This window comes from Microtus oregoni, unplaced genomic scaffold (genome assembly GCF_018167655.1).
Source record: "Microtus oregoni isolate MIOR12 unplaced genomic scaffold, Mior012 000035F_ref0000213, whole genome shotgun sequence".
Taxonomy (NCBI): Eukaryota; Metazoa; Chordata; class Mammalia; order Rodentia; family Cricetidae; genus Microtus; species Microtus oregoni.
In genome coordinates this window covers 5,402,163-6,555,595 of record NW_024543094.1, presented here as the reverse complement: position 1 = coordinate 6,555,595, position 1,153,433 = coordinate 5,402,163, and the positions used below count along the sequence as shown (strand labels likewise).

At 42.2% G+C, this 1,153,433-nt stretch overlaps 7 protein-coding genes and 1 pseudogene across 20 annotated transcripts; 2 read left to right on the top strand and 6 right to left on the bottom strand.

Moving 5' to 3' along the window:
* The first annotated feature begins 189,277 nt into the window (after positions 1-189,277).
* Positions 189,278-196,254, top strand: Zp4 (zona pellucida glycoprotein 4). Its single transcript, XM_041630526.1, has 12 exons — positions 189,278-189,467; positions 189,699-189,820; positions 189,898-190,000; positions 190,897-191,055; positions 191,719-191,906; positions 192,434-192,531; positions 193,232-193,362; positions 193,849-194,038; positions 194,112-194,259; positions 194,575-194,653; positions 195,703-195,819; positions 196,148-196,254. The coding sequence occupies exons 1-12, from the start codon at positions 189,278-189,280 to the stop codon at positions 196,252-196,254; spliced, it is 1,632 nt and encodes a 543-aa protein (XP_041486460.1).
* A 21,347-nt stretch (positions 196,255-217,601) lies between these two features.
* Ryr2 (ryanodine receptor 2) lies at positions 217,602-787,853 on the bottom strand. Of its 8 annotated transcripts, none has more exons than XM_041630688.1 (106): positions 787,394-787,853; positions 615,450-615,569; positions 587,099-587,203; positions 574,564-574,584; positions 563,051-563,065; positions 557,900-557,974; positions 555,758-555,836; positions 552,510-552,622; positions 541,813-541,912; positions 540,710-540,806; positions 526,430-526,504; positions 523,784-523,940; positions 499,656-499,820; positions 494,830-494,951; positions 492,122-492,305; positions 489,528-489,663; positions 477,249-477,344; positions 467,767-467,885; positions 466,636-466,769; positions 464,394-464,635; positions 458,000-458,192; positions 456,584-456,800; positions 455,077-455,181; positions 449,611-449,714; positions 443,553-443,636; positions 439,204-439,363; positions 437,486-437,633; positions 427,550-427,758; positions 426,121-426,295; positions 418,281-418,489; positions 416,727-417,079; positions 415,358-415,472; positions 413,428-413,588; positions 411,502-411,664; positions 411,063-411,149; positions 407,407-407,633; positions 404,625-405,429; positions 403,332-403,532; positions 400,322-400,427; positions 399,615-399,758; positions 397,052-397,325; positions 394,326-394,440; positions 392,844-392,976; positions 390,678-390,781; positions 386,739-386,874; positions 385,553-385,739; positions 383,088-383,193; positions 379,413-379,533; positions 376,383-376,552; positions 374,072-374,292; positions 373,815-373,905; positions 372,690-372,830; positions 371,372-371,535; positions 369,266-369,344; positions 366,339-366,428; positions 365,855-365,992; positions 362,282-362,359; positions 360,301-360,376; positions 356,719-356,842; positions 355,786-355,901; positions 352,273-352,337; positions 349,495-349,616; positions 344,218-344,267; positions 337,774-337,834; positions 336,013-336,251; positions 334,087-334,168; positions 331,302-331,432; positions 326,183-326,503; positions 324,266-324,506; positions 323,315-323,402; positions 321,098-321,190; positions 319,730-319,900; positions 318,282-318,341; positions 314,091-314,225; positions 312,041-312,085; positions 310,774-310,886; positions 308,315-308,411; positions 305,493-305,596; positions 303,510-303,561; positions 301,448-301,501; positions 300,202-300,225; positions 288,155-288,254; positions 286,571-286,650; positions 284,437-284,513; positions 283,629-283,702; positions 272,662-272,742; positions 271,201-271,289; positions 269,312-269,440; positions 264,336-264,440; positions 262,467-262,548; positions 260,186-261,465; positions 258,243-258,307; positions 255,287-255,434; positions 252,134-252,220; positions 251,107-251,328; positions 248,068-248,198; positions 246,619-246,661; positions 242,372-242,505; positions 235,707-235,767; positions 232,532-232,678; positions 230,916-231,050; positions 225,060-225,216; positions 222,407-222,471; positions 221,042-221,142; positions 219,864-219,915; positions 217,602-219,004 (listed from the first exon to the last, which is right to left on the bottom strand). In XM_041630688.1, exons 1-106 carry the CDS (start codon positions 787,439-787,441, stop codon positions 218,909-218,911), a joined length of 14,922 nt encoding a protein of 4,973 aa, XP_041486622.1. In that variant the 5' UTR covers positions 787,442-787,853; the 3' UTR covers positions 217,602-218,908. The 8 variants fall into 8 exon arrangements, with proteins under 8 accessions (XP_041486622.1, XP_041486621.1, XP_041486624.1 ...); XM_041630687.1 differs by having other exon boundaries at positions 260,168-261,465; positions 787,394-787,852; XM_041630690.1 differs by lacking the exon at positions 300,202-300,225 and having other exon boundaries at positions 260,168-261,465; positions 787,394-787,852.
* Positions 787,854-794,793: 6,940 nt separating this feature from the next.
* LOC121432538 (eukaryotic translation initiation factor 3 subunit L) lies at positions 794,794-796,673 on the bottom strand. Of its 2 annotated transcripts, XM_041630521.1 has the most exons (2): positions 796,356-796,432; positions 794,794-796,275 (listed from the first exon to the last, which is right to left on the bottom strand). In XM_041630521.1, exons 1-2 carry the CDS (start codon positions 796,430-796,432, stop codon positions 794,952-794,954), a joined length of 1,401 nt encoding a protein of 466 aa, XP_041486455.1. In that variant the 3' UTR covers positions 794,794-794,951. The 2 variants fall into 2 exon arrangements, with proteins under 2 accessions (XP_041486455.1, XP_041486454.1); XM_041630520.1 differs by having other exon boundaries at positions 794,794-796,673.
* A 75,200-nt stretch (positions 796,674-871,873) lies between these two features.
* Positions 871,874-948,709, bottom strand: Mtr (5-methyltetrahydrofolate-homocysteine methyltransferase). Of its 2 annotated transcripts, XM_041630724.1 has the most exons (32): positions 948,500-948,709; positions 946,233-946,322; positions 944,874-944,943; positions 942,635-942,727; positions 941,551-941,657; positions 937,504-937,566; positions 936,619-936,713; positions 934,337-934,437; positions 932,678-932,739; positions 931,336-931,403; positions 928,671-928,750; positions 925,079-925,191; positions 920,097-920,237; positions 916,773-916,958; positions 911,928-912,107; positions 908,769-908,885; positions 908,037-908,177; positions 906,804-906,893; positions 905,443-905,595; positions 904,131-904,238; positions 902,116-902,216; positions 897,540-897,607; positions 896,895-897,015; positions 891,617-891,698; positions 890,435-890,533; positions 889,357-889,432; positions 886,743-886,898; positions 885,160-885,356; positions 875,863-876,063; positions 875,018-875,210; positions 873,636-873,748; positions 871,874-873,231 (listed from the first exon to the last, which is right to left on the bottom strand). In XM_041630724.1, the coding sequence occupies exons 1-32, from the start codon at positions 948,707-948,709 to the stop codon at positions 873,145-873,147; spliced, it is 3,762 nt and encodes a 1,253-aa protein (XP_041486658.1). In that variant the 3' UTR covers positions 871,874-873,144. The 2 variants fall into 2 exon arrangements, with proteins under 2 accessions (XP_041486658.1, XP_041486659.1); XM_041630725.1 differs by lacking the exons at positions 944,874-944,943; positions 946,233-946,322; positions 948,500-948,709 and having other exon boundaries at positions 934,337-934,408; positions 942,635-942,702.
* Positions 892,452-892,546, bottom strand: LOC121432771 (annotated as a pseudogene).
* A 24,030-nt stretch (positions 948,710-972,739) lies between the features above and the next one.
* Actn2 (actinin alpha 2) lies at positions 972,740-1,039,801 on the bottom strand. The gene is made up of 21 exons (XM_041630839.1): positions 1,039,494-1,039,801; positions 1,013,824-1,013,938; positions 1,012,505-1,012,624; positions 1,011,678-1,011,764; positions 1,009,019-1,009,106; positions 1,007,074-1,007,152; positions 1,003,874-1,003,955; positions 998,831-998,916; positions 996,868-996,960; positions 994,181-994,411; positions 993,260-993,407; positions 990,596-990,746; positions 985,206-985,314; positions 983,476-983,616; positions 981,680-981,862; positions 980,400-980,534; positions 979,344-979,523; positions 978,194-978,340; positions 976,011-976,076; positions 974,466-974,624; positions 972,740-972,974 (listed from the first exon to the last, which is right to left on the bottom strand). The coding sequence occupies exons 1-21, from the start codon at positions 1,039,617-1,039,619 to the stop codon at positions 972,816-972,818; spliced, it is 2,685 nt and encodes an 894-aa protein (XP_041486773.1). The 5' UTR covers positions 1,039,620-1,039,801; the 3' UTR covers positions 972,740-972,815.
* Positions 1,039,802-1,085,293: 45,492 nt separating this feature from the next.
* Heatr1 (HEAT repeat containing 1) lies at positions 1,085,294-1,132,028 on the top strand. 2 transcript variants are annotated; one of them, XM_041630631.1, is made up of 47 exons: positions 1,085,294-1,085,373; positions 1,085,449-1,085,567; positions 1,085,848-1,086,021; positions 1,086,494-1,086,710; positions 1,088,666-1,088,807; positions 1,090,457-1,090,558; positions 1,090,891-1,091,031; positions 1,092,075-1,092,286; positions 1,092,407-1,092,540; positions 1,095,355-1,095,457; positions 1,096,317-1,096,427; positions 1,096,960-1,097,077; positions 1,098,459-1,098,566; positions 1,099,181-1,099,276; positions 1,099,723-1,099,811; positions 1,101,780-1,101,991; positions 1,102,280-1,102,401; positions 1,103,083-1,103,274; positions 1,104,443-1,104,626; positions 1,104,768-1,104,904; positions 1,106,082-1,106,274; positions 1,107,910-1,108,079; positions 1,108,470-1,108,628; positions 1,109,962-1,110,204; positions 1,110,744-1,110,875; positions 1,113,313-1,113,321; positions 1,114,882-1,114,985; positions 1,115,130-1,115,273; positions 1,115,891-1,116,009; positions 1,116,102-1,116,223; positions 1,116,961-1,117,089; positions 1,118,327-1,118,557; positions 1,118,947-1,119,073; positions 1,119,587-1,119,747; positions 1,123,161-1,123,207; positions 1,123,496-1,123,619; positions 1,124,217-1,124,357; positions 1,125,037-1,125,329; positions 1,125,967-1,126,117; positions 1,127,166-1,127,324; positions 1,127,442-1,127,576; positions 1,127,716-1,127,820; positions 1,127,901-1,128,069; positions 1,128,540-1,128,694; positions 1,129,113-1,129,271; positions 1,130,900-1,131,008; positions 1,131,741-1,132,028. In XM_041630631.1, the coding sequence occupies exons 3-47, from the start codon at positions 1,085,880-1,085,882 to the stop codon at positions 1,131,827-1,131,829; spliced, it is 6,441 nt and encodes a 2,146-aa protein (XP_041486565.1). In that variant the 5' UTR covers positions 1,085,294-1,085,373; positions 1,085,449-1,085,567; positions 1,085,848-1,085,879; the 3' UTR covers positions 1,131,830-1,132,028. The 2 variants fall into 2 exon arrangements, with proteins under 2 accessions (XP_041486565.1, XP_041486566.1); XM_041630632.1 differs by lacking the exon at positions 1,113,313-1,113,321 and having other exon boundaries at positions 1,085,295-1,085,373.
* A 473-nt stretch (positions 1,132,029-1,132,501) lies between these two features.
* Lgals8 (galectin 8) lies at positions 1,132,502-1,151,260 on the bottom strand. 4 transcript variants are annotated; one of them, XM_041630634.1, is made up of 10 exons: positions 1,151,095-1,151,260; positions 1,147,659-1,147,805; positions 1,146,099-1,146,187; positions 1,144,176-1,144,386; positions 1,142,661-1,142,780; positions 1,141,869-1,141,925; positions 1,140,649-1,140,675; positions 1,139,928-1,140,016; positions 1,137,868-1,138,033; positions 1,132,502-1,134,230 (listed from the first exon to the last, which is right to left on the bottom strand). In XM_041630634.1, the coding sequence occupies exons 2-10, from the start codon at positions 1,147,698-1,147,700 to the stop codon at positions 1,134,081-1,134,083; spliced, it is 951 nt and encodes a 316-aa protein (XP_041486568.1). In that variant the 5' UTR covers positions 1,147,701-1,147,805; positions 1,151,095-1,151,260; the 3' UTR covers positions 1,132,502-1,134,080. The 4 variants fall into 4 exon arrangements, with proteins under 4 accessions (XP_041486568.1, XP_041486567.1, XP_041486569.1 ...); XM_041630633.1 differs by lacking the exon at positions 1,151,095-1,151,260 and adding an exon at positions 1,150,861-1,151,069; XM_041630635.1 differs by lacking the exon at positions 1,151,095-1,151,260 and adding an exon at positions 1,150,641-1,150,832.
* Between the last annotated feature and the right edge of the window lie 2,173 nt (positions 1,151,261-1,153,433).

The window sequence follows — 1,153,433 nt, the reverse complement described above, 5'->3', positions numbered from 1 at the left end:
TTTACAGTGAGTTCCCTCCCTCTAATTCACTTTACAATGAACAACATCAATTCTCCTTCAGGATTATGTCAAATAGACCTGCTTTAAATGAATCAGAACTAAAAACTAAATGGTTTACAAGTTTAAAAATGCCTCAAGTGTGCCATTAGGGCATCAATCACACTTCAAGTTCTTCCTGCCAGGGGCTATGTCATTTTGCATCTAGAGTTTATCAACTAGTATAAACAAATTAAATAATCCATCCACACCTTCATGAAGAAAAATGCTGTTTCACAGGTTTTAATGATAGTTTGTTGGGAACTGGAGAGATGGTTCAACATTTAAGAGCATTGGCTGCTTTTGCTGAGGAGCAGGATTTGAGTCCCAGCACTATTATTTGGTTGTAACAATCTAATATACATTTTATTCTAGCCACTTTTTAATGGAATGTGATGGGTGTAGAAATAAAGTATTTATAAAAACAGCACTTTAAATCTGTGTTATATAACAAGGTCCCCACAGTCACAGGCGTTTGAGCAATATTATTTATAAAAATATTTATCTTGGACAAGAGAGATGGCTCAGTGTGTAAAGGTACTTGCTGCTGCATCTGACAACCTGAGTTTGATGCCCAGCATCCATATGAGAGAAGGAGAGAATCATTTCCCAAAAATCTCTCTTCTAAATTCTTTGCATGCATTGTAGCATGCACATGTGTGTGCATGTGCACACATGCCCAATAACAATAATAAATAACACATACAGAGTACTAAATAAGTAAATATAATTTTAAAGCCTATAAAACAAACTCTCTTAAAAATCACAGTGTACCCAGATAAATTAAAAGCTCTGATGAATTCTAGAAAGAAGCATGGGATTTTAATTTGCTGTAATATTTTACAGCAAACTCTTCAGCCAGCTATAGATTACTCCCTCTTCTTCCATATTCCAGATGCTGTCGGTCATATCTTTAACTTCTCTTATTGTTCTTTCCTTTCTCAGCTGGAACGGGTCTGATAATCCGATTGCCTCTCCTTGGGTGTGATGGGTAGAAAGCCATGATGCTGGTGAGGTATAGAATAGGTGTTTACAGACACCACTGGATCCTTAAAGCAGCTAGAGAACTGGAAACAGCTTGTCTTTGTCTCTCTCCATTTATGGTAATCGTGACCTGTACCACATGACCCACCCATTGCCCTTCCCTCTGGAAGGTCTGAGTTATTCATTTCTATTGCCCTCTGATTTCTGTTTATGACCTCAGAAGAGATAATAAATGTCATAGGATTTTTCTTCTAGACTTAGTTTACTTACTTATATTATTCATTTATTTTAAATTCTTAAGAATATATGAGGTACTTATGTTAACTCATTTAATATTCACATGAACCCATGGATCCCATGCAAACTTATTTGTTCTATATCACAAATAGGAAAAGTAAAGGACATCAAAGTTCAATCAGGTGCTATTCACTGATAGTGATATCTAAGAGTGCCCAAACCCTCGTTGATAAGGTTTGATTGTGTGTTTTCTCCAAAATTTATGTCAAAAATTAATCCCTGATACAATTGTTTTGAGGAGATGTTTTTAAAGAGGTGTTGAAGGTACAAAAGTTTGGAATTCATGTTGTTGTTAGTATTCCAAGTAAAGGACTTCAGAGGGCATGCATGTCCCATTCTGCCCTATTCCGCCCCTTCTGCCACAGAAGGATGCATTAATAATGTACTTTGAACAGATTATACCTTGCTTGTCTCTTAAACAACCTATCCCCTAGAACTATAATACTGTCTTTTTTTTTTTATAAATTAACCAAAGGTATTTTGTTAGAGCAGCCAGAATAGGATGTGAGAAGGATATTAATAACTTCTCTGTTGCCATGATTAAAACCCACTGACACAAAAAAACTTGGGGAAGAAAGAGTGTGTATTGGCTTACCATCCCAGAAGGATGGAGTCCATCATGGCAACGCAGTTGTGACAGGTAACACCGACGACTGTCAGCTTTACAAGATATTGACTCCTCCCTGAGATCCGCACACTGGCGCAGGATAATTTAGATTATGGTGTTGAAGGGTGGCAGCAGGTCAAGAAAGCTTGTTGGCATGAGTGGGAAGTGGGATCACATTTTCCCCCTTTCACCCACATACAAGAAGCAGAGATCAAGAACAGGAAATGGGTCCAGGCTACAAAATAACTTAAACTCTCTCTAGTAAAGTACCTTCTCCAAGAAGACCCTACCTCCAAGATTCCCAATGCCTGCAAACAGTAAGTGCTGACAGTACATGATCTTATTGGGAGAAATTTGTTACTCAGTCTATCTCAACACCCTATAAGCAGGGATTCCTCTTACCTTACTTGCTTTGTTTGTCATTTTTCCATGTCTTATTTTGAGATAGGGTCTCCTATAGCACAGGGTGAATTTGATTTCCCAGTCTGGTGAAAGATGACCTGTCTCACCTCTGAAATAAAGAGTTTACACACCAAGTTTTGTGTGCTTCTGTGGATCAAACTCAAGACTTCATGTATCCCAGGCAAGCATGGAATCAAGTGGGCTACACCGTAACTCCTTATTTGAATCTCTGTGCCTTTAATCACACGGTAAGATGTGCTCTAGAGAACCAATCCAGATCCAGATTTTTCTGGTGCTGCTCTGTCCAGGGCTCTGCTCTTTCCCAAACTCATCTTTTAGTTCAGCTAGCTTTCTTGGCTGTATCAGCAATCACAGCCTAAGGCCACAGGGCTGACACAGTATTACCCAGGTGGCAATGACACTCATCACAGATTCTACCAGGAACTTCCCACTCAGCAAGGACTGTAAAGGAAGATACAGAGATAAGAAGTCACTCTGTGCTTTGAAGGGAGGTCAGACCAGTGGTGTAGTGCTGTGCAGTAGAAATAGAGTGGGTGCCAGGTGTAAGGCTGGAGAGCAATGAACTGCTGTATTACCAGGATTAGCAGGAGGAACAGAGACAAGAGAATGAATAGATGTTAAAACGAAATTCATTAGGTTGCTTTATAGGATATTATCTGGGTAGAAACCATGGCTGTATCCACATTGAAGATAATGAAAAATATATTATCTGCTCAGTCCCTAAGGCTGGGTGCCTTATCAGTCCCAATCTAGAGGCCTGGAGGATTCCTAAAGAGCCACTGGTCTTCAGTCTACACTAGAATGCTGAGCTCTCTGGTTTCTGTTATTAGCCAATGACAATGGTAGCAGAGGCAGCAGCAGGGGCAACAGCAGCAGCAGCAGCAGCAGCAGCGGCAGCAGCAAGTAAAGAAATCTATCAGCAAGATGCAAAGGAAGCAGAAGACAAGTGTAAACATTTCCCTTGGACTTCTTTCTATCTGGGGTGCCTCTGGAAGTTTCTGTTTCAGTCTAATAAGAAAAATCCCTTACAGTTATACACAAAGGCTAATTTACAGATTAGCCTTCGCGTGTGTTTCTACAGACATGTCTCATGGAGGTTCTATGTTTTGTTATGTTGATAATTAGTATTGCCTATCACAACTACCGATAATTTTGAAGATCTGATCCACGAAGAAGAGAATGGTTTGTTCTTGCGTATCATATGAGACAAAATTCAATGAGAGATTAGGTTCAAGCTATCAAGAAAATCTCAGGTTCAGGATAGGGTCATCAGTATTCAATACTGACGAATATCTTGCATATCATCATAGAACCTTCATCTGGTGATGGATGGAGACAGAGACAGAGACCCACACTGGAGCACTGGACTGAGCTCCCAAGGTCCCGATGAGGAGCAGAAGGAGGGAGAACATGAGCAAAGAAGTCGGGACCACGAGGGGAGCACCCACCCACTGAGACAGTGGAGCTGATCTATTGGGAGCTCACCAAGGCCAGCTGGACTGTGACTGAAAAAGCATGGGATAAAACTGGACTCTCTGAGCATGGCGAACAATGAGGGCTGATGAGAACCCAAGGACAATGGCACGGGGTTTTGAACCTACGTAATGTGCTGGCTTTGTGGGAGCCTAGCCAGTTTGGATGTTCACCTTCCTAGAAATGCACGGAGGTGGGAGGACCTAGGACTTACCACAGGGCAGGGAAATCTGACTGCTCTTTGGGCTGGAGAGGGAGGGGGAGAGGAGTGGGGGGAGGGGGAGAAGGGTGGGAGGAGGGGGAGGGAAATGGGAGGCTGGGAGGAGGAGGAAATTTGTTTTTTTTTCTCTTTTCTCAATAAAAAAAAGTTAAAAAAAATAAAATAAAAAAAAAGAAAATCTGTCGGCTTAAGGCAGAGCCTCTTTTAAGAATATAAAGTCAGCAGTTTTGACTATAAAGCAACTTCATGGTGGAACATTTGTGTGTATGGTGGTGAATACTAAATGTCAACTTAAATGGATCTGAATCACCTGAGGACACACAGCTGGGCATTTCTCTGAAGCACAGAGGGATTTAAATAAAACTGAAGACAATCCGCGTGTGGCCAGAACCAACCTATGGACTTTGGTCATAGACCAAATAAAAACAATAGTGATCTGAGCACCCACATTCAATTCTCTTAGCTTCATGACATGGATACAATGTGACCCTCATGCTCTTGCTGACATATATGACTTCCCTGCCATGATGGACCATAGCCTGAAACTGTGAGCCCAAATTAACCCTTCTTTCTTAAGTTGTTTTGGTTGAGTATTTTGTCAAAACAATAAGAGAACTAAGTAACGCATCACACCTATCCATCCTGAACTAAAATGGTAGAAAGTAGCCAACACACTTTGTCTTCCCTTCATACAGCTTTGAGGTCTTGTTGTTTTTGTGGAATGTGGCTTAATAGTGCTAATAGGGGAATCTGCCATAGATTAGTTTGTGCTCTACTTCCCCTATAAAAAGAAAGTACTTTCTATTCCCTTTGTTTAAACAAATACGTTTTTCTGAGAAAACCACAGATAGATTTTATTTATTGTGGATTATTTAACGGCAATAAACTTCAGTAATGATTTGCTAAATTAATTTGTTTCCCACCTAAATCAGAGCAGTACATCACTTGGATGATACTTTGAGATTATAAATAGTACTTAGACAAATATCATTCCCACATGCTGTGTCTAATGAATGGACTAGACATGATGAATGGGTGTGAATCTCATTCACAGATTAGATTTTTTTTTAATATTTGAGACAGGTTCTTATGCCTTTCAGGCTAGTCTTAAACTTCCTAATTTCCAAGCATAAGCTTGACCTCTTAGTATTCTTGTCTCTACCTCCTGAGTGTTGAGATTACAGGTATAAGTCACCAAGCCTGGTTGTATGTGGTACTGGGGTTTGAACACAGGGCCTTGTGCATACTAGGCAAGTACTCTATCCACTGAGTCACATCTCCAACCCTCTGGATTAAAATTTGACATGGAATTAAGAAAAGAAAAGTACTAAGGGTGTGGCTCAACCACACAGTGCTTTCTAACATAAATAAAGTCCTGGATTCCATTCCACACATTAAAGTAAGGGCGATTTCATCACACACACACACTCATCAAATACCCTTATCCTAACCATAGGCATTCACAAATGCTCCTCAGCTTCTGATGAGAGTCATGTCCTGAGAAGCTCATCAAATCTAAAAGTGTCAAAGGTGAGATATACAGTTTTTACATGGAATTTACTAGACGTAAGAGTTTAGCACCACCACGCTGCAGACAATGACTGTCTACATATGGGTCTCATGGCTGATAGACGCTACAGACAATGACTGTCTACATATGGGTCTCATGGCTGATAGACGCTGCAGACAATGACTGTCTACATATGGATCTCATGGCTGATAGACGCTGCAGACAATGACTGTCTACATATGGATCTCATGGCTGATAGACGCTGCAGACAATGACTGTCTACATATGGATCTCATGGCTGATAGACGCTGCAGACAATGACTGTCTACATATGGATCTCATGGCTGATAGACGCTGCAGACAATGACTGTCTACATATGGGTCTCATGGCTGATAGACGCTGCAGACAATGACTGTCTACATATGGGTCTCATGGCTGATAGACGCTGCAGACAATGACTGTCTACATATGGATCTCATGGCTGATAGACGCTACAGACAATGACTGTCTACATATGGGTCTCATGGCTGATAGACACTGCAGACAATGACTGTCTACATATGGGTCTCATGGCTGATAGACGCTGCAGACAATGACTGTCTACATATGGGTCTCATGGCTGATAGACGCTGCAGACAATGACTGTCTACATATGGGTCTCATGGCTGATAGACGCTGCAGACAATGACTGTCTACATATGGGTCTCATGGCTGATTGATAGACGCTGCCACTCAGTACTGCTGTCCATCAAGTGTCTGGACCCAATCAGTCAGAGCCCAGAAAACAGCTACAGTATTAAATCCAGTGTGCTTTCTTGTTGTGGAATAATCTTTTGTACACTCTAAAGATTTGTCACTCAGATTGGTTTAATAGAAAGCTAAATAGGACTTGGGCAAATGTCCTTCACGGGATTTTCAAGGAGGAGAGGTTGCTGAGAAGGCTGCAGACACAGGAGTCACCAGCCAGATGCCGAAGAAGCAGCAGGAGCATTAAGGTGAGATGAGGTAACAAGCCATGTAACAGAGCATAGATTAAAATAAATTGGTTCGTTTAAGTTATACGAGTTAGTGGAACAAATCTAAGCTATAGGCTGAGATTTTATAATTAATAAGAAGTCTCAGTGCTGTTATTTGCAGGCTGGTAGTCACCATAAAAAAGTTCTGCTGCAAATGACATACAGTGTGGAGCCGTATAGATTCACATAAAACCTGAGAGAGCTTAAAAGAGGGTTCTAGACAACCAAACAAAGAGCCAAACATGGCTTCCTAGTTCCATGTCTCTCATTTGGTTGTAGTACAGAGACACATCTCCTGACAGTTGCCTACATGTGAGCCGCCAGTGGGCCGTGAACTAAGTCGCGCAGTGGGTTTAAAATTTTATTCATGCTGACAGAAAAGGATATAGACACACAATAAAGTAGGTTCAGATGAAAAAAATACTCTAAACAAGATACAATATGTTTAATGACATGCATAGGTTTTTTTAAAAAGGAAAAAAAGCATAGTCAGTCAAAAAATAGATAGATTATAGTTTAAAAATAATGAGTAATGTCTTTAAAGAAAGAGTCAAGTAATTAAAAACAATAAGCCATATAGAGATGGGAAATACACAGGGAGTCTGGATCCTGTATGTTATCGTGTTGTCTATGAATTTTTTGATTGCTGATGAGCAAACAGTAGCTGCTGAGAGACACTGAATTATGGGAACTACTAAATTAAGGCAACCTATATTTTTTAAAATGTCTTAACTTCAGAATGAAAATAAAAAAATATGTTGTGTTAGAGAAGCGGTTATACTTTTGTTTCCACAGAAAAAGAAAGGCTGTTCATAAGTGGGTTTTAAAAATAAAGCAAAGAAAACCAGCCTACAAACCACAATCCCAGAGAACTTAGACAACAATGAGGACGCTAAGAGAGACATACACTGATCTAATCTACATGGGAAATAGTAAAAGACAAGATCTTCTAAGTAAATTGGGAGCATGGGGATTTTGGAAGAGGGATGAAGGGGAGGGGAGAGACAGGGAGGTGAGCAGAGAAAAATGTTTAGCTCAATAAAATCATTTAAAAAAAGAAAATGAAAGTCTGTAAATTCATTCAAGGTTAAAGAGGATCAGATTTGATCAGGGGAGACCCTCTGAAAATCCTGGCTATATACATAAAAAACCACTACAACACAGGTGACATGTTTTACCTGTTCAAACATAAAACAAAAAATTGTCTTTAACTGACTTGTGCACACTGTACATTCCATACTTGTATTACTGCAGATATATATATATATATAGATATATATATATAGATATGTGTGTGTATGTATGTATATATATATATATATATATATGTTACCATTAAAAACGTATGTGTTTTTCAGAGCAAGTTGACCATACATCAATGAAAACAGGTGGTCTAGGTGATCCAACCTCTCAGAGTGCCTCTGTTGCAGTTTCCTGAGAGTTCTGTATCCAAAACAGCTTCAAGGCTACTGGCTGAGATGTTAGTTTCACACACTACTCCAGCCAGGACTTCAAATGAACCTTGCACTTTCCTATTGCACAAAGACTGGACAACAAATAACACAGCTAACTCTCTCAGAACTTGACAAATATCCCAATTTTCGTTGGATCTCCTGAAGACGCCAGTTCCCCCAGACAAGAGGAAGCAGTCTGGAAAACATGATGACAACATGTTTTGGGGTGGATGGCTTTTGACCATTTGATGGGTTAAAGATGTTTGTCATCATTTAGAAGGGCTGGTTACAAGCTGTTATTTTTCATAGTCAGGAAAAAAGCTAAACAAAGGAGTTTGATAAAAAGGATCTCTTTCTGAAGAAAAATGGGGAGATACATAAATAATAAGATAATAGGGTAAATTATTATTGCTTCACAGAAAAGTCTATCAGATAGTCTAGACCTGTAGGCCAAAGATATATATGCCCCAATGTTAGAGAGGAACCTGGGGTCACTGTCTAGGCAGCTAGCTGTCACTATCATTTTGTGAGTGGTTTGCATTGCACTTCCTGTTTGCTAAAGTAGATTTATATCCTGCTGGGGTTTTTGATGAAGTTAAAGACAAGGTAATTATGGTTTCTCTTTTCCTTAGTTATGACAGAAAACAAATTAGGTACAGAGCTTTGGACTCATCAAGATAGAGTAAATAATGGTGTATTTTCTCCAAGTATGCCAAGTACAAATAGACTAGAAATTGTTAAGTGTAACTCTTACCAGATAATTGTTCTTATTGTTTATAGTTTTATTATTTTAGAATTAAAACCTTTCCTTTTTATTTAGAATAAAATATAATAAAATAATAAATAGAAAGATAGAATGATAAATAAATAAAATAACAAAAGGGAAAATGTTGTGGAATAATCTTTTTGTACACTGTGAAGATTTGTCACTCATATTGGTTTAAATAAAAGCTAAATGGCCAATAGTTAGGTAGGATTTGGGGGACAGAGAGGACGCTGGGAAAAAAGGTAAAGAAGAAGGAGCTGTTAGCCAGACGCAGAGGAAGGAGCATGAGCAGTAGGAAAGACGAGGTAACAAGTTATGCAACAGAACATAGATTAAAATAAATGGGCTAATTTAAGTTACAAGAGCTATTGGGACAAGCCTAAGCTATATGCTGAGCTTTCATAATTAATAAAAAGTCTCAGTGTTGTTATTTTCAGGCTGGTGATCCAATAGAAAAGTACTGCTGCCCTTTCCTGATCCCACTGCATGTAAATTCATCTTACAGCATTACAAAGTCAATAAAGCAAACATCATGTCATCCCAACCTGTAGAACATTAGTGAGACCATAGTCACCCACCACAACTGAATATGCTTGTTGATTGTTAGCCGTTTTATTCCCCCCATGAGGACTATCTTCCATCAACCTATTGAATGTTCTCTTTTTTTCGAGGGTTTTGCTCATTATTACTTAATTAAGCTTATTTGTATATATAAAATTATTACTATGTATATGGCCAGATAACTATTTTAGAATAGTTAACGTGAGCCAGTGAGAAGACTCAGCAGATAAAGGCAGTTGTCATCAAGCGTGGCCACCTGAGTTGGAATCCCTGATCCACCGAGTGGAGAGAGAGCACTGCCCCCCCACAAGGTGTCTTCTGATCTCTACACTTAATGCCATGGCATACACGGGCCCACACACAAAAATAAACCCAATAAATCAATCAGTTAATAAATGAAACAAATGTAAATTTTAAAAAGAAGTAAAACACTTAGGGAATAAATGGAGAGTGGACTTTTAAATATTCAAAGAAAGTGTTAAATTCCCATTTAAGTAGGAAAGATAAATGAAAAGGAAACATTTGCCATGGGCATCTGAATATTCATAGTGACATGGAAAATTAGGCACATTAACTGGACACAAATGATAGAGATAATTTCCTCTTTTCAGAATGGTTTCTACACGTGATAGATACCATGTAAAATGACCAAAGTCACTTTCTGAATGTTGCATAGTGTTAAAGAGAAACATGGGCTCCTATCACGAGTGAATACTTAGTTGTACAGTTTTTCTACGGCTGTGCAGTTGTCAGCTGGGTTTTATGTGGTCCCAGTGATGTCACCTAACATGCCACACTCAACTGCTGCCTTCCAGTGCTTTGTAACCTGCCTGGCAGGTCTGAGACAATGACAGGTTAGTGATGGACACGACTATACACTGACGGGGACTGCCTCACCATACAATATCTGGTCCTCTTCTTAAATCTAAACCTCATGTCAGATCCATGAAGATGGACTTGGCAGAGAACAGTGCTCAATATATCTTTTTCCCTCTTCCCAGAGTGCAGAAAATCTCCCGTTTCCTTTTTTTTCACTATTAATAAATGTACCTCTATAATTGGCTTAATAAGGATCGCTCAGGGAAGCTGGCCTATCGGAGCTGTCTGTATACAGGTTTTGACTCTAAGAACTCTGATAATATATAAGGGATATCAGGATAAAATGATGTCTTCATTTACAATGAAAAATAATTATTGGCATAATAAATTATTAACCTCATCATGAATCATTTATACTAGAAAACTCAGATACTCAAAGAATGTTATAAACTCTGGCATATTGAGAGGAATTTAGACTTTTTCCAAACCACAGGAATCGATACAAGATATTTTTTCCAGAACAAATACACTTTCCAGATGGTTCAGCATCAACACAAGTATTCTAGATTGCTACCCTACACCTGTTCTCATTCTGTTTGTACTTCCTAATCACTACACTCTAGACATGTCAACTCAAGCTATTGACATGGTTGTGATCTCTTGCAGATGATGGTAGTTACTCAATCTTTGTGAATCTACAGTTTAGCACTTGGAGTTCCTGTATGGCTCTACCATCTTCAGTGTTTCCTTAATTCATTCACTTTACAACCAAGATTCTTTGAGCCAACAGTAAATCATTTAATTTCATACTATTTCTTTTTATCCCTTTTCCATCTTTACTTATAGCTTTCCAGTGAAAGATATATAAAGCCTCAGACCATGACCTTAGATAATCATTCACAGAGTTGAGCTGATTATCCAGGACAAAGACAGGCCATATTTCTTTCTGGGGATTTGCATATATTAATTGAGGGTCATTCAAGCTCATTCTGATCATTCGCAGGCCTTTTAAATAAGCCTAGGGAAAAAGAGCCTAAAGTTTCATCTTCCAATTTAAACATTATTCTTTAATAGAGTTAATATGGTTCTTCCACAGAGAACCATAGTTTTAAGATGACTATTGCATTATTTTCCTTTTCCTACTTCCTGTACCCTGGCTCTCCATAGTTGCTTATACCCTACAAGTTACATTTCACTCTTTATTCACATATGTGCTGTTGTGGGATAACTGTACACTTTTTTCAAGGTGTATTGCTAAGATTGGTGTAATAAAAAGCAGAACAACTTATAGCTAGGCAGGAGGCATAGGCTGGAATTCCTGGCAGAGAGACAGAGGGGGAGGAAGAATTGAGGCACACGAGAGGCATGCAGGGATAGCAGGATACGTAGTATGTGAAAGAAGGTAGGTTAATAGAAATGGGTTGTTTTAAGTTATAAGATCTAATTAAAACTCTGCCTATGATAAGGCCAAGCTTTCATAATTAATAAGTCTCTGTGTCATTATTTGTGAACTGGCTGGTGGGACAGAGAAAGACTTGTTACATAGGTGGCACAAAAAAATCTACATATGTGAATTCTTTAAAATGATATAATAAACAATGATGAATTACTATAATTTATCTATTACCTTTTATTACTATAAAACTTCCATCATCGCTGGAAAATCATGGAGGCCGGAGCTTGATAAAGCTGCTCATTTAACAAGAACTGTGAACAACGAAGCCACTCAAGCCTTGTGCTCTCATCTAGCCTGCCCATGTGGTATGTAGCTCAGGATCTCCCTGCTAGGGAAAGATGCTGCCCACAAGAGGCTAGGTCTTACTACATTAATAAACAATCAGGAAAATCACCCACAGATATGCTCACAGGTCAACCTGGTCTAGACAAGTCTTTGGTTGTAGCTCCACCCTCAAGTGAGTCCAGGTTTTGGCAAGCTTACAGTCAAAAACCAAGCATTAGAGACTAGAGAGATAGTCAAATGGTTAAGAGTTCTTCTGTTTTCACAGAGGATCAGCATTTGGTATTCAGCATCCACATCAGCTCACTCACATCTGCCTAATTCCTATCTAGAAGATGTGATGTTTTCTTTTGGTCTCCATGGCACCAGCACACACATGCATGCCCCCATACATACACTTACTGAAAAATAAAACACATATTTTTAAAAAATTCACAGACATATAGGGAGCAATCGCCATGCCTGTTTGTGCACCTAAACCAGAGGTTATAAAGAATGAGCTATTTTAATGCTATTTTTTAAAACTATAGAGAGTTGAGGGGATTCAAATATGAGTAAGAAGAATCAGAGATTATAAACCAGATGCCTAATTTCCTTCACTTGTTCATAGTTTTAAGAATATTAAGGGGGATTTGTATCTCTGATCTGATTATCAGTCTAATATCACCATAAACAGTCACATGCCATCTCACAGCGTTAAGTTCTTTTCTCAAGTCATCTCTCCCCAGTGGCACAGAGGAGGAGCTAACAGCATGCCAACATACCCTAAAGAGGCCAAGGGAGAAGGATTCTAGGAAGAGAGTGATGAATCGGCCGCACCAGTGACAGATAACCATTGTGACAGTTAATTTGTGACAAGTCAATTTGACTAGGTTGAGTGTGTCCGGATAGCTGATCAGACATTATCTGGATGCAGCTGGGTGTTTCTGGAAGAGGTCAGCATGTCCATCAACAGATTGAGTAAAGACTTGCCTTTCTTAAAACAGGTAGACAACATCTGATCCATGAAGAACCCAGACAGACCGAACAGATAGAAGTTCACGGTCATCCTGAGCTACATAGTAAATTCAAAGCCAATCTGGAATACATCAGTACCTGTCCAAAGAAAATAATGTGTGTTGGGGGACTTCTATTCTGAACTTCCCTTACCATGTGTCAATTCCCATAATGTACCACCACTTATATATCTATCTATATGTTCCTATCTACGTTTCTCTAGAAACTCAAAGTAATACTCTTGTTGTTAAGGTGAACCCTTTAGGAACAAGCCTCCATTATACAAACACATGCTATAGGGTTGGTGAGATGGCTCTGCAGGTCAAGGTGCTTGTCATCAAGCCTAAGGACCCAGATCCCCTTCCCATGGGAGAAGGAGGGAATCAGCTCCTGTCCTCAGACTTGTACACATGTGTAAACACACAATAAATAAATGTGGAAAAATAATATAACTATGTTTTAAAATGATCTTTGACTTCTACACATGTGTATGCACACAGTGAATAAATAAATGTGGAAAATATTGTAAATATATATTTTTTAAATGATCTTATTAACGAAGAGCTTATCAACAATGGGCCATGTATGTAAATAAGTGGCAAAATAGGTCAAACCACCTGATGAGAAGCAAAAAAAAAAAATCAAACAGCACAAAGATTATTTTAGCCATTTTGCAAAAATCTGATGCTATACAATTACTCAAAAAATGAAAAGCTGCTGATTCTGGCCAAGTTAAGCAATCCTCCCTGATAAATATTATTTGCTCCATTTTTTTCTTTTTCCTTCTGATGGACGAAAACAGCAGCTTGTGAAAACGAAGCTGTGTAAGAGGCAGGGGCTGTTTTTCAGCTGAGCTGTAGCCGTGACTCCATTAGGATCCTGTTTCTACTTCCTCCTTTTTCTCAGCACAGCGACCAGCTACTGTGATGGCCCCAAGAGCATTGCACAGACTCACTTGGGAGCTCAGATTCAATTTTCAAAATATCAGCTCTAATTTCATTTTCAATGAGAACGGGCAAGGCCTGGCACTAAGATAAGTCTCAGCCAGGCTGGAATAAATGTGTTTTTGTCTAGACTGAGACAAATCTATTCACTTTGGTGGGATGGGACAGGCATCCCTCCACCGGTGTGTAGGGCACTGAGGAATTAAGTGTTTTTCCTTTGTTAAAATATACATCTTTGTCTATCTATAGAAATCAATGCTTCCTTTGGTCACCTTTGCGAATTGTGTTTGCACACAGACACGTATGTATGTGCACATGGGTGCACAGACGTGTAGAGTCTCTAGGTCAAACTCAATAGCCTTCTTCAGGAGCCAGAAAACTTGTTTTCTGAAGCAGGGTCTCTTAATTGCCTAGAACTTACTGATTCTGCTAAGCCCCAGAGATCTGTTTGTCTCCTTCTCCCCAGAGCTATGTGGGAGTACCTGGATGCAGCAGCCATAGCAACAGTCACAGCAGCAGCCACAACACCACACCAGCCATAACACCAGCCAGAGCCACAACACCAGCCCCAGCACCAACACCAGCCACAGAACCAGCTGCAGCCCCAGCATCAGTCACAGAATCAGCCACAGCACCAGCCTGAGCTACACATTTTATGTTGATGATGGCCTTTAAACTTGGGACTTTATGTTTGAGAGGTTAAGGCTTTAACTACTAAGCCACCTCCCCAGCCCACTTATATGAGTTTTATGGGCCTAGTATAAGACTATCAATGTCTTGGCCATCTGAGCAATATCATTCTAGGAATGCTAACATCTTTATGAATAGAAGTTAATAAGTATACGATGATCAGATTTAGAACATCTTATTGTAAATTTGAATGAAGAAGTAAAAGCTGTTGAAGACCAATAGTGGAGGACCTGGAATGCAGTATATAGAGAATTCATAGCCAGCCATCAACTTTCTAAAACCCTAGATGTTATCATGAAATGTGTCCCAATTTCAAAGTGGCATTTCTTTTAAAAAGAAATGTCTCTTTTAGAAAGTGCAGAGAAATTGGGAACTCCATCTGCCCAATAGGTGCTCTTTAAAAAGGTTTTTAATTTAATTGTATGTATATATGTGTGTTTGTGTGTAGTTTGTGCATATGAGTATGGTGTCTCCAGAGGACAAAAGGCAGTGTTGGATCCCCCTGGACCTGGAGGTTCACGAGGATGTGAGTCACCCACGATGAGTGCTGGGAGCCAAACTCCTCTGCAAGAGCTTCCTCACTCTTAACTGCTTAGCCACAGACACTTTGAGGGATACTTCATCTGCTCTGAGAAACCTAACTAGTGTGGGGGTGCCGGGGTGTGTTTGAGGGTCTTCTGTGTGGGATTAGCTTGCCCATCAGAGATAAATATCAAGTACAGCAATTTCGGTCACTGTTGAGTGCATCTGCGGGCCAACCTTGAAGGAGCAAAGCGCTGCCTGATGACATCAGACAGAACACAGACCATTATCCGCTCCTTTGTTCCGGGAGCATCACCCTGAATCAAGGCAGCGGGCTTCCTGCACCCCCATGCATTCTCGAAATACCCCACCCAGAAATTGGCACTCATTTCCCTAAATATGTTAACTTATAATATTTGGCTTCAAAGAATCCTCAAATCTAATACTTTCTCCTCTATGAGCAGGCTGTCTATGTGGCACACTGACTAAATGAGAGCCGCTTGACAGAGCCATGAATTCTATCACAGGACCCCAATCTGTCACCCTTTGTCACCGAAGTGTGGCGTGAACTTTGAGATGAAAGTGTAGATTGATTTGCTCCTGTTCACATCCATCTTTATAGATTTTTGCCAAAAAAGCTGCCTGAGAAGTCCCAGGTAACCCTTCATGTTCAAAAAAAACATATCCCCGTTCCATAGTTACCATGAAATTCTATTTTATTTATTTATTTTTAAGCAATCTATCTTTTCGGGTGCTGAAAGGAATCCTTAGAGTGTGGGCTGGCCCAACACAGGCAGAATTTTTAAGAGTGACAGACTTAATGAGATAGTCATGTGATTTTTTTTTCTCTAAATTTTGAGAGAAAACAAACAAATATTTCTGTTAATTCTGCCCAATGACTCTCCCTCTAAGGAGTTAGGCCAAGAAGGAATAAGGCATGGGAACAAACATCTAGAAAATTCAGAGCAACAAAAGACTACCCAGAGAAGGTAAAGGCTTAAGTTATGGAGTTATGACAGTATTAGGGTTGTGTATTTGACTTTGTGTGTGTGTGTGTGTGTGTGTGTGTGTGTGGTGTATGCATGTGGGCATGTATGTAATGGAGGTACATGTGTTTCCACAGTGTGTGTGAAGGGCAGATGCTGAAATTAGATATGTCTCCTCCGTCATTTTCAACCTTACTTATTTGAGACACAGTCTCTCACTGAATCTGAACCTTGTCATTTTAGTGAATATGACTGGCAAACAAAGCCCACAGATCTTCATATCCCACACACATATACCCCCAATGCTGGCGTTACAGGCACACACCACCGCAATGACCTTTTTTATATGGGTGTTGGGCATCTGAACCCAGGTCTTTCCACACAGCACTCATTTTACCCACTGAGCTCCCAGTGCCACCAATTATTGACCTTTCTCTCTAGTATCCATGCCATGGCAATCCAGGCTCCATGCTGGCATGGTCTTCAAAAAAATAAACTATAGACAAATCATTTTCTAGGAAAAACAGCTTCCACCACTTTTGTGGGGGAGTGTGTTCATGGGGTGTGAATACATGTAACATAAGTACATGTATGTATGCATGAATATGTGCTTGTGTGTGTACATCTGTGTAGAAGTCAGAGGACAACTTTGGGTATTATTCTTTGGACACTGTCCACTTTTTTTTTGAGACAGAGTCTCTCACACTGGCCTGGGCCTAAGCATGTGGTCTGGTTGGCTAATGAGTATCCAGAATCCCTCTTGGGTCCACCTCCCCAGCATTGGGACTACAAACACATGCCACCATGCCCAGGATTTTTTACATGTATTTGGGGTTCAAATTCACATACTCATGCTTGCTTGGTAAGCGCTTTACCCAGTTCACTCCCCAGGACATCCCAGGAACTGGTGAAGACAGTGGTAAAAATTGAAATTAATGTGGCTAGTGAGGGGAATGGTGTCTGTTAACACCTAGTTTTTTTTTAAATATTTATTTATTTATTATGTATACAATATTCTGTCTGTATGCCTGAAGGCCGGAAGAGGGCACCAGACCTCTTTACAGATGGTTGTGAGCCACCATGTGGTTGCTGGGAATTGAACTCAGGACCTTTGGAAGAGCAGGCAATGCTCTTAACCACTGAGCCACCTCTCCAGCCCACTAACATCTAGTTTTAAAGGGAAAAAAATGAATGAAAAGAAAGGACCCTATTCTGAAGAATAATTTAATTCTGAAAATCTTAACAGGGCCATTTCAGCATTTCAGCTATCTGTATTATCTGTCTGTGGATTTTTTTAGAATAGGCAAATAAATAAGGTGGTTATGCAAAAATCTAGATTCATTCCCATTTCATTTTGGTAAATGACTTTTGAAAGTTTTAAGAGGAGCTAGTCAACTGGGCCCGAACTAATGTGCTTTTGAAATGTTAAAAGCATTACTTAAAGTCTTTAATAGTCAGTCTACTTTTATTTTATAACATTTTGTGCATAATTTGCATAGATTCCTATCTCTGACAAAAAAAAAAACCTTCTTTTCAATGAATGTAATTAATGTTCCCTTTGGGTCTTCTGCCCCTTATACACTCAGAACTTAAGAATCCTTCTCTCTCTTCATTTTGCATTGTTTGGGGTTTTTTTCCTCTGGTCATTGGTTGCTGGAGATGTGAAGTTATGCCACACAGTGAGCAGTAAAGTCGGGAGCCCCTGCCTCCTTCAGACAGTCACACAGCCAAGCCACTGGAACCTTCAGTCTGACCTTGTTGCTTAGGATCTGAAACATTCCTAAGAAGTGCATATGTTACAGGCTTGGTCCTCAGTACAGCAATGTTCAAAAGCGAAGCATTTAAAGGCTGAAAGCATCATGGAACGTATGAACGCATAGTTTACGGGACTTTTGGAAAGTCAAAGAGAATTAAGGATGGAGTCAACAGGCCACTGCGGCCATGAGCTTAGATTAAAAGGTATATTCTATTCTCCTCACCTCCTTTCCCCTTCTCTATGCTCTTCTCATTCTTTCCCTCTCTTCCTTCCCTCTTCTCCTTCCCTCCCTTTCCCTTTCTCTATTCTCCTCTCGTTCCCCACTTCTCAATTCCCACCCACCATGTTGTGAACAGCTTTGACCTTCTAGTTGCTTTCTGCCAGGTCTGCTTTACCAGAGGTCATGAAGCATGCCTGAGCTGTGGTCTCTTATAATAAACTGGCAATCTGAGAACTGCAGAGTTTCTCTGAGTTCTACGAGCCATTCTTGAAAATGATCAAACCAGAGGCAAAGGCAGTCTCATGGGAACCTTGACACACTGCCTAGAAGAGGAGACCATCTGGGCTTGTGACTGACACTTGCAACAGCGAGGTTCAGAATGCCACTGGAGCTGTCAGAGTCAGAGCTTGGGTCCAGCAGGCTTTGAAGATACAGTTTTTGCCACCTATCCTCAGCAGGCCAACTAAAGAGACAACTGAAAGAAAAAGAAAGGAGATTTCTCCAATGTGGTCACATTGGGGGAGGAACAAGAGGTTAGCTCTTACCCCTACGTCTATAATCAGGGTCCTTGCATGAGGATTCAGTGGATGTATGTTTAGATAGACAGTCCAGGCCAAGGTGGGCTTCACCCATCTCTGAGTCACCACTATGGAGGCTCCATTCATCCCTGAGTCATCGTTAGCGAGGCTCCAGTTTCTCCAGCAAGGTGGTCTGACAAGCAGTCAGAATTATGTAAAATCTTTCCCTACCTGGCACCAGGCTTCGGCCTTTTCCTTCTTCAATGTTAGATTCCTATGGAAATTTGTTTCTTAGGGATTATTACTTCCCTGGTTTTAGAGCCAAAGGGACCAACACAAATGACACTTCTAAATGTCTTCATTCCTGCCAGATGGCTGCAGGAGAGTAACCACAAGGTACTCAACTCTTGACCCAAGCAAGTGTGGAATCCTGGATTCACCCCACAACCACCACGAACAAAACCAGTATATAAAGTATTTGTCAAACTGTGTTTGTAATCCCCTGGGCTTTTTTTTTTCCTTTCAAATTACTAAGGAATTTTCGAAAGCAAATTTTGCTTGAGTGGATAAAGCCAGGGGTTGCAAATCTATCTGTCAGCCAGCTCCCAAGCAGAAATGCTCTTCTGGTGAGGATGCCTGCCTCATATCAAATGTGAGCACTGTTTATAACCTTGCCTGCAGCGCTAACACAGCAGTTTGAACCTTCTTAGGGAAGCCCTGAGAGAGTCACACTTCACAGCAGTGAGAACAGGCTGCTTCTGACACCGCAGCATGAGCCCTTCAGCACCTGCCTGGAGCAGCTTCCACCAGACAGACCTAGGCCTACCATGCACATTGACACCCCTTGATGGGGTCATGGGCACTTCCATCTACAGTGAATCCAATTTGCTGCCTGCCAGAACGGCAGAGCCCCCTGGCACTTTCAGGAGTGCCTTTCTCTTCCTCAGTAGACTCTATTTCTATGATCCCTCCAATGTTCCTAGCCCAACTCTTGGATACGAGAACCTGGAATTCTCCTGAGGCGCCCTCTAGATGCAGAGTTACCACATAACAATGGCACATTACATGCAGTAGAGACAGCGGTGCAGACCGAGACGGGGCATGGCAAGAAAAGATGAAAGCCATCATAGTTACATGTAGCTGCAACACATTGCCCAGACAGCGCAAGACAATGAACCACTACTATGGAAAGGGTCTGAATACACAGTGTAGTTACACAGATGCAGGGTGCACATGTGTGCATCTGTATGTGTGTATACATGTGTATATGTATGCACATGTGTTTATATATCTATATGTTTGTATACATGCATATATGTATGCACATATGTTTATATATATTGTGTGTCTATGTATGTATATGAGTGTCTGTGCATATGTCTATGTGAGTGTATGAATATGTTTGTATGTGCGTGTATGCTTGGGTATGTGTGTATATATTTGTGTGTGCATGTGTGTATAATCTATAGCTTCCTTGTCCCAATCTCAGTCTCTATCTCCACCTCTTTTCCCTGTGTTTTACAATATGTCTGTATGTTACAGATAATATTATATATGGTATATATTATAGAGAAACTTGCTATTTTATATTTGAGTTCTAGCCAACCCTACAACTTTGCATTATGAGGTGATACCAGTTGTTGCTTTAAAAAGTCCATTTTTCTTACAATGAGAACAAATGATGAAAAGGGAAGAAGAGATAAGGTTTGTCTTTAAGAGTCTGAGCCGTGTTAAAGGGAACAGCATTGGGAACGGAGGGTGAGTTCTGGATGGTGAGTTTTTGACAGTTCACAAAGAACAAACATGGTCACAGTGCAGATGAGAGAAGCAAGAGGGCCCAGGGCACCGAGTTCTTGAGATGGACCCTGAAGAGAAAGTTGGAAAGCAGGCTTGAGGAAGAAGGCAGAGCCATGACTTTATACACTGAGACTCAAGGCATTGGAATGGAGAACAGGCAAGAGGCAGGGATGTGTGATGTACTCAGAGATGCGATTAGAAATGATGGGGAAGCCAGACAGCTACTAAGATCCGCTGCCTGCTGTTTGCTGGTACTGGAGCTAATTAGCTTGAACAGGGCTTTGCTCCAGGCCATTGGCTTGCTGATGTAGGAGACCCCAGGAAGCAGCTGACAGTGCAAAGTAGGTTAGTGTGGTTGTATAACAAGAACCTCACATTCCATCTCTGCCTCAGAAGAACCATGCCACAGGGGAGCTTCATTGCCTCATTTATTGTAATAGACTGGATCCTGCCATGTCGTAATGTGGATGTACGTGTGGTGAATGACACATTCCCTATAAACCATACATAGGGTGAGTTCTCATGGAAATTATTAACACAATGAAGAAATATTTGAAGTCCCTGATTGGAAAACAATTTTCGGGGTTATGTGATGGAGGAAGGTCATTGGCCAATAAAGAAACTGCTTGGCCCTGTGGGTGGAGTAAACAGAACAAAATGCTGGGAGGAAGAGGAAGTGAGGTCAGAGACTCCACATCTCTCCTCTCGGGAGCAGACGCCTCAGGGAGATGCCATGCTCCCAACTCCCAGGCAGACGCATGAAGCTCCGACCCAGGATGGACTAGGCTAGAATCTCCCCGGTAAGCGCACCTTGGGGTGCTACACACAGATGATTAGAAATGGGCTAAATTAATATGTGAGAATTAGCCTAGAAGAGGATGGGCCAAGCAGTGTTTAAAAGAATACAGTGTCCGTGTAATTATTTCGGAGCATAAGCTAGCCAGGCAGGCGGCTGGGGTGTTGGGGACGCAGCCCCGCCGCTGCCCTTATTACTTCAGTTATGGATCTTGATGGCAAGTTTATCGAAAATTATGGCTATTTCTGAGAAAGAAGAACAGGAGAAAGGGTCAAGGCAGAAAGGACAAAATGCCACATAATCAACACAAAAATTAATATTCTTTGCCCTTAATACCCCAATAATCTCTCTAATGCAGACATCTTTACATAGAGGCTAGTGCCTGGCAGGAGGTAACATCTCCTTAGTGCATTCCTGTTCAAAAGTGCCGTAATGAGGTCAGTAACTCAGCAATGCAGAAGGAAAGGGATGCCATATCTGTCTACCACATCTGGATTTCCTGCAGCAACTGGTAAGGACGGACGTGCTCTTTCACCAGAAATAATCACAATTCCCAGTCGAGGCTTCAAAACCTGCTGCTGTGCAGGAGATCCTCTCTCTGCACCCAGCTCCCAGTTCTTGGATCTCAGATACATCGTGGGGTTGAGACAGAAGCTTAGTGTGTAAGCAATGTGGCTTTGCCTTGCTTTTCTCTCCGTGGCTCTCTATCCTTGCCTAGGCCTGGCGTGTTCCCTAAATCCCTTTCTGAGCCTGACTGTGAGTGGCAGCCCCCATGCACAGCCCTGTTAATATTCCTGGCCCCATGCATCCAGTGGGCTATTTCTGCTATCTCTATGGCTGCTGTAATCATTCAGGAAAGGGCTACCTCAAGGGAGGAAGCCCAAGACTGAGGAACAGAAAGCTTGGGTGCTCCGAACCCACTCACTGGAACATGGTATTGGGGTAACCTAAACCTGTGTTTCCAGACCATGGTTGCTCATGCTTAGTGCCAAAATAAGCTCTCTTATTCCCTTGGAGGTAAGAACTATGTTTTTGCATTAGTGTTTTACACATTACTTTGAAAGTACAAGATCATTTGGCTCTGGACTGGTAATGTAACAAATCCCTATAGTCTGATGATTTTTATCAATCTGCTTTATAGACTGTTTAACACAGGTGTGGTTTTTAAGGGCGGGTCACTTCTGTTCACACAAGAAAGAACATACTTTGGCTAGAACCAGGCGTTTCTAAACCTATAGTTCTCAACTTCCTAATGCTGTGACCCCTTTTACATAGTTCTCAGGTTGTAGTGACCCCAACCGTAAAATTATTTCCATTACTACTTCTTTACTCTATTTTTGCTACTTTTCTGAATCATTATGTAAATCTCCAATATTCAGGGTATCTGACATGTGAACCCCCAGGGAGGTTGCAATCCACAGGTTGAGAACCACTGCTCTAGACAGCTAGAATCCTTCTTTACTGTTCTGTCTTCCATACTGACCCTCTTCTATTGTAACAAATGGTACAAGAAAGGGGAAAATATCAATGTTAACACAGAACACAGTCCTCACCTTAAAAGGAATAAAGGAGTTTTATTTTGGAACCTGTAGTAATGAGGTGCAGACTCCTTGTTCCATCCCGCCTGGCTAGTGTACACCCTAAATAATTACACGGAAACTGTATTCATTTAAACACTGCCTGGCCCATTAGCTCTAGCCTCTTACTGGCTCTCACATCTCGCTTAACCCATTTCTATTAATGTATATCCCCAATTGACTGTGGCTTACCAGCATGTGTCTAACCACTGCCCGTCTTGGGTAGGAGAAGCATGGCACCTGCTTGACTCTGCTTCTTTTTCCCAACATTCTGTTCTGTCTACTCCACCTATCTAAGCTGGTGTCCTATCAAAGTCCAAGGCAGTCTCTTTATTTGACCAATGAATATAACACATAGACAGAAGGCCCTCCTACGTCAGGAACCAAGTGTTAGGGACCATGGACTGGAAACACAGACTTGGGTTGCTCCAAACACCATATTTCAATGTGATGATAGTTCCTTGAAGTTTTTATAGCAAACAGAATAAATTAATTACTATACCAATATACTTATAAAAATACACTGCTGTGAGCCTCTGCCATTTATGCTCAGTCTTAGCATTTGGTTTGGTGGGAGCCAGGGGTCTGTTTGCACAGTCCAAAAAGGAGCTTCCAGGATGGGCATAAGCATCTTAGGTAACATGCAGCAGTGGGCAAGGGGCGGCTGTTGGGGGAGCTAAAACAGAACAAGGTAGTTTTGCTCTGGGTTTATAAACTGACAGTTCCCTATTACCATTGAAGTTTTCATCCACAGACTTTCTGATGTTTGATGCAGTCACAGTTCTTTCTGGTAACTTTGGTTAATACCTGAAAGTTTCACTTCAGCTAGTAGTTACTTTGTGTGGTTCACTATGGAAAGAACTCCTGCACCTGCACACTGAAATTTAAAGAGCCAAAGGCTGGGTCTTCAGCAGTACAACTGTTAACTGGTGTGCTACCAGAGATCTGCCAGTTGTCACCCTCAGTGCTTGAGTCAGACAGACCATCGCTGGTTATCACTGGTCATGGGCTGGTCATCGCTGTCAGTGCCGGAGCCAGTAGCACATCTCTGTGGTCATTAATACTGCCTGTCTACTTGGCAGGATCTAGAACCACCTAGAAGTCATATCTCTGGGCAAGTCTGTTAGGAATTTCTAGATTCACTTAATGAGGCTTGTAAGACTTACCCTAAATGTGGATGGCACCTTCCCATGGACTGAGGACCTACATTGAGAATGCAAGTTGAATGCCTACATTCATCTCTCTTTATACCTTCCTCCAGACACAGTGTGACCAGCTGCCTCATCACCTCCAACTCTAACCCAAAACAAACCCCCTCTCCCTTAAATTGCTTCTTAGCTAGTATATTGCCACAGGAATGATAAAATTAACTAACAAAGTCCCCTCACTGATTTTTTTCTAGCTGGTACCTCAGCAGACATCTCTATAACAAGTTTTATAATCTGGCTCTGAAGAGCAAGTAGGGTACATGTGTTCCATCCTGACAGGGAAGATGCTCAGTTACAGCTGGGGTCATCCACAAATCAGCAACTTACAAACACAGTTACTTATACTTACTTATGTGTTCTTTATTTATTTCTGACACAGGATCTCACCATGCAAACCAAACTGGTCTTGAAAGTCACAATTCTCCTGCCTCCATCCCTCAAGCGCAAGGGCTGCTGCATGCATATGTCATATCATCTAGCCTGCTTCTGGTTTTTATTTGCCACTACAGGAGGAGATTGAAGAGGCTGCATTTGACACAACAGGAGGAGAAAGAAGATGCTTTCTGTCTACACTCAGCATAAACAACCCAGGAGAGCAATTCTCCTGGATCCCTAACTGTCAAAACATGGAACAAAATGCCTTTCTGTATAGCACAAGTGCTGGCTTTTGATGAGGTATGGAGCACATGGTGATGTCAGCACTGATATGTCTTCTCAGAGTTCAGCCAAGTCAACAGGCTTCTATTCCCAGAATATCTGAGCCCAAAGACAGAGCAGCATTTTGGAAGACTGAAACTCAGATACATGCCTATAGCTGCTTATTCTGAGCTTTAATGTAACTTCTTTGAAAACTCAGGAAGGAGGCCAGTTTAAAGCACACACCCCTTAGCAAGATAACTTTATAGGCACTGGTAAAGAGTTATTAAAATCAGAGCACTGTCTCTCTTCTCATGTACTCAGCATAGTAGATACTCCTCAGTTTTTAAATGGTATTTCAACAATCTGCCCCATCCTTATAAATATACATTATACTTGCTAATATTTGATTTTAGGCCATGTTATTGTATTTTGTTACTTACCTTGTGGCTATGTTCTTACTGTTTTTCTCTAGCATTTTTGTGTTGTGTCTCATGGATGCTTAGCATGAGTACATGTGGATATTTAGTGTGTGCCCCTATGTATGAAGGTACAGAAATGTGTGCAGTTGGGCATGTGTGTATGTGTGTGTGTGTATATATGTGTGTGTGTGTGTGTGTGTGTTTGTGTGTGTGTATGTGTCTGCCAGAGATCACTGTCATTCCTCAGGACCCTGTCCACCATTTTTTTTAAAGATGGGATCTCTCACTGGTACCTGGCACTTACTGGTTCAGTTAGGCTGATTGGCAACAAGCCCCAGGAATCCATCTGCCTCCCTCTCCCCATTGCTGGGATTACACATTTATATAACTAATCTCTGCTTTTGTGTGGGTGATAGGGGGTCAAACTTGGGTCCTCATTCTTGCACAGCAAGAATTTTATCAATTGAGGTGTCTCCTCAGCTTCTTTTCTGCACATTCTTAAATGCCACGAAGAAACACAATGGTCTGTTTGCTACCACAGGGCATTGCTATTAAGTCTTAGCTCATACTTTACAGAATTACTATATTTAAAAAAAGAAAGAAAAACAAGGTCTCAACTATGTAGCCATGTTTGGCCTGGCCTACAACTATGCAGACTGAACTGGTCTTGAAATCACAAAGATCTGCCTGCCTCTGCCTCCCACATGCTAGAACTAAAGTTGTTTATTTTGATCTAAGTGAAACACAGATTGGTTCGGCATTTCTTGCCCATCAACAATCGAGGCTGCATGAACACTGAATTAGTCATCTCTAAAATTATAAGGAAAAATGTTAATAAGTTTATTTACAGATTTTCCAAGTTCTTTAGCTTTTATCAAATATTAAAAGCCTGGCAGTGTGATGAAGAACTCACTAGGAACCTTCCAACATCCTTTAGAGTTTTCTTAGCATTTTGTACTATGTAGTGGAGTTTTCCTGTTCCAACCACATGCTCCCAATTAACCATCACAGAAACTTGATATTACTTATAAATGTTTTGTTGATAGCTCAGGGTTGTTACTAACTAACTCTTACACTTGAATTAACCCCTATTTCTTATCTATGCTTTGCCATGTGGCTCATGGCTTGCTATCTCATTTTCTACATGTCCTGCTTCCTCGGTGACTGGCTGGCATCTCCTGACTCTGCCCGTTTTCATTCCAGTATCCTAAGTTTGCTTGTCGCACCTAACTGTCTCCTGCCTTCTTTAGTAACAGTGTGCAGAAGGATTATTCCGCAGCAGTCATGTTTGTCTATCATCTGATCTGAGATGCCCTGAATTACAGTAGTGGTTTTATAATCTCTATTCCCATTTTCACATATACCCTGGACTATCACTAAATGTCACCAACAAATCTTCACTCTAGAGCCTTGTGATTTCCTGTCAGAATGACTGGTCATTATTTGTGACTGCACCCACACAGTACGATGCCCACTCATCTTGCTGAGAATTTGATGATTGTTTTAAAAATGAATCTACTTCTTTGATCCCCCACTGACTGCCTGTGACTTCTAGGAAGGCATTAAAGTAATAAAAAAAACCTGTAAGATTTTTGAAATCATGATATTTTTAATAATTATGTTGTCATCACACCCAGATGAGAAAAAGTAAACTTCCCACCATTGTCCATGCAGTATGCGCTCTGCTCACATCTAGACAGTGGTGACAGTGTCTTCCAGCTGTGAAACTTCTCAGAGCATCACACGACTGCTGAGAGCACTGATAAGGGATACACATGACTTTTGTTTCCCTGTTTGAAACATGAGTACACAGGATTCTCATGCAGGAGCTTTGGTGAATTCACAAACACAAACAACCAGGCTTCCAAGCTGTCTGCTTGGCACAGGCCTTCAGAGTCTGTGATTCTAGAGCACACTGCTCTGATTACAAATACTTTTGACTTTTTTTCTTTTTTGTAATATGGCTACTAGAAAATTGATGTGCATATAGACGTTGATACCACATTTGATTGACGGTACTAAGTACATTGTTCTGGATCCCAAACAGCGAAGTTTGGAAGAACAATATAAGTTTATCTTATAGACTATATCCCATATGCTGTACAGGAAAAAGCATGTCAGGATAAAGTAAAAGTTGTGGGCACTAGGAATGTAAGGTGCTAGAAAGAAAAATGATAGAAAAGTCTATCCAAATCAAGGAAATGTGACAGGGAAAGTTAAGTCACATTTTAAGTCCCCAAACATCCCACTAATTTAAATAAAATAAACATTACATAAATTCAGTAGAGTAGGAAAATTTTTCTAATTGTAACTGAAAATTCAAATTGAAAAACATGATGGATAATTTACCTGCATTAAAAATACATTAGAAGATTGTGCAGAATTGATTTGGGGGTTAAAAGCACTGGCTACTCACACAGAGGACCTGGGTTCCAATGTAATAGCTCACAACCTTATATTCCCTCTAATTCCAGGGTATCCAATGTCCTCTGGCCTCACACAGTGTACACCAGGCACACATATAGTGTACACGTGTGCATACAGACAAACCACTCATATATAGAAAAGAAAATAAATAAGAAGTAAAATTAAGGGCTAGAGAGAAGTTTAATTTCCATGTTGTTTTTTCACCTACACAAGACCTTCAGGATCTCCTTGACACCCGAGATTGGTATTCAGGGACACTCTGATTATTGAGCTTCTGAGAACAGCTGTCTGGAAGGAAATGAAACTGTTATTAGAAAATTGGCAACATTTGCTTCCAGGAGTAAAAGGGTGGAAAGTGAATTTTCCAGGGTTGCATGCAGACTGTGCTCTGTGAAGGGCCTTGCAGCAGATGGATCCTGGTCTTGGAAAGTAAGCCAATTGTCTAATCGCTGCTCATGGGGAACCTAAGCACTCATAACTTCATCAAGAGGCAAATGTGCCAACTTGAACACAAGTGTTCTGGTTAATGATGCAGAATTATATAAATGACCCACTAGGGGCTTAGATGTCTTTCTGGAGAAAACTGTATTTGCATATATTCATCTGTTGTCTGTTACTAAAACAAAATATCTGTGGCTGAGTAATTTACAAAGTTTTATTTAGCTCATAGTTTTGGTGGTTCAACATTCTATCACTGTAATATTTGCTTTCCTCATTACCCTGGAATCTGCCTGTCTCTGCCCCCCAAATACTAGAATCATAATTGCATGTCACAGGATGGCTGAAGGACTCCAAGCAAGAAGAGAACATATAAACAGCAAATAGGAAAACATCCAGAGAAGTCAATTTACTTTATATATGCTTGATGACAAGCCTGTCCCAAATACTCTAGCATCCTATTGACTACCTTTGGCCACAACGTATGAAATTAAGAAGGTAAAACTATGGTGTATTTCTTCTAGATACATTGTTTATAAAAAATTAATCCTCCTCCTTAAAATCAATGAGAGCTGGGAGTTAGATCATTGAGTAAAACATTCACATTGCACATATGAGGGACAGAGTTCAAATCTTAAGCATCCGCCTACAAGCTTTCAAGTTCACCTGTAATTCCAGTGTTGGGAGGTAGAGACAGGAGGAACCCAGACAACCTTCCAGCCAGCTAGACTACCTGAATATTGAGCTCCCGGTACAGGAGGCAGGTATAATGGTGTACACCTTTAACACCAGCACTCAAGACACAGGGATAGGTGATTCGCTGAGTTTGAGTCCAGCCAGGGTTACAGATGATGTGAGGTTCCCCTCGGTATGCTGTAAATACCATGGGTTGATAAAGAAACTACTTTGTAGGCAGAATTTAGCTAGGTGGGAAAACTAAACTAAATGCTGGAAAAAAGAAGGCAGAGTCAGAGAGCAGCCATGGAGCCCCTCCAGAGTCTTTACCTGGCAAACCACAGCCTCATGGCAATACACAGATTAATGGACATGAGCTAGTTCAGGATGTAAGACCTACCCAATCATAAGCTAGAGCTAACAGGCCAAGCAGTGATTTAAGTAAATAATCAAAAAATATAGAGAGTTATAAAATTTAAAAAATAAAACAAGGTCTTTAAAGAGACAAATGCAAACAGTCAGAGATTAAAGGAGTAAAGAAAATAAAATAAATATTAAACGTGTAAAAATAAGTAATAAAATAAAACAATAAGCTACATAAAGATGAAATATATACAGAGAGTCTGGACTATGTATATTATTGTGTTTTCTTTAATATTTTACTGTAAATGAGCTAAGTACAGAGAGACATTTCATTGTACGGACTGCGATGATAAGCCACCATAAATGTATCTTGATTTCAAAATTTGTGTCTAAGGATATGTTGCTTTGGAAAAGAGATCCTGCTTTTGTTTCCATAAAAGATAAAAACCTGTAAATTTCTCCCAGACTAATGTGGTTTGATGGACCAAAAGCCCCTGAAAGGTCTCCGTAAATACTCCCAAAAATACTTCGTCCAACAAAAAGCAGGAAACAGTTTGGAGAGAACTATAACCATAATCCCAAATATTGTTTATGTTTGTTTACATATAAAGGGGGATATACTATAAAAATTTGCATTGGTATGGATCTTGGCTTATTAATACAAATTTAAGGTCAATTTTGTTATATGTGTATTTCTGATTTTGATTCAGGTACTGTGTTTGTGCTGCTCATTTAAAATGTAACATATAATTTAAAAATATAAGTTAATAGATAATCATCTGTAATAGTCAAGCTTGTAGTTGTGTTAGTTAGATTTTCTAGATGTACAGATACTCCTTTCAGATTGATAGAAATTCTTCAAACCTTTCAAAGACTACAAAGTATGACATTTAAAAGGTCTTAAGAACTTAGGACCTTTCATGAGAATGAAACACATCTGCTCCTGGCAGCACCAATTACTTCAAGTGGAGGATGGACATTCTGATGTTAACTAGTCATTTGGGCAAAAAATTGCTCTTGCCTGGACTGCTTAATGCTATGCTGTATAACTGGACATGTAGGACCCACAGAGAAATGACTGCTAAACTTGCCTGAAAGTGAGACAATCCTCCAGGGTTCCTGCTTTGTAAAAGAGTCTGCTAGACATTCTGAAGGACACAGAAAAATGTGACTGACAAACTGCCAATATAGGTAAAACTGTCTTTAAAATTTCCTGCATCTTGGAAAGTCTGCCAAATACTATGGGCCTGTAGGCTAAAGATGAATGCCCCCCAAAGGTACAAAAGAACTTTGGGTGACTGTTTAGACAGTGAGATGTCTCTGTCAATTCTATAGTTTTAAAAATTGTTTATACTTCCTGTTAATTTAGGTAGTATTATATCCTTCTGGAGTCTTTGACAGAGTTAAAGAATATATAGTTATAGTTTTCCTTAGCTATAATAAAAAATAAGGTAGATATAAAAATTATAACTATATTCTTACTTGGTACCTGTTTCGTTATATGTAATATTACTATGTTAAAGTTAAAGTCTTCCTTTTTATTTAAGCGGAGAAGTGGAGGTGATGTGGGATTCTCCTTTGTATGCTGTAAATACCATTGGTTAATAAAGAAATTAATCTGTGGGCCTATAGCAGGGCAGAACTTAGCTAGCTGGGGAAAACTAAACTAAATGCTGGGGGAAAGAAGGTGGAGTCAGAGAGAGAAGCCATGTATCCCCGCTGGAGATAGACAATGTAAGTCACAGCCTTGTGGCAATACACAGATTAACGGAGATGGGCTAGTTTCAGATGTAAGACTTAGCCAACCAGAAGCTAGAGCTAATAGGCTAAGCAGTGATTTAGATAATATAGTGTCTGTGTGATTATTTTGGGAGTCTGGGCAGCCAAAAAATGAACAAGTGGCCTCTTGCTACACTACATAGTCTGCCTCTTTCTCAACAACAACAGTAAAAATAGTAACAGATTGATTGAACTAAAATAAAAAGAAATAGATAAAGGTTTACACAGGAATGCAAATATGCACAGATAACACATACACAAAAGGAAAAGGAATATTGGAGTCGGTAACGGTTCCTGTCTAGGCTGTTGTCAGTTCCTTCCAGAATGAATGTGTAAACATAGACATTATATCTTCCAGAATTCATGCAGGAAGAAGCAGAGGGTATTTCCCATGACACTAACATGCTTTCAGCCCTCTCTCAGCCTATTAAGATAAAATGACAAGATAGAGATCGCTTTAGCACAGACCAGGCTTTTTAGAGTGAGGCAATACATGGTTTGAAAGCCCCTTATGCTGTACACCAGCTCCCCCAGAGTCAAAGAGAGTGTCGTGAGTGCTGTGCCCTTAGCCCTAGTCATCAGTTGTATTTAATCTGTGACTTAGAGGATTTGTGAACCCCACCTCCTCACATTTCTCAAGTTCACTGACTCTATGATATAGATATGAATAATTTGTATTAGAATAGATTTTGCTTTATTGATAGAGATTTAAGGTCAATTTTGTTGTATGTATATGTATTTCTGATATTGATTAAGGTATTGTGATTGTGTAGTTCACTTAAAAATGTAATGTATATAGGTTGTTAATAGATAATCATAATAGTCAAGTTTGTAGTCATGTTAGTTAAGATTTTCTAGATGTGCATAGATATATTTTAGATAGGCATTCTTCATATCTTTCAAAGATTACAGAATATGGCATTTTAAATGTTTTAATAACTTAGGACTTTTCAGAGTGTCTTTCAATGAGACACTCTGCTCCTGGCAGCACCAATCTACTTCAAGAAGAAGATGGGCATCGAAGAGGATCCTTATGGAGTTTGATAGCCATTTCGGCAAGAAACTGCTCGTGCCTGGACTATTGCATAAACTGGACACAGAGAACCCACAGAGAGAGGACTACTGAACTTGCCTAAAGGTGAGATGATCTTTCGGGGTTCCTGATTCATGAAAGAGTCTGTGAGACATTCTGCAGGACACAACAGATAGTGACTGAACTGACTTTGAAATGTCCTGCTTCATGGAAATGTCTCTGGATATTATGGGCCTGTAGGCCAAAGATGGATGCCCCAAAGGTACAGAGGAACTTTGGGTGACTGTACAGGCAGCAAGATGTCTCTGTCATTTCTAGAGTTTTGAAAATTGCTTACTTTTTGTTTGCTTAGGTAATATTGTATTCTTCTGGAGTCTTTGATGGAGTTACAGAATAGTTAGATAGTTATAGTTTTCCATTGTTATGATAAAAGATAAAATAGATATAAATATTGTAACTGTAATTCTTGCTTGATAACTGTTTTGTTATATGTAATTTTGCTATGTTAAAGTTAAAGCCTTCCTTTTTTTGTTTAAACAGAAAAAGGGGAAGTGATGTGGGAGTGTCATATATCAATCTGTTGATTTCATTGGTTAAGCAATAAAGAAACTGCTTGGCCCTCATAGGTTAAAACATAGGTGAGAGGAGTAAACAGAACAGAATGCTGGGAGGAAGAGGAAGTGAGCTCAGACTCGACAGCTCTGCTCTCTGGAGCAGAGACGCCATGCTCCCCGCTCCTGGGCAGACACACGCAATGAAGCTCCGACCCAGGATGGACGTAGGTTAGAATCTTCCCGGTAAGACCGGTGCTACACAGATGATTAGAAATGGGCTAAATTAATATGTGAGAATTAGCCTAGAAGAGGCTAGATAGAAATGGGCCAAGCAGTGTTTAAATGAATACAGTTTGTGTGTTGTTATTTCGGACATAAGCTAGCAGGCGGCTGGGGTGCTGGGGACGCAGCCCCGCACTCCCTATTACAACAATTCTATGTGGCCATACATCCACGTGGTACAGCCTGCAATCCCAGTGCTTGCAAGGCTAAAAGAGCAGGATCGTGTGTTCAAGACCAGCCTGATATACATATCAAGATCCTATCTAAAATACACAAAACTCACAACTTTAGCCTTTTATTTTACATCCACTAAGATGTGCTTAACTGCAGTCAGTGTGCATGAAATCTTTTTTTCAAGTTAACCTCTAAGATCTGACAAAGACACAGAGGCCTGTCATCATCTACAATAAAACATACTGCCGGTTTTAATGAGAGCAATCACACTGTGCTAAGTAAGGATGAGGGTAGAGCATGTGGCTCATTTCTAGGAGGATAGGGATGTTGTTGATCGTACTAATATTTACCTTACATTAATCTCCAATAGTCTTTACACCTATAAATATCTGAATTTATCTCCTCACAACCCCATGTATGAGTATCTTAGGATTTTGAAACAAGTTATTTTTGTCTCTCTGCAGTTGAACAAGTCTCGGGAAGTTGCATTATAGTGATATTTTATTTATGTTTTAGTAAATAAAGCTTGCCTGAAAATCAGAGGGTAAAACTAAGCCACTAGAGGCCAAACAGTGTTGTTTAATCCCAGGATTTGGAAGACAGTGGTAGATGGATCTCTGTAAATTCAAAGCCACCCTGGGCTATACAAGATCAATGCAGAAATAGATCCAGGTGGTGGTGGCTCACACCCTTAATTCTAGTACTAGGGAGCCATACACTTTTAATCCCATCACTAAAGGGGAATATAAAATGGGAGGAGACAGAGGCTCAAGAGTCACTCTGCAGTTTCCCAGCTTGGTAGAGGTAAGACTTCTCTAGTGGCTTGGCTGTTTTGCTTTTCTGATCTTCAGCTTGGACTCCAATATCTGTCTCTTGGTTTTTATTATTCATGCTACATTTCCTTTAAGATAAAGCTAATTCTGCCAGGTATGTTGAACTACACCATTAATTCCAGCCTAACCCTAGTAGGTGTACAGGATCTCTGTGAGTTCAAGGTCAGTTTGCTTTGCATAGGGTATTCCAAGCCAGCTGGGGCTTCATAGTGAATCCCTATCTGGGTTCCATCACAATGTTCCACCAGATCACACTAGTTTTCCTCAGTGTGTTCTAGGCTATGGGACAACTTTCACACCATAACTATATCCTTGCTTACTTTGAGGAATTTTTTGGAGGGAAGATTATGCTATCAGCGACCACATGATAATCAGGCAAATTCCAAATTAAAAATGTCAAAAAGAGTGGCTCTCACAGCATTTATAGCAGAATTAATTTCATAGTTGAGTGACATCGTCATTGAATAAATATATAAATATGACATGATAAGTAATGTTTATATACTTACTTTTTATATTTAACTAGCTTGTACTGAATTTACTGATCTTATTTATTTTCACTTAATTTTTATGTGTATACATGTATGTAGGCATGTCTATATGTGTGTAAGTACATACAAATACAGTTGCCAGAAGAGGTCATCATATCCCCTGGAACTGATGTTACAGGTGGTTGTGAACCACTCTATGTGGGTACTGGGCATTAAACTTGGGTCCTCTGTAAGAGCAACAAGCATTCTTGACTGATGAACCAGCTCACCAGATGCCCACCATCACCATTCTTTTTAAAAAATTTTCCACTGTAATGATAGGAAGTAGTTGGTCATATACAGGTGGAAGTTATGGTTGTAATGTGAATTTTCTCCCCACAAGTTCAGGTCTAAAACAGTTGGCACCAGCTTGTGATGTGATTTTGAGAGGTTGTGGAACATTCAAGCAGAGCCCAGCTGGCAGAAGCAAATATCTGGGAAACAAGCCTTGAGGTACATGGCCACTGACTACTTCCTGCTCTGCATCTACTTCCTGATCTCAAGAGGTGAGAACAGACAGCCTTGAGTTTCTGCACCAAATCCTTGAGCCATTCCCCTTACCCTGATTTCCCTAAAGCTGTGAGCCAATCAAATCCTTTCTTCCCTTAAGCATTTACCCACAGAGAGAAAAGCAGTAACTAATACAAAAATTTATTTTATTATTGACCAATTTCAAATTCTAAAGGAAAGACTTGCTAAAGATCGGTAAAGCTTGATTACTCTGCTGCTAATTTTTCACATAAATATCTTTATATTTCATTTAGCATGCTTTCTGAGTTCATTTTCTGTTGCTATAACAGGCCACCTGAAGCCAAATGGTTTGATCAAAGAAAATTAATTAATTTCTTGCAACGCTGGAAGTTGTTAAATCCAAGGCTGAGAAACAGCGTGTGGTAAGGGGCTGTGTCCAGTGAAGGTGCTCTGCAGAGAACTGAGACAGTGTGGGGCAGACAGGACAGAGAGAAAAGTAGCCAGACAGTGCCCCTTAATAACAAAGACAGTCCAGGGCTGAAAGGACTGCTCAGTGGTTAGGGGCCCGTAAGTGCTTGTGCAGGACACAGACATGTTTCCCAGCACCATAGTAACCCCAGATGCAGGGGATCTGATGGCCTCTTCTGGTCTCTAGGACAACGTCAATCACATGGTGCAAGCAGGCAAACACAGACACACATTGAATAAATAAACCTTAAAAAATAGTCGCTCCTGAAATCCCCTAAGAGTGCATTCATCCATCTGCCTAATGGATGCTCATGGTTCAGAGATCTGAACTCAAAGATCTTACCTCTCAAGCGCCATGAACCTATGACATCGAAAATTGAGTTTCTGAAATATAAAATTTGAAGACGCATTTAAACTGCGGGCTATTCCTATACCACAGGCCATGGACCAAGGTGCCCTGTCATGTCCTGACATAGGTGGTATCAGGCCTGCAATACTTTTATATGAAAAGACACTTCCAGACCCTGGGCTGGTACCAAACACTACTCTTTCATTTAGTATCACTTAGAATTTTGCATATTTGGGATTTTAAGCTATTTTCCAACCTGCTCTAATTACATAAAACACTGACTGAAAATATCAAAGCCCCTAAGAATTGAGAATTGGTGTCCAGGAAGACCTGCCTAGGTTTGAGACCAAATACCATGCTAAGAAAAGAAAAGATGCTGGGTGTGTCTTTCCAAGAAGGAAGGTGACAACAGATGTCACTCCTGTCAGATCTCATATCTCTAAGGATCCTGGGCTGTATTTGTTCTGGCTCTGTGTCTTCCCTTCAAAAGCTTTTATAAGACACACTGAAGCATCTTTTAACAGGCAGAGAAATGTCCTCAAAAAGTTTTTTTTCTTTTTTTTTTTTTCCCAAAAGGAAAGATGTCTTTTTTTGTCTGGGCTGGAAATCATTAGTTATCTTCATTTTAAGATTGTTCACCTTGAGCCCTGAAAGATAGAGGTGCTGGCTGGCTTTTAGCCCTTCAAAAGCTGGTGTGTTTTCAGTATTCTGGGTTCATCAATGACATCTTTAAATGTGTGTTTGAATCTTGACCAAAGTGGGAGAGACTGCTGGCATTTTTAACAGCCCTTGATGATTTCAAAACCGTCTGAAAGCACATTTGCTATCTATCCGGAGAATGAATTTTACAAAACCAGTTCTGACCCTCATCCTTAGAAACAGGAATGGAGATCTTGTTTATCAACTTGAGTTCTAACAGTCTCAACTTGAGAGTCCTAACACTCGGAAAACATGCCACTGAGTGTCTGTGATGACGTAGCCAGTGAGGACTAGAGCACTGAACTGGAATCTCTACTCAAGAGTTACCATTTGAATACAGTGTTGTAGGTGCCTTTCCAGTGTAAGGAGAGGCCTTGTTGGGGAGGGGGTTGTTAAGGTTATTCAAAGGTTTCACTCCGTTCTGGCCTCCTCTCTTTCTTGCTCTCTGCTTCCTGGCCGCAGGAGATAAGCAGAATTTACCACAAGCTGCAGCTGACATGATATTCTTCATTAAAAATAAATTTGATTTTTTAATTTAGAAAAAATTATCTATTCACACCACCATCTGTAGTAGTAAGGGCAGCGGGGCTGCATTCCCAGCACCCCGGCCGCCTGCTCGGCTAGCTTATGCCCCAAAATAATTACACAGACACTGTATTCTTTTAATCACTGCTTGGCCCATTCTCTTCTAGGCTAATTCTCACATATTAATTTAACCCATTTCTAATCATCTGTGTATGGCACCCCAAGGTGCGCTTACCGGGGAGATTCTAGCCTAGTCCATCCTGGGTCGGAGCTTCATCCCGGGAGCGGGGCATGGCGTCTCTCTCTGAGGCGTCTGCTCCCGAGAGAACTGTGGAGTCTCTGAGCTCACTTCCTCTTCCTCCCAGCGTTCTGTTCTGTTTACTCCTCCCACCTATCCTCTAACCAATAAAATGGGCCAGGGCAGTTCCTTTATTAGCCAATAACCTTCCTCCATCAACCATCCTGCCCCATCTTATTTTTTCATTTTTATTTTTAGAGAGAGAGAGAGAGAGAGAGAGAGAGAGAGAGAGAGAGAGAGAGAGTGTGGTGTGTGTGTGTGTGTGTGTGTGTGTGTGTGTGTGTGTATTTGTGTGTGTTTAAGAACCTGCAGGGGCCAAAAGAGGGTGTCAGATCACTTGGAGCTGGAGTCACGGGTAGCTGTGAATCACTCAGTGTGGGTTTTAAGAACTGAACTGAGGCCCTCTGTAAGAACAGGAACCTGAGGCCCTCTGTAAGAACAGGAACCGGAGGCCCTCTGTAAGAACAGGAATCTGTCTTAACCATCGAGCCAGTTCTTCAGCCCCCGCCCCATCCCTGGAATTCCCACTCTCTGCACTTAGAAGCTATCAATACTTTAAGGGAAACAGACACCGTCTCCCTTCAGGTTTTTACCAATGGATGACAGTTACAATTCTATACTGACCCTGACAGACTGCAGGACTGAGTGAGGATCCACAACGTCTCATCAGAGAAAGACATAAAACAAGGGCATCCATGACAGGGTTAGGCTGCATCATCTTCAGACTTTGAAAAGTTCCTTCCACATCCTGAACTGCTACACACAGTTCAGGGAGGCCACTGCAGGGGTCAGAGCTGCTGCACAAGATGGACAAGGCAGATGCTCACACCATCAAGTCAAAGCTGAGCTGTGATGCTGGGGGCAGAGGGGAAGAGTAACGAAGAGAGAGAGAATGAGCAGCGAACTCTCAACTAGGCCAGCTCTGGGGAACCATAAGGAAGTTTCTTGGCTTTAATGCTAGCAAGGAAAGAAACTGCGAGCAGCCTCATGCTTTTCATTTCCTGCGCCTGCTTTCCATAGCTCTTTCTGCTATAAAGGCAGCCTCCACCTTCAGCTCATTACCACACTCATCCTTCTTACAGAGTGAGCGCCTTCCCAATTCTAGAACTGCAATAGAAGCCAATTGAGATCCTCCAGCTGAGAGTGTTATAATGCCAATGTTTGGCAACACTCTCTGCAGAAGGGGGAGGGTAACAGCGATAACTAACCACTTTTTCCTCCACGTCTTAAAACACACATCTCCATTTCTCACTTGACTGAATTTAGCATTCTCTCCTGTCAAGCCAATGACTAGGCTGTCTTTTAAAAATTCAGCTGAAGAAATTAGCATTTCACGGAGCATTAGTGTAATGCATTTCACAGTCTGTAACCTGTGGGTTCAACCTGCTGGGGTAAGCGTCCTGCCCAGCTTCCAGTGTTCACTGGATCGAGTGTTTCATAATCATTATTGTGCCAACATGTTTGAAAGCCATGTTTTGTAAACTCCCTTCTGTTTCCCCTAGAATTTAATAAGAAGACAGTAGAATAATCTTGATGAAAATATTGTCCTGTCTTACCATTCTGACCTTCAAACTCTGATAAAACAGAATAATGTTCAAAATTTCAGAAATTATTATGGAAATTAAATATCTAGGGAGAAGGGAGACAGAGAGAGGAATATTTTTACTCTGATTTGTTTTCTGGCATGTGGGTTGACTCATTTTTATTACAGCAAAATGTTGGCTCCAACTAAAGGGAGTGTTTACCCAAATACTGATTATCAACCGTGAATTCTGGCTTCTTCACAGTTGCTTTTGTGATTTGCACAAAGCAGAAAGCTGAAGTGATTACGACTTCATATTTCAGCAAGCTAACCTTGTGCAAACAAGAGCGAATGATTTGCACCATTATGCACGGCTGTCCCTGGAAACACAGCACCCCACAGAAAACACTCAGAAAACGCATTCTTGATGAAAAATTGAGTTTCTGTTTGCAACTGCAAGGACAGTTTAATCTGGAAAACCCATAGCAGTGCAGAATGTCACGGGAGTCAGAGATAAAGAGAAGAACAAGGCAAGGTCACACTCAACAAGTATGAGACGGAATTTCAGTGTGCCATGTGAGCTTATGCTTTGCTTATGTGTGTATGTGCATGCATACATATGCGTCCATGGTATGCTCACATGTGTGTGCATCATGTGTCTATTGTATACATATGCATGTATGTATCTGTGCCTATGTGTCTGTTTCTGTGTGTGTTTGTATATATACTTCTGTGCAAGCACGTGTATTTATGTATATGTTTGTATGTTTATGTATGCATGTATGGGTGAGTACATGGTGTGTGTGCATGCATGAGTGTATGTATGTGTGTGTTTATGGGTGTAAGGGTGTGCATACATACATTTGTGTGTGTGTGTGTGTGTGTGTGTGTGTGTGTGTGTATCATGCATGTATGTATGGGCTAGAGGTCATCTTTATATGTCTATCCTCAGAACCTATCCATTCTTTTTTGGGACAGGTTCTTGCTCTGGGATTTGGGGCTTTGTAGAATAGGCTAGCTTGCCCAGGGGTCCCAGGGATCCTCCTTTTTCTGTTTCCCCCGTGCTGGGATTGCAAATGTATTCCCACATACCTGACTTTCTACTCGAGGACTCACCATGTAATATGTGCACCCAAACATCATGAATGTCATTCGCAGCTCAGGTCTGTGCAGAAGCCTTAGGAAGGGTGAGATGAGTGAACCTCTTTTCTTAGTCAAGTACTCAGCCTCAGGAACTTTTCTTCATCAGTAGAAAATGAATTTGTCCCCGGGATCCCAGTCTGGCTCCACTCAGGTTCCCAATCCTTGGATCTCGATGGAAGAAGTCCAGTGAGTCACACAGATGACGGTACCGAAGATAGGTAGAGGAGTTCATGACAGAATGAAGGACACTACACTCAAGGGGAAGAGTGCCAATGGCCACAGTGCAGGGTACATCTGCATTTCAGAAAAGTTTTATGCTTTTCCCTGTTTTGTTTTTTGTTGTTTTTGTTTGTTTGGTTGGTTGGTTGATTGATCGATTGATATTTTTTTTGTAGCATATCTCATTTATTCAGGGTTTGCCACAAGCTCCCTATCTAGCCAAGGATAACCTCGACCTTTTGATCTTCCTGCCTCTGTCTCTCAGGTGCTGTGGTTATAAATGTGATCACATGCTCTGTTCTGTGCTCTTGCTGGATCTACTCCAGGCATTGCAGAGTAGCCGATATAAGAGGAGAGAGAGTCAGCTACAGCTATATGATCCCCTTATCAAAATTATGACCATAGACCAGAAGAACACCTGATGGTGGACTCAACTCAAATGGTCTGTCATCTTCATGCACTGTCAAAATTGAGGCTTCCCTGTCATTATGATGATGTTCAACTGAATCTAGTAGTGACCTACTGCTTTCTTCATAAAAGAATGTTGTGAGAATTTAGGATTCTCATGGGTTATCGAAGTAGCATGGGTCTAAGGCTCCGATCTCTGCAGTCTACTGGAAGTGAAGGTTCGGCTGAGATACAAATATTTCTTATGCGAGACATGCAAGTATATTCTGAGAATTAAATTCTGTACTGTTCCATGATGATCTAGAAAAACATATCCATTCTTGATTCTGACCTAATAGAAGAGTAGTGGTTAGTGGGGAGGAACTGGGAAGAATAAATAGGTTGAGAGGAAACTGAAATCAGGGTAATATAGAGAAAATAGACTATTTTTCAATAAAAGAAAAGAAAAGCAATTGTTTGGTTTTTGCAATAGGGTCTCACTATGTAGTTCTGGCTGTCCTGGAATTTGCTTTGTAGACCAAGCTGGCCTCCTCAAACTCACAGAGATCTACCTGCTTCTGTATTTAGAGCATTGGAGTTAGGGGGATGTGTCTCCAATTCTGGCAGGAATTGTTTTCTTAAGTGACTGATTTTATTTTTATTTTTTTAATTTATTTATTTATTAAAGATTTCTGTCTCTTCCCCGCCACGGCCTCCAATTTCCCTCCAAGTCCCCCTCCCTCGTCAGCCCAAAGAGCAATCAGGGTTCCCTGCCCTGTGGGAAGTCCAAGGACCACCCACCTCCATCCAGGACAAGTCCCCTCCTAGAGGAAAGTGCACTCAACTTTCTGCGGTCCTTGGAGTCTCTCCTGTGCCAAGAGTTAAGTCTGGAAGAAACTATCATTCCTAAGATAATTTCATTCATGCCTGGGACCTTAGTAAAAATATATAAACTATATTTTGAAAAAGTCATGGAAGAGAGATTATTAACTATTGGGTATTTTATTCTTTTAATTCTCTGTGATAAAAATGGACTAAAGTGGCCATTGTTATGTTCATAACAATGACTTATTTCCGATTTCTTTGTAACTATATGGACTAAGAAAACAATAAAAAGATAATCTTGTTTCCAAGCACTCTACTACCGTGCAGGACTATGGTGCAATTAGATCTACCTAGGCTGCGAGTTTATCGTACATTTAACAAGGATATGCAGACTGCCAGAACAAACACTGTGTACTAAAGCCATCAGAGAAATGAAGAATGGGACAGGGTCTGTTTGCCCAGAGTGTTTTCCATGTCATAAGAGGAAGGAGGAGAAAGAAATTTGGTGGGAAAATAAACTTGATAGGAAAAAAAACAAAGGAGTTTTATAAACCAGCCTACATGCAGATTATAGGCAACATCCTTTTTCTACCAACACACAAACAAACACATAGAAGTCTTCGTTAATACTGAACTCATCCAAATATGTTAGATAACCATCCTAACTGGGGCTAAATGTTAAAAATGGAAATGAAGAAAGATTTTGGAACAATAGAAGGCTTGTGAGATTAACAGCAGAGGACACCTATACTGATTTAGTAAGGGAAGAACCCTGGTTGTGCCTCTGCAGTGCAGGGTATCCCAACAGCCATACACCGGAGAGGTGTGCTTGTTGCTATGACAACATAAACAGTCAGGAAGTTGAGAAAGATGAATGTTGGTACTCAGAGCATTCTTTCCTCCCTATCATTCAGTACAAGACCCCAACCCATGGGATGGCGCCACCCAGTTCTAGGGTGCATCTTCCCCTTTGTATTAGTTACTTTTCTATTACTGGGATAAAACATTGCAACCAAAAGTGACTTATGACACAAAGAATGTATTTGGACTCACAGTTTTAGAGAGATAAGAGCCCATATTGGTGGGGAATCATGACAGGAGGTAGGCATGGTGTCCAGAACAGGACACTAAGAACCTACATCTTGAGATGCGACTGGACACAGATAGAGCAAACTGGAAGCTATGCAAAACTGTAAACTCACAAGCCAGCCCCAGAGCTGGACTTCCTCCACAAGGCTCAACTTCTTCAGGTTTCCATGACCTCCACAAGCGGTGCGTAACCAGAGACCCTGTGCTTATGGGAGACATTCTCATTTAGAATGTCCCAGTACGATTTAAAGTTCAGATCCTCAGAAAACAGATGAAAGCCAGTGTTGATGGTGGCCATCTATAACCCTAGAGCTGGAAGGGTAGAGATTGGACCATCCTTGAAGCTCAGCGCCAGCCAATCTCCCTGACCCAGTGAGTTCCAGGGTCAGTGACAGACCCTGTCTCAAAAAAAAAAAAGAAGAAAGGTGAAGTGTGACTGAACAAGGTAATCAACACTGTCCTCTGGTGTATACACATATGTGACCCTCCACACATACACACACACATATATGAACATGTATATACCACATATTCAAAACATCAACTAAATAGATTGTTTTTATTTCAACACTAGAGGCTTTTGATTTAAATGTTAAGATCAATATAAAGAGTCCATTTTATGCATCTATATCATAAGCCTAATGAATCACAGATTTCAGAACATGACACATACCCAAGAAAAATGATGGCAGATGTTCTATAAAAATGAGTACACAACATTATTTACAATATCCCCCAATGTAGACGGATGCCACTTGTTCATTTCCTAGCTGCCCAGACTCAAAATAATCACACAGAAACTGTATTAATTGCAATACTGTTTGGCCAATAATTTAAGTGTATTTCTAGTGAGCTCTTACATCTTAAATTAACCCATTTCTATTATTTTTCATTTTACCATGAGGGTAATGGTTTACCAGTAAGGTTTCCACCTGGTGGCTCACATCTTTCTTTCAGCAGCTGCATGGCATCTCTCTGACTCCACCTACTCTCTCTCTCTCTCTCTCTCTCTCTCTCTCTATATATATATATATATATATATATATATATATATATATATGATATATATATATATATCTTTTCCAGCCTGGCAATATTCTGTTAAACCATTGGCCAAAAGCACCTTTATTAATCAATGGCAATAAAGTATATTCACAGCATACAGAGGCAAATCCCACATCACTCCAAAGTTAAAAATGATCCAAATTTTAAAAAAATTAAATAAATAAATAAATAAATAAATAATTTTAAAAAAAAGATCCAAATTTCCATCAAGACTGGAACGGATAAACAAAACATGGTATATCCACACCACAGTTATTCATAAATAACATAAGCACCATATTGATTTTATCTACAACAATGAACCTTGAAAACATTATGTCAAGCACCAGAAGGCAACCACAAAACATTGCATACTTTATGCTCTATTTATTAGAAGTTTTATATAAAGAGTCAAATATAGAGAGATAGATAAGAGATTAGTGCTTGCCTCAGACTGGAGGTCAACAGGAAGAACACCGATGCTAATGATCCCGGCTATTTTTCAGAGTAATGTGAATGTTTTGACTTCTGCTTTGGCTAGTGATTATGTAACTGGCCTGGCAGGGATGTAGGTTTTCTAAAGAGATACACCCCTCCCTCTGGCTATTAGACTCTTTGAATAAAGGACCCCAGCAAACTAAGATTTCTCCAGGAATCTCACCCTAGAAAAAGAGAAAACATAAAGTTTGAACCAGCTTGAGGGAGAAAAGAAACAGAATCAGCATTTGTTAGGGCATCTTAAAGAAAAAGACAATGACAGGTCAATACTCCCTGACCAGGACTACTAAGACTTGTGTAAGTATGGTTTAGACTTAAACCTTAAGGCTACTTCAGAACCCCAAAGATGGACTTACGGGGTTCACTGGTTCTCTTTGACCCTCTTTCCAAAGTAGCTGTATTGAATAAATCTCTCTTTTTTTTTTTCACTATTAACATGCCTGCTTTAATTAGCTTATTGAAAACAGGTAGCCAAACTGGACTTGCTGGGTACTGAATCCACAAATCTGTAGATATATCTCAAACCATTCAAGTATATCTTTTAAACACATAAATTACCGCAGAAGACCAAGCCACTTCAGTTTTTGATTCCTTTCCTTTTATTTATCTGCCATTTGAGTCCAAAGGCACTTTTTTCTACCTCAGACCCCATCTCTTTTCCCCACTTGAAAACATCTTCATTACATCTCATGGAAGTCAAGGTCAGCCACAGATGAACTCTCTTCCTGACTCAGTGTTCCCTCCACCCACTCTTCAAACTCCGCCTTCTCTAAAATCACACTTTCTCTGGATCAGTTTCCCTTGCAAGGTCTCAGAGAGCTGATATGTTATGTGTGTTCTAAGCTTCAAGATCTGTGGGTTTCCTAAATTATCATTCTTCTTAAGTACCTGAATAAAATTTTTAAAATAATGTACATTATTAAAGTATACATACATTACAATCTGTAGGCCTGTGGCTAATGCTACATGTTCTGAGAACAGATGCCACCAGTGTAAACATCCATGTGGACACCTTGGCAGGAATGGAGATATTCTCAATAGACACCTGTACCCCTCCTTTTGGACATTAGACTATTAGAGCAATAGATCCCAAGAAATTGAAATTTCCCCAGGAATTTAAGGCTGGGAGCCAGAAAAGGCCTGGGAGCCTTGTGAGTCTCAGGGAGGCTAACACAAGGGAGCCTCAGGGAGAGTTCTCTCTGAGAAAATAAATTTCACACAGTTCTAACAACTTGCCAGACCACCTTGCAAGAGGGACTCGAGCTGAGACAAGGCACTGATATACCTTGACCAGTATTGCTTAGTTGTGTGTACCGCTTGCCTTCCTTCCATTTAAACCAAAGTCGGGTGAAGGATGGGATTCATTGACCCACTTTCTTCAATCTTCTTCCCAGTGTGGCCATGCTGAATAAATCTCCCTCCCTGATTTTTCACTATCTTTTATCTTTAATTGGCCTATCGAGGATCATGCCAAACCTAGCTTATTACAGCTTCCCAGGGCCAGCAGGTTTTAACTCTATCAACCTCTATAATATCAGCCTACAATCGGCTTCCATTCTCATCCCAATCTAAGCCTCACCCCAGCAACAGACACCATCTGTACGTGAAGAATAAATAGTACTTCTCAGAACAGCCTGATTCTTGTCACCCAAAGCTTTTCTGTGACCCTCCATGAGCCATCACACAACTTACCTCTGAGATGGCAAAGTCAGCAAATAGGCTCCCACCCATCCTGGAAGCTGACATAGGAGTTTAGGCACAGAACTTCCATGTCCTGTGTATCCACTATATAGTCTAGAAAGGCCTTCCTACTCTAAATGACTTCCCCTCTTGAATACACAGACTCTTACTCAGAAGAGAGACCCAGGGCAGAAGGCAGATCAGTGCCAAGCCTCGCAAACTTGAAGTCTAGCCTAGGAACTAACTCATTTATCTCAGCCTGAAGATGCTACTTTCTTTCTTCTACATCATGAACAAACATATCTGAAGGATTCTGGGTTTGGGTTAAAGAGGACCCAGAGACAGATGCCCTTTTTATGAGAAAGTAACCAGAAGAGATGTTAATGGCATAGACAGACAGACAGAAGAATGCCTAGGGTTCCTTTCTTACAGGTTTAGGAGGAAGTCGGGTAGAAATGAGGTTAAGAAGATTCCTTTGCACCCTCAGTTGACTGTTGTTGGGATAACCAGTGACTGATCAGTAATAAAAATGTCAGGTGATAGAAAAACCTTCTCTGTGACTATCCATTACCTGGGTTTGGTAGGGCGGGGGGCCAGGGAGGGAGAGTCTAGAGCAGTGGGTTCTTTATGTACAAAGCAGTACAGGGAATAAATTTGCCTATGTTTGTTCATTTGTGCAAATAAACACAGGAAGTATGTAATAGAAACTAAGGAGCCAGTTTACCTACAGAGGATATGCTCTAAAGGAGCAGGAAGAAGGAAGGAATGGGAATGAGTGGTGGCAATTCTTGTTTGTAGAGTTCTGACCTTTTAAACCTTAATTATGTTCCACACACAAAATGTAGAAATAGATAAACTCAAGCAGGATGCCAGAGGCAACACTCAGACTAGGACAGAGCCCACATTGACAAGGTGAGGGAAAGGAAGACGTGACCTAGGTCACATAGGAAAACAATGTGTTGATTAACTATCATAAGGCAAAAAAAAAAAAAAAAAGATTTGTATGTGAAGTTGCTACCTAGTGAGTAACATTGCTTCTTACAAGGGAGTGGCTTAGAAATTTTAAAAACAATGTATGTTCACAGAAGGATTGAACAAAGAAGGAAACAAGGAGTATACTTCCTATACATCACATGCTTGTTTGGGTCTGGGATGAGTGAGTGGGAGGAAAAGAAGAGTACTTCTTTCATTGTACATAAGCATCTTGCATAATTACAAAGGGAAAAGAGATAGTTTGTATTAACGAAATCTAACAGGGGACTGGTGAGAAGGCTCAGCAGTTAAGAGCATTTGTTCTTCCAGAAGGCCTAGGTTCAGTTCCTATTACATACATGGTAACTCACAACCATCTGCAACTCCCATACCAGGGCATTTGTGACCCTCTTCTGCTTATGTAGGAACCACACATGAATGATACACAGACCTAATATGCAGACAAAATACCCATACACACAAAATAAAATAAATCTTAAAAATATTTTTTTTAAGAAAGGAATTCAACAGACTCCACCCTAGCCAACCAATCAGAGTGGACATCATGGGTTCTAAAGCAGGCTGACAACAAAGTTCCAGACACAGGGTACTAAAATTACATAGCAGTTCTGTGGCATTGCTGGAAAATGCCCAACCCTGATCTCAAAATGAGAAAACTCCAGAGGAGAAGAGTTTCGAGGACATTCTACCAATTAAGTGATTAGCACTTGGTGGCGTCAAAGCTGGAAAGAAATCTCGGTAGGTATAGTACTGCAGTATGAGCAAAAGTATGCCGGCTTTATTCAAAAAAAAAAAACCTGGAGGAAAAATAATCCAGGCATAATGTCACACCTGCGTAATTCCAGCAAAGGCGGAGTGGGGGAGCAAAAGCAGGACGACCCCTGGCTGGGACTCATTGACTGGCCAGCCAAAGAAAATGTCTCAGGCCAATGAGAAACTCTGCCTCAAAAAAGCAAGGTGGACTATTCCTGAGTAATGACACCTGAGATTGTCCTCTGGAACATACATACACACACATGCATGCACGCATGTGTGTGCACGCACACACACCCACACACCACAGAAAATGTTACCAATGACTAGGAAGAACTGAGGTGTTATAAGCACCTGAGGAGATGAAGGATAGTGATCAACTCAGGAACAAGGTAAGACTGTGTACTAGATGCAGGAACAAAAGGGCATTTATACAGCAATATCAATGCCAATTTTCTGGATTTAGTAATCACCCCGTGGTAACATCCAGTTGCCACATTATAAGTAAACTGATGGATGTAAAGAACATTCTGGAAATCAAAAGGTAGCTTCAAGTAGGACTATAGCTTAGCTTCATCATGCTGAAAAATGTGAATTCTTAAAGGTAGTTTACTCTTTTACACTCTGATGATTGTGTTTAAGAATTTTAGAGACTCCTGGGTGATGGTGGCACATGACTTTAATCCCAGAATCAGGCTGATCTCTGAGTCCAAGGCCATCCTGGTCTACAGACTGAGTTCCAAGATAGCCAGTGCTAAACAGAGAAATTCTACCTTGGAAAATAAATTAAGTAAATAAATAAAAATAAAGAAGAATTTTAGAAACTAAGCTCAAAGCTCTGAAAGTTTTCTAAAGTTTCTAAAGATTTCTGGCGGGGCGGAGTAAGAGATGGGGATAAAGCATGTGTCCCATCTAAAGAGAGCAGAACCATAAGAATGGCCACTATGAACTGTCAGTAACATTTGTAAAGGGGAGACTTCAAAGTAATGTCAGAAGAATTTTACTATGCTATCAAAACCTGAAAGTGTTCTAGTAGCTCCCAGTACTGTAGCTACAGAGCTTGGCACAAGGTCTGGTTCTCTAGTAAGAGAAGAGCTAACATGTAAAGACTCCATCAGAGCTTATAACACATCTATGTGCCTCTATTCATCTTGTTCAGCATTGTTTTGGGGAGAAATCCAAGGAGATGGAATCCAGAGGATAGTCATACTTTAGGGATGAGAACACAGTGATGTTGGTCATGCATCAACTCACCTGGGTAGCCTCTGACCCCATTTGGCTCAGGTCACTTCCAGGCTTGCCCTTGACATCCTGCCTTGGAATGCCACATTGGTAAGGTACGGGAGCACACTAGTAAGTTGTCTATCCACACCTATTTTGAGTTCAGTCAACAATCACAACGCAGCAAAGAACATCACATCCATTTTTGAGATAGAAAAGATCTATACAGAGGGCAGTAAGAGAAGAATCCAGATTGGATGAGAGTTAAAGTCTATCTCAACCAAGTGAGTCATGGACACCTCAGCCATGACAGTTTTAATTGTCAACTCAACACAATCTAGAATGACCAGGGAAAGGAGTCTTGATGTGGAATTGTCTAGATCAAGCTGGCATGTGAGTATGTCTTTAGAGGATTATCTTGATTGTGTTCAGAGTCCTGATGACCTGCCCATGGTAGGTGGCACTAATCCCTACGCAATCCTGAACAGGGTACTAGTGGAAAAATCTAGCTGCGAGCATGCAAGCATGCCAGGTTCTCCAGCAGGTAGGGCTGAGGCAGAGCCCGTCCAGAGATCTCTTCTGAAGAGGAACACACACTGAGTAGGAAGACTGTTGAAGCAGGGACTCACTTTATTGTATCAGGACAGGAACTTATATAGGGCTGAGGTAGTGGGCTGGAGTCTTGGGGTGGGGGTGAGGTGGAGTGAAGAAAAAGAGCCAATAATATCTTGCCACGTCAGCAGTGGGTGGGAAGAGGCGGGCCTAGGTCAGATTGTGCTGGGTCACTCCTCTCCAAACTCATTAGGCTTAGGAAGTTACACTAGGCTCATGAGGCCCAACAGGAACATGGATTTATTTTCTCTGTTTTTTTCTGTGAACATGACCAACGACTTCATGTTCCTGCTGTCTTTACTTCCCCATGGTGATGGACTCTAACATGGAGTTAGGAGCAAAAGAAACTATTCTCTCCTAAGTCATCTTTGTCAGAGATTATTATTACAGCCTCAGGAAAAAAAATAAGGCAGTAACTCATACCTAACGTGTTCCTTTTATACAGCAGAGCAAGAGTGATAAGGGGCTGGCTGTAAAGGTTCAATTTTAAATATTCAAATTCTCATATCTAAGCCTATCTGGAAAAAAAAATCCCTCTCAAAATGTTTGCATAGCCCTCCTCTCCAGTCCTCTTGATCGTCAGCCCCCTCCGATTTCCACCATCCTTTGTCTTCCTACATAATTATTTTATCTGTGAATATTTGATGACAGTTTGCAAGAAATCCATTTCAAACGCTCTTTTCAGAATGTGCCTCTGTGTTTAATAATCTTAATGGGCCAGCCTATTTTTATGCTGAACAGATCAAAGTCTTGTTACCCACTCAAGTGTGCTTATCTGTTTAGAATCACAGGCTCAGCAAGAAGAGTCACCTAAAGGACTCCCTCGCTTTTTTCTCAGCTATAATTGTGATTGACGAATAACTTCAAAAGTAAAAGTTTTAAATAATCTTGGAACTCTAACTTTTTCCCCCAGAATAATTTATAAATTTTGTAACTTTAGAACAAATAGCCACAAATGTTGTATCTTTATACAAATGTGATTGTGAAGTATGATATTGGAACAGATTGCATTTGAAAATGACGTGTTTTCTTTCATAAATTAAGATAGCTTGAATGGGTTAATTTATTCTTTTTTTTTTTTTAAGAACAATTTGATCTGGTCAGATGGCTCAGCAGGCAAAGCCATTTATTGCCAAGCCTGAGGACTTGAGGACCCCTGGTAGAAAGACAGAAATGACTCCTTCAAATTGTCTTCTAACTTTCAAACACGTGCCAGAGCACACATGCACACACACACACACACACACACACTATACACATATATGAATAAAAATGTTTGAGGCTGGAGTATAAGATCCCAGATACAGTGCTGGTCTAACTTATATGAGGTCCCAGGTTTGAGTCTCAGTATTGCAAAAAAGAATTAACAACTTTAATATCTGGTTAGTAAGACATACATAAATACACACACACACATCACACAATTGCACACAAACACACACATTCAAACGAATTTACTCCAGTGACTATTTTATGACTGTTTTGTGCAACTCATTGTAACAAATCCTGAGACAGAGATGAATCGGGGAGTGAGGGTCTGGATGATAACATGAGTAACAGGAAGATATTGAGAGGCTGCCTAGGACCAGAAACTAAATTAAAGATATGAATACTGACAACCAGGATCTTGGGTAACTACGGAACAATTTTAATTTCTCTCAATCTCCGTCTCTCTGCATTGTGTGATATTTTGTTTATGTTCTGACAAATAAGCTTACCTAGAGATCAGAGGATGGAGCTAGTCCCTAGTTAACCATAGAGCTCTGGAGGTCTGTACAGACTGGAGACAGGAAGTGATGTGGAGGGGACAGAGACAGGATCTCAGTCCTTTCAGTCTGTGGATTCTGAGGAGTTAAGAAGTCTCTGGAGGCTGCTTCTATGCTTCTCTTATTTCCAGGCAAGCTTTATTTGTCAGAACACAAAAATAACACTGTAGTTCTTGTGGGTTTGTTGCTACTGTCTGTTGTGTGATCCCTGTTTCCCAGAGGGCAGGGCATGAGAAGACACAGAGGCAACAACACAGACTCTGAGCGATTCCAATACAGAAGTTCTTTATTGTAAAAGGGTCAGGGGGTTTTATGGGGGTAGGGAAATTAAGCTGCTGCAGGAACGTTTTTGGTTGGTTGTTTTGAAACTGGCTGTCACTGCTGATGTGTTATGATTGGCTAGGAGTGCATGTCATTAGTTACATTAGTGGACCATGCGTTTGGTCCACTGCAGATTGTTTTGGCCAGTTCTGCTTATTCAATGTGAGTTTGCATGTGCTTGCTTGTGTTTGCACTATTGCCCTGCCTCATCTCACCCTTTTTATTTTATTTTTATTTTGGGTGACCTAGTGGGAGTTATATATTTTCATAGCCCCACTTTGGGAAACCTCCCCCCAACATTTTGGGCTGTGCTTGTCTTAGGTTGGCCTGCTGGACAGGTTTTTTACTCATGTTTGACTACTAGTCTTTGAAGGATTGGGTCCCCAGAAGGTCCCAAGAAGTCAGAAGCAAGGGGAAACTTTGAGGAGAACTAGGGCTTTAAATGGCCTCCTGCATTTGTGTTAGCCTGGCATGGATTACCTCCCTTGAAGGTTTTGGTGCAGTACACTTCATAGCCATTGACACTTGGAATGTTGCCTTGTTCACCCACTGTTGTCAGGATCTTAGCTGTAGGATAAACTTAAGCAGAAATATCAGAGCCACCACCATTCCTCTCATAAGGTACCATGCAGTCTAGCAGGAATTTTATGTCCTCTCATACTTTGCCAAAGAATGTGGTAGACAAATTCAATGGCTCAATTTGTGTTAAGTTGCATAGGCTCTAATTAATTGTTCACAGCTGGGCAAGGGTAAACCAGGTAAAAGCTTGTGCAAATTTTGAGAGGACAAATGAAATTGCTGATGGAGGAACCTAGCCTGTTCCAGCAAAGGCAAGGGCACTGTCATAGTCGTAATTAGGCCATCTACTCTGTGGTTCTGGCAGCCACATATGAGACCTGATATGGGATATAAGACAGGGGTGTCCTCTGGACTGTAATAAGTCTTGAACATCTTGCATAACTTTGGAGATGGAAACCTTTTGAGACTTAAATTTTGCAAAAAGATAGTATTCTGTATGTTTGTGTGACCTAGCATCTATCTGAAAAAATATTTCTGTTCTGATTGGGTCATTTCTAATACCTTAAGGACTGCCAGTAACTCTCCTAGTTGTACTGATCCAGGATTTGGTTGGGTATAGGCCCTTTCCTTATGACTAACTCCCATTATTAATAACCCAAAATTAGTTTTATTGTCATCTATAAAGGCTATAGTGGCCTGGGGCATAGCATTTTTTTGATGGTGTGGCATAATTTTTTTATCTTCAATTTTAAAAGGGGAAGAGCAGAAAATCATCTATCCTGAGGAAAATGGTTATCCAGCATGCCCATACTAGACCTAGCAATTGTTTTAAAACAGAAAGAAAAGCTTTTCTTGAGCTTTGACTTTGAGGGCATTGTAAAGGAGGAAGAGATTGAAAAGAAAGGAGCCAGCTAGGTCCTCAGAAGATAGAGATGTATTCAATATAGCCAGGGGTCCACCCACGCTACAGCTGTCAAAGGACAAGTCATGTGGTGGTGCATTCTCCACACCAGGGCTCGGTGGGGCCAAGACTGGTAGGGAGAGTGAGCCCAAGATCCAGGCCACCTCAGGTTTGAAGTGCTGCAGGAATAGCTCAGCAAAATGGCCAGAAAAAGGCAGCTTCTGCTCTAGGCTCTGCATATTGTAGTTGGGAGGTCAAGTAGAGGGGAAAACAGCGGGCAAGATCCAGGGCAGCAGCCCTTGCATGGAACTCACAGAAACTCTAGCCAACTTCGGGGAGGGGTAGTGGCAGCACTAGTGGAGAAGAGAAAGCCCCATCCTCCAGGGAAAAGGCACCATTCATGGGATCCCAGGAGGAGAGGCAGCAAAGAAGAAAGCATCTGAAGACAAAGGGTGAGCAACAATGAATGCATCTCAGTCCCTGTGCTCAGCTCCAGGGTCAAGCTAGTGGAAGCAGCCACTGTCCGAGGAGAACATTCCAATTCCAGAAGGGAAAGGGCATTCAATCACAGTCTAATGGACAAAGGCTTTTTGTGAATTAAGAGGCTGGCCATCCCCCTAACAGCTTTTAATAAGTGGTCACATAACCGGATTAGCTGAGAAGAAACACTAGGAGAGGAAATCCAAAAGTCCACACTCCAAAGAGCGGTTGAAACTCCTCATCTAGCAAGAGAATCCCAGAGAGTGGCCCCAGGCAAAAGTCATCAGCAGCTTTCAGGCCTTGAGGGAGGCGGTGTGAAGACAAGGATAGAAGAGAAAGGGAAAGTAGTGTTCGCAGACTTAGTGTGCTGCTCACAGTGAGAGACTATGATTTGTTGGGCCATACCTGGCCATATGCTCACACAGTGTCTCCAGGCAAAAGGGGCCTGTTAGAGGGACCTTTATTGGTTCTACCTCCTGGGTGGTCAGTCCTTATATAGAGGTACTGGGATGAACAGAGTCATAATGGAGAGTTCCTAACCAGAAAGGTAAACAGGGGAAAGAAAAGAAAATGTAAGGATAGGGAAAAAAAAGCCCCAACTCACCAAGACCTTAGATAATGAAAATTGGGATCAACTCACCAAAAACAGCTGAAGGGGGAGGGGGATAACCTTAAGAAGCTGGCAGAGAGTCGGCATAGGGACAGCAGTGGGAGAAGCAAGCAAGCAAGAAAAATGCCAACAAGAGTGTGAGGACCCAAAAAGCAAGCAAAAGGAAAAGGTCCATCCACATTGGGTGCCAGTTGTAGCTGTTGTGGGGCATGTTGCTGCCAACTGTTATGTGATTCCCATTTCCAGGGTGGAGGTTAGGGAGGAGGGCAGAGGGTGAGAAGACATGGAGGCAACAACACAGACCCCAAGAGAGTCCAGAGTCCAATACAGAAGCTCTTTATTGTATAAGGGTCAGGGGTTTTTATGGGGGTAAGGAAATTAAGCTGTCGCAGGAATGTTTTTGTTTGGTTCTTTTGAAACTGGCTGTTGCTGCTGGTGTGTTGTGATTGGCTAGGAGTGTGTATTATTAATTGCCATACTTTTCGTCTGCTGACAGGTTATTTGGGGAATTTTGCTTATTAATTGAGTTTGTATGCACTTGCTTATGCTTGCACTATTATTGTCCTGCCTCATCACACAATATTCTCTCTCTCTCTCTCTCTCTCTCTCTCTCTCTCTCTCTCTCTCTTTCTCTCTCTCTCTCTCTCTCTCTCTCTCTCTCTCTCTCATCATCCTATACTGGGTGATGAATGTTACTTGCGATATGGTGCCCATAGCCTTTGAAGTGTTGTGTATTTTTCCCCCGTCCAAGCCTGATCCCCCATTTACTTAATAGCTATTGCCAAGACTCAAAGAAACCAGTCTTACTTCTCTCTTGTAATTCCACGCTTAGATGTCTGCTAGCTTCAAGTGTGGTTCTTAAGTGTGCCCTTTGCAGGCCCAGATCCCAGCCCAGCTCTTTGTACTTGCCATTGCTGAGCTTGGAACTTTACCTTGTGTACAGTACAACATCACTGACAAACATAAGAAGTTACAGCAATTAGGAAACAAACTAGCATCATTAGAAACTCACCTTGCAGAAGTGAATAGAAACAGAAAAGGAAGACTATGTGGCCACTCTAGTGGATGTTCTCTGGGTATTCACAGTCACATTGCTTTCTATTCAGCTCTGGTCTCATTACTTCCCTTTGCCATAGGTAATATTTAGGTTACCACAAGACTCTAAATGCTGCTTAATTATGCTGAATGTAAAATATTTTAATAACCATCTGCAGGAAATACATGAGATATTTAACTAAGTACATATCAGACTATATGTATTTGGACTCCATGAATATATAAACAGTCCATATCTGTATTTTAAACAAAAAAACTTTCCTTCCTTCTTTAATACTCCCTAACTGTTGGAAGGATTAATGGTAAATATCAGTGGACCAACACTCCTGTTACATTAAATAGGAAAGGTAACCGAGTTATAACAGTTATACATGTGAAGGCGTAAGTCACAAACAATGCCACGCCAATTTGGGATTATGATTAATAGGGTGGTATTTATTTAAAGGGGAAAAAACTTACAGATCACTGTCCCAGGCAACAGCCTTCTACGCAACCAGGAAAGGAGTATAGTCACCAGCGGAGCAGGAAGTGAAGAGAGAGAGGAGAGGGAAGTGGCCGCTTTTTTAAAGATAGACCACGCCCCAATGGGCTGGTATCTCAGCGGTGATAGGCTGGAGGAGTGGGAGGACCTCCCGCAACATACATGTATAGAAATCAGAGATCCACAGTAATATAGTTAGATTAAACTAAAATTTCAAAGAGAAAAAACTTTGGAATGTGAAATATATCCAGCAAGAAAACAGAGTCTACAAAACACAGATGTTGTAACCACTTACTTGGCAAACGTGTGCCAGGCAGGCAGCAAGGAGACTTCCAGGATTCAAACTGCCACAGTGTGGTGTGGGAGATCCTTCTGTCTATGTGTTGTTTTCATTGGTTGATGAATAAAGAAACTGGCTTAGCCTATAGCATGGGAGGAGGAAGGTGGAGTTAGAGAGAAGCCATGTAGCCCTGCTGGAGACAGTGCTGAAAGGAACTTTACCTGGTAAGCCACAGCCACATGGCAATACACAGATTAATAGAAATGGGTTAAATTAATATGTAAGGGTTAGGAAATAAGAAGCTAGAGCTAATGGGCCAAACAGTGATTTAAATAATACAGTTTCTGTGTAATTATTTCAAGGCTAAGCAGCCGGGAACTAATAAACAGCCTCCTCCGAAAGCAGTAAGTCCTGGACTTGCTGCTCTCCCTAGCTGAAGCCTCTATTCATGTTGTAAACACCCTGGAATAGATTAAATGAGACCACTATGATTACCCAGGATCACCCCCTTGCATAAAGTCAAATGATGAGGTACTTTTCACAATGCCCCAGGTTTTTTGTTTGATAGAAGACTGAAGTGTGTGTGTGTGTGTGTGTGTGTGTGTGTGTGTGTGTGTGCCTGTGTGTTCACATGTATGTGCTAATGTGCACATCACAGGTCAAGCTTAGAAGTTGAACCCCAGTGCCATTTGTCTTAGTTTTGGGTACAATGGCTTTTGGTTACCTAGAACTCCCCAAGTAGTCTAGACTGGCTGTCCCACAGATCCTCTAGTCTCTACCTCCCAGTGTTGGCATTACAAACATATCACACCATGCTCAACTTTTTAATTAGGTGTTCCAAAATCATGTCCCAACTTGTTTGGCACACAGATTACGAACTGAGCCATTCCTCTGCCCAAATTGATACCTTTTACTACAAAGTCATTATGACCCACTCTTGTTAAGTAAATACTTCCCTAACTGGCCATACAGATCATCCATCCCTTCGTGACACTAAAATGCAAGAGACTTTTCCCATGTAAGAGCAATGTTGAGTTATGAATCATATATATATATATATATATATATATATATATATATATATATATATTGCCATTACCTCATAGCAAAGTTCCACTTGTGAAACCACAGTTACTTTTTAAATAGGGATAGGGTATTTATGATTCAGTCCCATGTTATTCTCTCCTTTTTGTGGATTTCTTAAGATGTGGTAAGGTTTATTTGTCTGTACCATGGAATTTCATAGACATATATTAGGAACAATATCCTTCAATTTAGGCTCCAGTAGTTTCTCTGGAGAAAACTTACTTGGTGTTCTTTCTTTTCTTAGGATCGCATTGTCTTCTGAAAATGCTTCTGGAACCAAGGTGACTTTCAAAATATCCAAACAATTAAAGCCAGGATTGTCAGAAAGCATCTTTCAGATACGTCTGAAAGGAGAAGCAACAGAGGCAAGAAGGGCTTCCACTGCCCCCGACTTGACAAAAACATTGATTAAGAGCAACACTTTCAGCAGAAAGGCAGCCCAGCAATATCCTTTCTGGCTGAATACCCAGCTGCCCGCCATGACCTATGACACTTAGATCAAAGCTCTCTGTTCTATCTTGTTTCTAAAGTCCAAAGTGGATAGACTCAGTCTCTGACAATGCCCAGGGACTCCATGCTGTGGACCCAAGTAAGGAGCCAGCACATTAGCAAAACCAGCTTCAGAGTGTTTGGTTCATGCACATCTGCATTAGATATGCAATCTCCCTTGATTTATTAACCATTTTCAGGACCACACGCCTGAGGTCACTGCTTTAGCTGGTGGGATGAGGATCCCCACCTCCAGGCTCAGGGAAAACTACGGTTCAAGGAGACTTGGAAGCTGATAGATGAGAGGTGATTGACAATGAGATACTGAAAAGCTTTCTTTCATAAAGGCCATAACAGAGGAGGGAGTCCCTGGAAAGCCTTGATGATTTTATTTCTCACCTAGGGGTTAAAGTATCAATATTTTAAAAATACCTGCATAATAAATACAAGAATGCCTTTTTTCTTTAAATAAGCATGCTTTCAAATGGCTGAGGGTAGAGTGAGGTGGTTGGTGCACTCACAGTCTTCACAGAGAAAGAATTGAGGGAGGTGTGGTGTGGTAAGTCCTATATATATATGTTGATTTTATTAGTTAATGAATAAATAAGTTTCTCTCAGCCAATGGCTTAACAGAATATAGCCAGACTGGAAAAGATATATAGAGAAAGTAGGCAGAGTCAGGGAGAAGACTTGTAATCCCACCGGAGACAGACCCCTTGAACTTTACCTGGTAAGCCGCAGCCATGTGACAATACACAGATTAACAGAAATGGGTTAATTTAAGATGTAAAAGCTAGCCAATAAGAAGCTAGAGTTAATAGGCCAAGCAGTGATTGAATTAATACAGTTTCTTGAATTAATACAGTTTCCGTGTGGTTATTTCAAATATGAATGGCCAGGACTGAATGAGCGTTCCTCCACCGACAGAGGTGTACACAAGAAAAGGCATTCTGGCCTTTGGATTTTTAGATAGGCTGAACTTGCTCTGCAGTCAGTGTCAACCTTGAACTTCTGATTACATAGCTTCTGCATGGGATTATAGATGTATGCCACCACTCCTGTCTTTATGCAGTGTTGGGGGTGGAACCCAGGGTTCCGTGCATGCCAGGTAAGCATCCTACCAACCAATCTACAACCCTGTTCTAGTTTGGTTTCTATTGCTGTGATAAAATTCCCTAACAAAAGGCAACTTAGTGAAGGAAAGAATTTGTTTGACATTTCCAGGTCACAGTTTACTATTGATGGATATCAAGGCAGAAATTCAAGCAAGAACTTAAAACAGAAACCATGAAAAAACATTGCTTCGTCACTCACTCATGCTTAGATAGATTTTTTTTTTTTTTTTTTTTTTTTTTTTTTTTTTTTTTTTTTTTTTAGAAATTCCTGGTCCACCTGCCAGGGAACAGTGCAACCCACAGTGGCTGAGTTCTTCTACATCAATTGCCAATTGAAACAATCCCTCACAGACATTACTACAGGCCAATCTGATCTGGGCAATCCCTCAATTCAAATTCCCTTCTCACATGACTCTGTACTGGTGGTTCTAAATCTACAGGACCCGGCACATTAGAGGTCACCTAAGACCACTGGAAAACACAGATATTTACATTATGATTCATAACAGTAGCAACATTATAGATACAAAGTAGTAACGAAAATAGTTTCAGGGTTGGGGGTCATGAGGGATTGCATATTAAATTAATTGTATATTAAAGGGTCCTGACATTATGAAGGTTGACAGCCACTGTTTTATGCCATGTCAAATTGACAGTTAAAACTGAGGATAATCTTCCACCCTGTCTTAGCTTTTCAGTTCTCTTTTAATTCAAATGCATTGATGGAGAGTCTAGAGATTTAAGTTTAAATTTATTAGTTTAAGTAGCTTTGATCACAGTTTTAAATAAACCTTTTCTCATACAAAAATTGATTGCCTTGAACACCTAAAATGATTCCCAGTGCCTTGTACCATATATATATATATGCCATATAATAAATATATATTCAAACTAACATTCTTTTCTGGTGCCCTGTTTTAAAATTAAATAAATAAATAATAACATAAATATTAAACAAATTGGATCAGCCACTTACATGGGGCAGAGCAAGAGCCACACCAAAAAATATATACACAGAACAAATCACCTATATCTGTTTCCTAGATCATGTGACATGTGAAGTTAAAATCACTTGTGAGAACTAAATTCTCAGAAAAAAAGATCAACATTAGAACTAGAATAAATTGTATAAAAATCAGCTTCTGAGCTGGCAAAATGGCTCAGCAGGTAAAGGCACTTGATACCTAATTAGAGTTACTGAGTTTGATCCTGAGACTCCATATCATGAAGGGAGAGAACCAACTCTCATGCGTTATTTTACTTTGACTTCTATACATAAACCATGATACACACACATATATATATATACACACACACACACACACACACACACACACACACACACACAAATGTGTTTAGAAGAACAAATTTCAGATTTAATAAAAGAAAAAAGACTGGATGGAAAAAGTATAACTTGGTATATGTACAACTGGAAAAACTAAGGTTTAAGTTAACTATGAGTACACATAAACTTATGGTATATATTTATTTCTTTTATGCAAATGTGGCTCTAAATGAATATACATATAGGCTGCTTTTCTGCAAAGTACACAAAGTCGTTCTACACTGTCAGATGCAGAACTCTTTCTGACTTGCACGGAAGGTCTTGCTTACATTTTTCCTGGTTAGATGATATGGGTACTCTTGAGGGATTAGAGTCATTTTAAGGATAAAAGCTCCTGAAAATGCATTCAACCTGCAACCATCCCAGCAGGAGCATAGCTACCTTGAAGAGAGATATGCGCCTCTTCCTTCTGAGTTAGATTACTGAAACAATGGTCCTGAAGAAAGTGATGCTTTCCCAGGAGTCTCACGCTGGGCAAAGGAGAAAACCAGAAAACAAACTTGCCCCAGCAGGAAGAGATTATACACAGCTGTCAATTTCCTCTCTTCCACTCTTCAGTCCTTGCCCTGATTTTCTCCTAGTAAGCCTGCTTTCATTGATTGTGTTTGGTGTGCTCCTGCCTTGTCTGTCAGTCCTTCCTTATATGTGAGACAATGAACCCAGAGGCCCAGGTTGGCACTGGTGGTAGCTGGTTGTCTGCATTCCTTCACACCTTTAAACTCTCCAGCCAGAAAACTCCTCACAGAACTCATCAATTAGACATCTTCATCTGTTCTTCCCAATGTGGGCAAACTGAGCTAATCTCCTTTCTCTGCTTTTCACCATCAGGTGTTGTGATTGTTCACTGTTCACTCTGCCTGAAGACATGTGGCTGAGTCTAGCTTCTTAGGGATCCTAGGGTCTAGGCTCTGATAGTAATGAAAGCTCCACCAACAAGAGGAGAGCATCCAGGGTTCCAATCTTTGTTTCATGTATTTTACTATCTTCTTAAAGTTTTTAAAATTTACTTTTTAAAAATTTCATATGTGAGTCCTGTATTTACATCACTCTCCCCCTCCCTCAAATTCCTCTCGTACCACCCTCAACTCCTCAAACTCATGGCCTCTTCTTTAAGAAAAATTATTACATATATGCATATAAATTCATTAACAAGCTGTTTGGGGGTCACTTACTATTGCTCCTATGTGTTTAGCACTGAGCTCTTCAGGACTGGCTAACCTACCAGGGGTCTTGTCCCTATGGACTGATTCTCACTTCCCAGCAACCATTAGTTGCTGTAGCTCTCCTATGGAAGAAGCCCCATGTGACCTGCTCATTCACGCTGGCTTGATGATTCGCGTGGTTCAGGCAGATAAACTTTGTGATTTCCTGGCTGTAGCTTCTCTGGCGTATATAGAGGACACCAACGTGTAGCCGATATTCCATCCTGCTCCTTTGACTCATACGCTCGTCCTGCTTTGTCTTCTGTGATGTTTCTCTGAGCCTGAAGTACGGGGGTAGAGGGGCAGAGGTATCAGTTGGGGATGGGCATCCCAAAGTCAGTTGTCATCTGTCTTTTGACCAGTTGTGGCTTGGCTAATCATTTTATGTTTAAATTTTTATTATATTTTCTTTACCTTATTACTTCAAATACTTTTTTCCGCTATAGTTTTTGTCTCTTTTCTTCTGAAACTTTTGTCGCAATTATACTGACTGTTTGGGGTTTTGCTTTTTGTTGTGCTGAATGGTAAAATTCTGTCTTTTAATAAAATTTGCAGTATTATCTATTCCTCAGCAGTGAGAGTAGCAATAAAGGACTATTAATGGAAAGTCCTTCTGGTCAAGAGGACACTGGCCTGGATGGAGACCTATTGTTCCTATTGTGCTAGGTCAAAGACCTGGCTAAGGGACCATCCTTAAGGAAGAAAGGACCATCTCTAAGTCACTTTAAGTCATGCTAAGCAGAGAGGTGCCATACTTATTTAATGAGATGCCGTAGCTCTTCTTCCCAGAGGTCCTGCCGCCATGAGGTTGTAACGAACCCTTTCTGAGAACCTCAGAAAGGGATGACATTTCCTCCTTCTTTCAGATGCTGACCTAGAAGCTAAGTATGGCTCTTTGGACACTTTGGCTTGCTTGCTGTTTTTCTAAAGCCTCTTTCTGCCTACAATGTGATTGGCCTACATGCTGGCTTGATTCAAAGGGCATGGCATTTCTATCTTCCTTCTATTCTCCATTCTTCTCCACTGGGCAGCTTCCAAGACTTCAGCACACCTGCCCTGAGCTTTTATTTTCCTTTAAAACTTTAATAAAACTATCAACCACTTTCTGGTTATTAAGGATACTAAGAACCCCAGGAGTGAACCCCAGTCTCCTCAATATCATCTGACAATCATAAAGGGGTTTCTCAGACTTTCTGGTGCTGTTTTCTTGAACCTGCTCAGAGCAGAAGACTGGGAAGAACATGCATTTGGGTAGTTTTTCCTGTATATCCTCTGTCCACAAGCTCCATAGCTGCCCTGCCCTGGATCCCTTCAGGGTGTGACAATGATTGCTTCACGTGTGTTTATTTGCTTTGCATTATGAGAACAAGTACCAACTAACTCATCACTTCTTTATGATCTACTTGAAAAAGAAAAGATTGTCTCTTTTTTCTGTATTTATTTGGAATGTATTATTATCCTTAATTACACAAAGCTTTCATATGACGTCAGAATTGAAAGTGTATAACAAAATACAGGCACACAAATGACCCTCCAGTGCTGTTCTTCAGGTTTTGACCCTGCCTACTTCCACAACTGAGTATATTATGAGCTTAAGGTAGATCCTATATGTATTTATATATCTCCTCTTTGTCTAAAAGGAAGCATATTATAAACATGATCATGCATCACAACACTTACTTAAAACAAGAACTCCGGCCTCATTCTTTCCCTTTTCCCCTCTTATTTTAATTTTTTTATTTTTGCTAAATCATTCTAAATTTTATGGATATGACATTTCGTATTTAACCAGTCTGTTTCTAGATGGCATTTCAATAATTTCTATTTTGTGCTATTACAAATAATGTTGAGAAAATTAGTCATTTTCAGGGTGTTGTTAAGACATTCAAAAACATGAGATCTTTGAATCAAATGGAAAATCTCTTCATTTTTGTATCCTCATTTCTCTACAGCTCTATGTGTGATACAGTATATATTTCAAATATATTTCAAATAAACAACCCGACAAACTGGTATTCACAGACCCTGGACTGCAAGCAAACCCCTTCTGGCCATGTTCCTGGTAGAGGAACTAGGGGACAGCAAACGACAGCAAAAGCAACACCCCCAACTGCATTCAGGTCAAGGCACAGTCACAACCTGATCCAGTTCCTACAGCTATGTGGCAGGAGAATGAGGGCTGAACTGAAGCATCACGATCAGGGGTTAACACTATATAATAGCTTGGAATCCTATGACCTTGGAACTCAGATCAATAGCCCAGCACTAAGCATGTTTTGCCTTTTCCTTTTCTGCATCCCTTTTTTTGAGGTATAGAACCCTAAAGCCTAACCATGGGTTAGCTGATTCTCTGGACTTTCTCACCATTTCTCCGACCTCCATGTGTCTAGTTTAAAGTCATAGCTTTCTTTCTATCTCTGTCTTAACTGCAGCTGTCAGGATTTACAACCTGCCTCTCCCTATGTTTCCCTCAAGGTTTAATAAAATTGTTCTTGAGCTTCCTCCAGAGTCTGCTTTCAAATTCTAAAGGAATAAGGCTGAAACCCCAAACAGAACCCCAGTCAGTCAACGTCTACAATAGCTACCAGCCAACCACAGACTGTACTGTGTACAAACCCCACACACTCACAGGCGGGAAGTTCTGAGTTCTTTGTTCATTGTACTGAACAATGTCTCCAAATAAACTCGCATCTTCCCGTTACTGCTATTCTCCAGTAAACGTCACCAACCTAGGACTCCAAACCACTAAAGAAACACATATTGGGTGGCACCTGTCTTTTGGCATAGGGAAACTTGGTGAACTGTGATGACCTTTGGAGATAACTGATCATCCCTCGTCAGGGCTACTCCTTGATCAGGCCTCGATATCTCTCTCTGTCTTACTTATGAAAACTATAGCCCTTAGAAAAATGAGAAACTCTGCTCTCCTTGCAAACAACTCAGTGAAGAGACCTCTTTCTCCACAGAAAGATCCCAAGGACTTCCAGCATAGATGGGTGAAAAGGCTGCTCTCTAATCCCAGGTTCTATTTTGGGCTCTGTTCCCAACACACAGTGCAATAGGAAGTGCAGCTCATCTCAGGCAGATCTGCCCAACTGCAGGTGTATATTTCTTGTAGGTTTTTCTTTCCTTACCTCTTCCACTCTGTTCCCTTCCTCTAAGAAGCCACATTTGGTTGTCTTTACAAAGTACCTCTGATCCCTGAAGCATCCCTAGCATGTCACCTAAGTAAGTGTCCCCTGGCTCTTTCCCCAGTTGCATGCTTAGGAGTCACTTCCCCTCAGGGGTTTGGATTCTTAGGTTTCATTGGTGGCTGTTTCATCAGAGGTGGCATCTTTATCTTAGGGTTATCTCTGGAATTTTGGTTCTCAGAGACTGTGCCCTTTTTTAGGCTGCTCAACAAGACAGGGAACCAATACTGAAACATGGTTCTTTGCAGGTGGTTCAGCAGGGTGATTTTTATTCCATGGGATGCTCAATAAGAACAGAGGATCAGGATAGGTCCCCTCCACAAGAGACCCAGCCTGAGCCCATCAGTCATCTGGCTAAGGGATGACCCTTAGGCAGACCCACTTGAGGTCATGCTAAAAAGACAGGAGAAATAGTTTCTCTGTAATGAGATAACGTAACTTTCTTTGAAGAATCCCTGCCCTCTGTGCAGTTACTATAGGGAGGGCTGCCACAAGGCTCTGCTGAGTGTTAAGTCAGACTCAGTAAGACATTAGTGTTTCCTTTTCCTTCTCTTCTGTCTTTTATTCAGATGCTGATCAGAACCCAAGTCTGTTTTATTTCTTTTCTAATTGTCCCCCCCCCCTTATTTTTTTTTACCTTATGGCTACTTTCCCACCCTCTGGCTTATGCCCACTTAACTCAAATGCCATGAATGTTTTTCTCAATCTTCTTTCTTGCAGTTGCTGAGATTTAAAGCTTGTCCTCTTGGGAATTTTCTTTAAATTATGATAAAAAATGCCCCTAAGGTTCCTTTTGAGTCCTTTCTTAAAATCTTTAATTAAAGACATTAAGAACCTCAAGAGAGTACTGTTTCCTTAGTCATAGCAATTTTTGCTCAGCTTTCCAAAATGTCTGGGCACATCATGATGGGATAAATTGCCCCCTTATTCCTCAGGCTTGCTATTAGAATACATCCTAAAGAACTGGGATGAATTTGACCATCAGACCCTAAATATAAATCACATGATATAATTTTTATTTCTTAAGCTATTCTCCCCTGTCCTGAGATGGACATCTGAGTTTCTTTATGCAAAGTTTCTTGCCTTGTCTTTTTGCCAGAATGAGTTCATTTTGCTACTTCTGTGAGTATTGTTTTCCTTGATGTTGGAGGTCAAATTTCCACATAAAGGCAGTCTGAATCTACAGCTCTTCAGTATGCACACACAAAGCCCATTTATGTGTGTTTCTAAATCTATCGCCCTTGTTTCATTTCCCATTTTACTTCACAACTTAAAACTTTATGTCTAGCTGATGAGATGGCTCAATGAGTACAGGTTGTTTGTCACTGAGCATGGTGACCTAAGATCCCTGGAAGCCACATGGTGAAAGCAGAGAACTGCCTTCTGCAAGTTGTCCTTGCACCTCCACGTGTCCTCACCATGGGGTGCATATGAGTGTGTGCACATGCACACACACACAAATAATAATAAATAATAAATAACTTTAGAAAACATTATATCATGGCTGTAATTTTTGTTCCATCTAGTTGCTTCTAAAGTATCATTTCCTAAACTATATTTGTCCTATTTTCCCTCAACACAAACAAAGGAAAAGAAAAAAATAACATTAATTTGGACCATAAAATTAGCTGAGAACCTTTAGCTATATCAGGAAAGTTCTGACCACTCATCTCTATTATTATTATTATTATTATTATTATTATTATTATTATTACTACTACTACTACTACATTTTAAACACTCGTTATATGGTCTATATCTGTGCATGTGTATATGTGTCTCTCTGTGTGGATGGAGGTCAAAACTCATCTCAAAAGTGTTCCATCGTGTGGATTCTGGTAACTGAACTCTTATCAGGCTTGGTGGCAGGTGCTTTTACCTGCTGAGCCATCTCACTGGCTCCTGACTTTTCATTTCTGAAAAATTACCATTTTCTTTATTTTGCAATACCTTAATATCTAGTTGCAAGTGATTTCCATCATTATGAATATGCAGTGGCTAAATGTCTTTTATTTACTGTACAGATGTAATAATTTGTGAGCTATAAGATCTATTTTCACATCTGTGGTGGTTTGAAAGAAAATGGCCCCAAAGGGAGTGACACTATTAGATTATGGCTTGTTGAAGTATTTGCGAACTTGTTGGAGAAAATGTGTCACTGTGGGAGCAGACTTTGAGGTCTTTTTTGCTCAAGCTTCCCTCAGTGTGACTGTCAGTTGACTTCCTGTTGCCTGAAAAATGTAGCACTTTCAGCAGCTCCAGCACCATGTCTGTCTGCACATTGCCATGTTCCCCATCATGATGATAATGTACTGAACCTCCCCCCAAAATGTTTTCTTTATGAGAGTTGCCATTGTCGTGATGCTCTTCACAGAAATTACAAACCAAAACTAAGACAAAGTCTAAATAACAAAACCAGTGGGGAAGAAATGCAGAAGGGTGTGTGTGAAAAACAAACTAATATTGGAAGGGTCTCTGACTTTAGCAGCAACCCGGCAGAGAGCTGTACTATAAAAGAAGAGATGTGATAGTGTCCTAGTATCTCTTCTATTGCTGTGATAACACACTCTGACAAAAAAACAAAAACAGCTTAAAGTGGATGCCATTCTCACTTTCCCAAAGAAGGTTACAGACCTCAGGTTGCCAAAATCTGGGACATCAGAGGGCCAGTGTGATGTGGGAAGCCTTTCTGTACATGAGTTGCTTTTATTGGTTGATGAATAGAGCTGGTTCAGGCAATCGCTTAGCAGAATAAAGCCAGATGGGAAATCTGAGCTAATATAGAGAGAAAGAGTAGGCAGAGTAGAGGAGATTCCATGTAGCTGCCAATGGAGAAAGATGCCAGAACATTACCAGTGAGCCATAGCCTTGTGGTGATACATAGATTAATAGAATGGGATAATTCAAGATGTAAAAACTATGTAGGAATACATCTGAGCCACTGGCCAAACAGTGTTATAATTAATATAGTTTCTGTGTGATCATTCACATCTTGGTGGCCTAGAAAAGAAAGCACAGTCTCCATCTACATAATGGTGCCCAATGTTTGGCAGTGTACATCCACATAAAGCCTAAGAAAGCTTTTTTTTTTTTTTAAAAAAAGCAGCAGTTTTAGGCCCACCAAAAATGGGAGTCTATTGTAGTTTCTTGGTAGCTTCATGTTTTTTTTTTTTTTCAGATAAGTTCTTTTTGCTAGTGGTGAGCAGAGGAATGACTTCTTTAAGAGATAGCTTCCTGGCTCTTTCGGGAGGTCCTGCTACAGAGCACTTATAGGGGATTTATGAGAAGTGTGCTACTAGTTACTTAATGGCAACATAGATCTGTTGCATCCCTGGAGATGGGGTAGTGAGTATGTCTCACAGAGATGGTGAACATAACTCCACCATATTAGACAAGAAGGATCCAACAGGCAAAGATACAGCATTATTCCTACCCATGCCTGTTTAGCATTTAAAAAAATAAAAACACACCTGGTCAGAAAAATACAGATAAACAGTAAAGACAGATTCAAAGAAAAAAAGGGGGGGGGCTCTAAAAGGACCATAGTACATTTGACAAATGTGCATAGGCTTAAGACAGAGAAGATAAAATATAGAGTCATAAATTTAAAAAAATTAAGGATATTAAGCTGAATTTCTTAAAGGAAAGACAGAATAAAAAATATAATGAGCCATGAAAAGAGTCTGAATTATGTATATTATTGTGTTTATAGAGGCATTTTTTTGGTAGCAGAGAGACATTTGATTCTGGGAGCTGATAGCTAAATCAACAGATATATTTTAAAGATATCTTGACTTCAAAATTTGAGTCTAAGGATATTTTACTTTGAAAGTGAGTTTCTGCTTTTGTTTCCAGAGAATAGAAACCTGTGGACTCCTTCAAGGCTAGTGTGGTTGATGGAACAAGACCCACTGAAAGGTCTCTGTGAAACCTCAAAATACTTCACCCAACAAAGAGCAGTAATCAGTTTGTAGGAAACTATCTCAAATTCCAAAAATTATTGTTTATAAATGTTTATTTTCATTTAAAGGGGGTTGGATATAAATGGTTAAAGGTCATAGTCAACCTCTTTCTTAAAAGGGGGATATGATATAGAAATGAATACTTTGGTATAGATTTTTGTCTACTATGAATTTAAGGTCAATTTTGTTGTATATATTTCTATATATATTTGTGTATATTTATATATATTTGTACTCTTGTTTAAGATATTATGTTTATGCAGCTCATTAAAAATGTATAATTAAAAGGTACAGATTAATAGATGGTCATCTATAATAATCAAACTTTTAGTCATGTTAGTTAGGTTTTCTAGACAGATATATATATTTCAGTTAGATAGAATATTCAACACTTCAAAGACCTACAGAATATGGCATTTAAAAGGTTTTAAGAACTTAGACTTTTCGCGACAGTGAGATATGTCTACTTCAGGCAGCAATTACTTCAGAGATATTGAGGGGAATTGAAGAAAATCGTTATAGAATTTGCCTTCAGTGTAACAAGTCTAGATATTTGGACTTAAAACTGCTCTTGCCTGGGCTGCTTGATGGTATGCTGTATGAAGTAGACATGCAGGACCCACAGAAAAGTGACTGCTGAACTTTCCAAAAGACAGATGGTGCTTCAAGCTTCCTGCTTCACAGAAGAAATGGTCAGACATTCTGCAAGACACAGAAGAAAGCAACTGATGAACTTTGCCAGTAAAGCAGAACAAGGCTTAAAATTTCCTGCTTCACTGAAAAGTCTGCCAGATATATGGGCCTATGGGCTGAAAATGAGTGCACCAACTTTATAAAAGAACTTTGTGTGACTTGTCCAGGCAGTGAGATGTGTCTGTCATTTCTAGAGCTTTGAAAGTTGCTTATAATGCACTTCCTGTTTACTTAAGTAATATTATATTCTTATGGAGTCTTTGATGGAGTTGAAGATTAGATAGTTATAGTTATAATTTTCTTAGTTATGATAAAAGATAGATTATATATAAAATTTTAGACTTATAAATTTAGGGTAGATAATACAGTATTTTCTTTAATTTTATCAGGTACAAATAGATTAATTATAGTGACTGTAATTCTTGCTTGATAACTGTTTAGTGTATGTAATTTTACTATGTTAAAGTTGAAACCTTCCTTTTTATTAGTCAGAAAAGGAGAGATGATGTGGGATGTCCTTCTGTATGTGTTGCTTTTATTGGTTGATGAATAAAGCTATTTTAGCCAATGGCTTAGCAGAGTAAAGCCAGGCAGAAAATCCAAACAAAGATAGAGAGAGAGAGAGTAGGTGGAGTAGAGGAGATTTCGTGTAGCTGCCAAAGGAAAAAGATGCCATAACATCTGTAAGCCACAGCTCCATGGAGATACACAGATTAATAGAAATGTATTAATTTAAGATAAAAGATCTAGCTAGGTATATACCTGAGCCACTGGCCAAACTGTTGTAATTAGTATAGTTTCTGTGTGATTATTCGGGTCTAAGTAGCCAGGAAGTGAAATTACAGTCTCCATTTACACTTCTGTTAAAAATGGGACAAGTCAATTAAATGTACCTTTCTTCTTTACCTCTATCACATCCTGTCAGTCATACATTAACAAGATGCCTTCTTTCCAAATCCCTTCAATTCCTTAAAAGCCATAACATTGATGTCTTCACTTTTGAGTGAGGCCAAAAATACCTTTCTCTTTGGACACCACCCCACCCCCACTTTTTCTGGCATTAAATAAGTCATGTGACCTCAATTTATACCTCAGTGTCCTGAGTTGAAGACCTTACAACTAGTGGGCAAATACTGATAATTAATTAGCCATGGTTTGCTTTTGTGAAACATTTAGTGATTATCATAAATAACATTAAAACAATTTGAATATGGGAAGAGAGTCATCTTTGAGCCTATAGATTTTACCCCAAGGGCATATCGCAGAAGATTGAAGAGCTGTTATTGTTAATGACTGAAATAATTTTCCACAGAGTGCATTACCAATAATAATCAAAAGAACAAGAAATCACACAGAGATGCAGAGACAGATCAATACAACAGATTGTCAAAATTATATATAAATTGTTATACACAAATTATTCCTTGAGAAATATATGCATTCAGCTACTGGGAATATGATCAAATGGAAAAAAAACACATACAATATGCACAAAGGATATGTGAAAAAACAAAGCTTATGATACCAAAGGAAACTAAGTCATCTCATTACTAATTTAGCATATCAGAATAATTAAGTGGTTAGAATCTATTAAAGTCTTGTTTGATAATCATATCCAAGAATGTGGGAACATTTAGTGATATGATATGTGGCCATTTTTAGTGGCCATGCCCTGGGAACACAGATTTAGGTTGTTTCAAATTCTATATTCCAACATGGGGGTAATTTCAAGAAGTTCTATAGTTTTCTAGAACAAAGGAAGTTATAAATCAGGGCAAGTTTAAAACATAGTGGGAGTTATAGTGGGAGTTACATCAAAGACGTGCTTACAGCTAGATGGAAGAAGCTTTTCTACAAATCGAAGATGCTGTCTGGTGATGAAGGATATTAGCTTTGAGATTGATAAAAGTGGCTGGCCAACTAAGTTTATAGATCACAAAGGACTTTATCTATAAGTCATAGGATATTAGCTCTGAGGTAGGCAAGGAATGGCTGCTCCAGAGGCTAGAGCTAGCTCAAGATAGGGCAATTAGTGTCTGGGCCTGTTCCATTCTAACCTCCCCACATCACTGTGGTTTGAATCTATCAGTCTTTGCAGAAATCCTTGTTTTCAGTGGTACCCTAGCAAGGACCTCTTTATTCTCCCAATATGAAAATTCCAGGGAAATTTTATTGTCTTTGCAGTCTACTGTTTGGATACTGTGATAATCAGATTGAGAGACGGGAGTGTCTCTTTAAAATAGTTTCATCCTATGAGACCTGTTATACAACTGACAGTTTATACCCAAAATGTTACTAGCTATTCCTGGTGTTGGAACTAGCGATGTATTTCTTTCCATCTTAGTTTCAGGATACCATTGAATGGCAGCAGAAAATAGAGCTGGAACCACCCAGGCTGACATGAAGATGTTCTGAAGAGACATATGTACCCTTACCTTTGGTTCCCAAGAAATTTGGAATTTCTTCAAGAGTCCCATGAAGTGAAAAGGAAGAAGCTGAAGCCTGGAGCTGGTTGGGGTGTGGGGATGGGGGTGGGAGCTTTTCTTCCAGCAGATTTTACACAACTCTCTCAACCTGTCCGACCACCTTATAGGGGAAACTGAAGCCCAATGATGATAGGTGGGATTCACCATGAGCACAACTGTTTACCTAACCTGTTTAAAACTAAAATTCAACTCAGAACCCTGAAGATAGACCTGGAGCATGAGGGAATCACTGGGCCTCTTTTTTCATCTTCCCATTGTGGCCATGGTGACTACATCTCCCTTTTCTGCTTTTTAGTATTCCTTGTCTATTTAATTGTCCTATTGCATGCCTTGACCTAGCTCATTAGGGCTGCTGGGGCCCTGTGTCTGACCCTAACAACCCTAAAAAGTAAGAGTCATTACTGAAATGGACTACTCTTAATTTCATGATATTGAGTAATAAATGGCATTATAATCAGTGTAGAGAGAAGGCTGAGTTATAGCCACTAGCACACCAGGAAATAATTATAAGTGTTATTTGAAATAAAACAAACTCCAAATATTTTCAAGAGACAAAAGGAAGAAGACTTCTTTCATAAGCTTGGCCCACTCTGAATGTGTTTAGCTGGCAAATTGCTATGGCTGAGGAAGTGCAGTTCATCCGTCTAGTAAACACATTGTACTGTACCTTTACAATAAAGCAGTCAGTATTAAAGAATTATTTAAAGCAACTCAGAGCTAATCAGGGACACTGAAATTATCTTCTCTTCTGTGGAAGCCTTGAGTTTATCCTATGGAACTTAAAACTGCAACCATGTGAGTAGCACAAACGCCAGGCAGTCACTTCACAATGTCTCACAAACACAGGGCAGCATCCTAATACGTTACTTAGGCAGGAACCTGAAGTTCTTCTAACGGGAAAACAGCTTCCAGTCACTGAAGGCTGAGTGACAGGACAAGCTTCTGCATCTAGCAGGACTACTGTATCCTGCTGATTCTCAAATTAAAGCCGAACAAAGGAATTTAACAAGCACACAAAGACCACAATCAAAGGCATTCCTCGGTGGGCTGAAAAATAAACTGTAATTGCTGTTTGTTTTAAACTCATATTGAAGGGTGTATGTGAAGTCTTTCCAGGGAGGAAAAAAAGGCACAACTTCTCTTCCTTGTGCAATGTTGTTTACTGCTACTGGGTGATATGAGAGAATTCATCATAAATTTTACGCATCATTTAATAATGTTTTGTATCTAAATGTTAACCCCCGCTGTTTTTAATGAAAAGCTTTTAGTTCATGTAAATTAAAAATCAGGTGCAAACATACCATGAATAATTGTGTGTAGGGGGCATTTTATCAAACTTGCCACCTAGAAATCTATGTCTACCAGCTTTCTATGCAGCAAATAAACACAATTCATTTTCACATAAATGTGTGCATACATCTGTGGTTTGTGTGGGTATCAGTGGCCAGAAGAAGACATCTGACCTACTGGGACTGGAGTTACTGGTGGTTATGAGTGGTCTGATATGGGTGCTGGGAACCAAACTGGAGTCCTCTGTAAGAGCAAAAAGTGCTCTTAACCACTGAGTCATCTCTCCATTCCCAAGATAATTCCTTTTGTTTATTTCAGTATTTACTTCCTTACTTGTTATACTAGGTATTAAACCTCATACCTGGTGCAAGTCAATCACTCTACCCCTAGCTATATTTTCAAGCTTCCTTTAATTTTTTTTCCAACACAGGGTCTCACTAAATTATCCAGGCTGGCCTTCAAACTGGGATCCTACCACCTTAGCCTCCATAATAGCTAGAAAGACAAGGTCTATGCCACCAGGCTCAGCTAATCTATTTTCTATGCCCTCTTTGTTACAATGATATTTTTTTCCAAATAATGCTAAAATTTTACTGTTAGGATTAAAATTGTGGGATTTTCCTTTTCTACCTCCTTCACCATCATCCTGTTCTACCCACACACACTCTGCCATCCACACAGGCAGGCAGCAAACATGCTACATTCTACACTCATGACATCATTCATTTCTCTGGTAGAGGATGTTCTTTGTTTGCAGTCTTGCTTCTGTCCTGATGCTGCTGTGTTTTTCTGGGGACTCCTCTGTCATATGTCAGGGATGGAGATTCCATAACCCCTTTACTCATATACCTTCATGACTCTAAAGCCAGAATCACATGGATGACACTGCCAGATTTGACTACCAAAATATCACAAGACTAATCTTTAGTCTAGTTGCTAGTATCATTCCCTTCTGAAACCTCTTGAGCTGGTCTCCACAGTCCACATAGCTCTCAACACCAATATCCTCAGATTCTACTAGAGTGGCCCACTGAGCTCTGCTTACACTGTTTAACTACTCTTCTAGCTCAAAAATCCAGTTCTCCACATTTTATCCAAAGAACACACAGTCAGCACTGTTATAACAATAGCCCACTCTCTGACAAAACTTCTTAGTTTTTCTCTATTGTTATAATAAGAGTCCATGACCAAGTCAACATGTAAAAGGAAGTGTTTAATTTGGGTTTACAGTTTCTGAGGGTTAGAGTCCTTGATGGTGGAGCAAAGGAACAGGTGATCCACAACCATAAGGCAAGAGAGATTGCTTTGGGTTATATGTGTCTTTTGAAACCTCAAAGCCTGCCCTCAAGTAACTCACTTCCTCCAACAAGGCCAAACTTCCTAATATTTCCCAAACAGTTTCACTAAGTAGGAACCAAGCATCCAATGTGTATCCAAGTCAATGTGAGACATATAGTGTTAGGAGGTCATTCTCACTTAAATCACCACATGGAAACATATCCCTAAACACGTCTGTGAGCTAGAAATTAAATCAAAGGAGGAAGACCCACCCTAAATTTGGGCAGCACCATTATACAGGATATGGTCCGGATCACATTAAAAGAGGAGCTAGCATTTATCTCTGCATTCAGGCTTTGGTTCTGACTGAGGTAGTAAGAGAAAAAAAAGAAGCTGGTATCTGGTGGCCTAGGCTCTCTGCTAGAGAAGCCTCAACACCCCAGAAGCTAAACACTATCAAATAGAGTTGAACAGAAAGGCAGAAAATTGAACAGACCCCTCAAACTATCCTCTGATCTCCACTGGTACACTATGCCAGTTGTACACACACACACACACACACACACACACACACACACGCACACATACTAAATAAATATTTAACAAAAACTTGAATCACTTCATAAATATTATTTGCATTAATACTTAAGTTATTTTTCTTATGATCATTCTGCTTACCTGGCATCATTCATAAAAACATGTCCCTTTCCTAACTGGCTGAACAGCATTAATGACAATCACCAGACAAGACAGGTTAATAGTGAAATCTTCTCTTCTATTGCTTTAATCTTTTTATAAATGTTTATGCAAATTCTATAAATTGATCATTACTGCTTTAAAGCTAGAGCACATTAAAAATTTATTTTACATTTAATAGTGTATTTATGTATGGATTTGTGGATGTGAGTTAAGGTACCAATGGGGGCCTTGAAAAGGCATTGAATTCCCTGGAGGTGGAGTTACAGGCGGTTGAACCACCTGACATGGGTGCTGGGACTGAATTCCTGTCCTACAGGAAGCAGCAAACAATCCTAACTGCAGAGCCATTTCTGGAACCCCTAATCACTTTATTACTCTAACTTATTTTCTTTTAAGATCATTTTGCTGCATTAATTCAATTTTCCTATACATTCTAAAATCACCTTGTGAATTTCCTATGAGCTAAACATTTGATTGAAATTACACTGAAACTGTGTTTTAACAATGTTGGGTCTTATTGCTTAGGACTATGTTACAACTCTTTTTTATGAAGGTTTTAATTATTCTCGGCAATATTTTATAGTATTCGGTGTAAATATCATGAGCATAATACATTGGATTAAATCCTAGACATTGAATTTTATACTACTGAAAATTACATTTCCTTTCCAAGTTATACATCAGTATGAGGTAGACACATAATTGGGTTTTGTATTTTACTCTTACAGCCTAATGATCTTGCTAAATGCTTCTTACTCTTATTAGGGCCTTTTACAAGTTATGCAGCTGTCACAACATAAATAATATTTTTAATGATATCAAATTTTAACTCTTGGAAGCTTCATAAGTCATCTTATATGGCAAAGGAGAATAAGACATTGCACATATGGTGAAATTATATCCTGGATTTTTACACTGACTTCTACATACAAGCTCTTGTATTTTATAAATTAAGTCTCAGGCCCAGAGAAGGCCATATGAAGACAGAGAAGAGAGAGTGTGGAGGAAATTAAGATTGAAGATTGGAGCAGTGAAGCTCTAAGCCCAATAATACTGAAGTCACTGGACTCTTAAAGTCAAGAAACCAAGATCCTGTCTATTGTCTATAGATGGAATGTAGTCTTAATGACTTTGGGATTTTCACTCAGGAGAATACAATGCCAAACTTGTGACCTCTAGATCTTTGAGACTTGGACTGGGCATGAAGCTTAGGTGGTTTAGTGCATGCCCAGCATGTCCAAAGCCCTGGGTGTTACCTCCAGCACTGTATAAACCCCTCAGAACAGTACTCAGGAAGTTGACTGAGAAGAATCAAAAGTTCAAAGTTCCTCATCACATAGAAACTTTAAGGCCAACATGAGCTACAAAAGGCTTTCTCATTCCTAAAGAAAGAAAAGAACAGGGGAAGAAGGAAGGGAGAGAACCTTAAGACTTTTTCTCTGATACCCATTCTGTGGTTATTTGTTATAGCCACAAAAGACAGAACTTGAACACATTTTATTGGCTTCCTTCCTAGTATTGCTTTTTCTATACTAGTGCAGAGAAATGGAAGTACTTTCGTGTTCTATTTCAGTCATACTAAATACTAGTGTGGTGATTTGAATGAGGAATGTCCTCCACAGAGTTAGGAATTTGAAACGTGGTCCCCAGTTTGTGGTGCTGTTTAGAAAGGTGCAGACTTGTTGCAGGAAGCTCCTCACTGCTGGCAAGCTGTATAGCCTTGCCACACTCACAGATCTGTCTCTCTGTTTTATGTTTGTAGTAAAAGATGGTGATCTCTCAGCTTCTTGCTCCTGCTGCCACGCCTGCCTCCCGCTGCCACGCCTGCCACCTACTGCCACGCCTGCCACCTGCTGCCACGCCTACCTCCCATTGCCATGCCTGCCACCCGCTGCCACGCCTGCCTCCCGCTGCCACGCCTGCCTCCCGCTGCCACGCCTGCCACCTACTGCCATGCCTGCCACCTGCTGCCACGCCTACCTCCCATTGCCATGCCTGCCACCCGCTGCCACGCCTGCCTCCCGCTGCCACTCCTGCCACCTACTGCCACGCCTGCCTCCCGCTGCCACGCCTGCCACCTGCTGCCACACCTGCCACCTATTGCCATGCCTGCCTTCCACAGGCATGCCCACCTCCCGCTGCCACCTGCTGCCACGCCTGCCACCTGCTGCCACGCCTACCTCCCGTTGCCATGCCTGCCACCCGCTGCCACGCCGGCCTCCCGCTGCCATGCTTCCCTGTCATGATTGGCTCTTATTCTTCTGGGATTGTAAACCCAGATAAATTATTTCTTCCAGAAGTTGCTTTGGTCACGGTGTTTTATCACAGCAACAGAAAAGAAACCAATATATATACTGCTTCTCCAGAGGATGTGAGTTCAGTTCTCAGAACCCACACTGGGCAGCTCAAAACCACCTATAACTCCAACTCTACAGCATCTGACACCCACTTCTGGACTTCATGGACATCTACATTCACATGTGCATACCACACACAGATATTAGGTACATACACAATTGAAAAATAAAACAAATCTTATAAAGAACTTTCGTGTGAATATTTAAGATAAATACTGGTGTAAGTTTTTGTTGTTATAATGTTTCTGCATATTTTGGCAGTATGATGATGACCTCATAATACAAGCTGGATGGTAGTTTTTCTTTCTCTTCACTTTGAAAGAATTTATGAAATATTCCTAACGTTTCTTCCAAAAATTTTTTTAGAATTAATTCATGAAGCCATCTGTACCTGGAGTTGGTTTTGGAAAAGCCTTCCCAAGTAATATTTTTATTAATTCCTTGAGAATTTCATACAATGTATTTTGATAATATTTGTCCCCTTCCTTAGCTCTTCTTATATACACCCTCATCTTCTTACCTTCCCAACCTTGACTTTCTTCTTTTTTTCCCCAGACTGAGTCTAGTTTATGCTGCCTAATACTTTGGCAGTGGAGCCTACCCTGGAGGGAGTATAGTCCACCTACCAAAAGCCACATCATTAAAAAAAAATTACTGTCCTCTCCCAGTATCTACCAAATGCTACCGATGGTATTTTGTGCCCACCTTTTCCCACTCCATGCTAAGGTTTTGTCTGGCTTGGGCTTGCACAGGTCTTATCCATGTTATCACAATGGCAGTGAGTTCAAATGTGTTACCATTCTGCTGTATCCAGGAAACACTGCTTCCTTGAGGTTATCCACAAATTTTGGTTCTTAGAATCTTGCTTCATCATCTTCTACAAAAATCGGGGTGGATAATATAAATGTCTGATTTAGGACTGAGCATTCTGTAGTCTCTTTTTCTCTGTGTGCTGACCAGTGGAGGATCCCTAGGCCAGCTACTGAAATCAACTTTTCTGATGAGACCTGAGACATGTGCAGATCTATGGATATAGCAATAAGTTATTAAGAGCCAGATTATTACTATGTCCATTTTGCAGAAGGAGGAAATCCAGAGAATCATCAGGTCATATTTCAAAACCTATACTTCCAAAAATTGGAATACTTAAAAGAAATGGACAATTTTCTGGATAAATACCACTTACCAAAATTAAATTGAGACCAGATAAGCAAAATAATAGATATATAACTGGTAAAGAAATAGAAATAATCATCAAAATTCTCCCAAACAAACAAACAAACAAAAAGCCCAGGACCAGATGGTTTCAGTGCAGAATTCTACAAGATTTTCAAAGACAAACTAATACAAACATTCCTCAAATTGTTCCACACAAGAGAAACAGAAGGAACATTTTCAAACTCTTTTTATGAGGCTACAATTACCCTGATGCCCAAACCACACAAAGGCATTACTAAGAAAGAGAACTGCAGACCAATCTCACTTGTGAACATTGATGCAAAAATACTCAATAAAATACTGGAACCAAGGACACATCAGGAAAATCATACACCATGACCAAGTAGGCTGCATCTCAGATATGCAGGAATGGTTCAAAATACAAAAATCTATCAATGTAATCTGCCATATAAACAAACACACAAACAAAAAATACCTGGTCATCTCATTAGATGCTGGAAAAGTCTTTGACAAAATACAACATCCCTTCATGATACAGGTCTTGGAGAGAGCAGGGATACAAAGAACAAACCTAAACATAATAAAAACAATATACAGCAAGCCGACAACAACATCAAACTAAATGGAAAGAAACTCAAAGCGATCCCACTGAACTCTGGGACAAGACAAAGTTGTCCACTCTCTCCATATCCCTTCAATATATTACTTGAGGTTCTATCTAGAGCTAACAGACAACAAAAGAAGGTCAAGGGGATACAAATCAGAAAAGAAGAAGTCAAACTCTCACTACTTGCTAATGATATGATAGTTTACATACGTGATCCAAAAATTCTATCAAGGAACTTCTACAACTCATAAACACCTTTAGTAATGTAGCAGGATACAAGATTAACTCAAAAAATCAGTAGCCTTCCTTTACACAGATGATAAATGATCTGATAAAGAAATAAGAGAAACATGACCTTTCACAATAACCACAAATAACATAAAATATCTTGGAGTAACTCTAACAAAACAAGTGGAAGACCTGTATGACAAGAATTTTAAATCCTTGAAGAAAGAAATTGAAGAAGACACCAGAAAATGGAAAGATTTTACCGTTCTCTTAGTTAGGCAGAATTAACATAGTAAAAATGGCAATCTTACCAAAAGCAATCTACAGATTCAATGCAATGCCAATCAAAATTCCAGCAAAATTTTTATCAGATCTCAAAAGAAAAATATTCAATTTCATATAGAAAAGCAAAAGACCCAGGATAACCAAAACAATCCTGTACAATAAAGAAATTTCTGTAGGTACCACAATCCCTGACTTCAAACTCTACTACAGAGCTACAGTACTGAAAACAGCCTGGTATTGGCATAAAAAGAGACTGGAGGATCAACAGAACTGAATCAAAGATCAGAATATTAATCCACACACCTACAAACACCTGATTTTTGACAAAGAACCAAAAAAAATTAAAATGGGAAAAAGAAAGCACATTCAACAAATGGTACTGGCATAATTGGATATCAACATGTAGAAGAATGAAAATAGATCCATATCTACCCCCATGAACAAAACTCAAGTATAAATGGATCAAAGACCTTAACATAAAACCAACCACACTGAACCTCATAAAAGAGAAAGTAGGAAGTACACTTGAACACATTGGCACAGAAGACCACTTCCTAAATATAACACCAATAACACAGATACTGAAACAATAAACAGAACCTTTTGAAACTGAGAAGCTTCTGTAAAACAAAGGACACAGTCAACAAGACAAAATGACAACCTACAGAATGGGAAAAGACCTTCACTAACCCCACATTGGACAAAGGGCTGATCTCCAAAACATTAAAAAAAAAAACTCGAGAAATTGTCCACCAAATAACAAATAATCCAATAAAATAAAATGGGGTACAGACCTAAACAAAAAACTCTCAACAGATAAATATAAAATGGCCGAAAGACTCTTAAGGAAATGTTCAACATTCTTAGCCATCAGAGAAATGCAAATCAAAACAACTCTGAGATTCCATCTTATACCTGTAAGTATGGCCAAGATCAAAAACACTGATGACAATTTATGCTGGAGAGGTTGTGGGGTAAAGGGAACACTTCTGCATTGCTGGTGGGAGTGCAAATTTGTAATGCCACTTTGGATATCAGTATGGTGATTTCTCAGAAACTTAGAAAACATCCTTCCTCAAGACCTAGCAATACCACTTTGGGGTATATACCCAAAGGATGCTCAATCATACCACAAGGACATGTGCTCATCTATGTTCTCTATGTTCATAGTAGTATTATTTGTCGTAGCTAGAACCTGGAAACAACCTAAAGACCAAAGAATGGATAAGGAAAGTGTGGTACATTTACACAATGGGGAACTACACAGCAGTAAAAATTAATGACATCTTGAAATTTGCAGGCAAATATATGGATCTAGAAAATAACATAGTAAGTAAGGTAATGCAGACCCAGAAAGACAAATATCATATGTACTCACTCATAAGTGGCTTTTAGACATAAATCAAAGAAAACCAGCCCACAATTCACAATCCCAGAGAACCTAGACAACAATGAGAACCCTGAGAGAGGCATACGTGGATCATCTAATCTACATGGGACATAGAAAAAGACAAGATCTCCTGAGTAAATTGGGAGTGTGGGGATCGTGGGAGAGGGTAAAAGTGGGGGAAGTAAGGGAGGGGAGCAGAGAAAAATATATAGCTCAATAAAAATAATTAAAAATAGAAAATATTAGATTCTATGATCAATCTAGTCACAATTTCTTAATCCTGTTAGCACTGCCAAATATGAGTTCCATTCCATGAAGCAGGCTTTAAATCAAATTAGAAATGTATTTGCCTCTTCTGTAACATTTGTACCACTAGTACACCGCTGGTCACATCTTTTCAGCCCAGTGCTTGTTGCAGGGCTCATAGCTGGTAGTGTGTATAGCACCTCACAGAACTATGAACGTTAGCCAGTAAGGATGGTGCTTGATTTCTCAGTGCTCTGTGACTCAAGCGTGTGGTATATTCAGCAATGTCTGATAGGTACACCAGATTACTTTGGAGTCCCAGCTCTTTTTTTTCTTTCAGTTTTGAGTTGTATCCTTTAAAAGACTTGGTTATATATCTTCTGCTATATTTATCACATTTGCTCCTTCTCCACTGAGATGCCCACGGTATCTTTTGAAAGGTTTGGTGCCAGCTCTTCCACTGCCTCAGAACTTGAAATAATATCCATATTCACTCCTTGGTGAACAATGGAAAATAGTTAATGAGCATACACTCTATGTCTGGAGATCCTGGCAGTTCTCATTCATCAGTCCAAACATAGCCATCCAAGGCTTGTTTGGAACCCCTCTGGCTTCCCCTTGCTCTTCTCTTTGTTACAGTCCCCTCACCCACATTTCTCTGCAGGCATGAAATGCATCTCTTAGTTCTGGGAGAATTCATCCCTAGTTACAGCTCATTAAAGTTTACCCCAGACATCAACTCTGCAGTGGGTTTTCTTTTGTAACTAACTTTTGATGCTTGTAACATATCTGTCTTGTCCTTCTTCTTAGAGAAGAAGTAGTTATGGTTGTCTAGACCCTCATCAAGCAAAGAAGTCAGTCTAGTTAATTATGATATAAGTTGTTTGCGACCAAAACTTTCAGATGCTTTCCCTAGGTGCTCCAACTCCAGGAGCACAGAATAGCTAGTCCCATCTACATGTAGGTTAAGACTTTTTAAATTCTTGGCCCCCATACATATTCACAGAACCTGTCAGAGAGTGTTTCTGCCTAGAACATTTTAACAAATGCATGCAGCACTTTAATTATAAAGTAAAATTAAATTTTAGGAAGTTTATGCCGGGGACCTTAAATGCCAGCCTTGAAAATAACTTTCCATGAAAATATTTATCCCTCACTTTTCCTTTTTCTTTAGAATGGCAGTCTAGAGTTAGACACCCTCAACTCACCTTGGCTGGTAATGAAAACTTTCCACTTCGTCTATGCCGGAATGAACTTTATTCCAGATGGTAGGGCTTAAGCTAAGGAAACAGTACTTTTAATGAATTTTAAAATTAAACCAGAGAGATGCCTTTGACAGTTGGAACAAGAGCGTAGGATTCCAGATATGTACCTTTCCACTTGGAGTTTCTATTACTTATTTATAACTAGTATTTCCTGTCTGGAACTTCTCCTGGCCTTCAAAGAGCAAGGCAACTTCTTTGTCCGTCTTCATTTCTGAACTCGGAAGGCTTACATGCTGATAATGCCGAAAGTGTATCCCTCTTTATATTAGTTCTAGGGGCAGCATTCAAGACATTGAACATGCTAGGCAAATGTTTCACCACTGAGCCTGGTCCCTAACCTCCAAAGCACCTTCGATAAGCAATCATTTTCACATATCAAATCTACCACAGGTGACCCTGAAGTCCATGCCTGTAAACGCATGGCTCATGTCTTCTGTTAAACACATAGAATTCTTTTTCCTTCCTCTGAGGTGTGTACTAAATTCTATGCAGAATGAGATGAGATAGACTCTAGGTTAGATCCCAGGAAGGTAGGGAGGACAGGGTTGCTAGTGCCTAATTATTATAAAAATGTATTTTATTCTCTCTCTCTCTTTCTCTCTCTCCCTCTCTCTCTCCCTCCCTCTCTTCATCCCTCCCTCCTTCCTTCCTATTCTTGTTCTCATTCTCTCCTCTCTTTTTTCCCTTTTTAAAATTTAAGCAGGTTTCATTTATGTAGCCAGCTAATTTAAATGGTAATTCTCCTGCCTCAGTCTCCAAAGTGACAATATTATAGACACAGGCAACACCAACCAAATTGGTACATTTTTTTTCAAAGTACTGTCTATAACTTGCTAACTAAGAATTATATTAAAACGAAATTAACTTCACAGTGGCACATAGGATGAAAGGCTCACCCAAACCAAAGTGGTCACTTTTGAACAACCCCATTAGAGTTCCACCCTCGCCAGGCTAGCTCTAAAAGTTGGAAACTCAGTAGAAACTCTCCTCTGTGATCCAGAAGGCTCAGGAACACGGATGTGTTGGTTTCAGGAAATTTTCTCTGAGTGAGCTGGTAGGATCCAGGTCCCACTGCCCATTATCTGGGTCAATGTCTGGTTTAGGATCTAGTCTTAGGTGTCCATGCTCTCAGAGTGACTGCTAGGTATTTGGGGTGGGGGCTGACTTTCCTCCTGCCTGGACACAAGCAGAGAGAGATTCTTAATGGATTTCACACGGAAAAAAAAAAACACTATCTGCTTCCAAAAATGTCTTCAGATCTTACTGACTCTCAAGAATGTGTCAGACATTGACCAACCCCTGTCGTTGAGTGAGGGGAGGTTTGTGGCAGCATGCTTCAGTTTCTAGAGCTGCTCAAGATTTACCCTGGACTCAGAGAGAAACAGAAACTACCCAATACACACAGGAATGTCCAGGAGAAAACCAGACACAAAGGAGGAAGCAAGAAATAAACCAGGTCTGATTCTTTTGAACAAGCCTCTCATTAAGCGATTTTTTTTTAAAGTCTTAACAATTTCAGGAGTCATTACCATGGAAAGCTGTAAGACCCACCATGTGTGCTAGAGAAGTTCAAAAGAAAGGGCTCATGCACACAAAAGCATCTCCATATGCAACATCCATGTTTGGAAAGGTGCGGGGCACCTCTTCCCTGGAGCACACCAGCTGAGGCTCCATCACTGAGATTTATCCTACCATTTATTAAATCACAGTGAGAGCACAGAGCCAGATGCTATAACAGTGCATAGGGCATCACATTCGTGTGAGGATTTGCTGCAGAATACGCCATCTGTCCTTTCACAAATGAGCATATTTTTTAAGACCTGGATTGTGTAAACTTCTGAAATAGTATTGTCAACAGGACCAAGCTCTGAATACAAGACTTTCTTTCTTGTTGTTGAAGACCACTCAAAGGAACCCTACATTGTTCAGTCAAGTGGAAAATATTCAACCACTCTAAACAAGAATTATATTCCTCCTTCCCTTCCCCCCTCAACTTCTTTCCTCCCTCTCATTTTTGCTGACTCTTTCTTATACTATCTTTCTTTTTCCCTCCCTCCAACTCTCTACCCCTTTTTCTCTTTCATCCCCCACCATGTTTCTGTTTCTCTGACTGTCTTTTAATGTTTCTCTTTCTCTCTCTCTCTCTCTCTCTCTCTCTCTCTCTCTTTCCATACCCCCTGACTTTCCTTATCTCCTCTGCTGTGATCGCCCTGTCCAGAAACCTCCTGTTCCATGGTGCGACAGGACTGTCCATTGCTATAGATGCTGCTTTTACTTCATGGGTGTCTGAGGAGGCTGATTTAGCATGAGGCCCCGTCACTACAAGGGGCAGTAATCACAGCTCAGAACACCTGCCATTCACCTGGCAGGAGCTTCTCAGTGCACCAGACAAGTGAGGGCTCTCCCACGGTTCAGGGTGCCAAGCCAGATTTGGATTTCAGTCACCATTTTCTGGTGACACAGACCTTCACTTCCACACCACCATTCCTTTCCCAGGACCATCCTGGAATGCCTCCAAGTCAGCTAGAGAACACCAAGAAGTAGTCCTTGCACACAATAGTATAGGCCCGTGAGAAAGACAGATGGTACCAAATCGTACCACCCCTTCATCTTCTACCCTCTGCACCACAAATTCAGTTTTTGTTCCAGTGTCACCTTTGGCAGTTCTTAACAACCATCTTAGATTAGAGCAAATGCAGTCACTTCAAAAGTTCTACTGTTGGGGTTTGCATTGAGGTCATGGGAGGATATAATGAGTTGGTGACACAGAAGGAGAACAGGTAGTGGCAATATTTCTCAAGAAAGGGATTCAGATTGCTGACAAATGTGGGACTGAACTTGGGAATACCTGTGGCTTCCCTCAGTTCTAGAGAATAGTTAGGGTAAAGAATGTTACCTACCTCAGATGTTATTTCGGAAGGAAAGAAACATAGCTGTGCTTTGTAAAACCTTGAACATGCTGGCCTGAGAATCAGGCTTCCTTGTCGAAAGGCAAACTTATAACTCTGCTACCACAGGAACTGTAACAACACAAATGAGCCTTGGGATGTAGTTTGCACTCTGTCCTGGGTTGTCTTGAGTTCTGGATTTCCTGGTTCAGTCCTCCAGGCTTTCATCAGGAAAGGTTGTTAGGTCAACCTCTTGCAACACACTATGTGTAAACTCAGCATCCAATCCCACCATGCTCAGAGGGCTCTTCACTCTCACAGTCATTCTGATGCTCAGCTACCTTTCCTCTGTAACTGGGATGCCCCACAGATCAACAGGAATGAAGAACAAACTGGTAGGGGTCCATCCACTCTCAAAGCAGATAGCCAGGTTCTGCATTAGGACCAACAGACAGAGACCAGAAGCATTTCTCAAAATCTGTCCTTAAAGGAAACATTTGTACTCAACCTCAGCATAGCTCAGCAGTCCGATTCCTTGAAACTGAAATGGTCAGCCCTCTTCAACTGGAAATGATTGCAGAAAGGGAGACAGAAAAGAAGGAAATAAAGAAGACAGTAAAACAGTATCTCCCAACATATCAACTCAAGCACTTCAGCTGTGAAGATGGGATTTTTATTAAATCACCCACCTTGGGATAGGGAGATGGTTCAGCAAGTAAGGGCCCTTGCAACCAAGCCTGAGGACATAAGTTTGATCCCTGGAACCTATATGTGGTATAAGGTGAAAAACAAGGCAGGCAAATTGTCTTCTGACCTCCAAATACATGTCTTGGCATAGGCACACTCTCAATAAACATTTTTTTTAAAAACTTACTTTTTAATAAACATGTTTCAATTCATGTCTAATTAGGACATAGCAGACAAATCAACTCTCCCATGGAGAAAATGGTACAAACTTGCTTTTGTCATCCTATTTAACTAGAACATCCCATCACAGCCATTACTGCCTAGACAGTCTAACTTGTATGGTGAAGTTACTGTATTTTGCCTTCCTCTTCTCTACTTGCCTGGTGGAAACCACGCATGGACTAGGTACATCTACTGTGTTCACATAGACTAAGTACAGCTACTGTGTTCACATAGACTAAGTACACCTATTGTGCTCACATGGACTAAGTACACCTACTGTGTTGTTCACATGGACTAAGTACACCTACTGTGTTGTTCACATGGACTAAGTACACCTACTGTGTTCACATGGACTAAGTACACCTACTGTGTTCACATGGACTAAGTACACCTACTGTGTTCACATAGACTAAGTACACCTACTGTGTTCACATAGACTAAGTACACCTATTGTGTTCACATGGACTAAGTACACCTACTGTGTTGTTCACATGGACTAAGTACACCTACTGTGTTCACATAGACTAAGTACACCTACTGTGTTGTTCACATGGACTAAGTATACCTACTGTGTTCACATGGACTAGGTACACCTATTGTGTTCACATGGACTAAGTACACCTACTGTGTTGTTCACATGAACTAAGTACACCTACTGTGTTCACATAGACTAAGTACACCTATTATGTTCACATGGACTAAGTAGACCTACTGTGTTCACATGGACTAAGTACACTTATTGTGTTCTAAGGGTCTGCAGCTCTGCAGGCGAGGGGCAAGAGAGGAAGCATAAGAAGCAAGCCATACAAAGGAATATACTACATTCTAATGAAGTTATGGCCCTAAGGAGTGGAGGCCACATCTCCTTCTCTGGCAGTAGGGTTCCTTCTCCTTGGAATACCAACATTTCCCTTTTCCTGAAGTAGAGTGTTCTTGACCTGCTACACCACAAATAGAAGGAGGTTATGGAGAGACCTTAGCCCCAATCAATCAACATTAATTTCCATATCTGTGATCCAAGAGAGCAAGCCCTATTGCTGATGTTACTGTGATCATCAACAGGATTGGAGGACCCACTCCCAATGCCAACAGGGGCATAGGAACATCTTAGGATCAATAGACGTGAAAAGGGAGGTCTCCCAGAGAGGGTTACAATCAAACCTAAGAAAACCTTAGCCCTGCCTAGATTCGGTGATCTTCCCATTCTGGGACCCATTCTCATTAGAGAAGGCTAGTAAACTGCCTTCCATGTTACTCTAAACTATTTCCCAGTAATTCAAAGTTCACAGAGAAAAAGACCCTTAGAGTCCAGCTAGTATCCAACTAACCACAGGTTACTAGCTAAAATCTCCATGCTAAATTAGAATACACAAAAGAGTAAAATCTCTGAGATGGAAACAAAGATAACACAAATGGCAAGCACACATGCACACACATTTTGCACATATTAAGCATAATATAAAAGCCCATGGGTTTGTTCACCTTAGCACAGCCCGTAGGCTAAGCTTTTTGACATCATACAAATGATGGTTGTTCACAAGCTTTGAAAACTTGGGTTTGTAGAGACTGCACTGGGAAAGACTTCTATTTTCAGAATTCATCACGTCTGCCGCAAACATTGTTTATGCCAGGGTATACGTTTGACAGGCTGCCTTGGAATACTAAAGAGCAAAGCAAAGAAATGTCAAGAGTCTGGTTATGTGTCTTTGTCTCCTAGCATACAGGGAAAATTAGCCTGTGACCTGACCAAGGGCGAGAGCTACACAGTTTGCAATTAGGAAGTGCCAAGCAAGCAGAAGAGGAGCGAGGAAAGGCAGTAACTGGGAGCATGTCTGTCCGACAAGCTCAGTGTGTGGGAGCTGCACTGAGTTTGAAAACGAGGTCAAGATATGCTCACTTTGAAGTGCTGTGGACTTGCTGATACAGAGGTGGCATGCTCCACCTTGGTATCCAGCTCTGTAAGGATACTGCACAAAGCCTGGCAGTCCTGTGGCCATGACAGAGAACAGGAAAAGAACAGAACTCAGTCAGGTTACCGAGACAAATTATCCTATCATGTGGGTTCTTCAGATGCTCATGGTCAAAGGCCAAGAAGTCAAATAATTAGCATCTTTGTGGTGAGAAAACACTTACAGTGTAAATTCTAACTGGTCTTAATAATAAAAACCCAGAGTCAAATAAATATCAGGGTAAATGCTCAAAGATCAGAGAAGTAAAGGAGCCAGCCACTAGAGAGACTTTTTAGCTCTACCAAATCCTCAGGCCAAAGGGGGCAAGATCCTGTCTCCATGAATCCTCAGACAGGACAGCTTGAACTCCTGTCTCCTCCAGCCTTATAGTCCTCTCTCCAACCAGCCATATTCCTTCCTGTCTCTATCCCCCCTAATGTTGGGATTAAAGGTGTGTGACTCCCATACTGGGATTACGGGCATGTGCCATCACTGCCTGGCCTCTATGGCTAACTAGCATGGCTTGCTCTGTTCTCTAATCTTCAGGCAAGTTAGATGACAAACAAAATATCACCACAAACACTTAGCTCTCAAAAGTGCCAGAAGCTCTCCTGTATGCATCTTCTTGAAACAGTCATTGTGGTCATTTTGCAAGGTTACCTCTAACTTCATTGATGCTGTATTTTCCAAGGAAGCCAGAGAAACTGAGTGGGGGCAGGGGCAGGAGAGAGCATGGGATGTGGCAGTAGATGCAAACAGAATGACTCAGCAATGAAGAGCACACACGAACATTTCAGAGGATTTCAGTTCGGTCCCTAGAATGAAGGTCAGGCGTCTCACCGTCACCTGTCATTCCAGTACCAGAGAATCCGATAGCTACCAGAAGTTTCTATAGTTCCTGAGAGTCACAAGGCCTCTCCCCAAGTTTCAGAAGCTGTCAGTAACAATTGCCAGGGAAAGAAAGCTCCAGCCTGCTCTTATGCAGGAAGCTCCAGGAATGCAGTTTCCTGGGCTGGCATCCATGCTGGGGTAGGATTTTCAGTGCTGCAACTGTGCTTGAGAATCACCCAGGATCTTGTAAATAGCCTCCATACCCCTGTAAGTGACCCCAATAAGCTCAGTACAGGGTGAATCAGAACTTTCATCTATCACAGGTAACTAGCTTGGATGAATAGACATTTCTTCTTGTCCCCCGAGAAGTCACATGACAGTTGCTAAGCTTTACTCTTCTCCCTTATTACCACTCAGCCATCTCCACTAAGTTTGACTGCCCCACCTGCTGACTGACTACAGATCCACTTCCAGTCTTTTTGGAATTCCATTGACCTGGCTTACATCCGCACTGTTTCTAAAGGAAGCAGCAACCCCTCACGAACCTAATAGTTCCTTCAATCCAGTGGTTCTCAACCTGCGGGTTGTGACCCCTTGGGAGTGGGGCCTCAAATACACAGATATTTACATTGTAATTCATAGCAGTAACAAAACGACAGTTATGAAGATACAATAAAAAATAATTTTATGGTTGGGGGTCACCACAACACGAAGAGCTGTATGAAAGGGCCCCAGCATTAAGAAGGTTGAAAACCATTGTTCTAATCCATCTTCTATCCACACAGCTGTGCTTCTAAAACAAACGCATAATGGCTGCACCAGGCCCTGTCTGCAGAACAAAACCCATAGCCTCAGACACTGGTGCTGGGCTTCATCTCCACTCTTCTTGTTTCCTCCTCCCAGGTGCTCTTTCCTTCCACACCATAACAACAAACCCTCTGCCACCAATGCTGTCTGGCTCTGCTCTGAAGAATGCAGCCCTCCTGGGATGCAAAGCCTTTGATAGCATCTTAACTCTTCTCCAAGAGGTCTTTGGATCTTCTCCCAAGTTCATGCGACTTTTTCATCATATCATGTTATAATGGTCTACTTTCAAATCCACCTTTTCCATAAGCCTGTGATTCTACCCCACGCCACTGAAATGGGATCATTATACAGTTTACTGCTCCTAAAATGAGACACTTAATATTGTCTGATGAGCTGATTATTCCAGGAAGCTATGAAAAGTAGGGAGGGGAAGAAAAAAACAACACTTGATATTAAAAGCCTAAAATCTTGTTTGCGTTTGTTTTTCTCTTATAATTCTTTGGCTTTTTGATATACGGGAGTTATTTAGCCACATCTGGCCTCAGACTCAAAATGTAGCTGAAAATAGCTTTGAACTCCTGACAATTCTGTCTCCACATTCTGAGTGCTGAAATTAGAGGTGTGTGCCAGCACGTGTGGTTTTACATGTGCTTTTAATATGCTTAGGGCTGGGGACATGGCTCACTGGTTAAAAGTGCTTGTTGTTCTTGCAGAGAACCTGAGTTCTGTTCCTAATACCCATAGCAGGCTACACATAAATGCCTGTAACTCCAACTGCAGGGACCCAATGCCTCTGCAGGCACTGCACATTGCAAAATGACATATATACATACACATAAGTGTACATGCACACATATACAAACACACAAATACATACACATGCACACAGATAACTCTGAACAATTGATAATCACTTTGTATACTGGTAGCATTTTTGTCAACTTGACATAAGCTCCAGTCATCTGGGAAGAGGGGTGTAGCACAAATAAAAACCCAGAGACAGAAATTGGGCTTCAACCTGAACGTCTGAAAAGCAAGGCAGCCAAGCCACTAAAGAAGTCTTACCTGTACCAAGGCTAGGTGATTACAAACAGCTTTTCTCTCTCTCCTTTCATTTTATAGTCCCTCTAGTGCTGTGATTAAAGGCTTGACTCCCTAGTAATGGGATTAAAGGTGTAGACTACCACCTGGATTTGTTTCTGCATTGACTTTGTGTAGCCCAGGGAGGCCTTGAACTTACACAGATCTATTTGTCTCTCTCCCAAATCCTGGGATTAAAGGTGTGTATCACCATTATCTGACCTGTAGTGGCTTTAGTTGCCTCTGGTCTTCAGGCAAGATTTATTTATTAAAATGAAAACAGTATACCACGGTATTTCCCCTTATGTCTAAAATTAAAAAAAGGCTATAACTAATATAAGGAAAACTATACACAGTAAGTATAATAAGTACATCAACAATGTCTAGTCCATTTGCAATTTGTCTCATTGTCATAAAAAAAGAGCCTATGTTATTAAAACATCTTAAATGCCATATTCTGTAGATCTGAAATGTTTGAAGATGACCTATCTAAAATACATCTTTGCTTGCCCTTATAAGCATGCCTAATGGAACTACAAGTTCAATTTTACTGGGTGATTAACTACTAACTTGCATTTCCTTATTATCCTAAACAGTTGGTAATAGTTTTCAAGGACTAGAAATTTGCATTACTTTGTTAAATGAGTTATATAGGTACAATACCTTGAATAAGAGTAGAAATGTATGTATAGTACTTCTAACAAAATTAATGTCAATATACAAAATTTGCATACAATATACAAAAGTCCAATCCAATGCAAAATATTTAAAACTAGTAGTTGCTTTTTAAAAATAGATTCAATAATCTACCTTTTTATCTATATCCTTCTATTTTTCTTCTCAGAGTAGATTCAATAACCTACCCTTTTATCCTATCATATCTATGCTTCCCCCTTTTTTAAAATAAAAAAAAGAAGAATCTTGAATCAAATTTCCTTTGTTTATCTTTTTTTCCTGACCATTACCAGTAATAACTTGTAAATAGCTCCCTAAACAATGACAAATATCCACAATCCATTAAACAACCAAAAACCACCTACCCCACCTGTTGGGAATGTGGGCGTCATGTTCTTAAATTTACTTTCTGCTATTTGGGGTGACAGTATCTTTAAGAGATCCTGAAAAGAAAAATTTGGGTTAATTGTCAAGTCCTGCAAGAGGTAGCTGTATCATTTTTTGTTCAGTCTTTGTGTTATGGGAAAGTGCAGGACTTGCAAGTCCTGGCTAGAATAATGTTAGGCTGGACCATCTCAGCTAGCCACCTCAAAATTATTCTGAGCAGTTAGTAGTACAAAGTTGATCTTTAAATGGTGCTACCAGCTACATGGCATCACAAGAACCGGGTGGAATCGTTGTGGGGCCCCATCTTCTTCCTGGAGACTTCAGCAATTACTGTAGGAAAATTTTTTGTTCCCTGTGGAAAACTTAACATAATTCATACCAAAATGGAAAGTTTAAATTTGATAGACATGTATTCAAAGAAAGGTACCATAGAGACAAAAATAGGTATAGGGAGAAGTAAATTTTGGAAAACAGAGTTTTAATAACTTTAGTCCCTACATTTGTATCTTCCTTCTGTCCCACGCCAAGTGGCTCTCCTGATATTAGACAGAACTTCTGAATTTTTCTTTTAACAACGTGCTTGGATTTAGAGAAAGAGAACCACAGTCTAACTCCAGAGGGGTCCTCAGCTGAGAAAATAGATCCATTACACTCACCTGCAGAAAAGTCTATAAAGCATTTTCTTGACTATTAATTGATGTGGAAGGACTCATCCCACTCTGGGTAGTGCTACCACTGGGTAAGTGGTCCTGACTGCAGAAAAACACAAACTGAGCAAGTCATGAGGAACAAACCAGTAAGCATCATTCCTACAAGGCCTCTGCTTCAGGTCTTGCCTTGAGTTCCTGCCCTGCCATCACTTCATGATGCAATGAACCATCTCTCCTCCAGGTTGCTTGCAGCAACAGAAAGCAAACTGGGGAACTTTGTGAAATATTCTTTGATGTATAAGGATAAAAGCTGACTATAATTTTGTTGTGTGAAACAGACCCCACAAGTTAGCTGACACATGATCATTCACAACTAAGCTTCAACATGAGAAAAGCCATGTTTGAGGCAAAGAAAACAATTTATACAACAAATGAATCTTTCACTGAGAAGATGGTCTCTTGTCATAAACAACCCTCTGCTTCCACTAAGTAGAATCAGATCACAAGAGAGCTTATAATTCCTTCTCCTCACACTAACACCCCCCATCGGAGTACAGCGGAGAGAGTAGCAGCCCTGTGGTCCATTCTGCCCCCTCCCAGAGCATGCTGCTTGAATGAATGTCAGCAGCCATCATTCTGACCATGCCACACTTCAGATTTTATGGTTTATTTTCTTTTTGTTCTATACATACATAAAAAGGCAAAATTTCCCAAATGCACTAGGCGAGCTCTCATAAAGCTAAGCTGTATCTCCTGACTCTTTCCATCAGAAAATGACAAGTTCCACCTGAGTCCCTGAGCTGTTGTCCGTAAATAGTTTATGGCTTCTTCCAAAATCAAAATTTATCATCTTATTTCCCTTATGTCACTGGAAACCATTGCCACTCAGGATGCTGAAGCCATGGAGCCCCATAAGCACTGGAAAACAGCACTTCAGTCAAACTCAGGTTAGTTCATAGGAAAGAAATGGTATCTTGTCCAAAAGGCAGAGCGTGATTTGGATTAATGATGGCTTTCCCATTAAATTTGGGAAATTTTAGACTGAAAACTCTTTGCAGCAAGTTATCATGCAGTTTATTGATGACTACATCACCTGGAAAATCATTTCTAAGCAGGGCAAACAACTTCTTGACTTGCAGTACCGTATCAGCCCCTAACCGTTGCCCACAGGGAGAACTGTGAGCACATCACCTCATCACTCAGTCTGTGAAGTATGAGCTCCTCCCTGATGACCTGCGGCTTCCTTTCTGACCCCTACACTCTCAAAATTTAAGGGACTGCAATGAAAAGATATGTTCATTGATTTTCATGTTAAAAAAATAATAAAATGAGTCCTAAGAGGCACATAACTAATAAAGTGTGGATCTGTAAGCATTTCAATGATGAGAGATTAAAATAAACAGGCATGACCAGGCAACAGAGAACTAGATTATGTAGCTCTGAAAAGACAACTCGTTTGTAACTTAGGTCTAATCATGAGAAAATGTCAGACCTAGTGAGCCAGAGTGAAAGTCTACAAAATATCTGACCAGTCCTCAGAGCTATCAAGGTCAGAAAAGACCAGGGGACACCATGAAATTGTCATGGACCAGGAAGCGACTGAGGAGATTGGGTAATTGGGGACATGCAGGGTCATGAACAGGATCCTTCGAGAGAAGTGAGACACTCATAGGGGAACAAAACAAAATGAAGCAAAGCAAAATACCTAGATAAAGTCTGTCATCGGACAGTAATGTACCATGGGTGACTTGGCCATCACACTACGTGTGATGCTAAATTCAATCCGGCAGATGGTATCTGAGAACACACTGATCTACCTATGGAAGAGGTCCGCTGAAAATCGAATATTATAGCAGCACACAAAGATTAAGAAAACAATACAACATTCAGGGCTAGCTGTGCATCTGCTCACAACCAGAGAAGTGATTTTAGTTGCAACCTTCTGGAACCTAAAGCTGCCTTCCCTCTTCAGTCTGGCCAATCTACCTATCTACAGTGGACCCCTTAGAGACAAATGTTTTTCTACTTCCCTCAAAAGGAGCACTTCCTTCTCCACTGTTTCTCTTAAAACAGGACCCAGGACCCAGAGGTGGGATAGCCCAGGGATCTGGAATAGAACCAAATACAACTAGAAAAAAAAAGTCAAAGAATTGATTCCTAATTATATTCTGCTGTCCCCATAGATTGGTGCTTAGCCCACTTGTCATCAGAGAGCTTCATCCTGCAACTGATGGAGGCGCACAGGGGCCCTCAGCCAAACATTAGGCAGAGTTCAGAGAATCCTGTTGAAGCTGGGGCAGGAATTTGTAGAAGCCAGAAAGAAGGCTTCTACTATGAGAAAACCCACAGAATCAACTAACCTAGGTCCACAGGGACTCACAGACACTGAACTGCTGATCAGGGAGCCTACATAGGACAGACCTAGGCCCTCTGCATATATAGTACAGTTGTGTAACTTGGTATTCTTATGGGACTCCTTACAATGGGAGCGGAGGATGTCTCTGACTCTGTTGCCTGCTTTGGGGATCCTTTCCTCCTAGTGGGTTTCTTTGTCTAGTCTTGGTAGATAAGAAGGTACTTAGTCTTACTGCAACTTGCTATGCCATGGCTGGTTGATATTAATGGGAGACCTGCCCCCCCTTTTTTTTTTCAAAGAGAAAAGGAGGATGGTATGGGGATGAGGAAATGGGAGTAGGGGAAGGACTGAGAGGGGAGGAGGGAGGGGAAATTGCAGTAGGCATATAAAAACAATAAATAAACAAACCAAAAATCAGAGCTTACCCCATAAGAAACATTTTAATTCAAACCTAGACTTCTGACATGTTCTCACAGTAGGAAGGACAACAGATGAATTACCTGACAGATGGCATCTCATGAGGTTATCTCCCCTTGGTAAGCTGGTCCTAGTCACCAGGAAGAAAACTACCAAGATGTCTCCCAGATCCGACTATTTCTATTTCTTTTTCCTCTAATGATCTACTGAATACATGGAGTAAAGAACCTCAGAGGAACAAGAAGCCTTGATGCTAGGAGAAGTAACCCACCCAGACCTGTATGAAGAGCCTCCAGAATAAAGTATCATTCCCCAAAGTAACAATAATACTAGGTTTGCTTGACTAGACCTGCTGAGACTAGATACTCCAGAGCCATGAGCAACATCTCAATCTAAAGCCCTTTGGCAAACTTGGTGGTATAGGCTTGCAATGCCAGCTGCCTCCGAGGCTGAGACAGTAGGATCATAAGCTCAACTTCTGCTCTGGTCACAGACTGAGCACCAAGTCAATTTCTGTAGAAAATAAAGAATCAAAAGAGGACTGAGGATATAGCCTAACGACAGAGCTCTTACCTAGCATGTGCAAGGTTTTAAGTTCAATCGCAAGTATTCCCCAAAAGAAATAAGAAAATGAATAAAAAAGGCATCTGGCAATCTCTGCCTCAAGCTTCATATCTCTAGTCTTGCTTGTTTACAGCTAATCACAATAATCTCTTCCATTAAAGTCCAGAAAACAAGTAGGGAAACCAAACTTGTATGCTAAAGCATTTGAAGAAAACCACCAACCACTGCAGGAGAGGCATCTAAGCCAATAAAGAGAAAACAAAAATTGGCAGTGAGAGTTAATTAATAGAAAGAAAAAATCTATTTAATTTGCACCCTCAGTAAACATAGTAGTAATCTTTAAAATATAAAAAACATGTATATAAGTGTAACTCTCCTCTATCCTTCCCCTCCTCCTCTCCTCTCTGTCTGTTCATTCCTTTCATCTTCCTTCTCTCTCTCCTAACTACACTCTTGAAATGCCAGATTACTAAACCAATTTTTGGAGACCCTCACCATCAAGCCCCTGCTAGGATTTCCATAGCAACAGCAGCTCCCACTTTTGCTCCTATCTGATAATCAGTCCTCAATCGCTTCTGGGTCTTCTCTGCCTCAGTCTTTGGTTCTTGCTCTTCATGGAGAGACTCCTAAAACATCAATGAATGCCTGTAGGTATAAGACTTGTATACACATGAACCCTGGCTAAGGCAACACCACTTTATGAGGAGTTGAGTGCTATATTTTCCTTCGTGACATTTATGTGCAAGGCTCAGCTGTATTTATGAGTGTGACTGATAAACAAACTAAAAGGCATAACACATCCTAGCACAGGAGCGTTGGAGTACAGATTCCTATTAGTTATGCCAATCCTTCTATTCATTGTGAGAATCTGAACTTGGGTCCTCACACCTGTGTGGCAAGCGCCTTACCCACTGAGTCATCTCCTCCAGCCCAAGAGGTCTCTTGTCTCCATAATGCTAACAAAGATAGGCCAAAACATTAATACATCTCTTTTGCTCAACTAACAGTCTGGAGGTGGAGAGATGGCTTAGAGATTAAGAGGACTTGCTGCTCTTGCAGAGGAACCCAAGATCAGGTCCCAGCACCCAAGTCAGTGTTGTGAGAAAATCTTTTTATACACTATGAAGATGTGTCTCTGCCAGGGCACCTTCTGATTGGTTTAATAAAGATCTGAATGGCCAGTAGCTAGGCAAGAGAGGATAGGCAGGACTTCTGAGCAGTGAAAGGAATTCTGGGAAGAAGAGAGGCAGGATTCATCAGCGAGACACAAAGGAAGTTGAATGTATGGAACCGAGGAGAGGTAACAAGCCACGTAACAGAACATAGATTAATTTAGTTTTAAGAGCTAGTTTAAAACAAGTCTACTCTAATGCCAAGATTTCACACTTAATTAGAAGACTCGGTGTTGTTATTTGGGAAAGTCCAACTACAAGTCAGATGTCACAACAACCTGTGATTCCAGCTCAACACCCTCTTCTGGACCAGAGAGCACTGTTCATATGAGGACACCACCCCAACCCCCATGCCCATACATACACACATATATACAATTTAAAATAATAAAAATCAATCTTTAAAAAATGAATCTGGTAATCTCTGTTTTTAAATTGCTTATGAACACAGACACACACTTGCTGTGATACATATATGGTCAGGACACAACCTCAGATGTAGGTCCTTGTCTCCTACCTTATCTAAGATAGGATCTCTGATTGTTCACTGTTGCTCATAATATGCTAACTAGCCAAGGAGCTTGCAGGAAATCCCCCATCTCCACCTCCTATCTCATAGGAGTGTTGGAATTATGAGAGACCATTCATGTTAAGCTTTGCATGCATTGTGGGCATTGAAGTCAGTTCCTCACACTTGTGTAGCAAATGCTTTACAGCCCAGAAAGTCTCTTATCTCCATAGTGCTAACAAAGATTGGCCAAGGAATTAATAATATCTTCTTGCTAATGTTTGCCTAAGATCTGACACTCCTTGTTTCTATGGACACACTCTTTTCGATACCATTGAAGAACATGGATTTATTTAATCTACTTGAAGATTACTTTTTATTTGTGATTTAGAAAGCCACCAGAAGTAGTTTATGGATAGTAATACAGGTTTTAAAAATCTATGCTAAGAAAAAAATCAAAGATCAAAAGTGTCAGCTCTCTGTTATGAGGAAATTATTCATCCTTGACATTATAAACAAAAATAATATCTAAAAACTGAAAGTAAAGTATAACTCAATAACAAACATTTCAAATCCCATACCTCCCGACTGACATAACACACTCAGTCAATTACAGCATTTCTCCTAGGTCTGTGCCCATCTCTGTGTACTTACCAAATTGGTTTGAAATCATGTGCTATTTCTTATGGTTTGACAGAAATGTCTACTTATAATATTTCTTTATCCCTTAGCATGTAACATAGTAGTCAAAATAAATTTCTGGCACCTCATTTGTCATAGAAATTTAATAAATATTTGTGGAACAAAACAAAAATAGAAGGTAACAAAGAAGAAAGGAGAGTGACATAGAACATAAATTCCGGTAACATATGGCTTTTACTCTGGCCCAGTCACTCTGGGGTTGATACTTATTTTCTCAGCTGGAAAATCAAATCGTGATGGCAACTGCTATACATTACTACTGTCAAGAAGACTTAATCATAATAATGATAATAATAATAATAGGCATTCTAGAATCAAATGAGATTGTATTATCTTAAAACCATTATCTTAAATTTGGGTCTCATTTGATGGATAAGAGTGGTGGCTGCTCCTGCAGATGACCAAAGTTAAGTTCCCAGAAGCCATGTTAGAGAGCTTATTGGGTGTCTCTAACTCCAGCTCCAGAAGAGCTTGTCTTTTTCTGTACTTCATGGGCAACAACTGTAGGCCCATATTTCTATATGGTGTGGCAACCAAGCTATCAAGCCATAGGCCACATCTGAGAAGGGTCACATAAACTTCCAGACAGGCTGTCACTAACCTAACAAAAAAGTCAGGATGTGGTTTTGTTCCTGTCTTTGTAATTTGGAGGATGCCTGATAGAGATGCTGATTCAAGCCTACGTGACAGCTAGCATACACAGCAGATAGGCAGTTGTGGATGTGACTAAAAGCCATTAACCTGGTTACCTAGGAGACAGAATGCTAATGTACTTCCCCTCAGTTAAATTTTAGTATAAAGACTGGAGAATAAACGAGAGGGATTCTTCAGCATGTGAACTCAGGACTTCATGAGGGACCAATGAGAAAGAATCTCCCTCCTGAGGAATAATAATAATAAAGAGTCATGTCTTTATTCCCATCTCCTCCACACCGGTCAAGAGAGAGATAGTTTATGTTGGGGTCTGGTCGAGAGAAATAATTGAGGGTCCAGACTAGCATCGGACCCTGACAAACAACACATTAGTATTCATACTAACATGCAGACACATATACATGCACATAAATAAAGGGTATATGTAACATTTTTTAAAACTCTGTGTTCTATACCTTTTCCTCTGGCTGAAACGATGGTTAAAAGCCACTAACAAGGCCAGTGAGATGGTTTGGTGGGTTGAGGTGCTCATCAGCAAGTCATGACCTGCGCTCAACTTCTGGGGCTCACATGATCAAAGGAGAGAACACATAGCCCCCTGTTGTCCTCTGACCTCAGCATATACACTGTGGAATGCACATTAACTCACATTCACATAAATAAATAAAAACGACTAAAGCCATAAGCAGTCGTTTCCAAGTGGTGAGAAGATAAGCAAAGACATCAACATAAAGCACTTTTGACATTTGACAAAGAAAACATTGAGTTAACATTTACCTAACAGGATGAACCAAGGATTTGGGCCTTCTAGAATCAGTTGGAATAGGCCTATTTTAATATAAATAGAATATATATATATATATATATATATATATATATGAATAACATGCACACTTCAACAACTTCCCTTTATGTGCACAGTTAACCTTCCAAGAATATCAGCTATCAAAATTGCAGAAGGTATTCAAGGTTCAGGACGAATGACCCCTGACACCACAGCTTAGCTGGCAAAGAACTCTCTACTGTTTTGAATTTACCACCGTTATTATTCAGGGACTGGAAGACAAAAGTCTAATGAAAGGAGTTGAGATTAGATCTCTATATAAAGACTGTTACCCAGTAAGTAAAAATCACTAAGTAAAGAAAGAAAAGTTCTTATCTGCCCAGATGGCAAGAAAATCTCCAAATAGAGAAGGAATAATAAATTAAAAATCATCTCCACTGAGATTTTAATGAAGTTTTGGTTATAAATAAATTCCTAACATATTTCAAATAATTATTATCTAATAAACTATTTTGTCTACTCAAATACATTTCATTTAGAAATATGCACAACAATGAAATGAAATCAGCAACAAATGACAAAATTCAGAATCATTCGGCTCAGTGTCATATAGATCAAAGTGAGAATAGCAATCAAAATGTACCTTTTGTCACAAAAAAATTGGATTTGTGTACATAAAGCTTGAAAATTAACCTAATTTTGGCCTTACTGATATTATAATGTATATGGTCCTAGAGGGAACTCAGGATAGCATATTGTAATATATTGATCCTTTTCAGCTCTAGGAGGGGTTGAGACTATGGTATGGTGTTTACGTGGAGGTTAGAGAACAGCCAGACATGCTGCCTGCCCCCTTGCCTTCCACCTTGTTTGATGTAACCTCTTGTTTGCTACTGTGCATATCAATACCAGTTTGCCCAGGAGCTCCCAGAGATTCTCCTGGGTCTCTCATCTCATTGTAGAAGTGCTAAGGTTACATGTGCATGCTACTGTGTCTGGCTTTATGTAGCTTCAGGGGATTTCAAATTTCAGGAGAATTCAAATTCTCATGACTGCATGGCAAGTGTTTTACTGCCATCTTCACAGCCCAATATTTTCTGTTTAAGTTCCAGTATTATTTATGAGCAGGGCACTTGTGGAAGAAAAAAATTATGTGACTCTAAAAGCTTATTTAGGAAGCACAATATAAGAATGTAGCATTCTATGTTCACCAAGCTCCTGATACACATAGGTATTCAATAACCATTGGGTACTTGATTAAATTTGCTGCAGTATCAAGGCAATGAGCAAAGCTTACAATTAATATCTTCTGTTCACTACTGGACACTAGGTAGAATCCAGCAGTGGTCACAGAAGTTCAGGAGTTGCCTTTACAGTTTTATTTGACAAGTAACAGGACAAAAAAGATATGATGGCGAAAACTAGCCCGTGGAAAGAATACAAGGGTCCCCAGAGTGTTTCCATATTCTCCATCACTTCTTCAGAATCCAAAGGGAAAACTAATTAGTTTATTTTGAGTTCAGGCATGGGGACAAGGATAAGGGCGGGCACAGGAAGGAGGCTTTTCCCACCACAATGGAAAGGAGTGTGGTAGTTTTTGAAAACATTAAGAATAACATGCACAGAATGCTGCAATTAAGCTTCTCAGTGCACATTCAGGAACTCAAGAGCGTATTGATGTGAGTTTGTTACTGATGTTTGTTATTGATGGCTTTGGCATTTGTTATTCAGACAATGACAGGGGAAGCACCCCAAGGAGCCTTCAGTAGTGAATGAATAAGCAAATGAGGTACACATACAATGGGTTACTATTCAGTGTTGAGAGGAAGGGAATTCCAGAATTCCAGCATCTGGCAGTGCAGAACAAGCTTGAGGACTTGCTGTTCCACGAAATAAGCCAGTTCCTGAAGAATAAATTCTGTAGGACTGCACTTACCAGAGCAGCTAGGGCTGTCACATTCACAAGGACAAAAGACACTAGTGGTAGATGAGGATGGGGTAGAGAGGGAATAATCATTTTTATGGGTTCAGATCTGCTTCACAAGATGAAGAGTCCCGGAGATGAATGATGGTGGTGCTGACACAAAAATGTCCTCACTGCCACTGAGCTATTCCTTTCAAATGTTGAAGATGGGGACCAGTGAGACAGCTCAGCAGACAAAGGCACTTGCTGTCAAGCCTGATGACTTGAGTTTGATTTCTAGGTCCACATGATGAAAGGAGAGGACTGATTCCTGGACTTTTGTTACTTGTCCTTACAAGTCATCTCTCTCTCTCTCTCTCTCTCTCTCTCTCTCTCTCTCTCTTTCTTAAACACACACACACGGGGGGGGGGGATAAAAAGGAATAAACGTTAAATGCAATAAAAATTATAAAGAATTGTTTTGAGATTTAAAAAAAAGAAGCATATTCAACAAATGGTGCTGGCATAACTAGGTATCAATGTTATGCCCAAATCTGTGAAGTCCCCACAAAAGCCAACAAGGAGACTGAGTCCTGTATGGAAAAGCAAAGAGCCTTTATTTTAAGCAAATTTGCAAACTTGGTCTCTCCACATGTCCAACGTATTAGAATAAATGGAGAGCCCCAAGCTCTTTTATAATTGGTTTTTATAGTAAAAAGGTGGGGGTGAGGGGTTTCTGAGGTTTAGGACCCCTGATTGGCTGACATTTGTCTAGGAGTGTTCTGGTGAGTGTGTGCTGGCAGGTGAGCCTATCTATAGCAGTTGGTATGCCAAGCATTTCCTTTGAATGGTCTCTTCTTGGGTAGAGGTTGGGTAATCTCAGCTTCTGCTTCCTCCTGCAACCAGGTATTGTCTCAGAGTAAACTACTGAGATTCAGGCCTTCATTTAAATTTATCAATGGCCAGAGTCCTTACTGTGGCAGGTGATAATGGTTAGAAGTAAAGAACTTCCTTTGGGTGACCTGCCCATACTTAGCTTATCATGGTTGACTCCCACAATCAATGTGTAGAAGAATGAAAATAGATTCGTGTCTATCGTCATACACAAAACTCAAGTTCAAATGGATCAAAGACCTTAACATAAAACCAACCACACTGAACCTCATAAAAGAGAAAGTGGAAAGTACACTTAAATGCATTGGCACAGGAGAACACTTCCTAAATAAAATACCAGTAGCACAGATATTGAGAAAAATGATTAATAAATGGGACTTCCTGAAACTGAGAAACTTAGTTTCTCAGTCAATAAGACAAAACAGCAGCCTACAGAACGAGAAAAGATCTTCACCAACCCCACATTGGACACAGGGCTGATCTCTGAAATACACACACACACACACACACACACACACACACACACACACATACACACAAAAAAAAACTGAAGAAATTTGTCATCAAAAAAAAAAGAACCAAATTGTTCAATAAAAAATAATGAGGTACAAACCTAAACAGAGAACTCTCAACAGATGAATCTAAAATGGCTGAGAGACGCTTAATGAAATGCTTAACATCCTTAGCCATCAGAGGAATGCAAATCAAAAGAACTTTGAGATTCTATCTTACACCTGAAAGAATGGCCAAGATCAAAAACACAGATGACAACTTATGCTGGAGAGGCTGTGAGGTAAAGCGAACACTCCTCCATTGCTGGTGGAAATGCAAACTGGTACAGTCACTTTGGAAATCAATATTGTTAGGAAAAAATCCTTAGAGGGGTGGCTCCACTAGTGCAAAGAAATTCAATTAGGTCAGAGTGAACCTAATTAAAATGCCCATCATTTTATTAAATACAGCACTCTCTGGTGGCCGAGCGTATGGCAGGGAGATAGAAAAGTGGGTAGCACATGCAAACCTGGAACCACGTGTTTCACCTCTGGGACCCCACTTAAATACCCTGTGGGAGTGGTCCTGACCCTCCCCCAGGGAAGGGTCAAGACCTGGCATACTGGGATTTGGAGTCCAGACCAATGCAACACCCAGGCCAGGGGGCTGGGATGGATGCCAGGGGCTGGGACTCCCGACTTAACAAATATGGCAATTTCTCAGAAAATTAGGAAACAACCTACTTCAAGACCCAGCAATACCACTTTTGGGTATATACCCAAAGAATGCTCAATCATACTACTAGGACATGTGCTCAACTATATTCATAGCAGCATTATTTGTCATAGCCATCTGGAAACACTACTAACCCTCTTCTCCAAGCTAAGAAGAGAAGGTTCTACTGAGTTTCACGAGAATGATTTTTTTCTGCCCTCTACCAGGTTTTCTCTCCATTCTTTAAAACAAGCATATTTTTTTTAATTTTTTAAAAGAAAACAAACTATCTTTTTTTTCATTTTACATATCAATCCCAGTTCTCACTCCCTCCTGCACTCCCATTCCCTCCACCTCCTCTCCACCCTGCCCCCATCCACTCCTCAGAGAGGGTAAGGCACATTGTTTTGGGGAAAGTTTGGCCCTCCCTACTATATATCTAGGCTGAGCAGGTATCCATCCAAAGAGAATAGGTTCCAAGAAAAGCCAGTACAAGCAGTAGGGATAAGTCTTGATGCCACTTCTAGTAGCCCCACAATGTGCCCCAGCCATGTAACTGTTGCCCACATTCAAAGGGACTAGTTTGGACCTATGCTGTTTCCTTCCCTGTCCAGCTGGAGTTGGTGAGCTCCCTCCCATTAGCTCAGGTAAACTGTTTCAGTGGATGGATCCACCATGGTCTTGACCTCTTTGCTCATATTCTCAACTGGACTTTGGGAGATCAATCCAGTATTCCGATGTTGGTTTCTGCCTTTGTTTCCATCAGCTGCTGGATGATGGTTCTATGGTGATAGTTAAGATATTCATCAGTCTGACTACAGGGCAAGGCCAGTTTAGGCACCCTCTCCTCTATTACTTAGGGTCTTAGCTGGGGTTATCCTTGTGGATTCCTGGGAATTTCTCTAGTGTCAGGTTTCTTGTTAGTCCCATAATGGCTCCCTCAATCAATATATCTCTTTCCTTGTTCTCATCTCTGTCCTTCTTCCATCTCTACTATCCCATTCCCTCAAGTTCTCCTCCCCCTCCCCTTCTCCCCTTGTTTTCCCCTTCTACCCTCCTAACTCCCCCACCCCCATGTTCCCAATTTTGTCAGGAAATCTTGTCTATTTCCCCTTCCCAGGAGGATGTATGTTTTCCTAGGGTTCACCTTGTTACTTAGCTTCTCTAGAATCATGAACGATAGGCTCAATATCGCTATCTTTACAGCCAGTATCCACTTATGAGTGAGTACATACCATGTTCATTTTTCTCACTCAGGTTGTTTTTTTGTAGTTTCATACATTTGCATGCAAATTTCAAGATGTCATAGTTTTTTACCGCTGAGTAGTACTCTAATGTGCAAATGTGTCACATTTTCTTTATCCATTCTTTGGTTGCGGGGCATCTAGGTTGTTTATGGGTTCTGGATATTATGAATAATGCTTCTATGAACATAGTTGAACAAATGTCCTTGTAGTATTATTGAGCATCTTTTGGGTATATGCCCAAGAGAGGTATTGCTGGGTTCTGGGGGAGGTTGATTCCCAACTTTCTGAGAAACCACCATACTGATTTCAGAAGTGGTTGTACAAGTTTACATTCCCACTGGCAATGGAGGAGTGTTTCTTTTATTCCACATCCTCTCCAGCATATTCTATCATTGGTGTTTTTGATCTTAGCCATTCTGAATTGGTGTAAGATGGTGTCTCAGAGTTGTTTGGATTTGCATTTCCCTGATGGCTAAGGATGTTGAGCATTTCATTAAGTGTCTTTCGGGCATTTTAGATTCTTCTGTTGAAAATTCTCAAGTTCTGCACCCCATTTTAATTGGGTTATTTGGAAGTTTAAAGTCTAATTTTTTGAGTTCTTTATATATTTTGGGGATCAGTCCTCTGTCTGATGTGGGGTTGGTGAAGATTTTTTTCTCATTCATTAGACTACCTTTCTCGTCTTGTTGACTGTGTCCTTTGCTTTACAGAAGCTTCTCAGGTTCAGGAGTTCCCATTTACTTGTTGCTCTCAGTGTCTGTGGTATTGGTGTTATATTTAGGAAGTGGTCTCCTGTGCAAAAAGGTAACTTCCTATTTTCTCTTCTATCAGGTTCAGTGTGGTTGGTTTAATATTGAGATCGTTAATCCATTTGGACTTGAGTTTTGTGCATGGGGATAGATATGGATCTATTTTTATTCTTCTGCATGTTGACATCCAGTTATGCCAGCACCATTTGTTGAAGATGCTTTCTTTTTTCCATTGTATATTTTCAGCTTCTTTGTCAAAAATAAGGTGTTCATAGGTGTGTGGATTAATATCCAGGTCTTCAATTCAGTTCCATTGGTCAATTTCTCTGTTTTTATGCCAATACCAAGATGTTTTCATTGCTGTAGCTCTATAATAGAGCAACAAACACATTTTTCATGAATATACAATGACCAAAGTATCCTGGCGGGGACACTGACTTGAAAACCCCTAAGAACTAAGCACACAAGTGTTGATTCCTAAATATGGCTCAACTATAGGCTCTCTCCAGCAGTAACAGTAGCTGGCATTGGATTGTTAAATGTATTTACTCGACTTAACCAGCTGCTCACAGCCTTACTTAAAAGCCAGGCTTCCGTACGGCAAAAACATTCCCAGTGTCCAAGGAGTGAGTTGTCACTAGAGACTAGCCTTTGTAGAGCCAAATATCACGACTCAAATCTAAAACTGTTATTTTAAAGAAAGAGAAATTGCTTTATGCATGATAAACACCCACAGGGTAGCATCCTTATCTAAGGGAAGGGAAGGAAATGTTTCTGAGTAGGGTTGCCTTTCCAATGCTGATTTTGACTTTTGACTTTCACAATACTTGAGAATGGGTTCAGAATTATGCTGATGTACTTTGAGCATCTCTGAGTAACACATTCCCTGGGGGAAAGAACTCTGTATTTCTGACTAAATTCCTCCAAAGCACAAGTTCAGTGGTCAATGATTAATCAAAGATCACAACTATTTATGAAGCTCTTAGTATACTGTAGGCATTATACCACATGCTAGGGTCTCAAGTATGAGCAAAACCAAGCCCTGCTTGCCCAGAAATTACATTCTAATTTCAAAAAGCCACACACTTAGTAAATAACCTGAGAGAAATTTATGAAGAAAAGATAGACTGTGATGGTATCCTCATATCTCAGTTGTCTAAGACTTCCTTAAAGATATACACATGGAATTGTGGGATATTCCATCATCTACAATGCAGATTGTTTCTATACTACAAACTAACTTATTCTTGCCCTACATCTCTTTAAATATGAGGTGACAAAAATAAGTACAGTCCCCAAATTTCTACACAGTTTCCTTCAGATAGCATCTCAAGGAACACAGACTGTATTTATTCTCCCCCCTGCTTTGATGCAGGCTCAAGACAGTCAACGCCACCATTCCATTCTAGCCTTCTAACACTCCTATATCCAAGGAATCTGGGATGAATGATTGGAAGCTCACCCCAGCCCCTGGACTGGGAGTTGCATTGGTTCAGACTCCCACTCCCATTATGCCAAGTGCTGACCTCCTCCCCCCAGTGAGGGTCATGACCACTCCTACAGGCTATTTAGGCTCACGCCCCAGAAAAAGTAACATGTGGTGATGGAGGAAGGTCATTGGTTAAACAAAAAGAAACTGCTTGGCCCTCATTGGTTAGAAGATAGGTGGGAGGAGTAAACAGAACAGAACGCTGGGAGGAAGAGGAAGTGAGCTCAGACTCCACAGCTCTCCTCTCGGGAGCAGACGCCTCAGAGAGACGCCAAGCTCCCAGCTCCCAGGCAGACGCACATGATGAAGCTCCGACCCAGGAAGGACATAGGCTAGAATCTTCCCGGTAAGCGCACCTAGGGGCGCTACACAGATGATTAGAAATGGGCTAAATTAATATGTGAGAATTAGCCTAGAAGAGGCTAGATAGAAATGGGCCAAGCAGTGATTAAATGTATACAGTTTGTGTGTTGTTATTTCGGGCATAAGCTAGCCAGGCAGCCTGGGTGCTGGGGACGCCGCCCCGCCGCCCATATTACTACAATGTGGTTTCCACTTTGGGTGGGCATCTCTCCCCTGCCATGTTGTCTCTATTCACCTGAGAGTGCCGCATTTATTAAACATTTTAATTCGGTCTAGTCTGGTTTGATTGGAGTTCTTTGCATTGGAGGAGTGGCTTTTCTTAAGATTGAACCAAACAACACATACATAGACGCAAAAAGCAAAGTAAATAAGTTCTACTTGAGGCAGAAAAGGGGATTACAGCCTGTTATTAGCAATGTGGCCTTTAAAAGGGATCTGAAAGGTGACAGGATTTTTACTACAAGTGTCATTTTCACAGGGGGAAAAGCATGGCAGAGGCAATAGCTAGTGAGGTGGTTGGGTGCATAAATATTTTATAGATCTGCCGGTTGTTTACTGAAAGCAGTGTGTGAAGCTGGCAGCCTGGCTCAAAAGTGCAAATAGATCGGGCTTCTTATTTCACCCCAGATAACAGGGTTGAAAGACTTCTTGTTGAGAAAAACAAACAAAAGAAAAACCCAAAGCACCTATACATATATGTGCGCTCTCTCTCTCTCTCTCTCCCCGCCCCCAGATATAGAATTGAAAAGGAATTTTAAGACAGAAACATCTACAGAACTTTTGCAATGAGATGCTGGGGAGAGAGTTGAGCCTCTGCCTAACACAGAATGCTGCCTTGCAAATGGATGAATTAATCATGAGGCTTTGGCCAGATACAGAGATACCCATCTTCAAAAGGCCAAGGCACAATTCACATTCTTCCTTGAAGGCCGAGTTCAGACTTCACCAACTTTGCAGGAAACTTTGTCCCAGGTTAGAGTCAGCAGCTTCACTTTTATGCTTTCTTAGCAACCCCTCAAGTATGAGCCCCCAGCAACTTCCATACTGAACTAAGTTCAGTGCCTGTTTTCCCGCTGAAGCTCAATGACTGCTATAAGCTCCTTTTTCCCAGGAGACATAAACAATGCTTACCCCCTCCTTGGAAGTTCCCAGTGACAAGCCAATGGGCAATTCCCCTAACATCTCCCCCAGGAACCAATGAGTTTGTTGGCTGACTGAGGGGATCTGGGTTAGCGCACTGGGGACCTTAAAGTAGTCACACTGGAATGTCTTTACCCAGCATTGATTATGGTGTCTCCATAACCACACAGAGCCTCTCTAGATTAACTTTCCACAGCTTGTAAACCCTAGCACCTCCTGAGACGCCAAGGCCATGGGCAATTAGGGCAGAACTGCACACACACACCTGAGAGGAATGGTTGGAATCTAAGGTGAAGATTCAAAGACTCTCTCTACCCCTTCCTCTCATGAGAAAACATCAACAATTCTGGCAACCAGGAAAATCTCTATTAAAGATGGGGACTGTTTAGTTTGTTCTTCAACAATATCTAAACCATGAACTTCTATAGTATTCAGATCCATCTAAAAATTTTACATGAGACATATGACAAGTAGCTAATGAATGATTGATGAATAAATAAATAAATGGATAATAAAGTGATGTTGGGAAGACTACACTGTACACATAGATGGGAAGGAAGGGAAGTTCTTGAGTCTACTGTCTATGGTCTCCTCCAAACTTCTATCCAGTAACATCTGTCTCTCTGTTTCTAGCTCTAACTGCCGTCCCTGACCCCTTTCCTCTGCCTGTAATTAAGATGAAGCCTCTTCAAAGGGTAAAAGCTTTACAGTTAGGAAATGCACCTCTTCCCCCTTCCACACACACACACCAGCCATATTCCCTATCCACCATATCTCAGATTGGGTTTTCTAAAAGCAGAACTTGAGATGAAAATTTGTGTATAGGAGCTATAGAAGAGGAGTTCTGAAAAGAACTTAGGAGAGAGACAATAACAAAGAATGGGCAGGGGAAATGCTGAGCATACACATGCCATCATAAATCTAACCAAAGACATGTCATCATAAATCTAAACGGCTCAGTGGTTAAGAGCACTTGTTGTTCCTTTTAATGATGGCACTGCCCATATCTAGATGCTCACAAATGCTTATAACTCCCAATCCAGAGGATCAACACCATTTTCTGGCCTCTGAGAGCACTTGTGTGTACACTCACACACACATACACAGAGGGGGGCATACATGTACACATAAATAAAATAAAACAGACTTAAAAATGACTTCTAATTTCAGACACATAAATCTTTGTTTGGAATTAGTTATTAGGGTACTTTTAACAATTGAACCTTGACCTACCTTCATCAAAGGCGAGCTTCTATAAATTCCCAACTAGTGAGCCACTGGGGACACCTGGGAGGGATACATTGCTCTCATGCATGTGTAGAGTGCTCCGTGCATTCCAGGCAGCGGCATCCAATTGTTTTCCACAAGGAATCACTTGAGGAAATTCAAAAATATGTGGTGGCTGATTAAACCCCACACTAGAGATCGCTTTCATCAGTCTGGAGTGTGGTTTTGTCAGTGGGATTTAAAATGTTTCCTGTTCTTCTAACGTGTAGCTTAGTTTATTCACTACTGAGCTCAGCTCAATCAAGAAATCTGCAGCAAGGAATGTTGGTTTTCCCTGTCCCCACAGCAGCAGAAAAAGGGATTCCATTGTCCAAAACAGGGCCCCATCAACATTTGCTGCAACAAGGAGATCCCAAATCCTCCTCAGAAGGGAGATCACCAAATCCACGTGACATCACAGCCTCCCCACTAGGTTCATCTGCTCTGTCCTCCTGCTTCAGGCAGATGATTTAGTGCAGCCATTCTAGGAGGGGAAAAGACTCAGAACAGACACTTGTGCATCTCCCTTTGGCCATCAGACTATTGAAACAATGGTCCCCAAGGAATGGAAATCCCCCGAAGAGTCTCATGCCAAGCAAAGGAAAAGGCTGATGCTGGTCAGCCTGCTGAGATTTCAGTGCAGATCTGAGGCAGAGGAATCAGGATCCTGAGATCTTGACCTGGACAAGTCCAGATTCCTCAGCGTGATGCATGCTGCCTGACTGAACTGGTGTTTGCTCCCCCTGTACTCACTGATTTCCCTCCCCACTCTGCTCTCAAGGCTCCTGCCATCTGGACAGACCTCCTCCTGGTCCAGACCTCATGGAGGATATCTCTTCCTGCATCCTCCCTTGACCGCATATCCTCTCCTCTTACTCTTCCTATTTTTTGTTTCCGCACTACCTACTTGTCCTTGAAATCAAACTTTAGGTGAGAACTCTCCCCGCAAATTTCCTGTGATGTCTTAGACTAACTGCCTTCCATGCCCATACTTCTATCCTTTCTCTCACCTCTGCTTTTAAATGGTCAGTTCACCTAAATGGGAAGAAATAAAAAGTCAAATCCATATGCTTCCCCATCCTTTGTGAACTCCCACTAGCTGCCCTCCTCATTGACCCCATCCTGAAGCCAGAATGGCCTCTATAGCATGGCCTCTAAGCATGGCCAAACTGTAAGTACTCTAAGTTGAAAAGCTGCCTTACTCTTGCCTTCAGTCAGCAGACCTTCTACAACTGGGCATCAGAAGTAACTTCCCCCCTCCGTGGCCTCTCTCTGCTATTCTTGCCTCCTTTAGTTAAGGTGTATATGCTGGTACTTCCTTCTTTTGCTACTTCTTCTTTGCAGAATAAGGAATTCCACCATGAGCAGGAAATTCCTGGCTGCCAAAGAAAATAGAAAGAGAAACCAATGCTCAACCATAGGAGCTCCAAAATTAAGTCTTAGTTCTAGATAAAAAAAATCATGAGCCATATTTTTCAATGTATATACCCAGATCTCACCCAGAAGGCAACATACTGAAGAGAAAGATCAGCTATATCAGGTGCAAATAGTGGAAAGAAAAGAGTTTGAACACAGGTAGCAGACTTTTATCATGGACTAGATGCAAAGAGAGGGGAAGAGAGGACAGGAACTGAGCCCTGTAGGCTCAGCTGTAGAGCTCGCTGTACAGCTAGAGACAAACCTTGCCACAGGCCAGCAGGTGTGAAGGCATATGGCCCTCTCTTGGGATGGGGAACAGCTTTGTGTCATGGTGGTATAATTATCTCAGCCTTTGTGTGCCGGTGGCAGGGTGCAGATGCAGCTCTGGCCAGTATTTAATGGAGCTCAGCTGTTCCGTGAAGCAGTGTGGACCCTCTCCAGGTTTTGAGTCCTAAGAAGAGGTGTAGCAGATCCACACTGAAAAGTCCTCTCCTAAGACCGAGTCAGGGATTGGAATGGTAATAGCTAGAAGCCAAGGGGGCCCATTAAAAGGACCCTCTGATGTGGGCACAAAAGGTGAGGACTCTCTCGATGAGAGAAGAGAGCAGACGCCTGGAGCAGCGCATTGGTATCATCATCGAGATGTGAACTGGGGAACTGAGATTAAGGATTACTGAACAGAGCCATATGTTATGGACTGGAAAGAGCAGTGAGAGAGGAGCTGTGGGGTCCAACAGAGACCTCAGCCCTTCTGGGTTCTGAGTCTGAAGCACTTGCATAAGACATCAGTTCAGAAACAGCAGTGCAGCCTCAAGTCCATGTTCTTAGTACAATACGGAAAGGCCAGGGCTGTGGGAAGGCACAATAAAATTAAATGATTAAAACAGCACTCTATTTATTATGCAAATAAGGTTGTAGACTAAAAAGAAACACAGCTACAATTTATCTTACTTGGGGACAGAGCTTGAACCAAGAAGAAATGTATTTATTTATTTATTTATTTATTTTGCTAGCGCTTCCTAGCAAAGAAGGATATGAATCCAGCGGCTGGGACAGAGATGTAGATCAATTGTGTGTTTGGATGTAAGCTTGAAGATGCACATGTGACTGTCATTGTGTGTACTGAAGAGGGCAGGTGCCAGGGGGTAAAGGGAGACTCAGTCTTGTGCTTGGGGGCAGTTTGTTAAGACACAAAAGTGTCCAGACTAACTAAAGTCAGAGCATTTTACAAGTTCCAGTTTTGGTTCTTCAGTAATGACTGGAGTACTCAATACTTAAATGTAAAACCCCCTCCTCATCTCACAGATACATAAACTCATCACTTTAACCATGACTATAAATAGTGTTTGAAATGCAAGCGGATGAGAAGTATTTGGCAGTGTGGTTACAAATGGTTGGTTGATTCATTTTCCTGGAGACCGAACATGCTCAGAAAGACTCGAGAAAGTCTAAGGATTTGAAACAGTCACAATCTCTTCAAGGACAGATATTAGCATCCCTGGCTATTCCTTCAAAGGAACAGAGAGGCGTGGCATTGTTCAGAGACACAGAAGTCATTGTCCCACCATCTTTAGTTCTGTACCAAGTCTGCCTGGGGTGCTGACAACTGAAATGTTTCCCCTTTCTTCCTTCAGTTTCCCGACACCATGGGCAGTGACATTACTGCAAGTTGAAGTTGAATTCATCACTTCTGAGTGCACTTTCCATGTAAAGATCCATTCATCCAAAGGAAGGGAATGCAGTGCTTAGGAGCAAAAAGAAGAAAGGTAGGTTTACTCCAGCTCTCATAGTCCATGCTTTGGGAACTTTATATTACTGCTTTAGTTAGTGTTCTATTGCTGTGAAGAGATACCATGACCATGGCAACTCTTATAAAAGAAAGCATTTAACTGAGGGCTTGTATAGAGTTTCAGAGGTTTAGTCCATTGTCATCATAGTGGGAAACATGGAGGCACACAGGCAAGCATGGTGCTGGAGAAGCAGCTGAAAACTCCATCTTGATATGCTGGCCAGGAGAAAGAGAGACTCTGAGCTTGGCATGAGCTTTTGAAATCTCAAAGCCAACCCCGAGTAGCACACTCCCTCTGACAAAGCCACATCTCCTAATGAAACAGTGTCTCTCCCTGGTGACCAAGTATTCTAATCTGAGCTTCTGGGGACCATTCTCATTCAAACTACCACAACTATCAAGTTCTCATATCTGAAAGATGAAGAATTGATGATAGATGAAATCTCACGTCCCCTCAAAGTCTGAAAAAGCCTGGGATAAAACCGGACTCTCTGAACATAGGGGACAATGAGGACTACTGAGAACTCAAGAACAATGGCAATGGGTTTCTGATCCTATTGCATGTACTGGCTTTGTGGGAGCCTAGGCAGTTTGGATGCTCAACTTACTAGACCTGGATGGAGGTGGGGGTTCCTTGGACTTCCCACAGGGCAGGGAACCCTGAGTGCTCTTCGGGCTGGGGGGGGGACTTAATTGGGGTAGGGAGAGGGAAATGGGAGGCAGTGGCGGGGAAGAGACAGAAATCTTTAATAAATAAATAAATTAAAAAAGTCACATATCCTAAGATCAAGGATAAGCAGACCCTCCTGTTCTACAACCAAGGTGTCCTTAGTGAGTGATTATGGCATGAGAGGGATCTCTGTTTCTTCAAAGGCAGATTGCTTCCCTACAGTGTTCCTCGAATTTGCTCAAGTATCAAATCTGGGCTATATAACAGAAAAATAATAACTTCCCCAGGTAGCAGAAAACTGATCCTAAGACATACACTCCTGTTAAAAAAGGAAGGAAGGAAGGAAGGAAAGAAGGAAGGAGAAAGAAAGAAAGAAAGAAAGAAAGAAAGAAAGAAAACTCAACTTCTTAATATTTAAATTGAATGTTGAGTTCAACACAGCCTGAACTTCACACACATCTCAAATGCAATGGAATTTGGGGCACTCAGACAGCTCTGGGAACCAAGGAGAGGGAAGGAAGAGAAGGTAGAAATGAGACTTCTCCTGCAGCACATCCTGGAGATCCAGGCAGAAGATTACCTTCGCTCCAAGATTACCTTCGCTCTAGAGAAGACTTCATAGCAACTGTTCCTAAGACAGGCAGGAAGAGCTGGGTTACTTTTATTTGGAAAATGGTGTGCAGAAATATGAAAGAGTGGCATGTTCTCCTGGGAGGCTTTGCTCGTCCTCTCTTTCTTGGGTTTAGTCATTAAAGATCATGACTAAGAGTGAGGTGAGGAGAAAAGGGCTATTTTCACCTAACACCTGTAGTCCTTAATGAAGGGAAGTCTGGGGAAGAACTCAAGAACCTAGAGGCAACAACTGAAGCAGGGGCCATGAAGGAATGTCTTTTACTGACTTGTTCTTCAGGCCTTGCTCAGCCTGTTCTCTTGTATCACCCAGGACCAGTGTCCAAGGGGTGGCACTACCCTCAGGGGGCTGAGCCCCCAAATGAGTCATTAATCAAAAAACTGTACCATAGAGGGCCCACAGGGAACCTGTTGGAAGCATTTTCTCAACTGAGGATTCTCTTCTCAAACAATACTCTAGCTTGTGCCAAGTTGATGAAAACAAAAGCCAGGAAAGATAGCGAATTCAACTCTGGCTATATTCTCCACTTTGGGCTTGCACTCTGCAAAATGGGACTCTTAAAACAGATTGATCAATACTTTGAAATATTTCTTGACATGTCATATAGATATGTAGTTCTAATCTATATACACATACATATATGTGTATATAATATAAATGATATATTATATATTATCATTTGTATATAAATGAAATGTATATCACCATATCTAACATATAGACTATATGTTATTATTTACATATAAATTGTATTTATAAAATGTCATATAGTGTCATGTATAATATAATTATCCATTTATCTATTCTTGGATAAGGTTTCTTATACTACATACATATTTAGTGGAATATTCTCTAGGGTTAAAAAGAATTATAAAGAAGTTTCCATTTTTACTAATTGTTCTCCAGAAATAAGTACTGATAAAAACAAGTTTTTTCAGTTCAGGTACAAATATAATTGTGAAATTATTGGGGTCTAGTCTCAACGGGGTCATTTGTACCAGGGTAGGGGTGTGTAGACTAGAAATGTCAGGCATACAGAATAAAGCTACAAAAGAATATGTGGAGACATAGGATAAAGTGGGTAATTCAGTGAATACTGAATTCACCATGCTTATTTTTCATATCCTTTATATACCCCACTTCCAAAAGGGAGTAGGGAGACAAAAGACTACTTTACCAAGATGTAAAGAACAAACAGAGCAATTACCACTTCAATACCTGAAACATGCTGTTATGCATTTTGTTGCTTAGGCAGGACAGGCAGCAATCACACTTTAGGCCAAACATCCATTCCCTGGGTCAAACCTACTGTCATGTCCTTGAAGGAGCAGGAATAGACCTGAACTCTCTGACCCTTGGTCAAGGTGGAACAGATCCACCTCTGTGGGCCATCTTAAAATCCAAAATACCAAGTAACACACCCTAGGTCAAGATACCTTCTTAGTAGCCACATCTTAAATTAAACTTCTTGTCGATAACCTTGAAGGAGCAAGAATAGACCTGAACTCTCTGACCTTTCATCACTTCTGTGGGCTCCCACATGAAATCAAATGAGTTGGATATGAACTGTCTGATGCTAAAATGAAATTGCAAAGTATTAGTATGAGCTCATGAAGTTCTGAAGTATCCTGAGTCTGCTCCATGGAAAGGTATCACAATGTCACCACCACCCTTCTCACACAGATGTTGTGCTGAAATATTTTCATCCCTAGTGGGAGGAGTTTTCTTAGATAAATGACTACTCACATAATATAGAGTAGGTAAAGGCAAACAGGCTTTGAGACAGGCAAACACAGGACATATTTAGCATCCTAGGATCCCATTTGACTTGGCCTCCGTGTACCCCTCTTCTACTAATATTGTATTTGGAAGCTAAGGTTTCTTATCTGCCAGTAATGTACATACTCACATCTCTCCAAACAATGCACCTACAGCCTTCTACTCATACAAGACACCCACCTGCATCAAACATGCACAACCCACTCTCTGGATGCTGGAATAGGCTTCTCCTCCCCTAACAATAATCAAATCAAACATATGCATAATAAGAGTACTTCTTACTAAACTCAGATACATTCTAGGAAGGAACATGAGCAGCGAACAAAAACTTCAGTACTCAAATTTGTCAGTTTAAACAGTCAACCAAGTATTTCCCAGCAGCCAAACTCCTCCTCTTGAACTCCAGAAAAGGACCCCACAACAAATAGTCAGGTTCTTGATCACTTTCTTGCTTCTATGACCCACTGGTATGTAGCAACGAGTCCCTTTCTGATCTGCATTATTGCTTTGCTTTTGAATAAAGTTTTCTCTCCTTTGCAATCTATGTAAGCCTTTATTCCAACTTTTTGGATTAGGGGTCAAGAACCTAGAAGAAGTTGTTGATGTCTAGTTGGCCTAAACTCTGATGACAGAAAATAGCTTCAGAAGTCAGGGGTCTTTCCATACTACAGATAGGACAGAGATTTCCTCTACAAGGCTCTCCCTTGATAAAATAACAATTTGAAAGCAAGAAAGAATGACAGGAGAATACCACTGAGTTTGGAAAATTCATAGATCTATATAATGACATAGGAGTTGGGGGTGATCCTAGCTTTTCACTACTTACAAGGCCATTAAATGAAGTCTTCAATCTGAACACAGGTACATGAGGCAAAGAAGAAAACAGGTATCCAGTAAGCTCTTTATTGCAAGAAAGCCAAATGCTCCTATTGACAAAAACCTGTCAATAAATGTATGGGAAATGGTACTATTTCCTAAACTTCTCATGGAATTATTGGTGAAGACAAGAGTGATGATAATAGTACCAGCTGTCTGTGTGATGGTGAACAGACAGAAAGCTGGATTCTAATAGGAGGGGAAGAAGAAAAAGGTGAACAGAGGACATGAATGAAGTCGGTATCGACTTGGACTGTTGATCTTAATAATAAGCCAGGAAAGACAAGTCTATTAATGTAGACTGAAATGAGAAACTGCAGCTTTATCAAGGATACTTAGATCTTAATAATTAGTTCAGAATTTCTCCAAATAAATTAACACAAAATTCTCATCAGAGATTAGAATCCGAAGATAACTTCCCCTACACAGCCTACTTTGGGAAACATGATTTATGCTTTTCCCAGTGGAAGCTTGAAAGTATAACTTTGTCTTTAATCCACTTTGCTTTGATAATTGCTAGAGACTCAGTTCAGGGAAATGGTAGAGAAGTCCTGTAATTTTTTTTAAGACAACAGAAGTTGATGTTTACAGCTACTCATTTGTAACAAACCCTTTAAGGAATTGGCAGCAGCTGCACTGAACTGTGGCTGCACTCTAAGGGCTGAGCCAAAATAAATTACATCCATTTTCCAGGAGGATTTTACTTTGAATTCTCTCTCTCTCTCTCTCTCTCTCTCTCTCTCTCTCTCTCTCTCCCCCACTCTTTCTCAGTCTCTAACTGTGTGTGTGCACACATGTGCCACATAATGCGGGAAAGGGTTTGAGATCTCTAGGTGTTAGAGTTACAGATGCCGTGACTATCTAACACCAGTTCTGGGAACCAAGTTCTGGTTCTGCCCGAGAACAGCACATGCTCTTACTGCTGGGCCGTCTCTCCAGGGCCAATTGCTTTCATGTTTTATGTTATAAAATATGCCAAGATTTTTCATTTAACTTTGCACACAACTCTTGGAATAAAAGAACCATGTATAGTTTCTTCGAGGCTAGGAAAACAATTTACTAATGCAGCAATTTAAAAAAAAATATTTTTATTTTAGACAAGGTCTCACTGTGTAGCCCTGGATGCCCTTAAACTCACTATGTAAGCCAGGTTGGCCTTGAGTTCACAAAATTCTGCTTGCCTCTGCCTCAGAAGTACTGAGATTAAAGGCTTTCACTGTAACACCACGCAGAGATTTTTTTCTGTCTTTCTCTCTAGAATGCTCAATTTATCTTTATCATCCCTTCTTCCTGAAAATTCTACTTACAATACTGTTATACCCAGATCCACAGAGTCCCCAAAAAAACCAACAAGTAAACCAAGTCCCATAAGTAAAAGCAAAGAGCCTTTATTCTTACACAAGTTCATAAACTTGGACTCTCAGTGTACCCAACATATTGGCGCAATGGGAGAGCCCTGAGCATAGTTGGGGTGGGTTTTTTATAATAGCAGAGGGATTTTTAAGGTTCAGGACCCCTAATTGACTGACATTTGTCTAAGGGTGTCCTGGTGAAAAACCATGGGTGTATGCTGGCAGGTGATCCTAACTACAATGGTTGTAATGGTAGGAATTTCCTTTGGATGGTCTGTTTCTAGGTATAGCATGGGTAGTCTCAGTTTGCGGTCTTTCGTGGAACCAGGTATTGTCTTAGGGTAAACTGAGACTCGGCCCTACCTTCCTGTTGGTCTTGGCAGGTATGTACCAAGCTGCAGTGGATCCTAAAAAAAAAAAAAACAGGCAGTATTAATTTTGTAACTGCCCACCTATCCCCTTTTCCCTCTACTTGAGCTGATGCCTGAAGAAGATTATGACAAGGGTCCAATGCAATCAAGACAGAAAAAGAAAAAACAAACAGAAAAAAATAAGCCGGGCGATGGTGGCGCACGCCTTTAATCCCAGCACTCAGGAGGCAGAGGCAGTCGGATCTCTGTGAGTTCGAGGCCAGCCTGGTCTACAAAGGGAGTTCCAGGACAGGCTCCAAAGCCACAGAGAAAACCTGTCTCGAAAAACAAAAAACAAAAAAAAAAACCATAATAATAAGAGAGACCTAGAAGCATGATCCTCCGTGATGCCGAGCGGCCATGCCACAAGCCATGGCAGGGAGCAAAGGCTGGAACTGAAAATAGCTGCCTTCTGGATCTGACCAATTTGCAGGAGCAGCGGTAGTGGTGGCAGGGACAGTTTAAGGAAAAGCCGAGCCGGCATGACACTGGCAGAGCATTCACAGTTGGTGGCTGATAGTTTGAGGGATTATACCTTAGCTGAAAACATGAAAACCCACAAAAACACCACAGGGTCTATAGAAGAGTGTCCTCTCTATATAGGTGAGGTATGAAACGGCAGTGAACACTGCAGAGCCTATAGAAGAGCATCCTCTCTTTATAGGCAGGGTGTTAAAGCCTGATTGGCTCCAGTCCAGGCCACTGAGAAGCCAGAGAGGGTAGAGGCTGCTCCGAGTGGTCTCCCACAGCACGGACCACTTACAAGTGGTCCAAAAGAAAAGAAAAGGAAAAGAAAAATTTGGGAGACCCTGGGCCCCAAATCAAATGCACCGTGTGCAGTGCTAGCACAGGAGGACCAACCCTGGGTTGTCTGGTCCCGTTTTTTACTATAGAAAGCAACCAGAGATACATGTCAGTGAAGGGCTCAACCATAGCCGTGAAGGCTGTGGTTAGGGCCTAGAAGTGGAAAACTCACCACTGAAGCCACTAGTGTGCACAGAGGTCGGCGTTCAGGCAGATAGAATGCAGAGCTGTTGTAAAGAAACCTAGTTCCAGAGCCCAGGGTTCCATGTGTTTTCAACAGGCCCACCCACGGGCCAGAGGGAAAGTGGAAAGAACCTGGCCAAGTCATAACCACCAATGTTATGGTTAAAAATAAAATGTTGCAGGTCTCTCTTATCATTATGTTTACAAAACCCTACAGCTCAAAAATCATGCCTTTTCCATACAACATATGACCACTGCAATTTTGACTGAGGTCAGGTGACCTTACCACCATCTTAACTGAGATCAGGTGACTTCACCACCATCTTAACTGAGAGCCAGGTCAGGTGACTAAATTCCAGATGACGGAGCTCACACATGTGCACAAAGGCTCACACAGCTGCGTCATACAACCATGTCGCACGTGAGTCACACAGGACCCTTTAAGGTTTCTGGGGCCATTAGGCACTTCTGCCTGAGGGCTTGTCCACACATGTGTGACCCAGAACCCGGAAGTGTCAGCCATGCTGTGTGACTGAATCATAACACGATTCATTTAAACACTCAACCCTGCAGTCTTAGTCCCTGTTCTAATGAGCTGCCGATTCTGAGGAGCAGATCCGCTATCAGGGCTCTTCAAACTTGCTGATATGTGACTGGCTTTTTCATTCCACCCTCTGAGACATGAATCAGCCAGTAACTTGTGGTTCTGAAAAACACCTACGTTTCTCTTCAAGCATTTCCAGCAGTCAGGTTAAAGTATAATAATAGACCACAAGTGTGCAGAAGGTCCGCCTCTTGGGAACAGAGAGAGGGACACCCTGGAGCAAAGTTATATGTATCCAATTATGAAACTGTAAGGAGAGAAAATTCCCCTTTCTCTCTTATTTATTTTCTGGCATTTTTTTTTCTCATCTGTCTCCTTACTTAACTCTCATAAGAATTGTCTAAGGTGAAAAACATCACCCCTCAGTCTTCTCTGGATCTTTTTTTCCTTTATTTTCATCAAAGATATATGAACACATATGAAAAAATTATAACCACATATGAAAAAATAAAAGACAAACTTGCCATAAAAACGATGCCCCCCAACCCACCCTCTCCTCATTAAAGATTTGCAGAACTCACCACTTCTACATGTTAGTTACCCTCCTGGATAGCAACCACTTCTTCCCTGCAACTCAGAGCTGGAAGCACAAATGCCTGCAATATTGGGGCAGGAGGTATAAATTTCAGACTAGGTTACACATAAGCCAGACTGCCTCAAGATAATATAGTGTAGCAACTGAGAGCCTGTTCTTGTCTATGTGGATTTAAAGGTAGTCAGTTCGCTAGAAATCTCACCTGCCCAATGAATCTAGCCCTCAGAGACTTGACTTGGAGCCTTGTTTGAAACTATCTGTATCAATTTAGGTATATCTGTGTATAGATACCAGCTCTCCACTTTGGAAAAAGTTCAGATTTTTCTAATACAAACATCTTCTTCTGCTATCCCTCTTTTCAGATTTAGACAATTATGTTATGTCTCTAAATGCATTAAGTTTTTAGTTTATGATCCATCAACTGGTGTTACTTTTCTTCTTTCCTTTTCTTTGAGGGTAGGTAGGTGTTGAAACAGATTTTTACTGTATAGCCAAGGTTGTTCTGGAATTCACTATGTAGCTCATGCTAGCCTGGAACTCATAGCTATTCTCCTGCCTCCACCTTAATTCCAGGATTAAAAGTGTGAGTCCCACCCACTTCCTCTTGCTATTCTTAGGTTACCATTTGTCTAAGACAGGGTTACTGCTACCATGATGAAATATCATGGCCAAAAGCAAGATGGGAACTATAGGACTTATTTGACTTACATTTCTGCATCGTAGTCCATCACTGAAGGAGGCCTGGAAGAACTCAAACAGGGCAGAAATCTAGATGCAAGGGCTGATACAGAGGCCATGGAGGGGTGCTGTCTACTGGCTTGCTCAGCCTGCTTTCTTATAGAATCCAGGGCTATCAGCCCAGGCATGGCCCCACCCACAACGTACTTTACCCTCCTATATTAATTCCTAAATTAATAAAATACTCTCCAGACTGGGGCCTACAGCACAATGCTATGGATGCATTTTTTAGATCTAGGATCTCTCCTCTCAGAAGACTGTAACTTGTGTAAAGTTGACCTAAAAACTACCAAGTACACCATCCCCTCTCCATCTCCTCCATTCTGCCATCTTCTATTTTCTGTCTCTGGGGTTGAAGTTTTTATGTTATTGAAGTTCATATTGACTTTATCTTTGGTTATGCCAAGATTTGTCATGTTTGTGAAAGGACCCAGATAATTTGGGAAAACTCCAGGCAAACAAAGGTACTTTTAGATGAGGATAACATCTAAACAAGGTAGCTTTGAACAAAGCAGACCATGCTGCAACATCTGGGTAGGATTTAGCCCATCCTTTGAAAGCCTTAGGCAAAAAAGACTAAGGCATCCAGGAACTGGAAACCCTGCTTTCAAGCAGCTTCAGAATCCTTCCTTTCTCTATTCTACCCACTGGCTGAAGATTACCAGCATGCCCACCTTCACAACCATGTAAGTTCATTCCTTCAAATAAATCTCCATCTTCATCTCTTCACCTACACATACACACACACACACACACACACACAAACACACACACAAAATATTGACTATATTTTTTTTTCTTGGAGCACCTTCCTAATACAAAATTTTATATATCTAAAACATGAATCCAACTGTATTTCCATTCACATAATTTCCAGTATATGGACTCTGAAAATAGTATTTGCTGCTAAACCAAATCATACACAGAGATCACAATCTTTTTGACCACAAATCAAAACAAATTACTCCTACACTATTTTAACGAAATCATGCTCGCTGCCTCAGAATGCAAAGACTATATTTTCTAATTACTTATCCATGATTTATTGCCTCATTTTAATACAATTAATAGCAGTACACATGCTTTCTTAGAGCTTGTAAAAATTGCCTTTCTTTGGCATACAGTGAGTTTTTTTTTTCTTAAGCATGTACTTTGGAGGCAAATGTTGTCCTCTTAGAATTTAACTGGGGTAGTGTAGTGGTTTGAAAGAAAATGGCCTCTAAAGGGAATGGCACCACTAGAAGGTGTGACCTTGTTGGAATAGGTGTGGTCTTGTTGAAGGAATTGTGTCACTGTGGAGGCAGGCTTTGAGGTTTCATACATGATCAAGCCATACTCGGTGTTTGAGACCACTTCCTGTTTCCTACAAGTCAGGATATAGGAAACGCAGCTCTGTCTCCAGCACAAGGTCTGCCTGCATGCCTCCATGTCACACCATGATGATGATGATGGACTAAACCCTTCAAAATAGAAGTCACCCCAATTAAATATCTTTTCCTTTTTAAGAGTTGCAGTGGTCATGGTATCTCTTCACAGCAATAGTGATAAGTATTGGATCCCCGGTAGAAGGGTTCCTCTGTTGCTGATGCAATAAGTCAATCAAACTGAATTAATGAATCCAGATTTAATGAAAAAACACTGCAAAGTAGAGCACCTTTGGGTAGCTCTCAAGAAGGCAGGGGACAGAACATGAGAGCACACACAGCAAATCTATGGGCTGGGTCTTAAGTAGCCAGTAGGTGTGGTCCTTGTCATCTCCAGGAGAGGAGCCTCCAGTGGTGGGCTTTCTCAGGTTTGGAATCTAGAATGAGGCAACTCCAGGGAGCTGCTGCTTGGTATGATGAGGGCAGGGTCTGAAACAAGCTCCCCCACCCCAAGTTGGAGATTCCAAACAAATAGAAACCCTAATTAAGACAGAAGTTGGTACCAGGGGCTGGGGTATTACTATGAAATACCTGTCCATCCTTTTGTTTGGAGGAATTGGGACTTTGGTATTTTCAGTTAGGAAAGCAGGAGAATGCTTTAAGCACTGCCTAATGGGTCATACTAATAGGAGCATGAAAGACGACGACGACGATGACGATGATAATGATGATGATGATGATGATGATGATGATTCAAACTGTGGCAGTGGGGCCTGGTTCAAGAGGTTTCAGGGGAGAAGAATTTTAGTATGTTGCCTAGAGATCTTTCTTGTGCTAATTTGTTAAAGAAACTGACTGCTTTTTGCTCTAGTCCAAAGAGTCTACCTGAAGTTAAAGTGAAGAGATTTAGATTAATTCCATTCACAGAGAAAAATCTCAAAACAACCTAGGATAGACTCTGCCGTGTGGTTATTAGTGTTCATGCTTACAAAGATTTAGAATGGAAAGGAGCAAGTTGAACAAGAAAACCACTTGAGGAAAAAAGGAGCACCAGGAAGTGGAAGGGAGTTGAATCCTGTGGTCCAGGAGATAAACAGATTAAGAAATGGAATAAAAGGAGTGGTGACCTCAGGGCAAGATCCCACCCAGCTGAGTTTCCAACTTGTATAAGGGAATTAAAGAAAAGTTCTAGAGCCAGGTGTGGTGGTGCATATCTTTAATATCAACACTAGAAAGCCAGAGACTGATAAATCTCTGAATTTAAGGCCAACCTGGTCTAATCATCTGAAACAGAAATTGGTGAAGCTGTAACTGAACAAGGAGGTCATGTCCCAGCCCCAGTAAGGAGCAGAATTTGGCAGCTTCAGCCACAAGTTCTGGAGTTAAAGATAGGAGAAAAAGTCTATGGAATTTGCCTCCACAGTTAAAGAGAGCTGCTAAGGTCAGGCAGTTGTCAGGGATGTCCCTGAATGGAGGCCTAGAGACACCATTGTGAGAAGCTGTGGAGTCTAGCCTGGATTGCCTTGGAGACCCCAAGATGTTGGAGATTCCAGAGCCATGGGATCCCTACCAAGGAGAGCTTCTAACAGAGAGTAGAACCAGCTGAAGAGAAAGGAGTGTCTTGTAGTCAACAAAATTGAAAGGAGTTGGAGATCTGAAGAGCACTTTGACATCAGACATAGAGATGCAGAGTTTGGAGTTTGACCTGATAGTTTTGGGTCTTGCTTTGGTCCAGTACTTCCTCACTGTGCTCCCTTCCCTATGTTTTGGAATGGTAATATATGTTCTGTGCCATTGTATATTGGAAGTATGTAGTCTGCTTTTTGATTTTGATTTTACAGAAAATTATAGATAAGCAATTGCATGAATCTCACAAGAGACTTTGAACTTCAGCCTTTTAAATAAGTTTGAGATTGTTATAGACTATGAGAAATTTTGATGTTGGACTGCATTTTTGCACAATGATATGGCTATAAGCTTTTGGGGGCCAGAGGGTGCAATGTGATTGAAAAAAACAGTTCCCAAATGGTGTGGTACTATTAGGAGGTATGGCCTTGCTGGAGAAAATGTGTAACTGTGGAAGTGAGCTTTGGAGTCTCGTATATGCTCAAAACCATGAAGGCATAAGTCATAAACAATCCCACACCAGTTTGGAATTATGATTAATAGGGTGGTATTTATTTAAAGGGTAAAAAACTTACAGATCACCGTCCCAGACAACAGCCCTCTGTGCAATCAGGAAGAAGTCTAGTAGCCGGAACCGGAGCAGGAAGTAAAGAGAGCGAGAAGGGAAGTAGCCGCTTTTTTAAAGGGAGAGAGACCATGCCCCACTGGGCTGGTATCTCAGCGGCTATTGGCTGGAGGAGCGGAAGGACCTCCTGCAACAAAACCACTCTTTGGATAAGGGTAAAAAGCAGTCACTTTATCAAAATATTGTAAGAAAGATTTCTAGGCAACATACTAAAATTCTTTCCCCCTGAAATCCCTTGAGCCAGCTTCCCACAGTTCGACTCATTATTATCAGCATTGTTATCTTCCAGGCATGTAGTATGACCCATTAAGCAGTGCTTAAAGCATTCCACTGCTTTCTAACCCAAAGTACCGAAGTCCAAATTCCTCCAAACAAAAGGATGATAGGTCTTTCACAGTAATACCCAAGTCCCTGGTACCAAATTCTGTTTTAATTAGGGTTTCTATTGCTGTGAAAAGACACCATGGCCACTGCAACTCTTATAAAGGAAAAATATTTAATTGGGGTGGCTTACATCTTCAGAGGTTTGGTCCATCATCAAGGCCCCACCTTCTAATACTGCCACTCCCTTTGGGGATCATTTTCTTTCAAACCACTACAATCTTAATGAATGTTCCTAAGGATTCTGCTGCCATGTCTTTAATGTTTCTGTGAAAGTCTCTGAGGGACCATTGTTTTTTGTCTGTTGCTTCCTTGTTTTGAGTCAAGGTTTCAGTGTGCATCTCCTGCTGACCTCCAGCTTGGGATCCTTCTGCCTCAGCCTCATGAATGCAGCATTACAGACACAAGTTATCATGTCTGATTGAGACCACTGCTTTTCACTAAGTTCCTACAGTAATCCCAGCTGCCCAGGACAAAGAAAAATGGAGTCACTTGCATAAAATACCTAGTTTGTACTTTGCAAGAAGCTTGTTTAAAACAAAATGAGGAGAGTCTAGCCAACCTGTATCAGAGTAAGCAAGACTGTTACCTACTCTTAGAGTGGGTTATTCTACTTCATCCAACCAAATCTAGACAACCCCTCACTGACATACCCAGAGATTTTTCTCCTAGGTAATCTTAGATCCCCTGAAGTTGACAATCTATAGTAATCATCACACATTCTTAGTTTTCTTTGTTCTTGCCTGTAGTGTGTACTTCATTCACTACACAAATAATATGGAAAAGCCAACCAGTTCTCAGTCTCTTCTACCCTCTTCATCTCTCTTCCCTCCTCTCTGGTATTATAATTTAGAACAGCTGTCCAGTGAACACGGAAGATCTTTTGATGTATATTCTAGAAAGAAAACCTATTTAGAACAAGGACAGTATTTATGGCCAAGATAAAATTTATTTAAGTCACAATTTCTGGTAAAATATAACCCAAAGTAGCTATAAATATGAAGTTTCCAAACATGGTTTGTAATAAGTAAAGCAAGTTTCTACAGTTTAAGTAAAGCACAATTGGCACCCTGGGTCAAAGTTGCCTTTGCTCCTTGCATTTTCTAATTAGATGCTTCATCTGACATCTAGGCTTCTTCTTCACACTCAGTAACCTACCCAACTGACCATGTTAGTAAGTAAAATAACCTGATTTGATGATCATTCCATAGATAGCATTCTGTGTGTCTCATGAAGAGAAAACCAGAACATGCACTTTTTAGTTTTTGGGTTTTTTTTGAGATAAAGTCTCATTATATAGCCCAGATTGGCCTTGAACTCTGGAATCTTGTGTTCAGTCTCTACTGAACTGGAATATAAGTGTGTACCACCATGCCTGGCTCAATTTTAAGTCCTGTAGACTCATTCTCTTCCCCTATTTCTGCTTGCTACTTTCAAATTCTATTGAAAATAAGTCATCTTTTATATCTACTTTTGGTATTTATAATCTTTATTAACAATTTAACATGGTTCCTTTAAGATTATTTACTTTATTAGTTGTATTACTAAAAGAATTTTAAAGAAATATATTCTGGTGCTAATACAAAGGAAATTGTTGAAAAGAAATCAAGTAAAATTGTGCTGTAGAACAAGGCTGCAGACTTTAACAGTCCGTTTCCTATCACGGTAGCCCAATACCACACACTGAGTGAGTTATAAACAAGGGAGGTTTGCTTAGACTGAGTTTTAGAAGAACATATCAGGCTATAACCTTGTTGGCAGCAGAGGCCAGAGGAATCCCAAGACATGGGGAGGATTCTGTCAGGGCTCCATCCATCAATTTCTTAAAGTCTACCTCTAAACACTAGAGCAAATTAAGTTTTATCCTCTTGGAGTCTCACATTGGGGGTTCATTTTCAGCCCACAAAGCCTTAGGGGGCACACTCAAAACATGTCTGAATAAATTTTAAAAGTACCACAGTGTCACTTGTTCTGAAAGATGTAAAGAAATGTCTAATCACCCAAATAGAAACGCACTAAGAAACCAACGAAAGAATTCCATGCAAGACCAGCCTGGTGAACCAATGGGTTTGTTACAGTTTCTTATAAAAGCTTGGATGATTCAAAAATCACCAGAAATTTCCATAAATGGTATATCTAATGTACTACCCATCACATCAATGGAGAGTGTCCTACCCCTAGTCAATCTTCTACCTCCTAAATATTTCTGAATTTACAAAGACTATGGGCAGATGAAACAGGACGTACTGGTCAAAAAAAATCTCATCTGGGAGTCTCAAAAGCACCCCACTCCCCCCACATACACTTATAGGGGGGAATATTGCAGCCTTACTACCACAGACCTAGCCAGCACTGCGTTATTTTACTCTTTCCATTGCCTTGAGTGTGAACTCTTTAGGTTACCACAGTAACTCCTCTTCATGATAATGGCAGCCGTGTCACAATTAGAGAGGAAAAAGCTTCATACAACAGGACCTTATACGAGACGTGTGTGTGTATGTACATATGTGTGCATGCACATATCTCCATTTATACATACTGTATATTGTGAGAGAGAAGGAGACAGAGACATAGGAAGACAGAGAGACACAAAGAAAATTGCAAAAGAAGTTTGGAAAGATTGAAAATGGATCTCAAAGGTTCTATTTATGGTAGTCTAATTGTAATTGGTCCCCATATCTCAAAGGGAGTGGCACTATTAAGAGTGTAGTCTTATTGGAGGAAGTATGTCACCATGGAGGCAGGCCTCGAGGTCACATATATGCTCAAGCCATGCACTTTGAGACAGACTGTTTTATGTTGCCTGCAAGATGTAGGACTCTCAGCCACCTCTCCAGCAGCAAGTCTGCCTGCACACCACCGTGTTGGTCTGCATACCACCATGCCCCACCATGATGATAATGGACTGAACCTTGAGTTATGAGTGAAGCACCACAATTAAATGTTTCCTCCATAAGAGTTGCTGTGGTCCTAGTTTCTCTTCACAGTAATAGAAGCCCTAACTAAGACACTATTTGGGGGGTTAGAAAAATCTAATTGTTGGATTGAAGGTTTAAAATTATTTCCCCCATTAATTGCTTGTTCTAACTTTAGAGACAAAAGGCTGAATGTAAAAAAAAAATCATGAATTTTTACCAATCTGACCACAATTATTGGAGGTCTGCTAGCTAGTGAGCTGTGTGATATGTTGACAACTGGAGCCCCACCCCTTATAGCCCATGGCGCCATATCCAAATCCAGTCTCAAGAAAAACAACCAATGCTACAAAATGTTCTTCTCAGCAAGATAATGAGAGGCCCTCTTGTCCCCTCTAGTACAGGCTTATTTGATCCCACAATAAGAGCAAATAATTAGTCCATTACCTGTTATTCAAGAACTGTCACCTCTTCTCAGCCGTGCAGTCCCTTCTCTGAGAATGGCCCACTGCTCTATTACACTGAATTGCAATACATTCTCTCCTGTGTTTTCCGTGTCTTTGAAGAATTCTTTTGCCACTGTATCATCAGCTTTCTGTACACCATGTTGGATGGAGAGAATTCCTATGAAGTGGGGACACTTTGTAGAAGTAGCCATGCAGAGTATCTGTACTCAACTAAAAATGAGCACAGAATAAAAACTGTTCATTGGCTTGTGAAATGGATCAGCCGTGACTTCCTTCTACTGACAGTAACTAAAACAGCCAAGATTTCAAACAGAGCTTTAAAAAGTACGTGAGGGTCACTGCATCTACTCCAGATGACCCAAGCTAGTGGGAGCTCATGAACTGGACTCTGGATTGACAGCTGGGGAACCTGCACGGGACTGCACTAGGACCTCGGAATGTGGGTGACGGTTATGTGGCTTGAGCTGTTGGCAGGACCCCTGACAGTGGACCCAGGACTTATCCTAAGTGCATGAACTTTTCGGAGCCTATTCCCTATGGTTGGATACCTTTCTCAGCCTTGACACAGAGGGGAGGGTCTCGGTCTTACCTCAACTTGGTATGTCAGACTTTGTTGACTTGCCAAGGGAGGCGTAAACCCCTCTGAGGAATGGAAGAGGGGTGGAAATGGGGAGTGGGACTGGGGAAGGAAGAAAGGGGAACTGGAGTCAGTATGTAAAATGAAAAAAATTATAAGTACACGCAGCGTAGAGACATGGCTCAGTGGGGGAAACACTTGCTGTGCAAGCATGAGGACCTGAATCCGGGTCCTGTGATACACAGAAAGCCTGCCACTGCAGCAGGCAGCTCTGCAATGCCAGCACTCCTGCTGGTGTGGAAACAGCAGAATCCCTCAAGGATCCTTGACCAGACAGCCTGGAGGACATAGCTGTGAACAAGACACCCTGTTCACACATGGTAGAAGACAAGGATTAAAACCTGAGGCTGTCCTACTTACTTACACACACACACACACACACACACACACACACACACACCATATACACACACCATTGCATCCCCCATCCTACCCACACACAGATTTAAAACTACATGAAATGCTGAATTGTTGTGTCAGTGGGGAGGAAAACAGAAAGCAGCTGCCAGGTGAGCAAGAACCAGAACGAGCTGAAGGAGACCCTGGCTCCCCGAGGAGTCCACTGCAGCTGTTTCTGCCACATAGAAATTGCTAATTCAGGGCACTAACAGGTGGTGAAATGGGACTTTGCTCTTCACAGAACTGCTGCTGGGAGCAGGCAGCCAACAGCGCCCGGCAGAGGCAGTCTCCGTCAGTCTTTTTTCCCTAGGTCATTTGCGGGATCTGGGAGTTAGGTGGGGGAGATCCATGGCACTTCTTAGCAAAACCTCTCTGCAAGGCAGAGTGGTGTACTCAGTGATTTTGTGCCCATAAAAGGGATGGGAGAATGCTCCAGAAACCATCCCAGGCGCTCAGGTGGAAATTCTGGAGGACCAGGGGAAATCACTGTATGCACAGAGATCTAGCATAGACCTGCTCTTAGCGGGATGTGATTTTTATTCTGCACACGATAACCTGAAGAGAAGAGTAGCACACACCGGGAATTCCCAAACAGGCTACAGGAGGCCACTTTGGAGTTGACTTAGCAAGGGTGGAGCGCAGTAACCTTCTCTGGCCTTGTCAGGCACTGTCAACAAGAAAACACAACGGTCACCTCAAAAAAGGTAAGGGATAGTTTACTCTGGAGCCAAATACGAATGACTATGGCTTGGAACACAGTTTCAAGTTACCCCAAATACCATGTTTTAATGTGGAAAGAGTTTCAGCGGGCCTTTGTGGCACATGCCTTTAATCCCAGCACTCGGGAGGCAGAGGCAGGTGGATCTCTGTGAGCTCAAGTCCAGCCTGGTCTACCAGAGTTAGTTCCAGGACAGGCTCCAAAACTACAGAGAAACCCTGTCTCAAAAAAAAAAAAATGTGGAAACAGTTTTATCAGGTTCCTATAGCAACAGAACAACAACAAAGTCATAAATCACTTTTCAAACACATTGGTAGAAACATGGAGTAGGCAGTCACACCAAAGCTTGAGAAATCTCAGTTGATCCTCAATGCTATCTGAAGCCACCTTTCCCCCTCTTGGTTGGTGGAAGCTTGTTAAGTTAATGGGTTCTAAGAGATTTTGATATGTTAGTAACAGGATATTAGGTCAGACACAGAGGTGGGCAAGGAATGGTTCTGTAGGGACCTGAAGATAGCTCGAGGTAGACTCTAGTTAGGCTCTGCACTAGCAAGGTTCCACCCTCCTCTCAATCACTGGTGTTCCAGTCAGTCAGTCATCCTTGCAGAATATGTCAGCTTGAAGGTACAGCTTCTCCTGGGAACTTTCCTTCACAGAACCCCATGGAAGGAAGGAACCAGCCATCCTCCCACATCTTGGTAGCAAACATAACACACCTCTTTCTTTTCTGAGTAGGTCAGGCGGTTCAGAACACCGGCCTTGTGTCAAACATTCTGTGCCCGTACCCTTAGGTTGCTGGAATAAATGAGACTTTAGGACAAAACCCAATGAGGCTTTTTGAATGCTCTGTTTGAGTCTCGCATCTGCTCACACCAGCAGTCGTCGCAGTAAATTCAGCGGGAGATTCTGGTCACAGGGTTCATGGAAGAGAATGTGCTTTGTAAAATGAAGTCCCTACCCCTTGAAGGCATCCATAGTCTTAGCTTTATTTCCTCTGGAGATGTTATTTCTTTAAAGACAATAAGAAGTATACAAGATATACACACGTGGATTCAATATGACATGTGGGAAGAACAAAGGCTAAATATTAGATGACGAGGAAGGACGGGATGAAGGCAAAAGATATTTGAGTCATGAAAGAGGGTATCGATCTAATTGTTTTTATAATTTCAACTCTGTCATGGATCTTTTTATTTTGTTTTGTTTTGGTGGCAGGTATGTGCATAAAAATATACTTGATAGTGAAAGTATAAAATCCAATGTGAAGATCCAGTGTCAAGGTGGGGAGCCTAACTGTACAGAGATCAATGAGAGGTATGGTCATTTTCTTAATTTTCAAGTTCTTCACAATAAAGTTTTAATTGAAGATAGCTCCCTAAGTACACCAAGCTTACCTCAACTAACAGATAGATCTGCCTGCCTCCCTACACTGAGATTAAAGGTATATGCCATTAAACCTAACAAAGTCAAGGCTTCAATTTACATTTTACATTTACTTATTTATTCGTTTGGGGTGTGTGTGTGTGTGTGTGTGTGTGTGTGTGTGTGTGTGTGTGTGATTGTACACCCGTGGACCAAGGTCCAGGTTTGGAGGTCAGAAGACAGCTTGCAGGAATCATTTCTTTCCCTTCACTAAGTAAGGGAATTGAACTCAGTGGACAGACTTGTCGGGGAGGGCCTATAGCAACATCTCAATGGACACAAGTTCTTTCAGATTACACTGCACTCACTGTCTCCTCTTCAGGACTGCTCTGCTGTACACGCCAGCCCTCCCTGTGACCTTGGCCGTCCTCACTGACTGGATGATCAGAGCAAGAGCAGGAAGCCCTGGGGAAGGATAATTGCCTGGGCCCACAAGGGTAAAATTCTCTGTTCTGGGGGATTTAACCTAGGAACAAGGGTCATGGCACTGAGCACTTTCATCCACGCTACCTGAAAGGTACTAACTTACACATAAATGAGCAGGTAGTGCCAGCGTGGATTTTGAGTGCTGAGACCTTGCCAGCAATTTATTTCTGCTGTGATTTTAAATAACGTAACTCTTCATGCCTGATGCCCATTCAGGATAAGTAATGTAATCGGGTGATGTGCTTGGTTTTCACAAGCATCTCAAATCGGCGATAAGGCAATTGACTTAGAAATTATTTGATAAGCCTGAAATAAGTCTTTCTCTACCTCAAAGGGCACCTGCCGTAATGTAAATAAAATCTCATTGCCATAGCTGAGGACACACCATTGCCATACAGTAGACGTACCCCGCGGAAGCTTTGTTAATTTCCCCCATTTCTGTACTACAATGGAAGGAGATGGGAAATGGAAAGCTTTCAAGCCAATGTGGTTTAATGCGCCCCCCCCCACACTCACACATTGCAAGTGATGATCATCTGTTTTTTTACTCTTAAAGACTCTTGTTTTAGGCTGGAAACACTTAGAAGTAGAAGTTCTGAGTACGGACAGCCTATGTCTCCCATAATCAGTTCCTGGCATTTTTCTCCAGCTTCCTTCCTTCTCTTGGCCAAACGTCTTTTGCCTCTTCACTGATTTCCACAGTGTCTAGACTAATTTACATTCCTGTCAGCAGTGAATAAAAGTCCCTCTTTTCTGTATTCTCTCCAGCATCTGTTACCCGTTCTTTTCCTTGCAGTCGTTCTGTCTGAGGTAAGGTTCATAATGACTCTTTAACAGAGTCTGTCTTTTTCCTTTAGCCTCAATTACATTGCTGGTTCTGAGCTACAAATGAAGCTCACAGATGGAGTCAAGGCTCTAGGGCAGAAGTTCTCAAACTGTGGGTCATGACCCATTTGGGGTCACATACCAGATACCCTGCATATCAGTATTTCCATTGTGGTTTATAATAGTAGCGTAATTACAGCTATGAGGTACCAATGAAATAACTTTATGGTTGGGGTCACCACAACAAAAAACTGTATTAAAGGGTCACAGCTTCAGGAAGTTTGAGAACCACTGGATAGGGTAGAAACGATCACTGGTAGGAATGAAAACAGTGAAGAAAATGAGGACTCTAGGACAGTCAAGTCCAGGAAAATCCTTCTGAACTAAAGAAAATGCAGACATTTCACACTGCCTTCTGGATGCTGAGTCTGTTTATAAAGGGGTGATGTTGATTTGGGTCCTTGCTAGTCAAAGGTTGTACCTTTGGTTCCAGTATTGGGTCCCTCGTGGGTTTAAGTTGGGTTTTTTTCTCTTTCACGTTTTTTTCTTTCCTTCCCCCTTCATTTCATCCTTCCCCCCCCCCTCTAATCTTTCTCCCATTCTTTATTTCTTCTTTCACCCAGGCATGCCTCAAAATCACTGTGTAGCCAAGAATGACCTTGCCCTGTGATCCTCCTGCCTCCAACTCCCTAATGCTGGGATTACAGGCATGTATATGACCAATTTATGGGGTACTAGGATTTGAACCTACAACTTTGCTCATGTTGTGCTTTTTATCAAGTGTGGTTTTATTCAGCTCATAGTAACTGTTGAGCCAATTCAGTTTAGGATAATTATTATTACTTTATAATTTTCATATTGTTTTAAATTTTTAACTCAATTATTTTGTATGTGTATGTATATGTATTTATTTTGCATGTGTGTGAGTGAAAGTGGGTACCCCACAGTGCACATGGAGAGATCACAGAATATACCTCATAGGTTGGTTTCCTTCTGGATTGAATTCAGGTCACCAGGCCTATGTGTAACTGCCTTTATCTACTGAGCCAACTTGCTAGCCTGAATTTTATTTTGTTATCTGATATTATTTGTCAATATATCATTTAACATATTTGCTAGGAAGTTATTTGACATTACTGAAACAGTGACTCTCAGCAAACTTGGAATTTTTATCTTTTTTATTTTATCATTGTTTAGCTTTATAAGAACTTAACACCAGACATACTAACCTCCTATTATCTAAAAATGAACTTTTTCCATTAAGAAATGCTATTTTCCCAAGAAACTGTGCTATGCCTCACCTTCATTCACCTCCACACACCTCTAACAAAATGAGATTTCAAATGATATTCATGCCTTTCCTTGGTGCTTTTTATTTCCAACCATAGAAGAAAAAACATTGAGGTGTTTACCCTTTTCCAGGCTTCTTTCTTGCTTTCAATTCATAGATTGTAAATTAAGATTATCCTTACAATGTGTTCTTTTTGTCCAAAACTTTTATTTTTAAAGCTGTCAAGCCTACAAGAAGGGTCGAAGACTTGCTTAGTGAGTATTGACTGCTTCCATCCAGAGTCATGACTGGCCATCCCTTACTGTATGGTCTGCTATCATATGGGTTTTATAGTGTGCCTCAAAGGCCTTAGGAGGACTGAAGAGATAGATCAGCAGGTAAATTGTCTGACTTGGAAGCATGAGTTCCATCCAGAACCCAGAACCCATGTTGAATGTCCTGGCACATACTTCTAATCTCATTTCTGGGGAGGTAGAGATACTTGGGACCCTGGGGCTTGATGGCCAGGCACTCCAATAAGAAGAAAGAGAGAGAAAAGAGAGAGGGGAGGGAATGGTACCTGAGAATAATACCACACTTTGTCCCTTGAGACCACTTGCATAAGCACACCTATGCCCCTGCACACACAAGTACAGTTGCAGACACATGAGCCTATACCAAAATGAACACACACACGCATCCTTGTAAGACTGTTTCCCTAGATGATGTAATTGGAAGTTGGTTGAGATCTTTAAGAAGTGAAACCTAGGGGAAGTTCCCGGTCACTGAAGCTCTGTCCATAGGGAGACAGTGAGATTTTGTTGGTTCTTCTTCTCTTATGACTTCTGACCATGAGGTGAGCAGTTTCCGTGTGGGAAGCACTCCCACTGTGAGGTGCTAAGTCACTACAACTATGAAAGCCACTGGTTCAACCACTAGCTAAAACTTCTCTAACTGTGAGCCAAAGCAAACTTTTCCCTTTAGAATTTAACTGTCTCTGTTGCTGTTCACAGTAATGGAAAGCTGACTAATATGTACACTTTTTCTCTTTCATGTTTCTTCTCTCTGTTTCAGATACATACATACCACACATTAATCTCTGCTGAATTATCTACAAATCTACCATGTATATGAAAATACATCTAAATACCTGAACATTTATTCTTTGAAAATATCCTTTTATATATGAAAAATACTAATATCATTCTCCAGAAATTCAAAATTTATTAAACAGTAATATCAAGTACACAATCTTTTTAATAAGTCCCTTAATGGATGTCAAATAGTCTTAATGCTGGGAGACTTTCTAAAGCTAGAATCAATGATGGCCACAGTGGTTGCTTTTAAGATAAATGTCCCAAACATTCTCTGACATTTGAATATTTGGTCTTCTAGTTAGTGGCACTGTCTGGAAAGTCTTGAAATGTCTGGCATTGCTGAAGGAGGTACATCACTGTGGTGTTCTCTGAACTTTAAAAGCCTCATACCGTCCTCAGTTTGTCCTTTGATTCCTGCTCCAGGTTTAAAGATGTGAGCTCAGATTAGTGCTAAAGCCACCATGCCTGCCTGCCACCATGCCTGCCCACCACAATGGTGATGGACTTGAACCTTCTGGAACTGTAAGCCCAAATAAAGTTTCCTTCTTCTACAAGTTGCCTAGGTCATGGTGTTTTGCCACAGCAATAGATAAGTAACCAGCACAGCCCAAGCTGTGATTTGTAGCCCTAGCTCTTTAAGATAGTCCACTTGCCTTCATAGTATTTTTTCCAGGAACTGACATTTTATTAACAAAAATATCCCATGATGGAGGTCTGTATGATTTTATTATCATGAATAGAGCCAGGTTGAACATTTTGAGTGACAAACACATTGCAAAGGGGATACTGTGTCTCTCTGTGTGAAACATTGGGAGGTACACACGTTCAGAGTTGCCCATTACTGGTGATGGAAATTTGATGGTTCAGTTAAGGTGCTGTTTGTCATAATTCTCCCCTGTAGAGATATTATCTGCCCTTGGAAAGGAGAGACACAGATATGCATTCTGGGGACACATGAAATACTAAGTTCACTAAGTGATCATGCTTAGCAGTCAACCTTGCTCTAGGTTAGCAGGTAAACTCAGTTATACCTGAATTTCTGTTTCTTGACATCTCTTCCTGTCTTGTCTCCAACCTGGTTAGATATTGTGGTAGTTTGAAAGTAATTATCCCCATAAATACATAGGGAGTGCCACTGTTAGGAAGTCTGGCTTTGTTGCAATAGTTATGGCCTTATTGGAGGAAGTGTATCACTATGGGGATGGACTTTGAGGTCTTCAATACTCAAGCCATACCCAATGTCCCAGTTCACCTCCTATTGCCTTCAGATCAAGATGTAGGACTCTTAGCTCCTTCTCTAGCACCATGTGTGCCTGTACACTGCCATGTTCCACTATGAAGATAATGGGTTAAACCTCTGAAATTGTAACCCTCCCCTAATTAAATGTTTTCTGTTATAAGAGTTGCCATAGTCATGGTATCTCTTCACAGCTATAGAAATCCTAAGAAGAATTTTTAATGCATTATCTATTATTTGTTTTCTGTGAATTTTTCATATGAATTTGCCCCCAGGAAGATTTGGGTAGACAAAGGAAAGGGGCTGGAGCTCTTGCAGAAATTGTTTATTACTTACATCTCTCTGTTGCTGCTCAACACCAAGAACTGGAAAGAGTGGCTCAAACCCTTAAAGAGAATTCTGAAACAACAAAATTATCTCATCAAAATAGATTTGTTTCCTGAAGTTTAAGGGGTGGGCTGAGAGAAATTGGGTTGTGCCTGTCAGGTGTTCCTGTTGGCACCTATATTTTAGTGACTTGCAAGATCAAGTGTCCTTGGGTGGCAATCTATGTCATTTCAATCTAGATCTGTTGCTTCATGTAAGAAAGCCCCCTTGTCGCGTCCATCAGAGGTTCTAAGTCTGATTTCCTGACCACAGCTGTTGGTTCCAGGGTAGAGGTGTGACCCACACGGAGCCCCTTAACACTGTTGACTGGTCTAAGATTGGACTGCTTGTCTAAGGGGATCATTATAGCCTTTCCTCAGTACTGTAAAGCATGGACCATCTCCTCTTGAAATGGGAACGAAGAAATATGAGCATCAGATTATGGCCACATCCCCAACCATCCACAGGAAGTGAATCTTTATGGTCAAGAATTAAGTAAACATGGAGAAATAGAAGCAAGAAAGGATGACAGAATATTTTGGAGGTATTCAGACCTCTCACTTCATGTGGTTTGAGTCCAGTCTATCTCATCACTAACTGCAATTTTCAATCCCTCACACAAATACATAGGCACAAAGTATCTGCAGATGGTTAAAGTAAGGAAATTCACCCCTTTAAACATTTTTAAAGACTAATTTTTATTGTTCTTTGAATTTTGTGTTTGTGTGAGGGGGTGGGTATGTGCACATGATCGTTCTCAGAGGCCAGAAGAAGGCATCGGATCCTCTAGAGCTGGAGTTACAGATAGTTTTAAGCCACCTGACTTCTGTGCTGGGAACCAAATTCAAGTCTTCTGGAAAAGTAGTAAGTGCTCTTAACCACTACAAAATATCAGCTTCATCTTCATCAAATTTTTGCAATTGATATTGTATCCAAAATTATCTTAACTATGCAAGAAAACATTAGGATACTAAATGGCCACCTTTCTAAGTTATCTATTTCTGATCCATATTTACTTTCTAGCATGCTTGTCTAGAAATTCAAACATAAGCAAACAAAAAGTATGGACATAATAAAAACATAAATAAATAATTTCCGGGTGCTAGAGAGATGGCTCTGTGGTTAAGAGCAATCATGAGGATAATAAGCCAGGCATCCAGAAAATGACTGTAGGTCCAGTTCCAAGGGATCCAACATCTGGCTTTCATACATGTACACATGTGTGCACATATGCACACACAAACTCAAACTTTCATGTGGACACATGAACAAATAAATTCTTTTTTTAAAAAATCCTTTATAGAAAAGTGGGTTATGTCATCTATCTTTCTACATAAATTCTGTACACCTAAAGATAACATTTTCACAAATATGTTATTCACATGCATCTCTCAGAAGAGAATTTTTTGTGGTTTACTTAGTTTTATATGTTTTCCTGGAGTTTTTCCTTGTCTGTCACTTCATGCTTGCATTGTCTGAACACTTCGTATACCATTTCAGTGTCCCTGACATGCCAGTCTCTCAGTCACTTCAGAGTTATTTCAGGACAAGGGTGAATTCTGATGCAGATACAGCCTGGATCAGGCCTAGCCAGGTTTTGTCTAATAACTGAGAAGTCTTGAGGAAGGGCTCAGTTCCAAAGGTAAAAAGAACACTGGTTCTCAGGAGCTTGAGGTTGCTTAAAAGAACCCTGTGTGTCCATCAAGAGAGAGAAAGTCAGACAGGCAGGCCTTCTCAGTTGCAGCCACAATTGTCTGGCAGCCCTAGGGTGATGTTCACAGCTGCTAAAACTAAAGGTTATAGATCTAGTCAAGGAATTAGTCCTGTCATTAAAAAATATGCTGTGTGATTTTTATAGCTCGTCATCCATATCCTCTGACAGGCCATCTGCCCTACCCTTGTCCCAACCCTCTCTGCACATGTTCTGTGAGATTAACTGTGGCTAACTGGGTTCTTTATTTCCTCTCGCATTGTGAAAGCTCCAAGGTGAGCTAGATTTCAGAGACTTTTATACAGACAAAGGCCAAGGGATGTTTACACATGAACGGACAAAGAAGCTCTAGGAAGCTTGACCTAGGACCAAAGAAGGAACCACCTTTGTTAGTGGGCAGGATAGAAAATTCTAGAGGGTCTCCCATCTCTGGCTTCAGTGAGATTAGTGTTTGTCTTTAAGTGAACCAGCCAGTACAGCTAGGAATGGATTCAGACAGACTACAGTTATTTACTCTGATATAGACTATTCCATTTTCTAAACCAATATAAGATTTTTCAGGGGGAGAAAAATCCAGGATCAATCAATGGGTATCAATATTGAAATGAGTTACTACAAAAGACTGAGCTTACCTGCCCATCAGGCGAACAAATAGATAAAATTCAGTAATATGCACAAGGAGTTCTATTTGGCCATAAAGGAAATTATCTCAGCTGGGCGGTGGTGGCGCATGTCTTTAATCCCACCACTTGGGAGGCAGAGGCAGGCAGATCTTTGTGAGTTTGAGGCCAGCCTGGTCTACAAGAGCCAGTTCCAGGATAGGCACCAAAGCTACAGAGAAACCCTGTCTCGAAATACCAAAAAGGAAAAAAAAAAAAAGAAAAAAGAAAATTATCTCATTTTTAGAAAAATTGGTGAAGCTGGAGATCATTGAGTTAAGTTAAACAAGTCAAATTCATTTGCAGAATAGAGACTTTTCCATGGGCATATATTTCATTATTGAGCTTTAAACATCAACTGACAGCTTTATGCATATATATTCATATAGTGCATATAGTGCATCTGATCACACTCACCCCTCTGTTTCTCTCGTGCTCTTCTCACCCTACACCAAGCCCCCACCTCTCCTCCCACCAAGTTTTAGGTGAGACTTTTATGCCTCTTTGTTTCACCTTAATGTCTGCTCTGTGACTCACTAGGTTAAACCAGTGGGCATGAGTGTTAAGCTTCTCACTGGAGTGTGTATAACCCAACAGCAGCTTCATTGCTGATGCATGAGTGTCTCCCCAATCCGACTGGATTTATGTACATGTCTTGCACAAGCAAGTGCAAGTGCTGCTACTTTGAATTTGTGAGAGTCAGAGCCACATCATGCCTAGGACATGAAAGAAAGAAGAAGATAATTTAAAAGAAGGAAAGCAACAGGAGAAAGTGGGGAGGACAGAGAGAAAGCAGGACTTCAGTATGCTTGCTTGAAGGTAGCCAAAATGTCAAGTGAGTACAGCCACACTATGACATTCAAGTGCAAAAATATTATAATGAGGTCCATGGTTTCACATAATGAATATACATTAAGAAAATAAAGAAAAATCAACTTCTCACTTAAATCTGGGGAATGACTAATCTCTGACTCCGGCTGCCAGTGAAAAGTAAGAATTAAGAGGAATATATATGAAGAAAGTGTGGAATATATACACATTAGAGTACTACTCTGCGGTAAAAAACAATGACTTCTCGAATTTTGCATGCAAATAGATGGAAATAGAAAACACTATCCTGAGTGAGGTAACCCAGACCCAAAAAGATGAACATGGGATGTACTCACTTATAATTGGTTTCTAGCCATAAATAAAGGTCACTAAGTCTATAATTTGTGATCCTAAAGAAGCTAAATAAGAAGGTGAACCCAAAGAAAAACATATAGTTATCCTCCTGGCTATGGGAAGTAGACAAGATTGCCGGGGAGAAAATTGGGATCTTAGGGGTAGGGTGGGATGGGGGTAAGGGGAGATGGGGAGAGAAAAGTGAGAGGGGGAGGATGGGGGGAACTTGGGGGAAACAGGATGATTGGGATAAAGGAAGGTTGGATAGGAGAGCAGGGAAGCACAAATCTTAGTTAAGGGAGCCACCTTAGGGTTGGCAAGAGACTTGAAGCTAGAGTGGCTCCCAGGTGCCCAGGGCGATGTCCCCAGTTAGTTCCTTGGGCAGCTGAGGATAGGGAATCTGAAATGACCCTATCCTATAGCCATACTGATGAATATCTTGCATATCACCATATAACCTTCATCTGGTGATGGATGGAGATAGAGACAGAGACCCACACTGGAGCACTGGACTGAGCTCCCAAGGTCCCAATGAGGAGCAGAAGGAGAGAGAACCTGAGCAAGGAAGTCAGGACCACGAGGGGTGCACCCACCCACTGAGACAGTGGGGCTGATCTATTGGGAGTTCACCAAGGCCAGCTGGACTGTGACTGGAAAAGCATGTGATAAAACCGAACTCTCTGAACATGGCCGACAATGAGGGCTGATGAGAAGCCAAGGACAATGGCATGGGGTTTTGATCCTACTTCATGTTCTGGCTTTGTGGGAGCCTAGCCAGTTTGGATGTTCACCTTCCTAGACCTGGATGGAGGGGGGAGGACCTTGGACTTTCCACAGGGCAGGGAACCCTGACTGCTCTTTGGACTGGAGAGGGAGGGGAAGAGGAGTGGGGGGAGGGGGAGAAGGGCGGGAGGAGGGGGAGGGAAATGGGAGGCTGGGAGGAGGCGGAAATTTTTTTTTCAATAAAAATAAAATAAAAAAGAAAAGAGAAGCAAAAAAGAAGAATATACATGTTTAAGTGAGTTGTGTTTTATCTGACAGGGGTTTTTATAATCACACAATTATAATAAGTACATCCTCAGTAGGATGGACATGAAAAATGAAACAAGGAAAAAATCCAATGTGTGTTTACAGACACACACACACATCTTGAACTTTGGGGGAAAAATATCATTGCTCAGTGCTTTTTCTTTTCTTTTTTTTTTTCCTTTTGGTTTTTCGAGACAGGGTTTCTCTGTATAACAGCCCTGGTTGTCCTGGAACTAGCTCTATAGACCAGGCTAGCCTCAAATTCAGAGATCTGCTTGCCTCTGCCTCCTGAGTGCTAGAATTAAAAGCAAGCACCAACAACACCCAGCTGTTCAGTAATTTTCTGTTAATATTCAACATTTATCATTAGTTTGTTCTATACTTAATGCTTCTTTTAAACCACCCATTTTTAGGATGGCTTGGTACCCAGTGCAGTCATATTCTCTGATTTGTTTCTCTTCTGAGATAAAAGAAGGGAAATTGGAGGTGGGAAATTAACTATCAAAAGATAGGGTTTATATGAACAAGATCTTGAGTTTACTCCCCAGTGATTACAAAATACATACAATTGTAGTTAGGGTTGGATATGAAGTGTCCTATAAAGACTTATCATTGAAGGCTTGGTTCCTAGTCAGTAGTGTTGAGAGGCGACTAGATCTTGGGGTTCCTAAATTTTTTATTAGATTAAACTCAGGCGTAAGTTCATAGCCAAATGAGCTATTAGAAGGTAGGACCTAAGCAGAATGAGCAGATCACTGGGGATTATCCTATCCTCAGACCTCCCTTTTTTTCTTGCTCTCCAGTGTGCCCGCCTCCACCCACCCCTGCTTTCCAGCTGTTTGACTAATTAGCTCTGTTCTACCATGCCCCCTTACCAAGATGCTCTATACCATCCCAGGCCCCTCCACACAGGTGGACTGGAACACCTTTCTTCTAAGTTGATTGTCTTTTTTTTTTTCTTTTGGCCACAGCAGCAGAAAACTGCATAACACACTGAGAAATTCACTCATTGAGTCTTTGCTTCTACAAGCTCTTGACTTAAAACAATTAAACTTAAATTTAATTAAATTAAAACTTAAACTAAAACAATAAGTGCTTTATTTAAACAATTGAATTAAATTTCCTAAATCTTTTCTTGTGCTCTTGTGCTAAGCAAGAAAAATACCTCTGAAAGGGAGAAGATATAGTCTCATTCTCTAAATGTTCAAGTATTGAAGGGGATCAGGTAAGTCCATGGGCAAAGTTGAGCCAGTAGTTAACTGATAGCTCAGCTCGTCACTGAGCACACATGCCTGTTTGCAAAGGCATGTCCACGGGCTGCACACATCACAAGACAGCTATGAATGTGACCCTACACACTGTGTAGACCATGATATCTTGTACAACACCAGAAGAAGACTGGGTAGACCTGAACATGAAGCTGTAGATTCCCTTCTCCAAGTCTCAGCCTGCGCCTCTGCCACAGTTTGTTCTTTGATCTTCAGAACCACAAATTTCTCATTGTTCCTATTAGGATGGGGCCCCCAAGTGCATCTGTGTCTTGGCATCTTAGCTCACCATCCCCTACTTATTTCCCCTTTTGAAGTGAGCTGTGTATCGCAGATCTGTTTCTGCAGGCACATTCTGTCCTGGCTCTGTGGGATGATCCCAGCCATCTGCCCTCATTTCCAAATGTCTGTCTGGGAATGTGGTTGTCCCTTTCACAGTTGGCTCTAGTTCTATCCCAGCTCATGCAAGAGTCTGACTCTGGACACCTCTGCTCTCTGTGACTCCAGGCCCATCCTAGGACTCTCTGTTGATACCGCTTTGGCATTTCCAATGCTGTCCTACTCTCTCCCAAATATGTCCCCCCTGCATGTGTTCTAATGTGTCTCCTCTCCATGTCTCTATTTGTTTCTTCACTAATTTATGCAATATATATATATATATATATATATATATATATATATATATATCAAGACTATGAACTAGGGTCATTCAATCACAACTCAAAACTATACTCCTCAGAGATATTCACAGGAATAACTGGAGAGCAGGGAAGATGGGTTGGGCGTCACCTTCCAGATACCATGAAACTCAGTGCAAAAACTGCAGAGCAAGCAGATAATTCCTTGCATCAGAGACTCATCCCCAGCCCTCTCCCTGCTCTATAATGTGATGAAAGCAAAGGCAATAAACAGAGCTTTGATGACAAGGGGAATACCTGCTACCAGAGAGAGCAGAAGAGTAACCCCAGGACATGACAAAGGGGAGGAGCCCAGTTCCCTACTTTGTCTGCAAACAACCTTGAGGAAACATTGAACTCCCGTGCAGATCTCGGATTATTCAGCTGGGGATCCCTATGCCCTGGAAACGCCATCATCAATCACCCTTAACCAGTGAAGCTCATTTTTCTCATAGCAGCAAGTGTAAATAAAAAATAAATCTTCCCTGAAGGTAAAGCTAATGGCCACCTATAAAAATGAGCCTGCTTGGCCTAAATATATAGTGAGCTGGGTGTCTATAATTCTGCATAAAATGAGAACAATGTTTCTGAAACTGCCAGCATGCAAGCAGAATCATTATTGGGTTGTATTTAATAACGGTAAATGTTAAATGTAGCTTAAGATTCCCGGAAGCCAATTTAAATTGGTAAGAAAAAAAAAGTCAGGGTTGAAGATGACTGGTTTGTGCATGTTACACGTAATTTCTGTTAGCAGTTTAATTTCAAAAATGTGCCAGCATTTGGGTGCTGGAAAGACATGAATCAAGAGAAGTGGGTCATCGGGGGCAGGGCAGAGTGATGCTGAGATTGGAATAAAGTCCTGATGGTCACCAGAGCTCCAGCCTAAAAGAACAGGTCCCAGAAGTGGATTGCTGTTGGTGGCTTACTTTCACATTTAAAAGGGGACTTTGAAAAGGGTGGAGGGATCATAAGCAAAGTGATTGTGGGCTTTCAACCAGAGTAGTGTTAGTACCTCTGTAGCTTTTGAAGGAACCAGGATATGTTCCTCTGACTCAGAACCACATCCTGACTGCCTGGTATGGTCTAACTCCTGGCCTCGAAATCAGCATGAAAGCAAACCTCTAGAGATTCTAGAGTGGGTTAACTGGGGTGAAAAAATCCACCCCAAATCTATGGGCTAGAATCTTGGACTGAGCAAGAAGAGTCAAGCACCAACATTTATCTCTCTGCTCCCTGACCACAGAGGTAATGTGTCCAGCTACCTATGCTCCTGCACCAAGATGGACTAGACATTCAACCTATGAACCAAAATAAACCCTTCCTTCCTTTACTTGCTTTTCAGGGATTTTGCCAGAGTAATGGAAAAAGTAACTAATACACATTCACATCGATGAACGCCATACATATAAGCCTATGACATTCTGCCTTAATTCAAAGACTCATTAAATATTTACAAACAGCCATTGTTCCTTTCATAGCATATTTTACATTACCCAATTATACTTCATTCATATATTCATATATATATCCTATTTTTGAATATTTTAAAATTTCATTTACATTCTAAAATTTTTTCTCTTTAGTACTGTGGTCATTAGTTGCAGCAAGATTATTTTACCTGCTCAATATTTAACTAAACATTTTTCTTGGCAAAGCCTTTATAGGATGTAAAAACACCCCCATAAAACATTCTATTTGTCATTCACAAGGGTCATCATCTACATTATCTAGAGACAAACTCTGAGTTCGTCTCAGGCTATGTGACATAGCAGAGGTCACGGCACAGCTCATGTTGACTCAGGTGGGAGAGAGCAGGGTATGTGAACCCAGGGTCTTTCCTTTGGCCTCACTCATGGCCACTGTTGACCCTCTGTGACTGCTTTATGCATTTGCTAACAGAAGTTACTCATCAGATCCAACAGAGGTGTTGGAGACAGCAGGAACAATGGGCTTTAATTTCCGAGGAGAACAATGTCAGCCAGTATAGAAAAGACAGGAAAGGATTAAAGATGATAGAGACATGGCAGGCTATAACTCATTAAGGAGACACAAGCATAGAGGAAGGAACAAGAGAGACATTTCTTAGTAGCTTCCAATAGCATTCAGTAGAGATGACACCAGGCCAGCAATTCAGTGATTCAGTTAGTAAACTCAGCAGAAAATATATGTGTGTAGAAGAGACCACACCAACAGGTCCAAAGAAAAGGACAGACAGAGAAGTGACATGGTATATGTGCCCAAGGAGCCTTACACCCTATGATTACCATATTTCTTGCTGGCATTGAGGGCATATGGAGTAATCAAGATATATCACCTGGGTTTGCATAGGTAAACATTATGGTAATACAACAATGCTCAAACCACATTCCCTAGAACATTCTAGAGACTATTTAGGTCTGTGAGATTACAGTAAACTTATTCTGCTATGTAAGTAGACAATGTTACAGTATAATGGATTTTAAAGTACCCATTTTGTTGGTAAAATGGTTGCTACACAAGCATGCGGACTCATGTTGGATAGCCATCTCCATGTGGCAAGCCCGGTGTGGTGGTGTGAGCCAATAATTCCAGCACAGGATGGGGCACAGAATGATTCTGAGGCTCTCTGATCAACCAATCTGATGTATAATTGCCTTTTACATCAACAATTTTAGTCTTGTGGGATGCATCTATCCTGAACCATTTTAATACCATTATATTTTAAATATCAATGTCCCTATAGGCTCATCTCTTTGATTACTTGTTTCCAGATAGTGGTGTAGTTTCCGCACTTGGTGAAACCTTCAGAGACTTTATGCCTACCTGAAAGATATGGACCATGAAGATCAGGCCATGGGACTTCCTGATCCACCATGATACAAGAAAGTTCCACCAAAAACATTAGCTGTTAGGAATCCCATCATGCCTCCATCACACCTCCCCAGTATAAAGAACTGAAACAGTCAGCCAAAATGAATCCTTCTTTTCTTCAAGTTCTTCTGTCAATGTTTTGTTACAGTAAAGAGAAAAGTCATTTATACACTTGCCCAAAAGTGTTAAACTCAAGTCAAAGTTCCCCACCTGGTTAGAGCATAGCATTAAAGCCAATGTTTTGAGTGGGAACCTTCAAGTCACTACCACGTAACATATGAAATTATAAATGGGAGCAAAATGTCATCCCTGTCCACAGAACATTTAGTCAAGTGGGGCAATTAGAGAAGCTTTCAAATGAAAGTGGAGCAAAGAGGATGAATGTTTAAATTCTAATGGGAAGCATCCACCTGGCCACATTTGTGGCCATACCAGCTGTAGGGCATTCAGTCTCTATGAGAGCAGAAGGGTCTTCATAATCATTAAACAACCAATGATGTCCCCCTCCCTGCAAAGAGTGAAAGTACCAAATCAGGTCCATCCAACTGCTCCTTCACAGAGTACCATGTGTGTTAGCTTTCAAGCAGCTACCAAATTTGGGGTTATAAGAGTTAAAAAAAATATATAAGGAGTGGCACAAAACCAGATAATCTTTTAAAAAATAAAATATAGGAAAATGCATTTACTCACTTAGAACAAACAGCAGGATGCACACTGTACAAGGCTGACCAATGCTCACAGAACAGTGAGTATTGTAAGACAAGTTAATGATCACTTCTACAGACATTAGATACAGGGGACCACATGTGTCTCCTGAAGATGTCATAGCTGAGGTCCTGGAATAGCTATGAAGGATGGAAAGCTAACATTCAACCTTTTCAGAATTTTACTGATAAATGACAGTTCAATAACACTAAGAACAATGATACTCGAAGACATTTATGTAAGTAGATAAAATCTTCAATACAGAACAGACAGTCATATCTAATATCTTTAGTGTATAATACTTCCCTTGTATGGAAAACGTACTAGTAACAGAAGTTGAAAAGAGGGATGTGTTGAATCTAGAAAGTATGAAAGCACATCTGAAGGGTTATTGGGTAATGAATTGAGGACAATTTTCAATCAGCTGGCAAACAAGGAGCTATGTGGTTTGTGGTATCAAGTATTTCCATTTGAATACTATATGCATTAATAAAAATCTTCCAACCCCATAGGAGCACTTGGGATAGTTACTAAGAATCAGTCATTTCCCCACGGCAGTAAAAATCATGTTTCCTAGCACATAACTTTAAATATTTCTACATAGCTATGAGAGTTTTGTCAAATGGAAAAAATGGATAGTGACCAGAATAACTTCCATTTAAGTAGCAGCAGCAGTGTTGACATCAGGAGATCTGTCATACTTAGTGGCACTGTGACCTGTTTGTATGTAGCTTGAGTAGTGTCCCTTCCAAATTTGCCTTATCCATTGTATAATTTTGACTTTGCCAAAAATCAGGTATTCATAGGTATGTGTATTTATGTCTGTGTCTTTGATTCAATTTCATTGATCCACCTGTCTGTTTTTATGCCAATTCCATATGGTTTCTATTGTTATAGCTCTGTAGTAGAAGTTGAAGTCAGGGATAGTGATATCTCTGGTAATTCTTTTATTAAGCAGGATTGTTTGAACTATCTTAGACTTTTGTTTTCCCATATGAAGATGAGTATTATTCTTTCAAGATCTTTAAAGAATTATGTTAGAATTTTAATGGGGACTGCAAAATTGGATTGCTTTTGGTAAGATGGCTCTTTTAACTATATTAATCATACTGATCCATGTGCATGTAGGATCTTCCACTTTCTGATATCTTTCCCAATTTCTTTCTTCAAAGACTTGAAGTTCTTGTTATATAGCTTTCACTTGCTTGGTTAGAGTTACATCAAGATATTTTACATGTTCCCTCTGTTTCTATTTTATGGAATAATTTGAAGGGTACTGGTATTAGCTCTTCTTTGAAAGAATTTGAAAAAACAGTACACAACTTCGTATGGAAAAAAAATACCCAAGATAGCTAAAATAATCATCGATAGTAAAAGAACTGCCTGAGGCATCACCATCCCTGATCTCAAGCTCTACTACAGAGCTATAGTCATAAAACAGTATGGTATTAGCATAAAAACAGACACATTGAAAATGGAATAAAATTAAAGACCCAAACATGAATACACACACCTATGCATTCTTGTTTTTTTAACAAAGAAGCCAAACCTATTCGATGGAGAAAAGAAAGCATCTTCAACAAATTGTGCTGACATAACTCCATGTCAGCATGTAGAAGAATGCAAATCAATCTGAATCTACCACCCAGAACAAAACTGAAGTCCAAGTGGATCAAAAACCTCAACAGAAGTTTAGTTGCACTGAACATAATAGAAGAGAAAGTGGAGACTAGCCTTGAACTCATTGACACAGAAGACAATAGAACACCAGTAGCAGAAACATTAAGATTCATAATCAATTTATGGGACCTCATGAAACTGAAAAGTTTCTGTAAGGCAAAGAACATTGTCAATAGGATGAAATGGCATCCTACAGATAAGGAAAATGTTTCGCCAACCCCACATCCAACAGAGGTCTGATCTCCAAAATATATAAAGAACTCGAGAAAGTAGACATCAAAAAAAAAAAACCACAGCAACAACATTTAATAATCCATTTAAAAAAATATGGTAGAGACCTAAATAGAGAATTCTCAACAGAAGAATCTCAAAAGACAGAGAAACACATAAGGATGTTCATCATCCTTAACCATCAGGGAAATAAAAATCAAAATTACTCTAAGATTTCATCTTATACGTGTCTGAATGTCTAAGATCAAAAACAAAAATGAAAGGTTATAATGGAGAGGACATGGAGCAAGGGGAACACCCCTCCATTGCTGGTGGGAGTGCAAACTTGAACAGCTACTTTGGAAATCAATAAGGTGGTTTCTCAGAAAATAAGGAATCAATTTATCTCAAGACACAGTTATACTACTCTTGGGCATATACCCAAAGAATGCTCAATCATACCACAAGGATACTTGCGAAACTATGTTCATAACAGATTTATTTTTAATAACCAAAAACTGGGAAAAAAACTAAATGTCCCTCTACCAAAGAATGGATAAAGAAAATGTGGTACATTTACACAATGGAGTAGTACTCAGCTATTAAAAATAAGGGTGGCAGAAAATTTGAAGGCAAGTGGATGACACTAGAAAAAAAATGATCCTGATTGAGGTAACACAGAGTGAGAAAGACAAACATGGTATGTACTCACTCAAATATGGTTATTAGCTGTAAAAATAAAATATAATTATACTACAATCCACAGACCCAGAAAGACTCGGTAATGAGGAGGGTTCATGGAGGAATTCCCAGATCTCCCTCGGAAGGGGAAATAGAAGCGATTTCATACATGGACTATGGGTGGGAATGGGAACATGAGTAATAAGGTTGTGGGGGACAGAGAGGCCCAGTACTGAAAAATACTACTGGAAAGGGGGGGCATTTGAGGGTCAGGAAAAGACCTGGTGCAAGGAATGTCCCAGGTATCTCCATGGATCAGTACAAATAGTGGATATTTACCCTGAACTGGCCATCTCCTGTAACCAGGGAAAACTGCAAGTGGATGTACTGGGACACCAACCAAGCCACATAACCTTTGACCTACAGTCTGTCATGCCTATGTGATGTACTGGGGTAAGGGTGACCTAAAGTTTGAGGGAATGGCCAACCAATGACAGGTCTAGCCTATAACCCATGTCAGGAGAGAAAGCCCACCCCTGACACACTCTGAAGCAACAGGACTCACAGGCTGGATAACCCAAAGAGCTAGGATAGAATCAAACATAACTGGAAGAAAAAAATGTCAATGTAATGATTCTAAGAATGTGCTATAGACATGAAATTACACATATGCTGCTGTTTTGTTCAATCATCATCAGAGAGGCCTCATCCAGCAACTGGTGGAAACAGATGGCAGACCTACAGTCAAACACTAGGCAGAGTTCAGTGAATCCTGCAGAGGAGGAGGAGAAAGGATTGTAGGAGCCAGAAGGGTCAAAGACACTATAAGAAAACCCATAGAACCAATTATCCTGGGCTCATAGGGGCTCACAGAGACTGAACCAGCAACCAAGGAGCCTGCGTGGCACTGACCTACCCACTCTGCATATATGTTACAGTTGTGAAGCTTGGTCCTCTTGTGGGACTCCTAACAGTGGGAGCAGAAGCTGTCTCCAACCCTTTTACTAGCTTTTGGTACCCTACTCCTCATACTGTGTCACCATGCCTAGCCTTAATACATGGGGATATGCTTAGTCTTGCTGCAACTTGATATGCCATGTTTTGTTGATATCCATGGGAACCCTGCCCTTTCCTAAACAGAAGCAGAGGAGGCATGGATTGGTGGGTGGAAACAGGGGTGGTGTGGGGGAAAAGACTTGGAGGAGAGGAGGAAAGAAAACTGTGACTGGGATGTAAAATAAATAAATTTTTAAAAATTGCTTTATCAGAAAAAAATCCTTTTTAGAATTTTAAATTGCTTTCTCTTGCCAAACATAGAAATTCTGTCCTCTTCTCAACAACAGTCTAGAAGATCACAAATGATCTACAGCCCACTCTGTTATCTGACTGGTAAAATTATAGAAAGACTTTGGCAAGAACTCCATCAAACATTAGTGAGAAAAGAACCCCAATACAGTGAGCTGTACTAAAGGACAGGCAACGAAGTGAGAGAAATAGAGGCAGCATGATGATACTTCCTGCCTCTGATGCCACTCCTCATGAGGCTGAGACAAGAGAAAAGCTGAGAACTGGTGGCCAACCTGGGCTACATAGTGAGTTCCCGGTCACCTCAGGCTAGAGTGTGAGATTCTGTCTCACAATAATGAGTGGGCAGAGAGGGAGGAATGGGGGGAGAAAGGGAGAAAGAGAAGTAGCACAGGCTATATTGAGAAGGCGCCTGAATCGTGAAGAGGTAAACATTTTCCAAACCTCAAGAATGGTCACAGATTTCAGAGCATCTCATTTTTCCCCTTTCTCCTGCTTTATTACATAGGAGGACAAGAAATGACGGTTTGCCCCAGACGTGTTAGGCTAGATTTCCTTGGTCCTAGTCGATTCTTTCAGGATAGACTGCTTTAGGAAGACAGTCAAGTCCTGTTAAGCTCTTTCCAACACGATCCTGAGAGCTTATGAACCCCAATCCAGAGGGATTCTCACCTCACTTTTTCTTTCTTTTCCTCTGCCGATAGCAGATGCTTCCAGGTCATCGCAATAAAAAGCCCTACTATATCCATTAACACCCAGTGACATATGGAACTTCCCATCCTCTGTGGCACATCTCAGAGATCTTGGCCATTAACATCCCTTATTTTGAATGGAAGCAATATTGACTCACTAGGTTAATATTTGAAATTTGAAAAAAAAATGTTATTTTGTGAGCCTTTTTCCTGTCTCCAAACGTGAAATCTCTAATGATGCCTAAAGTGTTTTGAAAATAATATACTCTTCTTTCCCTGGAACATGCACAATTTATTTGAAGTTAGATGCCTGAGGAAACATGGGGAAACTAGAGGAAACCCCTGAAGTTTAAATTAATGTTCTTCCACTTGTAGCTAATTGCCTACCAGGAACCAATTGAGCAAAAAGCATTTATTTTAAACTGAAGGATTTTTTTTGAAAACAGGAATCACAAATAGTGTGTTGTTGAAGACTTACCATAGGTTTGTATTTTTAAGGTGATAAGTATCCTTATAGAATAATTAACACAACTCAACTAAACCATTTATTTACACCTACATAGGATAAGGCTAAACCAATAATTTGACTTTCTTCTTCATCAGCTGGTTGTTTTAATTGCATGGATCTGATTGGGTAATGTTCTAGCTTTCTTTCTGTTGCTGTGATAAAATATCCTAACCAGGAGTGGTTTAGCGGAGGGAACTACTTGTTTATCTTACACTTTCAGGTCATTCTTTGTTATGAAAGAAGTCAGGACAAGACCTCAAGCAGGAAGCTGAAGAAGAAACTGTGAGGAATGCTCCTCTCTGGCCCACTCAGAGGCTCATGTTTAGCTGGGCTGTTATCTAGCCCAGAACCTTCTGCTTTGTACTGACGCTGCCCAGAGTGGGAAGGTTTTGCTGCATTGATTAACAATCAAGACAACCCTCCACAGACATGCTCAGAGGCCAATCGGATCTAAGCAATTCATCATTGATGTTTCTCTTCACAGATGACTCAGGCTGTATGAAGTTAACAATTAAGGCAAACCAGGACATAGGTATTGCATCTGCCATCCCCACGCCTGAAGCTTTCCATCCTGAATAGCATGAACTCCTAAGTGCCTTCTCCCTGCTCTAGAGCAATGAGTGGTAACACAAGTTTCCATTGTCTTTCTTTCATAGACCTTCATTCTAAAATGGGAAAGACTTTCCAAAGTGGAAAAGGATTAATGGAGAATCCCAAAACTGGGCATTTGAGAGAAGAATTTAATGTTAACTAGCAGGAGTTACTGTAAAATATGCTTCTAAGTTATAATTTCCTTCAGAACATTTCAGGTACTATCTCTTACTCATATCTTCTCAGCACTTGATGCAATGTAGTTATTCAAGGTGTACTTACAGAACTGACAAAGAAAGAAACGAATGAGAACAATAAACTAATTAGCTAGTCCCTTTCTCTTGGTGCTTCTCAAGCTGTTGCAAATCTACAAAGAGAACATGGAAAAAGAAAATTTGTGCAGCTCTAATACACTGGGTAATAATTATATGCTTATTCTATTTCATTATCTCATAATTTGCCAAGTACCAAATGAAGGAGTAGCAACTCAGAGTATTTTATGATTGGGGAGATAGTTTAGCAGTTAAGAACTTTTGCAGAGTACCCAGGTATAATTCACAGCACCCATGTGGTAGTTCACACCACACACACCTCCAGTACCAGGGGATTCAATGCTCTCTGCTATCTTCCACATGTACCAGGCAAACATATGACGTACATGTATTCACACAGGCAAAACATCCATACACTTAAGTCTAACACTCCAATAGTATTTCGTGGATCCACATAGTTACTACACTATAAGATTAGGTTTGAAAACTTATGTCTATCAAGCCTCTAATCACTTTACACAGTTACCTTGTATTCTATGTCCTCACTTAGAGTAAAATGTTTCATTTTTAAAGGTGGTTTTGTAGCATTTTACTGTAAGTGAGAACATAGAATGGGAGTAAGTGGCTCAATTGGTAAAATCAGATGTGTGCAAGCATGAGAACCTAAGTTGGTATGCCCAGAACCCATGCTGGACTTCATGTGACATGTAGAGCATGTACTTACAATTCCATTGTTGCTGGGGCAGGGAGAAGAGGATTACTTTAGCTTTCTGGCTCCGTACTAATTCCACACTCAGTGAGAGACTGTATCTTAAGGAAGTAAGGTGAAAAGCAATGAGACAGTGCATCTGACCTCTGACCTCCATGCATACCTATAAACAGGTGCACCAGCACATACATGTGCAAATGCATCATACAAACACATATACAAACATTCATGTCCAAAATGTTTTTTTTAAAAAAGGAAATGCACATGTCTTTAAATGTTCTTGGGGGGCATTAGTAATCCTAGAAGAGGAAAGAACAGAATAGAAGGAAGAAAGACTACATTATTCCTTAAGAACTGAGCTCTTTACAGACATTAAGCTGACAGGCTGTGGTTACAAACTGAAGCCCCATTGCCACAATTCTGCAAAAGAGACACTAAGGCCAGCAGTCAGACACCATTTGTCCCAGCTTCAGGGAAGGAAATGTGTTTGCCTTGTCACTGGCCTAGCTCTTATTCATCACACACGTTCCTAAGGACGAAAGCTGGATTCTCCCTAAGCATCTTGATTCTGAAGATGAGGGACAGCAGCCCTGTATGGCAAGTCTCCTTCTTAGCTACTATTCTGTAAATAATGGCACATCTTAGGCAAAGTTCTATGTAGGGTCCGATGGGCATCTACTGACCCATGCTCAGACAAAGTCTTCTTACAGAGGCTAAGAAGCTCCAAAGATGGTAGATAATAATTGCTGCATGCTTGTATTTAGATATTTGTCAGACAAGTACCTCTCTACCTATTGCTAGATTCTAAGGTGGTTCAATACCATGAAGAGTAGAGATTCTTACAAGAGAAAATAATCATTGTTCCTTTAGTTTCCCACTTTAACCTACTTTTATATTCACATTATCATTCACAGTTTGTTTTGCTTTAAGCATACTTTTGCCAGAACACTTGGAATCATGAGGGTAAACAGTCTGTAGGCATTGGACAGAAGCAAAGACAGGACTGTATGTGGTGGAGTGAAGCCTTACACTTCTCAGAGTTCAGACCTCCTCTCCAGAGAAGAGCCTCATGCAAAGGATACCAGGAAATATCATAAGTGTCTTAGAAGAAGCTCAAGTCCCTGCCTGATACATTCCCAGGGACATTAAAGAGGACATCTTAGCACAGATGGGACAGTGATTGCTTGGGGATGACATGCAGAGATTTTCACACCTCAGGCACTAAGACTGAGAGCTTCAAACATGAACAAGGACCAGGTCGTCATCAGACTCTGCTATCGCTCTGCTTACATGCCTCTGTACTACATGTAATTCCTCCACCAGACCTGTGTTATGAACTCTACCTACATGCTAGCAACCAATATGGAATACAGCCTCCAGATGTCCCTGAATTCACAGTCTAAAGACTTTAATAGAAGTGTTAGCTGGTACTTTGTCAAACAGCTGTGTTAAGCATCTTTAAATAGAGAGAAACATGAAAAGAAAAGCCACATTAGAGGCCACTTATGAGACCAGTGATCTAAAGCTATTGTTATAAGATGTTGCAGGAAATATAACTTTTTTAAAAAAAAAAGCAAACTAGAAGGGAAGCATATTAACTTTGTTAAGCTCCAACTCAGTTTGTATGTTATAACCTGGTCAAGACCCCTGGTATTCTGAAATGATTGGAGCTACTGTAGCACCCTCTCAGGTTGTAACACTAAAGGAAGCGATGATAAAGACCAGCTATCTGCCAAAGTTTGCACACTGACTTGATGCTCTGAATTCACATTATATCCATAGGAGGTTAATGCGGAAAGGGTCAAGGTTTGAGTGTCTGTTCTATTTAACATTACACAAATACCTATACTAAAGGAAAAATACTCGCTTTTAGGAAATGCTGAGCACGCCATCCCTGGATCTCCTTTTCGCTGGCGACCACCTGGTAATGAGTTTGAAAAGAGACCTCTTTCATCACCAATAAGCGAAGTCAAGGGTTACATGTACATGTATTTTAGACTGAGAGCTTCAAACATGAACAAGGACCAGGTAGTCATCAGAATCTGCTATCATTCTGCTTGTGTTTTAATATGATTCACTACTGATTAGATGCAGATTGAAACTCAGAACTTATTCTTCCGTCCGCTGTGCCCTATGCACAGCTGGTGAAGGCACATCAATAGTAGCAGCTGGACTATGAGTCCCCATGCTATGTCACATGGTACTGGGAGTTCAGCTTTGGCTTACTGATGTAAAAGGATATTTAGATACCTGAAGTTTTAATAATCTTACTCATAAACATGGAAGAAAGTAAGACTCTATACCACAAACCTTATTTATGCATCATCTGTGTGGATGTATGTATTATCCAGGGTGATAAATATGTGTGTGTCTGTGTACATATATATGTAAATATATGTGCATATATCGAGACTTTTATTATGCACATTTCCCTTACCATGTATTACACACATCAGATGATCTAATAGTTATAATTTTTAGGCAGAAATATTGTTGAAATTTCCTGGGTGCTGATTACTAAGTAGAATCAGTGTAGAAGATACATTAGCAAAGATACTTAAAGAAGATGTCATGAATCTGAGAGGGAGTGGGTAAGTCCATAGAAGGAGTTGGATGGAGGGATGGAAGAATATTGCCAAATGACTGAGAACAGACTAAGGCCTATTCCTTCCCTGATTGGCCTCTCTGCTCAGCTTCAGCTTCCTCTGTGCTGGGAAACTATACAAGTTCAATGTCTGTAATATTCTTTTAGTACCAGCTAGTGGTGATGACCCCCCACACACACACTGCTCCTCCTCGCTGCATGGCAGCATCTTTTCAATGCAACTGCGACTACAAAGGACATCTGAGGTTTATCTAGGACAACATTTTCAGAGTGCAAGCCTCAGCCTTTCACAATACATTTATTTGTGTGTATATGTAGGCACATATTTGTTTGTTTGTTTGTTTGTTTCTTGGAAACAAAACTCAACAATCCAAATGTGTTAGGCAAATGCTCTACCATTGAGCCTTCAATCTTGTTTTTAGAAGTAAAAGAAATAGAAAAACAGGGACTGTGGAGATGGCTCTGTGGTTAAGAGCTCTGCCTGCTCTTCCAAAGGTCCTGAGTTCAATTCCCAGCATCCACATGGTGGCTCACAACCATCTGTAATGAGATTTGGTGCCCTCTTCTGGCCTGCAGAAATACATGTGGGCAGAGCACTGTATACATAATAAATAAATAAAATTTATTAAAAAAATTAAAAAAAAAGAAATAGAAAAACAAATACCAAGAACATCCCATGAAGGAAATGAGGAATTTTATTGTGGAGATACACTTTGAATCAGGTACACATGTTTTCTCATGTCGTAGATAAAATAAACACTTTTTAATTATAAGCAATTCATCTAAAGCAAGAAGCCATTAGAAAAGTCAAGATTTTCATTTTCCCCTATAATTCCTCTGTGCACAGAAAAAAAATTTGATGTATAAACCCATCACGCCAAGAATTCTCCCCAAGCCTCAGTGCCTGCAGTGGCTGGCTGCCACATCTGTTGAAGGAAGCAAGCCTCTGACAGACAGATTCCTAGCTGCCTGCTGCTGGCTTCTTGCAGGTATAAATGAACAGTGTGCAGCCTGACTTGTTTTAATCATAAACCTAGGCATGTTTCGGGAATAATGAATCTTCTGATTAGAGACTCCAAAGTTCAAAGACTCATTTTGGCTGCAGGAAATAAAAGGATTTGGAATTATAGGTGAAGAAACTGAAGCAAGTGAAATGTGGGGTGGCTTAACGGGCTGCTGAAAGACAGCCCGTGACTTCTTAGAAACCTCCGAGGGAGATCATCAGAGGAAGTGATGTGCATTGGACCCTTTCCTCAGCCTCTGGGAAGCCTCCATCAATTTCTGGGCATGAAAAGTGCTTCTCCTTTGACTTTGGAAAGTTGACAACTTCAATAAAGTAGACTTAATAACATCCAAAGTGAACTGTAAGGGGAACATTTGTTCATTAACATATCCACAGCTCAGAAGTGTAGCCCACCATACGTAGAGATTGAACTGATAGGCTAAAAAATTTACTTGGAGAAATAATTTGAGACTCCTGAGCCTATCATGATTGATGTTTATCTGTTTGAGTCAAGGGTTGCATCTTTTATAAAGCCTTCTAGAACATCCTATCTTTTCCTTTTAGTAGTTATATTCATACTTCAAATCCCTTGAATATTTTAACACTGATCACTCTTTATTGGGTGGTATTTTTAAAATGGAATTGATTTTTCTATGGCAAGATGAATCTTTTGTGTAACATATTCCCCAGACTATACTGTATAATATTGAATATAATCTGGTACCTCAAAAAATATTGCTCAATAGACCAGTGAGGAAACAAAAGAGTATTAGCACTTATAAAATTAAAACTAAGTTCTGGGATCTTACATGTACTGCCCTGCCCAAAGTCATGATGAAAAGAGTGAAGAAATGATTGCTTTAAAGCAATAGGGAAATTCAGCCAGCAGGATGGCTCAACAGGTAAGACTCCCCCCCTCCCATCAATTTTGAATCTCATTCCTGGAAACCACATGGGAGAAAGCAGGAACCAACTTCTCAATCATTGTCCTCTGTTCACCCCCTATATGTTCTCCACACAAATAAACAGAAGATGTAGAAACATTAAACATGGAGAAGTTGAAGTCAGTATGTTCAGCTATGCACACGGGATAGAACCTACGAGCCTAAAGTCAAGATGTGGACAGAACATCTTACTCAGCACAGCACCTGCAGCTTCAGCCAGTTGGTGACCACTGGCTCAAATAAAGAAGTTATAGTGGTCAAATTTCAGTCTTTAGCCTCCAAGGACACTCCTGGACTGGATTTTCCATACTTCCCAGTTCTGTCATAATATATTTGTAAAGGCCAAGATCTGATTTAAGGTAGTCCCAAGTGTTAGGATTATGCTCACCAGAACCTAAAGAATTTTTTTTCTTCCTGAACTTAATCTTGTCCTCTGCTCTGCCAGCACCTCACCAGATCCAAGAGACACCAGACAGTTCCGCAGAGTACGGACAACAGCGAACCACCAGCTACCCTAGGACATGGCCAGCATCCTAGCTTCCTCGGGTCCCCCAAGATTTCAATGCCCAGAAATTAGCAGGAAGCAGTCTTGAGAAGCTGCAGCCCCATCCCTGTCCAAACTGCTATCCCCTTTAACTTTCCTACCTTTTTATAAGAGAAAGATGGTAATGTTACAGTTATGCTGACCTGCCCTGTCACATGGTAGGATAAACCCAGGCAGTACCGTAACCAGACCAAGGGGCCCATGACTGCTACATCACTGTGCAGGTACAAAGGTCCCTTTAAGAGACAAGCTCTGCCCACTCCTGGTCTCTTCCCCTTCCCCAAACATGTCCAGGTTTATGATTAAAACAAGTCAGGCTGCACACTGTTCATTTATACCTGTGAGAAGCCAGCAGCAGCTTGCTTCCTCGGAAAGATGTGGCAGCCAGCAACTGCAGGTACTGAGCCTTGGGGAGAATTACACACACACACAACAGATGTGGCAGCCAGCAACTGCAGGTACTGAGGCTTGGGGAGAATTACACACACACACACACACACACACACACACACACACACACAGAAAAAATAAATGCAAGAAAACTGCTCTGTACGGAGAGACAAAAATTGTACTTTAACTTCTACAAAACAACATACAAGTACAATTTTCAGCATAAATACATTTTAGGAAAGGGAAGAAAAAAATCAGTTTTAGTAGCACACAGAGACCTCTCACTTCAAAAGACATCCCAGTAGCAGTAGCCACGCCTACCCTCCAAACATATAGTCTCTCCAATGAATCTCAAGAGCAAAATTTCTCTGGACTCTTTGTCTTTCTTGGATTTCTCGTATTGCTCCTGTTTCTAGACCTCTGCTCATTTTCCCCCATGACTAAGGCAATCTTCCCCAGCTGAACTCCTTCCCTCTACTCTTTGCCACACTCCTCCCTGTGTTATGGAGGTCTTCTTGGGCTCCACTCATGCATGCAGTCTCTGTGAACAGCATCAGGTCCTACCGGGTGAGAAAGTTTACTTAGACCTTTGATCCTCAGCCATTCTTCCTCAGTCACAGAGGCTCCTACCTCAGCTCACAGGTGACAGCTCATATTAGGACAAGAGAAGATCCACATGGGGCAGGATACATGGAAATGTGGTCTATAAAGTAAGACCCAAAATGAGAAGGGGGAAGGGAGTGAGAAATTGAGGGAGAGAGGGAGGGAGGGGGAGGGAAGGGAAAGGAGGGAGAAAAAAAGAGGGGGGTGAGAAAAGAAAGGAAGGAAGGAAGCAAAGAAGGAAGGAAAGAAAGAGAAATGGAGGGAGAGAGAAAAAAGGAAAAGAGAAAAGAGAAGGGGAAAGGAAAACAAAGACAGAAAAGAAGGGAAAAGATACCCCTGGCGACTACCAGGCCTTTGATTCTCAGTCATCCTCCTCAGCTACAAGAGGCCCCTACATCAACTCACAGGTAACAGCATGCAGTAGGGCAAGACAAGATCAACACAAGGTGGTCAGAAGCTGCCCTTGTAGTAATATGGGGCGGCAGGGCTGCGTCCCCCACACCCGGCCGCCCACATGGCTAGCTTATGCTCCGAAATAACAACACACAAACTGTATTCTTTTAATCACTGCTTGGCCCATTCTCTTCTAGGCTAATTCTCACATATTAATTTAGCCCATTCCTAATCATCTGTGTGTAGCACCCCAAGGTGCGCTTACCGGGGAGATTCTAGCCTAGTCCATCCTGGGTCCGAGCTTCATCACGTGTGTCTGCCAGGGAGCAGGGCATGGCGTCTCTGCTGAGGCGTCTGCTCCGGAGAGCAGAGCTGTCGAGACTCTGACCTCACTTCCTCTTCCTCCCAGCATTTTGTTCTGTTTACTCCACCCACAGGGCCAAGCAGTTTCTTTATTGGCCAATGACCTTCCTCCATCATGCCCTGGCCTACAGGAGCCATCAACTCTTGCAGTGAATCCATTCATAAGCATTATTCAATTTTCACAACTGAAGTGCCTCTTCCAAGGCACATAAGCCATAGCATGGAGACTCCACCAGAGTCTCCTGAACTAAATAAAAAATAAAAAGAAGTGATCTGAGCAACCCTTCTCTCTTTCCTCTCCCTTCTCTCTCTCTCCTATTTCTCCCTTCTCCTTCCTCTATGTATTTGTTTGTAGATAGATAGATAGATAGATAGATAGATAGATAGATAGATAGATATAGATATTTGCTGATTGACTATAATTGTGAGGGGCCGCCTCATGATCTTGCTGCCATGCCGGCTCAGCCATGATGAACTCTATCCCTTCAAAAACCAAAATAAATCCTTTCTCCTTTAACATTGCTCTTGTCAGGTATTTTGTACATCAAAGAGAAAAGTACACCCTTTGGTATAAAATCAAATACTGTACCAACTATGAACCAAATCTGCCCAAATGTGTGATTAACAGCCAAAAGCAAAGTGTACATAATCATAGTGATTTTGAATACCTAATTTAGCTATAAAAAAAAGTTGAGTGACCTTAATCTAAAAATCCTAAATATTTCAAACTCTAAAAGTTTCTGAGAGCCAAGATGACACCCGTGTGGGAAAATTCATGTGACAGGGCACAGCCACAATACAAATGTCTTAAACATACTGAATAAAATTACTTTCAGGCTATGAGTAATACATAAATATGAAACAAACTTGGTTTTTAGACTGCATTCTCATCACCAAGATAGGTGTATGACAGTTACAGTGGTTTATGTAAGATGTCCTCCACAGTCTAGGACATTTCAACAGTTGGTCCCCATCAGATGACACCATTTGGGTATGTTTCAGATGTGCAGCCTTGAAGGAGGAAAGTGTGGCACGGGAGGTAAGTTTTGACTTGCACCATTGCCAGTTCATTCTCTGTTGTTAAAAGACGTTAGCCTTCAGATCTGCTCAGCCACCACTTGCTGCCGTGATTTCTTGCCATGTTGAACTCTAAATACCATAAGTAAATAAGCCATTTTTCTGTAGGTTGCCTTGGTTATGGTGTTTTACCATCGCAATAGAAAACAGACACAAAAGTATTTCAAAGTAATAAGGAATCTGGACTCAAAACCGCTCTGATCCCAGGCTCAGGGCAAGCAAAGGGGAGACTTGTACTTGCTAGTCCTATGTGTCCTGTAGCTTTCAGAATCCCAACTCATTTAAGATATAACTTATAAACTTAGGATGAGAGATGCTCAGGATGGTTAACATTTGTAACTTAAATCCTGCCTATTCAGATAGATACAGCAATCAATTTGAAGTTGTGTCCTTAGATAACCAACTTGCCCCTTCATTATGGTTCTCTTCCAGTCTCAACAGAAATTAGCCCTTTGTGTATTCTACTAAGAACAGTCACAAAACCATAGTACTTACACAACTTGAATAATGTCAAACAATTAACAGTTAACTTAATATCTCCATTGATAATAGGCAATCTAAGAAAACAGGGATTTTATGTTTAATCAGGGACTCGATAGAATATCCTTTGCCTCAAATGAACCAAAAAAAGAAAAAAAAAGAGAGAATAAATTTTAAAAGAAATCAGCAGCCTAACCTCACATCTTAGACTTTCACGAGCTATTTGAAGTGAGTGTTTTGGTACCCAAAGGTCACTCTCTCCTATTAGTTCATGGTCTGCGAGATGTCCCCTCACATCTTCTCTCTTGCCTCCAACCAAACATCCCGTGAAAGTATGGAAGGAATGTGTTTATACTTTTTTTTGACATATAGAAAGTTTTTAATTTTATCTCTAAAGCCAAATATGCCACCACAGAGAAAGAAACACAATGTGAATAGTCTACCCTGCCCCCGATAACACTGTTTGATGACAGTGGCCCTTAGGAGTCCCCATCAATGATCTAAATGAGCCAAAACACTACTTTTTAATGAAAAGAAATAAGCATCAATCAATTTTTACATGAATTCAGCCAACTCAAGATACCAAGTCAAAAAGTTAGACTTCATTGCTTAGCATGAGAGCTAATAGCATGTCCAGTATTGGTACTTCAATGAGGCACTAACCTGGTTAGATTCTCAGTATTTCTTCCTATGTCATGGCAAGCAATTCATGGTACATGACACTATTTTAAATATGTGCTTCTGGCAGAAAAATCATCAATTTAAAAAAAAAAACAAATTATCAAGGAACTATTTTCATTTCAGTTTTCATCCCAGTATGTCACTTCCTGACTTCTGGCTAGATCTTCACACACCCAACTTTCTTGTCAGCATCCAGGATTCATAGCAGTCCCCAGGACTCATGAGTAAGGACAGGCAGAAGAAGAAGGGAACAAAAGGCTGGAGTAAAAGGAGACATAGCTCAATGTGCCCTGCAGCTTTTGGCAGCCCATTTCTTTTTTAAGTACAGCATGAATCATAAAACATTGCAAGTACTACCCATCTCAATGTTTCAATTTTCCCCATTTATTTATTAACAGAAAGCAGAGTGATAAGACAAAGTCATTCTAACAAGAGATATTTTTAGAATCTCATCTCAAAGTTTCAGTATTTTTTTTATTGCTTAGTGGAAAGCAGAGATCAGAAATAAAGTTATTCTGAAAGTAGAAACATTTTGCCTCCTTGTTCATGGACTGTAATCTCATTCTGGGATTTCTGACCAGGGAGATTAGTGCTCTACCCATATAGTCACCCAGAGGAACATCACTGACAACTGGGATATTTTTCTTGTTGAGTCATGAGGTAGTATGGCATTCCCCTTGGGGAATCTTCCACCACTTTCTGATTGCCTGGTTACCCTGATCTTGATGTGGGCACTTGATGTAGGAAGTCCTTCTGTATATGTGTTGCTTTTATTGGTTAATGAATAAAGAATCTGCATTGGCCTGTGATAGGGTAGAATTAGCTAGGCGAGGAAAACTAAACTGAATGCTGTGAGAAAGAAGGTACAGTCATGGAGAAGCCATGGAGCCACTGCTGGGAACAGATGAGCCAGAACCTTGTCAGTAAACCACAGGCATGTGGTGATACACAGATTATTAGAAATGGGTTAAATTAAGACATAAGAGTTTGCTAAGAAGCTAGAGTTAATAGGCTAAACCGTGATTTAAATAATACAGTATCTGTGTGACTATTTCAGGTCTGAGCAGCCAGTAACAAATGAACAGTTTCTGATACTCCCTTCTAGTGGTCAGGCAATTTGTTGCAACAAAAGTATCAGACCATTCCACCTTGGCACAGTAGATGTGAAGCTATAGAGAGTAGAGGTGAGAAATCTTCCCAAGGATCCAACATGCAAAAGACAGCAGCTAAGTCCCGAGTTCAGGATAGACCCAACCTCATAACGTGAGAAGAACATACCACCACATTTCTTCACATATGGTGGTGCCTCAGGGATCTCTGCAACCTCTGACAGATACAAACGGTTGATAATACAAAGAGGGTTCCTGTTAAAAGAATTCTTGGTTAAAAAAAAAAAGAACCATTTGCAGGCAAACTAGGTGAAACCAAGTCCATTTATGAAGATTTCATTATGAGAAAAGAAAATTTCACAGAGTGAGGCATGCAATGGAGACCTCTAGGTTCTGGGAAACTGTAGAGTGCCTGGACAGAAAATTCTGAGCTTCACACTTGAACTACTGTCTCTAGCTCTCTATTGATATTTTCCTTTTTCTTTTCTCTTTTGGTAGGCCAGATATCTTCCTTTTACTCTAGCTCCCAATATAGTAGGGAGCATCTCATATCTCTGAAAAAACTAACTTGATAGTTCCTATATCCAGTACCAAGTTCTTATTAAATTTTGTCTTTAATTTTAAAAATTCATACACATATATACCAAATTTGGGCATGTTTACATACATACACACACATACATACACACACACACACACACACAACTTTCTCAATACCAAATTTTTGAGCAAGACTCTAAAAAGAGATTCTGGTTCAGGGGTCCCTCAGGGTCCCTTAGTTGTATGCAATGATGTAAGTTCTGAAAAGAAACATGGACCAGCCACTATGTATCTGGTGTGGGTCAGCGAGACAAGAGATATTTAACAGCCACCTCAAATGTGTTCAGTGACAGATACCCCAAAATTTATACTCTCTGCAGTATAGTTAGGAAATGCAAAAGACAGGTTGCTACTTCACAGACATGAAAGTTTATGAAGTCAAGGAGCATTGAATTATAGCTTGATAAATGTCTATTATAAACTGACTTCATTTAATGTGCACTGGCTATATTAGATATAAGTAATACAGTATCACTTATTGTCCATAATGCTTTTTCAAAGAGAAAATGCATGGCAGAAGTCCAGTGTGAAGAGCTGGTTTTGTCTTATAAGGCATCTAAAACACACTGAACCATGTTGTATTTCTAGCTTTTTACAGTTATTTACAAATTGTGAGCATGTATACGTACATCTGTGTGGAAATCAGAGACAACTTGAGGAACTGAGATCTGCCTTGCTACTGTGTGTGGCCAAGGAATTAACCTGGCTCATTTGTCTTGGGAGAAAGTGTCCTTACCCACTGAGCCATTCCCATGCCTTTTCCCCACCACATTCTTCAAGGCATCCTCTCTGATGAAGAGCCAGGCTGTGAGCTTCTGTGTGTACTGGTGTGGATCCTTCTGTTGTCACTGTTAATAACATCATCACTACACTTTGGTGAATATTAAGAAAAGATTAACATATGTAAAACCTTATTGACATCTTCTCTGAGTTGTTATGGAATTCCAGTTCTAAGGAATCTCTGAAAAACTTCCAGCCGTCTAAGGCAGTCACATAAAAGGTGGCCTGCCTCATGGAGTCAAGTACTGAGCAGATGGTCACTGGCGCCATTGGTCTCTTCCATTGATATCCTTTTGTTCTGTAACTTATGCTTCAACTTTCCATGTGCCTGCAGACATAATATCTGAAACTCAACATGTCTAAAGCAAGTAGTATCTTTCCACAGTCTGCTTCTCTTACTATAAAGATCTGAGGTACTGTTGGGATGCCTCTTAGGTCTTTGGTTCAAATCCTCCATGCTACCTAAGCCTGGAGGTATAATTTTAGCTATTTTGGAGTGCTAGGATAGGAGGGCCACAAGTTTAAAGCTATCTTGGGCTCTAACCAGAGTTCAAGGCTATCTTGGGAAACTTAGGGAGACCCTAGATCAAAGGAGAAAGTGAAAAACGGGGTTGGAGATGTAGCTCATGGGTAGAGTGCTTGCCAAGCTGTGAAAGGCCCTTGGGTGAATCCCCAGTATCCCTACCACCAGTAAAAATGTAAGCTGGTGTGGGCACTGTGGTAAACAGGACAGAAGTTCCTCAAAGGACTCTATTAGACCAAGCTGTATGACCTGCATATACACCTCCTGGGCTTTTCCCCCAAAGACTCCAAGTCAACATGTCACAAAGGTACTTACATATCAACGTTTTCTGCAGCACTCTTCACAAGAGCTAAGTACAGAACCAAATTAGGTAACTACTAGCAAAAGACTGGATAAGGAAGATGTAATAAATACACATAATGGACTTTTCAAAGAACAATGTTACACTGTTTTCAAGAATGTGACTATCACTTCAGTGGTACTAATCAAATTAAGTCAGACTCAGAAAAGCAAATGTTGCCTGGCTCCTAGTCTTGACAGCTACGTAAAACCAAGAGGACAGACAGCATGAAGGTGGAGGCAAACCCACATAGGAAAACCCAGAGGTCTAGTGGGGGCGGCGGGGGGAGAGCACCAAGGCATAGTGGGAACACAGAAGGCTCATGGGAGGCAGAGGAGAGAGAATGGTGAGAGCTCTAAGGCATGGTAGGACATGCTCAGGATACATTATTATATACTTGCATGAAAATGGCCTTACATAAGCCTGGTGAAAAAGAAACGCTTTAAAAGTGAAAAAAAAAAGATAATAAAGTTTAAACTAGGCAATTAGGATCCATGTATTCCAATCTACTAGATCCACCTCACTTGGCTCCTGAGAGGCAACAGCCCAAAGGGATTCCCTGGCACTGTTTGTGAGCACACATTATCTGCTCTGATCAAAATTGCTTTATAAAAGCACATTATCTTAGCTTAAGTTATCCACCCACAAAAACAACTGAGCTTGGCTGTTCCTTCCCCAGCACAGGCAGACAAGTTTCTTAGGTGTGTAAGAAACGTGGCTTTGTACAAAAAGTACAATATCAGTGCCATATTTTTTCTTTGTTTGCATCATAATGCTCTGAAAATATTTTATTTTCTGGAATTAAGTATAGTATGAAACTTGGCTATAGATCTGTAGCTCCTTCGTGGCCACCATGAAATAAACACATAATGAAATACACGAGTGAAATCACTTAGAAGCACAAATAATAGGCGCAGTGAGAATCCCAACCTCCTAAGTGAGTCTAGAGGAATAAAAAAATTCATGACAAAGCTGGAAAGTTGGATCAGTGGGTGAGGACCATTGCAGCCCAATGATGGAAGCCCAAGAAGGTGGGTCTGATGCCCAGAGCCTATGTAAAGAGGAAGGAAAGAAATGACTCCACAAAGATGCCTGCCCTTTGACCTCTGCAGATGCACCTTGGCAACCATATTGCCACACTCAAAGTGATGCAGACACACAATAATAATGGTTTCTTTCAGAGAGTTTGAGCATCAGCGAGCGTGATATTTCTGCTATTCTGGGAATGAAACTGGAAGAATTATTATTAAACTCCAGAGTTTGGGAGCCCAGCAAGATAGTTCATCAGGTAAAGGTGCTTGCTACCAAGCCTGACTACTGAGATTATCACCTCGGATTCAGATGGTGGAAGAAGAGAACTGAATCCTGCAACTTGTTCTCTGACCTCTGCATGCGCACCATGGCACACATACACCCATGCCCAAGCACTAAATATAACAATTAAATTTAAAAACCTTTAGCTTTAAAGGTAGCATTTCTTAGGACTATTTCCTAGAGTCCTCTGGGAGTGGCACTATCATTTTTACTGGTGATGAAATTCAGGCTCAGAAAGATGAAAGGGCCTGCCTGAACTTATGTGACTTGTAGGTGTATCTACTGGGATTGTACCTGGCTGCCTTGATTTCCGTTCCGACCTATTCTGCTGCTCTATAGCAGAGCAAAAAGTGATTCCCTAGATGTCAACAGAGACACCATCTGTCATCAGGCATCACTTATCCCTTATGTTCACTGCAGCTCTCACAAGCACACCTGGCCTAGCATCTGGATTTTACTTTAAGGCAATCAAATTAGAGAAGCAAAATTACAGGGAAAGTGCAGTAGGAATTGGGAAGATAGAATTCTTGTTATGTTAGGAATGAATATGGACATTAGTATTAAACTCTAGCATTTTGGGGCAACTGAGATGGCTCAGCCTGTAAAGGCATTTGCTGCCAAGCTTGGCAATCTGAGTTCAATCCCCTGTGACCCACACAGTGGAGGAAATTGCTTTCCCAGATCTTGCCACAGCCATGTTCTATAACACTCTATAAACTGGGGACCTTTAGCAGCCAATACTGTGGCTCCTCCTTTATACTGTCAATCCTAAGAAGTCCTCATCACACTTCCCTTTATTGGGCTGTGGTCTTCTTCTGGGGCTAAGTAGATATTTTCAGAAAGTTCAAAGTTTTGTCTCAGTAGATGTTCTTCAACAATTATAGATGTTTTCCAATTCAGTTAATGCAAGAAAACCATACATGTCAAAACTAAGTGGTCATCTGAGAAAGTATTATTTCTTTGCTAACTGAAAAGGAAGAAATCTAATTTTAAAGCCCTGTCAAGGAATAAAGTTCAATAGTATAGCAATTACCAAACACTCACAAGGCCCTGGATTTAAATATACTCCTGAATATTGCAAGGTTTTCCTTTTCCATCTTGTTTTTTAAATCTTTTAATTATTTTTCCATATATTTTAATTATATTATCTCCCATTCTCAGCTCTTCCCAGGTCCTACCAGCAACTTTCTACCCACCCAACTTTATGTTCTCTCTCTCCCTCTCCTAAATAGTCAAGAAGAAAAAAAGAAAGAAAAAAATAAGAAACAGCAACAAAAAAACCTCACACACAAAAACACAACATTGAAAATACAAAAAAAAAAAGACAAGAGCAGTAAGACAAAAAAAGCCGCCAAAACAAAACAAAATGAAGCAAAATACCATTGAGTTTTGATCTGTGTTGGTCAGCTACTCCTGGGCATAAGGCCTGCCCTGATGTGTGGAAGTATTTTCTAAAGTCATGTCTCTATTAAGTATTTGTGAGGAAAAATCACTATGAAGTCACTTCAAATTTTAAATATATAAAAAATAGGGTAAAACTGAACCAAGGAAATCAATGCTAAAAAAATTTCAACATGAGATTATAGCTGAATTTACGCACGTAAAGTCTACGCTTCAGTAAAGATCTGCGGGTGGTCAGTCCTTGTCTTTGGTCATATGAAGATCTAAGGTAAAGGACTGGATAGATAGCTAAGCAGTTAAAGGCACCTGCTGCCCTTGCAGAGGACGGAAGTTTGGCTCCCAGCACCCACATTATCATCTTAGAACCACCTATAATTCCATGCCCTCTTGGGATGGAATCAGATTTGATGCCCTCTTTTGACCTTTATAGGTACCTGAAGTCACCTGCACATATGCAAAGACATACATACACATAAACAATATCTTTTTATCTTTAAAAAGGTTAAACTTTACTCATAATTGGTTTCTAGCCATAAATAAACGACATTGAGTCTATAATTTGTGATCCTAAAGAAGCTAAATAAGAAGGTGAACCCAAAGAAGAACATATAGTTATCCTCCTGGATATGGGAAGTAGACAAGATTGCCGAGCAAAAATTGGGATCTTGGTGGTGGGGTGGGATAGGGATAAGGGGAGATGGGGAGAGAAAGGTGAGAAGGGGAGGATGGGGGGAACTTGGGGAATTAGGATGGTTGGGATAAAGGAAGGATGGATATGGGAGCAGAGAAGCATATATCTTAATTAAGGGATCCAGCTTAGGGTGGGCAAGAGACCTGAACCTAGAGGGGCTCCCAGGTGCCCAGGGGGATGACCCCAGTTAGTTCCTTGGGCAGCTGAGGATAGGGAACCTGAAATGACCCTATCCTATAACCACACTGATGAATATCTTGCATATCACCATAGCACCTTCATCGGGCGATGGATGGAGATAGAGACAGAGACCCACATTGGAGCACTGGAATAAGCTCCCAAGGTCCCAATGAGGAGCAGAAGGAGGGAGACCATGAGCAAGGAAGTCAGGACCACGAGGGGTGCACCCACCCACTGAGACGGAGGGACTGATCTATTGGGAGCTCACCAAGGCCAGCTGGACTGGAACTGAAAAAGCATGGGATAAAACCGGACTCTCTGAACAATGAGGACTGATGAGAAGCCAAAGACAATGGCACTGGGGTTTGATCCTACTTCATGTTCTGGCTTTGTGGGAGCCTAGCCAGTTTGGATGCTCACCTTCCTAGACCTAGATGGAGGGGGAAGGACCTTGGACTTTCTGCCTGACTGCTCTTAGGTCTGGAGAGGAAGGGGGAAAGGAGTCGGGGGAGGGGGAATGGAATGGGAGGAAGGGGAGGGAAATGGGAGGATGGGAGGAGACGGAATTTTTTTTCCAAGAAAAAAATAAATAAATAAATAAATAAAAGGTTAAACTTCAGCTAGCTGCTTTATTGATATTAAAATCACCCAACAAGTGTTGATACTAACCAGAGGCTCAACATTAATGATATCATCCTCCAAGAAGCCTATGATGAGTGTCACATGGGTTAAAATAAAAATGTCACAATCTCAGCTTGATAGGGCTCTGGGGAGATGTGATAAAAGAAGCCTCTCTAACAGTCCGGTGCTCTGGATGGTTTGGAGATGTCACAGCAAATACCGGGGAGCTTTGGAGTGAGGGAACAAATTGATGAACCCTGTCAGAGCCGAGCCATGTTTTCTCAGTTTCAAAAGATTTGCTGGGAGTACTCCTACAGCTCTGATCTTTCGAAATAATAGATCTAGCCATTTCCTCTCTCATTAGATGAAACTAAAGTTCCCTGAAAATTTCAAAGTGTGCTGTACTCAAGAAAGCTGATTGTGAATTCTTGAGTTAATAAAGAGGCCTCTAAGAGAGTTGCTGCTGTCTAGAATACCTGGTGTTAGCATCTAAAGAGCTGTTGTAAACACTGGCTCACTCAGGGAGGAAGCTGAGGCATCAGGCTTTGTTAAAATGTTGGGTTTTCCAATTAGCGCTTGTTAGAAATTGGGCTGGACTCATTTCCTCTGAGCTTAATTTTTATCTACTCAGTGGGCGATATGCTGCACAAGGGTATCCTAAGCCTGAAGCACCATGTTTGGATCCGCATCATGTGTGATGCCTGGGGATGGTCTCAGTTGTGTTTGTGACTACTTATGAAGCCTGTGAGGTTTCCATACTATTGTATCCCCAGAAGAACTCAAGTCAGGGCATAGCAGGGCTCTGACTGCTGTTGTGCCTCAAGCAGGACTGGGATTTATAGATTTATAGACATCTGCCAGCTGAAGGACTGGTACTTCATTACTGCTTGCAATGGAAGGGCCTCTCACCCTAAAATCTAAGCTTTATATACTGGCATATCATCTCTCATTTTATAGTAGAACAATCCTATTGATATGTTAGCATTCAATGGATAATAAAGGAATATTAAGAATAACTCTGTACCTACACATTTCAAAGGTGAACTTTAATAAATTCTAAGGAAGATACAACCTACCAAAATCTATGCAAAGAGAAGTAGCTAATGCAAATCAGAATCACACTACAGTTTTTGAAGATGTGAAATATGTAATTAAAAACTCTCCAACAGAAAGCAGTAAGCCTAGGTGATCTTCCTTTGGGAAGAAATGGTATAAACTGTCTATATTTAATATCTTCCAAAAAACAGAAGCAGAAGGAATGCTTCCTAACTCATTCTGCGAGATTAGTGTTATCCTCATGCAAAACCCCAAATACATTCCAGAAAGGAAAAGTATAGCCCAAATCTCTTGAACACAGATGCAAAATTAAAAAAGAAAATGAGCAAATAAATAAATCCCTATATTAAAATAACTACACAAAAAAGTGACTAAGTGTTCCTTATTCCAGGTATTTAATGCTTATTTAAAGTCCAAAATTAATTACTTATATCTACAAGACTAAGAAGTTATTATAGCAATAGATGTATTAAAAATAGAACAAATTTGAGTGTCAAGTTGTGATTTTAAATAACTATCAAAAAGTATAACAGAGGGTATTTCATCTTAATTTAGGTCTTAAACAATAAAACTAAAGTGAAATCACATTTCACTGAGAGAACTTAATAGCCTTCCTCTAAGATTAAGAACAAGGCACTGTGTGCCTCTCTCCTCTCCTATTCAACAGAGTTCTGAAAGTGAAGCCAACAGAATATGGCAAGAAAAGGAAATTAGATGTATATAAGCTGAGACAGGCGATATAAAACCTCCTTTGTTTCCTGATACTTGTCCATGTAGAAGAATCCCAGATCAGTAACAACAAATGATCCTAAAATTAATAGACAGCTGCAGCAAGTCTGTAGCGCATACTAGAATAGAAAACTTAGCTGACATTTTATATAAGTCAACAATGAATTATTGGCTTTTGAAATAAAAAACACAAATATCATCTATATAGCACATAAGAAATAGTTATAAGTACATCAAAATATTTGCAAGATATATATGAAGAAAACCGTAAGAACTTCACTGAACTTAGAGTCTAGCATTTGTTTAATTTCCTTATAACCCCTTTTCAGAGGTCCACTTATATTGCATAGTTGTGATATAATCTTGTGGCTGAAGAGATAGCTTAGTGGCTAAGAGCAATTACTGCTATTGTGGAGAAAACCAAGTCCCATTACCAGCAGTTATCTGTAACTCCAGTTCTAGGAGATCTGATGCACTCTTCTGTGCTCGTATAGTACCACGCATGCACATACATGCAGTCAAATACTCTTACATGTAAAATGAAAACAAGTAAATGTTTTTAGAAGTGTCTTTGCTGTGATAACATTATAAAAATATACTTACTGGGCTGGGCAGTGGTGGCACATGTCTTTAATCCCAGCTCTGGGGAGGCAGAGGCAGAAGGATATCTGTAAAATCAAGACCAGCATAGTCTACAAGAGCTGGTTCCAGGATAGGCCCCAAAACTACAGAGAAACCATATCTGTGAACACTGATAAGATATCCTCATGGTTTTTAATGGAAAATAGCAGCGTTTCCCAGTATGGAAGGTTTTTTAGGCAGTATTGTGTCTCGTGGGAAACACCCTCAACGTGTTCATTTCTGCAGCCACAGATCTAAGTCATATGATTCAGGAAATGTTTGTCAAGCTCTCTGAAAACGTTTTTTATTAAATGGAATTATTAATAATGTCTCTCTCATTGATTAATAATGAATATGAGGGAGAAACCTACAGAGACAGCTCGTGGAAACTCATGAACTCTAGACTAACAGCTGTGGAGACTCCATGGAACCGAACAAGGTCCTCCATATGTTGGAGACTGTGGTGAAGCTTGGCTCCTAGATCATGCCCTGTTGACATTCTGAGTAAGTGCCAATCTCCACCCAGAGTCTCACCTCCCTGACACCTGCATCAGCACAGTTTCCATCTCCCCCCATTCTCATCAATATCGGTTCTTGTTTGTCTTTCTATCATTAGCAACCCTCTTGTCAGGGTGGCTAGGCACAAAGGTGCTTGGTTTGTAGGTTGGCGTTGATTATTACAGTGTGCCTATGAAAAGCTACAAGCAGCTGGAGGATGTATTTTCAAACTTTTCCAGATGTGTTTTGCAGCAGAAAGGTTAGAGAGCAATGAGCCCACTGTTTATCCCCTCAGCATCTAGAGTATTATCACATTCTACACTATCACACTTGTCCCCCAGTACCCAAATGAGCAGAATGGACTCTCTGAGAACTGGATGAAACCATAACACAATCAATGCAACAGCTAGGATCATGGCAATGATGAGTGTGTATTCATGTAGTGTTCCTATGCAGAGCAAGACTGAAGACAAGCCAAGAAAAGCTGAGTAGTTTGTCCAGAGACTCAGAACCAATAACAGGGTTGAAACCCAGCTCTCTGACCACAGAAGTCAGACAAAGGAAACTCCCAATCTGGCTGCTGTGGCCTGGGAGCCAACATCAGAACAGAGACAAGCAGCTTACAGCAAACCTCTCTGCTTTTGAAATGCCTTTCAGGACCTAGGAAAGTCCCAAGGTACCCCATAACTCAGCTGGAACACCCCATAGACGTATCTAGAGCGCTCCACAGACTGAGCCAGAATACCACATATGACTTAGCTGATTCTCTGGTCTGCATTTAAAGCTACAGTGTATGCTTTAGGCTAAGGAGAAGTCTTCTGCCTTGGGCTAGGTTGAGCTGTGCTGAGTTGTGTTATCTTACACAAGCAAGCTTCCTCTTTTCTCCCTCTCCTTTCCTTCATAGTACTAAACAGGTCTGGCTCTGCATAGTTTCTGAAACCTGACAAAACTGTGTTGAGAGTAAGAGCGACCGTAGTTTGCCTGCCTCTGTCTTCCCCTCCCCGCTCTGCCCTTCTCTCGCTCTCCCCCCCCCCACCATCCCACCCCACCCCACTTACACATTCAGTATACCTCATCCACTCTCAATTGCTATGACCGTGCGCCAACACTTCCCACCCAACTCTGTCATATGCAACTAGGCAGAGCCATGGTGACTTGTTCTCGAATCTTCCTCGAAAACTTGAAACCACAATTATACTGATAGCAAAGGTGAGCAGTTTTGTAAAGGATAATATCTTATTAATATTTGTACCAAATAATCCCAAGAATGAGAATGTAGAGGGGGAGGTATTTAAATATTCTAAACTTGTAATAAAAATCCACTGACCTTTCAATGAATTTGTTTAATAATTACTCTGGCATTTCCCTACATAATTGAATTAGGAAAAGTAGTCAGAAGGTTTGTCTAAGTGCATATTAACTAATTCTTCTCTGAAGTTGGGAGCCTTGTTTAAGCAACTCCTATTTTAACAAGGATGACTCTTAAAGTGAGAATCACCTTGGCTATGGAAACTCAGCTACAGGGGTGCTGATCCTACTTCTCTGCTTCCGTTAGGGTTCTGCCAAGGGCTACCTTGTACATTTCAGGCCCAAATCCATTTCCTTGTTAACCAGAATCCTGTTGCTGGAAGCCTGAAACTTCAGTAGGGTTTAAGGACACAGGGCCTCACTTGTGTCTCTTAGAACCCTCACCTTGTCAAGGAGTAGGAGTAAGCACCCAAGTGAGTTATGTTTGCTGCTCATGGCCTTCGGTCCTGTCAGCACTGCACAGAAATGCCTCTAGCTAACAGGCAATAGAAGTAAATAGACCGTAAGAGTGCTGTGAATCAGGGGCATGATGATCATTAAGAGCAGCTGCTCCATTTGCTCCGAAACCTCGGAATTTAGGGACACGGCTGCCTTCAGCACCAAGCCACAGCAGGACTGCACAGCACGCATCTTGGCTGGCTCTACTAAAGTCCCTGAGGTGGGGTTCAAAGTCTGAGGTTCCAAACCCTCAAGGTCCAGGGCTGCATCTGTCTGCCTGCACTCCTTCCAATGACAGTCACTTGGCCCTATTTTTGTTTCTATGTGGCTTCTTCTAATGCATAGCCTCTGTCAGTTTCTCCCCCGCTTGGATATTCCTCTGGGACATGTCTACATGAAGATTTCTGCCGTGAGGAATTATGATGGCTGGCCATCAAACCAAAGACAGCTCTGTAGGGATAATACTCCAAAACTGTTCACAGGCTGCTGACAATATGTAAAGTCCATAAAAACTGTTCACAGATCTTCCTCAAATTCAACCTGTAAAATAATAACTTGGGGTCCAGAACTGATTCCAGTGTCAATCCGTTACTACAACCATTGGGCTGCATGTAGCAGCCCAGAGTATGCCAGGAAGCTCTTTTGGCCTTTAGGAACAGAACTAAACTGTGCTGTTGTGTTAGTTAGTTGATTGGCTGGTTAATTAGTTGGTTTGGGGGAAGGTGTATTTTCCTGTGTACATGTCTATGTGTGTACATGTCTGTGTGTGTACATGTCTGTGTGTGTACATGTATGTGTCTGTATGTGTGTTGCCATGACGCACATATGGAAGTCAGAGGACAATTTGTGGGAGTCTCAGGGATCAAACTCAGGTGGTCAGCCGTGGAAGCAAATACCTGTATTTGTTGAGCCACGTTGCAAGGCCAGGACTTAGAGGTGGATGGATAAATAGTTCAAGCATTTCAGATTCTTCTCTCTGAACTATGCACATGGTTTTTTTTTTGAGTCTTCTGTGTCTGTACCACCTTTCCCTTGCCTCTCCCTTCCCTTCACTGCCTCTCCATGCCTCACTTCCTTACTCTCCTTTCTTTCCACAACTTTGTCACTTCTTCCCTTCTTTTTTCCTTCTTCTCTCTCCTTCCTCCTCCCTCTTCTATCTCCCTCCTTCATCCCTTTAAACACCACAGTGCCAAATATTTCTGGTCTTACCTACACTCAGAGACCCAGCTCTCTCACTTCACTTCATTTTCAGATTCCTTTGACACTTCCATCATTTATTAATAAACCACCATCCCCTCAGCTGTTATGTGTGCCCTGTGATTTCAGACCATGATGGTAAAAAATATCCCCACCTGCTTTTTTCACCTGTTCCCACTATGCTGGCATCAAAAAGGCTAAATAACAATGGCAGGAGGCACTTTACATGTATAAATCTACCTATTCCTCCTAGAGCCCTTGCATGCTCCAGTACCATGCCTACCTCTCAGTTAAGTGACTGTCAATCACCCAGTGACTGTACTAGGAAAGCCTTCAGGTCACCTGAGTTCAATCTGAGGGAAGCATATGGTAGAACTGACTCCTGCAGACCTCCATTTGTGTACATGCACACTTGCACATACAATATGAAAGTGTAATAAAAGTTTTTAATGCCTCAAAGGAGACTATCCATAAAATGTGCTTAATACAGAGTTTGAAAAGTAACAGGCCGCAAGCAGCAGTCCATTGTTATTTCTGAGCTCTATCCTGTATGTGAGTTCCATGTCATTCTTCAGTATAAAATGAATGGCAACTGCTATTTAGTCATGTTAAATAATGAGACACTGAACACCAGCCAATCGGCAAACAGGCAGATGTAGCCTAAAACTATGCTACCATCGTAGAGTCTCTCGGTGACCTAGGTTTCCAAACAAGAGATTCACAAAAGAAGCTGGAATGTCATGGAGGTGAGAGAGACTGTGTTCCAGGTTGATGGGAGCTGAATACAGGGAGCTGATATCTCATCCAGCAAGTCAGAAGGAGCCTCAGTGAAGAAGGAAGGGCGGTCTAATGGTGGGGAAAACCATGCAAATTTTACAGGAGAATGGAGGCGGCATCTACCTCCGTTGGTCCCTGAAGAGTGGAAACATGGGTTTTCTGAGCTTTCCTTACCAAATGCTTTGTTTCAGCTACCATTCAAGGAACATAGTTTCTAATCTGCACCTTCTTAAATTTTCAGGACTTTGAGTTGTCTGCTTTTACAGGCTATCCATTGTCTACTTTAATTTCCTAGCCCCACAGACGCCAGGATGAGGTGGACTTTCAAATACATGCTTGATACATTTTAGGGACCATAAATATCTGGATAGCTGCATTCTCAACAAACTCACATGCCTAAAAAGGCACGGAGGGACTGTGGAGATGACTCAGTGGTTAAAAGCACTTGTCTCAAGAGCATGAGGGCCTGAGTTCCAATCCCGGGAACCTACATAAAGGGTTGGGCACGATGGCACACACCTGTGCTCTCATCAGTGGGTAGATGGGAAATAGAGACTGCTGGTGCCCTGAGGATAGCAAGCCAACTGGCCTGGGCTAGAAGGTGAAATACCAGGTCAACAAGAGACCCTTTCTCAAACTAAAGGTGGAAGGTGTCTGAGCATGAGAACCCAAGATTGTCCTCTTATTTATACAAACACACACAGAGGAAGAAGGGGTTGGATCACAAGTGTTATTTTCAGGATCTTTCTAAGGCTATCATCCTATCCATGTGATCCAGACTACAAAGATGCTGACCTCTGTCCCTGCCCCTGAACAAAAAGCAAGCGTGTACTAGTGGTATGGTTGACAAGAATGCTCACACATGTGATGAAAGCTCCTTGCAGGAGAAAGAGGGAACTCAAAAGTGTAAAATAAGACATGGTCTTCCTGTTTCAGCAAACCAACTAAAAATTTATTACGGAATTGTTTTATTGGCCAAGGAAAGTAATTCTGTACTAGTATAAGTTTGAATTAACAATAGATTCTTCAGCCCCCAATTTATCTGCAGGACGTTTGCATTAAGATAAATGGGCAATAAACAATTTGAAGTTGAAAATACAGATCTATTCTGCATGAATAGAAAATTGTTAAATGAGAAGGAAAGAAAACATTTGGAGGCAACTCTTGTTCCATTTAATTCAGCTCCAAGAGAAACTCATTTCTGAGTTGCTTCATCTTCATTCAATGAATATCTGAATTTTAATTGTTTTGGAGCCAAAGTTGGTGACCTGGTCTGGCCTTGAACTTGTTCTGTAGCCAAGATTGACCTTGAACTTCTGACCCTCCATCTCTCCCTCCAGGAGCTGCTTGAATTGCCAGCACCTATTTTCATGAGGCACTGGGGGGTTGTTCTCAAGGCTTGCTATATCCTAGGCAAGCACTTTTATCAACTGAGCTACACTTCTCTAACTTTTTTTAAGAATATCACCATTTTCCTCACAGTTTTATAAGGAAGACAAAATTTGGAGGAAAATACTCAAAATAAGTTATATTTTGCTCATTATCTGTATTATATTTTGTTCATTGCTGGTGTTCTTCACAAACGCTACTGAAAAGTTAATTCTAAGTCAATGGAGTCAAAGAACGATTTTGGTGGCTGATAATAGCTATTCGCAGTCCTAAGCATCCAGGGGGTCTGTCAAGGCCCTTCGTGGGTTATCATAACACCCTGGAGTGGAAATATCTTTTCAAGGATATTTCTTAAGCTGTACGATCATAACATTAATTACATTAGGGGGAAATCCCAATATCTTTTTATTAGACTGATGCATTACTTGCAGAAATCGGATATCATAGGATAAAAAGTTGAAAAGAGCCAAATGCAATCCCTAAGATTTTCAAATTGGAGTTCCCCATTGGATCTATTCTGACCATCCATTCATTCATCAACACACCTGGGTCATAGAAGGTTCCCACTGACCCTTCTTTCTGGCCAGGAGTGAGAAACAGCAAAATTCTCCAAGTCTGTACTGCTGCCTGCACTCAATGAATGAAGGACCTCAGCTCCTACGTCCCAGGAACAGCAGCCATAGGAGATCTGGACTTATTCATGCCAAACAAACACAGCGCTGGAAACTACAATGCTGCATTTTTTGCTGAAGCTTTAGTATCTATCTGTGCAGTCTATATTTTGATGTACGTCTTCTTATCAACTCAGCTACACAACAGCTGTTGATCTACCCATCCCTGTCTATAGTCTCATCGTGCACGGAATGACATTGCAGATGTAGAATGCATCCCCAGTAAACCTTAAATCCACACCGTGGCACCATGAACTACAGTTCCATTAGATTTCTAGGACCTTTCATTCTCTGTAACCAAAACTTTGTACCCCTTGGCCATCCTCCAACCATTACCCTGCCCTACCCCTGATAAGCAGGACTCTACTTCCTCTTACACAGGGCTTCCCTCTCAGTTTCCTTCAACTGCTGGGACTTCCAGGCCACTCCTGTTTGTTTCCTTGGATCATTTATCATGGTAAGGAAGAAAATACACCCTCTACCCATTTCCACACTATTCTTTCTGTTTCTGCAAGCCCACAACTTCAAATGCCAAGCAAGTGTTCATATGTGAGTTCTCAGCTGTTCCTTTGCTCCAGAATCATTGTCTCTAGCCCTATGAAGCCATAAGCCCTATCAAATGGTTTCTTTTATATGCTGCCTTGGTCATGGTGTTTTATCACCACAGAAAAGTATGAGGACATGGGCTTACAAGTAGAATCCACCATGTCCCACGTTTTGCATGCATTCTGGGCATTGAACTAAGGTCTTTGTGCTTGAATTGCAAAGGATTTTACTGAGCCATCACACCAGTCCCTGGACATTCTCTTTCAAAGACACAAAATGAAAAAGGGCCTGAGTCCATAGTGACCTCTCTATGATGGGTTTCATGTAAGAAAGGGTCCAAGTACACAGCCCTCCCTCTGTATCAGGGGTTCCATTAAGAAAGGGTCTGAATACACTGTGGTTATCCTTATTATGGATTGTATGTATCCAGTTCTGTTGGTCACAATTTGTGTATGCTAAACGCATACAGGTATTTTTCTTGTCACTATTTCCTAAGGGTGCAGAACAACTAATTTCATTGTACTATATGTACAGGTAATATGAAGATGATTTAAGGTATCTTAGAGGATATGAGTTAGGTTTTGTACAAAGACTGCATACGCCTTTTCATGAGAGCCTCTGCCACTCTCTCATGGATACCAAGGACGATTACCCTGGCTCTATCTTTACCAGCCAGATGATTGTCCAATCCAACCCCCTTCTAAAAGAAACCATATCAGAGACCAAGAGCTCCTATTCCTCTCCAGGGACTTCAGCTTTTCCAGGCCACCAACAGCTCTCCTCAGGGACTGCCACTCGGTTCCCAAGGGAAGTTCCGAGGCACTCTTCTAGATCTTCTAGTGGAGACGATACAACAAATATGATCTCTAGAAAGACACCCCAGGACACATTAATAAACTATTATACCGATCCTGCACCTCACCATACACCAGCACACCGGTTCTGAATTCCGTAAGCCTCGTATCAGCATAGCCTCTGTCTCTTTTTCTTCGTCTTACCTGAGTAGCTCAAAGTGGTAAAGCCACCTAGAAAGGCTAAATTTCATTTTTTAAATTAAATTGAAAATAAAACCAAACAGACCAAGGTCATGAGTCATGTTAAGCATTTAACCAAAACAATGTGTTTTTATGAAAATAGTATTTTATTTTTGGACCAGGGAAATGGCTCAGTAGGTACAGGCTCTTGTCACCAAATTCTTGACAACCTGACTTTGGTCATCCAAGTTGTCCTATTGCCTCCACATGTGTGCCATGTCACACAATTCTGTACATATGCACAGACACAAAGTAAATACATAAAAATATAAAAAAGTATTTTATTTATTGGTACTGATATTGTCTTTTCTATGCAAATACTTCATTAGTATTTACATATGAGTTTTATTTTTCTAATTGAGGTTTTTTGGGCAAGACTTTCATCATGGACAAAAGTCAGTGGGAAGGTTTTCTAACTCATCTCATGCTCCTGCGTGTACTACGATCCTGTGGTGCGCATACTACATGTACTATGGCACTACGCCTGTAGCTCCCACCTGCATTGTTTGCAAGCCAGGCAAAGGCCTGGAGATTGAAACACACAACACACACACAAACACACAGATAGAGAGAGACAGAGACACAGGTCATCCTTGAATTCCCCAAGAATGCCCTCTTTATTGTGTTCCAGGGAAGCTTATATAGGGATCCTTAACTGATAGCCATGCCCCAGCCAAACCCACCAGAAACCACTCCCCTGCCATCAGGAACTTCTGCTCAGAGCAGCTGCAAACACGGGAAAACAAGTTGTTTTGCTCAGAGCAGCTGCAAGCATAGAAAACAAGTTGTTTACAGGAAATTAAGGGTCGGGGGTCCACAACCCCCAACAAGATAGCATTTTTATCATAATGAGGAAAATGAAAATGAAATAAGCTAAGCTGTCCAAAGCTTGTGCTACAGACTTTAGGCAGTTCAGGAACATTCGTGGTGCTCCACAAAGATGCTCTTAGGTCACAGCTGAGCACAGCTGAAAAAACTGAGACCCAGAGAGGCAAACATGCATAGTCATAACTAGCTCTTCACCTATTTAACAACACATTAGTCAAGACTGTGCTTTCAATGTGATTGAGATTCAGTCCCCAAATAACAGGGCTGAGAAGGGGTTTGGCTGAAAGAAAGCAATGAATTCATGAGGGATTCACCAACATGTGTTTGTCTCAAGGGATTAGATTTAGACTCTAATTAAATCATTTGGTTGTATCTTGAGTGTGGATTGTTGGAATTTGACTTTCTAGACTTATTGTCTTTCTTCTTCTCTGACCATACTAAACCTTTGCTATGAGAACTTTGTCAGAAACCAATGGTGTCTTCCATTACATCGTCCTCCATAACTGGAACTAAATAAATCTCTTTATGAGTTTTATTGTAGTAACTCAAAAATGGACTAAGTACGTTGATAACTTTTATATGCCAACCTAAATGAGGTGGGGGAAGCCAAGCTTGAATACATTATATACTTACGACTACACAGGCTCTGTTGATGTAACTATAAAGTTTTCTCAATCTCAAAACATAGCTCTTTCCTTCCCAAGCAAGTGACCTCTTTGGAGTACCTCTGCTCTCTTTGGGGCACGGAAGTGAATGTCATTTAGTACTTTGCAACACAAGCAAGTACTCCTTAGCCCCATACCCCAAGAGTCATTTACATGGAAGTATATGAACAACCTCTTCTGGAAATAATAAAAGTTTGGTACATCATTCATTGCCAAAGTCATACAGATAACATTCAACCCAGCAGTATTATCCAATCCCCACAGGACATTGAATGCATTCTCCCTCATTTCCAGCCAGTGCTGAATTATCTATGCCCCAGAGCATGAAAATTCGGTGCATAAATCAAAAACAAGTTAGGCTTTTTTTCTCCCTCCATGCTGTTGCAGAAATATCAATTTGCCACATCATTTAGCAGCAAAGGAGAAAGCTCCAGATGGATCAGGGAAGTGTGAGCAATGAGCCCGATGACTTGGGAATAGTACTTGGAATTCCTGACCAAATTCTTTACAGCTTCAAAAAGCGATATTACCATGTAGAAGACCATGGGAAGAGCACACAAACAGCCTTCCTTCTCCTGAAGCCTCAGTTTTAATTGCATTGACTTATAATGCTTTCCCATTCACTGACCCCTTTGGGTTACACCAACGCCACCAAAATTTCCATCCTTTCATTTATTTTTACAACTTACCAATAGTTCCCCAAGTTAACAAAACCCAGTTTTGTATCTATCTTCCTGTCCTGGCTAATTTTTTTATTGAGAACTTAACACCACTTAGAGTCACCTGAAATAGGGGAACATCAGTTGAAGAATTACTTCCATGAGATTGACCTGTGGTTATGTCTACAAGAAATTTTCTTGACTGCTAATTGATAGAGGAGGGCCCAGTCCACTATGGATGATGCTATTCCTCAGCAAGTGGTCCTGATCCATGTAAGAAAGTCAGCTGAGAAAGCCAGAGAGGGAGCCAGGAGCACACCTCTATGGTTCCTACCTCCTGGTTCCTGCTTGAGTTCCTGCCTTGGCTTCCCTCATTGATGGACAGTGACAAGGTAGTCAAAGCCAAATAAAGCCTTTCCTCCTCCAGTTGCTTCTGGTCTGGGTGTTTTATCACAGCAACAGAAAGGGAACAAGAGCACTTGACAGGCCTGAACCTAAGGTTCTTAACCACATCGAGGAAAATTCCTGTGCACGCATCAGTAGAAGATGCAGCTGCCAGAGGCTCTCTGCTCTTGGCTACAGGGTTAGAGAGATGGCTCAGCCGCTAGGAGCAAATGCTCCTCTTGCAGCCAGCACAGGGGATCCCATGCCCTCTTTCAGCCTCCACGGGCAATTGTACTCATACATAGGGGATCTGATGTGCCTCACTCAAGAAATGCCTCTGAACAGACAGCCCTTCTGTAGTGGGCATGGCCTTGCCATCTCCTGTCTACCTCCTGCCCTGCCTGTTTCCAATTCGAGTGTTTGTTGACTGCTTGTCATTGATCATTATTGATTCATCAACTCCAGACCATCTACCTGATGCCACCTCATCAGCTCAGCTCCAGCTTCCCCTCTGGATAGCTGCCCGCCACCGTCACTCTCTCACTCTGCTCTGTGTCCTGACCCTGAGGTCTGGCTATGCAGGGCATTGCAATGAAGTCCTTAGTTTTACTGCAATTTGACATTTTTTCCCCCAAGAGTTTCACTACGTAACCCTGGCTGGAACTCACGGACAGTCTCCTGCTTCAGCCTTCCAATTCCAGGGTTAAAAGTGTCAGCCATCACGCCCAGCCTTGGCATCATTTCTTAACTGATTCACCATGTTTGCCACAGCAATTCTCCAAGCCTCACTAAATGCTCAAAACGACCTGCAATTCCCCAGAACCTGCAAGCTTGTGAACGGCAATCTCTCTGGGTTTGTCTGAAAGTGGAAAGAATGAGGTGGAAAAGGAATAAAGTATGATTCCCAAAATCACTCTCTGGATTCCACATGAACATGCACATACAAACACACACAGACAGGAAAATGGGGAATTATCCCTCAATGACTGAGACATTAGTAAGCTAAGGGAATTTTCAAATCACCAAAAATATAAAAGCACAGAAGAAGATAATAAGAACAACAGTTTTATTAAATGCAAATTGTTAAAAGATCCATCTTCAAAGCTTATAATATTCAACCAAGAAGCAGCCATTCTTGAAATTGCATGATAGCTCAGTCAGTGTACTGCTTGTCTTATAAGCATACGGCCCCGAATTTGCACCCAGAACACATAAAAATGCTGAGTATTGCAGCTCATGGCTATAACCCCAGACTACAGAGTTAGAGACAACAGATCGCAGGACTCCCTGGCCAGTCAGCATAGTTTACTTAGCAAGCTCCTGGCCAGTGATAGATCCTTCCAACACAAACAAGGTGGACAGTGTCCAAGGGACCATATCTGACCTCTGCCCTCCACTTACATGCAAATACATATTGAGCATGAGGACAAAGACTCACACACACACACACAGAGAGAGAGAGAGAGAGAGAGAGAGAGAGAGAGAGAGAGAAGCAACTCTTTTATAACCTTCAAAGGACATGAAGTCTCCTTGACTGCAGAGAATGCAAGGCAAGCCACAGGCCAGCCCAACCCAGTTTGAAATGAAATGATCCACAGTGTCAGGTTGCAATTTGGAAACAGAGAGAGAGGGAGAGATCTGATCATCTGGGCCAGCACTCATGTCTACTTGAGGGAAAAGAAAACAAAGAGCACTTTCAAGAACTGTCCGTCGCTATTAAAAATGAGATGATGGCTTCGGTCCTTCAAAAAATGTTTTGTATTATTAATTTTTCATTAATGACATTTTGAAATGCTATGTTAAATCCCTGCCGGAGCCTTGCTCTCGGCAGTGATGATGTGAGGGATTTTAATAAGCATGACCCCAATCTCCTACCCAGATTGGACTCATTCATTACCCTGTGTCCTGGCCAGTTCTCATCTCAGATCCACAAGAGTTTTCTGCAGCTGTTAGCTAAATTTGCCTTTGCACTGATTCCCATTATTTCTGGAGGTCTGCCTGCAATGGTTTAGGTACGCACAGAGGTTAAGAAGCAGGTGTGGGCAGCCCCTCATCAGAGGAACCCAGAAGAGGTCTCTAGTTGTTCCTAGACGTCCCAGGAAAGACAGGTACCCAAAAAGCCTTGCAAGGCTGTTTGAACTGGAACTTTCCAAGCCACAGATGCTAACCTAAAACCTAACTTTGGGAATGCTTCTTCGGAATTTGGAGGCACCCCACTTTATATTTTGTCAACACTGGATCACTCTGCTGGCCCTGTAAAATTAGGGCTTCAAAAGAGTTTAGGGTCCAAGGGTCTTACTGAAATTATTGTTAAAGGGCGTTTTTCAGGAAAAAGAATGAACCAAAACAAAGTGAAGGATTTGGAGATAGGTCATCACAGAGAGAACAGAAAAAGGGAGAACAAATCAACTCCAAATATAAACAGTAATGATAAATAATTTTGTGTTTATAAAGGTTTAATCAGATTTTTAACTGATAACAAGATGAATGGAAGAAATTCAGAAAAAAACAAATGTGGTAAAGGTGTTTTTAAAAAACTTATTCTCATTTATGTAATAAATGTTTATAGAACTTACAAGGAAACAAAGGTATAGTATGTGGATCTCAGGTACCCAGAGCAGACCAGCACGGGCACGCTGGCACAGGCTCTTGTGTGCTTCCACAGTGTGGCAAACCTAACAATGAAGCTAGGCTACCCTGGACTCAGGTCACGGAACGGTTTGCACTCGTACTGAGGTCAGGAAAGCACCAGACTCCAGACTCCACAGGCCATGTGCCCTGGGCCAGCTTTATTGGGTGCCTGCAGTGAGACCAAACGTTCTGAAGAGATAGTCTCAAATAGAACGTGGCATGAACAAGACAAGCATGGCTCCACGTGTGCTCAGGGTGGCCGTGCCAGGAGGAAACAGGTGGTCCTTGGCAAGTGTGGAAAGCACAAGCACAGTCAAGGTGACTTTGTGTGTTTGTTTTCTAGGTTTTGCTTTTGAGACAGGGTCTCTTGTCACCCCGTCTGGCCCCCAACTCTCTGTGTAGCCTAATCACCACTACATTGAAACTCAAGTCTCAAAGAAGTGGGGAAGAGAGGCTGAGGAAAAAATCTGACCCAGCAAGAGTTACCTCCTGTGGGGAGAGGGGGGAGGACTCCCAGGTGAGGCCTCCAGGGTGAGCTCCCACCCACCCTTGCCATCTAGAGCAGTTCCTCCAGGTGGAGTTGGACCCAGATCACCTGACACCCGGACACTAGAGCACTCGGCCCCAACCCCACCCCAGTTTCTATTTCAATCACCTGGAGTAAGGGTCAAACTTTGCATTCCAAACCAGCCCACAGATGATCCTGGTGCCTTAATCTCAAGTGGACCCTTCAACCTGTGTCCTGGGGGAAGGAGACAAACTGGACAAAATGGAGGCAGGGCTGCCAACAGGCCACAAAAAAGGAGACTGGGTACACAAAGGCTTGTGACCAGATAGGCAAGGCCTCAGCATGGTTAAAGTAGGTGCATCCTGAGAACAAGACAGATCAGGATAAGATATATGATATGTCAGATGCTCTGAGAAATCTGGCTGACTCCAGCTAGCTCAGAGCAACTGAAAAAAATGCAGCAGGTTGTAAGAATAAGAAAATTATCACCTTCTCCCAAATTCCCTATCCTCAACCATCCCTAATTCACTAACCACTAACGTTAGTCCCACCCACTCAGAGATTAGTGGATGCAAAACTGATCCCTTCCTTCAAAAAGAACAAATTCCCTTCCTTTCAGTGCAGTCAAGGCAAAGATGGAAATTTTAAGAAATGACACTTTTGATTTGTTTGATTTTTCTTTTTTTTTCTTAACATAATAGCTCTATTCTCCATGAAGAGAGGTTGACTCCTATAGCCCAGTGCCTCAGAACGTGGCCTTCCTTATTTGGAAATACGATCTTTATACATATTCAAACAAAAACTGAAGTCATCATAGTATATCTTAATCCAATATGACCAATGTCCACAATTTTTTTGAAAGGCCATTTGGACCTAGAGACGGACACAGATGGAGGACAGGATGAAGACACATGGGGGGTATGGCATGTGAGACAAGAAATGGAATCCCAGGTCTGCAAGGACAGGCAAGGGCTGCTGGCAGCCAGGAGAAGCTGGAAGACACAGAAGCAACCTCTCATCAGTATTTCCTTGTGGCCCTGCAGAAACCTTGAGTTCACACTCCTGGTGTCCTCTACTGCATGCCAATAAACTGTTGTTTCAAATCTCCCAAGGGTGGTACCTATTAGGGCAGAAAGAAATTACAAATTCATCTCTCTCTCCCCTTTCTCCTCCCTAGCTCTCTTCTCTACTTCCCTGTCCCTCCTTCCCTCTCTCTTCCTTTCTCTCTTCCTCCCTCCCTCTCTCACACACACCTTGGCATCTGAAATATTAAACATGATATTTCTATTTTCTTCCAACAGTAAATAGTCTTTGTACTCAGCGATATGGGCCATCTTTCTCAAACCACAATGGCTGGGGTGGGGGATCTGTTTGATTTTCAGAAAATGGTAAAGAACACCAATACAGTCTCTGATTCCTTGGAGAATATCATATAAAATCATCTGTTAGTACCCCAAACTACATGAATAACTTAACCATGCCGCAGTCACACCTGCCAATCAAAGGCCTACCCAGCTGCCAATCATCTGGCCATCAACCTTATTGCTTCTGTCCTCCCTGGCTTGCACAGGAGCGTGGAGGAGGAATTCACCACAGACTTTCAAAAATACTAAGTGGACAGGAGACACCCGCTATGTCTTATAGGAGCCGTATGTAAATTGCTTAAATTCACCAGAGTTATGGGTCTTTCACTTCTTGTCAGTGTTGTAAATGTCACATTTAGAAGCTGTGATAATTGCCTGCTTTTATGACAGTTAAAGAATGCTGGGAGACAGTGCATTGGTTGATGGTGCTCAAAACTTACTGGTACCTGAAAAGTCAATACGTCCACCCATTTGGGTTAATGATCAGAAAGGATGGGTGTCCAACCACCCAATCATCAAATCCTCACCACAAAGTCTTGAATTTTAGTTCCCATTAATTAAATTATCCATTTAATTCACTCCTCTTTTTCATAATCTTTCTGTTGAGAGACAGAGAACAAAAGAGAGAGAGGTTAAGGTTAACATATGTAAATATCCCTCTGAAAGTCAGGCTAACCAGCTGGCCTCCTAGCCCCATGATAGAGAAGAGTAGTCTCGTACCCCTGATGGTCACAGCAAAGATGAGGTCAAACAGGACAACAGAGACAAAACCAGAATGGGATTAAGTGCTGCACCCCAGAGCAACTCCAAACAGCATACCCTATGAGCCTGTGTAGAGAAGTGGGAATGAAAGAAGAGCTAGCAATGGGAATCATCGCCTCCAAGTGACTCTGGGTGGCCCTTCATTCTGTCTTCTTTTCCCTCAGAACAGCTCTCACTCCCACAAAGGAAAGCAGATGGAGACTTGTTCATATTTCCTAGTTACAAAGTGGCTCACATAATCCTCTTGTTTTTCCTCTATAATTTGTTTTTTTAAGACATATTATATAGACCAAGAAAGACTCCAGCTTGAAATGTAGCCAAATATGAGACTGAATTTTCTTGTCCCTCTGCTTCCACACCCAGAGTGCTGGAATTATGATGGGATTTTCTCTGAATACATGACAAAGTTCTAAACCAACTTGACTCTGTAATTGGGTTTAAGTGAATCCTGAGATTTTGAACCAACTGCAGAGTAACTTCCCATGAAAGCTTAGAACCAGAGAAGAAAGGAAGATGGGTCATTAAAGCAGCTAACCTCAGCCCAGGAACACTGGCTGCGCTCTCCCTGCTTGGCCTAAGCATAGAGCCCTGTGTTTGACTTAAATCTCTCGTAGCATCCTTAAGAACAGTACTGCCAGGACAATCATTCTCATTTTTCCAGATAGAAACCTCAAAATTTCAAAAGGCAGTCACCCATCACTCACCTGGGCCAATGCAGTTAGGGTCCTCACTTGAAAATGCAAAGTTCTATAAGGCAGTTGGTCACTTTTTTGAAGCCAAGCTTGTAGAACAAGTACTACACGCAACTAACCCAAGAAGCCTACTTTTGGCCAAAAGAAACACATCAACCAACTCTGGAGACCAGGGAATTAAATATTCAATGGGATGCATCTGTAGAACTGTGCCCCAGAAGAAATAAATCACCCGCTTCAAAGTCTCTCCACCTGCAGGCCATAAGGATATCGGTCCCAAACCAAGCTTTCCTCGCATATATATATAGAAGTCTCTCTTAGTGGATGTGGGCTGGTGAAGGAGAAAGAATGGCCAAGCAGGCTCTAAGTTGCACTCCGTGGCTTCTGCCAGGCATCTTACTGTGTTTCCCATTCTGTCCTCCTTTGAGTGGGCAGCATGTGACTGAGTTGCCAGGTGTGCTCCACTGTGGGCTACAGAGCTTCCAGTTTACTGTGAACCTCAGCCTGGAGGCAGAGAATCCTGGGTTAACAGCTTGGGGTAAGTCAGATTCAACCAGGTACCTGTTCTTAAACTTCCAGTCTTGACCCTTTCCTCCTTCCAAAATCTCCACAGCCCCTGCCTACAGAATGCATAGTCAAAACCGTGCAACTTTCGAACCCACCTTGTCTTGTGTTTTTCTCAATGATGGAAACCCTCTGGGGTCAGCTGGTGGGGCTGGTTATCCACCAGCGATTAAGTGCTGTGTTTTCCATTGTCCACCTGCCCTAGATAGCGAAGGGCTGCCACACAGGCTGAAGAATGATTCTGACTGTGGTACGTGGGTGACAGACAGTCTGGATGGTTCTCTGGTGTTGGAAGCTACCTACAGTGGCTGCTATGTCACTCTGAGGGTAAGTAGACCTCCTGCTCTCAAACAAGAATCCTTCAAACCACTAGCCAGGCTGACCGCTGTTGCTTGTCTCTTCAGGGCTCCCACTATGTCATGGAAGTTGAAATGCAAGGGGTCGATGTAGCTGGACAGATGGCAGGGGCAAGGAAGAGACTGCTTCAGTGCCCTTTGGATCTTCCAGGTAAGTGTAGAAAGCATTCTGGCCCGGAGAGGGTCCTGCCTAGAAGGTGTTCTTGGGATTCTCCTATCTACTCCGGATGGTAGCAACTGATCCTAAGGCCTCTTCCCTCCATGTCAGCCCTTAGGAAAACTAACCCCATAGGGAGACTCCAGCTGAGGCTGGGAGGATTAGAAGCTGGCTCCTATTTCCTGACCCAGGGTTCTGCTGGATCTCTCAACAAAAGCCTCTTGCCTGTGATTTGCAAAGTTGAGATTCAAATGCGAATTAGCTCTTAGCTGGAACCAGGAGCTTCCTCCACCCTTTGGAAGGAATGGAAAACACAAGCTAGTCATAGGAAATAGCCAGAGAAGCCATCTCATGCCAGTCTTCCACCTCCAGCTGGGGACACTTGATCATTTAACTAGAAAACCCAAGGCAATCTCTTCCCTGAGAACCCTTTATCATCATTAAGGACAGATCCAGACCTAAATTCTCTTGCCACTATCTGGTTACCCAAAACATTAACAGGGATTGGTGATGCACACATTAAAGTCGCAGGCTTTACTCAAACCTACTAGAAGCCTGATGACATGAAAAGCTCCTGTGGCATCACCCGTGGCAAGGACTGATAGGTCCCTTTAAAGAGCCAGAGAGGTGGTAATTGAAAGGCACGTGAAGAGCCAGTTTGCTCCCACACATACTAGAATGTTATCCTCAGTAGGAATCCATTTCAGGTGACTAACAAGGTGACTTACCATTGATCTTTAAGATTTAGTCTACGGAGAGGAGAGTCAACAGGCCTGTTGAGGTGGTCTGGATGTTCTGGAGTTCAAAGCCCAGGTTTGTGACAAGATGCTTCACTGAAGGGACCCCCTCTGCTGCCCAACTTAAATTCTCCTTCCCTTCTCATTATCCAGCCCCAGAGACTCGGAATCCTGAAGTGTGCAGTCCTGTGCCAGTAAAGGAAAGGCTGCCTTGTGCTCCCTCGCCCATCTCTCGAGGAGACTGTGACCAGCTGGGCTGCTGCTACAGCTCTGAAGAGGGAGAGGTGGGCTCCTGTTACTATGGAAACACAGGTACATGCTTCCATCTCAAATTAGTTGAGAAGAAAAGGGGCTTGGTGATTTCTGGTGACACCAGAGCAGGGAAAGCTTAATTGAGCCAGCAAATAAAAAGCAACTGTTTGCTAGTGGAAGGGGAACGCTGCCTAGAACTAGAACTTGTATAGCCTTTCACTGTCTATTCTCCTAGACATCAAACAAAAACCTGCAGGGACATTAAGTCTATGTGACACAGGTACTTACTAATTGAGAAACTTGTTTTCCCAAGGAACAGCCACTTGGGTGTCTGGTAGTCTTAAGATTGTTTAGAGAGAGATGGTAGTCATAAGATTATGTTAAGAGAGAGAATCACCCCCAAGTGGTTATTCACATGCCCCCATATCAAGCTTTTAAAGATTTTCTAGCACATTAAACACTCAGAGCCCAGGTCTAAGCAGTAAGACAGCAGGTACTCCTACACCTGCCCTCCAAATGCAGGTGTAGCCAAGTTAGAGCCCTGCCTCAGTGACCCTGGCAAGGCTTTGGTGCACGTGGTTATTGGGCAAGCCTGTTGCCAGGAGCCAGGTCATCAGTGGAGATTCCAACCTCACTGTGGGGTCATCTGAATCAATTGATTAGACTTAGGTCCACCTGGCTCCACCTCAGGAGCGACCTGACCTTGCCTGTCTGTTTTTCCAGTGACCTCCCAGTGCACCAGAGAGGGCCGCTTCTCCATTGCTGTGTCCACCAATGTGACCTCACCACCCCTGCGCTTGGATTCCCTACACTTGGCCTTCAGGAGTGACAGTGGATGTGATCCGGTGATGGCAACACCTACCTTTGTCCTGTTCCAATTTCTGTTTACTTCCTGTGGGACCACAAGGCGGGTGAGAAGAGGGTCTTGGGTATGGGGGTGGAAGTAGTGCCCTAGTGATTAGGACAATGAGTTGAGATAGTTATAGTCACGAAGAACAATCCTGATCACTTCTGGGTGTCTAGAACAGTCTCCAGGGCAAAGGGCCGTGGTTAGCGGGTGGGTGCTTCTGTGGGCATTCAGCAAATGCCTCTGCTGTGGTCCAGCTTTTCCTCCACCGTTCTGCAGGGAGCAAATATAAGGAGCAGATTCCTCACACTTCCAGACTCTTTAAGTAATAGGGAGGAAGGGGATGCTGACTTGGATTGGGGTGGTCCATTTGCCTAATCTCTAGTACTTAAGTCATCTCTTCATTCCTTGGTTCTGCATCAAGCATTAGCCATACTTTTCCAAGTTACTCACAGACAGGACCCCTGCATCCCTATAGGACTCAGAAAATAGCATACACAATAGGACATGACTAAGAACTGGTCTGGGCCACATGGATATAGTATTCAGTCAACAGACCGAAGTGACAACTTCTCTTTACCCATTGGGCAGGTCAGTGGAGACCAGGTCGTGTATGAAAATGAGCTAGTCGCCACTCAGGATGTGAAAGCCTGGGGCAGTGGCTCTATTACCCGAGACAGCATCTTCAGGTAGAGTCAATTTTGATCAAAGAGGCCAGAAGGTAAGACTCCTGGGGTAAACTGAGCCCACAGGAGAACACTTCCCAGAAATAGGTGAATACGCCTGCTCCCTCAAGCTTGCCATTCATGTAGACCACTGCATATATTACCTGGGTCTCTGCTTCCAACTTGATCTCAGCTTTATCCTCATGTGAGACTTCTCTTCCTTTTGAGTGGTACAGCTGAAAGAATTCCTTCCAGACCTGACCTCCCCCGGTCTCACACTTGAGTTTCATTGCTATAGATTAAAAAAAGTACGAGTGTTGTCTCGAGAACCCTGTGAGATAACACCTGTGTTGCTCTCCTCTTTGAACACATGATGTTCTCAGCCTCTCGAACCCTAGGCTTGTCCTTGCATGGGGCCTCCATGGAGCACCTCCCACCTGGGCTTCTTGGCAAGCATTTTCGTTCATATCCCCTCACCTGTAAGATGCTCACTATCCTCCTGCTTGCAATATTACCCGTCTTCTGCAGCGTATTTGTTATGTAGTTTTCTCACCAACTCATGCTGTACTTATTTGCATAGTGACAATGGAAGATCGTTCTAAGGACAGAAACCCCCTCTGACTTAGTTATGAACTTGGAAAACACCTACCACTAGATCCTCTATGGTTTAAATTGGCAGGGGTGACCAGCAAACCCATGGTACTAAAATCTTATTTTCCTGCAGGCTCCGAGTCAGCTGCAGCTACTCTGTTCTCAGCAACACATCCCCAATTAACATGCAAGTGCTGACTCTCCCACCACCCCTTCCTAAGACCCAGCCCGGGCCCCTCTCTCTGGAACTTCAGATTGCCAAGGGTAAGCCTTCCTTAGTTGATAAATCCTGCCTAAAGGCTATCAGCACACTAACTTGGTAATATGACATGTGTACAGGTATTTAGGAGTTGAGGCTATTCCTAGTATAGCATAGTTTTCTAGTTCTGCTTATAGCAGTTTATTCTCTCTCTCTCTCTCTCTCTCTCTCTCTCTCTCACACACACACACACTCACACACACACACAGTCACACACACGGCGGTGGGGTGGGGGAAGAAGGGGTCAGAGACCAACCTCAGATCAATTCCTTGTGTGCCATTCACCTTGTTTACTGAGGTGGGATCTCTCATTGGCCTGGAGTTTCTGTCGTGGCTTTGCCAAGTCTAGGATTATAAGCACAGATGTTAAAGCCTGGTCTTTCCACATGGGTTCAGGGGTCGAGTTCAGATCACCATGCTTCTACAGGCAGGTATTTTATCTACTAAGTTATCCCCCTAAAACTACTTTAATTCTGGCTTTCTCTGTACAGATAAAAGCTATAGCTCTTACCATGGTGTTGATGACTACCCGCTGGTGAAATTTCTCCAGGATCCTATTTATGTTGAGGTCTCCATCCTTCACAGAACAGACCCCTCCTTGGGGTTACTGTTAGAGCAGTGCTGGGCCACACCTGGCCCTAAACCTTCTCATCAACCACAATGGCCCATCCTGGTGAATGGGTAAGTGAGTCCTCCTGAACCTGTGTAGGCCTTCCAAATAGCCCATCCTGACTTCTGTGTCTCTTGACTTAAGATGCCCATATGCTGGGGACAACTATCAGACCGAAAGGATCACTGTTCAGAAGGCATCAACCCCCTTCCCTTTCCATCACCAACGCTTCAGCATCGCCACCTTCAGCTTCATGAACACTGTAAGGGAGGAGCACACTCTTGGTGGCCAGGTATGGTATTTCCTTCTGTACCCCTGCAAAGTTTTAAAACCCCCAGTACTCAGGACAGCTTTCCCTTTGCCACTTCTCTAAGGTGACTCTTTGACCTTTGACACTGGCTCTTGGTATTAAGGGCAGCTTCAATGTGGTACCAAGGGCATGAGTACTGTCTGTCACCCGAACTCTGGAGCTTCGAGACTATTGGGACATTAACTTAGGCAGATGGCCATAACACTTTCTCAACTCTTTGGAGAGATGAGGTATGGGGTTGGGAGACTTGTGATGTGGGAGGTGTCTACAACGTGACATCGACTTGTCAACCTCCAGGTATACCTGCACTGTAGTGCATTGGTCTGCCAGCCTGCTGGGACACCATCCTGCAGGGTAATCTGTCCTGCTTCCAGAAGTGAGTACCTTACCTGCCCATCTCCAGACCTAAATGAAACCCCAAATTCTACCATGTTAGGCTCAGCTATTAAACTAAGAAGAGTTATCTCATTAATAACGTTTCCCTTAGTACTAAGTACGCACATAGAGCCAAAATCTCAGGTTTTCAAAAATCAGTTTACACAAAACTTGACTAAACCAGAAGCCAATTCTGCCCAAATGTGGCTAAATTTATTAGCATATAGAACATTAGATCCAGACTTTTAAAACATGGGTTCTGTGATCAAAGTCAAGTCTTCGTGCTTACATAGCAGTTTACTGACTGACCTATTTCCTCAACCAGCCACAAGTCATCTTCCTTTTCCATCTTGCCTGTTCTCCAAAGTAGATGTCCTGGCTACCTGAATGCATGTCTTCAGTGTGCCCTGAGGGTACACAGTGGAAGAACCATAGATACAGAGTATGCTCTGGAGTTGGCCTGACCCAGACCTTCTTATAAATGTGGATGTTTTGATTGATCCACTCACTCGCACTTGATTTGAGATTCTTGGATCCTTAGGTGTCTTCTATAAGAAAAAAAAACTTAGTAATTCAGTGTAAGTCATGCCGTAAGACACAAATGTAAGCCAATTCTGATCATGCTCATTCACATCCATAAAGACAATAGATTGACTTTTTCTAGATCATTTAACTGACAGATAGATACGGGATTACAAGAACTGTATCCGTACTTCCTGTTTGAACATATAACCTCTGGACTATAAAGGTAACAGAATGTTACTGTCAGTGTTCTTTCTAGGAGAGGATGCTAGTTGCAGGGGTTGGGGAGATCATTGAATGTCACTATCTATGTCCAACCCTTAGTGAACTGATATAACACTTGTAGAATTAAATAGAAAAATCTCAGATTTGATTGGGTTTGAATTAACACACACAAGGGTTTTTATAAGGTGTGGACAAGGGGCATCAAGGGACTTGGTTTTGGGCCTTAGTCTCTTGGCTCACCCTTGATTGGGCCATGTATACAACTGAATTTCCAACAATTACAAGCTCTCATCTCTCCATCAGGAAGAAGAAAATCTGAATTTTATTTTGAAAACAGCACTGGCAGCATATCTAGCAAGGGCCCTGTGATCCTCCTCCAAGCCACCAGGGACCCTGCAGACGTGCTCCACAGATACTCAAGTGAGTGGGAGGACATCAAATTACCAGCTACTTCCTAGCTAGTTGCAAACTCGCATGCTTGTAATCTCAGCACCTGAAAGCTGAGGCAGGAGGATGATTTCTAGTTCAAGGACAGCCTTGCTACATAGCAAGACGCTATCTCAAGACACTATCACTCCTCTTATCCTTAAAAGGTGCTTCCTTGCCCTGTTTACTATTCAATGTCTGCTTCTCCCCCCCCCCAAAAAAAAAGAAATCACCATTCCTACAGAAGACTCATTGCTTCTGTCAAGATCTAGAATGGCTTGGCGTGTTTCAGCATACACTAACCCACCTTTCCACTCCACAGGTAGCCCCGTGGATTCCCCTGCTCTGTGGATGGTAGGACTTTCTGTCGTCACGATCATCATTGGAGTCTTATTAGTCTTCTACTTGGCCATCAGAAAACGGAGATGAATCGCCCAGACCAATTGTCTTAATAAAACAGTAAATTCCAAGCATGCTATGCACTTGTTATTTGAAAGATAGTCTGATGCTGAAGGAATACCTCGACTATCTAAGCATCTTACTCTTCTCACTTAGGGAAGGCATCTCATCTGAGCAAAGAGTAGCATGCTGTCCTTTCAGCTCACCCTATTGTGCAGAGCAATGCTTTGGTAGAACACAACTTGGTAGGCTTGGGAGGGCAGTTTACACACACATACCTAACTAGCTCGACTGACAAGGTTTTACAAGCTTAAGATGTAGGAATTTTCAAGCTGAGAGAAGTAGTCTTTGGGTAGCCACAATTCTCTGGGACTGCTGGTTTGGGGATTTTAGGGGGCATCCAGTAGATCATAAGAGGGGCTAACTTAAGCCTTTTGCTGAAAGGCCACATCTGTACATACCTATAATCACAGCACATGGGATTCCCAAGATGGGTGACAATTTAAGGCCAGCAGCCTCGGCTACATAAGAGATCCTGTCATTTTATTTTCAAAAGTCAAAAATACCTGTTGAAACACCTGCCTGCCTGTTCAAAGCCATGGGCTTGAATTCTAACGCCACCCCTAAAGTTACCATCCCTACTCCTAGAGAGTGATTTAAGAGACCTGAATCAAGGCTTCTAATTGTATTTCTAACTACTACAGCTTCTAATCCTAGGGCAAGAGCCATGGTACTTGTGGCAGTAATAGAGGTCAATTTGTCAATGATAGAAACTGACTCACCTTGGCTCACCTTGGCTATCACAAGTAGGCAGAAGAAAGTAAAAATGTATCAACTTCAGAAAATACCCATAGCTGCAAGTCCCCATTTTGACTTCTGGAGACCAACATATTCTTATAGCAAGTCCTGTGAATGTTGGGGAAAAATGCTGTATGGTAGACTGAGTTTTTCTCTAATTTGAACAGGCTGACTTCAAACTATCTATGTAGCCGAGGTTCACCATAAACTCTTAATCCCCATGCCTCCTATTCCAGAATTCTAAGATCACAGAAGTGCCACCATCCTATTTCTGCCTTGATGGGGCTGAACTCAGAGTTTTGTGAATTCTGGGTAATTGCCCTACCAACAGAGTATATCCCCTGACTATTTCTTTTATACATATCAATTATACATGCATATATAATCTTAATAGAATTATAACTAAGAAAATTGACAGGAATCAACAGAAGCATTTCATGCAAACATTTACTTCAGACTGAAATAAATATAGCACATAAATGAAGCATAAAGTATTTTATATCCTAAATTTGTTAAATAAAATGCACAAAACTAAAGATAAAACATTAAGTTCACCTTTGTCCTTATGCCAGACAAGTCTGAACGCCCAACTTCTGACTTGGCTGATAACGTGGAGCTGCAGTTTGCTAAATTCAGACATGCTGTCTACCATGTACCAGGCACTGTGCATGGGGGTAAGAAACCAGAGAGCCACCCAGGAACAGAAACAAGGTAGGAGATACACACAGAATAAAATCAAGGAAGGGAAGATCAAAAAAGGGCGATCAAGTCACACTGACTCTTCCCTCCAAGAGAAATAGATGGGCATGGTCAGGTGTTCTCAGCTCACCACACAAGCAAAGCAGCTATGTGGAGGGGGCTCTAAATGCCATTTATGAAGCAAGCAAGGAATCTGATAGAGAGGAAGGCTGGTCCAGCTCAGCCCTCATATAGAGGTCATTTACTGAGGATAAGCTTGCCCCTTTTAAGGGAAATAAGGCAACTCATATTTAATATAGCTATATACCCAAAGACATCCTGGTGATAAAGGCTCAATATGAAACATTTAAGGCTTTTTCTAGATGGCTATTAATATCCTGTGGGCCTCTGAAGAGAAAGGAACTAATTTACTATACATTGTACCAGGAATCCCCTTTCCCATGGTGTTTCAGAAGTAATATCTTGTAGAATGTGTTTCTGGAGGTTTGTTATTGCTGATGTCCTAACCATGAAATCCTTAAAGAACATTGAGAGGAGATACAGGATGCTTATGTAGGGAAGTGTGTTCACAATGCATTACTGAGCTGAATGGTTCTTTGCCAGAATTTTTAATTGAATCACTGAAATATCAGCACAGACTCTGTGATAGTTTAATTTGATACAAGCTTGTGTCATCGTAGAAGAGACTCTCAATCCAGAAAACATGTTCATCTGACTGGCCTGTAAGTCTGTAGGACATTTTCTTATTAACAATGTTGGGGGTCCCTACAGCCCGCTATAGGAGGTGGTCCTGGCTGGGTTGTAAAAGTAAGCAAAACAAGCCATGAGGAACAAGCTAGTAAGCAACATTCCTCATGACCTCTGCATGAGTTCCTTCCTCCAAGGTTTCTGCCCTGAGTGTCTGTCCTGACTTCCTTCAGTGATGAGTGCAACTTCATAGTTGTAAAATGAAATAAACCCTTTCTTCTCTCATGCTGTTTTGGGTTATAGTGTTTATTATAACTACAGAAAACCAGACCTGGACAGACCCACAAGCTCTTAACAACACAATAAGTCAATGCCCACCAGAGCAAGGTCACATTGGCTGAAGATACTGAGTAAAGCCTTTCAGAGTCTGAACACTTTCTCCTTTTGTGTCTTCACCCAGTACCTACAAAGGGGCTCTTGGCATCAGAGAAGCTATTTATGCAAGGGAACTTTGATTTGATTATCATGGGATGGACTAGAGTACGGTTGGGTTGTTTTAACACAGCTCCCTCAAGTATACACAGAGAGGTGCAGAAAGGTTGAATCCTGGGGAAAGAGCCTTCTGTGTACCTGCCCCAGGCTCTGCATTTGGCTCCAGGCTCTTGGTGACACTACATGCTCTCTCTCTTCCTCTCTCCTTCAGTCTATGCCTGTGGGCATACTGAGTTTGGCACATTGCTGCTACCCAGAAGGCTGCAGAGAGATGGTGGGAAAGTAGCCATGAACAAGGCCTTTTGTAATGAAAGCCAAGAAAGCAGCTCTCTGTCAAGGTCACCTTTGAGGCCCACAAGTCAACAGTTTGGCAATTGCCATGCAGAGACTGATTTTTAAGCTATCTACTGGAGTCACTTACATGAGATGGCACTGAAGACCTGAGTCACCTCTGGAATGACTCAGCGCCCCTCTTCTGGGGCCAATCAACTTGAGGCTCTGTATTTTCTGTGAAAAAGTCCTTCAGTTATTTCCTCTCATAGCTTTTACCTCATAACTTTCCCTTGATTTGCATTCTAGCCTTTAAAAAATAATCTCTGAAATTGTACAGTACAAATTAATTCTCATAAGTTACACACAACACAGAAAGACAGAGAGGGAATAAAGGGTCCACAATCTTACCTATAAAGATACTAAAAATAATCATTTAGAGGCCATAAAAATCAACCAATTAATTAAAACACATTATGAAAATTTCTATTATGTGAAATTCAAGAGAACACAGAAGGAACTTCCCCATCTCTGGTCCGGTGGAAATGTACACCAGGATATACTCCTGGAAATGCAGAGCATAAAGTAGAGTGATTTCAATTATGTTTGTGACCAATATTCATGTCATGTTGACAATGTCCTGGGTCTGCCATCTTTCCTCTGTTTCCTAGGATAGTCATAGACACAGCAGGTGTGCAGAGCTTTGCTAGGCAGTGACGGGATGCCTGGAGGTATACGCTCCTCAACGCAATCCAGTCCCTACTAGAGAGTTTGCAGGCAAAGTTATACCCAGCTCAGCCGAAGATAAAGCAACCCTGCTCGTAATTGCCCATGAAGGATTAGATTATACTCTTCAGTGACCAGTTAAATCTGCTTTCCATGAGCTAGGCCCATTTACATAAACCTCCTCCCACTTTCAAATGAAGCAACCATAAACTAAGCTACTAAAGAACACACAGGATTTGAAAAAGCAAACCATCTTTGGTTTACCTGCAGCAGGATCTGGTACAAAACGATAAGAGCCAAATCCTCCCCCCTGACAGAGTTCCCATGAGACAAATGAATCCTTCATTCACTGTCCTGTTTTAAATAACTAGGCAGTGATTATAGGGATTGAATCTGGCTCCACCAGAAACAGAGAAAGAAAGAGAGCATTAGCAGTGTCAAAGGACTCCTAGACAGGATAAATCCTTCCCATGAGGGCAAAGACCTTATTATTCCTGTAGCCTTGTTTTCTTGTGTTCCTCTGAGCAGGACTGGGCCATCATAGATACACAAATACTCAGTAAGTTTATGTTACATCAGGTCCTTACAGCAGGTCTCTCCTTAACTTCCCGGAGGTCATGCCATTCCTCTGTCTTTTGTAATGGCTCTCGATACACACAGTATTACTGAGTTTTTATTTCATGAGTGGATGTCATAAGCCATGTGCTCACAAAGTAATTCAGTTCATGGCAGAGAGTCTGTAGTCACGTTATATGAACTAATTTGTTTCAGCCTCTGCCTAAAACTTACACATGCCTCCCCTTTCCCCAGCAAACAAAAACATAAGTGGTCTTCCTAAGGCTATGTCAATTCCAAAACCTAGATTAAGGGCCTCGAGAATCCTCTTGACTTATTGAGTGGCACAGGATTGAATGCAGACTAAGTGAGAAAGGGGGGAGAGAGCATATCTACGTGCATACATGGCTACAGAAATCACGACGAAAATAGTAAGTCTTCCTAAAGAGATAAAACCTCTATTTTAGATGTCACATGGAGGCCTTTTGAGAATGTCCAATGGTCCTATTTAAAGCAGAGTCTGAGTTGGTTTGTAGAGCACCTAGAGAGTTGTTTGCCAAGTAATCAGCTACTTCTAGGTCAAGGGCATCAACTTTCCACTTTGTTCTGAGAAACATGAGTGCTTTAATAAAGCTAAGAATTATACTCTGCTTGTGACCATCAGTTTTCTTCTAGGGAATTCCTGTCAAAAATTAAATACTTTCTGACTGGTTCCCATTTTAGGAGAGCTTGGCTCTGGGTAAGGCACTTGCCACCCAGTGTGAGAAGCAGAGTTCAGGTCTCTAGTGTTAACATGAACGTGGGAGCAGGAGTGTGCACCTGCAAACCCCAATACTACAGGGAGACAGGGGAACCCTTGGACTTTCACAGGCCCAGGAGCCTGGTATACTCTGCAGCAAACATCAAAGAGATTCTGTCTCAAACAAGCTGGGAAGGACTAAAACCCAGTGCTGTCAGCCCTCTAAACATGCACTATGGCATGCATGTACCCTCACTTCAACATAAATGCATGCAAGATCATGTGTACGCACATATGACATCAAAAGGTCAACAGCCTGTCAAGTAACCATGATTTATCCCATTTTAGAGCCTGGAAACCAACTCAGGAAGACTAAGACCAAAGAAGTTAACAAAAATTACACATTTCCCAGCTGCTATAAGGTAGGAATGTCATTCCCTTCTTTCCTTTGGAACATTTATGACAGTTGTCTTCTCGAATAGATGGCTTTCATAAACGGCAAAGGTGGAATTAAAACTCTGGAGTCAGTACCTGTTCAAGTAGGAGTTTCACTGTTGCCGTGGAGCAGACCTCGTCAAGGAAACTTGAGGCAAAATGGTACACACACCACAAGCACAGTAGCCAGTCCTAACAAAATAAGAACAGTAAGCCAACATGTCAGGCCCATCCTATCGAACAGTGGCCTGGGGTATGCACAGGGGTGAAGCTCACCAGCTAACTTTGATAGTGAAACATTCACGATGCCTCCTGCCCCTTTCTTCTCAGAACTTTTTGTAGCTTCTGCTTCTTTAACAATTCTCCAGTCTCTAATTTCTTCAAGGAATCACAAATGTCCAGCTAACTATTTGATAAGCTTACAGCTTATAAGCCAGTACATTTTTCATGGTTTGCAAGCCATGGCTGAATTCTACCTCTCTTTTGCTTTTCATGGGGTCTCATGTTGGGCAGTCTGACTTGGAAGTCTGTATGGTTTTGCCTCTACCTCCGAATTGTCAGGCTGTGGTCATGCGCCACAACACTGGGCTCTAGTTCTATGTCTGCCCTTTAAACCTCTGGAGATTTGATTCACTTTGGTTTGATTCTGTTAGTCATTCCTTTTCCCTCTCTTCTCCCTGAGGCTATTTTTCTTTTAATTTCCCCCTCTGCTGTCCCTGTCCTTCCCTCTTACCCAGTATGTGTGGACATGTAGAACTGAAGAAACTATCCAACTCTCATGAATATAGACTCATTTGAGGTGAGCATTTAGGGACCCTGACAGGAGGTCAGAATTGCTTTTCTTTAAGATCTACAGGGAAAGAAGATATTTTGCCACCAAATGTGGAAATGCTCAAGACCATAGTAGCCTTGAGCTGCAGGTCATCACTGCAATGAATCCGGAGAACCCTGAGCATAGGATTGAATCAGAGGATAGAGATTTGGAGGCAGGGAGAGAAGGAAGGAGGTGGGGGGGGAGGAGAAAAGAAAGAAGATCAGTAAAGGGAGGGAAGGGCAGGAAGGCAGCAGGGGGTAGAAGAGGAAGAGGAAGGAAGGAAAGAAGAGGCAGGGAGAGAAGAAGCAAGTCTCACAATGTGTCTGCTCTATGCTCCCGTGGGTCCTGGGTTATATAACATGCGCCATTTCCTTTTGCTTCAGTGGTTCTGACTCATGTTTATTTCACTTGCAGCCAAAGGAGTCTGTTCTCTCCGTATCCTCAAGCCAACTTATAACAATTAAGATAATTGACTAATAATTTAGTTTATACAACATTGTCAGTTACTGGTGATTGGATGTCTGAGCCACACACTTCAACGTTATTGTCGAATTTCTAAAGAACTCCAATAATGTGAAGTCTTCATAATTCTGTCTGTACTACTGAACTATTTTAAAGTGTTTCATCCTCTCTCTTTTCTCTCTCCCTCTCTTTCTCTCTCCTATCAATCCTCTAATAGCATTTATTATAGTTTTAGGTTAACAGAAAAATTAAGCAGTGTGCTGGTTAGTTTGAATTATCAACTTTACACAATCTAGAATCACCTAGAAAGAGCTTCTCAAGGAGGAATTGTTGACATCAGGTCAGTCAGTGAGCATGTATGTGGTGGTTTATCCTCACTGTGTTTAAGGATGTGGAAAGACTCAGGCCGTTGTGAGTGGTACCATTCCCTGAGCTTGGGGTCCAGGGCTGTGTAAATTAAAAGAACATTAGCTGAGCACTAGCAAGTATACACGTTTTCCCCTCTCTACTCTTGAGTGCAGGTGACTAGCTGCTCCAAGGTCCTACCACTGTGACTTCCTTGCTATGATGGACGATAACCTGGAATTATGAAATGAATAAACACTTTCTTCCTTGATTTGTTCTTTGCCAGGGCATTTTATAATAGCAACAGAAGAGAAACAGGGTCAAACAGAAAACAGGGAGATCTTAGACAGTCTCCCTCCTTCCCATATATTAACATTTTTCTTTGTTCAAATATGCATAATGGTAGAGTAGACAATACTCCTAAGTTCTTGTTAACTGAAGATTGTACTACATTAGGGTCTACTCTTTGTATTATGCCCTCTGTGGGTTTTGACAGATGCAGATGCACACCCATGTATCCACTATTACAATTCCACAGAAGACAATTTCACTTTCCCAAAACATCCTTTGTACCCCACCAGTTCATGATTTTCTGGTGGCCTCCCAACAACCTCCTCTAATGTCCTTTCCTGTACTCACCTACATTTTTGCCTTCCTAAGGTGCCACACAGTTGGAATTACATGGTATGTTGTTTTGTCAGACTGGCTCTTTTCCCTTGGTGATATGCATTTAAGGTCCTGCTATATTGGACCATGACTGATAGCACATTTCCTCCCATCATGGGTAGGCTATATTTTCAGGGTTTTTTTTTATGTCTTCTCTGCTGGAGGTTCACAATTTCTTCCAGTAAGGGGCAAAAGTGAGCACAGCAGCTGTGGGTTAGATGTCCTTTTGCTTGTATGTCTAGCCTGTCCTGTTTCAAAAACTCCTCCTAGTCTTCAAGAACTTCTCAGATGTCACTGCATGAAGATGCCTTCTACCCTCAGTCACATCTGGTTACTCACCTTCATACTCAGTCACCTCCCTCCTCCTCACATTGGTTCAATCACATCACCCATGATTTCTCTGTGTCATTTTCTAAAACCAGAGTGAAGAGGAATGCCCTGCCCTCCAGAGAGTTAGTTAGGCAGCTTCTTCTTCTTCTTCTTCTTCTTCTTCTTCTTCTTCTTCTTCTTCTTCTTCTTCTTCTTCTTCCTCCTCCTCCTCCTCCTCCTCCTCCTCCTCCTCCTCCTCCTCCTCTTCCTCCTCCTCTTCTTCCTCCTCCTAATCATCATCCTTCTCTGTAAACTGAAGACGAGAAGTTATTGAAATGAAGGCATCAAGAAATACACATATTGTATCTGGAAATATGATGTGTGTATAATCATGATGTGATGAGTTCAGATCCCCAGTAGCAACATAGAAAATTCAGTATGGTCATAATCCAAGTGCTGAAGTGTGTGTGTCAGGGGTGGGGTGGGAGGTTACAGAGACAAGGAACCACTGCGGTTTTGTTGCCAGTCATCCTAGGAAAAATACAAATCAATCAACCAACCAATAACTCCCTAAAACAAAATTCAAAATAAAACAGCAAAAACCATGGTTCAGAATGAAACACTGTCTCAAGGAAAAAGGTAAAGAGGGATAGAGGATACTGACACCCTCTTTTGGCTTCTGCATGTGCATACATGGGCATGCATACATGTGTTCTTATAAACACACACCATATACAAATACATAAACTACAAAGAAAATAAATATATATTTCCTGGCACACAGCACACACAGTGTGATAATGGCAGCTATTGTTCTTTTCTATAACTAACATTGATCTCCACACCCATAACAGACCCCACTCAGCTTTACATACTCGGCTTTACATTTTTTTAACCATCCAGCTAGGGGCTTTGGTATGGCGTTTTCATATGTACATCTAAAATAGTTCATAGATATTTGTTCCCTCCATTGCTGTTTCTTAACCTCCCTCTTTCCCTTTTTGTCTTAGTTAACATCCCTAACAGCCTTCCTTTTGCTGCCCCATCCTAGAGTCCTCGCATGAGGGAGAACACAGGTGGTACCTAACTTTGTGTTCAACCTTTAATCAGTTATTTCTTCTTGACCTTGTTTGATAAGTGCAGTGAGTTCTACTTTACAATAGCAAACCATGTCAGAATATCAACTTCCATTGTTGCTAGGGGTCACATATTACTGTTATATCAGGGATGCTCCAAGCCATCTCTAGGACCAGATGTCACTGTGAGGTTAAATGGAGAAGGCCTTTAACCAGCTAGCAGAGAGCCTGCTGCCAACTCCTCTCTCATCTCAGTTGCCAGCGCAGGAAAGGCCCCAGGGCATAAAGGCATTCTTCCAGCTGAGCACCCACCCCAAACCATCTGGGGTCCCCAGATGCAGGGCTACAGCCCTCACAGCTAACTTGCCTGGGGGATGTTCTCAAAAGTTGAGTCAAAGATTAATATAAAATAAAAAATTAAATTCCTTTGAGCAGTACTAGCACTTGGGATTTAATTACCCTGTAAGCAAGCTTTGATCTCACAGTCATAACAATCTTTGCACCCCTGCACACACCACACTCACACACACACACACACACACACACACACACACACAGAAATAGAGAGTTCATTAGGTCATTAGGGTCTGCCTAATTATTTTGCTAAGTCGTTAACTATGCATTTGCTAAAGTCGTTTCCTGGCTACCTTCTGAGAGTTTTATTCTAATTGTTGCCATGCCTCATTTTATCAGGGAAGGAAGGTGTTTCCTTCCTGCACCTTTTATTTTGTGAACATATCAAAGTAGTGGGGTGGCCCCACCTACCTCTTTTACCCTCTTCTTCTCTCCTTTCAAAAGAGGAAGTTGACAAAAAGGCAGTTCCAAACTATGTGTTTGCTCTAACTGAACAAGGTCTGAGCTGCTTAAACACTTTCATGGGCCAGATTCCCATGAAACCAGAGGCTGAAGCAGAGGCTACCATACAATTAGTCCATATGTGGCCGGGATGTAATGGAAAGGCAGGGGTGAGGGGCAGAGGGAGAGAAATAGGAGGAGGGAAAGTAACTCAGGGGCCTGATGCTGAGCCAGATGTAGCTCCAGTGGTCAGGCACCCATGCTCTGGGCATTTTCACAAAATCCTCCCCTTCACCCTCCACCTCTTCTTAGGTATTACACCTCCACCCAAAATGTGTGTTTAAGAAGTATGACATAATGGTTTTGTGTATGAAATATTGTGAAATGATGGCCATGAAGCGATTAGAACATTGAACATCCACACTAGTCAAATTCCTATTCTTGATGTGAAGACCCATGGGATCTGATATCAGTAGATATAAAGTGTACAATATATCAGTAACTACAATCATGCTGTTCTGGGTTTTTTGTGTGTATGTATGTATGTGTGCGCACGCATGTTCATGTGCTCAGGTGCACATCCATATGCGTATACACTCCTGTGGAGGCCAAGGAATAACACTGGGTTTTATCCACCTTTGTTTTTTTTTTTTTTGACAAGATCTCTTCGTGACCTAGAGTTCACTCATTATTCTAGACCAGCTGGTCAGGAGCCCCAAGGATCTGCTGTCTTGCTTCCCCAGTGCTAGAATTGCAAGTGTGGGGCACCCTGCCCTGTTTTTTAAGTTGGGTTCTAGGGCTCTGATTTAGGTCTTTGTGCTTCTCTGGCAACGACCTTACAGATTAAGCTATCTCCTCAGCCCAAAGAATCATTTTACACAAAACAAAAGGCAAAGCTGTGTCTGGACTGTAAGTCCCTACATAAAGGCCCACAACCTAATTTAGTGTGTAAAGTTGCTACAAGCCAATTCAGGAATATATTATTGTAATATACGACTGAATTCTGGTCCACCATGGCCTCTGAGAATCCATCAGTCACAGAGGCCTACTCATCAGACCATAGGCAAATGAGGCAAATGCCAGTTTGTAACTGTTGAGTTCCTACTGCACCTTGTTTCAGTTTTCTCTCCACCTATGCTGTCTCCTCATGCAAAGGATCTGAAGAGGCCGCTGCATGGATTTCAGCAGTGCCATTTCAAAGATGGCAGCAACCTGACTTAAGACCTTTCATACGTGGTTATACTCTTTTCCAACTGAATGCAAGGAAGAATATCAAAAGTCACTCCCAGTACCATTCAGTGGTACATTGGATGTTGTCAATTATCTCATGGAACACTATAGAATTCTCCATAGCTATTTGGGTCTGCATTCTGCTTTTTGTAGTGTGATAGAAGACAATGAGGAGGAGTTCTGAATCTGGAAAGATGAGGAAGCTGTGAAGTCCCAGTGATGGGATGGATGTCTTGCTTATAAACACTGACTACTGCTCCAAAGAAGCAAGTGAGTGCCTGAAATACCCTGAACTGATGCCAGCCCATTTTTAGTGATAAACTGGGTCACTTACAATTGGAGTGATGGAGGTGGTGAAGGGATGCATGCTACAAACTGAGTGGTAAATCATTTCCTTCCTTGGAAACCTCTGAAGTGACTTAAATGTGTTTTAAATAGAGCGTTTTTATGTCTTCTCACTTAAAAAAATAATGTTAAGTTCTACATTTCAATGTACCAGCATGCTTGTCATTTGTAGCTTGTGTATCTGAAAAGCAAGACATTATATTACAGGAAGACAGACAGATAAGTATGTTCATAAAATCTTCATGAATGAAAAACTTGTCTCTGGCTAAAACCACTTGCACCACCCCCAATACCTAACAGAACAAAGTTTAGATGAAAATCTGTAAAATGACTTGCACCACCCAAGTTAATGAAAGGCTGCTGTGCACTTGAGAAAAAACCCACCAGCACACAGCACACAGTCAAGAGTCCATTCAACATGTATGTGGCATACATATTTGGGGTTTTCATCCATATCTCTGATGGTGATTTTATAGAGTGTAAAATATTAAAACAAACAGGAGGACATTGACTTCTACAGAATCATCTTAGAACTCATAGAACCTTTCAAGGGTTTTAAATGTTTAATTATATGTATGAGTGTGTGTATATGCCGATGTGCATGTACCCTCAGAGGTCAAGAGAGGGCATTGGTGTTGCCCAATGTGGGTTCTGGGATCTGAACTCTGACCCTCCTAAAGAACAACGTGTATTCTTAGCCACCTCTCTGGCTCTGAGAACCTCCTGGGTATATTCAATTTCTGGAGAATTGTAAGTCTTATGGAAATTGAGATATGGGAAAAGCTGGCATCCTAGATGACTACATGAAATGTTGGCAGAAGTTGAGATCTTCTCTGGTGAAGCCCCAGGGGAATGGGGACTGAAGATACAATGTTGGAGGAAGACAAAAGTTGGAAAGGAACATTTATATCACCAGTCATCTTTACACCACACATAAAGCACAGAGAAAAGATGGTGCTGGTAGCAAATGGACAAGGTCAGGGCATTGAGAAAGGGGTCTGGAGAACGTTTATTTTAGGAGTTGTGAGCAATATAATGTCAAGAAGGTTATACCATTGGCACGTCTTCATGAAATGGAAATTTGACAGCAAGTTATAGATATATTTGGCAATAACTCAATGAAAATGATGAAGGACAGGAAAGGAATGTTATGCCTTTACTCCCCTGATCCAATAATGATGCAGGATTTTAACCTTTGCTATGGTGGAGTTGAAGATGTGACAGAAAGTTCCGGTTGTACTTGACAGCAGCTCACACACTAAGACAGGATGGAGGAGACACCAGAGGTATCCACAGAAAGGGAAGCTGCCAACACATTTACAAATGTGACCAACTTCCTTCTTCAATTTCTCATAAAAGGATTTTAAAGGCAGCCAAGTAATTTATAATTGATTTGGGTACTTTGGGTGGAAGCCATGTGCCAATGACACAGGCAAGGAAGGAACACAAAGAGAGCTCTTGGAGTTACCACGTGACTGGAGAACATCCTCAACCTGCTCTCCAGTGCCAGAGGGAGGTGTCGTTTCCCAGCACAATTTATTACAGACAGGTCTCTTGTGAAGACTTTGGGAGTATAACTACACCCTGAGCACAATTAGAGCTGGTAGTATTTCAAACAACTTAAACAGCAAAAAATACCATGCGAAATAAAGTCATTTGCTTTATCACAGTCCTGAAACGATATAGGCAATTAACAAATATAATTAAAGACTAGTATCTAGACCAGGCAAGATGACAGGTAAAAGTGTTTGCTCCCAAACTTGATGACCCAAGTCATCAAGAACCCACATGGTGGAATGTAGTGGCATTTCAACTGTATCTTAATAAATAAAGACTGCTGAAGATCTGAGGGTAAAACAGTGCCACTGATCACCCTTACAGGCCAGGTTATGGTAACACACACCTTTAATCTCAGTAGCCAAAATGACATGCACCTTTAATCCCAGTAGCTGCACTTGTTGCTACAGAAACTGGGCGGTGCATGCCTTTAATGGCAGTAGTGCACACCTTTAATCCCACTTCTAGAGAGGATTGTCAAATGGGAGGAAAGGACTCTCAACACACAGTCTTCTTCTGAGATTCCAGGACACAGAATCATTGTTTCAGATTGAGGTCGAGGTAAGAGCCAGTGGCTGGCTGTTTTGTTTTCCATATCTTCAGGTTGCTTCCTAATTTCTGACCCTGAGCTCTTATTAATCATGCTTCAGTGGAGGAGAAAACCAACCCCCACAAGTTGTCCTCTGATCTCCAGGTATGCATTATCACACAGACACACACACACACAGACACACACACACACACAGAGAGAGAGAGAGAGAGAGAGAGAGAGAGAGAGAGAGAGACCCACACACACTGAAAATGTAAATAATGTTATTCAAGTGTTTAATAAATGTTGGGCACTTTAATTTTCCTGCTGATGTAGAGCTATGATGTGCCCATTTTCATCTAACAGAGAAGATATACAGGCTTTAAATTGATTAGATGATATTTTATATTCTGCTTCATTTGCTTCTGTGCTCAACATAGTTAGCCTAGTATCTGGTGGAAAAGATATCTGATGGATGCATGAGAGAAGAGATCCAGAACTCCTGCTGGAATGCCGATAGTAAACATTTCCAATATACTCTCTACTTCTTAACAGCAGAAGGGCCATGACATAGTTAGAAATATGTGGGTCCTAATGCTCAAAATTCTTAGCACCTAACAGAGCAAGGCATTTCTTTCCCTTAGTCTGAGGCTGTCTGTCTCTGTTTCCCTGTCTCCCTGTTCCTCTCTCCCTCTCCCACCCGACTGCTCTATCTGTATGTGTATGTCTCTGCATGTTAAGAGGATCTCAATATGTAGCCCAGGATGGCCTTGAACTTGAGGAATTTTCATTCTTCAGCCTCTCAAATGCTAAAATTATAGGTCCAAGACTTTTTTCTATGTTGATGGATAACTGGATGTGATATTGCCAGAGTAACCTAAAACCCCATAAACAGGGAAACCCTCAGCTGGGTATTCCTTCATGTTTTGAAACAAAACCTAGACCTGAATACAAGATGAGCTTTAAAAAGTTCATGGCTGTTACACAGAGAAACCCTGTCTCAAAAAAGAAAACAACAACAAAAAAGTCAGGCAGTGGTGGCACATAGCTTTAATTCCAACACTTAGGAGGCAGGAGGTAGGTGGATCTCAGTGAGTTCGAGGCCAATCTGGTCTACAAAGTGAGCTTCAGGACAGCCAGGACTGTTACACAGAGAAAATCTGTCTCAGAAAACAAAGCAAAACAAACAAACAAAGAGGCAATGTACATAAGTGGAGTGTCCACAAAATCTCAACTTTATAAACAAACTCCAAAATGGTAGACACCAAAATGTTATTAAGGACACAGAAAAGAGAGAGGGGGTGATAAGGAGGGGAAAGGGGGAAGAAAGAGAGAAAATGAAATTTTTTTCTCTGCAGGAGTGGGGCGTCTTCAGAAGATTCAAATTGAGAGTTCATAAAGAGTAAAGTCAGAATTGTGTAACTTAGATAATGTTTGCTTTATCATCCACATCCCCAAAATGCCCTGTTCTGTATTTATTTGTGTATCTTTATCATCTGAGCAGTCAAACTGCCTCAAATTGCTGGATAATGGTAGCAGAACACACCATTCTGATACACAGTGGAGGAGACAGTGTCAGACAGCCATGGGAACTGATCAGGGCTCACTTACTCACCACTGATTCCCAGGGGCACATATACCTAAAACTCATGGCCTAGGCAAGCCCAGTTCATATTTTCTCTCTGCACAGCTTCTTCATGCTGGAGCTGGTTCTGTGTCCCCCAGTGGTTTCCATTAGGTTTGTAAAGCTGGGAAAGGCTTTCAGCACCATGGAGAGTTCTACGGGCGCCTTTACCCACAGGGTGCAAAGAAAAGCCTCAAGACCTGAGTCATCAACCCACACAGGAATGCAGGTAAAGTCAGGACCAATCTAATTTGCAATGCCTTGCAAGACAGCTAAAATATCATAGTCAACCAGAAAATGTGTTGGTAAGACACACCTTGAAATTTCATCACAAATTTAAACACATACAAAACAACTTAAAATTTATTTGCCAGTTGATGCATTAGACTGGGTTCTGTAGAATAGAACTGGTAAGATAAATATGTACACACACACACACACACACACACACACACACACACCACATACTGACTTAGTAGAGAATCCTTACATGATAGGCTGAGAATGTGGCATGAAGATGGAGACTTCAGCAATAGCAATCTAGTACTCAAGGCCTGGAGGATATCTGAAGAGTTACTAATTTTCAGTCCACAATAGAAGACAGAAGAAGCTGGAGTCTGATGCCAGTGAAGGCTAGCTAAACTCACCAGTAAGAAGCACAGGCAGGCTACAAGGCTTTTTCCTTGGACCTCTCTACATGTGAGCCACCCATCAGAAAGTGTAACCTACTTATGGGGAGGGTCTTTACTTGCAGGTTAGTCCTTCTGGAAATGCTCATAAGGATCTATACAGAGGTAAGGACTATTAGTTGGTTCAATATCCCATCAAGTTTACAATCAAGATTAAATATTATTCAACATAGCAAAAATTTAAAGGCTAGTCAGAAAACAAAAGTACCTCTTCCCTATCCATTCCCCCTTCCTCTTTATCCTTTCCTAATGTAACCTAAAAACCATCAAGTGAGTGTCCAGTCACCTGGATCTCAGTGTAAGAGCCCCAGAGTGGGCAGAGAAACCCAAGAATACTGAGGAAAGCCTCTTTTTTATTTTTTTATTTTTATTTTTTGGTTTTTCGAGACAGGGTTTCTCTGTGGCTTTGGAGCCTGTCCTGGAACTAGCTCTTGTAGACCAGGCTGGTCTCGAACTCACAGAGATCCGCCTGCCTCTGCCTCCCAAGTGCTGGGATTAAAGGCGTGCGCCACCACCGCCCGGCTGAGGAAAGCCTCTTTACAGGAAGTGTGAGAAAGAAGGTGTGGGAAGCCCCTGGGAAGAAATAGTTACTAGGCTAGAATGTAGTGCTGGCAGGAATAACTATCTCTCTGTGGTTGAGTGAGGCCTGGAAGTTCAGGGATGTAACAACCTGGGGAAGCTGATGGGGATGTTCAAGCAAAGGACAGTGTGGCCATGTGTTCTAGGATACATGATATGGGACCACATAGTGAATCTGTTGATGGTAAAAGGTTTTCAACTAGGAATGCAGTTACAGGTAAGTAAGAAAAGAGACTGGGCTCTGCGGAGCCAGTCTGGGTTTGGTAGGACCAGGAAAATTTCATTAAAAATATATAGAGAAATGTAAATATGTGCAGCCTAAACACATATGTAAGCAGAAGTTTTTGTCCCACCCAGTTCTGCAGTCATTCAGTCCCTAAGAAACACACAGAGGCCTACATTAATTATAAATTGGTTGGCCTGTTTTCTCAAGTTCATTAATTACTAGCCCTTACAACCTAAATTAACCCTTAATTCTTGTCTATGTTTAGCCACATGGCTTGGTATCTTTTATCAGTGAGGAATTCTCATTTTGCTTCCCTTGCTTCTGGCTGGTGACTGACTCTCTGCCTTTCCTCTTCCCAGAATTCTCCTAATCTGGTTGCCCCACCTATACTTCCTGCCTGGCTGCTGACCAATCAGCATTTTATTAAAACAGTGCAAGTGACAAATCTTTACAGTGTACAAAAGCATTATCCCACAGCACACATATCCATTAACCCTTACAGTTTACTTCAGAGTTTAGGTGTCTTTATTTATCTTGCCTCATTGCCCTGCCCAAGTTATTGAGTATAAAGTGCAAGAGGCTATAGTAGACAGTGTTGAAGGCTGTTTTGTCTCTGCTTTTGGTGGGGATTATGCAATCCATGGCATAGAGTATTTTCATAGTTTGGGGCTTTTGTAGATGCTGTTTTAAGGCTGAGAAATTTCTTCACTTCTATGTTTCAAACACAAAAGAGAATTGTATATAGTCAGTGTTTCAGGATCTATAAAGATTATTTTCTTATGCTTTGTTTGTGTTTAAAAGAAATTCCCCATTTCATGACATTTTGTTTTCCCCTGTGTATTTTGAGTAGTTTTTTCACCCATATTTTTTAAGTGCATCTATACAATCTAAACTTCTGTTAGCTGATGTGGGATGCCCCTCTGCATGCTGTGAATATGTTTTTATTATCATTGGTTAATACAGAAGCTGCTTTGGCCTATGGCAGAGAAGAATATAGCTAGGTGGGAAAACTAAACTGAATGCAGGGAGAAAGAATGCAGAGTCAGGCAGACACCACGTAACTGCTGAAGAAGAAAAATGCCAGACCTTACTGGTAGGCCACAGGCTCGTGGTGATATATAAATTAATAGAAGTGGGTTAATTTAGATGTAAGAGCTAGCTCGGAATATGCCTGAGCCATCAGCCAAACAGTGTTGTAATTAATAGAATTTTGTGTGATTATTCAGGTCTGGGAGGCTAGGAAACCAACACGCAGTCTCTGTTTACAATTAACTTTGTCTCATGTATACTTCATCTCAGACATTGTACTGTTAGGCTATTCTATTCATATCAGTTTTCTGTTGCTAGAATAACAAAGTACCATGAATCTCACATCTTGAAGTAATACTCATTTGTTATTTAATTGTTTGGGTGGACAGGGACCATTTACAGGGTTGGATGATCTAAGTATAACTTAGGCTCAGGGATGAATCCATGTTCTACTCATTCAAGTCACAGACTGCATTAAATCCCACAAGCTGTAGGACAGAGGCTTCTGTACCCTTTCTGGCTATCAGCCAAGGTCATTCACAAATCCTAGGTGTCATCTGACATAGGATTTCCTGGCTCCCTTCTTCCATCTTCAAAGTCAACAAAAATAGTTCAAACTGTTTTTGTACTGTAAATCTTTGCTGTCCCTTCCTGACTCACCCTTTCCCTGCTTTATCCTGACAACATTGTCTCAGGTGCTTTATTTCTGTCCAGGCACAGAGTGTATTTTCTCTTATTAATTCTTTCTCTTATTCTCCTCTCCCCCTTGGGCTCCCCAGGCTCTGAGAATTATCTCCCTTCTTGTTCCAAGTAATAAAAACTAATCAGCATGAACAATTTTTGTTGATTATGAAACACCATATTAAAATTTAAATCCTTTCAGAAAGCTCGTGGGCATCTGAGTTTAAACCCCAGCAGCAGTGATTCACATTTTTCTGTGAACTCCCAGGTTCATAAGAACTGTTAAGTAATACCTTATGGTTTTCATGCAAGTTTTCTCCACTTTTCATGTTTATTTTTTTAGGCACTTTGCAGTTTTTTTTAAAAAAAAATATCAGCCATGTTTGTAAAACATATAGTCTTACCTATACATTTTTCATTTTTCTTTCATGCCAATGTTTATATCAATTATATTTTTCTTGTCTTATTACATTAGCAACTAACACCTATCACAGCTTGCAGAATGGGGAATTTAAGTTATATGATAGTAGTAAATAAAGCCATAGCCAAAACTTAAATGTATATATTCTAACTTCTCAGTTTCATTTGTAGACTTCCAAATACGAGACATAGCAGTAGAGGGACATTTTCCTCTCTGGCATGGGCAAGGAAGCCAAGTATCAGTTTCCCCTTTGCTATTAAAACACCTTTGTGACCTGATCTTAACATTATTTGACCTTCTGAAATTTTCTTTAGTATTGTTATCCAAAACATATAAGAAAATATGAACTAAAATCATGTTACTCATGATGTATAGTATAATCTCAATAATAACTGATAGATAGTTATGGAAATTCAATATTTGCTACAAAAATGGGCTCAGAACCAAAAAAACTATCTAATGGACCTAATGGACATCCCTTATCACTTAGGAGTAAAACAGACTTTGTTTCTTTTAGGCCTAAAGAGTATGTACAACTGTTCATACTGAAACCAGTGGTGTCTCGATTCCCCAGGGATCCCCTTGTCACAAAATTAGGGTGTCAGTGAGCATCACTGATATTTACTCAAAACTGTCCCAACTCTCTGCTTTCCTCTCAAAGTCTATTAGAAACCTGTGATTGTTCACATTCTGTTTGATATAGGTTGAAGGCTAACAAGAAAGCTGCATTAGGGGCTGATGGGATGGCTCAGTAGTTAGGAGCACTGGTCACGGATGAAAACAAACTACATCCTGCCCTTAGAAAAGGGTCAGATGTACATATAAGGAGCAGCAAGTAGGCTACATGACCAAAGGGCATTTGGAAAGTTTAACTAAAACCACAAGGCTGAGCTTATTCTACGGATCACAGGGAAAATTGTTTTCAGGGAGAAAAAAAATTGATGAGAACTGAAGATCTTAAGGATTTTTATATGTGTTGATGTTTGTGTAGGAACCAAGTGACCATGACAATGTTCCTGTGAATGAGTGGGATAGAGTATTTCTATGCTTTGAATTGAAACTATCCTCCACAGGGTCACGTTTGAAAACCTGGTCCACAGCTAGTGGTGTAGTTTTGAAAGACCAGGATCCAAAATAATCATTTCTCCCATTATTTGCTTCAGCTCAAGGTATTCAGTGCTGGGGATGAGAAAAATACCTCAGACGATCACATTTCTTGAGTTTGAATCAGGCAGCCTGGTGAATCAGAGACTTAGGGAGCCAAGCTGGGTTTGGCACTCCCTGAGATGTTTCCTGGGAAGATAAATAATATTGGTAAGTTTGAGTTCCTTTTCCTTTGATGTTTCAGACAGGGTCTCTTCTATCATATGCTGACCTTGAACTCCCTATGTAGTCTAAAGATACCTTTGATTTCTGGCCCAAAGTTTCCACCTTGGGGCTGAAATTGCAGACATACACCACCATACTTGGTTTTAGTATCTTCTCTTTGATGGTTTTAGAGCCATGCCCTGCTCTCTTGGTCAATGATGAAGAAGAGACAAGCATAGTTTGTATACGTGACCCACCAGAATTTTTACTTTTCTTTTAATACCCATGTGTGTGCAAAGCCCATTGGCTAAGGGAAGCCTCAATTCCCTAATTCCAATGCCTCTTTCCTTAGTGTTTCTACCACTTCTCAGGAGTTGTCAGTAAAGTGCACAAGACCTCAACAAATCAATGGATTTATTTCCTTTGTCTCTTACCTGTACTGTTGCTTTGTGTTGACTCAAATGCAGACATTACAGAGTGATCTGAATGTACCCACATTTCTGTCTTGAATAATGAGTTATTCTTCAGTGCACCTTCCTCTACGGTGCTTCAGGTCACTGGCCTAGGTACTCTGTGATGTGGTGGAGAGCTGACCTTATCTGTTAGATTCAGACACACAAAAGTCGGGTTCTGTAGCTCAGACAATGTGATGATGAGGCACAACAGAACAGGTGATATGTTACTGATAGCCCTGATGGTCCATGGCACAGAACACATGTTTAATTTGTGTCTATGTCTTTAATTTTATCATTTGTGCTCCATGTCTCTTTCTTATTAAGATATGAAGTAGAATATAATTATTATAGAAAAATTCACTTCCCTGAACAAGGAAGACTTCTTTACAGTGAAAGATGTATGACAACTTTAATTATAGGAAGTGAATAAAATCTGTCATTGAATTATCCCACAACAAGGAAAGGCCAAGTGTGGGGGTGAGTGCCTGGTTTACCTGTGTCTCCACAGTTACACATACCGCTTCATACGTCTGCCTGTAAGAAGCCTGGGTGCCTGCTTTTCCTATGTCTCCACAGTTACACATACCGCTTCATACGTCTGCCTGCTTTTCCTATGTCTCCACAGTTACAAATACTGCTTCATACGTCTGGTTGTAAGAAGCCTGGGTGCCTGCTTTTCCCATGTCTCCACAGTTACAAATACTGCTTCATACGTCTGGCTGTAAGAAGCCTGGGTGGTGTCTGGGTTTTTCCTACACACAACTCAATTAAAAGCTTGGGATTCTATGACTCCCTGGTAAAAGTGAAATAAAAAGAAAAGGAGGACAAGGAAGTTAGTTAAATAGTTTTATTAGAGCCATTTTACAATTCTAAAATTAACAAGCAGACTTGTAATAAAAGATCTCCAATGCTCACAGAATGACCTCGCTTCCATTCTGAACCTGTCTTTTTAGTTGTAAAGATTGGCATTACATTTAAAAGGACTCAAAATGAGAAAGAAAAAACACAAAATGAATGGATGTACCTGGTCACCCAAGTCCCATGACACAACCAATGAAATCTCTGAATGGATATTGCTTCAGCTTGGATATCAAAAGATGGCCTGACGAGGCGTCCTTAACCAACGACTGATCACAGTTGGCCAAAAGAAAGAGGAAAACCCAAGACTACTGTCACGTTGGTGATGGCTCCAACGGTTGGTGGATGACAGTGACTCCAGATATATGAATAAGCCCATGGCGCTTTGTTACTATGGATGGAATTATCATGGAAGTTCTCCTGTGTTGATCAATTTGTTCCTGAAGGCTTTCTTTGATCATTTAAACTTGCATAATAAACATGCAATGAATTAATTTCGTTTGAAAGTTGTATTTTTTTTGCAGTCCGTTTTGTTTTCATACAAAGATTTCATAAGTTGCCACATTGCATCGGAGTGTTTGCCAAAGTAGGGAGGGTAAATGTGACGTAGCTGAATGAGCAGAGCCTCCTTCTGTCCTGAGACACACCACCCAACTTTTGAAAAAGGTGCAGACAGCTGTTCTTACCCTCCCCCACCAAAGAAAAAAGAGGAAAAAATAAATATAAAACCAAAATCACAAAACCAACCTAGCAAAGAAAAGAAGGTTGACGTAAAGAAAATAAAGGTGTTTGTCATGCACATGATCTTCTGCATAGCTCAACCCACTTATAGTAAGGCACTATTTCCCTTTGCAACTGGTGTCCATGGTAACCTGTTAAGTGCTACAGTGCTCTAGGACCCTCAGACACTTCCTTCTGGGATGGCGAAATAAAGAGCCCGGGTGAGTGTGGCTGCCATGCTTGGCTGCGCAGGTCTGGCAGCTCCTGGAGACTCCATGACCCTCAGGGGAAGCTGTCCATGGGTGGTATGGTAGAGTGTCCATAATGCATTTCTTTCCAGGGTTCCTGTTTAGTCTGAATATGGATTTGGATTGTTCTTCAGTCTTTATGTCTCAATGAAGACAGATGAGGTTGGGGGACAGCAGTCAGGTTCTCGGAGACTGAGTATCAGTGCTCTCAGCACAGGATACTGGATAGAGGGTCACATGAACAGGTGGTCCAAGGAGAGAGAGGAGAGGGAGGGGGGAGATTGCTTTTGGTTTTCAGAGACAACCCAGGTATGATATTAATTCAACTGGTCTTCATACTGTTTCCGGAAGCAGTCCCCTGCTGGGAAAAACTCCCAACACCTCTCTTGATACATCTTCCAGACATAAGATTCCTGTAAATAGAGGAAATCAATGTGTTAGCCTGGTCTCCAAAATCTACGTGATAACACAGGGCAGACTAGAAGAAAACACTTAATTCTCTTGATATAGCCGATAAAACTGGAAAAGTCCAATTGTATTCAGATAGCTCCACTTAAATTACCTTCAATGATAAACAAATAATCTTCAAATTTAAACAAAAAAATCTTAAGCTTGACAATAATATAATAATGATAAAAATATATTTATAAATCTTTAGGGTTTTTCTTTATTATCATTATTAATTTTATCCATCTTCAAGTTCAAACTATTACCCCAGAAGGGGAATTTCAAATTTTCCTGAAAACCTTTAGACACTGCATTTTTTTCCAATTATATTATGTAAACAATTCATTTGAAAGTATAGGTCATATGATAAACACAATTTTTGCAGAAGAGGGGAGAGACTCATAAACCCACTATTTTCAGTTGAAAGATGATTTTTAAATGTGAAATTAGAATTTTGCTGTTTCAGAGGAGGCAGTCTTGTTAATAGTCACCTCATACAAAGGAATGTTATCTCAAGGTAACATGACTAATACCTAAAGACAATGGTTCTTTTTTAATCAGATTTGGATGTCTGTGTGGTTATTTGCCCACGAGTACAGTGCTCATGGAGGCCAGAAGTGGTCACTGACTTCCCTGGAGCTGGGTTACAGGTAGTTGTGAGCTGATAAGTGGGTGCTGAAACCTCTGTCTTCCAGAAAGCAGAATGTATCCTAAACTGCTAGGGCGTCTCTCTAGCTCCCTGAAGCAATCCTTCCCGAGTGCTAAATGGCTCTCTATCACCTCTCGTCTGTCCTTTCATTCTGAAAATCACTGCGCTTCACCCACCTGTCCCGTGTGTTCCGTTTCATCCTTGTTTATGAGATACATCAGGAAAAACCTACAGAGACAGAGAAACTGATCAGGATTGGATTACACGGGAAAACACCAGCATAAACAGGAAAGATGCTTACATACTACACCCTGGTTGCACTGGTTTATGGAAACATAGAAAACACCACAAATACAGTTTTTGAAAATTAATTACATTGTACCAGAAAGAAATAAGCATATTCTTTGAGATGGCTGGTCTACTATTACACACAATTTTAGGTCTGAGTTATTTTTCTTTTTCTTAGCATTACAGTTTCATTATGCAGTCCTGGCCAGCTTGGAACTCACTATGTAGACAGAGATCCTTTAATCCTGGGATTAAAGGCATGTACAACCATTGATTCTGGTCAGACTCAAATCAACACTGACAAATTTTAACTGAAGACTAGCTTCATATATTCTATATTTTTTATCAGTTTAATTGAGTATAGTTCAGCCACTTCCCCCTAATGTTACTTGAAATATATTCTCCATCTGATATTAAAATTGGATCTGAAATTAAGAATAATAGTTTGATAAACTGTGTAGTTTGTTTTAGTCCCACAGAAAGACCAGATTTTCATTTGCATGTACTTACTTATATGACTGTTCAAAACAAGACAAAACAACTATTAATTGACTGTCATTTAAACAACAAAGATCAGTTTTTAATTGATTTCTGTAGTGCCCAGAGATTTCTATAGGTCATCAAAAGGGTGGGGATGCAAAAATAGGGATGTGGGAGGAGGGAGGATCCTCTTGTCTCAGGCTTGCATCAAGAAGGTTCCTGCTTGGACCGGGTGGTGGTGGCTCACGCCTTTAATCCCAGCACTCGCTAGGCAGAGGCAGGCAAATCTCTGTGAGTTCAAGGCCACCCTGGTGTACAAGAGCTAGTTTTAAACAGGCTCCAAAGCTACAGGGAAACCCTGTCTTGAAAAAACAAAACATGGCCAGGCTTCTCTGCAGAGCTCTATGGCACTCCACTCCCATTCCGGATCCCTCAGTGCGAATATGGACAGCTTCACTATTTAAGGAAGCCTACTCCAGGGGTGCAGAGGTTTGGAGGAGACTGACTACTGCCTGCTTCTGGAGTTTACAGCAATGGGAGGGAATGGGCTCCTGGGGAAGGGGGAGACCCTGGGAGGGCCACTCACAGGTAGTTGGCCAGGTTGTGCTCCTGGAGCGTATGTGTTTCAAAGCCGTGTGGCACCGTATCAAAGTAGTCATTGCCTATCCCGCAGATGAAGCACTTGGTCTAGAAGACAAAGGGAGACAACATAATGTCAGAGAAGGCCCAGGTGAGCAGAGGATGAAAACAAAGTCTGCTGGGATATGGAATTACTACCTCTCCATAGTGCCAATCCCTCCTGGAGGAAGAAGAACTGCTCATACAATTCAGAAAGTTCAGGAAACCTATCAGAAATTTACTGGACACAGGAACTTGCCAGGATCAAGAAGCTGAGAGAGTTGCAGGCTCAACAGACCCTTCCTTTATGCTAGCTTAGCAGGGTGGGACTGGGGCAGCTATAAAGGGGACTGGGAGCTCTAGGGATGCAGATGTCCTAAAGTATCACCCAATCACGGTGGGCCTTTAGTGATGTAACTGCTGTCAGTCAACCCTGGCTCATGTAGGCAACCCCTCACCGATGCTGCTGTAAGTAACCTCCTTATCCACAATCCTGTAAGCAATTCCTCACCCAAGCTCCTGTAAAAAATCCCAATGCATTCATCGGTCCACCAAGTTAGACTTGGGTGGAATCACTTCTTTGGCATGATGTAGTGTCCTACCGGAAACAAACAGGCATTTGTTCACATCTCCCCAGAAAATGCTACACAGCACGCTGTTGAAAGAAGCTCAGTATATGACTTGCTCAAAATATACCAAGCACCACTTGTGATAGTGCCATGCCCCCTGAGAACAAATTTTATGGCTAGTGTAACTATATCTTGGGGTTTTCCTAAGTGATATGGGTTCTAGCAGGAGGATGGGACAATGATAGCTTATTAGTGACATCTTTAATTTTTTTCTTTAGCCTTCATGCACACATCTAGACTTAGTGATTGACCTGTTCACGACACTGAGTAATTAGTGAAGCAGGATTAACTGTGTTCTCAACTGAAGTTGAAAACTTGCCAGTTATCCAAGCAAAGTCCACTACCCAAACAAAAGAGGTACAAATCTTAGATCAGTTATGAGGTGTTTCATCAGTGATTTGAAAAAGCCCTCCTATGGTCAGGTGCTGTTCCAGGTATTAACTCAATTGATGGATATGTCTAGGAATAGCCTCCTTCATCTTTCTGCATTTCTCGCATCTGGATTTGTCTTTATACACAATTCCAGGTAGGTGGTCTATGCTTAATACTGAAGGTCTGCACCAGGAGCCAAAGTGAAGCTGAACCTCCCTTCAATCAGGATTTTAAAATTACAGTAACTACATACAGCTTCAAATGAATTCAGTCATCACTGAGGAACTAATATCACCTACAGCACTACCACACCCAAGCCACAAATGCCTCACCTCCATGTCTTCCTTGACTTGCTCTTGTTGGTCTCTGAGTTCTCCAAAAGCATCGATGATCAAACCTAGTGTTAAAAAGAGAACTTACATGATCCCCATTATCTATGAACAATCATCAACTCATAACTCCTTGGATGTTCCTTCCCAGGCAAATGAGAATACCTGACCTCATTAGGAGATACTCAGAACATGGCAGAAATATGAGGTCAGACTGGTTGCTTCTTGCTAGGGAAGTGACTCTCCCTGGGAGCAGGACACACAGTGACTGGGCCTGATGTTCACTAGAAAAGCATTTTAAAATAAAGTGACAAACTAGAAAAAACAATACTAAGGAACTTGGCACGCACACAAGCTATATTATTACTTACTGCAGGGGGAAAGGATTAGTTGAGATTTATGGCTATAAAATACAGAAATCCCCCAAAAGATAATTAAATAAAACATTATTGCATGGGCTGAGAAATATGTATCAATCTCATAACCCCCATAATTTTATCAAATGTGAATTAATGTTTGATACGTGGAATTGTTGAATTTTGCCTCCTTTCTTTTTTGTGACTCCCCAACTACTACTTCCAAATGTTTTGACTTTTTATTCTTCTTTAAAAAATGACTTATTCTTTTTATGTGTATATGTGTATGTCTGTGAGTGTATATGGGCACAAGTGTGAAGAGACGCACAGAGCCCAGAAGAGGGTGCTAGATCCCATGGAGCTGTGGTTACAGACAGTTGTGAGCTGCCCTACATGGCACTGAGAACTCAATTTCAATATTCTAGAAGAGCAAAAAGTGCTCTTAACTGCTGGGCCATCTCTCTAGCCCCAAGTTTTTCTTCTTATAAAGCAACAATGCTGCCCTCTATAAAGACATTGCAGATGGATTATGAACCCTTTGTACTTATCTGTGTACATTACCAGTACTGTGTCACACTGGTGGAATGTAAAGGTTAATGTCATATTTACAGCCATTCAATTAAGGCTGGGATCAATGTGTTAACTAGGAAACACAAATTAAAAACAGGAATGACTTTCTGAGAAAAAAGGATCTCACTACAATTCAGCCAGAGGAAAAGGAAAAACTGCTGCTTGACACTGCTCTGTGGCTTCAGGGAAAGATTCTGAGCCTAATGTCCCCAATCTGCTCAGTCTAGATATGGATTCTAACCCCAGCCTGGGCAGTGACACACTTTAGTCAAATTACCGAGACTTGCCATAGCTTAGTGAGTTCCAGCATAAACTGTAAGTGTTGTCATAGTTCTGATGATATCAGGGAGGGTAATATGAGTTAAAGACATCACTGGAACATAGCAGGGAGTCACCAGTGGAAGTGACATGATTTTGCACGATGAGCTAATCAGTTACCAAGTACTGAAGAGGGGACTTGAACTGATGCCCTCATTTGAAAGCTCTCCACAAGGGCAGAACTTAGAGAGTTGCATAACCTGAACTATTGCCTCGGGATGAATGGTTCACCCCTCCTCTGCACTTTCAAAGCTGGCAGTGTGGCAGGAAGAGGAGTCAGCTCCTGTAGAATGTATTTTTTCATAAATAGAAATCAAACAGGCTGAGAAAATGGCTCAGTCAATAAAGTGCACTTTTGATTCTTAGAAGGTAAAAAGATAGAGATGGGCAGTGTTTGTAATCCCAGCACTTGGTGGAGCAATCATCCCATAAAAGGCAGAGACAAGTCCCCATAGCTCACTGACCAGCCAGCCTCACCTAATTGGAGAGCCATGGATTTCAGTGAAAGACCCTGACTTGAAAGAATAAAAATGTAGAAGACTCCTAAAACTGACCTCTGCCCTTCACATGCATGCAAGCATATGTGCACATGTGTGCATACACACACACACACACACACACACACACAGAGGAGGGGGGAGTGTACCCATCACACTACATTCCAGGGTCCCACGTGACAATGAGAACTTGAGAACTCCTGGAAGGAAGCTGTGTCTGGAGAGATTGACTGCAGAGCTGTGATGAGGCTGGGTTGTTGCGGGTCCAGGGCTAATTACCATATCTTGGACTAGCTTTAGCCCCCCCCCCCCCATAGCCTACTTCTTTCCCACTTTTGTGTGGGAACTAACATTCTGTGACTAATAGATTAAAACCTTTTGAGGATCTATTAACTTAGCAGACCTGACCTTCCACCTACCTAAAAGCTAGAAATGTCATTAGACAGCATCTGAGACCTATAGAAAGGCTTCATCTTGCTAGGACCACTTCTCTGTGGTCCTCACTGGGGTCTTTTAAACTTGCCTTGATTTATGAACTTTTGCTGTTTTATAAAACTATAAAGCTTTATAAAACCACTTCCATGTTAGAACATAGGATTCAGGGTAACCCAAGTCTGTGTTCCCAGGCCATGATCAATCACTCAAATTTGGCTCAAGAATAAGCTACCTCCCATTCCCTTTCTGGTAAAAGCTATGAGGCTTTTGTGCTTGCTTGTTCGCTTGTTTGTTTATTTACATCAACACATACCTCTTTATGCCCCACCTAGAGATTTTACAAGGAAGAAATACCAGAAGAAAAGGTTCCATTAGGCTTTGGCAGAAAACGTGATACTGTCAGCCCACCTTGCCTTCTGGCTTCAATAGCAAGTGACTCAAGGCCACGATACCCAGGAGCCACAGCTGGGTATGGCTTACCTTGTATGATGGCCAAAAGGATGACGATCACAAAGAAGAAGAACGTGATGTCAAAGATGATGCGGTAGATCTCATACTCATCTCCCGCTGGGTCTTCAATTTCATCCCCAATGCCCCCTCCAGCACGGACGCCCACATACATGTGGAACATGTAACACTGGAAGACAGGGACAGAGATACTCGTGAGGGTCACCACCCTCCTTGACCTGCCACTGACATGAGGCTTTCTCTCCAGTGTCCGGTCCTCATTCTAAATGGGAAGGATCTTCGTGCTCTGGGTTGTCTTTCGGTCTTAATGCTTTTCCCTGAGATGTGAATATGTGGTTCGTACACACCACTATCTCCTAATCAAAACTCTACACTGTTCACTTAGTTTAGAGCATTTGTGTCACTTGGGAGAGAAAGACAAGGGCTTCGTTAGCACCTTGGCTTTGAAGTACATGAGATGACACAGTATGACAATCACATTACAGGGCCTTGAGCTATATAAAGCTGTACTATCTGGTTATGTCCACAATGGGACAGACATGGAAGAGGAAAGTAAAAGCCTCGTGGGGGGAAACAGGGACTCATAGAAATGGAGCTAGATTAAGGCAGACTTTCTGGCTTCTCCTCTCACTTAGAATTCAAGAATGGGATGCAGAGATCTTTTCTACTCAGTGTCTCCAAGAGTGAAGAAAGATGGTATGGGGAGATAAGGAGGAGGGGCAGCCAACACCTGTTACAGCTGCTAAGGTATGGTGCACAGGAAAGAGGTTTTGCTGGAGGGTCTTTGAAACAGAACTTGGTCTCAGCATCACTACCATTCATACAAACACCATAATACTCAATATGTACAAGGATTGAGTAATTCCTTGTGATGGGGCCATACTGTGCATTTACTGACTAGTTGCTAATAGTGACTTTCTCCATAGTAATAATAATAAAGAAAAAAATACGGCTCTGTCCCCTGGGGAACAGAGTCAAGCCAATTTGAGAGTCCCCGGCTCACAGCATCTAGATTTTTCACTTCATTCAAGATAATCTCAGCTCCCCACCTTACCCCTGTACTCTGGGCCCCACTCATCTGTAAGTCTCAACTCAACGTTCATATCCCCACTTCCCCCCACTATCCCATCCCCAGCTCAAGGTCTTTGCTGTGCAGACTCTGTGCTATGTAATATCCTTCCCCATCCTCTTCCAAAGCACATACTTTGGGAACGTATGTCTACAGGCCTTCCAAAATTAGACCCATTGTAGTCTTATTTGTTCCCTACACGGCAAGGGGCAAAGCCCCCTACAGCTCTGCACTTGGTCCACAGCCCACCGTTCCATCCCCATGTGATCCTGTCAGCTTGATAATCAATCTTAACCACCACACCCATAAAGGTACTGTACCAGCCAGATATACAATAAGCCAAAAACATTGTGACAGCTGCCCTGATCCCCCACTGCTGTACAAATCCCCAGGGCCTGCAGACTATTCTGGAGCCTAGAAAAGACTCTCTGTGGCAGAGAAGCCAAGAGAGTCCTCTAGAGAGAGCTGGTTTAAGACTGTCATCCTTGGGCTGGTTAAGGCCTATCTGCAAACCCAGTCTTCTCAGGGCTCGGGAGTCCAGGTTGTTGGTGCCATTTACTGCGTCTGTGTCCAAGTTCGAAATGTAAAAGAGAGTAACTCAAATGAAACAACGCAAAACCCAACATCTCCCTTTGGGACACGACAGTCATTCCTTAAAACTCGGCGGCTAAAATTGTCCACCGTGCCTTTTTGAATACAGGATAATTTATTTTCACGATGTACTCCTGGTTTCTGTTTAAATTCTTTATCCCACACACATTGCTTATCTTTACCATGGAGAAATGAAGCCCCATGCTCTTCTCTGAATGTGTGGAACTCGGGCCACAGAGAGTGGTAGTGATGCCCCCAGCTGATGGCCCTGGTTAATGAGCTGACAGGCTTGTCCTTGAAACTTCAGTACCCTTAGCCTTCCAGACAAGCTCCTAATGGCTGCACTGGTATGTGGACATCCACTGGCGTCTAGAGCTCACCAGTCAAATTATCATTCTTTCCTGAAAACAAGATTCCCTTTATTCCAGATTTTTTTCATAGACTGAGCTTAGTTAGGGTAGAAGAAGAAGCAGCTTAGGGGGCAAAAATCTATACTTCTTCCAGAGAGTCTGAAAACAAAAGAAAAGAAAGGAAAAGAAAAGAAAGGGAAGGGAAGGGCCTGGGAAGGAGCAGGAGACAGAGGTAGAGATAGAGGGAGGAAGCCTATGATGGGAAGAAGCTCAGAGGAAGTGTGGCAGAGGAAAAGGGAACCAGGAAGCAGGAGCCAGAGATGCTGATAAAGGTCAGGTCAGATTTGTGAGATCAGTTACTTAACAGAGGTGATCTTCAACAACCATCTGAGCAGCTAATTTCACCAAACTGCCTCTTATTTTCATTATCTGAGAAACTGGAGGGGGGGGGCAGGGGTGTGTTCCACTGGTCCTGCAGAGCTTCCCTGGAGATGCCCATACTTCCGGGCAAAAATGTCCTCCTATGCCCCATCTCCTCAGCTACCCTCACTGTTTTACCACAGACTCTTGACTGTTATTTTCACTTTTTCCTCCTACATTCTTGAAGAGGCAGTTCAAACCCGATCAGGACAGAGCGGGTTTAATTAGATTCTTAGAATAAAACACCATCATCTGGGAAGAAAGAAGAAATCGCCGGATGAGTCATGGAAATTGTAAAACTTTGACTGCAGCGCCACCTGCTGGAAATGGCGACAACCAAACAACCAAAGGTTGAAAGTCCCCGCTGATGACAGCCCTCCACCTACATTGTAATTTATGTAATTTAAATTACTTTTAAATTTAAAATTTAATGACAGCAAAAGACTCTTTTCTCTTGCAGAAGGGGGCACCTGAGATCATTCCTCACCAAGCTCAGCACAGCCACAGACAAGATAAAAATCTCGTGCCATGTGCAGAGAGAAAAGCCTAAACCAGAGATAGTACCAACGGTTTTGCTAATGACTCTCAAAGTCCCTCAAACTGCTGACGTCCGGGATCTAGTTAAGTCAAGAGCCCACTTCCTTATCCTAAAATGAGACTGTTATGCTTAAGTATGCTTGTCAGCTTGATTCAATAAAGAAGCACATAAGATATGTAAGTATCCACAAGGGTATTTTCAGAGACAGCTGGGCCATCGGGGCTCTGATCGAAGGAGCGGATGAATCCTTGGATGATCTGAACATGGCAGACGGTATCACTGGGATGTGGTGGGAGTAAGAGGTGTGGCCTTGATGGAGGAAGGAGGTCTTGGTGACAGGTCCCCCGGGATATCCTGCCCTTCAGAATCCACTGCTCTCTGCTTCATGGCCATCAAGATGCAAACTGATCTGCCCCACCGTGAGTTCTCCACCACCACCGTCTGCCACCTCTGGAACCACGGGCCACGATTTACAATTCACGCCTTCAAGTTGTTCTCAAGCATCTTGGCAATGCCAAGGAAAAAGGGACATGGAGACAAGTCTGTCTACCTTCCGGACTCACGTCCTCGACGGCTAAACAGGCCCAATCAGGAGAGCCCGGGGTATTCAGAAGAAAAAGGAAGGAAAACAGTGGAAACATGTGCGGAGATTGAGTGAAAACTGGGTCACGCCATGTCCTGTGGCTAGAGAATGAAGAGAGCCATACAGGGCCTCGTAATAAGAGCAGCTAACTGATAACACATATTCGACAATCTCTTTCAAGATTTCCAGTAAGAGGAATGTGCTAGCATCCCCATCAATCCCTGGCTGGAGTTATTGCAAGCTTTAATGTTTTTAATAATGAACTCTGGTTTTCTGCTCTTCTGGCCTACATTTCTTTCTTTATAGTAAGAGTTGGGCATCTCTTCAGACGTAAGAGCTGAATGAATTAACGTTACTGTGCATTGTCCAGCCACATAATTGACCCTTTGTGTACTGTCTTCTTTTTTCTAATGTTTTTACATCACTAAAATTACTTTCTATTTGTATATTATGTGTGTGTGGCAGAGGGTGTCATGAATGGTGTGGAGGTCAGAGGACACCATTCAGGTATTGCTCCTTCCACCATGCGGGCCTGGGGGATTGAACTCAGATTGGCTGGCTGTAGGCTTGGAGGCAATTTGGAGGCAGGTGCCTTCCCTAGCGAGCATCTTGCTGGCTGGGGCTTATGGCTTTTCAAGGGTCTGATAGGAACTGTGCCAGGGAAGGACATTGCCTCCTCTTTGTCATGGTGAATGCATTTTGGCCAATTTATTATTTGTCTATAAGACAAATATTTACATTTGTCAGCCACAAAAATAAACATTTTTGGCCTTTACGGGATTCTAGGTTTTATATCATAAACAGAACATCTTTTTTCTCTCTTAAAATCTGTCATTATTAGCCGGGCGGTGGTGGCGCACGCCTTTAATCCCAGCACTCGGGAGGCAGAGGCAGGCAGATCTCAGTGAGTTCGAGACCAGCCTGGTCTACAAGAGCTAGTTCCAGGACAGGTTCCAAAACCACAGAGAAACCCTGTCTCGAAAAACCAAAAAAAAAAAAAAAAAAAAAAATCTGTCATTATTTTAAGGATGCAAATCTGTCCTAATTGTTACTGACTTGAATAGAAAGATTGGCATTCATTTCTATCATTTTCCCCTCAGGGACTTGTACATGGTGTCAATTCCATTTATTGATGTCTTTTTGTATTTTATGATTATAGAAAGCAACTTTATCATAGTTTAATTTCTGTGATTATTTATGTGTACTTCGAGTTATCCAAAGGAGTGCAAAATTACCTAATTTAGCCATCATAGCATCAGCATCAGTATCTTGTTCCTGTCACACTTTCGGGATATTTCCTTTTGAGAGAAATTTCAGAACCATCCTCTCAGCTCCTTGACATTCACACACAACCCCAATCATGCAGGTGTTTATTGAATGACTCACAGAAAGGCCTTGCTCTCTCCAGCCAGCAACAGATCCTTTGTCTTCATCTTCCCCTCCCAAACCTAAGTGCTCAGGGACAGTAGTTTTTTTGATTTGCATATGAAATGTCCCCCATAGGCTCCTGTGTTTGAACACCTGGTCTCTGGCTGGTGGTGCTGTTCAGGGAGGTTATAGAACCTTCAGAAGGCAGATTTTCACTGGAGGAAATACGTCACTGGGGAGGGGCTGGGAGGCCATATTTCCTAGCTCTACTGGCTGTTGCTTAAGTATGGATGAAATGTGACTGGCTGGCCTCCTGATCCTACCTTCATGACTTCCCTGTCATGATGGACTCTATCCCTCCAGTACTGTAAGCCACAATAAACTCTCTCTACTGGAAGTAGTTTTGGTCAGGGTATTTTATTCCAGAAACACAACCATCATCTGAAGAGCAGGTTATACAATAGTTACATGCAGCAACAGGAAAGCTGAAGCATCTGTTAACTTTTCCCAGGATCAAAAGAGAACCTTTAGGACAAGACACTCAGTATAAAAGCAAAAGTATCAGCTCTGTTAAGATATATTGTTTAAATTTTAGTGATGTCAGGTAGAGTCAACAAGTCAAGTCAAAAGCAAAGCTTCAGAACACTCTGCAGGAGAACATCCTATCTGCTGTCCTGGGAATGTATGAGTAACAAGCTAACCGGACCGCATAGCTCTCAATCCTAATTATATTTCTCAGGAGTCTACCATTTACCAAGCTGAACAAACACAGGTGCATAAACGGCAGACATGGTCCCTTCTGCTGTGCTAAAATGAAAACGGCTGTAGTGTGAGAAGTCACTCAACCTTTCATTGCACCCGGTGCCTCCTCTCCTGCTCTGGGATGAGGAGATGTGTGGTTAGTTGGATGGGAGGAGTGGGTGGCTTTATTACAAGTTCAGGAGCTTACCGTCAGCATGTCATCGCATTTCATGTCCGGCGTGTCACCATCTTCACTCTTATTATAGAACTTCCGGAAGAAATTGAACGCCACAACAGTGTACAGGTACACAACGACAGCTAACAAGCCGACAGTCAACACGAGCTGAAAGCAAAGTGACACTTAGCGTCTATTAGGAATACAGGATGAATGACCGGTGTAATTGACAGCCGCGTGGGAGGGAAGCGCTCTACCAACACACCTGGACTTCCTGGCGAAAAGCCAGTATGATTCATACCCTCGTTATTGCCACTTTCTTAGCTCACAAGTAAAGCTCATTTGCACATTTTCTTTATCAGTCTGTCAAAGTATTTCATGCTGAGCTTAATACACATTAGAAAGCAGCTTTATGGCTCCCATTGCTACCCTCTAACTACCTGGTGGAAGATATTGTATAACGTACTCTCCTGCATTGTGAGTCAAGTCTTTATTTATGTGTATGTATGTGCACCTACTTGTATGTATGTGCGCCATGTGTGTATAGTCCCTGAAGTAGCCAGAAGATAGTGTGGGATCCCATGGGACTGGAGTTCCATGTAGTTGTGATCCACTCAACATGGGTGCTGGGAACCGAACCAGGATCCTCTTCTGCAAGAGCAGTAAGTGCTCCATTTGCTGTGCCGTCTCTCCAGCTGTTCAGTGTGCTGGGAGTGCTGTCACAACCCACCAAGTGGCAAGTGAGCTGAGTGCGCAGCGTTCTGTCTGTCATGGCGCCTCTGAATTGCCATGACACAGTGTTATTCATAACCTTAGGTGACATGTAGGAGCGACTTGCCGGACTTTAGAAAACAAGGGATTATGGTAACGGCAATAAAGGTGGCTGCTGTTCCAGTGGTTGGACGGACACTGATTATAAAATGTACTGAGCTAGAGAGGCAATTAATCCAGATAGTTAGCACAGAATTTTTAACCACCAATTGGACCCATGAAACAACAGATGAATAAGTACAAGTATACTTTTGCACCCAGTCACAGTAATGGAGCGATCCCGCGTGAGCAGCTGAGTCCCATCAGAGTGTCAGTGGGTTTTCTGGACCTAGACCAGTTATTCCCTATGTCAGCATGCCATTGTTAAGTCTAAAGGATCATTAAGATTTTATTCAATTAAAAAAGTAGAGAAGATACCTTATTAAATTTAACTGCAATTAAATCTTGTTACCAGTGCAACTAATGCATCTGGATTGTGCAACAGCTTTTGGCACAGCATAGTATCAGATGGAGCAAACACTGTCTCATAAGCAAAACAAACTAGTTTCCTCGGTGCTTAACACAGATGATTCCGAGTCTGCTGGATTTGTTCTCAGTCTTCACAGAAGCTGACAAGGGATTGTTAATTGGTTTTACTTTACCAAAAAAATATTTGATATTGACAAATATTAATCACTTATCTAAGATCACCCAGAGAATCCATCAAGTCACTCTTTAAACTCAGGTTACAGGGTCTTTGGAATTACTAATCAGAATTTATAAAAATCAAAGGCACAGACTATCTTTCAAGCCACATATTTTCACCCAAGGTCAGGATTTATATTCACAGGCTCGTTTCTTACTGTTTTAGTTCCTCTAAAGGAAAGATGACCTTTTACCTGTTTGCCATTGTGGGTGACTGAGGACAGGATGGTTCTCAAGGTCTTGAATCCCATCGCGATGTCAAGGAGGTGAGCAGCAAAAAAAAAGTTGTTATAGTGTCCAAGAACGGACATGGTCATATACCAGGCTAGGTACAGGAAGGACTGTCAGGAGCAAAGAGTGATAAGATGTGTCAGACCCCACAGTAAAAACAAACTGGTAAGAGCCGCTGCCAACTCTCTCCAGGCTAACCAGTGCACTCGCCTTTTTCTTTCTAGACTATAATTCTTCAGATCTAACTAGCTGGATTCGATCTTTGCACATTTTATCTTTACTTAGTTTGTTATAAAATGTTCAGTGTAATTTTTTTCCTTTAATTATACAAAGTGTTTTCTACCTCATCCTACATTCTGACAGCAGGAGCTTGGTGCTATTTTATACAGAGAATTCCTTGTTATTGGGGCTGCCCTGTAAGGATCAACTAGACTTCAAAGAATATCCCGCCAGATCATAGGAAATGCTATTGAATGTCACTGAGGGACAAGACTGTTTTGGTGCAGGAACCCTTGTCTACAGTCAACCCAAGAACCCTGTAACTTTGACTCCTTCTCTTCTCTGCTCTTCATTTATCTACACATCAAGCTTGTTAAATCTATTAGTTAGAATCCACTGTCTCTGAGGAGTTTGATTAAGGCAGCATTGCCCTTTGTGTGAACGAAAGTCCTATAGCAAAGCACTCCTTGATGTCACTAACATCTGTAGTGACCTTAACTACATACCTGGTGCTGACTGGAGAAGTCTCCTGAATCAAAACTGAAGGATTATTACCTTTTAATTCTCTCTCTCTCTCCTCCCGTGTGTGGTGTGTATGTGTGTGTCCTATGTGCAGGTATGGGTACACAGCCCAGTGCCCTCAGAAGCCAGAAGAGGGACTCAGCTCCCCAGGAACTGGAGTTACAGAAAGTTGTGAGCTGCCCATTGCCAGAGCTGGAGAGCAAACCCAGGTCTTTTGCAAGAGAGCAGGAGCTCTGGACTGCTGCTAAGCCATCTCTCCAGCTTCCTGAACTGTAATTCATGTAAATGATCCACTTCTGTTAGGGTGAAAATGTCCATGTTTGGTGGGGGCAGTGAAGATGCAGGATAGAAGCCCAGTGGTGGCTTCAGCTCCTTGGAGCCGAGTTTCTCCTACAGATGCTATGTCCGGATGGCATCCACTCATAGGAGAGGAGCAGAACTGTTGTTCTGATTCTAATCTTAACTTTTAACAACAAGAAGAAAAATGGTGTGTCTGGGGCCATGCAGGACTTAATAACCAATGAGGGACTGAAGCTAGGAAAAGAAAAATGGCATTCGAAAAAGTCACTGAGGAAGAGTTAGAAGTGATACACTTGCCCTAGGACATGAAGGAGGAGTAATTTCACAAGCTACTAAACAATGAAAAGCCTGAGCAAAGGAACACACATGGGGAACATGAGAGGAAGGAGAAGCCAGTGACTGACAAAATAGTCATGGCGGTGGTGTTGGTTGACATGGAGGTACCTGTAAGCCTGGGTGACAGATGGAGAACGGGCAGCTCCTAGCATTGGTACTCTGCTCATATTTATACTAAAAGTTACCCTCTTTGCATGATAAAAATGCCACCACCAATCCCATATTTTGTCTGATTATTGCCTTCAGTGCTTTTCAGAGACCAACTAAACTATTGAAGACCTGACAACATGTGAGAAGTGACTGACCAAACAGAAACCATAAAACTGCAAGTGACTGACAGCCTAAGGGGCCTCAGAAAGATGTCTGAAGGGGCTTGTCTAGGCCGTCTTCAGGATTAACGCACACCCAAGTTCTCTGGATGACAAGAAATTCCACAGAAATTAAAATATTAAAGCCAGACTCACTTGGGCAAAATAGGGTTGTGTAAGGACTGTGGCATGGAGAATGCTCCCAGTGTGCCCAAGCCAGAGTGTAACATACTACCTGGGTGGAAGATACCAACTGAAGCAGGAGTTGGGCAGCTTCTGCTCTTTGAGAAGTTTCCATCATTAGGTGAGAAAATACACACAAGCTGGTATTCTAAGACTGTGGCTATGAACGGTACTAAAAAGATAAGTTGTGATGTTCTCAAAAGTACCCAGGATGATGGGTGGAGGGGTGGGCATGGAGGGATGACAATTTGCTGTTGTCACAGACTTTAGAGATGAGGAAAATGGAACATTCACTCTAAAAATCCAGTATTAAACAGCGAGGTGCAGAGACAGCTTTTGATAATGGATGACTAGATTCAATCATGTTTAAGTATATACTTGAGCCATATGTTTAGTGTCTAAAGGCTTTTTGGTAAGATAAATCAAGAATAAAAACATAATAATTTAATGTACTTAATTTTGGAGAAAAAGTAAGCACCGCTATTTTTAAATGTATTAGGTTAAAAAACATACATGAAGCAATATATTTCATCATGACATTTTCATAAATACCTTGTGATGTGGGAGTGATTTCTTATTAATAAAGAAACTACCTAGAACCATTTGATAGGCCAACCCTTAGGTAGGCAGAGTAAACAGAACGAAATGCTGGGAGAAAGAAGCTGAGTCAAGGAGTCGCCATGATTCTCCCACTCCAGACAGACGCAGGTTAAGATCTTTCCTGGTAAGCCAGCTCGTGGTGCTACACAGATTATTAGAAATGGGTTAGATCGATATGTAAGAGCTAGCCAATGAGAAACTGGAACTAATGGGTCAGGCAGTGTTTAAAAGAATACAGTTTCCATGTAATTATTTCGGGTAAAGCTAGCCGTGTGGGTGGCCAGGTGCCGGGGATGTAGCCCACCGCTCTTATTTCAACAACCTTGCTTCTGTTGTTTCTCCATCTACCCACCCATCTATTCACTACCAATATTCCTCCTCCCACTCATCTTCCTCTTTAGCACAAATATTTGTTTAATTTTTATTTAGGTTTGCTTTGAGCATCTACAAACCTTTGCAATCTACCATGGTACCTCTGAAACATAAATGGAAATTTTCAAGTTTTTCTTATATTAATATACAAGATAGCCTGGGTAAAGCGTCTGTGCTCGGGTCTCTCTCAGATGTCATACTTATTAACTGCATTGGTGTCTGCCTAGCTTCCTCAGGTGACCTCCTTCTGTCTGCAAGAGCTTCACAGAGTCATCTAAGGAGAGCAAAAGAGGCTTACGTTGTCCGTGAACACGACTCCGAGCTTCCACATCTGGTACTTCACATCAATAGAGTTCAGGCTGCAATGACAGAAGAAAAGGCAGATACTGGCATTAACAGAGACTTAGGCGTGTGAGAACCTGTGGGCTTGCACCTGTTGTGGGCAATGCTGTACACCTGTTAGGAGGACCGCACTCAGGAGATCACTTGTCTCCAGGTAAAAGTGAAGAGCTAAGACCTCTCTGGAGAGACACAAGTGCTCTATGGCGACCTCTAGAGGGACCTGGGAAAGAAAACAAAATGGCACCAGCTTTCTCTTCAGTAACTTAAATGTATCTTCATCATCAGTATTACTATTGTTGTGCATAGTATTTATGATATGTGTGTATGGTGTATGTGTGTATGGTGTGTGTGTATGGTGTATGTGTATGTGTGTATGCTGTGTATGTATGATATGTGTGTATGGTGTGTGTGTATGGTGTATGTATAATGTGTGTGTATGGTATGTGTGTATGGTATGTGTAGTGTGTATATGTATGGTGTGTATGTTGTGTGTGTGGATGTGTGTGTATGTTCAGGCACACACATGTGATAGTGAAAGTGTGGAGGTCAGAAGCCAACCTGCATAAATTAGTTCTGCCCTTCCACTTTGTGGTCTGGGGATTGAACTGAGGTTGTCAGGTTTGTCTGCCCTTCCCCACTGAGCAAACTCAGCATCCGATCCCGTTATTTAAAAATAGCCTTGTCTTGTTTTACATTATGACTTAACCTACCTTCTATGTGTTCCTTATTCCTAGAAATTATACAAAGCTAATTAACATGTGTGCTTCAAAAGTTGACTCAGTAAAATTTTACTGTGCATTTAAGCTACCTTTAAAAAATATTTGCTTCTACTTTATGTCTATGGGTATTTTGCCTACATGTATGTCTGTGTACCGTATTTGTGCAGTGCGTAGAGAGGCCAGAAGAGAGTGCCGGGTCCCCTGAAACTGGGGTTCTAGGCAGTTGTGAATCGACCATTGTGAGTGCTGGGAACCAATCCCTGTCCTCTCCAAGAACCACAAGTGCTCTCAACCATTCAGCCATCTTGCCTGCCCCTTGAAAACAGATTTGGGCTGTGTTTCTTGGTCTGGGATGGGGTAGAGGTGGGAAAGGGAAATGGATATAAAGAAAGAGAGGGAGAAAGAGATGAAGATAAAGAGATAGGAAATCAAGAAACAGAGAATAAGAATGTGTCGTCATATGTGCAGATAATGTAAAACCAAAACAGGAACAACCTTACTGTAGTTGGGTGGAATAACTAAATTTAAAATACACCTTGCAGATTTAAAATATACCTTGCAGTTTTACAGTTCTGTTTACAGTTAAAAAAAGACATTCCTGTTTGTTTGGTGATAAATCCTAGCTAAGAGAGGTCTATTTGTCCTGTGTTAAGTCCCTGCTAATTAAGGCTTTTATTTGTAATCAACAGCAAGTCCCTGGTCTGTTGTAAACTGTGTATAAAGGCCATTCACTTGATATACATCCTTGCTTTGTTCCTTCTCTTTTCATTGCATCCTTTTAACTACGAATAATCACCAGCGCTTTCAGCTTTGTGAACCCTTCTCTCTCCTACAAGAGGGACTTCAAGAGACCAGTGAGACTTCTCTCTCAAACCCCAACTTAGGAAGAGGTAGCCCACTGGCCAGTCTTGGGTGCACCCAAACACAGCTTGCGGACAATCTTGGACTTGGACCTTTCTTTCTTTAGAATTTCAGGATCAGCAGTTTATGTATGTGTGTGTGGTATGCATTAGTACGTGTATAGTATGTGTGTGTGTTTGCATGCGTATGGGCTGTACTCCATGCATGTTGGTGTGAAGGCCAGAGGTTGACTGGTTGTCTTCCTCAGGTATTTTAGTGAACCTCAGCATTGTGGCTAGAGACAGGGCAGCAAGTCCCCAGAACCCACGTCTCCACCTCCCAACACTGGGATTGCAGACATGCTCACCCACACCTGGCTCTATATGGCTGCTGGGGATCCAAACTCTGGTCCTCATGCTCGTACAGCAAATGCTTTTACCATTGAGCCATCTCCCTAGCCTTATTGTCCTTCTTGTTTTGCACTGCAGTAGAAGGGTTTCTGATTCAAATAACAAAAGCTTGCATGAATCCATACATTTACCTTACAACTAAATTTTATAAACGAGAGCACTGTTTATAGCCTTTTTAAAATTTTCTCTTTGTAGTTCTGGGGCATGGACCTAGGACTTGAACTTGCTGAGTGAATGTTCTCCCACTAAGCGGCAGTCCCAGACCTTTGCGTTCTGCCTACAGTCACCCACCAGCTCTCTCTCTATTTTCTTCAGGCAGGATTTAGCCCCCACCTAGTCTCCACAGGACTAGACCCTCCTCCTATTGTGATTCCCAGCATGCTTCTTAGCTGCTGCTAAGGCTGCATCTCCCTGGGTACCCATCTCTACTACTGATCTGTGATCTCCGGGACATCAAGTACTATCAAACAAATTAAATGTCCCTCCCTCCATCTATGATGAGTGAATATATCTGAGTGTTTCTTACCCACAGGGAGGAAGTGAAACACAGATTTACCAAGTTGCATGGGTGGATAAATATTGATGATCTGCTTACAAATGGGTCTTGTGATGATAAAAGTTTATGTCTGAGTAAATACCCACTGTGTGGATTGTTTGGAATCTGGGTGGACACATCAAGGAGAGAGGCACACAGAAGCCTGCTACACTTTGAGGTCTTGACCTTATAAATGTTTCAGTAAAGACTCAGAACAGGGAAGTCTTTTTTCCTCTACCTTGTATATTCTGTACTGGATCTTCATTCAGATTTCATTATCCATATTTAAAGGTGATAAGAACATAGATTTTTCTGGCCTTTTGCAAGCAGTGAATCTTGAAAATATTTATTACATAAAACAGTGAAAGGTTTTCTCAATTTAAAAATTGTTGTGTTTAGCTTAGGTGTGTATATGAGTATGTTGTGTATCTGTGTATGTACCGGATCATGTGTGTAGAGGTCAGAAGACAATCCGTAGAGTCAATTCTCTCCTACCATTGTGAAGTCTGGGGATGGAACTTAGGTCATCAGGCCTGGCAGCAAATATGTTTACTGCTGAGCCATCTTACTAACCCATCACCAAATTTAACATTTTTCAATGTCACTAGCCCATCACCAATTTTAACACTGTCCAATGAAGAGACAGTCTAAAGCTTTCCTCCTATTTTTAAATGTTTTTGGTGGTGGTGTTACAAATATTACTAAGAAAAATATGTAACTCAGCAAAACTATATAATTCTGTCAGTCACCAGTGACTTTTCATGAGGGGTTCTGCATCCCTCACACCCCACTGCTTGTTTCAAATGACAAATGTGAAGGCCTTGGCTTCTGAAACTGTCAGTGTCCTTCTTCATGTGACACACTGTAAACACCACAGGGTCTCATGGAATTCAGGTTGGCCTAGGACTTGTGTAGCTCAGACTGGCCTTGAACCTCTGATCTCCCTGTCACCATATTCTAAATTCAGGCATTACAGACATGCACTGCCATGCCCCCTTCACCACAAACACACACACACACACCATACATACATACATAGACATATATACTACACACAGATACACCACACACATATCATATAGACCCACATATCACTCTCTCTGTCACACACACACCACACACGAACTGAAACTTAGACACAGTACACACACACACCACACACGCATACCACAGACAGACACACAGCACACACCACACACATACAGAATACACACACACACACACAACATAATATGTATAAGGTTGAGAGGACAACTGGCAGGAGTCAGTTCTCTCCATCAGCCACGTGGGTCTGAGAGGTCTAACTTGGGGTGTCAGGATGGATGGCGAGTATCTTAACTCTCTGAGCCATATCGCCTGCTCCAAATTCACATTGTATTTAAAGACATAGAAAACCTGTGATGAACAAGATAATTAATCAAAGCATCTTCCTAATTCCAGGTGCAATATTTTTCTAAGACAAAATGAGTTTCCAAAGTCATTATTTCATCTATCACAGACTGAGACCGCAAACACACAGATAAGGCACGCCAGCTGGGGACACGGTTCAGTGGGGCACTACTCTTCACATGCTTACTCATGATTTGGGTTTGGATACCTGTTGATGCATAGCAAGCAAACAAAAACAAACCCCAAGCAAAGCTAGTTTCTCCAGGGAAAGTGACCGTACGCTACTTCTAAAATAAGGAAGTGCCTGAGTGGTAAAATGGCATCGAGGAGAAGTGAGTGTGCTCTTCTTGATTGCAGAAATCCCGCTGCTCACATGAGCTAAGTAGGCAGGGGCAGACAGTGACCTTCATGCAGTGGGCACATGTGCCTGAGAAGGAGCTGGAAGGAAACTGGCAGCAGCAAGGGAACTTGATCCAACTCATTTCTATCTTTCTAGGTAACAGCAGTTTCACAAGAGTGCTGTTTAAACAGTGCTTCATTTTGAAGTGAATTTTCAAATAACAGGGCAACACAGTGCTTTGGTTCACTAATGTTTTGCCATTTAAGAACTTTAACACTGAGATCAGAACTTTGGGTCCATTTTAATAAAGGAACTACATACACATACCATCATCTGTTTTCAAAGCACGTGATTTAACCTCCTTCAAAAAAGATCCCTCCCCCAGTTGGGCAGTGGTGGCTCACGCCTTTAATCCCAGGAGGCAGAAGCAGGTGGATCTCTGTGTGTTCAGGACCAGCCTTCTCTACAGAGCTAGTTCTAGGACAGGCTCCAAAGCTACAGAGAAAAACCCTGTCTTAGGAAGCTAAATAAGAAGGTGAATCCAAAGACAAACATATAGGCATCCTCCTTAATATTAACCTTCATCAGGCGATGAAAGGAGACAGAGACAGAGACCCACATTGGAGCACCGGACAGAAATCTCAAGGTCCAAATCAGGAGCAGAAGGAGAGGGAGCACGAGCAAGGAACTCAGGACCGCGAGGGGTACACCCACACACTGAGACAATGGGGATGTTCTATCGGGAACTCACCAAGGCCAGCTGGCCTGGGTCTGAAAAAGCATGGGATAAAACCAGACTTGCTGAACATAGCGGACAATGAGGACTACTGAGAACTCAAGAACAATGGCAATGGGTTTTTGATCCTACTGCACGTACTGGCTTTGGGGGAGCCTAGGCAGTTTGGATGCTCACCTTACTAGACCTGGATGGAGGTGGGCGGTCCTTGGACTTCCCACGGGTCAGGGAACCCTGATTGCTCTTCGAGCTGATGAGGGAGGGGGACTTGATCGGGGGAGGGGGAAGGAAATGGGAGGTGGTGGCGGGGAGGAGGCAGAAATCCTTAATAAATAAATAAATTTAAAAAAAAAAAATAAAAAAGAAAACAAAACAAAAAGATTCCTGCAAAATGTAGTTCTATATTTTGTTTTGAGTGTGTTTGACTTTCCGGAGGACCAGAGGTTAGAAAAGGTGACTTAAATCAGGAATGGTGGATTTTCTTGTTGCTCTTCTCTCATTGTATGTAAATAACAAGGAATCTTCACACATTGATAGGAGCCATATCTGGTGACTCTTATCTGAAATCACAACACTCCAGACTTGAGAGCAGGAAGATGGTGAGTTAGGCCTCAGGAGCTACCTGTCAGTTCCAGGCCTTCCTGCGATATTATATAATGATTTTTAGGTCAGCCTAGGCTACATAGCAAGAGCCTGTCTCAATAACAATAATAATAACAATAACAACAACAATAATAACAACAACAATAAGTTAATAGGAAAATATCCCTTCATTCTAAAGCTTCAAACGCTCATGTTCTGGCTAGTTTTATGTCATCTCGACACAAGCTCAAGTTATATGACTGGAGGGAACTTCTGTTGAGGAAATGTCTTCATAAGATCTGACTATCCAGCATTTTCTTAATTAGTGATTTACGGGGAAGTCCCAGTCCCTTGTGGGGGCTATCATCACTGGGTTGACGGTCCTGGGTTCTATAAGAAAGTTGGGTAGTGGGGGCACATGGTTTTATTTCCAACGCTCAAGAGACAGAATTAGGAGGATTTCTGAGTTCAAGGCCAGCCTGGTCTACAGAGTGAATACCAGGATAGTTCTTTCTTGAAAACCGCACACACACTCACACACACACACACACACACACCACCACCACCACCACCACCACCACCACACAAAAGAAAAGAGAAGAGAAAGGAAGGGAAGGGAAGGGAAGGGAAGGGAAGGGAAGGGAAGGGAAGGGAAGGGGAAAGGGAAAGGGAAAGGGAAAGGGAAAGGAAAAGGAAAAGGAAAAGGAAAAGGAAAGGAAAGTAGGCTGAGCAAGCCACGAGCAAGCCAGTAAGCAGCATCCCTCCATGGCCTCTGCATCAGCTCTGGCCTCCAGGTTCCTGCCCTGTCTGGGTTCCTGTCCTGACTTTCTTCAATGATGAACAGTGCTCAGGAAGTGTAAGTCAAATAAACCTTCTCTCCCCCACCAACTTGGTTTTTGGTCACGGAGTTTCATCACTGCAATAGAAAACCCAGCTAAGAAAACCCAGAGGTATGAAAGTCAACTTCTTTTGCACTTGCAGTATTCCTCGGTGAGGGAAATCAGTGAGCTAGCGAGGTCAGACATGCGTCCCTGTCCCCACCCCACCTGGAGAGCAGAAGAGTCACTCACACAGCAGACAAGGAGCTGTCTTTCTTGGGTTTCTTCTTCTCTCTCGCATCACTGAAATCCAGGGCAGCTTTATCCATGCCCAGTAACTCACTGATTCTGTCTCGCCCATAGAACTCTCCATACTTATCCATCACCTGCGCTCAAGAGAGAAGTATGTTATTGACCTTAACCATTAACTACACCCCTTACACGTGTATACAACAGTAGCAATTTTTTTCTCACCACATATTTTGCTAGATTTTAAAGAAAACTTAGCCATCTAATTTACAGTTCATCTTCTGATGCCATGCCGTTGACATTTGTAAATAAGTCTATAGGATTTTGAATAACTCATCTCTGAGTAATGAGATCTCTCCTTCTAGTAAGGGAGGCACAGGGAAGAATGTTCTGCAGTGGAAGAGTGGGATGGTGGGAGAGGCAGGAGGAAAGTGACCTTTAGTCTTTCACCAGGAATTTTGTCAGATTACTTGTGACTGTCACAATACGTAAGCTTTGTCCTCTATCTCATGTGAGGTACCAGCTGTGTATTAATAATAGCATTCCATAAGTATAAAACTGGGGAGATGGAAGTCAGAGAAGGGCCATGTAAAAAGCCAGGTATAGTAGCATGTGCCTGTGATCACAGCACTGGGAAGGCAGAGACAGGTGGGACCATGAGGCTCACTGGTCAGCCAGTCTAGCCTAACTGGGAAGTCTCAGGACCTAAGGAGAGACCATGTCTCAAAATAAGGTGGGAAGTTCCTGAGGAGCAATAGCCAAGGTGGACCTTGGCTTCTACACCCATGTACACACCTGTGCACACATTCTCTCTCATACAAACATCTGTGTACCCAAACACACATAAGCATGTATACACATACACACATATGCACACACACACACAAAGACATAAAGGAAGGATGAAAGAAAGCTTGTTGCTTGGACGTGGTTTGCAGCTCAGCAGAAATCCCAGCAGGTCCAACTCTGTGACGTGCTGCTCTCACCATTAAGTTCAAGTACCCATGTGTAATGGTTTTACAGAATAGCCAAAATGGAATAAATATGGAAATCAGGGGGAAAAAAAGCAGAATAGGTCATTAATAGGAGGAAGAGGGAACAGGGGAAGGCAAGCAAAGGATGAGGCACCCAAGAGAAGACAGAGGGAACCCGGACAGAATCGCTTTAAAGAACTAGAACAGGTCTCTCCAAATGCACAAAACAGGTAAAGTAAAAGAAAGTCTTGAAGAAAAGTAGTAGTTAAAATGACTACAGCCGCCAGGCAGTGGTGGCGCACGCCTTTAATCCCAGCACTTGGGAGGCAGAGGCAGGCAAATCTCTGTGAGTTCGAGGCCAGGCTGGTCTACAAGAGCTAGTTCCAGGACTGCAGAGAAACCCTGTCTCGAAAAACAAAACAAAACAACAACAACAAAATGACTACAGCACAAACTTTTCAGGCTGACTAAACCAATCTGCTGTGTGGTGTTTCTCAATGCTGAAGATGGCCTGGCTGGCCTGTATGGAATTTCTACAAAGAACCTCACTCTTCTCCCTAAAGGACACAGCCACTGGTACTGCAATGGAAAAGCCAGAAATGAGTTGATATGTCTTTCTTTCCCTACTTTCGTGTGTGTGTGTGTGTGTGTGTGTGTGTGTGTATGTGCATGCATGCCTCTGTGTGTGTGTATGTGTGCGTGTGTGTGCATGCATGCCTCTGTGTGTGTGTGTACGCACGGATGTGTGTGTGCATGCCTGTGAGGATGAACACACATCTCTGAGTGTGTGTAGAGGACAGAGATCAGTGTCAGTTGGTGTCTTTAGTCCTTCTCCAGAGTATTATTTGAAACAGGAACTCTCACTAAACCTGGAACTCAGCATTTCAGCGAGGCCAGCTGGTTAGTGAATCCTCCAGACCTCTGCTCTGCATCTCCCTGGTGCTTGGATCCCAGGCATGCACTGCTCCAGCCTGTATGGAGGCCAGGGATGCACACCCATGACCTCACATCACACAGCAGACATTTCCCAACTGTACCATCTCCCTAGTCCTGATCTTGCTATTTTTTTGACATAGATATATTGCTTACTCCAGAAATACTTTTCATTTAATATTTTAGAAACACTCTCATTATTATAGCAAAAACTTCATAGACATAAAATATTCAAAATGTCCATTTAAAATTATTTTAAAATAATCTTTTAAAATGTTGGCCTAATTTAGATATGCATATATGCATTAGTGTAATAAACTCAAAGTGCCAGTTCACAAGGCCACAAAAATGCGCGAAGGTACACATAACAATCAGCAAATGTAGATTCTTTCCACCAGGAAGCATGGACATACATGTGTACAACCACACAAACACTACACACACCACACACATACACACACACTGCACCTAATGATACAGTGAACTACATGCAAGTTCTTAATGGATGCTCCATCTCTGTATAAGGTGGGAAGAAAAAATTTCAGCGTCTCCTTGACAACCACCTTTGGAACAGTACTGAATTGATAAAGACACAAAAGATCTCTTCACATTACAGGTGTGCCTGTGCCAGTGCACACCAAGTTGGCTTTCACCATGAAACATGAATCAGCAAGGACCTGGGAGTGGTGGGTCATGCCCAATACCTCAGTATTCTCCAGAAACTGAGGGAAAAAGATTGCAGTGAGTTTGAAGTCAGTGTGGGCTACTTGGTTAGTTCCAGGCTAGCCTGGGCTACAGTTTTAGACCTTGTCTTAAAATTCCAAAAAGAAAAGAAAGAGGAAGAGAAGGAGGGGAAAGAGGAGGAGGAGAAAGAAGAAGAGAAGGAAGAGGAGGAGGAGGAGGAGGAGGAGGAGGAGGAGGAGGAAGAGGAAAATGGGGAGGAGGAGAAGGAGGAGGAGAAGGAGGAGGAGAAGGAGGAGGAGGAGGAGAAGGAGCAGGAGAAGGAGGAGGAGAAGGAGGAGGAGAAGGAGGAGGAGAAGAAAAGCAAGAAAGTAAAAAGGAGTAATTCCTGAATAGTAGCCCTCAGCACACAAACACTGTTACACATGATGTTTCAACTAAAACGTGTGGATCCTGGGTGGTAGGAAAAGCAGGGAGAACCCTGTGTCTATAAGCAGAGGGTCTCGGCAGCGAAGCTTAGCCAGCAGCCAGCAGCATGGTAAAAGCAAGGCCAGAATCATCTCTACCACCCTCCCTCACAATTGAGTCAGATTTGTTTTTTAATTCTTAGTTAAGGGAGCCACTTTAGGGTGCGCAAGAGATTTGACCCTAGAGAGGCTCCCAAGTGCCCAAGATGAGGTTCCCAGTTAGTTCCTTGGGCAGCTGAGGATTGGGAACCTGAAATGACCCTAGCCTAGAGCAATACTGACAAATATCTTGCATATCATCATAGAACCTTCATCTGGTGATGGATGGAGATAGAGACAGAGACCCACACATGAGCACTGGACTGAACTCCCAAGGTCCCAATGAGGAGCAGGAGGGAGAACATGAGCAAAGAAGTCGGGACCACGAGGCGTGCACCCACCCACTGAGACAGTGGAGCTGATCTACGGGGAGCTCACCAAGGCCAGCTGGACTGTGACTGAAAAAGCAAGGGATAAAACTGGACTCTCTGAGCATGGCGAACAATGAGGGCTGATGAGACGCCAAGGACAATGGCACGGGGTTTTGATCCTACTTAATGTGCTGGCTTTGTGGAAGCCTAGCCAGTTTGGATGTTCACCTTCCTAGATATGGACGGAGGGGGGAGGACCTAGGACTTACCACAGGGCAGGGAACCCGGACTGCTCTGTGGACTGGAGAGGGAGGGGGAGAGGAGTGGGGGGAGGGGGAGAAGGGTGGGAGGAGGGGGAGAAGGGTGGGAGGAGGGGGAGGGAAATGGGAGGCTGGGAGGAGGTGGAAACTTGTTTTTTGTTTATGGTTTTTTTTTCTTCTTTTCTTAATAATAATAATAAAAAAAGATGATATAAAGAAAAAGAGCCCAAGCCAACTTGGGCAAGGCAGACAATATCAAAGCCCACAGGTTCTTGTTACTGAGCATACGTCGCTGGTCCCTAAGGCATGGTGGGTAGTGAGGTCTGTTTATTTAGGGACAGCAGAGTATGAAGGTCGTAGCTGCTCTTTTGAAGATGCCTATTCAGTTCCCTTGGCACTGTGTAATAACAACGGCAGGCAGCCAGAACACACCTCACATCCCACTCCTCATCGGAACCACACCCCAGTCACCCAAGTGCATTGTAAGGAAAACACTGGGAGTTTCCTCCCCCTCAGAAACGTTACCTTTCTTTTAACAAATTTATCCCAGTAGTTGTTGGGAAATGACCTAAAAGACACAAAAGCAGAGACGCTGGAGGAACAGTACTTTTAAATGATAAAAACATAATTTGAAATAAAACACTGAAAATAATATGCACGCAGCTGTCGTGCTGTCTCCCTAGAAGTACAGTGAGTCACATCACCTCTCGGTTCAGAATTTGTCTATATCATAAGTGTATTAAACATCATGTAAGTAATGTCATATAAACATACCAATGGTAAATCGCATTAAAATAATAAGGATGATATCTTAATATAACCATATTTATTATCAAGTTGCATATTAATTTATCATTTTTTATGAGTGCTATATATACATGTATATATATGTATGTATGTGTATATATATATATGTATATTTCTTGTCAGTTTAAAAATTAAATGCTCTAGAAACTATGGCTTTGGTGGTGGTTGAGGGGTAAAACAATAGTCTACCATGGCCAAGGCCCTGAGTTCAAGTTCTCCTACTGCAAAAAGACAAAACAAAACAAAAAAACAAACCAAACTAGTAGATTAGAAACCTGTCACTGTTTTGCTCTAAAGCTAGCATCTTATTCCCCAGTGGAAAACTCAGAACTACCAGAAGTAACTTTTAAGAATCTGCAGTTCCAGGGCTGGGGACATGGCTCAGCAACAGAACACTCACAGAGCCAGGGTGAGGCCTTGGATTCAATCCTCCTCACCACATAAAAAAAATTAAAAATAATAAACAAACTCAGTCATGGTATAATATCTGACTCTTATGATGTATAAATACTCAAAGATATACCATCAATAACTGTTTTGTAGAAGTTATAGGTTGGGATGGACGTATGTGTAACACAGTAGCTGGTTGGCTAGTTGGTCTGTTTTTATCTTACCACACAAGCTAAGTAATTACTGGATTAGTTTTTTTTTTTTCTTAAGTGTTTTTTTTTTCTCCTTTTTTTTTTTTTTACATCACATTGTAAAATTTTCTAGGTTCGTGTGAGGCTGGTTGGTGGTGCTCTCTGCAAGCTTAGACACATTAGCAGTATGAATTAGTATTTTTCCCTTCAACACTACAGCCCTTCCCTTAATGAATAATTTCTAGCTCCTCCGTATCTGGATGAGATGCATCTGCAATGCGGGCTGTGAACCTGATGCTGCGCCCCTCCCTGAGCCCTGGGTAATGGCTGTGCATTCCCATCAGCACTGTGTAAATGGCCTCAAAGTGCTTTTTGATTAAGAGACTCAGACCAGAGGGCAGAAATTGCAGGCATCCATTAGCTTCGGACAGTTCTTAGTCTTTTGATTTTCGTGGCTGAATATATGACTGTTACTACTCACTTGAGCTAAACTTTTAACAAATCTTCCGAAACTCTAGCAAGGAAATCTCTTTTAACATCTTGAAATTCCTGAGCCCAGAACTGCCTCTCGTAATCCCTCACTCACTGTGTGTTGATCACGAGTCTGTCCCACTGGCCTTTAATATCATCTTCCGATGGCTGCTCTGTAATGTAAAGCCCGTCAAACTCCAATTTACGTGCCACTTCCTTCTCCCGCTTAAAAATGACCAAGGGGACCTGCAGATGGGAACAAACACAGCGACACTGGCTTAGCTGGGCTGGCGTCTCCCACAGCCACAGCTTTTGAGAAGAACTATTTCTCCATTTCCTTGCATGGAGGAAAAAAAAAATGAGTGAAAATGAATCAAGTACATTCAGGCAGAAAGAAGTATCTAGAGGGTTTTGGGAAAACAGCATACAGGTGCATGTGTTTTTAAAAAAATGTCAATAGATAATAACAATAACATTTGCCATTCTAGTGACAAATTGGGATGCTATAACATTCCAGTGACAGCATTCTAGACACTAAAGAGAGACAGGTGATTACAAAATATTCAATATGTATTTAAATACATATTACTTTAAAGCATCAATAAAAACAGGTGTGAAAAAAATCCTAACAGTTTTACTAATGTCCCTGAAAGCATGTATTTTAATATCTTTAATAACTATGTGCAACATATTCATAGGATACAGAGGTAGATTCACGTTTCAACATTGGCAAAAATCTTGGCGAGTGTAGCAATGCCTCTGCCATTGGCTGATGATTCCCTTTTGCACAGACAGAGTCTACGCAAGCACGGATGGGAGGTAGAGATGCTGAGGAAGTATCCAGGAATGCTTACCCCCATGAGAAAAGGGGGACAAGAGGTAGAAAACAATCCCTACGGAAACATCTCACATTCCTGTCTTTTTTTTTATTTTTTTTAAATTTATTTATTTATTAAGGATTTCTGCCTCGTCCCCACAACCGCTTCCCATTTCCCTCCCCCTCCCCCGATCAAGTCCCCCCCCCCCCATCTGCTCGAAGAGCAATCAGGGTTCCCTGACCTGTGGGAAGCCCAAGGACTGCCCACCTCTATCCAGGTCTCGAAAGGTGAGCATTCAAACTGCCTAGGCTCCCACAAAGCCAGTACGTGCAGTAGGATCAAAAACCCACTGCAATTGTTCTTGAATTCTCAGTATTCCTCATTGTCCGCTATGTTCAGCTAGTCCGGATTTATCCCATGCTTTTTCAGACCTAGGCCAGCTGGCCTTGGTGAGATCCCAATAGAACATCCCCATTGTCTTAGTGTGTGGGTGCACCCCTCGTGGTCCTGAGTTCCTTGCTCGTGCTCCGTCTCCTTCTGCTCCTGATTTGGACCTTGAGATTTCTGTCCGGTGCTCCCGTGGGGGTCTCTGTCTCCTTTCATCGCCTGATGAAGGTTAATATTCCTGAGGATGCCTATGTGTTTGTCTTTGGATTCACCTTATTTAGCTTCTCTAGGAACATGAATTATAGGCTCAATGTCCTTTATTTATGGCTAGAAACCAAATATGAGTGAGTACATCCCATGTTCCTCTTTTTGGGTCTGGCTTACCTCACTCAGGATAGTGTTTTCTATTTCCATCCATTTGTATGCAAAATTCAAGAAGTCCTTGTTTTTTACTGCTGAGTAATACTCTAATATGTATATATTCCATACTTTCTTCATCCATTCTTCCGTTGAAGGGCATCTAGGTTGTTTCTAGGTTCTGGCTGTTACAAACAATGCTGCCATGAACATAGTTGAGCATATACTTTTGTTGTATGATAGGGCCTCTCTTGGGTATATTCCCAAGAGTGGTATTGCTGGATCCAGGGGTAGGTTGATCCCGAATTTCCTGAGAAACCGATACACTGCTTTCCAGAGTGGTTGCACAAGTTTGCATTCCCACCAGCAATGGGTGAGTGTACCCCTTTCTCCACAACCTCTCCAGCAAAGGCTATCATTGGTGTTTTTTATTTTAGCCATTCTGACAGGTGTAAGGTGGTATCTTAAAGTTGTCTTGATTTGCATTTCCCTGATCGCTAAGGAAGTTGAGCATGACCTTAAGTGTCTTTTGGCCATTTGAAGTTCTGTTGAGAATTCTCTGTTCAGATCAGTGCCCCATTTTATAATTGGGTTGATTAGCCTTTTACGGTCTAGTTTCTTGAGTTCTTTATATATTTTGGAGATCAAACCTTTGTCAGTTGCAGGGTTGGTGAAGATCTTCTCCCAGTCAGTGGGTTGTCTTTTTGTCTTAGTGACAGTGTCCTTTGCTTTACAGAAGCTTCTCAGCCTCAGGAAGTCCCATTTATTCAATGATGCCCTTAGTGTCTGTGCTGCTGGGGTTATACATAGGAAGTGGTCTCCTGTGCCCATGTGCTGTAGAGTACTTCCCACTTTCTCTTCTATCAGGTTCAGTGTGTTCGGACTGATATTGAGGTCTTTAATCCATTTGGATTTGAGTTTTGTGCATGGTGATAGATATGGATCTATTTTCATTCTTCTACAGATTGACGTCTTTTATCCCAAGCCCTAGCTTTTCAAGTATCTTAGGAGGCTCCATAGCCAGAGGCAAAGGGCTGTGATTAAATATATGTAAACATACTTGCACAGGCAAGGATATTCACAAGCACCCAGAGAGACGATATTACCATGATTTCTATTCACCAACACTTACTGTCACCCCAGCAGGGACATGGGGATAAAGGCAACTTATTTTCTATGAGTCTTCTGTCATGGATGATGAAAGATACATACAGTCATGCCTCACAGATATTTAACTGTGAGAGACTGTGGGCAGTGGGGCTCACTTCTGTATGGTCAAGTTATACATGAAAATGTTGACTGTATGAATGATTATCAATAGGCAAAGGCATACTTGCAATCAATGACTGATCAATGGAAACTAGGAAAGGTTAGGCCCCTCCAGGCCTAGCTTCAGAGACAGAAGCCTATGACCACATTTTTCTGCCCTTAGACAGTCATTTCCCTCGACCCCAACCTGCTTCTTCCTTCTGTCCCAGAGGCATGGGGTCTTAGAGCATCTCAAACAGACAACATAAATTCCATCTCAGTGCTCACTTCCCCAGATGCCCAATCTACAGACATTCTACACACACAGGTACTTGGGGACTTACTTTCAGGCAGTAGTATCCAATGATGCAAAAGAAAGAGATGACAGTGTGCAAGATGGCTAGGATGCGCAGCGTGGGTTCCATGTAGCCACTGCTCTCCTCCAGGACATAGTGCACTGCTATGATTCTGTGTGGGCTGCTGTCCAGGCTGGTGGGAACTTTGGCAGTGTCACCGGAGCTTCGGGCAGGCAGCTCCTTTCCTTCAACCACAGACGAAGTGGAGACCTGATTCAAACCATTTGAGATACGGTCAGTTCACTGTGTGCCACAACACCACACAAGAAGGAAACAGAAACAACCTCTAGAGACAGGGGAATGTTAAGTTAGCGCATAAGGGTAGCATGGAAAGAATAACAGGAAAGAATAGATATCTTTACCAACAGCAAATACAAGGAACAAATATGCTTTTAAAATTCACGCTGGGGCTGAGAGAGAGATGGCTTGATAGGAAAAGCGCCTCCCCGCCCAGTTTGATGACCTGAGTCCAATCTCCAGGAATGACAGGACGGAAGGGGAAGACACTCTTGCTAGGTGTTCTTTGACCTTCACATACACACCACGACATACTTGTGCACACAAACGCAAAACAAATGCTGGTTTTGTGGTTTTTGTTTTTTGTGCTAATCTAACCAAAGTTATAAGGATTCCAATATGCAGGAAAACACTAGGTACGTTACTCCTCAGTTATCCAAATAATGTCATGTGAGGGAGGTTCTGTCACACCCAGCCATCATAACAAGTAAGATAGTCAGCTGAACCATCCTAGGAACACTGGGAGTGAACCTCTGTAACACAGAGCCCTCTTCAGTCACAGCCAGCTGAGGTTCCGCTTACTCTCCCAGAAGTGCATGCTCCCTGCTTCCCTGGGTTTCTGTGATGGAACGGGACTTTGGGCTCTCTCTTTTGTTAAGGTGCAATTTAGAATTGGTGTAAACTGGCTCCATCGCAGCTCCCAGGGGAATCTATCCATTGGTGTCATTGGACTTTTAGAACGGTCTTTAACCCCCCAGGGAAACACACACACACATACCTTGTAGAAGAGCAGGATGAAATTGATGGCGAAGGCGACAAATAAGGCCAGCATTCTCATGTTGTAAAAGTTGCGAGCAAAATAGTTCTGAAGGGAGAAAGAGTTATGAACAGGCCAGCTAGTAAGAGATAAGAAATTTGCAAACATTTTAAATAAAGAGCGGTTCATTTACTCCAAGCTACAGATTGGGCACATGCTGTGTCCTTGATATTAGAGATGGACAACAAAGGACAAAGTTTCTGCCAACAAGGAGGAGACAACTAATGATATAATAACCACACCCTCAGATACAAAGTATCATTCGAGAACTTCAAGTGACATCTTGATACACAGGTGAGGGCTTAGGGAGTTTGGTGGTGGTTTGGAAAGGTGGTTTGGAAAAGTTTACCTCCTATGGATAAGCTTGAGTACAGGCCTGGGGGCGGCAAGGGAGCTGGCTAAAAGAGCCATAGAGGGAAGGTACATTAGAGACATGAATGGTGAGGCCATGGCCCTGAATTAAGAGCAACGCTGTGGGTTAAGAGCATTTGCTGCTCTTGCAAATTGGTTCAGTTTCCAGCACCCACACTGCAGTTCATAACTATCTGTAACTCCAATTATGGGGGAATCTGATGCCCTCTTCTGGCCTCCACAGGTACTATATGCAAATGATTTACACACACACACACACACACACACACACCACATACTTGCACGCATGCATGCATGCACAAACAGAAAATACTTAAAAAATTTTTAAAAGCGTAATCGTGTGTGTGTGTGTGTGTGTGTGTGTGTGTGTGTGTGTGTGTGGCAATGTGCTTAAGCCCTAGAGAGAAGCAAGGAGAGGGAAGAAGGGGGCTTGGGCAGGTGAGCAGAGACTGAGATCTGAAGGCTTCTGATGGATATGTTAGTTGTTTGTTACGGTAAACTGATTCAATGACCCCTGAACTCATTCACATCCTCTAGGACCACACTGCAGGGATATGAAGTCTGTCCGAACATTTCCTGGATTTGGATGAACGGCCTAATCCCTCCAGGAGCACATCTTGTCTCTTCTGCAGTGTCAGCCTAACAACAGATCCAGCCTGCTACCTTTGCTGTGAGAAAATGTGAGGAAAGCCAGCCCCTCATTTTAACATGCTATGATAACTTTATAAGCTGTCACCATTAAAACTGACATTTCATTCTAGGGGGCTGGCATGCTGGTGGAGAACTAAAAGGAATAGGATGCACCCAGACGATGACTTAAAACTTCCTCTGTGGAGACAGCAGAAGCAACAGGGACTGGTTAGTAAGCATGGAAGCAAACAGATGTTGGCAGGGGGCTGGCCTCCATGGCAGCTGTGGACATGCAAAGAACTGGGTAGACCCTTGAGGGAACGTCGAAGGAAGAGCTGGAGCTGGGTTTTGGCTTTTTGTTGTTTGTTTGTTTGTTGTGGTTTTTTGCTACATTGAGTTACAGGTAAGAAAGGACTCAAATATGAGCAACTGAGTGAGTGTTTGGTATGGTATATTGATGGGAAGAAACCAAACAACTTGGCACACATAGATGTCAGGGAGAGGCCACAGTAAAAGTGACTATTGCTATTTATAACATAAAGTGAGCTTACGGGTAATAAAGCCTCTCATTAACCTCTCCATGAACATAGCCCTCTCTGATGGGCTCTTTGCCCTACAATGGATCTGGATTTACTGCTGCATCTAGTCAGACTAAGACTGAATAACACACTCTAACGGGGCCAGTTATACTGTCTCTCCTAGAAAGGAAAGCAGTGGGTCACAGAGACTGAATTATCGAACTGTAGTTATCGGATGGAGACAGTCACAAAGACACGGAGGGCTGGGGTCTGTAGAGGGTGCCACAGCCATGACCGGTTTTGTGTGTGCCAACTGGCAAGCATATGCCAAAGCTACGAAGAGAAACAGAAAAGTGGAAGAGTTACAGAGACAAGGAGCATAGGAACCCTGAGGCAGAGATGGAACCATTACCTCAGTTAATTTTCTTATGTAAGTGTAGAGAGACAGGCTCTTCAGGGTATGGGAGCATCTGCCCACCCTGCTACCTTGGCAACCACTGATGCATATCAAATTAACAATTACAGAGTGATCTCAGAAACCTTTATGTTCAGTGGACACTGTAGCAAACACTACAGAGAAAATACAAGACTTGGGGAATATTTCTATAAAAACCTATGAAGAACTATCTTCTTCCTCTCCATTTATTCATTTCTTTTACAAGTCTCTAAAGAATAATGTTGAATTATCATCACCAAAAATCTGATTCATTAAACTTATATTTGTTAAAAATTTATATTTTACTTATATGCCTATACATATAAGTAAAAGGTGTGATGATAAACTCATTTGGTTTTGGAGCTGGACTATAAATTGTGCAGAGCCAGAAGGCAGTGTTAGAAGGCCTTAAATACAGACCCAATGGGTTCTAAAGTATTTAAAGAATGTCAAGACAATGTAAACCTATATAGTGGCCTTAAGGATGTCAGACCATGTAAAGGTGTGTAGAGGTCATGGGGGGTCAGGCAGTGTGAATTGTGGGGAAGGGAGTGACTTGAAAAAGGCATTTACCCTAAAAAAAAAAAATACACTGGAATATGGAGATGACTTAGCAATTAAGAGCACTGGCTGCTCTTGCAGAGGACCTAGGTTTAGTGTCCAGCACCTACATGGTAGCTCACCACTGTCTATAACTCCAGTTCCAGGGTACCATACACATGGTACACATCAATGCATGCAGATACTCACATGTGCACATAAAATAGTGATAAGGAAACCATTTCAAAAACTCAAACACAGTAAGATGAGTAGATAAAAAATCTGCTTAGCCCTGGTTCTGAGGACCCTGCCTTCATAAATCAAACCAATTGTAAAGAAGAAAATACTTCTGTCCTAAATGGACTTTTCTCTTGCCATTATTCTCTAAATAATATATGATAACAAACATTTACATAATATTCACATTGCATTAGAGACCATAAATAATCTAGAAAGGTCAAAATCCACAGATGGACATGTGCTGTTTACATACAAACACTCCACCTTTCTATGAGGAACTTTATTCTCAGATGTGGGCGGTAGAAGGGTTTTCTGAGCTCAGCTACTACACAGAGTCAGGACAATTGATCAATACTAAAAGCCATCCCCAGGTCTCACCAGCAGCTTCTGCTGATAGGCTATGATTTTCTTCCAGAACGCTGACTCTGGCACCTCAGGTTCCCCATACCGATGTGTGTGAAGTTGTCTCAACTTCTGCTTGCCCTTATCATCTTTGGCTTTGTCTTCTTTTTCTCCATCTTCCCCCCTGTGGAAACAAAGAAAGCATAGGTGTTTTGCACAATACAAAGTGAACAAATAAATCACAATCTCCACTTAGAAACCAAGTTCTGTATGTATATATGTATGCATATGTTCTTGTGTAAGCATGTTCATGTGTGTGTGCATACAAGTGGGAGCCAGAAGACAACCTTGAGGATCCTTCTTCCTCGGGTACTAATCACCTAATTTTGTGTGATAGTCTTGGTCTTGTTCACCTATTATGCTAGGCTGGCTGGCCAGCAAGGCCCAGGGATTTGACTGTCTCTGCCTCCCCAGTGCTGGGATCACAAGAGCAGGAATTACCCAGGCTTTTACATGGGCTTTTGGGATCCAACTCAGTATCATGTACTCATGTAGCAAGCTCTTTATGAACTGAGCCTTCCTCTCAAGCTTCCAAACTACATTCTATTGCAATGAATGGTGGCATCCTGGACTTGAGACTAAGGGAGGATTTCCTGCTGTCCCCACAGATGAATGGGCCTGTGCAATTCAAATCAAAGGGATATTTTTCAAGCTGAAAAACTTTTTGTACTCATAAATAATAAAATATTTGGCTGCAAAATGATACAACGACAAAGACACTTCTTGGCTTCTGTTTCACACACCTTACTTTTTAAATATAGCTTTTGTGGACCAAAGCTAAGGCTTCATGCATGCCAGGCAAGCAATCTGCCATGAAGTTACATCCCCAGCCTTCTTTTTCACTATCTAATCTGAGACAGGGTCTCAATAAGTTGCCTAGGCTGGCCCTGAACCTCCTCTGTGTAACCCAAGCTTGTCTTGAACCTGTAGTCTTCCTGACTCAGCTTCCTAAGTAGCCATGATATCAGTACTGCACTACCAGGCCTGGCAACACACCTTGATTTTAACTTTTGATTATTAAAATCATAATTCTATTTTTATACTTAATTATTCTTGATCTTAGTCCAAAGTCTAGGAGATGATTCTTTTATGGGGGTGATGAGGATGCAGCACACTAGTGAAGATGAGAGGACAACGTTTAAGATTCAGTTCTCACCTCCTGCCATGTGGACTCTGGGGATCACTCTAGTCCTCAGGCTTGGCAGCAAGTGCCCTTGCCCGTTGAGCCATCACACTATGCCATAGCTCAGCTTGTAACAGTTTCTAGCCATTGGCACTTAAAATCAAAGTCCTGTGCACTTGGTTTGTCTCACATAAAAAAAGACACTGATTTGTTAATGCACTGATACAGATACCTTTACCTAATTTTATTTAAAAAATATTAATTTTAATATCTATAGAGTTATATTAATTCCAGATAATAATGGAATTGGGGCTAGAAGTTTAATGCTTTCTAAGAACTAGAGTTATTTATTTAAGTGTCTGTGTACTTACAAACATGTGGGGGCCAGAGGACAAGTTGAGGGAGTTAGCTACCTTCTTCCACCATATGGGTACTGGGGATCAAACACAGGTCACCTGACTTGGCAACAAGCTTGTTTACCTGCTGAACCACCTTTCCAGTCCCAGGACTAGAAGTCTACGTAAAAAATGCTTTCAATGTAAAGTAAAAGTTCTTCTTGGGAGGACATGGCTGCTGCATTACGTTCACACTAAGCCTAGCCAACACTGTACTTCACACCAGGTAAGAACTGTGTGCCTACTGTACTGCCACGTGTGCCCCTTTTCCACTCTAAATGCCATTTATCTAGCCATATTTACAACAGATCCCAGATGTAAGACAATGAAAACAGGCTAATGACATAGTAACATAAGAGGGGGTGGGGTGGGGAAAGGGTAACGTAGCTACTATGTGAAAATGGTAGTGAGGCAGCAATGTACGACTTTAACTTTTCTTAGTTTTTACTAGATAAGCATATAAGATAACATAAATTTGGGGGCAAGCTAAGGGTTTTCTATGTTCCTGATGTAAAGCCAGTATGGAAGGAGTTTAACATTTCCCCTACTTTATGCTGTACTCTTCATTATCTGCCTCTCCATTTACAACTGGACTCCACAACACCAGGTATGCTCATGAAGATGAAGACCCTTGGGCCCTTTCCAGAACAACAGAACAAGGAAGGTGTGTGTGTGTGTGTGTGTGTGTGTGTGTGTGTGTGTGTGTAAGCAGGTGCGGTGGGACCCAGGAATCCATACTGTGTGTTTCTGAGTAGGTAGTTGCATATGTTTTATTGTATGTGCTACAAGGTAGCCTCAAGTGTCATTCTTCAGTAGCCACCCACCCAGTATTTTTTGGATGACATCTCTTCCTGGTCTGGGGATCTCTATTAGGCTAGTCTTCACCTCCCCAGGGAATTACAAATCTGCCCCTCACACCAAGGATTTTTTGTGTGCTCTGGGGATCAAACTCAGGTCCTCACACTTAGGCAGCAAGCACTTTCCTAGCTACTTCCTCTCTAGCATGAAATCTTCATTTTCAACAATCTTAGGAGATTTCTATGCATGTGTCTCAGGGGGATACCACTCCAGAACACACTAAGCTGTTGAATTTGCCACATTGGTTTCTTCCCAACTTTAAAAGGACAAACGTTCACACATAAACTATCCGTCAGTCCTTCCAGAGACACTGAGGTCTCTTCTGCTAAGGGAGAATCACACATAGAAAATGCTCATGGAAAGAGGAAGAAGAGTCTAGGTGAGGGGGGAGGGAATCCAGCTGGCACTACATGAAGTGAGTTCCTGGCTTTCACATAGATGTGAGACTGGGCCATATGATGACTCTGCAGGGTGAGAGTCTCTCTCCCAGCTCCCAAAGAGCAGGGGCCAAGCCAAGAAGTTCCAGGACATGAGGAAAGCATATGGCAGTACATACTCAGCCTTTTCAGGTTCAGACTTGGTTTCTTCTTTTTCTTCCTTCTCTTCTTTAGCCTTCTGCTCCTTGAACATGTCGATAGGGAACAGAGAAACAATACTATTATTATTGCAGGTGTACAGGTGCAGGTGCACCTGTGTGCTGTGGAACAATCTTTGTACACTGTAAATATGTATTGCTCTCATGGTTAATAAAAAGCTAATTGGCCAATGGCTAGGCAGGATTTCCGGGGCAGACAGAATGCTGGGAAAAAGGATGGCAGAGTCAGAGGAGTTGCCGGTGAGACACGGAGAAGAAACAGGAAGGAGGTGCAAGATGAAAGAGAGGCAATGCTATGTGGCAGAACATAGATTAACAGGAACAGGTTCATTTAAGTTGTAAGAGCTAGTTAGTAAGAAGCCTAAGCTATCGACTGAGCATTTATAATCAATATTAAGTCTCGCTGTGGATTATTTGGGAATTGGAGGGCAGGAAAGAAAAGTCTGCCTCCAGCTGTGTCTGCAGGTGGGCGTGTGCATGTGTGGCCGTGCAGGTGGATATCAGAGGACAACCCAAGTCACCATTCCTCATAGGCCATGCACCTTGTTTGCTTTGTTTTGAGACAGGACCTCTTTGGTCTGAGATTCCTCAGTTAGGCTAGCCTGGCTAGCTAGTGAGCTCTGGGGACCAACCAGTCTTCACCTCCCCCTGAGCTGAGATTAGGAGCCTGCACTGCTACACTTGGCCTTTTTTTAAATGTAGGTTCCTGGGATTGAACTAAAGTCATCATGCTTACAAATGCCATACTTTGATTGCTATTGTTGTAATAAAATACTACAGCCAAAAGAATCTTGGGGAGGAAAGGGTTTATTTTGCTGCCCAGACTTCCATCGCTGAAGGAAGTCAGGGCAGGAAGCAGAAGCCATGATGGAAGGCTGCTTCCTGGCTTCTTCTCCATGGTCCTTCTCCGCCTGCTTTCTTACACAACCCAGTGCTATCAGCCCAGATCTGGTACTGCCTACAGTGGCTTGGACCCTCCCACAGCAAGCATTAGTCAAGAAGATCTTGACATTCTTGCCTACAGACCAGTTTCAGGGAGATTTTTCTCAGTTGAGATTTCCTCTTCTCAAGTGACTCCAGCTTGTGTCAACTGGACAAGAAAAGTAACCAGGCCATTAAGCAAGCACTTTGGTGACAGAGATCTTCTCAACTCTCTTTAACAAGATTATACGTCACCACTGAGTGCCCTTGGGGAGTTGTGCGGCCACCTGCCAATTCATAACCCACATGGGAGATCTTTTGGCTTACATTGCGAAAGAAGTTCCATGTCCCCTCCTAGCCTCCACTTTTAATGCACACCCTCCTCTCCAAAAGCAGTCGATTAAAAATTCTCCAGGCTCATTTCCACTGGCTTCTCTCATTTCAGAAACAACCTTCTTTATCTTATCCACCTGCTCAAATCTTCTCCATCTTTCAAGGCCAATTTAAGTCTTACAGTTTATGATCATCATCTAAGTACAGGTGTTCACATTAGATAAGCACATAAAACTCCCCCACTGGCAAACCTTTTAGTTTTGAGTTTCTCATCCACTCAGTGTTCTCAGACACTTGGGGAAAAAAGCACAAAGATTTGGGTATGGAGAGATAGTACAGCTGACCATCACAGCAGGGTCTCATTGCCCACGGAGCACACAAATTAAGTTTCTCAGAACAAATCACACAGATTCCTTACAGGTCTTCATCAGTGAGTCAGAGAGCATTCAAGCACAAGGGAGGGGAGAGACAGAGGGAGGAGGAGAGGGAGGGGAGAGAGAAAGGCAAACAGACAGAGGGACAGAGCAAGTAAGAGTTAGCATATGCACATGATTGAGAAAGCCCTAGAGCAGACACATGCACCAAGGGGGCGGGGTGATTAATAGCATTAGTGATACCTTAAAGTGAAGTACCTGAAACTTTTCTTGTACCTCAGGGACAGGCATGGGGTTGGTCATCAGGTCACTGAGGCCGGCATTTGGGTTATGAGGAATCAGTTTGTACTGCCCGCCTTCCCTCTTCAGATCTAAGCCAAATATGTCCGAGAGAAGGTCACTTTCCTCTGTCAATTCCTTTAAGTCGGTCAGATCTTCAGAGGGCAGCGCTGACTCCAAAGACTTCCTCTCTCCCTCTTCCTCATCTCCTCGCACCTCATCCTGAGTGGGGTCTGGCATGTTGGCTAGAAGCTCGGCCACTTTGATTTTCTTAGCACCTTCCACCAGGCTTCCCCCAAGCAGCAGGCTGGAGACGATGCGAAAAAAGCCCCTACAGACACTGGCCACGAAGTGTAAGAGGGTCACAAAGACACTCCAGTAGGATGAGAAGAAGGCAGTGACCATGTCCTTCACCGTCATTTTCTTCATTCTCTTCATCTGCTTCTTTAGGTTCTTCAGGCTGAGCGTCCTAACCAGGGTTAGGATGTTGTACCTGAGAGCAAACAGGGCTGACTGGATGGTGAGGAGGGAGAAAAAGCCCATCCGTGGGCCCTGCTCTTCAGGTCTCTCCTTCTCACTCTCTTCTTTGTTGGCTGACCGCTCGTTTAGATCGGACTCTGAGATCTGAGCTGCCAGCTGCATCTCGAAGATGGTGTCCTCGCAGAAGTTCACAAAGAGCTCCATCTTCTCCTTCTCCCCACCCTCATTGACCACATCGAATATGAACTGTCTTTTGGACTCCTTGACTTGTGGCTTCTCCCACTGGGTTCGGCTGGACTCGCTGATCTCAAAGTAGACTCTCTCGATGCGCTTGGCACTGCCCATGATCTCAATGCGACCCAGGAAAGGTTGGAAATAGTTGAGGACACTCTCGGCTAACTCTAAGAAGGTCTGCAGCCTCGTGTCATTGGGCATGTGCTCCGAGAGGTTGGTCAACAGGACAGCGACATTGAAGCCAATGTCCTTCGCGGGCTCATGGAACCTTTTGACAAACTCCTCATAGTCCAGGGTTTCGTTTTCGTCTGTCTCGGCACATGACAGCAGAAACTCAGTCTCTGATTGTGTGTAGTGCTTGTGGCTTTCCATGGCTTTGTGGAAGTCTCTCTTAGAAATGACTCCTTTGCCGTCAGGGTCATACTCCTTAAATGTGTCTGAGGACGTCAAGTCCTTTAGCTTCAAGAACATGTCAAAGAACTTGAGGATCATCTCCACGTTGTTGGAAGACTCCACAAGCATGTCCACCATCTGTTTGCCTATGGTTCCGTTCACAACATTACCTGGTGCGACAGAGTGTGTAGTTGTTTGAAAATGAGCATTTTTTACAAAACTAGTATCTACAAACAAAATAATCATACATACCTGGACTTAAATATGAACCAAAGTCATTGATTTAAATTTTCTCCTAATGTATGAGGTCTTAAGAACAAATGGATAATTATTTCTAAACTAATAACTCAAAAAATGATTATAGAAATATCGGAAAAACCATATTCACAAAGTAATTAGGTTTGACACATTCAATCATATTTCCGGGCCTGTGAGATGGCTCATTGGATAAGGACACTCACTGCTAAGACTAATAACTTAAGTTCACTCGTTCTCCTTCCTCCTCTACTTTCTCCCCCCTCCCCAAACCACCATTCTATATCTCCCCATGGTCCAGTGTTTGGAGTTAGAAAAGGACAGATTACTGACAAGCCTCAGAAAATGAGGTTATTTTCTAAATTGCAGGCCCATAGAAGGTTGTATTCCTAAAACAGGGAGTTCTATGAACCCCAAAACAGAATGCCATGCCCAGCAAGGGGGCTATAGCATCTGTTTGTGGAGTAGACACATACAGTGAAGGGCCTGAGGTAGGCTTCTGGGAACGCCCAGGAGAAATTATCTTCATTACAGTGATGGGTATTGAAGACCCATCTTGCTAGTGGGCAGAACTGCCATCTGGGCAGGGATCCTTGACTGTCTACACTGGAGAAAGGAGCTGAGCACTGGCAGGCATCCATTCATTGCTCTCTGCTCTCTGATTTTGGATGCAACATAACAGCTGCTTCAAAGCTCCTTCCACCTTTCTTCACCAGGATAGACTGTCCACAGAAACAGCCATTTCTCTAGGTGGTTTCTCTTATCAGAAAACTTCATCATAGCAACAAGAAAAGAAACTACGATGCCCAGCAATGCATCAGAGTGGCCGGACATTGCTTCATGGTGATGCCAAACACAGCACAGATTTGCCCAACAAGTTTAAAAGAGAACGGAAAAGTAAACACTAAAGCCCCACCTTCTAGCATGGACAGTAGCATAACCACCATGTCCTTCTGGAGGTCCATCAATTCTTTCAAGAGCTCGATTTGGCTGGAATCCTGGAAATATTAATATATTACATTCAAGATAAGGAGAAGAACATGTGGCCAGATCACATCTGTCCTCCCTGGAAACTTCCTGGTTGCCAATACTAAGCCCTTTAAGGCATCATAGAACTATTGGATGTCAAATATAAACACATGGCTTACTGAATATAATAAAATGCACTGGTGAAGTATTTAAAAGTGAATACACTGCTTACTTTTGAAGTGTGTTCGCTGAAAAGCCTGCAAGGACACATGCCCAGCAGGTGTGTGGAGGAGCCCAAGTCCTGCTAAGGCTAGGCAAGTATCAGCTCTTGCTACACATTGGGCACAGTTTTCACTTGAAAAGACTATACTTTTCCTTCTCTCTGACTTCCTTTTCCTTATTCATTTTTACATGCTTTTATCTACTTTGGGAGAGTGTGTGCAGTTGTATGTGTGTGCATGAGGATGCTCATGGGCCACTGCAAGCATGCGGAGGCCACAGGGCAGTTTGCAGGGAGTGGCTGTCACCTTCCACCATGCGAGTTCTGGGGATGAAACTCGGTCTCCAGGCTCGGCAGCTAGTGCCTTCACCCTCTGGGTCACTTCTCTTTGGAAATGCTTGCTTTCTTTTTTTCTATCATGTGGTGGAAGCCCATTTCCAACAGGTGTGTTACATCTTTGGATACCACCAAGATGCCCTGAACCCAAAGCGCTTTACCCAGGGCTGATGTTAACTTTTTCTATTCATGCACCTTCAGTTTGAAACGATACAGGCATGGAAGTAGGGAAGCTGGAAGCTGATGTTTCCAACAGACTTTGTGAATTAATACCAAAATGTATTTCTTGTTTATCTTTACAACTGTTATCTTCCTTTGACTTCAGAAAGTTAACTTTCCTGATAGTGAGTGAATGTTGTCCTTGTTTGTATACGACCCCATAAAAACTCTCTCCCTAAAAAATTTATCACAGGTTTCAAATCTTTTGCAATATCCATGAGCAGAAGAAAATTCCCAATGAATTGAGACACAAGAATGGGTCGGATGGCAGTAAAATTATAACGGCTGCTGCAGCTCCTCATCCCTTCATATCCTTAGTTCTCCTTCTATGCTCACCCTGCATGAGGTGCTCTGGGCTGTGGTCTTGATGGGTGCTCTCAGAAATGCACTCCGCCCTAAGTGTACGGGAACTCTTTAGTTGTGCTGTTTTCATACATTTTTTTCATATCACAGGTGGGAGCCTTCAGTGGTATAGCTGTCCCTAAGTAAGTCATCCAGTGAGATTTCTGATGATGCAGCTGCTTCTGAGACACCCATCAACGTATAGGTTCTCTTAACTCATTGGTTCACATGAGTTGTCCACTCCATTAGGGGAATGAAGTGTTTTTTGTTAAAATATTTGATATACAGGATGGAGAAAAGGCTCGATGGTTAAGGCCATTTACTGCTCTTGCACTGGACCTGAGTCCCAGCATCCATATTAGGTGTCTTACTACCATCTAAAACTCTAGCTCCATGGGGCCAATTCCTTCTTCTGGCCTTTGTGGATACCTGCAATCACACGTGTGTGCACACTCGCACATAGCGTGTGTGCATGCACACACACACAAATTTTTAAAAAAACCATCTACCCTATGTGATATTTAATTTGTGAATTCATTACAGTAAGATGATCTATTAAAAATAAAACAAATTAAAATTGAAAAAATAAAATATTTGACAAAGAATAAAAAAACCCCACAGGTCAGTGATATATAGAAGAGATAATACCAAATGCAAGAGTAGTTACTGTACCCACTTAGTTAAAGGCCTCTGACTTACCTGAGACAGCTTCATCTGCATGTGGGCAAACACATGAAGGAAGCCCACAACAGCGTCCCACAGCCTGCTGTGTGCCAGGCTCTGCTGGTTGCCAGTACAAGGACCCTGCAGCAAGAATATTGATCATGACAGTAATCATTGGGAATTATTTATTTGACTAAACAAACTTTAGGGAAAGAAAAAAAAATTAACTCTCTGCTTCCATATCTGTTTGCCAGTTCCTTATCTATAAAGAGAGAGGCAGAAAATGAAAGAGACACAGTAGGAATAAGGTGCCCTTGACAGTTAGTATTCTTCCTGGGACTGTCTAGTTAAGTACCTCCAAAAGCTTCTCATGTCTTTGGTGGTTTGTTTCTATATGAATACTAAAATGCTATGGACACTGATTACTTTATCTGTTTGTAGGAAAAGGGGAAGGTACTGACAGTTTGGTTGTTCAGTCAAATCAACCGTCACTACACAGGGTAAAAAGAAGACTTAAAACAGGTGTGGTGGCACAGGCCTGGGACACCAGTGACAAGGAGGAGTTCGAGGTCATCTCTGGCTACATAGTAGCTACAGAATAGCCTGGGCTATATGAAACCCTCTTCCAAAAAACAAAAACAACAAAAATAGGAGAATATGCTTAGGAGAAGAAATATTTTCTTATTCCTAAGTACTAACACGAGTACAATATTCACATAAAGGAAACAACCCATCTTTGATGTTTTAATTGGATGACTACTTAGCAAACAATGTAACTACTGACAAGTTAAAACTTAATATTCGATCATTAATTTCATAAATCTTGAGTCCCGGTAACAAATTTCATAAATCTTGAGTCCAGGGTAATTGATTTTGTTAAAATAATTTTTTTGGAAAGTTATTGGCTAAAAGAGCTCTAGCTTTGGGCTCCCTCACAAACCAAACCAAGTGACATCATTATAAACACGAGCTCAATAGTCAGGGACAAACAAGTAACCTCTAATTAGGAGCCTTATTCTTCATCCAATCATATGTTATATGTACATAGCAAGCAGTTTCTTAAATATATATTACATATTAGGTGCAGTATTTTAAATATTATTACCTCCAGAAACACAGGATCAAAGTTCTCCCACCCTGCCCCCTTGGTGGGGTACTAACTCACTTGTAGGCTGACTGAGCCTGATTTACGAAGAGGCAACTTATTGAACTCAATAATCCTCACGAAGTGAATTCAATGATGGTTAAAATAAACCCTTAAATTTTAATGTCAGGCTAGGGGGATGGATCAATTTAAAAAAAAAAAGCACTCGTGTAAGCCTGATGAGATGAATTCAATTACACACACACACACACACACACACACACACACACACACGAGCCAGATTCTGTGGTGCACATCTGCAGCCCACCCCTCCTACACTGAGGGCATGTGCGTGCCTGTGTGTTTGAATGCTTGGCCCATAGGGAGTGGCACTATTAAGAAGTATAGTCTTGGAGAAAGTGTGTCACTGTGGGGAGGCTTAAAGATCTCATATGCTCAAGCTATACCCCCTGTGGCACATAGCCTCCTTACGCTGCCTACAGATTGAGATATAGAACTCTCAGCTCCTTTTCCAGCACCATGTCTGCCTGCATGCCACCATGCTTCTCACCATGATGATAATGGAGGAAACCTCTGAAACTGTAAGCCAGCCCCAATTAAATGTTTTCCTTTATAAGAGTTGCTGTGACCACAGTGTCTCTTCAGAGCAAGTAAAACCCTAAGACAAAAGGGGAGGTGGAGACAGGAGGATTTCAGGGAAGCATGCAGGCCAGACTGAAGTACCTTACTCAGAAAGAGAAACAAGAGGCAGTGCTGAACAAGATGTAAGACAAGGACTAATTCCTAAAACATGTCCTTCGGCATCCATGTACGAGCCTAGGCATTTGTGTACCCTCTCTTCCCCTCCCCCATCTCTCTCTGTACTGGGCCTGCTTTTGGCTATGGCAGCATCTAGCCTCAAACAATGAATCTGTAGGATTTCATTGCTATTAAAGTGCAGTTGCAACCCATGAATGCCTGGTGCAGGTATCAGAAAGAAGACACAGCAAATTCAATGGTGAACAACAGAAACTCATCATGGCCTTTGTTTAGTAACAACTTCCTTTGGGGGATATTCAAGGTTCTGAGTCAAATGAAAAGTTTAAGAAAATGTGGTGCATCTACACAATGGAATATCATTCAGCTGTTAAAAACAATAACAGTATGAAATTGAAATTTTAAGGCAAATGGAAGGAACTAGAAAAGATCATCTCAAATGAGGTAATCCAGACCCAGAAAGACAAACATGATAGGTACTCACTCATAGGTGAATATTAGCTGTAAAGTAAAGGCTAATCATACTACAATCCACAGATTCAGAAAGGCTAGGTAACAAGGAGGGCCCAAAGGGGGCATTTGGATCTCCCTGTGAAGGGGAAATAGAAGAGACTTTGTGGGTGGAGTGGGGATGGGTGGGATGGGAAGAAACATGAGGGATCAAGTGGGGGAGGTGGGAAGGAGAGTACTGAAAGAGTTAACTGGAAAGGGCGTCATTTCAGGGTCAGGTGGAAACCTGGAGAAAGGGAAACTCCCAGGAATCTATGAGGATAGCCCCAGCTAAGACTCCTAGCAAAAGGGGATACATAGCCTGAACTGGCCACCTCCTGTGACAAGGCAAGACTACCAGTGGAAGGACTGGAGCACCAACCCAGCCACATAACCTTTGACCTACAGTCTATCCTGCCTATGAGATAAGGGTGACAGAGAAATTGTGGGAGTGGCCAACCAATGGCTGGTCTAGCCTGAGGCCCATGCCATGAGTGTGAGCCCACTCTCCACCCTGTCTGGAGTACCAGGACCCAGAGACTAGGTGGCCCAGGGACCTAGGATAGAACCAAACACAACCGGAGGAAAAAATGTCAATATAATAATGCCTAACTATATTCTCCTATGCTCATAGATTGACACCTAGGCTAATAATCATCAGAGAGGCTTCGTCCAGCAACTCTTGGAATCAGATGCAGAGACCCACAGTCAAATATTAGGTCAAGTTTGGCGAATCCTGCTGAAGAGATGAAGGAAGGATTGTAGGAGCCACAGGAGTCAATGATATCACAGGAAAACCCACACTATCAACTAATCTGGCCTCATACAGACTCACAGAGACTGAACAACAACCAAGGAGCCTGCATGGGACTGACCTAGGCCCTCCATATATGTTATGGTTGTGTAACTTGGTCCTCTTGTGGGACTCTTAACAGTGGGAACAGTGACTGTCTCTGACTCTTTTGTGGGTTTTAGGACCCTATTCCTCATACTGGGTTTCCTTGCCCAGCTTTAATACAAGGGGAGGTGCTTGGTCTTACTACACTTGATATGCCAAGCTTTGTTTATATCCATAAGAGGCCTGCCCTTTTCTGAATGGAAACAGAGGAGGAGTGGATGAAAGAGGAGGCAGAAATGGGAGGGACTGAGAGGAAAGGAATGAGGGGAAACTGTGGTCAGGATATAAAATAAATTAATAATACTAATAATGTCTTACATCACATATGGTTAACTAGGACTTGTGTGTGCAGTCTAAGGCTATGCACCCACTACCCCATTACCAAATGAATATTGTAGTAGGCCATTGTTTTGGACTAAAACTGGATTGAAAATCAAAATAAAGTCATTCATGCTAAGGTTCCAAAAGCCAAGCTGTTAATCTGATCTTCTAAAAACCAGAAAGATATGGACATTTAATTCCTAGATCTGGTTCAATTGGAAAGTCAATGAAAGAGCTTCCTTCACAAAATTCTGACACAAAAATCAAACCTAAGACAGATCACTTATCCCAATATCGATCAGTCGGTTACTACTTTGTAAATTGTTTTGGCCCCTGGCCCAGCAGACAGGAAGAGCGACCCTGAGTGATCAGCCTACAACCTTCAGCTCCTTCAGCTCCTTCTGCCAGTTTGTGGACAGAATTTGTCTACTTTAAAAAGTGCAGCTCTGCCTAGTTCCAGAACTGAGAAATAAATTAAATATGGGAAATGACATTGTACAATCTCACCCATTTACATTCCAATGCCAAAAGGGATGCAGTGTACATTCTAGAACCTACTCATCTTTACCTGAACACGGTTTCTTAAATGATACTCTTTAATTATTTCTATGAAACTTCAGCTTCACTGTTACTGAAATCCTATAGAATGAGCACTAATGACCCAGTTTCTCCTTCCTTTCTTCTCCCTGATGTGCGTTCCACAATTACTACTGGTCCTCGAAATACAACACAGCCCAAAGCACTCCTGTAGCAAGCCTGTCTAATGACTACAGTGTCACGGTGTGTAGGTACATATCTCAATCTCATATTTTAGTCCAGATATTGCCAAGGAGAATGGAGAGGAATGCTGAAGAGAGGGAGAAGAGGCTAACAAGCTTGGTGCTGTTCCAGGGGGCCCAGATTCAGTCCCCAGCACCCACAGGGCAGCTTGCAATCACTTGCAACTCCAGCTCCCAGAGATCTGACACCCTCTTCTGGCTTCCCTGGGCACTCTCATACACACATAAAAATAAATACATAATTACAAAATAAAAAATATACAAATAAAAATATTTTTATAAGTCAATAGGAATGTGGAACATATTTTAGGTATGAAATACTTTCTATGGAATTCAATGCTAAATTTTATATCTATCTATCTTCTGCCTACATACTTACCTAAGTATCAGGGATCGAACCTAAAGCTTCACACATGCCAAGCACATGTTTTACCACTGAGCCACACCATCTGCCCTCTTTGCTTTTTGAGACAGGATCTTTACTAAGTTGCCCAGGTTAGCCCCGATCTCACTCTCAGCCTGGGCAGGCCTCAAGTTTTAGATTTTTCTGCATTACATCCTGATTAGCTGGAATACTAAGTCTGTGGCACCAGGCCCAGTCAGAAGAGTCTCTTTAAAACTTTTCTTTTCTTTTCTCGAGTAGTAGAAAGGTTTTCATGTTTACCTGGATGTACTCGGTGAGAGTGTTGAACACCTGCTTCGCCACTTGGATGGCTTTGGAGAAGTTGCGCTGGCCCTGCTCATCTATGATGTCTTTCCCAGAGTAGTACCAATAGAAATCACTAATGGACTCCTGGAAAACAGAGACCATGTTGTGGAGGGGCATTGGCCAGTTATCATTGCCCCAGCCAGGCTTGAAGCCATCACAGACAGAGAGCTTAGAACAGTGCAAAAGGAAAACTGAGAAGTAGACACTGGTCATCAGCTTTCTCCCCACACATACAGTATGGAACACCCTCCGCACCCCAGCAACACCCCTCTCAAAATAACAGAGAACTTAGCTTCAAGATCCCCTTGATTTTGACAACTGCAATAATTCAGGAAGACTAAAGCATTTATACACTGAGTGAAATTTGGTGTTTACAATGTGAGTCTGGCAAGTAGATAGGCCATGACACAGTGTTTTTGGAGTGAAAAACATCCGTCCTCCTTTTCTCCAGAGGAGCTAGGAGTATTTCAGGAAGACAATTCCATGATGTTCCTAGCTTTTGTAGCTAAGGACAGTGGCTGGCCTGCTCACGATCACTAGGAGCTGAAAACCAACACCTGTGAGGCTCGTATTCACAGATACGCCCCACAGACTCACATTTAGAAGACACCTTTGTTGGCTAAATGAATAATATAATAATTTTGTTAAACATATGAACCACATTTGAGTTTGGTGACAGTCTTTAAGAACTTACAAATATGTTTTCAGAAGTGCCTTTTAATATGTTTGCTTCATAATGGATTTTTCTCCTATCAGGAAGAGGAACAATGAGAAGAAAGAAGAAATGAAGGAAAGGGATGGTGAGGAGGAGGAAGAAAGGAGGGGGTAGAAGCAAAAGAAAGGATAAAGAGAAAGAAAAGAGCAGAACAGAGGGGAGGGAGAGGGGAGAAGAAAAGAGAAGAGAAGAAGAGAGAGAAAAGAAGAGGAGAGGGAAAGAGACTAAAATGTACATATTCCTTTATTTTCAAAGGAATATAGGCCTATCCTGCTAATGTCATGTTGTAATCCCAGGTGTTGGTGGTTGGGGACAATCTAAGATAAAAATCACAAGTTTAAGAGCTTCCTGGGATTCAGTGTGAGTTCAGGACTTTGGGTCAGAATCCTGGTACAAGGGAGATTTTTTTTTTTAATATCAAGGAAAAAACTGGAAATTTTGAACTTCTAGGATTTTGTTTGCTTGATTAATACTGGGCCTGACATTTTTACAGGAAAATGAGAGAAATAAAACCTTTACAGAGTTACTGTCATTGTATATTTTGATTCCTGTAGCTCTAACCCAGCAAACAGGTTTAACGTAAGTACAGTCTCATGCCTTCAGCTCCAACCCAACAAACAACAGGTTAAACTTAAGTACAGCCTTTGAGGCATTTCTAAGCAACAAGATGTTAGGGCAAAATTTAGGTGGGTGAAAACATTAAGATAATTATAAAACTAAGCTTGGGACGTCAAATTTGAATGCAGGGTGGCAGTGGGATGGACTATCCTAATTTTAGGAATGTTTCAAACATTCTCTCCAGCGCTGTCTCAATGGAAGAAGCAGGAACTGTGCATCCAAGTGCTTCACAAAACAGAAATTAAACTAAAATGCCAATGAGCTCAAAATGAGAGGTTACAAGAAAAACCATACATCTACACAGAGAAAATAATGAGTATGGCAGGAGTTAGGGTCAGAGGCCTAAGTCCTGCTAGCTTTCCCTAAGAATGATGGGAAGGTTGTGATCAAAGACAAAGCCCACGCTGTATCAGGCCGTAAATCCACACATATTCAAACACACTTAATGTTACTTCTGCAGTTAGCCAGCTGATGCCAGTGTCACTTGTTGCTGGCAGGTGTGACCACTTACCTGCACGCGGAGAAGGTAGTCCACAGTAGAGATGATGATATTGACAGTTGTATTGTTGCCGGTCTGAGTTCTCAGGTAATTCTGAAAATCTACACAATTACAAGTTTTTTTTATTAATATCCCCTCAGAAGTACAAAATAAGGTGACCCTATCAGTCACTGATGCACTCAACAGCAAAATTATGGTAGTTAAAAGGGTAGCGTTTTTTTCTCATCGTTGGAACATGAAATCACTTGCACTTTCTATAAACCACCAGTTAACTAGTGGTAGACCTGGATTTAATTTCCAGCCACATAAATGAAAACCAAAGTGAGTTATTATCTCCCAAAACATTTAGAAGCTTCTTGGAACATCAATGATCAATTCTGGATTGAGATATCGCTAACATCGTCTTATCCCACACTCTAGAGCTCTGGACATACGTGTCTGAGGTTTCTGTCACTGAGGACACAAAGCAGAATTATTTATTCAGGAATCATGTGTTCTGAAGTATTGCACAGACATGCTTAGAACACAAAGACAACAGTGAGGTGTGAGTCCTGCCTTTTTGGACCTGCAGGCTAGCCAAGAGAGGGTATGAAAACAAGGAATAGAAATCTATCAAGCAACATAGACAAGTGTACACCCAAGTCAATAAAACAAATACAAAAGAGACAGCTGTCCACATTACTATGAAAATATTTAATTATATTATACTTATTATTACTATATGGTTTCCACAGCCATTGTTTTCTCTAACATTACAATACTGGGAAGAGCTAGGTGCATGGTGCACACCTGAAATCTCAGCACTTGGGAGGCAAAGGCTGGAGTATGCAAGTACAAGGTCAGCCTGGTGTACACAGCCAGTCTGGGGCCAGCCAGGGCTACACAATGAGACTCTGTCTCAAAAATTGGGAGGGAGAAGTACTGGGAGTGGGGGGGGGGGTTGGCAAGAGTGGGAAAGAGGAAGGAGAGGGAGAGATGGGAGGGGGAAGAGAAAAAGGAAAAAAGAACAATGGAGAGGGAGGGAGAGAGGGAGGGAGAAAAGGAAGGAGGGAGGGAGGGAGGGAGGGAGGGAGAGAGGGAGGGAGGGAGGAAAGGAGGGAGGGAGGGAGAGAGGGAGGGAGGAAAGGAGGGAGGGAGGGAGAGAGGGAGGGAGGAAAGGAGGGAGGAAAGGAGGGAGGAAAGGAGGGAAAGAGGGAGGGAGAGAGGGAGGGAGGGAAGGAGGAAAGGAGGGAGAGAGGGAGGGAGGGAGGGAGGGAGGGAGGGAGGGAGGGAGGGATCAAAGAGCCATTCAAAGACTTTCAAAGCTACAGTTTCCCATATCAACTGCTATGGCACAGTGCTCAGTGCCTGCACAACAAGGCTCAGCCCCCACCAACTGACAAGCTCAACTGCAGTTGGAAGCCATGGTTACTGCTGTTACAGCTGCAAGCGTAATGTCCTTGCTCTCATCAGCCAGGGTTGCAGATCACCCACCTGAGTTGTGTCCCTCACAGAGCAGCTGCAGGAATCTGAAGAGGTCACAGGTGAACTCGTCATCCTGCAGTACCTTCTCTCCTGTGGGAAGGGCAGAGGGTGAGTGTAACCACGCCCAGGTGCCCCCCCTCTCGCCCCCACCTCCAACACTTGCATATCCAACTAGCAGCTTTCTGCACCCAAAACAGAATCGAGTCCCAGCCACTAGGCTTCTATCTGAAGCTCCTAGGATCATGCGCTTGGCAGATAGATGTACTTTTTCTTTATCAGAAAAGAACAGGTCAGTCTTAAAACTCAGATTTCTCTCTGTTAAAAGCAGCAGCATGGGTTGGCAACATTTTACAAAACCCCAAAGGTTAGAAGTTCCTTTCCCGCTACCTTGTTTTGTGATGAGCAATGAACTCTGCATCTTTTATAAATGCTAGACTTGCTTTGCTCCCAAGGTATCGTCCCATGGCTCACAGAGAAGCCACTTATGTATCTATAAAACAGCACCAATGGTTTCTTTTCATAAATAATAATTAAAAGACCTTCATGAAAACGGTCAACTGCTGGAGATGGTCAACTCACTTAAAATTTTCACCAACTTGTCAACTGAAAAACCCAGTACCTCATGTGTCTCAAATAGAGATATGTCTATTGGGGGTATTCTCAGAGGATGGGGAGCACTGTCCATGTGAAACCCCAAGAAAGACTTGGAGGCTCAGCCGATAGCTGATCACTAACATAAAAAGGTAAGAAAGCAAGATGGACAGCCCTCAGGCCGAAGCCACGTTGAATTATAAAACCTACAAACACTTCATGGCTAAGGATGGAGACTTGGGAAAGGGTTTGATCCCTTACCTATTTTGCAATTCACAATCACAGTTTCCTTCAAGACACAAAAACACAAGGAAAGAAACAAACATGAAACAGCATCACAGAAATGAAAACTGATTGTTAAAGTAAAAATGTGCAACTGGAAAAAATGTCAAAATTATGAATGTCTTCTTGGGAATGTACATCTGTTTAGAAAGCAAAATGACCAAAAAAAAAAAGTTGTTCTGCCAGTAAATGGATGTACTAATGTTTGTAAATAAAATGATAACTTCACAGGCTGGAAATAGTTTGGATTTAGAAAGAACACTATGCAACCAATGTCATGTGCTCAGCTGGAAAGATGAATGATCATGGAGACAAGAGAGCTGATGGACTTACCAGTCCGTAGTCTGTGACTTTCAAAGTGAGAAGCTTCATATAATGGTAGGGGTAAGAAGCAAAACCATTTTGATAACTAATGTAAACACTTTTAAAAGTATATATATAATCACTGTACTTGTTTCCCTATTCACCCCCAAGATATGATACAATCGCCAAGTGTACCAGTCTAATGATGCAGCAAGTTTAAAGATTAAGAGGAACCTCCACACATGGCTGATAAGTCCATTCCTCAACGCTTAGGTCCATGAAAGGAGAACAGTTTAGGCTGCTAGACAAGCTAAACTCTCCATTGATGAGTCTGGGTATCATTTTCATGAGCCATATAAATCAGAAGACTCTTCAAAATGATATTGAAATCAAAAAATCATGAGTTCATTCAGACATATTGATTCTTTCCCTGTGAGCCCACTGATTTTTTTTATTTCAGAAAATGGAAAATAGCATATGCATGTTTTTTTCAACGTTCAAAATGCTAATGGAAAATATAAGCCTTGTAGGAAGTATTCAGAAAAAAAATAACTCTAATGTAACAATATTGAGGTGGTCTACTTGTGTGCCTGAAGTGAAATAAATTGTAACGAAACTCATTATTGTTGGCATAGTGGTGTTTTCTTTACTATAAGCTGAGACACATACAAGAAACTGAACTTATTTAAGAACATCGCAGACATCAGAAGAATGGGGGAGAGGGCAGAAGGAAGGGAGGGATGAGCCAAGCCTCTGCTCACTGTCAGTGATGTCAGGAATATACTAGCATGCTTCTGCCTCAAGAACTCACTGCTATTCCGTTAAAATGCTGCCATTGCCCATGCTGCCAGTAGGTGTGGTCTAGTAACAGAGACAGAGACGGCTTTATGTCTGCAGATGCTGCACAATCAACAAGGCTGTTTTGTGATCGATGCAAAGGAAATCCCTCTGTCAGATGCAAATGATTATTAATAACAAGTGACGAAATGGAGGAGTTCGATGGCATTGAAACTGCCTTTATGGTCGTGGGATATTTATAATGGTCATTGGGGGCTGGTATGAATATGATGAAGCATAGCGCTCTGCTTTACTTTATGAGCAGCTTAAGATGTCCAATAGTATCACACAGGGGATTATTTAGGATGCTGTTGCTTGTGAGGAGTTTGTTCTTCGCATCTTAGATATTTCCATCTATAAAATGGAGCTACCATGTACCCTGCCAGCAGCTCTTCATCATCTGCAGTATGTTTACAAATCATAAAAAGGATATTTTATGATTTTAAAATATCTAAAAAATCATATTTAAATATGATTTAGATATTTAGATATTTAAATATTTAGATATATTTAAAATATCTAAAAATCATATTTAAAAAATATGATTTTAAAATTTTATGATTTTAAAATTTTAAAAAGTTGGCATGGGGAGCAGCGGTGAGGACAGAGTAAAGACTGAAGCAGCGTGCCTATCCAAGAGATCATTCTTTGCTTATGCTTAATCATATTTATGGTTTATGGAAATCACCTTCATGGTGAAGGAGCAAAATAATCACAGCATTTTAAATTCTCATTATGGAGAAACTAGATAGACTTTATTTAAACTAAGAATGAAACAGTGATTCCACTTTTATGTGACCTGATAAAGTTAACATACTGTTATTCTTACAGTTGGTTTACCCAGTTTATACAATGAATGATTATATGTTTAAGCTGAATAAGACATTTGTGCTAGGGGTAGAAGTGTGTGTGTGTGTGTGTGTGTGTGTGTGTGTGTATGTGTGTGTGTCTGTGTGTATTACTAGGGATTATTCAGAATGACCATGGATATAATTTGAAGCTCTTAACCTGCTTTCCAACTAAAGCTTGGCTCAGCAGCTACTAATATTGATGATGTATAATTTATTAACAATGAATATTAATAAGTCCATAAAATTTAATAATGTTTGTGAAAGTTCTATTTAGTATGCACATAACTAATAACTGGGAAAGGATAGGCCCCAAAGGCTAGTGTTTCCATTGTTGCATGGTTCTGCAATATTAATATCTTTGATAATGAGCACCATTATGGTATCTGTATGAAAAGACTTCTCTCAGTAGCCCTCATTCAAATGAATCTCAGAAATACCCCATGGCAATGAAGAAAATTAAATTAAAATTGATTTTCAGAGGACTTAAATATTTATTTTCTGTGACGTCAAAAGCTGAAAAATTAATACCGAAAATAATGTTAAGTAGCAAAAACTTGGTGTGGGTTTAGTTTATTTGTGTGGGTTTAGTTTTAATATCACTTTTTAAGCAGCATACTCATAACTTCAATAGTTATCTTACAGTTCAAATAGCAAAGAATTGTGCCTTTAAAAATGGCCTCACAGTTCACACTGAGTGACCATGAGTTTGTGTTAGAAACATGATTTCATTTGAGACTTATAATAATATAAATTAGGTAGGTATAATCTTTTTTTTTTCTAATTCAACCCAACAACTTGGAATGTAGGAAACTTGCCTAAGACCATATAGTAATTTGCAGGTAAAGACCTGAGAACAGTGACTGCCAATAAGCATCCAAATGTCTCCGCTAGGTCAGGTGCCTCTTTGCATGAACAGTGTCCTGAAATTGAACAACCCCACAGTCTATAGTGGAGGCAGGCAGGATCAGTGCTTTTCCAGATTTCATGGTCTTTCTGAATCCAGTGTGGCATCCCATTTAGACCTTGTAAAACTAACATCAGTAACTACTGAAATCTTGGACTAACAACCATCATGGATAGTATATGTTCTTTACATTATGAACTCATGTTTTAGAACCCAAAGACACTATTTTCAATGTGTGGCTTTGGGCAAGTGTGATGATTAGCAGTAACTGTTAATCAGACAGAGTCTGAGATCACCTAGAAGATAGACCTCTGGCCAGGCCTGTGGGAGATTATCTTGATGACATGAAATGACAGTGCATAGGCCTGTTTCCCGAGTGAGAAATCCTGGGCAGTATTACATAGAGTACAGCTGAGTATAGCATTCATTTTGTTCTGTTCCTTGACCATGACTCTGATGTAACCAGCTTTTCAAACTCGTGTTGCCATGACTTCCCAGCATGATGGACTGTGCCCTTGAACTGTGAACCCAAACTGGATCCTTTTTCCTTTAAGTTGCCCCTGTCTGGATGCTTGATCACAGAAACAGGAAAAGGAACTAATACAAGCAGTCTTTCACCTTTGATCCCCCCCACTTTGCAATAGAGACGAACAAACTCGCCATCTTCTCATTTTGTGCTTGAGCAATTGAATTGGTTTACACCCATAAACATGCTTTGAAACTTGCAAAACAGAAAAGGGACGTGTTCCTTGGTTTGTGCCAACATAACACAGCTAGAGTCGTTTTGGAAGAGGGAGTCACAGTTGAAAAACTTGCTCCACAAGACTGGCCTATGGCAAGCCTACGGTATATTTTCTCGACAGATGATTTGGCGAGGGTGGGTCCAGGCAACTGGAAGAAGTATGCTACCCAGAAGCAAGTGGTTCTGGGAACTATAAGAAAGCAGGTTGAGTAAGTAGTCAGGGGATAATCCAGTATGCAGCATTCCTCCATGCCTGTGTTTCAGTTCCTACCTCTAGGTTCCTGTCTTCAGTTCTTGCTGTTTTCCCAGTGAAAGAGTGTGCTGTAAGAGTTGTAAGCGTATATAAATAAGCCCTTTCCTCCCCAGCTTGTTTCACAACGCTTAATCACAGCCATAAAAACCTAAGTCAAGGAAAAAATGTAAAGCTTGGAAGAAATGAAGCCATGAAGTCTAGGTCTAACAGCCTAGACTTTTAAACCAGTGTATTTAAGCAGGCTGTATCCATAACAACGCGTTAATTTCCAGAGTGTATTTAAGTAGGCTGTATCTATAACAACGCATAATTTTTATAGAACACATCCACTAAAACTGAGTTAGTGAGAAACTGTGTATGCAAGATGTTCTTATTTCAGAGGCCAAGACAATAAAAAAAAAAAAAAAGACAGCAGACTGACAGAGCATTTTGTTACTCAAGTGGATTAAAATAGCTGCAGGCGATTTCCAAACTTTGGGAGACTGCTTTTCTTATGGCCAGCACTTTGGCATCTCAGCGGTCACTTTTCCCTCTGCGATTTCTGCTGTCCTTCATTATTTTCATTCATCAACATTCTAGCTGACCGCCTTCCTTTTAGACAGGGATCACCTTCATCCACGATGTGGCCTCAAAGCCCAAAAGCACCAGCCCACTGAGAAGGCTCTCCAGATAAACAGTTGTATTTCTTTAATAATGAAAAGTCTACTCTGAAGACGTCCCTGCAATCTGTCCTTAGACATGCCTCAGGGCTCTCTGACAGTCATGAAGGAATGAATGGTGGCCACTGTCTTTGGAGGACCTGTGGTCTGTTTATTACAACAGTCTTCCTGAGAAATCTGTGTGCTTTGAATGTCAAGGCAACCTTCTAGATACATTCTTCTGCCAGGGATGTTACGACCTTCATCCCATTTGGGTCATCTAGAACTGCCCACAGCGGCCACTAATTTAAGGATATGCTACAGTGCCCGAAAGAAACAGACATTTCTCTACAGAGCAAAGAAGAGCTACAGGTTTCCCTTTGTAAACTGAAGTTCATAGAGAAGGCAGATCTGCATGTTCGACATTCTGCAAGGGTAAACGACAGATCTGATCAGAACTTCTGTGATCTGTGGAGAGCTGAGATGGTTCACATTCCGAACCAAACTATCTAGGGCTATTTCAGCCCCATAAATAACTAGTTAAGGGTGCCTAACGTCCCTAAGATTATTAGATAAATCCTTTGTAATATACAAATAGGCCCCTGGCATCCAACCAGAGGCAATGCCTACAGAAGAGACTTCCTCACCTTCTGTAACCCACCACTTGATGTTGCCATCAAAGTATTTAAAATATTTTTATTTAAAACTTCATTTGTTCTGTTACTAAAAAAAATAAACAAAAACAAAAACAAAAAAACTTCTTGAAACTGTTAACCATACTGAGATATGGTCTCTCATACTTGGCTCCAGAATAAACTCTCTCATATTCCTTTTGAGGTATGACTTTGGTTTACATCAACATCATTAACTGTCTTTCTACTGTCTACACTGATCAAGTAATCTCTTCAATCTGACCAAGTGATTCACAGTTCTCACTTTCATTCTGTGTATTAAACTTTCATGTGCTGCCCCTTCTACATGGAGTCCCTGGCTTCCCTCTGCTTAAAGACTCCCATGTCAGGCCAAATGTCATCCTATTATGACAAGTCATGACCCCGAGTGGAGGCATTTCCAGTAAGTTCACTCATACAAAAGACTGTTCTGAAGTTTTATGCTTGTAAATCTCTGCATAACATGGAATTCTCAAAATCATCTCCTCCCGTGCCTAGGCACCAGCCAACACATCTCAGATTCCACTGAGTGCTTCAAAGGTTCAAAATAAAACTTATTTTCCATGAACCAACATCAAAGTCTTTCCTAAAAGCAAGGGGACAGAATAAAATACAAAAGACACCAAGACTCACTTTTGAGTGGAATTTGAACGTCTTGGAGAAAAGAAAGCTAGTGCATGATGAAGCAATTAAAAAAAAAACACTTTAATAAAAGCTAAGGTAGCCAATCCTACCAAATTAATAGATTCCATTCTGTTTAATAAACTAAAAGTTAATCTTTGTTGCTTCAACCTCATGTGTATTTGGGAGTCTCAATAAATATTAAAACTTTAGGGTGAAATATTTTTAAATGGAGCTGATATTGGAAAGAAGAGGTGTTTTCAGTTTTATGTTTAGAAGAAATTTATTTTTAATCAAACAAATTCTATAGAATCAGATCAACCTCAAAGTTTTATCTTGTGTATGACATCCACAATGATCAAAACGAAACAGGGTCTCTTCTGCTGTGTTCCAGAAGAGTTCGGAAAGAAGACAAACTACACTTTTCAATTCCCTATGCTTTGAAAATGAAATTAAATGGTCCCAGAAAGAACAAGCTAGAAATCCAAGGATGAGAGGAAATATGGGCATCATGTGTGTGTTTGTTTTTCCTGAGACAGGGTCTCACTATGTAGTCTTGGCTGTCCTGGAACTCAGAATACTGAGCAGTGCAGCCTCGAACTCCTCTTCCTCCCACGTGCTGAGATTAAAGGCCTGCACCACTATGTCCAGCTGTCCTCTTGTCATTTTTAAGAAACTATATGAATATATAATATACAGAGAGGCAGAAAGGGCAACACTGGGTACACCATAAAGCCATCAAACACCGTTGTTAAAGGTTTTTTGGCTGTTTTCTGTTTTGTCTCTTTGTTTCTTTGCTTGTTTTGTTGGTTTGTTTTTAATTGGGAGATAGAGGTCTCTGACAAAATGGAAGACATTAAAGTAGAGAGTAGAAACAGCAGAGAAGACAGGGGCAAACTGACATGACAAAAACCCACAGCAAGAAAATAAGAAAGCACATCATTTCTCCAAAATCTCCATATACGAACCTGAAACTAACCCCTGATTCCTAATGGAATTCTCCTGATCAGATTGGAAATAGCACCAATAATAGCAAAATTTTCAATAAAGTAAAAGAAGAGAGAGAGAGAGAGAGAGAGAGAGAGAGAGAAAGGAAAGAAAAGAAATACTTTGAAGCTTCAATAAGAAGTGCAAAAATTGGCTGGACTCCGAATCCACAAACTCACTGGAATGAAGCAGCATGCCCACATTTCCACCTTGGCCTCGCAACACAGCTGTGTGATGTCCACCAAGTCAGGTCACCTTCCTGATTCATCTGTCTCCTCTCCCATAACATCCAGCCTATAGCTTCCCTTACTGGAAGAGCTGTGGGTACCAAAACCTTCAATCACGTGAGTTCATGACTTCTCTAACTGTGGTCATAGGATCACCACCAGGAACAGACATCCCTTCACTAAAACAGTGTGCCAGACTGAGAAGACAGGGTTTAGTCATTGTTTCCCCAGTGCCGAGCCTGTGTGGTGTGTGAGTCTTGAAAGGAAGGTGAAGGATTTTTAGAAGGATGACCAATTTTTCCTTCTCCAAAGAGGTCTGAGTTTTTCTTTACATTTATATAGAATATTTTTTTTAAAAAGAAACTAATGGACTGAGCACAGGGATGACAGATATACATCCAAAGTGAGTTTCTACAAGAACTCTGAAAGTAGAGCTGGAGATGTGGTACTACAATCAGAGATCAGGGACCAGTGAAGTGTTCCAATATGTTTCTTGATTAAAAAAGTCTTCTTGATATACTAGGTGCCACTAAAAATAAACAACTGAATAATTGACCCTCCCCCCCTTTTTCTCCTTGTTCTTGCACTTCTCTTCAGAGGCTACAAACATTGTCTTTTTGCAGAGTAAAAATGGCGACACTATTTTGAGTTGTTGTTTTTTTTTTTTTTTAATTTAGCCCAAGGATGAAAATTAACTTTTAAGCCAAAGGACTTTTTAAATCTGTGATATCTTCAAAGGAAGAGAAAATGCCCCAGGGGGCCTCCTGCTGGAAGGCTAGTGGCAGAGTACACTTGGCTACTCAAAGTTCACTTCGGCTGATGTGTCACAGATTGCCATGCACATGGTACAGTCATAAAGCCACAGTATGTTCATGATGGACACAACACAGAGGGATGGGTACACACAATTCTGGGACTCCTTCATTCACACGACAGTCGCAAACACTGGGTGGACCCTTGAGGACCATTGTATAAATGAAAGAAACACAAGAGAGCAAATGAAAACAATGTTATTTAAATCCTGTGGACCCTTTATATCTTGAATATGAGTAATAGTTCAGCTTCAAAGAAATAAGACAAAAGAAAGGAAGACACCTGAGTTTATAAACGAAAGAAACAGGATGCACGAAAGACATCAAACAATCTACTTATCAAAACAGACAATAAAAAGGAAAAAAATGAACAAAACAGTGACTACCAAGTATGTACACATTGGTAGCCTAGGCAAAAAGCAAATAAACAAACAGCCGTCTGGTTTCCATAGTTACCACGCTCATGAGTGATGGCTGAGGAAAGGAAGGTGGAACATGACAGTTGTTGAAAGGAAAGGAAATGGAAAAGAGAAAGAAGTTGAAAGTAGGGTTTTCGTTACTATTTTAAGGAAATAGAAAAGTAATTTATTAATCCAGGTAATTTCTGTGTGATACAAAAAATAATGCAGAGACAAACACCAACCTTTTCCTGAGAGATGTTGATAACTGTCACACTCACATGGCCACTGCCATGGCCTTTCTGGTTGAGAACTAACACCCTGATCTTCTAATAATAATAAGTAGAGGGGAAGCTAAATTAACTTCAAATTCTAACCTGGGGAGTGAGACTTTGGGCAGAAGATACATTTTCTTTTTGGTATTGTACAACTAAAAACTCCCTAGGAAACTGAGATCCTCCAGGCAGGCAGGCAAGTGCCCTGAGGTTTCTAATATCCCTCTTCTCTCACTGAGCCATAGGGCAGAAAAGTATCAAAAGTCTAGAGTGGTGCTGGTGATGGAGCCTCTTGACAGGAGGAAATGATTAAAGGACCAGGTGGCTTGAAGGTGATGGCAGGACCTATTTATGAAAACAACACAAATTAAATAACACAGAAGCCACATGGGCCTAGCAGGGTCACAGTATGTCCCCATGACAAAAGATGGGAGATAGCAAGAAAGACATGGCTCTCTCCTACTGGTGAGAACAAAAATGCACAGCCACAACAAGATTAGTTCATTCAAAAATATTTCAGAATGGCCAGGAAATTCTACGGATGGCAGATGGCACAACATCTATTTTTTGAAATAAAATTAATCCAAGAAAGGATGCAATGTTCCAAAACTAATATGCCGCCAGCCACTGTGCCAAGTCTAAGTCAGACCAAGCAAACAGAAGCAGAAAAATAGGCAGGGCCACATAGACACTAAAATGTTCTTAAAATAAGAAATAAAAGAATAAAAAGAAATTGAAACAAAAAAAATTGAAGGTAATTTTTCTTGATAAATATTCCTAAAATGAACAGGCACCACTGAGGCCTCCTGCTTTCAGGGCATTATTACATGGCAATCTTTCTGTTGATAGAAACATTCTTAGATGGCATGAACCTAGGAAATGTCTAAATAAAGTAGTTACAACTATTCAAATATATTAAAAAAAACTCTGATTTTTTTTTAATCAAACAAGATCGGAAATTGAAAAGATGAGAGAAGGATAAGTGTGCCAAAGGGGAGGACATAGGGAGGGGGTGAGACTGGAGGAGACGAATGGGTGATTGTTCTAAGGAGGAAGAAAATGAGCCTGCAGCTTGCTAAAATGGCCAAAGAAAATGAAATATTATCTCTCCTTGCATGTACTTTTTTTTTTTTTTTTTTGGTTTTTCGAGACAGGGTTTCTCTGTAGCTTTGGTGCCCATCCCGGAACTAGCTCTTGTAGACCAGGCTGGCCTCGAACTCCCAGAGATCCTCCTGCCTCTGCCTCCTGAGTGCTGGGATTAAAGGCGTGCGCCACCACCGCCCGGTTCCTTGCACGTACTTTGATTTTGCTGATAATTCTACCGCACAGGTCTTTATCTCTTCTTGGTCTTTTAAATCTTTATGACTACCCAACTGGGAGAAAGCACATTGAGAGTGGTGTCAGGATTAATGTGGAGTATAGGTTTTAGGGGTGTGGCCCATGTGAACTTCCAAATAAGCTCTTCCGCATGCTATTTATTTAAAAACAGCTCCTCTGGCTCTCCCTCCTTGAAAATGTAGTTGCAAATGAACACATCTCAGGAAGAACAGGGTCAGGGACCCTTTTCATTGAAGTGATCAATACCTGATCCTTCCTCAGTCACCATCCCAAGTCCTTCTGCTTTGTTTTGCCTCTCAAAGGCATTCAGGTCAAGGACACTGCAATAGAAAGGAAGAAGACATTTACAGGACAAATGGGGCATTTTCTTTGTTCAGGGAGGCAAAGGCAGACACTAAAATGCCTTCAAATGTGCACTACATGGTAGCATAGGCTGAAAACATTTTCCAATCCACTGCATTCCACCCTTATTTTTCTAGGGGCAGACAATGAGTGATCTATGTGAAAGTCAAGTACAAGGTTCGTGTAATTCAGCTCAGAGAGAACATTACTGTCAACAAACATGCAGAAATACAATGTTAAGTTTCTGCAACTGGAACTGCTTGCATGGAGCTTATGTAAGGCTTGCCAATCAAATGTTCTCTGAACGTACAGAATAGAAAACAACTACCACAGTGAGAGAATTAAAAATCACTATGAACACAAAATGAGACATGCCCCCACTAAAGTGGCTTTCAAAGTTTCCAAAAAATACTGAACAGAATTGTCTGTTTTACCTTGTTTTCAAACAAAACTGTAAGGCTTATTTTCAAGTATGGAGACTGCACTTCATTCTCAGAGGTTCCTACTTAAGACCACGGACTCTGAAAACACTCTACTAAAGTGTCACTTAGCACATTATTAACACTCCACAAACAGGACAGGCCATAACAAAAACATGGCAACTCTTTTCAAGTCTTAGTTCATGAACCATTATTGTTGGTCTAATAAGCACAATAGCAAACAATGCTTTGACTCGCAGTCGCTGGGTACAGCAAGATAACTCCACCCTCACCTGCAAGACTGCATGAGACCTGCCAGGCTCTGGAAGAAGCCTACATCCTTCTTTTCCTTCAGGTAGTCCAGCATCTTCTACAGAAACACAGAAAACACATGGCTGCTGAATACAAACACACTGTTAGCTTTAAAAAATAAATAAATAAATAAAACTAAAACAAAACCCATAACACAGAGACCCATAACTTGTTGAAGTCCTGAGACTATGTGACTTTTGGACACTTAGCCTCCAGTGAGACATCTCTATCATCCCATCAAGGAACATCACAAAAGAAGGGACAAAAGAATGCAAAAGCTGTGGGAAAGGGTGGAGTATTATGGGATACTATCTGCTGGATACAATGTGGTCATGCATTCAAGCTTCTAGCAGCTGTGATTACTTGCATAAGCCCTGCACAGACGTGGAACACACAACATTCCATCATGGAGGAGGCTAGGGGCCCATCCTTCTGTAAGGGTCTTTAGGTCTTTAGGTGGCTGGAGGAGGAAATGTCATTTTCTCTAGCAGTGCAGCCGCTGGCAAGTTGCCTGTGCTCCTGTGAGTAACCCTTCACCCATATTCCTGTCAGTAATTAAATCCTAATTGAAATCACTGAGACATCAAAAGAAAAAGACAAGACAGCAGAAGGGGAACTCGCTGGGAAAAGGAAGAGGAGCAATGGGATAGGAGGAGAGCAAGGGAGGGTAACAGGGTGGAATATGATGTGTGTGTGTGTATACACATGTCATAATGAAACCTACCATTATGTATAAATATTATGTGCTGATAAAGCTTATATAATCAAGTTATGTTTTCTATTCTCAAAGGTGTAAAAGAAGCCCATGCACACAAACATTACTATTGCTCTTTCCCGTGACATAAGGATAACCATTGGGAGTAAGATTGATGCACCCTGGCAAGTGTGCCTGTAACTGAACAAGAGCAACTATGAACACCATGTTGGGAGAATGATATTGGTAATTCCTTCCTGTCACTGCTTAAGTATTTAGACATTCAGGCTTCTAGCACACATAAATCTGAAGATTCATGTGGATACTGCACAGGTTTCCAGGCTTGGTTGGTCCTATAAGCAGCATCGGTGATAGAGAGCTGAGGATCCTCGTGCTGATACGGTAGACTCTCAGCTTTTACCATCTCAGTCACAGAACTGAAGTAGAGCAGGAAGCAGTGACCCATTCAGTGATTCTTCTCCATTGTCAGAGGGGTGTTCAGGGTCCAGAATCAGTATTTTGGCTAATTATGAATTCAAAACATGCTAAAGCAATGGCTAGGTCCGTCTTGTCAATTGCTTGTTACTCAGCATCACCAAAAAGCTATCCCTGATGAGGTCATTACATTTCAGGGGTTTCAAATCAAAAGTATAGATCATACATGATGGTTTCATTTTGAATTTTTCAACTTTATGATGCTACAATAGGAATCCACATTCCATAGAATGCATACCTTGAATTTGATATTTATTTTTTTCCTAGCATGGCTATGTGCAGTGTGATAGTCTCACACAAAGTTAGGGGCTACCAGAGAACTATGGTTCTGGCTTCAAGGGACTGGGACCAACTAGTGGGCAAATAACTCTGCCTTTATCTAACTCCTACTGTGTTGTGGAGCTATGCCATCTCATAGGACTGGGGTAGTTAACATGGTTTCAACCTGTAAGGATTTTATCAAACAAAAGCCCACTTCTAGTCAGGAAACATCTGTATATATGAGAAAACAGGCACACTCAAGGTTTAGGGGAAGGTACTGTTTGCTACATAAAAGTCGAGGGGACTGTGTGGAGGAAAGGAAGACTGTCAGTGGGAATGGCAGAGGGGACAAGAGGGGCCAGTGAGAGGGAAAACGCTGTTGTAGAATATGAGGTATTTGAATAAAAATGTCAGTATGAAGTTTAGCACTTCATACAAGGGATATGTGCTAATGAAAAAAATCTTTCCGAGTCAGGGGTTTCACTGTGTAGCTCTGGTTGTCCTAGTACTTGCTTTGTAGACCAGAGTGGCCTTGAACTCACAGATATCTGCCTGCTTCTTCCTCCTGAATGCTGGGATTAAAGGCCTGCATTACCACCACCCAGCCTGATGATGAAATTTTAATGCAAATTGCATTGCACAGTTTGCTCGATGATATCAGTTACCTGCTGTACCGTGGAGTTCCCACCATTTAAAATAGCAATGCCAAGTTTCAAAGTAGCAGCCACCATTGGTCCAGTGTCTCCTTAAAAATATAGAAACAATAGAATTCCTATCATTTCTCTCATGATGTTGACTTATGCTACCTCAACAAACAGACATATAAAAAAAAACCCACGACATTGTTTTAAAGTCCTTATTACCCCATATAAGTCTCTATTATGAAAAGAGGGCCATCTGATGTATGTACCAGAAAGCAGGGATGCAATAAAACCACACCAACCTTCCACACCTAGCATTTTTAGTACATTCTGTGTAATGTATTCAAGAACAGAAACTACATGGAGATATAGGAAAGAATGGGAAGAGAAGTTGACTCTGAAATACTAAGATTAGAAGTACTAAATTTCAAAGTTTAGCTAGAAATATATATAATCTATATTAAGATTGTAAATGAGTATGAGCTACTTAAAGCTCCCCTAAATGAAAATGTCTTGGCCTCTTTCAAAAGTATTACATTTTAACTTTTGCCATTTTCATTCAATCCTTTTAATATATGCATATACTGTTTTTAAGCATATTTTCAGTTTTAAGTTAATTGGATAATAACAAAAAACTAGTTGTCTATTATTGGTTGTATTTTATCTTTATATAATTCACCTCTACTTGGGGCAACAGGGTTTAATAACACATACATTACTTAAAAAACCCAGCCTTTTCCAGTGTTTTCACATTTCCTTCTCTGTTTGAGTACATGTAACACTAAAAGCGTTTTGCTCACATCCATTACTGCATTCAGTCCTCCCTCCTCATTTACTAGTTAGCCTTGTCTCCTCTCTACACGTTACACTGTGAGCACACACACATTTCTTTATATATAATATACACACTAAAATCTGTAAGATTGGCTGGATGCTGTATAAGAGGGAGCATGTTGTTTTTTTCTAAGATCGTACAATCTCACTTAACAGCTTACACTCTAAGCTCTGCACGCTCATGCGCCGTGAAAAAAGATTTGAAACTGATTAACTCCACTATGGATTATTTTATATTTTGATAGTAGATAAGTGCATAAAATATATCTGGTACTGAAAGTATAAAAGTGGGAAGCTCCATACTTCTCTTCCAAGTGGGTATTATAACTATACAGAAGTTCATTCATTGAGTTGTATATTGTATCTAGTTAATTTTATTCTGTAATCTAATTTTGCAACTTTTTAATAATATTTAGAACATTTAAAAATGTTTTCACAAAGATGTTACTAACGTGGGGAAATAATCTTGAAATGACTGGTTAACGAAGTGGACAATCTTTTATTAATTTTAAAAGATTCATTTAAAATGTCTAGACATTTATACCAAAATTCAGTAGATTATGGCTCAAGGACCAAGTAAAGCCTCTATCTGCAATATAAATAAAGTTTTCTTAAAACACAGACTTTGTGTTTGGTACAGCATTTAGAAAATGTAGTCTCCGTCTGGTGGGAACCTCACTCTTCCTGGCTGAGTGGTGCTCCTTAGAGGACATGAATAAACCACATCTTTGCTGGTGCTGAATGGCGCCCCTGGGGGACAGAAGCAAACCTTACCTTTGCTGGCACTGATGGTCTGAAGTACCATCTCTGCTGCCCCACGGTCATGCAGTCTGGCTTGCTGGTAGAGAAGTTTCTGCTTCTCCATTTCTTTTTCCTGAACACAAATCCCAACCATTTATGTAGTAGCTATCAGACATCACAGCAGCTCTCTACAGACCACATTTCTAGGTATCTCTTCATGTATGGGCTCTATGACAACATTATGGACCATTTCAACACCAACGTTATCAAACAGATAGGCACATATTCAACTCATGGTTTTGTTTTATTTGTTTTTTCCCTTGATATTTTTTCCAGATATACTTTTAATATTGGTTTATCAGGATGCATTTTTTTCTCAATTTTAATTGGTTGATCAGTCCAAAGCCTGTTTCACGCTTCATCTTTGAAACTTGCACGTTCCGATTGATACATCTGTGCACAGAGTTGGTCATGGATTTTTGGCAATCTCCTATATCATGGCCATAACTTGATACTGCTCAGCAAATGGCTCGAGTTGCAAGTTACCAGTGAATCACAGAAAAACAAAAACAAAAAGAACATTAACTTAGACGTCTTGAGGTTTAAGCAAAATTGAAAGCTGATATGGATAAAAAAGGTAGGCTTCAACTGAGTTGTGGATTTATGACACAGATCACCCCGACTGCCCCCCCAAAGAATAAGAGAAGCAATGTGCCTTTATATTTTGTATTCTCAGGAGATAACAAAAAGAGACTGCATGGTGCCGCTAGAGCAATGGCTGGTGTTTGTTCTTTTCCACTTAAGCTACCACTGCGAACATAAAGAAGGAGATCAAAAGGAAAATATAAAGGCACAGCAAGTTCAAGGCTGGTATGATCATTCACTTGAGCAATCCAGTTCGCTGGAGAATTGAGACGGAACTAAGCAGTATAAGTTGCAGAAGGCAAGTTGCATAGAGCCCTTTGACAGCGCGTCCATCAAATGGCGTGGTAGAGAAGCTTAGTCAATGGGACATGAAACGCTCAATTAGTATCATGTCCGTTAACACAACGGCCAAAAACATACGTGACCTAGGGCAGTAGGCGCCGCAGCAGTAGCCAGGATGACAACGGTGCGGCCGTCAACTTTCCATCCAAAGTACGGAAAATAGACATTGAAAGATGGAAGAGGTTTAAAAAATGAAGGCTTGCTCATTACAGAGTATGAGAAATAAAGTGAACTAAAAGGAGGGGGGCAAGGGAGAAATGGGCTCAAACAAATGAAGAAAAAAAGAAAGAGAAAGAAAAGAAACCTTCAAATCAAAAGCAACCAACACAGACATTTATGCTGTTACCAGAGAGTTCTCGCCGAGGCTGGCAAATTTGTTTCTTAAATCTTTGATAATATCGTGCTGCAAAAACAAAATTGATCAGGTGTTTTTGTTGGTTTTTTCCATACTTTAGTTAAGAGTTCCTGTGATAATTTTTTTTTCTTAAATTATGTGATAGGCCTAAATGGAAGCAGAGAAAGAAAAATAAAGGAGGCCGCTGAGCTTCGTCTGTAGCCATGCTAACGCCTAAAAGGGTTGCCTTCATGTTTAAACCTCTTCCTGAGAAATCAAAAACGGAACAGAAACGAAACCACACAGACACACAAAAACCATACTGTCATTACAAACACGGGCTTGAAAAAACAGAAAAAAAAAACGAAAAAGACCCTTTTGTCTGCTCTTCAGTCGTGGTTCAAAACTCGTGATCAATGTTTGCTTCTTCCTGTTGGACCCAACAATCTTCTACTGCCCATCTGTCCATCTGGCACCACCTTCGGGAAGTCCAACCAACTCCACCTCCAAAGAGACTCTCGGAAGACAGTGTCAAGAAACAATCCCTCTGTGGAACTGTCCCCTACCATCATCACTAGCCAAACAGGTCAGGGAAAAAAACCATCCTTCTACCAAAAATACAAAGACAACCCTCAGAAAGCCAGGAAAAGAGAGGAAAGACAGTGAGACAAGTACCAACAAAAATAAAAACAACCATGTGCTGCCCATGCTCCCAGAGTGGGTAGACTGACTCAGAGGCCTGCTCTGACACCTTGCGGGGTAAGTCAAGCTCCCTCTGTGTTCTTTATCATGGAAATCACACTGGAATCTCAAGCTCAGGGAAACCAAGGTAGTTGACAAGACAGCAAGTCACCTTCTTTTAAAAACATACCCCTTAGACAAAGAACATTCTCATTTTTCATATCTGACAACTAAATTTCAACACTAATAAATATTTCTGGGAAAAAAAACTGAGAATAATAAACACACTGGGCAACTGAGAAATACTGACAAAGAAGCAAAACAAGCACATAAACAAAACCAACCATCACCAACAACAAACAAAAGCCATTCTGCTTCATGAAGAAAGGTTGCAAATTTTCTCTTGGTTCCACTGAGCTGGGGGCTCTCTTTCTCCAGATCCATGTGGGATTATTTTTTTTTTCTTGGTACATTGTCCTTGAGAACTGCATCCAGTTCTATCATATTTTATCATGCCATAAAATAAACAAAATCTAGAAAACTAAGGATTACATGGGGGAAAATGATGTTTTCCCTTCAAACTGACTGCATGTGAGCTTCCTAAGCAAAGTGCAAATTTGAAAAAATTTGGTTTTATTTTTACTTTTTCTTCCTTTCCTTTCTCTCTCTTTCTTTCTTTTTTCTTTCTCTCTCTCCTTTCTTTGCTTCCTTGCATCCCCTTCCTTCCTTCCTTCCTTCCTTCCTTCCTTCCTTCCTTCCAGTATTCTGACATATAGCAGCACAGTCTGCCCTGGAACTTGAGATCCTCCTGCCTCAACTTACAAAGGCTGTGGATTTCAGGTGTGCTCCATCATGCCCAGCATTTGAGGCAGGCTTCTGAGAACTCTCTTACTTGGGGACACAGAATCTTAGGTTCTCTACCCCTCACAGATCAGAATTACTTCCCTAAGGCTCTTACAGACACACCACTGCAATTTCATCTTTCGTCAGTCCCAGTTACAAAGGACGGAAGAACAAAAGCAGCACCAGAGCCTGACTGCTACTTGAGACAAGACATTCTCATTGCCAAAAGTTAGCCCAAATTATCAGCTTTCTGCTATTCTAACCAAACTGTGTTTTTTCAAGATTCACTAGGGTTGATTTCAGGGACATTTCCTTCTTGTGCAATGGCAGTTCGTGACAGAGTGACTCCTCTTCTTTAAGAGACCCTCAAGCTCCCCCGCTGGTGGGAAAATAAAACCTTCTGAAGAAATAAAGACTCTCACACAGTTCTTCAATGGTTTCCCTTAGCTGAGAATTGAAATAATAATGAACTTCAACTGTTCCTTGATCCTTGTCGGGGAGAACAGCACACCTCCAAAGATGGAGAGGAGAGGGTATTTTAACCTGAAGACAGCAAGGAAAACCAGACTGCTTAAAAAGAGTTTTCTCAGTGGCCTTGATATGGGGGCAGCGGATGCTGCTGCCTACCAATCTGCAGCCTAAGAATCCAAACAAAGAACTCAGCTGAGTTGATTGTCTTCTTCATATTTCCAGGATTCCGATAAGGTCTTCATGTGTTCCTCTTTAAATAGGATGAGATAGTTGTTATAATATAAGCAAAAAGAACTTTCCAGAAACTGAATTCTTCTTGAGAAAACCTCTCTTCACTTAATAGTGTTCCAACTGCAGATTATCCTTTGGTATCTTCTTTTTGTTTATCTGTTTGTTTGTTTGATTTTGGGTTTTTTGCATCTTAAAATACAAGGTGAGGTGGAATGTATCACGATTACTAACAACTGAATGGAAAGATGGAAGCTAAAGATCAGTTGGACAAAGCAGGTGATGAAGACAAAAGGATTGAAGAGCAGAGAGATGCCTTGGTTTATAATGCAAACAAGCCAAAATAAATTAAAGAAAACCACCACAAGAGAGTCTTGTTCTATTCTGCAGCTCATTGTGTTGTTTTCCAGCTTTAGCTTGGCCTTTTTATAGAGCTGACTTCTGCTTTATTTAAAAACAAAAAACCACTTAGAAGAATATAACTTTACTTAATGATACATGCTTTCCAATTTCTTAACAAAAAGCTTGTAGTGTTTATATGAGAATGGAAGCCTCTTGTAACCACAAAACAGCAAATACCTAGCATATTATACATGATATATAGGAATTTGGAAGTGTTCAAGAAAATTTGAATGAATATCAGACAGGATTAGATAGTGTGACACCAGGGTCCCATGTAGGTGTGATCATAACTTGAAATATTGCAAGTGATCCCTTCTAGTTGGAATGATTAGCGACTATGGCACTGTGGAAACATAGTTAGTTACTTTCAGCATGAAGCCAGATGGGAATTCAACACTGTATTAATGTAAATAAATCATAATTATCAGATGGGATATTTTAGTCCATTTGATATTCTCTACCTTTCATACTCTTTATGCCTGAACTTTCAAACACTGCAACAATTTCACAGAATCCTACTTCTCTATGGGATGGATGCAATTTCTATGGCTCGATGGGCCCACATCTATTTAATGAAAACAAAAAAGAAAAAGTGTATGTTTTAATTCAAAGCATATTTTGCTGAAATAAAAGGTTAAGTTAAAGCCTCACTAACATAGTGGGAAAAGACAAACACTGAGTCAGAAGTGATGCTCTGGCCTGTATGTCAGAAGCTCTGAGGGTAGATTTATGACACAGTGATTTCACTGCTCACTTCTTCCAATATCATTTCCACTGGGATTTGGGGGTGAATAATGTTCCCTCTTGATTCAGCAATTTTAGAACCGATTTAGAACAGATATGTTAAGCAATACAACCAACTCGGTTGAAACAGTTCCTAGCAGGACTATCCAGTAGAATTTATTCTCCACCACAAAAAAAAGATTCATTCATGGGCCAAAGAGGCAGGGTGGTGGTGGTGCTCACTTTTCATCCCAGCACTCGGGAGGCAGAGGCAGGTATAACTCTGTGTGTTCGAGGCCAACCTGGTCTACAGAGCTAGTTCAAGGACAGGCTCCAAAGTTACACAGAGAAACCCTGTCTTGAAAAAATAAATAAATAAATAAAACAAAAAAACTATGGAAGAATGATTCCAGAGTCAAAACTAAAATGATAATAACTTAATGCTAACATACCTTATCTTGAGCATAAAACTGACTTAAAGCTACCTTTATTTCCTACTTGCTTTTGTTTAAAATTTCTTGAATAGAGAAAGAAAATACCACACAGACTAAGTGTGACAAAAGGAGAAAATGTTGACCACTAAGAATATAAAGCCATGGTTAGATCTATGAGAAGTGTACCAAAGGGTTTAACTGAGGAGGGAAGGCACACCCTGAATGTAGACAGCATCATCCAAAGGTGGGGGCTCAAACTGAATAACAAGAAGCAAATGAGATGAGCACCAACATTTGCCTCTTTTGGCTTCCTGAGTGCATACGCTGCCAAGCCTGACCATTCATGACAGACTCTGCTCTTCAACTGTGAGACAAAAAAAAAAACCCTTCCTTCCACAAGTTGCTCTTGTCAGAACCATGAGAAAAAATATGGGATGCCATATCAATTTGTGGGAAATAGGGAGTTCAAATACTTTTAGCATTGACTCATCATTTGATTATTTTAGAAATCACAACTCTATAACTAGGATTTTCATGGTTCTCAGTTCTCAGCTATGGCTCTTAATTCTAAAACAGACTAATTCTGGACAAATGGCTGTTCTCAATACAGCTGCGAGTTCCTAACTGAGGGTATCCCTTTAGCTTTAAGAAGGAATTTTCTACAGGTTACCTTAGGGATGTACATATTCCTTCCATCCTTGCATGGAATCTATCCTCAGGTGGCACACACAACCTTAATTACCTTGACAGAATTGCTGAGGACATTTTTCCTTATATCACAACTTGTCCCCAGGTAATAGATTCCACTGTATCATTGAATTTAAACAAATTCTGTTTCTATTTAAAGAAGACTTTCTGTTTATTGATCTAATTAACAAGTATTGAAATTTCAAGTTGGCTCCTAGAAAGCTTAGAACCAATGTGCTGATAGTCACAGCACACTGGCAAGATACTGCATGGGTTTGGTTTGTGGATTGAATTTATTGCTGGAATTTTTTCCTCTGTGGTATGCAATACCTTACCTCTCTGTCTTACTGTATTACATACAGCTACATGATATGTTAAGCATCATATGATGAAATTCAATGTACATATGTATATACTAAAGCTAAGTATTAAATTTTCTATGCCATATTTTACTGTGAGATATTTTTATTCATAACAAGAGAAATTTATTTTCTCCTTAATCTTCTCTAAGTACTCAGATAAAGAATAATCAAAATTTGCTGCTGCCTTGAGCAATTGTGAAACTGTCTTCATAAATAAAAAGAACATGTATGTACAAACAGAAAACTCAGAAAAAAATAGATATAACCCTCAGATTTCCAGAGCAAGGGTCTTCATTCTAAGAAGTGAGACTCGGAGCAAGCAGTGACCAGCTGAAGACCACCTAGCACCCAGGGGTGCACTCAGGTATCTGGCACTGTATAGCCAGCTCTGGGCCCACTTGGCCATGAAAGGTCTCTCCATGAACTTCTGTGATTTTCTTTAGAGAAAGGAAAATCTATAAAACACAACAATAACACCAAACCCATACAGAGATAGCCATATGATAGGCAGCGTTTGGAGAGCCTTATATATAGTGATTAATTTAATGCCTAAAATGCCTGCGTACAATAATATCTGTAATTTGTCCCATTTTGTAGACAGGGAAGTGGAGGCATCAGCTCACACATGTAGGTAGTGTAGTTGGGATTCAAACACAGGTGTTTCATCCAAGTGTCTATGCTCTCATTGAGTCTGTTCTTTCTTATTTACTCTACAAACTTGGTCAAGGAAAACCTTTATCCAAGATTATTTTTTAAAAGCTTAGACATGAAGTCAAATTACTAAAACAGGCCATTCTAACTTTAAGTAGATGGCCTCTACACAGGGGTATAAGTGCTCCATATTCATATAGATGTGTTATACATAATATAAATGATCATGCTTCCCAGGAGCTTCCTCATATGAGGTTAGCGTCCTACATCCTCCTAAAAACTCTTCTCTCAAAACCTTGAACTTGGTTCTGAGCCCTGAAGGCTCTAGATGTGACTGTGATTATAAAATCTGGATGCTACCACTACAAGCACACACCAAGGAAACCCCTGCATGACAGAGACAGTCAGGTTTCAGTGCTGGGCTCTGGACAACCTAGGGCTAATATGGCTTCCTGGTGGTTGGCTGGAAGAACCAGTAAATACCAGGAGGCATAGAAAAATGAACTGCTCTTGCCAAAGGAACATTGAAAATACTCATCGTTTTTCCCATCCTGCAGGAGCCACTGACCCATCTGCACATAGCCTCTTTGGAGCATCCCACCACTAGACAGCAATGGTACTGTTCAGTCGCTATGGTTACTTCTTGTACTTCTTTTCTTCCCTCTATCATTTCTCATTTTCTCTAACTCTTATTTCCCTGGACCTGTGATACTCCCAAACCAAATGGCATGTTAGCACACAAGCTTGTGCTTTTTGTTTACTAGGAAACTCAGGCTAGCAACACAATGTATGGGATCACCAGGTTGATAAATGACATTGGCAGACTGCATCAGTGTTCCATCAAACTCCTCAGCCCTTGGTCATCTAGGGTTCATTAGTGATGCTTTAGTCTGTATTCCAGAAGTGTGAGACTTCCATGGTAAGAGTTCAAGATTTCTAATCTTCTTGATAAAGGAATCGCTAGATCGACATTTTAAAACCATAATTCTGTGTCTAACTCTTAGGTTCTTACCGCTAAATAAACCTACTCAGGGTCCAAATTATGTAGTTACTTGGGGAAGAATATCTTATATCCAATTTAGTTTTTCAAAACTAAGAAAACATGGAGTTCTTCAAAATTAGGTCTTCATTGGGTCCTAGCATATGTTATGCTATCGTTGGGAAATGCTATCTATTATCCCATTCGACAGTTTGACTCTCAACTGATTCCTTCATCCTTTGTGTCATGTTTTTAACCATGATAACAGTACTGGTATAGACACTGCATCACAAAAGGCATATCTTTAGCTACTTCTGACGTACATCCAGCGAAAGGCACACAAAACTTCTAAACCCTTACCAGAATGCCAGCTCAGCCACAGGAAATTTTAATAGTAAGACTCAAAAAACTGTACTGAATCTAAAGTGCAAAAAAAAAAAATCAGACCTCAGAGATACCTGAGAGCATTTATATTTGAATTGGAACTCAGGAAGGAATAGAAGGGGGTGGAACCTACTTGGAACATGAGAAAAGCAGCCAGAAGAAATGTCCGTGTTCTACCCTCCTCAGTTACCACTACGCCCTCACCAACTCAGATTTCCTGTGGGTTATGAAACTGTATTTCCACAGAACGGTGCTCAGTGAATCATCTTTTCAAATGAAGACTTTATTTAATCATGAGCACATGGTGGATCTGCTCGTGGAGAACAGAAGAGGGGGGTCAGATACTCAGGGGCTGAAGCTACAAGTGGTCGTGAACTGCCCTATGTGCAAGGCTGGGAACCTAACTGGGGTCCTCTGCGGTATGAGGAGCACTATGCCCTCTTAACCAGTGAGTGCTGGCTCTCAAGCCCACATTATCTTAAAGTCATATCACCAGCCATCTGAATAATGTTTCCATGCAGTTTGGTAAATCTGAAAAGGTCAATAAAGCATTCAGCTATAACAGTTGACTTGCTGAGTACCTGAAACAATACTTTCTCCCTTTTTAATTAATGCTGGCCACTTTCTGACATTTAATTGTCTTTTTTATTATTTTAATATTGAAGTATCTACAGATCTAAAAAAGAATAATTAAGGTTTCTACTATTGTGGTATTAAGTGGGCAAAGCCAACAGTTTTGTATTATATTACAGAAGAAGCGGGAAACTGGTAAGTTAAACTTGATTGTTAAATCAGATTAGCTTCAGCAGGACCACACCAATAAAACACACAGGTGATGCACAGAGAAGAAAACTAGTTGGCACTTTGGTCCCCATTTGCTATTTTCTGTGATATTTTAAAATTTTTCTTGTATTAGCCACTGGGAAATTTTATTTTTCTCTTTTGGGATAAAGGAAGGTTGGACAGGGGAGCACGGAAGCACAATTCTTAGTTAAGAGATCCACCTTAGGGTTGGCAAGAGACTTGACCCTAGAGCGGCTCCCAGGAGCCCATGGTGATGTCCCCAGTTAGTCCCTTGGGCAGCTGAGGATAGGGAACCTGAACTGACCCTATCCTAGAGCAATACTGACGAATATCTTGCATATCATCATAGAACCTTCATCTGGTGATGGATGGAGATAGAGACAGAGACCCACACTGGAGCACTGGACTGAGCTCCCAAGGTCCCAATGAGGAGCAGAAGGAGGGAGAACGTGAGCAAAGAAGTCGGGACCACGAGCGGTGCACCCACCCACTGAGACAATGGGGCTGATCTATTGGGAGCTCACCAAGGCCAGCAGGACTGTGGCTGAAAAAGCATGGGATAAAACCGGACTCTCTGAACATGGCGAACAATGAGGACTGACGAGAAGCCAAGGACAACGGCATGGGGTTTTGATCCTACTTCATGTTCTGGCTTTGTGGGAGCCTAGCCAGTTTGGTTGTTCACCTTCCTAGACATGGACGGAGGGGGGCGGACCTTGGACTTTCCACAGGGCAGGGAACCCTGACTGCTCTTTGGACTGGAGAGGGAGGGAGAGAGGAGTTTGGGGGAGGGGGAGAAGGGTGGGAGGAGAGGGAGGGAAATGGGAGGCTGGGAGGAGGCAGATACTTTTTTTTTCCTTTTCTCAATAAAAAAAAAGATTTATTTATTTATTATGTATACAATGCCTGCTTGCATGAATGCCTGCAGGCCAGAAGAGGGCACCAGATCTCATTACAAATGGTTGTGAGTCACCATGTGGTTGCTGGGAATTGAACTCAGGACCTCTGGAAGAGCAGCCAGTGCTTTAACCTCTGAGCCATATCTCCAACCCGGGGAATTTTCTTATAATACCACATTTCTTAAGGCATAGCTATACTCTTTTTGATGTCTTTGCTAACTATGTCACAAAGAACTTGAGTAGAAACTATGTTCAGTTTTAACAAGCCACCAGGGACTGGGATAAAATTCCGATCCCACATACTTTTTGCTCTTTCCAAGCTTATGTAACATAATTTATTCTATGAGTTATTGAAACTGCCAAATAATACTTCAGTCATTTTGACTTACAAGAAAAATTCCACAAATTAGATTACAGAGAAATTCTGTCAACCAACTGGGCATCTCCACATAAACAATCTGATGGATCACTAAATGGATAAGGAAAGTAATCAGTCATTTGTGTGTTTAAACTTTCGCCCATTTTTGTAGCCTCACACAGCCAACCTCAGAGTAAATGGTTTTCATAGGTGAAGAATTGCATACAACCTATTTTTAAACTCTGAGAAAATGTAATAGCACTTACGCATATAGCATGCATTTTTCAAAGAGCGGCATGTTATTGAAGTAGGCATAAATCTCCCGAATCACATAGAAACCATAAAACTACCAGTATGGAAGTGAAAATCCCCAAACATGGGTTACTGTTTTACTTATGAATGCACAGCAACTTCTGTCTCGGGCTGGGCTGGTCAAAGCTGCTGGTCCACTTCTCCTACTTGGGGATTAACAATCAGGTTCCACTGTCAGATGAACTTGACCATCCCTCTAGCACTGAAGGCATCCTTCCTTTCCCTCTGCCCCAGCTCTGTGCTGTGGCTGATTCTTTTCCCTGTCTTGACCCACATCCTACACTCTGAACACCACATCTGTCAGGCTAGCCCTTCCCAGGAACAACCCCAAATCCTCTAACTTTGAACTTGGAAATCTTTTTCATTTTTTTTAGATCTCCCTAAAACTGTATTTGGTCCTCCAAATAATTTGACTAGATACTCCTCATCCTGCTCCATCCTATCCACTCCTCCTGGTGCAGCTATCAGTGGACTCTCAGTCATGAAACCTGTGTTACCCAGAAAACGTTCGAAGGTTCCCTCATGTTTCTATCATTTAACAATTCAGAGGCGTTCTACCTAAAGTGAAAATCAAAATTTAAGAAGTTATTATTGGAGTCACTGCTATCTCTTTGGAAGTTTACTTTGTTTTTAAGTGTGATGTCCATTATATGCCATGCACTATGTTGTCTATGAGACTGGAGCTGATATTTTCATCTACTTGGATTTTTAAAATTACAATGATCCTGATGTGTAATAGGAACAATATATTCCAGTCAGCTAAAGCATTGCAATTTGTTTCTTGTAAATAAAGGCTTCATACCAGTCACACACACACACACACACACACACACACACACACACACAAATAAAGCCATTAAGAGCATTGCTTCCCCGGGATATTTATGATCAACTTTCCTATAAAAATGTCCTCAAGGAAATAAAATTCAAACTTCACAGAAAACATACAAAGTAAAAACATCTTGTAATTCTAGGTCAAAATGTCTCCTATTTGCAGAATTTCCAGATGAAATATTTATAATGCCAAGAGGCAGAAATAGTCATCTAGAGTCCTTTTCTTTTAATGAAGTGCCAAAAATCAATGTTAAAATTATGATTCCTATACCCAGGTACCAATTAAAGGACCAACAAAAGGAAAAAAAGAAAAGAAACCGCCAACCTCACTAACTTCGCCAGTAATACCGCTGACCATGTCTGCTTTATATAAGGAAACAGATATCATAAATGTTCAAAGTGATGAGGCCCAGGCCCTTTCTGTACAGGAGAATCTCCAGTTATAAGTTTATCCACTAGATGGCCAAACTCATCCAGCACCGTATTGTAGCTCAGAGTTAGCACAGAGGACACAATTTCAAATCACGAGTCATTTAAATGGCAAGAAAAATAAACCAAGGGAGGGCTACTAAGCACTACAAACTCTCAGAATGATTCTGAAGATCTTTTCTTACAAAAGAGTCCAAGACTTTGGGTCCAATACAGGTAAATGCCACAAGCAACTGAAACTCAGACCCAGACAGATACACACATACACATGTCTTTACCTTGCTGCGTTGGGATCCTGTGACCTTAAGGAAGGATGAGGACAAGAAGCAAAATAGCAATGAACAGCTGCTCCAGAGAAAACGGATAACCCGCAAAGGAAAACAGTGTCATTTGCTGCTCAGGGCTGTTCTACGTTACCTGCCCCTTACAGCAAGAGTAGACTTAAGACTAGAACTCGCTTATTTTAGCAAGGATTGTATAGGAAATTAAACGTAGGGCATTTTGCTCAGCCAGCAATAGTCATGGGTCATTTTCAAATTAGGTTGCTCTTTTGTTTAGTTGTTTGCTTTTAATACACTGACATCAATGCTGCAGAGATGGTCACAATGATTATTTCTGGAAGTGTCATGGAATAGTCTAAGTTCATTCCTTGGTTTTATATGTTGCGTTTCCACCGTGAATTAAGGACTCATTGCTGGCTACTCATATTTTTCCAGACTTCTAGCTCAAAGTCCATATATATATATATATATATATATATATATATAACTAATAGGAAAAACCTACTCTCCATTTTCTTCTACTTTACTTCTCTTTCTTAAAAAAATACAGTAAATCAGAAATTGGTAGATAACAACAGCTAGCTAGTCTCCTAAGGAAGCAAAAGTACACTATAAGCAAAGTGGGGAATGAAATGAACTTCCTTTAATGTTAAGTAACATTAAGCAGTAGTTCAAACAATAGGCAGTATTTAAAGGTTGAGAATGATTGAGAAAATAATCATGAAATGGAATCTATCCTAGAAAAGATGCGGCCTCTACTTCATGCAAGCAAACTGCACCATGGCAACCACTTACATATGTGTACCGAATGAGTGACCTAATTGGGCAGAAGTCAGGAGGAGGCCAATTGACTCAGGAATGACAATATCCAAAACCAATGGAATCATTGAAAAGTTGATGCCATGTTGCTCTTCAATAGATATTTTCCTCATGTGTCTATTGGCAATTACAGACCACAGCATCCCTGAGATGCGAGTAATTTGAAGTGGTCTTATCTCTGTGGGCTGCCAGGTGCACTCATTCTGGACATATGGGCTTTATTGTAGTATTCAACTGCTCTGTGCTCCTTGCTCTTATCTTAGCAAACATTAGGACTCAGGTCTGTCCATCCAGCTCTGACATGCAGTTCCTAGATACAATAAGCTGCAATAAGCCATGAAGCAAGAAACATAAAAATCCGTTATAAGCCATGAAACAATGTCTCCAAATGGAGAAAAGGCAATTCTAGAAAGATCCATCTTACTTCAAAGCTCTTCACTTCTTCTTCACCGTCATCGTCTTCCTCATCGTGACAACTCTGATTTGAAAGAGAAAAAAAGTAGAGGAGACTATGATGAGGGAGAAAAATGCAAGATGTTTGTTTAACAGAAACTCCAAGTGATGTGTGTCAATGTTTCTTGAAATATTGAAGCACTATGGAAACTAGTAGATATAAAACATAGATGACACCATCAGTGAATAGGTGAGCTAAAACAAAACTATATTTATGAGATTTGCCTATTGCAAAGTTCAAAGAACAGATGGCCAATTTCACCTGCAGCAGAGGTGTTTATGTGGTTCATATGAAGGATCTTACACTTAACAAACTACCTGTCTGTGCACTTGACTCATTCAAACCCAAGTGCAAGCCTTCAGTGCAGGGAACCACCCTTACTTCTGTAGCCTGCCATTACATGTATTAATTAACACAGATGCACACAGCTGATCTTCTTTAAATTAACACAAAGCAGTAATGCATTGATTGGAGTAATGCATTGCATTAGCAAGATTTTTCTAATCCCTTTAAGTTCATTTATATCATACTTCATCCAATGAAGGAAGCAGTACATTTTTTAACAAGATTATTATTTACACATAAAACATACACAACTTGACCTACTGGGCCTCCAGAATATCCTTAGCTAATTCTCAGTTCTCAGACTTTGAGAAGGCAGAGGAGAAGATAGTGACTAGGAATAGAACTCAAAGGGAGGAGGGAAGGAAGGTGGAGGCATGAGCTTGGGAGGCAGAGCGCTCGATTACATCCTGAGGCTGTCAGTCAGTAGCTAGTATGACTTGGTAAGTTACTTCTATCTAATGTTTGTTCTTTTTTATATTGACCATAAGAAAGAGCATATGGGTTTTTAAGGGAATAATACAGATTAATATAAGTATCTACCTTTCTTATCAAACTATAATACACCTCCACATGAGAGGTTATCCCTAACATGTCTATGATTGTGATATGTCCTTTTTCCTCTTCAATCAACACCTTGATTACTCTGCGGCTCTCTTGTCAGCATGGTACCCAAGGTTGAAATCGCAAAAGAAATGGGACTCCCATTTTGTATATGTATCTATTCTTGCTAAGCAAGGCAAATGAAATAGCAGCAAATACTGCTATCCTATTTAGTACTCGCCCTTCCACAGTTAAGTACTCCCAAGAAGCCTCACCACCGCCTAAGTAACTTATCCACAATACCCTCAATAGTTCCTCTACCATTTAATTACCAGGTTTTAAATTTCTGTTTATATGTATGAGTGTGCATCTACATGTGTGTATAACATGTGCATGCAGATACCACTGGAGGCCAGAAGAGGGTGTTGGATAACCTGAAACTGGAGTTATGGGCTCTTGTGAACCACTTGAGTGGGTGCTGAGAACTGAACTCCAGACTTTAGCAAGAGCAGCAAGTGCTCTTAACCAGAGAGCCATCTCTCAGCCCTAATTAGCAGTGTTAATACAACTGATGCAACTTTTAAAAGACTTGCTTTATCTTTTATTTATATGTATGTGCATGTACAAATATATGTGCATATGTGCATGCAGGAGCCACAGAAGGCAGAAGTGGGTGCTGGATCCTCTGGCACTTGAGTTACAGGTGGTTGCGAGCTGCCTGGTAGAATGAGGGGACTGGGGTCTGAACTCAGGACCCCTGGAAGAATCACAAGTGAGCTTAACTGCTGAGCCATCTCTCTAGCCCCTCATTTGACTCCTGTTGCCCGTCAGAAGTTAAGCTCCCCCAAAACATAATGTAAACGTTTTTCATCTTGTTATCTCCAGGACCTTGATGTCTCATGAGTGTGAGCTAAATGAAAGAACATATGGGAACCTAGCAAATTCCCCACTCATAAAGTGCAAAACAGAAAATAATCTTGAGCAATCCAGGAAGCCAGAGCAGAAATTTCTGAAAGCAGTGCAAAGCTGGGGATCTATGTACTTCATGTTTATAAGATTTAACAGTATCTTTTATGTAGATTCTTACCATCTAATAAGTAAAACTAGTTCAGTTTTATTAAATATTAAAATCAAGATTTATATTTACCTTTGCCATAATATCTGCATATGCCATATATAGAAAATCTTCCTCCAGTTTGCTATGAAAACAAGGGGGGAAAGATCAATAATTAAGTAGGAGGCTCGTCATATGTAGAAAAACATACCCATATAAAGGAACTGCTGCTTCTCAACACATATTCTTTTCTTACAATAAAATGAACACAAAACTTAGGTAATAGTAGCATTCAAAAACAAACCATTTTACAATCAGAAAGCAAAAGCTGTCAATAGCTTCAGCAGATTTCAACCCCCACCCCCAACTGTATAGCAAAGTCCTTCAAGTTTGAGAACAAAGCTGGCCTATGACATACATGCAAATGCACACAAATGGAATGACTAACTTTCTTCAAACTACAAAATGGGAAGAAAAAGGAAGCAAAAGCAAACTGAGGTGGCACAGAGCTTCTGACAGCACGGTGATATTGACATTTAAGGAAAGACTCGGCAAGCTAAAATGTCATCGTTAAAAATAATAAGATGGCCAGAAGAATGATGACTTTCAAAATCCAAAGCAGGACTAAATATATTCACTATTCTATTTCTATGGAAGTATGGAAACTATTACTGCGTGAACAATCAAGTTTCTATCAAAGAGTGACCAACATTTATAAACATATCATAGTAGGTCCCAACTTCACATATGAGAACGACCTCATTACCTGACCAGGCCAGACAGACAGTTGTTCTATGCTTATAAGATGAGATGGTTTTGTTAGTGGGGAATAATAAGAGAGAGAAAACGTGAGTGAAAGAATGGACCACATTCAATGTTAAGAAAGACAGACAGAGATTGCTGTGGCACACAGAGAGATCACTTGGTGCTTTTGGATCTGTGAGAAGACTCATGTAGATGTGTATCGATAATTAAATGATCTCCCAGGGTCTGAAAAGAAAGGTTAAGACCTGGGGTAGGAAATAAGGTTCTACAACCTTGAAGATGTCCCTCCCACAGAGCCAATACCCTTGAGTGCCCCCAGTAGGAGGACGAAGCCATGGCATCTTCCCTGGAGCTTCTGGGATGGAATTTGTTGTGTAACTCAACAGGAGTTTGCTCTCTGAGGCTTCGGTGCATTTGTAGAACCAAGAGAGAAGACAAGAAAGGTGGGCAAAATCCCTAAACCAGATCTGAGAGATGCTACCAAAGGCCTCACCCAGTACTTAATGGCTTCCTAAACCTCACTGAAGTGGGAGATACCCTCTAAAGGGACGCCGAAGGCCACTCTCAAGGGTTTCCATGCATTCTCAGCAATGAGTTTTGTTGGCTATGAGTTATTTTATTTTTGATACTGCTTGATAAAAGAAAACCTTTTGTAAGATTCAGAATCAATAAAATCAGCCTAATACAGAAATAAGAAATCCCAGAATTTTTTTGATAGTTCTTTTGGGGAGAGGGATATATATATGAGAACACATATACGTGTGTGTGTGTGTGTGTGTTATGTGTGTGTGTGTGTGTGTGTGTGTGTGTGTAGGTCAGAGGTCACCCTTAGCTGTTATCACTTCTTAGAAGCCATCCACTTTGGCTTTTGAGATAGGGTCTCTCACTGAACCCTGGAACTCACTGAGCAGTCCAGGTTTGCTGGTCAGCTAACCCCAGGAATCAGCCTGCAGTTTCTCCTTCCCTAGTGTTGGGTTTGCATACACACACTACCACCGTATCTGAATTTTTATGTGAATTATGGAATAGAACTCAGGTTCTTATAATTGCAAGGCAATTATTTTGCTAACTAACCATCTTTCCAGCTCCTCACTGGTAGGGTTTAAAGCTCCCCCGACCCACCCCCCCAAAATGAATGAATGCTGATCTATGTGTTTATGTCAGACAGATAACACTGGTGAATCACGCCCTCTCTTGACAAGAACAGAATGTAACTGAGACATAAATAAATGACAAACAAGACTTAGATGTGGATTTTTTTTAGCAGTGTCTCCTAGGACTGCTATTAACCCCCCACCACCACCCCCATACCATTTCTCCGTCAAGGCCGTGCGGCTGAAGAGAAGAATGAGCTGGTGAAGAGGATCGACTCTTTTCGTGGCTTCGTCTTCTTCTGCAGGTTCAGCACCTGGTTTCTGGGGGAGAGGGGGAAGCAGATAAATATAAAATATATAACATTTCTCATTTAAAACAAGTATTTAAGACCAGCATAGTGGCTTATATCTACAACCCCAGCCCTTAAGAAACAGAGGCAGGAAGACCAGGGGGATTGCAAATTTAAAGTCAGCCTGTGCTACACAGCAAGACAGTGTTTCAATAACTAAAAACCAAAGCAAGAAAATGTAAGTGTTCCCCCAAATCCAGGAGCAATAGGAAGGATTGTGTTGTGTGCATGCAGATGTGTGCTTTGCATAATATATAATTTTGGGGGGAGGGGTGCCTATGTGAATGCACATATGTATGCATGGGTGTGTGTGTGGAAGCCAGATGTTAGCCTCAGGTGTTATCATTTTTTAGAAGCCATCCGCTTCAGCTTTTGAGACAGGGTCTCTCTTGAACCTGCAGCTCACCGATTAGACTAGTTTTACTGATCAGCAAGCGCCAGGAATCAGCATATAATATGTGCTGTGTTTTGTGCCTATATAATATATAATACAATACAGATAAAAATCTAACAAGTATAATGATTCCTATACTACTGATTTAAAGCAGAAGCATTTTAACGCGTGGATCAGAAAAACAGCTGAACAAAAATAACTTAAAAAATTTAAAAAGAAAACACTATTCTTCCCAGCAAGACTTAAAACCAACAGAAAGAATATTTGGAACAGAGGAGAGTTAAGCTTCAGGCAGGGTAAAAAATAAAATTTTATAAATATAAAATGTTGTCACATTATATATGACAATTAAGTCTATACAAGAATATTATCATATAAAATATTTTCTTGTCTTAAAAATGATAGACAAAAACTACAAAATGGATTAGTGACTGAGGATGTACACATTTTTCATTTTATTTACTTTTAAAACAAAAATAACATTAGATAAATCTTCATCATTGAAAAAAATTATTAAACATTTTTGTTGCTGGCAGAATTGATTGATTCTGATTTTCCCGAATGACTTAATGGATTTTGTGTCTCCAGAGACATTTTTGCCCATTTCACATGATTTTCTTTCTATTTCAAAGGAGATTCTTAACTGGGTTAAGAATGTTGATGTGATTAGTAGTCAAAATTGTATGAGATGCCTCAATATTCTATGGTTGCTTTGATTGTAAAGGCAAGTAACAGGGTTAGGGCTGGGGCTCCCTTGGTAGAGTCTTTGCCCAGCGCACGTGAAGACCTGGGCTGGATCCCCAGCAGAGAATCCCAACTCATGAGAGTGGAGATAGAAGAACTGAAAGTTCAAGCCTGTCTTTGGCCAAATAGAGAACTGGAAGTCAATTTGGGCAACACTGCCTCTTTGAAACAGATGGGAAGGGCACTCAGAGTTAGGATTTTACTACTGCATTGTATTTATTATTAGCTCCTGACAATTTGTAAATTAAAAAGTGATTTCAATATAAGAGACATTTAACTTGGAAATCTTAACGTCTCCAGGAACTCCACAGACTTTTGCGGGACCTGTGTTTTAAAAATTCATTTGGAAAGATGGTTTAAAGTAGTAGCTTAGTTTATAAGAGATGTTGAAGTTCCTCAGTCCTCCATGGTGTAATGCCCATCAGAATGGCCACCCTGGTACTGTCAGATGGAGGCTCTCCCTGCTGAGTACCACGCTTAACCCAACTTCCTCCTCCTCTGTGTCCACTCCATTTCTTGACAAATACCTCATTATCTGACCGAGCCAGACAGATGGCTCTTCTATGGTTATAGGATGAGATAGTTTTGTTAGTGGGGAATAATAAGAGAGAGAAAACGTGAGGGGAAAGATGGACCACATTTGATGTTAGAAAAGAGAGATACAGATTGCTGTGGCACAGAAGAGATCATGTGAGGCTTCCAGATCTGTGAGAAGACTCATATGGATGTCACCTTCTGACCTAGTGGGTGTGTGTGAGAGAGAGGACATGTGGATGTCACCTTCTGACCTAGTGGGTGTGTGTGAGAGAGAGGACATATGGATGTCACCTTCTGACCTAGTGGATGTGTGTGAGAGAGAGAGGACCTGTGGATGTCACCTTCTGACCTAGTGGGTGTGAGAGAAAGAGAGGACCTGTGGATGTCACCTTCTGACCTAGTGGGTGTGAAAGATAGAGAGGACCTGTGGATGTCACCTTCTGACCTAGTGGGTGTGAGAGAAAGAGAGGACATGTGGATGTCACCTTCTGACCTAGTGGGTGTGTGTGAGAGAGAGGACCTGTGGATGTCACCTTCTGACCTAGTGGGTGTGTGTGAGAGAGAGGACCTGTGGATGTCACCTTCTGACCTAGTGTGTGTAAGAGAGGACCTGTGGATATCACCTTCTGACCTAGTGTGTGTAAGAGAGGACCTGTGGATATCACCTCTGACCTGCTTACCTTTGACAATCAACCAAGTTTTTTAGTCTTTAATTTACTTGGTATGAATAATTTCTTTTAGATTTTCACCTTGGCTTTAATGTGGATAGGGCTTTGAGAAAGAGTCTAAGAGATTAACTGAACCACAGTTAATAAAATAATTCATGTTTTTCATTTTATATTCTGAATTTTTGATATTGATAGCTATATATTTTGGAAAATAAAACAGGGGGGGTTGTCATAAACATCAAATGCAGCAACAGTTGAAATGAAAAAGTTTCCCAAGACCAATATGCTATGTAACACTTTTCTTTCAATCCTCTTTCATGCTATAACCCCATTAAGAAAAACTTACCGCTAAATCTTCAATCAATTTATCCTCAAAGTAATGCTCCTCCGTTTCAATCCAAGACTTTTCATATCCCTGAAGAAAAAGATTGACAGCCCGATGCCTAAAGGATAAACAGAATGTCAAAAAAGATTTTAAATATTTGAAAAAGAATTCAATAGTACTTTATTACTAGGTTATCTGTATACTAAAATATAAAATAAAAATAGACATCCTATTTCAGATTCTTCTCTTCACAGACAATTCCTTGTGCCAGATAAAGGCAGGTTCCTCAGTTCACATACTGACTTTGGGTTTAGTCCCAGATCAAACATTTCTAAGCTTACAATTTTCACAATTCTCATACATGCAACAAGAATAATTATATGTACATCTCAATCTTATAAGACTTAAAGTGAAATAGAGAGTATGAAAGTACGTTAGATAGATGTAAGTTAAATGGTGGCTATCACTTCCTACTCTGATTCTTGCTAAATACTGTAAGTCAACAAAAGAATTAACCTATATTCAAATTAATTTCAAACAGGCTTTGGCATTCTAGAGTGGAATTATTGAGTGAATTTTCTACAACTCTAGGGATGAAGATGAAATCTGAGATCACTGATTAAAAAATATGTCCATCTGAAGTTGAAAAATGGTTCTGTGGTGTGCACTTGTGTTATTGAAGAGGATCCAAACTCGGTTCCCAGCACCCAGGGGAGGTGGCTCATGCCCATCTGTAACTCTAACTCCGGGGGGTCTAATGTCCTCTTCCGGCCTCTGTGGCTACTGGATGTATGCGCAACACCACAACCACATATTCCACACACAAATACACACAGAATAAATTTCAAAAAAAAAAATGTTTGCCTATGAAATACAAAAAGAGATCAGTGAAGACAAGAAGAGAAAATAAAACTCATCATGATGCTAACGAGAGAAATAGGTAAGATTTAGGCGAGAAAGGACAAAAGAATAGTAAGCAGACATCATATTAGAAGTAACGGAATGATATTGTATGAGGGAAGCCTGTATTCAACAGTAACAGAAGTGTGTTAGGAAAGCATGAAGCATAATGGCAAGACGGGCTCAAGAAGAGCCTTGAAAACAGGAGAGGAACTATCATTTTTGGAAACACTAGCAATGACTGCAAATTCCCACACATGGACAAGGCAAGCCAAAGGATGTGTTCGGTTGCTTTCAGAACCTCATCATCATGAACACAATTTTTAGACTTTTAAACAGACGACATGTCTAGCCTTCAGGGAAATTCAGAAACACCTCACTCAGCTAAGATGCTCCTGAAATGGTTTAAGTGATGTCTTTGTAAGATTAATCCTTTCTCCAATATGATAGAGATTCACTGAATGGCAAGGCACTGGTTGCTGTTCAAAGTTAGGAAAACAGAAACATAAAATTATATGGAACCTTTGGAATCAGAGAGGCAAGCACCCTGAAGACTGTAATACATTGTAATAACCAGAAGTAACCTCGCTGTATACACATACAGAAAGAGGGCTGACTTGCACGGAGATCAGAGATGTTCCAAAAAAGTGTTACAGTTGAGCGAGCCTTGTTTACAAGACATAGATGTGGTTACTTGAATAAGAAATATCCCCCATAGTCTCCGGCATTTGAATACTTGCTTCTCTTTGGTACAGCTGTTTGGGGAAGTGTGACCTTGTTGGTGGAATGTACTATTGGAGCTGGGCTTTGAGAATTTGAAGACTAGATTCATACCATTTCCAATGTGTTCTTTTGTCTATAAATTACCTTTGGTCTTGGTGTTTTATCACAGTAATAGAAAAGTAACCAACACAGTGGGAATATGACTACTTGCAGAAAGTTAAGAGTAGCAGAGACCAATGCTTTGAGAGAATACCCAGGAAACTGTAAGAGGTCATCAAGCCAGACTTGAATGTACCAAGCTATATCTCTATTAACAAGTATGCTGTTTTAGTCCTAAGAGAACAGTGATGAGTCTGTTGGGTTCATTTTGTCATTGCTGAAAGTCAGCAGAGTATCTTTTCTCTGCATGAGAACAATTATACAAACAGCAGCCATGGCTAGCATCTACTGTGACCTGCATACTGACAAGCACTCTGTAATGTTCACCAGTCTGTCTTTGTACTGTATGGGCCAGTGCTGCCACAGTCCAGAAGGGGAAACCATAGTAGAGTGAAGAAATCAATTTGACCGATGTGGAGTAATACAGAAACTCAAGTTGAAATCTGAGCTTTTGGACTTGAAAGAATGTTTCCAAGCACACTACATGTCCTTCCCCTATGTGAGCAGCTATTTCTCAACACACTATTTTTAAATGACAGGACAAACTGTGGTTCTCTAAATAAACAAGGAAAACAAACCGATGAGTTCAAGAACCAATAACTCTCTACTGTGCATCCCTTGGCTAGATTACCATTGTCACCCGCTATTTAGAGAAGAAAATGAATCTCTTTTAATTAAGCACTTTAAAAAATTCTTACCTTGGCAGATTGTACAAGGGGGCCATCCGGAAGCAGGCGACGACAGCTCTTTTCCTCTGCTTAGAGAGTAGTTTATGCCATACGGCCTTCTTTGATCTCTGAGGATGTTCCACCTGAGGTAGAACAGCACAAATAAAGATACGCTTACAGCCTCAATCCACCCTCAACAGTGTGATATTAATCAGCTGCATCTCTTAAATTTATTCCAAATTGCCTAACAATTATTTTAGTTAAGACTATATCCTCAAAGTTACCCAAAGCTAAATTTTAGATGATTTCAAATGGTACTTAGTAAAAATTACCTATTTTCTAATAGTCTGTAGCTCCCAAGCCTTGTTATCTTTAAAATCAAAAAAAACAGAAAAGTATTATATATAAAATCATTTTGTGTCATTCTAAAAATATTAAGCCCATTAAGTTTTTTTAACCCCATGTATATTTGTACACAGGTACGTGTACACACATATGAGCATGCATATGGAGGCCAGTGAGCAACTTCAAGTATCATTCCTCGGTTGCCATCCAACTTGTGTGTTGTTTGTTCGTATTTCGTTTGTTTATGTTTTGAGATAAGGTCTCTCACTGGCCTAGAATTTACTAATTAGGAAAGTTTGGCTGGCCAATGAGTCCCAGAGATCTGGCTGTCTCTGTCTCCCCAGTGCTAGAATTACAAGCACATTCTGCCAGGCCCAGTTTTTAAAATGTGGGTTCTGATGATCAAACTCAGGTCCTCGTTTCGTTTCTTTAATCCCCTTTGTGGGTTGTGTTGTTGTGTTTACTATACAGAAATGCACTGACTCACATATTCACTGAAACTACTTGTATTGTAAGTATGGCAACCACAGATACAAGCAGTGTCAATGCGAAGCCTGCTCCTCTTTAATACAAGAAGACAACAAGGCTGTGTGAACTCAGAAACTACTTGTATTGTAAGTGTGGCGATCATAAATACAAGCAGTGTCAATGCGAAGCCTACTCCTCTTTAATACAAGAAGACAACAAGGCTGTGTGAACTCAGTATCAGGAGTAAATAGAAGGATTTAATATTAGGAAAGTACTAAAATATGTAGCTATTTTTGTTAGGTAAGATAAATGAGAATTCAAAAGTTATAAGAAATTATGCAAACAGGCTATTTATTTGAATAATGGTGCTTGAAATTTCAAGAGAAAAAAGGAGATTAATCATAAGTATTAGAAAGAATATAAATTCCTAGTATGGTTTTGTAAATTAATTAGTATTCTCTAGGCAATGGAGCACTGTACTTCCCAGACTGAAATATCTCCGGCCAGTATACTCAGTATACTTAGATTTCTGGAAAAAATGAAAATGTTATGTTAGCCCAAAGTAAAGCCAAATAAATTATGCTTTGCAACAAATGCTTGGACTATGAATACAATAATTATTGAAAACATTAAGACTGACTGAGCCATTGCAGACATTTTAACAGGGTGATCTGTCTAACTGACAAGTTCTTATTTCTCTGACTCTCTGTCCTCAAGAAAATCAATGTAATGATCTAGCAAATGTTCACTTCAATTGTTTTCTTGATGAGAGTAGTAGGTGGAATAAATTCTTATTGAGGATAGTGTAGATTAAAAAACAGGATCAAGAGCTGAGTTGTCGTCCAATGAGATCCATGTATCCCGATATAAAACTCCACTTTGGGGTCTGAGATTTTAAGAGAACAGTTTTGATAAGTATGACATTCTGCTGAATATGATGAAAATCCATAGACATATGTGAAGTTCTTGAGTTCTTGAGATACAGTTGTGAACTGAACAGAAAAGGATCCAACTGGCATCTAGCCTCAAAATTTGGTGAAGAATTATACAAGGAAAAATTTAAGTAGTGGGACCGGTTACTTTAAACTATCTCCATATGTTATTTAACCATTCAAGTCAGGGATGGATGTTCAAACAATACATAGTAAAGCAACATGTATATTAATATTATGGTTATATACGCAAGTGTGGCTAAAGCAGATAGAAAAATCAAAACTTAATCCCTACAGCACAAAGGTAGGAAGGTTTCTGGGATGACACAGGGCATTTTATTTTCTCATATTCAGTTTTAAGAAAGCATATCCCCCAGGTACTGTCATAGACCTACTGGCTAACTATGCTAGCCTCTCTCACGGGTGCAATCTTATTTTTTTAATATTTATTTTATGTGTGTGTGCTGAATACATGTGCATGAGTGGATGCTCACATCAATATGTTTGTGAGCAGAGGGCAGAGATCATTGTAAAGTATTTTTAACCCTCTCCACCTTAATATTTCAGATAGGCTCTCTCAGTGAACTTGCAGATCAGAGAGCCCCAGGTAGGCTGCCTAAGCAGTGAGTCCTCAGGACCCTCCAGCCTCTGCCCATCCCTGTGCTGTTGTTATAGAAATGGCCACCATATTCAGCCTTTACATGGGGAGCTGGAGATCTGACCTCAGGGTCTCATGCTTTCACAGCAAGCACCTTTACTGCTGAGCCATCTCTCCAGCTCGAATGTTGCCTCATTGACTAGTTGTCATTTTTAAAAGAGAATACGTTTACATGTGTAGAGCATTAGTTTCATTGAATGAATATACAAGCAGATTCAGATATGTGTATGGAAACCATGTATGGATACATGTATTTTGTAACAGACTGTTTTTAATATAATATAAACATACAATATAATCGTCTGAGAGTGTCACAAGAATTACTACTTTGAACATTCTTGAACTCAGAAGACAAAATAGAAAATAAAACACACAAGAACTTGATATTTAAAACAGGTTATGACTGAAAAATGACACAAAAATATTTTCCTCATTTGAGGTTTTACTGTCAGTTTATTACTTTTTTATAAATGTAATTTTCTCTTTATATCAAAGAGAAATTGCTCAAAATCTCTCATAAAAGCAAAGGTAAAGCAAGCAAAAGAGAAAATACTTCAGATATTAAACCAGTAAAAGACAAGATATCTCAGGCATATTTTATGTGAAGTATCAAAATGATATAAAAATAAAATATTTAAAATCCAGTATAACTGTGATATTTTGTTAGAAAGGTTTAGAATAAAGTCCATACTACTAACAATCTATAGAATTTTAGAAAAGTTTAAAAAATATAATAGAATTGAAGGCTCTGATCTCCTGAAACATACTATCTACAGATGTCTCCTAAAACTATAATCTTGGAAATAATGAATTATATGCTCATTGCAATGAATATTCTAAACATATATGGGAGTTGGGGGACCACAGTTAAAATTAATGAACATTTTAAAAAAATATTTTATGTGGTTAAGGCAAATATGATGGGATTAACACAAAGATCTGACCTGTTCAAGATGAAAAAGTACATTTGCTATATCCAGGACACGCTCCACTGTCTTCTCTGGGTCTGAGGTGTCTTCTGTCCTGTTTGGCAGGTCTTTGTAGAGAGCCATTTGCCACCTGATTGCAGGATCTTCCAACTGTGGTGAAGAAAACACAAGATGGCAACTGAAGAGAGGAGGTGTCCAGCATGATTTGCTGGGTCTACCATGACCACTAAACACACAGAGAAGAGTACTAAAACACCTACAGAATTCTAGCCACATAGAAGTCTAGGAAGAGGCAAGACTGTGTGACAGCTCCTTTAATAAGACGATACTACACTACCAAAGCTCACTGAGAATATTTAAATCCTATTTACAAATATACAACCATGTGAGGAAATGGAAAGGTTAGTTTTGTTTGACTGCTATACCTATACCTCTGTGTCTATATTTTATGAGGTACATCTTAGATATATCACTAAAAGAGCAAAAGAAAGCTATTCAGAGATCAGAAACATAAAACTTCATATAGTCATGAAATTCTCATGTAGTAGAGAGGATAGAAATTTCATTACTGTTTATCATTTCAATCAGGATAATGGGGAAGACATATGTGACCGACTGTGTGGGAGTATTTCCCTAGAGTAGTTAAGATGTAATTAGGGCTAAACACATAGTAGGTAACCGGGGTGGAGGACACCAGCTTTGGTGTCTGGGAACCCAAAAACTCCCTGAAACCACAGAAGACCTTTTGTGTTGCTTGGGAAAGTCACCAGTCAGCAGCACAGGGTCAGGAAACCACAGTCCATAGGCCCCGGAATCTCCCAGGAATGTGTTTTTGACAACTTGATATGAACAATGTTAACAAGAGTCCCGGGTATTTTTCCTGAGACAGAAATTCAGAGAACTGCAGTAGTGAAAATGGCTGCATCTCCAGTGAATGTACCCCAGGAAGAATCATAAATGGCACTGTCTATGCTGAAGCAAGGAACAGTGTTGAAATCTCAAAGCTCAGCCGGAAGGCCAGTTAGTCTGCCATTGACCACCACTCTCTCTCTTCCCTCAGCAGACCTAAGTTCATCCCCAGTGCTGCAGCTGAACACACCTCCTGTGGATCCCACAAACAATCCCCTTCTGACCTCCCTGCCTCTACTCCTCACTGGATCCCAGCCTTGTAACCACTGGAGGAAAAAACATGAGACACTAGCTGGACCCTTACTGGTAAACCACAAGCCTCATGATAAAATATAAAATAATAGAAATGGGTTAATTTAAGATGTAAGAGCTAGCTATAAATATGCTTAAGCTATTGAGCAAACAGTATTGCAATTAATATAGTTTCTGTATATTTATTTCGGGTCTGGTCTAAACTTGACTCTAAACTTAGGGAGTTTAGAACACAGCAAATTCTCACTGAAATGAAAACTTTAATATAAACCAATACAGCATACAAATTTTACACTCACCAAAAAGAAATCTCAACGTTTTATTTGCTAATGCTGTCAAATTTCATAATAAAAACTCAAAATAAAATCTTTGTAATTTATTTTTTAATATTTTATTTCTTAAACTGTGTGTCTATGTCGTTCTGTGCACATGAGTGCATATGCCTATGTTGTCTAGAAGAGGGCATCAGATTCCCTGGTGTGAGAGTTGGAACCAAACTTCTCTAAAAGAACAGTTAAGTGTAAATAGATGAACCAGTTCTCCAAATTCAAAGATTTTTTTTTAAAAAAAATATTTTTTGTCTTCATGTTTTTAAGACAGATTATAAAATCATAAAACCTGGCAGATATAGGCATCTTAGTGGGAGAAAAGCCTGCCATTTCAAAGAAATAAAACATAAGCACCAGGTGCCATGCCATTAAAAGTAGACAAAGCAATTCCCAGGTCTTTCTCCTCCACTTTAGAATTTCCACTGAAAACAAAACTGCATTTTATAGAGGGAAAGAAATACTAGAGATCGTCTCAAACTTCCAAACTTCTAAGACAGGAAGAACTTTGAAGCGGAGATGAACCACGAGACAGAACTTCATATATGAATGACTTCTTAAAACTGTTTGTCCTTTGCTCAAAATAAATGCTTTCCTCTATGTTTTCATATCAAAGGACTATGTGTTTCATCCTTGTCTCTTCAATAAATAGATGTTTTCGATAAGGTGAAATCTATATGTTCTCTCTCAGCAATGACTCCTCTGTCTGGTGTTCACACAAAGTGTGAAGACAAGGCAAAAGTGAGGCTACTTCACAAATGGGCCCGTGTGTCCATCTAGATGTTAAGAGAGGAGGCTCCTAAAGTAGACCCTACCCCGGCAGTCCTCCCATTAGATGAGGCAACAGCACTCTTTCTCCAGTGCGTATGATTTGATGCAGCAAGGAATGGATGCAGCAGTGAGGCCAAAGGCAGCCAGCAGTGGAGAGTGTTAGAACATCTTTGAGGCTGGTGCCACCAAACCAGGGTTTGATATGAAACATTACTGTCTAGGTGGCTCCTGAAAGCTCTGAGGGGAAAATGCAGGATCTCAAAACCAAAGTGATACACGATTAATAAAAACTCAGAGAGAGAAATTGGGGTTCAACCTGAAGGTCATAAATGCAAAACAGCAAGCCACTGGCTCTTACTTCTATCTCTCTCTCTCTGAAATGGCAATCCTGCCTCCTCCAAGAATCTCAGAATGAAACTAAGACTGAGAGCTGCCTCTTCCCGTTTTTTATAATCCTCTCTAGGGCTGGGATTAAAGGCGTGCACCACTGGGATTTAAGGCATGCACTGCCTAGTTTCTATAGCAACTACTGTAACTACTGGGATTAAAGGTGGTGTTACCACTGCCCCTTCTATAAGGCTGACCAGTGGGGCTGTTTTACTCTCTGATATTCAGGCAAGCTTTTTTTATTAAAATACAAATGAAATACCGCTACACTCAAGGGCTACATGACCACTTCCTGCCATGGGCACAGACCCTAAGGATACTTAACAGGGGTTGCCTAAGTGGAAAGACCTCAGGAACCCTTCAGGGATTCATGATGCCATCTAACTCCCGTGTCTGTAAAAACATTCATGTCTCTCACTGAATGGGAGCTCACACTATAAATTCTGGCTCTGTGTTCAGATGGAGGTTTTACAACAATTCACAAAAATATTTAGGTTTTTCTTTTCTCTCTGAATAAGAGACTGCACTAGGAGTTAATCCCCTTCTCTGCAGGACTTATTACTAAAATATGGCTTTGCTCGCATAGAAGTTCATAAAAACTTGCCTTAAAGACACCATGTGCACTGGGAATATAGCAGAAGCATATTTTACCTGTAGCAATCATATCTTCCCAGACGCTAAAGGAATAAAGACATGTAGGTCTGTGGGAAGGAATGTTTTAAAACACTAAAGTACTAATTAGTGATTTTTTTAATATATTTTTTGTACCTTCAGTTATATTAATTATACAGAATCCTCAGAGGGGTGACAAAATAGATTAGAAACCTACAGGTGGGGTCACATAGTAGTTAGATCTCTTTTGTTTGGTTGGGTTTTGCTTTTGAACTCAAGGCCTTGCTATGTAACCCAAACTAGCCACAAATTTACATCTTCGCATTTCAGCCTCTTGAGGGTTGGGATTACAGGCATGCACTACCCACCAAGCTCAACAAAAACAGACTTTTTACATGATGTATCTTATAAATAAATGAGTGACCTACTCGGTAGTATTTAAGAAAATCTTCAAGTAATAGCAAATACTGGACTGTGAAACTCAGTTTTAGCAACTCTTTCAGTACTGCTGGAAACCAGTTTCTAGTCACACTTGTCTTTAATAGGTTTTTCCTCTCCTTGGGTCAACTCATTTACACTTACTGCAGTAAATATCAATATCTCCTCTATATGAACAACTCCTAAATATACATTTTTACCTTAACACTAAAGGAAAAAAATTCAACTTGTTATGAATTTCTGCTTCCAGGTCCCCCAAACCACACAAAAAAATCAGTTGTAAAAGGCATATACAGTATTTATTCAATCTGTGATGAACTTCATTTTTAATTTTATAATTTACAATCCTCAACTTTTAAGATTACACCATTTATTACCATTCGGGTTATTAATGCAAAGTCTTGGCAAGTACAATAATGGCCAACTGAAATAATCTCACTTGCTAATGTGAGACTTTCAGTAATAATATCCTGAAAATAGTAAACATGATTTGGAGTAAAAGCTAGCTTACCTTGCCTTGTAGGTGTATATTACTGCGGATTATATCTTGTACCTCCTCCTCGGTGTCTTTCTGTCAAGAAATATATGTTACCTAAAGGAAATCTCTTAATAAGTGCATCGACTGCCACATTCAACAAGAGCAATCAAATACCCTGTTTAATGTGTGTGTCTGACGGGCATGTTTACATTTTTCACTTTTCTCTGAAGAAGTTAAAGAGTGTGTGTGTGTGTGTGTGTGTGTGTGTGTGTGTGTATGTGTGTGTATGTGCGTGTGTATGTTCATGTATTTGTGTGTGTGCGTGTATATGTGCATGTATATGTGTGTGTATGTTCATGTATATGTGCATGTATATGTGCATGTGTATGGGTGTATGTGTGTGCATGTGTGTATGTGTGCATGTGCATGTGTGTATGTACATGTGTGTATGTGTGTATGTATGTGTGTGTGCATGTATATGTGCGTGTGTGTGTGCAGTTGCCCGTGGAGCCCAGAAGGTGTCAGACACGCTGAAGAAGAAGTTACAGATGGTTGTGAGTTTCTAAAGTAGGTTCTCAGAACTGAACCTAGTCCTTTCTAAGAGTGCTATATATTCTTACCTATTTTGCCACCCTCTACCCTCAGAAAACCTCTCTACACTTCAACCACTTCAAGCAGAGCCACAAGCTACTTTGACTACTCAGTAAGGATGTCAAGGGTCAACAGAAGGAATCTAATTCATAAGAAGAAAGAAGACAGAAACATGTTCCCTTGGCTCATATGGGAATAAATCCATGGTTTTCTCTCAAATCTTCAAAAAGAGACTTTTGCATGTCACAACATACTCCATAACAGAGCTCTAACATGAAGTATGCAAGTAAAAATCAAACATCAGATGACTCTGCCTCCATTCACTCCTTCCAAGGACACAAACAAGACTGACTGACATAGGCATTTCACTGTCAGTCTCTGGAAAAGAGGACAGGGAAAATGCATTCTCCAATTGGCATATACAAATTAGCAACTCCAAGACATCGTTCTAGAAATTTACATAGTCATCTGTAATTATGAAAAATAAACTAAAGGAAATAATTCTAGCAAAGAAAAAAATCGCACTGCCCGCAAAGGACCAGAGCTCCTGGAAGCTAATGCCTCTTCTAGCCACCATGGGAACAATGCATTTGCTTCTAATGTTGAAAAATCTGACCAAAGCTCTCATGGCAGATTTTATAAAGGAGTTCATATGCAATCCATTTTTCACCTTGGAGCTAGAGATTCATATATTTTGTTTGCTTAGGACAAAAATCCCCCCCCCCAAAAAAAATAATAGGCAGTCATTGATTTAAGTCCTAGAGTAGGCAGAAAAACTACTTACAAAAATGTAACTGTAAATGAAATATTGACAGAGTTACTCAAAGGATGCAATGCCACAGAGCCTGGAGGTCTGATGACCACCACCCCTGGGTGACCAGGAGACTCACCAAGCTAAATCGATTTTTGGCCAGAGCAATGAGCTCCTGGTCCCCGGGGGCACAGATGTTCAGCCCAATGGGCAGCAGTCGCTTCAGAGCTGCCACAATCAGAGATGTCTGCATAGAATAGCGGTCCCCTTTGCGCTTCATTTTCTTCCTCTCTTGATCAGAAACGGCTGCCTGTGGATCAAAGAGGAATTCTGGGATGTTCATCCATGTTTCTTTCATTCAGATCTGCCAATCTCCTTTAACACAGTCATAGCCCCACTTTCCTTATTTTCTCCAGGTTCTGGTTTTTAGGAATATAAACCATTCTGAAAAGGCCATCTTCTCAGCAACTTTTTTTCTTTTACTTATAGTTTTTATTCTTCCTACATCTTTGCCATTAACTCATGGTATTTTATTCTCATGTAATTTTTAGATAGCAAGACACATCATAACATTAGGGAGAAATTCCACATAGTAATTTAATATGTAATATGCTTTCTAATTATCAATGCTTAAATTAATTTAAATACAGAAAACTTACTTTTGCTTGGATAAATGCTTTGCAATATACATCAATAAAAAGAGTGTGTTTTATATATGAACACACTATCTGGATTATTTATAATCTCTCTCAGAAACAGACAAGCAAAACAAAGAAACAAGAAAAAGGTGAAATATGAAAAAGGCTGGAGCTGAAAGACTTCTCAGCACAGTGAGAAGTAATACAGCCACTGATTCATTTTTTAAACAATTTTGCTTTTATGTGTACAGAGTTTCTGCCTATATGTATGTCTGTGCATGTGTGTGTTCCACCCACACAGGCCAGAAGAGGGCATCAGCTTTTCTAGAACTGAAGTTACAGATGTTGGTGAGCCACCATGTGGATATTGGAAATTGAACCTGGGTCCTCCCCAAGAACAGTCAGTATGCTTAACTGTTGAGCCATCTCTCCCGCTCCAGCAATTGATTCATTACAAAGGACTTGTACACAATCATCATATTGTAGTATATTATTATTCCATATATAGTTGTGCCCTATCAAATCTATAATTTTCTGAACATTAGAAGCCAGAACAGTTATATTCCAGAGATATACATATTGTGTGGAACTCGTTTTTTATATGTACCAGCTTATAATAAATTATTTTTAGTAACTTTAGTTTCTAAGAATCTTGTAAGAACTTCATCTCCATAGATCATTTTTATGTCTCAGTAGTTTACTACACCTGATTCAAACTAATCCTAGAAGCTATCCAAACAGAACATATGATTTTATATCAGTAAACAATATTATCAAACCAACCCAATTACTATTATGAACTTTCAAACAAACCTCTAAAACCAAGCAACTCATAAAGAAATATTGAAACAGATGGGAAGACTTGGTACCTTGGACATCTTGGACTTGGTATCAGTGATGAGGAAGGACATGTTGTTGATTTCATTTTGCACCACAAAGTTCTGTTCTTCTCTTTTGAAATTCTAAGAAGTTGCAAAGGAAAGTTCAGTTAAAACTACTTAGAGAAAAATGATACAGTTAGAGTTATACAGAAGCCCAGAATTTCTTCAAGGACAAATGCTGATCTGAGACTGCTAGGTTAGTGACAATTTTAAGAACTATATGTGAGTATGGTTGACTTTTCCCAGTGCTGGTACAGAACTTAAGGTCTTGTCCATACTAGCCAAATACTCTACCACAGAGTACATCCCTCAGCCCTCTTCTTATTAGAAGATAAATTCTCACTAAATTGTTCAGATTGGCTTTAAACTCACTCTGTGTCTAAATAGTCCATGATATTTTAAGCCTCCTTCCTTCACTTTCTTGGGAATTGGAATGATAGAACCATACAATCAAGCCCATCTTAAATAGGTATAGTTTTTGTTTATTTTAGTCATATATTTGTTTATTTATTTTTTGTTTTTGGCTTTTTTTTGTTTTTTTCAAGACAGAGTTTCTCTGTGTAACAGCCCTAGCTGTCGTGGAATTAGCTCTTGTAGACCAGGCTAGACTTGAACTCAGAGATCTGCCTGTCTCTGCCTCCAAAGTGCTGGTATTAAAAGTACGCAACACCACCCCCTGGCTTGAATAGGTATGTTTTAAAGACAGGACACTAAGTGTAGAAGGTTTAAGTCATAAAAATGACACATTACCAAATGACAGTATGAACACTCCATATTGAGTTTTGCTGGGGAGTGGTATATGCTGCCTCCTGGGATAAACACAGTCTTTCAAGGGCACATATAACTCTAAGACAACTTCCTCTTCTGATAGTTATTCCATCTAATTCTAAAAATACTATAACATTATTTTATGTACTTTTTATTTAGAAACAGAATGGTAAAATCAATTGATCTTAAACATTTGGAGAAAATTTCAATACATAAATGTTTGATTCTAAGATATATCATTATTTCTACTATTCAAAGAACCATTAAATGAGCCTGCTTATTATAATGGAGTCCTCCTTCCAAAATATTCTTTAAGACAAAAATTCAAAGACATTTCATTTGGTGTTTAAATGATTGACGAGTAGAATACATATGTCAATTTCACAGCAGTTTTCAGCTTGCTAAAGCATCTAATCCTGGATTGTACCCGTGTGTCCACTTGCCATTTAAAAATTGGGTTACCCATGGGAGAGAGGGAAAGGTAATAGATTGTCAATTCGTCTCTGCTTTTGGCAGGTGGAGATGGGTTGATTTATCTCAGAATATACATTTCTCCCAAAATATCCCAAAGAAGTTAATGAATTGTGCAAAATAAGAAACCATTCATCAGGCATGTTGGCACATGCCAAGGTCCCACAGAAGCAAGAGAATTACAAGTTTGAGGTCAGGCTAACTCCAAGGCCAGCTTAAGATACAAAGTGAGGACCTGTCTCAAAATATCAAGAGTTGAGATCTATATCAGGGCAGATCCCTAGTCTAGCATAGCTAAGCACAAAATAAACAATCAAAATACTTCATTTTATTTATTTAGGAGCAGAAACACCTTAAGAGAATTTCTTAGTATGTCACAGATATCAGACATCAATCTGAATATACATACATACATGTTTAACAAGTCATTTTAAGCCGGGCGGTGGTGGCGCACGCCTTTAATCCCAGCACTCGGGAGGCAGAGGCAGGCGGATCTCTGAGTTCGAGACCAGCCTGGTCTACAAGAGCTAGTTCCAGGACAGGCTCCAAAACCACAGAGAAACCCTGTCTCAAAAAACCAAAAAAAAAAAAAAAAAAAAGTCATTTTAAATCAGACATGTCCTAAAGGATCCAAGAATATGGAGGTGAAGTGAGCACTTAATACCTGCCTGGGCTACATTAGGCACTGTCTAAAAGAGGGGGAATATAAGTGCTCACCTTAATATACAATACTATCAAAATTTTATCTTTAAAAGATAAATTACTGAGTTTAAGAGAGGCTCCATTTCCCTGAAATCCTCAGAGTTACCTTCATCCTGTTCTAAGTTATAAAGTGAATTCTAGGACACAAACTCAAGAAACGTCATTCAGATAATAACCTCAGAAACCAGACAACTGGTCTACCTTTGCAAAGTCCTTATCATACATCAAACAATAGATGCTGTTGGCCAGCATTCTCATACTTACGTGGGATTTGGACCAGAAGATGAAAACTTCAGCCACCATTCGAAAGAGCTCCTCTGCTTCTGGGTTGGGCTCCTTCAGCCACTTTGCCCTGGAAGATATGATAAGCAGATTCTCAGCTAGAGTTAATGAAGAAAAACAAAACAACCTTTCCTAAATCCTTTCTATCAAAGCCTTTGGGGGTGGTGGGTCCCTGGCTAACCTAGAATTTGCTATGTAAACCAGGTTGGACTTAAACTCAAAGAGATTTGCCTACTTCTATCTCTCCTGAGTGCTGGGATTAAAGATACGTGTTGTCATGCCCAGTTTGCCGAAATGAGGTTTGTGGACAAAATAATTCATAATAGTTAAGTGGTATCATGTAATATTTAAAAACGTGTGTTTTAACTGTCCATCAACTTTTCAAGAGAAAGAGATTTTTTAAAAATTAGTTTTATTTTGACAAATGGTTGCTTTATAAACCACATTCACACTTATGTATAGTATGTTATGTTTCAAGAGAAAGAAATTTTTTTAAAAATTAGTTTTATTTTGACAAATGGTTGCTTTATAAACCACATTCACACTTATGTATAGTATGTTTTGTGTATGTATACATACTGTATTATATATATATATATATTATGTATACATAGTAAACAATTTGTATACATAAAGTGCATTTTCTTGCTGAATAACCTGCAGGCTTGTACATCTATAGCTCCAGTCTCTGCTGTAGAACAGAAGCAATATAACAGTAGATACATTACTTGCACACCTTTAACAAACAATACCCCGTAGTAAACTGAAGATGTCCAGTGAGAATTCATGTACGCATTAATATTTTGTTGTGTTATAACCACAAACAAGCTTTTGGTCGAGGAGTCGGTTAACTAAGAGGTCTATATGAACAGATGAGCCAAGAAGGTCATGAAGGACCTGGTAGGGGGAGTGAGTCATTTTTGCATATTGTACCTGTTATAGTCCACAAATCGGATCAAGAGTGGGTAGAAGGCATAGAGATCCCTGGCCAGTGTAGTGAACTCATCTAAAATTAGAAGCTCAGCCTCAGACATGTCCCCTCTGGCCTCGGCTTTTAGGTGGTCTTCCTCAGACACTACCATGGCAGCCTTTTTCTTTAGCTTCTCCATCAAGGGCAAGAAGTGAGTTTTCAAGAGTTGTGGTTTCACCTTGTTGATGATAGGCTGCGAAAACACTATTCGGAAACAGAAATTAACGTTCTTCTCTGAAGAACACCCACTAAATCAAGATGAGTTGTTGGTATGATAATGGGAGTGAGATCCCCAACCACTTCTCTCTCAGAGCTTCCTTAAGGACAGAGCATAGGTCTCTACCATTTTTCCAGCCACAAACACATAACTGATGTTTAAATATGATTATGGGATTCAATTCAGTGTGATTATTTTTACAATAGAGTGACAATTTAGAATAAGACTTGGAATCATACCTGAAATCAGTATTATCACACAAAGTCCCCAAATGGAAATAAGTCTTCTACTCCTTTCATTTTTAGAAGCTAAACACTCTCTGCAATATCATCATGCAAGACCTGAGGTCCCAACATCTTTCATGGAAGGGTTAGATTATATAGAATACTGCTGTTGTATTTAGCATTTGGTAATAGTTCTAGGCTTACACAGTAATTTTAAGATCATTTTTTTACCTTAAAAGTTATATAATATGTATACATGTACACAAATATATATACATACATACATTGGGTAATATATATGAGAAAAAAGATTTAAAATCCACCTATTCAGATCATTAAAACCCTAGTATATTTCCTTCAGTTTCATCAACAGATAAATGCAGTAACTCATAATATATATAAATATAGTTCACTCTGTGTTCCTTTAAAATTTTTGCTTTTTTCTCTATATAATATAATACAATGAGTATATCCCTAGACACAGAACAGTGCTGAACTCTGAATGCTTGGAGAAATGTATAATTTGGTAAAAGGATATGTGGAAACTATTTTACCCATGCTCCAGGTGTTGGGTATTTAGGCTGCTTCCAGAATTTTAATATTATATGTTCCGGAATACTGAAATGATAAACTGAACTGTATGTGTTGTATTTTATCTTCAGTTCCTTAGCCTGTTGTCATAAGAGAATAATATGAAGGTGGGTTGTTTCAAAACCCAGTTTTATTTTTGTCTCTGTCTACATAACAATTAATGATGTTACCGATCATTGCTTCTTTTGCTTATTAAATAGTCTTATATAGAAATAAATAATTCAGAAAATTGCTTGGAAGTGCTAACTATGTAAGAAGTAGTTCTAATTGTCAATCGATATAACCTAAAATCACCTAAGAAAAGGGTCTCAGTGAGGGATTATCTACATTGGGTTCGCTGCTGGGTATGTCTGTGGGGGATTGTCTTAATTAAGTTAATTGATGTGGATTACCCAGGCCACTGTGGGTGATATCATTACTTAAAAAAAAGGTCTTGAACTATGTAAGAGTGGAGAAATTGAGCTGAGTAAACTCAAGCAAGCAAGCACGAGAGCATTTATTTCTTTTTGTACTTGATGGATTTGGTATGACTAGCCACTTTAAACTCCTGCCACTGTGATATCCTAAAAGTGATGTTAGTTTACAACTCCAGATAAAATAAGCTCTTTCTCTGAAATGCTTTTTGTCAGGATATTTTATCATGGCAGCAAAAGCTAGACTAGGGCAGGTAGTGAATGTCTGATCATGTCTGTATCTCTTTGAATAGCCTAATGGGACTAAGCAATGATAGTTTTGAGCACAGAAGAAATCACTGGAGATTACTGTGGGAAGTCTCTAGCCGCCTTCAATATTTCAAATCTTCTCTGGAAATAAAACAAATGGGAGCGTGTGTTCTCCCCGCTTCTCACCTGCTAAGCGTTTCATCCAGGCTCCTTCATCAATCCCCAGGTTGTTGTAGATGATTTTGAGAATGTTGCCCAGCAGTGTGTTCATGTGTTCTGAGTTGAGAGCTGTACAGCACATCTCAGCTCTCTCTGGATGGTTCTCAGGACCGTGCTCCCACCATCGTGACATGTAGCTGCACAGCATGGGCAGTACAACCTCCATCATGTGTGGCATCTGAGTGTAGCGGATACCTGACTCTGCCAGCTCTATTATCTCAGCCATGAGCTTCTCCAGGGATGGTATATTTGGGCAGACATCCTCCACATTTGCTGGTAAACTGAGAGCTGGAGGAACACAGATAAAATTGGGTTGTGCTCCATGCAAGGACAGGTACCATGTGACAGATTTGACTATCTCAAACAAACACATTTCAAGTTGGGCTTCAAAACTCAGCTAAACCTGGCTATCTTTCTCCTGACATCTCTTCCTTTTATCTTGGCCATCATTTCAAAATCATTTCCTAACCCTAGGATCCTACCTTGCTATCACCCTCTTAGATTGGTGGACAGCTGTTCTGCCTACTTCACAGCAAAAAAAGAATAGCCATTCTCTCCTCCTCCTGCTTCTCACAATAACCATTTTCAAGCCATTTCTATGTGGCCTCATTCACCCTTATTCCCTCTATTTAGAGGAAGGAGGTTTTGGGAGACTTCTCTAGTTACCCCCTATCAGTCTCGATGACTTTCCCACCACAGGACCCTGCTCAGCTCTCTATTCCCAGCCTTTTCCTCTCTGGCTCCTGGCCCGCCATATCTACAGATACACAAATGTCTTCAGAAGTTCTGCTTCCCAAGCATCCATATATAGGAACTAAACTCAGTTTTCCATTACAAAGGGAAGTCATGACTTTGCGTCCATAACTCACTGGTTGCTAGGCAGCTTCTCCCTTTTTCTGGATGCCTCCTTCCTTACCATCACCATCTCCAGTCTTTGTGACTCTTATTCATTACACCACTGTCCTTATCCCACTCCTTTCTCCTTGCTGAATTGTATGCTGGCTTCTGAGGATCCAATTTTAGCCCCTCTCCTCCTCCACTTACATATTTATCCAGACAACTACATCCACTACTACTGGCCTATGTTTGCTATAGCCTAATCCTTCAAAGTTTTATTTATTCACTTTTTTTTCTTTATAATCCTGATTTTTTTTTCAGGGTCCACTGAAACACAATAGTTTAAAATTTTTCACTTCCTCTTCAACATACTTTCTCAAAGGTGTTATCCAACCAGTCATCCTAGCTAGATGCTGTCACATCTGGGATGATTCTCCCTCCAGGAAACTCACGACACTCCACTGCCTATTATTGTTTCTAATGGGCATTGTCAAGGCACATTGTTTCTCCAGTTCTCAACACAGCTGAGCTGTGTGTTTATCTCCCTTACTACTGTCAGAACGGATCGCTGCAATACACGAGCCCCTCTCTGTAGCTGGTGAATGAATCTTCTTTGCTATTGGCATCAGTTCCCACTCTTGGTCCCCTCCTCTGGCTTCCCAGCCTGGCTTCATTGTCTGTTCACCTCTCCTGGGAGCCATCTCCAGTCAGTGTAAAATGCCTGGCATTTCCCCTAATGAACCAGTTTCTGTCTTCTCAATTTCAAGACTCATTCTGAATTATCTGTGTTAAGTCTTTGCAGGAGCTCTGGGAAAATATTGCTTTCGGGTGCCCAGGAGTCCTTATTCTGAATTCTATTACCCATATCTATCAGCTTCTCTCTCTCTCTCTCTCTCTCCTATAAATCAGAACACCCCAAGGGAAAGAATCAAATCTTACTCATCTTTATGTCATATTTCCTCTGTTTGTCATAACCTCACAGAAAGATCCTGAAATGATTGGCCAATGAAATTATAAAATCATAAATTTAGTTTCATTTGCTATGCAAATGAGGAGACACAGAAATCTGAGCATGAACATATTCTGCTTACACAGTTCCTTATCTATATAGAGGTAATAAATCCACTTTGTTTCTGATTAACAGCCAAATACAAATGATTCACAAAGCCTAAATAAGATGACTTTATATTATTACACAGAAAAAATCAACAATCTGAACTTAATCATTTTCACTACTTACAAATATATAGAATTTATGTAAAAATATTACTATTGTACATTCAATACATTTGTCTTTACTTTCATTTATTACATGGAGTGCAACTGACAAAATACCCAAGCTAAATAATGATTCAGGTCAGTAAGTATTCCTTACATAGTAAGGTTCACACACAAAAAAAAAATACCTAACAGTGTAACTAGGTCATGGAAAATCAAGTTCACAGATAGTTGTTCCTGTTAGGGTTTAAGAACATTCTGCAATTATTAGAAAGCAACCAAAATCCAAAGACATAGAAAAATTTCAAACAGAAACAGTCCTATCAGAGGGCATCTATAACACTTAACCCTTAAGAGCTGATCTTGACTATTCTAAGAGACAGACTAGAAGCCATCCTTTATACAGATGATAAACAGTTGGGAAAGAAAGCAGAGAAACATCACCCTTCACAATAGTCACAGATAACAAAATATCTTGGGGTAACTCTAGCCAAACACATGAAAGACCTGTATGTCAAGAAATTTAAATCTTTAAAGAAAGAAACTGAAGAAAATACCAGAAAATGGAAAGATCTACCATGCTCTTAGGTAGATAGAATTAACATAATAAAAATGTCAATCTTAATTTACAGATTCAATGCAATTCCCAGCAAAATTCTTCACAGACCTTGAAAGAACAACACTCAACTTCATATAGGAAAAAAAAATAGTATAGCCAAAACAATCCTGTACAATAAAGAAACTTCTGGAGGTATCACTATCCCTGACTTCAAGCTCTACTATAGAGCTACAGTAATGAAAACAGCCCAGAATTGGTGTAAAAACAGACAGGAGACCAATGGAATCAAACTGAAGACCCAAATTATCAATCCACACAATTATGAACACCTGATTTTTGACAAAGAAGCTAAAAATGTAAAATGGAAAAAAAGAAAGCATATTCAACAAATGGTGCTTGCATAACTGGATGTCAACATATAGAAGAATGAAAATAGATCCATATCTACGGCCTTGCACAAAACTCAAATCCAAAGAGATTAAAGTCCTCAACAAAAAACAACCATACTGAATCCTTATAGAAGACAAAGTGGGAAGTACACTTGAACTCATTGGCACAGGAGACCACTTCTTAAATATAACTCCAGTAGCACAGATACTGAGAGAAACATTTAATAAATGGTACCTCCTAAAACTAAGAAGCTTTTATAAAGCAAAGGAAATGATCAACAAGACAAAAACAGCAGTCTACAAAATGAGAAAAGATCTTCACCAATCCCACATGTACAAAGTGTACAAGATCTCCAAAATATACAAAGAACTCAAGAAACTTGACATCAAATCTCTACTGTCTCTATTGCTTCTACTGCATGTATGGGCTTTCTGGGGCCCTATTCTCTTTGGATGCATTACTTGATCAACCTGCATGTAGAGGGGAGGGTCTTGGACTTTCCACAGGGCAGGTTGCCTTGCCCTCTCTTAAGATTGGAGGGAGGTGGGAGGGGAGTGGGAAGAGGGGAGGAAGTGGGAACTTGGATTGGGATTTTTTAAAGTAATAAAATAGTAATAATAAAATAAAATAAACAAGATAGGGTAGAAGGGGAAGGGAGGAAGGGAGGGGAGCAGAGCAAAAATGTATAGCTCAGAAGAAGAGTAACTACAATCTACTTACTTTTCATCCAGCTCAACTCATATTCCTGTTAATAATTCTAGATTCTCAAAGGCAAATCTCCGAAATCAACAGCAGGAGAGTAATTTTTTTTAAGTTGGAATCAAGAGCAAAAATAGGAGTGCCTATGCAACAAATAATCGGATTCTCCTGTGTGGGATACCACACATGGATTTTGCATCTATGACACACTGAATATACACACAAGCTTGTGGATCTTAGAGGACAAGGACACATTGGCATAAACAGTGGGCATGTGTATATATGTGTATACATACACATACATATATTCAAACACACAAATACGTACAAAATAAATGTTAAAAATTAAAAAGAACAATGAAGGGCATAAATCCATCAATGAAATAAATAACAAATACCATGACCCTTCCTGGCTTACTGTAAGACAATTCAATAAGAATGCAGATCAACTTATTTCCTTCATATTTGCTGATTATTTTGTCTGCTTCGGCAGAGTATTCATTTGCGTGTGGCTCGTTAACTTGGGAGAATTGAACAAATTTTCCTTCAGAAACATTAGAGGAAGTACACATTTTTAAAAACGAATGCTAAATTAAAACACTTGAGAACAAAGAGCCTCATAGCTCATAAACTGAAGGAGATAATTAAAAACTACTGTTATTATAGGAAACCCTCTATATGCCTTCTATGCCTCTGCATGGTCAGCCATACAAAAGATTACAATTATGTGATGCTGAGCCCACATATGCATAGATTGCATCAAATTATCAACTACCTCATGTAGTGATATTTCATTTGTATTTTAATAAATAAAGTTTGCCTGAAGGTCAGTGCAAAGCAGCCACACTAGTCAGCCATACAGACCAGGCAGTGGTTGCACACACCTTTAACCCCAGCAGCCACACTAGTTACTCACAGTAGTGGTGCATGTCTTTAATCCCAACAAAAGAGAAGAATATAAGGCAGGAAGAGACAGGAGCTCCCTCTCTTCTAGTCTGAAGATTTCAAAGAGGTAAAAGCCAGTGGCTGACTGCTTTGCTTTTCTGATCTTCATGTGGAGCCCCAATATCTGTCTCTGGGTTTTTATTATTCATACACAACCCCATCTATCAATCAAGGTGAGAAATCACCCACACCCTGCCCCTTACAGCTAATTACTCCTCCTCCAGAATCCAGGGAAGGAAGTTCCTCTGGTAACCTGGGTTCATGAGCAACCTCACGCAAGCACACTGATTCCCTACAAGAGCACTACCTGTACTGTCAGAAGTAAAAACATCTGAACAAATGATCTCACTACCCCAAGAATAAAAAACCCTGCAGAAAAAAAATACATTATCAAGACGCAGCTTCATTTCTCAAAAACCAAGCATAGTTCTGTGTTACCTGCTCTCTCCCGTGAAGACCTTGTGTTGTAGATGGAGTAAACATTGTGTTTGTCCAGGTGGGTTTCCAAAAAGGCTATAGGGAAGGCAGCAGCAAAGGCAGCTAGGCATTCTCCGAGTGCAGATCGCTGCCTACAAGGGCAAAATGTTTACTGTTTCCAGCTGAATAATTGAATAAGTTACATGACAATTGTTAGATTTAACCTACAAGAGGGATACCAATATTGCTACAAACTATATCTGAAATCCAGTTTTGTATATTATAAGGGGAAAAAAAAGAATTACATGCTTTGGTGACCAAATCTTGATCTACTGAATAAAAGCTCAATCGTCATTAACAATAACCTTAAAATCAGATTAACAAGACCAACAAGTCATCAAAATGAAAGGCTCTGCACCTTTACTCACAAGTTGGAACATTTTCTTCCCTCTCTGACTACTTTTTCCTTTTTTTTTCCTTTTCCTTTTTAAAATAACAAGGAAAGAATTTCTGATAGTGACTAAGTGGATTCAGAAGAGTGAAAAGTTGAAGTAGTAATACTAATTATGATTTATACAAATTTACTGACTTACTGTTTATAAAAAGAAGAAAGTATCTAAGAAATCAAACTATGTCTCACTGATTGTGGACAGAGTTTAAAGTCTGATAGTATCTCCTTCACTCTTCTCCCTTTTATTAGTAATTTTCTTAATTTATGTCTTTGTCGAAATTTTCAGTTGTTCATTAAAGAAAGACTGATAGGAAATCTGTTTAAGTATATTATAAACTCCCTAAAAGAAGTATATAAGTATTAGAGATGTGACTTAAATTAATATAAAATATTACATTCTTTTACTTTTAAATACTTTTCAATTTTTGTTTTATTATGTGCATCTGTGTGTGGATATGTAGATGTAAGTGTAGGTGCCCTTGGAGGTGCACTGGGTCTCTTGGAGCTGGTGTAACATGAGATTATGAGCCAACTGAAGTGGCCACTGGAAACAGAATTTGGCTCCTCTGCAATGTACACTGCTGAGATCTCTCTGGTCCCTATACAATATTCTTATTAGATATTTTTAAATATCCCAGAAAATAAACATACCTAGACACTTAATGATAGAGAAATTAAAAAAAAAGTCATCAGGTAAGTTTGTGGCTGTGGATTTTTATTAGTTATTAGCTTTAAAAGTTAGGCACTAAATGATCTATTCTTAGGTATCTTGCTCTCTCTATTTTATGGTTACTTAAATGAAAAGCACAATCCACCCCGATATTCATGAATTCACTTGCTTGTAGATTCTGGCTTCTCCCAGCAGATTCAGGACCCATGATGGTGGAAAACTAGCTTTTTTCACAGTTTCATCCCTGCTTCTGACAATTTACTATATTTTCAAACAATAACATGAGAAGTTAAATCTGAATACTGGAAAACATAGTGGAGAAAACTAGAATTGTTATTTCAATTTTTGCCTTCTTAAAAAGAAGTATGATGGCCGGGCGGTGGTGGCACACGCTTTTAATCCCAGCACTTGGGAGGCAGAGGCAGGTGGATCTCTGTGAGTTCGAGACCAGCCTGGTCTACAAGAGCTAGTTCCAGGACAGGCTCCAAAACCACAGAGAAACCCTGTCTCGAAAAACCAAAAAAAAAAAAAAAAGAAGTATGATGTAAGCTTTTGACATTATAAAACTAAGGAGAAAGAACATTTATGAAGTAATTGACAAATGTCATTAAACAAAAATCCAAAGTCCCCATGTATAAAAAAAACCTATCTGCACTTAAGAGTCAAGGAAAGAAAATTCATAAAGTTAAAAATTATGCGTGCCAAAGTAAACACAAAAGAAACAACAAGAAAGGAAAAATTAAGAAAATGCCTTTGAGAATAAAATCTGGATCCTACTAGTAAATCTACAGAGTTAAAACAAAGACAAAACTGAGCAGGTGGGTATTTAAGTATGAGTATAAACCAAACCAATTTTGTGAAAAGATATGATAACAAGATAACTGTTTCACATATGAATGCTTTTAGCTGTGAATTTCTAAATTCTGGAATTATTATTGGTTAGGAAAAAATAATCACAAATAGACAGCAAGTCAAATGCTGAGTTCACGTCTTCGTTTCCCTGTCAACAGCATTTGATAATGGTGACCCACTTCTGTCTGGAATGTGAGCAAATGAAGCTGGCTTTAGTGAGCTTCCGGCTTACTTTATATTTCTCTGTGCATGTATGTGGGTGGTAACACCTCTGGAGATCAGATGTCAACATTGACTCAGTTCCTGCATCATTCCCCATCCTAGTTTTTGAGTCAGGGCCTCTCATTGAACCTGAAGCCCACCAATTCATCTAGCCTAAGCTGTCAATCAAGCTCCAAGGATTCTCCTGACTCTTCCCCTCTACCCTGGACCCAGGGATTACAAACTAAGAGCTGCCATGTTGGACTTTTTAGGTGACTGCTGTGGGTCTAAATAGGTCTTCACTCCGGAAGCCCCTTAGTTTGCCTTTTTGATACCAAGTTACAAACAATGCTAGCAGCTGCCCCTCCTAAGATTTATAAGCTCTAAGTTTAAATTCATATAATATTAAATATATTTATTTATGTATTATATAAATATAAATTTATATACTATGTGTTTGCATAAAAGACAAATTGCACTGAGGTTTATTATAGTAGTTCTTAAAGACTGTCAAATTCCTCTTGGGAAACCGGACAGATTAATCAGGGTTGCATCAAAAGTAAGAAACAAGTATAAAACAAAGAGTTCTGAGGTGCAGTTCTCATCAGTACCAGACTGTCGTCAGCTCTTACCTTTCCACGTAGATGCTCTTGCTTGTTCCCAAGGCATACAAGCTGGTCAGAATTCTGTAACAAGACACCTGCACATCCTCCACTGAGAATAAAGAGAGTCTCCATTGAGAAGTAAACACTTACATAACAGGTAACCCTGAGAAAGTTTAAGCTGAACCCAGGATTCCTCATTAGACTTTGGAAAATGAAAAATAAGAAGACATTCACAAAATAAAACACAAAAGTTTCTTTTCAAAATTCTTCCCTGCACACAGGGAGCTGAGACCACTTTAAAGAATGTGTGGTGATTATCTAGAGCAGGGGTTCTCGACCTGCCTAATGCTGTCACCCTTAAATATAGTTCCTCATGTTGTGGGGACCCACTCATAAAATTATTTTCATTGCTGCTTTACAACTATAACTTTGCTGCTATTATGAATCATAATGTAAATATCTGATATGCAGTGTATATGCTATGCAACCCCTATAAAAGGGTCATTCATTCCAAAAGGGGTCACGAACCACAGGTTGAGAACACTGATCTAGAACATCCTCAGAAACATTTTTAATAGTCTTTCTCTGAATGTTAAGGGAAAGGACTTGCCCAAGAATAATGTAAAGCACAAGACTATCTGGAAAGGCAAGGAATATATGTCAATTTGAGTGTTCTTATGGAGAGGAAAAAATATTCTATCTTCTATAAAGGTTTGCATGGAAAAGGACTTTAGTTCATGTAATGTTAATTATAATAACTGTCTGTTACCATAAGTCACAGACGATATCCCCAATGATCTGACATTCATATATAAGTTTCTCTAGGAGACTTTAAAAATTATATTTAGTTAGGAATATGCCTATCTGTCTGTCTGTGAATATGCATATGTTAGTGCAGGTGCCTGCAGAGGCCAGAAGCCTGGATCCTCCTAAAGCTGGATTGACAGGCATCTGAAGTGAATTTTGGGAGCTAAATGCAGGTCCTCTGCAAGAAAAATATATACTCCTAATTACCCAAGCATCTTTGCATTCCCTTCCAACAGTATTTGATGTTAGAAAAAAAATCAAACCGAGGATCTAGTGAATTTCTTTAGATCGTTGAATAAGCCATGCTTTAAAAGCAAAGAAATCTAAGAAATACGGCTTTCTAATTCCAACCCTGCTGCCATGCCAGGTGGGATATACCATATACAGAAGGAAGAAATTATCTTTAACATCAGACCCTCTTCCATCTACACTCCAGGCCACACGCACTGTTCTACTGGTGAGAATTGAGGTTTTGCCAAAGTTAGCAGAAGAGCCACTGGGCCCCGCAGCAGCTTCACATCGCACGATCCATCATCACCTTGGAAACCTACACTGTGTGAGTCTCTGTGTCAGCTCCCCCAAAGCTCCTGGCTCATCCCATGTTCAAAAGCGGAGCACTGCAAAGGTCAGGACAGCCCACGTAACCCTGGGTATTCTGGGGTGATTTTTAAAAATAACTTAAGAGTTCTGGTTCTAAACCAGCTAATTAAATATCTCTCAAAAATCACACTAAAACCTATCAACAGAGTTATTTGTGCTTGTCACAGTTCAGTGTTCTAGATGCTGCATTTGGCTCAGTATATTTCATGTTATTTGGAGGTCCAGTCAGCAATCTGTGTTGGACTCAGAAATGATTTGAAAACATTTAATGTGGCATGGCTCTATGTTCCAAATCAATGGAAAATAAACATTGGAAAGATGTAATGGACTCATGGAATTCAACAAAGCAGAACATACAACCCAAAACTGTGACTCTATTCCCAGGCCTTTGAGGCACAGACCTGTCCCTGTAAGAATGGTTTCTGTAATTCGAACACCCACCAATGCTGTTCTGTAATAATAAAAACATTTGCATGCAGAAGCACGTTGGGATGACCCTAATGATGCTAGTTCAAAAGTCAGTTCTTAAGGACCAAAGTTACATACATATCAGATCTTCTCCAAACTGATGCTGGCCGATGTGTTCAAACAGGGACGAGAGCATGGGCAACAGTGCTACCGTGGTGTAGTTGATGATCTGAGTCACCCCTTTGGGCTGGCTCCGGGTGTGGGTAAACTGGCCCTGCTTAAGGTTTTCCATTGTCTTTTCCAGATCCTCTGCTGCGTTGTCCAGAAAGGCCCTGAGAGCACTTTTCACACTGTCCAGGCCCGTCTTCATCACAGTCCTGGGAAGTCAAGGAAGAGGTTGGACTTTCAGACAGCAAGAAATCAAAGAAGAAAATCTGCCCCATTATGCTACCTATCTACTATAGTACCTACCTAGAATATATTACTTTCAAAAACTGATTAGCATGCATTAATTACATATAATTGTTTTATGACATTTTCACATATGAACATAATTTATTTTGATCCTATTCACCTCCAATTGCCCTCTCTTCTGCCACTCCCTCTTTCCAAAGAGTTCTACTTCTATGTCTTTGTGTGTGTTTGCTTACAAGAGTACACGCATATGATTATGGTGATATGCATATGATATGGTGAACCAATGAGTCTCTAAAGAGTTACTTACTGGAGCATAGGAAAGGGATTATTTACAAGTGCATGGGCAACTTAGCATTGGCTACACCAATAAAAATAATGTCTCTCCTGCTTCTAGAAATCATTAGCTTCCTATAAGTGCTAAGGGAAGAGAGGATGATAATATCTCTCTCCTGCCTTAGCAACTATTAACTTCATTTTTTATAAAATAAGTCTTCTATATATCTGAAATTATAAGAATGCTGCTTTGGCCAATCATTTTTTCACAAATGACCTCACTGTTGACATTAGTAAGGGCCTGGAATGCAATAATAATTTATGATTTCTGGCAGTGGTCTGGGATTTCATAGCCAACACAACAGCAAGTTTCCAGCCAGTTGGCTAAGCTCATCCTCAACAACACAAGGACACCTTCTGGGCAACAGGCATGAACAAAACAATGATGGTAGTCGAAAAATGATGCCCAGTGCTAAAACATTCTACACTTCCAAGCGCAGCAGCGCAACCGCTTCTAAAGAAGCCAGTGAAGACTTGGCTTTCTGCAGTAGCAACACCCCACTTCCACTGTTCCTGGAAGGGAATGGATGTGTACACTCTAACTCCCTCATTTATGACAGAGACATAAAAGCTTAAACATAAGGATGTAGTCAAAGAATGTCACAGAATACTCCCTATAAGAGACATGAAGGAATTAAATTTGTATTCAAGAACTAAATTGATTGTAAATTGAGTGTTCGATCATGCTGAAGAGATGATGTACTTGGACAAAATTCCTGGTTTGTCAAGCAGAATAGCAAGCACACTGACATGGGGTTCAGTTGGTCTACATACATCCTAGCCCATCTTAGACGTCACTTTACACAATGCAGATACACCTCTCTTGCTCTGAACAAAAGCAAACATTGTCATAAATGTCAAGCTGAGCCACCACATCCAGGAACTGAAAAGGTCCCACAAGTTGTCTGGCTGACATTGCTATTCTCATTGATAACTCAGTTACAAAATCAGCTGCTACAGAAATGATCTGAAGATTAAATACCCTTCTAATTGTAAAAACAAAGGACCACTGTATCAATAATTTATAGTTTCTTTTCACTTGTGCCAAGTGAAAGTACTTGTATCAAGTGTTCATGAAACAACCAAAATAAAATCAAGACATGTCATAATGACATCAATTCATGTAGATAAAAAAATGTGCCTATTTACCTTGCATCCAAAGTCTGCCCCAGAATATGAAGACAGTTCACAATTGAGGTAGCATCATTCCCTGAAGGGGAAACAAAACACTGTATAAATCACCTTCAGACTTTCTTTACTTTCTCCTGTCCTATTAACTCGTGTGTTGTAAACATCGGTTAATTCACACAATTCAATCATAACTTAATGAAAAAGACTTTGGAAGACTCAAGTTTGAAATCATGCAGTGTCCCTGCTTCAAAGTGGTTATGCGAATGTAAGTAGACAAGCGGTGGAGCATGTCATACCACACAGCAGACATGCTCCAGAAGCATTCGGAAGCATTGCACGAAACTAAAGGAATTTTTGCTGAATTCCTCAGATACATTGCTCTCCCCACACTAACGCACTGTAATACATACAGTACACAAACTTTTAAAGTCAGCGCATATCCTATCAGAGATGAGATGAGCTACATCTCTTCACATCTTTGTTCTATTTTAATTACTTCACGAGTCTCTGCTTCCTTATTTCATTTGTTCGTTTGTTTGATTTTTGAGACAGGGTTTCTCTGTAGCTTTGGAGCCTGTCCTGGAACAAGCTATTGTAGATGAGGCTAGCCTCAAACTCACAGAGATCCTCCTGCCTCTGCCTCCCGAGTGCTGGGATTAAAGGCATGCACCACCACCACCCGGCTATCTCTGCTTCCTTATTTCATTCAAAGGCCTTAGTGTGAATTAATATGCTTGAATTCTGATGTGGTAGGCTGGATTGATTTATCCAAACTTTGTTGGTCTTTGGCAAAAAGGAAAGCAACAAATAAATTCTTTTTAAAAATTAAAACCAGAGATTGGAGAAGCTAAATAAAACTCCTGTTTGTATTAAAGATTTATTTTGAATTCTGTGCATGTGTGTGGTTATGTGCACATGTGCATGCAGTGCCTAAGCAAGCCAGGAGGAAGTGGCAGATCCCCTTGAGCTGGAGCTACACATGGTTGTGAACTGCCTGATCCGGGTGCTGAGAACTGAACTGAGGTCCTCTGCAAGAGTAGCACTTGCCCTTAACTACTGAGTCATCTCTCCAGAACATTAAACAGAACTCTTTTGCACTACTCAAAATGTAATTCTTGAAAACAATGAGATTTGGGCATATTGACTGCCATTTTGTATATAAAATACAAAATTATGAGTGATATAATCAGTATGTGGTGTGTATGGGGGGGTGTTTTTGTATGTATGCATGATGCTCAGTGATGGGTGTTTTAATAAATAAATAAACAAATAATATGATGATACCATTAACAAATAATTTGGCTACCAAAATATGATCAAGTCATATTAGTCTTTGTTCTATATTTTCATCACATACACACACACACACACACACACACACACACACACACAGGACCCTTAGGGTAATGAGTCATGACTCAATGTAAGCTTTTGTAACACCTGAATGTTAACTTCTTTAAACAAAAACACATCTTAAAATAGCCCACTTTACACATACAAAGAACTGGATAATCATCCTGGAACAGGAACAGGCCAATTTAGATACATCGTAACACAAAGACACTCTCAGTTCTAGACAGACACTATCCTCAGAGATGTTTGGGGCTTTAAAGGATTTCTTTTTCATTGTCTCTACCATGCCCAACAAATCAAGCACAACCTGAGCCTTCTAGGATAACATATACAGACTAATTTTTTGATACCTCCTCCTGGAGAATAGCAATAAGTATTCAAATACACATTTTGTAGACATTTTGAAGGGAGACATTAAAACTATAAATGTGAATCTAATCTTCTAATAGTCAGGAAGAGATAACAAGGAAATTTTCTCTGAATTATAGCACTTAGCATTTACTTTGGAAACTTGTCCAAATATAAATTTAAGATTCATGCACTAGTGAAAAGTAAGTATCCTCATCTGCAAAACAGAAAAATTTCGTAACAAGCAGCTTTCTTTTAAACATCTAGAATTTATGCTGTGTCAATATCCTCCCAGCTAACACTGTGGTAAAATGCAGTGATACTGTATGTTCAGGCTCAGGGCCACTATGTGGTCAAGCTAAAAGAATTTTTGACAGTATGGCTTCATAAGCATTTCTGTCATAAGTGTGATACATTCTCCACTGGCTCCGGGAAGTATCTCAGGGGACTGAGTGTCTTATAAAGAAAACTTACATTTTTTTTTTGCTTGATAATTTCCCCAAAATAAAAAAAAAATTAAAGGTTGCATTATTTGAATAAAAAAAATTGAAATTTACAGCACTTACTATTTTAAATGTCTGTTACCTGTCTTCTCTATTAAGACCATGAACTCTTTGAGAGCAGGATCTGATTGGTTCATTCATTCCTTTACTTGTCAGGTATTTTTAAAAGTTTATCATGTGCTTAGCTTCCTGATTAGCACCGTAAGGACAAATGGAAGCCAGAAGGGCAGGAATTTACTGCACTTAGTGAGAATTAAAAAGGCAAGTGTTAGAGGTGGTGAGTCTGATCCCACAGAGTAATAATTGCACCAATGACCCTGAGTGAAAAGGGACATGACACACTGCAGAGGTAAGGAGTTTCCAGGAAAGCTGAGGTAGCATACGTAATGAGCAAGGAAAAGCAATGTGGTGAGAACGGATGAGTGGCACCTGAGGAAGCCAGCTTGCATGCTCAGGTTATTCTACAGAAATAGAAGACACTGGGCATGCAGGAGTAAAATAGGAGGCTGGTGTCTGAGGAAGACATGGCTGTATGGAGCACAGAGTAGGAAGAGGGGATGCAGATAGAGTGGGTTCTTTGGTCCTGGAGAAACACAGGTAAAAGAACTCTGGTATAACAATAGAAAGAAAATTCTTCATCTCTCCATCTTCACACCCTAAGAGTATGTCTCACGCACAGCAGACACACGATGACCACATATTCAAAGATGCATTTGAAGTACTAGTTTTTTTCTTTATGTGTGCAAATAATGCCCTTAACAGACCTTTGAGGCATAACCCTGTGACATCATCCCTGAGATTATTCTGCCTTCATATCCTGCTCCCTGTACCAATGACTGAAGAATTTAATGTCATGGGTAAGTTTGGGGATGCTCTTGCTGTCTTTAAGTAAGCAAACAGAATTCCTATCTAGCAAAGTGGAGAGTGTTAATAAGAATGAAAACAGTATTTATTTAGCCAACATTGGGCTCTTAGAATGACAAATGAGATCCTCTGTCTTGTCAAACTGCCTAAGTGTTGTTCCCATCCCAACTGAATTCCCAGAATGCATGTGCATGTGTACACCAACTTAGAGAGCCAAACAAAGCCTTCAGAGGTCAAGTGGAATAGCATGTATTTAAGCAGGAGGGCATTTTCTTTCCCTCTCCATCACCTCACCTCACAAAATAGTCTGTTCTATTTGCCAGGATTCTACAGTGAAAACATCCATCCTTGGAAAAAGTATCTTTACCATTTTCCCACATAATACGAAATGCTTTAAGAGCCTCAGAATAACAGTTCCGAGCATGAGAACTATTGGATTTGCCTCTCTGTTCTTTGGTTGTTTTGATGTATAGAAAATATTTTTAAAGGAAATCAAAGACACATGCAAACATGGAGAGTGAACTTTTGGTAACCCTCATAGTTTAGATGTCTTAACAACAGTCTGTGACTACAGAAGAATTGTAGGTGAGATTAAATTTGGCAGATAATAAAGGCTTAATATCCCCAGTACGTACCATATCAACTCACCACAGTGACCCCAACCACAAGAATGTGGTCTGTTTATTGCTCTCTCCTGGTCTCTAATGCCTAACTGTGGAAGGTTAATGTGTAACTTTTTGTATCTTCAGTTTTGTTAACCGTTATCAAACCAAAGTATTTCATAGAGTTTAACAGTTTCTCAACTATTTCTTAAATAAAGTCATGAATTATTTTCAAGTATTATTTTTTATTTATGCGTGTGAGTGTGTGTGTGTGTGTGTGTGTGTGTGTGTGTGTGTGTGTCATGTGTATGTGGGTGCCATTAAATCCCAGAAGAGGGATCTTTTGAAACTGAAGTTTCAGGTATCATGAGCTGCCCTGTGTGGGTATTGGAAACTGAACCTGGGTCTAACTGCTGATCCATCCTTCTGGCTTCGAATCATAACTTTTTCTAAACTGATGCAGTATATATGATAGAGTTGATAAACAGTTTATTTCCTGCCATAATGCAGAAAATCATATGAAATGTATATGAGATAGGGTGAAAGAAAAGAGTAACATGACTATATGCAAGTATCAGCTTCATATTTCTTTAGGTCTCTTAGTAAAACCCATCCCTGATGCAATGGGGTATGTAAAGGTCTTGTAGATCTACTTTAAATAACCACACTTTGTACTATATTTTGCATTTAATTTGACTCACCTAAGTAAGAGCTAACAAATAAGATTTCAAAAGAACTTTATAAAATCTAATGTCTCAAACCAATTTGAACAAAGCAATTTCAGTTTCCACAGTGTCTCAACATTCATTAACTCATGTTAGGTTTAATACACACAACAAATCTCTAAGACTAATGTTGATTTTATGCCTACCACAATACAAAAAGTAAAGGTTTAGGCATTCAAGTCTCTTGTCCAAATCATTCAGGTGATTAAAATTCTCTAAAGCAGCATATATATAGTCAAAGCCCAGAGTTCTCTCCTGGTCATCACAAGAGTTTAAAGACAGGTTACAATTGTGCTATGTAAAGTTTATGTACTAAGACAACTAGGTAAGTCTGTATTAGAGCATGTTTGATTGTTAAAGACATTTTCCAGCTTAATGGATTTCAAATACTGCATCTAATTACATATTAAGATTACATAAGAAAGAATAATTTGCCCCTGCAAGGGAACAACAAACTATATTACACATTTATCATCAGTTACCCTTAGACATTATACTTGAATAAAATATGAGTCTAAATAACAGGCAAAGGAATCTTTGCTGACAGAATGTCCATGTAATATTCCTTTCAAAAAATTATCATTATTAAAAATGGCATAATGGAAGTGTTCTGAATGTTGGAAAAATCTTCTTGACTATTGATTAAGTAGATGTATAAATATGAAAAGATTCTTGTTCTCAAGATGTATGCACTTTATCATATATATATATATATATGATATGTTTAATTCTCTTAGAGGGGTATTAGTGACATAAAACAGGTCCCCAGTTAAAAAGAGCATACTACAAGTACTGTGCTTTCAGGTGAGTCCATAATACTAGCACTGACAGACAAGCCCCAACAGAGCTATTCATAGTTAGACAGTGCTCTCTGATTACATGATGTTTGGACCTGATGAAAAGAACAAGAGAATCTTATCTGAAGAATTTTCACATGAATTGTTATCTATTGGTGAAAAATAGCTAAAGAGAAATTATTTTGAAGATACTGCCCTAAAATTTTTAAATATCTCAAACAATATTGTAAAAACCCAGAAAATTTATATGAAATGTAAGTTTACTGATAAACAGAAGTGTACTGAACATTCTAGATCAAGAAGTATATAGTATAACAGTAGTTAGTTGAGCAAAACCTATTACTTATTACAAATTTTATTAAGAATGTATTTTTGTGTCTGTCTCTGTGTATGTGTCTATCTGTAAGACCCTTAAGTTTATTCACTGTGACTTTTACAAAAAAAAATTGAGTTTTCTAAATCTTTAGTCTTTCACAAAAATATAGTTAAATTGAAAGCATTTCTCGAAATACATTCCTATAAAATATCCCAACATTATCCCCACAATCTAGAGAGCATAGGGCTCAAATTTGCTTTGGCAATTTACATAGACAGATAAAAGAAAGCGAGTGACTGGAATATTCCAGCAGCTGCCAATTCCTAAAGCCCCAGTAGGATCATCTGTGAAGGTGAGTGCACACCCTGCACAGCTATCCAGGCACATGTCCTTCAACCTCATAGACCATCAGACACGTCCAGAAAAGGCTGGGGTGTGGAGAAGTGGTACTAGAGAAGCCACTTTGACCAAGAAAAGCTCTTGGCTCTATGATACCATAATTACCAAGCTCCAAGGTTTGGAATTCAGGAGATAAATATATCTGTAGTCAAGAACATTAAAAATATAATGTAAAGTTCCAAATTTGGATTGATAGCAACTTATTTTTTAATCTTCCAGAGAGAGCTGAGCAAAAATCCAAGAGCCCGGTTTCCTTTTACCCTTGAAATAAAATATGGCAGAACTAGCCATTTTCATTCTTTTGCTTTTTTAATTAAATATGCTTCAGTTTTCAGTCATAAATTGGACTGGCTCAGGAAAAGACACAGCCCTCCATTTTGCCATAGCTAATGTTACTTATATACATCCTTCAGGAACTTGTCTGGCCTATGATGGCCATGCATGCAGCCATGCAGTCATGCATCCATGCAACAAAGCAGCACACAACACAGTGCAAAATTAGCAAAGAAAAGCCCCTGATGGCCATGCTCAGAAATTTCCCAAGGGTCTCCTTACCAAACAGTGAGATCCTATGCCTGACAAGAACTCCAAGTTTGCAGAACAGGCTGAGGACAAAAGAAAAACAAAAGGAGAAAAGGGGAGGGGGAAGGGAGGTAGAAAAAAGACAGGGGGAAATTAAAAATAAATCAAATAAGACAAGAAGAAGAAAAGAAAGGAAACAAAACAGCTGACCTATGAGCAGGAAAAAAAGCAAACATGATGTCACGCAGAAAGGATTGATTTTCTGAGCGAAGTGTGGAATAAGATAGTAAAGAAAGAATTTCTGCGTATCTTAACAAACATGGTTAAAAAAGCACATATTATAAGTAAAGAAACAAAATAAAATAGAAAGCAAAGCTCATTAATACAGAAGCCATCTCTATAAACCTCACAAGGAACAGAACTACAGAAAAACCACATGGAAAAGAATTCAGTCTGCCTAAACACACCTGGTTTTTATCACAGGCCTTATTTATTTACAAACAGAAGCATGGTGCTTTGGGCAGAAATGGTACTGTAAGTTTTAGTACTCCTTTACTAGGCAAATGTCTCTACTAAACATCGCTGGGCTCCCTATTTAGACTTCATGAAGTAGAAATGGAATCAGGACTGATTATCTGATGGCTGTCAAGAAATGATAAGTATGATGGCCACAAGGCTTCTTTACAATGATGAACAAGTTGAGTGTCTTGCTTATTTCCCTACCTCAGGGTCCCAGGAAATCCACAGCCATTTTCAATGGGACAATTCAAGTAACCACAGTTTGTATTCCACAGTCTGCATGGCCACCTCCAAATATTACCCCTCAGTGAATATTCCAGAGCTATGAGAGCAGGTGTAGCCTCTGTCTCTTTGCCCATTCCTAGCCCCATGGCCTCCCAAGGGTCCCTCTTCTAAGGAAACTCTTTGCTGATATTGATTGCTATACCTCACTTCTTTCTCACTGGCTCAGCTCAGACTGCACAGACCCCAAGACGCCTTTCCCAATGTCCAGAACTCCACTGACACTATCATCCCCACATGTCCCTGCCGATGCTCCCAGGAACCACCCGAGTTCCACCATGGCCCTTACTCCAGCAGGTCCCAGCCTCCACTGTCTCCTAGCTCTCTGCTCTCTTCTGAGCCCTTCGGAGGAACAGCTCTTGTCCTAGTCCGCACTTCCTAGCATCCTTCCCCGGAAGATTGTGCGGGTCTACTTAATCTGGGTTCCTGCAGTGGGGTCAGCTGGCTCCTCACTGCCCAGGCTTTCTGGGAAAGCTCCTCTGGCCCCAGCACCACAAACCCTAGAGAGCAAACACACAGCAAAATCAAGGGACTAAATCTTGAAAGGAGGAAGGAAGAGCCTCACCTTTGTGTGCTGACCTCTCTTACAGTAAATTTTGACCTGATGCCTTTGCATTCTTCATACCAAGATGGATTAATTGGTTTTTAACAATATATTTGTTGATTCTTTTTTTTTTTTTGAGACAAGGACAAGCTACACAGCTCAGGCTGACCTCAAACTACTCAGGGAGCCCAGGCCAGCATTGAACTCATAACAGCTTCTGCTCCTAAGTGCTGAGATTATAGGCAGGCACTACCACACTAAGCTGGATTCATTCATTTACTGAATAATTACATAGAGTATTTCATAGCTATTCCAAGAAAATGCTCATCTGCAAACATCTGCGAATGTTGGGTTTGAGGACATAATTTATTAGAGCAAAATATTTAAAAAATAAAGATCTCTGTATGTAGCTCTTAGTTGTGAGATTTGATTCTATATTAATTTGCACTATAATTATATTTGCTAATTATTTTAGACAAAAGCAATCCTGACCAAGATCCCCCCATCTACTGAGCTTCACAGTAACTCCTAAGTACCCTCTTTTCAAAGACAGGTTTGTCTCTCTGTAGAGACTGACAGCACAGACCAAAAGGAACACACTGTCAGGTTGTATCCTCACTTGTATTAAAGGGCATTCATTACTACTCTCCAGCATCTGAGTGAAACATTGTGAGCTATTCCTGGGGCCACTGAATTTTAAACATTGACTGTATGTGAACACGGATATTCCTGGTGGATCAACACCTAGGCTGTTTTGGCTTTTTTGGAAACACAACAGTTTTGTGCCTCCTTCCACTAGACTGTGTTCACTAAATAGGCCAGAAAATGGTCATTCTTCCCCGTCACACTGCTCACTAACCACATATCACCAGGGACAGAAACAGACATCGAAGGCTAACTCCTCCAGGAAGGTAAATGTCCCCTTTTATGCCATCTATTTTGGGGACAGAATTTCTGGGCAAACTAGGACTTGTGCTTGTTATAAACTAAAACTATTGCCTTGACTCTGCTGTCCCAAATATTAGTCTTTGCAGACATGATGATCCTGACTTTAGAAACAACAAGTGCTTAGGAAAAAATTTTGAGTGCTAGGAATGAGTATAGAAAGTGTCTCACAGAATATTGGTTAATAACTAGGGAGAAACTAACTCTGACAAAAGAAACCACTGCTAGGAATAACCGTTAAATATAATTTCAACCAGTATTACAGCACAAACAATGCATTTCAATGTATCCTTGGCTAGTCTTCACAGCAAGGTCAGGGTTTAGCACTTTATCTACTTGATATCTTTGTGTGTTTGAGTGTGTGTGTCTACCTGCCTGCCTGCTACCTGTCTGTCTGTCTGTGTATGCATGTGCACACACAGACACACAGACACACAAATACACATAAAAGTATAAGTGCTGGCAGAGGACAGAAGAAGGCATGGATCCTGGAGACAGAGTTACAAGTGATTGTGAGCCACTTAATGTGGGTTCTGGGAACCAAACCAGGTCCTCTGCAAGAGTATGCATGTTTGTAACCACTAAGCCTTCTCTTCAGTCAGTCCACTGATCTTTTTGATTGTTCATTTTATCTACTTAGGTCGTAATATTTAACTCAACTGGTAAAAACTCAAACATCTAAAAGCTCAGGTATTTCATCCCTGCGTCTAAAGTAAATTAGTTGCTTGTATGTTACTGTCATGGTGTCTGCTATTGGCTGTTTTTAAACATATTCGGATCATCAGATATTTTTTGTTCTCATTGTTAGAACATCTAAAATGGAACAAATTAACTATAATATACTGTGCAAAGAAAACAGCTGTCAAAATTATGCTTATTTCTTATTTGTACTATATAAGAAAAAGTAGGTACTTCTACAAGTTGGATTAATAATATTTTCAATGCATTTTATTAGGGTCATTTCCCTAAGTTAGATATCTCTAGCCATTATAATTTTTAACTGCACAGTGTATTTCATCTATCTATATACCCTAATTTATCATTCCCTTATCTATTGGTATAGGTATGAATTTCTCCCTCTAAGATTCACTTCCCATGAGAGACACTGAAGCACCACCATGACATGATTTACTTCTACTCTGGTTCCATTTGCATGTGTGTGTGCGGAGGTTTTTCAAAGGCATATGTGTTTCTTTTCTGGGAATGTTAATGGGAAAAGTAAATTTTACCAATCCTCTTTCTACCAGGTGGTATTAAATGGAAGGTGGCATCATTGGAAACACTACAGTATTATTCATTAGCAAGAGCTGTTTGGTGGCCTTCTAGGGCCTCACAACTACATCACTTGGTGGCAGCACTGGAGCTAACTTTTTCTCTAAGGGATACAAGATTGGTTACAGACAATAGGCTAATTTACTTCAGAGGTACATAGGCTTTTTTCCCCAGCTTTATTTAAGTATAATCAGCAAGTAAAATTATGTGTAGTAAGAATATACAACTTAGTGTTTTGGCATCTGTGTGTGTAGGTAATTGACATTCCCATGAGTAAAGCTGACACTGACTGAAAATAAAGACTGAAAATGGGGGGAAAATTTAATTTGTTTTGGATTATTTGTGTGTTTTCATTGCTTTCTCTCAATGTACTTTGTCTTGGTTTACATTCATTAAGTAATATTTAAATTACCAACACCCTTGGAGAATAAAACTTCTATTACAAACAACTAAGTGACCCCAGAAGAAGCAGGGGATTCAGGGTTCATCATGTTTCATGAGGTCTGGGTGCCTGCGGGTTTTCTAGTTGATTGTGTGTTCTCCCAGTCCACAAGGACATGAACCCAGAGACATGGATGAGCACCTATGAGAAATTCTACAAGGCTATATTTTCCTTTCAAGGGAATTCAGGGAGGAAGGTCATGCCCAAGTTAGAAGGGGTGTGGTCTCACAGTGGGATGTGACCCTGCATCTCCTCCCAGCCTGCTGTGCTCTCCAGTGTGTTTTATCAGCCTTACAGATTGGTAGGTATTTAAGGAGGTGAGACAGAAAGAGACAGAGACAAAGACAGAGATAGAGAGAAGCAGAGAGATAGAAAGTGAGAGAGAGGGAGGGAAGGAGAATGGTGGCAGTGTGTAGTCAGGGAAAAAGATAATAAAAGTGCAATGAGCTGGTTCCACCCTCTCACATTATCAAGCCTGGACTCTCATTCCCCTCCACCACTGCTGGTGTCCCATTCAGTTACATCTTACTCTGCCTAGGCCATGATCATCCCACACAGCAGGAGATTCAAGGCCAAGAGAAGAGTTCTTGATATAGTTTATTCTCTTTTACGGAAATATTGCTCAGATCCATTCTCAATGCTTGGGCTGGTTGTGAGCAATGGGGTGCCAGAGATTTTCATGGTTGCTAATCTCCATGTAGACTGAGAGATAACAGAATTTTAGGAAAACACACCCCAGAAACAAAGTAGAATCTCATGTGAAAAAAAAAAAAATCTCTAAAGAAGACATGGTTTTAACAAATAAGGCACAAGAGAACACCAGAAAGGTTTGTTCTGTTTTTCACTCCACTATCATGATAGCAACGACAGAGTTTAAATTTTTGAAAAACTAATAGTGTCTAAGTAGGGCATTACCTTCATTAAAACGTGAAAGCTGTCCAAAACAGATCGCCAAGACAAAAATCAAAGAAACTAATGTTCAAAGCATAATTATTTCATAAATACCATTATGGAGATTCTTCCCCGGTCTTCTTGGAGATCCTGTTGTTTAATACTGATGGGATGGAGACAGTACCCTTACATAATCTGCCTGGAAGGTGTTTTGTTTCTTCTGTTACTGTTCCCTTTAAGAAGCAGATCTGTGTCTAACACACACAAATGTTAATGTGCAGGACCTCTCCCCACCGAGCATGAGACTCAGGAGAGGAGACTCTCCTCCCAGCCCTGCTCAAGGTCCTGGGGTTCTCTGACCTAAACACAAACACGAAGAAATGAACTAGAAAGCTTTGCAGCCATAGCTCTGTACCTCGTCACCATCTCCTTCTCTTTGTTGGATGCGTGTCCTCCAGTGCAGAGAGGCCTGCTTGCCGCGGACAAGAAGTACAGGCGGTGGTTTTTGAAATACTGATCAATTAACGGAAGAACGACCTGAAAGAGAGGAATAGAAAACAGATCTACAGAATGGACTACTGGGGGTGGGGACAAATACTCAGAGCCTATGGAGATCTGTGCCTGTGTAATACTGCGCCCATGCTGATTCGCTTCTGTCATCTCCAGCTCAAGTGTGTGTACATACATACATATGTACATGCTTATATGCATGTGTGTGAGTATGGGCGGAGCAGAGTAGGATTGCTGGAGTTTAATTATGAAGAACATAGCAATTTTGAACAGTTCAGAATTAGTCTCCTATTTTCTCAAAATGATACGCACTTGATAGAGTTTGTACAATATAGTTCCATGACCAAAAGGCTCTCAAATTCCCAGGATTACCACACATCAAGATGCCATTGTATGTGAGACCTGCCACAGGGGTAGTATCATGCTGTTTGTCCTACTGCATACTGTGTGTGGTTATCGCCTTCATTTTTGCTTTGTAGATGTTAAATGAAAAATGAAATAGGAGACCCATTCAAAACTACACTGCTGCCTGCTTCCCGCACAATGCACATGGTATCTACCCTTTCTCAAAGTCAAAGTCCCTGTTGTGTTCAGATTTAGCTCCACTGCCCTGGGCTGGCTCTTCCTCCTGCTCTATGCACTTGTGCACGCATCTTGGCACACCCAATTTCCTCCCTGTGAAGGGCACTTCTGACTCCCCATTGGCAGACCTTGCTCAGAGGTGCTCCATTCGGTAGGCAGACCTTTTCTGATCTCCTCACTAGAGAAAAATCTTTTATTCTCTACCCCTCTAAGGCTTTAATTTTAGACAGAACACTTTGTCTCTGTCTCCCTGTCTCTCTCTCCTCTCTCAAAGATTTTTAGGCAAAAGATCACAAGAAACAGAGTTGGAATTCCAGATCCATACTGTCATTTTTCTGACCTCTAGAATTGTCTGCTACTCTATTTGCTAGGTATAGTGTTTTTTTTTTCCTACCCTGTAGTATAAAATAGTTATACTGAGTGACTTAAATACACAATTTTATGACTCTCTTGAAAGTCATAATAGAGCCTGAATATACTGACTGGCAGACTTAGGTACTTGATCAAAATTGAAAATGAAATTAAGCCACATTAAACATCTACAAGCAAAAACTAGGGGTGCTGGGTGGGTAGGCAATTTAAAGGTATATTAGTATCATGAATACATATTATTTCTGATAATTGGGTGTCAAGAGGGGATTATAATCATGTATTGGCTGGAACTGACTGGTCTATATGTCTACCAACAATCTACTTCTCTATTTGTTATCTATCAATCTATTTTTGGTCTATTCATCACTAACAATATGCACCCTGGCATAAACCGTATGTTTAGATGACTGAATTAAACTCTGAGTTCTATAGTGAGTGGAAAGAAAAGACAAGAGACCCAACAAAAGGTGTAAGTCTGGAAACATAGCTGAAGGCAGATATTAATCATTTAAAAAGCATGCCATCTGAAAATCTACCAAACGTGTTTATAGAAAATGATCTGAAACCTCACCAATGCAAGTGAATTGGAAGAAAACGGTCAGTAGCAGTGGGCCTTCAGCTTACCTGCAAGATGTTGTTAAGAGGCACACGCACCCAAGGGACACTAATGGATCTGTGACAATCCCCAGGCCAGTCTACTGCCTGACACAGCCAAGGAAGCAAATAAGCCAGTGGCGGGGTGCACTGTTTTTAATCTCCACCACTCCTTGACTGAAGGAAGGGCTGAATTTCTCCGTTAATGGAGAACCCTTTGTACTCCTCCAATGAGTGGTTTATCCTCTAAATCTCAGCTGTGGAGGAACAAGACTGAGATCCCGCAACAAAGAATTTACGGTCGAAGCCATACACTCATTCATACGCCATTAAGCTTATTAGCTAACAGAAAAATGTACAAAATGTTAAGAAACTGGGTCACTACTTCTACTTCACACAAGAGAGTCATAATAATTAGAGAGTGGATGTGGGGGGCCTAACTAAGTGTAGGCCCATATTTCTATATGGTGTGGCAGCCAGGCCCTGAAGCCATAGGTCCACCTGAGGTGGTCACATAGACCTGCAGACAGGCTGTCACTGCCTCACAATAGCCAGGATGTGCTGCTCCTTTCTCTTTTGTTACAAATGTAGATCACCTGGGGAGAGGTGTTTGCAGAAGCTGATAACTTAGTTGCAGGTGCTTTCCCTAGCTGTGCATTCCAAGGAAAGAGAATATTAATGAGGTATCCACCTTGGTTGACCAGGGGATTAAGAGATGTTTGATATAAAAAATGCAAGTAGATCTTCAGGATGGAGAGAAGCCTGAGATGCCCTTCTGTGATGATGGTGTAAGCTGTGTCTGCTTATTTCTTGTGCCTCCGTCCCGGTCGAGTTAGGAAAAATAGTTTTCTATGTCTGGGCCCACGGGCCCTGACAACTAAGTCATGTGAGGAACAGAACGCGGTAGGGAGAGCGGTGGGGAGAACTGAGCGAGTGTAAGGTAAGTGCTGGACAAGGACCCCACAGGCCGGCCGGCCCCTCTCGCATGAGTCATGCAGGTATTTCCTGCAGCCAGAGAGTGTGCACTAGCAGTGAGAGCAGCATTTACAGTAAGTGTATGCTAAAAGGGAGTGAGGATGTGATGGGTTCATTCAGTCAACACCGAAGCTGAAACAAGACGTGTCATATACTGTACTTTGGCAAAGAACTTGATTTCTTGCTCGTACGGGAAATGTTCTCCTTTGCTTCTGCTGCCGCCATCTGTAGACAGGAGAGAGATTTTAGGTCCACGTTGAGCGACCAACATTTTAAGAAATTCATACAAAACGCATAGCTTAAAATGTCTTCCTAAAGGTATCAGCCCACCAAACTGAAAAGAAAACACCAACCAAGGTGTTAAGACTAACTTCAGCACGGTGATGAAAAAAAAAGTTCAAAAAAAAAAAAAACCAATCAGGTCCAAATTAGGCAGCTACTAATGCCCAACTCATAATGACATGACAGTTATGGGCACAATCACACCATGGACATCTGTGCTGGCTACTGTTAACTGTCCACTTGACACAGCCAGGAGTCCCTGAGAAGGCAGTGTCAACTGAAGAATGATCTACTTCAAGCTGGCCTGTGAGAGCACCTGTGGAGGACTGTTTGAATAGTTCATTGATGTCAGAGGGCACAGCCCACTTGGATAGCACCATGCTGTAGGCAGGTGGTCCTAGGTTGCATAGCCAAGCTGACTGAGTATAAACCTGCCTGCAAGCCAGAAAACACCATTTTCCATGGTTACTGCATATTTATTTGGCCATGAAGCAAATTTCCTTATTGGAGGCAATGCTGTATAGATTAGCAAGTCTGCCTTCAATTTCCTGCCTTGACCTTCCACAGTGACGTTCTGTGGCTTGGAGTTCAAAGCTATAATGAATCCTTTCCTCACCTAAGTTGTTGGCCAGTGTACCTGTCATAATAATAGAAACAAAACGAAAACACTGTATTATAGATTTGTTGGTAGGAATTAGGAAATCAAAATGCCACATCTTCTAGGACGCACCACAGTGAGAACATTGGACAAATAGTCTTAGTTAGGTTTTATGCTAATCTTTGATAGAGATGGGCATGAATGCTAAGGCTTCTGATGTTTTCAGTTACTTTTCATTAAGCTTTAAAACTAGCATGAAAATAACAGATTCCATCATAGCACTTCTGCACCCTAGACTTTGTTCTCATTTTTGCCCTCCCATTCCTCCTTCCCTCCCTCCTTATAGGCCCATTTCATTGTTATTTCCCACTTTTGCATCTATCAACTCTGAAGCTACAGGCCACTTGGTCCAGAAATGAGTAAGAGAAAAACAATGTTACTACTCAGCTGCAAAATTAGGATCCTGCTAACTAGGGCCCTAAACTACGCCAGAAAGGATTTTTTATGTGAGACAAAACCACTCCTGGTTTACCCAAGGTTTACAGAAAGATACAAAGCTAGAAACTGAATGGCCTTGGCACACTGGCTTTGAAAACAGTCTCCATTGTCTCCCTCTTGCATAAAGAAATGGCCTGTACATACATACACAGAAGAGGTAATAACAATCTACAACAACCCTGTCAATATGCAGAACTTCGTACGACACAGAAAGGTTCAGAGTTGAACATGAGCATCCAGATTTTGTAAAACTCAAACTGGCTTGTACCAGGGGGAAAGCTTTGCAATTAAAAAATAGGAATGATGTTTCAATATGGAAGCTGGAATGTGGCTTAGTGGTAAAGCTTTAACATGCCTTCAGCCCTTAGCATGACTGGTACCAGGTTACAGGCACCATTCTGACCTTAAAACCCAGCATGTAGTCCTCAATGCCTACCAAAATGGGTCAAAGATATAGTTCATACTTCCAGGAAAGTACCTAAGTGAAATATCCCTAAATATACTAGCTTTGCTTTTGGACATTATAGTTCCACTTCTTATTAACTGAAGTGTGCCAACCACGTTATGGTTTTTGTGTATAAAAGTAAATGATCTGTAAGGCTCAGGGCTGCATGGTTTGGGCAGCCACTATCTGGCAATAAAGGTTTTCTTTTTGGCTTTTTTTTTTTAAAAAAAAGGAAAGAAATAGGGATGATGATAATAAATCTTAGGTACAAATTCAGTTTAATTTTCATGGAAGACTGCTGTGGGACAATAGTCTTTTATCCTGTTGTTTGTATTATTTTTTAATAAAACGCTGGTTGGCCTAGTAGCTCAGGCTTTTCTTATGAACTAATTCTTACATCTTATATTAGCCTATCAATCTTGTCTATGTTAGGCACATGGCTCGGTACCTTACTTGGCAAGGCAGTCACATCTTGCTTCTTCTGCATCTGGGTGGTAACTACTCTGAAACTTCCCTCTTCCCAGAATTCTCATTGCTCTACCTATACTTCCTGCCTGACTACTGACCAATCAGTTTATAACTAATGTAGACCTCTGTGTGATTCTTTGGGACTTAATGGCTGTAGGACCGGGCGGGACAGAAAACCCCAGTCAACAGAAGACATGATACTCTATGACATCAGAACAAGAAAAAGAATATGTTTTTTTGCTTGGTTGTTTTTTATTTTTGTTTGTTTGTTTGTTTTACACTTGAATTTTTCCCCTGGTCCTGGGGATAGAACAAAGAACCCAATACATACTTAGCACATGCCCTACCAGTAGGCAGCATCTCCAGCCCTTTGTCCTTTTTGTACTTTGAGGCAGGGGCTCAGTAAATTACCTAGGCTGGCCTTGACCTCTGTAGTTCAGATAAACCTTGAACTTGTAATCTTGCTGCCTCAACTTCCCATGTAGCTGGTATTACAGGGCAGGTACCTCTAGTATCTTAGCTTGCAAAAGTCTTTATAAGGGACTTTCTTGTGTAAAAATATATCAAGATGGCTTTGGGCACAACCAAAGTACCAATTATTTCAAGAAGCATAAGAAATACCCTTTTTACATTAAACATGTTAACAAAATATGAATAGGTTTGGAGAGAATAGAACCATACCAGCAGAAATGAAATGGGAATAGATATAGAGGGAGGGAGGAAGGGAGGGAGGAAATATAAAGGTGAGATGCTAATGTTTCTATTAGGGTTCCCCTAGCTCAAAATCTTCTCTACCTCTGTAAAATAACTGTGCAATGGCACAGAAAGGCCCCTTGATGAAACTCTCATCACAGAGTATTCAAATTTTCAGTAGGAAAATGCTGTTCTTAGCCAGGTATGATAACATAAGCCTTGATATTCCATCACTCAGGAGGCAAAGGTAGATAGATCTCTGTGAATCCAAAACTGGCCTCATTGATATAAGTTCAGGGCCAACCAGGGCTAACTACATAGTGAGACCCTACTGCAAAAGCAAGACAAATAAATACCAAGAGGTTCAAAATGTGGACAATCTTTATACTGGTCATCTCACTGCTGATGACGTTTGATTCAGAAAAAAAAAAAATGTGCCAGAAGGTGATTACAAACTTACAATAGGAAAGTATTAGAATAACCAAACTTTTGTCAGAGTGTGAGAAATCCATGTGCTCTCATATATGGATATTTTCAAGTTTTTAAATTCAATCCACTCTCCAGAAACTTGGTTACTGGCTGTTACGCGCTCCTTTGTACCGAGATGGATGTAATGTGGGCATACCCTGACGCTGCACACACTAGGAATGGCAAAGGCTGGATGATGAGCAGCAAGAGCAGCTACTTACCAAACTCCAGGATGTACTGATGAGCCTCGTCCACATAGCGGATCAGCTGCTGCAGGAAACTATAGGCAAATCGCTTCTCAATGGAAGGTGTGTCCAGATCCAGGTCCTTAAACCCTCTGCAACAACAAAAATAAACACATAAGCATGTATACATGTATATACATGACCTATCAGAAAATATTTTAAAAACTACGCATAAAATTGAAGGTAACAATATTTTTATTGCTAATCACAAAGAAAGGTTTACCTATCAGGAATATTTTGCATAAAATACAAAACTAAAATGAATCATTCCAATACCACTTGTTAAAATATTGCATTTATGCAAATAAGGTATGGGTCTTTTTCCTTTTGCTTATAGATTTTGCTGAAATGATGGAAGGTGACAAATGAAAACAGCTAAGGGCACTGCTGTCTCTGGCTTGAGCAGGGCCAACTGTCCATTTGACACAACCTAGAGTCACTTAGGAAAAGAGTCTCAATGGGGGATTGTCTAGACCTGTGGGCAAGTCTGTGGGGGGACTGCCTTGGTTGCCCTAAATTGCTGTGGGAAGAATAACCCTGAAAGTGGATGGCTTCGTTCCATGTTTGGGGGACCTGTGTTATGGAAATGGAGAGAAAGCTTGCTAAGCACTAACTGTGTGTGCACTCCTTTTTCTCTGCTCTTGACAGCGATGTGACCAACAGCTTCAGCCGCCTGCCGTTGTGACTTTGCTAAAGACAGCCTGCTACCCAGAAGTGTGAGATCAAATCAACCCTTTCTCCTCTAAGCTGTTTTTGGTCAGGTGCTCTATGACAGCCACCAAAGGGAAGCTGAGATGTGTATTCTGAACGCATCATGTAGTGGCCCCAAGGTTTAGTCAGGTCACTGAGGTCATCTTTAGTTGGAATCCCAATGAACATTTGGAAATCATGAGATGGGTGTCCACTTGCCTGGATACAGCATAACCACTGATCTGCAGGAACTTGAAGATATCCTGAGCCTTCTCTCTGTCCTTGGCTTTCTCTTTGGCTGTCAGTGTGTCATAGGGCACCAACAAGGGATGGTTTCCTCCTCCTAAGAGAATGGCAAGAAAAAAAAAAAACATGCGCCATATACTCTGAGATTACACCCAGACAATGGTACATGGGTCTTCTAACAGGCATTTCAAACCTGAAAATAAATATGCAATACTGAGTACTGGTTTCATGTGCTGTCACATTGGAACAAAAAGAGTCAAAGGCATTCTATAGTCAGATGGAACTTAAATATGAGGAGTGGTAATAGACAATAAAGCAGGCATGGCTGAGTGGAGAGATATTAAGACAAGCACCAGGGTGATGCTTCATTCCTCTGTCCCGAGGAGAGAAGAAAAGAAAAATCTCCTCAATAAGGAATTCTTGTGGCACCTTCAAGATCACAGTATGCATATAAATATACAACACACACAAACAGACACAGACACACACTCAAAAACATGTAGGCTTTCTAAGTTAGAACTTAATTACTATTAAGTATCTAATATTTGAAAATTAAAAGCTTTTTAACCAGTGGCTTCTAGCAAGAGCCTGGATATACTACATGTTTAGTACTTGTGGAAAGTAAGTATATTTTTTAAAAAAAATTATGATAATCAGCCAGATATGGAGAACATGTTAAGTCTGGAGACTCCAAATCCCAGCATGCCAGGTCCTGACCCATCCCTGGGGGAGGGTCAGAACCACTCCCACAGGGTATTTAAGTGGGCTACCAGAGGAAAAACATGTGGTTCCAGGTTTGCATGTGCTCCCTGCTTTCCTGTCTCCTCGCCATGCACTTGGCCGTCTGAGAGCACTGTATTTAATAGAATGATGGGCATTTGACCTGACCTAATTGGATTTCTTTGCGCCGGTGGAGCTGCCCCTCTTAGGATTATTTTTCCTAACAGTACACACCCATAATTCCAGCACCTGGAGGTGGTGTCAGAAGGATCGGGAGTTAGATGTCATCCTTAGCTATGTATCAAGTTCAATGCCACCCTGGGCTACATGAGATTTTTGTCTCAAAAGCAAAATAAGAGAACTCATAAGGAGGGCAAGGGAAAATCTGAATAGCAGTATGACTCTGAGGAATCCATTTTGCTCTTCCATCACTCATTTTTCCCCCACTGATCATGTAGGTGTGAGTGTGTTATGTAGGGGAAAAGGAGCAAGCTACAGAGATTGCTGAAAGAATATGCAGGAGTTCCCAGGATGCTACCCAAAACATGCCAGTACTCACTCCAACTTGTGAACTTGTTCATATGGGAAGGGAAAGAAGGCTCAACCCTTGACTCCAGGGCAGAGCATCGCAGCGCAAAATATTCCAAGTGATGATGAAAGTGGATAAGAGATAAACATAGTCCTAAACCCTTGTCACTGATGTTGGCACACGGGTAATAACCGCCGGACTTAACTCCTCTGCTCCTATTCATTTTGTTTTCTTTACTCTACTTCATCATTAGCATGTTTGTGGGATTAACCCAAGACGTCCTGTATGCTAGGAAGTCCTGAGCTATATTCCCAGTCTTCACTCCTATTTCTCTTAATGAGACACATCTCTATTATGGCCTCTTATTCTCCCTTAAACTTTCATACACTCCTCAAGTGCACACAAAGATTACCAAATGTAGAAGGAGGCCACGTGTTGGTTCCCATCTGTTGAGACCCAAAATAATCACACAGAAGTTGTATTAATTAAATCACTGCTTGGCCCATTAGCCCTAGCTTCTTATTGGCTAATTCATAGATATTAATTTAACCCATTTCTATTAATCTGTGTATCGCCACATGGCTGTGGCTTACTGGCTAAAGTTCCTGTGTCTGTCTCTGGCAGAGCTACACGGCATCTCTCTGTCTCTGCCTTCTTCCTCCCAGCATTCAGTTTAGTTTTCCCCATCTACCTAAGCAGGACCTGCCCTGCTATAGATCCAAAGCAGTTTCTTTATTCATTAATGGTAATTACAGCATACAGAGGGGAATCCCACATCAACCAAATACCAGAGTGGACAAAATAAAATTCTCTCTTCAGGTTTTTCTAAAGTGAATACATTTATAAACAGCTGCAATGATGGTAAAAGAAATCAGAATGGGCAGAAATAAAACTGCAAGTTCCATGCTAAATCACTGAGTACTTCTAGCCTCATATGCATACAGAAATATACAAACACACACACCCAAATGCAAGCACATACATATACAAACACATACAAATAACATATGCAAACAATAATATATCTTAACACCTACACATATACAAACACACATATAAAATGTGCACAGATTAAAGCCAAATGAGAAACAATACAAGAAACTCCACGTAGAATGCACTGGCTTGAATAATATATTTATATAAGTAATTTATGAAAAGATTTCATGAGCATTTTGGTACTTTTTAAAGGGGAGAAAGGGAACTGAAGAGATAACTCAGTGATTAAGAGAACCCCTGCTCTTCCACCGTTGACTTTGCTTCCCAGCACATACATGGCAACCACTATCTGCAAGTCCAGCTCAAGGGGATAGGATGCCCTCTTCCTGCCTCTAGGGGCACTGCATTCCCATCTACACATAAATAGTAGAAATGAAACTAAAAACATTTAAAAGATAAAGGAAAAAAGGAGAGTGAGGCAAGAGGAGTGCAGCCTGCTTGGGATACCCACTAAGTTTCCAGCCAGCCTCAATCTCATGGTAACTCCATCTCAAATGAAAAAATAAAAAGAAGGCTGAGGACATATATGTGCCTGGCAGAAGATGTACCTAAGGTACTGGCCTAGCATTCAAGTACTCGAGTTCAATCCCCAGGACTAAAAATAAAACTAGAGAGAATGAGAAAAGAACAAATGCAATCATGAAAGTGGCAATAACATATGTAGTATAAACAGAAGGAGGAGGCTGAGATAGGGCATAAAACACATGAGATTGATGAAAGCTTAGATATGAGGATCGTAGTCCATCTAAGGAATACAACACATTAATAACTGTACCCAGCCCTTTGATGCTAATTCAGATACTTGAATAGTAGTATAAATTAGTATAAATTCAGATAGCTTTAAGATACAAAGAGGAAAAAATACACCATTAAAATCCCAAAGCGCAAGGAAAACACATTAACAGTAAGGAAATTATACTTTCTTGTGGACTCTGGATGCAGGCATGTTTGAATCTTTTTTTTTTTTTTTTTTTTTTTTTTTGGTTTTTCGAGACAGGGTTTCTCTGTGGTTTTGGAGCCTGTCCTGGAACTAGCTCTTGTAGACCAGGCTGGCCTCGAACTCCCAGAGATCCACCTGCCTCTGCCTCCCGAGTGCTGGGATTAAAGGCGTGCGCCACCACCGCCCGGCTGAATCATTTTTTTTTATATGAAGATATGGTGGGGTCTTAAGCAAAAACATATACCCACTTCATTGGCTCCTACACTCCTCTAGCACAACTCTCAGGGGTTTTTAATAGAGGTTTCTAGGAAACACTACCTTTGGATTCCAGCTCTCAGGGGTTTTAATAGAGGTCTCTAGGAAACACTACCTTTGGATTCCAGCTCCATTTTCTTTTTCTTGGCCCATATGTTGTGGTAGTTTTCAGCCATCATTTCTGCCATAGCCTACAATGTACCAAATTTCGAAAAGTTAATTGATTCTTCAGTAAAAATAAGTAGATAAAAAATAAAAAGAGGACAGAATCATCTGATCAGGTGTGACACACAGACATATCTTAAAGAAATGTAGTAAAGCACAACACTCTCAGTTGGAAAATCAATTCCATAGAATTTTAATGATTTGAGAAATTACACAGTAAATATCACCAAACTGGACTTAATGAGAACAGCCTTTGTTATTCATTATGCTTAAAAACATCTTTTTAAATTCAACAATGAATCTTCAAAATAGCTACGGATATAGACAGAAAATAGACATAAATACAAACTTGTGTTATAGGTCATAAAGTTTTATAAACCAAGATGTACCTTATTAAATAATAAATAAGAAGAACACTATGGATAAAAATTTTACTTCTAGGTTATTATTTGTCTAAACCAAACGGAGAGTCTTAGACTGGACATGATCTTTTCTTTCACATTCTGAGGGAAATGTTCTAATATTCTTGTGCTCCTTCACCAAAATCAAAATTACAGTGTCATTTTAATTGGTTCCTACATGAGCAAGAATAAAAAGTAAACCAAGCATTTTAACAGCACAAGAAGTTCTGATTTATACCTTTAGTTCATTCCCTTTGACTAACACTAATCATATCAAGATCAATATTGTACATTAACTTGCTAACTTAAGCTCTACGGAAATAAATTTTTATCTTTCATTCAAATCAGTCATTTCAAAACACATCCATGAATGACACAGAGCAAACAGGGCTACAGATGAGACAAATGAAATGTGATCAATTTCCATAGATGATCAACGTAAAATATGCAGTCTTTAATAGGTGGTTATTAAACAGAGTCCTCATGATTATTTACTCTTTTCTCATGCACTTTTATATTTATGTGTAAGTGCATGTGTGTGTCTGTGTGTGTACGTGTGTGTACGTGTGTAGGCACCCACAACATATGTGTGTCTCCATAGACACCCGCAATGTGTGTGTATATGTTTGTGTGTCTGTAGGAGCCCACAATGTGTGTACATGTGTGTGTGTGCACATACAACGTGTGTACATGTCTGTAGGCACTCACATTGTGTATATGTATGTGTGTCTATAGACACCCACAATGTGTGTGTGGTGTATGTGTAGACACACACAGTGAGCAGAGGAGAAGGTCACATCCTCTGTGGTTGGACACTTGTGAGCTGCTGAAAGCAACAAGTACACTTAACCACTGAGCAATCTCTTCAGTCCCAAGGACACATTCTTTAAAACGTTGTACAGTAGAACCTTTATTTTATCCTGCATGGGTCTCAACAAGGCTCCAGTAAAGCCTGAAACCTCGGATAGTACCAGATATGTAGTACAGTATATATGTCTTGGTCTACATGCCCTGTAGGGCTGCCATGTTGCAGTAGAGTTCATCTTTCCTGCCAAGTTCCAAGCCTCGGGCCTCCTCTGCATCACTGCAGTCTGGAGCCATCATACAGTAGAATAAGGATAACTGAACACAAGCACTGCTCTATTTGGATAGTCAATCTGATGACCCTGACAGCTACTGCATGACTACACAGAGATCAGTACAAACAACATAAAACTACTGAACACAGGAGAAACTCATGTGGAATGGAGCAGGATGATTACAGGGTCCATCATGGACCTCAGAACAGGAAGTAGCAGCTGCTGAACATTTCAGACCACAAGAAGTAATGGAAACTGTAAAGGGTGAAACCACATACGAGCTTATGTTATCAACCTCTAGGGTGCTAAAAGGCTAAGTGTTTAATAACCATGAAATCTACAGACTGATCACATGATGAAACAATACATGCTATAAAATGCACATGAAAGTGTTCTGGTTTGCTTTTTATAACTGAGCTTTGGACACTACTGTGAAAGCCTGGATACTTACATGCAGGTCCCGGGATAGTGTAACGTTGCTCATGTCAATAGCACGAGGGCTATACCCATGCGCGGCATCTATAGACACCTGGACAATTTGTTCAAAAACAGAAAAGCATCTTGTTAAAACCTGCAGAAAGAGTCTTCAGAAATGCTGTACAAGCGTCTATGTTTTTTGTGGTAAAAGCAACAGAGTAACTTCAAGGACACATTAAATTAAGTTTTGAGTATCTCAAATCACTTACGATTAAATAATTAATTGTAATACCTCAGGAAGGACCTTCTAAAAAGCTAATTATTAAATTAGCAGCATGTGATGAGTCCCACGTCCTGCACTGTATTCCCAGCCAAGGACCACAGTAGCCTTGAGCTTCCCACCAAACCAGGTTAGCTACAAAGAGCTGAAGAGCTCAACACTTAAACTCCTGTTTGTGGGTCAGTTGTACAGACAAGCAGGGCCCAACTCAGATTAAACAACTGTACCATGTAGCCTTTAATAGCTTACAGCGAAATCTTCACTGACCAGACTTATATAATTTCTGCATTTTTACTTTTAAAAACTGGATGTAAATATTTATACTGATAGTTATATATTTCTGCTGCTCTCATCTTTGGTCTTAGAAGCTCCTTTTACAGTGGGTAGGGGCTAAAACATAGATTTGTGACTGATTTAGCATCACCTCCCTGCGTGCACATGGCATGCACACACACACACACACACACACACACACACACACACGGCCAAGAGACTATCACAGAAGAGAGGGCAGGACCAGAGGACATGGCGGAAAACTGAGAAAGGCTGTCTTCTGGAGCTGACTTGGGCCATTGCATACAGGAACCCTCAGCAGCTGTGGTTACCTGCACGAGATCAGTCAGTCCGTATTCCAGAATGGAGAGACTAGATACATGCATGAAATTTCAAAAAATAATAATAAAGAAACCAAAACTAGTAATTTTTTTTTAAAGAGAGAGAGGCTAGAGAGACAGCTCAGTGTTTGCATTCCCCACCACCCACATTAGGGGATTAGGACTGCCTATAACTCCTGCTCTTAGGGACAGGACACCTGATGGGAGAATCCCGCTGAGCTAGCTGCAGCTGGCCTGGCTCCAGAGTGCTAGCACTTAGCCTTAATGCACCTTCTGTTTAGCAGTTACCTTTTGTTTCTCTTGTGGCCCTCTATGTGAATCTGGCTTGAGAGTTTACCAAGGATACCAAGCCTATGCAAAATTTGATTGGAGGAGCAACTAGGAAAACATAGTACCTCCTTAATTGAGAATTTGCACTTGGCATTACCCTTTGGGATCTTCATCAAGATGTTTGGAGGATATGGAAATTAACTTGCTAAAGTGTAAATTGGAAAAATAAAAGAAGTCCTGGGTGAAAGGAAAGCAGGGAAAGGCTAAATTCATCCCTAAGGTGGCTCTGCCCAACGGCCCGCAGAAACCAACACCCACGACACAATATTTGCTCTCCACAAGAGGCACTGTCTTCAGTTCTCTGCCGAAAGCAGCACTCACATGTGTGCAACCGCACACAGAGATGAGTGCACAAAGACACACAGAAATAGACCAGTAAAAGAAGACATCTACTGTCAACTTCCACAGCTTTATTGCCATTCCATCCCTTTTCTAATTCTAAACAGTGAGGAAGACACAAACTCTGGGTCTTCTTACAGATCTTTAGCTCTGTCTTAAAATATTTCATCATCACGTTTATTCTTTTATTAAAAGTAGCACATGATAGGGAAGAATGGAATTCAAATAACAAGCACATGAGTCATGAAAGGGGGTAGAAAAATAATTATTCTTTTAGTTTAGTTATAACTCTAACATTAATCTCTGTGTGTGTGTCTCTGTGTGTCTCTGTGAGTGCCCATAGGGGTGTGTGTGTGTGATAGAGAGAGAGAGCATGAGTGTGTGCATGCATGTGTGTTCAGTAACACATAAAAACATAATTGATAGTGAAAGTATAAAATTGGTATGACTCTGCACCTTCAGACTAGCTATCCTAACTGTATATGAACATAGAGGATCCATTTCTCTCTGTTCTTGACTGTGGGTGTGGGGTGGTGCCTCTCCCAAGCTCATGCTATCACCTCCACTGTGATGATCTATAACCTGGAATTGTGAGCTGAGATAGACCTTTCTCCCTTACGTCCTTTATCACAGTGACAGAAACAGAACTAGATAACTTTGCACAATCACCCATTCTTCACCCAGCCAGCTGTCAGTCCTTGTCATTGTTTGTCCCCTTGCACAGGCAACTGATAATGTCTTGCAGTATAAGTGATATCATGCTTGTATCTGACAAGATTGACAAGATAACATTCGTGGTCCAAGTCAAGTCACTTGCCACTTTCAAAACTACATTTGCTCCTACACAATGGAGCCACCACTAAACGCACAGCCTATCTCAAAGGCAGGCATGACTTAGACGATCGACATCAGTCCCTCAGCACAGTGCTCTCAGCCCACATATATGCTCAAGAACATTGGCTAAGGGCTGACCCTAGAGCTGGTCTGTTCCCCCACTATCTTCACTACAGTTCTGTGCAGTGAGCACAACCAGAATGTGGAGGCCATTGGAAGCCACGATTCAGCTATTCAGCGGCAGCAACCACATTAATTATTGTTTCTTTGCTGTCCCAGCACTCCTAAGCTCTTTAGCTCACTCAACGAAACTATTGTCTTGCTGACTAGCCCTAGATTCCATGGTAATCATATCTGGTTACTACTACTCTGACATTTCCTGGCCATTTGTCTCAACCTACTCTATTTCTATCACTTCATCTGACCTGAAGCATGTGCTCTCTTGAAATCAGGAATGTTAATGTCAACTTATTATCAAGGAGTAATCATGTATAAAGTTCATAACTTATCTCATTGCACCATCAGAGTATCTCAGGAAAATGATACTACTTTTGTTATTTCATTTTGAGACAGGGTCTTCCTCAATTCACCACACAGTCATGGGTGCCCTTGAACTTCTGATCCTATGCTCCTGCCTCCCAAGCACTGGTATTGCAGGCATATACCTCCATGCCTGCATTTGTAGGGTGCCAGGAATTGAACCCTGGGCTTTATAAATACTAAACTAGCACCCTAGAAATTAAGCTACATCCCAGAGTTAATTATTAGTATTATTGCTATCATTATTAATATTTGTGATAGGATCTTGCTATATTGACAAGGCTGGCTTCAAACTTCTAGGCCTAAGTGAGAGTCCTGGCTCAGTCTCCCCAGTAGCCAAAGCTACCACTACATTAAATTGGAAATTATTTTTAGAGATAGGGATATAGCTCAGTGGTAGGGTGCTTGACTAGACATGCATGAGGCCTTGAGTACAATCCCCAGTGCCGGCAAATACATGTGTGTAGAGGATATGTGTACACATGTATTGTGTAAATATATATACACACATATATATGTGTATCTATAAATTAAAATGTAAATATGTGTTATGCATATATATTATATACACATATAAGCGTGTATAAAAATATGTGTATATATATTAAACTATAACTATATATGTGTGTGTATACAACACAAATTATTCATTTGTCACTATGACTCTCACCTGGCTTGTCTGAGAAATGCGTCGAGTCCGGTTATAAAGAGCCATACTGTCTCCCTCTCGTGTTCTCTCAATTCTCCAGCCCCAAGCAAGCATCGTTTTTAAAGATTCCTTGATGGGCCAGCGATATATTTCTTTTTCCTAGAGAAAAAAAAAATTCAAGCATTAGTAGTATCATGAACCCAAAATGAAAATTCAAAATATTTAATGATTTGTTCTGAAATTAACCACCTTCATTCAAAAACTGATTATCACAGGATAGTTATGAATAAAAAAATAAAAACATTCAAGGGATGTATAAAAAGCTGAAATGTTACCTAGCTAAGGCTGCTAAGGAGATAATCGACCCTCACAAGTCATCCTCTGACCACACTTACGAGCGTGCGTACGAACAAGCACCCATGCTCTCACACACACAAATACATGCAAAACAAAAATATCTCCAAATGTAATACTTTATCAATTTAAGAGGGTAAAAAACTCTCACCTTTTCAGACAATAGTTTATATGGCTTCATTAACGGCTGGACCTTAGAAGAGTCTGAATATATTTCCCCATAAATCCATCCATTCGCCAACTAAAAAAAAAACCAAAATATTAAAAATAGTTTTACATATATTAATTTTGGTGATTTTAAATGTACATGTGTTTGGTAACTATTTGGTAAAATAATTCTAAAGTGGATTAAGAAATGACTAAAGCCAACTGTTTGTTTTGGTGTGGCTGGGGTCTGAAGCCAAGGCTTTGTAGACAGTAGGCAAGCTGTCTCCCACTGGGCTACATTTCCAGGATGTTTTTCATTTTTTATTCTGAGAAGTCTTCCTAAGTTGCCTTGAATGCACTCTGTGTCCCAAGAGAGGCCTTGGAATTAAAATCCTCCTGCCTCAGATCCCCAAGTATCTAGAATTACAAGCCTGACCACTTTGGTCTGGCTGAGGTCTAAGTTTAATTTAATTATCTAATTTATTCAACTCCACTCTTAGTGTTACTTTCAGTAGCCACGTGGAATGACTTCCTTTGACCAGAGAGTAAATGCACCCTGTCTTCCTAAAACAAATCAGGTCTAACTATGCCCCATGCGTAATTCCCTACAAAGAGGCTATAGGGATCAAAGACTGGTGTTAATTATTCAGACAAATCTTAAGCCCTGATCAGTGATGCATGCATGTCTATGAAAAGTTGGGTTAGATTTAAAAAAAAAAAATCTTAATAAAAAAAAAAGAGAAAAAATATGCAAATCGGTAGTACCTTGGAATAACATTTCCTATTTGCTCATTTCTCTACCCCATCGTCTATCAATGAGATAGACATTATCATTCTCCAATAATTTGACCAGTTTGGTTTAGCATCATTTGCCCATAACCACCATTAGCTCTCAAAGTCTAGGTAGCTAGACTGAACCAGTTTAGGACTTCCTTCCCAAGGCATTTCTCACTCTTTCCCCATCCCAGACACGCAGTGTGCAATGGAGTCATTGTGTCAAAGTGACTCTTGAGTGATCTTCCTGATAAAACTTAGTTTCTCCCACACAGAATCACAGGATCACCACACAGACAGAAAGAGTTTCTGTGAGAAAAGAAGCAGCAGATATTCACAGCACACCGGGGAGCAAAGCATAAGACTGTCCGGGCTACTTTTTGTCATCTTGACACAAATAAGAGTCACCAACCAAAGGGGAACCTCAGCTGAAGACTTGCCACCACCAGACTGGCCTAAGTTAGGTGTGGGGGGGGGCGGCATCTCCTTCCCCACTGATTCATGTGGAAGGGTCCAGTTCACTGTGGGTGGCACCATCTCTGGACACGTGGTCCCAAGTTATATATGAAAGCAAAGTGATCAAACTATGAGGAGTACCTATCTGGCTTCTGCTTCTGTCCTGCTTGAGTTCCTACCCTGCCTTCCCTCAATGATAAACTACGATACATAAGCTAAATAAACCCCTTTCTCCAAAGCTGCTTTGGTTCTGGTGTTTATCACAGCAATAGATATCAAACTAGGAAAGAGACATGCCATGTCAATGATTTATCTCAGGACACAAGCATCCTTTGGGGCATTCCCTGTATGATTTTCACTTCACGGCTATATATGTGCATGCTAGACTTTTATACCACGTCAACTCAATATCTCTGACAAATTTATGATCACCATTCCCTCTCAAACAGAAACTGAACTCAAGTGAAATGAGAATCATCTGGTAGGATACAACTCATTGAGTCTTCTCCTTGTACCATCTTCCTTAGAGATACCATTCGGTAGATGTATTCTATATTTAGTGGACAGATGTATAGAAAGTAAAAACTCACCAATGCTTAAGACTCCATATTATGGGGAGATGCCTCTTTTGGTAAAGTGCTTATTGTACAAGAATGACAATCTGAGTTTGGATCCCCACACCAATGTAGCTGGATGTGGTAGCCAGTGCATGTGTGTAACCCAGCACTTGAGAGAACTTGAGGTAAGACAAATTCTGGAGCTCTCTGGCCAGTCTACCCAATCAGTAAGCTCAGGGCTGAGGAAGAGACCTTGTCTCAAAAACTAAGGTGAGCAATGATAGAGGATATCTAACATCAACCTCTGCCCCTACATTCATATACATACCTGTGCACACACACTCACATGCACTCACACACACGTATGTGCATAGGCACTCATACATGCATAGGCATATTCACCCACCCAGATTGACATACATGCAAGCATACAAACAAACAAGTACTCACATGTACAACTCATACATATACACATAAATTTTAAGTATCGCTCATCTAATGTAAAACTTCCTATAAAAAAACAAAGTTTAGTTAAAAGTTAAATTTTAACTAAATTTAATGTGGAGATTTTTTTTAAAAAATCTCAACTTTTTCCTGAATCCTCTGGTGGTTTTATATTTTACCCCACAAATAATACATATTTATACATGACACTTGAAATTCAATAAACTGATCTTTAGAAATGTTAAAATTTCCAGATTGTCATGTATTTATTACAGAGAAATCATCTAAGTATTAACATGAACATCTTGTAACTAAACATCCATTACTAATTTGGATGTAGCTTTCTCTTTAAAAGAAAAAGTTGGGGCTTGGGATATAGCTTAGTGAGAACAAGTGTGTATGGGGGTGCACATTTGTAATCCCAGAACTTGGGGCAATGAAGATAGGTAGATCCATTTAGATGAAATGGAAAGTTCTAGAGTCACTGAGGACCCTATCTCAAAGGAAATAAAAGAGAGAGTGATGCAGTCAATGAAGTCAGAGTCTGATCACTTCATGCACACATGTAAATGAATAGACATGCATACACAAACATATACACTACACATACACAAAGAGAAAGTTGGCATAGTTGTATATATTGGAGTAGCACCAGGCATTCACAATGGTAGCCTGGGAAGACAGCACTTTTGACTTTTACCTTGTCCATGGACCATTTATCGTGGGAATGTTCTGCATATTTGTTAATGAAGTATTCCAACTTCTCAGGAATTGTAATGCTACAAGAAACATAAAGGAAAAGAGCTTGGCATTCTGCAGAATTCACAGGCAAATGCATTCATATTTACTCACAGCTGAGTAATACTCAGATTCTATTCAACTCAACTGTTACAAAATAGTTGTAACAAAGAATTGCTTCTTCACATTTCCAAACAATGTGTCAAGCACATCGTGTCTATCTATTCATTTGAGACATCATTAATGTGTTAATATAAAATAAATGTAATAAGATATATGTTAGTTAAAATTATTCAAATATTAAAACAATAGATTATACAAGAAAATGAAAACAAACACAAACCAACATTCAGTAAGTTTGAAAATATGATTTCTTCTTTTTTATAAGGAGTTATTTTGTCTTTTTAAACTCTGTTTATTAAACTATGAATGAACAACACTGTTGATTTCCAATCTGCCACATTTTAAACTTAATTTTATATAATTAGTTATGAGTTAACATTTTTTGATATCAGTCCTCCATACAGATAACATTGCAAAATGTTACTAATTAGGGCTACAGTGAAAATTAATTAATAAACATCTGCTTTATTATTTGACAATATTTATTCCTGATTCCCTTTTTTACTTCAATAAATATTTATCCTATTCATGTCCCGCATGTGCAATTGATGAATGGGTCTACTGATAAATATTAAGACATGTGAATATCAAATCTATCTATGAATAAAGAATTGAATATACATTTATCTCCTTAATAAATACAACTTAGTAGGCAGTTAACTTTGGGAATGAGTTCTAAATAAAAACAAACATAATGTGATCATTTTCTGATCTTTGCCAGGAAAATTATCAGTTAGTAACCAACAAACACATATTTAAGAAACATACTCAAGTAGAAATTATTCAAATCACCATGTAAACTTATATTGAAAATTTGCCCTAGAAAGCAAACCCAAGTAAATTATCATGCATGCCCAAGACTTGTTAATTGGATTTCATTAATCAACACCAAAACCATTATATTATTCTCCTGAAAATCCTAAATTATTCTGTATGTGAGCAGACCAGACACTTACCCAAGGAATAATGTTACTCTGTGTTGTTTGATGATTTACTTTGAAAGAAATACAAAGGACCAATCACATAATCCAAACACTTAGGGGTGGACACTTTTCTCACGGGACTGTCATGTAATATCAAGCATGTACTTTAACGACATTCTTAGATTAATGCCACATCACTTGGGTTGATAACCTGATTGGTTTCGGGGGATAAAACAGTTGGGAGCTGCCATGAAGCCTCAAAGTTCAGTCTTAGACTGACTGAAGTAATAGTCAATAACCAGCATGGTACTACTTTGCTAACTAGTCTTCCCAAGTTACCACGGCATCAGTAACCTAAGAAGCAGCTTTCCTCAAAAATGGGAGCTGTGGTCCTACTCAAACTTCAAACACATGAAGCACCCATGTATTCCATGCATCCCCATTTGTAGACCAACTTAGGAAACTAAGTGCATGTATGAAGCTTGACAGAGATCATATGTTTGATATCAGTTCAAGGCTATCAGTTATATTCACATTCTGGCTATATGCTTACTTCTTGTGCCAATTTCCACTTCCATCTCTTTATGATGTGGGATATCATCAACAGAACCTGAGCCTGGCCAAGATGCTGTGATGGATGAAATGACCCTGTTATTCAGGAACATCACTGCAGTAACACTTTGGAACTATCCTCAGCTAAAGATGGGGTTGATTGTGGGTACTGACTTCAGTTAAATTTTCAACTAATAAAACGTATGCATTTTGTTGAGCCTCCCTCTCCTAGATATTATAATGTGGCTATCCACTGAGACTCCTCCTTCAGCAAAGAGCACCCTAGGGGGTACACACCCATTTCTGATATTGGTATATTCACCGTTATTTTTACAGCCATCTGACAAATTCAAGGGGCTCCTACTCAAAGGGGGCATGTACCAGAGAAAGTTCACTTCAGTACCTTATTCAATTTCAGACTGCACACATCATTTACAATAAAAATCTGCTGCAATAGAAAGAGTCCATACTTTGAGGTATCAACAGGTTGTGGGTTAAAGTTCCCTTCAGAATCCATGGATGACTGTTTTTCCATCATACTGACATAGTTTGACTCCATGTAGTCTGGAGGTAAAGCTCCCGCAACTGCACTCAGGCAAGGCAGGGCCAGTTTGAAAAGTTCTTGTTCATATTTCTGGGGAAAGAACAATGATAGTAAGCTATTATCTATATGACTCTCATTGTGGCTTGTTGATAAACATCCCCCACAGGCTCATCTATGTGAGCTCTTGAATTCTAACTAGTGGCACTGTTTTGGCGTCATGGAACCTTTACAAGATGGATCCTTGCTGGAAAAATACCACTATACAGTGCCCTCTCTCTCCCCTCTTTTCTGTCTCCCTTTCCCTCTTTTCCTCCCCCTCACCGCTTCCTAACTGCCATGTGGGCTCATTCCAGCTGCTATGCCTTCCCTGCCATGATGGATATGGTAGTTTGAATGTAACTGGACTCCATAAACTCATAGAAAACAGAGGTGTGGCCTTGTTGGAGTAGGTGTGACCTTTTTGGAAAAAGTGTGTCACCATCGGGAACGGGCTTTGAGATCGCCTATGTTCAAGATTCACCCAAAATCTCAGTCCATTTCCTGTTGCCTACATAAGATGGAGAACTCTCAGCTACCTCTTCAGCACCATGTATGCCACCATGTCCCACCATGATGATAATGAACTGAACCTCTGAACTATAAGCAACCCAATTGAATGTTTTCCTTTATAAGAGCTGCCATGGTCATGGTGCCTCTTCACAGCAATAGAAACTTTAAAACAATGGGCTGTATCTCCTCTGGAACTATAAAGCAAGACAAACCCTTTCTCTTCCAAGTTGCTTTGTGTCAGCATATTCTATCACTAACACCAATCAACCACATGTCTGCTCTCCTACCTTTCTCCACTATTATCATTCTAGAAACATTGTTACAATCACAAGGAATATGCAACAATGATGATTACTGAAAATCAATGTATAGAGTATTCTCAACATGCATTATTAAAAAGGAGAAAAACAGAAAAAAGGTAACTTTCCCTTCTTTTGTTTTGTTGAAACAGAGTCACACCTATAATCCAGACCCAACCAGAGACTCATCTATGCAGCCCAAGTTGTCCTTAAACTTGAGAGGCTCCTGTTTCAACTTCCTCTGTGCTGGGAGTATAGGCATGTACCATCATACCCAGCACTATTCAAGTCTTGATTAATAAGGACATTATTCCACTATAAATACCATCTTACAGAGAACCTGAGAATGTTTATTGCTTTATCGATGCATATAAATCCCCCTAGACCTTCAATTACCTTTTGAGACAAAGCATCAAAAATGCCCCAAAATAACTTTCTTGATAAATGAAGTTCTTCTTCTGAGGCAGCACCAAAATTGCCCCACCCTCCAGGCAGGCAGTAGTATTTCCAGCATCTTTCATAATGATTTGTCAGAAGCTGTGTGGGAAAGTAGTCACAAAATTAATAGGCGAAAACATCTTATCTATGTTTTTACTCCTCTTCCATGGCATTCTGAATGATATATAAGAGCCATTGAAGTGGAACTATCAAATTCATGTGAGTTGTTTTTTTTTTTTTTGGATACTGATTACATACAAAGTGTGGATCAACTTTGAAAACATATCTTGAGGCAGGTTGGAGAGATGGCTAGGTAGTTTAGAGCATTTGTGGCTATTGCAGAAAGTCCATGTTTGGTTCCCAGCACCTACATCAGGCAGCTTATAACCACATGTAATTCTAGTTGCAGGTGAACTATTGCCATCTTCTGACCTTATTGTTACTGCACTTACATGCGCATACCCACACACACATACATATAACTAATGTATCTTGAACTGCATTCTTTCTGGGGTTATTCTGATATCTATATACTCCAGAGTTCTTATTCCTTTAATCTCATTTACTCATAATTATCTACTCGACTTCATGCACTATCTCCTAGAGTCCAGGTATAAAACAAGGGTATGGATGGTAGAACGGCCCAGAACTATTAAGTGGGAACCTTATCTCTGTGGGTGTTTTGTCTCCTCTCTAACTTACCTGTAACCTGTAATGATCCAACCTTAATTCATGAGTAATCTCTTAAAATATTACTACATTTACTTGGCACTTATAGATGCAGTCTATGACCTACTTACATCCAAGGGTCTTTCAGTTATTTAGCAGCTTTTTGGGAAATTTATTTGTGACCTGTGTCTGCCAAATTTATAGAATCAATGCTAGAGAGTGTACAATCCTATATTGCTTATTTAATGGTAAAACACACACACACACACACTTCATAAGGCCTTTGCAATAACTAGGAGAAATTCCACAGCATCAGAGACCAAGCACACTAAGTCTATGAGACATATAATTAGTAAGAAGAAGTCAACTCAAGGAACTAGGGACCACACAGTGCCAAGAATTCCTAGTATTTACCTTAAGAGGCATCTTTGCATGCTCATTCAACAGTGGAACGTCAAATACCAGCCTTCTGAGTAGGTGTTGCATCATAGAAGGTCGTAGTTGGCTGTTGGAACAAGGTCAATTATAACAATGGAGACAACCCCAAGACTCAGACATCCATATATTGGACAATAAAAATTAATTGTGGATATATAAACCTTGAAAATTTCATAATAATTAAAAGAGGGTCATGGCATAAAGAAAACTGACACAGAAAGTCATCCACTTACCCACATATAGAGAGCAGGCACACTTCTATGGAGTCACGCTGAGCTTTAGTGAGGGAGCATCCCTTAGACAGTCTATATACAGTATGCAACAGAGAGTCAATGAGGGAAGCATGGTGCTCTGTTCCAGCAAACAGGGGAGCACATCTCGTTAACAAAGGCAGGACAGCTGTGCACAGGTACCGATTGAGGGCCAAGGCCATGTCTGTAGCACTTAGTGCAGCCTAGAGAGGAAGAAGAGGACACAGCCTTGTATGATCAGCAAAGGACTCAACACATTGCCAGATAACCTTCCTATCTGGAAATAATAACAGCAGGGTATCTGGAAATGAAGGCCTTAGATCCACTTTTACCCATAGCTCATGTGATCTTCAGGACTTAAAACCTTCAACTATTGATGGTTTGATGGGATAGAGTCTTCTGTTTTGTGTTAATTTCATTGGTTAAATAAAGAGACTGCCTTGGCCCTTTAATAGGACAGAAAATTAGGTAGGCAGAATAAACAGAACAGAATGCTGGGAGAAAGAAGCTGAGTCAAGGAGTCGCCATGATTCTCCTACCAGACACAGACGCAGGTTAAGATTTTCCCTGGTAAGACACCTCGTGGTGTTACAGGGATATTAAAAATGAGTTAGATCGATATGTAAGAGCTAGCCAATAAGAGGCTGGAACTAATGGGCCAGGCAGTGTTTAAAAGAATACAGTTTCCATGTAATTATTTCGGGGCATAAGCTAGCCATGTGGGCGGCTGGGTGCCGGGGACGCAGCCCTGCTGCTCCTATTACAACAGATGGTTCATAAGTAGACTAAACTGAGTGCAACAGTATCTGCCTTCTCGAGGGGCCAGGAAATCCAAGCTCAAGGTTAAGTTATGATAATATCATTTCCCCTAACATCTGTGATGGTATCCAGCACTTAGTAAATAGCCCTATCCAACCTGGAGGGATATTATGACCTTGACCTGGAGCAAGGGAGCTCTGAAAAGACTTGAACTTCAGAAGGGTGGGTGGTAGTGGAAGATGTCAATGAGCATTTCCTTGGGGGCAGAAAGAAATGAACAGATTTGCATATTTTGCATATCTGATCTCAGATTTGCACACATAATCTTAATTCAACCAATTAATGTCACTCATACTTTTATTCATGTCTACATGTGTCAATCATCAAGGAGTCCATTGCATAACTATGTTGACATCACTACTCCTCAGATGCAGAATGTCAAAGAAGATAAAACTTCCATCTTGTTTTTATGATTGTGCAGCTGTGAATTTCTTAACTCAAGATCTAACTGTCCATGAGATTAAAGGGGCTAATTTAATTGATAAGTAAATAAATAAATAAATCAGGACAATTTTGATGGAATTTGTGTTCCACTTTCCTCCAAAATGTTTTAGACACTAGCCTGACACCAATAATGACAGATCTTCTATGGGGCCACTTAACATACTACCCAATAAGTACTAAGAGAAAGGTAACTCAAGGATGCCACTCAACTGCCTTACCACTCATTGCTTTCAAAAGGCAGCAAAAGTGCATAGGTAAATGTATTTATTTATATATTATTTTGTTCTTTGTATATATAGACACATGTCTGTATGTCTGTGAGCACTTATATATACATATGTGGTGAGACAAGTATTCTCTGGCAGGTATATTTCTTAATCTCTCTACCTTCTTTTTTGTGTTAGGGTCTCTCACTGAACCTGATATTTACTGATTCAGCTAGACTAGCTAGCCAATAATCTCCATGAATTCTCCTGTCTCTACCATCCAGTACTTAGATTTTATACACTCTTTCTCTCTCTCTCTCTCTCTCTCTCTCTCTCTCTCTCTCTTTCACACACACACACACACACACATACATACATACACACATGTGTATGTGCATGCTCACACACACACTTATGTGTAGACTACCATGCTAGGATTTTTTTACTTGGTTCTGGAGGATAAACTCAGGTTTATGTGGCAAGCACTTTATCAATTGAGCCATCTCTCTAACTCTAGTACAATTTAGAGAATCATAATGGATAGACATTAATAGACACCCCTATGACCTCCTAAGTTAAGCACAGATGAACCTCTTGGATCCCACAGCGCCTCACCAGATTTCTAGTCAACCCTTCGTGCCAGTAGCTCCCTAGCCAGTGAATTTCCTTTGGCCAGGGTCTATTTGACTTTCTAATCACTCACTGCTTGCCTGAAAATAACACAGGGATGCAGTAAATGTTGGTAATGAGCGGATGGATGAGCACCATGAGACACACTTCAGAGTTTGAGAGTCAAGGGTACACGTTGACTTTCCATATCATACCGTGTCTAGAGAGGCAGCAGCTCGGAGATCTGGCAGAAAGCCAACCTCAAGGAGATGGAGGAGGAAATCTTGCACCTCAATTCCATAGACCCTGTCAAGGAACAAAACCATGGCTGCCTTGTGATCTGGGCAAAACCCCGCAGACATGTCAGGCTCCACCACCTTCCCATCTACAAGAGAGAAGGTGACATGTTGGTGTCAATGGTCTGGCCATATGTGGGTTGATGACATTTGGCCTTTTGCCAACCATGTCATATTTCAAATCAAGTATATTAATGCAACGTTTCCCTGTTTTACTACCCTCACACAAGTGTGTGTGTGTGTGTGGTGTGTGTGTGTGAATGACTGGAGAGCTAGGGCAGTGCAATTTGAACCTAAGATCATTTACATGTCATTTGGGTATTGATTTGTTCACTTGTAAAAGCATAGTATCTGGCAGATGCCAAGAATGAAACAGAAGGCAATGGATAGATCTGGTAAAATGTAGAGTGGATACCATGAAAAGTTAAAAATAAGCAGCACATATTTCTACCCTTGTTAAGAACTATCCCTTTAAACTCATTGTGGTGGTTTGAAGAGGAATGGCCCGCATAGACTCATATGCTTAAATGCTTGACCTATATGAAGTGGCACTTTTAGGAGGTGTGGCCTTGTTAGAGTAGGTGTGGCCTTGTTGGAGGAAGTGTGTCACTATAGGTTCTGAAGTCTTATATGCTCAAGTTAGGCCTAGTGTGGCAGTCTCCTGTTGCTACCTGTGGATCAAGATGAAGACCTCTCAGCTCCTCCCAGCACCATGTCTGCCTGCATGCCGCCATACTTCTCGCCAAGATAATGGACTAAATGCCTGAAACTGTAAGTCAGCCCCAAAGAAATGTTTTCCTTTATAAGAGTTGCCATAGTCGTGGTGTCTCCTCACAGTAATAGAAACTCTAAGACACTCTTGCTCTACCATGTCATAGTCAAGGTATTTTCCCACAAATATGGTTTAGATAATAATTATAAGTAAAATACCACAATAAAGATTATAATTACACAGTAATAATAAATAATAATACGTAATAAGAATAAATGTAAATTTATTATTTGTATAAAATAATATAAATAAATAAAAATAAAATAATAATAAATAAGTAATAATAGTAATAAATAGTAAATAAATCAATACTGTTAAACCAGCATGGATTTCATATGAAGTCAACTTTATTAATTATAACATATTTGAGAGTCATGCCATTTTCTCTTTCAATAACCAATGCTTGAAGTCTATGTAGATGAATGAATTCTTTATAGTAATTTCTTAAGTACAAAGGTTAGGAACCATTAGTATGAAGAATTATTGGACTGTGTGTCAATGGGAGCTTATTTGCTTCCTATTTCACCATAACATAATTATGTCAAATGGGTTCTGGTAACATACAGTAAGAATCTATGAATGGTATCACAGAATTTTTCACACTGATGTAATGTTGAAGGAAACAAAACAGGAAAGGAGGACACATGACCATCACCAGCCTGAAATAACTTCTCACTCTGAGTCAATGAATGGAATTTTATATTCCTACCCTGAAAATGAATACATAATATTTCAAATAAATAAATAATTAAAATTTAAAAATAACACTTATTAGTTCCTGTTTATTATCATAAAAAATCTCTAATATAACTAATACTAAATAAAGACTCATGTGGTCATAAAAAGGGAGATAAACAGTAAAGATAGATTCAAAGACAAAGAAAACCTCTAAATGGTTTACAGTGTGTTTAAAAATATATGTAAGCTTGTGAGAGAAAAGAAAAAGGATAAAGTCCTTAAAATAAAAAAGAAAGAAAGAGAATAGTTGGGTGTGGTGGCACACATCTTTAATCCCAACACTTGAGAAGCAGAGGCAGGTGGACCTCTGTGAGTTCAAGGATAACCTGGTCTACAGAGTGCCAGGAAAGCCAAAGATACATAGAGAAACTTAGTCTCAAAACACCAAAATTTAAAAATAAAAATGAAAGAAATAGAGTTTAAAATAAAGCCACGTAAAGATGGAATATTGTGTTGTCTTTGAATTGCATGACTACTGAGGGCAGAGAAACAAATGTTGCTGAATTAATCCAACAGATATATTTTGAAAATGCCTTGACTTTAAAATAATAAGTCAAAAGATATGTTACTGTGAAGAAGAAGTTTTGCTTTTGTTTCTGCAAGAAATGAGAATATGTGGATTCATTCTGAGTTAAGAAAAATCAGTCAACATTGACTGATTTCCTTCAAACATTCTAGAACTGAGAGGTCTCTCCATGAGGGATAACAGACAAATTCTATGATCTACATGTAAGGTGAGTGTCAGGATGCTCATTTACCAGGCAGTGAGAATTGACTTTCAGGAGGGGTAAGGAACTTGTCCAAGTTCTCGACCTAGTGACTGGCAGAGTTGAATTCGAAGTTATCAAAATAAGTTTAACATTCAACCTGGGTTGATTTGATTTCCAGTTTATTTACATTTCATGGGATATTTTTTTAAATAAATAATGTAAAATTCCCATCTCAGTCTCCTTTAAAAAACAAAACACACATTATTGGAATTTAAGGTCTCAGGGTTCTACTATTTTACCATCTAGTTTTATTCTTAAACAAAAATGGAGCCACTCAGAGACTCAAACAATTCTTTACTTTTCAAACACTCATCCAAGTTGACATTAATTTTATTTTACTTTAAAAATTGTTTTAATATTTGTTTATTTATCCATTCAAGCAGAGGTCAGAAGATACCTTGCAGGAGTCAGTCCTCTCCTTCCACCATGTGGGCCCCAGGGTTGAGCTCAGCTGCTCTTTAACAATGGTTTTAATATAATCACAACTGCCTAGGACTCAAAACCCACCGATGTGCTACCATAGTCTACTGTTCCCACCTCCTCCAACACACAGGACTGGATGCATCTAACTGAAGGAAGGTGGGGAGACAGGATGTCAAGCACTGATGAAATGTTCACAAATCACTGTCCTTCCAGTCCTGAGTTACACAGGGTGGAAGCTCGTCTTACCTTTGGCTATTGTTGGCATCTGAAATGCAATGCTGATTACGCCCACCAAGTCTCCCAGGGGAATCAGGGATCGCAAAATTGACCTGATTCGAATGGCTTCTCCCTTTCCAGCATGAATCAACTAAACAGGAAGAGGATAAAGCAAGCTTAGAACCAGCTGTGGACTCTATAGTTCTGTTAGGAAACTTAAACCGTGAGAATCCAGATTTAAAGAACTTGTCTTTCCTGAATAGGCATAAAGTTAGCCATCTCTCAGAAACTGTCATCTCAGACACACAGGCAGGCAATCACATCTTGAAATTTGAAATGAAATTTATGCCCTGGCAATGCTGAAGCATATGGTGGTTCCGTTGAACTTGTCCATACTTGGTTTCATGATCTAAGATGATGAGGACAACTGACTAGGTCTCTTCCTCAAGAGGGCACCAGATCTCTTTACAGATGGTTGTGAGACACCATGTGGTTGCTGGAAATTGAACTCATGACCTTTGGAAGAGCAAGCAGTGCTCTTAACTACTGAGCCATGTCTCCAGTTCCCATAAATAAGAAGAAATACCTTATAGTTCCACATTTTACAGTTCCCACAAATAAGAAGAAACACTAGGTATATACCTGGTTTACCCAAAAGAACTATATTTTTTAATAATGTTTGGGATACCAAAACAAACTGAAAATCAGATAAGTTTAAAAACAATTGCCCCCTAAAATCACATATACCTGCCAATAACCAGAGAAATAACAAAATAAAGCTGTCGCTATTTCTAGACACTGAAAATAAACTAATATTTGTGATTTATTTAGCCTCTTTATGTTCTTTAGATTGGGAATTAGTTTTATATCCAACCCAATTTCCACACTGATTCTTGGAGGAGGGGGGTCTTCCATTTAAGACTTCTGGCTGAGGAAGTGCACATGATGCCTGTGGATCAGGATAGTCAAGAGTCTCAGAGGGTTTCTGGAATAAGTCACAGCTCTCTAGAGCCAGACTTAGCATCTGTCACCTTTACCACAAGGCAGGAAAAGCAAGTCATATTCATAGCCTAGTAGAGGGCTCAACTAATAACCATAAAAAGAGATGAACTTCAGAAGAGGCATGGTGGGTCATTATGGATCTGTTTTAGTGTTTCCAGACCTTTAAGATGGGCATGATAGTAACACTAAAAGCTTCTATGTAGTATTATAATGTCTTTCTTAGTTCCTCTGAGACAGTCAAAGGTACAAACTGTGTGAGCATCTGTGTTTTGTCTGCAGTCATTTCCAGCACATAGATCTTCTATCATCCATTCCCAGGTACCAAAGTGAAAAAAAAATCACATCATCAGCATTGACTGGGTTGAAAATAAGACTCTTACTCTTCCAAGGAGGCCTCAGGGGAAGATAATTAATCTCACTGTGACAGAGAAATAGAATAGACATTCTCATCACAAGTTGATGGGGTCTGAATGGGTAGATTGGCATGGGAACAGGAGGGATCGAGTAGGGGAGGATGGAGGGAGAGAGTACTGGAAAAGACAACTGGAATCAGGAGCATCTCTGTGAAAAGCTAAAAACCTAGTGCAATGGAGACTTTAGTTAAGACTCCTGGGAATGGGGACATGGAGCCTGAACTGGCCATCTTCTGGACCCAGGTAAGACTTAGAGTAGAGGGACTGAGACCCCAGCTGAGCCACATAACCTTTGGCCAACAATTTTTCTTGCCTACAAGAAATTAGAGTAAAGGTGGCACAGAAATTATGGAAATGGCCAACCAATGACCAGTTCAACTTGAGACCTATATCATGAGAGAGAACCTACACCTAACACTACTGAGAGGGCCAGGACCCAGAAACTAGACAGCCCAGACCTAGGATAGAATCAAATATGAATGTCAAAAAGTCAATGGAATAATTCCCAATGATATTCTGCTATACTCATATATTGTTGTCTAAGTCAACGGCCACCAGAGAGACTTCACTTAGTAACAGATGGAAAAAGATGCAGAGCCCTATAGCCAAACATTAGGCAGAAGAGCTCAGGGAATCCTGTGGAAGAGGGCAAGAAAGGATGGTGAGAGCCAGAGGGTTCAAGGACACCACAAGAAAATCACAGAATCAAATAACCTGTGCTCATAGGTACTCACCGAAACTGAACCACCAGCCAGAGAGCTTGCATGGAACTGACCTAAGCCCTCTGCATATATATTATAGTTGTGTAGTTTGGTCTTCTTGTGGGACTCCTAATGGGAGTAGGGGATCTGTGACTCTGTTACCTGCTTTTGAGACTCTTTCCTCCTACTGGGTTGCCTCATCTTAATAGGAGAGTAGGTACCTACTCTTACTACAACTTGATATACCATGGCTGGCTGATATCCGTGAGAGGGCTGCCCTTTTCTGAAGAGAAAGGAGGAGGCATGCAGGGGGGTGAAGAGGTGAGGTTGGGGAGGAAGCAGAAAACCTAGGAGGAAAGGAGGGAGGGAGGGTAAATTGTGATCAGGTTGGGAAACATTAAGTAATTAATCAATAAAAATAAGTTTAAAAAATGATTCTATATTTTCTAACATTCTAACAGTTCTCTATTCTGTGGTTCTTCTCTGGTTATAAAAGGAGAGAAACTCAAGTAGGTTTTATCATATGAGCTTAAAAGAAAGACCACAAAATAACAACTAAAAACAAGCATAGGTACCAAGGGTAGGGAGATGAGGTTGCTGCAAGCCATCTGCTCTGGCTTCATGTTTTTTCCAGCTCAGAAACTGACTTGCAGGTTTACTTAACACTTTATACATGTGTATAATGTGTCAATAATAATTCACCATCAACTCCATTCTACAAACTCCCTATGTCCCATCTAACATGTCTTACAAGTACACGTCTCCTTAAAAACTTAATAACCCACTTAATCAAATTTGTGTTGCCTATATGTGCAAGGGTGTAGGGTCATCCACAAAATCATGTCAAGCCTTTTTGCCAGCTCCCAAAGAAAAGTGACTTTCTTTCCCCTAATAACCATCAACTACCAATAGGTCATCAGCTCGAGGTGGGGCATCAGGAGTTTGGAAGCTATTACAGAGAGCCACAGCCAATCAAAGAACAGAGAATAAGTGACTGAGGAGTACCCACCCCCATATGGGACATTTGTAAAACAACCTTTACACTCAAGGCTCCGGGAACACTGTAGAAGATGGGGTAGTATGCTTCTATGAACCAGAAACCAAGAGACTGCTGTGAAATCAGTTTTTCTGGACATGACAGGGATGCTACCCATATGGGCTCTCAACAATTATGTCTGCCTTACAGTTTTGAAATCAATATTGTCCAGCTCTACTCAGGCAGAGATAAGCATTATATGAAAGGAATCCATTATTGGTGGAAGCAGTGGTTTCCCATCAGAGAAGAAACTAAACAGGGAAAATATATTCTCTTCTTAAAAGGCAAGGAGGCCACATGAGTTTTAAAAACATATGGGTGACTACATCTTCCATTAATGACTTGTACTGAAAATCTCACTACTAATTTTTATAGCCAATGAGACATTTCTAACTAAACAAACACTTGTTCAGCAGTTAGGCCACAGCTATTAATTTTAATGGAGCCTGAATATTACCAGTTCAGGATGTGGCTGTGAGCTCTGCCACCTATGATGTTTTAGTATTGATGGCTATATCAGGATTGCTGCCCTCCAGTCCCCATATAGACTCACGTGCATTTCAGGAGCACAGCGACCGAGCAAGTCAATCAAAGCTGCATAGAAGGTCATGATGGCATTCCCCATATGGATGGTGTCATCTTCCTCCTCCTCTGTATCACTTTTGGGGATTTTTTTCCCAAAAGAAACAGAAAGTATTTAAATGATGGTGCAGTGCTCAGAGGAAAGGGGATACCCTTTTCCTACCAGTACTTTCACACATCTCATATACACCAGAGAAACATTTTCCACACAAAATAACAAAGAGTTAAGGATCAGAATTGGGCTCTATTACCAAGAACACATTGCAAGGGCATATTAAGATTTCTGCCAAGGGAAAGGGGGAGAATGGTTCATTTGATAGAGTCTGATCATTTTCTTTTTTTAAACCTTAAAGATTTTATTTTCTTTTTGTGAGTATGTGTATGTTTATTTATGTTTGCATGACTGCAATGTCCTTGAAGGCCAGAAGAAGGTGTCAGTTGCCCCAAAACTTGAATTACATATAGTTGCGAGCTGCTTGATTTGGGTACTGAGTACCAAATACATGAGGTCTCTGAAAGAACAGCAAGAGCTCTTAACCAGCAAACCATCTCTCCAACCCTTGGCTCCTTTGTCCTCTTAATCTTTTGAGTCAGTTTACAAACAAACAGCTTTCATTATGGTATTTTCACACATGTACAACATTTATACATTTTTCATATTCATTCTCCCATGACCCTGCTCCTCCCAAATAGTCCCTTTTTGCTTTTTATACCATATATAGAGAAGTGCATACACATATACAACATATATATGTATATGATATGTATAAATATATGCCATATATATGGATATATACAGTGTTTATTTCTAATAAGAGACAGCATATTAACAAAAGAAGTGGTGGAAAGACTATCATGAAATAAGTTTAAGAGTTTTTTTTTTAAGTAGCACTCAAATAGAGAAAGGGTAACCAAAGACATCATATATGATAACATATGTCAGATCCCATGTATAACTCGTTGGTCTAGAGTAACATTTAGAACTGTTACTTCATTTATTCAATTATCCTAAATCAATCGCTCTACTCTCATTCCATCACTCACAGATAATCTAGTCTGCTTCTTTCTCTACCTCCTCAAGATTTTCTTTCTGCAAACATCCCATTATCTTGATGATAAAATGCAACTATGAACATATCCTTCCTTTTGGGTAGACTGAAGGAGGTGTTTTCAGCTGGACTCAACAGTTTACAGAGTAACAGTGAGTAGCCTTATATAGCCATAAGGGAGTTCTCAAGCTCTTGGGTGCACACTGACTAACATGGTCCTGGCCTGAGCTCTCTGAATGTATTTCCCACTGTGAGATCAGCTAAGGATTGACTTAACCAAATGTCTACCAGCTAAACACATAAGTTCTGTACCTGTGGAAGGAATAAGGTTTCCTTACTTGCAAGTCTGTCCCCTCTGAGTCCAGGTTTTATCTTTACATATGCACTAGCAGTGTGAGTATTTGATCCCCTCAGAGAACATTCACCTTCACAAATTAAAAACTATAACAGTAAGGACACACATGACACATGCCCATCTGTGTTGTCTTAGGGCCCTACTAGAAACCAGCATCAATATCTTCTGCCACATTATCTGTCTCCTCCTCAGAATTATGCCTGCTTTTCTGGATGTTCTCATCATACTGACCTTGCTGAATCCCCATTCCCTCACCAAAGGTCTCTTTCTCTATCTGATAACATGATAAGAACTCATCTTGGGAGGCTGCAGAAATGGCTCAGCAGGAAAGAGAACTTGCATCACAAGCATAAGGACCTCAGTTCAAATCACCAGGATTCACATAAAATGCTAGGCATGGTCAATGGTCATACATGCCTATAACCCAAGTGCTGGGGGAGGAGCAGGTTCAGGAAAATTGCTAGGGCTTGTGAGCTGCCAGCCAACTTCCTATTCAATGAGTGACTCTGTCTCATAGAATAAGGTAAAAAGTTACAGAGCAAAACAAATAATACCTCCTTCTGGCCCCTATACAAGAAGATATGTACACACACACACAACCAAATTATCTCACTGCCACTGGACCTGACTCCAGTTTCAGAGGCTTACCTCCCATCATCTATACTATGTGCTTATTGCTGACCTTTTCCCTGCCCTGTGGGCTGCATTATTCTAGAATAGATATAAATGTGGCCAACACCTTGTAGATGACAATATTATGTCCCAATGTCAAGTATATAAGCTTCTAAACTGTGTTATTTGCCTAGCTAGCCCTAAAATACCCACAAAATGCATCTCCTAAATCCACACACTCTCTCCAGCTTACCCCTTGGTTCATTCAGCCTATTCCAACAGCCAACTCCATATCCTTTTTGTCTAAGACACTTAGTTTTCAGTGGCAGGTAGTAAACGATCATTAGCAGAATGTCAAATACAAGTGGTCAACCTTGGTGGGGTGATAGCATTTGCTGAGGGTGTGCATGGTATACCTACAGGGTTTTGCTGGATCCACTGGTTGGGGAGGGGCCATCTCTAGAAGGATCCTCAGCTATTTTTATGGCTTCTTCCATGGCTGAAAGGAGGCCATTGCCACCTTCCCCTCTCAAGGCAGGACCAAAGCACTCGGGCCTCCTGATGAGCAACCTCACCACGACGTTTGCATTCTCTTCCACACTCTCCCCTGCAGTCAAAGGAGTAACGTAAACAAAATATAAGACTTCCAGGGACCATAAATATTTCTCATTTAAAGAAACAGGTATACCTTAGAAATACACTATATTAGTAAATCGGCTTTTAAATTACATTTATTTATGGGGGTTGGAAAATCAGTGCATACACCACATGGAAGCCAGAGAACAGCTTGCAGAAATGGTTTCCCTCTTTCTACCCTGTGGGTTTCAGGGGTTAAAGTCAAGAGGCCAGTCTTGGCAGCAAGTACACTTATCCACTGAGCCATGTCACCTGCCCATAAATTCAACACTCAACACACATCACAACTATTTTTTATGCATTGTTATGGTCTGCATGTTGAAGGACCCTCAGAGACTTGCATGCCTGGACACTTGTCCCCACGAGGCACTGCTGCTTTGGGAGTCTTTAGAGGATGATTGGGACCTGGGCCAAGCTGGCTATTATGGGCTGTTAGAGAGGGACTTGAAGGGAATTTTACCTCCGGCTATATCATAGCTCTCACTCTTTATTTCCTGGTTGGTGTCACATATGGGAGAAGACATTGAAATCTCAACCCTTAAGACCCAATTGCAAAATATTCTAGAAGGTACATGCAGATTTCAAGTTAAACAATGAAATTATGATCCACATAAAATATGTAGTATGAGTTATTGCTGTGAAAAGAAAACTATTAAATAAAATATACATTTTTCTATTCACTTTCTTTATGAAAATGCTATGATGAACACTTATTTCCTTTTCATTTTTTAAAAAAATACTATTTTTATTTTTAATTAAGCATATATACATACATCTGTGTGCACATGAAAATGCAGATGCCCCATAAGGGGGTTACAGGGAGTTGTGAGCTGTCCAATATGGATGCTAGAAACTAGACTTGGGTCCTTTACAGGGTCAGGTAAGTGATCATAACCACTGAGCCATCTCTCTAGCCCCAGAACCATTATTTTCACACAGTTTTACGAGTCTTCAAGTGGTTATGGCCTACCGTTACAGAAGACAGCAAATCTGAGAAAGTCAAGGTATCTCTCTCCTTCAACTGGATTCCACCCAATGTCAGGGTAACCTTTAGACACCAGCATCTGACAGCTCTGCAGCCCACAGCCGGCCAGATAACGAACTACCTACAAATAAGTGATAAGCAAGAGGTTAGCATTCTCTTGGAAGTAACTTGAGCCTATACTAAGTCTAGAGAATGAGATTATCCAGGGGTTGTTTCAAACTCATGCATTTTATTTATTTCTGTGTATGAATGTGTACATGAGTGCAGGTGCCCAGAGAAGGTAGAGGAGAGCATTGGATCTCCTTGAGCTGGAGCTGTAGGCAGCTGTTAACTTAATGTGGGTGATGGGAACAGAATCTGAGTCCTCTAGAAGAGCAACAATCACTCTTACCCACTGAGCCATTTTTCCAGCCCTAACAAATATATCCCTTTTTGCAATTCTCTTGAACATTGTGATAACTGACATAAATTTTCTCTAGTTAAACTTTAGTTGTGAGACATACTGAAATAAAACTGATACAGGGTTCTCCTCTGTATGCTGTGAATACCATTGGTTAATAAAGAAACTGTCTTGGGCCTGTGCAGGGAATATAGGTAGGCGGGGAAAACTAAACTGAATGCTAGGAGAGAGAAGGGCGGAGTCAGAGAGAAGCCATGTAGCCCCGCTGGAGCAGGATGGAACTTTACCTATTAAGCCACAGCCCGTGGTGATACACAGTTTAATGGAGGTGGGCTAAATTAAGATATAAGAATTAGCCAATAAGAAGCTAGAACTAATGGGCCAAGCAGTGATTTAAATAATATGGTTTTTGTGTGATAATTTCGGGATTGAGCAGCAGGGAACCAAAAAGCAGCTTCCTCTACCACATAAAACAAAGTGTAGTCACCAAAATTATGAATGAATTCTATGAGAAAATAATGTTCTTGAATTCCATACCACATAACTCAAAAACTTTGCATACAAAAGTCATAATAGCTGACATACTTCTGAATGTCCAATGACCTCTGGTCCAGTTAAAACCCACATGAGTGCATCCTCCCACAGCTCAACCTGTAAAGAGGGGGACTGTGAAACTATCTGAATGCAGGAACACCTGTCTGAGATGTAAAGACATCTTGGAGAGTAGTGATGCATTCATCCATTCAGTGCTGGGGCAGGTATGAGAAGGTACGTAAGTAGGGTACCCTAACTTAGAAGCAGATCTCTTCAGCTCTGATTAAACATGTCTCACTCACAGGGTACACTGTTTGGAGTATGTTATTTATGCTCCTCAAATCAGTGTCCATAAAAACTTGATATCTGACTATCTGCAATCCAAAAATCTAAAATCCCCAAAGCTGTGACATTCACAACATTTTTAGTGTTGACATGAAATCAGAAACAAAAAAGTCTATATCTGATTTCAGATGATGGGCCACATTCAAAGGTCAGGTACACTAAAAACACAGACTCAAATATTTCATTATCTGTGCACACTAATTTTTTGTAATCCAGAAAACATTAACAGTGAATCACGATGGCTTTCAAACATCGTGAACAAGAGATACTCAGCCTGCCCACCAGAGTACTTTTCTGTGATGTTGAAATTAGCGCTTAAAAAATGCCTGCCTGGTTTATTTTTTAAGATACTTCATTTTGTAGGCATACTAACAGTGCATAACATTTCACGAAGGATTGGGCCATAAGAAATCCATCCCCAAAGAAGCCATATCCAATGGTGATAAAGGGTTGCAAGAATAACTTGACAAACAGAGTTCTAGTCAGCTTAGAAACAAATTCTATAGCTAAAACTTCTATGTTCGTAGCATGGAGGGAAGCGATGCTCAAGAGAATGGTCAACTTAAGGTACAAATTCAATGTGGTCCGAAAGAAGCACATTTCTGAAAACACCTTATAATATTCCATCTTCCTTCCAGGGTACCCTGTGCCCTTTGTAGTCCCTTTCCCTGTATATCTAGCCCCAAATGAACTGCTTTCTTTCTTAGCATGTATTTTCACAAATATCCACACATGGAATTATGTGGCATGAACCTTACTGTACCTGGCTTCTCTTGCGTGGTATAATGATATTGAGATTCAGTCACATTGTAGTAGAAGTTAATACTGAATTATTTTGTATTGTGAATAGCAATCCACTGTCCATGGATGGATAGTCCCCAGCTTCACTTAGCAATCTGTACAGTGGTGGGTGCTTTAGCTTGGACAATGACAGATTCCTTTCCATTGAGCAAATCTAGGAGTGTGAAGGCCACATGTACAGTTCAGTAGAAAGAGTGCATGTTTAAACTGATTGACTGGAGGCTTTTCAGAGTCATTACACAGCACTCATTCAACAGCTCCTTGGTGGAGGTATCCAGTTGCTCCACATTCTCCCGCTATATTTGGTATGATCAAGGGTTCAGATTTTAACTATTTTAAGGGGTTATACAAACAAAAAGATTTTAAGTGACACATAGGAGCAAAGTCTCCTCTGTGAGTCAGAGACATGAAACTTCATGATGCTGATCTGGCTGTCAGGGAACTGGGGAAGAGCTCACTGCCTTACACCTGTAACAGCAACACACAGCTATTCCCCAGTGCCAACATCCTCTCTGAAGCTGGGCAAGCATATGCAAAAATGCTGACATCACCAGTAGCAATATAAGTAGGGAGTGGATTTTAAGAACCACATAAATATAGCGATTTTTAACCTGCATGTGAGCTCCCTAACAGTGTCCACTGGTGATGGAACTCATATGTGATTATGGTCCTCCAAGACCACAACCTCTAGAGATGCCACAAATGTCTTGTTTTGGGGGAGGTATATTGTATGATGCTTGCATCACAAAGATGCTATGGAACTGTATTTCTCAGAAAGTTTTCCTGTTAAATGTTATGTGATATGAATTGATACATTATATATATATTCATACATATATATTAGTGATCATATAAATAGAAACCAAATGAAATCTATACTTACATACATATACAAGATATATAATATGTAAATATACATACTTTCAATAAGATAAAATTAAGTCATAAAAATAATAGGAAGAACTAAAGAAAGCAGGAATGACTTACAAGTTTAAATAGCAGGGCTTGGGAGATCTGATCACAAACATGACTTTGGAGTCATGATGAAAAGATATCTGGCAAAGGGCCACAGGTTAAGAGGGGTAAGGAAGGACTTAGCAGGGGGAGGGAACGGTGAGCACAAAAGCCCTGAAACAGGGACACATTCTGGCATGCTCAGCTATAATGAGATCTGTGCAGCTAGAACAAAGAGAAGGGACTGGACAGTGACAGAATATGCGGGTGGATGGCACTGGAGCAAACTTCTGTCTTTTACTTTTATATTGGGTGACACAGAAACCTTTGAACAGTCTGGAAAGAGGATGAGGAGATTCTTTTAAGGTGATCCATGTCTGTAAAGAAACAACAGACAGGGACTCTAGAGAAGGGACAAATGGCCACATGGAAGGCTTCTGCATACGTTGGAGAACATTTCACACACGCTGATCAATACACATGCTTAGATATGCTTAGAACACCCAGCCTTGCAGTTTCACTGGCATCCTCCTTGGAACATATAAATATCCTTAGGAACATTAACTCCGCATTATTAAACAACAAGAGCAGGTTTCATGACAGATAAAACTGTACCGGTCACTGAAAGGTGATTCCTATTTCACAGAAAATTCTTGCGGTAAAGAGACAACCTCTCTTAAATTTCTTCATCTTCATCACACCCAGTATTACAGAATGGAGAACAGAATCAAGTAAAATATGTAAAATATAAGACATTTTACAGAACTATAATAAAACGCTATGCTATGATATGAATATCACTACAGCACAAGTGTTTATACTAAAGTAATCTTAAGACAACCACCCCAAAGGTACAGTTCACAGACACTCCAGGTGGGAGCATGGCTCACCTTCTCTAGATCTGGCTCCCGGAGAGCGAGGGCAAGTTCATTGTTGTCCATGACCGAAGCTGCAGCCACGTCCAGGGGAGTTGACCCTCTCATAGCTGGTGAAGCTAATTCAAATGAAAAGGAGATAATGCCTGGATTTTGCCGGAACTAGGAGCAGAGTGCAAGGAAACACACCCTTCCTACACTTAATACCTAAATGACATGTATATTTGGCTAGTCTGAATCAATGAGATATCTTTGACAACTAAAAAATATGTTATGTTTATTGTGATTTAAATAGGTACAGGCTGTGAAAGGACTCAGTTGTGTGAGTGAACATGCAAGACTTCAGAGTCTTAGCAGGTTTTGTGGTGAGAACACTTCAGACCTGCTGGGTGATTTAAAAAAAATATAACGTACTGTTAACTGCAGCAACTACTTGTTTGGGTGTTTGGGGGTTATGCTCATTAAAATGGCTGTAAACTAGACAATATAAAAAAAAATCTCTCAGGTGGCAAACTTCTTGGCATGTCTGTGAATGTGATTTTAGGTTGGATTAATTGAATGGGAAGACCCACCCTAAATATGGATAGCACCATTCCATGACAGAGGGTTTGGACTGAAGAAAAAAGGATAAAGACAGCTGAGTGCAGCCTGCAGCCACCTTTCTGTCTGCTTCCCAGCCTCTACCACATCAGAGAGTGACACTGCCACCATTCCTTCCCCACAAGAACACTTTGGAACCTAAAAGTGTGAGTCAGAATAAACTCTTCCTTTTCTTAATTTGCATTTTGTTATATAGTAATCACAATGGTGAGAAAAATAAACCGATATGCCTACTACTTAAGTCTACATTGGTAGACTTGACTTAGTATCCAAGTCTACATTGAGGTGCAGGTGATACAGGATCTTATACCATAGCCTAGGCTGACCTAGAACTCACTGTGTTGTCCAGGTTGACCTCAAATTCATGATGATCTTCTTGCTTCAGTTGCATGAGCACTAGGATTTCAGACATGAGCCACCACATATGGTAAAGTTTTATAACCTTTGACTGATATGTCCCTAGTCTAGTTCTCTCGGGGCTGGTATGTACAGTTCCATGTCTCCTTCCATGGACTCCGTGTTTTCAGATTCACATAGAGTTAACACAGGGCACCACCTCAATGTGTACAACACTTAATTTAATGTATTTGTAGGACATCTGCTGCCAAAATTAATGAAATTTCCATCTGATAGTGCACTTTGATTATAAACCACATTTTCCTTACCTGTTTATTTACACTGGGACTGGTTTTATATCCTGGCTATTGAGGAAATACTTCCCTGAGTATGGGAGCAAAGACGTGTCTTAACTCACTGACTGTCCTTTCTGTGGGCACTTACACTGAAGTAAAATTGGTGCATCATATTTTAATTGCATTTTTAAATTTATATTATATTTATATATTTGTGTGTATGCATGCATACACAGACTAGCACGTCCGTGTCATGGTGCACATGTGGAATACAGAGGACAACTTCTGAGAGTTAGTTCTCTCCATCCACCACATGGGTCCCCGAGATAGAACTCTCAGGTCATCAGGCTTGGTGGCAAGTGTCTTTATCCAATGACTTTATCCAATGAACCATTTTGTAAGCCTGGTAATTCTACTTTTAACTTTTCATAGAATCTTCACACTGTTTTCCATAGTGGCTAGAACAATTATGATTTCCAGCATAAGTATTCCGGTATTCCATTTCCCTATGCCCTTGTTAAAAACACCCATTCTAGCAGGTGTGAGGTGGCAGCTCACTGTGGTTCTAATTTGTACTTGACTGAGGATTAGTAACACTGAATACCTCTTCATTCATCCATTGGCCATTTCAACCTCTCTCTCATATCCTCTGCCTGTATATAGACATTTAAATTTAATATACATCTTATTTCTAATATTTATCATATTTATATTTATGTATGTGTGCACATGTGCATGAGTAACGGTGTCTGTGGAGGCCAGAAGAAGACATTAGGTCTCTTGGAGCTGTAGTTACGAGCAGCTGTGAGTCACCTAATATGGGTTTTAGGAGCAGAACACCAGTCCTCTGCAGGAGCAGCAAGTGCTCTTCACCACCAAGTCATCTCTCCAACTCCTACACAGCTTATTTTTCCTTTAAAGATTAAATTAATATCATACAATAACTTACCAAGACCAACACTGCTGTTTTCCAGTAAATAACTGAGATGATCAAACATGGCCTTCTGATTCTGCCTACTAATACGACAGAAGTAACAGAGAAAACGGCAACAGTTGGCCACCATCTTGGGGAAGGTGATCTCCTATAAAAAGAGTATATAGTTAGTTGCTGAAACAAATAAGATTGAGCTCAGTAGGTGAGGCCACCATGACACTATCGACCCATACACACCCATGAAAACCAAGCTCAGATACTGAGAATCTTCAAACACGTAGCCTGTGATTTACTCAGTCCTTGAGATACTAAACATCAACCTTGACACTGTCTCAAAAACCCAGCCTGCATCCCTGACTGTATCTTCAATCAGCCCTAACTTACAGGTAGCCTGAGCCTGGCTAAGAAGTCAAACTTAAAGAGACACACCTTGTGCTGCCTGTTATACAATTGTCTGTGCCTACCTGGGAAACTACATAATCCCTCTGATTCTGTCTCAGAAAATTCAGAAAATATGGATGTTGAGAACTAAAGAACTGAAGGGGAAGATACACTACAGAAAGTTCAGAACTTGGAGTCTCGCAATGGGATATTTTTTTATCAGCATCAATTATTGCTGTTGTGAACATTCCAGGACTCCACAGCTTCCCTGTTCTAGATACCACTTCTCTGTTGGGGAAGGTCCTGGCCAGAAAGATCATCTAGTCAGCATTGACACAAGACTCCTACCTTACTCTACATGCTTCTTCATGAACACAATACACTGTGAAGGTCTTTGTTTGCCTATACATAGGGCATGGAAAACCTAGGTTTACTTATATTGTAAAGACTACATGGTGTGATTTAAATTTCGACATGACTTTTACATGTCAAGTTATCAAACTGTGCTGGTTTATATGAAATGATAGAGCTCCTTGCTATGTTCTTCTAAACATCCTGTTGTTGTGGACTTTGTTGTAAATTATAAATACTTAAAAGTTAACTTTGGGGTCTTACCACAAACCCATTCCAGAACAATCCTGCCCACGCACTGATTTGACTCAAAAATCCAGTGTATCCAACTGCTGTCTGAATGCCAGCAATGGCTGAGTCTGAAGTACAGATGTATGCCTTGTACTTACAATGGGATGTGACTTAATTTTAAAATCTGATATGCCCTTTTTAAGTTGCTGAATATCCTTGAATTAGACTCTCTTGGGAGACAACAAATGACCAAGCACAGGGTAGGAATTTCTTTTTCGATATTAAGGAAAATTCAAATAGCTAACTACAACCCTTAGATTCAAGGATGGGTGTGTGTGTGTGTGTGTGTGTGTGTGTGTGTGTGTGTGTGTGTGAGAGAGAGAGAGAGAGAGAGAGAGAGAGAGAGAGAGAGGATATCAGTGTTCCTTAAACACCACTCAGCTAAAGAAATAACCATTCTGCTAGCTCTCTGCCAACCATACACTACAGAAGGCTGCAGCAAACATGACCCCTGAAGTTGAGACTTTAGTTTACCTTGGACTCCCCACCTCCAAGGACATTCACCATGACTTCCATCACTGTTTCATGCATTCCAAGGGCCCTCATGAGATTGGGGTGCTGGTAAAACACTTTGTTATTCATGATATCCCTAGAAAGAACAGGAGAGGCAGCAGTAAAGCAGAATTCAGAATAAAGGGCACAAAGGCAGTTATCTGAGATCCTGATACATCTTTAGAAATTATTTTTGTGCCTGGAAACAAAAGTGTGATGATGACCATCATAAATATTACTGAGCACAATCTAGCCTTCTCCTAAATAGTCATAGTTGCACCAAAGTGATATGCAAACTACCTGTTCTTTTCGATGATATGGCATGTCCTAGCAATTATTTCTAATTTTGTGGATATTCATATTTATTTGTATTGAAGAAATAATCAGAATTATACCATGTTTATATGAAGATTCTTTAGAAAATTGTTGGGCTCTCTGCTTTACTTGTATCTGTTATATCATGCTATATCCCATGGTTTCACACATAATTACAATGGTGTTATTTTCTGCTATATTTTACTATACTTCTACATATAGTCAAAACTATAACATGCCTGATAACAATGCTTAGTTTCTGAGAGAAACTGGAGGCATGTAAAGTTAGGAGTACAGTCTTCACCCTGGATTTGATGACAATATAAATAAATTGCAGCAGATGGAATGTAGAATAATTCAATATCATTTCTGTCTTAAAAATTACATTGTGTTATTTCCAAGGCTCTTCAGGCTGTACCTGAAGCAGCATATAAAAAGAGTTCTGTTGACATCGATTTCAGCATCAATCAGTCAATACAAGAGTCCTTCACAGGCAACATTTTCTTGTCCAAGTTAAAGTAATAATATGTCAGCAGGATTTCTCTCTCGCATGCTCTCTCTGTCTCTCTCTCTCTCTTTCTCTCTCTCTCACACACACACACAAACAAACCCTGAAATCTCTCATTTCTTTCACTATATTACTCACAAAACATTTGTTGATTATATATCCGTGTATATATATAACATTATATATTATATACAATACATCCATATTATATATCGATATTATCTATATCTATATAGATAATATATACTATATATAGCACTGTAATATATTAGCATATAAAATATATTATATATAATATATAATAAAATCATATAATATATAATATCTGTTTTTGAACTTACCCTATTAACATAAAATTTTCAGTGTGTAACCATTATGGTAAAAGTGAAATATAATTTTCTAGTCCATTTCTATAAATTTAAATATTAATATGCTCATGAGTAATATAGTATTGTTCTATGGGATGAAGAGTGTGTGTGTGTATGTGTGCATGTGTGTGTATGTATGCGTGACAACAAGGACATCTTTAACAATCCTTTTAATTCTTCTGGATTGTGTTTCAGTTTCATACAAGAGAAAGTTTTTAATTTTTTCCTTCATTATGTGGATATGTGTGCATGCAGGGGCCTCTGGAGGCTAGAAAAGGACCTCAGATACCTGGAATTACAGGCAATTGTGAGCTGCCAGATGTTGGAGCTGGGAACCCAACTTGAGTCCTACATAAGAGCAGCAAACACATGCAACCACGAAGACATCCCTCTAACCCCAATGTTAGTTATTTCTTTGCATTCTGTTCTATTCATGCAGCCATGACAGTTTTAGCTATACTTTCCCTAATATTTACCTGATTATAATCTGTTTTTGTTTGAGATATGATCTCATTGCATAGACCAGGCTGTTATCACACTCAGAGATATCCTCTTGCCTCTGCCTCTCAAGTGCTAGGATTAAAGGTGTACTACCATGCCTGGCCTGAATTACAATTCTTATGGGTATTTTTCATTGTCTTCTATGACTATACATTCCATAGTTCTACAGTTTTCTATATTTTTTGAACTTCATGAAATCTTCATTATTTTTATTTTTGCTACTATTTTAATTTCTTAAATTTTGAACCCTACCTTTTAATGATCACTGGGGAAAAAGCATAATTGTTTCACTCTTACTCATAAAGATGTGGAAATCAATGTTAACCCCTGATAACCATGAGATATAAACTGATGACACTGGATTATTAGAACATGGTCCCCCTTCTCCTCCGCTGCCCAGCATCCAATGGAAGGAGACAAGCTTTTGTTTTCTCTCCTGCTGGCACATGGTCATCTATCAGTGTTACAAATTTTAGTGTGTTTTTACATATACTTGTACATTACTGAGGGGTTGAAAATAACCTAGTTGCTATGTATCGAAAATACATTAGCATCTTAATCTGTCAAATTAGTGAACTTTTACTGATTATCAATTTTTAAAGTGTCGTACAATGTAAAAAAAAAAGATACATATCAATACATTCTGTGCAAATGTCTTCTGGATACAATGGGAGTACCACACCCATGGACTCTCAAATATTGTGATTGCTTAGATAAGACCTGCACAAGACCACATACAGCGTGGATGGGAGAAAGCTCATAAGAACAGAACCCTACTGGAGGAGCTCCACACAGTACTAAGGGATGGAGGGTCAATTTTCTTCAGGGATGAATCCCCTCACCCAGGTTGCCCATGACCCAGTGAGAAACTCTAATTTGATTTAAAAACTTAATTTCTAGGGAAGAAAATACTTGACACCATCCCATAATCCAGTCAGAGCTTTCTCATGCATTGCTACCTTGATGAAATGAGAAGACATGTATAAGACAAAGATTGCTATGGCTACATAGCTTACCCCAATCCACGGATCATTAGCTTCTCTTCTTCTTTGCCCATCCTCACACTCAGCAGAGATCGGATCTGACCAAGTGATGCAAGCAGATTGATGGTATCCTCCACAGAGACTCCATTGATAGTGTAGGTCTTTGGCAGTGCCCGGACTAGACCCCCAATGCCATCATACTGTCGATGCAGCAACACAAACATGGCCCTCACCAGCTCAGGGTCCTCGATGACAGACTCTTGAGCCCACCGCACCATAGTCTCAGAAATCAATTGCTGGAGACTGGCTGTATGGCAGGTTTGTGCCAAGTAGTGAAAGAAGACACACCAGTTAGACATTTCAACTCCATAATCACACAACCCCATACTGGTATCACAAAAGTTAGGACACATTAAGTACACTTGAGATATTCTTTACAGAGTTATTTAAATATCTTCATTCTTTCCATAGAGATTAGATGCAATTTATTAAGGATGAAAAGCTATGTACTTCTGTCCAAGTAATATTTCTTATAATTAAGATAAGTTGTTTCAAAGGTACAAGCTATTGTGGTTTGAATAAGAAATGCCCCTCATAGGCTCATGAATTTGAACGCTTGGTCCCCAGTGGGTAACAATGTTTGGGAAGGTTATGGACCCTTCAAGGAGGTGGAACCTTGTTAGAAGAAGTATGTCCCTGTAGATGGGCTTTGAGGTTTTATAACCTGGTCCCACTTCCTGTGCTTCCCACTTCTTTCTGCTTCCTGTGCACAAGGAATGTGTTCCGATGGTCTTACGCTCCTGCTGCCACACCTTCCACACCACGATGGACTCTAACCCCTTGGATCTGTAAGCCCTAACATACACTCTCTTCCCTGATTTGGATTTTTGTCAAGGTATTTTTATCAGAACAATAGAAACGTGGCAAAACTACTGCTCCGAGTCCACAAATCTATCCAAGAACACAAGGGGCCACAATTTTACTTCCATCCACGTTTCCTCTGATTCTCTTCCCAGGTTTGCCTCACTCCACCTTTAAAGCTCCACCATGGACAAATCAATGTGGTGCTTGGTTATCCAGCTATTCCCTCAATTAAGTGTTCTGTTCCATGGATATTGTTTTCAGAGAGATATGGTTTATAGCTTTACTTAAATTTGGATCTACATTGTCACTTAAATACCTCTGAAAGGATTTGATCATTCAGTTTTAACTACACTGAAAATCATTACGAGACTCTCTGTGGCAAAAGAGGCATCATTGGTCAATTCAAAGATAGTAGAATTTTCTAAATATCTTAAACTAAAATGAAAGCATCTAAGTTAGGTAGGGTAGATGTGGCTGAGAGGTAGTGAGGTGAGGCCTAACTTCTGTCATTTATACATCAGCTGGTGTTCAAATGAAGCTATTTATTTTGTGCCTAGATATTATTTAAGAAAAAGCAAATCTATCAATTTTACCCAAACAAAAAACAATGCAAAGAAATGTCAATAGATTCTCACACATCTCAAAATCTCAATTGCCATAATAACAAATAAAAGTCATAAATATGTTAGCACATTGACTCATTATAAACTTAGAACTCTGGCAGAAGGTGGCCTGCCTCAATTCTTTTCATCTCTGAAACATAATTTTATGAATAAGATTCCTATTTTTTGTCTAGAAAGACCTGTTCCTAAACCAGTGCTGTACCTTAAAATTGGTAGGATCTTAGAAACTCATTGGTAAGAATGTGGATCTAATGGCTCTGGTCCATAACCTTTTCAGGAGTAAGGCATACTTCTGGAGAGCTCCCGGTCCAGCAGGGCTGGCTTATTTGGTTCCAATGACCAGCACCACTATTCTTGATCAAATAGTATACAATTAACCACAACTGCATACCTTAGAAAAGGTTTCAGAATCAAAATTAGTTATAGTTACAGATAACATCTATTAACTTTAAAAGGAAAAGTTTAATTTTATATAATCATTTAAAAATCACATGCAGTATTCACCAATGAAGTCTAAGTTATTCCCTTTATAATTTCTGTGTGTATATGTCTGCATACATGTTCACATGTGTCTACATGTACATGTGGTAATGAATATGGACATGATTGGAGGCCAGAGGCTGATGTTGAAAGTCTTTCTGGATAATCCTCCACTTTATTGTTTGAGTCAGGGTCTCTCAAAAGCTTGGAGCTCACCATTTCGAATAAACTATCTGGCAAACAAATCCCAAGGGTCCCCCTGACTTTGCCACCCCAGCACTGGGGTTCTAAGTGTGCACTGCTGCTTGTTACATGGGTGCTAGGGATCCAAAATCAGATCTTCATGCTTACCGTGCAAGCATTTTGCTAACTGAGCCACCTCCCAAGCTTCCTTTTGACAGTCTGTGACCAAGTATGTAAAATGTGAGCTATGCAAGGAGCCCTTGACAATGCAGTTCTCTCTCAAGCTGGGCCTGTGAGCTCAGCAGCTGCTACTGTCTACTTCTGGGTTCGACAAACACTAACGCTGATCCCAGGAAGTTAGTGCCTCCTAGTGAGGGTAATGTTCATTCTCAGGAAGAATAAATAGCGTGGCTGGGTACTGGACCAGGGCCCTTTCAAACGCTTACAGGGCTTTCTGGAGTCGCTTGCAACTGGTTTTTCAGCTTGTTTCTTCTTCAGGTAGGTCACCTTTTCTACCAGGGACAGCAAACGTCCTCTGATTGTTAAGTCATTACTTCCATCCAGGGATCCATCTTCATCCAGCTCAATTCCTGGCATAAACAGCAGGGGGAGCAGAAAAGGAAACCCTTTGAAAACAGTACATAGTTGGGAGCTATCTCGGGCTCTTCTGCTTTTCCATCCTCAGCTCCCAGCAAGCTCTCAGGCAACTAGCACCACCTATTAGGCTATCTTGCCCCTGAGCACTCAAAAATAATTCACTTCTCAGCATCGCTCCCTCCTTCCTCTTCTTCCCCAGTTCTTGTTATTTCAAGACCACTGACAACCAGGACACATTCACACTGAGTGGAGAACAAAAAGGCACCATCAGGAGTAAAGATCAATTCTGCTCTTTGCCTGACCTTTTCAGCATCAGTGATTTTGGAAACTATTTGCCAGAACCTCTTATCCTACCTGTCTAAAGACATAAACCTGAGCAAGTCAGCAAATATCATTTCTGCAATTTTTTTCAGGTTCTTACTTAGGTTCTGGCCCTAACGTCTCTCAGTGATAGGTTGTGACCTGGCAGTGTAAGCCAAAGCCAACTTCTTCAAAGTTGCTATTGGCCAAGGTATTTGACACAGCAACAGAGATTATACCAGAACAATGAGTTTACCACAGTGAGTCATCAGATCCTCATGGAAATCCAGCAGTTGGTCTCGGATTTCTTCAGGACAAGGACATTCACTTTTGTCATCCTTAAAGTTGAGAAGCATGTTAATCTGGAAGAGGAAAACAGCAGGAGAGGAAGAACAGAAGGGGTGGAGAATTTGAATTCAGGAGCATTGAAAATCACATTTCTACATCCACAAACAACCCCCTCAGTAAGTCAAAAGCCACCGTCCATCCTTCAGTCCAACTACCATCACAAAATACATCAACCCCTCCTGGACGTGGTGGCTGGAAAACAGTTAAAATCATTTAGACTCCTCCTTAGGGCTACTGAATTTTAGACTCATACCCATTGTTATCTTTAACTACAGGTATTTTAGAGGCTGGATAAATGGCTTAACAGGTAAGAATTCTTGCTGCTTTTCCAAAAGACCCTACTTTAGTTCCCAGTGCCCCTATCAGGTGGCTTATAACTTTCTATCACTCTCTCCAGGGGATCCAACACCTTCTTCTAGCCTCCATCAGCACCTGCTCACATGAAGCATACATCCACTCACTCACATTCACATGAAAATCTTTTTGAAGTATTTTATTATATTCTTCACAATTTATTATGCTCTACACATCCATTATTTTCCATCACTGGCACTTTCTGCATATTTTAAAGAATGCTCTTGAGAAGGATACAGATTCAAAGAGGAGAGGTCTAAATACAACAGAAACGCCGTATAATAGACAGCTATGCTGACACTGATATTCTTGTCTCAATCAAAACACAAGACACTTCCTTCCATCTGCTAGAGTCTTAGTACTAAATATATTAAATTGACAAATGAAGATAAGACAGCGTGGATGTTCTCTTATATTTTCCTTTTGAAAAATTTCAAAGTTTACAGTGTGATTTTATTACAGATCAGAGATAATTACAGATTCATATGCTCTTCTGAGAAAATAATCAGGAGAGACCATGCAGGCCTTTTTGTATAACTTAGCTGCTGATGCCAGCACTTGCCAGTTGGGGAGAATTCTGAAGTCTTATCTCGATTCATGTCCTCTTAGTTCCCATTTACAATAAAGTCATCTTAAAATTCTCCACAAGCCCAGTTAGAACCATAAAAGACAGTTTCATAATACCTATTTAGTCCTTAACTCCCAAACAATATTTGGATAAATCCGGGGGGAAAGAAAATGTGTTTTTATTTACGTGTAGGCTAACACTTTCTACTGTTCCTTTCCCTTTTCCTTTCTGACTTTCTCTATTCTCTTCTGCCATTTTCTGTTTTTGAGAAAAAAATTCACTAGCTCTTTTATAGTATTTCCAAGATAGTTCAATTCCCATAACTTCTGTGTATGTGGGGGGGGGGGGGGGGGTTGTTGCATGCAATTTCAGAAGAGGACATCAGATCCCTAGAGCTGGAGCTGTAGGTGGTTGTGAGTCACTAAATGTGGATGCTATAAACCAACCATGGGTCCTCTGGAAGAACAGCAAGCAGACTTAACCACACCACCATCTCTCTGGTCGCTTCTCTCATTTTTTGCGTCAGCTGTTCACTTTTGTCCTTCCCACAGCATGTAGAACTCTGAGCTGACAGGTTTTCCTTCAATGGTTGGGACTCACCTTCCACTTCATGCTGGCCTCATCTTCTCTGATAACCACCTGCTAAGACTCAAGCTTATCTTCCCTCTGCAACTAAAATTTCAGTTCTTTCAAGGCTTTTTCCTTGTCTGCAGTTTTCAGAAATTCAGCTGCAATGCGCAGTAGTGTAAAACACTCCAGGTTTTGCTGCTGAGGGCTTTCCTGGCTTTTTAAATATCTAGTTGCACAGTCATTGAGGAATGTTCTCAATCTGTGGGTCATGACCCTTCTTGGGGTCTAACGACCCTTCCATAGGGGTCACATATCAAATATCCAGTATATCAGATATTTACGTTATGATTCATAACAGTCGCAAAATCACAGTTATGGCATAAAAATGAAAATAATTTTATGGTTGGGGTTCATCACAACATGAGGGTCTGTACTAAAAAAAAAAAGGTAACAGCATTGGGAAAGTGGAAAACGACTGCCTTAGAAAATTTCAAATTTTAAGACATTTTCTTCTTGTTGTCTTTTGTTTCTTCTTCTGCAGCCCCAAACCACCACCGCGAGATCCTTTGTCTCCGTTTTCTCTCTTCTCTCTTTTCCTCCGAGGGACTCGTCTGTGAGGACCTCTACCCAGTTAGAACGGCACCTTCTGCCCTCCCCATTATGTTCTCCAGCCTACTACTCATTCCAGCTACTGTGTTTTTCAATCAAGAATGCCATGGGTTCTCCTTTGTCCTTTACTGAGATCCCTCTGCTTTTTCCTATCTGGGAAGTTTAGTGAGAGTCATTTTGTCATGATATTAAGAGCTGAAGTCTCAGTGTTGGTGTTTCCTGTTTACCTAGCCCTCTCCTGGTCAAAGAAGAGATTTTTAACTGGAATGTGAGTGTTCTCAATATTATGCAATGAACTCTGGATTTTTCTCAGACTCCCATCTTAGCCAGCTTAATCTGACACTAGCCAATGGAAGACACGGAGAAAAGGGCCCTATGACTACTGGCCCTTTCTTCTACAAGGGTGCCAAAAGACAAAGTTTCTAGTGTCTATTTCTAGGAAAAAAGGATTTCTACCATTAAAGGTGAGCCAGGCCAGTCAAAGTTGACCCATCTCTTCTGGTTGAACACTGTCATTATCTGTGGAATCTCAAGTGGTGGCATCCTGACCTTTTCCAGCCAATCCACAATTGGCTCGAAAAGGTCAGGATGCAATACTGGATGCCTTTTAGCAATTAGTTACTTACTTATCCATAATATGCCATTAATCAATTAATAATAGTTTAAAGTAACCAAATAGATTCTATGGTGAAACTTAGAATACTTACCAAATGAACTTGGCTAATTTCAGCAGAATAGAAAAGAAAAAACAAACACTCATAATTTATTATACAGTTTTTTATAATGTACAGATCCTAAAAGTTTTCCACTATGGTACCTGCTCTTGCGGTGGTGACCGGAACTCCTTCGTTTTCCGTGCAGTGAGTGCAGCGGACATGTTTAAGGCTTGCATAACTTCATTATATCTGAACCGTTGATTGTCTTGAAGCTTAGCTACAAAGTCATCTGAAAAGGCTACTATGGCTTCTATCCGGTGCCGAACCTGGCAGTCACAGAGGTACTGAAGCAAGAGGCACATCTGAGAAGATAGTTTAAAAGACATACCATTAAATAGTTAATGGATATCAAGCCATAATTGGTGTCAAATATTGTTAGTTACTCCCTTCCCTCCTTTTCATTCTCCTGGCCTCTCCAGCCTCATGTTGCATGCAGGGCTGTCTGCCGTGTATGTGAGGCTCCTGTCACCTTCCACCAAATCTCTATGACTCCCACTCTGGAACTCCAGCTTCTCTGCCTGACCTCACTTAAAACCACTACCTACAAAGACCCTTCCTTCCCTTTCTAACAGAAATCCCAAAGATCTTTCTTCTAGCAAGTCGTCTCTTGTTTCAGACAATTTGATGGATTTTTGGCAATGCTACATTAAAATAAAATCACAAACAGGTAAAAACTTCCCTAGAGCCTGTGAATGTCTGGAAGGCAGAACTCATACTTGAGTCTTTCTTCCGCACCAAACACATGGTCCAGAATACAACTTCTATTGATGCTGACTGAGCTGATGAGTAATGCCAATGCCAATGACTCAAACATTAAATCTCAAGCACCAAAGAGGCATGGATTAAGCAGCCTCCATAAACCTTGATGAACACAAAGCCAGGCAGTGTCTCTAGACTCCTTACATCCATGCTGGAGGAGGAAATTCTTGCTTTCTAAAAAGAGGTGCGCCGGGCGGTGGTGGCGCACGCCTTTAATCCCAGCACTTGGGAGGCAGAGGCAGGCGGATCTCTGTGAGTTCGAGACCAGCCTGGACTACAAGAGCTAGTTCCAGGACAGGCTCCAAAACCACAGAGAAACCCTGTCTCGAAAAACCAAAAAAAAAAAAAAAAAAAAAAAAAAAAGAGGTGCACATGCATGTTCTAACATGAACAACAGCAGAGCTAGGAAGGAAAGGGGACGCTTGTGCCTCAAATCCCCACACAACTAAATATCACATGGGAAAAACGCTTATGCAGACGCATGGGGAGACACACAAATAAATGGGTAGTTAATGTGCTGGTGAAGAATGGAAGGTGGATTTGTAGAGACCAATACAAAGAGAGAGGAAGACAAGTGGATTTCACTACTTTAACACTGAGCAGTTCTGAAAGTCCCTCCGTTTCCCCCCAGTTACCTGTAGTTTAACTGGCTCGGGGAGTTTCATCTGGAGCAGGCCTTCCTTGGGTCTCTTGCCCCCCTTGGATTCTTCTTCACCCATTCCTTCCAGCTTAGAGTCTTCTGCACTGATTTCCTTCTCTGGGGCTCCTCCTTCCTCCTCTGGAGAGGCAGCTTCCTTAAACACACTGGGCTCAATCAACTGCAGGATGTGTTTCAGATCCTCATTGTGAAAGACACCCATAATGAGCAGGGTGTAGAAGAGCTTGATGAGAGGCACAAACAGGAACTCGGTGGTCCCACCCACAGGGTCCCGCGCATGGAGGCTGCCCTCCTTCACTGCTTCTGTGAGCATCTGGATGGTCTTGGCCTTGAGGATGTCCAGTGGAAACTCTGGACTATACTGATAACATTCACTGCTAATGCTCACAAAACTAGGAGAGGAAAACTGCATCCGGGGCCGGAGAGACGTGCTGAGGCCGATGCCTGGGAGACCATGTTTCTTGTTCTCATTGGGGAAGAGGGTGATGCTCTTTGTCTCCTCTGTCATCGGGACAATGAACTCATTGTTCATCATGAGCCTGGCTGTGGCATAGGAGCTGAGGTGGATGTCAATGAGCAGGTCATAGTAGCCAGCACGCAGCAGGCCAGGCATGTACTTGTTCTCGATGGCATAGAGCAGCTGAGGTTCGTCCACATGGCTGCAGAGCGCATGGGCCACCCGATGATTCCCAAGGGCACAGACAGCGGAGTAGAGGCGGAGGGTGTGATAGTGAAACTGGAGCAACTCCTCCTGCTCTGTCAGTTCTAGGATGTCAACAGACCTGCAGAAGGGAGGAGAGAGTGAAGGGAACGGTGTCGCGGTATTTGTAAAACATTTCTAGTCAGCTTACACATTTTCTTACTAAGAGAATTTAAGCTGGACATGTTAACCCTGAGTTCATCTAGAATGCCCCTTCATCCTCCCTGGTAGTGAAACCGTGAGCATCCTTTCAGATATGTGTGTTTCAGCCCAAGCCTCGGACTCTCCAGTTCAGAGCTTGAGTATTATTGGGGAAGATCCCAGCTTTTCTTTTCCAACAGATGAACATGGTGTGAAAACAGAGAGCTTTACCTTGGACCATAGTGCTGCTCTATCTGCACTATGACCCTGACAGGTCAGCAATGGGTCAACAGAGCACTCGCCTCTGGTGTAAATTACTCGTACATCTTGCACGGACCCCAGCGTGACCAGCCAGAGCTATCTATGTTTCCACAAAGTACATGCATACAGCTCATGAAACAAACAATGTGAATGGCATTTTCCTCTTAACAAAATAAAAAGGTAACTGCTTGAACTCTTTTTTAAAAAGTATCTTATTTATTCTTTGAGAATTTCATATACTCATGGGTGAGAAGGCACCCACTAAAGTGGGATAGACATACAAGATATCACACCTTTAAATAAAACTGACTCTCCTTCACCCCCTAGTGATACCCTTCCCATCCATCCTGAAATGTTGATTGAACTGATCTCATGCGGGTCATGTGCAGACAGCCTCAGCTGCTGTGAGTTTGTGAGTGCAACAGTCCAGCCATGTGCAGAAGATCATTCTTTGTCCCAGGATGCCCAGATTTTGGTTCCTATAATCTTTCTACCCCCTCTTCCGCAATGTTCCCTGAGCCTTGTAGGAGAGGTAATAAAAGTGCCTCTTTTGGGGGATGAACACTCCAAGGCCACATATTCTCTTCATCTTGACTACCTGTGATTCTCCCAACATTCCACCATGCACTGCCTTAGGAAGTTTCTCTAATAATGGTACCTTACTCTGTGCCACCCTGGATCTTTAGGTCAGATCACTTTGTTTCTATTAAACTAGATGGCCAGATGATACCTCCCCTCACCAACATCTGATGGTCTAAAACCCAGCCTTGTTCCTACAATTCCTTATAGACCACAGACTTGAGAAGAACAGTGCGGGGGGGGGGGGGGGGTAGGGGAGTGGAATACAATAAGTCTCACCTCTGTTTTCAAGCCAAGTTTTCACTTAATTTATTACCTAGTATTTTCACGTTACCTTGCACATAACTTGGTGCACAGTTTAAGAACTTCATCTCCTAATCTGTAACAAGTCACTAAAGTAAAATTACTGCCATTTTGAGGGGAGCCACAGGAGAAGACTGGGGAACCAAAGAGCTTAGCACCTGAATCTTGACATTGTCATTCCTGCCTAGAAACCCACCTAAATTTGCTACTAAAGTACTCTCATTGTCTTCATGTTTTTTATTCTTTAAGCTCCTTGGTCTCGATTTTTCACGCACCTAAAATGAAGAATTTTATGAAGTGGTCCCTAGGATCTCATCCCCAAGATCTTCCAGTTCTGGATGCTACTGCTTCAGTGAGTCACATAGATAACAAAGTGGTTGAGAAATACACTTAAGCCTGAGCTACACAGGCCGTGTGTGTGTGTGTGTGTGTGTATAGACGTTAGAAGGCCAGCTTTAGGTACCATTCCTCATGAGCCATCGACCTTCTATTTATTATTTTGAGACTTGGCTGGCTGGCCAGCTACCCCAAGAGATATGCTTGTCTCTCCCGCTCCATTACTGGGATTACAAACACAGACCACCATATCCATATTGGGTCTTTGGCACATGGGTTCTGGAGACCAAACCTTTACCTTTTAAATGTCTTCACATTTTACCTTCTTCCTGCTCCAAACTAAGCTTTTGAAACACGTTTTATTTCCCCAATCTACCCCTCATCCTGAAAGTCTACATCTTCATGCTGAATCAAGCAGTGATGGGCGCCTGGGGCTGACCTGTTTTCCTCGGGGATATGGAGGGACATGAACTGCAGAGGATCCAGACACTGTACCAGCCAGCCTTGGCGTTCACTGATTCGAGAGACATCCACCTTCAAGAACTGGTTGGGCATCCGGCTCCACAGAACATGTGACAGGAACTGTACGTGCAGACGTGGGGGACACTGGGGCACAGGGTTTTTGTGTTCACTTTTAAACAATCCCGCTGAGAGAGGCATCACATTCTAGAGCATGGAGTAGATGAAAGAAAAAGAAAGAAAAAGGTTATTGCTCATGTCACTTGGGGCTAACACACTGGCTACATAGGAAAGAGCTGGTATAAATAAGAGCCACTGTGAATGAAGATTGTGAAGTTATAAAAAATAGAAAATTAGCTTAAAATTTTCTGAAAGAACAGGTGGGAAAATTGTGAGGAAACAGCTGAAACTTGAGAATTTCAGGGCAGGGGCACCAGTCAAGGGATGTGTCTTCCCATGTGTACCACGCAAGTATGATCAAACATAGGCTGTATCCATCAGGTTCCTTCACAGAGCTAATCCTAGAGGAAACTGGCAAGCCTTTAGGGTACCAAACACTATTTTACTAGAGGATATTCGACTAAGTTCTCTTTCTCATCATCTCTCATCATCTATTTTAAGTACACTCTATCTAACCTGCAGTACACAGAGATAACTGTGTGGATAAACCCATGTGTCTCCCATGAAAGTCAAACATGACAGTAACCAGCACAGCTCATACTTCCCCAACCTCGAATGGGCTGTTTCAGCCGGCCTTACTTCCTCTAGCTTCAGATGGAAAGTTCTCTGCTCTGCTCCGATGTATTTCTCCATGCTTGTTGTTTAGGTCTTTCCTGATTTCCTCCAACAGGAACACTAGAAACAATGTCTGACCTCTCCTCCTGAGCTCCAGTCTCTCCTCCCTTTCCACAGCCTTGAACTGTTTTCTATAGATACTTTACTCTTGCTACTATTTCTTATCCCCTCTTATGACTAGAAGAGAATACGGTTACTAAGGAGCTCAAAGGGTATTTTAGACACTGCAAATATGTTAATGAACGAAGCAAAGAAAACCCTCGCTCTCTTACAGCTTCTGTTTTGGAGATATAAAGAAAAGCAGGAAGGGCGGATATGAAGGAACCCCAAGACAGAACCAGGAAAGGGGGTCAGGAGCACGGGAGAGAGGAAGGGCAGCATGGGGGAAGGGAGACAGGCCATGCATGTCAGCTGGTTTTAGAGGTGGGAGGCCGTTATCAGGTACCTGATCTTCACCCTTATGTAGCAGGGTGCTCTGACCTGACTCATGATATAAGCGGTGAGGGTCACTCAGACTACTGTGACAAGCAAAGAGCAAGGATAAAGGAAATCCTTATAAAGAGCAGGGGTGAGGGGGAAGGAGCCCTTCTGACCTTCAGTCACACTCTCTTCTCTACTCTCACAACCCTGCTTGAATTCGCTGCCATAAAGCTTCTCCTAGCATTTTGTGGAAATTCTTCTCGTCCTTCACCAAAAATCCTCCCAGCCAACACATCTACAAGCTCCCTCTCTTCGAGTTGCATTGACCTTTTTGTGCCATCTTTGATCTCTGACTGTTGGCCACTCAGATTCTACACACGCAGTGGCCTATCTAACATACCTCCCCAGTTTCCCTCCTACATTCCTGGTATATTTTTCTAAATCTATCTCATGGATACCTCTTCCTTAATTGATACAAGCTTCTCCATCCCTCCATCTTCTCCCTTTCATATTAGCAGGTGGGTATTTCACTAACTCTCAAAGATAAATTCCATTTAATCTCTGAATTACTTCATTTTCAGCATAGCATGTGTTTCAGTCTGTCTGTCTCCATCTCTCTGTCTCCCTGTGTTCCCCCACTCTCTTCCTCATCCCTATCTTTAACTATAGATATGTAAGGATATATGCACGCATTATGCATATGTAAATTCATTGAGACAATGTTAAGCATCAGGATGGTAGGATTGTTATTTTTGCTGCTTTCACTCCGCTCAACAGAGACTGAGAACCACATTTTACAGACCTGCGCTGCTGCGGTTCAGCAAATGTGCTGAGCAAGCCGCAAGTCACCGGCTCAGCCTGAAGCAATCAACCACACTCATCCAGACAGAGCATGCCTGGCCCCCAAATTTTACAATCACAAGAGGAAATCCAATTTCTTTCCTCAGTTTCAACAAGCTTGTCTAGCTGTGGCATGAACATTCCCAAATCACCCAAACTGGATAAAATTTAAATATCAATCAGCCTTGCTTTGGGTGCTAAAATTCAATTAACTAATCTTATAAAAACCAATTTGTTGTCACGTCCTATTGCCTTCTCCCAGGAAACAGTACAAACCCTCCAGTTCCTCTCTATTATGACTCTCGAGGCCCTTAACACAGTCCTCACCAGAGAGTATCAGATCAGCAGGACACACTAACCAATGCCTATTCTCATTCTGTACCGCCATCTTCCTACCACTAGACTATTCCAAGACAAATCACACTCAACATCCCTCTTCAAATGTCAGTAAACATATAATACATGCCAACTTTTCAGCAGAGCACGTGTCCTATACTTCTTAACTCTGAACTTGTCGCTCTCTACCCATGCCCCAGCAGGAATTCTCAAGCATCACAATAAGCCACTTAAATCTCACACCCAGCTTCTGTTTTCTCTCTCCCTTGAACAGGAGGGCCTTCTTCTAGTAAATGTACCTGGACAGTCATGATTAATAGTAAAGCAAGCAACCCACAAATCATAGCCACCTCTCTGCCCAGTGCCTCTTAGCTACTCTTCCATTTATGTTCCTAGAGAATACCACAGATCATTCTCTCCTCAATGCATGGTGTCAAGGACTGACATCTGGCTACCAGATCAATGATTTATTGTGTGCAATTTGGTGAGTTTTTTTCTCTATAAGCTTTGTGTGATCAAACAACATATTCAAAACAAAGAAACTCTTTGAATTATGTTATCATAGTGACCTGAAAGAGATTTTTCTAATAGGCTATCTTTCCTCTAAGGAATATCTATATTGGTAACAAAAAGCAGTATCATTTTGTAGATGCTAGGCACTAATAGAAAATAATAGAAATGCAATATTATAATCTGTCTGGGTTAGTTTTTATTATCATCTTGACACAGCCTAAAGTCACCTGGGAAAGGGAGCCTCAATTAAAGCCCAGAGTGATACCTCAGCAGTCAAAATTATCTACTGCTCTGATAGAGAACCTGGGTTTGGTTCCCAGCACTGACCTTGAAGCTCACAACCATCTGTAATTCCAGTGTCAGAGGATCTGATGCCCTCTTGTGGCTTTCAAGGGTACCAGATACACACAAGTATTATACATACATACATGCAGCCAAAGCACTAATAAGAAATAAAAATAAATCAATTGTCTTCACAGTGGTCTTGTCTGGTGTAGGAAGGCCCAGTCCACTGTGGGTGGTAACAGCACTAGGCTCCTGGGCTGCATAAGAAAGCCAATCGAGAGGGAGCCAGTAAGTAGCATTCCTCAGTGTTCCCTCCCTTGACTTCCCTCAGCCATGGACTCTTACCTGGAAGTATAAACTGGAATGAATCCTTTCCTCTCCAAGTTGCTTTTGGTCAGAGTGTTTTGTTACAGCAATAGCAGCACACTACAACAGAGGCTTTCTTACCTTTATTCTGCCCAACTCAAACTGGAAGACATTGGGACTTGTAGCTTGTGCAAAAACTGCAGGAAACAACTTTGTGCTTGGCTCCACCTTAAATGAACAAGTGAGGGTGTGGGTGTTAGTAAAGGAAGGAGACAGGAGACAAAGAAACAGGCATTTCCTTTAAAACAGTCAAGAGGCACATGACAGAAGGAGACTAGAGACTTTCCCTTTCATCTCGTGAATATTCTGTCAATAATCACTGGGTTCATAACTACACAGACGGCTTTGGAGGGAAATACTGATAACTCCAAAAGGCTTACGGTACTGCCAATATGCAAAAGAAAATATGTTATAAACTCGTAGCTGTTTTACTTCTTTCTTAATTTCTGAGTTTTTCATTTTAGGAAATCTGCTTCCCTTTAGCCAGGGCAAAAGCCTAAGGCTACCCGTGACCACATACCTGATAGTATGTACTTAGCTCCTTGCCGTTGGCAATGAATGTGAGCAGCCCGCTGGCAGCATCCACCACGCAGCCGATCTCCAGACCATTGCTGTTGTTTCGTCCTTGCCCAGGGCTCATGCTTTCTCCTGCACACACCATATAGCAGTTGCTGCGTTTGATGCTGAATTAAAGAAAGAACAACCCACATCTGTATCCTTGCACAAACACCATCACGGGAGAAAGCAAGTGTATCTTGCCAACTAAGCCTAAATTATGCTGTGCAAGCAACAAGCTCATGCTGTAATGGGAGAGATGCAGAATGGGCCCAAGTCTGTGATTCTGAGCAATACTTTGTTGACTGCCAGGGACAGTCTATATCAGGTCTGTCGCGTGTCTAAGTTTCACACCTAATGGAGACAGGCCAATGAGCTTGGCACAAAATAAGAGTTGATCTGTACCTCCTCTGCAAAATAAAAACAAAAATACTCAAACCAAACTGGACCCTTTTTTCTTGAGGTTCAAAAAAGTTTGACTATTGATTATCCAAAATTTGAATTTTCACCACTACCCCCCAATACACACACACACACACACACCACTGCTTGTTCTGAGATAAAGAATTCATCATAAACAACACGATTAAAATCCCCAGGCAAATTCTGTACGAGCCATGAGTGCAATAATATACCTGACCAAGATGATGTGCCTTTACGCACAATTCCTGGTGATGCTACAAAGGACAGCTAAGTAGACAACGCACACAGCACTGCTGACTATAAGCTCCTTCTGACTTCACCTTAACCAGAACCTTCATTGGAAAGTTCCATTCCATTCTCTTAGTTGCATTACAGCCAACAAATCACAAGACTAGCAAGGAAAAGCCAGAGGCAGGCAGGAAGGGAGACAGAAACAAAAGGCTGGGATAGAGTCCTTTTCGGGTTATCCAAATGCAGACTGCATTTCTTTGCGCTCAGCACCTGGTATTCAGTGAGTCTCCCTCATCCTGTTTCCAACGCTAATGACCTGTCAGTTATAGCTTTCTTACATGAATCAGTGTTTTTCTTATATCGTTGCCATCTTTGAGAATTAAATACATGTCCGGATTATTCTTCAAAAGACATGGTATTTAGGGTCCCATGCTGATATCAAGTAGTCTTTGAGGCTTTTTGCAAAAGCCCTTATCTGTCTGTAGTGTTGGGGGAGGGACAGCGCATTTCCCAGGTCACCAAAAAGGATGGCTCAGCTGAAGAAGAAAAGCAGCACCATGGAAGACTCTTTCTGAGACCTGGCATAGCAGATCAGAGAGGATCGCATGGGAGCACGGGGTAGAAGCAATGGGAGGATCTTCTCTTGTCTTATTCTGCAAGGAAGATGGCCTTCTTCACTTTTTTGAAGGTTTGGTTTGAGTTCGGTGTTTTACAAATGAGAAAGGATGGTACACAAAATGTAACTGACTTACCCGAGGCCACACAGCGAGTCAAGGGCAAAGCTGAGGAAAGAATCCACTGGTCCTCAGTCGGAGTTCAAAGGCGCGCCCCTCGTCTAACTCTAAACTACGAGCCCACTCTGCCTGTACACCTCCTCCCCACCACACAGCCAGTGCCCAAGGGGCTTCTCAGACCATAAACACGCTACCTCAACTCACTCATCTCTTCTCCATAATACAAAGGCCAAGAATTGGTGACCTAAGTCCTTAGTTGCATCACCTGAAGAATAAATGATCCTTACCCCAAAGGACGCTGTATTCTTATTATATGATTTTTGCTTTTAATATATTTAGATTCCTTGCTGGTTTGTATGCATAGGAAAAGAGGACATCAATGGCTGAATTACATCATCCTATAAATGAAAATATCCTGAGTACAAAATCCAAGAAACGAGAGTATCTAGGCCTACCAATAGTTTTTCAGGCATTATTCTGTATAAAACACTGGAAGAACCAACCTCTCGTGTACTTTTCCTTTTTCATCTCCTAGAGTGACAGTCACTGTGCGCACTCTGTCCAGATCAAAGCCCGTGTCGTACTGGTGGAAGTCAGATGTGATCCAGCCCACCCACACGTTAGCAGGCTCTTGTCCAGGAAAGATCCTCACTGAGTAATAGTACTGTGGAGAGAAGGGAAGCAAGTGTGGGCAGTGTGATGCAAGACAAAACAAAATGTGGGTGCCATCTGGGCCTGTGAATTGACCAGGCATTTACTTCTTTATTTAAGACCATTCGCTGAATTAGAATAGCACAGGCAAAGGGGGCTAGTATTCAAAAGTACTATGATCAAATGGTTATAAGTATTTTCTGCTCTTCTAGAGGATCAAGAACACATGTTGGGCAGTTTACAACTGTTCATCCCTGCAACTCCAAGTGATTCTGACCTTCACAGGTACCCACCCACATACACAGCTCTCTCTCTCTCTCTCTCTCTCTCTCTCTCTCTCTCTCTCTCTCTTTCTCTCTCTCACACACACACACATACACATACACATATACATATACACACACAGACACATATACACATATACACACACACATATACACACACACACATATATATACACAAAGAAATGAAAAAATTTTCAGATTATCTGTGAGAACATGACAAATAATGGGAGGTTTGTGCACTCCTAGGTATGTGTGTGCATACATGTACATAGGAATACATATGTACATGTAGTTTTATTTATCATATACAGACACACACAAGATAGCATCAATCTCTTAGACAGGTAAATTTTCAATTCTTAAGTGTCTGCAAGTTCATGAGAGCTTCACTTTGGTTATGGGCCTCTTTGCATGTGTGTGGCTCCTTCTCTTATATGTAACATTCCAAAATCTGAAGTCATTTCTTTGGCTTCTTTGATGCATGAGCATCAAGCTCAAACATGGATGCACCCAGGGACCAGAGAGGCAGCTCAGCAGGTACCAGCACTGGTTGCTCTTGTGGAATACTCAGCTTTGGTTCACAATGCTCACATGGTGGTTAGAGCTACCTGTAACACAGTTCCAAGGGATCCAATGCCGTCCTCTGCTGCGTGTCCACTATCACTGTGTGCACACCATGTACGTATTTACATGCAAACAAACATTTACACATGTAAAATACAAACAAATACCCTTTAAAAAGTAACACAGAATCACTCTACAGCAGATACAACTTTTTTTTTTCCAATTTAGCATTCTAGATGTATAGTTCTGAAGATTCGAAATGGCAGAGGTCATACATGAAGAGTATGACCTGCTCTCAGACAGTTTGCTAAGATCTAATAAATTATATGGACTTTGAAAAGCCCAGTTGAATTTTCAAATTTCATCGAGAAATTTGAACATCAGACTAGACGTCCAAATCTGAATTACAGATATCCGTAAGGACAGTTACTTTAAACAGCTCTCATGCCTTAACAGACATTACAATACAAGCTTTGCTTCAAAATCTCTACCCCTAAAATAGGTCTAACAGTATAAGCAAATAATTGCTTTTAAAATGTAATTCAGCTGAGTGTGGTGGCACATGCCTATAATACCGGTACTACAAAGGTTGAGGCAAGAGGATAGAGATTTCAGGGCAGCTTTGACTACAAAGAGAGATATCATCTCCAAAAACAAAACAAGGGCTGGGGACAGTTGGTAGAGTGTTTGCATATCATGCAGAAAGCCCTAGATACCACCCCCTAGCACCACAAAACCTGGGAATGGTGGCATAAGATTATATGTCTATAATCTTAGCACATAGGAGATGGAGGCAAGAGGATCCAGAGTTCAAAGTCATCTTCAGCTACAAAACCAGTTCAAAGCCAGCCTGAGCTCAGTAGACCCTGCCTAACTCCGCCTCCATCTCCAAAAAAACAAAAGATGGAGTACACAGAGGGCTTCAGGGGCGTACCGTGGATGTCTGCATCAGGTACTCGTAGTCATCCCGGTCATCAGCCAGCACATCTTCAGTGAGTCTCGCAGAATGGCTTGTGCTATAATCTGGCTTTGTCCTTCTAAGCAGGAATCTGCAACATGCGAGAGGAGGAATAAGCGAGAGCAGTGTGTTCTGCCCACTTTACATATGAGATCATGAGCCGAAATGTCTGCAGTGGGGCATTCTCCTTCCCAGAGAACATCTGGTGACAGTGGGAGATGGGTTTTGGTTGTCCCAACTTGGAGTGGAATACTCTGACATTATCAGGTATATGTGAGGGGAATCACCCAACACCCTTTTAAATTCCTAGGGGGAATCTCTACAATGAAAAACAGCCTGACCAGAGTGGTAATAGCACTGCATTTGAGAACCACTGATCAATGCAGAAAGGGATACTAAAGCAACTTCTATTTACTATTAAAAATAGAATTGACAGCAAGGAACAACCTTTTTAATACTGCGACCCTTTAATACAGTTCCTTATGTGTGGTAAGCCCCAACCATAAAATTATTTTGTTGTTTCTTCATAACTGTAGTTTTTCTACTATTATGAATTACCATTATGTAAATATCTGAAATGCAGAATATCCAACTACGCAACCCCCAAAAGGGTCACAACCTACAGGTTCAGAACCACTGATTTAGAGGGAATAATCTTTAAGTCTCAACCAAAAATGTACATATAGATAAATTTGAACCAATGACATTTGGGCTTACAAAGTAGAAAAACTTTTCTGTGTCTCTTATGCTCCTCTGTAAAATCTTCTGAGGATGAATGAATGAATAGGAGGAAGATGAATACTAAAAATCCTTTACCCTCTTCTCCAGCTTGGGCCACTTGGTAGCCATATAACTTAAAAGCACACTGTAGCTGAGCTCAGTAGTTCAGATCTATAGGGACAGCACACGGGAGGCCAACACGAGAAGATTGGCATGAGCTCCAGGCCAGTCTGGCATACAGACTGAGATTCTGTCTAAAAATATCCAAACCAAGGCTAGAGAGATGGCGTATTAGGTAAAGTGCTCGCCACGCAAGCCTGAGACCAGAGTTCAGGTCATCAGTACCCATGTAAACAGCCAGGTGCAAAAGGCCTAGAACTGGGGGGGGGGGGGCAGGGGGAGGCACAGAGACAGGTAGATTCCTGGAGCCCACTGGACAGAAGGACTAGCAGAACTGGCAAGCTCCAGGTTCTGTGAGAGACCTTGCCTCCCCAAAATAAGGTAACCTCCTCTGGCCTAAACACACACACACACATTGAAGTGCAAGTGTATCCACACACAAGTGTATATACACACAAACAGAACCCCAGGCCAGACAAGCCATTACACTATCTCTGCTAATCACCTTTGCTTTAGGCGTGAAGGCTTTTCCTGAGCATAATCTTTGTGGTTATTAAACTCTGGCTTCGGGGTTTCTTTGTCCTTGTCAAGGCGGTCAGGCACCAAATGTCCGTGAGCTGTCTTCATCAGAACCTCAAAGTCAGAGTCCACATCATAATCCTCCAGATCATTCTTGGGCCCGTAGAGGCCTGCACCAGGGAGCCCTCCTGCCACCGTCTTCGAGAAGACCTCAGCACACTCAATGGGCATGCTCAGGCGATAAAACATGATGTCAGTGTTGCTGTTCTGAGAGCCAAAGGACTTCTGAGTGACTTTCAGACATGGAGAACTGTCTATGGTGCCATCTATTCTTGTTACCTGGGAGATGAAGGCGTCGTTAGTTTTGAGTGTCAACTTTTAACACAATGTGGAGTCACTTGGGAAGAGCAATCATCTAGACAACGTTGGCCTGTGGGCATGTCTATCAAATGATCTTCACTGGGTGAATTGAGGTGAGAAGACCTGCCCACCACTGGTGGCACTATTCCCTGAGAGTAGAGGTGTATGATCCTCTTGGACTGTCTTAGAATGGAGAAAGTGAGGTGAGCACATGCATGCACGTAACCACTGCCCTCTCTTCCTAATTACGACTGTGATATAACCAACTCCCTCCAATTCCCACCTCTGGGACTCTCCCTCTGTGATGAACTGGAACCTGAAGCCTGGAGCTGAGAGCTAAAACAAACTCTTTCTTCCCTATGCTGTTTTTGTTAAAATAATTTTATTATGCAAACAAGAAACAAAACTAGAACGTCATAGTTCCCATTCTAGTCACCACTGTTAATCTCCTGAACATAACAATAATCAATGCATTTCATGTGGACAGGCTCTAAAGATGATCCACCCCAGACAGCATTTTGTAGGAGATTGTAAAGCTAGAGGCACTATGTTGTGGCTATATATTCAGACCTATTTGCTCACAGGTTCCACGTCTGTGCTTCACCCAAAGCCCCATGCAGAATATTTGGGGAAAATACATTTGTACTGAATATGACCACTTCTTTCTCATTAGCAAAATAACAAAAGTATTTATTTAGCACTTACATTGTATTATATATCATAAGTAATTTAGGAACTTTTGACATTGTATAGGTTGATTTGCATAGGTTCTGTAGGAATGCTGTCCTTTTGTATAAGGGACTTGGGCAACTGCAGATGTTGGTATCCAAGGGACATATACAATCAATTCCCTGTGGATAAGCTAAGGATAACTATAACAATTTAGTCCTGCCCTAACTCTAAAGACAGGTTGACCAGTTCATGTCACGGAGTAGACATCCAGATCTATCCAAGCACTCACTGTCAGTGTGTAAAATGATGTTTTTCATCAGCAGATAAGCTACTGGATAAAGTGCCCAAGGAGAGATTAATCCTTTCCTTAGATCTATTACTATGTAACACATATCAGTTAGCATTTTAATATCTTCACAATCACTGTTCATGTGGACATTCCTATACATAAAGATTTTCCACACTTCTAGTTTTGAGAAAAGCCTTGATTATTAAAGGAAAAGCAAACCTCAATGTGTTCATGGTTTGATGGGACCTGGAGGAACTGGGGAAGCCGCTTGCTCAGCCACATGGTGATGTCCCTGTTTGTGTTAACGGCAAATGGCTCATAGCCTTCTTGTAAGCCACAGATGGTGAAATATTTCAAAGTGCTGACGTCCTTCCCGAAGTTCATCCTGCCTACTTGTGCCACCCCCAGGCTACACACAGGGATGAAGCCTGGAACAAAAACAGAAATCACCATCTTCAGCATTTAGCAAGAGATTCTCTTAGCAGGGCATAACAAGCAGATCGTTTCCCAAGTCCTGGCTCAGAGAAAACCATCAACCTAGAAAGAACACAGTGCAACGAAGAAACGGCTGACATTATGAGAGTAGAGTTGTATGATCCCGACATCGTGGTTTACTAACTACAGTCCCTGTAAAAGTCCATTCTTCCACCCGACCTCCAGGAATCTTGGAATGTCCATTCTTACAAGGAACCCTCCCCACTGCTTCCACAGTCATCAGGTGTGCATCCTTCTTTCCTTAATGAAAGAGAGGAAGGAACAAGAACCAAGGGGGGTGTGGCCCCCTTCGCCTTGTTCTTCAGCTAGTCAAAGGGCTAGATATATCACAACACCAGACATGGCCAGTGCCATTGGCTTCTTTGTATGTATTCTCAAGGAGAAAATGGCCAGAGGCAAACATTTTAAAGGTTTCTAGCTAGAAAAATGGCTCAGAAATTAAGAGCATGTACTGTTCCTACAGAGACGTGGGTACAGTTCTTAGCATCCACATGCAGGCTCACAACCCTCTGTAATTCCAGATCCATGAATGCAACACTAGTTTTGGACTTCTTGAGCACAAGGTACCATGGTACATACACATACATGAAGGTAAAACACCTATATAGATCAAAGAAAAATAATCAAAATTTTGAAATGTTCACAGTTACTCTGATCTTTGAGGAGACTTTCTTTTTCCTCCTGTGATGAATTAAGACTAGACCTGATGAAAATGTATATAAATGCATGTGAGAGAGAATACATGCATGTATATCTATAGATGTATGTATATATGTATTATACATAGGTTATATATGCATATACATAGATATAATATGCCCAAGTTAAATGAACATATATACACATCACATACACAAACATATGAATTTGCACACATGGCAATGAACAATGGGACAAAAACAAATAAAATACTTGATAAGTTAACCTAACAAAAGGCAGAATCAGCTAATCTTTCCATTATTAGATAAGATCAAAATTGTCTTAATACTGCTAACTGTTTATTAGAGATCTTTGGGATCTACTGTTGATGATGTTAGATAGTATTACTTTTGCAACATATGTGGGGTGCCTCTTTCCAAGTGGAAAATATTTTTTATGCTCCTCATGTCTCGCCATAATGTTTTACATTAATGTTGGGCATCCAATGCACAAGCAAAGTCTATTGGGGTGCAAAGTACAGCTTAGAGTGTCCAAGTAGGTCCCACAGGAAGACAGTGTTCAGTAACTCTGTCACTGGGCTCACTTTCTTCCTTCTTGGAGGTACTGGAACCATTAGACAGTATCTCTGTATCAGAAGACAATAAAAGTTATGTCAAAGACTCCCCATATTAAATAGCCCATCCTCTGTGCCATAAGACAGCAACAGACATGTCAGTAATGGCACTGAGGAGATGGCTCAGAGGTTAAGAGCAGGCACTGTCCTACCAGAAGACCTGAATTCAGTTCACAGCAGTCACATGGGCTGCTCACAACGGCTGTATCTCCAGCTCTGGTGATCCAATCCCCTCTATCTCCAAGAGCACTGGCACACTCATGGCTTACCCACACATAGACATACACACATACAAAATAGAAATATAATAAAATAAATCTTAAAATAAGAATGCTCCGTGTTTCCCCTGTCTGTTCCCGAAGGTATAGATGCAAAGGAATGGCTGCGCAGTGGTGCTGCCACCAAGGAGAGGGAGGACATCCAGTTGAGCACCACGAAGTGTAAATTAGCAGTTTGTGGTTAAATGTGAATCAGCTGCAGCTGTGCCTGACAGCCCATGCTCCAGCAGTCAGAAAGTTGTTGCAAATAAGGGTCCCCAAGGAATCAAAGGGACGGACAGGATAAATCTAACAGAAGGGAGACACATGAACTTCATGCATGCCAATTAGCAAGTGTAACCCACCATCTGACACCACTGAAGGGACAATGAGATAGAGTCAGCTCCTTGGACAACGGGCATTTATTTATTTCAGATCACTGTGCTTGCAGAAGTGTTATTGGCTGATAACATTCTGGAGACTTGAAAGTATCTCCATGGGCAACTTCTGAGTGTTAATTGTACTTCTCTGACTTTTTTTTGTACAATTAAAATAGTTTAATTTAAAAAATTAAGTTAACTAGTGATACATACAAAAAGTTACATATGGAAAAAGACATTAAATCTGAATAGAGATTCAGAAGTCTACATTGCTTTAATTATAAATATATACATATATAAGTATATATATATATATATGATGGAATATTATCTAGGTTTTGAAAGTTTATTCTTCAATGGTTCATTCATATGTAAGAAAATATTCACATACATGCATTTCACGAAGCAAGCACTCTGTTTCCAGGCAGGAAGACACCAGAATGTTTAACCAAACCTTTTTTTAGAAAGACTTTTAACACATTCTTGGTCTCTCTTTTCATGTCCCTTGGTAAATTTCTCCCATCAAAAGTGTATTTTCTTAGGAAAGCAAGGGACAGTTTCCATCACAATGCTTCACTTGCTAAAACAGCACATGGCAGCATCCTTTCCAGGAAGAAATGTGCTGGAGTGAGGGATACAACGACTCGCATGGTATGTTCTTCAAGTCTAACACTCAGTGACCTGTGTGGTGAGCCCCATGCGAGAACTCTGCACAAGAAACCCTGCTTAGCCCTCTGAACAGGGGTGAGATTTATGTGGGACATGTTGCTCATATTCATTGAGAAACCACACGTTTCTTTATTCGACAAATACCAGCAGCTGCCATGTGCCAGAAACTAGAAATAAAGTTGACTAACACAAAGATACCAGCCCCAAACTGCTCACCATCTACCGAGGGGTCAGAAAGATATAGAAAGACATTAACCAAATACCATAGTATCTTTCCAAGAAGATGAGGTATTTGCACCAGAGGAAGGATGGAAAAGGAGAGTTCAATAACATCTCAGAACTGTTAGTATCTAATAGAAGGCTGTTCAGGCAGTCAGTCCTGTGGAAAGATTGACGAGAGTCTGACATTCAGCTGACTTGGCTCTAAGTCTTAGCTCCACTCAAAATAGCTACTGGACTCTTTGCATGTTGCATATAGTCTGTGATTTAATCCCTTTTCCCTTAACACTTACATGATAAGAATAAGTTTAACAATTAAAGATTTCTTGTAAAGAACAAATCTTGCAAAAAAAAAAAAAACAGTCAGATTAGCCAGGTCCAACATCTATCCATCTCAATGAACATTTAGAATACATTTAGAATAGCCATACTGAAGCATGGAGCTTCACATTGAATTTCACACTTCCACTATCAAATGTATTTTATGTTTTTATCTATCACAAAATGATGAGAAATGCATGACATGTTTGAACTGAGAGAAACAATTAACTTTACATCCTCTTTAATGACTCACGTGTTTATTACCTACAAGCTGTCCTTTCCCATTACCCAATCCTTTCCCTTTCTTGCTTGCTCTCCTTCCCACACGTAATACGCTACCCACATAATATATTATAGGCCAGGATCTGCCAAGAGGGAGAATATGCAATTGTCTCCTTCCCACATGTAATACGGTACCCACATAATATATTATAGGCCAGGATCTGCCAAGAGGGAGAATATGCAATTGTCTCCTTCCCACATGTAATACGGTACCCACATAATATATTATAGGCCAGGATCTGCCAAGAGGGAGAATAAGCAATTGTCTGCTTTCTGAAAACAAATTTCATTTCTCTTTGGCACTGAATAGCATTCCATTTTAAGCATGTACTGGGTTTTCATAATCTGTCCTCTCTTGATGAATAGCAAAAAGAGCAGTAACAAACATGGATGATGGTTTTAAAGTAACATTTTAAAGTGAAGTATGTCTACAACTTATCATGGAAGTTCAGTGAATTTAATTTCAGATTGAAAAAGAAGTGGAAATCAATCTACCCATAGTAAAAGAATGATTGTCTTTGAGATATAGATAAAATATAGGGAGCTGGAGAAATGGCTCAGAGGTTAAGAGCACTAATTGCTCTTCCAGAGGTCCTGAGTTCAATTCCCAGCAACCACATGGTGGCTCACAATCACCTGTAATGAAATCTGGCCCTCTTCTGGCCTGCAGGCATACATGCAGACAGAACACTGTAAACAAAATAAATAAATAAATCTTTAAAAAATATTAAATATGGGCAGACATTAAAATTCATCTTATAACTAAAAGAAGGTAAGTTAGAGGGTAGGGAGATATTTCAGTCACTAAAGCAACTGCTGCCCAAACATAAAAACCTGAATTTAGACAATGGCCATCCATATAAGAAAACCAGGAAAGCCAGATGTGGTTGAACGTGTATGTAAGCCACCTAGCACTGTAGGGACTGGAAAAAAACATGACAGATGCTAGAGCTAATTGGCCAGCCAGTCAGAGAAGTCATTGAGCTCTGGATTCAGTGAGCAAGCCTTCCTCAAATGAGAGGGCAGAGAGCAATAGTGGAAGGTATCCAATGTCAATCTTTGGCTTCCACAAACACCTGCAAACACAAACACACACACACATAGACATACACGCACACTAGACACAAATAAAACAGGAAAGAACAATAAAACTAATAAACAATATTAAAATGCAATCATTTTAGGTGGCGCACACAAGAATGACAACATTATTTCTTGTGCTGTTGTAGAGCTAACATTACTCAAGGAGTTGGTAAAGATAATTAAATTCTATTAAAATGTTTATGCTTTGGAACAGCATTTATAATAAGCTTAAAAGAGATTTATTTTAATAACACCTTCCAATTCTTTATAAAGGAGAGAAATATACCAAACATCAAATTTCTCTTTATTTTTATATAATTTTATAAAATGTTTATCTTTAATGCTATATGTATATGTGTATGTCTGCATAATACCACATGTGTCCAGGTGTCCACTGAGACCAGAAGAGAAGAGGGTGTCAGATCCCTTGAAACTAGAGATACAAGATGGTGAGTCATCTACAAATACAAGGTTGTGGATGCTGAGAACTGAACGCAGGTCTTCTTCAACAGAAGTAAGTACTCTTATTCAATGAGCCATCTCTCTATTCCATTTCTATATAATTTATTCATATAAAGTATAGAAGTAACATGTGAGTATAGGTTCTTTTTTCATTGAATTCATACTAATAAATTGTACATATACATATATGTATATGTATGTATATATTTGTTTGATACACATATGTATATGATATACATATATACATAATTTACCATAGCTGTAATGCAAATAAAAATTTATTTACTAAAGCAGATGGTAGATAGGGATTTGGTACAAAGCTAAGTTTGCTAATCCCTGTTCCCTGTTTTTCACTTCAAATACTACTATACTTGTCCCAGCAAATATTTAATAAATACCCAGGTTATTATCTATATACTGGGGCTATAGCTCTGAACAAATTCAAAAGAGCCATTAACTGGGGTCACTTATCAATGAACACAAAATCCATAAAATATAAAGGAAACAAGAAAACAATTACAGGGGTAAAACTGGGAAGATGGTTCAGTGTCTAAGGGCGCCAGCTGCACCAGCATGAGAAACTTAGTTCAAATCCCCAGAAATCGCATAGGAAGTAGGTAAGATTACACACATTCCCCTGTAACTCATGAGCTGTGGGGCAAAGATGGGAGGATCCCTGAGACTTGCTGGCTGCCAGTAAGCTTCCAATTCTGCAAGAAACCCTATCTCAAAAGAATTATATCCCAACACAATGAAACAAGTTTCTATAAAGCTTTATATGCACCCAACATCTCTAGAATGTTGGTCTCTCTTTCCCACCCTTTGCATTTGTGATTATCTAGTCAGTCACCTTAACTGACATGCTAACAGTAACAGAACCTAGTGACATACTTTCAAAGAAAGTCATTCTTTCGATGTCTCTTAGCATAATTAATGCAGATGAGCTCAACTGATATATCAGCCTGAGCCATACCCCAATCTGTTCACATGGTGTGTGTGTGTGTGTGTGTGTGTGTATACATACATATATATTCTTATAGTGAAGTTGCTTCTTGTAGTATAGGACAGATGGCTTTGGCTTTGACAAGCTTTTACTTTCTGGTGCAAACCTCTGTCCCCACAGCAGAGCATCTGTGATGAGCACACTAGCACAGCCTAGAAGATGACAGTTCCCAGGATGTGAGTCAAAACACAGCCATAAAAACCTATAGCTCAAGCTATAACCAAAGGAAGCAAGAACAGATCATAAACACTTCCCAAAAATTAGCAAATACCTCATTCTTTAACCTTCCTGAAATAAAGACAGGAATCCACATATACAATGCCAGCTAGGTAGGCCAAAATTTTATTTCATATAAATCTGAATTGGGGGTTAGAAGAAAAGGAAATCTAATGGTTCCTTGTGGTCAACAGGGTGCTGATCATTTGTGACAATCTTCCCATGCATTATTTAATATTTACCCCATTTTCCCTAGTAATATAACAGTCAAGTTCTTAGGTCATTTGTCTGGGATCTAACAATTAAGAGACTGTCATAAATTATGTGCTAATTAGTATTAATATTGTATTAGGTTTCGTTGCAGAATTTGTTTTTACCGAGTCTCTCCTCCTTTTTTATATACCCTCCTACCACCCTATATCCTTCCAACCCCAGTAACCCTCCTTGTGGGCTTCATGTCTCATGTGTTCTATGACCCTCAAAACCTTCCACACCATGGTTCTTCTTCTTGTTTCAGACCTATATATAACCAGATCCATGTTCATACATATGTACATATTCAAACATTAAAAACCAGGACCCACATATTAGAAAGAACACGTCATTTGTCTGAGTCTGGGTGAATTTTAAGTTCTATCCGTTTTCTTAAAGAATTCATGTTTTTACCTCAGAATCAAATCCCATTGTGTATATATGCCACATTTTCGCTATACATGCATCAGCTGATGGACATCTAGGCTGATTCCGTTTCCTGGCTATTGTGAATAGAGCAGCAATGAACGTATGTGAACATGCATGCCTATAGTCAGACAGAAAATGTCTTGAGCATCTTCCCAGTGATAAAGCTGGCCTACATGGTAGGTTTTTCATTTAATGTTATACGAAATCTCCACACTGGTTTCTATATGGTAGAATCCATACACTGAGTGGTACTTAAAAGTGTCAACCTCCTCAACAAACTTCAATCTATATGAAGAGGAGACCTGCTTTTAGTCATCTTTGTCACCCCAGACTCTGGGAGAAGGTCTGAGCCATGTTGGATTCTCATTCTTCTTTTGTGAAGTGAATGGACAAAAAAATGCTGTAAACCGCTGATGATCCAGGGGTATCCGGAATGAAGAGTCAATGCTGTGGGAGGCCACGCCACTGGCCACCATTTGTTTCGTCTTAGGCACAGACATTTCCACCTCATCAAAACCCTCTCTAAGCAGGATAGATGTCTTTTCTGCTGAGATAACTTCAGTGCCTGATCAGATCAGCCTCATGGCACCCAGCAATTTACAGCTGCAACTCATATACCCACTTGCCCTAAAACGACTACCGGACCTGGCCATGCCTCAGAACAAACCGCAGCATGGTACTGCAAACACAAATGACAGGAAAATACCATGGCGCTTACCATCACCAACGTCAAAGTCCTTGAAAGCCAGCTCGGAGCCTGAGTCATCCAGCAGGATCTCGCCATTCAGAGTGAACATCATGGTATGTTCGTTCATATCAACCATACAGCCCACAACATCACCTGCTTGCCAAGAGCGCCCGTAGTGTTCATTGCCCTGGTGCCACCGCTGGGCCTGTGGGGGGTGGAAGAGTCCCTTGTCACAGTCAGATAGATGAACAGCAGTAGGGTGATCTCAGTCTTGGGATAGAGGGGTGTCTGGGAACTCTAAATCCCTAATGCAAACAGAGGGTGGGGGATTACGAACAAACCAAATGATACTCCAAGCTTCTGAGAGTTAATCTAACCATATGTACTATGCACTTTTATAGTTTACTTTTACAAACTATAATGAAGGCTTCCCATGATATGGGTTGCTTTTCTCTACTCCCATTGTACAAACAAGAGCTGGCATCATGCTGGGTACCAACCACTGGGAAAAAAACAACAACGAAACATTCTCATGTTTGCCTCTCTCAAAATATGATTCCTCTTTTTGGAACCATTGTCGATACCACTTAAACAAGAATGGGATTCTGGAAACTTCTCTATTCCTTCTTAACATCAGAAAAGCTTCAAATCACACCTAAAAATACTCTGAAAATATCTGTGAAAATAACAAGTCCCAAACCAGACATGGATACCATCCCATTTATATACAAAGCAGAATGTCTATTATAAACACAGTTGGATACAGAATTTCAACAAATGTGAGTTTGGGATACACTAATTTATAGGAAGAAAATTACTCATAGGAGTTATTTTGTCACATAAATCCTTTCAATTTATTTAGAAGTACCACCTTCATTGTGATTTGCTATATAATGTGTTATTACACTCATATAAAAAACTGATAAAATTATTCTTGATGTAACATGTTGTTTTTAAATTTTTCAACTGAATTTGCATCAAAAGGCATGACAGTTCAAAGTTCCCCTAGCATCTCTATTGCCCCACTTGTGTCCCCCAAGTTGAGCATCTTTTCCTGTCTATGGGTTGCTGGGTGAAGAGGGAACTTTAATTTCTAAAGGTTGTTTCTGCTATGGCTCACTATGTCTGATCACCAAAGCAAGAATGAAGCCAAAGCTGCCTTGTTTATTGGTTTAGTCAAGGTCCCCCTATATGAAGCCCAGGTTGGCTCTGAACTCCGGCCTCGGCTTCCTTGGTGCTGGGATTAAAGTATGCACCACCACACTGGCTTCCTGACCACCTCTGAAAGACAAGAAAGAGTTGTCTCTTTGACAACTTTTTGGCAAATTTCACTGTCTCTGTAGGGCAGAGAGAGTCCTGAGATGACTACAAGGATATATTCAAAGTCTGCTGTGTAACCAGCAAGGAGCCCTTGGATGCATGCAAGCAGGATAGGCCAGGGCTCAGCAAAACCACTCACCTTAAAGCCATCAAAAGCAAAGGCACGTTCATCAGAACCCAGCTCTAGATCCGGCTGGCAGCCTGGCCTGCTCCAGCCCACCCGCATGTCTCCAGCCGTGACTGCCTCGAATTCAAAGTACCAGCGTCCCGCCTTCACGGCATAGGTCTTCTCAGCCCTGAAGATGCGGAACCTCTCCCCAGTGCCGCTGCTCACCTCGGCTCTCGCGGCTGTGGGTTCGAGAGACTGGAGATCATTGGGTGGGAAGTTGAGAGAAAAGCAGGGCTTGACCTAAACTCAATCATAAAACCTACCGGGAGGACAACTACCCCACCCCACCCCATCTCCTGCTCCACCATCTACCCTCAGGTCCGTCAGGTAGAAGCATCTGGTAAAGCAGAAAGCCAGGCAGAGCTTCCGGAGAAAGCTGGGTAGAAACTCAGTGACTGACTTCACAGGTGAGCTTCCCCCTTGTGCCCCTTTCAGAGAACGAAAGCCAATAAGGCCTAGTTGCTTAGTTCATGTGGTTCAGAAAGAGAACATGACATGAACCTGAAGTCAGGTGGGAAAAATGCATTAAAATAAATAAATTGCCCTGCAAATAAATAAATGATAAGCGTGTAACTGGCCTGCCTATGCCTCTCCCTTTGTCTACCACACTATTTAAACAGTGGATCACCAGAAATGGGGGTACCCAAATCTCCTCCGAGGAAAAGAAAAAGCTAAAGTTCTGGGGATGGCAAGGAGAAGAACGTCTGTCTGGGAGAAAGATATAGAACTTATCCTGGGATCCCATGAAAGAGACTGGACTGAGAGGATGTTGGGGGAGGGGAGGTGGTCACTTTCCTGGCCTTCTATTGAAATTTTACCCTGAAGACAGGTGCTGAAGAGGGACTGGGGTGGGGGAGGAGGGCTGGAACTATTTATCCCTCCTCCCAGTGTGGCTGTACTAACCCAATCTCTCATTTATCCTTTTCACATGAGTTTGGGTTGTTTAATTGGCATATCAAGGACAGGTGGCTAAACTACCCTGTGGGGCATAGGCTGGAACCCCAACTCTACTAAAAGGTAGACATTTCTGGGTAAGGAACCAGAAAAGCAGAGGGAGGAAGGGTGAATGTGAGCGGAGAATGACGGCCGATGACTGATGTCCACTACAGGGAAGCTAACAGGCTCTGGATTAGCATGCAGGCGTTTTCCATCCTCCCACACCTTCAACAGAGGCTGCGACACCGACAAGTGTGTCTAAAGATGGGGCAGAGACACAGTTCCACATCCAAACCAATGCATGCAAATGGGAAAATGCATGTTTGAATATTCTATACCTACGATGTCCAGAAGGGGGTGCTATCTGCCACCTGTGGATATTGTGCACTTAAAATGTTTATGTCACTGAGACTCAATTCACTATTCTCGATTTGAGGCATGTCACAGGTGTGCACCAGACTGAAGTAGGCTCCAAAGAATATATGCTATCCTTTTTTGGTGATAGATATGCATAGTTAAATGTTTGTTATTGTGTATGTGTGTATATGTTTTCCTGTGTGTGTGCATGTGCGTGTGTGCATGTGTGCGTGTGTGTGTGCGTGTGTGCGTGTATGTGTGTGGGGGGGTAGTGACTATGAGACTGAGAGAACCAAGCAAGGAACCACAGGCCACCTAGACACCTGATACCTACAGCCTGAGTAACCCTGAGAAGGCACAACCCACATTAATCTAGGAGAACTGGACTGAAGAACTAGTCCACTGAATGGAGGAGGAAGTTAAAAGAAGCCATCACCCCTGGTTAAGACATGAGCTGGGACCCAAAGAACAAACTGCAGTGACTTCAGGAATGTGACACAATGCATTGGAAACAGACCAGAGGGGCTCTCGCTTCCCACTCAGCTGCTGGCAGCTGGCATGGAGTTGGCAGATGCCAGATAAACAGCGGCTTTCATCTATTGGCACTTAGGTTTGGGCAACATTTACAAATAATAAAAGTTGAGAGGAAATGACCAAATGAAACTACACAAGTCACTAAAGCTGAGTGTGGTGACACACTGCACACCTGTAACCATGGCACTTAAGAGTTAGAAAAGGCACCCAGAGCTAGCTGAGCTACACAAGACCTTGTCTCAAAAAGAAAACAAGGAGGCAGAGCTTGGTGGTAAATGCTTTTCACTCCAGCAGGGGAGAAGGCAGAGGCAGGTGGATCTCCATGAGTTCCACGTCAGCTAGGGTTACACAGTAAGACCCTGTCTGATAATAAAATAAAACAAATAAAACAATCTAGAAAAGCTGCGGAGGTCAACAGTAAAGACACAATTCACCCATAACTACTGGGTAGAACATGGAAGTGAAATAAAGCAAGAGGGAAAACATTGGCTGTCATGTCAGGTGACTCCTAATATGAGCTGGGCTAACACACTACTCCATGGCTGTTTATGAGTGACGAGGAAGGTGGGAGTTACGGACACAGTGCTGGAGCACAGCACAGCGCTGGCTCGGTGTTCACTAGCTAACCCACGTTTCTGAACACAGCAGACAAATGACTTTAGCTGTGCACCCACTGTTGAGCCTACTAGGCTCCTACCGAGAGTACCTGATCTGCAGATAACCTGCTTAACCTCAGTGGATCACAAAATAAAATGAATAGAGATGAATGAAGAGCTGGAGGGAGGTACAGGGGGAGGAAGAAGGTACGGGGTGGGGAGGAGGGAGGTACAAAAGAGGTGGAGTGTGGTCAATATGTATTGTGTACATTCAGGAAGTTGTCTGAAACCTAAATAATTAAAAACGTTCTGGTCTATTGCTGAATAAGCAGATGTCTGAGGAAAACCCTCAGATGTTGTGATAACTAAAGCAGCCTTCCCTGTGAATGCATTAGTGGCCCTTGTGACAAGAGTCAATATAAACCAGGAAAAGCCAAACAAAGTTCAGAATTCAAATGTTGAGTACTCAGGGAACTGATGCTGGAGGGTTGCCACAAGTTCACACTCAGCTTGGACTACAATCAGTTCCAGCCACCCTAAGATACTCTGAGAGCCTGCCTGAAGAAATCTCGTGTATCCTGAGGAACTGCTTACCAGCCCTTTCTTAAACTGTGGCTGCAGCTGCTCTAAACTAATCTAAGAGTCCTAGAACATGAACTGTGACGTTCATACTCAGGACTTGTTTCTGGTAGTTTCCTGTGTTTTAGTTAAATACAATCTAAGTGTCGCTGATAAATTCAACTCATGCTTTTCCAAAGGATGAAATATTTCATTCTCCAGTTAACTAACCAAGCAATCTGAAACTTTGGTGTGTGTTGTAGCAGCAAACACCTGAGCACAAACACCTGCACAGGACCCCAGCAGGAGCCAGGGAACAGCGATTCTATAAAAGACACAGAGCTCCTTTTCAAGTAGAAGAGCCCCACAGAGGGCTTGATCACAGACATTTGGCAGGTCACTCTAACTTGTGTGAGTTTGACAAATGAGGTTTATATTAAAAAATAAAGAATACTTGACATTAAAAAAGTGAACCCTGTAGCAGGGACCTTTCTCCTGTACATGGCCAAGCCTACTGGGACTTGAATCAAGAAAGCTGGGAAGTAGATCTGATCCAAGACTATGCTTCCTGGACCCCCAGAGCTGGCACGGAACAGCTGGTGACTGATCAGATAGATTGAAGGTAAAGTCTGGTGTTATATTCTTTTTTTTTTAACTTTCTTTTTGTTTTATTGAGAAAAAAAAACAATTTCCGCCTCCTCCCAGCCTCCCACTCCTCCCCCCCACTCCTCTCCCCGTCCCCCCACTCCTCTCCCTCTCCCCCCTTTCCTCTCCCCCTCCCTCTCAAGTCTGAAGAGCAGTCAGGGTTCCTTGCCCTGTGGAAAGTCCAAAGTCCTCCCCCACCACATCCTGGTCTAGGAAGGTGAACATCCAAACTGGCTAGGCTCCCACACAGCCAGAACATGAAGTAGGATCAAAACCCAGTGCCATTGTCCTTGGCTTCTCAGCAGCCCTCATTGTCCGCCATATTCAGAGAGTCCGGTTTTATCCCCTGCTTTTTCAGTCACAGTCCAGCTGGCCTTGGTGAGCTCCCAATAGATCAGCCCCACTGTCTTATTAACCACTGAGCCATCTCTCCAGCCCCTGGTGTTATATTCTAATGTTCAGTTTCTCACCGCACACAGGTTTAGGAGCCACCGACCGCTAGAGGGCGGTAAGAACCTAACTACATATGAAAATGACAAATTCCACCCAGAAGCAAGGACGGCAGCTTTAGTTTTTAAAAAATCTTACACATTATCTAGAACGTGCCAGGTGCATTTACATCATACTTTAAAAATAATTGGTTCCAAACCAGCCACCCTTTCAACTTCCTGGCATTACATTTAATAAAGTAATTCAAATCTTGACAAAAAATCTTGTAATGACTAAGAACACATTCTACTTTCAGATGTTTTAATCCATCATCGAGAATACTCCGAAGGTACCACGGTTCATATACTGACTGTGAGTTTCATTCAGAATGTGGGAACATTCCCCTGAAAAAGGGGGACTAAATTACAGCTATACCCAATTACACAGCGTTAGGCTCAATTTTAGCAACCTTTTCTGCTTTTAACATGTTCAGATGTAAGCCACAGCGGAAGGGAATGTTACCTTATTTATTGTTATTAAAGTGGGGGTAACATGCAACTGTGCACATGCAGAAGCTCTGGGAAGTCTGTTCTCTCCTGTGAACATGTGTTCCAGGGATCGGACTTTGGTCTTCAGGCTTGCATAGGGGGTGTTTTCACCCATGAGCTACCTCTAGGGCCACAAACTAATGTTTTTAATTTTATCTTAGGAAATAACCAGACTGATTTGGTCTTATACCTTCAAATCTTTCACACCTTTTATTCTCTACTTTAGAAAAATCAGTTTTTCCCCCAAAGGCTTCTCAGCCAGTCCCTCCACCTCCCAGCATCCTCTCCCTCCAATCTGTCCCCTCTCCGTTACCATAGTTATATTTCTGTGGTAAATTGGGATAGCATAGCAAGCTCCTGCCTGACAACTTCCTGGGACTGGTACCCTGCTCAAATATTTCCACATTTCTTAGCTAGGTTTTCATATATTCCATGTTTTGCTTTAATCATCCTCCCATCATCCATGGCTGCTCTCCCCTGACCTGTTCCCTATATTTAGCCCAAGGATAGAACCATCCTCTGGTTCTTTTCCTATAACCATACTTACATATTCTCTGTTAGAAAATGTCTGGCTCTGATCTACAATTGATGACATTTTGATCCACTCAGTATCTAACTCAGAAAACAATGTCTCCCCTAAATGATATCTCATGTGGTGAATTAATCGTTCGTACCTATTTTCTGTAATGTGCAACTGAATCTCTAATGAGGGGGGCATGTTTTTAGGCTCAAAGTTATAACCATACATGAGAAATGATCTCACCTCCTATTGCAGCAAAATACAACCCATGCCTCATGGGTCAGTCACTACTCATGTGACTTCAGTAGGACAGAAGGCTGTCAATCAACTATTTCTTTGTGTGTTTGTATGTATTCACATGTAGATGTGCACAGATTGGGGATTCAAGAACGTGTGCATGCGTGTAAAGCTCTGATATTCCGTTAGGTGAATCCCTTTATAACTCTCTATTTTCTGACACAGGACATCACGCTGAACATGGAGCTCTCTGATTCAGTTAAACTAGCTGGCTCCAAGCTTCTGGGGTCCACCTGTCTCCACCTCTGGGCACATTAGTGGCTATAGTCATGTGCTGAAATTCTTGCCTGTTCATGTGGGTTCTGAGAACCATACTCAGTTTCTCATGCTTGTGTGGCAAGGACAGCATTGACTGAGCAATCTTCCAGGATTTCAGTCAACTGGTGATGCTTCAGTTTCTAAATTCTGATGAGATGAGTCAGTGCCTGATCACTGTTTCTCCTCTCTTTTTTCAGTTCCATCTATGAATATTTCCATTTGCAAAATCATTAAGTTCCTTCTATTCTTTGTCCTTTTTTGTTTTAGACTTTTTTTGTTTGCTTTTTGTTTTTGTTGGCGGTGCTTTGGTTTTTTGTTTTTCAAGACAGGGTTTCTCTGTATATCCTTGGCTGTCCTTAAACTCACTAAGCTAGGCTGGCTTCAAACTCACTGAGATCCTCCTGCCTCTGCTTCCCAAGTGCCTGAAATTAAAGGTGTGTGCTGCTACCACCTGGCTCCCTTTTTCCACATTTGTGTATATTTGTGTGAGAGAGTGTTTATGTGCCACAGTGTGCATGCAGCAGTCTGTCCCCTCTTCCACCATATGGGTCCCAGGTATTGGACTCAAGTCATGAGTCTTGGAACCAAGAACAGAACTTGTTACTGCTGGGTCATCTCACCCGCCCCAGTCCCTTCTTTCCTTCTTCTCTTCCAGCCATTTTATAATCTTCTTCTGCCTTACAGTCTTCCCTACCTGCTCAGTTAGTCCAAACTCCAAACCAGTTCGCTGCTCTGCTGAGCTTGCTGGAAAACATAGACACAGATGCACACACACACACACACACACACACACACACACACACACTGTTTTTACCTTTAAACAGACCATGAATGTTTCTATAGAATCTTAAATTTGTACTCTTCGTGCTAACCTTTGCTGCTGAATGCTGTCACAAGAGAAAAGAATGCATAGAATTCTCTGCTCCACAGATCAAGGAAGGGGACACTAGCAGAATTCATCCCTCCCAAAGTCCTGGAACGTAATCTAAGGTGATGGCAATCCATGGAACGCGTACTCAATTAAAAAGACCAATGTGCACACAGGAAGTTTAGTGATCTTTTTAACATGTCCATCCTCAGGCTCCTTCTCCAGCTTCAAGATATGCTGAAACGCAACAGCCCCTTTAGCACAGTGAAAAAACAGTTACCCACAAGTTTCTGGGCCAAGCACAACAGGGCTGGAACACCTCCAAAGGCCAATTTAGAGATAACTGTCAAGATTTTACCTCCCGATCCTTCTTCAGATAAATCCCAACTCCAAATTTTTCTGTATTTAACCTGACTTAAAAGTTAGCTCAATACAAATACACTTCTCCATGGGGACAGGTGTTAAAGCCAGCAGGGGCAATTCTTCCACATTGCAGCTGCTCAAGGTAGCAGTAATGATGAGATAAAAAACAGCTGAACAAACAATCTGACAGACACCTGGGAAGGAGATGCCCACAGAGGTTGCATGGGGGAAAGAACTCTCGCTTTCCTAGAAATCTACAAAGTTATGCTTATGTTCTTGGCTATGCATATAATTCAGGGAAGGCTCTGAAAACTTCCACCTGGCCTTATCTATAAAAGACCTTGAGGCTGTGCACAAGCAGCAAAGAAATGCTAAGGTGGAATTATAAACCCCTTGGCAGGATGCTAGAAGGACAACCCAACAGGCAGGTGCAGCCTCCCCCAGACAGATACTTCAGGAAGCCTTGGTCACTTAGCAGCTGACCACTAAGTAAATGAACAGGTCTTTAAGAGGCCATACGGGACAAACACAGACTCTACAAAATTAGCTCAGAAAAATCTTTAAGAAAACAGTAGCAATATACATAATAATTAAGTTCAGAGTTGTCGCAGTGTATTATTTAAAATGTCTAGCTTCTAACAAAAGTTCTAAGGTATGCAGAGACCACAACCATATACAGGGATAAAAGAAACAGGCAACAGAAATTGACTCTAAGGGAGGTTGGGTCCTAAAGAAACACTAATCCACAACTTCAAAAAAGTTTAAGAAAGTGAAGAAAGTGTGTGAAGGAACCAAATAACAATCTAAGACTTAGCAAGACGCCCATCAGGCCAAGTGTGGGGTCTACAGCTCAGTGGTAGAGGACTTACAATTCAGTCTCCAGTCCCAGCAAAAACAAGAACTTGACAACCATTGAACTGGAGAGGTAAGGTTATATTAGCAATAAATTCTATACACATTAGAATAATGATAATAATGATAAGGAGACCCATGGACAACTCTAGGCCGGTAAAGGTGGCATGTTCAATTGTGCAGATAGATTTATCAGTAAACATAATCAAATTCTCCTAAAGAACCGCCTCCAGGATCAGAGCATTTCAGTGCAAAGCTGGGAAAGCCTCCTATCAAAAAGGACAAAGCAGAAACAAAACAGACAGTTCTTTCAGCAGAGGGGTGGACAAAGGAGGAGCAATTCCTGCTATCCATCATGAAGCCAGCTTTACATTCTATCAAAACACAAGAAAGGCATTACAGGAGATGTCTGTACTAAAATTCCCTATGAAGATAGATGCAAAGGTTCTAAAGCAATTATCAACAAACATTTTAGCTGTACACAGGAAAAGGAGATCATTTATCAGGACTAAGTAGAGCTGTCCAAGAAATAAAAATTTGGTTTAATATTCAAATATTAACACTTTACAGAATGTCAAAAGAATAAAAAAGAAAATAAATATTCCTCTTTGCAAGCAGCAAAAAACATAGATTTAACATTTAACAAGCATTCATGGCAAACTCTCATAACAAACTAGAAGATCTGTTCAGTGTCATGAATGATCTCTATTTAAAAAGAGGTTATCCTTAGCTACTGTGAGTTCCTAACTACAATGGCTGTTTCATATCCATAAGAGTCACTCTGCAGCCACCCCTGTCTTTCACAATGCTCCCAGAGCTGCAGGGAGTTCTCGTCCAAAACTTTTGTCGGCACTGGGTCTGCATAAGAATAAGCTGGCCAATAGACAGGTAGGATGGAGCAGGGGCCTAGGAACCCTCTCTGTTGAACTATGTCCTATTTATAAACTCAGAGAAAAGGAGAACTGTATGCAGTTGTGTACCCCCTGATGATAGCAGTAGACTCCAGTGGAGAACTTCTATCCAATTCCCACAAAGATGGCCCTAAGTAGACCATCACAATGCAAGAGTCATAAGTCTAGGACAGGAACTGGGGAATGAGAGTATTGATAATGGCAGGGTAAAATAAGAGGGCAAAAGTAATCTGAAAACAATATATATATATATATATATATATATATATATATATATGAACTTGCCAAAGTAGCAAAATCAATCAATAAAAAAAGAAAAAAGAAAATTTATGAATCCAGGGGAATATTCATAGGAGAGAGAGCTGTCTAGAATAATCAGGATCCTGAGTTTGGGTCCCAGTATGGGAAAAAAAGATTCAGACAAAAACTTACTTATTGTTACTACCATGTCTAACACTAAAGTGTTAAAATGCTTCCCCTGAGACTGAGCCTAAGTGGGGCAAAAGCTCTCTCCATTCTTTTTCCACATTGTTCTGAATTCCTCACAACACTCAGTCAATCAAAAAAAAAATAAAACACAATTATTGTAAAGGAAAAAAAGTAAGGCTTTGTCTTATTTATATAGAAACAACTCTATAAATTTATAAAATTAAACTGAACTGATACATGCATGCGTGCACACACACACACACACACCTCCAATCAGAGGATAGAAAATATACCTGCAAATACCAACCCATATCTCACATTGTAAAACATCCTACTAAATAAAGTTATATCAAAACTAATTTCACATACAGTAGTACTAAATGATGTAAGATATAATGTATACATTTTATTCTAAAAAACCACTGAAAGAAACTAACAAGAGTTATATACCATGTTCATAAATGGGTGAACTATTAGTAAAAGATCAATCTCCCCCAATTGATCTTTAAATCCAATTTGTTGTTTGATCAAAATTAAACTGACAGGTTGAACATAAGATACACAAATGCCAAGAAGGAAGAGGAATAACAAGTGGCATAGGGAAGTGAGCTCTGCAGAGATGCTGTCCAACAGTGAGCCACCCACTAAGAGATGGAGCTAATTTTTCAGGGACCACCCAGGCCACCAGCCTGAAGTGGACACCTAGAGTTGGAGAGGCATTCTTGCCCCCCCCTTCTATGTGCTCCCTGGCTATGAAAACCCATTACACGGTTTTGCAAACAATGGGGACAAAGCAAACCAGTACCGTGGTCCTGATCGGGAGCTTCCAGGTGGTAGCCATAGCCCAGCAGTGTGCGAACCGCCTCTCGGAGACTGTCTTTGTTTGACTTCTTGGTTCGGTCATCCAAGAGGGTATAGGGAACAAGACGAGGGTTTCTTCTGTTCTTGACATCCTGTATCAGGGAGAAGGTTTGCAGTCATCGGAGCCATGCAGCAGTGCTGGGGGTGGAAGTTAAGGTTTGATGCAAAGGAAGCAAGCAGTCTACAGCCCCACAGATAAAGCCTTCATATCTGAGGGAGCACCATCAGGTCTTATTCTACCTTAACTTAGAAGGAACTGCAAGTCTCTCTCCTCTCCTCTCCTCTCCTCTCCTCTCCTCTCTCTCTCTCTCTCTCTCTCTCTCTCTCTCTCTCTCTCTCCGTCAGGAAATAACCCACGGCCACTAATTCTCTGAAATCTAGAAAACTCCGAAAATTTGTTGTTTTTTTTTTTCCTAAACTGAACAAAAACTCATTTGGTGCACTGAACAGATGCAAGGCTGTCCACCACTTTACTTAGTCTTGGGGGTGTCATCACGCCGAGACTGCACTGGAGAAGTAATCTGCTGTCTACTGGCCCCTAAAAGTGCTCTGTAACATGTAATATATCATCTTACCACTCTGAAAAACAACACAGAACAAAATCTTAGATGGAATCCTGATAATCAGAGCTGGGATTCCGGAACTGGATCTACTTTAATTTCACTGTAGTTCAGTCTCTGTGTTTCAAAGTCCCTCCTGTGCAGACTCAAGGAAAGGAATGCCTAAAACCATACTACAAACCTTACTCTTGTAATAAGATCCACTTTGTGCAAGCTCGGGCTTGTAGCTCAGCTAGCATCTGTTGTCATATCACACAGAGCTACGGTCAACAAATTTTTTTCTTTAATGGATTTATAATAGATGCGTATATGGTTGGCGGTGGAGCATTGCCTACCACAGCACACATGTGGAAGTCAGCAGACAAGTTTGTTGAGTTCGTTTTCCCCTTCCACCTTTACGTGGGTCGTGAGGGTGCGACTCAGTTTGCTAAGCTGAGAGGCAAGCACTTTGTCTACTGGACCTACTGAAACACCTTGGTGGTCCAGCAGTAAAAAGATGCTTTGACCAGAAGGCTAAACACACTAAGGTGTGATAATGGTTTTTTTTTTTTTGTGCTGTAACAAATAAAGCCTGTCTTAAGGTCAGAGTGTGGAGCTAGTCACACTAGTTAACCATGGAGGTCAGGCAGCAGTGTCACACGCCTTTAATCCCAGCACTCGGGAGACAGAGGCAGATGGATCTCTGTGAATTCAAGGCAACCCTGAGCTAGGCAAGGATGAATTGGTCTGAAAGAGAAACAGAGCTCATACCTTTGATCCCAGCACTAGGGAGGGGGAGACAGGAGTAATATGGCTGGGCAGAGAGAGGAATATAAGATGGGAGGAGACAGGAGCTCAGAGCATTCAGTCTGAGGATTTTTAGAGACAGGATTGCCCCTTGGATCTGAGTGAGGATTTGGTAGATGTCAAAGCTCTCTCTAATGGCTGGATGCTCTGCTTCTCTGATCTCTCAGCTTTCACCCCATAATATCGGACTCCAGGTTTTTATTATAAAGACTAGTTAGGATTTCACTTCACTAAGATGTCTAGGTGAGCCGTGAAAAGCCACGACTTCATTCTTTCTGTTGAAAATAACTGCCCGCATTCAGAGACTCCTGGGTACCTGCTGGATGCCATAAGTCCAGCCCTGCCGGATTCGATCCCGGGCCCACACGTTGTGAGCATTTTCGGCCAACTTGTCCACCATTGCTTCCTGAGAGGGGGTGAGTTTTATAAAGCTCAGATCCATGGGGGCAGGCTTGTATCCACTGGTCAGCTGGTAACTGCAAAGCAAACAGAGAAACTTCAAATCACCCATTTTGTTGAAATCCTGGGGCAGTCCTGCCCTGGTTCATCTAATCCCAATCATTCTGTTGAAGACTGTGGTGAACAGGCCAAAAGAGCAGTGAGTAAGCTTAAGTCCCTTTAGTGCTAGTTGCTACCTGGGTAGCTGGAGATGTCATGGGATCTTTACATTTCTGTGCGCAAGCCAACAAAATATATAGAGAAGGAGCTTAGCTATCTCTAAAGGTAGAAAGGACTTACAACTGTGTGTTCCTAATAGTTGAGGTTTGAGAGGGGATGCTGAAAACAAAAATGCTGATTATCTAAAATGGGTTCCAAGAAAGCAAACTCGGGTTTGCAAGCCAGGCAGTTTACCACCTGTAAACTACACCCAGGACTGGAAACTACAACTCAGTTCACCTGGGATTCTATAGCCCTGTGCAAGGAAAGAAAGGAAGCTTTAAATGAATGTGCTTAAATAGCTAATAATCTCATTCAAACTATAGTGTCTACTGCTTCACCTGTACCACTTCACATTTACTCCTTTAACTTCAAATCATCCCACACAGTAAAGATAAATACAGGCATCGTTGAAAGTCATACATTCAACCAGCTGGATTGGAGACTGCTGATAAAATGAATGTGTCACAGGGAGCTGGGCATTACTAAAACGACTTTTGTGTCCTAAGAAAGAATCTGGGAATCAAATCAGGGACTAGGGAGATGGCTCCATAAGGTAAGTGCTCCCTGTGTAAGTGTGAGGATCTAAGTTTATATCCCCCAAACCCATGATAAACTGGATACCATAGTACCCATGTCTGCAATCCTAGCACTCCTACAGTAAAGTGAGCAGCAGAGACCAAAGAAGAGCTCCAAATGTTCACGAGTCAACTAGCCTTGGGCACACAGTGGCAGATAAAGCTTGACTCAAACAAGGTAGGTGAGGATCTGAACCTGAGGCTCTACTTTGACCTCTACATACATCCCACAGCACATGCAAGGTCACAGTCGTATATGTGAACAACCACAAACACACAAGCCAAATCACTAAATCAAACTGGGCATTTTAAAGGAACATATAAAACTATTCTATTTCCTCACGCTAATGTTATTTAATAAGGTACACAGCGATCAACCAATGACTCATACGAAGTACCATCTTCCTGGAAAAACCAAGAGCTCAGGTTTTTTGACAAAAGAAAAATGACGTCAATCTTGAAAGCTTAATAGCCTGAAATAAAGCTTCAAATTGACGCCAGAAAAACTAACAAGAAATAAAGGAATGATCCCTGTAACGATTCTTGAAAAGCAAAATCCAGTAGCCTTTCAACAATAGGTCCATCTATGCATTACATCCTACCTTCCAGAACTCTCTGAAATAAATCCTAACAATCATAACTACAGCCACCTCTCCTTTCACATATTTGTTGAACAGTAGCTTTTTACTACATCTACTTCAACATGCCAGCTCCTTGTGCCAATAACTCTACATAATCAACTCATTAAGTGGTTATACATATGTACATTATATACATAATATATAATTAAGCATGTATATAACTCTAATCCATTTATTTGACAAAGTACCAACATTCTTTTGCAATTACTATCTTTTAGTTTTATTTTGACATGTACATAATCTAATAAAATAAAATAAGAGCTATAGTCTGGGCATTGGTTTTCTTTAAAGTCAAATTTCGTTTTTAAATACTACATGAAAAAGAGAACAAAAGGAAGTAGAATGGTGGTGGCACGCCTTCAATCCTAGTATTCAGGAGGCAAAGGCACGTGGATCTCCATGAGTTTGAGGCCAGCCTTGTGTACAAAGTGAGTTCTAGAATAGCCAGGACTGTTATACAAGAAAAGCTCTGTCTTGGAGAGAGAGAGAGAGAGAGAGAGAGAGAGAGAGAGAGAGAGAAGAAGAAGAAGAAGAAGAAGAAGAAGAAGAAGAAGAAGAAGAAGAAGAAGAAGAGGAGAGGAGAGGAGAAGAGAAGAGAAGAGAAGAGAAGAGAAGAGAAGAGAAGAGAAGAGAAGAGAAGAGAGTTTTTAACTCCACTCCCACAGAACCCACAGACTTCCTAAGTGGGTACTGTAAACTAGCCTAAAAGAGATCAATCAAAGTGTCTAGCCAAAGCATGGCAGAACACCAACACTTAGTGACTCCCTGTGTTTCTCTGCCCACCCCCACCCTACTTAGTATTAGACAAGTTCAACAAAGCTGAGAAATCACTGTCATGAAAGATGCATAGTAAAGATTAGAAGACGAAGTCCAGGTTAAGTGGGTGTTCGCTGTAAATCTCAATAGGAAATCAGCTCTTCCAGGGCCTTGGGACAAATGGGGACACGTCCAATGACTGCACAGTGGAGATATGAACAGCATGTCCTGCTGGAAGCACATCTAGGAAGGAACACTTGGCTGACATTTTCATGGAAAGGGTATAGAGAATGCTCAAACAACGCTTTCCAGAAAACAACTAGAGCAGAATTAATTTGAAACAGAAATTAGAATTGGGAATGTCAAGGCATATACTTCTTCTAATATCTCACTTACTTTTGTTGGTTTTAAAATAAATATTGAATGTGGTGAGGTGGTCACACTTCAGTTCCTTCTACTTGGGATTTTCCTTTACTTTTCAACTGTCTTGAGTCAAGGCAAAGGATCATTTCAACAGGGCAGGGAAATCTGACTGCTCTTTGGGCTGGAGAGGGAGGGGGAGAGGAGTGGGGGAAGGGGGAGAAGGGTGGGAGGAGGGGGAGGGAAATGGGAGGCTGGGAGGAGGAGGAAATTTGTTTTTTTTTTCTTTTCTCAATAAAAAAAAAGTTAAAAAAAAAAGAAGAGAGAAGGACTGGTCACGATGTAACTTAGAAGACACCATCTTTTCAAAGAGAGGGTAGTAAACGCAATGTAGTGTATGGAGGTGGAGATAAAGTTTTAAGGGAAAACTGAACATGGAAAACAATTCCAGGTAGATTATGACGATGTCTACGGACTGTGAATCTGTTTTCATGAGATACACAGAAATCAGGTAAAAGATATCACTTCAAAATATAAACACAGGAGGCTGAAGAAATGGTTCGGTGGGGAAAAGTACTTGCCACACAAACCTGATTATCCAAATTTGGATCCTCCAGAACCTGGTGAAAGCCAGGTATAGGAACACAAGCATTTGTAATTCGAGTGTCCACTACTCAGAGATGAGACATAGAGGCAAGGGAGTCTCCAGGGGCTCGTGGACCAGGTAGCCTGGCTTATGTAGTGGCAAAGAGACAAGGTAGAAAGGTTGTTCTCTGATCAGTGTGAACCTACACTGGTGTGGGAAGTCCTTCTGTATATGTGTTGCTTTGATTGGCAAATGAAGAAAGAAGCTGCTTTCAGCCAATTGTTTAACAGAATATAGCCAGGCTGGGAGAGATATATATAGAGAGAGTAGACAGAGGCAAGGAGACACCATGGAGACACCACAGGAGAAAGACACAAGCCGACAGCTGGAACATTGCTGGTAGGCCATAAGCCTCATGGTAAAATATAAAATAATACAAATGGGTTAATTTAAGAGATAAGAGTGAGTGAGAAGTATGTATAAGCTATAGAGCAAGCAGTGTTGTAATTAATACAGTTTCTGTGTGCTTATTTCAGGGTTGAGCAGCCAGGAATGAACTAACAGCTTCTGTCAACACTACACCACACACAAAAAGTGTACATACACACAAATACACATAAAGTGTGTGCATATGTGATGTACATGTGTGCATGTTTCCACATGCCTTCAAGAACTACATGTGCATGTATACATGAGGACTTGCTTATCAGCATGTGAATACCCAAGTATGATGTCCATAATCCTCCTCCATTCCTCTTCCACTTTACTCACTGAGGCAGGGTCTCTCAATAAGAACTCACCACCACCAATGAAGCATGTCTCCCTAGCCAGCTTGCTCAAGGAATCCTGTCTCCACCTTCTGAGGCTGCAAGCTCATCATGCCCACCTGGTATTTATGTGAATCTATACTCCTATCTCCACACTTGAAGGCAAGCACTTGACTCCTGAGCTATCTTTCTGGTCTTGTAAAATTTTGAAATCTAGATTGCATAGCTAAGTACATAGGCTGTCTGTCTCCTCCAAGGTTTATTCCAGGGTGCTGAAGATACACACCTACTATCAGATAAGGGCAAGCCACTCAACTTACTTCTTGGGCAGCTTCATCTTCTTCACCTTCTCCTCAGCGTGTTCATCTGCTATGCCAACATGACATCCTAATGCCAGCAAAGTCCTGAGAAACAAGAACAAGAGATGAACCTGAAGAACCACTTCCTCCATCCAAAAGCACCCAGCACAAGAGCATGTGATGGGAGACCTCAACTTCCACCCTGCAAAAGAGCACAAGGCTCTGCCTCCAAAGGTAAAGGAAACGTGTATCCATAGGTTATATACTTCCAGGGAAGGGGAAAGACAGTGAACACTGGAATGGCACAAATGCTTAGCACTGAAAAGCTGGCCCCTCCCCTCAGCCCTTTTCTACATGTTTCATTTTCTCAACCTTGGGTGTTCTCGGGTCTTCTGTGTTTTGCTGGACTGGAGATCTCTGCATATGCCAAATCACATACCTAGATTTGCACATGTGTGTTAGCACTATCGTGTTCTACTTTTTACTCTAATGAGTATATTTGGAGCTATTTCTCTATAACTTGCTATTTTAATATTCTCCAACAACCTTCATGCCATTGCTCTCTCATATAAAGCTGATTCCTTTACAATTCCAAAGGGATTTATTTACTGTACTTCTGTTTTTTAAATTATTTTATGTGTATGAATGATTTGTCTAAATGCATATATGTCCACTGTGCACCAAGTCTGGTGGCTGTGGAGGTCAGGAAAGGACATCAGACTTTCTGGAACTGGAGTTATGGATGATTTTGAGCCACGATGTGGATTCTTAGAACTGAACCTAGGTCCTCTACAAAACATTTATTGCTCTTATCTGCTGAACTATCTCTCCAGTGCTATTTATTATGTTCTTTAAATATTTTACTTATTCATTTGAGTTATTTATGTAGATGGATATACATTTGAGTCGTAGTCAGAAAACAGACTGTGGGAGTCAGTTTTCTCCTTTTACTGTTTAGGTCCCGGGGATCAAATTTCATTTCTCAGGCTTGGTGGCAAGGGCTTCCAAATGCTGAGCCATTTCATCACTGAAGAGAGCTATTTGTTTTTATTATTGAAACTGTCAAGCTGTTTTTAACCCATTTTATTTTAATAGACTTTTAGGGCTATTTTTGTTCTTCAACTGTTTTAAATAACACTATACTGAATTACTAAATAATGAATTACTAATACATACTAGAACCAAACACTGCTTAATATCCATCTATATATCTAGATATTCACATACATGGATATCTCTCCATTTATTTTATTTAGCCATCTAGATATAATTGCATGGATGGATGGGTAAGTGGAAAAACATTATTGATAAAATAAAGAATTTACCTATTAAAACAAGGTTAACCAACAATAGAAGAATAGAAAATTGTCTCATAAAGTGAATGCAAGTTGTATTTATTCAATAACAGTGCCCTGGTGCAGAAAGTATGTTAACTCTTGTCCTTTATTCAATCCTTTATCCCTTCAGTAAGTATTAGTTAAATGCTGAAGAGCTGAGTCCTAGGCAATACACAGTAGGAACTTCTGATTCAGGTCTTGGGATCAATGAGACATGCAGAGGGCTATGACATTATCAACTAGGGATGCCAAAGCCAGATCTGAAGTAATTAAAGGATGACAATAATGTTTGGATTTATCTTAAATTCAGGTAATTAAGCCTATGAATACATGACCTCTAAGAAATCTGATTATACCATAACTCCTAAACTGGTATATATGTATGTAGAGTGTGTGTGCGTGTGTGTGTGTGTGTGCATGTGTGTGTATGTGTGTGTATGTGCATGTGTGTGTGTGTGTGTGTCCTATGTGAATTTTAAAAGCTCTGATGCTCCTATTAATAAAAACTGGTCCCTCAAAATTACACTTTGCAAAGGTAGGGACTGTGAATTTATGCTGACAACTTAGGTTGTTATATGGATAATGACACTAAAGGCCTGGCCTGTAGAAAATTCAGTTGGTGTCTGTCACCTTCTTATGGGCTTTTTGTTCAGTTGTATTTTGTTTTAATGATGTGTATGTGTATGGGCTTTCCACATGAGTGCAGTGGCTGGAGTTAAACCCACAGGGAGTGTGGGTCCTCTGAAAGAGCAATATGCACTCTTAATCACTGTGCCCTCTCTCTAGCCTTTCCCTGTGGGCTCTAACAAAAGTCAGAGGCTTCTACAAACTGTAGGGTCACCTTCTCAATACAGATTCCAGCAGCCTTTTAATCCTGTTCCCAGAAAACACTTTCTAGAGGAAGTGTGGCTTCATCTCACACAGAGAACGACCATCATAGGCAGGGCCTGAACAAAGACACAGGGCAGTGGGGATGCTCCAGGTTACTGCTGTGGATAAGGCCTTTTGCAAGAAAGCTTTATAGAACTCCCACAGTGAGCAGAGAGTGCGAGCAAGAAGGCTCTCACAAATAATTACAGTAAAGCCAGATAAGGTTCGAACTAAGGGCAAGTTACGTTTTTAATAAGCAGTTTTGAGATCTACCCTAATAATAACTAACACTCAAAAGTGAGGCTCTGTGCGCATAAAGGGTTGGCTAAGCAAGGAAAGGCTTCAGACTGCAGACAGCACAGATGTCTATAGGAGCCAAGGTCTGTAGATGTGTGTGGTGGGGAGAGCAGAGCTGATGGAGAAGAGGGACATTTGTAAGTTACAGGTAGAAAGAAACCTGAGCCCAAGCTCGGCACCTTCTTGAAGCACAGTAAAAGTCTCTTGCTTATTGTGTCCTACTAGTTTTTTATGTCAACTCCAGTGAGTCACTGTAGGAAGGTATCTGATCACACTTCCAGACCATCCCCTGAAGGTGTTTTTTGATTGAGAGGAACATTCAAATAGATTGACTTTGTGCTATGTGAAACTCTGAGAAAACACTGGAAATTCTCAAGTCAAGAGCTGTGTTTCAGAAGAATTCCCTGGACTCTGAACATTGCTATTGGTTCTGTGGACTAGCCCATTACAATTACATATACCACCCAATCCAGTATGTATCTCTTGGTCTGTGTCTTTTTCTCACTGCTTCTGTGTATGAATATGTCTGTGCCTCTTCTGTCCACCTCTGTGTGTACCTGTCTATGTGTTTGTCTGTCTCTCTGTCTATCTCTGTCTCTATATTAGTGTATCTGTCTGTCTACCCACCTTCTTCTGTATGTGTGTGTCTGTGTGTGTGTGCTTCAGTGTGTCTTTGTCTCCTCTCTCTCTCCCCAACCCCCACACCCCAGTGTGTGTATTTGTATCCCAAGAACCTGGTATGCTTGACAATGTAAATGTGTGTAGGAACAGTGAGGCTTTATCCTCTCTAATCTTACTTTTAAAGAAGCAGGTAAAATCAGTGAACCAGAAACCATATGCATGCACACTCCTTAGCTGTGAGAAACAAAAAGGAAATGTTCAGAACGGAGTCATGAGCAGAATCATTAGTATTCCCTTCAGGGAAACACACTACACATGGGCGTCCACGGATTCATCAACCCAGTCACTAGGAGCGCTTAGAAGGAAGAAGCGATTATACACAGCAGTCAAAGCGTTAGCACACTCCATGCAGATCGGACATTTCTACACTCAGTGGGCCTAGCTGCCAATTGTTCCAGCGGCAAGGAATGCACTGCAAATTTAAGTAAATTGTTTTGTACAAAATGGGGAAATAACAAACCACCATGAACTACAGAACAAAATGTATGAATGTTATGTCATGACTACACACAAAAGCTAGAGTTCCAGGGTGCCAGAACTGGTCATGGTGACACGGACTATATTCCTTAGCCCAACCATCTTGGTCATTGTCTGCCTTCAGGAGGTTCCATTGACCCCCACCTAGGAACTAACCAGCTGACCCTGTGTTCATTCCTAATGTGTTTTTCTCCATGACATTAAAGTTCATCAGTCATATGTGGGATGCTCCTGCGCCCAAAGCCTAGCATCTGAAACATCATTTGGGTTGTATATGCTGAGTCTGTGGTAAAGTGCCTTCAGTATGAATTATTACTTGTTTTTTACAAACATGAAACAAAGGAAAGGGACAAACACAGAAGTGCATAAGGGAGTAATTTGATCAGAGCTATTTCTATAAGACACTAGGATGGATATGGTGGTAGGCAGGGGTTATAGGGGCTGGAGACACGGCTCAGCAGTTAAGAACACTTGCTGCTCTTCCAGAGGATCCAAATTCTGTCTCTGGGACCATGTTAGGTATCCCACTACTACCTATAACCTCAGCTCCAAGGGATCTGACACCCCTTCTAGCCTCCACGAGTGTACACACACACACACACACACACACACACCACAAATAACAATAAAAGTTACAGGATTTAAAGTAACATTTTAAAATAAAATCTGAAAACATAATTCTTTACTTATCCCATCTTAATCAAATTGTTTATTCAGAGGAAAATGGTATATCCCCAATGTCCACCCGTCGAGTCAACAAACAATAAAGATATTCTAGGAAGTGGAGAGATGGTACTGAGTCAGTGCTTGCTGTGCAAGTATGAAAACTTCAACTGGATACCCAGAACCCTCGTGCAAAGACCCATGCAGCAGTCCATGTCTGTAAACCGAGAACTAAAGAGACACAGAAGAGAGAGGATCGCTGGGGCTTGCTAACCAGCCAGATTAGTCGAACTGGTGAGCTCCAGGTTCAGCGAGAGGCCCTGTCTCAGAAAATAAGGTGGCAAGCACTCCAGAAAGGCACTGGTGTCAAACTTGCTTATGAGTGCCTGTGTGTATATATTTGCACACATACACACACAAACATACAGATTACACACACGTTCTACATATGCTGTATAGTATGCATGCACACACACACACAGAAATGTACATATACATACCACATATACTGTATAGCTGCCTTTATGAGATGGCATAAATTAGCTGACCACAGTCATTCTCAAACCATGCTGCACAGGTAAATGGCCTCCCAGGTTTCCCCCAAAAGAGTATACTGTTGTTAAGTTTAGCAAACAAAAGAACCTGACTCCACCCACATTTAGTGATCAAGGGTCCCAGTTACAGAGCCCATAATCAAAATGAAAACCTGGTTAACTCTTGTGAGTAACTCCTGTAAAAATATTAAATCGGTGCTCATCAAGATAACTGTGATGAAGGGCTAACTTTCTCTTCATGTTTAGTCATCAGTCTGATACTCTAATGAAGGGTAATAAAACTGTTACATAAAATTAAAACATTTAAATCAAGATATATATGAGCCTATATTTTAAAGTTATTAAAGCTATAGACATTTCTCCTTTAAATTGGCATGAATATTTCTAAGCACTTAATTTTCATATCTAAAATCAGCACAGATCAGCGACAGTTTGAGACCAGCCCAGTCCCTGGTACACACTCCAAGCAGTGCTGTTGGGTTCTAGAACGCTTGTAATTCTTACTGATGTACATCAAGAATACATAAAATATGAGGGGACCAACATATTTCACAGATGATTCAGTAGGAATCGTGGAGCCAGAGTGGGACCAGAACTAACTCAGGTTAAGACCCCTAGGTCAGTGTGGACTTCTACAGTTCCTAGCTGTTGAAGCTGTGGACCTAGGGAAGAAGGACAGTGGTTTGGGAGTTAGGCTCACAGGCATAGGGAAATCTCTAGCCTCCAGTTCATATCACAGACCTAATCAGGATGCCAGAGCCAACTAATACAGTACTTGACCCTCTGAAAAAGACTAGGGAGAGAGCCTCTGGTTGTACATACCCACCCCACAGAGGAAGAGAACACCTCTACCCTATTAAGACTTGTCCTCTTAAGAACACTCTAAATGCCCCCACTGGTAGAAGAAACATTAATATGAAGATAGACAGACAGACAGATGATACATAGATAGATAGATAGATAGATAGATAGATAGATAGATGATAGATAAAATAAGAAAAATTTAACCAACAAAAAACTCTAGAGCCATGTACCAGCAAAGAAACAAAACCAACTCGAAGTCAAATTCCCAACAAATACTGATACAATCCACCTATACTTCACTGAACTTTCTAATAGTAGAAAGAACTTCCCAGTATAATTAAAGTGAAAATGTCAATATCTGGCTACCTGAACTTAATAAAGTATAAAGGCACTCACTTGAGAGTTTCAAGTGACATCTGCAAATTGTAGTTGCGCTCCTGTTCCGGCAGTTTGCTGAACTCCACCAGACATGGATGCTGTCTCTTGTTGTCATCTCTAACCTGAAACAAGATGGGAAATCAGCATAGCGGAGCTTGCAGAGTAAAACACAATTGTGAGGGGGCTAGCTAGGGAGATGGAACCTCTGAAAGCTTCCCCTGGAAAGCTTCTGAAATCTTCAAATGTCTGTTGCAAAGGCCGGCATGGTCTGCACTCCCGACTCCCTTCTTGTTACATAGTTGAGAAAGATAGCTTAGCTCTCAATTTCCACATGTTTCTGCCAGGCTGCCTCCTGAGGTCCACGAGCATGCTCACTGGGTTCCTTCCAGAATCTGCTCAAATCTCCTTTTTTTCCATGAAGTTTACCCCATCTGCCTTCATAATATAGTAATCTGCCCAGTTGTCCTGCTGTCTATTTCTTTCCATTGTACATAACATTATTTGGTAATGAGATTATTTGGGAGGGATGGGTTTATTTGGTATCTTGGACTGGCCTTGAACTCACTGGGTAGCCCAGGCAGGCCTTAAATTCAGGATCTTCCTGCCTTAGTCTCCTGCATGCTGGGATTGTAGGCCTGCAACATCATGCCCAGAAGACTAAGTTTTTACTTAATTTATTGTCTATCTTCTTACACTCGAAGTTCAAAAACAATGGGGCCTTTGATTATAGCCAAGCCCCTGACACACAGCATTAGAATATGAATGAACTCTGAAAAGATATGACTTCAGCTTTACTCTGCAGTACCCTGTCCATCTAGATTCATCTGTTCAGGGATATGAATAAACAACCTGACTGACACACATGAACTCCAAGGTAGTTTTGGTTGCTCATCTCAGCCTCCATAATCACCTTCTGAGATCACAAATGAACCCATGACCTTAACAGATTGATTAGCACAATAAAGGTTTCCTTCACAGTAATCTTTGCCGGTGTTTCTTGGTGTCCACTGGAGACTGGGCACAGAATTTTATCAATCTTTCTATAACCACCCAGATCCAAAATATTCCATGGATACTCAAGTCCATTTTCTGAGGTGACAATGTCTGTACACAGAACCTATGAAATGCCTCCTCACCTCCATGCACGCATGTTTTAAGTCATCTCTAAATGATTTCTAACACCTGAAGAATGGATAGTATTGTGTCATTAGGAATAATGACAAAAAGAAGTCTAACCGTTTTCGGCACTGTTTTTTGATTTTTTTTTTTTTTACCTACATGCAATTGAATCCATGAATGTAGAACCCAGTGATAAGAGCCAAGAGGCAAGGGCATTAGTGGTAACACTATATTCAAGATTATAGGAAGGAATTCATGAAGATGTTCTCTATTCTTAACTTAGCAATTAAATTTTTGTAATCTTTGTAAAGTCCTAGATTACACAGGCATTCTTGCCCTGGTAGCACCTTGACGACAGCCCATCAGTTGTGAAAGAATAAATTACTCCATGGGAATAATTACCAAGTTCTATATATGCCACTGAAAAAGTATGCAAACATGAGCAAATTTTTCTTTAGAGACAAATTGAAAATCATGACTTTATTCCTTTTTCTCTGGATCATTAGAAATGAATATGAAATACAAATGAAGCAGAGTTACAAAATTGAACTGAAGACTCCAGTTTTTAAGTCCTAAATTCTGAATATGAAAGTAAGAATGAATGAGCCTGGACATAGTCCCCCGTTTATGTAATCTCCATCTAATTCTCCACCCTATTCCAGAGAAGAGCCGGAACTGCCATGTCTCCAAGGTGAACAGAAAGAATCAGAACCCTGCCTCATCCCTTCCCTCTCTTACCGTATCCTACACCTGACTTTGGAAACACCCTTGCAATGTCTCACCAAGCCCACTTCTAGGCACCAGGGTATCAGAAAGACATCTCTCCTCCAACACCTGGTTTACTCTTTCTGTTCCTGCCACATTAGTCCCATGCTTTACATACCATCAAAGTTCTCTGAGCCCGAGCAGAGACAAAAAAAAAAAAAAAAGAAAAAAAAAAGCATGTCACCTTTCAACACATTAGCCCCCAATAGAATAAAATCACACTGGAACCAAACAAACTCTTTGTCAAATGCCTTCTGTCCACATCTTCTTCCTCTGTACCATGGCGATTTGGGTTTCTGCCTTATAACCACACTGTGCCACTGACAGATCACTAGAAATGTCCCATTTCGTCTTCTATGTCCTTTGACACAAGCTGAGTTTCTACCTATACTGCAGTCCTGGTCTCTGCTTGCCAAATTATCCTTTATGCCTCTAAAGTCTGTGTTCATCTGTAAGCTTTCCTTGGTTTCTACAAACAGATGTATACATTTCTTTTTACTCTGAGGTTGTTTGTCTGTCTATCACTCAAGTAAAGACAAAGTCCCTAAAAGTCAAACACCGAGTCAGACCTAGCAGTTCAGGTCTGCCACCTCAGCTACTCACGAAGCTAAGGCAGGGAGAGTTCAGGTTCAAGGTCTGCATGGGCTATAGAGTGAACTCAAGAGCAGCTTGGTCAACTTATTGAGACCTAATTTCAAAGTAGAAAGTAAAAGAGGACTGGAGAGGGAGGGATGCATTTTAGCAGGGGGACACTCTGTACCTTTAGCTCCCTTTAGTACCTGGGAACTCCAAGGGCTTTGCATGTAGCAGGAAGAGCATATGTGATAGTAAATGGAATAAGATTTAACCAAAGTGTAATGGGAATTATTTCACTCTGTTGTTAAACAAACAAACAACAAAACAAAAAACCCACATAACTAAGACTTGCTGAAAAATTTCTGAGGCCACCTTATGACCTTGTAGCAAGCCATCTTGTGTAAGCACAGGCCCAGTAAAGGCTGCTACTGTATGGGAATTTGTTCTGTCTTTTGCACAAACTCTTTTAATCTTTCAAGCCTATAACCATCCTTGTCTCACACTGAAACTTTTGGTGAATTTTGTCCATGATTCCTCTGACAGCTGATTCGATGATAATCTCTCTCCCTGGTGACTTTAGTTAGCCAATGGCTCAATCTTATATTCAGTACTTCTCTACTTCCTTGGTTTTTAAGTGTCAATGAAGCCAAGCAAGCTGGGTGACTCACATCTGTAAGCTCAGCAGAGCCAAGAAGATGGTCACAGGCACAGTACCAGTGTAAGCCACAGAGCGAATTCCAAGCATCTCACAAAAAGTAAAAGCAAGCAAAGAACAAAAAAGCCAAAGAATGACACCCAAAGGAAGGCATTCAGTATTTGCCAGTTTGAGCAAGGGCAGAGCATCATTTAGTGGAGGAGGGAATCTTTATTTGCTGCTGATTTCCAGAAGTTATACAGTGAAAGAGCATCTAAGGAGTCTCATGCTCTACCGACTGAGCTAGCCCAGCATGTTGCAGAGCTGTCCAAGAGTCTTCCCAAACATATAGTCTACTGCTGTTGTCCTGGGTTGACCCCCAGAGGTATAAAACAAATCTATTGCTGAAGATACCATGATTTCAGAAACAGGGTCCAGAGACTCTTGAGCTAGAATGGACCTGAATGACTCCTCCCTGAGGACTAGCTTTTATGGTACCAGAAGGCACCAGGAAAATTCCCAGAGTAGGGAGACCACCAACAATCCTACTCAGCTATGACACCTATAAACCAAATCAACAACCAGCATGGTAAGATAATCTATGGGTACAGTAGTGACACAATACATTGGCAGTAACCAACAACTTAAGATCTGTACTAAAGAGTGAAAGCACACCTGGTACTAGACACCTTGTTGATTACTCAGTTAGGAAAGTCATGGATACTGAAGGAGAACCTACAACTACTACTTTACTAAACAAGTATAATCCCTAATATCACTCTAAAGATTTGTCCTTATACCCACAAATAAGTGTAGTCTTCACCCTTCATCAAGGGTACTTTTCTTTGAAACAGATAGAGACCACTACAGAAAACTACAATCAAACAAAATGCATAATTGGGGAGAACAGTCCTAATGAACACATCTGTAAAACACTTGGCACCTAAGGCACAGGGAACATTACAGAATAAGGGGCAGAAAGATTATAAGAGCCAGATCAGGGAGTTTGATGCAAGATTATATACCTCCTAGTAATGTCAGAAGCTACACCCAAAAAGTCTACTAACATGATTGCTCAAACATGAGATGAACAAGGAAAACACTAATAGACATGCCAAAGTGTCTGCAGGAAAGTCTATGAGGACTCAGACCTACATAAAGAACTACAGGCAGCTCAGGAATACTGAGGTCATGAGAAATAATCTCCAGGGAAGAGAACACCAATCATGTACCAATAACAAATGGTTAGTTAGTCTTGAAAACATACATACAAGTAACATTATATAGACTGCACAGTTTATATTTAGGAATATATACGTACATATATATGTGTGTAATATATGTGTGCATCTACACATATTTATTACACACACACATACACATGTAACAAAATTTAATGGGGAAAAGCCCACAAATTTGAAGGAGAGCTCAGAGAAATATGTGGGAGTTTTTGGAGAAACACTCTTCAAATCATGGAGCCAACTGTGAACATCTACCCATGGGTCTCTGCTACTATCTGTCTGGGATAAAAGGAGAATATCAGAGAAAAATCAAATTAACTTATTTATTTTCATTCCAATTTCAACTTTTGTTTTTGCCGTTTTCTAATTTAGAAATAAAGGCTCATTATCTAGATTTAACTTGATTTTAAAATACAACTTTCAGTTCAAACACTAGTAACTTTCATGTCAGGAAGTCTACCACAATTGCCATTTCCTTTGGTTTTTAAAAAGATGTACAGAACTAAGATGCCTCAAAAAATCAATTCTATTGATTCATGTCATATCACAGCAAGTTGAACGAGAAAATGCTATCTTTCCAAATGATTTAAGAACAGAATATGAGATTTCTGTCCGGTGCTCCAATGTGGGTCTCTGTCTCTGTCTCATTTCACCGCCTGATGAAGGTTAATATTCAGGAGGATGACTATATGTTTGTCTTTGGATTCACTTTCTTATTTAGCTTCTCTAGGAACGTGAATTATAAGCTCAATGTCCTTTATTTATGGCTAGAAACCAAATATGAGTGAGTACATCCCATGTTCCTCTTTTTGGGTCTGGCTTACCTCACTCAGGATAGTGTTTTCTATTTCCATCCATTTGGCTTTGGGGGAGCCTAAGCAGTTTGGATGTTCACCTTACTAGACCTGGATAGAGGTAGACGGTCCTTGGGCTTCCCACAGGTCAGGGAACCCTGATTGCTCTTCGAGCTGATGAGGGAGGGGGACTTGATCAAGCTGATGAGGGAGGGGGACTTGATCGGGGGAGGGGGAGGGAAATGGGAGGCGGTGGTGGGGAGGAGGCAGAAATCCTTAAATAAATAAATAAATTTAAAAAAAATAAAATGCAAAAAAAGAACAGAATATGAGAATAAATTTCAAAATCATATACCGGACCATACTGCCAGCCAAGCTCAATTTTATTCATAACCCAGAGCTCATGGATATTCTCTGCCAGCTTTTCTCTTATCCTCTCCAGGTGAGGAGGCAACACAATCTGGATAAAAGGGAGAGAAAAGGTTAATCAGGAACAGATACTGGAGATGCTGAAAGGTGCTGCACCAACTAGCCTTGCATCTGGTATCTCCTAGGCCATTAAAATACAATAAAATAATTGGGTTCTGAATCAGATATTTCATGGTGTTTGCTAGATAAATGCTGGTGTGTGTGTGTGTATGTGTGTGTGTGTATGTGTGTGTGTGTATGTGTGTGTGTGTGTGTGTGTGTGTGTGTGTGTGTACATTTAGCACTGCAAGTAAATGAATGGACAAAGGGAACAGAGTAAAGTATAATAAGGTAGAAAAGACCAATTATTAGATACTGATTTATTGATTTATTTAGTGGTTTGCCAGAAGCACTGCTAACACTGCCTATTTGATAAGCATAGCTTTACTTGCTACTGGAAAAGAATGACCTTGAAAAAGAGCTGAATCCATGGGTCGTTGCCCTTAACAACCTGCTGACACACACATGCTTTTGTAAAATCTTGCACCTTGTGATTTTAGAGTACAAAATGAAAATACAAACTAGACCCAGTCTTGAAGTCTTCCAGGAGCTATCCTGGCTTCAATCCACTGGTGATATCACCCTTCTTCCACTCTCATTGATGTTGGGGTGCTTATTCCAGAAAGATTCCCAAGAGCACTGGTGGAGACAACTGAGAGGTGCTAAGTGGACATGGACCAATACCAAGTGCACATCAGTCAGAAAGAAGAATCACCCAGCACTCAAGGCCATCCAGTCAGTGCCCACAGGCTTAGTGCAGGGCAAGTCAGGAGGCTGCAGATAGTTCATAATCCCGGGCATCTGACAAAGTGATTGGTTTACCATGAGAGTTCTGATGAATCCTTTCAGTGTTTCCTCAACTTACACTTCCAGGAACAGGGCAGGTTGAACTTTACATTTCCCTAATGGAGAAAGTGTTTAGGGACCTCTTGAAAAAGCCCACAAGGTGGTTTACCAAAGGAAGATATGATGGCTAAATGACTAATAAAAGCCGAAGGTTCTGGAACCTGTTATTAAGTCAACTTTGGACTTTAGAATGGCTTCCATGCTCCAAACTAATAAACAAGCTGAATGATATAATCAACATCACTGGAGTTATCAGATCCTTCAAATAGAGTGTCATTTAATTCACTCCCAACCTCAGGATCCTGTTATATCTATGAGACAAAAATCCTTTATATTATGATACAGTGGAGCATTATGAAGGAAGCATTGCAATGGTTGAGATAATTCATTATGAAAGGCCAACACAGAATAGATGTTTGGAGAACACAAAGGAAAGTATTATTTTACGGGATCCATTAGTTGAATGGCTGAAAAGTGCACTGTTGCGGGCTGCCATCCAAGCTTGAGAGCCACCGTATTCTGATAGTCATCAGTGTCTCTTTCTGTACCTGGCTGGTGTCCACAGGAACGGGGGTGAAAGCAGCTTGGGTCAGGGACACTGTGGGCCCCAGCAAATCTCGTGTGTATGCCCTTTCTTGCTTATATTCTCGGCTGTGTTCTACTTTCAATTTCTCTTTCGGCAGAACAGCTTCATAGCAAGCTGCATAGCCAGGTGGAGGGAGGAACTTGAATTCTCCATGTCTTCCCCCAAGCAAAAAGCGAACCCTGTAAAGGAAGCAAGTATGAGTCAATCATATCTTTGATATACATGAGAGTTTTCTAATTGAAAACCATTAGGTAAATTTATTAATACAAAACTAACTTTGTCATGGCCACATTTCTCTTCCCTGCTAAGTATCTTTAGTGGTTTAAACGAGAAATGTTCCTCATAGCTTCATGCATCTGAACACATGGTCCCCAGTGGTTCGTGCTGTTTGGGGAGGTTATGGAGGAAATGTATCGCTGGAGATGGGCTTTCAGGGTTTACAGGTTCACACTAATGGCTGCCCTGGCTCTGCTTCATGTATGGATGAAAATGTGACCATCCTGACTTCTGCTCCAGCTGCCATGCCATATCTTCCTTACCATTATGAACTCTAACCCTTTTGAACTACAAGCCAAAATAAACTCTTCATTGCTTTTGGTCATGGAATTTTCCCAGCAACAGAAAAGTAGCCAATACAATATCTAGTCTAATCACCTAGGAATCTAAGAGCCTCTCCCCAAAAAAGGCTAAACACAATAGCATCATAATGGCCAAAGAAGAAAATTCAGCTCAAATAAATTCACAGGTCAGTGATGACCTAGCATGTGATGAACTAGAAATAACAGCCTGTACTGAAAGTTACATTATCACATGTCCATGAATGAAAAATTTATTTCTAGCAACTCAATGTCTCAAGGCACCCAAGGACGAATCAGGCACAGTAAAGATGGGACCTAACTACCTGTGTGCTTAAAATGGCAGGATCTGGATGAGTTACCAGGGAAAAAGTATCAGTCACTATCCTGAATCTAATTTCCTAAAAACACTTCCATAAAGAAGCCCTATGTGTCACCTCTGCTTGCCGAAGAAAGCAGGGAGCCATAATCACAATACTTTGTCAATTTCAGCAAAAGCAAAGAACTCACTAAAATTTTGTGCACATTACATTCAATTAAGTACGTGAGCTTTCTGGAAGGAACTTTGAAACAGTCGCATGACGGTAATGATAAAGGTGTTCAGTTTACAAAAAAAAATCAACTAACATCTTTTAGTTGATAATTCATTATAATTCATTTTCATGCCATCTCTTCCGGATTAGACACATCTGGAAATGGTTACCTTGAAGGGAAGTCCTAAGGTTAGTGAAGCAGGGGAGAGTCCTCTGTGGAAGTACGAGCAGTGAGAATAGAAACAAGCCAAGCAACAGAGAGATACTAACTTTATTCCTGCAGAGAAACTAACAACCGGAAAGAACAGGCCATCGATATTGAAGTTCTCAAACATTCCTTGAACAGGCTGTCCATTAATGCGGAATGAGATGCTCGGGGCACTTAGATCTAAACAGCAACTGATGACATCGTCAGTTCTCAACAAGTGCTGATTGGGTGAGCTCACAGTTCGAGCTATACAACCTGTAGGGGGAAACAGTAAGCAAGGTGAGATTTAACACAGAGAATCATGCTCCAAGCTACTGCAAGAGTGATGACCAAAACATAAGGGAAGAACACATTGCGGAGGTTAATGTCTATAGCCCACTGGGCAGGACTGGGGACCAGCAAAGTGATCAACATCTGGGATTGTCTAGACTAGGTTGAGGTGGGAAGCCCACCCTGAAAATGGGCAGCATTATGTCCCAGGCAGCAATCTCAAATTCCACAAAGGGTAGAAAGAGAGCCGACACCAGCAATGGTGCTCTCAGCTTCCTGGCTGTGCACACAGTATAACCAGCTGCTTTCTGCTCCTTCCATCATGCTTTCTCCCACCATGATGGACTGTATCTCCTGGAATTTGAGCCAAAATGAGTACTTCCTTAATGAAACTGCTTTTGATGGATATATTGTCACATTCACAAGATGTGACTAATATGTGGACTGTGGGTCTCCAAAATAAGTATCACGTGCTAAACTCTTGCTCAAAAAGAAAGCAAGAGCTAGAGAGCTTGACTGGAAAAGGGACCTTGTCATATCTAGAAAGTTCTGCATATACATGTATACTATTTGATGCAGAAATGATCTCAGTGAAAATATAATGATGTCAGAGGGCATCTAGGAAAGTATCTAACTGTCAAAAGTCCCTGCCACCTACCACTTGACTCATACAGCCCTTGGCAAATGACTTACCCTCTGAACTTTGACTTCTTTCTGTTTTTGTGCATGTGTTATTGATTTGGGTTTTGTTTTGTTTTGTTTGAGACTGAGTTTCTCTGTGTAGCCCTGGCTGTCCTGGAATTTGCTCTATAGATCAGGTTGGCCTCGAACTCAGAGATTCACCTGCCTCTGCCTCCAAAATGCTAGGATTAAAGTCATGTGCCACCGTGCCTGACATTGATTTCTTATAAGCAGAACACTAAATAGTACCACCTTCTAGAATAAGTAGAGGACAAAAGTAATAAATGATTCAAAAGCAGCAGTTGAAACTGAAGGCACAGTGGATGGTTGGTACCCTTCAATTTTCATATCCTCTTAATTTCATAAATACAAACTAAAGTCAGGACAGTGGAAGCAGGAACTTTCTCTGTTTTTGCAGCGTATTGCTTATTATGAGAAAATTAAAGGCTGATTTGCTTTTGTTTTATAATAAAATTTACTTTACACATGGTCTTGGTTGGTGTCTTAAGTATAGTAGAATACAATCAGAGACATGAAGTTATTGATGAATGTCATACTTTCCTCTGGACAACCAATAATATCAACCCACTCTTGATATCACAAGTCCTCAGCTAATTAGTCCCAAGGGGCATCCACCACACACAGCATGCTAGAAAAAAAGGGAGGTATGGGTCAACTCAAAACATTGGCTGACAGACACAAACATATTCACAATTAGAGGAAGGACTTCATGACTCACACTTTGCTATAAATTTTTGTAACACTTTTCACTTTAATTTCATTCAAATAAACACATTTATTATGTGTTTGTTTATGGGTGTTATGATGATTTGAATAAGAATGGCCCCTATAGGCTCATATATTTGAGTGCTTAGTCAACAGACAATAGTACTATTTAAAAAGAATTAGGGGGTGTGTGGCCTCATTGGAAGAAGTGTGTCACTGTGGGTAAGCTTTGAGGTTTCAAAAAATACCACTCCTGGGCATATACCCAAAGGACGCACAATCAAAACACAAAGACATTTGCTTAACAATGTTCAAATCAGCATTATTTGTAATAGCCAGAACCTGAAAACAACCTAGATGCCCCTCAACCAAAGAATGGATAAAGAAAATGTGATACATTTACATAATGGAATATTACTAAGTGGCAAAAAAAACAATATCTTGAAATTTGCAGGCAAATGGATGGAACTAGAAAAAAATCACCATAGGTGACCCAGACCCAGAAAGAAAAACACAGTATTCACTCTTAAGTGGATATTTGGCACAAAGCAAAGAATAACCAGGCTACAATCCACAACTCTGGAGAAGCTAGGTAAGAGGGTAAAATAGATGACCCCAGCTAAGACTCCTAGCAATAGTGGAGAGGGGAGGTGTCTGAACTGGCCTTCCACTATAGTCAGATTAGTGACTACCCTAACTGTCATCATAGAACCTACATGAAATAACTGATGGAAGCAGATGCAGTGATCCACAGCCAAGCACTGGGATGAGCTCTAGAACTTAGTTGAAGAGAGGGAGGAGGGATCATATGAGCAAGGTGGAGCAGGTCAAGACCATGATTAGGAAAATCACATAGACAGTTTACCCAAGCTAGTGGGAGCTCACGAACTTTGGACTGACAACCGGGGATCCTGCATGGGACTGAACTAAGCCCTCTGAAAGTAGTTGACAGTTATGTGGATTGATCTGTTTGAGGGGGGGACCCTGGCAGTGGGACCAGACATATCCTGGGTGCATAAACTGGTTTTTTGGAGCCCATTCCCTATGGTGGAATATGTTGACTCCCCAAAGCCCCTCTTAGGAATGGATGGGGGTATAATGGGAGGAGGAAGAGGGTAGAAGAATAGGATGGAGGGGGAACTGGGGCTAGTATGTCTAATTAAAAATATTTTAAATAAAAAAAACACTCCAATGGTAGATCAGATAGCAGCTTTTAACTACTTCCCCAGCACCATGTCTGCCATACCTGGTGGCATGCTTTCCACCACGAAGATAATAAACTAAACCTCTGAAACTGTAAGCAAGCCGCTAGTTAAAGGCTTTATTTTATAAGAGCCACCTTGGTCTTAGTGTCTCTTCACAGCACTAGAACCCTGACTAAGATAGGTTTGTATGCACACACGTACTCAGGCACACATGTGTGCCATGACGTTCCTGTGGAAGTTAGAGGACAAACTGCCCATTCTCTCCTTCTATCAAGTGTGTCCTGAGGATCAAACTCTGCTCTTCAGGATAACAGCAAGTGCCTATAATACCAACTGAGACTTCTCTCTAGCCCCTATGCTTTGCATAAGCACACACACACACACACACACACACACACACCCCATATATCATACCAAGAGTTCTAAGCAAGAACACATTTAAAACACCAGTGGTATCCTGGTCTACAGAGCAAGTTCTAGGACAAGCTACAAAGCTACGCAAGAAACGCTGTCCCAAAAAACAGAAAAGCAAAACAACCACCACCACCAGTGAAAGTCTCTTCCTTCTAGAATGTAGACACTGTTTTGATCCTATCAATTTACAGCTCTTTCAGCATCAGAATCATTATTAAGTACATCTTCTAGAACTCCCTGAATATTGTAAAAAGTGGCTTTCAAAACAAGAAGAAACAAAAAACACAAAAGCAAAGCAGTTCCTGGGAAAAATGTTGATTTCCTTGCTAATGTCAAGACCCACAGTTAATAAGAGGGTTCCTATTTTAGGGTATATTTAGGATAATGATACTAAAATTACACATTAACTGCAATCCAATAGATTGTTCAGCTTTATTGACATTGCTGCGATGAAGCTGATGAACACCTAAGGGTTTTTCATGTCCTCTTCTCTGGAAAGTCTGTAGCACACGGCTAAGACAGAGTGAATGAAGAACTCGAGCCATGGCCTAAATGGCACACACGGTGTAGAACCTTCATGATCACATGCCCAGGTCTCGACTTGAATGGCCATTCCACCGGCCCATCCTTGTTTCCTGCTTAGTCGACAGGGAGGAGCAGCAGGTAGATTCACAGCTTTGGTTAGTAAATCCACACTGATCTCTCCTCTACAATTACCCTCCATTTAGAGAGTTTAGAGAACTTTCAATTCTCTCAAAGTTTCCAGAGCTCATCTGGGATGCCTCAGTAACAATGGTGTGCACGGTCGAATGTGAGAGAACAAATGAAGACGTCACTCAGAACTTGACTTGGAGCCAATTCCCTGTGTTAAGGAATATTGGACTCTAATTACACAATGTTCAGTGGGGGAAACATGTGTTCTCTCTGAGAAGCTGCCAGGTTGATGCTTTCAATCCTATAATAACCACCAAAAAGAAGAAAAACAGGCGAGCAACCCCAAGGGAAGCTGCCTTGGTATGAATGTGATAGAGAACTTGGGCAAATTCTACCTACTTTACAATGGTCTTTGCTGACTGAATCCCAGGTTAGAAAATTGTGCCATAAGCCCCTAAAAAAGAACAAAAACAGTCCATACTATGACTTGTAGTTTCTTGGCACTTTAAAAGATGGCCAAGGGGCCAGGGAATGGCTTTATGTTGACAAAGGTTTGTGGCATATTCATGAGGACACAAATTCACATCCCTAGAACTCATATAAAAGATAGACATAGTCTGTCATACAATACATGCATGTCTGTCATCCCAGCTCCCCTGTGTTGAAATGGGAGAATCTCTGGACTCTGTGGATTGTACACGGTAGTAATGAGATTCTGTCTCAAATTGGGCAGAAGGCACAGGTGGTCCTCTGACCTCTATACACACACACACACACACACACACAAATACACCTCACATAAAGAAAAAGATTTCAAAGTTGAAAAGTAAGTTCTCTTGACAACAGAGTTTCAGGGTAATTTTCTCTAGGAATTCTGTGACCTGCCATCTTTCCTATAGCACATCCATACACACTTAAGTTCTGCCCTTATTTCTCTCTTTATTCTTTTTTTTTTTTTTTTTTTTTTTTTTTGCTTTTTCGAGACAGGGTTTCTCTGTGGCTTTGGAGCCTACCCTGGAACTAGCTCTGTAGACCAGGCTGGTCTCGAACTCACAGAGATCCGCCTGCCTCTGCCTCCCGAGTGCTGGGATTAAAGGCGTGCACCACCATCGCCCGGCTATTATTTCTCTCTTTAGCACGTTCTCATAAAGGCCTAAAGCACAGGCTTTCATTGCAGCAGCATGAAGCTCTTCTAATATGTCAACAGGAAAAGCTGCAAGGCAGCGTGAGATCTGAAGTAGCGAGGTGCCCAGTACAGCAATCCCAGGCTTTGTATCTGAGGAACACTTCCCCCAAGCACTACCTACAAGGAAGACACTTTAACAGGGCTCGTTTATCCAGTAGAAGGTTCATTTCCCATGAAGCAATTCTCAGAAGTAAGGGTAAAACAGAATTTAGCCCAGTATTCGGCTAAGCGCTCTTTTCCTGTCCTTGGGACCACAGAAAATTACCGTGGGAACACAGAAGGCTCATGCTCTTGAAGAGACGCAATATAAACTCTTCTGAGGTGCCTAACCACAAATTCCAAGTACTAGATGAGCTATTCAAAACATGGCTCCCTCGTGACATCTGAACTCCTGGCACCAGATAAAAGAGGTCCAATAACTATTATTATGTAGGTGTAACTCTACAAAGTGCTTTGAGTTCATTAATCTCTTTATCATCAACTCGTGGACTTAATTCATTTAGATCTTTAAGCCTTTTTTCAGAATTTATTAGGCCTCTACACTATTAAATGAGCATCACTCACAACCAAGAGACAAAATCCAGCTTTTATAACTTTTATAACTAAGGTAACTTTCTGTGTCTTTCACACACTAAGTGTTGGATATGTCAAGGTCACCAAGAACTGTCATATAAATGAAGCTTCATGAACTGCACATACGTGCAACATTCAGGTGAACCCTAGCACCTGAAAACAATAATACTATGCAAAAATATACTATATTACTATGCAAGAACTAAACTTTGAAGTAAACCAAATTATACCCATTTGTGATCTGTAGAAAGAAATACAAATTGTTAACATATAGCATTTGCAATAAGCATTCAAGTCACTATTGAGAATTGGCAGCTGGTATCTTGGTTATACATGTAGTTTTATGTTTTCCACACCTGTTAAGCCATGCTATGATTGGACTGGTCCCCTGGAGCTTCCATTTGACTGGTTTTTACACTATCTCACTGACATCTAAACTAGTCATATGTATGGTTTTATGATGAATGTTAAACCTTTGCACATACCAATTAAAGTGATTCGGAAACACCTGAGATTCCTGCAGTTTGTTCATGTACTAGAATGTCCTGTTAAACCACACATTCACCAGCTTTACAACCTTTTGGAAATGTACTCTAATGCAATTACTTTCTTTTTCTGTAGAGAAACTCTACTTCCCGTTAAACCCTTGAACTTATCACTTCAGCGTTCAGATCATCCAAAGTTCTCAGCGTTCAGAAGAGCACAACAGGTCACCAGAGCTCCATCTGGGAAAGGGACGGTGCCTACCTGACCAGAGGTGAAGGCCATCGAACCCGTAGGAGAAGAGGTCATCACCAACGCCATTACCACCCCACTCTTCACCCCCGCCGGGGTACGGGGAATACCCTTCAGTGGAAGCCCAGCCCACTCGCAGGTGAGTAGCTTCTGCTGTCACGAAGGGCTCAGTGTGGTCCACCATGAGCTCATAGTACCACTTCTTATACTGCGCAGACCCTTCGCTGACGCCCAGGAAGATATTAGGCCTCATGCTTTTAAACGGAAAAAGACAGAGGAAACTTCAATTGGTTCCATTACTCATGATTCTTAATATTATTCCTGATTCTCTACGATGTACATGTGGGATAGCCGCTGCTGTCAGTTTGACGGGCTCTGGACTCATAGGAGACCAACCTCTGGAGACGTCTGTGACCATGTTTCTAGACTCAGCTCACTGAGGTGGGCAGTACCATCCCACGTGCTAGGGTTCTGGACTAAGTAAAGAGAAAAAGCAAGCTAGGCACCAACATTCATGCCCTGCTTCCTGTATGCCCATGCAAAGCGCCCATCCCTCTTGTGCATCTGTCGCCATGTCTTGCCCCACCTGTACCTGCAACTGTAAGCCAGAATAAACCATCCCTCCCCACACTGCTTTTGCCAGGTGGTTTCTCGTGCCAACGAAAGTAACTGATCCAATCTCCTAAACCTATATTTTAAAAAATATAACAGAATTATAATACCACCACTGAGGTGATACCCAGGAAGTCAGCAGCCCCAGTTCACTGAGGTGGTACCCAGGCAGACAGCACCTCCAGTTCACTGTGTTGATACCCGGGCAGACAGCACCCCCAGTTCACTGTGAGCATCCAGCACCTGATGTTTGGTTTACTCAGTCAAGTCTGCCCATGGTCTAATTGGACTTTGTCCTTAACTAATATTTTGAAAATTTCATAACATTAATCAAATGTAGATCACAAAATGAAATACTTGATACAACAGGACCACATAATAAATGGAGTCAATATTAACCCAGGACATGTAAACCTTCCTAATATAAGTGCCATGAAACATGGGTTATGATATGGTTTAAGGTAACACATCACTAGTCAGGGTTATTGCTGCCTGTCAACTCCTTCCTTGCTTTGAAAAGATGACTTTTTTGACAAGTTTCATTTAAATCTATTTTAAGAGTGGGCTTACATTCTCTGGTGATCCCAAGGAGAAGTGGAGGTGGCAGTATCACTCATTAACATCAGGACTGACACACACAAAAATGCCTCACCACTCCTGTTTAAACAACACAACACAGGGAGCCTAGAAAGGCAGTTCAGTGGTTAAGAGCACTGGTTGCTCTTGCAGAAGACTCTGGTTCAGTTCCTAGAACTCACAAGGTGGCTCACAACTGCCTTTAACTCCAGCCCCAGGAGAGCTGATGCCCTCCTCTAGCCTCCAGGCATGTATGTGGTACACAAACATACCATGTATTCAAACTCATAAAGTAAAAATGAGAAAATCTTTTAAAAGCTGTAGATCTCATACCACTTCTGTTTTTAGAAGAATAAAGTGTCAGAATCTTATGCAAAGCCCTGGTTACTCTATCACACAGCATTTTGTTGATGGGTTTTTATGGTTTACTGGATTTTTTTTTTAATTTAAAGAGAATGGCATAGTGCTCACTAGCTCAGCTTCTGCAGACAGACCCAAGGATCACCCAACTCTGTCATCATCTACAAAAGTTAGACAAGAGTAGTACCAAAGAAAGCTCACAAAACACAGACAACCCAGGCCATCAGCAAGGCACAGCCCTGGGTAGCTTGTAGGTGACACTCATGACTGTCAGATTCCCTAAAAGGCTGATCCGATGGAAAATACCATTTCGTTAGTTATTTAGTTTGAAATGTTTTAGACTTGGGGCACTATATTTTTTAAGCACTGATAGTAAACACATTTGCAGAATATTGAAGAACAGTGTGGCCTCTTAGCTGTATCCTTGTATATCAGTGCAGCTACTGCCTGCTTCTGAGGATGCCCGAGGCTATCTGTCCACATGTGAAAGTGAACAGAAACTCTTACACGTGTGTTTGCACTAAGTCCATACTTTGTTCCTCCATTGCTATTTTATTAACCTTTGTACTTCATAGAAAACAATGTTTGTTCAATGGGGGAACAGACACAAATGCTCAGTAATACAAACAGGCCTCCTGTTGGCTTCCCTGGAGAGAGAGCTCCTTGCCGTGGTGTGAAGTGAGAGACGATGCCCATGGGAACTTACCTGCTGACATGATTCACAAGACGGGTCTGCAGTAACAGATCTCGTCCTGGCAGCAGATTGTCACAGATGAGATGCTGGTTGGAACGGACAGCAACCCCATGGCAAACACAAAGAGAGCACAACACGTCCAGGACCTGGGGAGAGACAGCACATCCAGCTGACCCTGATTTCATCAACAGATCTTTCCATGAGGCAAAAACAACCCCAGCTGTGACTGATACTGTCATATTTCTCCTCCTCCTCCTCTTCCTCCTCCTCCTCCTCCTCCTCTTCCTCCTCCTCCTTCTTTCCCTCTCTCTTTCATGTATGATGTATATGCATGTATATGTGTGGACATGTATGTGTATATGTGCATGTAAAAATAGGTTGATGTTGGGCATCTTCCTGAATCATTCTCTCCACCTTATCTATTGAGGCAGGGTCTCTCACTTGAACTGAGAGCTTGCCAATCTGACTACTCTAGATCCAGTTTGCCCAATGGGGTTCCCTATTTGTGCTTCCCAAGCACTGGAATTACAGGAAGCCGTCACAGTGTCCCAGCATTCACATGGATGAAGGGAATATAAACTCTGGGTGTCCTGCTTTCACAACACTTGATCATGTCCTGCCCACAGCCTCAGCTTGGTCCTTGCAACATGACAGTGTAGGTCCCAGTGACTCTCCAGCTTTCTTTCACATACAGAGCAAGAACTGTTTGTACTCTCACAGTTACAAGGATAAAAAACACTCATGAAAATGTCAACACCTTGAAATTATCTTAGATTGGTATATATCTTAACTATTAATTCATCTATAACAGATACATAAAGACAAAAGCCAGGCTGATGTACAGGCGATCAAGTATGGTTAAGATGAATGTACATGCTCCGAATTTTAAACCACTATATAACATGTTAGATATTTTGGCCTCTCAGTATTTCACTCCTTTTTGGCTTGTTTGACATTTATCCTGTTTTTATCACTGTTTATACTTTCAGTATGCAACTATATGCACATGGTTCAAGATTCCTATCATTTCATTATGGTAAAAAACACGTAAAGTCCTTTCTTCTAGCCTTTGGCAATATATAGCCCACTCTTCGCTATGTAATGATTCTAGAATTCACTCACAGAAATCAAAAGCTCACTTACCTTGTGGTTTCTTCCATGCTTGTCTAAAAGTGAGATGATGGATTTGATATGTCCTTCTTTGATGATATTCAGAGCTTCTGGGCTTTCCACTAACACACAGTGGAGGACCTCCAGAATGCCTACAGACAAGAAAAAGGGGAAAGAAGGTTGAAATTCTAGGAACCAGGTTATATATATATATATTTAAAATCAACCACACTCACGCTGTTTGACATGTAATTACTTTGTGTTCAATGTGTTTGCCACAGGGCACTGTGGAAAAGCAACAGGTGGCATTTGTCAGGACTGACAGATATCCAAAGTCACGGATCCCAGTGGAGAGAGGTGTGGAGCTTAGCTGAGAAAGCTGACTGTAGCTCGGGAGTATAACAGAAAGCAGTGTAGCAGGCTGGGAGGACTCAGCAAATTCCCTCCAGGCATTCACAGAGAGGAGGGGGCAGAACAGCAGTGCATGCTTGGGGCAGGCACACCAGGGTGGGCCAGCATGTGAGACTAGCATGGATGGGCAGTAACATAGGGCAGATTCTGAAGCTTTCTGGTGTTGACCTAGGTTTCCACACTGCCCAGTCCCGCAGTCGTTCAGTCCCAAAAAAAATAAATACACAGTGGTATTTGAACTCACAGAGATCACCTGCCTCTGCCTCCCAAGTGTTAAGATTAAAGGTGTGTGTCACCACACCCAACTACTCTTTCTTTCTTTTTTATTTTAAGGACTTTATTCTTTTTCTTTTCTCTCACAAGCTTATATATATTTTTAAACACACTGTAAACCGTTTAGAGTTTTTCTTTGTCTTTGAATCTATCTTTACTGTATATCTCTTTTTCTGACCACATGAGCCTTTAATTTGCTAAGCGATGTGGCTAGGATTAAAGCTGTGGCTTTGACAGCTGGATCCATCCCATTTCTTACTTTTCTGAGAGTCTAGCCTCATGGCAGAGGTACTGGCCAGAGCCATGTTTATCGCCACAACTCTATGGCATTTCAAGGTCCCTGCCACCACCAAGAAACAAACTCTTGGCTATTCATCAACACCATTTAAGTGTTTGGTGTGGGGCCTCTTAAAAGAGCTGTAAGGTTTTTGTAGCTAAAGCTGAGTCAGGAAGCCTCTCTTAAATGAGACGTGCTTGCCTCATGTAAACAGAGCCCACCTGAGAAAATGCTGTTAAAAAGAAGCCATGCTTAACTCTATTCTTTTATGTCTAGAATTACTTCCCAAGGTTTCTCTGGCTTTAAGTGGATTTAGCTGTCCACATTGGCACCATTCTGTTGACCAAGGTTTCTGTCCTGCCTAGTCCCACAGTCACTGAGTCCCGAAGAAGAACACAGAGGTCTACATTAATTATAAACTGGTTGGCCTAGTATTCTGGCATTAAAACATAATCCTAAACCAGCAAGAGGAATAGGTGACTGAAGGAACTTGCTGTCAAGCCTGACAACCTGAGTTGGATCCCCAGAAAAAAAATATTTCATTTAAAAAACAAAGGAAATAAATAAAATAGTACAGAAATTAAAAATTATCACAAAAGTACAATATGCCCTTTTTTCTTAAGGTTTATAAAAGAACAAAGACAAAATGGGTTTCATTATCAGAATGTTTAGTTTATACTTAAAAAGCTAACTGAAAACTATGTCCCTTTTTTCTGTTGTCCCATCATTGTTATTTGATCTGAGTATGATCCCAGGAGACACATGGCAGAAGCCTGAAGTGTTGTCCTCTGCCCTCCACAAGGGCACCACAGCATGCTTGAGCACACATACACAAATGCACACACACAAATACAAACAAATGCAATGTCCACAATTAATAATAAAGAAGTGAATTAATTAGCCACCAATTAGTGCTGCTCTCTGTCAATAATGATGGTGCCAGTCTTCCATGACCATGAGACACAACATGTAGACTGCTGGCTCTCTCTCAGCATCTTTAAGGATTACAAAGAATTGAGAAGAAGCTTCTAAAACCCTGTATTACGGTTCTTATGTGTCAAGTGGAATTCGCTTTCTTAGCAAAGAAGCCTGCAATGTCAGGCTCACAAAAGAGGATGCAGACGTCATCCTCTCAAGTTCTCAAGAACAGCGCCTGACCCAAATCCTTGCCCTTTATGGATGAGGACAACGGATGCTGACTTCTTCACTGTGTGTTAGTCTGTTAAAATATCCACGTCTATTCAATTTCTATAGGACCTCAAACTCTAGAGATAATTTAGCTGTTGTCCAACAGTCTGATGATAATGGGGGAAAAATCAAAGAAAACAGAAATTCAAGAAGCCAAGATTTGAGATAGAGATGCTGACATCAGTGTACCAAAGCTCTCCATGCTGTCACCACCATCTAAGATGCAGCAATCAGAGAAACTCATCATCCAGAGCCCAATATAGAATATGATGCCAGTGACGGGAAGGTACCTGTAGTAGGTTTCCCATGCCAGCCTGTCCTTTATGTCTCTCCATTTTTTTATATTACAGAGCACAAGGAGGCCTACTTTTATTAATATAGTTTTATTGTACTGTTTGAATGCATACATTTACTGACAGTGGTTACTTCTCACTACGAATAAGAACTGGGGGGCTGTATTAAAGACCGTAGGGCACACAGGCTCTAAAACATGTACCTGGATGCCATAACCTGAGATGGTGATGACTGGTTCTTTATAAATGGGTTGACCCTTCACAGAGGAAAAAGGCTACAGGAGCATGTTTATCCCTGGCACTCAGGAAAGCATGAACTGTCAATGTGAGAGGAGACCCACACATCAAATCCAAAAGCTCCTTCCTGTCCAGGCACCTCTAGGCTTGAGAACAGGAGCACATTTCTGGGGCTTGTGGTATCCTGAATCATCAGACTGAGGCATTGGCCTTTTATAGAAAGTTGTCAGCCTCTGCTGTGTGCAGAAAAAAAATCAATAAAAGACTGAGAACAGGTTCTCTTAGCAAATAATGGCTCACAAAGCTCATCGCATGCTCAAAACTGAGTGTATCAGAAGAGGAGCATGGCTAGATCTAGATGCGAACAGTTTATACCACAAAGCAGAATGATAATGTGAGAACAAACCACTGATTGCAGATGGAGGCAGCTACAGGAGACTCGTGAGAAGTTCTGGGCTGAGCTACACTTGTGTTCACAGAGGGAACAGTAAGGAAGATACAAAGGGACATGTGACACAAAGGGAGGAAGTGATGCTCAACATCTGGGATGGTCCTGTGATCTCCACATGCATGCCATGGCATTTGTACACTTGTGTGCTCTCTCTCTCTCTCTCTCTCTCTCTCTCTCTCTCTCTCTCTCACACACACACACACACACACTTATATATATATATATATACCATATACATACACCAAGATTAAAATAAGAAATGATTTGAGTTTCAGCACAAGATAAATGACCAATTTACTTTTAAGTCTTCTGGCAAACAGAAAAGGGAACAAAAAATAAAGAAACAGCATGAAATTTTCTTTCTTTTTGTTAACAAGAGCTAAATCATAAGAACAAATGGAAGCTACCCTAAATAGGATTTCCATAGCTTACACAAATAGAGAAAGAAAAAATGTATATCACATTAGTATTCAAATGTATAAAGTTTAAAAATCGTGGCTGCAAGAGAAAATACATAATTACATATACTTTGAATTTTTCAGATTGTTTTTGAACCTAAAGAGGAAAATAAACTTATTATTTCTCAAACTCATGTGATACTGAGGAGGGGGAAAAGTTGACAAAGGTTAAGTTTGAAAATAGAACACAAATTGGCAAAATCGGGAGAGAGATGAAGACATAATATTCTTATGCATACACAAAGCAACGAAACACTCTGGGAGAAGCATCAGCAAAATAAATAAGCTAAGAAGAAAGACTGCAGTTCAGGATTAGAAGGTGGGTGTGAGTCTGAAGTTTCCTGGGGAACACTGAGCGAAATCACAAACACAGAGCAGGGCAACTATAATGTACAGTTCAGCCTAATGAGGCTCCTGATGATTGAGCCCTTCAGTTGGAGGAGCCAGGATTTATGAAGGACAGAGAAATGACAGTTGCCAAAGGACAGTTAGGAAAAAGGAATGACAGTTCCAAGACAGCTTGTGATTTAAAAATTAGAAGACCTTATTAGAAATTTGATACTATTCAAATTTTTATTAGGATACATCGTTGTTTAATAGAGGCTGGAGGTGTGGTTCAGTTGGTTGGTAGAGTGCTTGCTTAGCAGGCATGAAGCTCTGGGTTTGATCCCCAGCACTGCCTAGAACCAGGTGTGGAGGCTCACACCAGTAATCCAGCACTAAGGAATTGGAGTCTGCAAGCAGAAGTTCAAGGTCATCCTCCACTGCACAGTGAGTTAAAGACTTGCTTGGGTTATGTGAGACTGTCTCAAAGAACAGTAGCAGCCTGAATCATAAACACTATAAGATGTTTCTATGATACTTTAGCACTATGGTTGTTGGCTTTAGATATTTTTTTATTCCTCAGTTTATTACTGAGTTCATCCAGTGGGCGAGTCTCTGTAAGCTCTTTAGTCTGAGCAAAATGAGGCACAAAGATAACATTACTCCAGAGCCCACAGTGCTGACCAGATTCAATCCTCCTCTGCTTTTCCTTGACCTCAAGCAAGTGACCTATAAGTGCTTGGCCTTGTCTTCTCCACCTTGACTGGAAATCTGATGACAGGATGTCAGACATTCAATAAAGCAGAAGGCTTGAGATGAGCTTCCTTTGCCTGGACATCAGGACCAGAAGAGCTTTAAATTCAGGGGGACTCTTCACTGCTGTTATAGGTCAGCATATACATAAAGATATATTTTAGGGACAGAGTCCAAGTCTGAACACAAAATTCCTTTATGCTTCACATATATACCTTATGTACATATTTTAAAAGTCATTTGATTTTTTTAATGTCTACTACACTATGTACTTACTCATTTATGTAAGTGTCTACTGTGTATATGAGTGGTGTGTGCATCATAGCATGTGCTATGAAAGCCAGAGGACAACGTTGGGAGTTGGTCCTCTCCTCCTGTGTGGGTCCCAGGGGTAGAACCCAGGTCATCAGGCTCAGCGCTAAGTACTTCGACCTGCCTAGCCATGCTGCCAGTCTAAAGGCTATGTGATACAATGTTCTAAACAACTTTTCACATGAAATGCAGACAGCAGGCCACAGATAAAAGAGTATAAGGCCTTCTTCTACTAGACATTGAGTAAAGTGTGCAAAACATTGCATTTGGCTGTGTCCCAATACATGAAGTCAGTCATCTAACGTTCTACTTGTGGTGTCTTGTTGGTGACAAAAATAGGACCCAGGAGACCACCTGCCTTCTGTTGTTAGTCATCGCTTTTCATGGCTCTCTGAACCTTGAGATGAACGTGAACTACAAGTCCCGCAATTGTGCATGTCAGATCAAGTTCTCAGTCTTGATAATCTCATATGTGAACATATCTACTCCCGCTTCTTCTCTAGCTCAGCACAACCATTCCAACACAGTCCCTGCCCAACTTCACATCTGTCCATATGTGGGCATAGATATGGGGCCATCTGTAGGAACATAGGAAATCTACAAGTGGATATGCGTAAGGAAGGAAGGAAGGAAGGAAAGAAAGAAAGAAAGAAAGGAGGAAGGAAGGAACGGAGAGAGGGAGGGAGATGCTGGGGGAGGGACAACCATTTCTGTCAACTGTCAATAACTCCTTTGAGAAGCGATGGGGCCTGGTAGCACCTTCTACTTCTACACCAATTTGGGCTGGATTGATCTTATGCAAGTCCTGTGCAGGGAACCACGGCTACTATGAGCTCTTGAGTGTGATGGTCATGCCCAGTGGTCCTTGCCACACTAGCAGATCTGAAGGGCATCCATGCTGTAGTACCCACAGTCCTCAGGGGGTCAACCTCACACCAGTGCTTAAATGGAGGGATATCCTTGGGTCCTTCCTTAATAGAAACTGAAGAGAAACTGTCACTCACAGAACAAGGAAGGGACCCAGGTCATGTGACTGGGTATCTGCTACCCCAAGAATAATTATAAAGTGGACTGCAGACAGCATGTTTGCCACTGCTCATTCCAATGTCCCTTGCAGCGTACCAAAGAAACCTATTTTCTTTCTAAAACTCTCTAGAAAAGATGAAGAACAACCATGAAATAATAATGAAAGCTGTCATTGGGGTAGAAGTATAAACCGTGTGCAAATATAGTTACTCTACACAGGAAACGCTGCCCACTTGAGAACTTGCAGTCCTGATAAGTGACAAAGTACATTCTAGAAGCCATATACCTGACAGCCACTGTAACATCTAGGGTGCACTCATGACTAAGTCAATCAGGAAACATCTGCATCTGTAAGTCAGAATCCAGCAAACCTTGTTATCCCATCACCCTGCACTATAGCTAGAAGTGAACAATGGTCCTCAGGTAACCATGGAAAATGATTATTAAATCACTCCACTACCTGCCATAAAGCAGCGCACCTTTTATTCCAGACTTTGAAATAGCCAAAAGTCCCATTTTCTAGAAATGTAATCTGCCATCCTCCTTCTCCACATGCTTTAATAAAAGCGCTCTGTAGAAGATAAAAAGGTCGGAAGACCTAGTAGCTTTAAACATTTTTACTTCTCTTTTATTTTTTCGCCCATTAAAAAGGGTTCGGTTTCATTTGGAGTTTCCTTTGAGGGATCCCCCGCCCCAAGTGCTACATATCATCTTATTGATAAAATACAGCAAAGCACAAGATGCCTCCAAATGAAGACTCCATTCTTTCCCGGCCTCTTCCTTCTTAGCTGCAATTTAATGCTTTATGGAGAAAGGAAGTGAGCAGCACACCACTCCTCCTGACATGTCTCAGGAAGGTTTAACTTTTGACAAGGACAGAATTTTTAAATTTAGACAACACCTAACTACTAAATAAGGACCTTCTCATTATTAACACTTTATTTCGGGCATTTGAAGTAAATCAGTTTTACAAAATGCATTCTATATTTTCCTGCATTCTTAGGAAATTGCAACATAAAGCATGGTTTACAAGTTCTGACCACCTTATCATCACATAAAAACACCACTCTAATTGTTACAACAGATCAGGGTAGGAAATATGGCTGATTATAGCATGGAATATCAGGAATATTAGGGTATAAAGAGGTCCTGATCCCAGTGGCTATCACCAAACATTTTCTTTAGAAAATTTCCAATGCTATTGTGATTGATTTAGTTTAGTTTATTCTTGCTTTGCATTTTGTAGTTGTTGTTTTTGTTTTATCTTTCCTTTGACTAGAGAACATAATCCCTCCAATATCTCATGGTGGGCTTTCTGCAAAATAAAAGCTTTAAATCAAAAGCTTAGCATCAGCAGAAAAGCCATTTTCTGTGTAAGCATGGGGACAGAAGTTTGAAGCCCCAGAATCCACGTGAAAGCCAGAGGCAGTAATGTGAATCTCTAATTCCAGGGCTTCTGTACTGAGGATGGAGTGGACACAAGAGAGCCCTGAAATCCCCTGGATCAGAGAGCCTCCCATAAGAAATGGGGCGGAAGGCGAAGACTGATGCCCAATGTTGTTCTCTGACCTTTACACTTGCACGCGTGCATGTTCATGTGTGTGCGCGCACACACACATACCATACACACACACATGCACAAACCACCAAATGTTTTTAAAGCTAAGACCACTGTCTCCAAGGAAATAACCTCTTTCTCTTTTTCTGTGTCATAAGAGCCATCTGAGTTGGTGTCACCCAAGTAGCTGTGATTTCTCCACCAGCAATAGTAAATCTCAAAAACCAACCCCAGAACCTAGTCTCTTTTTAACTCAACCTGTCTATCATCTAACCTTGTATCAAGGAGGAAGGTTTCATAGGACACGAGAGGCTGAGACACTCTTGCCCAGGTAGTGGAAGTAACCCCTTTAGAATATGAAGAGCTTCAAAATTCTAAGAAATCATTAAGTATAATAATTTTAGGGTGTTTAAACCACCCTATGTCCAGGAGCATAACACTGTTTCAAAGTTCTGGTACCTGAGGCTCACTAAGAACCCCTAGGCTGGCTCTGCACGGAAGCAGAGTGGCAGGCTCCCCATGTAAGAACACGTCCAGGTCTATAAAATTGTGCAGATACCGAGCACACAAAGGATGATACCCACCAGAAGTCACCTCATCCCCAACTAATGGGCTACATTTCTCTAGCTGACTCATCCCCACAAATGCCACTGCAAGAGCCAAGTTCACCCAAAGAAAAGTCCAGCCATGGGGAACACTTCACCTTGACCCATGGCACTTGCTCATTCTACCCTGCAATCTTTTGATGAACTCTGGCCTAGTAGGCACAGACGTGCATTGTCATGGTTTAAGTGTGCACTGTCCCCACAGACGGTGGTATTTAGACACTTAAGATTCCAGCTGGTTCCCCATATGGAAAGTAAAATGACTGAACAAAGAGGACAGAGAAAACAGCGGTTTTCAGAGTCTGAGGGCAGGGAGGCTGGGGAGACACTGGCCAAAGACAAGCAGAGTTTCTGCTTGCAACAAATACCCTATTTTGTGGACAGTCTTTAAGTGTTTATGAAGCCTCTTCCAACTCACAATGGTGTTGTATCATTTGGGAGCCTAACTTCCCAAATTCACCCAAATATCCTTGTATCTTTAAGTTCTTTTTGATGACAAAGGAAAAAATAAGAAATCTAACATCTAAAGATTTTGTGTATTGAGTAATATCAGGATGGATCAGTTTGATTAGGAAGAAGAGTCTTAGCTCTTTAGTGGATTCTAGGACTTTATCATTAGACATTGTATAAATATAAATGGACAAGGTTTTACTGGATCTCTACTGTGAGCCAACATGCCCTGGACGAAAGCTGTGCCTCCCACTGGCCCTTCTACAAGGCTGAGTAATTGTCCGGGACGTAAGTGATGGTGAGGTGATGGGAATGGTGTGGGTCCAGAGTTTAATTTTGATTACGATTTAGTTTGTGCTATCTTCGGCATCCTTAATAGCCAGCTATTCCTCACCCACCTCTGGGTCTGACTTAACATTCTCATAACTAGCAGATACAACCTCTCAAAATGTATTACTCTAACAAATCACTTGTTTCCACCAACCAAAAGGCTGAGCATCATCAGATAGCACCGAGGCCTATGGCTGAGCGTTCCTTCCTCTGCTGTGACCTCATTGACTGGGTGTTTCCACTGGAGCATTTGGAAAGCTCCCTGATTCATGGCTTTCTTCATTCTGCCAGTATACAAACTTTGTGAAACATGGAAGTCTACGCTCCCAGACCATGGTCACTTATATTTGCCTCTAGAATGGATTATTTCCTTCTTTCAAGAGCTCTGTTGTTACATCAGCACTATTCAGGAATAACAGAATAACAGAACCAATAAATAAAAAAATATTCCACCCATTAAAAAGAAACATGTAATGCTGAACATTCAAACTTGCTTTGTCTTAAAGAGAAGAAGCAGAAGTAAACAGGAAGGAACACCATACACATCAAGGAGAAAACTAGGAACATACCAGAGGACGCTTCCAGTCTTTCCAGTCTGCTGATCAGCCAGTCGAGGGAGCCAGAAAATTGAGCACAGTTTTTACGATTTCCTCTAATTAGAGCCGCTGCAAAAGAAGAACTTACATTAATGTGATTTTCAAGCTCAGGGACCAAGGTAAGGTTGCAAGAGGCATACAGTATGGGATGGAGAGCACAAAGCATCTCCCAGTGTCATCTAAACCACATGCAAATGCAACTACACACACAAAACTGGATGCTTTTGAGAATGTCTTGGCATCTTTGGGAAGGGACTGAAAACTCCTCTTCTCGTTAGAAGGCAAACAATTCCGGAAAGTAACGAATTCACACAGGGAGGTGATAATGAAGAGGAGCAGAAGCCAGTGCCCTGGAAGTTTCCCCACTTGGATTCTAACATGCGTTGCTTTTAATTAGCCACCAGACTGAACTATTTGATCTCTCCAGAGCCCAATTTTCATACCTATGCTCCAAAGAAGTTAAGAACATATCAGATTGCCTGAGACAAACTGAAAGGACATGCAGCTAGCAGCTAGGATTCTAACAAGTGTGCTGGGAGATGTAACTAGACGAGGCAGGTGAAAGGATGGCAGACCAGCAACTAATAAAGTCCTAAGTCACTCAGGTCTATCTACCGCTCTTCATTTAGAGGTCCCCAATCGTAGAAAAGACAGAAACAGTTTAGAGAAACCTATGGTAACTTTTCCTAGACTTAGGATTCTCAAGTTCTTTAAGGCCCCTTTTTACATGAAATTCTGAAATGACAATTATTTCCACCCGGTTTATAGACTCAAATAAAAAAAATTGAATTTCCACATTAAAAACTCAGCAGATTCAGTTCTGTGACAGCAAGTCTAGTAAATTTTTAACAGAAGTGCTATGCTTAGACCTGTAAGACTATTGAGAAACAGTGTAAGTGCTCGAAGGTGTGGGTGAGATTTTTGAACAGCATGATATTTAAAGGCAGAAAGATATCCCCAGAGGGACAGTCATTATCCACAGTCTCGCCACACTAGGAAGCAGATAAAGGACTGGAGTGTGAGGCTCTCGCCTGCAACCTACTGCTTCAGAACAGGAGGATGAAAAGCCTGCAGTTAGACTGCACAAACCACACTTAAAGATGCCTTTCACATCTCCTTTCAAAGGAAGTCAACGAATAAAGTTGGTTCCTGCTCAGACAGTAAAATAGAAAACCACGAAGGACAGAAAGTTTTCTCTCTCTCTGAAGGGAGACTTGGGAGCCTCAGGAACACAATAAAGGGAGTACAGGCCGTGACTGGGTCTGGGGACAGGTTCTTTCCCCAAAGCCTGCCAACCCAAATTTGATCATGAAGACCCATATATGGTGGAAGGGATGGACCAAGGCCTACAAGCTGTCCCCTGACCTCCACATGTGTACTGTGGCATGTCTATGTCTCCCCTTCTTAAGATGGCTAAAAGGTTTAAGAACATTTAGATTACTAAGAAGACACTTAAAGTCCACTAAACACTGGAGGTGAAGAATTTAAGAGGGTATTAGAGAAATCAAGACATTGTCCCTGAGGATGATGGACCTTGGCAACTGCAGTTGGGTGATTTCTGCCCAAAGACACTGGAGTAAAAGAGGCACCCACAGAATCAGGTGTTCTCTATTGACCATAGGAAGGAAGTTCCACAGAGGGGCTGCTCTGTGTCTATTCAGTGGGGACACGGAACCAGCAAGGTGGCTTTAAGGAAAAGAGGTTGGACGTGGGTCACTACGTGCACAAAGCCAAGTAGGGGCTAGCAAAGAGCCACTCAGATAAGGGTAGTTACTGCCTTAGCACAGGAACAGTAAGACAGACTGGCTCTTCTGTGAAGTTCTAATCTGCCTGCAAGAGAAAGCGGTTCTTAGCTACTGCTAGGCCCCCGAGGATGTCAATCTTGACATCCTGCACGGAATGCACAGCCACAAAACCAAGTACTAACAATAGTGCAGTCCCCATCTCCTCAGCACCCAGAACAGTTCAGGAGCAGCTGTCTGGGGGAAAAAGCTGCTTCGAAAGATGACATCCAGGTCATGCTCGGGCTTATGAACACAGAGCCAAGCCCACACACAGGCGGTGATGTCCTGGAACTATGGGCACACACCAGCCTTTGTGGTCTTCTTGCCCAACTTCTCAGTGTTCTAAAAGTGTTAAGAGTTAATGTCTTCATGCCAGCAAGATGGCTCAACCAGTAAAGGCACTTTTACAAATTGGCCCCAAAGTTCTGCTCGCAGACTATAGCATGCAAACACATGTGTACACACACACAAATAAACAAATAAGTAAATACTTTTAAAGATTAGAGCCCTACAAGTATATAACCATATTCAGAAAGATATCAATGTTGGCAATACAACAAAGTCCTATTAAACTATGTCTGTGACAGTCATTGCTGTTTCATGGAGAAGAGACTATGACAACATAGTAAAACACAGAAAATAGCATGTCTTGATTTGAAACACAATGCCTTGCCAGAACCATGGGGAACAAAACAGGAAGTATTCTCTGTAGATAAGTATGGGGTAGCTCCTGTGCTAGCACTTGGGAAGGCCAGGCAATTGGTTTTCAATACTTGTAGACTTCTCCGGTGTTCCGGCATCCAGAAATATTTGCCTCCCAGCAACACTAGAAAATGTTCTGGAGGCACTGAAGTCTCTAGCTGATGTATCCTCCTGAGACAGTCAATACCCATCACGGTAACAAAATGTCAGAGAAAACCATTTGAAAGGAGTTAAGAGTAATTCTGCGTCATTAGTTTCAATCCACAGAATCCACTATTTTTGTGCCTGTGACAAGATATAAACACAGTAGCAAAGGGGCCCTGGGAAAACTGCTCTCATGGTCGAAGACAGAAAGCAGATAGAAAGAAGGAGGGACTAAGGACAAGGTATGCCAGCCGAGGACCAATCCTCATTGGCCCACCTTTCTCCAAGGGCCTCGCCTCATACCTTCTCCTACCTTAAGTGATGCCTTTGTGGTAGTTAATCTTGTCAGCTTAGCTGGATCTGGAATTAATGACAAGGCAAGCTGCTGGGGACACCTGTGAGGTACTGTCTTGATGAGGTGATCTGAAGTAAGAAGAGTCACCCCAAGTGTTGGCAGCACTGTCCAGTGGCGGCCCAGATAAATGTAGATTTCTACTGCTGTTGGAACCCTCTCCTATTATCAATAGCAAGAATCTTCTGGCATCCAACACACATTGAAGACCAGCAGCTCTCTAGGGATCTCTCAGACTCTCAAGTGTGAGGAAGCCATTGTTGAACTACTCAGCCTGTATTGTGTGAGTCAATCCAAAAACCTCCTTTTAAGAGGTCATTCTATTGGGTCTCCTCCTCTTGGAAACCCTTTCCTAGCAGACAGTCAAATTAAGCCTCCATTTGATCAATACACTGATTAGTTCAGAGCCCCCATAGTTCAATCCCAAAAGCCCTACTTATAATACTGCACTGGGACTTAAGCCTCCACCTCCCCAACTCTTCAAGGATTCAGAGACTGATCACTTTTGCTAAACAAGAAAGAGCAGCAGCCTGCTCTGTTTGTTTTTTGCTTCGAATCCTCAGCAAATGAGAATTCATAGTTTGCCAGAGGGCCATTTCTCAGACATCTTTAGGAAGCCGTCCTGGCTTGTCTGCATCCCACAGATTAATTAGGTGGATGTCAGGAAAGATACATGAAAGAGGGCCACAGCGATGCTCCTCCAATTCCAAGTACAGGTGTCTGTGACATCCTGATGTCTTTCTGACGGCAGCTCATAAATCCGCCTTTATCAATCTCTACCTAAGACCCGGACTCACTAAGTCTATGTCAAGCACCAAATTGTTATAGATTATCACTCTGTCTTCTGCGTTTGCTCTCCATATGGCAAGCACCCCAAAGAAATGGGCAGCAACAGCAGGAAGCAGCTCATTTCCTCCATAGCTCGAGCAGAGAATCTGAAGTCCAGCTATTTGGGTTTGTTTTTATTATGTGCTTGTTTTATATGAGTGTGTGTGTGTGTGTGTACATTGTGTAGGACTCAAGTCCTTAGACAGGCTATACAAGCATGTTACCCATATGCCCCTGAATCCTTGAATCTTTGGAAGAATCAGGGAGGGAGAGTCATAAATTTAAAGTTGGTATTTAAAGTAAACCTTTTGAGAGCTAAGGAAAATGAGCCACATGGGAATGTGACATGGAAATCTATTACAGAACTGTAATGACTATGGCAGAACTGAACCTCTTCTAAGCTGGAGTATAAACTCACATGGGCTTACGGTCTCCGAAAGCCAAAATGTAATCTATGTATGCACTTCTTAAATCTTTTCCTGGTCATTACATCAGTGATCGCTAGAATAGTAAGAATGAAAACAGCTCCAGCCTAAAACCCATGCCAGGAGAGTAAAGCCACCTCCTACAATGCCTGGAGGACCATGACCCATAGGCTGGATGACCCAGAGACCACAGATAGAATCAAACACAACTGAAAGGAAAAAACATATCAATGTAACGATGCCTAGCAACATTCTTCTATACACATAGATTGGTGCCTAGTCCAATTGTCATCAAAGAAGCATCATCCAGCAACTGATGGAAACAGATGCAGATACCCACAGCCAAACATTAGGCCGAGCTCAGGGAATCCTGCTGAAGAAAGACAGGAAGGATTGTAGGAGCCAGAGAAGTCAAGGACACTACAAGATATCCCACCAAATCAACTAACCTGTGATTATAAAGACTCACAGAGCCTGAACTACAACCAGGAAGCCCGCATGGGACTGACCTAAGCCCTCTGCATATATGTTACAGTTGTGTAGCTTGAACTTCTTGTGGGACTCCTAACAATGGAAGAAGTGACTGTCTCTGACTCTCTTCCTGGTTTGGGGGACCCTACTCCTCATACTGGGTTACCTTGCTCAGCCTTAATACATGGAGAGGTGCTTAGTCTTACTGAAACTTGATATGCCATATTTTGTTGATATCCAGGAGAGGCCTGCCCTTTCCTGAACAGAAATGGAGAGAGAATGATTTGGGTGGTGGGAATAGAGGAGACTTGGGGGAGGAACTCGAAAGGAGACCAGGGAGGGGAAACTGTGGCCAGTATGTAAAATAAAATTTAAAAAACATAATAAATAGAAAGGTAAAAAATAAAATAAATTTTAAAAATGAAAATAAATCAAAGGAATCTTGTAAACTTAAAATTTCCCATTATTCTGTGTACTTAGAACACCTCCAATTCATTAAACTATCTTGTATATGAGGAAGGACTCTCATTTTTACTGATATATATGTTATATATATGTATATATATTTTGTGTGTATATGTGTGTGTGATCTAGGCTTTTTAAAAAATTAAACTGGAACCAATATATAGCTTTTTTTCTTTTACCACTGCATATCAATTTAAGTTGCATATGCTAACAGTTTTGTCAATCACAAAATTTGTTCATTACAAAAGATTAAGAATAAATGTGACACAGAAGTAGAAACAAGCTAGAAATCAAAATTCCCCTGCTAAGAGGGAGCCCTGCACAGTTTTCCTTAGACTCTTACAGAATGTCTACTGGACACAGGACACAAACTGTCTCCTCTATACATCTATGATTTCTGCAGTTGGAATCCTTTTTAAAATAAGATTTGATTTTTTAATTGTGTATATGTATGTAATGTGTGTGGAGAGAGAGAGAGAGAGAGAGAGAGAGAGAGAGAGAGAAGGAGAAGAAAGCAGGTAACTTCAGAGGTCAGAAGGCGGCATTGGATCCCCTAGAGCTGGAGTTAGAGGAATTGGCAGCCACCCAGTGTGGGTGCTGGAAGATGAATGTGGGTCCCCTGCAAGAGCAGCACATTCTCCTACCTACTGAGGCATTTCTCCAACCCTACAGTTGGGATCATAATCAAGACGTAAGTAAGCTTTTTTGCTCCTTCACAGTTAATGTCATACCACAGGCTTCCAAACAGAAATAGAGAAACAATTTGGTTTGATTCACACAGGTTTCCAAATGATATATTTATCTCAATTTTCCACAGTACTACACTTAAGTATACCACAAGCTCTGTAGCCAATCCCCTGTTGATAAAAAGATTGCTTTCAATTTTATGGTATTTACAAGTAATTGTACAGTGGATGCTCTTTTCACATTTACACAAATGTAAGTATAGAACACACTTCTTAAAGCAGGGTGTTTGAGGGCAAAGGAACACATCTAAAACTGTAGATGTAGTCAGACCAGGATTGGTCATCCTACTAAAATCCCATCATTCATGCTCCAAACCAGAACACATTACTCAGCGTTTTCCCTAATCATGTGCACGAGCAAAATTATTTTCTGTGTCAATCTAGTCAAAACATAAGATTCTTATTATTTTAATTTGCCTTTATTTGCCATGGTAAAAATATTTTATTATTTCATTCGTTATTATATTAGCTTTTACTTCTATCTGCTTATTTTTTTAGATATTTTTTTATTTTTCTTTTGGGTATATAAAACTCCACATTTTAGAGGAATTAGGATTTTACATTCATGGAAACTTTAGTATATTTCTTCGAGTTCCATGGCTCTTTGGTTAGTCACATATTACCATTATCTAATAAAACTGTCGTGAGATGGTGAAGGCAGCCCAGTCGACAGCTGCACACATCCTTGCTGGCATTGTGATGTGTGTTACTGTCTTTTCCATTCCTCTCTAAGCTCCTTGAAAGCTTGCACAGATGCTGTATTTTGGCCACCACTGTCCCTCAATGCCTGAGTGAGAGTATTTCCCAAAGCAGGTATTTAACAAATAGTTAATCCATTCATGAAATCTGGATAATGATCTGAATATTGGATTCAAACACTCACACGCTGCTATCCCAAGCCTTATGAATGACACTAAGAGATGGTGTCATTGGGTTGGAATGAGGTCATCAGAGTGGAGGGTTAGTGTATTCATAGAGACCCTAGAGAGATGCTCACACCTCTGTAAGAATACGGTCAGAAGGCATCTCTTTAGATTGCCTCTCACCAGCCCTCTGCAGACACAGTGCGCTGATGGCTTGAACTTAGACTTCTGCCTCCAGAAGAATGAGAAACTGTCATTTGTTGTATATAAGCCATTTATCTACGTTATTCATCTTGTTGCAGCAACTCAGACTGCATGAGAGATTCTGTTGGCATGGAAACATACCAGACACGAAGTCTATGTTCCCCCAACCTGGAGGTCTCTGTTGTACAAGGATGTCTTATCCAGAGACCAGGGAAGAAGCTGAGGTGCTTAAGGAAGCAGGCAGAAGGGAAAAGGAACCATTCCTGAGGTGAGGCATTTAAATAAATATATAGCCAAAACAATCTGGGCAAATAGGTGCAGACGTAGCTTAACAAAAAGACTTGGTCAAGGACGGCAGCATGGAAAGGCAAAAGTCAAGAAACATGAACACACTAGGGAAAATCTTCATGTTTTGCTGCTTTGAAAACCAAGTTTATTTTTTAATTTTATTTATTTGTATGTGTGCTGTGGGGAGTTCACTGAGGACAGGACCAACAGAGCCCATACGAAGGTGTGTCAGATTCCTGGAGCTAGAGTTACAGGCAGCTGTGAGCTGCCTGATGTGGGCACAGGGAACCCAACTACAGTCTTCTGCAAGAAAAGTACATGTGCTTATCCAATGAGCCATCTATTCATCCTGAAAATTAAATTTAAAAGTAAAATATATTCATGAGGCTGAAACTATTCTGTGTGCTTAGTACCATACTGCTATTACACTGGCAAGATGTAAATTTTAGGAAATTCTAATTATGTCAATATTAAGTAATAGCACCATCAAATCCTTTCTTAATCAAATGAGCTATAAATAATTAAGGAAGCATGTATAGGCATTTAAGAATATTCAAATCTTGCAGATATTAATTAATGATAGACACTCTAGAAGTATAATTCTTCATTGAAGAAAGTACTAGAAAGAGGAAATTTAGAGCAACTACAAAGAGTGGGTGAGAGGAAAAGGAAAGTCAGACATGGGATGCCTCATTCTAGGAAACACAGAGACCAGTATTAGAGTCAATGAAAATCATTGATGAAGTGAGAGTGGGCTACAGATGTCTGAGATTAATACAGGAAGAAATGAGGACCAGAGTCAGAGAAAGCAACAGAAACTTGACAGCATCTCTGCATCCTGGAGATCTCTAGCTCAGTCACCCGGGGTACCACTGGTGAGTCAGTGCCACACATGCCAACATTCTCAGACATTCAACATCCTCACACAGCATGATGTCACTCTGCATACAACCTGTGTGCCTCCTGCCACACACTCTACATTATCTCTGGGTCATTCACATCAGACAAAGTGAATGGTTGTTAACTTGTATGGTTCACAGAATAATGACAAGAAAAGAAATCCATCCATGTTTAGTTCCAACACAGTATTTTCTATTATTTTTAATCCACAGCCACTTGAAAGTGTGGCTGCCACACCTATGAATATGAGGGATGGCTGTATTTGCTAAGAATCAGCTGGGCGGGGCTGGAGAGATGGCTCAGTGATTAAGAGCGCTGGCTGCTCTTCCAGAGGTCCTGAGTTCAATTCCCAGCAACCACATGGTGGCTCACAACCATCTGTAATAAGATCTGGCGCCCTCTTCTGGCATGTGGGCGTGCATGGAGGCAGAATGTTGTATATATAATAAATAAAATCTTTTAAAAAAAATAATCAGCTGGGCGTGGGGTGCTGCCAGTGCAGATGCAGGAAGTAGAGACACTATATCCAGAGAGAGAGAGCAGAATTCCCGACTTTTAGTGCAGCAGGAAGTATAAAGAAACTTCATTTCGCCCCTTCCCATCACAACATGATTGGAGAAAGTACTAGAAAGTGAATAGTACTTTCTATATGTGAAAACCAAACACCAGTACATTCTAAGAATAATCATGTCATATCATCTTCTAGAGTTAATCTAGAATTTCCCTTGTCATATCCAGGAGACGGACATAAGGTTTCTTTCCTAGGGCATGAGTGAAATACAGCAGAAGGTGAAGACAAAAGTAACACTAGGTTGACAAGGGCAAAGGATGATACAGAAAATAACCAGAAGGAAAAGGATGCTGGGGATTGAAAAGGAGGGAAGAAGGAAAGTACCGTCCTAGGCTAAGTATGGAGACACAAAAATCAAATACCAGCTGCCCAGCAACTCTACAGACAGTATTCAAAACAATAGGTGTCAGCTGGGCAGTGGTGGCGCATACCTTTAATCTCAGGACTTGAGAGGAAGAGGCAAGCGAATCTCTGTGAGTTCAAGGCTAGCCTGGTCTATAAGAGCTAGTTTCAGGACAGGCTCCACAGCTACACAGAGAAAACCTGTCTAGAAAAAACAAAAACAAAATTTTTTAAAAAAAGTGTTACTTGTTATCTGCCTGGTGTGTTAACTCATAAAATCGGCAGAATAACACTAGAAGCAGGCACCTCTACTTTTTCCATTTTTCCAATCAGAACATTGAGCTACATTTGTATCCAAAGTCACATCAGAGGCAGAGGCTAGGGTATGGGGAGTGGAAAAGATATTTTCTCAGAGGCTGTTGGCTACAGATGAGTTTAGACTTCCATTTCTCAATGAAAACGCCCAATGAAAAGGGAGTAAGAGGCCCATTGTTTTTGAATAAAGTGAATTAATGGCTATATCCACTCCACTACAAAAAAATCAATGACTATCTCTGCAAGGTGTTTATTAAATAAGTTAAAATAACATTGATTGAATGTGACTCTGCCCGATGCACAGTGTGGGGCAGCAGATAAAAGCACTCTGCTTAAATCCTTGGTTCATCCAACCGTTTACATGGATGAAGCACAGGAGCTAGCATCCATGATGGACAGGCAAGCTTCCCCTGTAACTTCTGCCCTCCAGCTCAGAGCCACTAGTATCCCTGATGGACAGACAAGCTTCCTCTCTGACATCTACCCTCTAGCTCAGAGCCACTAGCATCCCTGATGGACAGGGAAGCTTCCTCTGTAAGGTTTACCCTCTAGTTAAGAGCCCCTTGGATCCATGATGGACAGACAAGTTTCCCCTGTAAAGTCTATCCTCTAGCTCAGAGCCACAAAGTACAAGGGCTTAACTTAGGTTTAAAGCTTGGTTAGTACTCATCCACCCAGCCCTTTGCCAGAGTTCCTGGTTCTGGGATGGCTATGATTTGGGGCTGTGAGATGGCAGGTATGGGTTTCAGATTGTTGGAGGAAGGAGTGGGCTCTTAAGACAGAATTTCCTTTGTCTCCCCAACACCAAAGTGGAAGCACACTGCAAGCTTGTAATATGACCTGGCAAGAGCTAGCTTGTGTCCTAAAGGAAAAGCAGACTGTGGGAAGCTGGCCACACAGCAGGCAGAGAGAGGAGAGGAGAGGAGAGGAGAGAGAGAGAGAGAGAGAGAGAGAGGGAGGGAGGGAGGGAGGGAGGGAGGAAGAAGGAGGAGGAGGAGGAGGGGGAGGAGGAGGAGGAGGAGGAGGAGAAAGCTGGTTTTCCAGGTACGATGAAGACACTGTGCTATATTTTATGTTAGACTGCCATTTAAATGATATTTAAGGCATGGCTACATCACTTTACCCATACACCTGCTGCCATCTCTCTCTACTGAGACAGGTGCACCAATTTAAAGTCACATCTCTCATCATGTTCCAATAAAAGAAGCCACAAACCTAATTACAACTCTTGTGCAATTCTCGGCATTTTGTAGAGTATATTAAAGCTATTCAATGGACTCTAAAGCAATCAAATTAAAGACCCCCAAATTCTGTGCAGTGATAGGGAGTGCCCTTGAGGGATCTGTGGCTTCAAGGGGAGGTTAAGTGCGTGTGTGACTGCAAGTAACTTGAATGGTGAATTCTGTCAAGTCCCTATCACTCCAGGGTCATGAAGGTGAGCCCATGACACGTTGAAGGGACACATGAGATGGGGTTGTAGACACAAAGAGAAAGCCAAGGCTTCACATTGTCGTGATATATGTGCAACTTGCTCCACCTTATAACACACCACTGGCCAAACATACAGTTTGCCTGCAGACAATCCATATCATATTATGTATAGAAGTTACACTATGGTGTTAGAAAGGTACCAAGCTAGGTTAAAACCCTGCCAAACTGAAGTTTTTTCCTCTGTCTCTTTCTGCTGCCTTTATTATTTATTCGTTTGGCTGGTTGGCTGGTTTTTGTTGTTTTGTTAAGAAATTCAATGCCATTAATTCCACATTTGCAAGGAAATGTACTCTCTAGAAAATGTGCTCTCTAGATTTTGGTGCCAGAAAATCTTTATCCTGATAACACTTGTGGGTAAAAAGCAAAACTAGACTCCTAAAAAGCCTCAGTATCCCTGGTCTTGTTCAGAGGGTGCGAACACCAACCCCATGAAAGCACCAAATTGCATGTGCTTAATTTCAGTGGCATATCAAAGTGCTCATCCAAAGAAAACATTAAAAATTCTAACTGGAACAATTATGAATAAATTGTTTTATGACTCTATAAATTTTAATGAAGTTTAATTATATTTTAGAGGATTTCCAAATATTTTGACTACCCATTCTTCTTCACATTAAAAAATACTTCATCATTTTTAATTCAGTTATACTTTCCTATTCCATCAAAATTCACATCTAATGAATATCGATATAGCAATAGATACTGGGTACCTACTATACACCAGGCATTAAACCAAATGAGACACAAATCCCAGAAAGCTGATAGTCTTCCCTTTAAAACGAACCCCAGGTACCACTCAATAGGAATTATGATGAGTGATATCGTACAGGTAACATGTTAACTGCCATGAAAGCAGCTTACTGGCTTGCAGCAGGGTAAAATAGACTGTCCCATGTTCTTGGCAAGAACCATGAAGAGACTACAGAAATAGCTCAGGTCAAAGCTCAGGAAGACCTGTGTTTGCACAGAGCCCTGGAATGTTAAAAACCACCGCAAAGGTTGCTCAAAATAAAATATATCTGGAAGCTGGCAAACCAGATCCTATGAACACTACAGGAGGACACTAGAACAACCCCTGACAAACCAGAGCTGAACGGAAAGGGACTTTATAACACCACTTGAGGACCAAGAAGGAAATAAGTAATACTGGTTATTATCAGAGCCCTGCAAAAGCCACGCCCTGACCAAGACACAACTCCTTCAATGGTGGCCTTCCTCACTCTGAGGATTTATCCACAAAGCATCATTGGCTTTACCAATTAAATACCATTAGAATTAAAAGTCCTGGCTAGAAAGTATGCTGTACAACTGCTGCAATGTCATTTTCCATAGAAGCACAGCCGTGGCAGCCATGACCTTACCCAGCAACTCGTACAGAGAATTTAGGATGGATTTCCAAGACTCCCCCGCTTCTCTCCCTGCGACGTCTGCAAAGTGGGCTGCACTGCTGTAGACATGCAGGCGGTCTATGCACTCCAGAACCAAGTTGATCATTCCCTGGGAGAGGGGGTAAAAACAAATCGCCATCAGAAACCAACTCCGCGCTGAGTGCGCACTTCATCTGTGCAATCCCAGCACGCAGGAGGCTGATGCAGGAGGATCACTGTGAGTTCAATCGTAGTCTGGGCTATAGAGTAAGACTCTATCCCAAAAGAAAGAAACTAGTTGTGCTCTGGACAAAAGGAAAAAGGGGGGATAACTTGATTTCAAAGAGAAGTCTAGCTTAACATCATCAGTTCATTATAAAGAAAACTAAGATCATTTATTCAAAAGACAAGAAGAAACATGCCTGCATGAGAAATTAAATATTCTTCAGATAACTAAGAATTTCAATCTTGGTTTCCATTCTCAAACAAAAGTGAAAAAAAATGTAAAACGATTTCTTCACACTTACTTCGTAAGGTTTAACTGTTGTTGGGGTAAACAGGTCATGAGTGGTATTCTACTGTTAGTGACTTCATCCGTGTTTTTAACTATCATTATTTTAACTACTAAATTAAAGGTATATTGAATTAAGTGAAAGAAAGACACCAAAAATAAATTTTAGAGCAAGTGAAATATTTATTTACAGGGTGCAGCCTACAGAGCCTTCATCGCTGAGCTGAGGCTTGTGGAATGAGGCAGCACCATGAAAACCAAAGCTATAAAACACCGAGAGACCAAATTCACTCACTGGACCGGATTTTAGCAGCAGCCACGGGGCTCCTTCTGGGTGGTCATATGTGACAAAACGACAAAGAAAAAATGACTTATCCACATTTGACTGAAAATATTTAAATTTGTATTTTAAATTGTCATAGCCTAATATTTACGTGGAATTTCAATAGGTATGAAATATTGCTTCTCAACAATTGGTCCAATGATCCGGCATATGTGAACATACGAACTCCTTCAGTTAATCCCTCATTTTTACTATTATCTTGTACAGCCCTTGCTGCAATTTGTGCCTTGATGGCCACAGATCATTTATTTTATTTACACAGAGAAACAACTGCAAAATTTGGTATCAGTTTCAAAAGTATCAGGAAGAAGTAACAGCTTTAAAAGTACAGCATGGATTTGGGGATTATGGAAACTCAACAACATCCTCTACACTTTTTCCTTATGCTTTTGCAAGGTCCTTTATTCTTGTAAGAGAGACGGGGAGAAAGGAAGAGGAAAAGTGTTTTATTTTTAATCATATATGTAAATATCTGTGTGGGTATGTGACATGCACATGCCTGCAGTACTTCCAGAGGCCACAGGGGGCACGCTATCCCCACGAACTAGAGCTACAGGCAGTATAAGCCTCCTGGCATGGGCACTAGGAACCTTAGGGCTTCTAGGAGACAGTAGTGCATGCTCTTAACCTCTGAACCATATCTCCAGCCTAAATTAGTTCTTGAAAAAAAAAATTACTGCCATGTTTGGGACGCTTAGAACTGAAATGCCTGCTGAGACCCTCGCTGGCTCTATTGTCTAAAAACTAACACTTAAAGGCTTGAAACCTGTGGTACTCATACTGACAACCACCTCAGGACATTAGGTTGGCAAACTGATTGTTTGACTCTGGCATAAAGTATAGTGTATGAGTTTGGGGTGTTTGTTTGTTTGTTTTTCTAAGCAGTGGGCACTGAGTAAAATAAATCATACATGGAAAAGGAACACAAGAGACTGGGGACAGCTCCCTCGTTTGCCCAGCACATAAAAGCACCTGGGTTTGTCTCCAGCACCACACACACACACACACACACACACACACACAGAGAGAGAGAGAGAGAGAGAGAGAGAGAGAGAGAGAGAGAGAGCAAGAGAGAGTGAGAGCGAGAGAGAGTAATATATGTAAAAGGCAATGATAGGAGTATACTCTGTTCAGGCAGGAAACTGGAGTTCACCCTCTTCTTTGGGAGCCAGCTTCCCTCCTACTTCAGTTTCAAGCCCACAACCCTTTTGACCTGAGGCTCTTTCAAGGAGTTTCTTGTAGCCTGCTATGCAGTTTTCAAGGCCTCATGAGGTAGGTGTGTGTATGTGTGTTCTGAATTTATGGAACCAATATAAAACAGTGGGATCAAAGTGTGTTCATTTGTTCAGCTTATTGGGGCTGTGTTTTAAAACCCAGAGCTTCCAACAAAATGCTGCAAACTCAAACCCATTAAAGTCAAGTCTAAGACAGTCACAGGGCAAACAGCATGCTGTAACACGGAACTACCTCTACTGGAGTCCACCCAGCAGCACGCTACTGCAGTGTTAAAAATGGTCCAGTGAGAGTTGATGGTAAAATTAAGTGTCCCTTGCCGGGAAGTGACACAGAAATGAAGGTAATGAGCAGTTTTCTCCCAAGCCTGCTCCTCTGCAAAGAACTGCCCTTGTTACTCTCTACTGGGATGTAAAGAGATGTGGAAAGGACAGGCAATTTCCCTCACTACGAAGTCATTTTCCCAAGAGAACAACAGAAAATGGACTGGTGTGATCTCACCTCTTCCTGGAAGAGATTCTGCCTATTCTTCAGGGCTCGCAGCCTGTTCTGCTTGTCCTCGTGTTCCAAGTGCTCATCAGGGGGATGGAAGTAGCCGATGAGGTCCTGCAAACTCAGGCTCACAGACTCAATGGGCAAGTCAATGGTGGGTGCCTTCGCTTTCTTGCTGAGAGCATCCAGGCCCCTGAATCAATAGCAAACACTTCTCTGGGTTAGTGATCCACAATTTCAGTTCCGTGTTTTTCAATTGGCAGATGATTTGACATTGACAGGCTCCCTTACAGAAGGCACAAAGGAATGTGCAAGGCATCCTTTCTACCAGCCATAGCGGCCATCTTCACATTGCAACTGTCCAACACAGTGACTAAGCATCCCAGACTACAGCATCCAGAGTCACGCCTCTAGGACAAACCCAGCTGGACCAATGGAGAAATGGTCCAGATACAAAGTCAACTGATAGCACTACATTAAGATGGAAGACTGTGTCTTCCCTGATTCATAGCTCTGACATTTGCTTTTGTAAGGTTGGTTTGGCTTTTGGTAAGGGATTATTTTAGGTTTTACTAACATTGACACTAGTCGCTACTCCATAACTCCTATCAGTTTTTTTAAAAACATGCATTTGTGGGGGCTGGAGAGATGCTTGAGCAGTTAAGAATGTTTACTGAGTTCTGTCCTAGCATCCTCAGAAGACAGCTCACAACCATCTGCAACTCCAGGGCCAGGGTTCCGATGTTCTCTCCCAGATTCTGTGAGCTCACAACCATCTGCAACTCCAGGGCCCAGGGTTCCGATGCTCTCTCCCAGATTCTGTGAGCTCACAACCATCTGCAACTCCAGGGCCAGGGTTCCGATGCTCTCTCCCAGATTCTGTGAGCACACAACCATCTGCAACTCCAGGCCCAGGGTTCCAATGCTCTCTCCCAGATTCTGTGAGCACGTGCACTCACATCCACAAAACTCCACACAGACACCTAAGTTTTAAGATTAAAACTATATCTTTTAAAGTCTCTCTCATGAACTAAGAGGTGAGATTATTTGCACAGGATGGAGCGTTTGGGGAGTCTACAGAGTAGGCTCTCAAAGAGGCCTGGGTCCTCTATGAGGAGCTCCTGGTGATTAATGGTTGCTCATGAAAAGGGAGCCATTGTATTCAGTGGTGTAGCACTGGTAAGTTTTGCATGCTCCCATAAATAAACCTGCACTCTTTCTCAATGGGTCACAAAAAGAATAATTAAAACTAAACAAAAAGACACACATATATGAAATTGCTGGAAAATTAAAATTTTAAAATTAATGACAATTAGCTCAGCTTTCCATTTTAAACATTCAAATTTTTATTTTAAATATATGGTTATTCATATAGAGTGATAGTGATGCTGGAATAGATGAATTTAGCTTTCCAATCACTAGAAAAAGTAAAACAACAACTATTCTTGGGTATTTGCCTGAGATTCCCTGGCAACTATGCCATCTTACAGGTCATGAAGGGAGTCCTGAGTGGCCAAAGTCCTGAGTCAAAGTGTATTGTTGACATGGACACAGCCATGTCCAAGACTCCAATGCCTCAGCCCCATGGGAGTGGCTCGGAGGGACGGCAAAGCTCTCCTCAGGGCAAGTCTGAATGTGAGCGTTTATGGACGACTGACCATGGTGTGCAGACACTAACAATTGCAGCCTCTTTGTCTTAGATGTTTACAGCCTGAGACTGATGGCCTGGAGAGGCCTCCTATAAAGACTAGCCAAACCCTCCCTCTGTGCTGTGCCTAAGCTGAGGTTCCACGTTTTGGTAGCAGTTCCCACCCGATCTCAGCCTTCCTGCATGCCATTTTAGATCTAAACACACACATACTGGTAAACACAGACAACGGGAGCAACCAATGAAGCAGAAAATAATGAGATGAGCTTTAATATAATCTTTGATAGGAAAGGTCTTTTTAATGTAGGAAAGCAAAAAAATGATGATTAAGGCAGTAACTATGAAAATAATTTAGAATTATTTTTCTGAGCTAATAAATTGTGAAAGATACAATTAGTCAAGAAATTAATGTCTCTAATGTAAATTTTAGGTTGTTAATACACTGGCAAGAATATTAATGAATAAAAGTGTAATTCAAAAAATAAATGTAAAATATATCCATTGTCATAATCAGCAATTTTTAAAGTGTATATGACTGCAAATTTTAAATAATACACATTTTAAAGTTTTCATTATGCTTAGTTACACATATAAGTATGCATATAGATTTGTGTATTTATAAAAAAATTTCTTCTCTCGGGTCTTCAAACTTAAACAGAGAAAGGCCTTCCATCCAGGCTATGTTGTATATTAACATGCTGTTGCCAGAAAGCAGTGTGGCCACAAGGTTAATTTGTTTCATGGATAAGAAATCTTTTCAACTATTAAGGAGAAAAATTTATTCATTTTAAGAATCATGGTCTTTTTAGTGTTTCTCAAAATTCCTCAAGTATCCAGCTGTCATATATAACAGAATTTAATAAGTTTGGTGATAAATTAAAAGATGATGATGACCAAAAGCTATCTATTACAAATTCATGTTCTCTAACATAAGCTGCAATTTAAATCGTATTCTGTGAACCTAGCAAAGCATATATTTATGAGGCTAGTGTATTTTAGGATGACCTGATTGTAAATTCAGGAAGAAAGTCAAACAGAAAGTATCAAACAACATCACTACACAAATTACCTTATGAATCTGTTGAAGAGGAACACTGTGCTCCGGATAACACGGGCCGTGCGGGACTCTTCATGCTGCGATCTGGATAAGTTCAAGCCGTCATCCATGTGGCCTTCATGGTGCATAATGGCCTGCAGGGGCAAGAAAGCAGCGTCATCTTCCCAGCAAGGTAGATTGAGGGAGACATGCTCTTGCCTTGTGGGAGGCATGGCTCTGTAACCCCAGCCGCGCAGAAGGCAGAGCCATGCGGATTACAGAAAGGGCTCAAGCCCAGCCAGGCAACTTAGTGAGAGTCTATTTCAAACTAAAATAACGGGAGCTGGGCATAAAGCACAGACGCAGAGTGATGCCTAGCATTGGAAGACCCTGGGCTCAATCCCAAATATTCCTCCTTGACAAAAATTAATTAAAAAATAAACCTTAAAAAGCTGAGATGGGGGAAAGGACCTGGAAAGAATTAAGAGCCAGAGAAGTGAAGGGTGGAGTTGAGCGCAATAAAATGTATTCATGTATGAAAGAAAATTAAATCACTTTTAAAAGACGAGCAATAATAACAAATGGAATCAAACCAGGCAAGGGGTGCTATTGGGCTCAGAGTCCCTGTACAAGGCAGCCATGCAGTGCACTGACTATGCTATTGTTTTAAAGACAGTTCAATAATACATCGAGCTGAATGAAACAACAGCAAAACATTGCCTCATATCTGCATGTAATGATTTATCCACAGACTAACAAACTACAAACCAACAGAGAAGGCAGCACTGCGGATTCCATTCCATTCTCTGTGTGATATCATCAGCTGTACTGTGGACTGATCACTAAGCACTAACCCCTGACTCTGAGGTATCAAAACTGTGAAAACACACACACACACAGAGACACTAGTTCTTTGCTAGTTTTTATATATCTCGAACATTCCATGAAAGCGCAACACTGAGAGAGATAAGTGTACATAACTACAGTTCAATGAATTTTCCAGAGATCACACACACAGAGAGAGACACACACGTGTGTGTGTGGCCAACACCTACATCACAGAAGCAGATACCAGAATAGTTTCAAATCTCCCCAGGGCTTCCTGTCTATCACAGCACTCACCACCTTTCATGCTTTCAATGGCTCCAGTCAACGGGCTGCACAATGTCTGTGAAGAACTATAGCATATGTCCCTTCAAGTATGGCTTCCTTCATTCAACACTTACAACAAGGGAATTCAGCACCCTGAATCAATTGTATGAACCAAAATATGTAACTGGAACTAAAAGTATTGTGTATCTTGAATAAAGAGAACCTCTGAAGCAAAAATAAATGAGACACAGATCTATACTCAAAGGCAAAATGCTTCACTTGCTTGCCTTTATTAACAGAAAAAATAATAGAGTGACGTAGTAAGCCTCAAAAAGTCTCACAAAGAGGATAACTAACAAAGTAGAAAGATGGATTTGATGAAGATTTTAAAAACAGGATAAAAAAGATAGGAAGGATGAGTAAAGCCAAAATTTGATTCTCTGAGAAGATAGATAAATAAACCTCTCACAGATTTGACTGAAAATAAAATAGAAAGAAAGATCATACAATGCAGGAAATTGAGGATGATAATACAGTACTATGTGAATCCCAATGGCGAATACAAGCAGCAAATGGCCTGGCTGATTCAGAGGGACAATCAACAGGGATGGCCATGGGGAACATCCCTACAGTCCCAGTTAGTCTAGAGACTGAGACAGGAAGATCACTTGAACGCAGGAGTTAAAAGACAGCCTAGGAAACAAAATGAGACTCTATCTCAAAAAACAACAGTAAGCCCCAATATTCTAAAGGTGTTCCGTCAACTAAGTATAAAATCAATTACACAGAGTTTGTTTTCAGCAACACTGGATAGTTGGAGGCTCACAAATTAGAAGAACTTGGGACTAGATGCTTGCATACATGAATGCCAGTACAGCTTCAAAGAGATGATATCCAAGTCCCAGAGATGGAGAACTCTGTCTTGTCATCTGTCTTTCTAAGTCTGTGGTCTGGGGAAAGTCATTCCATTTGCCCTTGGTTGAAGAGAGACCAAGGAAGAGTGGAGCTTCAGGACATGTGGAAATTAGCAAACATGCAAATCACATGAAATGAAAACTTGACAACTCATAAAGAGAATTTAATTTTCCTCATGAATATATGTAATAGTTCTGAATAAAATGAGTTAATTAAATCTAGTAGGATTTTATCGGAATAATGGGCTATGGTCAAGTAGGGTTTAATTCTATGAATGTAAGGATTCTTTAGTAATTAGACGTCTGGTACCTTAATTATATGAGCAAATTAAAGGAAGCTAAAACATGATTTTCGTTGGCTTTAACTTATAAAACTCAGAAATTGCTTCTATTTTTTCTCAAATACCACCAAAAAGTAATAAAATGAGACCACTTGAAAATAAAAATAATTTCAATTGTCTTAAGGATGCAAAATCCTGTAAGATCTACAAATCAGGAGTGAAATTCACAGTGAGGAACTATGTAAAACAGATCAAATGAAAACAGTCTGAAATTTTACAAAAGCTAGATGAAAAATTTTTAAGAGGAGGATATACTAAGCCAGGCCACCATTTAATCCCAGCACTCAGAAGATAGAGGCAGGAGGATCTCTGTGAATTCGAGGTACCTGTTCTAAAAGAGTTAGTTCCAGGACAACTCCAAAAGCTACAGAGAAACCCTATCATGAAAGAAAATAAAAAAGGAGGATATACTAAGAAAAATAAGTAATAGAAATAGTAAGAGAAATAGCGATAGATAGATAGATGATAGATAGATAGATAGATAGATAGATAGATAGATAGATAGATAGATGAGAGATGGATGGAAGCAAACTGAAAGAAATCTCAAAACAACTGAAAAAAGAAAACAGAAGTTTACTTAAGGACGAACATGGCCAGGCAAGAGAAACAAACATGTTTGGGAGTAAAAGCTGTGAACACAGAACCACAGTATGTGCGCCGAAGACAGAGTAATGCAGACAGCTAGCAGGGAGTCAGCTAGCGAGTCCTGACCACTCAGCCTGTCTCTTGATTTCATTCTGAGGCTCTCCCAAGCAGCTTCAGCAGTTCAGACTCTGTGATACTTAACTGTGATTATCAGTTTGTGTGGATTAAAAAGCATCTAGGGAAGTCCAAGGAACCCCCACCTCCGTCCAGGTCTAGTAAGTTGAGCATCCAAACTGCCTAGGCTTCCACAAAGCCAGTGCGTGCAGTAGGATCAGAAACCCATTGCCATTGTTCTTGAGTTTTCAGTAGTCCTCATTGTCCGCTACGTTCAGAGAATCTGGTTTTATCCCAGGCTTTTCCAGACCCAGGCCAACTGGTCTTGGTGAGTTCCCAGTAGAACATCCCCATTGTCTCAGTGTGTGGGTGCACCCCTCATGGTCCAAAAAAAAAAAAATCAAAAAAATAAAAAAATAAAAAGCATCTAGGGAATTAATGAGGCATGCCTTTGAGTGTATTTATAAGGGCACTTCCAGAGAGGACTAAGTTGCAGGGTATTTCACATTCAGACCATAATACTGAGTAAATCAAGCAACACAGGGAGTATGCATAAAATTAGTAAGCTCTATATAAATGTTTTCAGAGCACTGAGAGTGTACAGTGGACCAGCTGGAAAGGGAAGAACATTCAAAGTGATCATTTAAGTTTAGACTAAAAAATGGCTAAATCTTGGGCTGACAAAACAGGAGTCATACCCTAAAGAGACAAAGCAGCCTAACAAAAACTCAGGTGTGAAAAGCTGTGATTTTTCTGGGGAAGGGCAAGTAGTTCACTTAAGTGACACTGGGTCACTGAAAAGTGATGGCTAGAAACTGGGAAAAAGAGCCAGGAGTGGTGGTGTATGCCTCTACTCTTAGCACTTGGGAGGCAGAGGCAAGCAATTCTCTGTGAGTTCGAGGCCCTCCCAGACTAGATAGTTCCAAAGCTGCCAGCGCTGCATAGTGAGACTCTCTCTCTCTCTCAAAAAAAAAAAATAAAAAGAAAGAAAGAAAGGGAAAAGAGGAAGGGAGGGAGAAAAGGAGGGAGGGAGGGAGGGAGGGAGGGAGGGAGGGAGGGAGAAAGGGAGGGAGGGAGGGAGAAAGGGAGGGAGAGAGGGAGAAAGGGAGGGAGGGAGGGAGAAAGGGAGGGAGGGAGAGAGGGAGAAAGGGAGGGAGGGAGGGAGAAAGGGAGGGAGGGAGGGAGAAAGGGAGGGAGGGAGAAAGGGAGGGAGGGAGGGAGAAAGGGAGGGAGGGAGGGAGGGAGAAAGGGAGGGAGGGAGGAGTAAATAGAAAAGACAAAGGAAACTGATGAAAGGGTTAGAATGGAGGCAGGCCTAGAATGGTACCATCACTAAGAAGAATGGTGGTTATCTGTGAGCAAGAGGAGGTAGCAGTAAGAATGAAGGACAAAGAAAAGTGGGTAGATGAAGATAGAATCTAGAAGATAATGAATTTATTCCCCTAATATTTGAATACATGAATCCCCAAATTGTAATCCTACACACCATTAAGAAAACCCCCACAAGGGTTTACTGGGAATAAAAGGGGGGGGTCTATCATTGTGGCATTGTTGAACAGAGCCAAGGGGCTGGAAATCTCATAATTCATTAGGAGTAATTGTTACCGCATCCTCAGATGACTAGGATCTGAAAGACTGGGCACTGCATTTGTATGCGTAGGCAAGCAACTTGATCATCAAAATGTTTTGGATGAAATACTAAATAAGTAAATGGTACAATTTGACATTTTGAGTGTAAGATAACGAACCCAGTGTTTCTTCATTCATGAACATGAACACGGCTGCCATAAGCTATGTTCACACATGATCTTACCTTACGCTGTATGGATCCCATTCGTGCTGATTTCACATCTACAGACTGGTATGTGAGCCACAGGCCTGTATCCACATGTTGAATATAGCAAATGGAGTCTCCGTATTTGATTTCTGAGGTTCCCATGCCATCAACTTCTTTTCTCACCCCTACATCCAATTTTTCCTATGTATAAAAAGAGAATAGCATTTTTTTTAAAAAACATTAGTCTATATCAATAGAATCTTGTAAAAACATGCCTTGAAGTTTCAGTTTTCTCAAGTCCCCTGAAATAATAACAATAGCTACATATTATTCTTTTAAGATTTATTTTATTTTTAATAATTTGTGTGTATGTGCATGTGGGGGGTGTGCAAGTGTCTCTGGAGAGCAGAAGTGGGAATCAGAGACCCAGAATCTGGAGTTAGAGGTGATTATGAGGCCCCTAACTGTGTGCTGGAAACCAAACTCAGGTCCTCTGGAACAGCAGCCTGTGCTCGTAACTGCTGAGCCATCGTTCTAGCCCAGGGCTCAGTTTTATAATCTATAAATAAAAGTATCTTTCTATAGAATCAGAAAAAATGAGACAACACTTGAAAAGCTTTAAACATATCTGGAATTAAAAAAAAAATCCCTTCAGTCTGCCTGAATGACACAACTGTGAGGATGCTGATGTTAATGAGGCCATTAGTAATAACCGAATTTTATTTCTCTTGAACCAATCAGGGCTGTAGTTTGGGCACCTGCAATTTTCAAAGTGTGTTGTAGTTGGAGAGGATTTTGTATTACTAAGGAGAGCTGGGATTCAGGAACGAACTAGGTCAAATTCTTCAATCTTCTTTTGAAGGTATGCGTGTGTGTGTATGTGTGTTTGCACACACGCACATGTGTGTGTGTATGTGCACACATGTACATGTGCATATAACCAAGGTGCTCTGAAGGTCAGAACAGAAAAAGGTAAAAGATCCTTTGGAGTTACAGGCATCTGTGGGCCACCTGATGTGGGTGCTGGGATCTGAATTCCCACCATCTGCAAAATCAATAAACACTAGTTTGTTTGTTTGTTTGTTTTGCTGTTCATTTTACCTGCATATATGTCTGTGTACTATGTGCCATCCCCGGCATCCATGGAGCCCAGATGTAGGCACTGGCTCCATGTCACTGGAGTTACAGACAGTTGTAAGCCACCATGAGGATACTGGGAATCAAACCCGCATTCTCTAAAAAAGCAGCCAGTGCCCTAAACACAGAGGCCATCTCTCTAGCATTATGAATATTTCTTAAAATAACAGTCTCAAAGCTAAGTGAATTCTTTCCTGTTTCTCATCCATGCCTCCCCTGAACAACTATCCTCAAGATATGTTCCTTTTAGGTCTTTGGTTATTTGACTTTTGAAACTGTGTGTTTGTGTGTGTTCACATGTGTGGGCATGTGTTCACATGTGTATAGGTGTGCTTGCTTGTGGAAGGCAGAGAATAACCTTGAGTATCATTTCCCAGACATTGACCCCCATTTATTATTTGAGACGGGGTATCACACTGGTGACATTTACCAAGAAGGCTGGGCTGGCTGGGCAGCAAGCCCCAGCGATTTGCCCATCTCTGCCTTTCTAATGCTGGAATTACAAACGTGTCACCACACCCAGATTTTCTTTTTTTCCATGGGTTCTGGGAATTATCATTTTTCATATTGCAAGGTTAGCACTGAACTGACTAAGCTGTTCAGTACATAAATGTGTATCGAAGAATAGTTTAAACTTACGTAAGTTTTGAGTTTTGTTTTATCTAAAGGAGTCATTCAAAACAAAACAAAAAGTGAAGACTGACCAAGTACGGTGGCACACACCTATCATCTCAGTACTTGAGATCCAGGTGCAGAAGGATTGCTTCAAGTCTAAAGCCAGCCTGCTCTACACAGCAGGGTCTGGGCTAGCCAAGGCTACATAGGGAGTCTCTGTTTCAAAAATCAACACAACACGAAACAAAGTGTCGCAGATTCTTCATGCCATCTGATTTATCTTTCTTTTTTGGTAGTGATAATTAATGGCCCTTTAATGACCCTAAAGCGAGTGAGTGAGTGGATAAACTTTGAATTCAAATGAGCTTCAATTATCAATACAGAAAGGTCAAAGCCGCCTCAAAAGCATACAATTATCAACTAAGTCAAATGAACTATTATGCAAATAACTTGGAACAGTCGTCTGAGAATCAGCAATAAAACAGATATACTCTTGTAATTTCATTCTATCAGATGAGATAGAGTGCTAATCTACTTATGCCAACCCTGTCAATGGGAAAATTAAATTCTGGAAAATATAACAATGTAATTATCTCTTCAAAAGAAAACAATGAGGCCCTAAACATTTTTTCTTTTATCCGGGAAATGAGTTTATAGCCTAATTATTTGTGTTTTGAGAAGTCCTGCACCCATTAGCTGCGTGGTGAGGCTTTGTTAGCTTTCTATTGCAAAGGGCCACAGTCACTGTGAAGGTTTAAATGAGGAGACTTCCCCAGGACTGTGTTCTGGTAGTTATATTGACCCTTGAGTCAGGTAAGAACTTTCTGAAGTAACAGGAGACAAAGGAAACAGCAGGGTCATGGCTGTTAATTCCTTCCTTTATTTCCTAGGCCTCGGGCTTAGGAGAAATTCAGATGAAAATAATCAGGCATTCTCAGGCAGGATTTGGGCTGGATATCTCTAGGCTTTTGGCATCGGTCAAAGGATTGAAACAGAGCTCACAGGGATTTGAAAAAGTATCAAGGTATGTTTAGTCACAGTGACGACAGATCTGTGTGGAAGGAATAAGCACATGAGTCTGTACTGTCTGTGGAGGCCAGAGAGGGTGTGGCTCTCCCAGATATGCAGTTATAGGCAGTTGGTAGCCTCCCTGTGTGGATGGGTTCTGGGAACTGACCTCCTGGCCTCTACAAGAGCAATGCAGGTTCTTAACTGCTGAGCGATCTCTCTGAACCAAGGAGCTTTTGTTTTCACGGAACTAAAGGAAGGAAGGGTTTTTTTTACTAGGGGCACAGTTGAGAGTTCTCTATACTGATCACTGACAGATCAAGTCTACGTGAATCCCCCTTTCACAACGCATCTAACTTTAATCACAAGCATGCCCAACTATGCACAGACCTAAGATGGAAAATAGAAGATTGTCTGCAAAAGTTCACTTGGGAACACAGTTTGCCTTATTGCAAAACTTGTCTAGGCTGGACTGACCTTTCTATCCTCCTAGGTTTGAACAGATTCTAAGTTTAATGGTTGTTAAGATGAGAATAAATTTATCCCACCACCCTGAGAGAGGTATGCCTACAGCTCACTAGAGGTAGAGGTCCCAGGTTGCTAATGAGTTACTGACTGCATTGTCACAAAGGGGTGTACATACATAGTATTTCCAGGTAAAGATCCAGGCTTCCCAGTGCATTATTGGAAGGAGGGTGTGTGTATACCAAACCCAGCAGAGTCTTAGTTTGCGAAGCCATCCTCTATAATTACCTGCCTCAGGTGTGTTAACCAACAATAAGCATAGACTATCGGGAACCAAGAAGAAGACAAAGAGTAAAAGCTTCCAACAGAACATAAGCCTACATTATTACAAGTGAAGTAAGCAGATTAGAAAAGTGATAGCCATGCAGAAACTCCATACTGGCTTCCCTTCCACAAATCAAGGGCTTTTGTTTTTCTCCTTGAATGTAAAATGTCATTTTTCTATTGAGTTACTATGTTTTTGAAAATTGAGATTAGTAGCACAAGTCTTCCCATTGTTAACTATTAGAATATTTGGAAAAGTCAGAAAAGCAGGGAAGGACTGGACAGTAGAACTCTAGAAAGACAAGAAACACTAAGCCTGGCTCGTGGATATGAGTCTCCTCCTCAGGGCACACCTAGCCCTATAAAGACCACTCGGGCAAAAGGAAACAAAGCTCTCTGGCTTACAGTATCAAAAGAAACCCACTCAGATGCAGAGGGATCCAAACCACTTACAGAAACCCATCCGAATTCTTGTCAGCCAATAGCTGCGCACACGGGGAGGACGTCGGGAATAATGGCAGCAAGGTGGGACTGAGAGAACTGAGCAGAAACATAAGAACCGTTCACTGCCAAAGGCAGAAGCAGGTTTCAGTCTCACACGGTTACCTGCCTGCAAAACTGAAATAAGTGTTCAGCAGAAAAAGAAAAGCAAAATTCAGTCTCCACGCTGTAACATTTCTGGTATCCATTATAGTGTCAAAGTAAATGTCAAAGGGAGGAAACCATGTGTATGTGAGGAAACCATGTGAATGTGGATCCTAATCATACAGTCAGAAGACAAAGACTTTATGGCAGCTTTTTTTTATGTTTCCATTTTCATGTCTGAGAAGTGTGTATATGTATGTTTTTACGTGCGTGAGCACATGTGTAGGTATGCTTACCTGTGTGTTCTTGTGCATGCGGTAGCCAATGTTTGATGCTGGCAATTGCTCTCACTGTTCTTTCATCTGACTCACTGAGGCAGAGTCTCTCAAGAAAAGCTACAGCACACTGATAAGACTACTCTCCACAGCCCCCTTGCTCAGGGGATCCCTGTCTTTGTCTTCCAAGCCTGGACCCCATAAGGCATTTACACAGGTTCTGGGAACCCAAATTCTGACTCTCATACCTGTGCAGCAAACATTTTAACTACGGAGCCATCTCTCTATCCACTAAAGAATCTATTACACATATAAAATATATTTAAATGCCCAGAAAAATCCTTTACACACACAAGGAATACACAGATAGGTGAGCTCTGCCAGAAAATGCAATGTATATTTAAATACAGAGAAAGAGAGAGAGACAGAGCAAGGACTGATAGCAATAATCAGAATATTGGATTAGCTGGATATCACTGGAACTGGAAGGCAAAAAGTTAATGAAATTGAAATAATATTAACAGGAATATCTAATCTGAGAATCACATAGATACCAAAAGTGCTCTAGCTGCCAGGCTTAGTGGCTCATACTGGTAATTTTAGCAGCTGGGTGCTGGGACAAGGGAAATGCATGAGTTTGAGGCCAGCTTGGTATGCACAGTAAGCTTGAGGCAAGTCTTGGGGTTCAGAGCAAGACCCCATCTTATTTAAAGCAAACCAAAACAGAAATAAAATATACTTAAGATACATACTCTGCTGTTAAATAGAAACTTCCTTCAAAATGCAACACAGTTAGTTTAATTCATATACCAATCATATCCATCAGGAATACAGCCAGTCAAGAAACACTGAGATCATTGCTGGAATATCATCTTGGCATTCATTCATTCATAAGTGAAATTTGTGTCCACTTTGAGATCTTGGGGGACTATAAACTCTCAAGAAATATTTTTAGCCCATTATTGTGCAGACATTGCTTTCTTCTCTTTTTATTTATATATCGTCGGGACTACTGTCTTCCATTATCAATCAGTGTGCTAATTATTGAAAATACCAGTAACTATTCTGTATCCTCAGAATCTTATCATTGTCTGCGAATGTGAAACTCTTTTAAAGAATACTTTTATTTATAATTATGTACATATGTGTGTACATGTGGGCGTGTGCACCTAAATGCAGGTACAATGAAAGTCAGAAGAGGGCATCAGATCCCCTGGAACTGTAGTAACAGATGGTTGTGAGCTGCCCAACATGAGTTCTGGGAATAGAGCTCCTGGCCTCTGCAAGGGCATCATCTTCTCTTAAATGCAGACATATCTGTCCAGCTATACAAAAGGCCAGTTGTCAACAGTAATTTGATAAGTGAATGAATTAAACAAAAACTATATTTTCTTTCCTATGTCCCACAGAAAATGTGCCAGCAAACTACTACTGAAATAATTCCATTTAGAAGATGGCTTTCAAGTATAAAATAATGCCCCCAAATGGGCATGTTAATCTGGCTTCTCATAAAGTGGAAACTATTTCTAAGCCAACTATGGCCTTAGTAAGTGATACACAGGCACTGTGGTTGCCAAGATAGACTCATGAGCACACCAAAACCAATGCTGTAGAATTGCTGTCTGGACTCTTCTAGCATTGGCTGACGTCAATCATTCTTACCCTGTGCATCTACCGGATAACTAACCAATGGGGTGGGGGAGTTGACAGGCTCCTAATCTTGAATAATGACAATCTTGCTCATTTTAAATTATACGTTATTAATAATATCTAGCTACATACCCATCTCCTTAAGACAAACAGTGGTGAAAGTTAAGAAAAACTAAAAGGTCAAAGAGAATGTGAGGCTTTGGAAGCAGGTAGCAGGTCGGCGTGTCTGCTGCCAAGCCAGAAGACCTGAGTTTTAAACCTGGGATTCACATGGTGGAGAGAGAGAAGCAACTCCTTCAAGTTGTCCTCTGACTGCCACAGGAGCTCTGTGACACATGTGCATGTCTTCCTCCACACAAAAATAAATAAATAGCAAGCAAACGAACGAACACTTTTTTTAAAGATAAAGATGATTTAATGTGTTTCCTTATGATATTATAATACGATGGGAACGGTCACTGGGAAATGGATCTCAAAATCATCCCATTAGCCCAACTGTACTGTGGGTATCTCATTTCCTTAGCCAGTCCTCGGGTACCAGCAGACAAACCTACACATTAAGTCCTTGAACATGCAGGTATCCTGCTTCCGCTTCTCTGGCTGGACCCCTACTGAGATACTTCTCATGGCCATTGAAGGTCTCAGGCCATTCACTCTCATGCTGAATGCTATTGAACAGGATTGGCATGGTTGTAACCAAACATCTCCTAGGAAAACCATCATCTCCACTGTTTTTCATTCTTTCATCAGCTCCTCTTTAGAGAAAGATGCTATATGCAGCTCCTTTGAATTTAATCTAAGTACAAGCAAAGTTTATCTCCATGTTAGCTTTGAGATCGGATTGGTGTTTTCTATTATTAATTAGGGGTTTTCTATTATTAATTTTTTAGCTATCATGCAAAAGTACTAGGTTTCATTAAGACACTCTCTCCCTCCCTTCCTCCCTCCTTCCCTCCCTTCCTTTCCTCCCTCCCTCCCTCCCTCCCTCCCTCCCTCCTTCCCTCACGCTCACACACACACACACACACACACACACACACACTTTGTTCTCACCCTTTTCCATATTCAGTGTTATACTCTTTCCCTTTCTTGATAATTTTGTATAGCTGTTTTTATGAGAAAATCATGCAAAAATTCTACTTTTTAGATATTGAATCCCTTTGAAATGCAGACAATGCCAGGTGAATGATCTCTCATCTCTATTAGTTTTATCACTGAGGCTTAGGGCTGGATCTTCCACAGAACTTAACAAGGCCTCCGTTTCTACAACTGCCTGATGAAGATTAAAAATAATCTCTAAATTATCTCTAGCCACAGATTTGTAATATCTTAATTGACACAGCACACCAAATGCAGTAGGCAAGTTAAATGGCACACTATAAACTGTTACACTTAACTCTTATTTTCTTTGTGTGTGGGTGGATGCTTTATAGGCTCGATGGAGATGTAGCTCGGTAGAGAGGCTGCTTTTTCAGCATGCATAAAGCCCTTGGCTGGCTCCCTTGCAGCAAACACATATACCAGGAAGGGTGATGCATGCCTATATTGCCAGCACTTGGGAACCAGGGTGGGAGGATCAGAAGTTCAAGGTCATCCTCAAACACTTAGCAAGTCTGAGGCAAGATGAAGAAGAGTGTCAAGGGTGGGAAGGCGAGAGGGAGGGAGCTTTAAAACTTCTATTTCCCTAACCAAAAATAAAAATCTTAAATAAAATAATACACAAAGGATCTCAGCCTGGAAATGTTTCTATCTATTTTTGCCCTCATCTCCAGTCCTTTTAATGGCATTGCCAGTCTCATTTGGGGCTGTCATCCTATCACCTCAAAGGCAAAAGGCTTCTATTTGTGGCGCACGAGGGAGAGAAAGCTGGGAGTTCACCTACCAAGGAATATGTCAGCGGCATTTTAAACTACAAGAAAATTACACCAGTGTACAATACATATGTACCTGGCAGGGCCTACATTATGATTTAAACTGACATCTAAAGACATCGGTAAGAGCCAGTTAAAAGTTCCAGGAGTAGAAAATATGCCTTAAAGACCTCAGGTGCGCTCTGCATTCTTCATTATGCTGACTGCTTTCCTTAATGGAGAGCTCATGCCACTTACGTTCTACACCATATACCACCTGATGCAATTGCCTCTGAATACACAGGGCTGTCAGCAACTGGTGATTTTTCTGACAATTCCCGAACTTGAGATTGGCTATTGAACATTCACATCAGCGTCACAGGCACCCCTGCGACAACCCCCCAAAATAAGTCTTTCCTGTCAATTAGGAGCATGGGTTTTATTTCTGTTGCTGTTATTGTTTGTTTTGTTTTTTTTGTAACACCACTTTTAAAAACCCTTGTCACTTATGAATATTAAGAAAGCATGACCTTCGTGATCTGTAAGTTTTGAGAATATAACTATAGTCTGGCCTTGGGGTGATGGCCTTCAAGCTCAGTTCTTCCTGGGAGGACCGAGGCAGGAAGACTGCAAGCGCCATGTCTCTCTCCATTTAGAGAAGTTCGAAGACAGCCAGGGAAACTTATTGACATCTTTTCTCAAAATTAAAAATTAGAAGAGTCCTGAGGATGTGATGGAGCCCAATGGCAGAGCTTAGCATGGCCAAGGAAGAACATCTCAACCAGAATCACTGTAGGGACCACTGAGGTAGACTCGAAGCTTCTGGTCGTGCTGGGGATGGAACCCAGAGCCTCAGGCACACTGGGATAATGTTCAACCCCCGAGCTATGTAACTGGCAGAGCTATGTAACCAGTCCTCTTTACATCTTTGTTTTGTGAGATAGGATCTTACAAACTTGACCAGACCGACTTGTGCTCCTCTCTCCTCAGTAGCTGAAAAATGGGCCTGAGCTGCCAGGTCAGACTCGGGGTTGATTTTCATTTTAGAATTCATAAAGCTGAAGATACTAAGAGAATCTACAGTTGAAGTCCATCATTTCCTCTCACCGAGAAAAGCTTACTCTCATTAACAGAGAAACTATCTGCCAAGTCACTGAGGCACTGCAGACCTGGAGCCTACCTGAGTCAGAGACATTAAGAAGGGATTTTTTTTTATTTTTATTTTTTCCCATGATATTTATTTAATTCTACATTTTTCTCTGCTCCCCTCCCTGCCTCTCCCCTCCCCCCTTTCAATCTTCCCCCAAAGTCCCCATGCTACCAATTTTACTCAAGAGATCATCCAGAAGGGAAGTGCTCATTTTTCCTACTGAAAAAAAAGGAAAAGTGCAACATACATTCCGTATATATCACTGACACGCCAAGAAGAAACAGTCTCACAACACGCATGTGCACATAGGGAAAGAGGAGCTTGAGAGATTGCTCGGATGGTAAAGAACTCGCTTTGCAAGCTTGCCCGAGTTCTAGCCTCAGAGCCCACATGAGAAGAGCCAGCAAACACTCTACTTCCAGCCCTGGGAATGAAGACGGGTAGATCCCTGGGGCTCACTGACTGGCTGGTCTAGCTTAGTCGGGAAACAGGCCAGTGAGATATCCTGTTTCTTCCTATGTGTCTTCATGTGTGTTCACATATATGTATTTGTGTGTGAGCTCAACATGTATTTTAAAAATACAGATCTGGAACCAAATTATCACTAATAAAGAAAAGAATAAAACTATATTCCACTTTCTCTAAAATTTGATAATATGAACACTCTAATTTTATTTTTGTTTCCATTGGTTTAATGTGTCTTTATTATATAATAGCAGTGAGTTCTGGAAGCATAAATGAATTTTAATTTCATTAGGCTTCTTTCCAATTAAAATGTGGTATTTTAAACATTACAATCAACACTATTAGCATCTTTAATTTTTTCACAGTCTATGTGTGGGGAATGTATTTTATATGTGTGTTTCTGTGACATTTATTTTTTCCTGGGATTCCCATTTTTATATTGTAATTTATTTTAAATAAAGCTAAATTATCAAGATAGCATTCACTCCTGGAACTGTTGATGCATACTTATAATATCAGTGCTGTGAAGGCTAAGGCACAAAGTCTGAGTCCGAGGACAACCTGGACTACATCCTGAATCTCAAGTCAGTCTGGAGTATAGAGAGAGACCCTGTCTCAGAGAAACTTATGTAAACATAGCACACTAATTTATGTGCATCAAAAAAAGCACATAAGTGAACTTAATTTCTTAAATATCAGAAACATCTATTTTTAGAAATATTTTCTACCAATCAAAATTACATAAAACATTTAAAAATTGTACCAATTTAGTCTTTTACTACAATAACACCTGAATACGTGCATGCCCCTGAGTGCTTTTCTTAGACAACATTTTCATTCTAATTGCGCTCTATTTTCCACACAGTTACCAATAAATTGTGAAAATCTATCATCTATATTTAAAATTTAAACTATAAAGGTGAGACGGGAGAGATGGCTTGGCAGTTAAGGTCACTTACTGCTCTCGCGGAGGACCCGAGTTCAGTTCCCAGCCTCCATATCAGGTGGTTTACAACTGCCTGAAACTCCAGGGACCCCAATGCCCTCTTCTGGCCTCTATGGGCAGCCACACACATGTGCATATATGCAAATACTCATAAATCAAAGTAAATCTAAAACATACAGTGAACAGAGTTTTGTTTATTCTAGCAGGACTGCCAAATTTTCATTATAGAAAGAATGTTGTAATGCAAGACATTTATTAAATAGTAGTTAAGCCCAACAAGTATATAATTAAATCTGTTTACTATCAACATTTCTTAAAAGTTTCAATAAAGGGATGGAGTTACTTTTGGATGACAGATTGCAAATTGTCTTAATTTATCCTGTAGTGCATTACTGAATTCTCTTTTTAATTTTTTCCATTTGGTGATTTAGTGCATATGTGCATGGTTGTGTGTGTGCATGGGTGTGTGTGCGCATGGGTGTGTGTGCATGGGTGTGTGTGTGTGCATGGGTGTGTGTGTGTGCATGGGTGTGTGTGTGCATGGGTGTGTGTGTGTGTGCATGGGTGTGTGTGCATGGGTGTGTATGTGCATGGGTGTGTGTGTGCATGGGTGTGTGTGTGCATGGGTGTGTGTGTGCATGGGTGTGTGTGCATGGGTGTGTGTGCATGGGTGTGTGTGCATGGGTGTGTGTGTGCATGGGTGTGTGTGTGCATGGGTGTGTGTGTGCATGGGTGTGTTTGCATGGGTGGGTATGGGTGTGCATGGGTGGGTATGGGTGTACATGGGTGTGTGTGTGCATGGGTGTGTGTGCATGGGTGGGTATGGGTGTGCATGGGTGGGTATGGGTGTACATGGGTGTGTGTGTGCATGGGTGTGTGTGCATGGGTGTGTGTGCATGGGTGTGTGTGTGCATGGGTGTGTGTGTGTGCATGGGTGTGTGTGCATAGGTGTGTGCATGGGTGTGTGTGTGCATGGGTGTGTGTGTGCATGGGTGTGTGTGCATGGGTGGGTATGGGTGGGTATGGGTGGGTATGGGTGTGCATGGGTGTGTGTGTGCATGGGTGTGTGCATGGGTGTGTGTGCATGGGTGTGTGTGTGCATGGGTGTGTGTGTGTGCATGGGTGTGTGGGTGCATGGGTGTGTGTGTGCATGGGTGTGTGTGTGTGTGCATGGGTGTGTGGGTGCATGGGTGTGTGTGTGCATGGGTGTGTGTGTGCATGGGTGTGTGTGCATGGATGTGTGTGGATGGGTATGTGTGCATGGGTGTGTGTGTGCATGGGTTTGTGTGTGTGTGCATGGGTGTGTGTGCATGGGTTTGTGTGTGTGTGCATGGGTGTGTGTGTGCATGGGTTTGTGTGTGTGCATGGGTGTGTGTGTGTGCATGGATGTGTGTGTGCATGGGTGGGTGTGTGCAAGGGAAGCAGAGGACAATCTATGAGCACTGTTTCTTTCCTTCCAACATGTGGGTCCAGAGGATCAAACCCAGGCCATCAGGCAGGGAGCTAACATCTTTACCTGCTGAGCCCTGCTGTTGGACCCTCTTTTTTAAATGTGCTGTGGTAGCTATGTATAAACTATGTAATAGAAAGGGTAATTTTTAGAAGAAGTAACACAAGCAATTGTCTCGACCTCTTAGAAAAATCTATTACCTGACCTGCCAGTAATATTTAAAATTTATTGTCATTTTTAAAATTAAGCATCTTCCGGAACCCAGCTCCACTGTTCGTCACTGTCTCCTCGTGTGTGGCAGCCATTGAGAATTGCATATAAAGAGCCTGTGTGGGAAAACAGGTTCTCAGCACCCTTTAGAGGGGAGCAGTACTGAGGACATGGGAGTCAAGCAAAAACTGAGCTTCAGAGAAAGAGTTTGTCCTTGTCATGTTCAGACAATGGCCTCACTGCCTTCAGTGGAAATGGTGGCATTATTTGACTATCAGCTTCAGAATAGCTAATCTGCTTGCCCAGGGATCCCCTTTCTCTGCCTGTGGAGGGCTGGGGATTATAGACTTCTGCCACAACAAGGCTCAATACAAAAATCTCCCCTCCCCCACTCTTATTTTCTGATTGCTTCAAAGTCTATGAACTTGAAAGATTAGCATTTTTCTTTCATAGCCTACACAAAGATGCAGTCTTTGTATTTGTTTTATTCCCTGCAGGTCTATGATGATTAAGGCTGCATTAGAGATTTGGCACTTAAATTTCACAACTTACATCTTCAGTGTTTTTCACTATTTAATACCATGAAATATATACATTTTGTCACATTCAATACTTTCATTTGCCTGGATATTATCCCAGTGCGTATTTCAGTCAAGCTCCTTTCTTGCCTTGGGATCATATTGTTCCAATATTCCATAAGCCATTTTTTTTCCTAATCTCTCCAAATAAAATCTCATTACAGGTCTCTATCATGGCTTATATTTCGTGATCCAAAGCCAAATTGTTTTCATTTTAAATTGCACTTTATTCTACTCATATATCTTGATAAAGCCAACGTACTGGGTCCATCCTCTACCACATGTTAGGTTCTCTGATCTCCTTGCTCTCCATGTTCTTGGCTTCCTGTCTTTGTAAACATCTGCACTTGCAGTTCTTCCTGAAAAGTTTTTTATTTGTGTAAGGCTGAGGGTGAATACAGCATCTTCTTGCTCATCGACCTCTCTTCTGTCACCTTACTTTAATAAATACTATACATAAAAGAATATTTACCTTGTCACTGCTATATCCGTGTTTCCAGAAAATATTGTCTTGTTTTTTTTCTACTTCAAGAGAGCCTCTCTATAATCCATTTTATCCATGAATTCATGATCCTCCTGCCTAGCCTTCCCTCAATATCCACCTGTTTCTGCCTCCCAAGTGTTGGAGTATCAGGTATATGTTATGGTATCTTGATTTCTCATTTTTAAAACCTTAGAGGGAACAAGGAAAGGTAATAATGGAGTGGGTGGGAAATATAGAGAGGGTGGCAAAGGATGATTATGTTACATAAAAAATGTTATAATGAAAGCTGTTATTTTGCATGCTAACTAAAAATTAATAATTCTAAAAAGAAACATATCCGTAACACAAAAGATCATTATGATTCTATTTCATAGGAGATGACCAAATCACTCCATGTTCCTCTCATTTTCACCAGCTTTGGAGACAAGGATTTTGAATTTTAAATGTTATACTTTAGGAAATCTTCTCAATGTTTTCCAACGTAGTTGTGCATAGTGTGTCTGTCTATATGTCTATCTGTGCATTTCTGTGTGTGCCCAATGGCAAGTGCATATACAAATGCACAGCCATGCATGTGGAAGCAGCCTTGGGTAGCATTCTCCAGGTTCTGCCCACTTTCTTTTTAGGTCTCTGAGACCTTGAGCTTACCAATTCAGCTAATCTGGCTGGCCAGCTGCCTTAGAGATCCACCCATCTCTGCCTCCCTAGTATTGAGGTTATCAGTGCAAGCCATTAAGACCAATTTTAATGCATAATTGTGCTGCCAGTACATGGGAGGTCGAAACAGGAGAATAAACACAAGAAAGAGGTAAGTTTGGGCTGCATCCTGTCTTTGAAAGAATACTATATACTAATCAAAGGGAAAATCCACCACAAAAGACACTGCAACTCCTAACATCTATGCACCGAATACAAGGGCACTCAAATTCCAAAAGAAACACTACCACAACTTAAATCACATACTGACCCTCACACACTCATAGTGGGTGCCTTCAATACCCCCCCCACTCTCTTCAATAGACAGGTTTCCCAGACAAAAGCTAAAAAGAAATGCTGGAGCTAACAGATGTTATAAACCAAATGGTCCTAACAGATATTTACAGAACATTTCCCCCAAACACAAAAGAATATACTTTCCTCTCAGCAGCTCATGGAACTTCTCCAAAGTTGACCACATATTTGGACACAAAGCAAGTCTCAACATATAGAAGAAAATTCAGATAACACCCTGTAGCCTATCTGAGCACTACAGAGTAAAGCTGAATATTAACAATGGAAACAACAGAGAGTTTAAAAACTCATGGAAAACTCTACTGAACTTAAAAAAAAAATAGTAAAGAAATTTACTTTCTAGCATTAAATGAAATGAATACACATACCCAAACTTATGGGACACAATGAAAACAGTGCTAACAGGCAAGTTCATAGCACAAAGTGCGTACACACAAAAAAACAAAAAATGAAAAACTCTCATGCTAGAAACTTAATAGCACACCTGAGGGCTCTAAAAGAAAAAGAAGGAATCACACCCAGAAGCAGAGATGGCAAAAAATGATCAAATTCAGGGCTGAAATCAAGAAAATAAAAACAATACAAAAAATCAATGAAACAAAGAGTTGTTTCTTTGAGAAAATCATAAGATTGACAAACTATCATCCAAGTTAACTAAAAGGTAAAGAGAGAATATCCAAATTTAACAAAATTAGAGATGAAAAATGGGGATTAACAATAGACACTAAGGAAATCCAAAGAAACACAAGGACATACTTCAAATCCCGTGTTACACCAAAAATAAATGGATTTTTTCTTGATATATACCATGTGCCAAACTTAAATAAATATCAAATAAGGATTTTAAATTGCCCTATAATCCAGTGAAAGAGAAGTAGTAAGTTGAAGTCTCCTAACTAAGATAGATCCAGGGCCAGATGGTTTTAGTGCAGAATTCTACCAGACTTTCAAAGAAAAACGAATGACAATACTTCTCAAATTATTCCACAAAATAGAAACAAAAGAAACATTGCCTGATTCTTTTTTATGGGGCCACAGTTACCCTGACACTTAAACAACAAAGAAAGAGAATTTCAGACCAATTTCCACTATAAACATAAATGCAAAACATCTCACCAAAATAGTTGCAAACCAAACTCAAGAACACATCAAAAAGATAATTCACCATGATCAATTAGGCTTCTTTCCAGGCCTATATCAATTGATACATGTAATCCACCATATAAGCAAACTGAAAGATTGAAAACCACATGGTCATCTCATTAGGTGCAAAAAAGACCACTGGCAAAATCCAACACCCCTTCGTGATAAAAATCCTGGAGAGACTAGGTATACAAGAAACACACCTCAACATAAAAAAGGCAGTTTACAGCAAGCCCATAGCCAACATCAACTTAAATGGAGAGAAACCTGAAGCAAGTCCACTAAAATCAGAAACAAGAGAAGGCTATCCACCCCACAAACTGACATCCAGGCACTATTGCTGAAGATATCACCAATACACCTCACTGAATATGGAAAAGTCAAGCTGGTGCCTACGTACAGCCTTTACCTCTATGTGCCAGCATCTTTGGTACAGGAAGGCAATTTGCACACTATCAAAGGATAAATGTAAACACAACCCACCCAGAAATCCTTTTATCTGTAATGGTATCCTGCCTGCAAGATATGCTCGTGCAGTGTGGGGACAGAGCTTGTAGGAGAAACCAACAAATATCTGATTTGATTTTCGGCTCACACCACAAAATGAAACCCATACTTAACTCTGCTTTGGAAACTAAGAACCTGAGACAAGATTGCTCAGGGATCTAGCATAAAACCAAATAATATTGTTCTTTGCAATAAATGACTCCTAATGAATGAGTCCTAATGACATTCTGCTGTACACATAGATCAGTGCCTTGCTTGGCCATCATCAGAAAATCTTCCTCCTGCAGCAGATGGGAACACACACACAGTCTCACAGCCAGACATTATGCAGATAGTGAGAGACCTTGGAACACTCAGCCCTAAAAAAGACATCTCCATCAAATCTTTCCCCTTAGGGCTCGTGGAACCCTGTGTTAGAGAAGGCAGAAAGCGTATGAGAGTCAGAGGGGATGCAGAACATCAAGGAAACAAAACCCTTTAAGTCAGCATGGTCAAGGGTCATATGAACTCACAGACACTGAGGCAGCCTGCATGGGGCATGAAGAGGTTTACACCAGATGGAGGCCTAGAGCTAGAAATGAACACACGTCCCCATCCCTGACTCAGCAGTCATCTCCACTTGACAACCACCTGCAAATGAAAATTTAGTTTTCTCCAAGGGAGAAACAAACTATTCTTAAGGGCAGGCTCCATGCCCAGCTGTAGATGGCCAACAAAAAAGGAACCCAAGAGCATCTTTGGTGGTTCTTTGTCTTATAATGTTGAGTCATGGATTTTCCTTTTTTTATTCTACATTTTAAAGTTTTTTATTTATATACCTTTTATTGTCTCGCTCTCTCTCTTTTACCCTACAGGTCCTTTACATATATGTTATGGCTTCCAGTCTAGTGTTTCCACAGGATTCCTGAACGTGCAAATCAGAGGGTTTCTGCTTCTGTATCTGTTTCTTGTGCATCTCTAGCTGCTTCTTGTGCTGTTTCTTGGGCTCTTCTCCTTCTGTTTGTTTTGTCCTATTCTGATGTGTTAGGTTTTTTGTCTTGTCATATTTTTATTTTATTATTATCCCTTAGAAGCCTGTTTGTTTTCTAATCAGAGATAGAAAGGGTGGATCTGGAGGGCTGTCTTTCTTTCGCACGACCCAGCACCCCCAGCACCCCTCCCCAACCCTGCCCTGCTGTATGCTAGGACCAGTGCTCAACTTTAGTTTTAAGCTCCTAAACTAAGGCGACCCACCCAGAGCGGTGAGTGCCTGCCTACCGGGCAGGCCTCAGGGTCCCCTGTAAGGGAGCCGGGCACCTTCAGCTCCAGCGCCAGGCTTCCTGCGCGCTCCTGGATACCACCCCCCACACACACACTTGCTCCATTCATCCTGTTGGCCCTGGATCATTGGGCTACCGGCGCCCCTGTTTAGTTGCTGAGGAATCCCATCAGGACGGGTGAGTGTGTGCTATCCAGGGGCGGACTGTCCCGGAAGAGAGCACAAACCCCCTCCCCCAGCTCCTTCTGCAGGGCTGTCTTTCTTTCGCACGACCCAGCACCCCCAGCACCCCTCCCCAACCCTGCCCTGCTGTATGCTAGGACCAGTGCTCAACTACAGTCTTAAGCTCCTAAACTAAGGCGACCCACCCAGAGCGGTGAGTGCCTGCCAGCCGGGCAGGCCTCAGGGTCCCCTGTAAGGGAGCCGGGCACCTTCAGCTCCCGCGCCAGGCTTCCTGCGCGCTCCTGGATACCACCCCCCGCCCCCTGCTCCATTCATCCTATTGGCTCTGGATCATTGGGCTACCGGCGGCCCTGTTTAGTTGCTGAGGAATCCCATCAGGACGGTTGCTGAGGAATCCCATCTGGACGGGAACGGTTCCTGCTTCTACACTGAAGAGATATACCCTGAGAGTCAATCACAGCAAAGACTTGACCAAGAGACCAGGCCTCTTCTGGCTCCATTTGAAGGAAGAGATGGGAAGGCGCCAATACAAGAATTCCTCCAACAATCTGAAAGGCAACATGACACCACCAGAAACCAGGGATCCCGAAATAAGAAGAATTGTACACCCTACTCCTGAAGAAATAGAAGAAACCGACTCAAAAGTGAACTATATGAAAATAATAGAGGACCTTAAACAGGAGGTGAAAAACTGCCATAAACAATTAGAGATTACAAACAAAAAGGTAGAGGAAATGAATAAATCGCTCAAAGACACGCAAGAAAACCAAGAGAAACAAGAAAAAGCAATCAAACAGGTTAGGGAAGCGGTTCAAGACATGAAGAATGAAATGGAAGCAATGAAGAAAGCACAAACCAAGGGAAGAATGGAGATGGAAAATCTGGGTAAACGAACAGGAATGACAGAAACAAGTACTAACAACAGATTACAAGAGATAGAAGAGAGAATATCAGACACTGAAGATACCATAGAAAAAATAAACACACTGATCAAAGAAAACAGCAAAACCAACAAATTCTCATCACAAAACATTCAGGAAATTTGGGACACAATAAAAAGACCAAACCTAAGAATAATTGGAGTAGAAGAAGGAGAAGAAGTGCAGCTCAACGGTACAGAAAACATACTTAATAAAATTATAGAAGAAAACTTTCCCAACCTGAAGAAAGAGGTACCTATGAAGGTTCAAGAAGCATACAGAACACCAAATAGGCTGGATCAAAAAAAAAACATCCCCTCGCCATATAATAATCAAAACACAAAATATACAGAATAAAGAAAGAATATTAAGAGCCGCAAAGGAAAAAGGCCAAGTTACTTATAAAGGTAAACCTATCAGACTTACACCTGACTTCTCTATGGAAACCATGAAAGCCAGAAGGTCCTGGATAGATGTACTGCAAAAACTAAGAGATCATGGATGCAAGCCCAGACTACTATATCCAGCCAAGCTTTCGTTCACTATGAATGGAGAAAACAAAATTTTCCAGGATAAAAACAAATTCAAACAATACGTAGCCACAAATCCAGCCTTACAGAAAATTATAGAAGGAAAATCACTAACCAAGGAGTCCAACAATGCCCACAATAACTCAGTCATCTAGAGACCTTTCACCAGCGCAACTCAAAGAAGGGAAACACACAAACCCTACTACTAAAAAAGTGACCGGAGTTAACAACCACTGGTCATTAATATCACTTAATGTCAATGGGCTCAACTCACCTATAAAAAGGCACAGGCTAAGGGATTGGATACGAAAACAGGATCCAACGTTCTGCTGTCTACAAGAAACACACCTCAACCACAAAGACAGGCACCTACTCAGAGTAAAGGGCTGGGAAAAGGCTTATCAAGCAAATGGTCCTAAGAAACAAGCAGGTGTGGCCATACTAATTTCTAACAAAGTTGACTTCAAACTTAAATCAATCAGAAGAGATGGAGAGGGACATTTTATACTCATAACAGGAACAATTCATCAGGATGAAGTCTCAATCCTGAATATCTATGCCCCGAATATAAAAGTGCCCACGTATGTAAAAGAAACATTACTAAAACTCAAGGCAGCCATCAAACCACACACACTAATAGTAGGAGACTTCAACACTCCTCTCTCACCAATGGACAGGTCAATCAAACAGAAACCTAACAGAGAAATTAGAGAATTAATGGAGGTAATGAAGCAAATGGACTTAACAGACATCTATAGATTATTCCACCCGAAGAGGAAAGAATATACCTTCTTCTCTGCAGCTCATGGAACCTTCTCGAAAATTGACCACATACTCGGTAACAAAGCTAACTTACACAGTTACAAAAAAATATTAGTAACCACCTGTGTCTTATCAGATCACCATGGATTAAAGTTAGAATTCAACAACAATGCTACCCCCAGAAAGCCTACAAACTCATGGAAACTGAACAGTCAACTTCTGAACCATACCTGGATTAAGGAAGAAATAAAGAAAGAAATTAAAGTCTTCCTGAATTCAATGAAAATAAAGAAACAACATACTCGAACTTATGGGACACTATGAAAGCAGGCCTAAGAGGAAAGTTCATAGCACTAAGTGCCCACTTAAAGAAAATAGAGAAAGCACATATTGAAGACTTAACAGCCCACCTGAAAGCTCTAGAAAAAAAAGAAGCAGACTCACCTAGGAGGAGTAGAAAATTGGAAATAATCAAACTGAGGGCTGAAATCAATGAAATAGAAACACAGAAAACAATCCAAAGAATCAATGAAACAAAAAGCTGGTTCCTGGAGAAAATCAACAAGATTGATAAACCCCTATCCAAACTAATCAAACGGCAAAGAGAGAATACGCAAATTAATAAGATCAGAAATGAAAAGGGGGACATAACCACAGACACAGAGGAAATTCAGAGAATCATCAGATCATATTACAAAAGCCTGTATAACACAAAACTGGAAAATGTAAAAGAAATGGACACTTTTTTAGATAAATACCATATACCAAAGTTACACCAGGACCAGGTGAACAATCTAAACAGACCTGTTGGTCGCGAAGAATTAGAAGCTGTTATCAAAAACCTCCCTACCAAAAAAAGCCCAGGACCAGATGGTTTCAATGCGGAATTCTACCAGAACTTCCAAGAAGAGCTAATACCCATACTCCTTAATGTATTCCACAATATAGAAACAGAAGGGTCATTACCTAATTCCTTTAATGAAGCTACAGCTATTCTGATACCAAAACCACACAAAGACTCAACCAGGAAAGAGAATTACAGGCCAATCTCACTCATGAACATCGACGCAAAAATCCTCAACAAAATACTGGCAAACCGAATCCAAGAACACATTAGGAAAATTATCCATTATGATCAAGTAGGCTTCATTCCTGAGATGCAGGGCTGGTTCAACATACGAAAATCTATCAATGTAATCCAGCATATAAATAAACTGAAAGAAAATAACCATATGATCATCTCATTAGATGCTGAAAAAGCATTCGACAAAATTCAACATCCATTTATGTTAAAAGTCTTGGAGAGATTAGGGATACAAGGGTCATACCTAAATATAATAAAAGCTATATACAGCAAGCCGACAGCTAACATCAAATTAAATGGAGAGAAACTCAAAGCCATCCCGCTTAACTCAGGAACACGACAAAGATGTCCACTCTCGCCATACCTCTTCAATATAGTACTTGAAGTTCTAGCAATAGCAATAAGACAACATAATGGGATCAAGGGGATTCGAATTGGAAAGGAAGAAGTTAAACTTTCGTTATTCGCAGATGATATGATAGTGTACTTAAGCGACCCCCAAAACTCCACCAAAGAACTTTTACAGCTGATAAACAGCTTTAGTAATGTGGCAGGATACAAGATAAACTCCAAAAAATCAGTCGCCCTCTTATACACAAAGGATAGGGAAGCAGAGAGGGAAATCAGAGAAGCTTTACCATTCACGATAGCCACAAACAGCATTAAATATCTTGGGGTAAATCTAACCAAGGAAGTGAAAGATCTATTTGACAAGAACTTTAAGGCATTGAAGAAAGAAATTGAAGAGGATACCAAAAAATGGATGGATCTACCTTGCTCTTGGATTGGGAGGATCAACATAGTAAAAATGGCAATTCTACCTAAGGCAATTTATAGATTCAATGCAATCCCCATCAAGATCCCATTAAAATTCTTCACAGATCTGGAGAGGACAATAATCAACTTTATATGGAAAAACAAAAAACCCAGGATAGCCAAAACAATCCTATACAATAAAGGATCTTCTGGAGGCATTACCATCCCTGACTTCAAACTCTATTACAGAGCTACAGTAATGAAAACAGTGTGGTACTGGCATAAAAACAGAGAGGTCGACCAATGGAATCGTATAGAGGACCCGGATTTTAACCCACAAACCTATGAACACCTCATTTTTGATAAAGGAGCTAAAAGTATACAATGGAAGAAAGAAAGCATCTTCAACAAATGGTGCTGGCACAACTGGATGTCAACCTGTAGAAGAATGAAAATAGACCCACATCTTTCACCGTGCACAAAACTCAAGTCCAAATGGATTAAAGACCTCAATATCAGCCCGAACACACTGAAAAAGATAGAAGAGAAAGTGGGAAATACCCTACAACAGATGGGCACAGGAGATCGCTTCCTATGTATAGCCCCAGAAGCACAGACATTAAGAGCAACATTGAATAAATGGGACCTACTAAAACTGAGAAGCTTCTGCAAAGCAAAGGACACTGTCACTAAGACACAAAGGCAACCTACTGACTGGGAGAAGATCTTCACCAACCCCTCAAGAGACAAAGGTCTGATCTCCAAAATATATAGAGAACTCAGGAAACTAGACTTTAAAATGCTAATTAACCCAATTAAAAAATGGGGCACTGATCTGAACAGAGAATTCTCAACAGAAGAAGTTCAAATGGCCAAAAGACACTTAAGGTCATGCTCAACTTCCTTAGCAATCAGGGAAATGCAAATCAAAACAACTTTGAGATATCATCTTACACCTGTGAGAATGGCTAAAGTCAAAAACACCAACGATAACCTTTGCTGGAGAGGTTGTGGAGGAAGGGGTACCCTCATCCATTGCTGGTGGGAATGCAATCTTGTGCAACCACTATGGAAGTCAGTGTTTCGGTTTCTTAGGAAATTCGGGATCAACCTACCCCTGGACCCAGCAATACCACTCTTGGGAATATACCCATATGCCCTATCATATGACAAGAACATTTGTTCAACTATGTTCATAGCAGTATTATTTGTAATAGCCAGAACCTGGAAACAACCTAGATGCCCTTCAATGGAAGAATGGATGAAGAAAGTATGGAATATCTACACATTAGAGTACTACTCAGCGGTAAAAAATAATGACTTCTCGAATTTTGCATGCAAATGGATGGAAATAGAAAACACTATCCTGAGTGAGGTATCCCAGACCCAAAAAGATGAACATGGGATGTACTCACTCATAATTGGTTTCTAGCCATAAATAAGGGTCACGGAGTCTACAATAGGTGAATCTAAAGAAGCTAAGTAAGAAGGGGAACCCAAGGAAAAACATATAGTTATCCTCTTGGCTAAGGGAAGTAGACAAAATTGCCGGAGAGAAAATTGGGATCTTGGGGTGGGGTGGGTTGGGGGTAAGGGGAGATGGGGAGAGAAAAGTTAGAAGGGAAGGAGGTCGGGCCTTGGGAAAGCAGGAGGATTGGGATAAAGGAAGGTTGGACAGGGGAACACGGAACCACAATTCTTAGTTAAGAGAACCACTTTAGGGTTGTCAAGAGACCTGACCCTAGAGGGGCTCCCAGGTGCCCAAGCTGAGGTCCCCAGTTAGTTCCTTGGGCAGTTGAGAATAGGGAACCTGAAATGACCCTATCCTTGAGCAATACTGACGAATATCTTGCATATCATCATAGAACCTTCATCTGGTGATGGATGGAGATAGAGACAGAGACCCACACTGGAGCACTGGACTGAGCTCCCAAAGTCCCAATGAGGAGCAGAAGGAGGGAGAACATGAGCAAAGAAGTCGGGACCACGAGGGATGCACCCACCCACTGGGACAGTGGAGCTGATCTATTGAGAGCTCACCAAGGCCAGCTGGACTGTGACTGAAAAAGCATGGGATAAAACTGGACTCTCTGAACATGGCGAACAATGAGGGCTGATGTGACGCAAAGGACAATGGCATGGGGGTTTGATCCTACGTAATGTGATGGCTTTGTGGGAGCCCAGCCAGTTTGGATGTTCGCCTTCCTAGATATGGACGGAGGTGGGAGGTCCTAGGTCTTACCACAGGGCAGAAAACCCTGACTGCTCTTTGGACTGGAGAGGGAGGGGGAAAGGAGTGGGGGGGAGGGGGAGAAGGGTGGGAGGAGGGGGCGTAGGGGGGAGGAGGGGGAGGGAAAGGGGAGGCTGGGAGGAGGTGGAAACTTGTTTTTTTTTTCTCCTTTTCTCAATAAAAAAAGAAAAGAAAAAAAAAAGAAAGGGTGGATCTGAATGGGAGGGGAGGTGGGGAGGAACTGGAAAGAAGAGAGGGAGGGGAAACCATAATCAGGATATACTATTGAGAAAAAAAGGCATTTTCAATAAAAGGAAAAATATAAAATAAAAATTTATATTTAAAAAATACAAAAGAAAAGCAATCAAGAAGGAGATGGAGGGTGCGCTTTATCTAAAAATGAAACTCAGGAAGCCAGCAGGGTCTCTCGGCTCATTTCAGTAGTTTGAGAAACCAGTTTAATGAAAAGTTAGGAAGAGAAGCTGGGAATGAGAAGACTTTACATCAGTTCTTTCTATAATTTCAACATCAAAGAAACAGAACCGCGACACATGAACAGAAATTCCAAAATGACGCAGGCCATCTTACCTTGGAAGACCGGAAGGCAAATGCAGTTGATTTTACATCAGCCTTTTCTTTGTCCATGAGTAGGAGGTTCTTGTCTTCCATAAGGCTTAAGTATTTTCCTGTTGTGACATGCCGTAGTCGGAACGGCTGGCCCCATCTTATGTGACTTCCACTCCACCTGACCAAAAAACCAGAACTTGATCCAACCACATCACCATGAGAGAAGCAGCTACTGACAAGGACAAGTGTGAGTGGGCACGTGTGTGCATGTGCGCATGCGTGCATATGTGTGTGTGCATGCAATGCACATGTGTGGATAAACACTATAAATAGCTTGTACAGACATAAATGCTATATGTCTGTATGCATAAACATCTCAGAACCAGGTGCAATAAAGAAGACAGACTAAGAAAACTGGAGGTGAAATTCACAACTTTTATACTATTAGGGGAGAATTACTTTAATATGTAGCTATGATAGTTCCCTTAGTTATATATTATAAAATGGCAGTGTAATTATATACATGTATATATTAGATGCATATCTAATAAAATTTTACTCCTAAGCTTAATAATTATCAAAAGTATTACAATTTAGGTGGACTTAATCAGCTTTATATTTATATAAAAAAATAATTGAAGTTTTTAATTATTAAACATTAAGTATTATGAATACAGAAGTTTGGTGGTAGAGACTAACTGAACAATATTTAAGAGTTTACAAGAACATCTTGTTGCTAAGCAGGAAGAAGGAAAACTTGGGCACTCACAAAATCACACCACCATGAAGTAAAATCTCTTGACTAACACAACTGAGAAAGAAGAATAATAAGCAACATTACCCATGAAAAAAGAATTTGAGTATTTTTAAGTAAATGAAGTAGAATATGAACTCAGCAATTTTTATTCTCACTTCAGTGTTTGGGAAGCAGTGATGAAGCCACTTTATTTTAAAATATCACTTCTTTTTTTTTTAAAAACAGTATACACACTTTTCATTTAATAGAATATCTGCTATAAAAAAGTTAGGTTTAAAGAAACTTTAAATAAATTCAGTCATATACTTCTTGACTTTGTATTTTCATTTATAAATATCATAGAAAATATATGAAATAGAAGTGATAATGGTGATGATAGTGATGTTGGCGATGAAACTGATGATAATATCATATAATTGCCAGTTATCGAGTATAGTTATCTGTATATGAATGCCAAGTCACAACACACAGTTAACCTCAAGATTCACAGGGAACTGGTTCTGGGATACCTGTGGATAGCAAACCCCACAGGCACTCTAGACTTTTCTGTTAAATGTTCTAGCTCTGCATCCATGTATGTTAAATAATTCTTGGATTTCTGGTAGGAAATGTAATGCTATACAAATAGTTGTCACACAATATTGTGCAGGACACAGTGCCACAGGAAAAAGTCAGCATAGAGATGCAAGTATTTCTGTACTTTAATGAGAATTTAACATCTACAAAATATCGCTTCTTTAGGCCGGTCACACACCTTTAGTCCAAGCACTCAGGAAGCAGAGACAGGCTAAATCTCTAAATTCAAGGCTAGCCTGGTCTACAGAGCAACTTACAGGACAGCCAGGGCTACACAGAGAAATCCTTTCTCAAAACACAAAACAAAAACATTGCTTCTTTCATACACAGGAAGTTGTTTTCCACCCATCTGTTTAAACATATCAGCACAATACTAATCAATTCTAAAATTGCTGTACAGACTACCTGAGCAAAGTGACTGCAGACACTAAATTATTGCATTTATCATTAAATTAGGTAAATAGCTCACATTTTTAAAAAATATATATATCTATAGACACTGAATCTAGTAAAACAGCCCTTGGTTTCCGCTCAACGAGTCTGTATCCTACACTAATAATGTCCACTGGAGTGCAATATTATATGAAAAATCCATGGACAGCTTAGTGCATGTTAAACATACACTAAGTCTTCCATTTATCTTTAAAAACTACTTCACTGATATTTTAGTTTTGTCTAAAGCAGTTTAAAGCTATGCCTTTATCAGTGATGTAGTGTTCATTTAAATGAACTAAAAGTCACTCTTAAGATAACTTTTAAATTTACCAGAAATATGTGTACAAGTATGTCTATCAAAATTCTTGCTGCTATAATGAATACTGTTGTGATTTTTGCTACTATCCAGAATGTCCCACTCCAATCAAGCTACTTGCCAATAAAATTCATGGTCTCTGCAAATAACTACTGGATTCTTCATATTCAGGTATACCTTTATAAGTTTAAACCTACAAAATTTCAGGCTTCAGGTGAGTGACAGGTTTGCAGATAACTTGTCCTGCTTCCAAATTTGACATAAATCTGTCCTGGTAACACTTTATGCCAGGAAGATACCAGGTGTAGGATAAGATGATGTAACAAAGCAAAAGAGATTCAGGATAAAGGCAGGCTATAGGAATGTATGAAATGGGTGGGACCATTCTTAGGTCTAGTGCCTAGTGAATCAAGACAGACGGAAGATGCAGAAAGAGATAAGAACAACAAGGGGTTGGGTACATTCTCCATGTTGCTTGCTGCTGGAGCGATTAACTGGACCATCTTACCCTGAATTAGAAGCCAAAGGTACTGACCACCTTGCACCCTCAGAACCTTAGGCTGGGTTTAGAAGTTCTACTTACGCGACTCTTAGGGTCTCTAGTCTCCAGAGGGAGCGCGCATGAACTGATACAGCACCACCTTCGTAATGAACTGTTCTGTTGACAGGAAAAAAAGGTTGAGTTTAACAGGTTTCATCCTGGGAACTCTGTCTTTTAAGCAAACTGAAAGAAAGCAGGTACAGAACAGCCTGTGTATGGACAGTTAAAGATCTACTGTGAGGCAGGAGATAAGACAGCTGGAAATAAAAATAAGTGTAACAGTGACCAACATAAGCTCTTTCCCAATAAACATTTACTTAAACATATTTTCTCACCATCATTTCACTCAATAATATTAATAAATTTTTCCATAACTACCCTCTACAGGACAGATTTCTTTCATCAACTTTTGTCTGTGGAAGCACATACTTACCAGGTTAGGCATGGTTTTACATATTATTATTTAAATATATGTATGTAAATGTTCACAGATAAATATTTGACTTTTATTATTTAAAATACTTCTGATAAATATAAGAAGACTGATTATTAGTATTTTAATACAATCATCTGCAATTTACACCAAATGGGCAATGTATGGCAAAATATAAACAGATTGTGAGAGATGGGTCAGTGGTTCAAAGTACTTGCTCTCCTTGTAGAGAACCTAAGTTTGGTTCCTAGGACCCATGCTGCATGGCTCACAACTGCCTGTAACTCCAGCTCCAGGTGAATCAATGCCCTCTTCCAGCACCCATAGGCACCCACACATGTATGCACATACACATACATTCGTAAGTAGAAATAAATTCTTTAATATATAATGCACAAATATACATAAGCAAAAAAAATTCAGAAAAGGTGCATCTCTGGATGTGCATCGCACGCACTCAAATGCAAGCACTCCTAATAATTTAACATGTTATCGAGAGTCTTACACAAATTAGTCAAATCTGTCTCTGCGACCACCCTTCAACACTGCTGCAAGGAAGCTGAAGCCTGTGAACACACCTTGCATCTTTTCCCAAGGATTCAGTCTTCTCTAGAGCACAGTCCTCATGATACAAGCACACACAGGAATTTTCTCTATCTAGCCTCCCCTCTGCCTCGCTACCACCTGCCTTCTGTTGGTTCTCCTGGTGCTCCAGTCTCATCCCCAGACCTGCAGCTTCTCCAATGACATGGATTTTGCTGTGCTGTGACTGTCAAATGACCTTCATGTCACCAACTCCAATAGAGGGTTCTTTTGAAGAAAAAACTGTGAGAACCCTTTCTTTCTGGGCCATACCATCCTGGCCTGCTTCTCCTCCTTATCCCCTTTGGCATCCCTTTTCTCTCTGTCTTTACTATGGAATTTCTCAAAGACACACGAAATTATATTAAATCAGCCTTTGCACACTGAGAACAAAAGGCCAACAATTATCAATGGAAGATCAGCTCAGCGTACCAGCCTCTAATTATCCCTCCACAGACAACCTGCAAAAATATTGATTTTTCAAATTTTCTAAATTGTCTCACAAAAACCTTTTCTTTAATTTCTAAATCCACCTCTAACAATATCTGCTTATTCAACTTAGATTTTTCTCAATGACATTTCAGCTATCCATGTTGCCCACTTCCTGTGATATCACAACCATCAGGAGGCACACAATGTCTGAATGTTCATTTCTTAAGATTGACCAGTAGGCTCAGGACCATCCTCAGCTGTGCACAGTGACAAGATCTGTAAACACTATCTACAGCACTGACTTTCCAATATGGCTGAGGATAGTCATCAGTCAAGAAACTATCAAAAATGCTATGCCAATGGACATAAAAGAGATGCAGAGTTGGCTCTTTTTCAAGTCTTCAGCTGAGCCCAAAGAGGAGCCAAAACTTAGACCCCTTATGGGTACCTCCCATATATGGGTACCTACATAGTAGTATACCTGCTGTGTGGGGTTAGGTATATCTTTGCTGCTGGAGCTGCCCCTACATTATAGGATATTTGCAGCAATCTGACCTTTATCAACTAAATGCCAAGAGCAGTCTCCCAGGCTGGCACAGGTAAAACTGTCTCTCACATTGCTTAATGTCCCTTGAGACAAAATCAGCCCAAGTACAGCACCACTGATGCAGGTGGATAAATCTTAAAGCTTAGTGAGTGAGAATTTTTATAAGATCCTCTAAAGATCCAAGCTGGCCTCATAGGTAGAGTTTCTGATTGAAGTCAAGGGGGAAATCCATGAATCTACATTTCTCATAAGTCCCTACATGAAGTATATTCTTCAGATTGACATTCTGAGAACTATGGGGCTGCACTTGTTATTTCAGTGACATTGTTCTTAACCTTGGTTGTATAATAGTAATATTTCAGCAGCTTTAGAAAAAGAGAAGCCAGCGACAACACTCGGGCTAACAAAACCAGTCTCCTGGTATATGTTTTAATAATAAATTAAAAGTAATCTAGACATTCAGCTTCTCTGTGTGTATATACACAAATAATAAATTAGATAAGTGATAGATAGACAGATGTGTAGAGAGATAAAGAGACAGATGGATAGAAAGATAGACAGACAGATGATAGAGTTTAGATTACTCTGTCTTTAATAAAAGTCTGTGTTCATTATAGAAAAAACAGTGTATTAGTTTACTTTTGTTTTATGCATATGGGTGCTTTGCCAGCATATATACCTTACATCACATGTATTCCTGGTGCCCACAGAGGCCAGAAGAGGGCATCAGATCCTCTGGAACTATAGTAACAGGCAACTGTGAGCCATTATGTGGGTATTGAGAATTGAACCTGGGTCCTCTGTAAGAGCAGTCAGTGTTCTTAACCTCTGAGCCACTTCTCCAACCCTCTGGACTCCTTGTCATTTCTTCTGATGGTTAACAATGAAATGTATAAATGTAAGTTTAAAAACCATTTGAAAAATAAAGAAATTTTCTCAGGATCAAAATGGAAATCAAAGATTTACTGTACATGGAATAAAATGAAGATACAACCATTTCACAACCTCTATGCTTTGCAACAAGAGTCAGAGTGAAAACTTTTAGCCTAAAATCCCTAAATTACTACAAAAATGGCAATAAAAGATCATATTCTTGTCTGAAGAGAAGAAAGAGCAAAACAAAACAGTACAAAACAGATGGGGCTCTAGGATGCATGTTAATATAAAGACACTGGAGTTGGCTTTGCTTTTCTGTTACTGTGAGAAAACACACTGGCTTAGAAAAGGGAACTTATTTGGCTTGCACGTCCATGTAGTGCCCACCATTGTGGGGAAATCGAGGTGGCAGGACCTTGAAATACCTGGAAACATCACAGTTACAGTCAATAGAAGAGAGAAATGAATTCAAACATGTATGTATTTATTGTTCTCTTCTGCTGCCTGTGGAAGCAATGTGACCAGTCTCTCAAGGCCCTGCCATGATGACTTCCTCACCATGGTAGATCAGAAACTGAAACTGGAGCCTGAAATACACACTTTCATTTCCTCCAAGTTGTGTTTTTTAAAGTATTTTATCACAGTAACAGAGAAAGAAACTAAGACAGAAATATAAACAATACCCATTTTCTGTACAGCAATAAATCACTATGACTATGTCAAATAGAGAAATGTGCAGTTCTAAATGAGCTTAGAAAAAGGTGCTGAGTAACGAACCTAGGATGTTGATTAAACAGAGTAGGATGTAGAAATCACAAGGTTGAAAATAAAATGGGCTTTAAGATACAAATAGTACGGATATGTCTATGTAAAGTTATATATCTATATAACATATATATATATATATATGGAATTGCTCAAACATATTCTTTCACAACTCTTTTCAACTTAACAGGAAGTTTTTAAAATTTTTATATGAGTATAAAACTAAGGGTAAGTTTAATTCAGATTTCTAAAACACAACCATAAAGTTGAAAAGAGAGTAAATCCTACTCTTTTCTGAACTCTATTAGCTCACTCCTAAGGGTCCTTCTGCACTGAACTCTGCAAAGTGTTCCAGTCCAACATGAGGCATAGAGAATCTGGAGTCCCCCTCAAGTATTCACTGCTGGCCAGGACATCTTGGTTATTTATTGGATCCCCATATAAACAGAATGTGTAGAAGTTGATGGTTTTTAAAGCAAGTATCCATGGGATGATTCAGCTTAAATGTTGGTGCAAGGTATCAGAACCCTAAATGGAACAAGGTTATAGGCCCATCCTAAATGACAATAGGGAAGGCGATCTTCTTTAAAAGTTGGTCCACCTGGAGGCATGCCCCTAGTCTATGAACAGGGCATCACTTTGGCCCACCGTGTATCTGAGGCATCAAAATCAGAGTCCAGAAAGACATTTTTTCAAAGTCTGGTTAAGTTACTTTTCTACTTCTGTGAAGAGACACCATGACCAAGGCCAACTTATGAAAGAATTTAATTTGAGGGCTCATGATTTCAGAGGGCTAGCGAGTCTATGACCAGTATGGCAGAAAGCATGGCAGCAGGCCCGCAGCCATGGCACTGGAGCAGTAGCTGAAAGCTTGCATGTTGAGACTACAACCATAAAGCAGAGAAACCGGGTCTGTCATGGGCTTTTGAGAAGTCAAAGCCACCACCCCACCCCACTCCCCGCCGCTCCTGCCAGTGACCCATCTCCTCCAACAAGTCCATACCTCCAATCCTTCCCAAAGCAGTCCCATTAACTGAGGATCAGACATTCAAACATTGCCTACGTAGGACATTCTCATTGAAATGATCACAAAGTCCAACAAGTTTACCAAGTGGTATTACTATCTTTAAACTCAGACAACTCAATGATTATTTCAGGGTAATTATCCTTCCTGCATGGAAGACTGGCAGGGGAAAAAAACACTCTTCTTTAAAGAAGTTAAAAAGACTTACACAGCTTAGACAACCGCCCTTCGGGCAGCCACTAGGGACTTCAATGCAAATGGCAGCAATTTGTCAAAATTCAAGGAAGATGAATGGATTTTGTGTGGGCAAGTTTTATGTCAACTTGAAGCAAGCTAGACTCACTGGAGAAAAGGGAGCCTCGAGGGGGAAAATGCCTCCAAAAGACAGGGATGTAGAGAAGCCTGTAGGGCATTTTCTTTATTAGTGATTGATGTGGGAGGGCTTAGCCTATTGTGGGTGGGGCCAGCCCTGGGCAGGTCATCCTGCATTCTATAAGAAAGCAGGCTGAGCAAGCCAGGAGGAACAAGCCAGTAAGCAGCACTCCTCCATGGTCTCTGCATCAGCTCCCGACTCTAGGTTCCTGCCCTCGCTGTTTATGATGATCACAAGACTCTGAGATGGAAATAAACCCTTTCCTCATTACCCTGCTAGAGCTATTGTGGGGGAGAAGAAAATAAGTAAAAGTAATGCAAGTTGATAACATTCCTAACATCCTAAATTATTATGACTGCGCAGCACTAGGGATTGAGCCCAGGACTTCACACACAACAAGGTAAGCACTCTAGCACCAAGTTGAAGCTCTTTTTACTTTTTAAGCTTGCAACAGGTCTCCCTAAATTGCCCAGGCTGACTCTGAACTCACTTGGTAGCCAAGGTTGGTCTTTGACTGGAGATCCCCCTGCCACAGCCTCTTGAGTAACTAGGATGACAAACCCCAAAACTGATACTAACCACACATTTTTAACAGAAGCCTCTAGATCATAATTGGAAAAAGTTGAAGTCACTGCAATTTCACCAAGAAGGGAATTTTTAATTACACATGTACTAGCCAATCATACAAGCACATTCATGACTACTTTGAAAACTCCCAGGCTTCCGGCTGTACATTATGCCTCTGTAACACATTCTCCTCCTTCATTAGGGAACTCATATTTCAGACTGACCGTGTAAGAGGAACTTTATATTTATCCTAAGCAGAGTCTCCCCGCAATCTCATCAATTCAGCTTCTCATAGTTATTAAAATACTGTCCACCGAAACATAAGCAGTTAGCTCTTTTGGCTCTGGGAGTCATAAAATACAATTTAAATCTTACCTCAGTTGTTCAACTACTCATTCTGTGGGTAAAAGCAAGGGCTGCGACAGTCAGCATATTCATCTTCTGAATCTGAAGCCCAGAAAGTACTACAATCGCATGCTAATGAGAGTACAAATTTTACAAGCTTCTCACTGCCTGGTGCAGGGTATTTATTCATAAAAAATTATAGTATACACCATTCCAATTAGTGAGCTTTAGGATATAACCATAAAGCATCATTAATAAAACACTGGGTGCTATGAGGAGACTCCTGATGGCTACAGGGGTGAGTTCAGACAGAGGGCACCTTCTCCAGACGATGTCACAGCCATGAGCTCACTTTTTTTTTGGAGGGCACCAAGGATCTGGCAAGCCTCTTTCATATCTCATTGTTATTAAGTTTCTGAAGACATCTCATTGTACAAACCTGGGCAGGTTGCCCAACTCACGGCCTCCACTTTTTTTTGTTTTAAGACTTATTTTTATTTGTGTGTGTGTGTGTGTGTTTGTGTGTGTGTGTGTGTTCACATGTGCCAGAAGTGCATGTCAGATTCCCTGCAGCTGGATCTGCAGGCAGTTGTGAACATGGTTGCTGGGAACTAAACTTGGATCCTCTGCAAGAGTAATAAGCACTCTTCGCTACTAATCCATCTCTCTGGCCCACCTCCATTTCTTCAAGAATTCCCTAGGTTACTATGAGGAAGTTAAGAATGATACAACCTCTCTATAGCACTGTGAAGAGTCCATATTAAACAGTTTGTAGTCAGTCCTTTCATAGTGATAAGCAAAGACTCAATAGTGTTGGCTTGAACTGAGTTACGACTGTCAAATCAGTAGTATTATGGGCTTCCAGACATTTGTTATTGCTTGGATCTGAACTACCATCCTCAGACTTGTGTTCTGAATGCTTGGTCCCCATTCTATGGTGATGTGGGAGTCTGCTGCTTTGTGTTGATTTCATTGGTTAAATAAAGAGACTGCCTTGGCCCTTTAATAGGACATAAAATTAGGTAGGCGGAGTAAACAGAACAGAAGGCTGGGAGAAAGAAGCCTAGTCAGGAGTTGCCATGATTCTCCCACTCCAGACAGACGCAGGTTAAGATCTTTCCTGGTAAGCCTGCTCGCGGAGCTACACAGATTATTAGAAATGGGTTAGATCGATATGTAAGAGCTAGCCAATAAGAAACTGGAACTAATGGGCCAAGCAGTGTTTAAAAGAATATAGTTTCCATGTAATTATTTCGGGGCATAAGCTAGCCATGTGGGCGGCCAGGTGCCAGAGACGCAGCCCCACCGCTCCTATTACAACACTATGGTGCTATTTTGAAGGCTGTGGAACTTACTGGAGGTAGACACTGGCAGAAGTAAAGTCCCCAGCAGCGGGCCTTTGACTGCTACATTCATTCCTGGCCCTACCCTACTCTCTCTGCTTGTCACTCTGCAGCCGGGACTTAAAGAGTCTCCACCACAGGGTCCTGCAAGCCTACTTTGCCTGTCAATGATGAATCCTCTGAAACCATGAACCAAAATAAAATTCTTCCATAAGTTGTTTTTGTCGGACATTTTGTCACAATCATAGAAGAGTTACTGGCAACGTATTCAAAGGCCTGGGTTATTTTCTGTTACACATACTGTTAGGAACAACAAGCTAATCTTTGTCTTCGAGCCAGTCAATCCCATGCCAGCCTCCTCCTGAGGGCCAATGCTAGAGCTAGGTCTCAACATATTCTCACTGAAAAAATTATATCATCTGTCTCATCAATACTAGCACATACTACTGAAGCCAATAACTTACATAACATAAATAACACAAGCTCCAAGATAGTAAATAAGCATAGAAAACCAATTGGGTTGGCATGGTGACTCATGCCTATAATTCCAGCATTTGGGAAGTACAGGAGGCAGGAGGGTCAGAAGTTCAAGGTCATCCTTAGATTTATAGTGAGTACAAGGCTAATATGAGCTACATGAGATCTTACCTTTAAAAATACACCAAAAAAGCAAAAAAAAAGGAAAGAAAAGTATACACAATGGGATAAAGACAAACTATCTTTGTGTACCAAAAATTGATCCACACAAATATAGTCTACTAATCTTTGACAAGACAAAGATACTGCAATAGGTTAGAAGTAGTTTTTCAAGCACTTGATATTCATTTGCAAAATCACATGAGCAAAAATACCCAGAAAGATCGCACACCTGTCACAAAACCAGCAAACATGGACAGCTTCATCCTTGACTGTGCTGGGACACATGAGGGTGCCACCTGGAGCAGTAACCTGGGAACACTATCCTCCTAAGGAGACTAGATCATAACTGTGCACAGGATCATAAACCACATGCCTCTCTCTAAGTCAGACCAAGAGACACTCAACTCATCCTATGAAGCTTATCTCATGATTTATCAGTTATTCATAATGACAGCACACTGAGTCATCGCTGTTTTACAAAGGCCATAGAAGTAAAACTATTATCATATATTCATGCAGCAAAGCTTGTGTCTACTAGGTCACATTCTAGAAAGCAAATATAGCATTTATTTCCATATCACGTAAGGTACTGTGTCTTCACTGTCCTCCCTGAAAGGAACAAGACAAAGTAAGTAGATTCCAGATGCAGTGCGTGATCAGACGCAAACACAGCGCCTTCCCTCTGTCCCCCCTCTGTCTCTTCCTTTCCCCATCATTTCTGCAGAACATGCAGTATCTACACACTCTTGATTCCTTTCCATCCTTTTATTTCCTCATAGTTTTTATCCAGTTCATTCAACCTATGTGCACATGGGCAATGTGTGTTCATAACTGTGAATCAACATGCCTATTTTATTATTACTATAGAACATAGCCTTCTTGAGAGAAGCCACTGTCTCTTTCCACTCAGCTCAGAGCCCAGAATCCAGAATATGACAGCCATCCCCAACATTGTGTAGAATGAACTCAGCTATACAAAAGATACCTTGTAAACCTGTCTTCAAAAATAAAATGATTCTTTATAAACATTGACCCCATACTGATTTCTAAACTGAAGATTCAAAGTAATATTTCCTAATGTAACTGCTTTAAATTTATTAACTTGTCAAAGATATTGTTCAATGTCAGAATGCTTGGGTCTGAGGTTCAAAACCTGGCACCACAACAGCAACAAAATAAACAGAATAAAATGTACTGTCTCAAAGATATAACATACTTAATTCCCAGAATGTATATTCTGCTCATAAATAAATACAGGTACATTTAATAAGGGCCTTGTGAACACTTTTAAATACATTAAGAGACAAAATCTGTAACAACCAAAAGTCCATCTTGCTCCAAATGAAATTTGATCATTAAATGTGAAGCCTATTAATTAAATGAAATTAATTAAAGCATCATGTAACACCTGATTTCTCTTACTGACCCCCCCTCCAGAACCTATTCCTCCATGATGTAACTTGTCCCCTTTCTGGAGAGCTTCCCCACAGTTAACACTGAGACATCTGTCTGATTGCTCACACCTACTGCAGCTGCCCAGCTGGCCCTGTAAGACATACACTAGAAGATTTACAGCTAAATTCCTGCCTGAAAAAAAAAACCTCAAAGAACTTAAAATAATAGTGACATATACTTCCTGACCCTGTCAAAACTCAATCTGTCAAGTAAGATGGGCAGGAAGTATGAGGGAATATCTACGTAGTTAAATCTTGATAGCTCATTCTCCGATTCAATCCTACTGAGCTGAATAGCACACTGGAGACTATTCTTCCTACGAGTCTTATTAGTACTCTATGAGAATGAATAGGTAACTTGGAGGATGAATACAGATACGTCTCATTGTGAAAAAGTTGAGCCAAGTCCATCGGTATCTAGAATTACATGCCCTGCCACTGAACAGTTTTCTCTAGCTCTACAATTACAGTTACAGCTATTAAATACCTGGCTGAACAAGGTACAGCCAACAGCCAAATCCACTATGGAGCCTAGCATGGATGATCAAAATAGACCTGAATTGCTCAGAAGCAAATGTCACCACTGGCTATCTCCTCGGTCATTTCTACTACTTAGAAAGAAATCTCATGTGACATCCGATCTTTAATTTTAATAACAGGAAACAATCAATAGGCACATCTAGATCAAAATTACAAGCAAAAACCTATAAGACAAAAGTACTATGTTTTGTTTTTTTACATATTTCCTTGCTCAAACTCACCATTTAAAAAAATAATCAAATCATTTTAACTTCTTTTTCTAATAAATCAAAATATATGCTGAGGCTATCATTATGCATTTATTCCCCCAAAAATCGATTGATATTAATACAAGAAAGTGCTGCCTGTGGGCTGCTGCCTTCTCTAGCTCTCTGAGACACAGGCAATAGCTTGTGGGGAGAACAAAGAAGCAATTTTGAAGGTCTATGTAATGATATCAACAGGATTCAAAATCATAAGGCTTTCCATAAACCTAATTTTAAGGGAGTCTTTTTTCATCATGTATATATAATTGCTCAGTTTCACAACTTAATCAAGAAACATAGAACTTTTCTTCCCTAAGCATCCTCCCCGAGGCTCCGTCCTGCCTCGCTCTGACTCATGTTCTCCCTACAGCCATGATCCGGCATCCACGTTCAGCTAATTGCACCATGTCAACATGCTATAAAAAGATAGCAATCAGATGTGTTCTCACTGCCTCCAAGACCTTGGAAGAGTCTCTCAGTGTGTTGAGGTGAACACACTGAGATTCAGTTGGCAAATGTTCTAAGAATTCAATCAAAGTTAGTACCCAAAGTTGCATTAACCATGGATGCTGGTCACAACCGGTCCCCAGAGTTCCTCTCCCTCTGAGTGAACATGTGATTGTTGCCCCTTCCCTCAAATGTCCTCATGCTTTAATAATTTATATTCAACACACACTTTTTCCCCCCTGAGTCAGACTCAGATACCATAATTTCCTACTGGATGCACTTAGATTCTCTGAACTCACTGCATCCAATTTTAACATAGCTCTCTTAACAAACACACACCTGCTGCTGCCATCCTCCGTACCAACTATCTCTCCCAACACCATGGGTAAATCAGACCTTCCCTCCATCACATTGCTTACGGCAGGTCCTTTCCCATAGTAATAGAGAGTAACTGACACAAGGCCTTACCTTTTGCCACATGAACTCAGTGATATCCCTCTTTCTCGTGGGTTCCCCAGACATAAGTTCTTCTCACCTCTAATCCAAGTGTCTTTTGCCTCTCACAGCTATGAGGATCCCATCCCAGCCCCACAAGCCCAGCTCAGGTGATGGAGGAAGATCATTGGTTAAGTAATAAAGAGACTGCTTGGCCTCATAGGTTAAAACATAGGTGGGAGGAGTAAACAGAACAGAATGCTGGGAGGAAGAGGAAGTGAGTTCAGACTCGACAGCTCTCCTCTCAGGGGCAGACGCCTCAGAGAGAGGCCATGCTCCCCTTTCCCGGGCAGACGCACATGATGAAGCAAGCCACCAGGTCAGACATGCTGAATCTTTCCCGGTAAGACCGGTGCTACACAGATTATTAGAGATGGGTTGATCGGGATATCAGAATTCGCCAGTAAGGGCTAGAGATAATGGGCCAAGCAGTGTTTAAATGAATACAATTTGTGTGTTGTTATTTCAGGGCATAAGCTAGCCAGGCGGCCGGGGTGCTGGGGATGCAGCCCCGCTGCTCTTATTTCAACACTCAGGAAGCACAGGAGAAGAGCTGAGCCATGAGCTTGGGGCTGACAGAAAAACAAGTGCAGCAGATGCATCCAGCTTCTAGTCTTTCCATAATCTCTCTGCATCGCTTAGGGAAAAACTGTTTGGATAGAACAGACTTCCATCACTCATGTTCACTCTTATGCTTCACTTTCTGTTTGGAAATAATTCCCCAAGTCAACTGCTTTTTGATGTGCTCCTCAGCATTCTAGGACCCTCTTGGTATTCCTAAGACACTGAAAGCAACAGGTACTGGATACATTTTTGGCCACAGTAATACCTGGCTCAGGCCACCTATATGCTTCAGAGGGAAAAGTCACTTGCCACCAAACCCGATGACCTGTGTTTGATCCTTGGGACCCATACAGAAAAAAAAAATGGCTCACACGTGTTGTCCTCTGACCTCTACATGTACAGTGTGGCTCGCATGTGCACACACACACACACACACACACACACCACACCACAATAAATAAGTGCAATTAAACAAACAAGTGAAATATCTGGTGAGAGCACCTTAAAAGCACAAAGCTTAATTTGGTGCATGGTTTCAGGGGCTATAGTCTGCCATGGGGGTAATGGCACAATGGCAGGAGCAGCTGGTGGTGTCTAGAGCTTGCTCACATCTGAGTGGACCAGGGAGCACTGCATGGACAGAAAGTGTGGCGGGCATAAAAATCTCAATGCCTGCCCCTAACAGCCCCTCCCTCCAGCTAGGCACTGATGCAGGAGAATAGGACACTGGAAGAGGAAATGTCAGAGACTAACATACAGAAGATGGCAGCTGAAAGACCAGCAGTCTTTAGTCTAGCTGAGCTTCGATCAGACAAAAGAGCATGCTCCGAAAAGCTGTCTGCATTCTATGCCCTTGGGACAGGCAGCTACTAAGATGATGACCCACAAAAGGTCACTGTATACAATGGCTCACCCGTTTCTGCCTCCTTGGAACCAAGCCACTGGTAAGACATGACGCTCCTTAGGCCCCCATGTCTCTTTCCCTTAATGTGCCATCTCCTTTCTTCTAATTAACCAGGCCTCTTTGTACAATTCTTTGTAAAACACCTGGAAACTTCAGCACCTACCCTCCAGACTCAGATCCACATCAACAATATCCCATACTTCCCTAAAATCATTCACACGGATACACACCGACGGACACACACATGTGCATGCGCGCACACACCACCTAGAAACCCCAACACCTACCTCCAGCCTCCAATCCACATCAATGATACCCCTACCTCTCTAAGATCACTCACACAGACACAGACACACACACACAAGCACACACATCAGAATAGCACCACTGGGGACTGAGTGACTAAACACTGGAACCTTGGAGGAGGGGGTTCACAGTCACAGGTGACACAGCACTTGTAGTTGATGGAACTTCCCTACAAGCTGTGCTCCACTCTTGACCTTAAACCAAGTTACCCATGAGAACAGACTCCCAGTGAGTCTTTCTGAGCCACTGAAGTAATGGCTGATTTTCTAAAGACTCGTATCCTTTTACTAAATGAGACTGATAGCGTCTATTGAACAAGTTACCCAAATACCCAGGAGAAGAGCCTACTCAGAGATTTAAAAACACGTAACAAATCACCCAGCTACTTCTCCTCTAATGTGTGACCTCTTCAACTTACTGCACCTGTTAATTAATTCAGTTCACGAGGCAAACCACGAGCAGCTGGAGCACGCTAAACAGTGGCACATTTTCATCACACCCAATACTTCTCCCGTACCTGAAGACAGTTTTAACTTTGTCTCTGTGAAATTTGAGAAAAAGTGGTCAACTTTACCACTTTTTTAATAAATGGGAAAAGACAGAAAGGAATCCTGAGAATTCTGAGACTGGGTGTGAGATTAAACCTTCCAGAAATGCCATTCAAAAATAATGGACAATTATGGTAGTTAAATACTTTAACTTTGCCAGGCAGTGGTGGCACATGCCTTTAATGCCAGTACTCGGAAGACAGAGGCAGGAGGATCTCTGAGAGTTCGAGCCCAGCCTGGTCTATTCCAGGACAGGCACCAAAGCTACACAGAGAAACCCTGTCTTGAAAAAATAAATAAATAAATAAATAAATAAATAAATACTTTATGTATTCTCTCCTCCCACTCCATGCTTTTGTGTTTTCAGTAGATGGAGATGTTCAATGCTTCTTCTGGTATTTAAGAAACTAGAGAAAGCCTTCTTAGGAAGCCATGAAGTGGAAGGCTTCAGTAGAAAGTGTGTGTTATCTGCCTTTGGAGATGCTAATGCTTGCAACAGACCTGCTTATGCCTAGTTAAGAAAACTTCTGACAAAGCAACACAACACAATGTGTCAGTCTGTGGGAAACATTTTTTTTTTCTGTCAAACACAGTCAGTCCAACAAGGGCCAGTATTTCCTTAACCTCCCCCTTCCCCTTCATGCCAATTAGCCAATTGTGAAGTCAAGCTCCCACCAATGGGATAAGACATAGTGACAATCTACTCCAGTGATGACAGACAGAGGACATTCTGCCCAGCATGCTAGCTAGCAGGTCTGGGCTCAGATGCACCATTTCTGCACAAGGAAAACGCCTTGCAAGTTTGTTTGTGTGCTCCTCTGTACAAAACCAAGATTATTCTTTCCCCAACAAATACATCAAAGCCAGTGCAATATGCCGGCTTGAGTACCAACCTCCGCTGTTCTTCACCATGTTCTCCTGAAGGGACAGTGAGACACTCATCCATGTGTCCATGTAGCAGCCGGAGAACATCGCCACCAATAAGATACCCTGCATGGATTAAAAGTCATTTGTGTTCAGAAGGCCTGGCAGATGCTGATGTCCAGACAGAGCATTTGATACAATCATTTACTACACTGATAGAGAAACAATGGACTAGTAAATGATCTTGGACCTGTGACCAAATCACCAAGTTGAATGGCACCAGAGGGTGTGGCCCCAACCCCATAAACATCGCCATTTAATACACAAAATGTGGAGCTCTGGAGACCATTCAGTCAGTAAGTAAATCCCCGGGAATCACTGGCTGGCCAGTCTTGATTAATCAGTATGATCTAAGCCATCAAAAAGACTCAATCAAAAACTAAATAAAGTGAATGAACATGAGCATTTGCACCTGCACACCCACATGCATGCAAACACACATACACAAACACACACATACACACTTACATATGACAAAAAGTAAACAAGACCCAACCCTCGTGACCACACATACCCATACATACACAAACACACACACATATGACAAAAAGTAAACAATACCTAACCCTCATGACTACATGTACCGACACATACACATATACACAAGTGCACACACACACACACACACACATTTACAAACAAACAAGTACTGGCTCTGATTTGAAGCTACAAGACTGAGAACCACTATAATCAAGGCAGCTATCCCCTTGGGAAACCCTGCTGCATAAACATCACTGTGATCCAGCTACAGCGACGATGATGACATTAGACTAACTGACCAGTACCATGAGGTTTCCCAAGTGGGATAAACAGTCCTTAGAGAGCTAGCACATGAAATCACAGAAACCAGCCAAAGTTGACAACACCATGAAAACAAGAGACGATGAAGTCTGGCACAGGCTTCACTTTTAAACAGCAACTTGGGCAAGATACTAAAATGTCACGTTTCTGCATGATGGACTATCAGGACATGAAAGGTCTCTAATTAGCCATCAGCTCATTATCACGATTCCAAAGATACGCATCAACTCTGTATCAAGGACAAATCTTTTAATTAGAGTGGATCGCTTACCTTGGGCTGCTTCACTTCCGGAGCTGATGGGGGCCACGCTCCAGAGGGTCTGCTGGAAGGCAGCATCCACATGCCAGCTGCTGTTGCCATAGGACAAGTGCTGCAACAAGAGGCAAGAAGAGGCATTGCGGTAAGCCCAGCACAGAAATCTCTGGCAGCTGACAGTAACACTGCTGATTTGCAAACAGCCAAGAGGAGCATACACTTCAGTCTGTTCTTCAAAGATTATAACACTAGACAGCATGGTAGCACATCCCTGGAATCTCAACACTCAGAGAACTGAGGCCAAGGATCCCAAGTTCAAGGCCAGTCTGGACAACATACCAAGACTCTGACTCAAAGATAAAAAAACCTAAACAAGATAATTAAAGCCTGAGTAAGAAAAGAAATAATAGAAGTTACAATCTGTTCTTGTCCCCTTTCTGTTGCTGGAACACTCTAACCAAAAACAACTTAGGAGAGGAAAGGGTTTATTTGGCTTACAATTCCAGGTCACAGTGGGAGAAGCAGGAATCACGGAAGATGTTGCTTCCTGGCTCATTCCCCAAGACCCATGCGTGGCTAACTTTGTTATACAGTCTAGGATCACCTGACCAGGGAATGGTGCTGCCCACAGTGGCCAGCCCCTCCTACTTCAATTCCAAATAAAGGCAATCCCCTAGATATGCGTATAGGCAATCAGTTCAGGGCAACCTCTCAAATGAGACTCCATTCTCAGGTGAGTCTAGGCTGAGTCAAGATGACAGGTAAAGTTAACTAGAACACAATGTAACTTTAGATACTTTCCAGCTTCATCTGTAGAGTTACTGACTTGAAACAGTAATCAGAAAACACACATGAATAACAAATACACTGAGAAAACTTATTTGTAAGGAAGAAACTTTATCTTTAGGTTGTTGGTAAACAAAATACTATTATAGTGGGAACTTGAAATCATCATTCACTTTTATACAAAGGATTCTCTGATAGTTTATTGGCAACCCATTATGTAGATAAAACCCTTCCACGACTGTTAGCTGCAATTTGATGCCAGAGTCAATAGGTGGTGATGCCAATCCTCAGCAACAATTTCACTCTTTCTTTTAAGAAGAAACCACTGGATAAAGAAAATACAGCTCACATAAACAATATAACTTTATTCTTCCATAATGAAGAATTGCATTACGGTATCTGAAGGATAGTGGATCATTATGTAGGAGAAATAAGGAAGGCTGGATAACAAATATTTCATGTTTTCTCAAAAGGCAAAAAATATAGATTGGAAAACAATATGTATCCGTGCATACATATGTGTGTACATATATGGCTATGAAAAGGAGAAAGATCTAGAGGGGATAGAGATAAATGAACAAGAGAGCAAAAGAATATGTGTTTCATGAAAGCAGAAGCGAAGGGTGGTAGAGTGGAGGAGAGCAGGAATTGGGGGCATACCCTAACAGAAGGATAGCTAACTATAAAGTATCTATATCTATGTGTGAAAGAAAATCTCATTGAAATCCATTTCTTGGTATGCTAACCAAAAAAGCAATTAAAATAAAAAATGTTTGACACTGCAAAATATACATATTAACCACATCAGTAATTATACCAATCAACAGATTGCAAAGTTTCCCAGGTGACCAAGTTTAGCAATTCTTTCTTCCTCTCTCTCAAATTCCAGCTCTTACTTTGTTTTCATGTAACCTCTTAGTCACCTTAGGGTCATCATTCCTATGTTCAGGCCCTGCCTGAGACTCCTTTACTGACTCAGTTTTCTTTCTTCTGATGTGAAAATGCTTTTAGTGTTCACAGATAAAAATCCTCTCCTATTCGCTCCATAAATAAGAACAGCGTGTTTTCTGTGATGATAGCATACAACAAATTCTTTGATTCATTCCTTTCTCCCTTTCATGCCGCCTGAGAGAGGTTCACAGAGGTGTCTCTCACCATCCAGAGTGCTACTCAACACATGAGGAGAAGATGCCTGTCAGACTTTTGAAATCCAAACAGCACTAACTTTCGTCAACCATTATTATCCATTTCTTTTTGTGTAAGGGTCAGTGTGTCTGTCTGCACGCACACGTCGGTGCCCGTGAGCACGGTGGGCAGCTGATGTTGGGCATCTTGTTCAGTTACTTCTCCATGTTAGGTTTTTGAAACAATCATCTCTTGTTGACTCTAGTCCTCACCCATTTAACTAGACTGGCCAGCCAGGGAGCACCAGGGATCATCCTACCTCCACCTCCAGCTCTGGAATTGTGGGTACATGCCACTGTACCTGACTCTTAATGTAGTTGCTGAAGATTGTTACTCAGGTCCTCTTGCTTGCAAGGCAAACAGTTCATTCACTGAGCCACCTCCTAGCCCTCAGTACACATTAAAAAAAATCTGAGTTATTTCTATGTCAGTGACTTGTGAAACAGAATTGTACCTATGTTGGTGTATATACACAGCAAATGGAGTTTACCAAGTCTTCAGAAAATAATTCACAATAATAATGCTTATATTTTATTTTGGTTTTAAACCAAGCGAAAGTTCATACACATTCATGACAGATAGCCATATGTTAATTCATCATGGATTCGTTCCTGCATTGTCGGAAACATTGCTCTGAGTTTTATCAGAGTAAACTTCTGGCCCCGAGGGCACTTGTAATCTTGTAGGGGGAGATAAGTGAGCAACAAAATGCCACACATTGATATATTATTTTAATGTGTAAGGTACGAACTGCTTCAGGAACTACCAAAAGGGAGTATTTCCAACCAAACAACTGGAAGAGGCTTCATCTGGAGGAGACACATTGATTCCATGGGGGGGAGGGGGATGGGAGTTCCGACGGTAAAGGCTTTGAGAGAAGTCGAGAGATCACATGGCCTAGACTTCTTATTTGAGATACATTGTTTCCAAATAAGTAGACACATACTTCATATTTATATATGTTTAATATGTCAATGGTTTAGTTATAAATGTTTTAAGGCTAATAAAAGTTTTTATGAGTCAGTTTAGATTTTACACTTTAATATATCAGACTACTTGCCATGGTTGTAGGCTAGGCCCCTATAGCTGCCTAAAAACTCTGATAAAGGGAAAATATGGCCAAGAGATTACCAGAATCAAAGGTGAGAGTCATGGGGACATAGAGTACAGTATACAGTCCTCTCTTTGAAGCTTCAGGGAGAGGGGAGTGAAGGACGGACCTGCAGACAAAGGCTGCTGCCAGATCAAGGAGCTCCCTCCCACGTCAGGCAGACAGGACCCACTACAGCAGAAAAAAAAAAAAGCAGCGAGTGTGTGGAGGAACCGAAATGGGATCTGTAAACTACACCTGTGTACAAAGATGAATCACATACATTGGAGACATACAAACATGGGAACATGCTGGTCTGTTAGGAAGAGTCCTAGCTCTGTCCCTACGAGCATACTGCAGCAGAGAGAATTGTCTAAATGAAACTTACTCTTCAAAAGGGAATCATCTCAGGATGCATTATCTCTAGAATTGTCTACTTAATTTTGCTGCTTAAACAGCAAAACAGCTCCCTTTTCCATCTTCCTCTCGGAGAGGCAGCTTCGCTTCTGCCTCTCTCCCCACTTCTCTGTTTCCCCCCTTCTCTGTCTCTTTCTCCTCTTCTCTCTCTTTCTCTCTCTCCCTCTCTCTCTGTCCCCCCTTCACCCTTCCTCCTCCATAACCCCCTGAATAAACATTCAACCTCAAAAAAAAAAAAAACCAGCAAAACAGAAATCTGAGTAGGAACAACATCAAGCCAGGGCCATTGTTATAAAGTATGCAGAAGGCAGCAACAGTCTAATCACTGAAACCAAGAGGAGTTGTCCTTAAAGAAAAGACAGACGACAACAGAGGCTGAAAGGAAAGTCAGCCTCAGGCTCAACCATGTGTAAGATGGCAGTGTCAGCCATAGGAAAGTCATGTGTCCGGACTCAGGGCTCCTGGCAATCAGGTCTCACTCACCTTTAACCTAATGTTAATTACTTCAACCTTTATTATCTGGGGTGTGTGTGTGTGTATACCGCATGCATGCCTGGTCCCACAGAGGTCTGAAAAGGGTATTAAATTCCCTGGAATTGGAGTTACAGATGGCTGGGGACCATCATGTTGGTGCTAAGAATCAAACCTGGGACTCCTGCAAGAGCAATAGTGGTCCAAACCCTCGGTCATCTCTCCAGCCCGTGACTTTTCACACGTGTGTTCTGTTGAATGGAATTCGTGTCCTCATGCTTACCTGGCAAGCCATTACCCATCGCTCATCTCTCCAGCCCATGGATTTCAGCTTTTAAAATACACAAGAATCATTTGAGCAATTAAAAAAGAGGAAGAGGAGGAGGAAAAGGAGGAGGAGGAGGAAGAGAAGAAGAAGGAGGAGGAGGAGGAGGAGGAGGAGGAGGAGGAGGAGGAGGAGGAAAAGAAGTGTAGTTTCCAATTTAGGAGCAGTAGAGCAGGACCCATCAAAATTGCTAAGCCCCAAACTATGTTGGGGGAATGAGATATTATATGACAGAGACCTAAATGACCCATAGCTTTCCCTGGGGATCTCAAACCAAACGCCACAGAGCTATAGTCTGACCTTTTAATTTCCTTTCTAATCCCATGGATTTATTTGAAGCATTCTAAGGGCTGGTTGTGACAGCAGGTCCCAGTGTTTTATCACATTGCCAGGAGGTTCTGTCATCCCAACATTTTTCTAAGATTCTCTGAATCCAGCCCTTGTCTGATGCAGTTTTTCATTCGTTTATTAAATGTCTTATTAAATGTCAGGCACTTGGGCCCTTGTGATACAGAGTTCCAAATAAATTAACATCCAGGGACAAGAAACATGAGTAAACAAGCCATCTTACCCTTCGGGCTACAGCTTTTTCTTTGGAAAAAAAAATAAGAAAAGATAAATAGTGAACAAAGATATGAATGCTTTTTTAAATGTAATATTCGATGGCTCCCTCCACCATCTGGTCCACAGGGAGGATAAAATTGAATCGGGGGTACTGATGGCTCAGTGGCAGAGCATGTGTTTAGGATAGCCCCCAAATTGAACTGGATGACATAATAAATCACTCATAAATATTACTGACCCCTGCCTTCTGTTGATATATTTATGCAGCTTTAGGAAATTCAATAACTTGCCATGCAATCAAAACATCTTTGTATTTCTTATTTAAAAACCCTAACTAAGGCCCACAGAGACAGTTCAGTAGGTGAGTAAAGGCTCATAGTGCCAACCTAAAGACATGAATTTGGTTCCTTTTGGTACCATCAGCATCTTTTTTTTCTAACTCTCTGAAAACAACATGTGTTAGTTACTTGTTTGCCACTAATAAAATATGGAACTAAGGAGGGAGGGAGGGAGGAAGGGAGGGAGGGAGAGAGAGAGAAAGGAGGGGGGAGGGAGAGAACGAACGAACTCAGAAGGCAACGTTGTTTGCCATCAAAACTGCTGACCTGAGTTCAATCCTTAGGACCCACATGGTGGAAGGACAGAACCAACTTGTGAAAGGTGTCTTCTGATTTCTGTGTGTATGCATGACAAAGGCACAGAACCTGGGTCCCCTGAAAGAGGACCATGAGTTCTTAACCACTGAGCTATCTATCCAGACCCCTGGTTTATTTTTCATCAGTGATTGGATCATGGTTTTATGGATCATAAGATCTTTGTATGTCTATCACATACAATTAACAGAAAACTAACACTTAAAGAGTAAAAAGGCAAATCACAGATGGGAAACTTTGGTGAAGACCAGAGAGATTCTACAACTGACACATTAAAAATGAAGTTTCATGTGACTGATCCTATTTTATTCCATTTGAAGTAGATCCTAGGTCAGTAACACCGCTTGTCCTGCTTTCAGGAGGGTTAGTTCTTTCTCTTACACATAAGCTCCTTTGGAAAAGCCTCTTTAGAAGACAAATCATCCAATAGGAGCACAGAAAAATCCTCTGGATATTCCTAAAAAGATCAGGATGCCATTTCAAATGAGAACAGCAAACATAAGAAGCATGAGTAGTTTGCAACCATTCTTACAGCCTAGACCCTTATTCCTTGACTCGTGTCCAACTGGTAAGGCTGACAGGCTGAGGGTTCCTGACCACAGCACCCTCTTCTGTCTAGGAGGCGCCTTTGCAGATGGGAGGGAGGAAAATCAGCTGGCCATCAATTCACCACAGCAAGGGCTTCAAGCCCCATTAGTGTTCCAAAGTCGGATTAACCTTAATTGAGCTCAGAAGTGAAAGAAAAATAGCTCGGCAGTCATAGACCCGATAAGAAAAAGTCAAAGGCTGGGAGTTTTTTCAACAGTCTCTTTAACCAATGTGTTCTGAGACAAAAGATTTAATTCATTTTTAATCATGTCAGCATCTCAGAAGGACAGACCTTGCTTTCACTTAATAGATCTTTATTTAAGACTCTCTATAAATAGTCCTCTTCTGGCCAAGTTTTTCTTCCTCGAGCTAAATACCAGCCAACTTCTTTAACCATCGTGCAAAGGTACAAACCTCCCAAGCAAACAATGGCAGCCACTTACTACACAAGGGCTGATGACCTTGCTTAGATTTCAGCATTTGATTCTCTGAATGCCCGCATCAGCCGCATTATTCATAATTCCCATACTGAAGATGAAGAAACTGAGGACTCCAGAAACTACACATGGGGCCTAGAGATGTGGCTCAGCTAACAGAGTGCTTGTCTAGAATAGACAAGACCTTGAGCACGAATGCCAGCACCACACACACTGAGCACAGTGTCACATGTCTGTAATCCTAGCTAACACTTGGAAGGTGGAGACACGAGGATCAGTCAGGCCTGGGCCATTTAAAGTCCATTCACTACTTTGCTTCTTTATTACCATTTGTTTTCTAAAAGCCTTTGCACTGAGTCCACCAGATGCACCCCTGAACCCATCACCACAGTACTCGACCCATTACTAGTCAATCACAGAAGAAATGAGAGTCAGTAATGAGTGGTCCTTAGAGCAAAGGGGACAGCTGACAGCATCAGCATCCTTCACCTGTCCTGTAAGACTGACAGTTCCTTAACTGTTGGGAGGAAACCTTTAGGTGGTGGAGCCTAGAGGGAGATGGTTGGGTGATTGGGCTGATTGGTGATAGGAAGATGAGGATCCTTAATTCCCTCTAGCCATGTCTCCACTTCCATGAAGTGAGGAGCCTCGCTCTACCGTGTCTCCCCGGACACCATGCTCTGCCTCACCACTGGTCTTCCCTTCTTTTAAGTTGCCTGTCTCAGATATCTGTCACACTGGCAGAAAGCTGGCTTAACATAGTTTGGTTCCAACACTACTTCTCCAAGGACAGAAACAAGAGCGTGTTCTTGGGTTTCCTTCTTTCTATATAAGCGGGAGTCTGTGGATCTGAATAATAAAAGCACTGACCTCATTAGCACATGAGCGTGGAATCCCAGCACTGCGGCTTGTTGCTCTGCTTACCTCTTCTTAAAGGATTACCCAGAACCGGGTGTGGGAGCTAATGCCCTAACACTGAGGAGGCTGAGGCAGAAAAAAGATCACTATGAGTTTAAGGCCATCTTGGGCTACACAACAAGTGCAAGGCCAGCCTGGGCTACAGCTTAAGATCAGGTCTCAAAATCACATTCACACACATATCTATTTGTTTATATTTATATAATTTTATATATAACATAAAGATATACTTATTATATAAGTATATTTATATATTTTGTTTTATCTCTAATATAATCTTATATCTAATATAAATTATTTATATATTATATCCATAGCATATTTTCTGTAATATATATTTGTAAAGGGTACTCGGGAAAATGAAGTTAAGTACTTGAGCAAAATGAAGCTTGGAAACCAGTAGTAAATTTTAATGAAGCGAGTTTATTTCTTCCAAAGTTAGTAGGTCATGAACCGCGTGTGTCATTGTTTTGTCATTTATTCCAGAAGTCTTTGATCACTCAATGCCTTACACGGTAAGGTCTGGATGGGTGTTCCCACTAGCATCAACCTTACTTTACAAACAGCAAAATCTGGAGGTAAGGGAGCTGGTTCCAGAACTGGACAGGTTAACAACCATAGAAGGGACATTAGAAGCCTAGTTCTTTGAAATTCTGAATATTTCATTCCTCAGATTCATAATGAAACTACCCTATCAAATCAGCCTCTACTACACAGTACAAAGTCCAAGCTAGAAAACTGGTGTAGGAGGGTCTTCTGTGTATGTGTTACTTTCATTGGTTAAATAAAGAAGCTGCCTTGGCCTTTTGATAGGCCAGCCCTTAGGTGGGTGGAGTAGACAGAACAGAATTCTGGGAGGAAGAAGGCAGTGTGGCAGACACCATTGCTCTCCTCTCCAAGATGGATGCTGGTTAGACTCATGCCAGTAAGCCACAGTCAAGTGGCAATACACATTAATAGAAATAGGTTAACTAGATGTGAGAGTCAGCCAATATGAGGCTAAAAATAATGGGCCAGGCAGTGTATAAATGAATACAATTTGTGTGCTGTTATTTCGGGCATTAGCTAGCCGGGCGGTGGGAATGCAGCCCGCTCCTCATTCTTACAGAAAACCACAGCAGACAGGAACTATCAGGTCCAAACCAAATGGACATTTGTTTGGAGTATTGCACTGAAGGGGGCATGAGCTGTTTCTCTTGCTATTGGCTTCTAAGCACAGCTAAACTTGAAATGCACATCTTCTGATTAGCATACATCACCCTCATGGCACAGCCCTGGCACACATCAGTGGTTTGATAATGGGTATTTTAATAAGTTGCACAGCTGCATGACACAAGTCACAGGGACAATGTCCGAGACAAAAGTGGAAGATCACTCCAGGCCTCCCACAGCTGCGTAGGAGCAGACACACCAAACAGCACAATTTCTTCTCTTCATGACATGGCCCTGCTGAGCTATTCCCCTGTCTATAGCACCACCACTTTGTATACAGGAAGTCGGGCAAGGCTCTTCTTCCTAGGAACACTTGAGAATAAACTGAATGTGTGGCACATTGAAAATGACTTTACTATCAAGCCCACCCTATTACAGTCTTGGGTGTATGTGTGTGCACGTGCCTGTAGGTGTGCATGCAAATGTATGTATACGTGTGTGATGTGCATGTAGAAGCCAAAAGTCAACCTCAGGAGTCACTCTTCAAGTGCCATTCACTTTGTTCTTGAGAGAGGGTCACACTGACCTGAAGCTTACTAAGTAGATTAGGCTGGCTGGCCAGCAAGCACCAAGAGCCATAATTGAGACAAGTGTACTACCATGCCCTGCTTTTGTTTGGGCTCTGAAATATGAACTCATGTCCTCGTGATTGCACACAAGTATCTGATGGGCTGACCTGTTTCCCTAGCTTCTATTTCCATGTTTAGAGAGCAGTAGGGCACCCTCAAACCTCTTTGATATGTGGGATACTTATGTAGATATTCACAAAAAACAGAAATATCTTTTCTGTTTCTCCTAGTTGACCTAAGCTGTCAATCTGACACAGCTCAGAGTCGTCCAAGGAATCCTAACTGGAATTTACCTTGATTCATTGATAAACCTGTGATGTGTCTGTGAGGCATGATTGATAATTGGGATGGGCGAACCCAGCCCTCTGCAGGCAGTACCAGCCCTAGGCCAGTGGGCCTGGGATGTATAAGAAAGCTACCTTCACATGAGCCAGTGGGAGGAAGCCAGTAAGCATTTTTCCTTCATGGTTTATGCTTCAAGTTCTTGCCTTGACTTCCCCCAATAACAGACTGTAACCTATAAGATGAAATAAACCTTTTCATCCTCAAGTTGCTTTGGCTATGGTGTTGATAACGGCAATAGAAAAGCAAGCTAGAACAATGTCTAATTAGTTGTTCAATCTTTAAAGAGTGGACTGGATTGTAGCTCAGTAGTAGAGAACTTGACTAGCATAAACAAGGGCTGGGTTGAAGACCCAATACTGCAAAAAAGAAAGATAATATTTAGCTGAGTATGGTGGTGAAGACCTACCATGCCAGCACTGGAGGGTGAGGTAAAAGGGTGATGAGTTCAAGGGCTAGCCTGGACTACATAGTGAGACCTGCTCTCAAAACAAACAGACAAACAAACAAAAACAAATAAAATTACAAAACAACAAAGAATATTGTATACTTGTTCCTTCTACCATTTCATGGATTTCATTTTTCTGTGAACTTCTATACAACATTACTCTTTAGATTAGGAAAACTACAACCTATTTAAAAACTTACTAAACCCATGATTGCCTCAACACAAAAATCAAAAAATACATTCAATGACTAAGTCACTTCTTCATTTCCTACGCTCAGTCCCTACCGTTTGAATCCAGGCAGTGCTCATGACAGACAAGCTGCTACTTAAAAGTGTCTCTCACACAGTCAATTACTTTCATAAGTATCAAAATATGGAATGAGCACCCAATTGACACATCCTTTATATGAGGCACAAATTAAAGACTACGGAATCTGAAACTCCTGATTACACTCCTTTTACATGCTATTAATAAAAGACTCCAAGAACAGGCACCATCAGCCTCATGAATATGCATATCAAGGTCTGGAGGGAAGCCTGCTCAACAGACCCAAGGAGCCACCCTCCCCTGCAGGCCACCAAGGTCTCCTTCTCAGGAGCCATACCCCTAGCTGTGTCTGTTCATGAGCACACTTCCTCAGAAGCATCATTTTATGGGCCCATCTCTCAGCATGGCCTCAAGTCCTCAGTCTTGTTCCCATACTTACCAAGTACCTTTCAGAGGACACACTGACCAAGATGAGGTCATCTCCAACCCGCACCTTTTCTCCTTCTGATCTCTGCTTAGAGGCAGGATGTATGGTCCACCAGCAAGCCTCCCCTGGGAGCAATAGAATTGAAACATGGGGAAGATCCAGTTAACCTAAGATCCATTTCCTCTGCAGGTGACACCACTTTCAGAAATACATGATTTTGTGTAAATTAATCTCTTGGATCCTGAAAAATCAAAAGAACTCAGCCAAATTCACTTAGGGCAGGACAAACTGAAAGACAAACTTACTCCTAATGGGAAATAGGTGTAACAGCTTGGTGTCTTTTCTCCAATAAAAATTGCTGCAAAAGGACATTTTATTTACATGAATTAAAGTAGGCCTAGATGTATCTGTCAATCGAGATGACGTCATTCCTTAAGCAATCTTGCTAACATTACTCTCTAAAAATAAATCTACTTTTTACATGATTTTCATCAAAACGAATTGAAGTGTTCTGTTGGTATAGTTGCATTATAAATGTTCTTTTGTTGATTCAAAAATGACACAAAGGATTGCTATCTTAAAAATTTCATTACTGTGTCTCCTCTGTTCTACTTTATTTCCTTGCAAAATGCATTAGTTCTTATTCATCTAAGAGACTCTCAGTACAGAAAGACGCACTAGAAGAGCTAGGCGTACATTCAAACAAATCCGTCTAAAGCAAGCCAAGTAGAAGCAAAAAGCTCATGTCCACCTGCCTTCTTCATCCCATCACCCATGCCAGAAGCATAAAGGCAGACAGTTCCTGCCGAGTCCCAGGCTCAGGGTCTCTCTGACAACTCCAAGTGTCTTCCGGTGGTACCTGTCATCTACAAGGGCCATTCTCCTCCTGACCAAGCTTTATTATTTTTCTTTTTTAAAGTTTATTTCACTTCCATTTATTTACATCTGCATACCACAAACCATAGCAAAGCTCACAAGCTCTCCCCTTGTGCCATGTAAGACTCTGGGGATCAAATCCAAACTGTCAGGCTTGCTAAGTCATCTTGCCCACTTAGCAAGATACAAAACCCTTTTCTGTAATATTTCTTTTCCTGAACTAACTCCCCGATGCCAGAACATGGGTGGCTTTCCCGGGTCCTGCCACCACACTGTAGCATTCAACAACTAATGTTGTATGAATGAGTAAATTCAGCCGGGATATATCCTCAGAACTCATATAGTCAACACAGAATCTGGGCCTGAGCTGTTCTTACTCCGACCCATCTTAACTGCCCATCACCAGTCAGAGTTCTTCTTTCCCATGCCTGCGATCCACATTTTCTCTCATTCGCCCAGTGACAGGGCATCCACTACTTCTCAGTCATTGCCTTAGTAGCTGAAAATCCATCGACAGTAAAGAAAGAAAAAGATCATCTGCCGTGTTTAATTCTGGGGAAGGCAAACAGAGAACGAAGGATAAAGGCCATGGTTCTTCAATAATTCACAAAGAGTCAAAGCTTGGGAGGAAGCAGGGTAGAATAAAGGCTCGCGGTGTAGGGAAGGACTCTGGGTGGGGGCTGGTGGCTGTTTGTTTCTACCATGAAATTAGCTCAGTATATAAATACATGTCCTGTGTTCAGGTGTGCAAATTAAGATTTGTTTTACTTGAGATTTTTTAAATGTTTTCTAAAATACATTAAGAAAAAAATTGAGAAACTAGAAAAATTCAGAACTGAATTTATATAAGATGAAGTAAAATATCTGAATATTATGTTTATCTTTTTCTTCCAAGGATTATCAAAGTTATCAAAGTTTTAATGTTTTCTAAAATATATTTTAAAAAATGAGAAACTAGAAAAATACAGAACTGAATTTACATAAGATGAAGTAAAATATCTGAATATTATGTTTATCTTTTTCTTGCCAGGAGTATCAAAATTATCAAAAGACACTTGGCTATAAACCTACAGAGAAACCCTGTCTCGAAACCTTCCCCCCAAAAAAATCCATTTACTGGGTTCACTATATATTTTTATCATCATTTCCATTATTTTATGAAAATTTAGTTAATATGAAAAACCATTTTTAATGAATATACAGAACGTAAACACATAGCTCCCATGTGGGTACCATGTACTGTTTTGCTATATAAACCTTACATCAGGATGAAGAACTCTCCTCAAGCATGCATCACTTCTCTGTGTGGAGAAAAGATTTCAGTTCTCTTCCTCTTGCCTGCTGAAGCTTGTAGCATATAAAACTGCTACTAGTAGTTAACTCGCTGCGCTAATTATAGCTCCTAGAAACCTTGGGCATGTGTGTTACATGGGTTCTGCTTGGTTCATGGTGTTAGGGACAGAATCCAGGGCTTTGCACATGCCGGCACTCTACCCCTGAACTACATCTCCTGTGAGCATATTTGTTTTCTCTTAAGAGGTAAAATGCAGTGAGTGGTGGCTGGAGGGATGGTCCCTTCCAGGGAAGAACAACATAATAAACGTTGGTTTCTCTCCTTCCACCCTTTTTCTATTTGACATTGAATTTTATTTTATTTTATCTTATTGACATTTAGAATTGAGCCCATGACTCATCACACGGCAGGCAAGTGCTCTAACCCTGAGTTGCATCCCCAGCTCTGTTACTAAAGTTTCATTCCATAAGTCATGCTGTTCGTTGTAAAAGACAAGATGTTCTAATCGGGGCACGTGAGTTAACGTAGATGCAATGAGAAAGAAGAAGAACACAGATAAACCTTGTGCTCTCACTCTTGGATTTTACGAAAGGCTAAATGTGTTCATATAAACCTTTTTCATTGTTCTCACAACAAGGAAACATGTGTCTGTTTGGACACAGAGCCCTGGAGGCAAAGCAACAAAGAATGTTATTTTCTACTCTTGTGTTTGAGTGTTAACGTTGAGCACACTAGTATCTTATACTTAAGGATGTTTTAAGATGAATGGTTAAAAGTCACACAGTAATACTTTCCAAACTGGTCGGTGATTGTCAACACGCTTCACACAGCCAGTCGATCATGTAGTAGGAACTGATTTTTCCTCTCTCAACCCACAAAAAGAAAGGATATGATATCAAAATTTGATATCTAACCAATCACCTATAGAAAATCAACCAGGAGGAAAAAATACACTCTCTCACTCTATCAAAAATGTCAAAGAGAAAAGCATTTTGTGACTTTATTACAAAAACAGCCACCTCATGTGTGTCTGATCATGTCTAGCCAGCCTCGCTCTGAATAAGGTCCCATGACAGTACAGGGTACTCACCTGTGGTGTCCTCTTGAAGGCCAACATCAAAGGCCAGTTTGTCAGTGGAAGACCGGGAGGTGGAGAGACAGCACAAATACTAAAAATACAAGATCAATCGTCACCACGAAATGTGCACAGTCCTCCTGAGGCTACTGTGATTAATGCAGCAATAGACATGGATGAGCAAGTGTACCTACAGTCCGCTGACTCAGAAGCCTATGGGCATATACCCACACATGGCAGAGCTGAGTCATATGGCCATTCTATTTTTAGCTTTTTGGAAGAGCCTCCACACAGATTTCCAAGGTGGCTACAGAGTTTACACTCTCACAATTGGCCCATAAGGGCTCCTGTCTCCCCAAAGTCCCCTTAGCATTTGCTGTTGTTTTTTCTGATGACAGCCATTCTGACTAGGGTGAGGGGTGATGAGTGGGTGCATGGAAGTAGAAGAGGGACTAGAAGAGGATGGGGGAGGTGTAACGGAGAAGGGGGGACATAAGAGAGAGCAATAGGGTCTGTGACATGAAAGAGGAAAGGGGGACTATTTGGAGAAAAGAAGAGCAGTAAGGGCAGAGGAGGGACGGCAGTGAGTGAGGTGAATGGGAACAAAACATAATAGACATGATATACAGGGGTGCAGGCATAGAGTAATGAAGCCTACTACTTCATATGCCAACTAAATTATTGCAAAATGTGCACGGTCATATCAGACTCCCATTTGGACAAGTAAGTTGTTATTGGTCTATCTCCGATTAGCATTTTTCTAACAATCTTGATTCTGTGAGATATGGAGACATTCCAACATCTGAGGCAAAGCAGCCCTTGCACAGCAGGCCTTCAGAGAGGCAGGACAAAGGAAAGGAGACCTCTGTGCCTCACAAAAGACTGAGGAAATGAGCTCTGTCAGTACAAGGGGACAAGGGATCAGGGACATGTTTGCATGTCTCTTCCCTTCATGTGATATTCATGGTCCTCTGCAAAAGTACAATATGATCAGACATCATCAGAAAGCTATCCCCGAAAGAAACAAGAAAGCTATTCACTTTTATCATCCACTTTTGCTTTCATTAAAAGGACAACAACAAACACCCAGAACGTACTTGGGCATGCGACTCTTTATCTTGCTAAAATGAGGGCAACATGAATATACATATAAATATACACATTTCTCCCAGAGAGCTTTGACTCTCTCGACTGCATTGTCTGCTTCCTCCCTCTTTAGATTATCTTAAGTATATCTATTCTCAGATATAAAGTTTAGATCGTTTTTCATGCCAACATCCCCACCTCCAACTTCAAACACCTTGTTAAGTGACAGCAGAATGAGGACACTAAGATGGATGTGGCATGTGCTTAAAATACCGGACCATCTGCACGAGACAAGGGCTCTGCCAGCAAGAAGGGACTCCATCAAAGAGAATCCAGAAACAAGAGTGGGAACTAAGCAAGGCTGGGTCTCCCTGAAGACCTGGGTGCTTAAGGCCATCACTCCAGCGGTCCTGTGTGGACCATGGCACATCTGGCTACATGGTGTTCACAGGTGTGTGAAGGGAGATGAAGGAATGGGCTGGATGGGCAGGGCACAGCAGGTGAAAGGCAAGATCCTAGGGCTGTGGGACCAAACTGATCTGGAGACTCATTGCGCACCTTGACTACAAAGCACTCCCTCTCAAGATGACAGACAACAGGTTCTGAGGATATCCATAGGTAGTATTTTATCTTAGTCTTCAGAAATGTAATTTGAGATTTACTTGATTTTTATGTTTTATAATATATATATATATATATATATGCATATGAGTCCACAAAAGTATGTCACATCCCTTGGATCTGGGTATCTAATGCATTTATAAACTAAGAATTAAAACAAAATTAGAAACGGGAAATAACATTTGAGTTTTATACTTGCATCTTTTAAAAATTTATCTAAGTACTAAAAGTCTATCAAAGGCATTGAAAATAGGAGCATAACTGTTATGTATAAATCTAACCTTCATCTTATGAATGAGAAAACTAAACAGAGTACAAGGATATTAACGAATGTATCTATTCAAACTCATTGCTATCATTACTGAAATGATACCCTCAACATTCTAAACTGTTTATCTGCCCCTGGACCAGCATGGTCACACGAGAGATGAAATCAAGATGTCCACTCACCATACCACTGTAGGAATGCCGTAGCAATATGGCGTGTCCATAGAGGAGTGTGCGGTGACCTCCACCTTGAGCAGTCTATGGAAAGGACAGAAGAAGGTAGAGAAGAGGAGAATCATGAATGAGCAAAGAACTAAGTCAATTGTCTTTTCTTCACAGGAAAGTTCACAGCAAGAGAAGATGAAACCAAAGCACTGGGAAAACAAATCCCCCTGGAACCAGTTCTTAACCACAAATGAAGCTGTAAGGAAATACCTGCCATGGAGCAAGCATCCCATCATCTCACACAGCTCTGGAAAGATAACTGGGTTTTGGTGAATAATTATTACAACTTTAACCATTTACAGTCTACACAGCTACTGCCTGTGTTTCAATTATACGCAGCCTCTGTTGGATAGACTACCCTGTTACCTTTGTATCCAGAGACCCACTAAGTACCCAGCACACAGTAAGCACACAGTAAGCATCAGTTTGACAAATAAGTCTTTGCAAAACCCCAAATTGGCCACACCATCTCCGGGGTATAAGCTTCTCATTCTTCCTAGTTGCTCATAGGCATAAGTCAAATCCCTTTCATGATCGGAGAACTCACTAATCACAAAATCTTGGCCTCTGATGTGTTCCCATTGAGCCACTGTCCCAAGGATCATAGTTGGAGATGGACAAATACAGGAGACCTTCAATCTCAATCCTCTCTGGTGCCAGTCCTCTATTCTAAACATATTTACTAACTGCTGAGTGGTGGTGGTGCACACCTTTAATCCCAGCACTCGGAAGACAGAGGCAGGCAGATCTCTATGTTAGCTTCTCCCCTGACCCTCTGCAGCTCTCAGCTATACCTATACACTGGCCTTATCACTTTGCAAGCAAAAACAGCTTCTTCTTAAGCATTCTGAGAACCCAGCGAGTGACATTGGCTCATGTTTAGCTCTAAGAAAAGGTACGTGGACAGTAATCAGTCAAGAAACATTTGTTAAGTGAAAACCTGAATTGGGTTAAAGCATTTCAGTCTATGGAAGTGGGTGTGTATGTACACAAAGGCATACATCTATATGTGTACAAAGGAATACATCTACTGTGATGTAGGTATGCAAACAAACACACCTACCTATTGTGTAGGTGTGCAAAGGCATACATCTAACGTGTGGTGTATGTGTACAAATGCATATACCATACATTCCCCATACATTAAAACGCTTAAGAAAGAAGAAGGGGTAGGGTAAAGAAATTCTGTATTTGGGTGACCATCCTCCCTTAATGAAATTTAATTTAATTTAAGAGCATTCATGATTTAATGAAAGGTAAAATTTGACTTTTAAAAATATCTGTGAAAATGGTTTTCCAAGTTCTATGGATGGGGGACTGTTCTCATTCCATAGAGATGACTGACAGGTTTAATATTACGGAATAATATAAAATAAATCTGTAAGAGATAAGTGGATAAAAATGTCCCAACTTTCAAATGAAACCTGATACTCCTGAATGTCATCTAAAAAAAATCCTCATGCAAAGTTCACAAGTCACTGGAAGACAAATTTAGCATCATTGGCCACGTGTGGACCTTTAGATTTCTAGGATCATGGGGGGAAAAAAAGTCCACCTGAGGAAATCACATTGCCAACTAAGGTGCCAGTGTTCACACTTAGGATAAACTCAATGTACATTCTATATCTGTATTTCTTTAGAGAAACAGTCATAGGGGCTATCTGTCTGTTATATCTTGTGGGTCACGGGCAGCTGGATTTCTACAGCTGCATGTGAGGTGTTATTGCCATGAGCTTAAATTTATAGTCACAAAACCCTCCACAGAAGTATAAAATCTGAATGGTATTGATGAAAACCATTACATGAATGTTGTTAGTTCTGCATTAAATCTTCAGTGCTGTTTTTTTAGGCTCTATGTTTTTCAAATACATGATTGTAAAATATAGTGACTTAATAATCTATCTTTTATATTAGCAATGTTTAAAGCCATTAAATTCACTATGAAATATATAAACATCTTAAGTATGGCTGTAATATGTCAGGCCCTGTTAGAAGTTGTATATTAAACCAGGGTGTACAGAGAACCCTTTCTCTGTACAGAAACATTCTGCTAGTCTAATTCAAAGCTGTCATTATGTGAGGTTTTTGTAAAAAAAAAAATTAAATCAGAGCTGCAAAGCAGCTCAGTGGTAGAGTGGTAAGGATTATTACATGCAAGTCCTGGGTATGATTCTGAGGGAAGGGGAGAGAAGGAGGGGATAGCAGGGAGAAAGGGAAAGAAGTGAAGAGAGAAGGGCCGTGGAGAGGAGGGGTGAGAGGAACAGGGGAAGAGAGCAGAGGGAAGGAGAAAGGAAAAAAGGAAGAAAGAAAGGAGTGAAGAAAACAAAGGGAAGGGAACTGGGAAGGAAGGAAATGTGATTCAATAAACTTCTACATCCCTTGGAGACAGTCATGTGTCATGTAACTCTAGAAGTCCAGTGATACAGAACCAAGACCCTGGCAACAGACACTATACACAGCAAGGAGCATCTGTAATAAGATTTCTTTCAGTGTCCAGATATTTAAGTGGAGAAACATTTAACTATGTGTACAAATATTAACATCTTGAATAAAGAAAAATTAGTTGTTTCATGGGGAAAAAATCTTCAGAGAAAATGCCTCTCTACCCAGCCTTCCCTATTGTCTAAGAAGAGCAGAAGGCAAAAATGAGCAGCACCCAGCACACAGGGGGATCGGGACCTGTGGGGCCTGGCATTTCCAGCCACCTGTGAGTTCCAGCTACAAGGAATTCTCTAACAGTCCTGCAACTCTTAAGTCCTGATCCCCACAAAGATACCAAAAATGATCGTAATAACAGAACACCTGGTTTGGCCAACCCCATCAGAGTTCTGATGGTAAGTGGATGGCCTCTCGTCTGTGCTAGTGTGGAAACCCCAAGTCTCCTGAAGAAACTACCCGGCTTTAGACAGCACCAACATATACCCCTAGGCACCAACAATCACAAACGGGTTCCCACAGCAAGCCCACACCCACCTGGCTGGAAATCAGGATTACAAGATAAAAACTGATCATGTTTAGCATTCTCTTCCTATTAAGGGGAACAAACTACTCTAAACACATGCATGTGATTTGCTTCATGAGACACTAGTCCTTCCTCAACATCCAATGTGATGAACTCTGTCCCACACTTAACAGAAATCAGAGCCCGATTCTATCAATGAGCTATAACACCTGGAGTTTACAGACTGGCCTCATCTTTCTATCTGCAGTTTTACAAATCAGCTCCTGCAAAGGAGCTGGGAGGGTAACAGATTTGGTTGGTGACTGTATGACCTGTGGATACAGCACTGTTTAGGGGCCTGGGTAAGCAGGTGAAGATTTAGTAAATACAGTAGATGCATAGTCAGCAAGAAAAATTGAAGTTTTCAACTGAGGTTCACTGCTTATTAATATTGGCAAGAAAATGGCATATATTCATATTTTCATGCTTATCATATCTACACAAGCCACTTGTCACGATAGATGTAATAGAACATGTAGCATCCTCGCCTTATCATATGCTCTGCATCCTTGAAGAGAGGTGGCTTCAAAGAAACAGACACTAGGTTCTGTCATCTGATTAGCAGTGTCATGGTCTTTACTATTAGTGAACAGGGCCAACCTGGGAAACACAACAACAATGACCCTGGCGTTTGCAATGGGAATAAAAGCCTTAACTGACTCATTCAATGGGTGGGCAAGAGAACTTCTTTCATTTCTTTCCTTTTCAATCCATATCCAAAATTTTCATTCATATTTCTAGAAATTTCTATCTTTGAAATGATGTGTTTTTTTTCAAGTTACAAATTGTATTAAGCCTTTATTAACTGAATACTGAACTAGATGTCTTTATTGCTTCTGAGGTTTTAGCATAAAACATCAAGATTCTTGAATAACTGTAGGATAATTTGGCTGAAACGACACAAAACCATCAACTTCATTTTCCTCTTTCTGTCTTCAACTTCTTCCTTCATCTGTTTATATGTCTCCTTGGAAGGGCTTCCAATTTTCTAATTTAGTTGAGAAGTAAAACAAGACTGAATTATTTTCTCTTCTAGAACAAAAATGTAGTTGCTGATGCCTGTGGTGTTTTGAATGAGAAATGCCCCACCAGGGTTATGTGAACACTTGATCCCCCAGTTGGTGACACTGTGGTTTCAGCTATGGGCCCTGCTAGAGGAAGAAAGTCACTTGGGGCAAGCGTGGAGAGCAGATAGCCTCACCCTATGTGCAGCTAATCCTCTGCTCCATGTTTATGATTGAATGTGGTCCCCCAAGTCGCTGCTCCTGCCGCCATGCCTGCAGCTTGCTTGCCACTCCTTCCCACCACGGTGTACTCTAACCCTCTGGAACCGTGAGCTAAAACAAGCTCTGTCTTCTGTAAGTTGCCTTGGTCACAGCGTTTGACCACAGCAACAATAAGGTAACAAATGTGACACTTCTAATTTCCCAGTGGAGGGTCCTCTTAGATTCTCACAAGTGTCTTCCAAAAGCAAAACAGCCAGGATCCCTACAAAGGGAACATTCTAATCAAGTAACAATAAAAAAAATATTGTAATGGAAGAAATCCCTAAAGATGACTAATTAAACTTAATTTGGTTCTATATAACCCAAAAATGTCAAAAGTTATTTAAATTATTAACTCAAGGTGAGTAATTTACATTTAAATGTTAAATATTTAATTTCATTTAAAAATTTTAAAGGAAAAGCATTATGCAAACATAAAGCAAATTCATATAACAATCCTAAAACTTATAAAATATTATATATAGTCATTCTAAAATTTATGGGATACTGCCTATGATCATACATAAGCAATATTATAGCCAAGAGTGATGGCACAGCCTATAATCTCAGCCTTTGGGAGGCAGAGGCAGGTAAACCTCTGAGTTTGAGGCCAGCATCATCTATAAACTTAGTTCCAGGACAGCCAGGTCTATACAGAGAAAACCTATCTCAAAAAGTCAAAAAGCCAATTCATACATACATACATATACACTATATATATAGACTATATATATATATATATATATTAAGTATGACATATACCCACACTCAGACACATGAGTTATCACATATACCCACAATGACAGGAATTATCACACATATAGCAGAAGATCAAGGCCTCACCTTCATCATGAACTTCTGTGGAGACATAAAGAAAAGAGAGAAAATATTAAATACAAATTATTTCAAGGACTTAAAACTATCTTATTTATCAAGACCCCATTGTTCTAAGTGAAACTACGTCAATGATAAACAGAAAATTTGCATTGCTGTTGCAACAGAACTTATACTCAACTACATGCTAGGAAAATGCTATAGCAAGCAAAGTCTTTTGAAAAGAATCTTTACATTAGTTCAGCTGTTTTCTGTGAATACATGCCACACTACTTGAAAAATGCCTGGCTCAATTTCCAACATCCAAGCATTGAGGCGGTACAATCTACCGTTTATTCTTTGAAAATGCTTAAATCAAAAACTTCATTCCATCTCTTTTGGCGTAAGTGCAGTGACACAAGGCAACTTGACTAAGTTCAGTAAAGCTGGTAGTGGAAGCCACAGGTTAGGAGAGTCTGAACCATGGAGTCCAACATCCTTCATGCATGAACGGGAAGCAGTCCCTTGGATGCTGCCTATGGTGAGAGGGGCATTTCAAAGAGAGGCAGACAAACTATTTCTCCTTTTCTCTAAACACAGCACCACCTCTCTCACACAGCTCTTATCTCTTCTGCAAAACATACGCATCTTTCCTTGTTTGTACTGGATGCCCTCCAGTTTCCCAGATTTGTTTCCAGGAGAGTATAAGATAAACATCCAAGAAGGGGATGATGTTTGATTTCCCTACTTAGGACTGAAGTAAATTATTATGTACAAATATAAAACAGAGTAAGGAAAAAAAAAGTAGATATATCCCCATTAGGTTTAAGCAAATCATCCAGAGAACACTTTTCAACATAGATGTTTATAAATGGTACAGTTGCTTCCCTGAAACACACAGAAAGAGAAACATGTATATAAATAAATGGAAATACCATTGTGAGTGATGCTTTTCATTTTTAATATTATATATCAAGGGAGAAACTGTAATGAATTTCATTCTTGCCCAGCTCTGCTTTACCAATGAGATTAGCAATGCTCCTAGCCATAATGACAGAAGCTTTCTGCAGGCAGGTAACACGGAGAACCATAACAGGCCAAAGTGGTAAGAATAAGAGATGGCGGTTTGCTCCACTCTAAATAAACTCCCCCCCAAATATCAGGAAACACGGTGGCACAGGTGGTGGAGAGGGTGTCAAGAGTTAGGAGATGGGGAGCTGTGAGTCAGAAAGATGTCTTCTTGGCATGCTATGACCATCACACTCATAAACATTGCAGCCATGGAAGTCCACAAAATGCCTACACAAGGTTGGGTCCACCAACAATTCAATGTAGAGAGGGTGGGACCACATGAGGCCATAAGGTTCTCTGAAGGAATATCAATAGTTAATGGCTGTTGAGGAGGATGCCATCTTATTCAGTGGTGTCCTTTTCATGATAAATAACCTCCCACCACCTCCCAGCAGTAAGAGCGAAGGACGTCTCTGATGACACTGCCTGACTTTGGGGACCCATTCTTCCTGCCAAATTGCCTCATTCAACCTTGCTGGAAGAGGGGGTGCCTGGCCTCAGTGCAGCTTGGTATCCAGGGGGTACCCACCTATATCTAAAAGGAAAGAGTGGAGAAGGAGTGGATGGTTGGGAGAAAGGGGATGCTTTGGTGAGGATGTAAAAACAAGAAAATAAATTCAAAAATAAATAAATAAATAACCTCCCACCATACTAAGTCGAGGAACTCTAATTAAACTCCGTGGGCCACAGACGAAAGGGAGACATGAGAATGGGAGGTGAGCTTCTTAGGAAAAGGGTCTCCGTGGGGAAGAAAGTGGTGGAATGGGGTAAAATGGACCTCAGTGCACTGCATAAATATGAAAATGTCAAACAATATAAATAGAAAGAAATTTTATTTTTCACTTAGAAAATGCAGGAAGTTAGCTATGAAAAATATCTAGCTGATATTAATAGTAAATGACAGCAGAAAACTTAGTTTCTACACAGAAACAAAAACAAATATTTGGCACTATTGGATGTCCTTTAACCTTCATGGTTGATGTGGCATGGCCTAGAGTTCTCTTAGAGGAGAAGCCACAGTAGAGGGATTGCCTAGATCAGCCTGGTTTGTATGTATGTCTGTGAGGAACTGTCTTGATGGTTAATTGATGCAGGAGGGCCCATCCTACCATGGGGAGAATCATTTCCTAGGTAGGTGGCCCTGGGCTGTGTAAGAAAGCCAGCTAAGCATGAGAGAGTGAGCCGACAAGCAGCCTTCCTCTGTGGCTCTACCCTGACTCCCTTCAATGGTGGACTCTGACCTGGAAATGGAAGATGAAGCTTTCTGCCCCAAGTTGCTTCTGGTCAGAGCATTTTATCACAGCAACAGAGTTCAAAATAGGACAATGGAAATATGACCCAAGAACTGAATTGAAAAAATCATTTTGATGTCATACTTAGAAGAAACAACCAGAAATAGCTAACATTTTTCAATGGTACATAGTTATGATAGATACTTTCTGTGGATTTTAATTGAGCTGGGGTTGGGAATTTTTCTTTAAAAAATAATTCTGTTTGATTTGGCCAGTCATCTGAGTTAACTACATTACAGTGGTAGTGGGGTTTTTTACAAAGTGTTCGGCAGAGTTGCTCAGGACGGCTCTTCAGAATACACTTGTTGTGGATGGCATCGGGGAGAGTAAGACACGGAGTGGGAGACATGGCTGTACAAAGGGAGAGAATGAACAGAACATCCAAGCGAAGCTGCAAGCATCCACCTGTGGGATGAGGAAGACCAGAGCCCGTGAAGGCCACGCCACTTTCCTGAGACAACCAGGAGCATGAAAGACTGACTGGAGTTTAGATCAAGATTAACCCTTCTTTTTTTCAAATCTCTTGGATAATTTGGTTTAAGTTGCAACTATTAACAAAATGATAACAATAGAATATTTTTCTAAAGAGATCACTCATGGAAAAAGAAAAGAAGCTACTGCACTAAATCAAGAGGAATAGATATATTAGTTTGATCTACATCTAAACACTACTTAGATCTAATTTGTTTTAAAAAAAAAAGAAAACAACAAAATCAATGAAAAAAAACATTCTAAAATGTGAATGACACGGGGAAAGGCAACTGAGGCAGAAAGATACTGAAAGACACATCCTCTCTCCATGCTGAGGACACCATGTTTATGCTTAAAATAAATATAATAAAAGATATACTGAACTGAATTCAAATTTCTCTGGCACTAGATTAAATTTCACTAGAGAAAGTAGAGTAAGGGGCCATGATAAGGCTGACGATAGCATGGCCGTGTTGCATAGGTCCTGACCCACTTCCCATCCTGATAAAAGTTCTTAGATGGCATAGAACTTTGGGCTAGAAAAGTCATTGAGTGTTCAAAGCTTAATAAGCTTTTCTGTGGGAGCAAATCAGTAAGCAGCACCCTCCACGGCCTCGGCATCAGCTCCTGCCTCCAGGATCCTGTTCTGTTTGAGTTCCTGCCCTCACTGCTTTTAATGATGAACTGTTGTATGGAACTGTGAGTGAAATATACCCTTTCCTCCCAAAGTTGTTTTTGGTCATGGTGTTTCATCACAGCAATAGTAATCTTAACTAAGACAGATGGCGACCGATTTGCACAGAAACACCGAATTTTAGGTTTCTGGTGTAAAGCTGTATGAGGTGGGCACGTGCTGTCTAGGGTTAGTTCAGTTGCTACAGATTTCACAGCTGATGTGAAGAGCACGAGCGGAGGCATGACTGCCCACACATTCACTGACATGAATGCTAGCAGAGGTGATGTCACTAGACAGATGACTGGCTTAATACCACAGAATCCCCTGTGGTCACCCATCGCCATAGATCTGAAAGACCCTAGGAGGTTGTTCTTGGGAAACACAGATGGTGACAAGGAGAAAACCAAGCAAAATATCAATCTTCACACTGACAACAAACACTGGACATCAAAAGAACACAAATTCATGCTCAATTTGTTACCAGTACAAAGCAAGAAACAGTCACTCAGAACGCTTTGACCATTGTGAGGGCTCGCGGCTTAGCCTTGCTATCTCTATCCAGTTTAGAAGTGTATGTGATGATATTCTTGGTCATCAACTTGACTAAGTCTGGAACTAAAATCCAAAAATGGAGGACACATCTCTGAGAGATTGTTGCTTAATTTGAAGCAGGAAAATCCACGTCTAATCTGTATCTTTGATGTAGAAAGACAGGCCTTTAATTCAGATCTTTAGAGATGGGAAAGGCCACACTTTTTTTTTTGATGGTGAACTACAGCTTTATTAGAAGGGATAGGAAAAGATCTTTAATCCAGTTCTAATCTGGGCCAGACCTTCTGCCGGAAGACTATATAAGGACATGGAAGCAGGAAGTTTTTGCTCTTGATCTGCTTGTCCTCACCTTGATAGCTAATCCATTTCTTCACTGGCACTAGAGCCTACTTATTTGTGAGTCCAGAATATACTAAAGGCCAGGTAAGTTCTAGGGCAGTTTTAATATTTACAGCTTGCCTGCACCGTATCTTTTCTTTTTAACTTTCTAATGTTCACAACTTCCTTACTATTTCTGTAAAGCTCCCCCTCCTTACTCTGTGGCCTCCTGGTACCAAGTGGGTGACCTCCACCTTAGTTCATGTTCTCCACTTAACTCCTTACTCATCTTCAGAGCCACAGTGGGCTTGCCTGGGAAAAATTCTCTTAAACTCTGATAAAGTATCCTTGAACATCTACTTGATATCGCTCTTAATATTTTTTATTAGTGAGACTAAGAACTCCCCAGAAGGGACCCTAATTTACTTGGTATCATTGGTGACCCCACTTGAACTCTCCAAGATTCCCAGTCACATTTCTTTCCTGCCCCTTAATTCCTTAACTGACAAAGAAAAGGAACCCATTCTTACACCCTAAAGAGGAAGGCATCATGCAGAATTAAGTTTGATTCCTGGGACTTACATCGTAAAAGGAGAGAACCAGGTCCCACCAATTAACTTCCACTCATGCACTGCGGTACATTCACCCCACAACACACTCACATACACACACGTACATACACACACATACACACATTCACACACATACGCACACATATACACACACATACACACACACACACACACACACAAAATGAATGAATGAATGATTTCTGTCTAAGATTCTCTCTTACAATCTTTTAAGTGAATCTTTACTGGAAGATGTCCCCAAAAACTGTCTAGACGAACTGGGAGCCAAGGAACATACACTCAGAAGGCCTATCATTCAAAGGGTCTGAATGCAGGACTTGGAGGGAGCAGGGAGGTGTAGGTTCAGTGGCAGGTCTTCCCCTTTAAGAAACTAAAACATACTGCTCCACACAGAAGACACTCATTGAAAGTCAGCCTTTTGTTATATCCTGTCTCTCCATGTGCTAAGATGCAAGGATTTCCCACCATGTTCCATCTGCCACCTCTCCTCGCTCTCTTATGAGTGAAGCAGCTTCACTATGTTGAGAAAAAGAAGTTCCTTAATCATCGAAGATTTGGTGCATTGGTAATTAAGAATGCTGACAATAAATTTTAGTGAATAAACATAGTCTAACATGAATAATCCCAAACTCAACGCTTACCCCTTATATGCTATAGAATAACACATGTAGATGTATTATTTGTGGGAAATGTCAACTACTACTCTTATGATGAACATACTCTGTATGCATGGCTAACTTTCTAAGGCTTTTCCTACTGAAAATATCTAATACTGAATGATGAGAAGGCATGGTAAGTGTAGATCTAGAGAGTATCAGAACAGGGCCCAGCCTTCAACCCACAAAGAGCAGTTACACACGGGATACCACCGACAGTCACACTCCTACGTCACTCATGCTGCCGGCATTCAGTCGCTTATTGACATCCAGTTGACCACACATGTGTGGTTATGCTTACAATGAACACAGCATAATTTGGAGCAGATGTGTGTCAACTGTTATCTTTTCCAACCTATCAATCACTAAGTACAGACATTATTTAAATGACCTGGTTTTCTGAGTGTAATAAATTTGACAGATATATGTTTTCATAATTATCTAGTTCTGCTTAAGAAGGAAGTTAAAATGGCACTCAACATGGGGCTTGAAGCCACAACCCTGAGATTAAGAGCCTCATGCTCTACCAACTGAGCTGGCCAGGCTAAAAGGCCAAACAGTTTATAATTAATATAAGCTTCTGTGTGTTTCTTTGGGACTGAACAGCTGCGGGACCAGGCGGGACAGAAACTTTCGTCTATAATAAATGGTGCTGGTAAGCTAGAGTATGTCCTGGCATTCTATCTCAGTGATGTGTGTGCATCACAGAACTCAGGAATGCCTGAAATAAGATGCCAATAGCTACCTGGAGTTTTCTTCTTTTTCTAGCTTGTCTCAAAAGAGAATTTCTTGACACAAAATACTACAGTGACATTTGTATCAAAATGACTGAAGACATATGAAGCCCGGCCTATACACTAAGACTGCCACTAAAAAACCTGTAATCTCAAGAGACCGAATGCTTTAAACATTTTGAGTATGAATGAACCCTGATAATGTTTTTCCACATACCCTCATATGACAGCTGGGTGTACAATGCATTATTTTTTGAAGTTAGGAAGCATTTTAAATTATTCTGTGTTTTAATATTTATAGAAACATTATGAATTTTTAAAATATAAGTGTAAATAGTCACTTGATTTACAAATAATATATCATATGTGACAATTTCAATATGTTTCTCTTTTTATCTCCTCCCACAAACTGAAATTCTCATGTTGGAAACTAACACCAAGATTAGGATAAGGTCAGGGCAGGATAGGGTGGATGAAAACAATAGTTAAATATTCTTTAAATCAAGACTCAGAAATAGCCTTTTCTTTTAAGTGTGAAGAGTTACATTTTATAATTCAGTGGATGTGTGTTAAACAAGTACAGAGATGCTCCAAAAAGACATTAGTAAAAGGGAAAAAGAAGTTGAGGAAGGAAGGGAGAAAAGAATGAATGAAGGAAGAACAAGAAGGAAATCAAGGAAGACAGAAGCAGGAGAAGAGGAAAAAGAAAGAGGAGGAAGAAATGGACAGAGGACAGAAGTGAAGAAAAGAGGTATGGGCAAGAGAAAGGGAAAGAGAAAAGAGAGGAGACGAGAGGAAAAGGAAGGAAGAGGGAAGGAAAGAGAAGAGAAGGGAGAGAGTAGAGAAGGGAAAGAGAGAAAGGAATAGAGAATAAAAAAGAAGAGGAAGTGAGAAAAGAGGGAGAGAAAGAAAGAGGAAGGGAAGGAGAAATGAAGAGACAGGGTCAGAGGGAAAGAAGAAAGGAGGGAAGTAAGGGGAAAGAAGAGGAGAAATGGAGAAAGAGAAGAAGGAAGAAAGGTAAACAGAGAGGGAAAGAAGGAGATATGAAGGAAAAGATAAAAGGAAAAAGAGAAGGAGAGCAGGAGGAAGGAGGGAAAGGAAAGGAGGAGGTAGGGAGGGGAAAGAAGAAGGGACAGGAAGGAGAGGAGCACAGAGGACAGATCAGAGAGAGTGAAGGGGAGGGATGAACTGAGGAGAGAGGAAGGGAGGGAAGACAAAGGGGAAGAGAGAAAAATAGAGCAGAAGGGAAAAGAAAGGAACAAGGAATGGGGGGAAAGGAAAGAGGTAGGGAGAGGGATTTTGAATCTTGAAGCTATTCAGATTTATGGCATAAGAAAATCCAGAGGCACCATTTTAATTTCCTTTACCATATATACACACTATCTGTGTACATGACTGTGCATATGCTTAAGTTTTATGAGATTCCTAAGATCTTCATCTCGCTTGCTGAATGCATGCTCTGCAAGCCAGTGAAGTTGATGTGAAGGTGAGGCATCCACATCAGAAAGGAGCAATGGTGCCTGTCACACAGTGGACCACCACCTAGCCTGGTGCCAAAGGAGCAGGGTGAGAGTCCGCCTGCTTCCACGGACTGACTACTCTCTCAGCAGACTGCCAATAGCCAACAGAGCAAGAAGCTGGCTTCCTTGAGAGAGGGGCTGTTAGGCTGGGAGTCTTGCATCCCTTCCCAAGTTTGCCCTCATCACAAGCCTGGTGAAGGTCGTTCTTGTCTACAGGAGCTGGAAGCCAGCAGACTCTTGACAGCTGAAATCCAAAGGCTGAACTGATACATCCAGCTCCCTTGGAATGGCATCTGGGAAGGGACTGCACTGCCCACAGACAACCTAGGCAGCCTGGGGAGATCTAGCCTAGGGCTGTTCTAGGACACACCAGAGAAAGTTAACACCCAGACAAGACAGATTAGATGCATCGGGCTGCAGAAGAGAATCACAGGTCAGAAACAGCCATGACGGCAGCTCCCTGAAGATACCCAAAAAGGCCCTGATGAATGAAAGGACTCTGGAATCAGAAGCCTTCCAGTCAACCTTGGGGTCTCCTCATCCCACCATACATGGAAAAGTCTCAGAAGAGGAGCCTGAAAGCTGCCTTCCATACCCAGGGATATGGCCACAGTGGCTCGGGCTCCCTAATTAAGCAACACTTCAGAGACCCAGAGGTTTGACCCAATAGGGCATCATGATGAGACTGGTGTGAAGGAGATGACCATGGCACACTGTATCTCTGAATAAGGCTATTTTAGCAGGACACAAGGGACATAGAAGAACACACCCACAGGTCAATGTGAGCAGAATCTAGGTGTTGTGGAGCTATCTCCTCCAAGATAAAATATCCCATCCTACAGGGAAGCTGATTAAAAGACAGAATTTTCTATAGGGAGGTGAAACATTACCTCCTGCAGAGAAGCTCCTTAGAACTCGGGAAGTAAATAATTCAAAGCCTTCAGGAAGTTCCTGAAACTGACCAGATTCCCTTGGTCCCTCCCTGCCAACCCTTATAAAAGCAGTAAGGCCTGCTGTGGTTCATTCTCAGATCAGCTGAGCTGCCTGGAAGAGACTCACTAACCTAAAGAGCAGCAAGCTATGTGCTGCCCTCTGGTTTGGTGATTTGAATAAGAATGGCCACACAGGCCCACAGGGAGCAGCACTACTGGGAGCTATAACCTTGTTGGAGTAGGTGTGGCTTTGTTGGAGGAAGTGTGTCACTGGGGCAGGCCTTGAGGTGTCAGAAGCTCAAGCCAGACCTAATGGCTCACAGTTCACTTCCTGCTGCCTGCAGATTCAGATGCAGAACTCTCAGCTACCTCTCCAGTATGATGTCTGCCTGCATGCTGCCATGCTTCCCCCCACAAAGATAATGGACTAAACCTCTGAAAATGTAAGCTATCCCCAATTAAATGTCTTCTTTTATAAAAGTTGTCATGGTCATGGTGTCTTTTCACAGCAACAGAAGCCCTAACTAAGACATCTGGGTTTGCAGCTTTTGTGAGCTTGTCACCCACTCAGGGGTGGACTTTTGATGATATGTCTATCTTTGAGTCATTTCTGCCCCTCTAAGTAATCCAGTGAAGCTCCCTAGCTCACCAAGTTGGGCTTTGATAGTATCCACTCTTCAGCCTGATACCAGTTCTCCGCTATGGGTGAACAGACATTCGCTCACTTCTCCCCAGGGACAGGGCCACACAACACCAGCCGGTTATTCCCAACCACCCTTCCAGTATGTACAGCACAGTAGAATTTCAAAGTTCAAATGGCCAATGAGTGAGATCTGAATTATACAGAAAGAGGTCAAAGAAAGTGTTCATCAGTCTGAAGTACACGGACTCCACAGGGACTGCTCGTTTACGTGGATTCTAAATGAACGCACATCTCAGCAGCTCTTGACAGAACACTAACATTCAGGAACAAGAAGAGCCTACCAGACTGGCCAGCAGCCAAACAAAGCCCATGATGTTCAGTTCAATGGTGTTTCCATGACCTCCTTACAACTAACAAGCAATTTCTAACATAAAAGTCACACCGGAAAGCGGAATTTAAATTTAAAATAAGAAATCGCTGAGGAAAGAGAGGGGCATGTGAGGCGGATTGAAGCAAACAGGCCAAGCACACAGAGGGATGACTGCAAAGGCTTTCAAATGACAGCGGATGGTGGCTTCATTTACTGATATGTCTCACCAAACATTTTTACATAGTTGATTTTCAAAAGAATTAAAAGTGGGTTGAAGGGATATTGAAGAAAGTGCCAGTCTGGACATAGCACAGAAATGCTGCCGTGGAAAAGAAGGGAACAGAGACATGGAGAAAGAGAGAAATGTTTTAAAATGCCAGCAAATGAGTAGGGATTAAACCATAGCGCTGCTTAGAAAAACAAGAGCCCAGAGCCCATCAGGAAAAGTTTGAGCAGGGATCAGAATTTTAACTCTTGCTATGAATGAAGGTATACAATCTCAAGTTAAAAAAAAAATAAAATAGTGAGACAAGACAGAGTAGTCTAAGATATGGTGGATCTGGACTTTCCTAGGGCCATATGGAAGTTCTCGAAGAATAGCATGGATGTTGTCCTCGTGGAAACCATCAGTTTCATCAATAGAACCTGCTGGGATACAAAGGGCTGAATGAAAGAAAAGAAATATCGACATCCACATGGAAATGTAGTCATTCGGGTATCGCTTTGAAAGCCTCCTGGACGGTATGGGGAGGTGGGGAGACTCCAAGCAATGCAGTGAAAGAATCAGGTTCTAAGACAGTGATGGAGAGCACCAGGCCCCAAGACAAAAATGAAGAGAACCAGGCCCAAATAAGGATAGACGACAATGGTAAAATGAAATGGCAGTTTCAGTCTACCTCAAGAGACTCTTCCTTGTGAAGTGAAAAACAAGTTAAAGCCAAATGCTAAGGAAAACTGTCATTGCTTTGTAGTTTGGGGACAAGTTGAGTGGGGATGTAGACGCTGCTGTGACTGACCTCCACTCAGCTGTGGAGTATTAACAGAAGGACCTGGATACTGGATAGGTTCATCTAAATTGATCCCCCACCCACTCACTTCTTATTTTCCTCCCTCTCACGCACACCCTATTTCCTCTCTCTCTCTTTCCATTCCTCATCATTTTTCTTAACAGATGAAGAAACAGAGTAACAATGCCATTAGACCAAGACACAGAATGCCAACAGGATGGCTCTCAGACTGCCTGCAGACACCTGTAACTACTCTTTGTGTGGCTTTTGCTTTTCGCCTTCACTTTTCAAGACTGCCCCGATACAGAAAAAGCCTTGAATTTTTCTCTGTAACACATGGGACAATATTGAGACTACAGTGTAGCATTTTTGAGATAGAACATTCACTTCTGTTTAGCAAAACATTGAATACTAGTAACAAAACCCTTCCTATGGCCAGAGACACATCAACATTTTTATAATTAAACCAATTGCATAAAATGAACGGGTTGGGAGTGCAGAGGCCTTTGATGGAGCCCGCTGCAGGTGACGGTAACTCAGAGACCCAAGAGGTTCTAACTGGTGATCTGAAAAGTGTACTCTTTACAGCCGAGCAGTGAGGTCAAACACTAAAAGAAGCTGTGCTAGGAAGCAAAATTAAAAAGCTCAGAGGCAGCAGCGAGCATGCGCTTTTCAATCACAAGCCCTTTGGAAAGGCGGGGAAACACATACCCATTTTTCCACATCAACCTGCTGTGGAAAGAAAAAGCCAAAACAATTAAAAACAAAGCAAAACAAAAACTAACACTGCTTCCGATGGTTTCTAAGTCAACTGAAATGTGACCTCTGACCCAAAATCCACTTCCCGTTTTAAAGAACGCTCGTAGTGTTCAAACTTCCCAATTAGCAAGTCATCTCAATAAGCCAACACAATCTCAGTTAGCAAAGCAACCCCATATCCTGGTATCCTGCTAAAGGTCCAGAAGACAGCCCAATGCACTCAAAGGGTGGGTTGAGCTGTGATGGGATTCTCAAGTACAATCTTTCATCTTGATATTAAGGACCCCTCCCCCTCCCTGCAAGCTCCACTTAATTATAAAGAACAAGGACAGTCTGGAGACATGATGCTTGCTGCACAGTAGCTTCCCTTCAAACATTAAAAGCAAAAATTTTTCTCTTACCTCATTCTTTAGGGCATTACATAAAGTTCCACAATAAAAAGAAGCATGCTTGTGTCAAACAATTCTGATATGATATGACATTCAGATTAACTTAAATTGTTTTTATTAGGGAAATGCAAGGTACTCTAATCACAGTGTGACTCTTTAAAAACCAAGTGACGTGAGTATTACACCCACGGTGGAAAGAGAACGAAAACAAAAATCACAAAAATGTCAACAAGAATGCCTTTTGGAATGTTCCTGGATTTCATCATGGGGGGGGGGGGGTGGAAACACACTCAATTCTAAAAGCAAATCTCCACTACTCACTCCTAGAATAGGACAGAATAAAATGGAATGGAATAGAATCGAATACACGATTCATGTCCTGTGAGAATCGACGTTTATGTCATACTGTTCATATATAAATTTAGATTTTTTTTCTCCTTAGAAAATTTCATTAATCAGATTTTTAAAAAAAGCTAAAGCTGCTTAAGGGGAAATCCAGGATATCTCTAAGTATATCCATGCCTTTTAAGCAACATTTGTTAAATGATATAAAATAATTTTAAGACTGAGTATGGTGGCATAGACCTTTAATCCCAGTACTCAGGAGGCAGAGGCAGGCCAATCTCAGTGAGTTCTAGGCCAGTTTGGTCTACATAGTGAATCCTAGGCCAGAGCTACATAAGGAGATCCTGCCAAGAGCGAGAGAGAGAGGGAGAGAGAGAGAGAGAGAGAGAGAGAGAGGCCCTTATGGAAATTCCAAAGATTCTTTTACAACATCCTGGCTGACTGAGGGATGTGTTAAGTCCCAGCAGTTCCTGCTCTTAGACAACTCACTCCTTATACTTTCATTTGTTATTAGAGAAGGAAACTCCTTGCTGAGCTGAACAGGAAGGCCTGGCGCTCCCTGGGTATGTCTGCCTCCATGTACTTCCAAGTGTTCATCTTAAACATTAGATCATTCAAAAAGTGAAGCAGTTTCTTTAGAGTAAATAGAAGCAAACTGGGGAGAGGGAAAAACTCCAATGTGGCACGAAAGTGGAAAGGGGTCCCTAGGGATGGAAGGGCACAGTGAGGGGGGCTGGGAAAGGGAGAGAAAAATAATAAGGAAATTTTGTTTGAAAACTGCCATAATGAAACCCAATTCTTTGTAAGATAACAATGGAAGAAAAATGTAGTTCAGTTGTCACTGACCATTCTGCTCCAAAATGGACAATATATTAAATAATTATTTCTCTTCCATATTTATCAGGAAATTTTTAATGATGTATTTTAATAATAGAAATAACTATCAAAATATACAATGCCATCATGTTCACATTTAAATGCTAGACATTCACACACCACACAGGCTTGTACACACCAGAGCAAAGATAAACACTGTAGGATTTATCAGAAGACAGACTTGGGAATCAAGCTACAGTTAACATTATCAGCTATAGGAGTTTTGGTGATTACACAGTAGTGGGAGTTGATAAAAACAACATGAACTCCCCTCTCCACAGATAACCAGAGAGGCTTAGTGACAGCAAGGGCTAGGCAGTGAATGGTCAGCTAGACACACAAGACAAGGACCACAGGGCTGTAACTACACATATGCCAGGCAGGGTGATTTCATGACACTGCTCTTGTCAAACTCAACATGGATCACTTTTTTGCAATTCCTGCAAATAGTGGGGAGGAAAAAAATTTTCATAGGGATAATCAAGAAATTTACACACAACAGTTTTAGAAGCTAAACAACTGCTAAATTCATAAAAATGGGAGAGAAAAATGAACATTTTTCTAAGAACTTAATATATGACTTTTAAAGACAAGATCTCTTGTATCTCAAGAGCAGATTATATCAAATTTTTTATCATAGGAACACTAGTAAAAAAGAGCAACTTCTTTTTTTAAACAAAACAAAAAATTTATCTTAAGAGAAATAGCCACGTAAATGCCAGCTTGATTTAGCAGAGGACACAACAGTCCAATAGAAAAATGACTCATGCTAGAATTGTATCATTAAATGAAAAACAGGTAACTCATATACCACCTATATTTTACATTCATGTTTTAATGGCAGTCTAATGTACAAAAGTATGGACGTTCCATGCCCTTACACTGTTGCTGTTGCTTCTTGAAATCGTCTCTGACATTTTGTTTGAGATGGGGCTGTGTAGTTACTCCTCCTCTTCAAACACCCCCTTCTCAAAAGAAGGACGAGATTCTAAAGACTCGGAAAGCTGGTGACATTTGCAAAACTCATAAAGTCACAAGAGTGACAGGCCCTCTCCCCACCAAGTGTAAAAGGTTACTGGGAAGGGGTGAGTCTCGGTGAGTGGCCTGAAATGGGATCCATCTTCTACACCCTTTTGCCTGACTTCCCAGTATACCGTACAGTAAGTTACTATGACAGCTGTAGTCTCTCACCAATGGTTGATGGGTTAGGTGTCCCTTATCACTGTGCCTAGATTGACTTACTAAATGTGAAAACTCTATTATCAGACTCATATAAATTTACAATTACTATCTTTGTCTTACAAATTGGCTGTATCCTCATAACAAAATGCCCATCTTCGTTCCCAAACTGATTCTGCCCTCTTCCTAGTCAGACAGTCACTTCACTACCACAGCTATACACACACACACATTGTCAGACTGCTGCTTTGATTTTTCCTATAACTTAATATGGTAAACAGGACATGACTATTAATCAAGTAACAGAAAAAGTAAGACAGGGGCCTCCTGCATGTTCAGCCCCTGCCTTATTCATGAATTTTCACCATAATATTCTATTCATTTATATTTAGCTTTATTACTGAAATATATTTATTGTTGTACTTGTATTCTGTAGGTCTCCTGGTCTTTCTAAAGTGTTACTAAAAGTAATCTACAGGTTATAGCTCAGCTGAGGGTCAGAGGGCTGCCTAATATATGCACAGTCCTTAGCTTGATTCGTACACCCCCAGAACCTGTACCCCCTAGAGAAGGGAAGGGAAAATAGGGAAGGAGAAGGTAAGGGGAGGGGAGAGGAGATAAGAGGAAGAAGTAAGGAAAGGAGAGGAGAAAGGAAGAGAGGGTGAGGAAGGAAAGAGATTGAAATAAATTTCCTTTCATGATTCTGCCTATCAAAGCACAAAATTAGCAATTTTTTTACAATATTCAGAAAACAGAAGGACATTATCATAATCTAAGTTCAGAAAAAATTTAATCCCATTATGTTCTTATTTCTCATCTCTTCATTCTTCTTCTATATGTTAATCAACTATTTTGGTTTCATTTCCCTGAAGGCTGCTGAGTACACCAGTCTTTTCCATGATAAAGATTATTTATGCATTGATGGTATTAATACTCTAGTACGAATTAGTAACGTTAGCACGTTTCAGAAAGAGCAGTTTTATATCTTCCCATTTTGTGTTATTTTATTGTGCAATTTAACCACAGATATATATATATATATATATATATATATATATATATATATGATTTTTATTTATGTGTATATGTGGGGGCATGTGTGAGTTTATGTGCACCACATATGTGCAGGTGCCTATATCATATCCCCTTTGTGTGCTGAGACACAAGTGCTGGGAACTAAACCCAGGTCCCCTGCAAGAGCAGCCACGGCTCTTAACCACTGAGCCATCTCCCCAGCCCCCATAGCACAGATATTTTAAATGCTAAGTTTCTGAAACTGTTAGGCGTACCTCAGTGTACTTCTTTTGTGCTGGAATTCTGGCTGCACACTCTAGCCACCTTGGAAATTTCCATTCTATCTGAAACATATTCCTTATATAACTTAATACCTCTTATTAGAGTTAATGAATTCTAAATTAGTCATTTTTAAATGTTCCTAGTTTTAAGGCTTTTAAAATTTTCATCTCAACAGTTACAATACTGGTCAACTGCTCTTTGGAAACAAACTTATTTTTTTTGTTTTGTTTTGCATTTAACTATATTTATTTGTTTACTGACTGGCCATTCACCTCTGAATTATCTAGATACACAACAAAATTACTTATTTTTTATTCCTCTCCAAATGTTCATGCAGTGCCTGACTCAAGTGAGAAAACATATAAAACAAACATTGCCTGGGTTTTTAAATTTCTTTTCCCTGCTAAATTGCTATGGAATATATGTGGTCTCCATGATACCTAATATGTATTAAGGGACCAAACTGCCAATCAACACAGAACTAAAAGAAATCCACATAGTTAACATAGTTTAGCTCAACAGTGAGTTTGTCCTCTGACAGGGAAGATGCTAATTCTTACTGTGAATCTGTGCGAAAGGCACAAGAGCGGGCTTTCTGGTGTGATTTCCTTAACTACTGGACACAAGTCACCAAGGACACTTTCAGTTCTCCTTATACACTCATCTTAAAAAAAAACAAAACTGTGTGTGTGTGTGGCTTATGGGTTCAGATACCCAGCAAGGTCAAAGGCAGAGTCATATTTCCTGAGCTATGTCCGACATGGTATAGATGCTGGGAACCACACTGGGGTCCTCTGGAAGACTAGGGCCACACTCTTAAGGGCTAAGCCATCTCCCTTTTTCTTTTCTTGTATTAGTACATATTTTCTTGTTTAAAAATGTATTTACTTTTATGTGTATGGATATTTTGTCTGCATGTATGTGTGGCTGACACCCACATACACCAGAAGGGGAGGGGATGTATCCCCAGGAACTGGAGTTACAGATAATCGCTAAGTCACCATGTGGGTGATAAGACCCAAACCTAGATTCCCTGCAAAATCAACTAGTGCTCTTAACTGCTGAGCCATCTCTAGCCCCCAATACATATTTTCAAATATGAGAATAGAGATTCCTTAGACCTCAGACTGAGGTCTCTGAGGTGTTTCCAGGAACAGGTCAAGAAATTTCAGAATGGGAAATGAAAGCAGTAAATAAGGACACATGGACACAGCGTCCTTATCAGAGAGATTTTAAGTACTAAGCCATATCTGCCTGGGAGAACAGTGGCTATGGTGTGTATTTTTAAACCGCATGAGACTGCAAAACTCTTTCTACTCTCATTTTGAGGGAAAAAATTTACCATAAATTTAATTAAGCAAATGAGGCCACAAAAGCAAGTCTAGTAATTTGCTGAATTATATAATTAGCCCAACTTTCTCTCTATACTGCTTTGTATTAAATGACCCACATGCTTCCATTCTGGCAGATCTGTCAGTCATGACTCCAGTCACCTCAGGAGTCCTGATCCCTCACATGTGACCTAATTCAGCAAAAAAGTCCTCTGAATTTTTATTCGGCAACTTAGTTCTTTTTTTTCCTCTCTAGCAACTACATCAGACCACAGAAAATTAAGGTCTCCTCAATTATTCCTCGTAGAGAGGCAGGATTGTGCCTTTATTGTTATTTAAATGATTCCTGAATTTGTCCAAATTTAGGAAAATATGCACCACAAAGCTCAAAATTACCAATGCTTTCTTTCACAAAGCAGAAAGTATGGCAACATGGTTCTTGCATAAGCTGTCATGTTAGCAAATTCAAATGATGGGTCCCTAAGTTAATAACAGGCAGCTGGCTGCTCGGTGGGCAGTTCATCAGAATTACTAAGCACAATTAAATGTCGCGAGGAATCTCATTTGAGACAATTAAAAAAAAACAAGAATATGAACAATGTGTAGAGGGAAAAATGCAAACACTTAGGACAGACCTCACTGGATGGTGACACATGGGAAATCACTGTGATCAGAGGGACAATAGTAGCCATACTTGTGTGGTACAAGGCTTAACCTTGAGCCTCAAGCCTGGAACTGTGTACAAACTTAATGTGTCTCAAAAGAAATGATAACCAACACGAGGAAGAGAATCACCTGCCGTGGATAATGGTGGGTCTATTACTTCACCATTACGAGAAAAATCCTAGATACTAATCTTATAGAAGCTCTAGGTCCACAGTGAATATCCCTAGACTTCACAAAAACAACACATTCTTAAACTCCAGCTCTATACACAGTGAAGAAATGGTGTGCAGAGGTGAACAATGTTCCCTGTTGTTCACTTGCTGGGAAATAGCTACATGTGAAAAATACTTTTATATAGTAAACACACAAAAAAAAACTAAGGAAAAATGTCCAAATAGAATGATTCTAATCAAATCCAATAATCTATACATTCAGGATTCATAATCTAAAACAGTCTATAACTCTGCCACTGTGATTAAATTACACACTGATTAAATTGACCTCCTTATTGAGTTTGATGCTGGAGTCTGTAAACCATGTCAGTCAAACGCAGACTCATGTTGCCTTTGCTCCTGAATAGAAAGGAAAAAATATCCACAAGCAAAGGATGCACAGCCCAGACTTCCACAGTCTATACATGACAGCAACGGAGGTGAGGCTCAGCAATTGTGTGCAGCTGGAGACCCAGACTTCCACAGTCCCTTTAGGAAATTATAATCCCATCTATTTTAAATTAAAATTTCACTTCTGTGTATGAAGGGAAGAATACATAAATAGATAAAACAGTGAATGACACATCCATTAGGAAAATTTCAAAGCTATCTGGGCTCTTCCCTGAAGTGGTCGTCTTTAGCTTTACTTAAGAGGGATGCTCTAGAAACCAGATGTAAACAGAGCCCAGCCTCTCAAGAGGGTGTATAAGAGAACGGCAATTTCTCATACAAAGAGGTAGTGACATCATAGTGCCCACAACACAAAGCATGGCTCCTCTAAGCATTTCAAATGTGAGGGAGGACTGGAGTGGGACATCTGAGTATTAGGAGCTTCCCCTGTGCATTCTGAAGCACAAATGAAAACACTGGATAACAGTGATGGCCACTGTTATTGTCAGCTTGACCAGATCTGGAATCACCTAGGAAACAAGTCCCCAAGATCCACGAAAGGGTTGTGTAGACCAGCATTTGGCCATGAATGAGGTAGGGTAGTTATCTTGACTAGGTTAAATTGAGGTGGTACCCATTGTGGGTATCACCATCCCATGGTTAAAGTCGTGGACTGAATAAGAAAGGGAGCTAAACACTAGGATTCATCATTCTTTGCTTCCTGATTGTGGATATAATATGACCACCCACCAGTCTCTATACCTTCTCCATCGTAATGGACTGTGGTGTTGACTGAGTCACAATAGACCCTTTCTCCCTATAGGTGGTTTTTTTTTTTTTTTTTTGGTCTGGTGTCTTTACTTGATAGTGAGAAATTTAACTGTCATGGCTGCTAACACCCACCTCTACTCCAGCTCACTGGGACTCATAAATGCTAGGCAGTATGAGCTGATAAGCAATGTTTTAAAGCCACCACAATTCGGTGTGGTCATCTGTTTTAAGAGAGAGGAAACTACAGCTAAAATCTGTGAATGTTTGCTCTGTCGAGTGGAGTGATGGGTATGATTCAGATGTTTTTATATTTAGTCCACAGTTTCTAGTTGCTTTCTCCTGGGGTAGAGCATATACAGGCAAAGCTACTCAGTGCTACTCAACAGAGAAATCATAAAAATGACATGCACACACCCAGAGTACCGCTCTGGGATGGGTTTGTCCTATGTCTGTCACCGTTTTTGTCTCCTGGCTCCATGAAGGAAATGCTATTGTTTTGTCTCACTTTCTAAATAAGGAGGGTACAGGGTGGAGAGACTGCTCAATGGCCTCCTTACCTCACCAGGGTCTGGTTTAATCTCAGCACTGTAAGTTGCAGCATCAGACTCCCTGAAATTCACCTTTTGTTCTTGGACAGGTACAAGACCATTTTGCTGCAATTATTTGTCTGAAATTACAAGCCTCAAGGCTCAACACATGTACTCATAAAAACTCATTTATGGTGCTTTGATGTTTGAAAAGTGTAGTTTTAAAAACTTATGTACCCGTGAATTTAGCTCGTAGCCTTTTGATGCACTTTGGATTGTTCTCAGAGTACACGACTCAAAGAGAAGGGAGTTTATGTGAACACAGACTAGAATGTTAATACTTCGCATTCTACAGCAATCATTTCTCACACACACACACACACAAAAACACAGAGCCAACTTCCATTGCTAGTTCTGCCAACAAGTCACTGGGGCATCCCTGTCCCTTTCATTAGAAGACAAAGTCTGATTTGGGAGCAAGCCGTATTCCCATAGTTTCATATCAAATAACAAACTATTTTAGAAAATGGAACCATTCAGGACTCTTTAAGAAAACCCCAGGAAGCAGGGTGGTGGCTCTCACCTGCAATCCGAGCACCTAGGGGTCTGAGGCAGGAAGATCTCTGTGAGAGCCTGTTACACGAAATGAGATTTCTTTTTCCCCAGAAAATAAAGGCTTCTGATGAAAATATTATATATTTGCATCCTGGAAGTTTTGTTTTCTACCTCAATTCTGAAGAATGGCCCAAAAAGATGAAATCATTTCTGGGAACAAATTTGAAACAGACTCATGTAAATAGTTTTCGTATTACCTCTAACTGTGTGGAGGATGAGTTTAAAAATTAAGAGAAAATTCCAAGTAATAATGAACCCTACATACTTCACATAGTCCTCACAGGAGCACTGTCATTGTTTTTCAAACCCTGAAATCATAGGCCCATTGGTGGCAAAACTCACATTAGTTATCATTAGAGCCACAGAGACCTTATATGACATAACTTATTTCACAAATATTTAAAGTGCTAGCGCTGAATAAATGACTGAAATTCAATTCACTCATTTTCAACTCAATATTATATCTTCATACTATTTCATCACATCCTAGATTTGATTTCTTTTTAAAGCATCACCCACAATCTACAGCAAGCCCCTAAGTTCCACAGTGCAACACACATCTCCTGAATTAAAATGAGTAAGTGTCACAAACACTAGAATACATCCCTATCTGAAAACAGGCAGTATAGGCGAGCTTGGCTGATCTTTCAGGACTAAGCTAACAGTTACTTTTGTTAGTGTCTAATTTTAATTTTTGTTGAGAACTTCATGCATGAATACTAAATCTGTCTCACTCCCTCATCTCCTATGATGTCCCCCTCCCTCCCAACTCATGACCTCTTCTTCAATTCTTACTGTTACATGCATATGTATATACAACCTACTTAATCCATTTATCATTATTGGTAATGTATCCAGGGATGATCACTTGGTGTCATTTATCATTATTGGTAATGTATCCAGGGATGATCACTTGGTGTTAGACAACCCATGTGGGAGTCCCCAGAGAAAATCAATTATTCCATTATCAACAGCCCCATTGATCACCTGGAATTCTTCACCTAGTGGTGGGACCTTACTGACTGTCCCCTGCCCAGCTGGTCATGTCAACTGGTGCTGTCATCGTGTTGGTTTTATTAAACCATATGGTTAAGATTTCATGGGTGTGATTTCCCTGGCCCGTCTTAGAGACACGATCCAGCAGCAGATATCCAGCCCTTCTGTATATCCCCTACATCTAAGGTCTAGGGCAAACATATAGTACCTTTAGTAGTCTAAACAGCAGTCAAGGCTAGCAGCCTCCCAGAAGCTACTAAACCAAAATACAGAAATGAAAGGCAAAGAAATGTTCTTTTTTCAAACACTTGCTAAGTAGGACACACAGGTTGTTTATTGTACTCACAGCATTAAGCTAAAGAGCAGCCTTCCCTACAAACAATCAGTCCTTTAGAAAGACCCTTCAGTAAGTCTCTTGAAAACATGCTTTCCACTACCCTGCATCGTTTTTCTCTTGGCAGGTGGGCCCGTGGAAGTGGAACAGTTAGATTCAATTATGTATTTAAAAATAAAACCATATAAAGAGAAGGGTACGCCAAATATTTTTGGTACATTTACTAAGATACTAAAACTAACAGCAAGAGCAAAAGTTAAACGAAATGTTAAACTTTTTGAAACTAGAATAGCAAGTATAGTGCTGTCACTGATTGTGTTTTAACAATTGTGTGTATCATTAGTAAACTGCTTAACTCTGTGTGGCAGACCTACTTGGGATATCAGCGCAGGAAGAGGATGTGGGATTACTCAAGATTCTAGAAAGGAAAATCAAAGGAAAGGTAGGCAGGAATAATGAGTTCTGGGACAGCCAGGTGAATTATCCCTGTATGAGAATTAAGGGTATAAATAGCTACCTCTCTGTGTGGAGACAGGATATCACATTGTAGTCCAAGCTTTCTTGAAATTCACTATGTAGCTGCAGGCTAGGCTCAGACTCATGGCAATCCTTCTGTCTCAGTCTCCTGAATGCTAGGGTTATATGTGTGAGTTACCATACCTGGCTTAAAAGCCACTTTGAAGAAGGTGCTACCTCTTATATATCCAACCTCATTTGGTAATTATTCAAACTTGGTGATGAAGACCTCCATTCCCTCTGAAAAGAGGACAGAGCTAAGACGTGGCAGTGACGGCACTCTCAAGCCTCTCCTCTGAGTACTGTACTAGAGAAACACCCACAACTAGCCCCGAGGAAGAACCAACCCATACTTGTGGGTGCAGAGGCAGACAAAAACTAAGATCCACAGTAAATTTAGGTTTGACAGTAGGAGGAGAAGGAAAGACATGTGTGTATGCAGAAGTCCGGAGGGGGGGAACTGGAGCAAAGATGCAGAGGACACAGTGCAGCAGGTGCATCCTCCTGCGGCCGCACTGGGGTCTCTGTCCTCAGCATCTTCAGGCATCTGCTCTTGGTCCTTTACTGTCACGATGCTCTGAAGAACAAACATTAAATGAAATTCAACGAAATGCTACATGGAGCTCAGATCTCTACCTCCATTTTCATCGCACTTTGGATGAGATAATTCAGAATGCTTTAGGTTTAGAGAGGTATTATGTGACAGAAAAAGATGATAGGCAAGTCTGCTGAGTCCAAGAGACTCGGCTCCTACACGGCCAGCAGCACACGCCAGTAGCACAGCCTAACCCTGAGCTGAGGATATATACACCCCAATGGGCAACACAGCTGTTAAAGGGGAAAACAGCTATCTCTCTGTTGTGAACAGCTGCCATCCAAGAGGGCTTCCTAACCTAGACCTCCCTAAGGTTCAGAGCATCCCAACGTGCACGTTCTACAGGCTGGAGTGTCTCAACCTCCCTAATGCTGGGAACTTTTATATTGGTACTAACCCTCAACCATAAAATTATTGCTACTTTATAATAATTTTACTATTGTTGTGAATCATAACGTAAATATTTGTGTTTTCCTATGGTCTTAGGTGACTCCATGAAAGAGTCCTTTCAACCCTTGCCAAGGGGTCGTTGACCCACAGGTTGAGAATCACTGCTATAAACGCTTCCTCCCATGCTCCCATCCTAGTTAATGTACATGGCAACCCTGTAGGGTTTTGTAAGATATGGATCCAACTTCTCTGTGGTAGAAATGTTCTAGTGACAATATCTTTTAATTTCTTTATTTATCCAAACTAAAAAAAAAAGAGTCTTTGCAATAACAACAAATAGTGAGTAATGGCAAAAGAAAGTCCAGTTGAGTTGCTGGAAAGAAATAGTTTATTAGACTCTGAAGCACTATGGTAACTGGGAGGGCATTGGGTGGCCATTCATCCTATTGACTATCTATAAACTTTAATGAACTGATTAAGAGCAGGTAATATCCCCCCCCCAAAAAAAAAACAGCAACCCTTTGTCTCCTGGAAAAATAATTAAAACAACCCAATAGACTTTCAAAGAAAAATATCTCTATTAGGAGACAGAATAGGAATTTTAATTTTCAGAAGATAGTCTGCTGTTTGCAAAATTATAATCTGCTGAAACTGTACTGCTGTAATTTTGCTACTTAAAATACAGAATGGTGCCATGAAATTGTATGTGTCACAAAGATGCTGAGGACATGTCACATGGAGAGGACATTTGAAGATAATACCGAGATCAATGGCAAACAAAGCTAGCAGTCCAACGGTGACATGGGAACATGTAAGGAGACACACAAACACCTGCAAAACACACATAAGCATGAAGTGAATTGAGGTTGAATTATTTCTATATATGGTTTTAAGACATTCTAGGCTCGCTAGATAAAAGTGGGAAATCAAACATAAAGCTGCCACATGTAGAAGCCACTGGCTTAGGAAAAAATATTTCGCAACACCCAAGCAGGCAAACATTCACACACACTGCTACATTCAGTAAAAGAGCAGAAGTCTACAGAAGTGAGTACTTACCCCTTCTGACTTCTCCATTGTGTTGGCCAGCATCTCCTGCAGGGCACGCACTGACAGGGACTGCTCCAGCACAAAGGTGCAGATGGACAGGTCCGGGGGGACATTCTACGTGGAGAGAGGAAGAGCCATCAGGGTGACTTCCTCTTCAAGCATGCAGCTCCGTTTCCCTTGCCACCTGCCACCTCTCACCACCGTCTTCCCATGTAGGGTGCACTGAGCTTTTGGTGCATGGTTAATACTGTCTTATGAGTCTGTGAATGCATGCAGGTATATGCTTGTGTGTGTGCTGGTGCAGCAGTGTGCATGTGCAGGTGTGTGCAGAGCTCATGGGTCAATCGAGTACTAGTCATCAGATGCTGTCTACTTTTTAAAAATTAATTTGAAACAAAATCACTCTATTCTGATCAACTCACATATAACAACACGGTGCAGCTGATCTAAGTCACCTAAGCCGGTCCCAAACCCCTTATGCCCAGTGAACTCCCATACTGCTCAAGTGGCCGTTAAGAAGCCATGGTTCCACTCAGGGTTCACACTTTCACTATCCAGTTTTTATTTTTTTACCCTTTTAGTGGTTCTTGTTATTTAATACAGAAAGTTGAATTCACTTATCCACCATGTAAAAAGAAAAATGTTTGATGAAGTTAAAAGTTTAAAAAAAAAAAAAAGTCAGCTTTCAACCCTTCCAAGACTTGGTTACTATTTTCACTTTACGTTTTTATTTTATGGCTTGCTCACACTTATGTGTATGCATCATGTGTGTGCCTAGTGTCCTCAGAGGTCAGAAAAGGACATTTGATCCCCTGGAACTGGAGTTAAGGATGGTTGTGAGCTGCCACATGGGCGCTGGGAACCAAGTCCAAGTCCTCTGCAAGAACAGCAAGTGTTCTTAACTGCTGAGCTGTCTCTCCAGTCCCCACCCCCACACACCTTTTCTTTATTGAGACAGGGTCTCTCTTTGGCCTGCAGCTCTCCAAGTAGTCTAAGCTGGCTGAATGTCAGCCCCACAGACGCTCCTGTCTCTGCCTTCCCAGTCCTGGAATGACCAGTGTGCATGACCATTCCGGCTCATTTTAACACAGGTTCAAGGGCATAGAACTCAGGTCCTCTGCAGAGCAAACACTTCAGCAGATGAAAGACACCTCCCCAGCCCCCACTTCAGCAGATGACAACCACCTCCCTACCGCCCCCCATCTAACACACTTTGAGCTGACTGAGAATGATATCTGTCCCTCACAGAGCATCTACTCAGATACATGACACTTGGTGTCTATCCAGCGCGTGTCACATGGCCAGGGTCTCTACAACAGTGACTTTGACAAGACAAAAGAGAAGCTAAGCTGCTTTTCCAAAGCCACAGAATTACAAAATGTTTAAAGCTGGCTTTAGAATCTGGGTTTCTCCAGGTCTCAAAGATTCATTTCTAGACTACCAAGTAGGCTGACGATTTCAAAAATATTGAAAAGACAGAGAAATAACACTTGCTTCAAATTAATACTGGAGTTAAGCAAACACAAAAATGAATCAATATAAAACATTCATTGACACAGTCTTTTTCTTCTGTATAAGATAAACATTTATATTCCTGTAGTTGGATTCCTTTTTTTTTTTTTTTTTGCCTCCAACTTGGGACATGGTTATTTAGCTCCTGTCTGCACAAAAGCATGTGCTGTATTTCCCATTTTATTTTTACTTACATGTATGTAACTTCATCTGTTTCCAGAAAGCTAAACAAATGCATAGAGGGATGGAGAGAGCTTTAACGTGGGCAGTGAGTTCGCCTCATTTTGGTTTTCTGTTAGGAATCCTGGGTTCCCGTCAAGAAGGCAAAGCAGTTCATTTAACTTTTATACCTCCTTTCAGGGTGCTTCAAGCGACCTTCAGGGCAACATGGAAGAAACTCAAAAATGTGTTTTAAAAATGGATTCTGTTTTCAATCTTGATAGCTTGACAGGAAAGAGAAAAGAAGGGACTCGGATTTCAGTTCTGATCGGTAGCCAGCCAGAAGCCATATGGGACAATGCTTGGGCTTCCTATCTATGGACTGAAGAGCACTCCTCCTCCAAAGAATCCCCGAGACTCAAGTCTTTTAAACTCTGTCTTCTAAGCTGAAAAGAAATGCCAATAAAATATAATTTTATCGCTCCAATTTAAGAAAAGCCCACATTCACATAAAAGCTCAGCATCTCAGAGGTGCAAATTAAGAGAGAAGCTGCTGGCTAGCTAAGACATGGGAAGATACCCAGAGCACACTTTAAGATGGAGCAGATGGCCTGTGGCTGAGGCAGGCTCGTCACGGCTCGGCCACCCATCTGCTGAGCAGCTTCTGGCAAAGTACCACGACCACTGACGGGCAGCCCCTCCCTGCATCAGATGGATGTCAAAGCTGTACCATAGCGATGGTGCTGCTGATGTACCGACTGGACACACGGACCCTGCAAGGTTTCACGCACCAGCTGGCAAAAACCATTGTTCTGATGCTTCTGTCTTCTCTCGGTGACAGTATAACGCGGGTCTTGTGACCAGTGACCTTTCCTACACACTGTGGGAGGGAAACATGAGCCAGAATACACAAAAATCCCAGTACCCGTTTTCTCTTCAAAACCTCGGTCATAATACCCTACCATGGTGCCAGCCTGGAAATACTACTTCAAGGATTTTGCTTTTTACTTTTCCATGGATATTCATTCTTCCAAGTCTTTCTTAAGTTTATTTTTAAATTGTGAGGGTAGGTGTATATGTTAATGTGTGTGCATGTGTGTGTGTGTGTGTGTAGATACATGGAACCAGAGGCTGATATCCATTGAATTTCTTTCTCCATCACTTTTCATGTTATTTTTTTGAGACAGGATCTCTCCTTAAACCTGGAGCTCACAGATTACTAGACTGATGGCCACTGAGATTTGATGATCCTCTGTCTCAGACCCTCACACAGGGATTATACACACATGTCACAGTACCTGGTTTTTAACACGGAAACTGGGCATCTGAACTCAAGCATTCACACCTGCACAGCAAATACTAAGGCCACCGAGCCACTTCCCCAGAACCCTTTTGTTCCATTCTTTCCCACCTCCATCCCTCTCTGCCCCAGAAGTTAATATGATCACCTTGGCAAAGCAAACATTGTTCCTGTGTCAATGGATTCTGCATGTCACCTCTTTGAAAGACAAGGGTAAATGTTTGCTAATTAATGAAGCTGGTAAATCTGGGTATCCCCAGGCATTGAGATTGTTCAGAAAAGCAGGAGGCATTGAAGTTGGCATTCTGGACCACAATAGGGTCCAGGTAGGAGAGAGGCATTAGCAGGTTCAAATGAGGGATGATTAGCAGGACATTAGTACCTCAAAGGCCACAGCTGTGCCAATTTAGCTCTTAATTATGAAAATCCCTGGTGAATTAGTCGAGGTTCAAAGGGTTCCCACTCCTCGATATCCATCTTTTGCAACACAACAACCAAGGAATTCATGGTGCTGCAAAACCTTATTTGAATCCATAGTGCAGTATCTTTCAAATCTAAGAGTACATGGGAAGAGCACGCTACTTTCTAAAACTATTTCCTTTAAATAGCAAAGACCAACTGTGCCCATGCAAAACTGGAAGTATGCTGGAGTAAGTTTCTCAAAGTCCTTCCCACTGGCCTCTCTCTAATATCAACACAGTGATACTCTATCATGTCAACTCTCTTCACCAGCATCTTGAGTGGGAGTCACTGCTGACTAGCATCCATGAACTTGTGAAGGGCAACACGCACACAAAACCAGAGAAGCTCCTGCTCCTGCTCCTGCTCCTGCTCCTGCTCCTGCTCCTGCTCCTGCTCCTGCTCCTGCTCCTGCTACAAAGGAGCCTTAAGGTAATGCCCAAGGGATAAGGATGTGGCTCAGTTAGGAAAGTCCTTGCCTAGCATGCACAAAGTCCTGGGTTCAACAAGAAGCAAAAACCAAGTGTGGGTCATACAATCCTATAATCTCAGCACTGGGGTAATAGAGGCAGAAGATTGGAAATTCATGGTCACCCTCAGCTACTTAATGAGTTCAAGGTCAGCCTGGGCTACACGAAATGAGACCCTGTCCTATAAAACAAAGAAAAGTAATCCATCGGGTCTCTTAAAATTACAAAGTATCATGGGAATACCCAGGCATCCCATGAAGCCCCTTGCTTCTAACACTGGCAAGGTCAATTCACTGCAAGCAAGTTGATTTCTCCCCTATTAAATGTGAAGCAGTGCTGATTTTGTACTTATGTGTATACCTGTGTTAGCATATGTTATGAGTTGCCCTTAGAAGCCAGAGGCAGCACCAGATCCCCTGGAGCTGGAGTTATGGGCAGTGGTAGCCCACTCCACCTGCATACTGGAAACCAAACTCATGTCTTCTACAATAGTAGTATGTTCTATTAACCACTAAGCCATCTCTCACCCCCACACTATTGTTTATAATCTCAAATAGGAGGGCTATATACCAACCATTCAAACTCTAGAGATGATTCACAAGTTTACTGCATTTAAAATCCGTAATTTCCAGTCATTTACATGAATGTTAGAATATGCATTTGAGAAGGGACTCAAGATGAAAAACTCTATTACTAAAAAGTTTTAGGGCTGGTTAAATGGCTCAGCAGGTACAGGTTCTTCCCACCAAGCTCAACCATCTGAGTTCTATCAATCTGACCCACACTGTAGAAGGAGAGAAATGATCACCAAAGCTGCTCTCTAACTCCCATGCCCTTGCCATGGGTCGCACACATGTGCATAAAAATAAATGGATAAAAATTAAAAGTTTAAAGTTGTCATTATAGAACTGAAATCTCAGAATTTAGAATAGTTTGAGTAAAGACATAAAGACACGAGTACATAAGTGGAAAGGACACAATAGTGAATGAAAATGTTGGCTCCATGGCTGTTGTCCAAACAGCTTAATCGGCTACAAGGTCATTTCCCACACTGCTCCAAGGCTAGGTTGTTAATGACCACATATGTAGCAAGCATCTGGCCTTGTCATAGTAATACAGACTTAAGAAAGGGAAATATCACACAGGGCACAGGTGTTGAACATTAGGATCAGAGAGAGACCTCAGCTCTGCCTGCTAAACATCAGAACAACCCATGAATCATGAACAAGCTTGATGGTAACTCCTGAGAAAATCGTGGACTTGTAATGAGATCCCATGGGACTTTCGTGAAAAGGAGACACAGACAGAACCATTTATAGGGACACTACCTCAACTTGGGATCTGAAACCAGTGCCATTTTAGAAGCTCATGACCTGGGATCAGCCCTCTGAGAAAGAACAAACAGGAATAAGAGGGTCAGCTGGTTCGTCATGCTGTAGAGTTATCTGGATACCCAAGAGAGTCACCGTTGCTGTAGAAGGGGCAATGATTTCTGGGTGAGGAACCTTCATGGGAGAGGTACAGATGGAATTACAATGCAAACAAGGTCGAGCAGACAGGGCAGCTTAGAGACTCCACCTGTTATGTGGAATTAAACTTGGAACTATGCCTGAACATGTGATTTTCTTTGACTAAATTTGAGAGATCTGGACAACTCACAGTTAAGTCTCATAGTCTAGAAACCTGAAGTTGAATCTAACAAACTGAAGTACAGTTTGGTTAAGCAAACATTTCACGTTATCTAACAAATCATTTGTCTCAGAATGGGTCAGTGGATGACATAAAGAAACCAACAGTAGCTTGGGATTTAAGAGCACTTGTTCTCACTTCTTCCTATGGCTGAGGGAGAAGGCTAGTGTATCCACTGTCTAAGATAGAAAACTGAATAAAAATGACAATAAACAGATAAAATAAATACCCAACACTTTCGGAGCCATGTGAATCTACTTAAGGGTGTGAGAATGTCCATGGCTTAGGTAGATGCTGATCTTTGGGTGAGACACCTGTGTTGTTCCTTCCTGGCTTTGGCCACCCCTGCCTTTGCCTCCCCACCCCATAACACCGCTCGCTCAGTAGATAAGTAGGTCTATCAAGAGCATGGCACCAGCTAGGCTGTGAGGACCAGCAACTCTGACACCTGGTCCCAGGAACGGCCACAGTAGGCATGTTGGGAAGATGAGAAGTGTAGGGAGGCCCTGTGACTCCCGGGCCTGACTCCATCAATCCTCACTGAAATCACACGAGACACACAGACGGCCTGCAGACTCAAAGGCAACCAGCAGCTATTACATTCCTACACAGGAGGTCCACTCACAGGGCATGGATTCCTTCCTGCTTAAGATGGCACACGATCTCTGCACCAGTGGCGCTGGACTCTAAGCAATGCTCAAACAAGGACTCACCTAGGAAATTCTTCTTAAAATTAAAAGAACCTTTCTAATTTTGACCAAGGACAATGTCCACAATTTAAAAATTTATTCCAAGAAACACTGAAAACTGCAAATAAAAATATAGCAAGAGCAACCATCAATATCAAAGTACTTAGAATTGCTATATTTTCTAAAATGTACAGTTCTAACTCAAAAACGTGGCACAGACAAGAAGAATGCAAAGTATAATCTATACTGTAGTGATAAAAATGCTCAGAAAAACTAATATCTGATTAGACTTAGTGAGGAAGTACTTGAAAACAACTCTTACTAATACAGATTAACAATGGAAGACGAGGCTGGTGTATACTTCAGTGGGAAAACTCCTGCCTCACACTGTTGGTTCAGGCCCCTGTACCAAATTAGAAAATAAAGCTGGCGAAGAGTAGCTTGGGTATGACATCATTAATAAATAAACATAAGCATATATACATGTAACCATGTGTAACATGACCTTTCACTCAGCATTATAGCCCGTTATTTCATCCTCCATACAGAGAAAGGTGTGGAGAGGAGGAGTGGGGGGAAGATCAGAGAGAGGGTAGGAAGGGAGTGGAGACAGGAAGACAGAGAAAGGGAAGGGTCAGTAAATCACACAAGCTTGTTTAAAAATTAAAGTATGATACACGTACCAGCCATATAGAAACAGTGACAAGGGCTGGGGAGATGACTCAGCAGTTAGGAATGATTGCTGCTCTAGTAGAGGACCTGAGTTTGTTTTCCAACATCCAGCTCAGGCAGCCCAGAGCTACCTATAATTCCAGTTCCAGGGAATTCAACACCCTCTTCTGGACTTTGCAGGCACTGAATGCACACACATGCACACATGAGCACACACATAATATAAAAGCAAAATTTTAAAAGTAAAAGTAATAACAGCAAATGTTAGTAAAAATATCAATATTTACATTAAATATGCATATTCTAAAAACTCTAGCCAGAATGAAGAGGACTTTTTATCAAACAGGAGTTTTTTAAAAAAAAAAAAAACATGTTCTAACTCTGCATCCCCTATAAGACACATCCCACAGACTAAAAGTCACAAAGAGATGTGTATAAAAATATATTTATAAAATGTACATGAAAATCAACTCTGAGAAGGCTGAAAAAGCTGCATCAGTATTATTCAGAGACAAATGGGTTCTAAGATAAGAAATTAAGTCATGAAAATTATACAATTAAATGAAGAAAGAAAAGAAGAAAAGAGGGATGGGAAGGGATAAAGACAGGTATACCAGAAAGAAAATGAAACTGATTCTCCACATCATCATGCATACATAGTTGGAGGCACAGGTAACACACATACACAAACCTAATACTCCTAACAAAGAAGATCAACATCAACACACACACATGTGCAGATCTGTGTGCACCTCATGGTGCATGTGCCTTCAGAGGCCAGAAAAGGGCTCCAGATGCCCCACAGCTAGAGTTATGGGCATCTGTGAGTTGTCCAACACGGCTGTCAAGAAGTGAACTCTGGTCCTCTAGAAGAGCAACAAGCACTCTTAACCACTGAGCCATCTCTCCAGAACCACAAAATTCAAGTTTTATACTACTAATACAATACGAGATGGAACTGGGAACAAAACATCATTCAAAACAGCATTATTAGCTCAGTTAGGGCACCTAGGTGACTAACACAGACCATGTGCCTTTGGAGGATCTAACCATTAACAAGATTCTTTTGAGATAAGCTGGTGGGCTCTTTCTTTCACAATGCTTGACAGCAAACAGCAAAAAGCTGTTTGACTTGATCCACTCAGTAACGGCAGGTTTTCATTATAGACAAGATGTAGCAATACATGAAAACCCATCATTCCACTTCTATCGAATTTAACATATCAGACAATGAGAAGAGGTGCTGGACACAGGGTCTGGACAAAACCACAAGAACGCTCTAAATTTAGAACATGTCTACTGCTATGACTTGGGCTGAGTTTAAATACAGCACCTCACCAACACATCAAAGATTCATGTGCCGAAACTCGGAGGCACAGTATTGAAAGGAAAGGAAAGGAGAGTTGACAAGCAGGAGGTCAGGGAATAATATAAAAACTAGGCACTGATCCAGAATTTGACACCTAAAATGCTGAGATGGGGCCACTATTGACTGGACTGAGGATCAGAGGAGGAATAATGTAGAGGACACCCTAAGCCTCGGAATAAGCAAGTCTCCGTGGGATGATATCAGACACAATGGAACAATGCCTGTCTGGTCCAGGAGGAAATGTGACTGCCTCCCATGCTGAGATGCCAGGAAGCTAGGTGATGCTAACTGAAGGGTAGGTAGAGACCAGAGTGTCCCTGGAACTTACTGTGCAGCAGCTAGGTCAACTACATTGGTGAGCTGCGGGAACAGTGGGGAAATCCTAAAGCAAAGAGTAACTGGGGAAGACAACTGACCTCAGCCTCTGGGCTCCACACACGCATATACACCCATACATGTGCATGTGCACACAGACCTACACACACGGAAGAAGAAGCAAGAAGATGCAGTAGGCAGGTAGACAACCACAGGAAAAGAGGAGGCACACCATGTTCAAAGGAGCAAATTCGATAGTGAGGTCAAATGGGGTGAAGAAGGCAGAGACTGGGAGTCGGATGACAAGGGTATCACCAGGCATAATTAGAAAAAAATTTTTAGTAGAAGTAACATGAAAGGATTCTATTTCAGAAGTTCTAGAAAAGACGGGATTTTCTGTACCATGGCGATGACAGATGGGAGTGGCAATATAAGAAACTACCAGCTTTGGTGATACGAAAGAAAGTTAATATCAGGACAAGGGAGGTGGTTCAGTGGGAAAGACACTTTCCAGAAAACCTAGCAACCTTAGGGCTATGCCTGGGACACACACGGTTGAAAGAGAGAACCATAACAAATTGTCCTCTGACCTTGGCAGATGTGCCGTTCACACCCATACACAAACACATAAATTGATAATTTTCTAAAAGACAGTAATATCCTCCATTACAGTAACTATCTATCTGATTTCCCCAAGCTAAGCCCAGTTTATATTCATTTCATCCATATTGTACCCCAGTTTGTGTTTGAGGGTGGCGAAAGAATGAAGCGCACCTCTGGGCCTGAGAAATGCCTGTTAGTTTAACCTCATTTCCTGGAGAAGCTAACTTTGACTCCTTCATAACCCAGTACCAGGCTACAGAGATGAAAGAGGAGCAGCTCAGGTGATATGCTAGCTATGAGGGCCAGCCATGATAAATTAAGTATAGGCGGGTCACCCAAAGGAAGGTCTTTACTTCCAACCATTATCACCTGCCAGAGTAGAACTCTGGCTCTTGATAAATTTAATAAAAGGCCTGAGTCTCAGTAGCTTACCCTGAAGCAATACCTGGTAGCAGGAAAGAACCACAAACTGAGATTACCCTAGCCCCACCCATTCCCATTTAAAGGAAATACCTGACATTCCAACCATTGTAGTAGATAGATCACCTGCCAGCGCACCTCACCAGGACACCCCTAGACAAATGTCAGCCAATCAGGGATCCTAAACCTCAGAAACCCCTCACCCCTACCGTTACTACTATAAAAACCCAATTCTAATTGAGCTCAGGGCTCTCCGGTTATTCCAATACGTTGGACATGTGGGGAGACTGAATTTGCAAACTTGATTAAAATAAAGGCTCTTTGCTTTTACATATAGGACTCTTGGTTTCCTCGTTGGCTTGCGGGGATTGAGCAGACGTGGGCATAACACTAGCGACTGGAGGATGAACCACCTGCATCTCTGCCCCAACACAACAGTGGCATCAGTATTGCCCTTAAGCATCCTGCTGCCTGGCCCTGTTCCGTTTCCTACACCTCCAACACTAATGAGCTTACACTGCTCCTGTGGAAATGACACATATCCAATCAACTAGCAATGCCTTTCCATAGCACAGGTGACCCAAGGCTCAGTAGAGCTGCCTGAGAAGTGGGTACCTTTTGTTTTGCTTTCTTTGTAATGTTGAACTGGTACCCATCCAAGGGTTTTCGGGAGAGTGCAAAGCCTCCTCTGCCACATACATAAAGCTGTCTTTTAGAGCTGCCAGACCAAGAGCTAGGAGAGTAACTGACCTTCGAAAAACGCACAATGAAACACAGGGCATCTTTTTGCTGACTAATCATCCCTCCAAATGGAATTTTAGCTATTAATCTCTCTGCGTGCTATCTTTCAAAAGAACTGAAAATTATATTTGCAGTAGAACACTCTGATCTGGTCCAGACACTAGTGGAAATCTGGTAGACAGCCAGAAAAGAGGAAAGTTAAGTAAATGAAGAAAGAGCAGAGAGGGAAGAGACAAGGAGGAGGGAGGGAAGAGTGGGAGAGAGGGAGGGAAAAGCAGATTTGGGGAAAGGGGGGAGGGTAGGGGGAAAGGAAATAGGAGGAAGAGAGGGAGAGAGACCAAGGAGCAGAAACAAAACCATTTTCTAGCATGCTTTCAGCCAGTTAATGCTAAATTTCCCATAGGACTTCAGGTTCTATCTTCTACCAATTAATGCCCCAAAGAGGAACTGAAATTCTTTCTCAGGGATGGTACATGAGACATAACATGCTAACTAGGTGTTCAAACACTTAGGTCCCACAAGAAAGTTCTTATTATTTGCTCAACTTTCTGGGATGAAGTCCATGGCCTTGAGCATGCTAGGCAAGGGCTCTACCTCTTAGCTAAATCCCTAGCTCTTGTCCTTAGTCCATAGTGTCTCCCAGACCCTGCTAACCTCACAAGAGCAACAGCCTCTCTTGTGAGGCATAGGTCCATACACAAGAGCTGTAATTAACACCATAAACTCACATATGGTTTCCTATGAGACTTGAATGTCTGGGGCCAAGGTCATGTCTGACCTACTTGCTGTCAAAGTCTGACTCCTCATAGTGCAGTGGTCAAAGACTGGAGGGGATAAACAGCAGCTCTTTACTAATGCAGTATTCAGTGTGTGTTCTCTCTGCAGACTCTCATGAACTGTGTGCTTTTAAGCATATCTGAGCAGAACTGAAATGTTTAAGAATATTCTTATAGCCGGGCGGTGGTGGCGCACGCCTTTAATCCCAGCACTCGGGAGGCAGAGGCAGACAGATCTCTGTGAGTTCGAGGCCAGCCTGGTCTACAAGAGCTAGTTCCAGGACAGGAACCAAAAACTACGGAGAAACCCTGTCTCAAAAAATCCAAAAAAAAAAAAAGGAAGAAGAATATTCTTATAAATAATGGTAATATGGTCTTAGTTAGGGTTTCTATTGCTGCAACAAAACACCACGACCAAAAAGCAAGTAGGGAAGGAAAGGCTTATACTTCCACATTGCTGTTCCTCACCAAAGGAAATCAGGACAGGAACTCAAGCAGGACAGGAATATGGAAGCAAGAGCTGATGCAGAGACCATGGAGGGGTAGTGTTTACTGACCTGTTTTCTGGTTTTCTCAGTCTGCTTTCTTATAGAACCTGGACCTATCAGCCCCGGGGATGGTACCTTCCCTCGTTGCCCCCACCAATGGACTGGGCCCTCCCGCATTGATCACTTATTAAGAAAATGCCTACAGTTGGTTTTATGATGTTGTGGAATATTCCTTTACACCGTATGAAGACATGTCACTGTTATTGATTTAATTTAAAAAGGCCAAATGGCCAATAGCTAGGCAGGATTTTCAAGACAGGAAGGATGCTGGGAGAAGAAGGTGAGTTTGTCAACCAGACACAGAGCAAGCAAGATGGGCATTATGGAGATGAGGTAATAAATCTATGAAAGTACTTTAAAATGATTTACATCAATTTCTTACAAGAGCTAGTTAGAAATAAGCCTGAGCTATCAGCCAAACTTTCATAACTAATAGTAAGTCTCTGTGTCATTACTGGGGAGCCAACCGTCCTGCCAAAAGTCTGACTACATTATGAAGACATTTTCTCAATTGTGACTCCTTCCTCTCTGACCACTCTAGGTTGTATCAAATTGACATAAAACCAGCCAGTACAAATATCATCACTAAGTTTCTGCTTAGCTTGTGACTGTTCTGAGTACTTGACCTCAATTAACTTAGTTCACACAGGAGCTTGCTCTCAAATGATCCCTGCAATACAGATGAGTATTTTGTTGGTATAAGTCAAAATCAGACCTATTCCAAGTGTAGAATTGCCACTCGTCAGCAGAAATCCTTGGGTTACTTATACAATGGATGTTATGTAACCAAATATCATTCATGCCAATCAAGGAGAGAATAAATGCAGCAGGAAATGCTCATTTACTGATGAAATCACATTCCTTTCTTACCTGTTTTCAGATGGGAATATGGAAAAACTGCTAGAATTTTATATTCTCATACATTTTATAAAATTATAGGGAGAGGCCAGGCAGTGGTGGTGCACGCCTTTAATCCCAGCACTTGGGAGGCAGAGGCAGGCGGATCTTTGTGAGTTCGAGACCAGCCTGGTCTACAAGAGCTAGTTCCAGGACAGGCTCCAAAACCACAGAGAAACCCTGTTTTGAAAAACCAAAAAAAATAAAAAATAAAAATAAAGTATTTACAGTTATAGGGAGAGCTCCTCATAGATGTGGAAGGAAGGAAGGAAGGAAGGAAGGAAGGAAGGAAGGAAGGAGTCAGACAGACAGGACTGGAGAGATAGTTCAGAGGTTAAGAATGAGTACTACTTTTGCAAAGGATCTGTATTTGGTTCCTAACACAGGCCTCTTACAACCACCCAGAATTCCAGCCCCAGGGAGGTCTAATGCCCCCTTCTGTGTATATGTACACACATACACACATACACACACACACACACACACACACACACACACAAATTTTAAAAATGAAATAAATCTTTTAAAAGAAAAATAAGCAAATATATAAAAAGCTGACATTTTATTTTGGTTCATTTTGTTTGTCTGTTCATTTGTCTGTTTTTGTTTTTTGAACCAGGCTCTCTCTATATATAGCTCTAGCTACCTGGAAGCTATGTAGACCAGAATGACCTCAAACTCAGAAATCCATTTGCCTCTGCCTTCCTAGAACTGGGATTTAAAGTGTTTACCACCACACCCAGCAAGTGCTGAAATTTAACTGAAGACATCCTCATTCCAGTATCCAGTCTAAGCTCTGCTAAGTGTAGATTCAATCCTTCCATCCTAATGGTTTCGTATTATTTCCTAAGCCTGGAACCACCAAGGTAATTTGTGGGTCAGCTGTGAAGGATGTGATTAGCTGACTCTGTAGTGAGAAGATCAGTCTGTATGTGGCAGGGACACTGATCACCAAGGCAGGAACTAGCAGTAGAGCAGATGCTGCAATACAGCAGGGCTTGCCACGGGTCACTCTACTCTCTCCGGCTCTCTGCACCCGGGGTCAGAAACCCTAGAGTTGGAGAGTTACTAAATACCTTTTAGCATTCTTTGATTATAACACCAGGTCACAACACTATGTTGTCGACTGCTATATTTGGACCATGAATGGCCCCTCTCAGGCTCCTGTTTTGATCACTTGTTTCCAGCCAGTGGCACTGTGAGTGACTGTGGCAAGGAGAAGAAGGTAGGTATACTTGCTGGGAAGAAGAGTTTCAGTGGGAAAGGAGGGAATGAGAGGTCATGGGGGTAAAATAACTAAAATTCATTACATACATCTATGAAAACACCAAAGAATAAAAACCCAAAATTAATTTTGAAAACATCAGTGAAGACACTGTCTGATTTGTGAGAGTCACCCGAGCTTTTGGAAAGAGACTTGGTAGCCCTCAGATTTATCAGAGTCAACATACTGCTGGAACCTGGAGTCTGACATCCCATCTCGTGAGACTGAGCTCTCAATACATACGATCTAAGCCATTCCAGGGTAAAGAGTGCAAAAATGAGTTAAATCACAAGATGCATTATTGGCGCCCGTGGAAAAATAAATGCCAGATGTACTGAGACAGGCCTCTGTTTACCCAGTGTGTAAAGTGCTGTGTTGAATGTGTGGGAGACAATGGAAGAGAAGTTCTGCTTCCTGCTTCTCATATCAGCTCTAAAACAAACACTGGAGTAAACTGTTATGTAGTCAGAACACAGAGTGAGCTCAAACTTCAGCCTGTGAGGACTCTGTGTTGCAAGGTAGGTGCTAGTGCAAACCTCCTCAGCTCTTCTTGGTTCTATTTCTCTTCAGCATGTCGACTCAGTTCCCTCAATACTAAGCTTGGAATTGCAACAAAATACAGTAAAGCAATTTCTTCATTTCTTCTGGAGCTCTGAAGATACAACCTTGAAAGTGCAAATATATATACATGGCATTAGCGCTTCCCAGATTCGTTGTTTGAGTGCTTCTCATGTTAAACTACCCAACTGCAAATCAAGCATCATTGTTCACAGTCTCTCTTAAATGGAGTACTTCCAAAATGAAATATATACAAATTCTGGAGCTGAAGAGGCAGCTCAGCAGTTAGGAGTACTTGCTGCTCTTGCCAAGGACCTGAGTCTGGTTCCCAGCGTGCATGTCAGGTGACTCACACTGGCCTATAACTCTAACTCTAGCTCCAGGGGACCTGATGCCCTCTTCCAGCCTCTGCATGCACAGCACTCACCTACACATACACATAAGCAATCTTTAAAATGGGCATACACAATTCTCTAACCAGCATCTGAGTCCTACCAGCCAGCCAAAGATTAAGTCCTTTCATACAGAAATGAAGCAAACTACCCAGCCTTGATTTAATTCCATCCTGAAGAAATGCCATAATTTCCGCTGAAATTACCGCTTACCATTATGTATACTTGTTCAGATATTAATACATACATATCCTAATTGCATACATAGAATTATCTTGCCTATATTAACATAGTATAACAAAGCATATGTCTATATACACTGTGGGTTAACTTTTGAGTTGATTACTGTTGACATGTGTGCTTATGGTTTCAATGTGCATGAGTTAAATACACTCTAATTCCTCTCTGGTGAATATTTAGAGATATCTGTTGGTTGTTTAGTTTATGTTCCAAATGGATAAATTTTCTATAGTAATTTTATGTGTAATTATATTCACACTAACACTAAGAAGAAGGTGGAGAGAGGTCCCATGTATTCCCTGCCCCTATCACTTGAACCTCACCAACACTGCCCCCAAAAGACTAATACCCACTGCTAAAAACTCTTGTGTGCTTCCTGTTCATGTGATCTATTTATTGTCCCCACAATTTTACCTTTTCTAGAATAACACGTAGTTGGCGGCACACAAGGTGTAATCATTTTCAGACTGGCTTCTTTCACTTAATAATGTGCACTGCAGGTTCCACCACATAGTCTCACATTAATGGCTCATTTCTTTTTAGTGCTAAATCCTATGGTGTGCCAAAGTTCATCTGTTCATCTGCTGAAAGGCATGTTGGCTGCTCCCAAGGTGGGAGAATTATGACTTACATAAGCATCTATTAGTATTCAAATGCAGGTATCTAGAGGGCCTTACAATTCAAGCCATTTTCTTGTTATATATTCAGTTTTATGGGTAACTGAATCCCATAGTGAAGACATGTTAACTGGTATAAAGGTGTTACATAATCCCTCGACATGCCTGTCCTGTTTGTCTTCTCACCAGAATGGACAAGTTTCCACTGCTCCACAGCTTCACTAGCGTTTGATGTCATCATCACTTGGGTTTGTTTCTTCTATTAGATCTTGGTTTTCTATTACAAATAAATTGACATTGACATGTCTGTGCATGCTTTCATGATCACATATTGAACCAGCTGGTCCAGGACAAATATGTTTCTAGGAGGGTCTTTAAGTGACTGTGGAGTGTCCAGCACTCTGTGAAACATCTGTATCACACCCTCTCTCTCACGGGGCTCAGAGGACATTGTGGGAGAGAAGATGGAGAGACTGTATGTGGTAATAGGGGCGGCGGGGCTGCGTTCCCAGCACCCCGGCCGCCTGCTCGGCTAGCTTATGCCCCGAAATAATTACACACAAACTGTATTCATTTAAACACTGCTTGGCCCTTTAGCTCTAGCACTTACAGGCTAATTCTCACATCCCGATCAACCCATCTCTAATAATCTGTGAGAACTGGTCTTACCGGGAAGATTCTAGCCTAGTCCATCCTGGGTCGGAGCTTCATGCCGGGAGCGGGGCATGGCATCTCTCTCAGGCGTCTGCTCCCCAGAGGAGAGCTGTCGAGACTCTGACCTCACTTCCTCTTCCTCCCAGCGTTCTGTTCTGTTTACTCCTCCCACCTAACTTCTAACCAATAAAATGGGCCAGGGCAGTTCCTTGATTAGCCAATGACCTTCCTCCATCAACTGTAGGAGTCAGAGTGTCGGGAGCACTGCTGTGAAGTGAAGCAGTGTCTTCTAGATGTGACAAGACATGATGAGCTCACAGAAGCTGTGGCTGTATGCACAAGACCTGTACAAGAGTAAGCAGGTCAATAGTCCAGTGTGGCTAGGGCACAGGCTCAAGGGGCCTCATCTCTAGCTGAGGGAATATTGCCATTTCATGGCTGCTGGGTAAGGATAGTCAGATTTTTCAGGGGCTATGGCCTCTGGCATGTGGTTGCCCACACTCTAGTGTATACAAGCCTCACACTCACATGTATACAAGCAGCACTAACTGAATTCAGAAGGTTACAAAAAGGAGAGCATGGGAGGGAAATGCAGTGAGGGGCAGGGAGAAAAGCAGGAGAGAGGAGATTGTCAAATAGACTGTAAACATTTCTCTCTCTCTCTCTCTCTCTCTCTCTCTCTCTCTCTCACTTTCATTCTGTGTGTATGTGTACGTACCATATTGCTTTCTAAAGACATTTTATGGGCTCACAGAATGTATGAGGATTCCCTTTGTCCCCATGTTAAACAGCCACCCTTGCGACCATTCACCAGGGTCACATAGAACTCATCACAATGTGGTCTTCCTTTGCTCATTGGTCACCCCAAACACTACCAAACATTCTCAAAACATTAGGAAGCTGCGTAAGCTCTGTCTCTTAGAGAAATTTAAAATGCTTGAAGTATGGTTTTCTACTTAGATTCTCTCTTTTCATTATGCATTCATGGAAGACCTCTGTTTATTCTCCAGAGTCAAATTCTCCTATTGTGTGTGCACAATTTAAAACCCTGGTTCCCAACCCAAGCTTTGTCCTGTTGTTCTGTTTGTTTTCTGTATGACAGGACCTGTTGTTATCCAGAAGTCTTTCCTTTTGATGCTGTGAAATAATAGTTTTGCTTTGATGTTTGTGATTCTTGGAACTTTTCATAAAAATCAGTTTTATTCTAGTATTAATTCACAAGCAGTAGACCTTACAAATAAAATCACACAATCCGATGCATTTTCAGACTTTTCTACTATCATTTGGCTGCCAAATTTGCAAAGCACGATGTGTTCATCTATTTTATGGAAGAAACACATCTACTTATCTCTACAGCAGATTTTCATCTACCTCTCCCAACCCTTCATGTTCTACTGTTTTATCTACAGAGATACATTTGGGTCTTTGTTGTTGCTTTTGTTACTGCTGTTTGCTTGTTACTCCTGTCTTCTTATTTGAGGATTCTGCGTTGTACAGATTAATAAATCTGAAACAGGAGATGTCACTCTGTGCTGAAAACCATAACTAGGACACTGGAGGCCCTGAGTACTCTAGTAATTATGGAAACAAATGAATAGTTCATTTTTTCTTACTACGTAATATCCTTTTGTCAGTTGATGTCAATTCTGGTTACTTTTAAATTTGAGACTGTTATGAGAAAAGTGCCTAACACAGTAGTACAAGACTCTGAGTAGAAGCTGGTAACTCTCAGATAGAGCAGATTACAGGGCTATGTCATAAAAGTTTAATTTTATCAGCAATAACAAACTAGTTTTCAAAAAGATTGCCCCATTTTGTATTAAAATATAATTTCATGATCTTCATTTTCACATACCAATGTTTGCAGCTGAAATATTTTTATGGAAAAATGTTAGAAGTTATACTAGCAAAAGATCTTAGCATTTTAAGCATAGAAATTTTATAATTATCTATTTTCGGAATTTTTCTGTAAAGCCTTTGAGTCTTTATATTATGTGTAAGTATGACAATAAGGATTCATTCTTTATAACAAGAAGTAAATTAAATGTCACTCCAACTGTGCTGCACTAAGCCCATAGTCAACCAGTACAGGATGAAGCATTATTGTAGCCACAGATATGTTTACTCAGTTCATGTTAAAGACACTCAGTTAACTCCACAAAGCAGGAAGGCAATCTCTGTGTGTTATGGAGAATATAGGAGAACCTTATACACACAGAGATAGAGAGCATCTACTTCCTTCAAAAATATGTTAGTTCCTGAGATGAGGCAGGTAAGTGGTTGCCTCTGCCGGCAGGTTCTTCAGAAAGAAAGGGTATGCACTACAGATATAGGAAGGCTTGTCAAAGGAAGTCCTGCTTAACAGCTGAATAAAGGAGGAGTTCACGTCCTTCAAGCGAAGTGTATGCAAGGGTGTGCTAGGGAGAGAGAAAAGGGGAGCGTATTCAAAGGCACAGAGCTCTGTTTTGTTTTATAGGAAAACTGAACCAGGTCGTTTATACTTTAGGGGTGTAGAAGCATATCTCAAAGCACCAAACCAGTATGCGGAGCATATGATATGCAATTCAAGAACTGCCCCCTGGTCCTTGTCTTTTGGTTAACACACTGGAGACAGGGAGTCTGAAGGCCCAGCATATCCCTCGATAGAGCACTTCACAGTTGCTCGCTTCTACACCACACTCTATTTGTAATCTATACAACCAAATTCTATCCATTTGGTCCCTTTCAAGTTTCAAAAACATTAAGTTATTAATTGCCATGCATCTAAAAGATCCATCAAACCCTATTCCTCCACTGTCATAATACTCAACTAACACTTCAAGATAAGTCTTTTCTCTCTTAGCTTTAAGATGGGATGAGAATTTTTAACTCATATGAAATCTCCTCTGCCATAATTTTGCATATTAATCTTATAGCATTTGTTCCAGCTGCTTCTTTTGAAATGTAATACTTCCTACGTATTAAACTAGACAGAGCCACGGTGCTTCGATGCTCCATATACGGCCACTACATTTTTTTTCAACTTATGAAATAGAATAGTTTCCTATTTTGTGAATGTGCTTGGGTATGGTGGGAATCTGGGAAGATACCTCAATGCTTGTCTTGCAAGCATGAGGACCTGGGTTCAGACCCCCAGAAGACAATAAGGAACTTGGGCAACAGCACATGTCTGCAATCCCAGAATTGGGAAGCAGCCACTGGAGGAACCTTTCAGCTCACTGGACAGTCAATCCAGCCCATCGGTGAGCTCCTGGTTCTGTGAGACCCTACACACACAAGGAGGAAGAGGAGGAGGAGGAGGAGGAGGAGGAGGAGGAGGAGGAGGAAGGGGTGGAGGAGGGGGAGAAGGAGGAAGAAAGAAGAAGAAAAAGAAGGAGGAGGAGGGGGGGGGGGGAGGAGGAGGAGGAGGAGGAGGAGGAGGAGAAGGAAGAAGAAGAAGAAGAAAAGAAGAAGAAGAAGAAGAAGAAGAAGAAGAGGAAGAAATGGTTGAGAGCCACTGAGAAAAACAACTAACTTTGACCTCTGACCTCCACCTGCATGTACACACACATCTTGCACATCCCTATACACATGTACAAGACAAACACATACACGGGCGAAATGTCTGAAATTCACATTTCAGTGCCCATTCATACAATTTTTAGGCTCACAGCCAGGCTCATCTATTTGCATACTGCCTACAGCTGCTTTGGGGCTAAATGTCAGAGTTGAGAAGAAAACATGACCCAAGACAACTAAAATATTTTCTCTTTGGCTCTTCCCAGAAAAGCTGCCAAGCCAGCTCTTTTGGCTGTTATGTATCTACCACAGCTAAGCCACACTCTCAGATCTAGAAAGGAAGGAGCACGAAGGCCCCCAGCACAACAGTACTCTTCTTCAAATTCAGGGCTTAGTATCAAAGACTGGCAGCTTCAGGATGTGGAGAGAATGGCATCAGTAGTTTAGAGCTTCCCAAGACCGAGGTCCTGAGATCGGATCCCCAAACCCCATGTGAATTCTGGGTAGGTGTGGCATCCAGAAGTCAAATAATGAAATACCGAGAGCACGCTGTTTTATGGAGACTATGTTAGAAAACATACATTCAAAAAGCATGCATACATATGCATGCATGAAACACACATGAGAAATGGAAAAGGGGGTGAGACTAGAAGATTCTCTTTCCCCTACAAATATCTGTTCTCTGGTTTGGGGACAGATAAACTATCATCAAATACCCAGCCCCACCTGAGATTCTAGAAGGCTGTTAATTCCCAAAGGCCTTTGGCGCCTATTGGGCAGAACCAAAAGCTTAACAAATCCTAACCTTCTTGGCCTCCAAAGGCAGAGAATGAGCTGGTGGATGAGGTGCAGGAATGCAACCCCATTGCTCACTTCACTTGCCAGCATGGCACCTGGGTATGCAGCAGACAGAACGGGTGAGTTAGAGCATCTGCCAGTCTTCTTCCAGAGCTCGGAGGAACTCCACTAGCAAGAGGAAACCCCAAGAGGTATCTGCTCCAGTCAGTCCCATCTGCTCCATGCTTAGCTGAGACCTCCAGCAGATGATGGGCAAAAGTTATTTCTTCCAAAGTTTTCATTTCATTTCATTTAATAGATCTTGCAAATAAAGCCTACAAGAAACTAGAGCAGCCATATCTTCACCACGACAAAGATTCATTAAAACCTATGAAATTTCCTCAGAATTAATCTCAGCTTATAAGGTAATATAGTGATGTTGCATTTATGATCTAGAACTGCATAAAATGTTTCCAAGATGGAGAATTTCAATTATATCATCTTATTCTACAATTATTCTTTCCAAACTGGGTAGCACCATGAATGAGTGTTTAAATTCCAGCAGGAATTATTCACCTACAACTTGTAGAAACACACAGTTCCAATTCTAGCCCAGTGTAATAATCTGTTCCCCCAATCAAATGTTACTAGTCTTCTGTTCCATCAAAATGCGATTGAAGCATAAAATCACTTACTCTAAATTTTCTTGGGTATGTGCAACACACGTGTGTGTGTGATCAGAAGACAACACTGGACCTTCATCCTCAGAAGGTAGCCACCTGACTTTTTGTAACAGGCGCTCTCCCTCTCTCTTTCTCTCTGGCCTAGAGTTCACCAAGTAAGCTAGGTTAGCCAGTCAGCAGGCTTCAGAGCTCAGCCCGTCTCTGCTACTTCAGCAGTAGCACATGCCACCGTGGCCAGCTTTCTCCATGGGTTTGGGAATCAAGCTCACAGGTCAAGCACTTTACTACCTGTGCTATCTCCTCTGCCCTCGTGGAGATCTCTCTCTCTCTCTCTCTCTCTCTCTCTCACACACACACACACACACACACACACACACACACACACTGGCTATTTTTTATTCCTCCTAAAATACATGTAAATAAGTGATATATAACGAAACACAAGGATGCTGGTAAGAAAAAGTGATTGTTGAAAAATTCACATTCTTTCCCCAACACGCTGGTCTTTCTTTTGTGTCCCCTCTGCACAAACAAAACTTCCCTAAAAGCAAAAATGAATAAGCAGAGCTACAATAACACTCGTATTTGTTTCCCTATAGCATGTTTTATTATTTCAATTAGATGTTAGAGGAAACATACTGTGAGAGAAGCCTCTGAAGTTTAAGAAGTCTCACGAACCTGGTTTGTAAAGCCAACCTTTCTTACATCATCTAGCATTTATCTCATACTGACATTTTTATTATTCAAATTTTCCCACTTGAGAAAGAAGAGCGGTTCATCTGGACCAGAACAACTGCCATGCATCATTGATGCCCCATGCATTATTGATGGGGTGAATAATATCCTGAAATGAGAAGTCGCCAGAGATAAAGTTCTGGTTTTTCATATCCCATTATGGGAAGAAATACTTGTAATTAAAGGGAAGCCAGAGAAACTATGAGAAATGGAAAGCTTTCTTTCTTTTTAAATTTATGTGTACGGGTGTTTTGCCTACTATATATGTATGTGTAACACATGTGCACAGTGTCTGCAGAGGCCAAAACAGGAAGTCAGAGCTCAAGGAACTGAAGTTCCAGAAGGTTGTGAGCCACCATCTAGGTGCTGGAAATCAAACCCAAGTCCCCTTCAAGAGCCACAAGTGTTCTTTACCATTGAACCACCTCTTCAGAACCCTGAGAAGAGCTCACTGGCAACTCTTAAAAGACAGATAAAAAATTAACAGTGATGTTTATGCATGCTGTGGACAAGGGCCAGTCTAAGCAACACGGAGTCTGTGACATCTTTAGATGCAAGGAATTTATAAGAACCCCTGGGTATTTGATCACACTCTGTGAAAGGCACCTTTTGATTGGTTTAATAGAGCTATTAAACATCAGTCATGAGTAGTCTCTTCATATAATTCAAGACAACACCATTGGGGAATGTAAATTTACCAAGGACACATTAGGTGAACTGTTTATTACTTAATGAAGTATCTTGCAGATCACAAAGTCATGGTAAGTGACAAGAATAATGAAAAATGAGAACTGTCCCATTTCCCAGGCTGTGCCCCCCTATAAGCCACTCTGGTCAGAAGTGGGTTTTCTGATATAACTGACTAGATCATCCGCAAAGCCAGGCAGGACAGGCCACATCCAGGGATGGAGCCTACACTCTACACTCGATGTGTCCTTTTTAAAAGGTGTGCCAAGGACAGGAGAGATGGCTCAGGCTGCAAAGACTCGAGGACCTCAAGTCCTAAGCACAGAAAGCTAGGCACAGAAGTGCACTTTTGCTTGTACCTTTGAGGCAGGGTCTTCCTCTGCAGCCTAGGCGTTCCTTGAACTCTCGATGTAGCTTAGGCTGACTGCAAACTCATTGCAATCCGGTCCCAGTATCCCAAGTATTAGGATTTCTAGTACAAACCACTACACAGGGCCATTCTACTTGTATTTTTAAAATACAATAGGGCCCTACACATATTGTGCATATCTGTAGCCCCAGCACTCAGGAGTGGCTGACCCAGGAAGATTAGTAGCATGTGGTAGCTAGCCTGGGTAGCAAATTATTCATCTCATGAATATTTTTAAATTCAATTGAATATGAGTAGGTAAATGTCTTTTTATGATTTAATTTCCTCTGTTGGGGTTATTAACCCCTTCAACCCTTATGAAACTTAACATTTGACTATTTGAGATCTTGTCCTTTTTCATTAGATTGATTACTGGTTTTTCTACTGACTTTCTTTCAAAGAACAATCTTTTTAAAGTAACTATCCCCTCAGTTAACCTTACTGCTCCGTCTTGCTGCTCTCCTGTGGTGATTTTGATGTTCTTTCCCCACTTTTCTACTTAGTTGCTCATTTTCCTCACTTGGAAGAACATGTGAATTTAATGCTATAAATATTATCTTCACTGCTTCACTACACCACACACATCCTAAGAATCCTGATTTATCTTTCCATATAGGAAACATAATTCCATATTCCTTTCATTGTGCTTCTCCTTCAACCCAAGATTTATTTCCTACTGTGCTTCTTAATTTTAAGGTATAGGGATCTTTTGTTCTGGGGGAGGGTGTGGTTGTGGACAAGGCTGCTCCTTCACATTGGTCAACTGTGCTCTCCAATATGTTCTTGTCACCAGATTAGGAAACAATACAAACGTCATCTTTCCTTTGCATCTTCCTGTTTGCTCACTGATGCCATGCGCAAGAATGCCAATCACTGAGCTCACCTGATATGTTATGTAGAGATGTGGAGACAGTGTTTTATACCCTATGTGACTCTGTTTTTATGACAAAAAATAAACAAGATTTAAAAAACTATGATTGCCCGATAACTTATGGCATCTCCCTCATATTTTTATGCATGTGTATATGCAAGGATGCGCTGGTGCAGTCACATGTGTGCATGCGGAGGCAGGAGATCACCCTGCAGTTTATTTCTAAGGAGCCATCTGCCTTGCTTTTTCTGACATAGAGTCTTTCACTTCTTGGAACTAGCTGATGCTGCTAGGCTGGCCAGAAGTGACCCCTAGGTATCTGCCTGGCTCCATCTTTCCAGCCCTGAGCTTTCAAGCAGTGACAACATGAACTCTGGAGACTTGAACTCACATCTCCATGCCGGCATAGTAAGCTCTCTAAGCTCTCAACTAAGCCTCTGCCCAACTGAGGTCTCTAAAAGTTTCCTCAAGGTTTACTTATGTGGCCAGCAGTTCAGTGGGGTATGTGCACATATGTGTAAGTGCCCGCAGAATCCAGAAGGGAGCATCCAGCCCTCTGGAGATCGGAGTTACAGGCAGTTGCGAGCCACCCAACAAAGGTACTGGTAACCAACTTGAACTGTCTTCAGCAGCCGAAAGCACTCTTAACCCCAGAACCACCACTCTAGCCCCCAACTAAAATGTTAAAAATTGACTTCTGCCTCAGAGTTGCTGCCCAAAAATCAAAGCCCGACTTCCCACATTTATAGAGGCAAAAATGAAGTGCCATTTGCATAAAGAAAACACAGCAAACGCCTGTTGTGTTGAGTGAGGAATAACCAACCAATCAAGTCATCAGAGGTAAACATTTCTGTTTTCTACAGGAGAATCTACGTTGATATTTCAAACCTTCCCTTTCAGGGGAAGATGAGCCTGAATAAACATCTGAGGAGCATAATGCATAATCTCCTCCAGGAAGGCAGTCTTGTCTTTGATGGAGAGATGCTAAGGCTTGAGCTATTTCTGGGACCGCTTCCAGGCCTTCATATATAATTTACATAGTCTGACTGGTTATTGCCGACAATCACTCTATGCTCCTTATTCCATGATAAACGCAGGAGATACCAATTGGAGAGAGGGAAACTACATCCCATTTTTCTACCAATGAAAGTCAAATCCAGCTACATCCAGGTGAAATACGGGACGACAGTTGTGTTTACATATTGCAATCATGAACGAAGGCCTGGAGTCCTATCTCTCTGTCATTACTTGTTAAATTTTTCTAGTTCAGGCCACAGAGCTTGTCACCAAAAGACAAGAAATGAGCTAAATCTGGTCCCCAGAGGTCCAGGGCTTGATACATAGAGGCAAAAGAAACATCAGCATAAACTCTGCAATGTCCGATAAAGACAGCAGGATACAGACCAAACGGCACATCCCAGAAATACAGCCCCCCTCAAAAAAAAAGTGGGGACTACAATGGTAATTGGGGAAAGGTAACCTGGAAGAGGCTGCTTTACGTGGGCTTCAATTGGACAAACCCCCTTTCCCTTATTTTTAGCAGCAATCAGCTTCTGTCTCAAAGTTGCTAAGTCCTGAAAACGGAAGCCCAGAGCCCCAGCTCTACATGAAAAAGGCAAAGAGCAAAAGCTGCAGGGAGAAAAGAACAGTGGAGCATGTGCGTATCCAAATGAAGCCAGGCAAGAACAGGAGCCAGGCTAATATGGCCCAGAGATCCAGCTACCTAAAGGGTGGAGAGGAAGGATCTTACGTTGTAACAAAATAGGAAGACAACTCGGTGCTCAGCCCAGCATCGGTTTTGACTTTAAATCTACACTCTATAAACAAGCCAATATAACTTTTTGTACTACAGTCTTTCATAAGAGAAAGAATGTAAGACACTGTGAATGTAAAGGATTATATATTCGGCTCAATGGATCATCCATAGCAAATAAAGAGTCAAGTTTCCCTGCTAGGAACTAAACCATTCAGGTGAAGATCTAGGCCTATGTGAATGCTTGGCTGTCACTTGATAGACCCGTTGTTGAACTAGGAATATGTATTACCAGATGTGAGGAGAAAAGACAACCCTGGGTGTCATTCCTTGGGGGTTGTCCACATTTTTTTTAAGTTTTAAGACAGGGTCTCTCATTGGCTTTAAGCAATTTAAGGAAATTAGGCTGACAGGCCAGTGTGTCCCAGGGATCTACCTGCCTCTGCCTTCCCAATGTCCAGATTGCAGGTATGCATCACCATGCCAAAGTTGTTTATGTTGATTGTGGGGATGAAACTTGGACCCATGTGTGCGCAAGCATTTTACCAATGGAGTCATCTCCCTAACCCATAATAATATTTAGTATCAGAAACCAACTCCCTTAACAAAGAATCAAAACAATACCATCTAATACAATGTTCGATATAATGAGGATAATCAAATATCAGGCTGCAAGGCTGAAGAAATGGCTCGGAGGTTATTGCTCTTTCAGAAGGGACCTGGGTTTGGTGCCCAGCGTCCATATGGCAGCTGACAACTGCCTGTAATTCACTCCCAGAGTATCTGATGCTGTGTTCTGACTTCCAAGGGTACCACACACATGATGTACATACATGTATATAGGCAAATACTCACAAAAGTGAAAGTATTCTTAAAGAGTTAGCTAACAGAAGAAACTTGTTCTAGCCATCACAAAAATGTGAAAAAAGAAGGAAAATGCTAAATATGAAGAAGCTAGATTTCAAAGAATAGCTTTCATAACTAGACATATAACAGTAAATTTTATAAAGACAATGTTCCACAAAATTTGTCAAATTAAAAGTGTAGGAAGAGGACTTGGGATGAAGCTTGGTTGGATGAGTTGTTACCCAGCATCCATAAAGCTCTGAGTTCAAATCCAGCACTGCAGAAACCAGGTGTGTTGGTGCACACCTGAAATTCCAGCACCAGAAAATGGAAACAGGAGGGTCATAAGTTCATGAGCCTCCTTGAGCTACATGGAAAGTTCAAGGTGAGCCTGAGTTATGTGAGACCTTTTTACAAAAAAAAAAAAAAAAAAATCTAAGAAAGAGCATACTATCCTTAACATATACTTAACTACATTAATCCTTGTCTTAAAAAAATCAAAACAGGTGCATAATATATCTAACATTGATAGTTATAAAGAATGTCACATGGCATAAATAATTATAATAAATATGTCATATATACTCATTGTTAGTTTGCAACTAAAAGATGCTGCATCATGAAGGACTGATCAAATATTTGAAGCCAAAAGTTTTGGTATACGTGTGCACAGCCCTTGCCAACAGTGTTATTGAAGTCATGTTGAATATTTCAAGTCTAGGAATTGATATCTATTTCCAGTTCTTTATTTGTGTAATGAATATGATCGCAATACATACTTTCTCTTTTGGTGGAATTGAAATGAGATTACACACACCAAGTACACTATAAACCCGAAAGTACTGCACAAGAGATCACTGCATGGGCCATTTCTCATTCATTTTATGACTCCCAGAAATATCTTCTTTCTCCAATTCTTCACCAACTGACCTATCAACAGGCCCAGGGTGTTCCTGGAGCATAGTCTAATCCAATCACAATTCCCATGGTCACAGTACCAAGTAAGAGGAAGAATCAGCTGCCAACCAGACAAATCAAGCACCTTCCTGCTCCTTCCCAGTTTCCTCTTTCACTCTCCATGGTCCCAAATCCCTGTAAGAGCCATGAGATTCTTTAGAGCCCTTCAGACAAATGGAATTACTGCCCAGCTCCAGTGTCCCACCCCTACAGTCTCCCTTTGCCTTACAAAGAAACCTGGACTCCTTCCCATCCCAGGCTCTAAGTCATCCTTATAGACTTCCTCTACTACAACCGGTCCCCTTGTGCTAGTCCAGCAGTCCTCGTTTCTGCCCAGGATTTGTGGCAGGATTTTGTTCTTCTTAGTGGAAATGTCAAGAACTGAGTCACTTCAGTCTGGCCTATTCTACTATCACGCTCTCAAAAAAGCCTTCCTGAATCTCTGTAAAGAACAACACCTCCCCTGAACAAGGCCTTCCTGGATCTCTGTCTTCCTGGTTACTCTGCTTTCCTCCCAGGCCTTTCCCCCTTCAGTAATCACACCATTTATGGACACATTTGCTTCTCCACTCCCAAATGGCCACTATGAATCAAGGCCTTTTCTACACTTGTGAATAGTGCACCCCAATTCTCTGCGACCCATAAAGACTTAGCTTTCAGATGAAAAAGTAAAAACATTTCCTATCCTGTTTAGTTTATAAGTTGTCTGTCCCATAGAAAGCAATACAGTGCTCAGGCACAAACTCAGTACCATGAGTGAAACGCGAATACCCCGTCAGTCTTGAGAGCTCTCAACCCACCTTGGAATTGGATGTAGACTCCAAAAAACAAAGTCTGTTGCCAAACCCTTCTGCTGCCAAGCATAGCTTCTGCTGCTCCTTGTGGACGGTCGCAGTGCACTGCAGAACCACCTCATCGTCCTGCAGAAAGAAACAGAAAGATGATGAGCTTCCACAAGGCTGGGCTAAGTAAGATCTAGAAAAACGGGATTTTATTACCTATCAATAATCTGAGGTGTATAGATAGCTTAGCAGTTAAAAGCACTTGCTGCTCTTGCAAAAGACCCATGTTTCATTCCCAATACCCACATGGTGACACATAACCACCAGAAAAGGCTATACAGTGTCAGTCCCTTGGGTGCTTTTTAATCTGCAAGAAGGAAGCTGGATGCTGGAGAAAGGGAAGAGCCAGGGCCATTGATGGTCATCAATTTTCTCATTGCTATCACCAAAGGCAAACATTTATAAGTGAAGGCAGGATTTTTCTATTCCACACTCACACAGTTTCAATCACCAGAAGTGCCAAGAAACCATTTGTTTCTGAGGACATTGAACATCTTCAAGAACGAAACAGGTTCTACAGGCTGGCATGCATGTCAGTCTAAAACTAACTCAGGGAAATATGCCAATAACTCAACTGGGTTCCAGTTGATGGTAAGTCGTTCTAGTTTTACCACACAGTGGCAGATCCTATCTGAGAAGAACCCGGGCTGCATAAAAACGTAGTGAGACCATTTGTGAGTTTAATACTTGGAAATACAACAAGGGACTCAAACAAATTACTAAAGCAGGATTGCAGACAAATATGCTCATGGGAAAAGGTGATCAACAGGATGACTTGACACAGAGACTGTGACTTATCCAAGAAGAGGCACAGAGTTCCTAAGTAAGGTCAGACTAGGCTACGTAGAAAGATCATGACCAGCCCACTATGCCTTGCAAAAATGAATAGGCAGAATCTGTCATCCTGGCTCTGCCTTGCACTAGGTCATGTGATCTCAGGCAAGGCTTTCAATCTCTGAAATGATACAAGACAAAGTGCTACCCCAGTGACTCCAGGAGGGAACCGACTCTGAGTAAGAGGATACGAAGTTATTTTGTAACAAAATGTCATCCCATTTATCAGGTTCTATTATTTATGGCAAATGTTAAAAAAAAAATACTACCAATTGTAGTGGGGGGGACAAAGATCTGATCAGGGTGTCTTCCTTAATCCCTCTTCACTTCTTTTTTTTTTTTTTTTTTTTTGAGACAAGGTCTCTCTCTGAGTCTGGAACTCACTGACTCAAAAGGCTGAGCAATGAATCCCAGGTATCCTCCTGTGTCCATCTCTCTACGACTGGGGGCAGAGGCAAGCACCCATTGATCCTCTCATGGGTCTTCCCATAAGAGGGCTGCCCCAGAAGCCCTGCATCGATGATTGCACCTGTACTGCATTCCACTGCAGAATGGAAGGGGAAAGATGAGTAAGTGGGTTGAATCTCCAGAAACAGAAAATGAGCTGCTTTGGTTAACTCAAGCAAATGCTGTGTGCATCTAGGAAAAAAAAAACCCACAGTTCTGCTTTGCATTTTAAACCTTTCTGGAGTCTGTCATTTGCTCGCATGTCCTATATGGCAGCCGTACCATGGCAGAGAGCAGATAGTGCCTGCCACGGGCTGAGGCCGGCTGTTAACTTCCACCCTCCAACTCCACTGCTGGTTGCTCATTAATTTGAGTGAACATTCATTTTACTTGAAAAGCCATTTGCTGGGGGGGGGGGAAATAGCCTGATTTCCCTATAAGTAAAAGCAAATGCAAAATTCATGTGCTGCATGGCAAAATAAAAGATCATGAAGTGCTTTACATAATCTACGACAAGATCAAAGCTATATGGTGGTTTCCAAACTCGCAGTATAATGAGAAAGCTGGAAATGGTACTGATGTGCTCATGGGCCTAGCAAATCCCAGAGGCCTCCTACTATTTTGTATTACATGTCCTATGGACCCAGCTCTATTATGTAAACAACACTCTAAGGCAAAAGAACCTTTGGGGAAAGCTGGAGACTGCCCGATGTCATTTAGTAAGCAACTATTCGTGAATTAAAGACATGGAAGTGAACAGAGGTGAAGACAGTGAGAGCTGAGGGTAGGTAGGGGACTCACGAGAACAGCAGCCCTACTAAATAACTCTGAAAACAGGGAAAGCATCACATAGTTCCCAAAGGCACGAAGCATGTCTGCCCCTCACTACTCCCATGTGATACAAAGACTAGTCACACACATAGGAGGAGAAAATGAGGCACAATGTAACTTTTTCCTCACTAAGACTTGTTACACATGTTTCCAGGAACTGAATCATTAAATCTAATGTATCTGAATCTGAAAGCCATATCCACATTGTTTCTACCAGGAACTGAATTTTTAACCATACTCTTGAGCAGCATGATTGTTTCCCATATCCTCACATGCATCCTGACGCCAGAGGATCTTGCTAAGATGTGCACTCCTGTTCTGCAGGCTTTGGGTGGCACTAAGAGTGCATGTCCAATAAACGCCAGTGTTTAAGGCCATTCTCTGAGTATCCAGGATCCATAATGGGTCTATGGATGCTAGAAGACATGGCTGGTCTTCCCTAAGTGTTTAAGAGGCCACCAATAAAAGCATTGGGATATTAAAATGAATCTCTATGCTAGAGATGTAGCTCAGTAAGCAGTAATTCTGCCTAGCATGCATCAAGCCATGTGTCAATCCCTGGCACTTCATAAACTCTAAGTGGTGACACAAAATTGTAATCTCAGCCCTGGGGAGATGCAGGAAGACGGGCCAGAAATTGGTTAAAGGCTACCCTAGACAATAGAACAGGTTGAGGTCAGTCTGGGATAGCTCAAATCCTGTCTCAAACTAACTGAATAAATAAGTAAATAATGACGGGAAAAGAAGTCAGTCATTCATGCTATGTATACTGGGGGGAAGAAACAGAAAAGTAGAAATCATTTGGAATGTCCAGCAACATGACAGGAATACCAATTATGCGAGAGAACAAATGAAGCTAAACAATTTACTCAAGAACACTATCGATTCCCCTCGACCAAAGAATGGGTAAGAAAAATGTGGTACATTTACACAATGGAATAATACACAGCATAAAAAAATGACATCTTAAAATTTGCAGGCAAATGGATGGAGTTAGAAAACATCATATTAAGTGAGGTAACCCAGACCCAGAAAGACAATTATCATATGTACTCACTCACAAGTGGCTTTTAGACATAAAGCAAAGAAAACCAGCCTACAATTCACAATCCCAGAGAACCTAGACAACAATGAGGACCCTAAGACAGACATACATTGACCTAATCTACATAGGCAGTAGAAAAAGACAAGATCTCCTAAGTAAATTGGGAGCATGGGGACCATGGGAGAGGGTTGAAGGGGAGGGGAGAGAAAGTGAGGGAGCAGAGAAAAATGTAGAGTTCAATAAAATCAATAAAAAAACAAATGAAAAAGAAAGAACACTATCGAACCTATGCAATTGACATTCACACATAATTTTGTTTCCATGTTGCAAAACTTGGGTGACAATGCAACCCAGGAACCACATAACACTATGTTCAGAAAAGCTGAACTACATTACCAAGAAGACAGGATATAGCCAGGACTGCCAATCATGACTTGGCTTGAAATGACAGAGCCTAACCTGACATACCCACAAAGCTTTTTCTAGTATACATGAGAACAATCTCTATTTTACAGCCCCGAAAGACGGGTTCCCATTTTTGACAGAAAGTAATATATGCCAAACACTTGATGGACCAAACAGCAGAATGCAAGCCACCTGCCAACTCCCTTTTATTAGCCCATCACTCATCCCTATGAAGACGCTTTCTCCTGTGATAGAAGAGCCTGCAGGCTTTCCAGGAAGAGCTAGTAGGGACGACTTGCAGTTTTCTGCTGATTGAAACCGTGTGCAGCTACTTTGGCTTTGCTTAGCATTTGTCTGATATGTGCATGATGATCTGGCTTGAATATTCAGGTATATAAAACCTAGTTTCTATCCCCAAAGCTGAAGACTAATATTGCCTAACACTGAAGAGGTCCAGAATACTAACAATGGAAGAATGTCTGCCTGGGTCGTAAGGCTTCTTTCAAATGAGCTCTTGAGGCTTCAGTCTGAAATTCACAGCTCTTGCTTCTGAACCTGGTCATGGGCATCAGTTGTTGTGTGTCTAAGGCAGGCAAGCAATGGCCGTAGTGCCTCCTACCTTAGCACATAAAGCTAAAAGCACCTTAAAATTTACACTGACTACACTTTTTTTTCAAGCATTAGTTTTTAAATTTGGTAATTTTATACTTTTGTACAATATACTGGGGTCATATTACACATTACATCCCTGTGCCCCTACTGGCATCCTTCTGTTATCCAACCTCCTTCCACATTTTCTGTCTACTGCCCTAAGGCCTTACTAGAGCAACACATGTATACTCAGTTCACAATAAATCATATTCCAGAACCAAATCACCACAAAATAGATTCAATGCAAGTTGTTATTTCACTGTTATTTTTAATTTCAAAACCTAGCTGTAAATGAAGCACAAATGAGTAGCATCATAAAATGTTCTTGCTGCTCCCACAAAGACTTGAATCTATCATTTTCTATTTTGTAAAATAAACTTCAAACAATAAATTTACTTGATTTAGAAAAACGTCATGAAGCTAGGTGTGTTGGCACAAGGCCTTCAGAAACTGGTAAGTAAAGACAGGAAATGCATGAGTTTGAGGTTAGCTTGGCTGGGGATATAGCTCAATTGGTAGACTGTCTTTTTATTTTTAAAATAAAAACATACTTTATTTTATGTGTGGTATACAATTTACATATAAATAGCATTGTCATAGAATGTTTTGATATAGTATTAAACATAAAAAATTGAAAATTTAGTGGGGCAGTGGTGGCCATATGCCTTTGAACCCAGCACTAGGGAAGTAGAGGCAGGCGGATTTCTGTGAGTTCAAAGCCAGCCTGATCTACAGAGCTGTCAAGGCTACACAAAGAAACCCTGTCTCACAGAAAGAAAGAAAGAAAGAAAGAAAGAAAGAAAGAAAGAAAGAAAGGAAATTTTAGATTACTAGAGCCCTCTTCATGGAAGAAATACTTTTAAAAAATCACTTTTTCTAAGTAGGTCAACGTGACAAATGTATCCATTGACTAGCAATGTCTAATTGCTATTATAATAATGATCTACGGAGTTAAGAAGAAAGCCCACTCTCTAAGGAACGACACATGTTGAGTTCTTCTGGAATATAAAATGGTTCTAGCTGCTTAAGTACACAGAATGTTGAATTCACATATCCTGGTAGAGTGCTTGCCTAGCATGCTTGAAGAATCGATCCCCAGTACTACATAAACTGGCATGGTGCTGGACATCTGTAATCCTAGGACTTGGGGGGAGGTTGGAGGATCAGGGGTTCAAAGTCATCCTCAACATACTGAGTTCGAGGTAAGCCTGAGTTATATGAGACCCTCTCTTAAAAAGGGGGGAGGAAGGAAAAGAGGGAGGGAGGGAGGGAGGGAGGGAGAGAGGGAGGGAGGGAAACATTGAACATGACTGGCATTAAAGAAGACCCTTGAATGGCTTCCCAGTTCTGAAAGAATAAAGGCCCAATATCCATCAGCTTTTAAGACTTTTGTCCCATGGTTTGTCGTCAAGGAACCATCTCCAACCAACCTCCTGTCTTCTGACGCTCCTATAAGTCTTTTCAATATGCTAAGTCCCTTTGTCCTCCTCTAGTTAAGAGCTGCCCAGCCTTCAAGTTTAAATTCAAGCATTGGTTACAGACACAAGCCTCTCCTGCTCCACCAGGCTGTTCTTGTGCTTTATGCCCCTGTCACTGAATTTTTCCCTTTAGATTCTCTGGTCATTATGTATTCATTTCTGTAGCTATTAATGTCCAGTTATTAAATTGAGACTATTGTTACTTAGAAACACATCCCCAAACCATAATGTCAGGAATGGAAGAGGGAGCCAGTAATCATGAATCTCAATGAACACATTTGCAAGAATGTCAAATGAAGGAATAAAACAAAAAGCCAAAATTTCTAATAGGTGAGTACCACCCTTTCACTCAACTCATGGAAGACCCTACAGTTCCAGATCCAAGCTCAGCATGAAGGCTTTTTCAGTGCTGAAGAAATCCTGGTTTCCCACAAACACTATGACAAGGTAGTAATGCAGGTTGGTACAGCCTGGCAAAGAAAGGGGGTAAGACATTGAGGAATACCCTAGGGGTCTCACACAGGGGTAGAATACACACTGGCTGATCCCAGTACAAAGACACGAGGATATCTCTGAAGAGTCAAGAAGTGTTAACTGTCCTAGAGAATAGAACTACAGATAGCCAGAAAGAGGTAAAGGGGCAACCCCAAAGCTAAGCTTGGAACCAGAGAATCTAGAAATCAATACACAGGGGAGGTGATGATGAGGGAGGGGAGATGAGGAAGAGGCTGAAAGGTGAGATTTAGAGGATGTGTGTAAAACAAAGCAAAGGACCCTTACCATGCAATCCAGATTACTTTCAATTCACAATATTCTCATCTCTTCTTCCCAAGTGCTGGGATTATAGGTGTGAGTCACCATGCTCAGCTGGGTTTAACAATTTTGACCAAATATATCTTGAATGTGGCTCTCCATCTGTGGAAGAAAGGAGCCACTTCCTTCTACAGTCAGCCAGCCTATCATAGCAGCCCCTGGCACCTGGAATCCTTCTTCTGGCTATCCTTATAGAGACTCTTGCTTTGTACAAGCAAGCACAAAACAAATGACACTCAGTTTTTTTTCAATACTAGCATTGTAAAGCTTGTGAAGAATTCAAACATTCATCTACATATTTTATTCATCTTTCCTCATGCTTCCATATTCATTTCCCAACTGTTACTGAATAACCAGAAGTATAATTAATGATAAGCTCTTTGTGGACGGAAACCAGTTCCTCGGGCCCCATTCTGCCTGTTGGCATGTGTCATGGTATAAACAGCTGTATGAGGAAAGAAACAAGACCTGCCTTGCTTTAGGTCTGTCCCCAGGTCAAATTCTGTGATCAGTGAATATAATGTATGCTAGATGAATGGCTGGGGGTCTTATACCACCTCCAATTGTTCACAGATGCATGCTGCCATGCCAACAAATGGAATCACCAATTAATACGGCCAAGGTGAGAGCCTACATAATATCCAATTGAGCTGAATATTGGATGACCCTAGTAAGTGATTTGATGATTTAGGGGAAGCCAGGAAATAGGGCAAACTGGAGGAAAATTATAGAGCCTGTATATTAGAGCTACAGCAAATCTTACTGTAACATAAATACAATAAAACTTTGATTACTATTATCTTCTCATATACAATTTACACAAGTCAATTATAGAATACCCTTAGACATATTTATTCTATTTTTACTGGAGTGGGAGGTTATGTGCACATGAATGCCGAAAGAGGAAGGGGACTGATCTGGGAGAGGTATAATTGTGGATGGTTGTGAGAAACCCGACTTGGGTGTTTGGAACTGAGCTCAGGTCCTCTGCTAGAGCAGTAAATGTCTTAACCTCTAAACCATCTCTCCATCCCACCTTTTAAAAACTATTTATATTATTATATTTGTGTGTACCCATAGAGGCTGGAAGAGGTAGCCAGATCCACTGGAACTGAAGTGATAGATGGTTGTGAGCCACCATGTGGATGCTGGGAACTGAACTCAAGGACTTTTTGTAAGAGGATCAAGTGGTCTTAGCTATAAGCCATCTCTCCAGTTCCCTATAGCACAATCATGAAAGCTCAGAAGATATCCTTAACAGCTCTGGATGGCTTCAAGTCATTCACCATGGCAAGTACTTTACATAAACTCACTATGTTTGTCTTGGTTTACTCAGGTTTAAGCCTTTGATTATTAGTCTGCATTGCTTCATGAGGGTCTCTTCAGAGTCTGTCTCACCTAAAAACCTTTCCCTGTGGCCAAGGAGATGGTTCAGTTGCTAAGTGTTTCCTATGAAAACATGAAGACACAAGTTCAAATCTCGACAACCCTCATAACAAGTTAGACTCAGCTGCATGCACCTATTTTCCTAGCACTGGGGTGTTGGTTGAGGGTGCTGCATGTAAGTGGGTCCCTAGAGCTTGATGGTCAACTGGTCTTACCAAATCAGTGAGTTCCAGGTTACGTAGCATACCCTGTCTCAAAATATAAAGAACAGACTAATGTCCCAATGCCAACCTCTGGCCTCCACAGGTAGGTACACAGGTAGGTACCCACGTCACACCACACATAAATAGGCAGACACAATGAATATAAGCATAAGAGGACACGTATAAGCACACACATACATGTGTGCTCACATTATGTGTCTTATTGTGTGGTTATCTGTCCAGGGGATAAAAAGAAACCAGAGGGATGCTCCACGAGGATATATGCTTTAGGGACTGGAGCCATGTCTCAGTAATTAAGAGCACTGACTCATTTCCAGAGGCTCCAAATTCAATTCCAAGCACCAACATGGTGGTACACAACCATCTGAAACTACAGTCTTAGGGGCTCCAATGCCCTCTTCTGGCCTTCATGGGCACTAGGAACTCAAGTGGTACACAGATACACATGCAGACAAAATACACATACACATGAAATAAAGAGAGAAAACTGAAATATGCCCTGTAGCTAAAACCTAAAAGAATCATATCATCAGGCATGTTAAACCACAGAATGTGATTGTGGCTCATAAATATAGAGTTGGATTCCCTCTGTTTAATTCTCCCCTGCATGTCCTGGGACTTTAAAAGTTATCACAACAGCACCAGCAAGTTGGCACAGTAAGAGTGCTTGTCACCAAGCCTCACAGCCTGAGTTCAGTCCCTGGAACCCACCGGTGGAGGAAGGTAATCGATTCCAGAAGTTGTTCTCTGACCTTCCTACATGCCAGGGAGTGCCCCATTCCCAATAAATAATAAATAAAAATGTAACTTCCTAAAATGGAGGTATGATATTTATGGGGAGAACTGCCGGCAAATTTGTGACAAGTTAATAAGACATGATTTCTCTAACAAACGATGCCAAGTCTTCTGAAACAGAGCAGCACAGAAAATAATTTGCAACCAACATCAACAGCCTCCTTCAAATGTTCATTCATCATTTAACAGATCCTTGCTTGGGACACAAATATATGCTAAGAACTGCTCTAAGTGCTTGAGATAAATCGCCTGGCACACCAAAGATCCCCAAACTCATTAGGCTTACATGCTGGCAAGGGAAGAGACTCAATACACAGAAACACAGTAAATGTATAATTACTTAGACGATGAAAAGTTCTATGCGGAAAAAAAGACAGAAATCTAAGGGGATGGGAAGTGCTATCGTGCTAGGGAAGGACTGTGGGGGACTCACTGGGGGGTGACTTCTGAATGAAAACTTGGAGGGAAGGATCATGAACCTGAAGACTGTGTGGAGGTAGGACCCAGGGAGAGAGGTTTGGGGAGAGGTGCCAAGGCCAGAAAACAGTCTTAGCAATACCCAGAAAAGCACTGATGTAGGGTATAGTTCCTGAGTACACTGTAGGCATATCACACTTGAGACCTTAATTTAAGCCCTAGTACAGAGAAAAAAGAAAGATGTGCAGAAGAGTAGAAAAGGATGCAATGAAAAGGGAAGAAATGGAGAGGGGGGAGGGGAGGAAGAGGAAATAAGGGAAAGAAAGGGAGAGGGAAAGAGTGATGGGAAGAAAGGAAGGAAACAGGAGCAAAGACCTTTTGGCTAGAGTGCACTAAATGAGCGGGAAATGGTATGTTATTCCTAAGGGAGTCAACAAGGGGACCAGATCATGAAATGCCTTAAGGCCAGCACTGACACTTGTGCTTGTAGTGTAGGAAGTGGTGTACGACTAGGCCAGCCTGTGTGGTCAGTAAGGAGATAGGACAGCCAATGAGGGTTATTACCATCCATGGGCACATGGCAGCTGAAGCTAGGTTGGCAGTAGAGGAGGTACAAAGAGATCAGATTTTGCAGATATCACCTGGATGCCTGATCTGTCTTGAACTCCATGATACATGCCCATTACTTCATCTCACTTATTCTGTCACTGCATAAGACTGTTCTGGCATCTGGCCAAACTAAATGTTAACTTCATATTCCCCCCCAAAGAGAGAAACAGATAACACAGCAAGTTCAAACAGCTGTAAGGAAGAAGAGGGGGACAATATAGCTGGAGTTTTGTTACATTTATATAGTCTTCAATTTATGTGTTAGTATAGGCTTATTTCTAACACTCCTTGAGAAAACTATGAAAATTATACTTGTTCTGTGACCTTTAAATTTTTGGCAAAAGATTAAAACCTCTTACTATGAGATTAATGAATATACAGAAAGTTGAAAGGAAATATGGGTACTAAACTTAATTTAGTATACTATAATTCAAAACATTGGAAATATCAAGAGTTGGGGCATTTCATTTCCTTATAAAACACTGAACAAGAACAGTTGTGTGGAGCTCGCCTACCTAACCCTGAAATACCCCTGAGCTACACGCATCAACTGCAAGCTTCGTGAGAACATGTACTTCCTCTCTGCTGGGATCAGCTTCCAGAACTCTCTGTGTGCTTTCAACAGGGGGATCTCTCTGAATTGTTCTACCCTGTGCCACCTCCTCTAGGACAATGCCTTCCTGTCACATGGTCCTCTTTACAAGAAGCCCAACTTTACCGTGCTCCTCTCACTGTGTGTGGAGCCTTTCCCAGGCCGTCACTGTGCCCAGCCCTCCTTTCTCTCTCTAACTCCTTTGTGCCACGGGAATGCTTTCTTCTAGCGGTACCCCCTTCTGCCTGGATTCATGTCATCCACGCTGGCCAACTCCCTCTTGTCAAGCTTTACATGTTTTCTGTGCACTAACCAACAGGAACCCCACAACACATTTTGCTGCCCTGACCTACAGACAGGTGCAGGGAGCTGCCACTGACAAAAAGTGACCTGACACCTCATGACATGTACACCTGTGGTTTCATAGTGACAGGTGCCATGGGTTAATGACACTGCAGAAACTTCGGGGAAATTCTAGAGGTTTTTTAATGCTTTGTTTGTGTGTTTGTTTCTAGACAGGTTCTTGTGTAGCCCAAGTGGCCAGATGACCTGGATCTTCTGTTTCTACCTACCAAGTGCCAAGATGAGCATGCAACTGTATCTGGCTTTCTTCAGCCATTTTTATTAGTAGTGATATTCCTCTGTTTAGACTAAAGTGTGACTGCCTAATCTCAGTCCCCCACCAGCAGATGAGTTCAAAGTTCTCCAAAGTCTCTTTCAGTGCTCACATTTTATAGTTCTGTAGACAAGGGAGGAGGCGGAACCTCCCTGTGCAATCTCAGGGGGAGAAATTCAGTGAATTACATTAACAACGACTATGTCTGGCATGATTTTCAAGAGAGGGGACTAAGGAAAGCTTTCCATAGAGGGGACTACAGGCTCCTGCTTTCCTGTAGTCTCTCTTCCTTTCTTTTACTGGCTTTCCTAATTTGTGCTGTGATGTGGGCTGACGCACAGAGTTCTGGCTTTGTTCTGTTGCTGGGATAAAATACTCTGACCAAAAGCAAGTTATCAAGGCAAGAGCTTGTTTGGCTTATCACCAGGGAAAGTCAGGGTAGGAATTCATGGCAGGAACCTGGAACAGAAACCGTGAAGGAATGCTGCATGCTGACTCACTCAAGCAGCTTATGTTGAACTAACTTTCTTACATAGCCCAAGACCTCCCACCTAGGGGCAGTATTGCACTAGCCTCCCACTAGTGGGCTTGGCTATGCTACGTCAATTATCACTCAAGACAGTGACTCACTGATATATCACAAAATAAATGGATTGAGTCAACAATTCAATAGAAGTTTCCTCTTCCCAGACAACACTAGGTTGTGTTGAGTTGATTATATAAAGGAACTAGGACACAAAATAACCACAATGTTTTTTATTTCACAAGCAGCAAACTGAAGAAGTAATCTCCTGCTCTATATTGATGCCTCATATATGGAAGTTTACATACAAGATGGCATGTAAAGATTTACGCGCTATAAGGCCTGAGGTCACCCTGGGCCTGGGTAATGTCAGCTAAGGGGAAAACAGGATGGGAACATCCAACTCTCAGGCCAACTCGAGATGCCAGACCTCTTGTTTTCTTTCCACCAGCCAGAGATGGCAACCGGCCAAACCGAAATCTGAAGCCAGCACTGTGTCTGAATATACACACATTCCAACAGGGCTTTTCTAGTCCATCTTTGAAGCACGAACTTCTATCAGAAAGGAACTTTTCATTTTCTTCCTAAATGAAGCCTGAAAAAACTTTACTACACCAATAATGTTCAGGCAAGCACTTGCCATCAGCTACCTCACTGAAACCCTGATGGACTCCTCATGGGCCACCAATAATCTCCAGAGAGGAGAAGACTGGCTTCCTGCCATCAAAGACTTAGCAAAATGAAAGACTGAGACGTCAACAGAAAAACTCTTGCGTGCCTTTTTACAAATGTCAGAGGGACAGAGAGAAACAAGAAAGAAGGCTCAGACCCCATCCTATCAGCACCCACAAATCGTGTCATGGTAGTTTTTATTTTTGCTTTCTTGTTTGAGACAAAGTCACATGGAACTCAGGCTAGCCTCAAACTTGCCATGTAGCCCAAGGCTGGCCTTGAACTCTTGATCCTCCTGCCTCCACTTCTGAGTGCTAGGATACCAGGCATGTGCCACCATACCTGGTAAGTATCTATAGTCTACTTGGAATTTAATCTACCCAGCATACAGATCTTGTTGCAGTTCCTCAAAATGCCATTTACACATTTTCCCTATCTTAACAAACAATACTGCCAATCAAGTAGTAATCAACACCATATACCTAGTACCCTTTAGTATTTCCTCCTAATTGTCTTCAATAATTTGAATGTGAAATGTCCTGTAGATGGAGACTGCTCATTCATTTCCTAGCTGCCCAGACCTGGATAATCACGCAGGAACTATATTAATTGCAACACTGCTTGGCCTATTAGCTCAGGGTTATTATTAAGTAACTCTTACCTCTTAAATTAACCCATTTTTATTAATCTATGTATCACCACAAAGCTGTGGATTATGGGTAAGGCTCCTGCATGTCTCCATTGGCCTCTACATAGTGTCTCTCTGACTCTGCCTACTTTCTCTATATATCTCTTCCAGCTTGGCTATATTCTGTCCTGCCATAGGCCAAGGAAGCTTCTTTATTAACCAATGGCAACAAAACATATTCACAGCATACAGAGGGGAATTCCACATCAATATTCCCCATAGGCATGTGCATTTGAATACTCTCTCTCTTCTCTCTCTCTCTCTCTCTCTCTCTCTCTCCTTCTTGTGTGTAGAAGAAATGTGACCAGCCTACTTGCTGGTCCTGCTGCCATGTCATGCCTTCCCGGCCATTAAGGTCTCAATTCCACTGGAACTGGAATTCAAAACAAACCCTTCTTTCTGTAAGTTGCTCTTGGTCATGGTGTTGCAGTACAGCCACAGCAGAGCGACTACTACACTTCCTAACCCTGCAACATGCTCTGCTTGCATGTCAGCTGTAGCACATGCCAGCCCCTCTACAGGCCTGGCTTCACAGGAGCTGTCACCTCCTTCCTCTGAGCATCCTTTATCCATCATGCTCCAGGGCCCATCACAGAGCATGACCGTTGTTGTAAAGGAACTGGGAGGACAAGGATGGGACAGGCTGGCAAAGAACTTAGGGTACTATGTGGTAAGACCCCCACAAGGACATAAGACAGGAGAGTCAGAGATCAGCAGAAGACCATTTCTAGCAGATGGGGAAACAAGGTCCTGAAATGCAAAGGAGCAGAGATGCACAACTGAGGAACATGGATGACGGGTAGAGCTGCATGGCAGTGAACTAGGTGTGTCTTCTCCAATATCCCAAACTATGTGGCAGAAAGACTGAAGATATGCTCATGAAGCCATATGAAATATAGCAAACTATATATCTTGGTAGATACCAAAGCAGAAGAAAAGGTCCCAGAACCAATGGGACAATGTCAGAGGACATTTCTTACAAAATCTTGAAACTATTCTACATTTCTGAAATAGGTTAAGAGCTATGGTATCATGGCACTTAGGGTTAGTAGAAGAAAAGGAAGCACTAGGAAGATGGCTTGGTGAGTAAAACACGTATTGTGCAAGTACAGGCTAGAGTTCAGATTCCTAGAACCCAAGCAAAATTGGGGTGCGTGTGGAGAAAACTGCCTGACTCCATTTCGAAGGCGGGAGCCATTATGCTGTATTTTTAAAAATAAGTTACTGTTTACTGTGAGAGTTGAGCTGCTCTCTGTTTTCTGGAACCTGACCTTCCCCAACCCAAGACCTTGATTTGTTTTTGAGACCCTGACCCTCCCCTGGGCCTCCCTGATCCTCCCTACTCAGTGGTAGGTGACAAAATAATGTTTTTAAATGTTTTTTGTGTATATTTTCTTATTACCTCATTATCTCCCTTCTGTAAAATTACTTGATATTTTACTCCTTAAAAGGGGCTCAAGAGGTAAATTCAGGACTGCTCTCTTTAACATGACTTAGGAGGCAGTCATTGGCCAGCTCTTGGGTTCACCCCAATAAAAAAAAAAATCAAGCTCACTTCCAGTTTGGCTCAAATTGTGGTAGTGGTCTTATTTTTGCCATTGGAATTAGAAGCATGATAACCCCCCTGTAATACCAATGCTGAGGCAGAGACAAGCAATCCTTGGGACAAATCAGCTAGAAAGACTAGTCAAGATAGTAAGTTCCTGGTTCAACAAGAGCCCCCATCTCAAAATATAAAATGGAGATCAATAGAAAGACACCCAATGTCAACCTCAGGTCTCCACACACATCTGCTCACATATGCACATGCACTCAAACACTCTCACACACAAGTACACATACACGTGTGCATACTATTCATATACATAAGCAAATGCACACACATATGAGATCAAGACCTAAAATAGATTAGATAATATTTGTCAATTAGCTGAAAGTAGGTCATAAACAATGAGCATTTAAATTTATTCTTTATTGAAAGCAGTACATTTTCAGAAGTATTCTAGTATAAGAGAATAAATACCAAAGGGTTTTGAACAAACATTGGAAAAGTTTTGAGATCAGACTGAAAAATAAGGGACATATTTCGGAGAGTCAAAGTCTACATCACTCAAGCAAGATGGAAGTTAACTTTGATTGATACGTTCTCCAAGAAATCACAAGTACAGAATACATCGATTTCTACTTTCCAACTAAAAGTAGCATAAATAAGATAGACATCTGTGGTCGTAGCTCAGTGGCCCACATCTCTTGCTTGGCAATGAGCACAGGTCCATTTATCAGGACTTCTGCTGAACTCATCTTCATAAATGTGCCGAGTCTGAGAAAGTTATCTGACCCCCTACACACACCTACAAGCAGATCATAGATAAGTACTACAGAAAACTTGTTCCTATTCACGCAGCTACATCCCCACAGAGGTAAGCAGAGTAGTTTACCCACCAATAATATCTCCATCCCAGTAGAGCTCAAGCATAACTTTTAGTTTCTGAGACAGGAAAGAGCAGAGCTGTACATGTGTAGGACAAGAAGGAGGGTGCCTGTGACTGTAAGACACTGAGCTGGATATAGCCTGTAGCCAGGTCCACCTCAAACACATGTAGCCCAAGGATGATCTTGAACTTCTAATTCTCCTGCATCTACTTTCCAAGTGCTGGAATACCAGCCTGAGCTATCTACCATGTCCAGTTTCTGTGGTTGAATTCAGGGTATTCTGAACGCTAAGTAAGCACTCTACCAGCTAAGCTACATCCCCAAATCCTCAAATAGAGTATTAAGAGACCAAAATAAATTCCAAATGGGTTAGCCCCTTAGCATCTATACTGGCAATGCCTACACTACAAACTGTGATCTATGTTTCCATACAAATTAAATACATTTATTCATAGTACCTTGAAGTATAGAATTTACATAAAGCAGATGGAACCTATACATAAGTATGAATATATGTACATATTATACATATTAGTTTGGTTATAGCTAAATTTTAAAGGAAATCGCATGTTCAGGGTAATATGGCCATTGATAAATGCATACTTTAGAATGTTGGGCGCCATCCTCCTCCCCTCTAAATACTGACAGAACCCACAAAGAGCAAGTGCCAGGAAGTCCCAAGATGCAACTCCCAGTCATATGGCATAATCCATGTTAAAATTCTAAAAGGAAAACCACAGCATACTAATTAACCCAACATTTTGAGTAAGGATTCTGAAAAGCCTTCATTTTAATAAAAAATGTTAAAATGGGCCCATTTTAAGAAAGGATACTGAAATGATTCTTCATTGCCTAAGTAGAATGTTCTACAAGAGGATGTGGAGGGGTTAATTTTTAAGATCTGAATCTATGCATCCAAAAGTCATTATCAAGATAAGGCAATTCAGCTTTTGATAATACCATCCTTTCTTGGGTGTACAATACAGTGACCTTCAGTGAACATATTTCTCTTAGACTGTATGAAGTAAGGACAAATTTTCAGGATGCAGTAAAGTTATATAACAGTAATCTGGATAAATTCACAGTTTTCTACTGTAAGAGGGTAACCAGCAAAGAGCTTTCTACAAATGCAAGGAGCTTGATCTAATATGGTTCATATAAGTAAATATGCTCTTCTCTCCAGGGCATGCCCTGATGCCTGTCTCCTCACTGCCATGCACTAGCATGGCTTCTCTCTGTGCATCCATAAGCTCAGTGCATGGACACAACATCTATCTATGCATCCACAGCTGTTCGCAAAGGCACAGCCTCCATCTGCATCCAGGGTTCTGTGTTAGCCCCCATCTCTGCATCCACAGTCTGTGCACAGGCATCGCGACTACCTGTGCATTCATAGATTTGCCTGGAGAAAATAGAACAAAACTTTTTTTATTCCAACCTTCCATGCATTTCTGTTACTGATGAAGCTATTCAATTCTCTTCTTTCCTGCTAATGATAAATCTAATTATTTAATTAAAATGTTAATGAGCATCCAGTGTAGCAGACACTGCAACTCCCACAGTTTCATTGTCTCTTGAATTGATTCTCTTTTCTTACAAATAGTACACATTACCAATGAGGGCTTTTCTCTGGCCTGAGAATTCATCAGTGAGCTAGGAGTTTATACCCAAATGTAATCTCTTCTTGCTAAGAAACAAGATGGGCAAAGGTGCAGGAAAATCAGTGCTGGCAAATGGGACAGATTTCTGCTCAGCTGTTTTTCCTGAACACATGCTGATGCTGTAGAAATCAGCTAAATGTTAGCTTGTACACAGGTAAAATTCAGGCTACAGGTTTTAGGATTGGATTTTCAAAAGCTTGGCCTTGAAATCACAAGAATATGAGTCAGTTAACAAGGGTCAAATCAAATGGATAGAAAAATAAGAGGCTTACTCACACATGGGAAGGAAGAAGATTCTGAGCCACTAAAATCTTCTGGCTGGACACAAGGAACCTCCTGGGGTCAAATCAGGAAGCTGGGTTTCCAGCCTATGTCCCACTGCAGTAATGGGAATCAATCGGGGAAGCCCTAGGCGATTAGTCTACCACTTTCCCTTTGTAAAAAGTCACTCCCTGATGGTCATGTGTAGTCATTTATCCTCACATTATCAGTTAACAGCTCATAGCAACAGAAATGAAGTGAAATGGGCATTGCTCTTGGGTGAGCCACACTCAGGGTTCATATCCCAGCATTCCTCACTTCTCTATGTGGTCACCGGGGCTGTCTTTTTTCCTCCCAATCTATGAAAATAAATGAAACTCTCTTGAAGAAGATTGTTTTAAGGAACCACATTAATCATGAATATAATCTGTACAAAGTACCTCAGAAATGGTGCCCAAAATATAAAAAGATGATAAATAATTGTTTCTTTCTCCTTCCTATATTTGAAAGGATTAAATTCATTTACAAAACTCGGGAAAGGTATTGACAGTGAGAAAGGACATTGTTATGAAATTGATTGAAGAATAAAAGCAACATGAGGTCGAATTATCAAGAAAAATAGAGAGTGTGCTATAAGTCAGCCAGAGCTGACTTCTCTCGTGATACTAACCATTATCTGTACAAGGCTATGAGTGAGTTTGTGAAATAGCCCAGCCAGACACCATCTACATGGTGTTCAGCAAAGGAAAGGGCCTGGTACTCTAGAAGGAGAGGGAGGCACTGACATGAATGAGAGGAAATGGGACAAAGACACCACAGTATGCTTCCAGAGGGCCTTGGAGACCAAGGAAAGGGCTTTGGCACATAGACAAAGATGAGGGCCAGTTGCAAACAGGAATGATAGGCTTAACACATCTCCTCTAAAAGCCTTACTTGGGTTGCCATGCTCTGGGTCCAAGAACGTATTCCCGTGGCCACATCAAACAATGACAGTACCCACCCTCAGTGTCACGTGTATAAGTATTGGGGAGAAGGCCTTTAAAGGCAGAATCAATGGGATTTGCTGATGTGGGGTAGACAGAGAGGGGAAATAATAATCATAGGGCTTATGGTCAAATACCTGTGTAGATAGTGGAACCATGAACTGAGATGATCAATGCCAGGGAAGGGGAAGCTTGCATTTGGGAAGGGGAAGCTTGCATTTGGGAAGGGGCTAAGGGTCAAGTTTGCATGTATCTGACTTATGACTCCTTTTATCCAGTGAACAAGTGTCCAGTCTTACAGAGCTCTGGGTATGCTCAGCTCAGTGGACTGTGGTCCATTTGCCACTTGCAGCTCCACCTAAAACACCACAGGTTCTTTCTGATTTCTTCAGAAACCATCAGCATGACTTCTCTCTCTTTCCCTTCCTCTCTACCAAGTTAGGTTCTCCTTTTCTTTAGCTAGCTCACGGGCCACCCAAGGAGAAGTCTTTGTTCCACAATGTGTTCCTCTTTTGTGTGACCCTCCCACGGTGCTGTAAATGGCCAGCAAGGGGCTGCTTATGAAGCTGTCACCTGAGTCCCTTCCCTAGTCAGCACTGGGAGGTGGAGGTGCTGGTGGCAGAGGGACACAATGGAGCTTGGAACCCACCAGCAGTTCACTGGACAGTGACATCTGAGTGGGCCTGGGCTTTATTCCCTTCCCCGTGGAGTTACTACAACTGCCTTAATCAAGATCAGCCCTGACAGCAACCTTCTGCAATGAATGGCAAAGTGGGCTATGTAACCATGCAAGTCAGGGACTTAAAACCTGAGAGCAGGAAGGGGGAATAATATAAAACCTGAGACCAAAAGAAAAATGACAAGAAAAGTATAACTTGGCTAACGGGATTTTAAAGAAGCAAATAGTTTCCACAATTTTGAATGCTTCCTCTTCTTGGGCATGTTAATTCTTTTGAGTATTTTTTCTTTTTCCTTCTTCTAAGCATTTTCATTAAAAATATGAGAGAACTACTTATGACAATGGACACAGTGCTAAATATTTTTTCTTTAAAATTAAAATGATGGGGGTGTGGCTTAATGATAGAGTTCGTGTCTAAGATGCACCAGGTTCTGGGTTCAGTCCCAGTCCCCAGCACTGCAACCAGGAAAAAGCAACACAGTTGTTCAAATTAAACTAAGGAGATGGGAGTAAAACTCATTTATACTGGTGACAGTATTCGACAAATAAAAAAAAATTAAAGATAGCTTTTGGTTAATAACCAGTAATCATTTGCAAAATAATATGTAGGATCATCAAAAGTAAAATCATAAGTTAAACAAATTTTATATTCATGTCTAGCTAAAGTTGGCAATCAAATGCCTTATATTCTCTATAGCATGGCTGGCTCCATTGATTAAACAGCCACTCCTTAAATCAAGCCATCCAAATGCACATATCTAAGTATAAAGAAGTGAGGTAGGGTACTATTTCAATGCAAAAACAAAATCAAACATAGTAAGAAAGCAAAATCTGCAAACCACCAGGTTAAAAAATTATAGAAAGGAAGATTCAACCACTGTGCAGAGGACTGAGACCAGTGACATCACTGGGAGAGTCACATGCTTCATGACACATTAGCAGGTGTAGCAGCTCAGTGAGCCCAGTGACACACTACCACAGGTGAAGAAGCAAAAGATCTTCTCAACAAGCCAACTAAGATACAGATAAGCCATCTTTCCAAGTTGCTGACACAACAAAGAACCAGTGAGGACTAAAAATCCATTTTTGAAACAGTAAGAGCCTGAGTTTTTATGAGACAGTCACTAAAAGCTGTGTCCTAGATATTCTTTTGTTTTGTTTTGTTTTTGAGACCTGGTTTCTCTGTAGCTTTTGGAGCCTGTCCTAGATCTAGCTCTTTGTAGACCAGGCCGGCCTTGAACTCAGAGAAATCCACCTGCCTCTGCCTCCCGAGTGCTAGGATTAAAGGTATGCACCACCACCGCCCTGCTGTGTACTGGGTGTTCTAACAAAGGAAGTCTCTGCCCAGATCCTGCAACTGCCCTGGGAGTAAAGAGCCACAGATGCAGAAAGCTGAGGTTTCTCTAAACTTCTAGATGTCACCTGGTACATGGTGCATGTGAGCAGCGTCACCCAGGCAAAAGGGACAGTCTACCTGCAGTCTGGATAGGTGCGCGGCTGAGTGCATTCTCTCCCGGCAAGATACCTTAATATTTGTCTTCAAGAGGGTCCACTCAGACTGTACAAATGATTTGAAGGTTGATGGTGGTCCCCCCACACCTCTGGACCATTGTCTGAACCCCCATCTTCATGATACACTTTTCCTCTTGCTATGACCAAATGCCTGATATAATTTATGCGTTGAGTTGAAATGAAGTACAGAACCCAGACTTAACAGATGATTAGAGAACGTGGCTTCTAACACATGCATCACAAAACCAAATTCTGTGCCTCTGTGAGCTCTGCCTCCACCCTCATGGGGAACCCTAGAAGTATTCTCTTTTTTCACCACCAAACACTTAGGAGGAACAGCTTTTTTCCTTGCATTTCTTTTCCCAAAGAGTGAAAATGCATAAAAATATGCGCTGCTATTATCATCTTTGCAACTGACTACTGGATGTTACGGATAGATCTCTATACTGCACTCACCGCTAAAACATAAACGCTGACCGACTCAACACTGTGTATAATCCTAGAGTAATTCAAACTCCGCACTGCTACCTGTCAACGTCTAACAATCAGTTTTGGGAATAAATAAGATCCCACGTGTCCTAAGACACATTACATTCTGACATATTAAAGCTTAGGATGCTTCATGTGTTGGTGACATCACAGATGTGCTGTCACACAAAAGCACTGACCCAAAGTCCAGCACAGTACGGCTCAATGTTCTCGAGAAGACAGCACTCCATCCAACCCCTGTCTGACAACAGATTTAACAATCCACATGACTTCTCTCCTCATTACCGGGTTTATAGGGGAGTACAGTTTTCTAATTAGATATCTGCCTCCTCCTTCAAATGCCAGCACCCTTGAGTCTAATGATTAAAGGCCTGATGAATCCCACGGTGCTTATTTCATCCCATCTCCATCTGATCTGAAATGATAATATCTGCAAATCTTCTTTGAAATGCTGTGTCATCTTAAGACAGTGGTCATGTCAGAAGCAGTATTAGTTTTCATTTGTCTGCTTGCATACAAATGGAATTATTTTTTCCACCCTATGCAGCCAACCCATTGAAAAATAATAACCTAATTTTAGGAATGACATTTAGATGAGATCATGGGGTTGGAGAGAAACTGCCAGGTAGTTCGCCCACCTCACCCATGAACCTCAGGGCTCTCTGGGCGACGGTATTTGGACTTTGGGCAGGGGTGTCGCTAAATCACTTGGTGTTTTATAAATGAAAAGAAGAAATGTTAGCTTTTCTTTCTAAGAGCCAAGAAGAGCCCTCTGCAACTTGCTCACTTGGCCACTGTAGACCTCAAGCTTGGATGAGTGTAAGACTCAAGACTGCTTAGCAACAGGACCATCATCAGTATGCACAGTTTGTAAACGGGCACCATCGTGTTTCTACCTGAATGCAGTTTCAGGCAATTTTAGGCTGGTAGGATGGTATCTGACCTATGAAAACTAAAGGTCACAAGTAAAATTAAATGTGGATGGGAGTTTTTTGAAGAATAACAGAATAATCAGAACTCTTTTGAGCATTCTGTGCCCATAGAGATATACAGAGAGGATTTGGGGGGCATTTTCCAGTTTCTTTGAAAGGAATGATAGACTTCTTCAACACAAGCAATTGAAGAGGTGAGCTCTTCAGGAGAGTGGGTGACGGCCAGTGAGATGACTCACTGAAAAACCATGATGAACCTTGGTTTCCAGGTATCTAAGCGCATTGCCAAGTTTTATGTCAACTTGACACAAACTAGAGTCATCGGAGAGCAGGGAGCCTCAACTGAGAAAATGTCTCCATAAGACTGGGCTGTAGGTAAGCCTGTGGGACATTTTCTTAACTAATGATTGATGGCGGAGGGCCCAGACCTTTGTGGGTGGTGTCATCCCTGGGCTGGTGGTCCTGGGTTCTATAAGAAAGCAGGCTGAGCAAGCCATGGGGAGCAAGCCAGTAAGCAGCACCCCTCCATGGCCTCTGCATCAGCTCCTGCCTCCAGGTTCCTGCCCTGCTTGAGTTCCTGTCCAGACTTCCTTTGATGATGAACTGTGATGTGGAGGAATAAGCTAAATAAACCCTTTCCTCCCCCAAGTTGCTTTGGTCACAGTAACAGTGACCCTAACTAAGACACTAAGTAAAGTTTGTAAACTACCTAGAAGTATATCCTAACATCTAGAAAACTAACCTTGAATCACCCTCCCCAGTTCAATACTCAGAGCAAAAAAGAAAATCAATTGACAGTTAGGAGTGTGCTTGCAACAGTTCAATTTACATATTTTAATTCATCCCCTTAAGTTAAGAAACTTGAAATTATTCCCCTATGAAATATGTAAGGAAGTATTTTAACGCCTGAGAGTCGGTGACACACCGTCTCCCACTGAACTCTTACTGCGGACGCAAACCTTGATGTATTTCATTAGCTCTCTATTTAGAACACCTCATGAGGGCACTCAACACCAACATCACAGCCAAACCCACCAACTGGAAAGCTGTGGATTAAGGCTGGGGGTAGTCAGGTGGGAAAGCTTGGGGGCTGGGACTGATGGATGAGGGAGTACTGGGGCTCATTTCGAAGGGTCTACCCAGCTTAGAAGTGCAGTACCTGAGCACCCCAATTTATGATCTTAGGATGAAAACATATGACAGATTGGAGTTTTCACTTTAAGATCAAGGTTACGTCGGAGAGCCGAGGGAAAAAAAAATGTCAGCAGCTCAAGCGATCAAGGAAAACACTTTCTCAGTGTGTCCCTTACAAGCTCCCTAATGCCACTACTGCAGCAGCCCATGGGAATATCCCCAGAAGTGACCAATATGCTTTGTGTCCTAGGGTTCTTAAGAGTCTTAATTTAGGGATACTTTCAAATTTTAGATTTTTTACAAATCTAAATTCAAGATATATTATTCCCTGTCAGCAGAAGTAAAAATTTATGGAGGAATTTAAATACAGAATAAACATTAAAAATTTTGCCCATTAAGCCACAAACCAGGTAAATAGAAATAAAATATAAAATGCTGTAAGTTATCAAAAAATGGGTTTTTTAAAAAATATGTTAATTTTTTCAATTTTATTGTTGTTGTTGCTTTACTCAAGATGGAGGGATTTGAATTATATGGCCTTTAAAAAAATGTAAAACTTGAAGCAGATGGTAATGTCAGCTTCCATCACACGGCAAAAAGTAGATATTCCTGTGAAAAGAATAAACCAATAGGTCTGTTCTGGCTTCATTTTTGTTACTATGATTAAAACAAACCCAACAAAAGCGACTTCTGGGAGAAAGGTCTATGTTATCTCAGAATTCCAGGTCACATCCCATTACATTAGTGTGGGGACAGTAAGGCCACAACAACTTGAAGCAGTTGGTCATGTCACATCCACAGAGTCGAGAGCAGAGAGAAATAAGCGTGTCCTTTCCTACTTGCTTGCTGGTGAGTAGCTCTTTTCCTCCACCCTGACACAGTTCAAAACTCTCTGCCTAAGGAATGGAGCCACCCACAGTGGGCTAGGGTTTCCCACATCCAGCAACTTAATTGAGATAATCTTCCACATGCCCATAGTTCAACCCAATTTAGACAATCCCTAATGGAGACTCTCTTCCCAAGGTATTCTAGGCTGTGCCAGGTTGACAAGGCTAATCATCACGTCACCCTAGTATAAAGTATCTATCCTTTCAGAGGGTGGAAGGGCTCTGAGATATTAAAGGTAGAAACAGGAAGCTTTTATTTCTACGAATATCACACAGATTTTGCCTGGGCCTCATTTTTTTAAAAAGTTTGTTAAACCTTTTCGCTTTGGGCTACTGTGCTTCTAGTTATCTAAGGAAGAGACCATTGCACCAAACTGTCCAGTGGCTGGATGATTCAAGTTCTACCTACCAAGTTAAGAAAAGTTCTGCCGGACTCTGTCTCTGAAATTCTGAGTCAAACATCCAGCTATGGATATAGCTCAGTTGGTAGAATGTTTGCCTACTGTCTTAGGGTTTCTGTTGCTGCTTTAGAGACCATGACCAAAAGCATAGATCCTGGTTACAGTCCATTGAGTGAAGCTAAGGCTTGGCCTTAAAAAGGGCTCTAACTTGGAGGAAGAAGCCCTGGAGGAGGGCTACTTACTGCCCAGCTCAGCTTGCATTCTTCCACAACTCAGGGCCACGTGCACCCCAGGGAGGCACCATCCACAGTGAGGTGGGTCCTCCCATATCGGGCACTAATCAAGAAAATACCTGGCAGACTTGTTTATTGGCCCATTGAATGGGGGCATTGTCTCTCTTCCTATTTTTTCAGAAGACCCTGGCTAGTGTCAAGGTAACACAGAAATCTAAACAGAATATCGAGCATGCATGAAGCCTTAGGTCTGATCCCCAGCACTGAATAAACCAGGCAAACACCTATAACTCTAGCATTAGGGAAATAGAGATGGGAGGATCACAAGTTCAAGGTCAGCCTGGAATATGTGTTACACTGAATAAAAATATACCATCTACATCAAATCCAGCTTGACTGGTAAGACATTTTCCTACATCCATGTCTGCAACCCACATTATAATGGTTGCCAGAGTCACACTGAAGCTTGGGTTTGCTCAATATCCCATCAACTCAAATTTTAAAATATGTATTACTCCTAGGGAACATTGCAATGAATCATGCCTAAGCTTTTAAAGTATATAATGGTCAACCTGGGAAGAGCAGGCCTAATCACCATTATTCTTGGCTGACACATGATTATGTTAAGCTCTAGCTATGTGAAAGTACAGAACACATCCCTTAGAAATCCACCCAGAACAGGGGCTTAAGAGATGGCTCTGAGGTTAATAGCACTGCTGCTCTTCCAGAGGACCCAGGTTCAATTCCCAGAACCCACATGGCAGCTCACAACCATCTATACCAGGGATCAGGCACCCTCACACAGGCATACAGGTAGACAAAACACCAATGCACCTAAAATAAAAATAAATAAATTTTAAAAAAAAAGAAATCCCCCAGAAGAAACAAAACATCACAACTCACCCAAGGGCTGGGGAGATGGCCCAGGGGTAGCAGTGTTTGTGATACCCTGACATTGTTAGCATCCTCAAAGAAAGAAGGCCACGGTGACAAGTGTGTGTAACCCCAGCACCGCGGATGCAGGAGATTACTGAGGCTGGATGGCTGCCAGCTGAGATCTAGGTTCAGAGAGACCACTTCTCAAGAGAGTAAATCAGAGAATAATAAAACAGGACATGCTCTGACACAGGCATGTATGCTCACCTCTACATACATGCACAGACATGTGTGCACACACATACACAGAGAGAGGCAGAGATAGACACACACAGAAACAGCACATCAAAATTGAACAGAAAAGTACTGAATAATAAGAAGCTAGAAGCTATCTAGAACTGTCATTTACATCATAAAAATCTCTCTATTGCTCAAAAATAAAAAGGTTTGCTCAAACAAATGAAGTTTGCACAAGGAAAAAGAAGTAAGAAGGAAACGGTACCCTCTGGATCTGTATAAACAGTCTAAGTTTGCACAGTATAATTAAACACCTTTTAGGTATTAAAATGGATTGGAGCACAGACACAAACACAAAGTCACAATATCCACTGGAGTCCAGGAACTGCAAGGAAGTGTTTCTTCCACTTTCATCCTCCTTCCTGTAGGATCCCTGGCTTTCTCCTTCCATCTCCTTCCCTTCTGTGAAAATTAATGGGAACCCCAGCTATGCAGGGCTTGTGCTTCACATCCCCCATGCTGTGGGAGACGAGGGGTACAAGGATACTGAAGTGCATCCAACAAAAATTTTAGTCATGCCAGCACCCAAAGCCTCCCTATGTTCACATTCCCTCATACAGCATACAGAAGTTACTGTATGAAATGATTCATTTCAAGCAAGCTAGAAAACAGTGGGATATGCATGACTGATAGTGAGATTTCATCTTTGGGGACACCTAATGGGGAAAATAAGCCAGTTTCACACTCAGCCCAGGAGAGTTCCAGAAATGCTAAATGAGTGTCCATCATACCCTCACCCACAATGGAGAAAATGGGTATTCACAAGGTCTCCTTTCAAAAAACAAAGTGGAATGAGGTTGGGGAGGAGTGGAAAGGACTTGAAAGAATTTGGTTACCCAGCAACAATGACACCGTCATTAGTACAACCTCCTTGTATAAGCTAGTCCATCCAGATTGCCTGTCCATGGAGTCTAATTCCAGACACATCTCTCTTTATCAGCGAATGTGAAAACACATATTCTGTTTCTATACCCCTCTGCTTTATTCTACTTCAAAGTCTTAGCTAGTGCTTAGGAAATAAAACATAAGAAAGCACAACATTTATATTAAGAAGTCATGTCCAACCCATGAATGCCAAGACTGGGATCTCTACCACAGATCCAAACACATGCAGCCAACACGAACTGTATTTGGTAATGAAGTTCTAAAAAGTACTAGTTCATTTTCTCCATACTTCTTCAGAAAAACATTTATCTAGCTTTAAAAGAATCAAACAAAGAAAAACAGACATTAAAATGACAAAAAAGTATATAGTTCTTTGATATTCGATATGCGCCTGCTTAGAGACTATTCAGTCAATTACATACACAATCTTCCCATCCTCACACAGCATGCTAAAATTATACTTTTTAAATCACCATGGGGTTAATTCATGCACAAGGGAAAGCAAATGTACTCCACAAGATAAGGAGCCATAATTTAAGGACTATGATTTAAAATCTAACAGTATCAATGGCCAAGAGTCTTCTGTTAAGCTCTGTAGAGACAGGACTAAGCCTGCACTTGGTAAACAGATAACCTTGTTTTTTACACAAGCCATTTGTGACCGGAGCCAGTATCTCAGTTGGTAAAAGTGCTTGCCTTGTAATCCACAGGACCTGAGTTCAAGTCCCAGAAACCACCTAAAAGAGGCCCAGGTGTTAGTTAGTTCCTGTCTGCAACACCACCAGACAGACAGAGGCACAAAGACCAGCTGGCAGCAAGTGGAATTAGTGAGTTCCAGGGCTGTGAGAAACCTTTTCTCAAAAAAGATAGTTGGTGCCTGAGGCCTCCATTTGCATCTGTATACACATGCCACACACCTATGCATGCACCAGCACACATGCCCATACATACACCAGACTACATGCACATTCCATACATACACCAGACTACATGCACATGCCCATACATACACCAGACTACATGCACATGCCCATACATACACCAGAACACATACACATGCCCATACATACACCAGACTACAAACACATGCCCATACATGTACCTGCACACATACACATTCCATACATATACCAGAACACATATACATGCCCATACATGTACTGGAACACATACACATGGCCATACATACACCAGAACATATAAACATGCCCACACATATAACAGCACACATACACATTCCATACATACACCAGAACACATACACATGCCCACACATATAACAGCACACATACACACACCCAGAAAAATTAAAAACTGAGTGTTATTAGACTGTACTTCTGTCAATTCCTTAATAATATTTTAATTGGAGAAAGTGTCCATACATGGTAAGTTGAATATCAAGTGAGAAGATTGAAAATATATTTTCTTAACAGTTTCCAAACACAACACATTATTTTTTTTAAGTTTCTTCTCTTTTTTTCAATAAGTGTTTCTTTGTGTGTGAAAGGTGTGTGTGTGTGTGTGTGTGTGTGTGTGTGTGTGTGTGTGTGTGCGTGTGTGTGTGTTTTGATGGTAACGGTCATAATACAACTTTTTGAGTCATTTCTCTCTGGCCACCTTGTGGGATCCAGGGACTGAATGGGGATCCAGCATAGATCACAGGTCTGTGCTCGCGGGCACTGACTACTGAGTCATCTCAACAGCCCGCCAATGCATTAGCCTTACTCATGCACTGTACAACGGATTAAGAACCTACATACCCGAACTAAAAGGCTACATTCTTGGACCAACCTCTGCCAACTTATAATCAGAAATGAATACAATGTGGCCTACAACACATCCCTTCCAATTCAATTGCAAATACAAATCTTAGAAATTAAATCTGGCCTCCCTACCTTCTGCAGAGTTTGTCTCTTTCAAATAGCATAAACTTCTCCACTAATCATTTCTTTGCCACTTGGTGAAACAGCAGCTCAGACACTCTTAAATGACTATTACAATTGGGTATAAGATGGATTCTGAGGACACCGCTATCTCAGGCAGGCCCCTCTTGTGTTGCTCCCCAAGATCTCTAAGGTGCATAAAGAGGGCCTTAGGTGCTTTCCCAAGTAATCAGAATTTCTGCTCACCCTGTGTAATGTTCTCAAAGATAGGGATCTATTTTGAAATACAATTACTGCCCCCTGTCAGTAACAAATATATGAGTCATGCCACTAACAATGTGGCAAAGTAGATATGCCTTTCAGAGCTACAGAAACAAAACACACACATCTTGGTTCAGGAGAAACCATATTTAAATTCCAGGAATCAGTGAGACCTGACATATGCAGTAATCAACAGAAACCCAGGACAGGGTACCAGCTATACTTAGACCAGCAGGTTTCTCACAGAACTACAGAACCACTGTTGAGTACCTCATGGCAACCTGTCCCATCCCCTACTCTAATGGTAACGTGATGTTTTCACTCCATTTCCAACTCCATCTACTCATAACACTGCCTTTACAGGGAGCCCTTCCTGCCCACACCTAGAGCCTGGTTGGAAAGAATTCCTTCAACACCCACTCTGGACCTTGCCTAGTCCTTCCTTTCCCTTCATCCTTAAAAGATGACTTCATACATCGGGTAAATTTGGGAATGAGTAGGTGTCCTCAACTCAGCTCTGCTGTTTCTTCCTCTTGGGAGTAAGCACACTGTCCAGACGGAACAGGGCACACCATCAGGAAAAACATAACATTACTTCTTGGCTTTGTTCTTTTCCAGGTTCTTTAGCACCTAGGGAGGAAGTACTGATGCTGTTGACATGTCCTATTTCAAGATTGCACAACCTGGTCCCAGGCTTCTTTGCATTCATGGTAACTGGTCTTCAGAATGGTGCCTAAGTTCTTAACTATGCAAATGAAGTAAGCATCACATTTCCACGCGTATCCACAGGGAGATCCAGTCTTAACAGATGAGCATCCTCCCTCCTTCCTCCTAGCTAACAGGATCCTGATGCTCTGTGGTACCAGTTCTGTCCCCACAGCTTATGTGCCTCAAGGGGAGCCACCACCTCACTCCCAGCTGCACTGGGTATTTTTACTTTGCTAACAATTATTTTAGTAATGGGCATTTGACCAAAGTCTGGTTAATGAGACATAAACAGAAGTCTCCTGGGGAAAGAGGTTTTTGGAAAGACTGCTCTTCTGGAAAAAAAAAAGAAATGGTCTTTCTACTTCCTCTGGACAGGGTGTCTGGAAGCCTGATTGTTCCTCATTACTAAATGGGCTGCACAAAGAACACAGGAGTGAGCGACTAGGGCCAGCCCATTCTGGTTCACCCTTCCTTCTGGAACTATTACAGACTGCCAGGCAGACATAACGGTGCACATAACCCCAATACTTGGTAGGCTGAGACAGGAGGCCTGCCATTTCAAGGTCACCTTTGGCTACTCCATTAAGCCTTATCTCAAAAATTAATAATAAATAGAGGGGAAATCATCTTTGGGTTTTTCCCGAAGGTAATATCAAAGTGAAGAAGGAAGTTCAGACCTCACCCCATAGCAAGAGCCAAAGCAAAGACTTTAGAAACCACTGAGGCAAGTGATGACCAGGCAACAACAATCACAAAAAGTCAAGTCAGTCCTCTCCTTTCAGTGTCCCCAGACACCAGGACCCAGAAGACCCATGACCCTGAAAACCGAGGAGGCACACACTTGACCATCAGCTTTTCTGACCACTAAAGTACTAGAAAAGACAGGGGACAACACAACTGTGTTCAGTGTGGAGCTTGAGGCCAACAGCGCAAGATCAAAAAGGCTGGGAAGAAGTGCTGGGACATCAGGAGGACCAAGGTCAACACCCGATGAGGCCAGATAAAGAGAACAAGGCATGTCTCATCCCATCTACTGGTTATGATGCTCCAGATGCTGCCAACAAAATTGGATCCTGCTGGCTAACATCAAATGTACAAATTTTAAATGTGTATCATACACAGATATACACATCTATATACAAATAAATATATCTATACACACATAGTATAAGACATGCATAAAAAGGAGCTTCTAACTTGCAGCTAAAAGCAACCCTGAAGAGCCAGCCCTCAGAGCTGGAAGATGCCATATTCAGTCTTGGGTCTGCCTCCCCCAGCTTGCTTCCTTGATGGATACATTCATTTCTTTGGGTCTCAGAAGGAACACCAGGAATCCAAACCAAAGCCTGTGGTGGAGGGAAGTAGTGGCTTTGTGACGTGTCCCCCTAGACATTGAGCATGCAACACAGAACTCAATCCTACAAGTCAGCAACTAACTCATTAACTCCAGCATTCAAATTCCCCACAGAAGATGCCTCCAAAAGAAGGCTAGATTTCACTCCATTTTAAGAGAAAAATTCTTTAAAAATATTTAAGACTTTGAGCCATTAGGATCCTTCCTGCAGCTTCCGCAGCCTGTATCTCCTCTGCTAGAAAAGCGAGCAACTCTGAGAAGCTAATGTCAGTATCAAAGATAATACACACAAGCCATATAATTAGCATGTGCCCAGCAGGTGCCCAGTAAATAATAAAACATCACAGCTAATGCCGTTCTTCAGTGGAAGTACAAAGGCACCGGGAAAGCATCGTGGAAATGTCTGAGCCACTTCATATGAATCCCATGATCATAATCAATAAGTCACAACTTCTACTCAGTGAGGATCCCTCTTAATGCTTACCTACCATGAAAATGAAAAATAACCCTTTAATAATCTACGGCCTTATTTATTGTCTCAGAAATGGCAGGGAATTATTCAACTCTATTGATGTTTCCTGAATCGAAGTGAGAAGATGAAAAATGGATGTGCACCCAACAGCATCCAGCTGATTCTAAACAGCTTAGAAATGTTAATGGGATGGCCGCTCTGCATAGCAAGGTACATTTTTTTAAGCCATAGAGTTATTAGTCACTAAATGATTTTAAACTCTGCTATTAATCCTCCTGTCTCCATTAACTCTCATTTCACATTCAGAATGGCATAGCAATAAACCCTTTACACAAAACAAATACAACAGAGTTGGTGTTTGCAGAGCACAAGTCGGGGCAGGAATAAATCCCCGTGCTTGGGTGCATGTGTATGCTCCCCCACCACCCACATCCTCAGAGTGAACTTCTCTTAAAGGGAGTGCAGGAAGAGGGTGCCACTTGTTGCTGCCACTCTTTAATCATGGGGCACAATTACCACATGCTGTGCCCAGCCAGAACTGCAGGAAGTCACCACACCATCATTGACTGAATTCTTTCTCTATGTCCACCAATTTAAGCTAACATAAACTTCAACTGCATTCAGCCGCATTTCTATATCAGGCTGACCAATGCTTGGAACGAAGCTCTTAGTAACTGCCTAAGCAGTTGAGACTAGATTTCCCCAATACCCCGGGTCACTTTAGCTGCTGGAGTAAATATTTTGCTTGTTATTTGACAACATGCCTTACATAAAGAAGAAAGGAGAGCCTTATCAGGAGACAAACTCCCTCACAGCAGGGAAGACATGGAGATGAGAATGGCTCACTGCTATGGTGGAGGGAACGTGGGGTGACGGCTGTATCCTGGGAATAGTCAGGTAGCAGAGCATTCAGGATAGAACTTGGGCCAGAACACAACCCACAAGGCCTATGCCACAAAGATGCACATCTTCTTCTAGCCAGACCCCCCATCCTAAAGGTATAAAGTAGCCTCCAGAAACCGTACCAATGTTTGGCGACCAAGTGGTCACAGACATGAGCCTGTGGGGGACACTTCACATTCAGATAATGGAAGGCACATTTACAGTGTTAAATACAATGTCATCTAGATGCAAACATTAAAAAGACAAATAGAGAAGGGCTGGAGAGGTGGCTTGGTGGTTAGTGGCACATAGTGGTTTTGGACACCTCGGGCCTCTATAAACATCTGCACTATGAACATACTCACACAGAGACACACATACATAATTTTAAAAAAAGACAAGTAGACCAACAAATCAGACACATAGAAAGACTGCATCCTGAGCCACTGCACAGAAAGGTCACATTATAATGTCACCAGGAAGTGTTGTCAGACAAAGCGGGACTGGGCAAAACAATGTTCACACAAGATTTCATGGGATGGAAAACTAGTCAGCACCCACCCAGAGCTGTGATTGACAGGAGAGTCACTTCCTTTCTGGGTACGCCTCCTCTGCCCAGGATGCTCAGTGTCCTGGTAAACACTGCTGTGGTGAGGGGCTGGGAAGATGTGAGAGGTGGCCCTTCATTTTCATAAACGTTCACTGAGTACCTACTGCATACACGATACACTCAGTTGCTGTATCAAGCCCTATATTAAATGATTCAAATAGACTGGAGTGACAACCTAGTGAGTCACACTGGTACCAACAAACACTCCTGTATCTTAGTCCCTGCATCCAGAACTCCTACACGGTCCTCAACAGGGACTCGCTTTCCAATCCAGGCAACCTGCTCGTGACTTATAAACTTGGGGAGATGAAAATTAAGTGCAGTCTTTGGGGTTGAGTTAAGCCTTGAGTCCTCATTTTCCAAATCTGAAATATAGAAATCATTTGCCTATTCATTTATTGTCACGTGTGTGCATGTGTTGTGTATCTGTATGTTCGTATGCACACACATGCCACAGTACATGCATGGAGGGCAGAGGATAACTTGCAGACGTTGGTTCTCTCCTATGACACTGGTCCCAGGGACTACGCTTAGGTTTCCAGGCTTGGAGACAAGTGTCCTCACTTGATGTGCCATCCCCTCAGCCCTATTTGGATTTTTTAATATAACTTCTCTGAAAATGATTTATAGTAGCAGTCTTACTGTCCTTTTTAAAGATGCAAGGAGCCATGGGAAATGCTCCCCCATTTATCTAATCTTTTAACTTCTTATTTATTTGTACAGTGTCCTGCCTAGTTTATTGTCAACTCAACACAAGTTTGTTATCTAAAAATAGGAATCTCAGTTGAGAAAATGCCCCCAGACTGACCTATTGGCAAGACAATAAGACATTTGATTGACAGATGATAGAACTTAAGGAGCAAGCCAGTAAGCAGTACTCTGCTGTGGCTTCTGCTTCAGCTCCTGCCCTGACTTCCCTCGGTTACAGAGTGTGACCTGAGCATTGTGAGCTGAAACAAACCCTGCCTTCCCAAGATGCTTCTGTTCATGGTATTTTATGGCAGTGACAGAAGCCTAACTAAGATGTTCGGTAAATGAAACCAACACCTAGAGCAGTGGGCAGGGTCTAGGTCCTGCTCTAGGTCCCGCTCTAGGTCTTTGCTCTAGGTTCGGACTGAGGTACAAGTCTAGGTAGGTCTAGGTCCAGGTCTAGATCTGGGCTGAGGTCCAGGTCAAGGTTGGGATCTAGGTCAGGGTCTAGGTCCAGTTCCAGGTCTAGGTCTAGGCCTGGTTCTAGGTCTAGGCCTGGGTCTGGGTTTGGGATCTAGGTCAGGGTCTAGGTCCAGTTCCAGGTCTAGGTCTAGGCCTGGTTCTAGGTCAAGGTTGGGATCTAGGTCAGGGTCTAGGTCCAGTTCCAGGTCTAGGTCTAGGCCTGGTTCTAGGTCAAGGTTGGTATCTAGATCAGGGTCTAGGTCCAGTTCCAGGTCTAGGTCTAGGCCTGGTTCTAGGTCTAGGCCTGGGTCTGGGTTTGGGTCTAGGTCTAGATCTAGGTCCAGGTTCTAGAGGAAATTCTCAGGAAAAGAAATTGCACCTGGACTAAAGGGTTTTCTCCCAGTGGAATTACTAATACCTAGACAAATGCAGAGACCTAAAATCAAGCTAAGGAAAAGAGGGTGGGAAGAGCTGGAAAGACAGAAACAAAGCAGGTATGTACATAGAGGGAGAATAAGCAACCGTCTTAGTGTCACCAGAGAGGTTCAGGGGCACCAACTACCATGCGTGGGGAACCAACTAGACCTCAGACACTGAGGTGGAATGGCAGGAGCTGCCTCCTCGCTTTCAACTCTCAAGAGAAAGCAGTGCTTCACTCTGTTTCTAACAAAGCTACAAAGCTACAGATTCCTCCTGGCATGAAGTGATTAAGACAGGCAGCGTTGAGAGGCAGATCCAAGGTTACTTTGCCCTATTCTCTTGGCCCAATGTGTGAGCCAAATGAAGACACAACGGATGTCAAAGTGAAGCTGCCAGGTCCCTCAAAAATAACAGAATGAACCAAAACCACAAAGACTGCCCTCACCCCCCAAGCTGACTGGTCTAAGATGAGGAACACCTTCAGTGCATGCTCCTCTTTCTCTAACTCTGGAATGATCAAGCCTTGCAAGATTTCTAAGGTCTATTCGAATTCTAGATATATCTGTTCCCCGAAATGCCTTCTCCGGGAAACATCTCATGCCAAGCACTTCATTTCTCAAGTAGATTTTGCAAATATATTCAATGAATATTCTTATATTTTAAAGTTCATCTGCAAGAATAAATTTACAGGAAAGTAAAAACTAAGTTGCAAAGAGGGGTATATTGGATTTGGCTACTTATGTCACGCATTAAAATCAAATACAAAGTTGTAGTAAGTAAAGCAGTATGAGACGTGCACTAGCAAAAATAATGTGTAGGACTCTGTGTGTACACATGTAAACATCGGGAGCCAGCCAGGAAATCGAGGACTAGGACAAGTGAGTAGATGTGCAGGGAAAGCACTAACATGCTCCCTTACACTTTCATATGGATTAAAAATCGAAGTATTAAGACCGAGCAGCGGTGGTGCATGCCAATATTCCCAGCACTCGGGAGGCAGAGGCAGCTGAATCTCTTTGACTTCAAGGCCAGACCGACCTAAAGGGCAAGTTCCAGGACAGGCAGGGCTGCAAAGAGAAACCCTGTCTTTAAAAAAACCAAAACCAGGGGCTGGTGAGATAGTTCAGTGGTTACGAGCACTGGCTGCTCTTCCAGAGGTCCTGAATTCAATTCCCAGCAACCACATGGTGACTCACAACCATCTGTAATGAGATCTGGTGCCCTCTTCTGGCATGCCGGCATACCTGGAGGCAGAATGTGGCGTACTAAATAAATAAATAAATAAATAAATAAATAAAATCACCAAAACCAAAAAAGACAAGGGAAATACAGAAATTAATTTAAGGAACTATACCTAGAAATAGTCATAGGAGGTAATGAAGGTGTGTGTCTATATACAAATGCAAAGACCATATACTATAAAGCCAGTTGAAGCAAATCTCAATGAAGGAAAATAATACAGAATTCATTAAGTCAAATAATCTTATAGAAAGGTCTGGCATCCAGAGACTGATAACCATGTTCCCATGAGAAAACAGGCAAGGTGTAAGCTTGGCAGACTCAGAATGAATGATCCATGTAAACACAGATCTGTCCTCTAGACCAGATCGCAAACCCTAGAAATAAGTCAGATATCACTTTTCTACTTAAAAGCTTCACTATACCAAGGTTAACATAACTCAGGGATAAATGAACATTATTCTGTATGGCTAGACTTGCATACTATTTTTACATTTGGCAAAATGATTCAAAAGAGTTATAAAATGTAATATAGCATTGATTCCTCAACACTATTTCTAGGAATTATTTCATATGGAAATAATCTAAAAAGCCGGGAATGCTGGGTTATGAGCCTGTAACTTCAGCACTTGGGAGGCTTGAACAGAATTTTCAATACTTCAAGGGTAGCCCGAGATACATAATGAGTTCTGAACTAGCTGGGGCTAGAATGAGACATGTTCCAAAGAGGAAAAAAAGAAAGAGGGAAGAGGACAGGAGGGGAGGGAGCGAGAGAAGATGGGAACAGGAAAGAAGGGGAAAGAGGAGGGGATGGAGGGAGTGAGAGAGAAAAGTGAAGAATTTAGCAAGTTCTCAAAAGTGCATGTTATTTCCTGTATCATTATTTATAATGGTGAGTGTAATGGATTAATAGAAAATGATGCAGATCCCTGTGTGGCTGCAGTGGCAGAAATGCTGCAGGTCTCCAAGCAGCAGCATTGGGCAGTCAGTCCCAGGCAGGGATGGCACAATTCCCAAGTAGCTGCAGTGGGCCGCGATGGGCAGCGAGTCCCACAGGGAGAGACAGACAAATGGGCACGCCACGAGACCACGCCACAGATCTTCAAAAGCAGCTGGTCCTGGGCAGGGAGCCACACAGCGGGCAAGAGACAGATGGATAGACACACGGTGCAGAGTGAGGTTGGATATTTGTTTAGTTGGTTATGAAAGAGAAGGGAGAAGGGGAGAAGAGCAGAGAGGCACAGACAGAGAGAGAGAGGAGAGAAGCAGAAGGGGGAAGGGGAGAAGTGGGGAGAGAATGGAGCAAGGCAGAAGCTGCCTCTTCAGGGAAGAGACTCAGGCTTCAAGCAAGAAGATCTGCCTACCTCAGTGGATGGGGAGGAGTGGGCGTGGCTTGTCTTTTAAAGGGACAGGACAGATCATTACAGTGAGGATCTGAGCACAACTAAAACACTCACTAATAAGAGTATTATACAACAGAATACTATAAAGACATTGAGTATAGATAATGGGAATAATTAGTGTCCCTAACATACTAGTGATAGTTTTAACTGAGAAAGGAAGACTAATATGGAAAAGTGTGGGGCAATTTGTTACTGATTTTCCTTGCTGCTTTGACCAAATGTCTGATGAAAGCAACTTAAATGAGGAAGCTGCTTTTTTTTTTCCTTTTGGCTCATAGTTTGTGGTAGTTTGAATGTAATTGGCTCCTACAGGCTCACTGGCAGTTGCACTATTAGGTGTAGCCTTGTTGGAGGAAGAGTATCACTGTAGAGGTGGGTTTTGAGTTCTCATTTATGCTCAAGACATGCCCAGTGTCCCAGATCACTTCCTGTTGCGTGCACAAGATGTGGAAATCTCAGCTTCCTCTGGAGTTAATGATAGAAGAACGGGGCTATGGAATTCACCTCCATGATTAATAAAAGCCGCTGAGGCCAGGCATGCGTCAGGGGTGTCACTGAACGGAGGCCTAGAGAGGCCACTGCATGGAGCTGTGAAGGTGAAGCCTGGATAGCCTTGGAGACCTCAAGACGTTAGAGATGCCGGAGCTGTGAGATACCTGAGGGAAAGCTGCTAACAGGGAGTGGAACTTGCCCAAGAGAGAGAAGTGTATTGTAGTCAACAAAACTGAAATGAGTTGGAGATCTGAAGAGCACTTTGACATCAGACATGGAGATGCAGAGTTTGGAGTTTGTCCAGCTGGTTTTTGGTCTTGCTTTGGTCCAGTATTTACTCACTATGCTTCCCTCCCTACATTTTGGAATGGTCATATATATCTGTGCCATTATATGTTGGAAGTATGTGATCAGTTTTGTGTGTGTGTGTGTGTGTGTGTGTGTGTGTGTGTGTGTATGACAGAGAGAGAGAGAGAGAGAGAGAGAGAGAGAGAGAGAGGTTGTTTTTTATTTTGATTTTTTAGGGGATTACAGTTAAGAGATTTTATGACTCTCAGAAGAGACTTTGAACTTTGGGCTTTAAAACATTGTTGAGACTGTGATAGACGATGGGGATTCTTGAAGTAGGAGTGTATTTTGCATTATGACATTGTTACAAGTGTATAGGAATCAGGGAGTGGCATGTTGTGGTTTAAATGGAATTGGCTCCCATAAGCTCATAGTAAGTGGCACTATTAGGAGTTGTGGCTTAGTTGGAGTAGGTTTAGCTTTGTTTGAGGAAGTGTGTCACTGTTGAGTTAGATTTTGACATCTTATATATGTTCAAGCCATGTCTATGTCAGTGTCTCAGTTCACTTCCTGTTGCCTGTGCAAGATATAGAACTCTCGGCTACCTCTCCAGCACACATCTGCCTGCATGCCACCGTGTCCCACTATGATGGTAACGGACTGAACTGTAAGCCACCCAATTAAATGTTTTTCCTTTATAAGAGCTGCTGTGGTCATAGTGTCCCTTTTCAGCAATAGAAACCCTAACTAAAGCATAGTTGAAGGGTGCAGTCCATCATGGCAAAAGGGTGTGGCCACAGGAGGGTGAGGCGGCTGGTCACATGGCATCCACACTCAGGAAGCAGAGATGACACCTGTGCTCAGCTCACGTTCTCATTTCTATTCAGTCCAGAACCTTGGTGCTTGTAATGTCCACAGTTAGGGTGGGGTCTTCCCAGCTCCATTACCTCAATCTAGTAAATCCAACGGCCATGTGCAGAGACTTGTCTTCTAGGTGATTCTAGGCCTGTCCAGGTGACAATACAAACCATCACAGGAATATCATGCCTGGGATTAAGGGAGAACTTCATTTTTTATGTCATTTTCCAAAGAACATTCTTTGCAATGGATAAAATACAGAGAAATAAAAAAAACACGGCAAGAAACTATAAAAATCTTGACATGTCTTTAACTTTTAATTCTTACTCATCTGTCAAACTGATTAAGATTTGCCAATGCTTTTGTTGCTATATGCACATCTGACTAAAAATATTTTCTTTTTATATTTTAATTTTCCTCAGCTAATTAATTAACATCGTTTATTTTAATCATCAATTTTGTCCTAACTATGTCCCACATAAAAGATGACATTTTCCTTGAGTGGATATTCTACTTCAAAACCATCCTCAGGAGTAATAAATCATGTTATCTAGTGTATAGTAAAGGGGATGTGACTGACAGGGACCACCCTTTAAACACACACCACAATTACTCAGTACACACCAAGAGCATGTCAATCAAGGGTGGCATTATTGGTATTTCTCTAAAGTGATGCAATCATGGTTTGGAGCCTTGTCAAGTAGGTAAGCGATAAGCTAAAGAATAAATTCACTGCAATGAGATCACCGTCTGGAAATGATTTCACGATTTAGTTTTAAAATTGGCACAGGAAGCACTAGAGATGTGGCTCGTTGCAAGGGGTTCTTGTCTAGCATTCGTGAGGCCCTATGTTCAGTGCTCAGCACCACAGAACCCAGGCACAGCAGCCCATCTGCAACACCAGCACTCTGTGGGGAGGAGGAGGAGGACCAGATGTTCAATGTCATTCTTACCTACAAAGCAAGTTCAAAGTCAGCCCGGGCTATATGAAACCATCTCCAAAGAAAGTGCAAGCAAAATAGAGTAAGAAAAGAGGAAATGAAGGGAGGAAAAGAAAGGAGGGAGGAAGGGAGGGAGGGAGACAGGGAGGGAGAGAACAAAAATGGGTGATTAGTGCTGGGGATATATCTTAGCAACTATGCACTTGCCTGACATGCACAAAGCCCTAGGTTCAATCCCCTTACAAATAAATCAATAAATAATGCAGCAGTGGAGAATGCACTAGACACAGCGCAGGTAAACGCTCGGCTCTCATGGCAGAGGTAAGCGAACTGTGGCAAGTCCATACACATGAGCTTTCATTTCTTCCCCTGAAAAGGAATCGACTTAAACAGCAGACGGTGGTCGAAGGTACAAACACAAGCTTGCAGTGCTAGCAGGATGTCTCTTAAAGAACATACGCAATCCTCACCAACAGTGCAAAACCAGATGCAAGTGCAGCTGTAGCTATAACTAGCTCCCTGAATCTGTTCCCTGGGTGTTACTATACTTGAAATGGGATCCACACTGCAGTTCAAAAGTGGGGTGTTCTGTAGTATATGTTAGTGGGGTGTTGGGAACCTCTATATCCTGCTGTGTCCTCTACCAGAGATGCCTTCGGAAGCATTGATAGTGTCCAGGCTCTAACCCACCCCACAGCATCACAGCACACTACCTCTTTGCTGGGTGACAGCTACTTTCTGAGTCCTTAGCCTGTCCACCCCTTCCAACAGAAATATCCATGGCAACACATAAAACCTAAGCCAATGGAGACATCCTGAAAATTAAGAATATTAATGATCTATATGAATATGCATGAGTTATCAATCCCCAAGGGATCATTCTCAACTTGGATCTGCTGTTCCTAGCTCTGCTACTCCTCTTTAAAGATGTAACTCTCTTCACAAGGACTGGACCTATTATCTAACCACCCTCTGAATGCCTTGTGCCCAAGGGAACACATTCAGACTATAGTCAATTAGCCTGGAGGATGAACCCAAGTAAAGACATCCACACATACAGAAGCCAACACTTCTTGGGTTCCCAAGAGGTTGAAAGCCAGGGAAAAGGGGGAAACGTTGACCTAAAGGTGAAAACCTATAAATACGTCATGAGAGGAGTATGTTCTAAAGATATGATGTGCAGCATATTAATGATGCTATATTGCACTGAAACTGACTGAAGCAGTAGATGCTCTGTGTTTTCATCCTGCATGCACCGTTAACTATGCTGTGGGGCACAATATGTTAATTGTCTGCATTGTGGTAGTCTTCACGATCTATGTGTATAGTAGGCTGTTACCTGTACATCTCAAATATAGGGATGTTTGTCGATTAATAAAATTGAAAACAAATCAGCACAATTTTTGTTCCAGTTCTCTTTCTGTTGCTATGCTACCACTTTGAAAGCAGCGTGGAAAAGGTTTACTCAACTTACACTTCAGGACCTTAGCCCACCATTGAAGAAAGTTAGGGCAGGAAACCATGGAGGAAGACGACTTACTGGCGTGTTCAGGCTCATGCTTAGCTAGTTATACAGCACAGGGACTTGTGCTACCCACAGTGGGCTCGGTTCTCCTTATCAATTAACAATCAAGGTATTCTATCACATAGCACCCATTAGCCGCTTTGTGCTAGGCAATACCTTGAGATCCCCTTCTCCAGGGACCCTAGGCTGTGTCAGGTTGGCATTTAAAGGTAACTAGGAAAATGGTGTTTCTAAAGTCAAGACCATTCAAACAAGTGTGACAAAAAGCCTCCTCGGAAGCGCCCACTCTGCGCTTCTAGCTCAAAGCTCTCCTCTCCAAGCAGTCTGAAAAGACAGCTCCCTCCCTGCCTATGCATCTCAGTGTGTTTACTTTGTACAATAGACACTGTTTCAATGGAGGAAATCAGTCAGAGATCCACATTAGCATGAAGTCTTAGACACTCCAAATTTTCACTATTGTCCATAAACTGTGTAGTCAGCGAAGCCCAGAGAAATGACACCTGGTTTTGTCTGTATCTCAATCAATCCCAGAGATAACTCCACAATTCTTCACCATCCAAACAAAAACAGTTCCACAAAGCTTGCACTGGCAGCAGAGCAAATGTGTCCAAATGCAAGAGATTCTCCCATAAGTCACAAACCTAGCACTAGACCACTGAGATGGTACAAATGGCTATTTTCACACAGGCCTTCCCTAGAGCAAATCTGAGCCCTTCTGCTTCCTCTGGAACTTAACAGGCCCTCGGCTGTTTTCTAAGAGCCCGTCTAAGACAAAACTCAAGGAAACTATTACCATTTTGTCATTATGGGCAACTCTGGAAAAGATGGAATGTGTAGAACACAGTGGTCCCACTAGCTGTGTCTCAGTGTGTGCTACTGTAACAGGAAGTTATATTCTCACTTTCTAGGGGCTGGGAAACGCAGATCAGCATGTACCTATCCAGTGAGGAAGTTCCTACTCTATTTTCCCCTGGCAGAAGACAGAATAGAAGGTGGAAGGCAGCAGGAGACAAAGGTTCCCTTTCAAAGCCTCAGTCCCGAGTTGTAGAAGCGATTCAGTTGGTTGTCTGCTTCCTCTGTGAATGTGAGTGGCAATCTGACATAGATTCCCAACCCCTATGTAAAAAGTTGGGTTTCCTGGTGCACTCATGGAATCCCAGCACTGGGGATGTTGAGACAGGAGGATTCCATTTACCAGCCAGTATAACCTAATCAGCAAGTCTCAGGTGCCTCCCAAAGAGGGACCTATCTCGTAATAACAAAATAGGTGGTACCTGAGGAAGGATAACACTCAAGGTTGACCTCTGGCCTAATCACACTCACATAAATAAACAGGTGTGTGTGTGTGTGTGTGTGTGTGTGTGTGTGTGTGTTGTGTGTGCCCACCATAATGTATGTGTACACATGATGCACAAATATAAAAACATATGCACAAAATAAATGTAATAACTTTTTAAGTTTATAAAAAAAAGAAATGTTCGACAAAGAAATGAAAACCAAGTGTCATCAGACATAAAATATACTCATAACATGCATATGCAGATCTTGAAAAGTTTACAAGCAAATACAGATTTTAATAGACAGGGTAGGTTTTCCTGCATCCAACCTTTTCCTCTATATCATAAATCCATAATGCGCCAGTTACTTTTCCACTGCTGAGATAAAACACCATGACCAGAAGTAAGAGCTGATTTTGGCTCACAGTTCCGGGGAGTGAGTCCATCATGGCAAGCAAGACGTAGTAACAGATGGTAGGAACAGAAAACGAAGACGTCACATCTCTTATCCACATTAAGAAAGCACAGCAAGCAGACTTCAGTGGGGTGAGGGTATAAACTCTCAACCCCGCCACAGTGATGGACTCGCTCCAGCAAGGCTCTGCATCCTAAACACTCCACAACCTCCTCAAACAGTGCCACCAATGGGACCGAGGGTTCAAGTAACTGACCCTATGGAGGATGTTTCTCATTTAAAACATCTCATTTAGAATCCTACCTTTGTGATTTTGTTCATTCTTTTCTCATTTCTCCAATTTCTCTGTGGACAGTCTCTATATTGTATTTCCATTAACCCAGAAAATCCAATCTATGTGACAGCTTATCCTTTAGACATCTGGTAGACAAGTCAACAAGAATCAGCAGATAAGTTTAAATAAGTCAGAACAAAATGACGGTTATCAAACTGACCTGAGGGTCCTGCATACTTTAGTCTATCCCCTGACATACAGCATCAGCCGGTACAGGATTATCAAAACCTACAGTGCCACCATCACAGACAAGTCACAAGAGGAGGGACACTTTGGCCATCTGAAAAGCATGTTATCCACGGAAGATTCCTCTTGGAAACATGTACCCTTCTAACATCAGAGATGACAATAGTTGGTGGAAATGGGGGTAGATGAAGCGAGGAAAATTCTAATGTCCATTTCTGAAAAGGGACTTTCATAAATGATTATATGTACTAAACCTATAGTCTAAAGATTGATGGCATGTCTCATACATCAGGTGTTTAAGGAAAGATGTGGCACATCTGCTGGCGATTTCCCTGTGGTCGGTGGATAAACACAACTGAGGCTTCACAGGAACACTCTCAGCAATTTCAGTCCAGGTTGACAAGTGCGCATCTCATCAGATGCTACACGTCAACATGTCTGTCCAGAATGATTAGGGAAAGAAGAAGACAGCTGTCCGGGCTGAATTCTGCGGTGAAATGAGACCTTGAATAATAGCAAGGGCAGAGCCAAGACCTCAAAGTGACACTAATGGACTAAGGAAGTAGTGAATGAGGATCCAGTCAGGTTGATTTCCCTCCGTTCAGTTGCTAGCAAGGAAGGCAGAGATGACACAGCCCAAACGTGTCTTGGCTCAGTCGCTTTCAGTTTGCAGGGTGTGTACATGTGTGCGTGCGTGCATGCGTGTGTGTGCATGTGTGTGTGTGTCTGTGTCTAACTCTGTCTGTCTCTGTCTCTGTCTGTCTCTGTCTCTGTCTCTCTGTCTCTCTCTCTCTCTGTCTCTCTCTCTGAACCTGAGCTCACCAATTTGGCTAGAATATCCAGCTAACAATCACCAAGGATACTCCTGCCTTCTGAGTCTCTACACTGGGACTCTAAGTTTATAAAGCTTCACCCAGATTTCTTGCTCAGGTTATTTAACAAGTGCCTCAAGTATTTTGTCAACTAAGCCACTTCCCTAAGCACCCCCCCACACACACACACACTTTGAATTCTTAACTTTGTCAGAACTGAGAAAGTAATATTCTTGATGTTCCTCATTCAAAATACCATCTTTTCACAAATGTTACCCCAGGTCATAAAAAGCCACACAGGGAGGTCTGGCAGAAACAATAGAAAGAATGAATTGAGGGACCCTGAAGGGTTTTCTCCCATATGACTGATTGAAATGCTGGTGAGGGTCATGGCTGGAGGAGATGCTTTTCTCGGAGTTTAGTCTATCAGATTATCACTCCACCCAAGGCTGCTCTGGAGCCACCTCACACATCTCTCTTACCAAGAGAGAAAACAAAAGAAGCTTCTTAGCAACCTTTTGAGATTGAGAAAAAAGAGTGTATGTAGCTGATGCCAAGACAATTAATGTCTTACTCTCCCGTAAGAAACTACTACCCCTCCTTTGGACTGTCTTCTTTCTCAACACTCATGCATAAGCCTATATTAAAGTATCTTTAATAAAATTTCCAATTCTACTTCACTGTACCATCTAGTCCTGATATTCTACTCAGCATCAAAACTGCAAATCCCAGTTTGTTTTTAAACAAGGTCCCTAAAAATTTCAGGGAATTCCTGAGGATCTATGCATCTGTCCCTCACCACTGAGGAAAAAACACACTGCCACGTTCATCTTGACTGGATTAATCTGACAATTTCTATGGCATTAACTTATATTCAATTAAAACTGTCAAATCTCGGGGCTGGATAGATGGCTCAACAATTAAGAGCATGTGCTGTTCTTGCAGAGGACAGAAGTTCAATTCCCAGCACCAATGTCTGCAAAACACAATAGCCCTCTAGAGGTACCCATATGCACAGGGCATACACTCACATAGACACACATGGCAAACACATAAATAATTTTTTAAAGGTTGTTGAAATCCTAGTCCAATTTGGGTAGATGTAATTCTGATATACTGTTGCTTCTCCAGAATATGTAGCCACTTACATGCTGCCCATGGGATGGTTCACACCCCTGCACCTATAGGCAGCATTAAAAAGACTTAGTGTATTATTTAAAAGAAGAAGAAGAAGAAGAAGAAGAAGAAGAAGAAGAAGAAGAAGAAGAAGAAGGCACAACTTTGAGAGGTGATTTGAGATTTCCCTCTGTATGCTGTGATTGTGATTACCATTGGTTAATAAAGGAAGTGCTTTGGACCTATAGTAGAGCTATAGGGGAACAGAGCTAGGTGGGGAAAACTAAACTGAATGCTGGGAAAAAGAAGGGTGGAGTCAGAGAGAAACCACGGAGTCACTGCCAGAGACAAACGTGCTGAAACTTTGCTGGTAGGCCACGACCTCGTGGTAATGTACAGATTAATGGAGATAGGTGGCATTAAGATGTAAGAGTTAGCCAATAAGAAGCTAGAGCTAATGAGCCAAGCAGTGATTTAATACAGTTTCTGTGTGATTATTTCAGGGCTAAGCGGCCAGGAACCAACAAGCGACTGCTGCTACAGAGAGGTGGGTATGTAAGAGCAGATCTAGCAAGCAATGAGGGGTGGATATGATCATATTTCATTGAAAGCATGAAACTATCAAAGAAAAAATAACTAAAATTTTAAAAGATGAGAAAATATACACCCCAAAGCCTCTCTTCCATATAGATTTTTCCGGATGCAAATTACCCAAAGCCTTGTGAAGTCATAGACCTCAGACTCAAATAGTACTTGATTCTGAAGCTTATGATCTGCAATTCTTACTTCATTCTTCAGATCTCCCCCATCCTACAGCCAGCAAAGACATGTAACCATATGGCAACTTGATAAATTTCAGACTTTACATATAAATCACCGGATGAAGATAAATAACAAGAAATTCCATTCATGGAGAAAAATAAGGTTAATTCCACAAAGAAAATCCAAATGGATACAACAAGTAATTAGGAAAAGTGAAACCAAGATACTTTTTTATATTTTTGTAGTTTTATACTTGTAAGTGAAGTATTAGATCACATCTACCCACACTTCTAATTCCTCTCAGATACCCCACCACATCCTCCAAACTTCATTTTCTCTTAAAAAATAATAATAGTCCATTGAGTCTAATCGGTATTGTTATTCACATGTGTGGAAGCCATCTACTTACCAGAGCATGGGCAACTGACCACACGACTCATCCTAAAGAAAACTGACCCTCTGGCCACAAGCTACCATCAAATGTCAGAAGCAACACCAGTTAGAGAATTAAAATTAATACTAATAGAATAAAGCTGCTACTTTAGGTTTTTGTTCTACCCTACCTAGCTACTAAGAGATTGGGGGAAGGGCAAAAAAAATAATGAATACAGAAGGCAAACCATAAAATATATGAGAGCAACACTACACTTATAAAGCCACCAAAGTACAACCCCATGTGTTTTGTTCTACCCAGATCACCTAAAGTAGCATTGCTGGGTCTGGGGACATGTGTCAAGTTGGCAGAGTGCTTGCCTAACATTTGTGAAGTCCTGAATTCCATCGCCAGCACAGCAGAGATCGGTCATGGAGGCACATGCCAGGAATTCAAGCTTTCACAAGGCAGAGGCAAGGGATCAGGAGTTCAAGGTCATCCTTGGTAACACAGCAAGTTTGAGGCTAGCCTGAGCTACATGAGAGGCTGCCCCAAAATAAAATTTTCTTAATTTCAAACTAATTTTTAGTGCAGTTAAAATGCAACCAAGCCAATTTGTGACAAGAACATGAAAAGCATTCTAGAAGCTTTATGTTGAGTATTCTTGCAGTATAATGTTCCTTGAGCTGCCATTGACTTGGAGATTTCTCAGGGATAGTGAAGCACTGCTACTTCCCTGGAGAGGCTATACTGGGGACTGGAAAAGTCATGCGTAACTCCGAACACGATTCCAACAGCCTGCCAGGCAGATGCAGAGCTGAAGAGAAATCACTGCAAACTTGCCCAAGGGCTCATTTTTGTTTTGCGTTTAACATGTGCAATTGAAGAGTCCTAAGCAGAAGTATTTCTCGAGTGCTCACAGTTACTGTAGCCCTTACAAGCGCTTTCTCTTTTACTCTTCAAATCCACACAACACAAATAGCCCCCTTTGATTGAAGAAGCAGTAGTGTAACTCATGATCACACAATGATCATAATGAAGCGATGCCCATCTGACGCCTAATCTGATATTTAACCCACAACTCCACACTTCAATACATGAAATACACATGCAAATGTAAGATTTGAGAACACTTCCAGCTAATGTATAGAAGAGACTGAATGTGACACCTGAAACTCTATCACTGGTGACTTTAAGTGCTAAACATGTTAGTTGACTTAATTTTCACTGAGCATTAATTTAAAGATCTAGAGTCTAGAGTCTACTTTTCTATATTTTCTATAGTTTATACTTTACAAGATGTAGAATGAACTTCTTAAACTTTTATAGAAAAACCAAACATATTGAAAAATGAAATTTAAAAAAAATCATGCATGAGTAATCACTTGAAACATCTCAGAGATCTGGAGAACTCTTAGCACGTCTACTCAGAGCTCTGCAAACACACACTGATTGCCTAACAGGTATCAGGTGCTTCTTCAGGCAGGCCAACTTCACCCTACTTCCTGCTTGCAAAGGTTTACCTTTCCTACAAAAAAAAAAACCCTGGGGCTTTCTGAATTCCTAGAGGAAACAGAGTTCAGTCCAGTGCTCCCCTGCTGCTCCTCGGCTACCTTTGCTGCTGCAGTAGCCGTTGCACTTGTTACAGCTTCTCCCCCTTAGTCCGGGTTTCATTTCCCATAGTTTTAGTTATCTGCTGTCAATGGAGCTCTGAAAACCCTAAATGGGAAATAAATACCAGAAACAAATCATTGAAATGTTTCAAACTGCTGATTTGAGTACATGTCCTATAGGCTTCCTACCCATTAGTTACTTAGTAGCCATCTTGGCTATCAATTAGCTATCTCAATATCACAGGCTTTGTGGGCCAGTAATCCATTACCCAGGTCAAAGTCATGACCCTGGTAATGTTATTGTGATATTCTCTTATCTTTGCTGGCTTTAATTGTCAACATGACACAGCCTAGAGTCACGTGACTCAGAAATTAAGAAAACGTCTTGCTTGAGAGACAGTCCAGATCAGACTGGCCTTAATGATGGGACCACAGAACCTGTTTACCTAATGCTCTGGCCCTGTCCTCCTACATTGTCCTGAATAGTCCATCACCACTCAGTAGTTCCATACCTCCCTTCCACATAGTCATTTCAGAGACTTTTCCAAACATACCTTGTGGCCTGTGTCTCTGCTGTGTATATTATATAGTATGTTATACGTGTAACTAAGAGCCCAGAAGTAAAGACTTCATTAGTAATTGGGTCTCGGTGTCTGGTAGACCTGGGATAGCCACAAAACCTCTTTTCTTCTCCGGCTTCCCAATCCAGGTTTCACCAAGCCAGCCCCACCAAGGCCTCAGAGAAGAAGGAGAATCGGTGCACACCAAGAAATACAATATCATGCCCATACTCAAAAGCAGTTATGTCAAAGTCAAAACAAGAAGAAACTAACTACATTTATGCAAAGATTTGAGACTGTAGATGAACGATAATTCTAAGCAAGATTCTTTCCCAAGTGCTCTTATCAATGACAGGCATGTGAAGACCTCAAAAAAATTCCACTTCATCCATTTGGAAGAAAAAAGAAAAGTTAGAGATGGGGTGGCAGTTAGGATCCTTGTGGCTTGAGAGAAAATAGCCTCCTCTTCATGAGAAGACATTTTTCACTAAGCCATTGCCAACACAGTGAGAAAGGAATGGCAGATGTAACACACATTCCCCTTGACCTTGGTGAGAATCCCGCTGCCCACAGTTCTCTTTCATCATGTGCTGCATGCCTTTCTAAGGATTTGTCAGTTAAGACACTAGGAAAAAATGTGTGTCTCATTTCCGCATTTCCAAAACATAAAGCAGTATCAATTACATTAAAAAGAGATCCAGAGCTGGAATCAACTCTCTGAGGGAGGATGAAATTTAGGGAGCCTTAGGAGAACCCAAGAGGTCATGTATAAAAAAGGGAGGTGAGAGCCGCATCAATTACGGCTGGGCAGAATCTGAACATCCAGAGAACCAATTAAAACTGGGCAGAACAGTAAAAAAGAAAAAAAAAGAGAGAGAGAGAGAGAGAGAGAGAGAGAGATCCAAAACTTAGGAAGATAGCTTATTCGGTAAAGTGTTTGCCTTGCAGGCATCAAGACCTGAGTGTCATTCTCTCATAGAGGATGAATCCCATATAGAAAAAAAGCCAGTCACTGAGAGGTAGAAACGGTATACTTCAGATTTCCTGGCCAACAAGCTCCGTGTTCACTGAGAGATCCTGCCTCAAAAGACAAGATGGAGAGAACTGAAGAAGACACCAGACATCAACCTCTGGCCTCTACACAGATTCACACACACACACACACACACACACACACACACACACACACACCTCACTCCAAATACATCTGCTACACAGATTCACACACACACACACACCTCACTCCAAATACATCTGCTACACAGATTCACACAAACACACACACCTCACTCCAAATACATCTGCTACACAGATTCACACACACACACACACACACACACACACCTCACTCCAAATACATCTGCTACACAGATTCACACACACACACACCTCACTCCAAATACATCTGCTACAGATTCACACAAACACACACACCTCACTCCAAATACATCTGCTACACAGATTCACACACACACACACACACACCTCACTCCAAATACATCTGCTACACAGATTCACACACACACACACACACACACACACCTCACTCCAAATACATCTGCAGTTTATGTGACCATTGTCTTCCAAAAGCGTCACTCAAGTGCTTAGCAGTCCAGGGAGTGACAGAGGGACCACTGCTCAGTTTCATTCCACTTAATGAACATTATCACAGTGTCAGGTTCAATGGGGTCATTCAAAACTATCCCCAATATTCCCCAGGAAGGGAATGTCTGGCAATCTGCAAACACATGCCATCATGGCCATGGGCTTTCGATTAGGACAAACTCAGAAACTGGTTCACCCTGTCCTCATGCCTGGATCCCAAATAACATCAAATAACTTAATTGTATACATTATCTAGAATACTATCCCAAATAATGTACACCAATGACTATTTATTCCATGATGAACCTGAAGGCATGCTTACAAGAAGCAAAATGAAGCCAGGTAGTGGGGACACGTGCCTTTAGTCCCAGAGCTGGAGAGACAGAAGCAGGTGGATCTCTAAGAACAAGGCCAGTCTGGACTACAAAGCATGTTCCAGGATAGCCAGGACTGTTACACAGCGGAAAAACCTGTCACAAAAACAAAGGAAGAGGAGGAGAAGGAGGAGGAGGAGGAGAAGGAGAAGAAGAGGAGGAGGAGAATGAGGAGGAGGAAAAGAATGAGGAGGAGGAAAAGGAGGAAGAAGAAAGAAGATAAGGAGGAGGAGGAGGAAAAGGAAAAGGAATGAGGAGGAGGAAAAAAAGGAAGAAGAAAGAGGATAAGGAAGAGAAGGAGGAGGAGGAGGAGGAGGATGAAGAAGAAGAAGCAAAATGAGAATGAAGAAAACCAAACCTTCCTTAGCAAGACTCGCTGTGCCATGCTGACCACCTTAGAGGAGGGTACATGCTCTCCTGCAGCCTCACTTCCTTTCTTGAACTTGGAGATGACGAATGTTTCCCATGATCTCTTGGTTCCTGGGTTAGAGCAGTGCCCAAGACCAAGCTGGTGTGGTGACTGAATGTGTAATTTCTCTTTTGGAAGCAAATTCAGAGAATATGAAGTTTAATGATAGCATACTAAAAACCATCAAACAATTTTGTTCAGGGACTACATGGGCTACTGTACCAATGAGACATGGGGTCACCTCATGGCTCTGGCCATGCATGTCACCCATCCTTGAGCATGCCACATGACTCTCCTGAATGTAGACTCTCTTTACACTATTATCCTAAAACTTCACTCTACCTACCTCACTGCAGGTGATAATATTGCTGAGAAATCAAATCGGGTATTATCATGGCTAATTAAGGATTTGGACAAACCTACCCATTCTTACTTAAGGGACCTGACCCAAAATGAAGAGAACGTTATTCATCTAGGACAAACAACTGCAGCAATAATCAGGGGACTTTCATCACCTGCTTCCAAGGCTACAAAATATTTGCAATGGTCATATAACATGAGAAATTGTTTATTAGGGGATTTTATTTTATATGAGCCCTTGTAAATGAGAATAATAAATACTCAGTCTTCATACTCTCCAACACGGTATCCTTTTCATTATTTTTAAATATTAATTTATGTGAGTGTAAGTACATGTGTATGCACACCTGTGTGTGCACCCAGGGTCCAGAAGAGGGCATAGAGTGTCCTCCCCATCACTTTCCACCAACACTAGAGTCACAGTCTCTCTCTGAATCTGGAGCTTGTGTTTTCTCAACGAGGTTGGAAGCCAGTGAGCCCCAGGGATCTTCTTGTCTCCATCACCCTGAAACTAGTGTTTCAGTATGCACAGGATTCCTGGCTCATTCCAGGGATGCTGGGATACAAACTCCAGTGTTCATGGTGCACAGTAAGTGGTTACTAAGCCCTCTATTCTTCCCCTGTTTTCATCTCTTAAAGCTAAAGACAACTTGTCTCTGGACTGCTACATGACACTTGATGGTGCTGTCTCTTATAGTTTCAACTATAATTCACAATTGGCAACAAGATCATTCTGCAACCAGAGAAATGTTTTACAGCCAACAGTTCACTATTCTTGCTAAGTTTGGTCAACAGTTTTGTCTGACAAAATCTAACAGAGTTGGGACTGAAGAGGTGGCCCAGTGGTTCAGAGCTCACACTGTTCTTGCAGAGGACCCAAGTTTGGTTCCTAGCATCCACATCAGATGGCTCAGAACTGCCTTTAACTCCAATTTCAGTGGATATGATGCTCTCTTCTGCCTTGCTAGGCACTTGCTCTCACATACATATATCCATACAGGACTATAAACACATTCGTATAATTAAAAACAAAATAAACCGTAAAAATATCTAATAGATTCAAGACTCAAGGCAATCCCGATAAAACCCCTACTTACATTAAAACACAGAATTCTTGCCTAGTGGTGCCACACGCTTTTAATCCCAATACTTGGGAGTCAGAGGCAAGAAGAGTTCTGTGAGTTCAAGGCCAGTCTGGTCTACAAAGTGAATTTCAAGACAGCCTGGACTGTTATACAGAGAAACCCTGTCTACACACACACACACACACACACACACACACACACACACACACACACGCTTCTCAAATGCCAGCCAATAAAACCATCATCATTACCATCTTGAAAATCTAAACAAACAGATGTCGCATGCTTTCTGGTTTTAAAACATACACTTAAATGGTAATCAAGATTGCATGGTACTGAGATACAGGTACAGAAAAAGCAAGGGAAAAGAAGAGAGGCTCAGAAATAAATGCTTGCATGTACAGCCAATTGGGCTCCAACAGGGAAAGGAGGGTCTTCAAGCGGTGCTAGGGGAACAGTATCTGTGCTTAAGGAGGAGCTGTGCCTTTCCTTGTACCACACGTGAAAATGAACTCACAGCAGACTACGGATCTAAACCGAACAGAAACGATGGAACTCAGAACTTCTCTGCTGATCAAGGGAAACAGAGTGGAAATGAACTCAGAGGAGAAAATATTTGCAAATCGTGTCTCTGACAAGAGTTTAACATCCAGAATGCATAAGGAACAGATAGCCTAGTTTTGACATGATCAAAGGACATGTATTTACAATTCTCTGAAGATATATAAATGACTAACCCTGTGGCTGCCATGTGAAATGTCTCTTACCAGCTCAGCTGGAGTCTGGCTAGATGAAGTGGGTCTCTAGAGTGTGGGTCTTGAAGCTCTATAACCTGAGCCCACTTCTTGTTATCACTCTACTTCCTGACTATGGATGCTTTACTTTCCTGTAGTCATGCCTTCTTCGTCATGATAGACTGTATCCCTTTTTGAGCCATGAGCCCAAATAAATCCTTCCTCCCTTAAAACTGCTTCTTGACAGGTATTGGTCAAAGCAATGAGTAAAGTAACCAATAGTGCATTATACATATGAAGAGATGCTCAACCATACCACCTGAGAACTAAAATTCAAAACCATAATGAGATCTCACCTAGCAGTTGTCAGGATGGCCAGCACCAGAAAAACAGAAAACAGATCTTTCATGAGGCTCTGGGGAAATGTCTGCCCATTTTTGATGAGAAGATAAAGTGGTAGCACTTATGGGAAAAAGTATAGCAGTTCCTCAAAAAGTTAAACCAGCATCTCCATATGACCCAACAACGTCACCTCCAGGCTGTTTTCTTAGGCTAGTCTAGTCTAGAAAATAAAGACAATGACAGCAAACATAGATGGGGTCCCATAAAGAACAGAAATTTGTTTCTTATAGCCACGGAGACTGGAGATTCAAGATCAGGAGCCAGATGTCAGGGTCTGAAGAAGGCACCTTCCAGACTATAGATTGCTGCCTTCTCACTGTGTCTTCCCATGAGAGAAAGATAGCTAATTCTGGCCCCTTTTTTGTAGGGATGCCAATATCATCAATGAGGGCTCTACCTTTATGATATAATTATCTTCCCAAAGCTTCAAATCCTATCACCTTAATGACTGTATTTTAATAACATGCGAATTTTGGGGTAGCCTATGCAATTCATAACACAGACACATATTCAAAAATATTCAAAACAGCATCCAAAGAAATATTTACATATATTTCTGAAGAATTATTCCTTATAGACAAAGGGTAAAAGCAATCCATGTGGCTCACACACACATATATACATATACACATATACACATACACAAGCACATGTATCAAACCACATGTGTGCATATACATGAACAAATAAACACATGCATAGATACCTGGCCACACTCATGAACACATATGTACATGTTAACAGGCATGTCCATGCACAAATGATCATGTGCACACAAGAATATTATTAGACTTTTATAAAAGAAGGGAATTTTGTTACATGCTACAACATGAATGGATCTCTAAGAATAAGCAAAATATATAAGCCTAATCTTGCAAAGGAGAACAAAGCAGGAGGCAGAATATGAAGAACACAGATAGCAATGAGTTCAGGAATATGACACCATGTCACAATGAGCTAAGTCAGCGGGGAAAGGTATGGTTCCAGCTCATACAGAGCATATGAAGAGTCAAAATTACAGTTAAGTAGAAAGATAGGTGCCAACTCCAAGAGGTGAGAGAGAAGGAGGATTAGTGTTTTAGGACCCTCAATTTTGCAAAAGGAGAAAATTCTAGATTTCTGGTGTCCATCAAATTTAGTAATGGCACAATGTAGGAAGAGACAAGACATCAGACCAAAACCTTATTTCCAAAAAATCTTAAGGTGGGGGAGATGGCTATAGCATTTGTGATGCAAGTATGAGGAGCAGTCTTTGGAGCCCCCAAAACAAGTAATGCCAGGCAGGTGTGTCACCCCAGCTACAATTCTAGCTGCAAAGGAAGGAAAGAATCCTCAGAACAAGCTGGCTAGAAAATCTAGCCATACAGTGAGTGCTGGGCTTGATTGGCAGCTTCTGCCTCAATAAATGAGGTGGAAGAGTCATTGAGGATGACCTTGACATCATCCTCAGGCCTCCACATGCATGCACATCCACTCACGTGTGCCTGCACTCATGTAAACATGCATATACATACCACACATGCACACACAAAATTGGAAAAGAAAAAAATCTAAAGTAACCAAAATTAGGTCTACAAAACATTGGTGCACACTAGCCTACCTATATCGTCACCCAAGAACTGTTTTAAGTGATATAACGCTAATCAATAAAATTTAGTGAACAAAGATGGCAGGTACTGAGCTAAAACGTCTCCATGTACCGATTCATTTAACAACCCTAATAGTTGCAACAGAAATCATTCTCTTCATATATGACCTGAAGCTTAGCTCATCTAATCCTGTCAAGAGCCTCATGAATCCAAGTCTATGCAATACAGTAGCTAGAAACTTCTGACTACACACTTATATAGACTGTAGAATAAAAGCCCCACTAGATATCACCTATTCTAGTTACATTTCTGTGTTGCTGTGCTAGAACACTCAGAACAAAAACAAGTTGGGAGAAAGAGGCTTACTCGGCTTACAGAACATATAGTCCATCACCCAGAGAAGCCAGGGCAGGAACTCAAAGTAGGAGCTAGAAATAGAAAGCATGGAGTAAAACTGTTTCCTGGCTTGCTCCTTTCTTATTCAGCTCATATCTACCTGCCAACAGTGGCTCTGCCCTCTGGGTTGGGCTTTCACAGATCAATCAACAGTCATGGAAACACCCTATAGACATTCCCACAGGTCAATTCTTCAATTGAGATCCCCTCTTCCCAGGTTAAGCTGACAAAAACTAAGGCCCACCTTTTCCTAATTTCAACAAAAACCACCGCCAATGAAAGCAGTGCTAGCAAACACCTGGAGGTTCACAGCATCCGTCCCCACTCTCAGCACAGATGGCCTACTGTACCCACCAAAAAGAGAGAGTCCCTATTGTCTCTTTGTCCTTTGGACCCATTTATAAATAAATGCTAGAACACCAACGTTGAAAAACTACACAGCTGAAAGGACCCATCTTCTCACTTCCCCTAACAAAACTATGCCAGGCGCTCATGGGCGCGGCCACAGTCATGGCCATGGTCATGATCCTTCCCCACGAACAGAATTCCTAGAGCAACATCAGCTGTCTCCTCCAAACTGGCTGCTCAATCACGAGATATTACAATCCCATCAGCTGTCTACAGGTTTAGCCATCTGAAGAATAAATTCAAGTCTGAGAAGAAAGCAAGGGTTAGGGAGAGAGCACAGCTGGTAAAGGGCTTGTCACATGACATGAGAACCAGAGTTTGATCACCAGGACCTATGCTAGAAAGACAGGCATGGTGGAACAGGTATAATCCCACACTGGGGGGGAGGGGGTGTAAAAATGGGAATCCACTTCACAGGCCCAAGCAAGTTAAAGACCCTGGCTCTAAAAATACAAACAGAAAAGGGGAGACAGAAGCTGATGAATGACACCCAAGGGTGTCCTCTAGCCTCCACATAGGTGTATGTACACACATACATGAAGAAAGAGGGGCAGGAATGGGGAGGACACCGTTTAGAACTACGCACAATGAGTCACACTGCGTAGAGGTGTAACACAATAACAGCTCAAAATCAAACTCTAACTAACCCTCACATACTGGGGGACGTCAGCTGTAATAGAGGTGTAGTCTGGAGAGAGCTTTGAGTTCTTAAAATAACACCCAAATCTCTCAGGCCACAGAACGTGGTATGATGTAGCCATCTGCTTACTGTCCAGAGAACAATTTCGGGATTGGAAAGTTATGTGACTCTGTCCCCACTGGGCTTTTACTGCATCTCTAATCCAAATGTGGGAAGTGGGGGTGCTGGCCAGCTCTCCCCCCATCACTCCGGGAGCTCAGCAAGAGTCAGGCTGCAGCCAAGTCTGCCTCTCACTCGGGGAACTGGCAGAGAGCTGAGCCCCTTTGCATGCAGGCACCCGTCCACGGAGCTCTTCCATCTCCAAGCCTCCTCTTCTAAAGATTCCGCAGTGGACGGAGGCATGGCCTGCACAGCCAGGCCCTTGGGAAGCCTCTCCAAGTGGGCAGCTTCCTGTGCAAACTACCAGCTCTGCAGCGGCTTGACACAAACACACCCAGCTGCTGAGAACTTACTGCAGGCTCTGCCTCCACTCACAGCCACAGGGAAGTCATTCTTTTTCCCTGTATTCTACAGTAAATCACGATGATGGGGTTTCTGGGGACATGAGGGAAGGACAGCCTGTACTTGGCTTCCCAGTGATGGGGCCACTTATGCAAGCAGGTCCCACTCTGTCTCTGTTACCCCATTAGGAAGAAGGCTCATCATAATGACCCAGGAGACATCGTTTTGGATCTTGGTAATCCAAGTGGCAAAAACACAATTGTCAAGTCAAGGAATCTGGCCCCAAACTGTAAATGACCGTCACTGTACCGTTACAATATCAAGCCACTTTGATACTTAGCCCCAGATGCTTGATGGGTGGAGTTAAAGTAAAGCCCCGAGAGGGGCAGTAAAATGTAGAGTCTTTGCTATTATCCTAAGACTTCAGGTTATTTCTTTCATATATATAATGCTATGAAATATGCAAACATAAGCAGTGGTTGTACAACAAATTGATCTAAATGACTAAAGAAAGGGTGGCCTTTGCCAGGGTAGTGTTTCTATCTGTGAACAGAACAGAGAAAGGAAAATAAAATAAGTATTTTCCCAGTTCCTTACTATGAATCCCTCCAAGACAAGATCCCATCAAGAATCAGGATGTGGGATTGATTCCTGTAAGAGGGCTTCAGATCCCAAAGGACTGGTAAGCTCTAGGCTGCAGACACCTAAGGGCTTGAACAGCAGCAGCTCTGTTACCCTTGAAACTGAAAAATTTAGGACCCCAGCCCCAGAGACTGATGTTTGTCAATGAACTATTGGCAGCCAGGCCCTTGAGCCAAGAACAGGGAGCAGGGGCTGCACACTGCAAGGGGAGAACTGCCCTGGGGCCATGCTGTAGGCTCATTGCTGGGTGCACCAAAGCCACAGAAAAACCTTGGGGATGCCTGCTGGTGTTCAAGTGTCTGGAATCCTGCTACTGTCTACACCTCCAGAACTCTCTCTCTCCTTCCCCCCCCCCCCCCAATCAGACCTTGACTATCGCCCAGAAACTTGTGGAGCACCAGTCAGAGAGTCACTTTACCCTGGGGGTTCACAGCCACACAACCACCACTTTCTGTCCCCAGAAGACAGACAGCTCTCAGGAGGTGATTCCTGCCTTCCGTCGGGCTGCTTCCCACCCCACACGAACATCTAATGGGTGGCCCATTAGTTATCTAACTGAAAGCAGGAGCAACGAGAGAGAGTCTAAGACCGTCGTCCTGCATCCAAACAAGTCAGTCCAAAGACCACAGGAAACAGATGAATGAAGTCAAGTCCACTGAATAAAGACAAAGAGCTCTGGTTAGACTTGGCTGAGGAAAGGGCTTTATCAGTAAGACACCTGTGGCACTAACCTGGGGGCCTGAGTTCAAATCCCTAGTGCCTATGTGAAATCCAGGAGTAGTGCATATCTGTAAGTCCAGGACTGTTGCTGGGGAGACACAGGAGGACCTCTGCAGCTCACAGGTCAGCTGGTCTAGTCTAAACAGGGAGCTCCAGATTCAACGAAAAGAAAATAAAGTAGAGAATATTTTAGGATTCCCAACATTAACATTCATATTCATGTGCACATGAACGTGTACACAAACACAGACAACATACCTACACTTATTTAAAGGCAGTTTTGTAGAATGCAACAAGATCTCAATGCCTTCTGATTGTGATGTTTAACTGTGTCAGTCTAACAGCTTCAGAACTCAGAACTCTCTACAGGGACCAAAATCCTTCAGTACAACCAAAGAGAAGAAATCAACACCACTTTCAGTAGGAACATAGAAAGTTATGGAAAGCCGGGCGGTGGTGGCGCACGCCTTTAATCCCAGCACTCGGGAGGCAGAGGCAGGCGGATCTCTGTGAGTTCGAGACCAGCCTGGTCTACAAGAGCTAGTTCCAGGACAGGCTCCAAAACCACAGAGAAACCCTGTCTCGAAAAAAACCAAAAAAAAAAAAAAAGAAAGAAAGAAAGAAAGAAAGTTATGGAAAGAAGAAAGGAAGGGAGGTAAGGAAAGGAGGAGGGAAGGAGGGAGGGAGGGAGGGAAAGAGGGAGGGAGGGAGGAAGGAAGGGAGGGAAGGAGGGAGGGAGGGGGGATCAAGAAGGAGCAAACAAGCAAATATATTTATCATGCAAGAAAACAGTGTAAGCATCACCACATGGGAAATATTAACATACAACGGGGTCTGCAGACTCTGTAGATTATTTATAAACCCCCTCCTGTTGACACACTACCTCAGTGAAAACTGAAGCTTACCATTATATAAGGTTTGAATAAAAGCAGACCACATAAGCAGTGCTTTTGTCAGAGATGATTTATTCTGCCAAGAACGTATGAGTCCTGCGACAGTGCCTATTATTTATCAAAAACAAGTTACGTAATTCTCTGAAAAAGAAATGCATCCTTGATTAAATTAAGCTTTAATGGTAGTTATTTATGGTTCCTGGAAAGTCCTTCTTTCCTTTTCTTGTAAATTGTGTCCCATAATTTGAGCAAACCTGAAAGTTGCAGGATGAGGTGAAGGCACAGCAGAGTCAGCATCTTCTCATCTCTTAATTGGGAGAGGTCAGGAGCTTCCATCCTCCTGAGGCAGCAGCCACATGGGCCACGTTTCCTGGGCTCCCCATGCCTGCCACCTCCTCCGGTCTCATCACCAGCTTCTATCTTTGTAGCCCCCAAATCCAGCTTAAACTTGGGCTTTCCCCACAGTACGGTCCCCAAGACAAAGGTGCTGTCAGGCAGGATCGCAGGACCAGCTCCAAGCTTCAGCCATCTTCCCAGTACCCATTCACCCAGAGCTGCACTCTGATGTAATGGTGGGCTCTCCAGGAAAGTGGCAGAGGGACAGCAAGCTTCCTACTGCAACACATGATGTGCCCTCAATCCTGATCAATTTAACCTCAAACTTCTACAATGTATGGATCCCCACCTTTTATGAAGTTGGTGTTTTGGCTTTCCAAACTGCTGACTCACCCAGGCATGGAGACGCAATATGAAGTTGTCTTCAGTTGTGGGATAAACTCAGAGACTTATGGAAACTTTCACTAGCATCAGCTGACCTCATTAAAAATCCTTCCTTCCTTTCGGCCCCTGTTCTCTCATAACTGGGATTTGAGCCAAGACAGGGCAGAGACGTTAAAAGGGAACAGAGGAAGAGGCAGTGTATTTGATGGAGCATTAGTAAAAGCTCTGAGGTCCTCAGCTGTGTACCCCAGGTGAGCCCCAAACTCATAACCCTCTTGAGTCCCCCAAGTGTGAAACTGACTGAGGAAAGTCTGTTGCAGGGATGGATGAAGGAAGAGCAAGGGAGCGGGGCTGCACACTCCAAGTGTCAAGCAAGACCCCAAGAAGCCGCGGGTGGAGAACGGCAACCAGGCCTAGGGAGTTGCCACTTAGCAGCCACAGGTGGCCTTCAGACACTGGTTTAGGAAAGATGTGGGCATGGAGTCACTGGGGACACCAAGTACGGAGCATGTATTTCAATGTTACTATGACATGATCAGGTTAGCAAAAAAGGAACTCTCTGATGGTGAGGATGAAGACTGAGTAGAGCAACGAGGTCCAGAGAACTTGGAGAAAGCAAAGATGTCATAGTTGTGAATGATACTAATCAAGACACAAAATGACCTTTCTTTCCTGAGCATGGACCTAATACTCTGCCTCTTCCTTTGTTCCCTTTTACATCTCTGTCTTGTCGTGGCCCCAAATCCAGTTATAAGGGAACGGGGCACAAAAAGAAGGAAGGATTTTTAATGAGGTCAGCTGATACTAATGAGTTTCCGTAAGTCTTTGCGTTTATCCCACAGCTGAGGACAACGTCATATTGCATCTTAATTCCTGAGTGAGTCAGCAATTTGGAAATTCAAAGCCCCAACAACCTAAAGGATAGGGATCTGTGCACTGTAAAACAGGCCGTTATCTCCCGAGGATCTCAAGACAAAACTAGGAAGAGAAAGAGAGAAAGGAGGAGGAAGATAGGCGATAGATAGATAGATAGATAGATAGATAGATAGATAGATAGATGTAGACAAAGTAGGCTGTGCCTACCACTCTAAGCTGCCTGCAACCAGAATACAATTCAGTTTAATGTGCACCAAGAGCTGATCATGACAAGCTGTGGATTTTTTGGTTGGCTAGATTCTGGTCCTGGTCCTTCTGGACTCGTCATGACATAAAAATCAACAAATTAGGAGAATTCCAAATTTAAATACAATTATCTCTCTACTAATCTTCCTAGTTAGACCATATCAAGCCATGCCAGCCAGTTTTGTACCCCCTCGGCACACACCACTACTTTACGTCCATGTTTCATGTTTATTAGATCTGTCATTCTACCTGGCAATGACTGTGCAGTGTCATTTCTGCAAGGCAACTGCTGGCTTAGTTACTTTAGTATTGGAGTTGTGGCATTCTAGAGCCAGCTTAGATGATACACAAGCCTCCAACTGCCCCCAACTTGGCTGCAACATGGAAAGCACCTGCTCTGACACACATTCGGGAGCTCTGATGTCTCCTGAATAAGTCCAGAGCCCCGTGTGGAGATGCCAAGAGACCTCTGCAGAGATCCCAGGCTGAGTTACAGAGCCCACCATTCGCCAGGACCTTGACACTGAGAAAATGACTTGACCTTCCTACATTACATGATAGAGCATTGATATTTTCATCTTAGTCTTGTGGCGATGGTTAAGGCAATGGATAAAGGTGCCTTCAACACTCCTCAGTGAGAACTGGTAATTATTATCATTATTCATATAATTATTGATGTTATCATATTGCACTAGTTACTTTTGATTGTTGCTCTGATCAAACACCTGACATGAGGCAACTTCAGGGAGTTAGAATTTATTCTGGCTCACACTGAGGGGCTACAGTTCATCATAGCAGAAAAGGCATGGAAACAAAGAGTGAGGTAACTGTCACACTGTATCCTGTCCGCAGTGAAGAGTCAGGACTGGAAGCTGAGCTGGGCGAAGAAACCTCAAGCCCCCAATGACACACTTCATCCAATTACGTTCCACCTCAAGACCTATCTGTAGCTGGGGACTTGGTGTGTTCATATTCATTGAACTATGGGGGGCATTTCACATTAAAATGTCCACATATATAATTTAAACTTTAACTAATACCAGTATCTTTGTGGTGTTAAATGAAACAAATATAATTAATTACAGAATTGAACTAATTGTGCAGTCAATTGATGTAATTAAATTTAGCATGTTAATTCATCATCATCATTATCATTGTTATTTTTTGAGCTGATGACAAAGTCAAAGAAGAAAAGGAAGAGTATCTCTAAAGATCAAAAGTCAGGAAAATCTGAGAGAGAGTCATGAATCCTACTTGCATCAGTAATGGAGGAGGGAGAGCACTGTGCATCAGTAATGGAGGAGGGAGAGCACTGTGCATCGGTAATGGAGGAGGGAGAGCACTGTGCATCAGTAATGGAGGAGGGAGAGCACTGTGCATCAGTAATGGAGGAGGGAGAGCACTGTGCATCAGTAATGGAGGAGGGAGAGCACTGTGCTTCAGTAATGGAGGAGGGAGAGCACTGTGCTTCAGTAATGGAGGAGGGAGAGCACTGTGCATCAGTAGTGAAGGAGGGAGAGCACTGTGCATCAGTAATGGAGGAGGGAGAGCACTATGCTTCAGTAATGAAGGAGGGAGAGCACCTAATGGAGGAGGGAGAGCACTGTGCATCAGTAGTGAAGGAGATAGAGCACTGTGCTTCAGTAATGGAGGAGGGAGAGCACTGTGCATCAGTAGTGAAGGAGATAGAGCACTGTGCTTCAGTCATGGAGGAGGGAGAGCACTGTGCATCCAGTAATGGAGGAGGGAGAGCACTGTGCTTCAGTAATGGAGGAGGGAGAGCACTGTGCATCAGTAGTGAAGGAGATAGAGCACTGTGCTTCAGTCATGGAGGAGGGAGAGCACTGTGCATCAGTAATGGAGGAGGGAGAGCACTGTGCATTGGCAATGAAGGAAAGAGAGGGTCAGTTGCCAGAGAGAAATAGAGAGAAATCAAAGCCCGAAGTTAGAGAAGAATTGTGTGCTGCAGACTGCCTAGAGCAGCCCAGCATCCAAAGCAGAATATGGAGGGGAGCTGGTGACAGGTATGTGTGTCACCTGTGCCCTGCTCACCCACTTCACCAACAGTCCACCTTTCCTGGCTACTGGAACAGAGAATCCCCCTTCAAAACATGGTCCTGGGCTCTAGCTCCCAACCTATCTTTCTCACTGGTGACCTGTACTTCTTTTTCATTTACCTGTGACTTACCACAGAAGATAAGAGCATGGCACAGCTGGCTTGGGCTCCCATAAAAAACACTCCTAGATAATTAAACTCAATGGGTCACACACATCTAATTAGAAAAAATGAATAAAAGGAGAAATAAGGAGGAGAAGAATGAGACAAAGAAGAAGGTGGCAGCTTAAGCAGGAGTAGAAGGTGGGAGAGAGGGGACATGGGGTACAAAAATGACTTTAGTTTATTATATACATGTAGGAAGCTGTCAAAGAGTTAAAAATAAATTTGAAAATAGAAAGACCACCCCTGCAATTGAAAGCTGTAGCACTTCTGTGTCACAGACCTGAAATTCAGTCAGAAAAACACTTGGGTAGCTTGTACTTGTATGTATGAAGGCATACCAAGGGAATGCTAACTCCTTTCCTTAGTCAACCTAAGGAAATGAATTCCATACCTAGACAGAGCTCTGCTGAAACCATGACAACCACTGGTTGAAGCCAAAGATCCTCACATCCTGCCTGGTGTAACACTGCTAACCAGTATGCAGAGTGGTCCTCATCTCAAACATTCATCACTCTGTGGTGAGTCCAAGAACAACATCGGCAATGTTGAAAAAAATAGTGGGTGTTACAGTCCACACCAGACAGCACGACAGCAACAAAGATTCCCATCTTGGAGACACAGGGAAGTTAAACGAGGTAACACAAATAAAGGGTGTAAGAAGTCATTTGGCTCACTGGCATCAGGAACTGTGAGCTCTCTTCTTGATTCTTCTCTTCTTGGGCCATCTCAAGAACTTCTGAGGGTCTTTCTACTCTCCTGACTACAAAGAGCTTACTGGGGAAACCACAGCCCAGTCTAACCCTAGCTTCGGGATCATAGCTTCAGAAAACATCATAATGACAAAGGCAGAGGTCAGCCAATGTAATTAGCTTCACAAGGAGACAGCATTTTAATGAACCTTTGACCAATCTGTTTCAACAGTGTCTCCTGATAGCTGAAACATCTCTGAAGATGAACACAGGCAATGCCAAGACCATAGTCTTGTTTCTTCTCTGGAGCACAGTCAGGCAGCGCAGATAAAGTGTGTTAATTAGGATGGTCATGAAGAGCAAGGACAGTTCTAAAAGACACCACACTTGTAATAGCTGTAATAATTCAGTCAGGAGAGAGACAGCACAGAAATAGGCTCAGAAACACACATATCATGAAGACAGTAATGGGAAAGTACAGTCATCCGGCGTATAGTGCAAGGGCAGCAGGTGAGAAGTACTTTGAAAAAATATTAAAGATATCTTCTCATGCTATACTGTATGCAGAAAATGAAATTCTTGGTGTATTAAGAACCCCAAGATTTATAGTAAAACTTTTGGTAAATTTTAAATTACTTAGAGCAATAGCGGTAACCAGTATTGTTTGCGGAGGGAGGGGGCACTGACAGCTCAAAAGGATGTTACCCACACTTGGTACTGAGCTTTTTATTTGAGAACTTATGGCATCTGGGAGAGGTCATTATCCCACCCAAACAAGGTAACTCCATTTGAACTCTTTCTTAAGTGTGTGTGTGTGTGTGTGTGTGTGTGTGTGTGTGTGTGTATGGCATGTGTGATGTGTGAGTGTGTAATGTGTGTATGCATGGTGTCTGTGCATATATGCGTGTGGTATGTATATATGCATTGACTACTGGAGGAGAGTCCTTCTTCTTCAGGAATCTAAAGCTATAAGCATCAACAAAGTTTGATTTTAAAAAATAGTTGCTAAGCATTTGAAATTACTTTAAAGTTCAGGCATAAACAAATCTTATGCTATTTAGGTTAGGAAGATGGGAAAATGACAGAGAAACTGGGACAGGGACTATTTATTTGGAAGGAGAGACTGAAATCAGAAAAATTCTTGTGGGGAGGTGCAAGCATTGGCCGTTCTCCTGCACTGCAGAGGTATGTTCATACATTCTCAATTTATTATTGGCTTCTCACTTAGCCATAACATTGCTCTAAATATCTGAATTTCTGCCCACCCCATATGTGTGTGTACATGCGTGTATGTGTACATGTGTGTATATGAACATGCACAGGCACACACATGCAATGCTTCCTTTTCGTGTTTTTATTGACTTTAGCCAGCATTTCAGAGCATTGAGTTTCATTATAATATAACATTTTCCCACATATATCATTACACCTTGCTTTTACTCACCCTCCATTTCCTGCTCCCCACTCTTGTTGGCTTCTGTCCTGCCCCAAATAGTCTCCCACTCTGCTTTCATGGCACATATATTCCATTCTCATCTCTTGCCCCTCCCCTTCCTTTAAATCTCTTCTCCTCTCACAGCCCTCTCCCTGAAGTCCCTTACTGAGGCTACATGAAGAACTGCAACTGATTGGGGGGAGTGTCTAAAGCTGAGTGAGGATTCCATGACACTTTCCACCTCTCCTGTAAGGGCAGGTCACCAGCCAACAAGCCCAGCTGTAATGATCTTTTACAAGGAAACGCAGCTTATAAATATGGCAGCAGTTTGGCTTAGAGGATAGTCCTATACAGCATACATATATCTATGTGTGTTTAAATGTAGATTCTGTATGATAAAAACAAACCAGATTGACTGAGTCTGACTTTTTTCCTTCTGTATGATGGTCTCCAACCATTTTCCTGCAAATATTACCATCTCACATGATATAATTGTTCATGACCAAATAAAAGTCCATTGTGTATACATTCCACATGTTCCTTATCCACTCACATGTTGATGGTATTTCAGAGGGTATTTAAGATCAGATTTACTGTGTCACATCTCCTTCTAAAACCTTCCTGCAATCCTGAAGCAGACAGCTGACTTTATCCTGCAGGAGCCAATTCCAAACAACCTGAGCAAATCGAGCAAATTAAAGCACAAAATACTCACAAAGCCCCCTCAGCTACTCAAAATTATATACGAGACACAACATGGGCATTTAAGAATGGTGTTGCAGGCATAAAGGCGTAGCTCAGTGGGAGAACAACGATATCGCACATCTTAGGTCCGAGGTTCAACTCCCCATGCTGCAAAACCAAGAGGAGCTGAAGAATAGCAATGCATATCCTTATAATTCACACCCACTGGGTCCTCTTAGCACTGCCCAAGAAATCCCAACTCAGCCACTTTCCTTTTTTTTTATTTCTTTCATTTTTTAAATGAAAACAAACTATCCTTTTTAATTTTACACATCATTCCAGTTCCCACGCCCTCCCCTCCTCCAATTCCCTCTACCTACCCCCCCACCCCATCCACTCCTCAGAAAGGATAAGGTACATTGCTTTGGGGAAGGTCCAAGGCCACTTTTCAAGCACATTACGGGTACACATACACAGGCAGACATGGGTATGTATGTAGGCAGACACACAAAAACACCTGTTGAAGAAATGTATCTGAGGATTATAAGTCTAAAGTAACACTAAAACTTCTATTGGTCCCCAAAAAGATAAAAGAAAAGAAAAACAGAAACATAACCTCAAGCCCAACTTCCCTAACATCAGAGTCAAAGTCATCATTTCCGCTATTTTAAAATATATAAAATATTCCTATAAAATACATAAAAAGAATTGAAGAAGTTTCACATATAATGCCAAGACCCTCAGGGATGCCATCTCAGTAGAATCTGATACACAGAGATCCCTCAGTATGTAATATAACCATGCAATCTGAAGCAAATAAGACAGAACAATTTTGGATAAACACAAAATTGAGCCTCTAGTGTCTGAGTATTATAAATTTGCATAGTCAAGTGTTCTGCATAAGCTCATGATTCATTAGGCGGTTATACATTATTAACAAGGCTGAAGCTCCGCAATCATAAAAGTTGACCCATGATGACACACCTAATCTACAGAATAAATTTCCAAAGACTGAGAAGAGAAAAACCTCAGTTAGCACCCAGGTGTTTAGCCTTTCTTGATCAATCTGAATAAAGCAGGGACTTGGTTGTTTGCAAATCCTGAGTCTCTCAGATCCCTTTTCCCTTACCAGTGCTTCCACAATGTTACCTAGTTCTGATCTTGTATCATTGCTGGAATATTTATAAGGAGCCCCATCCTGGAGTCACTCCTGAATATTTAATACAATTTTTTTCAAGTCCCCAGATCCAAGCATATGAGCTACAAGCATATGAGCTACAAGAGTCCAGTCGAAGTGAGGGAGTAGGGATTATATGAGCAAGGGAGGTCAAGTTCAAGAAGGAGAAACCCACAGAGACAGCTGATCTGAACTTGCAGGCGCTAGTGGACACTAGACCGACAGCTGGCGATCCTGAATGGGACTGAACCAGGCCCTCTACATGTGGGTGACAGTTTTGTAGCCTGGTCTATTTGTGGGACCCCTGGCAGTGGGACCAGGATCTATTCCTGGTGCAAGTGAGACCAGGGAAGGTTCCATACAGAAAATGGCAATCAAGCCCCAGATTCCCTAGGTGGCACCGGGCAGGATGAAAAGTGACAGTGAATGCAGAGAAAGGGAGAAGAAGAGGGTAGCATGTCAGTTGTAGCTGGGAGGATTCATAAACACCCTAAACAAAACATCTATATTGCACCCCTTTTCCAAGGTTCACAGAAAGCATCATAGAAGAGAGGGCAGGAAGATTACAAGCACTGGAGGTTGGGCGGGACTTCTAGGAGGCAAAGTCTTCTGGCATGACAGGGCCACTATGCTGAGGATCTCCCAGGAGGTGTGATGGCCTGCGCACGGCCTGCAGAGCACCAAGCAGTCAGAATTCCAGCAGGGGTGAGGAAAGGCTGCTGGCAGTGGATGGCTGCAGACAGGAGAACCAACGTCCACCTTGGTAGACTGTGCTCCAGTGAATTCTCCTATACCTATGAGCCTATGGGAAGCACTAATTAGATTCAGTAGATCATTGTTTTAAAGACACAAAGTTCTAAAGACGGTGGGGGTATGGCAGAGAGGAGTCTGAGTTGGGGGGAACATAATAAAAATACATTATATAGGGCTGGACATGGGGGAGCACACCTTTAATCTCAGCACTCGGGAGGCAGAGACAGGTGTATTTCTGAAAGCTCCAAACCAGACGCGGCTATAGAGTAAGACCCTGTCTCAAAAACAAGGCAAACAAAACACATTGCGTACATGTATAAAGTCCTCAAGAAATACACAAAAATAAAACATAAGGGGACGTGAACCTGCACTAGGAGGGAATGACTAAGTGTGATGCCTTAGGCAAAACAGGAAGCTGAATCAAACGCAGTATCCTCAGCCAAGCTTCCATTACTATCATTAGACCTCGGCTATTTCCTCAGCGCTAATGTGAGGATGGATTAAGACTGAAGATACATCTCCAAGTCCCACTGTTTAGTATAAAAACACTCCATTAAATTCTGTCTTAGTTAGGGTTTCTATTGCTGTGAAGAGACACTGTAACCACAGCAATGTTATAAAGGAACGTGTTTATTTGGGGTTGGCTTACAGTGTCAGATGTTTAGTCCATTATCATTGGGGTGGGGGGCATGTTGGCATATACAGGCAGCCATTGTGCTGGAGAAGGAGTTGAGAGTTCTACGTCTTGATACACAGGCAACAGGAAGTGAACTGTTCCACTGCGTGTGTCTTGAGCATATATGAGACCTCGGAGCCCACTTTCATAGTGACACTCTTTCTCCAACAAGGCCATACCTACTCCACAAAGGCCACACTTCCTAATAGTGTCACTCTCTATGGCCAAGTGTTCAAACCTATGAGTCTATGGGGGCTGTACCTATTCAAACAACCACAAATACCTCTGCCTAAGTGCTGAGCTAGATGGGATGAAAAGAAATGAAAGTTCTGAAAGTTTCATAAGGTTGAATAGTCAGGTGTCATTGAAGCTATGTTTTTAATTAAACTATTTTATTTAATCAACTTCATCTTTTATTGCCCAGAACAAACAGAAGGAAAACCTGTAGTTCAACGGCTACCGCAGGGCAGTTAAGAACAGACATCAAAGTTGTTCGTACACATGTGCAGACAGATGTTCACAGTGACAATGCACACACACATATGTCCCCACCCACTTCTGTGGAAATCTGTTTGTCAGGAAGACCAGTCATCCCAGGATGAAAGGTGACCGCCATCTGACCCAGCTGCTCTAGCAGCTCTCCCAGGTGCACCTCTGAGGCTGCACACACTTCCCCTATGGTCTTCTCCAGGCCAGTGAAATGGGTCAGATGCTGTCACTGCTGACAAACAAGGGCAGAAAAGCTTGTGATGTAGTAAGGAGAAGCACCACGTGGAGTAGTTGAGAGTTGGATCATTCAGAAGAGTTCTGCTCTCATGATTGACTGGTGAATTCCTGGACTGATGCATGACTGCGGCAAATGTACTGTTATAAAAACAAGTTTTCTGTCTCCCCATGTGGACCCTCTACCATACCATAAACCAGAAGAAATGCCTTTACCAGATGGCAAGAAGTGAGCACCATGCTCATCAACTTCTTTATAAATTACCCAAACTGGTGCTCCGTTATCGTAACAGAAAACTGGCAAACAGGGCTGGTGATGTGGCTTATCAAGTCACACTGATAATGAGCAGCAATGCTAAGACTGAAATCCACTGTCTTCTATTTCAAACCCAGTGGAAAGGGTTAGCTATGAAACAAGACACGCCCAAAGCCGAGAGCACACTCCAATTCAGATCTACGTTTAGCCCTGTCCGGATAGAAAACACTGCAGATAAAAGAGCACTTTCTTTATCTACAGCATCACCATCAGTCATCTGGTTGTACATTAATCTTTCTGACCCGCTTGTTCACAACTGAAATGTCAGAGCAATAATTCCCTTAAGGGAATTCTCTTAAAGTGGCGGTGGTGGTGGTGATGGTGGTGATGATGATGATGACGATGATGGCAACCACTTTCACACAGTAATTGTGAGCATAAATGGGCTAAACCACGATAACAATAATCAACAGTGAACAAGAATTCATATTGCAAGCTTTTTGCTGGGATCCTTCTAGATGTAGGTTCTGGCATTTTGCATCCTGCATATTTGATCAAAACCATCCATCACTCTGAACCTTATGCATGGCACCACACAAACAACTCTCCCAGCAAAAGGAAAGCCTGACTCCAACTATCAATTCTTCCACCCCCAGAACCTCAGAGACCACAGTCTCATTCAGATCAAAATGGCACCACAGTTACTCATAGCTCCACCACTGTACAAATGTTTAAGATGTGGAAAAATCATTAAAACAGAATTTGCAGGAAGCATGCAAGGACTGAAGGTTTAGACACACTGGGGAGGGTGTCCTTGGTGCTTGCAATTCTCCCTTCCTCTCTTAATAAAACCATGCTCTCTGTCCTACTGCATGACACTGGAGATGTGAGCTTCCTCCTTAAAAGGCAAAAATCAAAACAGGTAGTGGAAATGAAAGGTAACAGTTTTAAAGGAGAGGTTCTTCAGCCTGCATGTGCAGGGGTCTGCATCCATTTCCGAGGCTCTAGAAATGACACATTGATGTCTTCCAAGGTGGTAATGGTTTGCAGACTGTTCCCATGGTAATAATAATTTTAATTTGAATGTAAAATGTCCCCCACAGGCACCAGTGGCTGAACACTTGTTCCTCACTGGGTGGCGCTATTTGAAAGATTGTGGAACCTTTGAGAGGTACTGCCAAACGGGCGAAAGTGAATTGCTAGGACTGAACCTTGAAAGTTACAGCCCAGGCCCTGCTTTCTGTCAAGCCCTGACAGCTTCCTGACACACCAAGATATAAAAAAACAAGCTCCCACAGCTACAAGAGGAACTACAGCCTTGAGGAGTGCCCTGTAGGGATAAAATGTATCCCCTTAAAGGACAAGTCAAAATAAGCTTCTCCTCATTTGAGTTGCCTGTTAAGTATTTGTTCACATCAACATAAAAGTATCTAACACAATGAGAGAGGCATCCACCAGGACTTAGAACTAGGAGGCACAAAGAGCTCCCCCAGCAGCAAGCAAAATCCAAAGCCTAGTGAAAAAGCTCACTAATTAAATCCACCTTTTATAACTACATATTAAGAACCTGGTTAAAGGGAAAGTGTTCTTCCTAACAGAAAGAATTAAGCTGTAATTTAATTTTGCCCACAGAGTACTGGTGAGAGGGGCCATCGTGGAAGCCAGGCACTCCAATTAATTTGCCACTCTCATTCGAAAGTGTTAAGTATTTTTAAAGGCACCGCCAAGGAGAGACTGCACATGTGCTTTTAGCCTCTTGGGAACCAAACAGGAAAAGCCACGAGTAACAACAGCCTTGCTATTCCAGCAAAGGAACTATATGCATTTGCAGGCCTTCATAATCCCTCTCCTGCTTGGGAAGCAAATGCATGTTACTCACGATGTGGTACAAAACTCTGTAGCTTTAGGACAAGAACACAGGGATCTACTGTGGTCCATTCTGAAGAACTGCACGGCACCATCCGAGCATCAGGGTGAAATCAGATAGGCAGCAACAAGGCTCAGCGTCTCCCATTTGTCCCCACAATTATTTTTGACAATGCATGTGTTGAACTCTCAACAATAAGGCTGGCCTTGGCACTGAAATGGGAGCTCGAGCACACAGGAAAGGAGGTGAGAAATGGGAAGGGAGACAATAAATCATAGCTCTGCCAGCCTGGGAACCCGAGCAAACTCTGGAGGTACCTGCCATGCATTCACTGCCAGCAGTGGCTTAGAAGGCAGAGTGCTTGCCAGGGTTGCATGCACAAGGTTGCAGTCCTCAGTTCTTCATGAACTGGGTGTGGTGATGCCACATACCTACATGTAATCTGGGCATTCTGGAGGTAGGAATGCAACCCAGTAGTGAGGGATTTCCATAGGCAGTCAGTGAACAGGGTTTGAAATAAGAAGGGCTCCTGCTTTTAGATAGCTCGAAGTCCGCCCTACTCCTTGGCAATTACTGCATGTCATCTTTCAGATTGCTGCTGACATTTCAAAGCCAAGTATTTTAAGACCTCTTCTTCATGAAGGAAGGACTAGTGCTCAAGAAAAACCTGACCATCTGCCTCCATCTCCTCTGCACCACAATCAATACCTTCTGGAACCTCCAAGAATGAAAACTACTCAGAACACAGATGGAGAATCGATGGTGCTGTGCACACACCTCCACCACCTCTCCACCCCCACTGCCACACGGCCCGACGCCTACACCGATTCTGCTCTCCAGAACCTCTGCTGAACACAGCCAGGCTGTGTCTGCATCCTTTGCTTCCTCCACCACCTCCACAGCACAGGCCTGACTGCAACAAGCCATCCACACAGCCTCCATGCATCCGGGAAATATTTCGTATGACCAGAACTGGCTTAGAATTCACAAAGTAGCCCAGGCTGATGTTAAACTTGTAATTCTCCTGCTTCTGTCTCCCAAGTGCTCGAATTACAGTCAGGTGCCACCTCAATTGTCCAAAACTTTGCATCTCTAGATTTACTTTAAACTAATTTCAAACTCCGAGAAGGAACGCTCTCTCTCTCTCTCTCTCTCTCTCTCTCTCTCTCTCTCTCTTTCTCCCTTTCTCCCTCTCTGCGTGTGTGTGTGTTTTTTTTTATATATAGGTGTTTTTTTCCTGGAAGTATATCTGTGCACCACATGCATGTCCGGTGCTCTCAGAGGCCAGAAGAGGGTCTCAGATCCCAGAGACTAGATGTACAGGCAGTTGTGAACCATCATATTAGTGCTAGGATTTGAACCTGAGTCCTTCAGAGGAGCTCCTCTTAATCACAAAGCCATCTCTCCAGCCACACCCAGTTATATTTTAAAAATATCCATTATTTCTGGAACTTCTTATGTGCATTATTGTCACATTATATAGCCAGAACAAAGTACAAAACTCAGCTGAGTCTGTAGCTCTGTGGTACCAAGCACATGGGTAGCATGCTATGGAACATGGGTTCAATTTCCAGCACTGCAAAATGCAAAAATCAATTGCAGCCAGAGGTAGATACACAGGACTCTGTGTGGTTCCTGATGTCAGCTGCAGTCCTTTCCCTGACTGATTAGGTAAGATTAAGAATTATAAATGAATATGAGATTACAAAATAAATGCATACAGAAACGGTAAGTTGTGTTTCATAACAAAAGAAGGGTTTACCTTTTTGAGAGATGCTACTGATGGGATCATGAAAACCTAGGAAAGTTGCAGTCACTACCAAGGACCCAAGATAGCATGAAGGCTGGGCTTCTTCAAACACAAAATGCACTCATTAGTTCTTTGGTAGTCTTTGCAGTTGTTAAAAAAGTAAACAAAGACAAAGCTACCTGTCAACAAAGCCACCATTTTCTCTTTACATATTGCTTTAATTCATCATGTAATAATTGCAAGGATCACTGTATATTTCTCTTCTGTCCCTTTCCTCTGTGTAAACTATTTTTCATTTTGCCAAGTAAGTCAAGGAGATACCCCCACCTCCACCTTTTTAGTGTTTGTGTGTGTGAGAGAGAGAGTGAGTAAGTGTGTGTGTGTATGTGTAAGTATGTGAAAAATAGAAACATTAGAAAATAGAATCCTAATTCCTCTTCTTGCTGCAAAGACCTTATAAAAGAATTGGTCAGTCTATTCTGATCAAGAGGCCACAGTACAGAGGAATTATTCATATTTACCTGCATATCAGGTAAATTGTGGTCATGTTAGTTAATAGAAAATTTCATTCTCTAAATGTATTTTCATTGTTTACATTTGTTAATATTTTGTATTATTGTTAATGTTTCCAAATAATGTCATCTGAAAAATAAAACAGATATCTGAGGGGGGAGGGAGTTTCCTCCATGTGTGGAAGTAGCCCCCTTTTGTTTCACCATGCCCTGTACCATCAGAAGTATCTTAACAAACATGTAATCCTGTAAAAAAAAAATTTCTGAAAGACAAGGTATCACAATATAACCCAGGTCATCCTTGAACTCATGTCCTTCATGTCTCAGCCGCCTGAGTGCTGGAAGTACAGGCACACTTTTCATGTCCAGTTTATCATACAGATTGCTAGAGACTAGTTATGAGGGCAAGATGAAACGGATGTCATATTCTTGTAAAGTCTGAGGTTGCTTCTGTTAATCTCACCACATTTTATCATTGCTTCCCTGTCTTCTGCTAGCAGAGAGGCTACCTAGACTGTGTGGTTGAGACCCAGAGAGCTTTGCTGCCAGAGGCTGACACCTACAAGTTCTCATCCATAATCCTACGCTCTCCCCCTCAAGCTCACACGGCAGCTGGTGGAGGAGCTTGCCGCACAAGCCTGGTGACCCGGTTCAATCCCAGAAACCCACAGTGGAAGGGGAGAACTGACTCCGGCAAGTTCTCTCTGTCACATGTAACTCTGACATGTGTGCGCCCCTACCACACACACAGCATGCATACACAGAGATAACACATGGAAATGCTGGGAGAAGCACTTGTCTATTTTTTGATTGCTGAATCTCGCCGTTTAGAATAACGAATGTATACAGCAATAACTCAACACATGAATAAAAGAATGAAAACAGTATCTAAACCCTAGCCAAATAACACTAACTAGCTAATCTCAGAGGGACACTTATATATCAACTTTTATGTGGTGTATAACAGCTGATAAGGGTGCGAGTTTTGGTGGCATGCAGTTTCACCAAACCAGCTTATCATTTTAACCAAACTGCATATTGTATCTGTAACCTACTCAGTTACAAATGGTACCCAAAGCATTTCTAAAGTTTCAAGTAGATTTGCTTACTTGGCCATTTTTTTTAACTTCAAATATTACAAGTCTGTTAAGCATTTACCAAAGTGAAAGGGCACATCCAACCACATTTGTTCTGAGGTCTTGCAGGAAATTAAGACACTTCACCCAGAAAAAACAGCATGCACACACAGTCTAAGCCCAAGTCTATCAGCCCAAAAAAAAAAATGGTCTTTGTTGTCCGGGTGGGAAAATTAATTAGAATCTAATGAGACATTTAGAAAATAATAAATTCATACTCACAGTAACTAAAGTTTAATAGTGTCTTAATGTGTTAATCAAAGGTATCACATTCTATCACCGCCCACATAAAGAGAAATCACTAGGAATGATCCAAAGGAAAGTTTCTACTCTTATGGAAGGACAAACAATAGAAATGGAAGAGTGAAGGCAGCTTCCCTGAGACATGTAAGCCGCTTTACTTGGTGGTTGGTTAAGGAAGTGAAGCAAAAGTGAGGTTGGCCGCCCCTCGTCCTCAGTGTCTCCCTGCTGGAAACAAAACGCTTCTTCTGAGTTCAAATGAACATCCTTCCCATTCAAAATGACATAAAAAAAAAAAAGCTCTGGTCAGTGCTCAGGTCTCCCAGCAAGGCAGATCACCCAGGTAGAACTGACTAGCTCGCTCTCCTTATTCACATGTGAAATTAGCAGAAGTCGGGAGCAGTGAGTGCATCTCATGGTAAGGAGCCTGCCTGCCAAGCACAGAGCAGGGGACCTGATGAGCATGGGAAGACAAAATAACTTCATCTCATGTCCTCCAGCACCAGGCCCACTCTCCAGCTAAAACCAGTTAGCTTGTTATATGCCTCTGAACAGAGAGGAATACAAGCATAATCTCAAATACTTCAGTTATAGCCTCAAAACGTTTTTCACCAAAACTATAATTCACATATTATAGGATAGACTCATATTTTTTTTTTGCTCCCATCCTCAGGAAGCAGGGATTATTCTCTGAAGAGAAGGGACTGAAGGCTTGGAGACCTATCAGCATCAAACACAAAAGAAATCTCTTAAGAAGTAACAGTACAATATTCTACCATGGACTGAGAGGCTGCTGGCATTTCACAGCTGCTGGGAAAGGGAGAGACGGTTTTCTTTAATGATGGGACCCCTGGAAAATGAACCTCACACCAGGGCAGGGACTGCACCCCGAGACAAGCTAGACGACAAACTGGACTGAAGGAAAGAGAAAAAGAAAGAAAGGAAGGAGGGAGGGAAGGAGGGAACAAAGAAGAAGAGCAGGGGGAGAAAAAGAAATCTCAAAGTTGGGTGGGAAGGGATGGGAAGGTGAATAGGGTGGTTATGGAGGAGTTGGGAGAGGAGAACATATCCAAAGTACATGGCATAAAATTCTCTAATTAATTGCCGGAAAGTGATGATGCACACCCTTAATCTTCACACTCAGGAGGTAGACGCAGGAGAATCTCTCTGAGTTCGAGGCCAACCTGGTCTACAGAGTGAGTTCCAGGACAGGCTCCATAGCTACTGAGAAACCCTGTCTTGAAAAACCAAAAAAAAAAAAAACCTCTAAATAATAAAAATAAAGATACACTATTTCTAACAGTTACAGGATGATTAAAAAAAACAGTAAAGTTAGTAACTGTCAAATAAAGGACCCCAAAGAAAGATGTACCATGAGGCTCCTAAAGCATCCTCCCCCAAGCCTCTTACAGCACCATTCCCACGCCCAGGAATGCAAGCACATCACCAGCCCAGTAAGACTGCAGTCGCCTCAGCCTGCAGCTGCCCAGTCCTCCCACACCCATGCTTCATCCACACTGAGTATTCCAGAGTGAGCCATGCAAGAAACAAGCCTTTTCCCAAGTGCACCGTGCCAGCCGTGGGATCCAGCCTCCCTCCTTCCTGATCTCTGCTGAGTCTCCCAACATTTCAGTGTGTCCAGTGGACTGGGGCAGCATCCAGAAACAGCAGCAGTTGCGACTGCTTGGGTGTTTTGTTTTAAGAGCTATGTAGCTGAGAACCTACAGCTGTCAATCATGGGCTCCGAACACGCAAACTTTCTTTCCAGTGGATCCACAGAGTGGTTTCCGGTGTTAGAGAATGCTCTCAACGCCACCGTGGGACTTACTTCTCTGCCCTAAAGATGAGAATGCCCAGGCTAGTGCAGCCATCAGGTTGGAAAGTCACTGCAAACCAAAGGATATCCTCACCATCATCTCTGGAGACATTACTCAGCAGAACAGCCCTCACTGGGGCACTGGACAGCTATAGCTCCTGGCCCTCTATGCAACAGAGGACCACTGGGATTTTTATTAGAAGGTAGGGGATTGTGAGCATCCCCCTACCCCTCCCAGGCTTGCTAAACTGACTAGAATAGGAATGCTTCTTCTTGCTACTCCCTCACAGAGAATCAAATCAACTCCTGGAAATCTCCAAAACGACAGGCTCCTATAGCTGCCAGAAGGGACTCACGGAGGAGGCACTGCAGAGAGCTGCAGTCGGTGTCATCAAATATTCAACAAAGCACAGCTTTCAAAATCAAATTAAAAAGCTTGGATGACAGCCTCTTGGGGAAACCATCTTCAAATGCTAGGCATTCATAGCCAAACTGCAGTGGTGGTGGTGGAGGGGGGAGGGGGTTCTTTTGCTTACTTCATTATCTTTCAGCATCTTTTTGTTCAAACCTAAACAAAGGCAATTAACTCCATCTCAGGTCCTCACATCCAAGCACACACTCCAGCAAGGGTCCTCTGGCTTGCTATGTCCCTTCGTCCAGGGACTGACCCCAAATGCTCACACAAGCAGCAAATGCTGCTGTTTTTACTGCACAGTTTCCACAGACATGGGAAGAAGCAAATACTTCAGGAGCCTGTCGGTACTGTACAGTCTGTAGCGAGAACTGCAGATGTTCTCCCGGGTCCAGCTGCCAACATCGGACCTGGGGCTTCAGGTTTCTGCCTTCACAAATACTGTGTGATTCAATGACGGAACACAGATACTGAATAAAATACACCTTAGATTCTACCTGCTTAACGGGCAACTCTTTTTATAAATGTTTATACATTTTTTAAACCTTCAGCTGAGTCCACTCCCTACAGTTTCACATGGCAAAGAAAAATCACAATCACTCAAAAATCTGAACTCCAAAGCCCTGGTTGAGGAGTTGTTGGTAGATGAATGCTGGAGAAGGGAAAACATTTTCCTCCTAGTGGTGATAGCCCTTGATAAGCTGTCCACAACCAAGTAAATAATCTCACACTTATGCAAGCAAGCCTAATTAAACTCAGTGGGTCATTTTATATATATATATATATATATATATATATATATATATATATATATATATACATATATACATATGAAAGCAGGAGGGGAATATATTGAGAGGAATAAAGACTTCCGAGAGGGTGTGGGATATAAAATAGGGTAAGGTGGAGGGGATTGTAATCATAACACATATATGAAAATGTGATAAAAGTTTTATTTTTTTTTAGTTTAGACCAGCCCTGAGAGAATTTATTAAAAACCACGACATTATCAAACCACAAGCTGCAAAGTGATCATCCACTTATATTGAGAGGCTGTGTGCTGCTAGACACAGGATTAGCTAACGCCTTCCTCTCGGACACATTGATCCACGGAGTGTCTACTTTGCTGCCGGTGCAACCTGATGTCATTTCACCCCACTGCGCCTGCAGCAGACCCTATAATGTCACATTCGACCTGTGACCTGGCAGCCCGGATCCCTGTGGAGTGGGCACACTCCCACCAGGGCTCAGCAAGCCCGCAGCTGAGCAGAGACAAGAGTCCAGACGGCTGGGGTGAGGCTCTGCTCAGCATCAGCACCATCCATTGTTCCTGCCTGTTGACAGCTCTCCAGCCTGGAAGCAGCGGTCTCATTAGCTCAAGGACACTAATGCAATTACATCTCTTACCATGTACCAGGCAGAGCCAGACTTCAGCCTCCATCAGCCACCTGGGTGGGAAGTGGAAAACAGGGATAGCCCTGCCCCTCAGAGAACCTCCTCAGCGGTGGCTACTGTGCCCATGGCAGACTCCAAGGATTAGATCTCCTGTACATATTCCAGACCTCACTACTGCGGACCAAGTCTTGGTGCTAAAGCTCCCACTGAAGCTAACAGGAAAAGCAGTATTATTCCAGCTCCCTTGTTAGTCTTCGGTTGCATGGGTTTTGCTCAGGGAGGCAGATGTCTACCCATACTAGATGGGGCTCTAACAACAGCCCCAATGAAGGATTCCGCCTATGCACAGTTCAATGACAGGTGAGTTTTCATAGCTTATCCACACAGCATGGCTGCGGGGTGAGCTCAGGAGACCCCCAAACAGCTACAGTGCTGCAAGATGTCATTGATCTCAGTATGAATGACAGCATCCCATAACTGTACACATGCAATCCCCCCACTTCGTTGGCCTCCCGCACCTGATATATCCTAACACCTCCCCAAACCATGAAATCACAGGCAACCGGGAAGAATTACATGTGGCCATCAGGGAAAGAAGGAACAAATAGCTGGGCTCGCAGATGAAGAGTGAGGACCGTTCCACCCTCTGCTCCTCTGAGGGATCATCCACAGACCATCTTGATCCGCTACCATAAAGACAGTAATCTTTGGGATGCTTAGAAGTCAGTGTTTCATGATAGTCTCTAGTTTTCATAAGCAAAGACTGGTCCTGTAGCTACTAGTTAGTCTTAGTAACGCGTACCTACATGGGTAACAGCATCCTCGGGTAAGCAGCACTTCATTAAAAGAGGTGAAGGGGTCTTCTGAAAAAGCATTACCTCCTTTTTAAAAGACTTTATTTTTTAACTATATGTATGTGAGGAGACTGGAAATGTTCACATGGATGCAGGTGACTGTTAAGGCCAGAAGAGGGCACTGGGTTCCCTGGAACTAAAATTAAAGAGGATTGTCAACCACCCACCATGGGTGCCGGAACTCAAACTCAGGCCCTTTCTTTGTGTATCTCTGCATATATAACATATGTGTAGGAACCAAATAACTGTTAAGTCTAGACAGAGCATCCAGACATTGAGACCCTTCTGTTTGTCTCTCTAAATATCATAACACTGCCCCCATGGAAATGGTATCTAAGCTGTACCGGGTCCCTTTTCTCCTAATTTAAAAGTGTCTTCAAGTCCCATGAGGCAGCACAATCCTGTGTGTGCTGATAAGTGAATAGACAGAGTACCTAAACTCTACCCTATGCTGCTCAGGAACTGAAGTAAGGGCCCATTCATTACGTCCTTGGTGTGTGTCAAATCTGGAATTTTAAAGGGTGGCAAATTTTTTTGTCGATTTAGGGACTTTACAATTTTAAGATGCAGTGCTCTGTAGATTAAAACCATACTGTCTGCCTGAGCTTCAGGGACCCCAAGGGGCTACCAGTGGCCCAAGAGTCCCATCCTCTCAGCAAAGATTTTAATGGGGGGGGGGGCATTTTCTTCATGCACTTCCATGATGTAATGACACTGAATGACACTGACGGACTGGAGATAAGCATCAGATCTGGAGTGGAAAAAGCACAATGATGCAATGATGTCATCCTCACTTGTAGTTTCTGAAAGTTATTTACTGTGCAACAGTAGTTTTTGTTTTTAATAAAGGAGATGTTAAAGTGTGTCTGCTTTAATTTTTATCAAGGTAGAAACACTGATTAATGGATAAAACCCACATCAACAACAGCTCTTCAGAACCTTCAGGCATGTCTAAGCCCAAAAGTTAAGCAGCCATGAACTTGGAGCATCTCCACCGCTGTCTGGCCACAGTCAGCTCCTGAATCTCTGGTCAGAAAATTAGACCCAGACACTTGCAAGACGCGAGTGTTCACCACCCAGAGCCAGCGAGTGTTGCTTCCCTTCCTCCAGTCCTTCTTTCCAGTAGGAAGAAAAAAATCTATAAGGACTGTTTAAATTATCTTTCTTGTGGTTTTATAGGTTTTTGAAATGACAAAGGGCTTTTTAAAATGTGTATGTGTGTGTGTGTATGTGTGCACAATGCCTGCAGAGGCCAGAAGAATACATCAGATTACCTAGAGTTGGAGTTACCGGAGACTACTAGCTGCTGGAAGTGGGTACTTAGAAGTGAACTCTGGTCCTCTGGGGGAGCAGAATGTACTCGTAACTACTGAACCATCTCTCCAGCTTCTGCCAAAGGACATTTGGAGCACATTTATTTAATACAAGTGCCAAATCAAGCCTAAGCAAAGTTAAGGCTAGGCTAATACAGGTAGTTTTTCACTATACAATAAAGGCACCTGTTAATAACACATTTAAATGTGGGGGAGGGGACCATTTCATTGTCCATATCATATATACCTCACCACTCAGACAAGAACGCATCGTGACAGTTTATAAATGTTTCAAAAATTTAGAAAAAAATTATTTTGCTGTTTGGGGTACCCCATTACAGTAGGAATACATATTCAAAGAAGCTGCTCAACTCAGGGTGTCCAGGAAGCAAACAGAGAGAAAGAAACTGGCAACCCAGAGATCCAGTTTCCACTAAGCACCCTCTTTTATGGGTTCCAGAACCCCCCAAGAACACCAATCCAAAACCAAACCTTTAACATGTGGACCTTTAGGGTCCAAACGACAGCATGTCTGTTAAACTGAAGGCGGGTTTTAGAGCCAGTGAGATGGCGCCACCAGGAAAGGAGGTCGCCACTAAACCTGACAACCTGAGCGTCATCCACAGAGCTCACATGATGAAGGAGCAAAGCAGCTCCTGGAAGCTGTCGTCTGACCTCTGCATGTGCATCATGGCACAAGTACTCCAACACATACAATAAGTCATTAGAAGTAAAACAGGTTTCCAACATGGCAGCCCACATTATCTCCATTTGACCTGTAAAGCTTCCTGAGACTAGAGAGATAGTCATGGGGGAGGGGGGGTTCTGGTGAGTTTACTCACAAAACCAAAAAAAATTTATGGGACAAACCACCAGATGACTTCATTGCTCAGAATTAGTGTTCTGCACAATAAACTCCACCTTTCACAACACAGCGGTTTGATAGCACATCCCCACCCATTCTCTCTAAGCCTAGATGACGCCCTAAGCGGGAGAGGCAGCCGAGTAGCTAGGGTCCTCCCTCTGCTCAGATCCTCTACTATTCTTTAGCTGCCATTGAAAGTGCACAGCATGCTTCAAGCACGGCTTGGCACAGTGTCCTCAGTTCCTCCTTCCACACAGACATCCCTATCTGATCTTGGACTCTTGGCCAAAGAAAGAACAGCCTTATAAAAAATGTTCCAGGTAAGCTGATTGGAGCCAGTGTATTCAAGAGAATCCAGCTTTTTTGACAAGACCAAGAAGCCCCAGGAGTTTGGGCAGGAATCTCTACCCCCTCCATTCGAACTCGCAGCTTCACAACCTGTGGCCACCAGGATTAATCACACTAGGCTCCATACCGCAATTTCATAGAAAGTTTTACATGCAGAGAGAACTGTTCCACATATTCCTATGCACCTAGCACCTGACTTTGCTAATCATTAGCCCATAGACAGTCTTGCATTCACCACACCTCCACCACATGCCCCCCCCAAGAATGCTGAATACACATTACTTCATATCTAAGTGCTTTTAGTGAAGATCCCTCAACAGTGAGGCACCTCCTCTACAAGCGTCACCCCACTGTTATCATTTCTCCACCCAAATCCACGAGAACTCCTTAAACCCCTACTTACATTAGTCTCCAAAAGAACTGCAACCTCCCAGCCCACACCCACAGGGTTCCATCCTGTTAGACACTCCATATTCTGAGAACAGAAGACAAGCAATCTCCTCTATATGAAATGAAATAAATCTGTCTGTAATAAAATAAATTTGTAAGTACCCAATTTGAAATATCTATGCAAATATTTACATGCGAAGACTACCAAACTGTACTCTTCCTTCATATTCAGAAGGCATTTCTATATTCATTTTTAATGAAAACTTTTATGATGGTCAATAAAATGAGAAACTCCTAGTTGATGGCAAAGTACTTCCTTCAGCTGTGTTTCAGTTCACTGTCAGATCTGAGTATACAAGGTTATTCATCTTTTCCTCTAAAATCTTACTAGCAGAAAAAACAGGATAGAGGTATCTTCTATCATGAGAAAGGTACAAAAACTCTTTGCTTTGGGGGTTAGCAAGAAACCTGGCTCTAGAGAAATTCCCATGAATCCACAAGGAAAACCCCAGCTAAGAAGACCCTAAGCAATAGAGGAGAGGGGGCCCAAACTTGCCTTGCCCTGTAGTCAACTGATATCTATGGTGATATCTTAATCCAGCAGCTGATGGAAACAGAGGCAGAGACCTGTATCAGAGTACTGGGCTGAGCCCCAAAGTCCAGTTGAAGAGTGGGAGGAATGAAAATATGAGCAAAGAGGTCAAGACCATGATAGATACACCCACTGAAACAGTCTCCCTGAGTTAATGGGAGCTCACCAACACCAGTCGGACTGGGAAGGAACAAGCATTGGAACAAACTAGTCCCTCTGAATGTGGTTGACAGTTGCATGGCTGGGGCAGACTGCGGGGCCACTGGCAATGGCACCAGGATTTATCCTTACCGCTTATACTGGCTTTTGGGGATCCTATTCTCTTTGGATGGATACCTTGCCCGGCCTAGATATAGTATGGAGAGCCCTGGACCTTCCCCAAAGCAATGTGCCTTACCCTCTCTGAGGAGTGGATGGGGCTGGGGTGGAAGGTTATGTGGAGGAAATGGGAAGAGGGGAAGGAGTGGGAACTTGGATTGGTATGTATAATGAAAAAAAGATAGTTTTTCTTTCTTAAAAAAATAAAATTAAAAAATAACTCTTTACTTTCTAATTGGAAATGTGTGATCCAAAATAATACTTGTTATAAATCTTAATTAGGAACTGGAAAGATCGTTCAGGGATTAAGAGCACTTGTCGTTCTAAACCTAAGCTCAGTTCCCAGCACCCACATTGGGCAGCTCCCAACTGTCTGTAACCCCAGCTCAATGGGATCCAATGCCCTCTTCTGGCTTCTGTGTGTAACTGTGTGTGCACAAACACACACCACTTACACACATAAATAAAATTGAAAAGAAACATTCTTAAAAATAATGTCATAATCAAATATACATAATATTATAACTTCACCTGTTCACGGGTAAGTTTCAAAGTAGTTAAGTAGTTCTTTTCATCCATGTGTTTGTAAACTTAGTCACCAGCTTAAATGATTCCTAAGTTATAAACAATAGACACTACCAATTTAGCAGACCATCTAAAGTAACATATTAGGTATATCTTTTAATATTAATTTTATTTGTGTGTGTGTGTGTGTGTGTGTGTGTGTGTGTGTGTGTGTGTGTATAAACTACATGTGTAGGGGTTCCCACAGAGACCACAACAGACTGTTGGATCCCCTGGAAATGGAGTTAGGAGTAGCTATAAACCACTCGCTATGGGTGCTGGGCATCAACCTCAGATTCTCTGGTGGAAGAAAGTAGTGCTCTTAATTGCTGAGTCATTGATCCCATACTAGCTTCATCCCAAGTAAGCAGAAGTTATATGCGCTCTTAAATGCCTGTAAAGTAAACAATGGGGAGCAAGAGAGAGAGAGAAATGTTGACCAATGATTATAATGCTAATGTTTAACAGGAGAAATAAGGACAGGTGTTCTATGCTGCCTGTCCCAGGGGAAATCAATTAACAGTATTGTGTTATCTAGTCTAATGAAGGGAGAAAATTGAACACACTCATTATGAAGAAATGATAAAGTTAAAAGTGATAGATATGCCAATTACCCTGGGTTGACTGACACCCAGTGTATACATGAATTGAAAAGATCACATCACATTCATCAAGGCACGGTGGTACACACCTTTAAATCTAGCAACTGGGAAACAGCAGTAGGTGGATCTGTGGGTTCAAGCCCAGCCTGTTACACCTAGTGAAATCATGTCTCAAAATAAAAACTACATTTTACCCCACAAGTATCTAAAACTATGTGTCCATCACAAATTTTAAAACTTTTAAATAAAAACAAAAAACTGAAGTGAGCAATAAAGTCTGCCTATATACAATTCCATCATGGGTCTAATGTTGATCAAAGCATATTTTCAAGAAACTTATTTGCATGTATAGAAAAACATATAGAAATAGTGATAAAATGGTTATTATAATGGCTTAGAGCAAAGCTACAAAGAACTGTCCTTCTATAAATTTCAAGATTAATTCTTGGTTTCTTAATTCTTCGTTTGTTGTTGTAATTGCTTTAAACCATCTACTTGGGATGGACATCTGAGTTTACAACAACCACCAAGACCAGTACAATCTCACCCAAGCAGAAATCTATAAGAATCAGTAAGAGACCTTCAGGTGTTGATAAAATTGACAACTCAAGTGACAAGAGGAACACACATTCAGATATCCGGGGCCACACTGTCACTTCCATCTCTTCCCAGTCTAAACAAGGAGAGGAAAGAAAGGGAGTGGGGAAATCCCATGTAAATATGACAAATCTAGATAATAGAAAAGAACATCAGATCACCAGCAGACTAATAACCATTCTTTCACTGTTGGACCCATAAGGCATGAGGTCCCCGACCTCATAAATTCAAACAAAAGGTGGGGGTGGAGGGGAGGTTGGGAAGGCTAAAATCCAAACAGGAAACAAGAACAAGATAATGCACCATAAAATAAGCTGCGGCTACACACTAATGACTTCATAAGAGCGTCTCCACAGCAGGTGTTCATGGAGGGGAGTGAGGGATGTCAGTCTTCAAAGATGGCTCAGATTGGCAGGAAAACTTCCAAAAGCATCTGTCTACCATAAGCTCTTCAGGTCCCACTGATTCCCAGTATCTAACAGAATCACATGTGCTACAAATGCCTACGTACTTCCTACCAACAGAAATAAGGAGGCTGTGTGGGCACACCATGCTACTCTCTGGTCTAATTGATCTTAGACACTCTCATCACAGGTTGTGCTTCTGTCTTGGTACAAAGATGCTCATCATCTGTGGACTTAGCTCTTATTCTATGCTTGCCTTACCTCAGCCCTTCCGAACACCAGTAGAGACCTACACAAGATGACCTATGTAGTGCATATGGGGTGTGCTGATCTAGGCCAGATCTCATAACGTCAGCATTGAAGTGGAGGATGTAATTGTGAATAGTTTTACCAGTCGAAACCTTTTCATGGGGGAAAAAAAAAAAATCACAAACCATCTAAAGCATAAGAAGCAAACTTCCATGAGGAATTTTATCAGTTAACGTTTGCTGGGGGATGAAGTAGCATATTCTTCAGTGCTGTAGCCATCGCTCAGTTGTCCATATTCCAGTAAATAACCATTATCCACACAAACAACTCAAATTAACTTAAATGTGGGTCACACATACAAAATGTGAAAGTAGGAGAGTTACTTCTTGGGAAGAAGAATTTCAGTGTAGGAGGGAGGGGGTGAGAGAGGATAATGGAATGGCAAATATTAAAATCCATTGTCTACATGGATAAAACTGTCAAGGAATAAATAACAAATGCAAGGCCCATGCTTTCTTTGTTTACTCATTTATTCATCTGTAATCATTCATTCTATACCTAGTCTGTGTTAAGTATGATACTGAGCACAGGATAGACAGCTCAGGAATATGATTCTCATCCTAAAGGGGCCCAGAGCTACTAGTTTAGCCATTTGTAGAATAGAATGTTTGGTATAAAATGCATGGTAAGCCTAAATTCGAAGCCAAAGACAGGGAAGGCAACAGCCCATCAATTTTAGAGATGGGATGGGGGGGGGGGCGTGTGGGTGTAAGATGACAGTCTAATTATGATAGTTTCTATGCCTAATTTCAAACAATCTCCTGTTTCCTCCCCCGAAGTCAGAGATAAGGAGCACATGCAAGAGCATGGTGGTTTTTTTTTTTTTGAGGGTGTGCCTTTTTTTACTGTCCTTCCTCCAAGCCCCTCCTCAACTCATCTGGCTTAGTCTACTTCAGCTTTACCTCCAATGTTCTAAATTATTCCAGCCCCTTAAGTCATGTGACTACAAAAGCTTCCACATGTCAATGCAAAAACACAATTCTCAACCTTAAAAGAAGTAAGACATAGTTTACTCTGGAGCCATGACCTGGGGAACAGCGATTTAGTCACCCCAAATTCCATGTTCCAGTGGAATAGCAATTTCATAAATATATTAAAGCAACAGAACAAATAAAGTCATAAGTCAAGACACTTTTCAAATATGCTGGTGGAAACATCAGGTAGACGGGTTTTAGCAAGCTGGAGAGCAGGGCAATTGGCCTTGGGTACTTTCTAACTAGTCTCTTGGCTCTTTGATTGATGGAAAACTAGGCTTACATTCCAACAGGTTTTTTTTTTTTAACCTACTTGACAGGATGTTCAATCAGCTTTATCTGTTAGGTCAGATGCTGAAAGGGGAGAAGGAGGCTAGGAATGGCTATTTATTAGACTACGAATAGCCCAAAATAAATTGTCATTAGGCTCCGGACTGGTAACTTCTCAACCTCTCCACATCACTGGAGTTTCCAACAGCCTTTGGAGGCACAGCTGTTTCCCAGGGATTCTCCTGCACCCCAGATACTCATATCCAGAAACCATCTCATCATAAACATTCAACTTATGTCATCTACAACCAGTTATGACAGTAGCCCTTATCTAGTATCTTCATAACCCATCACCTCCCTCAACCCTCACACCAACTTCCTGAGGCTCTTGCTCAGACTAACTGGGTGAGGGTGACTGCAGCTCAGAGCCAACACTGGGATCTTATTAACCCACCCCCCCCTTTCTTACTCTCTGGGGGGATTTTACACATTATTGTATTTCTTTCAACAGATGCTTCACTGAAGACTTGCCCTGACCTTTAGTCCAGGACTACAAAAGTGGCTCTATCTCTTATTTCATTAGTCTGAGAAACTCAACAAAGCAAGAAATTAGAACTTAGTGTTCCAGAGAATACTAACTAGCTAGACTTTAATAGGTAATTGTGCATTTTTTAAATGTCTACCAACAGCTTGCAAATATTGAGTCAAGCAAAGTTAAGCAGATTTCTATAAAACTTTTCAGATTTTCAAATCTACTAATGTGTTATTAAAAACTCCTAAGATATACCCTAAGAATACTTCTCTGATTCTCATGTTTTATTTATTATTTTAATATATATATTTCATAAAAGTAAACATTCTGATCATTCTAAATGCAATTCAGGGTATAAAGATAATTTACAACATAGTCCCAGGATCCATTCTAGAACTTTCTGACCACGGATTCTGTGGAAGATAGCACTGGTATCAGCTTCCACAGGATACAGTTTGAGAAACGAAACATTACCATGAGGGGAAGATCAATGGCAGATGTAAAAGGAAGACACAGAGCCCAAGACACAACTGAGGAGCCAGGAAAGAGCACCTGGGTGCTGGATCGGATGCCCAAGACGAGAGGTGTAGGTGAAAGCATAAAGACACACACATGATGGTGGAGAGTCTTCTGTTTTGTGTTGATTTCATTGGTTAAATAAAGAAACTGCCTTGGCCCTTTAATAGGACAGAAAATTAGGTAGGTGGAGTAAACAGAACAGAATGCTGGGAGAAAGAAGCCCAGTCAGTCAGTCGCCATGATTCTCCCACTCCAGACAGACACAGGTTAAGATCTTTCCTGGTAAGCCACCTTGTGTTGTTACACAGATTATTAGAAATGGGTTAATCGAGATGTGAGAATTAGCCAATAAGAGGCTGGAACTAATGGGCCAGGCAGTGTTTAAAAGAATACAGTTTCCATGTAATTATTTCAGGCAAAGCTAGCCGTCCGGAGCTGGGCGGAATGCAACCCACTGCTCCTCTCAACACACACAGGACCAAGCATTGGGACCACGGAGCCATGAGAGCTCTGAGAGGTGGCCTCAGACACAAACATCCCTAAGTATCTCCAGGGATTGGTTTTAGGACCTCACACACATAGAAAACAAAATTCCAAGGATGCCCAAGTCCCTTGATAGAATGGAAGTATATTTTTAACCATCTGTACATCTGACACACATTTAATCAAATTCAGATTATTGCTTGGGGAGTACATGACAAGAACAGTAAGCCTGTCCATTTTCAAAATAGATGCTTTGCTTTTTTCTGAACGGTTATGTCCCATAATTGGCTGAAGGGATAGATACAGATCCCAGAATTCCATTGCCTGGGGTTAAGGATCAGCAGCAATGGCCCTCACTAACCTATCCCTCCCAGTTAGATGTATTAATAAATAAAAACCTACAAAATAGCCTGCCATACATACGCAACTAATCTTTAACAAACAATTATTAGAACAATTTAATGACCAGTTCCATTATCCAATGAGTATTTACTGAACCTTACTCTAACATAAAGCTGGTAATATCCAGTTTCAAATCAAAAACATAGTCTTTCCCTTAAATAAAATTTCAATACAGGAAACTAATCTCCTTTTATCTATTTTAATAAGCCATTATTCAGCAGTGATCCTTAACCTCTGTAAACATTTGTTTCACTTCCCCTGTTTTATTAGATAGCTTAATTTAAGGAAACGAGGAAATGGGTGTTACTAAAGTAAATCTGAGAGTCCCTGTGAATCCACAAGGCTCAGAACACACAACTGGTCTGGCAGTATCTGAGATTTAGAAGAAGCTGAGCAGTCATGAAGCACCCTTCCTCTGACTGTCAGTCATGGGACATGCTTCATCTCCATGTCTGACAAGCATGGTAGGGCCAGGGAAACAACTCAGTAGGCAAAGGGATTTGCCACCAACATAACAGCCTGAGCTTGATATCCTTGTCCCACATGGTAGAAAAAAAAGGTTCCTGTAAGATGTCCTCCATAGGCACCCAAGCACGCATACACATGCGCACACACATGCATTTGCGCGTACGCGTGCACACACACACACACACCAAAAGATGTGTATTTAAAAAGAATGGACTAGTGTCTTACTATAAGGAACCTATATTTATTGAAAAGTCCTACTTCATTCGTCAAGTCAATGAGATGAAAGTATGAGTGACGTGATGGACAAATCTTGAAAACTGTGAAATTTTTTCAAGATGAGAAAATAGTTCTAATCCACACAGGTCACCCAGGACGCTTTAGCTAAAACACCCTGTGTGTAGGATGTAAGACTAGAAAGGGGAACATGAGAGGGGAAGGAAGAGATATTAAGGGAAGGTAGAGAGGAGCAAAGAACACACATGGCATAAAACGGAAGGGGGGCTATTGAGGAAGAGGAAGTTTATCAGTTTATAACCAAAGTGATTCCCAACATCATCTACCATTCAATCCTACTGTCCATTGTTATGAGAGATTCTAGAAGTGTCAAGTACAGACCCAGAGAAAATGTGACGGCATACATTAGTTCTATATGATACTACTTCTACAATGGAAAGTGTCGTCTTTATTTCTGATACAAGCACAGCCTTGGGGTGACATAAATGAAAACTAGACAAACTCAGAATCATCTTCAAAATGAGCAATGTTCATATCCCACCCATGGCTTAAAATTTTTAGTCTTACAGGTTCTGTGAAAACTTATTGTAAAAGCCTAAAGATATTTATGGAGCTGTACCTTATACTGTTCAAGAAATGCCAAAATAAAAGAGGGGTGTGCACATACAAGCCTTATGCTGTCTGGAAGTCTCTCATCCCATTGACTCAACATTAAATTATGGTTCCAAATGTCTGATATTGGTGCATCAGAAGTATTTTACAGAAATATCATAACCTAATCTGAGCTGTCAGAATAATGACACATGATAATGGCCTATCCTTGCTCAAAAAATAGTACAGAACCATTCAGAATTCAATTAAAGGGTTTTCCTATGAAAGAGATACTCTCCTTCCCCATCTGTCACCATTGTACTTTTTTTTCATTTTCATGTCTTGTATTCATTCATAGTCACTTGTTACTGATTGGCCAACACTAGATACCTTTACCCTATTCAGGATTCATTCCTACCCCTCCCCCATTTCTGCAATTCAACTCTTCACCATTCTGTCCATTTCTACCCCATAGCCCATTACATCTACCTGCTGTTTCTCTCAGCCCAGGTCAGATCACACTCATTGTTCTGTTCCCAATCTCTCTACACCCTGTCTTGCCCTTTTCAAAGACAAATCTGATTCATCAATCTGATGCTTCCAAAGGCCCTGAGTTAATGTTTGCTGAACTGATGCCAAGTCCTGTCCTACTGAAAAGCCTTGGCTTCCCCACAACCCACCATGACTTTCTCCAGTACATGGACTTCCTGACCATCTCCTACTCCATGAGGTTACCCTATGCTCCTCACAGTCCACAACCATCATCACACATTGGGCTCAATGTGTCTCAGAAGCTCTTAGAGCATTCACATCGTCAAGTGACAGGTGAGACGTTCCGGGGTTTAACGAAGAAATAGATCAGTTACAAGAAGGAAAATGTGAAATTAGGTCTTTCTGACTGAACCCTATTAGCATGCCATGTCCTGCTAAAAGCTTGATGACAGCAGAAGCCATTTCATTAGAATCATATCAAAATGGCATGAGTAGCGTGCAAGGAACACATAGGGCTGGAGAGATAACTCAGTGAGTAAAGTGCCTGATACACAAGCATGAGGACTTCCCTTCAGATCTCCAGCATCCACAGAAGCAGTAGTGTACATCTGTAACCCCAGCACTTCTACAATGGGAAAGAGACGCAGAGATGGGACAATCATGGGCCAAGTGACTGGCCTGAAAAGCAGTGACAACCAACACTGTGTCTTGAACTAAGTGGAAGGCAAGGACTAACAACCAAGGTTGTTCTCTGACCTACACACACACACACACACACACACACACACACAAAACATATGCACACATCATGAAACATGTGCACCTGCATACAGAGACAGAGAGAAGAGGGGCATTAAACCATGTTGGTGACTGCTTGGTGCAATGCAAGTCTCTCTCTAGAGTCAGTTGTGGTGACTGCTTTGTCCATCAATAATTACTTTCTGGTGCTGCGATAAATCACTGACAATAAAAAACAACTTGGGGAGGGAAGGGTTTGTGTCACTTATTCTTCCACATCACCGTCCATCACTGATGAAGATGAGGGCAGATCTAAAGCAGAGACCACGGAGGACTTTCTTGGGTCGAACACTGGTCAGGTTTCATAAACCATGACAACGTGTCACACACTTTAAATTACTACTGCCTATCATCTTTACCTAAAAATTCTCAGGGAGAAGAGCAAGCACCACAAGATATTACTAAGGTGGCTTGTGTACCACTTTATACAGGAAAAACGAGGACAGCTAAGAAACTGTATCAGTGTAGTGGTGAGATTAATGGGGAACACAAACTGAAGTGGAGCTAAAAGCAGATACCGCAGTGAATCACAATATGGAGGGAGCTTCCCCCACTGAACAGGGATAATAAAGCCCTCATTCCACTCTGACTGGGACATAGCAACAAATACCCTGAAGTTTATTAGCCTCTCTTGTGTGTATGTGTCAATGAGCACACAGTAGTCTTGATCTTTGCTTGCATTTGTTAATCTCAGGTAAAAAGAATTGCCTGGGATTTCAAACCTACAGTTGCAAGTTGTCTGTCTGACCCCAAAAGCTGCTCCCAAAGAGACTGGCCCATGTATTAATTGCCATGTCCCAGAATAAAGGGCATTTGCAGTTGTCCCCAAACCTTAAAGATGATATAAAATTAAGAGCAGGTATAGCTGTCAGGCAGTCATGGTACCACACACCTGTAATCCTGACACTCGGAAGCAGAGACAGGAGGGTTACTGCAAGTTTGAGGCTAGCCTGGTCTACATATCAAGTTTAAGGCCACCTAAGGAGATCTTGTCTCAAAAAAATTATATATGCAATTATACATATTTTCTTTAAAAGGCACTGGTATGAGAAGTCCTTTAATATATATGTTGCTTTTATTGGTTAATGAATAAAGAAACTGCTTTGGCCTGTAATAGGGCAGAATAGAGCTAGGTGGGAAAACTAAAGTAAATGCTGAGAGAAAGTAGGCGGAGTCAGAGAGATGCCATGTAGCTGCCAGAGGGAAAAGATTCAAGCTGCCAACTGGAACCTTGCCAGTAGGCCACGAGCCTCATGGTAAAATATAAAATAATAAAAATGGGTTGACCAAAGATATAAGAGTTATCTAGCAATATCCTTAAGTGATTGGCCAAGCAGTGATTTAAATAATATAGTTTCTGTGTGATTCTTTCGTGGTCTGGGCAGCAGGGAACAAACAAGCAGCCTCCTACTACAAGGCACAATATCTAGGTTTGGAGCAATGGCTCAGTGGTTTAGAGCATCCCTGCTCTTGCAGAAGACCCAATTCATTTCCCAGCACAGTGGCTGAGAACCACCCATAACACCAATTCCCGCAAATCTGATGCCTTCTTCTGACCTCCAAGAGCAATAGACATACATGGTGCACATGCACACATGTAAGCATATACACATAAAAGAACCAATCTAAAATAAATATACTATATCTGAAGCCAGCAATATAGTTCAATGAATAAACATATTTGCCACCAAAACTGAGAGCCCACCCGGTAGAAGGAGAAACTTGATTTGTGTAAACTGTCCTGTAACCTCCTCAAGTGTGCCATAGTGCATGCATCCATACAATAAATAAATAAGTCTATAAAATTTAAAATATTGTGTCTGATGCAGAGCCGGTGATTATTCTAGTGAGTAGAGACAAATCTGATGCCAGGTTCAGTCTCCAAACTCTTGTTTCTTTTTTAAGTAACTGGAGAGAATGATGAATACAGTCTAAAACCCAGGAATGAGATGACTGGAATGCAGGCTGGAACTGGACGGGCAAACACTTTCTCCGGGTGAGAAAAGAAGCTGGCTAAATGAAAATAATAAATAAGTAGAACCTCCACGGAGAACCAGGAAGAGCCTTTTACACATGTACAGAAACTAGGGGAAGGTGAGTGTTAAGGATTAAAGGGGCTGGAGAGATGGCTCAGAGGTTAAGAGCACTGGCTGCTCTTCCAGAGGTCCTGAGTTCAACTACCAGCAACCATATGGTGACTCAGAACCATCTGTAATTTGATCAGGCTCCCTCTTCTAGCATGCAGACAGAATACTGTATACATTTAATAAATAAACAATTTTTTAAAAAAAAAGATTGAAACTGTCACAATTTCACTATAAACTGTCATCACTTATAGCTTAAAGACACTACCCACTAAACACATGGGATTCCAAATACTAGAATCAAGCAAGTAAGGTTTACAATTGCACTCAACTTCCCTCTAAACATCTAAACAAACTCCAGGAAAAGCAGCACAGCCCTACGAAGTGTGGTGAGGGAAGGAAATGGAAGGAGATAGCAGTGAATGTGATTTGTGTGCCCTGTATAAACTGATGAAACTATCAAGGACCTAAACCATTACTAAAAATAAATTTTAAAAATATTGTAAGGAGAAACACAGCCCGCCAATAGCAGGGACTCCTGGGCCCAGAGATAATGATGGCTGTGTGAAGGACACAGCTGCAGAGGGGGCCTGGGAACTGAGTGTCCACGCTTTCTTCCCACGTCAACCAGGCAGGTTCACCAAGACACTAGCCACACAGGAACCTGTACGGCCCTCCCAAATGTCCTCTTTAGATGTCTTACTATTTATAGCTTAGAGATACCACACACCAAATGAGAACATGGTATTCCAGATACTGAAATCAAAGAAAAGGGTTCTCAATTATGCTTAATATCTCCCTAAATTTCAAAAAAAAAAACCTTCCCTTCACTCTTTCTAAAGAGTTGTTCCTTCCCAGAGAAAGTCAATAACTGTGTTTCCTTTGACACAATAACTCATATCATCATTTCCCGACTGACTGCTAATCTCACGTCCTTAGGAACCAATATTTCTTATTAGAAAAACCACCTCTGGACAATCTTTAACATTCTCACTAATCAGGACATGATTCTGTTTGCTGAGGTTTGGAATCCTTCAGTTTGATTTCTGTTTATTCAAACATAGCAACTGCTATAAGGGAAAACCTTTTCAGCTTTCATTAATAATAGCCACTGACAGCGAGAAACCTCCACATTTAAAAGCATTACGATCGAGGCATATTTCTCCAGAAAGACTGATCTAGACTAGCTGCCAGTTTACTGCTGCTCCTATGTTTGCCTTTGCTTCCATCACCAGGCTGGACAGTTAGTAGTCTCTGGAGGAAAAGCGGTCATGGGGAACTGAGCTTTTGGATTCATGTGCCCTGGAGCTCTATGGCCAGCATGCACTGAGGTTCTGAGGTGGAGAAAAAGGCTCATGATAACAGACTTCACCCTGCTGCGGCGGCAGGAGACAGATAGGAAGCCAGGAACCATGGACAAGCCTTTCAGAGGCATCAGTGCCACAAGGGAAAAAGTGGCCAATGAGTTCACTCCTCAGAGCACCCGCTGGAGAAACTGTGTGGACACACCAGAAAATGCAGTAAGGATGTTCATGGATGCAGCATTCCAGGACAAGAAACAGCCATGCTGCCCATGGGCAGGAATATGGGCAATATGCCTGTCCACATATCCACATGATGGAATAAGGGTTTTTAATAAGGGATCATAACAGAACAACACACAACAATGTCCAAGCCTAAAAAACATTGACCACAAACGCCTGGTACCAAACCCTGCCTACAGAGTGCTGCTGGTTTCTCAGACAATCACACTTTATTTTGTATACAGCAGCACAGTTTATATGATAAATAACACTATCATCGAATGATTTGATATAGTTTTAAGCAGAAGAAAAACTTCAGATTACAAAATGCCTCTCCTCACAACAATTTTTTTTAATAATTTTTCTAAGTGGGTCAGTGTGATAAATGTGCTCACTGACCAGTTGTGTCTGGTTTCCATTGCACTAGTGATTGTGAGAATTTAAAAAAAATTAAATTTGAATTATTTGGGGTGCAAAAATGGTTCATGCTACTTCAATACAATATAAAGTTGTATACACATGTTCAACAGGGGGACTGCATGACAGATTGAAACTAGAAAACAGTTTATACCCTCGTCCATGACCTGTGCGCTCTTTTGTCTGCCCTCCATCCCTTCTCATCAGCTAGTGTTACTTTCTCTCTTTGTAGGCAGAGGACAACATGCAGGAAGCCATCTTCCTTCTACCATGTATGCCCAGATTGAACTCAGATCCTACGGCTCAGTGGTGTGTGCCTTTACCCACTGGGCCAGCATCGCACCAGCTGAACAATGGGGGTTTGGTTTGCTTGGTTTGCTTTTGGAAGCTCAAAAGTAGTAGGCTTGGCTTACAACTACTAGCTAGGGAAGTGTGCCTACGTGCTACAAGACAGGAAAGGGCAAACAGTAAATTTAGGCCACAGGACTTCTAGAAGTGGAGAAGAAATCCAGGCTGAATCGCCAACTCACTGACAAGCTCACAAGCTTTGATGGAACTCCATAACCAGGCATCTGTGGCATATCAATCAGTATGTAGCAAAGACCACAGAGAAAAGGTTGCAAAGAAAATAACACGGAGGGTGTGACGGAATCTCTGCAAATGAAACATGGTCTACAAGCAACAACCAAAAAGCAAATCATTGTAGAAAATAAGAAAGAAGGCACCCCTTCCCTTTTCTTAGAGTATTTCCTTTAGACATCTTGTAAGTTCTTTCATGCCCCCAAAATAAGTGTGAATTCCTTTGAAAGCTAAATAAAGCTAATAAAGCTAAATAAGGTCAGTTCTGTGACCCCCAAAATAGCTTTCTCAAGGACCCGGGACTTCGGAATGTTAACACCCAAGGGAGATAGTGCCCCTATCTACCTCCCTGTCTCCAACAGAGGCTAGAAGCCTAAGTGGGTGGGTGCCTGGCTACAAGCTGTCAAACTATCTTCTGTCACAAAGATAGGAATTCATTTCACTGACACCCACGATCAGCTTGGACCCTAGGTGACCTGACTCAGAGGAACTGTGGGTAACCCTGTGAGGTCAAATCCTCTTGAGGATCTAGTTGTCTGTCCTGAGAACAAGTAGCAGAACAGATTGCTGTCTGTTTTGTTTCTCAATGGCTTGCAATGAGCAGGCACCCTACTCTGTTTTCATATTCACATGACCACAAAACTGCTCTTTACCACTTCCTAGAGAGTTTTTCAGAGGAGAGAAAAGATTATGTTTGCAATTCTACTTTCCCAATATGGGTAGGAGAGAGGGCACTTAGATTAGGTTGCTATCTGAAACCAGTTTCCCAAGCAAGACCCTAAGAAAAGAGGTTTGCCAGAGGTTTAATAAGGAAGTCCCGAGAGACTGTGGAGTGTGGATAATGCAATACATGTATAGGGCAGAGCCAAGCAAGGACTCCATGGCATACTAAAGTCCCATATGAAACGCCAGAGGGTAATCTCTGCCTCAGAAGGACCTGAGATTTCATGCTTCCAAACTAGGTGGTAATGGGAGAGGCAGGAACATATATTCACAGGTATCAGCTGATGCAGGCAATTTAGCTACAGTCTCTAGAGGGCTCTCTAATGAGGGTCAGCTACAGAGGTCTACTCTAAGACACAAAGCTCTCCAAAGCTAGAGAGATGAGGCCTGGAGCAAGGGAGAGAGCCAACTGACTAGTAAGACTAACCCTATCCATGAGATCTGGGTTTGATCAGGAGACTCTGCCTCAATGATTAAGGTGGAGATCAGTGGGGAATGATTCTGTTATTCTTGACATCAACTGCAGGTCTCCACATGAAGGCATAAACATGTATGTGTGCCCACACACATGCAAAAAACATCCATACACACATGCATATCACGTATATACATATATGAAAAATGGGAATGAAAGAAAGATAAACTCATGTTTGCCTACCATGAACGAGGCCCCACAACCAGTCAAGGACCAAGCTACAGGGATCAATCTATGGGCTTCTTTTACTACAGACCCCCAGAACTGGTGATTCCCCTTAGTCCTACCACATAGGTCCCCTCCCTGGAGCTTCAAATCCAAATTTACTGAAGATAAATGGAACACGAGGTCATCCTGGCTATTGGCTCCAGAATCCAGTTTTGTTTGACTTTCCTTAGATGATCAGGGCCTTGGGCCAGCAAATGCCAGGCAAATCACAGCCTTGGCCTTTAGGTCCATGAGTAAGAAAGAAACACCAGTACTCTGGCTCCACGCAAGTGCCTGGCACGCGATCCCTTCACACCAGAGTGCGATAACTGAAAGACACAGTGGTCCAGACCCCATTCAGGAGGTGTGCTCCTCCTGAGCTGCCGGGACTAGCTTATGCACACAGGAGGCTGAGGAGCCCACTGGGCAGCCCGGCAAGGCCCAAGGAGACAGGGGGCGTGGTGAAGCCCTGGCTGAGGTTAGAATCTACCTGACTGGCTGGTGATAAGGAGGGCCTGTTGTAATCTCTCCAGAGTTTTTTATGAAGTGGGAACCCTCATACATCAAGGGTAAGGTTTTTGAACTCCCCAAGATATAATAGCTAAATTTACATTACTACAGATCCCATACTATCCTATAAATGGTAGAGAATTGGGGGATAATACCAAATTTCAGGCCACTTTAAAAATGTTGCCGAGCTGGGAAACTAGCTCAATGGTAAAGGGTTTCCTTTGCAACTCTGGAAATCTGAGTTCAAATCCAAGCACCCAAATTACTCTCTCTCACTATCTCTCTCTCTCTCTCTCTCTCACACACACACACACACACACACACACACAGAGAGAGAGAGAGAGAGAGAGAGAGAGAGAGAGAGAGAGAGTTGTCCAAAAGACATTAGATAAAATTCAACCATACTTAAATTAATGAGAAAATTCCTCACCAAATAAGGAAGAAGATGAGTTTCTTTGCATAATAAAGAAACTCTACTACCCACACCCCCAAACAAAACATCTTAATTAATAACAAAACATTAGAAATCCACCTTGGAGTCAGAGACCAGACAAGGACATCTGCCAAGGCTGTGCCTATAAAACACAGTGGCAGAAAATTGAAAGGGTGCAATTGAGCAATTAAAAGAAAGCAAATGTGTGTATGCTGATCGCTAAACAACCCCACTGCAAATCCTTCTAAAATCTTTCCCTCCACTGTGTGCTAGGAGACTATGCAAAACTGTGCTCTGCAGAACTGGTTTGTGAGAAAGGGTTTTAAAAGGGTCACAATCTAAATTTAATTTCAAGGCTGGAAGTATGGCTTGCTTGGTAGAGTGCTCCTCCTACATGCACAAGGCTCTGGATTCAGTCCTCAGCACTGCATAAAATGGTGACACACACCTGGAGAGGCTGAGGCAGGAAGAATAGAAGTTCAAAGACATCCTCAACTAGAGTGAACTGGAGGGCAGCGTGGGTCTGAGACCTGCCTCAAAAGAAAAAGACAAAAATAAAAGTATGTTGATTAATTGCAATACTTTTTTTTTACATTTTTTCGCATAGTGCTGCCCCACAATCTGCTCCACTTTCAATTTCTGAGACAGGCTCTCTCAATGACTCCGAAGCTCATCCATGTCACTGTGCAGGCTGCTCAGTGAGCTTCAGAGATCCTGCTGTCTCCACTGCAGAGCTGGGGTACCAGTTCACACCAGCATCTTTTCACATGGGTTCTGAGATCAAATTCAGGCCCTTGTGCTGGCACACATTGCTGCCTGAGCCATCTTTCCATCCCCAGCATTAATCTTAAACAGCCACCAATCCGTGTATAGGCTGGGCAAGTTCTGCATGGGGACAAGCATTCCCTTAAAAGCTCTACCCTAAACCCACTGTGTTAGAAGGCAGAAGAACTTTCAAGAGTGTGCCTACAGGGATGAAGAGGAGCTGGGATTTCAGCCTCTTCTTGCTCTGCTTCATGTCCTGGCCATGAGAAGAATATTTCTGTCATAGAGTGCCACCATGAAATGCTTTCTCGCCACAGGCTCAAAATCAACAGGGCTACCTTGACATGGACTGGAGCTCCATGGGCTGAGCAGAAGAAAGCCTTTTCTCTTTACTACCGGCTACCTCCCTGAGAGAGTTGATACTCATGGGCAACCTGACCGGATTTAGAATCATCTAGGAGACACACTCCTGGGTGTGCCTGGGGCAGCATTTCCAGAGGAGATTAGGTGAGGTGCAAAGACATGTGGGGAGCACCACCTCATGGACTGGCAATCTGATCACCAGCATCCATGTTTCCTGACTGTAGATGTGGACATGAAGTGACCAGCTGCCTCATGCAGCTGTCACCACGTCTTCCCTGCTCTAATGGACTCCACTCTCAAACCATGAGACAGAGGGTGAACCATGTGGCAGAAGGCAAGAGAGTCTAGTATAATGATGATGACTATCCAATGATAGTCACAGAAACTGCCCCAGACATGACAGCAGCACTGGGGGAATCCTTACAGCGCTGACACGTGCTGGTTACGTAACTTCAAAGGAGATAGAAATGTTTGTTCGCCTGAGATGCCATGGAAACTTAATTTTAGCCCTTCTATACATAACGACTTTTATTATTATTATTTTAAAAGCAAAAATATGTTACTTGCAATAAAAAGTTCCTTGAGAAAAAGGGCGACATATCTCCTAATAGTTTCTGTTTATCTGCTATCTCAATATCTCTCTGTGTGTAATCTCAATACTGCCCCCTCTCTCACACACGCACACACGCACACACACACACTTCTTCAAGACCCAAGTAAAATCAAGCTGCATGAAAAGAGATGTTTTTTTCTAGATTACTCTGATACCTTTCTTCATGTGCATCTGCGGGGGTGTCCTGGCTAGGTTTAGGTGTTAACTTGACACAAGCTAGAGTTATCAGAGAAAAGGGGTCCTCGGTTGAAGAAACGCCTCCGTGAATCCAACTAAGACATTTTCTCAATTAGTGATCAGTGGGGGAGGGCCCTGGGCTGAAGGTCCTGGGTGCTATAAGAAAGCAGTCTGAGCAAGCCATGATGAGCAAGTCAATAAGTAACATGTCTCCATGGTCTCTGCATCAGCTCCTGACTCCAGGATTCTGCCCTTTTTGAGTTCCTGTCCTGACTTCCTTCAATGATGAACAATGCTATGGAAGTGTAAGTCAAATAAACCCTTTCCTCCCCAACCTGCTTTCTAGTCACGGTGCTTCATCGCAGCAATAGGAATCCTAACTAAGACAGAGGGGTATGTGTGAATATCTGTGTACGTGAGTGTTCAGGCCAGAGAAAAAGCTCAGATACCATTCTTCAGGATCTTTCCCCCTTACCTATATTTTTTAAACAAGATCTCTCGCTGGCTTGGAACTTGCCAATTAAGCTAGGCTGGCTGGCTGGTCAGGGAGCCCCAGGCATCTACCTGTCTCTGTCTCCCCAGTGCTTGGTTGTAAGATGTATCACCATACCCAGATCCCTTTTATGTGGTTTCAGGATCAGATCCATGTCCTCATCTTTGCAAGGCAAGCACTTTACCTAATGCTTGGAAATAGGGTTGTGATATCTGTTGACTGCATCCCCATCCAGCCTGTATCCCCATCACTTTTGCACTAAGTCCTCTTCTCGCTTTCACCATGTGAAAAGAAAATGTCATCTTTTTGTTAAGACTTTTCTGACTTGGGAACTCACGCGGAGTGCGTCACTACACACGTGACCCTGTCCTTGAGACTGCCTCCTTCACGGCAAGGGAGACTGTTCCCATCCTCATTATCCTCACTGTCCCTGGCCTTGACCTTCAGCACCAGTATCTACCACCTGACATTCAACTGGCTCTGGGTTGCCAAGAGATTTGATAACCCTGTCGTCTGTGTCCCCATTTGAAGTACAGATGACAATTTCGATCTCAAAAGGAGTAAATCCAGGTTTTTCTCTAGGGTGAGCTCAACTCTCAGGGCCCCCACTCCTAACTGGCCATTAGCTCAACAGCCATTGAGCTAATTCTGTCTCCACACCTATGAGTCATCACTCTGTTATTTGTTCTTGAATCTCACAGCTTAATTTCCCCGAGGATATCGAAAGAAGCTATCAACTATATTGTGTCTGGATCTATAGCTCCGTATGGACCATATTCCTCCCATCTCTCCAACAATGTGATGTAATTTACGAGCCCCACAAGGTCACCCATCATGCCTGTCTACGGGGACTCACCCAATTCTCTGGTGATTATTGCTTTGCTCTTTCTTGGGGAGTGTGCATGATTGTCAGTCCGGAGCGTCACCTGGGATTAATACTTAAAACACCACTATAGACTGTGACATTCACTCTCTGCCCCCTGCCTCTCATCACAAGGGTGTGGTCCTTTCTGCAAAATCACAAGCCCGTTCCACATCAGAAAGGCCTTAGCATTTGGAGCCTGCCCCTTCTTTTCTTGGCCTTCAGTTGTTCCGCTTCTCAAAACAGCCTTCACCTTGACCAACTCAGGATCTTCCACCATCTTCAGAGTAGACGAGAATCTTTGTAAAATGCACTCTGGGTGCTTGGCACTAAGTTGATCCTCAAAAGAATTCCTTTATTCCTTACCACACTCTTTGCCTGCAGCCGAGGTGAGCTTCCACTCTCCTCCATGACCTACACACAACTTCAAAAAATGAGAGTGTTTGCTGTTTGCTTCTACTTTTGCAAACAACATTAAGATGCTTCTCTGAGGATACTTATCCTTCTGTCCCCGCCATGCCTTCTATACACTCCACTACCCCTGGGCCACAGCAGTCTCACTAAGCATTAATACACACATATGCACACAGAGTGGGTCAAACCCACATCTGTGAGTTCCTGAGGAAGCCAGATGCCTGGCCCCTCCCACCGGATGTGGCCCCAAAGCCTTGGGAGCGATGGGCTTCTCATGAGACGAAGAGGTGGCATGCAGATCTCCAGACACCTGGCAAATAGTAGGCCCAGTGCACCGTGAGACTGTCCTCTCTGCCCATGAGAGCTCCATCTGGAAGGCCCTTACCCCCTCATCAGCCATCAGGTTTTGAAGAGCCAAGTCAGAGGACAACAGCCCAACGGTCACGGACTGCAGCCAAATGAGGCTCCGGGAAGCACAATTAAGCCTCAGAACAAGCGGCTCCCAATGAGGAAGCTGAGGCACAAAGTTAAAAGAGCTCCATGAGATCGCACAGCCACTTAGCAGGAGTGCTGGACGCGTGTTCCCGCCAGTATTCACGGTAGCATTGAGGCGTCCGCCCCCACATCACACATCTTCCATTCACAGACTGCTTTAGAGCTGCAACAACTGTGCATTATAAAGACGAACTGGCTATGTCAAATTTACTGTGTTTCTGACAGGAACTTACACGTCAGCAAGTTGTCCAGAGCTTCTAGAATTCAAATTCTCGTTCTCAATTACTATGATTCCTACGGTACCACTGAATAAGGTGCTTAAATAGTAGTCTCGGAGCTAGCACTTGCCAGGTGTCTGCTGTGTCAGGCAATACGAGCTAAGCCACTAACAGATGATCTCATTTTCTTCCAAACACCCCTGTGATGGAAGCGATAACTATCGAACCAGAGACTGGGAGTCCGAGAAGTCAGCAGTCTCCCGCCAAACTCTATAAAAATAGACATTTGGGCGAGTTCAGTAGATAAAATACTCACTGCAAAGCACAAGGACCTGAGTTCAATGCCCGGCACCCAGTCAGAAAGCCCAGTGGGATGCTGCACTCTTGCAATCCTAGAGTCAGGGTGTGGAAACAGGAAGATCCCTGAGGCTCACTGACCAGCCAGCCCTGATGAAGCAGAGACCCCCTTCTCAACAAATAAGGTGATGGCTCCTAAAGAACAGCCCAAGGTTAACCTCTGACCTTGGATGGTGTGCACACACACACATATGCACATGCTCCCACATGTTCTTCTATGCACATGTGCATGCACACACATACATGCACACACTTCATGATCCGACTTCTGCTTTGCAGAACAGATATCCTGGTGGAAAACGGAAGGTGATGAGTCTGTCCTTTAACTTCTAAACATTAAATCAGTTCTCACTGAATAACATTTCTACCATGAACAAAGCTCGAAGCTGTGGGATTCAAAGCCAAAAGGAAGTCAGAGGAACTAACACCCTGACCTGTAATGAGCTGAGAGATGACACACGGCAGGTCCTTCAATGCATTGCAATCTGTCCCTGTGGCCGACTTAGAACCATACAACCTGAGAACAGAGCAGCCCCACAGCCAGGTCAGCTGAGCTCTGCCTGGCACTCACCAGACACATGCTGTCCAAGCTGATCCTCCTCACGGAGGGGAGCATCTGTGGAGCCTGGCAGGCCTGTCTAACATGACACCTGGGCATCTGTCCCTAGACACCTGGAGCCTGGGCTGCCACGACCAGCCCACGCGCTCGGGGAACAGCACAGGTGCATCAAGGTGAAGGGGGAAAGGATGTGAGCATTGCTACAGTTTCAGCGATGACCCACCAGTAGACTCTGCTAGAGCTCTCTTGACAAAATGCCACAGACGAAGTGACCGAAACAACAGGAAAACCTAGAGGCTGCACTTAGGAGATCGGATGTCAGCGAGGTTGATGGCCTCTGCCTGGCTCACAGATGGCCATTCTGTGCCTGTGTCCTCACATGGCCCTTGCTCATGGCACGGGCACCTTCGGCGTTCCTTCCTCATGCAGACAGCAGTCCCACTTGAGCAGGCCCAACTGAGTGACCTAGCTTGACCTTAATTCCCTCTTTATAAACCCATCTGCAGGCAGTCGCTTTCTAGATACCAGGTTAGGACTTGAATGGGTTCTGAGGAAAACACAATTGAGCCCATCACATCTTCACAACTACCCAGGAGTCTCATTCTAAACACGTCTTTCGTAGAGAGGTGATTTTATTTCCTTTTCATGGGAATTACATATCTTGAAAAAAATCACTGATAAAGTAATTCTCCTTTAGCTACCTAACTGTAATTTGAGCTTAAAAGTATGGATTAAGAAACAGTATGTTCTTTAAGATGTCAATTCTTAAAACATACTTACATTTATGCATATGTGTATCTACATGCCTGTATTTACATGTGCAAATGATAAAAAGGGGTGCATGCCAAATTTATCTCAAAAATGACTAATGTCTTAGTTAGGGTTTTTATTGCTGTGAAGGGACACCATGGCCACAGCAACTATTATAAAGCAAACATTTAATTGGGGTGACTCCTTACAGTTTCAGAGGTTCAGACCATTATCATCTTGGAGGGGAGCATGGCAACACGCAGACAGACATGGTGCTGGAGCAGAGAGTGCTACATATTGCAGGCCACAGGAAGTCAACTGGCAGTCACACTGAGGGAAGCTTGAGCAAAGGAATCTCAAAGCCCGCCCCCACAGTGACACATTCCTCCAACAATGCCACATCTCCTAACAGTGCCACTCCCTTTGGCGACCATCTGTCTATCACAGCTAGGGAATATTGGTTGTTTTTGATCACATGCCTAAAAATTTTAGGATTTTCCTTTGTGTATATGTGTGTATTACGCACACGTATGTGCAAGTGCACCTGGAGGCCAGAATGTGGGAGTCCCTGCAGCTGGAGTTACAAGCAGTTGTGAGCTGCCCAATAGAGGTGCTGTAAACTGACCTCCCATCTACAAGAGCAGCAAATGCTCTGAATTCTTAAGGCATCTCTCCAGCTCAAAGATTTTTTTTTAATAATTGGAAAAACCGTATTTTCCTCCTCTGATGAGCATATGCCCTTTGTCTAGGCATTGCAAGTCTCTGGGCCCCAACTTCCTCAGCCATGACAGGAAGACAGAAAAATGGCTGACCCGATTACAAGAGATGCATTCACACCTTGAAAACAAAGTTACTCACGTGCACACACATGTACAAAGATTCTGCTTCTTTTTTTAATTGCTGTAGAATTCACATAGTGTGACCTTTCACGCTGGACCATTTTTAGATGGAAGATATGATCTTACCCTACATCCTAGTCAGCTATCACAGTGGTAGTCACAGGGGAGGATGCTGCACTGGAGTAGATGGTGGGAGAGGGGGGAAGCAGTTCGGTTAGCCTTTCCAGTGGCCACTTGGCACTTGTAATACAGTCCCTAGAATGCATGCCCTTCGACCTCACCCTGCCAAGCCAGTCATTTGATGTAAGAAACTCATGGGGAGAGAAAAGTAAGAAGGAGAGGATGGGGGAACTTGGGGAAATGGGACGGTTGGGATAAAGGAAGGGTGGATATGGGAGCGGGGAAGTATATACCTTAATTAAGGGAGCCATCTTAGGGTTGGCAAGAGTCTTGAACCTAGAGGGGCTCCCAGGTACCCAGGGCGATGTCCCCAGTTAGTTCCTTGGGTAGCTGAGGATAGGGAACCTGAAATGGCCCTATCCTATAGCCATGCTGATGAATATCTTGCATACCACCATAGAACCCTCATCTGGCGAAGGATGGAGATAGAGACAGAGACCCACATTGGAGCACCAGAACGAGCTCCCAAGGTCCCAGTGAGGAGCAGAAGGAGGGAGAACATGAGCAAGGAAGTGACAGTGGGGCTGATCTGTTGGGAGCTCACCAAGGCCAGCTGGACTGGGACTGAAAAAGCATGGGCTAAAACCAGACTCTCTGAACACGGTGGACAATAAGGGCTGATGAGAAGCCAAGGACAATGACACTGGGTTTTGATCCTACTTCATGTTCTGGCTTTGTGGGAGCCTAACCAGTTTGGACTTCCTAGACCTGGATGGAGAGGGGAGGACCTTGGATTTTCCACAGGGCAGGGAACCCTGACTGCTCTTTGGACTGGAGAGGGAGGGAGAGAGGAGTGGGGAGAGGAGGAGAGGAGTGGGAGGAGGGAGAGGGAAATGGGAAGCTAGGAGGAGGCGGAAATTTTTTTTTCAATAAAGAAAAAAAAGGGAAGTAAAAGAAAAGGAGAAAAGCACATCTTCCCTGTTAAAAATGGTTTCCCCATTTTCCTTTCTAACGTTTACTACCATGAATCTGAACACAGAGTTCTTCTGACTAGCTGATGACCCTGACACTCACAGAGAGGTTACGTCCATGACAGTACTGGTTTGCCCAAGGGCTGAGCCTAGTGCCTACAATACAGCAAGGCAACCGATGTTAATACCAGCTGTCTCATTATATCTGGCACTATCTGTGGCTGCCACAGTGACTACAGTCTCGCAGGAGGTGTGGTCAGGCCCTCCCTGAGGTGGGCAGAAGGGACCAGCACTATGGTTACATTCAAACCCCATTTCACATGCATCTGATGAAACCTAGTTCTCAAATGTTTTTCTAGTTCTAACTCTATTAGATATTTTGGGCTTGGTGATGGGTAAAACCAAAAACATATTCCATAATGAAAGTGGAAGATTTAATATGAAGCCTCACAGCCTCCATTCGAAATGACTTTTCTAACTGTATAAGGTGATCACTTAGTTGGATAGACTTTTGGCTGATTTTTGCATGTTATATTTTTATTTATTTCCAAGTCACTTTTAATAAAGATTACTAAAGTATATAGATATATTATAAATACATATTTTTCTCCAAATAAAAAGGTAAAAAGGGAGGGCCAGTGAGATGGCTCGGGTGATGACACTTGGCATCAAGCCTGGTGGGCCAAGTTCAATCCTCAGGATCCACATGGTAGAAAGAGAGAGGTTAGTTATCAGTTATCCTTTGACCTCCACACAAGAGCTTTGGTACACTCACACACCCACATACATGTACACATGATAGATAGATAGATAGATAGATAGATAGATAGATAGATAGATAGATAGCAAAACACTAATGGATAGATAGATAGATAGCAAACACCAATGCACACAGATAGATAGATAGATAGATAGATAGATAGATAGATAGATAGCAAAACACTAATGCATAGATAGATAGATAGATAGATAGATAGATAGATAGATAGCAAACACCAATGCACAGACAGACAGATAGATGATAGCAAACACCAATGCACAGACAGACAGACAGATAGATGATAGCAAACACCAATGCATAGATAGATAGATAGATAGATAGATAGATAGATAGATAGATAGCAAACACCAATGCACAGATAAACAGACAGATAGATAGCAAACACCAATGCACATAGATAGATAGATAGATAGATAGATAGATAGATAGATAGTAGATAGATAGATAGATATTATTTTTTAAAAAATCCTTATAAATAAATAAATGAAAATAGATGTGAGCATAATCCTCTGGCTGGAAATAGAGAGGGGTATTTGATGGCATCTGTGTAAACAATGCCACACAGACTCTGAGAACTGAGGCAAGGGCCACCTGCAGACCCTAACCCTTCCACAGACCACCAGTGCCCTAGCCCAGACATGAAGCCTCCCTCAACGTTCTTTCAAGAACCCAAAACTATCTGGTAGAGGTCAACAAGTGAACAGAAATCATTTCCCCACCGGACCTGTCCATCATGTACCCCACTACCACACTCATCTTCCTACTAGAGCAACGCCCTCCTCCCTGCCCCCATGCTGCAGGGTTGGGTTCGATCTTTTAATGGTACAGAGCGTTGTTTGGTTTGGTTTGGTCACCTGCACCTTACCAACTGTTCCCAAAGTCTCCCTAAGTCCACCAAAGACGGCCCTGGAGTTCTCACAGCAGCCTCCAATTTGCTGGTCATTTTATCTCTCTGCCTTCTCATGTGTAGATTTCTCTTACTCCTCCTCTAGTGTCTTTTGATGGTTTGTTTTCATTTCATAAGATGAGATTATGCTATGTCTGTCAGGCTAGCCCACAACCCACAATCCTCTAGGCTCAGCATCTGGCACAGTGGGATGACAAGCTTAAACCACCACTCCTAGCCTATCGTCTTGTTTAATATGAGAAGTTTCTACTTGTCCCTGGACAGCTCCGCATGATCCAGGCTCTCCTTCACCCACACACTCTAATGTTGCCCCTCCTCCCTAATTTAGCTGCGGGTGCCTCTATAACAGGATGGTTAATTTTATGCATCAAATTGATGGGGCCATGAGGTACCTAGATAACACATAAAATCCAGTCTGAACGTGAAGCTGTTTCCTGATGGGACCAGCATTTGAGTTTGTGAATTCAGTAGACTGACCTCCCTATGAAGCCTTCAACCAACAGGGCTGTGGTGGCACACGCCTGAGCTTCAAAAGAAACAGAGAGAGGTAGTGTGCTTCCTCCACTGCATCAGACCTTCTAGAAGGCAGGCAAGACATGCTGATGGCTATAACTCTCCAAATCCTGACACATTTCCTGGTGTGCACAGTAGGTCTCTAATGAAGGAAGCCCAGTAAAACTTTTGCTTCCTCTGCCTGCCCTGGTGACAATAATGTACATTAAGTGGGTACATTGTCAACCAGTCACTCTGACTGGCTGGCCTGCAGAACAAGGGCAGGCTAAGGCAGGCTCTTTCTTCCTTGCAGGGTTTTGGAGAATTGATCTTTAAAAAAAAAAAAAAGTTTGCAAAGTCACCATAAGAAGTTGCAATTCTGGCCGGGCGGTGGTGGCGCACGCCTTTAATCCCAGCACTCAGGAGGCAGAGGCAGGTGGATCTCTGTGAGTTCTAGGCCACCCTGGTCTACAAGAGCTAGTACCAGGACAGGCTCCAAAATTACAGAGAAACCCTGTCTCAGAAAAAAAAAAAGAAGTTGCAATTCTGAAACAGAAAACATTCATATTCTACTCTCATAACTTCAGGATTTAAGATCCGAAGTCATCTTTCACTCTGTTAAATTCTAGGCATCACTATTGTTTCACATTTCAACCTCAGATGGGAACACATAGGAAAAGTGTTATCAGGGGCTGGAGAAGTGGCCCAGGGGCTGTGAGTGTTTACTGTTGCAGAGGACCCAGACTTGGTTCCCAGCATCCACATCTGCTCACAACTACCTGCAACTCTAGCTCCAAGGGATCTGACTTCCTCTTCTGGCCTCCACACACACTGCACTCATGTTCACATACACATAAATACACACATACACATAATTAACAATAAAAACCTTTTATAAAGATGTATTGGTCATAGCAAAATACTAAATGGTTTCCTGAGATACACAGGACAATTTCGTGATGAACAGATCACATTCAACCTTGTCATCAAAACTCCATTTCAAAGCAACTACAATCACCTTTGGTGTAAGTTTTCCATTTCCCAAGTTAGTGTTACAGTCTCTGAGGTCATTTCACACTGTGAAAGCCCCAGCTTAGAAGTCTGCTCTCACCCCGAGGGGCAGACACCATCACACCGCATTCTCGTACCAAAGCTGAGTTCACATCTGCTGCGTAGAGTAGAGTGCACGTTTGTGAGCCCAGCTTGGCTGCTGAGGAGGAACAACACACTTTCCTCCTCACAGGGAAGAGGTGACATCACACTTTCTAAAAAAGATCCCCTTATCACTCTCCAGTAGCTCTTTTCTAACACCATTATAAGACACCTTTGTGCTGGAGTCCAGCAAGCTGGGGTTCTGAGGGTACCAGGGAGTACTGTCACTGTCTACACAGTAGTAGTCTACACAGTAGGGGGACTACATTCTGCGGTTCCCTGTGGATCTAAAAAGAAAGATGGTAACTCCTCCAACCCTTTAGAAAACTCCTGCATCCCTTAAAATAAGTACTGAACTGTTACTAACGTGGAGCAAGGAGGCCATGGTCTCCAGCTGAGCTCCCAGCAGCCAGAGGTAAACCCACGATGCCAACCTGGGTGTGAGGAAATGACGCTGCCATATGGCTTCCCTCCTGACTATTCACACACACACACACACACACACAAGCACACACACACACAAGCACGCCATAAAGTTAGGCCTCACAGTCAACATGGGAACCTCCTGACTATTCACACACACACACACACACACACACACACACACACACAAGCACGCCATAAAGTTAGACCTCACAGTCAACATGGGAACTTTCCCCAGTCCTACACTTGGCAGTGATGACCTTGCTCCTTGCAGTGTCCTGAATATTCTTTACAGCAGCAGAGCCCATAGTGACACACATGGGCTCATCCTCACAGTCGATTCCAAAGTGCATTCCCCACCCTGACCCGACCAGAATAACTATTACCCTGTTGTTATGGTTGGAGCATAAATGTCCCCACAGGCTACTATGTATGGACACTTGCAGGAATTTTAGGAGGTGGGGTCCAGTTGGAGGGAGTTGGTCATGGGAGGCTGGGGCTACGTAGGGAAGGTTTTGTGGGTTATAATCCAGCCACCGTTCTGGCCCATCTCTTTGCTCCCTGGTCGGCTGGGATGAGTGAGCACATTTCTGCTCCCACCACAGAGCCAAAGCCTCCACAGCAGAGTGCACCCTCTCACATGCCTAACCCAAATAAGACCACTGCTCGGTAAACTGTTCCCTGTGGGTATTTGTCACAGTGATAAGACAAGTAACACGCTTGTTCATCACCTCAAATCCCACCTGACAGTCTAAGGAAGCAGTCAAGGTGCAGGGACACTGAGAACCCCAAGGCCCCCAGGTTAGATAGAGAGGGTAGAAGCCATACTGTCCAATCTTACTCAGGCTGGGCTGCCCGGCCCCAGTATTTTTTTAAATTATTATTTCTCCTGGGAGACGTATTCTACCCGCCTTTGATTTTTGTCCCTTACAAGGAAGATTTTAGAGGGATTCCCAGAGTCTTGGCAATGGGATAACACAGTTTCGAATCTAGACATCTCCAGACTTCTGAGAGTCTAAAGTGTCTGAACTCAAAGCATTCACACGCTTGGACCCCATGACCAGAGCCTTATTCAGAACCTGCTTCTAAAGGAACTTTGTGTTTCATGACTTTCAAAAGCTTTCATGTGCTAGGCTGTCTTGCTAGTCAAAGGCTCTTTATGTAAAAATATTTTTTGTCATAGCTAAAATTTTTAGAGAAAAATTGGGGGAGGTAGCAGAGAAACAGAATCTAGCTATATAATAACTAGTTACCTCCATGTCCTCTTGGCGCTCACTATGCAGCCCCTTCCGGACATAACTCACAACCCACTCCCTTAGCTTCCTCCTGACTGCGCCTACGTCAGGCGCGAGCCACTGTTCCCAGTACGAAGAAGTGCTTTTTGGTTTCTGGTTTTGGTTTTGGTTTTTATTGTTTGGGTTTTCTTTGGGGCCGGGGTGTTAGGTTGGTTGGTTTGGTTCTCTGTCTTAGGGGTTTGGGGGTTTTGTTTTTTTTTGGTTTGGTTCGGTTTTTGATTTTTCAAGACAGGTTTCTCTGTATAGCCCTTACTGTCCTGGAACTCATTCTGTAGACCAGGTTAGCCTAGAACTTACAGCGGTCTGCCTGCCTCTGCCTCCCGAGTACTGGTATCAAAGGCGTGTGTACTGCCCGGCAAGATAAGTCTTATATATCAATTTTAACAGATTTCAGTAAGTAAGAAAATATAAACACAAAAAGAATTGTCATCATCCAGGCCAGTCGTAGTACCACTGACCAGGCCAAGGTTGTCCTGGAGGCATGGGTCATTCTGTATTTACTCTATAAAAACGACCAACAAAAAGGAAAAGAAATATTTTCTCAGATCTGATGCAAAGTCATATCGGGTGGGATAGTACTCAGCTCAGGGACACAAGTATTCCTAAAATCCTCCTTATTTATAAGACCAAAGTCTTTGCCCTTTGTTCAGAAATGCCTGGTTGGGCACAGTATGTGGCTCAGTTGGCAAAGCACTCACCTAGCATATGTAAAGTTCTAGGTTCAATTCCTAGCATAGCATAAACCAGGTTTTGTTGCACACCGGCAACCTCAGCCCTAGTGAGGCAGAGGCAGAGCTGTCAGAATTTCAAGGTCATTCTCAGTTTGTAGTTCAAGATTGGTCAGTTCAAAGTCAGCCTGGACAACATGAGAACTTGTGTCAAAAAAATAATTAAAATGTTTAGCTTAAAAGAAGGGAGCGAGGGAGGGAGAGAGAGAGAGAGAGAGAGAGAGAGAGGAAAGGAGGGAGGGAGGAAAGGAAGGAGGAAAGGAGGGAGGGAAGGAGGGAGGGAGAGAGGAAGACAGGAAGGAAGGCAGGCAGGCAGGCCTGGCTGGTTGTGGACTACTTAGAAGGACAGCGGACTACAGAAGAGGCGCGTTGTGTGTTTGGGAAAGGAAGCACAGAGTAGATGTGCCATAGGCACCAACTCTGTCTAGAGTCCTGAATTCCTCCATTTCCCATGTTACAAGACTTTACAAGGACCTAACCATGTAGCAACAAAAGATGGCCATTCTCATGCAATCTCATTATTTCCTGGTGTATTTCCAGTCCACTGGGAAATCTTTCCATACATGAGACTCGAAGTCCCGCTATTACTGTCTCTGTCCCAAAAGTGTGCTATGTAGACTCCATAATCTATTAGGGTCATCTTTTGTTCGTCCTAAACACTGTGAAATGTCAGGATTAGGCCAGAAATGTGAGAAGCTGACCTAGTTAGCTATAACTGTCAACTTGACACAGGCTACAGTCCTCTGAGAAGGGAGTCCCAGTTTATGTAAGTGAGCCCAGCACCCTTTGAGACACCATCCCTAGGCAAGTAGTCCTGAACGACCTAAGAAAGCTACCTAGAAATGAACTTCAGTAAGCCAGCAACATCCCTAAACAGTTTCTACTCTGAGCATCTGACTTCCTCAAGGATGGACTGTGACCTAGAAGTGTGACTTCTCTTTCCCCCCTAAGTTACTTTTTATTACTGTGTTTTATCACAGCAACAGAAACAGTATCAGCGAGCAGGATGTGGTTCTAACATCCCGGGAAGCAGCTACGTCTCATGGTTAAAGGACCATGTGAGCAAGTCCTTAAATAAGGGGGACAATGTTGTCCTATCGCTGTCTAGGTAAGAGGAAAAAGTTCCCTTTCTGAAATTATTGAAAGCGCACATAAAAAGCAGGAGTTTGCCCTGGTTCCTACCAAGTGTTGCTTGCCGAGGATGCGAAGGAGAGAGGAGTCACTTCTGGGATTCAATAAAGTTCCTTCAATAAATATTTATGTGGCGCCAAGGATCTCCAAGGTAGGGGACTTAGAGTTAAAAAAGCAAATGACAACTCAGAATTAAAGCTACACCAGCCAAAAAGAAGAGTGACAGCAAGTTACACAATGGAGTATAAACTAAACATGAGCCAAGAACTCGTGGTATTTTCAAAGTTAGCACATGTCACCAGAGAATCATGGTCCCTGTTCCTAAAGGGCTTATGTCCTCATAGAGAGATTAGACCCGTAAACATGAGGCCCCAGAAATGTTAAAATGTAATTACTACTACACGTGAGTTACAGAAGGAAGCCATGCATCAAAGGAAAGAAACATTAAATCATTTAGCCCTAAAGATTTGCCTGGAAGGGGTGAGCCATTAGCTGATTTTCCTTAACACTATAATTTAGATAGAAGTGACTGCGAATTCTCCTCCCTACTTGCACAAAAAATTGTTAGTAGAAAAGATAAACAAAAGTAGCCAATTAAACTAAGATTCAGAGAGACATGAAAGAGGAGGGGAAAATTAAAATTAGGGTGACCTAGGGTCCCACTAACTCTGTACAGATACTGTCTCTCTTAGTGTTCTCACCACCCAGTAGTATCCACTCAGATGTCCCGTTTAGTTGGTTTTCTCATTACTGTGACTCAAAGTCTAACAGGAAGCAACTCAAGGAAAAAGGGTTTATCGCTAACAGTTTGAGAGTGCAACCTCTCACCATGGGGAAGGTATGACGACAGAGGATGAGGAAACTGGGAAAGATCAATGCTGGTCCTCAGCTTGCTTTCCCATGTTTTTTCATTTTTATTCAGTCCAAAACCCAGCCTACGACCTGGTGCCCTTACACTCCTGGTGGATCTTCCCTTTTCATTTCTGGCCCTCACAGACACACCCAGAGGTGTGTCTCCTAGGTGACTTCAAGTCCAGTCAAGTTGACAGCGAACATTAACTGTCAAACCTACCCTCCATGGCTGGTGTCCACCTATGTCACCAAGTAGGAACAAAATGTCACAGAATGCCAGGTAAGAAACCTGCTCTCCTGGAACTTTCCATGGAACAAATTTCATTTTTGTCACCTCGCTGTATGGGCTCAAAAAGATCCGAACCTACAACCATGCAAGTCCTTCCTGCACTGGAGTTCACACTGTGCAGAGTTAAGCTGTAAGCTACACAGGGGTGTATGCTTCAAGATTCAAAAGCTTCTGATAACCCTCACAGGATGGACAAAAGTGAGTGGAACTCACAAAGCACTCTGGAGACAGCAGCACTATCCATCTGACAGCTTCCTATTCTGCTTCTACTGTACACTTGAGGCTATAAACCTTCACTTTCCCTTTAAATCTCCCATGGTGCTACATCCTCAGACCACACCCAACCACCAGGTGACCACCTAGTTCTCCATCATCCACCAAAGTTTCCATGACATGAAAGGAAGAAAGGAACCCATTTTAACTATTTCGTATCACAAACTGTTAAGACATTCCCCAACCCTTACTTTTGAGAGAAAGGAAGACAAAATACACCCACTGAAAATTAAGCAATCTTATAAAAGACTGTCCTATTCATGCTTGAAACATCCCCCTAAACAGCCTGACACAAAACATGAGACCACGTACCAAATACGCATGCTCCTGTTTCATCTCCCTCTGAGTAGTTTCCTACCCAGCCCAACTAGCATCGGAAGCTGCACGCTCCACTCGGCTTTACATTTCCCTTGTCCATGTCAGTGACCTCAAGAGAGCCCACATAAAAGAACATCAAAACTGGCCTCAGGAGCCTGAAAGGTTAAACAATTACCACGAACACTTTTTAGTACAGGGACTCACTCCAATGTTAGCTGCTGGCCACCTCTGACACCCTGGCCTCAGTCTCTCACAGAATGGTCTAGTCCACAATAAGAGGATAAGACCATGAGCACTTAGAGACAGGGACAAAGGTGAGTGACACAGATATGTAAAGGGACACTGGTTGCCTGGGCGGGTAGCAAGTCAGCAGCTCTCTGAGCTGGATTTGCCAGCTTTGCCTAGAGCACTGGCCCACAAAGCATCTCCATCTGAGACCTTGCTGGAAGTATGTCTTCAGACCCTGCCACAGACCCATCTCATGAGAGACTCTAGGGTTGGGGCCCAGCAATTTGCATTTTAACAAGTCCTTCAAGAGATGCCAACACATGCTTATAGAACACTGTCCTTCCATGCAAAAAGAGGCCACCATTCTCCTCAGAACAGCTGCCACTGCCCACCAAAGACCCTCAGGGTCCAGTCTGCTAATGTTCTCTCACAGAAGCTGAGTGTAGAGATGGTCATCAGACCTCACAGGAGATTTCTGCCACCCCTTCCTGTACCTACTTCCACCCAGATGCACATAATTCTGTCCCGGATGCCCATGGTCTAGGGGTCTTGAGAAAAGTTTGGGTATACAGAGGGCAGAAGGTTAATTGATGGGGAGATTCCATCTGTACAGCTAGAGGGAAGTCATCATCCATGTTGGGGTGAGACTTCTATGTGGTTTACCTGCTTTGAGGTTGCCCACATTCCCATGAGTAACCATTCATGCATGCTCCATAAGTAAGTCTAACAACTCATCGGTTCACCAACCTAAACTGGGGTGGCATCTTGGCACTAATGCCCCATCAGGGCTAAGTATCTGTTTGTTCACGTGAAAGTGGATGTAGTATCATTCAGTGTGGAGAACCCCAGGGGCCAGTAGTTGAGAGAATTCTCTTCTATAGCCTCACAGCACAAGATATAGAGCTTGATCAAAACCACAACAAGAACATCTGAATTCTCCAACAAGCAAAGGAGATAGAGCTGACAGTACCATACCAGCCAACTATCTGTCTTAGGATCCAGTTTTGAACCTGTAATTTTGGAAACTATCCTAGTGTTCAAAGTGTTCACATATTCAGAAAACATTGCTGAAAACCACCACGATGACACTGAAGGCGCCAACCCCTTCAGGCACGAGCATCCCCAGAAACCACCCATCACAGGACTTTAACCAGCTAACTCCATCTCCTCTACCCACTTAGCAAATGTGTTTTGTTCAATTTCTCACATCAACTGCATGGCACCCCAGCTGCAGGGTGCTGCTGGGAGGAGATGCCACCCACATTCTACCCACGGGCAACAGATGCCTCCCTGGGCCAGGGCCCCTCACACAGGTGCTTCCACAGAACCAATCATCTCTGCATGATGGCGGGCTTCGGGACATAAGCACAGACAGTCACCACTGCTTCTAGGTTTTCCAGAACACACAGATAATGCCTCAGGGAAAAATCAATGCAGAAGACAAAACTTCCTACACCGCGCTTTAGCCAACAAGCAAAAATAAGGAAGATTTAAAAGAAGCCTTTTTCTGTTTGTTCCAAATTCTATTTCTCAATTTAAAATCCATCAAGGAAGCCAGGCACGGTAGCCGGTACTTGTGATTCCAACTCTTGGGAGGCTAAGACAGTAGGATCACTATGAGTTAAAGGCCAGGCTGGGCTATAGCAATGAGTTCTAGGTCACCTGGGCTGCAGTGTGGACAGTGTTATCTCAAAAGAAAACAAAATATAAGAGGCTGTGGGTTTCTCAGTACCTTTGTTTTACGTTCATTCTTGATTGATTCTAAAATTCTTTCACAATACAGGATAAGGGGCTGGAGGTGACAAAGCGGATAAAGCCGTGCTTTCTGCTTAGCATGCAGACCTCAGTTCTGATCCCCTCCCCCCACATGCTAATACAGCAGCACACAACTGCAGCTCCCAGAGGCAGCAAAAACAGGAGGGTGCTTGGGGTTCCGTGACCAGTCACTCACCCAAGGGACGGGTTTCAGGTTCAGTGACCAGTGACAGACCCTATCTCAAAGACTAAGGTGGTGGAAACTGAGTGGACCCCTGCCATCCACCTCTCATCATGTGCACAGACACACACAGACACACACAAAAGTTCACTATATTATAGGTTATGAAATAATGTATAATATTAATATAAATTTGTCATACATGTCTGTATTAGGATGTAGTGTTATGAAATATTTATATGCGTGTATATACACATGCAACATAGCATTCAATTTTTCCCCTGGATAGTCTACTGCACATAGAGTACCACAAGCTGCCATTCAAAATGAAATCCACCTCTATGTGTCTGTTAAAGCATGTCACCCCATAGAACAGTGGTTTTCAACATTCCTAAGGCTGTGACCCCTTTAATGTGGTTCCTCCTGTTGTGGTGACCCCCAACCATAAAATTATTTCATTGCCACTTTATTACTGTAACTTTGATATTGTTAGTAACCATAATACAAAAAATATCTGATAAGCAAGATACCTGATATGTGACCCCTACATTCAACCCCCAGGTTGAGAACCATCGCTATATAACCACATAGAAGACAAGTGCATAGATCCGCTCTAACAGCCACAGAAGTAGCTATGTCTTCCATAGTAGGCAGGGCCGCCCTGACTGCTCATACAGACTCCCGAGCCATGGGCCCTGCTCAGCTCTGAACTGTCCAGGCCTGGGATTTAGAAGCCCACTGTTTCACTCTGAGCTTCACGACAGCGCCAGGCCTGCCTCCAGGGCGGGGTCTGCTGGGGCCTCTGCCGTGAATCAGCTCCATTCCAGGAATTCAATTAACAGGCTTTGCTCAAGGGCTGGTGCTGGCAGACTTCACACAACATCCTCCAGCCAAGCCATCCTGACCTCCTACTCCATCTCACTCTCTCAGCCAGTGCAGACGGGGCAGGAAGAGGCCCCCATGTTTGTGGCTGTTCTTCCCGCAGCAGCCACAGCTGTCCACCCAGATCCCAAGGCCCCTTCCCCGCAACTTCAGATTAGAGGTTTCCAAAGACATCGGAAACTTGGACAAACAGCCTGAGAGAATCTTAAATATGAGGGACATGGCACTAGAGAATGTTCTAGAATCAGATTCCTTACTCTACTTTCCCTTGAAGTTTTAGGGTTTAGCGCTAATCAGTCCCACAGAGGAAAGTCAGAGAAACTGTGACCTTAGTCCTGAGGAAGGAGCTCAGGGCTATGTGTGTCCAGCAGGGGCTCTCATACTCAACCACATCCCAACCCTTGGGTAGAATTTATTCCTTTTTTAAAGGGGTATATTTTTAAAGAGATATATACCTTTTTTAAAGTTGTATTCATATTTTATTTAGAAACATAATTTTATAATGATAAATACTTTCAAATAACATTTCTACCTTAATACTGTAACAGCAACAACAGAATAGCTTCAGAAAAACGAAGCCAAGTCTGTGAGCACAGGTAAGCTGTAAATCGGACCCATGATGGGATTCTAATGCCTCCAGAATGATTGAAGACGTGAGGGTCAAGCCCAGACAGTTCAAGGGCCACCATCAACAGAGGGAGAAGTCTGGATACACTTAAAGGACAGCCATTGCAGGTATCACAGGAAGTACTCCCAAGCAGAGCTGGGGTGGCATGACACAGCCACAGACAGCATCTCCATGGACTGGGAACAAAACCTCAGGGATGTATAGGCACCAACCTGAATCTCGAATTGCCAAGCATCCCGATGTTGTGACCCAGCAAGGTGACTTTACAGTTATTATGGGGAACTCAGAAGACAGGGAAGGGAGCCATGTGCTGTCATTTAAATATAAAATGCCACTACCAATTCCAATCCTCCCCCAACACACACACATATACCACACACGCTCGTGTGTTGAAACCTGGGTCCCAGTTAGTGACATTGATTGTTTAGAAGGCTGTGGAACCTTTAGGATGTGGGATTGCACAGAGGAAGTGGGTCACCGGAAGGCAGGTCTCGTGGGTTATAGGCAGGTCCCATCTCTGCCCTGGTCTCTGGCTTTCTGATCCACAAGATGTAAGCAGGTTGTGCTACCACAGACCTGCATGTCTCCCCAGCAGGATGGACTGCGTCCTCTGGGCTACAAGCTAAATCAGCCTCTCCTCCCTTAACTTGTATGGCATCTTGCCATAGCAACAAGAAAAGTAATGAATACACACCATAATACTCTAATAACCAAGGAACCAGAGGTGGGCGTGTCAGTTACTCTGCTCAGTGTTGTAACAAAACACCTGACAACAAAAACTGAAAGGAGGAGAAGTCTGTTCTAGCTCACAGTTCAAGCACAGGGTCCATCATGGAAGGGAAGGCATCGCGGCAGGAGCTTGGGGCAGCTGGCCATGTCACAAGTACCATCAAGGGAAAAAGAAATGAGTCCTGGTGCACAGTTCATGTTCTCTTTTCATTTGCTCCAAGACTTCAGCCCACAGGGCTACCCGCATTTAGGGTGATTCTTCCAACTTCACCCTCACAGACATACACAGAAGTTGGTCTCCTAGGTGATTCCTGATCCTGCTGAGCTGACCATCAATATTGACCATCACAGTGAGATTCACAGTACCTAGTCATAACTTCTCTGTAAAGACATATAAAGTACAAAGTGATGTTCATATTTGGATGCCGTGATATGATTGCTGTTGCCTTACTTTAGCAAACATCATTCGTCTATGTCTTGAAAGCTTCCCCTCCATATGGTCCTAAAGAAAACCCATCTTCTGTGTGCTATAGCATATAGCTATATGTCTGTATATATACAGACTCATTTGTCCAAATACTGACTCCCATGATGATAGCATTAAAACCTGAGAGCTTGTGGGCTTAATGACTACCAAGATAAAAAAGGTGGGGGGGGGGGGGAGACGGCTTCATGGAGAGATGGCTTAACACTTAAGAGCTCAGGTGTTCTTACAGAGGACCCTAGTTTGGTTCCCAGCACCCATGTTTAGTGACTCATTACTGCCTTTAACTTTCAGCATCATGAGGATCTGATGCCCTCTTCTGGCCTCCACAGGCAATTGCACTCAAGTGCACATATCCATATATATATATATATATGTATATATATATATACATGTATATATATATATATACATATATATGTATATGTATATATATATATACATGTATATATATATATGTATATATATGTATATACATATATATATATATATGTATATATATGTATATACATATATATGTATATGTATATATATATATACATATATATATATATACATCATTAAAAAATGTAAAGGACACTTGAAAGACCCTTCCACCATGTGAAGTCACAGTAAACAGGTGCAATCTACGAACCAGGGAACAGCAATCATCAGACACCAAATCTGTAGGTCCCTTGACCTTCAACTAGAAATCCTGCAGAAAGATGAGAAATCAATTGTTTCAAAGACTACCCAGTCCTTGATGTTTTGACAAGCAGTCTAAAAGGACCAGGTCTGGCAGAAAGATCCCATGTAGACCACAGCAAGAAATGCACTTCTCTCCCAATGTATCCCATCCCCAGTTCAGATCTCTCTGCAGATCCCACACTCAGACCCGCCAACTGACCGCAGCAGCTGTGCTCACCCTCCCACACACACCCCGACCTCACTTTCTTCTCCAGCTGCGAGGCTGGAAACACCACACCTGCCAAGGACCTAGGGTTACCCCTTCCTCCTCTTCCTTCTCAGCCTGTGTCTAAACATGGGCCATCCTGCTGGCTAGAGGCCGGGCACCCCCAGAGTTCTGATGCTCCACAGGGGCTGCTCGACCTGCCACTGCCAGGTACAGACTGCAGCAGAGTTCAGCTGCCTCCTTGCCGCCCCCTACCTGGCTCCAGTCTAGACTCAACCCAGCAGCCACAGAAGCTTTTTATAAGGAATAATATCAGAAGATACTATCTCTCAACTCAACTCAAAGCTCCGAAATGATTCCCTGACAGCTGGCGGCATGCAACCCAGTCCTGAGGTAGCTCTCCAGATCCTGCATCAATCCCAGCCCCTCAACTTCCCTTCACTGTTTCCTGTCCTCCCACACTCTGCTCCATCTCTGGCTTCCCCACACTCTGGTGCTATCCTTTCTCTGCCAGCTCCGGATCCTTCCAAGGCTGCTCACTTGCCAATGTCTAAAGGTGCCCTGTCGAGTAATGAGCTTGGACAGCACAGCTCTTCCTTCCTTCAATCCCTTACCCTTCTCCTAGTGTGCTTCCATGTATTTATGACTTTCTAAAGCCCATGCAGACAGTAAGTAGCTTAATCAAGCCTTGAGCCTCCCCAAACACCCATGAGGAAAGCAGCTGGGCCAGCTCAGGGTTCTGTTCCACCTGGACAGACAAGTTTGCCAGAATGGAGGCTCTGCCAAAAGAAGCCATGTGTGAGTCACAGGCTGTGAGCAGCAGCCCTTGTTTGGGAGGTTCCAGAAGGCCTTTCTGCGCTGAAACCTCGACCCTGACAGTCGGCCAGAATGACTGACCCTGCAGAAGCAGCAGCGGACCTGTGACCAGAGCCTCCAGTGGAGGTGGGCAGGATGTGGTAGCACCTTCACAGCCACTGATTGACAGCCATGTAGGCACAAATTGATAATCCCTCTGTGCCTGTTAGACAATGATAAACAAGCATTGCAGTCCAGCCCCACATGGGTCATCTAATACATAACTATGTGAATATACTTTATCCTAATGAACTGTGCAGGTAGTAAATCTCAGGGGTCTAGGAAAGATGACTCCAGGGTTAAGAGCACTAGTTGCTCTTCCAAAGAACCCAAGTTCAATTCCCAGCTCACAATTGGCAGCTCACAACTGTCTATAACTCCATTCTCAGGGAATCTGATGTTCTCTCCTGGCCTCCAAAAGCATTGCATGCCCATGGTGCATAGACACACACGCCAGCAACACATAAAATAAAGAAAAGCCCCTTTTTAAAATAGTAAATTTTAGCCAAGTGTGATGATGCATGCCTGGATCAAGAGTTCCAGGCCAGCCTGAGCTACTCAGGGAGAACCTTTCCCAAAACAAAGGAAACAAACAAACAAACAAAAAAGGTAATTGTTAAATGTGTATTTTATGGCAATGCAAAAAAAGCTTTTCTTCCCCTAACTGTCCAGTAGTTTTAAAATCTCTCTCTTAGGACGGCTAGTGGACAAGCAAGAAAACACCTGCCTTTGTCTTTGCCAATGCCCAGCCTCCTGCTGTGACCTCACTATTTCACTAAATGAGTCCTAAGTGCACAGAGCCCCAGGCTGAATTTGTATATGGAAAGTAGATAACACTAAACAGGGAAGGACTTCTGCTGGTGTGTGTGTTTGGGTGCTTACTAAATTGTCTAGTGAACATAAGAGATGGAAACGAGAATGCAGAATGACTGCCGTCAAAGATGATTTCTGCCCAATGGAGAGAGGAACCCCCACTACCCTCAGGAGATGGCCATGAGACCAACAATAGCACTGCGAAATGTTGTCTCTAAACTGAAAAAAAAAAAGAAGGCCTCTTAGCATCTAAAACCCTGAGAGAAACAGATGGCTGGAGTCAAGAGTGAATCTCATCCCTTCATGGAGCGAGGGCTTGTGCAGGCTCCTGCAATGCAAATCAGTCAAAGGGGAGGACCACCCCTTAGACAGACAGTGAGGTGGGAAGGAGGTGGCTGGGCAGAAAAGGAAGCTTTTAGTCCCTGAAAGAAAACATGTCACACAGCTCTGAAGCCAGTAGCCCCTACTGATATGTGTGCCAACTTAGAAAGTGGAACGCGGTGATGACTGATCTGGCCAACTTGAAGTGAATCCTCACTTTGGGAACACACACGTGGGCATGTCTGTTAGGGGGATGCTTAATTAACCGAGGTGGGAAGACCCTCTGGACCTGTGTGTGCCACCATCCCATGGGCTGGGGCCCTGCACTGAATGAAAAGGAGAAAGCCAGCCAAGAACAAGCTCCATCTCTTTCTGTTCCCTGGCTGTGGATGCATTGTGACCAGTCATCTCCTCCAGCTGCCACCTCCATGATGCACCTCACTCCTCAACTATAAGCCAAAATAAGCCCCTCCTCCCTGCTGGTGCCCCATATTAGATATCTTGTCCCATCGATGAGTAACTAGCATAGATGGCACAGACAGACTTTGGGGCCAAAGCAGAGGGCACGAAAGAATAGGGAAGGAATGGTAGCACAGGGCCGAACTAATGAAGCACTTTCCTTTCTCCAGGACAACTTCAGAGGAACTCCTGCTCAGGAGAGCCTGAAAATCACAGGCCCATGAGGTGTCTCCTGTCCTGGCCAACTGCCTGCTAAAACCACAGCTTCTAAGGCCCTGACCTATAAGACTAGTTCCATAAATAACACGTTAATGAAGGAGAGAGATGCATCCTTAACCTCACCTAATTCCTTCTCTGCCTTCCTGTTTGCTTTGTTCTCATGCCATACTATCTTCCCATTGCTGAGCCAAGCCAGCCCAGACCCAGGAGAAATGGAAACCCCCTTCCATTCTTCATGCACCATGTAATGTCGGGAATATATCTGATTAGGAACTGTCTAACTCTGTTGTGAGAGGAAGAGAACCCTGTCCCAGTTTTTAGAGAGTGTATACCATAGCCCTGTACAGTGCAAGTCCAATGTCACTAGGTGTGTTGCTTGGAAAGGAGTCTGTGTGCACAGTGCACACAGGTCAGGGAGGAGAGATGCCAAGTGCACTGTTGGAAGAGAGCTGTGCATAGCTCCAGTCACACAAAGTCCCAAGCTATCAAGTTCTTCCCTGGGTTTGCAGCCTCAGTGGGAGCCAGTCTCAGGGCCTTACCGCGTCCTCTGCCACAGGTGCTCTGCGTCACACAGACTTCTCTCTCATTCCACATGGAGTCAGTAGATCTTGCTAAACTCATTTTACACCCAATGTCTCTCCACTCACCACCACCCTAGTGACCCCAGCAAATGCCATCCTCTCTGCTTGTATGAATTTTAGATTCCATACATAAGCAATATCTCACAGTGTCATCTATCAGAACCTGGTTTGTTGCATCAGCATGATGTCCTCCACGTTCGTCCATACCATAAGAAGTGATGGGATTTTGTTCTATTTAAGATTGAACAGATTCTCACTGCACATATAGCTCACATTTTCTTTATTCACTGTCGCATTCTTCTTTGTTTGCCTGGTTGGGTTTTTGTTTGTTGGTTTGTTGTTTGTTTGCTTTGTTTTTTTGAGACAGGGTTTCTCTGTAGCTTTGGAGACTGTCCTGGAACTCACTTTGTAGATCAGGCTGGCCTCGAACTTAGGGAGATCTGCCTGTCTCTGTCTACCAAGTGCTGGAATTAAAGGTGTGTTCCACCACCGCCCAGCTCACTATTCTATTCTTAAAGACCTAGATTGTCTCTGTACTAGGTTATTGTTACTAGTGTACAGCTGTATACTTGAATTTTGCTTAAAGAGACCTTAAGTATCCTTACTATGCACATACACATTCGAACATTCACTATGTGGGTAACAGTTATGTTAACTACATTGATTATTGCAATTATTCCACAATGAATGTCAAAGTATCTCATCACACACTCTAAATACATCTGTGAGTGTGTATACTTGTCAGTTAAGTCTCAACAGAACTGACAAAAATAAAAGCTAGAAGTTGAACGAACAATCAATAAAAATTGAATCACTGACCAATCTTCTGAGTCCGGCAATTTTTTCATATACTTTTATGCGTACGAGTGTTTGCCTCCATATATGTATGTGTGCCAGGTGCCCAAGAAGGTCAGAACAGGGATTGAGATCCCTAAATGAATTTTGAGTGTTTGCCAGCTATCATGCGGGTGCTGGGAACTACATCCGGGTCTCTGCTCAAGTAGCCAATGCTCCTAACTGCTGAGCCACTCTCCAGACCCTGTATTAGGAATTTTTATAATACAAATGGTTTGACAAAAATTTCATGCTCTTCAGAGGTTTTAAATGACGACTTTTTATACAAATTGACTATTTACTTAGGAAATAAATAGGACATTTAAGAGATTGTGAGTCTATCTTGATTTTATCTTCAAGTACAAACATTTCAAAGCATATATTTTAATAAAGAAAATAGTAAAGGAAGTTCAATTTGAAATTCAGATCTTAACTCAATGTATTTATCTAAAATACAAATGTGTTCCAAGGAAATTACAGCAGTATCAAGGCCTACAGGGGCTTTGGCTTCCCGAGAAATCAGAGTATAATGTTCAGTTTTCCTTTCCCTCTCTCTGCTCCAGCGTTTCCCTATGGGTGATGCTGACTCGTTCTGACTGGCATCACTGGTAGTAGACAGACATGAAATATTTTCATACATAGTTTAAAAAACTAAGTTCCCAGAGGGGGTAAAACACAGCAGAGTCTTTTACTTACGTCCATATCCTTCACTTCCCAGAAAAAGTGTGTGTGTGTGTGTGTGTGTGTGTGTGTGTGTGTGTGTACATGAAAATGCAAGTGTCCACAGAGTCCAGAGAGAATTTCAGATCTCCTGGAACCGGAATTACAGGTGGTTATGAGCCACCATTCGGGTGCTGGGAACTGAACCCAGGTTCTTGGCAAGAGTAGCAAGTGTTCTTAACTGTTGAGTCATCTCTCCGGCCCCACAATTTGCTCTGATTGCATTATGAGATGTTTTCCAAGAAATTGCCATACTGATATCCAAATGGGCCTTTCTCAAGACCCAGCAATACCACTTTTGGGCATATATAGTTCAATAAATCTATTAAGAAAAAGAAAAAAGAAAAGAAAATGAGGTAACAAGCCATGAGCCATGTGACAGAGGATAGATAAGAAATATAGGTTAATTTAAATTTAAGAGTTAGATAGTAACAAGTCTAAGCTATTGGCTGAGCACTTATAATTAATATTAAGACTCTGAGTGGTTATTTGGGAGCAGACAGTCAGGGTAGAAACTTCCATCTACATGGGTCATGTGTTTCTTCACAGCAGTAGAACACTGACCAAGACAGGCTCCCAGACACCCTGAGAAGCTGGGTCAGGAACTGGGCATTTCCTCCTTCCCCTCCCAACACTGAGTAGGGCTTTCAGGGGATTCACCCACAGAGGGAAGAGAGAGACAGCAGGAATGGCCAGAGACCCAGAGACCATACCAACAGAGCATGCTTCTTCCTTATTTACCCTGATTTCAACAATGTCACTCAATACCAGCAGATCAGTCCTGCCATCTGGGGTTCACTTACTAATTAAAAATGGATGCCAAGGAATGAATGAAGAACAGATAGGGCAGAGCCTCCCGGATCCTTCACCTCGAGTATTTTAGTTTCTTCATCTTTTAACTCCAGGCTTAAATCTCTGTACCATTTTATATCAGAGCATTCAGTGGAGACGGAAAAGGTCAGTCCGGCGACTCGAGAGAATTCCAGCCTCCGTTTGCCTACCTAAGGGACATAGTTGGTATCCTTGCCTGCACTGGAACACTTGAATCACATTCACTGGCACATTCGCCATCCAGAAATTGAGGGAAGAAAGAAAACACATATTCAAGCTAAAGACCAATCCAACTTGAAGAGGGCCATTAGTCAAAGCCAATTTTGGTAAGGTTTGAATAAACAGACCACACTAAAATAGCCTGAAGTCACAAGTGCAACTGAAGACCTTCAGCCAGGATGGCAGTCCAGTGGAGAGCCTGGAGGATCCGCCGATACCAGTACCAGCTCCTGCTGGACGGAGCACTTCTAGTTCAATGCCATGCGGGGGAAGGCTTTCAGAAACAAAACCCCCAGGCGTAAAGGAGGTGTGAGATGTGGCCAGTGAGACAAGGTCAACAAGGCAGGGCAGGAACACGCTCTTTTGTCCTCTCTTATCATCTTTTATCCCAGCAGTCAGGACATTATATCCTACTTAAGAATCTCAGGGCCAGAGAGATGGTTCAACTGGCAAAGCATAACGACCTGAGTTTGGGTCTCAATCCTATATAAAAAGCCGGGCACAATAGCACTGGAGAGATGGGGAACCAGAGGATCCCTGGAGCTGGCTGGACAGCTGGTCTAGCCAAATCGGTGAGCACCCGGTTCACCGAAAGAGCCTGTCCTACTTGGCTTTTAATTGTCAACTTGACACAGCCTGGAGTCATAGGAGAGGAAAGCCTTGATTGAGGAGTTATCAGATTCGCCTGTGGGTTCATCTACGGGGTACTGAATTATTAATTATGCCATAGGTCACAGCCAACTGTGGGTAGTATCATCCCTAGGCAGCTGATCCTCCGCTGTACAAGAAAACTGACTGATCATTACCATTGTGAACCAGTCAAAGTGTGAGCCAGTAAACAACACTCCCATCCTGCCTGAGCTCAGACCCTGACATCCCTCAAGTCAGGGTAAGCCGAAAAAAACCCTTTTCTCCCCAGGTTGCTTTCGGTCAGTGTTTTATCATAGCAAATTAAACTGGAACAAAACACCTATCTCAAAAAAAAAAAAAAAACAGGTGTTGGAGATATGACTCGTGGGTTAAGTGTACATACTGCTCTTGCAAAGGGCCTGGCTTGGGTTCCCAGCACCCATGCTGGGCAGCTCACAGCCATTTGTTAACTCCATCTCCAGGGACTCCAGCATCTCTGTGCTCTCAGGGCCCTGAGTCACAGCCATATACTCGCACACGGATACACATGTATACACAATATCCAAATTTAAAAAAATAAGGTGGAGAGCACATGCACACACACCCCTGAACACATTCACATATACCACATAAACACAGAACCCCCAAGACAGCTGGAGGAATGAAAGCCAACATAAATAAAAGTTAACACTATTGAGACATCTGTTGCTGGGGCTGGATGAAGATACCCCAGTGAGAACTGGACTGCAAAGTGTCTGCCCTGCCCTTGAAGCTCCAAGGCCTGTTACCCTCCGCGTCGAGTTGCAAAGAAGCCGTTTTCATAGGAACAAAAGCTATGAGTGCACAACTCTGGCTTGAAAAACAAAACAGAGGAAAAGGTTCACAGTTTACGAACGAGGCGGAGGAAGCAGGAGGGACCCAAGTGCGGTGACAGGAACTGAAAAAGGAGGGTGGGGGGCGTGTGACTTAACCCCCAAGTGAAACAAGGCCTGAGGCGAGATTTCCCAGACTGGCAGTGGCGCTGGGCTGCAGTGGAAAATATGTGGAGCTGGGCATTGCTCAATGGCATAAATTAAAAGGCTAGTTCCTACTGCTGAAGGGAGAGACTGTCAAATCTGGATTATAGTTTTCCTTCCCATAAATCCACGACCATGAAAACCTATGGGAACACAAAATAACATCCAGGGGCCACGGCCCTGCTCACTGTTTTTCTGTGGTAGTTTCTAAGTCCAATTCATCATAAGACTCTGGCTTCTACAGACAAAGTAAAACTACTCCAGGAGAGAGTCCAGGGGGACCTTGCTTTCTCAGGGCTCACACCGTTGCTCCTGTCTGGAATGCCAGACTTCAAGGTCGCTAAACTTATATTCGTTCTGTGGATTTCTCCTGAACCTCACTGAGCCATGCAATGAGTAGCCTATTAGAGGCCATCTTGTTTCTTGTCTAGTCTTCTCTGCGTGTAAATTCTCCTCAGCTGAGAGCACCTGCTCCAATGGCTGCCAACAGTCACCCCCAAGACCTCACAGACACACGGGGTGCCCCTTCCAGATGGAATCCAGAGCTTAGCGGCCCCGTGCCCAGTCCATCACCAGGGAGCTGTACTGCAGTTGCCTCGTGAGCAGGTCCATGACTTGAGAAGAGGTTCCAGTCCTCCTGCTGTCTGTCAGCTGCCCTCACAACCTGTTCACGTCCACCACTTCTTGGCTACACAGCACTCTCAGGCATGGTCCCAGCGCAGAGATTTTGCTTTTCAGAAAGCACACAGTGAACATAGCGGACAATGACGACTACTGAGAACTCAAGAACAATGGCAATGGGTTTTTGACCCTACTGCACGTACTGGCTTTGGGGGAGCCTAGGCAGTTTGGATGCTCACCTTACTAGATCTGGATGGAGGTGGGCGGTCCTTGGGCTTCCCACAGGTCAGGGAACCCTGATTACTCTTTGAGCTGATGAGGGAGGGGGGACTTGATAGGGGGAGGGGGAGGGAAATGGGAGGCAGTGGCGGGGAGGAGGCAGAAATCCTTAATAAATAAATAAATTTAAAAAAAAAAGAAAGCACACAGGAGTATAGTCAGGCTGTGACTTTCAGATTTACCTGTCAGAGGCTACTGCACAGCCCCATGGCTCACTGTTGCAGAACCGTCCAGGATACCAGGAACTACAACCTTCATGGATCTTTTGTGACAGTTCAGAAGTATAAAGAGATCCAGAACCCAAGTAGGCATCAATATCTCCACGTTCCACACCAGAAACTAAGGCTTCTCTTAATAAGATGACAAAGATTGAATCAAGAAAATTTGTTTTATATTCTCATCATATCTCCCCTGTGTCTGGACAGTCTCTAAAACTGTGAGGTTAAAACAAACAAACAAACAAACAAAAATACTAAAAGGAGAAAAGTCTTAATACACATATGGTAGGGCTTTTCAAAACTTCAATTCCCATCTAGAGCCTGAAGAAGCTCCTTAATCTCTTCGAGCCACAAAAGCCTCCTGAGTAGACTTAAGACAGCACTTAGTTCAGACCGTTTGTATTTACAGAGCAAGGCCCCAGAAAGGTAGCTGACGTACAGCTCAGAGTCTGAGACGATAGAATAAACAAAGCATCTGTCAAACTGGAGAAGGTGCGCTATTGACCAACATTTGTTCAGCACCTTTAACAGTGAATACCAGATGGTTCCTTCTCCCTCCCAAAAATAAGATAATGGTCTTTATTCCTAAGGACATCATTACTTAATAAGGTGTCCCTTTGCCACTGTGCCAAAACACCTGAGCAGAACTGAGGACGCATTGGGCTTACAGTTTCAGGGAGTTCAGTCTGCAGTCAGCTGGGCCCGACTTTCAGACTGGGTGAGTAAAATCCAACAGCAGGAAGTGCGTGCACAAGGGTGCTGCATGGAGCCTCAGAGGAAACAGGTCTTGTGTGGATTATCGCAGTTGTGCAAAGCATTGCCATTGACCGGACCCAGGGAAAGGGCCCAGTGGCCTCTCTGGCTACTCATACGATATGCCATCTGATGCTCTGTTGCTCTTTAAGGACCTAAGCATTTCCAGACGAGGGCTAAGCACTTCCCCGTGGAACCACAGTCCCAAATATACCACCCAATCTTTCTGTAAGAGGCCTGCATGCACAATGCTAAAAATGTCCTCTGTAAGTCACGGCTATGCTCTCCACCTCCCAGGTGCTTTTCTCGGCAGTGACACTGTGGCCAGACAGCACAAGTCTGGGGTTTAAAGACAAGGGTTCAGGGGAAAAGCAAGGCCTTGTCTCTGAACACAATTCAGGATTTGAAGAACAGTAAGTCTTAGAAAAACAGGCCTTGATGTTTGCAAATTTTTGAACCCAGATTACTAGGGACTAGCGAATGGTACCTTTCTCCTTACATTTTTTTTAATGGGACACTCTGAGTAGTATACATAAGAATATGTCCAGCTGGGACACTCTGAGTAGTATACATAAGAATATGTCCAGCTGGGACACTCTGAGTAGTATATATAAGAATATGTCCAGCTCTTCCATGAAATCCAGAACAGCCTATGCCTTGGTGACCTTCACACCACAGCAGCTACAATTGCTCTAATGCTCACAGAGCCCCCCCCCCCCCCCGCTCCCAGCAGACAACTGGTGTGACCAGCCTGAATGTCTTTCTATGCCGTCCATTTTCCAAGCCAGATTTTCTGAGTGAAGCATTTGATCTGATCTCTATTAATATCTTCCTCCAGAATAGTAACACTCCTCCACCAGCTCAAACTTACCCAACATAAATATTATGTGAAGACTTGTCCAAAAATAAACGTATGCAATTAAATGCAAGTATCTAATCTTCATTTAACTAGCTTAATTTATTATAAAATGACTAGCTTTTCCCAAGGCACATGCAGAATGTTCTCAAGCCATGTTAACGGTGGCATCATCACTCTCTAACCTTAAACATCCTGTGGGCTTTCTTTCCCAAACAGGATTGCTGTGATGAAAAACCTGACCAAAAGTGACTTGGGGAGGAAAGAGTTATTTGGCTTGCACTTCCTCATCTAAGAAAGTCAGGGCAGGAGCTCAAGTAGGACATGGACATGAAGGTAGGAGCTGATACAGAGGCCATGGAGGGGAGAGCTGCTTACTGGTTTTGTCATCATAGCTTGCTCAGTCTGCTTTCTTATATCACCCAAGACCACCAGCCCAGGAATGGCACAGCCCACAATGTGCTGGGCCCTCCCCCCATCAATTACTAAGAAAATGCCCTATAGGCTTACATACAGCCCAATCTTATGGAGGCATTTCCTGAATTGAGATTCCCTCCTCTCAAATGACTGTAGTTTGTGTTAACACAAAACTATCCAGCACACTAACCTAGTAAGAATATTCTTCTGGGGCTGGAGTGATGGTTCAGCAGTTACTTCCAGAGGAATTGACTTGGGTTTCCAGTACCCGTATCAGGGAGTTCACAACTGCCTGCAACTTCTGTTCTGGGGAGTTCTAACGCCTTCTTCTGGTCTCAGCAAGTACTTCTTACACACATGTGGTGTGGGAGAATGGTCTGTATTCTGTCAATTATATTTTAAATAAATGCTGATTGGCCAGTAGCCAGGCAGGAAGTATAGGTGGGACAACCAGACAGGAAGTAGAGGTGGGTCAAAGAGAACAGTGGATTTGGTCTCCACCTAAGATGAAGTAAACTGCTGATTTCACCCTCCGCACCCATGCAGGGAGCATGAAATGAGCCCGCAGAAGGGCTGAGGCTGTGCACCTGGTGGCCTGTGACCCCAGGAAGCAAGAATGACATTGTCCTCAGAGATGAGCTCCATGGGGATGAATAATAAGAAGTGCAGAACTAGGACACCCATGCAATGCTTCATGTGTATTTTATTGAGTTGTCTTTCAGCAAAAAGCATCCACCAGCAATGTTATCATTTGTATTCCATTTTGGCATGGTTTATAAAATGTAAACTTCAAATGTTTTGTAATTTAATTTCTGTCAGGCTTACAGAGTAGAAACCCTCAAATTAAAACCAATTTAAAAGCACTCTCTGGGGCATTAAGATGGTGTTTGCAGTGGCCCCTCCCCTACAGAACTGTTTTGTAAGATTTTGTCCATCTCAGCTATAGAGGAGAAACTGGTTTGGTGGATGAATACAAGATAAGGAATCAGAATCCTCTGGGTTCAAGTCTTGGTTCCCCTATTGGAAGAATTATGTATCCTTTCTCAGTTTACTACCTCCTCTCATCCATATAAAATAAATTCTATCCTAGTAGAGAGAAAAATTTAATGTGCTCAATTAACATTGCTGTCCCCACTGCTGTTCTTCTGCTGACCACTGAGAGGGGGTACAGTGGTCACTTTCCTGACAAGAAGCAACTTGAGGAAAGGAAGGAAGAGTCACCTTTGGCTCACAGTTCCAAAGTGCAGCCTCTCATGGTGGGTAAGCACTGCAACAGGAGCATCCACGGCCAGGAGGAGACACACGGATGCTGGCGCTTAGGGTACCTTCTCCTTTGTATTCAGCCCAGGCCTCGGCCTGTGGCATGCATGCTGCTGCTCACATTCAGGGCAGAACCTTCCATTCCATCTAATGCCATCTAGCAACTGCCTCACATCCGCAGATGCCCAGAGGTTTGCTTGTGTTATGTTGTCAGGAATGCTGCAGCAAGGATTGTAAACAGAGGCATTTGCACAACAGAAATATACTTTAATGCAGTCTGGAGGTTGGAAGTCTGATATCAAGGTTCCTCTTAGGGCTTCTTTCCTGGGTCGTAGGTGCTTCCCTTCTCCAGTGTCCTCATCTTAAAAGGGCAAGAGGGCTGGGGTCCACTGTAATGACCTTATGTGAACGTTAGAAATCCTTTAAGATGTCATCTTGAAATCTGGTCTCATTCTGAGGTCCTTTGTGGCAGGGATTCAACTTATGAACTCAGGTGATAACTTCAGCCCATGGCCCTGCCTGTCTTAGTGATTTCTGCAAGGCCATGGACAAGGGTAAGCAGTGTGACTAGAACCATGTAGTGTCACTTCGCTCCGCTGGAGAGTCTGAGTCCCTGGAGGGAAGGTCACTGCGGGGTTAGAGGCTGAATGGGCTTTCATTCTCCAGCTGATGTTGGCTTTCAGCCGTAAGTTATACTTTAAATTTGATGGCATTGGTAGCAGTGTGGTAATGAGCCTATGACTCCTCCCCCTGGGGGGCAATGTGGGCCATCCTTGTTGTATATCCATGTTCCCAACTCTTGAATTCTTCCTCCTTCCTCTCTCCCTCTCACCCATAACTTGGTTACTGGTTCTTGATGAATCATCTACATCATAGTCTAGCAAAATCAGAATTAAAGAAGCATAAATGTTTTTGTTTGAAAGGAGAAGTCTCATATGTTCTCTTTAAAAGGACCACTGATGGAGGCAGATGCATTCGTAATGCCAGATGTTCCAGGAATTTTTTTTTCTAGTCCATTGATATGTCAACCAGCAGAAAATATTGCATTTTCATCTTGCCAGGAACCAAGTTGGGTGAATTGGAAGTTGCTGGCTCTGAGCTGTTAGCAGAATGTGTGCTGGCATCCCAGGCTCCTCTTACGGGCCTCTTTCTGCACGGATGTCCTTTGCAAAGGACCCTTCATAAACATCGGCAGAACTCTTCGTGAGGGATACCCCTTGCTGTCAACTTGACAGGTTGTGGAGTCACCTGGGAGACACACTTCTGAGCATGTCTGTAAGGGTCTTTTCAGGAAGAACCGTGCAGGGAAAGCCACTTTGAATGGGGATTCCAGGCTGAATAAAATGGAAACATGGCGGAAACCAGCTGAATGTCAGAATTCAACTGCCTGTCCCCTGACCTCATACCTGTGCTATGGTGGGAGTCCCTCCCTCCAATAAATGATAAATGTTTAAAAAGAGTAGCATTTTTCCTACGTATATTTATTATTGAAAACATTTTTTTCTCTGCCTAGTACTAGTCTAGATCTGTTCTTGAGGGACAGTGAGTCAGTGAGAAATATTCAAAATTTAAAAATGAATAATCTACTGAGGATGAATTGCATGGGTGTCCTAGTTCTGCACTTCTTATTATTCATCCCCACGGAGCTCATCTCTGAGGACAGGGTCATTCTGGCTCCCTGGAGTCACAGGCCACCAGGTGCACAGCCTCAGCCCTTCTGCGGGCTCATTTCATGTTCCCTGCATGGGTGCCGAGGGTGAAATCAGCAGTTTACTTCATCTTAGGTGGAGACCAAACCAGCTTTTGATTTTCCTCTGTAGGAAACAGACAGGGACCAGAGCACTCAGGAAACACCCAGGCAAAACTGAAGCACCTAAGCAGGAAACTGGGAACAGGGAAAGCTCCGGGAAACTACAGGACTGGCGCTGGGAACAGGAACAGGTTAGGAGTGTTGGGTACCAACTTCAGCTCTTCCGTGTATCTGCATCAAGGAGACTGAGGTCATGAGATCTCCCTCCTCCACTGCTGCTACCAAGAAAACGCTTGCTCTGCTCATGAATAAAAGCAATAAGGAGTCTGGTGCTTGTGTACAGCTCTCTGTGCCTCTTCACCTGGCTGCCAGCAAGAGCTATGCACTTTCTTAGCTGTGCCAGGCTTTGACAAGTGCCATTCAGTCTCCACAGCGCCCTCAGCTCAGGGCTTCCAGGCAGTCACAGCTTTTCCCTTAAGTGTGCTAATAGTCTTAACTGCTTTAGGAAATTAGAGGGAACATTAGAATCCAGGAACGGTGGCTAAGAACAGAGAAACCAGCCTCGGATGGTGAAATTTTTAAAAGGCTTAATCTAAGATCCTATTGGGTACCCAAGTAAAGACAGATGTGAGGGGCTGGGCTAGCACTGGCTCCTCCCCCACCATACCTAGGGACGGGGTTACAGCTGAGACCCTCTGAAAGAGGAATGTGTGGGCAGATAAGGGAGGGCAAGAACACACCTGAAAGTATTCATAGGCCAGCAGCGAAGTCACTGGGTGAGGAGGAAACTGGTTATTATTTAGACCCATGCTATCCAATGTGGAAGCCAGCTATGGCTACTGAGCCACTGAAATATTGGGAAAGCACTTGAGAGCTCCCTGGTAACCTGTCACAGAGCCATTCCGGAAAGTGGTAAGGGGACAACATAGGAGGCAGAAAGTGACTAACGCGTGGCTGTGTCTCAGATTTGGAGCATGGCGATGGAGAAACATAGTTAAGAGCATTTCGTTTCATAGTCATAACAGGGGACACCTGCTTATGCTTAGACATGGCTTTGATGGTTCATTCTGAGCGTCAAGTGGATTGCACCGAGACATCTCTGGGGGTGTCTGTGAGGGAGATCCAGACAAGATTAACTAAGGTGGGAAGACCTACCTACAGTGTGGTGGCTCCAAGCCACAGGCTAGGGGACTGGATGGAATAAAGGGGTTAATGGGGAAAGCCCTCAAGTGCAGGATCTGTGTGTGTGTGTGTGTGTGTGTGTGTGTGTGTGTGTCTGTCTGTCTCTGTGTCTCTCCCCCTCCCCCAATTGGTATCCAGGTCTGGACCTCTCCTCTCTGGCCACTGAGATGGGAGTGCCTCTACCCACCACGCTCAGTCCACCTTGACGAACTGAACCCCACTAAGCTGTAAGTCAGAGGAAATTCTCCCTCCCTCCAGTTGTTTATGTGGGGTTCGCTGTCACAGCAATGAGAAACCTAACACAACAGCACATCAGCCCTTTGGGTCCCAACAGGATGCTGGCATATCTGCTTCTCCAATTCACATTCTTCTCAAGTCCTCTGAGCAACAGCTCAAAGGAGCACAGACAAAGAACAGAGGTGATTATGGAATAAGAGGCACCCTGGGGTTTGTCAAAGGAGGAGCTTTGGATGCCTGTATTCCAGCTTTTGATCTAAATCCTTCACACCATCAAAAGAAACCCTGGGTCTGGGGAGATAGTTCAATGTGCAAGAATCCTGGCGGTACCAGGCATGGTGGGGCACACATTTAGTTCCAGCACTGAGAGGGTAGAGGCAGGTGAATGTCTGTGAGTTCAAGACAGCCTGGTCTACATAGTGAGTTCCATGATAGTCAGAACTATACAGTGAGGCCCTGCCTTGAAAAGAGAGGGAGGGAGGAAGGAGGGAGGGAGGGAGGGAGGGAGGGAGGGAGGGAGGGAGGGACACTTGCTACATAAGGATGAGGACCTGAGCTCAGATCTCCAGGAACCATGTGAAAAGCCAGACTACTCTGTGTTCTAATAATCACAACCCTGTGGTTGGTGGAGAGGGGAGGATTACAGGAACTTGCTGGCTGTCAGTCTAGCTCCAGGTTCAATGAGAAAAGCTGTTACTACTGCACTCAACTCACTCTCTCTCCCTCCTCCCCCCTCTCTCTTGCACACACACACACACACACACACACACACACACAAGCAAAGAGAGAGAAAAAGCTAACTGCTCAGGCAGAGAACGGAGCATGGCATCACTAAGAATATGCTGGATCCAAGGACTGCAGCCACTCTATCCGGGCTTAGGATTTCCAACCACCACATAAACTGATCAGGGGAAAATTCCACATGGTTGCAGGGAACTCTATCCGCAAATAACAAAGCAGGCACCAAACTGTGACAGAGAATTTCAGCCGCTCATGCCTCCCACTCCCGAGCCCCAAACAAATGAACTCTGAGAAGGTGGTTGTCAACAGCTCTCCTTGAGTCCTCAAGGGGTGACTCTCAGAAAAGGGAGCTGCTCCATGCTGCATGCCCAAAGCAGGGTGAGGCTATAACCCTGGACTGGATCCAGGTCCTTATAAACACTCGCAAAATAGAAAGTATGTAACTGCTTACAAAAGGCAAGTCATGTCAGCTTGTTAAAAACCATGTACCAGAGTCTTCACTTCATAAAAAGTAGACATTGCCCAGGCTCTGTAACTTCTGCAGCAGCAACACGATGGAATAAGAATGAAAGCTGCCTTGCGCTGCAGGTGTGCATGAAAACGAGTCCTTCGTGCATGGGCTGCATAACTTACAGGCTTCCCCTATTAAACCCACATAAAGAACCATAGGGAGTGTGGGGTCCAATTTAACGCTCTTTACGTATAGAAAGAACTCCCGGAGAGACTAACAAGCCCTCAGCCCACACACAGCTGCTTATCCAAGCACTTGGTGGGCTAACCTTATGGTCCTGGGACTTTGGAAGCTCTGGGGATGACAGGAGGGCCAGCTATGACTGGCAGCTCTCTCTGACAGAGCATCTATCACTGACTGTTTTCTCAACTGGAGGCTCCTAAAACAGGGGCTTTGATTGCACCAGGACAATAGGGCAATGCACAAAAGCAACACCAAAAAATTAAAGTCAAAGTGCTTTTACAGACTGAGGAGATGGCTCCAACAGGAAGAAAGTGCTCGATACACAAGCATGAGGACCCAAGCTTGGTCCTCATGGGTGTGGTGATGCGTGACTATAACCTCTCTGCTGAGAGGCAGAGACAGGATTTCTGGGGCTTTCTGGCCAACCAGCCTAGCCCGGTGGCTAATGTGAGACCCTGTCCTGAGAGATGAGTGACACCTGAGAAGAACCCCTAGATTGACCTCTAACCTCCACAGTAACACACTCACGTGTACACTTACACACACAAAGAGAGAGGAGGCAAGTTTACAATAACAACACCAATACTTAATTTCAACATCATAAGCAATACTTAACATTTAGCTGGTGAAAGACTTCTCCCACTTGATCTTCACTGTGGTCATGTGGGGTCACGTGGTCATAGACTAGGGAACAGGCTCTGGCACACACAGGTTTTGAGTCTTGGCTCAACTTGGCAAGCTGCATCCTTTAAATTCTCCTGGCTTCTGTGAAAACGGGGTGACAATTATCGATACCTTACATGACAGCAGTTTTGCAGAAGTGTCTCCCGAGGACCCTTGGGTTAGAGGCTTACTCTTCAGAGTGGAACTGCTAGCGGGTGGTAGAGCCTATAAGAGGCGAGAGGCCGTCAGGCACTGGGGATACGCTCCGGAAGGAGAATACAGGACACTGGCCTTCTTCCCATGCCCCCATATTGGTCATGAGCTGCGGAGCTTTTCTCTGCCATGGACACCAAACCTGGTGTGCTATCTGGCCACAGGTCCAAAGCATCAGTTCATCCACTGAAGACTGAAATATCTAAAACTATGACCTCAAATAAACCTTTTCCTTTTATAAGCTATTTCTCTCAAGTATTTCCTTCATTACAATGAAGGAAAACACAGCCATGTATAAGCATATAAAAATAGGAGCCAAGAAATACAGCTACACACACAGTTTCAGTGCTTGTCTCTGGCCTTGCCCACCCTTCATTCCCATGGTATATGCTACACATAGATTCACCTGCCTTGACACCATTGACTTTCCTGCTTAAAGCCAGGAGCAACCTAAAATAGGAGCCCTATTTGTTTTCTCAACACCAACCACATACAATATAAAAAAAAAAATCCTATACATTATATACTGTAATATCAAAATGTCATGATCATATCAACACTATTCTCTCATATCTTTAGATATTGATGTGCTGTCAGACACATGATTTCCATAATTCTTTTGCTTGAAATGCTAAAATGTGCAGTGGATTATTCAGAAACCTCCCTTGCTTTCCATAAAATGACAGGCTCGCTTCCTACGTTTATTTTGTTAATAAACTGTAACTGTTTTATTGTTACTATTAAATCATTATTGAACCCTTAAATAGACACTCAGCTCCAGGATAAAATCCACATTCTTTGAAATAGCATTCAGGGTTAACTTTAATGTGCTGCAAAGACCTTCTCTGCAGATCCGCTAGATCCCAGAATTACTGTCGCAGTGAAGAGCAGAGTAAGGGGGGAAATGGACCATCAGGGGCTGGAGAGGTGGCTCAGGGGTTAAGAGCTCTTACTGCTCTTACAGAGGACCTGAGCTCAGTTCCCAGCATTCATGTGCTCACAACAATCTGTACCGCCAACTCCAGGGATCAGACACCCTCTTCTGGCCTCCTGGGGCACTGCACTTACGTGGTACACACAAAGATAAGCAGGCAAGAGTGAGTACACACGTACACACACACACACACACAAATTAATTAGGTAAATCTAAAAATAAATAAAGTCTCAGGTGAATATGTCACATCCTCCTGCTGCATCTGTGGCACCAACTAATAAATATTTTTATATTAAAATGCTCTGCTACCCACAGAATAAGGAGAAAAAAACCTTCTAGTTCTTTTTTGAAGATTTATTTATTTTTATTTTATGTGTATTCCTATATGTATGCATGTACACCATGTATGCCTGGTAGCCTCAAAGATTTGAAGAGGACATTAGATTCCCTGGAACCAGAGCTACCATGTGGTTGCTGAGAATTGAGCTGAGGTCCTCTACAAGAACAAGTGCTTTTAACTGCTAAGCAAATTACCAGCCCCCCTTCCAATTCGTTTTAACATTAAATGTAAGTCAACAAAGGAACTCTGTGCTTACAGCAAGTCATGTGAATGTCGACAGTCCAGGAAGCCTCTTGCACCCTCTCCTTTCATTCTGCCAATTGTCACATTAATGGAAAAACTTGGGGCACCAGCTCCCTAGTGCCACCTGGTCACAGCCTCATAGTCATCCTCACCTCTGATGCAAGAATGGAGGACTTCCTGTACCTGTCTCTTGCTCACCCTCTCTACCCATCCACCGACTGTCAGAAGTCCCTTGACAGGCAGGAAATAGATGTGCTACCAGACAATGGACCTGAAAGGCTGAACACTTTCCCACTATGAGTCACACCCTGCTAGAGTATACTGATGTAACCACATCACTGACATGACACAGCTTAGACAGAAAGGGTGTATTCTGGCCCATAAGAGTATAGCTGGTCATGTCAGAGAAGACATGGTGGCTGGGACTTGAGGCAGCTGGTCACCTTGCATCTCAAGTCAGGAAGCAGAGAGAGATGACCGCTGGTGCTCAGCTCATTCTCGTCTCTATATTCAGCCAGGATCCCCACCCACAGAACGGTGCTACCCACATCTACGGTGGGTCTTCTCACCTCAGTTAAACATCTCTAGGAACAAACTCATAGACACACTTATAAATGTGTTTCCATGGTAATTCTTATCAGTTGGTTGATGATGAAGATGAAGCATTGCTCTGCTTGACACTGCCAGTTCTCTTCCTGTATGTATATTCTAAGACCCATGAAGACAGGGAATATTTGCCCACTGCCACTAACACACTGGAGACTGATGGACAAGTGATGTTTGTCCATAATGGACAGAATGCTGTCCATCGTACTTCAAGTCAACTTGCAAAAGAAAAAGCGATAAATCAAGCAGAGGGGAAGGTAACTACAAACCGTGTCCCATTGACATCTATAGATCAAGTAGTACAGTTAAATAATACAATGAATTTATAGATAATATGACGGGCAAGGGGAAAACATTAAAAGATAGGGTGAAAGGGTAAAAGAAAATATCTATTAAAGTTATACATTTTACTTTGGATATTAAGATTTTAAGAAAAACAGTCATCGGCTGTAGAAATGGTTCAATCAGTAATGTGTTGCCTTCCAAGAATGAGGACCTGAATTCAACCCCAGAACCCGTATTTTAAACCATGCTTGTAATCCAAGTACTGGTGAAAATGGAAACAGGTAGATTCCTGGGTGTCCCAAGCCAGCCAGCCTAGCCTACTTGGCCCAATCCACTTAACCTGTCTCAAAAGCCATGTGGAATATGGCACAATGGTGTGCCACTTTAACTCCAGAACTAACGAGGAGATGTCAGATGGATCTCTATGAGTCTAAAGCTTGCCTGGTCTACACAGTGAGTTCCAGACTATTCAAGGACTACATAGTGAGTGAGACTCTGTCTCAAAAAAAGACAAAACTAAAACAAACAAACAACAAAAGGAGGATAGTACCGGAGAAACAACACTCCAGGTTGTCCTCAGACCTCTATATAAACATGCACCCATGAGCACAATCACATAAACAAGCACAAATAGGAACACACACACATGAAAGAGACACAGAGAGAGACAGAGAGCACCTAATAAAATTCAAAGGTAGAGAAAACCAGTGTAATGATGAAAAATGATTAGGACAAAGTCTTTGAAAAACGGCATAATGAAATTGGCTGAAGGAAATAACCTTGAAAATAAAACATTATAAAAAAAAGTCTGGGCTCTTGCCTAATACTACATAGAAGACAAAAAGAAATAAGTTTTGCCAAAACACTAAAAGAAACCATTCATTGCAGGTAATTTGGTGCCTCACTTGGGTTGAAACATTCATGAGATGCATCTGTACCCCTAGTGGATATCTTCAAACATTTTCCTTGGAAAATATTTCTCTCCTAAGCTAGATATTACATAAACATTCCTGATTCTCATGGATTCCTTTTGTCATCTGAGTAACAGGCATTAATAATCAAATCTGGTACAAAGGTCCTCTCTGTACCCATAGTCCAAGCCATAAATGTCCCATTTGAAATTAATTAATCCTACTAGTTATAAACAATGTTTAAAAAATCATTAAAAAGAAGCAAGCGTATGTATCAAAACACACACAAAATAATAATCTTTCTAAAAATCATGCCTTCAGACCTCTGTGGCTGCTCTGGAGTGGTTTGCCTGCAGTGAGGGTCACCATTTCATCATCACTGGCCCAGCCAGACCATCAGGTGACAGCATCGCTGAGACAAGATGGAGCACATAGCTCAGATGGGCCTCTGACCTGGAATACTCAGTTCTTCTTCTCACTGTAACTGAGAATCTCACAAGCAGCAGCTTAAAAGAGGGACTTTACATCAGCTCATGGTCTAAGAATAAAGTCTATCGCGGTCAGAAAGTCATGGCACAGGGGAGTTTGCTTTCTTCTGAGTGGATCATAAACCAAAGAAAGCATAATATTAGTGTTCAGCTGGCATGCAAGGGTAGCATAGCCTATGGGATGGTGCCACCACCACTGAGCATGGGTCTTCCTTCCCTCCTCAGTTAAGTCCCACTAGAAATACTCCCAGACACGCCCAGGGGCGTGTCTCTTAGGAGATTCCAAACCCAATTAAGTGACTATCCAAGAAAGACTTTCACAAACACCTTCATTGTCACTCTCCTCCAGAAAAACTTAGAATAGGCTTTAGTTTCATTTTTAAAACTTAGAGATTTAGAGGCTGAAGAGAAGGCTGAGTGGCTAAGGCATGTACTCCTCTTCCAGCAGATGCAAGTTATATTCTCAGCTGCCATATAAGTTGGCTCACAACTACCTCTAACTCCAGCTCAAAAGGATCTGACACCACCAGCCTCCATGGGTACCTACACTTGTATACACACACATATACAGAGACATACATACACATACATAATTTAAAGAAAAATATAACTTTGAAATAGAGATTACTCTGTCCTAAGGAGTCATTTTCCAATCCATTGTCAAACTTCTCTTGTTTTTATAACTTTTCTTATAGATAAAGCAACTTCTCCTAGAGCCACTATCATTATATCAAACATGACACAATCCAGAACATTTTGCTCTATATGACATCTCTGTAGAATGCAGGGATTTTTCTTAACTCACTCACCTAAGTGCAGTATGAAACAAAATGTTAGTTAAAGGCCATGACATAGGAAAAGCTAGACAGGAGCCAGAAGTCCATTTGTACCTAAAAATTCAAAGAGTACAGTTAAAGAAACCAAGCAATGCTCAAAGTGAACATGAATTATGGGAACAAGAATGTATTTACATATTTACTCAGATTGTAACAGAGTAATGCGATAGTTTGAATGTAATTGGCCCCCACAAGTTCATAGGGAGTGGCACTATTAGGAGGTGTGACTTTTTGGAGTAGGTGTGACCTTGTTGGAGGAAGCGTGTCACTGTGCAGGTAGGCTCTGAGGTCTCTTTGGCTCAAGCTTAGCTCAGCATGACACTCAGACTACTTCCTGTTACCTGAGAGTCAAGATGTTGGAATTTCTCAACTCTTTCCCCAGCCCAGCATCATGTCTATCTGCACACTGCATGTTCTACCATGATGATAATGGACTAAACCTCTGAAAATGTAAGTCACCCCAATTAAATGTTTTCCTTTATAAGAGTTGTGATGATCATGGTGTGCCTTCACAGCAATAGAAACCCTAAAACAAGTAAGGACCTTCCCTTTTAAAAATTCCAATACAAAAAGCCAGAATGAGCATAATAACAAAAAAACACCCAGAGTGGAAGGAATAGATTAACAAACTGGAAGTCTTCTTTAATTCCCCAAGAGGAAACAAACTTGCTAGGAAAGGCACTGTATACCTACAATTCCAGCACTTGGGAGGTTGAAGCAGGAGGATTGCCATGAGTTTAAGGCTAGTATAGGATACCACAGAGAGTATCAGGCCAGCTAGGGCTATTCAGCAAGATCTTGTCTCAAAACAGAATGAAAGTAAGAGTCTGAATTTGAAGAGGAGGAAGAAAAGGACTCAAGTTGAAGTCCAGACCCATACAGCATACTGGTGGACACCTGACATCCAGAAATGGCCCCCACTAGTAAGCCAAACAATTTCTTTAAGTACAAATGCAACCCAATAGAAGAATGATAGACAGTCTTTTCAACAAATGCTGCCAGAGCAATGAGAGATCAGTTAGCTAAATAAATAAGTCATCAACCCAAGCAGCACACCTGCATAAAAGTCAACCCAGAATGGGTCACAGACTTTAACGTGAAGCTTAACACTACAAAACCTTTTGATGAAAACACAGGAGAGCAGATTCAGGGCCAGGGGCTTGAGGAAGACGTCCTAGACATGCGGCAAAAAGCACAATCCTCAAAAGAAATAGTTGACAGTATTTTACCAAATTAAGAACTTTGATTCTGCAAAAAAAAAAAAAAAAAAAAAAGTCCACCAAGAGGGAACAGAAAATGAACTATGAGCTGGGAGAAAATGTTTGTGCAAGTCCCGCAGCTGACAAGACTCATCTGAAACTGATAACAACAGCATGGGCCAGAGAGACAGCTCAGCAATTAAAAGGTCAGACTGTTCTTGCGAAGGCCTTGAATACAGTTCCCCAGAACCCATGTCAGGTGGCTCATAACCACCTATTATTCCAGTTCCAGGGAATCTGACATCCTCTCTGGCTCCCAACAGCCCCTATGTACAGACACAAATATTGTGTATAATTGTTTTTAATCAACAGGAAAGAAAAAGAAGGGAAGGAGGACGGGAGGGAAAGATTTTAAAGCCGGCAAAAGACATTGCACATACGGCAATAAGCACACAAAAACAGGCAAACGTGTTCAATATCACCAACCATTAGATGAATGCAAATAAACAGCATGACGAGGTGCCACTGTACACCCACTAACATGGCTAAACGTTTAAAATCGTGACACTCCCAAAAGCTGGCAATGATGTAAACAAATTACATGTGCCACACAAGGTTGGTCACCATGTTTGAGAGACAGGCCTTCTACAAACTGACTTAGCAAATGTATCTTTGAAAAAACCTAGAAGTATATTTGTGAAATAACCTACCAAACATTCCCCCAAGCATTTATCTTAGAGAAATACAAATCATTCCCACGACTGGAGACATACCTCAGTAGGTAAAGTGCTTGCTTGGTAAAGACCTGAGTGAAATCCCTAGAACTTATGTAAAAATGCAGGTTTAGAAATTATGTAAAAATGCAGGTTGCTATTATAGAATATTACTTCAACTAGGCAAAGATGTGTTACATTTGTTTATGCTGTACTTGTTTATGTGAAGGTGTGTTACATTTGTTTATGTTACATTTGTTTAACTATGTGAAGGTGTGTTACATTTGTTTATGTTACATTTGTTTAACTATGTGAAGGTGTGTTACATTTGTTTATGTTACATTTGTTTAACTATGTGAAGGTGTGTTACATTTGTTTATGTTACATTTGTTTAACTATGTGAAGGTGTGTTACATTTGTTTATGTTACATTTGTTTAACTATGTGAAGGTGTGTTACATTTGTTTAACTATGTGAAGGTGTGTTACATTTGTTTAACTATGTGAAGGTGTGTTACATTTGTTTAACTATGTGAAGGTGTGTTACATTTGTTTAACTATGTGAAGGTGTGTTACATTTGTTTATGTTACATTTGTTTAACTATGTGAAGGTGTGTTACATTTGTTTATACTGCATTTGTTTAACTATATAAAGATTGTTGAATTTGTTTATGCTGCACTTGTTTAACTAATGTGAAGATGTGTTACATTTGTTTGTGCTGCATTTGTTTAACTATGTGACGATGTGCTGCTGTTTCACCTTGCCTGCCTAAGGCTAATAAAAAAAACTGAATGGCCAATAGCTAGGCAGTATGGGGAAAGGCAGTGCTGGTGGGCAGTGAGAGTAAATAGGAGGAAGACAGAATGAGAGGAGGGAGAAAGAGAGGCCAGACAGACAGACAGACAGACATGGAGTAGGACATACAAAGTGAAAAAAGGGTAAAATGACCTGAGCAAAGCATAGATGAAGAGAAACAGGTTAAAATATGTTATAAGAGCTTGTGGAACAAAGCTAAGAAAAGGACAAGCATTCATAACTTATAATAAGTCTCCATGTCATGATTTGGAGGCTGGCAGTCCGAGAAAGCCTACTACAGGTCACGGTGTGGTATACATTAGTAATATTGTGATTATATTTGCAATTCAAGCACTAGGAAGGCAGAGAGAGGAGGTTCTCTGGGCCTCACTGGCCTGGCCAGTCAGCCTAGCATATTAGGTGAACACCAGGCTAGTGACACAAGGTGGACAGAGCCTGGAAATAACATAAAAGGTGACCTCTAGCATCCACAAACAATGCATGGATGCCTGCACACACATCCATGCACCCACTCACATAAACACACTGAGATGAGAATGGGTAAACGGAAGCATGCAGGACAGGTGGGTTGACCCTCAAAAGTTAGCATCCAGTAGAGGACTTGGCTTCTTGGTTATGATGAAGCTGGTATGAAGAACACCTTCCCACAGTGTTCTAAGTACAACCATAAAACTAGATGAAACAGAAGATTATCTGAAGGTATTGGGAACTGACTGCATCACAGGACAGACTGCTCCTCTTACACAGAATGTCTCCCAGCAGAGTGGAGAAATACGGCAACATCACAGTGCCTGAGATGCTCACATTCACAGGAGTCTGATGGCACCCAGGTATTTTTATAAGACTCGTTTATTTTTGTCTGATCAGCATTAGCCTGCACATATGCATGTGTACTATGTGCATACAGTGCCCTCAGAGGCCAGAATAAGGGACAGATCCCCCTGGAACTGGACAGACCATTGCCAGTCACCCAGTGGGTGCTGGGAACTGAACCTGGGTCCTTTATAAAAACAAGAGCTCTTAACCACTAAGCCACCTCTGCAGCCCAGTTATTAAGATAGGACCTAGAAGGAGGCTTGCCTTTGAGGAACATAGTCTGGATACAGGAGGGAAGTAACATTAAAACACAGGATGCTGACAGCACAAAGAGAGGGAGAGGATAAATGCTGTCCAGAAAAATATAAAATTACTATTCACAGTAGGTATGAGTAAGTAAAGGGTACATACAATCACTGCTGGTACAAACACTGAAACAGCAGTAGAAAAATACAGGCCTTACAAGCAAAGGAAAATACGTGATTAATTTCAAAGAAAGCAAAATGAAAAAGCAAACAAGTACACACTCTCAGTCTGCTCTGGATGCTGTAACAAAACGCCACAGCCCAGGGGGCTTACAAACATCAGGAGTCTACCGCTCTCTGTTCTGGAAGCAGGCAGTCTGGGACTGGGTGTGACCTAGTGGGGTTGTGGTGAGAGTCCCAGGGTGAAGTGCAGACAGCGGCCTTTTCATTAACATGCTCACACAGCGGTTAGAAAGGGAGCAGGAGAGTTCTCTGGGATCTCTATCAAGAGGGCCAAGCCCCTTTCTAAGGCCTCCGCCCTCATGGCCTACTCATCTACCAGACGCCCTCCTGTCTGCCCCCAACACGGTGGGGTATGGATCCTGATAAATGAGTGTGAGTAAAACACACTCATTCCCTCCTCTGTTTTAACCCAGCACGCAGTGAGATAACAGGCTTAAAACCACAGTTGTTTAAAGCTACATATGCATGGAACAAGATTCTCCACATCAAACAGAATCTAAGAGACAACAACAACAGAGAAGTTCCTGGGAAAGCACAGGTAATATCAAACAAATGAACCACCACTTTTTCCTGCCACTGGGGGAAAGTATCAGAGATCTATTACCATATCTTCTAGTCAGCACTTCCTGAAGCCATGGGAAACATAATGATGCCAGAACAAAACATGGAAACTGAGGAGCAAGCTTAAGCAGACTCTGTGGGACCAGCCCTGGAGTCACGAGCAGTCACTGAGCCCAGATTTTTAAAAATAACACTTGCATTCACATCAATAAACATCAAGGGCATAAGTGTAAATCTGCCCACCAAAAATGCACAAAACCTCTCAGGAAAAAAAAATGTATAGTGCTGAGAGAATGTAAAGATAAATGATTATAAAAAGGACACCCTACGTTCACAGCTGGTATGGTGATGTGATAGGAATGGCCCCATATCGTATCTTTGAATGCTTGGCCCATAGGAAGTGGCACTATGAGGAGATGTGGCCTTGTTAGAGGAAGTGTGTCACTGTGGGGTGGGTTGTGAGGTCTTACATGCTCAAGCTACGCCCAGTGTGGCTCATAGTCTCCTTCTGCTGCCTGTGGATCAACTTGTAGAACTCTCAGCTGCTTCTCCAGCACCATAGTCGCCTACATGCCGCCATGTTTCCCACCATGATGATAATGGACTAAACCTCTGAACCTGTAAGCTACCCCAATTAAATGTTTTCCTTTATAAGAGCTGTCAGGTTCATGGTGTCGCTTCACAGCAATAAAACCCTAACTCAGAGAGAGGTTGGTACCAGGACCGGGTTATTACTGTGCTGGGCTGGCCCATGCTATTGTCTCATGGAATCTAAACCTTGGCAGTTTGGATTAGAAAAACAGTTGATTGCTTTAAAAGTGCTGTTTAAGCCGGGCGATGGTGGCACAAGCCTTTAATCCCAGCACTCGGGAGGCAGAGGCAGGCGGATCTCTGTGAGTTCGAGACCAGCCTGGTCTACAGAGCTAGTTCCAGGACAGGCTCCAAAGCCACAGGGAAACCCTGTCTCGAAAAACCAAAAAAAAAAAAAAAGTGCTGTTTAATGAGCTATCCTAGTAGGAACATGGAAGACGATGGTGCTGAGAATGATTCGAACTATGCAGGCCTGCTCAAGAGGTTTCAGAGGAGAAGAACATTAATATGTGGCCTAGAGACTGTTTTTGTGGTATTTTGGGGAAGGATGAGGCTGCTTTTCAGCTGTGTCTGAAGAGTCTGCCTGAAGCTAAAGTGAAGAAATTTAGATTAATTCCATTGGCAGAGAAAAATCTCAAAACAGCCTAGCATTGACTCTGCGTGTGGTTATTAGTGTTAACGCCGATGAAGATCTAAAAGGAAAAGAAGCAAGCTGAGCAAGTAAAAATACAACATGTACAGACTGAGGGGAAAGGGGGTACCAGGAAGTGGAATAGAGCTAAATCTTGTGTTCAAGGAGATACATAGATTAAAGAAAAGTCTGGTGTTAAGTGGAATAAAGGGAGTGGTGACCTCAGAACATGATCCTATCCAGCTAAGCTTCCAACTGGTAAAAAGGAATAAAAATTTAAAGCTGGGTGTAGTGGCGCATACCTTTAAGCCCAGCACCCCAGAGGCAGCAGCAGGAGGATCTCTGAGTCCAAGGCCATCCTGTCTACAGTGTGAGTTCAGGGACATCCAAGCTTAGACAATGAAAGAAACTATCAAAAATAGAAAGCTGGTGAGCGTGTAATTGAACAAGGGGGCCTGTTCCAGCCTCAGCAAGCAGCAGAACTCGGCAGCTCCAGCCACGCGCTTCTGGCTGTAGTCAAGGACAGAAGAAGAGGATATGGAATCTCCCTCTACAACTAAGGAAATAATTTGGCCAGGCATGTATCGGAGTGTCCCTGAATGGAGGTCTAGAGAGACCATTGCATGGAGCTGTGAAGGCAAAGTCTGGATTGCCTTGGAGACCCCAAAATGTTGGAGATATCAGAGCTGTAGGAAAACTGCCGAGAACTGCTAACAGGGAATGGAACCAGCCCAAGAGGAAAATATATATATAGCAGTCAACAGAGCTGAATGGAATGGGAGATCTGAAGAGCTTTGATATCAGACATGGAGATGCAGAGTTTGGAGTTTGCCTAGGTGGTTTTCAGTCTTTCTTTGGTCCAGCATTTCCTCACTGTGCTCTTTTCCATATAGTTTGTAATGCTAATGTACATCCTGTGCCACTATATGTTGGAAATATGTGTTCTGCTTTTTTTGTTTGGATTTTGTAAGGGATTTCAATGAGGAGACTGCCATGAGTCTCAGAAGAAACTTTGAACTTTAGACTTTCAAATTTTGTTGAGACTGTGATAGACAATGGGGACTTTTGAAGTTGGACAGAATGCATTTCTGCATTATGGTATGGCTACAAACTTATGGAGGCCAGGGAGTGGAATGCAGTGGTTTGAATAGGAATGACCCTCATAGATTCATGTGTCTGGATGTTTGGTCCATAGGGAGTGGCAATATTAGGAGGTGTGGCCTTGTTGAAGTAGCTGTGGCCTTGTTGGTAGAAGTGTGTCACTGTGGGGGCAGGCTTTGGGGTCTTACATGCTCTAGCTATGCCCAGTGTGGCTCAGTCTCCTTCAACTCCTGTGAATCAAGTTGTAGAACTCTTAGCTCCTTCTCTAGCACCATGTCTGCCTGCATGCTGCCATGTTTCCCACCATGATGACAATGGACTAAACCTCTGAAACTGTAAGCCAGCCTCAATTAAATGATTTCTTTATAATAGTTACCATTGTCATGGTATCTCTTCACAGCAACAGAACCCTAACTAAGATGCTGGCTGGCAAGACTGAATACTGTATGGAAGACATTTCTTTCTGATTGATTTCTGTTGACACTATTTTATTACAAAATACTAGCAGGGTCTTTGTGGATATTTATAAGCTAATTCCAAATTTTGAACTGAAATGAAAGGAGCCAAGAATATCAAACTCATTCTTGCAGAAAAACAAGAAAGTTTGGCCATGAACACCAACACTTAAAAAAGCAGCAACAAATGAAACGGCATTTAAAAGTTACCACATCTGGAGCAAAAAAAAAAAAAAAAAAAAAAAAAGCCAAACAGACCAATGAGAGAGAACACAGACTCCAGCAACGGAAGCCACAGTCTATAGTAGCCAGGACCGGCTCATCTGGATAAACTGCCTCATCACTAGGAACACAGATAGGGATTGATACCAAATCAGACTACGAACAGAAAAACAATAAAGGCTTTGGGAGATGAAATGAGACAGTAGCCTTTGAGTGGGCAAGAATAAAAGAGGCCATGGGCCAACAAGATGGCGGCTCAAGGGTAAAGAGGCTTGCTGACAATCCTAATGAACTGAATTCAGTCCCCAGGACCCATACGATGGGAGGAGAGAACTGTTCTATGACCTTCACACATACACTATGGCACAAGTTCACAACACATACACACACACACACACACACACACACAAAACTAACTGTAGTGATATGAGCGGTGGGGTTGCATCCCCAGCACCCCGGCAGCATGGCTAGCTTATGCCCCGAAATAACAACACACAAATTGTATTCATTTAAACACTGCTTGGCCCTTTAGCTCTAGCCCTTACTGGCTAATTCTGATATCCCAATCAACCCATCTCTAATAATCTGTGAGCACCGGTCTTACCGGGAAGATTCTAGCCTACGTCTATCCTGGGTCAGAGCTTCATCGTGTGCGTCTGCCTGGGAGCAGGGCATGGCCTCTCTCTTGAGGCGTCTTACCTCACTTCCTCTTCCTCCCAGCATTCTGTTCTGTTTACTCCACCCACCTATGTTCTAAGCTATGAGCCCAAGCAGTTTGTTTATTACTTAACCAATGAAATCAACAGATTGATATATGAACTCCCACATCACTTCCCCTTTTTCTGTTTAAACAAAAAAAAAAGGAAGGCTTTAACTTTAACATAGCAAAATTACATATAACAAAAGTTATCAAGTAAAAATTACAATCCTTATCATAACTAAGGAAAACTATAACTATAACTAACTATTCTTAACTCCATCAAAGACTCCAGAAAGATACAATATTACCTAAGCAAACAAAAAGTAAGCAACTTTTAAAACTCTAGAAATGACAGAGACATCTCACTGCCTGTACAGTCACCCAAAGTTCCTCTGTACCGTTGGGGCATCCATCTTCGGCCTACAGGCCCATAGTTTCCAGCAGACATTTCCACAAAGCAGGAAATTTCAAAGGCAGTCACTATCTGCTGTGTCCTGCAGAATGTCTTGCAGACTCCTTCATGAATCAGGAACCCCGAAAGATCATCTCACCTTTAGGCAAGTTCAGTAGTCCTCTCTCTGCGGGTTCTCTGTGTCCAGTTTATGCAACAGTTCAGGCAAGCGCAGTTTCTTGCCCAAATGGCTATCAAAACTCCATAACGAGCCTCTTCGATGCCCATCTTCCTCTTGAAGTAGATTGGTGCTGCCAGGAGCAGACGTGTCTCATTGTCATGAAAAGCCCTAAATTATTAAAACATTTAAAATGCCATATTCTATAATCTTTGAAAAATATGAAGAATGCCTATCTAAAATATATCTATGTACATCTAGAAAATCTTAACTAACATGACTACAAACTTGACTATTATTAATGATTATCCATTAACAACCTATATACATTACATTTTTTTTCTTGGTTTTTCTGATACATTACATTTTTAAATGAACTACACAATCACAATACCTTAATAAAGATCAAAAATACATATACATATAACAAAATTGACCTTAAATCTCTATCAATAAAGCAAAATCTATACTAATGCAAATTACTCATATCTATATCATATCCCCCTTTAAATGTTAAAGAACGTTTATAAACCATATTTGGGAACATGGGCACAGTTTTTTCTCCCCAAACTGCTTCCTGCTGAATGGGGGTGCTGTTAATCAGATCATTTAGGGTGTAACCTGTGTGCCAGGTTTATCTCAGTTGGCAGTCGAGTGAAGTAATTTTTGAGGATGTTCACAGGAACTTTTCAGGAGGTCGTGGTCTATCATACCATATCAGGATAGATGCAATCCACAGGGTCTGGTCCTCTGTGAAAACAAAAGAAGACCCTCTCCAAAGCATCATATCCTTAGACCCGAATTTTGAAATCGTAATACCCTTATATCCATTGTGGTTTAGCTTGGCAGCCCATGTAATGAAATGTCTCTCTGTACTTAGCTCCTTCACAGTCAAAAATTTTAAAGAAAACACAATGTACATAATCCAGACTCTCTGTGAATTTTCCATTTTCATGCGGCTTTATTTTAATCTCTATTTCATTTCTTTTTACTTCTATTTTATATTCTCTGTATATCTTTGACCTAGAATAACTCTGTAGACCAGGCTGTCCTTGAACTCTCAGAGATCCGCCTGTCTCTGCCTTCCAGGCATTGGGATTAAAGGCCAGTGCTACCACACCTTGAAGTCACAGAGGTCAATCTCCCTCTGCCTCCCAAGTGTTGGGATTAAAGGTGTGTACTACCACACCAAACTACTCTCGTTCTTCCTTATTTTTGTTTTTTACTTTAAGAATTTTAACTTTTAGTCTGCATATATATTTTAGCACTGTAAATCATTTAAAATTTTTCTTTGTCTTTGACGCTCTCTTTACTGTATCTCTGTTTTTCTGACCACATGAGTACCAAGCAATATCAGTAGGACTAAAGCCGTGGCTTTGCCGGCTAGATGTAGCCCATTCGTTAGCTTTCTGCCATTCCAACCTTGTGGCTGAGGTATCGGCCAGAGCCGCATTCAGTGCCACAAGTCTACAGTGTTTCAAGGTCCTTGCCATCAAACAAGCTGCAACAGACAACACTCAAGTCCTCTCTCTGTAGCTGGCCCTCCTGCCTCAAACAGTCAGAGTTTGCCCTGGCAGGATGGCCCAGAAAGCCGGCATTTTTAAATGGCGCAGCTTTTTTCCTGCTACGGCTGAAAACCGAAAAGCATGCATTCAGCTTTTTGTCAACACCATTTAAGTGTTTCGTGGCAGGACCTCTTAATGAGCTGCAGGGTTTTGCAGCTAAAGCTGAATCAGGAAGCCTCTTAGATGAGAGCGCTTGCTTGCCTCTAGCAAGCAGAATAGAACCGAGAAATGGCAGCTACCAAGAAAACATGCTTTACTCTTTCCCAAGCTTTCTCAGGCTTTCAGTGGATACAGTTGTCCACACGTTGGGCGCCATCTGTAGTGATATGAGCGGCGGGGCTGCGTCCCCAGCACCCCGGCAGCATGGCTAGCTTATGCCCCGAAATAACAACACACAAATTGTATTCATTTAAACACTGCTTGGCCCTTTAGCTCTAGCCCTTACTGGCTAATTCTGATATCCCGATCAACCCATCTCTAATAATCTGTGAGCACCGGTCTTACCGGGAAGATTCCAGCCTACGTCCATCCTGGGTCGGAGCTGAATCGCGTGCGTCTGCCGAGGAGCAGGGCATGGCGTCTCTCTTGAGGCGTCTTACCTCACTTCCTCTTCCTCCCAGCATTCTGTTCTGTTTACTCCACCCACCTATGTTCTAAGCTATGAGCCCAAGCAGTTTGTTTATTACTTAACCAATGAAATCAACAGATTGATATATGACACTCCCACATCAACTAACTCTAAAATGAGAGTGGGAATGGAGGAGAGAACTGGACTTCATGTCCATGAGACATTACTGCTCATCACTATCAAAGGACCAGGAAGAGAGCAAGGCTGCTGGAGAAGAGAGTGGAGCAGTCGTGTGTGAGCAGAGACTGCCACAATGCGTTAAACTCCTAATAAACTGAGAAAAACAAGAGCCTTATCTTAAAGGTAGGCTGGAACTTGAAGGAGTGTTTCACAGGAGAATACATCCAAATGCAAACAAATGCCACACTGAGCTACCACTAACACATCCATTATGACTACAATTTTATTAATTAATTCTCTGAGAATTTTATGCATTGTATTTTGACGAAATTCACCATCTCTCCCAACTCCTTTAAGATCCATACCCCATTTTGTATCCACCCAACTTCCTCATTTTTTTTAAACCCACTGAGTCTAATTAGTGCTGGCGATATTCTCTTGAGTATGTGGTCATCTGATTGAAAGGCTTTTAGACCTACCAGGACCATGTCCTTATAGAAAGCTAACTCTCCCTCTCCTGACAATAAAAACTCAGTACAAGTGGGACTTAGGGACACCTCTCCCCCGTACCTTGGCTTTTGCCTTGCCTGGGCTTGCATAGGTCTTACACGTATTGTTGCAACCACTGTGAGCTCATACGTGCAACTGCCCTGCTGTGTCTGAAACTCTGCCGTATGAGCCAGAGGTGGCAGACGGCTGCTACAAGGAAACACCGGGAAACCCATACCACACAGGTAAATGCCAACCCCTTCTTTCACCAGAATGGACATTGCTAGAATTACTTTTCCTCCCACCCATGCTACAATCAAACAAGTGACGAAAAGGCAACTCCTAAGAGGTTCGTTTTGGCTCACTGTTTTGGGAACTGTAGTTTATCATGGCGGGGAAGATAGTATTCAGCTCTGGGGAAAAAGTGACATGTAGAAGCTCCTGGTACTAACTAGGGGAGAGATGGTGAAGGAAGCAGAGCCACCATGCCTCAACCATCCCCTTCTTCCAGGGTGGCCCTACCTCCTAGGGATTCCATAACCTCTAAAATATCACCAGCAGCCAGGACCAAGTGTTCAAACACGTGAGCCTGGGAAACACATTTCACACTCAGATCATAACTGACTCGTATCAATAGTTCAGGTGTGCTTTCAAATCTCTAAATACATATTTGATATATTTGAGAGTATTCATTCTGGTTTTAATCATATTAGTAAAAAAAAATAGTAAGCCTAGCTAGGCACCCCAATGTCTGTCGCTAGAATGGACCCACAAATGATGGCATAGAGAACTAGCCAATGAACCATGATAAAGCCCAGCATGTCTATGTCTCACAGGTGTGATGCTAAGCCATACAGACCACATAGCAAGTGGAATGTACAGTATTACTCTGCTCACACGCAACACAACAATACCTACAACAGATCCATTTTCCTAGAAGACATCCCAGTGGTAACCTTGGGACTCTATAGAGTTAAGGTGTGGTCCTAGGAGCTGGTAACTCATGCTCTGATCTGGATGAAAACTGCACATGTAAGATTCATGTATGTTACCATAAGATGTCACTGGGTTATAGTTACAACACTGTTCCTGGGGAGATGTGGACGAATTTCTTCTCACCCAAGATAGAAAACCAAGCACAGAACAAAACCATGATACCGGAGTTCACCTTGGTAAACCCGAGAGTTGACTGGAGCATGGAAAACCCAAAGGCAGGTGTACCATCAAAAGCCCATCCCAGCATGAGTGAGAATTCACAAAAGCTAGGACCCTAGAGCACACTCACAGCCTGCAGGAAGCTCAACAGATAGTGTCTCCTACTCTAAGAGACCTACTGCTTATATAACCTTGGGGAGGGAGGAAACTCCTGAGTTATCTATTTCTGAATCCTGAAGAGCCTCCCTCCAGGATGGAATGTTTCAGTTCCCAGGTAATTGCTACACAACACTCACATTACATTTCAATCGATACTTTATTTTCTTCTTTGGAAAGCTTTCAAAGGAACAAAACAATCTATTAAAGGCACAAAATAAACCTTAGAAATTTTTTTCCTGTGAGAAAGGATAATATCTAATACATTCTATTACAAGCATAGAATCCAGTATAGATAGCATGTATTTGAACAGTCATATGAAAATTCACAGTAGGCCAGAGGAATGGCTCAGCAGTTAAGAGCACTGGCTGCTCTTGTAGATGTCCCGAGTTCAGCTCTCACTATCCACATGGGCTCACAACTGTCTTCAATTCCAATTCCAGGGAATCTAATTCCCTCCTCTGCTTTCCATAGGCTCCTCCATGCATGTGTGCACATAAATACACTCAAGCACATACATCTTAAATAAATATATTTTAAATTCGCTGCATGTGTGTATGAAATTCTCAAAGAGTAAATTAAAAATATTACAATTAGCTGAGCATGGTGACACAGGCCTTTAATCTCAGTACTCTGTGAAGCAAAGACAGGTGGATCTCTATGAGTTGAAGGCCAGCCTGGTCTATATAGAGAGTTCCAGGCTATCCAGGGCTACATAATGAGACCCTGTCTCAAAAAAAACAAGTGTGTGTGTGTGTGTGTGTGTGTGTGTGTGTGTGTGTGTGTGTGAATAAATTGGATCTAGGGGCATATGCCTGCAATCCCTACACTCGAGGGCCTTAGGCAGGAGAGTCACTAACTAGTTCAAGGGCAGCCTGGGCTACATAATGAGTAGACCAAACTGGGTTATAGCAACACTTTCTCAAGGGAAAAAAAAAAAGCAAGGAGAGAAAAAGGAAGAGAGAGGGAGGAGTGAAGTCATGAAAATAATGAATTTTGATAGAGATATTTCTACCACTATAAACATAAAAAGTTTCAGCCAGAATTTTATTGATCTCATTAATTTTTCTCTTTGCTAAAAACGAAAAATGTGCACTAGGATAGTATATAGAAGTGCGGGTCTGATTTAGCATGGACCTTAATGGAAATCTTACCCAGATGCTCATGGCTTCTAGCACCAGATATTTTTAGTTTAAAGTCTTATTAGCAACTAGGCAGAAACTGTTTTGAAATCTACATGAAGAGAGAAGCATTAGGATATACCATACCTGACATTCCACCAACAGTGAACATACCCTTTGCAAATAGAACAACATAGCATCCATGTCCTAATTTCCCTCCGTGGCTGTGATAAAACACCCGGACCAAAAGCAACTTAAGTAAGAAGAATGTATTTCAGTGTAGAGCTCCAGGTTAGCCCATCACTGAAGGAAATCAAGGCAGGAACTTGGAGACAGACCTGCTTGCCAATTCACATAGCACTACCACCGCCAAAGACATTGGCAGGAACCAAAAAGGATGCTGACTGCAGGACACAGACAGGCTTAGGCTCAGTTAACTTTCTCATACAACCCAAGACCACCTGCTGGGAGAATGCTGCTGACCACAGTGGCCTGAACCTTCCTACCCCAGTTAATAGTCAAGACAATCCTCCACAGACACACCCACAGGGCAATCTGATCTAGGCAATCCCATGATTCAGGGCCTTCTCTCAGATGATTCTACTTCGTCTCAAGCTGACATTTAAAACTAACCAGCACACCAGAGAAACATGGTCTTACTTAGCCATTTAGATCAACACTACCCAGTGAAACATTAGCCCAAGAGGTCATCAATCCTGTGATCACAGCATGTGCAGAAAAACTAATCATGAAAGCCAATAGAAACGAATGCCCCAAACTTAGCAATTAGCACCCAAATAAAAACCACAGGCACAGCCTATAATTTATCCTCACTTAGCTTTTCCTCACGTCAGCCCCGTGACTAAATATTATAATCTCAACATATTCCAGTCCACGGCATAGAGGGATCTTATCAAAAACACTTCAGCAATAATTTTCCCTGCCCATAAAAAGAGACTGAATTTATCCAACCTAAAAATAGAGCATATTTCCACAATATCAGGGCCCTTCTTGGAAGCTATGCCGCTCAGGTATGCAAAGTTCTTGACTCCTGGCAGTACAAACAGCGAGCAGAAGAGGGTACCATCATTCATCTCTCTGATGCAAAGATTTGTGAGTTCTTCTTGATTTCCTTTCCAGATTCTGTTTGGGTCAGATTTTACTAGGCTCCATTATTCAGGCTCCAGGCGGTCCATTGTCACTGTTAGCAGGAAGATTTAACATCCATTTCTGCACCCTCCCGAGTCCTCACATGATCTTAGGCAGTCACTGTGTACCAAACTGCCAGGAACAGAGGGGAGAGAGCGACGTTCACTTGCTAAGCAGAACATCCTTACAGTGCAACTGCGTGACGGGTGGAACCACAGATGCCATTCTCAAGTGACACTCAAGTCCTTGTCTGAGGTCTCCAAAGCAGTATGAGCATGTATACACGTAGGTACCAGAGGTCAACACCGATTATCTTTCTCAATTATTTTCCTTATTGGTTTTGATACAGGGTATCTCACTGAATTGGCTAAATTGGCCAGCCAGCAAGACCAGAAACCCCCTGTCTCCATTTTCCCAGAACTGGGATTACAGGTGCATGCTCCTGCACCCAGATTTCCCACATGGGGTTCTAAGAAACCAGACTCTGGTCCTCATATTCACACAACAAGCACTTCACCAACTGTGCCATTTCCCCGGCCTCTAGAGCAACACTTTGTTGGCTGCGACATTTGTCATGCTCCTTGTTCCACTAATCATGTGAGATTCTCACATGACATTCTCTTCTCTAGAAAATGTCCTAGGAGGGATTCAAAGAGGAAACGCATCACAGTAGACATGGCCGTGCCTCATCACCCTGCATGAAAACACGGGAGGCCGCTCTCTCACCATGTACCTGTGCCCAAGTGTTACGACGCACACATTTTCCCCTCATCACCTTCAGCAGGTGAGCAGATGGCAGAGTCTCACTGCAGCTGGCCAGGAAGAGGCAGGTGAGGTCTTTGGTCCCATCCCTCCCTCCTCTCCATTTGATTCTCAAGCCTCTGTCACCAACTTTTACATAAGAGCAGTTCGTGTTCTTCCAAAGGTGTGTGGACTTGGTCAGCCTGAACTGTGGCTCATTCTTCAAGGTATTCTGGCACACAGAGGTGCAGAACCATGACCTCTGCCTTCTGTCACTGGTTAAAGAAAGTTCTTAACAAGATACAGGATGGTGACAGAGGAGATGGCTCCATAGGTAAGACCTTGTGCTATGCAAATATTAGACCCTCCCCAACAAGCTTGGGGGACATCAAGGAGGAGAGGAAGGAAAATAACATAAGAACCAGAGGATGGGAAAGAATGCTATAAATGCTGTCTTCCAGACATGCATGACAAGGTCACTGTACTCATGAGAGCACAGCAGCTGTGGTTACTTGCACAGAATCCAAGCCAGTCAACATGCCAGTGTGGACAGAAATCATGAGGCCAGTCAACATGTCATCATGGATGGGGATCATGAGGCCAGTCAACACACCAGTGTGGACAGGGCTCATGAGGCCTGGCAGTTGATGGCTGCTGGGAGAGGCAAGAGCCATATTTCTTCAAAGGTGTAGCTGCTGGTACATTACCCAAGGTCAGGTGGGTGGCTCCACCCAAGTCCAGGCAGGTGGCAACATTTCTTTTGTAAAAGGAGAGGAGGACACAAAGACGGAAGAGAATGAGCTGAGGGGACTTAACGGGTGTGAGAAAGGAGAGGTGGGCAGATATGACCAAGATACACTGCACATGTCTGAGATTGTCTAAAAACAAATTTTAAAAGTATTAGTTTTTTTCAAGTTTCTTTAGAAGATACAGGTTGGGGGTTAAGAAGATGTGTCAGTAGCTAAGCGCACTTGCTGTGCAAGCATGAAGAACTGGCTCCAAATGCCCACAGCTCACACAAAAAGCTGGGCATAGCTACAAAGGCTTGTGACTCCGGTAGGGCCAGAGAAAAGTAGATCTTGAGAGCTCACCGGCCAGCTGTTCTAGCTAAATAGTGAGCTTCCAGTTCAGTAAGAGACCCTGTCTTAAGAGAATAAGGCAGAACGGAACAAAGGAAAACATCTGGCATCTTCCTCTTGCCTCCCCATGTGCAAACACAGCTGCTGGCAACTATATACATGTGCGTGTGATATGCATACACACATCCACATAAATACAGGATGGGTAGTTTTATTGACATGTAGATGTAGTCACAAAACACATATGATACATAAGACATTCAGACAAGGTAAGATTTGTTTGTCCCATCTGATATAGCTAGTTGGTAAGAGCCAGACACGTCTTTGACACGTGGAATGTGTGTAATATAGTTAGTCTTTGGCAGATGGTATAATAAAGTCATCTCAAATTAAGATTCCCAGGCTGGGGGTACAGCTCAGTAAAGTACCTGACACACATCATGAGGACTGAGTTCCATTCCCAGAACCCTTGTAAGAATAGGCACGGTGACTCACACTTGTGATCCCAGTATTGGTGGGGCAGAGACCTGCAGATGCCTGGGGCTCCCTGACAAGTCATTCTGGCGCAATCAATGAGCACCAGGTCCCCTTGAGAGATCCTGGCTCACAAAAAGAAAGTGGACCATTCAAGGAAGAACACATGAGGTTAACCTCTGGCCCCACACATATGTACACATACATAAATGTACATCTACATTCATATACTCAAACACATGTGTAGACCTACACATACCACAAAGAGATATAAGAAGACTTGGGAAAGTCTGACGGGCACTGATTTGGGGTGGTTTTGAGACTCCACGTCAAGTTTTGTCATTAACCACAGACAATTTCTAATCACTGATGGTGTTGTGCTTTGAATGTGAAATGCCCCCCAAGGCCCACTTGCTGGTTCCCACCTAGCAGTTCTGTTTGAGAAGGTTATGGAACCTTTACGAGGTAGAGCCTCTTGAAGGAACTACGGTCTTGATACTTTATTGTCCAGTCTTGCTCCCTGTTTCTCTGCTTCTTGAGTGTGGATGGACTGTAAGAACACCTGTAAGGCATTTCCTTAATTAGTGACTGATGGGGAGGGCCCAGCCCATTGTAGGTGGTGCCATGCCTGGGCTGTTGGTCCTGGATTCTATAAGAAAGCAGGCTGAGCAAGTCAGGGAGCAGGCCAGTAAGCAGCATCCCCCATTGTCTCTGTATCACTCCTATCTCCAGGATCCTGCCCTACTTGAGTTCCTCTCCTGAGTTCTTCAGTGATGAACAGCAATATGGAAGCAGAAGTTAAATAAGCCCTTGTCCCCCACAACTTGGCTCATTGGTCATAACGTCTCATGGCAGCAACAGTAATCCTAACTAAGACACTGGCCATGAAGTTTCGCTTCACTTCCCCTCCTGTGCACACTCGTCTCCACACAGGCCCAGAAGCAAAGGGTCCGATGGATCATGGAGTTAAAACCTCCAAAAACTGTAAGTCAAAGCAAACCCTTCCTCTTCATAAACTTATTATATAGGTTATTTGTTACAGTCAAGGAAAGATGACCAGTACAACCCTCTTTTACACCCTTCTTTTTCTCCCCTCTTCCTCATGCCCTGTAGGTAAAAAGGCCTTGATGTCATGGCCACAATACCAACACTACGACCCCACATGCATTAATGCACACGCACACACACTTACATGTGAACACACAAAATAAATTTTAAAAAGTAAATCAGATAGTCCACTTTTAAACTTTTTGCTCTACATTGGGGCTTTGACAACAAAGCAAAATAGATCGAGTATCTTAAACAATAGACATTTATGATCTCACAGTGTGAGAAGGCCAAAACCCACAGCCAGGGTAGTAATACACAGTTGGTTCCTCCTATAGACAGGAGAGATCTGCCCCAGCTGCCTCCCCACCCTACTCCTGGAAGCCTCAGTGATTCTTAGCAGGTAGTCGCATTACTGAGATCAGCACCGCTGCTTTCCATGTCTTCCCATCATTCCTCTGAGGTGGGTCCGTCCCCCAGCCTCCACTCATGACAGCGCTGTTCATGCAGAAATGGGGCCTGCTGCAGTGACCTGGCTTTAATTTAATTGTCTCCGTGAAGCCCTTTCTTCTGAATAAGGTGACCTTCTGGATATTGGGGTGTCAACATGTCATTCCAGGAGGAAGATTCAGTCCATAACCTTCAGAAGCAACTCAAAACCTACTGGCTCCCCATAAAACCTTCCTCTTGGTTTCGCGTCAACCTCACTCCATTCCTCAAGTCTTCTGAGCTCATCTGTGTCTTCTCCTGTACTTAAATATAATCAGCTGCCTGTCTGTTTTCAACAGAGATCACCAGTGGGAAGACAGGAGGAAATACTCAACATGCCCACAAACATCACCCCAGTGTAGACCTCAGTTATCCAGCTGCAGCTCAGCACTGGCATGCTCCTCACAGGGTCCTCGGCATTGGTCTCTGCTCTCGCAGTCCTAATTTCTCTTATAAACTGATGCTTCACCCGGCTTCCTAACAAACAAGTCTGACTCACGTCCCTCTCTCCAGCGCGAAGGAAAGAACAAGCGACTCCAAGACCCTTCTTACCTTTCATACATAATTCAAACCGCCGACCTTGGTCTCAAGTCTCCCTGCCCTTCTGTAACTACCATGGGCCATGCTATCGCTCTCTCTATTTCCCAAACATGCCCCTTTAGATTTCCTGCCTATTCCATCAGAGATCTGCCAAGGAGCGAGTGGGCACTCCCGTGGGATTAACTGGAAGCCATCTAATGAAAGGATCACTTGCCAAGGAGTGGGCTGGAAGCAGGGGACAGAATCAAACAGAAGGGACGGGTCATGTAGTGATCAGCAGCAGCCTTCCCGAGCAGCAAGGGTGGGATGCTGTGTTTCCAACGCCCACCGACAGAAGTCTGAAGGGCACAGTGCTGGGCAAAACAAGGTGTCCCTGGGGAAGAGGAAGCCTAAAAGACACCTCCATACCCCTGGGCATGTTCTCCTCCCCTGTCCTTCTCTCCTCACTGAAACCCACCAAATCCTCCCCCTGTAGAGGCACATTGATGATATGCAGGGTCACTTCTCCAACAAGGTAACCAGATGACTCAAACGAAAACAAAATGAACGCATGACCAAGGCTTCACTTCTTGAATAAGGGACTAGGATGGTGCCACAGCAGCATGGAGGGAGGACTCAAGAAGCATGCAAACCTATCAGCCCACCAGGCAACCAATGCGCTCAGCAAGCATAAGATCACCAGAGGGCCACAGCACATGCCGCAAACACAATCTGCAGTTCCTAGGGTGAGGAAAGAGGGGACCAGTGAGGCCCACAGTCTGAGTTTCCAGAATCATTACTGCAACTCCAAGTAGCTTTAAACAACTCAGAAACCAGCAAAAGGCACAGCCACCACTCCTTCTTATTCATCCATGTCAGTCTTTAGCAAGTTTTCAGATGGAGGCAGGGATAAGGATAGAGAGAAGAATAGACAGGAAAGAAAGAAGAAAAGGAAAAGGGAGGGAGGAGATTTGGGCATCTGGAAGAACCTAGCTCACCAACATCACTCACTCAGAAATTGCCCTTGAGCAAGTTGTCTCACCCTCTGCAGCTTAATTTCCTAATGTGTAGATGTGCAATTAATGACTTTAGAGACTAAATGAATTGTTCCAGGAATCGAATGAATTATGGCTCTCCTGTCTGAGGTGAATAAATGGACCCAAAATCTTTGTCCTTCCATTTCCCTTCATGATCAAACTGTGGGGTCTGACCAGGATCCCTGAAATTCCTTCTCAGCCTGACAGTTCTTAACTGTAGATCCCACCTTCCTTCACGAAGTCTCGGAGAGCACACAGGCCATCAGGTCTCTCTCCTCACCAACCTTTTCTGCTAGAGTATCTGTTCCCAATCTCCATTCCTAGTGTTCTTCGAAGTAGAACATTTGATTTCACCTTCTTCTCCACCCCTCCCACCAGAGATGGCACAAACTCTCTGAAGAAGGAAAGATGGCAGACCTATTTGTGCCTAAGTACTGGGTACCATGTACTACACATGGCGGTCAGTCAGCCAGTACCACACGTGTGATAAACAGTGCCAGCACAGCCGTCTCTCCCAGTTCACACGTCTGCTGTCCTCGTGTGTGGAGGGCAGACTCCAATGGGACAACTTCTGCAGGCACCCCTGGGTGACTCAGACCCTTGCAACAAGAACAAGAGGTTCACGCTAAAAAATGGCCCCATCTTCAGAAGATGGCGCTGCTCTAGAGTGTCTCAGACAGAACAGCGGTGGGGCTGAGTGCTCCAGGTTCTGTGAGAATCACCAAAGATTTGATGGCAGCGTTCCATTGTCTATGACTCAACACGAAATACCCTTCAGACATTCTCATGGACCAACAGGACTGTGAGCCAGTCATACTGCCCAGGGTGGATTTGTCCTTAAAGACGCATGTCAAGGGTGTCCTGGACACAGGAAAGCAATGCTCCCCTCTCTGTCGTTGTCGTATTTGATGTGAAATGCAATGTGCTTCCACTGCCACTAGCCTGTTAAAGTCATGGCCACACTCACCTCCTCTTTACCTCTGCCCCCCACGACAGCACACAGGGCACAGCCCTCACCATCAGAACTTGCGGCTTCCATGTCTGTGTATATGTCTCAGTCATTTCACCATTTCTGTTCTGCATGACTTAGGTCTTCTCATAGCTTCCCAGCCCTTCACAGGTCCCTGGCACACTGCCAAGAATGAAGCACACTTGAAGGACATGCTCCCTGTACTAGTGACTTCTGTATCCCGGGAACCAAATTACCAAACACAAACCGCTTAAGAAAGTTTCTGTCCATCATAGCTCAGAAGATGTGGCAGGGTGGCCGCAGACAGTCACATCATGATGGACCAACACACAGAAACTAACAGAAGCAAGGCTAAGCTACTGTCTTCAAAACTCTACCTGTAGGAACCCACTTCTGCCAACTAAGCCCACATGCTAAAGGCCCCACTCCCCAGACAGTGCCACTGTGTAGCATTCAAAACATGAGCCTGTGAGGACGTTTCAGATTCAAGCTATAGTACTGTGAACTAATGCTCCTAACACACATTGAAGAAACTGCCCCTTCTGTATGTATTGCTCCTTTTGTCTCAGAGTGAGAGCAAGCCCACAAACATTATTAAACAATGCTCTACTGTACAGTAGCTACCCTCACCAAGTGTTAGGAGTGCAAAATACGCACATTTTATAATGTAGAGAGTATTTCTAAAGAGAGAAAGAGGGGCTGCGGATACAGCTCGGGGCATGAGGACCTGGGCTGGATTCCTCAGAACTAGGTGTGGTGCTGTGTATTTGGAATCCCACTGCTAAAGAGACATAGATAAGAAGAATCCCTGGACCTTGCTTAGCCCAGTCAGCAAGCCCCAGGTCCTAGGGAGAGACCCTGTCTCCTTAAGCAAAGTGACGGCTCCTGAAGACTGTCATGTGAGAATGAGTTCTGACCTAGACATATACACCCTGCACATGCAACCACATACATATGTGTATATGCATGCATGTACACATGCATACGCAACCACATACATATGTGTATACATGTACATCTGGGAGAGAGGATAGCAGGAACCAAGTACTCCTGTCATTGTCTGTTTTCACCCTGGGGGTGAATGAGGGTTCTGGAATGACCACCTGGAGCTGCAACCCCATTTATATCTCCCAATCCTGGCTGAAAACTTGACTTCTTTGTAGCAAACTCTTGAGTGGCTAGGTAAGAATTTCATGAGAAATCCACACACAGTCCCTAAGAGTCCTACAGTAGACAGCACATACAGACAGGCATCCTGTAAATAAAACAGGCAACAACAGCAGCTGGGGATGCCCTAAAACGGTGGTGGACCCTGACTGAGCACACATCAGACAGGTAGGCAGGCATTCCCCCAGCCGATACGGTCTGTGAGACCAGAGAGACTTCCAAACCAGCGTCCAGGACTATTCAGATGAGTCTTCTGGGTGACCACAATAACCTCACACAAGCACTGTGTCCTCAACACTGATACTGCCTCTGGCCCCGCCACTATCACAATGGTGTCTCTCAAATGAGTACATGGACACTTGATGTGGGAGTGTCATATATCAATCTGTTGATTTCATTGGTTAAGTAATAAACAAACTGCTTGGGCTCATAGCTTAGAACATAGGTGGGTGGAGTAAACAGAACAGAATGCTGGGAGGAAGAGGAAGTGAGGTAAGATGCCTCAGAGAGAGACGCCATAGCTCAGCTCTCGGGGGCAGACACGATTCAGCTCCAACCCAGGATGGACTTAGGCTAGAATCTTCCTGGTAAGCGCACCTTGGGGTGCAACACAGATTATTAGAAATGGGCTAAATTAATATGTGAGAATTAGCCTAGAAGAGGCTAGATAGAAATGGGCCAAGCAGTGTTTAAATGAATACAGTTTGTGTGTTGTTATTTCGGGCATAAGCTAGCAAGCGGCCGGGGTGCTGGGGATGCAGCCCCGCCGCTCTTATCACTACAGACACTGTGTCCTCAACACTGATGCCGCCTCTGGCCTCGTCACTAACAGAATGTGTCCCTCACACGAGCACATGGACACTGTGTCCTTGACACTGAGGCCGCCTCTGGTCCTGCTACTATCAGAATGTGTCCGTCACACGAGCACATGGACACTGTGTCCTCAACACTGAGGCCACCTCTGGCCTGTCACTATCAGAATGTGTCCCCCACACCACGCTCTCCTCCTTTGTCTCCATCTCAGACTTTCACCCAGCAAACCTCCTCGTCCCCTGTCTCTAAAAGATCTCACCTCCTCTAGAGCACTGTTCTACTGGTGAACACATCTGAGTAATTCTCTCCTTGGAGGAAGGGGCCTGTTGGCCTGTTTGCCTGGCTACTGCAGTTGCCACAGGTTTCTTTCCCTTAAATCTGTCCTTGGTAGCTAACTCTGTGTTAAGCATCAGGAGAAACTAATATCCCCCACCATGGTCCTGCCCCTCCCATGGAACACTGGGTAAGAAAAATATATGAAAAAATTGGGGGTGTGGGAGGATGGTCTAACTCAAAATTAGCTGGAACAGTGCTATTAATTCCTTATAGGATAGAAACAGTAAAACAAAGTATGGACATGAACAGGAAGATGAGAAAAGGTCATGACTGAAGGGGAGCAGTGAGTCTGGACAGAACAGGACTCTGAGCAGAGGGTTCAGGATAAAACCCTCATTAAATGGCAGGAGGGTTCACAGGAATAGGGCGTATTTGTTAAGGGTGAGGGATAATGAAGATTGGGATACCAGGTGCTGATGCCCTGGTCCTTTATGTTCCCTTCAAATTCATGTTGAAATCCCAATGCTCAAAATGATGGTCTCAATAGGTAGGGCCTTCAGTAAGAGAGTGGATGGACTCCCTGGTGAGCACCATCAGCGCCCTTGTTATAAAGGAGCACACAGAGCCCCCTTCCAGCTCTAGTCCTCGGGGAATGAATGGCATTGTGGGTACATTTTATCCCACAGGTCCCAGACGTTGAGACACACATAGACTCATGGAGGCAGAAGAGACACAGAAGAAGGACCAGAAGGGAGTCTTTGGGAATAACCAAACACAAAGTTAGAGTAGAATAAAGTGAACCCCCCCCCAAAAAAAAGCACACTCAAATATAGCATGGGATGTGTCCTGCTCCCACGACCCCATGAAGTAACTTCAAAACAGAGGAACAGGTACACAGCTTCGAAGCAGGGTCTCGAGGACAGAAGAGGGGAGGTTAGGTTTGGGAAGCAGGGGTTCCCAGCAAGTTCAGGAACAAGGAAGTGAAGTTGGGGAACCACAGAGAGAGGCGACAACCCGGAGCAGAGGCCACATTTGGAGGAGTTGGGTAGCAAAAGAAGGCACCGGGGTTAAACTTAAAGAAGAAAAATCCAGTGAGGGAAGGATTGATAGACAAACAAGAAAAACCAAAATGAGAGAGGGGGCCAACAGCAAAGAAGGATGGAGAACCACCAGCTCCTGGCCAAAGACTTATGGTGTGTGAGCGCTGCGGCCAGGCAGAGGTGGAGCACCTAGAGCAAACCGTCAGAGATTGCCACAAACTTCTGAACAAGTCTGAGACACTAACCTGAACTGCTGTACCCACCAAGTCAAGTCCCCTAGGCGTGCTGTTTCATTCTCTATAAGATCAGGGAGATGGGGGCAGACTGGGGACTGTTTCCTAACTATCTCCACCTACCAGGGACCAAAGATGGTCTAATGTGTTGTTTCTTTCTTTGAATAGTCCCCTGTCGGCCTCTAAATATTTCCTAAAAGTTATATATACACGCATATGTATATATAACCTTTCTCTGCTTATTCTAAACGTTTCCTCAACACCCAAGACCATGGTGCACATGTAGAAAATGCTCAGCTCATGAGTTTCTGAAACAACAGAATTTCCCAAGTCTCAGGGCCCAAATGTGCCCCTTGTCATCCCTCCCTCTCACCCAGAGGCTATCTGCAGCCACCCGGTGCCCCGCACTGTCATCCTTTCTTCGGTAATCCAGTCTTGATTTTAAAGCAAAAATTAAAATGTATCTAAAGTCGAAGTACAAATAAGGCAGAATATCAAATAAATGAGTGTCCTGGGTGTCTAGGATCCTGCAAAGTGCACGTGCTGATTTCTAAGTTTTGTTTTGTTGTACTTTGTTTTTATTTTTAACTCTAATGACTTATCCTGGGCAATGAGGAAGGTGTCCCATCAGTTCCTTGAGAAAGTACCATGGAGAACTTTTTTCTTTTTCAAATTTATTTATTATTTATTTATTTATTAAAGATTTCTGCCTCCTCCCCGCCACCGCCTCCCATTTCCCTCCCCCTCCCCTGATCAAGTCCCCCTCCCTCATCAGCTCAAAGAGCAATCCTTACTAGACCTGGATGGAGGTGGGTGGTCCTTGGACTTCTCACACGTCAGGGAACCCATGGAGAACTTTTATCTTAAGCTTTCTGTGGTTTCATGACCAAGGAAGAAAAAGGCACGAATGTCCACAGGTCGCTAGATCTGTGCATCTGAAGGAAGAGCCCGGGCTTCCTGTCTGCTGGGAGGAGGCACTGTTTCACATGAGCAATCTTCCTGCACCCCGACAAACCTGGGCCAGGCAAGTCCCACCTGACCTTCACACTGACCTTCACAGCACTGCTCACTGACCTTCACACTGACCTTCACAGCACTGCTCACTGACCTCAGGGGTTTCTTTTCACTGCTAGGAACTGTTGAGCAAGTCCTAAGATGTTCTCTGTCTTGATGCAGCAAGGTGGGAAAGCACAGGAAGAAATCCTCCCATGAAAGAGCTCCTCTTGCAAGGGCTCCCAGCCTCGCTAGTAGAATGATCCCTGCAGCCAGGACCCAAATTTAAAGTCTCTTCGTGTGCATAATACTGACTGCCTGAGCATGTTTCTAGAGGAGCTCAGCTATTCTAACAATGACGAAAGAAAAAGCAAACGGCTGAAAACTTAACCAAGGTCATTTAGTAACACGGGTTTTCTTAAGTCGAGGGCATATCTTATACCTTCTACGAAATTGTAGAAGATTGCTTGAGAAAAAGAGTAGTGTTGGGCTGGCAAAATGGCTCAGCAGGTAACCGTTCTTACTGCCCAGCCTGGCAACCTGAGTTCGATCCCCAAGATCCACAGCATAAGAGGAGAAAACTGACCTCTTCAAACTGTCCCCTGACCTCCACTAGAACACCAAAGAGTATGTACACACACACATACACACACCAATAAATAATAAATGGTTTCTTTTTAAAAAAATGATCTATGTTTTTAAATACCAAATTCCAGGTCATCACTATATTGAAAAGGCCATAAAAGTTTTTAAGATAAAAGAAGCCACGCATCTCAAATCATGCATGCATCTGGACATAATGGGTGAATCCACTAGGTGCTATCAATTTACTTTATGATAGGATTCATGTGTCCCAAGTGTCAGGCACATCCAGAGTTTACACAGCATCTTCTCAGTCCCTGTAAATATAAACGGATCAGAGCAAGCACGTCTCCGGCTGGCAGGGAAACCACCCATCACCTGCTGGGAAGGAATCTTGGCAGACAACAAAACCAGCAACAGCAGAATGGAAAGGAGACAGGAACCGGACTGATGGGCTAACAGTTCTCACAAACGAAGGCATCCTTGAGGGCAACAGAGAAGACATAACTCATGGAAAGGCTCCATTAAAGATGTCACCTGTGTCCCTTAGTAATCATCTCAGACCTCGTTCAGAAAAGAAAAGGGAAGGCGCTGTGGAATGCAGAATCCAAATCCAACTGACAAGATAATAATCAGGGCACGCTAATCAGATTCTGTGAATGTCTGGTCCCCTGCACGGTGATGGTGTCCCCAGGACTGACTGTTTTTAACTATAATAGCCCTGTCTATTACTATCAAAAATTATAACTATCGCCTCAAGATATGCAGCCTTAATGCTCCTTGGTACGTGTGCCTTTAAAATAAAAAAAAAAAATGGGGCTGGGGTGTGCTTATCTGGCACACACGAAGCCCTTAGTTCATTCCCCAGCACAACATCAACCGGTGATGAGAGTGCACGCCTGTGATCCCTGTGCTCAGGAAGGTGAGGCAGAAGGATCAACAGAACAATGCTATCCTCAGCTACAAACCAAGTTCAAAGCCAGGCTGAGGTTTAAAAAAAAAAATGAAGCCAGGTATGGTTAATCCTGTAATCCCAGCAATCTGAAGACTGGAACAAGATCTCCATGAATTCTATACTGTCCTATGCTACACAGGGAGCCAGCCTAGGATAGCAAGTGAAAACTTGTATGTATGTATGCATGTATGTATGTATAAATAAATAAATGCAAAATTGAATAACTCATATTGACATTTGCACATTTAAAAAATGACCGGGGGTCGGGGAGTTGAGGATAATGAAGGAATGGGACACTTGCTTTTGCTAACCTTATTAACATTATTGCACACACACACACACGCAAACACACACACCACGGTTCCCATGTGCTCTGCAAGCTGTCGTCGCAAAATCACCACGGCACCATGCCGGGAACCGTGGGGTCCACCAGAACAAGCCCCTGTGTCTTTGGTATCATCCTGACTTGGGGGCACCCTCAGGGCAGCCTCCTCAGCCCTGGGCCACTCACTATGTGAGCTATGCCAAGTACACGGATTGCGATGTCCTCGCTCTGTGACAGCGCGCAGACTCAACCCCAAAGCCCCAGGGACGGCGACAGCTGAAGTCCCCACGCTCCGCGCGCCCCACCGAACACGCAGCTCTGCACCCTAGCCTGAGGCCGTCGGAGAGGTCCCTGGCCAGTCCCGGATCCCGCAGCTAGATAGAACCCTCCCGGGTACCTCCCGCTGGCTAGCCACGCTGTCACTGCACGGGGTTCCCTTGGTTTTCCACACGCGCGCACAGACACGCGTCTTGCCCTTCCTCGACACGCACACCTGCACACATGTGACGATGCGGACCCCTCCAATATTCCCGGGGCGCCTCTGGCCCCGCAGCCGGCTGTCACTCTACGGGCACCCGGCTGGTGGCTACCAGGGCGCCCCTTCCCGTGGGAGGACGCGCGCCGCGACATGGCACTTACAGTTCTCAAGAACTGGATCTCGTCCTCGCCTTCGCCCGCATCAGCCATGGCTCCGCGCTCCTGGCCCGGCAGGCTACGGAGCCCTGCGGAGCCCGGCGACCGCGGCCACTCACGCTGCTGCTACTGCTTCTGCAGCTTCTCTGAGCGCTCTAGTCACTGCCACCCGGGATGCTCTAGGGGCTCCAGCGGCTGCTACCTCAGGTCGCTGCCCCTGTGGCGGCCACAGCCGGGAACTGGAGGCGCCCCGGGGCCGCGCTGCTGGTGCCGTGAGCCCGGCGGTCCCCCTGCAGCGCGACGGAGGCGGGCGCGCGGGGGCGGCCGAGGCGCGGGGCCTCCCTGCGCCTCACGGTGCGGGAGGAGGGCAGCCGGCCTGAAGACGCAGGGAGGAGGCCCCACTGCCCGGCGCGCTCGGCCCCGGCTCCCGCCAGCGAGTGCCTGGAGCCCGCCGAGCTCGGGTAGTGCGGCGGCGGGGGCGGGCTGGGGGCGGGTGAGTGGGGAGGAGCTGCCAGCCCCGGCTGCTGCAGGTAATCCGCAGCCCGCTCCTCGGGCCGCCAGCGCCGGGGCCCAGCGCCGCTTACTGGCCGCTCGCGGAATTGCCTGGCGCGTGCCAGAGCGCTCAGCTTTCCCCTGCACCTGCTGCCCTTCCTGACCTCAAACCCTAGCAAGGAGGCTGCTTGCTCTCCGCACCAATTTCCAAAGCCCCTTCTCACGGGGTGCGCAGAGTCGGGATTACCTAAGTGTATTCGATATTTACACTTGGACTCCCTCGAATCTAGATAGGCGCGGTTTCTTCGGTATTGAGTCAGATAAGCTCACATCAGAGATGATCCAGACAAGGGGCACGGTGTGGATGCATGAAGAGTTGTAACAAAATGTTCAACAACAGGGGCTGGAGAGATGGTTGAGGAGTTAAGAGCACTCGCTGCTCTTGTAGAGGACCAGGTTCGGTTCCTAACATCCACACCAGGCGGCTTACAACCACCTGTAACCCCTGTTCCAGGAAACCCACGCTCTCTGGCCTCCATGGGCACCTGCATGCACTTAGTGCACATAAATTCATGCAGGCACATACATAAAAATAAATACATATTTTTAAAAGTATTCGATGGTAGCCTAGCAATCACAGCATTCAATAACAAAGTGAGTATCTTGTCAGGCAATGTGGTACAAGACACAAGAATTCATAATCTACCTGCACAAGGAATTACAACAAACTATGGAATGATAAGAGCCAGTAAGAATCAGTGGATGGCCCTAAACTCACCCTAGGGTGTCTGCTGTCCTCCCCGAGGGCTAAAATTTGAGCATTCCTCCACAATGTCCTATCCAAGCCTCACGAGGTTCCATGCAATAACAAACAACCAAATCCCCATTTTAAAAAACAGCTGTGGGCCAGCTAGATCGCTCAGCCAGTGGAGGGGCTTGTCTCCAATCCTGACAACCTAAATTCAATCCCAGGGAACCACACGGTGGGAAGAAAGAACTGCCTGCAACAAGTTTTCCTCTGCCTCCACACATAAATAACTAAATGAATGCTTAAATAAACGATGGAGCTATGACTGAGAAAATAAAATGTCTGAAGAAAATGGGACAAGAAAACCAGTCCCTTGTTTTCCTATTTCACAGTTCTTTCATTTATTTTGACGTGGGATGTCCTTCTGTATGTGTGTTGCTTTATTGGTTGATGAATGAACTGTTTGGACCAATGACTTAGCAGAATAAAGCCAGGCGGGAAATCCAAATAGAGATATCTAGAGAGAGGATAGACAGAGTCACAGAGAGGACATGTGGCTGCCGAAGGAGACAGACACGGGACCCTTACCAGTAAGCCACAGCCTCCTGCTGATACACAGATAAATTTTTAAAAAAATGGGTTAATTTGAGATTAAACAGCTAGCTAGAAATATGCCTGAATCATTGGCCAAACAGTGTTGTAATTAATATGGTTTCCATGTGATTATTCAGGTCTGGGTGGCCGGGAAACGAACAAGCAGTCTCCAAATACAAAATATCACTAAAAAAAAAAAAAAATATGGAGAAAGGAACATTGCCAAATGCCCATCCTATACAAGTGCAGGGATTATAAAATAAAGAATCGTGCAGCAATTTCCCTCTGTACACATGCCATAGCACCAGACAGGTCATCAAAACTGACCAGAAAGTTCTGCTCGGGTTACATTTTATTTCTGCTAACTTTGTCCTCAGAGTCAGGGTTTTTGTCTATTCCCAAGAAAAATAAATGTCAGATGTCTTTCTGCAAATATTCTCACTCTGTGGTGTGATATCTGTGTTATAGGAGGGCACCCATCATCTCACCTGAAAACTTGACAGATTCCTGTATCAGTAGATGAAAAAAAAATAGAGAATTACACCATCCAAAAGGTAAATAGAAAAACAACCCTGTGAGCAAAAGGGATTAGAGAGCTTTCCATGTTAAATATAATTTTATTTTAGAAGAAGAAATATAATGTGGACATAAACTTTATGCCTAGAATCTTTAACTCTAGACTTAAGTTAAGCAGGATTAACAAATGGACCTTTTCATAGGCATAAAACCATTCAGAAAATAGGAGAGGAAGCTATTCTGAGTCATTATGGATGTCCAATGTTTTATGTGTTTTTCTGCTTTTATAAAAATGTTCCTTTTTCCCTAGGTCAATATTGCATATATTCTATCTTCATGTCTTCTGTTGAAACATGATTTCTTAATAATGCTTTATTTTCTTAGACTCCTTTTGTATTTTATTTTAATGTTTTAATTGAAATAGAATTACATCATTTTCCCTCCTCCCTTTCCTCTCTCCAGGTCCTCCCTAGTTACCTTCCCTCAGACCTCACCCATATCCCTCCACTCTCAAGCTGTTCAAACATATGTATGTGTGTCTGTGCATTCACAAATACATATCAGTGCAACTTGTTTACTCCGTTTCTGTTGTTTGTTTGTGTCTGGTTTCAGGACTAACCACTCTGCATTGGAAAACCAGTATGTGAGCTCAACTATATTACTGGACTCTTTATATGTTAAATATAACACTCTGTTAGATCTCTGTTACAATATAAAAGGGTAAATAATTGTCTTTTTAATACAGTAAGTTCAAAATGGGGAGTGTTCCCTTTTATGGCTATTTTTGTATCTTCAAAAAAAAAGAAAAACCAAATTTCCTCTTCTCATTGTTGTTTTTCTTTGGGGGGCTTGGGTGGGTTTGGTTTGGGGAACAAAATATTGCTAGGTAGTCTACATTTAATAAAGAGATTTCTGCAGCTGCCCAGTTCAGAAAGGGACAATGTAACTCGCCATTAGCTCAGCAAGATTCTAGGCATCCTTAAAGAACAAAACATTAGGACATATATAAGATTATTCATTTACTGTTTTCCAATGATATGAATTCAAAATACCAACTTCTCCCTCAGAACCTTTGTTGAAGGTTCTCTAAGCTTCTACAATTCCCACGTGCACCTACCCTAGGACAATACACCAGGCGTTTTCAGGAGACATCACCACAAGTCAGTCTTCAGGTGACATGGCCTGAATCTTTAGGTTTGTATCACTGCAGAGAACCAGAAATAACATGAAGGATAATAGTGGTTATGAAGATGAAGAAGATAAAGGAGGTGATAAGGATGACAATGATGACCAGGAGAACAAATGAGAGTGAAAATGAAGATAAAAATGAAGAGGAAAAAATATGAAGAGAATGGAGATGAAAATGATAGGGATGAAGGTGGTGATGAAGATGAAGGCAGAGATGATGATAATGCAGTCCTGTTTGTTGACTATTCACTATGATCCAGGCATTTTTAATATTTCTTTTCATCTTTACATCTTAGGAAGAAGGGACCGAGTCTTATAATTCTCAGCAGACCATATAGCTACTGAATGGTGAGGCAGGGGTCTGAAGATGCCATGATCAAGTTCTTTTGTGTTCCTCACATACCCTGATCCCAAAGTAGAAAGTCCAAGAGTCTAGATTAGCATGGTCTATTTGTTCTGGCAGAGATCTGTCCCTGGTTGCAGGCCAACCAGGGTCTGGATAGCTCTTGGAATTTCAAGTAAATTCAGGGAAAAGGCAGGGATTACTCTGTGTTCAAAAATAAAATCCAGTTTATGCTTTCCTCCACACTTCAGATGCTTAGGTGAAATTGGTTTGCTAAGATTTTAAGGTCACTCATCAGTATATTGTCCATTCCTTTTATCGATCTTAAAATTATTAAGCTCCAAACCGCCATGAGCACTCGAGTTTAGAGGGTCAGAACTGACCTATATATAGCATACAAAAGCCAATATGATGCACATCATGGCACCGGAGGATCCCAGGTCATCACAGAAAAGAGCAACTCCCCATAAATGAAAGCCCACTAATCAACCACCTTCCCTACAGAAGGAGAATGTGGGTTCTGAGGAAGTGGGAGTTCTGTGGAGTTATGCATTCCCTGAGGATGTGTGCGTTCCTGTAGAGCTCTGGGTTCCTGAGAAAATGCGCAGACGCCTAAGAAAATGGGTTCTAAAGAGGCGTGGTTTCCTGAAGAGGCATAAGTTTCTGCAGAGATGGCTTTCTAAGACAGGGACCCTGAAGAGATAGAGCTTCCAGAGGAGATGTGGGATTCCAGGGAGATTTGGTTTTCTGAGATGTGGGACCCCATGGATATTTGGGTTCTTGAAGAGATCTGGGTTCCTGAGGAAGAATAGGTTCCCAAAAAGATGAGAAATTCTGAGTTTTGAACTTCTGGCAAGATGTGGGTTGCTGAGGTAAGCCTTAGGTAAGCAACCAGCAGATTTGGTCTTAACTTATATCTACACTACTATAATCCTTAAATATTGAGAGAATGTGGGTTCTATCTAGACTCCGTGAAAATACAAACATCTACCAGTGATCAAGTCTTTCATATAAATAATGTTTCATATTTATATAATTATACTTACAAATAAAATAATCTTTAGATTACTTATAACTAATTAATGTAAATTTTAGTTACTAGTTGTCATATTGTATAGGGGTTAATGATAAGAAAAAATCTGCACATGATGTGTGACTCTATTCCCAAGGAGACACAAACAAAAGCTTTCACAGCCCACATAGGAAACTGACGACAGATCACAGTAAGGATACCACCAAAGTCCAACTTGGTGAATTGAGGAGTTTTATTAAGAATACTTAAAGAAATATGGGTAATGTGTCACTTGAAGACAGCTCCATCATCAAAAGCCCACCCCAGCATGGGTGATGGCTAATAAAACCTGGAGCTTACTACACAACTACAGGCATCTCAACAGGGTGAAGAGTCTTTTCTGGGCAGCTTAGTTGGTCTGAGCCTCTGCCAGGAAGGCTGACTGTTCTCTGTCTCTTCTAAGCACCCGGCTTGTCTGGGGATGTCTCTCAGCAGTCCTGACTGTTTATATATACTTAGGAAGGAAGGAATCTAGTGGATCTGATCAGTTTCAGGGATTTCCTGAAAATACTGAGTTTACTTCCTGAGATTTAAGAAACTCCCCTGTGGGAAGGATGTTTCTCCTCCATTAGAACATCTTGAGTCCTAGCAAGTTTCTTTTTAAGATAAAATGTTTTATCACAAAGGAAATCGCTGTGCAATACATGTGCAATAAAGATGCATTTCATTTGTTTTTTCAATAATATTAATGGGAGAGTTGGCTCATTTTCAAATTATTTTCATGGACAGCTGGGTGGAGAACATTCAGATATTATGGGGCTATCATGATTGTCTTATGCTTAAGGTATCTCAAGAACGTCTGCCATCATTTAAAAACAGAGGAACATAATTCATTGTCAAATAAAGAACTTCCATTGTGTTAACCCACAAGTGAAAACACAATAGGTAGTCTTCAAAAGTTTACAACACCCATGTAATTAACCAAAATAGCGCCCTCTTTTTTCCTCTCCCATTTTACTCAAATGTCACATATGTTAGATGCCTGCACATACAGTATACTGTTGTTGTTGTTGTTGTTGTTGTTGTTGACCACAAGGTCACACCAATCTCAGCTTCACCTTGACTTAAATATAAGAGATCCATGTGTCTGGGGTAAAAGTGGTCCTGGGAAGGGTAGGTTACACATATATCCGATGCTGTGGGGTTCTGGAAAAGCAAAAAATTCAGGAAGATGTTGACACTGACTGCCACCATGATTAGTTGCATACAAATAAAATAAGGTGTTTCAATAAAAAAAGATAATTTTAACAGACTTTTAATTTGTCATTAAATTTCCTAATCCTGGTGAAATTTCTAAAGGTGATAGACTAAGGAACATGAGCTTGAAAAAACAATCTCTGGGCTTTAAGACTACTGTGCCCTAGGGCTCTAGGTCATGACATCTGGCAGGGTACTATGCTTACTTTCAGGTAGCAGGCATGCTGAGCTACTAGACGAAATGAACTCCAGTCATGGAAGATGAAGCTGTGCAAGCCAACACCTACCCTTGACACTGTATTTTAAGAGAGCTGAAGGCAGAGACCAGGGCAGAGCCACTTCAGCAGCCCAGTCGGCTTTACAGTTGATATTCAATCCATGCGTTCAAGCATTTAGTATTCATTTGCCATCATTACTGCCTGGCTCTGTGCTCTCTTCCCAGAATACAGAATGAGCAAGAACGTGCTGGGTTCCTGGAGCTTACAGCGGCATGTCATGCAGAAAGGTGAGTGCTATGACAGAGGAGAGAGGTGGGAATGGATGACGAATGACATAGGAAAAACTTCTTGGGACAGGTGGCTTGTGAACTGTACGGTCACAAATATCATCCATCCATCATGTGTAAATGGGTAAATGGGTAGGTCCATGAAGATCAGTGGTCCTTGTTATTAAAGGACAAGGGGAATAAGAAGGACAAGGAGGGATCTCAGGAATGAATCCAAGATTCAAAAGGTAGCTCATGCTAGGAATAGCCATTCAGATCAAGACATGCATTGTATATCAGATTACTGTGCATGAGTGTGTGTGTGCATGCATGCATGTGTATATTTCATGCAGGGTTGTGTGTGTGTGTGTGTGTGTGTGTGTGTGTGTATTTCATGCAGGGCTTAGGTGAGCCAGGGCTTTAGCAGGCATTTTAAGTTCCCTTAAATCTCATCTTAATTCAATTAGGAAGTTACCAGGTCCTTAGAAAATATTTTTCTTGGACTAGACTAATAGACTTTCTGTATTGGGAGTTCCCAACTTTCTCTTCCTACCATAGCATCTTATTGACATTTTAATCCCTGAGTGCTGGGGTCATGGTAATGTAAGTGTAAGGAGACTGTGAGGTGGTCAGTTCTCTCTGCCATGGTTGCAGTGAAGGCACAGCAAAACAGGTGGCAAGGACTATGTGAATCTTTCAGAGAAAGCACTTGATACTGACTTTCTTTTTTTTTTTTTTTTTTTTTTTTTTTTTTTTTTTTTTTTTTTGCAGCTCCAACAAAGACCCTTTACTGAGAGCTCCTAAAACATCCAGTCCTTAATCTGAGCACGTTTCAACTCAGCTGATGGCTGACTTAGGTAAGGCTTCTCGGTGACAAGAGTGCTTCCCTCTCTATTATCAAACAGGTTCTCGACTCCTGCATGAGCATCCTCAGGGCCTCTGTCCCATCTTCTTCAGGGTTCGATTAAGCTCTTCAAATTTGTGAATCTGCCGGATAAAGAAATCCCCGTAGCGTCTGGCAACCTTGGTGTCTGCAATATGGATCATGTCCTTATCAATATAGAAGTCCACCTCCGAGGCTGACTGGAACTCGCCATCTAGGGCAGAAATGCCACTGGTCCACACCAGGTTCTTCATCTTGTGCTTGAAGACAAGCAGCTGGATACGGAACTCCTGTTCTGTGAGGTCCAGGAAGCCAGCCAGCTTGGCCACAGGCATGGTGGTGTAGAGCTTGAGGAAGCTGCGGATGGTAGAGAGCTGGGCCTGCTGCTGCACTTCGTCAGAAAACACCTTCAGCTGCTGCAGGAAGGGCTCTTTGTGGTAGTTAGGATGCACATTGTCATAGTTGGGCACCACAGGGGACAGGAACTTGGGACAGGCATAGCTAAAAAGCTCCTCATAGACCTGGGGGTCGCCCTTCTGCATGCGCAGCATCTTGTCCCCGTATTTCTCCCGCAGCTGGAGGTGGATGCTCTCATCAATCCGCATGGGGTACATGGTGAGGGCAATGGCCAACAGAGCATGCATCTGCTCGTTCTGCTTGTTAATCATTTCATACTTGTATGTGGTCCTCTGGAACATACTCTTGGTCCTCTGGATATACAGGAGGATGTTGGCAAAGACCCGGATAGCATCCTGGTAGCGACGCATCATCAAATACGCAAAGCCAACATAATAGTATGTGGTGACCTGGCACTCAGGTACACGGGAATACATGCTCTTCTTGTTCAGCTCGATATTCTCTAGAACCTTGATAGCCTGGTAGTAATCCCCCAACAGGGAATGCAGGCGCAGAAGCCCCACCAGGCTGAAGTAGCCCAGCATCTTGTAGAGGGAGTGTCGTCCATACTCCCCAGCCACGCTTTCAGGGTCGCCTCCGCTCGTGTAGACCTCCAGTTGCCGGTTGATGTTGGATTTGTCTACCAGTGAATGAAGTACATTAAGGACACTGTGAACATTCCAGATTTTAGGGTTAGATCTAAGGAAGTCAATCTCCTCCTCGGACTTCTTGGCAGTCTTGCAGCGGTACTGACTAAATGACTGGAACTGGTAGATGAACTCATCAATGATGTCCCAGAGCCACTGGTTGGGAAGTTCGAGGGGAGCAGGTCCATCAGCATTGAGGATGTAGTTGAAGAGATTGCAGTAGTTGTAATAGGATTCAAACCTCTGCTCTAAAGAGGGTCCCCCGCTGACTTTGGCATATATATGCCTGTAGTATAATTCTTTGTACAAAATTAGGAATACAGCATCGTTACCAACTTGGGGAGCGATGGCTTCCGCCTCAGGCCATGGTGTATTCTTGAAGAATCTTTCAGTTAGCTTGGTCCAGCTGTTCTCATAAATGTCCTGGATCTCATACACCTTCTGGTCAATGACATCACTGGAAACACGACTGGCCTGAAGCTCATACACTTTCTGGTCAATCAAATCTGAGACAGTCTTGTGAAAATACTGGATGAAGTTTTTGATCACTTCGGGAATCACCTGGTAGGTCTGCTGCTCATACTGCCGTTCGTAGGCCAGGTCCTGCTTCGGGTCTCCTGTGTGCATATCATAGTCGCCCGGGTACGCATAGGGATCATATGCAGCCTCAGACTCGTAGTCATCAGCCGGGTAAGACATGGCTACCGCGCTCCAGAACCCCTCGGGAGAGAGATACTGACTTTCGAAGCTCAGCCTTTGGAGGGTATACGGAAGATGAGAGGCTGAGCGAGACCTTCCACTCACCTATTGTTAGTTTTAACTAGCTCACAGGCAAATCACGAGGACTCAGATGAAACCATGCAAACCAAATCTCTAGGCTGTGACTTCTGATTCATCGAGGTGCTAATTTCTCCCCCTGAGGTCCAGAATAATAGCTGGTTTGCTCAAGTCTCGAGTGAATGGACAGATAGCAACTCGACACACTAGGTAGACCCCCACCCCAAATCCCATCCACGATCATCTTGCTTCAGAGTCTACCCCATCACAGGTAATGCTGGTCAGACCAAAGGCTCAGGTGACATATTTTGATTAACCCTCTTCCCTCCCTCCCCACAACCAATCTACTGGCAACTTATACGAAGAAAGAGATTGCAAATCTGGCTGTTCTCCCGTGTCCTGATATAAATGGTCTGCTCCCTCATTCCGTGTCAGCAGCCTCTTCTGACTCCTTCAGCGACCTCCCATCTACTCCTCACCTCTCTCTTTGCCCTTGAATAAAATCCATGGCATGTATATCATGAATTGAAGGCCCTGTATCCCCAGACCCTTCCTGTCCATGAAGCATATCTACCCTCACTTGTTCATAGCCTTTCAAAGACACTGGCCCTTTCTCTCACCATCAAACAGGCCAAGACCACTTCTCTGGGGGCTCCCTCCACCTGGCACACTCAAGGGATTGTCCTCTAACTGACTGTTTGTCCGTCTTCAGTTCAAGACATCCTGGCTACCATTCTAGAGCCTTCGACCATCTCATTCCTTTTGTTTGTTTGTTTGTTTTCTGTTTTTTCAAGACCGGGTTTCTCTGTGTAGTCCTATCTGTTCTCAAACTCACTCTGTAGATCAGGGTGGTCTCAAACTCCAAAATCCACCTGTCTGTGCCTCTTGAAAGCTTAGATTAACCATGTGCACCACCACCACCACCACCACCACCACCACCACCACCACCACCACCCAGCCCATCTCATTCCTTCTTAATTTCCTGATGCAGTCACCTCCCGAGCAGAAGTGGGAATCTTGAGTAAAGTCGCTTGAGCAGCTCATACCTACTACCTCCCTCAGCTGCCTTATCATCCTGATCTCCATCATCAGATGGAGAGAGCGGCATCCTCAGCCAGGATCTGTTCTTTACAGAGGCACACTGTGAACTGCTGCTCTTATTAAAATATTCATAGGATGGCTTCTGAACTACGTTCTTCCAGCTTCTTTGGTGATGTGGAGGTTATTCGTATCAGTTCAGTCTGGAAACGTCTAGGTCATTCTTTTTATAAATGTGTAACTTACTATTCCGGTGACTTCTCCCCCACAGATTCTCTAAAATGGAACCAATGCTTGCTAAGAACTTACAGGGGCAAGCATCCAAAGCTTGTGGATACATGACTCAGATTTTCCCCTCGAGGTTTCCACTCAGACCTCCAGAACTAAACTGTATGGTGCTATTTCAATAAACGGATGGGAGGGCAGATAAGTAAACAGACTGTTTTTACTGTCTCGATCCTGTAAGTTACATTTAAAATCAGATTCCTTTGTATATCTAACAAGAACAAAATACTTCCGTACTTCTTTTTTCTCAGACAGGGTCTTGTGAGTCCAGGTGGCTTCACACTCACTGTGCAGCCAAGGACGACCTTGCATTTCTAAACCTTCTACTTCCACCTCCAGAGCACTGGGACCAAAGGCCTGCTTTGTATTCAGTGCTAAGGCTGAACTCGGGGGGTTTTGTGCCTGCTAAACATGCGCTCTACCACCAGGGCTACGAGTCCAGCCTTTTCTATATCCTGTGACTAAAGTCTCTTTGATTTCACTTTGTGAACCTTACTGTAGAAGATTGTGTGTGTGTGTGTGTGTGTGTGTGTGTGTGTGTGTTAGTAAAAGTGTGATTGTATTGTCTTTATAACTAAATTGGCTTAGAACTGGATCACTTGCCCTTCCTCTTCCTATCACCTCCCAGTTCACAATGCTTGCCTCTCCTAGTAGCCAGCATCCTCTTAGACCTGCAGTGGACTCCACACACTCGTGTCTCAGAACAACCTTCTTTGCCGTTTTAGCCTTCTTGTGGAAAACAGGCTTAGTCTGTGTGCCGTATCCACTCTCTTTTCTGTCATCGTGCCGCTTTCCCTGGGCATACTAAGAAGAATCCTTGTCCCTCTTGTACTGTGTCACTTGGTGGGGATGGTGCTTGCCACAGTTCTTGTAGGATGTCCAGCTTGTCTTAGGAATGTTCACCATGTTGGCGGGAGTGATATCAGCACAAAAAGCTAGGTTCTTATATTTTATCTGCTTAAGATTTGTCATTTTTGTCTTTCTCTCCTAAACAACAGGCCCACCTCTCTTCCTATAACACTTCGTCTGCAATCCATGTCATGGAAAATCATTTGCTTTGTCAATTAATTTTCATTTTATATTTTTTTCTCTTTTACCATATATGAGAACTACCCTTTTGTTCTTAATGGAGTTCATATTAAATGTTCAGTGTTCCTGATCTGGCCTTGTTTTTATTTCATTTTCATTTTCAACTAATTCAGTTCGCATACCCTTTAATACATTTCAATTATTTGTTCTTCTGTGTAAGATAGCTTTAGATAGACAAGGAGGAAAACAAATAAACAAAAACCCTCCTCACTTCAGTTCCCCAAAGGGCTCCTAGCAGCAGCAACAACAAAAAGCCTGTCACCAAACAAACCTGAAACAGTCTCAGTCTCTAAGGCTCCCCAGAACAACTGCAGCTGAAGGCCAGAAACTCTGAGTCTCAGCCACACAGACTCCAGACACAGAAGTTCAAGGTTACCCTGACACGGCACTGGCGCCCTGCTCCTTGATCCTCTCCTGACCCCAGAGTCCTCCTGAGACTGAGACTGTACCTCACGTGTCCAGCTGTCCAGGTGTTTCTGATTGTCCCCTGACAATTTACACTAGCTTCTTTTCTCATTGCCATGACCAAACGTCGGATGAGAGGCGACTTCTGGAGGAAGGATTCATCTGGCTCACAGTTAGCAAGCGGTACAGTCCACCATGTTAGGACATGGAGGACACGGCAGCAGGAGAACGAGGCTGCTTGCTCACAGCTGGGCAGATGGAGAAGCAGAGAAGGGGATGCTGTCATTCTGCTGGCTCTGTCCTTTTCTGTCTAGTCTAGAACTCCACCCATAGGATGGTACTGCCAACATTCAGGACGGGCATCTCCCACCAGGTAATCCTATCTGGGAACATCCTCACAGGCTTACCCAGAGACAGACTTTATTAACAACCTAAGTAATTCAGTCAACTAAGTAATCAAAATTAAACAAAACTTAATCGAAAATGATGCTTTGCCACTAGCTCTGTTCTGTTTTTGTTTTTGTTTTGTTTATCCTATCATTAGTCAGAACTTCCTGGAACGTCATGCCTCTCTTTCTTCTCTGTCCTTCTCTAACACAGGTCCCCCAACCCTTAACGCTAACAGGTAAACAATCAGCTATTGCTGGACTCTGATGACCTCAGAAGAGCACAGCTGCTCTACTGACCCAGACCACTCCCCTTTGGTCTAACCAAACTTTACATTTTTTTTTAAAAAAAATGTACTTTGTAGGTTTATGTTACACAAGTTTAGTCTCAATTCCTAACCTTTATATTCTTACCCCAAATAAGAATACAAAACTAGAAATAAACAGCTATTTTAATAAAGCTGAAATATGAAAAAGAAAACCTATCATAAACAAAAAAGTGAGCATTAAAAAACTGAAATTGCAAGATATGGAATAACATCAGATATTGTCCCCAAAATGGCAAGACAGAGCTGCCATAAGCCAAGAACAGTACAGATGCAAAAGGAGTAAGAAGGAATTCTGAGAAATTCAAAATGTCAAGCAAAAGAAACTTTTCAACAGAGAGTAGTAAGTTAAAGTTGAGAAGATTTCCTAGAAATAGAAATAAAAGACATATATAGAAGTCAGGACAAACAGATAAAATACTCTGAATAGAATATAACATCTTTCAGTGTCAAAAAGAAAAGAGAGAGAGAGAACATAGGGAAGAAATTATCAACGAGTAGCAGAGCAAAAGCCTCTGAGACAAAAGAATTGTGGTGACTGAGATAGATGGGCTTGTTTCAGGCCCTGTCTGCGCCCCACCCACTGAGCTCCTGGAATGGGGAGGGACCTGCTGCTTAAGCTGGCCTATCTTTTTCTCTAGTGTAAAAAGAGGGACTAAGCTGCAAAACCTCAAGGCCGACCAGTGATGGAAAGCTCCGCCTCTGGAAAGTTCTGCAACCTTCCAGAGTAGCACCTCCTGCTGGAGACAGATTGTTCAAACATAGGAGGCTGTGGGGGATAGGCCATATTCTAACAGCCACAGACCAGTTCAAAATTAACAACCGACAATAATAAAATAGACTCATAACAATATTATACTACAATAAAAGTATTTAAAACTGTTTGTTTTAGGACTTTCCCATTCAATCCCAAATATCACAAAAAAAATGTTTAAGTAAAGAAATTAACATAAAGACTATATAGTGAATTCCAGGGCAACCTGGGCTATATAGTGTGACCACGTCTCAAAAATAATAAAATGTGAAAATAATAATGAAATAAAATTTCTCAAGCCAAAATGAGCTAGAATAAGGTCGCTGTGGCTTGAATTTCAAAGTGACTTTATAAATGTACCCAAATACATAGGTAAGAGTTATTGTCCTTGTCAGAAACAGGACTCCTCAAGTGTCCCCATGAAAAACATGGATAACATCATGGCAGGGTACTGAATAACAAACTAACACAAACAGAAACATACTCCAGCCTCACTCAAGACATGGGTGTCTGTGCTCAGAATAGCACACACATGGTTGTTGCCCACTCACTCTCAAAACTCACAAGTGGAAATAACCAAACAATCAGTTGTCGTCAGAAACTAAACTACTTTAAATTTTTGTCATGGAAAGGTAGGTCAGCAGTGAAGCTAAAATAAATAAATAAATAAAACTTGAAAGATATAAACAGGCTAAAAGTCCTCTCCGGGAATGCCTTTAAAATGAAGAAGTCCTTCAGGAAAAATCAAGATGGCCAAGCCCCCCACTCCTTGTCTCAGTGCTCTCCATAGGAGACGTGGAGCAGAATATGAGCCACGTGTGGACAGGCTGGGGTGAAGGGTTAGCTGGTGCTGCTCCCCAAACTGGTCCTATGTGCCCTGCAAGTGACTGCATTAGTTTGGGTAGAAAAAGGCAGATGAAGAAACTGAAACATTAGGTAAGCACACAGCTTCAGAAGGCCGCAGAGCGCCCGTGTCTCCTGTGCTCGGCTAGCCTCGTGAACCAGCTTCTACCAGCTTTATCACTGGGATAAAAACCTGGCCAAAGCAACTCAGGGAAGAAAGGGCTTATTTTAGCTCACAGATATGAGGAGAGCAGCCTGGAAGTATCTGTGGTGTTGAGAATGTCTCTAATGTTTGGGGACATAGGCATGAGGTCGCCTTCTTACTCTCAGAGGACTAGGAAGCAAAAGGCATGGGACAGAAGCAGGCTACATTGTAACCTTGAAGTTCCTCATCACCACTGCCAAGGCCAGCCTCCTCCAGCCAAGGCCCGCCTCTTCCAGCCAAGGCCCGCCTCTTCCAGGGTCCAAAAACAGTGCCAGCAGCTAAAAGCCAATTGTTTAAATATGTGAACCTATGGGGGACATTCTATACCTGAACCCTAATATCGTGTTAAACAGTGATGAACGCTGTCTGCAGCTTACTTGTGTTTGTGCTACCAATCAGCTCCCAAATCATAACGTGGAGAATTAATATTAGTTATGAATGCTCGGCCTTGTCTTATACTTGTCACTAGCTCCTATAACTTAGCCTGTTTCTCTTCATCTATGTTTTGCCTCTGGGCTTTTTACCTTTCTTTCATTCTGTATGTCTTACTGTCACTGCTTGCTTTGTGTCTGGCTGGCTGGTGGCCAGCTGGCCCTGGGCATCTGTCTCCCTCTCTTTCTCCCTCATTCTCTCCTCCATTCTCTCTCTCTTTTCTCTTCTCTGCTCCTACTTATTCTCTCTGCCCACGAGCCCCCACCTATCCCTTACTGACCTTCAGCTTTTTATTAGACCAATCAGGTGCCTTAGGCAGGCCAGGTGAAACAGCGACACATTTTACATAGTTAAACAAATGAGGCACAAACAAGTGTAACACGTCTTTGCCCACAGTAATATTCCACAACAGTCATCCCTCTCTTAAGAAGGAACTTTTGTGTTTGTGAGCACTGATTATCCAGCCGCCTGGCTTGAGAAAGTCCTAGGAGGTCAAAGCACACTTCTAGGACTGCAGAGGCCACGCCTCTTCTGTTACACTGCCAGCTGACCCCCTGCTGTGTGCTCTGAGTCAGCTCTATCTCCTGTCACCAAGGCATGTGGACAGCTGTTCCAGAAAGTTAGATATACGGGAAAGGATTAAGATACACGGCTGCCATGATTACTTAATCCTCAAGTCCTGCCATCCTTGCCTATTTGCCAGTGAATGGGAAGTTAACACAGAATCCCACAAATTCTTGAAGTGCAGAGTATAAATAACTATGGAGCGCTCCTCTCCAAATGAGACATCTGTATCATAACCCCTTGCGCCAAGACTCAAGGAACAGAATATTGTGGAAGATGGGATGGGGTGGAAAGAGGCTAGGCCAAGCAGTTTCTTCTGGCCTTGACAGGCAGTTCTATTCGCTAAACCTCAACAACTGGTTACCTGCACAAGATCAATCTGGTTAATAATATTCCAGCATGGATTTGGAGGTAGCTCCCAGAGTTCTACTCCTAAATGAAAGCTACAGGCAGTCAACAGCTACTAGGGAAGAATCAGTTTTCTATAGAGGTTGGCACCCTGGTAGGTTGCTCGTGCAACAGTAGAAATTCTTTATCCATGTGAGCAACATTAATTAAATGCAGTTATGTAGAGATATAGGTATAAACATATGACATGAAATTGGGAGGAGGATATAAAGGACGGACCCAGGGGGAGTTGGAAGCAGGTAATGAGAGTGTTATGTAAGCAGATAACATGGGGAAGCAATCAAGTTCCTACCCTACTATGAAACCTGTGACCTACAATAATAACCAGCTCTTCAAGAGGCTACAATGGCACTCACATCTTGGTGGTAACCAAAAGCTCTCTAATTGGATTCAATAGATGGGAAACCATGCCTGGTACTGGAAATCTAGCCAGCAGCCTAGGGCTAATGAGGTCACAAAGCTTAGATCACTCTACTAGACCAGCATAATTCCTAACTGAATTCTAAATGCTTATCCTTATCCCCACAGGTAAGCTCTTATCTCTCACCAAAGAGGCCTCTTTTTGCAGCAGACTGAGGCCATCATGGAAAACCACAACTGGTCAAAACACACAGAACAATTGATTGTGGGCTTCCCAGCCTCAACAGGCAGATCTAGAACAACTCCTGTGCCTTAGACTTAGGGAACATGAAGGAAGAGTGGGAGAAAAGATTGTAAGAGTCAGAGGACCAGGAAGTCTGCTATTAGATTGTGCCTCCTATAAATAACAGGGAAACTACACTCATAATACACTGCAACCATACGGCTGCCTAAACCAGACCAGAACACTGACAACACTAATATGGAAGAAGGAAATCTCATGGGGCTGGGGCTCCACCCCAAAGAAAGAACCATAGGCAAATAAGGACTGCTGAGAGGGAGAATCAGTCTTCCCCAGGGATTAGATCCTAATTGGTTGCTCAATACCAAGTGGTCAGCCCTGAAACGGTGAATATACAAGCAACACTAAAGACTGAGTATGGACATTTATAAATCTGAAAAAGAAGCCATGAATTCAAAAGAGTAAGGGGTTGGAGGTAGAAGACACGGGAGGAGTTAGAGGGAGAAAAGGAAAGGAGAAAATGATGTCATTGTATTTTGATTTTAAAAAGTTAATTAAGAAAAACAAAGAGGACATGAAGGTGGGAGGGGATATAAGAGGAGGAAGAGTTAGAGGCAGGAGTCAGGGGAAGATTTGATCGAAGTAAAATGTATTCATGTATAAAGGGAAAATGAATAGATTAAAAGTCCTTCTGCCATCCTTGACATCAGGAATTCTACAAAGACCTTTGACTTGTCATTTTCTAAAGTCCCAATGTCTATCTATCTCCATTCAACTCCTGTCCCTTCAACTCCTTCTGTGTCATCTTCTCTCTGGTCTTGGAACACAGTCTCTTTCACCTTTGTAGCTACATGACAGAATTCCAGGTCCTTGGCACATTCTCACATACAGCAGTTCAACTCTTTTCTAAAAAAAACCTCAGACATCTAGACTAGCATCAGGAAGTTTGGTCATGACCCACAGAACCCATCTCTAATAAGAATTCCCTCCTCCTTCTTCTCCTTCTTCTCCTTCTTCTCCAATCAGTCCACATTTTCAATTGTTTTTTTTTCTTTTCATTATATCTGTACACTGAGTAGTTTGAAACAAAAATAAGTATGCTATATGCCCAGTTACCCCAAATACTTTAGTGGTTCAAAATACTTCCCTATAGTTATAAAGTAAAAACCCCTTATTCTAGACCTCCAGGGCTGCGGTGGCAAATTGTCACGCCATTATTTATTCTCTCACAGTCTGTTATCAGAAGTCTGAAGTCAAGGTATGCAAAGAGCCATGCCACCCACCCTCCCCAGCTCCTGGTGACTAATGATGCCTTTCCAAATTCCTACTATTCCACATGATCCACAACCTCCCCATGGTCACCACCTTCCCCCGAGTCTCCACTCTCCCCATGGTCTCCACACTCCCTATTGCCTCTACTCTTCCCACGATTCCCTCTCCCTGTAATCTCTACACAGCCGTCTGTCTATATCTCCCTCTATTCTCCCTTCTTCTCGTAAAGACACCAGTTGTCACCGGACTGAAGGCATCTTCCAAACCCAGAACAATATCATTATGATAATACTAATTAATTATATCTACAAGGATCCTATACCCAAACAGGATTGTTAGGGACTGCAGACCCTCAGACCCTGAATTTTCTGTGACGCCTTGCCGGCCGGAGTAAACAACTTGTTTTCCTGTGCTTGCAGTTGCTCTGGGCACGAGACCCTCATGAGTGCCTGATGGCAGGGGAGTGGTTTCTGGTGGGCTGGCAGCTGAAAAATCCCAACAGCTAGGATGTGACTATTAGTCAAGGCTAGCCCTATCTAAGCTGCCCTGGAACACAATAAAATTGGCATTCTTGTTTCAAGAGTGACCCATGTCCCCGTGTGTTTTTTACTCCCCAGACCCTTGCCTGACCGTGGTTCCAGGTAGTACAGGCGCCACACAGGATCACATTTGGAGATTCTAGGTAGACACAAATTTGGGTTGAGAAGGAAATGTTACTCAATCCACTATTTCTAAAATTTTGAAATTGGGTCTACAAGAGGGCTCAGAAGTATGCAGCAAGCATTTCTAAAACATTTATCATGCTAAATGTAGGCATTTGGCTCTTTACTGAACCTACGTATCGCTGCTCTGCCTGCCCTCCGCACACTCATTCCAAGCCTTCTCTCCCAAGGGAGCCATGTGCCAAAACGGGTATTTCTTCCAGGCTGGAGTTATTTTCACACATTTGTTTTTAAATTAAAACAATAGTAAAGCGCACTGACATTTTGTTCCTGGAGCATGTGGAGTAATATTTTTATGGTTACTCTGGCAACCACCAAAGCAGGGGTGGCAGGAGAGAAGGAGCAGAAGGGCTGGCCCTGGCCACCAGGAGGTGGAAGGAATACCTCTCTCTGGCAAGCTGGCTCGGGTCCTACCAGCATGGAGCCCGGAGTTCAGCTACTGCCCAGAAAATGGCCTGGATCCCTGGCCTGACTCACCATCCTGGGACACACAGATTATTTTCTTAAGAAACTAATGATAAACTAAGGAGGGTAGGAATTAGAGTCGTTCTAAAAAAGAAATGTTTATATAGGGCCAGACATCCTGTCAGCATAGAAAGGGCACTTGCTGGTTGAACTATTTGTAGACAACCAATACACACACGGCCAAGTCCACAGTCCAGCAACACTAATGTGTATCAAGGGCCTGATTCCAAACATGTACCAGATTCTGGGACTCAGTCTGAAATAAATCCTACCACCTTTATTACCTTAGAATGCTTAAAGTGATTGAACTAGAACATCAAGGTATTTAAGAAGCACATCTTTGGCATGCAGTTTCCGTGCAGGGATTTCCCAGAGATTAGCTGAGAGAAGCCCCACGCTGAATGTAAGCACCACCTTCCAGACTGAATGAAAACAGGAGCACAGAGAAAGTGAGTTGAGCACAAACAACATTCCCCTTTCTCTGCTTGCTGACCTACCCAGATGTGAGCAAGCAGCCTCCCACCACGAAGGTCAGGGGCTAAACCTATGACCATGTCTGCCTCACAATGGTAACTATATCCCCCTGAGTACAGGACCAAAACAACCCTTTGCTCCCTTAAGCTGATTCCTGTCAAGTTATTTGGTCGTAGCAATGAGAAACATAACTAATATCAACTTCTGGATTGGCCCCATGCTTATTGTTCTATGGAGGGACACTTTGTGCACACCCCTCAGCCATGGGCTTTAGAACTATCTGTTAGCATGCTGTGATAATCTCCTGCTTCAATAGGTTTGTCCATTCCAATCATTGCACACAATAAATAATACGTTACCTCACATTTTGTGACTGATTTCTCCCATTTGTCATAATCCGTATCCAACCCTCCATAGAACAATAAGCATGGGGCCAATCCAGAAGTTGATATTAGTTATGTTTCTCATTGCTATGACCAAATAACTTGACAGGATAGCACATATTATTTTGCTCTTTTTTTTTTTGTGGGTGAATGCACCATCGTATGGGTACATACATTTTGCTAATCCATCACCAATTGATGGACACTTGTTTATTTCTAGCGTTTGACTACCATAAATGATTTTGCTATAAAACATACCCTTTGGGTTCCCATCCAACCAAAGTCTCACCGGGGAATAAGTGTGATGGGTGATGGAATTGTCAGCTTGACGAGAGCGAACACTGCAGGCAGCAGTAGAGCCCACCTTTGGGTGTGTCTGATAGTAACCCTGAGGAGGACTGACTGAGGGTGACCCCATCCAGCCGCCACAGAGAGGAGCCGTTCTTCCAGCCACACCTTCCCCACCGTGACAGACTGTCTCCCTTGACCATGGGCCCAAATAAACCTCTCCTCCATGAAGGTGTGTTTCTCTGGCATTTGGTCACAGCAAGGAGAAATTTAAGTGAGTAGGTAAGCAAAGATGTGCACATGTGGCCCACGTGTCTTCCCATCCTGCATATTAAAATGGGAAGGGAAGAAAATCCAAACTCCTGCCAGAGCCAATAAGCCCTGGTGGCTGGGTGCGAGCCAGCTTCCTGGGGGGCTTGCTCTGACTCCAACCATGTGCTGCTCGCCAGCCAGCCTCACAGCTTTCTTGTATCACAGACTGAGTTTTCTTATCCATGACAAGGAGTGGAGATTTCTGCTTCTGGGGTTTGTGGTAAGATTTAAATCAGACAGTATATAACAAACACCACTGTAACGCTACCATATATATGCAAGCCATTGTCAATGCTGCTATCACTCAGAGATCCGGTCCCACCCTGGTCAGAATTAAGGACATGGGCATGAAGCATAATGACTGGGAACACTGAGAGGCTATAGAAGGCCACATCTGAGGACCAGCCTTCTGTTAAGGAACATTTGCCAAAGGACATAGAGTCTCGGAGACACATTAATCACAATGGTCCAGCCACAGAGGGCTAGAGCCTGCTGAACTCTTGGTCATATGCTGAGACCTCTTTGACAACGTAGCTGGTCCCAACCACCTAGCAAGAAATTAATTGATCAGTTTCCTACTATTCTACCTCAGTTCAGAATGAAGACAAGAATCTGGATAGAGTCAGAGATTTGAAAAGAAGGGCACAGTCAAAGCACACTCCATAAGACTTTCCAACATGGCAGAGCACAAGTATACACAAGGAGGAATGTTCGTGATCTGTCGTCTGGGTTTCCAGGAGAACCCTGGGGCCACAGGACTTGCCTCCCAGTCTTCACTGTGAATCTCGTTAGAGGAGGCCCAATAGCTAATCACCTCCTTCCTTAGTGTGTGTTAACTGGGAAAGCAGGAGCTGAGTCAGGGCTTCAGGAGAATGACCTGGACCCAGCACTGGGAAGGTGGTGGAAAAGAAACTAGGTTGGCCAACCACATGATCAGTCCCACTGTCCCCAGCTGACTCGTCAATGTAGCAACATCAACTTGGGTGAAGGAGAAATTGTTTCGCTCCTCTGTTAGATTAGTCACATAATTAAAATTATTTTAAGATAATGCTCTATTTATATATGAAATAGCTAAGTACAAAGCTGTGTGACTCTATAAGCATTTTAAATATTTCACATTTACTAAGTCGAAGTGTGAATTAAAACACAAAACCAGATCATATTACCTCAGCTCTCAGTTGACCATATCTAGAGCATAGATAATATTGACATTTAAGGCTTGAATCATAAACATAGAGCCACAGACAGGTGTTTTTATTTATTAATCTATTTTTAAGCATCTCAAACATTTTTCAAGTATGAAATTATTCCAAGTAGAACCACGTTTTAAACAAATATTGTTCAATTGATTGTAAGAGCACCTAAAACTGGATTGGCTCCATTTGATTTCTAGTGAGTGGAGGGAATTTTGACATTCATTGACTGGCTAGACACATTTCGTAGTTTGAAAGAAAATGGACCCCAAAGGGAGTGGCATTATTAGAAGGTGTGGTCTTATTGGAGGAAGTATGACATTTTGGAGGCAGGCTTTGAGGTCTCATATATGCTCAATATACCGCCCAATGTCACAGGCCACTTTCTGCTGCCTGTGAGATAAAGAACTCTCAGCTCCTTCTCCAGCACCATGCATTCCTGCACGCTGCCATGTCCCAAGATGATGATAACGGACTAAACCTCTGAACTGTAGGCCACCCCAATTAAATGCTTTCCTTTATAAGAGTTGCTGTGGCCATGGTGTCTCTTCAGAGCAATAGAGACCCTACGGCAACACAGAAACTATTATGAAGCTGGAACATAAGTGCTATCATTTCTAGAACAATGATTTTGTGACAAAAACTGGAGACCAGGATACCAGGTCTCCTGCCCTGGCCAAAGCACTCAGCAAAGTGTGAAGAATTGTCCTGAAGCAGTTCTAAGTCCAAGGACTGGAATGAGAGGAGTGTTGCTCCTCCAGTGGCTAACCCGTCTAGCCCCTGACACCAAAATAAAACAGAAGGGTTATGGTACTCGCTAGTCAGCCAACCTAGCAGAAATAGCTCCAGGTTTGGTGAGAGACCCTGTCTTAAAAAATAAGGTGGCAAATGACAGATGACACCAGGACTGACCTCTGCCTTCCACACATATGCAAGAGAGAGAAATAGAAAGGTTTTCTTAATGTAACACATACAAGTTTATAAAATATATATACATCTGATGCCGTCAGCAGATGGTTTACTTCGGACCCTCACAGATAGACTGTTAACCTTTGTGTAGTAATTCTAGCTGTTTATTCGTCATCCGAGGGCATCTAATGTTATCTTCTAACTTTTTTTTTTAGAACTATTACCCCAAATCCTGAGACTTTAGTCCCAGCTCCCAGAGCCTATGCGAGGAGACTGTTCTCTGGGCAGACAGTGTGCGTGAAGAACTTTCTATTTGTAGCGTTCTCTCTCTACCTTGTGGACTCCTAATCCCAACAAGGACCTCTTCAGTCCATATGATTCTGCTGCTTATTTGTAGTTCAAGGACAATGTGTGTCCGCCTTCCTGCTTAGACCTCTCAATAGGCTGAGCATTCTGTTCGTTTTGCATCATCTATTTTCACATAGGTAAATTAATTTTTAGTAACGGGACTTGCAGGGTGTTGTGCATGTGAAAGATGGCTACGTGGAAGACTGGAATTACCGGGAAAAAGAAGCAGAGAGAAGAAATGAAGAGGGAAATCATTAAGAGCCAAGCCCTGCCCTTGTGCGTCCTCCGTTGGTGGCTGAACCGTCAGCCACCCTGCTAAACGGTCCTCTGCTTCCTGGTGCTGACAGAAACTTATCGAGAAGGAGGTGATGAAAACAGAGCACAGGGAATGGAAAGGAGGCCTTAGAGTCCCAAAGACACGGGGTGACATCACCAGCTCTGACTCAGCCTTCTCTCCTCATTTGTGCTCAGCTGAATCCGTCCCCATGGGTGATTTAGCAAGGCCCTCCTCCATGGTGGAGTTTAAGCCTCTTGCAAGGACGCAGACAGCTTTTTCTTTCTTTCTTTTTTTTTTATTGAGAAAAGGAAAAAAAAAAAAAAACAAGTTTCCGCCTCCTCCCAGCCTCCCATTTCCCTCCCCCTTCCTCCCACCCTTCTCCCCCTCCCCCCACTCCTCTCCCCCTCCCTCTCCAGTCCAAAGAGCCTTCATTCTCTCCTTTTTCCCAGCACTCAGGAAGATCCATGTCCCTATGGAGGGTGAAATCTGGCGTGGGTGCCCCAGCCTTCAAATGACCCAGGCATGCTGCCTGAAGGAAAAACTATCTACCGACCATAATGAAGATGCTATACACTGGAAGTCTGGGTGTTCTTAGAGCAATTTGTAATCTTAGGAAACACTTGCACCATTTTCTTTCATTTTCCCCAATTTTTCAGCTTCTTGTGGCAGGCCACTTTTACTGATCTTGAGATATTTGCTATCTCTGAACCACATACAATGTTTAGCTCCCAGGAGCGTTATGAGGACGAATGTCTGGTCACATATATTCCTCAGAAGAATGACTTAAAGTAAACCAACACAGCGGATTAATTATACCGTGCTTCAGAAACAGTGAGCTCTATATAGCAACAGTGTGACGAATATTGATAATAGTTACATTGCACGTTTCTCAAAGACACCCAAAACCCGACACATTTTTTACCCTGTTCAATAATAATTGTAAAATTGTTGTGAGGACTCGGAAGCATTAAACACTGTGCAAAGAAAATGTCGGCGCTTTCTCCCTTTCTCTACCACAAAAACAGTCATCAAGGCCTTTACCATTCATCTTCCAAACTGCTCACGATGTTGAAAACAGACAGCACAGGCTAGCAAAGAGGAATTAACTTGAATGATAAATAAAGCAGTTTAGGAACCAAGATGATCTTCCAAAGAACAGGGGAGATATCATTTACAGCTTTTCATGATCCCAGTCTGCTTAGAAAGAAGAAACACGCAAAAAGCAAAATGTTTTGGGGGAGGGCTACAGTTCAGTGGCAGAGTGCACACTTAGCATGCCCACAGCCCTGGAATTTCTTTACCTCTTTTGGCAATAAGCCAGAACCAGTAATGACTGATGGTTGGTTCTCTCTCCCTCTTTCTTTTCCTCCCTGTCCCTCTCTCCCTTTCCGTGTGTGTGTGTGTGTATGTGTAAAATTTTCTCATTCATTCTCTTGGCTATCGGGCAGAATGGGCATCTAATTCATAAAAGAAATGGGAAAAATAGAATAATGAAGACAAACTAAAGTTACTCCTTCACTAATGTATATGGTAGGGAATATTATACAAACACATAAGAAGCCTACTTATCTGAATTTAGGAAACATGTAGGCAATATTTGATGGGAGTTAGGAATATGGCTCAGAGGTTAATAGTACTTCCTGCGCTTGCAGAGGACCCGAGTTCTGTTCCCAGCAGTTCACAACTTCCTATAACTCTAGTTCCAGGGTATCTGACACCCTCTTTTGGCCTTCATGAACACCTGAACATACATGGTATATATTCACACAGAATCACACAATACATATAAATAAAAATAAACCTTAAAAAAAAACTTGCTGCAAGTCTGAAAGGTGGGCACCTGGAGAGATGATCAGTGGTTAGAACACTGTCTGCTCTTCTAGGGACTCGGGTTGTATTCCTGGCACCCACATGTGGTTCACACACATCTGTAACTCCAGTCTCAGGGGATTAGGTGGCCTCTTTGGGCCTCCATTCTAGGGGTATTATTATTATTATCATCCATTTTCCCTGTTTTCTCCTCTTGTGCTTCTTTCAATCTGTCCTCGATGAGGACCTGATAAAGCTGTATGGTTAACCAAAAAAAAGAAAAAAAAAACATTTTTGCTTTTTGTTTTTTGTTTTGTTTTGTTACTTTAGGTTTAAGACAGTGAAGTCACAGAATATATATATACATATATATGTGTGTGTGTGTGTGTGTGTGTGTGTGTGTATACTGTTTTTACTCTTCAAGCTCCATGTAATTGATAGAGATATATAAAATATACAAAATGAAATAAAGCAAAATAGGACAGTGAAGGGGATGAGTTTGATGTCATCCACTTTACCCCGAAGGAAGAATCATTCTTTGTATTAGTTATTAACATGTACTACTATGTACAGATGTACATGTATATACTATAATCTGTATCGGTATTACTAGCGCATTCTTTGAATTAGTAGCAAGTTGAATTTCCGAACCTCCCTGTTGGAGTCAGAGAACTGCGCCAGCTGATTTCTCAGGACCATTTCTAGATCCATTATAGACTTCGTCAACTACCCTGGGAAGCCAGGAGGTGATGCAACAGGTCGTTCATACCAGAAAGACCCATCACTGGGAAAACTCTACCCCGGTTTCCTCTCATCATTGTTGCCAAAATACCTACACAAACAACTGAAAAGGGCAACCTATGGCATCCAGACCCAGAGATTTCCGTGGAGACGCCACAGCAGCTGTAGTGTGTAGTGAAGGTTTTTCATGAAGACTAGAAAACAGAATGAGGACGAAACCCTAGGCCAGGTATTACCTCTGGAGGCCCGCCCTGCTCTGCTTCACCAGCGAGGCCCTACCTCTGAAAGGTTCCACAGCCACACAAAACAATACCATCAGCTGAGAAATGAGCATTTAAAGCATAAGCCTGTGGGGCATTTTAGGTTCAAATCTCACCAACCACACCCTCACTCCTATCCTGTGTTCTGCACACATACAGAACCAACTTCTAGAAAACAAGAAGGCCCAAGCCTGGGACCTCCAGGGAAGGTAAAAGTTGGGCTCATGTTTCTTTCTCTTTATTTCTTATCTGTTAGGGAACTGGTTTAAACCTTCATTTGGACAGTACCCTAGGAACTAGATATAGGAGACATACTTACTCTTTTCAAAGCCATAGTCAAGCCAGTGGAAAAACAGACATCAGCAACTCCATAGCACTGAGGCACGTGCTTTTTCTAATGACACGGAGAGAGGCTGTGCTCTGCCACAAATCAGAGCCCTGCAGAACCAGACCCGCAGGACGTCCCTGATAAGAGAGAAGAGGTTCACGGAGGACAAATGGTGACACACATCACTATCTTCGCGACCCCATGGTACGAGGCAGCCCTGTTGTAATGAAGGAAGCTCACCGCTCACACTGTACCTACACTATCTGACACAGAGAGGCCCCTCTCGGGCCACCTTGTGCTCCTGTGTTTCCCTGAATGGAAATGAAGCTCACACTATCTTCATCTCAGGGCAGAAAGGACAGCTGTGGGAACTAGCTACTCAATCCTCTCTAAGTGCCTCTCTCACTTTGTCTCTGTCCCCCTGCCATCCATGAGAAGACAGCTGTGCCCCTTCCCTGGCAATACTGGAGGACCAGGACACTAGAGGAGTCTGTAGACATCTAGAAAGCATCAGAGAAACCACTGCTGGGCTTCTCTTGTCTGTAGCGGCCTTAGAATATGAAAAATTAATTAGGAGAACATGACTGCCTGGCTTCCCTTTATTCTTGAACCAAAGCACATCAATACGGTCCTCAGCTCCTGCCAATAAAAGGCAAAACCTAATTGTCCCAGACTCGGGAATGCCAAAAAGCAGAACCCAGGATATCTGGGACAGCACAGAGAGAAGGCACTCCACAGAGCTCAGTAGCTATCTCAGCTAGCTGAAACAGCAAACTCTGGGTCCGATGAGAGATGCTGTCTCAAAACCCATGAGATGGATGGCTGTGGGGATGACTCAGTGGTCAAGCCAAGGGTGAGGACTCAAGCTTGGGTCCTTGCCTGGGAAAGATCCCCGGAGCATATCCTTGAGTTCTGGGGTTGATGGAAAATCCCACCTCATTGAATAAGGTAAAAGAGTGCTTGAGGATGATTCCCGACTTTAGATTTGGGTCTCCACACGCATGCACACAGGTCAACATATCTGCACACGCACACATACCATACACATACCCAAGAAGCGGCTTTGGGAATAGTTCTTATTCAACTCTTTGTGTTTTCTTCTTCTTTCCCAGAGATATGAAAAAAAAAAAAACCTGTTAAGGTAGGATTTTAAAGTTTGGAGGTTTTGTTTGTTTGTGTGTTTGTTTTGCCACCGGGCATTCTGGTGCTGAAAGGTCACACCTGGTGTCAGACAAAGCACAGTGCACCATCCCCATCTCTCTGTGCTGAAGTCACACAGTGTGACTTAGAATATTATCAGTCACCCCCAGTTCATAAGGTAAACAAGGATACTGACGTATAAAAGACTGACAGCCAAAGAGGGGATAAGAGGCCATTCTGTGTAGGTGCTGCCTACGCAGCTTCAAAACACGCTGGTGTCTCCTCACCAGCTTTGTCAGAACTTGTGAGCACAGTCCTGTCAGCAGACAGGGTTGACGGAGGACATAGCGCAGCTGCCCTCCCTGTGAGAGGTGGGGTGCCTCTCCATTTAAGGAAGTGTCAGACAGTAGTCATCCTACTGGTACGACTGACCAGGCCATCCAGAGGTCACAGTGCTAGAGAAAAGGACATCAAAGAACACAGATGCTTTCATGGATGGAGTTTGTACAGAATCTACTGTCCCCAAACTCTGCCAGGCAAAGGGCTTGACCCCAACCCAAGAAAACTCTGAATTCAGTAACTTGAATCTGGGTAAAAATTTCCAAGGTGATGTGCTGGTTGATTTTCACCGTCAGCTTGACTGCATATAGAAGAAGCTAGATCAGTGAGAGGCACTTCTGGGCATGTCCATATGGGCGTTTTCAGGGAGGATTCGCTGGGATGGGAAGACGCACCCTGATCGTGGTTGACTGATGAGCTGGGGACCTGCAAAGGCAGCTGAGCACAACGTTCCATCTCTCTGCTTCCTGTTCACCCAGAAGTGAACAGTCTGCCCAGTTACTCTTTCCTGCCACTGTGGCATTTTGCCTTAGTACATGGGGCCAAGAAACCATGGACTAACCCCTTTGAAACAAAGAGCCAAAAGAAATCCTTTCTCCCTTACGTCCCTGATAAAACCAACTAATGCAGTGCTATGTCTGGGTGTGGAGAAAGTCACACTGTGCGTGACTGGTGCTTCAACGATGTAGCCCATTCTCCCACATTTCCTGATCCCCAAACAGCTCAGTGAGTCTTTGGAAATCTCAGCATGTTGCCAGAACATTCCTCAATCCCATCAGTTTTTCTTATTTGTCCCTTTGCCTATTTGTTCTGACTAGGGGACTTGACTACTCTGCAGTCTCTCAAGTAGACACTGATACAGCCACCTCAGAAAGACCCTTCCTGAGCTGAGCAGCTAGCTCAGTACATGAATAACTTACCAGACAAGCATGAAGGACCACAGTTCAGATTTCCAGAATTCATGTTAAAAAAAAAAAAAAAAAGATAGGCATGCATGGTGACCGCTGCTAACCCCAGCACTCTGGAGGTAGGAACAGGAAATCCCTAGGACAAGCTAGTTGGCAAGACTAGCTGCAAGTGATGACCTCTAGGCTGAATCTTGTGTCAATAAAGTGCAAAGCAATAGAGGAAATCACTCTATGATATGTTCGGGCATGCACACACACACACATAAAGGATCTTCTAAGTCACACAGTAGAACTGGATACTGTATCTCCCATCTCTAAACTCTATCCTACACCCTGTTTTATTTCCATCCCAGCAATTTTTAGCATCTTGTTTGAATATGTGTAGTCTGGTTTGCTATTTATTTCACTCCTAAGTATAAACTACAACAAAATATGGAGGCTGTGTGTTAAACACACTGCTCCCGAGTCTGGCTCTCAGTAGGTGCTCGGAGTTGTACTTTCTCGTCGGGACCGCCAGCAGGCAAATAATGACACAGAGATTTATTAATTATAATGGCTTGGTTTTATCTTGGGCTTGTTCCTAACTAGTTCTTATAGCTTAAATTAACCCATATTTTTTAATCTATGTTCTCCCATGAAGCTCGTTACCTCCCCTCAGTACTGTTGATCCTGCTTCCTCCACATCTGGCTGGCAACTCCACCTTTCTTCTTCTCACAGCCCTCTCTGTCCCTGAAAGTCTCACCTAACCCCTCCTGCCTAGCTATTGGGCATCCAGTTCTTTATTTAACCAAACAGAAGGCACCTTGTCAAAGACACATCATCACGATGTAAACAAATATTCTGCAATAGGTGCTTGTTGCAGTTTACATATGAAGTGTCCGCCAACATCTTTACGTCTTTGTGTATTATGTGCATCCACGTGTGATATTGAATTTATATGTGTATATGTATGCCTATGTATGTATAAGTGTGGACAGATGCATGTATGGGCATGTATTTGTATCTGTATGTATGTGTACATGCAAGCACATACATAGTATTGATATGTGATTGTATGCTTCTTAGTATATGTTTATATACATCTGTGAGTATATTAAAGAGCATTGTGTGACAGTGTTTATGTATGTCAGTGTGAGAGCATGAGGGTGTGCATATGTAAGTATATGTGTATATTGTGTGCATGTATATGTCTGTGTTTGACTTTTGTATGTAAATGCATATGTGCATGTGTTTCTGCTTGAGCATGTAAATGTCTATTTGCCAGAGTCTAAACAAAATGGCACTGGATTGCCTACAAGTTAGAACATGAGATCCATTCCCCACATCCAGGGAAGAGACTGGTGGTTCATTATCTAAGGGAATCCTAGAGAACACAGGCCCTGATGGGCATGAAGACACCACACTGAAAGTAATGGACTATTTATTATTCATAGAAGCTAGGAGTTTCTCAGAATGCTGGCAACAAGTCCTGCCCGCCCCCCCCAAAAAAAAAACATGAGAAAATTCTTCTATGAAGAATGTAACCCATGTTCTTCATGAAAAGTTTCATACCCCCAACACTTTTTCTCCAATTACAGCAGTCCAGCTCCACCCCCTGCAGTGGAACCACAAATGCACAAGCACCCCTAGACAACAAAGATCTTCTAACAGCAACAGTACCCCAGGCCTAAGTGTAAGTAGATGGCTCAAATCATTTAACATGGTAGGAAAGTCCCTAACATGGGCACTAAGGTTCAAAAGAAACTAAAGAAGCAAACGCTATATAGAAAGAAAACTCTAAACATTTTCAAACATCAACATAGAGAAAATACATCGCTTCCGTAAAACCACAGGGTGCTTCCTAAAGGGTACATCTAAAGAACAAAAAAGGAACTCCTCAACATTAAAACATAAGCAATTTGGCAGACATAAAGAAAGACAAAATTTAAACAGTTTCTGAGAAGGTAAAGCAGAAAGATCCTAGGAGAGAAATGTTAAAAAAAAAAAAAATGAAGTATTGACCTAAGAGTTTCGATACTCGGAGATTAGTTCAGACACAAAGAGAAAGAGGAAATGATCAACACAATAACAATTTCTTAGCAGTCAAGGACATGAGTTTCAAGATAGACAAGGAAGTCTCGAGGATACTGTCATGAAAGTTCAGAACGTGAGGAATAAGTAATGAAGCAGACAAAAATCAAAATGACACATAAATTCAGAACACTGTCAAAATGTCTTAGTGTTGAAAGAAATGTTACTTTCAGTATTGAACGCTATATCTCATCAAATAACTAAGTTTGTGGTGAGGTGAAATAAATGTTTCTTCTTTAGGACATACAAAGGTTTACAACTTCACCTGCCAAGGCCCACTGAACATCAGCCACCAAGAGTGGTGTTCCACACGTGTTCCATCAAGATAATGAAATAAAGTGTAGTCCCAGGAAACAGGGCACTTGGGAGGTTGAGAATGAAGTGCTTGCTAGTTTGAGCATAAGTAAACCTCCACAGGCTCCTAACTCAGTCCCCAGGTAGCAGGGCCATTTGGGGAGGCTCTGGAAATATTAGGGGATAAGGCATATCTTGCCCTGACAGTTCTCTTTCCCCTCCCCTTTTCCCTCTCTCATTCCTGCCATCATGAAGAGAGCAACCCCTGCAGCATGTTCCTGCTGCCGTGATGTGCTACCTTAGTGTGGCCGCAGAACCCACAAAGTCAAGGGTTGAAACCTCAGAAGCCAAGAACCAAAATAAGTAATCCCCCTATTTAAGCTGCTTATCTCTGGCATTTGGACGTAGTATTGAAAAACTACAAATAGGAGAAACAAGGGCCAAGGTAAAAGTTAGGCTCCCGGCACTAAAGAAGACTGGAGTGCACTACAAAGAAGGGTAGTGCCTTCTGCATACAGGTGTGTGTGTGTGCATGTGTGTACATGCGTGTGTGTGTGTGTGTGCACGCATGCGCGTGCACGTGTATTTTGAGGAAAAACTGAGACTGGCAGACAGTTCAGGGCTGAATTAGTGAGCAGGCCTGAAGAGACAGAAATTAAGCAAACAAGCCAACAATCCCAGTTGACTCAGGAAAAGCCAAAAAAGAAAGTTTCATGATATATTTAAAGTAACTTTTCTATGTAGCTAAGCTTTGAAAACTACTTAAATATTCACAGTAAAGTCAAGCCTAAATTGTACTTCCACCAAAATTATGATATAAATTGGTTTTTGGAGAGTAGGGTAAAGAACAAAGAGATGGGTGTTTGTGATAAAGACAAGGAGTTCAAGATGGACATACCCTCATGTTCCACAATGGAGTATGAACTGATAGCGTTGAAGATAGAAGCCAAGAAATGGCCTTTAATCATGGTCTTTAAAGGAATGACAGTAAATTTTCACGGAGTAATTTAAGAATCAAATAATTACTACTATGTGGACTTTGGCAATTTTGAAGAAAGAGTTTATAAGAGCAGATAGAATCTAGGTTCATTCCTGAGATAAAAAAAAAAAAAAAACAACTGAGTATTATACCCATACAACATGACTCATCACTGCCCGTACCTCCCAAAGGAGCAAAGCCAGCTTTTTAGTGACTACAGACTCATAACCATGACAGCCAATCAATCATTCTGTAGTACTTCAGTACGCAAGCCAGGGCCACACTGAAGAAGACTCTGGGGTGTTTCTCTAAGACACAGCATGTCCTTGAAAGGACTAGAACACACAAGGTCCAACTTGCTGAGATTTTTAGATGTGGAGTATTTACATTCCCCATGCCTGGTTGGATCAAATTCCCAAGGATTTTCAGCCTCGGGGTAGCTATCTTAGTCAGGATTTCTATTGCTGTAATAAAACACAATGACCAAAAGTAATTTGGGGAAGAAAGGGTGTGTTTCACCTTACAGCTTATAAGTCCATCACAGAAGGAAGTCAGGGTAGGAACCTAAACACAGGAACAGGGGCATGGAGGGTTGTTATTCACTGGCTTGTTCCTCCTGGCTTATTTAGCCCACTTTTTTATAGCCTCCAGGACTACCAGGGATGGCTTGGCTCACAATAAGCTGAGTACTTCCACATAAATCATTGATCAAGAAATGTTTTCCCACAGGCCAATGCAAGGGGACATTTTCTCAATTGACATTCCCTCTTTCTAAGTGACTGCAGCCTGTATCGACATAAAATTATCCAGCACAGTAGCAGACACAATTCTATAAGTCAAGACCCTCTGATGCCACTCCACGGCACGCTGCTGATGTCTCGTGCCTCCCAAGAAACCACTTACCTCTGTGACAAAACCCATTATGCTCTCTAAAAAGCAAGAGAGGGAAGCAGTAGACACAGGAAATCTAAAATCTACTTCTTATACAACCATGGTGGTCCACCTCCAACCCTATCACAACATTTTTTTATTAAAAATTTCCTCCTCCTCCCTGCCTTCCTTTCCCCCCTCCCCCCACTCCCCACCGCCCACTCCCCTCCCCCTCCCTCTCCAGTCCGAAGAGCAGTCAGGGGAGATGGGGAGAGAAAAGTGAGAAGGGGAGGATGGGGAGAGCTTGGGGGAATGGGATGGTTGGGATAAAGGAAGGGTGGATATGGGAGCAGGAAAGTATATATCTTAATTAAGGGAGCCATTTTAGGGTTGGCAAGAAAATTGACTCTAGAGGGGTTCCTAGGGGTCCAGAGAGATGTCCCCAGCTAGGTTCTTGGGCAGATGAGGAGAGAGAGCCTGAAATGGCCCGATCCTATACTAATGAATATCTTTTTTTAATATTTATTTATTATGTATACAATATTCTGTCTGTATGCCTGAAGGCCAGAAGAGGGCACCAGACCTCTTTACAGATGGTTATGAGCCACCATGTGGTTGCTGGGAATTGAACTCAGGACCTTTGGAAGAGCAGGCAATGCTCTTAACCACTGAGCCATCTCTCCAGCCCCACTAATGAATATCTTGCGTATCACCATAGAACCTTCATCTGGCGATGGATGGAGATAGAGACAGAGACCCACATTGGAGCACTGGACTATCACAACATTTTAAGGGAAGAAGCCTCACATCATTGTGAGAGTTGATATTGTCACGTGGCAGGTTCTAGAATCACCTAGAAAGCAAACCTCTGAGCCTGTCCATGAGAGTTCCCATATTGGACCAACTGAGATGGGAAGATGTATCATAACTACTAGCAACGCCATCTCACCTAAACTGAATAGAAAGAAGAAAGTGATCTGGGTACCAGCATTCATTCCTCTCTCTCTGCTTCCTGATTGCAGATGCAATGGGATCCTGCTGCAGTGGGAAGACACTCCTGCCATCTTGTCTTCCCCACTATGACTGCATCCTCAAGCTATGAGGTCAGTGAGTCAGAAGAGTTCTCTGCTTCCAGGGGGCCTGAGTGATGGGACACAAACAACAGACTCTCAGAAAAGCCAACAGGCTCCAGCTTTAAAGTTAGACTTGTAACTTGCAAGGTGTGATTCAATCTACCTGTAGTGGTCTCCCAGGTCTGTGGGCTTTGCAGATGTTTAGGGAACTAGATTTGCAGGCGCTCACATCCACTGCAATGGATGAAAATGTGAAGATCCCCACTGACAAAGAAAATTGAAGTTTAAGTCGAAAATAAATGACATCAACTTCACTTTAATCTCCTGGACTTAAAGCCTAGATTGAGGGGAAAGAGGATCAGATTAAAGAGAGGATTAAAGGATTAGAATAAACACAGAGAGACATCCACCCATTGCCTTCTCCCATCCTTCCTTCCTCCCTCCCCCACTCTTCTCACCTTCTTTGGCTTCTCTTCTCCGTTCTTTCCTTCCTTCCTCCTTTCAGAGAAAGCATGATCTTAGTATATTTTTTTTCTTTAAACTTTTACCAAATTAGCTAAAGCTGGTCTGCCATCTGTACCTTTGGGTTCCTCATCCATGAATTCAGCCAACTATAGATCAAAAATACCCGAGGGAAGAATTACATCTCTACAAAGCATGAGCAGACTTTTTCTTGTTCTTATGTCCTAGATTACATGCTATAATTACTTACGCAGATTCTAGTTGCATTAGGTATTATAAGCTATCTAGAGATGGCTTAAAGTGTACAGAAAGATGGCCATAGGCTATATGCAAGTACCTCAAGCCCTGTTGAAGGAACATCTTCAGCATTAATAGAATTCAGCCCTGGAACCAGTCCCTTCTGGATCCTGAAAGTCACCTGCAACTTCTGTAGATGACATCATTGTGTCACAGTGTCAAAAGGTTAGACACATTTGCTTACTATGAAGTCTCGAGAGTAAGACAAGGTTTAAATGGTCTTAAATTTGTGCATTTTTTAATATGTGCATTGAAAACACTTTTGACAGAGACATTTTTCAGTGTAGACCACTTCAAGAAACACATGGGTTTATTACTAGGTAATTTTCCTGCTGATTGATAGAGAGTGAGGACCCAGATCAAGGACAAGACAGTAAGCAATGAGCAGAGGACTACAACGTGCAAATCCTGGTAGCTCTCATGGCTTTCCACCATCTGCTTCTACAGAGTGATCAGAGGTGCTTCTCTGTGGCTCTGTGTTCCCAGGTACTCCACCAAAGCTGTAGTTCCCTCCTTATTTGGTCTCAAACATAAACAGCAAACTAATGGGGCTGGGGAGATGGTGCCATCAGTAAAATGCTTAACCTGAGTGCATAAGGACCCGAGTTTGATCCCCAGAACCCATGTAAAACAGATGGCATAATGGTGCATACTCGTAATCTCAGCACAAGGAAATCTAAAACAGGTGAATACCTGGAGCTCACTGTCCAGTCAGCCTGCATGGCAAGTTCCAGGTCACTCAGAGACCTGTCTCAAAAAGAATCAGTGACTAGTGCCTGAGGTAAGACACTCAAGGTTATCTTCTGGCCTTCAAGCATACATGCACACAGATGCATACACAGCTACATACACAATACACAGAACGGGAGAGGGAGAAGGGGAAGACAAAGAGGAAAAAGAGGAGGAAGAAGAGGAGAAGGAGGGGGAGGGGGAGGAGGAGGAGGAGAAGAAGAAGGAGGAGAAGGAGGAGAAAGAGGAGAAGGAAAAGGAGAAGAAAGAAGAGCACACTAATAGTTGGATCCAATCTTGAAACAGGTTCTGACATAAATCAGATGGGGAAGATGCCTCTTAGAACATTTGTATTCCCTGTAGGCTGATGCAGCTTTCACACATCTGCAGCCTCCATCAGCATCCCAGCTGGGAGACATCACCCTCTGTCCAGGCATCGCTTAGTTCTCACAAGACCTGTCTATGTTAAAACTTTGCATCACCACCCACTCCTTCTCCAGCAGCCTGCACTCAGCCTTCCAGCACCCAGCAATCACCATCTGTGGAGAACACTGGGTACTGGACTGAACAGAAAACATGGCCCTAACTTCCAGCATAGCCCCCTATATAGGCTCCCAGGTATTTTGCATGCACCCATAGGAGAAGAGTGAAACAACTATAGAAAGCTAATGTCAGAAGCTCTCAATCTACTCCCGGCTCTGAAAACCTCAAGACTGTGGGTGAATCACTCAGTGTCTTCCGAGCAATAGAAAGACAAGGACAATTACGGGGCATGAAAACGGAGAGAAGTCTCTACTCCAAAATCTGGCTGGGAGTCAGAAATCCCAATGCAACTGATAAAATCAAAGCTACTTACAGAGATAATTTTTCTTGTCTTCCTGAAGACATTTCAAATAAGGATGTTAAAAAAATAACAAATAAAACTGGGAGATGGCTTGGAGGTCAAGAGTACTTACTGCCCAAGCATCCTAGGGCCTGAGATCAACTCTCTAGCATCCACATAAAGTCAGTGAGTCTCATGTGCCCATAACCTAGGAATGTGAGGTGAAGACAATATCTTTGTAGATACCAAGAACTTACTGGGTAGACAGCCTAGCCAAAAGGGCAAGCTTTCGGTTCAGAGACAGACCTTGTCCCAGAGCAATAAGGGAGAGGGTGACAGAAGAAAATATCCGACATTGCCCTCTGACCTTTCCTTGTATGTGCAGGTGTGTATACCCATGCATACGCAACACACACATATACCACTGACAAAGAACATGATGGACAGAATAATCGTGACCTTGATCTAACTGTGGTAGCCCTCCTCCCTCATGCCTAAATCTAAGCAATGTATCTCATAAATTCACCTTACAACTTCATTACAAAAATGAAATTCTTTAAGATAAGAAGATAAGTAAATTACCTTTTTAAAATAATTTTTAAATTGTACTTTAAAATAGTCTCTGAAACAGGTGCTCACGTATCCCAGGATGACCTAAAACTAGATAGGTAGTTGAGGGTGACCTTGGACTTCTGATGCTCCAGTCTCTACCTCCAAATGCTGGGAATATAGTCATGTGCATGCAGAAATCAATTAGGTGGCAGATACCACTGTCTTCCCTCCTAACAGCCATCCCATTCCACACCCCTTCCTTGCTAGCTGAACCCTAGACATGTTCATATGGCAGGTGGAGCTATACCCGGGAACGAGGCACCAAAGTCCCCTCTCTCACTGTTTCTGAGAGACAGGCACTATGATCAAGTTCAGCTTGGGAACCTGTAGGGCCCTGGTCTCCCTTATTCCTGTGGTGCATTCGCGGGGACAGTTTATGATCAACTAACTAAGCTTCCTGTGTGTTTCTGTGCTATGCCTGCCCCACCCGGTGGTTAGCTGCAGGGCATTTACTCCATTGTTAATATGGTAATTTCCCACCTGCCTGGGCGGAGATCCTTGTGCTGCAGTCAGGTAGATAAGGACTCCCCCTATGCTGAATAAAGTGGCATTCGGCTGATCTCCTTTCGAATGACCCTGGTCTCTCTGTGTCTTCTTTTCAATCTCCAGGCCCTTGCCCGACTCGCGTTCGGTACTGTGGCGCGCGAACTGTACCGAGGGTGTAACACCAAATCGGGTGTTACAGGAACAGGTTAGAAGCTGAGTAGATAGTGGCTCATCTGTAGGACCATCTCTCTGCTGAGGGAGGAAGAACCTCCCCAGCTCATTTTTGCTCAGCTGACACCCTGGAAAGACCCAGTGTTCAAAGCCACAGCCACCCTCCAGCTCCCATAAGGGAAAGCCAGGAGCAGCACGGAATGCTGGCCCGGACTTAGCACAGCTGAACTTGACATCAGCCATCCTGGAACTGTTATCTCCAAATTCCTTCTTATGTGTGGTCGCATGTAATCCTGAGGTTTATATCAAATGTTCTCTTACCAAAGGACACCAAGAGAAGAAACTGGGCTATCTATAAAGTCATCTGAAAAGGATATTCTAGGCTCTTCCACAGAAACTGCCAAAATGGCTGTGCCAGATTTCATTCTCACCAGTAGCAAAGGAATTTCTGCTGCCTTACAGTTTCATGGCCTTAGGGATTTGTGGGAGATGTATTTATTTTGGTCATTTTGATATGTAGATATGGCAGTGTCTCATTGTGGTTCTAATTTGTAATTCCCCAATGGAAAACTGCCGAGAATTTTTCATGCACTGACTGGACATCTGCATATATGCTTTAGATGCGGTTGTTTAGATGCTTGCTCTTTCTTTAGTTGACTTGTTCTTATTGTTGAGTTATAAGAGTTATTTATGAATTTTAGATACCAGGCATTCGTCATATATTCATTTTGCAAATAAACTAAGTCTATGCCTACCTTTCCATGTATTATTTTAGCCATTTCATTCTACAATTTGCTCATGTTTTCATAGATTTCTTTAAGGGATTTCTTCATTTCCTCCTTAAAGATTTCTATCATATTCGCAAAGGCTATTTTCTAATCCTTGCTTGTGTTTCAGTTATATTGCATGTCTCAGGGCCTACTGTAGTAGGGTTGCTGGGCTCTAGAGGAGATGTGCTATCCCGGCTGTTTGAACGTGTTTTTATGTTGGAGTCTTGCATGTGATTTGCAGACCATTGTAATTCTGGGTGTTGGGATCTGGATTTGTCTCTGTTGGGTGGGTGTTTTGTTCCTTGGTTTCGGTTGCCCTCTCTGGTTGTTAGGAGAGTCTGGTAGCTATGTGTGCCTGGCAGAGAATTCTTCTGGAATCCTGCCAGATGCGGCCACTGGGGGTTCCAGACACAGTGCCTTTCTAGGTGTTGAGAGCTGACACTTAGTAATGGGACTGAGGGCATCCACGGGAGGTAGCAAAGTGGGGTGTTCTGCCAGGATCTGCTTAGTCCCCTGGGAAAGGGGAGGAGAGACCCAGATAGGTGACCTGCTACAGAGCTGGGGATGAGACCAGGGAATGGATTGGAGGAGAGGAGGGGGCGGTGATTACTGAAGCTCACTAACTTGCTTCTCTGACAGGCTTGGTTGGAGTTGGGTCTGGGATAAAGCGCTGAGTGGGGGAAAGGAAGGTTAGCAGAGAAGATCTATAAGATCTGCTGGCGGTGTGGAAAGGGAGGGAGGGAAATCCGCAGCAGGTGGTCCTCCACAGAGCTGGAGGGGAACTGAAGGGCCCGACTGGAAGGAAAGGGAGAGGCTGAGAGCTGTAGTTAGCCGCCCTGCTTCTCTGGCTAGGTGGCCTGTGGGTACCCAGAGAATCTCCCCATTTTCTCAGCGGCAATTCTCTTCAAGAAGCTTTAAATTTTAACAATTTGTCCATTATTTTTCTTTCAGGAACATTTTTAGTGTATATAAAACTGGTCACAAAACCCAAAGACCTTAAATTTCCTCCTGTTTCCTCTTGAACTTGTCGTGTTATTTTTTTTGTAGTTAGGTCTGTGAAACAGAGTTAATCTGTGTAAAGGTCTATGTTTTGTTTTAGTGTGGTTTGGCTTGACTAGGTTGGGACGTGTTGACATTAATTGTGCAACACAGTTTATTGAAGAGACTCGCCCTGCTCCATTGACACCCTGTTCATTATTGCTGTGTTAGATTTGCACAGTTCTCTCCCTAAGTTCTCTATTCTGACCCCCTGACCCTATGTTTCCGGTCTTTCCCCAAAACAACACTGTCTTAAACACCGTTAGCTTATAGTATGTCTTAAAGCTAGGGAGTGACAGTCCTCCAACTTGGTTCTTCTTCAAAGCCCTGTTGGTATTCTGCGTCATCTACGTAGCTATATAAACTGCAGAATCAGTTTGTTGAGATGCACAAAACAACATGGTGGCGTTTTTGTTGCAATTACACAGGCTCTATAGTTCACACTGGGGAAAAGTGACATCTTACCAATATCGTGTGAGAAAGTGGCTCATGTGAGGTCATGGGAAAATGACCCCTTTCAAATATACTTTAGGAAAATAGCCTCAAAACAGAGATGAGCCAGGCCCTTTATATGTAATATAAAGGATAAAAAAGCTCATTTGATATTTGGACAAAGCATTTACTAAACAAAAGCTCTCTGTTCAAGGAATTTAGTGCATATAAACAGTTGGAGTATATAAAGAGCCATGAGTATAAATCTGAAGTCTCTGTTTTAAAAGAAAAAATGGCAACTTGGCTTCCTTCTCGTTAGTTGGCAGCGATTCATGAGCGCACCCAACTAAAGTCTCATTTGTCTCAGCAAACTGGGGCGTGGTTGTTGCTGACAAAATGAGGAAGAAAATTGAAGCAGTTCTTGCTTTATTTAGGTCAAGATAGAGTTTTATTTCAATTTTCCAGGTCAGTTAGTTAAAAGTTGTGCCTGACCCCGAATGACCCAGGACCTATATTATGTCTCTGTGTTCTTTAATAGGGGATAATTAACACAAAAGCGCTACCTGGAATTATCCCAGCATTATTTATGAATATATATTTGCTTTTCATTTGTGTATCTATTTAATTTTGCTGAGTACTATGTCACAAGCACTGTTCTAGGCAAAGAAAGGGGACATTTTCTGAAGAGAAATAGAACAGAGGAAGACGACAGAGGACAGCTGGCATATGGCTCTGGTGGCAAATGCTTGCTGTGCAAGCAGAAGGACCTGAGTTCTATGCTCAGCACCCACAGTAAAGATATGTATATGTATATATATAGAGAGAGGGTAGATAGATAGATAGATAGATAGATAGATAGATGAGGGGGGGATGGATAGGTGGATGGATAGATATACATAAAGATAGAAAAATAGATAGATAGATAGATAGATAGATAGATAGATAGATAATAGACATAGATAGACAGACAGACAGACAGAAAACCAGAGCTTGTAATCATGCTACTAGGGAGGTAGAGATAGATATATTCCTGGGGTTTGCTGACCCTCCCCACTAGCTTACTAGGCAAGTTCCAGGATAGTGAGAAATCCTATGTTTAAAGGGGTCCAGGTGCGTCTAGCAACAACCAATCAAGGGACAAACAAACAAACAAACAAAAAGGAAATCTTCTTGCCCATCCTTTCTTTCTGCCTTATAACTACTCCAGCTTCTAAGACGACAGCAGGCTCTGATTCCTACAGGGACCCTTCTGAAGCAGTTTTCCTAGAAATAAAGGCCTTAATTGCCTTTTAAAAATACTACAGCAAGGAAGGCACCTGAGAACAACACCTGAGTTTGTACTATAATGTGTAAATATGGGCACATGCGTGCACACAGCAGGTCTGTTTTATGGGAAGTGATGAAGAGAAGCCTTCCATGAAGTGATGCTGAAATATACATGAGCCTGGAGGGTAAAAAAGAGATGATCCCTTGAGGACATCTAGAGGAGAATGTTTCTGCACAGAGACGGGCAAGGGCAGAGGTAGAGACATCCTTAAGGGTCTGAGAAATCAGCAAACTACAAACAGAAGGACAGGAACATGTAAGGGATGGGACTGGAGTGAACCAAGTAGTCATCCAGAACATGCCAGGTGGGTATGGGAAGAATCCCTGTAGGATTTTGTTAAATTGACCTGATGCATGGGGAGGGGGGGTAATACTGTTTCTTTTATATTGTCAAATCACAGAACCAGGAAAAGAAAGAAAGCATGTAAGAATCACACAGATTTAAGTTACTATAAGTAAAACAGCTTCAACTATCAACCAGGTCCAAAGGGGGTCCAGACAACCTGTTTCTGTCACAACTACGTCAGTCACCTTCTCTGTGGTGGGATTAGTGGACCCTCTAGCTGACCCATGGCAGCCTTAGGTGTGTGGGCAGTGCGATCAGAGGGCTCGGAGAGAAGCAGACAGACTCAGGGGAAGGCCGTGCTGTGTCATCGACGCAAGTGATAGCTCAATTACTGGAGATGGAAGGCTGGAGAAAGATCAGGTGGAAAATATTTCTGAATGTAGAAAACAGCAGGATTTCCCTTGAACGGGAAATGAGACGTGAAAAGGGGGATCTGTTGGACCAAATAGTCGCTCAGAAAGTCGGTTCAACTCAAGGGGCCTCGCCGTAAACTCAGGAAGTAGGTCATCATTTGCCAACCCCTGCTTCCAAGCTCTTCCACGTGACAGATTCTAAGGGGGGAACAGAGAAAGCCCAGAGGAGCCCACGTTTAACTTATTTTGTTTTCTAGTCCATAATATACATGTCCATGTTTAAAGTGCTTAGAAATCACCCTGTTGTGATGGTTAACCACAATCCATTTGACTGGGTTGGGAGACACACCTCTGGGCGTGTCTGTGAGGGCGTGTCCTATGAGGTTTAAGGAAGTTGGGAGGGCTCACCCTGAAAGTGGGCGGTACCATCCCCATAGGCCAGCGTTTCAGACTAAATAAAAAGAAGGAAGAGAGCAGAGCACCAGCATTCATTTCTCTGTGCTTCCTCACTGCAAACACAATGTGACTGACTGCCTCACACGCTTGCCACCATGCTTCCCAGCCATGATGGACTACACCCTCAAACTAGGAGTCAGAATAAACCCTTTCACTGTAATGGGAAAAGTAACAAATATACGTGTTAATTTTAGAAAATTTAGAAACTAGATAAATTATAAGCAAGAAAAATAAAGATAACCCCTTTCATCCATGAGTGATGATGTTATCCTACACAAGTCCTTCCAGGCTTTGGCAAATACTGGGATTCCAGGGATCAAATTCAAGTCTTTAGAATTGATAACAAGCACATTTATCCACTGAGTCATCTCACTGGCCCCACTCACTCCTTTTAAATTTTGACTTTAAACTGAACATAATTAGAAATGAACTTCCTCATTGAGCATACTCAGAAATGGGCTAACTTGTATCAGTATTTGTGGACTTCCTGAACAGAATCCCCATGCTGCTTTTGTCCAAGGAAGCCCTGGAACTCACTGATGTGCCCTTTGCCTCAGAGGATAATAAATCTTTCCTGTTCTTCCATGTTTGGGCTGAGTTTATTTGAGCTTTGTACTCACCAAACTGTGAACCCATTGTGTTCAGTTATAAGGACTCTAATACATGGCAGATAGTCTTTCCTCTATGGACTAGAAGAAAAAAAGAAACACTCTGTGTCTCTTCTCCTTCTTATAAAATTAGGTCCCCATCGCTGTGACCTCAGCTGACCTTACTTGACTCTCTAAATCTCTATCTAGAGATCTGCCTATCTCGGCTTTCTCAGTGCTGTGATTAATTACAAGTACACCTCACCACATCTACCTTTTTCCCATGAATTCTAGAAATTGAACTTGCTCCTCACGCTTGTGCAGCAAACACTTTCTTACTAGGATGGCTCTTTAACCGCATTGTTGCTGATATTACACTATCGTTATTTCCTACCGTAGTTAACATTAACTTGCGTTTAGTATGAACAGATGATACTCAGTTGTTTTCCCTCACCTTCAAGATTCAACAGACCAACACATTGTTGCTCTTTTACTATTTCTGCAATGTTGTTTCTTCCTAGCATATTTTTAGCTCACATCCTCCTTGGCTGACCCCAGCTAACCACATGTGCCCAGAAAACAGTCTCCCTATTAGAGTTCAAGCCTTTGGAGAAGACTAAACTGGATGAAGAATAAAGACAAGCGTCTGCTTCTTCAGGAAAACACCAAACAGCAGATGATGTGGGTGCAGCAGTCTGGAGGACCACAGGGTCCAGGATGAGGAGGCTGTGGCCACTTCCAGGGAGGATTCCAAGGTCTCCAGACTGGTGGAAGTAAAGTTAAAGACAAGTAGTGGATCCCAGTCGCCAAGCTGAGCCACCTGGTGAAGGACATGAAGATCAAGTCCCTGGAGAAAATCTACTCATTCTCCCCGCTCATTAAGGAATCTGAGATTATTGACCTTTTCCTGGATGCATCCCTAAAGGATGAGGTTCTAAAGACCATGCCAGTGCAGATGCAGACTTGAGCTGGCCAGAAGACTAGGTTCAAGGCTTCTGTTGCTAATGGAGCCTACAATGGTCATATTGGCCTTGGTGTTAAGTGCTCCAAGGAGGTAGCCACTGCCATCCAAGGGGCCATCATCTTGGTCAAGCTTTCCATTGTCCCTGTACAAGGAAGGCTACTGAGGGAACAAGATTGGCAAGTCCCACACTGTTCCATGCAAGGTGACAGGCCATTGTGGCTCTGTGTTGGTGCGTCTCATCCCTGCCCCCAGATGCACTGGTATAGTCTCTGCTCCTGCTCCTGATAAGGGCTGGATTTGATAAAGGCTGCACTGTCACCCTGGGCAACTTTGCCAAGGCCATCTTTGATGCCATCTCCAAGACTTACAGCTACCTGACCCCTGACCTTTGGAAAGAGATTGTATTCACAGTCTCCTTATCAGGAATTCACTGACCATCTTGTGAAAACCCACACCAGAGTCTCCGTTCAGAGGACCCAGACTCCAGTTGTGGCCACCACATAGGGCTTTTTATACAAGAAAAATAAAACAAATTGAGTCTGTTTAAACTAAAATAGAATAGAGACAAGGCAAAGATATATTCTAGGATGATATTTGAGGTTTACAAAAAAGGAGCAGTTGAATTCTCTTGAACATCCAAGATCTGAGACTGCCTCTGGTGGTTTGAAAGAAAATGACCCTCAAAGGGAGTGTCATTATTAGCAGGTGTGTCCTTGTTGGAGGGAGTGTGCCACTGTAGGGGTGGACTTTGAGTTCTCTTTGTTCAATTTTCCCTCAGTGTGACAATCAGGTGACTTCCCGATACCTCTGAGTCAAGATGTAGGACTCTCAGCTCCAGCACCACGCTGCCATATTCCCACCATAATGATAATGGACCAATCCTCTGAAACCGTAAGCGAGCTCTGTAGACAGAGTCTGTGCTTTCATTTCCCAGCCACCCAGACCCGAACAATTACACAGAAACTACATTAATTACAACACAGTTTGGCCAATGACTCAGGCATATTTCTAGCTAGCTCTTACATCTTAAATAACCCATTTCTATTAATCTGTATACTGCCACATGGCCAAGGCATTCTCTCATTTTCTACATGTCTTGCTTCCTCTGTGACTGGATGGCATCTGCTTGACTCTTCCTATTCTCTCTATATATCTCTATTTGGATTTCCCGCCTGGCTTTACACTGCTAAGCTATTGGCCAAAACAACTTTATTTATCAACCAATAAAAGCAACACATATACAGTAGGACATCCCACATCAGAGCGCCCTCAATTAAATGTTTTCATTTATGAGAGTTGCCAGGGTCAGGGTGCCTCTACACAGCAATAAAAACCTAAGACACTGCCAGATACTAAATAACAAGTCTCAGAAGCCTCAGTAAGGATCTCTTTGTCCTTGTTAGGAAATGTATCACACACTCTGGGACAATGCTACAGTTTGCATGTAAAATGTCACCTACAGGCTCATATATTCAGACACTTGGTCTCCATCTGGTGGTGCTGTGTTGAGAGGTTGTAGAAGCTTTTAGACATTGGAGCCTAACTTGAAAATATAGGGATGTAGAGGTGGGCTTAAGCGTTGTAAGTGGGCTCTGTTTCTAGTTGGAGCTCTGTGCTTCCTTACAGCTAAGATTTGAAGAGCATGCCATGTTGCAAGCTACCATCACCATGATGAAGTCCCTGCTACAATGTCTTATCCACACACCATGAATGGAGTCCCTGCTACAAGTTTTATCCACACACCACCAGGAATGGAGTCCCTGCCACAATGTCTTATACACCCACCATCATGGACTGTATCTATGGATCTATGGACTCTGGGCCAAAATAAATCCCTTCCTCACTTAATTCCTCCGGGCATTAGGTCACAGTAATTTAAGTAACTAACACACTGTTAATAGGCCCTCTGTGTGGCAGTGACCTTCAGAGCATCAGTTTGTACAGTAAAACCTTACCTATGTGCCCTGACAGTAGGGAGCTGTCCTTGTGAAGTCTGTGTTAAGAGACAAAATTATTTCTTAAACACTATTTATTAATGGCACACTATGCGGCAGACTGTGCCTTATACCGGTCATTTTATCCTTTAAATAAGCATTATTATAACAATAGGCAATGACATTTTATTTAGTTTTGTTGGAGACAGGGTCTCTCTATGTACACAAATGTTAAAACTAGCAGGGCATTGTTCCAGGTCAACAGTGACCCCTAAAAGAACCCATACCAAATTCCTACAGCCTATTTGCCATGTGAAATCTCTGAACCTAACTTAAAAAAGACACTTCCAGGTGTGGATAAGAGCACTGACAGGAATCTAATTTTTAAGCTAGGCAGTGGTGGCGCACCCCTTTAGTCCCAGCACTCAGGAGGCAGAGGCAGGCGGATCTCTGTGAGTTGGTCTACAAGAGCTAGTTCCAGGACAGGTTACAAAGTTACAGAAAAACCCTGTCTCGAAAAACAAACAAAAAAATCTAATTTTTAAAAACTGAGTTAAGGATCAATTTGTGCATTTCATTACTGGAGCTTCCGTCCTGGCCCCTGTATTTGGTGACACTACAGACTGCACTCCAGGCTCCTGCCTTCCGTGTCATCCCTACCTACATGGCTATTAGAAATGGTAATAGGGAGAATGGTAGAAACAACAGGGTCATGTTCTCTTTCTTGGCCCTCCTATCAAGGCCACAAACCATTGTCAGAAGCCACCTTGTCTTCACTAGAGTCGGGACCAGGCCATCTCTACCTATTATAAACCTACATGTCAGAAAGCTACCTATACTCATTTAGGTTTCAATTCAAACCCTCATAAAACATAATTTCACCAGGGTTCAAGAGACAGCTTAGACAGACAGAAATGATGGCTTACAAGCATAAGGACCCAAGTTGAATCCCAGAATGCATGTAAAAAATGCTAGTTATCCAACACAATTCTTCACAGACCTTGAAAGAACAATACTCAACTCCATACAGGAAAAAAAAAACAGAATAGCCTAAAACATTCCTATACAATACAGGAACTTCTAGAGGCATCACCATGCCTGACTTCAAGCTCTACTACAGAGCTATAGTAATAAGAAATAGCTTGGTATTAGCATAAAACAGACATGTGGATCAATGAAGATCCTGACATAAATCCACATACCTATGAACAACTGATGAGGAACTTCAGCCGATCACATTCTGTTAGAGTGTGTCTATCCCCCTGGGGCCACTCAAAATAGATAAAAACATCCAGGAGCGCTTGCTCTTCCTCTTTGCTCCCTGCGCTCCTAGATTGCTGGAACCCTGGTTTTGTAAGTTTCCTTTCTTCTGTTTATTAAACCTGAATATTATTTTAAGTTGGTCTGGTTAATTACAACTTCCAATAGACCACGCCCATCAAACACCTGATTTTTTACAAAGAAGCCAAAATTATACAATAGAAGAAAGAAAGCATCTTCAACAAATGGTGCTGGCCTAACTAGATATTGACGTTTAGAAGAATGTAAATAGATCCATATCTATCACCTTGCACAAAACTCAAGCCCAAATAGATCAAAGACCTCAACATAAATCTAGTTATACTGAAGCTAATAGAAGAGAAAGTGGGAAATAGCCTTGAATGCATTGGCACAGGAGACTACTTCTGAATATAACACCAATAGCACAGACACTGAGATTAACAATTAATAAAAGGGACCTCCTAAAATTGAAAAGCTTCTATAAGGCAAAGGACACTGTCAATAAGACAAAATGGCAAGCTATAGAGTGGAAAAAGATGCTCACCAACCCCACATCTGACAGAGGATTGATCTCCAAAATACATAAAGAACTCAAGAAGCTAAACATCAAAATACCAAATAATCCAATTTAAAAAATGGGGTACAGATCTAAACTCAGAATTTTCAACAGAATAATCTCAAACAGCCAAAAGACACTTAAAGAATTCTTCAACATCCTTAGTCATCAGAGAAATGCAAATCAAAATGACTCTGAGATACCATCTATACTATTCAGAATGGCTAAGATCAAAAACACTGATGACAGTTTTTGTTAAAGAGGATGTGGAGTAAGGGGAATACTCCTCCACTGCTGATGGAGTGCAAACTTGTACAGCCACTTTGGAAATAAGTATGGCCATTTCTTAGAAAATTGGGCATCAATCTACCACAAGACATAGCTATCCCAATTTTAGGCATATACCCAAAGGATATGCAATCATACTACAAGGACACTTGCTCAACTATGTTCATAGCAGCATTATTTGTAATATCCAGAACCTGTAAACAACCTAGATGCCCCTTAACTGAAGAATGGATAAGGAAAACGTGATACATTTACACAATGGAGTACTACTCAGATGTACATGACCTCATGAAATTTGTAAGCAAATGGATGTAACTAGAAAAAGTCATTCTGAGTGAGATAACCCAGACCCAGAAAGACAAACATGGAATGTACCCACTCATAGGTGGTTATTAGGAGTAAAGTATAGGGTAACTAACCTACAATCCACAGCCCTAGAAAGGCTAGATAATAAGGAAGGCCCAAAGAGGGATGCATGGATTTTCCTGGGGAGGGGAAATAGACAAGATTTCCTGGGTAAACTGGGAGCAGAGGGCAGGGGCATGGAGGGATGGGAACTAGAGAGAGTGGATTGGGCAGGCTGGGTGCAGGAAATGGACTGTAGCAGGATGGAGGGCGGAGAGTAACGAAAGAAAAGTCTGGACATGAGGGGAGCATTTCAGGGTTAGGGAGAAACCTGGTCCCAGGGAAAACTCCAGGAACCCACAAGGATGACCTTGTGGTCATCAACTAAGACACCTAGCAATAGTGGAGAGGGTGCCTGACCTGGCCATTTACCATAAGCAGATTGATGACTTCCCTAATTGCTATCAGAGATACTCTATCCAGTAACTGATGGAACAGACAAGTACTGCATTGAGCTCCAAAAGTCTTGCAGAAGATAGAGGGATTGTACCAGCCAGGGAGATCATGATGGGTAAACCCACAGAGACAGCTAACCTGAGTTTGCAGGAACCCATGGACCCTGGACCAACAGTCAGAGAGCCTGCATGGGACCAACCTAGACACACTGCATGTGTGTGCATATGTGTGCAGCTTGGACTTTTAGTGAGGCTTCTAACAGTGAGAGCAGGACCTCTCCCTGGTGCTTAGCTGTCTATTAGTAACCTATTCCCCACGTTGTATTACCTGGCCTGGCCTTGACATAAGGGGAGGAGCTCGGTCCTGCCTCAACTTGATGTACCATGCTTTGTACAAGCCCATGTGAGGCTTGTCCCTTTCTGAATGGAGATGAAGGAGGAGTGAATGGGGAGGGGGATAGATGAGGAAGAGGAGGGAACAGAAGGAGAGGAGGGAGGGGAAACTGGTTGGTACGTAAAAGAAATGAAAAAAATGTTATTTAAATAAAAATTTTAAAAAAGAATTAAATTTTTTTTTTTTTTTTGGTTTTTCTTGACAGGGTTTCTCTGTGGTTTTGGAGCCTGTCCTGGAACTAGCTCTTGTAGACCAGGCTGGTCTCGAACTCACAGAGATCCGCCTGCCTCTGCCTCCCGAGTGCTGGGATTAAAGGCGTGCGCCACCACCGCCCGGCTAAAAAAATTTTTTAAAATGCTGGGTCACATATTTGTCATCCTAATACTAGTGAGGCAGAAAAAGCCAGATCCCTGGCACCCACTGGCCAGCTAGCCTAGCCTACTTGGTAAGCTCCAGACTCAGGTTCTGTCTCAGAGGAGGTGGGGGGGGGTCCCTGAGGATGATATCTGAGGTTGTCCTCTGGTTTTTACATATGCCTACACACTTATGTTAAACTATACACACATAGAAAATAAAAAGAATATAGTCCCACCAGCCCTTTCCTCCTCAGTTCAACAACATCCACAGACAGCTCTGGGAGCATGTACTAATGAGAGAGAGAGGGAGAGAGAGAGAGAGAGAGAGAGAGAGAGAGAGAGAGAGAGAGAGAGAGAGAAAACACATATAAAAACTGTCCTGATTTACCAATTTATCACCACAAAGCCACATCCTCCCCAATTGTCATTTAGCACTGTTTCATCCTTAAATTTACTAGGTTTTGTGTTTCCCTCCCCTCTTGTTAACTACAAAGACAACCAACCCCAACCCAACCTTTTGTAAGGTCTTCAGTTCCCCCAGTGCTGGGAACTGCACTGAACTGAGACTTCCTCCCCTGCTGGTGACCCTCCAGCCCTGGTGTTTTCCCTAGGATGCCAAGTTAGCTCAGACCTAAGGCAGCCTCTGCAGTGGCCTCATTACACTCTGTTAAAAAACCTTTTTTCATTTTAATTCCTTTGAACCAAGTGTCTGCCCTCTCACTTTTCATCTGTAACTGACTTACTCCTGACAGGAAAGTCATCATGAAATTCCAAGCCCTTCTCCCTCTCCAGAGCTCTTCAACAGATCCCACCCTGAGGTCAGAAAACTTAATGATCTTCCACTCAGAGGCAGAACTTTAATTCTTTCCCTATTAAGTCACATTAAAAAATAACTGCTATCAATGGCTGTGTTTTTCCTCCTGGGAGCACAATCCCCTTATAATTTGTGTGAGACCAGGTCATGCTGAAGATCAATGTGCCCTACCTCTCTGTACTCTGACCCAGAAGGAGCCTGCAGAGGGCTCTGTCTACAAAAGCAACAGAGAACAAAGACAGCCTCTGCTCCGTAGCAAGCATCATTTACTCAGGATAACTATACAGGGTAGATACTGCTGTACAGGATTTGGGCTCGGGACAGAAGTAGAGTACATGATGAGCCGTGCCTACTCCTCAGCACTCTCTAGGTCTTCTATCATTGTTGACTTCTTTACTCAGACTCCCACCCTGGATCATGGTTCTGCGTCCTTCCTTCTAGATGCTTTTTACATGCCTCCCATTGACTCTCTGAAACTCTTGTCCAAAGACGCATCTTTCTAGCTCACTCTTAGTCTAACCAAGACGTAATCCAAGGTAAACAGCCATTCCCAAGAATGGCTGGAGGGCATTGATTACTTCTTGATGTCCAGTAGGCACAGCCTACCACCTTCAGCCCACACACCCTCAACTTTAAAATCATCATGATTCTTTAGTTTCATATCATGGTTCATCTATTTACTTAGCAGCTGATATATATTCATTGATATCCTTCTTACAGGTACTGCTCCAGACTCTGGGTCCAGCAAAGGAACAAATACATCCCCTGCTTTAGTGGCACTTGTATTCAGCAGAGGAAACAAGGAGAACAGAACATATATAAACATGTAATGCAATACCATAAGAGACATAAAGCAAACTAAAAGGTTCAGAGAGGAATGGTGGGAAATGTTATTTATTCTGAGAAGCACCCTTCCTGGGCCTGTTAGTCATGGTTCTTTAGTGGAACAGAGCTTATAAAATGAACACACATACACACACACACACAGAGAGAGAGAGAGAGAGAGAGAGAGAGAGAGAGAGAGAGAGAGGATTTATTAGAATGGCTTACTTGTTATGCCCAGCTAGTCCATCAATGGCTGTCTACAAATGGAAGTTCAAGAATCCAGTTCAGTCCATGAGGCTGGATGTCTCAGCTAGTCTTCAGTATACACCAGAGCCCTGAAGAAGTGGACTCTGCTGCCAATGAAGGAACCCACTCACCAGTAGAAGCAAGAGTCAACAGACAATGATCTTCTCCCATGTCCTTTATATAGGCTGCCACAAGATGGTGTAGCTCTGATTAAAAGTGGATCTTCACACCTCAAAAGATCCAGATTAAAATTGTATCTTCCCAATTGAAATTATTTATGTGGGCTGGAGAGATGGCTCAGCGGTTAGGAACACTGCCTGCTGTTCCAGAGATCCTGAGTTCAATTCCCAGCAAACACATGGTGGCTCACAACCATTTGTAGTAAGATCTGGTGCCCTCTTCTGACCTGCAGAACACTGTATACATAATGAATAAAAAAATCTTTAAAAAAGAAAGAAATTACTTATGTATGAAAAAATTTCATCACAGGTATGCCTAGGCACTTGGGTTTTAGTTAATTCCAGATGTAATCAACTTAACAACCAAGAATAGCCATACAGGTCCAAACCTTGTCAACTTGACATATAATAATATCTCCTTATGTAATGCCTGGTACCAATTTCTGACTTAGTTACTGTCCTATTGTAAAGAGACACCATGACCAAAGCAATTCTTATAAAACAAAGTATTTAATTGGGGGCTTGCTTACAATTGCACCATCATCACCATGGCAGGGAACATGGCGGCACACAGGGCGCTGAAGCAGAGACTGAGAGCTACATCCTGATCCACAGGCAGCAGGGTGAAAAACACAGGGCCTGATGTAAGCTTTTGAAACCTCAAAGCCCACCTCCAATGACAAACTTCCTCCAACAAGGACACACCTACTCCAGCAGGGCCACAGTGCCTAAGCCTTCTAATTCTCTCAGACAGTTCCAGTTCCACTACCTGGTGATCAAGCACTCATATGAGCCTATGAGGGCCATTCTTATTCAAACTACCACAGTGGGAGAAGGAAGGAAGGGATGGGGTCAGACATGTAAGAATGCCCTGGAAACAGACTGTTGCTGGAAGTCCAAGGCCAGGGTGCTGCCAGGTTTGGTATTTGTTTAACGTCTGTCCCTTAAGGGCTGTAGCATCTATGCATCTCAGGTGGTAAAGAGAAGGAGGTATTTTCCAGAAAAAGTAGCATCATTTAGCTTTAGTTCACAGCCGGTTCATAGTCTCCTCCCACAGAGTCAGGGCCCCACCCACTCTGTAGGTCTGGCTGATCTGAAACTCACTTTGTGTCTTAGCTTCTTTTCTGTTGGTGAGATAAACACTCGGGCAAAGTCAACCTGAGGGAGAAAACGCTCGTTTGGCTCACAATTCCAAGTTACCGTCCTCCACTGCAGGGAAGTCGAGGTGGCAGGGTGCTGAAGCAACCAGTCACACGGCAATCAGTCAAAAGCAAAGAGTAATGCAGTAATACATGCATTCAAGTACTCAGTCACTGCGACATTTTTATACAGTCCAGATCTTCCTGCCTTAATCGTGCAATTACGATAATTCCCAAAGGCATGCCAAAGCCCATCCCCCGGGGAATTTCGGTCTTGTCAAGGTAACAATTCATTAACAATCACACCATGTTTTCCAGGATGACCTCAGACTCATGCCATTCTCACCGACCCATGTGATAGTGGCAAACTGCTAGGCTGAACTGACAGACAAACGGCTTTTTACTAGAGCACAAATATTCAGGATTAGCAGCTCAGAGCCCTAGTATCTGATTTTCTTTGTTACTGTATAGTTTTCGTCAAAATCCCAAAATTTAAGATGTGGCTCATCTTTAGTGTTTGTGCTAAAAATCGGCACGCCCCTAACTATCTATCCCTATCTCTCTCCTCCCTCTCCTTCTCTTTCTCTCCTCCTCTTCTCCCCCCGCTCCACCTCCTTTTGAACAGTGATGGACTAGGACAGAGGCACACGTGTGTACATATGTTCATTTATGCTCGTGCATGTGTGTCTCATCCTTACTGTCATCAGCTTATAAGCCGTGGGTTCTTGCTTGGCTTGACTGCCTGCGCTCGCTCACCCACATCCCCGCGCACCTTTCTCAGCTCTGTGAGCACTGCCCTTGCTCATACTGCCCACTCTCCCCACTAGCTCTCAGACTCTTGCCTCTGATGCATCATTCTCACTCACGGTTTTCAGTGGGCTACATCTCAGGGATTCTCAAAACCCACCGGAGTGAGACTCTCGGTCAGTACTCATTACAATCCCATTTCAAGGCCTGCAACATCCATGACCAACCACCTTCCCCACTGTACCACCCATCTTACATTCACACACATGTAGAACCAACATCATAGAGACGCTAACGGAGCCAGGGGCCTGGCCATCTGCTGAGGAACACTTGTAAACAGGGCAGGAGTTCACCATTAGTTCTGCCGATGTTTGTCAAGAAAACATCACACAAGGCCATAGCAGGACTCTGCCAAGGCTGTTACTGCTTATGCAGTTTGGGAGGCCCTGTTCCTTTTCTTGCCTGTTAAAAATCATCCTTGGGGCTGGAGGTATGACTCACAGGCTAAGTGGATTTGCTGCTCCTATAGAGTACCAAGGTTCAACTCCCAACATCCAAGCTGAGCAGTTCACAATTATCTGTAATTCCAGTTCCAGGAAATTCAATGCTTGTGATCTCCATGGACACAGCATTCAAGTGCACATACTTACACACAGACACACACACATACATAATTTTAAAGTAGATAAATAATAAATACATACACATACATACATACATACATGCGTACATAAAATCATTCTCCCTTTTCTGTGATCTCGCTGAACTTGGTGAAAGCAGTCACAGCCTCAACAGAAGGACACCAGCGAGTCTGTGTCACAGAAATGCTCCAAAACCAACGACATCATTCATTGGTACCAAAATCCATACATCCACCCAGATGACTGTAGCCAAAGCTGAGAAGGTCACAGGCAGGTTTAATGGCCAGTTTAAAACTGAAGCTATCTGCAGGCCATTCATAGTATGCGTGAGTCAAATCATCCTGTCCTCTGATTGACAAAGAGCCAAGGAAACTGTCTCTAAGAATTTATGACCAGAGGAAACTATGGACTATTTATCATACATAAACAAACCCATTCTCATCTCCCAAGCCAGTCGCTATGACTTGGACTCTGATCGCTTACGTACAGATCCCCTTCGGGAAACTCAGTTCCTCAGTTTCTGTCCTGATATCACTACTTACCAGGTACATCACTCTGGGCAAATTTCTGAACATCACAGTGTCATGGTTTCCTCATCCTGAAAAGCAAAGATTATAACATTAAAATTGAACAAATGGCTGTTGAGGTAAACTTTTGTTCTTAAACACTTACAGCTGGGTGAGATGGTCTCTCCAGACTCTCAGCTCCCCGCTGTGCTTTAGCCTGCGCTTTTTGCTCTGGCAGTCCAGTCTCCTCATTCTGCACATGTCCTCTGGTTGAATTTTCATTTCTGGAGATCAAGGAAAGTCATTTTTCTTTGCACTACAGTGTTACCTGGCAGAGAGTTTTGCTCACAGTGGGTGTGTAATAAACATTGTCTTGGTCGCATTTCACTGCTGCACGGGGATAGGTGTCTTGGGATGAGGACTGGAAAGTCAACCTCTCCCTACACCACCATCTGTTCTAGCTTGTTCAGCGTTCTGGATTCCAGGCAGAGCCAACCACAAGGACCCAGCCACACATCCAAAGCTCCTTCTACTGGAGGAGCAGGAGTCAATGAGTCAGGCTTCTCTGGAGGAACAGAACCATGGAATGAATACATCCTACAAGGGGATTTATTGGATTATTTTACACAGTACAGTCTGGGTAGTCCAACCATGGCTGCCTGTGTGCTGGGAAGGCACAGAACGAGGAGGTTGTTCTGTCACAAGGCTGCGTGTCTCAGCAGTCACCTAACGACCAGCGTGCTCTTGGAGAGCCAATGGTCTTCAGTTTACCTTGGAAAGCCAACAAAACTGAGTTCAGATGGCAGTAAAAGATGGTGGCAGATGTGGCAACAGTGTATATGTACTAACCTGGAAGGAGTAAAAAGTGGGCAGACAAAAGTAGTAGCTTTTCCCTCAAACCTCTTCAGATCTAGGCTGTTGCCTAGAAGGTCCTGCCTGCCACTCTGGGAGAAGGTCTTCCCTCCCATCGCCTCTGCAAACCCTTCCTGGAAATACTGGCACAAACTCATCCACAGGTGTGTCTCTTCATTGATCTCAGATCCAATCAAACTGATGAACAAGATTAACCATCACAGGAGTAATGCTTAAACACAGATCTCAGCTGCTGCCCTTTGAGAGCAGAGGTAGAGAGTAAGGTCAGTTTACCCCAAGGGATGCACACTGACCCAATCTGCCCTATTCAGACTTTTCTAGTTGCTCAGGAGGGAACTCCACCAAATACTGTAAGCCACTAGGCTGGATGCCTGGTAGTAAAGGCCTTGCCTGAAGAAGAGAGATGGAAGAGATGGATCCAGGAAGGGGGTAGGGTAACGGCAGGCACTTGCGCTGGCCTGTGTTAGTGTACTGTTGGGGATTAGTTGGCGTGTAGTTTTTGCATTTTGTTTTAGTTTAGATTTTAGTTGTAGTAGCCCCGCCTAGCTGCACACTCCCTGCAAGCCGCCTGCAACAGCCTACCAAGTACTGGACGTGCACACCACTCTAGCTCTCTCCTTTGCATAGCTGAGTCATGTGGTGCACCTACTTCTCTTTTAGAATCCACCACACTGGTTTCCATAGTGACCATACCAGTTCACAATCCCACCAGCGATGAATGAGGGTTTCCATCTCCTCACATCCTTGCAAACATTTGCCTCTCTCCCCCTTACCTTAGCCATTTTGAGTGGGGTAAGATGAAGTTTCAAAGCAGTTTTGTCATTTCCCTAATAGCTAAGGATATTGAATACTTTTTGAGGTATTTCTTAGCTAATTTTATTTCTATAGGCACTATACTACTGAGATACCTCCCTACCCATTTGAATTTTTGTCATTGTATACTTATTGTAAAAAACAATGATTTCAATAGTAAATTCATGTTCAAGAATATCATGTACTTCATCCTTACTTATTTCCATTACCCCCTCCTGTCCTCCTTCCCTCCCTCTTCCTGTTTATTCCCTTCCTCTTCCTAAATAGTCCTCCCTCAACTTTCACCGTGTGTGTGTGTGTGTGTGTGTGTGTGTGTGTGTGTGTGTACATATATATCACCCAGGTACCACAGGAGAAAACAATATGTTGCCTTTCTGAATCTGGCTTATTTTACTTCCTATGACTTCCAGCTGTATCTGTTTCTCAGATACAACATTTTGCTCCTCTTGTTGACTAAATAAAACTCCATTGTGTGTATACTACATTTTCTTTATCTGTTCATGTGTTGATGGGTGCCTGGCTTAGTTGTCGTGAATAGAGTCAAAATAAACATGAATTTGCCAGAATCCCTGTGATATGCTGACTGAAGAGTCTTTTGGGTATATTCCCAGGAGTGGTATAGCTGAATCAAATGGTCATTCTATTTTTAGTTTTCTAAGGAAACTCCATGTTGATTTTCTTAGCAGCTGCAGTCATTTACATCCCTCCTGCAGTGTAAAAGGTCCCTCCTTCCATAGCATCTCCTTTAGCTTTTGTTCTTGCTTGCTTGGTTTAATGATAAGTTGGTTTTGAAGACAGTGGGCAAAGCCACAAAAAAAAATGTTCTCTAGGACCTACACTGTATTAGTCTAAGAGTGGATGCTCGCATTCTGGGTATCACTGTGCTGGAGCTGAGCCTGAAGACAGGACTCAGACACCCATGTGTCCTCTGATCTCTCTCTCTCTGCATGTGTTCCCTTAAAAGGAGTGTACTGGTTCAAGAAGGAAAGAGAGAAGAGAGAAAAGAGAGGGAGGAAAGAAGGGAAGGATAAAGGAAGGAAGGGAGGGAGGGAGGGAGGGAGGGAGGGAGGGAGGGAGGGAAGCTTTAGGGGAAAAAGACACAGCTTAGCACTGGGTCTGATCCCCAGCACACACTGGGTAGAGTGAGTGACACACACGCCCATAATTTCAGCATCCAGGAAGTGGAAGTAAGATAATCAGGATTTCAAGATCATCTTTGGCTATATAATGATTTGAAGGCCATCATGGACTACATAAAATCCATCTTCAAAAAAAAGTTTTTTTAAAACACTTTAGAAATGAGGTTTTGTTTTTTGTTTTCTCAAGAAGGGGGGAAGATCTGGGAGAGGGAGAGGGGGAAGGAAAGGAAGAATGGGGGAGGAATCAGGGAGCCAATGTACCTCTGTCCTTTCTATGTCTTTCTGGGTATATTTGCTGGCAGCCTAACGGGCTTTTGAAAGTATCTGAGAGTTGGTAGCAAGCTCCAGTGAGAAAACCCAATCTATGCTCCTCCAGAGAGCTCCATTAGCAAGATATTTAACCAGTGGCTTCACCTGAGAGAGGACAGACAGCAGCCCACAAGAGACCTCCCAACTCCTTCGAGAGCTCTCAGAAGCAGCTGCGTCCTGCTTCTCAGCCTTGACAACACTTCCTACTCCTTCCGCCTACAAGAGTGTTCTAGAGAAAGACATTAGTGCAGAGACACTGCCTCCCTCCTGTGCTCCACCCAAGCAACTGGATGGAGCTCGATGCCTTTGTTAGTGCTCTCTGTAGGTTGGGAAGGTCCTGGGAAGCAGAAATCCTGCACTCTGGGCATAATAGCATAGCTCTCCAAAGCTGAGAACACAAAACAGATCCCTAAGAAGACTGAGAAGTTTAGCATGTCTACACTCAGAAATATAAACTTACATAACACAAACACGAGCCCCAAGCAATCATTAGCATTTTAAAGCAGCAATATGAGATGATTTTATTTGTGTAGAAGTTTGCTTGAAAAACGCAGAATTTACTTTCCCATGAAACAAGTGTTATAAATACATATAAAGAAACCATTGATGCATTTCTAGCATTGACCCTGGAATCCATTTCAGGGAATGCGTCCCCAGAGACCGGTGCAGTGGAGGAGAAAAAGAATCAAAGATAGCCAATGCCTTGCTGTTGTTAAATTCAAGCACTAAATACTGATCCCACACCACAAAGTAAAATATTTCAATATCATTAAGAAAAATGAGTGCTTATGCAGATACCAAAAGATGCTGTGACTAGAGAGAGGGCTCAGTCACTAAGAGCACTGGCTGCTCTTTCAAAAAGTACCCGGGAGCCACAAATAAGCTTGCAGCTGTCACTCCAGCTGCAGGAGATCTATTACTTTCTGGCTCCTGAGTAGACCAGGCACACACATTTTGCACATACATGCAGGCATAGCTAGAAAACATTCAGAGCTGGAGAGGTGGCTCAGTGGTTAAGAGAATTCATAACTCTTGCAGAGGACTCAAGTTCAGTTTCCAGCACCCACAACCATCCATAATTCCAGTTGCAGAGAATCCACTGCCTTTTCTGACCTCCTCACGTACCAAGTATGCATAGTACATATATATGCATGCAGGCAAAAACACTCAGACACATAAACTAAAAAAAACTAAAATTTCATTAATTTTTTTAAAGTGATTAAGATACAGCTTATGAAGTTACATGGAGAGTGTTTGCAGTATGTCATTGGATGAAAGAGTCAAATGAGATACATTTTTAAAGTTCTCCACCCTTCTAATTTCACAGAAATATGCTGTGGGAACTCCTTCAGCCAATAGCATTTAAGATACCAGCCACTTGGGCATGGTCTCTTGTACTATAAATGGTGACCTAGAGCTTGTACGGACATAGAGCTGCTGGATTTGGTTCCTGTTCCCCACACATGCAGAGGACTGTGATCTGAGTCTACCACTAAATAAAGAACCCTTTATTAAACTTAATTCTGAGCTAGTGTGGGACTACTTTATAGCATTTATCTATATCTGGCACCCCATGTGAATCCCAACTCCACACCTTCTGGTACCAGCCCAAAAGTACCAGAAGGTCTCCCACCCCACATGCCTGGCTTGATTTCACCTCTAAGCAGGGTTTTTTTTTTTAGTTTAGTTTAGTCTAGTTTTGTCAAAACCCCACCTCAGCGGAGATACCCCTTTGGCGGGCCTGCTACACGATGACTTGGCAATTTCCCAGGCTCCCGCACACTTCCCCTCACCCAAGCTCCTCCAGACCCCCCCCCCCCCCATTTTCCCAGAATCGCAGCGACTTTGTGTAGCTTTCAGTTTGTGTTCCCAGTTCGTGAGCTCTGGGTTCCTTGATATTCTAGCCACCACAAAAATTCTCTCCGTGTACGGAATCTATTTAATTGCTCTTAATTTGTCAAGCAAAGCATATGTGTCAGTATTTAAGTAGGCACCAATGCAGAACCCAAGGGAACTGTTCACACCGCCACAGGTCACGGCTTTCCACCATGCAGCCACAACTGCGACCTGCTGGCCAATAAAGATAATTACACCTATAACAATTAATTGAAATCTCATAACCAAGGTAAGTTTATGTGGTTAATAAATAAATCAATAAATTGGAAAGTTATATAATGGCAGACAATATCACCATCCAGGAATTTAATAACCTTTTTGCTTATACTATGGATAGTATTCTGCAAGGTTTATATGGTTTTTCTGATACATCCATTTATTTGATATTGGAGACTTAGCTTTGTTTTTCATATTGTATCCTGGACATGTATGTATCTCTACTTAAAAATTAAAGCTGACTTTGGAGTTGGACAATGAGTATCCTTCTCTAAATCCAAGTGTGCTGTTAAAAGAATAATTCAGAGTTTCTGTCTCATATCAGGAGCCATCTGGTACAGGACAAAAAGAAGAAAGAATTTAGGAAAATTTTTACTTCTCTCCATACCTATTTTTGTCTCTATCAAACCTTTCACTGAATATATGTCTATACGGGTAATGTTAAAGTTTTCCACAATGAGCAATAAATTTTCCTACAGTAATATTTGAAGTTTCCAGGAAGAAGATGGGGCTCCACAACAATGAGTCCACCTGGTTGATATGGTGTCATGATGCTGATAGTGTTATTTTTAAGATCAGTTTTGGGTACCTGCTGTTCAAAATGATTCCAACTTGGTTAGCTGAAATGGTGCACCTTCTTACAATGTTCTGGCCAGAACTTAAAATAAGAACTTCAGAAAAACACTATCGACAACTCAGAGAATTTTTGCAATTATACAAGGTGGTAATTTTGAAACTTAACCATCATTTTAGTTTTACAGAATCCCATAGGAAGAACATTCCCCCCCCCCCCGTGACAGCTGGAAGTAATTCTAGAAGACAACATTTCCCCTCCCAACAAAGTTTTTCCTCAGGGTTAGGGACATCAGTTAGGAGTAGTTATAACTGGTGTGGGGTTGGGGAATGGGGTGGAAACAAGATTTGGGAAAATGGATGTAGTTATGGACTAGGTGATAACTTGAAGCTGCAGGCACATGCACAGAGATGAACTTACTGATACAGGAGAACCTCAAAGCATCACCTAAGCTCCGGTTCATCATCCATTCTCTGTTCCTTTATGTTCTCTCCCTCCCTCCCATGGTAACATTTCTCCCTCTCTAGTGCTGGAGCAGGCACAGGTGCACAGAGGTACACACCTGTGGTCACATCAGGCCACCCATGGCCTCCATAGCCTCTGGAGAAAACTTTCCCTCTCTGATAAAACAAAAATGTTAGAATTTGGAAGATACTTTGAGCTATCATTGCTGTTCTCCACATAGACACACACACACACACACACACACACACACACACACACTCTCCAAGAATATTGCAGATATATTACTAAGTCATCTCAGATGCCAAAAGGCTTTGAGAAAGACTTATTCCCTCTGGCAGAAGACAGAAAGAAGGTTGACTAGAAGGCAAACCTCTCTCCTCCCCTGGCCCCTGATTAACAGCTCCAATCTTTTAATCTACATTTCCTATCTCTCCCTTTTGATTCATTCTGCTGACTCCATGTTAGTGCTAGGCATGGACAAGAGCAAACCGCACAGTTTCCTTCTCTTTTCAAAATAAACCTCTGACTTAGACATGAGGACTGTTACGATTTGCACACAGAGTATACACTAATTTTTATTATCAACATGACACAACCTAGAGTCACCTGGGAAGAGGGAATGTCAGTTGATGAACTGCCTAGGTCAGATTGGCCAGTAATATGTCTGTGGGACATGATCTTGACTGCTACTTGATGTAGGATCTGTGGCCAGCATCATCTCCTTGGCAGGAGGTCCTGGGCTGGGCTACAACAAGTAAACCAGCAACCCGTATTCTTCCGTGATGGACTGTGGCCTGGAAGGGTAAGACAAATAAATGTTTTCATCTCCAACTTACTTTTGTCGGAATGTTTTATCATAGCAACAGAGAATCAAGCTAGACCGAAGTGTCTCTCACAGGGCTGACATGAATGGTAGCACTGTTTGGGAGGTGAATGGATCACAAGGATGCTAGTCTCCATGATGAGTGCGGAGCTGAATGAGCATTAGGAGGTAGGACCTAATTGGAGATACACCCATCAAAGGCTGTATCTTGCCCCGTCATCTCCATCATCACCGCACTCACATATCCGCCCACCATGAGGTTAATAGCGCTCCTATCATATCTTTGCCTTGTCATGGATCTGAGAAAGTCGTCAAGGGAGGTCACCAGCGACTGAGACATCTGAAACCATGATCCCAAATAAGCTTTTCCTCCATTAAATTGTTTGCCTCAAGTATTATTTTACAGTAATAAACTAATAAAAGACTGTTCTGCTATACTCATAGATTCGTACTTTGTCCAGACATCATCAGAAAGGCTTCCTTCAGCAGCAGACGGTAGCAGGTGCAGAGACCCACAGCCAGACAGTATGTGGAGAGAGTCTAAATTGGAGGTCTCAGTTGGGTACCTGTTGGAGGATATTTGATCACACTGTGAACCCTGAGGTTGCATTTGAGTTAATTAAATAAAATTAACCTTGTGTCAGGAGGCTGATTTAGCAACTAGCTGACAGAAAGTAATCAGAGGGCATCTGAGGGCATCTGGAAGGGATATAGAGATGAACTGGAAATAGTGGGGAGGTTTTTGAATGGCGCAGTTTTTTTTTTTTTTTTTTTTGTTTTGGTGGAGAGGAAGGACGGTCTTTTGGGGGAGACTCCAGCAAGGAGAGGTTAGCTAGTTTCTACTCAAACTCTGAGCTAGCATGTTTTCACCCCAGCCTCTGAAACTCGAGTCTTATTAATAAATAGAACGATAGAGATTTAGTTAAAGCTACCTTTAGCGGCAGCAACAGAGTCAGTGCCTGCAGGAACAGAGTTCCCACCAGTCTGAACAGCCAGGCTGCTACCAGAGAAGCAGGCTAGTAACGGCAAAGATGCAATTGATGGCAGAAATAGCCATAGATTAAAGACCAACCACTGTGCTGAAGGGGACACGCTCAGGGGACCCTCACAGAAAAGAAGGAAGAACGATTGTAGAGTCAGACAGAGGGGATGGAGGGAACCAGGAGAACACCGCTCACCCATTCAGCTAAGCAGGGTTCGTATGGGCTCACAGAGACTGAAGCAGCAAGCACAGGGCCTGCACGGGTCAGCACCAGGTCCTCTGGTATATGTTGTGGTCATTCTCTTGGTGTCTCTGTGGGTCTCTTTAACAGGGGGAGCTGTTGTGTCCATGACTCTTTGTCTGCTCCTGGGACTCCTTTTCTACTGTTGTGTTGCCTTGCCCAGCGTTTGCCTTGTCTTATTCTATTTTGTTTTGCTGTGTTTGGTTGTTGGCTCTTAGAGGCCTGCTCTTTCTGAAGGGAGAAGGAGAATGGATCTGGGGGACAGGGGAGAGGAGCTGGGAGGAGTGTAGGAAGGGGAAATTGTCATTTTGTATCGTATGAGAGAAGAATCTATTTTCAATTAAAAATATGCTTTGATGTTAAAAAAAAACAATTTCTCCCTGATCAACAGTGTGAAGCAGTTAGACAGTTTCATAATAACATCACACCCTCTGGACACTTTGGGGACTAACACGCATGGAAACATAAAATCCTTCTTTTCTCTTCTCAGTAACTCGAGAAAACAGACAATACTCAGCCAAGGATATCCTCTAGCAGGTGGAGAGGTGGGGTGCATTCCTGCTCTTTGTTTACATTGTTATATAACCTGCCTCCACTCTGACAGGAACCAGAGATCTCCAGGTACCCTGCTGAAGTTTGTTATGTAATGTTTGATTATGTGGCTCTTTCTCTTTTCATGGCGAAGAGCTGACTCTGAGTTATGAAGCTGGAAATTGATTGATGTACTTGAGCATATGAGCTAGCAATGTTCTCATTACCTCTTTGGTGACGCTGCCATCCTCAGATGATCTGGATAGTCACCTTTGCCACTCTGTGAAAAGCAGATTAAGGAAGGACATGCTCCCTCTGCATAACCCCAGAGCTCACGTAACCCACTCAATCAAAGGACGCTCGTCTAGCAATTCCCATGCATCCAGTGACAGGCAGCTCACAACTGTTAATAGCTGTTTTCTGTGTCTCTGCCGAGTCTTTGTCAAAGGGAGTAACCCACATAATTATTTTCTTTTGGAGCTCCTGGTGAGACACGCAACCTGAGGGGCAACTGGAAAGGCACTGATCTGTAAGTCTGCTCTCCATAGGACCTTTCCCAGGTTCTTGCTCATTAGCAACTAAGAGACTGCCTTGTTTCCCTGTTGTCTGCTAGGCCAGTGTTTTGTGCCAGTCATTGTCTTATGCTCTTGGATGCAACTTAAATTAAGATCTACTTTTTGTTTATAGCAGCCTACGGTTCCACTTATTAGGTTGTAATGGCTCTGAATTAGCTAAAATAGTATCAGTTATGTATCACTAATTATATATTAGTTTTCACCATAAAATCTTATTCATAAAAAATTACAGTCTAGTAAGGTGAGAGACCTAAACAAGTAATTTTGGGATTTTGTTTGTTTTTAAAGATTTATTTATTTATTATATATACAGCATTCCTTCTATGTATGTTTGCATGCCAGAAGAGGGCACCAGATCTCATTATAGATGGCCGTGAGCCACCATGTGGTTGCTGGGAATTGAACTCAGGACCTCTGAAAGAGCAGTCAGTGCTCTTAACCTCTGAGCCATCTCTCCGGCCCCCTAAACAAGTAATTTTGACAGGATGCTGCAAGGATCATAATAAAGCTCAGCTCATTTCTTTGATTTTATTAAGACTTTTGTGCCAAGGAAATCTCTCAAAGGTATTAAGGCCTTCAACACTGAATAGGGGTGGGAGGTGAAGGCAAAGAATACTGTTAAGTCGGGAGCGTCACCCAGTTCCTGGCATCCGTCCCAGCCCCCTGGCCTGGGAGCTGCATTAGTCTGGACTCCAAATCCCAGCATGCCAGGTCCTGACCACCCCCCCCACCCCCCCACCCCCTGTCAGGACCACTCCCACAGGGTATTTAAGTGAACTCCCAGAGGAGGAACACGTGGTTCCGGGTTTGCATGTGTTCCCTACTTTCCTGTCTCCCCTACCATGCTCTCGGTCACCCGAGGGCACTGCACTTAATAAAACATGGGCATTTTATTCGGTTTAATCTGTTTTAATTGGATTTCTTTGCGCTGGCAGAGCAGCTTGTGTTAGAAAATATTCCTAACAGATACCACCAAGAAGAGCTTCTGTTCAAGGTTAGCCCACTCATTTGCCAGATGGTGACTCCAGGGTCCCTAGCTATCACCTATCATCATCCTTTACTACGCAGGTGGCACAGTTAATGAGAGGTCTGCAGGACCGACTTAACGAATTGAAACAATCCAACTGTAATTAGCACATTTATTACTTTAATATGAATCAATGCTTCTAAAGCCTCTGAAAAGACTTAAATCTCAAAGATAAACTGAGATCTTCCTATACTTCTTCATATTACTGAGATATCTATTCTTACTTCTTAGTATAAATCATTAACACTATCCTTAAAATATTTCCAATCATAGCAGATCTCAAATCATCCAAATAAAAGTAATTAAGTTTCAATGTAAGCTGTTCTTAGGCTTCCTGAAAACCCCAAGGAAAGAAGAGAAGGAGTCTTTTCCCAGATAGGGTCAGATTCTGATAGACAGTGACAGGAAGAAACTGCTTTTTCAGAAAAGCCCACAGTAGTGCTTCCCAGCCACATCCTGCCTGGTGCGGCAGAAAAGGGCAGCTGGCTAGGTCCTCACTCTCTGCCATCACTTGCTGCCTTTGTGCCTCCATCCATCAGGCAAACACAGAATCAATACCTAGCTGCCCAGCAGGGTTTCTTTTGAGGTTATCGCTCCCGATCCTTCATTTGATAGATGCATAATATTGATCAAATTGACTGAGAGTTGAAAAGCTGTTTTCTGTCACAGTTTGATGAGTTACCATTTTCTGCCAGATAAAGAAGTTTCCACAAAGCAAGAAAAATTACTTTTCCGGGGTCTGCCCGTGCTCTATAGAAACAGACCCATAGCTAAGAGGCTTAAAGTGGAAACAGCAAGACAATTCAGGCTTCGCTGGAACTATGCTGACTTTTGTCAGTGAATCCCTTCATTCTATTTGTGTTTTCAAAAACACATTTTATTTTTGTAGGGAAGGATATTTAAAAGCATTTATTTGGAAATGCCAAAGCAAAGTAAAATCTATTAAATGCCTAGGATGTGGTCTTTGAATAACACTAAATGAGAAATAACAGTTTTCAAAAGATACAACTACCAGGGTTCTGATCTATTTTATGATAAATGTCCACTTATCCAAAATGTTTCTGAATTCTGGCACTTTTTTTTTATTAGATTACCAAAAGACATAGCCTCTAACTATACTCTTTTCTCATCTTCAGATTAATAGCTACTTCCTCCAAAAACAAAAACAATATTACTGGGCTGGAGAGATGGCTCAGAGGTTAAAAGCATTGCCTGCTCTTCCAAAGGTCCTGAGTTCAATTCCCAGCAACCACATGGTGGCTCACAACCATTTGTAATGGGGTCTGGTACCCTCTTCTGGCCTGCAGGCATACACACAGACAGAATATTGTATACATAATAAATAAATATTAAAAAAACAATATTACTAGCCCAAACTACTGCAAAAATAAGTTTACAAATTAGGGCTCAGTATCTGCCAAGACCACATTTCCCCTTTCATACTGCACAATGTAGCGTCCACTGAGGTCCTCTCACAGAATCATCACCCAGGCCAACTTTACAGAGGATTTCTACAATCCCAGAAACTACCTTCCTGCCCATTGTAGTCACCCAGCCCTCACACTCACTGTCCTGCTTAGCTGTTTGTCAACTTGATAACTAGTTATCTGAGAAGAGGAAATTGAGAGAGTGTCTCCATCAGGTTGCCTATAGGGAAGTCTATAGGGTATTTTCTTTATTGCCAACTGAGAGAGATCCCTGCTCAATATGGGAGGTATCACACCTGGGCAGGTGGTCCTGGGTCCAAGAAAGCAAGCTGAGCACACTAGGAGGAGGAAGCCAGCTAACAGTGTTCTTCATGGTCTCTGTTTCATTTCTTGCCTGAGTTTCTGCCCTGACTTTCCTACATGGCAGACTATAAACTGTAAGCTGAAATGAACCCTTTCTTTCCCCAAGTTGCTTCTGTTCATGGTGTTTACCACAGCAACAGAAACCTAACTAGAACACTCACAGTTCTGAATGCCATGGAATACCTCAGCCTACATCTGAGCTTAGTAGGAATGAAATCATAACTCTACATGTCTGTCTGCTTCTGGGTCATCCGGCTCAACAGAGGTGGCTTTTATTTGTTGCGGCCATTGTCTGTGAGTTGTTCATTCTTTTTATTACTGAATAGTATACCACAGTATGAATACTCCACAATTTGATTACCCATGTCCTTGTTGATGGACACTGGCTTTGCTTTTTGTTTTCACTGGGCTAAGAACACTTAATGTGAGATCTACTGTTATTATAAAATTTGAATATTTATGTGTGTGAACAAATGTATGTATGTATGGTAGCCAAAGGTCATTGTCAGTTGTCTTCCTCCAGAACTGTCTCCTTGTGTATGGCATATTTGCTTATATGTGCTGGGCATACACATGCAAGTGAAAGTGTCTATACACATGTGGATGCACACACATGGAAGCAGAGGTTAACATCAGGAGTCTTCTTCAATTACTTTTCACCTGATTTGTTTGTTTGTTTGCTTGCTTGATTTAAGACAGAGTCTCACTATGTAGCCCTGGCAAGTCCAGAACTCACCATATAGACCAGGCTAGCCTTGAACTGAGATATGCCAGCCTCTGCTTCCTCAGTCCTGAGTCTATGGGCTCTGTTTTGTGACTTGTGGTTTTATAGGACATTTCTTGTCTTCTATGGTACCCTGTAGAGTATTGCTTTTTCAGTGTTGGACGTTGAACCCAGGGCTTTGGACATACACTACAAGTGTGCTCTGCCACCAAACCGAACTCTAACATTCCACCTTACTTTTTGAAACATGGTCTCTCATTGAATCTTGAGCTTTCAGATCAGGCTAGTCTAGCTGCCCAGCAAACCGGGGAATTCTCATGTGTCCTCCTCTCCAGAACTGAGATAACAGGTATGTACTGTAGTCATTGTCTAAAAAAAAAAAAAAAAACCCTTAATTGAGAAGTAGTTTATTGCTAAAACAAAACAAAAAGAGTATTAAGAACCATAGGGACAGAGAGCTGTGTTCTTTCATTTGTGGGGTCTCCCCTCAATACTGATGGCTGTTGTTTGATGAGGAGGTGGTTGCTGAAGGTTGAGACTGTAGTAGTTTCTTAAGAGATGACAGCAATAAATCAACAATGAAGTCTTCTGCATTGTCTGGCTGACCCTTTTATGACAGATTTCTCTGAAGCATGAGATGCTGTCTGACAGCATCTACCTACAGGAGAACCTGTCAAAATAGAAGTCAACTCAGGTGGAGAGGAACAGGTACACAGTCCCATACCCAGAAGACTGAAGCAGGAAATTCATTTGAGCCAGTTTAAAGTCATGCTTTGCTATACCTGTTGTTCACTCTTTTTTTTTTTTTTTTTTGGTTTTTTGAGACAGGGTTTCTCTGTAGCTTTGGTGCCTGTCCTGGAACTAGCTCTTGTAGACCAGGCTGGCCTCGAACTCACAGAGATCCGCCTGCCTCTGCCTCCCGAGTGCTGGGATTAAAGGCGTGCACCACCACCACCCGGCCTGTTGTTCACTCTTAAGCATTAGTAGTGGGACCATAAATGCGAACTTCACTCCAACCTGGGCAACATAGAAGAGTTAGATTAAAACCAAAAGTTAAAGCACTGGCTGTGGTAATTTGAATGTAATTAGCCTCTAGAGTGTTACTATTAGGAAGTGTGACTTTAATGGAGGGTGCATGGCCTTGTTGGAAGAAGTGTCACCATGGGGGCGGGCTTTGAAATTTAATGTGCTCAGAATATTGCCCAGTGTCTCAGTTGACTTCTTATTGCCTGCAAGCCAAAATGTAGCCAGCATCATGGCTGCCTGCACACCACCATGATCCCTGCCATGATGATGATGAACCTCTGAAACTGTAAGCAAGCCACCCCAGTTAAATGCAAGGTCCCCATGCTCCCAATTTACTCGGGAGATCTTGTCTTTTCCAACTTCCCATGTAGATTAGATCCATGTATGTCCCTCTTAGGGTCCTCATTGTTGTCTAGGTTCTCTGGGATTGTGATTTGTAGGCTGATTTTGATTTATATTTAAAAACCACTTATGAGTGAGTACATATGATAATTGTCTTTCTGGGTCTGGGTTACCTCACTCAGTATGATGTTTTCTAGCTCCATCCATTTGTTGTGGCGTCTCTTTGCAACAATAGAAACCCTAACTAAGACACTGAGCATTATCCAACTAAGTGTGAGCAATAGTATTAGTCCTCCATTGTCTTTCTGCCAACGTTCAGTGTCTTCTTCATCAGTAGGTCCCATCCCAGGAAATCATTCTTTATGATGTTCACTCTTAAGAGGCAGCTCTTCTTCTATTTAGATTTTATCATAAAGTGATAGCAATTCAGCCACGTTGTCAGGCTCACTTCTCATCCATCCTCATGATGCTCCTCCCCACTGGCAGTCACTTCCTCCACTGCAATCTTGAGTCCTCAAAGTTCCCTAATTGGGGAGAGAGATTATTTCTTCCAACCTCCTGTGAACACTATTTGACCTCTTCCTATGACTCATGTTTTTAATAGCTCTAGAATGGCAAGTGCTTTTCAGAAGGTTTTCAGTTTACTTTGTCCACATTCTTGAGAGAAATTCACTATCTGTGACACCTACAGACTTATAAAATGCATTAATTAAATATTAAAGTTTCAAGATCAAATTATTCCTTAGTCCATGGGCTGCAAAATGGATATTGTTAATGTGAAATTATTAACTCCATTCAAGTTGCATTAATGCTCAAAAAGTATGCTACTGGAATTAAGGATGGGGAGGATACAGAAGGGATGCCTACCTTACAATAAAGGTAGGAAGGTACACTGTATTTGGAGCTCTCTAGACAGCAGTGTGTTAAGAAGGGAGGTGTTTATCCACAAGTACTCCTCAGAAACATAGCTTGGTAATCCGCAGGGGAGATGCCTAGGCACTTCTGATCCCAAAGTCATGGTGAGATCATAAGAGGGAAACCCTACAGCTATTTCTGCATCTATGAAACAATTCTGTATCATATTTATGTTGACAGCTGACCACAGACCTTTTCTTCTGAGACACAGAGCAGTCTATGTATATGCAAGTTTGTCTCCCAAGGACTGGCATTTCACTACACCTGTAAATGTGTGTGCATGTTACATGCATACATATGCACACACTTAACTTGATTCTGGGATAACAATGAAAAGATTAATATTCAGCTTGAGTTAGGTCACTAATAATCTGTTACTTGCTAATTACCTTAGACTGGACATTTGACATGTTTCTTGCTTGCTGTCGTTCATGTTGGTTGTAGTTCTATTTTTGTGTATGGGTTTTGGGTTGTTTTGGAGGGTTTGCCATTTTTTTCTCCTGGACAATATTTGGTATTTGTTCTTACTGTATATAGTTTTATACTAGATATTAAAAACCCTTTTATTTAGACAAAAGGGGAAGTGTTGTAGAAATTCATTCAGCCAAAAACTTTTGGGGGTACCGGACATATGGGAGTGGTCTGCACATGATGGCTTTTAAGAGAGAGGATGGGCTCGCTCACTGTCTTGGGTGGTGACTGGAGACCTGATCACAGGTCCAAGCGCCCACAGAGCAGAGGCTCTCTACCTTGTTGCTTGTGAGTGTTCCTCAATAAATATTTGATACCCCCTTTATCTCAGACTCTTATGGATTCATTTACCCACATTTATAAAACACTGCATGCTGGCCTCATGCCAGGTTAAATAACAAGATATGAAGACTAACTAACTTGCTTGATGTCTAAACTGTCAGTACAGACTTTTACTAAACAGTACCCTCCAGGAGACCTGGGACATTTACTCTGGTGAGCCTTGTGTGTCAACCTACTCTGGTGAGCCTTGTGTGTCAACCTTAATACAGGATATGGACCAATAAATATTTGATGAATGAACATGGAAAGGAATGAATACGAACAGACTCACATACAATAATAGAGAACTTGCACCTTTTGAGGAGCTCAGCCAAAGTAGGAGTAGAAGGAATGAGAACACCATTGTTTATTTGAGCCTTCTGCAAGAGAAGTTGGAAGGGCAGATTGATATAAATGGTTTTGTTTCTATTGGCTTTACCTTATAACAAGATCTCACCCAAATCTACATTTTCTTCCTTTTAAACTGAAGGCGAAAACAGCAAGTAGGACAGGTTCCGTGCCTCTGTGTCTAATGTTTAAGTACAGGTTTGCTCTGATTCTCCCAGTGTTACTTTTAATAAATGAAGATATTTCACAGGGTCTTTCTCTTGGGCTCATCTGACCTGTAAGGAATTAAATATTAAGTATGATTTGGCTTTCAACTCACTTGCAGTTTTTTTTTTGTTTTGTTTTGTTTTGTTTTTTTGTTTTTCGAGACAGGGTTTCTCTGTGGCTTTGGTTCCTGTCCTGGAACTAGCTCTGTAGACCAGGCTGGTCTCGAACTCACAGAGATCCGCCTGCCTCTGCCTCCCGAGTGCTGGGATTAAAGGCGTGCGCCACCACCGCCGGGCTCACTTGCAGTTTTAAATTTTCTAATTACAAGAGAATTTAACCCAGACTTCAATGCAAAGCTGAGACAAAAGAGTTATAAAGGTATATCCTCATCCCTTCCTTCCGCCTACTGTATATTTGCTCATCTTGTTGGGGGAGGTGGTAAATTCACTGATTCATAATTGATTCCAACTTTTACCCAAGTACAGGTGTTCTGTCCGCATACCTGTCTGTGCACCACATGAAGGCTTGGTGCCCACAGGGGCCAGAAGAACACTGGATCCCCTGGAACTGGAGTTACTGGTGGTTATGAACTGCCATGTGGGCACTGGCACACACATTGAACCCAGGTCCTCTGGAAAAATCAGCCAGTGCTCTTAACCACCACGTCAATTTTTCAACCCCTTTACTCAACATTGAATTCTGCTGGAGAACTGAGCAGACTAGATATCTGACCTGCCTCTGCTATGAGATTGTTGTACATACTTCAGCCCTCTCAAGTTTTTAAATGGATGTCAGTACTCACCCAGAAAAATGGAAGGAAAAACCTGGAAATAACTAGAAAAAAGGCTTTAGATAAACTACTGTCTCGTAACAAGTTGTTACATTTTCTGAAAAGGATTATTAATTTTGACACTAATGTGTTTTCCCTGGAATCCTTAAAATTTTTCTTCATATGTTCAGCTAAAGAGAAATCCTGCCTCCCACTAGACAGGGCTTCTCTGTGTAACCCTGGCTATCCTGGAATTCACCATGTAGACCAGGCTGACCTCAAACTCAGAGCTTGGTCTGCCTCTGTCTCCTGAGTGCTGGGATTAAAAGTGAGCACCACCTTGCCCATCTTAAAGAGCAATTTTTACCATAACAGGTTAGAAAATGTTTTGTCAATGCTGGTGATTTAACCAGCTTTGCACATATTACAACAGGTATTTATTTTCAATTTTTTATTCGTTTTACATACCAACCACTGTTCCCCTCAACTCCCCCAAGCCATCCTCAATTTACTCCTCCAAAAGGATAAAGCCTTCCATAGGGAGTCAACAAAGCCTGACACATTGAGGGGGTACCAAGGCCCTCCCCTCTGCATCAAGGCTGAGCAAGGCATCCTACCATAGGGAACAAGCTCCAAAAAGCTAGCTCACGCACCAGTGACAGATCCTGTCCCACTGCCGGAGGCCCCAGAAACAGACCACGCTATACAACCATCACCCACATGCAAAGGGCCTAGTTCAGTCCCACGCAGACCCCAGCTGTCATAACAAGTATTTTTAATCAATCATGATTAAGACAAGTAGGCACTGAAGTCATACCTTGCAAAGTAAAACATCATATCCTCGAGTTACTTTCCTGGTGAAGGTACAAAACAATCCGATGTAAGTTCAAGTCACTTCAAGCTTTGTGCTGTAGGGTGTTCTGTGGATCTGCATTATGAGTTCATTAGCAACACTTATTTCATTTCATAGAATAGGTAAACTCAAGGCTAAGGTCCTTTATTGGACAAAAAATAGTTAGCCTGTCTCCACACTACATGGTAGTCCTCTTTCTCTTATCCATGGTTTTAACTACCTGCAAGAAACAACAGCCCAGAGTCCCCATGATTCTCCCACCAGACACAGCTGCAGGTTAAAAACTTCCCTGAAAAAGGGGAAATGATGGGGGAGAGTCTTTTGTTTTGTGTTAATTGGTTAAATAAAGAGACTGCCTTGGCCCTTTGATAGGACAGAAAATAAGGTAGGTGGAGTAGACAGAACAGAATGCTGGGAGAAAGAAGCCGAGTCAGGCAGTTGCCATGATTCTCCCACCCGACACAGTCGCAGGTTAAGATCTCCCCTGGTAAGCCACCTCATGGGCTACACAGATTATTAGAAATGGGTTAGATCAATATGTAAGAGCTAGCCAGTAAGAGGCTGGAACTAATGGGCCAGGCAGTGTTTAAGAGAAAAAAAGAAAGAAACAACAGCCCAAATATATTTAATGAAAAATTCCAGAAATAAACAAGTTTCAAACTGGATACCACCCTGAGTAGATGAGCTCTCACACTATTCATCTGTCCTGCCAGGGACATCAATGACCTTGTCCAGTGTGTGGATCTGCACTTGGTAGCTGTCTGCAATGCCAATCAATTCCTACAACATTGTACAAAAAGTTAAGAGTGGTGGCACTAGCAACTCGGGCGCATCAAAGAAAAGCTGCACAGCACTTTCTTCAAGTGAAAAGAGCAAAATCATCAATTTAAGAACAAAAAGTGATATGCTGATATCTAAGATCTCAGGAGGCAGAGCAGGCAAATCTCTGAGATGGAGGCCAGCCCGGTCTAAATAGTGTGTTCCAGGACAGCCAGGGCTGCGTGGAAAACACTTTTGGAATCCCACCCCCCCCCCCCAAAAAAAAAGGCTGAAGAGACACTTTGAAAATTACATTAGAGGACTTCAAAGTATCAGAGCCAGAGTATCTGTAGACCATTCCTGAGGATCAAGTACTATTTCAGACATGACACACATAATAGGTGGATTAGATACCAAAGCTGTTCAGTCGAGTCATAGCCCATATCTCCAAAACTCCCCCCTGCACCCCAACTCTAATCTGTCTTAGCATATGGTACCACCGACTCATCCACCAAAACCTAGGCTTTGAGAGATAATTTTGGTGTACAAATTGCCCACTGCTTCATCCCAACTCTTCTAGCTAAAATGTGCCATTCTTCCCAAAGTGTTTGATATATACAATACAAAGTCACCATACAAGATTTGCGGTTACTATTCCACTTTATTATTTAAAATATATTAAATACACATTAAATATAGCATTATCTAAAATATACAAAAATGCTGTAAACAGCCATAACCCTCATATCCAAGAAGTAATTATTTATAATTCAGCTGTGTACTTCTCTGGCCCTTTTTACTCCTCCCCCCACAGGCTCCCCCCACAGGCTTACTAAGCTTACTTTTGGATTTTCTGTAACTTTATAAGACTTTAAAACATATGTAGCTACCACATATATTCTTTGGTCTGAAATCAATAAAATTAGGCATCATGCTTTACGCAGTCACAAGGTTGCCCTCATATCGGCAAGTGTGGCTGCAGTTCACTCACCTCCACTGCACCATGTACCCGAGGGCACCTTAGGAAACCACTCCCCCATGGACAAAACTTCAGTTATCCGTTACTAACATGACTATACCACCATGGCCAAAACGTAAGACATGGTTGAACATGCCGAGGAGCTCTGCCCACATGCACTCTGCAGATGTTCCTATCTGTGAGGTGTAACAATTCTCAAGCAGTGACGTGAAACATGTGTGAGTACAGATGGTCCTGCAAATGTTACAGAAGCAGAATCTCACACTTCCCATCACCACAAAACATCTGCTTACCAGTCTCATGAGACGGCTTTCCTATTCTTTTTGAGTAGAAAATGTCTATACATTCTGGTTACTATCCCTTATCAGTTACTTAAAAAAAAAATGCGCTCTCAAAGCAAACACCTCTTCATTCCTCCGAGTAGCCCTGGGAGCTGCAGTGGGTGTGTCATGCATTATACCCTTTTGTCCAATCAGTCCCATTACAAATATTCATTGCAATGAGACACTGGTCTAGTTCAAGGCCTCTGGCACACCATCACTGGACCCTCACTGACACTCCTCAGATATCCTGCTGTTGCCCCGAGTCATGGAGATCCTGTAGTTATCGTTCTGTAGGACCAGTTCCTTAACACACTCCAGCAGGTCGTAGGTGGGGTAAGTGTTAGGATGGACCAACCCAAAGCTCAGAATGTGGGTCTGAGTGGTGGCTAAGATGTTCAGTTTGGGTCTCTAGGACTCCCCTCGGGTGAGGTGAAAAATGAAGCCAGCTTGAGTGCAAGGGTCAGCTCTTCCATGATGGGCAAGGCCAGCTTTCCTGCTGCAACATCCAACAAGGGACAGAGCCAGCTATCCCAGACAGTGAAGGGCAGACTGGATCTGTTTGCTTTGTTTTAAATTAATTTGGGGGGGGGGTCTTTTAGGGAAGGAAGACTGCAGTGGTGAGGAGTGGATATGGAGACAGAGAGGTGAGTGGGGCTGGGGTACATGATGTAAAATTCCCAAAGCATCAATAAAGTATCATGTCATTAAAAAACGGTCTTCTCACTTAAGTCATTCATTTATCTAAAGTCCTTAACTTTTGACAGCAATGACTTAAGCCATTTTTACACTAAAGCTTCATGTATTGTCAGACAAGTTCCCTAAACCTTTCTTCATTTACAGAAGTATTTGACCACTTCTGATCCTTCGCTTGTCTGCTTGTCTTCAACATGACCTCAGCTAGAACTGCTGATGGAGTCTTGACTTCATAGCTCAATGTGAAAGAATCTGGCATCTGTATAAGCTTTAATCTCTATTCACAGGTCCTCATCTGTGCTTTCCCTGCCGTTCCATCTTTATTCTTCAGATCCTAAAATATGAGTCAACCAGGGAAGAACCAGTACTTCTACTACCAGTTCAACACGTTTTTGAGCAAACTGTCCTAGAGAGAGACAGTATGGAGTGACCTTGTAACCTGCTGACTGGGCAGCACCAACCAGTCTTTACTACTGAACATACTGGAGAGCAGATGAGATACACAGAAGCAAGGTTTGGGATATTCCACTATCAGATGCCTCATTCACTCCTTCAGCTAAGGTGGTAACCTTCCTCTTAGGGAGCAAGAATTAAGGATGGAAGAGCCTGAGGTACTGGACAGAAGAGATCATCCTCTGAAACAAAAGGCTGGGAAAGCAATGAGTAACAGAATTTAAGAATGTAAGCAGGTAGAAAAAAAAAACTTTAAGAAAGAAATGGCTGAGAAACGACCATAAATATAAAAGACCAGCAAAACAATTATGTCAAGGGAAGGATATGAGTAAGAATTTGGAGCAGTCAACACTGTCTAAACCAGAGAAGATAACCCCACAGGAAGGTCTCTAGATCTAGTAAGATGCCACCAGTGGTAAGAGATGAAAAATACACTCTCCTTAATGTCACTGCATTAAGTGTAAGTAGAAGGAAAATAACTGGTCTATCCCACCCAGCTTCCATCCAGAACCCTCCCCCCTTCTGCCTCTCTTCCCTCTTTGGGCACATAACTTCTCCCAGCTCAGCCTGTCTGGGCACTGGGACTGAATCCTTTGGACAACCGGGTGGGCGGGAGGTCCTTTGTTTCAATAGCAAGCAAGGTAGGTACTTTGTTTACGAGCTACCCAACCAGCACGGAGATCTGATCTTGGCACCAGGAGAGCCATCAGTGGGGTGAGTTTCTGACCCACGGCAGCAGCCCGGGGCCCCGGAACTCAGACATGCTTCATCCCTCCTATACTTCCTGCAGGGCCTATTACCCGCCCCCCTACATACTGCCTCTCTCTTCCTATCCCACCCAGCTTGCATCCAGAACCCTCCCCGCTTCTGCCTCTCTTCCCTCTTTGGGCACAGAACTTCTCCCAGTTCAGCCTGTCTGGGTGCTGGGACCGAATCCCTGATCTCAGCACCAGGAGAGCCATCACTGGGAGCTACCCAAGCAGCAAGGAGATCTGATCTTGGCACCAGGAAAGACATCACTGGAGCACCAAGAGAGCCATCACTGGGGACTGCCATCACTGGGAAGGCAAGGAGAACTGCATCCTGTAAAAGAAGATCCATAGGGGAGCATTCAGAGGAAGAGATGGGCAGGCGCCAATGCAAGAATTCACCCAACAATCTCAAAAACAAAATGAAACCACCAGAACCCAGCGACCTCACAACATGTGGACATGAACACCTTAATCAAGATGAAGTAGAAAAAATTGACTTTATGAAAGTGATTGACACCCTTAAACAGCATGTAAATAATGCCCTTAAAGAAATGGATGAGAAGTATAACAGAAAGTTTGAAGAATTGAATAAATCAGTGAATGATACCCTTGGAAACCAAGGAAAAACAATCAAACAGATAATGGAAACAGTTCAAGACTTGAAAACTGAAATGGAGGCAAAGAAGAAAACACAAACGGAGGGCCGGCTGGACATGGAAAATCTAGGTAAACGAATAGAGACTAAAGAAATAAGCATAACCAACAAAATACAAGAGATAGAAGAAAGAATATCAGATTCTGAAAATACCACAGAGAAAATAAACACACTGACCAAAGAAAACAGCAAGTCCAACAAACTCTCATCACAAAACATTTAGGAAATATGGGACACAATGAAAAGACCAAACCTAAGAATAATTGGAGTAGAAGAAGGAGAAGAAGTGCAGCTCAACGGTCCAGAAAATATATTTAATAAAATTATAAAAGAAAACTTTCCCAACCTAAAGAAAGATATACCTATGAAGATTCAAGAAGCATACAGAACAACAAATAGGCTGGATCAAAAAAAAAAATCATCCCCTTGCCATATAATAATCAAAACACAAAGCATACAGAATAAAGAAAGAATATTAAGAGCTGCAAAGGAAAAAGGCCAAGTTATTTATAAAGATAAACCTATCAGACTTGCACCTGACTTCTCTTTGGAAACCATGAAAGCCAGAAGGTCCTGGATAGATGTACTGCAGAACTAAGAGACCATGGATGCAAGCCCAGACTACTATACCCAGCCAAGCTTTCGTTCACTATAAATGGAGAAAAAAAAATTTTCCAGAATAAAAACAAATTTAAACAATACGTAGCCACAAATCCAGCCTTACAGAAAGTAAAAGAAGGAAAATCACTAACCAAGGAGTCCAACAGTGACCACAATAACTCAGACATCTAGAGACCCTCCACCAGCGCAACTCAAAGAAGGGAAACACACAAACTCTACTACTAAAAAAGTGACCGGAGTTAACAACCACTGGTCATTAATATCACTTAATGTCAATGGTCTCAACTCACCTATAAAAAGGCACAGGCTAAGAGATTGGATACGAAAACAGGATCCTACATTCTGCTGTTTACAAGAAACACACCTCAACCACAAAGACAGGCACCTACTCAGAGTAAAGGGCTGGGAAAAGGCTTATCAAGCAAATGGACCTAAGAAACAAGCAGGTGTGGCCATACTAATTTCTAACAAAGTTGACTTCAAACTTAAATCAATCAGAAGAGATGGAGAGGGACATTTAATATTCATCGCAGGAACAATTCATCAGGATGAAGTCTCAATCCTGAATATCTATGCCCCTAATATAAAAGCACCCACGTACGTAAAAGAAACATTACTAAAACTCAAGGCAGCCATCAAACCGCACACACTAATAGTAGGAGACTTCAACACTCCTCTCTCACCAATGGACAAGTCAATCAGACAGAAACCTAACAGAGAAATAAGAGAATTAATGGAGGTAATGAAGCAAATGGACTTAACAGACATCTATAGAACATTCCACCCAAATAGGAAAGAATATACCTTCTTCTCTAAAGCTCATGGAACCTTCTCGAAAATTGACGACATACTTGGTAACAAAGCAAACTTCCACAGTTACAAAAAAATATTAGTAACCACCTGTGTCTTATCAGATCACCATGGATTAAAGTTAGAATTCAACAACAATGCTACCCCCAGAAAGCCTACAAATTCATGGAAACTGAACAGTCAACTACTGAACCACACCTGGATTAAGGAAGAAATAAAGAAAGAAATTAAAGTCTTCCTTGAATTCAATGAAAATAAAGAAACAACATACTCAAACTTATGGGACACTATGAAAGCAGGCCTAAGAGGAAAGTTCATAGCACTAAGTGCCCACTTAAAGAAAACAGAGAAAGCTCACATTGGAGACTTAACAGCCCACCTGAAAGCTCTAGAAAAAAAAGAAGCAGACTCACCTAGGAGGAGAAGAAGACTGGAAATAATCAAACTGAGGGCTAAAATCAACAAAATAGAAACACAGAAAACAATCCAAAGAATCAATGAAACAAAAAGCTGGTTCCTGGAGAAAAATCAACAAGATCGACAAACCCCTATCCAAACTAATCAAACGGCAGAGAGAGAATATGCAAATTAATAGGATCAGAAATGAAAAGGGGGACATAACCACAGACACAGAGGAAATTCAGAGAATCGTTAGATCTTACTACAAAAGCCTGTATGCCACAAAACTGGAAAATGTAAAAGAAATGGACACTTTTTTAGATAAATACCATATACCAAAGTTAAACCAGGACCAGGTGAACAATCTAAAAAGACCTGTTAGTCGCGAAGAATTAGAAGCTGTTATCAAAAACCTCCCTACCAAAAAAAGCCCAGGACCAGATGGTTTCAATGCGGAATTCTACCAGAACTTCCAAGAAGACCTAATACCTATACTCCTTAATGTTTTTCACAATATAAAAAAAGAAGAGTCATTGCCAAATTCCTTTTATGAAGCTACAGTTACTCTGATACCAAAACCACACAAAGACTCCACCAAGAAAGAGAATTACAGGCCAATCTCACTCATGAACATCGACGCAAAAATTCTCAACAAAATACTGGCAAACCGAATCCAAAACACATTAGAAAAATTATCCATTATGATCAAGTAGGCTTCATCCCAGAGATGCAGGGCTGGTTCAACATACGAAAATCTATCAATATACTCCATCATATAAATAAGCTGAAAGAAAAAACCATATGAGCATTTTATTGGATGTTGAAGAAATATTTGACAAAATTCAACATCCCTTTATGATAAAAGTCTTGGAGAGATTAGGGATACAAGGGTCATACCTAAATATAATAAAAGCTATATACAGCAAACCGACAGCTAACATCAAATTAAATGGAGAGAAACTCAAAGCCATCCCACTAAAATCAGGAACATGACAAGGCTGTCCACTCTCTCCATATCTCTTCAATATAGTGCTGGAAGTTTTAGCAATAGCAGTAAGACAACATAAGGGGATCAGGGGATCCGAATTGGAAAGGAAGAAGTTAAACTTTCGTTATTTGCAGATGATATGATAGTGTACATAAGCGACCCCCAAAACTCCACCAAAGAACTCCTACAGCTGATAAAAACCTTTAGTAATGTGGCAGGATACAAGATCAACTCCAAAAAATCAGTCGCCCTCTTATACACAAAGGATATGGAAGCAGAGAGGGAAATCAAAGAAGCATCACCTTTCACGATATCCACAAACAGCATAAAATATCTTGGGGTAACTGTAACCAAGGAAGTAAAAGATCTATTTGACAAGAACTTTAAGGCATTGAAGAAAGAAATTGAAGAGGATACCAGAAAATGGAAGGATCTCCCTTGCTCTTGGATTGGAGGATCAACATAGTAAAAATGGCAATTCTACCAAAGGCAATTTATAGATTCAATGTAATCTCCATCAAGGTCCCATCAAAATTCTTCACAGATCTGGAGAGGACAATAATCAACTTTATATGAAAAAACAAAAAACCCAGGATAGCCAAAACAATCCTATACAATAAAGGAACTTCTGGAGGTATTACCATTCCTGACTTCAAACTCTATTACAGAGCTACAGTAATGAAAACAGAATGGTACTGACATAAAAACAGAGAAGTCAACCAATAGAATCGAATAGAAGACCCGGATTTTAACCCACAAACCTATGAACACCTGATTTTCGATAAAGGAGCTAAAAGTATACAATGGAAGAAAGAAAGCATCTTCAACAAATGGTGCTGGTAAAACTGGATGTCAACCTGTAGAAGAATGAAAATAGATCCATATCTATCACCATGCACAAAACTCAAGTCCAAATGGATCAAAGACCTCAATATCAATCTGAACACATTGAACCTGATAGAAGAAAAAGTGGGAAGTACCCTACAACAGATGGTCACAGGAGATCGCTTTCTATGTATAACCCCAGCAGCACAGACATTAAGGGCAACATTGAATAAATGGGACCTACTAAAACTGAGAAGCTTCTGTAAAGCAAAGGACACTGTCACTAAGACAAAAAGGCAACCCACTTACTGGGAGAAGATTTTCACCAACCCCGCAACTGACAAAGGTCTGATCTCCAAAATATATAAAGAACTCAAGAAACTAGACTTTAAAATGCTAAATAACCCAATTAAAAAATGGGGCACTGAACTGAACAGAGAATTCTCAACAGAAGAACTTCAAATGGCCAAAAGACACTTAAGGTCATGCTCAACCTCCTTAGCGATCAGGGAAATGCAAATCAAAACAACTTTGAGATATCATCTTACACCTGTCAGAATGGCTAAAATAAAAAACACTAATGATAGCCTTTGCTGGAGAGGTTGTAGAGGAAGGGGTACCCTCATCCATTGCTGGTGGGAATGCAAACTTGTGCAACCACTTTGGAAATCAGTGTGGCGATTCCTCTGGAAATTTGGGATCAACCTACCCCTGGACCCAGCAATACCACTCTTGGGAAATTACCCAAGATATGTCCTATCATATGAAAAAAGCATTTGTTCAACTATGTTCATAGCAGCATTATTTGTAATAGCCAGAACCTGGAAACAACCTAGATGTCCTTCAATGGAAGAATGGATGAAGAAAGTGTGGAATATATACACATTAGAGTATTACTCTGCGGTAATAAAACAATGACTTCTCAAATTTTGCATGCAAATGGATGGAAATAGAAAACACTATCCTGAGTGAGGTAACCCAGACCGAAAAAGATGAACATGGGATGTACTCACTGATAATTGGTTTCTAGCTATAACTAAAGGTCACTGAGTCTGTAATTTGTGATCCTAAAGAAGCTAAATAAGAAGGTGAACCCAAAGAGAAACATATAGTTATCCTCCTGGCTATGGGAAGTAGACAAGATTGCCAGGCAAAAAACTGGGATCTTGGGGGTGGGGCAGGATGGGGGTAAGGGGAGAGGGGGAGAGAAAAGTAAGAAGGGGAGGAAAGGGGGAACTTGGGGAAACGGGATGATTGGGATATACGAGGGTTGGATAGGGGAGCAGGGAAGCACATATCCAAGTTAAGGGAGCCACCTTAGGGTTGGCAAGAGTCTCGAACCTAGAGTGGCTCCCAAGTGCCCCGGGCGATGTCCCCAGTTAGTTCCTTGGGTAGCTGAGGATAGGGAACCTGAAATGACCCTATCCTATAGCCATACTGATGAATATCTTGCATATCACCACAGAACCTTCATCTGGTGATGGATGGAAATAGAGACAGAGACCCACACTGGAGCACCAGACTGAGCTCCCAAGGTCCCAATGAGGAGCAGAAGGAGGGAGAACATGAGCAAGGAAGTCAGGACCACGAGGGGTGCACCCACCCACTGAGACAGTGGGGCTGATCTATTGGGAGCTCACCAAGGCCAGCTGGTCTGTGACCGAAAAAGCAAGGGATAAAACCAGACTCTCTGAACATGGCGGACAATGAGGGCTGATGAGAAGCCAAGGACAATGGCACGGGGTTTTGATCCTACTTCATGTTCTGGCTAACCAGTTTGGATGTTCACCTTCCTAGACCTGGATGGAGGGGGAGGACCTTGGATTTTCCACGGGGCAGGGAACCCTGACTGCTCTTCGGACTGGAGAGGGAGGAAGAGAAAATTGGGTGGAGGGGGAGAGGGGCAGGAGGAGGGGGAGAGGGGCGGGAGGAGGGGGAGGGAAATGGGAAGCTGGGAGGAGGCAGAAATTTTTTTTCTTTTCAATAAAAAAATAAAATAATGTAGCTCTAGGTAAGGAAAGAAAGAAAGAAAGAAAGAAAGAAAGAAAGAAAGAAAAATAACTGGTACATGAAAGTCCAAATATTGTGAAAAGATCATGCATGAGAGAAGAGAATCAACTGTGGGGGGAAAAAAGACTGTTCCCATGTGTGTTCATTATGAATGGAGGTGAATGGCCTGAAGGAGAAATAATTACCAATGAAACTCTCCCTATTCCCAGCCACTGTTCCATAAAACTAGCCTTTACAGCAGGCAGCAGAGCAAGCAGCAAAATGGAGACAAATCCTTTTTTTCTTTTCTTCTTCACAAACATGTATTTATTGTGTGGTGTGCCACAACCTGTGTGTGGAGGTCAGGAGTCAGTCTCTTCTACCATGTGAGTCTCAGAAATCAAACTCAGGTCAGGTTTGGCAGCCTGTACATTTATGCACTAAGCCATCTTGCTGGTGCTATTTCTGTTGTTGAAGACAGTCTATTTAACCCAGGACAGCCTACTACCTATGCCAATCTTCTGCCTCGAGTTCCCAAATGCTGTGATAACAGGCATAGGGCAGGCACATCTGGCTACAGATAATTCTTAACTGTGAAAAAATAAACATGCAGTGTAAAATCAGTTCACGTATGAGTCTCAGGTGCCAATGGTGAGGAAACATGCTGGGTGCATCCAATCAAGCACACAAGAGCCCAGTTTAAAATACTAGCCTTTGGAGTCCATCCTCTCTGGAATACCTAAAATGAAACTAAGAAGGATGCTTTCAAGCTATCATTTCAATTCCTTTGTGAATATCTATACACCTAAACTTGCAAATAAGAAGAGGAGGAGAACAACAACAGAAACATATGTGATGGGGTTAGATCAATAAAGACATACTCAGGGAATCCAGCTGAAAGAATAGCAATGAGACAAAAAGACGTTAGTAATTCTTCAGATGAAATGCATTAAAACATCTGGAGGTTATTCTTTCTCACAGATGAATACTCCAAGGCTAAAGAATATACCTGCTATGGAACACGTCCTGAAACTAAGTGTTCAGACTAATGAATCCCATTTACACACTACAAGTTAAACATACTTTAAAGAAGACAATTCTTTTCACTCTGAGTGATACAGAAAGCGTACACTACTTTGAAAATAAAATTGGAAAGATTACAGATACACAGGATCATCATTACCCAACTGTCATTTTCTTCTATTCACCTCCAATATACCAGAATGTGTGTTTGGTGTAAGTACCTTGGGGCAAGATATGAGGTAAGAGTCTGCCTAACAGAAGATGAGTCCTGACAGCATGTATAACACATAAGAGGTAGCTTCTCTTCCTCAGTCAGTGTAAACTGTAAGTGGGGATCTAATGCCAAAAGGAGGTTCCCATACATATTTCTCTACACTACCTCCTCTTTTGAGTCCTTCTTCTTTTCATGAGGACCTACAGTGCTAAGACCACAGAGCTCTACAACCTCCACTTAGACATCTGTGTGTATCTGAGCTGTCTCTATGCACAATTCTGTTTAAATCTCATCCAACGAGACAGAAATTAAGATCACTGTTCTCATTTTATAGATGAGCAGACAAGGCTGGGAAGACTGAGCACTTGGTTTATGTCACATGGAAGTTATACAGCAAAGTTGATGTTTAAATCTCGTTTTCAGAGCCTAAAGCTCTGAACAATATTTTCAGAAATAACAAAGAGCAAGACAGTATAGTATATCCAAAATATGTTAGTTTGGAGTCAGGCGCAGGCAAAGAACTGCGTGGCTTAGCCACCCACAGGTTCTGCACAAATACCAGAGCTCAGCTGAGAACCTACTCATTCTGAGAACAGCTAGATATTAAATAATACCTTTGGAAGTCACTTTCTTTCTCTTCCATTTTTCCACTAGTGCAAGGGACCATGAAACGACAAGCATGGAAAATGTGACTGTGCCTAGCTACACCAGCACACCAGGGCAAACAGTTCCAGTATTTCTGTCCAGCAAGCAGCGAGTATGCCTTTGCCAAAGAATTCTACAGTTAGTTGAACCTCAGAAAATATATTCCTGCAGGAGAAAAGAGAGTAACACCTTCCTCCCTGTCCAAGTCTACTGTTGAAACACTTAGATTGAAATGTCACATTTCTCTATACAACTTATTTCTCTATTCAACTTATTTTCAGGACCTTTTTTAATGTGAGAAAACAATAAAAACAAACAAACATACAACAAAAAAACAGGTACAAGTGCCCTCCTAGGTCAAAGGCAAAAATGAGGAAAAGCTAGTTGACTTGCTTTGAAATGCAAAAGATGTCTTCTACTTGCTCCAAGTCTAACAACCTAATGACACCATGAGCCTTGGCACCTTGATGCACCTCATTTAAGGTCCCTGAAACAGTACTTATGTTCTAGGACCCCAGAAGACCTGCTCTATATCACGTGCCACCAACCAGCCTTCCCACAATGGCAGTGGGGGAGGTCAGCAGGCACACAGGTGCTTTTGTTGTTATTTCTAAGGCACTCTGGATTGTACCCCCTGAGGTCAGCAAACATAAAGGTTTTAAAGAAAAAAGAAAAAGAGTGGGAAAAAAAAAAAAGCACGACAGAGAAAGAAGTCAGTCTGTATCATATCCCAAAATAGGGCCAAGCCATTTCTCCACCTCGGCCAAAGGCATGTCCTTCCTCAAAGCATAATCTTCAATCTGTAAAAGACAGAAGCATCTTGTTAAACCAAAGTGCTAAATCTTTCTGGTCTGAGTTTCCACAGACTTTGGAATAAACATTAAGTACCTGGCATATCTTGTCTTAACAGCAATCTACTGAGCTAACACATTTCCTGTCTGCCCACCTGTTTTACTCTCTAGGGAAAAACAAGTGGCAAATGTCGGCTGCTTAGAAACTAATAGGTGTGTGTGTTTGTGTGTTTACCATGGATAGAGAGAGAAGGCTGGAAACAGGGTAATGGGCTCAAATCAAGTTAAGACACAAACTGAGGTGAGTTTATTCACAAACACCCGCCCCCCACATCACATCATTTCATTGTCATATAAAATGGGTCCTTCGGGTCGATTTTAAAGACAGTTATCTAGAGAAGTCACATGCTTACCTGATCTTTGGAAACTTTGCCCACAGCAAAATATTTGGACTTTACATTAGAGAAGTAGAGGCCTGATACTGCTGAAGCAGGTGCCATCGCCAAGGATTCTGTCAAACTGATGCCTGAAGAGAAGCACAGGAAGCAATCAGTGCCCAGGCAGGGTACTAACAGACTGAGTGAGCACCAAGTAAACTCACGCCATCTAGGGAGACACACTGACACAGCAAGAAGCTCTGATCATAGTGTCTAGCAAATTCTTGCCAGGTGGAAAACCAAATTCAGGACCCACATATTATACCTGGTAAGAGCAAGCCTGGAAAAGACTGCATTCCTTCTCCCCAGCTACATGTGATCAGTTGTAGAGGCTCCAATTTGTCTCTACGCTGAGTCTTCTCAGGTAGGACTGCTAGCCCCTGGCAGTAAAAGAATCCCCACAGCTCACCATGACTCTATGAGGTCAGCGGGTAGCAGGAATGAAGAAGCAGCCCACAAAAGCACAGAGAATGAGGCGTTCTCAGGGCTGTACTCTGCACTACTCACTCCATGGACAAGAACTTGGAACCACAATGCTGAATACTTTCTAATCATCTCTAGCTCACTCACAGGACACCGTGCTCACACCTAGATGTTGAGACTCTCTGAGCCGTTTCTGCAGACCCAAATCCAGTGCCACTCTCAGTTCCTTCCAGTGATATGGATTCAACTTCACCAGCTTTAATAGCTAATTATGATTGATTAATTCTACTGGGTTTGTGATTTAACTGAGTCCTCTCAACATCACAAACTATGCAGCAAGGATGGGATAATGCAGCCTCAGAACAATGACTGACTCTGCCCTGAGTCAAGCACAAAGAGGCTATTGTCTCAACAGAGCACAGGTCAACTTCTAATTTCAACTCTGAGACTCAACCCACAGAGCAAATTTAAGAGGGGATGATGACTGCAGAGGAGCATAAATGTTACTAACAAGTAAAGGAAAGTGAGAGAGCTAAGGGAAGGCTGGGAGCTTGCCAGTTTAGAGCTAGAAACAGCCATCAGCAAGCAGCGCAAGCCTGAGCAGGCAGAAAACACTGCCAACAGGACAGAAGCTGGTCACTAGGTATTAAAACCAAAACCAGAAAACTAGGGTAGGAAAGGCAGGGGGAAGAAAGGAAACCTAGGTAAATCCCCTTCTAGGATGTAGCAACAGTCAACAGTTTAACCTACTAAGTCTAAAATAGTCCAGGAAAAATGCAAGGCTGTACTCTGGAAGTAAATTACCAGAACAGATCCAGTGAGAAAGGATGGGATAAGGGATGATTTCATTCTAAGTTCTCCTATTTTATAAAAACTTTAACTTCATGTGCATGGACTCAATGAGCAAGGACAGGAGCTCACTGTCTCCCACATACCTGTAGCCTGCTCAATGTTGGCCAGTCTCCACATGGTGAGCTTCTCAGTATGGTCAGGCTGGCTGGGGTAACCAGGAGCTGGCCGGATGCCCTCATACCGGAGTTTGCGCAAGTCTGTAACATCCAACTGCTCACTACTGCAGTAAGCCCACAGTTCTCGGCGAACTCTCTCATGGAGCTCCTCTGCAAAGGCCTGGGAACACAGAAGAGAGAGGGGCACAATCAAGCAGAAGCAACCTGTGACCTCCACACAGAACCACTTTCCCCACCTGGCCACAGTCAGGAAAACTGCACTTTCATTAGCTGCCCTGAGAGGCCATGGTGTCCTCAACAGAGTTCTGAAGTACCACATTCAGTAATCTAGAATTCTAGGACATTTGCCTGAAGTCAATGGGGCCAGAAGAGTACTGGGACCACAGAGCGGCATTCTCTATGGCCTGCTCAAAACAAAGGGGAGATAGGACTTCTCACATTTTGGCCTCCTCACCCCACATGCAGCTACAGAAGTTGCCAACATTAGAAAGGACTCTAAAGCAGAAATCTGATTTTAATTCTGGGGGTTATCACAGTAATCAAAAGAAGACTAATTCAGAGATAAGGTCAAGTCTCTGGAGGGCAACAACCAACTAGTCAAGCACTGGAGGTTTCTCTTTGCTAAAAGATGGCATATGAGTGGCATTTGGAAGACACAGGACTTAAAACTACAGGTCATGTTAAAGCCAGCAGCATCTAGCTCAAGTATGCAGTGACATAAATTCTAATGGCAGATAGGTTTTCTGACATTGTCATGAAAGTTCCAACACCCACTCTCTACCTCAGCACCCCAGTATCTGTCAATGCCTTACCTCTGCCAGCCGGTCCCCCAGTGCCTTCACCATGATGCTGCTGTAGTCATCGCCATCATCCTCATAGGCTTTACTCAGGTCTTCAACCCCAAAGCAGGCAACAGCAAACAGACCCAAGTAGTCCCGGACACCAGAATGCAGAGGAGCAATGAAGTCTGAGAGGCAGTGGTAGGGGTCTGTACTGGAAGAGTCCTTCTCAGCCTTAAACCCAAGCATTGGCAGAGAGGTCATCAGCATGGCCACAGCATCAGCACATAGTAGAGTACAAAATGACTGTCAGTCTCAGGACACAGAATGCCTGCATGCTTCATTCAGCTCTACCACAGCACTCAAAACGGTGTCTGGCATACTGTGAGTATGCAATAGATCCGTGCTAAATAAACAAATGGCTACGGTTTAGTATATACTAAACCACAATTACTGAACATAGCCATGTGGGGCACAGGGGCACTGCAGTATATGACTTTTTGGTTTACACTTCTATGTCACAGACCAACATTGAGGGACCTAAGGCACGAAACCAATGCAGGAACCTATGGGTAGGAACCTGGAGACAGGACAGAATTACTGTCTTTCTTGCAGAATGGGTTGGCTATTACTGGAATTCAGCCTTCCTTTCTCACTTGCCCATGTGCTTCTCTTCTTCTGACTTTTGCCATGTTACACGGCAGCACATGGTTCTCACCAGATGGGGCTGCCTGATCTTAGACTTAACAACCAGACCAATGAACCAAAATAAGAATTTTTCTTTAAAAATCTCCAGTCTCAAATATTCCATTATAGCAACAGAAAACAGACATTTTTAAAAACTACATGACAGGATGTAGCATATACAATTAGGAAATTAGTTGATTTGCTCAGTTATAAATACCTGTAGGCATTATGCTAGGAATCAGAACCTTAAATAATCATAGGTAGATTAAACATTACTGTTCCAGAGTGTTTTCAATTCAGATGAGCATGTTTGAGAAGAGCCTGATAAAGGTATCAGCCTTCACATCAACATCAACACATCTTCACATCAACAGATAAGAGTTAACAAACTGCTGAGGTCAAGCGCATATAGGCCCGGTGATGTCCACCATGGTTTGTCAGGAGACTTCTGAGAATACACTAATATAGTCTGAATACAAAGACTCTGTCCAGGGCCCAGAAATCATAGTTGGAAAAATGCCTGCCCAGAATGCACAAAACTCTATGTTTGATCCCCAGTACCACATAAGCCAGGTACAATCTTGCAGGTCTGTAATTTCAGCATGCACTGAGATTAAAAATTTAAGGTTCCTTAATGACACATCAAGTTTGAGGCCAGCCCGGGACACATGAAACCCTGTTGCAAAATCACACACACACACACACACACACACACACACACACACACCTACACCTATTTTTCTCTGTTTCCACAACACAGGTGTCCATCTTCCAGGGTTTTACTCTCAGCTGGTAACTGATCCTTCCCTGGTATGAAACTATCAAAGTCTTATACATATCACGGTCAATAAAAAGTTAGTAACTTATAACTAATACTTCCTAAGTACTTAACACTTTGTTGTTCTTTCTAGGGTGCTAATTTAGCTCTCAGCAATCCAGTGAAGGAAGTGATCCTCAAGTTCCATTTCACAGGCAAGAAATCTGAGACATAAAATTTGACCCCACAGGCTCAGCCAGTGATATGGCTGATCCAGGAGAGGACAACAAATGCTCCTAGAGACATGGTACTGCTCTAGACGGATCAATTAATCAAAGAGCAGTCATCCAGAATCTTCTAAGTCAGTTGCTAGACATGAGAGCAAGTATAGTCTGACCCTGGGCAGAGAATAAGCCTGTGGCTGCAGGTCAGAAGGCATGAGTGTTCCAGAGCTCAGAAAGAGGTCAGTCATTTTCCAGTGGTACTCTACTGTTCTTTGATTTAAAAAAAGAAAAGAAAAAAAGCAAGAGAGAGACACAAAGCTACTCTGCAGTAGGACAGGTCACTGGTCCCACTGTGCCTCAGAAGGGATGACAATCAAAGATCCTCTGAACAAAAGACTCCCAGGGTAATGAATGGGGTGCTCAGCTACAGTTTCTCAGTGCCCTGCAGATCATCTCCTAATAAATGTATCACAGGCAATACGTATCCACGGTCCAGCTCCCCTCTCTAGGAACTACTGAAAGAATAAACTAAGAATAATGGTGGTAAATGCCCTTATATCACAACACAACAGTATTTAGTTGACTGTGAAGTGAAGTCAGCAGAGGAAAACCAAGGACTGGAGGATGAAAGAAAAGAGCCCAGCAAAGGTGTCTGGCCTTATACCAGTCAAAGATAAGCTCATGATTCCCTAGTGAGGAAGGGCCAGAGCTCAGCACTGGAACTCCCTGCCCTGTATCCTGTGGTGACTAGGCCTGAGCACATAGAGTAAAGCTGAAATTGTTCTCACATAACCACTTATGGTATCAAGGCTCAAGTTTAAGAATCCCATCCATCGTTACTATTAAAACCCTGTCATTAGCACAGAGGCGCAGCGGCGGCGGCGCCAGACGCACAGAGGCTCAGCGGCGGCGGCGGCGGCGGCGCCACACGCGGCGCAGCGGCGGCAGCTCGGCGGAGGCACCAGACGCGGCGGAGAGGCAGCCAGACCCAAGCGGCTGGGACAGGCGTGCAATAAGGAGAGCAGATCGCCCTACTACAATTGAATCAAAGAGGTAGGCCTTTGGTTGGCCAGGTCACTGGCACAAGGGGAGCCTGGTCCTGTCCTGAAGATCCTTCGGAGGGGTGAGAGGGTTCTTGGCCTGCAGCAGGAACCACGAAAGAGAGTGAGGGCATTTTGTAAGCGGAGCCCTTGGCCAGCAGGGAAACCTGATCCGGTTTCTAAAGGATCCATTGGATAGGATCAATAGGAGGAGATGGGCAGGCGCCAAGGCAAGAACTCACCCAATAATCCGAAAAACAACATGAAAACATCAGAACCCAATGATCTTACAACAGAAGTATTTGAACAACCTAACACAGAAGAAGTGGAAAAAAATCGACTTTATGAAGATAATAGAGTCCCTTAAACAACATGTAAAAAATGCCCTTATAGAAATGGATGAGAAGTATAACAAAAAGTTTGAAGAAATGAGTAAATACGTACATGATACCCTGGGAAACCAAGAAAAAACCATCAAACAGGTAATGGAAACAGTTCAAGAATTGAAAACTGAAATGAAGGCAAAGAAGAAAATACAAACTGAGGACCAGCTGGATATGGAAAATCTAGGCCAACGAGCAGAGTCTACAGAAACAAGCATAATCAATAGAATACAAGAGCTAGAAGAAAGACTCTCAGATGCTGAGGACACCATAGAGAAAATAAACGAACAGATCAAAGAAAACAGCAAAGCCAACAAATTCTCAACACAAAACATTCAGGAACTATGGGACACAATAAAAAAACCAAACCTAAGAATAATAGGAATAGAAGAAGGAGAAGAGTCACAGCTCAAAGGCTCAGAAAATATTTTCAACAAAATTATGGAAGAGAACTTTCCCAACTTAAAGAAAGATATTCATTTAAATATTCAAGAAGCATACAGAACACCAAACAGACTGGATCAAAGAAAAACATCTCCTCGCCATATAATAATCAAAACACAAAATATACAGGTTAAAGAAAGAATATTAAGAGCTGCAAAAGAAAAAGGGCAAGTAACTTATAAAGGTAAACCGATCAGACCTGACTTCTCGATGGAAACTATGAAAGCCAGAAGGTCCTGGATAGAGGTTCTGCAGAAGCTAAGAGACCATGGATGCAAACCCAAACTACTATACCCAGGCAAGCTATCGTTCACTATCAACGGAGAAAACAAGACATTCCAGGATAAGAACAAATTTAAACAATACGTAGCCACAAATCCAGCCCTACAGAAAGTAATAGAAGGAAAATCGCAACCCAAGGAATCCAACACTGCCAACACTGCCTACAATAACCCAGGCATCTAATGACCCTTCACGAGCACATCTCAAAGAAAGGAGACACACAATCTCTACTACCAAAAGCAATAAGAATAACCGGAGTAAACAACCACTGGTCATTAATATCACTTAATATTAATGGGCTCAATTCACCTATAAAAAGGCACAGGCTAAAAGATTGGATACGAAAACAGGATCCAACATTCTGCTGTTTGCAAGAAACACATCTCAACCACAAAGACAGGCACCTACTCAGAGTAAAGGGTTGGGAAAAGGTGTTTCAAGCAAATGGTCCTAAGAAAAAAGCAGGTGTGGCCATACTAATTTCTAACAAAACTGACTTCAAACTAAAATCAATCAGAAGAGACCGAGACGGTCACTTTATACTCATAACAGGAACAATTCATCAGGAGGACGTCTCAATCCTGAATATATACGCCCCCAATATAAAAGCACCTACTTATGTAAAAGAAATATTACTAGAACTCAAGGCAGACATCAAACCACACACACTAGTAGTAGGAGACTTCAACACACCTCTCTCTCCAAGGGACAGGTCAATCAGACAGAAACCTAATAGAGAATTAAGAGAATTATTGGAGGTAATGAAGCAAATGGACTTAACAGACATCTATAGAACATTCCACCCAAACATTAAAGAATATACCTTCTTCTCTGCAGCTCATGGAACCTTCTCAAAAATTGACCACATACTCGGAAACAAAGGAAACCTCCACAGATACAAAAAAATATCAGTGTCCACCTGTGTCTTATCAGATCATCACGGATTAAAGTTAGAAGGCAACAACCACGCTGCCCCCAAAAAACCGACAAACTCATGGAAACTGAACAGTCAACTACTGAACCACACCTGGGCCAAGGAAGAAATCAAGAAAGAAATTAAAGTCTTCCTTGAATTTAATGAAAATAAAGGGACAACATACTCAAACCTATGGGACACAATGAAAGCAGTGCTAAGAGGAAAGTTCATAGCACTAAGTGCCCACTTAAAGAAAACGGAGAATGCATACATTGGGGACTTAAAAACACACCTGAAAGCTCTAGAAAAAAAAGAAGCAGACGCGCCCAGGAGAAGTAGAAGACTGGAAATAATAAAACTGAGGGCTGAAATCAACAAAATAGAAACACAGAAAACAGTCCAAAGAATCAATGAAACAAAAAGCTGGTTCTTGGAGAAAATCAACAAGATCGACAAACCCCTATCCAAACTAATTAAATGACAGAGAGAGAACACGCAAATAAATAAGATCAGAAATGAAAAGGGGGACATAACCACAGACACAGAGGAAATTCAGAGAATCATTAGATCTTACTACAAAAGCCTGTATGCCACAAAACTGGAAAATACAAAAGAAATGGACATTTTTTTAAATAAGTATCATATACCAAAGCTAAACCAAGACCAGGTGAATGATCTAAATAGACCGGTTTCTCGCGAAGAATTAGAAATGGTTATCAAAAATCTCCCTTCGAAAAAAAGCCCAGGACCAGATGGTTTCAATGCAGAATTCTACCAGAACTTCCAAGAAGAATTAATACCTATACTCCTTAAGGTATTTCACAATATAGAATCAGAAGAGTCATTGCCAAATTCCTTTTATGAAGCTACAGTTACCCTGATACCAAAACCACAAAAAGACCCAACCAAGAAAGAGAATTACAGGCCAATCTCACTCATGAACATCGACGCAAAAATCTTCAATAAAATACTGGCAAACCGAATCCAAGAACACATAAGAAAAATTATCCATTATGATCAAGTAGGCTTCATCCCAGAGATGCAGGGCTGGTTCAACATACGCAAATCTATCAATGTAATCCACCATATAAATAAACTGAAAGAAAAAAACCATATGATCATTTCACTAGATGCGGAAAAAGCATTCGACAAAATTCAACACCCCTTTATGATAAAGGTCTTGGAGAGAATAGGGATACAAGGGTCCTACCTAAATATAATAAAAGCTATTTACAGCAAGCCAACAGCTAACATTAAATTAAACGGAGAAAAACTCAAAGCCATCCCACTAAAATCAGGAACACGACAAGGATGTCCACTCTCGCCATACCTCTTCAATATAGTGCTTGAAATTCTAGCAATAGCAATAAGACAACATAAGGAGATCAAGGGGATTCGTATTGGAAAGGAAGAAGTTAAGCTTTCGTTATTTGCAGATGATATGATAGTGTACATAAGCAACCCCAAAAATTCTACCAAAGAACTCCTACAGCTGATAAACAGCTTTAGTAACGTGGCAGGATACAAGATCAACTACAAAAAATCAGTTGCCTTCCTATACACCAAGGATAAGGAAGCAGAGAGGGAAATCAGAGAAGCATCACCTTTCACGATAGCCACAAATAGCATAAAATACCTTGGGGTAACCCTGACCAAGGAAGTGAAAGATCTACTTGACAAGAACTATAAGTCTTTGAAGAAAGAAATTGAAGAAGACACCAGAAAATGGAAAGACCTCCCTTGCTCTTGGATTGGGAGGACCAACATAGTAAAAATGGCAATTCTACCAAAAGCAATCTATAGATTCAATGCAATCCCCATCAAAATCCCATCAAAATTCTTCAAAGATCTGGAGAAGACAATAATCAACTTTATATGGAAAAACAAAAAACCCAGGATAGCCAAAACAATCTTATACAATAAAGGTTTGTCTGGAGGCATTACCATCCCTGACTTCAAACTCTATTACAGAGCTACAGTATTGAAAACAGCTTGGTATTGGCATAAAAACAGAGAAGTCGACCAATGGAATCGAATAGAAGACCCTGACATTAACCCACAAACCTATGAACACCTGATCTTCGATAAAGGAGCTAAAAGTATACAATGGAAAAAAGAGAGCATCTTCAACAAATGGTGCTGGCAAAACTGGATGTCAATCTGTAGAAGAATGAAAATTGATCCATATCTATCACCATGCACAAAACTCAAATCCAAATGGATTAAAGACCTCAATATCAGTCCGAACACACTGAACCTGATAGAAGAGAAAGTGGGAAGTACTCTACAGCACATGGGCACAGGAGACCACTTCCTATGTATAACCCCAGCAGCACAGACACTAAGGGCATCATTGAATAAATGGGACTTCCTGAGGCTGAGAAGCTTCTGTAAAGCAAAGGACACTGTCACTAAGACAAAAAGACAACCCACTGACTGGGAGAAGATCTTCACCAACCCTGCAACTGACAAAGGTTTGATCTCCAAAATATATAAAGAACTCAAGAAACTAGACCGTAAAAGGCTAATCAACCCAATTATAAAATGGGGCACTGATCTGAACAGAGAATTCTCAACAGAAGAACTTCAAATGGCCAAAAGACACTTAAGGTCATGCTCAACTTCCTTAGCGATCAGGGAAATGCAAATCAAGACAACTTTAAGATACCACCTTACACCTGTCAGAATGGCTAAAATAAAAAACACCAATGATAGCCTTTGCTGGAGAGGTTGTGGAGAAAGGGGTACACTCACCCATTGCTGGTGGGAATGCAAACTTGTGCAACCACTCTGGAAAGCAGTGTTTCGGTTTCTCAGGAAATTCGGGATCAACCTACCCCTGGATCCAGCAATACCACTCTTGGGAATATACCCAAGAGAGGCCCTATCATACAACAAAAGTATATGCTCAACTATGTTCATGGCAGCATTGTTTGTAATAGCCAGAACCTGGAAACAACCTAGATGCCCTTCAACGGAAGAATGGATGAAGAAAGTATGGAATATATACATATTAGAGTATTACTCAGCAGTAAAAAACAAGGACTTCTTGAATTTTGCATACAAATGGATGGAAATAGAAAACACTATCCTGAGTGAGGTAAGCCAGACCCAAAAAGAGGAACATGGGATGTACTCACTCATATTTGGTTTCTAGCCATAAATAAAGGACATTGAGCCTATAATTCATGTTCCTAGAGAAGCTAAATAAGGTGAATCCAAAGACAAACGCATAGGCATCCTCAGGAATATTAACCTTCATCAGGCGATGAAAGGAGACAGAGACAGAGACCCACACGGGAGCACCGGACAGAAATCTCAAGGTCCAAATCAGGAGCAGAAGGAGACGGAGCACGAGCAAGGAACTCAGGACCACGAGGGGTGCACCCACACACTAAGACAATGGGGATGTTCTATTGGGATCTCACCAAGGCCAGCTGGCCTAGGTCTGAAAAAGCATGGGATAAATCCGGACTAGCTGAACATAGCGGACAATGAGGAATACTGAGAATTCAAGAACAATTGCAGTGGGTTTTTGATCCTACTGCACGTACTGGCTTTGTGGGAGCCTAGGCAGTTTGAATGCTCACCTTACGAGACCTGGATAGAGGTGGGCAGTCCTTGGGCTTCCCACAGGTCAGGGAACCCTGATTGCTCTTGGAGCAGATGAGGGGGGGGGGGACTTGATTGGGGGAGGGGGAGGGAAATGGGAAGCGGTTGTGGGGACGAGGCAGAAATCCTTAATAAATAAATAAATTAAAAAAAAACCCTGTCATTATAATTTGCATTATGATAAAGGCAACCCTACCAATTTTAATTATTAAAAATATGAGTAAAACCAAAGAAAGTAATTTACTGCTAATTATTAAATTCTAGCTCCAATTCTTCATTGAGACAATTGTATCTATAGCAGCTAAAGTCTTTGCATGGTTCCTGCCATTTTTAAAGGTGAGGCAAAGACAAAACACAGACAGTGTACACTGGGAACCGCTACAAGGAGAATATATCCAGGACACACTCAAGGGGGCTTGCGCTTGCCTCTCTGCACACAAAGCTCAGTGCCAGCTCCCTCTGCCCGTTTTTTTCTCCTCTGTAAAACAGAGACATAAACTGCCTGACAACACCACCATGAAACAGTTAACTATGGTTATCTTACTCCCTATTCAGCACCTGGCAGGGTGGACATTCTGGGGTATTTGTCCCCGCCAGACTTCCCTTTGAGACAATAAGCCACATAACAGTCTCTAATAGAATACTCAGATGAAAAGCAATTGCTAGGGAAAATAAAATGCCCCTAGTTCCATGAGATATGGGGTTGAAAGACTGAAAACACAAGTGTACGACAGCAAGGCTAGCAGCACGGTTCCATATCTATCTGTAGTCACCACTATGAACCCTACCCGACCTCAGGGACACCCATTGCCTTCTCTCCATCCTCACAAATGCTTAGGACTCAGGCCTATGGGGGGCTGTCTGGGATGCAATGGTACAGATAAAAGGCTCAGATTTCTTATTTAATTCTCACTTACTACACTTAGTATAGTTGCTAAGCCTGAGAGTCAAAGCAGTGCACTCACCGTCCACACACATTTCATACCTGCTGCCTCAGCCCATAGAAGGTGGCTATGGGCTCTGAAGCCTGGGGTACCACACCCTCTGCATACAAGTGGATGTCATCCTGGACACTCTGTGCTGGCCAGAATCCAACTATACCCCTGGCCTGGAGTTTCTTTTGACTTATCAGTATGTTCAGCATATTCTGAGCATCATCATATACCTTTCTGGCTTCTTTACCTATTAAAAAATACAAGAATTTATTTAAAGACGCCAATAGTAACCTGCAAACAACCATTCCTTTTTAAACACTGCTGCTTCTCCCTTCTCTACCCTCTTCTGCATTCTCACAAAGACTCTCAGGTCTGCCATGGGCACAGCCTGGAGCAGAGTACACAGTGGCTAGTGGGACCAAGAAATGCATCCCCACAGTGTGCCTCCTCTAGGTCAATCTGTTTATATTTTCCCAGTTAGTAGAATCCAGAGAACGAAATCAATAGCATCCAAACAGTCTTGTCAGAAAGAGGGCACAAACTGGCATTCCACTATAACCCCATTAACTTCACAGTGATACATGGGGAGAAAACAGGGTGAGCTGGGACGCATGGCCCAGATTCTCTTAAATGGCATCGGTGCTATATCTGAATAGCTTCAGCACTTGCATGGTAGGCACCAGATCTGTTCTGGGACACCTTCCATCAGTTCCCATTAGCTCTCAGTGGACAACACTGTGCTGCCCTACCTGTATGAAGGGCAGTTCCATGGTCCCTTCTAGCTAGCTGTGGTGGCACAAGGACAGTACAGTAAGAAGCCCCTTACCTAATCCTCCTGGATTAGGTAAGTACTTGGGTCTCAACACCCTAACATGCCTAGGACCTCCAAAAGCTGATGTGTATCTGGATTCCCTTGCTCTCTCCAGCCCGGACCTCTCTGTTCACCAGCACTCCTTCTCCCATGTCTCTAGGAGTTGGGTGGGGCTGAAGCTACCCAAGACAAGTGAGGGAGCAATTCAGTGATTAACTCACTTCTCTATTCTAACATGCTAAGTCTCCCTCCTTCCCTGAATGTTCTGGGTAAATGTGATGTGCAGCTCCCCACATGGGCCCCCAAGTCCAAGGCTTCATTCTCCTCGGTTTGACATGTTCCTTTTTATTTCTGCTTCCTATCTACCCCTAGGTCTAGTCTCAGCAATTCCCACGGAATCTTCAATAACCGTTCAAGTACCACCACCTCCAGGAAGCCCCACTCTAATCTCCTGCTGGAGATCTAGCCCCTCCGATGTGAGTGGGATCCCAGGCTGAGCCCACAGCAAGAATCCAGCAAAAACCCAGCACTGTCAGCCATGCCGGTGAGCCAGTACGCAGTCACAGGATTCTCGCCTTTTTGTCTGCCTGTGCCGAGCAGAGACCAGTGTGTAGTGATGTCAGGGAGTCCATTTAAAGACTGAGTGAATAAAAGGCCACATTTACCTGATGTAGTAAGGGCAAGCCTCCTGTGAAGGCTGAGTCGGGGAGCAATATGGCAGCGGCTATATCCTGTGTAAACTAAACACTTAGTGCGTCTTCTCAGACCAACTTGAGAGTCACATACCACACCCTGAAGGCCAAGCAGAAAGGATTTACTAACCTACTGTTTTGTCGTTAAATATCTTGGGGAAGCCTCTATTCGGGTACTTGCCCCGGAGCTGCCAGACATCAAAGAAAGGCTTCCAGTCAATGTAGTCCACCAGCTTTTGCAGGTTGTAGTCTTCAAAGACCTGGGTCCCAAGAAATGTGGGCTTCACTAGAGCAAAGAGGCACAGCTGTCAATGCCACACCAGCTGGGAGAGCACTCACACGGATATACACTAAAGTGTCCTTCCCTGCTCCTCACTGTGCAGCTTACTCCCACGTCTGCCTCCCTCCTGTCGCCTATAGGAGTTGTCTTACCAAGAGCAGAACTTTAAATTATCATGGAGGAGGAACTTCCCCATGCAGCTGACTGACTACCCCATGCTGGAAATTCTTCCCTCAACCCTTTCATCCCTACCATGTCTAAGAAAAAAAGGAAGCCTTTAGTTCACTTCCATGTATACAGATAATGGCACTGTTAAGAGACTACTGCAGAAGGACACATGCAGCACACTTCTTATATGAAGCGTACAAACATGCGCACACACACACACAGTGTGAGGGCATATACAGAAATGAAGTCCCAAACTCCAAACTGTGGCTATTTCTACAAGGGGAGAGATAAATACAGGACTGCCGCTATGGATAAATATCTGATCTTTTAAAAGAAGATTAAGTTTTTTTCTTAGATTGAGTAATGGAAACACACAGGTGTTCAAAAATTGTTCTCTGCATCTCAAGTCTGAAACATATGATAACATATATAATTCTAGGGACTCTATAGGCAGACTGTGCTTCAGACATTTCAGGACACCAAGGATACAATGCCACATGGATACTGGGCCAGAGGCCAAGGGGCCAGTGCTACTGCCAACTCTGAGTGACCATGCTTCCCTGTGATTAGGGATCTGAGGACTCGCTGTTCCACTGTTAGTAGCTGCCCTAAAGAACATGGGTCTCTCAGGAAGAAAGGGGAGAGCAGAGGAGCTCTAAGCTGGACCCTCTGCCTTCCTGCACCACAGTAGCTCTTCCCCATCTGCTTTGTCATCTTCCTACGATTCTTAGGGCTGCTCCTGCTTTGTAACCACTACTGTGTGGGTTCGCTTGTTAATAAAGTCTGCATGGAGACTTAAGAGAGGCCACTGACACTGACACCAAAGAGGCCTCTTGCTAGGAGGCAGACAGTGACCTGCAGCTGTGGAATTGGGGCTGATGGTGGGGCTGCTCTTGACCAAGTTTCATGGCAGTGTTCCAAGGCTGTTTCAGGCTCTACTTCCCTAGATCCAGAGAGAAGGCCCTGATTTTTTAGTGGCTTCACTTCATATAGTTCCCTGAAGACAACTGGGCTAGCCTTAAAATTCAAAAGCCATACCTTGGGACCCCATATCCCTTAGGCAGCAGGGCAGAGCCTAGTAATGTCATCATATGTGGGTTAAATTGGCAATCCAGGAAGTATCTCCACCACTACCAAGTATCGTGGGCCTTCTCAGAGATTTCTAGCAAATTATTTGGTGTATGACTTGTCCTGGTGCTTCTAGACCAATTTCAGAGTAAAAGATAAACAGTGAAAACCACAGCATGCGCTCTGCTGTAGTGATTTCTATTTCTTCAAAGGTTTTCACATTAGTATCTTATTTTACCTTTCAATATTTCCATAAAATAATCCCCCTTTACACATCAGCACCTGTCAAATGTAGGAGACAGACACTCAAGGTCACACAGTGACTCGGAGCCAGGAGTCAAGCAGGGATGAACACTCGGGCCTTCCAGCTCCCAATTTGGCACTCTTTCCACTAAACCACACTGAACCCAGCAGGAATGAAATTAGAACTGAGCGCACCTACATTTCCAATTTAATCCTCTCGGCCCTGCTGAGCATGTGTAGAACACAGATGTCATAAGCACTGAAAGCTGGTTTCAGATATTACCTGGGATGTGAAAACAGATATTACCTGGGAAATTCAGATTCCTTTAACAGAACCCCCTTCACACTGTCTCAGTTTTGCATTTGTACCTCGTGTCTCTCTGAGCCTGTCAAAACATCTTACTCATATTATTCCCTTGTGAGTACCCATGTGAGGTAAGAAAGGTAGCTAGAAATAAAACGGGAAGAAACAACGTAAGAAAAATGAAAAGGGAAGGATCCAGAAACAGAAAAAGAAAGCGGAAAAGGATCCAGCATTGCTGCAGTTTTCAAGACCTGTGAATGCAGTTATTTTATATTTCAGACCTTCCAAGTGAATCCTTTGGCCTGCATGCAACTCAGGTCAGCTGAGAAGTAAGCATAACACAGAGAAGCATTGAGGCTACAGAAGACAAACCTGACGGTAGAAGTTTGACAACCATTCAAGTTATTGTCTGAAATTAGTTTCTTCAATTAAAATGAAGACAATAAACATGGTTGTTCGAGAGTCATCTGAAGGACCCAGTAAGCCACGGTGACTCCATCTCACCACAGTTTGTGGCACCCAGCAGGTCTTCCTATCTACTTTCTTTTCAGTTAAGGTGACTCATTCCTACACACAACTGAGAACTGCTCACTTGCAGGTTCATTTGTTGCTGAGCAACTGCAAACATTCCTGGAAATTGTCAATTATCACACTTAGCTGTCTCCAGCAACAGCCACAGACCTGGGTGAGGTTCAGACAGCCAATCGATGTGGAAACCATTTTTTCTGGCTTGAGTTAGGGATAAGTATTTTCTCTCCTGTTGAAGAAAACAGTAATTTAGTCAGAACCTCTTAGCTTTTCTATCTCTACAATGAAAACATAACCAAAAAAGTTTTGCAAACAAAACAAACAAATGAGTAAAATCAAATGCTTCTAAAGGATAATCCTTATTCTTTCCCAACCAATATGGCTTCACGCTGCCACCAGAATAGGAGAGTAAAGAGTGACCCATGTTCACTGTGGTTCTAAGACTGACCCTGTAGCCCTGATCACCTCTTTCAGGACACATGAACTTGGAGTTAACTGCCCTGAGCACCAGAGCAGACCCAAGGAACTGTCAACTATAGGCAAAAAGACGAATGGAAAGAGGTCATCAGCAGAATCTATGGCTCTCAAGCACCTCAGAAGCACAACAATTGTTTATTCCCTCATTCACATTCCTAGCAACTCTCTTAATGCCCCACACAAAGATGGAAGGCCGACAAGCAGAGAAACTATCCTATGGAGTTCCTGAAGCCTAGAGGGGACCATTCCAGGCACATGATTCTGAACAGCAGGCAAGGTCAGGCCAATAACCAGGAGAAGCTGAAGAATTTTCTTCCATTTTTCCCCTAAAAGTGAGTCTGAGAATACCACTTTGGAATGGTTTAGCTCATATTTTTAGGATGTCATGAGCTCGTGTTTTACTCTTTCTCATAGCCCTAGTGCCTGGCATACAGCCTAATATCTACTGAGGATCCAGAATGTTTGACTCAATACAGTTTTAAAAAAAAAAATCCTAAATGTTTTGAAAGATAGTCTTGCTAGGTAGCCCAGGCTGGCTTTAAACTCATGATCCTTTTACCCACATCTAAGTGTTGGGACTATAGGCACGCAGGTCCATGCCCTACTTACAATTCATTATAACATTTTAAAAAATCAGGAATTTAGATACCAAAGAACTCAGATTTAAACTAGGAAATAGTAAAATAATAAAATCCATGAAAAATCATGGATTACTCTGATCTGAAACGAGCCAAGACCTGCTTTTATCACTTACCTTGAGAGACTCATAATGATCCTGTCTAATATCTTCATACTCTTCCTGTATTTCTTCAATGTAGTCATTTTTCAGATTTTCATCTAACAGCTGAGAACACTGAAATGCAAGATAAAGCTCAACAACCATAGGGCAGCAAAGGAAGATAACCTCCACTGAGGCTGGTGAGATGGCTCAACAGATGAAGATGCTTGCTGCCAGTCTGACAACCATGGCAGAAGAAGAGAACCAATTCCCACAGTTGTCTCTGATCTCCATACACATACTGTGGCTCCAGCACCACCACCACCCCACAATAACACCTCACGATACACTCAACTGGGTGGAATACAGTAATACTGGTTACTGTAATCATTCCACATAAATAAATACACAGATGTAAAATGTTTCCTTTCAGAAGATAACAGAAACTGAAGTCACTGTTATCCAGTCTGCATGGTGTTGCTGGAGTCTTCCAGGTCACCAGGCCCTTGAGTAGATTTCTTCCCCAACAGAAATTCCTAGAGTTGTCAAACTATGCTTTCGTTGAAAATATAAATGGGATTATGGACAGAAGGGGCTGCTTAGCTCTTTTCTATCTTACACTGAGTTTCTAGACAAGTAATTTGGAAACTGAAGGACCCAGTGGTCTCTCAGCTGTTGTAGCCTGTTATTCAGCAAACACATGAGAACGACAATCAGGATTCACTAGAGGACACGGAGAGGGAAAGACATCTAGGCAAAGTTTTTGTTCTGTTCCCTGAGAAACTATCTATGACTCTGGTTTTTGATTGAGTCAGTTGGCCCTATCAAGCATTTTTACATCTGGAACAAGGTCATTTTAAAAATCCTACATTCCATTTAATTCTAGCACTAGTCAAAGAAATTTACTCATATTTGTAAATTAAAGGCATTTATCAATCTGGTGAGGTGTCCAAGTGCAAGGCATTGGTGCCATCCTTCAGCTCTTGCTCAGTTCTGCCAGCATCCCTGAAAGCACACACATGCTAACAGGGTTTACTGCCCGCAAGGCAGCGCTGCAGTGGCAGCCATGAACTTCTGACGTCATTTCACCAGCTCTGCGCTTTCACATCTCTTCCGTAGAACTTACCAAGTGGACCTCGGGTGAGACCTTAGTTCTTAACGCTTTCTTTGTTCCCTCTTTACAACTCATTCAGAATAAAAGAAAGATCCCACACTCACCACCACCACACTCTTGGATGCATCTAGGACATGGATTACAGGTGCGCTGTACCGTGGAGCTATTTTAACTGCTGTGTGGGTTCTGAAAATAAGGGTCAAGAAGAAAATCCATCAGTGCTGAGAGCTCCTTGCTCAGACAACTCGTGTTAGAATCACTACAGATAATGTTTCTACAGTATTTCCAAGAGAAAGGCTTCAAGGTACTTACTTACAAATACTGAACTTCAAATGTCCCTTATCAACCAAGAATGACTTTTCCCCATCCTGAGACGGGAAATCAATGTGAAATGACATGAACTGAGTCTGACAAAATGAGAAAGCTTTGTTCTTAGCTATCTGCCAACAAGGAATGAGTTCCAGTCCAGGTACTCATCACAGCCTGCTTGAGCCAAAGGAGAAACCAGTCCCTGGCAGTCACAACCTACTGTTGTCAAGGTCAACTTCCTCCCTCCAAAGGAGCTGGGAGAAGAGCCAGCACCCCAGGGAAGCAGGAAGCAGGCAGAAGACACAGGACACAGATCTGACCCTGCTTCCTCTTTGAGAAAACCATCTACACCACTGGCCTCAACACCACCTTAAGCTTGTAAAAAGAAATCCCAGACCTGAAATGCAACAAAAAACAAAACAGAAAGAGACCAGGGATATAGCTGAGTGGTATAACTCTTTCTACAATTCAGAAAGCCCTAGGTTCAATCAATCCCTAATATCACAAAAGTGAATCAATTAATTAAAACAAAGCAAGAATTAACTATTTCATACTAAGATTTGCTCAGCCTCAAGTTTCTATTGTCAAACTTTAAAGGAAGAATCTTCAATTCTTTTTTTTTAATTTTTAAAAAGTATGGAACGCTTCACGAATTTGCATGTCATCCTTGTGCAGGATGCTAATGTATCGTTCCAATTTTGGTACAGAAGCGAGCACAGAATCTTCGATTCTTAAATATCACACTTGACATGTTAAATATATTGTCCTGACTGCTAGGTATCTATAGCAATGGAATAGGCTATGTATCAGCAATTTCATCAAGAAATATACAAAACTAAGTGAGAACTGGAAATGAAGACAGTCTCCCTTTAGGTGGTTACAGGGGGTCTGAGGTGAAGAAAAGTGGCTCACAGGATGCTTACAGATGTTCCCATCGTGTGTTTCCTGTTCCTTCTTTCTTCTAAATCTGCTATTTTCATAGTCAAAGTCTACTGTAATCTTTTATTTCATATCATGGCCTAATCTAGAATTAAAGTACTGTATATAAACACTGCATAGCTGTGCTTTAACTAGACTGGTGAAATTGCTCAGCCAGTAAACGTGCTCACTGCACAAACCTGACCACCGAAGTTCAATCCCTAGAGCCCACATAAAGATAGATGAAGAGAGCCAGAGAGAGGGTTCAATGAGTAAAAGGCACTTACTGCCAAACATGGTGACATAAAGTCAATCCTCTGGACCCACGTAGTAGAAAGAAAAGCTCTTATCCTCAAGTTGTCCTCTGACTCTCTCTCTCTCTCTCTCTCTCTCTCTCTCAAGGTTGTCCTCTGTGTGTCTCTCTCTCTCTCTCTCTCTCTCTCTCTCAAGGTTGTCCTCTGTCTCTCTCTCTCTCTCCTGACTCTCTCTCTCTCCTGACTCTCTCTCTCTCCTGACTCTCTCTCTCTCTCTCTCTCTCTCTCTCTCTCTCTCGGTTGTCCTCTGACTATTTCTTATGCACGTACGCACGCGCACGTGCGCACACATACACACACACACACACTACATTTTTTTAAACAAAGGAGAAAAAATAAAGATGGAGAAATCAAGATGGAATCAGAACAGAACAGTATCTAAAAATGCATCCATGAAATCTAACACACAACCTATATTTTAAGTTTCCCTACCGAAAGCTCATAGTCAAAGTAAAGAAAAAGATAAAATTACCTTACCTCTGAGTGATTAAATACACACAGACACTCAGAAAATTATCCTATCTTAGAGCAATGTGACTTTCCGTTAAATTGTAAAAGGAGGGGGGATTCCAAAACCTATTTTGTAGTTTACTGACTGGTTTTGTGTCAACTTGACAAAAGTTAGTCATCAAGGAGGAAGGAGTCTCAGCTGAGGAAATGTGTGGAATATTCCTTTACATTGTGTGAATACACATCACTATCATTCATTTAATAAAGAAGTTGACTGGGGGGGCTGGAGAGATGGCTCAGCGGTTAAGAGCATTGCCTGCTCTTCCAAAGGTCCTGAGTTCAATTCCCAGCAACCACATGGTGGCTCACAACCATCTATAATGGGGTCTGGTGCCCTCTTCTGGCCTACAGGCATACACACAGACAGAATATTGTATACATAATAAATAAATAAATATTAAAAAAAAAAAAAGAAGTTGACTGGCTGATGGAGGAAGGTCATTGGCTAGTAAAGAAACTGCCTTGGCCCATTTGATAGGCCAGCCTTTAGGTGGGTGGCCTATCAAATAGGCCAAGGCAGTTTCTTTATTAGCCAACGACCTTCCTCCATCAACTGGCCAACAGCTTGACAGGATAAAGTTAGGTGGGAAAATCAGTCTAAGAACACTGGAGAAAAGAAGGCAGGAGTCAAGAGTCGCCAATGAGACATGGAGATGAAACAGGAGATGCAAGATGAAAGAGAGGTAATGCCACATGGCAGAATGTAGGTTAATATAAATAGGTTAGAGTTAGCTAGTAACAAGTCTGAGCTATTGGCCAAGCATTTATAATTAATAATAAGCCTCTTTGTGGTCATGCAGGAGTGCCTGCTGGGACACCAAAAAACTCTGCCAATAGAAATGCCTCCATGAAATCCAACTGTAAGGCATTTTCTTAATTAGTGATTAATGGGGGAGGGCCCAGGACACAGTGGGTGGGGCCAGCCCTGTGCAGGTGGTCCTGGGTTCTATAAGAAAGCAGGCTGAGCAAACCATGAGGAGCAAGTCAGTAAGCAGCTCCCCTTCATGGCTTCTGCACCAGCTCCTGCCCGATTTGAGTTCCTATGCTGACTTCCTTCGGTGATGAGCAACAATGTGGAAGTATAGCTGAATAAGCCCTTCCCCCCCAGCTTGCTTTTTGGTCATGATGTTTCACCACAGCAATAGAAATCCTAACTAAAACAATAGCAATTAGTTATACATTAAATTTAACAACTGACTTTCAGAATAAATACCCAGTCAAGTTCTGCCCATAACAAGCCAGATTTTCATAAGTTCCCATATGTGATACCACATTGCCCATTCTGCAGATAGAATAACAGTTGGTTTTTCTCTTTTACAAATCCAGGTTGAAAAGGTACACTCCAAGTAAATTCTCGCCCATCTCTGACCCCTAACTTTCGGCCTCTCTAAAGACCCTCAAATGTCTAGGAGCACAAGTCTGGTTCATGTTGCTACTGGAAAAGTCACAGCTTATACCCTCAGAAATTGTCTCAAAAACCATACAAGTCCTGAGCTGTCATCTGGCAAAGGGAAGAATTAGGCACCTCTGAACCCTCAATCATTGGAAAAGAAGCAACCAACAGACTGAGGAGGGCTTTTTTTCTTTTGTCTGGTAGCTCTTATAAGAAAACGAACCAAAGCCGGGCGGTGGTGGCGCATGCCTTTAATCCCAGCACTCGGGAGGCAGAGGCAGGCAGATCTCTGGGAGTTCGAGGCCAGCCTGGTCTACAAGAACTAGTTCCGGGATGGGCACCAAAGTGACAGAGAAACCCTGTCTCGAAAAACCAAAAGAAAAAAGAAAGAAAGAAAGAAAGAAAGAAAAGAAAGAAAGAAAATGAACCATGTAGTCAACTTCAAATCATCACAAGTAATGAATTCCTGATTAACGAATATAAAATATTTTAATTATGAACCCAGCATCCCAGGTGCCATAACTTCTAAAGTAGAGATTTAGTATGTTACATAATTACAACTTTCAAGTCTTTATTTTGGTAATAGTCACCACAGTAGGCAAAAGACCAGGTCAAGTTCATAAAGCCCAAGTTATCTATGAGGCCTGGTGGTCCAGACCTATAATCAGAGCTACTTAGAAACTGAGACAAAACACTGCAAATTCCAGACAAGCCTAAGATAGCATGACTAGGCAATTTAGTGTGAATCTGTCTCAAAAGTAAAAAGTAAAAGATTTTAAGTAAAATGGAGGCTGGTCAGTGATAAGAGGTCTTGCTTAGCATGCACAAGTACTAGGTACAAATCGCAGTACAGAAAGAAAACAAACACACACACAAATAAATCCTCTTATCAGTGATCAGTCAGATCCCTTAAAAATAATTCTGCCACTTGGCTAATAAGTCAGTCAGTGGGAAACAAATTCAATTTTCTAATATCAGCAACAATGGCCAAATTGTCAAATTATTTCAATGAAAAGTAATTAATGAATAACAATGTAAACATTTTGCTACTTGCTAAAACTCTCTGTCACATTATAAGTAATATGATGGTTAATTCTATGTGTGAGATTGGGTGTGCCATGCGATCAGTTTTTGGTCATACTGCATGCAGCCCAAATGTTGCTATGAGGATATTTTTTAGAAGCAATAAATATTTAAACCTGTAAACTCAGTAGATTATTCTTCATAATGTGAGTTAACCTCATTAATTAGCTAAAAACCTTCAGAAAAACATTAAGCAGTCTCATTAACCCTCTGCCTTTTGTGCAAAGAAGTTCTGCCTGAAGACTGCTCTGAGTCTCCAGCCTATACACTCCAGATCTTCCAGCCACAGTCTCAAGAGCCAATTCCTCAAAAGAAACCTCTCACTCTCTTAGGAACTCTAGAAATACCTATGACAAACTATTATGTCACTTTTGCACTAGAAAAAAAACCCTGCACATTGCGGAACCACCAATTTCAATGCTCCAGCTTGATATTATCCCCTGCCAACCATCAAATATCTGTGATGCTGCCACAGTGTCTCTCTCCATGGCCGTGATCTCAGGAAAAACGTATACCAAACACTGCCCGTGTGACTCAATGTGAACATTGTCCTCTTTATGCCTTTTATCCTAAAGTTTTCCCCAAAGTCCTCCTGTCAGAACAACTCCTCAGGCCTAAGAGGACTAAGAAAATAGCAACAAGTCAACAGAATCCAAAGCAGGGCACAGGGAAGGACTCACAAAGGAGTTTCGCAGAGTGGGCTCTAGAAGCCTTCTAACACTTCCCCAGAGAAAGAACGGAAAGCTGTGCAACAGAAGACAGCAAAGCAAAGGAGAGAACAGCGGATTTCCCCAGTCATAAACACTGGCATTTAAGAGTACATAAAGTGAGATGGCGCTCATCTTGCTGACTTACCTTGAAGTTGTTGCTCCTCCTATCAACAACGGAATATTTATAGCCAACCTCTCCATTTCCTTAGCAACAAAAATCATTTCATCCAGGGATGGAGTGATGAGTCCTGATAAGCCAATTATATCTATTGCCAAAAGAAAGAAAGAAGGACCAGTGAGAATGAAAAAGAGAGAGAAAAAAGACCACTTTAAAAAGTTTTGTACTGAAGATTAGAAAGCCTAACATGTTAATTTCTAATTCTAGGAATTTAGTATTTGCTTTGGGTAATAAGAAATGGAACTCTGTCTCAAAAAAAAAAAAAAGAAATGAAACATAAATTTGCAGCAACATATTTGTAACAGATTTAAGATACCACACAATAAAAATTATCTCTGGTTTGTAACAATTTCAGACTTGACCATAAAAACAACTACATACAAGGGGGAAAAAAATCCACCTCAACTGCTTTCCTCTAAGAAGGCAGTCCACTGAACCTCTAGAACTCAGCAAGCCATGGACATTCACACACCTCTTTCAAGTCCCAACAGCCCGCACTGGAGCTGGCTGCCTAGGTGTTCCTCAGACCCCCACATGGGCTGGGTTTTACCATTCTCCAACAGACTCTCAGAGTAATGCTGAAGCCTACACCCAGAAGACTATGGCACATACCTGCTTTGTGGTCAAGAGCTGCTTGAAGTATCTTATCACAGGGAGTCATGACTCCTAAATCAATAACTCTGAGGCAAGAAACAAGATGTCAGAAAATTAACAAGAGCCCAAAAGAAACAAAGCTGAAATGAACATTTTAATTTTAGCCATTAAATGCTGCTCTAACATAAACTGGAACCACAGCATCAGAAGTCATTCACATTAGTTCTGTTTTGCTTTGGTTTTTCCAGAGCTGAGGACCAAACTCAGGGCCTTGTGCTCTACAACTGAACTAAATCCCTATTCCCCACATTAGTTTTTGAAAGAATAATACTCTATTTTATGAATGCACTACATACTACAGTATCAATCTGAAATGTGCCCCCTTAGGCCAATATTTTGAAGGCTTACTTTCCAGCCTGACATTTTTTATTTTTATTCTTGTGCTTCTGAAGCATGATCCCCGTGCTTTCCTTGTTCTTTTTTACATCCCTGATATCAACGCTTTAACATGACACTTCTTACCATGATAGGCTGTGTTACCACAGGGCCAACAAGGGGCTTTTATGATCCCTTTCCATTAAAATGGCTGTGGAGTATTACCTGTGACACCAGCAGTCACAATGTAGTGAAACAAGCCAGGCGTCTACTAGTAGCTGAGTGGGTAGGAGAGTGCACTGTGCCTGTCAGCTCTCTGACACTGTGGTAGATGTCAGCCCCTTGTTGGCCCTGTGGTAACACAGCCTATCATGGTAAGAAGTGTAAAACTGTGCATATAAAGCCAAGATGACTTAAGCCTCCACCTACAGATAAATGGGTAAAGAAAATGCATACATGGAATGAACTAATACTCAGCCATAAAAAAAATGGAATTCCATCATTTGCAGGAAATAGATGGAGCTGATGGACACTGTGCTAAGTCAAATAATCCAGACATAGAAATATGCTGCCTCATGTGAAGAAACTTAAAAGTTGACCCTAACATACAAGAAAGCTGAAAAGAAATTACCAAAGGCTACACAGAGTGAGGAAAGAGGAGGATAAAGAGCTGGACAGCAGGCTTAACTACAAGTTAAACAGGAGAAGAGTTCTCATGCTCCATAGCAGTACACAACAGCCTACTGCAAAATTATGAAGAACTGGGATAGAAGAGTGAACGCTCCACTTCAGTAAGAATGTATAAGGAGACAAATGCCTGCTCAATATACATTGTATACATGGGTTTAATGTCATACTGCACTTTTAAGTATGTAACTTAGGAATATGCTTCCCTTGTTAATTAAAAATAGAAAAGAGAGATAGAGGACAGAAGGGAGAAGGGAGGGGGCACAAATGAAAGAAAACAACTGTACTAAACTGCAGATCCTCTTTCAGGAACCTGTCAGTTCCAAACCGCTGCTGCACCTGCAATTCACACATCCTGCCACTAGATGGAAACATTCTAGCAATCCAGCGCCTAGCTGTGAATTTCTTTTTTCTTTCTTTCTTTCTTTCTTTCTTTCTCTTTCTTTCTTTCTTTCTTTTTTTTAAGCAGTACTCACGGGGCCTACTGCTGTTGCTTTTTTTTCCCTCTTTTTCTCCCCCCCTCTACTCTCCGTCCCAAATCTGGATTGTCTGAAGTACTAGATCTGGGCTATATCTTCTGGTGGAAGCCCACATAAAAGGACCTAGAAGGAAGCTTTTGTTGTCTGTCTACCTGTCTCGTCTGGCCTGGAACTCACTGTTGATCCACCTGCTTCTTTTTAGGGGGTGAGGGACTCAAGAGAAGGTTTCTCTGTAGTTTTGGAGCCTGTCCTGGAACTAGCTCTTGTAGACCAGGCTGGCCTCAAACTCACAGAGATCCTCCTGCCTCTGTCCCCTGAGTGCTGGGATTAAAGGCATGCGCCACCACCTGCTAGATCCGTCCACCTCTTCATCTGAGTGCTGGGATTAAAGACAAACACCACCACACCTAGCCTATTTCTATTTAAAAAAACAACCCCCCCCCCCAAAAAAAACCCCTAAATTTCTGAAAGTTCTTCCATCAAAATATCACAAGTGAAAGGCCTCTTACTGATGACCCTGTGAGGTACTGAGAGAGGCTGGTGCATAAGCATCAGCTGCCCTTGACGTATACTGTTTTTCTCTGTTGATATGCAGATTTTCTTATACATATAGTGTAAAACAGGGAAAGCATATAACTGTCTTTTTCATAATTGAGACAGTATATCTAAAATCAATTGTCATGCAATAAATAATCTGATCAAAAACACTTCTGAAGATTCTAACTTATTTCTCAATGGAAATTTGAAATACAAACGAGCCATTACAAGTTGATGCAGGCCAAAACAATACTCTCAAGAAAGTGACATCACAGGGCTGGAGAGATGGCTCAGTGGTTAAGAGCATTGCCTGCTCTTCCAAAGGTCCTGAGTTCAATTCCCAGCAACCACATGGTGGCTCACAACCATCTGTAATGAGGTCTGGCGCCCTCTTCTGGCCTGCAGACATACACGCAGAAAGAATATTGTATACATAATAAATAAATAAATATTAAAAAAAAAAAAAAAAAGAAAGTGACATCACAAAACAAAGGCTGACCTGTCATTTTAACGAACAATAAATAGGTGGTAAACTAAAGCTATCTTAAGACAAAGGCTGGAAAGAAAGGCAGAAAGACTGACTGCCCATGGGAAAGCTGTTCTCCTAACACAACCAGCCTCAGCCTTCCTGAGTGCAGTCTAATCAGTGTTCCAGACAGATGGGTTAAGTGTTGAGGCGAAAGAGGCTGGGAAGGCTCATTGTTAGCTGACAGCAGAAATGAGAACACAAGCGACCATAACCAACAGACTACACCATCAGAGAAGAGGCTCAATGAAAAGCAGCCCACGACTCCAAAGGACTGCTAGCTAGACACAAGTCAGGACAGGCATTAGTGATTTTTTCATTGAAACATATTGTGAAGTGGGAAAAATATAAACTTAATATAAGCCGTTAGCTTTTGTTATGAATATTTATTATGAGAAAGCAAAAAGGGGTTTTACCTGAATTTATCATTCCAAAAACTATATCACCACTGTGATGGCCGATCTTGGTTGTCAACTTGACTACACTTTAGATATTTAGATACTTTAGAAAGCATCTAAAACGGGGGCTGGAGAGGGGGCTCACCGGTTAAGACCACTTCTTGCTCTTCCAAAGGTCCTGAGTTCAATTTCCAGCAACCACATGGTGGCTCACAACCATCTGTAATAAGATCTGGTGCCCTCTTCTGGTATGCAGGCAGAACACTGTATATATAATAAATAAATCGAGAGAGAGAGAGAGAGAGAGAGAGAGAGAGAGAGAGAGAAGAGGAGAGGAGAGGAGAGGAGAGGAGAAGAGAAGAGAAGAGAAGAGAAGAGAAGAGAAGAGAAGAATCTAAAACCCAGCTTGGTGTTCTACTTGTGAGGGATTTTTCTTTGTTGGATTTGGGATCCATTTGAGGTCAGAAAATTCACCCTAAATCTGGACCATTTCTTAGTGGTAGTCCATATGAAAGGACTTAGAAGAAGGGATCTTTTGCTCCCCATCTCTTGTCCCCACTCTAAGTAGTTAAATCTGCTTCTCTGGGATTCCTCAATGGACTGAAACTGGCAGCTCTTTAGTACCCCAGCATAAGACTGGGGCTGCTGATATATCCAGGTTCCTTGACGGAATAAGTACTGGATCCTTGGCCTTTCTGTCAGAAAACAGTCACTACTAAACTACTTGGACCACAGCCTATAAGCCTCTCTAATAAATCCTTTACTGATATATAGATCTACATTAGTTCATTCCATCAGTTCTGTTCCTTATAGGATACTAGTATAATCACCAAGAAAAACAGAGGATGTCGAGACTAATATGGACAAAGTCTTTCTAGAAAGCCTGCTCTCTTAAGAACCCTGGCAGTTTGCTGAGTGGAAAATGGTACATACTGGCCATGAGAAGCCCTGTACTGGCTGGTTTTATGTCAGCTTGACACAAGCTAGAGTCATCAGAAGAAGGAGTCTCAGTTGAGGACATGCCTCCATGAGATTCAGCTGTAAGGCATTTTCTCAATTAGTGATCAATGTGGGAGGGCCCAGGCCATGGTGGGTGGTACAAATCCTGGGCTGGTGGTCTGGGTTCTATAAGAAAGCAGGCTGAGCAAGCCAAGTGAAGCCAAGTGAAGCAGATCCCTCCATGATCCTGCCCTGCTTGAGTTCTTGTCCTGAATTACTTTGGTGATGTGGACGTATAAGCTGAAAAACCCTTTCATTCCCTACTTGTGTTTTGGTCATGGTGTTTCATCGCAGCAATAGAAACCCTAAAACAAGCCTGATAAGCAACTATTAGAGACTATGTCCAATATAGATTCTCAGGAAGACTCCGGGCTGCCTGACCTCTAGGGAACACTTCTTATCCTCTATGTCCTTAACAAATACATAAGAGATATGTAATTTTGAGCCTACAAAAAAAGCTGTGTTCACAGTTGTAGACAAAAACAAGCATACCTTATCAATGGCCATATGCTACCCCATCCCTCTCACCCAGTGAAACATTTGATTCACATTTTTTTTAAACATGAAGGGGATGAAGTGAGGTCTCAACTTACCGGAAATTATTGCATCCTAGCACCACACCAACAATGTTCTTGCCTATGTCGTGCACATCACCTTTAACAGTGGCCAGCACAATGGTGCCTTGGTAAGGGTCCTGTAAAGTGAGACAAGCAGCTGAGCATGGGGCGGGGCGGGGGGATCGCCAGGAAGACCATTTGGTTCTCAAGAGCCACACAGAGATGGCAGAGGAATAAATACCAGAACCCCCTCAAAGGTAGGTCAGGGACCCAAGTGAGAGTCTCTACTTGAAGCTCTGTGCCACCCAGAAGTTCAAAAGAGGCGTGCCTATCAAGTCAGCCCAGGGATTTCAACCAAGCTCATAGGTTCTAGCATCTGAAAAAGAGTCAGCAGTCACAGACACAGTCCTACAGCTAAAGACCACATCCTTAACCCTGAAACTGCCAAGGAATATTGCTGAGAGTTAGAAAAGAGAGGGTGCCATAGAATATGTTACACTTGCTATGCTACACACTATTACTTTAACTGTGTAAAGGTATGCCAAAGTTTTTCTGTTGCATTTGTTTAATTGTGTAAAGATGTGTTGCATTTGTTGCTCCTTGCCTGCCTAAGACACCTGATTGGTCTAATAAAGAGCTGAATGGTCAATAGCTAGGCAGGAGAAAAATAAGTGGGGTTGGCGGGCAGAGAGAATAAGTAGGAGAAATCTAAAAAAAAGAGAGAGGAGAGAAAGGAGAAAGAGAGACACTCCAGGGAAGCCAGGAGCCATCAGTCAGCTAGATGGAGTAGTACATACAGAAGGAAAGAACGGCAAAAAGCCCCAAGGCAAAACATAGATAAAGAGAAACAGGTTAAGTAATAAGAGGTAGCAAGAAACAAGCATAAGATAAGGTCGAGAATTCATAACTAGTCTTAAAGTAGAACTTTAAGACAATTCTGAGCCCTCTCAGTCTCAGCAGTAATGCTCCCCCCTCCCCCTTTCCCCCGGGAACCAAGGACCTAACAATTGCCCACACACTTACTGAAATGTTGGGAATGTTCTCCAAATAGAACTCAGTTATTGAAGAGGGGCAAGATAACCCTTAGTTGTTGACTCAGTGACTGATGTTTTGACTTAGGCCCCGGGAAAGGGGCAAAGTGACCCTCAGATGTTTTCCCTTACCTCATCTGATCTGGCAACCACTCTCCAGCCAATTATTGGTAATAGCCCTTTTGAATAAGCCAATCATAACAGCTAAAGAACAACTCCCACACACCCCTTCCTTCTGTGGTTTTTCCCTTTAAAAATAGTCTGTACCAGCTATTCGGGGTCTTTCTAGCCTCCCGAATGCTGGAAGACCCTGTCATGACAGAAAATTCTCATCCTTTTACATCAGCTGTGGTGGTGAGAGACTCCTCCACAGTGATTGGACTCTAGGATCCAACAGTATTAAGTCTCCATGTTATGATTTGGGAGCTGGTTGGTGGTCCAAAAGAAATTCTGCTACAAGGTTGGAGCTGGCTAACTAAAGATGTCCCTGAAATTTTCAAAGCAGCCTAGTGCAGGGAATGTAGACTCATCTTTTATTTCTCTAAAACAGTTCTTTTGCACACTGATGAAACAAGAAAATGAAAAGGTAGATATGCAAGGCAGGCATCTCTCCAATTCAGCCAACTGCAAATTTAGAATTCTCAAGGCTAAAGTTGTCTGAACTACACAGTGCTCTAAATAAAGTAAAAAGGCTAGTGGCTGACTCTTGTGGTGTAGCCAGCAAGGATAAATGCTACAAGTGGTACCAAGGAGATAACTAAGAAGTATTTGGGGAAGAGCTTCCTAAAAGCAAACATGATACATTTAAAACATGAACATGGCCAACCTAGCAGAGCAAGATACGTGCCGTGAAAACCTAAAGATCTGAGTTCAATGCTCTGGGTCTACCCATGTAAAGGTGCAAAGAGTGCACCAACTAACTGCATAAAAGCTTTACTGATGAGGCTCCCAACCCCACAAAAACAATAATCTTCCAGAGCAACTCCTGTAAAGGCTTCAGGCCTGAACAAAATAACTTGCCTCTTCTTCAACTGAACCATTAAGAATTCTTGCTTCTTCTCTTTCTTTTTCCATGAAAGGGATAAGGTGTCCAACAGCCTTCTTCATGACACGGGCTGACTTTATAACCTGGAAAAAAGCAGAATTAGGCATCATTAGCAAATCATCACATGACTGTCACTGTTGACCCATGAAGCTTCAGTACTAATTAAGAATGCATAATTTTGACTGTCCCAGATTTCTATAATGAGCAGGATGAGGAATTAGAACCCTGTGGGAGGCCGGGCGGTGGTGGCACACACCTTTAATCCCAGCACTCGGGAGGCAGAGGCAGGCGGATCTTTGTGAGTTCGAGACCAGCCTGGTCTACAAGAGCTAGTTCCAGGACAGGCTCCAAAACCACAGAGAAACCCTGTCTCGAAAAACAAACAAACAAACAAAAAGAACCCTGTGGGAACACCAATAAATGAGGCATAGTAAGAGGAAAACCAAACACAAACAAAAGGTTAAAATTTCTGTTCCTGAACTTTTACTTGGTTTCTTTTTCTGCCTGAAGTCTCTGTGTCTCTGAATTCTATGCATCTTTTAAATTCCATGTTCAACATGATGCATTCCCATCATTCTATAAATCCCCAGTATTTTAACTCACCTAAAATGAGGTTTATAAAAGAGGCTCTCTTTGCTATTTATATGCTTCAGAGCCCCAAATCTAGATGCTCAGCAAGGATTTGTTAAAATAGTTTTAAGTAGTTGCTTTAATAAAGAATTCTGGTTTTACATAAAACATATCATTTCAAGTTCCACTATTTAAAAGAATAATATATTTTCAAAATATGTATTCTTAAAGTCGGTCACTGGCAAGCTAAGTGGTGGTGGCGCATGCCTTTAATCCCAGCACCTGGGAGGCAGGACAGGTGGATAGAGACCAGCTTGGTCTACAGAGCAAGTTTCAGGACAGGCTCCAAAGCTACAGAGAAACCCTGTCTTGAAAAAACAACAAAAAAGATAGCCACTGTCTTGTCAAGTCAAATGTTAGTATTAACATTACATGTATCTTAGGTAGAGGGGGCATGGAAATACAGAACATGCAGATTATGGTACACAGGATCTCTGCAAGCTTTCTAACCACTACGCACTCCAAAGAGCAACTGGCAAGAGATGGTTCCTAAATACACCCAGAAAAGGAGTGGTCAGATAATACTGTCAAGTTTTGCATATACCACAAACTCAGAAAATACTCAAACTCAATATTTACTAAAAAAAAAAAAAAAAAAAAAAAAAAAGAAAGAAAGAAAAAAAAAGAGATTTGTTAAAATTTCTCTGTTTCACCAACCTGAGGTAGAAACATTTTTCCAGCTCCAAAAAGATCACCAACCACTTTCATGCCATTCATTAGAGGCCCTTCAATTATATTCAGAGGTCGGGGGTATTTTTCCTGGTTTAACCTGGCTTCTTCAGTATCTTCAACAATATGCTTTTCAATACCCTTAAAAGAAAAAGAAGGAGGGGGAAGGAAACAAACAAGCAATTGTAAAGGTCAAAATGAAAGAATGAATCAAAGAGATGTTTAAGAGCACAAATCCCAGAATCAGTCTGACAGAATTTGAGTCCTGGTTCTCATCACTAATGCAGGTAATTTATTAAGTTTTGGTTTCCTCACAGAACCACAAAAGCACCAACCTCCTGTTTACTTGGACAATCACTGTAAATAAATAGCATTACAGTGATTGTAATGACTAGCCTCGCTAGTCATAGGAAGTAACTCAGAAAAAGGAGGTGTTAGTGAAGACACTGAGAATGTAGCTCAGTGGTGGAGTAGGTGCTTATCATGTGTGAAGATCTGAGCGCAATCCTCAGCAACTGATCATGTGCTAATAAATATCTCTGTAAAATCAGTATCTATTAGCTCAATGAGGTGTGGTGATGCATGTCTTTAATCCTAGCCCTCAGGAGGCACTGGCAAGTGGATCTCTACATATAAGTCCAGCTTAATCTACACGGTAAGCTCCAGGTCAGCCAGAGATATACAGTAAGATCGTATTTCAAATAAATGAACAAATAAGTATCTTCTCTCACTATAACACTACTTGGCTAGAAAAGGATTCAATACTAGAAAGACTCTCAGGTGAAGTTAAAACAAAAATATGGAACTTTCCTCCCGACTTGCCTGATTTGCTGACTCTTAAGCTAAGGATCCGCAAGGATTGTAGGACACAAATGAATAGTTCACAAAATGAAATATGTACTCTCAGAAGTCTAAGAATTAAAATTTAAATTCTAGAACCTTTTTAAAAACACTCTGGGACTTTCCAGACTCTCAAATGTAGACACTGAGGTCCAGAGATGACTTATTTAAAATTCCATCTGTTGTGGAAGAGCCCCTACGGCCCTGCTGACGGACCAAAAGGAACCTGGTCTGGGGTGGGTTCTCGGGCTCCTAACTATCAACCGCCTGGGCAAGTCCTTGCTGTGTATGTGGGCCTGCCCTGTGCACTGCAGACACTGACTTCCAAAGCATCTTCCACACCCATCTGTGAAAACTGAACACGTCTTTAGACACTGTCAAACGGCACTGGGAAACGGATTCCTGAAGGCTAAGAATCAATGGTCAGATGTCTAGGGCAGCACCCCCTCAACTGCTGTCAGCAATGACACCAGGGAGCCATGACTTCCTGTACAGGCTCTGGAACTCACCTTCACGAGAGCATACTCAAGACGCTCTTCAATGGAGCCACTCCTCCACTCATCTGTCTGGATGACTTTCTTCCCTCCTTTGCCATGAGTCTGAATGAAAATTAAGATAAAAAGTGAGTACAAATGATACACAGTGAACTATCTGCAGGAAAAAAAAAAAGAAAAGTGCCTTTTCCTTCCTTTAAGTTTCCAGACCCCCAGGGTGTTCAACATGAATGTTGAAAAAGAACAAAAAATCTTTTAAAATTTGAACTTTCAGTAGAGAAAAGCAACAGCATACTTTTATTTCCCCTAAAAAATAACAACTGACATCAAAATATTTCTAGGATATAAAAGTTATTCTCTAACATTCCAGCTCTCAGGAAGGATCAACATCCCCCACATACAATCAATCGTCAAGAATCTGGGAGCCATGAGCAGTAATGGCACAGTTCTATAATCCCAACACTCGGAAAGCTGAGGCAGGAGGATTTTGAGTTCCAGATCAACTAAGCAGTGTAAGATCTTGATCACTGAGATTTTATCATGTAAGAGAGGAAGGAAGAAAACATAAAGAAGGGAAAACTCTAAAAGCGCACATCAGGGGCTGAATGAAGGCTGTCTAACAGTAACATGGAAATTTGAGGGAACAGACACCACCAACTGAGACAGTGATGAAGGGCTTCAGAAGCTGAGTCTCAGAAACTCAGAAAAAGGATAAAGGCACAAGGTAAGTATCCTGGCACATTGGGTGGATTACACTACTTTGTATGTTCTCCTCCCTCCAGGTGTATTTATATATACAAGTGTATATAAAAATGACAGAGCCAGGTAGTGGTGGCACACGCCTTTAAACCCAGTACTCAGGAGGCAGAGGCAGGAGGAGCTCTGTGAGAAAAATCTTGTTTCAAAACAGTAACAACAAAAACAAAAAGAGAGAGAGAGAAATGGAGGGAGGGAGGGAGGGAGGGAGGGAGGGAGGGAGGGAGGGAGACTACCTCACATTAAAAAAGATCAATTTAGAAAAGTCTAAGTTCAAAACACTAAAGCAATCTAGACAAGATCTATTTCTCCCTCCTCGACCTAACTGCAATACCTTCTCTAGAGCACTATAAAAACTGTAACTATGATGATTAATGACCCAGAGACACAATTCTACATTAGCTCCTATTCTACAATAAAAGTTCAGTAGCTGCCAGTGAGTGATAAATTCTAAGGAAGGCAAAGCCACTCTTTGGACACTTTTCCCTTTACCTGGGCATATCGTAAGAGTTTTTCAGTAGCTTCAGGGTCTTTGTTCCAGATGAGGTCTTCACAGAGCTGAAGAAGGTCCTTTTGGATATCATCATACACGGGTAGATTTCCTGCATTGACTATCCCCATGTCCATGCCAAACTAAGGGCAACAGAAAGGAAAATGAGAAATTCTACTGATACCCTAAATGAGGGATCAGAAAAAATACTTTATGACATAGTTGGTCACTATTCAACTCTGCTGCAGTATAAAAGCAGCCCTAGACAAAACACATGAGAAGGGATGAGGGCACTCTGTTCCACTGAAGCTTCATTTAAAGACAGAAGCAGGCTAGTTAACCTGTCTGTAACTCAGTCTGTAAGCCTGCTAAAAGGCAAAGTACAGTGCCATCATTTTTGTTTTAATTCTTTGAAAAATCATTGTGTTTACAATGTATGTGCAAATAGATATAGATATATATCTGTGGGTACACATGTACCGTGGCACATGTACGGAGGTCAAAGGACAACACTGGGTATTGGTTCCTGCCTTTCATTTTGCTTCAGACAGGGTCTCTTGTTTACTACTGGACATGCTAGATCTGTCTTCCTCTCTCATTCTACAGTAGGAACTACTACTACACTAAGTCACACAGGCTGTGAAATTTCAACTCAAGTCCTCAGGCTAGTTCAGCCAATACTGTACCACAGAGCCATCTTCCCAGTACCTAAGTTAAAGTTGGTTTCACCATACCTTGATCGCATGGTAGAGAAAAACACCATGCATTGCTTCTCGAATGGCTTCCATCCCTCGGAAGGAGAAGGACAAGTTAGAAAGACCTCCACTTATTCTGACTCCTGGTAATGTTTCCTGGCAAAAATGTAAAAGCATGAAAAGATTCTCTTATTTTGTCAAAAGTCACAATAAGTCATACCTTGTAAGTTTTGTATAAAGGAGAAGTAAAAAGAAAGTCCAAAGTAACTCTGAGTTTGTTACTAAGCAAAGAACAGTTTGCTACATCACTGTATCAAGTACTCTGTCTTTTATTATGTAAATCTATCACCTTTTACAGTGGCACTTCTAAGCACTGCTTCATAAATAGCTTTTCCTACTAGACTTTAACCTTTGTAGGAAAAATATAAATTCCTATTTTATCTCTGTCTACCTCTAAAATGATCACGGTGAGGCATGAAATGTTTGCTGGATAAATGACCGGGGGGTAGGGGTGGAGCAGAAAGCAAAAGATTATGTGCATACATCTATAAATGCACATGTGCATACATTCCTGACCCATCTGAAGCTGCTAGACTTCCATGACTTAAATGAACAAGCTCTCTAGTTCATCCCAAACTGGACAAAATATAGAAGGCGGCTGAGATGCCTATGACAACACCAATCATTAGTCATAACAACAGTAACTCTTAGTATCCAGGGACATAGCTTGTCTAGCCATTCCAGCCCTACGCTACAGAGAAACTCAAGCACATTTGCCAAGCATGTTAGATTGGTAAAAAGTAATGGTGGGTTCATTGTTAAAATTTGTTCCTTAATGTTGAAATACATTCTTGATAAATTCAGTTATGTTAAATGCCATTTTAATATGCAATCCTGCCTCATGGTTTTTTTGCTAATGATTTATTACTTGCTTTTTTAAAATATTTATTTTATACTATGCATGTTTGCAGCTGGTACTGGTCAAAAAAAAGAGTTCAGTTCTTCTCCACGGCATTATCTGACCACACATCGCACAATCAGTGCTTCAAAAGTAAAGAACTGCATTACTAAGTTTCTGCCTATCCACCATATTCACCTGATCACTCACCAACAGAATGCTATTTATTCAAACATCTTGATAACTTTTTGCAGAGAAAAATCTTCTACAATCAGCAGGACAGAGAAAATTCTTTCCAAGAGTTACTGAATCCTGAAGCACTAGATTTTTAAAAAGGTGTTTGCTGCATTTATTTATCTGGAGTAGTATGCAGACAATCCACAGTGTGTGAAGATGTCAGAACACAACTGCAACAGTCAGTTCTCAGCTTCCCTATGGTGTAGGACCTAGGGACTGAACTCAGATCACCAGCTTGACTGACACTAACTGCCTCCACCTGCTGAACCATCAGCCTGTAAAACTGATTTTTGCCGGGCGGTGGTGGCGCACGCCTTTAATCCCAGCACTCGGGATGCAGAGGCAGGCAGATCTCTGTGAGTTCGAGACCAGCCTGGTCTACAAGAGCTAGTTCCAGGACAGGCTCCAAAACCACAGAGAAACCCTGTCTCGAAAAACCAAAAAAAAAAAAAAAACCAAAAAAAAAAAAACTGATTTTTTTTTTTATGCTAGGAGAATTAAAAGAAATTATTTCTCATTGGTAAAAGCAGGTTAACTAGAATGGATCCTATTTTGATAAATGAAGATATGTTTGAGCCTAGTTGTAGTTTAAAATTCATGATCTGAAACTGTAATTAATTTTGCACCAACCTAATATAAGAATGTTCATAATTGTTAGACAGTAAAATGGCTAGTTGTGATTCAGGCTAATAATTATACATTAATAAAAATGAACAAATATAGCTATAGCAACACAAATAAAATTTCAAATAAGGCTGAACCTGGTGGCACTGGAGAGGTGATTAGGTAGGAGGCTAATAAGTTTAAACCAGCCTAAGCTACACAGTGAGAACCAGTCCGGAAAGGGGAAAAAAAGAGGCCAAATAGGGAGAAACAGCATAAGCAATTTATGATTTGAATTACACTAAGCTCAAAAAGAGGATAATTCATACTATGTGAACATATAGTTAATTCTCGTGATTCCCTAATAGTTCTGTCCTCAGTAACAAAGCAGCTGGCAACCTCTGGTCATATATTCATAACCTCATCAACATACAACCTTGTTTTGTGTGTCTGTTAAAATCATCCTGTGTGCTAGAGATGCCAGTTATAAACAAACAACAACGCACTCATAACAACCTCTAACTCCAGCTCCAGGGAATCTTATACTCTTTGGCTTCCTTGGGCACTTGAATAATGTAGTAAAAAAACTCAACCAGGCACACACACACATACACACACATGAATAAATACTGAAAGACACTTTACTCGGGGTGCACATCTCAATTATTAACACTGAATTCACGGTCTGAATAAGGCTTATACAACAAGCATTTTCTCCACTAGGCACAGCACAAGTGTCCTGCACTTGTGAACACTAGAAAGCACTAGCACCAGTGAGAAATCAAGCAGAGAAATCACAAACAAAAAGGAGAACACAAATGGCACTGAAGAGAACTAATAAGACACCTGTCGTGTACAGAGTAAGAGCTGTCTGTCTCCAAGGTCATCCTCGTCCGAGGATGTGAGTCAAGTCTACACAAGGGCATGTCCATGGCTGACTACAAAAGCAGCTTGAGTATTGAAGCAGGCCAAAACTAAATTTTGTATATTTGTGCATACCGGCAAGCACACACAAAAAAATCAATGGATATAATGTAAACTAAACATGCATATAAGTAATAAAATTATTAGCAAAAACAATAATGAAGTCTCAGAGCCATAGATACCAGAATGAAAGTTACTTCATGGAATTGAAAATAAGGCATACCCAGAAAGGAGAGATATGGGGCAATAGCCTCAGAACACTTCAGCAAAGTGCAAGTCACTCTACAGTTCATAACTACTCATCTACCATGGACTACAGATCCTATGTGAAATAGAGTCTCATATGTGCTGTATACTACAACTAAAATAGCATTATATAAAAGATAAAAGGTCCTACATTTTAGAAAACAATTTACTATGGACTGAAATCTTACTATTCTCAGCAAATCAGTATGTGTTAGTTCTAAGCATGCACTAAACCAAGGTGATAAATTTGAACTGTGTCTTGGATAAAGACAGAAAATACCCAGACTTACTTTAATGATTCCTGTTGCATGAATAAAATTGATAGCATATAAGTTATGTTCTTCCATTCCAGTACCAATGGTAAGAATGTTGGGGTCAAAGATAATGTCATTTGGATTGAAGCCCAGTTTTTCCACAAGTAGATGGTAAGCTCGGGTGCATATACTGACTTTAACATCTGTTTCTGTTGCCTAAGAAACAAGCAGAAATGTCGTTTACAATAGAAAAGCAAATTGTTATCTATGGAAACAGCATGTGTCACTCATCAAAACCACTCAAATCTTAATGACTGTATTTCTTTGAAACCCAAATGTCAAACCTCTAAACATTCATCAACTTATCTCAGAAAAGAATCAGTTAAAGATTTTGCTTTTAATATAACAATGTTATTCCTTATATAAAAATTTCATGAATGAAATGTTAACAAAGTGGCTCTAAAAAGACAGATGTGGTTTAAAAATCAAATTCCACTAAAGAAAATTAAAACGAGCCGCTGAGCACCACACCTGTCATTCTAGCTCTTGGGAGGGTGAGGCAGACTGTGGCATGTAGGGGCCACCCTGAGTTACATGTGTGAGTGCCAAATCACTGTGGGCTAATACTGGGAAAGAGCTCCTCAAAGTGTCCCGCCTCTCCTGACCTGCCTGCAATGTGCCAACCACTCACACAAACAACACTGATGTTCTTTCTTGGGTCTTCCTTCAAAGTAGATTCAAGCACATGCATTTATTTCCCACACACACCTACCATAGCACAAGCTTGGTACCACATGCACAAGCTGGAACTACAAATTAGTGCTGGGCATGATGGCACACACCTTTCATTTCAGCACCTGGAAAGCAGAGACAAGTGAATCTCTGAAGTCAGGGTCAGCCTGACCTATATAGTGAGTTCCAGGCCAGCCAGGACTACATAATGAGACCCTACTCAAAACAAAAACAAAAACTAGAAAGATGGCTTAACACTCAAGAGCACTTCCCAAGACACCAAATTTGGCCCCCGACACCATCAAGAAGGTTCACCATTTGAATTCCGGAAGAGCAGAGTTCTTTCTTTTGGTCTGTAGACACTGCTTACACATGGTGTACATGCATACATGCAGCCAACAATCATACACAGAAAATAAAGTCTTTTTTAAAAACCTACAAATTATCATCATCCTCCTAAGCAGGATCCTAAAAAGCAAAACCCATTCTGGCAAGGTCCATGCTCCCTGCTCCTCAGCCCAGCACACTCAGCCAGCACCTCTACCTCCACCACTGCCCTACCATTTGCCCTCACTCCTCCTTTGATGCTCCTAAAACCTGCCATGCTGTTGTTACCTCAGAGTCTTTCCATGTCCATCTATTGCTGCCCGGCCCAGAACACACAAGGCCTAACTACTTCACGGCTCACAGGTATGGCAGTCAGCTGTCCCCTCAGAGGCTGCCTTAATCACTCCCTCCATATGAGCACACCTCCTCCTTTCCTTGAGGTATCTCTTTCCAGATACCTAATTATTCTTGGTTGTTTTGCTATTATTATCTCCACTAGCTGGAATGTCAGTCTCACTGACCCCAGAGCAGGGCCTGTTAGAGTATGTGCTCAATACCATGCTGAGAAGATGAAGGAGTAAGTAAATGAACACCACTCTTACAATGTTTCTCAGCTTTGAAATTAAGGAGGCTAATTTCAGATCAAACCTCCAAACAGCAGACCCATCAAATTACATTCCGCATTTCTGGTTATTGTTAATCCAATATGCTCTGTAGGAGGGCAGAAGAAAAAACAGTAGTCCTTTCTTACCCACACTTTCATATTTCATGGTACTAGTTATCCACTGCTATCTGCAGTCCAAAATATTATGTGGAAGACTCCAGAAATTAACAATTCCTAAGTTTTTAATTTCACGCACTCTGAAAAGTATAAACTTGGGTTCTTCATATCTCTACCTCTGAAGGTATTCTGGGGACATCTCTTTCTGACATAAGAAATTTACAAGTCATCTTGTAATGAAAGGCCAAGAATAGAAGCAATCATGTCATCTTACCCAGGGGTAGTTATCGATTGAAGCCACTAAAAAAGAGGGGCCTGAGAAGCAGATTTAAGCAACTTTCAGAGAAGGTCAGAACAAGAAGTCTGAGGTCAGGTCACCTTCTTCAAGGTAAAAGCCAACTGAAAACAAAAACCTCCAGACTTCAGTCCCCCAGAGACAGAATTCATTTTAATAAACCATTTAAATAAACTCATGAAAATTCAAGATACTCAACTAGAAAACAGTATCAGCTATTCAAGTTCAATGATGATGTTGGGTACAGAACTAAAACAAACAACAAAAACCATAACAACAGCTATGTAGTCAGCCTACAAAGTAGCCATCCGAGGTCCTGCTAGAAGACTCCGAGAAATTCAAATAACAGGACTGGGTGCTTACTTAGCATGTCCAAGACCGCAGAATTGATTCCCAAAAAGAAGGAAAGGAGAGAGGAAAAAGGGGAGGGGGAAACTCAAGTGGCATTCCATCCGATGTCTGGACTGATACTGGAGACACTAGCAGAATCGGAGCATGGAAATGATGCTAGCAAAAGTAAGAGAGCTCACAGAGAGGATGAGGAGAAGCAATCACTGCGTACGGCACGGCTGGGCTTACACACTGTTCAGTAGCACATGTGCTGAAAATTAAAGTGAATTACCCTGGGAGATGGGGACAAAAGTAAAGAAGGTGTGTGGACCAGGGTAGAGGATGGTAGGAAAAACAACTGACTTTATGTGCTGTGTCCACTAGGTATACAAACTAAGGTCCAATATAAATTAATAAATATAAACCATCTTTCTTTGGTACTCTTCTGGAATTATTTCAATTGTTCTCAAGACAAAAACACATCTTGTATAAAAATAACAACAATTTGATCAAAACAATTTTATTCAAAATACAAAAATATAGATAGTATCACTTATGGCCAACATGACCCATGGCAGACTATCCTACCCTAGTTGACACTTACCAACTTTTTTCTGTTTATACAGACTCATACATATTCCTGAATAAAATTTAAATCATGTCAATCACTTCTTTACATGGCTCCGTCATCACATTCTTTTTTTAAAACCGCAAGTGGCATATACCAAGATTTAAGCATTCTTCAAGCAATGGACGGCTGTGTCAATTTCTGATTACCACCATACTAGAGTGGAAGTGAGCATGTAGCCTTACATATACAGCCTATCTTAAAATCTTGAGGAGAGGCTTTATCATAAGCACTGGTGTTTTTTCGGCTTATTGATTAATTCTGACTAACTATCCCATGGACACTTTATCAGGTACAACTGAACGCCTGCTCTATGACCTAGAAAGAGCAGAACTGCAGAACCACAGCTAACGTATCACCCAGGGAACTACCATAGTATTCACACCTTCCACAGCCTCAACATGGCTCTGCAGCACAGGTGTGAGAAGACATTTACCAATCTTCTCATTGTTTCTGCTTGATAAAGAAACTAATCACTGCTTTACTATTCCTTTAGGCATTAGAAACTGGGGTATCTTCTCACAGGCTCATTGTCTATTTGTATTCCTATGTACGTTGTCCATTCAATTCCTCTGTCCATTCTATTACAGACATTCTGTCCTCTGACATACAGAAACTACAATAACTGCCACATAAAATTTTACATTTCTATGTGAACAGACTCACGAATTTTCTTTTTCACATCATGAGATTAGCAACAGCTTCTACATGAAAATATTAATGATCTCCTATATATTGTTCAGAATTTTTTTACATTTCAATCTTTAATTTTTTATTTTATTTAGTATATAGTAGGATATGGAGCTAGTGCTGAGTGGTAGGACCTTTAAGAGGTGCCTAGCAGCGCTGGAAAGATGGTTCAGTAGTTAAGAGTACTTGCTGTTCTTACAGAAGACCTAAGCTTGGTTCCCAGCATTCACATGGCAGCTCACAACCATCCAAAACTCTAGATCCAGGGGATCAACATCCTCTGACAACCGTGAGCACCAGGAATGTACATGATGCAGACATGACAGTCATACAACATAAAATAAAATGAATTTAAAAGTGGGAGAAGTGACTAGGTTTGAGGGTCCTTCCTTCTTAGATATTTAATGTTGTCATCAAAGGAACGGGCTCACTGGCGAAAAGTAGATTTATTATGAAGGCAAGTTCCACCCTCTCTTGCTCTTCCTCACCTTTTCTCTGCCCCTTCACGAAGGGGCAAAACAGCCAAAAAGCTCTCAAGTTTTTAGCCTCCATTACAGTGAGCCAAGTTAATTTATAGTATTTAAAAACTACCAAGTTTGTGGTTTGTGGTTTAAATGAGAATAGCCTCCACAGAATCATTTATTTGAATGCTTGGTCCCAATTGGAGGAACTGTTTGGGAAAGATTAGGAGGCATGGCCTTGTTGAAGGAGGTGTGTCACTGGGTGTGGGCTTTCAACGGGGAGGCCTATCTGCTGCCAGCCTCCTTATCATGAAAGACAAGGACTCTAATCCTTTGCAATCAGGAGCCCAAACTAAATAATTTATTTTTAAGTTGCTTTGAAAAGCAACTAAGTTAGTGGTATTCTATTATAGCAGCACAAAATGAATTAAGTCAGGTTTCTATTTTTTTTCTTCTAAATGCAAAACCAGCTGTCTGTTCCAGCAACCCAGGGAATTCAACCCTTCCCTACTGATAAAAAGACTGTACAACATATCAAATATTCAGAAGTATATTATGAATGTATGTGTAAATTTGTGTGCACAGATAAGCATGTACATGTTTGTGTGTATACATATATAGCTATTTCAGACATGGGTGTCTCCCACTGCTTTCTCACCTGGATGGCACCAATGCCAGGCCCACAGAAACCACTTACCTGTCCTTCCTCATCAAAAGCCATAACCACCACAGCAGCTCCAAATTTCTTTATCTTCCTGGCCTTCTCCAAGAAGTCCTGCTCCCCCTCCTTCAGACTGATGCTATTGACTATGCACTTCCCTTGGCAGCACTTCAACCCAGCTTCAATCACAGCAAAGTTGGAAGAGTCGATACACAGTGGCACCTACGACAGAAGGACAGGAGGATTATAGCTCACATGCCACCATACCTCCCTTTTGAATGGTTCCAAAAAAACTGTACTACTTCTTTAGGGAACAATAAATAAATATGGAGTATTAAAAATAGGACTTTAATATACTTACTTAAGCTTAAAGTTCAAACATTTATAGTAAGATCAGCTCACAAGAGAATATGTACATGGACCAGGATTTATAACTCAAAGGCAGGGAATTCAAGAGAGTAGTTCATGGGCTTAGGCCAAAATTTACACTCCCAAGCACTTAAACCCTAAGGCAGACAACTTCTCTATTCAAGCATTCTAACCAGACTCGTATTAAGGTTGAACCTCTTTGGAAAGATCCCTCTAGCCAAGGTATTCAAATTAAATCTTCTCTTTATAAAAACAAACTGCTGACCAGAAAAAAAAATTATGAGGAAGGAAAAACAGATTTAATCCCCTTCCCCTCCAAATAGTAATTAATTGCTAATCACTAAAACAAACAACTAAAATGAACGTGTGAGAGACCATGGTCTAATTCAGCCTCTGCTCCAAGACAGGTGAAAGGAACGGTTCACTCTAAAGAAACAAATATAGAAGGACAGCTGATTTAGGACTATCATTTAGGGCAGTCAGTCAGTAACTGACTCCCTTTAAGGCAAACAGGTCCTTGGTTTCACCATGCTTACCAAGATAAATGTTTAAACAAGTAAGGATGGAAGTATAAGAAAGGTTAGAACACAGGACAACAAAAAGAACAAGAAGGCTAGGGGTGGGTCTATCTCAGCAACAGAGAGCCTAACACGTGTGAGGACCTAGTTTTGTTTCCCAATACCATAAACACACACAGGAAAAATTACTGCTTTAAAGGGGGAGTTGGGGAGGGAGGTTAGGAAGGAGCACTGTTGGTAGAGCACCTGCAGAGGTCCTCAGTTCATGAACTGCTGACACAAGCCTACTCCTAGCACTTGGAAGATGAATGCAGGAGAATATGAGGTCAAAGCTATACTCAACTGCATAGTGATTTCCAGGCTAGTGTAGGATATAAGACACCATTTAAATACAAGTACTCTTCCAAATTTGCTTTCCTTAGCACACTAGTAATAAAGAAGTTTACCCCCAAAAAGAGTCAAATGCAATGGAAGTTAAGTACCAGGCCAGTGTCTTAAAAGAGCTCACAAATAGTTTGGTGGTCCAACCCTACTGGTAAAAATGTACTACTCATACGTTGGGTCTTTAAAGTCAGGGTCTTGGGGTCTCACTATGTAGCCCAGGTCTCTAACTGTGATCTTCTGCCTTTGCCTCTCTGCCTAGGAGCACATTTTTATATTCTATTCCAATGACTGAAATTTGTACTCCAGTAAATTTGGTTTAGTTTTCTGTTGTTTGTTTTTGTTTTTCCAGATGAGGTTTCTGTGTATTGTCCTAAAACTCACTTTGTAGACCAGGCTGGCCTTGAACTCACAGAGATCAGCCTATCTCTGCCTCCTGAGTGTTGTGATTGAAGACATGTGCTACCATACTCGATGTCCAGTAAATTTAATAGTAGATTAAAAGCAGGGAAGAAAGGTCATTCATTGCAGCAGTCAGAACACTGAGTAACAAGTTCTTGAAGTGCGTAAGGTCCTTCACAGTTAACAAGAGACTCGCACCATCACAACTGATGAACTGAGCACAGTGGGTCTGAGCACCTCACCTTAGAGATGGGGAAGGGTGTGCTTGGCTCTAAGACCCAGACTTCTTCCCCCAGCACTGATGCTGACTAACGCTGAACAGACCAGAGCAGCTCTGAACCTGAGGGTCTCAAAAGATTTACTCGCAGAAAACTGGAAGGGTTTTTACTAAGTGTTAGTACACAGATGGAAGATGGTAAATGTAATTTAATGCTTACCACAGGTTTCTCATAAGTTCTTACTAAAGCCTAATTTAAAAAACAAAACAAAAAAAATGACAGTTCAACCTAAAGATCTGCAACTCTGGGAAGTTTCTTTAAAGCAAAACCCCATAGAGGTCCTTCCAGCAAGGTGGTCCACACCTACGTGGGTGAAGCTGGAGTTCAAGGTCAATCTTGGTTACGTAATTAGTGTGAAGCCAATCATGGCTACTACAATAGACAAACAACAACAACAAAAAAAAAGGTTTGGGGGCTGGAGAGACTGCTCAGTGGTTTAGAGCATTGCCTGCTCTTCCAAAGGTCCTGAGTTCAATTCCCAGCAACCACATGGTGGCTCACAACCATCTATAATGAGGCCTGCAGGAAGAATACTGTATACACAATAAATAAATAAATATTTTTTTTAAAAAAAAGGTTTAGCTTGAACCCTCTCAAACATTCTAAATGACTGATACAAAAAGCCTTTAACCTTTTTTTTTTTTTTACAGCAGAGGCAGAGGTAGGCAGATCTTTGTAAGTTACATGTCAGCCAGGACTACACAGTAAGACCCTGTTTCAAAAACAAACATGTAATGCAAATTTTTTATTACTATTTCTAAATGTGTCTGTCTGTCTGTCTGTACACAAATGCAGGAACCTGTGGAGGCCAGAGGAGTTTGGATCCCCCAGAAGCTGGTGTTAATAGGCAATTGTGAGCTGTCCGAAGTAAGGGCAAGAAACTGAACCCAGGTCCTCCACAGGAACAGTACCTGCTTTTAATTACTGAGTCATCTCTCCAACCCCTAACTTGTACCTTTCGAAGAACAAGTAAAAACACAGACAGGATACCTTGATTTAACCCTGTTAGACATCACTGCCTTAATCTGATATGCCTAACAAGGTCTCTTCTAATAGTAAGGAAACCATAACTGAGCTCCATTTTCCAGGGTAGAAATAGAATCGGTGTGGAAGCAACAGCTAAGTGCATCCCTCTGAAATACAACAGTCAACTCTCAGACTGCAGACAATGGACAAAATTCAGTTTTCTTGAAGCCTACTTTTCCAAGCACCTCGTCAAGAGTCAAGCACAATCACTCTCTAAAATCTACCTCAGGTGGAACAGAACTTAATAAGAAAGCTCAGAATCAGAAATAATGGTACTTTCAAAGGAGGAAAAGAGGAGAGGTTCCTGAGTGGACAGATAGACAAGGCTAAATAATTGAATGACAGCAACCAGGTAAACCCCTTGATGATTATAAACCTTGTACAACCTTGGCGATGTCAGGTTCAGAGGCAATAAAGTTGCAAAATCTGGTCATTGCACTGGGACCATCCAGCATGCCATCATCCATGTTGATATCGAGCACTTGAGCTCCCATTTCTACCTGTACTTTGGCAATGCTCAGGGCTTCCTGGAAAAGAAATGGGAGAAGCACCGTTAGGAGACAATGACTAGGAAAAGCAATTCCTCCCACACTCCAAGGTCCTTTGTTACTGAAATAGACATGTTGCCTCCCTGACTCTGGGCCTGTCCCCTACTCCCCAACACTCACCATAGACTACTAGATCTTTCCACACATCATTTCACTGCTTGGAGTCTGCCAAAGCAGATTCCTACCATGAAGGATCTAAATTCATGAGCCTATAAGCCAATGACACCTTCTCACCCAAATGCCTTTCTTGGTTGGCCCTCACTGGACACTGTACTCAGCTAAGTATCACCTCTGTGCCACGGATCACACAGTATCATTGTTAGCAATGTAATCACCTTCCCCTCCACACTGGTTCAAACCTTGCTCAAGTCTAGATCCTTCAAGAAAGGTCTTTAGAGCAACCATCCAAACTCATTTAATCCTTCAATATTTCCCCACATAAGTAGAGATTTTTGTAAAGATTTACTTTTATTATGCATTATAAATGTGTGTCTGTATGAATATATGCCATATGAATAAAGGTGCCCATGGAAGCCAGCAGAGGGTGTAAGAGCACCTGGAACAGGAATACGGAGGAAGAGAGGCGCCAACATACTCTTAGTTGCTGAGCCATCTCTCCACACCCTCAGTGACCTTGTCTAACTAACATAACAAAGGCACTTGTTTAAATCTTCATTATAGCTTTGTAGCCCAATATATGAGCAAGGGTAAAATCAATAACAGATGCTGCTGTTAGTCTGATTTTCTTTGCGCCCGCCCCCCAAACTACACAGAAGGAATTTTGTCATTCACTGTGATAAAAACAGGAAGAAGCCATTGGGCATATGCCAGAGGAACAAATCTACATAAAGAAAAAGGATAGCAAGGATAACTAAGAGCTCTACCACTGAACTACACTCGCAGCCCAAAGGCTCACAAAAAGTAAAATTAAAAATGGCTTTTAGGCTGGGCATTGCAGTGTTCACCTTTAATTCTAGCACTGAAGAGGCAGAGGTATGTCTCTGAGTTTGAGATCAACCAGGGATACACAGTAAGATCCTGTCTAAAAATAGAATTTCGAGTGCTTAAGCTGCAGATCAGTGGTAGTGCTTACCTAGCACACTCAAGATCCTAGGGTCAAGACTGAGAGAGAGAAAGACAGAGAGTAGGAGACAGGAAGTAGAGCTGGGGCTCGGTAGATATAGTACTTGCTTAGCAAGCACGAGATACTGGGTTCCACCTCCAGCACGGGGAAAAGGGGATAATTTTAGTATCAGGGATGATTTAAATAAATAGTATAAGGAATAAAAAAGCCTTGAGGAGCTTATATCTAGTTGGAGGCACACAATACTGTCACACTGAAAAAGAACACAAGTAAGCGCTGACACCAGTGTGGGGATCAAATGCCACAAATATCTGAATCAGAGATGAAAGCTAACCAACTTTAACAAAGGTGTTGTATCCTGGGAGGCAAAGTCTTCATCCCACCAATGCAGGAATAGACTGGAGGAAGCAAAGAGGAGACAAGTTATCAACAGAGGTACCAAAGACATGGGAAATGTAGATGCCAATATCTGACCTATTTCATCAGTCATAGAACAAGTGCTTGAAGACAGAATGCTCCCAAACTTACTAAGGTCATTCCTTCAAGAGCAAGATATCAGATCTAACATTGCTCTATCAGTGCCCTCCCCTTCAAACCACAGAGCCCTCAAGTTCACTGAAGTCAGGGAAACCTAGATTCTATGAAGGACCCATCCACCCATTCTGCACTCCCCAGGCCCACTTCAACTGTATCTCCCTACAGGCTCCCCTAGGCAGAGACCACAAGACAGTTAAGTACATGGGTTTCAAGACTTCCTTTGACCAATTCTATGTAAAAACAGACTAATAATTTTAACCTCCCCAAATCTCCATCTGTAGAATGGTGAAAAGAAGCAGTTTGACTTTCACGGAACTGTGCAAGTTTAGTGACGATACAATATGCTTAGCACAGTGACTGGGCACAAAAGAAAACTTTAGTATTATGTCTACTTGTGTACTTCCTCCTAAAGCAATCTCTGCCCTCATTAAGAAGGCCATCAAAGCTAAAACAGATAGCCAGAGAATAGGCAGAAGAAGAAAAAAAAACTGTTATCTTCTCTGCCAACTGAAAAACACCATCTGACTATTAAGGGTCACAAGCACTTCGGAAGGTGAAAGCAACAGCCAAGGCATGATAAAAAAAAACTGTTATCTTCTCTGCCAACTGAAAAACACCATCTGACTATTAAGGGTCACAAGCACTTCGGAAGGTGAAAGCAACAGCCAAGGCATGATGGCAGAGAACCTTCCAGAATGCTCAGAGGACAAATCAAGACGGTAAGCTACAGCACAGGTAGCAAGGACAGAATGATAGCCTCAAGAAGTTGAACTGCATCCTGCTTCCTATTCACAAAAAGTGCTTTCAAATCTGGAGGACAAGCACGATAAAAGTAAACGGCAGCACTAACAGCAACAGGACAAAAGGGAAGAGCAGCAGGCAACCAACACCTGCACTAAAAAAAGACAACGGGGATGCAGGGAAACAGTGGTTAGCAATTCCAAAAGGAAGATACATAAATGGGTTGTTTCTGCATGGCTAAAAACTAAATCTAAGTTGGGTATAGTGACCCATGCCTTTAATCCTGACACATGGGAGGTAGAGGCAGGCTGATCACTGTGAACTCAAGGCCAGCCTGGTCTACATACTGAGTTCCAGGATAGGCAAAGCTACACAGTAAGAGCCTGTCTTGAGGGGTGGGGCACCTAAATCTATAGGCTAGAAAGATGGCCCAGCTCTAAGGGATTCAGTGCCCTTTTCTAGACTCCACATGCACACACACACACACACACACACACACACACACACACACGTAAATAAACTCACAATACACATACAAATAAAATGAGCATATTTAAAAATCCCTTAAATCTACAAAGACAGCTGAACCAAGCTTGTGAGAACTCAAGAACTCTTGACCGACAGCTGTGGAGCCTGCATGGGACTGAACTAGGCCCTCTGTATGTGGGAGAGTTATGTAGCCTAGTTTATCTAAGGGGTCCCTAGCAGTGGCACCAGGATCTATCCCTGGTGCATGACCTAGCTTTGTGGAGCCCACTCCCTATGGTGGGATGCTGTGCTCAGTCTTGATGTAGGAGGGAGGGACTTGGTCCTGCTTGAACTTAATGTGCTACGTTTTGTTGACTCCCCGTGGGAGGGGTGGGAGGAAGAACTGTAGCTGGAATGTAAAATGAAACAAAAACAACAACTTCAATCTGTTCAGATCCTGAAACAAACAAAAAAAAATCACAAAAACTCAAAGGACAATGAGAGGCTGCCTCATCTGGTTAAGGTACTTGATACCAAACCTGACATGAGTCTGAGTCCTAAGAAACAAATGTGGAAGGAGAGAATCAACTCTTACAAGCTGTCCCTTAACCTCCACATTCATGCAGTGCTTTGTACATGAATGTTCACATATGTGTATAAACACACACAAGCATACTCACATACACAGAGACAGAATAATTTTTTTAAAAATTTTAAGACAAGCTCTTACTATGTAGACCATGCCAGCCTGAGCTCATAGAAATCTTCCTGCCTCTGCATTTCATGTACTGGGATTAAAGACATGTACCCACTATGCCCCAGTTTAAAAAAAAATTTTTTTTTTGAGACAGGCCTTCTCTGTGTATCCCTAGCTATCCTGAAACTCGCTTTATAGATCAGGTTGGACTTGAACTCAAAGGGGTCCGACTGTCTCTGCCTCTCCAGTGCTGGAACTAAAGGCATGTACCACCACTGCCGGACAAAAAAGAAAAGAAGAAATTAACTCACAGAAGAAGAAAAAACCCAAAACCTTAAATCAACTTCTTCCATTTTTATTTCATACTTACAGAAAAGTAAAACCTATCCAGATACCTTAGCCATGCTCTGCATGGATTAAATCTGACTCATCTACAGTATACACAGCTAAAAATGTAGACTTCTCAAGGCAAGGACCTTGATTTTGTTCTGACCTATTGCTAACAGACTAACAATATCTTCCACAGCAAGCATTTGATGTGGTCAGAGGAGTAAGAATTCTCTTTGGGAGGAGCAGAGATGACTCAGTAATTAAAAATACTTCTTGTTGCCAGGTAACAGTGGCACACACCATTAATCCCAGCCCTTTGGAGGCAGAGGCAGACGGATCTCTGTGAGTTAGAGGCCAGCCTGGCATAAAGAGTGAATTCCAGAACAGTCAGGGAGGCACAGAGAAACCCTGTCTTGAAAATAAATAAATACTTGTTGTTCTTGTAGAGGACCTGGTTCAGTTACCAGCACCCACATGGAATTTCACAACCATCTGTAACTCCATCTCCTAGGGATCCAATGTCCTTCTGGTCTTCTGGGTTCCAGGCACATACGTGGTATGCATACATTCATGTAAGCAAAACAGTCATTTGCATAATATGTAATTTAAAACAATGGAACTCCCCTGGTTTTCCCCATCCAGAGAAAGGTTTTAGAGAGGCCAAAATGGAGAGTATTCCCAAATATCCAAACTTACTGAACAATGAATGACTAGAAGCTGGATCCCTCCCAGTCATCTCACCCCATGCCCCAAATGCAATGCTTTCTGATTAGTAACAACAGCAGCTTCAAATCTTCAAAGCGTCATCGCCCCCGCAGCCCCACCTACCACCAGCTGCCATCAGCACCCTCACATACATCCTAGCAGCTCTGCAACAGCACCAGCCAGAACAAACACACTCTGCCGACATACAGTCTACCCAGAGGCAGGGCAATGCCCCGGGGGCCTCATGAAGATGCTCACGTCATAGTTTCCTGCCATGATGAGTTTAGCAAACTTCTTGGATCCTGCCACGTTACAGCGCTCTCCAATGTTAACAAAGTTGGTGTATGGTCCAATCCTGAAGGGCTCGAGACCTTAAAAGGAAAAGCATTTTGAAAAGTTCTTGAAAATGTACATGGATGACATGAAACAAAGTATTTTCAGTAAGAATGTCAAGCCCATCTGAGCAGATAGGACAGGAGATGACAGGGAAACAGGATCACAATCTTTTCTTTTCTGAACATTGAAGGGCTACTTGTTGCAACTCTGCTTACAATCAGATCTCCCAAGAAGAAACACAGCAGAGCTCTATGCTGTAAATACCCAGAGTGGGCTGAACCACATAGTCTCTCAAAAGAAAAGCCACCATCATTCTTATTTAACTAAGGCTCTGGGGCAAAAGTCATGAAGAAAACTTCAAAGGAGGACTGAGCTTGAGTACGCCTTGTGCATGCTGTTCCAATTGCTGTGAGTCATGTGTAACTACTCTGTTGTGTCTGGAAAATCCTGTCTCTTGATGCTACCCACAACTTCTGACAGTTATAAACTCTCTGCTCCACTTTCCCCTGAAAATCCCTGAGCCTAAGAGGGGCATGTTATGTCCCATTCAGAACTAGATGGAGGAAGTAGGCACAAGACCCCATCATGAGCTGAGACGTTATTGGCATCTGATAGCTGCTGGGAGACAGGGAAACAAGGAGATAAGGAAGGAAAGGGAAATAGAATGTGTGTCATTTTCTTTTCAAAACCCATGTGCAGCCAGGTAATGGTGGCACACACCTTTAATTCAAGCACTTAGGAGGCAGAGGCATGCAGATTTCTGTGAGTTCGAGGCCAACCTGGTCTACAGAGTAAGTTCCAAGACTGCACAGAGATACCCTGTCTCAAAAAAACAAACTAAAATTAGAAGAGTCAAAACTACATGGGCAACACCAACTAGGCTTGGAAGGCTGTAGAGTGCAGTGATTTGAATGTAATTGGCCCCTATAAACTCATTGGGAGTGGTACTATTAAGAGGTGTGACTTTGTTAGAGTGGGTGTGGCCTTGTTGAAGGAAGTGTGTCACTATGGAGGCAGGCTTTGTGGTCTCCTATGCTCAACATATGCTGATTGTCTCAGTTCACTTCTGTTGCCTGTGGATCAAGACACAAAATACTCAGCGGCTTCTTCAGCACCGTGTCTGCCTATACACTGCCATATCTCACCATGATGATAAGGGAGTAAATCTCTGAACTGTAAGCCAGCCAATCAAATTTTTTTCTTTATGAGAGTTGCCATGGTCATGGTTTCTCTTCATAGCATTTGAAACTCTACGACAAGGAGAAAACTAAAAACTGGGTAGGGAGGGATAGCAGAATAAAAAGGGTAGTTACTGGAAGAGTTGGGATATGTGTAAATCTGTTTAAAAAAAAATAGACTGTATGAAATTCTCAAAAAATAAATATTTTAAGAACAATAACAAAAAAAACCAAAAACAGGTAGTGGTAGTGCACACCTTTAATTTAAGCACTTGGGAGGAACAGGCTGTTAATTCAAGGTCAGCCTGGTCTATAAAGCAAGTTCTTGGACAGCCAGAGTTACACAGAGAAACCCATCTTGGGAGGGAAAAAAAAAGAATGTTGAATCAGGCATGGTGATTCATAGCTATAATCCCAGCACTCTGTAACTTGTAGGACTTTGAGGTCAACGTGTATACTATGCTTCAAAATCCTACCTCAAAAGAATTCTTTGTCTCTTTTTGCTCCAGTGCTGTTCTATCAGAAATCAACTTGCAGCTGCATGGAACAAATCTCTTCACCCATCATCAGAGTATTTGGAAGGTCTCAACAACATTGCATGTAGAAGATCCCATTAACAGTGCATGTGGAAGGACCTCATCAACAAAGTTTATGGAAAGTCAGCAGTGAACATGGAAGGTCATATCAACAGTGAATGTAGAAGGTCCCATCAACGGAGCATGCGGATGGTCACAACAACAGCATATGTGGAAGACCCAGTCAACAGTGACTGTGGAAGAGCACTCCATCTCTTTCACTGAAAGACCATGAACCTAAAACTAACACTGCCAAACTGGATGGTGAGGGAGGTCCACAGGAGCCACTGTGGTTGATCTTCCACCATGAGGCACCCAAGGCAGACCATTGGGCTTTGGCATATTATTATCTTATTTACTAAGGAGTAGCACCATCTTCCCTGGCACAGGCTAATTCAGAGGCAAGTCTCAGATAACACATGTAGATGCATTATACTCAGACAAAAAGCAAAAGATTGTGAAATGACTGTAGAAGAGGTTGTCAAACAGCCTTTGTTTTTAAAGTATTATAGAAAGCAGTCTCCCTGAATAGTCACAGGCAGGTTCTAGAGATGAAGGCCTTGGGTTCATCACTTATGTGATCACACAACCTGAGACAATCACACAATCTTTCAGCTTACAAATCAGTGATAGTCTCAACCTTACTTATCATAAAAATGAATTACACAAAATTAGCATCAGCTAATAGAGCTTCATAAAAAAAAAATGGCCTTTGAGTCCTTTGCCGAAGCATTACATGAAGAAGCTAGTATGAGAAAGAGGAAGATTATAATGGCCTGGGTAATTATAAAGATATTCCAGGCCATTATTTCACAGACTCAGGAAGCAATAACTTTCTACATTTACCATTTCTGACTTTTCTCATTGCTAATGAGCCTTGTGCCCCCTGACCTTTCACACAATCTGGAGGTTGTATACTAGCTAAATAGGAATGACAACCACTAAATGCTGAGGGTGCTTGTGTGATCTAATGGCATTCTACAAAGCACTTCTGATCTAGCAGCAATGACTCATCAGATACAGAAGCAATACTTCTCTTATTTACACACAGGTTAACGAAGTGTTTTTCAGATTGGACATAGTAGTACATGTAATTCTAGCACTCAGAAAGAGGAAACACGAGGATTGTTAGTTTGAAGCAGCCTTTGGCTATACAGTGAGACCTGTCTTTATACACCAACATTTCAGGAAAATAAAATTAAATTAAAAATCCAGGCATGATGATGCACACCTATAAGCCCAACAGTCAGGAGGCAGAGGCAGGTGGATCTATGAGGCCAGCCTGGTCTATGAAATGAGTTCCAGCACTGCCAGGGCTGCATAGAGAGACCAAAAATAAAATCAAGTCCCAAACAAACAGCAAATACAAGATTCTAACAATACTTGTTACATTGCCATTACAAAGCACTAGGCCTTAACCATTTGGAATTTTCAATACTTCCTATCAACTGAGTATTAAAACTTAGGCAATGACAAGGCTATGCTGTCTCTGTGCAGCAAAGACAAGCCCACTGACTCTCACTGTAAACAAGGGAGTATATCAGCAAGTCGCCTGCTCTTCATTCCTTTTTACCCTGGAATTAATCTCTCTACCCATCCTAGAAAAACAGAGTTCTTTAGTAAAATTTACCTAAGTGCCAAGGAAAATAACCACTCTTCTTTGACCTAATAAGTTTCTTGGCATAAATAATCACTTAGATATATACACATTAAATAGATCCTATAAATGGTTTGTTAAAAAACTACATCTTCATGACTTACCAGATAGTAACATATGTCCTTCAAAAACACTAGCTGGTGGAACTCTAGGTTTACAATTTTTCACAGCTTCAGCGATTTCCCTAAGTTAAAAAAGAAAACACTGTATTCATTAATTCAGAGTAACATGTATTTAATTAAGATAATTTCCAGCTATGAAAATAAGCCTGCATCAATACACCCATGTGCATAATGATATGCCTACTTAAATGTACAGCAGCAGTTACATCCTTCACTTCCTCAGCAGTGCTGGCTGTGCTATTTCTACCATCACAGACACGAGCTGGAGCTGCTGTGTGAGGTCTGCACAAACACAAACTGCAAACCAAAACCCTTTTCCTCCCCCCAGCCCACATGCAAAACACGTCCCCACTACCTAACCAACAGTTTAGCAACTTCAAAGAGAAGTTGGAGCTCTGAGAAATAACAGTAAATGTGCGCTTGGGGAGTTTGCTGGGTTGCTGGCAATGGAGAGAAGTCACTCCTGTGCACACAACAAGGAAGGAACAGAGAAATAGAGTTTGGACTCTTCAAAACATTACTCCTCAAAATGTGTTTCAGTTATCCACAGTCTCTTTAACATTGTCAATTTCTGCTTGATAAACCACAAAATCTAGCTTTCTCTATTTACTATCAGGCCCTATAGGCACTGCTCACTCTACTGTCCCCAAATTAGTATGTGGATGACTAAGTAAAAGCAGGAGTTATACAGATAGGTATAGATACCAACATACAAATACCCAAGTTATAACAACCTCTTTTTAAAGAGGAAGTGAACCAAAAAAATGAAGAGTCGGTCTGTGATCCAAAGATAAGATACTTCAACTACTGGTGAAGACATAACATAAAGGATATACAAACAATAGGAATGTAGGTATACTGCGCTAGAGTAGATGATGAGTACATACAAACCTTGGGTTCAATTAACAGCACCAAAAAGGTAAATATATAATAACTTTATAGTTATTTACAGTATATCATAGAAGCCAGGTGTAAAGGTGCACACCTTTAAGCCCAGCACTCAGAAGGCAGAAGCAGGCAGAGTTCTGTGAGGTCCAGGCCAGCCTAGTCTACACAGGAAGTTCCAGCCAAGACTTCTATCAGAGAAGTCAAGAAAAGTAGTTTAACAAAAACAAACAAAAAAAAGTATTGGGTAACTCAGCTAAAGAAATATATTATGTGCACATACACGGAACAGTAAGGGCTGGCTGAAAACACAATCACTGTTGACTCTATGGGAAATGGCTAAGACTCCTAATCTTTCTGAGAGCCACAAATGATCAGAATAAACATATCCATAACCAGCACTGTCATTTTTCACTCCTTCCTTCACACCGGCCCCTGAAAGCTTGAGTAAGCAATGACACACAGGACCAAGGAGGCTATTCCTCTAGACCTCAAGATGCTAGGTACTGTCTCTGTAGGAGAGAACCTAATGGAGACATGTGTTGCACCTAAGAACACCTAGTTGTCCTTTTGTGAGCATTCAAATTATCCACCTGGGAATATCCGGGTGGAGTCTTATATGGAGTTTACAATATTCCAGGGGTAGAAGTTCAGTGTCAGACAAAATAACAATGGCAAAATGGAAAATTATGGTACCTCTGAGATAGGTACATGACAGCTCACTGTAATTTTTCTGTACTACTTTAATTTTTAGAGTGTTTCTTTATATAAAACTGCTTTTGCTTGTATTTTTCATAATATGAAGTATTATCACTGCCATAGTAACGAGACGTACACAAAGAAACTGACTCTCACATCTGATAGACAGTCTGTGACTGAGGTGCTGATGGTGCTTCTTCTAAGTAAGGCCTCTCTCTCCCTGCGGCCTGCAGACTGCTGAAGTCTTGTGTCTACAGGATCTTTCACCTGTTCACTTGTATCTTGTTCTTGCACGGACACTGACTGTGCAGGATTATGGGCAGATCCACTTGTTCCTTCAACCACCTCCACACACAGTCACATTCCAAGTACCAAGGGTTAAGACTTAAACATACAAACTTGTGGGTAGAACAACTGAGCTGATAAGCACAGGAAATATTAGGTTGGACAAAGTGGCTCACAACTACATTCTCAATCCTCAGGAAGCTGAGACAGGTGGTGCCAAGAGTTTAAGGCCAACTTGAGCTATACAACAGGGTCTGTGCCAGTCAGAGCTACACAATGAGACCTTGTCTTGAGAAGAGAATAGAACAGAAAAGGGCAAAGAGGGCTATCAAAATGCCTCAAATGCCAGCACCCACAAAACTGGGTAGTTCACAAATACCTGCAATGCCAGCTACAAGAAATCCAATATCCATTCTAATGCCTACCTTTGTAGGCCCTGAAAACACACACATACATAGACACACACACACAAAAAATAAAAGGCCAGACATGATGGTATATGCTATAATCCCAGATTTGGGAAGCTAAGTCAAGAAGATTGCCATAGGTTCAAGGCCAGCCCGAGCTACCTACACATATTAAGTACCAGGCCAGTGTGAGCTACACAATAAGACAGACCCTGCCTCAAAGGCGCATAAAGAGAACTAGGGAGTAAATATGATCGAAATAATTATGTACATGTATAAAATTCTCCAAAAAATAATAAAAATATCATTAAAAGTTATCAACAAATAAAAGCAAACAAATTTTAAAGCAGGACAAAAGAGGTAACCATTACCTGATATGATTGGGTGTTGAACCACAGCAGCCACCAACTATATTCACCAAGCCATCCATAGCAAAGTCCTGTACTTAGGGAAAGTGAATTCATCTGAATTCAAAATTTACCAAAACAAACTCAGCATAAGAGCATTTACTTTCTATATTTCCTGAATAACTGAGATGATACTAAAGAGAGATAAACACATTTACTTGTATTTTAAATTAAAAACTGTCACAAGCCCTAGGTAAAAGATACACATAGGACATAGTACAGATACTATGAAACCTTTTACGTTGTCTGAAACACAGAAGTAATTTTATTTGCCTTTCTGATGAAAAGAAACTGGTTTTTACCCATATGACCACAATGAATATGAAATGGATAACATTTTCAAATGACATATGAGTATCAGTTTTTCAATTTAATTTAAATTTTTTTAAATAAAAAAATGAATGCCCTCTGTTACATTAGTCATGTTTCAAGCATTTCATCAAACACACAGGTAAGGCGCCATACTGATCAGCAGGGTCTGGAATAACCAGAGTCTAGTGAGTGAAGAGATAAAATAAAGAGGCTGAGAAAGCGGAGCACCAAGATTATCTACTTAAGATAATTGAAATTATAATCTCAGTACTCAGGAGACTAAGGCAGGAGAATCATGAGCTCAAAAGCAGTCTGGGCTATAGCAAAACCCTCAGTGGAAACAAACAAAAAAAGATAGTGAAATTATATGAACTGACTCAGAAATAATCTAAGAGAAAGCATCAGTGAGCCAAGATCTAGAAATTCAAAAACTGAAGGGAAACAGAGGCATCACGACATGAGTGCACTGAGCAACAGCAGCAGTGACACAGTCTCGTGATTCAAAGATGGCGAGTACACCCAAGAGAGGGAGGCACGTGGGCATCTAATTCACCCACCCCGCAGTCTCAAGTGAAGGAGAGGGGCAGCCATTATTTGATAGTGTTGAAGAAGGGACACTGTAGCGAGCTACGTGTCATTCAGTTTGGGGACGACTTCACTAGGAATTTTCCAATAGCTACCACTGCCAACCATTAAGTAAGCAGACGGTTAAGTCTGCCTTATGCTTCTACTACTTTCTCAGACTACCTAGACTTTATTTAGTTATTATATACAATATTTTGAAAGAAAATTATATTAAATCTAAATACCATCTTCCATCATGCATTTTGGCACATACTTCTATAACCCCAACTATTCAGGAGGTTGAGACTGAAGGACAACAAGTTTAAGAGCACCTTAGGCAAGAGAAACTGGATCTCAAAGTTAAATAATTAATTAATTAATTAAAATAACACTATCTATATTTTAAAACTGAAATTAATGGATCCCTGACCTTTAGGTGATTGGCCATCATGGATGGTGTTTCATCATAGTCACCAAAAGTATTGGGAAGACCTGAGAAAGGACATTTCAACCATTATTCAAAAGTATCTTAACAAATATCTAGGTGTTTTAAAATTTACACAATTCTCTATTGACACTCAAATTATAACTGCTTACAAAATGAATAATAATAATACAGTATTTACAGAACAGATAGCATAACAATAAGAACAAAATTTGAAGAACATTCACCTTTCTTTTACATGTTCACTCCCATTTGGAACAGAGTGCTCCAGCCTCCACCTCCGAACCCCTCACAATAAGATAAACTCATTCGTCTTACAAAACTGCTTGTGTGGAAGACACCCTGTACACAATCCCATAGCCTTTGAACTAATGAACATCTGACATGCAATGCAACCAAAAATAAGAAATACCAGCCTCCTTTAAATTAGTTAAATACTTCTACTGTATTTCAGATAGCATAAAAGGTTTCATAGTATCTGAAATATTTCCCATGTGTATCTTTTACCTAGAGCTTGTGACATCTTTGTTTCTAAAGTAAATGTTTATCTCTCTTTAGTATAACCTGATACCTTATCCTTTGACTATCTAGTTTCCTACTGGAGTCATGCCCTGCCCCTAATTACCAAAGGAATACCAAAGGAAAATAAAATAAAGTATGCATTTTTAAAGATGTATTTTGCTTAAATTTATGTGGCCTGGTGCCAAAGGGGTCAGAAGAGGGTGTCAGAGTTCCTGGACCTGGAGTTATGGATGGCTGTGAACCAACATATGGGGGCTGGATATTAATCCCAGGTCCTTGGCAAGAACAAGTGTTTTCAACCACTGAACCATCTGTCCAGACCATTTTTATGCATTTTAAAATGTATACACTTGAGGCTGGTGAGATGTGTTCAAGTCTCAAAACCCACAGTGGAAAGAGAGAATCAATTCCTAAAAGTTATCCTTTGACCTCCATATGCACGCCATAACACACAAGTAATTGCACCCACATATATAGATCATTTACACACATACTAATAAAAATATTTTAATTTTTTTAATGTATACATTTGGATAAGAATATGCAGAATATAACTTTTAGCCCTAATTAGCTGAATAGTACACAAAGTATCCCCTGGGAAACTTGGCCAGTCCCGACCACATTATCAACATTTCCTGGGAAGTTTGAGATCTACACGTTTGAAATTTTTAGGTGCCATCAACTAGAAATCTTAGTTTTTAAAATATAACTACCCACAATGCTTTTCTGCTAACAAATGAAATGGGGAAAGGACCCCTCTTATTTTGGCATCGCTCTAGCTATATTCACACGGTAAAACCCTTATTAGTGACAAAGCTAGACTAATTTCCTGAAGATACGCCCTAACTGAAACTGTTCTGCTGAGCAAAACTATTCTTTCAGGCTTAAGGGGAAGCACTAGTATAAAGCCAAATACTCAATTTTGTTTTGTTTTAGGCAAAATTCATGTTGAGTCTTAAAAAAACAGACACACTCGAGCCTCCCTCCTTCTCTCTCCCTCCCTCCACTATATGTATACACACACACCTTACAATATAAATTCTCCAAATTAAGCAATTATCCCAATTACCATGACTTGAATATATCAAGTTCTTTGCATGCAACGCCCCCTTATAAACACACCTGCATTTGGGTAACAGAGGACATAGGCTGTTGTACATTTTCCAATTGTTTCAATGAAAGGCCTCATTTCAGCTGCACCCAGAGCACAATTTAATCCAATGCTAAAAAAACAGTAAGCAGATTTCAGAAGCATCATCTGTCATTCAAAATATTTATGCATAAAAGTTATAATGAAGAGATGAATACGTATAGAAATCCAGGATTTTTGGTGAATAAAACTATTCCGTATGATCTTAAAATAGCAGATATGTGTCACTGCATATTTGCAAAGATCCACAGAATGTACAAAAGAGAGCTCTAACGTAGATTAGTATTCAGTTAATAATGTATTAATACCCTACCATACCAAGGCAAGATGTTAACAGGGAAAACTGGTGAAGTATGGGCAGGGAGGGAGTATAGAAAATTCTGCTTTCTGCTTGTTGTTGTTATTGTTGCATACCTGATCTAAAGCAAACACGATTCTCTGATCACTGATTTTCAACTGATCCTCACATCTCCCTTAAGACCGCTAAATCCAGGTCCAGGCATGATGGTAGATGTCAGCACTCGGGAGGCAGAGGCAGGAGGTCTCCACAATGCCACAGCAAGTGTGAGACCAGTCTAAGCTTCAGGAGATGCTGACTCAAAAACAAACACATAAAAAGGGGGCTGCAAGGTCCCATGCATGGTTAACTTACAACTGAACAGACCTTTCCAGTTTAGATATTTTACCAGTGCATTTGGAAGCTTTCATCGTAGGTCACTAGGGTGTTATGGGTAAGAATGGCCCTCAGAGGTGCACATATATCAGTTGGTGAAACTGGGAAAGTATAGGAGATCTGGCCTCATTTGAAGAGGAATGTCACAGGAGGAAGACTTCAAGGTTTCTTAAGACTTTCATCATTCTCTGCCTAGTGGTTTGGTCTCAAGATGGGAGCTCTCAACTACTGCTCCAGCACCACGCCTGTCTGCTGCCATGATCTCTACCATGATGTTCAGGAACTCTAATAGTCTGAAACTGCAAGCCCTAAATTAAGTGCTTTCTTTTATAAATTGTCTTGGTCATGGTGTTTTATCACAGCAAGAAAAAAGTAACCAAGACAGCTACTGTAATATGGATTCAGCATATTGCAAATAACACTGTAAATCATTGTGTTATCAACTAGTAAGGTTGTTTGAATGTTTTCCAAACTTAGTTCCAATGCTAATTTTCTTTTCCACAGTTGACATTACCCAGTCAATCAGTCTTCAACTACAAGTACCTAGAGATAAGAAGCAAGTAATTCCCACTCAATTCTTAGAGTTCTAATAAAGTTCAAATGAAATATCACATACGGACATTCCTTATCAACTATCCAGTTCTCGTACTGACATTAAGTCACTCTGACACATCCATGTATCCTGCCTATCTACTTAGCAAACTCTGGCTCATGTCAACATAGTTCAGATGTTACCATGTCTAAAGAGCCATCTCTGAGTCCTACAAGGACCTACCACTACATACAGCCAGATTTCCTTCACTATTTCTGTACAGCACCATCTGTTTCATCATTTGTATTTGGAGAGAGGGAATACAAGGGAGGCATGTACATCTGGAAGTTAGAGGACAGTCTGCAGGTATGGGTTCTCGCCTACCATGTGGGTCCTGGTGATCAAATCAGGTCACCAAGCTTAGCAGCAAGCACCTTCACCTAGTGAGTCACGTTTTACGTTCTCATTTAGTGAAGTGTTTCTCTTTAATGTGGACTACTTCACTTGGCCAGAATTCCAGGACAATAGCTGGATTTCAATGAATGATAAATGAATAATACAGGATTCTACTGCTCGTTGTTAACAAAGAGTCTGTGATAACAGTCAATCATTAAATAACAGTTTCTCATGTTGACTCTTTTCAATGACTGCTAACTTCTATATAAAAGATAAAAACCTGACCTTTAACATCCCTACTTTATTTTACTCCAGACTGCTTCTGCTGTTCCACAAATTGAGAGGGACACTGCCGTAACACTTGCAATCACTGTTCTGAAAATGTCAACTGAGCGTTAATAGCCTAAAATCCAGACAAGCACAGTCTTAAATTCTAAACAGACTCACAGCACACACTTAACTGCCTAGAAGAGAACTCTCCTGATATCAGTGTGACCTATTTATTCCGGAAGCCTTGAAGCCCTTAAGTCTCAGAGACTAGAGGAAATCCAGTGCACCATGGCAATGATGTAGTAGAAACACAGAAGCAAGGCCTTTCTGGGGCCATTTTATGTGCTCCCAGTAAAAGTGCCCCAAATGAAAGAGTCACTCACCACAGTGGGTCTGAATGAGACACGCTGATGACAAATGCCTCTCCTGTCTGGCCAGAAAGAGTCCGTCCACTTTTATCAACAATGGTCCCAGAAATCTGAATTAACAATGTAAACAGATCAACAATACAGACCCTGGTAAAGAGTATGGTCACAAAGACAAAGTGAAACAAGCCAGTGGAGTTCTTCATTCTTTCATGAGGAAGAAAAATGGCAGAATGGATATAATCAACTAACTGATTATAGGACCTGATCTAAAAAATTTTTTAATGTATACATTTGGATAAGAATATGCAGAATATAATTTTTAGCCCTAATTAGCTGAATAGTACACAAAGTATCCCCTGGGAAACTTGGCCAGTCCCGACCACATTATCAATATTTCCTGGGAAGTTTGAGATCTACATATGTCTGAAATTTTTAGGTGCCATCAACTAGAAATCTTAGTTTTTAAAATATAACTACCCACAATGCTTTTCTGCTAGCAAATGAAATGGGGAAAGGATCCCTCTTATTTTGGCATCGCTCTGGCTATATTCACACGGCAAAACCCATATTAGTGACAAAACCCTTATTAGTCTTTTGAAGGACAAAGGCAAGAAAACCCTAGTATAAATCATATGCCCACACACATTCCTCTACAAGCCCTAGAGAGACAGCTGTCAAGGCTTTGACCTCTTTTGGACAGCCTATCCTCCATCAGACACATCTAGGCTAGTTATCTCTCCAGAGGTAGGTAGCTATGGATAGCAGGGAGGTGAACAGAAGGGTAGTTTCTAAAAGATACTCTACTATTCCAGGAAGGAAAAACCTACACAAAAGCCCTAATTACAAAAGAATTTTTTTAAAGAGGGAGAGGGATTGTCAGGTACATATTTAAGAACTTACAAAGATAGGTCGGGGAGGAGCATAATTCTCTTCAAAGAGTTTCTGGAGTGCAAACAAGGCTGCCTATTAAAAAAAAAAAACAAGAAAAATACATTATTTCTGTGAAATGCCCAACGTTAACTAACTGCCTGATCACAACACCCCTTCCCAAGACCTCTTCAGGCAGGGAAGGCCCTAAGCTGAAGAAAGGGAATCTGCCCTACATGCCTAACATCCCTTCTCAAGTGTAACACGGTACATGCTAACCAATGCTCAGGTAAGGGAATCTCAAGTATAACACAGTACATTCTAAACAAGGCTCAGATAAGGGAATCTTAACCAACATTCAGATAAGGAAAATTCAAGTGTAACACAGTACATGCTAACAAATGCTGTGTAAGGAAACATCATATTTAACACTGTACATGCTAAGCAATCCTCAGGTAAGGGAATCTCATGTGTAACACTCACTGTACATGCTAACCAATGCTCAGGTAAGGGAATCTCATGTGTAACACGTACATGCTAACCAAAGCTCAGGTAAGGGAATCTCATGTGTAACAGTGTACATGCTAACCAATGCTCAGGTAAGGGAATCTCATGTGTAACACGGTACATGCTAACCAATGCTCAGGTAAGGGAATCTCATGTGTAACACGGTACATGCTAACCAATGCTCAGGTAAGGGAATCTCATGTGTAACAGTATACATGCTAACCAATGCTCAGGTAAGGGAATCTCAAGTGTAACACATACATGCTAATCAATGCTCAGGTAAGGAAATCTCAAGTGTAACAGTGTACATGCTAATCAATGCTCAGGTAAGGAAATCTCAAGTGTAACACGGTACATGCTAACCAATGCTTAGGTAGGGAACCTCAAGTGTAACATAGTACAGGCTAACAAATGCTGTATAAGGAAACATCATATTTAACACTGTACATGCTAAGCAATCCTCAGGTAAGGTAACACTATACACTCCAATGAATGCTCAAATATAGGAAAAGCTCTGTAGTGGAACCCTGCCTAGCATGGTGCACAAGGTTCGAGGTTCAACCCCAGAATCATAAAAAAATAAAAAATAAAAACATGAGTTTACCAACAAACTAGTTATTTCTTCTGAAGAGGAGCTGAAGAGCTAACTTTTCTTTCTTTCCTCCCTCAATTAAAATAAATTAACTACAACAATGTCCTGCCTATTTTGTCAACGGCAGTCATAAGAACCACAGATGTACATCACTAGAAAAGTCATCGTGAGCTTGGGTTATAACTACTCCTCTCTGTTAAAAGTCCATGTTTAAGCTTCAAGCAGTGATCTTCTTTCTACTTCTTCTTCCTTGTATTAGTCACCATGTGAAGATGAACACATCTGTAATTGGAATGCAACTTGTCATTAATTCAACCTTTTCCAGTAGTGGGGGGTTTTTGTTTTTTGTTTGTTTGTCTCTTTGTTTTCCCCAAGGAAAGCTCTTAAGACAACAATATTAATGCTGGTGTGGTGATGTACACCTCCAATGCCAATACTTGAAAGACTGAGGCAGAGGGACCTCAGGTTTCAGGACAGCCTATGAGACCAGTTCTAGGTTAGTCTGGGCTACATAGTAAGACTGTCACATAAACAAACTGGAATTACTATTTTAGAACTACAAAAAAAAAAAAAATCAATCCTTTAAATTTTTTGTTATTGTTGGTTTTTGTTGTTGTTGCTTTTTGGGGTTTTAAATTTTTTTTTATTTTTGTTGTTTTTCCAGACATGGTTTTGCTGTATAGCTCTTGCCACTCTGGACCAAACTAGCCTTGAATTCAGAGATCTGCCTGAACCTACCTTCTGAGTACTAGGATTAAAGGTGTGCGCCACCACCACCTGGCAGTCCCTTAAAATCTTTTGTTTGTTTTTTATTTTGTTTTTTCAAGAATGAGTTTCTCTGTGTAACAGCCCTGGCTGTCCTGGAATTCTCTTGGTAAACTAGGCTAGCCTCAAACACACAGAGATCTGCCTGCCTCTGCCTTCTGAGTGTTGTCATTAAAGGCATGCGCCACCACTGCCCAGCTTTGAGCCACCACTGCCTAACTGTGTAAGATTTTATAACCTTAAAATCTTATGGAAAACAAATACATCAGAATAGGCAGAAAAGTTCTAGGTAAAAGGATGGGATTAGTAAAAGGGGCTAAGCCTACCAGTCACTCAAGCTATTCTAAAGCTGCAGCAACCAATACAGTAATGCCACAAGAACAGAGTTCTGGAAAGGAATATAGAATTTAGGGTATCTTAGTCAAGGTTTCCATTGTTGTGCTTAAACACCATGACCAAAAGCAACTTAGGAAATGGTTTATCTGGCTTACAGGTTACAGTCCATCAAAGGAGAAGCCAAAGCAGGAACTTGGGAACAAGAACTTGGGGACAGGAACTAAAGCAGAGACCATGGAGGAATACTGCTTACTCGTTTACTCCCCATGCCTTAGTAAGTCTCCTTATATAATGCAGGACCATCTGCCACAGGGTGGCACCACCCACAGTAGGGCCCTCACATATCAACCATACACTTTCTTACAGGCCAATCTGATGGAAACATTTTCTCAGCTGACATTCCCTCTTCCCAAATGACCCTGACTTATACAAAGCTGACAACAAAAACAGGACAGGCCGTCTTATGCATCTTTCATGTCATTGAGAAATAATAAAGTATTTTGGGCTAGAGAGATGGTTCAGCAGTTAAATGCACAGGTTGCTTACAGATGACCCAGCTTCAATTCCCACCACCTATATGATGGTTCAAAACCTTCTGCAACCCCCTATGGGCATCAGGTACATACATGGTGCACAAACATGCATGCAAGCAAAAACACATAAACACATAAAATGAAAAAAAAATTAATGAAAAATGAAGATAGTATTGGGAAAATGAAATAATCTTACACTAATGTCTTCATACTACAGCCTACTTCATACTACAAAATAAATTCCAAATATATCATTAGAAAAACTTCTAGTATAAAAAAGAATATATGGGGCCTGAAAGATGATTCAGTGGGTAAAGGCACCTGCTGCCAAGCCTGACAACCTAAGGTTTGATCAAGGGAAACAAAGAAGTGACTCCCCAAGCTGTCCAGGGACAAACACTGATGCACTGTGGAACTCACCTACTCACACACATACACACATGTATCCAAAATAAAGGGTTAAAAATTCTTATACATATCAAAGATAATCAGTTGATGAAACACTTGCCTTACAAGCATGAGGACCTGAATTCAATCCCTAAAACACACTTTAAAAGCTGGTGATAAACACTTGCAATCCCAGTTTTAGGGAGGTAGAAACAGAAGGCTCCCTGGGGCTTACTCGCTATTGGAGAGATCCAGAACAATGAGAAACCATTTTAAAGGAGACAGGTGGCATCTTTAAAGATCTAAGGATTCCTGAGGATGACACCCAAGCTTACCCTCCATCTTTACACATGCATACATACATGTATCTAAATAATCACTCTCATGTGAAACTGCGTAATATATAGCCCACACATTTCAAAACTTAAAAATCCAGTAGCTTATCTTTTCCATCAAATTTTAAAAAACTATCCTAGTGCTTTACAGTCTTGCCTGGCTACCCACGTACCCAATAAAAACAACACTGTGCTTCTTTCCAGTTGCACATCTGCTAGTTCCATGGTTAGGAGAACACACACTGCTCTTCCAGACAGCCCAAGTTTTATTCCCAGCAACCATATCAGGCAGCTCCAGCTATAGGTGGAATCAGATGCTTCTAGACTCTGAACATCTAGGCATCTGAACTCTAGGCATCTGTACTGACGTGCAGATACCCAGACACACACATAATTTTTAAAATTCCAAAACAAAACAAAAAGAGCAGAGGACATAAATCAAAGAAAAGGAAGTATGATTTCTAGACTCAGGTGTGGTGCACATGAAAGAGTCAATCAGAGAAAGACTAAAACAGAGCAAACACAAGAAACTTACTTAAATTCAATAGTAGCTATTATTATCTTCTAACTGTAGAGGAGTCTTCACAACCCCTCCATCATCCCACTCCATTTGCCCCTCACTTACTTTGGCATTGGCTGTATCGAAAATAGTTTCAATGAGTAAGATATCCACACCACCATCCAGCAGTCCTTTGGCCTGCTCCTGGTATGCTTCAACAAGCTCATCAAATGCTGCAGAAAACAAATCACAGTCAGCGCATCAGAAACCCCCACCTTCTGAATGACACCAGGGTGTGCCAAGCTCAAGGCTGCACCTGTGAAACAATGAACGTTTACAATGTAATTGCTTAAGGGCAACACTTTGTGTAAAAACCAAACACAGTGGTAGGAAATAATCAACAAAGTTATCCTAAAATTCTGCCATGAGCCCCCCACTTCTCACATGAGCTACGAGTGAGAAGATACATTAAGTGGTTAACTGTGTACTCTATTCTCAACATCTTTTAAATAAAAACATCAATCACTCTTTCCATAAATCATCTTAACACATTAAGAGACAAATCTAAGAAACAGGATTTAGGGGCTAGAGAGATGGCTCAGCAGTTAAGAGTACTTGCCACTCTTCCAGCGGACCAGAGAGAACGCAGCACCCACTGCCTATATAGGCTTCAACTGCCTATAATTCCAGTTCCAGATGACTCAATACCTCATCTGGACTTTACAGACGCACACGTGCGCGCGCACACACACACAAGTAAAAAATACAACATAATAAAATAAAAGAGATCTGAAAATATCACAGGCTAAATCTATAATAAAAAGTTATAAATTTCACTGCCCCTCACCCCCAGTTCAGAGAAGCCACCTCTCCAGAGGACATTTTTTTTTTTGTTGTAACTGTTTTTTCGAGACAGGGTTTCTCTGTAGCTTTGGAGCCTGTCCTGGAACTAGCTCTTGTAGACCAGACTGGCCTCAAACTCACAGAGATCCGCCTGCCTCTGCCTCCCGAGTGCTGGGATTGAAGGCATATGCTACCACCGCCCAGCCAGAAGACAATACTTTAGAGTATTTCAGGTTATTTCAGTATTTACTATTGTAAGCCTTTGACACAGACACAGTCACAATTCTGAGGTCTCACTTTGTAGACTTATAGATTGCTAAAGCACTTCACCAAGGTCCATGATCTACAGTATGTAATGAATACTCACTGACATTCCTATAATCTGGCCTTTCCACAGATGGGGAGACAGAAAGCGTCTTGTTAGTAGGGCCCAGAGCTCCAGCCACAAACCTCTTGATTCCTTTGGGAAAAGAAAAAAACAAAAGGTGTGAAATCACAATCTGCTCAAACTTTTTGGTATAAATCCTCAAACTCAAGGATCAAGTGCAGTAACACAAACCTATAATCTCAGTTCTAAGGAGTCAGAAGCAAGTCTGTGAGTTGGAGGTTGACCTGGGCTACCTACTAGGAATCCAACCCAAAATAAAATAAAAAGGGCTGGGACTGAGACTTAGTGGTAAAGTGCTTGCTTACCACACTCAAGGCACTCATCCTGGTTCAACTCCCCCAGTAAAGAAAAAAGGGGGTGAGGGCGACTTTTCCTTGACAATAAGGCTATAATCCTCTATAGTTCAGAAACCTAAAAAGTCCTAAAAGCCTAATTTTTTCAAAATTCATTTGAAACAAAACTACTGAACTAATTAATAAAAGGCTATTTAATTTTTATGTCACTGAGATGAGAGATTCTCTTAACATGTTTGTTCATGACTAGGAAAATCACACAATAAAAGGGATATGTACATATTATATTCAAAAGAACTCTCAAACTTCAAATCCAAGTATTCTACATGCACCCTTTCTATTACAGCTGTGTTTTGGCATACTTTCTCCCTATTCTTAAGAAGGACCCAAAGTCTTGAATTTAACAAGGTGCCTCACATTAGAACATAATGTGAAATGCTTTATGGTACTACACTGCAGGCTTTTCACTAGAGTAAATACTATATTAGAGTTAATAATTAAAAAGCCTGGAATTCCAGTATGAAGCAGAATGAATATTGCTCTAGTCAGTTCTTTAAAACACACACACACACACACACACACACACACACACACACAAAATCTTGCCTCGGGGTTAGAGAGAGGATTCAATGGTTAAGAGAATTGGCTGTTCTTCCAGAGGACCTGTTTTCAATTCCCAACACATGGCAGCTCTCAACTGTCTATAATTCTAGTTCCAGGTGACTTGGCACACTCGCACAGAAATATATGCAGGCAAAACATCAATGCACATAAAATAAAGATAAATAAATCTTTTTTAAAAAATCTTGCCTCTAGGCCAGAAGTAAACTTGTTTCTGTAGCAGCCTGGAAAGTTGTGCTCACATACATATCAGAACAAAAGCCAGGAGTCCTAGAACTCATTACTTGGTGATTAGTAGCATAATCTGGACTGTGCTTTACAATACACAGGAGAAGACTGCCAACTAGCTAATGACGGCTGGGCATGACAGCACACTTCGGGGATTCTAGCACATGGGAGGTAGAGGCAGGAGGATCAAGAGTTCAAGGTCCTCCTCTGCAACACTGGTTGAGATCAGCCTTGGGCTCCAAGCCTGCCTCAAAACAAACAGAGAAAAAAAGAAATTATTTCAGCCTATGAAAAGGTTCTTTATCTTTCCCAGTGCTGAATAATAGCGTTGACAGGTACCACCTCTCTGTTGCGGTAACGGGCTCTGCAAGTCCATGAACTTAAACATCTCTCAGAAACAGATTTCCTTGTAAACTGCTTTGGTCTTCTTCATTAGTATGCTGTCAGTTACTTCCTAACAATTTCTTCCCATCGTTCCTGCTGGCAATGACTGCACACTTCCAAATCTTTCAGGGCTCAATATATTTCTTCTACTGCTTTCCCTGTCTCAAAGCCTCCCACTAGCAGCGTTCTGATGGCAGCTAGCCAGAGGCTGGTTATTTCAAGAACCACTTTAGTCCCAGCAAGATGAAATCAAATGCTATATCCTTCTGTCAGCCAGGAAGAGCAATTGGGTCATCAGTAGTCTTCATGAGAAAATGCTCAAAAGGCAATCACTGCTTAAGTAAGTCAGGCATGGAGAATAAGGCAGCTTTTGAAGGATAAGATCAAATACTCAAATAATAATCAAAATCAAACCAGCCAGTTGCTATTTAATAACCCAGTGATGTGCCTAGCTACCAAGTCAGGCTATGAGCATCATCAGGGTAAAAGAGAAAACCCTGAACCGGAGGTCCACAGGGACAGTGTCACTTCAGAGACACTGAATGCTTCTCTATGGTACGATGGGAAGTACCCTGCGAACAAGTAGATTATCTGCTCCCAAGCCAAACATGATGTGAAGGAAAACTGCACATCAGAGTTGAGAACATCAAAGAACTTGTGTGTGTGCCACAAAGAAAGAGAATATCCCTTACCTGTCTGCAGAGTTATCTCCTCAGCAGCTCTTCTGGCCACATCTGCAGAGCACTTGTTCATCCGGTAGGCCTAACATATCAACCACTGAAGTTAGTCTGCCCTGCTTTTCCTCCATTCAGCAAGGTATCTGTAACTAGCTAATTCTTAGTTGAACTCGTCTGAGTGAAACTATCCACTGTAAGGCTGATATCTGCACATCTACAAGGTCAAATAAGTTGATATAGCAAATAGTCCACAAACTGATAAAATATTTTAACTCAGATGTGGTAGCCTATAATCTTAGCACTGGGGAAAGCTAAGAGGGTGAATTTAAAAGTTTGCCAAGGCTGTCTTGATATGCTGTCTTGAAAAAAAATAAGAGGAAAAAGTATTCGAATGGGAAAAGCAACATTCAAGAGAGGAAACCTAAGATTAAGAGTGCAGTTCTCATGGCAGATTTTCTTGGCCCTGATTTTATTACTGGACGATGATGGGAAGAAGCAGTTCTAAACTTTCTGTGCATTATTAACACCTTAAAAATCCTGTCAGTAGTGGTGGCACATGCCTTTAATCCCAGCACTGGGGGGGGGGGGGGGGGGCAGGCAGATCTCTGAATTCAAGGACAGCCTGGTATATGACATGAGTTCCAGAACTACACAGAGATACCCTGTCTCTGGAAGAAAAAAATACAATAAAGCGGCCTGGAGAGATGGACCACTAATTAAGAGCATTGAATGCTCTTCTAGAGGACCTGAGTTCAATTCCCAGCATGCACATGGTAGTTTACAATCACCTGCTAATCCAGTTCCAGGAGACCCAATACCCTCTTCTGGCTTCCACAGGCACCAAGCACACTCATAAGTACACAGATATATATGCAAACAAAATAATAATTTCATATGAAAATGACTCACATATGCAAAGCAGTCTACAAGTGATGGGACCCTTCAGAAGCTGTTCATACATCAACAAGTGTTCCTAGATTTGTGATCTGCATCAAGTCCTTTAACCACTTTGGCACCTCAAATTGTGCAATTAACAAACCAGAATATCCTGAAAACAGGATTGGGTGCACTGTGGCTCACAGCCCATCTAGTTGTCCATTTCTGCACTGGAACAGCCACAGCCATTTACTTCCATGTACAGGTTCACAGTCAGTGATCCTGCCTTTACCAAAGGATCCTGTTAGTTGACTATTACTTGCCCCCAAAAGCCAGCTGCAATGATGGGCTGCTACCCTAATAAGCAGAAGAGGTTCCAGCCATGATCCCTGAGAATTAGGATTAGAATGACAGCCACTTCAAGCGGTTCAGTCACTAGCAATCTCCAGTGCAATAGATACTAATACGCCATAAGCATATTAGACAGAAAAGTCTCACCAAGTGTTCAAGGCCATAGTCAGCTTGGGCAATACAAGTGCTGCTGAAAGTGTTTGTTTCAATGATATCTGCTCCAGCCAGCAAGTATTCCTGCAACAAAATAGAGTAAGTCAGCTACTGTGAACTTGAGAGTCCATGGCCCCAATAATAAACACATCTTTTCATTTTGTCACCAAACATAAAAGACAATACCCTCAAGACTAGAGATGCAAGCAGGTAGAAGGATTTCACAGAAAGACATACGTAAGACCAGCACATAAATTCAAACAAAAATAATACATTAAGTTATGTAAGTTTAGTTACATTCCTTAAATTCTGGTTTTTTTGTTTTAATTTTTGGGGTTTTGTTGCTGCTGCTGTTTTTAAGGGAAAAAACATACAAACTTCAAGGGGCAGTGGCTAGGCAATAACTAGAATCCTGCCTGTCAAGTTCCTTAAAGTTTCTGAGTATTGAACTCCTCATCTAAAGTATTAACACCATTTTCTGCCAACAGTCTATACGGTAATATCAGCCAGGACTTCAAGTGGCTGGCACACCCTGGGCACTCAGGAGCCACCAGCTCTGTTCTCCACATCTTGGTACTTTAACATAACTGATATGCACTGAGAACTGCACTGCCCCTAAGAAATCAAATTCTGGGTATGTTTTTTTCGGTCTGCACCTCCTATTCCTATATTTGCAACCTACCTGGAACACTGAGAACTTAATACCATACCACTCTGCCTGTTTAACCTGCCTTCCTAGTTTCTCTTTCTGGACAACATCTCCATCTCAGTCTGACCCAGTATGGGCTTCTTTATTTTCTAACAGTGAACAAACTTAGTCTTTCCTAAGCTGATGTTTGCAGAACTGAAAATGAAAGCCAAGATGAGCACATTTATAATAGTGGTCATCAAGAGAGAGATAACTGGTCTTGGTGAGTTCCCAGTAGAACATCCCCATTGTCTTAGTGTGTGGGTGCACCCCTCGCAGTCCTGAGTTCCTTGCTCGTGCTCCTGATTGGACCTTGAGATTTCAGTCCTGTGCTCCAATGTGGGTCTCTGTCTCTGTCTCCTTTCATCGCTTGCTGAAGGTTAATATTCAGGAGGATGCCTATATGTTTTTCTTTGGTTTCTCCTTATTTAGCTTCTCTAGGATCCCTAATTATAGGCTCAATGTCCTGGGTCTGGAAAAGCCTGGGATAAAACCGGACTCGCTGAACATAGCGGACAATGAGGACTACTGAGAACTCAAGAACAATGGCAATGGGTTTCTGATCCTACTGCACGCACTGGCTTTGTGGGAGCCTAGGCAGTTTGGATGCCCAACTTACTAGACCTGGATGGAGGTGGGGGTTCCTTGGACTTCCCACAGGACAGGGAACCCTGATTGCTTTTCGGGCTGGGGGGGGACTTAATTGGGGAGGGGGAAGGAAATGGGAGGCGGTGGCGGGGAAGAGACAGAAATCTTTAATAAATAAATAAATTTAAAAAAAAGAGAGAGAGATAACTAAAGTAACTTTATTACATGTCATATGGCACCTAAAAAGCCACCGTGTATGTCTATGACATGGGGAGGCCACCAAAGCACCACTGAATAGGAAAGCACAGGGTGTAAAGCATATTGCTATGATCTGAATGCAAAATGTACTTAGACTCATGTTTAAGGACTTGGTCCCAACTGGTAGCACTGTTTCAGGAGGTTGCAGAACCCTTAGGAAGTGGGCCAACCTGGAGGAAGGAGGGTACTACCCAGTCTCTCTGCTCCCTGATCAGCACACAGTAACATGATCAATGTCATGTAACAATTAACTGCTCCCTCCACCATAAACACTACCATACCTTTCTGCCACAATGCACTGTACCCTCTCTCTGAGCCAGATAGATAGATAGATAGATAGATAGATAGATAGATAGGAAGGAAGGAATGTTGTTGCTTGAGTCATCTGTGAATTTCTATAGCAACACAAACTTAGACACCATCTTCCAGTGTATCTTCACAGGGTATTAATAAGCAAACATGAGACTCCTAATTTGTTTCAGGATTTATGGCTTTTTAACTAAAGTCTAAATGCTACAAAGGCCAAAACAAAAAACCAACCTCCCTCTGTCATCTGCTTATCCCAACTGACCAACTAACACAGAGTGTAACTTACCTGGTGTGAAATACCTGCTTTTTTAATAAATCACATCCTTTTCCCATATTCTCTAGAGTACAAGTCATGACAGTCTGAGCCTGATACATGAAATAACCTGAACGAATGCTTAAGAGCCTGGAAATAACTCACCTTATGAATTTGGTAAATAATATCAGGTTGAGTTATACTTAAGATGTCATTGTTGCCTTTCAGCGGCCTGGTGTGATCTTTAAATTCTTGACCTTGGAAACTTTCTTCATTCAGTTTGTACTGCTGGATCATGGTCCCCATTCCACCATCTAGCACCATAATCCTCTTCTTAAGAATGGCTTCAATCTCATCCTTCAGGGTTTTCTTCATCTCTCCTTTAAAGAAAGTAAAAATTGACTTCAAAAAATGAAAAAGAAAGCTATGTAGGGGATGTAGGTAAGTGGTAGACTCATGTGTAAGACCACTGTGTTTGCCCCAGCACCACAAAGAGGGAAAAAGGTAAGAAGCAGGGAGAAAAGGATTAGGAGAGATAAAGGATACATGAAGGGGAAATTCAGAGTAATTCATAACTCACAATATAGAGTAAGTAGATCTTATGAACTTAGTTACTACAGCATTAGAAAATTTGCTGCTTCCTTGTTTGGTTTTGTTTTGGGTTTTTGTTTTTTTTGAGGGGGGTTGTTTGTTTGTTTGTTTGTTTTGGTTTTTTTGAGACGGGTTTTCTCTGTGTAGCCCTGGCTGTCATGGAACTCACTCTGTAGACCAAGCTGGCCTCAAACGCAGAGATTCACCTATAGGCTTAGTTACTTCTGCTTCAAAGTTCAGAGAAAGTCAACAATGTTTAAGGGGAATAAACCTAGGCCAGGCTGCAGACATCCTCAGAACTCTTGTTAATTCTGTAAAGCTTTTACAGTTGAAAACGCTGACAATTCCAACCTGACCTTTAAAGCATTAGCTTCCACCATCACCTATCCACCTACTGCCACACCACAGGATTTTCCTCACTCATCTCTGCTCTGTCTATGAAATAACCTCCTACCACCCTCAAGCTTCTCACCTCTCCCATGCACTCAGGAAAGGCCCCAATTCCAGCCCTTCCCAACCTTATGGTCTAGTTTCTAAGAACTATTGGACGGTCACAAAGGAGGCTGACTGGAATGAGCCCACACCAAACCTCATCTTTTCAGCACCTCCAGCATCTGCTGATTCGACCTCTGCTCTACTTTAGTACCAAGTCCTTCTCATCCTCTTCACTCTACAAGTGATTAACCTAATCCTGTGCAAATGTCTTCTGTTGGAAGCACCTCAAGTTCCTCCTAAGGCTGGGGGTTCTTTCCTTGTCCATGTACCTATGACGATGTGAATGTAAAATGTACTAAAAACCTCAGGCATTTGAACACTTGGTGGTGCTGTTAGGGGAGCTTTAGGAGAGGCTGCCTTGCTGCAGCTAGTATGTCACTGGGGATGGGCTTTGAGAGTACACAGTCATACTCCTTTCTCTGCATCCTGCTTGTGGCTCCTGCAGCAATGCCTGTCACTTGCTGCCACGCCTCCCCACCACAATGGACTCATTGCAACCCTTCCTTCTGTAGGCAAGCAACAGTAAGTAGTAACAGAGCACCAACAGAGTGTATGCTCAGTAATACCCCAATCTACTTCCCATGGCCCCCTTCTCACCTCCAACATGCAGATTCCTCACCTTCCTGATACAGTTTCCTCTTCTGTCACTCTTCAGAAATTACTTTCTATAGTCAACAATAACCTACTGGTTACTGAAGACACGAATCTAAGGCCCAAGTTTCAAACTACCCACCTGACATCTTCTCCCAGAATACCCAACAGCTTCTCAATCTAATTTTCAAAAACAATCTTGCTGTATTGTTTCACTTCCCTATTTCTGTGAATGACAATGTCCTTTCCAGAAATGCAAACTCCAAATCTCAATATTATCTGACACTTCTTCTCACTGAAAACAACCACCTGTCTATTTGGATCACGAGCTCTACCAGTGTGGCCTCTAAAATAAATCCCACTATACCAAGCATACTCTACTAGTGAGATCCAATCTTAGTCCTCTTCAGGAAGGGCACTTTCATAACCTGAAAAAAAAAAAAACAAAAAAAAAACCTAGCGTAGATAATAAACTTGTTTTGTTTCTACAGACAAAAACAAAGGTCTCAAGCAGCCCAAACTCACTATGTAGCTACCTCAAATTCCTGACCTGCTACCTCTCTCTCCCAAATGCTGGGATTTACACATGTGCCACCATATTTGGCTATATTCACTGAAAGTGATAAAACACTTTCTAAGAACAAAGTTAAGATCCCGTGAGCCAACCAAAAGAAATCACTTCATGAAAATACAAAGAAAAAGTAAGGCGGAATTAAGCCTATCTAACAAATGATAAGAAATAGCCCAGTCATTCCAGGTTATAATAAAAGCAAATTCAGATGTAGTACCACTTTGGCAATCTCCCAATGTCAATGTCCCATCAACTAGTAAATACTGACTCTGGTATGATTACACTAAAAATGGCAAGGTGACAAAAGGCAAGTCATCTGGGTTTTAGTCTCAGATTCTCTAAGCAGCTACAGGATTTTAGATAAGTCTTCCCCAGTTCAGTAAAATGGAAAAATATCATCCCTGCATTCATCAACAAAACTGTTTATAAAAGACTGTGTGTTAACAGCTGAACCTCTGAAGTAACATGTCATTAAATGAGACATCTAAGCTTGATATAAAATAAAAATTTGTTAATTATTCCTACTATCATACTACTATTATCACTAACTCTAAAGGCTTTCTATTAACAAGGCCAAAGCTATTAAAAAAGCAGTTTCTAAGTCTAAAGAAGTGGCTTATTTTCAGGTTTGGAAATGAACATCAATCTCGTAGAACGAAAACAACAGTCTGTGAAAACAACTAAAACATATTCCAAATGAGAAAAATGAGGACCAAAAACCTTATCTATATCCCCGATTGATAAAGTTGTAATTCACCCTAGAATGAGACCATATGAGCACAGGGTGTGACATTAGGAGAAAGATCACCCATGTGGAATTTCTCTAAGAATGATACTCAGACTTCCTAGGGGAAAAAAGTGCAATCTTTTCCACAGATAATAAGACATGGCTTTTGGCACCAGGCAAAGAATCAATCATTATTCTATTATTTACATGTCTTTCTCTGTATAGCTCGGCCACTGAGCAAGTGCATACATGTAGTAAATCAAACTGTGCAGATTGCCTTCATTTTCATGCAAATACTTGAAGCCAGGCATGGAGACATGCACCTTTAGTCTCAGCAATCAGGAGGCAGAAGCAGGCAAATCTCTGAGTTAGAAGCCAGCCTGGCCTACAGAGCAGGTTCCAGACTGATTGAGCTACACAAAAACATCCTTCCGGGCGTAGGGACCGGGATGGGTGGGGAGCAGAAATGGTATTTTTCAATGGGGTCTCTACTGTACTCACATTTCAATCAAGAAATATGAGCTTTATTTTTTTTTTCAGTCTTAAAAGACATTTCACTCCCATAAAATAATTCAGTCCCCACTGATGGAGGAAGGTCATTGGTTAAGTAATAAAGAAACTGCTTGGCCTCACAGGTTAAAACATAGGTGGGAGGAGTAAACAGAACAGAATGCTGGGAGGAAGAGGAAGTGAGCTCATAGGCCATGCTCCCCTCTCCTGGGCAGCCGCCATGAAGCAAGCTGCCAGGTCAGATATGCTGAATCTTTCCCGGTAAGACTGATGCTACACAGATTATTAGAGATGGGTTGATTGGGATATGAGAATTAGCCTGTAAGGGCTAGAGTTAATGGGCCAAGCAGTGTTTAAAAGAATACAGTTTGTGTGTTGTTATTTCTGGTGTAAAGCTAGCCATGCGGGAGCAGGGCGGGACGAAAAGCAGGCCCACAGCTCCCACTACACCCCACACATGAAATTCTGGGATCTTGTTTGTTGAGTCACATGTATACAGATAAGCATGAGACCACATGTACGCATGTTTTTTAAAAACTAACCAAAATATGGGGGAGGGTTATGTGTTTTTGTTTTGTTTACTTGATAAATTTGTTCTATAATTTATATGGAAAACTTCTATGACTTGACATAAAGGAACTTAAGTTCCAAAGACCCAACTTGTATGGATGGGAGAGAAGATAAGTCAGTGTGTGTGTGTGTGTGTGTGTGTGTGTGTGTGTGTGTGAGAGAGAGAGAGAGAGAGAGAGAGAGAATTAGAACCAGTGAAATCAGGAATTCACAATATAATAATATATACTACCAGCTCAGTACCTGTAATTTTTTGGTTTGTTGTTTGCTGTTTGGGACTTGGGGTTGGAGTTGGGGTTTGGGTTTTGAGACAGGATCTCACTATGTAGCTTTAATCCTAAATGTTGGGATTAAAGATGTGTACAACCATGCCCCATGATTTCTAAGATAAGTCTGATTTCATAAAAACTAAAACAAAAGCACAGATGATAGTTTAGAAAGGATTCTGCTATGTATAAAACTAAAAGGGATTATTAACATCTAGAATATATATTTTACACAGCTTGTGTAATACAAAGAAGCCAGGAGAGCAAGAAAAAGACAAATATAGCCAAGGATGAAACCTATAATCTTAGCAAGTAAAGGAGGGAGGCAAGAAGATCAGGTTGTACTTGGCTACACAGCAAGTTTGAGGCCAGCTATAAGACTTGTCTTGAGAGAGAGAGAGAGAGAGAGAGAGAGAGAACTAGACTAAGAAATTCTTACATTCATTAGCTATCAAAGAATTCAAACAAGATGATAAATAGCTATTACTCCCAATAGATATGCACTCAAAATAGTAAATAATGCCAAAGAACACCCAAACCTTCATGTTTGCTTGCTGGAATGTAGAGCTAGAGCCTCCTTGCCTGGAATGTAGATACGGAGAACCATTTTGGAAAGCAGCCTTACAGAGCTCAGTTAAATTAACCACGCAGAAAATACAGCAATTTCACTCCTGGATATGTTTTCCAAAAAGAAAGTATCACATTGGTCCATATGAGAATGCATATAGGATATTGGTAGAAGTGGCAAGTGGGGGCAAACTCAGAAAATTTCAACCTATATAAAATGTGGTATTAACTCCCCAGGAATACTACATACATGTCAATAACTAATATACTATGGCAATATAGCTGGTTCTTTTTTGTTTGTTTGTCTTTTGGGGTTTTTTACTTTTTTTTTTTTTTTTGAGCCAGGGTTTCTCTGTGTATCCCTGGCTGTCCTGGAATCACTCTGTAGACTAGGCTGGTCTAGAACTCAGAGATCCCCCTGCCTCTGCCTCCTGAGTGCTGGGATTAAAGACGTGGGCCACCACCACACAGCTAGAGCTGGCTCTTAAGAGTAGAACAGTGAATGAAAATAAAAGGCAGAAACAATTAACTACCATATTTATGTAAATTTCCGTCTTTGCAACAGCTCATTCATTAGATACCATAACAACCAAATACCCACACATACAAATTTTGAGATCTACAAGGACATACATAAATATATGGATACATATCCAAGAGTCTACAGAAGCAATAGAATAATGAGTAGCAAATACAAATAGATAAAAAGTACGCATAACCAGCGGCAGGCGGATCTCTGTGAGTTCCAGGCCAGCCTGGTCTACAGAGCTAGTTCCAGGACAGGCTCCAAAGCCACAGAGAAACCCTGTCTCAAAAAACCAAAAAAAAAAAAAGTACGCATAATAAATAAGTAGGAGTTAAAGGCAAAACTCTGCAATTTAGTTCCTTAAAAATCTATTGCAGCCAGGTGTGGTGGCACATTCCTGTAATCCCAACACTGCCAGAAGCAAAAAGATCAAGCCTTCAAGGCTATTCTTGGCTTTATAGTGAGTTCAGAGGACAGCCTTGGCAGTATTAGACCCTTTCCCAAAACAAACAACAGCAAAATCCAAGTCTGCATCATCTATATGCGTATTATCCTTAAAGAACAATGTATGGTTCATCACTTAGAGAACCTAAGAGGTCTTCCTCCAGAAGCCTTAGCCTAAGCACACAAGGATTTTTCTAGTAGGCGGTTATCTTTTACTAGGCCTAATAACCATTATAGTTGAGCATTTCTAATTGCCATCAGAGTCTTCTCTTAAAAATCCCCTCGGGCCAGTGAGAAGGCTCAGCAAAAGCACTTATTGTGTAAACTTGTTGACCTGAGTTCAATCTCCAGATTTCCCACAGTGGGAGGAAAAAACAGACCTCCTGAGATCACAACCAACACGTGTAAACCAGCACACTTGAACAACATCCCCCATACATACAAATATTAAGACTTAAGCAAAATCTAAAAATTAAATTCTCTTGATGATTATCCTTTCCCCTAACATGGTGGGCATTCACCAAAATTTTACTCTTCTGTAGATCTAGAATATTCTGTATGTTTTACAACTGACTAGGCTAATACTATATTTGATCTTGTTCTAAGTAGAACATATCTTTTAGGGTAAATAAAAGAAAACATGGTTTCATAATATCTCTTCACAGATGATCAGAAATTGTTTTATGTTTAGTATCTATATATGTAAATAACTGTTGTATAGAAAAAAGTACCAAGAATAAGCCCAGCCGGGCGGTGGTGGCGCACGCCTTTAATCCCAGCACTCGGGAGGCAGAGGCAGGTGGATCTCTGTGAGTTCGAGGCCAGCCTGGTCTACAAGAGCTAGTGCCAGGACAGGCTCCTAAGCTACAGAGAAACCCTGTCTCGAAAAAACTAAAAAAAAAAAAAGAATAAGCCCAATGAGATCACATAGTATTTTCCCCAGTTTGAGTGGCTCCCACATCATTTTGGGGTTTAGGGTTTTTCGTTTTGTTTTTGTTTGGTTGGTTGGTTTCTTTTTGGTTTTGTTTATCCTTTTCCTGACTTGACCACTTTTTTTTTAAACCAGTGCCATTTATATTCACAGCAAATATTCAAAAGGATAAATGTAGGACTAACTGGTTAGGGCACCTATCGGAGCTGAAAGGTACACCAGTCATGCGGCACCTGAGACTATTCTTAAAGCCTGGGGTACAGCTCAGGGTAAACCACCGGCCTAGCATGTACAAAGCATTACAGCACATCCCCGCATCCCCAGCACCGCAAACAAGTAAACGCCAGACAACTAAAGAGTAAGATGAAGATATAAGACAGTTTCTAATAAGCGAATATAAGCAGCAAGTTCTAGAGAGAGAACAGCCCTACAGTGGGTCTGCAGAAGCACGCCCCTTGGCACAGAGCAAAATGGAGTAGGGTAAAGAATACTTTTCTTTCTACACTATAAGCAAACGACCTCAGTGCTTTCCCAGCAGTTTCCTACTCTAGCTGTTTTGGCGATCTGCCCCCACAAGCCCCTTACAGGATACTACTTCATTTGGGGCCTCTGATCTCTAGTCTAACTGATCTGCTAGACTTTGCAAGCATCTGTATACATATTATCTCATTCTTGAAATACATTTCTTTCTCCCACCAGTAGTTAAGGCCCAGGAGACGACTGGGCTGCTATCAAGTCACTGGCTCATTTATTCGTTTTTCCATTAATCATTCATTAGCTAAGTTCCTAACAACAGCAAGGATGAAACCAAGAAATCACTAGAAGCTGTAGTTGAAAAACTTTCTCACACAAAATTCCTGCTGGCCCACAAGTCTCCTTCCCCCAAGAGACACAATCAGGGATTAAGGTTACTGTCCCTCCCTGCCCAGCTGTTGGAAGGATTCACTCTTGGGTTTGACACTTGCAAGGCAAGCATTCCACTGAGCACAGACACAGCTCAGGGCACATCCAGCTTTCAGGCTCAACCTTTAAAGATCAAGAATCCAAGGTCTCGGGCAGTGGCAGCGAAGAACTTTAATCCCAGCACTCAGGAGGCAGAGGTAGGCAGATCTCTGTGAGTTCAAGGCCAGCTCGATCTAGAAGAGTTAGTTCCGGAACAAACTTCAAAGCTACACTGAGAAACCCTGTCTCAAAAAAAGATAAATAGACAGACAGACAGACAGGCAGGCAGGATCTCATGTAACCCGGCCTTAAACTTACTATGCAGCAGAGAATAGCCTTAAACTTCAAATCCTACTTCCACGTCTAATTTTATGCAGAAATGTAATTAACTAAACCAGGGCTTCCTACTTGCTGAGCAAGCACAACCTCGGAAGTCCTTGCTGCTAATTCGCACACACCTCCCAATTGCTATAGGAATTTCTGCCCAAATTCTTAAAACGTGCAAAACTAAATCATTTGCGATTTACTATCCCACCTCCTAGCCCTACCCCTAGGTACTAGGAGTCCGGTCAGCACACGGTCAAGCTAACGCTGGAGTTCGCAGAAGGAAAAAGAATAGAAAAAGAAACTTTAAAACCACGTGGTTCAACTGCCTTAGCGGCCTCGTAGCATCTTAACTTTCCTAGGGCCGACAGCGTTGGGTAAATATTTACTGAATACGGGCGTCGCATCATACAGAACGTGTGTGTCCCCCCCCACTCCCCCACCCCCCCCACCCCCCGGGGCCCACTGGAACCCGCCAAAGACAACGCTCGCCGTTCCGGAACCGAGCGCACGTAGACGGAGAAGGACCCAGAAAGGACCGCGGCCCCGCTCCCTCTTCCGCCACCCCCGGCTGCGTCTCCGCAGGGAGAAGCACCTGAAGAGCTGAGGCACCGACGGATCCGCTCGACCTGGGTGGAAGCGTTACCGAGTTGCGACAACGCAGGCGACACGACGCCGCCCAGCGTCCACCTCAAGCAGGGAAGGCGTGATCGGAGAACTGCACCGCGGGCGGCTCCAGCCAGCGCTGACTGGCCTGACGAACTGACCCACGAGACCCAGGAGCCTGAAGCTCCAGCGCCGCGGGGCCTCCGGGTGCGCCGCGGGCACGCACTTCTTACGGAACTCTCAAGTGCAGAGCTCGAGGTCACCCGCGCGCGACAGCAAGGACGACGTGGAGATGGCCACACGCCGCTACCGACCTCGGCTACGGCCCCGTTAGGTCTAGGCTCAATCTAGGCTCCCGCGGGAGGGCCCGCCCCCTCCGCGGCATGTGATTGGTCTTTATCCACTCCTCGCCGTTGTGTATAGGCAACCAATCGTCGGAGGCTTTGCTCCATGGCCCTATGGGAGATGTAGTCCTGAGTACTGGATCCCTGGGGAGGCCTGAGTATTTTTTTTTTACTCTGGGTTGGGGAAGTGTCTCACAAAGGGGCCTCCAAGTTCTAGTGCAGGGATCCATACTGTGTTGTTGGCCTGAGCCACTGGTACAGTATCAAGGACCAGAACCTGAAGTCAGAAAATTAACTTTAGGCCGGACAGTGGTAGCGCAAACCTTTAAGCCCAGCTCTCTGGAGGCAGAGGCAGGTGGATCTCTGTGAGTACAAGGCCAGTCTGGTCTACAGAGCTAGTTCCAGGACAGGCTCCAAAGCTAAAAAGAGGAACACTGTCTCAAAAAACAAAACAAACAAACAAAAATATTAATTGTATCTTATTTTTGCTGGCACTAAATATCTTGTCTCCCTCATACATAGAAAAGAAATACTAGAAAGGAAGTGACTATTAGTTTACAGGATTACAACAAGGATTAAAATAAGATCCTGTAAGTTCACCGGTTCAATATAGACTCTTCCAGATGCCTCTGCCTGAATTCTCCCTCATATCTACAATAAAATCCCCTCAACCATACTTTGGAGTGGTCATGTCCTTATTTTTCATTCATAAAGCATCTTGGTTTATAAAGTTATCAACATACTTTGAATGATAAGTGGTAATTGAAGAATTAGTCTTTATACTCTCAGCAAAATCTTCTGCTATCCCAGGTCTTCCATGTCTCTGTCATTCTTTCCTATCTACTCCCTTCCAAGGCTGACCACCTCTGGTAAGGTGTGACAAACCGGTCTGAGAGCTCAAGAAAGCCACCACACAGCCCAAAGTATTTCAGCAAGGCAATGAGTTTTATTTCTCCCTTATTTTTTTCTGTTATTTATTCTGTATTATTTATTTCTGTATCTTTTTTGTGTATGTGTGTGTGGCTGCATTTAAGACATCAAGCAAACCCAGGGAGTAAGTGCCTACTGGGTTTTTAATCCTAACACAAGGTGGCTTTATGTTCTTGTGAACTTGGTTAATTTAAAATTACTCAGTTAATAAGAAGGATGCATTTCTGAGCATAGAGTGTAACCTTGAGCTCATGTTTTGATTTCAAGAAGTGCTGACCCTGGAAAAACCTGATTTTCTGCCAAGTAGCTTATTAACAATTTTTAAATACTTTGTCCACTGGGTGTAGTGGCCATGCTTCCAGTTCCAGCACTCAGGAGGCAGGGCAGTTGGGTCTCTGTGGGTTAGATGCAAGTCTGCATAAAAAGCTCTGTGCAGGGCAGGGTCACATACAACGTGACTATCTCAACAAATAAACGGACACAGAATGGAGTTTGTCTTACGTATTCCCCTCTGCCAGAAAAGATGGTCCAGAGACTGGAATCATAGCCCAATGTTTAAGAACACTTGCTGGTCTTACAGAAGTCCTGGATTTGGTTCTCCCACCCACTTTCAGCAGCTCATGACCACTCACACCTCCAGTTCCAGCAGATCTGATACTCTCCTTTGGCCTCCAATGAAACTGGATAATAAAATAAATAAAAGGAGAAAACACAATACATTTTGTTTACATTTCCCACATAAGGATTCTATATATTATACATTTTATTATAATTCTATATATTATATTCATCATTATACACTTCAAAGATTTTTATTTTATGTATATGAGTATATGCTTACGTGTGTATATATATGCATATATATACATATACATATACATATATATATACACCTTGTGCATACAGGTACCTAAGGTAGCCAGAAGATGGCACTGTATCCCTTGGAATTGGGGTTACAGAGTGTTGTGAACCATCATGTGGGTAATGGGAACTGAATTTGGTCCTCTGTAAGAGGAGTCAGTGCTTTTAAGTGCTGAGCCACCACTTTGACATAGATTATAAATTTTAAAGTTTGCCAGTTGGGTCAGGGGTACGTGGCTTATACCTATAATGTCAAAGCTTGGAAAGCTGAGGCAGGAACTTACCTATTTGAAGCTATCCTGGGCTACTAAACAGTCTGTGCTATAAAGTGAGACCTCCTCTCAAAAAACAAAACAATCAAACCAAAATTATATACAGTAACTTGGGAATATTATGCTTTCTCTCCTTCTGTGAACAGTCTTGCTATGTAGCCCAGGCTAGGCTGGAACTCATAATCTTACTGCCTCATTCTTTTAAGTGCTGGGAATCTGGGCCTTTACTACCACCCCTGCACCCCACCCCTGTAACCCTACCCCACACCACCACCCCGTACCCCCACCCCTGTACCACTACTCCTGGCTCCATGTATCTTTTTATTTTTCTAGAAACCTAAAAACATAAACAAGAAGCTAAATGAAGCCTATTTCTAAAATTAGTTAGTACTCTATGTGACTACTAGGATCCTGACAGAAAGATTACATACATACATAATATTATTATAGATCTTGAGATAATATTTATATCTTAATAAAAGCTTTAAAGATTTAAAAATAGAGGATTATGAGATTATTGGCAATAGAATAGTCCCTTAATTTTTTTTTCTGTCCCATACCGAGTGGCTCATTTGACATGAGACAGAGATTTTGGATTTTCCTTTATCAAGCATGCTTGAGTTTAGAGAAGGAAAGAGCTGTGTTTCACCTCCAAAGTCAGCTTTGACTTTTTAATTGAATGGGGACCACAAAAAAACCATTTGCTTTTATGTTGTAGCAAGAAGCAAAAGCAGGAGTTTGGGAAGATTTATGAAATCGTACCCTGTTGGAGGTATGCTATACCATGAGCCCAATTTACTTTTTTCTGGGGACATTTTCTCCTGATGATTCATCCTTCTTCTTCAGATGACTCATTTGTCCAGTGGACTTTAGATTCCTTAGTTGGATGATTTTTATTATCCTGAAAAGACAAAAACAAAACCCTGTCCCAACCCTAATTCGGGGGAGTTCCTTTTTTGGCAAGTTATATCATATTTAATGCAAAATGCTTTTTTGGTAACAGAAAAGTATTGCTTTTAATATTTTTTATACCTGATCAAATGAAAGGCATTTTTTAGTCTTATAAATTAGTTTGGACTGAATGACCAAGCTGTTTGATGAATTATCATCTCTCCTAATCAAGAAGTCTCTCTTGTTCGAATCTAATCTTTATCAACTTTTGGTATCCATACTTTTCTTCTTCTGTGGAAACAAAAACAAAACCTCTTCCCCAACATAACACATATCCTGGCTTCCACTCTAAGGTTGACACCTCTTTAAAATATTTATTATTATAAAGTATGATTTAATTCAGCAGTTTTTCCCCTACCATCCAACGTCTCTCCACAGCTGTCATTCCTATTTCATTAGCATTAAAAAAAATCAAAGTTAATAAAACACTGGCAATCTATCTCTAGGGGTCTTTATTACCCCTTATGTTTATTAAACATATCTTTCTTTTTTTGATTTTTGGTTTTTCAAGACAGAGTTTCTCTGTGTAACAGTCTTAGCTGTTTTCAAACTAGCTCGATAGACCAGGCTGGCCTCAAACTCACAGAGATCTGCCTGACTTCCCTTCTTCCAGGATACTAGGATTAAAGGTATGCACCACCACCACGTGGCTTCTGTCCTGCAATTTTTGTTTTATCTACTGAAGCTGTTCTGTCCTTGATCACATCTAGAGCAGCATGGTTTTCTTTTAATTGATATTTATTGAGCTCTACATTTTTCTCTGCTCCCCTCCTTGCCTCTCCCCTCCCCCTTCAATCCTCCACCAAGGTCCCCATGCTCCCAATTTACTCAGGAGATCTTGTCTTTTTCTACTTTCTACTTCCCATGTAGATTAGATCTATGTAAGTCTCTCTTAGTGTCCTCATTGTTGTCTTAAGTTCTCTGGGATTATGGTTTGTAGGCTGGCTTTCTTTGCTTTATGTTTTAAAAACACCTATGAGTGAGTACATGTGATAATTGTCTTTCTGTGTCTGGGTTACCACACTCAAAATAATGTTTTCTAGCATTGGTCCTCCTATCTGTCCTTAGGCCAATACCAGGCTGTTTTCAGTACTATAGCTCTGTAGTAGATTTGAAGTCAGGAGTTGTGATGCCTCCAGAAGTTCTTTGATTGTATAGGATTGTTTTAGTTATCCTGGGTTTTTTGCTTTTCCATATGAAGTTGAGTACCGTTCTTTCAAGGTCTTTGAAGAATTTTGCTGGGATTTTAATGGGCATTGCGTTGAATCTGTAGCAGTACAGTTTTTAATAACAGGCATTAAGTTCTTTAATTGCTCTTCTCATTGGAGTTTCTCCAATGCTGACAGGGGATTATTGAACCAAATTTGATATTGGGGTCTGCAATAGGCTCCCAAAGGTGTTTCCCAATGGCAACAGGTACTATGTCTGTCCCTTGTTGATCTGCATTCATTAGTCCAATGTCAGCCTTTGCCATAGTTTCTGCAAAAGCTTCTGCAAAAGAAGGCTAGGGCCTTCTATTTGGATTACCTCAAAAAAAAAAAAGCATCGTTTCTAGGAACACCTTGCCTACAATCCTTTTCAAGATAACCTTGCTTGTCACAATTAAAACATGACATTCTTATTTTCTTTTTTTTTCTTTTTTTTTTCTTTTTTTTTTCTTTTTTTCTTTTGGTTTTTCGAGACAGGGTTTCTCTGTGGCTTTGGAGCCTGTCCTGGAATTAGCTCTGTAGACCAGGCTGGTCTCGAACTCACAGAGATCCGCCTGCCTCTGCCTCCCAAGTGCTGGGATTAAAGGCATGTGCCACCATCGCCCGGCCTTCTTATTTTCTTAAAATATTTAGAAATCACTTCTGTCAAAGTAGCATCATAAGAGTGAGATCCAATATCAACTGTATTTATAATCTATTCATCTATTGGTGCTGATCTTTCCTTTAAAGGCCTAGTCACCCTTTTGCTTTCTGAATTAGCATTTTCAAAAGCCAAAGATTCAATTAATATTTGCCTGATTTCTGGATCTGATATCATTCTATTTAAAAATCAGTGAAGGCTTTTGGGGCCTTGTATAATTTTAATGAATGACTCAAACCTCTTTTGTGATTCTTCAACTATGTCCCAAGCATTTTAGGCTGCAAACCACATAGGGCCAAGGTATGGCCATCCAATTCACATTGTCTTTGCAAATCAGCCTTTACCTAGAAGCTGACCTTGGAAAATATTAATGCCTCTACCCATATTTCATTGTTCTATGACCCTAGCTTCCTATTTCCACCATGCTCAGCATTGTAGGAGAACCAGTTTCCAGTATTGCTGTGGCTAAAATTTTCTAGTCTTAGGGAGTAATTCTATTCTGAGTTGCCTATGAATTTAACATCTGCTTCACAAAGGGTGAGTATATGAAAGGATAACTTCCTTAAGTCTCCTCAAATCTAATATTTCTATAGGATTTTATATATTAACTTTAATATTATAACATATGTAATATTATATATCAACTTCTGCATCGCCTCAGGAGAGCCTATCACCTGCTGGTCATTCTTGCATAGTAATTGGATAAACTAAGGTTGCTCTTCTAATAGCCTTGGGCCACGCCCCTTTTCAGTTTCATCATGCAGTGATGCTTTAGGTTCTTGTCTAAATGTCTCTGTCTGTGTCTAAGTATTTTTCTTATTTTCATTAGTACATATTTCTAAGGCTTCTATCTTATCAACAGTAAGTCTCTCTAAAGCTTGTGTCTTATCAGTCTATTTCTCATATTTGGCACAGTTATCAAAACACTTTTTAAGGATTAAAATGTGAATTGTCAAACTGATAGTAATCATAATTGGCATTATATTATTTCCAGCTAAATGGATTTTCCCTTCACTTATTTTTTTTCCATTATCAAGCCATTCATTTTGGCCTTATACAGAGTCCTAACATCCGGCACTGTGATAGTTCCCATTCTTAATGTGGACTTCCCAGCTGTCTTACCAAATTTGCTGCGGTGTTTGTGGTGGCAGGGCTGTGAGACTCTCAGGGGCCTGGATACAGGGTAGCAGCAGCGGTGGCAGAAAGCTGAGTGGCCACTCTAGTACAAGCATGTGATGCAGTGGAGGCCTGGAGAGTGGACACGTGGGCAGTGGACACAGCGGGGCGGAGTGTAGTGGAAAAAGCCACCCAAGAATTGGCTGTGGTGGCAGGGAGGAGTGACAGCTTCAGAAACCATTGTGTGACTTCGCGCCATGCATTAGACGTCAAATATTTCCATCTAAGTTGTTCTATTTACCAATAAAGATTCAGGAGTCAGATGCTGGGGTAAAAACCTGCTAGACAGAGAAGCCGAGAAGCAACCAGCTGACCCTCCTTTTCAGCCAGAGTCCCAACAGGAGAGTATCTCTCCACTTGTCCAAAACCAAAAGATCTGTGATTCTCTAAGTCTCTCCCTATTTCTTCCTATGCATCTCGCCATCTGTCTTCCTGAGTCCTCTGTACTCTCTATGGCTAATTCCTGCCAACTAGTCACTAGCTCTGCCCCTGATTCAAGGTTAATTTTATTAATATAATCTTGAAGTTTCACAGTGTGATCAAATATCCTGCAACAACCCTGTCTTGGGGCGGGGGGAATGAAGAAGGCGGCTAAAACTATTTAAGAAAAATTTAAGTAGGCGGTGGCCCTGCAACATTCCATACTCTCCACAATAGCTGAAGTTCTAATGAGTTAATCAGATGGAGAAGGCTTAGTTTGAAGGTATAGTTTCTGAGAACTGTTGTTCAGAAAACTTAATCAGCTTAAATATGGAACTAAGAGCAGAACCTGATAACTACTCATTCTTCTCTCCCTTAGCAAGGAGATCTAAAGAGGACAGGGGACCCGATAAAGTCATTTAAGATGGGGTATTACTCTGTAGCTCAGGTTGTTGTAGACCTCACTAGTATCCCAGGCTAACATTGAAACTCCGACCAGTCTTCCTCCTCCGTTCTCCTGCATGCTGGGAATTCTGATGCCCTGATAACATTTTTCAAAGGCTTATCATTGAATTCTGCAAATCATTGAATTCTGCAAATTTACAGACTAAGTGCAGGAAATTAGAGATGATTGTTAAGTTGAAGTAGTATTGATAACAAAATCTCTTATAACCTAGGAAAGAAACTTTTTAATATTCCAGGTTGGAAAAAATGTTCAACAATCAAAACAAAGTTAGTATTTTGCCCATTTAAAGAGCAAACATTACAATAGAGGTGACAGTGTAAGAATAAAGTGAGATGGCAATTCTGTCTTCTGTCCCTTCACAGAAGATGATATACAATTAAGATGATCACATCACAATATAATCCAAAGGCAGGAAGATAGGTCTTGGCACAACCTGGAGTAGTGGAACATGCCTGGAATCCCCTTATCCAGCAATGGAAGCAGGGACATTTTAAGTTCCAGGTCATCCTCAGCTGCACCACGAATCCAAGGGCAGCCTAGGCCACAGCAGATCCTGTCTCAAAAGGAACAGCCTACCCTAGAAAAAGTTCTTAGCATCTTGGTCAGGGACTCTTCTCAGCTAGCCTAATAGAGCTGGCAGGACTGCCTTCTAGCTTGCTAGCTTTACTGTTAGGGAGACTGCCCCTGGGCATCAACTTTTCTGATTAAGTTTAGATTTGTTTCAAACACAATTATAAGGAAGTAAGCAATGTGGTTTCCAAAGGACACAGCAGACTGGAAAGCAAATCACGGGCCTGTTTTGATGGCCTGGGGAAAGGAACAAGATGTGACAGTAGCTGCCAGGGATATGTTCCTGTTTTTCTGAAGACCAAGGAAAGTTAGGTTACTTTGCCTATTCTAGTTTCAGTACTAGTACCCGCAAGGCTTGGGCAGGACACTCTGACAGCAGTAATGTACGGCAGAGAAGTTGTTCGCTTTTTCTCTCGCTCCAAGGCAGAGAAAAGGCTTCTTAAATTAAGGTTACATTTCCACATTGTTTATTGTTGTTGGAATTTTTGTTTGTTTTGAGAGAGAGCCTATTACAGCCTAGCTTCTCGTACAGCCTCAAACTCCCTATGTAGATAAAGGTAACTATGAACTCTCGTTCCTGCCTCCACCCCATCTCGTGCTGGTACTACAAGTGTGCAACACCATGCCAGGTCCCCACTGTCTATTTCTCCGTGCCCCCCCCCCATGGTTTTGTCTGTGCAATCATGAAGACCCTAGCTCCCATGAAGATACCAGCACTTATGTAACAAGCTAGGAATGGACGGACATGCCTATAACACTGGCACTGGAGGGACAGAGACAGGAGGATTGGACAAGTTTGCTGACCAGCCAGCCTGGTCAAAATGGAAATGTTCCTGTTCAGTGAGAGGCCGTAAGTTGGAGAGTGATAAATGAAGACGCTGACTGTCCTTCTCTGGCCTCCACATGTGGACACACAGGTGCACACACCTGCACGCACCACACACATACAACAGACACAGACACATTGTTATTGAAGGGACTCTAGCCACCCTGAGCATGACAAAGATGGCTCTGGCAAGTCTTATCTTTCTTCCCCATTCCCTCTGCCTTGCTAAAAAACCCGTTAGACTACATTCCTAAAGCTAGTCACCAAGGTCTGTTCCCTTATTTGGCCACTTCCTCCTCCTGAGGCTGACCACTAAGGTCCAGCTATCAAAAGTATTAAAACCCAGAAATCAAAAGCTCCCTTTGCCTCACCTAATTTACATGCCTAATTAAAATTAAACACTTCATTCTAACGTGAAGTTTCTGTAGTGGTCTGTCCTGTCCCTTTAAGAGACAAGCCCCGCCTATGTCCGCCCCCCATCTTCTGAGGCAAGCAGATCTTCCTTCCGCTTGCAGCCTGAGCCCCTTCCTTTCCATCTCTCTTCCAAAGAGGTAGCTGCTGCTGCGGCTCCTCTCTACTACCCACCACCCACCTCTCTCTGTTCTTCCTCCTTCTCTCCTTACCCCCTTTCCCTTTCCCCTCCATAACCTACTAAATATAAATACTCATTTTCTCTGCAATGGTGCTGGTTTATTTTTACCATAACATTGGTGCTTGTGACTCGGCAAGGCTCTCTCCATGTTCCCAAAAGGCAGCTGAGGACACGTGGAACCGTGGGCTCAGGAACCAGGTTTCTTTACAACAGCTCTGTGTTGTATCTGCCCAAATGCTGACCTCCACTCTCATCATCGGCTTCGGTAGTGAGTTTTCCCCTTCCAGCCCCCAACCACAGCCTTCTCTGCTATGGCTGAGCCCTTCGCTGACATTCATCTATGGTTGCTTCTTTAGCTAAAAATGGGACCGGACAACACAGGGTCAATCCACCCATGCTAGCACCGCACACACTGAGACGTACATTCACCTTGGGGCCCGGGGTCCCTCAGATTTTTCTTTTTCTTTTTCCTTTTCTTTTGGACCACTTGAAAGTGGTCCCTGCCATAAAGAGACTGCTCAGAGCAGCCTCTAGCCTCTGGCTTCCGAGTTGCCTGGACCAGAGCCAGTCAGATTTTAACACCCTGCCTGTAGAAAGAAGATGTCCTTCTATAGGCCCTGAGGTGTTCTTTCATTGTTTTCGTGGACTTTCACATTTTCACCTATGGTATAAACCCTCAAGCTATCAGCCACTCACCTGTGAATGCTCTGCCAGTGTTCTACCTGCTCTGCTTTTTCTCAAACTAATCCCTGCCACCAATACCGCTGATGCCGCAGAACTGACAAGATTAGTCAGATCCACAAGGCAGCTGTTTTCAATTCCAGCCTTCCTGCCGCAGCTTGTGGTGTGGAGGCTCGGTGACAGGGCAGATCATGCCTCTAGGTCTCTCTTACTATGTTTAAAACTCCTGCAGCTCTAAAAATGTGTGACCACCGCCATTTTGACTGAGGTCCAGGTGACCTTACCACTATCTTAACTGAGGTCAGGTGACTTCACCACCATCTTAACTGAGAGTCAGGTGACCAAGTCCCACCATCTTTACTGACATATTCCCTGCCTGGTCCCAGTGTTGTAATTAATGTAGTTTAATTAATGTAATTAATGTTTCTGTGTGATTATTCAGGTCAGGGAGGCCGGGAAATGAGAAAGCAGTCTCCTTTTACATCATTTCAATTCTTTTTAAGTGCTGACCATAATGCACTTTCCTGGGTCATGCTGGTTACTCACAGAGACTTTCTACCCCTTGTATAACCACTGTTTACAGAGTGAATCCTCCTCCTTCTCTGATCATGTTTTACATGGCCCACTTCCTATCTATCTGCTGGCTTGGCATCCCTTCCCAGAAGTTCTAACCACACAGAAGCTGTTGTGCCTGTGCCTTGATGACCTCCCAAGCATCTTTCTGCCCTTTGGTTTTCTCAGCAGAGAAGCCTAAACTGATGTGGTTGGATCTTGTTTTGCAACAGGGCCTCACATAGACCCACATAGTCTGACTCCCTGAAGATGAGCTTGGACTTCTAATCCTCATAACTCTACTTTCCAAGTGTTGGCCCTATAGGTATGTGCCACTATGCCTGGCCATGTCCAGGCATTTTTATACTGCCAAATGGACAACACTATGACTTGGCCTGGCTACTCTTGTTGTCCAACTTTCTATTAAAGAGGTTAAACTCTCCTATGTTTACAACTGAATTTAGGTTTCTGTTCTCTGAGAGGGAAAAACAGGTGTCTCTCCCAACAAAGGGCTATTTATCCATAATAACCTTGCATTCCGGGACAAGGCAAAGAGCACATACAAGGCCCCCCTTCTGTGTCACATCCAGACTTGCCCAAGCTTGTGTAAGTATGTCCCAAAATGATAAGACTAAATTTCAGTTAATTAAAAGTATACTAATATAACTGCTACTTATTTAACCAATTATATTTGAGATGACCTAACTGCTCCTGACATTCTCTTAGCTGTGCTTAAAAGTAGACTGCATGCTCCTCTCAGGGTCATCGCATTTTGTACAGATGTTCGATCCCGCATGTTTGGTGGAATAAACGCTCTTTTTCTTTGCATTCTACTTGAGTCTGGAGTCTTCTATCAGCGTTTTCTCAGACATGACACTATTAACCTCTCCAGTGAGGGCTTTTCTAATTTCTAGGGGGTTTTGATTACTAAATGATCTTTCCTCTAAGCCACAGGCTCTCGTTTGGGGGTTAAGTAGAATTCCTGTGGAGTTTATAAAAACACAGATATGCAAGTCACAGCCCAGACCCTCATACTGTGTGAAACCTGGAAGAACTGGGTGTCTGGACAATTAAATACATATCTCCTGAGAATTGTGAACTGACCTGCTGTTTAAACATTCCTCCTAAGTCATGCACCACTTGCCCCACAATTCCCCATCTCAAATTTACTCCACACTACATACACGTCGCCCCCCCCCCCATTCCTCCTTTTCCTTTGTTTTAGGCAGAGTCTCATCCATGTAACCCAAGCTATCCTGGAACTCCTTATGCAGGTAAGGATGAATTTGAATTTCTGACCCTTTTCCCTCCACCTACAGAACACTAGGATTATAAATGTGCCACCAGACTTGGTTTATGCAGTGCTGGGGCCGGGAACCCAGGACTCCGTGTGTGCTAGGCAAGCGCTTTACCGACTGAGCCACATCCCCAACCAGTGTGAACTCTTGAAAGGAGGCAAACACAATACCAGATGAATGTTTCAAGTATGAAAAGTTTGTTTACAGCTAACCAAATTGCCTGCAAATCCTTTAAAACAATAAAAACTGAAATGCTTTTTCTTTGATATGTTTAATTGATAACTCATGATCAGAAATAAAAACCACTCCTAGGAGGACAGAATAAACACTTTATTGTTTGTCATGGCTTAGTTCCCTTCCTCATTTATCATCAGATGGTACTGAATATTGTATTCTTGCTGAATATTGTAGAGAGGTAAATAATTTTAGGGAGATAAGTTACCCATGGCCACCCTAAAAACACAAGTACCCAGTGAAGAGGAGCAACTTCCCAGGGTTCCCCTTCACATTTCCAGTTGGAGCATCGCACCTGCTTCAAATACAACAGCCAAAAGCTCCCCTAAACATCAGCCCCAAAGCATCTGGTATTAAAGGTTCAAGTATTTCAGAGATTTTTTTTTAATATTTCTTATTGTTTATTTACTTTATTTTAAGTGCACTGGTGTGAAGGTGTCAGATCCCCTGGAACTGGATCTTCAGACAGTTGTGAGCTGCCATGTGGGTGCTGGGAACTGAACCCTGGTCCTCTGGAAGAGCAGTCAGTACTCTTAACCGCTGAGCCATCTCTCCAGCCCCAATTTCAGAGATTTTCAAACTGTCAACTACTTAATTATGAAGCCAATTAAGAAAATGGACCAAGGCAAAAGGTCAGTAAGATTATCAGCATACACTGGTGAGTGGGAAAGAAGAGCTTTCCAGCAGCCTCTGGAAACATAGTCAGGGGGCACGTTGCTTTCCAGCTGTCTGTGAAAACCTACCAAACCCAAGGAAACAGACACAGTCAGTGGGCACAGGGCTGCCTCTCTATTCACACCTTAATTGCAATTAGCAATTGTTTTTGTTTGTTTTTAGCTCGTTTCCGGATCATTAAGAACCAGCATTTACCAGGTGTTCCCACTTTGTTTGCTACAAGCTGTCAGCACGACAGAAACTCTGAAGGAAGTTATATAGCTTTAGACAACCGGGAATGGAAAAATCAAGTGCACACTGACCAGACCAAGACACCAAGTGGGGGCACAGATGATGCCCTATGTCCTTGAGGGTGTAGGGTTTGACCCAGACAGAGCCACACTATGAACCACTGCCATATCCGAGAGGGGAAGCCCTGACCTTTAGTGCTGTTAACTCCCTGGAGGAATGCAGCGAAAGAGTGGGAAGGGGCCATAGAGGAAAACCTTTCCTCCTGCACCTGAGAACGGTACCCCTCTCCTGCTAAGGCATGAGAGAGCACCACCTAGTGTCCCTAGACGGCAGCCTTCTTGTGTCATTGGGAACCTCTGTTGTCAGCTCCTTATTCAACAGAGCACTTAGACACAAAAGCTCTGGGCATCTGGAATTAAGAGACAACAGTAGTCACCTCATTTTATTTCCTTTCCTGTCTACATCTCCATCTCCGGCAATAAGTTACTTCAAGTCCCAAGGAAGATCCCCCGCCAATAGGACTGTCCTGTCCTACACAATGAAGAGATGACTGCAAGCTCTGTTTCAGAAACATTAATGGGAGAGAGCTGAGGAGATGATTCAGCAATTGAGGAGACTTACTGCCCTTCCTTGGAGACCAGAGATCTGTTCTGGGCACTCATGTCTGGTGACCCACAAACCGCCTGAAGATCCAACACTTCTGATTTCTCATGTACCTGCACTCATGCAAACATAGCTGTACAAAGACACACAGTTACATAATTAAAAATAATACAAATTAAGTATTCAAAATGTTAGTGAAGGTCAACAGGAGGTAAAGGTGCTACACCGAGCTTGATGGCTGGTTCTGGATCTCTGGGACCCACATGAAGGATAGAACCAGATCCTGGAAATTGTCCCCTGACCTCCACCACTTGTCATCACAGGCATATGGCCACCCACAGACACAACAGATTAAACTGTAATAACAGAATAAATAAAATATTTTGTTTTTTGGTTTTTCGAGACAGGGTTTCTCTGTGGCTTTGGAGCCTGTCCTGGAACTAGCTCTGTAGACCAGGCTGGTCTCGAACTCACAGAGATCCGCCTGCCTCTGCCTCCCGAGTGCTGGGATTAAAGGCGTGCGCCACCATCGCCCGGCTAATAAAATAATTTTTAAAATTTAATGAACCTGACTGTGACCCACTGTAATCCTAGTACTTTGGAGACAGAGGCAGGAGGATTAGGAGTTCGAGGTTGACTTGGGCTACATGAGACTCTCAAAAAACAGTGAAAAGGTTTTGTTTTAATTATTAAAATGGGGCCATATCGACCTCTATCTATAACCTCTCTTTATCTGGGAAGCTGAGGCAAGAAGACCGCCCATCTGAAGCCAGCCTGGGCTACAGAGAAACACTGTCTCGAGAAAAAAAATTGCTTTTTAATACTAAAGATCTTCTGAGCAATCTGTTTCTCCCACTGGCAGCCCATCTCACAATGCTTAATTCCACTGACAGCATGACAGAATCACTTACATTTAAGTCCAGTTGATCGATGGATAATAAAAAAAAAATGCTAGAATCCCAAACATGTCCTCCCAAGGATAACCACACAAACATAAAAGGCATGAAGATTCACCGTAAACATCAACCCTTCACCAGACCTTTGGCGTACCAATGTGGGGTTGCTTCCCGTCACGAATCCTGGAGGTTTTGGTTTTCCCACTTTCACTCACGTCTGTGCCTAGATCACCCCGTTTTCATAGTATTCAAGTGGTCAGGGGCTGGAGAGATGGCTCAGTGGTTAAGAGTACTGACTCCTCTTCCAGAGGACCCGGGTTCAATTCCCAGCACCCACATGGCAGCTCATAACTGTCAGAAGATCCAGTTCCAGGGGATCTGACACCTTCACACCAATGCACATAAAAATAAAGTTAAATAAACCATAAAAAAAAACTATAGAAAACTCAAGTGGTCACTTAATCAAAGAAACAAACCCACCTGCCCTTTCATTTCATTTAACCAAAAATTCAGAGAGAAACACACAGGTAAAGTACCACTACATCACACGGTACTGAAACTGCTTGCGCCTGGCGTAGGCTGGGAAGAACGAGCTGCAAGAAGTATGTTGTGGGTATTTGTACACTGTGTGAAGATGTATTGCTGCGATTTGTTTAATAAAGAGCTGAGCACCCGATTGCTAGGCAGGAGGTAAAAGTGGGCCTTGCAGGCAGAGAGCGGGAAGAGTAGATCACTGAGGTGCAGGGGAGACGCTATGAGATATGGAGGGAGTCAGACATACAGAATGAAAGAAAGGTAAAAAGCGAAGGTAAAATGTAGATGAATAGAAGAGGGTTAACTTAAGTTATAAGAGCTAGTTAGAAACAAGCCTAAGCTATAGGCTGAGTTTCATAATTAATAAGTCTCCATGTCATTACTAGTGAGCTGGCTGGCAGGACAGAGAAAAACTCAATACAGAGAACCATCCGAGTATGTACATGTGCATGCGTGTGGTTCTCTCTTCCGGGGGTCAAACTCAGATTGTTAAGACTTTGCTGAGCCATCTTTTTTTTTTTTTTTTTTAATGTAGATTCTGAGGCTCAGACTCAGGTTTTGTGCTTACATGGCAAGTATGTTATAAACCAACCTTTCTTCTTAGTCCCTCCCTCGCTCCAATCTCTCTTTTGTTGTTGTTGAGACGGGGTCTTACTATGTATCCCTGACAGGCCTGAAACTCACTAGGTAGACCAGGCCTGTGCCTCTGCCTCCCAAGGGCCGGGGATAAAGGTGTGCGCCACCACCTCCAGTTCACCACACCTCTTAATAAAATTTGTCCAGGTTTCCAGGAAACAACCTATACTCCAGCCTTTATTGCATTCTGATAGGGCCAGGGATTACAGAAACAGCATCCCAGGTCACAGGTCACTTTCCCCATAGAGGGCAGAGGAGAAGGCAGTGTAATCCAAGGCCCCAGGAACACTGCCTGGGCCCGAGTACGGGGGCATTCTCTTGATGCAGTACTGGGCCTGATCTGGGGGCAGTTCTCGGCGAAGCTCCTCTGCCAAGATGTAGGGCTGGAAAAAACACACAAGGGATGCGAGTTAAACGCAGAGAACAGTAGAGTCTAAACCATCTTAATATTTACACATTTCTTATGTTGCAGGGCTTACAGGTAGAGTGTCACTAGCCTCGGTATCAGGTATAAACAAAAGCTGTTGTGTATAGGGGGAGTCTACAAGTGCTCAGCAGAAGTTCAGTATGCCTCTTAGAAACACGGAGAATTATCCCCAATAGTTCTCAAGCTGGGCCAAACGTGAGTGATAAACATTGTAACCTAAACTTCCCACCTCACGGGTGGAGTTGGTTTACATCACACACTGAGTGAGCATGGGAGTACGTCATATGACGTCACATAACTGGTGTTTTTAGAAAACAGAGACCCTCTCGTGCTGTTTATTAAAAATATGGAAATATGTTGCTGCTAGGAAAGAATAAACTTCCCTCAGAGAAAAAGTAAGATTGCTCTCAGCCTTAGCGCCATCTTCCTTGGAAGTCTGCGCCATGAGAGCAAAGTTAAGGAAGAAGCGGATGCGCAGGCTGAAGAGCCAGAGAAGAAAGACGAGGCAGAGGTCCAGGTAAACCTGCTTGCCCACCCACGAAGGCTGAAGGAGCAGACGTAAGGGATGCTGAAGGCCAGGACTCGGGAACAAGTTGTTGGACAGTGTGCTGCTGTCGGTACAAATCTCAGGGGGCCTGGAACCTCACCATCTGCTCCAGAGACCACCTGAGAGACTTGACTGCCTCCATGTCAACCAAAACAGTGCCGCTGGCCCTCTGCCCTGGACCTGTGGCATTCTGGACTGGTTCTGTTCTTACTTGTGGCCAAGATGAGTTACAATAAACCATCTTTCTCACTGTCTCAGTTGAAAAATACAAAAAATAATAAGTAAAAAGTAAGATTGACATCTGGGGACAGAGGTCTTAAAAGCATATACATAGGGGAGTTCCCCTTTGAGAAGCCCCCATCCACCCATGTTCTGGGACGAACTTTACTCTTTCCTCGAATTTCTTACTATAAACCCCTGATTAATTCATATTAGAAATGTCCAGCTGATGAATTGGCTCTGCAGGTAAAGGCTGGTAAAGCCTGGAGAACACTGCTTGTCCCTGGAACCCATGTAAAGGCAGAAGGAGAGAAATATCACACACACACACACACACACACACACGCACACACAAACGCGCGCACAAATAGACAAATCATTTTTTTTAAAAGTCTGGATATAGCATTAGGTATCTGTCTATAATCATGGCACTCCTATGGTAAGATGGGAGGTGGAGGCAGGAGAATCCCTGAGAACTTGCAGCAAGCTAGCCTTCCTTGCATATAAAGCAGTGAACGGAAGAGACCATATCTCAAACAGGGAGACGGCAAGGCTGACATCCAAGGTTGCCTTCTGACCTCCACACATGCCAAGCCTGTGTTTAAGTGTACTTGCTGACCCTCAGATACCCAAAGATAATTTTAGAAGTTTTAAAACAAAAGAAAGTCTATCCAAGCGGACCTTGTCGGAAGCCAGGATCCGGAAGGAGGCAATGACCTGCTCTGCCGTGTCGGTGTCTGCAGTCTCTCTAGTCATGAAGTCAATGAAGGACTGGAAGGTGACAGTGCCTTGTCCGTTGGGATCAACCAGGGTCATAATTCGGGCAAATTCAGCTTCGCCCTGAGACAAGGTGACATAGAGACAGTAAGTGCTTCAGGGTTTGGAAACTTAAGGGAGCCTCCACATGGTTCTCCTCACTCTGGAAACAGCTTCCCTGGTGGGAGGCTTAGGTTCATCTCCATCTGTTTTAAAAGAAGCTGTAGCATCAAGCCAGAAGCTCCTGCATGTCACAAGTCCATCTATTCTGTAGCCCGTGTCGTCCTTATGAACCACATTATATAATTAGGAAGATTAACTCATCCAGAGTTGCAAAGTGGAATTACTAAGTAAGATGGTGCTTGTTCCTTAGTTTAAATTACCAGAGGAATCAAAGGAGGCCATGTTTAAAGCACTCATTAAACCTGGGAGTATCGGAGCATCATACTAGCATTCGGCTAGTATGTCCCCAGCACTGAAAAAAACCCTTTCAAAACAGTGCTTTATATATAAGCAGGGTGCATACCTGTAATTCTGCTATTTAGGAAGTTGAGGCAGAAGAATGGCAAGTTTGAGGCCAGCCTGGAATACACAGTAAATTCCAAGCTATCATCATCTGGGCTACAAAACAAGATGCCCCAAGTGCTGGGACTACAGGCAAGTCACCCACCTGGTTTTCTGGCTTCTTTTAAAAATTTATATATTGAATTTATTCTTGCAGTGATGGGACTCTAACCCCCAGGTTAGAGGCAGAGACGAGAGGATCTCAGCAAGTGCAAGGCCAGCCTGGACTGTCTAACAAGATACTGTTTCAAAATCGATAAATATGTAACTCCTCAAAGGGTGTATTTAATTACCCTTTGAGGAGTTACACATTTATCGATATTGCTACAGCTCAAGGTAAGCATGGTTTTCTTACCTGATGTATTACTATAATTCTCTATCTATCTATCTATCTATCTATCTCTCTCTCCAAAGACCTACCTCACTGTTTAGCTCTAGCTGCCCTGAACTCTCAGTGTATAGCAAGCTGATCTGGAATGCAAAGAGCTCTGCCTGCCTTTGCCCCACAAGAGCTGGGATTAAAGGTTTACAACATCATGCCCAGCCCCTAGAATCTATCTTCTATCTTTTAAAATATTAAAGGAAAACACACTGCAAAACTCAGGCCACTGCACACTTTAAGTGGTTTTAGTGAAGTGTGTAAATTATATTAATAAAACTTTTAGAAATGACCAGGAAATCCCACATCCTTGATGCTTTCACCATAAGGAAACCTTGCTGATACTGAATGAAAATGAATTTTTAACTCTGTAGCTTTATTTTTATACAGTGACAGGCAGATCTTCAAAAGGCATTGCCCTGTGATATGAAAATAAACCAATTCAATAAGTTATTACATCATTTATTTCCCACAGTCTAGGCTTGATACGGTATCAGACCTCAGCTGGATTTCTGCTTGTGTCTTACCAAGTCGTAGCCCATGGAAATCAGGCAGGCTCTGAAATCCTCGTGATCCATCAGGCCGTTCTTCCTCTGCGCAAATGCAAAGAACAGAGAAAGGGCAGTTAAGAATGAGATGAACATCTCTGCCTGACCCAGCACCCAGTGAGCAAGATGGTAGGGAAAGGGTGATCTGCAGCCCAGCCAAGACCAGAGGTCATCTCTGACTTTCAGGAGGGCAAAGCCACCAGTACAAGAACTTTATAAAATAGCCTGTTTAGTAGGGAAGAGGAGACTAGGCTGTAACTCGGTGGAAGTTATGTGCCTGCCCTAATATACATGAGGCCCCAGGCTTGATCCTCAGTGCTGCAAGATAAATTAAGGAAAAGGAGGCAGGTGCTAGAAAGGCTAAAAATGAAGAGAACCCACATTAAAGGCAGCAAAAGGAGTCAGTTAGGAGCTCACCACTGCCACCTACTGATAACAGCACATACTGCAAACATTTCTAGAGCTGAAATTGGAAACTTATGGCTCAACCAGTCTTGGGACCTAGTATCCAGATACAGTACTGGGAATGGAACCCAGGGTTGTGTAGTGGTCTCATCTGTGTGGCAAGCCCAACAGTACAGTGGTCTCAGGTCTGTATAAGCAGGGCAGCTGACGTTGGGTTGGATGCAAAGTGTTGCTTTGAACATGTCTCAGGGCTGTGAGGGGGATAGCTAACATTGGTAACTGGTTGATTTTGTGCACCAAAATTGGGAATAGCCAATTTGGAAAGCTAATGGTAGAAGTCCCGTGTTCAGTGAATGGAACCTGTGTTGGCTCTCAGGCCTGCGGGGCTAGCCCTCTCCAATGTCAGCCACTCTGCATCCCTGTGCGCTGCCTTACTGCTCCTCTGTCTGCTTCCCCTGGTGCCCTGCTCTGGCTCTTACCCTTGCTCTTCCTCTCAGAGGGTCACTTGCTGGAGAAGATCATTATGCGCAGACTCCCTGGCTTTGTTCCAGGATGGCCTCCCACTGCTGGGATAGGAGGATTGTCTTTCCTGTGACAGCAATCTTCTCTTGCCCTCAGAGTTTGGAATGACTATGTCACTTGTCTCTCCTCTCGCACACAGCCTTCAAATCTTGTCCTTAAGCACTGGAGACTTTGGCTCCATTTCAGACCTTCACTTCAACACACACACACACACACACACACACACACACACACACATACACAACTCCCAACTGGTATCTTGATGACCCAGAAACACAGCTCTGGTCATACCATACTGTGCTCTATGGCATTCAGCAACTGAGCTGTCCACTGGAGGGCACTCTCCATCCATACCCTCCACGGCCCTGCCATCCCATTTGACTGTTTTCTCTCTTTCTCTTTTCTTTTATTATTTCTAGAGACAGGTCTTACTATGTAGCCTTGGCTGCCCTGGAACTTACTATGTAGACCAGGCTAGCCTGGAACTCACAGAGATCATCCTGCCTCTGCTCCCTCATGTTGAGATTCAAGGTGTCCCATCTTGCTGTCTAGTGAGACCATGAAGTAATCTAAACACCTGATCTCTTGCCCAAACACACCCCAAGACAACTTTGTTTCTTTGTTTCCAATATTTAAGCTTTGTTGTATCTTTTTTGTGGTTTTTTCTTTTTTTGTTTTTCAAGACAAGATTTCTCTGTGTAACAGCCCTAGCTGCCCTGTAACAAACTCTGCTGGCCTTGAACTCACAGAGTCAGCCTGCAGCTGCCTCCAGGAGTGCTTGGATTAAAGGCGTGTGCCATCACCGGGCGCCATCACCAGGCATCTTTTTTTTTTCTTTCTCTCAAGCTGAGGACTAAACCCAGGGCCTTTTACCACTGAGCTAAATCCTCTAACCCCAGGAAATAAAGCAAAAGCTTTGATGGATTGTCAGTTGGCCATGGCATCAGGAGTTACTACTGCTTATTTGATAGCTACTTCCCTTAGGATCACTCGGTTTCCTTCTGAACTTTTTGGAGTAGCAAGACTTGAAGGTACTAGCCAGGCACAATGGAACACTCCTGCCATCATCTTAGTACTTGGGAAGGGGAGGAAGGAACACCAGGAGTTCAAGGTCATCTTCTGCCAGTAGGGAGCTCAAAGCCAGCCTGGGATCCTGAGACTTCAAGGACTCAAAGTGCCAGTGTGCACGCTATTGCAGCTGTAAGTGCCTAACAAACAACTAGAGAGAGCGGTACCCTGTCGAAGTGGTTGAAGGAAGCTCTGAACTCGTTCATCTGCTCCTGGGTGATGCCCTTCGCATCTCTTGTCAGGATCTGGGTCTCCACCTCGTTGATGGTTCTGGCGATGGTCGTTAGCAGCAACTCCCATCCAACGCGGATATGCTACCAAGGAGAAGAATCAACAGTCAGCTAGGTCTGCGAGGTTCTAGTGCTTCACTGTCACAAGAGGAGGGGGACTCAACTAAGCAGGAAGTAAGCATAGTTTGGTATACATTTTCTAAACTGATTTTATAAATTATTATTATTATTATTAGTGTGATGAGAGTGCATGTACAGAGATCATAGGGAAAATCTGGAGTCAACTCCCTTCTTCTACCTTCACGTGGGTTCCTGGGACTCAGCTCAGATGGGCAGGCTTTATAGCAAGTGCCTTTGCCTGCTGTGCCATCGCACTAGCCTGGCTTCCCGATACTTAAAATATTTATTTATTTATGTTACATATATTTGGAACTAGGGGTTAAAGCTAGACCCTTGCATATACTAGGCAAGTGTTCTACAACTAAACTACATCTCCAGCCCACATTTTGCAGATTAAATATTCAACATGTGGTCTATTTGTTATTAAAGACATCTTCTCACTTACCAAATAGCTGGATGGGTGCTGGGTTATACCCAATGACTCCCAGGGAAGATCAAACTGAGCCAGACTGGCAGAAATGGGGACAATCTTGACTTTATATGATAATTTTTAAAATAACTAATAAAAATGGGCATGGTGGCACATGCCTGTAATCATAGCATGTAGGAGGTGGAGGTAGGAGGATCAGAAGTTTGAGCTAATTCTCAGTTACACAGTCAAATCCAGGAGCGTTTGGAGTATATGTCTCAACAACAACAACAACACCCTAACTAAAAAACAATGGGAAGAAATGAGGACAACTTAAGTTCTGGTAACCTCTCCATCACTGTGGCAATAATAATAAGGTTGACAATTAACTACTGTTCGGTGCTTTTCTATACACTGTAAGTAGGAAGACTTAAGTATCTCTAGTGTTCACAGGTATAGACTTTACCAGAAACAGAGGGGGAGCTGTGTATGGGGAAACAAGCTGAGAGGGTGTCAAGGTTGGTGGCAAAGAGCAGGCTGCCTGGCTGCCCTGCCTACCTCCATGGTGTAGTTCGTGTGCTTGTTGTCGAAGACCAGGGCCTCCTGGATGAGCTGGTGGTCGCCTTCCAGCTTGTCAATGTTGTTCTTGTAGTTGATGATGTTGTGCTCGTACTGCTTCAGCTGGTTCATCTGGTCCTCCAGGGCCCCTGTGATCTGGATGGAGCTCCGAGCAATCTCCTATGTGTGGGGTATGGGGGGACACTCTTAGTGGGGGAGCCGAGGGCACAGAGAGACAGAGAGTGGGCCTCTGGCTTTGTGCCAGGGGCCATATTCACATCAGGCAGCCCAAGGCACTGGATGTTCCCAGACAGACAGCTCTGGTCTCATAGGAGTGAGCACAGGTTGAGCTCATCATCAGATATTAGGACACTAGGGTTTGGAGAGGGAGGAGAGGCTCATAAGGTGGAGTTCATGTCTGTCTAGAGAATGGGGAAAGAAAATCAACCACCACAATTCAAACAGGAGTAAGGAAAGTCCTTCCGGCACTCTTGAAGGGCAGAGACATGTCTTGAACACAGCTATTCTGCTCTGGTGTTAGGGGCACTAGGACTGACAGACATTGGCAGAGCTGCCAGACAGGTATCAGATGACTGGGCAGAATTTCTTATCTTAGGTGTTTCTACCTCTAAAAGTTTCTACAGCAAGTGCCTTCACAATTTAACTCATCCCAAAGGGGGACAGGAAATGTCCCCTAGCTATTGTTAAAAAGTTATAAAATGAAGCCTTCCAATGCCATTGTTCCTTGGATATTCTAAAACCACAAATTATGTGTGACTATTCACCTGCCCTCTTTAGGGATGGATGGTTTAAAAATCTAGCTTCTGGTGAGACCAAACCTGAGAAAGAGCTTTGTCATTGATGAGAGACGGCAGCGGGAAAGATCCCTCTTTGAGTGTGCCTTCCCTTCACTCTAACCTCTCCAACAGTCCTTGGCATGGAGAGACAAAGGTCACGAAGAACGTGGGGCAGACAGAAAGCCAGGCAAGGATGTGCTGTTCTGAGGCTCAGTACCAATTCCAGGCTCCGGAAGTCCCCAGGAAGGGGGCTACCTACCTCCATCTTGTTCTGGATCCAGGGCCCAATGGCATTGGCTTGGGCAGCAAACTGGCGCCGCAGACGCTCATTGGCATGCTGGCGAGCCAACTCCTCCTGTAGGGACTGATCCCGGACGGGCACCAGCTGTTTCACCTGTCAGAGCCCAGGACAGCAGGATGAGAGGCCAGCTCGGGTCTCATAGGAGTGAGCACAGGATGAGCTCATCATCACATATTAGGACACTGGGGTGTGGAGAGGGAGGAGAGGCTCAGGGGGCAGAGGGGAAAGGGAGTTCCTGCTCAAGGGATTAGTTCTGACTGCTGCCTGTGACCCTAAGGCACTACTGAAAGAACAGTTTAGTCAAGAGTATTTCAGAGTCTAAGGACATCAGGAGTCCTCTCCCTGAAGCATCCTGCCTATGGGTGGGGGGGGATCATGTACAGGATCACCAACTTGAATGTGGTGATGCGACATCTTAATCTTCACTCTCCCAGATGGAAAGTTAGCATTTCCTTTATCTGTGAATGTGGGCATCAGATGCACACAGGAGATGGTGACTGTCACAACAGTGCAGGTGTGTGTGCAAGTGAGTGTGTGGTCATGCATGTGTTCCATGCACACACATGCTACAGCACACATGTGCAAGTCAGAAGACAACTTTGTGGAGTTGCTTCTCTCCTATTTAAGTGGGTTCGGGGATTGGGTCCCCAGGCTTGCACACCAAGTGCCTTCACCCACTGAGCCATCTCAGGCCAGGGTTTTAAAACATTTCCCTGACAGTATTAATACCATAGCCAACATTTACTTTGCCAAAATTTATATTTTCTTTAAGGAAAATAACTTCTACTTTCTTTCCCCACAAATCACAGAAGTTGCTAAACAGCAGGACAATTTAACTCATCTATAAAACCTGGAAGGAAAGAAAGCCTAAGGGTGACGCTGAATTAGGTCTTCCTTCCTCCCCCAGCCCTTTCTCACCACGTAGCCAGTCTATGGCCAACTGTCAGCTAATCCTTCCCATCCCATGCCCATCCATGGCTGCTCATCTTGTCCCTCCCTTACCCCCACCCAGCCCCAGCCTCATCTGCACACCTCAGCTTCACCCCATACCCAGCCCCAGCCTCACCCCACTCCCAGCCCCAGCCTCACTCCCCCAACATGCAGTCCACAGCCTCACCCGCACACCCAGCCTCACCCCACCCCAGCCTCACCTCACCCCCAGCACACAGTCCATAGCCTCACCCCACATCCAGCCCCAGCCTCGCCCCACCCCCAGCACACAGTCCACAGCCACCCACCTTCTCCCACTTGTTGCGCAGCTCGTCCATGGTGACAGTGCTGTAGGGGTTGCTGGAGCTTATCCGGATGTTGTAGCTCTGGATCACCTTCTCCACCTCATTCTGGATGGCCAGGATGGACTGCCGTTCCCCATCAGCCTCAGGCAGGGTAGCCTTGAACTGCTCATGTGCAGTGATGAGACTCTATGCCAGGGAACAGCGCAGAGAGTGAATCTGACCGGAGTGTCAACTGTATATTTATTTATTTTTAGACAAGGTCTCAAGTAGCCAGGCTGGCTTTGACTTGCTATGAAGTCACAAATGACCCCGAACTCCTGATTTTTCTTCTGCACTGACAGTTGGGATTACAGGCATGCACACCACACCCAGACTTTTAGTGTGAACTTTGTATGTGTGTTCAGATGTACGTACATGTATGTAGAGGTCAGCGGTCCCGCTTGCTTTTCTAGCCATGGACTCTCATTGGCCTGGCGGCTCTCTGATTAGACTACTCAGGCTGGCCAGCTAGTCCCAGCCTGTCTCTACTTTCCCAGTACTGGATGACAAGCATGTGCTATCAACTCCAATTTGTTGTTTTTTTAAAATTTAGATTCTAGGGATTGAACTCACGACTGTGTGCCCACAAGGCAACACTTTACTGACCAAAGCCAGCCCTCATGACATACCAGTTTTATTGAAAATAGAATTACAGATGTATGTTTTCTTTGTATTCTATTAGATCTCAAATTAGCCATAAATGGGTTATGAAGAAACTGGGTCCTGGGTACTTGACAGTAGCTGTTCCTCCTAACACCAAAGCCAGCGATATTATTTATAGACTTAATTAAATGCTCTGGAGAAATATAAAAGGAAGGCACTTTAATTGGTAGCAAGCAGAGGTTTTGTTTTGGAGATTCTTTTGTATGTGCGTGTATGTGGTGTGCTCACGTGGCTACACGCATGTTGTGTGTACTTGGGAACCAGAGGTCAATATCAAGTGTCTTCCTCAATCTAGAATCTTATTGTTTTCCTTTTTTTTTTTTTTTGATTTTTTTGAGATAGGGTTTCTCCGTAGCTTTTGGTTCCTGTCCTGGAACTAGCTCTTGTAGACCAGGCTGGCCTCGAACTCACAGAGATCCGCCTGCCTCTGCCTCCCGAGTGCTGGGATTAAAGGCGTGCGCCACCACCGCCCGGCTGTTTTCCTTTTTTTTTGTCTGTCTGTTTCTTGTTTTTGTTGTTGTTGTTCTGTTTTGTTTTTTGAGACAGGGTTTCTCTGTGTAGCCGTGACTGTCTTGGTACTAGCTCTGTAGAGCAGGCTGGCCTCCAACTCAGAGATCTGCCTGCTTCTGCCTCCCGAGTGCTGGGATTAAAGAGCCACCTCTTGGCTTTTATTTTCTCTTTTTACAGATTTATTTTGTGTGTGTATGTGTGTGTTTGTGTGTGTGTGTGTGCATGTGCGGTATAAAGGTGGGTTCATACATGGCATAGAATGTATGTGGGAGTCAGTTCTCTCCTTCCATCATGTGGATTCTGATGATAGTACTCAGATTGTCAGGACCTGGGTGGGGGTGACTACTAAGCCATCTTCCCAGCCCAGAACCTAGGTGCTATATACACATTAAAGCACATACATACACACATACATGTGACATGAAAATGGAAGAGAGACTATTTGAGAAAAGGAAGGAGACGAGCAGAAGTGGGGTTAGGAGACGGTAATGTAGAATAAAGACTCAGGTACAGGAAATACTTGAACAGAACACATTATACAACAAACATGCATTAGTTGAAAGAGTACTGAGCTTGAGTCCCCTCACCTGGATCTCCTCAATGCTGTGGACAATAAACATGTCCTGCAGGTCCTCCATGGCGCCCTCCATCCAGTTGTTGAAGGGTGCAGCTCTCTTGGCAAACTCCAGGTGCAACTGGTCAATTGTTTCTAGCAATTTCTCAGTTCTCTGAAGATTAAATAGAAGCGAGAGTTATCAAGGATTAAATACATTTTTTAAAGCCCTAAGTGTGCAAACACATGTAAATAAATACGTATCCAGTTCAATCAAGTGTGTCCTGCTATGTGTCCTCGCTGCTGCTGGAATGATGGTGATCCCTCCCTGTCTCTGAGGGTCTCCTCTGATTGTTTAGTTTTGGTTTTGGGTCAGAACCTACAGCCTTGGCGCTGCTGGGTAAACACTCCACCACCAAGTTTATTCTCTGGGGGCCTTTGGAGTTAAAGAAAAATTTAATACCGTCCAGAGCAGCCTCACATTTAAAGAATCTGAAGTGCTCCTCTTGAAAATTCACAGATATACAACTTCTGTTAGCTAAATCCGTGATTGATTGATGATTGAAAGTCTCATGTATCCCTGGCTTGTCTAAACTTTTTTCTTTCTTTTGCCTTTTTGTTTTCTTGAGACATGATCTCATTTTGTAGCTCTGGCTGTCCTGGAACTCACTATATAGACCAGGCTGGCCTTGACCTCACAGAGATCTGCCAGTCTCTGCCTCCCAAGTACTGGCATTGGAGGTGTGAGTCAGTAAGCCCAGCTTTGCCTTGAACTTTCTATACAGCTTAAGATAACCTTGGACTTCTGGTCCTTCTACCTCCTGAGTTTTTGTTAGTCACTGATAACAGGACACAGCTTTACGGATGTCGGGAAGTGATCCTAGGCCCTTGTATGTACAAGACGAACACTTTACCAACTGAGCTACATCCCCTGGCTTATTTTCTACCATTTTCCCTTCCATATCTGTTGCCATTTTCCAGGTACACATCTCAAGATGGACCTGACAGCCTGAGTCAGTCGTTGGCACAGTTGAAGGGTTGGCTCAGTGGTGAAGAACTCATACTGCGCTGGGCGGTGGTGGGGCACACCTTTCATCCCAGCACTTGGGAGGCAGAGGCCGGTGGATCTCTGTGAGTTTGAGGCCAGCTTGGTCTACAAGAGCTAGTTCCAGGACAGCTAGGACTGTTACACAGAGAAACAAAGAAACCCTGTCTCGAAAAAGGTAAAAAACAAAAAAAACCCACAAAGAACTCACACTGCTATTCCAGAGGACCCGAGTTTAATTCCCAGCAGCCACATGACGGCTCACAACCATCTGTAACTCCAAGTCCAGGAGACGTGATGCCCTCTTCTTGTGTCCAAAGGTACCAGGCACACAAGAGGTGCAGAGGCACACAAGTGGTGCACAGGCACACAAGTTGGCAAAGTGATCATGCACAGAAATTAATTAAAAATAATGTATAAATCTTTAAAAAATTTCAAAAGAACTTTAGGAAATTTGTAGTGATTGCTACTTAACAAACAGGGCTTTGACCATATACCTCTCAAACGTTTTAAAATTGAAAAGCATGTTTTGCAGCTTGCTGACGTGGTGCATCCCAACGCAAAGCTACCAGCCTCCCTTGGTCCTCTGACACCCACTTCCCACATTCTTCTTAGGATTCCATTTCCTGGATAATGTTAGATTTTCTCCACACAAGGCCATGGATAAATACAACTAACACCACTGATTTCAGTATGGAGCCTCTAGTCAGCGTTTTCACCTCCAAGGCCTCCCTCCTCTTCTGGGTAAGCGTCCCCAGCCTGTCCCACTGGTCACAGATTTTCTGGCACCGATCATTGACATTCACAGCATCGTGATAGTCCAGTTCACTAGGAAAAGTAAGAAATAAAGATTAGCTCTCGCAGATGGTGTGAGGAAATACATACAAGCTGGAACTAAACAGGGAAGAGGTGTGTATGAGTGCGTGAGCGCGATGTGTGTGCACGAATACGTGTATGGATGGATGTACACGCAAATGTGTGCACATGCACTTGGAGACCAGAGATAAACACTGAGTATTCCTGTCAGTCACCATCTAACAACTCTCTCTTCTTCTTTTTTGAGAGCGAGTCTTCCAATGTCCAGGGTTTTGTATTATTCAGCTGGGTTGACTGGCTAGTGAGCTCTGGGCTCACCTGTATCTGTCTTCCTAGAGCTAAAATTAACACCCATTTAAAAAAAAAAGTGTGTGTGTGTGTGCGCGTGTGTGCACGTGCGAGTGTGCACACACTCACGTGAGTGCTCCTGTGGAGCACAGAAGAGGACGACTCCCTGGAGCTGGGGCTAAGGGCAGTTGTGAGCTGCCTGACATGGGTTCTGGGAACTGGCCTTGTGTCCTCTGCCACTGAGTCATCTCTCCAGTCCTTGTGTCAGGAATTTGAACATGGGTTCTGCGTGACCAAACTCGAGTCCTCGTGCTTACACCACAGCAAGCACTTCACTGAGCCATCTCCCCTTTTCTTACCCCTACACCCATGCCTTTTTACAAAAAGGCCTAATAGAAAACTGGTAGGGAGGCTGGTGAGATGCTCAAATGCTAAAGGCACCTGCCACCAAGTCTGACAACCTGAGTTTAATGCCTTGATTATCCCCTGACCTCCACTAATGTGCTACTGTAATTAATACTTGACACAGACAAGGGGATCCCTGGGGCTCCCTAGGCAGCTGGCGTAACTGAATCAGGTAAGCCCTTTGCTTATTAAGAAATTCTGTCTTATCAGAGAAAAATGTAGAGCTCAATAAAAATTAATTAAAAAAAAAGAAATTCTGTCTTTAAAAAAATGTAGATAGTGACAAGTGAAAACAACATTTGAGATTGACCCCTTCCCATCACTCTCAGGGGCCCCCCAACTCCCACCACCAACATACACACAGGCAAAACAAAAATGTAATAGAAAATGGTAGGAAATGTCAGGGCTTTGTGAACTGTCCTCGTTGGACGTATTATCACTTGGAATAAATTATTAGAATTACTAAAAACCAGTTATTTAGCAGTTTTTAAAACAGACAGCACTGTCTTCTTAATGTCTCTGGCCAGTTTTCTTTTCCCGTGTCCTCTCTGAGGTCTCCAGAGAGCATGACTTTTAAATGGAAACCACAAGGAGCCAACTCTCTGACCCAGGTCAGTCCAGAAAGCAAGCAGCAGCCACGGGGCCTGGAAGGCTGGGACATTAAAATGAGTCACAGGGAAGGAGGTGTCCGCTTGCAGGGCTCTGTGTCCTTCACTCCTCTAGAAGGGCACGCAGCTTGCTGCCTACTGAGTGACCAGTCCAGGAGGGTGCAGGGACATTACTGAGCAGAGTCTTCTAAAACTGGGCAGGATGGAGCTCTTCCATTTATGGACAAAGACTCTTTGGACTGTTAGATGCCTCCAATGTAGTAAAACAAAACAAATCATAAAGCCTGGGTGAAAGTTAACCTCATCTCAGGGATCAGTGTCTGAGTCCTGCATAAAACCCAACCACTCTGCTAAGCTAAGAAGAGAGCAAGAACTGGGGAAAACAGAGGCATTTGCAGGAGGCTTTAAAACAGCCTGAGAAGAGGCCTGCTCCCCTGAAACCGCTCCTCTGAGACTCCGGTCTGCTTCTCTGCTTATTCAGCACCGAGTTAAGGCAGTAGTTGTTCACTACTCTAAAAACTTGATTGCATATGTATTTATTTATAAATAACTGTGTATGTGTGCATACACACATGACACAGAAAGTACATGGAGGTCAGAGGTCAACTTGCAAGTGTCAGTTCTCTCCTTGTGTCATGTGGGTCCTGGGGACTGAACTCGGGTCATCGAGACTGGCCACAAGCACTGTTACCCTCTATCTCGCAGCCCACTGTTTTTTCTTCTTTCATATACTAGTTCATGTTTATTTCTTTACTGTTTGTGTTGCTGGACAGAGGAAATGCATATAATTGTTATCTGAGCGTTCTTCCAGAACATTCTGGTAGGAACAGAAGTTCTCCATCGCCTCATTAAAGGTTGCCCAGTTCTTAAGAGCAGTCACTAGCTATCTACAAAGACACACTTTTCATGTGACCAAGGCTGACTAAGATTCTTGTGTCTACTTTGGTTACAAACCAAAAACAAATCTAGTAAATGTCCCGAGCAGCTCTACAACACTGATGTAAAAGACAAAGGCAGTAGATCTTTAAAGAGTAAACATTAAGAAGACAAGTCCAGATAGATCCAGAAGTTTCTAAATATTTCAATCTGAAATGTCCCTTCAAAATGATTTCATGTTTTGAATGTTTAGTCCCTAGTTAGTTGCACGAATTTGAAGAAGGTAGAGTCTGGTGGCATAAGTGAGTCACGGAGGGTGGGCCTTAGAAGGCCATGCTCATCTCAGGTTCCCACTCTAGACGTGATGGCTAGTTTTGTGACAACTTGATGCAAGCTAGAGTAATCTAAGAGGGTGCAGAGGACAACCTCAAATGGATAAATGGTTCCATAAGACTGGCCTGTGGGCAAGCTTGTAAAGAATTTTCTTGATCAATAATTGGTGTGAAAGGGGCAGTCCCACTGTGGGTGATCATTCTGGGATACATTTAAAGAAACAAATTGAGGGCTGGAGAGGTGGTTCAGTGGTTAAGAGCACTTGTTGCTCTTATAGAGGACATGGGCCTGAATCCCAGCACCCATATGGTGGTTTTACAGCCATTCCTAACTCCAGTTCCCGGGGATTCAATGCCTTCTCCTAGTCTTTGTGGTTACCAAGCACACAGGTAGTATACATACATACACACAGACAAAACACTCAAACATAAAATAAAAGATAAATCTAATAAAAAGAAAATTAAAAAGAAAGAAAAAGAAATAAACTGAGCAAGCCAGGAGGGACAGGACAGTAAGTGGCGCTCCCCCATGGCATCTGCATCATTTCTGTCTCCAGGTTAAGACAGTTAAGTTTCTGCCCTGACTTTGCTTCATGATGGCCTATGATAACAAGACATGTGATCAGGACCTGCTTCCTTCCCAGGTTGCTTTTGGTCCTGATATTTAATCACAGCAATAGAAACCCTAAGACACTAGATCTCCTTGTTTCCTGGTCTTCTCTGTCCCGAATGACTGAAATCGTATGAAACTGAGCAAAAATAGACCCTTCCAGTTGTTTCTGTCAGGCATTTTGGCAACACAAATGAAAAAGTAACTAAGAAGTCGGGGAGATTGCTCCCAGGTAAAAACACCAGCTACGTAAGTCTGACAACCCAAGTTCAACCCCAGAACCACAAAAAAGCTAAACGGCACATCCTATAATTTCAGACCTCATATGGCATGATGGGAGGGCAAGACAGCAGAAAAACCAGAAGCCTGGAGTGCACAGTACAACATCAGTAACAAGAAAGATCCTGCTTCAGTAAGGTGGGAGGCAAAAACCAACCCCCGAAAGTCCTCTGATCTATGCGCATACACACACACACACACACACACACACACACACACACACACACGGGCATACCTATATGCACCTTCCCATTTACAGGCTGCTATTTCTAAAAATTATTATCAGCACTCAGGATGTAGAGGCAGGGGGATCTCTGAGTTCAAGGCCAGCCTGGTCTACACAGAGAGTTCCAGGACGGCCAGAACTCTATTGAGAGACCCTGACTCAAAAAGAAAGAGTGAATACTGCCAGAACTTTCTGCTAAACCACAATGGAAACACCAGTGCAGCCGCTCTGAGATTATTTCTAGGGTCTCCTTATTTTCCCTGATTCTTATACAATGGCTCCATGTACACCTGTGTTGAGAGTGAGGGCTCATGATGACTATTTTATGTACTTTTGAGAACTTCATAAAAACTCTGACTTAGGGGGCTAAGTGGTTAAGAGCATTGCCTGCTCTTCCAAAGGTCCTGAGTTCAATTCCCAGCAACCACATGGTGGCTCACAACCATCTGTAATGAGGTCTGGTGCCCTCTTCTGGCATTCAGGCATACACACAGAAAGAATATTGTATAATAAATAAATAAATAAATATTTTTTTTTTAAAAAAAAAAGCTCTGACTTATTTCTAGGATGGGCAGTAAGGGAAAGAATGTTACTAACAGTCAAATGAACACAACCTAAATTTCATGCATGGTTTCACCTCAGCCGTGTGGAGCAAACAGCACCAAAAATGGCAGGAGTAACAGCCATAATAATATAAAATTATTTCTTAAAGTTCATGGGCAACATTTAAACTGCTCCAATTACTCATGGGAGCCATTACAGTGCACTAAATAACCTGAGTCCTTTTCAAGTCCTCGCTTTATTGGTGAGTGGCTGTTAATTAGCAAAGAGCCAGCATTCAAAAAGCATTAAACCATGATGGAAGGTCCTGACAGAATGTAAGGCTAACAACGTGAAGGGTTTATATGGGTCAACCTGAGATATGGTGTGTTATGAAGCCCTACCTGTTAATTAAGGGGTTCGTGGTCCTCAAAAGTGAGGAACCAGGGAGCAACATACTGAAGTACATTTTAATTACTTTGATTTTATTGTTAAGGGATAGGCAATAAAAATTCTATTCTATTCTGAGATGGCTCAGCAGTTAAGAACATCCGTTACTCTTGCAGAGGACCTGAGTTCATTTCCCAGAACACAGAGTCTCTCAGCCATCTGGAACTCCAGTTCCAGGGGACCTGACACCCTCTTCTGCCCTCCACACACATGTACACACTCCAGGAATCACAGGCATAAAGTAGAGACAGAAACGTCTACAAAATTAGTCTCAGCACCACATCTGTCCCCACAGAACAAAACTCAGAAAAGTGAGGCAGCCTGCTTCTTTGTGGCTGAGGTAGTGACTTCTCTCTTCTCTCTGGCCTTCCTTTTTGCATGGGTCTTGCCCCCCCCCCCCCACCGCACTGTGAACCAGGCTGCTAGGCCATGGCTTCCACACTGAAACTCATTTCTTTGGAAGCAGAATAGTTTATGTGGGGTCAGGTGTGAGGAGGGTTGGGAGGACCCAAGGACCCCATCACAGCAAAGCTGGACCTGTTTTTACATTTCTAGATACCAAAATCATCATCCCTGGGGGCTCCAGTGTGACCCTGGAACTCAGCTGGGAAGAGTGCTCGCTCCCTGAAGAACCTGCCCATAGCCCACTATGGCCTTCACCCGGGGTACCAGCACACACTTGAGCTCCTGGGCAATGGCAGCGATCTGTTCCACACGGTCCTGGTGTGCAGCCAGGTCACTCTCAAAGGCCTCATGCTTCCGAAGGAGGGCCCGCACTTCCGTCAGGGTCGCTGACTCATAATCTTTCTGCAGCAGGATCTGTTCTTTGCCTGCAAAGGGGACAGCCAGAAGCATGAGGCCAGGTCGGCATACCAACTACTCTGGAGGCTGAGGCAGCAGGATCGCAAGTTCAAGGACAGCCTGGGCAACTCTGTGAGACTTTGTCTCAAAATGAAAAAGAACCAGAAGACTGCAACTCGGTAGGGCTTGCCTAGGATATGCAAAGGCCATGAATACAAGTCCCAGTATTGCCTAAATAAATGAATCAATTAATCTAAGCATGAACACTCAAAGTCACACAGCAGCTTCCCCACACAAGGATGTGCTCGGAGAATACTGAGATTTAAAGGAAGGATAGGGACCAGCCTGCAAGCACAGCCAGCCCCTTTAGGTGCTCACAGGCGAGGTCTCAGAAAGAAAGGTGTGTGGGGGGGGGAGAAGCATGCATTTTATAAAGTATATTCCATATCATTCTAAGACACAATTGTCTTCTTTCCCACCACGGCCTGCAGTTCAGTTGGAAATTATTCTCATTCATGAGCCACAAGGGGATGACTGAATAAAACCCTTGTGTTAGCTGGGCATGGTGGTACACCTCTAATCCAATCCTAGCACTCAGGAGGCAGAGTCAAGGGCACTGTGACTCCAAGCTGAGAATGAGTGACGTAGCAGAACCCTGTCTCAAACAATTGCCTGCCAGCAGGGTTTTCTTGCCCCAGGCTTTGTATTTGAAAGTTACACTCTGGGGTGAAATGTGGCCCTGTTAGCTTGTTCTGATTCTAAACATTAGAAATTTCCTTCTTGGAACCTCCACTAATTTCTCCATAAGACTTTATATGTGTGTGATTTTTATAAGATAATATATATATATATATGGATAAGTAGTCTCTACTGCAAGTTGGCCTTGATCTCAGTATTTAGCCAAGAATGACCTCAAACTTCGGATCCTTTTGCCTCTATATTCCTGGAGCTGGGATTATAGGCATGTACCAGCATGCTGAATTTATGTGCTACTGGGGATCGAACCCAGGGCTTTGTTGGTGTACGCTAAGCCAGCATCCTACCAACTGAGCCACATTTCCAGTCCTCTCTATAGTATTTCTTAAATCTAGATACTGCTATGACTGGGGATCCAGACCTACATTTACTCTCTTGCTAGTGGCCTATAATGATTTAATTCTGTAAAGCTGGAAATGGAAAGCAAACGCCCACAGTCCAGTGATGACACCACTGCAGTTAGGATGAGTTAGACACCGAGTGAAAGATTTATCATATGAACTCACGAATGTATCACAGAAGTCTTATGAGAGAAACAGTTACAGTATATTTATTCTTTGTTATTTTTAAGATTAATATTTATTTATTTATTTGGTTTGGCTTTCTTTCTTTCTTTCTTTCTTTTTTTTAAAGACAGAGTTTCTCTGTAAAGCCCTGGCTATCCTGGAACTTGTTCTGCAGAGCAGGCTGGTCTTGAACTCACAGAGTTCTGCTTGCCTCTGTTTCCCAACAGCTGGGACTAATAGCATGTGCCACCACCACCCAGCTTATTTCTATTTTTAATTATGTGTTTGGGTATGTATGTGTCTGTGTAGGTGTATGCATGTAAGCGCAGGTGCCCATGGATGCCAGGACAGGTCACTAGATCCCCTACAGCAGGAGTTACAAGGGTTATGAGCTCCCTGATGTGGGTGTTGCAAGGAAAGAGCACAGTCGTAACTGCTGAACCCTCTCTCCGAACCCCTAGTTGTTGTGTGGTCCAGGCTGAGCTGGGACTCTTGAGGCTCCTCCTGACTCAGCCTCCTAAGTGTTGGAATTATATCAATACACACCACCAAGCCCAGCAAAACTCAGATTTTTTACATTGATTTATTTATATGTAAATTATATGCGTGTGTTTGTTCATGGAGGGATGCACATACATGCCACAGTGCAGACTATAGGTGCTGGCGATACATGTCACAGTGTGGACTATGGATGCTGGTGTATACATGCCACAGTGTGGACTGTGGATGCTGGAGTATACATGCCACAGTGTGGACTATGGGTGCTGGCGATACATGTCACAGTGTGGACTATGGGTGCTGGCGTATACATGCCACAGTGTGGACTATAGGTGCTGGCGATACATGCCACAGTGTGGACTATGGATGCTGGTGTATACACGCCACAGTGTGGACTATGGATGCTGGTGTATACATGCCACAGTGTGGACTATGGATGCTGGTGTATACATGCCACAGTGTGGACTATGGATGCTGGCGTATACATGCCACAGTGTGGACTATAGGTGCTGGCGTATACATGCCACAGTGTGGATTATGGGTGCTGGCGTATACATGCCACAGTGTGGATTATGGGTGCTGGCGTATACATGCCACAGTGCGGACTATAGGTGCTGGCGTATACATGCCACAGTGTGGACTATGGAGGACGTAAGACAATTTGCAGGAATTGGTTCTAACTCAGGGTCTCAGGTTTGGCAGCAAGCCTCTATCCACTGAGCCATCTCACTGGCCCACAACTCAGATGCTATAAAACCAGAACCGGATTCTCATGCCCTTACCATAAGCCCATGTCTCATGCGTGGAGGCCTTCTGCCTGAACTTCTCAGCCAGGTGCTCCAAGCGCTCCAGTCTCCGAATTTCATTCAACAGCCACTCCTCATAGCCCTTCTCAGCCTGCTCCAGCCTCTGCCAGGCGCCAGCAATGTCCTGAGGAATGGAAAATGTTTGAGGCCACACGTATTGCATGTGGGCTTTGAGGATTCCCATGCATCCTCTAACACATGTCTAACAGCCGTGTTCTCTGGTTTCATCTTCCCTTGCCTCTTCTGCACAACTAACCATCCTGCTGGTTTGGTTTCCAAATGTCTACATCACCACGGTGGCCTTTTAAATTAGCACGGCTGTTCTCATCAGCCACACAGACACTCCTCCAGATGTGGATCAAGTCCCAGAGGGTGGGGAGGGTAAGTGGTCATGGAAGGAAGGGGAGAGCACTGGGAAGAGCTAGACAATGTCAATTACAGAGAAACGTGGGCAACGGCAAGGTCACAAGTCTGGGAGGAGGGAAGAGAAACAGAGCATTTGCCGAAAGCCTGCAGAGCACATCTCATGACACCAAGAGCTGCATTGCGGGAAGGAGCAGAGTGTCAGGAAGGGAAGCCAGGTTTGGTGGCACACACTGATAATCACAGCTACTTAGGAAACCAAGGCAGAAGGAAAGCTAGCTTGAGTCTAGCCTGGGCAACTTAATGAATTCGAGGTCAGCCTACCAACTTAGTAAAGGGCTGGGGAGGTAGCTGAGGGGTGATGTTTACCTCATACTTGCAATGTCTTGGGGTCCAGCCTCAGTGATCTCTCAATCCACAAAAACGGAGTGGTTACAGGGTCACTCACCACTGCATTCACTAACAGTTACACTCAGGAAGTAGAGGCCTTCTCAGCAGACTGAGAGCAACGGGGGCTGGACTTCAGACACTCACCGACACCATCTTGCCCTCGGAGGGCATGAAAGCTGGCCGGTTGCTAATCCGAAGTTTGGTCTGCAGCGTGTTGAAGTTGATCTCCAGTTGGCACTTCTCCTGCACCTTGGGGGGCTTGTGCTTCCGACGGTAGTCCCGGAAGTCCTCCAGCTTCTTCTGCATGGCTTGCATGGTTTTCTCGGGTGTCCTGTTCTCTAGCCAGGGGATTGTGCGCCGAATCCATTCCAAGAGCTATTTCCAAACAGAAAAGTGGGGCTTAAATGCTAGCAAACTGTTCCCAGTTCACAAATAAAGGGGCCTGGTAACTGGAACCAGTTCCCCTAAGGCTCCCCAAATGACTGAGCATGGTCACAACTGCACTGACTTAAAGAGGGGAAGACAGCTCTGTGCATGGGGCAATGAATGGCAGTGTCCACAAGGGGCCACAGTGACCACCCCAGTGAGACCACACACAGGTTGGACTTCAGGTCAGCACATGACATCGTGTTTGACAAAAATGTGACGTTTACAAGAAACACAGCAACCAGACATTAGCAGACAAATGCTGGATGGAACCTTCAAGTTCTAAAAGGAAAAACAAAATATAACAAAGAATGGGATTGCTATACTCAGCAAGGAACTGGGTTGAATAGCAAAGGTTTCATTGAAAACAACAAGCTTAGCTCTAATGGGTTCACTCACTAGAGAATGTATGATAGGCCTGAGTCTGACTCTGGGCCAGAACAGGATTTATCATCTAGTTTTTATGAAAATCTACATGCAATGAGAAAAAAGGGTAGTGGGTTCCCCAAAACCAGTATCTGCCCTTCTCCTGAGGCACCACCCGGGTATCAGAGATGACCTGTTCGACACCTAGTCACTTATTTATTATTTTTTAATTTGTTTTGAGATTTTATCTATTTTTATTTTCTGTGTATGGGTGTTTTGCCTGCATGTATATCTGTGCACTACATGCATGAAGTGCCTTCAAAGGTCAGAAGAGGGTTCCGGTTCCCCTGGAACTGGAGTTACAGTTCAAACTGCATTCAAACCAGGTCCTGCGGAAGGCAGCCTGGTTCTTAACTGCTGGACCATCTCTCTCCAAGCGCCCTCCCCCCCATTTTATTTACTCATTTTTTTTTTAAATTTACTTATGTGTGTACTGATCCCTTGTAAAGTGTCGGCAGACTGGAATGAAAACTAGTCACAATGATGACGCCACCACAGACAGCATCCCAGAAGAATAAACAAAGAACTGCAGGGATTGAATGGGAAATGTCCCTCAAAGCTCAGTGTCTAACGCTTGCTCCTCAGCAGGTGGCGCTATCTGGGAAGGATTAGGAGGAAGCAACTCACTGGGAGAAGTGAGTGACTGGAAGCAGGCCCTGTGGTTTTCATAGTCCAGTCCTCCTTCCTGCTCTCTCTGCTTCTGCATCTTGATTGTGGATGCAATGTGACCAACTTGTCTCAGGATTCCGTTGTTAATGCCTCCTCTTTCAAAGGGACTATGTCAAAGTTCCAAGGGGAACTTTGAGTCAGAATAAACCATTTCTCCTGCAAGTCGCTTTTGTAGGGCTTTTGTTTGTTTGTTTGTTTTAATCACAGAAAAGAGAGTGAAACTAAGTTAACATCAAGTAAGAAAATTCCCAACAACCCTCTTTCTGTGTTGAACATATTTCACTCTTGAAGTTGAAGACTGGTCTTACTGGCAATAAATTGGATTTTTTTTCCACAGCAATAATAACAATTACAAAAGAAAAAGAATGGTGGGAATTAAACACCTAAGATTTCCTCATATCGGCAGCATGAAGGTATACATTTAGTTTACTTTGATTGCATTGTCATCAAGTACCTATCTGGGAAGACTAACTCCATTAACACTGATAATTTTCATAGCACAAACCAAATATCAGGTAAATCAAATGAAGGCAAAAATTATTTAGTCTTGTATTTATTTTTGGTTTCTTTTTTAACCTTTTAAACTATTTTTAAAATATAGTTTGCCTGATCTTGAATATGGCTCTTTACTTGAGTTTCATCTCAGAGGACACAGCTCTGGGGTTCCTCAGCCCGGACTCATGTTACAAAAGTAACACAGGGGCAGTAACAAAGATGCTTTGGTACCCTCTATGCTATGATAAGGACAAAAAATGAACTGTAAAAGCATTGCTCACATCAGAAATGCATCTCCAAGGCTCCAAGGTTTTGGAAGGTGAGCCCAGATCCCACTCTGGGCCTGTGTACACACACACACACACACACACACACACACACACATACACACCACACCTCCTCCTCCCAAAAGGTTATACAAATTCCTTTCACATGAGGTCACAGTGCTGAACAGGGCTCTTGACACAAAGAGCACACTGCATGATGCCAGTAGCCCACAAGCTAGGGGGCAAAACAAGGTGCATGAAGTTTCCTTGAGGGTCTGACCTTGAAGGGGCAGAGCTAAGACTAGAATGCCCTTCCTACCACCTCAGAACATGCAGACTAACTACGCTTTGCAGTCTTTGCAAAGACCACAGGGGTGGAGGGAGCACATTGGCACCACGCATGTTGCTAAAGAATAAGAAACCTCTGAGACCAGGTGTGTTTTCTGCTTTCACTCTCGCTGCGATGAAAAGTACAAAAATAAACATGGACAATCTCTGCCTCACCCCTGGCTGCAGGTGGGCAGAGCTGGGGCCACCCATTTCCTTTACCTCACTCGCTAGCCTCTCATATTCTTCCATCAGCCTCTCATTCTCTTGATTCACAGCAAGAACCTTACATATCCTGTTAGCTGCTGTCTCGGCCTGCAAAACACAATAGGTAAACAGGATGGCTGGTCGACAAGGGTGTGCGTGCAAACACACATAAAGCAAGACGTGGTCGGGCAAGGCAGGTGGAAGGAAACGGTGTGTTGGAAACGGTGCAGTCTGGGTCAGGGTGGGATAAGAGAGAGGGGATGAACCAGTTCACACCTTTTTTAGTTTTCACACAGACTTACACGGCAGGCTGAATATACTGTAGGGAATAACGGGGAGATATCATTAGTCTAAAGCACAAGCTTTATAAAACATTGAGCAAGTTAGTAACAGAAATATGTGGGTCAAAGGAAACCAAGATCTCAGATCCCTGACTGTCTGCCTAAACGCTCCTGAATACTGACCCTACTACTACAGGGTGGAATGACACTGGCCTCCAGAAATCAGAGCTGAAGTGACTGGGTCCTGTTACCATGTCATTGACCTTGAATTCATGGGAGGACCTCAGCTCTTCTCATGACCATGTAGAACTTTCTAGATGGGATACTAGAGACAAGCTTGTCTTAAGATGTTCTTCCATCCATTGCTTAATCGAGGCAATAAATAATCCTCTGTCATCTTCTTGAAGGGAACTTGGGTCACATCTCTCATAATACGTTCCTCCAAAAAATCAAGAAGAGGTATGTGCCTGTCCTAAAGCAGGGGTGTCCAACTCATGGCCCTATGGCACATGTAACGTGGCCTCAAACTTACAGAACTCTGCCTGCCTCTGCCTCCCAAGTGATGAGATTAAAGGGGTGTACCCCATAGCTGGCTTTATTTGTTGTTGTTGTTGTTACATTTTATTTATTTTTTGTGTGTGTGTGCATATATAGAGACTGTGCACAAGTTAGTACAGATACATGTGTACCAAGGCCCATATGTAGGTATCAGAGTAGACACTTGTAGTGTCTTCTCTCTTTCTACCATGTGAGTCCCAGAGATTGAAACTGGGTTGTCAGGCTTGGCAGCAATTACCTTTCCCACCGAGCCATCTTATTAATCCTACTTGAAAATGTTCTTTATGCGTGTAACTCGATTGCATGGTTCTTGAATGTGGACTTTGTAGGTGACAATATCATGTGGTAATGTCAAGCGAAGTAAATAAACACATGCTTTTGCAACCTTCGGGCTACAGGTTGGACACCCTTGCACAGCCCAACACAATCCATCTTTATCCAATGTGGCCCAAAGAAGCTAACCAACTGGACGCTTTTCCCAAAGAGTGGCTTCTAAAGCCCTGATCTCCCCGACCACATGGATTCTCATTACTATCATCTCTCAGGAGTGATCTTTAAAAGGGCAGAAACAAGGCACACTTTGTACATCCAGTCCTTAAGGGGTTCCCCATGTAAAGGGGACAGGCGAATCTGCAGAAGGTGGATGACTGTTTTCCCAGTGTCCCTCAGACTGTCCTGAGGTATGTGACTGCTTCTGAGGCTGTAGTCCTTTGGTCCCTCTGACTAAAAATACGATTAGTCTTGAATGATGAGCAAACCATTAAACAGAGGTCATTTCTAGGCCAAGGAGAACAACAAACAGGGGAGAGGCACTCCTGTCTCCCAGTTGCCTTCCCTTTGCCACTCAATGCATGCAGGGCACTCTTCAAGCCACTCCTCCCTAGAATGTGCAAATGTTCCTAACAATTTTCTAATAAAATAGAAGAAATATCTTAGAAGGGGAAAGAGTAGAGAAAAGCACTTTGGTTATTGTCTAAAGTTAAAAAAAAATGACTTGCAGTTTGGAACTCGCTGTGTTAGGTCGTTATGAAACACTGAGATTCCGAGGTCAGATGTGAAGCACACAGACACACACCCAGAAACACACGCGCACACACAGAAAAGCAGCACAGCCTGCTGCGTGCACAAGGGAGGAGTACCTGCTCCGCTCCCGCGAAAGCATGGTAGAAGCAGGAAACGTAAGTCATGATGGCTCTTTCATCGGGTTTGGGAGTGTTGACAATGTCTGAGGGGGGAAAAATAACACGGGACACAGACACACACAGGCGAAGAGGAGAAACCACGGTGAACGGAGGGAGGAACTAATTAGATTACACCGACCACTTTGCTTCGCATTTAATTGGCCCACGACCCGGAACCTCAGGGCAGCTGGACAGCATTGAAATGATCCCGGAATAGGAATTTGGGGATTATACTTTTTATTCATTTATTCAGTATATGAATATGTGTGTGTTTGGAGTTTGTGTGTGTGCGCGCGCGCGTGCGCGTGTGTGTGCGTATATCCACACACATATTCTATGCAATGTGTGCCCACACCTGTATTCTATGGAATGCATATTGAGGTCAGAGGACAGCTCTTGAGAGCATTTTTCTCTCCTGCCACCAGGTGGAGCCCAGGGATCAAACTCGGGTCATCAGACTCATTGGTGTCTTTATCTGCTCAACCATCTTGCCAGTCCCAGGAATAGGGTATTTTAATAGTCTAACTGAGGGCTTTTGCCCTGCATCCTTTGATGGGCTTTTAAAAGTGTATACAGCATGTCGACAGGGGGATTCATACAGCATGTTTCAGGATCATTACCCCGTTTTTGTTAGTTTGATAGTCCTGTTTGTGACACCCACAACCTTGGCTCTGAGGAAGACAGGTTACTTTGAAAGATGCTAGAGACGTGGCAGGGCTGTCCCCTTACTTCCCAGGCCCACCCTCGCGTGCATGGGAGCTCTTTGCTCTGGAAACCACCCTGAGAGAGAAGGGAAGTTCATTATGTGTGTCTGCCTGGGGTTATCTTTAATGCCTTTGCAACATACTTACCTTCCCACCAAGAGCAACAAAACATCTACAGAAAGCAGCAGCCGTGGTCGTGTTTATCACTGCCACTTGTATTGGCTGCTGCAAGTCCAATCAGAAGGGAAACAGAACCCGGGGACTGTACATGCCTTCCTCCTATGGTATCATTTCTGGTGAGTGAGTTTTTACCTGGATTTGGTTGGGACAATGGACAAAGGGAGATAAAATGATACTCTATCATTGTTTACAGTGGACTTTGGCCTTAGGTTTGCTGAAGCTATGAGTGTAAAGAATGCAGGATCCTACAAGCTGTGCAACCTTTTGGAAAACAACATGAACGGCATGCGAGCAGAAAGTTTCAAGGAAATTCAGACTATGGAAGACCAACGACTGCTTCCTCAAACCATTCTCCCTGTGAGGAGAGGCGGCAGGAAAGGAGGGGCGAAAGATAGAAAGTAAGATGAGACACCGAAGGCGAAGGGCGAGTGGTGACTTGTGCTCCTCATCCTCCCTCCGTGCACCAGAGAGGAGCATGATAGTAACAGGACGTGCATGAGAGTTACTGCGACTCTTTCACTGGGGAGGGCTTGCCAGCGAATTATAAATCTGTGTGGATAAAAGAGAGTTACGTGCTTGGAGGCTCCTGATAAGGCTTCTGATAAGCACTTCCTCTGGGAGGTCTCAAAGAGAGCCTGTCCACCACGCAGCTGCTGAGTCTGGCTCATTACAGAAGTCACACTTGAAGTCTCTGTTCTGAGTGTTTTGAGAACCGCCACAGGAAAGAGAAGGATTGCAGAGAGGAGCGTACGTCTGTTTCAGAGCGCTCACGAGAACCGCCACAGGAAAGAGAAGGATTGCAGAGAGGAGCTTACGTCTGGTTCAGAGCGCTCACGAGAACCGCCAAGGGAAAGAAGGACTGCTGAGAGGAGTGTATGGCTGGTCTATAAAAGTCTAAATTACAGGAAAGTACATGAGGCTCTGAGAATTTTAGCACATTTACAGGGTTTTCTGTGACGGGGGGGGCAGGGCTGAGGTCAACGAGATCCCTTTTACAAGTCTACAAGAAGCATGCCCACAGACCTAAGCTCAGAGGTCACTTCCAAACAGGTTCAAATTAGATACAATTTCTACCACCTAAGGTAATCCATGATGGTCTGCAGGGGTTACATCCCAGCATGCACTGCACCCAAGGCTCTTGCAATCTTAACAGTTACAAGATTCCTGCATGGGACTCTTCTACAACTATGGTTGATACATTTGTGTAAACATTCTGGATCAATAAAGGCGAAGATAAAGAAAAGGAATAGTCAGGAAGAACAGCATGTGCCTGCAAGTCCACATGGTGGTGTGAAAGAAAATGGCCCCCAAAGGGAGTGGACTACTAGGAGGTGTGGCTTTGTTGGAGGAAGTATGGCCTTGTTGGAGAAAGTATGTTTCTGGGGGGCGGGGGGGGGGGGGGGGAAGATGGGTTTTGAGTTCTATGCTGAAGCTACCCCCAGTGTGACAGCAGACTTCCTGTTTCCTGTTGTCTTCCAATCAAGATGTAGCCAGCACCATGCGTGACTGCATGCTTCTATGTTCCCAATGATGATAATGGACCAAAACTCTGAAACTGTAAGCCGCCTCCTCAATTAAACATTTTCCTACACAAGAGTTGCCATGGTCATGGTGTCTCTTCACAGCAATGGAAACCTGACACTCCAGCGCTCAGGAGGCTGAGGCAGGGTGCTGCCTCTGGTTCTGGGCCAGCCTGGATTATATAGTGGATTTAAGGTCAACTTAGAATGTATAGAAAGACCTGCTCAGAGAATGGGAAGTAAGGGAGGGAGGGAGCCAGGAAAAGAAGGAACGAAGAGAAGAAGAAGAAGAAGAAGAAGAAGAAGAAGAAGAAGAAGAAGAAGAAGAGGGAGAGGGGAGAAAGAGAGGCAGAAATGACGCAAGCGCTAAAGTGTTATTTAGCCAGAAGGACAAAGTGAAGGCTAACTGCACACCCAGCCCAGGACCCAGAGACTAAGGGAAAACCCAGAAAAGGAGAATGTGAGTCGCTCCAGGGCAGTAATGGTGAGCCTGCTGACAGTCAGGAATGCATGTCTGAAAGCAACCCTGGCCTTCCACTTGGGACAGGCGTTCAAGAGGCACTAATGAACAGAGAGATAAACCTATTAATCCACCCTGGATATTAATTCAACAGCTCTGGTGTTAGTTACCACATGGAAAGGTCCACAGAGAGACCACATGAACGTGAACTTAGTCTGGAGAGAACAGCTGGAAGGGGGCATTTCTGTGCTCCCTCAAGAGAGCTGGGGATAAAGCACAGGAAGGAGGGTTTCCTTCTGCCTCCGTTCTGAGAACCACCAAGGAGTCTGAATGTTAGCACCCGCACAGGGTTTGGGTTAGCAAATGGTAGCATCGCTAACTGAAAATGGCTGCCACAGTTGAATAGCTAAGGCGCTCATCTCAGAGGCTGTGACTGGACCTTATGCCGAGGGCTCGTCCCAGAGGGGAGGAAGTGAAGAACTCATGATGGAGTTTACAGATCCCTTAGCCCAGCAGCTGTCAACTAGGATTCGGGACGTGTGGAGACAGACTCCGAGAAGAGGTTGTCATAGATCAAGGCTGCCACAGGGTGAGGAATGTTTGGGGCTTTTAAGCCCAAAAAGGCAGGGAAGGATTCTCCCCTCAGCCTCTGACCGGACCAACACCATGAGTCCAGACATAGAGCTGTGGGGCAAAGGGGACCATGGTGCTTTCAGCCACCCAGCTTGTGATTGTTTAGCTCTAAGAGAACTGATGATTAATTGATATTCCCATTAGAGAATAATGGTACTAACAACAACAAAATAAAAAACAAAGTCAAATCCAGAGGGCAGAAACTTACATAACTTGGGATCCCCACAGTTCCCAGCAGAGAGGAATTGGCTCACAGTAAGTGTTCAAAAAATGTCTGCTGAGGGTTAACTACTCGTGGATAAATGAAATGAATGCACCCTCTCCAAAGGCCTGTGCTTTAAACAGTGGGCCACAGGTACAACCTGCATGAATTCACCACTCCAAAGGGGCACAAGAAGTATTTGGAACAAGTCACCAGAAGGGGAACTGGCAAAAACACAAACTATACAAAAGCCCTCCCAGGTCTTTCAACATTAAATTCCATTTTCGATAAATTCAAAACAAAGCATGAAAGTTGGTTAGTCCACTGATGGCCAATGTTCCGTATTTTAAATTCTGTTCCACAGCTTTTAGCTGGAAAGACTTTTTTCCTCTTAAGTGGTAAATCTCACAAGGGATTTATCTGCTAAATTTATCTCTACACAGGGAAGAGAAAGGCATCTGCTACTCAAAACAAAACAAAACAAAACAAAACACAGAAATCTTTTTAAAAGCAGTAAGCCCACAAAGCCTGCTGTGCAGACTTGTAGTCTCAGTTGCTGGAGAGGCTGAGACAGGAGGGTCAAAAGTTCTAGATCTGGCTGGACTGTGGGGTGAGATCAAGGACAGCCTGGGCGACCTAATGAGACTTGAGACCCTGACTCCAAACTATAAAGTAAAAGGCGGGCTGGGGACACAGCTCAATGGTAGAGTGCTTGCATAGATGTGCAGGGCCCTGGACTCAATCTCCAGGACTGTACGACTGTCTATGTGATGTGTGCAAATATGTAGTATGTACATATTTATTCACACTTGGAATATGTATGCATAATTTGTATCTATACATAGACACCTATCTAAATTTCAATCTATACCAAAGCATTCTGTTTTTGTTTTCAAGACAGGGCTTCTCTGTGTAACCTTGGCCTTCCTGGAACTCTCACTAGACCAGACTGGCCTTGAATTCACAGAGATCCACTTCCTCTGCCTCCCGAGCGCAAGATTAAAGGTGTGCACCACAGGCTAGGTTTACATTCTACTTCTTATCTAAAGCTGAAATTTTTGTCAAATCCTATTCCTACAGTTCTGCTGGCCCATTTTTTTTTTAGTGAGATCATGTATGATCAAGATAGACACAGAACTCTAACACTCAGGTTGAGGGGCAGAGCTTTGTTGGAATCCTAAGTACTTCAGATGTAACGTGACTATAGTTTTACAAAGCTCCCCTCCACAGCCACAGCTTTTACAATCTATAGGTTTTGCTTTTTTCCCCCCTGTAACTCGGTAAGCCCAATTTTCATCTCACCTTCAGCATCCAACATTTTAGGGATATCCAAGTGCTTCTCTGCTATTTCCATGGCCAGGTTAATGTTTCCTATGGGGTCATCCTGTGTGGAAAACAAGACAATCAAGTTTTTAAAATACCAAAGCAATGGACAAGACATGCACCTCACTGCAGGAAGGACACCTTCCTGCTCACACGGAACTAGAATCACGCAATGTTCCTTCTTATGAGACGTGGAGAGAAACATTAGAAGTCACAGAAACCACAGGACCCATGCAGCTCCACCTCACATGAGGTAAGCAAAAGGTTTAAGAGGGCAAAAGCCGGATTAGGAGGTGAGCAGTCAGACTGCTTTGTCACCGGTAAGAAAGGATATCCTGATATGTGTGCGGTAGGGCTACGGAAAAATCCTCCACCATTCTAAATCATGAAAGCCATTTTCCAGATGTTTACCCCAATTATACTATGATGTTTGTTTGACACATCTCACAAAGTCCTACCTTGAACTGATCCTCCTGCTTCTACTCCCCAAGTGACAGGCTTACAGGTGTGCGCCACCACACTCAGCTTAACATGTTGGTTCAGAATATAAGCGAGCTGGGGGTACTGGGTGAAATACTTAGCCCACTAGAGCGGTTACAAGGCGGCTATGAGGAGCAAAAATGATGCTTCTATTATGTTAAAGGTGAGAGCAGAAATGACACCTCTATTATATTAAAGGTGAGAAAATGACAGTATTAAAAATCTCACGTGAATTCGCCATGGTCATTTTTTTTTACAGGAAATTATGTTTTCCACCCTATGAAACTGGCTAAACATGCATAGTAAGGTTAACTAGAGATATGTAACCAAAATACTGGAAAACTACACTTAACAAAAGCTGTTTTAATCTCTTAAAGAGACGAACTATGATAAGTCTAAAATGGATGGAGGCAAGAGAGGAAAATCTAAATGAACAGCAGTGCTAGTTCAGGGACAACTTCAGTCACCTTTCGGTGCAATGTCATGTAAATATTTGAGATTTTTTTTAATTTATTAATTATTATTGTGTGTGTATATACGCACGCACACATACATGCGTGCACCTGCATGCGTGCACCTGCGTGCATCACACAGCATGTACGCAGGCCAGGGGACAACTTCCAGGAGTTGGTCCTCTCCCTCCATGTGTCTAGGGATTGAACTCAGGTTGTTAGGCTTGGCCAGGGAGTAGGTTTCCCTGCTGAGCCATCTGCCCATTTGAACATCTCAGAAACTGCACTGCTCTGCAAAGCTCTCAGTTCCTTCTCTACAAGGGACTCACTGAAGGCCTCAGACGTCAAAACCACATTTTAGATGTGCCCACAGAGAACACCGGTGTCATCTCCTTTACTTCAGGATATCTGATTATATCAGGCAAAAATGGTTTTTAACTAAATACTGTTTTAATAAGGCATACGTTCATTTGATTAATCTTGTTAAGCAAATATTACTTGCCTGTTTTATGGTTATGTTTATGAAGCTTACTAGTTAAGTGAAAAAAAATTGTTTTCAAAGACATGTAGGGAAGATTCCAGTACCCAAAACAAAGTGAGACTCGGTGACAACCACTTGGTTTAAATTTAAAGAGATGAAATGTGACAATTCAGTGCTTCCTAGCGTAGGAAGCCGTGACCCTGGGCAAGCCCTGGCTCTCCCACTTTCTAGGTCTACAAAGCTGGAATGCTAATTCCTGAAGCCAGGTATGATGACTCATTATAATCCAAGCACTCTAGAGGCTGAGACAGGAGAATTGTCATGAGTCTAAGGGTTGTCTAGTCTACATAGCCATGCCCTGTGTCAAACAAACTAACAAAAAGTAAAGCACTGACTTCAGTGTGAAGCCTCAATGATTTTACACACATGCTTACATATATTGAGAATATATGCATGCACACTTATTCATTATATAGAATCTGATATAAAGAATGAAAAACTCTACCTGTCATATATTGCTAATTTTCCACCCACTATAGATGACCAATTCCACAAGCCTATTCACTTTCAAAATAAAAACTGATCACTATAAATTGGCAGGGAATCATCTATTTAGAACAAGTTCTTCATTTTACAAATGCAATAAATATTCATGGGGGAAACATACATGTGCTTATGTGCTTTGGCTAGTCTGAAACACGGCTTTCTACTGTGGTACCCCATCCTCATCTTTGGGGAACAAATCAACCTTCACATGCTCTGAACTGATGGAGACAGGCTGGGGTGGGAGTGGGGGTGCGGGTGGGCAAGTGATAATTATCAGGATTGAGGGAAGCCAGAGGGTACAACTGTACATGCCACACACGTGAGGGCAGCATGCAACAGAGACAGTTGCCAACCCAAAACACACAGCACACATGAAGAGCCAACTCAGCACACCAGCAGGAAATCTGTGGCTACAACCCAAGGCAAGCAGTCCAAGACTGCCATGGTCTCAGTCCTGAATCTTCTTGCGTCATTATTTCCGAAGCATGGGGGTTCCACAGGAGGGCCTTATCTCTCTCCGTTCCACAACCTACACTTTAAAATGACTGTGAGTCTTCCTGGATAGTCCAGGCTGGCTGCCCTCTAACTCACCACTCTCCTGCCTCACCCTCTTAAGTGCTGGGCACCACACCTGACTCTGGAACTACTTCTAAAAATGGAATTTTGAGAGGAGTGCTCCTGCAATCACGGTGCTTTGGACGTAGAGGCAGGAGAATCAGGAATTCAAAGTCAGCCTCATCTACAAGAGCCCCTGTATCCTACTCCACCGAACCCCAACCTCATCTGAGACCTAGTGCATTGAACTGCTCTCTAAGGTTAGCCCCCACCCCCAAATCTCCAAAGCTTCTATTGTAAAACTAATATCATTTCTACCATCAACAATGACATCGTTGTGATGATCCTGTGTGAGAAACCAATTAATCAGTTCTCAACAGCTACATAAAAACTCCCCTGAACGCTAAAGGGAATTTAAGGGCAAGGAATACATTGGCTCAATAGAAAGCACTCCCGTAGCATATGCGATCTTCAGGTGCCGCATTAAAAAGGGGGAAGAACAACTGAACCTTCCTAATTCTCCAGGCTAGGAAAAGCTTGAACCTATGGAAAGACTTTTGGGCAGCCCGCATCCATGCTAGTCAGTGCTGATGTGCTCATTCTCAGGGTGACATGCTGAGCGTGATGGGTGGGGGGGACACTGCAAGCCACCCCAAATGAATGACCTTGTTAAGCTTTGAGTAGTCAATGAGGTCGGGCCGGTGTCTGTGGATGAGGGCACAGAGTCCGAGGCCATCTTTCCAGCTTCACAGCACAGAAGAGAAGAACGTGGGTTAATGGAGAGACCCGCAGTTCCCCTGCATGAGACACCAGCTGTTCCCATCTGATGTCATGGGCCAGTGAGTGACACCAATGGTCCCTAGATGGTCCGGCCTTGCACTTCCCCATACACTTCCCTTCCCCTCTCCCTTCGTTTTTTAGCAGGCCCAGTCTTCCAGGGACCCTGCCCCTGTCCAGATAGCAATGGGAGATAAGACAAGTCCCTCACTGTCCCTGCCTTCTAATCCTGGAATTTCCTACTCACATTTTACCCAGTCTCCATTCTGGTCCTTACCTGATACTGCCCAGCAACCCCTTTCTCCAAAGATCACTGGCCGCAGGCGGGAGATTCACCCTCTGAAAGTTCTTATGTTATTTTCAAAGCCAACACCAGTTCCCAGCTACTCTGTCTTCCCTAAGAGGTTTGCTTTTATTGAGTTACCTACTTATTTTGAGACAGGGTCTTTCAGTGTGGCTCAGACTGGCCTCAAACTCTCAACCTTCTACCCTCAGCCTCCTTAGTGCTGGGATTACAGATGGGTGGTATCCTTCTGAGCTTACTTTTATTTTTTTTTTTAAGGCTAAATCTTATAGGTGAGGTCACAAGGCAAACTTGGATGTCATCAGGGGCAAAAACACCACTATTAATGATGGCCCCTGGGATGCTCAGCTCTAAGTGTACTGTTGACAGCGGAACTAGTGAGAGTAGGGCATGGGAGGTACCCCTCAAAGAGTAGACGTGGAAGAAGAACCTGATGGAACATCACTTGGAAGGGCTTAGGTCCATTTGGCTCAGTGTGAGAAGAGGAGAGCGGTAAGTATAGACAAAACCCGGGAGCCTGACTCTCACCCTAGCTGGCCATTTCAGTCTCCTCTGGCTCCTTAGGGACAGGGAGGGCTTCCTTTCTCCTCTGCTTGCATGGCCTAGCTTTGTGCTATCATCCTGGAAATAGTCTAGCATATTTTAAAATACATTTTTAAAAAACATTTCTTTGAGTTTCAGATAAGCATACATTTTAAAGACATTTCATTCCTTACTCTTCCCCAATCCCTCTCAGATCTACCCCCATCCTCCCAATCTTCTCCCTTTTTCCTTCTTTTCTCTCTTCCTTTTAAATAGAAATAATCCATCAAGTCCAATTTGTGCTGTCCAAATCCTCATGAACCATCCAGAGTATGGGAGACCAATCAAGGGTCACACCCTTCAGGAAAATTGACCCTCCCTCTCCAACAGCCATCGATCTAATAATTTTCTAGCCAAAGTACCTCCCAATTGGTTACTGTTGTAACAAACTTTTTCTTGCCATCCATAGACCCATGGGGAACTCACCATCCAAAGGATGAGAATATGACCAAGCCTGTGCTCACATGTGATAGTATAGAAAACCGCCTGGGAGCTAAGCCTGCAGCCAGCGCCACATGGCACTCTCACGCCAATCCTATGTTGCATTTGTCCTGTTCTCTGTCATTTTTAAAATGTCACTCTCCTGTTTGTCTTCAATTTTGACTATTAAAGCTGATGGACTAAGCAGGAGAGGCCAAGGTGGAGGAGTGTCCGGAGTGGTTGTGGGGTTTTTTGGGCTCCCAGTGACACAGATAAGTCCATCACTCCTTCCACAAGGAGCCCCCAGATCAGACTAGGAAGGACCCTGGTACAGTGTAGAGTCCACTTACAAACGTGTCCCCTTGTTTGCAAACCCTCACAAACCGTCTCCTCTGGGAAAACATAGCTTCGCTTCTCCTGTGGAAACTAGTCCCTGGACAGGAGAGATACTAGTACAAGCCACATGGTTCTCCTCGCCTTCCAGGGCTGTGGGAGACAGGTAGGGCCTCGGCAGCCCTGGCACTTACCTGGTGTGGAAGTTCTGGATGTTCACATTTCGGTACGGGGCCGTCTTCCTCTGACACCACAGGAGCAGACCTTCTTTGGCAGATGTTTCTGTAACAGCATCAAGAAAAGGTGTTTGGAAAAACATTCAGAGAACGGCTATTTTATTTTGGGCATACAAAAAAAAATCATTTGGGAGAAACTCAGACAATGTCATTCTCATAGCTATACCTGAAAAATTTAAATTTTAAATTTGATTTATTACTAATTACAAAATTGCAACCAAGGCTACAAGAGGTAGCTCAGGAGTAGAATGACCACGTGCTTGGTGTTTCCATGGCACCGAGAGCAACATCCTGCAACCAAAACCGAAACGACAACAAAAATACAAAGAAGAGAAACCTAAACAACCTGTCAGAGAATCACTTCACCCCTGTAAACTGGAGAAGGATTTGCTGGACCCCCTTAATTGCATACCCTGGAGATGTCACGAGGAGTTCGAGGCCAACCCCACACTAAACAGAGCACTCTCACGGATCAGCGTGCACAGTCTGATTGCTTGCTGCCTCCCTCCTTCCCTGGCTCTGCGGGTCATTATCACTGCTCTTTTTTTTTTCACTTTATCAAAATTTATTACTGTGCTTTTTAGCCTAATGAGATCACTGTAACTAAATATTTTCCTTAAATGTTTATTTCTCTAATTTTTTTTAAAAAAATAAATTGTGTGCATGTATGCACTTGTGTGTGTGCCATGCTGTACATGTGTCAGGAGTTGGAGCTCTTTCCTACCTGGTGGGTTCCAGGAAGCAAAACTTGGGTTTTCAGGTCAGGACTGCTAGCTCATCTCTTCAGCACCTCTTGCAATTAAATCTGAATTCAGAGCTGTTGACAAATGTCAGCTTGACATTCTGAAAATCAGAGCTGCCTACTTAACTCCAAAAGCACAGCATGTGTAACGGCAGAATAGGTTTAAGGGCAAGATGGACTGCCAATACCCAGCCTGCTTCAACTTGCTAACTAAGAGCTAAAGAAGCCTCAGTGGCGAGCGGTGGAGTGTTCTTCCCAGGCTGGAAGAGGCTCTGATGCTGGTCTCTCTGGTGCTTTTAGTGACTCACCAGCCAGCCATCATTAAAACCACCCAGTGGGGCTAGAGAGAAGGTTCAGCAGACCTGAGTTCAGTTCCCAGCACCCATGTGGAACAGCTCATAACTACTTCTAATGCCAGCTCCGGGGAATCTGACCTGCTTTCTGGCCTCCACGGACACCTGCACACGCGCACACACACACACACACACACACACACACACACACACACCACTCCCCCATACATATACATAATTGAAACTAAAATAAATCTTTAAAAAAATCCACTTGCCTGTTTTTTTTTTTGTTTTTTTTTTTTGTACCAGGTGACAAGAAGCCTGTAGTATGTGCCCTTAGAGAGCCTCTAATTTACTTGTGATTTCCTTGTTAGAACCCCAAACCCATTTACATCATCTAAACTGGATATAGCGACATTCAAACCGCAGTTCAGGCTCAGAAGTGACAGCCAGTTTGAAGAACGCACAGTCTGCATTTGAACACTCCTGCACAATGTGGTTCTATAAAAGTGCATTTCTTTATGCTAATGAAATAACAAGATGCTTCCTAAAGGTTTCCACTTTATTAAAAAACCAGTAATTTGTCATAACTGTGTCAGTTTTCATACACTAAGTTTAAATATTTAAGCAGTTACAGTCACTTTATGGAGTAGATACTATTTTGAAGACCAATTTACACTATCGCATTAGCTGAGCTAGGAGCATCTCCTGTTTTTTTCTTTTTCTTCTTTATTTGGGGGAATGAAGAGAATGTTTCGTGGGTGAGACAGGGTCTCATTATGTAGCCCTGACTGCCTGGCACTATGAAAACCACTATGAAGCCTAAGGTGTTTTCAAACATGAGATCTTCCTGTCTTGCCTTCCTCAGTGCTGGGTTTATAAGTGACAGCCACCATACCCAACTTTCTTTGTTTGCTTTTCAAGACAAAGTTTCTCTGTGTAGCCTTGGCTGTCCTGAAACTCACTCCATAGACCAGGCTGGCCTTGCACTCGCAAAGATCTGCTTGCTTCTGCCTCCCAAGTGCTGGGATTAAAGACATGCACTATCACTGCTTGGCAATGCCCAACATTATTATTATTATTATTATTATTATTATTATTATTATTATTTTCCAGTTGTAAGCCTGAAGAACTTTGCCCTAGGAGGCTGTGAGGATGGCTCTGTGGCAAAACATAGGCTTAGCATGGGCAAGTCAATCCCTAGTGAAGAGAGACAGAGAGGAGTAGAGAGGGAGTAAGGGAGGAAAGGAGGAAAGAGAAAAGGACAGAGGAAAAAAAGAAGAAAGGAAAACTCCCTGCCTATTTCGTTAGTAATTTGTTAACTTCCTAGTGCAACATGCAGCAGAGCAACCCATGTTAAAAATAACGTCTGCTCTGAACATGTGCTCATCTTTTGCAAAGTGATTCCACCCCAAGAATAGAACAGCACCATCAGGGTCTTTTCCCACAGAAATATGAAATCTTTGAAGACTCAATTTAGATGCTTTTCATGACTGTTCAATGTCACAATATCCTACTCAAATTTTAATTCGCAAGCACAGCTTCTAGACCAAACAACTGGATCACCATTTGAGACTTTTACCTTCCACTGAGATGTCCTGAATGGCAAAGCGGAGGATGATGGTCCAGATCATACCCAGGGTCATTTTCACATTGCCATCGACTATTTCTGTGGTGAGAGAAACAAGTTAATGGGCAGATGACACAATCAGTGCACAACTCGCTGGCAAGGGCACACGAGAGGACCCGTCTGTTTAAACAAGTGTCTGTTTCTATGGCATTTATAAGCAAATGGCTCTAAGTTTAGATAAATTCTGAGTTAATAAGCAGCACCAGTCTTGTATATGCTTTGTCACTGCAGAGCACCTAGGAGTTCTAGGACCCCGTCAGAGAGAAGGCATTCTACCCAATCTCTGCCCTGGCCCCTCCTGCCATCTCCCTAAATGGCAGTTACATGGTGACATGCAGTTGGTTCAGCTCCTGGCTTCCCCTGGTGCCCAGTCTTCCACAAACAATGGGGAGGCTGCTCCCTTCCTAGAAATCAGGTATTCAATTTTGTTTTCTTTTGAGACAGGGTCTTACTACGCAGCCAGGGCTGGCCTTGAAGTCCCTCCGTAGCCAGACTGGGTTCAGACTTAGAATGGACCTTAGCCTCGTGGGTTCTGGGATGACAGGCATGTCTCAACACCACACCTGGTCCCAGTGACCAGTTTCTAACCTAGAATCCTTCAGACATGAATCTTCTTTCTCATTCCAGTCTGAAGAAGACAAGGTGTGATACTTGATGTTGGTATTTACCAGTTAGTCTAGAACCTGGTACCCACTCCTGCAGGCGTGGAACATGGTGGGAGGGAGGAGAAAACTGGAGGCACAGGCCACAGCCTCCCTATGAGGTCACCTCTCGCCTACCTTCAGCCCCAATAGACACCAGCTTCACCCCCTTGCTGGCTATGTAATCCAAGGCCTTGTTGACATTCGCAATCTTGTGGAACCGCATTTTGCCCCGGTCAGGTTTAGGCAGCCTTTCCCCTGAAGGAAGAGAAGAGGATCATGCAGAGTACGGCCTGGGCTCTGGATCAAGGAGCTAAATACTAGAGCCTAGGCTTCGCTTAGGAGGAAATGATCACCCCACTGCTTCTGGCACGTTCCTGGCTTCCCTAAATGACAAAGAAGGAATACATGCAAGGCCAATGTGACCAAGAGAACTCTAGGATCAAGGCTACTGCACCCTTTGCAGACGTAGGCATATCAGTACATCAGGTCTGGCCTTAAGTCAGCTTTCACATTCAGAAAGAGAGAAGCCAGTTGGTGGCCTTGAAGCACTCAGAGTTTCTGGCTAGCTGCTAGAAGAAGTTGGGTAGCCTGATTCAAGCCACAGAAGTGGCTGCCAGGGCTTCCTAGACATCTGGTTACGAGGTTACCTGGACTAGAATGGGCTGGCCATTCTGCTTCTGAGTCACATCTCGAGGGCCACCCACCTACCCTGCCCAGTGTATACATGATGACAAGTCCAGGGCAATCTTCACACATGTTCACTCATGTGAAACACATGGACCTGAGCTCTCATGCCTTTCTGTAACCCGCACTAGGTGGACTAAAGGTGAAGCAGGTATCATGGCAGGCAGCACGGAAGTGTTCCTTTTTTCTCTCTTGTTTTGAGATGTACAGCACACTGTTTTGTTTTACCAGGGATTTTTTGGTTTTGTTTTCTTTTGTTTTTTTAAACTGGATCTCATCATGTACCCTAGGCTGGCCTGCAACTCTCTATGTAGCCTAGGCTGGCTTCAAACTCATGGTGATTCTTTTAATCCAGACTAGAATTAAAGGGATGCACTGTTATATCTAGCCCTAAACATTTGAAAGTCCAATCTATACAGAATCCATTCTTCACTGGGGGAAAAAAAAACAACAAAATCAAACAAACAAATGAAACCAAAAAATATACCCAACCTAGGTGATAATTCTTTGAAAAAATTTTTCTTGACTTTGGCCTTGTTCTTTGAGATAGGGTCTTACCGTGTAACCCTGGATTTCCTGAAACTTACCGTGTAGACTAGGCTGGCCTGCAACTCACAGAAATCCATCCACCTCTACCTCCCCATTGCTAGGATTAACTGCACCCAGCTTTTTGCCATGTTATAGCCAACCAAGTTCAAAGAATATGTTCATCTTTACAGACACTGTCCTGCAGGTCACAGGTCAGACACAGTCTGAGCCTGCACACCCACCTGAGATGACTTCCAGAAGCAGCATGAGCTTGAGGCCATTCCTGAAATCCTCCTCGATGTTCTCGATCTGGGTGCCAGCTTTCCGTAGGTGCGAGTTGCACCAGGCAGTGAAGGTCTGCAAGGAAAATCAGGCTGGATGAGCACAGGCCAGGCAGTTAACAGACCTCTTCTTCATGGACGCACCTGGCACCTTCGGAAGCAGTGCTTCTCAACCTGTGGGTCGTGACCCCTTTGGGGTCAAGTGACTCTTTTACAGGGGTCGCATATCAGATACCCTGCATATCAGATCAGATATTTTCATTATGATTCATAACAGTAGCAAAATTACAGACATGAAGTAACAATGAAACCATTTTATGATTGGAGGTCACTACAACAAGAGAAACTGTATTAACAGTCTCAGCATTAGGAAGGCTGAGAACCACTGAAAGGGTCTGTCAGACACTGGGGCTACCTGGGCCTTCTACGGGAAGCAGAGTTCGACGGAGACACAAAGGTGAGCACTTGGTAAAATCTCCGTGGGGACAAAATCCATTTGTTTGCAACTACAACTTGAGGAATTTTTTACACTTATTTACTTATCTGTTTATTAATTCTGTGGGGGAGAGAGGTACATGAGTCGGAGGAGGCACAAGCGGACATCAGAGGACAGCCTATAGGTCCCTCCTTTCCTGCCACCAGGTGGCCTCAGAAACAGAATGGAGGCTGTCGGCTTGGCAACAAGTGCCTCTACCTGCGGAGCCTCTCTCCCTCCTCTTGAGCAGCGTTTACCTTAAGTGGCTCTAACTGACAATGGCTGCGCCTTCTGAAGAATTCTTACTCTGAAGGAAAGAGACTACATAAGAACGCGCTTTTAGTCCTTGAATCCAGCGAAAGTAAGCTTCCCTGCTGAACAGATACATAAATACTGCAGAAGGAATGTTGAAACTGCTTCTGTAGAGGGTGGCTGACTTTGCGTAGCGTAGAGGAGGGGGGACCCATAACCACTAATTATCGGTTTATCTTAAAAGAACAATAATTTTAAGTTCTTAGCTTAACCAATTAAAACAAATTTGTAGTATATTATTTAAAAAATAAAAATAGTAATACCCTCCTAAGAGCCTATTCTATGCCTTGTGCTAGCTACGTTCTGTATCTTTTAGAGGTTTTTAATTAATTTTGTGTGTGTGTGCAACAGAGAGAGAGAGAGAGAGAGAGAGAGAGAGAGAGAGAGAGAGAGAACCCATGAGCCCAGAGATGAGCCGGATCGCCTGGACCGGATCGTCTGGAGCCTGCGTTAGCTACAGCTGGGTGAGAGACGCCTGATGAGGGCGCCAGGAACCGAACTTGGGTCCTCTGGAAGAGCACTACACAGTCTTAACCTCTAGGTCATGCATGTCCCTAGCGCCTAGACTCTGGATTTTAAACTTGACTAAGCACAGCCCCACCCCGAATGCTGCTAGGTCCTGTCATCTGAAGAAGTTACTGGTACAATTTGCGGAGGAAAACGGACCGTGCGTTAGTGCGGCCCTGCGCCACACTGTTATTTTTCAAGCTTCTTTTAACTTGGCTTTCACTTGTGTGCTATTTCCTGCCAAAACCAGATAAGTCTCTTTGGGCAGCTTCTGGCTAAGAATGCGAACTGTACTCTCCTCACAACAGCTGCTGGGCCCAGAGACAAAGTGCCTCGCACAAGAAGTGGGGGAGGGGTGCGCAGGGGACACATAAAGGGGTCTGTACTCATGATAAGAAAAGTCAACCTCTCCCACACAGGCTGCTTCCAAGCAGGCCCAGGAAAAAACCACAGTGCCCACGAAAAACAATTCTCCCAAGTAATAAAGGGACTTTTGTATTTATCAGTCTTTTGTTTCAAGAACTACGTGAAGCTGATATAAATTAAATGGCAAAATGTGTAAGCATTTTCTCAAATTTACAGAAAGCAAATTTGCCTCGAGAGTCTAAATGATTAACTACTTCTCCTAAACACACTTATAGGCATAAACATGGAAGCCCCGAAAGACCCAGAACCTAACAATGTGGCAGTTTCTTGTACCAAGTGGCTACAGAAATTTATGTAGCCTCTAAGCTTAGAGTCACCGTTCAAGTGCTCAGTAAGAGGTGGTCGGCCACAGAGAATTCCCGGCAGCACTCTAGATAGTAAGGCTTGCTATCTGAAGGCAAGATAGCTACAAGAATGCTGCTTAAGTGTAATCCATATTAATTCTATGTACTTCGGGGCTGTGGGTTCCTCAATTGGTAGAATACTTGCACGGCATGCATTAGCCCTGGGTCTGGTCTCTAGTACTAAATAAAAACAGGGTTTAATCATAGCACCTGCAAGGTAGAAGCAGAAGAATAAGGTTATTCCCGGCTACATACAGAGTGTGAGGTCAGACTGGGCTATATACAGAATTTGAGGTCAACCTGGGCTACATGAGACTCTATTAAAAAAAAAAAAACAGGGCCAGCAATATGGCTCAGCAGTAAAAGGAGTGTGTCACCAAACCTGATGTCTTAAATTAGATTTCTGGGATCCACATGGTGGAAGGAGAGAATCAATTCTGAAAGAAGTCTTACACACACACACACACATTTAAAACATTTAAAGATTTTTTAAGAACCAACATTACACAACAGAACTGCCTAAAAGGTGCTCTTATTTGTTTAACTGACACCAAGATTAATAACATGTCTATGTGATCGTGTGGGAAAGACACAGAATACCGGATCTCCTAAAAACTGACAGAGAGGAAACTACAACAAATGCAAACATTTGTAGAGTTGTTTTTACTTGGGCGCCACTTTAAAAAGGACAAAAGGACAAGCTGTGGTAGCTGGTGTCACAGCATTTGCATCCTTCCACAGTCAGGGTATCAGAAGCTGCTCATGACATCAGCACAGGCTTCAAATACCTCGTGGAACGCTGTGAAAAATCACTCTGACAACGTCTTTTCTTGGGCATAACTACAGTGGAGGCTTTCTATCATACACGTCACAAGGCTGTGCAAATCCAAAGGAGTGAGATCTGAACGTCCAATGTGTTCAGCGGGGTGCATCCCCAAGAAACAGCCTATCTTTAATTGAGTTCTCCAAAGTACCCACAAAGCGGGTGGCTGAGCACCATGGAAAGGGGGCTCAGATGGCTCCATGATAATTGCTGGCAAAGAGGACAGGGCATACTGAAATGGAGTTAGAAGGCTTTTCCGAATGTTTAACTTTTTACAGTTTTAATTGTCACAGCCTAGGAACACTGTTCCTACACCTTTGCTATCTCAGGGGCTTCTGAGAGAAGTACTGGGACCCTTAGGATACACAAGACAGGAACAAAACTCTTGCTTAGTAATATATAAATATACAGCAACATATATATTTAAGGTCCTTGGGAATTGAACCTTGGAAAACTCAAACAGCCACAAAGGTAGGACCACATTACCATAGAAAGAACCTCAGGACTAGATGCCCCATCTTAAAGGAAAACCTGCACTCTGTTCTCACTGAAGATAGGCTATGGAGGAAGAACATAAAAGTCTGCCCCACAGTTCACCCCAGAAGCTGCCTGGCCAATCTGAGATCCTCCGCCATCTTCCCCCCAACTCAAACCCTCTGTCATCGCACTAGTCCCACTCCTCTGTACCTAGTGATAAATCCAAGTGTTCTAGATATCTAGAAATAGGTACACAGGTAAGTATAGTGGCGTGTGAATTTAATGCCAGTCACTTGTAAGGCGGAGGCAGGAGGATCATGAGTTCAAGGTCAGTCTGGGCTACGTACCAAGGACCAGTATCACAAAAGGGAGTGAGGCAGTCATAAAGTCATGCCAGAGGGAAGGTTGGCGAGAAGGTTCAGGGAATGGAGGTAGCTGCTGCCAAGCCTGAAACCCATATGGTGGAAGGAGAAAAGGGACTCTTAAAAATTGTCCTCCAACTTACATACACACACACACACACACACACACACACACACACACAGTGGCAATGTATACAAATACACACACACAAATAGAGATAATAAAAATATTAAAACAAAAAAGAGAATTCAGAGTTCCACAGAGAGATTCATGATGGGAAACCCCAAGCCATCTACTCCCCAATAGGGTGACAAATGAATCTAGTGCTCCAAATAAACTAAGTTTGAAGTCCTTGAGATAAAAGAAGTGTGGTGACAGACACTGCTGCTGTGGGTGAGGATTAAATTCACCGCCAACTTGACTGAATTTGGGATCACCTAGGAGACACTGCTGGGCATGAGGGAGGAAGAAGGATGCACCCCGTCTGGGAGTGGCACCATTCCAGGTACTTTGTCACAGCAAGAGAGAAGAGTTGCTATGTGTGATCCTTAGACAAGTGGAGTAAATACAGAATCCCTTTCCAGAACACAGAGAATCGCAACTCCCAAGGTGCTTTGTGGGCAGTCTACAGGCACAATGGCTTCCCCTTCTAGTGGTACTCATCCCTGGACTCTGATAGGAGCTCTCCAAGCCCAGGAAGCAACAGAGTGGGGCCAAGATTCTGGTCCTGCTAAGATTGCAGGACACTCAAACCATCCAAAGTCTCTGCTTGTGCCACAGTCCTGAAGACGATCCAGAGGCTGGGAGTGGGGGTGGAGGATTGCTCCCCAGACCTTGAAACATGGCAGCCAAGTATTAGTGGAAGCATTTTTCTGGGAGCATATGTGAGAGAGAATGGTTCACTTAAGAGCAGGAAAGACCTTCCATCTTTCACAAACAGCTTAAATCCACTGCTGTTCCCACAGTGAGATTATAACACAGAACAACATGTGTGCTTAATGGTGTGCACAACTTAGGTCCTCGATGAACTGAGGATGGGAACATGTGCTGTTCAGCTGCTCTGCTTGGTTCTTGGCTTCAGTTTTTAGCCAACTACACCTATTCATATTTCATCCATTCATAAAATACTTTATTAAATTCGTTCATGAGGAATGTTTAAGGATAAGTTGTTACATCTATAATTTACATTTTTAAAATGTTTTATGTATATGGATGTTTTGCCTGCAGGTATATCTGTGTTCTATGTGCATGCCTTGTGCCCACAGAGGCCAGAAGGTGTCAGGAGTGACAGTCAGTTGTGAGCTGACACGCGAGTCCTCATGTAAACTGAACATAGGTCTTCTCAAAGAGCAGCCAGTGTTCTTAACCACTGAGTCATCTCTCCAGCCCCATGTAATTTTTTTGCTTGATTTCTTTTATTGTGTAATTACTTTTATTATTCCTCTTTGGCCACATGTGTGCCTTAAGAGAGTGTTGCTGGAAACACATATGGGGACACAAAGACTAATCACAAACTTAGAAGAGTCTGTTTCATCTCCTCCTCCTCTTCTTTTCTCTCCCTCCTCCCCACCTTTGCTATGGCACTTGGGGCTGAACGTAGGACTTCATAAACGCTAGGCAGGTGCTCTACCGCTGAGCTACCTCCTCAGTAAAAACAGGGACTAAGTTACTCAAGCTGACCTTGACTCATGCTGCAGCTCAGGCAAGTCTTGAATTTGTGATTCTCCTGCCTCAGACTTCTAAGCGGCTGGGATTATAGATCTATGTTACCAGGCCCGGCTAGGTTACTCTCAGTAAAAAGGTTCTAAGTCTGCTCCATTCTTTCATTCAACCCCCACCACCGCCTGCTCTCCACTGCAAATCTTGGCAAAATCCTAATACATTGCTCCTCTACTCCTTTGCTCGCCTTCTCTGTCAACAACCACTACACATAATACACATTCCAGACACATTCTCTAACGTGGAAACTCCTTGGGGCTTTTCTAAAGGCAATGGACTGGGCTCCACAGAATGAAGGTCAAGGGAAGAGGGGAGGTCTTGTGAATTCACCAACAATAAGACAGCATGGTCCATGCAGGCACGGTCGGGAGCCATGGGAGCATGCCATGACCTTACCTCGGTGAATCGAGAAGCACACACTGTCTTTTTAAGCCTGCCCTGACGCTCGCCCTGGCCTGAAACCTTCAGGTGGGACAGCCAAAATTTCCCAAAAAGGAATGGGGAAGATGGGCAGGGAGCTGAATCCAGCGTGGAAGCATGGCTCAGAACTCACAGTCTATTTCTGACTGTGACACCGAGCAGTTATTTGTCCTTCACATCCTGGTGGCTGCCCAGCTATAAAACAGGTACAGTCACTGCCATGAGCTGCATTATGAGATGGTTTAAATGGTTATCAGGAGGAGAAATACAGGAGCGGGCTGCCACTGTCCCCTGGCAAGATGATCCTGAACATACTCTGACAAAAAAAATGAATTAATTTAAACATATATATTACAAACACAATTTTTTTAAGTTGATTTTTGGATGCTCCATTTATCATTCTGTTTATAACAATTGCTTTAACAGTGTCTTCTTTTCTACTTCATAAGTTCCTAATTTGCCAAAATCACTGATTGCCTTCCTGGTTCTTGTTCACTATTTCAGAAGGAAAGGAAGTTTGTTCAGAACCATAATGTTCTCACGGTTTGCATGGCCAGGTACTAAGCTACAGGTGGGCAGTTATTTCATACTCTGCCAACAAACCTCTGCTTAATCTCTAAGATTATGTTAGACACTGTGACATGGGAAGCACAGGTCAGCGACCTCTGACTACAGAGTGAGCTCATGGCCAGCCAAATCTACAGTGAAAGAGAGAGAGGGGAAGGCAAGGAAATCAGAGAGAGGGATAGGGAAAGGGAGGGAGGAAGGAAACGAAGAGGAGGAGGAGAGAAAAGATGGATGGATGGATGGATGGATGGATGGATATGAATCAAGCCACTTGAGACTCTTACTCAGGTAGGGAAAACTGTCTCAGAGAGACAACCAATCCTTAGCTGTGATTTAAGCCTGCTTGAGCCTGAGACATATTCCACCTTTGGTATCTAAAGATAAACACACAGCTGCCTAGCCCAGTTCATAGAATGTTGCTACCCAGGCTAGAAGGGATACAAGGTCTGTGTTCCAAGAATCCAAATGGCTGCCAAGTCTTCATCTTTCTCAGATTTATCAAGAGCACTGACACCACAGTTCAGAAACAAACAGCATTGTTACCCTACCTTTGTTTTTTCAGCACTGACACCACAGTTCAGAGAACAAACAACATTGTTACTCTGTTTTTTCAGCATTGACACAACTGTTCAGAAACAAACAGCATTGTTTTCCTATCTTAGCTTGTCTTTTCAAGACCATCTCATACAGCCAAATGTACTGGGAACAGGCATGCTCTACACTGCCTTGTCTAGTTTATAAGATGCTGGGGGTGGAACTTACGGTTCATGCATGCTAGGTGGACAGTCTACCAAACCAGTCATACCCTTAGCCCCATAATGAGCCTATCTTTGAAAATTACATTTGTTTAGTGTATGTGTGCCTCTGTGTGTGTGCGCGCATATGTGTGTGTGTGTGTGTGCGCGCATGCGCGCGCATATGTGCCTGTATGTATGACATGATGTGCATATGGAGATCAGAAGGCAAGTAATTGGAGTTGGATCTCTCCTTTTGTTGTGTGGGTCCTTGGAATTAAACTTACGTTGACAGCCTTGGTGACAGGAGCCTTTGCCAATTTTCTGGTCAATATCAACATATCTTCACTTTATCTGATAAAAAGTATTCAGATCATTAGTTTTGCTGATAAGAGGAATCTTTGCCTGTGTAATTAAAAAAAGAACCTTATTGCTAAGGGACAATTAAAATAATAAAGTTACACTTAAATCAGGACCTGGTTCATAACATACTGGATATACCTCCAATGCTGTCTTTTTCATATCCCCAGAGGACCAGAGCCTGTCCATCCACTTCAGAATTCCACCGTGCACAGTTTCAGCCATGAGTCATTAGCAAACATGCCTGCCTTTAAGTGAGGTTCAGGAATAGCAATGGTGGCAAATTTAATAATGTGAAGAGGATGCAAAAGGGAAAAAGGAAGACCTTGTGGATTCCCTCAGGACTCAGGATGCTTTCTAACCAAGGCCTCGGGACTCTGAAGTCGTCAGGGTAGGAATGCTAACAAACATCTCAAGGGCTTCCAGAAGCCCCGCCATCTTCACTGGATACCCGGGCGATGCTGGTAAAACCAGCAATGCAGAAAAGTAGGGCTCAGTGGGGAGCAGTCCTTAAAGTATAGTGGCGTGTCATAACCACTTCCAGTTTGGGGTTTGTTTGTGATAGGGTCTTGGGTGTCTCAGGCTAGCCTCAAACTCCTGCTCCTAGCGCCTGAGTGAGTGTTCGGACGGATGACAGTAAATCTAACATGGGAAGTTCTGGGTGCGGAGCTTTGTACATGCTAAGCAAGCACTTTACCACCTGAGGTACATCTGTAGCTCATGCTTTCTTCTTTGAGACAGGGTTCCACTCTGCAGGCCAGGTTGGCCTCACATTTGCAATCCTCCTGCCCCAGCTTCCCTGAATCACAAGCATGAGCTACTATCATGCCTGGAAGTCTGTTGTTGAATGTGATCTTACTCATCAAACATTCAAAGTGTTACTAAGTTCTTTTTAAAAACCAAAAACGCTCAGAAAGTGTATCTGTTCAAGTTCTACATTAAAAAAAATTATCAAGCCAAACTTAACTGTAGAATTCTCAAACAACAAGAAAGATTCTGTAAGCTGAGAGAGAAGGGAGGGGGCAAAAACATACCAGGCAACTTTAGTGGAGAGGATGTATAAAAATAGAATCCACTCATGGGTGATCAAGTGGGTAGCTCACCATGGCTCATCCGGCCCTTAAAGAGCCGGTCTTATCCAGATCTGGCCTTAATCAGAAATTCTGAACTGGGAACTTGAGGCTCCAGCTACCAGACTCATGAGTCTGCCTTCTGTTTAACTCACAAGCTGCTCAGAGTTCAGAAACCTAAGTGCTAAGAAGTTGTGTAGCAAGAAATAATGCTTTTTGGGTTCCTCAACAAAGCTGAGTCTAGCCTGGGGTTTGTGGGACTCTTCCTCAAAACATCCAGAAAAGGGGGAGTGGGGAGAAGGCTCAGCGGTTGTTAATGTGTTTGTTGCACAAGCATGAGGGCCTGAGTTTGGGCCCCCAATCTCTACTTCTGGGGCTCCCACGTCTGGGGGCTCACTGGCCAGCCAAAAGGAAAATGGTGAGCTCAGGTTCCGTAAGACTCTGCCTCAGGAAGACCTGTGATAGTGTCCTCTGGCTTCCACATACACATGCACAAGGGAGTGCACCTTTGCACACACAAGCATGTATCCCACCTACCCCAACACACATCCAGAAAGGATGGAAGAAATTATAGTTGGGAACACAGGGGTGGGAAATGGCTGACTAGGTTCCACAGGGAGAGAGCTCCAGTGTATTTCTAAGACCCTTGTATGCTCATCTGTAGTCTACAGCCATACGCTTGACAGCGGTGGAAACTCGCCTCTCTAAGCTGGGTATGGCGATTCACACCTGAAATGGAAGAACTTAAGAGGCTGAGGCAGGGGACTGTCACTAGCTCAAGTCCAATGAACATCTTGAAGATGAATTTACCTTTATATATTTTTATGTAAGAGTTGTCTTTATTAATAGAGTCATTCTAATGTGTAATCTTTTGTTTTCTTTTGTTTGTTTGTTTTACGCGACAGGGTTTCCTCTGTGCAACAGCTCTGGTTGTCTGACCTTAAACTCAGAAATCCACCTGCCTCTGCCTCCCAAGTGCTGGGATTAAAGGCGTGCATACATCATCGTCATCATCACCCAGCTAACATATAATCTTTAAGATTTATTTTATTATTGTACGTGGGCATATGCACATGGGGCTTAGAACAACAGGTAGCATGAGCCAAGCAATGTGGATGCTGGGAACTGAACTCAGTTCTCTGCGAGAGCAACAGTGCTCTTTACCACTACTATGTATATTGTAATATCGTTATAATATATAATTACGTTAATATATTATCCATGAGATGGATATGTACAGGTTCCATGTCTGGAAGAGTGCCCGTCAAAAGAGAATGTTGGGTGTCCCGTTCTATCCCTCCTTTCCTTGTTCCTTTCGGACAAGGTCTCTCATTAAACTTGGAGCTAGGCTAGGGGCCAACGAGTCCCATCTCTGCTCCCACACATTGCTGGGGTTACAGGTGCACACAGGCACACCCAGCTTTTACATGGGTGTTGGGGATTTGAACTTGGGTCCTCTTGCTTGCACAGCAAGAGCTTTTACCCAATGATCTACTCCTCCAACTTAAACTTGATGGATTTTGATGAAAGTAAACAGTACTTAAGACAGGAGCAAGGCATCTATTACTTGTTATTACATTGCAGTATGCCTTTTTGTCCCACAAAACCAGTAACTGTCCTAAATCATGGTTTCCCACATCCCTTTTCCATGTCAAATTTTCCCTTAAAGCACAACATAGTCAGGCATGGTGGTGCATTACCTGACATCCTAAAATAAGGGACAAAGACGCAGGAGGATCAGGAGTTCAAGGCCAAGCCTGGACTACACCGTGATTTTTCAGGCTAGCCTGGGCTACACAATGAGTTCTAGCTATATAGTGAGGCCAGTTTCAAAAGGTCAAAACTAAATGGAACCCAATCTGTATCCTCACATTCCCTCTGATACTGAATCCATAAGCAATGTTGGATTTAGGTTGGCTTATTTAGCATTTTTTTCTGCCTCACAAAGATCTTACATTTATAAAGAAGCCAAGCAGCTTCCATCTGTTGATCTCCTCCTGCTCAGGAGAAGTCCCACAGCACTCCGTCACTGCTTGCAGAAGTCCCATTACTCACACTCCCGAGTCTTGTTTTTCAGCTGTGATTACTCATCTCCTGACATCCTTACCTTGGAGTTGAGCTGTCTGCTGAGAACAAACACACTGAGGCTCTGAGCACTCAGGCTAGCTGATAATGCAAGCTCACTCAAGGAATGCTGTTCAAATTCTCAAAACAACCTTTAAAACATTTATTTATTTCTTTTTATTTTTATATGTATGGGTGTTTTGCCTGCATGTGTCTGCACCATGTATGTGCCTGGTGTCCATGGAGGTCAGAGGGTACATGTAACTCTGAGTTATGTGGGTGCTGGGAATCGAACCTGGGTCCTCAAGAAGAACACCTGAGGCTCTTAACAGCTGAGCCATCTCTCCGGTCTCACAAAACAATTTTTTTTTGGTTTTTAGACAGGGTCTCATTATGTAATCCTTGCTGGCGTGGTACTCACAGAGATCCTCCTGCCCATGTGCCACCACACCTGGGTTTAAAACAAAATTTAAAACAAGCAAACAAACAAAAAACCTACTGCTTATCAGGCAAAAGGGCTGATCACCAAGCCTGACAAACCGAGTTTGACACCTGGGACCCACACAAGAGAAGGACCAGCTCCTAAAGTTGCCCTTAAACCTCCACAAGCATGCTTACAAGTGCTCACACACACACACACACACACACACACACACACACACACCACACACCACACACACAATGAATAAGAAATTGAATAAGAAAACAGAAAAAAAGTTTTAAGCTGATATATGTGACCTCTTCTGCTAATTTTTTCCCCAGTGTTGGGAGTGGAACCCAGGGCTCTGGCACAGGCTGGGTAAGTGCTCTATCACTGAGTCACACCCAGTTCCCAAACATCCTCTCTTCTAAAGAAGGGTCATAGCTGATCTTGAAAAAGCCTTTTAAGTGTCAACAGTGAAGACAAGAACTATGGGATTCTTCCTCAACTATTTTAAGGCTAGACACGTATGTTAAACTGAGCCAGCATCTTCATAATGAAAGTCTAATCCACTTTCTCTGTAAAAGGTGAAGTGGGTGGCGTGAACACAGAGGCTCACATGAAAGCTACTGGGGTCCTCCTGCACGCTTTAATGTTGTGCTAGGCCAAGAGCCCAGCTCACCCACTAGCCTGGTGTTCTGTGGGGTCACACCTGCCTCCCGACTTGCATGAGATGGGTAGAGAATTCCTCCAAGGACTTACTAGTAACCATGGGATTGATCCTGAGCTATGCTTCCCAAAATAACTGGCTCCCCAATAGCGAGGGAGCCAGGCATGGCCCGGAGCTCCCTGCAGGGCATGCCCAACTGTTGCTCAGTTTAGTATACTTTTTTCATTTTCTTCCTGAGTGAATCCAAAGCTTAAAAAAAGGCACGCTGATGTTTCCCCCATCAGCCCATCCAGAAACTGGGGAAGCAGCTTGTATTACACAGACAGCAAACTATTCTTTAATTCAAGTTCACCATACTGTTACTATTCTGGGGGACCCAAATAAATGGCTGCCTGCACAGAGGGATGAAAGCATTCATTTGGGAGGAAGCAACTTTCTGGAATGCACCACACCATCTGCATTGCTGCCCCAGACCTCAGCCAGGTACAGGCACCGCTTTCCTTACATATGGGGGGAACGCTCACCATATGGCAAAAACACAGGGAAGTTGGGCATTTCCAGCATCCTGCTGACTCCACACAGCAGGTAGCCAGGCTGGGATTTCTCCATTAGGAAGGTTCCCTAAGGAGAGATGGCTCAGAGATGAAGAGCACCAACTACTTCTCTTCCTGGGACCTGCATTCAGTTCCCAACACTCCCAACAACAGGCTGTTGCTCTAGTTCCAGACCTTGATGCCTTCTTCTGACCTTCACAGGCACTAGGTATGCATTGGTAGGTACACAGGCATACATGTAGGCAAGACATCTATACACATTAGTTTTTTTTTTTTCTGAGACAAGGCTTCTCTGTAGCTTTGGAGCCTGTCCTGGAACTAGCTCTTATAAACCAGGCTGGTCTCGAACTCACAGAGATCCTTCTGCCTCTGTCTCCTGAGTGCTGGGCTTAAAAGCATGCGCCAGGACCGCCCAACTTTTGTTTTTAATTTTAAAGAAAGCTCCCTAGAAATGCTCACAAAAGTGCAGAATGAAGTGTGGTTTTTTTGTTTTGTTTTTGGTTTTGTTTTTCTTTGTTTTTTGAGTTATTGCAGATGATTCCACACTGTGGTTTAAAGCACAGGCTTCTACACCACTGCTCACAGCCATCTAGGAGGCACTGGGACAAAATGTTTTCAGTTTTTCTCTGACATATGCCTTTTCACTGTCTTTCACCTTCATATTTCACAATGAACACACATCACTTAGGCAAGTACTTTGTTTTTGTTTGTTTGTTGTTGTTTTTTTGTTTTGTTTTTCGAGACAGGGTTTCTCTGTGGTTTTGGAGCCTGTCCTGGAACTAGCTCTTGTAGACCAGGCTGGTCCCGAACTCACAGAGATCCGCCTGCCTCTGCTTCCCAAGTGCTGGGATTAAAGGCATGCGCCATCACCGCCCAGCGGCAAGTACTTTGAAATACAGTTTAGAGAAATAATCTGGAGGGCCAGCAAGTCACTGGGCTCAGTGGGGTAAAGGCACTTACCCCAAGCCTGATAACCTGAGCTCAGTCCTTAGAATTCATGTGGTGAGGAGAATCGACCCCTGAAAATTGTCCTTTGATCTCCACGGCACATGGGTGTACACACGCACACAAATACTAAATAAATGCAAAAGGTTTCTTAAAAATTTAAATAATGTGGACTGTTGGGATGTAGCTCAGCAATATAGCACTTGCCTTAAATATATCAGGCCCTGGGTTGGTTTAAAGCTTGCACCATAAATGGGGAAAAAAATTGAGTATCTCTTATCTCCCAAGCTGGCCTTAAACTCCCAACGTAGCTGAGGCTGGCCTTGAACCACTAGCTGATCCTTTTACTTCTATTCCTAATGTAGGGTTACAAACATATGCCCCCGAGCTTGGTTTGTATGAGGTGTGAAGATGGAACCCAGAGCTTCACGTACAACTGGCAAATTTTCTACCATCTGAACTTTAACTCCAACCCCAAAATTATACAAAAATTTGCTAGCCCAGATTCACATTTTTTCTCTTCCCTGTTTATCTACAATTATGCTAATTCATTTTACTGTGCTAATTTTCCATATTCCCAAACAGCTTTCTGAAGTGTACTTCTCTCTCCCCCTCCCTCCCTCTCTCTTTCTCTGTCTCTATCTGTCTCTCTCTGTTTCTCTCTCTCTCTCTCTCTCTCTCTCTCTCTCTCTCTCTCTCTCTCTGAGAGTCTTCTGGAGCCTAGATTGTCCTTAGACTTGATGTGTAGCCGAGGGTGACCTTGAGATCCTGATCCAACAAACACAGACCACCAGCCCAGATGACGCTCATCTCTTACTAAGGTGATAACTAAAGATTCTTTGCATATTCATGTGAAAACCCCTATATTCCAACACCACATGCTGCAGTTCAAAGGACGAAGGTACACCCTGTCCGAGCTGGAACTGAGGAAGACAAATCCTTTGGAATCCTGCAGATCCAGTTACCAGATGCCAGTTCCAGCAATAGAGGCCACTGTCACACACCAGGCATCTCTGACATGGTTTTTTCCTGCTTCCTGACCAAGTCCTTAAAGGGCTCCAGCAGTAACACACCACCTGTGTCTCATTAGGGAATTAAAGGAAACGGCTCCTTGAACATGACTTCAGAACACAGTAAATATATTTATCCCTAAATTTTCAAGCACCCAAACTTAGAAATGAACTCCTGTAATTCTGAGAAGTCTTAAACTATTAGAAAAACAATGCAAGATGTCTGACTTTGCTATGGATTCAGATATTTAAAGATTTGTTTTTATTTATGTGCATGCGAGTGTGTATGCGTGTGTGCACGCAATTGCCTAAGAAGGCCAGAAGAGGGCATCTGATTCCCTAGAGCTGGAGTTACAGATGATTGAAAGCCACCTAAAATGGGTATTCAGAATTGAACATAGGTCCTCAGGAGGGGCAGCAACATGCCCATAGCCACCGAGTCTTCTCTCTAGCTTCCTAGTTCATGTATTTAAATAACATTTAACTTTTAGCTCTTCAAATGTACAAATAAGCATCTTAATGCCTGGCACAGATTAATATCGAATTGCATAATGCATGAGAATAAATGCTTATGAAACCACGTACACAGCACATAAAATGAACAAAAAGTAATAGAGACACACAGGTTTAAGTCGGTCCCCAGCAGGAGGGATGCTCAGCCATTAAAAGCACTGGCTGCCCCTGTAGAGGACCTAGGTTCAAGTCTCAGCATCCACATGACAGTTCCTAACAGTCTGTAACTCCATTTCCAGGGGATCTAACTCTGTCTTTGGCCTCCATGGGCACCAGGCACCCACATAGTGCACAGGCATGCATGTAGCAAAATATCAATACATATAAAATAGTAATCTTTAAAAATAAAACAAAATACTGGTTGTCCCAGAAAGGAAGGTATTAGTAACCTTTTTTTTCATGATTAAAATGTCATGTCAAGAGCATCAGAGATTAGAATTTGTGTCCTAGGGTTAGTGGGGCACAAATGGAGCACAGAGGAAGCCCAGCAGCAAGCACAGGACCTTGGGGAGGAAGGAAGATTTCCAAACCAGGAGAGGCAGCAAGACTTAGTGCCGCATGCCTGCTGTCTCATCTGCTTGGAAGGCTGAGACAGGAGAATCATGAGTTTAAGGCCTGTCTAATGTACAGAGTGAGCTCCAAGCAAGCCTGGACACTTTGTTGAGATCCTGTGTTAAAATATAAAGCAAAAGGAGGCTGGCAATGTAGCTCAGTGGGTTAAATTCTTGATTCGCTTCCTAGACTGCAAAAAAGACAGGAAAAACAATGAACAGTAAATCCTGGGTAAGCCACCAATGCCCATTAACTGGGGCCTAGTAGCTATCCTGCAAAGTGTTTGTAACATAAATATCCCCTTTCCTTTGAACACTGAACAGCCCCTATTTGTGAAACTTGGATCTTCCCCATCATGAGAGGAATGGATGTATTTTATTTTCTATTTCTACACATTTTTGAAATTTTTCATAACAAGAAGTCAAATAAATAAAATCAAAATTTATTTAAGCATAATGTGATTTTCTGCACTATCATTTTTCAACACTTTAGGCTCCAGGGAGATCTGACCTCAGAATGTGTTCTTGCAGACAGACAGACATCTGTGGGAGGAGAGCTCTAACCTCAACTCTTGGCTTTAAACACACCATATTTTGCTTTCCTGAAGGAGGAAACTCCACTTGGGGGCTTTATGTTCTTGATTAAGGACCTTGAAGATATCAGACAACAGTGGTAAAACAGTCTCTCATTGAGTTAAAAGCCAAGTACGGAGGCACCTGTCTTCAACCCTGGAACTTGGGAAGCTGAGGTGGGGGAACTTTCAGTTCAAAATGAGCCTGGGTGCACAGCAAGAAACTGTCACAAAAAGTGGGGTGGGGGCCCAAATCAGCTCAGTTGACAGGTGTTTACCTGCCCCCCCCCATGTAGTTTTGGGAGTCAGCATTAAGAATTTTGTGTTTTGGGGCTGGAGAGATGGCTCAGTGGTTAAGAGCACTGGCTGCTCTTCCAAAGGTTCTGAGTTCAATTCCCAGCAACCACATGGTGGCTCACAACCATCTGTAAAGAGGTCTGGAGTCCACTTCGGGGCTTCACACACAGACAAAATATTGTATATATAACAAATAAATACTAAAAAAAAAAGTAACAAAGAAAAAAAAAAGAATTTCGTGTTTTAATTTTTTTAATTGTAAGAGAAAATGCATCTTTTTCATTCAGATGAAATTCGGTGTGCATTTTCTAGCTACTGTTTCCCCATCTTCAGCAACCATTCGCTGAGTAAAAACTGAAGATAAAAATGTGTGTCTTGCACGATTTTTGTGAAATTGAGCGGTGATATAGATATGGTTAAAATGGTGTCTAGAAATTCTCAAAACAGTTGCGCCTCCGCTTCATACAGTGAAGAGTTTAAGGTACCAGAATGATGTGCCAAAATCCCTTCCTACACACACCTTTTTAAAGCCCACTTGTAAAAAGAAAAGAAAATCCATACATTAAAATAACACTTTTACTGTCTGCTTGGGTTTTGCTCTTAATTTTGGGATTAGCATTATATTGAAAAAAAGGTCTGTCTCAAAAATCTAACATACACGGCCAAAATATTCAACAGAATCGTCAATCACTTCAAATTGCATAAAAGTGTGTAAAACGTGAACCCACAGCGTGTATCTTTCCAGCTCGCCTGTCTCTCATCAGCATGTTTGTTTCCTTTTAAAAAAAATTCTAAAAGTACATTTATTTATTTCTGTGTATGCATGTGTTCTACAGTACATATGAGGGAGTCAGAGGACAACCCCAGGAGCTGGTTCTCTCCTGTCGTGTAGGTCCCAGGAATCAAACTCCCGCTGTCACTCTCAGTGGAAAGCGCCCTTACCCCTGAGCCATCTTGCTGACCCACTGTGCTTTCAAACAAACAAACATTCTCTACAGGTGAATCTCTGACCTGGCAACATTCTGTGTGTCCCTTACCATTTTCATGACTAAAATTATCCATATGGAAAATAGTTGTGCTTTTTAACCTTAAGATAAAATATCTATGTACAGATGACCTATCTTAGTTTTTTAAATGATGAAATAGGGAGTTTGAAGTGGTAACTCGTACCTGTAATTCCAGCACTTGGAAGACAGGGCAGGAAGGAGCAAGAGTTCAAGGCCGGGGCTGGAGAGATGGCTCAGAGGTTAAGAGCATTGCCTGCTCTTCCAAAGGTCCTGAGTTCAATTCCCAGCAACCACATGGTGGCTCACAACCATCTGTAATGAGGTTTTGTGCCCTCTTCTGGCCTTTGGGCATACAGACAGAATATTGTATACATAATAAATAAATAAATAAATATTTTTTAAAAAAGGGTTCAAGGCCACCACAGTTTATAAACTGAAATGCTGCCTCAGAAAGGAGGAAAAATGTGTATATGTGCTTGTGTGTGTGTGTGTGTGTGTGTGTGTGTATGTGTGTGTAAATTAATACTGATGTTTAACTCTACACCTGGTATGTTAAGATGAAAAAAAAATCTATGTTTTTCAGTAATCCTTACAAATTTTCAATGATGTCACCCTTGATAAAGTCCACCAGTAGTGGGCAGAAAGACTTGAGCGTACACCCTCAAACAATCCCTCACAGCTTTAGCTTCCTTTGAAAGTGTGAACTGTCTCATGAAGTAAGAGATGTTCCACTCTGTGGTAGTGGAGCCCCAGGCTTCTACTCCAGGAAGTAGATCTGGGATCACTGCTGAGAGGCTCTATCAGGGTACCAGGGGAACATAGAGAGCTGGAAACATCCCATAACCACCTGTAGCTCCAGCTCCAAGGGATCAAATGCCTTCTGGCATCCAAGAAAAACTGTACACATTTGCATACCCCATCCACACATACACATAACTTTAAAAAAAACTTTTTAAACTTTTGTTTAATTTTTAATTAAAAAACTAATTATATTCACTGTTTTCAGAAAGATGATTCATAATCTGTTCATTCAATAAATATGAGCAAGGCCTCTGTGTAATGAGAGGGCTGGGGCTGCAAAGGTGAGGCACTTCTGAGCCCTGGTTAGGAGACAGCGTATCAAGACACTCCCATCCCAGCAGGCAGGCCTCCCAGAGTGGAGATGCTGGGATGGGAGATGGGGAGATTGGCTCTTAGAAGTGGAGGGATGGGAGGGGGATGTATATAAGATAAAGGAGCAGGTAAAACACGATGAAGGACAACGGCGGGGGGGACCTTTAAGAACTGGGGAAGGGGGTCTGGAGTTATAGCTCTATGGTCAAATCCTTTCCTGAGATTCACTAAGCCTTGGGTTCAGTTTCCAATACTATCAAAAGAAAGAGGAGGAGAAGAGAATGGGAAGACGGGAAGGAAATGGTGGTGGTGGTAGCAGCAACAGACACCTCAGCTAGGCTCATGTTCTTCCCAGAGCCATGGGAAAAAGCTGGTGACAAGCCAGCACACAGGGAAAGAACTGTACAGGAAACCACCACCTTTGCTAGGGCAGGGAGTGTGGAAGCATGAAGGACTTAGCAATGGGACAAGAAGAAGAAGGAGTGGGTCTAGAGGAAGGACTTCAGGATGTGACACCATGGGAACCAGGAACTGATGGACCACAAACATGTAGGAGACAGGATGGCTTCTTGATACAGCCATCAGTGACTTTGGGAAGAGAATGACAGTGACATTCACGCTATGTCCATTCATCTGCTCACCACCAGGGCTGAGGTGCCAATTCCCGTCACTTTCCAGGTTAGAACACTGGGGGAAGAGTGTGTTTATTCCTGGATGAGCCCATGCTCAGACCCGTGTTTGTGCAGAACACAACAAAAAAAAAACCTACATTAAAACTTTCCTGGGAGTTCTATGGAAAGACCCACATCAAGGGCTGGCAAGAGGGCTCAATCAGTAAAGAGCCTGTTGCTTAAACATGAGGATCTGAATTCAGAACCCCAGCATACAAGTAAAAAATCAGTTTCAGGGGCATGTATCTGTAAAACCTCGTGCTACGGAGGCCGAGACAGGAGGCTCTCTAGTGCAGGCCAGGCAGTCTCGCTGAATCAGTGAGTTTCGGGTCTCTCACTGATAAAACATCCTGCCTCAAAATAATAAGGTGGGAAGAGACTGAGTGTGACACCTAATATTAACCTCTGTCCACCCCCCCCCACACACACACACGTGAACCTGCACACACTGAACACGCAGGAGGCCACGTTCCTGCACTGCAGAAGAGTTCCCTTCCTCTGAAATCGGCAGAGCGCAGCATTTAAGTTTACCTCCCCACCATTAGCATTCTCTTCCTTCTGGAAGAACGAGTCCCGTTCCCAGGGAAACGGAGGCAGAGTTCTGACTGTCCTCCAAAGGATTCCACACCAACTCCTCTGCACGGCTCCCCGCCCACTCCAGCCTGCGCCTTTTCCATGGGCGTCTCCTAGCTGCAGCAACCAACTGCAGGCTTTCTGACAGCTCTCTGACACTGCGTTAATTACGGTTCCCAGTTAAGACTTCTCTTCCTCCTCCCACGTGCAAAGAAAACCGTATTTTGGTCTCACGTTTCTTACTTGGTGAATCTGCCTGAAAGGACAGGGCGCATCCTATTCCCAACGACGAAAGATAAAATCAGTGATTTGGGGCATCTTAGAATCTCTCAGGCAAACTAAGCATGTATTTGTCACAACTGTTTCCTTGGGTGGGATGTGTGGGCTTCCTAAATCTCACATAAGAGTTCTATCCTTACTTCCTTATCTCTCTACTCCCAAAGCTTGTTCTAGCCCTGTAAGGCTATCTAGAACTCTAATCTCTCCTCCCTAGACTCGGGGACTAGCCACTTTGGATGGAGCCGTTCATGGCCTGTGCTAAATAATGATACATCCTGTTAGTAGCGTCCATCCAGACAGTCTTCTGGCTGATAAAGAGATGTTCTCATTAGACACTTATTGTCAGTGCCTCTGTCGCCGGTTGTCGGTGCAGGGACACTTACTGGGAAGATCACATCTGCTGAATTAGATTGGTCCAACAGCCTACCATGGTCCAGGTGGTTATGTGGTCCTCATTTCTCTGTAGTAGATGCCTCCCTGGATAACGCATCCATTAACTGTTCGTTCTAACAGCCATCACTCTATCCCCGTGGCCCCATAGCAGGCTTCCACCTTAGATCCTCTCCGCCTGAATCAACCCTGAAGTAGTAAACTTCCATAAGCCAGGCGCTTCCTAGCTCAGACCTAGGGAGCTTTGTCGCCTGGAGAATGAAGCCCACATCAGCCTGGTTATGATGCCCACTGCCATCCACTTAACCGCACTTTCTCCAACCTTTGCTCTATCTGTGTCTTGGCATCTTCAGTTTTGGTGAAGCTAGTCTACCTTCACACTTCCTCACACAATGAGCTCAAGAGTACAGAGCTAGACTTTGATGATCAAGTTGCCTCTCTGCATGTTTACCTCCGAAATTGTTCCCTGCAGCTCTATGAGGGGGTAAAAGGAAGGGGCTCCCCATAAAACCGAAGAGAAGCTCGTCCTGTTGGTGCTAAAGGGCTCGTAGAAATCAGTTCTACTCCACTGACGATCCCTCCTTCTCTCCCCTCCAAAACCCGCCATATGGCTTCACACGGTTTCTCTATTCAAGAAGGCTGTTTCTCCCCATCTCCGCTCAGCTAACAACTAATTCAGTGCAAGCCTGGTTCAACTTCTAACCTTTGGCGAACTCTCTTCTAATTATTCTCCACCCACAATGATTCTCCTTATTCCACCTTCCGGGAACTTTAAGCTTTAGGTGAGCAACCAGCATTTGATATTAAACAATTCTTATGCGCTAAATATTCACACTTGCAAATCTTATCTTTGAAAGTACACCAGGAAAGGGGAGCATGGGAAGTAGGCATAGAAAGAGGGAGAGTTTCTGCATGGAAAGATAGAAAAGAGCTGGCAATTAATAGTGCTTGTGATGTACATAATGCCTATGAACTGTGTGCCCTTAAAATGGTTAAAGCTGGGGGCCAGTGAGATGGTTCAGTGGGTGGAAGTGCTTGTCTCCGAGCCTGACAACCTGAGTTGGATCCCCATAATCTATATCATGAAAGGAGAAAACTCTTACAGGTTACCCTCTAACATCCACGGCATGCATAGCCATAGCACGCATTCACCTATGCACATACAGACAAATGTTAAAGTTTTTAAAATAAATAGCTAACATGGTATGTTTTAAATAAACAAATGTTAAAATAAAATAGCATATTTTATATTATGTGTATTTTATTCTGGGAGTGTGTGTGTGTGTGTGTGTGTGTGTGTGTGTGTGTTTAGTGCTAGGAATGGAATCTAGAGTTTTGCTCATACTAAGCAAGTGTTCTTATCACCGAGCTACATGCCCAGCTCATGTTGTATATATTTTACTGCTATCAAAAATAGTACATCCTGATCGCCAAGGACTGAATCTTATACTTCACTCTCCCTCCTGAGTCCAAGCATGGTAATGATGACTGTCAGACCAACTGGTCAAATTAACAAGCACTGCCTTATAAGACCGACAGTAGCATTTAATACACATGGATCACTTTGCAGTACATACAGCCCCTGCGAACTAACTCGGCTTAAACACTTGACTAAGGCACAATCTGATGATATATGAAAAAATCTTATCTTTGCTTCATAAATGAACAAATCGAGGCTTGAAAGATGTATGGACTCAACTGCAGTTCAACAAGAAAGAACCAAGAAGAGCTGGGAACCATCAGGGTCTCCTGAATCTGAGAAACTACACAGCTCACTCGTGTGTCCAAATAGTTCCTTTTCTACTGAGGAAAACCTCACACAAGAGTTCATGTCAAGCCGGGCGGTGGTGGTGCATGCCTTTAATCCCAGCACTTGGGAGGCAAAGGCAGATGGATCTCTGTGAGTTCGAGGCCAGCCTGGTCTACAAGAGCTAGTTCCAGGACAGGAACCAAAAAAAGCTACGGAGAAACTCTGTCTCGAAAAATCCAAAAAAAAAAAAAAATAAATAAAATAAAATAAGAGTTCATGTCACAGCTGGGGATGTGGCTCTGTGGTAGAGCTCTTGCCTAGTACATATGAAGCCGCAGGTTCAATCCCCAATATTGAGGGCTTGGACTTCATGCCCTTAAGTGCCCTTAGCCCACACAGAACACAGAAGGGGCAGTCCGAAAGATCCTGACCACTAATCCCCACCCTGTAGCCAGCTGCTCCCACACACCTATCATTCCAGGCTGCCTCATCAACCGGCCACTTGCAACTGGGGTGGCCAGGCTGCTAAGAGACAGTGCCACAGAGAATGGGGCCGTCTAAACTGGAAAGAACGCAGCAGAACTGGGATGCCTGCAGGCTAGAAAAGTCATGATCACGGAAGCAGGCAGAGGGACGGAAGGACCCTTTAGGTACGGAAACAGGAAACAGATAAATCTTTTCTTTGAAGACCTGCTCTCATCTCCCACGAGGGTAAAGAGAGCTGTTCTGTACTTTCAGGGGCAGTGCACGTTCAGGATTGCTGCTGTGACAGGTTTCCATCCGCCTAGGCTTCCCTGCAGGTGAGAGGAAGCCTGTTTTGAGACACCCACGTGTGTGGGAGAACATCAGTTAAAGGTTTTGACAAGCCCTGGAGGCAGCCTGACTTATCTGGAAATGAGAATCCCTAAACTGTCCTGTATGATAAAGTTTCTCTCTAACTCCAGGTATAACCTGATACTCTCTGCTGCCATTCCTGTTTCCCGTTTTGTTTTGTTTTTCTGAGACATACACCACCATGCCCTGTTTGTGCTGCACTGGGGATTGGGCCTAGGACCACTGGATGCTAGATAAACACTACCAATTGAGCTACTTTCCTAGCCTTCAGTGCCGTTTTAAATGTTCCATCTCACCACTCCAGGAGCTGTTCTCCAATCTTTTAGGTGTAGTTAAATTTAAAACACAATCTTTATAGACCATGTAGAGTCTACCCCATGGACCCAATACCTCCTCCCAGATAAGGTGGGCATGCCAGCACACACAGCCTAAGCCCAACATCTCTTGAGTGACCTTTTAAAAAAAAAGCACTCTACTGTTGCTGAGGCCCTCTGCAGCAAGGCATTCCACAGCAGGGGGCAGGGATTACCACAGCCCCAAGCCTCTGCACTGTGGGTATAATTAGGCACCACATCCATTAGCGTGCCACCAACGTCACTGAGAGCCACCAGCATCTGTTGACAGATCACATACCCAGCATATCACTGAAATGGCAAGTGCAGAGAAGGTGGCCCACAATAGAAACAATGGCATCTCGTCTGCTGGTTCCAACAGTGGCTCATAGGACAAATATAGAGGCCACTGCTCTGGCAGCACTGAGCTCATAGTTCCACACAGTTTCACTGGCTGCAGCAAGTTCTCTACCAAAAGTGGAAAAACCTGTGTGCACATCCGTTCAGGTCTGTGTTCTGAGCATGCCAGGGCTTTGCTTACCCCAACACCTAAGCTGTCTTTTTTTTCTTTCCTTTTTTTCCAATGTATTCCAGGCTAGCCTCCAACTTGCAGCAATCCTCCTGGCCCAGTCTCTTGTGTGCAGGGATTATGGGTATGTAATACCACATTCAGCTTAATATATCTTAGGGGGGAAAATGATGATTTTTTTAACTGGGTCAGGTTTTTCATATTTTCAATATTTCAGCTATCGAATAACATACTTCAAGTGTTATTACAATTGCAATAACAGATCACGCAGAAATCCTATAATTAAAAAAATTGGGGCAATACCACTTAGACAAAAATATTATAAATACATTTTAAATTATTATGTCAGAAGGCAATGATATGGCCTCAGAAACTGACAGTGTCTCTTCTGCTGTGTACCATATTTTCTTAGAATCAACAGAAACTTCTGAAACCAGACTCTGGCTTTCAAAAATGATGGGTATTCTTCTTGTTCCATGCCTAAGCTGAGTTATAAGAAATAACCAATTATAAGAATTATATGTTATAAGAAATGACCAATCTTCAAAACAAAAACATACAAGCTGAGTTCTTTTTTAAGTCATGAAAAATGTAATCAAACTTGTTGAGAAAATTAAAAAACAAAATGAGACTTTGATTGTTAGAATTAAGCCACTTTTCAACTTCTTACCAAGTGATTACACACCCACCCATCCAGATGGCACAAGGATAACCCTCAGGGCCATGTGCCTCCCTCTCGGTAAGCCCTTTAACTAGACTCAGTTTCTAAATGTATGGGCCTCAGTCCCTTGTTCCCAAAAAAGGGACTGATGACAGACATCTTAGGGAATGAGGTGGGGGTGGCAAGGGGCTTCAAAGCCATAGTAAGAACAGAACTGTTACTAGGGATTTAAGAGAGAGGAAACAAGAAAGGAGAAACACTGATGTAAAAGTAGCGCTTAACCAATAACCTTTGGTAACTACTCAGGCCTTTTCTCATCTTGCTCACACCACTGGGAGAGATGGTACATAGATCTCCAACATTAAACACTCACTGTCCGCACACGTCAGACGATCATCCATAGAAACCCTCAGGCACCCTACATCAACTTGAAAGTAGGCTTTGAGGAGGGAAATCCACCTTTCTCATACCCAGAAAAAAAAAAAAAAAAAAAAAAAAGGAAGAGTAGGCATGAGGCACCGGCTTGGGAAACTGGCTTTTTATCATAATGCTGGGTTAGTCTGTTGTCTTATTGAACCATCCAGGCTCTATGCCCAGCCAAATCGAGGTGAAACTAAGCCTCCTGGTGAGCGTTCCCTATTTGTTTTAGCCAAGAAGAACAAGAAGAAACCCTGAACTAGTGGAATGTTCCATTAGGCCCCAGAGAGCACCAACCGGGATGAGGAGGGAGCTCTTAGGAGCTGGCTGCCTCCTTCATCCCTGGGTGCTTACCTCAATGAACTATAAATAGATTGTGGAATGATTATTACTTTGTAGGTGAATGTCTAAGGTTCTCCAGCATCCCTCACTAAGGAGCCTAACATGTTTTAATAAATGGTCTTCAATCACTCTTTGGGACAGACCTATGGAAGGTTGGGAAGAGCGGGTTTTCATTTTTGTGTCCTAGTTGGGAGATAGGCTTGGGGCAAACGAAAAGAGCAGGGCCTGTCACCGAACAACTTTAGGCCAAGGTCATGGACGTAAGCACAACTGAGACTCTCAGATTCTAGTCTAATAAAATCTTTCGAACACCATTTGTTTCCTGACTTATGTTAACTTACACACACACACACACACACACACACACACACACGGGTGTCCTACCTATCCCTGTATGTGCTGTATTTTCTGATGCGGGGGAGGGGGGCTAGAAGGACCACAGCACCTCCACCAGGGAACCTCTTCTAGTGACCACAGCCAGCGACACCTCCCACCCCATGGGGACCCGGACACAGACACGCGTGAGGGACCCTACTGACCTTCCTCTGCTGCTTCTCCCAGGCCGGGTCGAGGAGTAGGTCTCGGTCCCACTCCTCCTCCTGGATCATGTACTCATCTTCGTCGTAGACGTAGTTGTACTGCACTCCGGGCTCTATCTGATTCATGGCGCTGGGCGGCTGAGGCGGCTGGGAAGAGAGCGCAGTGCGAGGGATGGACAGACGGACGTTAGATGGATGGATGAATGGATGGAGGGAGGGTGGATGGATAGGCGGCGGGCTGCAGTGACCTTCGCGCAGTTCCTGGGGCGGCACTCCTGGGCGTAGAGTCTCCGGCAAAGCACCAGCACGCCGGCAAGCAGCGCCGGGCGGATTAAAAGCCCACTGAGAGTCACGTGCAACTGGCCCCGCCCACTCCCCCGCTTCCAGCACGTGCGGTTGGCTGGCAGGCTAGCCCCGCTCCGGTCCCGCCGTTTGACTCCGCCCACCCGTTCCCTGTTGGCTCCCAGGGCTGACCTAGGGGCACCTCGGACAGCGACCCGGAGTGAGTGAGGGAGGGAGGGAAGAGAAAGGAGGGAGGGCGAGAGCCGGGGAGATGACACCTGTGGACCTAGTCCCACCTCGTGCAGCGCACTCAAGGGTTCCAAAGACCCGCTGCAAAGTTATGTCTTCCGTGTCTCCACGAGTTAGCCAAAAACTCTCCCTCACCCTTCTTCCTTCTCTCTCTATTACTTCTGACCAGTCCCCACTTCCTCTCCCTCTATATTTCTCCTTTCTCCTCTTCCCTCCTCTGATTTAGTTATTTCTGCCTCTCCTCCACTCCCTGTTCCGCCCTTCCTGTTCCTCCAAAGCTCCATCCTTCTTTCTTTTCTCCTTTGTCTGTCTTTCCCTCTGCTAACTCTCAGTCCTCTCTCCCTCCATTCAATCCTTTCTTCCCTCCTTTAAAAGCCCCTAAACACCCTGCTTTTTGCCTTCCCACCCTAACCTGAAGGACTCAAGGCATAAAAATAAATTAAAAAAAAAAAACAACTTGAACTAACTCTAACAAAATGTCAGGAACCAAGCCAAGGCAGGAAGCATCCAGAGCTCACCTGCCAGCCATAAATTAAGAGAACTGACAATGGCCGACTGGCGGCTAGTTTCTCCTTATGTTTCCATCCTCCCTGTGGCGCTGCACTTGTGCCCTCTCAGCTACTGGTCCTGTTGAGCTGTTCCCCAAAGAAGCAAAGCCAAGAGCCATGGGACAAGAAGGCTGAAATTCCAAATCAATCATGTATTAACCATATGTTATTAGCTGAATACAGTGCCCAGTAGTACAGGCCATTCGAGTGGGTAGGTGCCTCTAGTTAAGTTTATATCCCAGTTTAATAAACGTTGCCAGCAAGTGCTCCAGGACTGTTTGTGGCTCAAGGCTACCAAGTTGCTGCCATGTTGCAAGAGGTAGTATGTATGCCTGGAATTGCCAAGTTCCTTAGAAGTTTTACGTCTACCTTTCTGCAGGAAAACTTAAGCAATCAGCAAATGCATTGCATTGGTGTTTTTAAAAACATCCAAGAAGCAGAAAATAGCCGGGCAGTGGTGGCAGCACACAGAAGCACTTGCCACCCAAGCTTGAAGACTCAAGTTCAAGTCCAAAGAAACCACACGAAAATCCAGATACAGTAGTGTCCTCCTGTAATTCTACCAGTCCTATGGTGACATGGGGACAGAATCACCTGAAAGGTCAGATATGCATCTCAGCAAAACAAGACAGACCCCTGCGCCCAAAACAGGTGGAAGAAGAGAACTCCTGAAAATGTCTTACCTCTTCATGTGCACACATACACACACACACACACACACACACACACACACACACACACGCATGCACACGTGCGCACACACAAAGATAAGTAAATGGAAATTTAAAGAAAATGTTTGGGGGTGACAGATGTGTTCATTATCTCGTTATACTGATTGTTTTGCAGGTGCATATGTATATCAAAATTTAACAGATCGCACATTTTTGATATGCAGAGTTCATTTTGCACTGATTATATCTCAACAAAGCTGTTGAAAAATTCTGTCTTTCTTTGTTACCCTAACAATTTGGATGGGCTCAGCACCCACAGATGGTGGTTCTTTCAGTATGCCTTACAAATCCCAATGTTTAATATCCTGTCCGTGGTTAAAGCTTCTAACGCCTTCTCCTCCAATATGGCTCCTGATGCTGTCACACCGCCGTAGTCCAAAAACATTTTGTATCTGTAATCAAAGGTTTTTGGCCAAAAGCCTGGGCTCCAGCCTCCCACCCCAAAGCCAGGCTTGGGCAAAAGGCATTGAATCCCTGGAGCTGGAGTTAGAGACAGTTGTAAACCACCTGATGTGGGTGCTGGGATCTGAACTCAGGGAGCTCTTAGAAGGGCTGCAAGTGTTCTTACCTGCTGAGCCATCTCTCTAGTCTCAGGACACAGAGTTGTTTGCTTGTTTGCTTGCTTGTTTTTAACTAGTAAGTATACTTGACACATCTGGAACACTAATTTGTGCCCTGTGCTCCTGGGAATCTTTTGGATGTTTGATTTAATTTTACAACAACTTTATATTTGCAGTAGGATAATCACCTCCAGTTACACAAGGCAAAAGTCAAACAGAAATGAAATTATTTCCCCACCATTGTCCAACTAATAGTTGGTAAGATGCTTAATCTTGGTTATCACCTTAACCAGATAGATGGGAGAGTCTGTTTGTGTGCACACTTGATCCTGGAGCTAGTAGTGGGTTTTGCTTTGTTTTCTTTTTTGTTTTTTGAGATTGTCACATGTTGATGTCAGACTCCAGATTCTCCAACCTTGGAACATGGACTCATGTCCGTGGCTCTCTAGGGGACTTCGAGAACTCAGCCTCTGACTAGGACCATCGGTCCCTCTAAGCTCTGCGCTTCTTCAGTTGAGCTGCTGATTTCCCCTGCCCATAATCCTGCAAGCAGCCATTCAGTCTCTGACCACCTGAACCTCTCTTTCATGGAAGTAGTGGATTTTTTTTAACTGTTTCTCTGGAGAATCCTGGCTGATACCGTTGGTAGAACTTGACCCCAGGACTGTTGTTAGTTACTGCTAAGGAGCCAGAGGACCTACTTAGGTCAACTCAGGACAGAGAAATAGAAGTCACATCTGTATTTCCACATGCATATCTTCAAGCCATTTTTTATTTAGGTCAACTGCCAAGCCAATACCTACGGAGATGAAAAAAAAAATCCCATGATTGGGTTGACAAGATGGCTCAGAGAGAAAGGCACCTACTGCCCAGGCTGACAACCTGTGTTTGATTCCCAGGATCCACATGGTAAAAAGAGAACCAATTTTTTCATGTTGTCCTTTGACCACAACACGTGTGTATACACACAGAGAGAAAATAAATAAATAAAAATTTGATTACATTTTTTTAATTCCATGATTGAAGAACTGCAATGTCTCCTATTTCTCTGAAATACCACTTAACAACTAGAAGAAGAGAGAAATGTAGGCAGATAGATAATCTTCAATAACTCCTAAATTTCTCAATTTCCCTGAATCTGAAATTGCTAGTTTGTATTAAAATGTCCTAAGTATGTGCACTCCAAAGAAGAAAGAATAGTTCGGTTACAAGATGAGCTAACATTCCTTAAATCGTCAGTAGCTCCTAAAACTAAAGTTTCTCTTAGGAAGGAGAACTGCAAAATGGTAATGTGGAGGGAATCAAGAAAGGGGGATAGGGGACCCAGGAGAGGCAAGAGCAAGGCTCGAGACAATGGAAGAAGGAAGGCTACTGGGAACTCTCAAGGCTGGAATTAGGATTTGTGTGTGTGTTAAGTGGTATTTCAGAGAAATAGGAGACATTGCAATTCTTCAATCATGGAATTAAAAATGTAATCAAAGTTTTATTTATTTATTTTCTCTCTGTGTGTATACACATGCTACTGATGGACCCATTCCGATCTGAGAGTCCCACACTGCCATAAGTAGCATGGTTACCAGACTCCAACATGGACCCGGCCAGTCTCACGGCCTTCAATAGTAAGAGGAGCCATGGACATCAACACAGACCCTAGCTATAGTAGGACCAAGGACCCAGACATGGTCCCTGGCCCCATCTTGGGCCCTGATGTCACTATAGCCCCGGCGGCAGTGCAAGCCACCCAGATGTGCATGGCCCTCGCAGCAGCTGACTCTTAAGTACCAGCATGGTCTCAGGTGTCATCCCAGACTCCAGGCATCTGCACAGGATGGTGATAACAGGAGCCACGGACACTGACACAGACCCTGGCTGTGGTTGCCATAGATATCAACACAGACCCCAGCTGCAGGAAGACTATGGAACCAGACATGGCCCTCAGTTGCAGCACGGGTCCAGATACCTCCACGGCCCTGGATGCTAGCGCAGGCCATACAGATCAGGGTGGTCCCTGCAGTGGCATGACCGTCGGGCACCAACGTGGCACATGTGGTTGCCCAGACCTTGAGTTCTTTGGTGATAACAGGAGTCACATCAACACAGACTGAGGTCGTGGCAGCAGCCCTGGTCTGGACTTCACCATGGCCCTGGGTTGGCAAGGAGGCCTCCCACACCGGCTTGTTCCTTCTGGCCCTTGCCTTTTCAGATCTGCCTCCCTCCATAGAAAATAAGCCATTCTTCATCCTCTCTCTCTCTCTCTCTCTCTCTCTCTCTCTCTCTCTTTCTCTCTCTCCCTTTCTCCCTCCCTCCTTCCTCCCTCCCTTTCTCCCTCCCTCCCTCTCTTTCTCCCATGCTCCACCATATATTGGCTCACCATAATGGTCCTGTGGATTTTCTTCTCCACCCAGGGCAGGTGACCCCAGAGGCAGGAGTGTGTGACCTTTATCGACCATGTTCTCCTACACAACTTTTTGTAATGCATGTTTTTACTACCCTCTCCAAATTTCAACTGTCTCCTTTGGCTCAAACACTCCAAGGATTTTTAAACCCACCCAACAAATACAGCAAACGTCCACATGTAAGGGGTCCATGAAGGATTTTATAGAAAATCTCTAAACTTAGACATCAATGAGTTAGAAGTGAAAAGCAAATTGCAAAAGTGGTTTCACGTGTATGTTCACATATGAACATATATGTCACTCATATAATCACTTGATTAGACCCGTCAAGTCTGACATATTAGCTCAAGTCTGTAAACTCAGAACTTGGAAGGCTAATGCTGAAGGATTGCCATGAGTTCAAGACTAACCTAGTCTATATAGTGAGTTCTAGGCCAGCTTGAGCTACAGAATGAGACCTTGTCTTAAAAAGAAAAAGAATGGGGGTCTAAAATGGAATAAAGAAGAGAAGAGGGGGAGAGGTAATAAAATTATATCCATCTATAAAAAGCATGTATTTAGAAGAAAACATCCCATACTCTTCAACAAACCATGGGGAGTTGGTAGCGGGTGGACAGATGAGGGATTTTCACTACTGATTTCAAACAACCTTTACCATTTGTGTTTTTCTGTGGCGAGCACAGGCTGCATTTACAGTAAATGGCAACATTTCTTCATCTGTGCCCCTGCCAGCTCAGCGAGCAATGCTTTATCAAGAACTGAGCGCAGCATCTATCCAAGCAGTTCAAGCTTGCATTTGATACTTCATCCACCCACAGAGACTTCTATTGAACTTGCTGTCAGTTAAGACACCTGGGTCCTTTCTCCAAACCCAGAAAGAGCGTGGGTAAAGTAACAAAAGATAAAACCAATCCAATTGTTGTTGCTTACTGTTGAGAACAACCCTAAAACAACAGGAAATCCTTGACATTTCCTCAGCCTTTGCTCTGCCAACCCACCTTCTCTTTTCTGTTGATGATGTTTATGATTTTTCTCAAGTTGCTTGGGGATTTACAGCGCCCCTTAAGAAGATGAGAAAGTATAGGTAGGTGTTGTGCAGACCCAATTTTCATTGTGCATGGAGGTGCTTTAATTTGTTTTTTGAAAATACATTGCATACATAGATGTAACGTTTTCTCTAACCTTACAAGCATTCAATGTTGACAGAGACTTGTGAATGCTTCTGGAATTTTTCTATGAATATTCAGGCATAAATATTACGTTTGTAAAACTTAAATGTGGTTAAACAATAGTCACTGTTATGCAATTGCCTTTTCGATATGACCGTGTGTTGCATATCATTCTATGTCATCCCACACAGGTCATTACGGCTTGGGAGATGCACCCCATGGCTCATGTGTTCGAGTGCTTGGTCCCCAGTCAATGTCACTGAGAAAACATAGGTGGAAGAGTCTCACTGTTAGAAGAGAGTCGCTGAGGGGAAGGCCTGAAGGCTATCGTGCAGCCAACCCGCTTCCAGCCCTGTGACTCTGTAGCCAGCAAGACAGATTACAAGCTACGGCCACCGTGCCTTTCCCATCAGGATAGATTGGTATCCCAAGAGCCCACAGAGCTCCTTAAAGCAACCCTGTAGTTGCTTCTGTCGGGCATTTTGCCACCGAGATGGGAAGAGCCGCTAACACACAGGTCACTCTTTGTACAAGCAACACTCTCGCAATAGTGTTGATTGCCTCATGATTATTAGTCCTTGTGTGGGTAGAGAAAGGGGTAAGAACATTGGTGACAGTCAGGCGTGGTGGTGCACACCTTTAATCCCAGCCCTTGGGAGGCTGAGGCAAGAGGATCTCTGTGAGTTTGAGGCCAGCCTGGTCTATAGAGTGAGTTCTAAGATAGCCAGGGCTACACAATGAAACCGTGCCTCAAAAAACAAAGAAACAAACAAACAAATACAGTGGTGCGAGGAAGGAGAAAAGAAGGAATTGCATTTTCTCCTGAAGTTTCACAAGACAGGGAGTTTCCAAAGTCCTTCTGATCCAAAGCTGTTGTCCAAAGTCTCTGTGCCGGTTTGCTCTTCTGTTGTTACGTTAAGCTCCACGACCACACGAAACTCAGGAAGAAGGGGTTTATTTGGTGTACACTTCTCATCACAGTCCATGACAGAAGGAAGACAGGGCAGGAACTAGGGAGGAACGCTGCTTACTGACTTGTTCCCTGGCTCATGTTATTTAGCCCTTTTACACAGCTCAGGCCTATCCGCCTAGGAATAGCACCGCCCATAGCGGGCTGGGCAATCAAGAAAATGCCCCAGAGACATACCTACAGGTTAACTGAGGTAGGCAATCCATCAACTGAGAGTGTCTTTCTTCCCAAATTGTGTCAACTTAACAACAAAGATTAGCCATCAGTCTCCTATGCTTAGATGGCCGTTTGAACCAAGAGATTCTGTACACAGAATGTTGGCATTGTTTCTGCAGGTGACCTTGGCATCTGAGAAAGCCCTTTGCCAGATACTCACAGAAGTCTCCTCCATGTGGTCAGCTCATCCAGGAACTAGCTCCATGTCCTGGGTTTCTGCATTTCTTATACTCCCTATCCGCCCCCATTTCAGTACCTGATTAGTCCACCAAAGTTTTTGAATGCTTCATCTCCATCTGACTCTATTTCCTTGGCTTTCCATTTCAGCAAACTTAAATATCTGTATACCTTGTCCTTGCTGGAGTTGTCCAAGATCCACCCTGGCCAGGTAACTAGGAGTATGCTTGCTTCTATGGTCTCGAGGCTAGACGGCATGCCCCATTAACCTTACCCACTCAAAACCACCTGTATTCATTACTATTCTGTTGCCATGAAAATTTCCATGACCGAGACAACTTATAGAAGGTGACTTATTTGGGAATATGGTTCCAGAAGATAAGAGTCCATTATGGCAGCAAACAGCAGACATGGACGCAGGAATAGAAGCTGAGCTCACATCTTGAATTGCAAATGCAAGGCTGAGAGAAAACTAGAAAGGTCATGAGGCTTTTAATCTCGAAACCTGCTTTCAGTGACATACTTTCTACAGCAGGGCTATACCTCCTAAACCTTTCCCAATGGTGCCACCAACTTACCACCAAGTTTTCAAATTCCTGAGACTCTGGGAGTCACTTCTCATTGAAACCTCCACACCATCCCTTTGTGCCAATTGCTTCATTTGGAAAATATCTGAGGTAAACACAGTAGGGTTTTTTGTTTAAAGTTTAGTTCTTAGATGATGAGATTTTATTTAGGCTTTTATGGAGTGAAAAATATAGGTAGGTGAAATGCAGGAAGTCAAAAGGTAAAGGAATAATCATAATGCCAGAAAAGGAGAAAGTAAAGGAAGAGGTCAAAGACCTGTGCCTAGCTTCACAAGGCATCGAAGAGGGGAGTTTCTGAGAAAAGCATCTGCACGTGACTTCTGTGGCTGTGTGGATTTCATAGAGGACACGCACGCGAACCCAGATGGTCAAGGTCAATTGCTCAGCACTCTTTCTTTGTGCAGCCAGAAGACCCAGTGAGCATAAGATGCATGGGTCTGCTGCTATGTAACATGGTGTACTGTTTCACAGTGAGCCATTTTCCTGTTAGTAGATGTACACTCTAAAATAACCCCAAAATCATGGAGTAGTAATGTGGGATGTCCTTCTGTATAGGTGATGCTTATTGGTTAATGAATAAAGCTGTTTTGGTCAATGGCTTAGTGAGAAATCTGAAGAGTTATATAGAGAGAGTAGGCAGAGTAAAAGAGATGCCATGTAGCTTCTGGAAGGAGAAAGACACCAGAACCTACCGGTGAGCCACATCCTCGTGGTGATACACAAACAGAAACAGATTAATTTAAGTTGTAAGAACTAGCTAGGAATACGCCTAAGCTATTTGCCAAAGAGTGTTGTAATTAATATAGTTTCTGTGTGATTATTTGAGTCTGGGCAGTTGGAAAATGAATAAGCAATCTCCATTTACAGAGTAGGGAATACATAAACCATAAAGATTGTCGTTATCAAATATTATATTCAGTATGTAATTGTAAGTTCTATTCTTGACATTATTGATAGTACAATTACATCATTTACAACAGTATCACTACAACACACCAGTAATGTGTTAAACTAAGATGCTATAATGTCTAAGGCATTACTAAGATATAGGAAAAATTTTAGATCAATTATGATCCCATTGACTATATGATCCATTGTTGGCTGGACTGTCATTAAGTGGTACATTCCTGTATTTTGCAATTTGGACTAGAACATGGGTAGTAACTATAGCAATTCCTTTAAAAGATCCTAGGATGGTGGTGAAGAGGATGGGGGGAAGAAAGTGGGCCTGAGAGACATTTGGAAGGTAGAAGAATAGGACGTTTTGATTGATTCTATGGAGGCATAGGAAGACAGAGGAAGATCCTTAGCTTCCTTAAAAATCCTTGACATGACCGGTGAGTGGACGCACCACTCCCTGAGATGACACAGGGAAAAGAGCTCACACAGAGGTATGCAGGAGGGTTGCAGGAGACAGAGAATGCAGGTTGCAGACATCCTCAATAGTTGCACCCTGTATTGAGGAGCCTATTCATTCTCAATGAGCAAGCCCATGGAGGGAGTATTTTTGTACCTGTGACACAATGCCTCAGTAAAGCAGCATAAGGGAAGAAGGGCGTGTTTAGGTTCATGGTTTAAAAGTGTAGTTCAGGCCAGGAGAGCCAACATTGGGGTGAGTTTCTGACCCCGTGGCGCCAGCCCGGGACAGGGATCTCAGGGGTTCCTCAGCCCCCTATACTTCTTGGGCTCTCTGCAGGGCCTCTACTCCCTGCATACTGCCTCTTTCTTCCTATCCCACCCAGCTTGCATCCAGAACCCTCCCCACTTCGGCCCCACTGCCCTCTTTCGACACATAACATCACCCAGCCCAGCCTGTCTGGGCACTGGGTCCGAATCCTCTGGGCACCCAAGCGGGCAGGAGTTCCTTTGGTTCTATGGCCTGCCTGCACCAAGCAGGGTAGGTGCTTTGTTTGCGAGCTGCACAACCAGCACGGAGACCTGATCTCTCGGCGCCAGAAGAGCCAACATTGGGGTAAGTTTCTGACCCCGTGGCGCCAGCCCGGGACAGGGATCTCAGGGGTTCCTCAGCCCCCTATCCTTCTTGGGCTCTCTGCAGGGCCTCTACTCCCTGCATACTGCCTCTTTCTTCTTATCCCACCCAGCTTGCATCCAGAACCCTCCCCACTTCGGCACCACTGCCTTCTTTCGACACATAACATCACCCAGCCCAGCCTGTCTGGGCACTGGGTCCGAATCCTCGGGGCACCCAAGCGGGCGGGAGTCCCTTTATTTCTATAGCCTGCCTGCACCAAGCAAGGTAGGCGCCTTGTTTACGAGCTACCCAACCAGCACAGAGACCTGATCTGGGTGCCAGGAGAGCCAGCATTGGGGAGAGCCATCATTGGGCACGGAGATCTGATCTCGGCACCAGGAGAGCCATCACTGGGGAGAGACATCACTGGGAAGGTACATCAGTAGGCAAGAACACCTGATCCGGTAAAAGAAGATCCATAAGGGAGCATTTGGAAGAAGAGATGGGCAGACGCCAATGCAAGAATTCACCCAACAAGCTGAAAAGCAACATGAAGCCACCAGAAACCAGTGACCTCACAACAGGAGGACATAAACACCTTAATCAAGAAGAGGTAGAAAAGATTGACTTCATGAAAGTGATTGATGCCCTTAAACAGCATGTAAAAAACGCCCTTATTGAAATGGATGAGAAATATAACAGAAAGTTTGAAGAATTGAATAAATCAGTGAATGATATCCTAGAAAACCAAGGAAAAACAATCAAACAGATAATGGAAACAGTTCAAGACTTGAAAACTGAAATGGAGGCAAAGAAGAAAACACAAACAGAGGGCCGGCTGGACATGGAATTTTTAAGTAAACAAACAAAGTCTACAGAAACAAGCATAACCAAGAGAATACAAGAGTTAGAAGAAAGAATCTCAGATTCTGAAGATACCATAGAGAAAATAAACACACTGATCAAAGAAAACAGAATCCAACAAACTCTCATCACAAAACATTCAGGAAATATGGGACACAATAAAAAGACCAAACCTAAGAATAATTGGAGTAGAAGAAAGAGAAGAAGTGCAGCTCAATGGTCCAGAAAATATATTTAATAAAATTATAGAAGAAAACTTTCCCAACCTAAAGAAAGATATACCTATGAAGGTTCAAGAAGCATACAGAACACCGAATAGGCTGGATCAAAAAAAAAAAAAAAAACATCCCCTCACCATATAATAATCAAAACACAAAGCATACAGAATAAGGAAAGAATATTAAGAGCTGCAAAGGAAAAAGGCCAAGTCACTTATAAAGATAAACCTATCAGACTTACACCTGACTTCTCCATGGAAACCATGAAAGCCAGAAGGTCCTGGATAGATGTACCGCAGAAATTGAGAGACCATGGATGCAAGCCCAGACTACTATACCCAGCCAAGCTTTCGTTCACTATAAATGGAGAAAATAAAATTTTCCAGGATAAAAACAAATTTAAACAATATGCAGCCACAAATCCAGCCTTACAGAAAGTAATAGAAGGAAAATCACTAACCAAGGAGTCCAACAATGACCACAATAACTCAGACATCTAGAGACCCTTCACCAACACAACTCAAAGAAGGGAAACACACAAACACTACGACTAAAATAGTGACCGGAGTTAACAACCACTGGTCATTAATATCACTTAATGTCAATGGACTCAACTCACCTATAAAAAGGCACAGGCTAAGAGATTGGTTAAGAAAACAGGATCCAACACTCTGCTGTTTACAAGAAACACACCTCAACCACAAAGACAGGCACCTACTCAGAGTAAAGGGCTGGGAAAAGGCTTATCAAGCAAATGGACCTAAGAAACAAGCAGGTGTGGCCATACTAATTTCTAACAAAGTTGACTTCAAACTTAAATCAATCAGAAGAGATGGAGAGGGGCATTTTATACTCATAACAGGAACAGTTCATCAGGATGAAGTCTCAATCCTGAACATCTATGCCCCTAATATAAAAGCACACACGTACATAAAAGAAACATTGCTAAAACTCAAGGCAGCCATCAAACGGCACACACTAATAGTAGGAGACTTCAACACTCCTCTCTCACCAATGGACAGGCCAATCAGACAGAAGCCTAACGGATAAATAAGAGAATTAATGGAGGTAATGAAGCAAATGGACTTAACAGACATCTTTAGAACATTCGACCCAAATAGGAAAGAATATACCTTCTTCTCTGCAGCTCATGGAACCTTCTCGAAAATTGACCACATACTCGGTAACAAAGCAAACATCCACAGTTACAAAAAAATATTAGTAACCACCTGTGTCTTATCAGATCACCATGGATTAAAGTTAGAATTCAACAACAATGCTACCCCCAGAAAGCCTACAAATTCATGGAAACTGAACAGTCAACTACTGAACCACACCTGGATTAAGGAAGAAATAAAGAAAAAATTAAAGTCTTCCTTGAATTCAATGAAAATAAAGAAACAACATACTCAAACTTATGGGACACTATGAAAGCAGGCCTAAGAGGAAAGTTCATAGCACTAAGTGCCCACTTAAAGAAAACAGAGAAAGCTCACATTGGAGACTTAACAGCCCACCTGAAAGCTCTAGAAAAAAAAGAAGCAGACTCACCTAGGAGGAGTAGAAGACTGGAAATAATCAAACTGAGGGCTGAAATCAACAAAATAGAAACACAGAAAACAATACAAAGAATCAATGAAACAAAAAGCTGGTTCCTGGAGAAAATCAACAAGATTGACAAACCCCTATCCAAACTAATCAAACGGCAGAGAGAGAATTTGCAAATTAATAAGATCAGAAATGAAAAGGGGGACATAACCACAGACACAGAGGAAATTCAGAGAATCATTAGATCTTACTACAAAAGCCTATATGCCACAAAACTGGAAAATGTAAAGGAAATGGACACTTTTTTAGGTAAATACCATATACCAAAGTTAAACCAGGACCAGGTGAACAATCTAAATAGACCTGTTAGTCGCGAAGAATTAGAAGCTGTTATCAAAAACCTCCCTACCAAAACAAGCCCACGACCAGATGGTTTCAATGCGGAATTCTACCAGAACTTCCAAGAAGACCTAATACCTATACTCCTTAATGTATTTCACAATATAGAAACAGAAGAGGCATTGCCAAATTCCTTTTATGAAGCTACAGTTACTCTGATACCAAAACCGCACAAAGACTCAACCAAGAAAGAGAATTACAGGCCAATCTCACTCATGAACATCGACGCAAAAATCCTCAACAAAATACTGGCAAACCGAATTCAAGAACACATTAGAAAAATTATCCATTATGATCAAGTAAGCTTCATCCCAGAGATGCAGGGCTGGTTCAACATACGAAAATCTATCAATGTAATCCATCATATAAAAAAACTGAAAGAAAAAAACCATATGATCATTTCATTAGATGCTGAAAAACCATTTGACAAAATTCAACATCCCTTTATGATAAAAGTCTTGGAGAGATTAGGGATACAAGGTTCATACCTAAATATAATAAAAGCTATATACAGCAAGCCGACAGCTAACATCAAATTAAACGGAGAGAAACTCAAAGCCATCCCACTAAACTCAGGAACACGACAAGGCTGTCCACTCTCACCATACCTCTTCAATATAGTGCTTGAAGTTCTAGCAATAGCAATAAGACAACATAATAGGATCAAGGGGATTCGAATTGGAAAGGAAAAAGTTAAACTTTCGTTATTTGCAGATGATATGATAATGTACATAAGCTACCCCCAAAACTCCACCAAAGAACTTTTACACCTGATAAACACCTTAGTAATGTGGCAGGATACAAGATCAACTCCAAAAAATCAGTCACCCTCTTATACACAAAGGATATGGAAGCAGAGAGGGAAATCAGAGAAGCTTCACTTTTCACGATAGCCACAAACAGCATAAAATATCTTGGGGTAACTCTAACCAAGGAAGTGAAAGATCTATTTGACAAGAACTTTAAGGCATTGAAGAAAGAAATTGAGGAGGATACCAGAAAATGGAAGGACCTCCCTTGCTCTTGGATTGGGAGGATCAACATAGTAAAAATGGCAATTCTACCAAAGGCAATTTATAGATTCAATGCAATCCCCATCAAGGTCCCATCAAAATTCTTCACAGATCTTGAGAGGACAATAATCAACTTTATATGGAAAAACAAAAAACCCACGATAGCCAAAACAATCCTATACAATAAAGGATCTTCTGGAGGCATTACCATCCCTGACTTCAAACTCTATTACAGAGCTACAGTGATGAAAACAGTGTGGTACTGGCATAAAAACAGAGAAGTCGACCAATGGGATCATATAGAAGACCCAAATTTTAACCCACAAACCTATGAACACCTCATTTTCAATAAAAGAGCTAAAAGTATACAATGGAAGAAAGAAAGCATCTTCAACAAATGGTACTGGCATAACTGGATGTCAACCTGTAGAAGAATGAAAATAGATCCATATCTATCATCATGCACAAAACTCAAGTCCAAATGGATTAAAGACCTCAATATCAGTCAGAACACATTGAACCTGATAGAAGAGAAAGTGGGAAGTACCCTACAACAGATGGGCACAGGAGATCGCTTCCTATGTGTAACCCCAGCAGCACAGACATTAAGGGCAACATTGAATAAATGGGACCTACTAAAACTGAGAAGCTTCTGTAAAGCAAAGGACACTGTCACTAAGACAAAAAAGGCAACCTACTGACTGGGAGAAGATCTTCACCAACCCTGCAACAGACAAAGGTCTGATCTCCAAAATATATAGAGAACTCAGGAAACTAGATTTTAAAATGCTAATTAACCCAATTAAAAAATGGGGCACTGAACTGAACAGAGAATTCTCAACAGAAGAAGTTCAAATGGCCAAAAGACACTTAAGGTCATGCTCAACCTCCTTAGCGATCTGGGAAATGCAAATCAAAACAACTTTGAGATATCATCTTACACCTGTCAGAATGGCTAAAATAAAAAACTCCAATGATAGCCTTTGCTGGAGAGGCTGTGGAGGAACGGGTACCCTCATCCATTGCTGGTGGGAATGCAATCTTGTGCAACCACTTTGGAAATCAGTGTTTCGGTTTCTCAGGAAATTCGGGATCAACCTACCCCTGGACCCAGCAATACCACTCCTGGGAATATACCCAAGAGATGCCCTATCATATGACAAGAGCATTTGTTCAACTATGTTCATAGCAGTATTATTTGTAATAGCCAGAACCTGGAAACAACCTAGATGCCCTTCAATGGAAGAATGGATGAAGAAAGTGTGGAATATCTACACATTAGAGTACTACGCTGCGTTAAAAAACAATGACTTCTCAAATTTTGCATGCAAATGGATGGAAATAGAAAACACTATCCTGAGTGAGGTAACCTAGACCCAAAAAGATGAACATGGGATGTACTCACTCATAATTGGTTTCTAGCCATAAATAAGGGTCACGGTGTCTACAATTGGTGAACCTAAAGAAGCTAAGTAAGAAGGTGAACTCAAGGGAAAACATACAGTTATCCTCTTGGCCATGGGAAGTAGACAAAATTGCCGGGGAGAAAATTGGGATCTTGGGGGTGGGGTGGGATGGGGGTAAGGGGAGTTGGGGAGAGAAAAGTGAGAAGGGGAGGATGGGGGGAACTTGGGGGAAAAGGATGATTGGGATAAAGGAAGGTTATATAGGGGAGCACAGAAGCACAATTCTTAGTTAAGGGAGCCACCTTAGGGTTGGGAAGAGACTTGAACCTAGAGTGGCTCCCAGGAGACCAAGGCGATATCCCCAGTTAGTTCCTTGGGCAGCTGAGGATAGGGAACCTGAAATGACCCTATCCTATAGCAATACTGACGAATATCTTGCATATCACCATAGAATCTTCATCTGGTGATGAATGGAGATAGAGACAGAGACTCACACTGGAGCACTGGACTGAGCTCCCAAGGTCCCAATGAGGAGCAGAAGGAGGGAGAACATGAGCAAAGAAGTCGGGACCACGAGGGGAGCACCCACCCACTGAGACAGTGGAGCTGATCTATTGGGAGCTCACCAAGGCCAGCTGGACTGTGACTGAAAAAGCATGGGATAAAACCGGACTCTCTGAACATGGCGAACAATGAGGGCTGATGAGAAGCCAAGGACAATGGCACGGGGTTTTGATCCTACTTAATGTGCTGACTTTGTGGGAGCCTAGCCAGTTTGGATATTCACCTTCCAAGATATGGACGGAGAGGGGAGGACCTAGGACTTACCACAGGGCAGGGAACCCTGACTGCTCTTTGGACTTGAGAGGGAGGGGGAGAGGAGTGGGGGGAGGGGGAGAAGGGTGGGAGGAGGGGAAGAAGGGTGGGAGGAGGGGGAGGGAAACTTGTTTTTTTTCCTTTTCTCAATAAAAAAAATTTTAAAAAAAGATTGTTGATATGTTAAAGACATATCAACATATTGTGAAATATGATATTAATAAAGAAAATTTTCTGTGACAATAAAAAAAAAGTGTAGTTCATCATAGGGGAGGTGTGACCATGCAACTCATGCTTGTGGCAGCGGGAGCGTGAGGCTACCTGTCCACACCTTCACAGACCAGAAAGCAGAAAGTGGACCAGAATCATAGCTGGACTATAAACCTTAAAGCCCATCCCTATATAGATCCACTTCTTCCTGGTAGGCTCAACCTACTAATGATTCTACAATCTCCAAAAACAAACACCACCATCTGAGGATCAAGTGTTCAAACAAGAACTTCTGGGGGCATTTCACATTTAAATTGTGACCAACCCAACTTTAACCAAGAGAGCAATTAGGCTAGAAGAAGAGATTGATTCAGGAAGCATCTGGCCTGATGCATGAGATTGATCATTGAGTACAAGCTGTTCAGGTATGCCCACATACATGAAGCTGCATGCTCAGGGCACACTTGTCACTGGCGGAGATTAAAACTGTCAATACTTCCTCCAGTTATGAACAAAATACATGAATCTGAGCGTACAGGAATGCTAGCGGATTCTCTTTGGTAGGATATCTGAAATTTTACTTTTCGGTGTGAGTGACGGCATGTATGTATGTGTATATGTATGTATGTATGTGTGCTACACATATGCCTAGTGTCCTCAGAGATAGGAAGGGGGCGTTAGATCCCCTGCAACTGGAGTTACGGATGATTGAGTGCTGAGAACTGAACCTAGGTTCTCTGCAAAATCAGAAAGTGCTCTTAACTACTAAGCCATCTCTTCAGGCCCCCGTTTCTGGTTTGTTGTCTTTGCTTGACAGAGGATCTTAGATATACAAAACTGACTTCAAAATACACTTGTAGCTGAGGATAATCTTGAACTCGTATGCCCCCTGCCTCCATCTCTTGAGTACTGGGATTACAGGCATGTGTCACACTTCCAGCTCTGAAGTGTTGGGGATCAAGCCCAGGGCTTCCTGCCTACCAGGCAAACACTGTACCCCCTGAGCTGTGCTCCAGCTTCTCTGCTGCTCCTTCACTTCTGTCTCTGTTTTAACTGAGGCATTGAGTGATACACTTTCATTGTCCCTGTTTCATTTATATATAGATGTGCCCGCTATCTGGACAATGATAAAATTCTCAGCAACGTTTATTTCCTTTCTCCAAGAGAAATCCTTAGAAACATCTTTCACTGTGTGACGTTTCCCAAATCTCTCTTCTTAAGAATCTGAGATTCTAAGTGGAAAGACACCAGGCTGTAAAGGATGTCTGAGAACACTGAAGGGCTATTAAAGTTCCCTCTGGGAAGATCTCACAATGATAAAGGGATAGATAAGATGATCGAGTTTTGGAGTGGTTATTCTAGTGACAGGAAGCCATGTTCAAAGTGCCTCCCTATAATTTAATCCTTAAGACAGTTCAACTGAAAATATGACAAGAAAATAAAAGGTTTGGTAGAATCTGAGGAATCTTCTAGCAGTGGACAGGGTACATTCCCAATTGAAATCTTACTTTATTTTTAAGAATAAAATTATACTCTATTTTATGTATAATAATATCATTTATATATTAAATAATACTATAATAGGATGATAGTATATATCTTAGAAGAAAAAAGGAAAAATTCAGGTATAAAGCTCCTCCCTTAATAACAGATTTTTTATATTTAAAACAATCTTATTTTACATACCAATCCCAGTCCCCTCTCCCTTCCATTCCAACCACTTTCTCCCCATCCCACCCTCATCCACTCCTTAGAAAGGATGAGGCCTCCAATGGGAAGTCAACGAAGTCTGTCACACCACTTGAGGCAGGACCAACCGCCCCATTATAGCAAGGCTGAGCAAAGTATTCCTCCATAGGGAATGGGCTCCAAAGAGCCAGTTCATACACTAGGACTGAATACTGGTTCCATTGCTAGTGACCCCAAAACTGCCTCCTGCCACACAACTGTCACCCCCATTCAGAGGGCCTCGTTTGGTCTTACGATAACAGATATTTTTTAATCACTGTTTCTAAGTGGGTCAGTGTGACAAATATATCCAGTGACTCGTCATGCCTAATTCCTGTTGCATTAACAGCCGATGGATTTAAAAAGAACACCCAACTCTCACAGTTGCTGCTTCAAAGGATAGCATTTGTTGGGCTCTTCTAGGAGTTTGAAAATGATTCTAACTACTTCAATCCACAGAAAGTTGAATTCACAATGCCCAGCCTAGGGGATGGGGAGGAGGAGGCAATGACAGAGTCAAAACTGGGAAAGTGCTCACCCAATGCCCTTTTCTTTTCCTTTTTTTGTTTATTATTTTATAATTTATTTATTTATTAAAAATTTCCACCTCCTCCTCTCCTCCCATTTCCCTCCCACTTTCCGCACTCCCCCTTCTCTCCCTCTCCAGTCCTAAGAGAAGTCAGGGTGCCCTGCCCTGTGGGAAGTCCAAGGCCCTCCCCCTCCATCCAGGTCTAGGAAGGTGTGCATCCAAACAGACTAGGCTCCCACAAAGCCAGTACATGCAGTAGAATCAAAACCCGGTGTCATTATCATTGGCTTCTCAGTCAGCCCTCATTGTCAGCCACATTCAGAGAGTCCGGTTTGATCACATGCTCCATCAGACCCAGTCCAGCTGGCCTTGGTGAGCTCCCATTAGATCAGCCCCACCGTCTCCGTGGGTGGACGCACCCCTCGTGGTCCTGACTTCCTTGTTCATGTTCTCCCTCCTTCTGCTCTTCATCTGGACCTTGGGAGCTCAGTCCAGTGCTCCGATGTGGGTCTCTGTCTCTATCTCCATCCATCGCTGGATGAAGGTTCTACGGTGAAATGCAAGATATTCATCAGTGCGGCTATGGGATAAGGCCAGTTCAGGCACCCTCTCCTCTGCTGCCCAAGGACCTAGCTGGGGACATCTCCTTGAACACCTGGAAACCCCTCTAGAGTCAAGTCTCTTGCCAACTCTAAAATGGCTCTTCTATGGCCCATGTGCACTTTTCCCTACACCCTGCCCTTCTTCGTCACCTACTATTACCCTGTCGCAGACTCTTTCCTAAATTTGACTCTAGCCACATTTATAGTGTTTACACACAGCGTGGGCTAGGATCCATATATGAAGGAGAGCAGACAGTGTTTTTCCTTCTGAGTTTGGGTCACATTGTTGAATATTATACTTTGCACTTCCCCGAAAAAGCACTTTGCTCTTGGGTTAACTGCCGTGGGTCCTAAGTTTTCTAAGAGCCAAGCAGCCTCTTTATGCCATCCAGCAATTTTCAGGGTTAGAAAGCAAAATATTTACTATTTTTTTCTGTCCCGGGGACAAAACACCTGACAGAAACAATCTAGGGAAAAGATTTATTTTAGTTCACAGTTTCAAAGTCTGGAAGATGAGCTGTATTCATAGCAGTAGCAGAGGCTCAGTAGGTAGGCAACAGGAACCCGAGGCTGCTAGCCCCACTCCCAGGGAACCAGGAACAAGAGAAAGATCCTGCTGTAACGAGGTCCATGCTATTAGCCTCTAGGCTTACCAACCATGGCGGTAATCAACTTCCTTCAGCTAGACCTTCTTCTCAATGGTTCCACAACCTCCAGAAACAGTGCCAATATCTGGGAACCAAGTGAGTCTGTGAAGGATGTTTCACACCCAAAGCATGGCGGAGCTGTAACTTTCATGTTATATTAAGAATCTTTGAGACACATCCAGCTCCTTCACTGGGAATCAAACTAACTCAGATGCATCAGGCTTGACAGCAAGTACCTTGACAAACTGAGCCATCACCACAGCCCCCACCTCCTTTTGAGATTCACACTTTGCAAATATTTTCTATGTGCTGGCTCAGTTTCTCTCTGCCTTTCAGAGAACAAAGGTGCTTACATTTTAATGAAGCCCATCTTATTTTTTTTCTTCAGTTGTTTACAAGTTGTTTTATGGTGATCTATCTAAAAAGCCAATATAACCTAGATTTTCTCTCACTGTGTCTTCTAGAAGTTCAACAGTTTAATGTTTTGTTCTTAAATATTTGTTATGTTCAGGGTTCCCTGTCCTGTGGGAAGTCCAAGGAACCCCCACCTCCATCCAAGGGGGAGGGAAATGGGAGGCAGTGGCGGGGAAGAGACAGAAATCTTTAATAAATAAATAAATTTAAAAAAATCCAAAAAATAAAAAAAAATATTTGTTATGTTTCATTTTTGTTAACATTCACCACAATTTCTCATATTAATTGTTTTGCTCTTTTTTAGTATTTTATGAAAACCAAGCTTTTCATCTCATTTTTAGTCTGGTATGTTTTTTCATTACTTTCCCATGGCTATTTCTTTGGTAGCAAGCTACTAGAGCATCCTCACTGTTGGTCACCGCTGGTGGTGACTTCTTTAGTCATTAGCATATTATGCAATTAGTAAGTGATTACAGTTTCCTCATTTACGAATGGGAATAGCTCACACCTTGAGACAAACGCATTCCCTCAGTGTATTTCTGACTCAAGGAAGCCAGCACAGCTGAGAAGCTGTCAAGACTCATCCAGGGTCCCTGGAATGCAGCCCTCAAAGAAAGGGTGGTGTTCCCGGCGAGTTTGCGCCGGTCTTACACTATTAATGAAGCTGCCCTCGGCCTTTTTCAGACTAACACACACAGTGACAGGTGGAGGGGCTACAAATAGCCCTGGCCTGGGAGTGGAAAAAATGAGAAGCCATGGCCAAGGCCTTCAAAGCGACTTCACGACAGGAATGCAAGAGGCAAACACGGGGCTGCAGGGCAGCAGGTGTCCCGTGGAGCAGAGTGTCCTCCGGGCTGCACCTACCCTCGGGCCTTCCCTGCCCTGGGACAGACAATCCCAAGATGTGAACCACGGGGTGTCGAGTTCAGTGTGTCTCATGAGTGTACTTCTTCACAGCAACACGTTCCACCAAAAGTGGCCACACGGTGTGTCTCATGAGTGTGCTTCTTCAAAGCAACACGTTCCGCCAAAAGTGGCCACTCTGTACGCGTGGAAGGGCTGCACGCCTGCGTGCGGCTTCCGTGCATACTTCTCCCCAGATGCCATCCACCTCTGCTCTTCTTTCTTTCCTCTTTTTTTCTGAAACAGTCTTTGACTATCAGAGCTCACATACTAGGCTGGACGAACAGACTAGTGAGACCTGGGGATCCATCTCTCCTTTTCTCCTCTGCTCTGGGATTACAAGCACATAGCACCATGTTCAGGCAGGTCTTTGTTTTTGTTTTGCTTTGCCTATTTATTTATTTATGGATTTTTTGAGACAGGGTTTCTCCGTAGTTTTTGGTTCCTGTCCTGGAACTAGCTCTTGTAGACCAGGCTGGCCTCGAACTCACAGAGATCCGCCTGCTTCAGCCTCCCTCCCTAGTGCTGGGATTAAAGGCGTGCGCCACCACCGCCCGGATATATATATATATATATATATATATATATATATATATATGGTGTGTGTGTGTGTGTGTGTCTGTGTGTTCATGCATGCCCATGTAAAGGTTAGACAACAACTTGCAGAACTTGATTCTCTTCTTCCATTGTGTAGGTTCCGGGGATCACACTCAGATGGTCAGGCTCAGTGGCAAGTGCATTTCCCATTGAGCTATTTCTCCAGTCCCACCAATATTTTTTAAATGTGAGTTTTGGTGGTGGAACTCAGGTCCTCGTGTTTGCAAGACTGCATCTCCTCCCCACCCCTGAATGAGACACTTTGAGCAGGACGTTTCCTGGGATAGCCAGTCTGTCTGCTTAGAGCTGGGATTTGGGGCTACAGGCCCTGGTGGAGAACAGCTTGGCCCACCTGTCAGCCAGCTCCACTTGTCGACTCATTGAAAACTTCTGGCATTTGGATATCCTCATTTTTAAAACTGGGATATGATCTGACTTTACAGGCAAGGTGACTATGAGTAATTAACCAACAAAAACGAAACATTTGGTACTCTCTCCTCAGTAGAAAGAAGAGCTGGATACAAACCCCACTCCTCCTGCCTCAACATGCTCTAGTTTCTTCATAACTGAGTATGCTTTTATGTGATTAGACCACCGGATATCAGAGTCTGATTCTGCGCTGAAATCTGTTACATTAGTTGTTGTCTGTGGTAGGACTGTCAAACCTGAGCTTGAGGTAAAATACATGGGAAAGAGGAAGCAAGCTTATTAAAACATAGGTGGAGATCTTCCTGTGTATATCTGCATGTGTGTAAGGGATCATATGTGTGAGATCTTCCTGTGTATGTCTGCATGTGTGTAAGGGATCATATGTGTGAGATCTTCCTGTGTATGTCTGCATGTGTGTAAGGGATCATATGTGTGAGATCTTCCTGTGTATGTCTGCATGTGTGTAAGGGATCATATGTGTGAGATCTTCCTGTGTATGTCTGCATGTGTGTAAGGGATCATATGTGTGAGTGGGTACACATAAATGGCAGTGCGCCCACACATGGAGACCAGAGGTCAACCTCTTGTTCCCCAGGAACTGTCCACAGTGTTGCAATTTATTTTTGTTAGTGTTTGTGTGAGTGATATGGGTATTTGAAGGTCAGAGGGATTTGGTAAGGTTGGTTCTCTCCTTCTACCTTTGTGTGGGTTCCTGGGATTGAACTCGGGTCACTAGGCTTGAATAGTAGGCCTCACTGAATCATCTTGCTGGCCATGTCCACACCTGGCTTTTATATTATGTGGAAGCTAGAGGGTCAAACTTGGGTTCTCATGTTTGTATGGCAAACACCTTCCCAACTGAAACCAACACACAGCCCAAAATTGAACGCTTCTGTCAAGTTCTCAATATGGTCCATACTGCTGTCCTGGAATCTGCCTTGAGAGCCAGTAGATTTTGGGAGAAAATTAATTAAAGGAGAGATGGGTTGGGTGCTTACTCCTGTTCCAGGTATCCCTTGTGTGTGCAACTGGTGCAAGACCGCAATTCCCTCCCTCTGTCCCAGTGATGCAGGACATTCTGCTATAACCACCAACCTGAAGTCTGCCTTCCACACCCAGGGCCTTACTCTACAGCCAGGCTTCTCTGGAACTCGATCTAATTCCCAGGTTACACCTTCCTGCCTCGCCCTCCTGAGTGCACCCTCCCCCATCTCACCCTTTAAATCCTTAACCATTAAAACAAACCAAACCAAAACAAAACCACCCTTAAGGTAAATGAGCAAACGCTATTTTCCAAAGGATCCTTAAACATGACTAAGACCCTTCAATCTACTTCTACACCCAAAGAAACCAATTCCCTTGGAAATTGTTCTTTCAGTCACCAGCGTCTCAGCTATCTGCTAACCCACCAGGCCAAGCCATAGATGAAAATAGGACAGAGTATGATCTTGTGTGTGTGTGTGTCTCTCTCTTTCTCTCTCTCTCTCTACACACACACACACACACACACACACACACACACACACTCCAAATACCAAATAGGCCCATCTTCCTTCATGTCCTCAGCTAGCAATGCGTGAGCAAGCTGTCCCCAGGATTTCTAGCAGAGATGTCTGCATTTAAAACAGGAAAGAAGGCATACGATTATACTTGAAGGTGGAGGGCTTCACCCTCTAACTCACTGAATATAGAACGTTCTCTACCCAGCTGCTCTCTTGCCCTGCCCCAATCCTATCCTTAAGAGGTTAGAGCCTCGGTGCTTAACCTGGAAACCCACCAAGGAAGGAAGACTCGCAGCACGGCTGACGTAAACAGTCAAGATTGGAGACTCTTACCAGCAAACTGAAGACATCCACATCTTTTTTTAGGATGGGTTTTCCTACCCTGGCACACCTCTCTGGCTTGTTTTCCCTTCAGTCAGAGCTGATAATAGCACTTGGTTTTATATAGCCCTGTGGTTGTGAGTGTCGACAGCGCAGGGAAATATAAAGCCAACATCCATTTATATTGCTTCTCCCCAGTAACTGGCTTTTTGCATATGGAAACAGGCAACCTAGACAAGGTTTACCAGAAGGTTATAAGGGATAGGAAATGCATGCGCTATTAGCCAAGGGAACATTTATTAGGTGGAACGAGGAAGAACCTGATATTAGCCAAGGGTCACCAGGACACACTCACTGAGAGCTGGAGAGCCTGCTAGCGTGGGGGCATTCTGGTTCTAGTTAAGACTGACAGAATGATGGGGTGTCAGCAGACTAGAGAGGAAAGGATGTTCGCTTTCAGGCACCATGGAGAAACCACTAAAAAAGTAACAAGTGATGGAACCCCTTCCCCCCACAGTTCCAGGGTTTTCATCCAGCAGACAGTAACTAGAGTAGGAAACCCCTTCCTTGGGATGCTTCACAGCCACAAGCCAGAAGAAAGTTGTCATCATCCCCAAATAAATCTGCAAAGTTCCTGAAGCCAGCAGTGTGTCCTGGGACTGTGCAGCCTTTAAAGAGACCCGCAGTGGGATGAGCTGAGGCAGATCTGTCACAGACCTGCCATCTCCTTTCTGAAAGCTGCTACAGGTCAGTGTCAAGAATTAACACATGTTGGGGCTGGAGAGATGGTTTAGCTGTTAAGAGCACTTGTTACTCCTCCAGGAGTCCTGAGTTTAATTCCCAGTAACCACGTGGTGGCTTACAGTCATTTGTAGCTCACCCTAGTCTAGCCTTTGTGGGCAGCAAGCATCTATGTAATACACATACATACATGCAAGCAAAATGAACCCTCTCTCTCTCTCTCTCTCTCTCTCTCTCTCTCTCTCTCTCTCTCTCACACACACACACACACACACACACACACACACAACATATGCTGCATGATCACCTTGGCAGGACTAAGGAAAGACTCAAAGAGCAAAGAACTGATATTTACTGCCATTTCTCTGAACTGTTAACTGAAATTCCCTGAAGAGCTAACATCTATGTTGAAGATCCTGCAGACACTGACCAGAACTTGTGAGGTTGCAAAGGGATGGAATTCTGCAGAGTGTATTGTGTTAGTGTGAGGGATATCCTAACAAACGTGACTTAAAAAAAGGAGGGTTAACTTTAGCTCAGTTTGAAGATACTGCCCATGATGGTAGGGAAGACATAACAGCAGGAGCATGGAGTGGCTCTGTAGTCAGGAAGCAGAGAGACAAATGCTGGTGCTCGGCTCGTTTTCTCTTCTCTTCCCTTTTTATTCAGTCCAGGACTCTAGCTCATGGGCTGATGCTGCCCACGTTCGAGATAGGTCTTCCCTCCTCAGTTAAACTTCTCTGGAAATGCTTTCACATAAACATGCACAGAGGTGTGTCTCCTAGGTGACTCCAAACCTGTAGTAATATGAGCGGTGGGGCTGCATCCCCAGCACCCCCGCTGCCTGGATAGCTTATGTCCCGAAATAACAACACACAAACTGTATTCATTTAAACACTGCTTGGCCCATTAGCTTTAGCCCTTACTGGTTAATTCTGATATCCCGATCAACCCATCTCTAATAAACTGTGTAGCACCGGTCTTACCAGGAAAGATTCAGCATGTCTGACCTGGAAGCTTGCTTCATTGCGTGCTTCTGCCTCAGAAAGCAGAGCTATCGCGTCTGCCCAGGAGAGGGGAGCATGGCGTCTCTGAGCTCACTTCCTCTTCCTCCCAGCATTCTGTTCTGTTTACTCCACCCACCTATGTTCTAACCAATAAAATGGGCCAAGGCAGTTTCTTTATTATAATTAACCAATGACCTTCCTCCATCACAAACCCAGTCAGGTTGATGATGAAAATTAACCATCACAAAAAACCAAAATTATCTTGACTGTCTTTAGTTCCCTTAGTAGTCACTTACTCTCAATCTCTGCCACTGTGGACTATGAGGAAACACCTTTGGAATGTACTTCTTAGCAGACCGCTAATTTCCACCAATCTTTGGGGATTTGTTTTTGTTTTTGTATTTTTGTTTTGAGACAGGGTCTCACTATGTGTCTCTGTCTGACCTGGAACTCACTGTGTAGACCAGGCTGGCCTCAAACACACAAAGATCTAACTGCTGCCTTCCTAGTGCTGAGATTAAAGGCATGCACCACTACATCCATCTAACTTCAATCTATCTAACATCCACCAATCTTAAAGCTAAGAATTCAGCCAGATAACTTCTGAAATCTTCGGGAGCGATTGGCTAGAAGTAGGTGTCACATATTGAAGCTTACAGCTGGCATCTGAAGAGGGCCACAGGCTTGTGGGGCTAAGCACTTAATCAGCGAGTCTGTGCAAGCTTGGGTTGGTATCCGAATGGCCTGGAATTGCAGGGCACGATATTCTTTGCTGCTCTTACTGTTGTCAATCGTTTGTCCTAGTGATAAGTGGCACATGAGGAAAGGCAAATATGTTATAGTGCTTATACCAAGATTTGGAAGGACCGAGGCTGTAGCTCAGGGGTTTATCCAGCATACAGGAGGCCCCGAGTTCCATCTTCAACAGTGTATAAAACGGTGTGGTGGCACATGCTTGCAGTCCCAACACTTGAGAGATTAGAAAGATTACAAGAAGATTAGAAATGCAAGGTCATTCTTGGCTACATAGTCAAGGCTAGCTTGGCTACATAAGACTTTTACTCAAAAAAACATAGATAGATAGATAGATAGATAGATAGATAGATAGATAGATGATAGATAGATAGATAGATAGATAGATAGATAGATAGATGATAGATAGATGATAGATAGATAGATAGATGATAGATAGATATATGATAGATAGATAGATAGATAGATAGATAGATAGATAGATGATAGATAGATAATAGATAGATAGATGATAGATAGATAGATAGATAGATAGATAGATAGATAGATAGATAGATAGATGATAGATAGATAATAGATAGATAGATGATAGATAGATAGATAGATAGATAGATAGATAGATAGATAGATGATAGATAGATAGATGATAGATAGATAGATAGATAGATAGATAGATAGATAGATAGATAGATGATAGATAGATAGATAGATAATAGATAGATGATAGATAGATAGATAGATAGATAGATAGATAGATGATAGATAGATAGATAGATAATAGATAGATAGATGATAGATAAATAGATAGATAGATAGATAGATAGATAGATAGATAGATAGATAGGCAGATTCCCTCAAGTTGTCCTTTAACATCTACACTCTCACTCTCACCATGGATCCTGTTCTTTCCTCTCTCTCTCTGACATACACACAATTCATCCATTGATCAGTTAATGTAATAAGAAGAAAAGGGTGCCTGCTATGTTCCCATTTCCACTTTTGGGTTTGACTTTGGATTTAGGTAACTAAATAGTCAGATGAAATGTTGGTCTCAGAACTAAGAAACTACTTCTTGGCAGTTCAGTCCTTCTCTGTGGGGATTTTTTTCCTTCTCTGCTTTAAGAGTTCAAAGGTCATGGCTCAAACAAATGTCTGTGTTTTGGGCTTCGCCTTCTCTTTAAGTCTTTATCCCAACCTCACAGGTAAGGGAGGGCGTGGAACATAGCGATGGCCTGAGTTGTGGTGGTGGAGGAGCCTCTACTTCTGCTCTCAAGCTTTGCTCCTAGCTCCGTGCTTCATACAATTCTTTGTTTATCTATTTTTGTGTATGTATGTGTAGTGTTTGTGTGAATACATCATATGTGCTTGAGCACACAGATGTGTATGCATGTACATATGGAGGCCAAGGTTGACATCCGCTAACTTCCTTGATTGCTCTCCATATTATTTTTTGAGACAGGCTGACTTGGAGTTCCCCAATTAGCTAGACTGGCTGGCCAACAGGCTGCAGGGATCCACTTGTCTCTACTCTCTCTCCTGCTAGGGTTACAGACATGTACCATATCTGACTTTTTGGAGAGATTGAACTCAGAACTTTGGGCTTGTAAGACAGATACTTTACTGACTGAGCCATGTCCTCGGCCCCTCCATTGCCTCTCCCCTGTTTAGCCATCCCTGTCCTGATGACATGGTTGATGACATCCAAGCTAACCCTCTAAGTCTTCAGCAGCCCCGAGGTTCAGTCTGCCCTAAGGTTCCCAGCTGGATGTTGTCAGCATTTACTTCTGTCCGCATCATCCCTTTAGCTGCTTCCTGCTAACTGTGAGAGAGTTCACTGGGGCCGCACTGGGCCCAGTGGCCAAGAACTTGTGACACCTCCAAGTCTAATTTTCCCTGAGAGCTTCTAGGCTCATCTGAAAATGTCGGGGACCCTGTGAGCAAGTGAGCAAAGCAGCCCTTGGAATTTGGAGAGACCAAATCTCTAGCGGTTCCTTCCTCCAACACCCTAGAGCTACATCTCCCTTCGCCTCATCCTGCTGGAAAATCTATGATCCTGGTTGTTAGGAAAGAGTGCAATGAAATTTAAATTTAGCTTGTGAGGCTGCGGATCACCCTATCTCTGTTTCTGAGAAACAACTGTTTACTATTCTAACACTCCAGAAACCTGGCAACGGCTCCTGGCTGGCCAGGGTAAGCTCCCCAAGCTCAGGAGCAGCTGTGCTTGCCAGTGACCCCTGCCCCACGGGCCCTCCCACCGCACCAGTGGCATGTCTGAGTTAGGAGGGTCCAGACCTAGAATTTTCTGGGACCACAGAAGGCAGACGGACCCTATTTTTGATGATCCCGCGGATTATTGAGAAAGGAAATTCCAAACAGTCCATGAGGCTCTGAAGAAGCTGTCACCCCGCCTTCTCTCCTTGTCTCTCTGATTCTATTTCTGTATTTCCCTCTGAGGGGATGTTTATGGGGCTGAAACCAAAAAGCCATAAAATGGAAGTGGTCATCCTAAAGAGATATTCCTGGGTGGGAAAGCGGGATTGCTAAGTCTGTTTCCACCACGCAGCGTGGGAACGCCAGAGCACAGGAACTCCTAATACTTGGAAATTGAGCATGTAAGACTATTGTTACTTGTTGCAGGGAAGGTTGGATGTGGGGACTGATGCCAAGTTTATCACTGAGCCCTCCAAAACTGCCTTGTTTGCATTTTCTGTTGGCTACATCAGCCCCAAGCAAAACCCTCTGCTTCCATCCTCCCCTTAGGTCACACGCACGGCACGTGATGCTAGGTGCGAGAGCAGGGTATTAGACAGTAGGAGCAAACAGTAATGTTATCTCTACAAGTGGCATTCTGGACACCCCAGGCCTCGTGATCCCCGAGGCTAAAATGAGACTGCAGCAGTGGGAGGGAATGGAAAGTGGTGACGTGAGCCACCTGAGTGACATTGTAACCTCAGATGCTGCCGGTGGCCAGGGCTATATAAGCTGAAGAGAACGGGACAGAAGGCGTACGATGACGTCATGAGCTGAGGGTGCTGGTGTGATTTCTCATCATGGAAAAAGCGAAGCACATCTTGTATCAGCATTTGGTGTTGTTAATATGCATAGGAAGAAATGCTTATGCGTTTAAAGGGTGGATTTGTTTTGACAAAATTTGTCCAGTTCAGTGCAGCTGCCTGTGTGCTCATCTTGAACAGCTGCACACAGCCGGCCAGCCAATACGTGCCCATTGCCATACTTACTATGGTGAAGGCGCTAAAATAGGACCAGACAAGTACATAATGCAAAAGCGACCTGGAACCCTTCCAGGGATGATTCATAAGCTAGAGAGAGGACAAGCATGTGAAGAGTCATTTCATGCAGAGATATACATGAATATTTATAGGGTTGTCTTGCAGAACAGGAGATACGTTAAGGGATACCTATATGAACTGTTCTTATGGAAGATACACAATAATAATAGCACTCTAATAGCACCGTTTTCCTCCAGAATTCTGCAAATCAAGGCAGGATTCTAGCACCTTTATTTATTTATTTATTTGGTTTGTTGAGATAGGGTTCCTCTGTGTAGCAGTCATGGCTGTTTTGGAATTCACAAACTCAGAGATCTGCTTACCTCTGCTTTATGAGTGTGCGCCACCACTGTCTGGCAACAGCATCTTTTTAATAGGCAATGCCTAGTTACTACTATAAAAAAACTAGAGGCTGGAGAGATGGCTCAGTGGTTAAGAGCTCTAGCGACTCTTCCAGAGAACCCAGGTTAGATTCCCATCACCCACATGGTGACTCAAAACCATCTGTAAATCTATTTCTAGGAGATCTTATGCCCTCTTTTGGTCTATGTAGGCATTAGGCACCTATATGGTACACAGATGTAAATGCAGGCAAAATATCCAAACACATACAATAAAGTAATAAAAAATATATAACAAAACCAGTAAAATTCTGCTAAAAATTAATAAATTCTGAAACAGATATGGGCTTTTGATTTTCTATGTTGCAGCTGTTCCAGGGGTTCTTTCTCTTGCTTGCTTCTACAATGCATAGCTAGTGCACATTTCATTGTGACACACACCCTTTTAAAATCTGGGCCCGTTTTCCCATCAGCAGTGTCTGTAACCCTTTCTCATCCCAGCACCCTGATGCTTTCAAACCATCACACCACTTATATTTGTATTCATGTTAATTCTATCAACTTTAACTTTTTAGATTGTAGTAAAATATACATAATAAAAACCATTTTTGAGTCAGGGTTTCTCTGTGTAGCCTTGGCTGTCCTAGAACTAGCTCTGTAGACCAGGCTGACCTTGAACTCAGATATCTGACTGCTTCTGCCTCCCAAATGCTGGGATTAAAGGCTCATAATGAAAACCTTATGGTGGCATACGCCTTTAATCCCAGCACTCGGGAGGCAGAGGCAGGAGGATCTCTGTGAGTTCGAGGCCAGCCTGGTCTATAAGAGCTAGTGCCAGGACAGGCACCAAAGCTACAGAGAAACCTTGCCTCGAAAAAACAAAAAACAAACAAAAAACCCTTAAACATTACAAGTATTGCTTAGTGTTATTAAGTATACTATACTCATGTTGTATGTCCATGATTACTACCTATCTCATAACTTGTGTGATGTGGGATTTTCCTCTGTATGCTGTGATTTCCATTAACATATAAAATTCTTTTAAAACAAACTCCATTGCATCTAGTGGAATACGTGCACCAGGACAAGAGAAACTATCATGTGTCATATTTATAAACAAAATACCCTACCATGTCCTGTTTCCTCTCTTTCCTCATCTCCCCATCCTGATCCTTGCAGAGTCTACATTCTAAATCTAAACTTGGACCATCATAGCCCCAGGATTTGAAACATATGAGTCTCTCTCAATGTGTCTTTGGGCTTACCTTTGACTCCTGTTCAGTGTTAGTGGATTTCCACATTATTCATGGGACCTAAACTTGACTTCTTGTCCCCGTTGAAGTAAAGTGACTATTATCATAGTTAATGCTTAGCAAACTCATTCTCTGCATCAGACAAATCTTGGGAGCTCTGTAGTATTTCTATTTTGCAACCAAGGTAGCTGAGATCCAGATGTGCATTGGGGGGCAGGGGCAGTAGTAGAAGGCAGCTTTCGGCCTGAGCTGATTGTCCATGTTAAAGCCATCTGTGTAGCTCTGCTCTGTTCTCCTGAGCGACTTTATTCTTCCTGGCTGACTGCGTAACTCCTGTCGTTCACCTTTGCCTGAGGCTACTGTTCATTCCTGGGCCTTCTGTCTGGCATCTGGGTCTTGCTACATACCAAGTGTTGCCTAAGGCTGGCTCTGTCTTCTTTCTCTTTAAATAATTTTTTAAAGTATTTTACTAGTGGGCTGGAGAGATGGCTCAGTGGTTAAGAGCATTGCCTGCTCTTCCAAAGGTCCTGAGTTCAATTCCCAGCAACCACATGGTGGCTCACAACCATCGGTAACGGGGTCTGGTGCCCTCTCCTGGCCTGCAGGCATACACACAGACAGAATATTGTATACATAATAAATAAATAAATAACTAAAAAAAAAGTATTTTACTAGTATATTCCAGGGCATATGCTAATAGATGTCTTTGACTTTACCATGTGTGAACAATTATGCCATGTGCACCCTTCTGTATCTGACACCTGCTGCTCACCAGGATGCTGTGAGAGCTTAGTTACAGGCAGAGCATGGAGTGTTGTTGCACTACTGAGCAGGATTCCAGTGTGTGCCATTCCCGGGACATCTGCCCATTCTTCTGCTGGACCTCTGGCTGGGCTCTGGATCAAGATGTTATGATTCTGTTATGGGTCTTCTTAGGCATGCCTTCTGGTCATAGACATCCGTATTTCTGTTCTGAACAGTACACCTGAGAGTTTAAATAATTGTAAAACAATAACTTAGCAAAGTATTTGTGCCAGTTTGCATTGGTACCAGCAGTATATTAGGTTTGTTTGGGGGTTTTTTGTTGTTTTTTGTTTTGAGACATGCCCTCACTATGTCATCCTGGCTGACCTGGAAAACTCTATGTAGACCAGACTGGCCTGAGATTCACAGAGGTCTGCCTGCCTCTACCTCCTAAGTACTGCAATAAGAGGTGTGAGCCACCATGCCCAACTCGTATATGCTAGTCTCTCTATCTGTCTATATCTCCCTCTCTCCTTTCTTCTCTCTCTTTTCCCCCCATGGGGATGAAACCTGGGGTTTCATGCATACTAGAGAAGCAGAGTTTCATTCCTGGATCCTGACAATCTCTCTTATGTCAGCTGTGCTCGTCATGTGTAATGAAATCGCACTGTAGCTTTGATTGATGGGCTACACCTAATGTGGAGAACATCATCGTTGCTGTTTTAATGACTGTTGAGGTATCTTGTTCATTTTCCTACTGAGATGTGTGTGTGTGTGGGGGGTGTCTCAGGAAATGCGTATATCTAGAAATGTGCTCAGGACTATAGAAGGATTTCTTATGGTTAAAGAAAAGCCAGCATTCCTCAAGAACCTGTTTTCTGTCTGACAAAAGTAGTCATTTCCCTTGCCTCTGGCAGAAGAAATATCTGGCTCATATACCTGCAGAGCCTATCAGCATATCAAATTCCATGCTAGCCTCCAGGCTCCTACAGTCTTTATTCACAAGTATGGATTATACATTTCAAATCCATGCTAGCATCCTGGCATCTCTCACCCACTCACAAGCTTCCCTCCCACTAGCTACTCACCCTCCTTATAACGTACATGACTTTCTCACTTTCTTAGTCTTGGCCATGTCCAGTCTGGTTTTTTTATGCTCTCTGCTCTGGACTCTTCCAGAAGCCTCTGGTTATTCTCTCTCTTACCCACAAATAACCCTCCGCCATAATGAAGTGGCCATTTCAGTAGTTTCTTTACTATATCCCCTCGCATGCATACATATATGTATACACACAAAATGTACACATACATATATGAATATATGTATATAATTTGGAACAATTTCTTAAATATTCTCATTATGAGTCATTTGTTAGATTTTTCCATATCCTGTAGCTCACTCTCATCTACTTTTGTTCTTGTCATTTCTGTTTGTTTTTTTGAGACAGGATCTCATGTATCACAAGCTTGTCTTAAGTTCATTATGTAGCCTAAAAGATGTTTTTAACTTTGACTCCTCCTGCCTTTACCTCCCAAGTGCTGGATTTTAGGCAGGCACTACCATGCTGGTTTATGTAGGGACATGCTGCAGGGATTGAACCCAGAATCTCAACAAGCTAGGCAAGCACTACACCAACTGTGCTAATCCTCCGCACCCCCTCTGCATAGCTTTTTTTCTTTTTCTTTTTTTTTTTTTTGGTGTTTTTGACGATCTCATCTACTAAATAGAAACCCTCTTAGATTGTGACCTGTTGACATCTACCTCCCAACAGAGTTGTGCCATGTCCCCTGAGCCCTCTATAAGGCTCCCTGATGTGCCTGTCTTCAGGACAACATCTCCTCAAATGCACCAGATGCCCTTGGCAGTTCCTGTCCTTGCAGGGCCAGCCTTTCCCAGGGGGCAGATCTAGTTTCAGATTCTGGCACCTTGCAGTCTTCTCGGGCTTCTCTAAGCTGCCTCTGTGCCCAGTGGTATCCTGACTTAAATTTAGGAGACCGGATCAATTGACTTCTAAATGAACTTTTGGAATTTTTGACTAGGCATTGGATCCTCCTGTGAATTGAAACTTATAATAAAATAGTCCCACACTTACAAGGAGTTCCCACAGCACGTGTGTGTTCTAGCTCTTTCTGGCTTACCTAGCATCAAGAACTTCTAGCCAAAGAGGGCTGAAGCATTAAAGCGGAATTGTGAGTCACCCTGCAATTTAGCACCATCTTGTCAATCTGGGCAGGGGTCGGGGAGGACTGTACTACTGAAAACTGAAACACTTTTGTCAAATTGATAAGACAGAGGTTCAAAGAATAATTATTGAGTACCTGATATACACATCAGTCAGTGTTCCAGATGCTGCAGAAGTAACGCAAGGAGAAGGCAGACATTCATCTTTGCACGCACGACACTGACAGCCAGATTGAGAGGCAGATGGTAAACAACCAGATAAACACATTTGGCAAGCTGAGCAATGTGTGCTAAAGGAAAGGAGAAGAAACGCTACAGTAGCGCTGATGGCTTTGAGCTTTCTGTGAAATCTTCAGGAAAGGGGATGGGGGTACCCCAAGACCTACAGAGAGGTTGATCCAGTTTCTCTTCTGTTGTTATGCTAAATAATCTGGTCAAAAGTAACTCGGGGTTTGTCTGGTTTCCCCTTCCAGGTCACAGTCCATCACTGAGGGATATCAAGGCGTGAACTCAAGGTAGGAGCCTGCTGGCCAGCCTGTTGAAGGACATCGTCTTCGACCAAGGAACTCACTTCACAGCTGCCGTACAGCAGGGTCTATGGAGAATTCTGCTCTCTGGTTAGCAGGCAGACTCAACTAACTTCCTTGTACAGGTCAGGACCACTTGTCTAGGAAATAATGCTACCCATAGTGGGCTGGGCCCTCCTTTATCAATTAGCAAACAAGAGAATCCCTCTAGAAACATTGCCCACAGGCGATTTTCCTACTGAGGCTCCCTTCCCAGATAATTCTAGGTTGTGTCAAGTTGACAGCTGAAGCTAACCAGGATGGGGCAATGCCTATAGAGTTGAGAGGACAATAACTGCAAAGGTCTTGATGTGGAAGTATATCTTGTTAATAATGGCTCACATTGCGGGAGAAAGGCAGCAGAAATGAGAAAGAGGTCAAAGATGCACCAAGGGTCATGGACCTACATACAGCATGATGCAAGGCTACACCAATTCAACCTAGTGATACCCAGAGGCCCAGTTCACCTATGTATACACAAGGCAGATGGGCATAACTTAGGAGCTGCTGAAAACAGCAAACTGGAAAATTTCAATCTGGATATTCTTGTCACAATGTTTATATGTAAACGATGTCTCAATAAAGGCTCACTTTTTGGTGGTAGTGGTGGTACATGCCTGTAATCCTAGCACTTGGGTGACTGAGGCAGGATGATCATGAATTCAGGGACAGCCTAGGTTTACATAGAGAGTTTAAGGCCAGATTCAGATGCATAAAAAGATACCATCACTAAATGGTACCAAGAAGTAAAATCATCATCAAACCAAACAAAGGAGCAAAGGACAGGAGTCAGCCGGAGGAAAAGCACAGCACAGCCGTAGGAGGAATGGGCTGCAGTCACACTCCTAGGCAAGAGCTCCGAGACGCTGGGTCCATAGACAAAAGACATTCAAAGAAAGGGGCTAACGTACAGGAAGAGTTAAATTAGCAGTAAACAAATGCCCAGACCTGGCTTGTGATGCCAATACTTAAGAGGTAGAGCAAGTAAGGTCAGGAGTTCAAGACCAGTGTCAGCTGCACAGTGAGTTCAAAGACAGCCTGGGCAAAATGAAGCTCTGTCTCAAAAAGAAAAAATAAAAATAAAAGAAAAAAGAACTGGTTTCTGGGGTGGGTGGTGATGGTGCATGTCTTCAATCCCAGCACTCGGGAGGCAGAGGCAGGCAGATCTCTGTGAGTTCAAGGCCAGCCTGGTCTACAAGAGCTAGTTCCAGAACAGGCACCAAAGTTACAGAGAAACCCTGTCTCGCAAAAAAAAAAAAAAAAAAGATAAAGAAAAAAAATCCACCCTCATTAGGGACTCAGTGACAAATGTTATTTAGTAGTGTTCCCACAAAGACGTCTCTTTTGGCCAAGGTTTGGATATACAGGCCCATTGCTAATGCTGGTCAAACTTCCAGTTAGCCTCCAAGGAAAAGAAAAGATTATGACATCAGGATGGAAAACCAACCAGGAGAAGGTGATGTTGACTGATGGGTCCAGCTGGCATTAGCCTCTGCTCTTCCATCTAGATTTACAGGCCTGTTGATTGATTGGGAGCCTTCTACAAGTACAGCACAGAGAGCGACCACTGTGGCTCGTGGAGGTTTGTTTTAGACTCTGCAACAGTTTTTGTTTCATGGTCTCTTTTCTGGCATCTTTTTAATATTCATAAAAATCTTTACATTGCTGTAAAATCTTTAAATTCTTCTTTTAAAATGGATTTATTGATTTACTTTTTTTTGAGACAGAATCTCATTATATAGTCTACGCTGGCCTTGAACTCAGAGATCTATCTGTCTCTGACTCCCAAGTGCTGGGATTAAAACTTTGTGCGACCTCATCCCACTTAAGTGGCAATTTACAAAAAAAAATAGTTATTAGCAAGACAGCTCAGAGGTTATGAGTAGGCATTGCACTTGCAGAGGATTCTAGTTCAGTCCCAGCATCAACATGCAGCAGCTTGTAGTTGCTTGTAACTCCAGCTCCCTGAGTGCAGGGTCTGCTGTCTTTGGACTTGGGTACCAGCACTCACATGCATGTAAGCATGCAAAGACATACCACATGCATACACATAATTAAAAATAGAGGGGGCTAGAAAGGTGGCTAGCAGTTAAGAGCACTGGTTGCTCTTCCAGAGGGCACAGGTTCAATTCCTAGCCCCTATATGGTAGTGCACAACTGGAACTCCAAACCAAGGGGATCTGATGCCCTCCTCTGGCCTGAGGCCATCAGATACCTTACATAATATATATATACCTATATGTACAAAATAAATAAAGAAAAGCTTAAAATTTTTGCCCGTACAATACTGGATTGTCGTTGTTATTGTTAGAAAGCTCCTCTGAGATGCTGAATTAAAAATTTCCCAATATTTAACACACACACACACACACACACACCTAAACCCATAGCTTTGTACATTCTAGCCAGGCACTCTGCTACTAAGGTTTTCCCACCCCCAGTGTCTTAAACAGGACTGCATTCACTCCCTGGCTCCTTTCTCTAGAAAGCTGACCCCCAGCACTAAAACCCTTCTTTAGAGGGTACAACTCATCTCCATCTAAAGAAATGCCATTACAAGGATGTGACCCCAAACATGAACTATGGAAGTCCTGGCATATTGTCTCCATTAAGTTATTTATATGGAGTTATTTATGGGACAAAAACTATGCATATTAAGCTTTAAAATCTTAAAAACAAAAAAAAGCCAGGTGGTGGTGCATGCCTTTAATCTCAGCACTCAGGAGGCAGAGGCAGGCAGATCTCTGTGAGTTCTAGGTCAGAGTGGTCTACAGAGCAAGTTCCAGGTCAGGTTCTAAAGCTACACAGAGAAACCCTGTCTCAAAACAACAAAAATAAATAAATAAATAAATAAATAAATAAAACCTCAGAAGTCGATTTAAGACAAAAATATGACAATATCCAAAAAGTTAATTGACAAGCATGGATACATTAGAAAAATACCTTTGGTTGCTTTTGTTTAAAGGTTTCAAGCACCTTTAATCTCAGGAGTTGGGGAGGCAGAAGCAGGCGGGTCTTTGTGAGTTCAAGGCCAGCCTGGTCTACATAGGGACTTCCAGGACAGTCGGGGTTACATTGTGAGACTCAGTCTCAGAAAAAAAAAGAAAAGAAAAAGAAAGAAAAGATTTTGTACTTCTATTAACTGATATTTAATAATATACAACTATATCTTTAAATTTTTATTTATTGTACGTGTATGAGCATATATGTCCATGTTTCACTTATATGCCTGGTACCCAAAAAGGCCAGAAGAGGGTGTCAGATCCCCTGGAACTGGAGTTACAGAAGGTTGTGAGCTGTCATGTGGGTGCTGGGAAACAAACCCTGGTTCTGTGAAAAGGCAGCCAGTGCTCTTCACCACTGAGTCCTCTCTCTATCAAGCCCCTCTAATTTAAAACATCTGCCATCCTACACAATAGGATGCTAATGATCTGTCCCTTGCTCTGGAATGTTGGCTTGTTAAAGCCTTCCAAAAATAGAATTAGTGCATTAGTTGAATGCACATATGTCAAGTTCCAGACACATGCTTCCAAATTGCTTCCTAAAGGGTGGTAATGCCTTACCACATTATGGTTATGTGTAAAATATGTCTTTGTCAGGAACAAGTAATATTACTTTGATTAATATTATTAAATAGTAAATGATTATAAATTAATAAATATTACTCTCTATATTTTATTACTTCGACTTTTTCTTTTTTTTCTTCTTCTGGTTTTTCAAGACAGGATTTCTCTGTGTAGCCCTGGCTGTCCTGGAACTCACTCTGTAAACTCAAACTCAGAGATCTGCCTGCTTCCATCCAGAGTGCTGAGATTAAATGGGTGTGCCACCACCACCCAGCAATTAAAAATTTGTCTAGTTTAGTATACGCAATATGTTCATAAGATGGATGTATTTCACACTTGTTAGTATGAGTGTAGGCCAGAGGAGGACATCAGTGTCCTGTTCTGTCACGCTGCCTTATCCCCTTGAAACAGGTTCTCTCAATTGAATCTGGACCTAGGCTGGAAGCCAGCGAGCCCCAGCAATCCTCCTGCCTCCATTGACTCTGTTCTGCTTACAGGCATGCAAGGCCACACCCAGCTTTTCTCTCTTTCTTTTTTCACATAGGTCCTGGGAATTTAGACTCAAGTCCTCATGATGTATGCACAGCAGAAACTCTTATCCACCAAGCCATCTCCTTGGCCCCTGAATTTAACTCTTTTGTTTGTTTGTTTTTTTGAGATAGGGTTTTTTTCTGTGTGACAGTCCTGGCTGTCCTGGAACTCACTCTATAGATCAAACTGGCTTTGACTCAGAGATTCAGCTGCCTCTGCTGGGATTAAAGGCGTGGGCCACCATCACCCAGTCTGTATTTAACTTTTTAAAAGATATCAAACATATTTTTAATAAACCATTTATTATCCTTAGCTGACAGTTCTAAAATCTATGTCAGTTCTGGTCTTATTCAATTAATTGACAATCAATATTTATAGTTGCACGTATTCGACAAAAGTTAACATAGTATGATGCAGAGAGAAGAAAAGAAAGGGACTTGGGCTACCCACACCTATAATTTAATGAGTTTTTAAAGCAGATGACGGAATGATTTTCACTAGCTAAGCACAGCTAAATGTTTTTAAGTTTTGTAGTTCCCTAAATGGCATCTGAGCACTGTTTTAATAAATTTTACAACACGTGCAGGGTTAATGAGTCAATATTTAGACAACAGTATATACATTTCTAATTTGAAAGCAGCTGCTTTTCGTCAAGGCTTCTTGGGGAGTCTACTGACCACATACAAGGGCCGTGAATGGTGCGTTAGTGCCACCTGCTGGTCTCCAGAGGTATAACTGGCACTTCTTGCTATTGTGTATTTCCAAATCTTTCTCTTAAAAATAGAAACAACAAACTCAAAACTAAAAATACCTGTCTTAAAAGTAAAATATTTATATGGGTGTTGTGGAAAATGCTTTTAATCTCAGATCTTGGGAAGGGGAGGCAAGAGGATCAGGAATTCAAAGCCAGCCTGGGCTATATAAGAGTCAGTGAGGGTTTTTGTTTGTTTGTTTGGTTGGTTGGTTTTGTTCTAAGTAAAATATTCCAAACTTTGGGAAAGGATTTTCTTTGGCTTTTCCATTTTCAATTCATTTTATTTATATTAGAAAAGTCCCACAATAATAAGGGATCCGAGCTATTAAAATTGATACCGCTGGGCTCTATTGTTAATATCTTTTTTCTATTGCTTCTAGTGCTATTATATTTTGAAATATGAACTATTATATTATTTTTTACCGTTTTAAAACACTTTTTTCAAGTTCTAGATCCCTGTCAACTAGTTTAAAAATAGTCTAAAAAGTGAATTTGAGTGACAAGACTATCTAGGTGCTCAGATTCACAGTAATAGCGAGTTTACTTTGCTAATGATATTCCTCCTCCTCTCTCCCTCTCCCCTCCCCTCCCCTCCCTTCCTCTTTCTTCTTCCCTTCTTTCCCTTCTCTTCCTTCCTCTTTTTCTCCCATCCCTTCCCTTCTATTTCTTTCCCTTTCCTTTGTTATAGTCTCATGAAGCCCAGCATGGCTGTAAACCTGCAGTGTAGCTGAGGGAGGTCTTGAACTCCCGCCCCCTCTGCCTTCTCTTCTGGATTACCAGTGTGTGTCGCTGTGCCCGGCTAACTAATTTCTTTTTTCAACAAGAGATAAACTTGAGTAGGTAAAAAATGTGTCTGAGGCCAAGCCTGACAGCCTGTGTTCTGTCTCCTCAGCACTTGCAAATACTGGCTCACAAACACACACACGCATGTACACTCACACGTACATGTAACAGGCCCCAGACTTTAGCACAGCTGATGAAAGTATCATGATGGTAGTACCATTCAGACTGTAAAACACAACACATAGACACCACCACCTGCCAACTAAGACAAAGACCTAATCCATCAAAGTCCATAGAGTTCTGGGAGAGTCTCTAATGTACTAACCTTGCTTTTTAGCTTCTGTAGTTCCACTTCTGGATAACTGTTCTTGTTAACTGAAGTGTGTCAATCCAGAACATGGTTTTGTGCTTAAAAGCTCACCCCAAGAAAGGCTTAGCGCTGCACTGGGAGCCCGAACACCCAGTGTAGTCACCAGCCAGCTAATTCAGATTTTCTACTGGTGTAAGCCTATGTCTGAGCAGTCTTCTCTTGTGAATACCCCACAATAATACACTCACACAATACACACACATGTAACTCCCACCAGACAGTTCCCGAATAACCACTCTGAGGCTTAATATTAATTACAAATCATTTGTCCTATTAGCTCAGGCTTATTATTAACTAGCTCTTACAATTTAAATTAACTCATTTTTATTATTCTATATTTTACCATGAGGCTTGTGGCTTGTTACCTCAAATCATGCTTCCCCAGTGACTGCTGGCATCTTCCTGACTCTGACTTCTTTTCTCCCTCTCTGCTTGGATTCCCCACATGGCTCTATTCTGCATGGCTATTGGCTAAATCAGATTCTTTATTAACCAATGGTACTAAAACATATTTGCAGCATACAGAAGGGCATCCCACATCTCTCTCTGTCTCTCTCTCTCACACACACACGTGTGTGCACGTGCACTCACATACATGCAGTTACCCACACATAATCATAAATAAAAGTTTAAAAATAAAAGTGTATGTGTTTATGTTTCTTGGAAGGGGCTCTTCTCCTGTGTCCTCACAATAGAAGACAGGATGGTTGTCCCTAGGCTTCTGCTTTTCTGGACATGGCTTCAGGCTGCAGGGAGGGTCTCTATGAGAGCTCTTAGTGAGAAGAAAGGACTGGGGAAGTACTCACCCCTCCTTTCATAACATAACAGATTCTGTCACAGTGGGAAATTATTTCTGACAAGTCTCAAACATCCAGTTCCCAACCTCTCTATGTATGTCCAGCTTATGGCTGCGGACGTACTCAGACAATACAGTAGCATTCCCAGCAATGACATGCGGCAGCTAAAGAATACTTAACAATATTAAACAATTCATATGGCTCAACATTAAATAACAAATTATAATTTATCATTGTGATACACTTCCTAAGATATTATTTATCAAGGACTAAAGCTTTAGGTTTTCTTAAATAATTTTATTCAATTTTTTATCACTATCATCTGTATTTGACTTCTTAAGAGAAAGAGAACTTGAATTTTTATTTCAATTATGTGAATATATGAGTTTGTGCACATGATTACAGGTGCCTTGGCGACCAGAGGAGGGTGCTGGATACCCTGGAGCTGGTGGGTGGAAGCCCTGTGAGGAGGACACTGGTAACTAAACTCAGGTCCTCTGCAAAAGCAGTATACGCTCTGAGTATCTGAGCCGTCTCTCCAGTACAAACAAAGAGAACCTTTGTAAATAAGTGAAAATAGATTTAATAATTTTATACAAACATTCAAATTTTAGATACTTTGACTATAAATAATATTTTGATCATGACTTGTAGATAGTTACATGGAAGTTATTTGGGGGGCTGGTGCTGGGAGTTCAAACCTGGAGCCTCACCTATTGGCACATGCTACCTCTCCAGCACCATGTCTGCCTGTGTGCAGCCATGCTTCCTGCTATGATGATAATGGACTAAACCTCTGAACTGTAAGTCAGCCCCAATGAAACAGTTTTCTTTACAAAAGTTGCTGTGGTTATGGTGTCTCTTCACAGCACTAGAAACCCTAACTAAAATACCACTTTGGGGCATATACCCAAAGGACTCTATATCCTACTACAGAGACACTTGCTCAACCCTGTTCATTGCTACTCTATACATAATAGTCAGAAATTGAAAACAGACTAGATGTCTGTCCGTGGATGAATGGGATAAAGAGAATGCAGTATATTTACACAATGGAGTATTACTCGGTGGTTAAAAAATGAAATCTTGAAAAAATTATGCTGAGGTGACCCCAAAGACAAAAATGGTATCTATTCACTTATACGTGGATGTTAGTTGTTAAATTTTCAATATGCAGGCTACCATCCATACAACCATAGGGGTTAGGTATAAAGTAAGGGATGAGGGAGGAGTGTTGGATCTCCCCATGAAGGGAAAATGGAACAGATAGTTATGGGTGGATAGAGGTGGGGTGGTACTCGAACAGGGAGTCAAAAGGGGAAAGGGAGGGAAGAGTGGGTTGAGAGAGGAAACACAGGGAGGGATAGCTAAAACTAAAGATCATTTGAAGGGTTATGTGGAAACCTAAACAGTAGAAGCTTCCCAAAATATATACATATATGAAGATGATCTGAATGAAACCACCAAATAATGGGGGAGATATAGCGCCATCTGGACATCTCGTTACTAAATGAACCCATTCCAGGAATGGGTTATATCTAATCAAGTCATTGGCCAAAGCAGCCCTATAAGAACCCCCAAACGACCCAAAATATTGCCAAGGTTATTGGTTGCTCTCCACAAACTGACAGTAAGACCCTATTGGTGAAGACATCTACATATCTCGTTGAGCATGGAGGTGTGGAGCTTGTGCCTATCTAGGGCCTTCACCCCTACTGGCTAGTGTTCGCAGTACTGGAAGGTACTCTGCTTGCTACCAGAGGAGAACTGTAAACACCAACCCAGCTACAAACCCTTCAGTCTACAATGGTGATCTGCTTGTAAGATGCTGGGGCAATAGCATCACAAAGCTTGTGGAAGTAACCAACCAATGTCTGGTTGATTTAAGGGGCTGTCCATGAGATGAATCCCATACCTGACACTTCTCAGGCAGCCAAGAACCTGAGACTAGATGGGCCAGGGAACTAGGAGAAAACCAACTACTACTGTCCGTGTGTCGTGTGTGTGTGTGTGTGTGTGTGTGTATACATATATTGTTTTTTGTTTGTTTGTTTTTTAAGACAGGGCTTCTCTGTGTAACAGTCCTGACTGTCCTGGAATTTGCTGTTCAGGTTGACCTTGAATTCACTGAGATCCACCTTCCTCAGCCTCCCAAGTGCTGGAATTATAGGTGTGTGTCACCACTGCCCAGCTCTTTATTTATTTATTTATTGAGCACGCTGGTAGTATTTGTTGAAGGAGGTGGAGGCAAGAGGATCACAAGTTTGAGGCCAACCTGGGCTATGCATAGGTTATCTCAGTTGGTTAGAGTGTGGTGCTAATAACTCCAAGATCATGGATTCGATCCCCATAAGGGCCAGGATGTACATATACTGCATATTAATATTACATATTAAAATATAATGCATAATATATTATATACACACATAGATATAGCTAGATTAATAAAATGACTCCTGAAGTTATTATTTCTTCATACTTAGATCAGTGTTCTTGCTCAGCCATCATCAGAAAAACCTCCTCCATTGCTGGACAATGTGTAGAAAGTGAAAGATCTCGAAGACTCAGTCCTAAACTCAGTCTCCATCTAATCCTTCCCTTCAGGGAACTCTGCAGAAAAGGAGGTGAAAAGATAGAAAGAGCCAGAGGGAATGGAGGCACAGGTCTGGACCAGATGGGCTCCCAGCACGGAGAGAGGAAGGACACAAGATCCCCCCAAACCTCCCCAACCCAGAAGCTAACTCCCATTGGTAATCACAAATAAATAATTAGTTTTCTCCAATGGGGTCTAACTCTCTATACGAACCACTGTTTGGTGTAGGAGGTTCTTCTGTTCAGACAAACAAAGCCCCCCACCAGTCACTGTTCAGGCCAGGCCACACATCCAAGCAGTAGATGGCTAATACAAAATAACCTCAGTTTTGGGGGGAGGGGTTGTCTCACAGTGCTTTGTCAGGGTGCTTCCCCTCTTCATTTTTACCTTCCAGGTCTTTTGTTTTGGTTTTATAATTTTATAGGATTTCTGTGTCTGAGTGGGTGTATCTCTGTCTATATGTTTCTTGAGCTTTTTTCTTTTGGCTCTTTTTCTTCTGTTTCTTTGTTTTTGTCCTATTCTGGTTTGTTTGCTTTTATTTTATCTATAAATATTATTATTCGATTTTGTGTTCTAATATCTCTCTCTTCTTCAAGACAGGGTTTCTCTGCACTGCTCCGGATGTCCTGGAACTCACTCTGTAGAGCTGGCTGGCCTCGAACTCACAGAATCCGCCTGCCTCTGCCTCCACAGCCTGATGACATTTTATTTGTTTGTTTTAATTGAAAAAAGGAGTGCGCCGCCACCTCCCGGAGACTTTTTTTTTTTAATTGAAAATAGTTTTTTTCAAGCTGGGTGGTGGTGGCACACGCTTTTAATCCCAGCACTCAGTCAGCAGAGGCAGGCCAGCCTGGTCTACAGAGCGAGTTCCAGGAAAGTCAGGGCAACACAAAGAAACCCTGTTTCAGAAACCGCCCCCCCCCCCCAAAAAAAAAGTCTTATTTCAAATACTAATAAAAAGGAATAAGAAAAATACCACCCCGTAGGAATGCAGACAAAGCAAAAGTGATAAAGCTGTCACTAGCTGAGCGCAGCGAGGGTTCAGTATTTACAACTCAACAGATTGCACTGGGGTCTGCTGCTCATCCCAGGTTTGCCCCCGCTTAGCGTGTGACAAACTCAGGTGAGGAATTTGAGGAGGTTCCTACAGAGGAGCAGGAGGCGTGGTGCAGAGGCCTGTATTCCGCACGCGGCTTTCCGCGCCTCAGCATTTAGCGGGCTGGATAAGTATCTCGTGAATAAACCTGCTGACTACACTTACTGATTAAGCTCCAAAAGACGGTGCAGAGACTTAACGCCAGACCTTAGCTTAAGGGGAACACAAACCGCGGCGAAACAGCAGGGACCCGGAGCAGCAAACTGTAGTACCAAGGGGCGAGGCTCCGAAAGGGGCGGGCCCTAGAGGCGTGGTTTTCGGGACAGAAGGGCTCGAAGGGGTAGGGCTGTGGGCGTGGCTTAGTAAAAGGGCGTAGGATAAAGGTGGGGGTCTTAGAAAGAGGCGGGGATGGAAGGCGGAGCTTCAAAGAGGTGCGGGATCGAGGGCGGGGCCTCAAGGATCAGGCACGTGCAGGGGGAAGTAGGTGGGGGATTAAATGACCAGCACGAGGTAGGTTTAGCTCTCGGGGAGGCGGGGCTAGCACATCGCGTTTCCTACAAACATGTCCCTCTTCTCTGGCCGTAGTGCGAAACCGGAAGTTCCTATGAGGCGTGCTTTGGAGTTCCGGGATAGAGCCGGTACCATGTGGGAGCTGCTCTGAGGAGTTGTTGGATATCCAGTCCTGCAGATATTCCAAGTTCAGGGTGAGGAGGAGCACGGTGCAGACAGGAGCGGCCGTGACTTGGGACGGGGAGCCAGGGCGGGATTTGAAGCCGTGGTTCCTTGCCTGGGGAAAGCGTGAGCTGCCGAGGTGTAGTTAATGCTGTTTAGGTGATTGAGCATCCCCGGTTCTGGAGAGCCTGGGCGGTGGGTTTCTGTGTCCTCGAGAGTACGGAACTCGGTGTTGCCAGTTCATGAGACCTGTGCTGCCAGGTTAAGCCGCTTGAAGTTTCGCAGAAGTTTTCCACGATGTTTATTTCTTAGCCCGTGTTTTGAGACATCCACTGCCTTGCAAGATGACGTCCTTAGCCCAGCAGCTCCAACGACTCGCCCTTCCTCAAACTGATCCCAGTCTCCTATCTAGACATGAAGTGGCCTCTCTGTTGTTTGACCCCAAGGAAGCGGCCACCATCGACAGGGACACCGCCTTTGCCATCGGTGAGCCTCCTTTCACTCAGCAAAGTTCCTGGAGCAATGGTTTTGGGGGCTTTTTCTGTGTTTTCTTGTCTTCTGCGTTGTTGCTTCCCGAGCAGGTCCTTGCTTGATTTGTCTTGTTAAGGGGGAAAAAAGCAATCTTGTTAGATGCTTAAATGTATTTATAAATAGTGGAATCTGAAATTTTACAAAGCAATTAATACGTAAAAGGAAGAAAAATAAGGAGATTGAGAAAATGACTGGGGTGTGGAGGGAGTCTTCCAGAACTGAGAGTAGTTATAACAAGGATTAGAAAGAGGGGTCGGGATGGAGTTCTTGGTGTGAAGTAGTTTCTTTCCTCCTATTGAGTGAGATCAGATATATCCTATATGTAAAACCAAAAACCAGCGTTTGAGAGTGCATTACACATTATACGGTTCTTGGATTTAAGGATAAGGAAACTGTAGAAGTTAGTTCTAAGTGACTCTTCTTGTAGGATGCACTGGCCTAGAGGAGCTTCTTGGAATTGACCCTGCCTTTGAACAGTTTGAAGCACCATTGTTCAGCCAGCTAGCAAAAACCTTGGAGCGCAGCGTTCAGACCAAAGCAGTGAACAAACAGCTGGATGAAAACATTTCACTGTTTCTCCTTCACTTGTCTCCGTATTTCCTGCTTAAGCCAGCACAGAAGTGCCTGGAGTGGTTGATTCACAGGTAGCTAACCACGTTAATCTTTTACGGACTAGAGAGTTGCAGACACTCATTAAAGCTGTGTTGTTAGCTGGAGCTGACTTAGATTAATGTGATGTCTGGAGTGTGAAGTGAACATGTTCTTATATTAAACATGCTGATCTCGAGTAAAATGTCCCATTTATTGTGTTTAGACTTTTTGGGTTTTGTGGTGTTTGTTTGTTTTTTGAGACAGGGTCTCACTGTGTATCTCTGGTTACCTCAGACTCAGATATCTGTCCCTTTCCTCCCCAGTGTTGGGATTAAAGACGTATGCCATCACTCTTGTCTAGTTTTGTTTTGAGGGTAAGGTCTCATACAGCTTGAGCTGGTTTTTAACTTCTCTCTCTCTCTTTCTCTTTTCAGAATGTGTCTTTCTATGTAGCCCTGGCTGGCGTGGAACTCACTGTGTAAATCAGGATGACTTCAGACTCACGAATCTGCCTCCTTTTGCCTCCCAAATCCTGAGATTAAGGCTTTGCACTCTTGCTCCTGTCTCAGTACTATGGGCGCCATCAGACCAAACCTAACCTCATTAGTTTTTCTTTTTTTGGTTTTTGAGACAGGGTTTCTCTGTAGCTTTTGGAGCCTGTCCTGGAACTTGCTGTTATAGACCAGGCTGACCTTGAACTCAATAGAGGTCCGACTACCTGTGCTGGGATTAAACGCTTGCGCCACCACTGCCCGGCTAACCTCATTAGTTCTAAGGAGCAGTGTACATTTCCTTTTCAGAGTCATTCCCAAGGATGAAACTATTAAGTTTCTTTCTTTCCACACTAGAGGTTAAGACTATCCTTTAAAATATCAAGCCAAGTCAAGTAATATTAGTAATGTGTATTAAGCATGTATATACCATGGCCCGTACTAACTACTGTGGATGCTGGGAACCAGACTTTTGACCTCTACAAGAGCAGCTTGTAGAGGCTAAATGGCTGAGCCTTCTTCATGTAGCATTTATTCAGCAAATGTTAAGTGTGATTAAAAAAAAAATCAGTAGGTTGTTCTTGGTGACTGTCTTTAAATACCTCAATAAAAGTTTACATAAGATTTGGAGAGGTGGCTTTGACAGGATTTGTTGAGAAAGTTTCATACAAGTAGTGTCATGGTTAATATTCGAGCCTGTATAAAATTAATAGAAGGCAAGCTGTGGCACTATGATATTTCTATCTGAAGAAATTAATATGATTTTATTAAGCTTTTAGTTTTTCACAGGGTGTGGTGGCATACGCCCTAAGTCCCAGCACCTGGAAGTCAGAGAGACAGGTGGATCTCTTGAGTTCAAGGCCAGCCTGGTCTACAAAGCCAGTTCCAGAACAATCAGGGCTACACAGAAAAGCCCTGTCTCAAAAAACAACCAAAATTTTTTATTACTATCATCATCATTATTATTATAACTATTTTGAAATATGGTGGTTAGGAAAGCAGTAGGAAGTTACTGGAGCGCAGACAAGCCCAGCAATTGTTGTCTTTTTAGCCAGCTAGTTTTCTTGGTTTGATGATGATGATGACCACAGTTTCATTAAAGTTTAAAGTGAATAGGGTATAAATTTTGATACTGAATATTCAAAATGTTATTGCTTCAGAATTGATTAAACCATGTTGAATCAAACTTGAATGCAAAATAGAGTTTATCATCTAAATACTGTTTATCTTGTTGTGGTTGAAATTCATCGTAGGTCTTTATACTTCATTGAGACAGGATTTGGCCCTTTTAGAAACGTGTCCGCCAGGCATGGTGGTTCACTCTTGGGAAGCACAGGCAGGTGGATCTCTGAGTTTCTCCGCGAGACGAGGCCATCCTGATCTTGTCTACATAGCCAGTTTCATGCCCCGTGGGACTACCCAGTGAGACTGTCGAAAGGAAAAAAAAAAAGAGCAAAAGCAAGTACTTGTGAATTTTGTATATCATGTTGATTTTAATCATGCCATATTGTTCCTAGGTTCCATATCCATCTTTACAACCCCGACAGTCTCATCGCTTGTGTCCTGCCCTACCATGAGACACGGGTGTTTGTGCGGGTGATACAACTTCTAAAAATTAGCAATCCAAAGCACAAATGGTTTTGGCTGTTTCCTGTTAAGGTAAGATTGGTTAATGCCATGTTCATTCATGTATATAATTATTATAAACCATGATTAAGGTTTTTTATTTTGTTTTGCTTTTTTGTTGTTTGCTTTGAGACAGGGTCTCACCTGAGCAGCCTCCACTGAGAGAATCACCCCCTTCCTCCCTACTTGCTTGACTAGTATTAATAGTTTTGTTTTGGTGGTAGGGTCTCACTGTAGAGGCCAAGCTATACTTTCTCATTTTGAGGAAAGTTCTCTCTCTAACCCTGCCTGGCCTGAAACTCACCATGTAGAGCAGGCTGACCTCAGAGTCACAGATATGCCTGCACTAAGAGCTGATGGCAGATGGTGGTGAAGCTAGCAATCAGAAGGAAAAGAGGGAAAGGATAGGCAATTTTGGATTCAGTTTAATTTAATTTGGGAAAAGTAAAGCCCTTAATGATCATGAAGATAGTCCAGTTTTATCTGTACCATTTGTTTCCTAACTTCCTGTTAAACTCTTATAATGACATCTAGTACTTATTTAGTACCTGACATTAGACTAGCCATTTTACATCCTACTGTCTTGAAGTCTTATAAACTCTTTATAGAGGTGAGGATGGACTCAGAAATTGAAGCTACTAGAGTTCCTGTGACTAAAGTGGGCACAGTTGCAATATGAGTGCTACTTTGCATTTGTAATTTTAGTACCAAAGTAATTTTTTAAAAGGTGAAGAGAATGGAACTCTTAAAATACTTACACAAATTAAAGGGATAAGGATAACTTGAAGAGCATCAGGAAACTTGAATAGGTGTTTGGAATTGAATAGGTGTTTGGAATGAAAGGATAGTTACTGAGAAGAAGGGCCTAGTAAGGTCCGTCTACAACAGAGACTAGAAGAAAGTAGGTGGATGTCATAGGAAGGAACTTTTACTGCGTGTGAGTGTGCTAATGGGGCTGGGGCAAAAGCTGATGAGAGTGAAGGTAGACCAGCAGGCCATGGGCCTGCACCAAGAGCTAGTGACAGCTGGTAGTGAAGTTAGCAGTCAGAAGGAACTGGAGGAAAGGAATCCTCAGTTTTGAATTCAAAAGAAAATTTCAGAACCTGAATGTAAATTAGTCAAGCTAACTGAAGTTCAGAAAGTCTAGTCTGTGCCAAAGCTGCCTTTCCCTGCATTCACCCTGCTCAGAACATCAAACCATTTTCTCCTGGTCTTCCAAAGACTTCAGCACTATCTAGAAGCTCTTTTCAGGTATCCAAACCTCACTGTCCCCTTAAAGATGACTTGGGTTATTCATTTAATTGTTTTGTTAATGTTTATTAACAGACCATGTGCAGTAGTAGTTAGTGGGGATAGCAGTATAGGTTTTTCAGGGCCTGCGCCTGTTTCTGCTATTAGAATATTGTGAGGCAGACCGATTCAAAAACCAAATCTTACTAGTAGAATGATTACAAGCTAGAAAATTGAGGTTAAATATGTGTAAGTGGTACATTATAAGTGCTTTCTCCCTTTGCTGTTACCCTGCTCGTTGGAGTTCCAAAAGTTTCTAAGAGTTTATGTGTTAATCTCATCAGCACCAGTTATAAGGTCTTGATGACCTGCCAGATGTTACTAGATAGATAGTTGGGGTAATGGTCAGTTGGCAGTTGTTTCTAATAGCTTGTTCTTTTTATCAATAACAGCAGTGTGGAGTGCCCTTAGCTAGAGGAACTTTGGTCACCCATTGCTACAAGGACCTTGGATTCATGGATTTTATTTGCAGTTTGGTGACCAGATCTGTGAAGGTGAGCCATGAGTGTGTTGAGTGTGGGGGCTCCCAAAGTGATGGATGGCTCTCAGAAAGGAAACATTTGGTAGAACTTGGAAGAAGTTCCTATGTTGAATGGTCTGCTCTTGGGGTGCACGAGCAGGTGAAGAATCAGTTTTTTCACCAAAAGATATTTTTTTTCTGCAGAAATAAATTAGCCTATTGCTTGTCAAATTCCAGCTACAGTGATTATTAAATAGAAACTACCTAAAAATGTCAAGAAACATCTTTATTCAGCATTGTGTATGATACTTAAAGAACCAGAGTGTTCCACAAGAGCCTGCATGTGTGTTGTGTTCCCTATTTCAGGCGTTCGCTGAGTATCCGGGAAGCTCAGCTCAGCTCAGAGTGCTCTTGGCCTTCTATGCTTCCACCATCGTGTCTGCTCTGGTGGCTGCTGAGAACCTGTCAGATAATGTAGTTGCCAAACTATTCCCATACATCCAAAAGGTAAGTCAAGTAAATAATTTTATACAGAAAGGAATTTGCTTGCTTTTGAAAATTTTATAAAGAAATACATATTTTTAAATTGATAGCTTATATTTTGAATGGTTAATAAGATCAAATCCTTAGGTTAAAAAATACTTCCATTATTAAATAGATATCTAATAATAAATGTTTGCTTCTTTCTATGTCCTAGGTCTATTTTCTTAGTCATATTTTTGTCATTCAGGAAAGAGGAGCCTGCCCTTCAGGCACAGGCTGACTCTTCCCTGTTTCCTTAGCACTGAGTCTTTCCTACCTGCCACCTCCCAGACACTTGACAGAGGTTCTGCTTTCACTGCTTCTAAGCCCCAGATTACTGTCTTAAATACAATAATACAGTTTTACTCTCGTGAATGATGAGATGGACCTCTCCCTTCCAAAGACATGAGCTTGCAGGTCAAGCAGAACTTGTTGCCTCTTGTTGGGATGTGTAGTGGATGTCTGAGTTAGGAGGCTTGTCTCGAGTTTGTTCCTTCTCACCCTGTGTCCGCATAGGAAAAAAAGTGAACACCTTGATATTCCATTTCTTAAGAGTCATTGCCTGTCAGTGTTCATTCGCTTTTTTAACTTACAATGTATTTATTTATTAGATAGTTTTAAAATTGCATTTTGCCTCTGTAAGAAGACAGCTTGTGTGAGTCTGTTCTATTCTACCATGTGTGCCCTGAGGACTGAACTCAGGTCGTCAGACATGGTACCAAGTAACTAGACTCGCTGACCGTCCTGCCAACCTTAGTTTTGTTTTGTTTTTTTGTTTTGTTTTGAGAGAGAGCCTTTGGCTGTGTGGCCCACACTGGTTTTGAACTCATGTTCATCCTGCCTCAGCCTCCTGAGTGGTGTGACCACCGGCTTAAAAATTGTTTTCGTCTTATACATGGAAACATAAGGATTGTACATGAATCAGGACAAACGTTAACATTTCTGATTGGTTGTACTTAAGTAACATGTTAAGTAGAAGAACCTAATTCTGTGTTTTTTCATTTTCCTTTTATTTTAATAATACTTAGGGGTTGAAATCATCTTTACCAGATTATAGAGCTGCCACATACATGATAATCTGTCAGATTTCTGTGAAAGTAACAATGGAAGATACCTTTGTGAATTCACTGGCATCCCAGCTCATCAGAACATTGACCAAGGTTCCTTCTCAGGTCAAGGATGGATTAGGTTGCCTGATAATTCTCTTACAGCGACAAAAGCCAGAAACGCTTGGGGAAAAGTAGGTATTGTTTTATAGTTAGAGGCCAGTGAAGTTGTTTTGAATAGTTTTGGTGAGATCTACTGCTTTTACACTGCTTTTGTCTATCTGTCCATATCATGTATGCTTCCTTCTTTCCAGGCCGTTTCCTCATTTGTGCAGCGTTCCAGACCTCATAGCGCTACTTCACGGGATCTCCGAACGCTATGACGTCAGTCCTCTTCTGCGCTACATGCTTCCCCATCTGGTTACCTCTGTTGTTCGGCACGTTGCGGGTATGTGGCTTACATTTGGGCCTAAAAGCTTCCTAAGTTCCAACTATCATCAAATAGGACAGACACCTGGTTGATAGCTTTAAACTATTTAAAACTTTCTATTCAGGTGTTTCTATGTAACTAAGTTGTTTCTATATAATTAAGTGAAAAATCTTTAGGGTTGGGCAGCTTCACCCAAGGGAGAACTATCATTCTGAGACATTTCTCAGGATTCTGGTATTTAAATAGGTTCTGTTGGAATGAAAGGATTTGGCCAAGTAAATCTTTGCTTCCTGTTGTTGTTTTATTTACCCTTTGGCTCTTTTGGCTTTTTTAATCTTTGCTCTTTTGGCTCTGTTGAGGGGTCCGCTGTATAGCTCCCAAATAAATTACACACATGGAGTCTTATTCTTACTTATAAACAACCGGCCTTAACTTGGCTGGTTTCCACCCAGCTTTTAAATTAACCTGTCTACCTTTGCCTCTGGGCTGTTTCCTTTTCTTCTGTATGTCTTACTTTCACTCTTGCTCTGACTGGCTGGGAGGCTGGGTGGCTGGCCCCTAACGTCCTCCTCTTCTTGTTTTCTTGCTCCTTCTCCTCACCCCAGATTCCTCCTATTTATAGTCTCTCTCTTCCGGCCCTGCCTATCCTTTCTCCTGCTTTGCTCTTGGCCATTCAGCTCTTTATTAGACCAATCAGGTGTTTTAGACAGGCAAGGAATCACAGCTTCACAGACTTAAACAAATGTAACATAAACAAAGATGCAACACATCTTTACATCATTAAACAAATGTTTCAGAGCATAGACAAAAGTAACACACTTTAAAATAATATTCCCATCTAGATACATAAAGATACTTAAAGGTCTCTAATGATTCATTCACAGTAAATATCTAGCTGCCAGAAAGTAAGCCAAGAAGATTTCATACATAAAAATACAAATTATGGCTGGGCGGTGGTGGCACATGCCTTTAATCCCAGTACTTGGGAGGCAGAGGCAGGTGGATCTCTGTGAGTTCAAGGCCAACCTGGGCTACAGAGCTAGTTCCATGACAGCTAGGGTTGTTACACAGAGAAACCCTGTCTCAAAAAAAAAAAAAAAGCAACAAACAAACAAATCCAAATTATGAAAGAAATTGATAATTTTCATTATTTTTCTTTGCTTCAATAAACAGAAAAGAAATACTTGGTTCTATGGCTGCTTAGAGAATATTAGCAAAAACATCTCTAAATTATGTTAAGTGTGATATAAAAAGGTTTGCACAACTAAATCTTGACTTAAAGCTTTCATTTCAGTAAGTCTAGGAGATGGCAGCCTTGGTTTAGTCAGGAGGCACTGCCAGGAAAGCTTGGCCTGCTTTCAGGGATCCCAGCTAGAGCCAGCTTCTCTAACTTTTAGTGTGGTCTGGGGAAACAATATAATTTTTGCACTTCTGTTTTATTCTTGATACCTATATCATGATAATGCTTATAAAGAGCTAGTTCCAGGACAGGCTCCAAAACCACAGAGAAACCCTGTCTCGAAAAACCAAAAAAAAAAAAAAAAGTATGGAGAATTTCAGGTGCAGGACAAATGAGAGTAGTTATACAAAAAATGTTTTGAGAACTGTAAATGACTCAATAGATGTAATATACATTTGATTCTAGTTAAAAAGAGATGGGGAGACTCAGCAGTTAAGAGTGCATACTGCCCTTGCATAGGACCCACATTGGACAGTTCATAGCTGTCTGTAACTCCAGTTCCAGATTTGATGCCCTGTGCCATCATCAAAAGGCACCTGGATATATCTGGTACACATAAGCTCTGTGCAGGCACACAGTCATATACATCAATAAACAAGTAATTTTTGAATAAAAAGAGAATAAGTAGGGGCTGGAGAGATGGCTCAGTGGTTAAGAGCACTGACTGCTCTTCCAGAGGTCCCGAGTTCAATTCCCAGCAACCACATGGTTATCTGTAGTGAGATCTGGTGCTTTCCTCTGGCGTGTGGGTATACATGGAGGGAGAATGTTGTATACATAATAAATAAATAAATAATTTTTTTAAAACAAAAGAGAGGGCTGGAGAGATGGCTCAGAGGTTAAGAGCATTGCCTGCTCTTCCAAAGGTCCTGAGTTCCATTCCCAGCAACCACATGGTGGCTCACAACCATCTGTAATGAGGTCTGGTGCCCTCTTCTGGCCTGCAGGCATATACACAGACAGAATATTGTATACATAATAAATAAATAAATATTTAAAAAAAAAAGAGAATAAGTATAGAATATAGGTTACATACAAAACTTTGGATTCACCAAGATAGGATAGATAATGGAGTATTTTCTCTGAATTTGTTTGTTTGTTTGTTTGTTTTTTATTTTCGAGACAGGGTTTCTCCATAGCTGTTTTGGTTCCGGTCCTGGAACTAGCTCTTGTAGACCAGGCTGGCCTCGAACTCACAGAGATCCGCCTGCCTCTGCCTCCCGAGTACTGGGATTAAAGGCGCCACGACCGCCCGGCTTTCTCTGAATTTGCCAAGTAATAGTGAACTAGATATTGTGGATGTGTTTTTTACTTGATAACTGTTTGTATTTTATATAGTTTTACTATGTTAGAGTTAAAACCTTTCCCTTTTATTGAGACAAAAAAGGGGAAATGTTGTGGGAGAATTATTTGCGCTGCCACTCCACTTTACCAATAAAGTGAATCAAAAAAAGGTAATCAGTAAAAAGCTAGAGATACTAGTATATATGTTTTTAAGTTATTACTAGAAAAAATTTCCACTGTAAGTAAATTTAATCATGAAGATGCCAAAAAGAATATCGCTCAGTTTTCATCTGTTTACATATATCAAGGAATATCAACTGAAGGAATTGACAGTCAAGTCTACAATAGACACTTAGAAGCAATACTTACAAAAATACCACTGACGAACAACTTAGATCACCTGCTCGCTAGGTAAGATGGTTGTTAACGTGCTTCTGATTTGCATATTTATGGCTAAGTATTCATTTCAGTATTTATCAGTAGTTTTCTGGTTTGCTTTTTAAGGTATTTTATTTGCACTGTCTATATCATTTCTTTAGTTATGAGTATTGAATCTAACAACTGACAGCCTAAAATGCAAAAGTAAAGTTTTCTTGATTGTCATTAATGTTTATAGAAGAAAATGAGAAAGTATTAGTCTCGCTAAATTTGAGTTGTAACTAAGTTTACAGATGTTTAAATTTTTCTATCAATAATTTCAGGCATAGTGCCTGAAATAGCACCTCAAACGGATACTCAGTAAATGTCATTTAGAATCTTCATACTGAGAGTAGGTATGCAGTGGAAATTGTTTCCTCCGTTTCTCCAAAAGACACTTCTGTCTTCTCTATTCATTTTCTATTTGATGTGATGACTAGAATGTCTAGGTGTTGTAGTTGACATAGGTTGGGATCTGGCTGAATGCCACTTCAGTTAGAATAGTAGTTTTAGAAACCAGTCCTCCTGGATCTGTTTTGTCGTTCTGTTAGGTGAGAAAGAGAACTGCCTGCAGGTGTCCTCATTTGTGTGCACAGAGGCTTAATTTACTCTGGAATCAGAATGACCTTTGAAATTTATAGCTCTCTTCTCTTCCTGGCACAGAAAGGGTTACTACACTCTTGACTTCTGTTTGCTGCTGTTTCGTTAGACCTCAGGCAAATTGGAAGCTTTCCAATACCCTAATTTTTTCATCAGCAAAATCAATATAATTTCTTTCCTATGGAGGTGTGATCATTAGAGATATGATTTGTAAAACACTTAGTACATAGCAGGGATTCTGTTTCTTTTATAGCCTTCTTTTTGAAGAATATATTTCATACAGTTCCAAAGAGGAAACGCATGCTAATGAAGTAGCTTTGCTGAACGAGCAGTTTCTTCCTCTCATCAGACTTTTAGAAAGCAAGTAAGTTGGGTGTGTGTGGGTGCTCGTCTTTAATGTTCGTCTGTTCTGCAAAGAACTCGCGTCTTAAGCAATGGATTGTAGATACTTTTCCTACTTTATCCTTTCAGAAAAGGACAGTATATTTAGAATGAGATTTATTGAAAGACAAAAGGACATAGGGGTTGTGGCAGGTCGGTGGACAGTATAACTTTTTTTTAAAAAAAAAAACTATAAACTTTTATTGTCTCATAGTGACAGACCTGATCAATATTAGCCTTTATGTTTTATATGTGTTTTGTACATGTAGGTGAATGTGGCTAATAGCTTTATCGAGAATACTGAATGGGGCTGGAGAGATGGCTCAGTGGTAAGAGCAGTGGCTGCTCTTACAGAGGTCCTGAGTTCAATTCCCAGCAACCACATGGTGGCTGACAACCATCTATAATGAGATCTGGTGCCTTCTTCTGACCTGCAGGCATACACGCAGGCAGAATACTATATGCCTAATAAATCTTTAAAAAAATACTGAATGAATACTGTAATTTCTTCCTAGATACCCCAGAACATTAGATGTTGTATTAGAGGAACACCTGAAAGAAATCACAGGCCTTAAAAAGCAGGAGCTTTTCCATCAGTTTATTTCCCTTTCTACGAGCGGAGGAAAGTATCAGGTATGTTGTCCTTCCCCAGCAGTCAAAACAGGAATTGGTGTGGTTGTTTATTTGAAGAGCATCAACCAATAGTCATTTCCTGCTTTCCTCTGTTGAAAAACATCAGAGAGCTGAGAATTTATAGTTTGTGTACTTACTAGAAACAGAGCTCTGGGGCAGGAATCATAACTAAAGAAAAATGTACTATTCAGGAAAATATTGGGCATTTCATATGTTGTCACCAGTGGTGGCCTCACAGGCTTCCAGCATGCCTTGTTACTGCAGGTGTACACCTACCAGCGCAGGAGCCTGCAGTCACATGATCATGACCCTGAATAAATCTTAAGAAATTTTTTAGTTCAAGCCTAAATGCTAAATTGCAGTGGGTTTTTGATCCTACTGCACGTACTGGCTTTGTGGGAGCCTAGGCAGTTTGAATGCTCACCTTACGAGACCTGGATAGAGGTGGGCAGTCCTTGGGCTTCCCACAGGTCAGGGAACCCTGATTGCTCTTCGAGCAGATGGGGGGGGGGGGACTTGATCGGGGGAGGGGGAGGGAAATGGGAAGAGGTTGTGGGGACGAGGCAGAAATCCTTAATAAATAAATAAATTTAAAAAAAAATAAAGCAAAAGTTATGGCAACAAAAAAAAAAGCCTAAATGCTAAGAAATTTGATAAGTTCTTATGATTACCCTTGAAAATGAGTATTATAAAGATAAACGCACTTTTTCTCTGATATCGGGCTCTTAGTTCCAGTGGTGCATTTCCTTTATTGTTTGTTTGTTTTTCGAGACAAGATTTCTCTGTGTAACAGTCCTTGCTGTTCTGGAACCGGCTCTGTAGATCAGACTGGCTTCAAACTCACTGAGATCCTTCTGCCTCTGCCTCCTGAGCGCTGGGATTAAAGGCGTGCGCCACCAGTGGTGTTAATCCTAGCACTCTGTGAGTTCAAGGCCAGCCTAGTCTACAGGAGCTAGTTCAAAGACAGGCTCCAAAGCTACACAGAGAAAAAACAAAAAACAAATCAGGTAGATAGGTAGATGACCTTTGTAGTCTGATTTCATGCCAGTTCAAGCTTCTCTGTTGTTTTCTGGGTTGTGTCCTGTCTTCACCGAGGTACCAACTTAGTACTATCACTTGGAATTAGACTTACGTTGTAATGCTATTTCACTAAACTTAACCCACACCCATCCACACAAGTATATGGAACACATGTGCAATATGAATGTTTTCATGTATTGTCACTCAGCCATGTCCTCTAGACTAATTTACTTTTCTCTCTCTACATTTAGATGGTTATTGCACAGCATATCGGGAAGCGTAGGGTGTTTTCTGTTTTCATTTTTAGTTATGTGTTACTCAGGTTAAGTGAAATAATTGAATTATTATGTTGGACTTGCAGTTTTTAGAGGACTCTGACACATCTTTGATGCTCAGTTTGAATCATCCACTGGCTCCTGTGAGACTTCTGGCCATTAACCACCTGAAGAATATCATGAAAACATCAAAGGTTTGTGTCAGATCCCCCTCCAAGTCTAATTCTAGAGTAAGAAATTGGAGTTTCTGTCAAGAATTTATATTGTGTAATTACAGATAAGTCAAAAAAATTTTTATTTATTTATTTTTTGTTCTTTCAAAATAACTACCCTGTTTTGGGGGTTGTTTGTTTATGTTTTTGTTTTATAATTTAAGGGTTATAGTTGATTTTTAAGATGAAATCTATTTATTTATTTAGTGCCTGTGCTTATATATGCAAGTGTTTGCACAGAGGTCAGAGAACAATATGTGGATCAGAGGACCACCATGTGAGATTGAACTCAAATTGTCATGTCAAGGGCCTTCACCCGCAGTCATCTCACTGCCCTGTCATCTCTCTCTGGGCTCTCTATTTTAGCAAGGCCAACTCGTAATTAAAAGATGGCCTTTAGAATGTATATGCTATGTTCAGTGAGACTGGAAGAGGATTGTAGCAGCTACCCATCTCAGAAGGCCTGTTGGACATGACCTGGTTCTCATTCGTGTGCTCTCAGAGTAGGGCCTGGTCTCCATGCCTGTGTTCTGAGGTTCCAGTGGGAAAATTTGTGAGCTTTGTTGTAATCGTTAATTTGCTTTTCTCTTGCTCAGGAGGGCATTGATGAGACTTTCATTAAAGAAGCTATTCTAACCCGGTTAGGCGATGATAATGTAGATGTCGTTTTGTCAGCACTGAGTGCTTTTGAGGTAAGTAAACGTGTTCTGTGGATGTGCAGGTTTTGTTTGTAGGTACTTGGTTTTTCTCACGTGGTGCTTGGCTCTATGCAGGAATGTGTCTGGAAATTAGTGCATTAAACATAGTCTGATGAGTCTCAAAGGAGACTGCACAGTTTGCTGGATAAGGAAATACTACAGAAAGGAAACGTGCTTATGGTTTGAGAGCTTTGTGTCGGCAGCCAGTGTCCCAAGACCAGGGCAAATTGGGTCATGAATGCCACTTTTGAGAAATTGTCCTAAGTGAAAAGAAAAGTGCAACAAAAGAAAAGTTCTCATAGAATAGACATTCTACTGAGATTCTTCGGAGAGATTCTTTACAATTAATTGAAAATTTTAATTTTTTAAATTTCATTTTAAGAACACTGTAGATATTTGGTAGTAAATATTTATTTAATCGTGTTTTCTTCCCTATCTAGATTTTCCAGCAACACTTGAGTGTAGAGGAGACCATTTCGCATCTTCTGAATCTCTTCCAAAGAGCAGAACTTCTCAAGAATAAGGGGTGGTATGTTTGTTTCTGCTGAGCGCATGCTCTGTGCGTCAGTGACCTCAGGTTCACACTGCTCTCTTCCTTTTCCTGAGGACTTTAATAACTTAGCAACGGTTGACTTTTGCTCAGGACTGTAGAACAGAGCTTTAAAAAGTTTGTTACTTGTATGTGTGCCTGTGTTTGTACAATGTGTGTATGTGCCACTGCTTACCCTTGGAGGTCAGAGGACAATTGTGTGGAGTCATTGTGTTTTCACCTTCCCATGGGGCTGGGAACTGAACTCGGGTGTCAAGGCCTGTGTAGCAACTGCTTTGACCTGTGAGATCTCACCAGCCCTGGTAAAACAGATCTCAATGGATTGCTCTCTTGAACTGTAAGACATCTGTTTGATTTCCTGGTATTTGAATGCTGTTTTTTATGCTTGAACTTCTAAAAAATAAAATGCAAAAGTATATAAGATATAATATTAGAGCTGGGTGTGGTGGCATATGCCTTTAATCCTAGTACTTAGGACGCACAAGTAGGTGAATCTGAGTTCAAAGCCATCCTGGTGTAGAGTGAGTTCCAAGACAGCCAGAGCTACATAGTGAGATCCTGTCTCAAAAATAAAATAAAATAAAATAAAATAAAAAATAAAAAAAATTTAAAAAAGATGTTAAAATTGAGTCATAGGGTGGGAAGAGTTTCCAATTCTCTTATTTGTAATTAAAGTCAATAAAAAGTAAACCAGCTCAAAAGCTCGTAACACTTAAGTATATGATGAGCTTTTAGTTTAGGTTTTTGTTTTTGGCAAGGAAAAGTGACAGATCTGGAGAACGTGAGAGTATGTTTCATGTAGTTTCTGTCTGCTCTATAGGTCAGTTGCTGATACAGTGACAGAGGAGCACGTATATGTGAGAATGTGTGTGTGTGTGTGTGTGTGAGAGAGAGAGAGAGAGAGAGAGAGAGAGAGAGAGAGAGAGAGGGGGGGGGAGGAGAGAGAATTTCATGCATGGTGTAATATAATTTAACCATACTACTAGATTCACCCTTGATGTCACATCTTCCCAATTTTGTGGTTCTGCTCTTTCCTTTATAACCCTTGGAATCCAGTTTGTGCTGCCTGTACATGCATTGGCATGGGGCCATCCAGTGGAGAGTGGTTGGTCTAGCAGGGGCCACAATCCTTAATGAAAGCTGGCTCTCCCTTTCCCAGAAAGGATATACTTTTCATTTAATTTATGTGATATGATGTGTAGGGGTATTTTGCCTCCATGTATTTTTTTTCTTTTCCTTTTTTTAAAATTTATTTCACTTTATTTTATATGCTTTGTTGTGAGGGTTTCAGATCCCCTGGAACTGGAGTTACAGACAGTTATGAGCTGCCATGTGGGTGCTGGGAGTTGAGAGCAGCCAGTGCTCTTAACTATTGAGCCCATCTCTCCAGCCCCATCCTCCATGTATTTCTGTGTACCTTATAAATGCTTAGTGCATATGGGGGCCAGAAAAGGGTGTCAGAGTCCCAGAAGTGGTGTTACCACTGGTTGTTAAATTGCCATGTGGGTGCTGGGAGCATAAGCCAGGTCCTCTGGAAGAGCAGCCAGTGTTCCTAACTGCTGAGCCATCTCTCCAGCTTAGAATATGCATTTTTTTTTAATGCAGGATGAATGTGAATCTTCACTGTCTAGTGGAGCTGGGGTATCTGATGTAATATATTTTGTAATCTTCACTGTCTAGTGGAGCTGGGATATCTGATGAAATATATTTTGTTACAGTTGGAGGTGTTTGTTTTTTGTTAAGATATCTGACAGGACAAGATTATCGCCTAGATAACTCCTTTATTGGCATGGGCTTGAGGTTGTGTCTTAGTTGTCTCTGAGCAGTATTTTTCATTAGGAGACCAAGCAAGCTATTACCAATTGAGCCAGAACAGTGTAGTAATGAATTCTGTTGGCTTGAAGTCTCTAACATGTCTCTGAACCAAATGTATCTCATGTCTTCCAGGTACAGGGTGCTAGAGCTTGCAGCAAACATCCTAATTAAAGAAGAGGTGCTGAGTGCAAGCCATCAGTTGTCAAATCAGGTGGTTGTCCAGTTGCTGCCTTTCATGGTCATTACTAGTGATGACATCGAGTCTCCTGATGTAAAGATTGCTATACATCTGTCAAAGTCAGGAATTTGCTCTCTGCATCCTCTACTAAGAGGCTGGAAAGAAGGTAAGAAACAAGTGTTAGATAAAACAGCTGTCTGTTTTATAAAGAAGATGAAACTGTTAAAATTTGGTTCTCTCTGCTGTTTGCAGTTGTATTTGTTATATGTCAGCATAATAGTCTTTATTTTGACTAAGTGGCTCATAGACAAATTCAGACTTGTATTAAAAAGAAGCATAAAAAGCAAGTCTTTGAAGAGAACTAGTAAAAATTTTATCTAAATGTGTAACTTTACCTAATTCTTTATATGAATGCCACTGATAAAGGGCTGTCTGTATTCAATTTTTTTTACAGCTCTTGAAAATGTTATTAGAAGCAGAAAGTCAATAGATATAATTGGCGTAGGAAATCAGAAGATGGTCCAGTTGCTGGCTGGCAATTTAAGCTCAGGAGACCGCTCTTCGATGCTGAGGCTGGTAGGTGTGCTGTCCACCTGCTCTGCACTTTGCTCTCATGCTCAGTAGGCGTGCTGTCTTTTGTTGTTGTTCCAGTCTTAAACAAATACAAAGGTCGTTTGGGGTATTCCTGTGGGGACTGTGACTGAGAGTTACAGCTCAAGCTGACCTGGAACTCGCTGTTGTAGCCCAGGCTGACCTTGAGTTCCTGATCTTCCTGCCTCAGCCTCCCAAGTGCTAGGATTATAAACTTGTTACGACCACTAACTTAACATATTCTACCAATTGTTAAGTCCTCTCTCTCTCTTTCTGTATATATATAATTTTTTTTGGACTAGTTAAAATACTTTGTTATTTTTAACCTTTTTTCTCTAATTTATATTTGACATATTAAAGTCTTTTCATTGTTAGCATATCCAAATGAAATGAAAAGAAAATACTTTTATAAACCTTTTAATGGTGTTAGGTGTCTGATTTATTGATTTTTGTTGCTGCTTGTATTTTTAAGTATGTGTTTTAAATGCATTTGATTTGTCAAGTGTGTTTATGTACATTAATTTCTAAGTGTTTGTTCAGTGGTTACTGCTTTTTAAAAGGCTGTTTGTCATCTCACATGAGACATAGATCAGCCTAAGATAGCTAGAAAAGTTTGTTCTGGAAAGATCATGACTAACCAGTAACGGAGAATGCTTCTTTCCCAAGGTGGAAGATTTAATAAGTGCTGGGGAAGAGGAGTCCTGCAGCCTGAAGCAGAAAGTGACATTTCATGTGATCATGTCTGTGCTTATTTCTTGCTGCTCATCCTTCAGAGAAACCTGCTTTCCGTTTGCTATTCGGGTGTTCAGTTTACTGCGGAAAAAAATAAAGAAGCTCAAAAGCATCATGGCTACTGTGGTAAGGAGTGCAGTGTCTGTAGACAGCCGGGTACGGAGTGCAGCACAGCGTGGGTGCTGGGGATCTAGCTGGGGAGTGGGAAGCAGTGGTGGCAGTGGGTTTCAGGCAAGGTACTCTCGTGCTTTTGCAGCAGATTTATTCAGATCACGAGATTTCCAGGTTGGAAGGTTTTATGTCATGACTGACTCCTCTTTACTCTTTTTGTCAGGCCACTATCCAGGTTTCACTCATAACTACTCTGGTGATGACAAACTCACTTCCAGAGTTAGGGCTTGAAGAAAACCTGTTATAGTACTTATTGAAAGAATATTCTTTATATTGAAAACAGTTGAGTGTCCTGGTAGGTCTGGCCATGTCTGGCCTGCCGTTGTCTCTGACAGTGTTATTAAAGATCCTGTTTCCATTTGTACCTAGTGTCCCATTTTGAGGTAACAAGATTGTTTTTTGGGTTTTTTTTTTTTTTTTTTTGGTTTTTTTTTGGTTTTTTGAGACAGGGTTTCTCTGTGGCTTTGGAGCCTGTCCTGGAACTAGCTCTTGTGGACCAGGCAGGTCTCGAACTCACAGAGCTCCGCCTGCCTCTGCCTCCCAAGTGCTGGGATTAAAGGCATGCGCCACCACCACCCGGCAACAAGATTGTTTTAATATCTGCTGTTTGCAGCAGTATTTTTCTTTTATTTATCTTCTAAACTCCAGAGGGCTGCTGCCCATTACAGGATTTGCTGAGTTACACTTGTTACACTTTTTTCATATTTATGTATACTCCCAGAATTTTTATAAATTCTAATTTTAGTCATTGTTAGCTAAAATTATGTGAACATGCTTCTCCATACTTTAAAAAGTGGCCCAGGTGAGCCCTTCTTAGTGTCTGTCTCTTGTGAGGTGCAGCAGCTGGAGCTGTATTTGTCCACAGTGTTAGCAGGATAGAACAGTTATGTTTTACTCCGTGTAGGTGGTAGGTTGTTTCACATTGCTCTGTCAATGCCCTTTCTGAGGACTAGAAGCGTCTTTCCAGCGGCAGCTGTTTACCCATCCATACACGCACGCAGTCGTGTATGCAGTTGTCAATCCATCCCTCCTGGCGCGTGCACGTCTGCTGCCGTCTGCTCGTAGAGCACATGTTTGAACTCCTTTCAGGATGTGCTAGTTTCTGTGTCCGTTAATGTTGCAGGAAATCCCCTCCGAGTGGCACCTGGAACTGATGCTGAACAAAGGATTGCCAGAAGAGCTGTGGGCGCTCTATGTCCAACAGCTCCACAGTGCTCAGAAGGTTACTATGGAGGACGCCATTTTACTGATATTTTCCCTGAAGTGTTTTATTTTTACCTTGAAGGCTCCCAAATCTTTTCCTACAGGTAAGACACGATCATAAATTTTTAAATGTGATGCAACACTGAGTTCTTAACTCCATAGTTCACCTCACTTGAACGCGAAGCTCCCCGAGCATGCTCATGTAGGTTTCCCCATTGCTTCTCTTTGTCACCATGTCCCTGCAGATGCTACGTGGTGGAATCCCGAGCAGCTAGATGACGACAGCAGATGCTACCTACACTTGCTCATTGGTGTCTTTGAACTGCTGCTTGAGTTTTCTGATGCCATGCATTTCAGGGTTCTGATGAGCCTTATCATGAAGGTACTGGGCTTCTCACAGGCATTCTGCTGCGGGTGGTGAAGGTTATTTTATTACCACAGTTCCAATACTAATGGGAGTATATTTTGCAGCAGTGAGGAGTGTGCTGACAAACATCCCCTCCAGAGCAGTATAGTAAAGACAGCCAGGCAGCACAGTGAGCTGAGAGTAGCCTGCAGCGTTCCTATGGATGGGCTAGTGTGTTTAAGAATCAAAGCGGCCCAGTCTGTTCACGTTGTAAATGTCATTTGTAGATGAGAAAACTGTCCTAGTGTTGAAAGACGATATTCAGGAGACACAGTCACTCGTGAAACTTATCCTAGGCGGTATTACCTCCATGCTGCAAGCAGTGTGCTCTTGTCCTTGTCTGACTCCCTCTCTTCATGGTATTTAGCATTGTCAGCATTGCTCACTCCTTCAAAATTCTTTCTTAAAGTTTTCAGGTCCCGTTCTTGTCTAGGTTTTTAGTTAGTGTCCCTATCTTTTCTGTTCCGTGTTTTCAACTGTAAGGGTTATAGTAGAGTTCTTGACTATCATTCTTCAAGGACACCTTCTAAGTCCTTAAAATTCCAAATATTGAAGAAGTGATTCAAGGTACATGGCATTAAATCACTCATGTCCTATTGTACATTAATGAAAAGATCCGGGGGTAATGCTGGGCGGTGGTGGCGCACGCCTTTAATCCCAGTACTTGGGAGGCAGAGGCAGGCGGATCTCTGTGAGTTCGAGACCAGCCTGTTCTACAAGTGAAGGCGTAAGTCACAAACAATCCCACATCAGTTTGGAATTATGATTAATAGGGTGGTATTTATTTAAAGGGGAAAAAACTTACAGATCACCATCCCAGACAACAGCCCTCTGTGCAATCAGGAAGGAGTCTAGTCACCGGAAACGGAGCAGGAAGCAAAAAAAAAAAAAAAAAAAAAGGGAGAGCGAGGAGGGAAGTGGCTGCTTTTTTAAAGAGAGAGACCATGCCCCAATGGGCTGGTATCTCTGCGGCTATTGGCTGGAGAAGCGAAAGGACCTCCTGCAACATACATGAGCTAGTTCCAGGACAGGCTCCAAAACCACAGAGAAACCCTGTCTCAAAAAACAAAAACAAAACAAAACAAAAAAAAATCCGGGGGTAGTTTGTCTGAGTGAGAACTAGACTTCACTTTGTTTGCTTTTTTTTTATTAGGTACACCTACAAGATGTTCTTCAGGTGTTCAAGTTCTTTTGTGTTTTGTGGACCTATGGTTCTAGCCTCTCAAATCCACTTAACTGCACTGTGAAGTCAGAGCTGCAGACTCAGGCTCTTTACATAGGCTCTGTGATGCTTTCTTCTCAGAATACACAGTATAAGCAAAAGCTGGCATCTACTGCATCTCCAGGTATGACAAGTCACATTTAACCATTAAATTAGTACGTTATAGACGTACAGTAGATGAGGAAGTATAGTTTATAGTCTTGTATTTGATTGCATAGAGGTAACCTAATTTTTTAATATAATTGACCCTGTGTGGGGGAGACAGTGCTGAGTGCAAAGGCACTTGAGTTTAATCCTGGCCACGTTGTAGAAGGAGAGATCTGACCTCCGCCCTCAGCACAGTTGTGACCACACCACATATAGATACAGAAAATAGCTTTATTTTTATTTATTCATAAAAAATATAATTTAAGGCCGGGCGGTGGTGGCGCACGCCTTTAATCCCAGCACTCGGGAGGCAGAGGCAGGTGGATCTCTGTGAGTTCGAGACCAGCCTGGTCTACAAGAGCTAGTTCCAGGACAGGCTCCAAAACCACAGAGAAACCCTGTCTCGAAAAACCAAAAAAAAAAAAATATATATATATATATATAATTTCAAAATGTAATAAGAAGTTAAAAACAGAAATGGGTGTGGTGGCACATGCCTTTAATCCTAGCACTGAGGGGGCAGAGGCAGATGGAGTAGATAGATCTCTGAATTCAAGGCCAGTGTGGTCTATACACTGGTCTCTACACAGAGAAGGCATATGTACTTTGTCTAGAAATCAGTATTTAAAGTTTCCTGTTTGGCATTGGATATTTTCCTTCCTTTGTGTCAGAGGCAATGGGCAGCCCTCCTTAACGTATACCTCTCTCTACAAACAGCAGGACTGAAGAGCGTCACTCTCCACCTAAAATGAAGGTGTAACATAAAATTTAACTGGTATTGGAAGAAGACAGATGCATATGATCTCTAAATACAGAGCTTGATACTTTTTGAATTGAGTTTTCAGGGTGGGCAGTACCTTTGTGAGCCAAAGATAAAAGTAGAAAAGCTTTTATAGACAAATCTGGGATATATGGGTTATATTTCAACCTTATCTCAGAAAAGGAAACAGTAACAATAAAAACCCAGCCAACCAAACAATCACCCTAGAAGGAAAAAAAAAATAGAGATTGTAAGATTTCTGCACTAAAAATGAAGTCAAGTATCAGGGAGCCAGCTTTGATTGGCTAATGACTGTAATCCCAGCACTTATGAAGTGGAGGAAGAGGGATCTGAAGTTTCAGGCTAGCCTGGACTGTATGAAAGCAACAACCTGCACCAATCAGCAGTAATTTAAATATTTTCAAAGCACCCATAGTAAAAGTCAATGGTAACTTCCTGCTGCTCCTAAAGCAGGAGTGGATTTGGAGGCTGTTGCAGCGTTGTTCTGAAATCCTGACCTTCACTAGCACTTGACAGCTTAAGAGTAAAAACACACTTTAGATACACGTGTGCCTATCGGAACATAACCTTAAGGTGAGAGGACAGTTGACAAATTGCATGTTTTGAGAAAACATGGCCATTTTTCTGAAATAATTAGGCAGTGAACAGTCTTCAGAGGAGAGATGTCTGAGAGGGAACCTTGTATGTGTGTGATGGCCAGGATGGGGTAGTGCCAGGGATGTTAACCAGGTGTCTTACAGGCCAGATGTGTGCTATGCAAGGGAGCTGTGCTCCAGAAGGAAACCTGTCACCCTGAACCTTTGACACTAGCTTCTTTCCCATTTCATTTAGTGGTGCTGTCTCTGCTCCTCAGTCTGGGAAACCCTGTAAAAGAAGTGCGCAGAGCTGCTGTTCAGTGTCTCCAGGCCCTCAGTGGAGTAGCCTCGAAGTTTCAGCTGGTGATAGAGCACCTGGTTCCTAAGGCAGAGGAGATCACTTCAGATGCTACCTATGTGGTCCAGGTAGACTACTGTCAAAGACGGTTGAGATGGAGAGCCCATGGAACAGGAGCAGTTTGCTCCCTTCCTGTACCTTGTAGGGATTTGGGTGGATTTATCCACTAATTTAAAGATTTGTGTCAGCAACTTCAGTCTTTTTGCTATTTTTTAAAAGGTCACATGTTGTGTTTCAATTGTGTTGTCCTTTTCTTGCATGAAAGACTAATGTTCAGTCTTCACAGTGTTCACAGCTGTTGGATACTGAAACCCTTTCCAGTTGGTACTTTATTTGAAGAGAGATTAAAAGATGTAAGCAGTGTCCTGTCATTAGAAAAGACTTCCATAGTTAAGACATTTAGTCCTTAAAGTTCCTTTCCCCTTTTGAAGACAGTTTTCTGTCTTTCTGGTACCTAGGATTTGGCTACGTTATTTGATGAACTACAGAGAGAGGAGAAACAGAAATCACATCAGAAGTTGTCTGAGACCCTGAGAAGCCTTCTTCACGGCATTTATGACTGCCCGTCGTACATCGCAAAAGACTTGATGAAAGTATTTCAAGATGTGAACAGTGAGGTATGAGTGATTTGCACAGAGTGCAGTGGATTATATATCCATGACTTTCCTGAGAAGTAGCTGCCAGGATGAGGAAGCAACTGTGTGCTCTCGGGTGAGAAGTTCTTCACCACATGGGCGGAAGAATTATGGAGGGAAGAAGGATTCAGGATTCAAAAAGCACACACGAGTGCTCATTCATTTTTAAATTCAGTATGTAATCTCAGCAACTTAATCTCAGAATAGGTTTTAACTTGTGTTCATTTTTTAAGGAGAAATCCTCTACAAAGGAATATGTTTAGAGTCTCTAAAACTGGATTTTTTTTCTTTCTCTCATTTACAAAATACACGGGTTCACGTAATTTTTGGAGGGAAAAGCACAGCCTTCGCTATGTGCTCAGGGAAGCCTGTGATGTGAAGGAAATGTCTGCTCTGACCAACAGGGCTTTAACTTCCTTCTTTCCACACCTTGAATGCCCATGCTTCCATTGCTCTTGACCGACTGCAAATCCAGAGAATTAAAGAGGGTAAAATAGAATAAAAATTATTTGATTTTTTTTTTTCTTTTTCCCAGTTATCAGCCCTGAGTTGTCCCTGGTGTTAACAGGCTGACAAATTTCTTCTGTAAAGCAGTAGACAGTGAATATGATCCAACTCCTGTCTATGAGGTTCAAATCTTCTAGTTCAGCCAGGCTCAGAATCGAAGTGTTGGGAGAAAAGTTATGTCCATAGCAAATAAGCAGGCTTTTTTCTTGTCCTTATTTCAAAAACAAACAAACAAACAAACAAAAATACAGCAGTATTTATTATGATTAACCTAGAGGTGTCTAAAAGTTTTTTAGAAAACTGAGACTAAATTATATAAGCAATTATGCCGTGTTATACGAGGGGCTTGTGTATCCAGGGTTTTGTCTGAGGAGTGGCTTATGGGCAGTGCTATGCAGATATCAAGAAACAACTCCCGGGCTCTGGACCATCTTTCTTTGCAGTTGCTCAGATCTGCCTCTGTGAGGAGAGCAGACACAGGGTATGTAATCAGATGATTGTGGCTGTTGTCAATGAACAAGTTTAAAAGTCAGGACATCACTGGATTTGTCAGAAGAGCCATGACTTTCTGGTTTAACTATTGCCTTTACATGCCTCATTTGAATCAATACTAATCATACCAAATTGAGGGAACTGCAGTACTTTAGCAAATGCTAACTATTGCTGTGCTCATATTTTAGTTTATAGTTTCTGTTCTTAGAATGTGTTCACTCCTGTAAAGAATGTAAAGAGCTGTAGCTGAGCTGTGAGAGCACACCTGAGCAGAACAAGAGCCTCGGTTACTACTTCTAACCTTCTCTGTCTTTAGACGGTGCTGGCCCAGCTGCTGCCTATGGTGGAGCGACTCCTAGAGAAGGTGGAGAAGGAGCCCACAGCTGTCCTGAAAGATGAGGCCATTGTTTTGCATCTCACTCTGGGAAAATACAATGAGTGTTCAGCTCCACTTTTATATAGAGACCCAAAGAGTCTAGACCTGTTTATAAAGGCTGTGCACACAACGAAGGAGCTTCACCCAGGAATGCCAACCGTTCAGATTACTGCTCTTGAAAAGGTCAGTGGCTTCCTTCAGAAACTCAACTCGATCATGCATGTACTGAGTTGTAAATTTTTAATGGTTTGAACACACTTTTAAAAGCACGAGATACAGTTTACCTACTGTACAAAAGTTACATGCAGAACATTAAAAATACTTGCTTTTAAAAGCTGGTGAGAGGGCTCTGCAGGTAAAGGAGCTTGCCATGCAAACCCAACAACCTGAGTTTAAAAGTGAAACTGAGCCGGGCGGTGGTGGCGCACGCCTTTAATCCCAGCAGAGGCAGAGGCAGGCGGATCTCTGTGAGTTTGAGACCTGCCTGGTCTACAAGAGCTAGTTCCGGGACAGGCTCCAAAGCTACAGAGAAACCCTGTCTCGAAAAACCAAAAAAAAATAAAAAAATAAAAGTGAGACTGAAGTGAAGGTGAAAGCGAACTGAGTCCCAGAAGTTCTTCTCAGACTGGTGCACATGCGTGGATTACACACACCATGAGGAGAAATCTTTAGCTGAGGCTGTTTACTGACTCGTGGGTTTGTTTGCTTTTTCCTGCTCCTAGATTACAAAGCCCTTCTTTGCAGCTCTGTTAGACGGGAAGGTGCAGCAGAAGCTTCTGTGTGTGCTGTTTGACTTACTGGTGAACTGTAAAAACTCCCATTGTGTTCAGACGGTTGGCAGTGTTTTCAAAGGGGTAAGTCGCAAACTGTGATTTGTAAACGTTTAGTCTTTTCCAATTAACAAAACATATAACTACCCTGCATTTTACAGTGTTCCTTTGGAGTCAGATTTCACCATTAACAATACTCATAGGAAAGTATGTGCTCAAGAGGTACAAACCCCACATCTTACGTCTTTGCTATTTATTTTTGTTTTTGAATTCTTTAAATTTTTCATACAGTGCATCTTAATCATAGCCACACCATACTTCTTTTGCCTCCCCCTGTGCCCCTAGCAATATATCTTTTTTCCAACTTCAAGCCCTTTTTAAAAAAGAAACAGTCCACTGATTCTGATCAGTTCTGTCACCATGTAAATGGGTGTGGGGCACAGGCAGCCTGCCAGTGGCACCCCCTCTCAGAAGCCATCAGCTGTCGTGGCTCCTCAGCTAGGCATGGAACCTCAGGAGCCCCTTCCCATTCATGCTTTAAAAATTTATTTTTTCCAGTTTTTGAGACAGGGTTTCTTTTATGTAGCCTTGACTGTCTTGGAACTCACTCTGTAGACCAGGCTGGCCTCGAACTCATATAGAGTCCAGAGTGCTGCGATTAAAGGCGTGCAGGTAAGCACAGCTGCTGTGAGTTCGCATGGGAGTCCAGCATTTCACAGCATTCTCCGTCTTTCCAGTCTTAGATGATTTCTGCCCACTACTCCAAGTTCCTCGAGCCTTGTTTGGTACAGGCAGTCAGTACAGACGTCCCATCTGTGGCTGACATTCACAGTCATTTACTTTCAGTCTATTGAATGGCTAGGGGTCTTTTGCAAAAACTACTGCCCTCTGTATAGGAAGCTTCTTTGAGCAAGACTGAGCGCAGCACAGATGGTTCTAAAGGTCCATAATGGTGAGGGAGGCACGGTGATAGGCAGATACAGCAGCAAGCTGAGAGACCACATGTTACCATCCAAGTGCAGGAAACAGGACAAAGTAGGGCGAGGCTATTCACCTTTTTTTTTAATTATTGTTATATGAAGTATATATTTTTAGTAAGTTAGGGCATATGGTTACCTTGTTTTGGTTCTTACTCAGTAGGTATGGCTGCCTTTTTCATGAAGAATAGGGAATTATGAGGGGCTTGATGTTGAGCAAGGTGACCTTATTTTACTTAAATAGATACGTAATGTATAAGATGGAATTGAAACTGCTTGTTACTTTTTTATGTATATTGAAACCTAGCTACATTGGGGTGGATTATTCCATTTCCTGAATTGACTGAAATAGAGAATGGCAGGGGCAGTGAATAAAGTGATTGCCATATGAGTGTGAGAAATGGAGTTTGTGTCCTGCATAAATTCTGCTGTGCATTGTAGCCCATCTGTAGTTCTTGCGGTTAAAAGACAAAGACAGGCCTGGTGGTAGTGGGGCACACCTGTAATCCCAGACAGGCCTGGTGGTAGTGGGGCACACCTGTAATCCCAGACAGGCCTGGTGGTGGTGGGGCACACCTGTAATCCCAGACAGGCCTGGTGGTGGTGGGGCACACCTGTAATCCCAGACAGGCCTGGTGGTGGTGGGGCACACCTGTAATCCCAGCACTCAGGAAGCAGAGGCAGGCGGATCTCTGTGAGTTCGAGGCCAACCTGGTCTACAAGAGTGAGTTCCAGGACTGGCTCCAAAGCAACACAGAGAAATCCTGATTCCAAAAAAAAAAAAAGACAGACAGACAGAGAGAGAGAGAGAGAGAGAGAGAAACAAAAACAGGATCTTGAGAGCAAGCTGGCCAGGTATACTAGCTCTGTGGCTGAGCTCTGGGTTCAGGTGAGCGACACCTCAAATAAGGTGAAGAGCACTCAAGGAAGACTTTTTTTTTTTTTAAAGATTTATTTATTTATTATGTATACAACATTCCTTCCATGTTCGTTTGCATGCCAGCAGAGGGCACCAGACCTCATTATAGGTGGCTATAAGCCATCATGTGGTTGCTGGGAATTGAACTCAGGACCTCTGGAAGAGCAGTCAGTGCTCTTACCCTCTGAGCCATCTCTCCAGCCCCCTCAAGGAAGACTTTTGGTGTGTATGTTGGCTCACCACTTGCGCACACACACACACACACACACACACACACATTCCACAGTTACAGAATGCATGCAACAATAAGGTTAATGAAATTCAGAGCTGGAGAGATGGCTTCCATAATTAAGAGCACTTGCTCTTCCAGAAGACCTGGGTTGGATTCCCAGAACCAACATTGCTGCTTACAATGGTTTATAACTCTGGTTCCAGGGCATCTGACATCCTCTTCCTGCTTGCACAAATACCAAGCGTATAGGTCGTACACAGATGTATATGCAGGCAAACACCCATACACATAAAATAGTTAATTTAAAAAATAGTGAAATTATAATCTCCAGATTTAGTTCTCAAATCTTTAACAGATTTTTCTTTTTTTTCTTTTTTCTTTTTTTTGCGGAAGTATTTTAAAGTAAGTCTAGAACATTTAATTTCCATCCCTATGCATGTCAGTTTTCACCTTTTAAAAACGGGCATTTTCTTGCCGGGTGGTAGTGGTGCATGCCTTTTATCCCAGCACTCAGGAAGCAGAGGTAGGTGGATCTTTGTGAGTTCAGGGCCAGCCTGGTCTACAAGAGCTAGTTCCGGGACAGGCTCCAAAGCTAGAGAGAAACCCTGTCTCGAAAAACCAAAAAAGGCCATTTTCTCACAACAACTGCACCATACTTGAAAAAAAAAAAAATGCCAGAGTTCCTTGACATCATTTATTACTCAGTCCATAGTCATATTTTAATGAATATCTCACAAATACTTTTGACAGTTTTTTTTTCTTTGAATTGGGTCTAAATATTTACTTGTGGTGGTCAGAACTTTTGGGGGGGAAAAAAAGATTTCTTGTTTCTACCCCATATCTAAATAGTCTCTTTGAGTGAGAATCTGTTATTCTTTCCAGTTAGTGAGTAATATCTGTTTTGGCATGTAGAGGCAGGGTGTTTTCCACAGAGGGACGAACGTGAAATTGTGAGATGCCTGTAACAGAGATCCAGGACCCCGTAGAAAACAAGTGTGTGCTGGCAAGAGGGCTCAGCTAAAGTGAACCTCCAAGTTAGATTCGTGCTGGCGAGTGTGGGCTAGCTTTGGTTGGAACCATCCTCCCTCTGCTTTTTCTTGAGGTTACATCAGACAGTGGGAGGGTAGGAGGCTTGCAGAGCTAGGGTGCCATTCTGGCCCTTCAGTTAAAGAAACCCTTTTCATGGGACCACCTCTGCTTCTCGTTTTTATTTTAAAGAAATGGGGATAATTAGGATCATAGAGATAGCATTTCAGCAGACTTTAAATATAATATAATGATAAGTAGATCCTTTTCAATTGAAACACAGCCATTGAGGCCATGATAAGATAATTCAAAAGTTGTGAAAGGGTGCTTTTTACTCTCATTACTTCATCTTCCACAGTAGACTATTGTGCACTTGAAATATTTGCAAGCCAGAGATTGATGCACCCTTAATCCTACTTGGAAGAGTGAGGTAGGGGGATTACAAGTTCATGGCCAGCCTAGGCTCCATACTGAGACCCTATCTTCAAAAATCCAAAAGCAGACAAACCAAAGAAGACATATTTTCAAGCATACCGTATCAGCTTAATATAAGCTCAGCCTTGGCTGTAAGGCAAGTGTGATTATCAGAACAATCTTTTGTACTTAGTGACAATGAGTCCATAGCAGCATATGATGAAATAAGCATATACTGAGATGAGTAGATTCCAAGATACCAGAGTAATCTATTCAACTGAGTATTTGAGTTTTCACCTTAAATAATGCATAAGAGGCCATTAGTAGTGTCTGTATTGGGGGCTGGGCAGGCCTCACGTGGCATAATGACATAAAAGCGGACTGAGATGCTTTCATCAACCTGTAGTCCTGTTCATTGCAGTAATGTTTTGATCTTATTTTGAAGTTGATAATTTAATTACAACTATTGCTGTAATCTTGTCCCAGTGAATTATATCACTAGGCATTCTTTCAATATTTCAGATTTCTGTTGATGCTGAACAAGTCAGAATAGAACTGGAGCCGCGAGATAAAGCCAAATCTTTGGGCACAATTCAGCAAACAAGAAGGCAGAAAATGCAGCAGAAGTAAGCGCTCTGACACACCAGGGGCCCTGTTCCTGTTCCTTAGGCTCTGGCTGCTCTAATCATGACTTCTAGAAACCCACCCATTTTACATAAACACACATAATGGTGTTTGCATTTTCAGTCTTTTTCTCCTCTGTTGTCCAGAAAATCACAAGATGTAGAATTTGTCCAAGAAGTTGAGGGCCCTTACTGGCAGAGAGTCACCCTCATCCTGGAGTTACTGCAGCACAAAAAGAAGCTCAAAAGCCCTCAGATACTGATTCCAACTCTCTTTAACTTGCTGTCGAGGTAAGGGCTTGGCTTTGGTCTGTGAGATAATAGAGTGGTAGAAATTTTGCCGCGTTGATTTATCTCTCTCTTTTGGAATACTCTTCTTATTTTGACTGTCTGTCCATTAAAGGAAGTTGTACTGTAGTTGAAATACTGAAGAATGGTTTTAGTTACCGTTACGATTTCCATAGCTGGCCTCCTATGTTGTGCGGTGGTTGGCCTCATCTGCCTGCTTTCCTACTTAACTTCCAGTGCCATATCTGGGCCGCCTCACTTGTATTTTGAGGATGCTATATAACACCTGCTATAGTTTAATTGTAAATTATTAGAAAGCACAGCTGTAGAGGTTTGCCATTGAGTTGAGGAGTGTGCTGTCATTTAAAAAGTAAAATAATTCTCCACATTTGTTGGAAGATTGTTAGCAGGTTAGTGAAAAGAAAGTACATAGAGAGGAGAAATCATCTGATCTGTACTTGGTTATATGAGGAAAAACTAGAGTTTAAAACCTTGCATATTAGACTGTTAAATGATAGGCTTTTCTTTATTCCTTATTGAATAAATTCTGGACAGTGGTCACTAATGTGACTGGATTAACTTTTACATTCCCAATTGTTTTTCTTCTGTGGTTCCCCAAGGTGTTTAGAACCTTTGTCATCGGAACAGGGAAACATGGAATACACTAAACAATTAATTCTGAGTTGTTTGCTCAACATCTGCCAAAAACTCTCCCCAGACGGTGGCAGAATACCTAAAGGTATGTGTTTGGCAGAAGAGAAGGGCAGAAAAACTATCTGCTTTGCACATGAATGTATCAGCCACAGACCTTTTCCTTTCCCTCCACTGTAGACATTGTAGATGAGGAGAAGTTCAATGTAGAGTTGATAGTGCAGTGTATCCGCCTGTCGGAGATGCCGCAGACTCACCACCAGGCCCTGCTGCTCCTGGGTACTGTTGCTGGGATATTTCCGGTAAGTGGAAGGGTTAAGACTTGAGTGGCTGTTTCAGGTCTTTTCTTCCATGGAAATGCATTGGTGTGTACTGACTTAAATTCATTAGGCAAGGCTCAATGGAGTTTTTGTCTGGCAGATGTAAGACCCTGGGTTTGGTTCCCAGTGTAGCCAAAAAAAGAGGAAGCAGCAGGTTCAGTTAGTAAAGTAAAGTAGAATGATGGTAACTTTTCTCCCTGGGATGTGGTGAAGCTTCAGCTGTGGTATGTGGTTAGTTCTTCATACGGTGCCGACACAGACATAGTAACTATCCAGGAAGATTAGCCTGCCAATCCCCAGAAGATTCTAAACAGACAAGACAAAACCCAAGTTTGATTATCATCTACCTCATGAAGACGTGACAGCCGTCCTTGTAAAACTCCTAGCCACAGTAATGGATGCAGAGTGGGTTTTGTCGATCTAATATCACAGTCTCTTGTTCATCTGCTTTCCCTGCTGTCTGTCTACTTTGACCATTTATATTTGGAAACTTAAGCTCTGCCCATTTTTGTTTGTTTTTATTTCTGGTGGTGTAGAGCATTAACCTCAGTCCTTGAGCGTACTAAGCAGACACTCTGCTGTTGAGCTATAACCCTAGCCCCAGCCGCTTGCCTGTTTCTGAGGGAAGATAGCGCTATTTTTATTGGTGATTTTTTTAAAAAAAAATAAATCTTTGGTATTTAAAATAGAAAAATGGTGAAAATTGTGCTTTATTTCAGGATAAAGTTCTTCATAATATCATGTCTATTTTTACATTCATGGGAGCCAATGTCATGCGCCTAGATGATGCTTATAGTTTTCAAGTTATTAGCAAGACAGTGAAAATGGTCATTCCAGCACTTATCCAGGTAAGCTGTTTGGGTGCTGCCATCATTGTTTTACTCTTTCATTTTTATAATTTTTAAAATTTTGTGTAAATGCCAGTCTGGAAATATTCTGATTCTTCTGTGTCCTGAATTTTATAATGGTGAAGCCAGCAAATGGGCTTACAAATTAACATCTTCTGGTCCTACCTTCAAATATGTTAAATCTGGTTCCACTGAGTGACAGTAGTGTAGCCATGAAAGCATTTTGACATCATGTTGAGTAACTTTATATTGACTGTTTCGTGCTTTGATAATGAGCTTTTTAGATCAAGAATACAGTAAAGAAAAAAATAAGAGAAAGGAACTTTTACAGCTACATTGTCAAACTTATTAGCATTCAATTTAATACAGGTTTTTCTAAACATGGTCTGAGAGCCAAGACTCAGAGAATATTGTCTTTACCGGTGGGAAACAAATATAGGAGATGAAAAGTAGCTTCAAGCAAAAAAGGGTGGGGTTATCTCTTACCCCCACTTTTTAATATCATTTGTAATGCTTTTGACTTCACACTGTCTCCTTTTAATTCTCAGTGTTAGTTGGTGTTTCCTCTGTGTTCAATACCTTGGTATCCGGAGGGTGTATGCCTATTGTGTGTTTCTGTGTGTATATGTACATTGTTTGATAAAGGGTTGAGAGTAAGAAAATGTCTACATAGTCTGAGATAACCAGAAAAATTAGTAAGAAATAGGATTTGAACCAATGAAAGGGAGGGCACAGTTTATACAGAAATATGGCAGCGCCATCTGAAGTATGGGAAAGAGCACGTACACTGTGTGTGTGAAGAGGGACAATGCCAGTTGGCAGGGACTTGTTGGTAGAATTAGATGGCATTGGGGCTTAGTCTTTCAGTTCTTTGATTCAGCCTCTCACTCAGTCACTTTGTTTTGGTTGTGGGTACCAGAGTAAAATGAGTTGAACGTGGCTCTGAAAGCAGTGGGGAGCTGTTGGCTTTTCTGTGCTGGGCCTACTTAGATTCTGCCCATGTGAGGATGCCTGTGCAGTGTTTCCTGCCTTCTGTTGTGCTTGTGTGTGCACATCTTGTTTTGTACAGATAACTCCAGGGAGGCAAAGCCAGTACCTTATGCTATATTTCCCTCAGAGCCAAGTAGGACCTGAGATAAGACAGACACTCACTGAATTTTCATTGATTGGTCTAGTCCCTCTGCAAGCTGGTTTTGGAAAAAGGTGCTTACTCAGTTCCCTGCTTGATTTTTTGCAGTCTGATACTGGGGACTCTATAGAAGTCACTAGAAATGTTGAAGAGATTGTAGTGAAAATCATCGGTGTGTTTGTGGATGCTCTTCCACACGTGCCAGAGCACAGGCGCCTGCCCATCCTTGTTCAGCTTGTTGACACGCTAGGCGCAGAAAAATTCCTGTGGATTCTCCTCGTCCTGCTTTTTGAACAGTATGTCACCAAAACAGTGCTGGTGGCTGCTTATGGAGAAAAGGTCAGAATATTGGGTGGGCTGGTAAAGGGGAATGGGTGATGTCACGTGGGCTTTGGGAGATTGTTCATCTTAATGTGCATCATTTGACAGTGCTAGCCCAGAGGCTTCTTCAGGACAGTTCCTGGTTTCTCTTAAGCGTTCAGAATATGTAGACCCAGAACATCTTTGAACTAACATCTTCTAAGAGCCCTTGACTGTTTCTAAGAAACAGGTCTGGAGCCTCACCCATGGTTCTGGGCTCCTGTGCAGTTCTTTGAATAGCTGAAGGGATTTACACCTTTCATCTGGTGACAAACTGCTGAAGGATGTGTTCTGGGTGTGTCCCTAGTGTATGTTTACTGATGTACTTGTTAGGCAGTTATTGACCTTTTCCTTTTCTTTCTAAACAGGATGCTATTTTAGAGGCAGATACTGAGTTCTGGATTTCCGTCTGTTGTGAATTCAGTGTCCAGCATCAGGTCCAGAGCTTGATGCTTATCCTCCAGTATCTGGAAAAGCTGCCAGAGGAAAAAGAAGGTAAGCATGGCTCAGGTGTTGTCTACCATCTAATCTGAGAGCTGAGGAGGAGCAGAAAGAATGAGGCAGTCCTTGGAACCTAGTGTATCCACAGATCAAGAACTGTGGGCTTTAAGTGGCCTACCAAAGACCTGGCCGCACCCTACCTCTAACACCATAGCAGCTCTTTAGAAGTTCTGAGATACACAGCTTCAGCTTTTAGGCCAGTGTTTCACATGGACGTGGCTTCAGCTCTCAGGAACTCATCCAGAGCTGGAGTGTCTGATGTCTCCACTTTCCTATTGTGTTGTATTTTCTGCTCTTACTGACCCACACTTCTCAGGCCTGTGGGGTGGCTGCTTCCTCAGTGAATGTGCGCCCATTGCTCACTGCCCTGGCAGAGGAGTTTGGTGTCCTATCTGAGCACAGTTCCCTCTGAGATGGCATCCCGCTCCCCGTGCCACATCTGAAAGCCCAGTGGACAAATTAGCGTTGAAGATGAGTAAAGTTGTCTGTGTTGTTGCTGTTTTTCAGAAGCCAACCCCAAGACAATGTCTACTAAGAGTGAAGTACAAGACGAAATGCTACCAGTCTTTAAGGTGGACACGCACACAAGCAAGCAACTTCGGCATTTTAAATATTTGTCAGTGTCCTTCATGGCCCAACTCCTGGCTTCTAATCATTTCCTTAAAAAGGTGATGTGTACTTTAAGTGAGTTTATGCTAAAAAGTGATCTTGCTTTTGTCAAAGAATGATGTTTTAGACTTGCAAAAAAAAGCTTGGCAAATGTCTTATGAAAATATGAGGCATGCCAAGAAAGATAATGGGGAAACAGTAAGCTTCTCCATGCAGACCTGCTGGACATTACTCACCAGAGTTGAGACCCAGTGACTTCATTCTCAGGCAGCATAGGCTCAGCAGAAGCATGTGAGGATGCACAGCAACAGGCCTTCCCAGGCAAGTGGGGATAGCATTATTCATGCCAGCCCCAGACTGCTAACAACCAAGGGTCTGCCAGCCCAGTACATAAACCTCCTGGTTCTGAGGAAAGATAATGAACAGCACGGCCATCTGATAACCCTTTGAGAAAGGAAACTATGGTTTATAACATGGTCATGGAGAAAGTGTTGGTGCCTCTCCAAAAATCAGGAGCTAAGGTGCCTTCTGGTGTCCCTTCTGTGCAAGAAAAGAAGTGGAGCATGAGAATCAGGAAAAAGTATCAGCAGTCTCTTAGACCTATCCCTGAGCTCTGTGACTTCCTAATAGACTTGGTGTGGTAGGGTTATCTCCACAAGAAAACCAGCTATCTCACCTCTATAGAATGCTACTATTGTATTTAAATTGTAGGGGAAAACTTCATAAACAACACAACATAAATAAGGTACTGAAAATTCAGCCTAAAGAAATGTTGCCAAGAATATTCTGAAAGAATTTCCAGGGTTTTTTTTTTTCTCTTTGAGATAGGGTTTCTCAGTATAGCCTTGGCTGTCCTAGAACTTGCTTTATAGACCAGGCTCACCTGGAATTCAGAGATCTACCTGCCTTTGCCTCCCAAGTACTGGGACTAAAGGCATGAGCCACCACCACCCAGCTAATTTCCAAGATCTTAAAGGGCACAAAAGAATACTTGAATACCAACAGAGACAGTGTTCATGCATATGAAGATATAGCATACTGTTGAGCTGGCTAGAAGGATCAGCAGGTAGATGCTTGCTGCCAAGCTTGATGACCTGAATTTGATCCTAGGAACCCATATAGCAGGAATAGAGAACCCACTCCTGCAAGCTGTCCTCTGACCTCCACAGTGCACTGTAGCATACACGAGAGCACAGTCACACACACACACTAGATTTTTTTAAAAACCCACTGTTCAAAGAGTTTAGTTCTCTCTAGATTAACATATAAGTTTACTGCACTTCCCCAGTTAACTTTAAAATATGATATTGATAAGCAGCGGGTTAAGCAAAATGTTAGAGAAAGAGTAATCAGATGAGTCACTGTGACTGATGGCCAAGAGGAGAAACAGATCTAGGTGGAGGTGGATAGGAAGAGTGCAGAAGGTTTACAAGTCCACCAAGAAAGAGCTGTTCAAGTATTAACGCTGGCATGGTTTGTTTCTATTTATGGGGGAAGGTGAGTCTGCTTTCACACCATGTACATCAGATAATTTTAGGTATAGTAAGAACTTTGATGTGAAAAGCAACACCTAGAACTCTTAAAAGAAAATCAAGGAGAACAACATTGTGATCGAAGGAGAAATAATTTTTCTTTCAAGCTTTGATTCACCGCAATGCCACCATAGGCAAAGTAGAAAGCTGTAGACTTAGATTACTGCATTTTGTGGGTAAAATCATGTTTCTATTACAACACTGACAGAGATTAGAGTTTTGATGAAGAGGAACCATAAGTGGCTAGTTAATACTTGGTACAACTCAAGTGCCCTAGTGAGCAAATCAAGAAATGTGGAATAAGTGAGAAGCTGCCCCTCAAAGTGGCAGAAATGGCAAAGCTGTTCATACCGAGAGATACAAGGTTACAAGACAAGATGTACAGGTGGGTGTTGTCTGTGAGCGCAGACAGCCACTTCAGGAGGACGTGGTGGAGGAAGGTCATTGGTTAAATAAAGAAACTGCCTTGGCCCTGATAGGTTAAAATTTAGGTAGGCGGAGTAAACAGAACAGAATGCTGGGAGGAAGAGGAAGTGAGCTCAGAAATCATGCAGCTCCTCTCAGAGCCAGACACGATAAAGCAAGCCGCCAGGTCAGACATGCTGAATCTTTCCCTGTAAGACAGCTTCTACACAGTTTATTAGAGAAGGGTTGATGGGGATATCAGAATTAGCCAGTAAGGGCTAGAGCTAATGGGCCAAGCAATGTTTAAATGAATACAGTTTGTGTGTTGTTATTTCGAGTAAAGCTAACCGGTGGCAGGAGCTGGCAACCTGCAGCTCCCACAACAAGGATGTGCACGTGAGGAGTGTGTGTGAGTGAAGGCAGCCACTCAGAAAGCATTTGGCGGATTGCAGTGGGGTCAGAGGGGAGTAAAGCCTGCCTAGTTGCTTACGAGACTTATAACCGTCCTCAAGCTTCACTAGTACAGGAGGACACCCCTGATCTGAACTTGGCAGAAATGCTTCAAAATTCAAAACTTTCAAACCCTGTCTCAAAAAACCAAAAAAAAAAAAAAAATTCAAAACTTTCGAAACCACTTACTTGACACCATAAGTGGAAAATTGTACACCTGACTTCCTGTGTCAGGTCAACATCCAAACAGAAGCACAGGAGAATCACAGCATAAATTACCTTCAGACAATAAGGTAATTTCATGTTTAGACATGTGTCCCATCCTTACTATCATTTGTATGCAAGTTTCCAAAATTAAAAAAAATCTGAAATTGAAGCAGGTCTCATCTTAAGCATTTTAGGTAAGGGGTGGTATTCAATCTATGAGAGGAAAAAAAAACATAAATTATCTAGCAATATAGGGAAGTGGTTAAATGTATCTACAGAGGAACGATATGTCACCAGACTAAAGGAACTAGAGCAAGATAGACTTTCATACACGGCTCTTAATAATCTAATGTATATGCAGTTTAGAAACTTTGGGTTTGGTTGGTTTGGGGTTTGCCAGGGGCGGGGGGGGTCTTCAATTTATTTGTTTTGTTGAGACAGGGTTTCTCTGTATAGCTCTGGCTGTCCAGGAAACTGCTGTAGGCCAGGCTGGCCTACGGAGTGCTAGAATTGAAAGTGTGTGCTGCCATTACCCAACAACTGTCTAAAAACTTAATGGCAGATTCAGGCTGTCTGATGGTCTGGGATACAGGAAGAGTGGACCAGGAAGCAGTTACCCTAAGTGTATGAGCTCACAGGGTCACTTCCATAAGAGAAGCGTTGCGTGCTGCTGTGTTTTTCTGAATCTTGCTGTGCTTTACAGATAGGCAAACCCAGTCATCAGCTGCAGCCCGTAAGGGTCATCTGAACCTACTCAGCCTGTCATATGAGAACAGTTCCAGGGGCGGGATGATGGGAACAATTTGTTTGTGTAACCTGTATCAAGTGATGCCATCGTCAGCATCCATGCTGTTCTCATGAGCTTCTTCCATTCGTAGGTAGTTGAAAGTGGTGGTCCTAAGATCCTGCATGGCCTGGAACAGAGGTATGTTTTTCTTTTTTTCCTTTTTGGGGAATAACTCAAACTTGCAGAGAAAGTGGAAGGGCGTAACAGATATGCAGTCTATCTTACTGCCACTTTGCCCCTGCCTTTCTCATTTTCGCTGAAGATGTTCTTTGCCCTAAATACTTGGCTCCAAGCCACAGTGAAGATTCCCTGGACTGGTGATCCTCTAGATAACCTAGAAGCAGAGTGAGGATACTGCCTCTCCCCTCCCTCCTGAAGGAATTCTGAGGTCCCAGGTTGCCTTTTCTGAGTGTGCCTCTGTTGTAGGTTGCTGGAGACAGTCCTTGGCTACATTAACACAGTAGCTCAGTCCGTGGAAAAGAATGCAGACAAACAGACTGTGAAGTTTTGGAGAGCCCTGCTCAGCAAAGCCTACGACACGCTGGATAAGGTTGGCTTCACTTTTCTCCCTATTCGTCATTGTCACCAGTTTTTATGCCATTGTAGGATCGTTTGACTTAAACTTCCACTTTAACCATACACTTGGAGCGATACCTTTTGTTGATACGAGGAAGCTCAAGTGCTCCTTGTCTGAAAGCAAGCGTTTCCCTACCCACGAGACACGTGCCTCAGTAAATCTGATGAAGGGTTTATCGTGTGTGTGTGATGCTCTGCTTCATTGCAGTGGGGTAATAGAATGCCCCACTGTTAGATGTAATAGATAAATGATTACCCTTGAAGTTAGGACATGGCCTGGGGTAGTTTACTTCCTTTTAGTATTGGATTCTCAGTTTTGTTTGTGATTAGTAATAACTACCTGAGAGCTCTTGTAAGAATTCTGTATAAAATGTCTGGTACCATGGGGCTTGCGATAAACAAGAGTGTGAGTTGGACATTGTGATTTGTGGTATATGTATATAGTCCCTGCGCTCAAATCCGAGTTCAGGGCCAGCCTGGGCTACATAGGTATACTTTCTGTCAAAATGATAAAAACTCTGTATTACAGAGTTGCTTTTCTCTTTTGTATTAATTGCTCCCTTCTCTATAGGTCAATGCCTTGTTGCCTACAGAAACATTCATCTATGTCATCAGAGGGCTGGTAGGCAACCCCCTGCCATCTGTTCGTAGGAAAGCTCTGGATCTTTTGAATAACAAGCTACAGCAGAACGCATTGTGGAAGAAGAAAATGGTGAGTGAGGATCCTTTTCCAAACCCACATCCCTCCGTCTGCTTATTGCAGAGCTGTCTTCTCAGGTACACCGTTTAAACTGGGAGGATATTGCTCTCTGGGTTGGCATACTGTGTGTGTTTATGTGAGACAGACGTGTGTTGTTCATTCTCAAGCTGAAGGTGTGTTAAAGTGGACTTCTGCTTGCTGTAAGGAATGTAGCTGGAACTAGAAATGGTAGCACTTAGGAGCCCAAGATAAGAGGCTCTCAAGTTCATACTCTATAGTGAGTTCTAGGTCAGTCAGGGCAGCTTAGTGAGACCCTGTCTCAAAAGTCAAATGCAAAAAGAGGGCTGAGAATGCTGAGATGGCTCCACAGATAAACACTGGCTGCTCTGCCAGAGATCCCGAGTTCAAGTCCCAACAACCACGTGGTGGCTCAGAACCATCGGTAATGAGATCTGGTGTAAGAGGGTTGGGATTGTAGCTCCATGGTAGAACACTCATTTAACATGATCAAGGCCCTGGCTAACACTGCTCCACTGGGGACTAAGGAAGAACAGTCACTTGAATGTGGTTGTGTGGCTTGGGACTTAGTCTGGACTTGAATCATATCAGATAGACCCAAGCAGGGAAGATGGGAAAGGAGACTGGCCCTCCTTATAGCTCTGATTATTGGTCATTTTGACTGCCTCTTCAGGTTCACCGCTTTCTAAAGCTGGTTCCAGTCCTTCTAGACATTGTGCAGCATAAGAAAAAGGAGGCAGAAGATGAACAAGCGATTAACAGACAGACAGCGCTGTACACCCTAAAGCTCCTATGCAAGAACTTTGGAGCACGGAACCGAGAGCCTTTCATACCCGTTCTGAGCACTGCAGTAAAGCTGATAGCACCAGAGAAAAAGGAGGAGAAAAACGTCCTGGGAAGTGCCCTGCTGTGCATAGCGGAGGTGACCTCCACTTTGGAAGCACTGGCCATCCCTCAGCTTCCCAGGTACCGTGGAACAGGAGCCGCTACAGCAGAAAGGGGAGAATGTCTCACGGACCTTTGGGCTTCTCGACTAGAGATAAAAAGTGCATGAAAATAGACTTGTGAAAAAATTGATCTCACTGGGAAGTGCACTGTTGCTGTGACCTTCAGACACGTAGCTTGGTGATGCAATTCCTTTGTGGAATCCTGTGCTTAGGGAACAGTGGTGAAATTCCCTGTTGAGAAACATGACCAGAGCAGCTTTTTGCTGCCACAGAGGGAAGCTCGGTGCTCTTGACTGCTGTTGGCTCTGACCATAACCAGCTGTGCAGCTGTGGCGAGTTACTTGTTTAAAGCCCTGCCGTGTGTAATACGGGGCATTCTCTGCATACCTCAGGGTTTCTCTTCATAGGGCTGCCGTGCTTTGCACACCGTCTTAACACCTAGCACGTGTTCCGTCATTGGAGGACATTCTGTAATAGTTACCAGTGTGTCAGCACTGCTGGCACCAAGTGGTGTAAAACGCGCAGGCAGTATTCTGTACATTGTAGGTTACAGGGTTATAGCAAGCCCAGCTGGCCGAGGGCTTTTCTTCATATCCCCTTCTCAGTGCGTGTCTGAGCTGTAAAGCTGCTCTAATGCACTTGTTCCTTCTTGCCAGTCTGATGCCATCGCTGCTAGCAGCCATGAAGAGCACCAGTGAGTTGGTCCACAGTGAAGTCTGCCTGCTCAGCGCCCTGGCTGCCCTGCACAAAGTTGTTGAGACTCTCCCACACTTCATCAGCCCCTACCTGGAAGGACTTCTGATCCAGGTAGGCTCTGGTCAGCTATGATTTGCTACCCAGGGTGGCAAGGGAAACAGTTTTACCCTTTCAGTCCCTTTACTGGCTCTTCATTCACCACCGTTTGGCAGACATGATTCTTGTTTCTGTCTGTTGAACGTGTATCCCTTTTTTCTGCCATTGTCCCTTCTGCTTCATCATGGAGCTAACAGGCAAGGCTCCCTTTTTGAGTAGGGTGGCTCCGTTTCTCAGTAGTACAGAATGTATTTACCTCAGATCTTTGAGAATGGGCAGGTAGAGTTGCCTACTGTTACTTTTTGTTTGTTTGTTTGTTTGTTTTTCGAGACAGGGTTTCTCTGTGGTTTTTTGGAGCCTGTCCTGGAACTAGCTCTTGTAGACCAGGCTGGTCTTGAACTCACAGAGATCCGTCTGCCTCTGCCTCCCAAGTGCTGGGATTAAAGGCGTACGCCACCACCGCCCGGCCCTACTGTTACTTTTGGAAACCAGTATGCTTTGGTTTTGATGGGAAAGCTTTCTTAACTGTAAGGTGTTTCATATAGTGGACTTCCTCCACGATAGGTGGAGTGGTTGCCTGTCAGCACACTGTAGGCAAGTGGCGTTTTTGATTGAAAATACCTTTGAGTGTCAACCACTTGTTGACAGGGTTATTACTGTTCTGCTGTGGGATCACTTGTCATTTGTGAAGCTGAAGTCTTGACTGCCGTTGTGCTAGGGACTTGACATTCATTGACTACAGGTTGTGGCTCAAAGTCGTTGTCTTGCAAGGGAGCTAGGCTGCTGGAATCATCCTCAACTGTTTTTAGTGAGGAGGAACATGAGTTGTAGGAAAACCATCGGGCCAAGAGGCCTTTGTGCTTATAGGCTTATTGCTCACCTTCCCTGGCTTCCAGTTAGGAGAAACATCTACTTAGTTATATCTGAAGATAGTCAGTTTCCTTTAAAAAGAATTCTGTGCTCTGCCATTTGAGCTGGCTGCTTGCCATCACCAAGCCTTTCTGTGAGTGTGGTCATCAGCAAAGTCCAGTGCCCTCAGTCACTGTTTTTCATGTGCCTACAGGTGATTCACCTAGAGAAAATCACTAGTGAAATGGGTTCTGCCTCCCAGGCTAACATCCGCCTGACATCTCTTAAAAAGACCCTCGCCACTATGCTCTCACCTCGAGTCCTGCTGCCAGCCATTAGCAAGACTTTCAAGCAGATCCAGAAGAACTGGAAGGTAAGGTTACATTGACTGTTGGACTCTGGAGAGGGAAGCTGGTACTGAATGTGTGAGGATGCACTGAGCTCTAAGACAAAATAAATAAACTTGTATTCTCTGCTGCATTCATGGTAGAATCACATGGGCCCGTTTATGAGCATCTTGCAAGAGCACATCACGGTGATGAAGAAGGAAGAGCTCTTGTCTCACCAATCTCAGCTGACCACCTTCTTCCTGGATGCCCTGGACTTCCGGGCACAACACTCAGAGGTGAGCTGATTCCCACTCCCCATACCCTAGAGCTGTCATCTCCCTGTCTGTGCAAGAGCCCGGTAAGAATTAGCCGTGCAGCATGTGTCCTTGCCAAAGCATTTAGTCCACGCTGTCTAATTAGTTCCTTCATTTTCAGGCTAATCTAGAGGAAGTTGGGAAAACGGAAATTCGGATCATTGACTGTCTAGTCGCCATGGTGGTGAAGCTCTCTGAGGTCACATTCAGGCCTCTCTTCTTCAAGGTGAGGCTTTCTTCCCTCAATCTCCTGCTTGTTGTAAGTGGCAGGATGAGTAGATGACATCACTGTTCTCCTGGTTGTAGCTGTATGATTGGGCCAAGACAGAAGACGCCCCAAAGGACAGACTACTGACATTCTACAATCTGGCCAACTGCATTGCTGAGAAGTTGAAAGGCCTTTTCACTCTGTTTGCTGGCCACTTGGTGAAACCTTTTGCAGACACCTTGAACCAAGTAAACATCTCCAAAACAGGTTGGTAGCTCCTTTGGGCCAGTACCAGCCTTGTCCATGTGTCTGACACAGGCAGTTAGCATGAGACCTGGAGCTCGGAAAAGATTTTCATGTTCCTTGACTTACCTGCTAAGGATGGTGATTTTCTGTTATGTTAGAACAAACAATAATCAGTGGGCACAGAGAAAGAATGAAGTGTGCATTATTACCATTATTGTAATAGTAAGCGTGAGGCTGGAGAAAGTCATGGTAGAGTACTTACTTCCTGATACAGGTGAGAGACCGTGGCTCATCTCTATTTGAGTTGGTCTCTCCTCTGCTCATAGCTAGCTGAAGTCACTGAACTTGCCCAGCTAAGCATTGCAGTCTTTGCTCTGAAGGAGAGCCCCACTGTTCAGGTTCTACCGTTTACAGTTTGTAGTCATTCTATTGTGGCAATGTCTATAACACCAGGAACTGAGAAGTGTCCCCACTTGTGCTCTTTCCTGCAGATGAAGCGTTTTTTGACTCTGAGCAGGACCCTGAAAAGTGCTGCATGTTGTTGGAGTTCATCTTGAGCTGTTTGTACAAGATCTTCCTTTTCGACACCCAGAATTTCATGAGTAAAGAGAGAGCAGAAGCCTTAATGATGCCCCTGGTGGATCAGGTAACCCACTGGACGGTTTTCAGTCACTGAGGCTGCCTGGATTGATCTTTGCCATTTTAGGTGTGCTACATAGTAGCTTTCAAGACTTTTTTTTAAAAGGTGATTTTTAGGGGAGGGATCCTTTATGAAAATATTATACAAAAATGGACTTTTCATGGTATGACTTGTCTTCATTGTGGTGTTGAGTTTTACCTGGGAATTTTTCAAAAGGCCTGAAATACAATCAATCTCATTGTCAGTTTATCCATTGAAAAGGTATGTTGGCTGTCAACTGAGCCTCACTGGGCATGCCTGCCCCCACAGGAAAGGGGTTTTGTAGCTATTTGAGCTCCAGAGGGAAGAGACAAGGTTAGGGTGGGGGGAACACACACGAGGGGTGTGCTCAGGAGCAAGGTGACACCTATGTCTCTCTTCCCAGCTGGAAAACAGGCTTGGAGGAGAAGAGCGGTTCCAAGAGCGGGTGACACAGCATCTAGTGCCCTGCATCGCACAGTTTTCTGTGGCCATGGCAGACGACTCCATGTGGAAGCCCCTCAACTACCAGATTCTGCTGAAGACAAGAGACTCCTCCCCTAAGGTAAGGTCTGGGGGTCACAGTCTCTGAAGCTGAAGTTGCATCCCCCCATGGGTGTGGCCTAAATATCCACCTATAGTCATGGATGCCAGCCCCAGGACACCGATAGGGAGAGCCTGGCCCTAGGTCTCATCACTAGAAGTCTGGCCTACTGTATGATATAGAATGCTAGCCTTTATGAAGAATTCTTGGGCCGGGAGATGTCTCAGTTGATGGAGTGCTCATTGTTACTGTGCAAGCACAGGACTGAAGTTTGATCTCCAGAACACATCAGAAGCCAGCATGATGATGTGTGTCCGGGAGTGCCATGTAAGAATGAGAGACGTGCTGAAAAACAAGGTGGTGGCACCTGAGGAACAACACTTAAAATTGGCCTCTGGCCTTCAAATGCATGTGCACACAAGTATACGTGGCATCCACCACACACAAATACATATACACACATATACAATAGAGAATTCCTTATTTCTTTTGCAGGCTCTTTATAAATAGCTATATTTCTCAACCTCCTAGTCATGGCAAGCATAAGCATTAAAATATTTCTAAATTCCTCTTCATCTAAAACAGTAACCACTTGAAGTCGGTCCTTGTTTTTAACGTCACTATGCCCTGAGATCAGTGATTGTGGTATGTGCACAGAACACTCCTTTAGAGTAGAAATGGACTCAGGGTACGTTGACATTCCTTACCTGGAATTTTCTAGCAGTTTTATTAATAAATCACTTTCTCATGAGAATCTCACTTGGGTAAACAGCCCAAAGCAGACTTTTAGTCAAATTTATTTTAAATTGATTACATTTTTTAGGAGTTGGAAACAGTAAAGCTATCATAGATTCTTACATAGTTGCAGAAACAAATTTATTTTAGTATTTTATTTTGATTACATGTTAGGAAAATCTTGATTAAATATAATGAATTATGAAAATTATTCCAAATTGAAAGGGGACCATTTTGTTTCTGCGGGCTGCTGTCGATGCTTCATAGCTACTTGGATTGCTCGTGATCGGCAGGTTATGTAGGAACACCCAGACTTTTATTCAGTGCCGAAATGAGACTAGCCAAGTAGGTGTATTGGCCATACAGATGCTGTCAGAGATGTCAAGGCACTCCATCGCCAGGTGGTACCATCTCAGGCAACCCAACAAACTACCTCCTGGCTAGATATATTGTATGACTTGCTTTTTTCTTTCTTTTCTTTTTTTATATTTTGTTTTACTTTTATAAGGGTGGGCATGCACTTGCTGTCGTGCACTTATGGAGGTCAGAGGCCAACTTGCAAAAGTCAGTTCTCTCTTTATGTGGACCTAAGGATTGAACTCAGGCACCAGGCTTGGTGGCAAGCATCTTTACCCCCCGAGCCATCTTTGTATTGGCTTTTTTTTTTTTTTTTTTTTTTTTTTGGTAAAGGAAATAGAGTATTTTTTCCCCCACATTTTAATGCTAGAATACAGTTTGAAAGACCCTGATAAGTAGATTACCCTTGTTCTAAATAGCTCTCAAATGGCTACTAAAGTGTTACCTTATGGACACTATGTAAAGAGCACCGTCTCCAGTCAGGTCAGGTCTTAAGGTATTGAACAGCAGCAAGGAACAGATGAAACGGTCTCATTCTTGATGCCTGTTCCTTCCAGGTGCGGTTTGCAGCCTTGATTACTGTCTTAGCAGTGGCTGAAAAGCTGAGAGAGAATTATATTGTTCTGCTTCCAGAGTCGATTCCTTTTCTAGCAGAACTGATGGAAGGTAAGCCTAAAGCTAATAAACAAAGATGCAAAACCCTGTGGCCACTGGCTGACACAGATTTGTCTGAGTCCTTTACCCGTGCCTGGGGCACAAGTCAGGAAGCTGTGACCTCACAGTCACTGAGAGCAGCCTGCAGTGTGTATTGTATTGTTCATGTAGTAACTTCAAATATTCCTATGATTCATTGTGCCATTAAGGACATAATCAGTTGTCCCCTGGAATGATGAGCTGTACTTGTTGGTGCTCAGTGTTGCAGTGGGTTCACACTGTCCCTCTTTTAAAAGAACCTAAGAAACCAGAATCTCAGAAAGTTTAAAGATGTTGATGATAGCACTAAGTGGCAGGTGGAGCTGCTTTAAGCGGGAATATATCTCTGCACTGAAATGCTTTACATCGGACCTCCCAATGCCCTTCATATTGATTGGGGATGGTGAGGAAAGAGGTCACTTCGTATCTCACTGGCTTAGCATCTGGGTAGAAGCACACACTTTTATGTCTGACGTCTAACATGGGCCGAGAGCTCCTATATAGGGGTCCCTCTGGACCCCTTGCATTTGAATGTGGCTTGGTCCTCTTCAGCAGCCAAGAACAAGAACATGGCTATGAGTTGGGGGGGTCAGTGAGGGAGCAGCTCGGGTCACAGCCTGCTGGGTGCTTTCTGTGCACTGAGGGACAGTGGCAGTTGGGCAGGATGGCTGGCAGACCCACTCTAACGCTGGTGTTGTTTGTTAGACGAATGTGAAGAAGTGGAGCATCAGTGCCAGAAGACAGTCCAGCAGCTGGAGACCGTGCTGGGGGAGCCGCTGCAGAGCTACTTCTGAAGTGGGACGCACCGCTGCCTCATGCTCGCCGCTTTAGTCTCATGGTTTTGGGGGGATGTGGTGCCATATTATTTTTGGTACTTTTACATCTCCCAATATTTAATGTTTTTACAAAATCCCTGCCTGTCTGGGCTCCCACAGAAGCCTCTCCTGCCTTTTGTACAGATTTGCTAAGGAGAAAATGGAATGGTGTTTTATACAAACTGTCTGCTATTCGTCTTCTTCCTAGTTGGTGTTTTGGACGAGGCCAGCATGCTCAGTTTCAGTGCCTGAGGCCTAGCGCTTCCCTGAAACACAGGATCTTGCTGTGCCTTGCAGCATCTTGTGTGTGGTATACATTTTGTAGGTCCTAACACTCACAGTAGTGGCCTGGGTCAAGAAATGGCATCAGGCAGCAACATTCAACAAGGAAAGTTCCTGGTGACAGCCACTTGGGGTAGACTGACAGCTGGAGCAGCTCTGCCATGCAGTCTGACAGGGCTGTGCTTGTCTGCACTGTTCAGCTTCCTATCTGTGAGGAGACAAAATAGACTGACAGCTGACAGGAAGGACAGCGGTGCTAGCTCTATAGTTCTCTAGCTGGTATTGTTACAGCGAGGCTGGAAATGAGTGCAAATAGAGATAAATCAGTTTGCCTTCAGTATCTACAGCATGGAAGAAGTACCCATAGAGTATCCTAATTTAATACAAAATTTTAATGTGGAATTATGATTAGCAAAAAGGCCATTTTGAACTTTAGAAATAAAAGTTAGAAATTTACAATGAAACATCTCACAACTTAAATTCCAGCACTTTTTTTTAAAGACCAGATTCTAAGAATTAAGACTGATTCTATTCAAAATTAGTCTTAGTAGCTTTGCATAAAACAGAAATGAAAATAAGCTTTTTCTATGAATGCGCTTTTATTTTCCCCAATGCCTTTCAGCCCCCAACGTCTCAGCAGTCATGCCTTCTTCATGGAGAAGCAGCAGTGGGGATTCTAGAGCCTCCTGGGCTCCAACAGATTGCCCAACTCCACCCACCACCCCCGCAGCTTAAATTTTTCAAGAGTCAGCATAATAGTTGACATGAAAAGAATGAAGGACTGCAGTTGCTGCATTGAGTACTTCCTAAAAAGTAAGAAATGGTGATGGTATTATTTCCATGTATGAATACATATATCTGGGCAAATTGGCTGTCAGTACTCAAGCCCTGGTAGAATTCTACCCTGTGGTTTAATAATAAAATGACCTGATGAAATTACTCTCCCCCCGTCCCCACACCAAACCTTTGAAATCCAGACCAAGATTGGAACTGTGACAACTTCACCTAGAGCTTCTCCCAGCTCAGTCACACAGAAGTTACAGAGTGCCGCAGCCGAGCTTGCTGATGCAAGCTGCCCCCTAGCAGACAGCAGCGTCTGACCTCACTGCTGATGGACAGACAGGTGGCAAGGACTGGCTTACATTACAACTCAACTTTCTTACATTACCCTCCTGTGTAGGTTTTGCTTCGATGGTTCTGCACATTCACCGAGTCTCATCTTGGTGTGAGTTACCCAAGGTTTGCAAACTGTATTTATCATTCTCTTCCGCACTTTGCCACAGGCACAGACAGAGTTGAGTGCAAATAAGCAGAAGTCTACTTGGAGCACAACACTTGTTCTAATTCAGGGGTTTTTCCTCAATTTTTCTGCTGTGTTCAGCATAGTACTTTTTAAAGCTTAAAGTGAGAGCTAAATAAGTGTTATACTTATTATGAGATATGATAGGATGTTGATTATGAAAGGATCACTGAGGAAGTTTCCATCCATTAGTATATTATTCTGACCTTAACTACAGACGCCCCCTAGTGGGATTAATGCATTAATGTAGGAAAGCCCTACAATGGGAGATCATGGGCAAGTGAGTGCCAGAAAACAGGGACTACACTAGACCTGGGTACCACCGGGTCTATGTCCAGCTCAGAATATATATACAGGAAATATGCCTTCCATCCCTATTAACTAGTTTAGAGTAGGCACTTAAATATTTGTTGAGTATGGTTTGCAAGAGGAGGCCGTGTGTGCAGAGCCTCACTGGCGTAAGCTGGGATTGCCCCAGATTTGTTCCCCCGAACAGTGATAGCCAGGCCAGGCCTGAGAACACCAGGTAGATTTTGATGTTCTATGAGCTCAAACAACATAAACAATGTGGTGAAAACAAGATGCATCTGACATGGCCAGTAGCCCATTAGCCATTCTGTATTTCAGGGATTTTTGCGGTCACGGTAGCTACCAGCTCCTTACATCCAGCAAATGGATGTCTCCATCCACTGCCAGCGTGTCGATACTGCTTAGCTCCTTAAGTCTGTGTTTGTACTCCAGGTAGTGCACACCGTTAACCGCAACCTTGAATTCTCGGAGGTCACAGTAAATTATCATCTGAAAAGAGAAGAGACCACACCTTCAGTGGCTGCCCTTCATTTTAAAGTTTGTTTCTTCTGTATTAACAGAGGGTCGGAAGGGAAGCCATTTGGCTTGTTTTGAGCTTGGAGAAGTTTTCCCAGCCTTGTACCATTGATTCCCTTCTGAGTGATTTCAAAGGCAATCCAAATCCCCAATGTGCCATGTGGCATCTGCTTCGGCACCGTGTCTCACCAGGTCCTCAGGAGTCCTCCCCCATTCTGTTCCTGGCTCTTAGAAGCTGGGAAGCATCTCTCGTGATATTTGGGAATTAAGATTGCTGCCCTGCACCCCCTTCTCTGAGAAGCTGAACCTTGGAGCCTCAATGCTAGGGTCTTGGCCATGTCAACTGATGAGGTTCCAACAGCTTGGGACACTTGGTAAGGAGAGCAGTTACTCAGAAATCCTAACTGTCCTTGCCCAGAACTTATTGGCCTCTACCTGTTTCCAAAAAGCTTGTCAGGATCAAGACCCCAGGCTCTGCAGTTACTGGCATCCTGGCAGACGCATCACCATTGCCCACCCTTCTGAGCACTTTCCTAACAGTAACCCTAGCATCCAGAGCCAGTATCCTACAACACCACCTAGACACCTAAGCCTGCATTTTGCTGCCAGTAGGGCCACTGACTGTACCAAGTGACCACTCACTGAAAAGGCCATTTTGGTGACCCTGCACTGTGCTCCTTGCCACAGTGAAGACTTCAGAAGACGGCACAGCCTGGGTTGGGCCTGCCCCATTCCCAGAGATCAGCCTAGAGCATCAAACTTGAAAATGCAAAGAACTCATTAAGGTTCTATTCTTTAGACAGTAGCAATGGAAAAAGCTACCACCAGAAGACAGAATAAGGTGGAACTGAGAGCATAACATAACTGACTTAAAACCAAAAATTCCACAGGGAATTGGGGAACTATCTATTACTGAGATTCTCCCCAAGAATGGGGGAAATCTCAAAATCATAATACACAGGAAAAAGAGAGTGGAAATTAAGGGCAAGAAGCCAGATACAATCCTAGCAAGTTCCCTTGGGTGTCAAATAAGTGCAAAAGCAGCAAGACAAAAACTGGAAGGCATGTGACCCGCAGAGTGCACCTGCCTAGAAGAGAAACAAGTCCTCCGCCTCCCAGAGCAGCTGGGAAGACAGTGTTCTGGCTCTGATTCTGACTGCTCTGGACTTCTCCTAATAGCATCCAGGATAGTGAAGCTGATGCTTTGTGAGCTCCACTTGATGCAGTGATGGATGTCTTGACACAGCCAGGTCACATAAGCGATTGTGTATTGAACAATATTCCAGTGCAATGCAATATTGAATGAGATTGTAAGGCAGAGCTAGGGGTGGAGGCTTAGTGACTTGTGCTTGCCTGTGAGGCCCAGTGGGGCTGGAGAGATGGCTCAGTGGATAAGAGAACTTGCTGTTCAAGCAAGTGTGAGGACCTGAGTTTGGATCCTGCCACCCAAGTAAAAAGCTGGGCCACCTATGGCAGGTGAGGGTGTGCTTACAGGATGGCTGGGGCTTGCTGGCTGCCAGCTTAGCTCCAGGTTCAGTGAGAGCCACTGCCTCAAAGAATAAAGCACTGAACGACAGAGCAGGCCTGGTACAAATATCTCTCTCTCTCTCTCTCTCTCTCTCTCTCTCTCTCTCACACACACACACACACACACACACGGTCAGGGTAAGTGAATTTGAAGTGCAAGGTCCTATGTAATTGAAAGGAACAGCATAGTGAGAAGATCTGCAAGAACCTCGGGAAAGCACACTGAAAGGTCCGAGGTTTGACACGAAGAGCCTGCTACTGTGGGAGGCCAGCAGCAGCACAGGTAATCATTGTTGGAGCACGAGCGCTCACGAGGGAAGCGAGTCCACGTGCTGCGGAGTACAGATCTGCAGTGTGCCCACCTGTCTCCCTGTGTCCACAGAAAAATGTCTGGAATGGGCGCCATCTAATTGTTTTTTTAGGTTTATGTTAGTTTTAATTATTCGTATGTGGGGTATGTGCACGTGAGTGCAGGTGCCCACTGTGGCTGGGAGTACTAGATCCCAGAGAGCTGAGTCACAGGTAACTGAACCACCCAGTGCGGGTGCTGACTGGAAACAATCAGGTCTCTGAAAGAGCAGCACATGCCTAACACTGAGCCATCTCCAGCCCCTGCTTCATCTATCTTAATAGCATAGCATTATCAAATTGAGTCAAATTGAAGGTAAATATTTTAATTTTCATTTTTCTGTTTTTCAGCATTATTTGACTTTTGTTACCTTTTTATTTCAGTGTCCTCAATTGGCACCAAGCTATACTACTGTTTTCCTCTCAGCCGCAGGACCAGCTTCCTTCTAGAGGTACCCCTGTCTCCCTCCTGTATACCCTGGGTCACCCCATATACCCTGGCCCCTGCCAACCACAAACTCTGAGCCACACCTCCCACTTCTAGTGACTTCTTCAAAGGGTCCTAAACCTGGCCTTCCAGATCTTGCTCAGTCTTCTGGATTCACAGTCAATACCCACACCTTTAAGGAACCTTGAAGTCCCTATCTGCCGACCCTCCAAGCACTGGGTGCTGCCTTATCCTGTAACTTGGATTTATGTGACTGTTAAATCACAACAATACTTGGCACTCATACTTTAACAACCAGCTGGATGAGTCCCTGAGAACCCCAATAGTTTAAGCATGTGAGTTAAAAATCCGGAGAGACCATGAGAGGCCGTCACCTAAGCCAGTGAGAAAGCCCAGCCAGCCAGCTAGCATCTCCATCCCAAGGAACAGGCACTCTACAATCAGAAAACACCCCAGAAAAGGTGGCTGTGGGAAAAGCCATGGATTAACATAATAATACTGGGGCCTAGAGACTGCAAGCCCTCTAGGTCCAAGGGTCTTGTGTACTAGTCCTTAGCCACCCACCAACAGGACCAGCTCCTAAAAAGAAATACTGCCAGCATCTGGAACTGTGGAGGCGGTGGGCAGTGCAAACAGGCACTGTTATGGTTCCCACTTACAGTGCAGATATGGGGCTGGGAGATGATTCAGTAGGTAAAATGCCTTACACAGGACCCGAGTTAAACTCTGGGTGTGGTGGCAGGGACCTTATTCCCGGCGCTGGGGTGCAGAGATGTATAGAGCCTAAGGCTTGTTGTTGACTAATCTAGCCAATTGGTGAGCTCCAGGCTCAGTAAGAGATGTGTGTCAAAAAATAGGGAGAGCTACAGAAAGACACCTAACATCAACTTTATAGTGGCTGCACACACACACACACACACACACACACACAAGCACGCGCACGTACACACATACACACACACGCCCTCATGCTAAAGAGTAACTCGTGCCAAGGAGTACATCTGTAGTTCCAGTCCTGAGACAAAGTTGTTGTCAGAATTCCTTGGGGTGACAGATACTGTCACTATGACAAATGGCAAGTATTCTGGGATGTCAATTATCAATTATACCGGCCCTGCTGTTCACACCAACAGCCCGTGTTCAAACACAGCCTCCACAGTCAGTGAACAACAGCATAAATCCCTACCTAGAGGTCAGGTTTGATTTAAATAAAAGTTATTTTACTGTGTTCTCAGGATTCCCTTTTTCCTATCCCATTTCAAAACAAAACAGAAGCCATAATCTTACTTCAAAGTACATTCCAGGACTAAATGGGAAGCAGGTAATATTTCTCTCTTCTTCTCCCCAGGCATCCTGAAGAAAGGAATTTCTTACAAATGCTTTCACATTCAGGCGTGGGTTCAAGTGCAGAGCGATATCCCTAGATTTTCCTACCACTAGGTCGACGTTAAAGCTGTAAGAGAAAGAAAAAAAAAATCTTAAGTCTTGAACCACAATACTAACTACAAATCATGCAAGGGAGCGTGGGGGAGGGGCTTCCAACTCCGAATGTGCATGCCACTGACTCATTTGCAAGTGAGATTAGAATCGTGCTGAAGCCGAGGTCTGGCTTAGCAGCAGCTAGGGGTTCAGAACAAGTGAACCCCATGAGTACTCAGCTCCTCAAGGCAGGCACTCGCCAATCAGTTCCACATATTCCCCTTTTGAAAGGATGCTACTTTAGGAAACATTCCTTTTAAAAGCACTCAAGAATGTGAACATCTTGGAAAAAGGGGAGTGTAGCACGAATTCTAATTGTTCTTAATAAAAACCTGGAGTCAGATATTAGGGGGGTGAAAGTTGAGTGATCAGAGAAGCCAGCCACTAGAGACCTTTTACCTCTACCCGTGCTCAGACTAAAAGGGTGATCCTGAACTTAGACTTCCTCCTTAGACTGTGTCCTCAGACTGCCTGCTTCACAATGCATCTCCAGACTACGCAGAACTTGTCTCCTCCTGCCTTATACTCCTCTCTCTGCCCAGTCATATCACTTCCTGTGTCCAACTCTGTAGTGCTGGGATTAAAGCCATGGGACTCCGAAGTGCTGCGATTAAAGAAAGGTGTGAGCCACCACAACCTGGTTTCTAGTGGCTTAGTTCTGCACTCTGATCTTCAGGCAAGCTTTACTTGTTAAAACACAAAATATTACTACAGGGGAGTGTGTGTGTGTGTAATACTTGGGGGCAGGTGTGCACACAGAAGCCAGAGGTTGACACTGGGTGTCTTCCAGTATTGCTTTCTAACTCACTCATTTTTAAAGATTTGTTTTACTATTTTTTAATTGTGCATATGTGCATAGCTATGTGCAGGTAAGTGCAGATGCCTGTGGAGACCAGAGGGGGCACCAGATCCCCTGAGCAGGAGTTAGTGGAGGTTGTGAGCCGCTTGACATTGGTGCTGGAAACTGACCTCTGCAAAAGCAGCACGCTTTAATCACAGCCATCTCTCTAGTCCTTCTATCTTAATTTTTTGAGGCAGGGTTTCTCTTGGGGGTTATAGGTGCATGCTAGTACACTCAGCTTTTTCACAGGGGTGCTAGTTGCCCACACTTTACCTCTGAGCCATCTCCCTAGCCCCACCCCTGAAATCCTTTTTTTGGAGACATTCTCATGTGTATTCTCCTGGCTGCCCTCTGCCTCCACATGCTGGGATTAGGCCTGTACTACCATGCCCGGCCCAGAAAAAAGATTCTTAAAGCAGCATGTTCTGTAGCACAGAAGGGGAACCTCAATCTGTCACACTGTTGAAACAATGGACTCCAGGAAATGGGGATTTCCCAGGAGTCTCATGCTAGGAGAAGGAAATAGCACCAATCAAAGTGGGAATTCACTGCCTGGAAAAACATTTGCACCTTATAAGGCCAGCTGAAGCCCAGACAAGAATGGGCCATGGTGCTGGAAGCACACCTTGACCGGGACCTTGACCTCTGATTCACTTTAATCTTGCTGCAGGACCCTGCAAGTGCACATTAGGGGTCCCTGAAACTCTATCTCACTTCCCCATGTGGCCATACTGAGTCCTTTACTTTCCATTATTAATCTGGCTGTTTTCATTGGCTCCTTGAAGGTGAAGAGCTGAACTTGGCTTCTTAGGGTATGAACTGTGACCCCAAGTCTGGTACACTGAGGCTATCCTGGGCAAGAAGAGCCTCATGGGCAAAAATGTCACCTGCCTGGCCAAAAGAGCTCAGTCCTGACTGCTGATAGCTCCTTAGCGGGACCTTGCGCTGTGTCCCTCCTTTCAGGAAAGCGCAGCAGCTCCTCCCACACACCCAAGTCCTGAGGCACCCGGAAGGCAGCAATACTGACCCTTTGGCATTTGCATTCACTTCTCCTTTAATGACAACGGTTCGTCCAGGGCCCATGGAGGTGTTTAACCTTGCTTCAAATGGCAGGCTCTGAAAAGGGGCCACAGTCAGAAAGAGGCATCTTCAGACAAGGACCTTGTGGGGAAATTGCCAACAATATGAAGGCACGGTTGAGTCTGTGACCCCCCAGGAGGGGGCAAACCTTGGCTTTTATCTCAGCTGGGTGCCATGCAAGGGTCAGCACCATGGTGGCACCTGACACCTGCATGAGACCCGACTATCTGCCCAGGTATCACGCCTGGGGCCTACAGTCATTCTGTCTTAGGGGACCAGCAGCCCACAGGAGTGGTCCAGATACATGCCTGAGGCTGGATCTGTCCAGGGAAAGTAAAATGCTAGGGGCTGCCTTGGACTTCGCTGGGAGTGGAGGTTATATGTAGCAGTTAATTAGAACTTAATTTCTATACAGACTTCAATTGTTGACTCTTCAAACCCTAGACAAACAGCTGGGAGGGAGGATTTTAGTGTGAGTGACAGTTGAGTCTATGCTCTTGGTGGAGACAGTCGGGTATGATTTTAGAAATGTCTCCTCTGTTACCAGGTCACAGGAACTGTCCTGCAATACAGTGTGGAGAGAATGCAGCTGCCTCCAGGGTCCAGCTGCTCCTGCTCTGGGTCTGTTATAAAGTGTCCACGTGGAACCACCAAGCAAAAGTACTCACCAGCTGTGTCTTGCCAGACTTCCGGACCTGGTGGAAGAGAAAGAAGAGTGAGAACAGCCTCCCAGGCAGACAGGTGTGCAGTGAGCAGCCTGCTGTGCTTCATGGTTCAGCTGCCTTGGGGTGACACAGGCACTGAGCTTCATGACGGGCACCACAGAGCTTATGAAAAGTCACGTGCCCTGGAGCCACGTCCAGCATCCTTCTTTATGTGAATATGTTACCGTCCATAAGTTCATGGTTGTTCAAGGTTCACAAGTGAACTCCAACATATCTTACCTATCCTTCCCAAGAACCCTCCAAATTCTGACACGCTGTTCTACCTGTAAGCACTGATGTGCGGAGGGGTAAAGCCTCGCTCTCTTCAGAACAGCAAAGTGTCAATTTTAAAACTGCTCTTGCTGCCACAGAGGGGCAGAGCGTTCATCCGGAGTGCAACTGGTGTTTGGTATTTACAAATGCTTCATTCCGATACTTAAGAAGCAGGGTGACAGAGTGCTTTTTACATGACCAACAGTGGCCATTTAAACTGGTAAGTTACATGTCAACCAAAAACACAGTGCCCAAGACCATAAAACAGTGCGCCCCTAAAACAGTGCACCCCTTGGTTCTTAAATGACTGCTTCTGTCCTGGCCTCACATTAAAAGCTTAATTTGGGAAGTTGGGGAGACAGCTCAGTTGGTAAGGTGCTTGCTATGAACCCATTTAAGAGCCCGGCATGAAAATCGCACATTTTTAACGCCAGCACTGGAGAGGCAGAGAAAGGAGGATTCCCAGGGTGAGCTGACCAGCCAGCAGAGCCAATAGGGTTGTCCCAGGCTCAGTGGGAGGCCCGGTCTCAAAAAATAAGGTGAAAGAGTTCGGGAAATGGTCCAGAGGCTAAGGTAATTTCAGGACAAGCATGAGGACTGGAGTTCAAATCCTCAGTACCCCTGTAAATGCTGGGCCAATGGAGAGGCCTGTCTGCAATCCAAGCACAAGACAGGATCTCTAGAGCAAGCTGGCTACTTAGCCTAGCTCAACTGTCAAGCCCTGGATTCAACAAGGAGACTCTGCCTCAAAAGACTGAGAGCAATCAAGGAAGACATCCAATATCTATATCTGGCTTTCACACACGTGTCAATAGACATGTCAACATGCATACACATGCACATACTGCACACATATAAATAAAAAAGATGTAGAACAATTGATAAATGACATTCATGGAGAGAATATTTACATTTTCTCTACTTATCTGTGTCAGTCCCAGAGTAGATGTTTCCATATTCTGTAAACCCTGCAAAAAGATCACAGATTAGCTTAACATGTACCAGAATCTTTTTAAAATTATTGAACATAAGCTGGGCGATGGTGGTGCACGCCTTTAATCCCAGCACTCGGGAGGCAGAGGCAGGCGGATCTCTGTGAGTTCAAGACCAGCCTGGTCTACAGAGCTAGTTCCAGGACAGGCTCCAAAGCCACAGAGAAACCATGTCTCGAAACCCCCCCCCCAAAAAAAATTGAACATAAGCAAAAAAATGTCAGGGATATAGAACATGGAAAATTACTGAGGATTATGATTTAAAAAATGCAACTGAACACTGGGGGGTGGGGGGGTCCGCCCCAAACTGGCGAGTGTAAGAACAAAATATGATGTTAATGGGATCATGAGCACATGAGCAGCTGGGCACAGCTGCTGAGAGTACCGACCGCTCACATCCTTGGGAACAAGATGTCAGTGTCCAAGAAACTTAAATTCTGACACTTAGAAAACTATCTTACAGAAAGATTTATTCGCTCCCATGGACAGGAAACACACACTGACCAGATAAAAAGGTGTTCATTCACTTTGCAGACTCACTCTAGATGTGAGGTCCCACAAACAGCAAAAGCCTGGTTAGTGAGCAGGACCCAACTAGTCTGAAATATTTATACTACTTTTATCTAAATGGAAGACATAAATTAAAGAAAACTCCTACTATTCGGCCACGCTGTCTCCAGAGACCCCCGGGTATGTGAGGAGGGCACCTACCGAGCTGAAGCTGAAACCGATGGAATGGATATTCACTTTGCCATAGATGCCCAGTGTGTCTATCTTCTCTGGGCCGATCCTGTGGGCATACAGCAGAGTGTGCTTCCCATTCACAGCCACCTGGGTGGGCACAGAAGACAGTGGCCTCGGAGCACGTCAATGAACTCCTTATAACTATCTCCTTACAGGGAGTGGAGCTGTGGACAACACCTGCCCCAGGTTTCCTCTCCAACACCACGAAAATAAGTGAATGAATGAATGAATGAATGAGTGAGTGAGTGAAATGCCTTCTTGGGTTTATTTTCCCACAGCTCACACTGTGGCTAGCAGGGATCCTGAACTCTGAGTCATGTGCAATTAAGCACCTGGGTCACCTTTCCAGGCAGATACATACATTTGGAAACATGTGCTCCACATGTGTCTGTGTGTGCCCAAGAGATAGCTATGCTCAGGGCCCCAAGAGTCACACATGATGTCTGAAAGCCTGGGAGGCAGGTTAGCTCTGCCTGGTTGCTGCCCCACCCTCTCTAAGGGCCACGCTCTGCCAGAGCCCACCTATATGGGAGGCACAGGTATGCGCTGACTTCACTAAATGAAAGTCCACGCCAGCTGGGAGCCGGGCGTTGGTGGCACACACCTTTAATCCTGGCACTTGGGAGGCAGAGGCAGGCAGATATCTGAGTTCGAGGCCAGCCTGGTCTATAGAGCTAGTTCCAGGACAGGCTCCAAAGCCACAGAGAAACCCTGTCTCAAAAAACCAAAGGGGGGAAAAAAAAAAGCACTTCTCTGAGATTTCTTATCTCTAAGTTGTAGAAAGTGGAAACCTCACTCAGTGGACGATTAAGTGCCGTCTGGGAGTCCTCCACACAGTGCCTCCAAATGCCAGGCGGTGTGCGAGTCCAGGAGGGAGACATAAGCAGCCCACAGCAGGGTCCCCTAGCAGGGCTCTCAAGGAACTTTAAAATCCCACTTATAACAAGCCCAGGGCAACGTGGCGGGTACAGCTCTACTGCCCGAGACTAAGGGGGGAACACAAAACCGAGGAGCGCTGGGGGCCCCAGAGAGCAATGTCCCCCAAAGACCTAGACCGAGACGTGGGCACACTCCTGGAGCTGGAGGCCCTCTGGTTTACAAGCCCTCTAGATGGCTCTGAGGACTGGCACTCAGAGAGCCTCTGGAGACAAACTGCGGCCAGGAAGCCAGTGACTGTGTTCACAAGGCCCCCAGGGCCCTACAGCAGTATCTGCCTGTGAGACTGGACCTGCCCCTCTGGGGTGCACCCAGGTCACCAACAGTCTGTTCACGCTGACTTTCCCACAGTTTGGGGTTATAATCCACTCTCCTAATGATGCCACGATGCTAGGTCAATCCAGAACTTTCCTCCTACGATTAAGGAATATCCCTTCTGGACCTGTTTCTATCCGGACAGAGAACGATGGGTCTGCTGCCTCCAGTAGCCTCAGAGACGCCCCGAGCTCGCTCACTCGCACACTCCCCTTCTCTCCCGGGACCTACCTGGAATTTGTTCTTTAGTACCATGATCACGATTTCAAAGGATTTCTCTTTTCTGAAGGGCATGTCGTAGGTGATCTCCTCGCAGCCCCATTTCTCATTTGTCAGCGTGTTACAGACAATGCAGTTGGACCATTTGAAGCGAGGGTTAAAGTGGAAGGCCACGTCAGCCCTGGGCTTCAGGCTGTTGCCGAGCTGCAAGTCCACCTGGAATCTGGGCAAGGGCAGAGCAGAACCACATGAGTCTATAAGATGAGCCATGGGGAAAGAGTAAATAACTCCCCCCACCACACACACACACCCCTTCCTCATCCACAGCAGCTACAGGGCAGCCTGCCCATCCACCGTTCCTCCTTCCCCAGTAACAGAGCCCACAGTCTGAGCTGAGCTGTATGGACCCAGAATAACAACTTTCCTTTCCTGACCGCCCTGGATCCTGGCCTGTCTGTGTAGGCACAGTCTGCTGACCAACAGAAGGCAAATTCCAGGAGACTCCTGATCTGGAGTCTGCACAGACTGGCAGCACCCAGTCTTCATCCGCTCCTGCTCCACGCCCTCACCCCCTGCTCCACGCCCTCATCCCTGCTCCACGCCCTCACCCCCTGCTCCACGCCCCCTCCCCTGCTCCACGCCCCCACCCCTGCTCCACACCCTTACCCCCTGCTCCACGCCCTCACCCCTGCTCCACGCCCTCACCCCTGCTCCACGCCCCCACCCCTGCTCCACGCCCCCACCCCCTGCTCCACGCCCTCACCCCTGCTCCACGCCCTCACCCCCTGCTCCACGCCCCCACCCCTGCTCCACGCCCCCACCCCTGCTCCACGCCCCCACCCCTGCTCCACGCCCCCACCCCTGCTCCACGCCCCCACCCCTGCTCCACGCCCCCACCCCTGCTCCACGCCTCCACCCCTGCTCCACGCCCCCACCCCTGCTCCACGCCCCCACCCCTGCTCTACGCCCCCACCCCTGCTCCACATACACCCTCCAGTCTTTCAAAGCAAGAAAGTGAGGGTGCATTTTTTTAGCTGAGGATCCCCATTAAGAGGCCTGCCCGCAGGGGTACTCAAGTCACAAGCTGATGGGTAGAACTAACTGCAAAGCGCAGGGGTCTCTGAGTTAATTCCCACACATTAAATCAGTGACGTCAGCCACTCAGAGCTCAACTCTGACTGACATGGCCTGCAATGGTTACTCTTCCTTGTCTACCTCACTGCATTTCGGGTCACCTAGGAGACACACCCCCTTTGTGTGTCTGTGAGGGCATTTTCCTGAGAGGTGTGACTGAGGGAAGACCCATCCTGAAAGTAGACAGCACCACCCACAGACTAGAGTCCCTGAATGAATACAAAAGAAAAAAGGGGACAGTGAGCTGAGCCCCAGCCATTCATCTTTCTTGCCTTCCTGACTAGACATGAAGTGCCGGAGATCCTCCACCAGAGTAGAACCACCCTTATCCCCATCGGATAGACCAGATCCTCAAATCACGAGCTAAAAAGAGCCTTTCTTCCTTTTCTTGCTTTACTCAGTAATAAAAAAAGGAACCACACATCCTGAGTTTATACCCAAAGCAGACACTCAGCAAAACCACCAAGACTTCCTGTTATCCAACAACCCCCCCCCCCCCCCCCCCGCTTCTACCAGTGTATGTGTTTATATTGAAACCAGACTTACAGCAATGATATAAAAAATTCCGGTAACCAGTTAGGCATGGTGGCTCACACCTTTAATCCCAGCAGGCAGGAGGCAGAGGCAGGCGGATCTCTGTGAGTCTGAGGGCAGCATGGTCTTCAGGACAGCCAGGGCTGTGTAGAAACCATGTCTCAAAACAAAACACTCCAGTCGCCTGCCTTTGTCTTTACCCCACTACTCATCCTCCTCACACCTCAGAGCTGCTAGGGAGACGTCCACAGGACACAGCGATCTTACCTGTCCACATCATTAGGAATATGCCCGCGGATTACAATCAAAGAGCCAGGCTTCAGCTGCTCAGAAATGGTGCCAACATAGGGGACTGTCTAAGGGGAAGAAATTTTACAAATGTATTTTCATAAACAAATTCAGTTACAAGGCAATTACAGCCAAACTCGGTGACTGATGGAGGCTGGTGGCAGATGGCCTTGAGCTTCCAACTCCCCTGCCTCCCAGCCTCCCAAGTCCGGACTCCAGGCAGTCACCACGCCCAGCTCACACTTAGGTCCATGAGTAAGGTTCTAGAGCGGATTAAGAAATGAATGTGAGGCACAAACACTGGCGCCTACACTTGAGTCTCCAAGAAGACCCGTATGGCCCTAAACAGACACCTGTAGCTTCCATCTAGGTGTCTGGAGCAGTGAGGCAGACAGTGCCTATGTGAGCACCACCAGATAAAAACCCCCAAGTTGGGGCTGGAGAGATGGCTCAGTGGTTAAGAGCATTGCCTGCTCTTCCAAAGGTCCTGAGTTCAATTCCCAGCAACCACATGGTGGCTCACAACCATCTGTAAAGAGGTCTGGCGCTCTCTTCTGGCCTTCAGGCATACAGACAGAATATTGTATACATAATAAATAAATAAATTAATTAATTAAAAAAAACCCAAGTCTTCAGCGTCTCCCCTACAGACAACTCCACAGGGCTGTCACACTGTGGAGGACCTAAGAGGCCCAGGAGCACATGCTGAGTCTGCCCCGAGCCTTTAGGCCTCTAGCAGCAATGCCTTATCTCAAAACAAACCAACGAATGAATGAATGAACAATGAAGGGATAGAGCTGCAGCTTAGTGGTAGAATATACCCAAATCACAAAGCAATAGGTTCTATCCTCCATATGATAGATGACAGACAGACAGACAGACAGACAGACAGAGATATGGGAAGGAAAGAAGGAATGAGCAAGCCAGTAAGCTAGCTTAGCAGGTAAAGGTTCCTGCTGCTGAATCTGACCACCTGAGTTCAACTTTGGAACCCAAATGGTAGGATAGAAGATTTTCCAGAAGTCATCTCTGGACCTTCCTTTGTGTGAATGTTGTGGCGGCAAGGTATATATATATGCATGCACACATACCCACATACACAGTAAACAAAAAATGTAAAAAAGAAGCAAGAAGGGAAACCTATGCAGAAGAAGAAATCCATTTTCCTTTAAAAGTTATGCTTTTACGAAAGATCTGAGACATGCTACCCCCTCAGGGCCCTTAAATTCTCTGTCCCAAGCTTCTCTTTACCTAGGACTGTCATGGTTCCTCCCCCAGCCTGGGAAACAAGAGCCCCATCTACTTTTCAGCCAGTCCCATTACAGCGTCAATCTTCCAGGGAAACACCATGTATACTAACTGAACTGTGTTCATGGCTGGCCCCCAATGAATAATGTATACTAACTGAACTGTGTATACATGTATACTAACTGAACTGTGTTCATGGCCCCCAATGAATAACTGTAACTTGACAGTATTTTTAGTCATAGGCAAAAAAAAAAAAAAAAAAAAAAAAAAGATTTGCTAAAAATCTATTACCGGGTTATAGATGATATTTTGCAGGTTGTTTAAGGACAACATCGTTCTTTTCCAACTTATTATTGATATTGTTGATTGGAGTCTCTCTTCTTTATATAAGGTTTTACCCGTGTGTCATTTAAAGAGTATTGAAATTGAAAACTTGCCCTGTGTAAAAGCAAAATAGGAAAGCAAGCATGCATAATTTTTCTTCACATCAAATTTTAATATGCAATCTATATTACTTTAACGATAGTTATCAAATAACAGAATGTTAGTATAGTTAGTATAGTTGGTTAAGAACTACCCCCCCCTTTATTTTTTTTGAGACAGGGTTTCTCTGTTAGCTCTGGCTATCCTACAACTCTCTCTGTAAATCAGGCTGGCCTCAAACTCACTGAGATCTGTAAGTCCCAATCTCTGGCCTCCATCTTTGGAGGTCCCACCCCTCCCCGTGATCACGTTGGCGGCTTCCTGGTTTTCTCGGGGGCCACCCGAGAGGGCAGGAATACCATTAAAACCTGGATATCCTTTAATTCAGCTTCTTGTAGTTTGGCTTGATTGGGATTTTTGGCATCGGCAGAGAGTATGCGTTAGGAAATATTCCTAACAAGATCCACCTGCCTCTGCCTCCCAAGTGCTAGGATTAAAGGAGCATGCCACCACCCCCTTAATAATATATTTATACATGAGATAATTTTAAATTATCAGTGTAGAAAATATTTTAAAAATACATATGCAGAAAATTACATGGAGTTTGCTGTTAAAAATACTGAACTTGCAAGTGTGGTGGCACATGTCTGGAAACCCAGCCTCTTGGGAGGCTGAGGCAGGAAGACTACAAATTGGATGCTAGCCTAGGCAATTTACCAAGACCCGACCCTGTGTGGTGGTCTGGGTAAGAATGGCCCCCCATAGGCTCATATACTTAGCACTATTAAAAAGGATTAGGAAGAGTGGCCTAGTTGGAGAAAGTGTGCCATGGAGTGGGCTTTGAGGTTTCAGAAGCCTAACTAGGCCGCGTCTCTCCCTTCCTGCTGCCAGTAGATCCAGGGAGAACTTTCAGCTACTTCTCCAGCACCAAGTCCACCTGCATGCTGCATGGCGACAATGGACCTAATCCTCTGAAACTATTAGCAAGCTCCCAGGAAACACCTTCCTTCATGAGTGTTGCCACACTTATGGTGTCTCTTCACAGCAATAAAACAATGACCGAGACATCCTGTCTCAAAACACTTTTTTTAAATGTTGAGGGTAGAGATGGGTAGAAAGCTTGCCTAGCGTGCATGAGGCCCTAGGTTCTATCCCAGTATTGGGAACTAAAAGCAATTAAAATCCAGGCTAGGAGATCAGTAGTCATTTATACTGTGCTTAGTGTGACTGAAGCCTTGGGTTCAATCCTCAACACCAAAAGGTGAGGAACGGATTTGGGGGGTGTGGTTTAGTGATAGAGTGCTTGTCTAATGTGCTCAAGGTCCTGGGTTCAGTCCCCAACACAAAAACAAACCCCTAAACTAAATGCCAAATACCACTCAAACAGTCCTATGAAACTATGAGAATATTCATTTAACTTTTCCTGTTTGCAGAACGAGTAGGAATCCCATTATAGGACTACCCTGTAGTTCTGGCTTTTACTTTACTCTTTTGGGGGTGAGGGGGTCCCACCACCCAGATCCTAAGAAAAACACATGGAGGCTTATTATTTCTTATGAATGTCCGGCCTTCGCTTGGCTTGTTTTTTGCCAGCTTTTCTTAAATTATCCCGTCTACCTTTTGCCTCTGGGCTTTTACCTTTCTCTATTTCTGTACATCTTTTCTTCCCTTCTACTCAGTGGCTGGCTAGTTAGCTCTGTGGATGGCCCCTTCTTTTCTCATTTCTTGATACTCTCTTCCTTCCCAATCCTACTTTTTCTCCTATTTATTCTCTCTGCCTGACAGCCCCGCCTACCCTTTCTCCTGCCTTGCTATTGCCGATCAGTACTTTATTAGACCAATCAGGTGTTTTAGAGTAACAGAGCTTCACCGAATTAAACAAATGCAACTTAAAAGACTACAACACATCTTTGCATCATTAAAAAAATGTTCTACAGCATAAATGTAACACACCTTAAAATAATATTCCACAACACTCCCCTGAGGATTAAACAAGTTTAAATAGTGGGAAACAGCTCGGTATGTGTTAGCTATTATAACTAGAAAAGATGGCTCTTCTTCAGCCAGCCAAATTAAGGAAGTCAGAGGTGGGGTGGTGAGGTTTAGCCACTCCTCAGTATACTAGATGCAATGTTCTGTATCTGCTCCGCTTTTAAAGATAAAAGTGCCCACTCCCCTCTGTGCCGTTCCCAGTGAAACATTTTATTACCTCTAGGACTGATGACTCAAACTAGAACCAAGCCAGAAACGAAACTAGAGTTTCCTGCAGTTTACTTCCTACAGTCTCTTAGTCTGTACTACAATAGGCACTCGCCAAATCTTAGTTTTTACTGGGAAAAAGGAAATCGATCGTTCTTGGTTACACCCTAAAAGACAAACCTAGACCCCTACCCAGTATTTCTCACTATCACTTTATTCAAAACCCTTGAGCCTTTCGTTCTGTTCCGTGCAGTTCAGGACGCAGGAACGGAGGAAAAAGGAGACAAGAATTGCCTTCACCACATCCATAATTGATATCTTGCCCAGAGAGAGATCCAGATGGCCTAGACTGGCATTAAATAACTAGTCCCCGAGAAGTCTCCAGGCAAGTCCCACCATCCCAGTCAAAACAAGCCTTCGCCTAGATTTTAGGAGGAACCCCAGACCCAGGGAAATTGCGTTTTCTCTACATTCAACATTAGGATCGAATGACTCAGCGTCCTAAAGTGCGTGTCTGTGATCACGGAGTGTGGCATGGCTGTCAATCAACTGTCCTGGGGCCTGTCTTTCTTGGGGATCCAGGTGACGCTCCCCTTTCCTCGGCTGGGGATGGAGACCACAGTGGGGAGCAGCCGAGAAGAGAGACCTCACCCGCGGCGGTCAACGCCGTCCCGATACTCCGGCCAGAGGACAAGCCTCAACCCATAACCACATCCAGGAACCCAGTGTCCGGAGCCCAGTACCCGGAGCCCAGATCGCGTGTCTGACGGGGACGGCGCGACGGCACGTCCGTACTCGAACCGCCCTTCGGATTCCTATCTGGGGACAGTGACATCCCGATGCCCCTGAGCCCGGCGTCTCCCGGACTCACCCCAGCACGGTGTTAGTAAGCGCTGTGCTCTGGCGTGGCCCCTGCAGGACACCGTCCGGGTTCCCCGCGCGACTCCAGGCAGTGGGCGGGGTTAGTCCGCGGCCGTTTCCGCAGGGGCGGGGCGTCCGAGGGCTGCGAACCTGGGCGCGGGGCTCTTCCTGTCATCCCCGCAGACCACTGGCTGACTGCGGGAGTGGGGCGTCTAAGTTAGTTCAGGGCTGGGGTGTGACTTACTCGTGCTGGAGGCCCCCAGGTTGGTTTCCAGCCAGCTCTACCCAAACTGGTCGGGGTGCGTGCCTGTGATCCCAGCCCTTGAGAAGTGGAGGCAGCTGGAGGATCTTAAATTCAAGGTCATTCCTGGAGACCTTAATGGAGATCTTAGAGTTCTGGCTCACTCTGGGATAGACACCGTATCTCAAGGTCATAAAAATGCGTTTAAAGAGTAATTGTGGGCGGGTGTGGTTGGGGCCAGGGTCCACCAGATTTAGCTCCTTTGTAGCCTTGGGTTTGAGCCGAGCGCTGCTGTGAGCCTATTGGATTTAGCAGCCGCTCCTTTTTACCGGTAACTCGCCTTAGGTGTGGATTCAGTGTGGCCCCAGCAGGAAATCTCCAACTCTGTAACTCGCTAGTTATTCTGTGCTGGGGTTTGCTAAGTGAGACGTTTCCTTAGAGAACAGTTTAGAGTGTGGTGCTGGATTCTGAGTAGAGGACATGGTCAATAAAGGCTCAGCTGCACAGTGAAGGAACCACACTGCTGATAGTTTGGCCTGCTTGGGGTATTTTGAGCGGCTGCAAGGTTTTGATGTGCTAACGGGCTCAACGTTATGCTGACTGTTGCCGTGTTTAGTTTGAAAGATGCGTTTGACATGGCCGTTCCTCCCCTCCTGTGTTTTATTTTAATTTGAATTCGTTACAAGCCTCTTAGAGGCAACCTCATGTTTTGATTCATTGTTAACTTTTTTCCTCTTGTCCATTTTCTAAATTGGATTCACTCCTCAGGATTCTACTTGAATAGCTGGATTGAACTCCTGATGCCTTAGCGTTGTAGTATTGTTAGGTGTGGTGGACTCCTAACCTACTTTCTCTGAGTTTTGAGTTGGGAAAGGTAATTTGCTGTACACATTCCCAATACCTTGTGTAAACCCTCTAAAGAAATAGGTCCCCTGGGCTGGAGAGATAGCTCAGTGGTTAAGAGCATTGCCTGCTCTTCCAAAGGTCCTGAGTTCAATTCCCGGCAACCACATGGTAGCTCACAACTATCTCTAATGAGGTCTGGTGCCCTCTTCTGACCTGCAGACATACACACTGACACAATATTGTATACATAATAAATAAATAAATATTTAAGAAAAAAGAAAAGAAATAGATCCCTAACAATTGTATTGACTACCAATTATTGGTCATTATTGGTAAGTGAAGAGCAATTGAGTACCCAGTTTTGCCCAACCCTTCCACTTCTTTGCAAGGCTAAAATGAGTTAAGATAAATTTATCTCAGTGCTGGATGCATTCTAAATTGTGGAAAGAGCTTGTGCAAAGTCTTGGGGCTCTGAAAAAAATCATCAGTGTGCTGAGGCTGGCAGGTGGGAGCGAGGTAAGATGAGGTCATGGGAATGAGGTCCCCTAGGAGAGCAGATAGGAGAAAACAGCTTTGGCCAGAACCCTAAGGAGAAAAATCCAGAAAGAGAGAAACTGAGAGCCGCTTTGGAGACCTGCTGGGCATGGCTACAGGTACCAAAGGAGAGCAGCCAGTGTGCTGAATTCTCTGAGGGCTCAAATAACAAACAGGATGGATGGGCAAAGCAGCAAAGGTCACTAGGAACTGACTTTGATGTAGGAAAGAAATGAGAGGTTAAGAAATGGTAGAAATAGTAGCCTTAAGCTTAAAAAAAAACAGTTTTCTGGGAAGGACTGAGAAACAGCACTATAGCAAGGGAATGGAAAAGTAATAAGTGGATTTTCATTGGGGCTGGAGAGACAGATGCCTCAGAAGTTTAGAATGTACATGGTGCTTGCAGAAGACCTGAATCCAACTGCAGTTCATAATCACTTGCAGCTCTAGGTCCAGAGGATAATACACACACACACACCTACAAATCTTTTTTTTTAAAAAAGATTTTCATTTTTGAGATGCTGTGGTCCTAACTAGTTTTGAACTCTTCAGTCCCCCTGCTTCATTCTCCTAAGTACTAAGATTATGTGTGCATTCTGCTTTGGTTTTTTTTTTTTTAACTTTAAGAGACAGTAGAACAGTGGGGGCTTTTTAGACTTTGTAACCAGGAGCCACCATGAGAACTGTTTCCACTGTGACTTCTTGTGGTTCAATGAAGAAAGGGGTTTTCACAAAACTCACTCTGGGATTGATTTATCCATTAAAAAAATTCTATTTGTGTACACACATGCTGCACAAACATATGTAGGCAGACATATAAAATAAAATCTTTTTAAAGTTACAAATGCAGTCAGGCGGTCGTGGCGCACACCTTTAATCCTAGCACTCATGAGGCAGAGGCAGGCAGATCTCTGAGTTTGAGGCCCCCATGGTCTACAGAGCGAGTTCCAGGACATTCAGGG

Bases quoted from the DNA above. Each gene is read 5' to 3' on its own strand.
- Mtr (XM_041630724.1), bottom strand. From the start codon at position 948,709: ATGAAGAAAACCCTGAAGGATGAGATTGAAGCCATTCTTAAGAAGAGG. The intron at 908,886-911,927 runs GTAAGTCTGGGT...CATTTTTGCCAG, and splicing joins ATGCAACAGGAATCATTAAA to GAAACATTACCAGGAGTCAG. The intron at 897,016-897,539 runs GTATGTGCCATA...TTTTGGCAATAG, and splicing joins AGCTCTTGACCACAAAGCAG to ATATAATTGGCTTATCAGGA.
- LOC121432538 (XM_041630520.1), bottom strand. From the start codon at position 796,646: ATGTCTTACCCGGCTGATGACTACGAGTCTGAGGCTGCATATGATCCC.
- Ryr2 (XM_041630687.1), bottom strand. From the start codon at position 787,441: ATGGCTGATGCGGGCGAAGGCGAGGACGAGATCCAGTTCTTGAGAACT. The intron at 300,226-301,447 runs GTAAGATGGATC...TCCTTCCTTAAG, and splicing joins AAGAAGTGAAGAGCTTTGAA to GTCACAGGATCCCAACGCAG. The intron at 258,308-260,167 runs GTACTTCACTTT...GACATGTTCAAG, and splicing joins AGGTACAAGAAAAGTTTCAG to GAGCAGAAGGCTAAAGAAGA.
- Lgals8 (XM_041630634.1), bottom strand. From the start codon at position 1,147,700: ATGTTGTCCTTAAACAACCTGCAAAATATCATCTATAACCCG. The intron at 1,144,387-1,146,098 runs GTAAGATCGCTG...GCCCTTGCCCAG, and splicing joins ATTCCTAATGATGTGGACAG to ATTCCAGGTGGACTTGCAGC. The intron at 1,140,676-1,141,868 runs GTAAATATTCTC...CTCTTCCACCAG, and splicing joins CACAGATAAGTAGAGAAAAT to GTCCGGAAGTCTGGCAAGAC.
- Actn2 (XM_041630839.1), bottom strand. From the start codon at position 1,039,619: ATGAATCAGATAGAGCCCGGAGTGCAGTACAACTACGTCTACGACGAA. The intron at 974,625-976,010 runs GTAAGACACAAG...ACCTTGTCTCAG, and splicing joins TTTCCATGGGCTACGACTTG to GGCGAAGCTGAATTTGCCCG. The intron at 972,975-974,465 runs GTCCGCTTGGAT...TGTTTTTTCCAG, and splicing joins GGATCCTGGCTTCCGACAAG to CCCTACATCTTGGCAGAGGA.
- Heatr1 (XM_041630631.1), top strand. From the start codon at position 1,085,880: ATGACGTCCTTAGCCCAGCAGCTCCAACGACTCGCCCTTCCTCAAACT. The intron at 1,119,748-1,123,160 runs GTGATGTGTACT...TTCCATTCGTAG, and splicing joins CTAATCATTTCCTTAAAAAG to GTAGTTGAAAGTGGTGGTCC. The intron at 1,126,118-1,127,165 runs GTAGGCTCTGGT...ATGTGCCTACAG, and splicing joins TGGAAGGACTTCTGATCCAG to GTGATTCACCTAGAGAAAAT.
- Zp4 (XM_041630526.1), top strand. From the start codon at position 189,278: ATGGCCAAGCAGGCTCTAAGTTGCACTCCGTGGCTTCTGCCAGGCATC. The intron at 189,821-189,897 runs GTAAGTAGACCT...TTGTCTCTTCAG, and splicing joins GCTGCTATGTCACTCTGAGG to GGCTCCCACTATGTCATGGA. The intron at 194,039-194,111 runs GTAAGTGAGTCC...TCTTGACTTAAG, and splicing joins TGGCCCATCCTGGTGAATGG to ATGCCCATATGCTGGGGACA.